This window comes from Notamacropus eugenii, chromosome 5, assembly GCF_028372415.1.
Source record: "Notamacropus eugenii isolate mMacEug1 chromosome 5, mMacEug1.pri_v2, whole genome shotgun sequence".
Taxonomy (NCBI): domain Eukaryota; kingdom Metazoa; phylum Chordata; class Mammalia; order Diprotodontia; family Macropodidae; genus Notamacropus; species Notamacropus eugenii.
In genome coordinates this window covers 221,780,016-222,933,448 of record NC_092876.1, presented here as the reverse complement: position 1 = coordinate 222,933,448, position 1,153,433 = coordinate 221,780,016, and the positions used below count along the sequence as shown (strand labels likewise).

General features: G+C 36.4%; 3 protein-coding genes, 3 long non-coding RNA genes and 1 other non-coding gene across 10 annotated transcripts; 2 read left to right on the top strand and 5 right to left on the bottom strand.

The window, feature by feature from the left end:
• Positions 1-322,060: 322,060 nt before the first annotated feature.
• Positions 322,061-954,548, top strand: KCNH7 (potassium voltage-gated channel subfamily H member 7). Its single transcript, XM_072612165.1, has 15 exons — positions 322,061-322,419; positions 324,031-324,261; positions 737,197-737,352; positions 757,605-758,033; positions 769,740-769,954; positions 831,996-832,421; positions 855,247-855,646; positions 868,686-868,885; positions 894,847-895,099; positions 904,607-904,812; positions 906,771-906,870; positions 923,018-923,284; positions 933,856-934,024; positions 945,746-945,938; positions 948,035-954,548. Exons 1-15 carry the CDS (start codon positions 322,344-322,346, stop codon positions 948,302-948,304), a joined length of 3,591 nt encoding a protein of 1,196 aa, XP_072468266.1. The 5' UTR covers positions 322,061-322,343; the 3' UTR covers positions 948,305-954,548.
• Positions 418,446-442,427, bottom strand: LOC140505786 (uncharacterized). Its single transcript, XR_011967663.1, has 3 exons — positions 442,258-442,427; positions 424,638-424,729; positions 418,446-418,576 (listed from the first exon to the last, which is right to left on the bottom strand). It is a non-coding gene; the product is annotated as an uncharacterized lncRNA (long non-coding RNA).
• LOC140509321 (U6 spliceosomal RNA) lies at positions 933,346-933,451 on the bottom strand. The gene has a single exon (XR_011968652.1). It is a non-coding gene; the product is annotated as a U6 spliceosomal RNA (small nuclear RNA).
• Positions 944,001-945,753, bottom strand: LOC140505792 (uncharacterized). The gene is made up of 2 exons (XR_011967666.1): positions 945,306-945,753; positions 944,001-944,515 (listed from the first exon to the last, which is right to left on the bottom strand). It is a non-coding gene; the product is annotated as an uncharacterized lncRNA (long non-coding RNA).
• A 5,519-nt stretch (positions 954,549-960,067) lies between the features above and the next one.
• Positions 960,068-998,875, bottom strand: GCA (grancalcin). Of its 4 annotated transcripts, XM_072612164.1 has the most exons (9): positions 997,299-997,358; positions 996,597-996,650; positions 988,405-988,575; positions 967,026-967,095; positions 965,782-965,825; positions 965,326-965,473; positions 961,957-962,070; positions 961,513-961,571; positions 960,068-960,281 (listed from the first exon to the last, which is right to left on the bottom strand). In XM_072612164.1, the coding sequence occupies exons 3-9, from the start codon at positions 988,552-988,554 to the stop codon at positions 960,255-960,257; spliced, it is 612 nt and encodes a 203-aa protein (XP_072468265.1). In that variant the 5' UTR covers positions 988,555-988,575; positions 996,597-996,650; positions 997,299-997,358; the 3' UTR covers positions 960,068-960,254. The 4 variants fall into 4 exon arrangements, with proteins under 4 accessions (XP_072468265.1, XP_072468262.1, XP_072468263.1 ...); XM_072612161.1 differs by lacking the exons at positions 996,597-996,650; positions 997,299-997,358 and adding an exon at positions 998,569-998,875; XM_072612162.1 differs by lacking the exons at positions 996,597-996,650; positions 997,299-997,358 and adding an exon at positions 997,494-998,253.
• A 40,084-nt stretch (positions 998,876-1,038,959) lies between these two features.
• LOC140505789 (uncharacterized) lies at positions 1,038,960-1,043,717 on the bottom strand. The gene is made up of 3 exons (XR_011967664.1): positions 1,043,601-1,043,717; positions 1,040,878-1,041,721; positions 1,038,960-1,040,412 (listed from the first exon to the last, which is right to left on the bottom strand). It is a non-coding gene; the product is annotated as an uncharacterized lncRNA (long non-coding RNA).
• A 311-nt stretch (positions 1,043,718-1,044,028) lies between these two features.
• Positions 1,044,029-1,143,913, top strand: IFIH1 (interferon induced with helicase C domain 1). Its single transcript, XM_072612160.1, has 16 exons — positions 1,044,029-1,044,923; positions 1,057,315-1,057,482; positions 1,066,108-1,066,269; positions 1,091,999-1,092,103; positions 1,100,501-1,100,721; positions 1,114,975-1,115,185; positions 1,115,843-1,116,060; positions 1,119,859-1,119,975; positions 1,122,899-1,123,022; positions 1,124,809-1,125,075; positions 1,126,602-1,126,864; positions 1,129,979-1,130,128; positions 1,131,408-1,131,569; positions 1,139,189-1,139,379; positions 1,140,803-1,140,896; positions 1,141,586-1,143,913. The coding sequence occupies exons 1-16, from the start codon at positions 1,044,029-1,044,031 to the stop codon at positions 1,141,769-1,141,771; spliced, it is 3,534 nt and encodes a 1,177-aa protein (XP_072468261.1). The 3' UTR covers positions 1,141,772-1,143,913.
• The last annotated feature ends 9,520 nt before the right edge of the window (positions 1,143,914-1,153,433 follow it).

The following is a 1,153,433-nucleotide window of genomic DNA, read 5'->3' as shown; positions in this document are numbered from 1 at the left end:
ATGATCTGACTCTAAACGCAGCATTCTTTCCATTGCTCCATGCAGTGATACTTTCTCCTCCCAGACCCCTTATTAAAAACAAACAAACATGCATACATACCAAATGGCACTTAGAGCCATCAGATGTCAAAATTAGAAGGGACTTTAAAGCGCTTGTCATAAACAAGAAAATTAAATTCTGAGCAGTAAAGATGCTTGCTGAGGTCACAGAGCTGAGTAATGCAGAGTTAAGACTAGAATGTAGAGCTCTTGATGGCCAGGTCAGTGTTTTTTTCATTTGTTCATATAGATTTACAAACCAAAGCCTCAGACATTCATATACCTGTTAAAGCTTGTTTTCAGTGAAATGTTTAAAGAAAAACAGACACATCAAATCTATTGTTGCAATTAAGTCATAGATAATTCAGTTGTTTGGGAAATATTTGTGTATGAAAGCACAAAGATTGTTTGTGGAAGATAATTAACTCTCATTGCATATTACAGAAAGCTCAGACCAGGGTTTGTACTTCTCTATTTGTGCTCAGGCAGCTGGCCAGACAGTACTGAATCAGTAACATGCTATTACATTTTTTTCATTTTCATTTTAATTTAATTAAGTGTTAGGAAAGCAAAAATAACTCTATTTTCTCTCTATTTTCCTTAGGCATATGCCCCACACCCTCCTACCATCAGGATAATCTCTCCTGCCCAGTAAAGTCACCCTACATTAATTATCACTGTATCTTTTTCAGCCTCTACAAGTCGGAAGACTGCAGTGACTGCTGGCCGCCTGCCAGTGGACACTCTTTCTTTTTTCTCTCATTCGCCTTCATTCTTCTCTCATTAACTGCCTGTGAAATTGTCACATGTATTTTGTAAGCCACTTTTCTTCATGAGATCCTAATTCATTTAAAATTATACCCAGTTTGAAACACTGGGGATCACATGCTCTTTTGTATTTCAAGAAACTTTATTTTTAGTCAGGTTTGCTTTTTGAGCTTTGTCAGCATGTCCTACTCTGCTCTCTGGGCTTAGAGGACCTGCTCCACAGAAAAGTACAAATGAGAAAAAAGAAGAATCCATCTTTTTGACCAGAAAGCCTGTCCCCAAGTCACATATTGATCTTGTCTAATTGCAAACTATACCAGCCGTTGTTCCATTTGCGTTCTTTCCATGGACAGTATAGGAAATCACCTCTTTTCAGAGCTTCTGATTGAATCAAAATATTCAAAAACCCTATTCTTCTTTCTATTTCCCATCCTTTCTTCTTCACACAAAATGGTGGCTATAGAGTCCACAGTTAGGCAATGAAGTTTCTGAATGCATGTGTGGCCAAAGAATTCTCTAATCATAAACTATTCCACAATGTCAGAATATCCTGAGGTAGGATATATCCTTGAAAGGAAGATCCCCTCCAGCAGATCTGGCATTATTTTTGAAAGATTTTTTAATAAAATGGCAAGGGAAAGAACTGAGTTAGGTGAATGGGAAGTCACTGTGAACCATTTCTGGAAACTGTTTTGATCTTAGCCAAGACCTAAGATTTCAAGATTGATCTATGAGATAGAGGATTCCCAGTCTTTGGTGGCTGCAGGTTAGCGTAGCATAAAATTTTGGTCATTTCTGTAGGTTTTGTATATTTATGGTTTAATTTTGATATCGAACTGAATATTCCTCTGAAGTATACTATCAGAAAGAAATGTAAATTATAATTCAATTCATAACTCCAACCTAACATGTAACAGTGTTAAAGTAAATCTTTTATTGCTACTAAGAAATTTCCACCTAAATTGGGATCTACATGAGTATGTATGTGTATTTGTCCTTTATTGCCAAAGACCATGCCGTGAGAGAAATGATGACATGACTTGCACTTGACTTTGTTTTGAGTGAGGGAGGACTATGCAGGTCACCAGTCTCACTTCTCCTCCAGAGCCACCTGAATCCAGTGACCAGATATTCATCAGGATGACTGGAGATGATCAAGGATGAGGTAATTGGGGTTAAGTGACTTGCCCAAGGTCGCACAGCTAGTGAGTGTCAAGTATCTCTCTACATGAGTAGGAAACTGGACAAGGACCATCATCACACTAGTGTGTTTAACTTGAGAGATTCCAAGGCTTCAGCTAGAAGACTTCTATTCCATAATAACCCCAAATTGCTGATTAGATGGTGAGGGAAATTGTAAGCAGCAGTCTGAGTCTTTGGTAATATCCGTTCCTCCAGTGCTATGGAGTAGTAGTAGTGTACTCCCTTGAATCCTCAGATTACTATCCAGGGTTATTCTTGTGTAGAATCAGAGAAGAGGAAGGAAAGAAGGACTGTTAGTATCTCTATGCCCCTGTCATTTGCTAGATGACCTGTCAATCACCATCTATCTATCTCTCTATCTCTATCTATCTATCATCTATCTATCTATCTATCTATCTATCTATCTATCTATCTATCTATCTATCTATCTATCTAATCTACCTACCTACCTAGCTACCTGCCTATCTACCTACCTACTACCTATCTATTGTCATGGAGCCAAAGAGGAGAAAAAAAAACACATTGTTATACATGGTCCTTCAAGGTCAAAGCTTCATGTACAGCCTTGACTGGTAAGCTTTGAGTTTGCCTTTTCACTCTTTCTCTCCTCCCTCTCCCCAAATGTTCTCAGCTCCTTTGCTCTACCTTGTTATTCAGTCATTTCAGTTGTATCTGACTCTTCACGTCCCCCTTTGGGGTTTTCTTGGCAAAGATACTGGAATGGCTTGTCATTTCCTTTTCTAGATCATTTTACATTAGAGGAACTGGGGCAAGCAGTGTTAAGTGACTTGCTCAGGGTCACTCAGGAAGATGAATCTTCCTGATTTATTCTTTGCCTACTCTACACAGTCTCACTTCTCTGCATCAAGGCAAGAATTATCCTACCACAATAGTTGTTCTCACTCTGTTCTTTCAAACTCTAATGACAAATCCCCCAAAGCTACTTCCTGATGTCCCTAAATAGGGGTGGAAAATTACAGGTAACTCAAGACCCCTAAAGCTACTGGCATAAGGCCAGGCCTCCTTTGGCAGCATCTTTGAGATATGACAGGTATTTGTGGTTTTATACCATTTATCTGCTACTTGGTTCCATGTTATTTATTTTGTATGTTATTTTTTAATGAAAATAAACCTGACCAAAAGCTCACCAAATGCATGGATGTGCATCTCATAAAAGGTCTGCTAAATACATTCTAGAACTTAAAGCTTTTTACAACCTAGATCACACCTATCTTCCCAGTATTATATCCACTCTATTAATTCCCTTTACACACTTTCCATGTAAGTCAAACTGACCTATCCCTCTATATGATATTACATTTCCCAAATTCCCTTAAGGGGGTCCCCAATATCTGGAAACATTACCTGTACAACTCAGCTTCTAAAAATTCCATTCTTCCTATCAAGCACAGTTCAACTTTCTTCCCTACAAAAGGCCTTTCCTGATCTCCCCCATTATTAATGCTTTGTCTTTAAACTACTTAAAAAAATACTTTTCATATACTTTGCCTTTATTTACATGGATATAGCTTTCATCCGCTCCAGTAGAATATAAGCTCAGGTCACTGAGGGTAGAGACTGTTTTGTATTTGTATCCCCAGTATCTAAAATAGTGCCTTGCACATAGAAACTGCTTAATAAAGTTTAGTTTCATTGAATTGAATTGAAGTGGGCAACTATTAAGACTAAATTGTATGGAGCCAATAGGCTTGATCATGTAATTGAAAAATCAATTTGGTACCACATAGCTATGTGCAATTTATTGTAAACAGTTAAGGTAGTTTGCTCCTGAATAAAATATGGACAATGAACCATGCAGACTATATCCTTTTTTCAATTGAATCTTACATATACATAATATCAAATGATTCAAAAATCTATATTCCTTATTGTATAGTGTTGACTCTTAAATTTTCAATACTTCAGAGGTCTGTGACTTCATTTATGTTGATGAGTCCTTGCAAGATTTAAACAGACAGTCCTGGTGATAAACCTTCATGCTCTTAGGTAGACCATTTCTTTGACTTAGAGGCACATAATCCATCACCCACCCTTTACTGGAATTCAATTTTGATGGGCTGTGCCAGAGTTGTTTGTTGGCCTAGACTTCAAGAACCCAGTATCTTCTCAGCATTCTCATAAGGTATAAAATGTGACATTGACTACCTTCATGACCTTGGGTAAGTTCCTTAAGCTTTCTAGGTCTCAGTCTTCTCTTCTGTCAAATGAGAGTGTTGGACTAGTGGCCTCTGAGATCCCTCCCACCTCTGGATCTATGAGACCTTTGGAGGAGGTCTCCATTTCCTATATGAAAAGAAAGTAGACCCTCTTAACTTTTACCATTCAGGATAAATGGGTTTCAATACACTGGTTAAAAAAACCCTAAGCTTCATGTAAACTGCGTGGTATCTTCTGAGTTTGTTTTACATAGATCTAACAATCAAGGGACTGTGGTCAGTTACAATCACCATTCAAACAATGGGACTAACCTCTTCAAATTAATTGGAAAAATTTAACAAAATTATGAATCTGTGAAGAAAGTCTTAGGAGACGAATGCATACTATACGTTAATGAATTCATAAATGTGTGATTTTTTTTTTTAGATTCTATGATTCTTTAAGAAATATCATCAGGTGGTTTCCAGGGTGTGGGCAGGTCTATCTTTCCCTTACACTGGTAACTGGTTATTTTGACTCTTTTAGTTCATTTTGTAACATTTTAAACATTTTTTCATACTTTAATGCTATTAGAGATTCATTTCTCAAGACACATAAACAGCCATTTTGTCAACAGTGGATACGATATGTTGCAGTTCATGGCTGCCAGAACAGAAATCTTTTAAATGTCAAAAAAGTAAGAAACAACTCAATTTCTTCCCCTTTCTCACATAGCACAAGAGTGTTATCATCTGGTTAATGAACCAGTATTCTATTCCATTGGGCCCAACAGCAATGATTTAGGGTTATATTCATGTTGTGGGGACAGATTTCACCCTGCTACCATTTTAAGTCATCACTTTGGCAGTAGGGCAATTTGCTTGTCACATTTTACATGAACTGTTGTTAATCTCTGATGATTGCTCAATGTTAGTGTTGTTTCAATTTGACCATTTGAATGTAGTTTACATAAGAGGCACTGCAGACAACATAATCAAAATGGCAGGCCGCTCAGATACAAATAAAGGGCACCATGCTCATCTGACAGTGAAAAGTACAGGGAGAGACCTGACAAACAAGCATATTGTGGAGTTAAAGGAAGGGAGAGGGCCATGACAATTACTCTCAGTTTCAGATTTTTTTTCACATCACAAATTATTTTTAAATATTGTTGACTCCAGTAAAATTCCAAATAAACTTTAGGCTATATTTGTAATTAAAGATAACTAAATTTTCATATTATAAAAAGATTAATCTGTACATGTATCCATTGGTGTGAATGCTTCCCAAAAATATCATGAAGCGTACTAAAAAGTTTTTAGAAGATCTCATTAAATATTTAGAACAATGTCCTTTCAAACTATTTTAAAAGGATCCCCCTAAAAAATCCTTCCAAAACCTTTTTGTTTTAAGGGCTTCAAAACCTGAGAAAAGTTGTGACAACACTAACAGTCCTACTTCTTATGAACCTTCATTACTCTTCAAAATCTGATTCAATACTATATTTAAGGAGGCCAGGACAAAGGAAATACAATATGATTATGTTGTGAATTTTCACAGTGGAAGCAAAGTCAAGTGTCACATTGCTAGAGGGGAATAAACTCTAAGGGAATTCTGCTGTAATTCAGGCCCTAAGAGAGCCTGGTCTTAAATAGTAAACATTCAAGAGCTTGTGAGTTGGTGTTTCATGTCATGATTGAAACTGTACAGTGAATGTGGCATGTGGGGTCAGGACAAACATTCCGGAAATCAGGTCCAGAGTTCTCACATCACATTATGGAGTTAGGTAAAAAAAAAGGAGTAAAGTAGAAGTAGAAGTAAAAAAAAAAAAAAACTGGGAAGAAGTAAATCCATTGGCTCCTCTTTTACTCTATTACATTTTGCTACATCATATGTCTATTCACATCCTTAAAATGAAATATGTTCTTCAGAGGTTTACAGTTAAAAAAATTTTTAAAAGATAACACAAGGGAACAAACATTATCTGGTACTTGTTTCCCTCTCTCAACACACACAAAAAAAAGTGAACTGAGATCCCATGAGTTTTCCATCAATCAAATGCCCAAGAGTATAGAAGAAAAATCTCTGTAAAAGTTAGTTTGTGCTGGGTCAAGTTTTTCCACCCCTGGGGCTGCTAAGAAAACAAATCACCAACCTGGTGACTGTTTGCAGCTGCCATCAACATAGGAATATAATACTGACTGAAATCTTCAAGGCTTTTGGTGGGGGAGACGATCTGTAACATTAAAGGACTACATGCAGGTATACAATCTGGAAGCAGTTCCCTTAGTGGTGCTAAGGGAAAAACGGAACTATTAAGAAAGAAATCAAAAAGGCTGAAATCGTGTTTAACTCTGCTACATAATTCTTTTACATTTTTAGGTAGTTTCCTACAAAGAAAAAAAAATTGTTTTGGACTTGCTGCATCATTAGGGTTGGAACACCAGTGTAAATACATAACTAAACATCTTTTGGGCCACATTTTTCTAGAGCCCAACTCATTTTACGTTCAACACCTTTGGAAAGAACATGAACTTTCAAGTTAATGAGATGTCATCCAATATGATATAGCCCTTTATTGTGTACCACCACCAACATATTCTCTTTTGTATCTAGGCTTTAGAAGTTGGAGGATTGCTATAAACAAAGTTACTATCTGATCCTCCTCCTTTTCCTGCTTTCGTTCATCTTGATTTCCCATCCTTATGTGAAACAATCAACATCCAATTTTTAAAGTGCCTATTTTACACCAGCAACTGTACGAGGTGTTGGATATATCTAAATAGAATAAATAAAAAAGGTCCTGTTAAGAAGGAGCTTACATTTGAATGGAAGAAGGAAGTAGGAAAACAACTTCTGTTTTCTCTAGATGTATACATATTATTTGTATAAATAAGACTAACATGAACACCTGGAATGTTGGAGCCTGAAGGGTCCTTAGGAGACTTTATTTTGCAGATGTGAATACTGTGGCAGCACAGAATTATTAAATGACTCTCCTGAGACACCATGGCTGTGTGTGGCAGTGCCAGAACCAAAACCCTAGATCTCAATGATTTTATATTTAGAGGATCTGATGTCAAATCTCATCTCTATCACTCTTTTCAAAATGCTCTAAGATATTATCTCGCTTCATCCCTACCACAATCCTGAGAGGTAAGTGCAATTATTATCCCCATTTTACAGATTAGGAAACTGAGGCAGACAAAGGTTAAGTGATTTACAATTAATGATATTTCTTCAAAATTCAAAATCTTTTGGGTCATGATAGGGGAGAAAATAAAGTTTTCCATGCTTTCTATAGCCTGAGTCATAGTTGCTAAAAAGGTAAGGGTGTATGACATATTTTGAAAAACCTCCACAAAAGGCCAGCCCTTGCTCCAATATGTCATACTACAAAAAAGTAATGTCTTGCATCCACAACTTTTGTCACACAAATAACGTGTATTTCCATATGTTTGCTTATGTATCGTGAATTAAAATCATTTATGTATATTTGCCACTCTCAACTATTTTCCAAAACCATGGACAGTGAGACTATCTGTAAACTCAGAAAACAAAATGAACCCAGAAAAACTAGAGAGACCATTGCTGGTCCCGCTTGACAGGTATCTTTGTGAATCTACTATTGCCTTCTATTAAAAGTTAAAGTACAGATTTCAGCCATGAATTGATATGACAATTAAATAAGGATAGACTTTTAAAATTGTCCTTACTGAATTATTCCAAGACACTTTGAGGGAAATTCTAATTGGAAAAGATTTTTGGCTTCATATTTAAGTAAGGGGAGAGAATCACACTGATGTAATAGCTTGTCTATCTGATTTCTCAAGTACTTTGCAGTTATCCTTCCTGTCCTAGAATAATTTCCTGATGTCTCATTTCAAAAGGGAATAAAGATCCTTCTGTCATGTGTTCTCAGTTTTAAATATCCACAAATCTACTCCAGTTGGCTCTCTTTATTGCCTTCTGCTTTGTCATCATCAGTCAGATACATGGTTTTGTGACATGGGTTAGATGAAGTTGAAAACAAATAGCATTCAATTAAATTAATTCTACAAACACTTATTAAGCACCCACTATGTGCAAGGTATTATGCTAGGTGCTTTGGATAAAAAGTCAAAAGGAAGTCCCTCAGCTATCCTAGAAGATCTTCTGTTGTTGAGGATAGGGGAAGGAGGGCAGAGAATTGTGGAAGGGATGGGTTACAATATGTACATGAATAAGGGGATAGAAGGTATATCACCCAGGATCAAAGGATCATAAATCTAGAGGGGAAAGGGAGCTCAAAGATCAACTAGTCCAGGTTCCTTATTTTACAGACATGGAAACTGAGGCCCAAGATCACAAAAGGCAGTCATGGATGTAAGATTTGAACTCAGACTCTAGAGACAGTGCTCTAAAGCATTACGAAATAATTTCAAGGCAGAAATAGCACTAACAAGAAGGGTACTGACCAAAGCCTTCTTTAGGATCTGATGCACCCTAGTTGTACTTAAAGGGAAGTTAGGCATGGTAAGAGGCCCACATGAAGAAGGAGGATGTTCCAAGCAAAGACGATCACCTATGCAAAGGGAGCAAGAGGGGTAGGCAGGAGGTTAAATGTTGCATCCCCCATGCCTGGAATACTCACCTTCCTCATATCTACCCACAGACTCCTTGGATTCCTTCAAGACTGATCTCAAATCCCACCCTATACAGGAGCCCTTTCTTGACTCTCCCCACCCTACCAGATTATCTCATTCTATCTCGTATGTACATACTTGTTTGCAAGTTGTCTCCCCCATTAGAATATTAGCTCCTTGATCACAGAGGCCATGACTTTTTAAACGTTTTTTTTTCTCATTTCTTTGTATTTTCTCTGTTAAGTATATTGCCTAGAACAAAGTAAGTGCTTGACAAATTCTTGTTGATTGACTGACTAATATCCTGAAACAGATAGTGAGCCAATCTCAGTTGCAACAGAAAGTACACCAAGGGGAATAAGATGAAATCATACTGGAAATAAAGGTAAGAGCCAGATTACAGACTGAGGATCTTGTATTTGTTTTTATCCCAAAGGCAATAATATTTTACAGGAATATTAAGTAATAATGATCAAAGTTATTTAAATGTTTTATGCAGAGATGTCAACCTCAAATAGGACTAAACCATACATAAGGATCCCTGCAGGCTGCATATTGACTTCAAAAACCACACATTTCTGTTTCCTATGTTTTAATGTAGTTTCATTTCTTCTGTTTAAAGATTTCCCAATTACCTTTCAATCTGGTTTGGGCTTCATTTGGGAGTGTTGTGGGCTGCATGATACCTCTGGTTTAGAGAATTACTTTTTTGGTCTCAGAGCATTCATTCATTCAACAAGCATGTATTAAGTTTCAATTATATGTAAGACACTCTACTAGGTATTGAGGAGAATGAGCTAAACTATAACAGTTTTTTTCTTCTAAAAGCTTGCATTCTCCTGAGGGGATACCTTATTTCTACAAGTACACAAAGAAAAGCTATTTCACCTATGTTAAGCCAATAAACACTTACTATTAATTATCTACTGTGTGACAAGCCCTGTGTTAAGTAGTGCAGTCCCTGTCCTCAGAGTTCACAATCTACTGGGGGAAACAACCACCAAACAAATACGTACAGGCATGCTATAGATAGACTAAACAGTGTGTGTGGAGGGAATAAAAAGAGTAGAATTAAGAGGGCGTGGGAAAGGCTTCCTGCAGAAGATGAGATTTTTGTTGGATCATAAAAGAATCCAGGAGGCAGAGATGAAGATGGAGAGCATCCAAGACCTGAGGGACAGCCAGAAAAACATGCCTGGAGCCAAAAAGTGGAGTGTCACATTTATTTAGTGCTTACAAGTACCAGGCAATGTGCCAAGTGCTCGAGACAGAAGGAATGACAAAACTATGGTCCATGCCCTCAAGGAACTCACAGTCTAATGGGATAAAGAACATGCAAAGAACTATGTATATACAAAATGTGTCCATTATCAATGAGAGAGGTAATATCAGATGGAAGGTGTCAGCAGATGGGTGGGAATGGGCAGGGGTGAAGTGGGAGAGAATCTGGAAAGAACTACATGAATTTAGCAAACTGATGACAAAGGCACAGTGTTTGAGTACTGTCACCTTTGCAAGTCTACCAGAAATTGGGAGTAGGCAACATCAGCATTCAGGACTTAGTTGGCAAGGTGCCAAGTCTACTCTGGAAAAGAGATAAGATGAACTGGAAAGGTTTCTCAGGACAAGAATGGAAAAACTTTTCAAGTTAAGAATTAGAAAAGTAATAGAGATGACTATGGGATCAAAAGATGTTTTTTCTGTTTTCCTACTGTTCTAGTGTGTTCGTATTTTGTTGTCAAAGAAGACCAGGCCATCAGAGAAACGATGACATGACTTGCACGTGACTTTGTTTTGAGTGAGGGAGGGCTGTGCAGGTCACCAGCCTCACTTCTCCTCCAGAGCCATCTGAATCCAGGGACCAGATATTCATGAGGATGACCCAGGATGAGGTGATTGGGGTTAAATGACTTGCCCAAGGTCACACAGCTAGTGAGTATCAAGTGTCTAAGGGGAGATTTGAACTCAGGTCTTCCTGACTCCTGCACTAGTGCTCTATCCGCTACACTACCTAGCCACCCCAATTCCTAGGAATTCCCTCTTGTAAATATTAAGAGTACATGGAGAATATGCCTAGATCTTTTCAGATGAACCCATGAGGATGAATACTAAATGGAAGATGATGCAGAATCACTAGAGTGAAAGAAAATTAACTGTAGTTGTTAAATCAGGGACAGATGTGACCCTAGGGGATTGCTTCTGTGCTTGAGTCCCCATTAGGGAAAAGTCAGACTTACATAGCACATTTCTTCTATAGAATTCAAGATGTTCCAACCTCATTATCTTTCCTTACAATAGTTCAGTGTAGAAGGGATAAGTCACATTGTTTTCATTGTTTCTATTCAGACTCTCTTGTTTTACAAATGAGGAAAACTGAGGCCTAGAGAAGTTAGGTGGTTTGCCCAAGATTACACATGCAGGTAAATAACAGATTTGAACTGAGGTCCTAGTACAATGCTGACTCTGGAGTCAAAGAACCTGTATTCAAATCCTACCTCAGATATTTGCTACCTGAATGACCATAGGGCGTCTTCTACAAAATGAGGGGTTAGACTAGATGGACTCTGATGTCCCTTCTATCTAGACCAATGATCCTATCATCCTCTGACGCTAAAATGAGCACTCTCTGCACTTTACCACATGACTTCTCAGTCTGGACTTCTGAAAAGGATGGTAAAAGGGGGTGCTTAATGGAAAGGAAAATGAAATGATGTAATATGTATTTGAATACATTATAATTTGTCATTTTTACTAATTGCTAATGAAGAATTTGTAAATTTGAAGATGTGACAATTGAAATTGTCTCATAAGCCACCCAGTTTCAGGAATCTATGGAAGGAAGTCTCTGAATTTAGCAATAAGCATGCCTTGTCTATTTACCCATCTAGGAGCTAGCTAAATATTCATCTATTCATCTCTATATATAAAGCATGAGCACTGCTAAATGTATGCATTATATGTATATATATTACCTATACATAGGTGCATATATGTATGTACATATTTAGGTGCATGTGGATATCTATATATCCATATCTAAGTATCTATTTATGTATGTTTTATATATATACATATATATACATGCATACATACATACATGCATACATATCCATACACACAAAGGAATTGGCATTTCAGAAAAAAACAAACTACAAATTGGTGCATCTGGGAATAACTCCACAAGAAAACTAGTTGATATATGGACATAAACATTAACAGGAAACCAGAACAGGAGCTTTGTGAGTCCCCTACTCTTCTTTGCCAACGGAGCTTTCCTAATGCCACACACATCTATCCCCTCTTGACCTCATAAGGAGCCCCATGATTTCAAGGCATGCCTCAGGTGATGGACTTGCTAGTGCTGTTTATAAGATGAAGTTTGAGTCCTGAAATATGCCCCAATCTATTCTTCCCAAGGCCCTGTGTCACTTCCTGTTAGGAAGTTAGGCACTTGGGGGTTGGGAAAGATTAGTTTAACACTTCCAATGCCACAGGGCTTCTGTGACGTTCCCTGTAGCAGTAATATATAAAATGGCCTTCTATGTCCTGAAAAAGTTCATCTAAATTATTGCCAATAAGCTGGAGATGGCAGCAGAGCTTTTAGAGGGCAAAGGCAATAAATTAGACTGGTAGACTTTGAAGACATTTCCTGCTATAGGGCTAAATTATAACATTTTGTATATATTCCTCTTTACCAATCTCAAAGTACTCAAAATGCATTTTTAAAAGATAACTAGGCAGAATGATTTAGTTGTTTTATAATTCCTGTAGAAGAGAAGTTTTTTTAGTGCAGAAACTATTCTTTAGATTTGTCTTCAAATACACAGTACCTAGTGCATAATGGGTATTTAAGAAATGCACAATAAACTGAATGAGGATCCCAGAATGGTGCCAAACCTTTGCTGTTTGATTTTTACATCTTATTTTTGTACCGTACATGAGAATTTTGTTGTTGTTCACCTTGTTTACTGACAGGACTTCTTTGTACTTGCAAGGTACTTTAGCACAATGCATTTTAGCAATTCATTTTATGCTTAAATTGAAGGAGAAAGAGGTAAAGAACTCAGTATTTCTTCAGAAAGTTTTTTAGATGCTCCTTAAAGCCCAAAGGAATTTACTGACCTCTAGTTTGTGGTGAAGTCAAATCCTTTCAGTCTTTCAAAGTTGTTGCAACTCTCTTATTGGATAATGAGAAACAGGTGGACATGAGTCAAAGCTCATTAAGGTGAATTGCAAAGGCTTACATTTCTTTGTGGAACATTTAACTGGATATATTCATTCAAGGGAGCTATTAATGCTTAATGTGTTGGCAAATTATGGTTAATTATAAATTGATCCTGATAACTTAATGATAATAATCTTAGTGACTTTAAATCTATAAATTGTAGCCCTAATGAACTCAACAGTCACACCAATCATTTAATACACATAGCACAGCAGTCCATCAATTCCACTGCCTTCCCAGCAAACTGCAGAAGATAACTAGCCCAGATGCTCACAAATCACTTTTAATAGCGATCGGTGAGCATTTTGTCTTGTTTACTATCTAAGATATGGCATGATTCTGTGCAGAAGCTCAACGTTTCACATTCAGTCCTCCACAAAATATAAAACAAATTGATAATGACTTTGGGGCTTGATTTGATTAGAAGAATGAGAGGCTTAGGCAAAAACACCTGGAATGTAAGGATTTTTTTTTATAGTTTTGGGCAAAAAGTAACTAAATTTGGAGATTTTAAATATTGCCTCTGAAATTAAATCAACAGGTACTCTTGCTTGAACCTGTCTTCTAACAAAATAATCAGATTGATCTCCAATTAATCTTCCTCTGATTATATTATATATGCTCAAAAACTTTCAATGGTTGCCCTGTTGCCCGGTAGCTAAGAACCCAAATCACTTAAAGCATTTACTACTGCTCTACTCTTTCCCCCAAACTCCCTCCATCAAATAACCTAATGTGGCAATAACCAAGTGAACAATTTTCCATGGCTTTTAGATAACTGTCTTTAGAAGTAGAGAAGTGAAGAACCTATGACAAGCAAGAATAACTTGGAATAATAGCTATAGTTGGAGGCAAAAACCTAGGTTTCCCCTCAAATATTTTCCTTCATGGACTGAATTTTTTCACTCCATATACTCTTTAAAACATTACTAGTCACAGATTTGTATAGATGTGCAAGCATCTTCTAAAAATGTAATTAACTCTCAGGGCACTTTTCCATTAAAAAAATTTATAAATAGCCTCACATTGAGTCTATTTAACCCATAACTCCTAGTAGACCCTCAAATCCCTTGTTCTCTTAGCCTTAACTCTAGTCACTTGCCAAACCTCAGTTGTAGGTTATTCCCACAATCTTTCCATTCCTCTTCTACCCCCATAGTGCTGAATGGGGCTGGAGAAAATCATAGAATTCTGACAACTGGTGTCATTACAAATTCAGGTAATCCAGCTTAAATGTGGTCCTTCATGAAAGCAAAGCAGTCCTTTTATTCTTTCCTATTTGATTCCCTATGTCACTTCCCACAGAAACTGTTGGACTTTCCTCAAGCTTCCCATATCACTTCTCCTGCTCCTTTTACTTTACCATGAAAACTGGGGTCATTTATTGTATGCTTCTCTCATTCATTTCATCTTAATGTTCTTTGACAATGTCTGTGACAATGCAGTAGTTCTCTTTAGTTCTTGACAAAACCAGTGCCCTTATATGTGTCCTTCATTCTATCCTCAAGATTCTTCTCTAGCAGTTTTCAGCCTCAATCCTACCTTTATTTTTTATAATCTTCAACTTCTATCTCTACCATTTCCTCCCCTGTTGTGCTCAAAATAGATCAAGTTTCTAAAAACAAAAACAAATCAAACAAAAAACAAACTTCACTAGGGTCTACCATTTCCTTAAACTAGCATCCTAAATCTCTCCTTCCTTTTCATCCAAATCATTACAGAAATGTTGCTTCCATTTTATCTCATTCCTTTGTCAAACTATTGCAATCTGGTTTTGGACTTCATCTCTCAGACAACTGAAATTTATTCCCAAAGCTGCCCAAGATCTCTTACTTGTTCATTGATGGCCTTTTCTCAGTTCTTTTTTTTTCAATCTCCTAGCTACTCTTTCCTCTCTGAGTTTTCATAACTTTACCTTCTCCTAATTTTCTTCCTTTTCCTTGTGCTTCTCCTCTCTTTCCCCTTCTCCTCTCCTTTTCTCCCATGAGTTTGTCATTTCTGTGCTGATAGCAACTTACCCTGATCTTCAATGCTGCCTCACCAGCTGCCTGTGGAAGACTTTAGACTGGCTATACTGGAAAAATCTCAAACTCAAAATACTCAAAATAGAATGCATCTCTCTCCCTGAACTCACTCCTCTTGCAAACTTTTCTATTTCTAGCAAAGCTTCTACCATTCTTCCTATAGCCAAGGTTTCTAATTTCCACACTGAGCTCAAATCCTAGTTCTTTCTCACCAATCATTAGCCATATTTAGCTTCTTCTACCTCCACAATATTGTTGTATTCAACCCTTTTTCTCTGCTCACACAGCTCCAACCTTAGTCCCAGCCCTGTCTAACTCTTGTCTAGAGTGTGCATGAGACCTTATTGTAGAACCAGAGGGCAAAATAAATATTCAAGGAATCCACAGAACACCGCATGAAAGAGATCCAAAAAGAGAAACTCCTAGGAACATTGTGGCCAAATTCGAGAGTTCCCTGGTCAAGGAGAAAATATTGCAAGAAGCTAGAAAGAAACAATTCAAGTATTGTGGAAATACAATCAGGATAACACAAGATCTAGCAGCTTCTACATTAAGGGATTGAAGGGTATGGAATATGATATTCCAGAAGTCAAAGGAACTAGGACTAAAACCAAGAATCACCTACCCAGCAAAACTGAGTATAATACTTCAGGGGGAAAAAATGGTCTTTCAATAAAATTGGGGACTTTCAAGCATTCTTGATGAAAAGACCAGAGCTGAAAAGAAAATTTGACTTTCAAACACAAGAATGAAGAGAAGCATGAAAAGGTAAACAGCAAAGAGAAGTCATAAAGGGATTTACTAAAGTTGAACTGTTTACATTCCTACATGGAAAGAAAATATTTGTAACTCTTGAAACTTTTCGGTATCTGGGTAGTGGGTGGGATTACACACACAGACACACACACATGCACACACACACAGAGAGACATAGAGCACAGAGTGAATTGAAGAGGATGGGATCATATCTTAAAAAAATGAAATTAAGCAGTGAGAGAGAAATATATCGGGAGGAGAAAGCAAGAAATGGAATGGGGCAAATTATCTCTCATAAAAGAGGCAGACAAAAGACTTTTTAGTGGAGGGAAAAAGAGGGGAGGTAAGAGAAAAACATGAAGTTTACTCTCATCACATTCCACTAAAGGAAGGAATAAAATGCACACTCATTTTGGTATGAAAACCTATCTCATAATACAGGAGAGTGGGGGAGAAAGGTATAAGCAGGGTTGGAGGGATGATGGAAGGGAGGGCAATGGAAGGAGGGAGCAATTTGAAGTCAACACTCTTGGGGAAGGACAGGATCAAAAGAGAGAAGGGGGGGCAGGATAGGATGGAGGGAAATATAGTTAGTCTTACACAACACGTCTAGTGTGGAAGTCATTTGCAAAACTACACAGATATGGGCCTATATTGAATTGCTTGCCTTCCAAAGGGAATGGGTGGGGAGGGAGGGATGAAGAGAAGTTGGAACTCAAAGTTTTAGGAACAACTGTCGACTGTTCTTGCTACTAGGAAATAAGAAATACAGGTAAAGGGGTATAGAAAGTTATCTGGCCCTACAGGACAAAAGAGAAGATGGGGACAAGGGAAGGGAGGGATGATAGAAGACAGGGCAGATTGGTGATAGGGGCAATTAGAATGCTTGGTGTTTTGGGGTGGGGGGAGGGGACAAATGGGGAGAAAATTTGGAACCCAAAATTTTGTGAAAACGAATGTTAAAAGTTAAATAAATAAACTTAAAAAAATACATTTTCTTTTGACTATATTTTGAATATATGTAAGTCATGCACAGGTACATGCTCTCTCACACGTATAACATTCTCAAGGTTTGGATTCTGCCTTATTCATACCTCTCTTAAAACCAATCTTAAATATGATAGATACTAAATAAATTGAAAATGTCATAAAATATACCTTAAAAGAAATTATAATGAATATAATTTAGATTTTCTTTGAGTTGGAAGATATCTGAAGAATTTAGAGTGGCTTAGAATGATAATTATAATTATGAACAGTAAACACATAATACATACATGTTGATTGATTTGTACAGATTTATAAAAACTCTGATTATTTTAAATTCCTCACTGTATTCTGGACTCACAAAAATTGACCATTTTTGTATCATACACATAAAAAATTGACTGTGATTTAATATATATATATATATATATCAGTTTCCTTCTATGTTTAAACACCTTTGATGCTTGAATTTAAATGTTCAAATAAGCAAAGTCTATGAATTGTTATTTTTAAAAGAGATCATCTATTGACATCTTTCTCAATCATCTAAAAGTTGGAACATATTAGTTTAAACTGTCTTTTGATAGAATTAAATGAATCTCAGCTAAATATAGAGCCCATTGGATTCTACAAAGCCTCATCTATCTTTCTAGAATCTGAAGTCATTTCTTCTTGAAAAAATGGCCATAATGTGTGTTTCTTGATACATGTAAATTACTGTAACAAAACATCATACCCTCAACATTGTTCAGCTAGTCTAGTAGCAAACAAACCTGATGTAAATGCAAAGGGTTACAGAGATATAAGAATAACTTGAATTCCCAAAATGCAGATTAGAAAATGTAATTTGGAGTATGGAATGGCACATTTTGCCAGCGTTAGAAAAACATACGAAAAGCTGCCTGATTGCATCTATTTTGGTCTCTAGACTACATTTTTTATTTATATGCCAATGGGACTAAATTTAGTAATTCTCTTTCCTCTGTTACCAGCTGTAAACCAATACTGTTGGGACAGAAAATGAGCTGCTTGTTGTAGAGTGCTTAATGTGCATTATTAATTTCAGTTCTGTCATGTAGTTTAGATATCAGTTATTTAACCTCTTCACTTCTGAACTTACAAAAAAATAATGATTGATATGTTAAATCAACTGATGACCTACTCATGTTGTTGCTTTACACTTTTTGCTTTGGATTTATAAAAACCAAACTTGGTCCCAAAAAGAGATATAAAAAGATCCTTTCTCTTGCTCCTCTGAAGCGGTGGGAAACTGTAGACATGAAACACTGAATGTGACATCAGACTTTTTCAATATATTGATCGGTTTTGTTAATTATTTCTTTTTCTTTTTCACTCTTTTAAGAAGAAATATTATAAGGAATAGCTCTATGACAGCAGAGAAATGAGGGTCATAAGAAAATATATGTAAAAAAAGAAAATAAAAAATAACAATGAAAATCTATTTTTAAGAATTATTTAAGTAGTATCATCTTGATGAGAAGGGCCACTTCTTTGGCAGAGACCAGAGGAAAGCAAATGAGAAAAAAAGGGTAACATCAAGAGGAGAACTTTGTCAAGGTCACCTCACTACTCCCAGACTCTGTCTAACCCAGATCATTAACCTACAAATAATCCTGATCACTTTTGAGAAAAAGCAACTATCCTAGTCTTTATATAGAAATGACAAAGAAAGGACCAATCAGTCAATTATATTCATACACGCATACATACATACATACATACATATATAATATATACATTTGCATGTATACATATATGTTTTACTAATGCTTTTTCTATTTCACAAAATGGTTTTTAGCTTATATAACAATTAAAGGCTTTTCCCCTCCACCTTATGCTCTGCATTCCCTTTCTATATAACAGGGAAAATAGTTATGAAGAAACTAAAGATTAGTGTGACCATGTTTTAGTATTATTTTCATCTTCATCATTATGGTTATTATATATATTGGTCTCCTGGTCCTGCTGAATTCATTCTACTATAATTTTGCAGATCTTGCTGTTTTTATTCAGATTTCTCGTATTTGTCTTTTCTTATAAGATAACAGTATTTCATTATATTTACATACCATATTTTTGATTTATTCCCCAAACAATGGGCTCCTAATTTTTTGCCCATATTATTGCAACCATTAAAAGTGTTGTTATGAATAGGAGGAGGGATAGTACCTATGATTACACTGATATGAGGAACTCCCTGTTAAGGAAATTCCTTCTATTGCTATCAATTGGTACTTTCTCTACTATTCATGGATCTCAAGCAAAGTTTCACAGTGTTTTTTCATGGACCACTTTGGAAGTCTGGGGAAGTCAGTGGATACTTGCTGACAATATTGTCTTAAATAATTTAAAGAAAGGTAAAGTTTCAGTTAGAAGTGAGGGAAAATAAAAACAAAATTTTTTCCATCCAGGTTCATAGATCTCCTAAATCTATCCACAAGCCCCTAGTGTCCACGAACCACAGGTTAAGAACCCCTGTTCTGGGCAGTTGCCTGTAGGAATAAGCCATTGAATTCTTTGTCTAAGGACATATGACAGCCAGTATGTGTCAAAGGCTGGAGAATCTAAGTCTTCTTGGTTCTCAGCTCCCCTCTCTCTTCACTGTCCTATGATACCTCCTTTTACTGTATGGTTTGGCCAAAAAGAGAATATTAAGCAGTGTCTAAATTAAGAGAAAACAATTAGCACATAGTTGCAAAGACTAATCCTCATCATTTATTTATTTTATAAGATGTTCTGGTTTAATTTAGCCTATTAGCAGCCATAAGAAAATAAAAAAAATTTTTGACTTTTTCAGTCATTTCTAACTCTTTGTTGACCCCATTTGGAATAGTTTTGGGGCAAAGATCCTAGAGTGGTTTGCCATTTCCTTCTTCCACTCATTTTACAGATGAGGAAACAGAAGTAAATGAGGTTAAGTGACTTGCCCAGAGTCACAGAGCTAGTATGTGTCTGAGGCTGGATTTGAATTCCGGTTTTCATGACTCCATGCATGGCACTCAATTCACTGTATCACCTACCTGCATTATTTTGTAATTTTGAGTTTTTTACTTATCCTTGTATTTTTTCTTATCTTTTGAAACTTGGTTTCCTAATCTCCTCTACATTGGAAATGCAGTATTCTTTTTTTCTAAAAACAACAGGGAACCACAGATTGTTTTTGAGCAGTAGTCAAATCAATGAATTAGGACAATTATTTTGACAGTTGTGTGAAGGAAAGATTGAAGAAGGTAGATATTAGAGAGGCAGTAAGACAAACTAAGAGGCTACAATGAGAGCCTATATAAGAATTAGTGAAGGCCTAACCAGGGTGGCAACACTAAGTATTAAAGAAGAATAAATGTTAGAGATATTGGTGACTGACTGAAAGAGGAAATGAAAAGAAAAAAATCAGAGATAACTCCTAGGTTTTGAGCCTGAGAGGCTCAGGGATAGGGTAAAATTAGCAGAAACTCACAGGAAAAGTTTGAAGTAGAAGTGGATTTAGTTGTGAAGTTGATCTGTTTAGATTTGGGCATGCTAAGTTTGAGATGTCAGTTCAACATCCAGATGAACATGTCTAGAAAGGAGTTGGTAAGGTAAGAATAGGACTAAGTTGAGATATCCAGGCTAGATATACAGATTTGGAAGTTATCTGTAAGGAGGTGAGAATAGTATACAGAGATCCAATTCAAAGCAACAATTACTTGCAAAGTGTTCTTCTAGACACTGGGGATATAAAACAAAATTCTAAAAAAAACAGTCCCTACCCTCAACTTATTTTCTCCTTCTACTGGGGAAAATGACAAGGAATATAAAAATACGTGGAATTGGTTGACGCCAAGAGAGACTATAGAGAGCAAAGGTTAGAGGTTAAGAAATTTACCTACGGCTAAAAATCTATCAGTATAGACAGAAATAGTACTCTTTTTGTTTCTATGATGTGTTGGCCAAATGCCTGTGACAATTTCTCACCATAAGAATAGAAAATTAATCATAAATTCAGTTTGTGGAAGCTTTGAATTTTCAAGTTCCATAAGTAGAATACTATTTTCACAGCATCTGCTCCTTCCCACATCATCTTCTGGTTCTTTCTCTTCTTAAGCACGAGGAAGCGGGTGACTGGAGATGTTCAGCTGTGTTTCTTTGTGCTACCATCCCTCCAGACTTAAAGGTCTTACAGTGAAAATACTATGAAACCTTCCTTTTTTAAAAGGACCCATCTACACATAAATTAAGGGATAACAGTTCAGTACAAAAAAGTTTGATACCAAGGTAGTTAACTTTTCTCTTAGCAGTTTTAAAAATAGAACATTAAATTCAGAAAAAGTATCGTGTGCTAACATTACATCAATGTTAATTGGTGCAATACATACATTGGTATATTTGTTTTTTAATCACCAAGTGTTGCTTGTTTGCCAAATATTCAGACTGTTCATTTCCATGTTTTCCTTTTTACATTTTGCTTATATTTAAATCATATGCACCAGATTGTGTAGCCTTCACACATATTTGCCATCCCTCACTTTAAGAAACAACTCCAAAGACCTTGGCTCAAAATAATATCTAATTTATATACTACAAGACGTCAAGGATCTGTGTTTTCATTAGTGTTGGTACATCTTTTACCAAAACAAATTGCAGACTTCTGACACTTTAGTGAGTAGTCTTCATGAGTTGTCATAGCTCCCCACCAAATCATCACTAAATAGCCATCTTTTTTTCTCAATAGTATCTTCTTTTTTCCCAATTACATGTAAAGGCAGTTTTCAACATTTATTTTTTGTAAAACTTTCAATTCCAAATTTTTCTCACTCCCTTCCTTCCCTCCTTCCTCCTCAAGATAGCAAGCAATCCTATGTAGGTTATACATGTGCAATCATGTTAAACATGTTTCCACATTATTCGTGTTATGAAAGAAGAATCAGAACAAAAGGGGAAAACCATGAGAGAAAAAAGAAACAAGAAAAATGTGAAAATAGTCTGCTTCAATCTTCATTCAGACTCCATAGTTCTTTCTCTGGTTGTGGTTAGCATTTTCTATCATGAGTCTTTTAGAGTTGTCTTGAATCATTGCATTGCTGACAAGAACTAAACCTATCATAGTTAATCATTGCACAAAGTTGCTATTGCTGTATACGATGATCTCCTGGTTCTGCTTACTTCACTTAGCATCAGTTCATGTTTTTCTGTTTTTTTTTCTGAAATCTGCTTGCTTGTCATTTCTTATAGAATGATAGTATGTCATTGCATTCATATACAACAATTTGTTCAGTCATTCCCCAATTGATGGACAACCCCCCAAATTCCAGTCTTGAACACCACAGAAAAAGCTGTTATAAATGTTTTTGTATATCTGGACCCTTTCCTCTTTTTTTATGACCTCTTTGGGATATAGACCTAGTAGTGGCATTGCCGTTTCAAAGGAGATGCACAGTTTTGTGGACTTTTGGGCATAGTTGAAAATTACTTTCCAGAATGGTTGGATCAATTCACGACTCCACCAACAGTGTATTTGTGTTCCAATTTTCCCACATCTCCAACATTTATCATTTTCCTTTTCTGAATGGCCATCCTTCTGATAATGATCCTCTTGTCTAGGCTCAAAGGATAAAAATAAAGTCCATCTCTAGACCTTCTTCAAATCTTTTAGAAACTGACAGAGCCTGCCAGAGTTTTTGACATAGCCAGCAGAGTCTGAGGGAATAATAAGCTATCATTTATATAGCATTTTAAGGTTTGAAAAGAGCTTGACAAATTCAGGGTGTACCAAACATCTGAGTGCTATCAGTTTTAAGACATCCTTTCTAATCTCCTTTGTTACTCAAAACAACCCTGGGAGGAAAGTACTATCAATATTCCCACTTTACTGATGAATAATTTAAGGCCGGGAGAGGTTAAATGACTGCCCAGGGTCACACAGATAGGAAGTGTCTGAGGCTGGACCTGAACTCAGGCTCAGTAGATAGAGTGCCAGGCCTGGAGTCAGGAAGAATCATTCTCCTGAGTTAAATACAGCTTCATATTACTAGCTGTGTAACTCTGTGTAAACACTTAATCCTGTTTACCTCAGGTTCATCATCTATAATGTGAACTGAAGACAGAATTGGCAAACCATTCCAGTATCTTTGCCAAGAAAATCCCAAATGGGGTCACGAAGAGTTAGACATTACTAAAACAAGTGAACATCTTGACTCCAGAACAAGCTCTCTACAAGCAACAAGTAGTTCCCCTAAAAAACTAGTGCCACATCCCATCACCCAAGGTACTAGGTCAATGCTTTAGTGAAAGGTGATTGACATATACGGGTACTCAAATGCCCCAATGCTCCAATGAAACTGTGACGTGAATTTTCACTCCAACAATGCAGAACACAAGCCATCTATGTTTTCTCATCCTATGTAATTATCACCTATGGTCTCCCATAAATTCCTTGCAAGAGTTCTATACAACATTTTGGGGATTATTGCGACATTCTCTTGACATTTTGTGAAGACAGACTATCTGTTAGTTGTCCATTGCCTATTGTTTTTGTTTTGTTTTGCTTGTTGGCTATCTTTTTTTCTGGTAACATTCTCTGCACCAGTTCTCCCATGCAATTTCTTATTTATACTACTCTGTCACTTGCCCATGCCAGCCATCGTCCTTTCCATTGTATTTTGCATGATCTTCCATGCCTATTGTCATTTAGTTGGGCTTGGCATGAATTTTAGATAGTCAGGTCATGATTTCACAACATAATGGGATCATAGAGTTGGAGGAGGATCATAGGGTTAGAGCTAAAAGGTGACTTAGAGGTCCTCTAGTACAACCTCATTGATTTTATAGATGAAGAAACTGATGTATCTGGGGTATATGAACTTTTCCTCCTCTTTTGATATATTTCAATATGATTTCTTTCCTTTGTAATCTCACTCATCTTATTTTATGAATTTAAAACATTTTGTAACTGAGAAACGGTTCAGAGGCTTCACTGGACTGCCAAAAAGAGGAGTCCATGACTCAAAAAAAGGTTAAGCACCCCTCTATTATACCATGCTCTCTTCACCATTTAACTGACCTCTCTCTTTTTCTCCCTCTCTTTCTCATACACACACATACACACACACACACACACACACACACACACACACTCACACACACACATATACACATACTAACATCGAAATATTAAAACACATAGCAGGTTTTGGAATAAATACTTCTGATCCACTTATTTTCTGCCTTTCTATATATGTGTGTGTCAAAGGAAGAGGGTGACCTTATTAGAACCTTGGACCCAGCAGAGGAGACAGATGTGAGATTGTACCTATAAAGTCCCATCTTTATGTGCTGCTCATTATATCTTCCTATTTCAGTAGAAAAATCATGGAGTGCTTGGGAATTACAGGGTCAGACATAGAAATCTAATTACAGTACAGGTTGTAGATGGATGGATTGTTGTGAGGAGAAGAGGACAAGGGACTCAAACTAACAATGCAGCTAGTCCAGAGCTTAAATAAATACAAACACCTGCCAGTGAATGAATGATGGGGAGTTGTGCAGGAGCATCTTTGCATTTTTTTCCCAAAACAAACATGACATGAATAAATGTCACACCATCCAACAGTTAAGTTTCTTATGCATTGTTACTTCAGGGGAAAACAAAAGAGAAAGTTTCACTGATTCCTTTAATGTCAAAAGTAACAAAATATTAACAATGCTAATAGTAGCTAATATTCAGACAACATTTCAAAGTGCTTTGCACATGATCTCATTTGATCCTCTCACTCCACATTTTATAGATGCAGGATTGACCAGTGTCCCATAGTTAAGTACTTATCTAAGACAGGATTTGAATTTAGGTCTTCTTGACTGCCAATCACTCCACTGGTTTTCTGGGTTAACTAAGGTTATAATGGGGATAAAGAACCAGAACCAAAGAACTTTAGGGTTTTTTAAATCTATTTAGATGACTAAATCTTTGTCTTTTCATTTCAACAACCAACAATTCAATAAATATTAACTTAGTGTTAACTAGGTGCAAAGTGGCTGATTAGGTATTGGTCTTAGAGCAGGCGGTAGAGAACCTATGGCTTCCAGGCCATATAAAGCCCTTTAACTCCTCAAGTGGGTCCTTTAACTGAATCCAAACTTCACAAAACAAAACCCCTTAATAAAAGGATTTCTCCGGTAAAATTTGGACTCAGTCAAAAGGCTACACCAAAAGACCTAGAAGGCCACATGTGGCCACAAGGCCACAGGTTCTTCTCCATTATCTTAGAGTCAGGGAGCACTGGATTCAAATCCTGTTATGGAGCCGTAATAATTTTTGATCATGGATGAGCTGCTTAACTTCTTAGTTCTCCCCACTAAAGCTTTAGGTTGTACCCAAGCTGCTGGTCTGTATCAGTTTTCTGCGACTGGAGTTCCCCACATTGGCAAAATCCCAGTTCTGATCCCCACTCCTTTTCCCCCAAAATATTTTTAAAATATTGTACTAGGAGTTGCCAGTGTAAAGATGAAGAATTACATTCATCTGAACAAAGTCAATTCTCTGACTTCAAAGAGCTTGCAACTAAAATAAGAAACATAACACATACACAAATATGTAAGGCAGAATTTGATAAAGAATAATCCAAACAAATATCCTATGAAAATTAAGGAATAAGGGATCACTTTCCACTGAGAAGATGAAAGAAAGTTTTACGAAGAAGTGGCATCTGAACTGGGCCCAGAAAGAAGTGAAAGGTTTCAAAATAAGGAATAAGAAAGAGGTAGATTCCAGGTGTAGAGATGGGGACCACAGGCAAATTGAGAAACAAGCCTTATTTCACTGGATTCCAGTTTGTGAAAGAGAGCAGCATGAAATAAAGCTAGAAAGTTAGATTAGAGAAAGACTGGATAGAGGGCTTTTAATGCCATACCCATGCATTTGCTTTGATCCCTAGAGACAATAGAGAGAAATGAAAGGTTTTTGAGAAGAGTGACATGACCAGACTTTTGCATGAAGAAACTTATGTTGCCAGTCGTGGAAAAGATTCATTGGACATAAAAGATCAGTTTTGATACTTTTTAATCTAATCCTGGTGATGACATCCTAAACTAGATAGCAGCTATATAGGTAAGGAGGAGATGGATATCCCAAAGAACATGGATGAATTGACCCAAATGACTGTTGATAGTGAGGAGGAAGAAAATCAAAAATGATTTGCAGGTTTCAGGCTTGTGGGACTGAGAAGATGAGTATGTCCTCAAGAAAAATAGACAAATTGGGAAATGATGAATTCATATACAAGCATATTGAATTTGTGTTGCTACTGGAATATTTGGGGAAGAGCTTTTCAGTAGAGAGTTGTTGATGTGGGAATGGAACTCAAGGAAAAGTGTGGTTACATATATAAATTTGGGACCAAATTGCCTACAGGTGATAATTGATACCACAGGTGCAGAAGTAAGTGTTAGTAGAATATAGGAAAAGAATCTCAATACTTTGGGATTACTTACCCATAATGGACAGGAGTAGAATCATGGAATAATGAAGGAAATAAGGAACAGAGGAGGAACAGCCAAAGACAGAGAAAGAAAACTAGGAGAAATAACTATCATGGAGGCCAAGGGAAGAGTCTTTCAAAGAAGGTGAAAAACAATTTCAAATGCTATCTAAAGATCAAGAATGGATGAAAAATGACATTTGGACTGAGCAATTAATAGGACATTAGTGACCTTGAAATGAGCAGTTTCAAATTGAGTAGTGGACTCAAAGGCTAGATTACAAGGGATTGAGGTGTAATATTCTGAGGAGCTGGTGGTTAGGAAGTTAAGCATATATAAACCAGCACTCTTTTTAGAATGTTAACAATTTAGGAAAGGTATAATATAAAGATAATAACTTGATAGGATGGTGGGAATCTAAAGAAGGTATTATTAGTATAAAGGAGAACTGACCCTATTTGTAGACTGTGGGAAAAGGAAACCAGAGGAGAAGGAGAGATGGAATGTGTAGGGGGAGAAGATTGTAATCAATATAGCTTGATCTAGGAATTGCATGGATTAGTTTTGGTGTGGAGGAAGACTTTCTCTTGAGACTGAAGGGAAAAAAGAAAGGATCGGTAAAATCATAGCAATTTTTCAGTGTGGACTATGGGAATTTAAGAATACCAAAAAGACAGTTTCATTCTTCTCAATGGTGTAGGATAAGAGGTTATCTACTGATAGAAAAGTGGAGTGAGAGTGGATGGAGAATAAAGAAAGTTTGAAAAAAATAATGTGAGAATCACAATATGGAATCAGCCAGAAATTAATGAAATGAGAGCTATGCAGTCCAGTGGAGGTTGGATAGTATAGAAATTGGGATATTAGGTGACCTTAAAGGAACCCACGGATGTGTTTTCCCTCCTTTCTTCATTTCTTTGGGGTATGTACCTAGTAGTGGTATCAATAAATTCAAGGGTAGATACAATTTAATGATTTTTCTAATATAATTCTACATCACTGTCCAAAATAATTCAACCAATTCATAGCTGCATCAACAATGCATTAGGGGGGGGCGGAGCCAAGATGGCGGAGTAGAAACACATAAATACGCTAGCTCCGAACCCACAGCCCATGAAATATCTGTAGTAAAGAGCCGCCAATAAATTTGGGAGCAGGAGAAGCCACATAATAGTGGAGCGGATAAGATTCCTGTTCCAGAGGGACCTGCAAACCTCTCACAAAAGGTCCATCGTGCTGTGGACGAGAAGCCCAGCCCAGCCCTGCACCGGCTCCAGCACCGAGAGGAACAGATCCGAGCGGACTTCAGGGATGGGATCTCCAGCAGCTGTGCGGGTCCCTCCACCCACAGGTGACGGGGGTTGGTGAGAAGGTCTCTTTGGTGGGTCGAGAGGGGAGTGGGGTGCCCCCATACTCAGGCCCCCTCAGGAGGCAACAGTAGAGGTGGGAGCAGACCGGGGCTCCCCAAGCAGGCAGGAGCCCAGATCCATTGTTGAAGGTCTCTGCATAAACCCCCTGAGGGAATTGAGCCCATGAGGTGGCCCTGCCCCCACCTGAGCACCTGAACATAATCTCACACTGAATAGCAGCCCTTCCCCCGCCCAAAGCACTGAGGCTGGGAAGCAGCATTTGATTCTCAGTCCCCAAGCGCGGGCTGGGAGGATCCGGAGGCGAGGTGGGTGTGAGGAGAATATTCAGAGCTCAAGTCACTGGCTGGGAAAATGCCCAGAAAAGGGAAAAAACCCAAGACTATAGAGGGTTACTTTCTTGGTGAGCAGATTTCTCCTCCCCTCCCTTCTGATGAGGAAGAGTGGTGCTCACCCTCAGCGGAAGACACGGAAGTCAGTGCTTCAACATCCCAGCCCACTCAATGGGATCAGTTCTGGGAAAAGGTCATAAAGAGCCCAAACAATTTTCAAAATCATGATAGAGAGGTGGAGGAAAAACCGGGAAGAGTAGTAAAAGACTTGCAAGCAAAGTATGAACAACAATGCATTAGGGTCCCTATTCTAATTGCCCCTCTAACTTCCCATTTTCGTCTTTTGTCATCTTTGCAAACTTATGGGCAGGAGGGGAAATCTCAGAGTGGCTGTATTTGCATTTATTGAATTATTAGTGACTTGGAATATTTTCGAATGTTTATTGATAGCTCTGATTCCTTTTTTTTGAAAACTGCCTTTTTTAGTCATTGATCATATGCCTATAGGGAAAATCTATTTCATCTTAGATTTTCTTCTTTGCTTTTGTATTTTAACATATATTTGTATCAGTTTGGTTGTCATATCATCAGAAGTATTTGCTACAAAGAATTTTTGCTACAGTTATATTTGTGTTATAGACCATGGCATACATATTTGTACCTTTACTTGAGTCTAGAGAATAGATATATGAACCAGCATAACAATTACTATAATCTCTAGTAGATTCATTAATGGTCCCCATAAGAAGGAAATTGCTTCAAAATTCTAAATGATCATGCTCAAAATGTTCACTATTTACCTGAATTTATGGACTAATATGAATCAGCTTGCTCCCCAGTTGCAGTTACATCCCTTAAGTGTGACAGTGTTGGCATTTAAAAAAAAAAATACAGTCATAAATGACTATATTGGTTAAAAATTAGATCTAGTTTTGTCTTAGACCACTGAGTCACATGATCAAAAAATGGAAAACTTGATATTTTCTCCAGTCCTCAAAAACACTGAAATCCTTCAAAAGAGGAATTATGTACCAGAGATATAGTAATAACAGACATCTCCACAGAAAAAGATGCCAAACAGAATTATGAATTAAGAAGGGAGAATGTTAAACTACAGTTCACTCACTTAGTACCTCCATTCTCAACCAACATCCATACTTAAGCAGAGGGCACAACCAGACCTCCTAGCTTGTGTTCTGAGACCCATGTAGTAATTTTACTTTTGGTACTACAGCAAATCTCTGCTACTATACCCTGCCTCTCCCTTAACATCATGTAAATTGATTCAAAATGAAGTAAACAGAGTCAATAAAAAGGAGTACACAATGCCTACAATAATGAAATAGAATGAACAACCACAAAACAATCAAAATTGAAAGTTGCCAAATCATAATAAATAAGAACAGCTACAAAGAAAAGCCACAAGAAGATACCACCAATGCACGATTTTTAAGAGATGAGAAGTGCATAGGTACGGAAGAGGGCATATGTTGTCAGATTTTTTTTAATCTATTGATTTGCTTTGTTAGTTTTATTCTTCCTCTTCTAAAAATATTTTGTTTTATAGATGACATTGTTGGAGGAGGGAAGAGGTCAGGTACAAGGCATCACTTAGGTGATACAAAAATTAAAGTTATCAATAAAATGTATTTTTAAAAATCTACTTTATTAGAGTTAATGCAATATTCTAGCCTGTCAAGATATTTTTGGATCCTGACTGTCATGAAATGTGGTAACTATTACTCCCAGATTTCTGTCTTCTAAAATTTTTAAAAGCATATCTTCTACACCATTATCAAAGCGAGAAAAGATTTTAAACAGCACAGAACCAATGGAGCACAGATCTCTGTGGAACTCCACTAAGAGGTCTTTTTTTAAAGTTTGCATCAAATCATTAATGACTATTTTGATTCTGGTCATTCAACCAAAAACTGAATCCCCCAAATGATCAGATAGTTTCCATTTTTACATCTTTTCACAGGATTAAAATGAGATATTACTTTAAATGACATATTAGATATCAGTAAACTATCTTCTGCATTGACCTCACTTCCCAGTAACCCTGTGGAATGAGATTAGCCTGGCATGACTTGTCTTGTTCAAGCTATGTTGGTGCTTTTTGCTTTGTTTTTGAAATGTTCAATAGCTGTTCTTTTAATAACATGTTTTATAATACTTTTCAAAGGAATTTAAGTCATTTATTAGTCTATAACTTGCAGACCCAAAACTTCTATTTTTAAAAAAGTAAGGACAAAATGCATCTTCTTCTAGTTCTGCAATACTTCCCCATCTTTAGTGATACTTTAACTGTCACTGACAGGAGCTCAGCAGTCTTATCTGCATATTCTCTTAGTAGCCTAACATATAGTTTACATGGACCTTGTGAGTTGAACTCTTGAAGTGCAGATAATCTTTAACTACCACTTTATTCATCTTGTAAAACAACTCCCTATTAGCTATTTTTTATTTTAATTTTATAGTTCCAAAAATTATTCTCTCTAGTAGAGCAAGGAAAAGCAATGATAAATTGCTCTGCATTCTCCCTATAGTTCATTAACATGATCCCATACACCCCAACCAACAGTCCTTTCCCTTCTTAGATCTCCTTTCTATAATTAAAGCTTAAAACCCCTGTCTTTTGTTCTTTTCTTTCTTCCCAGACTCAGCTAATTCAGACCCTTTGCCTTTGGTACACTTTTTATAAACTGTGCTGTGATTTTGTATCTATCTTCCATAGTCTACCTTGGCTTCCATTTTCTAAGCATGCTTAAGTTAGGTAATGAATTCCCAATGCATCTTTCTCACTTCCTTTTGAGAACTTTTCTGCAATAGAGCATCTCTTTTCTCCCTTAATAATATTACTCTTAAGAACTTCCCTCATATCTAGGTTGATTTCTCCTTCTTGATTTTATTCTAACGATTTCTTTCTGTATTCTCTGAAATCTATGCTTCTAAAATCTAACTCCTCTCAATCTCCTTCACAAAGGTTTCTGTAGTTTTCATTCTAGCAATAAGTTCCTCTAGTTGAAAATCCACTCAAGAAAAAACAACTTTTGGTAGACACATAGATGTCCATAATGCTTCATAAATTGCCAGACTTGGTCACTGTGATAGTTGGTTTATATTAAATGCCTTTGTTTAAAGTAGAAACCATGGTATTCATGGGAGTGGGCAATATGGGGAAAAATTGCTGTGTTGTAAAATAATAGATTCAATAAACCATTTTTAAAAGAAGCAAATTCATAATAGACAGACTCTTAATTAGTTCCTATGCCTAGATGAAATTATCTTTAAGGAAAAATTATTAGCTGTTCCATTCTCAACTGAAAGAGATCTCTAGCTAATACTTAGATAATTGAAGTTTCACATCACTAATATATTCTGTCTCCCTGCCAAACTTATTATATTTTTCCAAAACTCATTTATTTCCTTTTTCTGTTCAGATGATGTATACTAAGCTTCACTGGCAGTATCACTTTCAGTTTTGCCTCTGTTGATAATATTTCAAATGTTCTCAACCCTATTCCCTCTTTGATTACTAGATACATACATGAGTATATTTTCTATATTACTGTACTACTATGTACACACACACACACACACACACATACACACACAAAGTGTACCTTTCTAATATAGAATGTGACTTCGCTTTTTATCTATCATTGTCTTTTTTTATAAGAGTTACCTTTTTAGGATCATGTTCTATCCCAGTTTTTCATCTCACCAAGTCTTAGTAATGTTAATTTTTGCCTCCTTGCATAGAGAACTATAGTTTTCCTTACCTGATATGTGTAGGTAAAAGTTACAAATAAACCAATATCTATGACTCATTATTTAGCAATGATCTTTTTTCACTATTCTTTTTTTTTTTTACTTCTAAAGTTCAATTTCTATTCCTTATAATAAGAGAAAATATACCTGTTCCTTTTCATCTTTCTCCAAAGGTGGAATGATCCTTGAGAAATTTCCTTAGAAATGAAACATATAACTCTGGAACATATATTTGCCACACTTTGGCTATTGTCAGTTTATTGCTTATTTTCTAAGGAAGAGATTACACCATAAGGAGTTTGTTACTATTGTTTTTATCAAAATGTATCATTAATGATTACATCTCCTATAAGCAAGGCTGCTGAGTTTATAAAATTTGATCTACTTCATTTCTCTAATGCCCAATAGAAATCAAGGGAATTCATAAATGGAAAAATAGCAATTTTTCCCTTGCAGAACATAGGGATGTTATTGATACTAATATTTCTTTTGTCCCAGCATTGGATCCCTGCCTGCTGAAATCCTTCAGACTGGATTAATGACTATATACCATTTAAAAATATTTTATGTCCCCTAGGTAAAATATAAGGTTGTTGATTCAACTATTATGAAAGAAAGAAACAAGCATTTATTAAAGTACTTATTGCTAGGCATTGTGCTAAACACAGGGGATAAAAATACAAGCAAAAAGACAGTCCTTGCCCTCAAGGAGCTTACATTCTAATGGGGAAAAACAACACACAGCATGGACCAAAAAGGGATGTGGGTGGAAATGAAAGCTAAGTATCAAAATATATCTCATTTCTACAACACATATCTGATTTTTCCAGGAGCTCATTAGAGGTCAGCCTCACTCTGGCTGGAATCATGTTCAAATTCAATGATAGAACAAAAGGAGGCTTACTTAGCCATAGCATTAAAAGGTTACTTTCAACAAGGATGTTATATGTTATATTTTATTATATTACATATAGTATGTGTATATATAATATAGGGTACATATAATATATACTACATATAGGATATATAAGTATATATGTATGCGTATATACACACACACATGATATTCAACAATAATACTATTACAACTTGATAGACGTCCCCTTGAATATGGAAAGAAATCTAGAATCTCTTCATCAGTGAATGGTGTGGCTACTTGATAGGTCTTGTGACATTATCTAATATTTTAGGTAAATGTTTCATTTCAGGCATTAGGTGACTAAGAAGACAGGTCAATTCAGCCAAAATCTACCAGGAATGGAGGCACACTTGGAGGCTTAGCCCCCTGATTCAGGGCCAATCAAGTTCCTGAAAGATTTTTCTTACCTTTTTAGAGAAACATTAACCTACTTTACGTAGAGGGAGCAAAGTCCCAGGAGAGAGATTTTATCATATCTCTTCATTATTCAGTAGTGGATTTTCTAGGGTATGGTTATCAGGTATAGCCTTTGCTGCTGCTCCACCCTTTTAGCATCTGCTTTTTCAGTATTTCACTTCTCAAGGACATATCTCTTCTACAGTTGCAAGAACAGAAAGACAGAATTGAACACCTGATCAATTTTGCCTTTTGGCAGCTTTCATAGAAATCTGTGCTTAAGTAAGAGAAGAAAACACACATATTTAAGGGTTTGCATTTTTTCGTACTTTGCCTAGTTGCTGCCATAACAGATAAACGGAACTACTACATTGTCTTTTATCCTATCATAAAATCAAGGAATAGAGTTTAAGAGAAGAAAATAAAGTTCATCAGTCCAGCTCTATTTTTTTATAGATTAGAAAAGTAAGGTCAACCTCATGACTTTGCTCTTAAATGGTCATTCATTCTGACTCTCCAATCTAAATGAACGAGTCATCAATGTGGTGTGGTGTTGCCAAAGAACCTGACTTAACATCAGGGATACATAAAAAAATACTAGTCTGTGGCCATCATGAATTTGCCTTTGCCTCCTAGCCATCGTTAACCAGTCTTTAGCTGGATTGCTTTCTCCAGTTTAAATTTAACCAATTTGAAAGAGATGGAAAATGTGAAGAAGGTCAAATGAAGTATTGAAAAGCTGAGTGAAAATAGAGCGATTTTGATAAGAAATATAGACTGTTGAAGGGTAACCTAAGTCTTTTTATGAAAGGATATTATGGGGAAAGGTCAGAAGCTGTTTTATGTTTCCACTGGAAATAGTACAAAAAGAAAAGTGTATTAAATTGCAGCAGGAGGGATTTAAGGATGAAGTAAAAAAAGAAAGAATTTACTGAATGGAAGAGTTGTAGAACAGAGAAATCAATTATTGAAGGGAATTACATAATCTCCTTCCCAGGTGAATTTGAAGTATGTGATAGGATATAATTAATTCATATATTTAACATTTTTATTACCTATATAATGTATAGGGTCTTATGAGAGGCACTGGAGGAGATGCAAAATTTAAATAAAATAATGTCCCTGTCTTTATGTGTCTTTCCAATTAATGAGAGAAATAACATATAAATGTAAATAATTATGGTTCATTTAGAATATAATATTGTCTAAGAATATTTGCAAAGTAAAATGCTAAATAAGATCTATAAGACACTATACTCATCAAGAGAATCAAGAAAAGATTCAAGGAAGGGGTGGTATTTAAGATGAGATGAATAAAAATTAATGAGCAAAGGGTGAGTAGAAGCTGTCATAGACATAGGGAACAGTGTGAATAAAAGTATTGAAGCAAAAGAATTTGAGGGACAGAGTGGAGTAGTTTGACCAGAGTGCATAACGTATAGAGGGGAATAAGATAAGGCTGGAAAGGTAGCATGCCACCTGACTGTACAAGCCTTAGTGTCAAGCAAAAAGCTTATTCAAGAGGAAGTAGAGATCCTGAAGATGTTTTCATAGAGAAATAGCATGAACAAACTCAAGAATAAAAAAAAATGTTGAAACATAAAGTACAGGTGGAAGGAGGTATAGAAATGTAGATATGAAAAGACCTATTAGGAGAGTATTTCAAGAGTTGAAATACTTGGGACTTTAGCCATGGCTTAGGATTCAAGAGGAGAGTTGAAAAGTGAGCCCCAGAACGGACCCAGAAAATAATACCGAGAAGGACCAGAGGCTTGGGACATCATCCCCTATACCCTAGTACTAGAACTTGATTGCACTAACAGCTGCAGATGATAGATAAATAGATAGACAGACAGACAGGTAGATAGACAGATAGATAGATAGATGATAGATAGATAGATAGATAGATAGATAGATAGATAGATAGATAGATAGATAGATGATAGATAGATAGATAGATAGATAGATAGATAGATAGACAGATAGACAGATAGATAGAAAGATAGATAGATAATGACTAAGCAAAGGAGAAAGAACCCAACCATAGATAGCTACTATGGGGATAGAGAAGATGTGGGTTCATTTTGAGAGATAGATAATGGAGCTAAAAAAGCCACACCTTTTTTCAGTGTAAAACATCAAATGGCCCCAAGCACAAAAACAGTTCTTGGAAGAACTCAAAAAGGACTTCAAAAATCAAATAAAACAAATTGAGGAAAAATTGGGGGAAGGGGAAGTGCAATCACAGAAAAACCATGAAAATTATGAAAAGAAAATCAACCAAATTGAAATAGAGAATAGAAAACTTAAGACAGAAAATAATTTCTTGAAAACAAGAATTGAGCAAAGGGAAGTTAATGATATTTTAAGATAACAAGAAATAATAAAACAAAATCAAAAGAACGAAAAAATAGAAAAGAATGTGAGATATGTCATCAGAAAAACAACTGATCCTACAAATTATGATAAAAAAAAAAGAATCCTTATACATTACAAGAATTTTCAAGGTAAATTGTCCTGAAGTTCTAGAACAGGAAGGCAAAGCAGAAATAGAAAAAAATCAACCAATCACCCCCTGAGAGAGATCTCAGGAGGAAAACTTACAAGAATATCATAACTGAATTTCAAAGTTCCCAGGTTAAGGAGAAATTATTGCAAGCAACAAGGAAAAAAAAATCATGGTTTTACAATAAGGATTACACAAGACCTAGCAGCTACTACGCTGAAGTACCATAGGTCTTGCAAGGCTGTATTTCATAGGGCAAAACAGCTGGGGCTATGACAAAAGGTAACTTGTCTATCAAAATTAAGTATAATCCTGAATGAAAAAAAAATGGGCATTTAACAGACTGGAAGACTTTCCAGTATTTGTGACAAAACCAGAAGAACTTAAAGGAAAATTCAACATATTGCATCTAGTAGAAAGATAAGGTAAACATTAAAGACCAATTATAAAAGACTCAATAAAGTCAAGCTGTTTACTTCTTATACATGAAAATATTTTTTGTACTTTTATGACTGCCAGCATTACTTGGGTAGTTTGGAAAAAAGGTGTGGACTGAGCTGAATATGATGGGATAATTCTAAAAAATAATTTAAAAAACTGTGTAGAGACAGATAAAAAAGAGTAATTATCTCATCCAAATTAGTCATAAAAGGAAAAATTGATACAGAAGAAGGTAATGGTAGATGACAGGCAGTGGTAGAACCATACTCATTAAGAATGTGTTAAAGAGGGAACACATATGCCTAGAAAAGTATAAGTCTTCTAAATTCAAAAAGAAATAATATGATGATAGGGTGGCAGGGGGAAGAGGATAAGGGAGGGACTCAGAATAGGAGGGCAAGGTAATGGGTACAAGTAAAGCAAAAGAGTAAGGAGGGATAGGAATAGGGTGAGAAGGATAGTGAGAAAAAATAAGATGGAGGAAAATGCACAAGGAATTATAGCTTAGAATGTGAATGGGATGACTTTACCCATAAAATGAAAACTGATAGCAGATTAAAATTTTGACTTCAATAATATGTTGTTCTGAAGAAATGTTATTAAAATGAGAGAGACACACAAAGATAAAATAAAGGCTAGGAGTAGAATTTATTATGTAAAAAAGCAGGGATAGTATTGATCTCAGACAAAGTTAAAGCAAAAATAGATTTAATCAAAAGACAAAAAATAGGGAAACTATACTATGTATCAGCAAGATTATCCTATTCTGTTTTAGATCATTTAAAATAGCTAGACAGTATAAAATAACTGAGAATATAACCACCAAGACAGACACATGAAGTATCTGAACATAAACATAAAACATGTTGTTATACAAAGAAAGTCAAATCCAAATAACCGAAGTAATGGTTATTGTTCCTGGGTGGGTAAAGCCAATGTAAAAAAAATGACAGTTTTACCTAACCTATTTATTTAATGCCATCCCAATTACATTACTAAAAACTTATCTTACTGAGTTAGAAAAATAATAATAATTCATATGGAAGAAAAAAAGTTCTGAAATTTCAGAAAAACCAGGGGGAAATGATGTAAAGGAAGCAGATTTAGTGGTATCAGACCCTAACCTGCATTATAAGTTGAGAGCACTGTTGAAGTAAAAAATGGATAGTTATGATTACTTTAAATTTTTCTTGTACAAATAAAACACATGCAGCCAAGAACAAAAGGAATTCAAAACATTCAGAAAAACTTTTATAGACAATCTCTCAGACAGGATGTGATTGAGGTGGAAAATTGTTGTGGTGTAGGATATAATGAGCTGGTTAATTTAGAAAACAACCTGGACTTATGAAGGAAGATGCTATCCACCTGCAGTGGAACAGGTGACAAGTGGAAATAAGTATAGTATGGTCTTACAGATATGTGTTTGAATATATATGTGTGTATTTTGTGTATATGTTTAGAGGCATCTATGAATATGGATATATCTACACTTAATTGTAGCCTTCTTTGAGGGGAAGGGGAATGTACACAGCAGAGAACCAAAGAAAAACTACAAGGAAGCAAAGGGCAGCTTTGAAAACAATGTGTAGTATTTATTATATAAGCTTCCTTGAAATGGAAATGTATTGCTTTATATTGATTCCTCTCATATTTTGCTGTGTACATGGTGATGACTTATGTTTTTCTTTTCTCATTATCTATTTAAGTTTAAAATAAATTTAAAACGTTTCTAGAAAAAAGAGTTGCCGCAGGGGAGAAGCAGCAGGAATGAATAAGGAAGTATAGATGAGAAATATACAGAAGGGGGAAACAATAGGATTTGTCAACTAATTGGGTATGAGAGGTGAAAGAGAGAGAGAAATGACCATGTTATGACTATGGGAGACAGAGTAAGGCATGATGGTGCTGATACAAATATCAAAGTTATATGGGTGAACCTGATTGAGAGAAAGATGTCTTGTACATGTTGGATTTAAATTCTGCTAGGATATCCAGAAGGGTAGGGGTATCCTTGGTTCTTGACTCTCTGAATTTTTTTTTTTTTTTTATTGAGGAAGAACACAACTAGTACCCAAGAGGCATCAGCAAGAAAAGATTTTAGATTCCTTTGGGGCATTTTCTCACAATTGTAGCCACAAAATAATTACAAATTGAGCTAATTATTCCTCTGTGTGACTTCAATTCATGGGTGATACTTTAGAATCTAATCTGTTGCATAGTTCAGGTTGCCTGTAGCATGAAAATGTAAGTATTTTTCCTTGTGAGCAAGAGGAAAAAACTGGCACAAGGGTTTCACTGATTATACTACAGCAGTCATTTGCCAAAGTGTAACCAGGTGGTCTGAAACATTAACTAATCTTCCTCTGTGCCAAACTGATAATCAGGGAGCAGTTTACTTATCCACAGTAGTTCATCCTATTGGAGAGAGGAGGAATTTCTCTATTTGATTTAATTTAAAGGTAAAAGTTATACATAGTTCCATCATAAAAATCAAAGCCACACATACACACACTCCTATCTTATACCATATCAACTCCCCACTCTCCAAAATCACTCTAGAAATGGTTTTAATTTGATTGGATTATATCTCACAAATTTTATGTCTAGATGGTATCTTGGAAGTGTCATATTCCAACCCCACATTTTACTGATGAAGAAAATTAGGCTAAGAGGGCAAAATGACCTGATCAAGATGATCAGGTAGTAAGGGGCAAAGTCAGAATCTGAAATCAGGTCCTTTGACTCCAAATTCAGCAAAATTCTACTCTGGAAAAAATATATATCTAGTCCATCCACTTCTTTGAGAGGGGAATTGAGGAAATTGAGGCCTAAGAACGTGAAATGACTTGTCCAGGTCACAAATGAAGTGAGAGATTGAATTAGAATTTTACCCCAAGTGCTCTAGCAGAAAAGTAAATTAAAAAAAAAATAAAATGAAGATCTTTTGTCACCCATTTTAGAGCATGTCACACAGCTTTATCCAATATGCATAAACCAGCACTGGTTTTTATTTTCTAGACTGGGAGTCACTCCTGGAGGGGTGATTGGCAGTTTCAATATCACTACGTTTCCACAAAGCAAGAAGCCAGTGGGGAGTCATGAAAAGAAGTTTCAGTTAGTTACAGCTTTATATTCAGCTGTATCTGTCACAATACCCCAAATGAGTAGAAATGCTGGAAGTATCTAGCAGAAGCAGCTTGTTCCCACCGCTGTCCAAGGTCCTTTTCTAAAAAAAAGGCACTAGGAAGAAATGACAGCATTAAGAGCTAAAGAGAAGGTGAAGGAGTTATATATTTAGTGCAGTAGTGTATGAGTAAGGGCACCTGAGGTTTAACCTTAGTTCTGACATTAACTTCTTCTGTGGTTGGGAAAGACCATAAAACAGAACAATGGCATTCTTCTTTCAGACTCGTGATGGGCGATTAATGTTGGGGCTGTAAAATGGCTAAGTACAGCATTTTCATTAGACTGCCTCCTGGTTTGGATTGAAAAGGGAAAATTCATTAGGTTCCAAATGCCTCCAAATCCTCCATTAGAGCAGGCAAGCCAGAGGTGCTGCTATTTAGCAATGTGGTATTGAAATTAATGCTATGGCTTTAGACTAAACATGAAAATGAGTTGTAGAATCTCTTAGTTCTGGTGCCATTGAAGAGGAATGAAAATAAGCATTTTGAACCTTGGGTGAAAGTAATTATGTATGATAAATCCAGATTTTAACCCTTGATCAGCCCTCTACTTAGGACTAAACTCAAATTATATCTAAAATGATGTTTATTTCATATATGGTTTATTGGGTCATTTTTCACTACAAAGAATATTGTCCAGCAAACAAGTTCTATTTATTATTCCATTCACCTGAAAAGGTAATTAAGTAGGGTTGAGTTTAGATAAACTTAAAGTAATCCCAGAGACTGGTTCTCTCCAATGCAAATAAATGGACACATATGTGTGTTTATGTCATGCACATACACATACATCTATCTTTCTATCTAGCCAGAAAATTGAGAGAATATAATAAATAAGAAAAACCTAAAGATTGCTTAAATTGTAAAAGATGACACAAAAGATTACTTTGAGAACATTTTCCATTATTATATATACTAAAATAAAAAAGGTTCAATGTGCAGAACCTATTTTTAATCTATTATTATTCATGATGTATATTTTTCTGGAAAGGAAGGAGGTTGTACATTCAGAAAGATTAAATTTAACCCTGGACTTTGATTGTATGTTGATAGAAATCAGAAGCTCTTTTTAAAAGGGGTAAAAATCCATGTTGTTGTTTCTGACACTCAGTGAGATGCTATAGGGAAAAGAGTGGTTTTATTGTAGATGGGAATAAAAAAGGTGCATCACCATAAAACCCTCCTTGTCTTGTAAAAGGAAGCTGCCAAATTAATGTACATGGATTCAAGAATTTACCAAGGCTATGAGAGTAATTAAAAAGGAATTTTCTCACCACAACCCAAAGAGCAGACTGAGTTAAATAATGGGGACCTAAGACAAAAATAAAAGTTTTCAACCTAAGGTTTTTGGCTTCTGATGGCTCTTTCTGGTTGACTAGGTGAAACTATGGGTCTGACTTACAAGAAGAGTTAAAATAGCCCTTGAGGTTATGGCTAAAAGAGCTAAGATGTTCCCCTCTGTGAGGCCTAAGCCATAATACAACTGGAACTTGGCAGAAGACTAGTAGGGAGCAGCAGAGGGTCTAAAGACCTAGAAAAAAAGCAGCCTAGAAGAGAAACAAGCAGATACAAAGCCACTGAGGACCAGCAGGTGATAGGTAGTGCAGCAGAGAAAGTAACAGCTGTGGACATAAGTAGCTTGCAGCATGGCAGTCCATACTATCAGTGGCTGTATAGGGGTGTGGCAAGTAGTAATGTTGTGGATGATGATGGTTCCAGTTGTGACACAAGCCTAGGAGTGAGTTTTCCTCAATATGAATGTGCCTTACATGTGGGTCCCTTCTAATACAAGTTTTATCTTCAGGTATACTCCCCATACATATTTCTTCAGCTATTAGTTATAGAATCTATGGGAGAATATATTCTTGTGCATGACAGCTGGAGAGCATGAGAAGAATTTTCCTTGTTTCTTTTTCCAGGTTGTTTATGAAGCATTTTGCTCTGAACTAATATTTTTGGTTGATTTAGTAAAAGAACATTGGTGGGGGATTCTAATAGTGGTAGATAGTGATAGTGATCATGGGGGTAGTGGTGAGTAATCAAGTTAAATTGCAAAGCTAAGAATGCTGTCATTGAATACAAACAATCTAAGGAACAAGGAAAGTTCTTTCTGGTAATCACTTATACTATTACAGGTTTACTGACTAAAGCAGGTAAAAGCAATATTTTTTTCAGGGAATTTCAATATTTTGGGCATTTTTAATTCACACTTTAATTATATACTAATATCGGAATAACACATATGCCAATGCATTTCTGTCATAAGTACTGTTTGCCAGTGCTATAGAAGCTGTTTAGCACAAAGTCTAAATTAAAGATGGAATCCCTTTGGATAATAAGGTCCTCCAGTTTCTTCTCTTTGTAAATTACATTGTGCTGTACATCAATCCCCAAACTTCGCAGAGACTCTTAAATAAAATCTATAATCACTAAAAAGCATTTAGCCTAACAATTCATATAAGGAAAACAGAAAATGAGGACTGACTATTGTCCAGATTATGATATATATTTGGATGGAAAAACTATAGGATTCATAACTATGTATATATATCTATCTTCAACAAACACTGTAGATAGTCAATCAGTTTAGCCCAAAATTGAAACAAAAAAAAAAAGATGAATGGATTACCTTTAGAAAATCAGGGATTTTTTCGGATAACTCTAAGTTTCTCTTTTAAAAAACAAAGGTCCATTCTTTTATTTTTTTTATTTAAATTTATTTATTTAAGTTTTCAACATTCATTTCCACAAAATCTTGGGTTGCAAATTTTCTCCCCATTTCTCCCAGCCCCCCACCCCACAACATTAAGCATTCTAATTACCCCTATCACCAACCTGTCCTCCCTTCTAACATCCCTCCCTTCCCTTATCCCCATCTTCTCTTTTGTCCTGAAGGGCAAGATAAATTTCTATACCCTATTACCTGTACTTCTTCTTTCCTAGTTACAAGAACAATACTCAACAGTTGTTCCTAGAAGTTTGAGTTCCAACTTCTCTTCATCCCTCCCTCCCCATCCATTCCCTTTGGGAAGGCAAGCAAATCAATATAGGCCATATCTGTGTAGTTTTGCAAATGACTTCCATAATAGTTGTGTTGTGTAACACTAATTATATTTCCCTCCATCCTATCCTGCCCTCCATTTCTTCTATTCTCTTTTTTGATCCTCTCCCTCCCCAAGAGTGCTTCCTCCTCCCACTGCCCTCCCTTCTATTGTCCCCCCCACCCTGCTTATCCCCTTCTCCCCCAGTATCCTGTATTGTAATATAGGTTTTCATACCAAAATGAGTGTGCATTTTATTCCTTCCTTTAGTCAAATGTGAAGAGAGTAAGCTTCGTGCTTTTTCTCTCACCTCTCCCCTTTTTCCCTCCACTGAAAAGTCTTTTAGTTGCCTCTTTTGTGAGAGATAATTTGCCCCATTCCATTTCTCCCTTTCTCATCCCTATATATTTGTCTCTCACTGCTTAATTTCATTTTTTTAAGATATGGTCCCATCCTATTCAATTTGCCTTGTGCTCTCTCTCTCTCTCTCTCTCTCTCTCTCTCTCTCTCTCTCTCTCTCTCTCTGTGTGTGTGTGTGTGTGTGTGTGTGTGTGTGTGTAATCCCACCAACTATCCAGTTACTGAGAAAAGTTTCAAGAGTTACAAATATTGTCTTTCCCTGTAGGAATGTAAATAGTTCAACTTTAGTAAGTTCCATATGACTTCTCTTTGCTGTTTGCCTTTTCATGCTTCTCTTGATTCTTGTGTTTGAGAGTCAAATTTTCTTTTCATCTCTGGTCTTTTTATCAAGAATGCTTGAAAGTCCTCTATTTAATTGAAAGACCATTTTTTCCCCTCAAGTATTATACTCAGTTTTGCTGGGTAGGTGATTCTTGATTTTAGTCCTAGTTCCTTTGACTTCTGGAATATCATATTCCATGCCCTTTGATCCCTTAATGTAGAAGCTGCTAGATCTTGTGTTTTCCTGATTGTATTTCCACAATACATGAATTGCTTCTTTCTAGCTGCTTGCAATATTTTCTCCTTGACCTGGGAACTCTGGAATTTGGCCACAATGTTCCTAAGAGTTTCTATTTTTGGATCTCTTTCAGGAGGTGATGGATGGATTCTTTCAATATTCATTTTGCCCCTTGCTTCTAGAATATCAGGACAGTTTTCCTTGATAATTTCATGAAAGATGATATCTAGGTTCTTTTTTTGATCAAGGCTTTCAGGTACTCTCATAATTTTTTAAATTGTCTCTCTTGGATCTGTTTTCCAGGTCAGTTGTTTTTCCAATGAGATATTTCACATTATCTTTCATTTTTTCATTCTTTTGGTTTTGTTTTGTGATTTCTTGGTTTCTCATAAAGTCATCAGCCTCCATCTGTTCCATTCTAATTTTGAAAGAACTATTTTCTTCAGTGAGCTTTTGAACCTCTTTTTCCATTTGGCTAATTCTGCTTTTGAAAGCATTCTTCTCCTCATTGGCTTTTTGAACCTCTTTTGCCAATTGAGTTAGACTATTTTTGAAGGTGTTATTTTCTTCAGCATTTTTTTGGGTCTCCTTTAGCAAGGTATTAACCTGCTTTTCATGCTTTTCTTGTATCTCTCTCATTTCCCTTCCCAATTTTTCCTCCACCTCTCTTACTTGATTTTCAAAATCCTTTTCGAGCTCTTCCATGGTCTGAGCCCATTGAATATTTATTTTGGGTGTTTGGGATACAGAATCCTTGACTTTTATGTCTTTCCCAGATGGTAAGCATTGTTCTTCCTCATCCAAAAGGATGGGAGATCTGTTCACCAAGAAAGTAACCTTTTATAGTCTTATTTTTTTCCCCTTTTTTGGGCATTTTTCCCAACCAGTTACTTGACTTTTGGGTCCTTTGTCAAGAGCAGGATATACTCTGGGAATCTGTAAGATCTCAGTTCCTCCAAGGTGGCCCAATCAAGCATGTACTGGTGTGGACACAGAGAGGGATTTTTGTGCCCAGAATCTTAGCAGTTACCTCTCCACAGTCACCTGACCTCCAGTTCCTCCAAGTCAGCACTGAGGGCTGATTTTCAGATAAGCTGGATGGGCAGGGCTACCATTCATTGTGAGACAAAGACCAACTCCCCTAGGGACTCAACACAGAGCTGAGGCAAGGCTCACTCTTTGTTGCCCCCAAGGGTTTTTACTTTCCAAGGATGAATTGGCTGCTGTGCCTGCCAATGTGGCCGCCTGCCTATGTGGCCTCTGTGGTGGCTGCCTAAGGCAGGAGCTATGGAAGGCCCTTCTCCCTTACTGGCCAGCTGAAAAAGCCCCGTCACTGACCTTTGGAGTCTGTGGGTTGAGGGATCTGTGAACCGGCTGGTGCTGGGACTAGGGATTCTGCGATTGGAGATTCTGCCTCCAAGGGCTGTGCATGGCCAAGACTGGGCTGGGTTCCACGCTCTGCTCTATGTCCAGTGCAACAGATGTTACCCATGGGCCTTTCAGGTCACCCTGGGCTGGGAACCTCCTCTGCTCTGTTGTTCTCCACTTTTGCTGCTCCAAAATTTGTTGAGAGTCCCTCTCTACGGGTATTTTATGGGCTGTTGGAGGAGACCCTGCATATGTGTGTCTTTCTACTCCGCCATCTTGGCCTGTATGGTCAGGTCCATTCTTTTAATGTTAGTATTCTTCTCATGAAGCTTTATTTTTATGAGTCATAGAATACCCAGTCTTTTAAGAATGATAGTGGTAGGTCATCTAAAGATAATAGAGATGTACATGTGGGCAGCAACATATTGTAAATAAATTTGCACATAATTGGTACTAAGGATATAATCAATAAAATATATGGCCCAAAAGAAGGTGATATAGTTATGTAGCAAGAGTGAGATATAACCAATTGATAACTCATATGCTCCACTAGGATCCAAGTAATGTAATGTAATTGAGAGAAAACTATATGTGTTGCATTGACTACCAGTGGGGGAATTAATAGGAAGATACAATGACCTGAACACAATTAGCAAACACAGATGGGTTGCAGTGTGCACTACTGGGAAAAAAATACCTACATCATTGAGGTCACAGGTCTATGAAAGTTTCAAAGAATTGGGGCAGTGGAACTCAGAAATTCCTTATTTGCACATTAAGTAGAGCAAAATATTATTTGAGCAATAATCATGCCTGTTTTCTCTAATATCAATAAATATGTATGAGGATGAAGTATCTGAAAAATAAAAGATGGTGGCCTGTAACTTGGAGATAAGCAACAGTGAGCTTTAGAAGAGAGGACATGAGAAAAGTGTGTTTTCTTTGACCTCACAGGAAAGACAATCCAAAACCCAGGGCAGTGCAACATTTAGGATTGAGTATTGAATGATCAGAGTAAGCATAGTATTGTGAGTGTTCATGTGAAGAATCCTCTTGGGATTTCAAACAGTCAAAAATGTTAATTGGGCATGTGTAGAAAGCACCTGCTATCTGTGTTAGAATATTAATGCACTTTTCCACTTTTGTGAGTAATATTTATGTTCAATATAATTATTTCCAAGATTTCCAGACTTAGTTGACATGACAGGTAACCCAAGGAAGTACGTGGGTTTAAAAAACGGGTTTAGGAAAACATATCCTTGATTTAAAGTGATATCTATTTCTGTACTGACAGCAAGCCATGGAGTATTCAGCCAACCATTCCCAGGGAATAAATTACCTCCTATGAAGAAAAACTCACATGCTGTGAGACTAGATAGATATGTGAATATTTCCATGTATTTTAATTTTTGTTCAAGCTCCTGCTTCTGAATTAAAAAAAACTTGTCTAAATATTTTTGATCATGTACCCCTACAAATAAATGTGTATGTATGTACATTTATGCATGTATGTACATATATGTATATTTTTCCCTGTATTAGTTTGATGATGGTAAGATAAAGGACAATGATTTATTTTCCCCAGTGGCACCAGCATTACTACTACTCTGGGTACTTGGGGGAGGGTTAAGTTATAAATATTCTGATACACTTATGCCTGATTCAGAAGAGGTAAAGTTGGTAGCTTTTGCATCCATGAGAGAAGGTAGAGTGCAGCTTCTAAGTTGTTAAGGATACAAGCTAAGTAAAGTTGTACTGGAAACAGTCCCAGGATTGTCTTCCTCAGGAGGGAAGTTGTAACCCATTTTCTTACCCTCTGATTCATTATTTGATTCCTTAGGCTCAAACCACAACCTTTAGGGATATGCCACTTTGGAATTGTCTATACCACTAATATGATAATTAATCATATACTATCTACCTTGTGATAACTGGAATATTTTAAAAAATATTTTAATTAATTTATTTGTTTTCAATTTTCAACAATCACATCCATAAGTTTTAAATTTTTGCCTCCTTCCTCCCACCTCCATCCACAAGATGGCATGCAATCTTTTATTGGTTCTACAAATACATTCTTATTAAACACATTTTCACTTTAGTCATGCTGCATAGAAAAATTAAAACAAATGGGAGAAATCATGAGAAAGTAACAAAACAAAACATAACAAAAGAGAAAATAATCTGCTTCATTCTGCACTCCAGCTCTATAGTTCTTTCTCTGAATGTGGCTAGCATTTTGCCTCGAGTCCTTTGGAAATGTTTTAGGTTCTTGCATTGCTCTGATGGGCTAAGTCTATCAGAAGCAGTCCTCGCATGCTGTGGCTATTACTCTGTATACTGTTCTCCTGATTCTGCTCATTTCACTCATGATCAGTTCATATAAGTATTTCAAGGTTTTTCTGAAGTTCACCTGTTTGTCATTTCCTATAGCACAATATTATTCCATTACATTCATATACCACAACTTGTTCAGCCATTCCCCAATTGATGGGCATTACCTCCATTTCCAGTTCTTGGCCACCACAAAGAGGGCTGCTAGAAATACTTTTGTTCATGTGGGACCCTTTCCCATTTTTATGATCTCTTGGGGATACAGTCCTAGAACTGATATTGCTGGGTCAAAAGGTATGCACATTTTTGTAGCCCTTTGAGCATAGTTGCAAATTACTTTCCAGAATGGTTGGATCAGCTCACAGATCCACAAACAATGAATTAGTGTTCAGATTCTCTCACATCTTCTCCAACATTTATCATCTTTTTTTGTCATATTAGCCAACCTTATAGGTGTGATGTGGTATCTCAGAGTTGTTTTGATTTGTATCTCTCTAATCAATAGTGATTTAGAGCATTTTTTCATATGATTATAGATATCTTTAATTTCTTCCTCTAAAAACTACCTGTTCAAATCCTTTGACCATTTATCAATTGGGGAATGACTTATATTCCTGTACATTTGACTCAGTTCTCTAGATATTTTAGAAATGAGGCCTTGATCACAGACACTAGTTGCAAAAATTCTTTCCCTGTTTTCTGCTTCCCTCCTAATCTTGCTTGCATTGGGTATGGTTGTGCAAAAACTTTTCAGTTTCATGTAATCAAAATTATCCATTTTGCACTTCCTAATGCTTTCTATCTCTTCTTTAGTCAAAAATTCTTCCCTTCTCCATAAATCTGATAAATACACTAATCGTTGCTCCACTAATTTGGTCATAGTATCAATCTATATACCTAGATCATGTACCCATTTGGACTTTTTTCTTGTATACAGTGTCAGGCATTGGTCTATGCCTAGCTTCTGCCACACTATTATCCAGTTTTCCCAGAAATTTTTGTCAGTGAGTTCTTATCCCAGAAACTGAGATCCTTGGGTTTATCAAATAATGGATTCCTATATTCTTTGACTACTGTCTTGAGTACCTAGCCTATTCAACTTGTCTACCCTTAGCCAGTACTAAGTGGTTTTGATAATTGCTGCTTTATATTACAATTTGAGATCTGGTAGAGCTAAGCCACCTTCCCTACCACTTCTTTTCATTAATTCCCTTGATATTCTGGACCTTTTGTTCTTCCAGATAAATTCTGATATTATTTTTTCCAGTTCTAGAAAATCATTATCAGATAGTTTGATTGGTATAGCTCTAAATAAATAAATTAATTCAGGTAGAATTGCCATTTTTATTATATTGGCTCAGCCTACCATGAGCAACTGATGTTTTTCCACTTACTTATATATGACTTTATTTGTGTGAAAAGTGTCTTATAATTGTGTTCATATATTCCCTGGATTTGTGTTAGCAGGTAGACTCCCAAATATTTTATAGTGTCTACCCTAGCTTTAAATGGGATATCTCTTTCTATCTCTTGCTGTTGGGCTTTGTTAGTGATATATAGAAATGCAGAAAATTTATGTGGGTTTATTTTGTAACCTGCAACTTTGCCAAAGTTGTTTATTATTTCAAGTAGTTTTTTTACTTGAATCTCTGGGATTCTTTAAGTATATCATCATATCATCTGCAAAGAGTGATAACTTGGTTTCTTCTTTGCCTGTTCTAATTCTTTCAATTTCTTTATCTTCTCTAATTGCTACAGCTAACATTTCTAGTACCATATTGAATAATAGCGGTGAGAATGGACATCCTTGTTTTACCCCTGATCTTATTGGAAATGCATCTAACTTATCTTCATTGCACATAATGCTCACTGAGGGTTTTAGATAGATACTGCTTATTATCTTATGGAAAGTTCCCTTTATTCCTATGCTCTCCAGTGTTTGTAATAGGAATAGGTGTTGTATTTTATCCAAAGTTTTTTCTGCATCGACTGAGATAATCATATGGTTTCTGTTAGGTTTGTTGTTGATATGATCAATAATGCTAATAGTTTTCCTAATATTGAACCAGCCCTGCATTCCTGGTATGACTCCTACCTGATCAAAATGTATTATTCTTGTGCTAAGTTGCTGTATTCTTTTTGCTAAAATCTTATTTAAAATTTTAGCATCTATATTCATTAGAGAGATTGGTCGATAATTTTCATTCTCTGTTTTGTCTCTCCCTGGTTTAGTTATCAAAATCATATTTGTATCATAAAAAGAATTTGGGAGGGCTTCTTCTTCCCCAGTTTCCCCAAATAGTCTATATAATATTGGAATTAACTGTTCTTTAAATATTTGATAGAATTCGCTTGTAAATCCATCCAGCCCTGGAAATTTTTTCCTTGGGAGTTCCTTAATGGCTTGTTCAATTTCTTTTTTCTGAGATGAGGTTGTTTAAGTATTCAGCTTCCTCTTCTGTTAATCTGGACAATTTATATTTTTTAAAAATAATCATCTATCTCATTTAGGTTGCTGAATTTATGGGCATAAAGTTGGGCAAAGTAATTTCTAATTATTGTTTTAATTTCCACCTCATTGGAAGTGAGTTTCATTTTTGATATTGGTAATTTGGTTTTCTTCTTTCTTTTTTTTAATCAAATTGACCAAAGGTTTATCAATTTTGTTGGTTTTTTCATAAAACCGACTCTTACTTTTATTTATTAGTTCAGTGGTTTTCTTAATTTCAATTTTATTAATCTCTCTTTTGGTTTTCAGTATTTCTAATTTGGTATTTACTTGAGGATTTTCAATTTGTTCTTTTTCTAGCTTTTTCAGATGCAGCCCAACTTATTAATCTCCTCTTTCTCTATTTTATTCCTGTAAGCATTCAAAGCTAAAACTTCCCCTAACAACTGCTTTTGCAGTATCCCATAAGATTTGGTAGGCTGTTTCATTATTGTCATTCTCTTGAATGAAATTGTTGATTGTTTCTATGATTTGTTGTTTAACCTACTCCTTCTTTAGGATTAGATTATTTAGTTTACAATTAATTTTTGGTCTATCTTTCCATGACCTTTTAGTACATATGATTTTTATTGCACTGTGATCTGAGAAGGATGCATTGACTATCTCTGCCTTTCTGAACTAGATTGTGAGATTTTTATGCCCTAGTACATGGTCAATTTTTGTATATGTGCTATGTACCACTGAGAAAAAGTATATTCCTTTTTATCTCCATTCAATTTTCTCCAGAGTTCTATCATTATCTACCTTATCCAGAGTTTTATTCACCTCCTTAACTTCTTTCTTGTTTATTTTAAGGTTAGATTTATCAAATTCAGAGAGGGGGGAGGTTGAGATCCCCTACTAGTATAATTTTGCTGTCCATTTCTTCCTATAACTCCCTTTACTTCTCCTCTAAGGATTTGGATGCTATACCACTTGGAGCATTTATGTTTAGTATTGATATTGCGTTATTTTCTATGATGCTTTAGCATGAATATAATTTCCTTCCTTATCTCTTTTGGTTAAATTTATTTCTGCTTTTTCTTTGTCTGTGATTAGAATTGCTACCCCGGCTTTTCTTACATCACCTGAAGCACTATATATTCTGCTCCAACCTTTTAACTTTACACTGTGTGTTTCCCCCTGTTTCAAATGAGTTTCCTGTAAACAACATATGATAGGATTATTGTTTTCAATTCCTTCTGCTATCTGCCTCCCCTTTATGGGAGAGTTCATCCCATTCACAATCACAGTTATCATTCTTATCTGTGTCTTTCTCTCCATCGTATTTCCCCCTTTATGCTTTTATTTCTCTCTTCTCCCTTCCCCTCCTCAAAACAGTTTTACTTTTGACCACCACCTCCCTCAATCTTCCCTCCCTTCTATCAGCCCCCCTCCCTTTTCTTTCCCTTTCCTCTTACCACTTTTTCCCTACTTTCTAACCACCTGCTCCCTTTTCTTTCCCCTTTCCCCTTCTACTGCCTATAGGGCAAGTTAGATTTTTGTAATTAACAGAGTATGTTATTCCCTCCTTGAACCAAATCTGATGAGAGTAAAGCTCAAATAATGCTCATCTCCCTCCCTTCTTTCCCTCTGCTATAATATGTTTTGGAGCCTCTTTGTGAAATGTAATTTACCCTTTTCTGCCTCCTCCTTTTCTCTTCTCCCATTAGAATTCTTCAGTGTCCTTTATGTTTTTTTTTATCATCACATCAGTTAATTCATACTCACTCCCTCTATATATATCCCTTTTAAATGTCATAATAAATGCACAATTCTCAACATTAACAAGTATCATCCTCCCATATAGGGAAGTAATCAGTTTTCCCATATTGAATATCAAGGTTTGTTTGGTTTTTTTTTTTCCTTTATTCCCCATTTACTTTTTATGTCTCTCTTCAGTCTTGTATTCGAAGAATAAAGTTTCTGTTGAGCTCTGGACTTTTCATCAGAAAGGTCTGGAAATCCCTTACTTCATTGAATGTCCATCTTCTTGCCTGAAATATTATACTCAATTTTGCTGGATAACTGATCCTTAGTTGCAGTCTCAGCTCCTTTGCCTTACAGAATATCATATTCCATTCCTTCTGATCTTTTAATGTATGAGCTGCAAGGTGCTGTGTGATCCTGACTGTAGCTCCTTAATATCTGACTTGTTTTTTCCTGGCTGCTTGCAGTATTTTTCTCCTCCGCCTGATAGTTCTGGAATTTGGCAGCAGTATTCCTTGGTATTTTCAATTGGGAATCTCTTTCAGGAGGTGATAGGTGGATTCTTTTGATGACTATTTTGCCCTCTGAATCTAGGACCTCAGGGAAGTTTTCCTTGATGATTTCTTGGAAGATACTGTTCATGTTCTTCTTTTCATCATAGCTCTTGATTTTTAGATTATCTCTCCTGGATCACTTTTCTAAATCAGTTGTTTTTCCAATGAGATATTTTACATTTTCTTCTGTTTTTTCATTCCTTAGATTTTGTTTGACTGATTCTTGATGTCTCATAGAGTCATTACCTTCTACTTGACCAATTCTAATTTTTAAAAAATTGTTTCCTTCAGTTAGTTTTTGAAACTCCTTTTCAATTTGTCCAATTTTCCTAGTTATATTTTGTACCTCCTTATCCATTTGGCCAATTTTACTTTTTAAGGATCTGTTTTCTTTAGTGAATTCTTTTTTTTTTTTCATTTCATCAATTTTATTTTGAAAATCATTGGCCAATTTTTCTTCTGCATCTCTAATTTGGCCTTTAAAATCCTTCTTGAGCTCTTCTAAGAATATTTTGGAACTTGAGATCAGTTCATATTCCCTTTCGAGGTTTCAGATGTGGACATATTGTCAGTGCTGTCCTCTTCTGAATTCATATTTTGGTCTTTCTTGTCCCCATAGTAAGATTCTATGATCTTTGCTTTTCTGATTTGCTTCTTGCTCATGTTGATTACCTTTTTCCTGGATTTTAAAGAGGATCTCTGCTTCTGGGGCACAGGGGGCTCTGTCCCACATTTCTTGTGTTGGCAGCTTGAGGCCTGTTTACTGATTTTGTGTTTTGTGGCCTCTGGGTCTTTTAGCTAGAAGCTATTTAATGTTGCTGCTTACCTGATGCTGAGCTTGCTAATGTGTGTCAAGGTGTATCAGTAAGTACCCCAACATAGTCAGGGGGGACTGCTATCACAGGTTCTTAGATCTGCATTCACAAAAGGAAAAAGCAACTTTTGAGGGGTTAACAATCACTTTAATCAAGCACATGTATCATTTATTTAGCCAAACACATATATTATTCACCTTGTTCAGGGTGAGTCAGCACCCTAAACTTCAAAGGAAATACAGAGAAATCAAAGATCAACATACATGGCTTCCTCTGCCTGACCATCGCAATTCAACAGACAGGTTCAACTGTCTGACCATAGTTACCAGAGAGAGAATCACCTACATCTGGGTTTTCAAAGCCAGGGGCTTCCTTAATGGCTTCCCAGAGTCTTCATCTGGCCAAACAAACACTTCCAGTAAGCCCTACCCTAAAACTCCAACTCAGAGTATTTATACCTTTTTTAGAGCCAGAGGGTATCACAACCCTTGAGAACTAGTGCCTCATTAACAAAAGGCTTGGGACTTCCCACAAATCTTCCCTAATCAAACTCCCCTTATTGGGCAGGCCATTAATGGGTGGGGAAGATCTTTAATCTCATTCAAATAATTAACAACACAAATACATATATTGTTTCTAGTTAAATAAACTTTTTTTCTGTACTTCTAGTAAAGACTCTTGATTGATAAAGGCAAGATTCAATCAGAGGCACTTGATTATGCAAAACAAAAACAGCAAAAGATCCAATTTTGCTTGCCATAACAGGAGGCCAAGGCCAGGTGAAGTCTTTCTGAGTTTCCCAGGATTATACTGAAGCTCATGGCATGAAGTATGGGAGAGGAGTAGTCTGGCCACAGGCCAGATCTGGCCACTGGCCCTCAGGGCTGAGCTAAAGCATAGGCAGGCTATGTGGCTAGTGATCCCCTGTCTACACTGGTATCTGACCAATTCCCCTGACTGTGCTAAGGCATGCCTGGGGCCCTGGTGAGGGTACTTTCTAGATCCATCCCCCTGGGGCTATGGACCTCCTGCTGGTCAGCTGAGGAGGGGCTTGCTGGGATGCCTCCAGTCCTGTACTGGTCCCCTTCAGCCACAGCAAGAGGGACTCTTCTTGTCAATCTCCCTAGTCTTCCAAGCCAAAAGACTACTGTACTCCTTCTGTTGGCTTCACTATTCCAGGATTTTTCCTGGGGAAATATTTTCTGGGTTTTTCAACAAGAGGAGTCAACAAGGGGAGTGTGAGAGCACTTACAGTTTATTCTGCCATCTTCACTCCCAGAAGTTCAAGTAGGTGACTTTGAAGCATTTAGTCTGTTGGCTGATAGCCTCAGGAGTAGCTGCTGCTGCTACCAGGTGCCCTGCACTTCTTTCTCACTCCGTTCCACAGGACTCCCATCCTGTGCTGAGAGGTTTAAGAGTCTGCACTGTGGATTCTGATTCAGGCCATTCCTACTCCATGATGGCCATGTCTGTGCTGGTACAGCCCACGTACTCTGCACTTCTTTAGCCCCATGTAACAGATCCTACCCATCAACCTTCTGGGCTGTCCTGGACTGGAAATCTGCCATACTCTGTATCCTAGTGGATTTTGCCACTCTAAGTTTTGTTCAGATTCACTTTTTAGAGGTATGTGAAGGAGTTTGTGGAAGAGTTCAGGTGAGTCCCTACTTTCACTCCACCATCTTGGTTCCACCCCTGAATATTCTTTTTGTAATTGATAATATTTTCATATATATGTCCAACTTCACCAACCAGATTGTAGAAACTTTGATGTCAGAGGTCACATCTCACAGTCCTATTACATAAAGGCATTGATGGCGAAAGCAGCGAGATAGATTTGGTGACATCTGGAGACTTTGGGGAGGGGGGGTGGAACAAAGAGAAAGAGAAGAAGACATAAGTTTAATACAACCTCCAATACAAATCAGCAGACCAAAGCAGAATCCTAGGAATCTATGGATTACTATGTAAGCAGGACCAGAATTTGAACTCAGATCATCTGACTTCAAAATCAAAGTTATTTTATAGTAAATAACTGTGGCTTAAGGTCTCTAGACTTTTCAACATTGATTTTCATAAGGACTAAATTTAGAAATTAAAACAAAACTTTATGGGGAGAAATTTTTTCCAAACACTCTGTAGTTACACTCATCCTAAAAGACTAGCATATCCTTTGTCTGTTACTAAATTGCTTTAATATCTTTGCCAGTAAATTAGAAAGCAATTCAGAATTTTAAACCATATATTTACATGAAATGGAATAGTAAATAGAGGATTGGAACTGGAGGCAAGAAGTCCTGGGCTCAAATCATACTTTTGATACTTAATAGCTGATTGATCATGGACAAGTTACTGAAGCTCTCTGAGTCTCAGGAAGCTTTCTAATAAATTACAATTAATAAAATAATCAACTAACAAATTAGAGATGGACTGAAATCTTTTTTGTGCTCTACCAATGAAATCACACATTCTAGATGTATTTAAATATTAATTATAAATATATAATATATAATAAAATATAATACATAATAATAAATATATAATATATAAATAATATAATATGTAGAACATAATATGAATAGAATATATAATAGAATATATAACATAATATATATAAATGTATAATAAATATAATATGTATATAAAATAAATATATGTAATAAATATATGTGTATGTATGTGCATATATGTTCTTTATTTTTCTCAATTATGTGTAAAAAAATTTTCATTCACTTTTAAACATTTTGACTTTCAAATTTTCTCCCTCCCTTCTTCCTCCTCTCCTTCCTTAAGAAAGCAATTTGATATAGATTATGCATATGCAGGTGTGTCAAAGTTTTCCATATTAGCCATCTTTCAAAAGGAAATGCAGACCAACTCCCCCACCCCCCAAGAATAATAAAGTTAAAAAACAAGAATGCCTAAATCTCTGTATTCAGAGTCCATCAGTTCTTTCTCTGGAGATAGTATTTTTTTTTTGTAAGTCTTTCAGAACTGTTTTGGATAATTGTATTGCTGAGAATAACTAAGTCATTCACTGTTTCTCATCATACAACATTGCTCTTACTACATACAGTGTTTCCTTGATTCTTCTCACATAGAGAAACTGATATAAAATGAAGTGAGAAGAATCAGGGAAACACTGTAAGAGAAACATGCTATAAACATTTTTCCAGTTTTCTACTTTCTTCCTAATCTTGGCTGCATTGGTTCTGTTTTTGCCTACCCTTTTCAGTTTGATATAATAAAAATTGTCCACTTTACATTACATAGTCTTCTCTATATTTTGTTTGTTCATAAATTCTTCCATTATCCATAAGTTGGACAGGTAAAATATTCCATACTCCTCTAATTTGATTATTATATCATCCTTTATGTCTAAATCATGTACCCATTTTTGACTCATATCTCAATGTATTATATGAGATCTTGATCTGTATTTAATTTCTGCCAAATTGCTTTCAAGTTTGCTCAGAAATTTTTGTCAAATAGTGATTTCTTGTCCCAAAATTCTGGTCTTGAATATGTCGAACACCATATTATTATGGGCATTTACTATTATGTATGTATCTAGAAATGTAGTTCATTAATCATGGGAGTTCTCTGATTTGAAAACTCCCTCTACTAGGGACTGTTGATACCTACCATGCAATATATAGTCTTAGAGAGTTATCAGAGGTCACTGAGGGGTTAAATGGCTTTTCAAGCATCACATGAGAATACATTAAAAGCTCAGCTGAAAGTTTGAACCCAGGTTATCCTGACTTTGAAGTCAACTTTCTAATAACTATTATTGGCTGGTCTCAAGTTTAAATATATTATGTACACTTGTATGTATTATGTAGCTTTTTTCCTTTCGTATGTCATTTATAGATTCTTTTTTAATGATTATCTTTATCTTTGTGTTATCTTTCATCCCCCCACTGCCCATCAAGTATATAATATTTCATTATATTTGCCACTATCTGCATTGCTCTAATGATCACTTCATCACACGATATTGTGTAAGTGTAGGAGTTGTAGACTAAGAGCATTGGGTGTTGTCATTGACAGTTGCAAATACTGGGAAATGTTTTATCTAGATTTCCAAGATTTCACAAGAGAACCGCAATCTGAGGAAATTGTCCAAAATAACCTAACATCATGTGTACATGTCTATGCTAAAATTCTTCATCAAATTTTTATGAGTAACCTTACAAGTGAAGTAGCTAGGATGTGCTTTCTTAAAAGCAGCACTAATATGATAATTCTGTTTTCTATTTTCAGATAACAAAGAGTAAATTATAACTAATTGTGCATGATTGCTAAATTCTCTATATTTATAAGAAAGAGTTTCCTATAGAAAAAAATGGCTGGTGGCTGACTGCTTGCTAGATAGCTCACTGTAGAGATCTTCATCATCATCATCATCATCATCATCATCATTTATGTTTCCTGTAGAACAGATCGTGTTTACTTTGGACTCAGATCATTGGCAGTGTTGAAATCCTAAAACAATAGGCTGACTCTGTCTAGCAACAACCTAGCAGGGATGGGTAACCTGCAGCCTTGAGGCCACATATAGCCTTCTAGGTCCTTGGGTGTGACTTTTTTGACAAATCCTTTTAATAAGGGTGTTTGTTCTGTGAAGTTTGGATGCAGTCCAAGGGCCACACTTGAGGACCTAGAGGGCCACATGTGGCCTTGAGGTTGCAGGTTCCCCACCCCTGAATATAGTCATCAACTACAGTGAATCAGCCATTAAGGCTAAGAAATCAGAGTGAAGGAGGGGCGGAGCCAAGATGGCGGAGTAGAAAGATGCACATACACATAGCTCCAAACCCACAACCCACAGAACGGCTAGAGGGGACCAACTCACGGTGAATTCTGCAACCAGAGGCCACGGAATATTGGAGTGAGGGAAATTTCTGTTCCGGAGAGACCTACAAACCTCTCGCGGGGGGTCCTTCGCGCTGCGGACTGGGCGCCGGGACTGGGATCAGAGGGCAGCCCTGCAGCGGCCACGACACCGAGAGGAAAAGATCCAAGCGGGCTACGGGGACGGGATCTCCAGCGGCCACACGGGTCCCTCCACCCACAGAGGGACCTGCAAACCTCTCGCAAAAGGTCTGTCACGCTGCAGACGCGGAGCCCAGCCCGGACCTGCGGCGGCCGCGGCTCCAAAAGGTACAGATCCGAGCAGGCTTCAGGGACGGGATCTCCAGCGGCCGCACAAGTCCCGCCACCCACAGGTGATGGGGGTCGGTGAGAGAGTCTCTTTGGCGGGTCGAGAGGGGAGTGGGGTGCCCCCATGGCTCGGGCCCCCCCAGGAGGTAGAAGCTGAGAGGCGGCTGCAGACAGGGGCTCCCCAAGCGGGCGGGAGCCTGGATCCATTGTGGAAGGTCTGTACATAAACCCCCTGAGGGAACTGAGCCTGAGAGGCGGCCCTGCCCCAACCTCAGCACCTGAACTTAATCTCACACTGAACAGCAGCCCTGCCCCCACCAAAAGCCCTAAGGCTGGAAGCAGCATTTGAATCTCAGTCCCCAAATGCTGGCTGAGAGGACCAGGAGGCAAGGTGGGTGTGAGGAGAATATTCAGAGGTCAAGTCACTGGCTGGGGAGAATGCCCAGAAAAGGGAAAAGAAATAAAACTATTGAAGGCTACTTTCTTGGAGAACAGACATTTCCTCCCTTCCTTTCTGATGAGGAAGAACAATGCTTACCACCAGGCAAAGACACAGAAATCAAGGATTCTGTGTCCCAGCCCACCCAATGGGCTCAGGCCATGGAAGAGCTCAAAAAGAATTTTGAAAATCAAGTTAGAGAGGTGGAGGAAAAACTGGGAAGAGAAATGAGAGGGATGAAAGAAAAGCATGAAAAGCAGATCAGCTCCCTGCTAAAGGAGAACCAAAAAAATGTTGAAGAAATTAACACCTTGAAAACTAGCCTAACTCAATTGGCAAAAGAGGTTCAAAAAGCCAATGAGGAGAAGAATGCTTTCAAAAGCAGAATTAGCCAAATGGAAAAGGAGATTCAAAAGCTCACTGAAGAAAATAGTTCTTTCAAAACTAGAATGGCACAGATGGACGCTAAGGACTTTGTGAGAAAGACAGATATCACAGAACATAGCGAGAAGATTGGAAAAATGGAAGATAATGTGAAATATCTCATTGGAAAAACAACTGACCTGGAAAATAGATTCAGGAGAGACAATTTAAAAATTTTGGGACTACCTGAAAACCATGATCAAAAGAAGAGCCTAGACATCATCTTCCATGAAATTATCAAGGAAAACTGCCCTGAGATTCTAGAACCAGAGGGCAAAATAAATATTCAAGGAATCCACAGAACACCGCATGAAAGAAATCCAAAAAGAGAAACTCCTAGGAACATTGTGGCCAAATTCCAGAATTCCCAAGTAAAAGAGAAAATATTGCAAGCAGCTAGAAAGAAACAATTCAAGTATTGTGGAAATACAATCAGGATAACACAAGATCTAGCACCCTCTACATTAAGGGATCGAAGGGAATGGAATATGATATTCCAGAAGTCAAAGGAACTAGGACTAAAACCAAAAATCACCTACCCAGCAAAACTGAGTATAATACTTCAGGAGAAAAAATGGTCTTTCAATGAAATAGAGGATTTTCAAATTTTCTTGATGAAAAGACCAGAGCTGAAAAGAAAATTTGACTTTCAAACACAAGAATGAAGAGAACCATGAAAAGGTGAACAGCAAAGAGAAGTCATAAGGGACTTACTAAAGCTGAACTGTGTACATTCCTACATGGAAAGACAATATTCGTAACTCTTGAAACATTTCAGTATCTGGGTACTGGGTGGGAGTACACACAGAAATCAGAGTGAAGGAGATGAAATTCAAGAAGAGCCACAATGGGTAGTAATGCAAACTATAGGGTCTGATTCTAAGGTAAGGGATGAAAGTCCCCTATTTCAACTATTTTCTTTCAGCTACTACTCAAATAAGAAAATGAAATGAACTGATAAATAGATCAAAAAGAATCAGCAGGCCTCGATAATGAGTGGCAGACTATCTTTTTTTGGCACAGAGTACCCTGAAAGGTTGACTTTAATGATAATGCAAATAGAAAAATTAGGCAACTGTCCAGAAAAGCAGAGCAAAATGGGGTCAGTCAGTTTTATGGATAATTGATAAAGTGAAGTAGTCAATTTGCATTATCCATGTATTTGATGCAGTTCCCTACTTAATCTTGCCAATGGAGGTACGACACAACTTTGCCCTAATTATATGAAAATTGAAAGAAGATAAAGGGGCTTCCTTGGCAGAAGGAAATGATGGGAAAAAAACTGTCTGAGTTTGTCACTGATTTAATCCACATAGTGTACCAGAAAGAGGACTAGACATGCTGTCTGAAAGCCAGGGTTCCAATACCAAGCTTTTACACTTAGTGGCTCTGTGGCCCTAGGTAAGTCATTTAACTTTTCTTAGCTTCTGAGTCTGTTTCCTCATCTCTACATTTGCACTGCTCCAAAGCATTATTGTAAAGAAAGTGTATTTTGCACCTTAAATACTGTCTACAAATATGAGATTTATTTCTCTGATATCTGTTTTTCACTGTTGCTGTTTTTATCTATTTAACCATTGATTTCATCAATGCAGGCAATTCTGGGTATGGAAATTATCTTCACCAATACAGGTTAGACACATCCTTCTAACGTGTCTGTAAGTTAGCTGCCTGGACCACTGACAGCTCTTTTCCCATGGTCATGGTGATTGTTTGAAGAGGACCAAAATGACATCACTCCGTTGGAGTCAAGGTACAATGTGTATGACTGTGGCTGATCTGACTAATACAAGCTCAGAAGACTGTACACAGGTTGGGCAGAAATAGACCACAAGGACATTTGGAGTAGAAACATCTTTAAATTTGTGCATCACATATCCTTTAAGCTACTCCAATTCTTCGTTGCTCAAAAAGTAAAGCATCTTCTTTGATGCAAGCACACCATGCAGCTTTGCTGCATCTCTGAGATGGTTTAAAATCAACCTAAGTTATTGACCCAGGGGAAAAATAGGAATTAAAAGAATTTCCGAATACAAGTCAGATAAAAGTTTAGACTGAGGCAGCAGGTAAAATGACAGCAAGTAAAAAAATATTCATAAAGAAGATCTTAAAATGACTTGCATCTCAAGCTAGATGGTTAAGAACAGGGCCATGCTGGAGCCTCCTTATGTTAGCTTGTGATAGGCAATTATTCAATTTTCATTGTGAGCATTTATACCCCAGAAGTTGGTAAATACTTAAAATTGGATCTTGATTTATTACTTTGTTCATTGTCTGTATTTAAGAAGGTGATGGAGAAAGGGTTAATAATGTAAACTGAGCTTTAAAATATGGTGTACATACATTTTTTAAATGAGCCAATTATTAAACACCAGTATACCACTGCCTGTGTAAAATCTGTCTAGAATGTGCACCATGAGGGATCCAATGACTGATTCTCTGGTTATCAATCTAAAGAGATGATAAACAGATCATTCCTATAGTAAAGTTTCAGCATTGTGGCTGAAGAACCACATAAGACAACAAAGAGCAGCTCAACAGAGACACCCAGTAGAGAGAATAGCATGAAGCAGAGACATGAGTTGCTACAATTACATGTGTTCCCTAGATATACACGTTCCTGTTTTGCATGTTGCTTGTTCTCTACATGTGCCCCTCCACATATGTTCTCAGATATTTCTCCCCTATTCGACTGGTAGTATGATGAATTGTAAAATAGTGTTCTCTGATGTGATTTTTTGCTTTGAACAAATGTGTCCTCTCCTCAGCCTAATAAATGTAAAAATATCTGGAGGAACTTTGAAGATAAAGTTTTGAATATTTGCTGACCTGCAAAGTACCTGAAACTTTTTAGTGGCCTACTGGACTCTTTAGTTGGATTTTCATTGTTGCTGACAAACACCATGTTTATTCCACAGCTTTCCCTATGTTATAGTTCTCTGTTTTTCTTTCATCTAGTCGCATCCTAGTCACCCTGGATTTGGTTGTGGTGATCTAGTTATTTCAATCATGTCCAACTATTTGTGACTCTTTTGGGGTGTTTTTTGGCAGTGATACTGAAGTGGCTTGCTATTTCCTTCTCTGGATCATTTTATGGATAAGAAAATTGAAACAGGCTTAAGTGATTTGCCCAGAGTCAAACAGCTAATAAGTGTCTGTGGTCAAATTTGAACTCAGGTCTTCCTGACTCCATGTCCAGAACTTTATCTACTGTGCCACATAGTTTCCCTGATCATCTTGAATAATCCAGCTCAATTCTGTCTTTTCCTTATCAATATCTCTGATTCATATCAATCTTTCCTTTTTCTGATTCCTACTGTACTTAGTGTCCAAATTTAATAATTTAGAATATTATAACATATTGTTTTGTGACCTATTTATTATATATATTGCCTTGCAAAATATATCTTAAGGTCTTTTGAATGGAACCATCATTTGTACATCTCTAGCAATCTTCATAGCTCTGGTATTATGTTATATGCATAGTAACTATTCGATTCTTATTTCTTCCTAAAATACATGAGTCTTCCCAACTTAGAGGCAAGAAATCTTAACTTAGGGTAGAATCTTCATAGTGATACAAATTGTATTTTTGGCCAAGAATATAGAATTGTTTTCTATTTCAATACTTCAAGAATTCAATTCACCAGACAGGGAAGTGTGATATCATTCACGTGGTATCCCACCCCAAATCCCCACTAGTTTAAATTATAATCACTCTATAACTTAGTAAATAACTTTGATGAATTGATGTAGCTGATAAAGCTCATCACATGGTGGCTAACTTTCTGTTGATGACACATCTCTCTAGGCCTTTTGAGATGTTTAACTTTTCCTTTAATGACAGACTTGCAATCTATCACCAAACAATTATAAAATGGAACTCATTAAGTGCCCAGAACTGTGCTAAACACTGGAGAGACAAAGAAAACAACACACCTGGTTTCTGTCCTCAAGGAATTCATGGGAAAGGCAACATACAAACAGCTATGTATATACCAAATATATCTCAATAGATTAGATGAGGTAGATAGGTAGATAGATACGTGTGTACACAGTGTAAATGGAAGGTAATATCGGAGGGAAGCTACTAGCAATGGCAGGGATTAAGGGACGGCAAGATGAGGAAACGTCTCTTGCAGAAAATGGCTTCATTTTTTTTTTTTGAATTGCTTTGTTTTTAAATTTTATTCCTTGGAGAAAGAAGGGCTGACCGCCCCCCCCTTCCTCTCCCAAGTTCTCTGGTAAATTTTAGCATAGCTACATGACTTAATTGCCAATAAACCTTGGGGTTTGCCTTAAATTCAATTCACTCTGGATCTCAAGGATTGGATAATAATAGGTCCCAGCCCAAGCACCACTTATTGGTTGTTTTCTGGGCCCTCAAGGCTCAGAGTGAATGGAAATAGTAACTGTCTCTGTTTTGGCCAGTATCCCTGAGGGTTTTCCCCTTCCAATTTGATTGTTTTTTAATTAAAGGGGTCATCCCGTCATTCACTTCTTTTTTTTTTTAATTTAATTTTATTTATTTTCAGTGTTCCACAATCACTACCATATAACTTAGATTTTTTTCCTTCCCTCCCCCTCCTTCCCCCATCACTCCCCTTTCTGTCCCTGAGACACCATATAATTTTATGTAGGTTCTACACATGCATTCCTATTAAATACATTTTCATGTTGCATTGAAGAATCAACATGAATGGGAGAAATCATTTAACAAAACAAAATGTAATACAAAAGAAAATGATCTGCCACATTCTGCGATTGAATTCCATAGTTCTTTCTCTGGATGTGGAAGACATTTTGCCTGAAAAAACCATTGGGAATTTAAGTCCTTGCATTGCAATGAAGTTCTAAGTCTACCAGAAAAAATCCTGGTACACTGTGGTTTTTGTTGTGTACAAAGTTCTCCTGGTTCTGCTCCTTTCACTCAGCATCAGATCATACAAGTCTTTCCAGGACTCTCTGAAGTCTTCCTGTTCATCATTTCTTATAGCACAATAGTATTCCATTACATTCATATACCATAATTTATTCAGCCATTCACCAATTGATGGGCATTCCCTTGATTTCCAGTTTTTGGCCACCACAAAGAGTGCTGCTATAAATATTTTTGTACATATGGAACCCTATCCAATTTTTATGATCTCTTGGGGATACAGTCCTAAAAGCGATATTGCTAGGTCAAAGGGTATGCACATTTTTGTAGCTCTTTGGGCATAGTTCCAAATTGCTCTTCAGAATTGTTGCATCAGCTCAGAGCTCCATCAACAATGAATTAGTGTTCAAACTCTCCCACATCTTCTCCATCATCTTCCTGTTTTATCATGTTAGCCAATCTGATAGGTGTGATGTGGCATCTCAGAGTTGTTTTGATTTGCAACTCTCCAATCAATAGTGATTTAGACCATTTTTTCATATGATTATAGATATCTTTAATTTCATCCTCTGAAAACTGCCTGTTCATATCCTTTGACCATTTACAAACTTGGAAATGACTTGTAATCTTGTACATTTGACTCAGTTTTCTATATATTTTAGATATGAGATCTTTATCAAAGACAATAGTTGCAAAAATTCTTTTCCAGTTTTCTGCTTCTCTCCTAATCTTGGATGCATTGGGTTTGGTTGTGCAAAACCTTTTCATTTTAACGTAATCAAAATTATCCATTTTGCACTTCTTAATGCTTTTTATCACTTCTTAAATCACAAATTCTTCCCTTCTCCATAAATCTGATAAATACACTATTCCTTGCTCCACCAATTTATCCATAGTATCAATCTTTATACCTAGATCATGTACCCATTTGGACTTTATTCTTGTGTACAGTGTCAGGCATTGTTCTATGCCTAGTTTCCAACACACTTTTATCAAGTTCTCCAAGCAATTTTTGTCAAACAGTGAGTTCTTATCCCAGAAGCTGGGATCCTTGAGTTTATCAAACAGTAGATTGCTATATTCATTGCCTGCTGTGTCTTGAGTACTTGTCTACCCTTCTGTTTCTTAGCCAGTACCAAGTGGTTTTGATAATTGCTGCTTTATAATACAATTTGAGATCTGGTAGAGCTAAGCCAACTTCCTTAGCACTACTTTTCCTTAGTTCCCTTGATATTCTGGACCTTTTGTTCTTCCAGATGAATTTTGATACAATTTTTTCCACCTCTAGAAAATAATTATCTGATAGTTTGATTGGTATGGCACTAAACAAGTAAATTGATTTAGGTAGAATTGTCATTTTCATTATCCTGGCTTGTCCTACCCATGAGCAACTGATGTTTTTCCACTTACTTAGATATGACTTTATTTGTGCAAAATGTGTCTCGTAATTGTGTTCATATAGTCCCTGAATTTGTTTTGGCAGGTAGACTTCCAAATATTTTTTAGTGCGTATCCTAGCTTTAAGTGGGATTTTTCTTTCTATCTCTTGCTGTTGGGCTTTGTTAGTAATATATAGAAATACAGAAGACTTGTGTGGGTTTATTTTGTAACGTGCAACTTTGCCAAAGTTGTTTATTACTTCAAGTAGTTTTTTACTTAAATCTCTGGGATTCTCTAAGTATATCAGGAAGGGTCACCTCTCTACATGAGATGAGGTGAAGGAGTAGATAGATGTAGAAGGCATCTAAGTCTGAGTGATGTGAGATAAGGAAGAGATAAGAAGGAATTTTTAATAAATGGTATCAGTTTTTTTTAGTGAGATATGAGATAAGATTTTTAGATGAGATCATGAAAGGGAACCCATGTAAAGTCAGATGAAGGATAAAACAGTTTAGAAAAATGCCCTACATTCAATGGGATAGTGAACCAATTAAGGATGCGTAAAAAGATGACTTTGACACAGTGAGGGCTCAAGTAAGATTATGTAACATAAATCAACATAAATTTGCAGTGGAATAAATCTTCAGATTTTCATGATTTTCTCTAGCTCAGAGTGAACACAATGGATGGTGGTAGTTAAGTAATCTAAGGCTGAAGCTCAGCAGGGCAGGATCAGTAAGAAGAAGAGGGGTGTGTGTGTGTGTGTGTGTGTGTGTGTGTGTGTGTGTGTGTGTGTGTGTGTGTGTGTGTGTGTGTGTGTGTCTGTCTGTCTGTGTATGTCTCTGTATGTCTGTGTCTGTGTGTGTCTGTGTGTGTCTGTGTGTGTCTGTGTCTGTGGAAGGGCAGGGAGTGGGGAGGTGCACAGGACTTGAGAGAAAATAGTAGTGTAGGTCAACCAGTATACAGATTGCCAATGAAATTAGCCTGTTGATCAAAGGAAGCTATTCAGGAATAGGATTAGGCCAGAGAATTTGAAAGATGAAGGTTGCTGGTGTTGCAACTGTGTTTTGAGAGTATAGTAAGAAGGATTCTTAGAAGTCATCTTCTGCAACACACTCATCCTACAGATAAGGAAACTGAACCCCAGAAATGTAAAATGACTTACCCAAGATACTACAGGCATTAATTGGGAAAAAAATAGACTTCAGTTCAGATTCCCTGATTCCATAACCCCTGCTATTTCACCTTACCAAACTGTCTACATTGTTGACTTTCAACTTGGAGAATTTTGAGAGAGTGAATGCAAACTCCAAAACAATTGCACATTTTGATAACTCCTGGAATAAATGTCATGGTAGAGAGCCAACTGCAAAGGTGTCAAACTGTTCACCTCCAGTATCTGTTCGAGGTAGGAGGGAATCATTATAGTTGGTGACATTTCTGACAATGTCACAGGTACAATTGAATATAATATAACACTTGCAAAGAAAATATCACAGAACTATGAAACTGTAAAGGTTCTCAGCTTATTTTAGTAAGTGAGGCAAAAGTTACTAGTGAAGCCCTGAATAGATGACAGAAAGAAAAGTAAAAGGATATGATCAACAAGTTCAGATTTTAGTAATATCACAACTGAGCACTTAAAGTGGTGTGCTGTGGGCTTCCTGACTATTTGTAACAAATCGAATTTTTTAAATTTGGGAAAATATCAAGCAATCCAGGTCAAAAAGAAAAATGTAACCAGTCCCTACAATTCAGGAAAATATAGATTATTTTTTCCATTCTGTGTTAAAATCTAAATTTTACCTGGGTGTAAAGAAATTTTCCATTGGCATGCAAATGATTTCAAAGGTGCTTTTAAATGTTTTATCAGAATTCCATGGTAACAAGGTTCTTTTTCTTGAAACTAGTAGAAAAATAATTTTATCGACAAGCAAATGCTTGGCAGCAATCCAATGTATGCAAATTTATTGGCAAAGCACTTGCCCAACCAGAAAATATTAAGGTGAAATTAGTTTTTGGTGCCTGTAGAATGAAATCACTCCATTATCTTCCTTCCTTATTCTCCCCTCATCTCCAAACAGTGTAAAATATTGGTGATATTGCACCTTTACCAACCCCATTTGTTAACAGTGTTCTCATGAGGTACCTAGGGCAAGCATCATTATTCTCATTTTGTTGATAAGCCTACTGAGACTCAGTGACTTACCTAAGATCATGCAGTTAGTAAGTGGAAGAACCATACATTCACTACAAGTCTTAAGACTTTAAGGTCAGCCTGACTGCCACTGCACTATAATGCTTCCTTGAATATTAACTGACATTTACATAATCGTTAGGCTTTCCAAAGTTCTCTGTAATGAAAGATTAGCCAAGAGAGCAAGATACATTTATTACTTACCTACTGTGGCCCTGGAGATACAGAAACATAAAAAACAACAACCCCAAAACGAAGAAGAGCTCATGTTTTATTAGAGGAGACAACATATATGTGTTCATATGCATAGACATACATATATGTGTGTGCATATGTATATCAACACACATATATACATATATGTGTACATATATCTATCTATATCTATATAGATCTATATAGATATAGATAGATATTCCAAATATAGGATAATTTGAAGGGGAAGACACCCGTATCTAGGATTCCAGAATGACAATGTAGAAGGTGGCTCTTGACTAAGTTTGGGGAAAAAATAGGGCTTCTAAGTAGCAGAGGTGAAGAGAGAGTGAATGATCTTTACACTGTCTTGGGAGTGAAGTGATCAGGAGAATCATCCAAATGATGCACTTTTGTCAGACTTTTGATGACATCTCCCTATAGAGGATGAGTCTATAAGCTGGCCTCCCTGGAGGATAAGTTTAAATGCCTTTAGGCTGTCCCTAACTGATGAATTGTTTTGGACTAAAGAAGACATACTTTTTAGTCAGAGGAATCTCCCTTGTGTACTTTTATTTAAGAATGGTACTTTTTCACCTTTTCCACCTTTTTTTTAAGATGACCCTGAGCATATAGGAGTGCATGTAAAGAGTATTTGGTTATGCTTTTTAGAGTTCAGTTTCCCAGGATCCATGACCATGGGAATGTAATTCTTAGAATCATAGTGATAGGCAGACAGTCCAACGGAGGCTGCACCATGAGATAAGAGGTGACATAATGGAATATTTATTATGCTTACACAAAATGATGATATTGCTAAATTAATGTGTGATGCCTTCTTTTTCTGTTGCCCTGTAACACAGGTGAGTGGGAAAAAGCATGAGGAACCCAAAGAGGAATCTGTGTATGCCTCAGCTGACCTCACTGGGGCTTGAGGGTATTTAAGGGAGTGCACAAGTGTGCCTGTCTTGACTGACCCCATCAAGACAAGGAGTAGTTACCCCCTCCCACCTTCTCACTGGCCCCTGTGAGAAGGGAGGTTAGGGAATGCTGTAGGAGCTGGTTCTCTTAGCAACCATTTGAGAAGACTAGACTAGAATAAAGCTGATTATTAACCTCTTCGAAGTTGTCTGCCTTTCTAACCAGATCAAGAGTGAACCTGTTAAAGGCTGAAAACTCCAGAGCCTCCTACGTGTTATCTGTGAAACAAGGATGTAGTGAGAAAAAGAGAAATATTGCAAGTATTCCCCCACATCCACAAGGAGGAACTGCTAATGACTTCTTTTCATTAGAAGTATATAGTAAGAGGAAGAAATTAAACCTATCTATAGTCATATGAAAAAAATGCTCTAAATCACTTAATTAGAGAGATGCATATCAAAACAACTCTGAGGTACCACATTACACCTATCAGATTGGCTAACATGACAGAACAGGAAGATGATAAATGTTGGAGAAGGTGTGGGAGAGTTGGAACATTAATTGGTTGTTAGTGGAGCTGTGAGGTTATCCAACCATTCTGGAGAGCAATTTGGAACTATGCCCAAAGGGCTACAAAAATGTGCATGCCCTTTGACCCAGGAATATCACTCCTAGGACTATATACCAAAGAGATCATAAAAATGGGAAAAGGTCTTACATATACAAAAATTTTATAGCAACTCTTTTTGTGGTGGCCAAGAACTGGAAATTGAGGGAAGGCCCACCAATTGGGGAATGACTGAACAAGCTTTGGTATATGAATGTAATGGAATATTATTGTGCTATGGGAAATGATAAACAGTCAGACTTCAGAACCACCTGGAAAGACTTATATGAACTGATGCTAAGTGCAATGAGCAGAAGCAGGAGAACATTATACACAGAAATAGTCACAGTGTGTGAGGACTGCTTCTGATAGACCTAGCCCTTTACAGCAATGCAAGGACCTAAAACATTTCCAAAGGACTCGAGGCAAAATGTCATCCATATTCAGAGAAAGAACTATGGAATCGGAATGCAGAATGAAGCAGTCTATTTTCTCTTGTGTTATGTTTTGGTTTGGTTTGGTTTTTCTCATGGTTTCTCCCATTCGTTTTAATTTCTTCAGTACAACATGACTAATGTGAAAATGTGTTTAATAAGAATGTATGTGTAGAGCTCATATAAGATTGCATGCTGTCTCGGGAAGGGAGGGGAGAAGGAGGGGGGAGAAAATTTAACACTTATGGAAGTGATTGCTGAAAGCTGAAAACAAGTAAATTAATTATATTAAATAAAAGAAGTATATAGGAAGCTATGTGCGTTTGCCCATGTGGCCTGAGAAGAGAGTTCCAGAGTAGACAAGATCTCAAAATTTCATCTTTCAAGAAGAGAAGTGAGACTTCTTTGGCTACAGTACCCTCAGGAGTTGTCTTGTATGTAACTCCAACTTAAATAGTTCTAGGATTCAGCCCTCCCTAAATAGGGGTAGAGGGAATTTCCTATGCAGTGTTCTCATTGGCAAATGAGAAAATAATTGAAGTAATAAGGAGAAGGGGAGGAAAGAAAGGGAATATGAATATATACAGAACCTACTATTGGCCAAATACATAAGCACTTTTTACAAATATTATTTCAGGGGTCTATTGCAACAATGTGGTAAAGGAAAAGACCTAGACATCTCTTTTTGCTATTACTTTGAATTATTTGAACACTACTAACCTGATGGGAAGGAATTTCCCTCTCCAGAATAATCAAATGTATATCCTTTCTGGGGAAGTCAAAACCCAGAAAGACTGTGTGGGATGAAAGACTCATGGAAAAGTTAGCTTTTTGCCTATCTTTATGAGCTGTGCTTTGTCCTTTGTTCAGGAAGAGGACCATGACATCAGGGACATCATGACATGACTTGCAAATGAATTTGATTTGAAGGAGGGAGGTCTATGCAAAGTCACCAGACTCACTTTCTCCTCCAGAGTGGTCTGGGTCCAGAGGTCAGATATGGATAAAGATGAGTGGAGATGGCCCAAAATTCAGTGGGAGACTTTGGCCTTTTTAAGCTAAGTTCTCACTTTGAGTGAAGCAGTGCCCATTTAGGGCACAGGCCTCTTTAAGAAGTGAATCTAGAATGGCCTCTTTAATAAAAAAATAAAGTCAAACAGGGAAGGGAAGATCCTCAGGGTATCTGGCCAAAAAAAGAAACACTTGTATTTATATTCACTTTAAGCCAGGAGGACCCAAAATATAACTATTAATTGGTACTTGGGCAGGGCTGGGACCTATTGTCCAATCAATGAGATCAGGAGTGAATTGGGTTTAAGGCTTGGTCTTTGAGAAAGAAATCTAGCCAATAAACCCCAAGATAGATTTCAGCCATCAAAATTTACCTTCCTTTGGGCAGAACACCCTCAGGTAAGGGCATGAGGCAAAAGGGGAAAGAAGAGGAAAGGAGCACAGGGGAAGGGAGGAGTTGCCCCAATGAGCTTTATAAAATGCCTGTGTGAGAAAGAGGGACTTACTGGATTGTTGGTTGTGACAAGCCTAAATTTAGTATCAACTATAGGGTCTCTAAGTCTGGAGTATCTTGGTACCTTGGGGAAAACTGAGGCAGGAGAGAAAATTTATTGATTTTGTATGATCCCTATGTGTGTGTGTTTTTCATTGTTTGTGGTAACTTCTATGCTTTCAATGAGATAAAATGAAAACTATCCTGTATCTGAAAATGTATGTTGTCTTTAGTGCTTATAAAATGCCTGGGGACCCTGTCACCTATAGTTGTAGAAACTTAAGACATAAGGAGTATTCAGAAATGTTCTCAAGTAAATGAGGGGTGAATACACGGCAAGTTCTACTTGAAATTCAATTTTCCCTAAGGAGTCATTTAACAAATTAGTGGTTTGAGAATACCGGATTACATTTAGTTGAAAATGCTACTATAATCTCAGGAAATCATTGTGACCCCACATAGAACTTCAGCAAGAAAACCTGCATGCTCATTTTAGACATCCCTCTAACTTTGTCCCAGCAAGATGAATTAAATGCAAGGTAATTATGTTAAAAGAATGCAAAGGAAGCATGTCAGCCAAAACCTTGAATTTCCTTACTTTGCCCACTTTGTTCCATGTATTTTGTGTTATGTAAGTATGGTCCCTTTGTAATTTAGCCTCCCTTTCTTATTGTGTTGGTAAGTAAATGGAAAGGCTGCCTCTGGGAGGATTATAAAATGATTGTCTGGGAAAATACTTTTCCATAATTAAATGTTTCCTTTACAGATAAACACCATGTATTAGGTACACAATTATACTCCCTTAAAGCTCCTACACCCCATTGGGTAAATCTGTATTCATACACAAAAAACCCACACTATTATTTGCTAAGTAGACCAGAAATATTATCCAATTCAAGATATCAGGAAAATGTGCATTTAAATGTACATTAGCTGCATCAAAGAGAAGTCAGCTCTAGCCGTCAGCTGTGATATAGATATACATACATACATATATAGCATGTTGTATATATTTTTTAAATTGCATTCATAATATACCATTTTCAAAGATTATTCTTTTAAATATTTAGAGATTAATTAAAAGTGGTCCACTTTGAGAGATTATACACTAATTGCCTTAGTCTATATGTGTGTTTATTCATGTGTTATATAACCAATGGGCAAATGTTAGCCAGAAATGACAGTGGCTAGAAATTTTCAGCATTGGCCAAAGTAATGTCTAAAATGAACATTGTACATATGCGTGTGTAAATATATAATGATACGTAGTAAAGTAATTTAATGGAGAATTGTAGCTAAATGCAGAGAAATGGTGATGGGTGGAATAAATCATATATATGCCTCTCCCCTCCATAATCAGAATGATGGCAGTATTCCATCAATCCCTGTCTTCCCTATCAGTAAAGATTACAGCCTGGATATTAGCTCCACTACTTTCACTGCATACTGTCCACCAGGCTTTGAAGAAAAAGTATCCTTGGCCTTCCAGCCCAGGAGAGATAATCCACTGAGTAATGGAGCCCTGGGCATAGTTGACTCAGATAAAGGTGAAAACCTCAAATGTGGTTATAAACAGACTGACCACTGGATTCCACAGACTCCTCACTTGAGCATCCACAAGAATAAAGAAGTGAGCATCTGCTCTGTCTATGTTTAAGAAATTGCCCTGTTGTAGTGATTTTGAAGTCAAAGAATTACTCTAAATTTTATACCTTTCTCTCTAGCTGTGTGACCTTGGGCAAATTATTTAACCTTTCTGGGCCTCATTCCCATTTACAAAATGAAAGTTAAACCAAATTAACTCTAAGATTTTTTTATAATTTTAAGGCTTTTTGTTATAGGTTTAATATCATGTAGAGGGAGAAAAAATCCTACAATTGACTTTTTTCCCCATTTTCAACAAGTTTTGAAGTCGTATGTATGTGACAATGAATGATGAACTGGAGTAAACTATGAATCAGTTTCTATTGCCTCATTGCATAAGAAAAGATAGCCATTTGAAGAGTTTAAGGATTTTTAAAGTTTTTACTTCGCAGGAAGATGGAAGCCCTACATTAGCATTTAAAACAGTTTGGATATAAGAAAAGAAATAAGTTGAACAAGAAAAACACAATAAAAATTGACACTGAACATACATGAAAATATCTTCCTTTGTACCGACCCTCTGAGATTTCATTCAAATGTACCACGAAGATGTTTTGTCTTTTCACCTAGATCATTAAATCTAGAAAAAAAATCACTCATTCATCTGAATCTTGTTCCTTATAAGTATGTCACAACTTCTGAAATTAATATAATACATAGATGTAAAATGTAATGGGCTGTTATTATTAGAGCTTGGCCTTGGAGTTCAGATTTAACAGTGGACAATTGCTTTAAATGTCAATTTATGAAGAATATAGTAAATATCTGAAGATTTTTTAAGATATTAGCAGTAAAGGAGAGGAATTATTGAGAGTAGCTATATAAGGAAGTAACAAAGAAGTCATCTAGTGACGAGTCAGACTAGCCAGCCCACCACTGCAACCTAATTGAGGACTTCCATCTACAACATACCTCACAAATAATCATCCAACATGTATGTAACATGTTTGTTACAGAGAGCTCCCTATTTCATGTGCTAAAGGCCCAGGGGTGGGGAAACTCCAGCCTCAGGGTCACATGTGGCTCTCTTGGTCCTCAAGTATGGCCCTTTGACTCAAAACTTCATAGAACAAATCCCCTTAATAAATGATCTGTTCTGTAAAACTTGGACTTAGGCCATATCCAAGGACCTAGAAGGCCACATGTGGCCTGGAGGCTGCAAGTTTTCCACCCTTATACTAAGCTATTCTGTTCTTGGAGACTTTTCTAATTATAAAGCTCTTTCTTATATTGACCTGAAAACTGTCTCTCTGTAAACTCTGTCTATTCATCCATTGGAAATTAAGGCCTATATCAATATTATAAATTGACAAATTTAGACTAATATAATCCTTGGCTCATTATTTCAATGCTAGGATCTGGAGTCTTGATTCCAATTCTTTTTGGAAACTGGTTAATTCCCTTGGGATCTTCCTGCATATGCTGACTACCAAAATGATGGTTCTTGGTGCAGAACTGCAATCTCTGGAATACTGAATACATCTCAGTGGTAACCTAATAATCTCTATGACTTTATTCTCCAAGCAAGGAATCACAGGGAATATCTGAACTTGGCTTTTTCCTATGTTTATGCTAGAGATTTTTAGTTCATCCACAAGCATCGGAATGTCAATAATTATGCAAATACAGGACCAGTTTATTGAAAAGCATCAGAAAAGTGACTCATGTCCAAGAAGAAATAGCAATAGAAAATCTGTAGCCTATCTTCGTGAGTTACATTTCCTTCCTCCTTCAGCCCCTGGTTTAGACATCACAGTTTCTGTCAAATCCACAGCATCATTTATTCGAGTCCCTGCCTTGTGCATTAGAGCAGGCACTATGGCTGGTCCATTTTCAACTGCCTTCCCCTTCTCTTTTGCCTTTGTCTAGTTTCCAGCCACCACTATAAGGGCAGAAACAATATTTTTGTCTTCCTTTTGTATTCCCAATTTTTAGCACACTGTCTGGTGCATAATAAGCACTTAAATGCTTTTTTCATGGATTTATCAATATTAATATAATATAAAATGTCTACATTGCCTATACATAGATTTCCTACTATACTAATTAAAATGCTAAGAAGTTACTTTATAGAACCAGGAAAAATAATATATCTTCATTTAGAGGAATAAAAGGTCTAGAAACTGAAGAATAATAAGTGTGAGAAAAGCAAAAATAATAGGACTTAACATTATTATAAAGTAGTAATCCTAAAACATTTTGGTGTTGGTTACAAAACAGAAAAAAAAAAAAAAGAAATATATGTAACAGAATAATGAAGCACCACTAAGAAAGTAATTGAATATGGAAGTTGAGCACTGCACTCTGAAACTGGGACACCAGTGGCCCCTGCCTAAGGGCTCCTCTGGACCACTAGCTTTGCAGTGATTATCAGTAGTAACTGTTGCTATCTTCCTTCCAGCCAGAAGTCTTTCTTTTTCTTGGCTTCATTAAAGGGGCCATACCCTGGCTACTTCTTAAACAGGCCTATCCAACGAATGGGTGTGGCCTCACCCTAAGTGAGTACCTGCAAAGACTTTGGCCTAAAGGGCCAAAGTTCCTCAGTGCAGCCTGGGTCATCTCCAGTCAGTCTGATCCAGTCACTGGATTCAGATGGCTCTGGAGGAGAAGTGAGGGTGGTGACCTGCACAGCGCCCCCTCACTCAAAACTAAGGCAAGTACAAGTCATGTCATCATTTCTCTGATGGCATGGTCTTCCTTGGCAATGAAGGACAAACACAACTTGAGTTCAGGATTCAATAAACCTAGGAATATAAGCTCTTGAAGAAAGGACTCACTATTTGTTGAGACCTACTAGGAAAACTGGAAGGTAGTTTGAAGAAATTAACATTACACTAATATGCTGAAGCAGTATGGTATTGTAGACAGAGCACTGATTCTGAAGTATAGAGAATCTGCGTTCAGATCTTATCTCTGATAATTAATTTACTATCTCTGTGACCTTGAGCAAGTCACTTAATTTCTTTTGACCTCAGTTTCCTCATCTGTTAAAATGATAGTTTGATACTGCTGTGGTCTCCTTCCCACTGCTCAAGGGGGTGTAATTAGATGACTCTGAGAGGCAGAATAGGCATATCTAGCCTCTTCTTCTCTCACCCTTCTCCAAGGGAGATTTTAATTCCTGGGGAAGCAGGAAGTGGAGGCCAAGGCTACTTTGCTCTCCTCAGAGATTAAGTACAAGGCTAGAGAATGTGTTTTCAGGTTCTAGCAAAACTGTATGCCAAACAATACAGAATGAAGGAGCCCTCCCAAAGGGAACAAGGTAGCAGCCCAATCAAGAGAGAGAGAAACCTCGTTTTCACCCAAGGGGAAATTCCCTAGGGTTTCAAGCCAGCTGGGGATAGGGATATGATAGAGAATGGCAGCTCTTTTGATGTTTTCCCAGACTTGTTTCCTTTAGCAACCTGCATAGGGTTGGTGTCATTAATTTTCCCTCTCAAAGATGAAAACTGTTGCGTCCAAAATAATTGCAGGGCCCCAAGGGACTCAAAACTTGTAAAGTCTCATAGAAAACTCAAGACAGTGAAGATCACTCACTCTCGATAACTGCCCTGTCCCTCATAAAGAGTAGAATATTCATCTCCACCAATAAAGGGGGAGTCTCATAACTACGGGTCTTAGGGTTGGGGTTATACCAGAAAGCTTCTGAGGTTCCTTTCAGCTCAATATCAGTGACTCCATGATCCTACATACATGTACCACCAGAAGTTCCCAGCGTAAAATGGAGTACTTAAAAAGCAATAAGAGGGAAACATCTTTAATACGTTTGGGAGTAAAAGCAAATCTTAAAGCATTTTAGAAAGACCAGTCATTTTTACTGACATCTTCTGTTTTTATGTCTTCTCGATTTCCTCTTGTATCTTTCCTCTCTTCCCTCAGAGAGAGCCATACATTTAACAAAAAATAGTTGTTAAAGAGAAAAATGAGTAAAGAAAAATATTTAGATAATTAATCAATATATTAAAAAATGACATTATATTTCATATCTGTCAATCCCTTACCTCTGCAAAAGAATAAGGGGGGGGGTGACTTTTGTTTCTTCTTTGGGATCAAGCTTGTGTTTTATAATTTTGTGACTTTTTAAAAATATTTTGTGGTGGTTCTTTCCATTTATATTATCTCAGTCATTGTCTATATAGTTTGAATGAAAGAAAAAAAATTAAAAATATGTGTTGTTTCCCAAACAAGGAATAGAGGAGAGACAATTCACCTGAATTCAGCAAGCATTAAGTGTATACAGTATGTGGGAATTTCTTACATGCTGCTAAATGGAGGTGGAGGAAGTCATGCATTCCTGCTGACTTAGTCTACGATAAATTTACGTTATCTAATTTGAATTCGGTTCTCCTTGAAACAAGGCAATCTTTTTACCCCTCCCTAATTGATTATCTATGTTACTCCTCACAGCATGTTGCAATTTTTTCTTCTCTCCTTTGAGACTCCCACAGACCCTCATTTCCTCATTCTCTCCACTGAAGAACTTGTCTCATAATTTACTAGTAAAACTGAAGGCATTTCTCTCGAACTCTCTTCCCCTTTTGTTCTCATCTAACAGCCCCTTGACATCATCCCCTACTATCTTCTCCTTTATTCCAGACCCTAATGAAATGGTGATTTATTCTTTCTTTCTCTTTATGTGCCTTCTATCCTATCTTCTTCCATCTTTTCCAGCCTATTGATGGCACTACAATTTCTCCTCTAAATTAATTTTATAACTAATAGCTTCTTCTCTGATGCTTATGAGAACACCAAGATTCCTAATGTTTAAAAATAAAAACCTTCATCAGATGTTTCCATCCTATCTAGCTCTGGTGCTATAGTTCGTTCTTTTTCAAACTTCTTGAGGAAAATAAAACAACTTTGTACTCAGGGTCCATACTTTTTCTCCTCTGATTTCTCAAACCTTTGCTTCTGACTTCATCAGTCAACTGAAGCTGTTGTCTCCAATGCTACCATGTTTTTAGTCTCCTTTGATCTCATTAGCTCCCAAAGATTTAATTACCATATTTTTGCAGAATATGATTTGTGTATATATTATATATGTACATATGTGTGTATGTATACACATAAATGTTGGAGTATGATGTATGTATATATTTCTATACATATGCATATATCCAATCCTCTCTCTCCTAAATTCCAGTCCTCTAGACTTACATTATCAAACTGACTTTTTGACCCTTCACACTGGATATCAAGTAGTAATCTCAAACTCAGCATTCTTCAAATAGTACCCATTATCTTTCCTTCTGAACCTCTTCCTCTTCCAAATTTCTGCCAAGGACATCACCATCCTTGCAGTCATCCAGATTCACAATCTGACTCACGTCTCCTAACTCCACATGCAATAAGTTGCCAGATTTTGCTGTTTACCTCAATTATTAAATATGAAGTCTTATTTTTGACACTTAAAGCTTGTTACAAATTGGCCCTGAATTAACTTTTTGGCCTTATTAATTATTACTACCCTCTGCACTCTATGGTGCAGCCATACTTTCTTTTTGGTCATTCTTCATACACAGCACTGATGTTTTTTCTTTGCCTTTGTACTGACTATACCTATGCCTATCATATACTCTCTCTGCACTCCTGCATCTTGGAATCCCTACTTTCCTGAAAAATTTAACTGAAATGAGGCATTCTGAATGAGGCCCTTTCTGGTTCCGTTTATTAGTGCCTTCCCCTAATGTTATTTATCTGCTCTCTGTGTGTTCTGTATAGAGTTCTATATGAGCATGTTGTTTCTTCTGATAGAATGTAAGCTCCTTGAGGGAAGGAACTGTTTTCTTTTAATCTTTGTGTCTTCAGTGCCTAGCACAGCGTCTGGCACATCAAATCACAATATATGGTGGCTGATTGTTGCAAGGACAAATTTGGAGTCTTTAGAGTAGGAAGAGTACTAATGATTGTGGAAATTATCAAATCCCTTATGTAGAAGATGGTACTTGAGCTAAGTCTTAGAGCAGATAGGTCTAAGAAGAGCAATAATAAAGAGAGAAGCAATGCCAGTGGTAGAACTGGCTATTTAGTATAACTAGATTCTTTCTACTCCCACCTCCTTCCTGGACTGGGTGGAATAAATATCTTCCAGGTCTTTTCTACCTCCTTCCTGGGGTGGGGTTGAGGGAGCCAGGAGGAAGAGGGTTTAGGGTGTTTTATCTAGTCATTATGTCGTCTCTACCCCCTTTATCTCTGTAAACTTAATCATCTCCGTTCTCTTACAACAATTAGCTTTCTTTTAAAGCTTAAGGGTAGGTAATATAATTGTCCTTAGGTTCTTTTCTCTATTTTATGTGAGAGGTAAATAATAAATTTTATGAGAACTCATAGTCCCCAGTTGGGAAAGACAGAGGTTTGACTATTTTTTAAAGGTTTGTTTACTTCTAGATTCTCTTATTTATATTTGAGAAAAAGATTAGGAAATGAGAAATATTTATGGAAGGGAAGCAAATCCTGTATATTGTAATATATATTGTGTATATTGTATAATACACAGACATAAGGAGATGACTGACGTGGGGAGGGGAAATGACTGGTTTCTGGAACTTCCCTAAGTTCTTGAGGAGGTGGACACAGCTACTATTATCAGCTTGAGTCTTATGTTACCAAGATGCATTTAGGATTCTGGTGGCCCTCCTCTGTCTCTCCCTACTGTAATTCATTGCTTCTTTTACTAACATCTTTCAATTTCTCCCTTCTGTGATCTCTGAGCTACTAATTCTTTCCAGCCTTTATTGAGTTCTGAGAAGGGCTGTGCTGCTACTATTGCTCAATTCCTGCAGTTTCTACTTCTTCTACTTGGTTTATTTCTCACAAATTATGTGTATGACTTTAAGAATTCCCAGGTACAATTCAAGTCTACCCGCTGGATCAAAACTGGATCAAAATTGCTAACCATTGCTTTTTGCTTCAGCTGAAGTCTAATAAATTTTACTTCTGCCTTTTATTTTAACTTTGTGGGAATTTTTACATTTTATATGTACTCCCTGCAACAACATAATGTTGGAGTCTGGTTCTAATACAGTTTCCATGATCCTCTTCCATGGAGGAAGTTATCTTAGTCACATTTTTTTATCTTAAATAGTCTATTTTCCTCTATTCTATTTTCTTCATCTTTTTCCTCTCTTTCCTTCCAAAATTCTCTTTAAAAAAAAAAAAATGGTGAGCTAGGAGTGTCTGCCCTTCTCTCTCTCTCTCTCTCTCTCTCTCTCTCTCTCTCTCTCTCTCTCTCTCTCTATATATATATATATATATATATATATATATATATATATATATATGTGTGTGTGTGTGTGTGTGTGTGTGTGTGTGTGTGTGTGTGCATCTAAATCAAAAATTCCTTCCTCCTTCCTTCCTTTCTAAAAATTCACTTCCCTATCCACATGTCATGATTAAAATTTGAAACAGAAAGATACACATGGAGTAAAAATGAGGAATTGAAGCAGAATCTATGATATTTCAACTAAAGTAAAAAAAAGGCACAGGTAGCAATTATGAGCTCAGAACAAACAAAAACAAAAATAAAGATCATTAAAAGAGATAAACTGAGAAATTACATTTTACTAAAAGATATCATAAATGAATTAATATCATTGCTAAACATATATACACCAAATTACATAATAGCTAAATTTTGGCATAAATAAAAGTTAAATGAGTTGCAAGAAGAAATAGTAAAAGTAGGGGATCTTAATTCACCCCATATCATGCCTAGATAAATCTAAACATAAAGGAGAAAGAAGTTTAGGAAATAATTTTTTTAGAAAAGTTAGAGAAGAATAGAACTATTTCTCAGGTATACATAGCACCTTCTCAAAAAATGATTATGTATTAGGGCATAAAACCTCCTAAATAAATGCAAAAATATTAAATGCATCTTTTTTCTGACCACAGTGCAATAACAGTTACATTCAATAAAGGTACTAAGGTACTTTGAAACATAGGTTAAAAAGAAACATAAAGAATTACACACCATAATTAGAGTTTCTTTTGTTTATCATTAATACACTCCTCCCATCAAACCTCCCTCTTACTATTTTTCTTTCTTCCCTAATTTCCATTGTTCCATCTGCCTGTTAAAAAATAATGTATTTTCATGAGCCAAGATGGTGGAGTAAAAATAAGGACTTCTTGAGCTCTGCCCCAAACTCCTCCAAATACTTATAAAAAATGACCCTACACAAATTCTAGAGCCACAGAATCCATAACATGAATGAGTGAAACAAATCTCCAGCCCAAGACAATCTGGAAGTTCATCATGAAGGGTCTATCACACTGGGCTGGGAGCAGAGAGCAGTCCAGCAAGGGTGGTGCCAGCATAGACAGGGCCAGAGCAGACCTCAGGGGATTGAATCAGTGGCAGCTGTGGTGGTTTCCAGACTTTTCAGCCCACAAACTCCAAAGACAGCATAGAAGGTCAGTGGAAAAACTGAGCTGGATCTGGGTAAGAGAGGAGTGCAGTCTGGCTCTAGCTCCTGGGTGGCAGAAGTGGTGACTGCTACGCTAGCAGCGGCAGTGGAAGTTTCTGGAGCTCATGTCCCACAGACAGTATGGGGATTGAGTGGCCAATCAGAGGGGGATTGCAGGGATCTCTTTGCTGGCACTGAGACAGGATTCTCTTCCTTTGCCCATGCTTGGATCTTAGTTGCAGTCCTGGGTGGTGGTCCTGGGGTGAGGAGGAGTTCTGGTGTGGCAGAGCTTGTGGATGTAGTAGAGAGGGAAGCCTCCTCACAGTTTCAGGGCAGAAAAGAGTGCTTGTGGTCACTCACAGACCAGAGCACAGGCTATGAAAGGAGTAAACACCTCTCCTTTGATCATACAACCCTGAAAGAACTGAAAATTTACAGGTCACTAGAAATATCTCTGAAAACAGCTGTACAAATCCCCTGAAATTTAGGACAGGACACCCTACACACTGGAAGCTGAGTCCTACCTTAGTAAAGAGTTAGAAAGTCAAATATTTGGCTGGGAAAATGAACAAACAATGTAAAGAAAACTCAGACTATAGAATCTTACATGGGTGACAAAAAGGATGAAAACATACAACCAGAAGGAGACAACAAAGACAAAGCTCCCACATCAAAAGCCTCCAAGAAAAATATGAATTGGTCATAGGCCATGAAAGAGCTCAAAAAGGATTTTGAAAATCAAGTAAGAGAAGTAGAAGAAAAATTGGGGACAGAAATGAGAAAGATGCAAGAAAATCATGAGACAAGTCAATAGCTTGTTAAAGGTGACCCCCCCCCCCAAATAATGAAGAAAACAACACCTTAAAATAGACTAACCCAAATAGCAAATGAGGTACAAAAAGCCAATGAGGAGAAGTATGCCATAAAAAAACAGAATTGGTCAAAATGTCCAAAAGGTCACTGAAGAAAATAATTCCTTAAAAATTAGAATAGAGTAAATAGAAGTTAATGACTTTATAAGAAATCAAGAAATTATAAAACAAAGTCAAAAGAATGAAAAAAAATAGAAGACAATGTGAAATATCTCATTGGAAAAAAACACTGGCCTGGAAAAATAGATCCAGGAGAGACAATTTAAAAATTATTGGACTACCTCGAAGTCATGATCAGAAAAAGAACCTATATATCATCTTTCATGAAATTATGCCCTGATATTCTAGGAACAGAAGGTAAAACAGAATTTGAAAGAATCCACTGATCACCTTTTGAAAGAGATCCCAAAAGGAAAACTCCTAGGAATATTGTAGCCAAATTCCAGAGTTCCAGGTCAAGGAAAAAATCTTGCAAGCAGCCAGAAAGGAACAATTCAAGTATAGTGGAAACATAATCAAGGTAACACAAGATCTAGCAACTTCTACATTAAGGGATCAGAAGGCTTGGAATATTCTAGAAGTCAAAGGAGCTTGTATTAAAACCAAGAATCACCTACCCAGAAAAATTGAATTTAAGTATAATGCTTCAGGGGAAAAAATAAATATTCAGTGAAACAGAGGAATTTCAAGCATTCTTGAGAAAAGACCAGAGTGGATTAGCTTTATACAAGAATTAAGAGAAGCATGAAAAGGTAAGCAGGAAAGAGAAATCATAAAGGGCTTAATTGAGCTGTTTACGTTCCTGCATGGAAAGATGATATTTGTAACTCATGATGCCTTTCTCAATATTAGTGTATTTGGAAGGAATACATACATACCTACATACATATAAAAAGAAGCCTATTCACTGAATGGGCATTACCTCACCCTAAGTAAGTTCCTGAATAGACCTTAGCCTAAAGGTGCCAAGGTCTCCCATTGCATTCTGGGTCATCATCTCCAGTCAACCTGATGAATATCTGGTCACTGGATTCAGATGGCTCCAGAGGAGAAGTGAGGCTGGTGACCTTGCACAGCTCTCCCTCACTCAAAACAAAGTCAAGTGCAAGTCATGTCATCATTTCTCTGATAGCATGATCTTCTTTGGCAATGAAGGATAAACACAACAATCTGTGAGCAGACACAGCTGTCTGAATAGGGACCCAGCTAGCGGGGTAACTCAGCTCCTCCTCTCCTGTCTGTCTCCCTGCCCCCCTTTCCTTCTCCTCTCCAAAGGAAGGTAAATTTGGATGACCAGAAGATACCCAGTTGACTTGGGTTTTACTGGCTAGATTCCTTCCCTTCCCTTCTTTTCCCATTACTCTCTCAAAACCTTAAACCTGCCACACTCTGAAACTCAAACATTGGAGGACACTAGGCCTCTGACTAAGGGCTGTCTTCTGGACACTCCTGGCTTTTGAGTGATTAAGTAACTGTTGCTGTTTTCCTCCCAGCCTGATATTTTTTTTCTCTATGCCTCATTAAATAGGCCTATTCACTGGATGGGTATTACCTCACCCTAAGTGAGTTCCTGAATAGACCTTGGTCTAAAGATTCCAAGGTCTCCCATTGCATTCTGGGTCACCTCCATTCACCCTGATGAATATCTGGTCACTAGATTCAGATGGCTCCAGAGGAAAAGTGAGACTGGTGACCTTGCACAGCCCACCCTCACTCAAAACAAAGTTAAGTGCAAGTCATGTCACCATTTCTCTGATGGCATGATCTTCTTAGGCAACGAAAGATGAACACAATGTAGGTATATATATATATATATATATATATATATATATATATATATATATATATATATATATATATATATATATATATATATATATATATATATATATATATATATATATATATATATACACACATACCTACCCATATATGTATGTATATACATATATATATTACACACATATTACACACATATATATGTAATATATGTATGTATATACATACATATATTACACACATATTACACACATATATATGTAATATATGTATGTATATACATACATATATTACACACATATTACACACACATATATGTAAACAGAGGGCATAACATGAGTTAAATATGAAGGGAATGATATCTAAAAAATAAAATGTGATATTCACAATGCCTACAATGGCCATGAATATCCTGGCACAATTCTGAATCGCAAAATACCACAGATTGTCCACATAGAAGACACAACCAAAACATTTATTCAGACACCAGAAAGCCACACCCATCATAGTAACAAAATTCTATACACAATAACAATGCAGAGCACACACCATCCCCAAGCCTTCCCCCTGCTAGGCTTCCCACAAAGCAATTACAAACCAGCTCCCTTAAACAAATCTCAAACAAGCCCTTTCACTCACACTAATTAGCTGCCTGCATCCTTCCTAGCTCTGACTAGACTCTGACCAATTTCCTTGCAGCTCTGCTCTAGCTCTGTCTCTTCCTGTACCACCCATTCAGCAAACTCCTCCCACCACAGGCTTCATGTGACTCACTCATGTGACTCAGGCCTCCACGTGACCCAGGCAGATCACATGGGCCTATTAATGAATGGGAAAGAGCTTTCCATTTAAATCACCATTACAACAGGAAAGTAGGAGGAAGGGGATGGGAGGGGGGAGATAATGGAAAGGAGCGTAAATTGGAGGAGAGGGTAGTTGGAAGCAAACATCTTTGAAAAAGGACAAGGTCAAAGTAGAGAATAGAATAAATGGGGGGACAGAATAGGATGAAGGGTAATATAATTAGTCTTTCATAACATGACTACTATGGAAGTGTTTTGTATGACTGCGCATGTATGGCCTATATTGAATTTCTTGCCTTCTCAATGAAGGTGGGTAGGGAGGGAAGAAGGGAGAGAATTTGGAACTCAAGGTTTTAGAAACAAATGTTAAAAACTGTTTTCACATACAACTGAGAAATGAGATGTACAGGCAATGGGGTATAGAAATGCATCTTGCCCTACAAGAAAATGAGGGGGAGGGGAATAGGAGGGAGGTGAGATGATACAGGGGAGGGCAGACTGGGAGAAGGTGTAATCAGAATGCATGCCATCTTGAGGAAGGAAGAGATGGGGAGAAAATTCGAATGCAAAATTTTGTGGAAATGAAAACGTTGAAGACTAAAATAAATTAACCAAAAATGTATTTTCTACACCAATATCAGTGTGTGTGTGTGTGTGTGTTTGTATGTATGTACATGTTACTAAACTAATACCAGTTCAGATGAAAATGAAACTCAGATGTTTTCCAATCTCCTATATTTCCCTCCATGTATGTGTAGTCTTTTACTTGTATACCCCCAGTTTTAGAGGATAATTTATTTTACCCTTCTTTCCTCTTTTTCTAATGTTTCCCCTTTACCTTCTCTTTTCTTTCTTCTTTTATGATCATCAGAACATAACAAAGTCAATTCTCCAGGTCCTTTGAATTATTTACCTCCAGGAATGATGTTTGATGATATTTTGGTTTTAAGGGGAGATGATAAATTCTCTATCCTTATTTAGATACTGGTGGTGGCTAATTCATATTTACCTTTTTATGTTTGTCTTCATTCCCTTATTTTTATTTCAAAGTTTCTAAATAGTTCTGTGTTTTTTATTATCAGAAATGGTTCACAATCCTTTAATTAAAGTTTCATTTTTACCCTGTAAGATTTTATTTAGTTTTTCTGGGTAAGTTATTTTGGTTATAAACCCGTACGTTTTATATTTCAGACAATTTCATCCTACACTCTCTACTCTTTAAATATAATAGCTACTAAATCTTATCTTTGCTGACTGTGACTTCTCAATACTTATCTTCATCCTCTTTCTCTTCAACTTGAATTCTACACTGTATTACTGAAATGACAGTATTAAATGCCTTGAGTAAACATATTACTCTTCATTTCTGACTCACCGAATATTAATGATTAAAGGTTCGTTGAAAAGGTTATCTCTCATTGTTAAATCTTCTGAGGAATCTTGAGGAATTTTTTGCCATCTCCAATTTGTTTTTTCAGTGACTCAAAAAGAATTTATTAAAGGCCTACTATGTGGCAGATACTGTGTTGAGGGGATACAAAAAACAAAGGAAAAGAAAAAACTATCCCTCCTCTGAAAGAGTACGCAATCCAAATGGGGGAGATAACACGCAGATAAGTACATATAGAAATAAATTATATACAGGATGAATTGGAGATTATCAACAGCTGAAAAGCACTGGCATTAAGGTGATCAGGAAAGGCTGTTTGCAGAAGGGTGGATTTTAGCTGAGATGTAAAGAAAGCCAGGGAATCCAGGAGATAAATAGGAGGAGGAAGAAAACTTCAGGTATGAGGAACAGCTACTGGAAATGCATGGAGAAAGCAAGGAGGATAGTGTCACTAGATATCGGAGTACATAGGAGTGGAGAGAAGTAAGTGGTTAAAAAAAAAGACCAGAAAGTTATGAGGGGAGCAGTTTGTGAAAAGCATTGACTGCCAAACAGAGGAGTTTACATTTGATTCCAAGTGTGATAGGTAGGCACTGAAATTTATTGAATGAAAGTGTGTGTGTATGTGTGTGTGTGAGTGTGTGTCTGTGTGTGTGTGACAGAGAGAGAGACACACAGAGAGACAGAAAGAGACAGAGAGAGATCTGTGCCTCAGGAAGACTAATTTAACTGTTGAGTAAAGGATGGATTGGAATATGGAGAGTTGAGACAAGGAGACCAGATTATTATTGCACATATGAAGTGATAAGAATTTGCACCAGTTTGGCAGTATCAGAGGAGAGAAGGAGGAATAGATGAGACATGTTATAAAGGCATAATTGATTGGATTTGGAAACTAATTGAGCATGAGAGTAAGAAAGGGTGAGAAACTGAAGATGATGCCTAGGGTATGAGCCTGGGTGACTGAGAGGATGGTGTTGACTTTAATAGTAATAGGAAAATTAGGAATGGGTCAGGTATAGAGGGGAAAGTAAAGTTCAGTTTTGAAGAAAAGTCCAGTTTCAGATATCTATGAAACAACTAGTTCAAGATGTCCAATAGACAACGAGATATGAAAGTCTTGATGTTGGGAAAGGGATTAGTGCTAAATAAGTAGGTCTGAGAATCATCAGCATAGAGATGATAACTGAACTCCTGGGAGCTTATGAGATGACCAAGTATAAGAGTTTAGAAGGAAAGAAAGCCAAGGAAGGAGCGTTGAGTGACAACCACACCTAATGGGTAGTACATGGATGAATACGCAGCAAAGAAGATGGAGAAGGAGGGGTCAGACATGTAGGAGGGAAAGTAGGAGAGAGCTGAGTCATGAAAAATTAAAGAAAGTATCAAGGGAAAAAAGGTGATCAACATGTCAGAAGCTGCCCAAACGTGATGGGTGAGAATTGAGAAAAAACATTAGATTTAGTTATTAAGAGATAATTTCATATACCTTGTTTTATATGGTTGTTTGAATACTACTGTTAGCTGCTGGATAGAAAGGACTGTGTATGTTTGTCTTTCATAGCACTTAGCAAAATGACTGGAACATAGTAGCTACTTGCTTACTGTCTTGAGGAGGTTTGATGTATATATGACGTACTTCTTATAGTAGTAGAATTTTTACATTGACATGTTGTACTACTGAATAAAATACTTTTAAAATATTCAACCAGCACAGTGGGATCTTGTATTCTCTACAAATTTAACTAAATTCTTTGGTGGCAAATATGTGGCCTATTATGGAATAACATATATAAAATCCTGCCTATTCTTTTATTGAGAATTCCCTTAATTGTGTAAATTATTTTCATAAAATTCTATTTAGCCAATAAAATAGACATAGAGGTCATTGGTTATTTATATTCATCATTAGCCTTTTTGTGATAGATTCTTTTCTGGAATCCTAAAATAATGTAATAGTCTTTGGCGTTGGGGGTTGCTTTATAATGCTGTTTAGTTTAAGTAAGATAGAAAATTAAAGCAAGGTTATATGTGGCACAGATGAGTTTATGGGGATCAGTCAGAATCTGACTGAGGTACAGCTTCTGGGGTTTTTGCATGTAAAGACTGGGAGGCTATTGGTGGCTTCTTGAAAGGTTTTTCATTTCTTTTCTTTCCTTTTTTTTCTTGGTTTACATTCTTCATCCACAAGCCAAGACTGATCACTTGGATATGCTGTAGGTGATCATTAGGGCAAATAATATTTTTGCTATGTGGAGAATTCTGGGAAACTTCCTAGAATGCTTAATTAAAAGCAAACTTAATGCCAAAAGAAGAGGGTTAAATAAGAGTTATACTGTATCTTCTCAAGTAATCTCGAATCTGTTCTCTCCACATGTTTCGGAGGGAGAATATTAACAACGATACTTTTGTGTATGCTTTTGGTATGTACCCTTTCCTTAGAAACTGTGAATCTATCCCTCAACATAATGAGTTGTGTTTCCTCACATTGGCAAAAGTGAAAAAATATATAAACAATAAACATGAAATTTTATAAAAAGTAAAATATTAACAATAATACTCTTTGGAGTAGCAAAAATTGGAAATGAAATGACTGTTTATCTTCCATCAAATGACTAAACAAATTGTGGTAGAATAAAATAATGAAATGTTGTTATACGCTGAGAAATATGAAACATAAAAAATTCAGAGAGACATGGGAAGTGTTGTATGAAGCAATACAGACTTAAGAAGGCAGTAAATCTTGCTGCCAAAGATAACATATGTTTTTTTTTTTCTGACTGAGATCTTGTGGTTCTGTGAAATATTCAAAAATGAAAGTCAATTTTGAACTAAAACAATTAACAAATAACAATTTTGCAGTTTTGTCCAGATTATAATCAATTGCATGGTTGGGGAAAAGTTATATGCAGAAGTTCTTAATCTGGTTTTTAAATGTGAGTTTATTGAGATCTCTATTACTGTCTCATTTGGATGCTTCATTTTAGAGTGAAGGTGATCCTGGGTTCTAAAAGTATTTGTCTGCATAGTATATATTCTGGCCATACCTAACAAGCTGAAATAGCTTTAGGTACAGAAATAACAACCCATCTCAGCCAGGATAAATTTGAAGAAGCTCATAACCTAAGTGTTAGTCATCATTAGACAGCTTCAACTAATGAAGAATGTCTGCTGGCAATCTTCAAGATATTTGCTGAAATCCAACACATTATTTTCTTTTTAGGATGGGAATTATCATTATAAAATAGTCCTGACCCAGAACGAAGCTGTTCATTTATGTTCTTGTTGTTTAGCCTTTGCAGTTGTTTTCATCTCTTTGTGATCCCATTAGAAGTTTTCTTTGCAAAGACACCGGAGTGCTTTGTCATTTCCTTTTGCAGCTCATTTTATAGATGAGGACCCTAAAGCAAACAAAGTAAAGTGACTTGCCCAGGATCACACAGGTAGCACGTGTTTGAGGACTGATTTGAACTCAGGTCTTCCTGACTCCAGGCCTAGCACTCTATCCACTGCACCACCTAGCTGACTGATATGCTTATGTGTGTATGTATGAGTACATATGTATGCTTATGTGTGTATATATATATGAGTATATGTGTATGTATATACACACCCAGTCAGGGAATATTGTGGATGACACTTCACATTAGAATTGGGAAAATATGCCTTTTTTGATGATGGGCACACAGATCCCAGTCAGTGTAGGAGTATATTATTATCTTCAAATTCTTAAAGGAACATACTTATAAAATTTAGGGGATTAAAGGGAAGTCAGATTAGCAAGGCCCTTGGCTAAGCAATGGAATACACAGAAAGCTAAAGCTCACATTTACATAGCAGGCTTTAGAATTTTTAAAGTGTATTGTCTGTATGATTTCATTGAGCTTTGCAACAACCAAGTGAGAACAGAATGATCCAATGATCCGTTGTTATTTTAGATGGGGAAACAGATCAGAAGGGTGAAATGAGTTGGTCAAGGTCCTGGTAGCAAGGATCTAAAGTGGGATGTGAATTCACAACATCCTGACTTTAGGTCCAGGATTCTAGGGACTACTCAGTAAACGATATTCTCCACATTAACTATTAAGGAGAATGTGAGAGAGAGAGAGAGAGAGAGAGAGAGAGAGAGACAGAGACAGAGACAGAGACAGAGACAGAGACAGACAGAGAGACAGAGAGAATTGGAGGGAAAAGGCAAGTTCACTTGATATTAAATTTCAAGGCTCATTTCTCTTTTTTAGTTGTTGTTCTTTTAAACTTTTGAGAAATAGCTTAAATATTATCCTATTCTTAGTTCATAAGATCACAGATATCAATGGATTCACATATTTAAAGATTGAAAGGAACTTAGAAGCCATCTAATTTAACTCTATTATCTTGAAGATATCCTAACTGAGGCCCAGGGAAGCAAGGTTCTTGTCCCAGGTCACACAGGTTGACCTTGAGTCCTCTGATCCCAAAATCAGCCCTCTCTCTATTCTGACAAATTGTCTTTTTAACTGCATCTAGATATGGATTCTTATTTATCCTGCCTCTATTAAGATTTCAAATACTGAGCTTTCCATGGATAATTAAACATTTGGGCTCATTTTGAAAAGTTTTATGAACTCAGTAGGGAATGCAGAGTAATTGAATTGTTTATCCAATCGTTAATTAGCCTTCATATAATGGCAGGTGTTTTGAAAACCTAGGAATAGGACTAGAATATAATTTTCCCCAAAAAATCAGTAGGAATAGAAGAAAAAATAGAAGTGGTTAAGAGGATATTTGTGCACATATTATTAAAGGGGCAATTCACCTTTTCTCCAATCTGTTTTCTAATTGATATTGTGATTCAGTGACAATTTACTTGATATACACATTCTTCAAGAATAATGCATTTCTTCTGCTACAAATTTGCAGTGAGCTTGGGAGAGGTATGGAGTCATCTCTATGCAATTCATTATATATTATAAATTATCCTTCAGAAATAGACTGCCATTCAAACCTGACTCTGGCATTTAAAATATACTGGATTCATTTTGAAGCTCATCACAGACTTAGGGGAGTACCCAGTTCCTTTGTTAACAAGAGGGTAGTCTGACTGGTTTGGGGTCATGTTTGTATATGTTCCTTGATTCTTTGTATTTCTAGTGGTCCATTATCTCATCTTCCTGGCTTCTTCCTCCTTCAGTGTAGATAATCCATCCCTCTCTGCTTTTTCATTCTGTTTGATTCATATCCACATCCTTCCATAAATCCTCCACAAAAGATCTACACTTAGAAATAAACCTAATAAACTTCATCCAGCTTTGTCCTTATTCATTACACACCAAAGTGTAGGTTCTACTTATCATTTCTCATCACAAGTGCAATTAAATTGGAGTCCACAGCCACTGTGTGGTGTGATTTGAGGCAGCTAGGTGACTTGGAGTCAGAAAAACCTGAGTTCAAATCCTCATACATGTACTAGCTGCTTGACCCTGAGCAAATCACTCAACCTCCCTTAGCCTCAGTTTCCTCACCTGTAAAATGAGATTAATAATAGCCCTTATTTCAAAGGCATATGATGATCAAAGGAGAGACATGTAAAGCACTGTGTACATCTTAAAAATCCATATAAATGCTATTATTATTGTTATATGAAGAAAGGTTTAATGACAAAAAAAGAAAGACCTTTTTCCACTCATTAACTGTCACAGTATCTGAAATTCTACCATTATTGTATTCATTGTACACGGTCTAAAAGTGTTTAAGGCTCCAGGGATTCCCTAGTGAATCAATCAACAAGCATTTTTTAAACTTGCCAGGGACTGGGGAATTCAAAGATAAAAATGAAGCAGTTCCCTAACCTTAAAGAACTTGCATTTTACTGAGAGAACAATTAAACTGGGAAAGGAGACATATTTGAAATTCACAAGGCTTACTAGAAGCAGTTAATGTATATCAAGTACAAAGAGGTGGGGAGAGAGGTTTGAGGTACCAGCAAAGAGAATTAAAGAGAAATCAAGGGTATGTGAGAAGAGGCAAAAGACAAAATTTAACCTACTTTACATTTTTGACAGTGGCCAACCATAATACAATTACTTACTCTTACAGCCCAAAACCATGCAATTTCCACTTGTCCTAACAACTAGGCAAGCAAGACATGACAAGTAAAAGACAGGACAAGAAATGCAAGTCACAAGAAGGAAAAGAGATAAGTTATTGAAGGGAATACAGAAGGAGAAAGCAAACCTTTTAGGATCAGGGTAAATGTCAATGCTGTGAAAAATGAACAAAGAAAAAGGACATGATCGTAAAACGCGAAGATTCTTTAGGACATTTGTTTAAGCTGGTAGGGTATAGACTTATATATAAATTAGAAAAAGAAGTGACGAAAAAGAGCATTGTTTTTCACCCATTGCCAATTTGGAGCACAAAGCCATTCTGCTTAAGATTCACAGGGAGTCATCATTTGAATTTGAAAATCAATTGTTTTCATTTAAAATAGATTTCTATCCCCAACACTCAAATATACAATTAAAGAACTTTCAAAGTAGCATCTTTTGTGTAGGTCAAAACAGTTTTCTATTCATCTGGAAGAAAACTAATTTTCATGATTTATAATTCACTTATTCTTTATACTTCCACGTCCTGCCAAGACAAATGAAAAAGTCGGGTATCCTGAGACAAAGAGCATATCATATTTAGTATGTGTTGTAAGTCTTAAAAAAAATCAAAAACAATTGTGGCTTTTAAAAATCTGGGTATTTCAGAGAAAATACATTATCCATCCCACTCATTAAAGCTTAATACAGTACAAAATGTCTAAATCAATAAGAATTTTCAGAAAAAAATGTTCAGTATTGCCTGAATTATTAGGATAAAATGTCCTAATGTTCAAATATTTATTAAAAAATCTGTCTGTGATTAGTGGGAGGCACACTGATGATCACCAATAATTGGGTTTGTGTCCTATCACTGTGGTGTAACTTTCTAAGCTATTTTGTCATCATTTACCTTTGTGACATATCCTTATACTTGATTATTAGGGTTATTTCCTTTATGGAAAGAATATATCTTTGGGATTCTAGCTCTCTTCATGACAAGGTACATCAGCCTATTTTCACTGAGTTGTCCTCCAAAAGACATGGAATACACTCTCAAACCAAAAGCTAAAACTCATTCTAAAATATATTTTCCTGAATCTCAGGTCTAGATATCCTACCACCTATAAATAGCCTTCTCCCATCAGGGGACAAATACTGAAACTAGAAAAAAAAAAAGGGAAAATGTGCATATTGGCTTTGCTTGGAAACTCAGAACATTTAACATAGGACCTCAAAATGAGTGATATACCTAATTAGCAATTATAGTGGTAGAAGAATATTTTTCTTCCTGTGTGTAAATCATTCTTAATCACATATACCATTAGTTTGAAGGAGCATTTTTTCTCATTTTTCTTCCCTTTTTAGGAAGAGTTTATTCATAAAATGCCACTATTCTTTAATCAAGAGGTTCTGCCACTATCCATCAGCCTAATGGAGTTCAATGGAGAGAGACAGACAGACAGACAGAATATTTGTAGCAGCACTTTGGTAGTAGCAAAGAATTGTAAACAAAGTAGCAGATAATCAGCTGGGGACAAATGCCACACATGAATTGTAAGGAATATTACTGGAAGAAATGACAAATATATTGTAATAAGGCTTGACTTATATATGACCAGATGTCTAAACATGGAGGTACCTTGCTTCTAGGAGGCGTTTTCCCACTAGCCAGTATTCTGCTACCACATAGGCAGACAGAACACTCCCTAGCACTGTCATGGGCAGTCTCACTCTTTCTTGTTCATTTTTCTTGCTGATGCTAGAGGGTAAACATTACAAACAGTTCACCCACAGCTCCCAGTACCATAAATTGAACCCAAAGGTGGGTTACCTTCCCCTCTTCTTTCCCTTTAGGCCACGCTGAGTGGAGTGATTGTCTTGATCTATTTGATTTGTCCTCAGTTTCAGGTGCTGGTGGTAACAGACTGGAAGTCTGGGCCATGATGACCTTGGAGTCAGAACTCTGGGTGGGATAGTTCAATCAAACCACTATGGAAGTCTGAGTAACTCAGGGTGTAAAAAACTGTACATAAAACATAAATATTAAAAATATCTAAAATGCTCTAAATAATAATTGATTGAAGAAATACAAATTAAGATGACCTTGAGATATCATTTTACACATACCAGATTGGCTAAAATGATAGAAGGTGAAAGTGACATGTTGGAGGGGACATGGAAAAACTGGGACACTAATTCGTTGTTGGTGGAATTGTGAACTGATCCAACCATTCTGGAGAGCAATCTGGAATTACACCCAAAGAGTCATTAAACCACCTATAACCTTGTAGCATCAAGCACCCTGGCATACACAGGAGGACCTGCTATGCAGGTTCTTAGATCTGCTTTGCTAAAAGGAAAGCAACTTTTGAGGGGTCAACAATCTTTTTTAGTCACATATACCATCAGAGAATATACAAACAGAGAGACAAAGACCAATAAACAAGGCTTTTGTCTGACCATAAGCAATATGTACATCACAGATCAACAGACAGATCCAACTATCTGACCATTACATACGTACATCATTACCATAGAGAGAAGCACCAACCTCTGGGTTTTCAAAACCAGGACTGGGAGAGAGGGGAGACTCCTTAATGGCCACTCAGAGTCTCATCTAGCACAGGAAACTTCTTCCAAAGAGTAAACCCCTAAAAGCAAAAGCCTTACTGCAAAATAAGCTTCCTCTAATCAAGCTTTCCTTAAAGGGCTCCAGGTGAGGTGGGTGGGAAAGATCTTTAACTCCAATTTACGTTACAAACCTTTGACCCAGCAATACCACAATTTAGTCTATTTCCAAAGATGGTTAGGGAAAACGGAAAAGATCCTATATGTTCTAAAATGTTTATAGCAGCTTTCTTTGCTGTGGCAAAGAGCTGGAAATAGCAGGGAAGTACATCAGTTGGGGAATGACTGAACAAGTATATGATTGTGATGGAATACTATTGTGCAATAAGAAATGATAATCTCATTGATTTAAGAAAAGAATGGAAAAGTTTGCACAAAATAATGAAAACCAAAATGAGCTGAACCAAGAGAACATCGTATATGGTAACAACAATATTGTTTTAAGTATGACTGAGCAAGTAAGTATTTTATCTGTTATAAATACTCAAATTAACTACAAAGGACATGTGAAGGAAAATGATATCTGTATCAGGAGAAAGAACTGATAAGAAGTATCTGTAGAATAATTTTACACACACACCTGTGTGTGTGTGTGTGTGTGTGTGTGTGTGATTGTAGCCATTTCTAGGGTTGGGAGGGAGAAAAATATATAGGATAATTTTGTTGTATATTTGAAAAGAATAGCAAATTATACATAGTAGATTTGCAGTTTCATGTATAATCTTTTTTTTATTCTATTGTTATGAAAATACTTGTTTTATTCCATAAATTAATTTTTTTTTAAAGTCGGGGTGTCTGTGACTCAAACTCAAGTTGGGTTGTGGACTTGGAAATGGGAATTATGCTATATAGGAACTGAGCTAAAGCATTAACTTAATCCTTTCCTCCCCAGAGACTAAGGTAGTATCAGATGGAATGGGAAGGGGAGAGTGAGAGTAAGTTTCACATGTCGGGGAATAAATTTGTATACTTGTGAATATACCTTTGAAGTAAATATTTCTTTCTAAAAGCTAATCTATTATTGATTAAATGGAATTGAGGTCCAAAGGACCACCCTCTTTACTCGAAGGAAAACCACTGGTAGAGAGCCTAAACACCTTCAGTTCTGGTGAAATGTAACTGATATCTCTTGCCTACAGGCAATGGTGGACCAGGGTAGTCTGTTTCATGATGAATACAGAGAAGTATGAGGAGACATATATAAATTAATGCAAAATGAAGTAAGTAGAATATCACATACACACAACTACAAAAGGGTAAATTGACCACGGACAACAAAACAATCACCACTGAATGCTGTAGAATTACAGTGATCAAGTTCAGCCTTAATAAAAAACAAACAGTATGAATAGGTATCTCCCGCCATTTCTTTGCAGAGGTGGGGAAATTTGAATCTGGAAAACTGTATTTCAGTTCAGATATTTTTTGTATGTTCATTTTGTGGAAATGAGCTTCTCCTGTTCTTTCTTATAGAACCTGATTCTTTGAGAGGAGAAGGGGATAAGATAAAATGTGAAATATGGATTATGTAGAAGTGAAATATATCAATGCAATTTATTTTTACTCAGAAAGGAATCGATTATATAGTCTAAACACCGTGTTTCTCTGTTCCCCTTTTTTCTCCTTCATCTTATCTTTTTATTTTTTTCTTCCTAAAAAGTAGCTTCAAAATTTTTATTTTAATGACAAAAGTGATGATCATCAATTGAGGAATGACTAAAAATATTGTTGTATATGAATATAGTGGAATATTGCTGTGCTAGAAGAAATTATTTTTATCTTTCTTTTTTTTATTAAGAGGTGTCTCCCTGTTCCAAATAAATTTATGGAAATGGGAGTAATTGAAAAATAAGACATCAATTAAAATCTAAAAAATGGAAAACTGAAAATTCAAAATTATATATGTGTGTATGTGTATATGTGTATGTATCTATCTCTATATTATATATACATATACACACACACATATATATGTATATGTCTATATATACATACACAAACATACACACACACAATCACTGCAATTGGGAGTACCCAGATTCCAATCTCAGCTCTTCCACTTGACAAGTCATTTCCCCACACTTTAGTTTCCTCATTAATGAGAAGTTAGGGCTGAACTAGATGCCCTTGAAGGTCTAAAACTCTAAAGCTAAGATTCTATGAAAATTTAACTAGAATAAAAGGGCAAACTCAGACAGAGATAGAAAAATGAAGCCACATTTGGTCTTCCCATTGTATTGAACATTAAAGGAAATAGATCTCTTATTAGCAGATCAACAAATAGCTCCTTTTCCAACCCTAACAATAAGGACCATCAGGGAAGAATTCTTGGATGCCCCTAATGCCCTAGGTTCATGACAGTAAAAGTATCCAAAGTCCTGGAAACCTGTGTAGGATACAAAGACCCTTACTCAAAATCTTAAACAAATAAAGAGGCTTCTCAATAAGAACAGAAAGAAAGAGATTTATTACAATTCTCGAGAAAGGGACATCCTTCCACCAGGTCAGGGAACCTGGTGGAAGGAGGCAACTTACAGAAATTGAAGCATAATTTTTACCCTAACGCAGAGAATCCACCTCCCCACTATCCCACCTCTCCATTGGCTGGGAGGCGGGCTCACAATCTAAGAAAGGAGAGGAGGAGGAGAAGCAGGAACTGGTAGTGTTGATGTGGCAACAGTACAACAAACAAAGGGGAGATCTGAGTAACTTCCAAGTTTCCACTACAGCCCACAGCACTTTCACAAAGAAAGCTGGTAACTGGTAAGGGGGGGAGGGGCAACTGACCATCCACAAGCCCTGGATACCTGAAACTCAGGTATCCAGGGAGAGAGGCCTTATGGAAGAGAAATTTTATTTAGAAAGTCCAATATTCCCCATATTTTTATTTTGGAAAGTCTTCACAATCTCCTCATCTCCCTTAAACCCATGTGTAATTATCTTCTTAGCTTCTCCACTAACCTACCTTCAGCCTCATGTATCCTGAGTTTTGTATAGCTGTTTAAGTATTCTGTTCTTTCTCATTGACATGTATTCTTATTCATGCATATAACATTCTATTTATACACTTGTCCTTCCTTCCTGACCTGCCTATGGTCACAGAGCTTGTTTGTGTCAGAGGCACGATTGGAACTAAGGAGTTCCTGCCTCAAAGGCTAGCCTTCTATCCACTACACCTTTCAGCTCCGCATCTACCATCTCTAGGACAGAAGCTATTGAGATTAGTCTTGAATCTATTCTCCAGAGACTTTTTTAAAATATATTTTTTTAGTATGTGGGCTTAGAAAAAAATAATGTCACTAATATAGATTCACTGAGTTAACAGAAATGTCAGGGCTAAGTCCCTATTTTCTCTGGGTATCCTTTAGTACTTCAGTTGTTTCTTTCCTCACATAAAAATTAGACATAAATGATCTTACCTACCTCCCAGAGTTTGAGTAAGAAATGCGCAATAAAAACTATGAAATATTTTGCCATTTAAAATAGCCCTAATGATAACATCCTGTAATTACTATCAATATTAACCTCTCCACCTTAAATCGCTGTTTACTCATCTTAAAGAAACATTATCAAGGAATTTTGTCATTCTATATTTGTAATCATTGAATTACCTCTCATATATATTGGATTTTTACAAATCTAAGCATCTGTCTACAGTGTTCATTATTTGCTGTTCCCTCCATATATAGCATCATCCATCTGTGATCATCTCCGTTTTTCTTTGCTGCTGGGGTTTTTTCCCCTCCTGTGCCAGTTATCTTTTTTTTTATGAAGTTGTAAAGCTTCTGTTAAAATATATTCCCAGAAACAAAGTTTAGGTCATACTTTAAGGTTCAATCCTATGAGGTCATTGTGTTGTGGGGCTCATGTTTTCCCATTTGTGGTTTCTTTGTCTTTTTGGACAAATAATTTGAGTAACCAGTATGCAATTTGCAGTGAAATATGATGAGTCTCTTTAAAAAAAAAATAAAGTTTTCTGTTTACATCTAGTCAAAATATAATTTTCTGCAAGAAAAGACATAAATACTTTCAGGGAACAGTTTTACAAGTTAAAGTATGGTAACTTGAGCTGCTCAGAAAAATACTATTGTATATAAGATGCAAGTAACACCCAACCACTAGAAAGAGTTGTTGAAAGGAAAGATTACTTTCTTCAAGAAAAAAAAGAATTTTAAGATTGGAAACCCTACTGTGGCTCAACAAGCATCTGTCAGTTCTTCTACTGCCATCTGGCCATGGCTTCCCCTAATTATAAACCAGGAAGCTGAAGAGAAAAAAAAAGTCTTTTGATCATTCAACAAAATATTAAGCATTGGTAGTACCCTATGTTTGGCATTATAGGAAATATGAATACATAAATACATACATACATATGTAACATTTGCTCCCTGGCATGAAAGTATTTTTGAATGCTAACCTTTTAAAGTTAACACATAAGACAATGCCAATAACATACTTGTAGGGAGGTAAGGTGATTGTATAAAATTTTGTTGAATGCCTACAGTGTTTATATTCTGGGTACACAAGGGGTTACAAAGAAATACAATAATATTTCTGCCTTCAAGGATATTCTTATCTCATTGAGGATACAAAGCTTATACATGTAAAACAGTTACATGTGTTTTTAATTAAGAGGAGAGTATAAAAGCTTAACATAAAAAAAAAATAGAACTAAGATCTTGGCAACTGGTCCCATACTTTCTGGCAAATAAAGGGAGAAGAAATGAAAGCAGCATCTGATTGTATATTCTTGGGCTCAAAGATCACTGCAGACAATGACTTCGTTCACGAAATTTAAAATTGCCTGCTCCTTGTAGCTATGGAAAATCTGTACAGTAATTAAAAAGAAGAGACATCACCTTGCTGACAAAGGTCTGTATATTCAAAGCTATGGTTTTTCCAGGAGCAGTGTATGGCTGTGAGAGTTGAACTATAAGGAAAGCTGAACACTGCAGAATCAATGCTTTCAAATTATGGCATTGGAGAAAACTTTTGAGAATTCCTTGGACAGCAAGGAGATCAAATCAGTCAATACTTACAGAAATTAATTCAGGTTATTCACTGGAAAGTCAAATACTGAAACTGAAGTTTAAATACTTTAGCCCCATAATGAAAAGGGCTCTGGGAAAGGTTGAAGGCAAAAGGAAAAGGACATGCCATAGGATGTTATGGATAGATAGTATCATTGAAATGGTGAATATGAATTTGGACAGACTTTGAGAGATAGTGGAGGATAAAAAGACCTAATGTGTTATGGTACACAGGGTCACAAAGAGTTGGATACAACTGACCAAACAACAACAAAAATCTTTCCCTTAGACATTTGTTTTTGTTGTTTTTTTTCTCTCTCTTGCCTCTTTCCATAAATAAGAAAATAGAAACATTATAATAAGCATACATGATCAAGGACAACAGATTGCCACATTAACTATACCCTGATCGTATTTATCTTATTATGCACATTGGATCCACCATCCTTCTGTCAGGAGATGGGTGACATTCTTCCTCATCAGTCTTGTAGAATGATGGAGAGTTACTAGCCTGATCAGAATTCTTTCAAAACTCATCATTTTTACAATGTTGTCATTGTGCAACTTGTTTTCCAGGTTCAGATCACTTGACTCTGCTTCAGTTCTCACAGATCTCTATATCCAGTGCTTTCATCATTTCTGATGTCACCATAGTATATATTACACTAATATATCCCAATTATGATAATTTATTCATATATCTCCTAATTGATTGTTACTTCCTTATTTTCCACTTACTCGCCCCCAAAAAAGAGCTGCTGTATTTTGTTCATATGGGTTTTTTCTTCCTTTCTTCAATTTCTTTAGGAGATAGGACTTCACCAATGTTGTACCAATACCTCCATCAAAGGGAATGCAGAGTTTAGGAACTTTTCAGTCAGAGTTTCAAATTCCTTTCCAGAACTACTAGAACAATTGATAATATCACCAATGGAACATTACTATTCTTCCCTATCATAACCTTTTCGCGTATTCTTCATTTTTTCTTTTCTTTTTTTTCTTTTGGTCAACTGTGCCATTCTGATGGGTATAAAGTAGATTCTCAGATTAAATTTTATTTTAAATAATTAAACCAACCAGAATGGTTACCTGAAAAATATATGAAATCTATCTCTGTCCAAATTCTATCCTTTTCTAATTTTAAGTATTGGAAATTTTTTAGTTGATTTTTCCACAGATTAAAAGAATCCTAGCACTGGAAAGGGGTCTTATAGTTTGTGAAATCCTTTTAAATTAGTATTGCTTGATGGTAAATTGACTCAAAAAACTGAATCTATTTACCTTGTGTGTGGTCAGCATATACTATATATTTTGTTTTGCTGCTATGCTTAGATTTCTGTTTCCTAGTAACTGGTCTCCCTTAGCTCTGATTTCCACATCCTTATGAGATAAAGCACATATGCACCACTTCTCCTAATTTCCTGCTGTTTTCCTTTAAAGATACTCTGCAAAGCCAGGTGAAGGAGGAATTAATCACATCGTCATACTAGGTCTGGAATTATTGGCACCCAAGCTCAACCACGAAGTGGTCCGTAAATCTCTGTTTAGAGTGGTAGATGTTATGATATGCATGGCTTCTGTCTTTTAGTCAGAGATCATACTCTATTAATTAGTGAGAGGAAATTTTTTTTTAACTTGTAGGACTGCCCAAAATAAAGGGAAGGGAAGTAGTTTTCTTATTTGGCCTAGGGATCATTGCAAGTTCTAGACATAGCCTGATACAGAATATGATCCATACAGTTTATGAGTTTCATGGAGACTAACGCATCATCGCTATCAAAAGTGATAAAGACAAACTGATGACTCCCTTATAGATATTTCTTTTCTAAGTGAGATTATAAGACAGGTAGAAATGGAGAGGAGTAGATAATCTAAGTGCCCGGTAAAGTCCCATATGTGATTATGTACTCTTAGATGTAAATAGCACTCAGAGCATACCTCAGAGGATAGGAAACTGAAGCCCAAGGCTGCCTGGGTTAAATAGAGCTGTCTTTTTAGAGTTAGTGCAACAAGACATTCCACTACCAATCCATACCTGATTCTTTACATATGTTAATAAATACTTCTAACCTTGTAACTGTATGCCTTTCTTGCATAGTCATTCCGGATACCTAACAATTCTGATGTAAGCACTGATTGATTGGTTTGTCAGACAAAACCAGAGGTCATGTCATCTATTTTCCTATTTATTTCCTTTCTTACTTTCCTGTTATAGAACAGGAATCTACTCTAAAACATCCCTCATGAGACTGCTTTATCATTTTCAGGATTGCATCCTAAGGTACCCTGTCTGAAAACTGCACTGAACTATAGTAAAGACCGCTGACTGCCCATGTTCTTCATTATATGTTTTGGTTATTTTTTTGTCCATCTTGTTTATTGATGTGTTTAGTAAGAACATGGAAACAGATGTTTCTGTGCATTTGAAGTCCAAATACAGTGAATAGACAAATAGTATTCATTTTGGAACAATTTAATTAATAAACATTTCATAGAAGTTTATAGCATAACCATGCCATAATTTTTTAACTTTTGGGCTATTTTAAAATATACTTATTTTCCATTGCCATATAATTTCACTAAAATCTTTCCTGAGTATACATTTCTGTCTAAAGACAGGGGCACTGGACATAATTCTAAGTCCTTTCCAGTCTTTCTGTGTGTTTTAATTACCCTTTCTTATCTTTACTTAAGGAGTATATGGCACAATAGTTGAATGATTACAAGTATCAGACTAGAATTTAAGTTGGCCTTGAGCCAGTATTTTATTTTTTCTGATCTGAACTCATTTTCATTTTCTCTCTTTCTTCTCTTCTTTAACCTTCTTTCTAGCCTCAGCGATATATTCCTATATTCCTTGATATGTGTATATATGTATATGTATGCATGTATGCATGTGTGCATATATAAACACATATACAAAGATACATATTAATTATAGTCTTGTTTTCCTGAAATATCTCCTCACTTTTTAATCTCCATTCCCATAGTTCATTTTATTAATCAATCCTTGTCAAAAATTCTTTTCTCTCTCTATAATTCTCCCCTTAGAGAGCCCATCTGTTCATATGTTCTCAGTTCTACACTCTAATTCTGTCCTGACACCTTACCCTCCACATTCATTTATGTCCTATTGTCAGCAAGATACTTCCATTTCAACAAGCTGCCAAAATCCCAAACTAAATATGTCAAGAACTTAGTTCATTTCTCCTCCCCACCTGCCCAAACCTCCATTCCTTTCCAGCTTTCCTAACTGTCATCAAGAGTACCAACATCTTTCTGATTTCCCAGGATTATAACTTTGGAATATCACCAACTATTTTTTCTTTTTCTCATCCACTACATATAGCCCACCACCAATTTTTAATATCAATGTCACCTCCTCCTTCAAACTTTCCTTCAGAAATATCTTTTGTAAGGGTGAGTTTGGTTGACTAAAATAAATCAATCAAGTGACTCCAGTCCCCCCTTCATGTAAGTGGTTAGGTGCCCATTTAAACAAACATATTAAATTGGATGGGAAATGTCCTTGATGAACTGGAATGACGTTAAGAGGAAGAATTCTCAGAAGGCTGAAGAAATAGTCACATCCTGTGGGTCTTCTATAAAATGGGAGACCAGCTCAGAACACGTTATTTGATCAACTGGCAGAGCTTTGTATTTCAATGAACAGTAAATGAGGAGAGAGTGTACCAGCTGAACACCCAAAGGAGTCACTTAGGGATGGAGGAGAGGTGAGCCCTTAGATTGCAGTGTTGGTCTCCTCCTCTGCCTTTCCAACCTTTATATTTTCTTTTCTTACCCTGTAATCAGCACATTATGCCTTTAAGAATACCACTTTCCTCCCTACATATTAGTATTTTCATCTTGGAACTCTGTGTGTGTGTGTGTGTGTGTGTGTGTGTGTGTGTGTGTTGGCTCCACCTATAGCACTATATATATCCTTAAATCCATTTCACTATCCACAGAGAAAATACATAAGAATTTGCCAATGTTCTCCATTCTTCTTAAAATGGCAAAGCCTTCTCTCCTTGGGACCAAATCCCTCAGGGAAAAGCCCAGTGCACTTATCTCTCACAACATGTAAGAATAAAAGTTTTCTCAGAGCATTGTCACCGAAGATGGTGGCATCAGCCATCACGAGCTATTGTCAACAATTTTTTCCTGTGTTCTCTAGAGCAAAGACTTGCACTGGGTGGATGAGGCAGGAGGAGAGCTAATGATCAAGATCAGATCCCCTGAAACAAGATATTGCTCCTTTTTAATAGATTAAGCTGACTGCCTTAAAGTGAAGGAATATCAGGTGAGGGGGAATTTCCTGTCTGCAGTCACAGCTGAGCCTCATCATCTGCTGCTGTTTATTTGAACTCTTCCTTCCAGCATCCTTGACAACCACCTTTGCCATTTATACCTCCATAGAGGGTGTGGTTTCCTCCCTTTCCCTGTAGACTTATTATCAATCCATTCCCATGGCAACTCCTTGTGTTAACCATATTTCCAGGTTAGGTATTGCTTTGACTACAAGTAGTCCAACCTATATAATCCCTGCAACATGTGTCATACCTGTGAAGCAACCCTCTTATCATTGTCTATTTAATGTGGCTTTTGGTGTTTTTATTATGGACATTTTACTTTATATTTTGGATCATATATGTTAGAAACTCCCCCCCCCAACCGTATCACACATATTATTTAGTGTCAGATAGGTTATTTGTTATTATATACAGTGTTAAGAATATAACATGTTTTAAATAAATAATTTTTGTCAAATTTGCTGGATCTATCAACTGGCCTCTTAATAAATCAGAAACCATTTATTATTCCTCTTTTAACTCTCAACTGCATTATCCATATAGGACTGATAAAAGAATGACAGTACAGAAAAGGAATAAAATCTCTATATATCCTTTCCCTTTTACATTATTTACTCACTCTCTGAGACTGCTTCATTGGTTCATCCAGAGGTTCTGAGCTAAAATGGCCTTATCTACATGACACTTCAACAAATGGCAGCATATTACAGAGGCATAGTCATTCCTTGGAAAGAGCTCTGTCCTATAAGTCAAGAAACACAAGCTCTGGCACTGCTTCTCCCATTAACCAGTTGTATTACCTGAGATAAGTCACTTAACAGCTATTGCCTTAGTTCAACAATTATTGAGTAAACACCTCTTATGCTAAGCCCTGGGAATCGAAATACAAGCAAAAAAGAAAGAAAGCCCTTGCCTTCACGGATAAACGTAGCATATAAAGTTGAAAAGTAAGAGAAAAGGTACCTGCATGGGGGGCATCAGAGAAAAAGCCCAGAAAATTAGGAATATAGTCTAGAGAGAAATGAAGATATTACTGGTCTCTTTATCTTCCTTTAAATGGAGTTTCTTGAAATTTAATTTAATTTAGAAGGGTTTGTACAAATAAAGCAAATGTAGACAAGATAAGAAGGAAAGCAAAAAATTGGGTGGTGGGGCATTTTATAGATAGTTTATCAAATAAAGGTCTCATATCTAAAATATAAGAACTGCAAACCTATAAGAATTTAAGTCATTCCCCAACTGATAAATACTCAAAGGGTATAAACAAGCAGTTTTCCCATGAAGAAATTAAAACAATTTATAATCCTATGAAAAAATGCTCTAAATCATTATTGATTAGAGAAATGCAAATTGAAACAACCTTGAAATATGATTTTACACCTACCAGATTGGCTGAAATGATAGAAGGGGAAAGTGGCAAATGTTGGAGGAGATGTGGAAAAATTGGGACACTAAATCATTGTTGATGGAATTGTGAACTGATCCAACCATTTTGGAGAGCAATCTGGAATTATGCCCAAAGAGTTATTAAACTGCTCATATCCTGTGACACAGCCATACCACTAGTTGGTTTGTTTCTTAAGATAATCAGGGGAAAAGAAAAAGAACTTATATGTTATACCTCTATGTTATAGCAGCTCTTTTCGGGGTGGCAAAGAACTGGAAATATCGCAGGGAGGCCCATTAATTGGGGAATAGCTCAGCAAGTTCTGGTATATGATTATAATGGAATACTACTGCACTATAAGAAATGATGGGTTTGGTGATTTTAGAAAAGCATGGAACATCTTGCAGAAAATTATAGAGTATAATGAGCAAAATCAAGAGAACATTGATTATATACAGTAACGGCAATATTGTTTTAAGAACAACTTTGACTGAATAAGTTATTTTGAATATTGTAAATACCCATATTAATTATAAATGAAAAATGAAGAAAGACAGTATCTGCATCCAGAGAAAGAACTGATAAATAGACCTAGGACATACCACTTATCCTCTCAGTACTCTAGGCAATTATCTAAGACTATTAAGTTACAAGGAAGACATAACCCTGCATTGGTAAAAGGAGTTTCATTATTTGGGAGCTCCTCATACTAATGCAATTGTAAGTCCAGTCCCAAGTCCCATAATAAAATATTTCTCACATTCTTCTACATTTGTGTAGATTTATCTTGGTATAGGCTTTGATGATTTGCTTGCCCACTGCCCATTGAGAATCATCTTCCCCCAATGGCATTTTGATTATGTCAGCTCTTTTTTTATTTCTTCACAAGTCCCTGATGACTCCCTATTGAGCCTATGTTAGTGACAGAACTCATTTCAAGATTGGAAAATACCATCCACTTCTGTTTCTTTTACCTGCTCTCACTTCCATCAGATTCTACTCAATTGGCCCATGTCTGCTACTTAGCTAAGATTAGCACTGGTTTAAGTAACCTTCGTGCACCATCTGTCTTTCCTAGAAAACCAGTGGAGACAAAAATACAAGTCATAATTAGATAGAGGTGGGGGGGGAGGAATAAGTAATCATGAGAATAAAGGCAAGAATAGGAAGCTAGTTTGGTAAAGAACAGAGTAAGCTCCCTTTCTGGTTTAACATCATGAAAATCTTGTGGAATAAGTTAAGGAGAATTATTATTGATGTTTGAAAAATAATGTTCTTTAGTTGAGTAAATTAATCATGATTACAGAAAATAGAGGAATATTAAATATTCCAATTACAGTTGGTTAGATTAATAACAACTGTAAGCCACACAGACCAAAATCATTCTTGAGAAATTGCTTAATTCAGTACAGTAATTCCATCTCCTTATGGTATTGAAAATATAAATAAAACTTTGCAATTACTGAAATAACTTCTATACACAAGTGTCTTGTGCTTGGGGAACCAATGCAGAACAAATCAAAGAACAAGAGTCAGTGAATAAGCAATGAGCTGGTCCAGTAAAATCTTGATTAATTGAAAAGGAGAAGGAATGGATTGTTCTGGTTGATGTGACTTGAGCCTTTTGTTTAAACCATACCTGTAATAATGTGGGTTATATCACACACAACAAAAAAATCCAAAACTTTTTCAAAACTTTTTGATATTTTTTTCTTAAATGTATAGGTCAATTTGGTAGTATCTTAGCCAACAGAACAATTAATTTTAATTCTGATTTATCATAAACTTAGAAAAAAGATGCTATGCGTACACCATTTTCAGATAGCAGAAAGTGGGAAAGAACAACATCTGTCCATCTTTTTATCCTCAGAGCCCAAAATGATGCTTTGCTTGTAGTAAGAATGCACTTGTTAAATTATGTTGAATACAATGGGATCAATGGGATGACATTTAATAAGGAAAAATGTAAAGATCTGAATTGAGGATCAAAAATAACAGAAAATACAGGATGGAAAAAGAAACTTGAAAGGCTTTAATTTATTTTATATCAACTCATGCTGCTTATCAAGGGATAGGGAATTGCTAATGGAAGGGACACTGTCACATAAAGCATTTTTCATATTATTTTCATATTTTTTCATATGGAGAAAATGGAAGAAAAGTTGTGTAAAGGAAGAGAATTATGTTGTTAAAGAACAGAATATATTCCTGCTATTAGTTATGAATATTTTGATATTTAATGAGTGGGGAAAGAAGAGTTTCAGTGTACATTCCTTAAATATACATCTAAATAAATACAACTTTTAGAAGGAATTTTGGGCAGTTTTAGGGAGGGAATAGTCCATAATATAGATTTGAGGAATCAGATCTCTATCAACAATGTGGAGTGGTGCCTTGTTTGTGTGGGAAGTGCTTGATGTTATAAAGAAGCAGAAAAAGTTATTTTACTTATTAAAAAAATTAGATGAGGGACGTAAGGGTGAGGAAACACCATTTCAAGGACACTAAGGAGATAGTAGAGTGTTGAAAACTTCAGACAACCGCAAATGTGATGTCAGTTGATTTGCATATACATGTTCAATGATTAAGGAAAAGAAAAATTCAAAAAAATTAATATCATATAAGCACTTGGAAACTGAAAAATGATTGGAAAAGGACTCAATATATTGGGGAGAAGTTGGGGAGTTGTGACTTTTTAAGTAAAAATGAGTCACTGAGAATCAGGATGTTCAAATCATTGACCAGAAGAAACACATCACAGTCAAAGCAGAAGGAACCTGAGAAGGGAAGGAAGAGTACAGGGGCTGAAAACTTACTCTCTGTAGCTTTAGCAATTAGAAGCAGTTGGCTTGAAGGTAGCTTTGGGGAATGATTCCTGATGGCTCAGAGAGAACTAATGTCATTGGTCATGAACTCCAGTGATAGAAATTACCCCTCTCCACCACTTAGAGTTGGAGACCCTCTCTGTGTCCACCAGATTGTGTTTCTTTGAGCTCCATTCTTTTTTAAAAATTTATTTTTTCCAATTATACTTCAAAGCAATTCTTAACATTTGTTGTCATTTTTTAAATTTTGAATTCCAAATTCTTTCCATCCCTTCCCCTGTGAGCTCCATTTTAATTGGGTCTAGGTAACTGATTAATTGTCTAGGGTGCTCTGTATAGGCAAGAGGGTTTGATGAGCTTGACACAACTGGTATGACTAAGACTTCCTGAATATACTTTTAAGGGTGATTGTCTAATCGAAAGACCTCATAGAGACTATGTTTGAATAGCCAAGAGAAAATTACTTCCCCCTACTGAGTGGTGAGGGTCAACATTCAAGCAGTTTATTGCAGCACAGAAGTTCTTGAATAAACTAATAACTTTGAAGCTAGTAGTTTAGAATCTGAGCATCACTATGTACATTAGTTTTCCTCCCTGGTGTGTTTCCACGCCAGGTCTTAAAAGTGTGTGCCCACTCCTAATCTTAGCTATTGAGTTCATTGCTGGAAGAGCATGATCTGGGTTTGCATATATATTGTGAAATATTGAATTTTTATGTGTACGTTTTTAACTATATTATGTATGTAATACTATTATTTCTTTTTCCTTATTAAGTGCATGATTATGCCTAAGATCTCAAAGTATCATTATTGTGATTACTGTGGAAATTTCACAAATGGTGTGAATACCTTGTTTTATGAGTAGCCTGTGGCGTGTAGATAGAAAACGTATTGTAAGAAAGACTCAAGACCTAGAGTGGTGAGTAGGGAAAATAGATTTTCCCTCAACAGAGTTACCCATAGAACCCATCTGGTGATGATGTGTTTGAGGGAATTTAGGCTGGCTAGTTGGAGAAGGAACATTTGAACTTAAATTTCTTTATGTATAGGCTCCACCTGTAGCACATACATTTCTGCTGTTACATTGGAGAGCCGTAGACCACACACACACGCACACACACACAAACACACTCACATGCACCACATATTTCTCTTGTTAAATTAACACTACCTCCAGAAATCAGAAACATAGTTCTTACTGCAAAAAGTTGAGAAAAGGATAAAGAGATCCAAAGTGAAATAGGTGATCCTGCTATTATATGGCACTTTGCACACTTTCCTATTGTTACTTTATGACTTCATACTTGAACCTTGATTTAATCTAATACTTAGTACTTGTTCTGCATTCTTTTTGGTAGTCTAAAGCTATTGATGCTGAAAAGCACACTAAGATTTTTGAAATACTCTATATTCTTTCTTAGATTCATTTGAAATGCTGTGTCCAGCAATTTCCACCACAAATTAGATGGGGGCAGCTAGGTGGTACAATGGATAGAGCACCAGTGCAGGAGTCAGGAGGACCTGAGTTCAAATCTCACCTCAGACACTTGACACTCAGTAACTGTGTGACCTTGAACAAGTCACTTAATCCCAATTGCCTCATCCTGGGTCATCTCCATTCATCCTGATGAATATCTGGTCATTGGGTTCAGATGGCTCTGGAGGAGAAGTGAGGCTGGTGACCTGCACAGCTCTCCCTCACTCAAAACAAAGTCAAGTGCAAGTCATGTCGTTATTTCCCTGATGGCATGGTCTTCTTTGGCAACAAAGGATGAATACACACACCACAAATTAGAAAGAATATAAGTTATCTAGAATTCATTACAGGGAGGTGATAAGGAGAATGAGAAGGTTTTAAATCACATTACCTGAAAATTTTTTGAAGAACTAGAGATTTTTCACTTCAAGAAGTCTTAGACTGTGTATAATAATTATCTTCAACTATCTGAAGAGTTTTCATGTGCAAAAAAGGATTAGATATACTTTTTTGGCCTCAATTCAGAACCAGGACCAATAAATCAAAGTTATAGGAACACATAATTCATTTCACCATAATGAAAACAAACTTAATTATATCTAACCAAAAATTGAACATTATGTCTCAAAGAGCAGTGTGTTCCCCACAATGAGAGGCCTTCAAAGATAAGCTGATGGATTAGTTGTTAGTAGTGGTGTGGACAGATCTCACGCTTAATGCTTCAAGAAGGCATTACATTATATGATTGGAAGTCCTTCCAACTCCAATTCTATGATTTTTTAATTAATAAAGTCTATAATATTTTGCCTACCATTATTATATTAGTAATGACTATAGTAATGAAGTAACAGGGAATCAGAGGGAGGTTATTGTCTGCTGATTTTTCTTATAACTTTTCCTCTTCTTACTAGAAATAAAATGTAGAAAACTCTAGTATGAAATCCAATTTTGAAGGCAAGGAAGGAAATGGTACAAAACTAAGTGCTTTTATTGTAATTGACATAATTTAAATATTTATTGTGTCTTTACTTTCTAGGCCAAGGAACATATCTCAGTCATCTTTGAAGAATTCAAAATACCTGGCACATAATATGAACTAGATAAATATTTGCTGAATGAATGAGCAAGGACCTCACACATTTCAGTGAATCATTTTATCTGTGAAATATCTATGGGGATTCAAAGACACAGATTAAATCCATGTCTTCAAATCCTGAGCAACCATTGTCCATGACTTCCCATAAAATCTCCATACAGAGTCCACCCAACATCAGGGCTTCTTTCTGTCATGGCCTACTTTGGCTATCTGGTGAAACCTAAGGATCCCTTCTCAGAAAAATTGTTTTAAATGCATAAAAGAAAATGCATTGGGTTACAAAGGAAACCAATGCTGAAATACAGTTATCAAAGTATAACCTCCCTTCTACCCCACATTACGAATATCCATTCTACAGCTTTTGACAATGAACATGCATAGTGGAAGGAACAGTGGACTTAAAGATTAGTTTGATTTCTTTTACTTTGTTTTTCTTCCATTCTCATTATCATTGACTTAAAAACCCTTTACTGGATATCATGGTAGACATTTGGGATGTATTGGTTAGTTTAGATGAACTAGATGTTTTTTAGATGTTTTTCCCTCCTTTTATTCCTTGAATGACTCTGGTTAAGGAGAAGAGGATGGACATTTTGGGGAAATGTGGGTTATATATAAAAACATCAATAAAAAATATATTACTGTACAGGATAAAACAAGAATTTGGCTTACCAGACACAAATAGTAAGCAGTACAGCAAACTTGTCATTTGTGGACAAGGCAATATATTTAAAGTCCAGAAGACCTGGGTTCAAATTCCATCTCTAACACTATCTAACCATGGTAACACAGATCTTTTTAAACTTTAGTGTCTTCATTTGTATAAAGAGAATAGTACTATCTGTGGTGCTTATCTCAGTTTTGTGAAGCTTAAAATGGATAATGGATGTAAAGCATGTAAAAACTTGAGTCATATAAAATTACAATTTTTTGTCATTATTATTCCACTGTCCCATCCTGACCATCTAGCTTCTAGTTTACTGAATACTGAAGTTGTTGGGCAGTTTTAATGGAAAGATAGGCTAATAAAAGTACCAGAAGTGAAGCATAGTTCTTTGTGGCACAAAGAACCTCCATTCTATGGTGACTCATTCATTCACATGTAATGCTCTTTTCTTAGCCAGGCTATTCATTATTTTCATTTAATGGCTATGTTATAATTGCTTTTGAGCTGAAGTTTACAGAGACCTTTTATGCCTAGGGGACAATATTTTGCATTGATTTCTTTTATTTGCATATATTTTCTTTGTATAAGTGTTTTAAGTGGTCTGTTCAAATTGTGTATCATAAATTTACAAAGAAAAAAAGCAATCATGTTATTTTCCCATTATTGTACAATGTAGGAAATAGACTCCATTATTTCTACTGTAAATATATTCATTTTAAATATATCTGAATAGTGTTTTCATTATTATTTTATACACATAATAACTCAGTAACATTTGGATGTTTATAAAGTGCTCTCCATATAACAACTTTAAGGTAAAACAAGTGTTATGACTCCCATTTTAAAGAGAAAGCATCACAAATTCACACAATTTTAGTACTGGAAAATTTCTCAAAGGACTTAAAGTTCTATTAATACACTAAAAAGAACCCTTGCTACCACCTCCTCAGTGAGCGATCATCCAACCTTTGCTTGTGTTTCCAGTAAAAACTAACCTGCTACCTATTGCTGTTGAATTGTTTCAGTTGTGTCTGACTCTATGTAACCCCACTTTAGAATTCCTTGGAAAAGATACTGGAGTGATTTTCCTTTTCCAACTCATTTTACAGATTAGGAATTGAGGCAAGCAGGGTTAAGTGATTTGCCTAGGGTCATGCAGCTAAGTGTCTAAGGTTGGATTTGAACTTAAATTCTCCTGACTCCAAGGCTGGCATTCTATCCACTGCACCAGAGAGCTGCCCATAACCTGCTACCTCCTAAGGCATTATTCCATCAAAGTATCTGCCCATTTTCCAATCAATTAGCACTTACTGTGTACCAGACACTATGTGAAGCAACAGATATATAAAAGACAAAAATGAAACAATCCTTAACCTCAAGCAGTTTATAATCTATTAGGCGGAAAAAATGTGTATACATCAAAGTAAACTCCACACATGTTCCAGAAGTGGGCAATACTGTTCTCTGAAGGGCACTGGAATGATCTGTGGGAGCAGTAGTAGCCTGGGTACAATTAGCAGGCATTGAATAAAAATAAGGGGATGATGGAAACATAAGAAATGAACAAAAGATAAGAAAATTTTGAAAAACCATTTGTACATGTTTCATCTGTTGTGTAACAGAGTTAAAGTCATAGTGATTACATTATTTTCCAAATAAACATAAGATGCAAGTTATAACTGATCAGTGATCAAGTCTTCTGACAGGTCTTAATAAGCAAGTGTTGGCACGCAAGTGTGTCACATATTATCAGAAAGTCCAGCACGCATCCACAGGAATATGTGTATGTAATGACTTGTTTAAAATATGATACTATATGGTTACATGACACAATATAGTGTCATCAAAATTTTAATTTAGGATACACCATTTTACAAAGTTTATTTTTTCAAATGACACAAATTTTAAAAAACATTAAAGAGTTAAAGAAAGTAGATTTCTGGGTGGGGTTGCTAAGCATTTATTTTTAAAAAGGGGCAGTAGGCTAAATAAGTTTAGGAACTTCTGAAGTAGAGCAAGGAAAGGAAGGAGAAGCATAAGCTTTCCATCCCTTGGTCTTCCAACTAGGTATGGAACCTCTTCCCCCTCTCTCCATTCCCCAGGCAGCAGGACTGTGACCTTGCTTTGGTGAGCTTGAATCATTGACCATTTCTTTTTACTTTCTTCACCAAGTAGAGGATACTGACTAATGTGTTGGTCAAGAATTTTTGTGTTCTACATCCAGGTATTAACTAACCAGTGGGAGTAAAGAAGAGTACCACAACCGCATCACCTTGGAGGTGATCTACTAGTGAGAGCACAAGGTCTTTGATTCAAGCTCACCAAAACAAATGCACAGTCCTACAGTTATATTATCCCTCTTTCCCTAAATGAGGTGGCTGCTATTATTATTCCCATTTTAATACGTATACATTTTGTCCCCTAATAGATTGTAATCTACTTGAGGGCAAGGATTGTTTCAATTTTGTCTTTTGTATACGTCTCATACCATATCCTGAGATAAAGTCAAAATGGCCTCATGATTCAGACATTAAAGGTGATATTACAAGCAAATTAGGGGAGCATGGAAAATTTCACCTGTCAGATCTATGGATAAGGGAGGAATTTATGACAAAACAAGAGATAGAAAGCATTATGGGATACAAAAAAGGATAATTTTGCATACATCAGGAAGAAACTGGAGGGGAAGGGAATTGCAGCTAATTTCTCCAATAAAGACCTCATTCCTCAAACATATAGAAAACTAAGTCAACTTTATATGAACACAAGTATGATAAATGGTCAAAGGATATGATCAGGCAGTTTTCAGAAGAAGAAATCAAAGTTATCTAAAGTCATTTGAAAAAATGCTCCAAATTAATATTGATTAGAGAAATGCAACTTAAACAACTCTGAGGTTGTTTATACCTCACACCTATCAGATTAGATAATATGAAAGATATGGAAAAGGACAAATGTTGCAGGGGATGTGGAAAAATTGGAATGCTAATGCCAATTGTGGAATTATGAACTGATTCAACAATTCTGGAAATCAATTTGGAAATATACCCAAAGGGTCATAAAAGAGTTCATATCTTTTGACCACACAATAATATTACTAGGTGTATATACCAACAAGATGAAAGGAAAAGGGAAAGGAACTGTATGTACAAAAATATTTATAGTATCTCTTTGTTTGTGGTGAAAAAGAATTAGAAATTGAGAGAATGCCTATCAATTGGGCCATGACTGTGCACAAAGTGGTAGATGATAGAGATGGAAGATTATTATGCTGTAAAAAATGACAAGCAGGATGCTTTCAGAAGAAACTGGAAAAGCTTCCATGAAAACTGATCCAAAGTGAAGTGAGCAGAACCAGGAGAACTTTGTACACAGTAAAAGCAATATTGTATGATGGTCAACTGTAAATGACTTAGCTATTCTCAGCAATACTAAGACAATTCCAAAATACTTATGATGAAAAATGTTATCCATCTCCAAAGAAAGATCTAATAGAGGATGAATGAAGACTGAAGCATACTTTTTCACCTTATTTTTCTTGGGGGTTTTTTGTCTGTCTTTTCTTTTGCAAAGTAGCTAATATGAAAATATTTTGCATGATTGCACATGTATAATCTATATTAAATTGCTTGTCTTCTCAAGAAGGGGTAGAGGAAAGGAATCTGAAACTCAAAATTTTACAAAAAGAATGTTTTTTAAATTGATTGATTTATTTTTAGATTTCAACATTCATTTCCACAAGAATTTGATTCCAAATTTTCTCTCTATCTTTCCTCTTTGCCCACCCCAAGACAACATGCATTCTGATAATGCCTTCCCCCAATCTGCCCTCCCTTTTATCATACCCCTCCCTTCCCTTTTCCCCATCTCCTCTATTTTCTTGTAAGGCAAGATAGATTTCTATACCCCATTACTTGTATATCTTATTTCCCAGTTGCATGTAAAAACGATTTTTAACATTTGTTTTTAAAACTTTCAGTTCCAATTTCTCTCCCTCCCTCCCCCCCATCTCCACAGAGAAAGGAAGCAATTTGATATATATCATACATATTTAGTTATGCAAAAGTCTTCCACAAAAAACTAACTATATTTCTCTCCATCTTATCCTGCTCCCCATTTACTCTATTCTTGCTTTTGAACCTATCTCTCCTCAAAAGTGTTTGCTTTTAATCACCCCCTTTTCCCATTTTCCCTCCCTTCTATCATCCCCCCACACCCCACTTATTCCCTTCTCCCCTGCTTTCCTGTAGTGTAAGATGGATTTGCATAACAAATTAAGTGTGCATGTTCTCAAAGGTTACAAATATGATCTTTCCATGTAGGAATGCAAACAGTTCAACTTTTGTAAATCTCTTATAATTTCTCTTTCCTCTTTACCATTTGATGCTCCTCTTGATTCTGATGTTTGAAAGTTGAATTTTCTATTTAACTATGGTCTTTTCATCAAGAATGTTTGAAAGTCCTCTATTTCATTGAAGGACCATTTTTTCCCCCTGAAGTATCATACTCAGTTTTGTTGGGCACATGTTTCTTGGTTTTAATCCTAGCTCCTTTGACTTCTTGAATATCATATTCCAAGCTCTTTGATCCCTTAATGTAGAAGCTGCTAGATTTTGTGTTATCCTGATTGCATTTCCACAATACTTTAATTGTTTCTTTCTAGCTGCTTGCAATATTTTCTCCTTGACCTGGAAACTCGGGAATTTGGCTACAATATTCCTACAAGTTTTCCTTTGGGGATCTCTTACAGGAGGTGATTGGTAGATTCTTTCAATGTTTATTTTGCCCTCTGGTTCTAGACTGTCAGGACAATTTTCCTTGACAATTTCTTGAAAGATGATGTCTGAGTTCTTTTTTTGATCGTGGCTTTCAGATAGTTCCATAATTTTTAAATTGTCTCTCCTGGATCTATTTTCCAGGTCAGTGGTTTTTCTAATGAGATATTTCATATTCTCTGCTATTTTTTTGTTCCTTTGGTTTTGTTTTGTAATTTATTGGTTTCATAAAGTCATTAGCTTTCATCTCCTCCATTATAATCTTTAAGGAATCATTTTCTTCATTGAGCTTTTGGACCTCCTTTTCCATCTGGCCAATTCTGCTTTTTAGGGCATTCTTCTCCTCATTGGCTTTTTGGATCTCTTTTGCCATTTGGGTTAGTCTTTTTTCTTTTTTAAAGATTTGTTTTCTTCAGCATTTTTTGAGGTCTCCTTTAGCAAGCAGTTGACTGGTTTTTCATGATTTTATTGCTTCACTCTCATTTCTCTTCCCAATTTTTGCTCTACTTCCAAGTCCTTTTAGAGCTCTTCCATGGCTTGAGACCAATTTACATTTTTATTGAAGGCTTTGGATGGAGGAGCTTTAACTTCATTGTCTTCTGTTTGTATGTTTTGGTCTTCCTTGTGACCAAAGTTAGATTCTATAATCTGATTCTTTTTCTGGTTTTTACTCATCTCCACAACCATTTACTTGACTTTTGAGCTCTTTGTCAAAGTAGATCTCTGCTTCCAGTGAGGGTGGGGGTTATACTGTCAGCTGCTCGATTCTTCTCCCCCCCCCCCCCGCCCCAATCTGTGTGCCTAGAGCTCCAGAAACAGTGACTGCATCTGCCTCTGCTGCTGGTGTGGCTGCCACAGGTTCCTCCACCCCTTCCCCTCCTCTGCTGCCCTGGGATTGAGGCCAGACCACTCTGCTCTCTCACACAGGTCCCAAATGTTTTTTCCACTGATCTTCCAATTTGTCCTCAGTGTTTTGGGATAGTGAAGTCTGGAAACTGCCACAGTTGCAAGAGGTTCAGTTGCCCCCCAGCCTGCTCAGGTCCCCTCTCTGCTGGCATGGCCCATGCTGAATTGCACTCTGCTCCCAGCGTGGCATGATAGACACTTCCCAACAACCTTCCAGGCTGTCTTGGGCTAGAGATTTGCTTCACTTTCTCACTCTGTGGGTTCTGCAGCTCCAGAATTTGTTTAGAATCATTTTTACAGTATTTGGCTGGGCTTTCAGGGAGCACTCTAGAAAGTCTATGCTGTTACTCTACCATCTTCTCTCTGACCCTTCAAAAAGAATGTTAAAAGTGGTTTTGCACGTCATTGAGAGAAACAAAAGATCATGCTGCAAATTAATAGCACAGACAGGCCCAAGCCCTCTGATTTCTGATTCCTATTTTAGTGGTCTTTCCCTAGGTCACAATGAGGCCCTTTATTGTGACCCTATAGAAGGGAAGGATCATCCTGTTTGCTTGTTTAGTAAAGTATTTAGCACATAGGAATTGCTTAATCCATATTAAATAGCAGCAATAATAGGGGATGAGCTGTTTAGTTTGTGATTGTGTGCTGAGTAGCTTTCCTAGTGATGCAAGTACATTTGCAAGTTATTTACATTTTCTTTTAGTGATGGCTCTTTAAAATGCTGTCATCCCTTTCTTCCATGCACCTACCACTGCTTTTCTATTATACATACTCATCTGACTGTCTGAGCATTTTTCCCAGTTTGTATTTGTTTGCATATGTGTGTGTGTGTGTGTATACTCATGTCTGCATGTCTTTGTTTATGTTTATTTACAACATCCTAGAACCTGCAAATTTTTTTAGTGCTTTGTAAATGGTGGTCGTTAATGTTCTCAGTGAAGCTATTTGCAACTAGAACCCAGCTTTCAGCGATGACTGTACCAGAAAACAGGGAGAAGAGAGGTGTCTAATTATTCAGCTCTATATTTCTAACCTTCAACAGCAAACAATGATGTGTGAGTTTAGAAACCGAAGACAAGGTGAATACAGAGCAACCGCTCTTCTGAAACAGATGTTAGGGAATCAGTTCAACTCAGAAATAACTATAAAATATTCAGAGGAATTGTCCTTCTGGAGAAGAAATAACAAGCACATGCATGATAATTGTTAACCAGATGCTTCATGCACAATATCAGCTGTGCTTCCTCCATGCTAGACACTGACATGAACCATCCAGAGGACCACTAGAGGCCTAGATTAAAGAGGTAGGAGGTGGCGGGTCAGACGCTAAAATTGAATGGGATTTTATTTTCTTATTGTGATTTCTTGAGACAAAATTAAGTTTGTATATCCTATTAGATATAGTCAAAACAGTACAAAAATAGATATATGACTTCTCTCTAGAGTTATACAAATGCTGTACATAAATTCCTGTTGTCCTAATGTATACCCAGTTTTGGCTGACTATTCTCAGAACTCTAATTGGGTTTTGACCTTGACTATCAAATAGGGATATTGTGGCTTGGTGTGGCTTGGCTTATAACCAGATTCTGTTCAGTCATGTTATTGATGAACAATGAATATGAATCTTGAGGTAAGTGAACTAGAGGCAACTGGTGCCTTGGGCTAAAAGGAAGGGTAAGAGACAAGATTTAACTTTGGTAACTTGCATATATTTTCACGAAAGAAAAGACTAGTGTCTTTTATGGTATTAAAAAAAAATAAAGTAATACTTTTGCGGCCCCAAATCTCTGACTCTGAAGTTGTTAAAGCCTTCAGCATCATGGTAATTGTCCATTCTTGAAGAGGATTGAAATGATATCAGTATATTGGGATCAAGATACAGTGTGTTGATCAGACCAATACAAACTTGGAAGAATCCATATGAACATTTGGTGTGGAGATGTCTCTAAATCTGTGCATCTCACATTTCTTTTAAGCTACTCCAATTCTGCTTTACTCAGAGACCACATCACTTTCTTTGACATGGGCATATCTCCCATGTCTTACAATTGATTCCAACTTTCTCCAGAGAGATGTTGAATGTGTCCTTGTATTGCTTCTTCTGATCTCTGTGTGAGTGCTTGTCTTATGTGAGTTCACTGTGAAATAATCTTTTTAAGGCAAATGTAAATTTGGCATTCAAACAACACGGTCAGCCTATTGGAATTACACTCTTTGATGTGTTTTGAGTGCTTGACAGTTCAGCTCAAAGAAGGATCTGAGTCCAGCACCTTATCTTTCCAGGTGATCTTCAGAATCTTCCTAAGATAATTTGTAATGGATGAGATTCTGGAATGGACTGGTTGACTGTCCGGGTTTCATAGGCGTGTAACAATGAAGTCAGAACAATAGCTCTGTAGACCTTCACTTATGTAGGCAGCCTAATACCTCTTCCCTCCTACATTTCCTTCAGAGCCTCCCAAACATTGAGTTGGGTCTGGTATTGTGTGTATCAACCTCATCATCTATATGTTCATCCCTAGAAATTATACTTCCAAAATAAGTGAACTTATCCACAGCATTCAAAATTTCTTCATTTCCTGTAACTATTTCCTGTAATATATGGATGGTTTATTACTGGCTGTAAGGATAGTGGTGGTGTGTATGGGGGAAAGTTAGGGATCTTCCCCACCCATTAATAGGCCTCAATAGCTTCTGTTAATTTCTATGGAGGTACTGGGTGAGAGGGTCCTGCCTTCCAGCTAAAAAAGGTGTGTATGTGTGTGTGTGTGTGTGTGTGTGTGTATACATACATATATACATATATATTATTTTGGGGTTTCCTCATTGGAAGTGTTTATTTGGCCAGAGGAGACTCTTGGCAGCTACTAAGGAGCCTCCCCCCTGCCTCAGATTTGAAAACCCAGATGTCGATGCTTCTCTCTCAGGTAACTATGTATGTATGTAATGATCACACAGTTGGATCTGTCTCTTGATCTGTGATGTATGTATTACCTATGGTCAGAGAGTTGGAAGTCCTGTCTGTTGGTCTTTATTTCTCTCTTTGTATTTTCCCTGTTATAATATGTGTTTGATTAAAGTGCTTGTTGATCCCTCAAAAGTTGCTTTCCTTTTACAAAAGCAGATTTAAGAACCTGTGCAACAGGCCCTTCTGTGTATGTTGGGGTCCTTGCTATTATACTGACTGATAAAGAACCTCTATTTTCTTGGTGTTAATTTTCAGGCCAAAATTAGCAAAAACAACAGAAAATTCATCCATACTCTGTTGCACCACAGTTTCAGAGAATGTGCTGAGTGCACAATTAGCTGAGAACAAAAGGTTGTGTACCAATTCTCCCTCTACTTTAGTATTGGCTTGTAGCCTTTTCAAGTTAAATAATTTATCATCACTGTATGGCAACTGGCCTTAATGCCATTTTCAACCTTGTTGAATATAGCAGAAAACATCATGCAAAAAAAAATGGGAGCAAGCACACAGTCCTGCTTTAGTCCATTGGTGACTGGGAAAGCATGAATGAATTGTCCATTATCCAGAATCCATGCAAACATGTCATCAAGGAACTGACTTACAATAATAATGAATTTCTCTGGGCAATCAAATTTTGACATGATCTTCCACAAAACCATAGGTATTTCCAAAAGAAAGCTGGAGGGCTCAATTTTTTTGTCAAAGACACAACTACCAATGACTGAGCAACATAGTCATTGCAGTCCAGACCTCACATATTGTTGGTGTTGAAAATTTCAGGCATTTTTTTTCAGTTTAATTTGTTCAGGAGTTTTTTGGGTGAACACACTACACAGGTTAGCATAATAATCACCTAAACCACTCTGTTCTATTAAGAAAAGCTCTCTGGCTTTTGGCTCTCCCTTCTTCACCCATCCAACTCCTCTGCTATACATAGTTCTCCTACTGTAGTCAATCAACTTATAATCCTTTCAGGAGATCTGACTCCTCTTGTTTTTGTGTTTTTTACGAAGCAAAATAAACAGCTTCTGAATGGGAAAGAAGGTAGTAGCCTTATTAAAGCAGTTATTAACAGTTGCCATCTCCCTGCCCAATAAACTGCCCTCCCTCCATTATACTGACAATTACACTAATTTATGAAGAAAGAAGAAAGGAGTAGACTGTCCCACTAAAAAGTTAATCTGTTGTCTCCATGAGTCAAGAGATAGTGTTCCCTTCCTACCATACCCTTCCTACTGGCCTGCTTGGAATATGGTATGAATTATGAGTCTTTTTTTTCCTAACAGTATTAAAAGATTTTTATGAATCACTTATACTTTCTTACCCAGTACTCCTTGTTACAAATAACTTGTACTATAAAGAACATTGGATTTGGAATCATAAGACCTACATTGGAACCCTTGACACAGGTTGTGTGACCTTGACCAAGTCACAAACTTTCTGAACCTTAGTTTCCTCATCTTCAAAATGGAAAAACACAAAAATTTTCTTTAAAAATTGTGGTGAGGCTATTGATTGGATAAATGAAAATTATAACAATTCTGAGGTACTACCTCATACCTATTAGATTCACTAATCAGACAGAAAAGGTAAGTGACAAATGTTGCAAAGGTCAAATCAATAGGTTTTGGCAACAGATTGGACATAGGACGTAAGAGATAGTGAGAAGTCTAGGATGACTTCTAGGTTTCAAGCCTGAGGAACTGGGAGGATGGTGTTTCCCACTTCAGTAATGGGGAAAGTGGAAGGGGGAGAAGGATTTAGGGGGAAAGAAAATAAGCTCAGTCTTGGATATATTAAATTTGATGTCTACTGGATATTCAATTCAAAATATCTAAAAGACATTTGAAGATGCAAGATTGGAAATCATCACAGAGTTTGATCTGGATACATAGATATTGCTAATTAAATCATGGGAGCTGATGAGATCACTCAGTGAAGTAGCACGGTGGGAGAAGGGAAAAGGCCCCAAAATAGAGTCTTGAGGGGCACTTACAATTAAGGCATGATTAAGAAAAGGGTATAGAAAAGGAGTGGTCAGATACCTAGGAGGAGAACCAGGAGAGAACAGGGTCTTGAAAACCTAGAGAAAAGATTATCAAAGAGGAGGGAACCACTGGAATTGATTATAATAGTTTCCTATTCTCCTAGAATGTACTCCCTTTTTATTTAATAAAAAGCCCTTTCTCCATTTAAGATGCACTTCAAGCAACATCTTCTGCATAGTCTTTTCTTGTCCTAACAACTGTTACTGTCTAACCTCCAACATCACCTTATTTAATTGTTTTGTATTTATTCAACTTATAATTATGCTATACCCATTTATATAAGTACTTCTATTTTTCCAAGTGGAATGTAAATTTCTTGTGAGTAGGGATTTCATTCTTTGTACTTTTATCTTTGGCCCTTAGCATAGTGCCTAACACACACTAGGCTCTTAAATAGTTGCCAACTGAATGATTGATGGATTGAGAAGAGAGATGAAATTATCTGAGCTGCACTTGAGAAAAATCACTTTGAAGTAGTGTAGATGATGGATTGCAATGGTAAGAGAGGGAGCCAGAGAGACAAATTAGGAAGATATTACAATAATATTAGGCAAGAATTGACAAGGTAATATCTGTGGAGTCAGATAAGAGAGACTTTGTGGAGAAAGAAATGGTAATGTTTAACATCTGGACTGTGTAGGGTGAGGGAGAGACATTCAATAAGCCAGTCAGTCAACAAGCATGTGCCAGTCACTATGCTAAGTACGGGTGATACAAAGAAAACAGTCCCTCCTCTCAAAGGACTCAGAATCTAGTACATCAGCACACAAGCAAATAACCTATAAATAGGGTTTATAAAGGGTAAATTACAGATAATCCTAGAGGAAAGGCATTAAGATTAAAGAGGATTAGGAAAGACTTCTTGTGGAAGCTGGGACGTTAGCTGATATTTGAAGGAATTGAGGAAGGAGAAAGTTTCAGGAATGGAGAGCAGCCAATTAAAATGCCCAGATTCAGAAATGATGTTTTCTGTGAGAGAAACAGAAAAGAGTCCAGTGTCAATGGGGCTAAGAGCATGTGGAGGGCAGTAATGTGTAAGAAGACTGGAAAAGTAGACAGGTCCAGGTTAGGAAGGTTCTAACAAGCCAAGGAGAAGATTTTATATTTTATCCTGGAGGCATTAGAGAGTCACTGGAGTTGATCAAACAAAGATATGATATGGTCAGACTCACAATTATCCAGGAAGTTCAATTTGAGAGCTGAATGGAAGACAGACCAGGATGAGGAGAGATTAAGGCAGAGAGATCACTATTGTAATAGTACAAGCATGAGGGGATGAGGACTGCACCAGAATGGAGGCAGTTTGAAAGAGAAGGGAGCATTTACAAGAGAAGCTACACAGGTAGAAATAGTAGGATCTAGCAACTGATTGAATATGGAGTGTGTGAGAGAGTGGAGTCAAGGATGATATCTAGATTGTGAGGCCATGTGACTGAGAGATTTGACATTAACAAAGAATTTAGGAATAGAGGAGGGCTCTGGGAAAGATAAATGAGTTCAATTTTGGATGCGTTGCATTTAAGATGTTTACAAGATACCCACTTTGAGATGCTTAGTAGGCATTTGGAGATGCAAGACCATGGGTGAGGAGAGATGTAAGAACTGGACAAATAGATCTGAGAATCATCTGGATAGAGATGATAGTGCAATCCATGGGAACTGATGAGAACACTATAAGTGGCAGAATATTCAAGGAGAAGAAAAGAGGGCTTAGGACAGAACCTAGACTGGGAAGGGTCCTTCATGCTTAGCAGGCACTAATTGGATGAAAACCCAGCCAAGTCTTAGAAACAGCAGTCTGACAGGTAGGGCAAAAAAACAGAGCAGTGTCATGGAAACCTAAAGAGTTAGAGAGTATCAAAGAGGAGAGGGTCATGAACAGAGAGGTCAAGAAGGAGGAGGGTTAAGAAAAGGCCATGACATTTGGCACGTTAGAGATTATTTATAACTCTACAGAAAGCAGTTTTATTAGAATGATGAGATCAGAAACTAGACTACATAGAGTTAAGAGACTACAAGTAAAGGAAATGGAAGTATCAGTTGCAGATTATTTTCTCAAGAACTTTAGCCACTAAAGAGAGAAAAGATATTGAATGATAAAGGACAGTCTTGGAGGGATAAAGTTAGAGTTTTTTGAGGATAAGAGAGATATGGGCATGTTTGTAGGAAGTAGGTAATGTCAGTAGACAGGGAGAAAATGAAGATTAGTTAGAGATTGGAGATAAGAAAAGGGAAAATCTGTGGGTGAAGAAAGGATGGAATGGGATCACTTGTGCATGAAGAGGAGTTTGTTCTGGTAGGGTGAAGGACATCTCTTCTCATGAGACAAGGTAAAGGAGAAAGTGCAACTTTGTATATGAGAGAGAGGGCCTAGGAGATGAGATAGAGCTCTAGACAAAAGACTTTGATTTTTTTTTCAGTGAAACGTATGGCAATGTTCTTATCTGAGAAGGATAGAGGAAGAGGAAACTAGTGGGATATTGACCCAATTAGGGAATTGTAAAATGATTTTATTTTTCTTCTTATTTTTGGCTGCAGTGAGGATCCAGCTGAGATTATGTAATATGTAATAATATGCAATATGCCTAGTCAGCATGATTTTATAGTTTTCTGTATCTTCAGTAGTCAACACATGTGTAGAAGTGAAGGTAGCTGATGGTAAGAATAATGCAAGACTGAGACTTGGGAGAACATGATCCTTTTTAGGATGTCAAGAGAAAACAGTGTAAATGTAATTTGGTTTCCCAAGGTCAAGAAGGGGAAAGAAGGAGAGTGTAGCCAGTGCATGGGTGATGGCTTCAGAAAGAACTGAGATAGTGAGGCTAGAGAGCTGAACTTCAAATCAGAGAGACCTGGGTACAAATCATGCTTCTCACACTAGGTATTTGATCCTGAGCAAGTCACTTCACCTCTGTGAGACAGTTTTCTCATCTGTAAAATGAGAGGGCTGGACAAGATGGCTTCTTAGCTTCATCTCAACTTTAAAGCTATCACCCTATGTTCCCACAAGTCCAAAAATTGTGCAGGTTATAAAACTGGGAGACTATAAAGATGGTGGTGTCTTTAGCTGAAGTAGGGAAATTTATAAGAAGAGAAGGTTTGGTGGAAAATATGAGTACAGTTTTGAACAGGTTGAATTTGAAATGTCTCTAGACACTTTGGGGCTCTATATTGTTGTGTTGGTTGTTGGTTGTTGTTGTGTTTGTCTTTCATTCTCAAAGAGGATCATGACATCAAGATGATGACATGACTTGCAGTTGACTTTGATTTGAGTGAGGGAGGGCTGTGCAAGGTCACCAACCTCACTTTCTTTTCCTGAGCCATCTGGGTCCTGTGGCCAGATATTCATCAGAATGTCTGGAGATGGCTCAGGATGCAAAGGGTCTCTATTATAATATCTGTGAGTCACTTGCAAAGTTATGATAGTTAAAACCATAGGAGCTGATGATGTTGCTAAGGGGCAGAAGAGAAGAGGGCTTTGGGAACAGTCACAGGTAAGGGACATGATATGTATGATTAGTATGCAATGAAGTAGGAACCATAGGACAGGTAGGATGAAAGAATCAAGGAGAAGGTTAAGGAGCAAGAAGAAGAAAGACCATTAGATTTGGCAATTAAGAGATTACTGAGAACTTTGAAAGGAACAGTTTCAGTGAAGTGTTGAGATTGGAAGCCAGATTACAAAGGACTGAGGATAGTCAAAGGAGAGGAAGTAAAGGGAGTCAGTGCAGATAGCTTTTTCTATGAATTTGGCTGAATTGGTAAAAAGAATATGCACACTGATGAAATCACAGATCTATTGAAGTCTTTGAACAAGTAGTTCCTTATAGTCTCCTCTGGAAAACTATTAATTTGATTAACTCCTTTGCTTGCTTTTGGTGACAGCATAGAGGTGTTTATCTTCCACAAAAACCTCTCCACAGGGGAAAGAAACAACCTACTAGTATTTTTCAGTCACCAACTTTGTGTGTGTGTGTGTGTGTGTGTGTGTGTGTGTGTGTGTATTGTATTGTCACCTATGGCACAGTCAGAGGTACTCTCGTCCACAAGAGATCCTGACTCAGTACTCACAAGACCTAGTGTGACAGGACCAGGTTCAGCCCTTGGGAAGCCTGCCATGAGATAGAGGGGATGAGGAATATCTCATCTCTCCTTCCTCATTACGCTTCTATCCTGGAGTTCCAAGACAATCGGTTTTTAAAAAGCTTAAAGATGGCTTCCATCTAGGTTTTCCCTCAAAAGGGATTAATTGAATCTTTCAGAAAATTTATTCATCGTACAAAGTAGCAGATCTCAGTCATGGAACCACTATTTTCTCCATCATAAAAATACTTCAAATAAAAGTCACAACTGCACACAAGCATTTTAAACATGAAACATTTTATAGATTTGGTGAGCAGACAGTCCACTTTCTCCTCTGACCTGCTGCTACCAGTGTAATGTATAAGCCCCAAAAGCCTGGCAAATCAGAACAAATCTTCCTCCCCTTTGTCAAAAGCTACATCAGAGGGGTCTGCAGGGACCACCCAGAAGCCACGTTTAAAACACATTCATTTGTTTTAAACAAGGGGCCAAAGCATATATCCCTCTCCAGTGAGCCAGAGCATACATGCCCAGCTCTGTTGAGGGTATCCCTGTTCCCCTGATCACCTCTGTTACAATAATTAAAGAGAGAGACAGAGAATTGTCAGCAATGAAGAGACTGGCACAGGACACAGTTCGCAGCTGTGTGCAGCTCGGCAGTTCTACCAACCATAACTCATAACTTTCACAAAACACCCAAAGCCTTTTTGAAAATCTTGATCTGTACACCACAATCCCCAGTATGAGGTTAATTTGTTTAGTAAACAGAAATGAGATTGTGTATGCCCTAAATTTTAGTTGTGACCCTATTACTAAATGCCACTAGGCTCAGGCACTGTCTTCTGCAGGATGTTTCTTCTGATCCCCGTACCTTGGAAGGGCCTGCTCTCAAGTTTCTCTGCATATACTTTATGCATACCTATGCATTTAAGTGTTGTCTCCTACAAAAAGAATGTAAACTACTTTGTGTCCTCAATGCCAAGCACAGTGACTCATTGTGACATGAAACTTAAAAAAGTTAACTGGTGGGTAGAGCAATGGGGTAAGGTAACGGTAAGGATGATGAATTAGGAGTCAGAAACTCTGAGTTCTAGTCCTGACCTTGCTAGCCAAGTTACCTTAGACATTCTATTTCTCTTTTCTGGAACTCACTTTATGTACAAAATATACGTTTAAGATTCTAGGATCCCTATGGTCTCTTCCAGGTTCTCTATTTGTGAAATGCCTTCTCCTGAAGGTCTTGAGAAAGAGGATAGTCATGTTTGATAATCATCTGTTTGATAGAATTGTATATGTTCTAAAAAGAACTATATCAAAAAGCTGTCATGTATATATATATATGTGTGTGTGTATGTATATGTATGCACACATGTACACCTATATCCATTTATAGACATATATAGACATATAGACCTGTATCTATATAAATATTATATATATATATGTGCATGTGTGGATACATATCATACACATACATGTGCACATATTTGTGTACATGTGTATTCTAGGAACAAATGAGATCATATACATGTATAAAATATCATATACATATGAGATTATAAATTGCATATTACATACATATATACAATTTTATATTCAATAATTTACATTATTTTACATTATATACATATATAGTGTTAAGAACTATATTAAAGAGATGGAAAATATATGTATAGTATGGCCTATATACTTATATTTATGTGTATATATTGTACATACACAAATATGTTTATATATGTATATATAGGTTTAGTTGTCCAGAATCCTTATTTCCTTAGTATAGGGAACTCCCTCTAGTGAGCACCTTCTACCTAGAGATGAATAACTGCACTTTAATCATAGAATTTTTGAGCTGAAATTAGCATTGAAATATCTTGTAATCCACCTCCCTGACATTACAAATGAGCAAACCAAGACCCAGAAAACTTAAGTGACTTACCTAAGATCCCAAATCAAGTGCATGTAAGAGATGAAACCAGAATTCAGGTCTCCCAACACTTAGTCTGGTGCTTTTTCTACTGAACTCATCTTCAAGAAATCCCATGTGTTCCTAGGTTTCCAAAAATTTTCCATGCATATAAAATGGTAATATTATCCTTGGTTATGTTCACCTGCAAAGCAAACAATGGGGGATATGCTGCATTAACACATTGTGGCACAATGGATAGAGTACTGGGCTCGAAGTCAGAAAGACTCATCTTCCTAACTTCAAATCCAACCTCAGACACTTACTAGTTGTGTGACCCTAGACAAGTCCCTTTACCTGTTTGCCTTGGTTTCCTCATCTATAAAAATGAATGAGCTATACTTCATTTTATGGAAATGGCAAACCACTCCTATAGCTTTAGCCAAGAAAATTCCAAATGAGATCAGGAAGAGTTAGAGCAACAACCACAAAAAGTTAATTACCATCTGAATCAGGCAACCCACCAAAATCTAAACTAACCTGAAACAGAACCATTCATTTATGGTAACATCATTCCTTATTTCCTGATAGCTCAGTCATAATTTGAACATCAAAAAAAATTTGAAAAAATGCAACATGAAAGTCATACAGTGTCAGAAGGCATTAGGAAAAGGGCATACACACACGTATGCACATATACACATGCATACTGCTGTACACACACAAATACACAGTACACATTCAGGAATTAGAAATACCTGGGAAGTGCTTTTCACTCCACTGCTCATGTAGTCTTCCTTGATTCACTTTAAAATAAGTTAAATTTAAGACAGATAATGAAATATTGGCAGGCAAGGGTATCGTAGTTTACTTTCTGGGATGAAAACCAACATGTCGTCTAATTTCCAGGAGCGGAGTATGATGTGGCATTTCTATTTACAGCATGGCACATGGTGCCAGCAAGGTAAATAGTCCTTCAGTCCTTTCCTCCGGGTGGATTCAGTGTGGAAAATGAACAAATCAATAAGACAATTCATGTGTTATTTGTTCATTTCATGCTTCCTCCTGGAGTATCCATAGCTATAAGAATTTTTTTTTAAATGGTACTATAACAGATCATCTGCCAGACCCACAAAGATCAATGGTCTCAAACTCAAAAAGAAGGGAGAGGCCACTGCATCATACATAAAGATCCCTGGGGCAGCATGTTGAAATAAAAGCCATATTTTGACATTATCAGTCCATTGTCAACAAACATGTATTAAGTGCCCATTCTGTTCCAGGTACTTTGCTAAATACTGTTTTGTCTATTTTTTGTATTTTTATTTATTTTGTTAAGTATTTCCCAAATACATTTTAATTGAATCAGGTCATGCATAGGCATTTTGTGCGTCACCATACATCCCATGAGCTATGTGTTTGATACCTCTGACATGGATAATTCTTTATCCTAGGCCTATATTCCAATGTGATACCTATGAGAATGGATTTTTGAACGTTATATTAATTATCTGGTACTAAAGTTTTATTGTGAATCAATTCAGATACAATCTAAGAAGAGAGTAACTAGGTAGTGCAGATGGTAAAGTGCTGCACTGAGAATCCATAAAACTGGCTTTCAAATCCTGCCCCAGGCTCTCCCAAACTGCTTGACCCTGGGCAAGTCCCTTAAGTGTTTTATGCCTCAAGTTTCTTCATGTGTGAAAGAAACTAATAAATGGCACCTACTTCCTAGGGTTGTTGTGAAAATCAAATGAGATAACAAGTATAAAGTGCTTTGCAAACTTTAGTTACTACTGTTGAGGAGGAGAAGGAAGATGATGATGATGATGAAGATGATGATGATAAATGTATTTCTTTATCCTAACTTCCATTAGACATCAAATTAGATTCAAATGGAAGCTCAATACAATGTCAAATAACAAGTATTTGCTGAATGCCTACTCTGTTCCCATAAATTCTGTGCTATGTATTGATGAAAGACCTAAATAAAACAGTCCCTGCTCTCAAAAACCTTGCATTCTACCCAGTGGGGCTATGTGGCCAGATTGACATGTACATAAATGAGCAAATACAAAATATTTGAATATGTAGTCACTTGAGATTCCAAAGCACCAAATTCAATAGAGTCATTGATCAATGAATAGTAATACAACAAACATTTCTTATGTGTCTAATGTGTACGGAATGTCATGCTAGCAGCTGGGGATACATGAAGTTTGCACATTTGATTCAATTCAATAAGCATTCATTAAGTGCCCGCAGTGTGCCAGGCACTGTGCTAGGATCTGAGGATACAAAAAGAGGTAAAAGGCATCCCCTGTACTCAAAGAGCTTACAGTCTTTAGCAGTTGTGTTTCTTAGAATTAATGAGCCAATTATTTAAAACCTTTCAAACCAGGAATTCATAAAGTCACAGGTAAAATGCTGTTTTCATGACATGGAAACTATTCCTCTCTTAGGTTCTCCTAAATCTAACAATATGATGTTATTTTAGTAGAAAGAGTATTGGATTCAGAGAGTCAGACCATGTGAGTCTCAGTCTTAGCTGTGTCATTTATTAACTGCATGAGTTTATTAACAATCATTTTAAACTCTAAGTATACAGATTTTCATCTCCATTAAACATGATTATACATCTAAAACTAGGAGGAATCATAAAAGGTATATAAAGCAATCCCTCTATTTTATAGAAGAGAATAATAAGACCCAGGCAGATTAAGTGATTTACTCATGGTTATGCAGGTATTAAGCATATGAGGCAAGAATTGAACTCAGGTACTTTCATTCCAAAGTCAATGTCCTTTCCATTGCATCACAGCTAGTAATAACAGCATTTATACTGACTTCATCACTGAATGGTTCTGAGTATCAAATAAATTAATGTTATATCAAAGCCCTTTGTAGACTTTAAAACCTCATGCAAAGGTGTGCACCATGAACCATGGAAAGGCAAATTCTTTCCCTTCAGCCTTGCCATTTGTGTCTGCTCAGTCATTTTTTAGCTTTGATTCTAACTTGATAGTTGAACTGGTGTGGTCTGACTAGTAGTTATCTGTTGTTCTCATATGGATTGACTAGAAAATGAGAATTAAAATGTTTCATTTCTACTGTAGGAAAAACTATAAATCTCTGCAGGGACCTCAGTGTTATAGATTATATGTCACTTTATTGGTATCCACTCCCTGCTTTAGCTATGTGTGTTCCACCCTTACATAGGAACAATGATCTCAGAACAACTGTTACAGATGGGTGACTGTTGGGTTACAGGAACTCCCATTCCTTACACTGGGTAATGAAAAGGTGAGAGGTCTGATGGCAAGGAGGCATGATAATATCATAGATTTAGAACTTTGGATATAGAGTTAGAAGTACTGAAATCATTGCGTCAACACTTTTATTTCATATGCAAGGAAACTGAGACACAGAAAGATTAAGTTACTTGCCTAGGGTCACACAGCTAGTAAGTATCTGAAGAAAGATTTGAACCTAGATCTTCCTGATTCTAAGTCCTATACCATGTCCACTACATCATATTGACTCTTGATATGGTTTCTATCTCCACCCCCCCCTCCAAAATCTATTTCATCTCTCTCACTCCCCCCAAACCCCTCTGCTTTTTACCAAGGAGTCCCGGAAATTGGACAAATTTTCAACAAAAGAGTCTAATCTTCTTAAATGTAATTGAATCTTATCTTTGTTCTTTAGGTTCACAGAAAACAACCATTAGGACAAAGATGTAGTTCTGCAAATTGTAGAAAAGGGGGAGGAAGGAAGGAGGGAAGGAAGAAAGGAAGGAAGGAGGGGAGAGAGGAAAGGAGGGAAGGAGGAAGGTGAGGAAATCTTTTCTCTCCTTATTTATTTCCCACTGATACTTCTAGTAAGAAACAAAACAATTCCAACATAAACCAAGGAGCTGTGTAGTATAGTGGATTGGAGCAGGAATTAGAAAGACCTAAAATCAAATTCCTCTTTGGATACTTAACTAATGGAGTGATGCTGGGTATGTCATTTAACCCCCTTGTGTTTCCATTTCATCATCTGTAAAATGAGGGGGTTGGAGGGTGGAGCCAAGATGGTGGAGTAGAAGCAGGGATGTGCTCTAGCCCTCCCCCAAACCCCTTAAAATACCTGTGAAAAAGACTGTAAACAAATTCTAGAGTAGCAGAAGCCACAAAATGAGAGAGTGAAACAGATTTCCAGCCCAAGACAACTTGGAAGGTCAACAAGAAGGATCTTGTTGATGGGACTTAGAGCAGAGCAAGGCCCAGCCCACTAGCACAGACCAGACTTAGAGCAGGCCTCAGGACATTGAATCACTGCACTGTGGTTTCCAGACTTCTCAATGCACAAATGCCAAAGACAGTTTCAAAGGTCAGTGACAAAGCTCTCTCACCTGAGTGAGAGGGAAGTGTAGTCTAACCCTAGCCCCAGCCCCAGGGCAGCAGCAGCCACTGTCACAACTTCTTCTTCCAGAGTTCTTGGCCTACAGACAATGGGGGAATCGAGAAGCTAATCTGGGTCTCAGTTCTGAGTGGTGGTCCTGGGTGAGGAGGAGCACTGATATGGTGGAGCTGGTGGTGGCAGTGGAGAAGGGATCCTACTCACAGTTCCAGGGTAGAAAAGAGTGCTTTCACAGACTAGTGCACAGGCCAGCTGAGAAGTAAACACCTCTCCCTTGATTTTACCACTTTGGAAGAACTGAGAATGTACAGAGATATCTCAGCTGCACAAAACCTCCGAAACCTGGGGTAGCATACTCTCCATTTAACAAAGAGCTCAAAAGTCAAGCCATTGACAGGGGAAATGCCCCAAAAGGGGAAAAATAAGATGATAGAAGGTTATTTTCTTGGTGAAAATGTATTTTTTTCCTTTCAGATGAGGAAGACCAAAGCATATAACTGGAGGAAACAGCAAGGCCAAGGTTTCTACATCCAAAGCCTCCAATGAAATGGTCTCAGGCCATGGAAGAGCTCAAAAAGGATTTTGAAAATCAAGTAAGAGAAGTATAGGAAAAATTGGAAAGAGAAATGAGAACAATCTATGAAAATCATGAAAAATAAGTCAACAGCCTTCTAAAGGAGACCCAAAAATTACTGAAGAAAATAACACCTTTAAAAGTAGACTAACTCAAATGGCAAAAGAAGTCCAAAAAGAGAATCAGGAGAATACCTTTAAAAGCAGAATTGGCCAAATGGAAAAAGGAGATCCAAAAGCTTAACTCTCAAATAGAAAAATCAAGAGAAACATGAAAAGGTAAACAGGAAAGAGAAGTCATAAGGAATTCATTAAAGTTGAACTGTTTACATTCCTGCATGGAAAGATGATATTTGTAACTCATGAGACCTTTTTCGGTATTAGGGTAGTTAGAGGGAATATATATATGTAGGTGTGTATGTGTAGATATGTATATTATATTTTTGTAGACATGTATATGTGTGAGTATGTGTGTGTGTGTGTGTGTGTGTATTTAGAGAGACAGAGACACAGAGAGCGACAGAGACAGAGAGACAGAGGGCACAGGGTGAGCTGAATATGAAGGGACAATACCTAAAAAATAAATTTTATGCTTGAGAAGAATGTACTGGAAAAAAGAGAAAGGGAGAAGTAGAATGTAGCAAATCATCTAACATAAAAGAGGCAAGAAAGAGATTTTCCAGTGGAAGGGAAGATGGGGGAGATGAAAGGAATAAGTGAGCCTCATTCTCATGGGATTTGACTTAAGGAGGGAATAACACCCACTCAATTGGGTATGGAAATTTATTTCACCCTGTAGGAAGGCAGGGGGCAAGGGGATAGAAGAGTGAAGATAATAGAAAGGACAGTAAATTGGGGAAAGAGATAATCAAAAGCAAACACTATTGTGGGGGGACAGGCCAAGGGAGAGAATGGAATAAATGGAGGGCAGGACAGAACAGAGGGAAATGTGGTTAATCTTTTGCAATATGACTGTTATGGAAGTGTTTTGCATGGTTATGCATGTATGACCTCTATCCAGTTGCGTACTTTCTCAATGAGGTGAGGAAGGAGGAAGAGAGAGAATATGGAATTCAAAGCTTTAAAAATTAATATTAAAAATTGTTTTTGCATGCAAGTGGGAAATAAGATACACAGGTAATGGGATATAGAAATCTATTTTGCCCTACGGGAAAATAGAAGGGAAGGGGATGGGAGAAGGTGGATGATAGAAGAGAAGACAGACTGGGGGAAGGGGTGAATGGCATACATGCTGTCCTGGGTGAGGGGTGGGGGAGATGGGAAGAAAATTTCAAGTTCAAATTCTTGTGGCAGTGAATGTTGCAAACTGAAAAGTAAGTAAATTATATATTTAAAATAAAATTAAATATTTTTTTTTTTAAAATGAGGGGATTTGATTTGAAGGTTCCACCCAGCTCTAAATTTATGATCCCTTGATCAAACTTTACTTTTGACCCTAAAGTTTAGAGATAGGAGAGCAGAGAAGAAACTGCGAGTTTGCTATGCATAGTCAGCCAGGTAGGAGAGAAAATCTGGTTGGAAGCATTAGCAGATGCAGGAGGTGGAAAGGGCAGCAGGCAAAACAATCCCACAGACTGTTAGGGGGAAAAAAGGTACTCATAATGATGTCAGCTTGTGACCCAGAACTGTCCTCAGAGTTTTACACTAATATGAGACCCCAGTATCCACAGCTCTTTTACTCTTTTTCAGCTGTCCTTTTAAAAAGTTGAGTTTTTGAAAAAGCACATTGAAAACTGGAGGAAGTTTGACACATATAAGTCACTGAGTTGGTAAAATATCTTATCGTCACTCATTAAGCCATTCAACCAAAATTTTCCCTGAGAGTTTTATCCCAGTCTTAGTTTCCCATCTATGGTTTTCCTATAGTCTTAAATTGCTCACTAGCCCAGCTTTCAAACTCTACTACTTGACATTCCTCCCTGGTACAGATACTTGACTCTTTCCTCTACAGCCTACCCTCACTTTTCCATCTGATCCTCTGCTAAATCAAAGCAGTCTGGGCCCTGTCTGGTCAGAATAATGCCCTGGAGGCCTGGAACACACGAGATTTGGCATGCTCTCATATAAGTCACAGGACACACCATGAGTGGTTTGAAGCTGAATCTTATCTCAGCTCAGGTATACTTTGGGTGATACAGGATTTTGTGGGATGTCCTGGGTACCAGAGCCACAACCAGCATTTATGGTGCCCAGAGCAAAAGTACCAAAACATTCCCTAGGCTGGGCATTATACGAAATTTGATTTAAGGGGAAAGACTTCAGACCAAACACACACAAGAGCTGTTGAAGGGTTACAAATGCTTCACCTACAGATTTGAACCCTGTGGGACAAAGCCTCATTATCTCATATTAAGTGCAACCCTGCTGGAACCTATATTATTTGTGATATTTCACTGGGACCTTGACTTATAAATTCCTAACAAATGAACAAATCAATTCTTAAAACAATCCATAAACTAAGTGCTGCTTTTACTTTCTTAACTATTTGTTTGGTGTCTGCATATTAGTGAAAATAATGAAGATCTCTAGATATGCTGGATTTATCAAACACTGAAGATTAAAAAGTTCCTAGTTTTCTTCTATATGTAGACATAAGAGATAATAAAGAGAAGCAAGGAATATAATGAGAATTCTTTGAGAAGATTAAATTTCTACTTATAAAGTGTCTTATCCTTGTCTTGGTTTTTTTCAAGATTCCACTCAAGTCCTACTTTCTGCTGGAGGCTTTTTTCTCCCTTTCCACAACTCTTCGGAATTTGCCACCGTGTCTCAGTTGACATCTTACCCCAGGATTTTTCTCAATGCCTGGGACCTTCCTACCCTGGAACCTCTCTTCTCCCATGCCTGCTTGTCCCATTGCTGAGTTCCTTCCATGACTTCCATTTTGGGGAAGGGCACAGGGCAGCCAAGTTTCTTACTCCCAGATATGCATCTGATTTTGCTGACTTTCCCCAACTGGAGACCTTTTTTCTCTCCCCAACTTCCTCTTCAGGTCTCCTTTATGGATTGTCATCCATCGCTGAAATGTAAGCTCCTTGCAAGCAATGATTTCCTTTCTTTTTGTTTCAATTTATCTTCTTAGCACTTAGCACCATGCCTGGTACTTAGAAAATCTTGTTGCCCACCAGGCTGCTAGTGTCTTTTCTCTGAAACTACCTTCCAAAGACCAGTTATGCTTTTTAATATTTTTAATATCCATTTTGTTATAAGATGGAACTCTGTGACCCAAGACAAATCAATAAATCTCTCAAGGTCTCCATTTTCTCACTTGTAAAATGAAGAGTTTGGACCAGGAAATCTTTATGGATACGCCTACTGCTGACATTCTGGGATCCTACAAGCAGTGACCTCTTTCTAGGTTACAGCCTGTAAATAACACCTGCATGTCCTAGACAGGGCTTGAAAATACTGTATTGGGGCATTTGTCCTTCACTACAATGCATGGAACTTGATATCCCAAAAGAAATACCTCAGAGGCAGTTGGTGAGGCAATTGATGGAGCACTAGGATTGAGGTCAGTAAGCTTTAACTTCAAATCTGAATGCAGATATTTACTGGTACCATGTAATACTTAACCTCTCTGTTTGCCTCAGTTTCTTCAGTGGCAAAATGAGAATAACAGCCTCTCAGGTTTGTTGTGAGGATGAAATGAGATAATATTTGTAAAAATGAACAGCACCATGCCTAGCACAGAGTAGGCACTATATAATTACTTATTCCCTTCCTTTATTTTTCTTCCCTTCCCTCTGTAGCATGGAAATTATAATTTTCCACCATTAAAAACAACCACATTTATTAAAAAATAATGTCTCCTAATGTGCTCCCCTGCTTGCTATATAGCAGCCTACCTTGAATATGCTTACATGTAATTGCATACCTGCAGGTAGCCAGGACTTTCCCGAAAATGCCAAAATTCTGAGTGTGAGGAGCATTTATATTCTTTTAGCTTCATTCAGACAACTCAGTCCTTCTTCTGAACCCTAAATGCACTTGTTCCTTCCCTGAAATGGTCTCCCTGTATCCCAGAATATGTATACATGGAAAGTGCCCTGGAGTCCTTTTTCCCCCCACCTATTAAATCTATATTAATGGGAAACATTTTGATAAGGTTCACTAGCGAGAAATATGTAGAAATACACTATGAACCATCCGTATAAGAACTAGATAAGATAGGAAACAGAGTAGAAACCTGTAATATTGTTTCAGGCAGCAGGATATTGTACTAATGGAGGGATTCAAAACGATTTCTGGAGTTATCCCTCTACTCACAGCAGATGACAAATTATTGACAAGTTTCTAAGATGACTTTGCTTTTCAAAAGAAGATTGGATGGAACTAATAGTTTGGACCTAATTCTGAGTAATAAATAGCAAAATAGAAATGATGAGAACTTTGAGAAAACATGACCATTGCATCACATGAATTTGTGATAGGTAAAGAGAGAAAAGCCAGGGATAGAACCACACTCTAGATTTCGAGAAAATTGAGTTTCAAATAATTTAGAGATAGGGTAGGTTAACATTCTAGAGGAAGTAACCCATGAGTGACCTAAAGAATGAAGTTTTGACAGAAAATATTATTCTAGTGAAAGAGGAAACATCTAATGAGATGTGGATGCACAGGATATTCGTTGATCACCTTTCATGTATTTCAAAGACATGTACAAAAAGTGGAAGCAATGCCAGATATCTTAGAACAAATACAAGAATGACAATATTAATGGAAATTTCAGAAGTCCTGACAATAAAAAGAAAATGAAGGCACTTGAGTTATAGAAATGGTGTAGCTACATTTTATGCATTCCAACTCATTTATTTGAGATTAAAAGTTTAAAGACAACTCTCATTGCTATTGAATATTAAATTTATAATAAATCCTTTTTAAAATAAAAAAGGTTAATGTCAGGGCCCCAGGTGGGCTGAGATTTTGTAAAGTTTGTCCTAGGTACAAAAAAAAAACTTGCTGGTTGCAGCTCTGTTTCACCTAATTCTTCTCCACTTACCTACTCTTGACCCCTATTCCTTTAATGGTGGCCCAGTAACAAATCCCTAAGGCATATTATAATATAACCCCAGTGAAAAGAGGATTCCGTCCTCCAGCCTCAGCTTCCAAGTCTATATTTCAAGAGTACCTTTTTCTCCTGTCTTCCTGCTCCTTTCATTTTCCTGTTTAATTATTCTCATTTGTCTTTACCAATATTCTGAAAATAATTAAGTAAACAAACAAATAAGCAAATAGATGGCTAAATAAATAAGAGAATAAATAGACAGATACACAGAGATGGGTAGATAGATTCCCAAGTCTCTTGATAGCCTAAAATTCAGAGTAGGAACTTTGTGCTCAGACTGAAAAATTATGGGATTTATCCCAAAAGAGTCCATATTCCAACAATTTTATTACCCCAGCAATTATTAGTACTTGTTGTTTTTTTCATTCCTCACACCCATTGCCAAATGCTCTGTATGTATTTTGATCAACTGCCCTTCATCACAAGCTCAGGAGGAGGTTTAAATGATTCCCATTTTACAAGTAGGGAAGCCAAGCTGAATGGGGAATCTGCCTCAGGAAACAGAAGCTAGGCTCAACCTGTCTTCATCACAAATATGCCTCTGGATTCTCAACTCCTGGCAATTAAATGCCATGTGATTCTTACCCTCAGTTTAAATGATATTAAGTGAGAATTCCCTTTGTGACTCAATTTTCCTTCCCCCTCACGTGGCTAGAATGATTCCCCTGAACTGTATCTCCCTAAGATACGTAACAAATAACCAATAATCAATTGTTAAGCACCTACTATGTAGCAAGCACATGCTAAGTCCTGGGGATAAAATAAAGGACAAAAACAGTCCCTGTTTTCAAGGAACTCATAGTCTAATGTGGGATACAACCTACAAACAACTATGCACAAACAAGATACCCACAGGATAAACTGGGGAAAGTTGCAGCAGTCTGGCACCAAGATTACAGAAGACTAAAAACTTCTAACAGAAGGTGGAATTTCAGCTGAAACTTAAAGTAAGCCAGGAAATCCTAGAGGTAGATACAAGGAGGGAGAGAGTCCTAGCCATGTGGAACAACTAATAAAAATGTTCAGAATTGGGAAATGGCTTTTCTTGTGCAAGAAACAAGAAAGCCAGTGTCATTGGCTTACAGAGTAAGTAGAGGTGAAAAAGGTGTAAGGAGATTGGAAAGGTAGAAAGATTTCCAGTGATAAAAGGCTTTGATGCCAAAAGAATTTTGTATTTGTTCCTGGAAGTAAACAGGTAGTATGAATAGCATCTGCAGTCTGATTGGATGGTTGCAGATTCTAAAATATTCTTCCTTTTCTCCATTTAAAAAGAAAGAATCATTCATAGACCACAGAAAAGGAAGAGAGGTAGGGAGATATTATACAAAGAACATTAGACTAGGATACAAGGCAACTGGATTCTAATTCTATCTATGCAACCAATAATCTGTGTGACCTTATGTAAGGTATTTAACCTCTCCGACCATCAAGAACCTCATCCATAAAATAAAAGCGTTATGATATACTCTCTAAGGTACTATCTAAATTTAACATTCTTACGATTTTTTAATTCTATTATGTGACTGGTCATAATGTGCAAGTCACTGAAGAGAATATATATTTAACTTCTAGGAACTTATGCAATAAATGCATAATATTTACATAACAATGTTATGTGTATATGTGTGCTATGTATATATGTATATGCTGTGTATGAATGTATAACTGTAAAACATTCCATACCTACACATATCAACATCTAGAGCTAAATTTGAAGTCCAAGAATTAGAAGTCTAATCTCCACTCTACTTTTTACTCCCTGTGTGATCTTGGGCAAGTCACTTAATCTCTGTTGGACTCTGTTTCCTTATTCATAAATAAGACTCTACAAAACTCTCTAATGTCTTATCTAGTAAAAATCCTATAATCCTATGCCTTGCCTTTTGCCTTTGTCCCTTCACTTTTCATTCTGAACTATTTTTACATTCTGCCAATTCTTCCTTCCTTCTTTATACATTCTTGAAAACAGAGATGAAGAGGGGCAGAATTTAATTAACAAAGCAAGAAAAATCTTTATGAAAATGTCACATACAAGTGTGCTAATATATGAGATATAATAATTTCCAGAACTCAGGCAGTGGAATCTCAAAGTGTATTCTTCTTACTTGTTTTACTGTAATGTTGTTTTCTTGGGAAGAGTCATGGGAGTGAGGGGAACAAATATTGGGCATATGGTGGAAGGACCATTTCTGTTTAACAACTCTTAAAATCACATATTTTCTTCCTCTTTTTGAATGGAAATTCCATGAAAGCAGAGACTGTGATCTTCTATTAAAAAAATAGGTAACACTAAGGACAATGTGCCCACTTGGTAAACCATAGATCTTAGAGTTGAAAAGACCTTAGCAGTAATCTATATCACTTGGTATGATTATGCATGTCTGCAATCCCTGCCACTCTGAAGACATGGTGGATTGCTTGAGCTTGGAGTTTGGAGGCTGTAGTAGGCTAAATCAGAAAGAGAGTTTGCAGAAAATCAAGGAAGAGCAGGAGAAGGGATGGGGAGGAAAGGGAGGGAGACCAAACTGCCTGAGAGGGAAGGATTCAGCCTAGATCAGAAAAGGAGTAGGTGAAAGCTCTCATTACAATCGATATTGATATTGGTCTTGTGAGTAGATGTTATGCATCCAACTTGGAGGGGAGAGAGACAGAGAGAGGAGTGAGGGAAAGAAGGAAGGAAGGAAAGAAGGAAGGAAGGAAGGAAGGAAGGAAGGAAGGAAGGAAGGAAGGAAGGAAGGAAGGAAGGAAGGAAGGAAGGAAGGAAGGAAGGAAAGAAGGAAGGAAGGAAGGAAGGAAGGAAATTTTTAAAAAAATAATCCCTCTCCTAGATTTCTTATTTTACCTATGAAGAACAGACAGTGCATGGTGGGGATGCATTAGGTTCGTAACTCTTATTCCCTTACTCTTTCTACTATATTGAACCAATTAGCCTGTTATTAATTGAGGTAGACATAGGGAATAACTGATTCAAGATAACAAAAGGAACCATTAACTAAGCCAAGATAATAACCAGGAATGTGCTGGCAATAGCTTCTACTGCTTGAGTTGATTGTAGTAGGAGAACATTTTAGTTATGGGGATAAGTCCTGGAGATGGGAGATATTGTATCATAGGTTAGGAACTGCTTTTCATTCAGTTTGATTAGAGCATTGAGTGCCAAAAAGAAAATGATATGTAAGGAGCCTAAAAAGGTAGGTTTGTGAAAAACTATGAAAGATTTTAAGAGTCCAAAAGAGGGCTCTTTATTTGATCTTACAGGAAATAAGGAGTCACTCAAATTTGTTGTATAGTAGATTGGTATGGTCAAACCTACATTCAAGAAAAAGAATTTTAGCAGTTAAATTGGTGTCAGGAGAGATTTGATACAGGAAGAAACTTGAATGAGGGAGACAAAGTAGGAGGTTATTCCAATAGTCAGGTGATAAAGACCTGAACTAAGGTAGTGGCTACTGAGAAAAGGACAAATGTAAAAAAATATGGAAGTAGAAATGGCATGATTTGGCACATTATTGGATATGTGAGGTAAAGATAGTGGGGGGTTAAAGATGACATGAAGTTTCAAGCCTGAAACACTACAAGGACAGTAGTGTCCTAGAGAGAAAAGGCAAGTTCAGAAAAAAATGGATTGGGAATTTGGGGGAGCAAAAGATAATGAATTCTGTTTTGTGCATGTTGGGTTTAATATACCTATAGGACACATGGTTAGAAATGTCCAGTAGGCCATTGGTGACTAAGGATTAGATAGGATTAGGTTTGTATATGTAGATCTGGGAATTGTCTGCATAGAGAGGATAATTACCCATGGGACTTGGTAAAATCATAAATGAAAGACTTAGAGAAAGAAGAGAAAAAAATAGAACAGAATAGGACCCAAGACAAAGCCCTCTTATAGTGTACTAACCAAGAAATAAATGGAAATAAATTATTAGAAGTTCTTATGGTAGATAGAAGTCAGAGAGTCCTACATCTGATATACCCATATGTAAATATATATGTACACATACTTATACATGTATATATCTCAGCTATATAACCACATGCAAGTCACATAATCTCTCAGCGCCCTCAGACGACTCTCAAGATTATAAGTAACAGAAAAATTCCTGTTCTGTCTGGAAAGAAGTCTCCATACTTGGAGTTCCCTACACTGATGAAATCACAGGTCTCAAATACTGCCTCCACTCCTCTCACTCATAAAACGCCCTTTTTGGCTAACTCCTTGGCATGAGTTGACTTTTGCATGAGAAAATTTCTCTCTGAAATCTCTTCTGTGCTTAGTTGTTATTGTGAGTTCCTGCCATAAAAGGAGTCATCCCTCCAGTACTGGTCATTTTGCCCATGAGAAGACACTGCTGTTGACTGATATTTTTCTCCTTACTTAGTCCTGGGATTTAGCATGCTTCTACTAACATTCCTGCCTTAATACACTTGGGAATTATTTTTCTACTTTCATGACAGCTATGACTTAGCACAAGGCTGGGATGTGCAGGGCTGGGAAGGACACAAAAATCACCAGTAAGAGGAAACAACTGTGAGGCATGCAAGCATCTTACTTTAAATTCCAACCCATGAAAGCTCCCATGAAATATTTATACTTTAATGTCCCGAAAGTAGTTTAATCTGATCTACAGAATCACTGTTCCAGCAATATAATACATCCCACAGTCAGGCATTGTGCTGAAGTAAGCAGTCAATGCTCCGATCCTGAGGCCAAGAAAGTACTGATCTGCAAGCCACAATATAAAACATCTACCTTAATTGTTGGTTCTTCATTCCCTCCAGAAAAACTAGGGCTTCTCTCTTTGGGACTGCTAGATTTATTCATCCTTGGGTGATATTACAAACAAAAGAGATAAGATTTAGCAATATTGTTTACGTTACCAAAATATGATTCATTTGCCATCAATTGGAAGCAGCATAGTACAATAAAAAGAAGACTAGATTTGGACCTGGGTTTGGATAGCAACTTGACCTGTGTAATATTACACAAGGCCCTCAAACTTCAGTCTCATTGCTATAAAACAAAGGGATTAAATTATTGAAAATCTCTTTCAGCTCTATATCTATGAACTTATGGCTCTAAATCTATAATCCTGTGAACCAATTTTGAGGCCCTACTTAAAACAATAGCTTCAATAAATATTCTATATAGCAATGAGCTGCAGCCCACATATAGAATGAATGCCAACTTTTGGTGACAAGGTCAGAGAATGTCACCTTCTGAACTCAGAGTTAGTGTGAATCATCATAAAATGAATGGAATTAGCTAGCCTCAAAAGTAACCTATCCTAAGAAGAGGGCTGTAAATATGTTATTGGTGAGACTAAGGTTCCTTCTAAGTCTTTATCAAGAAAGTCAAGGTGCCTCCAAAATCAAATCAAGAGTCTAAATTATCTCCTAAATCTCATAAAGGAAACTAAAACATAAGGAATATAAAGATGAGTTATCAACTAAATAATTGAAATTACTGCAACATACCTTGAGAGAGGTTTATTACCAGGTAGGGAGGAAATAAAAGACATCACGTAGAAGGTAGAGCTTAAGAAGCATTTTAAATAAAAGAGAAATTCTTTGGGATAGAGGTAAGGAGTACATTCTTGGAATGGTGGATGGTGGATGCAAAAGGAGGTGGAATATCATGTGAGGAACATAGAAAAGGTTGGTTTGAATGGACCACAGAATGGGGGGAGGTAGGGAGAGAAATGTCCAATGACGCTAGAAAGATTCATTGGGGCAAGGTTGTGTAAATTTTGGAAGATGAACAAAACAGTCTGCGTTCTAATGGGAGAAACATGTAAATGAACAGGTACTTACAAAGATGTATGCTGTTCATCCTTCATTTCAAAGAGGACCAACGATATTGTGGGGTGATATCTTGATTCACACATAAATTGGATTTAAGTGAAGCAGAAACTCACAATGTCATTAGCCTCACTCTCTCTTCCAAAATCATGAAAGTTGAATGGCAAGAGAAAAGTCAGGATGCCTAGCAGTGGCCTGGGATGAAGTGGATGAACTTGGTATCTTTGATATCTGACCAAATTCTAAACACTTCACAGCACCTGCTTCCACTACCTTCGTGGCTATTGGAACAAATTGTTCTCATCCACCCATTCTGCCAGGGGAGGTCTCCACATACTTAGAGTAGACATCCCCCTAACTCACCAACAGATTTAAGACCTGTCCATTACCCTTAAACTAGTTTAGCCCAACTGCTAATGTGGTTTTACTGGAGTGAGGCTGCTGTGCATACCGTAACTTCTTGGAGCCACAGGTGAGTGTTGAGTGACAGATGGACACCAAAGGTAGATGAGTAACCCTGAAAAGGACTCAGCAAGTCCTCTCAACAGAGATATTATTCCTGACAGGTAATCTTAGAGAAGTTAGAATCTGTAATGGTTCATATGACTTTGTCCAGAATATCAGATAACCTAATTAGTTGATCAATATATTCTGTTCTACTCAGCAGTCACAACCCCATAGTATAGAAATCTATCTGATAATAACATTAGCTAGAATTTGTATCGCTCTTTAAAGTTTGCAAGGCATTTTACAAATGTAAGCTCGTTTGATCCTCACAGCATCCCTGAGAGAAATGTGCTACTATTATCATCTCAGTTTTACAGATGAGGAAACTGAGCCTGAGCGAGGTTAAGTGACTTGCCCGGGATCACACAGCTAACAAGTGTCTGAGTCAGCATTCAAACTCAGATCTTCCTGACCTCAGGTCCAATACTTTATCCACTAGGCTACCTAATTACTTCAAAATCAGAACCAGAGAATTATAATGATATCCTAGCAATTCAATTCAACACACAATTATTAAATGGCAAGTATGCAAGACATAAAAAGTGAATGAAGCTCTGGAGTTGAAGTCAGGTACAACCAAATTTGAATTATCCTTCTGACGCTTACTATATCCATAGGCAAGTCATTTAACATCTCTGAACCTCAGTTTCCTCATTTGTGAATTGGGGATAATAATATAGTTTCTATCTCCTAGAGTTGTTGTGAAGTTCAAATAAGAAAATGAATGTAAATCACTAGGCAGATCAATGTTGATAGATATTTACGAAGTGCTGTAATGCTGCTAGGTGGCTCAGTGCATGGAGTGTTAGACTTGGAATCAGAAAGATCTGAGTTCAGAGCCTGCCTGAGACACTTTAACTGCCTGATTCTGGGCAAGTCACTTAACCTTTTCTGTGCCTCAGTTACCTTATCTATAAAATAGGGATAATAACACATACCTCATAAGGTTAATGTGACTATAAAATGAGATACAATATGAAAAGCACTTTGCAAACCTTAAAATGATACATAAATTCTAGCTAGTATGATTATGATGATGTTTCAGTTGCTTTAAAAAACAAAGAAGAAAAATAGCCTGTGCCCCCAAAGAATTTATAGCTTATATTATATTATATATTATATATGAATGTATATTTTATTATAAAGCTTATAATCTAATGGAGTCATAGACGTTTAAAGATCTAGAGCTGAAAAAAGACTTTAGAGGATGGAGCACTAGGGATGGAGTTAGGAACACCTGTGTTTGAATCAAGTCGCAGATATTCACCAGCTGTGTGACCCTGGGCAAGTCACTTAATCTCTATCTTCCTCAATTTCCTCATCTGTAAAATGGGAATAATCACAACACTTATCTTGTAGGGTTGTGAGGATCAAATGAGATAGTAACTGTAAAGTGCTTAGGATGATGCCTGATAAATAGTAAGCATTACACAAATGTTAGCTGTTATCATTTTTACTTACAGAATTTTTTTTGTAATTGTTGTAAAGTATTGTATTGTAAGATAGAATTTAATAAGGATGAAGGAGGATATCTAGACAAATATCTATAGGAAATATGAAATATGAGGAGGGAGAAATCACTTCCAGCTGGGGGAATCAGGAAATATTTGAATGCACTGTCAAAAATGGCAAATATGAAGAATTCTGAAAAACATGGGAAAATTTGTAAGAACTGGTAGATACTTAAAAAGGTAGAGTCGAAGCAACAATACACACAGTAATTATAACAATGTCAAAAAAGAAGAAACAACAAAACTGGTCAAATATAGTTGCCAATGTCCGTCTCTTATTCAAGAGTAAAAGAACATATCATTTCTTTCTGTAAGTAAGTAATAAACTTATTGGTTTTAGGGAGGTCGGAATGTACTATATAATGGGGTTTATTTGGGTTTTGTTCAGAATTGTTTGTTCAATCAAAGCAAAATCTCCCAATACATTTTAAAAAATAAGCATGCATGATAAAGGTTTCAAAAGAAAATAAAGTTATGATTCCTTCTGTCATCGCCTGGTTCTGAGAACAGTATTTGGGGCTTTAAAAAATCAACCTTAATTGATTTATCTGTTACTCAAAATAACACTGTGATAAATAATTATCACTTAAACACAACTGGTGTACCATCGCCTTTGCAATGGTATTTATGACAGATTATCAATGTACATAGTTTAAAAGCCTACACATGTTCCTCCCATCTATGTAATCTAATCAAAGGTGCAAAGCCTGGTTATGTGCCAGTAAAACCCTTTGTTGTTGTACAGTTGCACTAGCCTGGTCCATCTGGACTTAATGTTCTGCTTGATGTCACATGACAGATCTTACCTGCATGGAAGATGAAAGGATGTTCAGGCCATGTGTCTGGGGATGACAGTTTCCTTTGTGATGAACCACAGAGTCATAGCTTGTTAAGTAAGCCCGTGACAGTGATAAAAGACAAAGCCATCAGTTTATAGCAGAATATGGCCTATCTACACATGACAAGCCATACTATCTCTGCTCACACATGCTGACATCTCATAAAGCATTCCCACAAGTGGTGGCCAGAAATAGTCCCTGAAGACAGCCCCACTAGAGAGTAATAGCTTGCTGCTTATCTTTGAGCAAATGAATGGAAAAACCTGGAGAGCACAATGTAGTTCTTTTAGCATCCCAGATAAAGGTTGCTTTCCATCTTGAACATTTTGTATGGTGGGCCTATTTCATGGAAGTTCAAAAAGCTTGAGCAGTGACTGAAGAATGAGTAAAAGTTGTTCATGTTTTAAATGACATGCTGGTGTTTAATCCTCTGAATGTGGTTCCCTTAATTACAATAAGTTCATAGGCCTGTTTGAAAAGCATGTTGGCACTAATGCAGACAATGAGCCTATTGTAGAATCTTACATTTGGAAAGGATCTTAGAGATTATCAGTCCAAATCCCTCATTTTTCAGAGAAGAAAACTGAGTCCAGAGAAGTGAAGAGACTTGCTCACACCCCAGAGTGGAGAGAGCCTGGACTAGGCTTCTTGCTTCTGATGCATGGCTCAGACTGACCATCAAGTGCCCTTCTAATTTTCTATGCATGGCTACCTGTCTGTATGAGTTTTACAAATAATGAATAGAGTAGGCATTGAAGTATTTCAGGAAAAGAAATACAGAAATAGCATATGTATGGTCCCAAGACCCTGAATTCAAATCTTAGCACTGTCTCTCACTGCCTGGGTGGTATAAGTAAGTTCATCTCTTTTGGCTCCAGTGTCCTCACCTATAAAAGGAGAGGGATTAGATAGTGATCTCTAAGCTCCTTTGAGTTCTAAATCCTAGGAACCTAAGTGAAATTCACTATCCTGGAGACATATCTGTGTATCTTCCACAAGCGCCCCACACATTACACTGTTCAGTGTGGATTGTAATAAATTTATGTAGAATTAATGAGTATTGAAAATGACATATTAAAATCAAGGTGATTACTCTGAGAACTTACTAGAGTTCAAAATGTTTATTCCCAAAATCTCATTTGCTTTCAGTGTGGAATTTTATTGCCAAGGAAACCAGTTTAAACAAGGAAAAGGGTTGTGTTCTACCAGTCTACAGACCTTCACTGCATGCCTAACTGGTACATTTCCTATCCTCTGTCGAAAGGACCAGGGAAGGAACAGTATAGGTAGTTTTTAGTCCCACTCTGTCACTTCTTTATTCCTCTCTCATCCCTGACCTCTTCCTCTGCTTTCTTCCTTCCCTGCCTCTTCTAGGGAAACGACTGTGTTTTCTATTCCTCCTGCCTTCTCAATCAGGTTATTTTCGTAAATGAGTAATAGATTATCTGTAAACACTTGTAACATCTAATTGAATTACTTAATATTATGAATGACACTTGAGGCAACAGGAGTTGCTAAGCTTTGCTACAGAAGAGCAAACAACCCAACATTTCGGATCCCAATTTGAGCTCCCCATTTTCCTATAGCTATTTGTCTGAATCTTTCCTTTTCCCCTTCACATCCTACCTTGGAACAAAGTTATTTGTGTACATCATACTCCTTCCCTTACTACTCTATATGGAAAGCGGTCATGTTGTTTTACACCATCATAGGGTTCAATACTGTACCTTGCACATAATAAGGATTTCATAATGTAATGCAATGGAATTGAAATGAAATGTAATTCTTTTTTACCTCTAAAATATTTCTCAGCAGATTATTACTTTTATGCAATAGTTCTGGATATTTTTATTGATTTTAATTTTACAGTGCCTGAACTCATCCAGATAATACTCATATATGTATAAATATTTGTTTACAATTATAATGAAAACTTTCTGATAATTTTATGACAATTCAATATAATTAAAATTAAAGACATTATTGGGAATAGTAAGGTCAGGTCAGTCATTTCCAACTTTTACGACTCCATTTGAGTTTTTCTTGGCAAAGATACTGGAGTAGTTTACCATTTACTTCTCCATCTCATTTTACAGATGAGGAAATTGAAGCAAATAGACTTAAATGACTTGCCCAGAGTCACATAACTAGTAAGTGTCTGGAGTTGGATTTGAACTCAGGAAGATGAGTCTTCCTGACTCCAGACCCAGCACTCTATCCATTGCACCAACTAGTAAGTTCAGGTTTCAAAATTATTCTTCTAATTAGTACACTTAATAGATTTCATTAGAAAGAGTTGGTATATTTACAAAGTACATCATTTAAATCACTCCCTCATACCCTACCAGTTCTTGGCATTCTATAGTGCTTTTTTTTAAAATTGGAGGAATAAAGTATATAACATTTTTCACATAATTCATGAAATCAATATATTTGAAAAGTCTCTCCCCTTAAACGTTTTGAGTTCTTGTTGAATGGATTCAGAAAATAGAACAGAATTTTAGGATAGAGGAAAGAGAGGACGGTGAAGGAGGAGAATACTGGAGTTAAGCAGGATCATTGTGTAGTACCTTTCCAAGAAGCCTTTCACCTTCCTTTTTGCCATCTTGTTCTGTCATCTCCAGTCCCAAATGAATGGCAGTAGGGAGAAAATGGTGTATATATGTGTCTCTCCATCTCTCTGTCAGTCTGTCTACTAGCGGAAGAGAAGAGTGTGCATGGGAAAGGGTCATTAACAAAGTTGTAAAGGCAAATAGCAAACATGTATTAAGATCATCCTGTATGCAAAGTACTGTATTAAGTGACTAGGGGGAGGGAGAGTTTCAAAGTATGAGATACAGTTATGTGATAGTCTAATTACAATCTAAAGCATGTAGATCATGCAGTGAATAGAATGTGACATTTAGAGTGGGGAAAACCTAAGTTCAAATTCTGCCTCAGATACTTAAGGGTTGTGTCACCCTGGGGATGTCACTTAATTTCTGACAGCCTCATCTATAAAATAGGGGTAATAACAGCATTTATTTCATAGAGTTACTGTGAGGACCAAGTGAGATAATGTGTATAAAGTGCTTCGCAAGACTAAAATGCTAGCTATTAACAACATTTATAATGATAATAATATTAAAGATATAAAACAGAAAGACTGCTTAAGAGGTCACAGGTATCAAACAGGACAATACTTGTTAAGGCTCAGAAAATAATTCTTTTTTTAATTGAAATGAACATTTGCTGTGGAAGAGAAGTTATGTGGTATTGGATAAAGGAAATAAGAAATAGGAAAGACAAAACAGTGGTTGTTTCCATGAGAAAAAGCACTTGGACTAGAACCCAGTTTTCCCATTAAGGATATCGGTAAATCATAGAATCTGAAAGTTATTATAACTTTACTTCTTTATTTTACTCTAACAATAATAATAGCTAACCTACCAATCTCAGACAGGTATGGTAAGGATCATAGATTTTGAAAGGATAGAGTCCTTAGAAGGCATCTATTCAACGCCCCTTATTTGACAGATAAGAAAACTGAGATCCAGAATGGATAAATAACTTGCCCAAGGTCATAAAGGTGAGTAATGGGTAGTCAGAATTCCAACCCAGGTCCTCTGACTTTAAGTCTAGTCCTCTTTCCAACTGCATCATCTTAACTTTCCAACAATCACCTGGTCCAACTCCTTCATTTTAAAAATGAGGAAACTAAGGTCCCTTAATTTCTTTCTGAACTTCATTGTTCTCATCTATGAAATTAGAGTGCTGAAGCAAATATTCTCTAAGGTCCCTTAAAACAACAGTTAGCATTTCTATGGTATGCTAAGATTTGAAGTACTGCTTTATGAATATTGTCTTCCAGGAGCAGAGCCAAGATGACGGAGTAAAGGCAGAGACTCACCTGAGCTCTCCCCCAAACTATTCCAAATACCCTGAAGCAACAGAACCCACAAAAAGATGGAGAAAAACAATATTCTAGCCCAAGACAACTTAGATAAGCAGGAAACATCTCTTGTAGTTAAGGGCAGTCCAGAAAACCCAGAGCAGGCCTCAGGGCAGCTGAATCAGTAACAGCAGTGACAGTTTTCAGACTTCTGAGCTTGCAGATACCAAAGACAAATTAAAAGGTCAACAGGAAAGGTCTGTCATACCTGGGTGAGAGTAGAGCACAGGCCAGCACAGACCTAGCTCTAGCAAACCAGACTTTAGGAGCCATTGAATCATCATCAGCTCTTTCCAGAGCTCTCAGTCCATAGGTGGTAAGGGAGTCAAACAACTGATCAGAAAGATACTACAGATTTCTCTTTGTTGGCACTGGGGGTAGGACTCTGTTGCTTTACCCATATTCAGATCTGGATCCCAGTACAGGGTGGTAGTCCTAGAGTGAGAAGGGGCCTGAGCATATCAGAGCTTGAGGTCCCATTGGAGTAGGGACCCTCCTCACAGTTCCAGGGCAGAAAAGAATGCTTCTGGTTACTCACACACCAGAGCACAGACCAGGAGAGTAGTAAACACACCTCTCCTTAGATGATACCACTTGGAAGAACTGAAAACTTGGAGGTCCCCAGAAGTATCTCTGAAAACAGTTGCACAAAACCCATGAAGCTTGGAACAGTATGCCTTCCACCCTGCAAGGTACCCAGCTTTAACAAAGAGTTAAAAAAATCAAGTAATAGTTTGGGAAAATGAGTAAACCACAGAAAAAAATTCTGGCTATAGAAAGTTACTCTGGTGAACAAGGAAAATCAAAACACACACTCAGAAGAAGATAATAAAGTCAAAGTTCCTACACCCAAAGCCTCCAAGAAAAATATGAATTTGTCTCAGAGCATGGAAGAGCTCAAAAAAGATTTTGGAAATCAAGTAAGACAAGTAGAGGAAAAATTGGAAAGAGAAATGAGAATGATGCAAAAATGCATGAAAAAAGAGTTAACAGCTTAGTAAAGGAGAGAGAAAAAAATATTGAAGAAAATAACACCTTGGAAAATAGATAAGAACAAATGATAAAAGAGGTCATAAAGGACAATGGAGAATAATGCCTTTAAAAGCAGAATTGGCCAAATGGAAAAAAGAGGCATAAAAATTCACTGGATAAAAAAAAAAACTCCTTAAAAAGGAGAATTGGCCAAATGAAAAAGAAGATAGAAACAAAAGCTCACTTAAGAAAATAATTCCCTAAAAATTGGAATTCAGCAAATTGAAGCAAATGGCTTTATGAGAGGTCAAGAAAAAATAAAACAAAACTAGAAGAATAAAAAAATAGAAGACAATGTGAAATATCTCATCAGAAGAAAAAAAAAACTAGATCCAGGAGAGATAATTTAAAAATTGTTGGACTACCTGAGAGCCATTATCAAGAGTCTAAACATCATCTTTCAAGATATTATAAAGGAAAACTGCCCTGATATTCTAGGACCAGAGGATAAAATAGAAATTGAAAGAATCCACTATCACCTCCTGAAAGAGATACCAAAATGAAAACTCCCTGGGACATTATAGCCATATTCCAGAGCTCCCAGGCCAAACAGAAAATCTTGGAAACAGTCAGAAAGAAACAATTCAAGTATTGTGGAGCCACAGTCAAGATAACACAAGATTTAACAGCTTCTACATTAAAGGATCATAGGGCTTGGAATATGATGTTCCAGAAGGCAAAATAACTAGGATTTAAACCAAGAATCATCTACGCAGCAAAATTGAGTATAATCCTTCAGGGGGAAAATGGACATTCAATGAAATAGAAGATTTTCAGTCATTCTTGATGAAAAGATCAGAGCTGAATAGAAAATTTGACTTTCAAATACAAGACTCAAGAGAAGTATAAAAAGGTAAACAAGAAAAAGAAATCATTAAACTATTTATATTCCTACATGGGAAGGTGATAATTGTAACTCGTAAGAACTTTCTGGCTATTGGGGCAGATAGAAGGAGTATACGCAGATAGAAAGAGGGCACAGGTCTGAGCTCAATGTGAAGGGATTATATCTAAAAAAAATTAAGAGCTGAGAGAGGAATGTATTAGGAGAAAGGGAAAAGGAGAGATTCAACTGGGTAAATTATCTCACATGAAAGAGGCAAGAAAAAGTTTTTACTGCATAGGGCAAGAGAGAGGAGTTGAGGGGCAATGAGTGAACCTCACTCTCATCAGAATTGGCTGAAAACCTGGAAAGGCTTGCATGAGCTGAGGCAAAATGAAATGTGCTGTGTACAAAGTAACCGCAATGTTATAGGATGATCAACTGTGAATGATTTAGCTCTTCTTAGCAATAAAATGATCTCAGACAACTCTGAAGGACTTAGGATGCATAATGCTATCAACCCCTACAGAAAGGACCGGTGGTATCTTAATGTAGATTGGAACATACTTTCATTTTATTTTATTTTTGTTGAGGTTCTTTGTCTATGTTTTTTCCCACAACATGATTAATATGGAAAAATGCTTTGCATTGGCTGCACATGTATACAAGCCTATGGTAAATTGCTTCCCTTCTCAAGGGAGAGTGGGAGCAAAGGAGATAATTTGAAATTCAAAGTTTTAAGAACAAATGTTGAAAGTTGCTTTTGCATGTAACTGGGGAAAAATTAAAAAAAAAATTAATGTTAGAAAAAAAGTTATTATCGCCTCACAACAAAACTGGGAAATGGTTGCTATTGATATTCCCATTTAACTGATTTGAAAACTGAGGGTACACTGAGGTGAAGTGACTTGCCCAGGGATACACTGCTACAGGGATACACTGTGTCCAAGATGGGTTTTTAATTCAGGTCTTCTTGACTCCAGAGACAATTCTAGTTGTGCCTATGATTCTGTGTTTTAATGAAGTCATTTGCTATGAAAACTGTCCCTTTCCTCCTTAATCTATGAATGGGTGGTCTAAGAGAATATGTCACTACCATCCACCTTATGTGCTGCAAAATTTTAAAAAAAATTAGTATCTTCCCCTCAATTAACCTTTTCCATCTGGGGAACTCATCCAAACCAACATTGTTTCTTGGCTTCAGATGTCTTTCCAACATCGTATTTGAAGTGATAGAACCGTCTGTCTGTACTCAAGGCTGAAAATAGCGTTAAACTCAAATACAATTAATGTACATTATCATTTAAAAGGATTTTGAAAACACAGAAGTTTTCAAACCATCTAAAAGCTCTATTTAGCTTGTTGGTGCTGATAGGACAAAAGGTCATGATTTTAGGAGAAGTGGCAAAAAAAAAGTAAAGTACTTGAAGCATCAACAATTTTAAAGCAGAACTTTTTTATAACTAGAATCTTTCAACGCAATTTATTGTGTCCAAAATCAAATCTATTTTAGAGAACAGTGAAATGACTCACACATTTATCATCTGAAATGAATGAACTTGCACAAAGAGTTTGAGCTTTTATTCTCAAAATCTCCTATGGAACCTTAGTGTTAAATGCAGTCATCAAAGTTTTCTTTATGATCCAGTATTAACTAAGTGGTCAGAAGACATATTGCAGCATGCTAAGCACTGGAACCTGACCATGTCACTGCCAAATATTGTGACTTATTCTTGAACATTCCAGGATTCTGAGGTCCCTGTAACATTCTGATATGCTAGTGTTTCACAGAATTGGAAATTCAGGAATCTCTGATTTATGGTCATTCGATCTGTGCTTCAACACTTTTGGTGTTAAGAGCAAGTTCCATACAATGAGAGATGAAGGAAAAGTTAATTTCAAAATTTTGGGTCTTATGGCATATCTGGAAGTAGCCATCCAGAGGATATGACTAACATGAGCTGCACATGACTACAAGATTTGCTTTTAACACTATCTCTCATTGGCTGGTAGGTGGCACAGTAGATAGTACCTGGACCAGAAATCAGGAAGGCTTAAGTTCAAATCTAGTCTCAGACACTTACTAGTTGTGTGATCCTAGGTAAGTCACTTTACCCCAATCTTCTCTTAGTTTCCTCATCTGTAAAATGAGAAGTATAGTGGTACCTACCTCATAGGAAGGTTATGAAGATGAAAGAGATAGTGTTTGAGTTCTTTGAAAATCTTAATTTGATATATAAATAGCAGCTTCTACTGTTGCTGCTGCTGCCAATACTACTTTTACCACCACCACCACTACTAGTAGTAGTACTACCACCACCACTATTACTACTACTACTACTACTACTACTACTACCATTGTTATTATTCAGAACTGATTTCACATAACAACATTCATGGACAACTACCTGGCTAATTCTTAGAACACTTTTTTTAAGCTTTGATATACCCAATCCTACATTATATTCACAAGACTACTTCTTTGAGAGTACCAACAGCTAATATTTATGGTTTGTCTAAAAATTCTACAATTCTTAGTGCCCTCTATGCTATTTTCTGCCATTCTCTCTATGTTTCCTGTAAAAGTGAAAGTGGATTACAAAGAACTAAGGAGCATTTGAGGTTTTTTCTTATTCCTATGACTCTCTGTGGCCAAAGAATTCATCACTTAGTTACCACACCAATGTTGATGAGCCTTCCCAAATATAGGCAGCCTGGGCTTTGCAAAGAAGGGTCAGGCTCTCACCAAGATCACACTCAAAAACCTGTGTTCAACTGGCACAGAATGTGAGCACAATGCCTGAATAAGCACTTACTAAATGCTGATTTATTTCTGACTGACTACTTAGGAAATTTAGTACAACAAGAGTTCAATTAACCAGAAAGATAAAACTATATTATTATGGTTAGTAGAATTTTCTAGGTAGCTGAAGGTAATTCCTCAAATCCATTCTATTGTAACCTGTAATCTTTCAAACATATGTGTATGTATATGCTTTCTTGCTTTACTATGGACAGTATACTGAATATATTTGAATTTTACACTGCAGGACCTTGTCTAAACATGAACATCATGAGCACTAATGAACCCTGGCATCACAGTACAGCTGTGGAAGGTATAGATTAAGCTGAAACTGTAATATGACCAGAAAAGGGGGTTGGACTACATGAACTCGATGATCACTTCCAGTCTTAACATTGTTTGACATATTGGATGTTATTTTTTAAATAAATTCCTGACATATATACCTTGTTTCTTATTTAGTTCAAAAACTAAGATTATAAAAAGAAAATTTTGGTATCTGAAAAGTTAAGTTAATCAGGTTTCAATTTTTGAATGCTTTTCTGTAGCTATAACTTTATAACCAGTGATCTGAATCACTTAACTTCCTAACTTCCTAAATTAATTTCCTAAAATGCCTAGTTTATGCTCAGCAAACATGGAAATGGTTATTATTTACCTATCTAGATCTTGCTCACGGTCCACATTATTTTTTCAGTGAGACCCCAAATTTTCAAATTTGCCCTAACAACTTTATTAAAACCTGGTACATTTTAAAAGTTGTTTGTTTCCAAGCAAGAAGGCTTATTTTGGAAACTAATCAAAATCCTAGATACTTTAAACAGGTATTCAGGTGCTGACTTTTTGTCTTCTCTTTCTTTATGGTATCTGCAAAATTTCTTCCCTAATATAGCATCCTAGGATTATTTGCAATGTTTAGACAAAAATGTCACTTCAGCTTCTTACTAGCTACATTGATACCAAAGTCAAAAGCCTTGGTAACACAAGTGAATTACATCATTCTTCAGGAGTGTCAGAATACTGGTTAATGTGGGAGGAAGGACATTTGAGGATGTATTTTAATGCCTAACAAGAGTCAAAAGAAGGTTGACTGTGTGTATTACTAGCCAGATTGAAAGGTGTGAATCTTTCTATGGAAGTCCCACTTTTTATATTTCTGCAGTTTTTATTAGTTTATTCCAGGTGCAAGCACTAAACTTCCTTTACGTTTGATTCCAACAGGAAATTGGAATCTGTTAAGAGAAGACCCAAGGAGGAAAGAAAGGAAATGGAAGATTCACTTAGATTGGTTGCTTAAAAGTCCTGGTCAACATAATTGTAGAAGTTATATAAATATTATTATTGTATCATAAACTTATATTAGATGAAGTTCAGGTAGAAATAGTTCTCCGATAAGTCGCCTTGTCATTCTTTTATGTTTAGTTTTTGGCAGACTATTGTGCAGGTGGATATAGTAAATGACAACTTTTTTTCAACAAAAATATGCTGTTTTAATTTAAAATTAAAGCTTAATTTAATTTAAAATTTAAAATGAATTTAATGAAAAATGAAAATTTAAAATTTAATTTTAAAATCATTGTCAGTTCTGTAACTGTCCTCATTTTTTATTATTTAATTTATTTGTTTTCAGTTTTCTGCAATCACTTCCATAAGTCTTAGATTTTCTCCCCCTCCCTCCGCACTCCTTTTACCCTTCCACTCCCTTTCATCCCTGAGACAGTGTGCAATCTTACATGGATTCTCCACATACATACTTACTAAATACATTTTCACCTTAGTCATGTTGCATGGAAGAATTAAAATGAATGGGAGAAACCACAAGAAAAAACAAAACAAAACACAAGAGAAAATAGTCTGTTTGATTCTGTGATCCAATTCTATAGTTCTTTCTCTGGATGTGGATTTCATTTTGCCTCAAGAGCCCACTGGGAATTTTTTAGGTCCTTGCATTGCTGTGAAGAGCTAAGTCTACCATAAAAATTCCTTGCACACTGAGGTTGTTGCTGTGTGCAAAGTTCTCCTGGCTCTGCTCCTTTTACTCAGCACTAGTTCCTATAAGTCCTTCCAGGCTTCTCTGAAGCAATGACTTAATTTTTTAACCAATTAAAAGTGTCGGGATTTAAATATGTCTTCTATTGACTCATTGAAAATATCCCCAGCAGATGACAATTATAATGATGATGATGATGATGATGATATAAATTTATATTCAGAAGGACATGATAGATATCCCATATTTAAAACAATTCTCCTTAAAGCCACACTGTGCAAGTGGAAAATTTCTGCCTCCTGCTTGAAATTCTATTCTCAGCTTATTTCTAGACAGGAAGATGAGGACCTTTGTTTCCCTTCTCTAGTGTCTGGCAGGCATGTCACAGAAGCAAAGGTCCTGGCTCCTGCTCTCAGAAGCAACAAGGATATTTTGAAAATTCTCCAAGTTCTTGAAACTCTTAAAAATAAGATTAATGATCTGAGGAATTGAATAGACTTGTTTAGGGGTAAAAAAAAAATCAAAGCAGGATTTTCCAGAATTCTGCCCCCTTTGTACGTTCTTGTGTCATATGGAGTAGGCAGAAAGAAAACAGTTTCAGGTTTTAATAGAATGTCAGCTAATGTTTTGCTGTCTTAGTATATCACAAGAATTGTAGCTTTTCTACTGATCTCCAACTCGTGAAATATCATAGTTCTCTGGGAAAATGGAGAGGCGGAGAGAGACAGAAGGATGAAACATTTTAAATATTTTATGTTTGCAAAATAACACCTGAAGCTTGCCTGATTGTCAAAGGTCAGAGGCTACATAAGGTCACATATAGAGTGCTGAGAAACATCAATGACAACTGTGTTAAAGTCTATCACTTTTTACAGCACAGTAATACTCTATTTCATGCACCACAACTTGTTTAGCCATTCCCAGAGTTAATAGACATCTTCTTTATTTCTATTATCAAAAGTACTGCTATAGATGTGTTAGCATGCGTTGGATTTCTTACCAGTGACCTCCTTGGTATATGAGCACAAGGACAGAGTCTGTGGGTTCAAAGGTATGGACATTTTATGCTCACTTTATGTAATTTCAAGTTGGTTTCTAAAATGGTTGTTTGTAGCTCCACCAAAAATGGATCACTGTGCCCATCCTCTCAAAACCATTCCAGCATTGTGTATCACAATATTTGACTTTCCCAATTTATGTGTCCAGTAAAATCTCAAGGGTTTTTATTTTCATTTCTCTTATTATTAGTATTTTAGAGCATTTTTTCCTATGGTTGGTAAGACTGCATTTTTTTTCATTTGTTAATTGTTTTTCTATCCTTTGGGTAATGCATATATATGTACACACACATATACACATCCACTGTTAATTGTTTATATATCTTGGAGGCAAGACACTTATCAAAGGAAATTAATGACAATTTTTCCCCAGTCCACCACTTGACTTCTTATACTAGGGCTATGAATTTTATCTGTGCAGAAACTTTTCAGGTTCATGTAATCAAAGATATCTACTTTATCTTTTATAATTGTGTCTATCCCATATCTGGCTAAAAATATTTTTCCTACCCATATCTATGAAAGGTACAAGATCCACATATTTCTGTGGTTTTTTTTTTTTGCAATGTGATATTTAGTACCAAGATTATGTATCTATTTAGAATATATTGCAGAATGTGCATATTTTCTCCCCAATTACACATTGTGAGTTTCTCAAGGAATAAAAATGTCTATTTCTTTCTTTTTCTAAATAATTCTTGATCACAGTACCTGGCGCATAGTAGGTACTACTAAATATTGATTGATTGACTTCTGTGAGGTATGGGTTCAAACCTAACTTCTGCGAGACTTTTTCAGTTTTCTCTGGAGTTGTATTCAAGTAATGAACTCTGTCCTACGTAATTTTTTTCTGCTTTACTGAACACTAGGTTATTGAATTTCATTGTTCCTGATTCCTTATTATCTAGCCTATGTCATTAATCCACTTCTTTTTTTTATTGAAACCAATTGGTTTTGATAACTGATGGTTTGTAATATCATTTGAGGTTTGGAAGTTCTATTCCCTCTGTTCCTATGCCTTTTCAAAATTTCCCTTGGTAGTCTAGATCTTTTATTTTTCCAGGTGAATTTGTTATTATTTTATCAAGTTCTACAAATAATCTTTTTAATAATTTGATTAATATAACATTATAAACCTAAGTCAACTTTGGTAGTATTGTCATGTATATTATTTTGGCATGGTCTAGGCTTGAGCACTGAATGGGATTTCTTTTTCTATTATTGCCACAGATTTTGTTATTATTATATAAAATTAGATTGATTTTTGAGGGTTCATTTTGTTGCCTGCAATTTTGAAGAAGTTTTAATTAGTATCTTTGTTGGTTTCCTGGAATTTTCCAAGTAAACCACCGTATCATTAACAAATTGGTATAGTTTCCTCTTTACCTATCTTTATTCTTTTAAATTTTTTCTCTTGTCTTATTGTTATTTTTAGTTTTCCAGAACTAAACTAAATAGTTGTGGGGAGAGTGGGCATCCTGGATTCTCTGCGTTATTTATTAGGAAAAGTTCGAGTGTATTCTCCCTGCAAGTGATGCCTGCTTTTGGTTTTAGATAGATATGTTTTGTAACATTCAAAAGTTCCCTCTGTGCCTATAATTTGTAAAGTTTTTAAGCATAAATTAATATTATACTTTGTGAAAGGCTTTTCCTGCATCTGTTGAGAAAGTCATGTGGCTTTGGCTGTTTTTGATTTTAAGTTACTAAATCATAAATAGTCAATCGACATTTATTAAGCACCTACTATGTGTCAGGCACTGTGCTAAGCTTGGAAATAGAAAGAATGTCAAAAGACAGTCACTGCCTTCATGGAATCCACAATTTAATGGAGGAAAGCAGCACATAAATGAAAACTGAAAAGCAGAGAATTAAGGGAGGGGGTACGTAATGAGGTGGGCATTTGTTAATATCCAGAGAGTTTACTTTCTGCCTTCTCCAATCAGAGGGAGTCTAGGACCTCAGTTTCAGGGAGTACTGAGAAGCTATGAATTTCAGTGTTGATGTGATCTTGCAGGATGTGCAGAGCATGATGATATGATAAATTATCTTGATTTTTTTCCTTTTCTCGAACCACTCTTGCATCTCTGGCATAAATCTAACTTCATCATAATGAATGATTTCTTGGACAAATAACTGTAGTCTGACAGGATTTTGTTTAAATTTTTAGTTGATATTCACTAATCATACGTATCTATAATTCTCATTTTGGGCTTTGATTTTCCCTTTTTAAGGTATCAACTGTATTTCTCTCACAAAAGGATTCCAGTAGTGCCATTTCTTTCTCAGTTTTTGAGAACAATTTGTATATTAAGGGCACATTGCTTTAAAAATTCGAGAGAATTATCCTATCAGTCACCAGGAGTCTGGTTTTTGTTTGTTTGTTTTCCCATCAGTAGTTCCTTTAGAGACACTTCTATTGCCTTTTTAAAGATTAGGTTATTTAAGATCCCTATTTGACCTGTTCATTTGATTTTTTAAAATATTTTTGAATGCATTCTTCCATGATTTGTGTAGTCTCCATTTTGTTAGTATACAACTCAGCATAATAGGTTCTAGTTTTTCTTTGTATTTCTTATGGTTTTGTTGCAAAGTTACCTTGTTCATTAGCTATTCAGTGATCTATCTGCCCTCTTCTTTTTAATCATATTGTCTAAAAGTTTAGTATTTTTGTGAGTTGATTTGAGAAACCAGCTTCATCACTCCCATGGCATTTTGTTTCCAATTTATTTATTTATGTCTAACTTTTAACATCAACTCTTCTGTGTCCCTTTTTGTTTTTATTTGTTGGCTTTCTAATTTCTGTAAATACATATTTAATTCATTAATCCTCTCTTTGACTATTTTGTTGATGTAGGTTTGAAAGGATGTGTTTTCTTCTACTGATGACTGCTCTAGCTATATCCCAAGAATTTTTATATGTTATTTCATAACTATAATTTTCATTGATATTATTATATATATATTATAATATAATATAATATATAATTATAATATTATAATAATAATATCAATAATATTATTGTAATATTATAATATATTATATAATTATAATATTATTATTTTTATAGTTTGTTCTTTGTTCATTATTCAGGATTTCATTGTTACATCTCCATTTGGTTTTGTTTCTTTTTTGGTCCTTTCTGAACTGGATTACCATATTTATTATGTTTTGGCCTGTAATTGATATATTTGCTATTTATGTCTTCTAACATTTGTTTGCAATATCTCTCTGCTCTAGTATGTCATAATTTTTTTTAAAGTTCCATGTGGATCTAAGAAATAATTATCTTCTTTAGCAGTGCCATTTAGGAGATATAAATCTTTTAGCCCTAGTTTTCCATATTTCTATATTTTCCCTTTTGTTTATATTTTTGTTAGACTTATCTAAAACTTAGAGAGGGACATTTAAATTTCCTGTCACTATTGTATTTCTATCTATGTTTTCCTGCAGTTCAGTTAATCACTCCTTACAAATTTAGATACTAAGGCTTTTGGAGTATGAAGGTTTAGAACTGATATATTTGGTTGTCTATGGTTCCTTTCAATGTATTGTGGTTCCCTTATTTAGCTCTTTATGTGTTTGGATATTTTGTTTTTGTTTTGTCTATTAAAATGTTTGTAACTCCTGTTTGTTTTTTTATTCATTCAATGCATATTAATTTTTTTTCAACCTCTAATTTTCATTCTGTCTTTTGAAAAATGTATTTATTGTAAGCAAAAGATTTGTGGAGTTTTGTTTTCTTATCCAATCTGGCACTCTGTTTTTTTTGTTTTATCAGACTATTTACTTCATTCATATTTAAAAATGTGAATTAGATTTATAATTTCCTTTTTTGGCCTCTAATATTGTTTTTTTTCAAAATTAAAAATTTTCCCTCTTCCTCTATAAACATGGTATTATACTTCTTCTGTTATCCATTTTAAGGAAACCCAATACCCATCATCTCTCTGCTCCTCACCCTCAAGCCCTCCTCCCATTTTTTACGACTTTCCTTAGTATTAAAGTTTTGCTTATTATTTCTTTATTTTCCTTCCTTAGTTATTTAATTCTTGCCCTCTTCTTCCCCCTCTCTGTTAAGTAACCAAGTGGAATCTTCCTTCTCATCACTCTTATTTTAATATTTATTTAATATTTAATATTTAATTTTCTGTACTTTTTTCAGAAAAAATATTTCTTTTTTTCATTTCTTCATTATTTAGCTTTTTTTTCTGGCTATTGTAGTAATTTATTCTCTTATTTTTGACCTCATTTATTTAGTCCTTCTTTATTCTCTACTTTCATCATGGAACTAAATCTTTTAAATCTATTTTGGATTCAATCTTCTAAACAATTTCTATGTTGTTGTTTTCATATCTTCCTTCTTGATCTCCTTTTTTCCTGTGTGCCTCACTTTTAGAAATAGTAATTCTTGTAAGTGATAGACAGGATATTGCCTTATGGTAAGAATTTTTCTGCACCCTGATTATGTGATTGAATATTGACCTTTGCCTACCACTTGATAATTTTCCCCTTTTTGACTCAAAATTTCTCAACCGGGTTCATGCCCTTCCGCTAAGTGTCAGTTGCCCCCTAGGGGCTTTCATTTCTCTTCTCCTGAGGCGGGAGGGGTAGTCTTTCTAAGAACAAAAACATTGCAGTCATAATGTCCCTTTTCCCTTTATAGAATATTACCCTTCCCCAATTAATGCATTAATCAAAAATAAACCTTCCTACCATTGAACAATCTTTATTTTACCTTTTCTTTCTCCTTTTTGCAATCCTTCTCTTTATACCCCCATCCATTCAGATACAGGCTCTTTTCTTCCTGAGAGACTATGGGGAATTCTTCTCCCTTCATTATTAAACTTTGATTTTATTAAGGTACATCTCATATTCCTCCCTATCCTCTTCCTCTCCTTTCCTTTTGTATACACCATCCCACATAGATTCACCTGTGGGTAGGGGGTGTGATATTTAATCCATGATGTTTCAGGCCTCTTTTTTCTCCACCATCTTTTCCATTTAACTGCTTTCACTTTTTTCTCCTCATTACATTTATAAAGAAATCTATTTTTCCAGGTAGAAGTGTTTTATTCATTCATTCATTTACTTTTTAGCATTCATTTCTATAATATTTTAAGTTCTAAATTTTCCTCCCTTCCTTCCTCCTTCCTCAAGACAGCATGCAATCTTATATAGATATTTATATTAGATATATTTCCACATTAGTCATGTTGTGAAAAAGAATAAGAACAAAAGTGAAAAAACATGAGAAAGGATAGAAAAGAAAATAGCATTCTTCAATCTGCATCCAGACTCCATAACTCCTTCTCTTTATGTGGATTACATTTTCCATCATGAGTCTTTTGGAATTGTCTTAGATCACTGCATTGCTGAGAAGAGCTAAGTCTAACAAAGTCTGTCATCACACAACATGGCTGTCACTGTATACAATGTTCTCCTGGTTCTGTTCGCTTCACTCAGCATCAGTTCATGCACGTCTTTCCAGGTTTTTCTGAAATCCACCTGCTCACTGTTTCTTACCACAACTTGTTCAGCCATTGCCCAATTGATGGGCATCCCCTCAATTTCTAATTCTTTTTTATACACGTGGATGCTTTTCCCTTTTTTATCATCTCTTTGGGATACAACCTTAGTAGCAGTATTGCTGGATCAAAGGGTATGCACAATTTTATAGCCCTTTGGCCAAAGTCCCAAATTGTTCTCCAGAATGGTTGGATCAGTAAAGAAATCTCTGAATGAACTCTCTGTAGTTGTTTTATTTTTTCTCTTGTCCTTATTTGCCGTATTTGTTTACTCTTGTATTTCTCTTGAGTGGGGTAGTTGAGAAGCAAATAATTTTTTAAGTTCTATTTTTCTGTCTAATGTTTTGAACATCTCTTTTTTAATTGAATATCCATCTTTCCTATTTATGGTTAGGCTCAGATTTGCATGGTAGGTCAAAGGCAGCAGTTTGACTTTCTTTGCACTCCCAAACACATCATTTACTTCCCTAGTGATGTTTCTGGTGGATTATTATTTTGCATTATTCAAATTTTCCTTCTTTTATATTCCAAGTCTTTCTTCTGGATACTCACAGAATCTGCTGATTGTTAGTAGAATTGTTAAGTTTAACCACTTTGTGTCTTGGATTTTGCAGCATAGTTTTTTTTTTCTTTTTCCTGGAGGTTATTCATGGATTTTTTCAATTGTACTTTTTTTCTATGTTGAAAAAAAACTGAGAAGTTTTCTTGTATTAATTCTTGCACTATGGTGTTCAGGTTTGGGGGTTGGGTTTTGTTTGTTTTTTGGTTATTTTTTGGTTTTTTTACCTGTCATGCTCTTCTGTGGGCTCTATAATCCTTAAATTATCTCTATGTCTCCTGTCTTCTAAATTAATATATTTTGCTTGTATTGAGGCCTCATTTTTGTTTCTCTTCTTTCATTGTCCACTATTTCCATGTATTTACGTTCTCAATCAGTTATACTTTTTTTTTATTTCTTTGATGAGACTTGCCATCAAATGTTCAAGTTTTTCTATTCTGTCAGTTATTTCCTTGCAGACCATATGTTCTATTTTCATAATTATTATTTTTCTTTTAAACACATCCAGAATGCCCTTCTTTGTTTCCAGGTTCTCTTAGAAATTCACAAGTTCCTTTGCCTCATAAGGTATTCATTCATTTTCCTTTGTGTTATAATATTTATTCATAAATGTTTGAACTCTTTTTATCTGTCCTGAAGGACATATTCCCTTCTGCTTTTAATATCTTCCCTGTGGTTTATCTGCTTATGCTCAAGGTCTCTGATTGAGCTTCCTTCCTCCTGAGATCATTGTAATTTCAATTTTTCCTCTTTATTTTCTCCTTTTGCTGACTCCCTCCCTTTTTTGGTGGTTTCCCTGGGGGCTTGATCTCAAAGCATCTTAGTCTCTTCCCATGCTGAGCAATTCACAGTTCACCAGCCTTGGTTTCTGCTGAAAGTGGCTTCATGGAGGACCGACCTCATCCTGGCTAAATGCTGGGTTCTTCCCTCAGGTATTATGAATTGAAATGCAGCCACACTCCAGGGTCCAAAACCCTTTACATCTATTTTTCTTTTCACTGGCTAAATTCTGTTGGGGCACAGAGGGTTACCAGCTGATATTGTAACCTGAACGAATTTTTGCTCAGGCTACTTCTGTAGTTCAGATCTTTCTGGTACCAGAAGGAGGGAAGGGAGGTAGGGGTATAGAATTGAGTTCTCTTACATAATGTTATGTTGTGGGTAGGTTGGTTTATAGCCCTACCCACAAAAGGGATACTTTTCTGTTGGTAAAAACTCAATGAATTAACTCCTTTGTGTTGTTGGTGTTCTAGAGCACAGAAGCACATGAACTTGTTTTATTTCTTGTGAAAAATTCCTATTTTACAGAGGTTGGAGAGGTCATGAGGATTGGAGAAAATGTCTAATCTTCTATCATGTTGATCATGTGGCCTACTGATTCCTCTGTGAGCTGGAGGTAGTGATGGTGTGTTTCACAAACATGACAGACAGTCAATGTATGTGTATAATGATGAGAAATGAAGTATCGTATGTCAGAGGCAGAGATAAAACTAGTTTGGCTAAGGAAAAGGAGTAGTATCCAATGAAGTTAGACATGTAGATTAGTACTAGGTTGTAAAGACTTTAAGAGCTAGTAAGAGGAGTTTGTATTTTATCCTAGAGGCAATTGTAAGCTACTGAAGTGGATTGAGTAGGGGAATGGCATAGTCAGATAAGCCCTTAAAGTAACCTTGGTGGCAGTGTGTAGGATGAATTAAAATGGCAAGAGAGTGGAGACAGGGAAATGTATTAAGAAACTACTGATATAATGTAGGTGGGAGGTAATGATGGTCTGAATTGACATGGTAGCTTGTGAGAAGAAAGAAAAGGTCAGATGAAAGAGATAATGCAAAAGTGAAAACAGCAAGATTTTACTATACAGTATTGATTGAATTTGTGGGGTGAAGGTGGAATATCCAGGATAATGCTGAGATTATAAACTTGGGGGACTGAGATGACAGTATCAACCATCAACAGAAATAGTTAAGTTTGGAAGATGGAAGGGTGTGGGGGAAAAGAGAATGAGTTGAATTTTGGACATATTGAGTTGGAAATTTCTCAAGGATACCTATTTCAAAATGGCCAAACAGTGATGGGTAGAATTGAAGTTCAAGGGAGATACTTGGACTACAGATATCTGTATCTAATCTATATTGTCTATATCAATTTCTCCAACCATTAAGGGGATTTTCCTAACGTGTAAATTCCATCATTTTACCCCCATACTCAAAGAACTTCAGAGGTTTCCTATTGCCTCCAGGTGCAATAGAAAACCCTCTATTTGGCACTCAAAGCCAATCATACTCTGGCTTCTCCTACCTTTACATTATTCTTACACTTTCTCCACAACACATATTCTTTGATCCAGTGACATCAGCCTTCTCTTTGTTCCATGAACAAGACATTCCATCTTTCAGCTCCAGGCATTTTCTCTGACTATCCCCCATGTTTGGAATGCACTCTTGCCTCTGCTCCAGCTACTGACATCCCGGACTTCCTTTAAGTCTCAATGAAAATCGTGCTTTGTGAAGTAAGTCTTTTCTAATCTTTCATAATTCCACTCTTTTCCTCTTTTAATTAATTCCTATTTAGACTCTATGTAGCTTCTTTTGTACATATGTGTTTGTATATTGTCTTCCCATTAGATTTCAAGCTTCTTAAGGGTAAGGTTTATCTTTTCCCTCTTTTTTCAATCTCCATTGCTTAGCACATAGTAACATAGTACCTGGAACATAGTCAGTGCTTAATTAATGTATGCTGATTTATTAATTCATGGTATTGTTCTGCATAAAAATGATAGTTAAAACCATAGGAGCTGATGAAGTTACTAAGAAAGGGTGTGGAGCAGACATTCTTAGTCATTTTTTTTAATATGTCCGTTTTTTAATGTGTACCATGGACCCTTTTGACTGTCAGGTGTAGCCCATTTCCCTTTTTTCAGAATAATATTTTTAAATACACAAAATGAGTTAAATCATTACAGAGGAAATAAATTTTTCTAAAATATAGTAACAAATAATATTTTCAAAAACAAGTTGAGATCCCACATTAAGAATCCATGGTATAGAGAGAAAAGAGAGAAGAACTTCAGGCAGAACTTGGATAAGATCCATAAAGAGAGGGTTTGATATCTGTCTCCTTGGACCAGAAGAAACATAAAATTGGATGAAACAGCATGTTGTGATGAAATAAATGCCATAAACTTAAAATGAAAAGATATGAATCAAAGTCCTGATAATACTATTTATTAGGTAGGTGGCTAAGACAGTTAATGTTCTTAAGACTGAATTTCCTCATCTTCCAAATGGGGATGATAATAAACTAACGTATAGGGCTGTTATGACAAAAGGCATTTTTGAAGGTTCAAAGTGAATGGCTGCTCTTGTTATTAGTGAGTGATAGGCAAGTTTGGCCTGCAAATGAGAAGTAGCCTGAAATCCATAAATCATGGGGAATTGTTGATTTTTTTTAAAGGGAGGTGGATGGGATGTAAATCTAGCTAGGATTCAAATATTATTCTATTCTATATTGGGTACAGATCTTTCTTAGAAATATAATTTTTAAGACAGCAACTGAATACTAAACATTATTAATGCTCTATGCCAACAGTTCTCAACGTATGATCTGAGAGTCCATGAGGTCAAAACATTCCCATAGCAATATTAAGACATTTTAATTGCTAAAGTAGTGTATATTGATAAATGGAACCTACATAAACAAAACCACTTTGGAGTCCTCAGTATTTTTTAAGAGTGTAAAAGGATTCTGAGGCCAAAAAGCTTGAAAAACTACTCCCTGCTATTGAAAGTGAATAGGTAATACAGGAGAGTAAATGATCAAAAATCACTGATATTGAATTTTATAATCTATCTTTACAGAATTATTTGTTGGATTATGGGGAGAATGGAGATTTAAAATGGCTTAGATAATTATCAGACTCGATAAGTCATGCATATTTAATACAGTGAATATTTTCCAAAACTAAGATATAATTATTGGTAGTTGCTAAAAAAAAAAAGAATTCTCATCTCTCTGTAGTAGTTTAGATTTCCATTTCCTTTAGACAGAAGAAATGGGGTAAGATCAGAGAGAAAAACACTTTAAATTATTTCTTCTGATCTCTCTGGCTCTCTCATTGTACAACAATTATTCAATTCAGTTCATTTCTTAATTTCTTATTTTGTGCAATGCCAGGAACTAGGAATATGAAAATGAAAGATCAACCTTTCTTTAAAGGAGCTCGCATTCCACTGGGAAGACCTATTATCCCACATGTGCCATGTGAGGGGAAAAAAAGTTCAGGCTTGTTGAATAAATCTTTGGACTTGAGTTTATACAGGCTCTAAGATTTTATTCTCAAGAGCTTTTCTGAGACACCTCAGGAAAACAGACCTTAAATGTAAAAGAATAATATATTTTTAAAGGTGTAGAAATCAAATTATTATTGATAGAACACTGGATTTCCCTCTCTGCATCTGACAGTTGAACCATTTAGTTAGATATTGTGCTTCTGGTCATGGGAAAATCCCTACCACTTCAGACAGAGTAGAGTGAAAAGGCCCACTAAACTGCTAGCCAATTATGCCATCCACAAATTAGGTAAAAAAATTCCCTCTTGGTCCCCGAGGCAATCATCTAGTGCTCTGAAGCATGCAATTTAAATCACCTTTTCCCCTATCGCTTACATAGTTACAGATGTTAATAAAATGATGTGGCCTGTTTTGAAAATTCCAGTATTAGTATTGATAAAATCCATCACCGGTTTTTGAAATTTAAGCCACAATATTTTGATTTTAAATTCCATTGTTCATTTATCAATACACCACAATATGATTTATTTACAATGTTCACTCAGTATCCTCAAACATTGATCTCAGGGCTCTTTTCAATTCTGTTATAAAAACCCTGGAGCTTAAAGGCCTGACCGAATGTCATTATAGCAATAAATCATCAACATGGCCTGTGTGGGACAGAGGGCGGCATATCTATTGGCTGTCTCTTAAAACTTCAGCAAAGTTGATGCTAAAGAGTAGGCAAAACAAAAAATAATAAAAATCTGGAAGACATGAACTTGGTATCTTTCCACTCACCTTCAGAATAAACATTATGTCCTCTCCCCACAGCACATACAAACACTTTCTCTATAGAAATATAAAAAATACTCAGTCTTCAAGAGATGGATGGCTGCTTTATAAAGGTAAATAATTGAAAATGCATTTAGCAAAAGAGATAAAAGCTATTTAAAGAGAGCAATGCCCCCTGGGGTAAATGGAAGAATAAGATCTACTAAGTGCTACTATTGACCATTTTATTGAGATTTTACTTTATCACTTGAAGAATGTATGGTTTCATCTCTGTCAATAATACCTCCACCAATAAAGATCACAACAAATCTATGCCTTTTGTGTTGTTGTTGATCTGATAAGTCATATCTGATTCTTTGTGTCCCCATGGACCAAAACATTTCAAGCCCCTCTTTCTTCTACTATGTCCTAAAGTCTGTCCAAACTCATGTTTATTGCTTCCATGGTGCTATCTATCCATCTCATCTTTTGCCATCTCATTCTTCTTTTGCTTTCAATCTTTCCCCATATCAGGATCTTTTCAAATGAGTCCTGTCTTTTCAAATGAATCCTATGTTTTCATTATGTGGTCAAAATATTTAAGCTTCACCTTTAGTATCTGTCGTTCTAATCACTTGTCTGAAATAATTTCTTTAAGTATTGACTGATTTGATGTCCTTGCTGTCCAAAGGACTCCCAAAAGTCTTCTCCAGCACTACAATTTGAAAGTGTCACTTCTGTGACATGTATTTTATTTTAAATAGCAACTCTCATAGCTATACATTACTGCTGGAAAAGTCATAGCTTTGACCTGTCTTCTTACTGGGTATAGTTCTCACTTATATTTTTTCTGATCAGGTCTTTTTAGCTGCCTGCTAACATCCTCCTTCCTTTTTGCCTTGGGAGTATCTAGATCATAATTAAGCTATTTAGAACCAAATAAACAAATGACACATTTTGACCCTGAGAAAAAGAAAGAAAATTAATAAAGGTTCACCTCTATGACTCAGATTTCTGTGGTTAAGAGAGAAACATGAAATCTTGATCAAGCTCAAAAGAACAGCAACCCTACAGGGTAGTGTTAATAGCTTGGGTTAGATTTAGCCTATAAAAGACTGAAGTGATATTGAATTTTAATTCAAGAAACATTTCTTCAGAGACTACCATATACAAGGTATTGGGCAGGACTTCTTACACAAAAACAAAAACCAGAACAGTCATTGTACTCAAGGAGCTTACATTTTACTGAAGAAATACAGCATACATAAAAACATGTATAGAATTTTCAAAGTAATAATAATAATAGCTAATATTTTTGGATACCTATTACATGCCAGGCACTGTACTCAATGCTTTACAAATGTTATTTAATTTGATCTGGTAAGTTAAGTCAAGAGCTAGTAGTACTTCCTGAGTAGATTAAGGATGCTTTAAGGGAAGGGGCTCTTGTGGGGAACTATGAAGTGATGTAGCAGTCTTGTGATAGGATGATAAGGAAGTAGTGCCTTAGAAGCATAAAGGTGGCTTTTGTGAATAGAGGCAGGACACAGAAACTCAAGACTGAAAAACAGCTAATGTTTATTTTCTCCAAAACCTAGAGTTTGTGAAGGAGAATAGTATGAATTTTGAGCAGCTAGTCAATGAAGTAGATAAAGTCATGGAGTAGACAGAGTCATAAAGAGTCATTTTCCTGAGTTCAAATCTGGTCTCAGACAATGACTAGCCGTGTGATCCAGGGGGAGTCAATTAACCCTGCTTACCTCAGTTTCCTCATCTCTAAAATGAACCGGAGATGGAAATGACAATCTACTCCAGCATCTTTGCCAAGAAAACCCCAAATGGGGTCGAGAAGAGTCAGACACAACTGAAAATGATTGAACAACAAAGAAGTATGAACTGTGGCCAAAAATGTCAGTGGGAGCCAGATGATGGACGACCTTAAATGCCATGCTAAAATGTTTGTATTTTATCCTAGAAATAATGTGGAGCCACTGGTGGTTTTGAGCAAAGAAGTAGCAAGTGCCTAAACCTGTGCCTTAGGAAAATTATTTTGAAATTTTTAGGTAATGGGTTAAAAAGGGAGAAAACTAGAAGCAAGAAGACACATTAAGATACTATTAAAATAATCTCGGTGACTGGATGAAGTATGATGTAGCTGAAAATGTGATAATTTTAAGGGCAATAATATCTGGATTTAAACCCTGGTCTTCTATTTGCTACCTGAGGAACTGTGGGTAACTCACTTAATTTAACCTTTATGAGCCTTTTTTTTTTCTTCATCTGTTGAATAATAGCATTGGAATAAATGAACTTGTACTTGGCTCTTTATCAGGCCTAGTGTACACGGCCACCTAATCCTTGCTGGGTTTGGTCCAGTGTCTGAATCCAAATGGGCATGATAGTAGGCCCAGAAGTCCTAGCATTTCCAGGTCCAAGCTAGTTATAAATCCTTTCCTCTTTCCTAGTTTTCATTTTAAAATGCTCATTAGATATTAATGCTATGGGCTCACTTGGCTTTATTCATTGATTCACTCAGATTTGCTGTAAGAAGGCCATATGGGCTTGAAAAACAGACCTCAGACCTTGGCTTTTTTTCTTTCTTTTCAATTCTAGATGAAGTGAGTGGAATTTCCAGCCTTGGGACTTTCAAAGGTCAGGAGAGCATGCCACACCAATCCTAGGGTCAGCATCTAGGTCAAGTTCTGTAGACACTTCAGTATTGGTGACCTGTGGAGCCAGGAGGATCTTCTGGAATATTCTTTAAAACCCCAACACACCACATCTGGAAACCTAGGTGGTATAGGAGAGAGTATGCCTCAAGATATTGGGGAAAAGAGCTGTCTATATTTTCTATATATTAAATGTAAATATTGCTTCATAAAAGCCAAAAGAATGGGCTTTAGGTAAATTCAGTCCCATTATTAATATGAATAACATATGTTTGCATGAACCTAAATGGTATACTTATACATATTAAATATAGAAAATGTCAGCCATGCAAATTTAGTGAAGCACCAAAGAACAGAATAAATTAACCTAAGAAAAATCTGACCATAAACAAGTAAGAAATAATAAAAATGAAATAACGATTCCTAGAAGAAAAACTATACATTCACAAATTAAAGAAGCCCAGTGCTATTACAAGATCGTCATAGTAGCTTTAGCAAGAATGAGAAGGTTTGGGTAACACTGAAGGAATGCAAAGCTGAGGACCTAATAACAGCAAGGAAGGGACCAATAATAAGATGTTAAACTAACTCACAAACAGGAGCTCACACCTGATAATTTTTTTATGAAATACAAACACATCCCTTGATTGAACTAGAAAGAGAACAGTGCCACAGGTCATTATTGGCTGCATCTATCCCTCTTGATAATGAAGACCCCTAAAAGATGGTTCAATCCATTCAATAGGAAGTCAGTTTAAGTAAATTCAAGGACAAGCCAAACTCAATGATGAACATGTCATAATGAGATGAGGGGAAAATGTGAAGATTTAAAGAAAGAGGGGCCATGAGAAGCTTTGTGGAAATAGGAGAGTATATGTATCGTTGGAAGCAACCAGCACAAGGAGCATGGAATCAAGGCTATATAGACCAAATGAGAACAATGAGTGGCACAGTATTTGCTGTGTATCTGAACCCTTTCCTCCATTCTTCCAGGAACTAAAAACCCCAAAGCAATAACTGATATTCCCTTTTTTTTCTTGATTGCTTTCTTTGGAGAATGAATCCTTTTTTTCTGGGTACAGGTAGTATCTGTTTACCTTTGTTTTAATTTGATTGATCTTTTATAAATAGTGTTAACTACAGACATTTGTGGATCTGGGTGTTCTTACTGGATTTGCAGTAGAAAAAAAGTGATTGAGGGGTGGCATCCATTGTAAGGGAAATTTACAATTGACATATCTTGTTAGAGTGTTATCTCTGACTGAGAGCTCAGAAGCAAACAAAACAAAACAAACAAACAAACAAAAACTAGAGAATTAGGCTTTTACTACAATTTCTCCCAGCGGAAAATTTTTATATCTGGAAACCAATCTGAGCAATAAATAATTGGTAAGATAGAAGGCAAATATGAGTGGCTGAATAGCACTTCCCAGTATACCACATCACACTGCTGCATATGGGTCTAGCAATTTGGAACATTCAAGGAACAGTTGTTGTTTGTTCACTGCTGTAATAACATCAGCTCACAAGAAGCAACACTAGTAAAGTTTTAAAATAGATCTGACCATCATTTCCTGAATCAGAAATTTTCTCTGGCTCCCTATTGCCTCCAGATTAAAATAAAAAATCCATACCATGACATTTCAAGTATGCCACAATGTGGCTCACTTTTTCTACTATTCTTCTTGATATGAATTCTAACATAATTTTAAGAGAGCATTACAATTCAGAATCTCTTCATTTAGGGACTTAAAAATAGGACAATAGTTGAATGACTATACTATTACCTTTTTCTCCTTTCTGACTTTTATAAACCCCAGGGGAGGGGCCTAACACTTAACAAGTGATTGTTCAATTAAATAAGAAGGAAGATATCTAGGAAAATATGTCCCAATAAGATTTTCAAATAAGCATAATAAATGAAGGAATAGCAGTGGCATACCAATTAAAGTACAGCATTAGTCATTTCTTTGTCTCCAAATATATCTGGCCTTTCATAGACAAGATTTAATTGTCCATGTGAAGAGTTATGTCAGAGAGATCTCAAGTTTTTACTTCTCAGAAGTTTACATTAGAACAAGAAAAGCAAAATATTATGTTGACCGGGAACATATCATAAATTAAGCCAACTATGGAAAAACAAGCTACAGATTTTAGTTTAATAGTATTTTACTTGAGTCTCATTAGGAGCAACCAATTTCTTTAATAGCTATATGTGCCCATAATCTATAGCAGTTCCCCATGTTGTTCTTCTTGGTTCTTTTGGATAAAATATTCTATGCACATCATGGCATTTTTTTCGGTGTAGCTATGCAGGTTCAAGATTTAGACAAAGAATAAGAAAAACAAGTTGTGAGCATGTTCAAGGGAGTGTGTTTTCCTCTTTAAAAAGAGTGATTTCTCATATAACATTTTTTTAGTTAAAATATGAGATGATTGTTTTCACTAGTAACTCAAGGAAAGAAAGATTTTTGAAGAAGAAAAAAGTCAGTTTACACATACAATAAAGGATAGTAAAGTATCTAGGCTTATGAGTATTAAAAAAGTATATTGGTGGTTAGTCCTAGTCGATATACATCTAAGTGTCTTCTATGGGTTGTAACTGTAGTAAATTCTGGGGATACAAATACAAAAAAACAAAAAAGAGATGGTCTTTGTCTTCAAAGAGTTTGTAACGTACTTGAGAAAGCTAACACACAAAAGAACGCTGAAAGAAGGGCAAGACAGGAAAGTACCCTGCATTAGGGGATGACAGTGAGGTCCATCATAGATTTCTCACTATAGTGAAAGGTGTAATTGAATGAGAAGTGCAGAGATTGGCTGGCCTCAGCACTCTCCTTAAATTCGGTTTTTGGAAGAAGCTCTTTACTCCATCTTCCAATCAAAAAGACAGAGTGTACAGAGGAGATATAAATACAAAGGTGCAAGTGAAAAAATGCAGGATAATGAGACTGTGAGGGATAAGGTTCCTGGGAACATCATAGAGAAGTGCAAAGGAGTGTAGCCAAAAGGGAAAATGAATGATTACCATGCGAAGAGCTTTCTCTTGCCACGCCTCTGCATATTGGTCCCAGACAGGCTGCAGTATAGTCTGATAAAAAGACCCGTTCACTGGATGTCATGGGTTACTACAGTAGTGGTGGGAATGATACTAAAAATTCTATCTTTATATAATGCTCTACAGTTTTCAAAACATTTTGTATCATGTCAGGAATGCAAGAGTTTGAGTTCTAGCTTTGCCACTCTTTTTGTGACTTTGAGCAAGGGGCTTCATCTCTGAATCTTAGTTTCTTCACTTATACAGTGAGAAGATAGGGTTATATGCTATTGAAGTTCTTTTCTTAGCTCTAAGATTCTGTGAATTCTCTAATATCTCATGCATTACTTCTGACCATGTTATCATTGAAAAGAATCAGGACATGAACATAGATCCTGGGTGGCTAAAATGCTTTTGAAAAGCATTTTATCTATTTTATCTATTACAATTGAATGACAACAAATTGCTAGTTTATATTCCACATAGTTCTATAGTTGGAGGTTTGAATTTGATGGAGATGTGGTCTAACCTTCTGCCCAAGTCCTGTTAACTAATTTTGTATCTTTATTGTGTTTCCTGAGACCACCTTTGGAATTAGTAATTTGGCTAACTATTCCTAGGAACCTCTGAATAACATTTCAAAAGTAGATCTTTGTGAAAGGACAAAAGAACACAATATCTTAAAAAAATCATTTTTAAGAGGGATTCTATCTCCAGACTTGGCCCAAATGTACAGTAAATTAAGATGGAAGTATGACTGCAAAATATCCCACCAAATACCTTTCAATCATCTTTAAAATAATATTGCATTAAACCAGATCTTGACATTGTGTTTGAAATGAAGCCAAGAATAAGCCCAATTTTGCTGATGAGTAACCTAGCTCACGTGAAAGAAAAAAAAAGAAATTATCAAAGTTGTCAGTTCTCTGACTAAGTTTGACAGGGATTATAGTGCAAAGAAAATTGTTTTACTTTTTTTTTTACATGGCACCGACAGAGAGCAGATGTTTCAAAGTGTTAGAAGATTATAAAGTCTTCATCTTTCAAAATTCATCTTGAAACATAATGCACCTGGAAATTTTAGGGCCAGGCTTATTTTGTTTCCATTTTAAGTTTATCTTTTATTTCTCTGATGATATCATTAGCCACTAGATGAAATCCAAACTCAACCTGACATTCAAGGGCTTCCACAATCTAGTTCCATCTTATTTTTTCCAGCCTTACCTCATAATATTCCCCATCATATGCTATACATATTAACCAAATTTGTAAGTGAGGATTAATTGAAAAGAATATTGAGGTTAGAGTTAGAGTCAAATCAACAAGCATTTATTAAGTACTTACTATGGGCCAAGTGGTATCAGAATAACTGGCTTTGAATTGCAGCGCTACTCTTTAATACCTCTGTGACTTTGAAAAAATCACTTATCCTCCTTGAGACTCAGTTTTCTCATCAATAAAATGAAAAGTTTTGATTATATCATTTCTATGTATTCTTCCAGGTAAGACTGTTGACGAAAAATGGTTTGACAGAAAATAACTATGGCTTTTTTTAAAGGCAACAATAAAAATTTAAAAAAAATTGTATACACCAAGCAGGTCACATTGTTTTGTTGTTGCATCTCTCTATTTTGTTCCCTGAGCCTGAAATAATAATAATGATAATAATTCACATTGGTTCATGTATCATGCTAGTTCAGTCATGGTTTTTTTATCATTTACAAATCTTTTTCTGAGCAGTCATCTTCTAAGATAAGTAAGTCTTATATTGAATCCATTTTACCACTGAAGAAATAATCAGAATGATGAAATGATTTGCTCATGGTGACACAACATTATGTAAAAGCCCTCTTCCACATATTAAATTTGATAGTTCCTTGCTCAGAACACTTGGAGTGTCCTTCTGTTGATTATTTCCAATTTATTCTGCATATACCTTGATTGAACATAGTTATTTGCAGGTCATTTCCCCCAATGGCTGGGAGCTCTTTGACATCAAAGACTGTCTTTTGTCTTTCTTTGTATCCCAAGTGCTTAGCAGAGTGCCTGGCACAGAGTAAAAAATAGACTAAATGATTGACTTATAGGACTCTTTTATAGCTATCTTATCCTATCGTGTACTGTAGTATTCTGTTCCTGTGTCTTGTCTCCTGCCTGATTGTAAGCTCCTTTAAGAGTAGTGACATGTATGTGCATATAAACTATGTATTTGAAACTGAGGCTCAGAGTAGTTAAGTGATATATATGCAATTATGCACATGTATGTTTGTAATGTGTACATGTATGTGTTTTCCACAATGTCTTCCACATAATAGGAACTTAATAAATAATTGTGTTACTAACTGCTATATGAGCATGAGCAGATGATTTCTATTGTCTGAGCCTTAGTTAGTTACCTCATCTATAAGATGAAGATAATGAGACTTCAATTATCTTTGTTCATTCACTGATTCACTCAACAGACATTTATTAATAATTTAATTGTGCAAGACACTTTGTTTGACATTGAGGACACTATTATTTTGTCATGGTCTTTTTTTCCCCTTAAGAAAGTTGTTCAATTATATATTTATTAAAAACCCTATGGTAAACCTCAGGGATACAAAGTAAAGAAAAAGACAAATCCTGCTCTCAAGGCACTCACAGTCAAAGAGGGGAGACAACATGACAACAACTATGTACAGAAAAGGTAGATATAGGATAAATGGGAAATAATCATCAGAGAGAAGGCACCAGAATTAAGGCAAATTTGGAAAGATTTCCTTTAGAAAGTAGGATTTCTGTTGTAGTTTGAAGGAAAGAAAAGAAGACATGAAGCAGATATTCCAGGTCTAGGGGACAACAAGAGGTTTATAGTCTATTGACAGAGGGGTGGCAAGGAAAGTGAGACATATACACAAAGAACTATGATATAAAAAGTATGATGTATAGATCTAGTTATAAAATAATTTATTTTTTCCAAATGTATATGTTTATTTATTTTCAGTTTTCAACAATGACTTCCACAAGTTTTAAATTTTTCCCCCTAACTCCCTACTCCCTCCTGAAGATGACATTCAATCTTATATAGACTCTACACATACATTGTTATTAAACACATTTTTAAATTAGTCATGTTGCAAAGAAGAATTAAAACACTGGGAGAAAGCATGAGAAAAACTAAACAATTCCAAATATAACAAAAAAGAAAATAGTTTGCTTAATTCTGCATTCTGACTCCATAGTTCTTCCTCTGGATGTGGATGGCATTTTGCATAGAGTCCTTTGGAAATGTTTTAGGTCCTTGTATTGCTCTGAAGGGCTGAGTCTATCAAAAACAGTCCTTTCACACTGGCTTTTACCGTGTATAATGTTTTCCTGGTTCTGCTCACTTGATTCAGCATCAGTTCATATAAGTCTATCCAAGTATTTCTGAAGTCTGCCTATTCATCATTTCTTATAGCGTGATAGTATTCCATTACTTTCATATACCACAATTTGTTCAGCCATTCCCCAATTGATGGGCAGTCCTTCAATTTCCAGTACTTGACCACCACAAAAAGAGGTTCTATAAGTATTTTTGATCATGTTGGTTGTTTCCCCATTTTTATGATCTCTTTGGTATACAGACCTAGAAGCAGTATTGCTGGGTCAAAGTGTATGCACATTTTTGTGGCCCTTTGGGCATAGTTCCAAGTTGCTCTCTAGAATAGCTGGATCAGCTCACAGCTCCACCAACAATGAATTAGTGTTCCAATTCTCCTATATCTTCTCCAACATTTATCAGTTTTCCATTTTGTCATGTTAGCCAGTCTGATAGGTGTGATATGGTACCTCAGAGTTGTTTTGATTTGCATCTCTCTAATTAATAGTGATTTAGAGCATTTTTATATGACTATAGATATCTTTAATTTCTTCCTCTTAAAACTGCCTGTTCATATCTTTTGACCACTTATCAATTGGGAAATGACTTGTATTCTTGTAAATTTGACTCAGTTCTTTATGTATTTTAGAAATGAGACCTTTATCACAGACAATATTTGTAAAACTTTGTTCCCAATTTTTTGCTTCCCTCCTAATCTTGGTTACATTGGCCTTGTTTATGTAAAACTTTTCAATTTAATAATCAAAATTATCTGTTTTGCATTTCATAATCTTGCCTCCCTTTTGTTTGGTCATAAATTCCTCCATTCTCCATACATTTGATAAATAAGTTATTCTTTGCTCCCTTAATTTGTTTATAGTATCAGCCTTTATACCTAGATCTTGAATCCATTTGGACTTTATTTGGGTATATAATGTCAGACATTGGTCTATGCCCAGTTTCCACCATGTGTTATAAAGTATTTTAAACTGGGAATGTCTTGAGGTAGAGTCTTGAGTTGGAAAGGAGATAAACAAACAGAGATGGGTTTGGGGAGGAACTCATTTCAAGTTAAGTGGGTGATACGAGGAAAGTCATGACAGGAATATGGATTGAAAAAGAGTTCATTTTGACTGAAATGCACAGGTTGAGAAGAGAAGTATTATAAAACAAGGTTAGAAAATTGGTTGGAACCAAATTGAGGAGAGTTTTGAATCTGAATGTGAGCATTATAAGGATTGCCTCCTTCAGTAGGCAAAAAAACCCAAAAAGAACAAACAAAGGTAAAAACTACATGGAAGAATACACAAAGGAGATGTGACAACAATTTTGAGGACACTGGAGGACTTACTTTCAAAATATTTCAATATCAAATGCTTGAGGAAAAATAATACTTCCTTATCCATAGTTCAAGCAATAGCCATATTTATGCCAGAAATAAAAATTGGATGTAGTTTAAAAAATAGATGTACTGACCTTTCTGTTTCCTATGGAATTTTTTAAAAATGTAAAAAAAGTTGCCAAATGAGGAAGCAAAGAGTGCCTAGAAACCACCATGTCAAGGAAACACTTGATTTCATTTCCAAGTAAGAGGAAAATCAATTATACGGAACTCTGGTCTAAAATACAAACTCATTTTCACATTGGTGAGAGACTATAAGTAACATCACCTCAAAAACCAGCCAGAAGTAGAAAAGTAATGATTTCCCATAAAGCTTAAGTGAGTTCACCCTCAGAGCATGTAAATATGAAACCAAAGAGAAGACAACATAAGATAAATGAAAGTGATGTGCTGCAATTTAGAAAGGCTACATTGTTCAGTTGAAAGCATATTGAGACTTCCAGTAACAAGATGTCAGAGTGAGGAAGAAACTCTCTGAAGCCCTCCCAAATTCCCTTCCAAACAACTAGAAAACCACCTCAGAATTGTTCTAGAATCACGGAAACAACTTACTAGCATGTCAGGAAAGGTCTGTCTTGCTGGAGTGGGAGGGGGGTGAGGTCCAAGAGCAGTAGAAGTAGCCAGCCTCAGCCAGGGGGGCCTGCAGCAGGACTTCAAGCCTGGGACAATCCACCAGTGGGACTCCATCCTCCAGCAAGCCAACAGCCCCCTAAGCAACTAAGCAGCCTGTGAAGAGCAGCAAAGTCTGACCCCATCAACTCCATCCCAGCACAATTATTATCCCCTATTATCCCCCCCTCTTATCCCCTACTTTCCTGTAAGGCAAGATAAATTTCCAACAACAATTGAGTGTGTATGTTATTTCCCCCTTAAGCCAAATCCAATGAGAGTAAGGTTCAATCATTTCCTCTCATCTCCCCCCTCTTCCCCAATTGTAAAAACTTTTTCTTACCTCTTTTGTGTGAGATCATTTACCTCATTCTACCTCTCCTTTTCTCCTTCCAGTACATTCCTCTCTCACCCCTTAATTTTATTTTTTATATTCAACTCACACCTGTGCTCTCTATCTATATATACTCCTTCTAAATACCCTACTAATGAGAAAGGTTTTATGAGTTACATATATCACCTTCCCATGTAGAAATGTAAACAGTTTAAGCTTATTAAGTCCTTTATGATTTCCCTTTCCTGTTTACCTCTTTTATGTTTCTCTTGAGTCTTGTATTTGAAAGTCAAATTTTCTATTCAGCTCTGGTTTTTTCATCAAGAATGATTGAAAGTTCTCTTTCTTATTGAATGTCTATTTTCCCCCTGAGGGATCATATTCAGCTTTCTGGGTAGGTGATGCTTGATTTTAATCTTAGGTCCTTTGCCTTTTGGAATATCATATTACAAGCCCTATTATCCTTTAATGTAGAAGCTGCTAAATCTCGTATTATCCTGACTGTGACTCCATGATAGCTGAATTGTTTCTTTCTGGCTACTTGCAAGATTTTTGCCTTGAACTGGGAATATTGGAATTTGGTTATAGTATTCTTAGCAGTTTTCATTTTGGGATCTCTTTCAGGAGGTGGTTGGTAGATTCTTTGAGTTTCTGTTTTACCCTCTGGTTCTAAAATATCAAGACACTTTTCTTTGATATTTTCTTGAAAGATGATGTTAGAACCTTTTTTTGATAACTTTCAGGTAGTCCAATAATTTTAAGCTATCTCTCCTGGACCTATTTTCCAGGTCAGTTATTTCCAATAAGATATTTCACATTGTCTTTTATTTTTTTCATCTTTTGGTTTTGTTTTGTTGTTTCTTGATTCCACAAAAAGTCATTAACTTCCATTTGTTCCCCTCTGATTTTTAAGGAATTATTTTCTTCAGTGGGTCTCCTTTTCCATTTGCCAAATTCTGCTTTTTAAAGTATTAATCTCCTCATTGGCTTTTTGGACCTTTTATACCATTTGCCTAGACTGATTTGGTTGCCCTGAGGTGTACTCCTGGTTTACTAAGGCTTCAATCTACACTAGGGCTGAACTGCACTGTTTTCTGTCTCTGGTACAATGGACCTTTCCTGCTGACCTTCCAAGTTATCTAGGGCTGGAAATTTGTTTCACTCCATCTTTTTGTGGGGTTTGCTGCTCTAGAATTTGTTTAAAGTCAATTTTTAAAAGATATTTGGAGAGGCTTGGGGGAGAGCTCAGGTAAGTCTCTGCCATTACTCCACCATCTTGGTTTCTTTCAGAAAACACAATTCTAAAGATGCTGAAGGATATGTAATTAAAATATTTTGTAAGATGGAAAGATTCTTATTAATGAAGGTTTTTTGTGTTTTGGAGGGGCATGATGGGTGCATATTATTACAATGAAAAGATTCTATTGAGAAGACAACAATGAACACTCAACCACATATCTATTTTCTCACTCTTACAAAATCTTTATGAGAATAATCTGCATATGCATCTATGAGAAAGTAATAAGTAAGTTTTTATGAATGAAAAGTTATAATAAGCCACATCTTTCCAGTCACATAATTGAATGATGTAGAGAATACAAAATCCTGATAGATTTATTTTTGATTATTATTTTAAAAAAACTTTGCCTCTATAGGGAAAAATAGAGGCTTAAAGGCTCTCTTCAATGAGACATCTGTGTAAATATCAGGACCAATTCATTATTCTTCACCAGATACAATGACAAAGATAACTTTATTTAACAAAGCTCTGATTATCATTACCAAATGATACACAAATCAGGAAGACTTATGTTTGCCAGAGGAATGATGTGTACCATAGAGTCCAAATCAAATATGAATCCCATGCAGATGGTGATGTTCCACAGAAGATTTTGTTTTCAGTTGACATCCTGCTGATTGCAAGAAGCCCCATAACAGTGCAATCTCCTAAATTCATCTGCCAACTTTGAAAAGAGTTCAGTCTAAAATTTACAAATGAAAGAAAAACTGAAGGAGATACGTTATTAAGGTTAATCTACAACTGGAAGGATAATCCATACAGTAAGTCCATTAATATATACTTGCAAAGGGAATATGAGCTGTCCATAGAATCAAACAGGAAAGAAAGGGAAAAGATAGAAAGGGAGGGAAAGTGTAAAAACACAAACCTCACTAATTAATGATAGATTGACACTTCATTGAGACTAGCCAGAGTCGAAAAGCAGTGTGGTTTGGTGTAAAGTGCACTGCAGCAGAAGTTAGGACACACAGATTAGTACTTATTCCTATCTGTGCTAACTCTGTCTCATATTGGCACATCACTTCACCCACAGACCACACCTAAACCATTTATGAAAGTCAGGTTCTGAAACCGTCCTACTTTCTTTTAAGAATATAATGAGATAATCAAAAGCATGAAAAAATAGAAGAAAACATAAAATACCTAATTGGAAAAACAATTATCCTGGAAAACAGTTCCAGAAGATAAAATTTAAGAATTATTGCTCTACCAGAAAGCCATGATGAAAAAAAGGACATGGACAATGTATTACAAGAAATCATCAAGGAAAACGACCCCATATCCTAGAACCGGAGGTTAAAATAGTCATTGGAAGAATCTGCCAGTCACCTCCAGAAAAAGATCTCAAATTGAGGCCACCAAGGAATATTGTAGTCTAGTTCCAGAATTATCAGATCAAGGAGAAAATATTGCAAGCAGTCAGAAAGAAACAATTCAAATATCAAGAAAGTACAGTCAGGATCACATAGGACATTGCAGTTTCTACATTAAATTATTAGAGGATTTGGAATATGATATTTCATAACACAAAGGAGCTTGAATTACAACCAAGGATCAACTACTCAACACGACTGAGCACAATTTTTCAGGCAAGGAGATGGAGATTCCATGAAATAAGGGACTTTCAGACCTTCCTGATGAAAAGATCAGAGCTCAATGGAAAATTTGATCTTCAAATACAAGACTTGAGAGAGGCACAAAAAAGATGAAAAGGAAAGAAAAAAATATATATGTTATTCAGTAAAGGCAACCTACTTACATCCCTACATGGGAAGGTGATACTTGTAAATCTGGAGAATTGTATCTTTATTACAACATTTAAAGGGATATACATAGACAGAGGGTATGGGTATAAATCAACTAATGTGATGATTAAAAAGATTCTAATTAAGGGGTGAAAAGGGATTGTAATGGGAGAAGAAGAAAGGAGGAAGCAGAAGAGTGTAAATTACATCTCAAGAAGAGGAACAAAAATCATATTATAGTAGAGAGAAAGAAAGGAGGGAAATGAACACTGTTTGAACTTTACTGTCATTGAATTTGGTTCACAGAGGAAATAACAACTAAATATATTCCATATATCTATTATATATATATTCTACACCTCAGTTAGGTATGGAAATCTAACTTGCCCTGTATGTGGTAAGAGGGAAAATGGGAAAGAAAAGGGAGGGGGTGTTACAAGGGAGGGAAGAAGTGGTAGGGAAAAAGGGAAAGAAGAAGGAGTGGAGCTGATAAAAGGGAGGGAAGGTTGATTGCAGTGGTGGTCAAAAGCAAAACTGTTTTGAGGAGGGAAAGGGAGAAGGGAGAAATAAAAGCAAAGACATGGAGAGGGGAATAGGATAGAAAGAAAGACACAGATAATAATCATAACTGTGAATGTGAATAAGATGAACTCTCCCATAAAACAGAGGAGGATAGCAGAATGATTAAAATACACAATCCTAGAATATGTTGTTTACAAGAAACACATTTAAAACAGCAGAATGTATCATGCTTCAGCTGAAGGGAAATAAAACAGGAGTAGCAATCCTAATCTCAGACAAAGCAAGAATAGATCTAATTAAAAGAGATAAGGAAGGAAACTATATCCTGCTAAAAGGCACCATAGACAATGAAATAATATCATTACTAATCATATATGCACCAAGCACCATAGCACCCAAAATTGTAGAGGAGATTTTAAGGGAGTTACAGAAAGAAAAAGAGAGATAAACTGTCCTAGTGGGCAACCTCAACCTCCCCTTCTCTGAACTTTAATCAAACTTCAAAATAAATAAGAAAGAAATTAAGGAGGTGAATAGAATTTTAGAAAGGGTAGATATAGTAGACCTCTGGAGAAAACTGAATGGGGATGGAAAGGAATATATCTTTTTTTCCCAGCAGTACATGGTACATACACAAAAACTGACCATGTACTAGGGCATAAAAACTTCACAATCCAATGCAGAAAGGCAGAAATATTAAATGCAGCCTTTTCAGATCATGATGCAATGAAATTATATGCAACAAAGGGCCAAGAAAAGATAGAACAAAAATTAATTGGAAACTAAAGAATCTAATCCTAAAGAATTAGTGGATCAAACAATAAATCATGGAAACAATCAATAAATTTATTCAAGAGAATGACAATAATGAACAACCTTCCCAAACTTATGGGATGCAACAAAAGCGGTTCTTCAGGGAAGCTTTATATTTCTGAATGATTATGTGAATAAAACAGAGAAAAAGGGGATAAATGAATTGAGCATGCAACTGAAAAAGTTAGAGAAAAACAAGTTAAAAATTTTCAATTAAATACTGTATTGGAAATACTGAAAAACAAAAGAAAGTTAATAAAATTGAAATTAAGGAAACTATTGATAATAAATAAATAAATGATAATAAATATTATAAATAAATAATAAATAAATAAATAAAACTCACAGCTGGTTTTATGAAAAAATCAATATAACTGATAAAACTTTGGTCAATTTGATTAAAAAAGAAAGAACGGGGGGGGGGGGAGGGGAGCCAAGATGGCAGACTAGAAAGACACACTTATGCAGGGTTCTCTCCACAGCCCATAAGATACCTATAGAGAGGGACTCTCAACAAATTCTGGAGCAGCAGAAGTGGAGAACAGAGTGGATCAGATTTCCAGCCCATGGTGACCTGAAAGGCCCACGAAAACATCAGTTGTGCCAGATGCTAAGCCAAGTGTAGAGCCCAGCCCAGCCTTGGCCAAGCTGCAGGGCGCAAGGAGATTCTGGGAGGAGGACATCTCAGGGGCAGAATCTCCAGTCACAGTAGCTGGGCCTCAGATCACTCAGCCCACACATGCCAAAGGTCAGTGACAGGGTTTAATCAGCAGGCCAGGAAGGGAGAAGGACTTTCCCATAGCTTCAGCAGCAGGCAGCAGCCAAAGAACCTGAACAGCAGCCTGTATGGAAGCTCCATTGTTGGAGCGTAAAAACCCCTGGGGGCATTGAAGAGCTGAGTCTTCCCTCAGCCCTGGGTGGAGGGCCTGGCCAACCTGGTCTTTGTCTCACAATGAATGGTGGACCTGCCTATCCAGCTTATCTAAAAACCAGCCCCCAGTGATGACTTGGAAGAACTGGAGGCCAGGTGGCTGAGCAGAGGTATCTGCTAAGATTCTGGGCATAAAAATCCCTCTTTGCATCCAGACCAGTACACTCTTAATTGGGTCACCTTGGAGGAACTGAGAACTCACAGATTCCGAGAGTATACCCTACTCTTGACAAAGGACCCAAAAGTCAAGAAACTGGTTGGAAAAATGCCCAAAAAAGGGAAAAAAAAATAAGACTATAGAAGGTTACTTTCTTGGTGAACAGATATCTCCTACCATCCTTTCTGATGAGGAAGAACAATGCTTACCACCAGGGAAAGACATAAAAGGCTTCTGTATCCCAAACATCCAGAATAAATATTCAATGGGGTCAGGCCATGGAAAAGCTCAAAAAGGATTTTGAAAATCAAGTTAGAGAGGTGGAGGAAAAACTGGGAAGACAAATGAGAGAGATGCAAGAAAATCATGAAAAACAGGTCAATACCTTGCTAAAGAACACCCAAAAAAATTCTGAAGAAAATAACACCTTGAAAAATAGGCTAACTCAATTGGCAAAGGAGGTTCAAAAAGCCAATGAGAAGAAAAATGCTTTAAAAAGCAGAATTAGCCAAATGGAAAAGGAGGTCCAAAAGCTCACTGAAGAAAATAGTTCTTTCAAAATTAGAATGGCACAGATGGAGGCTAATGACTTATGAGAAACCAAGAAATCACAAAACAAAACCAAAAATACGAAAAAATGGAAGATAATGTGAAATATCTCATTGGAAAAACAACTGACCTGGAAAATAGATCCAGGAGAGACAATTTAAAAATTATGGGACTACCTGAAAGCCATGGTCAAAAAAAAACCTAGATATCATCTTTCATGAAATTATCAAAGAAAACTGCCCTGAGATTCTAGAACCAGAGGGCAAAATAAATTTTGAAAGAATCCACCAATCCCCTCCTGAAAGAGATCAAAAAAGAGAAACTCCTAGGAATATTGTGGCCAAATTTCAGAGTTCCCAGGTCAAGGAGAAAATATTGCAAGCAGCTAGAAAGAAACAATTCAAGTATTGTGGAAATACAATCAGGATAACACAAGATCTTGCAGCTTCTACATTAAGGAATCGAAGGGTGTGGAATAGAATATTCCAGAAGTCAAAGGAACTAGGACTAAAACCAAGAATCACCTACCCAGCAAAACTGAGTATAATACTTCAGGGGAAAAATTGGTCTTTCAATGAAATAGAGGACTTTCAAGCATTCTTGATGAAAAGACCAGAGCTGAAAAGAAAATTTGACTTTCAAACACAAGAATGAAGAGAAGCATGAAAAGGTAAACAGCAAAGAGAAGTCATAAGGGACTTACTAAAGTTGAACTGTTTACATTCTTATAAGGAAAGACAATATTTGTAACTCTTGAAACTTTTCAGTATTGGGGTAGTTGGTGGGATTACACACACACACACATACACACACACACAGCACAGAGTAAATTGAATAGGATGGGATCATATCTTTAAAAAATGAAATTAAGTTGTGAGAGAGAAATATATTGGGAGGAGAAAGGGAGAAATTGAATGGGGCAAATTATCTCCCATAAAAGAGGCAAGCAAAAGACTTTTCAGTGGAAGGAAAAAGAGGGGAGGTGAGAGAAAAACATGAAGCTTACTCTCATCAATTCGACTAAAGAAAGGAATAAAATGCACACTCATTTTGGTATGAAAACCTATCTTACAATACAGGAAAGTGGGGGAGAAGGAGATAAGCAGGGTGGGGGAGATGATGGAAGGGAGGGCAATGGGAGGAGGGAACAATTTGAAGTCAACACTCTTGGGGAAGGGCAGGATCCAAAGAGAGAACAGAAGCAATGGGGGGGCAGGATAGGATGGAGGGAAATATAGTTAGTCTTACACAACATGACTATTATGGAGGTCATTTGCAAAACTACACAGATATGGCCTATACTGAATTGTTAGCTTCCCAAAGGTAATGGGTGGGGAGGGAGGGATGAAGAGAAGTTGGAAGTCAAAGTTTTAGGAACAATTGTTGAGTATTGTTCTTACTACTAGGAAATAAGAAATACAGGTAATGGGGTATAGAAAGTTATCTGGCCCTACAGGTCAAGAGAAAAGATGGGGACAAGGGAAGGGAGGGATGTTAGAAGAGAGGGCAGATCGGTGATAGGGGCAATGAGAATGCTCGATGTTTTGGGGTGGGGGGAGGGGACAAACGGGGAGAAAATTTGGAACCCAAAATTTTGTGCAAATGAATGTTAAAAGTTAAATAAATAAATTTTTTAAAAAAATTAAAAAAAGAAAGAACAAAACCAAATTACCAGTATCAAAAATGAAAAGGCTGAATTCACCAACAAGGAAGAGGAAACTAAAATAATAATTAGGAACTATTTTGCTCAGTTATATGCCAATGAATTTGACAATCTTAGAGGAATTGATGAGTATTTGCAAAAATATAAATTGCCAAGATTAACAGAAGATGTAGTAAAATACTTAAATAACTCCTTCTTAGAAAAAGAAAGTGATCAAGTTATCAGTTAACTCTCTAGGAAAAAAATCTCCATGGCCAGATGTATTTACAAGTGAATTCTATCAAACATTTAAAGAACAATTAATTTCAATACTATATAGACTATTTGGGAAACTGATGAAGGAGTCTTACCAAATTCTTTTTGTGATACAAATATGGTACCGATGCCTAAACCGGTAAAGGTTCAATATAGCGAAAAAAATTGTAGACCAATTTCCCTAATGAATATTGATGTAAAAATGTTAAATACAGTATTAGCAAAATGATTAAAACAACTTATCATGAGAACAATATACTTTAATCAGGTAGGATTTGTAGCAGGCATGCAGGGTTAGTTCAATATTAGGAAAGCTAACAGCATGATTGATCGTATCAACAACAAAACTAACAGAAACCATATGATTATCTCAACGATGCAGAAAAAACTTTTGAGAAAATACAACACCCATTTATATTAACAACACTGGAGAGCAGAAGAATAAATGGAACCTTCCTTACAATAAGGAGTATCTACTTAAAACCATCAATAAACATTATATGTAATGGGGATAAGCTAGATGCATTTGCAGTAGTATCAAGGGTGAAAAAAGGATGTCCATTGTCGCCACTGTTATTCAAGATGGTACTAGAAATGTTAGCTTTATCAGTAACAGGAGTAAAAGAAATTGAAGGAATTAGAATAGATAAAGAAGAAACTAAGTTATCATTTTTTGCAGATGATATGATGACATACTTAGAGAATCCCAGAGAATCAAATAAAAAACTACTTGAAAAAATAAACAGCTTTATCAAAGCTGCAGGATACAAAATGAACCCACATAAATCACCTGCATTTCTATATATTACTAACAAAGCCCAACAGCAAGAGATGGAAAAAGAAACTGCATTTAAAGTTATAGACATTAAGTTAAAAATGTTATAAAATATTTGGGAGTCTACTTGTCAAAATACACCCAGGAACTATATAAATAAAATTATAAAACACTTTTCACACAAATAAAGTCACATCTAAATAATTGGCAAAATATCAGTTGCTCATGGGCAGGTTGAGCTAATATAATGAAAATGACAGTTTTTCTTAAATAAATTTACTTATTCTGTGCCATGCTAATCAAAATACTAAATAATTAATTTACAGAGCTAGAAAAAATAATAATGAAATTCATCTGGAAGAAAAAAAAGTTCCCAAATGTGAAGGGAATTAATGAAAAGAAATGCTAGGAAAGGTGGCCTAGCCATACTGTATCTTAAATTGTATTATAAACCAGCAATCATCAAAACTACTTGTTGCTGTCTAACAAACAGGGTGGTAGATCAGTAGATCCAAATACACAAGACATAGTAGTCAATGACTATAGTAATCTATTCTTTGATAGACTCAAAAACCCAAGCTTCTGGAATAATAACTCATTATTTGACAAAAACTGCTAGGAAAACTGGAAACTAGTATGACAGAAACCAGGCATAGATCAACCTTTAACACCATGTACCAAAATAAAGTCCAAATGGATACATGATTTATGTATAAAGGCTGAAACTTTAAGCAAATTAGGGGAGAAAGAATAGTTTATGTGTGAGATTTATGGAGAATGGAGAAATTCATGACCAAACAAAGATAGAGGCCATTATGAAAAGCATAATAGATAATTTAGTTACATTAAATTAAAAAGAGTTTGCACAAACAAAGCCAATACAATCAAGATTAGGATGGAAGCAGAAAACTGGGAAAGAAATTTTACAACCAGTGTCTCTGATCAATGCCTCATTTCTAAAATATATAGAGAATTGAGTCAAATTTACAAGAATACAAGTCATTCCCCAATTGATAAATGGTCAAAGGATATGAACAGACAATTTTCAGAGGAAGAAATTAAAACTATCAGTCATATGAAAAAAATGTTCTAAATCACTACTGATTAGAGAGATACAAATCAAAACAACTCCAACATGCCCTATTGCACCTATCAGATTGACTAATATGACAAAACTGGAAAATGATAAAAGTTGGAGAAGGTGTGGGAAAGTTGGGACCCTAATTCATGTTGGTGGAGCTGTGAAATGATCCAACCATTTTGGAGAACAATTTGGAACTATGCCCAAAGGGCTATAAAAATGTGACTGCCCTTAAACCCAACAATACCACATCTGGGGCTGTATCCCAAAGAGACCATAAAAATGGGAAAGGTACCCACATGTACAAAAGTATTTGTAGCAGCTCTTTTTTTGTGGTGGCCAAGAAATGGAAATTGAGGGAATGCCCATGAATTGGGGAATGACTGAACAAGTTGTGGTATATGAATGTAGAAATTAAGAAAAACCTGGAAGGATTTATATGAACTGATGCTGAGTGAAATGAGCAGAAACAGGAAAATATTATTTACAGTAACAGCCACATTATGTGATGGCTGACTGATAGACAGCCCTACTCGGCAATGCAAGGACTTTTAACAATTCCAAAGGACTCATGATGGAAAATGCCATCCACATTCAGAGAGAGAACTATGGAGTCTGAAAGCAAAGGAGACTGTTTTCTTTTTTGTTTTGTTTTGTCTTTCATCATTCCTCCCATTTGTTCTAATTCTTCTATAAAACATGACTAATGTGGAAATATGTTTAACGGGAATGTATATGTAGAGCCTAAATCAGATTTCATGCTGTCTTGGGGAGAGGGGAGGGGTAGGAGGGTGAGGAAATTTAAAACTTATGGAAGTGAATGATGAAAACTAAAAATAAATAGCTTTTTAAAAGAATGTAATGAGTTAAGTAGGAAGGAAGTAGCCTAGCTGCCTCTAGAAACTGGCAATAAAATGCATCGTTCTTAATAAAATAATTTATTGACTTTGTTAGAATCAGAGAGGAATGGAAATTACCTTATGTTCAATGAAAAAAAAATCTTCTTTTTATCTCTCCACTCAGGGAAATGAAATTTGGGAAGTTAAGGTTACTTTGAAAGCAATGATAAATTTGATTTTGATTTTACTTCAGTGAGGTTACTCTCTTCCTTGTCACTTTTCTGACAGCCCCTTGTTGAAACTCAGCAAGATTTGAGCATTAATTTCATTCTTATTCCTCAAAGTCTTAATTTTAAATAAAGTTATGAAAGGATGGATTTTGTTGCCATGATCATACAAGTGACACAGACCATTACAAGATCAGACACTTCTCTTTACTTTCACTAATGAAGCTGATTAAAAAAAAAAACAATGTGTATTTTCCCCATCTCAGATAAAGAAAGTGCACAAGCCATCAATGAACTCCCTTGGAAAAAATCTCCAGGTTCAGATAGATTTACGAGTGAATTCTATCAAATATTTAAAGAGCAGTTAATTCCAATATGAATAGATTATTTGGAGAAATTGGGGAAGGAGTCCTACCAAATTCTTTTTATGATACAAATATGGTTCTGATGCCTAAACCAGGAAGAGCCAAAACATAGAAAGAAAATTATAGACCAATTTCTCTAATGAATAAAGATGCAAAAGTTTTAAATAAGATATTAGCAAAAAGAATACAGCAAATTATCACCAGAATAATACATTATGATCAGGTAGGATTTGTATCAGGAATGGAGGGTGGTTCAATATTAGGAAAACTATTAGCATTATTTTTCATATCAACAGCAAATCTAATAGAAACCACATGATTATCTCAATAAATGCAGAAAAAGCTTTTGACAAAATACAACACCCATTCCTACTGAAAACACTGGAGAGCAAAGGAATAAGTGGAACTTTCCATAAAATAACAAGCATTATCTACCTAAAATCATTAGCAAGCATTATATGCAATGGTGATAAACTAGATGCATTCCCAATAAGATCAGGGATGAAACAAGGATTTCCATTATCATCACTGTTATTCAAAACACCACTAGAAATGTTAGCTTTAATAATAAGAGAAGAAAAAGAAATTGAAGGAACTAGAATAGGCAAAGAAGAAACTAAGTTATCACTCTTTGCAGATGATATGGTGATATACTTAGAGGATCTTAGAGAATCAATAAAGAGCTATTTGAAATAATAAACAACTTTGGCAAAGTTGCAGGTTACAAAATAAACCCCCATAAATCTTCTGCATTTCTATACATTACTAACAAAGCCCAACAGCAAGAGATAGAAAGAGAAATCCCATTTAAAGCTACAGAAGACACCATTAAAATATCTGGCAGTCTACCTGCAAAAAAAAACCCAGGGACTATATAAACGCAATTACAAAACACTTTTCGCACAAATTAAGTCAGATCTAAGTAACTGGAAAAACATCAGTTGCTCATGGGTAGGCCGAGCCAATATAATAAAAATGACAATTCTATCTAAATTAATTTACTTATTCAGTGCCATACCAATGAAACTGCCAGATAATTATTTTCGAAAGCTAGAAAAAATAATATCAAAATTCATCTGGAAGAGTAAAAGGTCCAGAATATCAAGGGGACTAATGAAAAGAAATGTTAAGGAAGGTGGCATAGCCACCTTCCAGAATTCACATTATATTATAAAGCAGCAATCATCAAAACCACTTGATACTGACTAAGAAATGGAGAGGTAGATCAGTGAAATAGGTTAGGTACTCAAGAGACAGTAGTCAATGAATATAGCATTCTACTGTTTGATAAACCCAAGGACCTCAGTTTCTGGGATAAGACCTCACTGACAAAAATTGCTAGAAAAACCGGTTAGCAGTGTGGTGAAAACTGGGCATAGACCAATGTCTGACACTGTACACAAGAATAAAGTCCAAATGGATACATGTCCTAGCTATAAAGATTGATACTATAAACAAATTAGGGGAGCAGGAATAGTATATTTGTCAGATTTATGAAGAATGGAAAAATTTTCGACCAAACAAGAGTTAGAGGACATTATGAAGTGCAAAATGGATAATTTTCATTACATTAAATTGAAAAGGTTTTGCACAAACAAACCCAATGCAAGCAAGATTAGGAGGGGAGCAGAAAACTGGGAAAGAATTTTTGCAGCTGGTGTCTGTGATAAATATTTAGAGAACTGTGTCAAATGTACAAGAATGAAAGTCATTCCCCAGTGGATAAATGGATAAAGGATATGAATAGGCAGTTTTCAGAGGAAGAAATTAGAGATATCTATAGTCATATGAGAAAATACTCTAAATCACTATTGATTAGAGAGATGCTAATCAAAACAACTCTGAGGTACTACATCACACCTATCAGACTGGTTAACATGACAAAACAGGAAGATGATAAATGTTAGAGAAGTGGGAGAGTTGGAACACTAATTCATTGTTGGTGGAGCTGTGAGCTGATTCAACCATTCTAGAGAGCATTTTGGAACTATGTCCAAAGGGCTACAAAAAATGTGCATACCCTTTGACCTAGCAATATCACTTCTAGGATTGTATCCCAAAGAGATCATGAAAATGGGAAAGGGTCCCACATGTACAAAAGTATTTTTAGCAGCTCTCTTTGTGGTGTCCAAAAACTGGAAATCAAGGGGATACCCATCTAAGTTTCTGTTTTGATATTCCATCTTACCATAGTAACTTTGCATAGTCAGGTTTTTTTAAATTTTTTTGCTCATTTTCCTACCCTATTTCTTAGCTTTTAACTTCATGTGAAATATGGGCTCTGCTCCCAAGGCAAGGAAGGCATTATCCCAAGCTTCACAGTTCCACAAACAGTACATTAATGTCTCAATTGAAAGATATCCCCTCCAAAATTTGTCATTTTCCTTTTCTGTTATGTTATCTAACATGAGGTGATAGGGTTGTTTTTATCAGTCATTTTAATTTGCATTTCTCTGAGCAATACTAATTTACAGCATTTTTCCTATGACTATAGATAGCTTTTATTACTTTGACAATTGCCTGTTCATATTCTTTGACCATTTATCAATAGAGGAATGACTTGTATTCTTTTAAATTTGACACAGTTGTCTCAATACTTGAGAAATGGTCAAATCTGGAAAGCAGTAGTGCTTTCTAAAGAAATAAGAAAGTTTGAATAGGGGAAGGTTTTTTTGTTTGTTTGTTTTTAAGCAGGGGAGGAGATAAGTTCTTTTTTATAGTTGCTGAAATTAATATGTCCGTGGGGCATCTGGCTTGAGATGTCCAAGAGGTAGTTGGTGATATTAGACTGTAGCTCTAGAGAGAGTCAAAGATTGAATACATAAATCACAAAATCTATGCACAAAGATGATAACTGAACCTATGGAAAATTAAGAGATTATTGAACAAAATTGCACAGGTGTTCTTAAACATTTTGTGTCATGGACTCATTTGGCACTGTAAGAAGGTCAAGGACCCCTACTTTCACTAAGGTTTTTAAATCTATAAAATATAATTCATAGAATTGCAAAGGAAAGTAATTATATTGGATATAGTTATGTGATAGATGATTAATTGGGTCCATATTTTATTTCAATCACTATTAATCCACTTAATATGATTCTGTAGGAATAATGGCTCTAAATTCTGATAGTAGGCCTCAGAGCTCTGAACTGAATTGTAAGTTTACTTGCTCAATCATAGGAAGCTAACTAGAATGCCGCCACCCTTGTTTTTCCTTGTTATGATGACCAAGTCCAGCATGATAAAGGTGACTTAGTGACATGGAAAGTCCCTCAGCTATTTTTGTTGCTCTGCCATACCTTGTCAGCCTTTATTGCCCAATACAGGGAGATGGCCATGAACATTTGTCCAATAAGTGACCCTGTTTGCTGTCCTGTGGCCTGCCTTTCTACCAACCTATCAGTCCACTTAGATGTTTTGACATCTGTTTGTCACTCTAGGTCTGCTTATTCAATTAGTAGGACTTCTTGAAAGGTCAAAATAGATCTGTCAAGGTCTGCTCATTAATTCATTTGTCAGCAAATGGGAATCTGTATTTTGTGCAGACTCTCCTAATATAGACCTTCTGATATAGACTCTCAAGGTCTATACATCTGTGAGATTCTGTATTTTTAGTTTGTCTCATCTGTATTGCATGAATATCAAGCACTATAAAACTAAGGTCCTAGAGGAAGGGGGCATCTCAGATCATGAGAATGATCTGAGGTCCACTTCATTAGAGAGGGCCATGGACCCTTTAATAAAATGCTTTTGGCTTAGAACTCTGCCTCAGTGAGTATTTTTGTACATTGAATAATTTTGAACTCATGGTTATATTAAAAAAAAACTCATGGGCCCCTCTGGCATAGGGAGAAAAGAAAACAGGAATGAGAATAGTACAGATTATTTAACATTAGTTTGAAATGGACTCAATCAGGTTAGCTTTGCAAATTTCTCTGTTTCTAATAGTATGTGAATAAGAGAAAGTTGTCCAAAAGTGAGAGTTAAACAAAGGTTGTGATTTGATGTCATGATAGGTTGTAGAACAAAGAGCGAGAAAATCAAGTGTAGAGGACAATATGAAATTGAACTCAATTAATGAGAGAAATTGAGATATAAGAGTACAGTACACCAAGAATGGCAGTTATACCCCATGAATGAAAAAGTGGAAGGAATGGAGATAATGGTGAGGGGAGAAGTCAGTGGGAGAGGTCACCAGACAGAGGGAAAACTGAGATGATTAAAGATTATGGTCTAATAAAGGAATTTCATAATTTCTGAACATGGAAATGGAAAACTTCTGAGTGATGACAAGATAAATGGTATGAATATCTTATGTGGAATCGAAAAGTAGGTCATTGGAAATTAATATATTAAGGAACTGGGGAGTTAGGGTACCTAAGGAAATGTCAAGATACATGTTAAAATCCTCTAGTACGAGGGAAGGAACTGAGTCAGGCACTGAACTCAATGAAAAGGGAGGAGAATGTCCTAGGTTTCTATAGATGACAATACTATAAACTCAACAGGATGATAAATTCAGATTAAATAGACCCCAGAGAAGAAGTTACTTGGTAAACATGATAGAGCAAATGTCTGGAAATGGAAATGGGGAATAAGGAGTTTGTAATTCCCTGACCATGACCCCACCAGTGTGAGACAAGGATGGATAAGTGAATATATAAACGATATAGAAATGGTGTCTGGAGAATCCCTGCTATCAGCAGAGAGTTAGGTCTCAGTGAAAGAGACTATGAGAAAATATTTCCACTCATACACTATTGATGGCATATGAATTAACCCAACTATTCTAGAAAACAATTTGTAATTATGCAAAAAAAATTACATTGCTCTTTGATTTAGCAATCTTTAACAGAAACAATACAAATGTAACAAAATATTCAAATCCAAAATATTCAAAAAGTAAAAAAAATTTAAAAAGTGAAAGTAGAAATCAATTCTTTCATTAATTAGAAGATGTCAAAACAAATTGTGGTATATGGAGGTGATGTAATATTACTTTACCATAAGAAGCAAAAAATATCAGAAATTCACAAGAAAAAATAGGAAGACTTCCATAAACAGATACAAATTAAGGAAGCTAAAGCAAAACTTTGTGATTTAACTGGAGAAATAATACTTGTGGGCATCTCTGAAAACTGTTCTAGACCCTTATTTCTCTCTCTCTCTCTCTCTCTCTCTCTCTCTCTCTCTCTCTCTCTCTCTCTCTCTCCCCGCCCCCTCTCTCCAGCTCCCCCCTACCACCCTGCCCCCTTGGACATGTTATCAGATCCTATGAGTTCAATTGTTTTCTATTTACATAAATACCCAAATCTCTATTTTTTACTTTCTTTTTTCATCTAATTCCAGTTTCACATTGCCAGTGACCTCCTAGAGAGACAGCTCTACTTGGATATCCTATAAACATATCAAATTCATATGTCCAAAGTGGATGAGAGAAATTATTATTTCTCTCATGTGTTAATATATATTATTAATAATCAGTTATTGAATTAGGAGCAGGATTTTTCCCTTCCTATTTCCTCATTCAGAAACCAGAAGCCTGTACATTGTTCACTCTCTGAAAGACCTTGTTGATGGATATATATGTGTGTGTATATATATATATATAAATGTCACATCTTAAATTTAATAATTTATTGTAAATTTGTTGGGGGTTTTCCTACATTGCAATTTTAATGATGCAATATTGTGTCATGTAACCATATTGTATTGTAAACAAGTCATTACATGCATGTATATCCTGCTGATGCATGCTGGACTCCCTCACAATGCATGATACACTTGCCTGCCAATACTTGCTTGTTAAGACCTGTTGGTGGTCTTGACCACTGATCAGTTATAAGTTACATTTGGAAAAAAATATAATCACTATGACTTTAATTCTGTTACATAATAGATGAAACATGTATAAACATTTTTCAAAATTTTCTTCTCTTCATTCATTATGCTTCTACCACCCTCTTATTTTTATTCAGTGCCCTCCTAATTGTACTGGAAGCTACTACTGCTCCCTTGGATCTTTCCGGTGCCCCCCAGGGGCAGTATCACCCACTTTGGGAATCTTTATGTTCTACTCAGGCTTGGGGAGGTGTGGGTAGATCTTTTGTCTAGATTGTCTGAGACTAGAGGTTGTCTGGCTTGAGATAGTCTCTCTTTGTCCATGAGGGACATAATCAAAATCATTTCCCCAAATTGCACATTGGAATAAGTCCATCTCTCATATTTATTCTTCTCATTAATAGTTAACCAATCAGAGTTGATTGCCACCTATTGAGAAAAGCCACTCTTTGAATGGCATATAAGTTTCAAAAAGCCACTATGATCTGTCTTTGGTTTAGGAGAGAGGATCAAATGACCCTTTTGATTATTTACCCACCAGAAATAATTAATAAAATGATTAATTATCCATGAATTATCTCTCAAACTATTTACACATCTCAGCGGAACTTGTATTCTCAAAAATATTTTAGATCTGCAAATTTCCTTATTTCTGTTTTGTGTCCATTTTTCCAGTCACACAGATCTGCAAACTTACAATCATTCTTGATTAATTTTACTTTGTTACCCCCTGACCAATAGCCAATCAGTTGCCACATCTTACTGATTCTACCTTTCAACATCTTTCAGATATTATCCCTTTTCCCCAAGCCATTACCCTAATTCATCTTCATCACCGCTCTGTTGGATTATTGCAATTGCATCTTTTTTGTCTCTCTTCCTTCAGTCATTTTCAATTCATCCTTCACATAACTGTAAATAATCTTCCCAAAGCAGCTGTGCAACCATATCACTCCTGTGCTCAACAATCTTCAGTAGCTCCCAATTGCCTCTAGGGGGAAAAAGTACTTAGCAATTTAGTTCCCTATACAATTTGGTTTTCATTTACCTTTCCAGCCTTTTTTTTTCATATTACTACACTTTGTGTATTCCACCCTCTATTCAAACTGACTTTTTAGCAGTTCCCCATACGAGATATTCCATGTCCCAACAATGACTGCCATATCTGGAATATATTCTCTCCTTACCTCTGGCTCTTAAAATGTTCAGCTTACTTTAAAGCACAACTTACATGCTCCCTCTTACTAAATGTATTTACCAATCTCCCCAATTACTTGTTCTCTGTCTCTGTCTCTGTCTCTGTTTCTGTCTCTCTCTCTCTCTCTGTCTCTGTCTCTCTCTCTGTCTCTCTGCCTCTTTCTCTCTCTGTCTCTCTGTCTCTCTGTCTCTCTGTCTCTCTCTCTCTCTCTCTCTCTCTCTCTCTCTATCTATCTATCTATCTATCTATCTATCTCTCTATCCCTCTATCTATCTGTCTCCTTAAAAGCAAAGGGTCATTTTTGTCTTAATTCACATAGCAGATAGTAGGCACTTAATCATGGTTTAATTACTGAATGAATGAATAAGTACTTGAACTCAAATGAATGGTGATGACCAATTTGGAGCCTTGAGAACAGATAATCAAACATCTTTCTCTCCTTCTGTTAGAGAAGTGGGGATTCACAGGGACAGGATGTTGCAGTTACTTTGTTGAGTTTATTTAACTTTCTTTTTCTTACAAATGAGGATCTGGTGGTGGGAAGAATAGATTGTGAAATAATTTTGGTGTTAAAGAGGGCATCAATAAGATTCTTTTTTTCGTTCTTAAGCCCTAGAAGTGATGTAAAAGAACATATGTTTTGGTTATACTGTTTATTTTTTGCATATCCCTATTGCCCCATAATAGAGATGGACAAAATAGAGATTTAGAGATGAATGAAATTTCTAGCATACCACAGTGCCAACTTTGTTTTTTCTTGTATTAGCCAGATGGCAGGAATTAAAACAGGGCAAAGCATGCTGGGAGGTTTCTGTGCAATGTAAAAGTCAACTTCAATGTACTCCAAATTTGGAAAGTTGGGTGAGCCCTTTAGCCTTGTGGCAAGTTATTTCAAAGTTAAGAACTATTCCACAGATAAAGCCTTCTCTAGATGTTAATATGGAAGTGACTGGCCTATGCCAGGGCTTTATTTGGTAATTCATCATGCTGTTTACTGAAGGGTTTTGAGAAAAGCGTTCTCTCATATTAATAGATTTTGCTAGTTGCAAAAACAGCCTTGTCATTACTAGTCTTTGCGTTTTTTCACGTCATTGTCTCTGATCTTAAATTTTCACAAAGCAACAAATATGCTTTGTTGTTTAAAAGCACATGCGAGACACAGACCTGCTAGAGCTTGCTTTTTCTTTAGTGTCACCTATGAACCATTCTTCACAATCTCTAGCAAGACGAGATCACCGCCAACAGCAGCAGCATCCTAGAATATAGCTGGTCTAGCAGCATTGAGTCAAAGTCAGAAGTAGGAGTTAAACTACCACCTGTATCTACACATGCATTTAAAGAAAAAAAGGTCAGTTCAATTTTCTGATTTCTTAGTCTTTGTGACAACTATTAAGTGGCTTCGGTGTCTGTCTTCTCTGCAGTCAAAATGAATATCATTTTTGTTTTGTGCAGACAACCTATTTGGCAAAGTCATAAATTAAGTCAATATTTTCAAAAATCATTCCTTTGGTTACAAAACAAAGAACTGCTTTATGTGTGGGAAGGAATCTAAAATATACTAGGTAGGTCTTCCTGCATGATTGGTTCAAAAAGCAGATGAGTTGGATATATAGAAACAGAGATGAACAACACATAGATAGTTGGTGCCCTGAAATTTATTAAAATAACTAAAGGAGTGCTTATAACATATTGGAGAGATACCTAATGACAGACTTAGAAAGCAGTTTGGTGTTGTGCCAAAACAAACAAACAAACAAATAAACTGGATTTGGGTTCAAATATCAGTTCTGCCCTTAACTATATAACCTTGGCAAAGTTGTCCTACTTCTCCTCACCTAAGTTTCTAAAATGAGAAGATAGAACTAAATGCCCTCTATACCCTAGTCCTAAATGTTGTTCCTGTGATTATAAAACATTGACAAAAATTTGTCTTTGTTTCATGACCATCCACATAAGAAAGACCAAGTAGATGAATGCTTCTTCCTTAGATTGTGACAGGCAATTGGACAGACAAGCTATAGAGTTAGTCTTTCAGTATGTTTATATGGGAGGAGAAAGAGATGACTTTGCACAGCCTCCCTCACTTAAATCCAATTCACTTTCAAGTCATGGCCTCACCTTGCTGAAGTTATGGTCATCTTTGAGAATGAAGAGCCACAGTGGGAGCCAAGGTAGCAGAGTAAGAAGTCATTCTCTCCTTCCCTTTTTGACCTCTGAAAATCCAGAAAATATCACCCCAGGAAAAATCCTGGAACAGTTGAGCCAGCAGAAAGATAGGGTACAGGAGTTTTGTAGCCAGGAAGTTTGGGGTTTAATGGAAAAGACCCCTCTCACTCTGGGGGAGAAGGAGCAATAGAGGAAGGGAGGTATCCCAGCAAGCCAGAGGCAAACCCCACCTCAGCAAACCAGGGATGAGATCCTGAGCCCCAGGGTAGTAGAGCAGCCAAGAACCAACACTAGGACCCCCACAGTGATGCAGTGGCAGGGAAACCAGTAGACACCAGTTCAGAAAAGCACCACATGCACTGGCATTCTCTAGGAGCCAAATCTCCTGGTGCTTCAGCACAACTTCAAATGGCACAGCTCCAGGATGGCAGACATCCTCCAGCAGCCAAACATTCAAGTACTTTAAAGAAACCCAGGTGAGCAGGTGTCCCCCAGAGACCAGACTCCCCACCCAGAATCCATGAATTCCAGTGTTGCTGATCCCAACTCAGCAACAGGTAAGTTACCAGATCCCTATAATCTCCATCTGCCAGCACTTGAGGCCCCAGCACACAAAGCCAGTGACCAGGTCCCAGGCTTCAAGCACAGGAAACTTGTGTCAGTGACCCCTGTGCTCCAGCAAGAGAGTTCAACTTTAAAAGTCAGGAAATAGGTAAACACCATGAGCAAAAAGTAGAAAGGAAACATGCCCATAGATTCTTATTATGAGGACAGGGAAGATCAAGGTACAAATTCAGAAAAGGATATATGCACATCCAAAATCAGAGGAATATGAACTGGTCTCAAACCCAAAAAGCCTTTTTGGAAGAGCTCAAGAAGAATTTTAAAAGCAAAATAAGAGAGATAGAAGAAAAATTAGGAAAAGAAATGAAAGATATTCAAGAGAGAGTCAATAGCTTGAAAAAGGAAGGACAAAAATTGAGTGCAGAAAAAAAATCCTTAAAAAATACAATTGACTATAAGCAAACTGGGATAGCAAGGAATAACTCACCTGTCATATTTATGGTGAATGGAAGAATTTATGGACAAACAATTGGTAGAGAACATTATAAAATGCAAAATAGATAATATGGATTATATTAAAATGAAAGTGTTTGCATAAACAAAACCAACAACGCAACCAAGATTAGGAAGGAAGCAGAAAATTGGGAAAGAATTTTTACAACTAGTCTCTCTGATAAAGGCCGCATTTCTAAAATATATGGGGAACTGAATCAAATTTTTAAGAATACAAGTCATTTCCCAGTTAATAAATGGTCAAAGGATATGAACAGGCAGTTTTCAGATGAAGAAATTAAAGCTTTCTATAGTCATATGAAAAAATATTCTAAATCACTATTGATTAGAGAAATGCCAATCAAAATAACTCTGAGGTGCCATATTATACCTATCAGTTGACTAACATGACAAAATAGGAAAATGATAAATATTGGGGAAGATGTGGGAAAATTTGAACACCAATACATTGTTGGTTGGAGTTGTGAAATGTTCTCCAGGACAACTGGATTGTTCTGGAGAACAATTTGGAACTATGCCCAAAGGGCTATAAAAAATGTATATACCCTTTGACCCAGGAATACCACTTCTAGGTCTATATCCCAAAGAGATCATAAAAACAGGAAAAGGACCCACATGTACAAAAATGTTTATAGCAGTTCCTTTTGTGGTGGCAAAGAATTAGAAATTGAGGGGATGTCCATCAGTTGGGGAATGGCTGAACAAGTTTTGGCATATGAATGTAATGGAATACTATGGTACTATAAGAAATGATCAGCAGGAAGACTTCAGAAAAACCTGGAAAGACTTGTAAGAGTTATACTGAGGCAAGGCCCACTCCATAATTAACGTTAGGTAATAAATGAGTCAGAAAATGATCTCTTTTACCTAGACAAAAAAAGATGTCAATCCGAAAGGGGATAACCCTCAGGGTTTCTGGCCAAAATAAAAATAATTGCTATTTGCATTCACTCTAAGCCAATCAGGGCCCAAACAATTATCCCTGTGGGGCTTAGGCTGGAGCTTATTGTTGGCCAACCAGTAAGAGTCAGAGTGATTTTGGTTTAAGGCTTGGTCCTTAAGAAAAGAATCTAGCCTGTAAACCTCAAAATATCTTGTGAGGTTTCAGCAATCAAAATTTATATTCCTTTGGGCAGAGCAATGCCAGAACGGAAAGTTAAGGCTAGTGCTATTAGGACTGTAGTTTAGTTACATTAAAAGCATTAAATAGTTCAAAAGGATCTGTGTGGTAGACTGGGAGCTTAAAGCCCCCAAATTGTAGAACCATTTCTATATGAGCAAATATATTTCAAGATCCAAACAGTCAATTTGAAAATCCATTTGAAAAGCAATCAATGCATAAGCTGAGCGCCTATACAGAATGTTCCCAAAGTCTTAGTGTAGTTTTAAGTTGCATGGTTTTGAACTGCACTAACACTTATGGGACATCCTGTATTTTAAAACAAACAACATGCAAAGTAAACACTGTCTACCAATGCTAAAAGCTGAAGGTTCAACCCTTTCTGAAGCTGTGATATTACCCAAATGTAGCTTTAGAAGTTAAACAAGGAATAGGAGGGAGGTGGTTGTCATAGAAGGGCATTTAGATTAACGGGAATGGGAAGATAAGGGAGGAATTCTTGGAGGAATACTTGTAGCTTAAGTAATAGAAGGGCAAGGTAGCGGGTAGAAGTAAAATAGAGGAGTTAGGAGGAATAGGAAATAAGATACACACAAACATAAAGTGAAGATGTGGCATAGAATTTATTATGGAAAAAAATCAGGGATAGTAATCATGACCTCAAAGTTAAAACTAAAATAGATTTACTCTTAAGAGAAAAGTAGGGAAACCATACTATGTGTCAGCCACATTAATCGATATTGTTTGAGATTATTTAAAATAACTAGAGAGTATAAGGTTGGAGTAGTGCTGTGTTGTAGGAAATCACGAGTTGGTGGACTTAGAAAAATAAGGAAAGACTTGGACTTATGAAGGAAGAGGCTATTCACTCTCAGAGAAACAGAGGACAAGTGTATTATAGTCTTACATGTGTGCATATGAATGTATATATTTATATATGAGTATAATTATAGATATTTACTTCTATGTATGTGTAAGTGTATGTATATGTACATACATGTATATATCTTTGTATGTATCTGTAAATATGTACGTATGGGAATACATGTATATATCTATATATATATGTGCATACATGTAGGTATATATACATGTGTGAGTGCTTGATTATAACCTTTTTGAGGGAGCGGGAAGGAGGAAAAAAAGAACAAAGTGAAAAGTGTACAGCACAGAACACAACAGCTTACAGGAAAGCAAAGAAAAAGATAAAACAGCTCTGAATACCATGCATAGTACTTATTACATAGACTTTCTTCAAATGGCAATTTATTGCTATAGATTTTGAATCCTCTCTTGCATTTTATTTGCACATGGAAATATTTTTTTCCTCGTTTCTTATTTTGTATTTAAGTTTTAATATTTGAGCTTGTGTTTCTTTTTTTGTTATGTATTTCAATTTAAAATAAATTAATGGGGAAAAAAAGTTAAACAATGACTTGAGAAATAACATTGTCTAGTACTTAGAAAGTGAGTCTAAACACTGGAAGACCTGAATATGAGTCATGCTTCTGACACAAACTAGCTTTGTGACCATGGGCAGTTAGTTAATTTAGCCTCTCCATGAGAGATAATTAAGATTATAAATAACAGGCCATTTGCTGATTAGTTTTTGTGGAAGAACTAAAATCCCAGGACTGGACCCACTATTAAAAACAAAAACAAATAAACAAAAAGAGTCCTGGTTTAGATCATAGGTCTAATGAATCTTATACCAAGGATACCATCAGCGACATTTTACGTAAAAGAGAACAACTCTATTATAATTTAGTTCTGGGAAGGGACATTATTCCATTTATTTTAACCTTATTTTAGGTATGAGGAAACTGAACCGTGATGAGGTTAAATGACTCATCCATAATCACACAGGAAGTAGGTGACAATAAAATTAGATTTTTTTAATTTTTATTTTTTGTGGTGAACAGAGCTTTCCTTTCACAATTTAGGCTTTAGCCATTCTACCTCAATGTTAAAGAAAATATTTTTTTTTTCTCAGAGTTATCACCACTATCTCCCAAACAAAAATTTGTAAATTGTCTTATTAGTACAAACAAGAAAACATATACTACATACTACCCTGGCTCAACCTAAGTTCAAATCTGGCCCCAGACACTTGCTAACTGTGTGACCTTGGGCTTAACTTCTATTTGTTTCAGTTTCTTCATCTGTAAAAAGGGAACAATAACAGCACCTCCATCCTAGGGTTCTTGTAAAGATCAAATGTGATAATAATCATAAGTGCCTGACACATAATAAGTCATATAATTATTATTATTAAAAGGAGAATGGGGGGAGATAGAGCCAAGATGTCAGAGTAACAGCAGGAATTTTCTAGAGTGCTCCTGCCAAGTCCAGCCAAATACCTGCAAAAATGGCTCTAAATAATTTCTGGAGCTGCAGAACTCACAGAATGATGGAGTGAAACAAACCTCCAGCTCAAGAAAGCCTGGAAGGTCACCGGGAAGTGTGGAAGCAGAGCACAATCCAGTGTGGGCCATCCAGAGGGTGCCTAAGCAGGCCTTGGGGGGACTGAATCTCTCATACCTGTGGTGGTTTCCAGACTTCCTGACCCCAAAACACTGAGGATAAATTGGAAAATCAGTGGAAAAAGCCTGTAGAACCAGTGCAGGAGAGGGGAGTCTTCAGACCTCAGCCCGAGGCACCAGAGGGTGTGGGGCATGGAAGCCCAAGCAGCCACAGCAGCAGCAGGGGCAGCTGCAGTCACCATTTCCAGAACTCTAGGCACACAGATTGTGGGAGGATCAAGCAGATAACAGTACACTGCTGAGCCCCATTGGAAGCAGAGAACTGCCTTGAAAAAGAGCTGAAAAGTCAAGTAAAAAGAATCAGACTATAGAATCTTACTTTGGTGACAAGGAAGACTAAAGTATGCAAAGAGAAGAAAACAAAGTCCAAATTCCTCCATCAAAAGCCTCCAAGAAAAATATGAAATGGTCTCAGGCCATAGAAGAGCTCAAAAAGGATTTTGAAAATCAAGTAAGAGAAGTAGAGCAAAAACTGGGAAGAGAAATGAGAGTGATACAAGAAAATCATCCAGTCAACTGTTTGCTAAAGGAGACCCCCAAAAATGCTGAAGAAAATAGTACTTTAAAAAATGGACTAACCTAAATGGAAAAGAGCTCCAAAAAGCCAATGAGAAGAACACCCTAAAAAGCAGAATTGACCAGATGGAAAAGGAGGTCCAAAAGTTCACTGAAGAGAATAATTCCTTAAAGATTAGAATGGAGCAGACAGAAGCTAATGACTTTATGAAAAAAAATCAAGAAATTATTAAATAAAACCAAAGGAATAAAAACATAACAGACAATATGAAATATCTCACTGGAAAAGCAACTGACCTGGAAAATATATCCAGGAGAGACAATTTAACAATTATGGGACAACCTAAAAGCCATGATAAAAAAAAAGGAGCCTAGACATCATCCTTCATGAAATTATCAAGGAAAACTGCCCTGACATTCTAGAACCAGAGAGTAATATATTGAAAGAATCCACCAATCACCTCCTGAAAGAGATCCGAAAAGAAAAACTCCTAGGACTATTGTAGTCAAATTTCAGAGTTCCCAGTTCAAGGAGAAAATATTACAAGCAGTCAGAAAGAAACAATTTGAGTACTGTGGAAATACAATCAGGATAAAACAAGATCTAGCAGCTTATACATTAAGGGATCACAGGACTTGGAATATGATATTCCAGAAGTCAAACAAGCTAGGATTAAAACCCAGCAAAACTGAGTATAATACTTCAGGGGACAAAATGGTCATTCAATGAAATAGAAGATTTTCAATTATTTTTGATGAAAAAACCAGAGCTGAATAGAAAATCTGACTTTCAAACACAAGAATCAAGTATGAAAAGGCAAACAGGGAAGAGAAGTCATAAGGGGCTTAATGAAGTTGAACTGCTTGCATTCCCACATGGAAAGATAATATTTGTAACTCCAGAGACTTTTCTCAGTATTTGGGTAGTTGGAGGGATTATATACATATAGACAGAGGGCACAGGGTGAGTTGAATAGGAAGGGATGATATCTAAAAAAAAAAATTAAGGGGTGAGAGGAATATATTAGAAGGAGAAAGGGAGAAATAGAATGGGGCAAATTATCTCTCATAAAAGAGGCAAGAAAAAGCTTTTCTAATGGAAGGAAAAAGCGGGAAGGTGAGAGAGAAAAAGTGGAACTTACTCTCATCACATTTAGCTTAAGGAGGGAATAACATACAATTCAATTTGGTATGAAAATCTATCTTACACTACAGGAAAGTAGGTGAGAAGCAGATATGTGGGGTTTGAGGGGATGACAAAAGGGAGGGCAAATGGGAGGAGGGGGTAATTAGAAGTAAACACTTTTGGGGAGGTACAATGTCAAAAGAGAGAATAGAATAAATGGGGGGCAGAATAGGATGGAGGGAAGTATAATTAGTCTTTCACAACATGACTTTTGTGGAAGTATTTTGCATAACTACACATGTATAACCTATATTGAATTGCTTGCCTTCTAAGTGGAGATGGGAGGAGAGGGAAGAAGGGAGAGTAGTTGGAACTCAAAGTGTTAAAAACAAATGTTAAAAATTGTTTTTTACATGCAACTGAGAAATAAGAAATACAGGTAGTGGGATATAGAAATCTATCTTGCCCTACAATAAAATAGAGGAGATGAGGATAAGGGAAGGGAGAGGTGTGATAGAAAGAAGGGAGGATTGGGGGAAGGGGTAATCAGAATCCACAGTCTCTTGGGGTGGGTGGGGAGGAGAGATGTGGAGAAAATTTGGAACTCAAAATCTTGTGGAAATGAATATTGAAAACTAAAAATAAATAAATAGATGGTTTTTAGAAGTAGAATGGGGTGCCAAGATGATGCAGTAAATAAAGGGACTTCCCTGAGCTCTCCTCCAATGCCCTCTAGTAAAAAATGACTCTAAACAAATTCTAGAGCTGTAGACCACTCAAAATGACAGAGTGAAACAAATCCCCAGTCCAACACAACCCAGGAAGTCAACAGGAAGGGTCTATCACAGTGGACAAGGAGCAAAGTACAGTCCAGCATGGGCTGCACTGGCATAGATGGACCAGAGCAGGCCTCAGGGGACTGAATCATTGGCAATTGAGGCAGTTTCCTAATTTCTCAACCCACAAATTCCAAAAAGGTCAGTGGGAAAATTCTGTGAGACCTGGATGAAAGAGGAGCTTGCTGTCTTGTCAGGTTTGGCCCCAGCCCCAGGACAGTAGGAGTGGTAGCTATGGTGGCATCAGTGGTGGTGGTCCCAGTAGCAGAAGAGACTATTTCTGAAGTTCTGAGCCCACAGATGGTGGGGAATTGAGCTGCTGATACAAAATCCCTGAAGCCTGGGACAGTACACCCATCCCCACCCCCACTGCAAGCAGAGTCCTACTTTGACATAGAGTTAGAAAGACAAGTGTCTGGTTGGGAAAATGCGCGAACACTGTAAAATAACTCAGACTATAGAGCCTTACTTTGATGACAAAAGATCAGCTCATACAACCAGAGGAATACAGCAGAGTAAGAGCTCCTACATCAAAAGCCTCCAAGAAAAATATGAATTGGTTACAGGCCATGGAGGAGCTCAAAAAGGATTTTGAAAATCAAGTAAGAGAAGTAGAGGAAAAATTGGGAAGAGAAAAGAGAGTGATGCAAGAAAATCATGAAAATGGAATCAATAGCTTGCTAAAGGAGACCCCAAAAATACTGAAGAAAATAACACCTCAAAAAATAAACTAATGGCAAAAGAAGTCCAAAAAGCCAATGAGGAGAAGAATGCTTTGAAAATCATAATTGGCCAAATGAAAAAGAAAGTCCAAAAGTTCCCTGAAGGAAATAATCCCTTCAAAATTAGAATGGAGCAAACGGAAGCTAATGCGTTAATGAGAAATCAAGAAATTATAAAACAGAACCAAAAGAATGAAAAAATAGAAGACAATGTGAAATACCTTATTGGAAAAACCACTGACCTAAAAAATAGATCCAGGACAGATCATTTAAAAATTATTGTACCATCTGAAACTATGATCAAAAAAGAACCTAGACATCATCTTTCACAAAATTTTATCAAGGAAAACTGACCTGCTATTCTAGAACCAGAGAGTAAAATACAAATTGAAAGAATTCCCCAATTGCCTCTGGAAAGAGATCCTAAAATGAAAACTCCTAAGAATATTGTAGCCAAATTCCAGAGTTCCCATGTCAAGGACTGCAAGCAGTCAGAAAGAAACAAGTCAAGTGTTGTGGAAATACAATCAGGATAACACAATATCTAGCATCTTCTACATTAAGAGATCAGAGAGCTTGGGATATGATATTCTGGAGGTATAGTAGCAAGCACCCCAGCATACACAGGAGGACCTGCTGCACGCATTTTAGATCAACTTTTATAAAAGGAAAGCAGTTTTTCAGGGGTCAACAATCACTTTACTCAAACACATACACCAACAGAGAAAATACAAGCAAGAACAACAGGCAGTATATTGAATTGCTTGCCTTCCAAAGGGAAGGTGTGGGGAGGGAGAGAGGAAAAGAAGTTGGAACTCAAAGTTTTAGGAACAACTGTCAAGTACTGTTATTGCCACTAGGAAATAAGAAATACAGGTAAAGGGGTATAGAAAGTTATTTGGCCCTACAGGACAAAAGAGAAGATGGAGACAAGGGCAGAGAGAGATGATAGAAGAGAGAGCAGATTGGTGATAGGGGCAATTACAACGCTCGGTGTTTTGGGGTGGGGGGAGGGGAGAAATGGGGAGAAAATTTGGAACCCAAAATTTTGTTAAAATGAATGTTAGAAGTTAAATAAATAAATAAATTTAAAAAAAAAAAAAGAATAACAGGCAGGGTTTCCAGCTGTCTGACCATAGGCAATATATGCATCATTACCAGAGAGAGAACACCAACATCTGGGTTTTCAAAGTCAGAGGGCTTCTTAAAACAGCTTCCCAGAGTCTCATTTTGCACACAAACCTGCTTCCAAAAACTAAGCTCTAAAGCAAAACCTCACTTCAGAGTGTATGTACTCTTTTTAAAGCCAGAGAGCACAACCCCTCATGATCCAGTGCCTCACCAGCAATCAGCAAAAGGTGTGTGCCCCCATGCAAAACAAGCCTCCCCCAATCAAGCCTTCCTCAATAGCTCCACCTGAGTCCTACCAATGAATGGGGAAGATTTTTAACTTCCATTACAGGAAGTGAGAGAAGCTAAGATTAAATTCAAGAATCACCTACCCAACAAAAATGAGTATAATCCTTCAGAGGAAAAAAATGAGCATTCAATGAAATGGTGGACTTTAAAGCATTCTTGATGAAAAGACCAGAACTGGATAGAAAATTTGACTTTCAAATGGAAGAATCAAGACAAGTATGAAAAGGGAACCAGGAAAGAGAAATCATAAGAGATTTGTTAAAGTTGAACTGCTTACATTCCTACATGGAAAGATAATATCTGTAACTCATGAGACCTTTATCAGTATTAGGGTACTTGGAGGAGATAGATAGATGGATGAATGGATGAATAGATAGATAGATAGATAGATAGATAGATAGATAGATAGATAGATAGATAGATAGATAGATAGATAGATAGATAGATAGATGGCACCGGGTGAGTTGAATATGAAGGCATGATATGACATCTAAAAATAAAATTGAGGGCTAAGAGATGAATATATTGGGAGAAAGAGAAAAGGATAGATAGAATGGGGTAAATTATCTCACATTAAAGAGACAAGAAAAGTGTTTCATAATGGAGGGGAAGAGGGAGGAGATGAGAAGGAATGAGTGAAGCTCACTCTCATGGGATTTGACTTGAGGAGGGAATAACATGCATATTCCATTGGGTATCTTGCCCTATAGGAAAATAGGGGGGAAGAGTCTGAGGCGGGTGATAAAAGGGAGGGCAACCTGGGGGAGAAGGCAGTCAAAAATCAAACACTTTAGGAAAGGGACAAGGTCAAAAAGAAAATAGAATAATTGAGGGTGGGATAGTGTGGAAGGAAATATAGTTAGTCTTTCACAACATGACTACTTTTTAATTTTTTTTTAATATGGGGCTACTAGATGGTGCAGTGGATAGAGCACCAGTGCAGGAGTCAAGAGGATCTGAGTTCAAATGTCACCTCAGACACTTGATACTCACTAGCTGTGTGACCTTGGGCAAGTTACTTAACCTCAATTGCTTCATCCTGGGTCATCTCCAGTCATCCTGATGAATATCTGGTCACTGGATTCAGATGGCTCTGGAGGAGAAGTGAGCCTGGTGACCTGTACAACCCTCCCTCACTCAAAACAAAGTCAAGTGCAAGTCATGTCATCATTTCTCTGACGGCATGGTCTTCAGCAACGAAAGATGAACACAAATTTTTTAAATATATAATTTATTTGTTTTTTAGTTCTCAAAATTCACTTGCACAGGAATTTAAATTCAAAATTTTCTCCCCATCTCTCTCCACTCCCCAATCCAGATGCAGCCCATCTGCCCCTTCCTGCAGTCTCTCTTCCCTTCTATTATCCCCCCTTCTTTTATACCCCTCTCCTCTATTTTCCTATAGGGCAAAATAGATTTGTATGCCTCATTGCCTGTGCATCTTATTTTCCAGTTTCATGCTAAAACAATTTTTAACATTCATTACTAAAACTTTGAGTTCCATATTCTCTCCTTTTCTCCCTCCCCACCCACCCTCTGAGAAAGCAAGCAATTCAGTACAGGTCATACATGGGTAACCATGCAAAATCACAACACAACTATTATGGAGGTGTTTTGAATAACTACACATGTATAACCTATACTGAATTGCTTGCCTTCTCAATGGTGGTGGGTGGGGAGGGAAAGAAGGAGAGAATTTGGAGCTTAAAGTTTTAAAAACAAACATTAAAAAAGTTGTTTTTATATACAAAGGGGAAATTAAGATATGTAGTCAAGGGGGTATAGAAATCTATCTTGCCCTTCAAGAAATTAAAGGAGAAAGGGATAAAAGAGGGGGATGATAAAGGGGAAGACAGACTGAGGGAAGAATGCATGCCATCTCGGGGGGGAAAGGAAAGATGAGGAGAAAACTTTTTTTAAAAGATCAGTAATGCTTCCCTGAACATGATCAGATTCATTCATATATTTGTCAATATAATCATTACAAATCTTCAGATTCCTTAAAAGATTATCCCAATATGGTGGATCTTTAATAAACTTTGTTTTTCTTTGGCTAAAAAAAATGTAGAAAGACTTCCCAAGGAGTTAATGGCTATCTCCTCACTAGAAGTCTTAGAGGAAAGTTTGAATAACCACTTGTATGTAGGGAATGCTCTAGATCATGGATGTCAAATACGTAACCACACAAGAGCTCCCCACACTCCTGAGCATGGCCTGAACCAGAGTAAAATGTAATTGATTAATATTTAAGAAAATAAATTTAAAAAATAATAAAGCATATATAACATTATTTTTTAAATTAAGTCAACATGTAGACTACAAGGATCGTTAAGTATGGTGTAGTGATCCCTATTGCTATTTGAGGCTGACACTGCTGCTCTAGATTAGGATTTCTCAAACTTTGTGTCTTAGGACTCCATCACACTCTAAAATGAGAATTCCACACTGCCCTCCCCACACAAAGAGCTTTGTTTCTATGGATTGTATCTATTGATATGTACCCTATTAGAAACTAAAACATCTTAGCATGATTATGAAAATAATTTTTAACCTCAGGGACCATCTTAAAGGGTCAAATGGATCCTCAAAAACTACTGCTCTAGAGGTGATTCTTCTTCAGATTCAGGTTGGCCTCTATGACCTCTAAGGCCCCCTCTAAGCTTTGCAGTTTTTGGTTCTGGGAAATCTACAATTCGTCACTATAAACCACCTTCTGAAACAGCACCTTACTTTATAATTAGCCTCTCACTTCTGAATCTCCTAAATCGATAAACAATAGTGATTTTTAAAAATTACAACTAAGTAAATGAGAAAATAAAAACAAAAATCATTAACCATGCCTCTAAGATCTTCAGGTTTTTTGGTCACTACTTTCTAATATTTAGCAAGAATTTCTGAGTTCTTTTGGGAAGTGCCATTTAGTAGTTCCCTTCCTCTTTAAATTGAATATTGTGTTTGTGAGGGACAGAAGGAGGAAAAAATGATTTACAATTGGTATTTGTTTTTCTTCCAAGTTTTGGAGATGAGGGTTAAGGATCCTTGGATCATGGGAAAAACTAGACATTTTTCAAAACTTGTCTCAGAGGATGTGCAGGGAATAAAGATGAGAGGTTGACAAAGCAGAGCAGTATATACTAACAAATTCTCTCCCTCCCACAAACCAACAAACAGGAAGTATGCAGCTGCCAGAACAAAGTAGGTTGGAAACATTTTTACTTGTATCTGTGAATGCCATTTTTAAAATGAAGAAAAATGAGGTGAAGGTTGGATTGTACAAGGAAAACATACTTCTTCCTCAAAATGTAAGGGGATGTTGAGAAATGCATGAAGGAAAGAAAAAAAATGTGTGAGTTAATACAGTGTTCATTGGATGCCAAGAAATGACAAGAGCAGACAAATCAACTTGGCACGCAGCAATTAGAGATGGATGGCTCATTTAGCACAGAGGTACATAGCAGCCTGAAAGGAAAAGAGGCAAATCCCTGACAACAAGCTCTGCATACTACAGTGTACTTTCAGTACAAAGGGCAACACTCATTTCAAGAAAGGACATGAAGAGCTCCCAGCTACCAGTTTTTCTCTCCTCTATTGCTTTTGCCAAAATCATTTCACACACGGAAGGTCTGACTACAATTAAGATTGTTCTACTTATTCTACTTTTCCTCTTAGAGAGGCAGTGTTGAATGGTGGCTCGAGTCAACTTCAAGTCAGGAAGGTCTCGTTCAAGTTCCACTCACTGGGTGCGTGACCCTAGACAAGTCATTGACCCTTTCAGTGACTAGATCAGCTCTTTAAAGCTAAGTTGTTCAGTCGGTATCAATATTCATTGATAGAAGGAGTTTCCTCTTTGGGACTTCTCTATACTATTCATATTACAATTCTAGTCCTAAAATTCTTCTCATATTTTGGAGAGTGTATAAGGTCAGCTGAGACTGTACTGTATTGATTCATGGAAATTACTGTTCTGTTTATGACCATTTGGTGCTTCAAACACATGCCAACATGAGTTTATATGCCCCTCAAAATACAAGGGAAATGAAAACAGTGATTATATTTCCCCTTTCCCTGTTACACATGTGGTTGTTCTATTATTTAGGAATGTTTCCTGGTCTTTTCTTGAAGTTCAAACACTTTTAGCTTTGCCAGTGAAATAGAGTAAACAAAAGAATTGTAAGAATAAAAAATGAAATAATCTTATTACAAATGCAAATCACCACATATTTATTTATATCATACATAGCTTTGGAATGAGCAGCATGGTTTATAGAAAATCATTCAACATAGGAGAGCTGGTATTGATTGCTGGCCCTCGTATTTGTTGTTTGGATGATCATAGGAAAATCATGAGACTACTCTGACTCAGTTTTATCATCTGTAAAATGAGAATAATGATATTTTCCTTGTCTTGTACAAGGCAGAAAGTTCTTTGTAAAGTATTTAACAAATGGAAGTTGTTATGGTTGTTTTTACATTTCATTAGCTGCCATTGGTTGTACAAAAGGATAGAAGATGCTGTGCCTGCCCCCAATTTTCACTGGGGAGAAAGGACATACATATCTAAAAATCTAATCAAGAATGCAACATGATGTTTATTCAATGCTTATCTGTTGATTCATTAGTTAACTATTAAACACCGCCATATAATTGTCGTAGGAGTTTATGCTATTCAAAACTAACACAAAGCTAGTACAGTCTTTCCTCAGGGCATCAACACAGAGCAGCATATGATTCCTTCCAAGTGTTATCTATAGACAACCCAATATGATACTTTGCCTCTGCTGACACATGACTGTCAACTCTGGATTCTCCCTTATCCATAGTTCTCTCGCAGTGGTACCTCTCATGTCATCTTCCCCCTCAATTTCTCAAGGTCGGTTGGTACAGTGGTCTGACCACCCCCTTTCCCAGGGTAGCAGTGCATTTGCTCTGACCATGTAGTTTGTCTCTCTACTGCTACCTCTCATTCTATTCTTGAGTTCTTAATTGTACCCTTAAAAATCTTCTTGTCTCTCCATGAAATTCTTCCTCTCATATTCCATCATGATTTTGGAGTGCCTCAAAATTTCTGAGTTGAAATCCAACACCCCTGTACATCATATCACACACCTGAACAAAAATACTTTTGGCAATATAGCAAATAAATGGGCATCTATTCTTTGTTTGAAAACCTTCACCAAGAAGAATCCATAGCAACACAGCTCATTCCGGTTTGGGATATTTCTAATTATTTGGAAGATTTTCTTAACTCACACTGAAATTTGCCCCTCTGTGATTTCCACATATTTGTCATATTCTTTCTTTCTGGGATTGAGCAGAATAAGTGCAATCTCTCTTTAATATTTTAGCCCTTCATATACTTAAAAAAGTTATAATCCCAGATCTTTCCCTTATTAGCTCTGAAACACTGAGCAACCCATATTACCTATATAACCATAAGTTTCTGAACTTTTGAAATAAGACATAGTCTTATAGTAGAAAGAAGATGGGATATGGTGTCACAGAACTTGGGTCCAAATCCTAGCTCTGCCACTTACTAACCATGTGACCTTTACCCTCTGTTACCTATTCTTTTTTTTTTTTTTTTTTTTGTTCAGATGAAACTTTTATATTACCTGTTACAACTCACCATGGGAATTTTGAGCAGGGAGAGAGATTGGTGTGGGCTGTTAGGGTTAGGGAAGGATTGTGCACATATGTGTGACTTCAGTTGGGCATTGAAAGATTGGTAGGATTTAACTAGGCAGAAAAGAAGGACAAGGGCAAGTTGAAAAGAATAGTATGAGCAAAGACATGGAAATGTTGAATGAGCAAAGCATCTTCTGAGACATTGAGCAGATTAATATGGCAAAAATGAAATTTTACATTAGAGTATAGTAGGATATAGGGTTAGAAATATCATTTGAGTGTCATTTTTGAATGGTTTGCAATAGAAGGCTAAGAAATTTGGGATTTGTCCTCCTTGAGTAGCCAGGAGCTATTAAGATTTTGGAGCACAGCGATGTCAAAATTGACAAATTAACCAGCAAACATTTTAAAACACCAACCATGTGCCAGGCTCAGTGTTGAGCAGTGGGATTATAAAGACAAAAAGGGAAATAATTCCTCCCCTCAATGATAGGTGAGTGATGGGAGAAGGAGCATGTACATTTAGAAGTATATGTTTTTAATAAGTACATGTATATTTATAAGTATATTTTTACATGTACTTATGTAAAACATTATTTCAAGGCAGTTTGGAGAGCAAGTAGACAAGTATTTGGGGGAGGAATCTTTATAAACAGGGTGTCCCAAAAATCTTAGTACAGTTTTAAGCTAGCAAAGCTTAGATATCCAGTTATAAGGTAGTACCTGCTGACTCGAGCTCACTCCTGGTTATGGGAAAAATATAATGAATTCTATTTGGGTTATGTTAGAGATTCCTACAATATATCCAACTCAAAATGTTCAATAGACAATTGGTGATGTGGAGCTAGAGCTCAAGAGAAGAGAACTAAATATAATTAAACTCAAGAGAGTTTATAGGTTCACCAGTGGGGCAGGGGATGGCAGGGAAGGGAAGGAAACAAACATTTATTAAGGACTTACTATGTGCTAAACAGTACTGAATGCTTTACAAAATAACATTTCATTTAAGATGAAGAATAGAGAGAGAAAAGAGATAATAGGACAGGGAACACCCATGATTAATGGAAATATTGTGAAAGAATACTGACATAGGTGACCATACCAGTAGAAGTAGAAGTAAAAGAAAGGATTACTGTAAAAACCTAACTTTTAAATTCTGTGATTTTGTGAATTCCTGAGGGTGCAATGGCAAGTTCCTTCCATAGACTTTGAGATGTCATCTAGAGATGAGGATCCCTCACTTTGGGGTGGGGATGATGGTTTTAATATGGACTCCAAAACAAGGATCATGTGCAAAAAGAATTTAACTGACACTTGACCTATTGTTCTAGGTGCTGATTATGTCACAGATTGTTTGCAACCCTTGATTTATCAGGAATATTCTTAGACTTAAATTATACATGCAGGTTGAAGGGAAGCTGGAAATACTCTTTGTCTTTCCTGAGTGACTCATTCATTCTCTCCTGTAAGTTTATCAAAGAGGGAGAGCCCACCCAATACACTGAGGCCCTTCTTAAAGTAATCTTGACATTATAAGGACGGTAGCAGAACATGAAGGCTTTCCATTAGCTACGCTTTACTCTTATTAAGTCACCTGACTACTTTTCTGTTCAATGAGAAGATCTGATGTAGAAACAAAGTCCAAGAAGATTCCCTATACGTAACAGAGTGCCCTTGAAAAGGAAATGAATTTGAGGCTGGTAATAGGATAATTGCTAAATAATCGTATTTGTCAGCAGCATTATCTTAGTTATAACAAGGTATAGAACATCACCCTAAATGAGTACTCACTTGGTGTACTGCCTAATTTTCTTATTATATATTTATTGTATATAACTCTGCTTCATCTGATGGAGTTCTGTACTATCAACTGCTTCATAAAGCAAGAACACTGAACAGACCTTTAATTGAGATAACGCAGTGTCATTTAGATGAGTTCCATGTTCCTAGATCCTACACTGTAGTGATGGCATTGTCAGTGCAGAGAAGGGGCAGTATTTGAGATGTCTTATAAAGGTAAAATCAACAAGTCTTGGTAAAAGATTGGATTGGGGTGGAGGGGTTTGAGAAAGAGAGAAGTCCATGATGACTCCTATGTTTTAAACTTGAAGGACTGGGAGGATGTTGTTGCCCTCTACAGTGATACGGAATGTAGGAGGTGGAGAGAGTTTGGAGGGAAAAATAATGAATTCTTTTTGAGACATGTTGAGTTTAAGAGGTCTACTGGACATCCAATTCAAGATGTCTGAAAGATGATTGGAGATTGAAAATTGGAGGTCTGCAGAGAGGTTGGAGCAGGAAAGAGAAATCTGAAAGTCCTTGAAATGTAGATGGCAATTAAATCCATGGGAGCTGATGGGATCACCAAGTGAAGTAGTACAAAGGGAGAAGAGAGACAACCTAGGAAGAAGACTGAAAGACACATATAGTTAGAGGGCATAATCTAGATAAGGATTCAGCAAAGAAGAGCGAGAAGCAGCAGCCAGATAGGTAGGAGGAAAACCAGGAGCTACTGGTATTAAAAAAAATAAACAAAACTAAAGGAAAGAGGATAAAAAGGAGAGAGTGATCAACAGTGCCAAGGCATCAGACTGGTCAAAGAGAATGAAGATTGAGAAAAGGCCATTAGATTTGGCAACTAAGAGATCATTGCTAACTTAGAGAGAGCAGTTCCAGCATTAAGGTCAGAGATGGAATGTTCAGGGGCTAAGAAGATAGAAAATGTAGGCACTTATTGTAGATTGCCTTTTCAAGGAATTTAGCCACAAAGTGCAGAAGAGATATAGGGCAATTAGATGTTAGGGGGTTGAAATGGGTTTAGGAAAATGATCTGTGATGGAAGAGATATGGTCAGACAGTCAGATGGGAGACTCTGTTTCACTACTACACTGTCCTCTGAAGGGTGGAAATTAGGCAGTAAAAAGGAACAATAGCAGATGGAGATCAGATGTACATAATAGAAGAAAGAAGTCCCATTTCCCCACCGACTTGTCTGGTATTCTTCTTTCAAAGGGCAGGTACAGCAGGTACAGCCCACATATCCAAAATCTCCTTCCACAGAGCCATTTAAATAAATGGCCAGGTGTTCCAGTTGAGAGTCATGTTTAATCTCTTTCTAAAAGAACAGTGGGACAATTGACACCAGTCAGTTGATGCCAGAAGCCTCATTCCATGAGCTATCTGATTTACTTGAATTAGGGGTAACAGATTCATCTATCTTATTTCATAGGAGAATCCTGACTCTGAGGGAGGTATAACCATTTCTTGGTATCTTTTTTAATTGTTCTATCCAGGATTTTGAGGGCACTTCTGGGTTTGTCACCATTCTTACGGTGAAATGAGACACAAGGTAGTATTTACTTCTACCGATGATTAATGAGCAAAAACACTATATCTATGATATGTTGTAGAAAAAAATGATAGCAAGTTTTTGATGGAAACATGTGCTTTATCATGTAAACTCCTTGCTCAGATTCTTTTTTTCATTGATCTTTCATTGTCTACCAGATCAAACAGGTGTTGCTTATCATGGCCTTTCCCAATCTGGCTTCCACCCAACTTTCAAGTTTTATTTCATTCTACTTTCTTTCATGATTTCTACCTTTTAGTGAACTGGGCTGATTGTTCCTTGAACTCAACATTATCATCTTCTATTTGAATGGGGTGTTCTACATACCTGGAATACATTCATTCTCACCTCTTAGAATCAATCCTTGACTTTCTTCTTTGCTCAGTTCACATGTCCCATACAACATGAAACCTTGACTTTCCTCCCTCCTTTTTACCTTCCTTCACTGACTTCTTCCTGATTTGACCCTCTCCCCTAGTTGTTAGTAATCGCTCCTCAGTTCTCAAATAGATTATATTTAGGTGAACACATTATACCTGCCCTATAAAATATAAGTGCCATAAGGACAAGCACTCTAATTTCTGTCTTTGTAGCCCTAGCAGGCAGCCATAGTAGGTATTTCATATTTGTTGAATTAAATTACCAGGCTACTCTATTTTTAGGTGGAGATGATTCCATTTGTTGAATTTTAAAGTTTTGATTCTGTTATTTCTGCTATTTTATTTATATACATATGGTGTTTGAGCTTAAAAGAAAAAGAATTAATTAAGCTTCAAATTAGAACCAAGTTTTAGTGCTCTGTGACAGATAAATAAATAATGTGGTGTAACATGGGTTGGAAACAGCTAGCTTCACATTTGCCCACAGTTGTAGAAATACTCACAGAAGTCTATTAAGAAAAAAAAATCTTGTTTCCTCAAGTGAAAACAGGAAGACACAGCAGTGTGAAGGAATTTAAAGATGAACCACATGAGCAGAAAGATTACAAAATGCCCAGCAGTCCTCCATGGGAAGTTTATGATCCAAGAGAAAAATAGACATGAGATGGCTTTTCTGTCAACTGTGAATGGAGGGTTATCAGAGATGAATCAGATGTGCTGTACTAAACCTTCAGAGGGGAGCAAAAATGTTTTACCTGAGGCAAAATGATTCACTTCATCTTCAAATAAATACTCATTGCTTCATTACTGAGATATAAACATTATAGACAAAAAGGGAATAAGAAATTTGAATATACCCATACCTTTGAAATTGAAATTCTTTTCTCTGAGCCAGTCTTTCATAGGAACACTGTGAACCTGGGAGTTTTCAAAAGGTGTAGTTTCAGTTCAGTAGTATCCATGCTGGACAACTAGATGGCATAGTAGGAAGAGGGCTAGGCCTCCTGTTAGGAAGACTCATCTTCCTGAGTTCAAATCTGACCACATATACTTCACAACTGTGTGACTCTGGGCAAATCACTTAACTCTGCCCCAGTTTCTTCATCTGTAAAATAAACTGGAGAAAGAAATAGCAAACCACACCAGTGTCTTTGCCAAGAAAACCCCAAATAACATTACAAAAAGTCAGATACAACTGAACTACAACAATAAAAGTATCCATGCTAAATATAATTAAAGCTTATGATTTTGAGAAGCATTAAATTTTTTTATTATATGAGAATACCCCCCCCGTTTCTGCATACAAAATATACATCACACGTGTTGACTCAAGTTTTATATTCTTAATTTACCTGCATGAAACACAGCTTTGAGGGTAGATTTATTTTTAAAAAATCAACAGCTCTTTGGCTTATATTATACCCACCCAGAATTGTCTTGGAAAATTTAAGAACATACCTCAAATATATCTTCAGATTCCATACACCCTTTCAAAGTAACAATGGTGTATATCATGTACAGGATAGTCTTTATTCTACCCCATAGAAATACATACACAGCTACAAACTCCTCATACATATGCACACAAAAACAAATGTAAACCATACATACATACATACACTGAGAGAGGGAGAGAGAGAGACTGAATAGCCAATAAAAATCTGATAAAGTCATCTTTCCCTTTTAATGAGTCTTACCTTTCTTCAGGACCCTAAAGTCTTCTGTATGCTTAATAATATCCTTTAAATTCTCCTTGGAAGAGAAATGAATTTGGAATTATTAATGGAGCAGCCTCAACATAATCTAGTGAATCCATCTTTATGCCCAGATATCTATATAAATATTATGTGGATACACGATGTGATATTCTCTCATGTTTTGGATTTTCTTGCAGAAAAATCTACCCCCCCACCACCATGACTATCACTTTCTGATGAACTCTACGTTTTCCTCAAGGATAAAGCCTAGTAGTACTCTACTGAGGTCATGGTCTCCCTTCAAAAGAAAATTGCACTTGGGGTAGCTAGACTGGTAATCCCACTGTGGCTTCGTAGCGGTAACAGGAATCACTATCTAGGTCTTTTGATCTGTTCTATTATGGCAATGACATAAAAGCAATAAACAGCTCTAAAAAAGATGCAGACATGGAAATATTATCAGATAAATATGTGATTGATAAAGAAAATAGATTGATCATAATGGAGAGAGCAAGAGATCACTGATAGAGAACCTCAATAATCCATCAGCCTCACAATTTCAGAAAAAAAAAGCATAGGAGCCCTTACTTTGTTGGGCAGACCTCCTGTGGCAGAATGGATGGCCATAGACAAGAGTCACAATTTATGAGCAGTTCTGGAGAGGTTGTATTCTGAATCACTAGAAAGAATATCACATAGATGAGGTCACAAACCCGTTTGAGTACTGCAGTATCATGATTTAGTTCACACAAATGTTTTCCCAGCTTGCAAGGCCCATACACAATTATTTTTATTCCCCAAGAGGCTAGTACTTTCTAGGAAATAATAGGTCTTCTCTTGTTAGAAGACTGGACTCCAAGATCATGCTGCACATGAACCACTGCTCTTCAGCCCACACCCATCCAGAACCTATCCATATCCTTATTCAGTATCCATCTGCTGAACTGTGTTACTTGAAGTTGCTTTGAAAGCCTGAGCACCTCCTTTGTGCATTAGGTACCTGGGGAGGTGCATCTGTTCTCAGGTTTTACTGACCTTACTTTCAACGTGAAAACTGGAAAGGTCAGAGGAGCATGTAGTTAATGCTCAGAAAGAAGATGGGGTTCAGAGTTGTAGTTTCAATTGACATAAAAAATTCCTGGATGAGGAAACTACTAATTAAGGACACCTTCTCTTCCAGTAATAGCCTTCTGGGTATCTGACACCTCTTGCATGGAGTTAACTGATTTTCCAAGGATCACATTGCCTGAATGTCTCAGTGGTGGAAACTGAACCTAGAATCAAGGCCAGTTTTCTATCCATTATGCCACGCTGCCTTTAAAGTGAATGTATACACAAGTAGGTCCACTGTAACATTCCCTTCTTTCTCAAAAATACATTAGGCAAAACAATGTTTTGGAAGGTTCCACGAGAACAATGTGTTACAGTTAATTGGCCAAATAGCTTCACTTTGGGATTTGATGATAGCGTATGAATAATTTTTGTAAAATGCAGAGTGTTGAAGTGAACGCATTGCTTGCAAAAATATATTTCAAATCCCTGCCCTGCCACTTCCAATTCACTACTGTTGTTTACTTGGGAAAGTAACTTTACCTGTTTTCTCATTAGTAAAATGATGGGAGTATGCTAAAAAATCTTCAAGATTCCTTCCAACTCTAAAATTCTTTGTTCCTATAAGAAACAACTTGAGGTAGGGCAATATCATATGTTTTAGGCTTTTAGTTCTCTTTCTTAGATTCATTCTTGTTTGGTCATAACTTATGGCAATTTCTCTGGAAGTAATAGATCATCTTTTATTCATATTCTCTAAATTTCTCTCACTCATATAAATGAAACATCCCAACTGATGAAAAGGGAAGGAAAAGCATCCATAATAATGTTTTGGACTGGACGTGTAGTTTAATTAGTATGGAAGGCTCTTCAGCTAGTCAACAAGGATTTGTTAATTGCATTACCATGTGCCAGATACTCTGCTAAGTTCTAAGCATGCAAAAAATTCCCAGTGAAGAAACTTCCTCTACCAAAATAGATCAGCCCTTTCTGTGTAATTAATAGTCTCAGAAAGTTGTCTGAGGCACTGAGAGGTTAGGTGACTTTTCCAGGTTCATACTGTCAGGATGTATCAGAGGTAAGATCTGAAGCCTTGTATTTCTGGCTCAGTGTCAACTAAGGATGATGATAATGGTGGTAGCATGTTTTACAGTTATGTAGCTCTTTAAAGTTAGCAAAGCCTTTTACAAACATGCTTTCTTTTGAATCTAACAAATCCATTAAATGGATATTATATCCCTACTTTACAGATGGAGAAACTGAGCCTCCAAAAGGTGAAGTGGTTATTTATGTGATACTCAAATCTAGTCATCTTGAATCTTCTGACTGTAAAACATCATACATATACATATTTCATCTAATTTTCTTATGAAGTGTCAACCAGATCAGAACTGCCCTCTAATCTGTGGGTGGTCAGAGCTGAACAAAGCAGGCTAGAGACAGGAGAGTCAGGAATCCACCAGAACTTTAATTTCAGAGTGAGGACTTGTGGCTTATGGAAGGGGTAGAGCTTTTAAAGGTGAAAGCCACAAAAAAAGCCACAACACAGTCATTCATAGGTCTTGAGTAAACAATTCCCATTGCAGATCCATGTGTACAGTCATTTTTGGGACAATGCAGGCATTCGGGGGTCTTAAGTTATTAAAATCATTGAGACTGGTTGTCTCATGTTTTAAGGGTCATTGAACTTTGTAATCATTCAGTGGGATACAGAACCAGATTTAGTTCACTTAACAGTTATAAGCACAGGGATTGTTTAGAGTGTCAGAAGATGTGAGTGGTGACTTTCCATTGCAGAACGTTGACTATAACTCCAGCTCTCAGACCAGTATCCCTTGGGAAATAGGGATAAATAGTTAAAATTGCAAATCACAATTCTGGGTTTTTGCTGTGTCTGAGATCATCCAGAGGGTGAGTGCAAAGGATTGTAGCTATGCCAAGTTCAGAGTATGGATTGCTTGCTGGGCCTTAGCTCTGGAAAACAGGGTGCCTCTTAATATTTTGATGGAAGGAATGAACTTCTATCAACTTGTTCATGAAAAGCAAAATGGGGAAGAAATAGACTGATAGGGGTTTTAATAAATGTTTAGTAAACTTTGAATCTGGCCTTTGACTTCACAGTAGGTAGATATAGCCTACTTTTTTGACTGGTGGATGGGAGTCTTGAATTTAAGCTAGAAATTTCTCACATATGTTGCTATAAGCCTAGCTTCATTACCAAACTTTTTTTTCTTGGGAGAATTGGGAAGTGGGGTAGGGACAGAAGTCTGTCTTCATCCTGGATTCTTACGTATCAAAGCTAGCCAAGATACAATGCAAAAAAAAAAAGTGACACTTAAAGCAGTGAATCTGGGTCAGAAATGACAAATACCTAGAAACATTTAATTTATGGCATTCTAAAGAGATGTAGGGGAGGTGGGGAATCTCTTGTTGAATTTTCAGCTTGCTTTTTCTGAAGCTTTAAATTTGCTTCAATTCAAGAGCCTAATTTCATAAATACCATCCTGCACACAAAGATTGGTGTTTTGCTACATTTACTTAATTAGACTTGTGAGCTCGATGGTAGGTGAGATGAATGGAAAAAACAAATATTCAGCACGCTTAATAAAGTCTTCCTGTTCACTGCTATACTTTGCCTCATTTCTCAGATATAAGCACAGCTCTTTTCATTGCAAACTGACTGGAATGTTTCTTACTTTTCTTTTATTCCGGCGGAGCCAAGATGGCGGAGTAGAAAGACGCACATACACATAGCTCCTAACCCACAACCCATAGAACAGCTACAGGGAAGTAATTCACGGCGAATTCTGCACCCAGAGGCCATGGAACATTGGAGCGAGGGAGATTTCTGTTCCGGAGAGACCTGCAAACCTCTCGCGGGGGGTCCTTCGTGCTGCGGACTGGGCGCCAGGACTGGGAGCTGAGTGCAGCCCTGCCGCGGCCACGGCACCGAGAGGAAAAGATCCGAGTGGGCTTCAGGGATGGGATATCCTGTGGCCACGCAGGTCCCTCCACCCACAGAGGGACCTGCAAACCTCTCGCAAAAGGTCCGTTGCGCTGCAGACACGGAGCCCAGCCCAGACCTGCTATGGCTGTGACCGCGGCACCAAGAGAAACAGATCCAAGCAGGCTTCAGGGACGGGATCTCCAGCGGCCGCACAAGTCCCTCCACCCACAGGGGACGGGGGTCAGTGAGAGAGCCTCTTTGGCAGGTCGAGGGGGAGTGGGGTGCCCCCATAACTCAGGCCCCCCCCGGGAGGTAGAAGCTGAGAGGCGGCTGCAGACCAGGGCTCCCCAAGCGGGCGGGAGCCTGAATCCATTGTGGAAGGTCTGTGCATAAACCCCCTGAGGGAACTGAGCCTGAGAGGCGGCCCTGCCCCAACCTCAGCACGTGAACTTAATCTCACACTGAACAGCAGCCCTGCCCCCGCCAAAAGCCCTGAGGCTGGAAGCAACATTTGAATCTCAGACCCCAAGCGCTGGCTGGGAGGATCAGGAGGCAAGGTGGGTGTGAGGAGAATATTCAGAAGTCAAGTCACTGGCTGGGAAAATGCCCAGAAAAGGGAAAAGAAATAAGACTATAGAAGGTTACTTTCTTGGTGAACAGGCATTTCCTCCCTTCCTTTCCGATGAGGAAGAACAATGCTTACCATCAGGCAAAGACACAGAAATCAAGGCTTCTGTGTCCCAGCCCACCCAATGGGCTCAGGCCATGGAAGAGCTCAAAAAGAATTTTGAAAATCAAGTTAGAGAGGTGGAGGAAAAGCTGGGAAGACAAATGAGAGACATGAAGTCAAAGCATGAACAGCAGATCAGCTCCCTGCTAAAGGAGACCCAAAAAAATGTTGAAGAAAATAACACCTTGAAAACTAGCCTAACTCAACTGGCAAAAGAGGTTCAAAAAGCCAATGAGGAGAAGAATGCTTTCAAAAGCAGAATTAACCAAATGGAAAAGGAGATTCAAAAGCTCACTGAAGAAAATAGTTCTTTCAAAATTAGAATGGCACAGATGGAGGCTAAGGACTTTATGAGAAAGCAAGAAATCACAGAACAAAGCCAGAAGAATGGAAAATGGAAGAGAATGTGAAATATCTCATTGGAAAAACAACTGACCTGGAAAAGAGATCCAGGAGAGACAATTTAAAAATTATGGGACTACCTGAAAGCCATGATCAAAAGAAGAGCCTAGACATCATCTTCCATGAAATTATCAAGGAAAACTGCCCTGAGATTCTAGAACCAGAGGGCAAAATAAATATTCAAGGAATCCACAGAACACCGCATGAAAGAGATCCAAAAAGAGAAACTCCTAGGAACATTGTGGCCAAATTCCAGAGTTCCCAGGTCAAGGAGAAAATATTGCAAGCAGCTAGAAAGAAACAATTCAAGTATTGTGGAAATACAATCAGGATGACACAAGATCTAGCAGCTTCTACATTAAGGGATTGAAGGGCATGGAATAGGATATTCCAGAAGTCAAAGGAACTAGGACTAAAACCAAGAATCACCTACCCAGCAAAACTGAGTATAATACTTCAGGGGAAAAATTGGTCTTTCAATGAAATAGAGGACTTTCAAGCATTCTTGATGAAAAGACCAGAGCTGAAAAGAAAATTTGACTTTCAAACATAAGAATGAAGAGAACCATGAAAAGGTGAACAGCAAAGAGAAGTCATAAGGGACTTACTAAAGTTGAACTGTTTACATTCCTACATGGAAAGACAATATTTGTACTCTTGAAACATTTCAGTATCTGGGTACTGGGTGGGATTACACACACACACATGCACACACGCACACATATATAGAGACAGAGTGCACAGAGTGAATTGAAGAGGATGGGATCATATCTTAAAAAAAAATGAAATCAAGCAGTGAAAGAAAAATATATTGGGAGGTGAAAGGGAGAAATTGAATGGGGCAAATTATCTTTCATAAAAGAGGCAAGCAAAAGACTCATTAGTGGAGGGATAAAGAGGGGAGGTGAGAGAAAAACATGAAGTTTTTTATTCTACTTGGTATGTGTCTAGCTGCATACATACTCTGATTAGGACACAGGTTCTGGGTAAATATAGATCTCTATTTAAAATAGACCCTTGAGGTCCAACCAGCTTAATGACTTGGAAACCAAGGACAAAGGCCATTGGAATTTGACCAAATTTGGGCACACTTGTATATAGCAGTCTCTTTTGTTTCTGTAGGTAATAAAAGTAATACCAGCAGGAATAGGAGTAGTAGTAGGAACAGTGGTGATGCTACAAGGAACAGCAGTAGGTGGAGCAGTAGTAGTAGTAGTAGTAGTAGTTGTAGTGGTGGTAATAGTGGTAGTAATAGTAGTACTAGTAGTAGTACTAGTAGTGGTGGTGGTAGTAGTAGTAGCAGCAGCAGTAATAGTCAATGACTTTCCCAGGGTCCAATACCTGGTGTCAGAAGTGTGCCTTTAACTTAGTACTTACTGACTGCATGACCATCTTTCTAACACTACACCATTCATAAGAAGAAAAATAAATATGAAAAGTGAGCATAACAAGGGAACAAAGCAAATCTTTCATGAGGTTGTAAGTGATTGCCCATAGGCATAAACTCATTTACCATCTGTTAACTCTCCTCATAAAAGATGTGAATGCTGACTTTAAACATAGTAAAAACAAGAAGATCCTTGATGTCATGTCATTTTGTTCTTTTTCACTGTCTTCAGCATGTCTATAACAAACATTTGTTCCTGTGATTGCTGTGTTTAATTAGATGGTTAAAGATATCAACTTCAACTGTATAAACTTGACAAAATCCTATCCTCATGTCACATTTTGGCATGGAGGTAGGTGACCAGGAGTTCTTGAGAACTCTGTTGGCAGAGTAATAGCCTTAACGGACTTTATCTATAATGCCAGAAAGATTTTAAGTCAGACAATTTAGACTTTTATAATAATCAAGCTCGTTAAGTTGAGAAGATGTCATCCACAAAAGGCTGAACAGGAATTAATGAGTCCTTTGACCTTGTTAATCTATCCAAAATAGCCATCAGTCTTGTGTGGCCGTATTTTTCTGCATTGATAGTTAGGAGGAGGGGGGAGTAGGATGTGAGATGCTAAGAATCTCAGAGTTTTTAAACTCTAAACATTAACTTGGCTGGGGTTTGGTTTTTTTAAAATGCAAAATCTTTGTCCAGTAATCTAAGAATTAGCATGCTAATAGAAGAACTGAAGCATATTGAAGTTGACATTTCTGTTATAAATTAGTGGCTTTTAACTTTTTTGCGAACCTCCTTTGGCAGTTGGGTGAAGCCTAATATTCTATATTCAGAATCAAAGGAAATGCTAAATTTCAGTTAGAAGTTAGTGAAAATAAAGAGGCATTTTTCCCATCCAAATTCACAGACCCTTTGAAATTTATCCATGGATTCTTTGGGGGTCCATGAACTGAGATTAAGAATTACTGTAAGGATGGTTTCAGAAAAAAAACAAACAAACCTGAGAAGACTTAGATGAAGTGGTGGGAAATGAAGTGAACAGAACCAGGAGAACATTATACACTGGAACAGCAATATTGCAAATACTCAAACTATGAAAGACTTAGCTGCTCTGAGCAAGACAATGGTCCAAGACAATTCCAAAGACCCCAAGAGGAAAAATGCTATCCACCTCCAGAGAGAGACCTGTTAAACTCTGAGTGCAGATTGGAACATTCTTTTTAACTTCCTTCATTTTTCTTGGTTTGTGTGTTTGTTTTCTTTTGCAACAAGGTTAATATGGGAATGTCTTAAGTGAAAAAAAATTAAATTTTTTTTTAAAGATTCCTGCTACAAATGAAAGCAGAAAACAAAAGGAAATTGCACCTGAATAGGATGGCTCGCATGTTCTCCTTAGAGAAGCAAAACAAAGCACCATAACAATTATTTTAATATGCAACTAAAGGCCACAAGAAGCATCATTTAATAAGATACATGGTAGTTCCTTAATGCAGTACTCATAGTAGACAATGCAAAAAGTCTAGCATGAAAATAATTGTTACTGTTGAACCAACATATGATGTAAAAGCTAAAATGAAAAAAACCTACAAAGAGGACCCTCTGAGGCCATCTCCAGTGGTCTTGACCTTTGTCTTATCACTGGACTTCAATGACTAGAGGAGAGAATGAGGCTTAAATCTTTCCATAGCTCTGTCTTACTTAAATCCAATCCATATGCAAGTCAACACATCACCACCATGATGTCATTGGACCTTTTTGAGAGCAAAAGACAAACAAGAAAAAGAAAACCCTCCACATTAAATCATCATTCACTTTTACCATTTCTTAATCATATGGAGGCCCTTGATGAAGCCCCCTTCCCAGAGACAATCATGCTCATGTCACTTGTAAGGTGATTGTGTATTCAACACTGTGGCACATTGACTTCTATTAATGTTCCTTTTACCAAATCAAATTAGATGATCCAAGATTCCAAGGAAAAGCATTTAATACAAAGTTATAACTAAGCAAAAATGAGTAACTGAACAAGATAGAAAAGCATTCACAAATGAATGCAACTTCTACTTCTTTTCGTCAAGGAGGGTTCAACTCAAGTCTCACTTAACCACTCTAACTACCCAGTACAATAGGAGAGGGATATTTATGTCACTCCCAGAAAGCAGCTAGGAAAACTCACTGCAGCTCTGAGGAAAAGTGGGCTTCAGTGCATGAGAACTAGATGATCACAAAACCATGGGCATGTTTTGAAAGTACTAGCTTCTAAGCAAGATGCCCTTGCTCAGGAGAAAGCTACCATTTTCTTCCCATCTCTTCCCGTCTATATCCTATGTTTCCCCAGATTCAAATCTTTTTCATTTTCAGACTTCCTGTGCAGTTCCTTAAGTTAACAACCACCCTATGAGGGAGATGGTGGGAGTATCATTATGCCCTTTGACTATTGAAGAATGAAGGCTCCAAGTACTTCACTTATTATTGTCGTACTATTCAAAACTTTTGCTGTTCAATCCTTTCAGTCGTATCTGACTCTTCATGACCTCATTTGGGGTTTTCTTGGCAAAGATACTGGAATAATTTGCCAAGTCCTTCTCCAGTGGATTAGGACAAACAGGATTAACTTGCTCAGAGTCACACAGCTATTAAGTGTCTGAGGCTGAATCAGAATTCAGGCATTACTAACTCCAGGCCCAACACTATGCACAGGGTGACTTAGCTACCTCTAAATTTATTCTTGTCATTTTCAGTCATATCCAACTCTTAAGTCTTCTTGGCAGATACTGGAATCGTTTTCCATTTCCTTCTCCAGTTTATTTTGCAGATGAGGAAACTGAGGCAAGCAGGGTTAAGTAAATGTCTGAGGTCAAATTTCAACTTGGAAAGAGGAGTTCAGGCCTGGAAATGTATCTACTATGCCACCTAACTGCTTATTCAAAACTAGTGCTTCTGATTGGAAGTCATCCTCCTACAAGTATGCCAGTCCTGAATAGAGTAGCATTATTTCTGAACCCTTAATATGTGAAAAGATATGAAAAGATATTAGCATTTCTAACATCTTCATGGTCTAAAATGACATGGCAAAAGATAGCTTTAACAATGGTGGAGAACAAGTAGAATGAGATACATTTAAGCATTTTGGTTGATAATGACTATCTCTGCCTCAAATAGTTCTTCAAGGATGGGCTTTTTCCCCACTGAAAAACAAGATTTGATTAGGAAATAGTGTACTATTAACCTTGTTACAGAAATGGATACTGGAAAGAACTTTCTCCATCATGGAATATGGGAGCATTATGTTGGACTAGATAACACAGTGGGGCAATTAGATAGCACAGAGGATGGAGTGCTGGACCTGGAGTCAAAAAGACCTGAATTCAAACCTGAAGTCTGAGACACTTGCTAGTTGTATGACTCTAGGCAAGTCACTTAATCCTGTTTACCTCAGTTTCCACATCTGTAAAATGAGCTGGAGAAGGATGGCAAACCATTCCATTATCTTTGCCAAGAAAACCCTAAACGGGATCACAAATAACCAGGCATGACTGAAACAACTGAGCAGTACCAAAAAGTATCACAGCCTAGAAACTTGTTCACAAATAAACTGTGAGACCTTGATCAATTCCGTTCAGCACTCCATACCCCATATTCTTCACTTATAAATAAAAGAACTGGGCAAGATGATCTTAAAGAATAATCTTTTGCAGAGTTTGTATGGTATGGTAGAGACAATACTTAGTGTATTTGGAGTCAGAAAACCAGGGTTCAGATTTTGAGCAAATCCTTCAACATTGAGGGGAATGCTTCCTCATCCGTAAAATGAGAGTGTTGAACAAGATAATCTCTATGGTTTTTTCCAGCTTGAAATCTGTGATCCTATGACTTTTTCAAGTTTGAGGTTCTGTGATTCTTTGAATAGAAAGCTTCAGCTAGCTTTTATGTTTATTGAACTAAAAGCATTTGGTGAACAAAGCAAGTTCCAACCTGGCATTTCTCATCATTCTATAGAGAAAGGAAAGAAAATGAACCTAAATGCAACTTTTTCCCAACTGGATGACCCATCTTGGAACTGGTTTATTCTGAAATGCTTAATGTAGCTTCAATCATGGAAAATTTTTAATTTAACAACTGCCACTCCCCTCCAAGACTGCCTTGATTAGTCAAACATGGACTGCCAGGGTGCTGGTAAAGAAAATGATGTTTCCTCCAGGCTGTCTTACAGCATCCCAGAAAACACCAGCTAAATACATAGGCAATAAATGATTCCTGCACCCCCAACTGCTGCCACAAGCTCTCGCAGATCATGTCAGACAAAACAGGGTCCAGAGTAATTACAGCCATGAGATTACTTGGTCCTGTAATTATAATTGAAGTTGCTAAGTAGTTCTGAAATATAATTACAACACAGAACTTAGTGGATTTTGATTTTTCAATAGTGATAATTTGGAAGGCCAAAGAAACCTGACGATTACATAAAGAGAATGAAACAAAAATGTTTGGATGATTGTTCTCACCTTACTAACTCACCTAAAATTTTCTACTTTTTTTTAAAATATGAAGGGAACAATCAAATACATTGCTGTTCCTGGTGCTATGTTCATCCCAAGGAAGAAAAGTTCAGTAGAAAAATATGGGCTAAGAGTCAGGACGTAAAAATTATAGACAAATTTACTAAGTAACTGGATTCCCTAAGTAGCTTGGGACCATAGACAAATAACCACAATTTTCTATGACTGAATGGCTTGGAGAGACCTTCCAGTTTAAAAAGCCTATAACACTAAGGTTTTAAAAGCAGAATCATTCCTATTCTGAAGGAACTGATTCTCATAATACAAAGGAAACATGATTTTATCAATGCAGGCATTCTCATCAAAGATGAAGAATGCATTATATCCTCATTTACACATTTTGTGTTACTTTCCTTATTGTTGTCCTATAAATTCACCACAGAGGATTCAACCTGAGTATGTTTGTTGCCTTCTATTGACATTGTAAGTAGAACTTTGTGGTATTTATGATGTTAAAATGACTACTATTGGGTAGTCCCCTGATTCTTGCTATATAACTAGCCCATCTTTTTTTCCCATTCATACATCTCTCTGGTAACATAACTTTACACACCTTCTGTGGTGTTTAATTGCTAATTTATAATGGATAATAAACTTCTCACATTCACTAAGTATCTCTGTTACCCTTATACTGATTCTCAAAATCTATTCTCCAGAGGCCATTATATTCCACAAGTCATGGTAAAACAAAATGCCTGGAGAATTCTGATATTAAAATAGATAGATCCTTTTTTCAGAAGAAATTGGGAGTCACTAAAAGAACTGAATACTTTTATAATTACCAACTAGTCTTAGTGAGGAAGGGATATTCAGCAAGAATATATATATATATATGTATCAATAATACCATGAAAGGATCCAGCTGAGTGAAACTTTTCTGCCTCTGAGATGCCCATGCTGATAATCCAGCTAAGTATTAATGGACACCTGGAGTGTCTCATGTGTATTTTGTACACAGGCAAACAGGAAATGATGTCAACAGCCTTTATTCCCCAGAGCCAATTAAACCTTGAGGATAGATTCATTATGTTTTCAGGGGAAATTAGCCTAATTTAAATAGAGGGTTGTCAAACTAAGTTATCTCTGTTGTTATTTCATTCAATTTATCTTTAATATATCTGGATATTTGGCATATACAAGGAGGGCACCTCAGTGTTGGAGAGTGACATACATGTTGCTTTAGCATACCAAATGCTTTCAAGTCAACATATGGTAAACTCAATGGAATCCTGCATTCTCTATTTTTTTTGTCAACTAAATGTTTGCAAAAATATGATTTGCTATGGTGTATCTCTTATTTTACCTTATAATAATTTCCTTATTTTATCCTCAATGCCTTAGCAGATCAATCTGATAAAAATTGTTTATAGATGAAGAAATACACATGTGGGTTAGAATTATTAATATGTCACCATCTTTTTTTAGTAATAGTAAAGTTTAGTATTTTTCTATACTTTCAGTATTCTTCCCTTTTTTATATAATTTGTGAATCAGTACCTCTAATCCCCCCAAAATTTTGTTCCCTAAAACATGGACCTTCTCTCCTTGTATAGTTGTTTTCCCTAGTTAATTTTCTTTAGCGCTTGTTCTACTTTCTCCAGCAGCACACAGAGGCATTTTAGAGTCTAAATGTGGGAGGATTCCACCTAACTTGATGATAAAAGGAGTTTTAATACAAAGTACTTCCAGAACTTTTACTATTTCCACTGATTATAGCCATCCTTCTAGTTTCATCCTTGGTCATCTTAAAATGATTTTGCTTTGTTGAATCTCCCACAAAGGTGTACCAATATGTAATTACTGATCAAACCTCTGAAAAAAGGTGTTATTAAGTTTCATCTGCATTATTAACATTTTCTCTAACACTTTCTTAAGTCTAAAAATCAACAAAACAAAAAAACCAAGTCCTGAGTTATGGTGTATGCTGATTTATGAGAGGTAGATGCTCACACTGAACAGTTACAAATCATCTATCATGAGCTAATTCAAGCTGGCTCCAATGCACTCCTGACTCTTTTGCCAAGTTTTCTCTAAACTTATTTTTCCTGTGCTATTTATGTAAGATAATACAGTGTGTAATCCTCTACCACCCTTCACCTTAATATTTTATAAATGAGTTTATATTCTAAACTGATATTGCCATTGGTTGAAATTTCTCTTTATTTAATAAGGAGACAAAGTGTTTCATGGCTGAGAAAGTTTCTAGGTTTTTTGGTCTCCTATTTCTCAAAATTTACATTAGCTAAATTTTTGGAGGATATTTTTGGAATTTGAGTCAATGTCCTTTCCTGTTTCTCCCAGCCATTTTTAATTAAAAATGAGTTTAAATAGGTTGAATGAAACATGTCTTTATTATAAGCCATTTTTTTTGTTTTGTATTATAATTTTTGCTCTAAAATTTGCAGATTTTTTAAATTATACAAAGAAAATTGATCACAGAATGAATCCACCTTAGCAATGAGCTATTTCCTATAAGTTAAAACCTAATCCATTTTTGTGGTGTTCAATTCATGATTATTTTCTTCAGGCAAGATATTGCCAATGTATACATCACAAGCTTTAGGCTTTCTCATTCTTTACTCTTGAACCATAGTTTCTATATTATTGAGTAATGTCTTGCTTTATCTGTACCACTGAACTGAAGTCACTAAATAAGATGTACATTGATTGATTTGAAGAGTTTTACAAAGTTGACTATCATAAAATTTCTACCAAACTTCAATAATCAATGTTTATGCAAAATTGCAATTGCTTTCATGTATGTATAGGACTTTTCCCCTTTGTTAAAGCTCTGGAATGTAGAACTAGCTGTGGTATTGCTGGATCAAAGGATATATACAATTTGATTGCCCTTTGGGCATTGTTTCAAATTGAGCTCCAGAATGGTTGGATTAGTTCACAAGTCCACCAACAGTGCATTAATGTCATAATTTTCCCCTACACCCTCCAACTTTTATCATTTTCCTTTTCTCTCATATTAGTCAATCTAATAGAAGTGACATGGTACCTCAGAGCTGTCCCTTGCTTTCCTAATTTGCTTGTGGTATTGCCCTCTATATCTAAATCATGTGCCCATTTTGACTTTATCTTGATATATAGTATAAGATGTTGGTCTATACCTAATTTCTGTCATACTGTTTTTCAGTTTCCCCAGTAGTTTTGATTAGTGAATTCTTGTCCCAAAAACTTGAGCCTTTACATTTATCAAACACTAGATTACTATGGTCATTTACTACTGTGTCTTAGTTACTTAATCTATCCCATTGATTGATCCAGCATTCTATTTCTTAGCCAGTACCACATAGTTTTGATAATTACTACTTTGTCACACAGTTTGAGATCTGCTACAGCTACGACATCTTCCTTTATATTTTTCAAGGATTCTCTTGAGATCCTTGACTTCTACTTTTCCAGATGAATTTTGTTATTATTTTTCTAGCTAGATAAAATAATTCTTGGTAGTTTGATTGCTATAGAAGTGAATAAACTAATTAATTTAGGAAGAATTGTCATTTTATCATAGTAGGTCACTCTATCCCAAACAAGTGATATTTTCCCAACTATTTATATATGAATTTATTTGTATGTAGTATTTTTTTTATTTTTTATTCATCTTGAACTTAAATACAAAAGGACCAAAAATGACATTTCCATGTATATCACGTAACATAAAGACAGGATTCAATATAAAACTAAGAATTTCCATTTCAAACTGTTTTTTAAAAAATCAATAATAGGATTAGGTACTGTATCCAAACTTTTGGAACAAAAACTTAATATTTTAGAAAAACTGCCAAAAAATGAGAAAATGATATGTCAGAAATTAGGTATGGACCAACATCTCATACCATATACCAAGATAAGATCAAAATGAGTGCATGATTTACACATAAAGGGTAATACCATAAGCAAATTAGGAAAGCATGAGATAATTTATCTGTCAGATCTATGGATAAGAGAAAAATGTTTGACCAAACAAGAGATAAAGAGCATTACAAAATACAAAATAGAAGATTTTGATTATATAAAATTTAAGAATTTTGCACAAATAAAGCCAGTGCAACCAGATTAAAACAACTCTGAAGTACCACCTCACACCCATCAGATTGGCTAATATAACAAAAAAAAAAAGAAAATGATGGATACTGGAAGGGATGTGGGAAAACTGGGACATTAATGTTCTATTGATAGAATTGTGAACTGATCCATTCTGGAGAGCAATTATGAACTATGCCCAAAGGGCTATAAAACTAGGCATATCCTTTGTTCCAACAATAGCACTGCTAGCTCTATATCTCAAAAACTTCAAAAAAGAGAGAAAAGGACCTATTGGTACAAAAATATTTATAGTAGTTAAGTTTTTGTGGCAGTTAAGAATTGGAAATCAAAATGATGGCCATCAATTGAGGAATGGCTAGACAGGTTGTGGTATATGATTGTAATGGAATATTATTGTGCTATAAGAAACAACAAGCAGGATGATTTTAGAAAAACATGGAAAGACCTACATGAACTGATGAAAAGTGATGTGAACAGAACCAGTAGAACATTGTAGAAAGTAATAGCAATATTGTTCTGTGAAGAATCATGAATGATTTAGCTGTTTGCAATACAATGATCTGAGAAAATCCTGAAAGAGTAAGATGAAGCATACTGTTTCCAAAGAAAGAACTGCTATTCTTTGGACACAGAATGAAGCATGCTATTTTTCACTTTCTTCCAAGTCTTCTTTTACAAAATGGCCAATATTGAAATGCTTTACATGTATAACTTATATCTGATTCCTTACCCTCTAAGGGAAGGGGAAGGGTTTGAAGGGGTAAAATTTGAAACTCAAAACAAAAAAAGTTTTAAAATTGTTTTAACATGTAATTTAACATGAAAATAAAATATGCTTTTAAAAAGAAAACAAGAAAGGGTGGAGCCAAGATGGCAGTGTAGGACGGACCTGCTCTAGCTCTCCCCATGTAGTTCATAAAATACCTGTAAATAATGACTCTAAATGAATTCCAGAGCAGCAGAAGCCACAACATGACAGAGTACAACAGATTTTGAGCCCAAGACAACCTAGAAGGCTGACAGGAAAGGTCTGCCATACTGGGCTTGGAAAAGAGTTCATCCCAGCCTTGGCCACGTGGCACTGACAGGACTGGAGCAGGCTTCAAAGGGTGGAATCACAGGTAGCAGTTTTGGTTCCCAGATTTCTCAACCTACAAATGCCAAAGACAGCTTCAAAAGTCAATAAGAAAGCTCTTTCACCTGGGTGAAAGGGAAACACAGTCTGACCTCTGCCCCAGACTGAGGGTAGCAGCAGCTACTGAAGCAGCAGATCCACTTTTGGAGCCCTCACCTAAGGACCCTAGAAGCAACTGATCTGGGTCTCAGTCCTGAGTGGCTGTCCTGGGGTGAGGAGGAGAGATGGCATGGTGGAGCTGGAAGCAGTTGTGGAGAGGGAATCATACTCGCACTTCAAGGTCAGAAAAGAGTGCTTGTAGTTGCTCACAGACCAGAGTGCAGGCCAGGAGAGCAGTTTACTCCCTTGATTGTGCCACCTTGGAGGAACTGAGAACTTACAGGTTCCTAGAGATATCTCAGAGAACAGCTGCACAAAATCTCTGATGCATAAAAAAAAAAGACTCAAAGTCAAGTAACTGGCTGGGAAAATGCCCAAAAAAGGGAAAAATTAAGATTATAGAAGGTTATTTTCTTGGTAAAAAAAAAAAAAAGGTATTTTTTTTTTTTATCCTTTTGGATGAGGAAGAATAAAGCATACCATCAGAGGAAGACATCAAAGTCAATGCTTCCATATCCAAAACCTCCAAAAAAATTATGCAATGGCCTCAGGCCATGGAAAAGCTCCAAAAGGATTTTGAAAATCAAGAGAGAAAAATCAAAGAGGAAAAAATGGGAAAAGAAATGAGAGTGATATATATATATATGTGTGTATGTATGTATGTATGTATGTATGTATTCACACACACACACACACACACATAGACAGAGGGCACAGGGTAATCTGAATATGAAGGGACAATACCTAAAAAAATAAAATTTACTGTTGAATGGAACATACTAGGAGTAAGAGAAAAGGAGAGGTAGGATGTAGCAAATCATCTCACATAAATGACGGAAGAAACTACTTTTACATTGAATGGGAAGAGGAAGAAGATGAAAGGAAATAAGTGAACATTACTCTCATGGGACTTTGCTTAAGGAGGAATAACACACACTCAATTGGATATGGAAATCTATTTTACCTTGCAGGAAGGCAAGGGAGAAGGCAATAAGAGAGGGAAGATAATAGAAGGGATAGCAAATTTATGAAAGGGATAATCAGAGGTAAACACTATTGTGGGAGGAGAGATCAAGGGAAAGAATGGAATAAATGGAGGGCAGGATAGGACAGAGGAAAATATGGTTAGTCTTTTACAACATAACTATTATTGAAGTACTTTGCATTGCTACAAATGTATGGCCTATATTAGATTGCTTTTTTTCTCAATGAGGGTAGGTGGGAAGGGAGGGAGAGAATATGGAACTCAAAACTTTAATAATGAATACTAAAAATTGTTTTAGCATGCAACTGGAAATTAAGTTATACAGGCAATTGAGTATAGAAATCTATTTTGCCTTACAGGAAAATAGAGGGGAAGGGGGATGGAAGAAGGATGGGTAATAGAAGGGAGGACAGATTGGAGGAAGGGGTGGATGGGGTGCATGCTGTTCTGGGGTGGGATTGGGGAGAAATGAGGAGAAAATTTTGAGCTCAAATTCTTGTGGAAGTGAATATTGAGAACTGAAAAATAAATTATATACAAAAAAAATGAAAAATTGTGTAATAAATACTATACATTGCTTTTAAAGCTAACCTCCATTTCTACACTTCTAAATATTCTTTTGTTCTCTGCTGTACATTTTTACATATTTTTCTCCCTCCTCACCCCACCTAGAGAAGGCTACAATTAAACACACACACATACACATGTGCACACTTGTACATACACACATAGACATACATGCATATGTGTGTACATACATACGTATGTACATGTATATGTGCATGCCTACTATACAGACTTCTAATTAGAAGTTCTTCTGGAGGTGGATAATATCTTCTTTCATAGATCCTTTGTGTTGGGCTTGAGTATTTATGATTCTCAAGATGAATTAGTCATTCAGAATTCTTCTCTCAGGATAAAAATTCTATTATTATTACAATGTTCTCTTAGTGCTCTTATTTCACACTTTGCTGCCTCATGAAAGTCTTCCCATGTTTTTTCAAAATCAGCCAGCTCACTGTTTCTTACAGGACAATAGCATTCCATCACCATATACCACAATTTGTTTAGCCATTTCTCAGTTGAAGAACATCTACCATGCTAGTCAATATGATAGATGTAAGGTCATATTTCAAAGTTGATTTAGCTTGCATTTCTCAAATCAAGAAAGATTTATAACATTTTTCCATATAACTACATACAGTTTTGGTTTCTCCATTTAATATCCTTTAAACATTTATCAATTTGCACAATGACTTGTGTTCTTATAAATTTAACAGGTTTTTATGAGGTGTTTATTTGAGAGGTTGTCTATATGTTTTCCACCAATTTTCTACTTTCCTTCTAATTTTGTCCAATTTTGTCTTTTTTGTTTTATTTGTACAAAAACTTTACAATGTAATCAAAATTATCCATTGTCTATAATTATATTAAAGGAAATTTCTCTTTTTATCTTTCACTACTGAGCTTTCTTGATAATACATAGAGATGCTGATGATTTATGTTAGTTTATTTTGCATTCTTCATCGGTGCTAAAGTTGTTAATTACAACTAGTTCTTTTAGTTGATTCTCTAGGATTCCTTAAGTATAACTTAATATCATCTGCAAAGAATGATAGTTTTGTTTCCTTTTTGCCTATTCAATTTCTTTTTATTCTCTTATTGCTATACCTAACATTTCTAGTACAATAATTGGATGATGGTGGTAATAATGGACATCGTTGTTTCACCCTTGATCTTATTCGGAAGTTTTATAGCTTATCCCCATTATGTATAATGCTTTTAGATAGTTTTAGATAGATACCACTTATTTTAAGGAAAGTTCCATTTATTCCTATGCTCTTTAGTGTTTTTAATAGGAAGGAGTTCTATATTTTGTCAAAAGTTTCTTCCACATTTATTGAGATCATCATGTGGTTTTTGTGGGTTTTGTTATTGATATGGTCAATTATGCTGACAATTTCCCTAACACTGACCCAGTCTCAGCTTCCTGGTTATATCCCACCTGGTTATAAGATATGATCCTTGTGATATATTACTGTAATCTCCTTGTTATTATTTTATTTAAAAATTTTGCATCAATATTCATTAGGGAAAATGGTCTATAGTCTTCTTTCTCTGTTTTTATTCTTTCTGGTTTCTGTACCATGAAAGGAATTTGTAGGAACTCTTTATTCACCTATTTTTCCAAATAATTTATATAGTATTTTAATTGTTCTTTAAATGTTTTGGAGCTTTCACTTTTTAATCTCTCTGGCATTAGGGATTATTTCTTTTTTATTTATTTATTTAACTTTTAACATTCATTTTAACAAAATTTTGGGTTCCAAATTTTCTCCCCTTTTATCCCCTCCCCCCACCCCAAAACACCAAGCATTCTAATTGCCCCTATGACCAATCTACTCTCTCTTCTATCATCCCTCTCTGCCCTTGTCTCCATCTTCTCTTTTGTCCTGTAGGGCCAGATAACTTTCTATACCCCCTTACTTGTATTTCTTATTTCCTAGTGGCAAGAACAGTACTCGACACTTGTTCCTAAAACTCTGAGTTCCAACTTCTTTACCTCCCTCCCTCCCCACCCCTTCTTTTGCAAGGCAAGCAATTCAATATAGGCCAAATCTGTGTAGTTTTGCAAATGACTTCCATAATAGTCGTGTTGTATAAGACTAACTATATTTCCCTCCATCCGATCCTGTCCCCCATTACTTCTATTCTCTCTTTTGATCCTGTCCCTCCCCATGAGTGTCGACCTCAAATTGCTCCATCCTCCCCATGCCCTCTCTTCCATCATCCCTCCCACCCTGCTTATCTCCTTATCCCCTACTTTCCTGTATTGTAAGATAGGTTTTCATACCAAAATGAGTGTGCATTTTATTCCTTCCTTTAGTGGAATGTGATGAGAGTAAACTTCATGTTTTTCTCTCACCTCCCCTCTTTATCCCTCTACTAATAAGTCTTTTGCTTGCCTGTTTTATGAGAGATAATTTGCCCCATTCCATTTCTCCCTTTCTCCTCTCAATATATTTCTCTCTCACTGCTTGATTTCATTTTTTTAAGATATGATCCCATCCTCTTCAATTCACCCTGTGCACTCTGTCTCTATGTGTGTGTGTGTGTGTGCATGTGTGCGTGTGTAATCCCACCCAGTACCCAGATACTGAAAAGTTTCAAGAGTTACAAATATTGTCTTTCCATGTAAGAATGTAAACAGTTCAACTTTAGTAAGTTCCTTATGACTTCTCTTTGCTGTTCACCTTTTCATGCTTCTCTTCATTCTTGTGTTTGAAAGTCAAATTTTCTTTTCAGCTCTGGTCTTTTCATCAAGAATGCTTGAAAATCCTCTATTTCATTGAAAGACCAATTTTTCCCCTGAAGTATTATACTCAGTTTTGCTGGGTAGGTGATTCTTGGTTTTAGTCCTAGTTCCTTTGACTTCTGGAATATCCTATTCCATGCCCTTCAATCCCTTAATGTAGAGGCTGCTAGATTTTGTGTTATCCTGATTGTATTTCCACAATACTTGAATTGTTTCTTTCTAGCTGCTTGCAATATTTTCTCCTTGACCTGGGAACTCTGGAATTTGGCCACAATGTTCCTAGGAGTTTCTCTTTTTGGATGTCTTTCAGGCAGTGTTCTGTGAATTCCTTGAATATTTATTTTGCCCTCTGGCTCTAGAATCTCGGGGCAGTTTTCCTTGATTATTTCATGAAAGATGATGTCTAGGCTCTTTTTTTGATCATGGCTTTCAGGTAGGCCCATAATTTTTAAATTGTCTCTCCTGGATCTATTTTCCAGGTCAGTTGTTTTTCCAATGAGATATTTCACATTATCTTCCATCTTTTCATTCTTTTGGTTTTGTTTTGTGATTTCTTGGTTTCTCATAAAGTCCTTAGCCTCCATCTGTGCCATTCTAATTTTGAAAGAACTATTTTCTTCAGTGAGCTTTTGAACCTCCTTTTCCATTTGGCTAATTCAGCTTTTGAAAGCATTCTTCTCCTCATTGACTTTTTGAACCTCTTTTGCCAATTGAGTTAGCCTATTTTTCAAGGTGTTATTTTCTTCAGCATTTTTTTGCGTCTCCTTTAGCAGGGTGCTGACCTGCTGTTCATGCTTTACCTGCATGTCTCTCATTTTTCTTCCCATCTTTTCCTCTGCCTCTCTAACTTGATTTTCAAAATCCTTTTTGAGCTCTTCCATGGCCTGAGCCCATTGAATATTTATTTTGGATGTTTGGGATACAGAAGCCTTTTATGTCTTTCCCTGGTGGTAAGCATTGTTCTTCCTCATCAGAAAGGAAGGGAGGAAATGCCTGTTCACCAAGAAAGTAACCTTCTATAGTCTTATTTCTTTTCCCTTTTCTGGGCATTTTCCCAGCCAGTGACTTGACTTCTGAATATTCTCTTCACATCCACTTCACCTCCTGATCCTCCCAGCCAGCGCTTGGGGTCTGAGATTCAAATGCTGCTTCCAGCCTCAGGGCTTTTGGTGGGAGAAGGGCTGCTATTCAGTGTGAGAATCAAGTTCACGTGGTCAGGGGCAGGGCTGCCTCTCAGGCTCAGTTCCCTCAGGGGGTTTATGCACAGACCTTCAACAATGGATCCAGGCTCCTGCCTGCTTGGGGAGCGCTGGTCTGCTGCTGCCTCTCAGCTTCTGCCTCCCGAGGGGGCCTGAGTTATGGGGGCACCCCACTCCCCTCTTGACCCGCCAAAGAGACTCTCTCACCGACCCCCATCACCTGTGGGTGGAGGGACTTATGCGGCGCTGGAGATCCTGTCCCTGAAGCCTGCTCGGATCTGTTCCTCTCGGTGCCGCGACTGCAGCAGGTCTGGGCTGGGCTCCGTGTCTGCAGCGTGACAGACCTTTTGTGAGAGGTTTGCAGGTCCCTCTGGAACAGAAATCTCCTTCGCTCCACTGTTCTGTGGCCTCACTGCTTCAGAATTCGCCGTGAGTTACTTTATACAGATGTTGTATGGGTTGTGGGTTCAGAGCTATGTGTGTTTGCGTCTTTCTACTCTGCCATCTTGGTTCTGCGCCCCCTATTTACTTTTTTAATGCTTCCCTTGAGCCTAGCATTGAAAACAAAATTTTCTGGTCAGCTCTAGTCTTTTTATCATGAATAGAAGTTATTTATTTCATTGAATATCCATTTTTCCCCCAGAAACATTATGCTCAGTTTTGCTGGGTAGGTGATTCTTGGTTGTAATTCTGGCTCTTTTGCCTTTTGGAATATTATATCCCAAGCTCTCCTATCTTTTAATGTAGAAACTGCTAATTCATGTGTAATTTTGAATGTAGTTACACAGTATTTGAATTGTTTCTTTGTTCCTGTTTGCAGTATTTTCTCCTTGATGTGGGAGCTCTGGAATTTAGTTATAATATTCCTGGGAGTTTTCATTTTGGGAAACCTTTCAGGAAGTGATTAGTGGATTGTTTCAATTACTTTTCAATTACTTTTTCAATTACTCTGGCTCTAGGATATCAGAGCAGTTTTCCTTGATAATTTTTTGAATTATGATGTCTGGGCTATTTTTTTTATCATAACTTTAAGTTAGTACACTAATTCTTAAATTATCTCTTCTGGATCTATTTTTCTCGTTAGTTGTTTTTCCAAATAGATAATTCACATTTTCTTCTGTTTTTTTCCATTCTTTCAATTTTGTGTGATTCTTTTATGTCTCTTGGAGTCATTAACTTCCACTTGCTCAATTCTAAATTTTAAGGAGTTATTTATTTGACTTAGCTTTCTTACCTCCTTTTCCATTTGACCAATTCGATTTTTTAAGAGTTGTGTTTTCCAGTGAATTTTTGCATATCCTTTTTCAATTTTTGCTTCCTTTACCAAGCTGTTGACTTTTTTGTGATTCTCTTGCATAACTCTCATTTCTTTTCCCAGTTTTTCTTCTACTTCTCTTATTTGGTTTTTAAAATTCTTTTTTCAGTGTTTGTTGGACCTGAGACTAATTCACCATTTTTTTTTTTGAGAATTTGCATATAGGTGTTTTGTCCTCTTCTGAGGTTGTGTTTTAATCTTTCTTTTCACTCCAGTAACTTTCTGTGATCAGGTTGTTTTATTTTTATGGGGTTTTTTTTGCTCTTTTTCAGTCTATTTTATGACTTTTAAAGTTGAGCTCTGCTCCTGGGGTGGAGGGGGCACTGTTCTAATCTTCTTGCATTGTGGACTATATGCCCTGACTTCTTGCCTACTATGCTTGGGCTGCAGGGTTCTGGTCACTCACGTGCTACTGTGTTTGGGCCATAAGTCCACAGCTGCTGACGTGAATGGGGATTCAAAATCTCTAACTAGCTTACTGGATTTTAGGTTGCCACTGGACTGCTTCAATACAGCCTGCTGCTGACTGGGTTGGATACCACCTGCCCTGGACTGTGATCCTTTTTTATCTTAATGAGAGAAAGTTTTCCCACTGACCTTCTAAATAGTCTTGGGCTGGACAATTTTTTCATGCCATCTTTTTGTTGGTTCTATTACTCCAGAATTCATTTTGAGGTGTTATTTCATAGTTATTTAGAGGTGCATTTTGGAAAGTTCAGGTGATTTCCTGCCTTATTCTGCCATCATAGTTCTTTTATTTGATGCTTAAAATCCTTGCTGAGATCTTCCAGTGATTCTTTTGGCATAAGATCAATTTGCATTTTTCTCTGAGGCTTTGGATATAGCAATTTTGACTTTCTTGTCTTCTGAGTTTGTGTTTTGATCTTCCTAGTCACCATAGTAGCTCTCTGTGGTCAGGTTCTTTTTGTTATTGTTTGTTCTTTTTGTCTAGCCTATTTCTTGATTTTTAACTTTTTTGTTAAAATTGGAATCTGTTTCTGAGCTGGACGGGGAACTGTCACAAGTTTCAGGTTTTTTGTAAAGCTGTTTTCAGAGCTGGTTCATGGGGTGTGAAAGTTTTCAGTTCTTCCAGTGTGGTATGATATAAGAAGAGAATTGTTTCTTATTTTCCTGCCTGTGCCCTGGTCTGTGAGTAACAACTCGCGCTCTTTTCTGCACTGTGACTAGTGTCCCCACTACCCTGAAGTTGCCAGTTCTTTTGTACTCATCTTTTTCTTTGCCTTAAGACCACAACCCAGGACTATGCTTCAGATTCATGTATGGGTAATGAATCAGAGTCCTGCATCCAGTGTAGGCAAAGGGATCACTCTAATCCCCTCTTGACTCATTGTTCAACCTCCTAACCATTTGTGGGCAGAAACTGGTACTCTCTGAGTTTTCCCCAAGACCTGTTGCTGGATTGCTGGGGCACAGTCTATGCTGGCCTGTGTTTCACCCTTATCCTAATGTGATAGACCTTTGTTCCCAACCTTCAGAATTGTCTTGGACTGGAAAATTCTTTCACTCCACCCTTGTTTGGATTTTGTTGCCCTAGAATCCATTTTGAGCTGTTGTTTTAAATTTTTGGAGGGGAATTTGGGGAATCTCAGGTGAGTCTGTGCCTTCTCTCTGCCATCGTGGTTCCATCCCTAAGCACTGCTGACTCCCTGTGGTCCTCTTTTAAAATTTATCTACACTTTGGGGGAGGGGGATAATAGGTAGTAAATCCCTTAATATATTAATGAAAATGAATTTATCAGATCCATTTTCTTTGGACCTTAGAGAGCACACTGAAGTCAGAGCAACTAAGAGAGAATAAGCACTAAAAGGGGTGGTACAAAATGGGGGTCAAACATGAGACAAAAAGAAAAGGGGAAGGGATCAAATCAAATACTTCATAATTCACAATTTAGCTGGTAGTGATACCTGCTTAATAGCATTGTTTCAAGAAGTAGCTTAGCAATAAGTGAATCTTCATTTGCTAAATTATGATACAATTTAGAGTAATCAGGAGAAAAGCCAATCTGATTTTTTTTTTTTGCATTCATAGCTTTAAATGCATAGTATTTGAAAAAAAGGTTAGTAAGACTTGCCTTGAAGTAGTAGTCCTTTGGAGATGAGGAGACTTGATGAGTGATGAGAATAATTTGATGAAATGATGAAAATAATTTAAAATTAGGTTATTTTTATATGTGAACAGAATCTTGTAATATGTTTCAGGTATTTGAAAACTGTTTTTTCTTAAGTGTTTTAAGCATTTCTCCGGCAATCTTGTTCATACAATTAATTTGCTTCAAACATAAGGACTGAGCTTCATGAAAATAAACTTTAGTGGAGACCCAAGGAAATTGTAATTGATTACAAATGGGAAATTAGTGGAGTCCTAATAAATACAGCTTCATAATCTATAGCTGGTCAATTTGAATAACATTACACTTCCTCATCCCACTCCCTACCCCCATGACTGTGCAACTTTAGATGGAAAAAGATTTGGGAGTTGTGAAAATCATTCCAAATACCTGCAATATTTCAAAGAGCATAGTATTCATCTATAGTACTCTTCTTTTTCTCCCAGTTTTAGCCCAGAATTGGAGAGAAGTAGCAGCAGTTATGGGATACACAGCTACAACCAAGGGAGACCTTATTGGCACCTAAGGGCAATGTGAGAATATAATAGCAATGTCATGTTTCTCATTTAAGGGACTACCTATCCTCCATTAGGATGATAAGTTGTATATCTCAGTGACCAGATTTAGAAAATTATTAGCCTTAGGACTTCTATCTTTTCCTGACTTTATTTCCCCATGCCAGAAGTGGAGTGCAGTCCAGAGTTCTCTGCATTTCCACTTAATGATGAGGCCTGATGAAAAAGTTAGTTGAATTAATGAGTTCTGAATTGTGTTGTATCAATTCCTTTGTCATTCAAAGGACAACTCAGAAATTCCAAAAACTTCTGGGGCCAAGTGTACTTCTGTACCATCTGAGCAATTCCAGGATAGATACAAGTTAGTACAGCCATTCAGTAATGTTTCATTATGCATTATTTTGTTACTGTTAGAAGTTTAGTGTTTGTTGTTGTTTATAAAATTCATGCCAACAGTAAATACTGCAGGTAGTTAAATGTTTGCCTGCTTCTGTGGAGAGTGAACTTTTTTGTCAAGGTAATGTGATTGGAGCTCAGAGAAGTTAGCATGTTCAGGGATAGGCTCAGGATAGGCAGAAATAAGGGCTTGAAAGTTCATTTCTGATTACCCTAAATATACAGTTAAGTATAAATAACTCTTCCATGCTTCCTTGAAAGGAAAGGTGAAGCTGAAAGAAAAAAGTTTGTTCACTCTGACAGTGATAAAGAACTTTGGGCTACTTCACTACTGCTTAGTGAGATGAATGTGTTTAAATGCTAGGATAGTTTGAGATCATATAATCTGGATCTTTACTATTGAATAGGATCAGGATAGTGCACAATAGCATCACTTAGTGTTATAAAATGAGCAATAAATTTTTCTCTTATTTTAATCCCATCAGATAGTTTAACAGCATTCAGATTGAGTTTATCCAGCCCTGTCTGTAAAGCTATATTGTCCATATAAACAGAATAATCACATGAGTAGAAGGCTAAGTAAAGTTAATGGTAACATTTTCAGTCCATATATTTGATCTCAGGATGCCCCTTTACATTCATTGTGGAGGGGCACAGTAGGATTGGATCAGGAAGAGTTCATCTAGGTTGTGGGTTGGGAAAGAGAGATACTACCTGGTAGCTTCCTCTTTTAATTATTTTGCTAAGTGCCAAGCTTTATTGTCTCTACAATATTATAGGACTGAAAATCTAGAATTTAGAATTTCAGTTCCTTAGTGTAAAGTTCTAATAATCCCACTCTAGATATGATTCTATATTCTGGCTATAGAAAGCTACGGAATGAAAACTGCAGGAAAGAGGGATGGAGCCAAGATGGCAGAGCAACAGCACAGACTTTCTAGAGCACTCCTGCCAAGCCCAGCCAAATACCTTTAGAAATGACTCTAAACAAATTCTGGAGCTATAGAACCCACAGAATAACCGAATGAGGCAAATCTCCAGCCCTAGACAGCCTGGAAGGTCACTGGGAAGTGTCTATTGTGCCACAATGGGACCAGAGTGCAGTCCACTGTGGGCTGCAAGTATACTGAGGGAAATTGACAGGTGTTGGGAAGATTGAATCTCTCACACCTGTGGTGTTTTCCAGAGTTTGTGGCCCCAAAACACTGAGGATAAATTGGGAGACCAATGGAAAAATCTTGTGGGATCAGTGCAGGAGAATGGAGTTGTCTGGCCCCAGCCCCAGGGCAGCAGAGAGGGGAGGGGACAGAGGAACCTGTGGCAGTCATAGCACCAGCAGGGTTAGCTGCAACCACCATTTCTAGAGCTATAGGTCCACAGATTGCAAAGGGATTGAGTAGCTGACCGTACACCATGCACCTCCACTGCAAGCAGAGAACTACCTTGACAAAGAGCTCAAAAGTCAAGTAAATGGGTAAGGAAATGATCAAAAAGTGCAAAAAAGAATCAGACTATAGAATCTTACTTTGGTGACAAGGAGGACCAAAGCATGCAAACAGAAGAAAACAAAGTCAAAGCTCCTCCAACAAAAAGCCTCCAAGAAAAATATGAATTAGTCTCAGGTCATGGAAGAGCTCAAAAAGGATTTTGAATATCAAGTAAGAAAAGTAGAGTAAAAATTTGGAAGAGAAATTACAGTGATGAAAGAAAATCATGAAAAATGAGTCAACTTCTTGTTAAAGAACATCCCAAAAAATGCTGAAGAAAATAACACTTTAAAAATAGATTAACCCAAATAGCAAAAGAGATGCAAAAAGCCAATGAGGAGAAGAAGGCCCTAAAAAGTAGAATTGGCCAGATTGAAAAGCAGATCCAAAAACTCACTGAAGAAAGTAATTCCTTAAAAATTAGAATGGAGTAGATGGAAGCTAATGACTTTATAAAATATCAAGAAATTATAAAACAAAACCAAAGGAATGAAAAAAATAGCAGTCAATGTGAAACATCTCATTGGAAAAATAACTCACCTGAAAAACTGATCCAGGAGAGATAATTTAAAAATTATGGAACTACCTGAAAGCCATGACCAAAGAAAGAGCCTAGACAGCATCTTTCATGAAATTATCAAGGAAAACTGCCCTGATATTGTAGAACCAGAGGTCAAAATAAATATTGAAAGAATTCACCAACTACTTCCTGAAAGAGAAGCCAAATGAAAAATTTCTAGGAATTTTGTAGCCAAATTCCAGGGTTCCCAGGTCAAGGAAAAAAATATTGCAAGCATCCAGAAATAAACAACTCAAGTACCGTGGAAATGCAATCAGGATAACACAAGATCTAACAGTTTCTATATTAAAGGATCACAGGGCTTGGAATATGATATTCAAGAAGTCTAAGGTGCTAGGATTAAAATCAAGAATCACCTACCCAACAAAAGTGAGTATATACTGCAGGGGGGAAAATGGTCATTCAATGAAATGGAGGACTTTCAAGCATTGAATAGAAAGTTTGACTTTCAAACTCAAAAATCAAGAGAAACATGAAAAGGTAAATAGGAAAGAGATATCATAAAGGACTTACTAAAGTTGAACTGTTTACATTCCTACATGGAAAGATAATATTTGTAGCTCTTGAGACTTTTCTTAGAATTTGAGTAGTTGGATGGATTATATACATATAGACAGAGGGCACAGGGTCAGTTGAAAAGGAAGGAATGATATCTAAAAAAGTAAAAACAAGGGAAGAGAGAGGAATATATTGGGAGGAGAAAGGGAGAAATGGAATAAGGCAAATTATCTCTCATAAAAAAGCAAGAAAAAGCTTTTCAATGAATGGGAAAAGGGGGATGGTGAGAGAAAAACAGTGAGGCTTACTCTCATCACATTTGACTAAAGAAGGGAATAAAATGCACACTCAATTAAGTGTGAAAATCTATCTTGCACTACAGGGAAGTAGAGGAGAAGGGGATAAGGAGGTGTGTGGGGGATGATAGAAGGGAAGGCAAATGGGAAGAAAAAGTAATTAGAAGTAAACACTTTTGGGGAGAGACAAGATCAAAAGAGAAAATAGAATAAATGGGGGGCAGGATAGGATGGAGGAAAATATAATTAGTCTTTCACAACATGACTATTATGGAAGTCTTTTGTATAACTACACATGTATAACCTATATTGAATTGCTTACCTTTTAAGTGGGAATGGGTGCAGAGGGAGGAAAGGAGGGAAATAGGAACTCAAAGTTTTTAAAACTAATATCAAAAATTGCTTTTACATGCAACTTGGAAATAAGAAATACAGGTAATGGGGTACAGAAATCAATCTAGCCCTATAAAAAAATAGAGGAGATAGGGATAAGGGAAAGGAAGGATGTGATAGAAGGGAAAGCAAATTGGGGGAAGAGGTAATCAGAATCCAGTGTCTTGGGGTGAAGGGAGGGGAGAGATGGGGAGAAATTTGGAACTCAAAATCTTGTGGAAATGAATGTTGAAAAGCAAAAATAAATAAATAATTATGAAGGGGAAAAAAAGGAAAAGAAAACTTTAGGAAAGTGAATAGTAGCTATGCACACCACATCCAAGATTCTATCATCTAGTAGCCAGACTATTGGTGATAAAACTTTACACACATAGCTAAGCTGCTCTAGACAGCAGACTCTGTCATTGGCATTGTACTAGGAGTCTTTACAGTATGTGATACCTGTCAGAGCTTGCACTTCAAAAATCTAAGGACAGTTTCATGCCATGATGAAATATCAAACTAGGATTTTTACTGAGGCTAAATATGCATAAGTAAGAGAAGTGGGAAGAATGAAAATTCCAGTGAGTATTACCCAAGAGTTTTCCAGGAAACTTTAAATGCTTTGTGTACACATGAAAGTGAGAGAGAGAGAGAGAAATTGAGAGATGAAGATGATTGAGATTCTTTTTGGTCTATATCTATGATTACATTCCTGTAGGGAAATCTTGGTGTGGAAATTCCTACCAATGTACATTAGAAACTTGTATATAACTGAGACTCTTAAAGATTTACCTGTTAAAGGGATTTTTAAAAAAGATGTACTTCCCTTTTAACATTTTGTTGTAATGAGGAATTTTGACTGAAACCCATGGAAGCATCTTTTTGAAATAGCATGCACAAAAGAGTGGTTCAGTAAACATTTGTTAAATTAATGGTGAATCAAATTAAGGCAAAGTTTCCTTTGTCACAGATTGTGTTCTGTGTGCCAGGCAGGGCATGCTGTGGCATAATGTTAGTACTTTATTTCTTTTGCCTGACTATTAATATTTTGTTGCCTTTAGGTGCCTGCATCCATATTCTATGTTGCAGTGTTCTCTAGGATGGGATTTTGCCCAAAATAGTTGCGCAACTATGAAAGGATTGCCATTTGGAGGCCTGTTTATCCCTCGCCTGCCTGGGGGATAAAATATAAACTCTTCTATTTGACAGTTAAAGCCCTTCACAATCTGGTTCCAACCTATCTTTCCAGACAGATTGCACATTATTCTCCCTGATGCATTCTGCTTTACATTCCAGAGAAACTAGTATGTTTTTTTACTGTTTCCCATACTTGCCATTCCATTTCCCATCTCAGTTGCCTTTACACAGGCTCTCCCACATGCCTGAAATTTTCTTTTTATTCACTTTGGCTTATTGCAATCCTTAGATCTCTTCAGGACCCAGATGGAGTGCCACCTCCTCATGGTGGCTTTTCATGATTTCCCAGTTGTTCCAGCTTTCTCCACCCCAAAAAGTTACTCTGGATATAGTTTGTACTTACTTATTTGCATATATACTGTTTATCTCCAGAAGTGAAACTCCCTGAGGGCAGGGACTGTTTCATCTTTGCTCTTGCTTTCCCAGAGTCTATTAATACAACTCTTGGCTCCCATTAAGCATTCACTAAATGCTTGTTAAATTTAATCCTCCCTCTTTGAAATCAGGGTATGTCTTTTTGCTCTTAGTTTTAGTCCCAGTGCTTAGTACAGTGCTTGGTGGAAGGAAGGAAGGAAGGAAGGAAGGAAGGAAGGAAGGAAGGAAGGAAGGAAGGAAGGAAGGAAGGAAGGAAGGAAGGAAGGAAGGAAGGAGGGAAGGAGGGAAGGAAGGAAGGAAGGAAGGAAGGAAGGAAGGAAGGAAGGAAGGAAGGAAGGAAGGAAGGAAGGAAGGAAGGAAGGAAGGAAACAAGTATTTATTAAGCACCTAATATGTCTCAGGCACTATGCTAAGCACTTTACAAGTATTATCTCTTTTGATCCCCACAATAACCCTTGGAGGTCAGTGCTGTGATTATTTCCATTTTACACTTGAGGAAACTGAGGTAGACAGAAGATAAATGACTTGCCCAGGATCTAAAAAGTGTCTGAGGTAGATCTGAAGAGAAGTTTTCCTGATTCCAGGCCCAGTGCACTATCCACTGTACTGCATGACTAACTGACTAAGTGAATTAAATTACTAAAAAATTAATACTAAAAATATTGAAATTAGAATAGCATTTTATCCTGAGTAAATCAGGTCTCTTTTCCTGGTCTGTTTCCTTGACTATTAAATGACTTATTTTGGATTACACAATTTATAAGTTTTCTTCTAGCTCTCAATTCTATGATCTATTTTGAACTGTTGAAAAAACTATGTCAGCAAACTTGAAGTTAGTGCTTGGCAAAGTAAGTATACCAGAATAATTTGCATTATAAGTGATTTTGACATGAATTATAGTTTCATAAAATACTTTCTATTTTTTATCATTTTTCTAATGTCAGAATTCTCTACATATTGAGAGGAGTGGGACATGTGAGCACTAGACTAGAAATTTGGATACTTCCATTTTAGTTCTGGGCTTTCTATTAATTAAGAAACTTGGGCGAGTCACTTAGATCTCAGTCTTCAACAATCAACAATTACTATTTGATCTTAAAGGGGCATACTTTTTTAAGCAAATTTAAATGTATACCTTATAGCATTTTTAAGATAAACTGAATTAACTATACATGTTTCCATTCATTAATTCGTTCAACAAGCAATGAATACTCAAAAAGTGTAAAGAATTGTGTCTAGAAGAAACAAAAAGAATTGAGAGATAAAACTTGTATAAAAATATCTAAATATGTGACTCTAGATCACTGAAATATATACTTCCCTGTTATTGATAAAAAAGTAGGAAAGTAGGGGCATAGAAAATTGCATGCTTTTTCAATTGTGATCTCTATACAATGATAATTGACAGTTATGCTTGACTTTTTCTGTTTTTTTTTTTAAAGTACTGTATCAGATGGGCTATTGGGAAGAAAATATGTAAAAATCAAAATACAGTAATAAAACATTTTTTATAACTTTGAGATAGAAATTGATAAAATGATATGTTATTTCTTTAGAGAGAGCCTCCCCAAATAGATAGAGGGTTGGAGAAAAGTGAAAAGACATTTAAACCTTTGATTTCATGTTAATATTTTATGTCTTGTGTGAAGGACTTAAAATTTTAAAATCAACCTTTGATTACCACAATCTTGAAACTAACTACACATTCTCTTGTTATGGATTCTAATATATCTAATGTGAAAGAAGTTATTTTGGGTACACGTGTTATCACACTGCCACCTGGTGGCAATAAATAAAGGAAAGGTAGCTAAGCTGAGCAAAGATGGCTGACTACTAAAAAAAAAAAATGTCAAGTCTCTAAGGCACAAATAACGCCTGGTATCAGAAAAAATAAAGCACACGTAGCGATATGGGCATTAGGTACACATAATTTCAAATGACTTTAAAATATTTTAGCAGGAAAAAGAAGTGTTTCTCCCTGAGTGGATGAAGACTCTTTGGAAACACCCACAATATCTGTGCTCAACATTAAAATCCCAAACTGAGCTGTTTGCTGATAAACATATACCTTCCTTGGGGAATAAAATTACTTAAAATACTTAGCTGTTTGGGACATTGTGGTTCTATCAAAAGAGATACTAATCATCCTAATATTTTAAAATTTTTACGTGACAGAATTTATAATTCTTCAATTGGCCTTTTTTGATTTGTTCTCTTATGACTTAAAGTTGAAAAAGACTTTATACATCATCCAGTTTAGAAGATATTTGATATACTTTCTATTCATCCTTAGCAGGATTTTTTGCAGAAACCAAAAGGATCTTGTGACTGCACTGCCTTAGTTTAAACAGTCAACTCTTCATGTTGACCGTCCCATGCGCATTGGGATATGACTGATAATCACACTCTGCCTATCTGATATTTTTTGAAGGCTAGACTCTCAATCTCCTTCTCAGCATTGGCTTTGAAACAATAGCATAAGTCATTTGATCTGTTATTATTGAATTTATTCTATTTCCTCTATCATTTCTAAAGCCCCTTCCTTACACTCTCAATGTACATTCAGTTTTGGCTTTTATACCTTATTCAGGAAGTCTTTGAAGAGATCTTGCCACATATTGCATAACTACAAAATCTCTTTTATCTACGAATAAATGGATTCATATCCCTTAACTTTTAGGTACTTTCAGATCTTTTTTATAGGTAAAATGAAATTAGTTTGGTCATTCTGAATGTGAACTGCCAAGACATTAGAAAAAACAATTTTGACAAATTTATGGCAGAGGTGATTAATTAGTGGAATACCATGAAGATAATGTCTTCCAAAAAATATATTCTTTTTTAGTGGTCCCTTGAGTATCACCCTGATTTCTGGTGGGCCCAGGTCATATTCGCTACTGGTTAATAAAAATAAGTAAATACTATTCAGTGTCCATGAATATAGAACCTGGTGTGATAGAGATTTATCTTCATTTCAATTCAATTTGAGAAGTATTTAAGTACCTAATCTGTACCTGTCATTCACAGTGAATAGAAGACTGGACATGGAGTGAGGAAGACCTGAGTTCAAATCTGGCCTCAGACACTAACTCTGTGATCCTGGGCAAGTCACTTAACCCTGTTTGCCTTAGTTTTATCATCTATAAAATGAGCTAGAGAAACAAAAGGCATACCACTCCAGTATCTTTATAAGAAAACTCCAAATGGAGTCATGAAGTGTCAGACATGACTGAAATGACTGAACAACAAAAAAACTGGGGTGATTAAATTAGCACAATTCAACCAAAATGTATGTCTCATTCAAATAAACCAGCAGAAAGTGCATAGTAAAAAAAGTGACAGCTCTGCTTATTGTATAATAATTCTCGTTCCGGCTTGTTTTTTTTAAGAACACGGATGCCCAGATCACTGAACCAACATCAGTCTATAAGACATATATATTTGCATGCAATGGGAGTGAGTGAGCTTCCTCAAGAACTAAAAATGCAAAATACAATGTCAGGTGCCACAAAATCCTATCAAATGTAGTACAGAATCAGAACATGTAGGAGAGGGTGGAAGAAAGTCTACAGAACAGAAAAGGCGAGTGGCATCCTAATAATGAGTGTGCAGGAGAGGGCAAAAGCAAACAGTGTTGATCACGATCAGAACTGACACACATTGTGAAGAAGAGAGAAGTGGAAGCTTAGAGAGAAACTGGTCTCCTAAAGTAGTTCAGTCTTTGTAAATCTCAGGTTTGCATTTAGATATTTAGAGGATTATTTCTATAAATTGTAAGTGGATAAAAGGACAGTCAGTCACTTCATCAAGAAAGTAGGAAAGTGGTATTGTGACTGATCAAAGATACACACACCAAGAGAAAGTGGGAAATGGAACAAAAGCCCAGGGCAGGTTCTTAAGCATATTCTAGAATAGTGTGTTTCATTCTGTAGATTAGTTTAAATGCACATATAAATATCTTTATTTAAACTAGGGTATATGTGATATATATATGCATGTATATATTTGTTCATAATATACTTGACATATCTCCATGTAGATATGGGTTTACCAAATCTAATACATAAGAAAATAATTATTTGCTTTGCAAAAATATCCATCATTGGTTTTCTTTGAATCTTGAGCTCTTCTGATGCATTTAAAATAGAATTAGATTAACAAGAGTTTAATTTACCAGTGACATTTCAGGAATACGCATATTGGAAAAAGAATGAAACTCTTGTAATACTTTCTCAGGAAAAGCATACAATAAAATGTTTCAACATCAAGTTTTTCTATAGATAGAAAATCAAACTATTAATAAATAATAGCCATAAAGAGTACTGGCTCTGGAGAAAAGAAGAGGTTGGAATGGTGGTGGTGAATTCCTCCTCTGTTCTTTAATTCTAAATGACCTAACCTCTTCTGAGCTCACTTTCTTCAACTATAAAATTAAAGGGTTGGCTGAAATTATTTTTATGGTCCTTTCTAGCTCCAAATCCTATGGTCTTGTGTGAACATTGCCCGTTAATCATCCAAATAGGTGGTATTGATTTAGCACTTTTTCACCCTTTCCACACTCCCAGGCTTAGCTTCAGTCAAATCTGAAGACTCTTAATTATATGGTTGTACTGTTGACTTTAGGTATTATGCCCAATTCCTACTAATCACTTGCTCTCTGACTTGCCCTTGACCACCACAGGAAAGACAAGATAATGCAAACAGACAAAGACTCTTTTATTTCACCTTAAAAATATTCTAATATTCTCCAAGTCTGAAGAGAGAAGATTTGATTTGGAAGAGGATTGGGGAAGGAAGATTCAGTTTTTCTACAAGTATTTAAAGGCTTTCAAAGAGAAAGAGGTATTGTCTTTGTTCTACTTGACTACAAAGAGCAGAACCAGGAACAATCTGGAGGAAAGTTACAAAAAGGAAAACTTAGGCCTGATGTTAGGAATAATATCATACTTTTGTATAGTACTTAACAAAGGGCTTTCAAATGTATTACATCATTTGCTCTTCATTCAGTCTACAGAAGGCCAGTCTCCATTTTACAGATGAAGAAACTGAGGGACAGAGAGGTGATATTATTTACTAAGTATAAATCACACAGCAAGAAGATGGCAGAGCCAAGAAGAGAACCCTCTTCTCTCTCTACTATAACATCTTGAATCCTAATAGACCATTTCTAAATTCAATTAACAGTTTTGCTTAAAAAGAGAGTATGATGTTTTAATTGCCTCTCAAGAAAATGAGAAATAATAGATGGAAAAGCACATACAAACAAAACCACATATATCTCCAAAATAAACTGACAATAAAAAAATAGGAAGATGGAAAAATATTTATGAAGAAAATAGAATCTGAGTCACCAGAAACTGGGAAATTGGCATAACTCAGCAGGTCCAAAACAGAACACATTATCCTTCCCCCTTATCCCTCCAACCCCCCTACTTTCCCTATTCCCTGTAGAGGCCAATACTATCCTCCCAGTCCCTCAGGCCTATATCATAGAGTCATCCTGGACTCCTTGCTATATCTCACCCCTCATAGCCAATCTTTTTTTGTCAAAGGCTGTTAATTTCCCCTTTGCAACATTTCTTAAATATGCCTCCTTTTCTCTGATATTGCCACCACTCTGGTGCAGGTCCATATCACCTCATGCCTGGACTATTAGAATGGCCTACTGGTGGGATCTACCTGCCTCAAGTCTCTTCCCCAAACCAATGAATCCTCCGTTCATCCATCAAAAGAATTTTCCTAAGTTGCAGGTCTGAACATATCACATTTCGTCCTTCTACCTCAATAAACTCTTGTGACTTCCCACTGCTTTCAGAATCATATGCAAAATGTTCTGTGTGGTATTCAAAGTCCTTCATAAATTATCTCTCCCTCAACCCCACATATACTTTTCTAGTCTCCTTATACCTTACTACCTGCCATGTACTCTTCAATCCAATGGCTCTGACCTCTTTGCTTTTCCGTTAATGACACTCCATCTCTCTGTTCTGAACATTTTCTTTGGCTGTTCTCATGCCTAAAATGTTCTCCCTCCTCATCCTTTAAGCCTCAACTAAAATTTCATCTTTTCCTGCAAGGGTTTTTCCTCCAGAGTGTCTTCTCTCTGTCAGTTATTTCCTTTTTATTTTGTATCTATCTTGTTCGTACATATTTATTTGCTTGTCTTCCCCATTTGATTATCAGTTCCTTGAAGGCAGAAACTTCCTTCCCTCCTTCCTTCCTTTCTTCCTTCCTTCCTTCCTTCCTTCCTTCCTTCCTTCCCTTCTTTCTTTCTTTCTTTCTTTCTTCCTTCCTTCCTTCCTTCCACAGTGCCTGACATACAGTGATTGCTTAATAAATGTTTAATGATTGACTGATATTATCCTTGGGAGTGTGGTTGGGGGTGGGGAGGCTAAATAGACCAATAAATAAATGCAAAAGAAAAATTTATTTAGTCCAGACTTGGTATTTCATTACTATAGGAAATTCCAGTGGGGAAATCATTCTACTCATGCAAATGAACAATTTGTAACTTTTCTTGAGACATCAAGTGACATACAGACCCTATGTGTCAGAAACAGGACTAGAAAACCCTAATCTTCCTGACTCAAGTCTGTCCTTGTATGATATACATATAAACAACATACATATATAATGTACATATATGAGCATGTTTATATATGTATATATACACATGAAATGTAAATACAAATAAGCATGTGGAGAAGGAGAACAAACAACTGTGGAGGAGGAGGAAGTAGAAATTAGTGAAGACCTGTGTTCAGAAGCAGTACCTTAACTTATCCTGGAAGGGAATTAAGAACTCCTAGAAGCAGAAATGAGGAGGCAAAATATATTGGGTATGAGGAATATGGAAGATATAGATGGGTTATTATATCTCAAAAACGATTAGTAAAATACAGCTTGGCTAGAAGGCACTATTTGAAGGAAAATGGTGAAATCACCTTGGAAAGACTGTTTGGAGGTAGATTGTGAAGGACTTCAAATGACAAAAATATTTTAGGCTTTATCCTAAGAGCTATATAGAGAGAACTCCTGGAAGTTTTTGAGCAGGAGAGTGACAGTGTCAGATCTGGTGCTTGGGAATGAGAGTTTGTCACTTATTTGGACAAGAGGTCAGACTATTGGATGGAGAGAGGAGTCAGGGTGGGGGAGCTGAGGGTATTTTAGTTGGAGAGATCCAGGAAACCCATCAAGGAAGCTATGTTCTTGATAACACTCAGGGATTATTCTCTTATTAATGTCATTCAAGGAATTGAGTTTTGTTCAGTTTTGTTTTCATTAACTTGTCATCCCGGGTAACTTTGCCATAGAGCTTACATCAACTGGAGATGTTGATGAGTTAACATAATCACTCTGTAAGCATTCTTGCAACATTCGTAGCCAATGAGGTCTTGATTCTTAAGTAGCTACTACTATTTTTCCTCCTCTGTGCTATTCTTCATCTACTTGTTTGTCCCCTTTTTTGAATGATTAAGCTAAACTCTTTTTATAAACTATCAACCAATCCAGGAGGCTCTGTAATATGTTGAACCTGATACATCCAGCATGATGGCATAGGTGAAAAAGAACATTTAGAAATTCTTATCATTGATAGGGAATCCTATTTTCACTTCAACCCTGAACTACCTCTGCTGTACCATGGTAGCAAATACTTATGGCAAATATACATTTTCCTGTTTTATGAGTCTCCTATTTTTATTGATCCAAGGATCACTGACTAAACTCATTTCTGTTATGTTGTCCAGACTATGAAAAATGCAGCTAGATGAACAATCTCCAGGGTTTCTACATCAATATGTGTCAAATACAAAATCTTCCATTTGGAGTTCAAAACCTTTTGCCATCCATCCTTTTCCCCAACCTTTCTTATACCTTACTCATCACCATGGATTTCAAACTAGAGACAACGACCTCTTTGCTGTTCCATAAACAAGACATTCTTTTCCTCAGCTCTTGGAGTTTTCTTTAGCTGTTCCCCATGCCTGGACAATTCTCCTTCCTCATCTCCACCTACTGGCTTTCTTGATTTTCTACAAGACCCACCTAAAATCTTATCTTCCACAGGAAGCATTTCCCAATCTTTCTTCCTTCTAGTGCATTCTCTCTTTTAATTATTTATTTATTCTGAATATAGCTTGTTTGTATATATTTGTTTCTTGTTCCCTCTTTCCTTTCATTGTGAGATTCTTGAGGGTAGGAACTGTCTTTTCCCCTTTTTGTATCCCCAGAACTTAGCATAGTACCTGGCACACAGTAAGTACACATCTAATGTTTATCGATTGACCGTGGGTATATATTTTTGACAGGCATTACAAGTGAATAATAAGTTAGACCTAGAATTGAACAAGAAGTAAAGAACAGGCTAGATTGTCTTTGGGAAATTGTAACATTCTTTTAATGACCAGTTTTAAGAATATTAATATTCTTTGATTCGTGGAACAGTACTTTAGTCTCCAAAAAATTAAATATCATTATCATCCAGAGGTGTATGTTGTTGAGGTTAGACTGCAACATGTTACAAAGAATTATGGAGGAAAAAATCAAGGTTGTCATCCAATAAAGAGTGAAAACAAGAATGAGCTAATGATGTGGTACATAAAGATGATGACTAATCAGTGGGCAAGCCTATATGATTCATTAGTATTCTTGCAATGTAACAGGAAGCAAGAAAATCCCCTGGCACATTAGATCCTATTGCCAACTTATGAGAATAAAGGGGCAAGATGTGCTAGAAAGAAATGACTGAATTTAAATTTGCATAATTGGAGGGAATGCCTTTGTCACTGAGATATATCTGTTTGAGAATTTTGAATACTCCTATAGAAAAGCTTCAGTTATATAACTTTGGAGACCATTTTTATCTGCTACTGAAAGTTTTTGGTCTTGTAATTTAATCTAAACTTTGTGTGTTTGCTGGAATGGGAGCATCATGTTCCCTATGAGTGCTTCATTCAATATTAATTGAGTATTAATTGAATTAAGCATTAAATGCATTTCAGAAAATGAAAATAAACTCATCATTTGATGAGCTGAATTTGTGTTTATTAAAGGTTAGATATATATTTAAGCAAAAGGAAATTTAGATCACGCAAGGTTTTAATCTTAAGAAGAAAAAAATTGTCGCTGTTCTGTGCCCACCGTCACTGAAGGGGTGGTGGTAATTGCAACATGTAATGCTCTTCAGTTACCATTTGCACTATCCAAACCCCTTGCGATTGCAACTTCGGATTTTGAGTTCTGTCCAGAGCTTTATGTAGCTCTCTTGCATTTAATCAAACAAGAAACTGGAAGAGGATCAACATCTCACAGTATGTGAACACCATAAAGCCTCTAGTTTTTCTTAAGAGCCAAACTCAGAAGAGTGCCATGAAAATAAAATGAACCTTTTTAAATTTGAGTTAAATAGGGTTTTCTAAGCCTTCACAATGTGAGGTGTGAATTTGGAGTTACTGATTTAATCTAGTCAGTTTTTATTTCAGCTGAACAGGTACAGCCATTCTCAATGAAATTATGAAAAGATAGATGTCAGAAGGCCCAGCTCACAGAGCTGGCAGAGTGCCATAATGTGTGGTAAAATCACCAGTACATTCTTTTCTAATTCAGTCCGCATGCCATAGAGAAAGACTTTGGTGCTCATACCTTTTTGGAACTCTACTACACTTCTTCAGCCTTTGGAAATTATAGCAGATATGGCCATTTAACTGACTAGTTATAGGTTTTTTTCATCCTTTGCTGCCTGTCAAAGATTTGACATGACTACAAAATCTCTTTGAATTATAGACACCTTTCACTCTGCTTGTTCTCTTGGGAAACAAAGCTCTCTTCCAGAATCCCCATCTCTTCTGACTTTTAGCCAGCTCTCCTTTTTTCCCATTTTCTGTCACTTTAAATAAATGAGAAACAAACCGTTTTGTTTCTCCTGTCTTGCTAATTCACAAAAGACTCTGCCTAATGGTTTTACCCCAACTGGAAAGAGACACGAAAGGGCCAATTACAACTGTTGAAGGCAGGCTGAACTCAGTTTTTCTGGATAATGTGATAGGCTAACACTTACCATCTGCACTATGGTGGCACTACTCACTATCAAATTACATTTACTGTAATGAAATTAAAGAAAAATCAAATCACATTCCATATGTGTGTCTCCACTAGAGTCACTTATATTCCTTTGCTGTCTTGGCTAGTAGGAAAAAAAATCAGTGAGAACTTTTCACCTACTTGACACTATTTTAGGATTAAAACAGTAGCCTTGAAAAACATCACCTTGGATACATAAAGTTCATAATATTAGATCATACATCTCTCTGAATGGTGTACAAAGTAGGTAAGCATAGTTCTGAGGAGGCCATCACCTAATACCAGGATAAGAGAGATAGTATCAGTGCACATAAAAGTTTCACAGGAGGCAAAGTTCAAGTCTAGACCTAGAATTTTTATATCACAGCTAAAAATTTTCTAAGAAGCATGATTTAACCTCAAGAATAAAAAAGCAACACTTCCTACAAATAATATACCACAGAAATTATTCAAAAATTGCCTTCATTTACCAGAAGGCTTGTAGCTTATGGCTCTGAATGATGAGCTGGAGAAAGAAAAATATAAAGTGAGGTGCAATTTAAGATCAAGGGCAACAAAAACAAAATTATTAGGCAGATTTATTGTATACTTAGTGTTTCCTCTCTCTCCTTCATATCTTTCCTTTTCCTCCTCATGCCAGCTGACTGGTGCCCCCTTGCTCTTGTTCCCTCTTGCCTACCCAGGGAATCCAATTTTGATGTTGCACCTGGCTGTTTCTGAACTCTCCATGGAATGTCCTACATTCTAGACCTTTTCTTTCCCTCTTCAAAACTTCCTTGTCCTTTATCCCATTTCCTAAGGAATTTGTTTTGTACTAGAAACCAATTTAGTGTGAGAAACTGAACCAACTTATTAATATGGACAAATGACACGTTTGCCTTTTTATTTGACTTTCTAGAGAAACTGCCTTAATTCTATAATTACAAGGGTGGAAATATTGGGCAAAAGATTAATTGGGGAGGGGGATGTATAGAGACAGGCAATTTTTTCAGTAATGTGTAGGTCCCTGCCTACTATATCCACATTAGATAAGAAAGTTAGTAACAAAACTATAGGAAAACCAAAGAAATCCGGGGCACTGGGAAAGCTTATAAATAAGAAATATCTCCAACCCAAAGAAATATAAATCTAAATTTAATGTTTATATTATTGAACTGCTTTAACCAATGTTTTCCTCAACACATTGTGTTTTGTATTGAAGACAGTTATTGATTTTTTAAATTCTAGAAGTTGCTGCCATTTCATTGAATTGTGAGTTTCTTTTCTCTGCTACATAAAATATAAAAAAGTCTGGTAGAACAGATTTTTTAAAAACCTCATTAGTTCATTCATGAAAATATATCACTTGGTGATTATTCTTTTTAAAAAGCAACGTTTTTGGGGTAGAGACAAGATGGTAGAGTGAAGGTAGGGACTTGCCTTAGCTCCCCCCTAAATCCCTGCAAATACCTTTAAAAATGACTCTAAACAAGTCCTAGAGCAGCAGAACCCACAAAAAATAGAGTGAAAAAAATTTTCAGCCCAAGACAACTTCAAAGGTTGACAGGAATGGTCTGTTGGACTCGGTTGAAAAAGGACAACAGCCCAGCACAGGCCACACCAATGCAGACAAGGTCCCAGCAAACCAGGAGCTGGCCTTGGGAGCTACTGAATCACTAACAGTGGTGGTAGTTTCCACACCTCTCAGCCCACAGATGCCAAAGACAACTTAAAAGGTCAGCAGGAAAGGTCAGTTGCATCTGGATAAGAGTAAAGTTCAATCCAGCACAGGTCACAGTGGCATTGCCCAGGGCCACAGCAAACCAGGAGCAGGTGTTAGGAGTGACTGAATCAGCAGAGGCAGCAGCAGTTGTTTGCAGAGCACTCTGTCCACAGGTGGCAAAGGGGTTGAACAATTGGTCAGAGAGAGATTATAGAAGTCTTTTTGTTAGCACTGGGGTGGGATTTGCTTTGCCCATACTTAGATCTACATCCTAGTCCTGGGTGGCAGGCCCAGGGTGAGGATGAACAGTAGTATAGCATAGCTTATGACAACAGTGCAGGAGGGGGCTAGGACCTTCCTCACAGTTCCAGGGCAGAAAAGAGTTCTTATGATCACTCATAGACCAGATCATAGGCCAAGTGAATAGCAAATATACCTCTCCTTAGATCATACCACCTTGGAAGAACTGAAAACTTATAGGTCCATGGAAGTATCTCTGAAAATAACTGCACAAAACCCCTGAATAGTGGAATAGTGTGTTCTCTACTCTGGAAGCAGAGCCCTACTTTAACAAAGAGTTAAACATCAAAAAATAGGCTGGGAAAATGAACAAGCAATGGAAAAAACTCTGTTGAAAGTTACTATGGTGACAAGGAAGATCAAAATACACACTCAGAAGACTACAAAGTTAAAGTTCCTATATTCAAAACCTCCAAGAAAGGTATGAATTGGTCTCAGGCCATGGAAGAGTTCAAAAAGGATTTTGAAGATCAAGTTAGAAAAATAGAGGAAAAATTGGGAAGAGAAATGGGAGTGATGCAAGAAAATCATGAAAAAAGGGTCAACAGCTTGATAAAGGAGACATAAAAAAATAATGAAAAGAACACCTTATTAAGACAAATGGTAAAAGAGGTTTTAAAAGGGCAATAAGGAGAAGAATGCCTTAAAAAGTAGAATTGAGCAAATGGAAATGGAGGTACAAAAGCTCATTGAAGAAAATAATTCCTTAAAAATTAGAATGGTGTAAATGGAAGCTAATGACTTTATAAGGAATCAAGAAACAAAAAACAAAATCAAAAGAATAAAAAAATAGAAGACAATACTATGTATTTCATTGGAAAAACAACTGACCTGGAAAATAGATCCAGGAGAGATATCTTAAAATTATTGAACTTCCTGAAAGTCGTGATCAAAGAAAAAGAACCTAGACATCATTTTTCAAGAAATTATTAAGAAGGGGCGGAGCCAAGATGGCGAAGTAGAAAGACGCACATACACACAGCTCCGAACCCACAAACCACAGAACGGCTAGAAGGGACCAACCCAGGGCGAATTCTGCACCCAGAGACCACGGAATATTGGAGCGAGGGAGATTTCTGTTCCAGAGAGACCTCCAAACCTCTCGCGGGAGGTCCTTCGCGCCGTGGACTGGGCTCCGGGACGGGGAGCAGAGGGCAGCCCTGCCGCGGCAGCGACACCGTGAGGAAAAGATCCGAGTGGGCTACGGGGATGGGATCTCCAGCGGCCACGCGGGTCCTCCACCCACAGAGGGACCTGCAAACCCCTCGCAAAAGGTCCGTCGCGCTGCAGACGCGGAGCCCAGCCCGGACCTGCGGCGGCGGCGGCGGCGACCGCGGCTCCGAGAGGTACAGATCCGAGAAGGCTCCAGAGACGGGATCTCCAGCGGCGACACAAGCCCCCCCACCAACAGGTGACTGACAGGGGTAGATGAGAGAGTGTCTTTGGCAGGTCGAGAGGGGAGTGGGGTGCCCCCATGGCTCGGGCCCCCCCAGGAGATAGAAGCTGAGAGGCGGCTGCAGACAGGGGCTCCCCAAACAGGCGGGAGCCTGGATCCATCGTGGAAGGTCTGTGCATAAACCCCCAGAGGGAACTGAGCCAGAGAGGCGGCCCTGCCCCTGACCACCTGAACTTAATTCTCACACTGAATAGCAGCCCTGCCCCCGCCAAAAATCCTAAGGTGGGAAACAGCATTTGAATCTCAGTTCCCAAACTCTGGCTGGGAGGACCAGGAGGCGAGGTGGGTGTGAGGAGAATATTCAAAGGTCAAGCCACTGGCTGGGGAGAATGCCAAGAAAAGGGAAAAGAAATAAAACTATTGAAGGGTACTTTCTTGGAGAAAAGACACTTCCTCCCTTCCTTTCTGATGGGGAGGAACAATGCTTGCCATCAGGCAAAGACACAAAAATCGAGGATTCTGTGTCCCAGCCCACCCAATGGGCTCGGGCCATGGAAGAGCTCAAGAGGAATTTTGAAAATCAAGTTAGAGAGGTGGAGGAAAGACTGGGAAGAGAAATGAGAGGGATGAGGGAGAAGCATGAAAAGCAGATCAGCTCCCTGCTAAAGAAGAACCAAAAAAATCTTGAAGAAATTGGCACCTTGAGAATTAGCCTAACTCAGTTGGCAAGGGAGGTGCAAGGGGCCAATGAGGAGAAGAATGCTTTCAAAAGCAGAATTAGCCAAATGGAAAAGGAGATTCAAAAGCTCACTGAAGAAAATAGATCTTTCAAAACTGGAATGGTACAGATGGACGCTAAGGACTTTATGAGAAAGACAGCTGTCACAGAACATAGCGTGCAGATTCGAAAAATGGAAGATAATGTGAAATATCTTAATGGAAAAACAACTGACCTGGAAAATAGAATCAGGAGAGACAATGTAAAAATTCTGGGACTACCTGAAAACCATGATCAAAAGAAGAGCCTAGACATCATCTTCCATGAAATTATCAAGGAAAACTGCCCTGAGATTCTAGAACCAGAGGGCAAAATAAATATTCAAGGAATCCGCAGAACACTGCCTGAAAGACATCCAAAAAGAGAAACTCCTAGGAGCATTGTGGCCAAATTCCAGAATTCCCAGGTGAAAGAGAAAATATTGCAAGCAGCTAGAAAGAAACAGTTCAAGTATTGTGGAAATACAATCAGGATAACACAAGATCTAGCTCTCTCTACATTAAGGGACCAAAGGGAATGGAATAGGATATTCCAGAAGTCAAAGGAACTAGGACTGAAGCCAAGAATCACCTACCCAGCAAAACTGAGTATAATACTTCAGGAGAAAAAATGGTCTTTCAATGAAATAGAGGATTTTCAAATTTTCCTGATGAAAAGACCAGAGCTGGAAAGAAAATTTGACTTTCTAACACAAGAATGAAGAGAACCATGAAAAGGTGAACAGCAAAGAGAAGTCATAAGGGACTTACTAAAGTTGAACTGTTTACATTCCTACATGGAAAGACAATATTTATAACTCTTGAAACATTTCAGTATCTGGGTACTGGGTGGGAGTACACACACACACATGCACACACGCACACATACATAGAGACAGAGTGCACAGAGTGAATTGAAGAGGATGGGATCATATCTTAAAAAAAAAAATGAAATCAAGCAGTGAGAGAGAAATATTGGGAGGAGAAAGGGAGAAGTTATATGGGGCAAATTATCTCTCATAAAAGAGGCAAGCAAAAGACTTATTAGTGGTGGGATAAAGAGGGGAGGCAAGAGAAAAACATGAGGTCTACTCTCATCACATTCCACTAAAGGAAAGAATATAATGCACACTCATTTTGATAGGAAAACCTATCTCATAATACAGGAGAGTGGGGGACAGGGGCACAAGCAGGGTGGGGGGGAGGATGGAGGGGAGGGCATGGGGAGGAGAATGCAATCCGAGGTCGACACTCATGGGGAGGGAAAGGACCATAAGAAAATAGAAGTAATGGGGGACAGGATAGGATGGAGGGAAATATAGTTAGTCCTATACAACACAACTAGTATGGAAATCATTTGCAAAACTAAACAGATTTGGCCTATATTGAATTGCTTGTCTTCCAAGGGGAAGGGATGGAGAGGGAGGGAGCTAAAGAAGTTGGAACTCAAAGTGTTAGGACCAAATGTAATGTTCTTACCACTGGGTAACAAGAAATACAGGTTAAGGGGTCAAGAAAGCTATCTGGCCTTACAGGACAAAAGAGAAGACGGAGACATGGACAGGAAGAGAGGATAGAGGAGAGAGCAGATTGGTCACAGGGGCAACTAGAATGCTTGGGTTTGGGGGGGGGGGGAGGGGATAAAAGGGGAGAAAATTTGTAACCCAAAATTTTGTGAAAATAAAAACACACACACGCAAAAAAAGAAATTATTAAGGAAAACTGCGCTGATATTCTAGAACCAGAGGATAAAATAGAAATTGAAAGAATCTACCAATCACTTCCCAAAATTAAAACTCCCTGGAATATTGTAGCCAAATTCCAGGGTTCCCAAGTCAATGAGAAAATATTGTAAGCAGTCAGAAAAAAATCATTCAAGTATTATGGAGCAACAGTCACAATGACACAAGATTTAGTGGCCATTCCCCCAATTAATAATTGATGAAAAGATATGATCAGTTTTCAGATGAAGTAATCAAAGATACCTGTAGCTAAACGAAAAAAAAAATTACTCACTATCAAGTGGAGAAATGCAAATTTAAACACTTCTCAAGTATTATCTCATACCTATTAGATTGATTAATAGAAAATGAAAATGACAAATGTTGGAAGGGATGTGGGGGGAAAATGAAACTTTAATACACTGTTGGTGGAGTTGTGAACTGATTCAACCATTCTGTAGAGCATTTTGGAGCTATGCCCAAAGGGCTATAAAACCATGCCCACCCTCTGACTTAGCAATGCCACAACTAGGTCTGTATCCCAAAAGATATAAAAACCAAAAATGAAAAGGACCTATATGAACAAAAATATTTATAACAGCTCTTTTCTTGGGGGGGTAAAGAATTAGAATTTGAGGGAAAGTCCATCAATTGGGGAATGGCTGAAAAAGTTGTGATATGAGATTATGATGAAATACTATTTATTATAAGAAATGATGAGCAGGATGCTCTCAGAAAAAAATGGAAAGACATGGGCTGATGCAAAGTGAAATGTACTGTTTACAAACTAACAGCAATATTGTAAGATGATCAGCTGTGAATGACTAACTATTCTCGGAAATATAGCAATCCAAGACAACTCTGACGAACTTATGATGAAAAATGCTATCCATCCCCAGAGAAAGAACTAATTGTGTCTGAAAACAGATTGAAGTATATTTTTTTACTTTCATTGTTTTTCTTGGGTTTTTTGTCTCTATTTTCTTTTACAGCATGACAATTACAGATATGTTTTGCATGACTACATATATATAAACCTATAAGAAAATTTCTTGCCTTCTCAAGGAGCAGGTTTGGGGAGGGATGAAGAAAGAGAATTTGGAACTCAAAGATTTTAAAACAAATGTTAAAAGCTGTTTTGACATGTGACTGGGGAAAAATAAAATATTAATAATGCCAGAAAAAGAAAAAAAATAACATGTTCTCCCCAAATTCACTATTTTCATTAGACATTAATTTACGTAAGTTTCTGTGGTCTCAGTATTAGCTTTTTATGCCAAACTGATTAATATTTGAAAGTTCAAGGAACTGAGAAAGTTATTTGGTATGAGTCTTCTAAAAAGTTCCAGATTGGAAATCCTATTATACATTCTTTATGTCCAGAAATGCATAGTTCTTTCTATATTTTCTACAAAGTTTCCATTGAGTATATACAGGGTGTCTCAAAAGTCTTAGAACTTAAAACTACCCAAATTAGTTTGTAAACTGTGTATAACCCTAAAGACTAGTCCTGTTCATTAACATGTCTAAGTTTCATACTAAATAATGCTAAATTATCTTTATGAACATAGCTACCAAGACAGCTTGACATATGGGACATATGCTAGATTTGGAGTCAAACTGCCTGGTTAGGGGTCTTGACTCTTCCACTTTACAAAATATATGACTTTTGACAACTCGGTTTCTGAGCCTCATATACATTATCCATAAAATGGAATCAAAATAATTCTTTCACTGTCTCCCTCAGCGTTATGATGAAAGTGCTTTGTAGATTGTAAAAGGTTATAGAAATATGAATTATTATTAATATAATTATTACTACTCTCAAAGGCTTACCTGAGTTTTTGCCTATGACATCTTTAGACATATGTACTAATCTTAGACAATATGAACTGATTAATCCTCTTTGCCTACTTTACCTTATGTGTGAAAATATGATTGTCATCTGAAATTCCCAAACCTGGATTTTTTAAATACTACTCACTCATCAAGTCTCATCACATCTTCCTTCAAAATGTGTTTGATACATTTTTCTCCATTCCTCAGTCCCTTTTTACCTCATACTTGGATTCCTATAAATTTTTTTAGATTTCACTGATTCAACCTCCCCCTCCCTTCAAATCATCCTGCATTCCACATTCAGATTAATTGTCCTTTAACATCCCTTTTATCACGTCACTACCTTGCTCAAAACTTATACATGATCTTTTTTCCCTAACCACCAAATGTATACTTCTCTGCCTAATTCTCAAGGCTCTTCATAATTTATCCTCAAACAACTTTTCCAAATTTATTTCCCATTCCTCCCCAATGCACACTCAACTTTAATCAGTATACCCTCTGAACTCATCTATTGCATCCCCCTAGTCTTTATTCTTCTTGTTTTCCCAGGCTGCAGTGTTTTTCTTCCTCTGCTTCTCCAAGTCCTACTTAGCCTCTGGCATACATTCAGTCTCCATCTAGTACTTCTTTTTCATTCCAGCTCATAATTGTGTTCCATTTCTCTGAGTGCTTTTAGTATTTATACACTTCTCCATACAACTTAATACACCATGTCTCATTTGCTTTTTTAGATGTTTTTATCTTACAGTTCTCCCTTGTTCCCCTACCCTCATTCAGTCTTCATATCCATTTGATTCTGTTATTACAATATCACTAGGATATGTTCCCTTATTTCCTCTCACATTCCCACTATGTAAATTCTGGTCCTCTTCACCTTTTGCTTCTTTATTACCATTTCTTACCTCCACTCTCTTCTCTCTCCAACCTATCATTCACACTTTTGACAAAGGGGAAGGGAGTAGGAGGATAAGCATTTATTGTCTACTATGTGCCAGGCACTGTACTGAATACTTTTGAATATCTCATTTGATCCAAACCAGGTTTCCCAATGCACAGGTCTGGTCACACCATTTTGTTGCTCAATACTTTCAGTAGTTCCCCATTAACTAGAAAATAAAATGCAAAATTATTTGACTTGGCTCTCAGGAACATAAATAATCTGACTATAACCTGGCATTCTAGGCTTTTTCATCTAAATCCTTTTATTTTCCAGTCAAACTAGATTACTATGTTTTCTAATTTCCTCCTGTCCTCTCCAAAGACATTGTCAGCAATAAATCTCCCATAACTAAAACACATTCTTGTTGCATCTAATGTGGTTTATTTTTTTTAAAGAAGCATGTTATGAATATAGTAGGAAAACTTTCTATTTAATGAATTCCAATGGTGAATCTTTTCTAAAAGTAAATAATGACCCTTTAATTCATTATTCTTCTTCAAAAATACTACTTCATGCTTCAGTGGTAGGGACAAACCTGAGTTATCAAAAGATATTCTATCAGTTAATCAATAAGCATTTATTACATATCTTCTATACATCAGGCACTGTAATATATTCTGGTGACATAAATACAAAAGTGAATTACCCCTGCCCTCAAGGACCTCACATTCTACTTAAGGGATATGTATTCCCAGATAACTATAGGCTATATACAAAAAAAATTGATATAAATATAATATATATGTATATATAAATCATATGGTATAGTATATAGGTTGCTGGGCTTGGTATTAAGAAGACTGAGGTTCCAATATTGCCTCAGAGGCTTAACTAATTACATGCACAGGCAAGTCATTTAAATAATCTGGGCCTCAATGTCCCTATTTGTAAAAATAAGAGTGTTGGCCTTTCTCACCTTGAAGGTCCCAATTAACTATAAATCTGTGAACCTATGATCAGTTTTGTTTTGGGGGTCAAGTGTTCTCAGCTAGAGCAAGTGGGAAAGGACTCTGGAAAGAGGAGGTTCTTGAGCTGTGCCTTGAAGGAGCAAAGGATTACAAGAAGCATCATTGAGGAGGGAGAGAATTCTAAGCATAGGGAATAGACTGTACAAAAGTACCAAAGTGGAAAATAAAATGCTGTACTGGGATAAGCAAGGAGACCTAGAGTGCATGTGTAATCAGGAGATGGGCTGCTGTGGTTAGGGCCATGTAAGAGGTAGAAATTCCATTGCCAAGAATCTTGACTGAAAATCTGAGATGAGGTGGTGAAACTGAATTCTCTGTTTTAGGGTGGGGGTGTGGAAGAAAAATAGGTTGGAGTCAGATTTGAAGGTTTTATATGCTAATTAAAGGATTTTACATTTTATCCTAAAGGCAACAGTAGTGGAACAAAAGTGGAACCTACTAAGCTGGATAGGTTTTGAGTGAGATACAATAACATTTAAGCTGTTTGGAAAGGCTTAGCACCAGAGGGTTGTATGTCAGAGCAGACTTGTTTTTTGTCTTGTTTTTTTATTGTTTTGTTGTTCATGGAAGCTCATAAAGGACTAAAATAGTTATAATTCTTGTAGATAAATGGAGTCTTGGATAGTTTGTCTTCTTGACCCCTTTCTCCCATTGATCAACAGGTATCTGTTTCCTCCATAGGCTTGTCAGACACTGGAAGGGCTGCAAAACCACCATTGTTGCCTCAATTCCCCTAAGGATACAATGGCCTCCTGCCCTGTAACACACCACCCCTACTCATGCTTACCACAAGGCAGGCTTCTAGTCCTATGACAAAGCAACAAACAGGACAGGTAGACAAAGGCTGTGCCAAAAAAAATAGAGTATCAACTTTAACCGCCTAATAATCTTCCTTTATTAGTGAATGTTATGGTTATTCTGCCTGGACTCATTGCCCTATGGTTAGTACGCTTTCATCAGCTCTTACTCTCTCCATTTCTATAATACTGAAGCTTTAGTGCTAAAGATTAACACCTCCCCCATACCCACTGTTTTCCTTATAGTCATTTTAACCCTAGCCCACCAATTTCCCGTACCCGATCTGCTTACTCTACTATATCCTGTGGAAAGTCAGCTATATAATTAACACTCTTTCATCTCATACCATTTGCTCTCCTCAAACCATAATCCTACTACTCTTCCCTATTATGTTCATAATGTGGCATTCATTAATAGCCAAACCCCACCATGACACTCAATCTGTGGCTACTCTTTCCATGACTAAATGTACTTTCATTCACCGGTCTTGATGACAGAGTGGGCATATTTTCCCCATTGCTACTTCTAGACTCTCCTTAGATTACAGTCACTTAGTAATCCTTCTTCCTTTGAGGTTCACATAATTCAAATTTACCACACAATCCAGATTGTTAGTCATTGTCTACACACTATTATAACATTCTCCCACGTTTTTTCACTGAATTCAAAGATTGATTCACAGTCTTTCCTCAATCCCAACTGCTGACCTCATTCTAAGCAACTTCAACACACATATTGATGTTTCCTCAAATACCCTAACTTCCCAGTTCCTTAGTCAGTTTGACTCTCGTCACCTATTCCTCTTCACCTTCACTACATACAGGGATGGCTAAATATCGTTGATCTTGACAGACCCTAAAATTATTCCACTTTCAAGTTCAAGAACTCTAAATTTCTTTTGTCCTATTATAATCTCTCTTTCCATCTGCCACCGTCCCTCCTAAAGTTAAATCTATTCTTCATCCTCACAGTCAGTCTCTACTCTTTCTATTCAATACTGTCTATTACCATTAACCCTATACTTCTCCCTTCAATCCCAGTACTGACAATAGACTCATTAGTAGATAGGGGAATGGGGGGTTGTGGGCGTGTGTGGAGAAATTACTAGATTTTGGTGAACCAGTTAAATGATACAATATCTTCTAATCTTGAATCCTTTGTTTCCTTGTCTGTCAATAGTCATGCCTTCCCAACTACAGCTCCACTACCTACTACACATTTCAAAATAGATATCCCATAGGAAATTCAAACTGAACATATACCAAAAAAAAAAAAATTTATCTCCCTCCCAAAAATAAAAAAAAAAAATAAAACTGTCTGTACTTCCCTACTGATATAAAGGATATGGCTATCCTTTTAGTTGCTGAAGTCAACAACCTTAGTGTTTTTCTTGACTCCTCTTTCTCACAATCCACACCTATCTATTCAATTGGCAAACCTAATTTCTTTCTCTACATCATCTGTCACATGTCCCTATCTGTCCACTTACCTTGCCACCACTTAATTCTCAGGATCTTATAACCTCTGCCCTGGATTGCAAGAGCCAGTTGAATTCCCTGCCTCTAGTCTCAGCCCACTCCTATTTATACTCTACACAATTGTCAAAGTGATTTTCCTAAAACTTATGTCTGACCAAATCATTTCCCTACCAAATAAACTCCAAAAACTTCCTAGTAACTCTAAGATAATATAAATATAAACTTCCATGATTGGCCTTTAAAACTCTTTATAACCTGTTCCCTTCCTCTTTTAAAATCTTTCAACACTTTATTCCCCCACCCCCAACATACTCAGGATTTTCAGGAATTCTCCTCTACTTGCTTTTCCTCATATATAACACTCCACATTTCATCTCCATGCCTTTTCACTACTTCTCTCTCCTCCACCACCACCCCATGCCTAGGAAGTTCTCACTCCTCTTCTTTCTGGTAGAAGTTAAGGCTTACTCTAAGATTCAGTTTAAGTGCCACCAGTAGTAGAAGACTCTTTGCAATTTTCTTGCTGTTACTGCCCTTGCTTTATAAGACTACCTTCCATGTACTCTCTCTATTTTTCTTTACTTTAATCAATGTTTGTTGACTTGGCAACTTAATTTATATAGATAAATACATAAATGAGGGAATTAATGAATCAAAACAATATTTGTTAAATATTTAATATATACTAGGCACCCAATTAAATGCTAAGGTTACAAATGCAAATAGAAGGACACTTCTGTCAAGGAGCCTGTATTCTAAATAAGGAAAATAACTCATATTTGGTGACCAGAGAGATATTTTAGATTTAGAAGTATTAAATTTCTAAGTGGAGCCATAGGGAAATTTATTGAAATTATGCTTCCAGGAATGAAAGTGTCACTTTGATTACTCTTCATAAATCTCAAGGAGGAATAGAAATAGGACAAAGAAAGGTCATACTTTGGGCATACATATGATAACATAGAATAAAGGTGGCTAGGGAGCAACAGCTTGGTAAGTCTAAGTTGGGCTAATTATCAAGAACTATGGTCAATAGTAGTGTGACCATATCATAACGTAATTTTCTTGGAGGCAAAGACTTTTTTTTGCTTTTTTGTGATCAACAAGCAACCATTTATTAAGGTACTACTATGTTACATGCACTGTACAAAGCACTGGGAATAGGAAGGCAAAAAACATCCTTCCTCTTAAAGAATTAACAATATGCAAGCAATGACATAAGATACAAGATAATTTGGAGACAATCAATGGAGGGAAAGCATTAGCTTAAGAGGAATGGGAGACAATTTTTTATAGAAGATAGTATTTTGGCTGGAACTTGAAAGAAGCAAGGGAAACCAGGAGACAGAGATGAAGAAACGGAACTCCAGGTATCCAGGACAACCATTTAAAATTCTGAGACTCAATGGATCACACTCAATGTGATCAACAAGCAACCATTTATTAAATTACTACTATGTGCCAGGCACTGTGGACACACACACACACACACACACACACACACACACACACACACACACAAATAAAAGACAGCCTGTTCCCTCAAGTAGCTTACAATCTATTGTGGAAAATGTCTGAGAGAGAATCAAGGGGGCAAACGATTGCAGGTCATGGTACAGAAGAAGAATAGAGCTTTGTAAGGGAAGACAGAGGGGAGAAGAAAAAATGATAGATAATGGTCAGACAAGAGGACTTCAGAATTCTTCAACATAGAAGATGAAGTCATCATTTGTGTATGATGGATGACAAGATCAAGGGAATGGCCATTTCTATGTGTGGTTGAGAGGAGGTGATAAAGTTGATCCTGGGAAGTGAGTAAGTTAATGAATTGAGTAGTTGTGATGTATAAGAGAGATTCAGTATATACACTGAAGGCCCCTAGTATGAAAGCAAGATTTGAGGAGAAGAGAAAATACTGTAAGCAGGCTGCCAAACTCATTGAGGAAAGAAGGAGAATGACTTGAGCAGGTAGATCTATGTAGGAGAAAGCTACCAGAATTTTCATTGGGTGGTAGATATACCAGGCATGAACATCAGGCAAAGAGAGGATACTCAGTGGTGGAAATAGGGGGGAAATATGGAAGTGGGAATGAGTAGCAAAGTATTCCAACTCACCTACCTCAACCAATAAGTCAGTGACAATGAGATGCAGACATTACTATAAAGGGTGGCCAAGGAAGGTGTGTCATCAGAAATAAGTCAGGTTTTAGTGATAGCTTGTAGATGAAAGAAGGAAAGGACAAAATTTAAGAGGAAGGGAACATGAGGAAGGTGCATATAGAAAAAGTATTTCAGAGGACTGGGTGGTTGAAACTTTGGAGTGGGAAGGTTAAAGGGGATAGGAAAGGTGAATCTGGTAGGGGGATAGAGTAATATGGTTTAGATGATAATCTTCAGGAGTTGAGAATCACTAGAGTGGGAAGGTTACAACCAGATACAATAGGGTTCACCAACGACAGGAGGATAGCAGATCAAGCTGGAGATAAATATAATATGAGATACGAGGTGCATGGTCAGATGAGGGAACCCATTACACAACTCTTTTCCATCCAAAGGCTCAAGATCAGGCAGAAAAAGGGTACAGGCAATGGAAGTCAAACCCATACAGCAAAAGAAAGAAGTCCAGTTTCCCACCAACTTTCCTCTTTCCTTTCTCTCAAGGGAAAGGGAAGGTCTGAGATCAAAAGTTTGTTGTGCTCTTTTGCCCAGGGAGTTCTCCACAATCTGCACAGGAAATTGGGCTGGCAACAGGAGTTGGAAAATGCTCTCTGCTGACAGAGACAGAAGCTGTTACTTTGGGGCAGATAGAAGTTGCTGGGATGAGCCCTTTACTATCTTTCATCAGGGACACTCTGAGCCCAGCAGAAAATATAAGACACAAGGTGAACAGTCAGAAAAATGGCTTGTCTTCTCATATGAGTCATGACATGTCATGGACAAAGAACAAGAACAATTAATTCCAATGCTATATAATTTAGTTGAAAAAATAGGTAAAAGAAGGAGTCCTATCAAATTCTCCAATAACACAAATATTATTTTGATACCTAACCACAGAAAGGAAAACACAGAGAAAGAAACTATAAGCCTATCTCCCTAATGAGTATTGATGCAAAAAATTACAAATAAAATGCTAGCAAGGAGATTAAAATAATAGATCACAGCGCAGATGTGATTTTCACCAGAAATGCAGGGCTGGTTAAATATTAGGAAAACTGTAAACCTGATTGACCACATTAATGATAATAACCAAAAAATCATATGTTTGATACAGAAAAAGTTTTTGTTAAAATGCAATACCCTTTCCAATATTTTAAAAATGTTAGAAAGCATAAAATCAAAGAAACTTTTCTGCCTTTTTTAACACAGGAGAAAATAGTCTGCTTTCTTCTAGATTCCAATTTCATAGCTCTTCCTATGGATGTGGATTGCATTTTCCATCAAGAGTCCTTTGAAAATGTTTTAGGTCCTTGGATTGCTGTGAAGGGCTAAGAAATGGTCCTCACACACTGTGGCTATTGCTGTGTATAATGTTCTCCTGGTTCTGCATATTTCACTCAGCCTTAGTTTATAAAAGTCTTTCCATGTTTTTCTGAAGTCTGCCTATTTGTCATTTCTTACAGCACAATAGTATTCCATTACTTTCATATATCACAACATATTCAGCCATTCCACAATGGATGGATATTCCCTCAATTTCCAGTTCTTGGCCACCACAAACAGAGCTATTATAAATATTTTTGTATATGCGGGTCCTTTTCCCATCTTTATGATCTCTTTGGAATACAGCCCTAGAAGTGATATTGCTGGGCCAAAGGGTATGCACATTTTTATAGCCTTTTGGGCATAGTTCCAAATTGCTCACCAGAATGATTGGATCAGCTCACACCTCCACCGACAATGAATTAATGTTGCAACTCTCTCACTTCTCCAATATTTATCATCTTCCTGTTTTGTCATGTTAGCCAGTTTGATAGAACTGATGTAGTACCAAAGAATTGTATTGATTTGATTCTCTCTAACCAACAGTGATTTAGAGCATTTTCTCATATGACTATAGATGACTTTAGTTTCTTCCTCTGAAAACTGCCTGTTCGTATCCTTTAACCATTTATCAATTGGGGAATGACTTGTGTTCTTGTACATTTGACTCAGATCTCCATATATTTTAGAAATGAAGCCTTTACTACAGATACTAGTTGTATAAATTCTTTTCCATTTTTCTGCTTCCCTTCTAATCTTGGTTTCGTTGGCTTAGTTTGTACAAAAAGTTTTCAATTTAATGTGATTAAAATTATCCATTTTGCATTTCATAATGTTCTCTTTCTCTTATTTGGTCATAAATTTCTCCATTCTCCATAAATGTGACAAATAAACTAATTTTTTCTCATAGTATCAGCATTTATACCTAGATTGTGTGCCCATTTGGACTTTATTTTGATGTACAGTGTCTGGAATTCGTCTATGCCCAGTTTCTGCCACACTCTTATCCAGTTTTCCAAGCAGTTTTTGTCAAAAAGTGAATTCTTATCCCAGAAGCTGGGATCCTTGGGTTTATCAAACAGTAGCTTGCTATATTCATTGCCTACTGTGTCTTGAGTACCTAACTTATTCCACTGGTCTACCCTTCTGTTTCTTAGCCGGTACCAAGTGGTTTTGATTATTGCTGCCTTATAATACAATTTGAGATCTGGTAGGACTAGGACACCTTCTTTAGCATTTCTTGTCATTAGTTCCCTGCATATTCTGGACCACTGGTTCTTCCAGGTGAATTTTGATATTTTTTTTTAGCTCTAGAAAATAACTTTTTGGTAGTTTGATTGGTATGGCACTGAATAACTAAATTAATTTAGGTGGAATTGTCATTTGTATTATATTATCTCGGTCTACCCACAAGCAACTGATGTTTTTCCAATCACTTAGATCTAACTTTATTTGTGCTATAAGTGTTTTATAATTGTGTTCATATAATTCCTAGGTTTGTTTTGACAGGTAGACCTCCAAATATTTTACAATGTCTACCTTAAGTTTAAATGGGATTTCAGTCTCTCTTGCTGTTGAGCTTTGTTAGTAACATATAGAAATGCATATGATTTATGTGGGTTTATTTTGAGTCCTGCAACTTTGCCAAAGATGTTTATTATTTCATGTAGCTTTTTCACTTGATTCTCTAGGATTCTCTAAGCATATAATGATACCGTCTGCAAAGAGTGATAACTTAGTTTCTTTTTTGCCTATTCTAATTCCTTCAATTTCTTTTTCTTTTCTTATTGCTGAAGCTAACATTTCTAATACCATATTGAATAACAGTGGAGATAGTGGACATCCTTGTTTCACCCCACCCCCCACCCCTGATCTTATTGGAAATATATCTATCTTATCCTCATTACACATAATGCTTGCTGATGTTTTTAGGTAAACACTACTTATTATTTTAAAAAATGTTCCATTGATTCCTATGGTCTCCAGTGTTTTCAATAGGAATGGGTGTTGTGTTTTGCCAAAAGCTTTTTCTGCATCTATTGAGATTATCATACAATTTCTCTCAGTTTTGTTGTTGATGTGATCAATTATGCTGACAGTTTTCCTAATATTGAACCAGTCCTGCATTCCTGATATAAATCTTACCTGATCACAGTGTGTTATTCTCATGATAAGTTGCTATAACTTTTTAGTTAATATCTTATTTAAATTTTTTGCATTTCATTAGAGAAATTGGTCTATAATTTTCTTCATCTCTTTTGGTTCTTCATAGTTTAGGTATCAGAACCATATTTGTATCATAAACATAATTTGATAGGACTCCTTCTTGGTCAGTTTTCCCAAGTAGTCTATATAGTACTGAAATTTGCTGTTCTTTAAATAATTGATAGAATTCACTTATGTGTAAATCCATCTGGCCCTGGAGATTTATTCTTAGGGAGTTCATTGATGGCTTATTCAATTTTTTTTTTCTGAGATTGAACTATATAAGTATTTCGCTTCCTTTTCTGCTAAATTTTCATCCACTTCACTTGTATTGTCAACTTCATGGGCATACAATTGGGTAAAGTGATTTCTAATAATTGTTTTAATTTCCTCTTCACCCTTTTCACTTTTAATATTGGTAATTTGGTTTTCTTCTTGCTTTCTTTTAATCAAACTGACCAAAAGTTTATCAATTTTATTGTTTTTTTTTTCATAAAACAAACTCTTAGTCTTATTTATTAGTCAAATAGTTTTCTTAATTTCAATTTTATTATTCTCTCCTTTGGTTTTCAATATTTCCAATTTGGTATTTAATTGGAGATTTTCAATTTGTTCTTTTTTTAGCTTTTCAGTTGTATACCCAATTCATTGATCTCCTTTTTCTCTATTTTATTCATGTAATGATTCAATGACATAAAACTTCCCCTAAGAACTGCTTTTGCAGCACCCCATAAGTTTGGTAGGTTGTCTCATTATCATGACTCTCTTGAATGAAGTTGTTGATTGTTTCTATGATTTGTTGTTTGGTCCACTCATTCTTTAGGAATAGATTATTTATTTTCCAATTAATTATTGGTATGTCTTTCCATGGCCCTTTATTACACATAATTTTTTATTACATCATGATCTGAAAAGGATGCATTGAATATCTGTCTTTCTGCATGGAATTGTGAGGTTTTTATGCATTTAGTACATGGTCAATTTTTGTGTATGTGCCATGTACCACTAAGAAAAAAGGTATATTCCTTTCTATCCTTATTCAGTTTTCTTCAGAGGCCTATCTTATCTACCACATCCAGAATTTTATTCACCTCCTTAACTTTTTTCTTGTTTATTTTGAGGTTAGATTTATCAAGTTTAGAGAGGGGGAGGTTGAGATCCCCTAGTAGTATAGTTTTGCTCTCTAATCCTTCCTGTAACTCCCTTAACATTTCCTCCAAGAATTTGGATGCTATACCATTTGGTGTATATATGTTTAGTAATGATATTATTTCATTGTCTGTGTTGCCTTTTAGGAGGAAATAGTTTCCTTCCTTGTCTCTTTTGATTTGATCTGTTTCTGTTTTTGCTTTGTCTGAGATTAGGATTGTTACCTCTGTGTTTTTTACATCAGCTGAAGCATAACATACTCTGCTCCAATATTTTACCTTTACCCTGTGTGCATCCCCCTGTTTCAAATGTATTCCCTGTAAATAACATATTGTATGATTATGGTTTTTAATCCATTCTGCTATATGCCTTCATTTTATGTGAGAGTTCATCCCATTCACATTCACAGTTATGATTACAATCTGTGCCTCTCTCTCCATCCTAGTTTCCCCCCATGCTGTTTATATTTTTATTTCTTCCTTCCCCTCCTCAATAGAATTTTACTTTTGACCACTACTTCCCTCAGTCTTCCCTTCCTTCTATCAGTCCTCTTTCCTTTTATTTCCCTTTTCTCTTACTACTTCTTCCCTCCCTTTTAACACACCCTCCCTTTTCTTTCCCCTTTCCCTTCCTACTGCCGATAGGGCAAGTTAGATTTCTATAATTAAATAAGTATGTTGTTCTCTCCTTGAAACAAATGAGGGTAAAGCTCAAACAATGCTCATCTCCTTCCCCTCTTTCTTTCTACTATAATATGTTTTTGTGCCTCTTCCTGTGATGTAATTTACCTTTTCATGCCTCTTTCTTTTCTCTTCTCCTATTACAGTCCCTTTGTACCCTTTAATTATATTTTTATTATCCCATCAGTTAATTTGCACCCATTCCCTCTATCTATGTATATCCCTTTTAAAAGTCATAATACATATACAATTATCAAATTGACAAGTATCATCTGCCCTTATAAGGATGTAAACAGTTTTCCCATGTTGAAAAACAAGTTCTTTTCCCCGTTTATCTTTTTATGCCTCTCTTGAGAACTGTATTTGAAGATCAAACTTTTTATTGAGCTCTGGTCTTTTCATCAGGAAGTTCTCAAAATTCCTTATTTCATTAAATGTCCATCTCCTTGCCTGAAAGATTATGCTCAGGTTTGCTGGGTAATTGATCCTTGGTTGTAGTCCAAGCTCTTATGACTTACAGATTACCATATTCCAATCCCTCTAATCTTTTAATGTAGAAATCACAATGTCCTGTGTGATTCTGACTATAGTTTCTCAATATTTGAATTGATTTTTCTGGCTGTTTGCAGTATTTTCTCCTTGATTTGATAGATCTGGAATTTGGCAACAATATTCCCCAGCATTGTTAATTTAGGATCTCTTTCAGGAGACAATCAGTAGATTCTTTCAAAGACTATTTTGCTTTCTGGATCTAAGATCTCAGGGTAGTTTTCCTTGATGATTTCTTGAAATAAATTATCTAGGTTTTTTTTTTTCATCCTGACTTTCCAGGAGACCAATAATTTTTAGATTTTCTCTCCTGGATCTATTTTTCAGATTAGTTCTTTTTCTAATGAGATATTTTATTTTTTCTCCTATTACTTCATTCTTCATATTGTGTTTAACTGATTCTTGATGTCTCATAGAGTCATTAGATTCTACTTGACCAATTCTACTTTTTAATTAACTGTTTTCTTCAGTTAACTTTTGCAATTCCTTTTCCATTTATCCATTTTCCCCAATTAGGTTTTGTGCTTCCTTATCCACTTGGCCAATTTTCCTTTTTAAGGAGCTGTTCTCTTCAGTGAATTCTTTTTTTTCCATTGTGTCAATTGTATTTTTAAAATCATTGACCAATTTTTCTATTACCTCTCTAATGTGCTTTTAAAATTCTTCTTGAGCTCTTCCAAGAATGATTTTTGAGTTTGAGACCAGTTCATATTCCCTTCTGAGGTTTCAAGTGTGAGTATATTGTCAGTGGTGTCCTCTTCTGAATTAGTATTTTGGTCTTCTCTATCCCCATAGTAAGATTCTATGATCTTTGCTTTTCTGATTTTCTTCTTGCAAATGGTGATTGCCTTTTTCTTGGCTTTTAAAGTGGATCTCTGCTCCTGGGACAGAAGGACTCTGTCCCAAATTTCTTGTGCTGAGAATTCATGGCCTGGTTACTGGTTTTGGGTGCTATGTTGTCTGGTTATCTCAGCTCAAAGCTATATAATGCTGCAGCTTACCTGGTGCTGAGCTGGATGTTGTGTGCCAAGGTTGAGGCCAGGTGAAGTCTTTCTGAGTTTCCCTGGGGTTACACTGAAGCTCACAGCTTGAGGTGTGGGAGAGGGTTGGTCTGACTATGGGAATTCTCCTCCCTTAGTGCTGATCTAGAATACAGGGAGTCTCAGCTGGTAGTGAATCCCCATCTGTGCTGGTGTCCACCCATTTCCCCATGATTGAGGTTCTAGTACCTAAAGGCTCCACAACCCTGGGGCTTAGGATCTCCTCCTGGCCCATTGAGGTGAGGTTGTATGGGACATCTCAGGTCCTTCACTTGTCCCTTTCAGCCATAGCAAGAGGGACTCTTCTCAATGATCTCCCTCATCTCCCAAGCTGAAGACTGTTGTGCCCCTTCTGCTGATTCTACTATTCCAGGATTTTTCCTGGAGAAATATTCTCTGGGTATTTCAAATTCAAGAAGGGGAGGATGAGAGCATTTACAGTTTACTCCACCATCTTGGCTCACAGAAGTTCAAGTAGGTGACTTTCAAACATTTCATCTGTGGGTGGGCTGATAGCCTCAGGAGTGGTTGTAGCTTTTATAAGGGGCCCTGTGCTTCTCTCTTACTCAGTTCTGCTATGCTCTCATTCTGTGCTGATATGTTTGAGAATCCATACTGCTCCTTCTTCAGTCAGCCAGGGGCTGTTTTCACTCTGCTCCACTATGGCGGAATCTGTGCTGGCGTAGCCTGTGCTCTCTATGCTCCCCCAACTCCATGTAACAGATGCTTCCCATCGACCTTCTGGCCTGTCTTGGGCTGGAAATCTGTCACACTCTGTCTCCTAGTGGATTCTGCCACTCTAAAATTTGTTCAGATTCATTTTTCAGAGGTATCTGAAGGAGTTTGTGGATGAGCTCAGGTAAGTCTGCACTTTCACTCTCCATCTTGGCTCCACATAGTGCAGATTTTCTTAAAATAAGTAGTATTTATCTAAAACCAACTATAAGCATTACTGGTAATGAGAATAAACTAAGAGCCTTCCCAATAAAATCAGGGATGAGGCAAAGACACCCATTATCAAAACTATTATTCAGTATTATGCTAGAAATTCTAGCTATAGCAAATAAGACAAAAAAAAGAAACTGAACAAACAAAAATAGACAACAAGGGGAAAAAACCAATCACTCTTTGCAGATACTATAATAGTATACTTAGAGAACCCTAAAAAATCAACTACAAAACTAGTTGAAACAGTTAACTTCAGCAAAATTACAGAATAAGTAAACCCACACAAATCATCAATACTTCTATATGCTATCATCAAAGTCTAGCAACAAGAGAGAAAGAGAAATATCATTTTAAATAACTGTAGACAATATAAAGTACTCAGGAATCTTCCTGCCAAGATAATCCAAGGACTATATGAATATATATACAAATATACATACAAAATACTTTTCACACAAATATAGACCTAATTAACTGGATAAATATTAGTAGCTCATGGGTAGACTGAACCAATATAATAAAATGACAATTCTACATAAATTAATTTCTGTATCCCTTGGCATGCAAACTACCAAAGAATTATTTTATAGATCTAGAAAATATAATAATAAAATTCATCTGAAAGTACAAAAAGTCGAGGATATCAAGGAAATTAATGAACAAAATGTAAAAGAAGGTGGTCTAGCAGCGCCAGATTTCAAACTATATTACAAATCAGTAATCATTAAAACAATATGGTTTTTGAGTAGTGATCAGTGAAGGAGATTATCTACACAATACAGGGTAGTAAATGATCACAGTAATCTAGTATTGGATAAACCAAAGATCCAAGTTTTGGGGGCAAGAATTTAGCAGCTGACCAAAAATTGCTAGGAAAACTAGAAGGAAATTTGACCAAAACTAGGTATAGACCAGTGGTAGCCAAATTGCTCAGTGGGCCTGGGTACAGAAAAACTTGAGCTCAATTCTGGCTTCAGATATTTACTAGCTGTGTGACCTTTGGCAAGTCACTCAATCTCCATTTGCCCAGAAGACAGGTGGCTCAGTGGATAGAGGTTAAGCCTGGAATCAGTAAGACCTGAGTTCAAATCCAGCCTCATATATTTACTAGTTGTATATTCCTGGGCAAGTCACTTTAAGTCAGTTTGCTTTAATCCACTGGAGAAGGAAATGACAAACCACTCCAATATCTTTGTCAAGAAAAGCCCACAGACATTATGGTCCACAGGGTCATGAAGTATTTAATAGGACTGAACTGAACAACAAAGTAAACACCAACATCTCTCACTAAGATAAGGTCAAAATGGGTCCATGATTTGGATATAAAATGGGATATCATAAACAAATTATAAAGAATCATGGTAAGTATGGCAGATAATTTTGATTACATGAAATTAAGGAAATTATTTTGCACTAATAAAATCAAATGCCATCAAAATTAGAAGCAAAGCAGGAAAGAATGGAAAAAACCTTTTTTATACCTATGTTCTCTGACAAAGTTTCTCAAATATGTAGGGAACTGAGTCAAATTTATAAAAATAAGAGTCATTCAGTTTGGCAAGTGGTCAAAGGTTATGAACACACAGTTTTCAGAACTATCAATAGTCATAGAAAAAGAATTGTTCTAAATGACTACTGATTAGAGAAATGTAAATTCACCTCTGTCAGATTTGTTAACATGACATAAAAAGAAAATGACAAGTCCTAAAGGGAATGTGAAAAAATAAGAACACTAATGCACTTTTGGTGGAGTTGTGAATTGGTTCCACCATTCTAGAGAACTGTTTCGAGCAAGGCCCAAAGAGATATAATTCTATGTGTCCCTTTTGATCCAGCAATACCACCATGAGGTCTGTATCCCAAAGAGATAAAACAAAAGTAAAAAGGGGCTTGTGTGTACAAAAATATTATTTATAGTCATTCTTTTTGTGGAGACAAAGAATTGGAAATTGAGGGAATATCTCTAAGTTAGAGAATGGATGAACAAATTGTGGTATCTGATTTTGATAGATTGTTGTTGTGCTATAAGAAATAACAAGGGAATTGATTTAAGCAAAAAACCTTGGAAGACCTATGTGAAATGATACAGGGTGAAGGGAGCAAAACAGGAGATTGTACATAGCAATATTCTAAATATGATCAACTATGGAAAACTTATGTACTCTGATCAATACAATTCAAGACAATTCCAAAGGATTCATAATGGAAAATGCTATCCACCTTCAGAGAGAGAACTGATAAAACTCTGAGTACAAATTGATATGTGTGTGTGCATTCGTTATTTTTCTTGCTTTTTTGCAACATGAATAACATGGGAATGATTTGCATGGTTTTACATGCATAATTGATATATTGCTTGCCTTCTTAATATGTAGAGGAGGGTCTGGTGGGAGGGAGAGAATTTAAAGATCAATTGTTTTAAAAGAACATTAAATAAATAATAAATTTCAAAAATATGTGTTTTTAAAATATGACAAACTCCAAAAAACAAACAAACAAAAAGCAAGACAGGTATCATTGGATTGTAGTATCAATAATACTTATCACAGTGCTTGGTATATAGTAAGCTATGATTATTGACTGATTGATTTATAGCTCAAATCTGGATATTCATATATTCATTTAGCTTAAAGCATGAATACCTATCCATATTTAAAGCTGATGATTAAGGAATAACAGAAGCCTCCAAAGCTCAAATGAGCAGATGTATTTTGATTTCATTGAATTAACATTGAGGGAATGTACTCTAACACTCAGAGAATGATTATCAATGTCCATCAATTTTAAAATGAAGTACCTGCATGCCAAAAACATTATGTAGCCTATCAATTGATTTTACCACTTGACAGACTCTCTCATTAATTAGTCCCATAACAAATGAAGTGATCCACCAGAAGTTGGCAGAAAGTTTAAATTGAAATAAATGTGAGAATTGTATACATTTAACCTACCTTAGGAAATATCTAAATTTGCTCATTATACTTTGTACCACATTAGAGATTGCAACAATTAAAAGAATTCTTATAAATCCTTTTCAATAACGTTTTTGTCCTATGTGTGCTTTCCAAAAGCCGGAGCCCTGACTTATCCTCAGAAGAATATCCCATTCAGAATAAGAAGATGTGTAAAAAGTAAAGTGAAATTAGGATCATGAACAGTAGTTCTGAAATAACCCATTCATTCAAAAAAGACTTATTAAGTACTTACTGTGTGGGATATATTATAAGGAATTGAAAGATAAATAAGAAATAATCTTTGCCCTCAAGAACCTTATACTCAAACAATAATGCAAGTAAATGAATAACTATAATAAAACTCAGCAAGGAATCAGTGCAAGAACTGTAAATAAGTGGAATTCAGAGGTAAGTTCAATTCTTTGTATGAAGAAAGGGGGAAGCTTCATGGAAAAGGAAGCATTTGGAATGAGTCTTGATGCATGAGTAGAATATTCAAAGAAAGAGATTAGAGGGAGGCTACCTCAGGTGAATAGTGTAGAAATGGCAAAGAAGTAGATACATTTGTGGAATGTTAAACAGTCTAGTTGGACTGGATGTTAGCTATTTATGGGAGGTAGGTAAGAGCAGAATGGTAGGTAATGATTAGGTCTTTAAAATCCTTGAAAGCCAGATAAAGAAAATATTCTATAAAGAGAAATGTTGACATGTTTAGGGACAGGAGAGTAACATAATTATGGTTTTCTACTAGTGCGTACTATGAGGAGCATTTCATGAACTAACTTTCCCCTATATAGTATTGCTTTCCTTCAACAAAATTTGTCATCCTATTTTTGAAATTTAAAATATAGGCTACAAGATGGTTAATTTTGAGTATGTAAATGTAATTGCCAAATAATCACTGGAATACACAGCAGTGTATCATTGCTAAAGATAAAAATCAGAAACAGAAAAAATTACTTGAAAAGTAGGTATATTGAAAAAGCAAGTCATTGCACAAGTAATATATTTTTATAGAAATAATTCCAGAACGAATTTTATATCCTTAACACACTAAATAATGATATTACCTGCTAAGGCTCTGTTCTGGGATAGAGGCAGCTAGATGTCACAATGGATAGAGAACTGGGCCTATAGTCAGGAAGAACTGAATTAAAATTTGGCTTGAGTCACTTGCTAGCTGTGCGATCCTGAACAAGTCATAAAATTTGTTTTCTTCAGCTTTCTCAACTGTAAAATAGCACCAACTTTCACAGGGTCATTGTGAGTCTCATGGGACATTAATATTTCTAAAACACTTAACATAATTATTAACACGTAGTGAGAACAAATGATTTTCTCCCTGTTATTATATTCTGATGATCTCATCAACTTTTATGAGTTCAATAATTATGTCTATTCAGATGATACCAAATATCCATATTTATATTTTTCTTTTAAGCTACATCCCTACATCATCAAGTGCCTGTATTATGGAGATCTCAACTTGTCATGTCCAAAACAGAATTTATTTTCCTTCTACCTAAACCAATCCTTTATTCCTAAGATCCCTACCTCTATCTAGAGCAACAACATCCTTCCACTCATCCAGATTCATAACCTAGGAATCTCCCTCCATCATAGTCACTCTACTCAAAGACTTGTTGCCTCTATGCTCACATCTCTTGCCTACTTTTTCCACTCATGTGTCCACCACTCTAATTCAACACTTTATCATCTCTTACTAGGGCCATCTAAATAGCTGCTCAAATGGGCTCACTTCAGCCAGTCTTTCCTCTTTGCAGTCCATCCTCTATACATTTGTCAAATTGTTATATTGATTGTTTCTATGATTTGTGCTTTGACCCACTCATTCTTTAGCATTACATTATTTAGTTTCCAATTAATTTGACTCTGTGCTTGAAAGACCCTTAACTGAATGCAGTTTTTACTGACCTCTGGCTTAAAAGGAGTGCATTTAACAATTTTGTTCTTATGCACATTGGGCGAGGAGGGGGATGGTTATCCCCATGGTCAATTTTTGTGAAGGTATGATATACAGGTGAGAAAAAGTTATACCCTTTTCTATTTCCATTCATCATTCTCCAGAGGTCTATTACATCTGCCTTTTCAAGAATTCTATTCATTGTGGGGCAGAGCCAAGAAGGCAGAATAGAAAGACCCATATACTCTAACTCTTCCCCCACAGCCCATAAAATAACTGTAAAAAATGAATCTAAACAAATTCTGGAGCAGCAGAAGCCACAAAATGACAGAGTGAAAGAGATTTCCAGCCCAAGGTAGCTTGGAAAGGTGACAGGAAAGGTACATCACACAAGGCACAGAGCAGAGCACAGCACACAGATCCCAGCCCATCCTTGGTCACACAGCACAGCAGGGACAGGACGAGAACAGGCCTGCTGAGGAATCCTCGGCAACAGTGGTGGTTCTCAGATCCCTCAACCCACAAGCAGAAAAGAAAGCTTCAAAGGTCAGTGAGAAAGCTTTTTTATTTGGATGAGAAGGGAATGTGATCTGGCTCCACCAGCAGCAGTCACTACAGAGACAGCCTCCATTTTTGGAGGCCTCTGCCTAAAGTCCATGGGGGAATTGAGCAGCTGATCTGAACTTCAGCCCTGAGCCAGGCCGTGGGGTGAGGAAGAGGAGCTCTGGAAGAGCTGGAGGCAGCTGTGGAGAGGGAATTCTACTACCCACAGATTCTGGGCAGGAAACTTTTTGGTTGCTCCCAGAGCAGTGCGCAGGCCAGGAGAAGAGTGATCTCCTCTCCCTTGTTTGTGCCACCTTGGAGGTATTGAGAACTTACAGGTTCCCAGAGTATACCTTTCTCTTGACAAAGGACTCAAAAGTCAAGTAACTGGCTGGGAAAATGCCCAAAAAAAGGGAAAAAGAATAAAAGAGAAGATTACTTTCTTGGTGAGCAGGTATTTTCTTCCATCCTTTTGGATGAGGAGGAGTGATGCATGCCATCAAAGGAAGACCTAGGGGTAAGGGCCTCTGCACCCAAAACTTCTAAAGTGAATGTACAGTGGTCTAAGGCCATACAAGAGCTCAAAAAAAGATTTTGAAAACCAAGTAAGAGAAATGGGGGAAAGAAGAGAAATGAGAGTATTGCAAGAAAATCATGAAAAGCAAGTCAACAGCTTGCTAAAGGAGACCCAAAAACATGCTGAAGAAAATAACACCTTTAAAAATAGACTAACTCAATTGGCAAAAGAGGTCCAAAAAGCCAATGAGGAGAAGAATGCTTAAACAGTAGAATTAGCCAAATGGAAAAGGAGGTTCAAAGCTCACTGAAGAAATAGTTCTTTAAAAATTAGAATGGAGCAGAAGGAAGTTAATGACTTTATGAGAAACCAAGAAATTACAAAACAAAACCAAAAGAATGAAAAAAGAGAAGATAATGTGAACTATCTCATTGGAAAAGCAACTGACCTGCAAAATAGATCCAGGAGAGACATTTTAAAAATTATGGGACTACCTGAAAGCCATGATCAAAAGAAGAATCTAGACATCATCTTTCATGAAATTATCAAGGAAAACTGCCCTGAGATTCTAGAACCAGAGGGCAAAATAAATAATGAAAAAAATCCACCAATCACCTCCTGGAAGAGATCCAAAAAAAAGAAACTCCTAGGAAAATTGTGGCCAAATTCCAGAGTTCCCTGGTCAAGGAAATATTGCAAGCAGCTAGAAATAAACAGTTCAAGTATTGTGGAAATACAACCAGGATAGCACAAGATCTGGCAGCTTCTACATTAAGGGATCAAAGGGCTTGAAATATGATATTCCAGAAGTCAAAGGAACTAGGATTAAAAGCCAAAATCACCTACCCAGTAAAACAGAGTATACTACTTCAGGGGAAAAAATGGTCATTCAATGAAATAGAGGACTTTCAAGCATTCTTGACAGAAAGACCAGGATGGAATAGAAAATCTGACTTTCAAACACATGACTCAAGAGAAGAATGAAAAGGTAAATAGGAAAGAGAAATCATAAAGGACTTTCTAAAGTTGAACTGTTTGCATTGCTATATGGAAAGATAATATTTGTAACTCAAGACTTTTCTCAATATTGGGAAATTGGAGGGACTACACACACACACACACACACACACACACACATACACACACACGCATATAGACAGAGAGCACAGGGTGAGTTGAATAAGAAGGGATGACATCTAAAAAATTAAATTAAAGGATGAGAGAGGAATATATTGGGAGGAGAAAGGGAGAAATGGAATAGGGCAAATTGTCTGTCATAAAACAGGCAAGAAAAAGCATTTTCAATGGAGGAGAAAAGGGAGGAGGTGAGAGGGAAAAAGTGAAGTTTATTTTCTTCACATTTGGTTTAAGGAGGGAATAACATGCTCACTCAATTTGGTATGAAAATCTAACTTACGCTACAGGAAAGTAGGGGACAAGGGGACAAGAGGGGTGGTGGGGATGATAGACAGGAGGGCAAATAAGAGGAGGGAGTAATTAGAAGTAAACGCTTTTGGGAAGGGACGAGCTCAAAAGAGAGAATAGAATAAATGGGAGGCAGGATAAGATGGAGGAAAATATAGCTAGCCTTACACAATATGACTATTATGAAAGTCTTTTGCAAAACTACACATATAAAGCCTATATTGAATTACTTGCCTTCTCAGTGGGGACGGGTGGGGAGGGAGCATGGGAGATAAGTTGGAACTCAAAGTTTTAGGAATGAATGTTGAGAATTGTTTTTGCATACAACTGGGAAATAAGAAATACAGGTAATGGGGTATAGAAAATTATCTTGCCCTACAAGAAAAGAAAGAAGATAGGGGTAAGGGAAGGGAGGGGTGTGATAGAAGGGAGGGCATATTGAGGGATTGTGTTCATCCTTCGTTATTGAAGAAGACCATGCCATCAGAGAAATGATGACATGACTTGCATTTGACTTTGTTTTGAGTGAGGGAGGGTTGTACAGGTCACCAGCCTCACTTCTCCTTCAGAGCCATCTAAACCCAGTGACTTGATATTCCTCAGGATGACTGGAGATGACCCAGGATGCAGTGGGAGGCCTTGGGCCCTTCAGGCCAAGGTCTTTGCAGGTACTTACTTAAAGTGAGGCAACACTCATTCACTGAATAGGCCTGTTTAAGAAGTAGTCAGGGCATGACCCCTTTAATGAGGTCAAGAAAAAGAAAGACATCAGACTGGGTGGGAAGCAGCAACAGTTACTATTGATAATCACTTTAAAGGTAGGAGCCCTTAGGCACGGGCCCATTGGAGTCCCAGTTTCAGAGTGCATTGGGTTTAAGGCTTTAGGACAGGACAGGACAGGATAGGACAGGACGGAAAGGAAAGGAACCAGTAAAACCCAAGTCAAGTGAGTATCTTTTGGCCATCCAAATTTACATTTCTTTGGAGAGGAGAAGGAAGAGAAGAGAGAGGCAGACAGGAGAGAAGGAGCTGAGTTACCCAGCTAGCTGGATCCCCATTCAACCAGCTGCATCTACTCACAGGACTGTGTTCATCATTTGTTGCTGAAGAAGACCATGCCATCAGAGAAAAGATGACATGACTTGCACTTGATTTTGTTTTGAGTGAGGGAGGACTTTGCAGCTCATTGCCTTACTTCTCCTCCAGAGCCATCTGAATCCAGCCACCAGATATTCATCAAGATAACTGAAGATGACCCAGGATGCACTGGGAGGAAGGAAGGGGTAATCAGAATGCAAGGTATTATGGGGTGGGGAGAGGGGAGAGATGGGGAGAAAATTTGGAACCCAAAATTTTGTGGAAATGAATGTTGAAAACTAAACATAAATAGATAAATATTTTTTAAAAAAAGATTCTATTCATTTCCTTAACTTCTCTCTTGTTTACTTTATGGTTAGATTTATCTAGGTCTGAGAGGGGTAAAGTGAGTTTCCCCGCTAGTATAGTTTTACTATCTATTTTTTCATGTTACCCATTTGACTTTTCCTTCAAGAATTTGGATGGTATGTTATTTGTTGCATATGTGTTTAGCATTGATATTAATTCATTGACTATGGTATCTTTTAGCAAAACATACTTTCCCTGATTGTCTCTTTTAATTGGGTTTGTTATACTTCTACTTTGTCTGATATTATGATTGCTAACTCTGCTTTTTTCTTTTTACTTTAGTTGGAAGCATAACAGATTCTGCTTCAGCCGCTTTCTTTAACTGTATGAATCTGTGTGTGGTTTTTTTTGTCTCTTGTAAACAATATATTGCTGGATTCTGGTGTCTAATCCATTCTGCTTTCCTCTTCTCTTTATGGGTGGGTTCATCCAGTTCACATTCACAGTTGGGATTGATAACTGTGTATTTCTTTCCATCCTATTCTCTTCTATTTATCCTTTTTTTAACCCTGATCCTTCCTCAAAAGACAATTTTGCTTCTGGCCACTGCATACATTACTCTATATCCCTTCTTATCATTTTCCACTTTCCCTTAACCTCCTCCCTTTCTAATTCCCTGTTGGGTAAGATGAATTTCTATACCCAAATTTCTGTGAGTGTGTGTTCTTTCTTTATACCTATACAGATGAGAGGGAGGTTCAATTGTTGTTCTCTCCCCCATTTCTCCCTGAATTGCAATAATTCTTCTTTCTGTACCTCTTATATGTGAGATAATTTCCCCATTCTTCCTCTCCCATCCCAGTTTTCACAGTGTATCCCTCTTTCTCGTCCTTCCAATCTTTTCTGAGATCATCCAAACATAATTGATTCACAGCCATACCATCCAAGTAGACTCCATCTAATAGCCCTAATAATAATAAAGTTCTTAGGTGTTACATGTATCATCCTCCCATATAGGAATGTAAACATCTTAAGATTTCTCACTCATGCTCATCTAATTCTTCTCTTGAAACTTATGTTTGAAAGTAAAATTTTCTATTCAGCTCTGGTCTATTCATCAGGAATTCTTGAAATTCTCCTTTTTCATTAAATGTCCACTTCTCCTCCATAGGATTGTACTAAATTTTGCTGGCTAAGTTATTCTTCACTGTAATCATAACTCCTTTGCCTTCTGGAAAACCATATTCTAAACTGTCTGCTCCTTTATGGTGGTAGGTTGTAAATCTTGTCTGATCCTGACATGGCTCCATAATATTTAATTATTTCTTTCTGGCTTCTTGCAGTATTTTCTCCTTCTCCTGGGAGCTCTAGAATTTAGCTATAGTACTCCTAGGAACCTCCATTTGGGGATGTCTTTCAGGAGGTAATCAGTGAATTATTTCAATTTTTCTTTGCCCTCTGAACAATTAATTGTATGTAGTGTCAGATCAACTCATGGGCATACAGTAACAAAGACAATATAACAGTTCTCATTTCTGATATATGACAAGGTTTTTCCCTTCTGTAGATTCTAAGTTAGGGATTGATAAGGAAACACAGTATTACATGTTACTTTTACTTCAAATGATATGCCATGGGATCTTTGTATCAGTAAGCACCCCAACATATACAGGGGCCTGCTATCACAAGTTCTTAGATCTGCATTTATAAAAGGAAAGGCAACTTCTAAGGGGTTAACAATTGCTTTAACCAAGTACATGTATCATTCCTTTAATCAAGCACATATATCATTTACCTAGTTCAGGGGAGTCAGCACCCTGAACTTCAAAGAAAATATAGAGAAATCAAAGATCAGCAAACATGGCTTCCTCTGCCTGACCATTATCAATACATACATCATAATTCAACAGACAGGTCCAACTGTCTAACCATAGTTACCAGAAAGGGAAGCACAGACATCTGGGTTTTCCAAGGTGGGGAGCTCCTTAGCATCTTCCCAGAGTCCTTGTCTAGCCAAACAAACACTTTCATTTAGTAAACCCCAAAATAAAACAGTACCTCAGAGTCTTTATACACTTTTTAGAGCTAGACGGCATCACATCCCTTGAGAACCAGTGCCTCATTAACTAAAGGGGTGGACCTTAGTGCAAATCATCCCAGGACCTACAATTTGGGAAAATACTCCTTAATCACATTATTCAGAGGCACTTTTAGTAAAACAATAACAGCAAAAGATTCTACTTTGCCTGGCCTTACAATCTTTGAACACAATTATGGAGAGGGAAAACCTCTCCATAATTATAATGTTCAATATAATTAAATTTTTTAAAGAAAATCCTTTTTACTAAAAGGATATGAAGGTATTTATCTGTAATCCCAAGTATGATGAGCCATTAAATATATAAATCAATAGATTATTTAATGAATGAAAATTAAAGAGAATGACAGGTGATAGGTGAATGAATAAATAAATAGCTGAATGAATGGTATGTGTATTTGGCTCTAAGGTTTGCAGAGTGTAGCCTGTGAGTAAGTCCTATCCTCCTCATTTTATAAATAAGGGAATGGAATCTGGGAAAGTTTTATTATCCCACACAGGGTTACATGACTAGTGACTAACTGAAGCAGGATTTAAACTTGGGTCTTCCTGATTCTAAATTCATCATTTTATCCATTATATTGGATAAAATACTTCTTCATTTGTGTCTGGATAGATGCTTATCTATGAAATCATAATTTTAGAAGACAACTTTCAAACTTTTAGATAATTTAAGTCAAAATAGTGGGAAGCAAAAAGAAATCATGCATATGCTTGAGTAATAAACAGTCATCAGAATGGGTACGAAGAAATTCTCTTTATTTTTAAATTACGTAGCTATGGCCAAGAAAATGGCCTTGGGATATGTTCCCAAGTTAGAAGATAATAGCTCTTTGAAGAAGAGGTTCACAACTTTCCCTTGTGTTTCTACTTATGAATGTAAGGAGAAAAGTGTCTGTGTGGGAGAAATGTATATAAATGTATTGGAACCCTCAAAATAGGGAAGAATGGTGACTCAACTATTTGCAGCTTCATATGTATGTATATAATGCAGCCTCTGAAGGTGAGAGGCAACAAAGTATGGATCAATTCTCTGCTGCCTGTGCTAATTTTGCCCTAACAATTAACACCAAAAAATACAGGTACTCCATCAGCCACCACCCATATGTGGAACCATCAATTACAACAAATGGAGAAGTTTTAAATGCTGTGGATATGTTCACTTACGTTGGTAGTATACTTTCCAGGATGTATACATTGACAATGAGGTTGATGCATGCATTGCCAGAGCTAGCTCAGTGTTTGGAAGTCTCTGAAGAAAGGTTTGAGAGAGAAGAGGAATTAGAGTGACTACCAAATTGAAGGTTTGCAGAGCCATTGTGCTGACCTCATTGTTATATGCTTGTGAAACAGGGAGTCTACCAACACTATGCCAGGAAACTGAATCACTTCCATTTGAACTGTCAGGAAGATTCTGAGAATCACCTGTCAGGATAAGGTATCCGTCACTGAAGTCCTTGCTCAAACTGAACTGCCAAGTATTCAAACTATGCTTCAGAGAGTGTATCTTCAATGGACTGGCCATGCTGTTCGAATGTAAAATGTACGTTTGTCAAAAAGACTATTTTATGGAGAACTTGTTTGGAGCAGGCAATCACATGGTGGCCAGAAGAAACAATACAAGGACACTCTTAAGGTCTCTCTCAAGAACTTTGGATTTGTCTGTGCAACATGGGAGACACTGGCACAGGACTGCTCAGCATGGCGTGCCCACATAAGAAAGGGTGCTGTGCTTTATTAGCAAAGCAGAATTGTGACAGCACAAAGTAAACACAGGATGCACAAATTTGGGATATCCATCCTAAATAATCATATGGACTATCTGTGCCCAACCTGTGGTAGAGCATTCTGAGCTCGTATTGGTCTGATCAGCCACAGTTGGACACACTGAAATTTCACCTTACAATGGTGATGTCATATTGGTCCTCTTCGAAGGCCTAAGGACAACAACCAACCAACCAACCAACATGTATAATATGTGTGTGTTTACATGTACACATTCTCTAACAAGGAATGCCAGTAATTTTGCTTTCACAAAGGAAGGAAAGGATTTATATTTACAACAATCTTAAACATATCCTTATAAACATTATGCAAAGTGTTATAGCAGCCACTACCCAATCACTGTGAAATGAATTGCAATGCTCACAATGTGATTAGCATAAAAGCACATATATTTTTTCCTACCTAGAGGAATATGAATTCCTTTAAGGCTACACTTTTTTTGTTATTGTTATTTTGCTGTTGTCTTTGCATCCCCAATGGCCCAGGAAGGTGCCTAATACATAGTAGGTGCTTTAACTGAATAGAATTCCATCATCACAAAGAATTCTTGGTTTGGGAACTCCCTCTGTTAAAGCCAATTTAAGCATTTCTTGAATTAGGAGCTAAATCCCAGGGATTTACCTCAAGCACATAGTGACTAGATCAGAGCCAGATTACTAGTCGGTATAAGAATAGGGATTTAAAAGCAAGTCTTCTGGACTCCAAGTCCTGAATTCTATCCAAGAACTCATACTACTTCTAAATACTAAGAAGCAAATTTCAAATGCTACAGTTAATTCTACTGGACATGATGTTATAAATAAGAGCTGTGATACCACTAGATAAATTGCAGAGATGGAGTCAGACATGATTCTTAACACATGCATTTGTGAAATCATAGATAAAAATTAATTTAAAAAATTGTAGTGGCATGCTGGCCACATTTGCTTTTTCCATCAATCTACTACAAGGAGATATGTGTTTTTTAAACTTTAATTGAATTTATAGTCTGTGCAAAGATAATATCTTTAAAATATTCAGAATGTCTGAGCAACCAGAATATTTTATGCTCCTCTTCAAATGTTTGAAAACATTTCCACCAGGGGATATCCTTATGCTCCACTTTTCCCACGTTAAGGTTGTATACAGATTCTTGCAAATCCAACAAGCATTTGTTGTACATACTATGTGCACTGCACTATGCTAGACAATAGGGAAATAGAGACAAAGAATGGTTTTTCCCATTAAAAAGCCTACTTTCTACTGGTGAAATATGACATGGAAAGCGACTAGCATATGTATGATGATTAGAAGCAGAACAGATTATTAACAACTAAAAGTATCAAGGAAGGCTTCCCCCAGAAAGTGACACTTAAGCTGAGCCTTGAATGAAACTAGGAATTGTGAGAGTGGGAGTGCATTGTGGGCATAAAGGACAAATTTTAGTAAGACATGGCAGCTGGAGATGGAAAGATTAGCTTGGAAAAATTAGTTCTTCAACATTCTGGCTATAATTTTAGAGTCACCTAATGAGACACCTAGTATTTACATGGCAAAATATTTGGCAGAAAGTGAATAATATTAGCTATGGCAACTGAACTGACGCGTAAGTGACTTTATCAAATCAAGTAGACTAAGTTTTGGTGAAAATGATAGGGCCCCATTCTGCTACCACGGGAACAAATGAAATTTAGCTCTAATGAAATAGAAATATTATGAAACCAGAGGTCAAGCCCTAGACTAAGAGTTGTATATTTCATAGGTTTTGTCTGGGAGAGGGTGTAATGTTGAAGTTGTGTAGAAAAGGTCTCATCAACAATCTGGTTAAAAAGTTTACCCAATGGTTTTCAGCAAATACTTGCATTTTGATTTTAATTTCGATACCTTTAAAACAAACGCTTATTTTTTGGCCACAAAAATTGGAATACGCATAGAGAAAAAATTTTGGACTAGAGACAAGGAGAACTGAGTTCTAGCTTTAATCTTGCCACTAACTTACTATATGACCTTAAGAAAATCATTCAACTTTTTTGGTCCTCGGTTTTCCCACATGAAAAATGAATGATTTGGACCAGATGACATCTAAGATCATGCCCTATCCTATTAGTGTTCAAATTCCTTTTGTTAATGATAGTTGCTACAAAAATATCTTCCTCAAGAGAGAACTATATTAACTGGTTGTGCACTACCACTGTATCCTTGTTAAAATAAAAATTAAAAGATAATTAAAACATTCTTAGTAATACTTAGCACTATACTAACAGAGTTCTTAGACACAGATATTTTGTTAAGAAAAATAACTCATTCTCTAATCAATGGGGAAAAAAAAAACATTAGCACCAGTAGGAGGAATGCCCTCAATTTGGAGATATATATTCTTAGACAATATAAGTATTCAATAGCTACTAATTATGTAGGCTTCTGGGGAAAGTTGTAAAAGAGTAGGAAACAACAAACCGTTAAGAATGAGGTAAGTGCAATGATAATAGTAATAAATTACATATATTTAATACCAATAATAGCCCTATGAGTTAGGTATTATCATTCCCATGTTATAGATGAAGAAACTGCAGTTCAAAAAGGTTAAATGATTTGGGCAAGTGATTTGGGTTAAGAATTGATGGGACACAAACCCAGGACAGGCCTCTGAATTGTTGTTCCATCACTTTCGATTGTGTCTGACTTTGTAACCCCATTTTAGGGTTTTCTTGACAAAGATACTGGAGTGGTTTGCCATTTCTTTCTCCATCTCATTTTACACATGAAGAAACTGAAGCAAATGGGGTTGACTTGCCCAGGGCTTCAAAATCAGTAAGTGTCTAAGGTCAGATTTGAATTCAGAAAGATGAGTCTTCCTTACTCAAGGCCCAGTACTCTATCTACTTTGCCACCTAGCTGTTCCTAGGACTCTGAATGCAGAACTTTTCCTCCTATGCCATCTAGCATACTCCAGCAGTTCATCACTGATTCTGAAAATCTCTTTCCACTGTCTAACTAATTAGACTAGGCTAAAATGAGTAAACACATCCAAAAGCTGAGTGTCCGGGAATACCCACCTCCAGTTTCAATGGCCTAATGCACAAGATAACAAGTAAACACCAGGAATGTGATACAGAAAAAAATAAAAAAAGTCGTATTTATTTTGCTGCATGTGCTTGTGTATATGTATGTGTGTTTGGGGTGGAGGAAGAGGGGGGAGGGGAAATTATGTGTGAGAGCACTGCGTTGGGAAATCAGTGACTTCCTGAAATTCTACCATTAGTAATTCATCCTATTGCACTTAACACTGTTATCTCTAGGTCTGTATTTTCAAAAGGCAAATACACCTGTAATCTGGTTCACTCTCTCAAGGCAAGGCTGGCTACATCTCACAATCAAGATGCTAGAGTATGCTGACATTTCTATTTAAATACATCAGTTAGCTTTAACAAAGGGATACTATTTCAAATATGCATCAAGAATATTGTACAGACATTTCCCCCAATACTTTAGGAGCATAGCCTCCCCTGTACCACCTTAGGGAAAGTAGACTCAATTTGACTCAGTTCCTACATAGCACTGGTCCTACCCAGTTCACATCCAGATACATCCAGCAGGACTTCTAGATGAATGCTTCTTTCATCTTCTCAGAGTCCATCCAGGTCCAGAAAATCTTTCCTTGCTCATCTAACCATTGATTCTAGTCTGGCTGCAAACTCTACCTGGAATGCCAGGACACCTAAGTATCCTCTATATTTGAAAAAGTCAGAATGCTAAGGCATCATCTGGACCTTCTGAAATATAGATTTGTAGAGACTCAACACCCTTTACTTAGAATGTAAAAGAAAAAATTCAGAGGCTGAGGACCGAGGATCATTTCTTCAAGACACAGAGAAGATCTCATGGTTTCTTCCACATCAGCATGGTCTGTCATTGGATGTCATCCCACAATGAAGAAAGAAGACTAAGTCAGAAAGAATAGTAGAAACCACCTAAGGCTTTTTGAATGCCTGCACAAGCATTCAATGAGCATCCCATACCATGTGATTAGCTGACTGGAACCAGCTACTGGAGGTCTATACATGCACCATATTTCTTTCAAGATACTCCCTTATATCTCTTCAGCATGCTACCAGAATGTTCTCATGCTTACCACATTGAGAAGTTGCTTCACTCAAGCAAAACAAATATAATCACAAGTGCCAGTCCCTGGTATATTCCTAAAAGGGTAATATGTGAATTTGCCAGGTCATGAACCTATAAGCACTTCCTAAGTTATTTTTCTTTCTGATTATAGAGAGCTAGAGTAGCAACATGAGAATACTGCAAGTCTAAAGGGAGCACTGAATATGAGGGAAGTAGCAAAGAATTGCAAAATTGTTGATGCTAAAGACAGCCTTTCCAGTTTTGCTCAGCACTGGGCTTGAATACAATTCATGCACCAGAATTAACCCTAGACTGTATTGTGAGTAATCCTATATATTTTGAAGAGAGCTTTGATTTAGGAACCTAGAGAATGATTTTTTTTTTTCATTTTGCTCTGCAAATTTAATTCAAAAGGCTTTTAGAAAGTGTGTACTAAAAGCAAGGTACTATACTAATGATAGAGACACAGAGATGATAAAGAATATAGTCTACTGTAGGTCAGGCCTGACAAAGGCCAATTTTATTCTTCAGGTTGGAGAATGGAATGAAATGAGTTATTCATAGACTATCTAAGTTAATAAAAGGAGGTTTGTTTAGCAATAACTTGGAAAGTATATTTAGCAAGGATGCAGTATTGGTTCAGGTAAACAGAACAGCTCTAGCTCTGTGTTTTTATCTATGTTTGACCATTGGTCAGAAGCCTAAGGAAATTGCTGCTGTTTCATTAAAAGCTGGCTTTTGTACTTATCCTACAGGAAGCTATGTTAAAAGACCATGCCTTAATCTCCAATTTAGCTCTCTCAAGGATGGTTTTAGTATATGTCGTGGATATATTAGCCTATGGGTAGTTTGTAGGGTCCTAGGAAAACCTATCCAGACTACATGTCAGAGTCTTAGAAAATATTGTTTCTACCACAGAGTATCTCCCTCTATATAATCTACTTCAGGTGAATATTGATACATATACTACTTGGTGGAATCTAGAGGTAATGAAAGAATCCAGAGAAAATATTCTAGGAAAATTTAAGAACTAACCTGAGCATCAAAGGAAAAGAATTTAGACAGATGACAATGAAAAAAAGTGCATTCTGAGTGTGGTGAATGCACTGTGAGAATGCATAGAGAGAGTATATTGAGTTTGGGGACCAAATATGAATCTAGTTTGACTAAAATAGCATGTGAATAATGTTATATATTAATGGAAAGATTGTGACTATCTACAAATGTGAAACTAAGGTGCTTTTATTTCATCCTAGGAATAAAAGAGAGGCATTGAATGTTTCTGAGTAGTGAAAGATATCTGTAGCTTAGGGAGATTATTGTGATAGATATGTAAAGAGTAGTTTGAAAAAGACAGAAACTGGAGGCAGAGAGAACACTTAAAAAGCTATTACAGGAGGCAGAGCCAAGATGGCCAAGCAGAAAAGACACAGATACAGAGACTCTCCCCATACAGCCCATAATAAACCTGTAGAGAGGGAATCTCAATAAATTCTGGAGCAGCAGAAGTGGAGAACAACAGAGTGGAGGACATTTCCAGCTCAGGGTGACCTGAAAGGCCCACGGGAAACATCTGTTGCATGGGACGTGGAGCGGAGCCCAGCCCAGCCTTGGCCGTGCAGCATGGCTCATGAACAGCCCTCGGGGACAAAATCTCCAGTCATGGAATCCCCAGTCCCAGCAGCAGCAGGTTCGCAGATCCCTCAACCCACAGGTGCCAAAGGTCAGTGACAGGGTTTTTTCAGCTGGCCAGGAAGGGAGAAGGGCCTTCCCATAGCTCCAGCAGCAGGCACCCACCTTAGAGGCCACATTGCAGGCACAGCAGCCAATCCATTGTTGGAGCATAAAAACCCTGGGGGCACTGAGGAGCTGATTCTTGCCTCTGCCCTGTGTGGAAGCCAGGGGAGCTGGTCTTTGTCTCACACTGAATGGTGGCCCTGCCCATCCAGCTTATCTGAAAATCAGCCCCCAGCGCTGACTTGGAGGAACTGGAGGCCAGGTGGCTGTGAAGAGGAAACTCTGCTAAGATTCTGGGCACAAAAATCCCTCTCTGTGCCCAGATCAGTACATGCTTGATTGTGCCACCTTGGAGGAACTGAGATCTTACAGATTCCCAGAGTATACCCTACTCTTGAAAAAGGACCCAAAAGTCAAGTAACTGGTTGGGAAAAATGCCCAAAAAAGGGGAAAAAAAATAAGACTATAGAAGGTTACTTTCTTGGTGAACAGATATCTTCTCCCATCCTTTTGGATGAAGAAGAACAATGCTTACCATCAGGGAAAGACATAAAAGTCAAGGCTTCTGTATCCCAAACATCCAAAATAAATATTCAGTGCTCTCAGGCCATGAAAAAGCTCAAAAAGGATTTTGAAAATCAAGTTAGAGAGGTGGAGGAAAAATTGGGAAGAGAAATGAGAGAGATGCAAGAAAATCATGAAAAGCAGGTCAACACCTTGCTAAAGGAGACCCCAAAAATGCTGAAGAAAATAACACCTTGAAAAATAGGCTAACTCATTTGGCAAAAGAGGTTCAAAAAACCAATGAGGAGAAGAATGCTTTCAAAAGCAGAATTAGCCAAATGGAAAAGGAGGTTCAAAAGCTCACGGAAGAAAATAGTTCTCTCAAAATTATAATGGAACAGATGGAGGCTAATGACTTTATGAGAAATCAAGAAATCACAAAACAAAACCAAAAGAAAGAAAAAATGGAAGATAATGTGAAATATCTCATTGGAAAAGCAACTGACCTGCAAAATAGATCCAAGAGAGACAATTTAAAAATTGTGGGACTACCTGGAAGCCTTGATCAAAAAAAGAGCCTAGATATCATCTTTCATGAAATTATCAAGGAAAACTGCCCTGAGATTCTAGAACCAGGGGGCAAAATAAATATTGAAAGAATCCACAATCACCTCCTGAAAGAGATCCAAAAAGAGAAACTCCTAGGAATATTGTGGCCAAATTCCAGAGTTCCCAGGTCAAGGAGAAAATATTGCAAGCAGCTAGAAAGAAACAATTCAAGTATTGTGGAAATACAATCAGGATAACACAAGATCTAGTAGCTTCTACATTAAGGGATTGAAGGGTATGGAATATGATATTCCAGAAGTCAAAAGAACTAGGACTAAAACCAAGAATCACCTACCCAACAAAACTGAGTAGAATACTTCAGGGGGGAAAATGGTCTTTCAGTGAAATTGAGGACTTTCAAGCATTCTTGATGAAAAGACCAGAACTGAAAAGAAAATTTGACTTTCAAACACAAGAATGAAGTGAAGCATGAAAAGGCAAACAGCAAAGAGAAGTCATGAGGGACTTACTAAAGTTGAACTATTTACATTCCTACAGGGAAAGACAATATTTGTAACTCTTGAAACTTTTTTCAGTATCTGGGTAGTTGGTGGGATTACACACACACACACACACACACACACACACACACACACACACACACAGAGCACAGGGTGAATGGAATAGGGTGGGATCATATCTTTAAATAATGAAATTAAGCAGTGAGAGAAATATATTGGGAAGAGAAAGGGAGAAGTGGAATGGGGCAAATTATCTCTCATAAAAGAAGCAAGTAAAAGACTTTTCAGTGGAGGAAAAAGGGGGGAGGTGAGAGAAAAAACATGAAGCTTACTTTCATCACATTCAACTAAAGGAAGGAATAAAATGCACACTCATTTTGGTATGAAAACCTATCTCACAATACAGGATAGTGGGGGAGAAAGGGATAAGGAGGGTAGGGGGGATAATGGAAGGGAGGGCAGTGGGAGGAGGGAGCACTCTTGGGGAGGGATAGGATCAAAAGAGAGAGTAGAAGAGACAGGGGGCAGGATAGGATGGAGGGAAATATAGTTAGTCTTACACAACACGACTATTATGGAAGTCATTTGCAAAACTACACAGATATGGCCCATATTGAATTGCTTGCCTTCCCAAAGGGAATGACTGGGAAGGGATGGATGAAGAGAATTTGGAACTCAAAAGTTTCAGGAACAACTATTGACTATTGTCCTTGCAACTAGGAAATAAGAAATACAGGTAATGGGGTATAGAAATTTATCTTGCCCTACAGGACAAAAGAGAAGATGGCGATAAGGGAAGGGAGGGATATTATAAGGGAGGACAAATTGGTGATAGAGGTAATTAGAATGCTTGGCATTTAGGGGTGGAGAGAGGGGACAAATGGGGAGAAAATTTGGAACCCAAAATTTTGTGGAAATGAATGTTGAAAACTTAAATAAATAAATTTAAATTTAAAAAAATGTAAAAAAAAAAAGGCTATTACAATATTCCAAGAGAGATTATTAGAATGTGAACTAAAGTGGCAAATAGTGTCAGTGAGTGGAGAGAGGAAACAATTGAGATAATGTGGAGGCAGACACTATTCAGTTTGTTAAATTATTAGATAAGGGAGATGAACATGAAGGTAGATTTAAAGATAATTATGAAGTTTCAAACCTGAGTGCCTTTAAGGATGACCTGGTTGTGGTAAGACGGGGCAGTGACAAATGATGGGTTTGGTTTTAGATATAATGAGTTTGAAGTAAAGGTGGGACATTGCAATGAAAATACTCAGCAGATAAAGGAGGCTCTATGGTGGAATAGAAAAAACACTGGCTCTGGAATCAGAGACCCTGAGTTTAAATTCTAGCTCTGTTCTGTGTGAACTTGGGCAATTTATTTCTCTTCCTTCAGAGGAAAGTAAACAAAATGATCATGACACTAGACAGCATGTGACACTTGAGCAAAGGAAGTGGGATTACATATTCTGAATAAGAGAAAATTCAGAGGAGATAATAAGCTAGTTATTTTCAGTTGGTTGTTGTCCTTTGTCTTTGAAGAGGACCGAAATGACATCACCATTGTAAAGTGAGGTTTCAGTGTGTCTGACTATGACCAATCAGACCAATACGAACTCAGAATGCTCTACCACAGGTTGGGCATAGAAAGTCTGTGTGAGTATTTGGGGGATATCCCAAATTTGTGCATCCTGCATTTACTTGGTCTCAATTCTGCTTTGCTAATAAAGCACAGCACTCTTTCTAATGTGGGCACACCATGCTGAGCAGTCCTGTGCCAGTGTCTCCCATGTTGCACAGTCAAATCCAAAGTTCTTGAGAGAGACCTTGAGAGCATCCTTGTATTGTTCTTCTGGCCACCAGGTGATTGCCTGCTCCAAGCAAGTCCTCCATAAAATACTCTTTTTGACAAATATACATTTTACATTCGAACAGCATGGCCAGCCCATTGGAGTTTCACTCTCTAAAGCCTAGTTTGAATACTTGGCAGTTCAGTTCAAGCAAGGACTTCAGTGATGGATACCTTATCCTGGCAGGTGATCCTTAGAATCTTCCTGACAGTTCAAATGGAAGTGATTCAGTTTCCTGGCATAGTGTTGGTAGACTCTCCATGTTTCACAAGCATATAACAATGAGGTCAGCACAATGGCTCTGCAGACCTTCAATTTGGTAGTCAGTCTAATACCTCTTCTCTCCCAAACTTTTTTTCAGAGTCTCTCAAACACTTAACTAGCTCTGGCAATGTGTACATCAACCTCATTGTCAATGTGTACATCCCTTGAAAGTACACTATCAAAGTAAGTGAACTTATCCACAGCATTCAAAACTTCTCCTTTTGTGGTAATCAATGGTTCCACATATGGATGATGTGGTGGTGGCTGATGGAGCACCTGTGTTTCCTTGGTGTTAATTACTAGGCCAAAATTAGCACAGGCTGCAGAAAATTGATCGATACTTTGTTGCATCTCAGGTTCAGAGGCTGCATTGAGTGTACAATCATCTGCAAACGGAAAATCATGCACCAATACTCCCTCCACTTTGGTCTTGACTTGTAGCCTTCTCAAATTGAAGAACTTACCATAAGTACGGTAGTTGATCTTGATGCCACGTCCATCCTTATTGAAAGCATTTATCAACATGGCTGAAAACATCATGCTAAAAAGCATGGGAGAAAGCACATAGCCCTGGTTCACTCCATTGGTGACTGGGAAGGCATGAGAGCATTGTCCATTATCCAGAACCTGAGCAAATATGCCATCATGAAATTGACATAGAATGCTGACAAACTTCTCTGGGCAAACAAATTTTGACATAATTTTCCATAAGCCCTCACAACTAACAGTGTCAAAGGTCTTGGTCAGATCTACAAACGTAGTGTACAGACCTCTTTTCTACTCCTGGCATTTCTCCTGGAGTTGTCTGGAAGGCAAACACCATATCAACTGTTCTCTGCCCTTTCTGAAGCCACACTGGCTCTCAGGTATATCATCATCTTCCAACCTACTAAGGAGGACTCTAGCCAGAATTTTGCCAGCAGTGACTAAGAGAGAGATCCCCCTGTGATTTTTGCAGGACAATCTATTCTCTTTACCTTTATAGAGATGGACAGTGAGGGCATCCTTGAACCCCTGGGAGATAACCTCCTCTTGCTGTATAACCTGGAAAATTTCAGTTAGCTTTTGTATGAGTAATGGTCCCCCTATCTTGTAAATCTCAGCTGGAATATAATCAGCACCAGGTGCTTTGCCACATGAAAGGAGCCTAATGATCCTCAAAACCTCTTCTCCAGTTGGAAGTTCAGTTAAGGAGGGATTGACTTCAACCTGAGGTAAATGGTCAATGGCCTCAGCATTGATGATGGTCTGTTGAGAACACCATGGAAGTGTTCAGTCCATCTCTTTAGGATCATGTCCTTATCACTAATCAATTTTGCTCCATCAGCACTGAGAAGCTGTGATTCACCATAGGTTTTTCATCCATAAATAGCTTTCAAGGAATCATAAAAGTGCTTTGGGTTGTTACTATCAGCATAAAACTGAATTTCATCTGCCTTCTTACTGAGCCCGGAATCCTACATGTCTCTAAGCTTTGCTTGTACTTTGCTTTTGATGGAATTAAATGCTACCTTCTTAGAGGAAGGATGAACTATTCTGCTAGCAAATCCTGTGGAGTTCTCATTTTTCATTTAACAGCTTCTGAAGTTCCCCATCATTTTCATCAAGCCAATCTTCGTGCTTGCAAGTGTTCTGACTCAGATAAGCAAATGCAGTGCTGTACACCAATCCTCTGAAAGCTGCCCACTCCTTTTCTGCTCCACTCTTGCCAACTGTGGGTTGACTCAACTTTCCTTCCAAGTTAGCCACAAACTCTTCTCTCTCAGAGAAGAGCTCTAATTTATTGACATTAATTCTTCTGGTAGTCATTTTGGCTTGAGGGCAGCACTTTTGGTGAATGCAAATATTTAGCTTGGAAAAGATAAGTCTGTGATCAGTCCAGCACTTTGCACCACCCATTGCCTTTGTCACTCTCACATCTTGTCTGTCTCTTCTCCTTACAATCATATAGTATATTAGATGCCTATGTTTCCTGCAAGTGTGCATCCATGAAGTTTTATTGCGTTTAGGTAAATGGAAGACAGTGTTGGTGATGAGGTCATGCGATGCACAAGTCTCCAGCAATAAATGACCATTGTTTTTGCTGTTTCCAACTTCATTCTTTGCTTGGACTCCCTGCCAAGTCTGGTAGTCTGAGCCTACTCTAGCATTAAAGTCACCCAGAATTGCAAGCTTGTCCTCTTTTGGCACATTGACGATAAGAGTTTCTAGGTATTCATAAAATTTTTCTTTGACTTCATCAAGGTTTGTTATAGTGGGAACATAGGCACTGATGAGGGTGGCATGGCTTTTTCCTGCGACTAGCAATCACATTGTCATGAGCCTGTCATTCACTTCTTTTGGCAGGCATACCAGATTGCTGATTAGATTAGTTTTGATTGCAAAAGTCACACTAGCTTCCTGGCACTCCCCTTCACTGCGCCCACTCCAGAAAAAGGTGTATCCAGCTCCAACTTCAGTGAGCTGGCCTTCATTTACCAACCTTGTTTCACTCAGGGCTGCAATTTGGATGTGATACCTGTTGAGTTCTCTTGCAACAAGAGCAATTCTTCTCTCAGGTCTACTGGATTTTGTGTTGTCTATTAGCGTGTGCACATTCCATGTGCTGATGGTGAGTGAAATCATCCTTGCAGATTTTTCATACATTTTGTACATTTTTTTGTGTTTTGATGGCATAGTGGGATTCCTCATCTGTTGCAGTAATCAGGCCAGGGTTGGGTAAGCAGAGAATATTCAGAGCACCTTTTCTAGTCCCTTTCCTCACACCAGGAGGTAAGCAGTGCAATCCTTAAAAGACTTCCCAGACACCCAAGAGGCTACTGAGTCCCACTGCTGCTTCCAGTGAGAAACTACCCTATGGCCTGGGCCACCTGTGTGCAGAGTTGTGACACAGTTTCCAGAGTATCTGCACCTGCTGCTTCATCACTTGCCTGTCATCACAGGACTTTGAGGCATAATAGTGAAATGGTATAGGTGATGTCTTTTGATTCCTGCATAAATTGGATTTAAGTGAGGCAGAGTTGCATGAAGTAGTCAGCCTTACTCTCTCCTCCAGGGTCATCATAGTCCAGTGGCAGAACAGAGTCAAGATGGCTGGCGATGGCTCAGGATGCTGTGGATGACCTTGGCATCTTCAGTGTCTAACCAAGCTGTAAATGCTCTGCATCATCTGCTTCATCTGCCTTCATGGCCATTGGAACAAATTGTTCTCATCTGCCCATTCCCCCAGAGAAAGTCTTCACATGCTTGGGGTAGATACCCCCCTAACTCACCAATGGTTTTGAGAAATCTTGGTTACCCTCAATCTGTTTTGGCCCATCTGTCAAAATGGTTTACCAGGCTGTGACCACTGTGAATGCTGCAGCTTCTTGGAGCCACAGGTGAGAGTTGGGTGGAACAGGTGGACACCAAAGGTGGAAGAACCCTGAAAAGGACTCAGCAACCATCACACCAAAGGTACTGGTCCTCCCTGAACACACCCTACACCCCATTTTCAGTTATTTGATGAGGAAGGGACCAGACTTGCTCCTCATGTCCCCAGAGAGCAAGGGAATACAAAAACAAAAAACAGGGGCAGTATATAGATGCTCTGGAACAGGAAATTTCAGAGTTAAACTATGGCAACTTTCCTGAGAATTACAACTATTTAAAAGTTCAGTTGACTGTCTCCAGTAATAATGAGTTTTCTCTCACAGGCAATCAGTACAAAAAGTTTGGTTGACTGCTTATTGAGTTTTGAGGCAATTTTAGGGAGGAAATTCTTGGTCATTTAAGGGTTGAATTAGATGATCTCTGGGATCCTGCCCAACTTTGAAATTCTATGATTCCTCACATATTAAATGAGGAGGCAGAACAGAGTCTGCTATTTTTTTTTTACTCCATTATTCTAAATAGTCTACATCTCTCTTCAGTACTATTTTACTTCCCTTTTCAGGTCCTTCTTTCTCTTTCTGGATCTACTCAGAAAACCCTAAATGGTTTCATGATGGCTTTAGCTGGATAGCTAGGAAAAAAACTCCAAATAAACTAATTTATTATAAAATACAAATAACTAGGAGAGGCTCAATAATTTCTGTAATGCCTAACTCATAGGACTACAGCAAGGCTTAAAGGACATAAAATATATAGTGTCCTAAAAGTCCTAGTGCAGTTTTAATTTATTAAACCTTAAAAATTTTAAATCAATTATGATTTAAAACTACATGAAGACTTTTGGGACTGCCTGTACATTTACAAAATGTAAACACTAAGTGGACATCAGTTACTAATTCTTATTACCTATTCCAGTGGTATTCACATTTTCATAGGGGAATAGTCTCATTCTCATAGATCTAATAGCACACGTTCAGTAATCAGGAAGGAGGTTGGCAAGTAAGAGATTTTTTGGTGAATACCTCCCTTGTGATGGTCAAACCACCACATAGGCATAATAAACCTCAGTGTAGTGAATTAACACTGACTTCCTCATCTCAAAGCAATTCTAGTAGACTCATTCTAGATCTGGGGATTGATTTCATGAAGTTGCATGAGTATATGATGTCAATCTATTTGAATTCTTATCCTCACTTCATCATAGTCTAATTAGAATCATTTTTATGTTTATCTATTGTGGTGGAAGCAAGATCATAAACCTGATACTGTGCAAATTTTTTTCCATAAAATATATTGAGAAAATCCTTGACACTTGATTTGTTTAGGGACTAAAGTTTCAGGCTTTGATATCACCTTCTGGTCACTTGAACATAAAGCAGCCACATGTCTATCCTCTGGGTCCATACTCTGGGTAGTGTAAAAGAGTGGGCAGATCAGGCAAAAAAGTTTCATTCAGCAAAATAAAACTGAGATGTGTCCTCAATGCATATTCTGGCTGAATAATCTTCTTCTACTAAAGCTAAGTAAAGAATAATTAGAGTGATGATAATGATGATGATGATGATAGCTAGCATTTATAGCATTATGGGGCTAGCAAAGTGTTTTATATTTATTATATAATGATATCCTCACACCAATATATCACAACCACTCACAACAGGCAGGTGCTATTATCTCCATTTTACAGATGAGGAAACAGGGACAGAGATTAAGGGGCTATCAGGGTCACAAAGGTAATAGGTGTCTGAGTCAGTATTTGAACTCAGATTTTCCTGACTCCAGGCTCTATCTATCATACCATCAACTTGCATTTTGTTAGCTCATTTGTTAGCTGTTGAATGACTTACTAGAATCTAATTTTATTTTTAAAAGTGACTGTAAACTACCAGGGACTGGCTTAGTCAGGCTTACCATAGAATGCCTGATTAGTCTCTCCTCCTTTTCCTACTCCAAAATTATGAGTTTATTAAGGGTCAAGATGTGTTCATTTATTTTATCTTTATATATTCAGTACCTAGTGCACTACCTTGCTTATATTTTTCTATTTTTGATGTGAAGTCTAGATCCACTATTTCCTTAAAACATGAGAAAAATCACAGTGTGGAAACTCTCTCCAACAAAGCAATTTATCTAAAGCTTATGGTCTTAGGAAGCTACTTGAAAGCACTAAAAAACTATGTTATTGTCCATGGTCACACAGTATGTGCCAAAGAAAGGATTTAAACCCAGGAATTCCTGACTCTCTAGCTAGATTTCTATCCATTATACTATCTCTCTCCTTACAGAAAATAGGTGCTTAATTTTATCTTACTTGAATCCTTAATTCCTTAGCTTGCGAATGTCCAAGCACTTGAAACTTCATGGTTAAGGTTCCTTCTTTGGTGGACTATATAAACAGTTCTTTAAAGTAGAGAATTTCCATCTGTATGATGCCTTTGTATGGCAAAGGTCTATTTTTAGAATCTTTACTAATGTAGTGTCTGTCTGGATAAGGTAGATGAAACCCCATTTTGACCCATATTGGTACTTGACAAAATATCACAAAACAACAGTGAAGAGTATTGAATGAAAAATTCCTGACCTGATTTTTTTTCTTAGATTCTGGTTGACAGTACTATAAGAAATGACAGTGATAAATGATCTGCCACAGAAAATGAGCCAGTATAGTTTTGTACTATATAACATTACGCTAAGTAATTATAATTCCAATTTTAAAAAACTACAGAGAAATTAAATCTTGAAAAAATATGATAAGGAGAACTGTTGGTGAAAAAGACTTGCAAAGCTCAATTCTATTGAGTACTAATAATAATGTTAATGACTAATTCAATGGAATGCAGAAGCCACAGTTACTTTATTTAGATTTTCTCTATAAAATATATTAACAGTCTCCAGCAAAAGAAAGAATGAAATACAAGCAGGGGTGAAATTAAATATTAGCATAATTTAGTGATGGGATGTTCTTATGGCCATCAGAAGACTAGTATTTATGTACAGGTTTTAGAGAAAAAGAAGTTGAAATTATCCTCTTGAAAGATCAAACACAGCCTCATTGGGGTTGGTGGGGAATGGGCTATGGTGCCCCTTAAGTACCAAACTTATGCAGATTGCTCTGAAAATGTTATTGAATGCAGTACAGCTTAGATATGCAGTGTGGAAACCAGCAACATTTAAACTCATTATCAAATTTAGGAATTTCACAGGTTGAGGAGTGTTTTAGCAGTTAGGGGCATAGGACTTAGGAGTGTTGTTTATATAATCATGAAGAAGAAAGGAACAGGCTTTAGAATTCAATGCAAAGTATTTTGTCTCTCTATAACTCTCTTCCCCCAATTACAAATAAGAGGCAATATTGTTATATATCCTCCTCTTTTCTGCTTTACATAATGTATAGGTTTCCCACAGAAATCAGTGGTACCAAGAAAGCATATGCTGACCCTGTAGATTTTGCTGATGCAGTCATTCAGTAAGAATAAGTCATGTATAACTTTGATCATTTTGGATATTCATTAAAATCTTGCTTTTGTAATACTCTTATAGCCACTCCTTTTTCTCTAGTACAAGAACTCATTAGCATCCAGTAGGACTAGTGTAGAAGCCCTAGCTTCTTAAAACATTCTTCTGTCTCTCTTCCTAATTCAATTCACTCTTCATATTGTTGTCAGGCTCATCTTCCTTGTAAATAGAGATGGTCATTGTCTTCCTCTGCTCAAAAAACTTCAGTGGTGGCTCTCTATTGCTTGCTAATTAATTCAAATTCCTTCATTAGGTACTCAGAAAACCAGATTATTTTCTGTCCACTTAATACTATGCTTTCAATATAACTGTTATCCTTGGGAATACCATATATCTTAAGGCATAAAATGCCTTAAAAATGTTATTCTAAGAAATCCATGGGTGTCATTAGACTGTCAGAAGGCTCTATGATACCAAAAAGTTTAAGAAAAAAGCCCTGTGGACCTAAAGTCGTGATCAGATCCACTGATCACTGGGTACTGTATGCCATTCCCTGTTCTTGAAATGTTTTCCCTACCCCTCTTCACTAATGTGATTCCTATCCATCCTTTAAATTTAATTTTTAATTTTAAATTTTAATTTTAATTTAAATTTAAATCCATCAACTCAGTTACCATCTCCTATTTTTCATCCTCCCTTATTGCAACAATTAGTAATAACTCTTTCCCCTTTTGATTTCATATAGCATATTGTATCTTTCGTAATGTGGGAAGCAGTGTGTTGTGCTGAAAAAGGAAATGGATTTGGATTCAAAGGATTTCAAAGGTTGGAATCCCAGTTCTGCAATTTATTATTAACTCTATGTCCTTTTATAAGATAACAATCACACTAATCCTCAGTTTCCTCATCTATAAAATGAAGGGGTGAAACTAAGCCAACTCTAAGATCCCTTCTAGTTCAAAATCTATGGTCCATTAATGAACAGGTATATCATGCATTTTATTTATGTTAATATGTTCATTAACATATGTTTAATATGTTTATTATGTTAATAATATGCATCATGTTCCCCTAATAGACTAAATTCCATGAGCCCCAGAGGTTGTCTTATCTAAACTTCATACCTCTAGCAGTGTTCTTTATGGTGCTTTTCACACAGCAGGATGTCAGTATTATTAAGTTTTAAATTTGCAATTGACATTTGCCTACCAACCTTTCAGAAACATGCCAAACAATTTTTGGCTTTTAGAACTGGAAAGGACAAGATAAATACAGAGAGACTGTCAATTTGCCCTCCTTAGCCAAAAGGCTAGAAAGGGGGTAGGTTGCCACTAAAATCCAGGTCTTCTGATTTCCTGTTGAGAAACCTTTGTACTACAGCATACTGTGCAAATGAGCAAAACAGGCAATAAACATTGTTGAAAGGGAGTGTGGCAGAGCTCAGTGAGAACCAGAGGCATCAGGAATGGGTCTTGGGATGAATCTTAAAATGTAGTTAGGACTTACATCAGTGAAGATAAAATGAAAGAATATTCTAAGTAGGCAAAGTAGCAATAGTAAAGTCTCAGAGATGGAAATGAACTTGAAATATCTACACTGCAGCAAGGCTCAACTCACTGAATTAGTGTCTTAAAAGATTCTTTATCTGGTATTTGTGAGCTTAATTAAAATATTTTCATGACTATTTCATTGTAATCAATATCCTTTGAAATACTATGTATTTTATTTTATGGATAAAAACTGTTATTCTGAGGAGTCCATAGGTGTCACCAGACTGTCAGAGGTATCACTGTCTGTGATACCTGAAAATTAGAAAAAAATCCTGTGGAACTAAAGCAGTCATCAGCCAATTATTACAGGAGGGGCAAGTCTAGTACTGCCTATTTTTATAATGCCTGTGACCAAAGAAAGGTTTTTACATTTAAAAATACACTACAATTATACTAATGAGTTGGGAAATAAGTGTGAACCATTAAAGATGGGCAGATTTTAGAAGGCCTCTAACACATTACAGAGGAGTTTGGACCTTATTCTACAGACAATGGAAGGTTTATAAAAAAGATTATTTTAAGATAAATTTGATAGTCATGGGCAAAATAGATGAGAGCGGAAAGATTCTAGGAACAAGGAGAATGGCTATTTTGATAATCCAAATGAGGTACTTGAATCTTCATTTTTCCTCCCAAGACCTTCAGTTAAGAAAATTGAACTAATTTCTTTTTCGTTTGGAAGAGTACTTTCACAATTACCATACACATGAAATATATCATAACATTGAATGTATCGCATCATTATGTTGTGTTTTTTCTCCATGAAAGAGAAGGTTAACAGAAGAATGCATCTTTATTTTTGGTTGCAATATTTCTCCTTTAAAAAAATTTAGGGATCTTTCCTCAGGAGATAAATTAAAGCTCATTATTAGTGGCAACACTTCCCAGGCATGGCAATAAAATAACAATCTGTGTTGATAATCACATATAAATTTGTTATTCTATGATATTTAAATGTATAGGTGCAATCCAATTCAAGGAATATTTGTTGTGTCTATTATACGTAAGGCACAGTGATTGCCACTAGGGGAGACAAAGATGAATGAATCCTCATGGAGCTTACAAGATAGGGAGATGAAATGAAATACAAAATAGGATAAGGCCATAGTCTGTGGTAAAAAAAAAAAATGTAATGAGAAATCTAATGACAAAGAAAACACTTTCATCTGAGGGATAAAGGAAAAACTTTCCAGAGGAAATGGCCAGACTTTATAGAATAGGAAGAGTCATAGAGTTGGTAGGAGAATGGATTCCAGATAAAGGAGATGATATGAGTAAATTCACAAAGGCAGAGTAGGGCAGAATGCATATAGAGAACATTCACTAGTAGTTCAATTTGGCAAGGTGGTAAGGCACACCATTCAATAACTATTTATTTATCACTTCCTGTATTTAAAACAAACAACAATGTTTTAGGTGCCAATAGATTCATATACACTTTTGACTTTAATCTGCAAAATATGTAATGTTTTGTAGAAAGCATGTAAAATGGGTTTATGATTTCAACTTATTTTACAACTGACTTGGGTGAACCACATTTTCCCAGTGCCTAGCCCACTCCATGGTGGTAAATGAGTTTTCTTTGGAAGCTATATTGAATCTGCCAGGTTACTAGGATACCACTATATTTAATGAAGTGATAAGTTACCACTAAATTTTAAAATTACCCAATATAGAGAAAATAATAAGAACACTAGGAAGAATGTGTTGCTAAAAACGTATTACATATTTCTCCAATTAACCTTTATATCACACTATGCCCTCTCAATTGAAGAAAATATCACACAATAATTTATTATTTTGTGCATGTTGTTTCTATATTTCAAAGGGATTCATGATGTCATCAAAGTAGATATTCCATCCAGTGATGCAGATCATAACACATCCATCACCTTTCATCCCTAGAGACTCATGTCCATGTTCTCACATAAATTTTCCCTAGGGAGTTCATCCAATATGCCATAGGTATCCCTCTTGATATTAGGTGGATACCTTACCCTTGCTACATGTTAGGTGATACAGTGGATAGAGCACCAGTGCAGGAGTCAGGAGGACTTGAGTTCAAATCTCACCTCAGACACTTGACAAGCACTAGCTGTGTGACCTTGAGCAAGTCACTTAACCCCAATTGCCTCATCCTGGGTCATCTCCAGTCATCCTGATTCCAGATTCAGAATCATCACTGGATTCAGATGACCCTAGAGGAGAAGTGAGGCTGGTGACCTACACAGCCCTCCCTCACTCAAAAAACAAAGTCAAGTGCAAGTCATGTCATTATTTCTCTGATGGCATGGTGTTCTTTGGCAATGAAGGACGAACACACACACACACCTACATTTGCCACATGCTTTGTCAACCTTCTTTTCCATTCCCACATCTCCCTACTAACATTTTTTATTCTTATTCAGTTGCCTGCTAGTAATGTGGTGCAACATATAACATAGCCCTTTTAGTGACCTTCAACTTTTATTCTTCAGAGACTTTGGTATTCCATGTCTAGTAGCTGTACCACATCACTGGAGGAATATTTGTGTTTAAAAGACGGTCTTGGCTTCAGAAAAATGCTAAGGGTCATTAAAAACACTGGGCAATTTCCCAAAAGTAATTCCTTCCCACCTATTCAATTCTGGCCCCAGCTCTTTATTTTACAGACAATGAAATATAAAATATATTTATACCATAGGCATAAACTACAAATTATATAAATGCTACAAATAAATAATATCCTAGGTATGTGTTAATGTAGTTTCATCTTTCCCCTTTTTCTTTTAAAATATTTGTTATGAGAGAGAATATATCAGTTAGGGGAAGATTTGGAAATGAGAATGATGTAAAAACAAATGCTAAAAATTAAAATAAAGTTTTTGAAAAAGTTAATGTGATTTTCAAATCTTACTAATCTAAAAATAATTTAGATACTGGGAAGATCTGTTTTAGTAAAGATTTATTTAAATGTTTAAGAATATGCGTTATGGGATAAACAAAACTATGTAGACCATTTCACCTAACTTTTAAGGCAACTAAAAAAAGGAAGCTAGGAAAGTCCAGGCAATTTTGTCTACTACTTTGTAAAGTCCAAAAATCCAAAATTAATGAGAAAAGCATTAAGAAGTAGGCACCAAAAAAATGCTTATTGCAAGGCAAGGCTACTCTGTGTGTGTGTGTGTGTGTGTGTGTGTGTGTGTGCGTGTGTGTATGTGAGTGAGTGGGTGTGGGTGTGAGTGTGTGTGTATATGTGATTGTGTGTGTATGTGTGTATAAAATCAATTCTAATTTGTTTTGGGCCTAGTGATAAAAGATAATTTAAAAACCCTGTTATCACCTTCAAGGGCATTTACTACATGTACTTGTGGGTTGAATTTCCCTGTTTAATCTGCTTAGTGTATTCAAGTTATTTGCTTTATCAAAGAGGCAAGCTTTTGAAAACAAGCTTTCCTTAGGTGTATAACATGTTAAACCTGGGAAAAGTCTCTGGAAGGAGATCATCAAGTCCATCTTTTCTTTAAAAAAAACAGATGAAGAAACTGAGCTCCCAATAAGTTACATAGAACTTAGTCTTTCTTTCCAAAACTTTTCCCCCCTCTCCCAACCTATAAAAAATTATCTGTCTTTAATGTGACAATGATTGCTACAGGCTCCCTCAAGAGCTGGACATTGATCATCTGTTGGGTGATGCATCTGGAAGGAAGCCATAATGAAGAATTTCTTTTGAATTTGAAAATCCAGAAGAAAACATATTTTAGCAAATAGCCTTACAGAGACCACAAATGCAAATGATTTTAAGACTAAAGTTATTTATATAGTTCATTTGACTTTGTACATGCAAAAGTTAGGGAACTAAGTAACTTACAACATATTTTGCAGTTTAGAAATCTGAAAATATCTCACCTTTGAGTGGGGGAGAGAATTTTCCAACAGGCAAGGCAGATATGATTACCATCCTTTGGTTTGATTCTATTATTGGCTGAATATTGATTGATGTACTTGTCTCCACTGCACCAATGTATAATGCATGAACACGATTACTAGGGTAATTTAGAAACAGGATGCCTTTAATCTTCTGCTCAGATCAATCAATTACAATACATAGGTTAGAAAGTGTCCTATGATCTTACATTGAATCCTTAATAGAACTAATCTGAGAGTTAAATGAGGTTAGGAAATGTGAAACTTACAGAACACTACCATATGGATTTTTAAGATGCATGGTAGAATTTAAATGTAAAGTGAGTAATTAACAAAAAAAAATAACAATGAAGGTAAAAATGAATGACAGGGAAAGCCCTCAGGGAGTAAGAAAACACCTGATCATGTAAAGGAAGAACAGGTGGAAGGCAAAGGTTTCCAGGTGCAACAGCCTGTGAAAGTTAGTATGAAGATCATCACTACAAAAAACATTTACTATTGCTTCCTACCTATTAAGAAACCATGTCAGGAGACAGGTATAAATAACCTACCTAAAGCTGTATTCGGAAATACCAATGTCACATAATGCAGTGTATACTGGCTGAGTTTTAACTGCTTCACTTCAATCGCTCAGAGCGGTATTATCAAGCTAACCTCGACATAACTTACTGTTTTATTACTCTGCCCTCGTGTAGTCTACATAGAGCTTTAATTACAATCTACACATAATAGTTGGTTTGCCAGTATTCCTCCCAAGTTGTTAATGTCCTTCAGGACAGAAACTGAGGAGTAGTGGTGGGATTGATGGGGTGAGGTGGAAATGGAAAGTGTTTCAGGAATTGTAAGCATACTAGGCGGCTGATGTGTGAAGATCTCAGTTCGGCTTGCCTGAGTTTGCAGTTCTATTGTCTATTGCAGGATTGAGGCAGCAATTACTAATAGCGGAGTCAGCACCAGCGTCACGGATAGCTCCGCGGGTCCAGCACCTGGGGAAAGATCGCCTGCTTCTCTCCTAACCAAGCTGCCGCTTAGCCCTTAGAGCACTAATAGACAAATAGGGGCTAGAAGCTGGGGAGTAGTAGGAAAGGGGGGAGTAGAAACAAGGGATAATAAGCTGCGACTTGGGGGTATGACAAGATTTTTATTCCAAGAGGGAGGGAACCATATAGATTCAAAAGAGCTTAAGCCATCAAAGGACAACCTCTCTCCCCCTTCCAAGGTGTGTCTGTCATGGATTGCCTCTGTGTAAATTAAGTCTAAAGAAACAAAAATCCCTACAAAACGTCTCTAAGGAGTTAAATAATTTCTTGTGTATTTCTGAATGCTTAAAATTAGGTAGGAGACTAAAAAAAATTCTTAGAATTTTTGTGTTTGACTTGACTTACTTGGCTTGGTTCTCTGAAAGGTAAAAATAAAAGAGACTTCAACGGGTCTATTTTCCAAACATCCTTTCATCTTTATTGATTGTCACACACACACAATTCCCCTTCACATTGTAACTTCATTTCCTTCCCCATCTTACACCTCCTTTCCCCTTTCTCACTTCAGAGTTCAGTTTGTGACTGTGCGAAACTGGAACAGAGATAAGCAATATGGGTAAAGGGCCAAACTGATCCCCCAACTGTAACATATGAATATGTTTCTGCTGGTGACTGCTGAACAGGCTTTCTCCTTGCTAGAGGCAAGAGTTTATGTTGTTTGTTTTGATTTTGTGCTCCACTTCTCCAGGTTTTAGTGGTTGTAGATTCCATTAAGAGAAAAGTAGCAGAGATAGAGGGAAAGACATAAGTTTCTATCAAAAGCGAATCTGAGTAGGCTGAAGAGGAAAGAAGGGTACAAGAGAAAAAATAGAAGAGAATGTGACCTTGTATCCTCAAAAAATCCTCTGTGAGAGATGTGGCAGATTGATTTGCTAAGTGATAGTTATAGCATCCCCTTCATCAACAAATCTCAACAGTGTTACCAAGTTTCCTTCTGGAGTGGAAAAAAAAAGTTCACTCTTGAAAATCAAAGAGGTTGGTGTACCTGTGGGCTTAAGGGGAAAGAACCTAAAGGAAGAAATCCAGGAAAAGGAGAGTGAATGTGCCCCATAGATGTCAATGGGTGGAGGAGGGACTCAAAGTGATCCAGGTAGTTGTGTCCCCGTTCTGTCTCTTCCTCCAGGCTAAATCAGGGCTTACAGTAGGTGAAGGAAAAGAGAGGGCGCAAGCATTATGTGCAGCAGCCTAGGAATGGCCCTGAAAAAGCCACACCAACGAGGATAATTCTGTGCTCCACCCACCTTTTGTTCCTTCCCTCCTCGACCTAACTCACCCTTCCCGGGCTCCATCTCTGTTTTGGACCACAAACTCTGATAGCCTCTTTCCTTTCCTTGGTGCCCACAGAGACCAACACCTGAAGAAGTGCGACAACCCGCGCAATTCAACTCCTCGGAGACTCGAGCAGTAAAGCTGGGCATGCTCTGTAGCGGGGGCAGTCTTTGCAAAGAGGAAGCCCTTATAAGATACTGTGGCGCCGCGCCCGGAGCCAGGGCAGGGACAGGCAATGGTGACAATACATACGCCAGAGCGCTTTACCACCCCACCCCCAACAACGCCCGTCTCTGCTCCCCAGGAATCCCTGCCATTCTCCGAGGTTAAGCATTCCTTGCTAAAGGATTAATCCCGAAACCCATCCCTTAAGTACCACCAGAGGCAAGGGATGTTCCTCCCTGGTTACTTTGCCATCTCTTTATCTCTTCTTTGAAGCTGTGAGTGCTTTCAGCTGCCACTGCCTGAGGAGCTAGGAGATGGGGCATCTAGCAAGTGACTGGGGGACCGGGGAGCTCACCTTCCTAATGTAGGTGTTTGTCACCGAGTTAGGAAGGTGTCTTGGCTCGCTTCCCCTAAAGCACGCTTGAGTAATCGGAGCTGTATGGTGGTGAAGCCCAGGATAAAGGCAGTGTGTCTGCACGAGTGTGAATGTGTGTGTATGGGGGTGGGACGTCAACCTCGCTGACTCCCCTCCGTTTTTGCTCTTCCCCTTTATCAGAAACAGGCTGAAGTCGCCTATCATCGCCACGGCTCGGGGAAACCGCCAGGTTAAGTCCATTTGCTCTGGGATATTGGCGGTGTTTGGTAGTAAAGAAACAGATCGATTGCACTTGTGACTCCCTCCCTCCCCCCAGCCACCCCGTGGCTTCCCCCCTCCCCCGCCTCCTGTCCTCCTTCCTTCTCCCCCACTCCCTCCCCCCAACCATCTCACCAAACGACAGTCCGGTGCGAGGTCCCCCTCAGGAAGGTGTGGGGAATGGATTTTGCTCCAGTGGGAAAAGCGTGTGTCTAGAAGTGGTGCTAATGGGAAGAGATTTCTGTGTTTCAAAAGAGGATGATTTGTCACAAAGAGAAGCTCGCTCAGTGGTCTGGGCTGTAGCCGTGTAGATCACTGGAGAACTCTTGTGTTCAGGGAGAGAACTGATCCGAAGATCTGTGTAAACATGCCTGTTCGCAGAGGTCATGTGGCACCACAGAATACATTTTTGGGGACCATCATACGGAAATTTGAAGGGCAAAGTAAGTTCATTTGTTTCTCTTCTCTCTCCCTCTCTTTCTGTTTTGATACAAGTACTTTGTTTTAGCTGCCTTGCAAGATCTGTAAAGAACAACTCCGGGTTGTTTCAAGTTAAAATTGTGAAATCAAACCGAAAGCTTTGGGTGACGGAGAGGATACCCTTCTTGAAATTAATTTTGATTTACATGTTAGATTATTGTCTCCATTATAAGAGGCAATTTGATCCCTCCTCTCCCACTGCCCCATTCTCTGCCTGCTACTTCATGTCCTAGTAGTTCACTATCTTAAAGGGAAAGTGTCTATATAATACGGTTTTATTATTGTTTTTGAGATTGTTTTATTTTAGAGACTTGTACAAAATCAAGAATGGAGCAATATGCTATGATTAAGTGAAATGATCTGAATAAGATTAACTAGAAAAAGTATTTAAACTTGAATACATTTCAGGGCTGGAATCTTTTCTTCTTAGTTTTCATATAGCTAAACTTTGCATTAAATCAATGCAAATATGGTCCTAGCAGGATATTCTGCAGTCAGTTTTCTGATCTATGATGCATTTTAAGGCAGACTATTGACTATCTGAAAGATTTCAGCTTAATATCTAAATTTGTCCTTTCATTTCTCTTTTTACTAAAAAATCAAATGTATTAGGTAAAACCCACAACCACAGGAGATGTAATGGTCTTGTATGGGATTACTATTGTGGGCGGTATTCACATTGTTACACAGTTGCATTAATTTCAAAGCCTACACTTGCTAACTTATATTTGACACTTTTTAAAAACCACCATTTTAAGCATCCATTTGAGATTATGCATTTTGGAGTTATTTGATAATTACATCTAAAAACTTGGTATTCTGTAAAGTTATGTAAGGAGGAAACTTGCACACTGTATGAGATTGCTGCTGTGCATTTTGCCCAGGGATAAGGAATCTTCTGTGATTTTTTAAAAATGATATGTGGACATTATCATTCTTAACTTTACATGAAAATCCAACATGGAGCAAAATAAAAAAGTAACATGTGAAGTTGTGATGTTTCTTGTCCACGTATTTTTAAAAGGTGAAAATTTATATTACTAAATGCTAGGAAAGTGATAATTTTATCACTGATGCACATTTTTATTATTATTTTTCCTTAAAAAGGGATTGAAGTTGTATGTGATGACTCCAGGCAGAAAACTAAAGAAAAATAGATACTATGTGAAAGTTGAGCAGGTTACCTAAGCATCAAGGTGTGAAAGAGAGCTATAAGATGTTTCACTGTTTGGATTTTGAACATATTTACCTTGAAATTAAATAGCATCCTCAAAATATAGAACCAGCTGCTCCTTCCATGGGAGCCTTTAGGCTCCTAAGAGTTACGGGAGGTGAGAACTAGCCAACTAGCCACTAGATTAAATATTCTCATATAATTTGATGGAATGATTTTTCATTACTTTCTTTAAGTGACCCAACAATGTTGCTTTCAAGTTTAAAGTTTTTTTTTTTTAAATCTAGATTAGTTTCAGTACAAAATATTATTTGCATTTCTGCAGTCCTATTATGCAACAAATTGTTCCTGTGTTCATGGGAGTTTTATGGAAATGTGCATCACTGTCTTTCTCTTACAGATAAAAAATTCATCATTGCAAATGCCAGAGTGCAGAACTGTGCTATCATATACTGCAATGATGGGTTCTGTGAGATGACTGGGTTCTCCAGGCCAGATGTCATGCAGAAGCCATGCACCTGTGATTTCCTTCATGGACCAGAGACCAAGAGGCATGATATTGCCCAAATTGCCCAGGCATTGCTTGGGTCAGAGGAAAGGAAAGTGGAGGTCACCTACTATCATAAAAATGGTAAAGTCTCTTTATTGAGGATCCCTTAAATTTGATTGTTTGTGTCCATTGAAATGGTTTGTTATGTGCATATGTGGAAAAAAAAACAGTATTCAAATTCCAACTGGATAAGTATAGGCAGACACTTTGACTGCAACAAGACTGCTCCATCTTGTGTATGATATTTAGACTTTGGACTCTACCTTACTGAATTCAAGTCATATAAGGTACCCCATCTCATGGGGCAATCTACTGCATCTAAACATTTTAATAAGTAGAGTTGCTTAATGATCCAGTGAGGAATTGTTTTTCTCTCTGCTTACTGTATTTTGTTTTTAGGAATCAAAGACTATCAATCATTTTGTAAGTACCATAGTACTTACATATCAAGAAAATAATTCAAAACTAAATCTTTCCTGGAAACTATGTTTCTGAACCATAAACTATTTATAGCTAGCTATAGGAGTTTCTTACATTACTCAGCTGTATTTATTAGTAGGTAGGTATTTCTTGTTATCTTTGTTTCTTGATATCCAACATTGAGTAGTATATAAATAGGGTGTGCTAAAACCTGCCCAGTCAGGCTATGTACAGTCTATGTGCAGAATAGGCTTTTCATTTCTTGAAGTTTTGTTTTTAAATTAGAATTAGAAACATGGCACCATGGAAGTTATTTTTTATACCTCACAACTACTGAAAATTTAAGGGACTTTCAAAATGTAAGGTCATAGGTTAAATTCAAGGGCATACATTTTCCAATCCTTGCTAGTGAGTCAACTGATATGTATGCATATATATTTTTTCCTTGATGAGTAGATATTTAATAGGACATGTGTGTGTTTATAAATACAAGTATGGGTATACACATGCACATGTAGGTATTCAGATATAGTCAAGTCACATAATATATTTTCAAACCATATACATTTCAAACCATATACAAACCATATACAGTATGACAACAGTAAAGGTATTAAAATTAAGAAACTTATACATATTATATAAGCTAATAGTGGTTAGAATTGTTGACTAATGAATATTCACATAACTTAATGATGACTCCATCCATAGAAGTCATTAGGATAGTGCTGTCTGTTAAGATTATTAACAAATTGGTAAACAAGAAGTTTTAAAGATGTTTGCTGTGCTATAAAGCCTTCTATCATGCTATGTGACTCATTGCTTGGTAAAATCAAAAAAGAAGAAGTTTTAAATCTTCCCACTAACTTCTTGAAATGTGAAAACTGAATGGTGTAAAACTGTCATCAGATCTTCACTGATTTATGCTTTGACAACATGTCAATCCATATCCAACATTCACACAGTATCCTTGAAAATAGCCAGTGAAGCAAAACAGTTTTGGCCAACAGTCAGTCTCTTTGTTGTATGATAGTATCATTTTGATTCAGGGTCATAAAGACCGCAAAGTTTTTATAAAAAACTGATATTTTAACTTTTTAATCAGTTGTTGCTGGCATCATGGAAATGGTGCTGTCTTGCAAATATTAGTTGATAGACTATTGTCCCACCTACACAGGACCAGAACACCTGGGGAGAAAAGTGAGAAATTCAGTCAATAACCCAAATGGTCTGTCTACATGTCATTTGGATATTTAAAAGTATCTGGATTCTTGGCTGGGGGCATTTTCTCCCCCACCCCCTTCCCACTGCTTTCTTCCTGAATGTTTGGCTTCATGTAGACACAGGCCCTATTTCAATTATTGCTGTAAAAGTTGATGTCAGTTTAGTCATACAGTAGTTATTCTCATTTAATTGTTGATTTTTTTTTCCTTTCACCTATTGAATTCAAGTAGGAAATTCATCTGGAATTTCAGATCCCACTAGATAGTGTCTATCTTTTAATTGTCTGCATTTTCCCATTTTAGTTGTAATATACTTCAGGCAAGAATACACACATTATAGATAGGGAAGGGGGTGTAACTACATTCTGTAATGTAGAATTGTTCCTTCAGTAAAAAAGCACCCAAATAAGATATTTTAAATGTAGCCACAAAGGTCATTATTAAAATGCCTGCAGTGGGAATGTGGCTAATGTGGATGCATCCATGTGGGTGCTTTATTTAACTATGTGTATTTAACCTAGTGCATGCATGCCTGTGTGTGTGTGTGTGTGTGTGTGTGTGTGTGTGTGTGTGTGTGTGTGTTAAAATTCTGGAGTCCTTAGAGCCCTTATTTCATAATATGTGCACATGAGTAGCTGTATAGAATGGCAATTCCATTTCTCATAGTTTGTTTTTTTGTTTTTTCTGTTTTAACTCAGTTGTCAGAACTTAAGAAGCTTTATGTTTAAGGAGAGATTCTTACTATTTTGACTTTGTTGACAAGGTGGAGAGGAAAACAAATCTTTTAAATTTTCCCTGAGGAATAAAAGTCCTTTCAATTATATAGCTTGAATGCACAAGGATAACCACTTATTTCCATGTTGAACTATGGTGAAGACGCCAATAGAATGAAATGATGTTCATGTGGCTTGATGTCTATGGCTTGAATGCAATAATCTCATGTTTTGGTTACTAGTTAAGAAACTCTGGGTAGGTTCTTCAAAAGAAATACATTTTATTCCCATGATTCCCACAAAAATCAATGAGTGCTCAGGAGCTCAATGCTTTTGAAAATGCTTTGAAACTCTTTCCCCTTGTAGATCTGCTAGCACATCATGGTTAATTCCTGACATTTTAACATTTGACAGTAGTGCAAAAAGAACACAATTTTGTTTTCCTAACAATTCCTTAATTCTCTATTACTGAGGCTATTTCCTTTAGTATATTCAATCTATGTTTCCATAATTTATTCTCCATTTGTTACTCCCCAGTCATTTTTAGCTAAAAGCTAGCAACGTCTTAAGAATAGGAATTGTAAGGCTAAGAAACCAAATGAACAAATCACACAAAGAAAAAAAAAGGTGTTACTGTTATGTTCAGTAAGACTAGAGGAGCAAAAATTGTGGCAAAGATTGTGCATATGAGCAATTATTTCTAAGAACTTGTTTCCAAAGGTGTCCAGTCATTAAAACTTATTCATATGTATATATATATATATACATATACATATATATATACATATATATGTAAGTTCATGTTTATACCCCAAACTGCATGCTTCTCTATTAACATTAACCAAGAAAAAAAACAAATCCAAACCAAATCTCTCTTCATATGAATTTACTACCTACACTTGGAGGTGTTTATCGGAGTATCAATTCGTTTTGTTTTTTTAAATCAAATTATTTTCAGTAAGAATATATGACAGCGCTTCCTTTGAGGATTTCATTTCACAGTTTAAGTCATTATTCCATAAATCATTCTCGACAGCTGTGAAATATTGCTAGGGGTGATGAAGCTGTAAATCTTTTGACATAAAAATTATAATTATGCTGAAAATCAGGGTGGATTTATATATTAATAGCATAATGCTGTGTGGTCAGTAGGAAAAGAACCCAAACTCTTTGCCATTTGGAGAACAGCAAATAGTTCCACTACTGACTGCCTAGTGGAGATTATGATGCTGGTATTGGTGATTATAGTAATAATAAGTCAATTAGAATGAGTTGTTTATGGTGATTATTTTTTTGTATTAGTAAGAACCTCCAAATCTGGCACTTAGTTGATATGAATTTTGTCATGTGGTAAACCTATCAGTAAAGTAAATTTGGATTTTCAGATGTCATAGAGTCCAATGCAGCAAATGCAGCTTAGGTCTCTTAGAATTTCAATGTACATGTTTTTTCCACTCAGTGATGGATATGAAAATAGAAGGAAATGTCGATTAAATCATTGCTAATGTGAATAGGAACAAAAAGTGCTGAACTCTTTCAGATATATTCAGATGTACAGATTTGAATAAACTTAAAATTCATAGCCAATAGTAAATCCTTGGATGTTCAAAATAAATTTTCTCTTAAAAAAAATAACAGCCATACCATTTGGAAAGCAGACTTTAGTAAAGGGAATATTTTTAAAAAGTCAGTGACATAGTGCTTTCAATGATAATGCAATGGGAAACTTGCTAACAAGCCAGAACTAGAAGAATCTGATTTCCCTTTCATTAATTTAGAGTTGAAACATTCAAGAGGATAAAGGGCTTGGAGTGAAAGGACCTCTTGCCCTTGCAGTGAGTATACTAGTAAACTTAGAAGAGATAGCTAATTCCTAAAGATGACTTTCTGATGAGCTTTGCACATTTTGACAGTATATTAAGGGTGAAAGAGAAGAGGAAGGAGAACAAACATTTATTAAATATCGACTATGTGGCAGGCACTGTGCTAAGTGATTTACAAATATTATTTCATTTGATTGAAAATAACATGTAAAGTCATCCCAGCCCACTGAAGTTTTTGTTTCAAAATATTAAATCTACTACTTGAAGTGGTATCTAAATACCAAATGGCTGTGACCTAGGTAGGCTATGACGGCTTAGTTTAAAATGCCACGTATTTTTTCTGGATAGAGACCAAAACAAACTAAAAAATATTTACCAAGACCCTACTAGTTCAAGTAAGCAAACTTGGGCATATAGGACAGGGTATCAACAAAAGTACATGATATGGCTCCCACCCTGAAGGAACTTAAAGTCTACATAGTTGGTAGATATCTGCTGCACATGACAAATATTCCCCCATGTTCAAACTTTGGACATCCTTAAAACATTGTCAGGAAAGAATCATTGTCCTTTGAGAAAATAATTAAGATAAATTTGGGGTCCTAATTTTAGAACAAGTCTCACTCTGCTTCAGTCCCCTCCTCTTTGAAAAATATTTGGTCATTAACTTTGACTTTTCTTTTATTTAAAAAAAGTCCATCAAGTACTAAATGTTTTTGGCCATAAAAACTTGTGAAGACATCTGCTCAACCAACTGAGAAGTTGCTATCTGTACTGGTAAAATAAGTTCCCATACAAATAGAGAAATGTATGTATATCTATATATACACACATATAAATACACACATATGTGTATAAAGTTATAAAATATAACTTGTCACCAGAAGTTTTAGTGAAGTTTTAACATTTTCTTTATATAGCAATTATTAATATTTTAACATCAAACTATTAAAGGTTTAATATTAAGCTACTGAAGCTTAAAACCACCTAAGATTTTTGAAACACCCTAATTTAAAATGCATGTGTATTTGTACAATTATATATTATAGTACACATGCATTATGATTTTATAATATGTATGTGTCTATGTGTGTATTTTTGGTGGTTTTATAAAACATGTGATAGTAACTTTATCAAAGTTGTTTTATAAAATGCATAGCTCTCCATATTCCTGGATGTTAAATATGGTAGAGAAGGTACCAGTAATAATATTTCAATACAAATAATAGTATTGACTTCAGAATAAAAATGCCACAGGACAGAAATATTCTATCTAGCTGCTGTTTTTAACATGTATGTCCAGATTATTCATCTTATAGCTATGTCATGGCCAAGCCCTGCCCTTTATGTTATGGAGCGAGATTTAGAGATTTTTTTATATTGGATGTGCTTCCTAAATATGCTTCATGAAACAGAACTCTTTCAGATTCTATTGCTGTTATTCAAAGTTTTCAATTTAGCAATGGGCCAAATGGAGCCCAAAGAAGGATTCTTGGATGTAAATGAGCTCTTTTCATCATTCCTGCTCTACACCTGGAGTGGCCCTACTTCTTTTCTCCCCTGGTGCTGCTCAAAAGATATTGAACTTGACTATTATTTTGTGAGCTATTTTCTCACACAAGGGGTTTGAAAATAGGGTCACTTCAGACCTAGATGTAGGCTGAAATGGGTGGGTCCTATTTCCACTTGACCTCTGAGATCTTCTGATCTATAAATAGCACTGCATTAATAGCTGGCATACAGCCAGTGAAGAGATTCCCAGTGGAATTGAAGTGAAGGGTAGAAGTGACTGGAGGTGAGGCATAAGAAATGAAGAAGAGGAAGTGATGATGAAGTAGAAGACAAGGAGTAAGCAGAAAAGCACAGGAAAAATGGGGAAATGGGGGAACTATAATGAAAAATCTTCATGTAATCTATAGTTTTATATAGTTTAATGACACATTTATATTGTTCTATAATTCAACTCGGCAAACATTTATTACAGTGTTTTAATTTTTATTTTTATTTTATTATTTATTTTATTTTATTGTTTATTATTATTAAATTGTTTAAATTTAAGCAAAACATTGTGCTGGATGTTGGTGCTGCAAAGACAAAGAGGAAATAGTACCTGTCCTCAAGGTGCTTACATTTTGTACAATTATCAAAATCTTTTTAGCCAAATTATCCCATTTGATCCTCACAACAGACTTTGCTGTATTCCAGGTGAATTCGACTATAACATCTTTAAGGGTAGGAAACTTATTGTTTTATATCCCCACTCCTTACCTTTAATAAATGTCTGTTAAAATGACCTGAATCTCCATCTTAAAGGTGAAATAACATCCTTCTAGAGGTGAAATGACTAGAGAGCCTTTAAGTAACTTGTGTAAGAATTAGGACAAGAATTCCAGTCTTCTGACTTATAATCCAATGCTCTCCGCACAAAACCAAAATGCCATTCTGATAAAAAAACAACTTCTCCCTCAATTTCCAGTGGTAATACTTCTTTTTAAAAAATATAATAAAAGATTAACCCTTTATGTCTATGTAAAATATAAAGATTCTTTTTCATTATGAGATAAATCTTTCATTAAGATCCTATCTTGTTCAAGCAGTATCTCATGTAGAATTAGCAGTAGGTAATCTGTTGATTACATTAGAATCTGCATTAAGTTCAATAAACCATATTGCTGTATCACTTACATAATGTATTGTTCATCCTTTTTTTTTTTTTGTTTTCTGAAATGAAACATTATCCCTCTAGCAGTTTTCTATGGAGAGTCTTAGTTTCTATACAGGGGTTATCAAACTGTAGCCAGTAAGCCAAAACCAAACCCACATCCAGCTGCTCCATAGTTGTCAGACAATGGGCAAAGAATGATTTTTATACTTTTAGATAAATTATATTTGAATCATTTATATTTAAAATAAAATAAATTATAATTTAACATGTAAAAAACCATTGTTAGTTCATGAGACCATAAAAAAAAGAGGCAGTGAGCCATAGTTTGCCAGTCCCAGCTATAACAATACATTGTGGTCTCAGAATGCCTTTATGATGGAATAGTAGCAAAGCGGATAATAGTAGTTTCTCTTGAATCAAGTTTGATTTTACCATCCTGATTTGTCAATTGAACTGAATTAAACTGTGCTTACCCATAAGCACATCCAACAGATGTTAGTCATTGAAGTAAGAAAATCAGTCAGGCTAATAAGGAGTTGAGAAATTCTGATCATCCTACCTTATTTAATAAAACTTAAATTAACAACCTAAGACTAGTTGGTAACAATGAAATTTGGATATGAAAAAGTGACATTTATACTGGTAACTTTTATATATGAAGTCTACATGAAATAAAATGTAAACTCCAAGAGGACAGAAAGTATTTGTTTTAATTCTAATAAATGTTCATTAAATGTTTGTTGAATTTGATTGTCATGAGTCTTAAGTCATATAAATAACATATAAATAAATAAGCCTTTGCCCATGTTGCTTAAAATTTATCAGTAAAGATTTCATATTAAAAATTTAAAAACCAAGATGAATTGCTTCAACTGGCTATAGTAATGCTAACATGTAAGGTCTTGGAGCTAAGTTGTTGAATTTTGGGTACTTCGAAGAGTTTTTCATTATGTTCTGCTCTGATGTTCCTCAGCCAATTTCACTGTGATTTCTACGTATTTTTGCTTTAAAACCACTCTAATTTTTATTTCAAGTGGAGTTTTACAAGTTTAAATCAACCATTTTATTTGATCACATTAATCAATTAGTCTTTATCCACAAACTTACTCGCTTATTTCCTGCGTGAGGTAACTAAGATTTACTTTTTCATTGTTGATCTTGACAATGTTGCAGAAAATTAGCAATAACTTCTACAAAACAAATTTCTTTATAATAAAAATTTTAAAACCTTTGCAAACTTGCCCTAAAATCGCTTTTCATGACCATTGAATAAGCACATTCCCTCCCAAACTGTGATCAGGCCAAACTAGCTTTCTCTTTGGTCTTCACTTATAATTAAACATCTCCTGTCTCTATGACTCTGTATTAGCCAGTCCCATGATTACTAGGCATTCCCTCCTCACTTATACCTCATAAAAATTTCTCTCTTCCTTCAAGATGCAGCTTAAGCACCACTTTCCAGTTGAAGCCCTTTTTGATCCTTCCCACTCCATCAACAGCCATTGTCCTCCCTTTCTAAAATACTTTGTAGGTAACTGCTTAGTCTGTATTCTCTTTTTGTTTATTATTTATGGATTAGGGTTTGTTTCCTTCTATGTATTCATATTACTATTGCCTAGCATGGTATCTGAGATATAATATACTCTCCATAAATGTTTGTTATTAGCTCCATTTTACTGATGAGAACCTAAGACTCATAGAGATTGTGAGTTGTCCGCATATCCCAAAACCAGCAAAGATGAAAGCAGAGACTTAAACCCAGCTTATTTCATTCCAAGTATGTTGCTTAACTATACCATACATGTCAACTAGACTCAACCTCAGTGTTTTTTATACAATATAATTCAATATAATTGTATTATTATGCATTTATTGTTGTATCCAGGTGTAGTAGATTATGAATAATATTAATTTATAAAAGAGAATTGGTATCAAGAAAAAATGAATTTTCATCATTTTTGGTGTGACCCAATTAAATAAGATTATCCCATGAGCATTAAATAAATAAACTGGAAGGAAAAAAATAAACAGACACAATCTGTAAAAGATCTATCAAGATTCCTATAACAAACCCTTTCCTCCATTGATAACAGTGGAGCCACCACATTTGTGTGCTGCATCAAAGTCCATGGTGTTCTGCATGAGGAAGCGGAAATATCGCTAAGGAAATCAAAGTCAGGACAAACAGTAGGACAAGAACATATACATGTGGAGGAAAACAATCCTGGTGATGACACCATTTTGAAGGCATGGAGAAATCAGTTTTTAAGATGCCTGAAAGAAGAAAAAGATACCAAATAAATGATGAAAAATGGATGTCAGTAAGATGAAAGCACATGGGATGTCATAAAAACTACTGACCCAAATCTCTGCTTTCTCATGTCTACAAAATCTTAATGAAAATAATTCATCCATATAAGGATAGCAGCTTTACAAAATGTGAGAAGTGTACAGGCAGGCCTTCACTAACAATATTTTATAGCAGACCACTTCTTTAGATGTACAACTGAGTGAATGTGCCAGGAGTACAAGATTCCACTGTGTTTATAGTTGATTGAACAGTATTAAACATATGTTTTATTCAGTAGAACAAAATTTACCCTTAAAGGGTATTTCCAAGCATAAATCAAGATCATCCAATACTCTTATACCGATGGAATAACAGAAGTGACTTTGGTAATTCTATCAAATGAGGCTTAATGTGGGGAGATAATATACCCACCAAATGCATCTTCCTTGTCATAGGTGTTAAGCAGGCACTACAAATGAAATGGGGATTCCCTATATGCTCTTGTTTATGAATGACATCATGTTGATTATATTAAGTACTGGAACACTACAGAACCCCTAAATGAGATCCACAGTTGTTTAGAAGAGATCAGCCTTACAATCTACAAAGGAAGAAAATAAGTGAAAAAGTCATGCCTACTGGAACAGTTTCTGGTATTCAGTTGTCTAGGCAGTCCATTGATTTGGTCCATCAATGCTTATGTTCTCAGATATTGCAGATAATCAGTATAAACCAGACCCAAAATTGAATAGTAGTATGATGGTTGGCTGGATTACATTTGAAAAATTGTGCAGCACTTTCAATGACCCCAAGTTTCTCTGTGAAGCAAACAAAATATGTGTGTATACACATACACATACATATATAAACACATATGCATGTGTATCCAAGAATACCCCAAATGAGTGTCCTGAAGAGTCAGACAGAACTAAAAGTCGCTCAAAAGCAAATATATACGCATATGTGTTTATGGATAACCCATGGATGTGTGGGTATGTATTCCCACACAACACAAACATATATACATATGTGTGTTGAGTGTATATGAATTTATACACAGTATTCTTTCACTTCTGTTTTTTATCTATGAACCCTAGATTAATACACTTTCTGAAAAATCAGATTTATAGGCATCCAATGTGCAGTGGAGATATATACATGTATATACATATATATGTATATATATATATAGTGAGCATGAGTAATCTACAGCATATTACTAATGATGAAATTTATGAAAAAGCAGTAAAGACTATTTTGACTTTCTTTGTATCCTCTGCACTTGTCACAGCGTTTGGTGCATGGCAAGCACTTGTTAAATGCTTTTTTGACTGTCTGAGTGACTGAAGAAGGAGGTGTGTTGGTCATATAGTGGGAGGTAGGTATATAATAATAGATAGCTCACATGCTACACTTATATGAATACAATGTTGAACTAAGAGAGGAAAGACACACAGCACATCATGTTTATCCACTGAGTAATATTTATGGATGACACAGACAATCGTGCACAGGGTAAACTATGGAATACATTATGATCTGTACTATTAGGGGAAATGCCCACATTGATGAACTCACAGATCCTTTGAAGGATATGCATATTCAGAGTAAATTTGACTAGCCTTATCTTGATAAAGGAAATTCCACAGATAACCCTCAAATCAATTTTACTCTTTACTTTCAAATTCCTGAATCTTTCACTTTTTTCTTTTCTTTCTTTTTTTTACAAATTTTCTTCAAGTAACCTGCAAGATAATTTTTTAATCTATTGATTTCTTATATCTCTGTTGGAAATGTTAATGAGTGCTGAAATGGGCAAAAAACATGTAGAATAAAGGAAAACAAAGAGCTTGAAGAATCCTCTTTGGTGTATGATCAGTCTCTGAGTAATCAGGAGTTGGCTATAGAATATTCCCTTAGCATTCTCAAAAGTAGAGAAATCTTCAAATAGATTGCAAGGTAAAAAAAAAAAGTATAAGGGTGGAAATAGACATATCTCTTCACTTTCTATTTCTATTCCCCCCCCCCCAAAAAAAAGTTAAATTAGATGGTTCAGTTGAACTGGGTTGAACTGAGGAAGCATAATGAGGAAGACAACTGAAAATAGTGAGACTGAGCATCATATTTCTTGTGTAAATCTAATGTCTTACCTAGGGCATTTTCAATTTTCAGCTTGTGTGCCAAAGAGATAGTCCATTTTCAGAGTCACACTGACTACGCCCAACTATGTTCTAGATTATACGTTCCTAGATTAAGAGCAAGAAGGAACATTAGAGGTTACCTGATAAATCCCCCTTTTTATAGATCAGGAACCAAGGTTCAGAAAGGGGAAGAGATTTGCTGAAGGACTCATAAATAATAACTGATAGAGCCAAGATTTGAATAGCAGATTTTCTAACTTCAAATTCAGCACTCTTGTCCCTGTACCAACTGCTCCCTGTTTCTACTTTAGTAAGACTTGATAAATTGTCAGATTTTGTCATTAGTGCTGGACCTAATTGCTTCTTTCTTTCTCCTTCCTCCACGTGTCAATATCCTCAATCTATCTCTCAGGTTGTCCAAGGGTTCTTCCCCTAGCCTAGGCTTCCATCAAGTAACTGATACCCTGAAGTTATTGTGTCACCTCCATTCCTTAATCAAATACCAATTGTGAAGGTTACTGATATGATTCTGAGACTCATGAAATTTACAGATAAATGTGAAAAAGGCTTAACCTTTGTAAAGTTTATTTAATTTTTTAACCCAAATGCATCTTTTGGTTTACAAAAAGTGGCAAATACACTTGCATTTGAGAGGTGACGAAATGTTGTGAAAGCATGTTTTCTGTTCTGATGGCTTTAGGTTATGCTTGTGATTCATATGTCTGTGTGACTATGTGAAAGTCATTTAACCTCTCAGTGCCCCCAAAGAGCTCTCAATAGCATAAAAATTGCAGGCTACTTGCAGATCTACTTTGGCAAAGGAAGTTTCTTCATTAGGAGTGTTTCTCTCTCTCTCTCTCTCCCTCTCTCCCTCTCTCTCTCTCTTTCTAATTCCCTCTCTCTCCCTCCCCCCCCACTCCCATTTCTCCTCTCCCCCCTTCCTACCCATCCCCCACATGTCCTTCTTAGATTCTTTGCCTATACTTTAACTAGTCTTTCAGGAAACAAAATACACACCATCAACCCATCAGTACTGTTTAGTTACATGGTCTTTGAATTAGAATAAGAACTCTAGCCCAAATATTCCAAATTGGGAGGCTCAATTTTTTCATCTGTAAAGTGAGAATTAGTAATATTTATACTACCTACTTCATTATAGTTCTTGTTAGAAATACATTTTATAAAAATATGAAATGTACTATAAATGTTATTCTTATAAAGTGTTATTCTTATTGCCAACAAGGGAAAATGTCAGCAATATTGAGCAAAGTCTATTAACTTTTAGACTTGTCCAGCCTTTCTGAAAACCCTCAATATACAAAGAAACAGAATCAGATACTTCTTGCTAGTCCCTTGAAATGCCTAAATAGTCTTGCTGTATCTGGCTACCTTATTCTTACACTGGAACCTGACCCATATGAAAGGCTGTTATACCAATCTGGATTCAATTTTTGTCTCAGAGCTATAGCTACCTCCTGCCACTGTCTACCACCACCAGAACATCCATTTGGGCCCAAGAAAACCCTTCCAAAAATCCCAACATGTTTAGAAAACATAGAAAGCACTTTGTTTTCACATGTACAGAACAGATTGCCTAGTTTTATTCTTTTGGAGAACTCTCACTCCAGGGAGGTTGCAGGCTTTCTGGACCTGGCCCATTTTGACCCTAGTCCAAAGCTGATCTTGGATGCTCTAGAGGCACCCAATTTGGCTGACTGAATACCCCACCTCCAAGTTGCTTTTTAGGCAAGCTGTTGCTAACAGGATTTCCTGTTAAATAGTCCACACTGGAAGAAACAAGGATAATTTTTTCAACATCTATTACCCATCTTTTCATAATGAGCAGAATTCCTTCAATTTTCACCCTTTTGTTCTGTTGAGAGTATGTCTGAGATCCTTAGGATGCTCAAGTGATTTCATACTGTCTATTTAAACTAAAGGACATACTTTATTTAGTAACCTGTATATTACATGTTTTAATTATTGTACCTCTGCCTACATAAAAAAGGAGAGATATACACAATAACAAAACATAATAAATAAATCCTTTTGGTAGGGCAATATATGTGCAGGGTAAAATGTATTTATACCCAGTATAAATGTATTTATACCCAGTAAATAATACCAAAAGATCTGAGATATTCTATTTGAAGATTGAGAAAAGGATGTAGGCAACACAAATTCAATACAGTATTATTTAGACCCAAACTTACCATAACATGATTCTATAAAATAACTGTAGGGAAAAATAATCTTCCTGCCATTCTTCTCACTTAAGTGGAGATGTGTGTGCCTCAGGTAATCTGATCTTTCTCTCTGTGACTCAATTTTCAATTTTTTCCTGTAGGTGTTCCTGGTAATGAATGTCACTTAACCAAAGTTCCACAGGATTTATGGTTTCCTAGGATTAGCTTCCAGACTTGAAAATCTAAACAAACTTTCCCTAACTGTGGACCACTTCAATTGTCTTGCTAGATTGTTGCATCCCAGATGAGAAGGGCTGATTTCTTCATGGTTCATATTTCTACTATGAGTGAATCCCTTCTTGAAATTTCATACCTATATACCTTCATTGTTTTGAATTTTTTCTCAGCAATAGAAGTGTCATGTAAATTACAGAACTTTTCATTTTATTTGGAAGAGAATAACAAACTCTTCAATGAAGATTCCCTGAGCTCTGATCTCCAACTTTACCGCTTTAAGGGATTTAAGGAATAAAGAGAGACTTTATTGATTAGCCCATATTCTTCGTGTATTTCTATTCTAAGCATATTATTGTATCTTTCCTGATTTCTTTATTCAGTAATATAAAATTAAAGACAGCATCTCAAATGGTTTTAGCTAAAATCTCAGAAATTAATCCTAAATATAAAAAGAACATTCAGTGTTCTATTTTCACAAGTCCTTTTTCATATGGCACGCAAAAATTATCCCTAAAGTCTCTTTTGTGTTTCATGAAAGCAAAATAAGGCTTATGGTTTGTAGCTGAATTTTTTTTAACATAAAGAATGAAAGTGAAATTGGATCATTTTACTCTTTTAGCTTCAGGATGACACACCTGTAATTACAAATAAAAACACAGAATGCCATAAATAGGTTCCTGACACCTAATTTTCATCTCAACTGAAATTATATGTGACTGTAAGAACTACATAGATTGTAGAAGATGGCCTGATCTCAAGATTTGGCTGCATAACAAAATAAGTCATCAGATGACACAGAGGCCACAAAAGATCAAGATTTGTTTGTCATGTTAAAGTAGGGACTATGACCTATTCAATGTCAACTCCTTCTGCTACATTCTCTCTCTGTGTTATGACCATCCTCCAAAGGGATGGAATAGAACCCTAGCCTAATCTTTGCAATGATAAAAATAAGATCTGAGATTTTTGTCCTTTTTAATTGTTCATTTATTCTTTTTTTTTTAATTATCAAGCATTTGGTTTTTGTTTTCTACTTCCCCCTTACAGAAAATAAAAATAAAATAACAACCCTTGTAACAAATAACTATTGACCACATCCAAAAATATTTCTCATGCTACATATTAGTCCATCACCTCTTTGTCAAGAGATAATCAGGCTTTATCATCATCAGTCCTCTGTCATTTTAATCTATTGTTAAAGTTTGATAATCCCTATTTTTAGTATTATATATGTGTGTTGTAAACAGGCAAACTCACCCAAAGATTGTAAGGGTATATCTTTCTGAGATGGGTTAAATGTAGTTCTTTCTGGAAGGGGATAATTAGATATGTTTTTGATCCAGTCCTGTCATTTGAGGATGCCGTTCTTTTTTTTTTAGAAAATACACCAAAATTTCTGTATCTATCTATCTATCTATCTATCTATCTCTCTATCTATCTATCTATCTATATATATGTGTGTGTGTATATATATATATATATATATATTCATCAGTATATAACATCCCTATGCTTAAGTAAAAATATATGATCATTATTTCTGGACTTAAGGAGGTGTATAGCTGACTTTGAGTTTGCGTTTACCTGACCCAGCTCTATTGGTCAAACACCTCTTCCTACACAGGCACTAGACCTCCAGTACCCCAGGTATCATACAGTGTTTCCTTAACCACATATATGTTCCCTGTTGAGATTTTAGAGCACACCACTTCTTTTGCCCTTCTGCTTGAAGGGCTTGTTTGATTTAAGGGCTTCCTCTAGTTCAGTTATTTGGAGGAAAGATGGATAATATCTTTTCAGTTGGTACCCTAGGAAGAGTGTGTGGGCAGAAGACATAAGGATGGTTGTAAGGCCTAGGGTTCCAAAATAACAGTGTGGGATTTAAAGGCATAAAGGAATGGACTAGCTTCTCAAGCAACAATAACAAAAATAGCTACAGTCTCCCTTTTCACTTAGAAAATGAGGAGCAACATTTTGAGGATAAATTTATACTTTTCGTACCTTTGACCCAGAATCAGGTTTATTTATAATAGATCTTTCTTTGGCCAAAGAGATCTTCTCAGGCCCTCAGAGGACTGGTGGCTTCTTGTTCTGTGATGCCGTTGCCAGTCAGACACATGGACAAATTTAATGTTGCTAACAATGAGTTTCCTGGCCAAAAGTAGAACCTAGAAGACAGAATAATCTTAGCAGTTCTAAGAAAACAAGGGTCATTATGAGCTGACAAAAGGATTTTCTGATGTCCTAGGGTTTTTATTTTGATTCAACTTCAGTATTGCTGGATGTTACCTGCACTCAAGAAGATTTATCTTAAGATAATACTATCTTTAATCTAGACAAACCATAATAGACCAAACTGGCAAAGCTTGTAAATCTAGCAGGCAACTATTATTTAAAAAAAAAAACATTTTTATCTTCCTTGACACTCTGCTACAGGATTATGTTTAAAATTTGCCTCTTCTGTGTTGTTGAATAGTATATGGAGAATGTCACTTGGGGAAATACCCAAAGCCATTGACTCTTATTGAAAACTCTTAAGCCCTATTTGGGGGGTGGGAAGTCTGTCTTTTTTTTTACAAATTAATTTACTTATTTTTAGTTTTCAACTAAAGTTTTCTCCACCTCCCTCCTCAAGACAGGATGCAGTCAGATAAAAGCTCCATATACATTTCACATTAGTCATGTTGTATAGAAGAATTAAAATGACTGGAAGGAACCATGAGAAGGGGGGGGGGGGGAAGAGCAAATAGTATGCTTTGGTCTGCATTCAGACTCCACATTTCTTTCTCTGGATGTGAATGGCATTTTCCATCATAAGTCTTTTGGACTTGTTTTAGGTCCTTGCATTGCTGAGAAGGGCTAAGTCTATCAAAAACAGTTCTCGCATACTGTGCACAATGTTCTCCTGTTTCTTGCTCCCTTTACTCAGCATCAGTTCATGTAAGTGTTTCCAGGTTTTTTCTGAAATCTGCATTTTCATCATTTCTTACAGCACAATAGTATTCCATTACATTCATATAACACAGCTTGTTCAGCCATTCCCCAACTGATGGGCATCCCCTCAATTTCTAGCTCTTGGCCACCACAAAAAGAGCTGCTATAAATATTTTGAACACGTGGGTCTTCTTCCCATTTTTATGATCTCTTTGGGCTATCACCTTAGAAGTGGTATTGCTGGGTCAAAGGGTATGCACATTTTTATAGTCCTTTGGGCATAGTTCCAAATTGCTCTCCACATAAAAACATAATGTTCTCTACAAGTGTGAGTACAACCATGTAGACCTTCTAAACAATAGTCAGTTTTTAAACATGAGCTACATACACTATTGGTGGCTGAAATGCATATTGTGTAAACAAAAACAACATTATGGAGTCTGGAGAAAGTGAGTCAGAATTGTTCTAAAAAGTGCAATGTGTCTCCTGACCTCTTAAAAATAAGACGACAAACTAATCAAACTATAAATATAATTTCTAAGGTTCTCAATAAATAGAATTAACCTTTTGCACTTTGTTTTCCACAATGAGTCATGAATACAGCACTGAATGAAAGGTAGAAAGATTGAGATCTTTGGTGAATGCCCACAATCATTTATAGGATATCTTGGAAAAGCAAGAGTTATTTCTAGCTCTGGCCTGACATATCCCCAGCTGTTTTGCTCCATGCTCTCATTCATTTCTTACTCTGTCTCTGATATGCAGTGATTTCCATGATCCATACAAACTTGTTTTTTAGAGGAAAATTTTGCAGGAGGGACAAAACTGGCACAAACTAGTTAAAAGCACAATGCAATCAAAGTAAAATTAAACATTAATATTTTCTCCTCCCTTAAGCAATACAAAATTACAGATTGTAATAAAAATGCTTTAAATCTAGAGGACAGAATGAGAGAGATCAAATTTAAGGCAACTCAAAAGTAAAAGTGGAAAAAATACTTTATTTTTAGGAGAAGGGGTTCAATGGAAACACTATACCTAGCACTTTCATATTATCTGAATTTCCACCTCTAGTCCAAACTGGAAAAAAAAATCATCTGTGAAAATTTGGTTTGCAAACAAATTTAGTAAGTGTGGTGCCAACTCTCCAAAATGATAGCTGTGAATTATAGTAATTGGAACTTGGAAAGTTTTCCTCCACAACACCCAGAACCAAGTAACTATTCTTTAAAAATTGACCCCTTAAAATCTTTGAAACCATTGCTCACAATGAAAACTGTTGTCAGAAGAATTTGAATGAACTGAACTGGAGGGTCACAGGCTGTACCATCCTTCCTTCGTGGCCTACTCTCTATTTGCATACTATTTAGTAAAAGCTCTCACTTACATAGCATTTTAAGATCTTCAAAGTGCTTCACATATTATCTCAATAAATCTTCATAACAACCCTATGATGTAGGTATTATAATTATCCTTTTAGAAATTAGGAAATGAGACTGAGAGAGATTAAAGGATTTTTCCAGAGTCATATAGCTAGCAAGTATCTAAGGCAAAAATTGAACTCAGGTCTTCTTGATTTCATGTCCAGTACTTGATCCACCAAGCAATCCAGATGCAGATAAATGGCAAATTAAATTAAATTGACGGGTTGAACACATTGGGGTGTTTTAGGTGTTTAACAGTTTGTCTTATCAGTTCTTCCCCATTAATATCTCTTGCATCAAATGCCTTCCCTCCTCTCTCATAGTCACAACCCTAGTTCATTCCTTCATCACCTTTATTCTGGACTATTGCAATAGCCAGACTGGTTTCCCAGTCTCTAGTCCCTTCTCTCACAATTCATTTCTCCTTATAGCTGCTGAAATAATCTCCCCAAAGCACAAGTCTGACCATATCTCTGCTAGACAATATTCAGTGACTCCCTATTATTCCTGGGATAAAAGACTGACTCTCCTGCTTAGTATTTAAAGCCTTTTGCAATTTGACTTCAACGTATCTTTCCATTAATATTTAGCATTGCTCCGCTTAATGCACCCCATGCTCTAGCCCAACATTCCACTTTGCAGTTCTCTAAATTCATCATTTTATCCCCCAGTCTCCATGGTGCTCTTTGGCTTGTTGTTCTTGCCTGGAATTTATTCTCTCTCTTTTTTTGGCCTGGAATTTATTCTTAGAATCTTTAGTTTCTTAGATCCTTAGTTTTCCTCAAGGCTCAGTTCAGGTGCCTCCTCCTATAGGAAACCTTCTCTGATCATATCCATCTTCCATTTTTTAAAATTTATGTGTATATATTGAATGTAAGGTCCTTGAGGGCAAGATCTATTTTAAGTTTTAGTACTGTATCTTTAATAATTAACATAATACTTTCTATATAGTTTGCTCTTAGTAAATATTTATTGAATTGAATTTGTTGTCAGTGGTGTAACTGTTACTTTCTCATAGTAGAGATTCATCACCAAATTATTTGGACTTCTCTGCACCTAAGGTATTGAACATCTTCTATCATGCCTTGTCACACAGAATGGACCTAGGGATACATATGGCATAGGGAAACAGAGATATATCTAGAGAAGATTGAAGCAAGTATTATCAGTTGAGGGTGGATATTTTTTTCAGAATGGCATGAGAATCCCTAAAGCTTAGAATAAGGAGGCTGTCAGTAAATTCCAAGGACATCAAAGGCAGCCTTTACAGCTATATTTAAGTCAAGAAGAACCCCAAAGAAGGAACAGGTCTACCACTTGGTGTACTCATTGTTAGCTTCAGCTTATTTTGAACTTTAGGGCTGCTGAACCTATTCTGAGGATGGTTTTAATCCTGCTATACTCTTCCCTGATCAGTCCACCTCTCGAGTATTGGCTTAAAACTGGAGTGTGTCCAGATCTAGTATGATAAGGAACCTAGAGTTCCTTTTAAGATTCAGTTAAAGAAAGTTGGGTTGTTTAGCCACGAGAAGAGAAGATTTGTGGAGAGTAGTGTTGATGGTGTATGATCGCTGTCTTCAAGTTTTTGAAGGACTTTTCTGTGGATAATGGTTTAAACTTGTTCTGCTTGGTCCCAGAATTTGGAAGTAGATATTAGAGATGGGAGCTACAGAGATGCAAATTTCAGTTTCATATTAGGGAACTATTTCCAATAATCAGGATTGTCTAAATGTGGAATAGGCTGGGTTCCCCATTCCTGGGAGTTCTCAGGCAGAGGCTAGATGACCAGTTGGTACATGTACAGAGGGTTCCCATTCTAGCGTGGGCTCACTACATGGATTCTCAAGTTCCTTCAGAATCTGAGATCCTGTAATCATCTTTATAGAAAAGCAAAAAAGTAAAACAAACAGAAATAACAGACTCTTAAAGCCATCCTTCTATACCATACAAAGGTCTTACTGGGCTCTGGGTGTCCTGTAGACAACCTAAACACATTATGTCCCAAACTGAACTTATTATCTTTCACCATAAAACCTTTCCCTCTTCCTAACTTCCCTATTATTCTGAAAGGTATCACTATTCTCCCAATACACCAGGTTTAAAACCTGTATATCTTTTTCAACTTTTCACTCTATTTCATCCTCCTCCATATCCAAACATTTGCTCAATTCCTGCTATTTCTAGTGTTATGTCTTCTTCTTTTACGCCTTCTCTCCCTTAATACTGCAGCCACTCTGGAGCAGGTACTCAGCATCTGATGCTTGGACTATTGTAGTAGTTTACTGCTTGATTTCTCTGACTTAGACACATCTCTCACAACTCTAATCCACCCTCCTCTCAGCCATCAAAGTAACCTACCTAAAATGCAGATCTGACCATAACACCTTCCTATTCTATCAACTCCAGGGATTTCCTATTACCTCCAGAAACAAATATAACTCCTCTATTTGGCTTTCAATTATAATCAGACTCTTCCCTATCTTTCCATCCTTCTTATACCATATACTCCCCTCATATACTCCATGATCCAAAAATACAAACTTTCTTGATGTTTCTCTTACATGAAACTGTCCTCTCAACTCTGATCATTTTCACTGATTGTCCCCCATGCCTGAAATGAATGTCCTTGAAATACAGCCTCCTAGCTTCCTTTGATTCCCTCAAGTCTTATCTAACACCTTACCTTCTGCAAGAATCCTTTCTCAGTGCACCTTAAATTTAGTGCCTTCCCTCTGAAATGGCTCCCAATTTATCCCATATATGTCTTGTCTGTATATAGTTGTTGGTATGGATTCTCCTCCATTAGAGGGTTTTTGTTTGTTTTACTTTTCTTTGCATCCTCAGAGTTTAGTACAGTAAAGTTTCAGAGTAAGTGCTTAATAAATTCTCGTTGACTGACTCACTCACCATCCTTCCTTCCAATACAATAGTTCTGAAACATTAGCAGAGGGACCCTGCTTAACACATGCCAGTGGAGATATTTTTCTTCTTGCTCCTTTTATCTGCTGCCTACAAGAAGCTTCAAAGTGAAAGAGGTCCTTAGGAGTGTGTGTGTTCATCCTTCATTGCCGAAGAAGACCATGCCATCAGAGAAATAATGACAGCACTTGCACTTGACTTTGTTTTTTGAGTGAGGGAGGGCTGTGCAGGTCACCAGCCTCACTTCTCCTCCAGAGCCATCTGAATCCAGTGACCAGATATTCATCAGGATGATTGGAGATGACCCAGGATGAGGCAGTTGGGGTTAAGTGACTTGCCCAAGGTCACACAGCTAGTGAGTGTCAAGTGTCTGAGGTGAGATTTGAACTCAGGTCCTCCTGACTCCTGCACTAGTTCTCTATCTACTGCACCACCTACCTGCCCTTTCCTTAGGAGTAGTAAGCCTACAGTTTTTGTCCTAATCTTCTTAGTGTCCTTATGTTTATGTATAAAGGTACAAAGCCCTTGATGACAGTAATCAACAGGGGTTACAAATCTAGGAGGTATATTTTGTGAACCTTGCCTGAGACACATAAATGGCTTGTCTTAACTAAACCAAGATGTCACATTTTCTGCTATTTGCCAAATGGCAATGGAATCAGAATGGTTCCTGTTGAGTGAAGGAGGAGAACATGTCATTTTACTTCCTTTCCATTTCAATTTTTGCATGGCTTGACAAATCAAAATAATAATTAAAGTCATGTGAAAAGTAGATAATCTAGTCTAACTAAAAGGCTTGAATCATTTGGGAGGGAATGCTATTTTACGTATAAAAATAAAAGTTTCATGCTGATTTCAATGAAAGCTAAATGGATACATTACTCTGTAAATAAATTCTTGATTGCTAGCAATTTCCTTTTTCTATATGAGTGAGTATATTTTCAGTTTTAAGATGTAGACAAACAAAGTTCAGACATAATGACCAAAGTTTGCACCACTGACTGCTTTGTGAGCTTCAGTTTTTTTTCGTTCTTTAGATTAGAGGATACTTTGGAAAATATTATGATACTGCTAATACTTTTTAAGGTCACAGTCCCATGGTTCAGGAGATAAACTCCCATACATACTAATTGGAAGTCAATCCTGTTTTATTTTTACCCCACCTCTCTCAAGTATTAGGTGTGCCCCTAAGTTATTATGTCTTTTTGTCTTAGGGAACATCCAATCCCCTTGAAAAGAGGGATAAGTGAAATTATTTTAAAGTTCCATTTATTTTATCTTTGTCTTGCCTCAGGTAGCCATGAGGACCCTGACTTGAGTATAAGTGGAAAATTGAATGTAAGAAAGATGGTGCAAGTCCTCTGTTTAGAGATTAATTTGTTTACCCAGCAAGGTGAAGACAGGCTACCAGGCCATTCAACTTAAACCTCAAAAACAACTACTTAGAAGCAATTGAGGACAATGTGCTTGCAAGCAGACAAACACAGAGGTTCCATACAAGATAAAGAAAAATAGATCTGGATGAAATGAATGAAGACTAAACAGAAAGAACTTTCAGGCAAAGACCAAATGTCAAAGAAAGCCAAATAGATGGGCTACAAAAGATAGGGAAATGTTAAGACAACATTTTTTCTAATTCATTATATCCTCTTTGCCAACATTTACTTTTATTTGTTGATCTGAGGGAGGTGGTATTGACTATGGTAACCCCTACACTACTTCATATACTGCAACCACACTGTAGGCAAATATAATTATAAAATCATGGGGAATATGAAGAGTATACTCAGAGGCAACCTCATGAAATCAGGAAATGTCAGAACCAAGTTCCATTCCTTGAAGCTTGAAGGAAACTACTTTAAATAAATTAAGAGAATATCTATCTACAGAGTAGATCATAAAATGTTCCTAAGAAATACCACAGGCTAGAAATATCAATAAGATAAAAAGGGGTTTAATCTTTGATTATGTTATAGGGATGCTTAGAATATGCACTTAACCTTTGAAGGCTGAGGTAGGGAGTGATCATACCTTTCCATCTTTATTTGGAGTACTTGAATTTGTTCTTTTGTTACTTTGATCATTGTGTTTCAATGCAATTATTTCTTTTATGATCTTGTGTATTTTATTTTATGCATTTGAAAAAAATCTATTTTGTTGACAAACAGTTGGACTTTAGAAAAATCTAGAAAGATGTATGTGAACTGATGCTGAGTGAAATTAGCAGAACCAGGAGGACATTATACACAGTAACATCCACAGTGTTCAAGGATTGTTTCTGATAGACTTAGACCTTCACAGCAATGCAAGAACCTAAAACATTCCCAAAGGACTCTTGAGGCAAAATGCCATCCACATCCAGAGAAAGAAGTATGGAATCAGAATGCAGAATGAAACAGAATATTTTCTCTTGTGTTATGTGTTGTTTTGATTTGATTTTTCTCCTGATTTCTCCCTTTCATTTTAATTCTTCTATGCAACATGACTAATGTGAAAATGTATGTAATGTAATGTAATGAAAATGTAATGTAAGAATGTATGTATAGAATCTATATAAGATTGCATGCTGTCTTGGGAAGGGAAGGAAGAGGGAAGGAGAGTAAATTTAAAACTTATGAAAGTGATTATTGAAAACTGAAAAAAAGTAAATTGATTAAATTTTAAAAAAACAAAAAATATATTTTTTGAGAATTCACCTAACTTCCAAAGGGGTACATGACTACCAAAAAAAGTTAAGAACACTAGCTTTATGAGCATTTTAAAAAATCCTGTCTGGATTAATAATGAGCTTCACCTAGTATGGAAGTTTTTATGTTCTTAGATTCTTTTCCTAATACTGTGCTATCCTCTTCACCCTCTGACTACCGATGAGTGCCAAACCATCAAAAGAGGCTATAATTTAATTTCCGTAGATATGTATTAGCAATCTATTTGTTGCAAGGTACTGCACTATTATGAGATGAGAGGAAAGGAAAGATAGTTACTGTCCTCAAGGACTATGTCTTCTCTTTTAAGGATATAGCATTTACACAGAAAAATGTGTAGAAGATAATTTTAAGGAGTTTCCAGAAAAAAACCCACCATCTGACTTAGCTTTATTGCAAACAGCTGTAGCTAGGGATTCACCCTCTTTTCAGAATAATGGATCCTGAAGTGTCAGTGAATTTAAGGGCACATTTATAGAGTTAGAGAGCAATGGTAGGGACTTTAAGAATAAGCAGCAAACAAGTGTCAGTGAGGTCAAGGGAGATAGAAATGTATTCAAAGCACATTTGGCACTCACTTTGGGGGTCCACAGGCCTGAGGTACCAAACTGAACAGGAAAGGGGCTTGAGATAAAATTGTCCAATTCAGTTGCCAAGATGAAGTAAGACTCATAGGGGCATGATGACACTGGAAAATTTTTAGCATGAGCGTTTATACTTTGTCAATGGGCAAACACTACAGATCAGGGCTAGATCTATTGTGGTGATCATCTAGATTTAAAAAGTGATGGAAAAAATGTTAATAATGGAGATTGAACTTAAAAATGTGGGCATACACATATCCCCTGGTCATTCATTCCCAGTTGGTTGTGAAATATTTACTACCATACTCCTGGATAAAGGCACCTCCATGACTATATGGATGGGAATGAATTGGAGGAGACAGTCAATGTCCAAAAAATACGGTCCTAATTACTTAAAGGCAACATTTACGTGCATCCACAAAAGAGAAAAGTAGTGAGTGGGATTGGACATCTGAGAAAACGAGTTCTCCCAACTTTGCTAGTTTGCATATAACAATAGATTTTTTTCCCCCTAGCATATTCTTTTATACAAAATACAGTCAAAACAACTACTGTATGCCAGAAATTAGACAGTTGTCAGTATTTAGAATATTTAGTAATAAATGCAATGAGAAGGCAGCCAAGGAAGGGTTTTTGAAGTAGATTACATAAAAGGTACACTTTTTCTACAGAAGGAGAGTATGCTAATGGTTACAAGATCAGGAAAGACTTCACACAGGAGACAGAATTGGTGTTGAGCCTTGAAGAAAGCAAAGGATTTTGTCAGGCAAAGGTTAAAAGTGAGTGCCTGGTAGGCAGGAGAGATAGCCATTGTAAAGGTCCAGAGGCTAGAAAAAGAAAGTCAAGTTCAAAGAACAGCAAGTAGATTGGTCTGGTTAGAACACAGAGTGAAGGATAATGATGTAAAATGAATGTAGAGAAAAGGAACCAAGTCATACTGTGAAGAATTTGAAGATTCTATCTATCATAAGATGATATACATTTTAAGAATGATAAAATGAATTTAATCATGTTTGTCATGATAGTTTGAAATGCATCTCAACTGACTTGTGTGATGAAAACTTCCATTGTACTTCCTACATAAGTGTTCTGCAATTTTGGGGGGATGGGAGGGAAATCATATTTCTCATTCTTTCATATCACTTTCCTATTATTTTGTAGCAGCTTGAAATCAATACAAATATAAAAGCAGCAAGTTACTTTACTAATATTATCTCGTTTGATCATTACAGTCACTTAATGAAGTAGGAGCATTATAATTATCATTTTATTACTATTATATTTATTATTATTATATAATAAGGCAAACAGAGGTTAAATGAATTGCCCAAGGTCACACAGCTAATAAGTGTCTGAGGATAAACGTGAATTCAGGTCTTCTGACTCCAGGCCCACAACTCTATTCAAATGGAACCACTTAGCTACCAATAATAATGTTACTATAAGAACTTAACTTTTATAAAATACTTTACACAAAATGGTTTCTTATGAATTTTTTATTTGATTCTCATAATCATCTGTGATATAAGTTGTAATTATTGAATCATTTCAGTCATGCCCAACTCTTTTTGATCTTATTTGGAGTTTTCTTAACAAAGAATCCCTTGGTAAAGGGATTTTCCTGAGACAGCTATAGACCAATGAAATCATAGGTATACTTTTTTTTAAAGGAAAATGAAATAAGAAATATAAAAAATTAGGAAGCAGATTTATAGATTTTGAGTTTTAATTATTTTATTTTATTTTTTACTTTATTTTTACTTTACTATTTTAATTTTTACTTAACATTTTAAAACTTTTTTTACTTAACTTTCACTTAACTAAACTTATAGTGTACTTAATTATTTACTTCACACTTTACTTAATAAATTTGACTTAGTAAATTACTTAATTTACTTGCTTTAAATGAAGGAAAGGTAAGATTGGGCTAGTTTTTAGAGAAGTTAACTATCTCAGTGTAGGGTAGACTTTATGAACTGAATTTTGAACATTCAAAGTTCATTATGGGTATGACTCACATAAGTAGGACTTTCTACAGCTGAACTACATTTCAGAGTTATAACTAGGAATCCATATACCTGGGGCAAACTCCTAGAAAGTCACCTAATTTGAAATGGGCAGGGAATACATCCTACGAGGGGAAATAGCAATGTGGTACACGAGGCTAGTATCAGCTGTGAGACAGACTTTTATTTTAATGGATTATTTTTGGTAACAGAATGCTTAGGTCAGTTATTTATTTACATTTTGTATTCAAAAAGGCTAATTTAGTGATGGGGGAAGGATGGAATTGAGACCTTTATAGCTTTCAAGAAGAGGGTTGGATGAGGACTTGAAGCCAACCTCATAAATCCCCTTCCACCAAAAAACAAACACAAACCTCAAAATACCATATTGTCACTAGGTAACACTAGGTGATCACTGAGGGATCATCTACTGGGGTGGCATATGGCCTTCTAGTTCCTTGGGTGCAGCCTCTTAACTGAGTCCAAGTTTCACAGAACAAATTCTTTTATTAAGGGGATTTGTTCTGTGAAGTTAGGATTCAGTCAAAGAGCCACACTTGAGGACCTAGAGTATGCATTCCACACCCCTGATTCTAATCCAATGCCTTTATTTTATAGAGGTAGAAACTGAGGCTCCAGAAAAGGCTAATGACTTGCCCAAATCCACAGAGGAAAGCTCTTTCAACTCTTAAATTGAGGCTGAACTGAGTTGAAGTCAATTGGATACTAAATTTAAAAGTTACACAAACTGTTAGAGCTAGAAGGGTTTTAGATACCACTTTGTTCAACTCCTCACAAGTTATGGAGGAAGAAACAGACATCCAGGGTTTCTATCAAAACATTGACTAGAACTCCAGGTAGAATGTCAGCCAGGTTGTTGAAACTGGTCTTAGAGTAGGGAGATCAAGGAAGGGACAGGATTTTAGGAAAAATGACTGTGAGCAGGTGGCTTATTGCTGGTCACTAGATAGACTGGTGTATGGGATGACCCTGTCCTTGGGAAGCAAAATTTTCTGTTAAGTGGTCCTTGAAGGACCAATGCTGTTGGCACTGAAGAGACTCAATTCATCTGATAGGCCCTCTCTTCTCACCCCTGAACTAGGCCAGAGCTCCCATCCCAAATGCATAATAGTTGTGATTTTTACCTATTAACTTAGAATGTCACAGGTAACAGCTGATCTGCTCCCTCAGTTAAAGGACATTCCTGCCCTGATACTTGCCCCACCAATGGGTTTCACCTCTCTCTTTTTTTTTAGACTAGTAAAACCAGGTCAGTGACCCTTTAAATGTTCTTCCTTGGAGGAAAATCTCTTCCTTGGGGCAAAGCCTTGACCTTATTATAATGCTTTCATAATGAATGTTGGTTTGCACTTGTTTATCCTGAGATGAATCAGGGGGTGGGTGGTAGGCAAGAATGGATTTTTATTTTTAAAACAAGGTCAAGGGAAAGAAAATACATGTCTAAATTTGTTGAGACATGCATTCTCCTTATTGCATTCTTTATTTTGCCTTAAGATCACAAAATACAATGAACTATCAGATTTAATTGTATGAGTATAAATATTAACAATTTATAGCATTCAAGATAAATTAATGTCTTTGGGGGCAACTTGCTGAATTGGTAGCAGCAAGATAGGGGGATGGTGAGCCTTATCATTCCCATTTTTCAGATAAGAAAATTGAGGTTCCCAGAAGTTCAATGGCTTTTTTTAAGGTCACATCAGCAAGCTGATAAGAAACAGAGCCAGAAATGGAATATAGGTCTTCTAGCTTCAAATCCAATTTTCCCCCATTATATGATGTTATTTAAAAAACAGCATCCAGTTTCTAAAGAAGAAAAAAGGTTCTAACTGTTTCTCAGATATAAGAAAGAATGTTATAGAGGAAGAAGTGTAAGAGAAAAAAAGGAAAGTATTTCAAGTAGGGGGGAAAGGGAAAAGTAATTGTATAGAAAATATTAATAAGGAATTATCTTTTCAATTTCGAATAAACACTGTTTCTTGCTTCCTACCAAAAAGAATTTGCTAGCGAACTCCAAAATAAGAAAAAGTATAAGGGGGTTATCTCAGTTTAGACATCCTGAACTTAGAATGATGAATTCTTCAGGGTGAAGAATATTTGTTCCTTAAAAGCTCTGTTTACTGTCTTGCTTGTAACTGTGGTATGAGTGATGAATGATGGATGGCAGAGACACCATAACTATCACCATAAAAGTGACAGTAGCACTGGGATCTTTTGTACCTAATTGTGTGGCAACCATGATTGGCTGGAGTGAAGATGAAAGGACCTTTTTCCTGTTGATAACATTTCTTTGTTCCAGTCAAAGTTTTTAGTTTCCCAGTAGAAGAAGCTAAGAGGAAGACTTGTTCTCTCTTCCCCTCTTGTCACCTATAAGTAAATATATTATACTCCTAGGAAAGGACAGTTAAAATTTCTGAGTTGCAATAGACTCATCAGTCTTTTCATGAGTCAGTTTAAAAACATTTTTTTCTTAAGGGAAAAATATCAAAGAATAAATCAATCAAGAGCCTACTTTGTACTGGAGACTATTGCTACATTCTGAAGGTGGAAATACATAGACCTAAAAAGAACGTTAGAGGTCATCTAGTCATGTAGGAGGCACAATAGATAGTGATGAGTGTGGAGTCAGATATTAGCTGGCTACATGACCCAGAACTTTGCTCAATTTCAGTTTCCTCATCTATAAAGTGGTTACAAAGATAGCACCTGCTTTGTAGGGTTGTTGTGAGACTCAAATGAAAACAATTGTAACTTCTAATGCACACAATAGCAGATTTTAGAATTAAAGTCCCTGTTTCCTACTGACAATTACAGCTCTTTCCTACACCGGGTGACACAATGGATAGAATGCCAGGTCTGGAGTCAGGAAGACGAGTTCAAATGTGATCTCATATACTGACTAGCTATGATTTTGTTTTCAGTCACCTCTGACTCTTAATGATTCCATTTGGGGTTTTCTTGGCAATAATACTGGAGTTGTTTGCCATGGCCTTCCCCTGCTCATTTTACAGATAAGGAAACTGAAGCAAACAGGGTTAAATGACTTGCCTAGGATCATGCAGATAGTGTCTGAGGCCAGATTTGAACATAGCCAGACTTAGTTCCAGTATACCAGATGATCTTAGCAAACTAAGATTGACTATGTGAAGACAACAACTTGCAAGGGGAGGATTCCATTTGCTGGGGCTTGCACTACTTCCAGGTAAATGAGCAGGCATTGCTCTGCTATATTCTTCTGATGGGCTGTTATCCTGGATGAGAAACTTTGAAATCCTCACAACTGATAGTTAGAGTAGCTGGTGTAGTAGGGTGTCACAAAGAACAATGCCAACTTTATGAATCTAGTGTACACCTTTTGGTACTGTCACTGTAATGTTAGAGCCCAGAACTTAAAGTCTTCCTAATGCCTCACGCCTCACATTTCAATAGTTGCAAAATTCAATACCTCTAGTCTTCTCTTTCCTTTTCCCTCTCTTTTTTTATTTGTACTGCCATCACCCAACCACTTTTATCGTTTACTTGGACTTTTATAACAAGCCTCCTAACTTGTCTCTCTCTACCCAATTCACCCTATATAAAACTGTCAGATTCACCGTTATTTAAATATAGGTATGTATGTATATATGTATATGAGTACATACACAGAAAGAGGTTTTTTTAAAGTCATATGTGTGTGTATTTTAAACCTCAATAGCTCCCTGTTACTAATTGTTTATCAGGCAACAGAATGGTAGATGGAATGCAAGAAGATGGTGTGAAATGACTGTAAGGTTCATTCTGGATCTAAAGAGATGGTCCTATAAGATCAAATAAGTTATCAGAATTCGTCCTTCCATTATCTGAATCCAATTTACCTTTTCAGTCTTACATTATAACTTAACCTCCAAGTTGAATCAAATAGAGATCGCTGCTTCCCATCTGCGCCTCACACTTCCTGCCTCTGTGCATGACATGATTCCTGATTCAAAAACAAACTCTTAGTTCATTTTACTACGTTGTTTTTCAGCAACAGTGATATTTGACTTTCATATAAAACTTTAGGTTTATACAACATTATATATATATATATATAAATATGTTCTTCACTACTTTGTTAGGTAGGTACAACAAATGTTTATATTTTGATGTTAAATGAGAAAATGCTGACCATGGATATAAAGCCCAAAGTCACAGATTTTGTTGATAGAAGAGCTAGAACCCAACCCATATCCTTAGACTTCCAATCTCATTCTCTTTCTCCTTTAATATTCTACTTTCTATCTTTCAAAATCTAATATAAATGATACCAGTTTATTTTTGCCTTCCCTTCATTAAAAAATGGTCTTTTCTTAGCATGGTCTCAGGCACATAACAAGCACTTAATAAATGTCTCTTTTCATCCTCTGAACTTAAAAAAACATTGATACCTCTCAGATATGTTATGGGATTTAGAGTTTAGAAGAAATTTAGGAGCCAATCAGACCAAAATCCTTATTTTACAAATGTAATATAAAGATCTTCCCCACCCATTAATGGGCCCCAGGATAGGGGAGGCTTCTTTTGTAGGAATGTCCACACCTTTTGTTAATTGTTATTGAAGCACTGGGTCACCAGCATCTAGATGCCTTTGTACCTCTCTTATCTTACCTATTAGTTTATAAACATTGAGTTTTTCAAAGACAGACTTCTTATGGATAGGGAATTAAGTCTCATCCTATTCATCTTTACTGTATATCCCTTCTGCATCTAGCTAAGTGTCTTTCACATATTTGTTGGATGAATAAATAAGTGGTTTGGCAGATCTTGGGGGAATAATGTAATGTTTACTTTTTAATATGCCTCTTCTGGGGAATTCTGTGGCAGAGCCAAGACGATGGAGTAGAGAAGCACTCAGTCAAGCTCTCTCAACATTTCCCTCCAAACAACTCTACAAGAGCACTTCAAATAAATTTCTGGAGTAGTGGGGTGAACAAAAGGTCAGAGTGAGACATTCTTCCATCCTAAAACAACTTAGGAAATCAGAAAGAGAGATCTGTTACCTAGGGGTAGATGCTGGCCCAGAGCCAGTGGATGAAGCACCAATGGTGGGCCAAAGTGGTGATGACAGAAGCAGTAGCAATTGCATTGGAAACTCTCAAACAGAGACAATGATTCCACATTGGAAGGATCAAAAACTGCTCTGAAAACAGGCAAACAATCCTGAAGCTTGAGACAGTGTCCCTCCCCTGCTATGCCAGGAAGAGAGCCCAACATTAGCAAAAAATTCCAAATCAAGAAATAGAGTGGGAAAATAAGCAAAAAAAACCTGACCATAAAAAGCTACCATAGTAACAGGGAAGATCAAAACAAAACCTCGGATGAACTCTGAATGCAGATTGAAGCATACCTTTTCACGTTCTTTATTTTTGTCTTATTTTTGTTTATATTCTTTTGCAATGTTGTTAATATGGAAATATATTTTCATGATTTCACATGTATAATCAATATTAAATGCTTTCCTTCTCAAGGGTAGGAAGGGAGAGAATTTAGAACTCAAACTTAAAAAAATAATAATTATTAAAAATTTTGCATGTAATTGGGAGATATTTAGTGAAATAACTTAGTAAAAAATAATATGGCTCTTCCCACCTTAAGTCCATTATTTAAAAAAGGTGACTTCATCCATTGTTGTCTTGATTTCTGCTAAGTGAAATCTTCTATATTCTGACATTTAATTTTGCACATGTCCTTAGGTCCTCTGCCTCAATTATAAAACTGAATAATAATGATATTGAAAGTCAAATTAAATTTCAATTATAATTTTAACATATTTTCCAATATGATATTTTAGTGCATAATTTTTAATAGATAATTAAAAACATCAAATTTGTGAGCAAATGTTTGTAATTGAGGATTACAAGAATGTGGAATTTTTGTTGTAGTAGTAGCCATCAATGTTTAAGAAATTTCCTCATTTTCTTTGATTTTCATTGAATAGGCAGCAATATTAGTGGTACATATCAGCAACGCAGGCAGCAACATATTCAAAATGATAAAGAACTGTATTTGTCGAGCATTTTCAAATAGGTAAAGCTTAAGTTAAGATTTGAAAAGTTGATCTGGAAAAATTGCCCTCATTCCAGATCATATAACCAATAGGATGGAGGACATTTTATCAAGTCCCCACTTATTAAAAAAAAAAAAAAAAAAAAAAAGCAGATGCAGGGCAAATTCAGTTCACTCCACAGGATATGAATGCAAGTGTCCTAACAAGGTTAACAGTGGAGATTCCTAATTCCTGTTTCTCTCTCATCACTCTTTTCCACCCTCTACACTTAATCAGTGCACAAAAGCCACCAACTGGCTTAGGCTCAGAGATCCACTCAGCAGTTTCCATGATGCTACTTCAGACTCTCTTGGCACACACTGCCCTCTGCCTTTAGCTCTTTAGTCCTTGTAGTAAACAAGACCTTGACTCTGTATAGCCATGTGGAGAAGTAAGGGAATCACAAAGAGTTAGAGGGGTTCGAGAACATACTGTGATTTGCCTGCAGCAGCATCATTCAAAATGATTGAACCCTAATGTAGCCGAGAGTCAGCCCATAACACGTACTCAACCATCATCCAAGCTGGCATAAGTGCTTCATAATGACTCAATCTAGCCATAAAACTGAAACTGTACCAGGCATGAAGGAAAGAAAAGTGGAATCCATCTGGGTCCAGTCCTGGCACCCAGAAAAACCCTCATGTGGCAGAGCTTGAGGCCAGTGTGAAGTAAGTTCCTCAAATTGGGAGTAAGCTGAGAGCACTTGAAAGCCCAATCCAGGGGTGTAAACCTCTATAGATTGGTGTTGTCTATTAGACATATCAATATGAATACCTCTTTCTATAGGGGTGCATAGGTTTTATGGTCCTTAAGATATTGAAATATTCTAAATTGGATCAAAAGTGAAAGACCAAAAGTCAACTAACTTATCTTTTTTATAAAATAATTCAGAACTTGAAAAAAATGCTAAACTTCTTGGAACCTAAAATTAAATTACTTCAGTTGTTGCATAAGAGATAGTTGTGGAAGAATTGAGTTTTCTTTATCCATTTCTATGAAACTAATTTTGACCTTTTAAGTTAAATGAGTTTTTAGGTGGCTAGTCATTTCAATTGTAACCAAAGTGGAAGATAGCATGAAATCATAAAACGAGTCTTGACTCTGAAGACAGAGGTGCTGCCTGGGTTAAAATATTACCTCTGATAACTATTATCTATGTAACACCAAGCAAAGGGCAGTTAGTGGATCAGTGGATCACGTGCTAAGTCTGTAGTTAGGAAGACTCAGGTTCACATCTGGCCTCAGAAACTTGTTAGCTGTGTGACCATAGGCAAGTCACTTAACCCTGTTTGCCTCAGTTCCCTCATCTGCAAAATGAGATGGAGAAAGAAATGGCAAAACACTCCAGTATCTTTGCCAAGAAAACCCCCAAAAAAGTCATGGGAAGTCAGATGTGACTGAAAAGTGACTGAATGACTTGAACACTGGGTAAATCATTTAACCTCTCTGGGCCTCAGTTTTCTCATGTGTAAAATGTGGTCTAGGTGGCCCTGAGGTCTCTTCCAGTACTACATATCTGATTTTATGAAGTATAATTAAGAACATAAAAATGTAAATTAATTGAGAAAGATATGATTAGTTAATCTTTTCTCCCTCAGAAATCAACAATTTTTTTTTAATTCTCTTGATACTATTCACAGTTGCTTGGGAACAAATTACAACTATTACAGTTAATTGGAAGGATGACTCTTATTATTAATCTTTTTCAGTAAAAATTATTAGAAATCAGATGCATTTGCTGTGAAAGTTGACTATGATTTTTATATGCATATGATTCTAAAGTACTCTATTAATCTAGTTACTTTATTAGGAAGCATCAAGCAACTAGCATTTATGAAGCATATAATATATTCTAAACATTGTCCTAGGTGCCAGGGATACAAAGACAAAATATGAAACAACCCCTACCCTCAAGGAACTTATATTCTATCAGAGGAAATGTATATAAGTATACACTTATATAAATGTAAATAGGTAAGAATTGAAAAAAAAGTATATGCTACCACTTTACCAAGAGTATGATGATATGTTTTAGTATCTGGCCTCAGATTAAGATTTGTTCCTATATTTGATTTGAGTTCGGCTAGGTGGCATTGGAGCCAGGAAGACTCATCTTCCTGAGTTCAAATCTGGCCTTAGTTACTAGCTGTGTGATCCTTAACCCTGTTTGTCTCAGTTTCCTCATCCTCAAAATGAGCTGGAGAAGGAAATGACAAGTGATCAACAACTCCTTTTACTATTTTTTAAATTTATATTATTGCAGAACTCCCAATTGTACTTTCCTCAATTCATATACATCTTTTCATTTTTCTCTATATTATTGTTTAGCATTTCTGTTTTAAACAATTTGTTTGTTTATTTTTAGGTTTCAACATTCCCTTCCCTAAGATTCTGAGTTTTAACTTTTCTCCCCCTGCCTCTCCTTTCTCCTCCCCAAGATGGCATGTTTAGCATTTCTGAAAGCACAATAATCTATTACACAAATAAATAGATACAGAAGTATTTCTTTCTGGGCTCTTTGATCATATTAAGTAGTGGTATGTCTGGATTACAGAGTAGAAATAATTTATAATTCTACTTGTTTAATTCCAAAATTTTTCTACCTCCAGCCACAATATACTAATGTGCTTTTTTTCCCTCATAATCCCTCAATGATGCTTTGCATTTTGTATTTTGAAATTTGAAAGTAATGAAGTGAAACCTCAGAGTTACTTTGCCTTCCACTTTTTATTTGTGATATGGAGTATTTTTTTCTATGACTAGTTATCATTTACATCTCTTTTTTAACTGTTTTTTTCCTTTGACTACTTATCTATTAGTAAATGCCTTCTCTTAGGTATTTGTGTCCATTACAAATATATCGTGGATAGCTGACACTTTTCTGATCTGTTTAGTTATCCTGTCTCTACAAAGAGAGTACTAAGAAGAAAATTACTGACATTTTTACTGACAGTCAAGTTAGTTAATTAGGAAATCACATTTCCTAATTCTCAAAAAGCATCCAAAATCACAAAGCAAAAACATTTTAGAGAATGATTCATACAAAATTTTTTCATGAAAACTATTAGCAGCAATATCATTCTTAACAAATATATTGCATCTCTAATTTGTGCTGGTGTAGTGGTCACACTTATAATCCTTGTTCCTGGGGTAGGGAGAGGCTGATGCTGATGGATCACTCTGAAGTGTAGCATTGCTAAAGCTACTCTAATGTCCACTAAATGTGACACTAGTATGGTAAGCACCTGAAAGCAGTTGGTCACCAGGATACCTAAGAAGGTGCTAACAGGCTCAAGTCAGAAATAAAGGTCAAATCTTCCATTCCAGTCAGCAGTGGGATTAGTTTATGAATGTTCACTTAACTTCAAGCCTGAGAAACTAGGTAGTTCAGCCAATTTCGGGGCGGGGCGGGGGGGAAGAGAAGAGAGAGAGAGAGACAGAGGCAGAGACAGAGAAAGACAAAGAGAGAGAGAGAGAGAGAGAGAGAGAGAGAACCATAGGGTACTCACATTTAGTATTTTCTGATGTGGAAATTTTACTCCGGTAGTTATGTGGAAAGGGGTTGCTAGTCAGGTGGAGCTGTGGAAGATTACACCTCCTACATGTGAAGTGATATGTTTCTGTACTAGAAGTGATTCTTTATCATGAATGAAAAGGCATGCTATTATCGATAGAGTGATTCACTATTTTTTCCCTCCAGCTGAATTCACCATGGTGCACCTGATTTCCAAAGCAATGTCACCTGTTCAGAGAAAAAAATAATCAAAATCTTTATTACTCTTTCTATTCATATCCTCTTTCTCTATTCTCTCCCAGGAGGGTTGCTAGTGGAAGAAGTTTTGTAATTTGCTAGCATATTCTCCGATCATATTAATGATATTAAAAAATAGGTCACTTTTATCAAAGTTCTATTGTTACCCATAGGGAGCATCCCACGACCTCTTACATAGACACGACTATAAAAAAAGGGAAGGGCTCAAAAAGGATGCCAAGGTTACAGCTGTTGCTGACCTTGTGATTATCACTAACCAGATCTTTGAAGTTTCTAAAACATTCTTCCTCTGTTCTTAAAATCTCATGCATCTGATGTACAACTAAAAGCACAAGGCTTTCCCAGGGACCTGCACAGAAAAAGGGAGCACACATATAGATACACAGGGAAATTTACCCAGGAAACCAAAATCCTGGGAAATACACTGCTTTGCCACAGAGAGATTTCATGGGACTTTCTTGTTCTTTTTCCTAACAATATGACTGGTGAATGGGTCAGTTTAGAGAATATAAGCCGAGAAACCCAGGTTCTCTCTGTTTTTATATGCAGTCTTGGGCTTAATTTAGAATGAGAGAAAACCCAATTACCTTTTTATGACAACTGGCAACAAGTATTACCTTTCTGTACTCACAGCTTAATTAATCTGTCTTTCTATTTGTGGCATGAAATTCAGACTGGTTTCATTTATTCCAAAATGTATAATACTGCAGTGGTAAGCACATGGCATATCACTTTTTTGTTACATGTAATGTAAATGAGAGATCTTAAAAATAATATAAAAATAAATACCAAGAGTGAAATTCCTTAATGATAGATTCAGAAGGAATACTTTACTCTTTTTTTTAAATTTATGAAGCTAATTGTTTTATATTTCACTATGCCTAGCCCTTTAGATTTCTTAAAGACTAGATAGTAGATAGGAAATAATTAGGATTCTCAGAGTCCTTACATTTCTCAAAGGGCAGCTAGGTGGTACAGTGGATAGAGCACCAGTACAGGAGTCAGGAGGACCTGAGTTCAAATCTCACCTCAGACACTTGACACTCACTAGCTATGTGACCTTTGGCAAGTCACTTAACCTCAATTGCCTCATCTACCCTGGGTCATCTCCAGTCATCCTGATGAATATCTGGTCACTGGATTCAGATGGCTCTGGAGGAGAAGTGAGCCTGGTGACCTGCACAGCCCTCCCTTACTCAAAACGAAGTCAAGTGCAAGTCATGTCATCATTTCTCTAATGGCATGGTCTTCTTCAGCAATGAAGGACAAATACACACACATTTCTCAAATGCTACTCCAGCTATAATAAAAATAATGTCCTTTGGAGAATGCAACAATCTGAAATCCCATGAAGTATAGCATCTTTCTAATCATCCTTAGTAACAGTTTGCTGTTTTAATAATGCACCTAATAAATTTTCATATAACCCATTTAAAATCTATAAACAGCTAACTTTTATATAGCATTTTAAAGTTTGTAAAGTGCTTTACATATATTATTGCTTTTGATTCTTACAACACTTCTGTGAGGCAGGTGCTATTTTTCAAACAGAGATAACTGAGACTGGGTTATCAATTGACTTGTATTACATCAGACAGCTAATAAATGCTTGGGTTAGAATTTGAACTCAAGTCTTCCTGACTCCAAGCCCAGCACTCTATCTACTCTTCCACCAAGCTGCCTAAAATATGTAAGACAGATTAATGACAAAAACTCAAAAAAAAAAAAGAAAAGATCAAATAAGGACTTGGAAAAGGCGAAGAGAATGACCTTGACCTTGATTTCAACTGTGTTCTACTTCTTTGGATTGAAGAATTCCTTTGATTTCTTTGGGCTTCAGGGAGGAGAGATGCCAAATGTTGACTGAATATATGCCCTTGACCTTAGCCTTGCTCTTACATGTATCATGTCCCTCTCCATTATCTTCTGTCTCTCCTTTACACTACTCCTTCTTAAATGGTTTCCCCTCTTCAAAAAGCATTTGCTTCACTACTGCCTCCTCTATACAACTTATCTCTTTCCTTTAACTGGCAAATTTTGGAAATGTTGATTTATATACACTGCTACTTTGATTTCTTCCTCCTTACTTCCTTTAAGTCTTTAGAAGGGCAGCTAGGTAACATAGCGGATAGAATGACATGCCTGGAGTCAGGAGGACTCACTTTCCTGAGTTCAAATATGACCTTAGATGTTTTCTAGCTGTGTGATCCTGGGCAAGTCACTTAACCCTGCTTGTTTCACTTATATCTTTAACATGTACTAGAGAAGGAAATGGTAAACTACTCCCATATGTATACCAAGAAAACCCCAGCCTGACATGACTTAAAAGGACTGAAGAACAGCAAAGTCCTTATAATTTGCTTGCTATTTGTACCACTCTACTAAAACTAATCTCTTGAAGATCACCAAGGGGCTTCTCTATCTTCTAATCCCCCTTTCAGAGCATATTTTATCACTCCCTGTTTCTTAAAACGCAGTTCTTCGTCTATGATGTTTCGTTGTCTGATTATTCCTCTCCATTTCTTTCGTACTATAACCCAAGGTACTCCACCCTTCTCAGAAAATTTATTTATTCTTATAATAATAGTAATGAATGTCATTTATATAGCACTGTAAGGTTCACAAAGCACTTTGCACTTACTCTCTTATTTGACCCTCGCAATGACCATCTGAAAGAGAGACTTTTATCCTTATTTTGAAAAAATTGAATGTTTATTGTCACCTTAAAATCAAGATAGTCAAAAATGAATTCTCCTCAAAACAGTTTCTCCTGTGAACTTCCCTGTCTCAGTCAGCACCACTACAATTTTTCCATGCAGTTAGTTCAAAATCTTTGAGTCATCTTTGATTACCTCTCCTTCATCCTTTACATTCATTCAAGTCACTAAATCTGCTTGTCAGAATGACAGGGAGTGCCTGACAGTTGGTCACCAGAGCAGAGCCAAGGCAAGATTTTTTTTTTGTAAGAAGCTAGTTCATGCTGCTATGTCATCAACTCAAGGTCAAGTGAAGTAAGTTTGAAACTGAACAGAGAACTTGAATGCCAGAGTCAAGGAAAAAGACAGGAACAAAAACTCAGCCCAAATTAAAGTCGCAGAAGTGACACAGAGGGTCAAAGAAGTTAAATGAATTTTCCCTGGTCCCATAGCTAATGTCAGAGGTAGGATATCATTATCTCGCAAGTAAATTATTTTTACATTATTCCTGTTTTACATATTCTATGTTCCTTTCCATTAATATAAATAATTCACTATGATGTGTGTTTTCTTTGCTGAGTTCACAATAGAGACATTTTAAGCAGGAACTCAAAAGTAGCCTTACAATTGTCTTTCATTGAGACTTGTTGTTTTTGAGTTCATTAGCCTTGTCTAACTCTTCATGACCCCAGTTGAAGTTTTCTTGGCAAAGATCCTGGAGTGGTTTGTCATTCCTTTTTTAGCTCATTTTATAGATGAGGAAACTGGGACAAACAGGGTTAAGTGACTTGCCCTGGATCAGATTTGAACTCAGGTCCTCCTGACTCAGGGACCAGCACTCTACTGCCAGTGCCACCTAGCTACCCGTTCATCGAGAAGTTCTTTTATATATCCTTTAGCTTTTACTCTCCTGCAGTCCAGTAGTCATAGTGTTCATGGAAGACCAACTCGAATATTCTTGAATTTTGTTGTACAAGTCTAGTGTTTGTGTTTGCCTAAATGAAGCATGGTAAAAAATAGTGTCATAAGTAGTGAATGAAACTTTAATCTTCATGCTGTCCCAAGCATAACTATTAGACATTTTATGTGTACTAGTTGAGGGGTGAGCAACCTGTGACCTGAAGCTCACATGTGGCCCTCTAAGTCCTCAAGTGTGGTCCTTTGACTGAACCCAAACTTCACAGAACAAATTCTCCACCCATGTACTGGTCCATATTGGTATGGCAAAATGAGGTAGTGCAGGAAGGGTTCAGAGTCAGAATGACCTTATATAATTTTGATAATCATGTATTTTGAAATTCTTGATAGTTGAAAGCGATATGGCAACTGAATTCATAGCATTTCTTTCATTAATAGCTTTATGCTCAATATTAGTTATTGAATCATGTACATAGGAATCTATCCTATAGTCTGTACAGCTAACTTACATAAAATTTTTACTTTCTTCTAAGTGCCAATCCATTTACTTGTTATTTTTTCCTTCAATGCTTTGATTTCTTTTTTTTTAAAAAAAAATCTTACCGTCACCCTACAACTTCATTTTGCTAAATTGATAAATTACCTTCAAATATCAGTTATTTTCATTATAGAAAATATTATTATCATTACATTGCTTTCATAAAATGCTCTAAAACACATGTTAAATTGCAAATAATACCTTGGAGTAACTAAGGACCAGATGAACAAGTCATTGTCTTTTGAAAAATTAGCCTTAGTATTCAAGGCAACCATTGGTTACTGCTTTTTCCATTCTAATTGCTGGTTCAAATAATTGCAAGTAAAATTCTGTCAAATTTAGGTTTCAATAATATTTCTTGATTGCCTGAGAGTATTTAGTACATAGTAGGAGCCAAGCAGTTAAAATGTTGACTAATTAAATACTTTAACATCTTTTGTCTTCATCTGTAATATTTCCAGTGTAAAACAATATATGGAAGAGCATATAGTAATTATCAATTACTTAAAATTAATTTTCCATATATAAAGAGTATGCTTAGATTTAATTTCACAATTATTGCTTAGTTATTTAAGAATGTAGACATGGGCCCACATAAATCATCTACATTTCTATATATTACTAATAGAGCTGAACATCAAGAGAGACAAAGAGAAATCCCATTTAAGCTATGGTAGACACTATACAGAATCTAGGAATCTACCTGCCAAAACAAACCCAGGGACTATATGAATTCAATTACAAAACACTTTTCACACAAATTAAGTCAGATCTAAGTAAGTAGAAAAACATCCGTTACTCGTGGGTAGGCTGAGCTAATATAATAAAAATGACAATTCTATCTAAATTAATTTACTTGTTCAGTGCCATACCAATCAAACTACCAGATAATTATTTTCTAGAGTTAGCAAAAATAATATCAAAATTCATCTGGAAGAAAAAAACTTCCAGAATATGCAGGGAACTAATGAAAAGAAATGCTAGAGAAGGTGCCTAGCCCTACCAGATCTAAAATTGTATTATAAAGCAGCAATCATCAAAACCACTTGGTACTGGCTAAGAAATAGAGAGGTAGATCAGTGGAATAGGTTCTCAAGACATAGTAGTCAATGATTCTAGCAATCTACTGTTTGATAAACCCAAGGACCCCAGCTTCTGGGATAAGAACTCACTGTTTGATGAAATCTGCTGGGAAAACAATAACAGTGTGACAGAAACTGGGCATAGACCAATGTCTGACACCATACACAAGAATAAAGTCCAAATGGACATATGATCTAGGTATAAAGATTGATGCTATAAACAAATTAGGAGAGCAAGAAATAATGTATTTGTTAGATTTATGGAGAATGGAGAAATTTTTGACCAAACAAGAGATAGAGAACATTATGAAGTGCAAAATGAATAATTTTAATTACACTGAGTTGAAAAGTTTTTGCACAAACAAACCCAGTGCAACCAAGATTAGGAGGAAAACAGACAACTGGGAAAGAATTTTTACAACTACTGTCTGTGATAAAGGCCTCATTTCTAAAATATGTAGAGAACTGAGTCAAATGTACAAAAATACAAGTCATTCCCCAATTGATAAATGGTCAAAGGATATGAACAGGTAGTTTTCAGAGGAAGAAATTAAAGCTATCTATAGTATAAAAAAAACTCTAACTTGTTATTGATTAGAGAGATATAAATCAAAACACCTCTGAGGTATCACATCATACTTATCAGATTGGCTAACATGACAAAACAGGAAGATGATAAATATTGGAGGAGATGTGGGAGAGTTGGAACACTAATTCATTGTTGGTGGAGCTGCGAGCTGTGAGCTGATCCAACCATTCTGGTGAGCAGTTTGGAACCATGCCCAAAGGGCTACAACAATGTGCATATCCTTTGACCCAGCAATATCACTTCTAGGACTGTATCTCAAAGAGATCCTAAAAATGGGAAAGGGTTCCACATGTACAAAAATGTTTATGGTAGTCAAGAACTGGAAATCAAGGGGATGCCCATCAATTGGGGAATGGCTGAACAAGTTGTGGTATATGAATGTAATGTAATAGTATTGTACTATATGAAATGATGAACAGGAAGACTTCAGAGAGGCCTGAAAGGAGTTATATGAACTCATGCTGAATGAAAGGAGCAGAATCAGGAGAGCTTTGCACCCAATAACAACCACAGTGTGCAAGGAATTTTCTGGTAGACTTAGCCTTTCACAGCAATGCAAGGACCTAAAAAATTCCCAGTGAACTCTTGAGGCAAAATGCTATCCACATTCAAAAAAAGAACTATGGAACTGGATTACAGAATGAAGCAGACTATTTTCTCTTGTGTTTTGTTTTGCTTTGGTTTTTCTCATGGTTTTTCCCATTCATTTTAATTCTTCCATGCAACACGACTAAGGTCAAAATGTATTTAGTAAGAACGTATGTCTAGAACTCATATAAGATTGCATGCCATCTTGAAGAGGGAGGGGGGAGGGAAGGGGGAGGGGGAGGGAGAGGGAGGGAGAGAAAATCTAAGATTTATGGAAGTGATTGCAGAAAACTAAAAACAAATAAATTAATTTTTTTAAAAAAGAATACAGACATTGGAAGTTTAACATGCATTAATTCACATTAGGTAGACCAAAATGAATTCAGAGCATCTTTTACTGTGAAATATTTTAAAACTTTAAGCAATAGTCAGAAGACATAGTAAGTTAAGACGTTTATGCCCAGTCCTCATTGATGAAAAAAAATAAAAACTCTACTAATGCCTCCTCATATACAATAGACAATATTTGCTTGAATAGTAGAGTTCCTAAGAGACCGTGGTACTGTATTTAGTGTTCTTGAAATGTTCCACAGACTGAAGATTTGGGGATTTACAGAAATGTATCATCTTTTTTAAGAAAAATTGCCCCCTTCTCTGAGTTCAAAAATATATTATAACAGAGTTTTAATTTTTAAAATTTAATTAAATTATTTTTTAAATTATATTACAATTAATCTTGTCTTAAGATTTGTTTTTTTGGAAGGTAGGAACAAGGTTGGAAAATTTCCCAGCATCCTGAGAGACAGGTAGAGTATAGTCTAAAGAGCACTGTTTTTTTCAGACAGCTGATAATATGATTATGGATTTAGAGATAGGTTTCATTCACACACTTCAGCTACTTACTGCTTGTATGACTTTGAGAAGATCACTTCCTTTTGTGGAGTCCAGATTTTCTTCTGTGTCAAAATGAAGAAGAAATCAAAGTTCCTTGTCAAGTTGAGATCCTCTGAGATAATTATAGTTTCTACAATGCTTTAAGATTTTCAAGTGATCATATATACATACATATACATGTATACATATACATATACATATAGATGTGTGTGTGTGTGTGTGTATGTCTCATATGATCCTCTCAACAAATCTGGGAGGTAGGTACTATTGTTAATTATTTTACTTCATAGTGGAGTTAACAATCTGAGATTCTATACTCAGGGTCACAGAGCTAGCATGTATTTGGGGCAGAATTTAAACTAAGATTTTTCTGACATTGTCTAGCACTCTAGATAGTGTACTACCAAGCTGGACTAATTGGAAACACTTGAGATGTCAGTAAAGTCAGAGTTGAGCATTCCTTCTTTTATTGCTTTAAATATTAGTAGCAGACATGATTAGTGAGCAGAGGCTTAGCTATGACATACATTACAATTTGGGCAAATTCGTCTTTTCTCTTTGTGCATGTAAATGATCTCAAATCCTGTCATTTCACTTTTTCACTGTGAGTTATCTTCCAAGGGCCAAGCTTGTAAATACTGGCATTCCAATAGTGATATTCTAAAAAGAGAAAATTGATCACCTGCTAGTAATCTTATGCCCAATAGCATGTAAATATTATTTTTTCATATTATCTATTTGAGTTGTTAGAGCATTAGGGGAAGCTCAGTGGCATAATGGGTGGAGTACTAGTTCTGGAGTAAAGAAGACCTGAGTTCAAATTCTGTCCCTGGGAAAGTCATTTGACATCTTTCTACCTAAGTTTCCTCAACTGTAAAATGGGGAAAATAATAACACCTACTTCCCAGGGTTGTGGTGAAGATAAAATGAGACAATATTTACAAAACATTTATTCCAGTGCCTGGCATATCCACTATATAAACATTAGCTTTAATTATTACACTGTAAACTTCAAGTGTAGAGTTCTAGACTCTGAGAGTTAGAAGAAAGAAGAGAGATCATCTAGTGAACCCACCTGCCTGAATCTCATGAATCCCGTTAACATCATCTTACAAGAGTAGATCTCACACTTCAGTTAAATACTTGCAGTAATAGTGAACTCTGATTAATTTTCTAATAGCTTTAATCATAAATCTGATATAAACTTATAGTTCTTTGTTACAAATATCACAAAAATTACTATTAGTGTTCTATTTTCTTCTTAAAAGAAACTGATTGGGATGAATTTCACTTTATGGATATTGGAAAAAGGTTCAGTTCATTTTCAGGTAATTCAAATTGTCTTTACGAATAGCCATATCAAATATTTAGCATAAATAATTTTATCTAGTAAATGTCATAAATAGAATCTTAAAATCTTTTTTGTGGATTTAATCAATATCAGGTTGACTCTCTGTGGTGAACTGTTGCAAGGATATGGATGGTATCACAAAGGATGGGCAATTATGGATAAGTTGCTAGAAAACTCCCAAATCCAAGAAATCAAAGATTCATTTTACATATTTGAATATTTCTATCTTTTTTAACACTTTCATTTCCAAATTATGAGTAATATTTTACCAAGAATGATTCACACTAAAGGGATTCAATAATTTTTTTTAAATCAATAAATGCTAAATAAAGCTACAAAGAACATAGCGTGGCAACAACATATACAATTCTTTTTTTTTTTTTGCTCTGCTTTGTATATAGAATTGATTGTTGATGGATCAAGTTCATAGTTGTTGTTTTTTTTAAAGAAGAAAATTAAGAAAAAGGATATAACCTGGTGTGACTTCATTTAAGTCTCTTGAGCCCAGCTATGTTTTTACTTTTAAACAAAAGATAATTTCAGAATTTCAATGAAAGCAGAGGCTTCCTTTCTTGGATCACTTGAGACTTGTTGAGGCTTCTCCAAAAGACATGCTTGGCACAGTTCAAAAGAGCTGCGGTACTAGTCCAAGAATTTCTCTGAAATAATCATCTACTAAAGGGAAATAAAGCCAAATACATATGAATGGTCAAGTAAAAAGATTTGCAGTGAACTTAACCCACTCAGCTAGTAACCTAGCTAGTAATCTTTCAGCTGGAAAAGTCCCCACAGAATGGCTTTCCTGGTTCCCCAGCTCATGTACCTCTTTATAATTCAGCTAAAACGATCACTTGTAATCTATTTTTGGGCAAAGTGAATAAGACTAGGCAGGGGTCAGTTGATGGGTCTTTCAGCTCATTGACTTTGACTTTCCTCCAGGGTTCTGTGCTCCTGATCTGTTATCTTCAGCTGAGGGTGATGGGAATAATTCTCACTTCATTCAATTGCATTTTATTGTGCCTGAGTCTCTACTAAGGTGCCTAACAGAAATACACCAACCATGAAATTCTAGCACTGCTAACCATACGTAGTACTTCCTTTTTTTTTTCTTTCTGACCTCTCTTACTTTCTGTTTATTTCCCTTTTCTACCCTTCTCCTGTTTGTTTACCTTTCTTTGGAAGGCTTACTAGGATTAATGATGAAGGCTTGCTTTTCCTGTTGCCAATCTTGAAGAAGTTTCTGTTCTTCAAGTAAAACTAAAGATTTACTAAAACTTTCATTGGAAAACAGAAAAATGCTGGCTTATGGAAAATGTCAGCAGATGAAATTTAAATGCTGTTGAACAAAAGAAAGGATTTTCTAATAAATGTTTCCAACAATTGAACAGATTGTTACATAAAATGGTGAACTTTATCATTGGAATCATTTCAGCAAAGAAAATATGCTGAAATAAAGTCCTGAATAATTGGAAAAACATTCATTGTCCATGGGCAGGTAGATCCAATGTCATAAAAAATATGTCTGAGATAATGACATTATCTCAGGGATATAGTAGGAGGGATTGCTGCATTGGATAAAAGGCTGGGCTTACTGTGTATCCTCTATTATCTCATACTTTCTGAAATTTGTATAGCTAGAAAACATGCTGAAGTAGGTGTCAGGAAAAATACATTATCTGTCACCTAAACTTTCTGGGCCTCCATTTTTATCAGGGGTTGACAAGATGATTCTCTAAGATCTCTTGTAGATTTGAGTCCTTGTACATGGGGCTCCAGAGTACTTGTTTGTTTTGTTACTGAGGTTACATATTCCTGAAGTTGCTAGATTCTTTAGTGATTACATCCACATATCTAATAGCTTCCCACACCTAGTGGCACCTTATGGATGACATTGTTAATGTCCCCAAAGGGAACATGGAGTTATGGTAAGGATGTTGAACCACATAGAGCCTTGTGATTAAAGAATCTCTTAATATTTCAAGCATCATTTGAGTACTGAATTTGAGCACTAAATCTATCGGTCCTTAGTTCTTTATAGAAAGGTGAGCAAAAACATGTGTGTTGTGCTGATGGAAACCAACTGACGATAATCACCAATGGCTACATAAGTGACAATATAGAATAAGCATTTCCAAAATGACCACAGGGTCTATAGCTGTGAACTAACTACTTAAATTCTATGTGGATGTAGAATCTGTTTTCAAACATTATGTGGTACTTGGTCCATATTCAGGAAGAGTTGTAGCGAGTTATTTTTCCAGATTATTTATCTGAAATAAGTGGAAACTGAGTTGAGTTCCTTGCTTGGTATTCTTTAACAATTCCTAACATACTGTGATATGCGAAACTCAAATTGTCTGAAATGCCTTCACATTTGACAGTTTGCATAAAGGAATGAAAGGGCTTGTGGACCAGTATAACAAGTTGACTTAAACTCCTTCTATACTATTCAATCCATTTGTAATGAAAAATGATAGTGTTATCTTTTGTGAATGTCAGAATCATTAAACAGCATTGCAAGAGGAAAAATACTTTTGAACATGACATTTCTTAGTATTAAAAAAAAGAAGAAATTCTAAGAAACTGTTTCAGAAATTTGCTGAGTTTTTTATCCCAAATATATGCAGCATAAATTGAAAAAACAAGCCAGTGAGTCTGGGTGAAATTACTATTTTAGGAGAGAACTTGTAACACACTTATAAATTGAAATATCCTAAACTTCGTGGTCAAAATGCCAACTATTGATAAACTCTTACCTTATTAGTATGTGAAATTCTCAAATGTGTTGTCCTTAAATATTTTTGAATGTTTTTCTTCTCTAATCTATAACATATTTGCATGTTTCTTTTTCTAAACACTTGTAGCACCTTCAAGTCAAGTCCAAATATATCAAAACTAATTCCCTCTTTATTATAGGAAATAACAGCCATTGCTTCTACCATTTTACTAACCTAAAGATGGATTAAAATAAATAAAACATTGAATTTCAAATGAAAACGTGAAATAAAAGGTCAAGCAGGAAATACCTCAGTGAATTGTTCAAAAATGACATCCAATTTGTTAGACCAGAAAATCGAAGTTGATTTGAGAAAGAACAGAGCATTATACTTGGCTTCTTGGGCCAGCAGCAATAGATATTACTTTCTCTTTCTTATTAGGTGAAGAAAAAAAAAAGACTGCAAAAGAACTTTTGAGAAACACAGTGTCACAAAAGAGCAAATCAACCACAGATAAATAATGACACTTGAGAGGTAGTGTGGTGTAGTAATTAGTGAGGGTGCTGACCTTTGACCCTGGAAGACCTGGGTTCAAGTCCTGCCTCTGATACTGAATGATTGTGTAACCCTTGGGAAGTCATCTAATCATCATGCCCACAGAAATTCTGAGACGATTAGTTGTAGAAAAGGTGAAGACTTGCATTTATAAAAAAAGTTTCCTCATCCTATAATGCCCTGTAATACCAATGGGATCGAAGTTCCATTCCAAGCTCTAATAATAATTAGGACAAGTGCTATAGAGCTTAATGCGAAAGGGCACAGGATTGCTATCATATTCAATATCCAAATATGATCACTTGTCTTGAAAAGTACCTTTATAGCAGTTGTCTAATTTTGTTAAATAGGGAAATGCCTTCTTGATTATCTGTGTCAGCACTGATGACTACTGTATTTTATAACCTAAAGCAAACAGATTAACAATAACCATGGTAATTTTCTCCTAGTTAACATTTACAGCAAGTCCTATTCTTGCTCACATGTGTGACTAATGCTTTCTTAAAACTTGGTAATTTAACCTAAAGCTGTTCTGTACTAATATAGTTGAAGGATACAAAAATAATATTCCTTACCTTGGTAAGTGGGTCACATGCTTCCAGGAGCATTAAAGGAAGTGACTGAAGTTTAGCTTCAGGTAACCAGGAGTCACAGTATTTTCACAAAAACATTTATGGTATAGATGATAATGTTTCACCATGTGTCAAAAGAAACAAAAGGAGAAGCAGAGAAAATGAATGGTATTATGAAAGAAATTAAAACCTGTAGCTACTATGTTTGATTTTTAGAATAATGAACCATTAAAGGTCCAGGCGCCTTATATATTCTTTTGAATTACAACTTGGTCATTTTTCTAAACAGGTTTAAGTTATTTCAAATCTAATCCTGTTTTCTGCATTTCACTTGTAAGATTCAGCTCATACCCTGCAGCAATACCACTTTTATAAGCCAATGTTTGTAACCCCAACACCTTGACAAGTGATCGATTTCCATTGTTTAAAAAAAAGTGTCCTCAGCTGAGAAGGCAAGCTGTGTATATGTATATGTGTATATAAGCATAAACATATACACCCACACATTTTTGTTATTCTTGCATCCAGCTATTTTAAATGAATTTGTCATTCTCTAGGTAGATCTTATTCACTAATATTTTACCATCAACAGTTTTGGCTCTTTCAAGACTCCCAAGAAATTGCCAATAGTATGATATGCAGAAATGACGAAGCGGAGTTGGAAACATCTGGAACCAAAATGAAATCTAGATATCCTAATGAGTTGACCCAACTAAGAAATACCCTCTGGATTCACAAGTGTTTCAAGTTGTAGTCATATTTGCAATTAGCTGCAAATCTACAAACTTTATTTTTGAAAACTGTTAACTGCAGAATTATCAACTTGCTCATAATTTCATTTTTAAAAGATTATTGAGAGATAGCTTAATATAGTTGAAAGTTGACCTTGAAATCAGAAATCCTTGGTTTGTCTTCTCTCTCTGCCATATGCTGGCTGGGTGAGCATGGCAAGTAGTTTAACCCTCTCAGCTGCCCAGCTAGCCCTCTAATATGGTAAGGTGCAAAGAAAGGGCCCATTTGCCTCCATAGAGGGAGTTTCCTCAATTATCCATCCCAATGGAACAACCAAAAATAAAATCAGGCTCAAATTTATCAATATGATTGTCTGGACTTAGTTAAGTCCAAAAAGTCATCTTAAAACAGGATAATTTGGGGAATTCTAGCAGTGGCATTTATTAACATTAGTAGTGATGCTTGACACTGTTTTCATTAAATGTCAAAATATACTTTTCTCTGTCTTAAATTCTTAGTCATTCTTTGCATATTCTTTTCAATAAAGGAAACCCAAGTGAGTGATATTGTTGTGAGCTCATTGTATAACACTCAAGATTTCAGTGGCATGATTTTTGGACCAGAAAAAAATGGAATTTTTTAAACTATCTGCAAGTTTCTTAGGGATAGTGTTAATACTCAAAGGAGAAGGTCAGAAAATCATATAAAAGCTCATAAATTGTTTTATTTAGAGAACTAAAGAAAAAACAAAGAGAAAGTTAATTAAAGTCATAAAAAGGAATTCAGCATTTGGTTTGTGACAAAAATTTTGACCAGAAAAAAAAATGGATCCTCTCCTTAATAGTACATTTAGGTTAAGAAAGTCAGTTGCATTCTTAGCCTGTAGGAAAACCAAGAAGCATTTGTTCAAAAGATGAGTCTTCAGAGAGTCAGTCTAGGCTATGTTACATGACCCACCTAAATTTTACACTATAAATGGAAAATAAAGGAACTGAATGCACATATAAAATATACATATTAGTAACCCATGTGGTATTTAATTATCAGTTACATCTCTTTAAGAAGTCCCTAACATGTGTTGTGAAGTTAAGACCTGGGAAAATATTTAGCTTTTCTGAAGAAACCTGAAGAAAAACTAGCTACAAAGTGCTTCCTTCAGCAGTTTCCTCAGGGAGCAAATTCACAGGAAAAGAAATGTAGATTTTTGTAAAGCCTGAGGGCCAACTTTTTTTATTTTTTTTATTGTCTTGTTAATTCTGTCCATTATACATTCAGGAGTTGTAGATTCAAATTCTATTAGTTTGAAAAGTGCTACCGTCATGATAGTTGCATGTAGAAGTAGAAAATAGGCAATATTTTAGCTCTAAGTAGAAAAAGTTACATGGATTTTAAATTATTTTGAAATCACATTTGTTAAGTGATTATTCTCTTATCACAGAAATGTCTGAATTTCCTATGTTTGTACTCAAATAAATAGAAGAAATAAAGTCATCATAGTCTTCTTCTTAGTTCAACAAGCGGAAGAAATCATTAACTAGTGAAAGCAGCAAATAAGTCAGTTCAGTTTAATTATCCTATCCTCAACAGGACAGTCAGTGTTGACCTATTACTGCTAACAAAGCCATGTAAAATTACAGATATTTTCTAGAATGAGTTGGATTTCCTATAATATCTTTCCAGGGACATAGTCCAGCTTGTAGGGTCTTATATGCTGGTAGCAGTGCTTCGGTGACCCCTTACTTGTAAGACTTAATGATTGCTAGGGCACACTTGTGAATCAGGACTACCTATGTGCTTGGGGCCTTCTTCCAGTGTTCCTGTCACCAGGCTGACTAGAATGACTTGCCTGACCCATGCCCAATCAATCACCTAACTCCCATCAACACTTACTTGTCCTTCCTCTTACCTGCTCAAAATCCTGTTCTCTATTAGGTGAAATCTAGCTACGTAGTGAAACTGACTCATGTTAGTGGGTGCTGAGATGCTAAAGTATTCAGGTACAATTTTAAAGAGGCTGTCAGTGGCTTACACTTTAACATTCATCTCTTGTCTCCTTCCTGGGACCAAACGAAGAAAATTCCAGGCAGCCTGATGGAAGAGATATTTATCTGTCTCCTCAGTTTTTGTCTTGTCCCTTCAAACTCCATAGCATCTTTCTCATCTCTTCACTCACTTCAATCCAGCTCAGCCTGTGTTTATCAAGTACCTGTTTGCTAAGTGCAAGGCACTGTGCTAGGCTCTGTTAATACAAAGAAAAAATAAAAATAGTTTCTGCCCTCAAGGCGCTTACATTCTTGCACTCTCATGGCTCCCAAACTCTTTCTAGGCCCTCATCACCTCTTGTCCTAGATGCTCTTACTGGTCTCCACTGGTCTCTCTACTCTCTATCTAGCTACAAAAGAAAGAGGTTGGGAATATTTTATTTCCTTGCTGGGGAAAAAAAACTCTTCAGTAGTAGTTCCCTATTGCCTTTAGGATAAAATCCAAACTTTTTAATCCTATATTTAAAGCCTATTACAACCTGATTCTAACTTACCTTTCTCATCTGACTACATCTTCAGAGCCTCTACATTTTAGCCAAACTATAAGACTAACTTTCTCCATTACCTGACTCCATGTATATCTACCATGACTTGGAATGCACTCATTTTTGTTTATCAAAACCCTATTCTCCAATAATAATAACTAACATTTATGGATGTTACAATTTACTGTAAGTAAAAAAAACAATAAAAATCTTTAAAGTTCAATTTATGTGCATTGTTGGGTTCAATCTTCATAACAACCACAAAGGAATAAATAGCAAAATATATTATCACCCCCATTTTACATAGGAGGAAGCTGAGAACCACTTAAATTATATGACTTGATCACAAGCAAATAACTAGTACGCATAATAGAAGTGCCCTCCTGAATACAAATCCAGCACTTTCCATCATGTCATAATCCCTCTTCAAGGCTCAATCAATTGTCAAAGCTTTCTCCTCAGTTTACCCCAGGTTATACTGGTTTGTAAACATGTTGTCTTCCTGCTGCCTTACTGGTATAACAAAAACTTGTTTTAGGTCAAGGACAATTTTGCTTTTCACCTTCCCCCCTCCCCTGCTGCACCCCAATACCTTGTACATTGTAGGACCTTAGTCAAATATTGTTTATTGAAATTGAGTTAGTTTATTGAAATTGAGTTTGGACTGTCTAGAGTACTTCAACACATAGCACATTGGAGTATTCCTACTTTATCTTATGGCCATCCCCAAGTAAGATCACATTGGTGGACAGAGAGATCAGAGAGTCATACAAAAAAAAAAAAATCAATTCAACACAAATAGAATTTAAAAACCCGAGACAATGACTGACACACCACAGGTAACAATCCTTCAGAAATGGCTTAAAACAAATTAAAATTAGCTTTTTTGTACTTATATAGCTATATAGCACAATGGAAAGGGCGTGGGACTGGAGTTAGGAAGATTTTGTTTCAAATATGGCCTCAGTTTCAAATCTTGCCTCTTCCTAACTGTATGGCCCTGGACGAGTCATTTAACCTCCACCTGCCTCAGTGTTCTAAATGTAAAATGGGAATAATAATAGCACCTGCTTCACAGAGTTGTTGCAAGAATCAAATAAGGTAATATTAAATAAATAGACTAGAGAGAAAGCAGCTAAGGTACTTACAGATGAATACTATACTCACAACATGTGTTCTAACATGTTGATTTGAACACTGTGGATAGGATAGCTTGCACTAGCATGTAGTTAACTAAAGGACAATTTGCCCTGGTCGAAACATTTTCAGAATTCTTTCTCTTCCTATGAATGACTTTATTCTGGAAATCTATCATTTGATAAAACAGGAAATTTTTTGGTGAATTGGCACAGTAAGAAGAAATACAAGCTATCACTAGTACCTATATGAAAAAAGTACTCTAAAACATTCGTATTTCAAAAAAATGTAAATTAAAACATGTCTGAAATACTGCCTCCCGTCTATCAAAGTTGGCAAAAAAAAAAAAAAAAGGAAACAACAAATGGTGGAGAGGCTCTAGGAAAACAGGTATGCTAATATGCTATTGGTAGAGCTATGAACTGGGCCAGCCATTCTGGAAAGTCATTTGAAATGATGCCCAAAAAGCTATTAAATTGTGCATACCTTTTCATCCAGCAATATTGCTACTAGTTCTGTATCTTTAAAGATATCAAAGAAAGGGGAAAATGACTCCTATGTTAAAAAGTAATTATGGCAGCTCTTTTTGTGTTGGCAAAGAATTAGAAATTGACAGGATGTCCACTAATTTGGGAATGATTGAACAAGATTATGTTGTATGACTGTGACAGAATGCTGTTATGCTATAAGAAATGGTGAAAGGCTGTTCAATCAATTACTAGACTGCTCTTTGGATCCTGACGTTGAAAATTTCTCCATTCATTTCCCTGGCCCATGTATTTACAGCTCATCCACAAGGATATCATGAAAGGCTGTGAAATGCTTCCCTGCATTCTGTATATTAGCATTTATATGGCGCTTTAAGGTTTTCAAAGCACTCACAAATATTATACCTCACTTAATTCTCACAACAACCCTGGAAAAGTAGGTGCAATTATTACCCCTCATTTTTCAGAAAAGTAAACTTAAGCAGATTGAAGTTAAATGGCTTGTTATGAGCATTAAAAAATGGTGAAAGGGATGGTTTCAGAAAAACCTGAGAAGGCTTATATGAACTGATGCAAAGTGAGATGACATGAACCCAGGGGAAAAAATTATGCAATAACAAAAGACTGTAAAGAAGAACAACTTTGAAAGACTTAGGAACTCTGATCAACACAATTCCAGACCACTTATTATGAAACATGCTACCCCCCTCCAGATAGAAAGCTGAAGATCTTTAGAATACAAACTGAAGTATATTTCGGTTTTTAAGATGGATAATATGAGAATTAGCTTTACTTAATTGCATGTTTGTAATTGGTTTTGATTTTCTTGCTTCCTCAATGAGTGGAGAGGGAATATGAAAGGGAGAGAAATCATAAAAGAAAAAGAAAGTTGAATTTAACAAACTAGGAAGTAGTGCAGTGTAGTGGAAAGAGCACCAGGCTTAGATTATGAACATCTGAGTTGGAATCTACCACTTTGGAAGCATCGCCCTTAGTGATGCTCAGTTTTATCCTCTGTAAAAGACCTATTGTGAGAATCAAGCAAGGGCAACATGTAGGAAATATTTTATCATGCATAAAGTCCTAATAGGTAAATAATGTTGAGAATGATCACGATAGTCCTTAACTTCCCTTTTTATCACAGCGTGACATTCTCTGGGATTCTTTCCATTTCAGTTCATGAAATGAACCCAATTCTCTCTAATTTTCCTTGATTTTCCTTTCCTCCTCTTCTCTGCTGCTTCAAAGAAATGACATCTGAAGCTTCAGATAGCACTTTCATTGAACCATAGCCTGCTCTTTAACCATAGTTACTGTGTATTTCCCAAAGCAAAATAGAAACTGTCCTCTTTTAATGCAATTTTAGAACAGCAAGTTAGATTTCCCCACTCTTTGATTTTCCTACAGTAGTAGAAATCAAATTAATATTATGTAAAAATTCTTCTTGGGCAGCAGTCACATTTAAATTATTTAGGGTATAGTCAACATGAGATAAACACAAAGACCCCATGATTTCTGGGTGATTTATTTAAAATTGATCTATTTCTCCTTCATTTAAACAAAAGGATAATAATGATATTTGATCAATAAATGCAAAGATCAGAGTTTCCAAAATTTCTCTTTCAGTTTCTTTAGTCTCACTAAGCTTTAAGATACATGACTTATAGGAAAAGAGACCATTTAACCACTAGGAAAATATGATCTTCACCATGAACCAATAAAACTCTAAAAAACAGCAGCACAATTTAAAATACCCCTAACCTTTTTTTTTCAAAAATGATAAAGACCTCACACAATTAAAAAAAATCACTGTATCATCTAATTACTGCATTCCATAACACGTTAAATCCTTATTCATATTTCAGGAAGACATCTAATTAATGAACTCTATTTACTAAAGCTGATTTAAATATCTCATGATTTGGATTAATTGCTCAATTTAATTGTATTCATTACAAAAGCAGGAAACAGTGCTGTATAGAGATAGAGAGCTGGCCTTGAAGCCAGGAAGACCTGGGTTAAATTCCTACATCTAATGCTTTCTGTATTTTTAAAATGTAGTGAATCACTTAACCTCTCAGTGCACTGGGAATTCTCTCATACCATAAGCTCAGGAATCTTTATACCAATAGAATCACAAATCCAATTCCTGTATCTTTCCTCTATTCTTAACTTCTGAAGCAAGGATCTGCATTCCCACTCAACCAGAGAAAGTATTTACAAAAAAATCTACTTCTACAGATGTCAAAGTGCAATTTCACTAGTTCACTAATGTGCATGGTGAAAGTCATTTGACTAAGAAATAGATGCCAATTCTAATCCTAGCCATGCCACATATAGGTTGGATGACTTTGGACAAGTAATTAAATTCCTTTGAATTCATTTTCCTCATTTTTAAAAAAAAATCATCGTCATCGTAATAGCCATAATAACAAGAACTCTACACGCTTCACAGGATATGCGTGAATATCAAATGTGATAATGTATAGAAAAGAATTTTGTAACCAGTAAAGAATTATGCAAATGTTAATGATTATTAACCTTGTGTAATAGCTTACTGAACCATTAAAAATAAGAGAATGAAGAACTGTGTACCACAAAATTAACTTTTACCATAAATGTTAATAAGCACATATTTTAATTATTTATGATCTTAGCAATCCTAGTGTCTAAGATGATCCCTTGGCTTAAATTAGATCATGGATTTAAAGCCGAGAGGATGCTATTATTTGTCCAACTTCACATAGGTAATAAGCGACAGGTTTTGAAACCATGTCATCTGATTCTTAAGCCAACGTTCTTTCTAATGCAACCTATTTTGGAAACAATTATAGTACCATTTTGTGCAGTAAAACAAATAACAGGTGCCTTGATGGCATACTACAGGTGGGTAACTTAGGTGTAATTAGAATATGATCTCAGGTTATTTTCACTGGGACTAAATTTCTCTGCAACTCCATTTCATCATGAGCACAATGGAGTGTAAATCAAAGAGCGGGGCAAAGGAGGGAAGGAACGTGTGGTATATTGAAAAAGTCACTGGTCTTAGAATCAAGACTCTAAAGGACTTCTTGATAATCCTATCCAAAAGCAGAATGTTCTGACTAAAAGCATAGTAAGTTCCCCTTGAAATCCCCTAGATGGTCCCTGTCAAAGATATTGCAGAGGGAATCATGGTTCAGGACTGAATGACTCCAAGGTCTCTTCCAGCTCTAAAAGTCTACATTTCCATGAAGGTCAAAGAAGGCAAACACCAACCGAGTTGGCAAGGGATATGCTTTCTGCTTCAGTAAGACAGTGACCAAAGCCCCAAGGGACATATATAGAAAGGGCTTTACTCCTATAGAGACCAGCAGTGGAACTAACAACTGCAACTTAAACTCAACCTGGTATGAAAGATTAACAATTTCTAGGAATGACTTTGACTGGGGAAAGAGAGGACTTCTTTCTTCTCCTGCTGAACTTCCCATTTCTTCCCATTACTGAAAGATAGAGATTGTTGTTCTTCAGCCATTTTAGTCGAGTCTGACTCTTCATGACCCTAATAGGGTTTCCTTGGCAAAGATACGAGAGTGGTTTGTCATTTCTTTCTTAAGCTCATTTTACAGATGAGGAACTAAGGAAAATGGGATTAAGTGACTTGCCCAGGGTCACACAGCCAGAAAATGTCTGAGGCCACATTTGAACTCATATATTTCTGACTATAGGTCCAGTACCACCTAGCTTCCCCAGAAAAATAGAAATAAGGAGGACTAAAAGGGAGAAATGGTAACACATTTCTACATGAAGGTAACGTGATATGATAGAAAGAACAGTGTATACAGAGTCAGAGTTGCTAGCTTCAAACCTTGGCTGGGTTGCACATGACTTGTGAGCAAATCACTTAATTTCTTTGGATAGATTCTCATCTATAAAATGAAAATAGAGTGACCTCCGATATCCTTTCCAGCACTAAATCTATAATCCTATGATACAGGTATCCTACTTGCTGTCTATGGTAAGTCATATGGTAATATTTTATAGAATCTACATGATTTTTCTAGAATATTAGAGTAAGAAGGGATTTTAGAGATCTTCTAGTCAGTCCATCTCCCTTCCAAATTTTACAGATAAGGAAACTGAGATCCAAGGTTATCAATCAGCTTACCTATAGTAACGTATAATGACAGATGCAATGCTAAAATTCTGAAGTCTGGTATCCTAACCCAGTGTTTAGCCCTCTATGCCATTGCCTCTAAAAAGAAAAAAAGTATTCTCTAACTTCTGGAAGAAAACCTTATTCAATACAACTACATATAAGAATTAATTTAGAATAGTTGGGCAAGTTTAGATCTGCTTTTTGTCTTGATATGAGCACTTTGGATTTATCTAGGAGCTTAACCTAACCTCAGATGAGCTTCATATGAGTAATTTTGGGTAGGGAAATATGACCCTCCCCAAAAGTCAGAAGTAATGAAGTACTTTAAATAAAGGTACATTAAAATAAAATGTGAGCAATAGTCATAAATCAGTTGAAAAACCCTTAATCATGTGTAGCTGTAGCTATAATTATATCTATACAGTATATATATATATATGTTTGTGTGTGCACATATATCCATATACACATACATGTGCTGTCTTCCCTGATAGAATATAAGCTTCTTAAAGGCAAGAACTGTTCCACTTTTGCCCATTGCTTGAGAAATGCTTGTTGATTAACCGAAGGACAGTCTATTCAAATGTCAAAGTTGATGGTCTGATCTTCTAAGGCTATCAAGAGTATAAGAAACATAGAGCTCAGGTTAATCATTACCTTTTTGCCATTCTACAGAAACATACTTGTCTTAGAGCTGACTGGAAACCTAAGGAATTACCTAGTCTAAACCCCCAATTCAATGGATAAGGAAACTGACACTGAGAAATTCATTGATGTTCCCTTGGATTTTCCAGCTAGCTCAGGGCAAAATAGAGAGTAGATCCTAGGCATCCTGACATCCAATTCAACATTCTTTCCGCTCCACAGTGCATTTACCAACATTTTCTACTGTTTCTATATTCCACCTTCACTTTCTCAAAACTCATTACTAGAATGTGATAGAGTGGGAGAATTGCAATTGAATGGGAGTTTTGCCTGAATAAAGATTGAGAAAATAGTCTCTCTTCAATTGGGTTTTCAAGTGACTCCTTCATTCCTATTACTTAATTTACTAGTTATTAGTAGCTACTCTTTGAATTTCACATAAAATGCAATCTAAATAAACTCAAAAGAAAAAAGAATCCCTAAAATATTTGTCAAGGATCATTGATGGCTAACGCAGATGTTCATTTGTATTTCTAAAGCAAATATGCAGAAGGATTTTCTCTTATAAGCATTTCCATCATGCTAGGATCAGGGGAGTAATAAAGTAGGGAAACTTTGCTGAGTTTTAATGACAACACCCTTTTGCATTCATCAACTCAAGGATGACATTTATAGGAGATGCTGCTAAAGGGATCTGTAAAAAAAAATAAAAGGGATATTTATTCAGTCTAGTCACACTTTGTCTTTTCTTCAAAGAGTGTTTGCTGAAGCAACAGACTAGCAAATACATCTCTGTCAACATCTGTTCTCATTTTCCAAATTGACAGCCTTAAGAAGTAAAAGTTGGGATTAAATGTTATTCTTAAACCTTGGATTAAGGTATAAAACTACATTCTGTCTGCTACTAAAAAAAAGAAAAAAATTTTTTTGAAAACATCTCAAAACATTGTTGGCCTGAGCCAAACCAGGATCTTAATTTTTTCCACCATTTTAAAAAGTCATTTTCCATGTTTATCAAATATTATGGCAAATGAGCAAGTTTGGACATATGGGTCATATATATTTCATCTGTAGAGTCACTCTCTCTGTTTAGTTTCCTTTTTCAGTATTTCCCCTTTATTTCACAGTACTTAGAAAATGAAAACAAAGTCATTGTTACCATTTTTGCTTTGTTAGAGGCTATTTCATGTTTCTATCACTTTAAAACTCAGTTTTGTGTTTTGATCAATATGGCTCCTTGTCCCCCTTCACATCTTAGTAGTTGGCTTCACGAATTTCTATCAGTAAGTTAAATTCCAATTTAAGAAGGCAATGTAGTAGAAGGACAGAGTAGAAAGGGAAACAAATAGGAATCTAGTTGATGTATTGAAGAGAGCTTTGGATTTAGGGTCATGAATACCTGAATTCAGTTGCCATCTCACACATTTATTAGCTATGTGACTCTATCGAATCTCTTTGTGCCTCAGTTTCCTTATCTATAAAATAGATACATTTCATATTACCTATAAAATAGGGAGATGGGACTCAAGGGTCTCAAAGTTCCCTCTAGTTCTAGATCTGTGATACTATCCCCCCCAGACCCTTATTGTCTATGTGACCGTGAAAATCTTGCTTAATATCAATCAATTAAATGAGAATAATAACGCTAGCATAGCCATTGGCTCAAAGGTCCATTTTCATGGAACACTCCTCATTGGTAGAGATTTATTACTCAATACCTCTCATTTGCATGTCCTCCCAATGATTTATAAATATTACATCAATTGATCCTCACAACAACCCTGGGAGGTGAATGCTATTATTATCCCCATTTTATAGCTGAGGAAACTGAAGCTAACAAAGGGTAAACCAGTTGCCCAGAGGCACACAGCTAGTAAGGGTCTGAGGCTGGATCTAAACCCAAGTTTTTCTTACCCTACATATACCATGGTACTCATAGTACACCCAGTATTCTAGGGACTTTCCTTGCTTTCTCCTGAACTTCTGAGGGTAGCAGTGTAGTACTCTGGCTTTCCAACTATCATCCTTACCTCTCCTATTATATCTGTAATTCTCACCAGCTTATCTTCTTTTTCTGACCCTCTTTTTCACATCCTTGACAAATGTCAATGATCTATTCAAATATAAAAGGGTCTCATTCTTTAAAATTAAAGTTTTAAATGTTGTTGGAATGAGAAACATTCATACATGAATTTTCAGGACTGATACTCAAGATATACAACAAGCTGAACCCAGAAATGAATAAGAGAACTCTCCTTAAAAGAAACATTTAGAGGAAATATGTCTAGAACTGGAATTTCATCAGTGTAGGAAACTCCCATGGTAAACCTGAAAAACTACTAGATGTGTGAATTAAAGAACCTTGGTTCAATTTCCAGCTCTGTTTAGTACCTGTGTAAACCTGATCAAGTCAAGTAAACTCTCTGAGATTCAGTTTCTCCATCTATTAGACAGGGGTTGGGTTCATGAAAGAGTTAGAGTAGATGACCTGTGAGATTTGTTCCAAAATCTGTCTAGACTAAATCAACTACACTGCCTGGTGCTGACTATCCAAGTAAAAAATGGATATATACACAAAAATGTTTTTTAAAATATCAAAATATCTATTGTTAGCAGAATAGACCAAGAAAATAATTTGATCAATGTTGGTTTGTTCAAAGAAGCTATAAAATTATATTTATTTTAAAAGGTTTTATATTCTAGTTTTTGTGTTCAGATATTTTTATTTTATTAAAAAATAAATTTTCCTTAAAGAAAAGGAGCAAGAGAAATTATAGGTTAAAACTTTGGTTTATGGAAGTCAGGTACTTATTCAGTGTTTGAAGACTCAGTAATCAAAAAACATTTAAGTATCTACTATATTCCAGGGACTGTGCTAAGCCCTAGGGATACAAAAAAAAAAAAAAAGGCAAAAGATATCCCTTGTTCACAAGGAGCTCACAGTCTAAAAGTAGAAAACAACATGTAAATAAATATGTACAAATAAGATATAAACAGAAAAAAATTGAAAAGAATCATCAGAAGGAAAGCACTAGAATTCACGGGGATCAGGAAAGATTGAAGAAGGTGGGATTTTAACTAGGACCCAAAGAGCCTTATTTGGCAATCTTGTGAAATCCTTGGATCTGTTTTCAGAATAATATTTTTAAATACTTAAAATATATAAGATTACTAAGAAAACTAATTATGTTCAAATAACTATTAAAATATGTTTCCTAAGTTCATAGGCAGTTTGGTGTCACAGTATATAGAGCACTGAACCTGGAGTCAGGAAGACCTGAATTCAAATTCAGCCTCAGACACTTACTAGCTGTGTGACTCTAGGCAAGTCTCTTAAACTTTGTCAACTTCAGCTTTTCTTAACTGGAAAATAGGAATAATGATAGCACCTACCTTCCAGGGCTGTTGTTTGGATCAAATGAAATAATATTTGTATAACACTTAATATAGCATCTCACACATCCTAGGCACTATATAAAGGCTGTCTATGATCATCATCACCACCACCATCGTCGTTATCATCATTCCTGAAATCCATCCATGTTTAGAGCCTCTAATCTAGTGAAGCTCCTCACCTCTCTTGCATAGTAAAATATAATAATAATAATAAAAACATTTTAATGTTCACAAAGCTATCTCATGTAAACCATCTCACATAAATCATCTCATTTCATTCTCACAGCAAGCCAATAAGGTAAATGTCATAGCTAGAAATGGGAAAAATATGCTAAAATAATAGAATCATTGAACATTAGAGTTAGAAGAGACCTTAGAAATCATTTATTCCAACATTTTCACTTTGTATCACTTTATAGATAAGGAAACTGATGCCCAGAGGGTAAGGTAACTTGCTTTAAGTTGCACATCCAGTTAGTGGTGGAGCCCAGCCTCAAATCTTGGGCTCCTGACTCTCATCTGGTGCTCTTTCCACTATCAAATGTTGTCTTGTCTCATTGTATAATATGGAAACACAGGAAAGAAAGAATACCTTTGTCCCCAAAGAGAGGACATCAAAGAGAGCTGGTAGCAGATGTTTCCCTGTGTATGGGGAGAGAGAAGAAATCAGATTAGCTCCTTTCTCTACAGACTTCTCGGAGGAAAAATGTTTGAGTAGTTATTGCTATCGAGTTGTTCTACAGGACTCCATGCAGTGCAAACGAATGACCTTGGCAGAGATTATCTTACCCTTCAGTTACTTGAAGCCCAACTCTTCTTGTTCTTGTTCTTTCAAATGATGATTTGCATACAAGAAGTTATATAGAAAACATCACCTAGGAGATTTTGAGTGGGAAAAAATGGTAATTGAGTCCTTTGGCAAGATCAAGGATGACAGTGACCTGATGTTTCACTATTTACTGAGAAATGTCAATAGTCCTAGAAGAAACCTCCAGGAGGTAGGATGGATTCATGGGAGGATATAACAAGATTTATATAAATTGAGAAGGTATGATTAGGTTGAATCAATTTACAACTGCATGTTAATTAAACACCTGCTATGTGCCTGGTAAGCACTGGGGATACAGAGGGAAAACAATTCAACAACAATCCCTCCCTCTTTTTTATATACTACTTTTCTCTGTACATGTCACTTTCCCTGATAGAACGTAAGCACCTTATGGACAGGAATTGTTTCATTTTTGTCTTCTAGGCCTAATACCTAAAATAGTGACTGGCACCCTGTAGATGCTTAATAACTTAACTGAGCAATCAGAGTAAATCATGTTCTACCTGGAACAAAATAGCTAATACAGATGAGCAAATTAAAAGAATATTCAATGAAATAGAGTACTAATACTTGGAAACATTGGGGAAAGTGTCATGTCAGATGTAGTACCTGAGCTAAACCTTCCTTGAAGGGACCTAGTGATACCATGATATGAAATTATGTAAGGAGAGGAGTAAAACAATAAAAGCCAGTCTGGTCAAAGTCACAGAAGTAAAAATGGTATGTCATATACAGGAAACAGTAAGTAGGGTACTCTAGATGGAAGACAGGCTGAAGAGAATGAAGTGGAATGAGCCTGGAAAGATTGGTTGGACCCTATGATAGGACAGATTTTCTCTTATGTAACTGTTTTCTTTTCATCCACAATATAAAGAAGATTTATCTAAAAGAAGATAAAGCTGTCCCTGACATCTGATTGACTTTAACTTTCTTGAGGAAGCTTCCTAGTCACATAGGGGCATAAAAAGGTCTATGCATGTGAAGTCTGTGTCTCAGACTTGGTGGGTACCCAAGACCTTGTGAGTCATCATACTCTGAAGACATTCTGATCATTCACGGTTCTAGATGGAGAAGAGGAGGTTACATCCAGAGAGCTAAGTGTCACTGTATCCTTATTGCATATCCTGACTGTGTTAGGGCAAAGTAAACTTCCATTGGTAAATGCTCATTGACTTGGCAATGCTTCATTTTATACCAAAATTGAACCTGAAGAAAGAGGGATGGGAAAAGAAAAATCCAAGATGATTCAAGCTGAAAACCTGGGTGACTGGATGGATGGAAATACCCTTGGCCAAAATAGGGAAGTTACTGGGAGGAAGGAATTTCAATAAAAAGGATAGGAGTAATGAATGATGTTTTCAGCCTCTTGCATTCAATACGCCTCTGAACATCTTGGAAGTCCAGAAAGCAGCTGGTTGTATGAGACTAGAGTTCAGAAAGGAGGCAAAATTAAATAGATAGATCTTGGAGTCATCTGCACAGCAGCATTAACTAAACCCATGGAAACTTGTGAAGTTCTAAGAAATAAGTTATCTAGAGAGCTAAGGGCAAAATATGTGGTTAGGACATAGATTATGATTCAACAAAGGAGACTAATAAGGATCAGTCAGACTGTTAGGAGGTAAATCATATTAGAGAAGGGTCACAAAGCAAAGAGAAAAGAATGTCCAGAATAAGACGATTATTAAATGCTGCTGGAAAGTCTAGGATGAAGATCACAAAAATACCTTTGGACTTAGCAATTAAAAGCTCATTTGATAATGTTGAAGAACATTTTCTCTCAAGTGGTGTGGTTTTGAATTCATAGGATCCTAGGCCTAGAGGATGAAGGGACTTTGGAGACATCAATTCTAATCCAACCCCCCTATTTTATAAGTGAGGAAACTTAGACCCAAGGAGGTTAAGTAATTTGCCAAAGAGAGCCAATATAGCATTAACCAAAGGTATTTGAACCACAGTCTTCTGACTTTTCTTTCCATTGTAACAAATTGCAGTCTGCACTATTTGTGGAAACACCCCAAGCCCATATTAATGTAAGTAAGACCCTTTAGAGTACTGAAGTACATCTTGGACAGCTCTCATTAAATAACTGTCCTCTCTCTTGCAGCCAAGACACCAGTGGTTCTCCTCCCCTCCCCCTGTCCTCTACTACCATTTTACAGAGACAAAAGCAGACCAACATCCAATAAGGGAAAGACTGCCTTTGGTTGATTTTTTACTGAGTTTTATTCAGCAGTCTAAGTACTTTATTTATAATGGGAGCATGGAAAGTGTCATTAAGGGTATGAACCTTATAGAACACAATTTGTTAAGGAACCCTATTCACAAATGTCTAGTGGCCCACTCCTACATCCCTAGTATTAGAAGGTCTGTGTGTCTACTTTATTCAGATGAGTGGGTAGGCAAGGTTAAAATGCCACCTGCCATAAAATAACAATACCTTGTACAAAACACTTGAGGAGAAAAGAATTATCATTACCAAAACACAATGGTCCCTCCTTCGTGCTTTTTTCTGACCTTGTACTGTGTAGATCTTCCTTGGTTTTTCAAGGGCTACTTATTAATGAAAATTCTGTTTTCCAGTCTAGTCTCTGGATCTAGTAAATTACTATTTAATTCCTGACTTTGAACTTGAATTGTGCACCACTCAATTTGATGATCTTCTGACTCTAGCACTGTACTTAGTCCACAGCAGTTCTTTGTGATACAGCTCTCATCACCATCCTCCATAAACACATTTCATATCCTAGGAATTTTTGACTCACAACTTGAAAGATGTACCTGTTAATAGCCTGCAAATCTTAGGAACGTACTCACTTTTTTCAAACTCCCTTAGGGTCCAGTAAGATATATAAATATAGGATCTTTGATTTAGACCCAGAAAGTGTGTTAAAGGTCATTTAGTCCAATCTTCTTATTTTATAGATGAGAAATATGAGGCCCAGAGAAGTTGTGATTAGTCCAAGTTCACATAGGTAGTAAGAGACAGTGCTGGGATATGAACCCAATGAAGTCCATTGATTCCAAATACAGCGTTGTTTATGTCATACCCCCAAATCTCACATACACCTAACCAGAGATACTGACACTGGCCCATTGTAGGACTATCCCATATACACAGGGAATAAGATTCTCTTTTGGACCCACTGCCTTGAGATTGTGTTTAAGAGACTGAAAAAAGATAGGATCAGAACCTGGATTAATTGATTTACTAGCAAGTTCTTGGCCTAATAAAAGAGTTCCCAGCCTGAGTCAAAATGCTTTGTGTTATCTATCATTCCTCTGATGAAACTGTGGCCTCATTAGTGTGACTTAGCACTCACTCCAGTGCATCAGATTAAATCTCCTTCACGTCTTCTTGTCCCAATATGATTCTGGTCCTGGTCCTCTCAGTCTTCCAACAGGAATCTATCTAATAGTCTGTTGACTTTCTTCTAGATCTCTTGGCTTTATGCCATTACCAATGGTACACATAGGTCATCTGTGTTTTGCTTTGTGACCAGCCATTCTTCTTTTCTAGTTTGATATCCTTCAGACTTCCTCTCTTGCCTGACTCCTCATTGGAAATTGCAGTGTATGCACTACTGCCTACTGCTCTAATTTTCATTGTTACTAATTTATCAGAAAAGATAGTAGTCTTTTTTAAAATTTAATTTATTTGTTTTCAGTTTTGAACAATAACTTCCATAAGTTTGAACTTTTCTCACCCTTCTTCTGCCCTCCCTCCCCAAAATGACAGGCAATTTTAAATAGGTTCTACATAAACATTCTTATTAAACACATTTTCAGATTAATCATGTTGCACAGAAAAATTAAAACAAATGGGAGAAACCATGAGAAAAAAACAAAACAAAACATAACACAAGAGAAAATAGTCTGTTTAATTCCACAGTTCTTTCTCTGGATATGAATTCCATTTTGCCTTAGGTCCTTTGGGGATGTTTTAGGTCCTTGCATTGCTGTGAAGGACTAAGTCTATCAGAAACAGTCCTGACACACTGTGGCTGTTACTGTGTATAATGTTCTCCTGGTTCTACCCATTTCACTCAGCATCAGTTTGTATAAGTCTTTCCATGTTTTTCTAAAGCCTGCCTGTTCATCATTTCTTATAGCACAATAATATTCCATTACATTCATATACCACAACCTGTTCAGCCATTTCCCAATTGATGGGCATTTCCCTCAATTTTCAGTTCTTGACCACCACAAAAAAGAGCTGCTATAAGTATTTTTGTACGTGGAACCTTTTTTCATTTTTATGATCTCTTTGGGGTACAGTCCTAGAAGCAATATTGTTGGGTCAAAGTAGACCTTTGGGCATAGTTCCAAATTACTCTCCAGAATGACTGGATCAGCTCACAGCTCCAAGAAATGGTAATAGCCATATAGATTTACCAGGACAATATAAATACACATGAGATGTGCCTTTGTCATTTTCTACTAATGTGTGAACGGTCCTAGTCCACCATGTCTCCAGACTGATTTGATTTAATTCCTCTATCTTGTCCATCCAAATATTTGGTCACTGGATAAGGATCTCATGTTTAATATACTGAGTGAAATTAATGGTGATAAAGGGTCTAAAAATGTATTGGTCTTAGCAGCACCTTCCACCCCCTTTTCTATCATTCTGCTACTAACAATTCCACCTGAAGAAGGAGGAGAGTGCTACATAAGACTGGGGTCTATTGGGTACTTTGCATAGTTTTATAGATGGTCATTAACTTATATGTTTATGTATGTATAGGTTGTTTTATAGACACGGTCAAACAATTTGTCAAGTTGCCAGTCTGTTGCTGATGATGAACCTTTCTGTAGTGAGTCAGGGTGGCCCTTAGAAAGATAACCTAGTTTGTTGCTACAGTGATGAGGCGGATTTTACCCCTTGTGCCTTGGTAAAATCAGGGCTTTGGATTATATAGACTTGGAGAACCTACTCAACTCAAAATCTGTGAGTCACTTAAAATAGATATTTTGCAGATGATTCCTGCCCAGGTATTCGTTGACTTCAATGACTCCCAATGACATAATATATGTATAGTGCTTTGTGACCATGAAGCACTAGATCAATGTGAGTCACTATTATATTTGGCTAGGGAACTTCCTAGGATAGCATCAACTTCCTGTCACTGAAAAATAAATTAAAATGATTCACCAGCTTTACTAAATTTTTTGTTATAACCGGCTTCACAGTATCGGAATGATATGCTGTGATCATATTACTCTCTTCCACTTAAAAGTTAACATCTTAGTTTCACCTTTATGTTTACTTTTAATAATGACTTTGACCTTGCCCTTTGTCTTTCTGCAGCTATCACACAGCATTAATTAGATTGGCATGACTACCTCATAAACTATGGATTGATTTAGATGAATTCTCTACCCTTTTCATTCTCTATTATTGTTCAACGTGAGCATGATCTGGCACATAGAAGACAGCATTAACAGTCAGAGACTGAGAGTTCCATCTCTAAACCATTCACTTATGGATTAGCCAGAGGCAAACACTTTGGTTCTCTGTGTTTTGTGGCTGCCTTAGTGAGAAAAGAAAAGAACATGACCAGGGGAGATTATTGTGCTGGCAATGATTCAGTGAGAATCGGAGCCTTCCCTAGAACTATGCTTTAGCTTACCAAGGTAACCCTGCTGGGATTCCTACCACCTCCTCCTAGGCTTCTCAACATGATGCAAAGTCAGTCATGAAAATGATTCAGAGTCTAGGGCTCAGAGGAGGAGAAAAGGAGGTGGAAAGGGCAAAAGAAATGAGAAAAGACTGTCATAGAGAAAGGGAAAGGGCAGAAATTGAAAAGTCTAAGGGTAGAAAGACAGGTAGGAAGGTAACAGAGGGTGATTGAGATTGGCAGGAAGATGTGAGAAGGGTATAGGAGGAGTAAAGGCAGCAAGCAAGAGGAAGGTAGAGAGTAAACTGATTTATGTTAATTAAGTTCTGCTAACAAAATCTATAGCCTTACTAGACTTGTGCCTATCCCCTCTCCCATATGGTCCATTCTCTCTAGATGGCTTATTCTCCCTCAAAAGCAAAAAGTAGACCCTCTGCCTTGTTTTATGATAGCAGATACCAAGTCCCTTCCCTGTATCCAGGTTATAGCTTGGTGCTGCAAAATTGAGACAATATGGCCATTTTTCCTCACTTTTCCAGGGTACCAGTTCCTATTTTATTTCATCGAGTTTCTTGTTATTATTTCTTCAGTATTCTAATAATACTACTGAACATTCTTGGAAGTTACTTTTATTTCCCTTCTAGCCCTAAATTACCTTGTGAGATTATTTCTTCAAAATCTGGAACTGAGCATTATCTCACACTCCTTCCTCAATGCAATGGATCCTTCATAAGGAATAATTTTATAATGTGTCAGGAAATTTTTTTGAATGAACCAAATAATTTTGAACTACTGCATTTGAATTCATTTCATCTTAATGTAGAATACATTTTCAAAGTATACACAACCCTTTAAATTTTATTTGAGTCAATATATTTATGATTAGAATGGCATATTAACTTTTATGACTTTTTAACTTAGGGCCAAAACTTTTGTTTTTCTTAAAACAATTTTTATTAAAAATTTAGAAACTATACAATCCAAACTTATGTTGACATGGTGTTGTTTTCTCTTCTCAAATAGCATATACTTAATGACCTTTACTATCTATTTTGCTTCCTCTTTACTTTTACAGAGACTACATGGCAGCTTTGTAATTTTGTGGTGAAGAGTTTAAAAGCATTTATACTATTGGCCCATTAGGGAGCTAAAATGCACTTATTTTCCATTTAATAGTATATCAGGGTCTACACTATTGGTAGTCCTTCCTCAATAAAACCATTAGTAACAATACTTAACTTTCTGGGTCCATTTCCTCACTTGTAAAATGGAAAGGTTAGAGGATGACTTCTAAGGACCATTCTGATTCTAAGAGCATGATCCCATGAAAATGAAAGAAAAGTACTGATTTTTTTCTCAAAATTTAACCCTAGAGCTTTCATATAGACTGGTTCTACACATTTTTGTGTAGAAATATTTTACCCTTAAAATTTTGCATCAAGGCTACTATCAATTTTCATAGTTAGAAAATATAGTATCATTTTCTCCCATACCTAAAGACTCAGGGAAGAAGAACCTTGCTGGGTTTTAATAGGGTACATTTTAAAGTCTAGAAATAGTTTTTATAATACCTATTTGAGTTATCATGAAGGTATAATTAAAAATAAGTTATGACTGGATACAGATTGGGGAGTATTATGTGATTATGCTTTATGAATTTCAATTCAACAAATATTTATTAAGCACTGTGTATTTGCATGGTACTGTACTAGACTGAAAGAACATAAACATAGATGCAAGAAACTGTGTTCAAGGAATTTATAATCTAATAGGAGGAAAAAGCATTCAATAACCATAATACAAGAGAAGCTCAGGTGCAATGCCAGGAAGTAATCTAAGGAGGGAAAGATTACTTTCATTGGAGGAATGAGGTACAGCAGAAGATTTCATAGAAGTGGTGGCTTCTAAATTGGGCTGTGCAGGAAGGAAGATACTTTGACAAATGGAGTCAAGGAGTAGGAGACAGGGAAGTTCCATTCTAAGTCTGGCAAGTGTGATGAGCAAAGATATGGGGATGTGAGAGATCAAGATAGCAACAGAAGGAAAAGAGTAAGACGTTTCATCTAGAGTGGCAGTCAGCAAACCTAGTCCACTCATTTTTGTACCTAATTTTTTTTTTTTGTAAAAACCATTTTCTGGGGGTAAAAACAGTCCTTGGACAGAATTTGGCCATGAGGTCATAGTTTGCCAAACTCTGGTCTAGAGAACAGAGTGAATAAGATAAGGAAGATAATAAGAAATAAGACAAGAAACTCACAATCATATTGCAGAGGGTTTAGAATACTAGGATCTGTAGTTTATGCTTTATTCAGTAGACATTAGGAAATGACAAGATTTTTGAATGAAGATTTTTGAATGTGGTTAACTGTGAGTTAGGAAATTTAGGCAGTGAAACAAATACTGGATTCAATATAGGATAAAGTGGAGTCAAGACAATGAAGAGGCTGTTATAATAGTCTAGGCAAGGAAAGACAAGGACTTAAACTATACTCGTTGCAATAGAAGAAAGTGAAGTATAGCTGTAAGAAATACTGTTGTGATAAAAATCACTAGAACTTGGAAACTAATTGGATTTTGAAAGTGAAAGAGAAGGAGGGGGAAAGATCAAAAACTCCTTTTCAAGTTTTAAGCCTGAGTAACTGGGTGGATAGTGATATTATCAACAGAGCAAAGTTAGTAAGAAAGGGAAAAGCCAGGAGTTTAAGAGACAATACTGTTTGAATCACAGTAAGTTTGAGGGGCCATGGGCATATCCTGGTAGAGATACCTAGTAGACAGCTGTTAGAAATTCAGAATTTTTGAGTTCTGGGAAGAGTTTGAGAGGGCAAAAAGAGCTTTTAAAATCCATGTACATAGAGAGCAATGATATCTTATGGTGTCCTTTATCTCACATCTTGTAAGCAATTCCTCATTGATCATATCATCACCTACTCCTACATACTATGTGCCTCTCCATTGTTTTGGGGGTTACCTGGAACTTTAATTCTTCAGGGACTATGGTACTCAATTACATATATATATATATATATATATATATATATATATATATATATATATATATATATATATATATATATATATATATATATATATATATATGTGTGTGTGTGTGTGTGTGTGCGTGTGTGTGTGTGTATGTACATATACACACACACATATATAACATCATGAGAAAATGCATATACCTTTGGAACAACTATGTAGACTGTCCATCCAACTGTATAACTCAGTATGAAGAGTAAGCATTCTTTATTAATTTGGTTTCTCCTTTGTGGAGAATTAGATCAACTCTTCTGAGTTATGTTTTTAATTGGATCTGCAATTTGCCCTCTACCTATAAATGAAGACCAATGACTGCTTTGCAGTTTACGGTCTTAGAGATCCATGTAGAGGTTGAGTGAGCTGCCCAAAGTCAAACAGGCAGTATATGTATCAAGCAAGACATGAACATAGGCCTTCCTGATTCTAAGGGCAGCTCTTGCATAGATGGGCATCATACTGCTTCTGCCGTGCTTTGGAGCTTAATGCAACCAACGTAGTGTCATTAAGAAACAGAAATATCTAGAAGATCTCACCATCCATAAGAGAAAGGTTCAAAACTAGTCTTAAATTGTCTTTGATTCTCATATAGATACTTTAAATCCCATGCAGTTTTAATACTGCCTTTAATACCAACAGTGTTTTGTTTGCATTGGTTCTGGACATTTAAAACCACAGCTCTCTACTGGCTAAAAAGTATAAAATTTATTGTGACTAGAAGATCCTACTTAAAAAAATTAAAGATTAAAATTTCTGCGAAAGTAGTTCCTTGCCCTCTTTGGAAATCCTAAGCCTATATCTGAATAAATTCATAGGGCATTTAAATTCAAAAGGAATAAAAGTCATATTAATTTTATATATTTGCTGCCTCTGGACATTTACTGCCTGTACCGTCCATTTGGCAATTAATCTTGTGCTACTCTGTGACATCTCATGTACTGAGCTCTTATATAACTTTTCATGTGTTTGTGTTTTATTTCCCTGATTAGATGTCAAGTTCATTGAGGCTAAGGGCTTTCTCTTACTCTGTTATGTATTCCTCATGGTATTTAATATATAGCTGCAGATTTACTGATTAGCTTCAATGAAGGAAACACAGAAAGACAACATGCTTTAGTGGATAAGACACTGGGCATGGAGTTAGGAAGACCTGGTTTCAAGTTCTTCCTTGGACTCTTAATAGCAGTGTGACAAGTTACTTAACTTCTGTATTCCTTGGTTTCCTCATTGATAAAATGAAGGAGTTGAAATCAATGACATCTAAGATCCCTTTCAGTTTTCAAACCTATGATGCTATAATTAGAGTAGGGGTAATTTTATATGAAATTTACCTTCATATTCTTTTCTGAATTGATTTCTATTGATGCCTTTCATTTTTACATTATATTAATTTTTTTTTTTTTTACTAAATTCTCCCTTTACCCAGACAGCTAATCCTTGTAACAAAGAACTTTTTAAAATAAAGTGGAAAAAAAGCATCTTTGCAAACCCAAACTACACATCAACCATAACACACCCTCTTACTTGATGGGATTTTTTTTTCAGATTCCATGGGTTTAATTATTACATCTCTAAAAATTACTCCTATATCTATCTATAAGGCAACCCTAGTCTATATACTGAGCTCCACTAATGTATCTCCAACTGCCTATTAGACACGTGGAACTAGATTTCCTGTAAACATCTAAAACACAAAATGTATCAAAAAAGACCCCCCCATCTTCACCCAAAGTCCATTCTTTTTCTAGATTTCCTCATTTTGAACAAGAATTCCAAATTCCTTCCAGTCACTCAGTCACATCCTTCAAGTTTTCTTCAGTTCTGCACTCTCCTCTTACCTCACATGATCTAGTAAGTGGCAAAATATTTTTGCTTCTACTTCTGCAAAATGTTTGTTCCCTTCTATCTGCTCATTCAATCACCAGCCTAGTTCAGTTACTCGTCACCCATCTTCTGGATTATTACAATTGATTCCTAATTGGTAACCCTTCCTCAAGTCTTTAGCCACTCAAATCCATCCTCCCCACAGCTGTTAAAGTAAGTTTTTGAAAGTTAAACCTGACCATGTCACTCCCCTATTCAATAAAGTCCAACGGTTCCCTATTATCTTTAGAATCAAATAAATTATCCTATGTTTGGCTTTTTTAAAATTTCCTCACAGCATCCAGTCTGTTTTTGAAATATATATCACTATTCATGTAATCCTTCCAGTCATAGGCAGGAATGCATGGACATTGTAACCTCTCTTGTCCCTTCAAGAGGGAGAAGAAATAAAATGAATGTATAAATATGGATCCTCATTATCCCTTCATTAGTTTTATCTCTGATAATAAAATATCTGATGAAGAAAAAAAAGGGGGAGGTCTAGGGCAGAGGTAGGGAACCTTCAGCCTTGAGACTATATGTGGTCTTCTAGGTCCTTGAGTTGTGGCCTTTTGACTGAGTCCAAGTTTCATAGAACAAATCCCTTTATTAAGGGGATTTGTTCTGTGAAGTTTGGATTTAGTCAAAGGGCTGCACTTGAGGACCCAGAAGACCACATGTGACCTCAAGGTCACCGGTTCTCCACCCCTATATAGGGAGAGAGACAGTGAATTCTGTTTTGGATGTATTGAGTTTAAGTTGTCTTCTGTACATTTTAGTGTGTGTCTGAAAGGCAGTTGAATATGAGAGAGTAGAGGTCAGCAGAGAGATTGGGACAGGAAAGGTAGATTTGAGAATCTTCAGCATGGAGAGGGTAATTAAATCCATGGGAACCAATGAGATTACCAAGTAAAATAGTATAGAAGGAGAAGAAAAAAGGGACCAGGAAAGAACCCTGAGAGACACCTATGATTAGAGGGTGTGCTATGGAGGAGGATCCAGCAAAAGAGACAGAGAAGCAGCAGTTAGAGAGGTAGAAAAAGAACCAGGATAGAGTTGTATCCTCAAACTATAGAGATAATAGAGTGTCAAGGAGAGAGTCATCCACAGTGTCAAAGGCTGCTGAGAGGTGGAGGAGAATGAGAATTGAGAAAAGGGTTTGGCCACTAAGAGATCATTGGTGACTTGGAGAGAGCAGTTTTGGTGGGGATGATGAGGTCAGAAGCCAGATTCTAAGGGAGTAAGAAGAGAGTGAGAGAAGAGAAAATGGAGATATCTATTGTACTAGGTGAGAGCTTGCTTATTTACATGTTGTCCTTCCCAGTTAGAATGTGAGCTTCTTGAGAACCCTCATCTACATGCTTGGTTTTCACATTTAAATGTTTTTTACCTTTCTTTTAATTCCCAGCATTTAGCATAATTCCTGAAACATAGTAAATATTTAATAAATGTAGCTTTAAAGGTCAAAAAAGTAAAATATAATTTCCTCACCATATTTCAAATTTTTTAAAATTTTAGCTTTCTTAATTTAATTGTTTTTTTCTATTAACAAAAATTTATTTTCACTCTTTCCCACCTCTCCTCACTCCTACCAGTTGGGGGATGGGAGTGGGGAAGAGCTCTTGTAACAAATATGCATAGTCAAGGAAAACAAATGCCCTCATTGGACATGACCAAAAATTATATTTCTCTTTCTGCACACTGAGTCCATTATTTTTCTGGCAAGAGGTGGGTAGCATGTTTCATTATAAACCCTCTGGAATTATTGTAATTACATTGGTGAAATATTTAAGAGCTCTGTTTGAGTTTTAAAGACTTCAACAATTTGGCCACAACCTACATTTCCAACTTTATCATACATTGATGTTTCTGCATTCTATGGAATAAGATTGACTCTCTTGCCCTTCCAACATGATACGCTATCTCGTATACTGAGCTCCACTCTGTGACAGCATTGGCTTTTTCCCAATTATATAATGCATTCCCTGCTAACCTATACCTCTTAAAATCTTTTGTTTACATCAAAACTCAGTGGTAACATTACCACATGAAACATTTCCTAATGCCCTAGTAACTAGTCCCAACTTTTCCCCATGTTAACTATTAACTTGTATTTGTTTGGTAGGTAGGTAGGTAGATGGATAGATGGATAGATAGATAGATAGATAGATAGATAGATAGAAAGACAGATAGATAGATAGAAAGACATATAGATAGACAGACAGATAGACAGATGGACACCGAATGAATACAAGCATAACTATATATATATATATATATATACATATGTATATGAATATATGTACATATCATCTGTACCTTTCATATGCTAAATAAAAGGTCCTCAAGGGCAACAACTGTCTTTTTGTCCCCCGTGCCTGGAACAAAGGTTGGCACAGACAAAACACTTAATAAATGCTTGTTGATTGATTGATACTTTCACTTTGACCATAATTGTCAGAAAAATTGGCAGTGTTATGGCAGTGATAGCAAATACATCTGTCTGGATGCCTAAGAAGTCCCACATCGTGAAGAAATACTGCTTAGATTTCTCACACCCTTCTCCTTTTCCTTCTTTCTGCTTGTAACTGTCCTTTCATATAATTTTTGCTACCCATTTGTATTCTTTCTTAACACCTCTAAAAAAATTCATCCAATTTATATGTAACTACTCCTTAGAAACTGTCTCTCAAAAATTGGAATGCACCCTTGATGATTGGACTCAGTGACTTTTTTCTACTTCCTTTAACTTTTATACTATATTAAAAACAAATCTAACATAAAGCTGCTGTCAATCAATTAGTAAATATTTATTAAACTCCTACTATGTGCCAGGCACTGTGCTAAGCTCTGGAGATACACTAAGAAGTTAAAACAAAAGCAGTCCCTGTTCTCATGGCATCCAAGTAAATAATTACAAAGCTAGGGGTCTCAGGGGGGGTTAAATAGAAACTAATTAACATAGATGAAACACTAGAATTAAGATGGGTTGGGAAAGATTTCCTGTAAAAAATAGGATTTTAGTCGGGATTTAAAGGAAGCCAGAGAAGTCAGTAGGTGAAATGGAGAAGAGAGAGCATTCCAAGTATAAGGGAGAGCCAGAGAAAATGCCTGGAGACAAGAGATGGAATACTTTGTTTATGTAACAGCCAGGAAGCCAGTGTTGCTGCATCAAAGAGTACATGGCAAGGAGTAAGGTATAAGACAACAGCAAAGGTTTATAAATATTTTTGTACCTTTTAGTTCCTTCTGTTGCCTTTCTTGGAGTATATAGTAATAGCAGTATTACTGGGTCAAAAATAATATGTACAATGTAGCAACAGGTATAGTCCCAGGTTATTTTCTAGAATGATTAATCAAAAAAACCAGCATCACCAAGAGTTAATTAATTTTCCTGTCTTTTTGTATATTAAAATGTTTATGATTGTTGATGATTTGGTTCCCAATAAAAACGGAAATGAAAAAGAATGTTCTTATCTTTCATCCACTGGATTGGATGTTAGTAAAATGTTCTGGTTACTTAAAAATTAATTCATGTTGCCACCAAATGATACACCTCTTATCTCTTCCCCAGCTCTCAGCCATAAGACCCAATTTGGACACTGAAATCATAAGCTGCAGAGGTACTTTTGACAGACAACATATAAATAAAAAGGGCCATTAAGATAAAGAGGGAAAATGTTGAAAGAACAAGTCTCTATAGAGCAACAAAAATATTTCAGTATATTTCCTAAAATATTTCAAACATGCAGTTAAAAATTAAGTTTGTTTCAAAAAAATTAATATTGTTTTTGAAAATAAACCAACAAGGATGATGAAATCTTGATGATAAGGAAAGCAAACTGCTGTCCAGTCACATGACATGCCCACTGGCTTGGATGGAACAATGATTACAATGATTACAGATGCAAATGTGAAGAGATCAGCTTTTATAATTCCAGAGTAGAAATGGCTAGTCCTGAATTTCACCTTTTTCTCCTCTCAGTCTGTCTATTAAATTCCAAAAGAGGATTTCCAAGGACTCTAATCTCCTGGTTTCCTTCTTAAGCTGTCTACTTTATCAGCACTTCTTTTGTTGGCTCCTCTTTCCTTTGACACACACTATAGACCTCAGTACTGTCTTTTTAAGTCTCCAAGGTTTAGTGAGAAGTATATGATTTCTTTTAATCATGATAAACCCTGTGGTTTTTTTCTTTTATAGTCTAGTCTCATTTTTTTCCACTAGTTGTGTGCCATATGCCAACATCTCAGGTTCAACATGGCAAGGACAGAGACTGTACAATTGTCACTTAGTCAATAAGTATTTATGAACTGCCTACTCTGTGCTAAGCATTGTGCTAAGTACTTGAGGATACAAATACCAAAAAAAAAAAAAAAGACAGTTCCTGTCCTTAAGGAGCTTATAATTTAGTAAGGTAAGGCAACACACAAACGGAATCTGGAAAAGTGGAGGGGATGAGGAGTAACCAAGGGCCATGATGGAGAGGCACAGAGGAATGGATCCAAGTGTATAAGGAGGAGATGGCTCTCTTGAGCATCTTCCTTAAATAAGGGGTTGGACAGTTTGAAGTTCTGAGTTCTGCCCTCCAATCTGAGAGACAGAGGGTACTGATGAGATCTGAGTACCAAAGCTCATTGGACCTTACAATATGATGAGTTTCATTGTAAATAATGTTTTTTACATTCTGATCTCCATAACCACACTTCTTTATGATTACTCCTTCTTCATGTCTATCAAAGGTCATAGTCATTGCCATTTTGAAGTCTTCCATATGTAATTTTACTTATAAGTAGTTTGTTGGCCAGATGTACACATGTAACTAATTAATCAATCCCCAGACACAAAGAAAAGACTAGTATCCTGGCTAAATGACTATTGGGTTTGTTTTAATTAGGTATTACACAAATATTTGCATTAGAAACCTGTCCTTGTTGTGGCATAATTGTTTCAATGGATAGTTTTATCTTAAGGTTGTGTTCACCCACACCAAGCTAGACTTAGTTGTCGTGTTAGAAAATACAACTGGCTTTGGAGTGAACCACTTCTCTTTTTCAGTTCAGAATTGACATGTCTAAAATCTCAGAAATCCCTTTGGAATTAATCAACTCAGAAAGTGGCAACTATGGATTCCACATACATCACTTTTTTCTTAATTAGAATGATTAAAAAAATTAATTCTGATTCTCTGTGTAGCCAATGAAACTCAAATTTTGGTAGTAGAGTTTCTCTCTTTCCCCATCTCTCCTCTCCTCTCTTTTTCCCTTCCCTTCTCTCTCTCTCTCTCTCTCTCTCTCTCTCTCTCTCTCAACCCATCCTCTCTCTCTTCATTGAGTGTGTGTATATATATGTATATATATATATATATATATATATATATATATATACTCTCTTTTACTTCTGTTAAATATATCTGTTTTTCAAAGGCAAAAATATGATTTAGGCATGACAAAAAAATTAAATCTACACAGACATTTTTAGTTATGTACAAATGAACAAAAAGCACAATAGGATCATTGGGGTAGCCAGAACCAACTGGAATTAGAGAAAAATTTAATGAGGGATAGGCCACATGGTGTCATGATTTGGAGGCAGAAGAGCTAAGTTCAAGTCATGGCTATGAGGCTTATTAACTGCGTAAATCAAGTCATTTCATTTTGTTTATGCTTAGTGAATGAAGAAAATTCCAGGGTTGGGGAGAGTAAGGAGTACAGATTGAGGATGAGAGAATATTCAATTAAATATGTGAAAAAATGGCCATTGACATACTATGTGTTTTTTGATATTAGGTTGACTGTTTTATAGTTTTCACTAAAAATTCAGTTGGAATCTCCAGCAAGACCAATAGGGAAAATCATAATAATATTAGATCATTACTTCACATTCACTGAATATTTTTTTCTTTGAACATCCCAAGAGTTTAGAAACAGTACAATCTATGCTGTGTGCTGATTTGTTTTTAAGAACAGCTGCGTTTTTCAGTCCTTTATTTGCAACCTAAGTTTGCATATTTTAAAAATTTGACTAATCAGTCTGTATTTGCTCATGTTTTGCTTCAGTATAACCCTTTGGGTTTATTTCCTATGACCAGGTAGACTTTTATCCTATTTATAGTAAAATAGGGTAGTTACTCTTTTAAATGAAATTTCCCTCTCCAGATAATGGCTCTGTAGGTATATACTCTCTCTACTATACTAATAATGCTTTCCAGAGTGATAGCTTTTGGGCAAAAGTAATGGGGACTCAGTGAATATTTTTATTATATGAATATTCATTAAATTTGTTTTCAGGCAGCCATTCAACTTTGTGAATTTTATAGCCAAGAACAGTCTAATTGAAAGAATTAATCAGGACTTGGAAAGTTTTGTAGGGATTTATGGGCATTTAGGATAGATGTTTTCTTTAAACAGGTATATCTTGGGAAATGTGCAGTAGGCTTAATTCTAGGCTATCTGATATATACTGGATTCATTTCTCAAGGTCAGAGTCTTTTGAACTACAGGGTTTAATTATCCAAATGATATGGAAGTCACTGTTTTTCTGAAGTTTCCTGGTTGGACTGTTTCCCTTCTATTTTAGAAAAAAAAAAACTTCTACTTTCAAAAATCACAGGAGACTATAAAACTGAACACAGTTAAGTAACAGGGGAAATGTCATCTATGAAAACTATTGGCCATGGAACGGGCAGTGAGCCTTACTTCTAGCTCTAATGCCACAATATCAGTGCCAGTCTCCAAAGGAGACAGCTGTTCTGAATATGTACAAACAAAAGAAGGAGTTACTATAGCAACCATAGAACCATGTGGAAAAGGCTCTCCCTGCAACTCTCCCCAGTCCTCCCCACCCTTCCTACTTTTCCTTTTGTGACTGCCCTTGGACCAAAATGATGCTGTGGTGCTTTGGATTTATACAGTGAGCCTGGGCCTGAGTACATTTGCACCTTGCAAGTCAGCAAGGAAGACTTGCACTTGGCCCAAGCACGTCAGGATCTATTGAGTCTGATGGCTGCTTGATTAGATAACTTTACCTCCCTCTCAGGAATACTACTAGCATTATTCATTCTCCATTTGATTAAATGATTGATCTCTTTTATCTTTTATCCTCCCCTCTGGATTTGCCACCCCTTTACTTTTCCCCTCCTTTTCCCACCACATCCCACTCCGGTCCTATGAACAAAAACTGGCCTTGGTGATTAACATCGGTGTACTTGGGTGATACTACAGTTGCTATTTAACTAGACAAAAAGAGAGTGATTTTGACCTCTGAGGTAACTGAATGATGCGGAATCCTCTGTCCTTTTCTCCCCTCTGATCCATCTGCTACAGCATATGGACATTTTTTTTCACATTCATGTAGCAATTTTTCTTGACTTTTAACCCTGATTCAGGGAAAGAAAGAGAAAAAGCCTTATCTCAAATCAGTAAACATCCCTTAGCATTGCTGCAGTCATTTCCCTACAACCTTTAATTCTTTAAATGGATCAGAAAACACTTCTTCACTCAGTTCTGTTCTGCTATACTTCACAGGACCATTGATTTAGCAGTTTAAGGAATCTTGGAGTCCATAGTCAAACAGCCACATTTGCAAGAAGAGGAAACTGAGGCCAAGAGAGTTAAATGACTTGCCTAGGATCATAAAGATAATAAATTTCTGAGCTGGGATCTAACCCCAGGTACTCCTGACTGGAATCTCAGTGCTCTTATCCACTGCACTATGCTGAAGGATAAACTGTTTTCCAAAAGCTCATTTCTAAGCCAAGGGATAAATTGTAACTCTAAAGGCATTTTCCTATAGAAACAATGACAGAAACAGTGGTCAGATTCCCAGGACACCCCATGAAATTTGTTTAATTTATAAAGTAACCAAAATAGCAGGCATATACAATGGGGAAATAGTAGAAAATACACATGCAAGACACTACTTCAATTACACAGGGTTTCCTGATGCTATTAAAATTTGCAAAAGACTGTAAGCAGTCCCAGTCAACCCCAACCTGAAAGTCATTCTATCTAAAATGTAAATGGTTAGTGTCAGAACAGTCATTGACTTGATAGGCAGTGATAGAACTGGAACATAATATACAGAAGCACTGAGTTCTGATTAAAGAGTGTCTGGGGAAGAGAAGGAAAGAGTGAAATAACAGTAATGGTGAAAGAAACTTCTACCTGAGTAATGTCATGGTACTTACTACTGCCTTTGCTAAACTCCTTCATCTACCCTTTACTTTGACTTTTGTGTCTCTCTGTGTTGTTTCCACACTGTTTGGTTCCTGAAGGGAGGATCCAGAATGCATAGAGGCAGATGGAGGAAGGGATGAGTGAAATACAGATGAGGAAAGGCTTCCCCAAGTCCAAAATAGATAGCACCCATTGGGAAGATTGTTTGACTTCCTGATTAGTGTTGGGATACCTGTCTCCACTGCTAGGAGATGCTTTTGTGTGGGGAGTGGAAGTTTCTTTGTCTCAGTATGTCTCTCTGTCTTTCATTTCTCTGGTGCTAAATACTCCCATACAGCCACCCTCTTCCTTCTTACCAGTCCATGTCCCTCTGCTTTCATCTCACACTTGTTGGAGAATATGATACAGAGAGGCACACCAAAGGTTTTGACTACTAATAACAACTAATAGCTAACAATTATATAATGCTAATTATGTGCCAGGTACTGTGCTAAGCACTGTATAATTATTATCTCATTTAAACCTCACAACAGCCTTTGGAGGTAGGTGTTATTATTATCATCCTCATTTTACAGATGAGGAAACTGAGGCAGGCAGTGGTTAAGTGATTTGTCCTTGGTCACACAGCTAGTAAGTGTCTGAGGTCTTCTTAGGTCTAAGTGAGTTCTTCCTGATTCTAGCCCCAGTACTGTATCCATTGCACCACCTAAAACCCGATTTTTCCAAGAACTAGCAGTGGCTACCTTTTTTCCGTGTATAAGCACAACCTACTTGTAGGGAAGTTGTTCTCGCTGAGGTATAGCCCGGTGTTGTCTCTTACACCCTGCTTCAGCTACTGACCCCACAGGTTGACAAGAGACTTGCAGGGTACTGCTTGCTGCCTGGGAGAAGGTGGAGCCCACTGAGTCATCCCATTTGCAAAGCCAGCCAAATGTTTTGTTTTCTGTTGTTGTTTCAGCCCTGTGACTATTCATCGGGGTAGGGAACTTTCCCATGAGGAGATAAACTGTGCTGATCCAGATGGGCAACTTATAGCCATAAGTAGTCATGTGAGAGAATTGCGAATGAATGAAAGAATAAGCATTAGTAAGCCCTGTGCTGAGTGCTGTGGTACAAACAGAAAGCAGGGAAAGTACCTTCTCTCAAGGAAGTCACATTCCAGTATGAGAGGTTAAGGGTCTCAAGCAGATGGAAATAAATCTTCTTTAATGACATTTCTATTGATAAAATCACATCTGTTTCATATGTGGAACTATTTGCCAATGACTTGGTTTTAGTTTTTTGATTTTGTTTTGCCTCATCCCTAAGTAGTTGCAACTACTGCGGCCTTCTCAGGGTTACACAGCAAGTGTGTGTCAAAGGGGTGACTTGAAGTCAGGCCTTCTTGACTCAGAGTTTGGTTTCCTAACCACTATACAACACTGCCACTAAGCTGTTTTTATGCACTGGACATTTTCAAGTCAATTGGTCATACAGCTAAGTAGTATATTAAATAGACTTTGGGTCAGGAATATCAAATCCTGCTTCAGATAATTACTGGTTATATAGCTCTCAATAAGTTACTTAACTTCTTCCAGATTTGATTTTCTCTTCTGTAAAATGGGCGTAATGACTACTTACCTGACAAGGTTGTTATAAATAAAAAGATGAGATAACATGGCTTGGCAATACTTAAAGTATTATATGAAAGGTAGCTATTATTATTAGCCATGATAATAATTTTATTCGATCAGTATTGGTGCTTTATCTAATATGCATTATTAATATTTGTTGATAGCAGTGTATTAATATGTCAATTATTAGTTAGGTCAAAAATAATATCTATTATTATTATTAATAATAATCATAGTCTGGGAGTATCTACTTATACTTAATATCATTTAAGTTTTAATACTGAGATATTTGAAATTTCTAATTCCTCCAAAGGTAAATATTATATATTCTCTTAAGTCTAGTTCTTCAATGCCTAAGTTGGAGAGTAGACTTTTATAAGCCCGAGAAGCCCTAAGTAGATTTATTGGAGTAAAAGTCTGAACATAAGCAAAGAGGTTTTAGGGGCATACAGTCACAGTTTCTGCCGTTATCATGTCTGGATGGTCCCAGTTAGGTGGAAGTCAACATGCATAGAGTTAGACAAAAAAGGGAAAGAAACCATTTGAAATACTGGAGTCAGAGTTCTATTTCCACTTACCAGGCATTGCAGCTGCTGATAATCAGGGCTCCTACTAACATATATTATCCCTTGAATTTTATTTCCATAATTACTTAGGTATCATCCAAACTTTTTACTGTGTGAATTATTTTAACTTCATGTAAGCTATTAAGCTTATTTGAGTATCTAAGAATTTTAATGATACAGGACTGATAAGTACACGTTTATTGTTTAGTTGTTTTCAGTCATGTCCAACTCTTCATGACCCCATCTGGAGTTTTCTTGACAAAGATACTGGAGTAATTTGTCATTTCCTTTGCTAGTTCATTTAACAGATGAGGAAATTGAAGTAAAGAAGGTTAAGTGACTTGCCCAAGGTCACACAGCTAGTAACTGTATGAGGCTAGATTGGAACTCAGGAAGATGAGTCCTCCTGACTCCAGGCTCAGCACTCTATCCTCTGTCGCCTAGCTATCCCAATAGGTGCACATAGTAGGCATTCAATAATCAATTAATAATCACTTATTAATATCCTACTATATGTTGGATATTTTGGTAGTCACTGGGAAAAAATAAAAGGAGTTTACTTGCAAGGACCTTACATACCTTCTCCCTTCCTCCTCCCTACTCTCATTTTTTTCAATTTCCAATTAGAATTCAAGTTTCTTGAGGACAAGAACTGTCTTTTTGTTTGTATTTGTTTCCACAGTACTTAGTACAGTACTCAGCACATAGGAAGAACTTCGTAAATGCTTGTTGGTCTCATCTTCTATCAGGGGAGTTAACTAGGACATGTATAAGCATGCAGAGCGTAAGTATGAAGTGAATAAATGCAACTATTTACAAAGTAGTTAAATACTAGTTAATTTGCTACGGAGGGTATTAGCAGTTAGGAAATTAAGACTGATTTCATAAAGAAGATGGCATCTGAGCTGAGTTGGAATGATTCTGTGAAGTAGAAGTCTAGAAGAACATCCCAAATAATATAGCAGTACAAAGGCATGGAGATGGGAAATTAAGTGCTGTGTGAGATGAATTGAGAGAAGACCAATTTGACTGGATTACAGTGTCCACTGAGGCTGAAATGACAGGTTGGGTTCAGGTTTCATGGGGTTTTAAAAGCTAAACAAAAGAATTTATATTTGATCTTAGAGATAACAGAATGCTAGTAGAGTTAGTTGAGCAGGGTAATGACATGGTCAGGCAAGCGTTTAAAAAAAAGTCATAGTAATGCACTGTATGGATAAGCTATAGCAGGGAGAGACTTCAGGCAGTGAGAACAATTAAAATGGTGTACAATAACCTAGGTGAGAGGTGATGAGGATCTGCACTAAGGTGGTAGCTGCGTGAGGTTCAGAGAGGTTAAAGAATTTGCCCATGTTCATATGACTTGGATTCATTTGTTCTTTAGCTCTCTCTAATATTCCTCCAATCAGTTTCTGAATTTTGTTTTCCGGATTTGTTTTCTGGATTCTGTTTTTTTTTCTTTGTGAATAACGTGATGTTGACATTAGCAGGAGATTGTCCTATTTTTTGCTCTCATCTATTTTTTTGCACTGCTCTTCCTTAGTCCTCTCCTCATCACATGGAAACAAAAATAAAGTTGCTATAAATTTTCATGTGGGTGTTAGTACATTTTTATATTACTCCATATTTATAATTTATCTGTATATAGCTATAGATGAGCTATATATGTATAATATGAGAAAAACAGTAGAGTTCTAAGTCAGGGGTGGACAACCTGCGGCCTCAAGGCCAGATGTAATGCTCTAGGTCCTCAAGTGCAGTCATTTGACTAAATCCAAACTTCACAGAACAAATTTCCTTAATAAAAGGATTTGTTCTGTAACACTTGAACTGTGTGAAAAGGTCACACTCAAGGACCAAGAAGGCTATGTGGAGCCTTGAGGCCTCAGGTTCCCTACCCCACACATGTTCTAAGCCTTTGTAGTAGTTAACCAAAACATTTTTAGTGACATAGAACAGATCTATTTAGACACAAATTCATGACAATTAAAGTTAAATGGCTATTGATTTTTCATTTCTTCATCATACTTAACATTATGAAAAGACATCTTTAGCCCTGGTAAAATCTCAGATATCAATTTATAGTTGAAACTAGCTAATACCTGCCTGTGTGTCTACATTAAACTACTAAGCTAAACTAAAAATTTGTAGTAACTTAGAAAAGAAATAATATAATTTACAAAAAAGATCAAAACCTAGATTTAGAGCTAAAAGCAATCATACAGGTCTTCTAGTCAGAAAATCATAGAATTAGAGTTGGAAGGCATATTAATGGCCATTTAGTCCAAACCATGCACAAAGGAGGCTCAGGCTATAATATATCCAATGAGTGGTCATTACATTTTGACAGATTAAGGTCCCGAGGTCCCAAAGGCTAAATGATTCCCCCAAAATTACACAAGTAATAACTAGTACAGCCAAGATTCCAGTTCAAATTTATTTTTTATTCCAAATTTAGTACACTTTTCTGTATGATGTTGCCAATAATTTTAGGCATAGTAGATAGTCATGGGGGAAACAGTTTTCATTTTATGGTTTGGGTTTTTTAAAATTCACGTATATCATTCTGCATTGCTACAAAATTTTTTTAAAAAGACCCTTAGAATAACCTTGTAAGTTATTATCAACATGTATTAAATTTTATCTGCATTTAGGCTACAAAAGATATAAATATGATATCTTCAGTTATAAAGATATCCCCAAAAGATTTCCTGGTTAAAATAATGATTTAAAATGTATTCTTTTCAAACATACATTTAAAATGTCATTTTCTGGTCCCTTGAAGAAGCCACATAGACCATAAAACTTAGAATCATGACCTAAAAACAAAGCATTGTTAGAACTTTTGGTTTGTTGGTAATTCTATGAACATCTCAGAGACTTCCTGCTCACTCTACATATTCCAACTCTAGTTAGATCAATGTTTTAGCTTGATATTTACAACATAAGGGGTTTTGGCAATAATATCAATACATGAAATTTTTTTCTACTTTTGAGGTGGAAATTGTAAGGGGAAAAAAATTAAATATTCTTGCCATTAGGCACTGCTAAAAATCCATAATATTTATTTACTAACATAGATGAGTGGTAGAAAAAACTAATTTGTCACTGTTACAAATTTTGCTTCCACCACCTTAATTTCCAGTATGACTCTCAAAATATCCATTAGCCATCACTCTTAATATTTATCTGCTTCACATTCATACTGCTCCGCCCTACCGTTTCTTGACCTTAACCTTCTGTCTGATTATTCTTTAGCCATTTGGGCATTATCTTTCTGTTAATCGATCAGTCTTTCTTAGCCCTGTTTTCTAGCACCTATGGAAGTTTTCATACCTGTCAGGCTGACACACACCTGACAGCTGACAGGATATGAAAAAGGAGCAGGGAGGTCAGGTGACCTATAGGGAATGGAAGGACCCGCTGGGGAAGGGTGAAAAGGAGAGAAAGACTTGTGTAAATTTCGATGGAACACTCTCCTGCATTTTGGAAAAGATTTTAGTACAAGGACTTTCACTAGATGGTGCTTTAAAGTATGAAAATGGACAATGTGCTGATGTCTATTCAACATAAGATAAATGGAATACAACATGGCAAGGGAATGATTAAGAGAGAATATACTTGTAGGACTGCTTGGCAGCTTATATAATTTATTTACCAGCTTAGTCAATCAGTCACTGAGTATTTAAGTACCTACTTTATGTTGAAAGATGTGATCAAGAAGATGCAACTTCTCTTAAATTGCTTATGATGTAGTTGAGGAAAGTCATGGTACAATTAGACAACAATATGAAACAATAGGGGCATTACACATGCCATAGAGTTCAGAAAAGCTATATACTAGGGTATACCAGAGAACTCAAAGAAGATAATTAATTAGCCTCATGTTATAATAGGATTAATTGAAGAAACTAGAAATGTTTAACCTAGAGTCAAGAATATTTGGGGATTGAGGAGACATGGTAGTATTCCATATAATGCCCCCTAACTATAACTATACCCCAAGCTTTTATCCTAGGTCCTCTTCTTACTCTGCTTTCTCATTTGGTGACCTCATGAGTTCTCATGTATTCGTCAGCTCTATACAGGTGATTCCCATATCCCTCCTTCCATCCCTAGTTCCTTTGCAGAGTTCTAGTCACATATCTCTAGCTACCCATTCAATATTTCAGACTGGATACCAAGTAAGCATTTTAAACATTTCTAAAAAAGAACTCAGTCTTTACTTTACCCCAGATCCAGACCCCTTTTCTGTTTCTGTTGCAGGCTTAGCCGTTACTGTAGTCACCCAAGTATTCAGCCTTAGCATTTTCCTTAACTCTTCACTGTCCATCATCCCCACACAGCCAGGTAGTGAATAAATTTTGTCATTTCTACCTATATGACATTACCTACATATGAGCCATCTCTCTAAACATAGCCACTATACTATTTAAAGCCTTCTTTACCACTCAATTGAACTATTACAATGATATCCCAATTGGTCTCCCTAGCTCTAATCTCTCCTCCCTCTAGTACATCCTCCACATAGCTGATAAAATGATTTGCCTAAAATATAGGTCTGACCATGTCACTCCTCTACTCAATTAACTCTGATTGCTTTTAGAATAAACTCTGTTTGGCTTCTAAATCTTCTTACATATTTAGAATATAGCCCTGACCTATAGTGATGTGCAAATTATTTTCATTTTAAATTTATTTTGGTTAAAATAATACCATTAAATTGATTGTCATACAATAAGTACAACTTTTATATATTGAAAGAAACTTTAAGAAGGAATACATAGTTTTGTCATAGTCATTCATTTTTCATGATTTGGTATTGAAGTCACAGAATTTTAACCTATTGAATTTTGCATTATGGAACACATTTTTATTATATTGCTTATTAAGTATGACCCTTCTTTTCCAAGTCATTATAGCTTCATTATAGCTCAAAACTGTTCAGTAGTTAAAGCCTATTAACATAGTGTTCTGGTGATAATGTTATAATACTTTAACATATAAATAGGGACTGTGAGACTTAGGGTGCAACTCATTACAGGTAGACCACTACTAGTTCTGTCGGGACCACAGATGGTCTAAACAGTTCTGATATTTTAGGTGTTACCTTGCCTTTGGCAACCCTAACCTTCTGGGCCACAATTTCCAACCCTCAACATTATTCTACTAGGAATTTTCCCAAATTGCTCTGTAAAAATTTAGGTAAAATTAAATATAGCAGGACTATTAAAAATGATAATTTGGCCATCTTTTTTCTAGGATGTTTCTTTTTGGTTGTTTTTTTTTTTATCTTTTAAGAATTGTTGATTTTTAATATCAGTTGTTTTATTATCTTATGAGAGAATTATTTTTTTAAAATAAATGTCATCTTTTTCAATGAAAAAAAAATGTGTTTTCTTTACCTTTGATGTTGCTATCCACCGGAAAAAAAGAGACACCCTTGAAATAAACATGCAGAGCCAAGCAAAACAAATTCCAACATTGGTCACTTTCACAAAATGCATATGTTCATAAGAGAATTATCATTTAATTAAATGAACCTAGTTTTCCTAATTTTTCATTGTGAATGGAAAGTGAATTGAGAGGATCATTTGAAAAGAGAAAAAGACAACAATAGCAATGAAAACTGGCCAACAGGAAAGAGCCAGATACCACTTTGAGGCAGCAAATTAGCTTTTCCACTTTAAAATTGTTATTTTTTTCCTCAGGAAGCATTTCTAAGACAGGTAACTCTGAAACACTTAGAAACTGTGAAATCGGTGTTAAGAGCACAGAATAACACCGTAATCTCTGTTAGTTGTTATTCTTTATGTAAATTATACATTGCTACTTAGTGAGATAATGCTCTATGCTGATCTTTCTAAGAAAGTTTTATTAGCATGTGTATCTGAAGACATTTAAAATGAGATGTTCAGGAAGACTATATTTCTATCTTTAGGGAAGTGTATATTTAAAGGGGGAAAGCCATGCAGAGCAGATGCTCCAGCGGGCCATGACACTGAAACTCAGTTTTGCTTTATAAAAACTAGGCCATGAACATTTGTCATATAATGAGGATTCAAAGGATCCCAACTCACTACATTTGAACAAGTTTTAAATACTGGTTTGTGACTTGAAAATATCATTCTCACAAAAAGGAAAAAAAAAAACAACAAAAAATGAATTTGATTGTCACACAACCAAGTCACAAAGTATATGATACCTTAAATTTTGTAAGGTACCAAAAGTAGAGTTACATCTACTTCCAACCATAGTCTAAAGGTTATCATGTATCCAGAAATAGCATTGAAGAAATGTAAAAATATTAAATATTCCACAGAGGTCTAAATTGTAATATTTCACTTAGCATAGATGTCATTAAATTGGTTTTTTGTCCAGTATGATAATAGAAATCATTCAAAGCCATTTAATTAATGTGGCTTCTAGAAGATAATATTCTCTTGCTGTTACGAATAAATTTATAAAATGCTAATAAGGTACTAAGGTATTTTCTGCATGGTGTAACACATTGTATTATTTTATACTGTAGGAAAGTGACATGTCATAACTAGCAGTAAGCCCATCCTGCTGAATATGACGCATGTCAATATTCTAATGGAGTTATAGATCTCTCTAACATCATTCGAAATGCTTATAAGTAATACATCCAAAGATCAATAAAATTTAGAAACCATTATACTAATAAAATGCTTTTTAATTTTATCTTCCCATAATCTTTCACTATTTCTTAGAATTTATTTTCATGGGTTTGGTGGGGGGGGGGGGTTGTTTGTTTATTTGTATTTATTTAGATTCAGAAGAAAAGTGGAAATTTATAATTTACTACATTGTACTGCGTAACAGGCCAATTTAAAGTTCACATATAAAAACAATACAGATGTAAGTTTCAATATGTATGCTTTCGTAAAGATTGTAGGGTAATAGATCTTGAATGGAAAGGGCCCTGGAAGACATTCTGATTCATCTCCCTCATCTTACCAATGAAGAAAAGTGTTTCAGTTTTGTTTTGTTTTTGTAAATCGTATCATTTTCACTACATGTATTGAACTCTTTAAAGGATTTATATAGAAAACATTTTTTAGAGTGGGTAAGCACTCCTCTTCTTCCTCTCCCCTCTACTTCCATTTCTCTCTTAGATAAATCTGAATTTTTCACCTTTAGGCTTTAGTTAAAGAATCGTTACATCTTTAATAAATAAGACAAGTAAATAAACAACTTAAGGCTAATACATTCATAACATGAGTCTCCTGATTAAATCAGAAGAAATTATTCTGAATGTTTATTTCTTGTCCTTGTTGATCAACATCCTGGACACTTGCTGCTAAACTATGACCAAAATGCTAAGGATGAAGGATTATCTGGGTATGCCTGAAAAACTAGGTAGTTTGGAATAAGATGTTCTTTTTAAAAAAAATCATGCTGCCATATTTAGTTACTAGTGATGTACATTAGAGGGGTACACCCTGATTACCAATTTATGAATAATCCAGTGCCTTGTAATATGTGGTTCAGAACATATACTTTCAAAATCAACATAGTGTTTGCCACATACAAATTATAGAAATACGATGGAATAGAATCATAGAAAACTGGATTTAGAATATGCTAAATGTCATTTTCAGGAACTTTTTATGGTCACAGTAGAACTATGGTCCTTATAAGGTAGAAAAATTTGATCTCAGTCTCTGAGTGCATTTCATTAATACATGTATATGTTTTGGTAACAACATATTTTCCTGAACATGATGAAAATACTGTGAAATCTCAAAGAGCTCTGATGTTGTTATATGTCAGCTATTTCCTCTACATGCATTAAGCTGTGTATACTTTAATAGCTGGTCTTCTGTTGGGTACCAAAAATGTCACATTTCTAACAATAGTAATGAGTTCTTCTGGATTTATGTAACCTTGTGCTCAGGATACAGAAATTCATTTCATTGTCAGACTCAAACCCAAAGCCTTTAAAACAAAAAGAACCTTCTATAATTTTGGCTTAATGGTATAATCTCCATGTCATGTGAGGCATTGGAGTTAGACTTTAGAAATGGATTCAAGTGAAAATAGAAAAGGCAAATGATGTGCATTTTGTAGTGTTCTCAAGTTTGAAAAATGTTGTCTCCATATCAAAAGTGTGAGTTGTGCAAACATTATTTTCACCACTTCATAAATGATAAAACTGAGATTATAGAGGTCTTGAACATGGTCATATACTGGTCTTGTCATTTCAGTGAGTTAAAGTACAATTTATTGCTGTTAGCTAAAGCACAAGCTTTCTTCAATAAGCTGTTAAAGATGACAATTTTGGAAAAAGGGAAAATTAACTAGACTAATTGGCATATGTGAACGGTCATCATTAATCAACTGCCTTTTCAATAAACTCTAAGAGATTTATTTGGGAGCCCCTTTCTCAAAGAAGTCTGAATCAGTCATGCCTAAAATTCAAGTATCCAATCATGGATGTTCCCATTTTAATCATAGCATGCACCAGCATGAAATGGTAAAACATAAAATTATATCCACAGGAATTTATCTCAATTTCTAACCTTCTGGATTCAAAGAAAAATAAAATAATAAACAGCCAAAATAAAATTTAACCAAAGTATTTCTAAATAAATAAAATTTGTTCCACAAAGACAGCGTAGAACCATGAAATTTCTACACATTTCACATTTGCAACATTGAACCTTAAAAGCTTCAAAGTAACTATTTGCCTGAAAGAAACTGCCTTTTCTCTCAAACATGAATAAACCTGGTTAGTACCTCAAGACAATTAATTTAGCCATGTTTCCTAAATCTTTGCTAATCAACTAAAACCAATGAAATAGAACCCACTGGTCCTTAAAAATTTCTTTCCCTTTTCAAGGATATAAGGATCCCTGAAAGCAGAAATTCCTCTTCATAATCTTTTCTCTAGCTCCTAATAAGAATCTCTATTAAGTCTGCACAGTTTAAGTTTTGCACAATCTGCTATCCTGGGACTAACTACCTCACTTCAAAAGGCTGAAGGATTTTGCAGCCCACTGTGCAAATTTCTTTCAATTTCAAGGATAATCATGTCACTTCTCCCAAATTCTACTTCCCTTGTCTATTCCACTTACTCCTTCATTTTCCCAAAGTTCACCATAACATCCATAGCCAAGGGATGTGTGAGGTGTCATCATGCCCTTGGGTTATCTAGATCTAAGATTTCTATCCATAAAGCCATATTTCTCTTACCTTACCTCCTAACTAGGAGCAGTTTATAGAATTCTTGCTTTCCTCTTTCCCCTTAGGCATGCACATTTTCTCTTTACTTACTTTCTAAGATTTTGTTCACGGCTATACTGTTGAAACATCTAACCACAAAGCATTAAGTCTCTAAGATCCTCTAAGAAGATTCCTTTCCTCTGATATTTAGAGGGAGGTTTTGTTGGTTTCTTTTTTTTTTTAAGTTCCCTTATGGGCATCCACTCTGCCTGTTCTCTAAAATCCTCTAGCTATTCTACTTATGGTAATTAAATTAAGATCACCATTCAGTAGACTGTCCCTCTCTTTGTTTCTGAAGCTCAAGTTCTCTTTATCTCTTAGGAGCAAGATGATAAGTCCTCCAAGATAATCCACTTCTAAAGTCTGTCTCTCTTCCATTGTTTAATTAATCTTCCTTCACTGGGTCTAAAGGTCCTAGTACTAGACAATTAAGAATCCCTGGGAAATTGAAATATTCTCCACCAAAGCGCTATGTAAACTTTAAGATACTCTTTAAATATGAATTGTTCTTGTTAATAATAATAGTGGTGGTAGTGGTGATGATGAAGATGAAGATGAGGATATTACCTCTAAACAGGGATTAGGAGTAGGAGAAGGGATGGTAGGTGAAGCAATGAACGTAAAATCATCCAGTCCCTTAAATCATCAGACGCCATCAACTTTCCAGCCATTTTAGCCATTTGGCCTTCATAACAAAAAATATACTTTTCACCCTGAAATACTTTAGAAACAACTATGCATAAAAGTTTAATATACTAATTATACATTTTTATTTAAAGTATATCCCCTAAAAAAAACATGCTGAATTGAACACTGCATCATGATTCCACTAAATACCCTTAGATACTTCAATAAATCTACGGCCTCAACAATGTGAATTCTCTTTCTACTGGTGCACAGTCAACACTCTTTATACTTGGTGTAAAATCATTGTTTATACAAAAACATGCTACACTTCAAAATCCTGTTTTATGTAATAGAAAGAACACTGCATCAGGAATCAGAAGCCTTGGTTGTGGTTGTGGTTTCTTCATTAAAGAGTTGAATGACTTAAGACAGATCATTTAATCTCTTCCAGAATCAGTTTCCTCATCTATAAAAGGGGAATGTTTAGTTCTTCCTTGCCTAACTCTCAGGGTTGTATTAAGAATTATTAGAGATAATAGACATTAAAGCATTTGGAAAACTATAAATTTCTATCCATATCATAATAACATTATCATTCATACTGGACCTCCCTCTAATCCAAATTAGTGAGGTTTTGCTATATCTTTAAATGTAATATAAAATCTTTTTATTCATCTCACCCTATTTCTGTGTTGAATAATGTAATCATTTTGCCTTGCAATTTAATTTATTTTTAAGTTGATGAATGAATTCATAAAAAGTTAAATAGATTTCTTCATTTTATTCAACATAATTATAAGTGAACATATTTTCTAAAAGAAAATGTGACCAGAGCTACACATTTTACATGCAGAAACTTTTCAGTTTCTATTCAAGAATTGACCTCTTTCTCTTATTAATTTTTCCCAAGAGCATTGTTTCCACCTTGACCTCAATTTATCTAATCTAACAAAATAATATTATTAAGGTAATTAAGGTTATCATTTCAGCACAGACTTTTAAAAACTTTATTATATGATATCACTAGAATTTACTTCGGTGCTCCTTTACCAAGAAGATGCTTACATCATCTGATCTTCAAAATGTCAACATAGGTCACACAGTGAAGATAAACATTGTACCTGCTAAAAGCAGAAGGAAAACAGTTTAGACAATAATAGCAAGTAATCAAATATGAGTTAAAAAGTTGAATAGTATTTTTTCCTAATTACACGTCAAGACAGTTTTTAGTATTCATTTTTACAAGATTTTGAGAATCAGATCCCTATCCCTCCTTTCCCTCCCCTCTTCCCCAGATGATAGGCCATTTGATACAGGTTATGAGTGTGCTATCATGCAAAATATATTTCGATTTTAATCACAGTTGTGAAAGAAAAGATCAAAAGAAAAAAACATGAAAAATAATAAAGTGAAAAAAGTATGCTTTGATATGCGTTCATAATATATCAGTTCTTTATCTGGATATGGATAATATTTTCCTTCATGTGCCCTTTGTACTTATCTTGGAATATTCTCGTGTTAAGAAGTACTGATCATTCGAAGTTGATCATCACACAATGTTGCTGATACTTTGTACAATATTTTCCAGGTTCTATTCATTTCATTTTGCATTAGTTCGTGCAAGTGTTTCCAGGTTTTTCTGAAATCTATCTGTTCATCATTTCTTATTGTGCAATAGTATCGCATTACATTCATATACCACAGCTTATTCAGTCATTCCCCAATTGATGGGCATCTTCTCATTTTCCAATATTTTGCCACCATGACAAAAGCTCTATAAATATTTTTGCACATGTAGGTCCTTCTCCCTTTTTTGAGGATCTCTTTGGGATACACACCTAATAGTGGTATTGCTGGATCAAACAGTATGCACAATTTGTTTATCACTTTGCCCATAGTTCCAAACTGCTAGCCAAAATGGCTGGATGAGTTCACAACTCCACCAGCATTATATTAGTGGCTTAATATTCCTATATCCTCTCCAGCATTTATCATTTTCCCTTTTTTGTCATATTAACCAATTTGACAGGTATGAGGTGGTATCTCAGAGTTGTTTTAGTTTGCATTTCTCTAATCAAAAGTGATTTTAGAGCGTTTCTTCACATATCTATATATAGTTTTGATTTTTTCATCTGAAAACTGTCTGTTTATCCCCTTTCACCATTTATCACTTGGGGAATGGCTTGTATTCTTATATATTTGACTCATTTCTCTATATATTTGAGATATTAATCCTTTGTCTGAGACACGTGCTTAAAAGATTGTTTTCCAGCTTTCTATTTTCGTTCTAATCTTTGTTGTATTGATTTTTTCCATGCAAAAGCTTTTTAATTTAATATAATCAAAATTATATATTTTACATTTTGTAATACTCTCCATCTCTTGCTTGGTCATGAACTGTAACTCACTTATTTTCTTTAATAATTTGAATGCTGTGCCAATTGGTACATACCTGTTTAGTATTGATATTACTTTATTTTCTATGTTTCCTTTTAGCAAGATATAGTTTCCTACCTTATCTCTTTTAATTAGGTTTATGCTTGCTTTTACTTTGTCTGAGAACGGGGTTACTACCCTTCAGGTGTTGTTATTTTTTTCTACTTCTGAAGCATAATTGATTCTCCTCCAGTACCTTATCTTTATGCTTTATCAATCTGTTTCAAGTGTTTTTCTTGTAAACAACATATTATCGGATTTTGGTTTTTAATCTGCTCTGCTATCAGCTTCTGTTTTATGGAAGAGTTCATCCCATTCAAATTCACAGTTATGATTGCCAGCTGTATGTTTCCCTCAATCCTATTTTTCCTCCTGTTTGTCCTCTTTCTTCTTTCACCCTTTCCTGCCTCAACAGCCTTTGCTTCTGTCTACCACCTCCCCTGGTCTTCCTTCTCTTCTGTCAGTCTACAATTCTCCCCAATCCCCCCTACCCCCTCCCCACACACACACCTTAATTTAATTTCCTCCCCTTCCTACTTTCCTATCAGGTAAGATAGAGTTCTATATTGAACTGATTGTGTATATTATTCCCTCCTTTAGACAATATTGAAAAGAGTAAGGTTCAAGTGATGCCCATCAACCACCCATCCATCTTCCTCTCTACCATAGTAAGTCCTTCGAGCCTCTTCATGTGAAGTAATTTACCCTATTCTACCTCTCCTTTCCTTCTGCACCCAATGTATTCCTCTTTCTCTTCCCTTAATCATTTGTATGCCATTCCCTCAAATTAATCTTGTCCCTGTATCCTCTGTCTATGTATATTCCTTCTATTTGTGCTGTTAGTGGTATAATTTTAAAGAATTAAAATATCATCTTCCCATGTAGTAATGTAAACAGTTCACCTCCACTGAATCTCCTATCTTTCCTTTCCTTTTTCTTTTTATATTTTTATGCTTCTCTTGAGTCTTGATTTTGGAAATCAAATTTTTTGTTCAATTCTGGTTTTTCTCCTTATGAAAGCTTGAAATCCTTCTATTTCATTGAATGACCTTTTTCGTTCCCTTGGAGTATTATGCTTAATTTCAAAGAATAGGTGATTTTTGGTTGTATCCTAGCTCTTTTGCCTTCCAGAATATCATGGTCCATGATCTCCCATCCTTTAATTTTGCAGTTGCTAAGTCCTGTATAATCCTGGGTGTGGATCCTCAATATTTGAACTGTTTCTTTCTAACCACTTGCAGTATATTTTTCCCTTACCTAAGGTTCTGTAATTTGACTATAATGTTCCTTGGAGTTTTTATTTTGGGATCTCTTTCCTGAGGTGATTGGTGGATTCTTTCAGTGCCTATTTTGCCCTCTGACTCCAGGATATCAGGGCGGTTTTCTTTGAAAATTTCTTGAAAGAAGTTATCTAGGTTCTCCTTTTCATTATGGCTTTTATGCAATCTAATGATTCTGACATTGTCTCTCCTAGATGTATTTTCCAAATCATTTGTTTTTCCTGTGAGGTACTTTATATTTTCTTCTATTTTTTTCATTCTTTTGAATTTGATTGATTCTTGGTGTCTCATTTGCTTCCACTTGCCCAATTCTAAGTTTTAAGGAGTTGTTTTCCTCAGCTTTTGTATCTTATTTTCCATTTGGCCAATTGTACTTTTTAGGGAGATGTTTTCTTCAATGAATTTTTCTATCTCCTTTATCATTTGGTCAATTCTACTTTTTAAACACTTTCTTTTTTCCAAGCTATTGATTCTTTTTACATAATCCTCTCGCATCACTCTCATTTCCTCAATTTTTCTTCTATCTCTCTTACATGATTTTAGTTCCTTTTTGAGCTCTTCCATGACTTCTTTCTGGGCTTGAGACCACTTTCCATTTTTCTTTGGGGTTTTGCTGATAGATGTTTTGACATTGTTGTCCTCTTCTGAACTTGTGTCTTGGTCTGCCTGTTCCCATAATAACTTTCTATGATCAGATTCTTTCTTTTTGTTGTTTTTTGCTCATAGTTTTAGGCTTTTTTTTCTTTCTTTTAAATCTGAGCTCTGCTTTCAAGGTGGAAGGGGTACTGCCCCTTGGATCTGGGGCTGCAAGCCCTGGCTATTTGCTTAGTACTGCACTGATGTTGCCCTGTGTCCCACAAGGGACCCTTATTTTGGTGCTGTACAGGTTGAGGGGGTGGGGTGGGAATGACTGGTGCTGCTAGAGGTCTGGAAGCTTACCCATTGCTAATCCCAGGTCCTAGTGATGGGGTCTGGTATGTGCTGAGGCTGGTAGGGTGTTTCTGCATTTATTTCCCCAGCCCCTAAAGCATGTGGAGGTCTGGCTGTTGGAGGATGCCTATTTGGGAATACACTGAACCCCTAGTGGTTCTGGGAGCTGAAGTCTTATGGTTCCCCTACCCATGCTAAAGCATGTGGAATCCTGGTGTTGGCATTTGCTTGTTCCACCACACTAGGGCTCAGGAGCTCTTTCTGGTTTGCTGAGGTGGGGTTTGCTACCAGCTTGCTGGGATGTTTCCTCTCTGGGATTGCACTCCCCTTTCACAGAGTGAGATGGACCTTTCTTGACAATCTTGCAAGTTTCTTGGGCTAAAAGATTGTTTCGCCCCATCTTTTTGCTGGTTCTACTGTTTCCGGCTTTGTTTTGGGGTTCTATTTTGTAATTGTTTGGAGATGAATCTAGGAGAGTTATAGCAATTTACTGCATATACCATCTTGATTTCCAGAAGTTGATCTTGTTAATTAAAAATTGATGACACATAAGTTCATAGATGAAATGGTGCTTGAAATCATCTTTATGAACCTATTTTCATTCCAACTTATTTTAAGTTCCAGAGGGCATTTCTTTGCCTATGTCAGAAATTGTTTTACTTGGAAAAGTCTGGAGGTTCAAAAGGTACTCAAGAACAGTGTCAAACATAGCAATCCATAGAAAACAAAAGAAGTGCTCCTCTCTAACTATATGATATGAAAGAAAAAAAGGCTTTTTAGTTCTTTGGTGGTTGTTTTTGTTTTGTAGAAAGCATGTATTCAAACAAAACTGTATAGGAATGAAGCAGTGTCTGTGGAAAATAGACTCCTATGGAAAGATGTTGATTTCCGTATTAGTGTTAACAAAAAAAAAAAAGGACTTTCTTTTCTACAGAAGAAACTTGTTGAAGGACCCTATTATGTGAATACAATTGTAAATAAAGAATATTATGAATTGAAAGGTTTGAAAGGTTCTCTCTCACTGAAGAGAAACCATTTAAAGTTATTGAATGTAGAAAGGCTTTCAATTGGAAGGTCATTCCATAATGAACATCAGAGAGTATATACTCTGGGGGAAAAGCCATGTGAATGCATGAAGTGTGAGAAAGCTTTCACTCAGAGCTCTATCTATATCTATCATCAGATAATTCATATTGAAGAGAAACTTTATTAATGTAATATGTGTGGGGAAGTGTTTAGATATGGCTCATCCTTACAATACATAAGAGAATTCATACTGTGGAGAAGCAAGAAAAATGACCTGAGAGTAGGAAAGCCTTCAGCATGAATTCCATACTTATTCAATATTACTCTGCAGAAGTAGCCTATTAGATTATAAGCTCCCTCAAAGTTAGTGCCTAAACTTTATTTTGTCCCTGACCAAACAAGGTGACAGCACAAAGTAGGAACTTAATGTTTGAACTGAACTGCTTTATACTGACATAACAGTTGTGTTATCCAACAACAGAGAATTCAGAGTGCAAAGTAGACATGAATATAACATCATAAGCAAGGTCTTTACTTGTTGGTGACCTCTCATTCAAAACCAAAGAAATTATACTAAATTCCACTTCTAAATGTAATGGTGGTCCAGGGAGAACTTTCCTGACCCAAGAGAAGGCCCATTGTGCTTTAGAAATGCATAATTGATTGGAATTACTTTTAGGGCAGTCACTAAACTTCTCTGATCTAATGTGTATATAGAGCATCTAACTCTATTCTGTCTGCAGAGAGTTTCTTAAATTATTATTTGTGGAAAATCCCTTTGTATAAACCAAAACATAAATAACACTTTAGTTTATTTCAGGGTTTAGAGCAACCCCATTTAAAATGTAGCCCAGTAGACTTTAAACTCCTTGAGGGCAGGAACTAGTTTATCATGGCTTTTGTCCTCTTGGCACACTAGCAATATATGGTATATTTTGTCTTGGTTTTTCTCATTCAGACTTGTATTTTCATTGATGTATAGGGAACTTCTAGTGAGAAAATTCCAAGCAACTGCGCCATCCATTATAGTCTTAAATATAGTCATTATAGAGCTCCCTGGCTCCCTGAAAGGTTTGTGTGTGTTCGTCCTTCTTTGCTGAAGAAGACCTTACCTTCAGAGAAATAATGATGACTTGCACTTGACTTTGTTTTGAGTGAGGGAGGGCTGTGCAAGGTCACCAGCCTCACTTCTCCTCCAGAACCATCCGAATCCAGTGACCAGATATTCATCAGGATGACTGGAGATGACCCAGCAACTGGGGTTAAGTGATTTGCCCAAGGTCACACAGCTAGTAAGTTTCAAGTGTCTGAGGTGAGATTTGAACTCAGGTCCTCCTGACTTTTGCACTGGTGCTCTATTCACTGCACCACCTAGCTGCCCCCCTGAAAGGTTTAGTTACTTGCACAAGATCACACCAAAAGTATGTATCAAAAAACAGACTTAAACCCATACTTTCCTGACAACCCTTCCATGATGCCCCTCATACAAAGTAAGTACTTAAGAAATGATTACCAAATTTGTCGGATTTTTATTTTCATTGAAGAATGTTTTTTTCTAAAGAGCTTCCTCCCATGAATGTCAATATTTTTTGCAGTACTGTCTTCCTGATCCAAATCAGAAGTTGTTGGCAAAAAAAAATGAAAAGGAAAGGAAAATGAGCTTTAGAAGGACTATTGTTTAAGTATGAGCTAAAATAAGCATTTGACTTTTATTTTAAAATAGATCCTCTTGGGCAGGCACAAGATTTGCTTAAATCAATTTTATAGCACCTAGCATAGTACCTTAAATAAATAGGCTCTTAGAATTACTTTTTGATTTTTTTCCTTCATTATATGTAACTCCAAATTACATCTTAAAACAATGCCAAAATGAAGTATGTCATTAAGAAAAATGTGCTACCAAAGGGGAGAGAAAATAAACACCAGTGTAGTTGGCAACATCGTTCCAATACAGTCCTTTTCAGCAGTTGTTCTCTCCAAAAGTCCATTAAGTATTGTCATTGTTTTTGCTGCTCAGTTGTGTCTGATTCTTCATGACCCTGTGTACCATAGTAAGCTAATAGTGTCCCAGGTTTTCTTGCCAAAATGATTTGCCATTTCCTTCTCCAGTAGAGTAAGGCAAATGGAGTTTAAGTGACTTGCCCAGGGCCACACAGGTACTAAGCGTCTGAGACCAAACTTGAACTCAGGTCTCTCTGATTCCTGGCCCAATGGTATATCCACTTAGTTGTCATTGAATAAAATATGTGAAATGAACATTTCTCCCCCAGTGATGCTTAATATTCACTGTGGGAAAGGAGTGCCTACTTTAAAGACCTGTAATAATATCAATAACAGTATTGCCCTCGGTCCCAGGCGAGCAGAGTTTCTGTACTAGGATTGTGCCCTAGCACTTGCCCTCACCCCCTGCTTTGGAGGATCCTGCTTATCATAGGCACACAAAAATATTAATAGATTAGATTAGGGGAGTTAGAGAAAACCCTCACACTGCCCCAGAACTTTCAGGCCAAGACAAACTCTAGAGTAGGAAAGTTAGGTGCTGTTATACTTATTTTACATTTAAAAATGCAAAAGATTAAATAAATGACTTGCCCAGATTTGAACTTAGTTCTTCTGACTCCAAGTTCCATGTTCACTGCACTGCACTATCTAGGCTATACATCTCAACTAACATCTCTGAAATCTGAGAATTAATGCATTTGGATTTGGAAGCATACTTTTTTTTGTTCTCTGTTGCTTCTGGGGGAAAATAGTAGGAAACAGATGTAGTGGGTATAATCTTTAAGGAGGCAGAATTTAGCTCAATGCAATTAACTATTGGGGTAGCTATGTAGATGAGTGAATAGAGTCCTGGGCCTGTAATCAACAAGACTCATCTTCTTGAGTTCAAATCTGTCCTCAGACACTTAGCTGTGTTATCCTGGGCAAGTCATTTAACTCTGTTTGCCTCAGTTTTCACATTTGCAAAATGACCTGGAGAAGAAGATGGGAAACCACTCAGTATCTTTGCAGAGAAAATCCCAACATGGGGTCACAAAGAGTCAGACACAACTGAAATGACTGAACAACAAAAGGAGCTATTGAGAGTCGGCTTGGTTTAATTCAGGCTTTGCTATGTGAGTGGTCACAAATTAGACAATCATTTTGGTTCTTCATAGTTGAACATTTAAATCAAAAGGCTTTTTATGAAAAGGTGATTGTTGTAAATGACTCATTCTAAATCTTCATCTATAAATCAGCATATCTCACATGGATCTATGAATTTTGTAATGGCCTTGGAAAAAAAATGCCTAGAGCCACATACATTGTAGGGGCAGGGACAACACTGTACAATAAGAAATACTTATTATTCCATTTGTTCATGACCTTATTTTTCTTGCGATATTTTCTCTTATATGATCTCCTTTGACCCATGTAGATATTTTGTATACTGGTAATTCAATGACACACTGTATCTCTGATCTCATCAATATGGGTATGCCCTCCTTTGTTGTAGATTATGATTAACATATGTCTTCTCACTCATATTCTCTTACAGAACCTATCTAAAATGTCCATATACAAAGGGTGGCTAGTCCAGGGGTGGGGAACCTGTGGCCTCAAGGCCACATGTGGGCCCTCTAGGTCCTCAAGTGCAGCCCTTTGACTGAATCCAATACAGAACAATTTGTTTTGGGTTCATATTGCTTTGATTTAGGCTGCACTTGAAGACCTAGAGAACCATATGTAGCTTCAAGGCTGCAGATTCCCCACCCCTGTGCTAGTCCCTCTTCAACAGCATGGCCCATCAAACGCTTAAAGACAACTATGATCGGCTCCCCTGAATATTCTCTTTTCCAAGTGGAATGTCCCCAATGTTTCCAATTTCTTCTCATATAGTATGCCATTAGGGTCCCATACTATTCTAGTTGCCCACCTCTAGATACCAGCAGCGTATCAAAATCTAAATGGGGTGACCAGAAATGAGCACAATATTCTTGATATAATCTGACCATGGCAGAGTATCACTGTTCTATCACAAATACTACTGCAGATATTTTTCATAAAAATTTATTAAATTAATCCCCTTTGAGGATTAAATAGATCACTCATGATAATTTCTCCATTCTTTTTGTCTCTTTTTTCCATGATATCCTGTTGTAAAGCCATCACTCAGTGCTTTCAAAACTGAGTAACCTGCCACATACAATTACTCGTTATGTGCTTTGTCTCCTCTAGCCTTTATTTCTAGCTTCAACTTCTTAATTACTATTTCAGCTTCCTCTAGTACATCTAAGCTGATGAAAATAGTTTAAAACATGTTGACAAATTTATTCCATGTTCTGTCTCTTTGCGGCCTTGCCGGTTTCATCTATGAATAAAGCCCTTGGGGTGATGATGGGGCTCAGGTGGGGCCTTCTTTAAGCTTTCTGCATTTATGTTTTTACTTCTACTGTTCTATCAAGAACATTTACTTCTTGTTCTATCAAGACATTCTGTTCACAATCTTCCGATGTTCTTCTCTCTTTGTAGTGTTTTGCAAGTGTGTATGTATTAAAAACCCATGGTGTCATCGGCTTCTATGTCTTTCCAATGAGTAAGACAATGACGTATTTGCTATTTAAGGCAATTTCCTGGGACCTTTCGTCTTCCTTTTGGTAGTGACTGCTTTACATCAAGTAAGGCTTTACCAAAAATGATAATAATCAAGGTTAATATCTTTGTCTTTTTCTTCTTTCCATTTTCAGGTTACAAACACGTTAAATGATCTTCATCAAATTCAATGGTTAATCAAAGTAAAACTGCATGCACCAATGAGTGGCTAATCTCTGACACTCAGACCTACTACTTTATACATTTAAATATGAAATATATGTCTATCACTGCAGAATTATTATTCTCTTAATCTTATAGCATATAAGTAAGGAGATTTTTGGTAATCTCTGTACTCCATCAGTATCAAAAGGTGAACAAATTGAGGAGAATAGAAGAAGAGACAAAGGTACAAGAGTGAGCAGCCATACTTAAAACCATGGCCACCTACCCAGGAAATATTGTTGAGCATATAACACTTGATCCAGAACGGATTTAAATTTTATAAGATAGCATGGTCCATTTTACTGTTTAGATTTTTCTTAACAGAAAGAAAATTGACCTGGCTTAAATAAAAAGAGGCTATTCTAATGCACAATACACAATGTCTAAAATCATTTTAATGATATTCATTTGATCATTTTTTGCCTCTGATATCATGGATTACATTTCAAACCATGCCTGGGTGAGAGAGGGAGGATTCTAAAGCAAGCATATTTGGAGGAAGATAGAGGTTTTGAGAACCAGCAACTTCAAGGTCAAGCTTAAAAAAAAATTTCAGGAAGACATTAATAGTTAGAAATAGGCCAAGAGAGGAAAAAGAAGGTATAAGTCCTTTATTAAGCATTCCCTATTTTCATAAGGAATTAAAAGGAATGTTCAACTAGGATGAGAGATGTCAGGAAAAATGTTGCAATTCTGACCTATAGACTGAACTTTGAGGGAGAGCTTTGTCAGCAGAGAAGACTAAAAATAAAATTATTCTCATTTCACTAACATAATTGTTTGCCATGGCCCTTCCTGAAGGCAGAGGAATGTATTAAGTGACTTCTGCCTAGGTGCTCAACTGAGAAATAAAAGGCTTAGGGAATTTTTAAGAAGAAAATGTGAAATGGCTATCTCTTGGGGTTCAGACAAAAACCATTATTTAACAGGATAAATGAGATTAATTCCTTTTTTTCACCAAAAATAATCTCTATCATATCTGTGATAGTGATATTGATTATCTAAATTGTGAATAGCTTATTTTATTTCACTGTTAGAAAATGATACATGTTCTTTTTTCACCTCCCCTGAAATTTCAGTCCATAACAAAATCATTTTCCTTCTAGGTAAGAACATTTAGGTTAAATGCCAAATAATGTGTTTTGTGCAGTACAAAGTTTCAAATATGTCCATTTTTAATCAGAGAGAACTGTTATTTTTACCTATACACAGATATGAGTAGAGATCTGAAAGCAAGAATCAGTAGAATGAAAGACAGGAGGGAAAGGATGACCAGAGATTCATATAGATTTGGTTGACTATATGGTAAAAAAAAGGAATTCATTCACTATACTTTAAATGTCTTTTCTTCATCTTACATTCTAATTCCTATTGAAAGTTTTAAACTTGAAAACCCATAGGATAAGAAATATATCTGTGATTTCATTGGTGTAGAGAACTCCATAGTAAGGAAATTTTATTTAGTACTGCAAGTCAACACCTTCCCTGCAACTTGGAGTGTGAGAATTGAACCCTGAGAGGTTAAGTGCCTCACTTAGTCATACAGCCAGTATGTGTCAGAGGTAAGATTTGAACTTAGGTCTTCCTGGTTCCAAGGCAAAGTCTCTACTATCTCACAGTTGCTTCTCATTTTGTAGATAACAAAATTCAAATGAAATGTGTATTAATTTCTACTGGAAACTATTCTAGGAAAATGTGCCTATTTTTCTCATGAAGGGGAAAATGAAATACCAAAAAGAATGAATGGTTTGAAATCTAAGATAATCCCCAAAGAGTCCATGTGCCATGCTTAAAGACCTTCTATCTAAGAGTATATCATGCTCACAATAATACAGGAGAAGTGGCAGGCAGGGTGAATGCTGACTCATCTACTATTAGCTAAGTTGGATTTGGAAAAAAAACTAAAGAAATCTTTCCTCAGCTCAGATAGAAAGCAAGTGTGCAAATCAGGTCATTTTTCTTTCAGCTAAAGCAATAACAGTTCTATGAACATGGGAAAACAAGTTACAGAATCAAAAGTAAGCAGAAGCTCATTAGATTTCCTTTATATTTAGCATAGTCTCCATGTGAGTTAGTCATTTTTCCTATTATCTAATTCATTAGTGTGAGAGAATCTGAAAAAGATACTTCTGGAGGTGAACTCTTCTTTCTTTTTCCTGACAAAATCTAAGACTAGCATATTATGAACCCAGCTGAAAATCACATAAACCAATCTGTCTTCTAAGTTAAATATATCAGTTGATCTACACTTTAGTCACCTTTAAAATCAACTAAATATGCATTGTCTTATCTTTAAATTATTCTTAGTATATGAACATTATGTAAATTCATTCATTGAATGCAAATGAAACTGGAGGTTGTATTTTATAGATTATATTAATTCCCCTGAGCTCATTTTATGGGCTACATTAATTCCCTGAATGCTCTAAGTCCTATTCATTTCAGTATACGACTTATGGGATCCCCAGAATATTTTATCGTTTTCTTCTGGCTTATTTGTAGCTGCAAGTATCAAAATGCATTTCTATTACTAAGTGACTTAGTGTCATCAGTCAGCAAAAAGATTATCCAATTTTTTTCCATTATTGATATGGCTCTGGTGGGGTTTTTAGAGATGAATCAAAATTTCAAAGCAACCTTCATAGTAACTTTGAATTTCTATTAAAAAAGTAATGTCTTTTTTGTTCTCTTTATTTGAATCACACTCTTACTTTCTTCAGTGCATCACCTTGAAAGGTAAGTCATATTAGTTTGCTCTACTGACTCTGAGGTTGGATGCCTATCAATAATATCATTTAAGCTCTCTTCTGGTCTCATTCACATTGCTGATTTAATCTGTAGTTTTCCTCTCTTTTGGTTAATATGATTAGCCTCATCAGATCCCTGAAATGAAAATGTCATTCCTGAAATCAGAGAAGCCCTACTTGGAGGTCTATCCATATCATAGAATCATAGATTTAAAGTTACAAGGGACCAAGGAACATCATTTAGTATGACCTCCCCCCTCCCCCCTCATTTTGTAGATGAGAAAACTAAAGCTGAACCCAAGAGAGGTTAAGTGATTTCTCCCAGGTCATCCAGGTAGTAAATGTCAGAGCTCGAATTGGAAACCATGCCCTCAGTGATTACAAAGTCATCATTCTTTTCATGATACCACAGCTGCCTCCCAATATTCAATAGGTGCTTACTGGGAGGTCTTAGTCATTCATTCTACATAATTTACTTGTGTCTACCTTTATAACTTTACAAACTTCTTATGTTTATTTGGAAGATTTAATTTCTTTGTTAAAAGAATATTCAACACTACACTTAGAACCCAATGCCTAGTATCTCTAAGTTCCATATCCTTTCACTCCTGCCATGTTCTATGGTTTGTTTGGAGTTTCTTTCTGTTTTGTTCTACGTTTCTGGAGAATGCTTTTCTGTCGTTTAGTGTCTGTGTCATTGCTCAAAGTAGAGTATCATTTTAAGATTAAGGACTTTATCTTCTCTTTCTTTTCTACTCTCTGCTTCCTATTTTATACTACCTAGGAGAGTCTGCAGCACTTGGGAAGTATTTAATAAGGACTTACAGAATATTTCCAATAGAAAACTTTAAAAGTTATTGCGAAGATGAAAGTTTTGTTTTGACTAGACCTTAACAATGCCATATCCCTTGACACACAATCGCGTTGTCATAATTTATGTATTTTGTTTACTTTGGTGCAGTGGATAGAGCACCAGTGCAGGAGTCAGGAGGACCTGAGTTTAAATCTCATCTCAGACACTTGACACTCACTAGCTGTGTGACCTTGGGCAAGTTATTTAACCCCAATTGCCTCATCCTGGGTCATCTCCAGTCATCCTGATGAATATCTGGTCACTGGATTCAGATGACCCTGGAGGAGAAGTGAGGCAGGTGACCTACACAGCTGCTCACTCAAAGCAAAGTCAAGTGCAAGTCATGTCACTATTTCTCTAATGGCATGGTTTTCTTCAGCAACAAAGGATGATACACAAATTTTGTTTACTTAGTCATTCAAATTTGTCAAAATTTACTAAGTACCTATTATGTGCAGAAAGAACATTCTGCTCAGCATTCAGAAGACATTTTAATATATTAGTGGATACATAATTGTATTGATATGAATATTTTTCCCATCAACATAGATAACAACCAAGCTGTAGCTTCTTATCCTCCGTGACTCTTATCCAAGTTCCCAAGTTCTCTCAAACATGCCCCAAAGAACATCTTCCCTATAAGAAGACTTCCTCTAAGTCTTTTATTTTGTTAACATTTCATGAGTACTAATGCAACATTCAATCCCTTGCTCTTTCTATATGACCAGACCACCTCCTTTTCCAAATGTACATTTCTAAAAAGAAATGACCATTACGTGATTTTCTGTGCATGATCATTGGAAAATGTGCTCTAGTTTTCTTCTGCTTTCCATGCATCTTCCCACTCTCCATGACTGATCCTTCTGTGATTGTATTTCCAAAATTTGCAATCACAGAGCTGCATCAGGAGAATGATGATATTCCAAAGACATCGAAAATTAAATAAAGCCTTGTCCTTGGCCACATGAAGCTCATAGTCACATAGGGCTCAGTATGCAGAGAACTGATGAGACTCAAGTATTCGGTATTTTGCATACCAATATCAGGTTCAATCAATACACTGGACAATGTCACTAGTGAGTGAATAAGGAGGAGTAATATGAAACTGTGATGTGCTGAAGTTTCTGAATCTAAGCTGGGGTTGGGGGAGAGAAGGACTTAGGAAAAGCATTTAGAATTTGAATGTACTATTGTTTTTGTTCATCCTTCATTCTCAAAGAGAATCAATGACATGAAGAGGGTGATGATGAAATGGATTTGAGTGAGGCAGAACTGTGCAAAGTCATCAGCTTCACTGTCTTCTCCAGAGTCACTGAAGCCCAATGGTAAGACTTAAGTCAGAGCAATTGGCAATGGCCCCAGACGTAGTGGGAGATCTTGGCCTTTTTAAGTTAGGTCTTTCCCAGGTCTCAGTCTGTCTGAAGCAATATCCATTCAGTAGTTAAAGTATAAGTAAGAATTGAGGTAAAAGATGGTCTACTTTGCCTTCACCAAAGAATCAATCTGGTGAGGAAGACCCTCAGAGTTTCTGGACAGGATTTACCTGAGGGCTGCCTTCATGAAGTAATTAGGCTACTTGTGTTTTTGACTATAATATGAGCATAAAAAATATGCTGTGGGAAACTAGGTAAAAACATTTTTCAAGTTAATCTGATATCATGACCTTTCAAACGGTGGGAATTTCTGTACCTTACTTCTCACCTACCCACTGACACACATTCCCTACACCAGAACTATACCACAGAGAAGGTCTAAGGGAGATGAGAAAATAAAGAGGGAAGGGAGATTTGAAGGAGAAAAGCAGGGAAGGTGGTAACAAAGGAGAACTGAAATTTTTACCATGCCCTCATACTAAAGGGAAGTATTTTAAAGTGGGGTTTTTTCTTGTTTTTTGAACCTAACATTTAATTTCACGGGTAGGAGAAAATCCAATGAGATAACTCTAGCAATGAAGATCAACACCTACCCTCCATCTTAGAGCATTTATGTGGTTTTTGCAAAGGACTTCACATATATTATTTCCATTGATCTGCAAACCAACACTAACACATTGCTATTATCATCTCCATTTCTACAGAGAGGAAACTGAGACTCAGAGAGGTTAAGTGACTTGCCTAGAGCCACATTGCTATTATGTGTCTATGTTAGGATTCACCTCAGATCATTCTGACTCCAGGTCCAATGTTCTGTCCTTTATATCACGTGGATTCTCCATATTTAGTCTTTGCTAAGTCATAATTCCTTTCAGTGAAGCACCACCACCACTCTCCTCAAAAAATAAGGCTTCTTCCTAGAAAACTAGGGAATGAAGGTATGAATCCTTGGTAGACTTGGATATCAAAATCTAGCTCCCTGAGAGAAATGCTGGGAGCCACGCAGAACATCGGTGGCTCCAGTAGCTACTCCTTGATACAGTTTCTCTCTCCATTTTTTTTTTTTTTTTGTGAGGCTCTGATTTGCTTAGAAGAGTCACTTTGATTAGAAAACTGCTCTTTCTTGAATTCACCTGTTGGCTGATATATGTAGTTCTGCTCAGCCTACTCCTTTGCAGTCACTCACGCATTCCCAGCTGTTCAACCCACAACCAAATAGAATATACAAACAAAGCTTTTCAAACTGATCAGCAGCTAGCTTTAAAAACACTCAGCTCACCATACAAGCACTTTGTTCTCAGCCACTCAAAGGGCACAGAACATATGCTTGCCATTGTAAACTCTTGAGGACAGCTCACTCCAAAAAAAAAGTTGCCAAGCTCTTTTTCCTATTTGCAACCAGCTAAGCAACTTCTCAATAGTTTCCTTTAGTGTTTTTCACTCTCACCTCTGTTAATCACTCTATTTCTACCTTCCACTCAGATCAAGATCCTTTTTGTTAAGATGTGTATGTTGATTCAATTTCTACCTTGCATAAAATGGTTTCTTGCCACTTTATTTTCTCTTTAGACTTTCTCTTAATCCCATTTGATTCCTCCTTGAAACCTTGGTAATAAACAGCCAATATGCTGGCCTAAATGAACATCAAGACACTGAAAAATATACATATTTTACAGATATTTAATATTTTTGAGTTTTCAATTCATGCCAACGCGATGATTTTTTTTCCCTCTCTGTCACTTTGGACTCACAGGATGATCTCAGTTTTTGTAAGTGAAAATAGTTGAGGGCAAGTCCATTTAAGGGTTTAATGATACCCCAGGGAAATTTAGGGAGATGTTCTCCAGTTTTCTTCTTCCAGTTTCCAAAAACTGGAAGAAGATATTGTAGGTAATTGTTTAAAATTGCGAGATTTGTGTGTCCTAGTGAACCTAGCCATTCTCTTCTCCATCAGTTGATTTTGCATGAGTCAAGATGATTCAAAGTTCTCCCCCAACCGATGCTAGGTAATATTTGGTAAATCTACCCAACTTCTGGTTTCCACAAACACTAATTCAGTTTAGGTTTGTTGCAGCTTTCATTAAAGTTTCCAAAGCTTAGTAATTTCATCAGATTGGAGTTCTAAACAAATCTGGGCTGAATTTCAAATCTGATTTATTATTTCAGGCAGAAACCATGTAAAACTTGGCAGTGTGAGATGAGTTTTGAGTTTGTTTTCTGGTTCATTTATACCTGAAACTCAAGAAAAATCTCAAGGGATAAGAACCCACAGGAACTGAAGCAAAAATATCTATAAATAATTTAAAGATAAAAATATCTTCTGACCTTTCACTCAGATTCCTTTTTATATATTAGTGCTTAGAACTTTGCTGCACCAATCTGTTGTCTTTCCATAGGTCAAGATGACAAACAGCAAATTCAAGGACTTGGACTCTTTTTGTAGATATTTCTATCCATCTAATAATTTTTACTAAATGCCAAAAGCAGTAAGTTTTGCAATTTTTAAGCACATTTCTTAGCAACATTAAATTCTACACTTAAGCTGCAGCTCTGTAATGAAAATCTTACAAAATCGTAGAGGGAAAAGTACTTAATAGGAAATAATACTTATGCACTACTTGTAAAAGATATGCTGATATAAAATCAAATTTTTAACGTTGGATGAGTACTCATTTCCTTAGATTTTTGACTTTAGAATATAGAAAGATTATGGGAGAAGGATTCCTCTTCAAAAGGCAAATGAAAGTGATAGTCCAAGAGACTCAAGAAAACTTCAAAAGTTAATGTTTTTTAAAAAAAGATGGGAAAATGTAGACTTTAACAAATAAGGAAAAACTTCTCTGACAGTATGGTCTTCTTCGGCAATGAAGGACAAGCACACAAACTAGAATTTATATGGTGTGTTAAGGCTTACAAAGTACTTTGCATGTATTAGCTGATTTGATGCTCATAAAAACTCTGCAAGTGCCATAATTTCCCCCCTTTTACAGATGAGAAAACTGAGGCAGACAGAGTTTAAGGATTTGCTCAGGGACAGAAGAAGAATACAACTCAAGTCTTCCTGACTTGAAGTCTCAAGTTCTATCCGCTGAACCACCTAATTGCCTCTTATTTTTCAAGATATTAGGAAAAAAACTTTCCTTAAAAACAAATTCAAGAAAATAGCAATTCACTCAATATAAATATTGAATTTATGAAGAAATTAGAATCAAAATATGCATTCCTAAAGTCCAGTTTATTTATTTTGGGACCCAAAGATGTACTTTTACTAAAATACATATGAAAAATAGATAATTGGATTTTTAAAAATAGGTTTTGTTCAATGTTAAGATTTTTAAGCTTTATGCTATGGTTAATATCCATGAAAGGTACCTATTTAAAGAATGTTATATATTGAAAAAAATATTCCACTGGGTTAGATGAACAAATATAATACTTCTAATCCTAGACAAAAATCATGCAAAAACATTTTTATGGTAGTCATCAAAGAGATTTTCATGTCCAAAAAAATCTTTTCGTTTTTGCAACCAAAGGAAAGACCTAATCTGGGTGGTACATATTACATCACATCTTGAAGATTCTGATTTGAAACTATTATCATTTCCTCCAAGATCATAGGTCCTTGACTAAGAAAGCCCAGCTCTCAGTTGGGGTCAGACTAATTTTGTGGTTCAAGAGTTATAAAATACATGTCAAATGCAGTTGTTTGGGTAGAAGTAAGTGAAGTTCTTTGAAGCAAGTGAACCTTAAAGCAGAACTGGAATTAAAAATGACATCTTTTATGTCAAATAGTTGCTTATTTCATGACTATTGAAAGGATTTCTATATACCTTCTCTACTTATAAGTGACCCAGAAGTTTTCTAGTGAATTTTACCAGAATGCATTTGTGTCAAGTTCACAAAAAGTCCAGGAGCCATTCCTTGCATGTTCATAGAGTTCAGTGACTAGACTTATACCAATATATGCGTCTAGAATGAGTATTACGTTCCAAGAGCCTTTTCTTGAAGGGAATTTTTCTTGAATTTCATAGGAGCTTGAAGTTAGGAGATAAGATAGTTAAAAAGGGATAAGCACTATCTCTAATGCAAAGAGTTTACTTAGTTCTGATAATCATCTGGGAGAGTTAAGCATGATCTAAAGATCAGCAGGGGTCCCACATTGGTCTTGTTTCTGGAATCACAGGTTAGAATGGTAATTAAAAGTTCTATAAATTAGAATAAAAGTGAATGTGTAGAATTAAATTTGTCAGAATAGAGATAGAAAAAAGAATGTTTTGATTAGAGCTAGGAGGAATTGGGAATACCTGCCTGGTAGGGAAGCTCGTCTTCCTGGGGAGAGCTTAATTATAGTGAGTAAAGGGGAAAAAATAACACAACCATGAGAAGAAGGGGGGAAAAAACTGGTCACTGTTACCTAACAAGTGTTTGCTTGATAAATCATCATCTCAGTAATATCATCTTATGGTAACCCACTCCAATGTTGTTTGTTGTTCTTCAAATACTTCAGTCATATACAACTCTTTGTGACCCCATTTCCTACTCCAGCTCATTTTACAGTTGAGGAAACTGAGGTAAACAAGCTTAGATGATTTTCCCAGGGTCACTCCACTAGTAAGTGTATAAAGAACAAATTATCTTATGCTTAATACTCAAGACCACAGGGGGATCAGATTTGAGGGGTAAAATAAGTCAACTAGAGAGGCAGCATGGTACATTGGCATGAGTATACTGGCTGTGAAGGGAGAGAGCCTAGGTCCATTTGGTGCCTTTGCCCTTTACTAAGTGACCTTGACAAGTTGCTTCACTATCCTGGACCTTGGTTTCTTCGTCCACAAAATAAAAAGCTACCATAAAGAACTTTGGCAGACTTTAGAAATCTGATTAGTGCTATAACAAACTGATCCCAAAGAACTGAAGGCACTCTAACCATGTCATGCCAGACAGGTGTCACAAAATACAGGATGTGACATGGATTTTGGGGTGTGGTCAATGAGGGAATTTGCTTCATTTGACTACATATTTGTTAGGAGAGTTTTCTTTTTCTTTTTATTTAGTTGTGGGTGGGATGGGGGAATGAGAGAGAAAGAGAGAGAGACAGAGAAAGAGACAGAGACAGAGACAGAGAGACAGAGACAGAGAGACAGAGACAGAGAGAGAGAGACAGACAGAGAGAGAGAGAGAGAGAGAGAGAGAGAGAGAGAGAGAGAGACTAAATTCACATAATGTGGTGGTTTGGATCAGATGACTTCTAAGTTTTCCTCCAGCTCTAGATCTCTGATCCTATGATTGTCTGCTTATCATTTCTACTTTCATGGAATCAAAGACCTTTAGAGGCAAAAGGGATCCCAATATACTAATCATACTACCCCAATATACTAATCATACTACAGAGTTGACTAAAGTCAAGAGAAGCTAGTTGAATTGCCTAAAATCACAAGACTAGTTAATTGGGCACTGAGTCAGCAGGTCTCAAGGCTTCCAGTTCAGTGTGCTGTCCATTATACTTTACTGCCATATTCTTTTTGCTGTGTTTTCATAATCGTTCATGTTTAAAGTTTAGTTTTATTTACTCTGGCAAAGACATATTCTCTCTTAATCTCAGTAAGATCAGAAAGAGTAGGGGAGGGCACTTGACTTGGCTGGTAGAAATAAAGGTGGTGGTTATCAATGAGACTATGAACAAAAAAGGATGTGCAAAAATATAACAAAACAGAAGGAAAAGATATAATAATTTCTTAATGTACAAGGCTAGCAGGGAATGATGCAGTCCCTTGACAGAAAAAAAGTAAGTGATTTTATGTTCATTTTTTAAATCAGGAGACCACAATTTCCCGTGATGCTATTGGGAGACACCTTACTGTGTATACACATATGTATTTTATTATATTACACTGAATATAGACAGGAGTGCTCTCTCCTAAAATCTGTGAACAAGCTCTCTCATGTAAGTAAGAAGTAAAAATGATTAATTTTTTTGATCCTTAGAAAGACCAATGATTTTATCAACATGAGTACTCATTCCACAGGCACAAATTGCCATCCCTTGATGATGTCTAAGTTGCTGTGGCTGGGAAATGTATTATTTGATGGCTAATCCTGGAGTAATGAGCCCATCTCCGCTGAGTTGGGCTGATTACCGAATGATGGACACACAGTCCATCACCAGGCTTTATATTTAAAGACTCTGCACTTTGCTGGAAACTGCCATAGCTTACTCTTCACTGTAATAGTGTTGGAGAACACAGAGGCATTTCTGTGTCACCACGAGGCATCAGAGTTACATAAAAGTCCGGATGGCAAGCAGTGCTGATGAAGTTTTCCCTACTTAAACATGTAATTTTCTTTTCCATCTCCATCTCCCTTTCGTCTTTGGTTTTCTGGTGTTATATTTGATAGTCTGTCACTTCCTCTAGCCTTTCATCACTTTCTGCAACATTCTACATCATCCAAATATAATGATTTTCAAATTGTTCTCTGATTGATCTAGCCTTATTTAATATCAGATCCATTTTCTACCTTCCCTTCACTATTGCCACCTTCCCTCCATATACTCATTTGAATCTTCTCTTTGCATGAGTCTGTCACTTGGGAATTACTCTCTCATATGTTGTTCTTTGTAGTTATATCCTAAGTCAAAAGGATGTACTGTGGGCTATTTCAGGTGAGCTGTGAACTTTAGGGAGGCCTGTAATCTTTGTTACATAGCTTTTCTATCAGTAGTAAATATTGTACCATCAAAGTCAAGGTCAATGAAAGAAAGAAGTCTAAAATGAAAACAACCAAACTTCTGTAATCCTATTTTTATTTTGATAAGTGGTAATTTAAATAAATGTGTTTAGCTATTTCACTCCTCCTAAAGATAATTTTTTAAATGATGTAAAGCTTATTAAGGGAAGAAAAAACAACTGGAAACATGACACTATTTTGTCATTTCTAGCCACAAGTTGTCCACTTGCTTAATGGAGCATGGGGCATATTAGAAACTGGAATAGAGTTTAGTTTACAGAAAATTAAATTAAAAGACCAAAAGTATATGCCATTAGATAGATTTAATATGAAATTAGAAGTGGCTAAGGGAAAGTATCTAAGGAATTGGTTTGCCTCTGTGTTATGAATTATTAAAATGAATAAATAAGAACTTATATGAGTCGTAAGTATAAAATTAATTTTAAATGAGCCTAACAAAAAATATGGCACTTAACAGGTCTGTCTAGTTTATCATCATTTAAATGCTTCAAACTAAACATTCCAAAACAAACTGCATTGCAAAAATTATTAACACAGAATGTCATCATGAAATGACAAAGCTAGCATATGAGGATAAGCACATGCAGCCATCAAATAGGTATTAAGTACCTGCAATGAAGTGTAGTGGTCACTAACACCTAAAAGATGGTGTCACACCTTGCGGAATATAGATTCCATCAATGTTGGAGTTAATTCAGTCATGGAACAGATCAGATAAAAAATGGCTAGAACCCATTTGTCTGAAAGAAGAGTAAGGTCAGGAAGGGTGATCAATGAAGTTCCCAGAAACAACTGAATGGAAGCTATCCAAGAACATAGAAAATTAAGGTCAATTGAGTCCATTAGTAACTATCTATAGGTAGGCCTACAGATTAGAATGGCAGGCAGGCAGGCAGGAAACCAGCATTAGGCCCATTTTGTAGTAGTTACAGTGAAACCAAGCCACTACAGTTTTTCTTCTAACTCCATCTTCAATTACTTTATTCCTGCAAAAGCTTTTTGAGATTTTATGCAATCACAATTATCTATTTTGTCTTTATGATCTCACCTTTGGTTAAAAACTACTGTTTACACAGTAAAAGCAATATTTTAACAATAATCAAATGTGAAAGATTTAAATGACCCACCATAATTGCAAAGGTCTCATGTTGAAAAATTCTATTCACCTCCAGATAGAGAACTGATGGACTCAGCCTGCACAATGAAGCATACATTTTTTTTTCTCTTTCTTTCTTTTTTACAGGAGTAGGGAGAAATGACTAATTTATAGAAATTTATTTTGCAAAACTTCTCATTTGTAATAGATTTTTATTTCTAGCCTTTATAATGGATAAGGGAGAAGTTGAGGTAGGGAGAAAATATGGAACTGAAAATTAAATTATGTAAAAAAATTTTAAAGTAAAATAAAAAAACAAAAAATATAATCCACAGTAAACAGCCATTTAATCCATAAGCTGCTCAATACATACGTAAATATATACATTTGCAAATATGTCTTAATGTTCGTCACATTGATAATGAAAATATATATTTGAAAAAAAGTCTCCCCCTTACCAAACTTGCAAGAATTTAAAGAAACATCCTTTCATAGTTGTTTATGGTACAAATTGCTAGATGAAACCCAATTTCTACCAAACTGCTTTCCACATTTTCTACCAGTTCTTGTTGAAAAGGAGTCCAATCCTCCCTCTCTCCCTCCCCCCATAACATACATTCTTGGGTTTTTCACCACTGGGCTACTGTTTTTGATCAATTTCTTGTTTATCTAGTCTCATCCACTGATCTGCTAAATTATTTTTATGACTAGTACATTATAATATAGTTTGAGGTTTGAAAAAGGTATATCCCCTACATTCACAAGTTTTTCTCATTATTTCTATTGTGATTCTGGACCTTCAGGCTTCTAAATTAAATGTTTTTCTCTCCTTCTATGTGGTATCACCTTGGTAATTTGATTGCTGCAGCACTTAATCTGTTACTTTAGGTGGAATGTCATTTTCATTATATTGGCAGAACCCAACCATGAATAATAAATATCTTACTACTGCCACAGTACAGTTTAGAAAAGACCATGACAAGGTGGAACCTATAGACAGACTCACAACTGTCTCCCTCTCTCCACACAAACAGACACCAACCTAGTTTAGACTTTCTAATCCAACTCAATAAACATTTATTAATCACTGTGCAAACACTGCAGATACAAATAAGAAAAAGCAAGTGCCAGACCTTGTGGAACTTGAAATCTAATGGGAGGAAATAACACACAAAAGGAAACTGAAAGGGGGTAGGGGAACCAAAGGGTACCCAGTATGGGGGAATGATGTTAATGGAGTTGAAACCAAGCAGAGTAGCTGATGGAAAAGGAAATTAATAGAAAAAGACTGAGCTCTCTATAACAGAGCACTTTGGAAGAGTTCATTACTCAGCCTTCCAGTCTTTCACCTCAGTCAGAAGAAAGAGACAACTGAGGGTGCCAAGAAGGGATTAAGTGTCAAAGCGGAATCACTCTCCATGATGATGAGATTTCAGGTGATGAGCTTATCCTGAGGGAAGGTACAATGCTCATGTAGTCAGAACCAAGGAGAGCAGCTGGTGGCCCTCACTACCTTTTACCTTAACTATTGCCAGACCCTCCTGATTGGTTTCTGCTTCCTCTCTCTCATCTTCATCGTCCTCATAGCTGCCAAAATTACTTTCCCAGAGGTATATCTGACCGTGTCATTTTCCTACTCAAAAGCCTTCAATAGCTCTATGGTTCCATGAATATTCCAATTAGTCATTATGTGATCACAAGTGCAAATTCTTGAAAGTTCTCTCTCTACCTAGGGATATAATTAATCTTACACAGATATCTAGACTCACTGAAAATAATGAGATAGATTCTCCCATGCTATCTCTTCACCTGTCCTTTAATTAATTTCTCTCTTAACCATTCTTGTTGTTTTTTGTTCAGAAATTATTTGGGGGGGGAAATGTGGTCAAAATAGGTTCTACTTTCTCTCTGTTACTGATAACATTGCACATTTGCCTCATGAAGTGCCTCTGTACTTTACTGTCCATTTTCTTGCCCCAAGCAAAACCCTGAGAGACTTTTTTTTTGTTCTCATTAGCATTTCTCTTCATGCGTTCAAGCCACAGTTTATTATCTGCTGTAGGCTTCTCAGCACTATTCTTACAGTTTCAGGTTTCTTTTTTGTGCTTTTTCTCTCCTTCCACCTTTTGTACATATCACTTAAAAAGCTGAATTAATTGGAGAGCTCCCTGCAGAGTTATCTTGGATGCATTTGGAGCTTCCTTTGTTTCTTCTTTATTCTTTATAAGAGCATCTTATAACTCTTTGGCTGTCATTAGAGTGTAAGCTCTATGAGAATAAGGACTGTAGCATTTTCTGTACTTACACAGTCAGCAGCAAGCACAATGCCTTCTACATAGCAAGAGTGCTTAATTAAATCTTGTTGATTGATTACTCTGTCATTTTAAAATCACTGCGCAGAAGATCATATCTCTCTTCTTACTTGAGCACTTGAAATGTTTTATCCTAAAATCTAGAATACATATCTGGTTGTGTCAGTATGCTCCCTTCCTTGGGTAACACAAAGTCTCCAATGATGCAATCACTTTCCTGAGAGGTTTCTTGCCCTTTCTCTTCACAAAATAGTTCTACCTTGTTCATCAGAATTAAATACAGAAGGATTGTTCATTTCCTTGCTCTTTACACCTTCTGGGAGATGAATTACCAACAAGACAAGCAAAGAATATACCAAATAACTTTTTTATAAATAATGAAACTTCCTGCAGATATTAAGATAATTAAAGTGACCTATTACAAATACTAAGTCACACAAGTGGAGAGGTATAAAGAATTTGAGATCCTAATGTGTTTGTGGATTACAAAAACAATTGACTATTTAGAAGAAAATGCAACCATAAAAGCTGTCTTCCAACATGTCATTTATTCATATTTTAATAACAAAGATTGCTTGAAAGAGGCAACCATAGATTACTGTTCGGTGATCCCTTATCAATAGTGTGATGCATTAAACTGATAGAAGTATAATTGTTGAAAGTGAAGCATGGTTCACACATGATCCAAATGCAAGACGGAATTCTTAGATAGCAATAATAAGAATCTCCAGATGTTCCTATTACAGAAAGCATTGTACCAATTAAGTAAATTAAACATTACAGGATCAATTTTAATAACTTGTGTGATCATTCAAAAGAGATTGATCTAATAATCCACATAGAAAAAAAAACATTTCCGACATTATAACATGCTGTTTTGTTGGGTAATCCATGGATTTTGCTCATTGACATCACGGTTAGGAAACACTATTCATGAACATACTTGTAATTAGAAAAAACCCCTAAAAATCACTGAGTCTAACCCCTCTTGTTTTACATATTAGGAAACTAAGGCTTAAGAAGTAAAGTGACTTACCTTAGGTCACACAAATACTCAATGACTAAAACCCTGGTCCTCTCATTCTAAATACAGTATTCTTTCTCCTATACCTAGGTATATAACATACTTTTCATATGTCTTTTTCAATATTACTCTATCTCTCATAATCCAGCATGAAAGCAAAAGACCTTAACAGTACATAAAAACAATCTTGACAAAAACATATTTAGCAATATCAAGATAGAGTAGCTTTGGGAAACAGAAAATATGAATCTAAATCTTATTTTTGAACTTATACCCAATAAAGTGTATTGCCAGCTGTTCCTTTCTAGCATTTCCCTTAAAACCCAGTGCATTGGTCAAAATTGGATCAGATGACAGAGTATCCATGCAATTCAGAGGCTTTCTGACTTTTGATATGGATACCTCAGATAGCAAGCCTTGGGGGGGGGGGGGGGGGGGGAGGAATGCAAGTATACCTGGCTTAAATTAAACCATCAATGAGATTTTATACTTCAGAAAACAAATTAGGAAACTGACTTAATAGGTAACCTATACTCCACTGTGTTCTAAGACTGCTGCTCCTGGGATCAAGGGAGTAAAAGTGGCAAGTCAGGCTTTTTCAGAGACATGCTAACAGTCATGATTCAAAACCTTTTGTCACCTAAATGATTCAGGCATTGACATAGTTGCCATCTCTTGTACTTTCTAAACTTGGAATTTTACATGCTTGTTTGATGGCCTTATTCTGGAAAGAAGGGAGCTACAGAACTAGTGAGCAAATGCCATTCACTGCCCAGGCTGCTGAAAGCCTTTGTTATAGCTTTCCCAAAGAGAATGCAATTGCCAATATAATATTTTATCAGCTTCACTAACTACATAGATTTGGTTTGTATTTCTCCACATCATTTACTCTTTTTATCAAGAATTTTATTTTCCTTTCAAATATGTCATGTTAAAGATTTCCCACATTGTAAATGTAACACTAAATACCCTGTCCTACCACTAACTGAAGGTAAGGCACGTTATATTTCAGCCCTCCCCCAAGGAGGTGTGCTCTGGTATGCTTTAAGGGTATTAGGAGTATTTAGGCTTTCTGTAAAATGACTCCAGCCCCCACCAATAGTATTATTTAAGTAGAGAAAATTCCACTGGACCCCAAATCCTCTTAACCATTTACTAGTCAAGTTAGCATATTTACTTTAAAGGTATAATCACAAACATACAAACTTATTCCCCCATACATGGGACCTAATACCCTTCCCCTCCTTTTCATTATCTCAGTTTCTGAAAAAGGAAAGGGAATTAGGTTTATAGTTTAGTGCAGTTCCTATAGAAAACAGTCCAAAGTTCCAAGTCCAACCCCACCCCTCAAGGTTGAGTACCAAGAACCCTGCTTTTCCAGGCTTCTCTGCCAGACTAGCTAGCTACAACATCCTATGTGGAATGGTGGCTCTAAGGTCAACATGGCTTAAACTCCTAGGCCCAGTGAGGATCTCCATTGATATGAGATGAAAGAAAGAAAGAAAGAAAGAAAGAAAGAAAGAAAGAAAGAAAGAAAGAAAGAAAGAAAGAAAGAAAGAAAGAAAGAAAGAAAGAAAGAAAGAAAGAAAGAAAGAAGGAAGGAAGGAAGGAAGGAAGGAAGGAAGGAAGGAAGGAAGGAAGGAAGGAAGGAAGGAAGGAAGGAAGGAAGGAAAGAAAGAAGAAAGAAAGAAAGAAAGAAAGAAAGAAAGAAAGAAAGAAAGAAAGAAAGAAGGAAGGAAGAGAGAAAGAGAAAGAAAGAGAGAGGAAGGAAGGAAGAAAAGAAAAGAAAAAAGAACAAAATTAATTTTAAAAAAACAGAGTCCCTAGATCTGTTTCTCAAAGTCAGAGTAAAAGGGATGAGGGAGAAGGTATTCCTTCACTCCCAGTTCAGTTCATGGCACTTACTCTGTGGGTAAACTGTGTGTGATCACCATCTGGATTCTGCAGGAAAGAGAGCAACTCTCCCAGGCAGGCTTACAGCGTTTTAAAGACAATAGAAGGCGAATATCCCCATTTATATGGTAGAGGAATGCAGAGAAGCAGGGTACCATATTAAGTGATCTGGCATGCACAAAGCTAGGTCTATTACATAATGTAACATTTGTTTGGATTGAAGGACCTTTATTTTCATGGAAAAGTCTCCAAGTTGATGATTCAGTTGGAAGACATTGCTTCATTAAGAAAAATTTGCTTCCTGAAATGCTCTTCCAGAAAAGCCTCTATTTTCATAAGTGAAACACACCTTCCACAACAAAGAATAAATTATGGTTATTTAGAAAATATGCAAATTTCTCAGGTTTCCATGTCACTGAGCTGAGAATCTAAGATAAGACTACCCAGGGTACCAGATCTCCTAATTATTTTTCATACTTTGTGCAGTAAATAGTAGGACTCAGGGAAAAGAGGAGTATATTTACAATATCTCTACTTTTTCTTTAAAATCACTGTCCCTTTCCAGGCATTACAGGTCTAAGGGTTGCAATCCTATTGCTGCCAACCATACGTGAAAGATCCATTCTTTGACCCTAGACCTTGTTAATTTTGGTTAATTTCATTTCCTCCCGGGAGCCAATCGAGGAGACTTTTGAAGAATTGAATACATTTTAAATATTTTCTTGTGACTAAATTCCCTTCTAAAGCACTGTGACTCCTGACATTTTTGGCTCCTCAATCTTCTTTGTTGCTTTCATTTGAGGATATGCTGTACCCTTTTTACTGTTGCCAGTTTAAAGTGGATTCTAGCATCTACGTTTCTTTTTCTTCTTGTTCCTATCCACTACAAACTCCCAGAACCAAAGGAATTTTTCTAAGTTTTATCTATAAGTGTAAAAAGAAAATGCAAATTCAAAATTAATGTTTTGATGGTAAGACTAAGTCTAAATGAAGATAAAAGAAAACTATACAGCCCTGGAATGGATAATAGTGTCTAAATGGGAAAAAAAAATGCTTTGCTTGTCCTTCATCATCCTCTCTAGCCTGAATACCTCATACCATAGCGTCTGGCTTCCTGGCTTCAGAAAAGCATTACACTTCTATTACCCATTGCTTTGGTGCTGCCCTTTCTGAGTACTCCTGGCTCAGACCCTTTGGTCCATCGTATTATCCCCTTACTAATCTTAGCCCATCAGGAAGTTTTCTGAATGCTGGGCAGGTTTTAGGGTATTCCACCCACATTCCTTCTTAATCACTTGCTCTCCCACTTCCCTTCCTCCATAACCCAGGGGAAGACGAGGAAATACAGAGAGATACAGTGTTCTTGTCACCTTAAAAATAGAATACAACACAGCTCTGTAAGTACTGAAAGACAAGCCCATCCATCACAGCATAGCTGGAGTTCTGTAGCAGCTGTCCACTTCTCTGCTCATTCTACCCTCAGCCTAGCAAAGAAGAAAGCAACTGTAGCAATCTATGAAGAATCTGAGCCATTTCCTAAATAGGAAGTATTGAGTGGGAAGAATTAGGCAGGTTGTCAAGTAGTAACTTGGTAAATAATCGGATCATTTCTCTCCCTTTCTGAGAATGTCAATTCCTAACAGACAGGTACCATATCTTGATACAATTTACAAAGTGTCTAGAAATATTTAATTTGGAACACCCAAGCATATTTCTATAATCCCAAATACTAATAGTGAAAGAATTAAGTATTTTAATAGCAAATGATCAAAAAACATTTTGTGTTCTGTATAAAACTTAATTTGTAAATATTCAGAAAATCAAAACTGGGAAAATGAATTAAATTCATTTAGATAATATCATTACTTAACTTCATTTTGCTCTTAACCTTCTCAAGTTCATAGAAGTAAAGCATAAGAAGAAAATATAGTCCTTAAATAATAATTCAGTAAAGGTATTTTAGTGAAAGATTTCTAAAGCACAGTTAAAAATTATTCTCAATAAAGATTTCCATTATTATTGTATTCTTTCATTTCCAATGACTTAATAGTAATTTTCACCAACAAAAGATAATATCCTTTCCTGAGCATAGAGGTGAGGAAACTTCTTTCCAACTCTTCACTAGTAATGGCCAATATGGACTGGATTCTGGATGAACTAGAGAGAAACTACTTTTCACTCCCTTCTTATTTTGTATCCTTTCCATTAAAGTGTAATACTTTAGTGGAAGAAAAGGTATGTCTGAACAAACCACACACATACATAGATGAGTGCATATAATTTAAAATAATCTTTAAACATATTTTTGATTACTAAGTTTAATCATGTCTAAGTGAGACATTTACCAAATTAGAATTTTCTCCTTTCCCTCTCTTAGCACAGTACTCTATCTCTTCATTTATTTTAGCATAATCTCTTTTAAGGAAATGACAGCTAGGCGGCATGGTGGATAGAACAGCCCTGGAGTCAGGAGAACGTGAGTTCAAACCTAGCCTCGGGCACTAGTTATGTGACACTTAGCAAGTCACTTAACCCAGTTTGCCTCAGTTTCCTCATATGCAAAATGAACAGGAGAAGGAAATGCCAAACCATTCCAGTATCTTTGCCAAGAAAACTCCAAATGCAGTCATGAAGAGTGGAACACTACTGAAAACCTCTGAATAACAACTTTAAGGCAATCATATTCCCATGTACTATTTTCTTTTCACCTTCAAGCTACATTCAACTCTTCTCTCTCCTGTCTTACCCCTTTCTCTAGTTTCAGAGTTTTGTTTAACTCATTAGTTCCATTTTCTTTCTTCTTATTTTCTAGTTATTTAATTCTTCTGCTTTGGGTTGAGCAGTGAAGCAAAATCTCCCTTCTTTTCTTTCCTTTCAACTTGTTTTCTTCATTAATTTTTAAATTTAATTTTCTGTGCTTTTTTTCTTACAAAGAAATTTTTTCCTTTATTTTTCTCTATTATTTATCTTCCCTTTCTCCCTGTTATACACTTTTATTCTTTAATTCATGGTTCTTGTAATTATTAGGTTTTTTAGCCTTTGTTTTCCGCAGGGAATAAAAGTTTTAAAAGTACTTATTCTGAGTTTACTATACTAAACACTTTCTATCCTATTGTCTTTTAAATCTTAACCCCACCACACTTTTTCTGTTATGCCATGCTCTTAAAAATTCTGATTCCTACAGGTGATAGGATTTCCACATAATAAGATTTTTCCTTCATCTCAGTTTGTACAGTTCGTTATTAATGGTTGCCCTCCCTATGGTCATAGCTTCAACCATTGTAATGTTAATTAAGTTAATGAGAGTTAAAGATCTTCCCCATTCATTAATGAGTCTACCCATTAAAGGAAGTTTGATTAGGGGAGATTTGTTTTGTAGGATGGACCACACCTTTTGTTAATTTCTAATGAGGCACTGGTTCTCCAGAGTTGTGATGCCCTCTGGCTCTGAAAAATGTATAAATATTCTTTTACTTTGGGGCTTACTCATTGGAAGCATTTCTTTGGCCAATCAAGACTCTGGGCAGTTGCTAAGGCTTCCCTGAACAGCCCCTTTCGAAAATCCAGCTGTTGGTGCTTCTCTCTCTGATAATTATGAATATATGGTCAGACAGTTGGATCTGTCTCTTGATCTGTGATGTATGTATTGCTTATGGTCAGACAACTGGAAGTCCTGTCTGTTGGTTTTTGTTTCTCTGCATTTTCTCTGAAGTTCAGGGTGCTGGCTTTTCCTCCTGAAATAAGTGAATGATATATGTGTTTGATTAAAGTAGATTGTTGACCCCTCAAAAGTTGCTTTCTGTTTATAAAAGCAGATTTAAGAACCTGTACAGCAGGTCCTCCTGTGTATGATAGAGCCCTTGCTGATACAACCATTTGCCATGAAATCTCTCTAGATCTGTATCCTATATATGTGTTAGTTGACTCTAGGAGTTCTGTCTCCCTTTCTCCTAAGACAAGATGAATGGTCTCTATGTGCCAAATCCGCATAGTTTATACCTACTGAAGGGTCTCCTTATAGAATATTTCTTTTTCTCCCAAGGGAGCCTATATCACTGGTGCCCCTCCCATCATTGAAATAAGATTTTCCCTAATTCTTTCATCCTATTTCAGTCCCTTCCTTTTCATCCTTCTCTATTCTCCTGTAAACTTTCTTCTGAAAAACCATAGTTCTTTGCCCTTCCTTGTTAACCTTTGATTTGTGTAAGATATATCAAAAATTCCCCTTTATCTTATTCTTCCTCTGCCTCCTTTTGTATTCTGTGCTATTTGTTTGTCTGTAGGTGGAATGTGGTGAATTTTAGTCCATGTTTCTGGCCTGTTTCTCCATCATCACCTCTATTTGACTTCTGCTTTTGCTCTTGTCACCTACATACTTATAAAAAGAAATCTGTTAATGATTTCCCTCTTGTTATTTTTGTTGTTGTTCTATTTAGTTATTATATTTATCTTTCTTCTATTTCTATTGTCTAGGGTATTTGAGGAACAAATAATTTTTTGGTCTAATTTTCTCTCCAGCAAGGTTTCACACATATCTCTTTTTTTTTTTTTTTTTTTAACATCCATCTGTTTTCATTAATGATTAAGCTCAGGTTTGCAGGATATGTAACCTTGGTTTCTGTTGAACCAGAACATGTTATTCCGTCCTCTCCTATGATTTCTTGTGGGTGCAGAATAGTCTTATGTTATTTGAATTTCACTTCTTTTGTGTTCAAAGATCTTTCTCCTAGTAGCTTGTAGAATTTTTTTTATCATTAGAATTCTTATATTTAACCACTATGTATCTTGGAGTTTTCAGCATGGTTTGTTGTTGTTTACTGGAAACAAACCTTTTGATTGATTTTTTTGTGTTCTATGTTCAGAGGTTTGAGGATGTTTTCTTGTATTACTCCTTACATTATAGTGCTGAAGTTTTTTTCTTCTTCTGCTCTGAGAAACTAATTATCCTTACATTATTTCTACATGTCCTATTTTTGAAATCAATACATTTTGCTTGTATGGAGATCATGGTTTCTATAAATGTTATTATTTTTTGATTTTCTTCCAAATTGTCTTTCATGTCTGTATATTTACATTCCTAATACTGTTTCCTAATAACGTTTCTCTGGTGACAGTTGCCACTATGGATCTGAATTTTCTTATTCTGTCAATTATTTCTGTTATTCAGGTCCAAATTCTGCTTTCATATTTCTCATTTCTTTTTTAAGCAATTCAGGAACAACCTGTTATGGTTCAATATTCTCTTGATAATCCATAGAGTCTTCTGCTTCATCAGGTGTTGATTCATTTTGCTTTGTATTACAATTTTACTCATAGGTTTCTGGATTCATCTAGTTGGTTTAGAGACTGTATTCTCATGTTGCTTAACATATTTCCTGTTGGTTTATCCTGAGTTATTTAGTTAACTGTCTTTTCTGTTTTCCTTTATATTTTCCTATTGCTCATTTTTTACTTCTTCCCTTTTGAAGATGATTTCCCTGGGGACTGGATATCAAAGTCATCAGAGTTTCCTCTCCTATTGGTCAAATCACATTTCACTTTTCCTGTTGTATCAGGGGCTTGTCTAACCAGATGAAGTAAATCAATCTTCAAGTAGACATTTCCCATCTCTATTCATTTTACTTTTATAAAGTGATTAGCTAAAGATGTTAACTCCTTTGATCATAAGCCTTTTCCTTCCCATCTGTGACCTACTTTAAACAATGTCATAGCAGCTGCCAGATCTCAGTTTAGATTTCTAACCCCAGTCTGTTTCTAAAAGATGTCTTAAAGAGGATAGTTTTATCATTTGTACATTATAATATAAAATATCACATAACACAATTTTAAACAACTGTCTGTAGTTTCTTCACGGCCTTCAACCTACTCTCCTCTCTTCATGATCCTCTTGCAATTCTGTGTAATCCTCAGCATACCTTCTATGTTGTGCCCAGATTTGATAGACTAGCCTTTGCCCTTCCAATTAATCATTGGGTTTGATTTGAAGAATGCAACTTTCTCCAAATGTTACCTCCTGTGAGCTTTTTATAAGAAAATTTACTTAACCTGAAACTTCAATCCAAGATCTTCTTGTTCTCAGTCTGTCAGCCTCTTCTTTTAAAATTATATACTTACAGAGTTTTCTACTAATAAACTCCTGTGTGACTCCTTTTAAAAGATTCCCCTCCCTTTATTCACAGCCTCCATGGAACTGTTCAGGAACTAGATTCAAATGTTACTTTCTCTTTGGACTTTTATGAAGAGATCTAGGCCAGGTTAACTATTGAAAATTCCAGATGTCTGTGGGACAGATGTATAGTCCCAGCATATATTAATTTCAATAATTTAAGGATATATGATTTTATTGGTGTAGATTTTCTTTGCATTGATGCATATTACAACTTTTCTATAGTTTAGAAAATGATATTTATTAGGAACTATGTCTGAAAATTTTCCTTTCCTGCTGTCCAAATTTCCGTCGATGTTCTTTTCTGAATTTAGCTAGCTTGGTCTCTGGGTAACAGAAATCACCAGTTTCATACTCTAAACCTTTCCTACGTGTTGGACCTGCCTTGCCTAATACTCCACTGCCATAATAGCTTTTGAAAAAATAAAGTAACATTCATGCCACACTGAGGCATCAGAATGGGCAAATGATTTATAGTAATGGATAAGAAATTGAACGGTTATATAAAGAAGGGTCCCTTGCCATTGTCTAGATTTATGTTTATGATGGTGGAGAGATTTTGTTGCAATTCATCTAAAGCAGCCTAGTAAAGGCCCTCACTGAGGAGTAAAATAATGACTGCTCCATGAAGAGAAAAAAAAATAGTCATTGAATAATAATATTCACTCACATTTATATAAAAAGCACAGTATAAGCATTGTCCCTATTTTATGAATGAGCAAAAAGAAACAAAAGAGTCAAACTGGCATGTCGTGTTGATGTTGGTTACTACAATATGAGTAAGAAAACATGATATCAATACGCAGATCAGGAAAAGATCTTAGAGGTTATCTAATCTAATTTCCTTACTTTCCAGATGAATGAACTGAGATCCAAGTGACTGGTTCAAAGTCCATGGGTATGTTATAAGTGTTGGAGTTGGAACTGAAGTCAAGGGGATCTTTTACTGCCTTTAGGACCAACCTGGTTAACCCCTGTTTTCCCTAAATACCTGGGCTAACCTCTAAGTGAAATGTCCTCTGTTCTAAATTACTCTCTGCCAAAAAGTGGCAGTGCAATAGGGAGGGAAGGTGATTGGAAAGAAAACCATAACCATTCCCTAGTCACTCTGTTACGCATCCGCCACCATTCTATCACAACAAACTGCCCACTTCCTAGAGGAAGGACCACACTATTGTGCCTCAAGATTCAGATTAATTTCTTATGTTTTCTTGATGTTCTGTACATCACTGAAAGTAAGTTTTTCTTAAAGACTATTTTACAAATTAACATTTTCTTAAGTCAAGTTACCATACTGGTACTCCACCCCCATTTTGGGACTAATCTAACATAGTATGATTTACAATTCTAGCCTGAATTTGATTTTGGGGAGTGGAGGGAACAAGGTGTGAAGTAGCAGTATGGTAACTTGGTTTTTTACATATGTTTACATTAGCTTGTGCTTATATGTACTAACTATGAAAAATTAAGGTAGGCCTCAAAACACCTGGTCTAAGAAATGTAATACACTTAAATTCTCCTTTTCCTGTGGCAATTTATGCTTATGGAAAGCTCTTAAATCTTTTTTTTTTATTTTTATTGGCTGGTGAAATGGGAAGGACTGGGATAAATGAGATGAAGAAGGTCTTGAAGATATTGGATAGCATTTGTATCTGACTATAGTGATAATCCTTGTGCTACAGGCTAGCGAGAGTTATGTGGGTCCATAGATATTTCTGAATCTTGAATCTAGATCATATCTCACAATGACACTGGTGAGCCTACAATTGTGTATTTTAAATGAGAAATCTAAAACCCTAAAGAGTAGTCATTGAAAAATGAATGCAAAATATAGCATTAAATGTGCTTTCTCCAAATTTAAGTGTTAAATAAAACTGTGGATAGGGTTTGGAGTCAGAGGACTTGAGTTCAACTTCCAGTACCTTTTTCAGACAAATCACTTCTGAGATTAGATGATCTGTAAGGTCTCTTTCTGGTCTATACATTATTCTATATTTCTTCCTTATATTGTATATGCAAAATATTAAACTATACATTGAAGCTTGGAGTCAATAAGCAATAATCTATATCTATATACATAAATATATAAATATACATATAGGCAGATGTATATATTTATACGTGTGTACATACATACATATTCATGTGACCAATGCAAAAACTGACATTTGCCTTACACATTTCAAAGTTGCAAATTAAAATTTTATGTGCTATCAAAAACTGTAGCATTAAATTCTCTTCAAAGAAAAATTGAAATGGAAAAATGTGGAACTAAAATTAGTTTTATGAGCTTTCTCTTTCAAATTGTCAAATTGTTGATCAGCTAGCAGTTGGCTGACATGACCTTAGCTTCTCAGAAGACATGCCAAAAATAAAACACATTTCAAGTGACTCATAAATAAAATATATCCTTCAGAGACGGGATTTAAGAAAAGAAATTCTTGTTTTCTTAAACAATTGATAGCTAAAGTATTTCCTCTGCCATGTTTTATTTTTAGTTTAGTTTCATTTTAATGTGTTGAGACATAAAATAATTTTATGTTCACAGGTATTAGCCAATCCAATATATTAATTGGGTTTTTTATTTGGGGAAGTTATTGTGAGGAAGAGGCTATAGATGCAGATTGTAGAGAATCCCAGGTAAGAAACTTTTTCTTCCAATGCAGAGAATTTCCTGCTTTGTCATTTATATTCTTCAAGATCATTTAGGAACACTGAAAGTATAAGTGATTTGCCTACAGATTTTACAGCCAGAGTGTGTCAGAGGTAGTATTTGAACCCAGGTCTTCCTAACTGTGGTCAGCCCTTCCCATATTCCATGCTGTTTCTCTAAAATGGCTTTGATTATAAATTTTTTCAGCTAGAAAACTGTAAGCTAATGGCTATGATGTTGAACCATTACAACATGAATTCCTTTAAGAGAGAGGTATATTAGTTCACTTAAGCTGATTTATCTTTAAAATTCCAATAGAATGTAAGGTCCTGGAGGACAAGGACTATTTCATTTTTTTGGTCTTTATAAACCCTACTCTTATGGTGTCTTACCCATAATAAGCAATTAATGTTTACTGAATTGAATTCAGTATCTGAGACAAATCTGTTACTATGACTTTTTATCCCAGTCTTCTATATAAGAAGATCTTTATCAAAGACACTGTCTGCAAAGGAAAACTTGACAATATTTTATCTCGCATGATTTTAACATAGGTAGATCAATAAGATCTTAATCACAGTATTATTTGCTCTTAGAAGTAATTTGTTTTAGTGGATAGAGAACTAGCTTCAAAAACAGGAAGAACTGCGCTCAAGTCCTTGCATAACATATGTGGACTTTTTGACCCTGTCAGTTAACCTCTCTAATTCTCTAAACTAATTCTCTAAAATCAAAAGCTAAAGTAAAGGTAACAACCAGAATTGGTGGAGGGAGTTTCAAGTCAAGTCAAAAACACATGCATTAAGCTCTTATCATGATCCTGGGACTGTTCTAATCCCTATTGACACAAAGAAAGAAAACGTATGTGTGTGTGTGTGTGTGTATGTATGTATATGTGTGTGTGTGTGTGTGTGTGTGTGTGTGTATGCAGGAGGAATTCCAGGAGCAGAACAGAGATCTATACACAATGTTAATAGATCTGACCAAGGCCTTTGACGCTGTAAGTCACAAAGGCTTATGGAAAATTATGTCAAAATTTGGCTACCCAGAGAAGTTCATTAGCACTGTATGTCAATTTCATGATGGCATGTTTGCCCAGATTTTGGATAGTAGACAATGCTCTCATGTCTTCCCAGTCACCAATGGAGTGAAACAGGACTATGCACTTGCTCCCATGCTTTTTAGCATGATGTTTTCAGCTATGTTGTCAAATGCTTTCAGTGAGGATGAACATGGAATCAAGGTCAGCTATCATTCTGATGGTAAGTTCTTCAATTTGAAAAGGCTACAAGCCAAGACCAAAGAAGAGGAAGTGTTGGTGCATGATTTTCTGTTTGCAGATGATTGTGCACTCAATGCAGCCTCTGAAACTGAGATGCCACAAAGTTTGGATCAATTCTCTGCTGCCTATGCTAATTTTGGCCTAATAATTAACACCAAGAAAATACAGGTGCTCCATCGCTACCAGCACAACATTCATATGTGGAACTATCAGTTGCAACAAATGAAGAAGTTTTGAATACTGTGAATAAGTTCACTTACCTGGGTAGTGTACTTTCCAAGGATGTACACATTGGCAATGAGGCTGGCCTGTGGACAGTCTACCAGTGCTGTGCCAGGAAACTAAATTGCTTCCATTTGAATTGTCCTAGGAAGATTCTGAAGATCACCTGGCAACATAAGTTATCAGACACTGAGGTCCTTACTTGAACTAAACTGCCAAGCATTCAAACTATCCTTCAGAGAACACAACTCTGAGGGCTGGCTACATAGTTCTAATGCAAAATGTACCCTTGCCAAAAAGACTATTTTATGGAGAACCCACATGGGGCAAGAGATCACATGGTAGTCAGAAGAAGCAATACAAGGACACTCTCAAGGTCTCTCTCAAGAACTTTGGATTTAACTGTGCAACATGGGAGACATTGGCATAGGTATGGCGTGCCCACATCAGAAAGGGTGCTGTGCTCTATGAGTAATGAAGAATTGAAACAGCACAAAGGAAATGTAGGATGCGCAAATTTGGAGTAACCACCCCAAATGTTCACATGGACTATCTGTGCCCAATCTGTGGTAGAGCATCCCAAACTCATATTGGTCTGATCAGCCACAGTCGGACACATTGAAACTTGACTTTATCATGGTGATGTCATTTTGGTCCCCTCTGAGAATGAAGGACAACAGCCAACCAACCAATCAATGTATACACACACACACACACACACACACACACACACACACACACACACACACACACCCCTATATATGGCTTGCCCTCAAAGAGCTCACATTGTAAAGAAGATAACACACTAACAACCATATATGTGCAAGCTCTAAACAGGGAAATAGCAGTTCCTTATATTACTAAAATAATAAATCTACTCCTTATCTCTATTGTTGACTCTGCCATGGATTACAAAAAGAGCAAACAATGCTATTTCCAAAAAATCAATATTTTAATTAGTTCAAAGGGCAATGGAGAGCTACATGGCACATGTAGACCAGCAATGAAGACCTACATTGAAAAAATGTATAAAACATATCATAAACCATACATATAAATGGAAAAAAAGTCTACTGTTTACATTTTGAGAGTGAAAGATAATGAATAGCCCAAGTGATAATACTAATTAATTAATATTCAATTGATTTCAAAGTCCATTATCCAGACACTGCGTTAGGCACCGGGGACATAAAGACAAAAAAAACCTAACAGTCACTATCCTCTAGAAGTTTGCATTTTTTCTGGGAGGGAGGGGGAAATAATTTACATGGTTAAGAAGTACAAAATATTATAGAAGTAACAATAATTTCAAGAGGAGAGAGCATCAGCAGTTGGTAGCAGGTGGTGGGGAAAGAAAAGGGAGAGGATGGATGAATCTGGAAAGGCCTATTGTAGGAGGTGAGCCTGAACTTTAAATGAAGCGAGATATTCTACAAAGTAGAGGAGAGGATGTTGTACATTCCAGGAAGTGGAGATAGTCTGGGCAGAAGCACCAATGGAAGACAGAATGGTATGTATGGGGAACATCTTGTGGGCCACTTTAATTGGAATGAAGAATGTGTGAAGGAGAGCGTATGTAGGGGTTAGAGTGAGGCAAGATGGTCTACATAGTAGATGGAGACATGATCTCAAAGCTCATAAAACTTGGGTTCAAGACCTACTTCTGACATTTGTTTATTGTAATAAGGTTATAAGTTACAAGACCCATGGAGAAATCTTTGAACCTTTCACTGCTCTCAGCAACTTTCTAAGACAAGTGACCAAGAATATATTGATCTGCATTGGCAGGACTTTCCTCTATGAATTTAAAGGAGTTCCTTAAACCAAAGAAAGAACAAGCTCAGTACCCATACCTATCCCTAAGAAGTAGGGGTAGTATGAAAAACCTCTAGAAATGCTAGTGGAAGTCATATTGTGGAGGTATTTACATAATAAGAATGTTGTATGTTATTCTATATACAACATGGAGTAGTGGATAAAGAACTGACCTGAGAACCAAGAATACATATGTTGACTATGTAAATATGGCAAGTCATTTAATCTCTCAAAGCTCTAGGAAGCTCTCTAAGACTCCAAATTGCAGAGACGGTAGCAATGTCCATTTATAGATTACACTTCTTATTCAACAGTTCTACCTTCTTGTGGAAACACAGTGATATTCTATAATCAAAGGGGATACACTGGAATTTTTTGAATTAGATAACAACGTGATCATATCTGTGTTTTAAGAATATCAGTTTGACAGCTATAAAAAATATGGATTGGAGATAAATGACTGCATACAAACATATAGTGAAAAAGAATCTAAAGGGTTGACCCAACATTATCCAGGTGCAAGTTCATTTGCTTGCAGAATAGGAGTAATGGATAGCCTGTTGGACTGGAAGTCAGAAACACCTGAGTTCCTCACCTCTTACATTTACTAGAGGCCATTGTAATATTGGAAGTAAGAGATGATAAGGGTCTATACTGGAATGGAATGAAGCAAAATATAAGCAAAGAGAAGTGTGAGAGATATAAAAGAATTGATAAAATTTGGCTACAGATTGAATTGATGGGGAGGGGCCATGAGTAGTGCTTACTCTGGTTTGGTAATGAATCATAATAACATATTCTTTAGGAAACCAGGCTTCTCTAGCATCATATTATCTGAGAAGCAGCACATCAGAAATCCCTACACTTGGATGCTGACTGCTTTTTGGGTTTTTTGCAGTATTTCTAGGATCTTTTCCATAAACCTGGCTGTCATTCTTCCCTTTCTTTCTCAAAGTGAGAATGTTACCATGAGTATAAATTTTTGACCAGTACATCTTAGCAGTCATCAGAAAGAAAGGAATAAAAGAAAGATGTGCCAGGTATTCCGTTAAGTACTTTACAAATATCTCATTTGCTCTTCATGACAACCCTGTGATATAAAAACTATAACCTATTTCACAGTTGAGAAACTGAGGCAGGTAGTCACTGTCAAAATGGTTCATTCAAATCTAAAACCCAACTTTGGGCCTAGAATGATCTATTCTATTTATGTTGATCAAGTTCATTGTATAACTGCAAAATCTTTCTTTATGTTTATCACATGTAGACTCACAAATTTCTTTCGCTCTCTGGATAAAGTTTTTTTCTCATAGCTTAAAGTCAACATCAAGCAAAAGAGCAGAACATAATGGGTAGGTGTTATGTAGAGCAGAAAGAAAATTATAATGTTTAATGATTCTATTAATCATTCTTTTCCCTGGACAGATTATAACATGGGTGCTCAACCTTATTTTTGCTTTATATTTGTAGTCTGTCATATCACTGCATAGAGTGTAAAAAGTATGCTGTCAATCAGATTGGTTCCATTGAAATTTTATTCCCTGAAACATGAATTATTTCTCATAATTTAGTTTTTAAAATAAATGTGTTCAAGGATTTTGACATTTAAACAGTGTTAATTATTCCTTCTTGTAAGTCTTGGGCCTGTTTTCTGCTCTAAAGGTTATGTTGCTTTCAGAGAGCAGACCTGCTAAGAAGGGGGAAATTCACTTCTCATTACATTTGAGATTCTAGATAAATTAAGAGATGTTGGCTTAACTTCAGTAGTATTTATCCAGGGAGAAGGAGCTGCCAAAGAATCTAAGAGGGTTGGCCCAACATTATCCAGGTTCAAGTTCATTTGCTTGCAGCATGGGGTAGTCTGTTGGACTGGAAGTCAGGAACACCTGGGTTCCTCACCTCTTACATTTAGTAATTGTGTGACATGGATTAACCACTCTGAACCTTGGTTTCCTCACACATAAAACTGCAATGCTAATGCCTGTAGAAGCCATTTTACAGAGCTATTATGGGTATCTACTTACTGGTTCTTAAATGAACCCAGGCACTGCAAGAAATAAGTAAATAGTTCAAGATGAATTGAAGGAGAGAAAATGCTTTCTGTTACTTGAGGTTTGCACAAGCTTTTACTTTGATGATTGATCTGCTATTGTTTTCATAACTTTCTGAAGCCTTTCCCCTAAAAAGCAAAAAAAAAAAAAAAAAAAAACCAGACATAGGGGCAAACTCTTTCTGATCCCAACTAGAGGGGAATAAGGATGTGGTTCAGCCAAGAATCTTTATGTTTCTCCTCATTTATTTATTGCTGTCCCATAGCTCTATGTTGCTATCCTGAGGCCAAACTGAAAGTTTTCTCTTATTTCTCTTCTCTTGAGTATTGGCAAGGTTTTTGCCTGAGTGAAAACTTGATTTAGGGCTACACAGTTCCTTTTCAGAATGGAAAGAATACTGTTTACAGCATGAATGTTGGAGAGTTTGCAAAAGAGGAAGGAGGGAACAATCATTTACACATTTGGATTTTTGAAGATATGAGGGAATTGATTGGTTAAGAGCAGCTCTGAGCTAATAAGGTTTTTTTTTCTTAATTCATTTATAGGGGCAGCCAGGTTGTAGAGTGAATAGAGAACTGACCCTGTCAGTCAGGAGAACCTGAGTTCAAATGTGATCTCAGACAATTACTAGCTATGTGACCCTGGGCAAGTCACTTTACCCCAATTGCCTCAAAAAGAAATCATTTTTAATTACTTCTATTTAGTTAGGTTTTGATATTTTAATTTTAAAGTTAAGATTATTATTATATATTTTGTATCGTTCTAGTAGAATGTAAGTTCCTTCAGGGCAGTGTATATTCTTCCTTCCTTCCTTCCTTCCTTTCTTCCTTTTTCTTTCTCTTTCTTTCTTTCTTTCTTTCTTTCTTTCTTTCTTTCTTTCTTTCTTTCTTTCTTTCTTTCTTTCATCCCTAGCACCTAGCAGACTGTCTGATACATAATAGCCATTTAATAATTTTTATTGATTTGAATTGAATAAAAACAAATTAAATACAATTAAATCAAATTTAATAACAATGAAACACAATTGTTAAAAAGCAGCTCTTTTTTGTTTTTGTTTTAATTTTTTTTTCCTGCAGTGAAATTGCATGACTTTGTTTTGGTGTACCTTGGAATACCCCTAAGAATCTACTTTTGATTAGAATCAATTGCTTTTAAATAGTAAGTTCCCTGACTGGGGCCCTTCTTTCTACTAGCAGTCTCAGCTTCATAGCAACCTTCCTGAAGGAGATATCAAAAAATAGCAGTGAAGGCCATGTCACTCAGTGTGTGATTTGTGGCTGTTCTCTGAGCAATAGTAGATAGACTATGCAAACATATAGTGACAGGATTCTGTGCTTACTTTTTGTTGGCAGAAGCCAACAGCTCCTAGTACTTTAAACATGGTTAAAAATATCCGCTAATGCAGATTGTATTATAAAATGACCTTGCACTGCACAACACTAATAGAAATTGTTTGTCATCATCAGGCTTAGGCAAGGAGCCTGTGGAACAGTGATACCAAATTCAGGTAGAACAATTTCTGTCTTGGTTATTTTACAGAGCCCAATGTTGCTGATTGAAAACAGCCAACAATTTAAGACCAGAGTAGGTTGGACTTATGTTTTTGTATGTATGGCTAGCCCACACATTCCTATTTTAAAATAGGGTTGCAAAAATTAGGGTTTGGGCTCCATCTGCTTAGAATTGGTATTCACATAGTCAGGGTGTTTTATTGTTTATGTTCTTTTAATATATGAAACTGTTGAGATTTAGACCCAGGGACGACAAAAACTGTTGAGGTTTCCTGGTGTGCTGTGGTGGAACCCTCTCAGAGAATTCACCTCTAATCCAAGTACAGGCATTTATTGAAATTGACACCTCTCCTGAAGCAGACTAAGTTCCAAGAGGAGCCAGCAACTTCAGAGAAAACAAAATGGATTTTTATAGGGTAAAGATGCAATTACATAACAGAAATTTACATAGAATGTAGGAATATGATTAATATTAAAAAGGCAGGAGGAGATTATGTAATGGAGGAGGGGTCCCGTCTATAGTTCAGTGGTTAAGCATTCTGGTCATGTTGCCCTCCAATTGGCTAGCCATTGTGGTCCTGTCTGGTCAAGATAGAGAGTTAGGTATGTGGTCCTGTCTTGGGCTAGATGGATGATATGATTGTGATTGACTACAAGAACACATCTGTTTTTGTGGGAATGGGTCATGGCTAGGTTGAGGCAGTGTCTGGGTTCCCATGCCTGCTGTTTCTGTGAGAACTATGAGTTTCAGGGACACACTTGTTCTAGTGAGCAGAGAACAAGTGAGGATACTGAATGGGGGTGGGGGAGAGGGAGGTACAGTGGGCCTCTAATGAAGTTAGACTATTGAGGCTGGGGGCAACTCCATTAGGACTCCATCACAATTGTTGCTTAGTATGACTCATGCTGAAACTCTTTATTATCAGGAAATTAGAACCTTTTGTGCTTTATTTTTTAGTACAATTCACCTTACTTATAATTTTTCTAAGAACTAGGGAACATGTCCCCCCAAACATAGCTATGCTTCCCTGCTTAGTTTTAGTTTAAAACACACACACACACACACATACACACACAGAGGCTTGGATTATTATTATCTCATTTACAAAAAAAAATCCAGGGAACTTAAAATTACAATATATTTACAATGAAAATTAACTACATATGTACATTCTTTTATTCAAGGCTTGTTGATCAAAGGTCATTTTGAGGGAGAAAATAAATTAGGGGAAGATGATTTGCTTTGCAAACAGATTTACTACAGGATCTTTAAAATAGTCCCCTCTGCTTCAAACGTAAGATTCAGTTTACACAAATTAAGTTTACATACAGTATTTCAGTAACATGTCTAATAAATAAAGATACTTCTATTTTGTCTCTGGAGCAATCAGAAAATCCATATTCAGATACAGTGGGCACTCTTGGCATTTTTTAAGCACATGTTATAAAAGAGGTTTTCAACTGTAATATTTACTAGTTATGATTTTGTTTAATTTGTATTAAATTTTTTTTTTGTTTTGCATCAATATTGTTTCTGAGAGTCATCATTTTTTAGCACAGTATGATAAAATAGGGGGAGTGGTGGAGTAGATTTTAGCACTAAACTAAACACATCAATCTGATTCTGACAGTGTTCTACACCCATAGTTCTCCACCTATCCAACAAAGTCAGAGAGATACATTTTATCATCTGTTCTCTGGAGCTAAACTTGGTCATCATGAAGTCTATTCAATTTTTTTGTTGTTCTTTTCATTTACATGGTTGCAGTCATAATATATGTTGTTTTGTTGGTTCTGTTCCCTTGTTCTGGATCAGTTCACATACTTTTTCCTATGCTTCTCTCAATTCCTCCCATTCATTTCTTACAATACACTAATATTTCTTTACATTCCTATGCTACAATTTAGTTGGCCATTCTCCAATAATTATTATTATATTTAAAATGAACAACACCCATTTCAAGACATAAAAAAGCTTCTTTGTTTCATTGATAAAAGTAATCCCTTCAATGGGCAGATCACAAATAGTAGCAACTTCATAAGTTTCTGTAACCAAAAAAATAAAGGAAAATATTTTACCTAGAGTCCAACCTTCCAGTGATAAGTTTTTCCAAAGTCAGCTAGGCTGGTTCTGAGACAGTCCATCATGCATACCCTTGAAGCCTTTCCTGGCTGGTTGGATTTCCAAAGTTTATGGACTGCTGGCATTGCTTTCAAGAATCCAGGGTGAGCTCCAACCTCCATGCAGCAGCAGGATAGGACTCTTCTAAGTGTCAAATGAGCACTCTATATTGAGTATTTATTAAGTAAACCAGAAACTGTAAAAAGCAAATGAGAGGTACTCTACTCATTGTAGCCACATTATAACCATTCTTATTCCAACAGCTCTATTGTTATTCAAAACCTTTTTAGATCAGCTCTTTTAGAATTTTCTCCAGAACTGGCTTATGATCAGTACAATAAAAACCACTTACATTTACATAAATATTTATATTTTACAAAGCTATTTCTTCACCAAGACTAACAAAAAAAATGCATAAGGAAAATCATATATTATGAGAGGTAGTGTTGCTTAGTGCTTAGAGAATGATTTTTAAAGCCAGGAAGATCTGGGTTCAAGTACTACCTTTGCCATATACTGGCTGCATGACCATGATCAAGTTATTTCACCTCTCATTGTCCCCAGGAAGCTTTCTTAAGACTACAAAGCTCTGAGCAAATACAAATGTATATTGGAAGTCAGTCAACAAACGTTTATTAAGTATTTACTATGTACAAGCATTGTGCTAACACTGGGGATACAAAAAGAGACAAAAGACAGTCTCTGCAACCCAGGAGCTCACAATCTAATGGGGGAGACAACAAGAAAACAAACATGTACAAACAAGCTATATACAGGATTCATAGGAGATAATTAATAAAGGGAAGCACCGGAATTATGAGGCATTGTAAAATGCTTCCTGTAGAATATAGACTTTTAGAAGGGCCTTAAAGATGACGGTAGGTGGAGATGAGGAGGTCGAACCTTCCAAGTGTGGGGCACAGCCCAGAACCAAGAGATATAGTGTCTTTTTCATAGAACTGCAAAGAAGCCAGAGTCACTAGATCAAAGATCACATGGAGGGTAGTAAGGTGTAACAATACTGGAAAGGCAGGAGGAAAACAGGTTAAAAGGATTTTGAATGCCAGAGTATTTATTATTATTATTATTTGATCGGAGAGGCAATAGGAAGACACTGGAGTTTATTGAGGAAAGGAGTGACATGGTCAGACTTGGAGCTTTAGGAAAATCACTTTAGTGGCTGAATGGAGGATATCAAAGGCAGGCAGAGTCACCAGCAGGTTATTATAATAGCCCCGGCATGAAATGATGAAAGCCTCTAAGAGGATGGGGGCAGTGTCAGAGGATAGAAAGCATCATATTCATGTGATGTGGAAAGGTGAAATCGACAGGTCTTGGCAATGGATTGCCTACGGATAAGAGATAGTGAAGAGTCAAGGATAATACCTAGGTAGCAAGCCTGAGGGAAGGTAGGAAGGGGAGAGTTTAGGAGGAAACATAATGTGTTTTGTTTTGAACATTTTGAGTGTAAGATGTCTACTAGGCATCCAGTACCAAATGTATGAAAGGCAATAGGAAATGTGAGGTTGGAGGCCAGCAAAGAAGATAGGGCAAGACTAGTAAATTTCAGAATCATCAGTATAGACATGGTAATTAAATCCATAGTGGCTGATAAGATCACCAGGTGAAGCAGTACAGAAGGAGATAAGAAGACCCAGGACAGAACTCTGTGTAATACCTACAGTTAGAGTGCATGATCTGAATGGTCTAGCAAAGGAGACTGGAGAAGTGATCACATAGGTTGGAAAACCAGGGAGAGAATAGTATTCCAAAAACCTAAAGAGAAGAGACCATCAAGGTGGTCAACAGTGTCAAAGGCTGCAGAGGTCAAGAAGAATGAAAATTGAGAAAAGACCATTGGATTTGGCAACTAAGAAACCATTGCTAATGTAGAAAAAGCAATTCTTGTGAAATGATAAGGTCAGAAACCTGATTGTAAGGCTCTAAAGAGAAATAAGAAGAGAGAAAGTGGAGGCACCTCTGTAGATGACCTTTTCAAGGAGTTTAATCACAAAGTTCAGAAGTGCTAGAGGGCAATAGAAAGCATGGAAGGATCAAGTGAGGGATGTTTGAGAATGGAGGAGATATGAGCATGATTGTAGGCAATAGGGAAGGGACCAGGAGACAGTGAGAGACTGAAAATAAGTGACAGAGTGGGAATGACAAAAGAGGCATATTGTTGGAGATGAAAAGGAATGAGATTGCTTGGACAGAGAGAAGGTGAAGCCTTGGTGGAGTTAATTATTGATAAGGTCAATTATTTATGATACATAGCTGCAAATGATTTCTGGTTGTCTCCAAATTCATATCTGTCCTCACAGGATAAAGACTTGTCACTACTGAAGATATTAAAGAAAGTGTGCAAATGGGTTCTGAAAATGACTGGGTAATGATGAACTCATTGAAATAAGTATACATCCTTCCAATGTGACTTTGAAGGGAATGATATTAATCTAGATCTAATGCTTCTCATATTTTGGGTTTACAATGGGCCCTTATCTCACAGGACTAGGCCATCTACATTAAGGGATAATAACCCTGGGGGATTAGGAGATCTCTTTTCTATGTCATTGGCTTGAGTCCTCAATAACTTTGTTTTCTCCTTCAGTCCCAAACCCTCCACATGATGAATCAACCTCATTGTATGAGGCAGCAGTGAAAGCGGAGATAGTGGCGAAAGGTATATGAGTGTTATGAGATGAGGAAAAGGAGACAGGAGGGAACTCATAGTGAATGGTCTTGATTTTTTCATAAACAAATATGAGCCCAAATTCTCAACTGAGAAGGTGGGGGGAGGGGAACCATGAAAAGGCACTCTGGGGAGAATTGCCTAGCAGAAGTGAAGGCCCAGTTGAGATTATATAACACAATTTGCAGTGGATTCAATTAGAATGATTGTATGATTCACTCCACCTATGTTCAGCGGCCTGTGTGTACAAGGAGGCTACGCATAGTAGGAATAATCAAATGCTAAGTTTGGGCATCATTTTTCATAACAGGAGAAAAGATAAGAGAGCCACGAATTCAAAAGAGGGAGATGATGTAGAATTGAATTGGTTCACAAAGGTATAAAGATGGAAAAAGAGAAGAGAGTGGCTCATGTACGGGAGATGGACATGGAAAGCATTGAGAGTTCAAGTGACTAAAGTCATGCTGTGGACAAAGAATAGGGAATAGTAAGGAAAGGCAGAGAAAGATGTAGAATGTCAATAGATTATAGTCAGATAAGGCAATTTTAGAATTTCTGAACATGAAGGTAGTACATTTGTGGGTAATGGTACGATCAAGGCTATGCTCTCTTAGTGTGAGGTTAAAGTAAGGTAGAGGCAATCGATCACGGGAAACAAGTGAGTTGAGAAGTTTAGTGATTAGGGTATTTGAGGGAGAGTAAGGATGGTATTGGTAGCAATTTTCTCACCAAAAGTTTCCTATATCAATGAAATCATAAGCCATATTTTTAAAAAATACAGATAGATCATTCCCATTTTTCAGATGTGGAAACTGAAACTCAAAGAGCCTTACACCACTAATGTTGCATCACACCACTAATGTGTCAGATCAGAATTTTAAAACAGGACCTCTAATTCCAAGTCTAGTGTTCTATCTATGATATAATGTGTCCTCTTTAGAAAATCCCTCATTGTATAACCATATATCATTTTGACCAAATATCAGTATGTTAGCTAATTTATTCTAATTATTTATAAGATTTAACTCCAAATGCCTTATGGCTATTTTCAAATTCATATCCACTCATAAAATAGAGAAACATTGAAGATATTGAAGAAAATGTGCAAATGAGTTCTGGAAATGATTGAATAGTGATGGCATCAATTGAAATAAATTTACATGCTTCCAAATATAACATTGGAGGGAATGATATTCATCTGACTATATATTTCAGTATTTATATTTGTAACTTATATAATCACTCTCACCCAGCTGGGCCTTTTATATTAAGAGATAACCCTTGGGAGCTGGGAGGTCTCATTTCTCTGCCACTGGCTTGAGCTGCCATAAATGTGTTCTGTTCTTTCTTCCCCTAACATTCTCTCATGCTAAAGGAGCAGTTCCATATAACCACTTAAAATTTATTAGCTTTTACAAAAGAATATTTATTTAGAAGCTATAACAAAGAAAATGTACAAACATTTTCCCCATTCCACTTCTGCCTAGAAAAGGGAAGAGTAGGTTCAAAACTTAACTTTGTTCCTAAAGTAACACCAAATTCATAGTTAAAGGTAGGATTGCTACCAATGAACACTTGTTTCAACTTCTACTGGGCTGGAATCCCAAAGGTTTCTCCTTAATCCTTAGGACATTGATGCTGCCCTGACCATGATAGCCAGATTCTGAGGTGCCAAGATGCCGAAATGTCATCCAGATTTTTCAAATCTCATAAGGTCATGGATGCTCCACTGCTATGACCTAGAACAGAAAAAAAAAATACAAAAGCCAAGGACTGAGGTACTTTCACTGGTCAGATGGCCTCAGAATTTCTTTAATTTCTCTAATTATAGCATGGTTTCTTACTGGATGTTCTGAATGAAATAGTCACCAATTGGTGAAGAAAATTTGGCTAAAGCTGATAGGCTTTCCTAAATGCCTCACAGGCAATCAAAAAGCATCTTCTTCAACTAACTCATCATCAACTAACCCATACCAATGCATCACCAGACTTCAGAGGCAAAAGACCTGGTTTCAAATCCTGCCTCTAATATACAGTTGGGGGAAGGAGATAAAGATTCACTTAATTTCTCACTGACTAAAGAAGGAGGAAAAAAGCAAGGAAGGAAGGATGGAAGAAAGAAAGGAAAAATAGTCCCTGCTGTTGGGGAGTTTACCTCATTCCTTATTGGTGGAAACAATACATAAAGATGAACCTCTTTCCAAACAACTTTCTAATTAATCTTGGTCTTACTTCAAATTGACAAATGAAAATTATTTCTAACAACAAATTCCACATGCCTCCTTTTATAGGCCGTCTTAGTTGAAGAGGCTATATCTGCTCCCACGGAAAGAACTCTGAAACAACACTGAAAGTGAAAATTCAAAAAAGACTTTAAGCAGATAGATGAGGCGATTTCATCTTTTCTCACCTCTCTCTCTCTACAGAGTATCTATCACCTTAATAATTTCAACATCCAATGTTTATCGAGTTGAGGTATGTCCAAGAGAGGCTGAGTTTTCATGCTTTCCCATCATTTCCTTGAGAAAGCTCAGTAAGCAGGATATTATCGCTTCCAGTAACATACTGAGTACTCATCTAACAGCCCCAAATCCTCCATAATCATCTGTTTTGTTGTTGAGTTCCTAATAGTGTTTGTCCATGGGAGGGCTTCAGTCAAGTATAGTAAATGAAGTAAACTCATAACCACAAACCTATGGCCTAGGTTCATCCCACATCTAGACAATTACCAAACATTTTAGGTGATTAGTAGATTAACTTCATCTCTCTGAAATAATTTGATAATTAGATATATGACATAATTTTACATTTTCTAGGTCTTAATATCTTGGGATTCTAGATGTGTAAAAAAGAGTATAGAGATCATGTTATTCAACATCTTATTTTTATGAATGAAAAAACTGGAACCAGAAAGTTGAAGCAACTTTTGATCTAAGGTCACACTGGTACTAGATGGAAAGTCAGAATACTTTTCACTCCAAGTCCCAGGGTCTTTCTTCTATGCTGTGTAGCCATTTTGTAAGGTAATACCTAATACAATATCTAATGTATCAGGAGCCATGATTAAAGAAGTTTGAAAAGTCTGGGATACTCTAACTAGTAAAGAAGTGAGAATGTGATTTAACCTTTTCTAAAGCCCATTGACTCTCTGTGGTTCAGGTGATATAGTTGATAAGATTAAGTCAGAAAAAGATACAGACAATGGTGAAAAGAGAGGAGAGAAAGAGTAAGACTTTGTATAGTGCCTGCTATGTGCCAAGCACTGTGCTAAGCACTTTTTTACAAATAATATCTTACTTGATACTCATAACAACCTTGTGTGACAGACAATGTTATTATGTCCATTTTACAGTTAAGACAAGGCAAACCAAGGCAAATAGAGTTTAAGTAACTTGCCCAAAGACACACAGCTTTTAAGTGTGTGAAGCTGGATTTGAATTTGAGTTTTCCTGACTCCAGACTCAGCTTTCCATCTACTGCTCCATCAGCTGTCATAATCCTCAAATCATAAACACATTTCCTGTAGGATACTGCCAATGCCCTCAAAAGACCTGATATAATGTACAATACAATGGTCTGTACAATCTCATAAAACTTGCTTTATTCCATCAAGGATCTATTCATTTGACAACTTTTTTTCATAAATATTTCATCTCTGAAAGTTTAAGTGAACATTTTAAAATTTTCACCATAAAAACAGCTTTTCAGATTTTACTTAGACCTGTAATATATATATTATATTTACATAATAATATATTATATATTTATTTATATATTAATAATAATAATAATAATATACTTAGACCTGGAATACCTAAAGTATTCCAAATAGTCCTCAATTCAGCTGTTCTATCAATATATAATCCAGGATAAATGCCCACAGTCTGCTTATCAAACCATTAATGATCTTTTGGATAGGAACAATGAATCCTTCAGTAAGATATTAAGATTCTATATCTAGGCTGGTGATAAAAATGTAGTTTGGAGCTAGAATTCCTCATCCAAGGATATTTGATTTTTAAAAATCTTTTCACCTTAATCAATAACAGCTCAGGTATTTTAGGAACTCTTCATATATCTACTAATGCATCAATCCCAAGCAAAGAAATCCATATCAAGTCTAGTTATCAAACTGAATTTCCTATGCTACGCATAAAATCTAGTTGCACTATCTAATTTTGAAACAAGGACTACTAGAGAAACTAGGGCCTTGAAGAAGGTGTGATAACCCCAAAGTTTAACACCTTGTCTATCTCTTGTCTGATGTTACCTAATGCTTTTCCACTTATTTTGTCAAGTGGTAATTGAATGGGATGGTTATCTCTTTCACCTATAGTATAGTCAGCCAAGAGAAGTCTATCACATTGGCTTTCTAAATATACCTGTGAACTCATTATGCTAACAGATATATCAACCCAACCCTAACACTTTTGGCCACAGATCAGGGGGATGTCCCAATCTGAACCTCAATTTCCTCATCTCCAAACAGGAATTGCAGCAGTTCATGGAATTCCTACTTCAAAGGGTTGTTGTAAGGAAAGTGCTTTGTAAATCTTAAAGTGGTATGTACATGTGAGTTAGAGGTGGATATATATATATATATATATATATATATATATAATTTTTCTTAATTCTTATTTTGTCATCAATTACAGGGCAATAATAATATTGCATTTCATTAACATACCACAGTTTGTTTAGTTGTTGCCTAAATAATGGGCACCAGCTTTCTTTTTAATTGTTTGCTACTAAAAAAATGCTTCTATAAATAGTTTGGTAGGTATTGGATCTTTCCTTGTGTCTTTGACCTCCATAAAGTTCTAAGGTTCTAAGCTTATAAGCAATGAGCAAGCTTTGACACATCCTTCTAATATTTAACAATATCATGTGCCTGAGGAATGACTTAGGCTGCATGACTTACATCGTCCTTATAGCGTTATCATTCTGGACCCTATTGTTCTGTGCCCACTTCTTTCTCCTCATTTTCTGATTGTCCATAATTGGATTGGTGGATCCTGTAATGTGAAGTATTAGAACAATATCTGTATTGCTGGTGTCTACTTGAACCATACTTTTATGGACCATTCTGAGTTTCTTTGAGTACTTTTTAGACACATTGAACTTGCCTTTAATTGCCTAGTCTTAGAGCTGGAAGGGGCTTTAGAGACCATCTAGTCCATTCCCCTTTTATAAATGAGGAAACAGGCTCAGAGAGGGTTAGTAACATAAAAGGTAAATGACTTGCTCAATACCACAGAGCTAGTACGTAGCCATCAGGGTTTGAACCCCTGTCCTCCAGAGTAAATGTCCTTTCTGTCCTGCATTCTGCTACCTCTTATGAATGCATTTAAGTATGATACAAAGTAGAATATGATAAGGGAAAAGGGAGACCCAAATTGCTGAAAGAAAATTTGAAGAGGGAGAGATCAGTTTCAGTTGGCAGAGGTGGTAATAAGGTAAAGTTCCATGGAGGAGCTGACATCTGAGCTGGGGCTTAAAGGGATACAAGTGTTTTAATAAGCACAGGCAAGGAGTGTATTTCTAGCATCTCAGAGGAGGGGAATTGACAACTATTAATGTATCTCAAAGGTAACATGAAATAATGGTAAGAATGAGCAACATGGAAAAAGAAGAGACCCCAAATCAAGTCCTTGACCCTAACTACCTGTGTGATTATGGACAAGTTTAGCCTCAGAAATTGAACCTCTCTGGCTTCAGTTTCCTCATCTATAAAATGGAGTTATTTCATGGGGTGATTGTGAAGATCAATCCACCTTGGAATGCTATAAAAAGTGAGCCATTATTACTGTTGTTGTTATTGAGGTGGGAGGTTTCAAAAGAAGATAACAGCAGCCCAGTTTTATTGGAACTTGGTTTCCGAAGGGGAGCAGTACAAAATAAGATTAGAAAAGTGGATTGCAGTTCTATCATGGAATGTGTTAAGTATCAGGGCAAGGAATTGTGTACTCTTTTAGTAACATGGTGGCACTGAAAGGTTTTAAGTAGAGGCTGGGGAAGATGGTAGAATGGTCAGGAAGAATTTTGCAGTGTTGTGAGGGAAAGATTAGAAAGGGGAGAGATTGGAAACTGAGAGATTAGATTATTATAACAAAGTGGGACGGGATGAGTGTCTGAACCACAATAATAATGCAGAGAGGATGAGAGATGAAAGAAATGCTGTCAACATTTCTGATTAAGTCTTAGTTATTTGGTGCTGAATAGAAAATTTCCACCTGTCTCTTATATAGTGGATATTAAGATATCATTTTTTCCAAAGAGTGAACATTTAAGTGCCTACTATATGCAAGGTACTATACTAGGCACATGGGATGCCATGATAAAAATGAAACTTTCCTTTTTTTCTCAAGGATCTTATCTCTTAGTGGAATTGAATATAAGTTAAATAGAAGATTAAAAGAACATTAACAACAGGGGCAAATTGGAGAAGAATTCAAGAAAGAGGTAGAACCAGAACTGAGCCTTGGAGGGAGAAAAGGTTTCTGAGAAGCAAAGACAAGCAGAAAGCACCTTCTCTGCATGGAGGATAGTTTATGTGAATGCACACACACATACACAAACACAGACAAACATACACACGCACAAGTAGAAATGGAGAGTCATTTTATAATGATTCTTGGTCCAGTTCTTCTAGAACAAAGATTTATTGGACCATTTTAGTATGAAGTAAGACTAAAAAGACCTAGCTGTCTGAAAAACTTACCTTACATTTGAAAATTAGAGAAGTAGATAAATTTGGAGACAAAACCCTACAAAACTGATTAACAAAAATAAAAGCTGGTTCTTCAGAAAGACTGATAAAATCAAGAAACACCTATCTGTATTTTCACAAGAGAAAAATCAAATTACCAACATAAAAAAATGAATAAGGTAAAAATCGCAATAGACAGAGATAAAGTAAAAACTATAAACAGAACACACACACTATTATATGCCACAAAAATTGAGAACTTAAAAGAATTGTAGGAGTATCTACAAAACCATAAAACACTTAAATTAATAGAATATTGGCCCTTAATCTAATTTTGGAAAAAGAAATTGAATGATAAAGGATATATAACATTTTAAAACTCTCTGATCCAATTAGATTTATAGGTGAATTGAACCAAACTTAAAAAAAAAGCAATTATCTATAAAGCATAATTTTTTTTTAATTGAGAAAGCAAATGTTCTACTAAACTGCTTATAGGAGATAAATATAGTCCTGATGCCTAAACCAGGAAAAGACAAAACAAACAAAGAAAACATTGTTCTAGTATACATATTGACCATAGCATTTTAAATAGAACTTATCTTGCAATAAAAATTACTTATTGTACTTTTTACTCAAGTAAATGTTTTCCATATATTCACCTTCTCCTTACACATCACGTGCACTGCATGTCTATAGGCATTATGGCATTTCTGAATACACACATATATACACACATACACAAACACATTTGGCTATAATGATCTCTGAGGGAAATAACTTAAGAATAAATATATTAAGTAAAGTTTAAAATACTATGGATAAGGATATTGTTAAAGGTTCATGTAAATTTTTCTGGGTGTCTCAAAGCATAATTCACCACTATAAGAATTTACTTCTTTCCCGGAAAGGGAGTTTAGGAAAGGAATCGTCTGTACCTATACCTACTCTATGAAAAATATTCTGTGAAAAACTTTAAAAAAAAACAGAAACAGGTAAATAGTCTGATAACTACTTCTTCTAGAAGTCTGACTTGACTTGCCAGTTTTGCAAGGGTCAACTGTGACAGCTCAGTAAAAATTCAGCAGCAACCATCTTTGGGTATGACTAATCCCTAGATGGCCTTCAAAAAGCAGAGTAAAGTTTGGGACATTTGGGGGGTGGGGGGGAGGGACTCTAATTCTCAGTATCCTAGTGACAACTCTAACCTTGATATATATTTTATATTTGTAGAATAACTGGTAAATTATAGATTTTCAAAGATATTTCTTGATTACTTGGCAAATGTTATCTTTATCAGAGCCCTGTTTTTCACAAAATCTGTTCCCTTTGTCATTTGGTAAAAGTGAATTTCTTCCTGATGAGTTACCATACTTAATGATTCCATTTCTATATCATTGGAGGGTTCTTGGATGAACTACCTTACATCAGTCAGAAACATTTATTAATCATTAATATGTCTGCTGCATACTGTGCCAGGCACTGGGAATTCAATTTCAAAAGCAAGACCATCTAGTAACTTTCATTTCACTGGGCAAATACAACAGATGCATAGAAAAATTAACACAAGATATGCACAAAATGATTAGAGGAAGGCAATTATCAAGTGGGAAAATCAGGAAAGACCTCCTGAAGAATGCTGCACTTTAATCCTTGAAAGGGGCTAAGAATTCCAAAAGGCAAAGGCAAGTTAGGAAGGACATCCCAGGCATGAGAGGTTGTTTATAAAAATGTCATGTTTGAGGAGTAGCAGTTAGGTTAGTTTGGATGGAGCATGGAGTCCAGGACAGGGAAGTATTGGGGAATAAACCTAGAAAAATAGCTTAGAGCAAGGTTGGAAAGGGCTTCAAAAGGCAAGCAAAGGTATTTGTCTTTTACTGCAAGGCAATAGAAAACCATAGATGTTTTACAGGCAGAGGAAGTAACTAGTTAGACCTGATATATATATACATACATATATATATACGTATATTCGTATATATATATGTATGTGTATATATACATACATACGTATATGCGTATGTATGTATATATATACATACATACATATATATATATTTACTCACCACTAATAGAAGTTCTATTGCTCTGTTTCATTGTTTCCCTTACCCTGCTTGAGTCACAGAAAAAAAAATGAGTTTTCCCTAGAGATCTGTCTTCCCATAGGGAAGGAGAAAGAAACATTGTAGCATAGTAGAAGAAGCAGCTCCTTAAGTCTCTAAGGTATAGAGAAGATGCTGATCTGTATTCATAAAGGAAGTTCATCCTTGTGAACTTCAAAGTTCAGGAAAAACAAACAAAAAACAAAGATACCTCTATTTCTATCCAAGACTCAATTCTCAAGCCCCTGCCCAATTACTCTAACTTCAGAACATCATATTGCCTTTCCTTGTCTTCTAAGACTTAAAGAAATTAATAATATTTTGGGCTCCACTCTTCACTTATTCAGCAAGAATTTAGCGTGTCTCCTATGTGTCAGTTACTGTAGTAGAACATGGATACATAAAGACAAAGTCCATGGTCTCATGAAGCCTACTTTGTACTATAAAGGATACAGCATTTTCATAGATAGGGAATCACAGGATTATTTAAGAAGGAAGAGGACCCTAACTACTAGACAGCCCAAGAAAGATTGAGTTGAGCCTGGAAGGAAGCCCAGCTTTGAGGAAGGCAGACATGAAGTAGAAGGGCAATCCTTACTATAGTCTGTGCTCCCAAACCTCAAGCCCATTAAAGAATGGATTCAATCCCAAAGGGAGGGAATGGAGGAAATGTTTCCCATAAATCACTCTCTTAAGCTTGTGTCCTCATCAAAACTTTGCCCTTGGAGTTTTGTAATTTGACTTATTTTGCCCACACCAGCACTTCCCTTGGGAACATTATAATATAGGCAGCTAGGTGATACAGTGTATACAGTTAGGAAGTCCCAAGTTCAAATCCAGCTTCAGATACTGACTAGCTGTGTGACTCCCTGAAAATCAACCTCCCTCAGGTTCAGTTTTGTCTTCTTTAAAATGGGGATAACAATAGTACACACTTCAGAGGATTGTTGTAAGGTTCAAATGAGATAACGTGTAAAGTGTTTTGTGAACTTTTAAAGGGTGATATAAATGTTAGCTATTATGTTATTATGAGCTATTATTATATAACACATAACTAGGGCCCTACAAATGTACATTGAAAAGGGGGGAGTATTCACCTCCAATGTAAGGACTCAAAGGAACACTATATATCAAGTATGTCATTTTTTATTTGGCCCCACACAAAGAAGACAAAGTTACATGTGCATCCCATCAATCTCAGCACCCAAAGAATATATATGTGACAGCTTCTTGAGAGATCTGACTCCAGATTCTAGATTTCAGCATGTCTCTTTGAAAGATAATTCACGGTGCAACCAAGTTTGAGCAGATCAGGGAACCTGAGATTCAATTATTTGACATTTCCCATGGGTCTTTATTCCCAACAAACTCAATACAGTTGTGATTGTTTTTCTCCTGGTTAGAAATAGTAAACCACAGAGAACTGTTTTGCTATTAACAGCCACTACATTTCATGGTTTCTGAACACCCATGTACTATGGCTAGCTATGGCAGGGATGGTGACTCTCAACTATACTCTGTCCACACAGCTATAAAATTTTCTCCTTAAATAAAGAAGAATTGCTCTCCATAGGCATATTCTTTTTGTCTTTCCCCCTTTACTCTTTAGGAGATTTTTTTCTACTTCATAATGTACTATTTCTTTTTTTTTTTAATTTATTTATTTAACTTCTAACATGCATTTTCACAAAATTTTGGGTTCCAAATTTTATCCCCATTTGTCCCCTCCCCTCACCCCAAAACACCAAGCATTCTAATTGCCCCTATCACCAATCTGCCCTCTCTTCTATCATCCCTCCCTTCCCTTGTCCCTATCTTCTCTTTTGTCCTGTAGGGCCAGATAACTTTCTATACCCCTTTACCTGTATTTCTTCTTTCCTAGTGGCAAGAACAGTACTCGACAGTTGTTCCTATAACTTTGAGTTCCAACTTTTCTTCATCCCTCCCTCCCCACCCATTCCCTTTGGAAGGCAAGCAGTTCAATATAGGCCATGTCTGTGTAGTTTGCAAATGACTTCCATAGTAGTCGTGTTGTGTAAGACTAACTATATTTTCCTCCATCCTATCCTGCCCCCCACTGCTTCTATTCTCTCTTTTGATCCTGTCCCTCCCCAAGAGTGTTGACTGCAAATTGTTCCCTCCTCCCATTGCCCTCCCTTCCATCATCCCCCCGACCCTGTTTATCCCCTTCTCCCCCACTTTCCTGTATTGTAAGATAGGTTTTCATACCAAAATGAGTGTGCATTTTATTCCTTCCTTTAGTGGAATGTGATGAGAGTAAACTTCATGTTTTTCCCTCACCTCCCCTCTTTCTCCCTCCACTAAAAAGTCTTTTGCTTGCCTCTTTTATGAGAGATAATTTACCCCATTCCATTTCTCCCTTTCTCCTCCCAATATATTTCTCTCTCACCGCTTAATTTCATTTTTTTAAGATATGATCCCATCCTATTCAATTCACTCTGTGCTCTCTGTCTCTATGTGTGTGTGCGTGCGTGTGTGTGTGTGTGTGTATAATCCCACCCACTACCCAGATACTGACAAGTGTCAAGAGTTACAAATATTGTCTTTCCATGTAGGAATGTAAACAGTTCAACTTTAGTAAAGTCCCTTATGACTTCTCTTTGCTGTTTACCTTTTCATGCTTCTCTTCATTCTTGTGTTTGAAAGTCAAATTTTCTTTTCAGCTCTGGTCTTTTCATCAAGAATGCTTGAAAGTCCTCAATTTCATTGAAAGTCCATTTTTTCCCCTGAAGTATTATATTCAGTTTTGCTGGGTTGGTGATTCTTGGTTTTAGTCCTAGTTCCTTTGACTTCTGGAATATCCTATTCCACACCCTTCAATCCCTTAATGTGGAAGCTGCTAGATCTTGTGTTATCCTGATTGTATTTCCACAATACTTGAATTGTTTCTTTCTAGCTGCTTGCAATATTTTCTCCTTGACCAGGGAACTCTGGAATTTGGCCACAATGTTCCTGGGAGTTTCTCTTTTTGGATCTCTTTCAGGTGGTGATCTGTGGATTCCTTGAATGCTTATTTTGTCCTCTGGTTCTAGAATCTCAGGGCAGTTTTCCTTGATAATTTCATGAAAGATGATATCTAGGCTCTTCTTTTGATCATGGCTTTCAGGTAGTCCCATAATTTTTAAATTGTCTCTCCTGGATCTATTTTCCAGGTCGGTTGTTTTTCCAATGAGATATTTCACATTATCTTCCATTTTTTCATTCTTTTAGTTTTGTTTTGTGATTTCTTGGTCTCTCATAAAGTCATTAGCCTCCATCTGTTCCATTCTAATTTTGAAAGAACTATTTTCTTCAGTGAGCTTTGGAACCTCCTTTTCCATTTGGCTAATTCTGCTTTTGAAAGCATTCTTCTCCTCATTGGCTTTTTGAACCTCTTTTGCCAGTTGAGTTAGCCTATTTTTCAAGGTGTTATTTTCTTCAGCATGTTTTTGAGTCTCCTTTATCAAGGTGTTGACCTGCTTTTCATGCTTTTCTTTCATCTCTCTCATTTCTCTTCCCAGTTTTTTCCTCTACATCTCTAACTTGATTTTCAAAATCCTTTTTGAGCTCTTCCATGGCCTGAGCCCATTGAATATTTATTTTGCCTGTTTGGGATACAGAAGCCTTGATTTCTATGTCTTTCTCTGATGGTAAGCATTGTTCTTCCTCCTCTGAAAGCAAGGGAGGAGATATATGTTCACCAAGAAAGTAGCCTTCTATGGTCTTATTTTTTTTTCCCTTTTCTGGGCATTTTCCCAGTTGGTTAGTTGACTTCTGAGTGTCTTCTCCACACCCACCTTGCCTCCAGATCCACCCAGCTTCCACCCAGCCAATGCTTGGGGTCTGAGATTCAAATGCTGCTTACCAGCCTCAGGGCTTTGGGTGGGGGCAGGGCTGCTATTCAGTGTGAGATATGGTTCAGGTGCTCAGGTGGGGGCAGGGCCACCACAGGGGGCTCAGTTCCGTCAGGGGGTTTATGCAGAGACCTTCAACAGTGGATCCGAGCTCCTGCCTGCTCTGGGAGCCCCTGTCTGCTGCCGCCTCCACTGCTGCCTCCTGAGGGGGCCTGAGTTATGGGGGCATCCCACTCCTCTCTCCACGAACTGAAAAGCCCCTCTCACTGACCTTTGTGGCCTGTGGGTGGAGGGACCTCCTTGGCCACTGGAGATTCTGTCCCTGAAGCCTGCTCAGATCTGCTCCTCTGGGTGCCTTGCAGCCAAGACAGGGCTGGGCTCTGCTCAAGGTCCAGTGTGCAAGGGACCTTTCGGGTCAGTTTTTCAGGTCTCTCTGGAACAGAAATCTCCTCTGCTCCATTGTTGTGTGGCTTCTGGTGCTCCCAAAGTTTTGGGGAGTTCTTCTTTACAGGTATTTTATGGGCTGTGGGTTCAGAGCTAGCATATGTGTATCTTTCTACTCCACCATCTATAATGTACTGTTTCTTACAGGCAGTTCACTATCAATATCATCACTGAATTTAGAGCTAGAGTCATATATATCTTCATCTATGCAATAAAAGCTCATCAATGATTTTTTCTGCCTAGCTTACTTTTTAGAAGTTGCATATAACTCACCTGTAATTGAATTTTCTAGGAATTTTATAATAGACTTAATTCAGTACATTTAAGTCAATAACTTGCTCTTCAGTATCCCCCATAGCACTCTCTACCCCTAAGGTAAACATTTCCATTAATTGTAGCCCATTTTTACTGTTTCTTTGAGGTAAGGTAGGATAAGTTTAAAAAGAAAGATACCACTTTTAAAACTGATTAAGAAGCGGTTTGAAGGGGCAGGTAATGCTTGAACTTTATTCAAATCTAAATTGGTTCAAAGAAAGAAAATGTATAAATATACTCAAATGGTAACAGAAATCTATCTTAATCAATAGAGAAGTAGGGGGACAAGAGAGTAAGAGAAAGAAATAGTGATAAATAGAGGGTAGAAAAGAATGCAGTGATCAGAAGTAAAGCAGACTTTAGAGGCATGTTAGGATAGAAACAGAGGAGGATAAACAAAAGAAAATAGGATGGAGGGAAAAGCACAGTTAAAAATCATAAGTGTGAACATGAATGATGAAATTGCCCATAAAACAGAAAAGAATGGATTAGAAATCAGAATACAAAAAAATATGTTGTTTACAAGAAATATACTTGAAACAGAGACACACATAGAGTTAAAATAAGGGGCTAGAACAGAATCTATTAATTCTTCAACTGAAGTAAAAAAAAAAAAAAGCAACATTCACGATCTCAGACAAAGCAAAAATAGACCTAATTAAAAGAGATAAGCAGGGAAGCTATATCTTGCTAAAAGGCCCCATAGATAATGAAGCAATATCAACAATATAAATGCACCAAAAGGCATAACACCCAAATTCTTAAAATAAAAGTGAAATTAATTACCTAAGGAAAGAGTAAAATTATACTAGTGGGGGAACCTCAACTTTCCCTTCTGAGAGTTAGATAAATCTAGCCTTAAAGTACTCAAGAAAGAGGTCAAGGTGATGAATAGAATCTTAGAAAAGTTAAATATGGCAGATCTGCATAGAAAACTGAGTGGCAATTTTTTTCAGATGTACATGTCACCTTCACAAAAAATTGAGCATGTACATTAAAAGCCCACCTACTAAATGTAGAAAAGCACAAATATTAAATGCATCTTTTTAGGCTATAATGAAATAAAAATTATATTCAATAAAGGGCTATGGGAGCATATATTGAAAATTAATTGGAAGCTAAATAATCTAATCATTCAGAATGAGTGGGTCAAAAAATAAATCACAGAAATAATAATTTCATCAGAGTGACATTATTCCAAAATTTCTGCCATGAAGCAAAATCAGTGTGTTGGGGGAAATTTAAATCTCTAAATTTATACATCAAAAAAAGAGAAAAAGATCCAATAATTCAATTGGGCATGCAACTAAAAGAACTAGAAAAAGAAAAAAAATTAAATTCCCCCAATTAAGCATCAGAATGGAATTCTTGAAAAATCAAAGGAAAGATGAATAAAATAAAAAATTAATTTAATTAATAATGTAAACAAGGAGCCAGTTTTATGGAAAACAATAAAATAGATAAACTATTGATTAATTTGATTTTAAAAGAAAAAGAAAAGAAAATTACCGATATAAAAAGTGAATAGGGTGAATACAACATCAATGAAAATTAAATTAAAGCAGTTATTAGAAGTATTTTCCTAATTACATTTCAACAAATATGACAAAGTAAATGAAATGGATGAATATTTACAAAAATATAAATTGCCCAGATTAATAGAATAGGAATGAATTCAACTTTGAAAAAGAAATTGAATAATCAATAAATGAACTCCAGAATAAAAAAATACTTAGGACCAAATCAATTTACAAGTGAATTCTACCAAACACTTAAGAAACATTTAATCCCAATACTATGTAAACTGCTTGAAAAAATAGGTAAGGAGGGAATCCTACAAAATTCCTTTTATGACACAAATATCATTTTGATACGTATACCAGAGAGAGCAGAAGCACAGAAAGAAAACTACAGACCAATTTCCTTAATAATTGAAATTGAAATTGAAAAAAATTAAATAAAATATTAGCAAGGAGATTACAGTAATATATCACAATCATGCACTATATTGAAATGAGATTTCTACCAGGAATATACAGCTGGTACAATATTAGGACAACTATAAGCATAATTAACCACATCAGTAGCAAAAAGAACAAAAACATGATTATATCAATAAATGCAAAAACAGAATTTGGCAAAATAAGACATCTATTCTTATTAAATACATTAGAAATCATAGAAGTAAATGAAGCCTTTCTTAAAATAATAAGTAACATTCATCTAAAACCAAGAGAAAGTATTATCTATGATTGGGATCAACTTGAAGGCTTCCCAATAAGGTCAGGGGATATCCTTCATCTCCATTTTTCAATATTCTACTAGAAACACTAGCTATGACAATAAGACAATAAAAAGAAATTGAAGGAATAAAAATAAGCTATGAAGAAACAAAACTATCACTCTTTACAGATGATATGATTGTATATTTAGAGAATCCTGGAGAATCAACTGAAAAACTAGTTGCAACAATTAACAATTTTTCCAAAGCTGTAGGGTTTAAAATAAACCCACACAAATCATCAGTATTCCTATATACTATCAGCAAAAACCAGCAGAAAGAGATAGAAAGAGAAATTCCTTTCAAAATAACTGCAGACATTATAAACTACTTGGGAGTTTACCTGCCAAGACCAAAGTGAAGACTAAGTGAACACAATTACAAAATATTTTCCATACAAATAAAGAGATATCTAAAGAATTAGTTCCTCATGGGGAGGGGGCTGAGCCAATGTAATAAAAATGACAATTCTGCCTAATTTAATTTATTCAGTGCCATGCAAATCAACCTTCCAAAGAATTATTTATAGAACTAGAAAAAATAATAACAAAATTCATCTGGAAAAACAAATAGGTTGAGAATATCAAGGGAATATATATTTTTTTAAATGATAAGGAAGGTAGCTTAGCAGTATCAGATTTCTAACTATTATTAGAAAATGGTCATCATTGAAACAATTTGTTACTGTTTACAAAAAAGAGTAATAGATCAGTGGAATAGGTTATGTATACAATACACAATAGTAAAGGACAATAGCAATCTAATATTTGATAAAAAGAAAGATCCAAGTAAGAAGTTGCCATTTGACAAAAATGGCTGGGGAAACAGGAAAGCAGTTTGGAAGAATCAAATATGTTAGATGGCATAGACCATCTGACACTGTATACCAAAATAAGATCAAAATGAATAAATTATTTAGATATGAATGATATTATAAATAAATTAAAAGAGCATTAAAAATTGTACCTGTGAGATCTAAGGATATGGGAAGCATTTATGACCAAGCAAGAGATAGAGTTAATTATGGGAAATAAAATGGATCATTTTGATAACAAGAAATTTCAAAGCTTTGTACAAAACTAATTCATCCAAAATTAGAAAGGAAACAGAATGCTGGAAAAATATTTATACTAATTTTCTCTGATAAAGGCCTCATTTCTTAAGGTAGCTGGACCAAATTTATAAAAATGGGAGCCATTTCTGCTTGATAAATATCATATGAACAGTCCATTTTCAAAAAAAGAAGAAATAAAAGTTATCAATAGCTAAATGAAAATGTACTAGATCACTATAGATTAAATATATGCACATCAAAATAACTTTGAGATACTACTTTACACCTATCAGACAAGACAATAGAAGAAAATGACAAACATGGGTAGGGATGTGGAAAAATTAGTACACTAATGCACAGTTGTGAACTGATCTAACCATTCTGAAGAATAATTTGGAAATATGCCAAAAAACTATAAAACTGTTGGTACCCTTTGAACCAGCAATAGCACTAAGTCTGTATCCTAGGGATTCTTTTTTTATTCATTTATTTGTTTTCAGTTTTCTGCAATCACTTCCATAAGTCTTAGATTTTCTCCCCATCCCTTCTCCCTCCCTCCTCATGCAATCTTATATGGTTTCTATGCATACATTCTTATTAAGCACATTGTCACATTAGTCATGTTGCATAGAAGAATTAAAAGGAGTGGGTGAAACTACAAGAAAAAACAAACCAAAACAAAACATAACAAGTGAGAAAATATTCTGCTTCATTCTGTGTTCGAATTCCACAGTTCTTTCTCTGGATGTGGATGGTATTTTGCCTCAAGATTCCTTTGGGAATGTTTTAGGTCCTTGCATTGCCATGAAGGGCTACATTTACCAGAAAATTCCTTGCACACTGTATTTGTTGCTGTGTACAAAGTTCTCCTGGTTCTGCTCCTTTCACTCAGCATCAGTTCATATAAGTCTTTCCAGGCCTCTCTGAAGTCTTCCTGTTCATCATTTCTTATAGCACAACAGTATTCCATTACATTCATATACCACAACTTCTTCAATTGTTCCCCAATTGATGAACATCCTCTCGTTTTTCAGTTCTTGGCCATTGTTATTCAGTATGGTACTAGAAATGTTAGCTTCAGCAATAAGAATTTTTTTAAAATGAAAAAAGGATCTATTTGTTCAAAAATATTTATAGCTAATCACTTTTTGGTGGCAAATAATTAAAATTGAAAAGATGTTCATCAGTTGGGGAATTGCTGAACAAGTGGTGGTATATGGTTGTGAAGAAATATTATTCTGCTATAAGAAACGATAGTTTCAGAACAAAATGAAGAAAACATATTAACTGATGCAAAGAGAAGTAAGCAGAACTAGGAAAATAATCTACACAGTAACAACAATATTGAAAGGGTGATCAGTTGTTAAAGACTTAGCTACTCTGATCAATACAATGATCTAAGATAATTCCAAAATGCTATCCACTTCCAGAGAGAGAGAACTCGTGAACTCTGAATAAGGATTGAAGAATATTTTTTTTTCATTTTTTTCCTACTTTCTCTTTGTAACATAGCTAAAATGGAAATATGTTTAGATGACTTCATATATATATAATCTATAACAAACTGCATTCTCAGGAGCAGGGAGGAGTAGTATGGAGGGAGGGCATTTGGAATTCAAAATTATTTTAAAGTGAGTCTTAAAAAGTATATGTAATTGAGAAACATTTAATGAAATAAGTAAAAATGTATTAAAAGTAAAAATCAATTAAGGTTTAATCAGAACCTTTTATATACCATTACTCTCCATCCAATGTAATAAGTGCAAGCATATTTTGGATTAGTTTTATACACCCTACCAATTCAACCTTAATTAATACAGTATTTGCTTTTCTAGGATACCCAACTTGCTTTTACTAGTAGAACTCAGTCTGCATCAATCAAAGGTCCATTATGTCTTAGCTCTCTATGATCAACAAACCACCACTACCTTTGTGTTAAAAGGAAATTAATTCCCTGCTGAAGCAATTTCATTACCTATCTATACTGCTCTACCCAGGCATGTTGATTCTGTACATGTACATGTATATGCATGTATTTTGTACTATTGTACATTGACACTGGATTTTGTTTATTTGTGTTTTAGATTGCGCTACTGTTGTTGTTTCATCACAACCCCCAAGACATCATGTTGATAACAATGGGTATTTCCCAAACTGATCATATCTTTCCATTTCTCCCATCTCCAACATCTCCCACAGGGACTTCCTTGTGGTTTGGGGAATTACCCTGTTCTTTGTCTTTGTTGAACTGTTTCTTAAGGAAATTCTTCCTCCCTGTTTTGGGCACCTTGCCTTCAATCCTTTGATAACATCAACTTCACACTTTTTTCTTCTGATCACTAGCTTCTCCCTAGTACCTGTTTAAAACAGTTTGTATCTTACTTTTACACCAACTTAATCTTTGATGTACTAGAACCAGTTCCTGGGGCTAATGTAAGGCACCTGTTCAAATTTAGACAATAAGAACTGAGGAGACCTTTCTTTTAAAAAAAAATTATTTATTTTTCATTTATAACATTCAGTTCCACTAGCTTTTGAGTTTTAAATTTTCTCCCCCTCCCCAAGATGGCATACAATCTGATACAGGCTTTACATACACATTCACATTAAGCATATTTTCACATTAGTCATGTTGCAAAGAAGAATTATAACCAGTGGAATGAACAATAAGAAAGAGAAAACAAAACAAAACAAAAAAAAGAGAAATAGGAAATAGTATGCTTCAATCTGCATTCAGATTCCATAATTCTTTCTCTGCTTGTGGACAGCATTTTCCATCATGAACCTTTTGGAATTGTCTTAGAACCTTGCATTACTGAGAAAAACCAAGTCTATCAAAGTGTGACTATAGCTGTGTACATCAGTTCATATAAGTCTTTCCAGAGGAGTCACTTTTTAAAACAAATGTGAAATCTTCTGGTATAAATTTCTAAGCTTCTAGAAGCTGGGGACTTTTTTTCATTTGTTGGTTGATTGTTTGGTTTCCTTTGTGTTTCTACACTTAGCAGGCTGTCTAGTATATAGTACTTAATGAATTCTTATTCACTAATTAAAATTAAAATTTAGGACTATTTGTCATTTTGGATCCTTAATCTTGATTTATCAAAATTGACATCATCTTAGTCAATTTCAAATTACTTCCTTTTAAAAAAAATTATTATATCCTGAGTTCAGGAATTTTCCACATGGTAAAATTACCATTTTCCCCTGTAAATTAAAGGGCAGTTTTCTTCGAAAGGGAAAGTAGAAAAGTGTCTGACAGAAACTGCAGAATAGACATAATTGGGTGATAGTCAGTAATCTTTCATAAAGCATGAAATCTTAACCTGGGGTCCAGAGGTGAAGTTTTGTTTTGTTTTAAATAGTGTGATAACTGAATTTCAATATATTGGCTTCCTTTTGATCCTATGTAATTTATTTTATGGATTAAAAAATATTCTGAAACTGGGGTCCATAGGTTTCACCAGACTGCCAAATGGCCCATCACACACACACGTGCGCACGCACACACACACACACACACACACACACACACACCACACATACAAACACACCACTAAGAATTCACCTTCAAAAAGATACCTACATAAGAATATATATGAGATTTGTAGCAATAATCTCAAGAATTAACTTTTACTGTTAGCAATTAGTAGGCATGTGAACATAGAATGATAGAATTATGGATTTAGAGCTAAAAGATACACAAGAGACCATTCAGTACATCCACATCATTTTACAAATGAGGAAACTGAGACCCAGGGACATTAAGTGATTTTGTCCAATATCACACTAGTATCAGAAGTTATATTTGAACTGACATCCTCCAACTTTCCCTGTATTTATAGCATCTCGGTGTTTATCCAGGTGTCCAGTCGGTCATGCCTTTGCCTAAGTGGCCTCTATTTCTGGGATATACTTCCTCCTCCTCTCTGCCTTTTAGAATTCCTGCCTTCCTTCAGTGGCTGGGGTTCTACCTGCTACCAAAGTCTTTCCTGGTCAACCCAACAATTAGCACCGCCCACATTAGACATTATTTTGCATTCTCTTTGTATTTGCTTACTGTTTCATTTTTATATCCCCAGGTCTTGCCAGACTACTTTGCCCATAGTGGGATTTCATAAATGTTCATAAAACAGATATTTATTAAATATACATTAAAATGTTTCATTTTGCTTGTTAGAAACTCTATCTCTATGTAGATATCACCTAACATGAACAGACAGGAAAAGGCTTAGATTAAGTGTTAGCTTAATCACTTTCATTCTGACAACTGAAAGCAATATATGGTGACATATACATTTTCAAATAAAATGCAGAATTCCTTTTGATTTTTGCAGTGAATGGTCATGGGGTATAGCGGATAAAATGACTTAGCTTAGAGTCAGGAAAAGCCCACTTCAAATTCTGTTGCTAAAATAATTAGTCACCAGCTAGGACTTACCTCCTGAGCACCTAAAGCAGTCCTCATAATTTAATAAATACTTCATAAATACTTATTGATTGATTCATTGATTGATTGATCTAACAAGTCAGAGGAAATTTGTTTTATGATAGAGTTTCCTAGCCTGACAGCATTCATAAATTCAAGGAAGAAAGAGCACAGATTATAGGAAAAAGAATCAATCATCTTCTGCCATCTTTCCATTCTTTACTCTCTAATCTTTTGCTGTTGGTCATTCACTTGAGCTCTTTGACTTTGGCTCCTTTACCTCCTTATTTTTCTTCCATCTCCTTTGGAAGGTAATTGCTGGTGTAAACGTTCTTCATGGCAGAAACTAAAGCCTCTGTGGAACATTCCTTTTTAACAAGAATGGAAAGAAATTTGCTGCTTTTTGAGGCTTTTCCAACTTATTTATGAGTTCTAAGTTGAGAAACTCAGTTTTGCCCATTCTAACTCAAAAGTTACATAGGCTGCTAAAAAAACACATGACTGTAGGATCTTATGAAAAGTTCCTGTGAGGTTTGAGGAGCACAGAATAACTCAAAAAATCAGTTTTATAGTGAGGAGAATGTGAACCCAATTCTTTCTGGAAAATGTAACTGAAAGTATAGGAAACAGGTAAAGAAGGATAAAAGACTTTAACAGACTTACCAGCATTGGAAAAAATATTTTTATTGTATTAGCTGGTACCCAAAAGAACCCAAGTTCTTCCCGTTTGTACTTTCTAAAGGTATGCTGTCTAGGGACTATATTCATGGAATATCTTCATATTTTTTAGCAAAGCAAGGGACCAATAGATTAATGGTGGCAATAGAATCCTTTGTGAAAAAGTTCTAAAAATACAGCCCTGTTCCAAATCTCTGCTGATACAAAAGACACAGAGATGCCATCTAGATTATTGCTTTAGTAAAATATTCAGCACTGAGGGCATGCACTGTATAAAATAGGAGCAAGGATATAACACAATTTACATTTCCTATAAAAAAAATTTTTAAAGCCCATGCCCTTTCATTTTTTACTTCTTGGTGTTCACATACACCTGCAAAGTTAAAAATATATTACTTACTATTTTATATGGTTTATTACTTATGTGAAAAAATATTATAAAGAATATATACTGATGGGCCCCTAAGATGATTGTGAGTATTTCCATGAAGAAAGGAAAGTCATTTTCAATTCTGTATTACCTAATGACTCAATAGCTTTTATTACAGTTAATTTCATTAGGTTAAAATGGAAAATTTTTTAATAAAAATTTTTCCCATATTTTAGAAAATATTCATCCCCCTACTTGAGATTGTTCACATGGAAAGATCAAGAATACCCAGTGGACAAACCTTTCGGTACCACTCTAATTTTTGCCATGCCAGAAAGCAGAGGAAGTCGCCAGCATTATGGGCTGATCTTTAGTGAAGAAATTGTGGTAAAATACGAGCAGTAGTCATGCAAAATTGAGATGAAAGAGTTAGCTAGCATTATTGGAGTGAATATTCACACTGATATTTTCATAGATCAGTTTAATTGCAGGAAGTATGGTTCGTGTTTGGTGAATTACACATGGCTCCAAAGAGTTTCACATATTTCCATTTTAAATGGAAATACGTGACTAAAAGTGCTAAAGAACATATATCAGTAAATAATCAAGCCCTGTGTCTTATGCCTTATGGATCTTGAACATCATCTTCCTAGGGATTTCAGCTTTTCATTAGAGACTGTTTGGGGGTGGGGTAGGGGAGTTGCCTTTAATAGTGTGACTTTCATTGCCTTCTTAACTTTCATTAATTATTGGGTCTCCAGCTTGAGATACCAAATCTCCTAAACCATCCTTGGTTCAGACATCAGCTCTAACTTGATTGATAATTATCTCCCCCCACCTTTTGCCATTACCACCTCAGCTATATACCAAATTTTGTTTTCTAGTCCCATTTTCCCTACCAACCCTAGTATGTTAGTATGTAGGCCACAAAGGTGAGTTCACCCTAGTATGCTAGTATGTAGGCCACAAAAGTGAGTTCTCTAGGACTTATTTGTAAAAGGGAAAATATTTTATAAATTCAGAAATAAGATAAAGCAATTAAGTTATGTTAAAGAAAATTAATTTAGTTTCAGATTAGGTGGCACTAAAACATCTTTAATTATTGTGTCCATCTACATTTCCCCACACCTAGTTTGGTCATGCCACTTTCTAGGCTAGGAGCCTATACAACTTCTTAGGGACCTTGGAAGACACATATCTTGTCCCAGAACATCACTTGCTAAATCTTCTATTACAGGCTGAATTTTAGCCAATTAAGAAGCATCTTAATTGCATTATAGGCTCTCAGTTGTGTTGCTCATACTCCTACAGATCAATAATTTTAACATCCCCTCCTCCTAACCAAAGAACAAACAAGGATTTACACAATGAATAAAAACAGTCTTGCCAGTACTTCAAAAATAGAATATATCACCACTCCAAAAGCACAAAAATGACAAGTCCATCTGTCATAGTATTTATTCCAAATTATTGGCTTTTTACAAATAATGAACTCATTGATATATGTCTGTAGTGTGAGTCTTTTGTAGTAGGCACTAATATGTATGCTGTGTATGCTGTTTCCCATATTAAACTGTGAACTCTTTGAGAGTAGGAACCATTGAGTGCTTAATAAATGTCTTCAGATTGACTAATATAGCTGAATCTACACCAATTAATTTATTTTTTGAGGTTTTTGTTGGGTTTTTTTGTTTGTTGTTTGGTAATAAAAATTCAAATAGAAAGTATATATCTCTGGTTATGTGATATGTTACTTTAATATCATGGAGTCATGGAAGAAAATTTGGACATCTTTTAGTCCAGGGGTAGGAAATTTTTGGCCTTGAGGCCACATGTGACCCTGTAGGTCCTCAGGTGTGGCCCTTTGACTGAATCCAAACATCACAGAACAAATGTGGCCTTCTATATACCCCTTAAGGGGATTTGTTCTATAAAGTTTGGATTCAGTCAAAAGGTCACCCTTGAGGACTTAGAGGGCCACATGTGGCCGTGAGGCCACAGGTTTCTCACCCCTATTCTAACCCAAACCTTTTGTTTTAAAAATGAGATCAATACCCAGAAAAGTAAAGTCACTCTGGTCATATGTGGTTGAGCAATGATTCCGAACCCATTTCTAGTATGCCCATCCTGTGCTTTTACTACTACATCAAATTCAATCACATCCTGTTACTTTTCCTTTGTCTTTTGCTCTACATTTCATTCTTATTTTACCTTCTCTGTTTTTAAAACTATACTAGGCTGTATATAGGAGATGAAAAATGGACAGGCCATGATACCTGCTACCTAATTGTAAATGAAAATTGTCTGTTCACAGTATTTCTAAAGTTGTGAAAGTAAGGCTAACTAATTTTTAATGAGCCCAATTTTAAAGCAATTCAAGTGCAATCTGTTCAAATATTTCAAAATAATGTATGACAGTTTAGGGAGGGTGGTTCATTCCTATCTTCTACAGTGCCTATTAGAAGGAGGCAGCATAGTCAAAGGGAAGGTCACTCTGAAATACTGAAGTATTGTGCCTTATGGCCTGTAGTTCAGATCCCAACTCCAATGCTACTTGTGTGATTTTGGGCAAGTCACTTAATTTCCCTGGGCCTCAGTTTCGTTACCTGTAAAATGGGGGCATTGGGTTAGATGCTGTCTGAAATCCCTTCCATCTGTAGGTCTGTGATCTTCAGTATTTTTTTTAATTTGAAGTTTTCACTGGTTATCAACATTAATTAATATTAATGAGTACCTGCTTTATATAGAACACTAAAGCACTCATTGATCTGATGAAAGACATCAGTAGTCATCTGTCTGATAAATGCCTCCTTGGGATGACATTTCATTTTGGCATTTTTTTTCCATTAGGGCTCCTAAAAGTGAACCTGCAACTGATATCTCCAGGAATATTGTCAGGGCCACTTGCACTAGGGCTCCCATTCTAACACTGACATGATTATTATTAGTGCTAACAATGAATAGCTCTTTAAAGTCCACAAAATGTCTGATGCTTTGTCTCATTTAAATCCTCACAACCATCTGGTGAAGTAAGTACCACAAGTATCATTATTCCCATTTAACAGATGAAAAAAATGACTCAAAGTACTTAGATGGGCCTCGTGTGTCAAATTTCTAAGAGGAAGTGGGTAAGAGTCACAGAGGATTATGATTGTCCAACATTAGAAGGAATAAGGAATATCCAAATTAAGTAGATAATGCTTTCGTCTGAACAACATTATGATATTCATATTCATATATGTTCTACCAGGTAATAATGAGGGTTATAGGACAATATATGTGAAATCTCTACTAGATTTTTGAAAAAGATAATGCTCTAAGATAAGGAAGTCTTTTTTGGCATCCAAGTGTACCATCCTCGACAGGGGAATGACAGGTGACATCAAACAGGGCATTTAAGTTTTTATTGAACATTGGTTTCCCAAGAGATAAGATCTTTATCTCTTTCAAGTGGGTTAGGTTATTAGATGGAGTGTCATAAGACCTGATTAATTATAGCCTGTAAAAAAATTTTTTTAAAGGTGCTAGAAATCACAAGACATTATTCTTATTAGTCTTGTTTTAATTTGTCCAACCTAAAAAAAAAAAATGAACCAATTAGAGAAGCAATCAGCTTATTTTTTTATCTTGTGGGCTTAAAGCCATTTCAAGTACAATGTTAATTTGTGTAGGCATTACAACTTTTATTTCATAAGCTCCTATTCAAGATACTCACAGTAAGTTTGCATTTGATTCAGAATAAAAGGAAATGTCAAAATTGCAGAAGTTTCTCTGTCCCTTGGCAGAGCTATTGTGGCTTAATATATAACTATAAATTCTCTTGTCTTAGTTCAATTTCTTCCCTTCAAGCTTAAAAGGGCTTGAAAATAAAATAAAATAAAAATGAGAAGAGATGAAAAAAAGAAAAACTCCATGGAAAGGAAAATAAAATCTCCTAAACCTTGCACAGGTTCCCTGCCACATTGGAGCTTCTGATTTATCATTATGATCTAACCCAGCTATCACCTGAAGTCACTATTGCCAATGTCCACTCTCTCTGGTAGCAGGCAAAATGTTCCTATGGGCATCACAAAGAGTGCCACAAGGGAAAATTTTGCCCTCAAGGAAAATTAAGTTAAATGGATTAAATGCTGGGCCTCTCCCCCATCATGCCCTCTTTTTTTCAGCCTACATTTCTCCTTGAGAGTGGAGGGCAAACAGAAGGAGAATGAGCTCACCAAAAGAGCAAAAAAAAAAAATTTACTTAGGTCTTTCATGAAGTGTTCTATGCCAGAACTAACATTATAGCCAGAATAAGTGAGTTAAATGTTTTAGAACTTGAAGAGAGTTATTAATGAGTCAAATTATATTCTTAATCTCAGTTCATACTTGTTTTTGTAAAACATCACGTTCATAAATTCAAGTTAAAAACAAAATATTAAACTGTGCTGAAAACTGCAGAAAGATTATTGAGATGCATTTAGCAATAGTAACATACTTCAAGAAAAATAAACTAAGAAATGAACCAATTAGAGAAGACTGGCATAGAATGCATTTATACTAGTTGAAATTGTCTGCAAACCCCTATATGCTATTAATACTATATTGTTATGAGAGAAGCAAGAATGTTAGCAAATTCATCGTGGATCAATTACATTATCTGGAATATGGTGGTAAAATCTGTTATTGTGCAGATCAAACATAGTATTTGTTTAAAAGGTAACTTTGAAAAATTTTTAAATGTATTTAAACTTAAGGGCATTGCTATAATCATAATTATTATTATGAGAATTAGCATGAAAAGGGAATAAGAATTTATTAAGCCCTTCCTGTGTTCCAGAAACTGTGCTAACACTTTTACAATATTACTTCATTTGGTCCTAACAGCAACCCTGTAAGGTAGATGCTACTTTATTACTAAAGTTATATTTATGGTATTCAAATAAGTCAGAAAATTTTCAGTTCTGATATGATCTACCACCTTTGTATGGACTTCATAACAATAAATGGGTTTTTCCATTACTACCTTTAAAGCCATGTGGTACATATAGTAGTGATTTCTCTGGTGCATTGCTGAAAATTAAGTATAGTCACAGCTCTTATACGTCTTCTCAGTGTTATATATTGTGTGCATTGTTAAGACTCACTGCACTGAACTTCAGGACAGTATCCAGTTAATGTTATCATCTGGCTGGTAAGGGAGAATTAACCACATTATGAATGAGCACCAAGACCCAAATCAAATAAATTAGACATTTTCAATGAACATTTTTCTATTCAAAGCACACAACATCATAGTGTTGATATACAGTAAAGAAGCTAGTCAAACCATTTTCTCATCAAAGAACTTCATAAAATTCAAACCTACAAAGACCTACAACTCAAATTGTTTCTATCTGAGTTAAAAATTAAATTAAACATCCCATACCAACTGTCAGACAATCCTTCCAGCTGGAACATTCATGATGTGATAAAATTAGAATGTCAAAAGGAAAACACCCCCAACATGAATGTGCTTGATTTAAGCTAAACACATCTCAGATTTGCTGATACTTCAGCTAAATTTCTGCTGTGCAGTGCCCACAGAGGCAGCATTTATGTCACAAGAGAGTGCTCTGCTGAATGGGAAACCTTCTTTACCCCTTTATCCTAGCATTAGGCAAGTTTAAGGAAGTGTTATTAATGATTATCATTGGCAGTCTGTTGAATTGCATATCTACAGTGGTAAAGCTCTGGGATGTTTAATTAAATTCTATGTTGACTTTTAATTCAACAGGAAAGGCATCAAGAATCTTTTTAATGTATAAAAGCCATAAATTACTAGCTTCTTATTGGGCCATGAAACTATGGATTACAAAATGAAAGAAATGGCTACCCTCACACCCAAAAAATAATAGCTCATAGAACATGTATAATATGACCCATTTCAGAGGTTTCCAAAGTCCTGGATAAATTTAATATTTTGCTGCTTTCCCCTATCTTCCTACATTTGTGCATGGTGTTCTCTAAGTCTAGGATGCCCTCTCAACAATTCTCCCTGTTGAGATCTTTCAAGGTCTACCTCAAATACCACCTTTGTGAATAACCCTTCCCTGATGCCCTAAGGCAGATATGATCCTTTCTCAGACCTTTAAGATCACTTTTGTGTACTCCCTCTTAGGCTTTGTCTGTTTCTTTTTTGTGTTACATCTACAAATGACACCTTAGCATCTAGAACACTGGATGCAAGGTCAGGAAGATCTTATTTTGAATCCTGCCTCAGATTCTTTCTATTTTGGTGATCTTGGGCAAGTATTTATTTCTCAGTCTCCGTTTCCTCATCTGTAAAAAGATAATAATAACGTTTATCTTTCAAGGCTCTTGAGAGGATCAAATGAAATAACATATGCACTTTCCAAATCTTAAAGTGCTAACACTGACATTATGACTGTATATTTCATATCCATCATACTGAATTGTAGATTCCAAGAAGAAAGATCTTTTCTCCCCATTGATCTTTGTGTCTCCATCAACATCTACAGCACTGCTTTATACACAGGCATTTCCAAGGTGTCCATTTAACTGAATTATTGAACTTTATCCACAAGAAAGTTATTTCATTCACCTCTGAAACATAGTTTTCTCTAGGAAGAGGAGAGGAATATTGCCTATCCATACAGATATTATTGACCAGCAGAACTTTTTAAAACTTCATGATACTTGAGAAAATCCTTGCACAACTAGAAGTTGGCATTTAAGCAAGTACAGTAAGTACTCTATTTTTTATGCATTGACCTATTAAGACATTTAATGAGCAGTTAGCATGGGAAACTTTCCATTGCTGAAAGCCTGGTGCCTCTCCAGATATACCTTGCTTCCTAAGAGCACAGAAGACTATGCCTTCACTATTGATACAACTTGCCACAGAACATAATTGTCCTGACAGTGTTCACATCCAAACAATAAAGCCATTTTTCCTCCTTATCTTTGGAAATCCCCAAAGGACAATCTAGGGCCATATGACTTGAGGACATTTTCTAATTTATTCCAGTTCTGTTTAAGTTTTCTTTCTTATCTGTCACATTTGAGATTTCACTGGAAACTCACCCAGTATTCAGCCTTTCTTTCAAGTCATTTAGGGAGGATAAGCACAGGGATTAGTAAGAGGAAAGCTCTGAAAAAAAACTGAGATAATTAACCTTGAAATAAGAAGACTCAGAGATAAGAATAATAGATCGGGCCATCTTTATTTATGTATTGCCAACTGAGAACATGGTACAAGTCTAGGAGTCTCCAACGTCCCCCAAAACACCACCTCCCACATCCATGAAATAGATTTGGAAATAGAGGCAGGGGGAGAGGAGGGAGAAATTTAGAAAGGAAAAGGGGGATTATTTTGCTATTATTATGACCCTTTTTATTCTGTTAGTGGTGGAATAGTCTAGTTAGGGCCTTGACAGTTTGCTATTAGTATTCCATTGTTGTAGTCTGGAATTTTAATGTCTTTTTAAAATGTCAATATCTCTAAGAAGGGTAGTAATTTATGGCATTACTAGTCATTTACACTTTAAAGTGACTGAAATTCAGTTATTTTCCCTAAAGCAATCCTTGTTAAGGGAATGGAGGAGACTAACTCAGTGTTGTGGAAGCTTTCCAACAAAGTCAGGAAAGTATGGAAAAGAATGATGAGGTTAGGGATTTGGCAGTCAAACTTCATCTACTTAATAATTTTACCCAGAGTATATCCCTGAAGAATTTTTGCTAGGAGGATGACAAACAATTAGTTGCTTCTCATTTACCCTAAAGATAGAACTAGAGGAAAGAAGACTAAAATTGCTGCATGAAGGATGCAGATAAAATATAGTCCTGATTGAAAATTAAAAATGGAAAGGAGTTAGTAGGGCAAATGTGAAAATAAATTTCCATTGTTGGAAGCCAGGCCACATATTCTCCTGTCTGAAATGGTTTGACTTGAATAATAGAAGGGACATTTCTGGATTCCATGACAGGTGGCGTGGTTTTGAATAACCTCCATAACATATGTTACTTGTATGGCTAGAAACATAGCATTTAAACTCTGAGCCTCAATTTCCCCAATTATACATTGAGAATAGTGTCTACATTACATACTCCAAGATGTTCTAAAGAAAGTGTTTTCCAAATTTCAAAGTGTTTTATAAATGTATTTGTTAGTGTATATGGTTCTGCTTAAGGACAGGGAATGAAAAAAGACAGTCCCTCTAGTTTCTTTCTAGTCCTTTGATACAATGATCATTGGAAATTGTTTCAGTGGATATTCTTTAAAATGATATTATTTTTAAATGCATTATTAAGAATGAGTTGTTACCTAGAAAATAATTTGTTTTCTTTGAAGAAATAATCACTCATGAATGAATGAAAAAAAAGATTTCTATTTTATAAATGAAAAAGCACTCATCTAAAAATATTCATCACATATTCATTATGGAATGAGGTGCCTTTCAATATTAATTTAATGAAAGTGTATTTTTATATGCTACATTATGTATTTAAATGAATGAATCACAACCGCCTTGAGAACAATCTCATTCTTTTCTTATGCTACAGTAATGTAAATGTTCCTGTAGCTTAGCCTGTAGTATTAATTCAACAACTGTTTGTCAAGTCTACCGGTCCACGCACAAAGTAGTGAACCAGACACTTGGAGATACTAATTTTGACTGCATCTCATTTTGAAATGTTTTGGACACACAAAATTAATACATTTAATATAGAAGGGAAATTGATAACTAAGAGGAAAACTTTTGTAGCATGCTTGATTGAAACAAGTTTCAAAATCCAGGATATATAAGAAATAGAATTAATTTCACAAGAATAAGAGATATTCATCAAAAAATAAACGGTCAAAGGATATAAACAAGTACTTTTTAAAAGAAATTAAACCTATCAACAACAAGATAAAAACAGATTCCCAAACATTAATAATTAGAGAAATGTGAATTAAAGAAAATTTGAGGCTCCACCTTACACCCATTAAATTGACAAAGATGACAGACTTGGAAAATGATAACTTTTGAAGGAGCTGTCTGAAAACAGGTACATTAGAGCATTATTGGTAGAGATATGAATTGATCAGACTATTTTAGAAAGTGATTTGAAGCAATACCTTAAAAGTTACTAAATTATGTCCACTCTGACCCAGCAAAACCCTAAAGAGAGCAAAGAAAGATAAAAGGTTCCCATATGTACAAAAAAGTATTTGCAGCAGCTCTTTTTCTGATGGCTAAGACCTGGAAACTAAGAAAGTTCCCATCAAATGAAAAGTCACTGAAAAAGTTATGGTATATGAACATAACATAATATTATTGTAGCATTAAAAAAAATTAGCAAAGAGGCAGTTTCAGGAAAATGTAGGAAGATTTATATCAACTGAAGCAAAGTAAAGTAAGCAGAACCATCAGAAAAATTTATACAATTACTACAGCATGTGTAAATTAGTTTATTAGAAATATAATCTATTAGTGAACTTATAAGGCTTTCTCTTTTTAAATGTTCTCTCACAATGTCTGATGTGGAGAAGATCATAGGATCCTAAAAAAGTAGAAGGTACCTTAAAGCACATCCAGGGCAAATCTCTAAATGAGGAAACGTATTGAGCCTCCTCAAAATGCTAAACCTCCTAGAAGAAAACATTGGCACAATTTTGGATGAGAAAGGGGAAAAAGAGAAAGACGTCAACATGAAAATAACAATGGGACTTTGTTCATTAGGGAGAACCTATAGTTTACAGAAAGCCCTCAGAGTATAGTAAAGCCATCACCGTTTTTCATAAACAGCCAAACCATAATATATCGTAAGGCCCCCTAGACCATTCCACCACTAACAGAATAAAAAGAATCTTAATAATAGCAAAATAATCTCCCTTTTCCTTTTTAAATTTCTCCCTTCTTCTCTCCCCCTGCCTCTATTTCAAATCTGCTTCTCTACAGAACTTTATTAAAAGTTTTAACAAAATTTATGGTCATCTCAACAAAGAAAGACTATCATTTTTTCTTCTCTTGCATTAGTGATGTGAACTTTGATTTTTGAAGTGTTTCAAATGTTTGGTAGCTCTAGTCATCAAAGTTGTACCTATTTTTACAAGGCAGCTTTTTTATTTGCCTTATTGTCATTGGTCCTTTGGAGCCTCCTTTGTTTCTTCTTTGTAAATCCTCTTTTTTGCTGATGTAGATCATGACTTTCTACTCTTCTCACTCCACTGTTCTTATCCACATAGTTTCATAAATCCTTCATAGACCATCTGGTCTACCTATTGGAACATCCCTCTGTTTCTTTTAAAGTCTTGGAGGTATTAGTTTATAACTCAAGGTCTTCATCTGTTGTCATTCATTGTTACCACATAACATATTCAGAACCATTTTCAAAGTCACCTATGTTATTTCTTTCCATTTCCCATTAGGATATCTCTAACTTTGATTTTTTCAAACTGCAGTATTTTATAACTTAAAGAGGATATTGATTTAAATACTGCCTTGGCTTTTATAAGCCATCAAGTAATTTTAATGCTATAATAATTACCATAGACTAAGGAAAATATTGATGTTAAAGAAAAGGACTTAATACAAAGCTGCTTGGGATTATGGAAATTCCAGAGAATTTTTCAAATGTAATATAATCTAATCTTTTCCTCCTATTCAAAATGGCCCCAGAATATTATATATTTACAATGCCTATTCAAGATGTTCATAATAATAATAATAAACTAATTTGGCAAGCTGCCAACTAGGGTGCCCCAAGAAGCTGTGTTTCTCATTACTCAGTCATTCAGTTCTGTCTGATTCTCTGTGACCCCATGGACCATGGTACACCAATGCTGTCTATGGGATTTTCTTGGCAAAGATACTGGAATAGCTTGCCATTTCTTTCTCCAGTGGATTAAGGCAAGTGAATTGTCCAAGGTCACACAGTTAATAAGTGTTTGAGTTCGGATTTGAACTCAGGACGATGAATCTTGCTGGCTTCAGGCCCAGCACTCTCTCCACTGAACTATCTAAATTGCATCCTCAAGGTGATCCAGTATGATCTCTTCCTCCTATTCAAAATGGCCTCAGAATACCATATATTTAGAGTATCTATTCAAGATGTTCAGATTGCTAGCCTAACTTGGCAGGTGTCAGGTAGAGTGCTTAATCCTTAGCTACTTTACATTTTATCATTGACTTAAATCAAGGGATATTATTATCAAATTTGCTGATACTCCTAGTAAAGGGATTGCTTACACACTGCATAAAACAATCAGGACCCAACAAGATCTTGACAAATTAGACATTTCCCTAAATTTAACAAGGTGAAACTTCGTAGAGATAAATATAAAATATTATAATTAGATTTAAAAATCAGCTTCAAAGGTACAAAATGGGTAAACCATAGACCATAGTTCAACTGAAAAAAATGATCTTAGACTGAGTTGAAAGAGATTCAACGTACAGGACTGCTCTGATCTAAGAACTGCATTTATGAGGGGCATTGATAAACAAATGAGTGTCCAGAGGAAATGAACCCAAAAAGAACTGGTAGTAGTCAGACTGAAGAAGAGAGGTCTTGACAGGAGTGAGAGGGAAGGGTGTGGTGGGAATCAACATGATGGCAACTTTCAAATATTTGAAGAACTGTTCTGATTTGACCTAAGTGGCAGAAGGAAGAGTTACAGGAGCAGATGTGGATTTAATAAAAAGAAAACTTTCCTAATGAACAATGTAAAGGATACCTAAAGTGGTTCTTTCTCACGGGAGGTCTTAAAGCAGAGGTTGGATGACCACTTGTATACAGTGTAAAGAATATCCATATGATGTCTTCATTTTAGTCTACAGAAGTCCCTTCAAACTCTGAGATTCTGTAATTCTGTGCCACAATTTGGGCAACATCATTTTTATCTGTTATGTTTTTATATAGATGATGAGAAAAAATTTTCACATTACTGAAGAGGTGCAGAACTCTCCACGTGACTCAATGAAATTAGCATATTGTCATCTTCAAACAAGTATTTAGAGAACCTTGACATCAATATGGAATTATTTTCTTTGAACTCTCTGCATGACATAGATTATGCCACTGGGATGCATCATAAGTGTTCATGGAATGAAAAAAAAATACACAAATATCTGTCCTGTTCTTGTTCTTGTTGGTTGAAATTATTGAGCTAAAGTCTTTCTTGACTTAGGTTTAGCAGTCTCCCTACTATGAAGGAATTCCATTTAATAAAGTAATAGCAAAAAGTAACTTCTTTTAGTTGCCTAACCATCTATTGGAAAGTAAGAGATACTATAGAGAAGTCAAATATAAACTTAATCTCATTTCAATTTAACAAACATTAATTAAGCATGTATTATTTCAGACAAGTATATTTGGAAATTTGTGGCACTATAAAGACAAAATACTAGATCTGAAGTCAAGAAGATATGAGTTCAAATTGGAACTCAGACATTTACCAGTTGTGTGGCCTTGAATAAGTCAATTTCTGTCTGCCTCAATTTTTTTTAATCTACAAAACTAGATTTTTAATAGGACTTATTTCTTAAGATTGTTGAGAGGATAAAATCAGACCATATTTGTAAAATACATATGCGAATGTTCTTATTGTTGTATTAATATTAAATATCAGATAGAAAGTTATGAGGGCAAGGGAGAAGCCCAGACAAGAAAACCTAGAAATTTTTTAAAAAGAGAGTACTATCATTTGAGAGGATCAGAGAAGGCTACATGGAAGACATTGCACATGGACTGAGCTTTGAAAGAAGATAAAGTTTCTCAGAGTTAATAATGAATAGGGAGCACATTCTAGCCACACACAATGGTCTCTTATGAATGCATGGAAGCAGGAGGTAGTGTGTTGAGTTTGGGAACCAACTAATAGGTTAGTTTTGGTTGGAGCATAGAAGGTGTGAAGGGGAGTAATGAGAATGAAGTAAGGTTAGGAAAGAAACCTGGAGTTGTAGTTAGGATGGGTAATTTAAATGCAGGGCTAAAGAAGCTGAATTTTGTCTAGAGGCAATAATGCTCCACTGGAAGCATTTCAGCAGGGAAACACCATGATCATGACTATTCTATTATAATCATATACTATAACTTGTCAGTCATTCATCAACTGATGAACATCCCCTCAGTTTCAAATTATTTGCTGCGACAAAAAGAGCTGCTTGTTATAAATATTTTTGTACATATGGGTCCTTTTTCTCTTTATTTGATCCCTTTGGGGTATATACATAGTAGCAGTATTGGGTCAAAAGGTAGGCACAGTTTTATAGCCTTTTGGGGTATAGTACGAAATTATACTCAAGAATGATTGGATTAGTTCACAACTTCACCAACAATACATTAGTGTTCCAATTTTCTCATTCAGCTGTAGATAGTTTTGATTTCTTCCTTTGAAAACTAACCATTTATAACATTTGACCATTTAGAAATTGAGAAATGACTCTTCCTCTTACAGATCTGGCTCAGTTCTGCATATATTTAGAAACAGGACTTTTATCAGAGAAATATGCTGCCAATTTTCCCCATAGTTTCTTACTTTTCTTCTAATTTTAAGCATGCTGTTTTTGTTTGTACAAATACTTTTTTACTTTTATGTAATCAAAATCATACCTTTTACTTCCTGTGAATCTCTCTCTTGTTTAGTCATGAATACATCTTTTAGCCATAGATTTGATAGGTCATTTCTTTCTTGCTACATTAAATTGTTTAAGATATCACCTTTTATCTCTATTTCATGTATACATTTCAAGATTATTTTAGTGTAAGATGTGAGATGTTGGTTTCTGCCTAGTTTCTGCTGATCTGCTTTCCAGTTTTCCCAACAATTTTTGTCAGTGAGTTCACAAAACAATGTCTGGGATCTTTGGGTTTATCAAACACTAGGTTACTGTCCTCATTTGTTTCTGTATATTATGTACCCAATCTGTTTCGTTGATCAACTACCTTCTTTCCTTTTATTTTTTTTCATTGATTGCTTTGATATTCTTGATCTTTTCCTCCTACAGATGAATTTATTATTTTTTTCTAGCTCTAAAAAAGTATTCCTTTGGTGGTTTAATTGATATGGCACTGACAAAGTAAATCATTTAGGGAGTGCTGAAATTTGTATTGTATTGGCTTGGCTTATCTATATAAGCAATCAGTATATCCCCAATTATTCAGATTTTTCTTTATTTGTATAAAGATTTTTTTTGTGATTGTGTTCACATAGTTCCTGCGTGTGTGTCTTGGCAAGTAGATTCCCAAGGATTGTATACTGTGTGTCATGATTTTAAATTGAATTTCTTTCTATCTCTTCTTGCTGGGTTTTGCTCATAATAAATAGAAAGTCTGATGATTTCTGTCAATTTATTTTATAATCTTATACTTTACTGCTTTAATTATTTCTAATTGATATATACATATACATGTTCAGTATTTAAATTAATTCATTATTTATGGTACCTTTTAGGTAAGTGTAGTTTCTCTGTTTATTTCTCTTAATTAGATCTATTTTTAATTTAGCTTCACCTGAGATCATGATTTCCCCAATTTCCTTTTTCACTTTAGCTGAAGCATAGGAGATTGTGCCTCATCTTTTTATTTTAATTCTGTATGTATCCTTATGCTTCAAGTGTGTTTCTGTAAACTACATATGATTGGATTCTGGTTTCTAATCCATGCTGCTAAAAATTTTTAGCATGTCTCAGTCTGTATTCAAACAATCTATTCTTTCTCTGGAGATGGATAGTGTGCTTCATCATCAGTCCTTTGGGATTGTTTTGGATCATTGTGTTGCTAGAATAGCTAAGTCATTCACAGTTCATCACACAATATTGCTGTTACTATGTAAAATGTTCTTCTGTTTCTGTTTACTTCACTTTGCATCATTTTATATGTCTTTCCATGTTTTCCTGAAATCATTCTACTTGTCATTTATTATAGCACAATAATATTACATCAAAATCTTGTACCACAGCTTGTTTAGCCATTTCTCAATTGATGGGCATTCCTTCAGTTTCCAATCCTCAGTCATCACAAAAAGAGCTACTATAAATATTTTTTGTACAAATAGGCCTTTTTCCTTTTTTAAAAAATGTCTTGAGGATATAGACCTAGAAGTGGTGTTACTGAATCATAAAGTATGCAATTTTATGGTCCTCTAGGCATAGCTGAAAATTGCTCTCCAGAATGGTTTGATCAGTTCACAGCTCTACCAACAGTGCATTAGTATCCCAGTTTTCCCACATTCCCTTCAATGTCCATCATTTTCCTTTTTTGTCATATTAGTCAATCTGATATGTGTGGAGTGGTACCTCAGAGTTGTTTTAATTTACATTTTCTAATCAATAATGATTTAGAGCATTTTTATATGGCTATAGAGAACTTTGATTTCTTTGTCTGGGGACAGGACTTTTAAAAAATATGACTAATTAATTTATTTTTAGTTTTTGACATTTGCTTCCATAAGATTTTGAGTTTTAAATTTTCTCCCTTTCCCTCTCCTCTCCCCTCCCCAGCATGGTGTGCTATCTGATATAGGCTCTACTTATGCACTCATATTAAACATACTTTCTCATTAGTTCTGGTGTAAAGAAGAGTTAGAACTAATGAGAGAAACCACAAGAAAGAAGAACCAAAACAACAAAGCCTCTCCTTTCTCCCTTTCCCTCCTCACTATAGTTGTGCTTTCAACCACCACCTCCTTAGGTCCACCCTCCCTTCACTCAGTTCCCTTCAGTTTCTTCTCCTTTACCCTTACTACTTCTTCCCTCCCTTGTACCCACCCCCTTCCTTTTCTTTCCCCTTTCCACCCCTCCTTCTTATACGGTAAGTTAGATTTCTATACCTAACCAATTCCCTCTTTGAGTCAAATCTGATGAGAGTAAGGTTCAAACAATACTCATCTCCCTCTCTTCTTTCCCTCTACTCTCACAGGTTTTTGTGCCTTTTCATGTGATGTAATTTACTAATCCATTCACTTTCTTAGGTATAATTATTATCTATATAATCCCCTCCATTCAATTACCTTTTATTTATCCTTCTCCTTTTTACCCTGTCTCCTCCTTAAAAATTGCTTCTCAGGCAAAATGCCTTCCACACTCAGAGAGAGAAATATGGAAGTCACTCACATAATGTAGCAGATCATGTTTGTGTATGTGTATCTGTTTGTGTATCATGTTCTGATTTGTTATACGGATTCTTTCATCTATCTTAGTCTGACTACATAGCATGACTATAGTGAAAATATACTCAATAGGAAAGTATATGTAGAATCTATACAGAATTGTACGCAGTCGGGGGGAGGGAGGGAGGTAGTGGGGGGTGGGTGGGGGGATAAAATCACAATTGTATGGCAGTGATTGTTAAACATTAAAAAAATAAAAAAAATAAAAAAAATAAAATAAAATAAAAAAAAAAAATAAAAAAAAAAATTGCTTCTCACCTTTGCTTCCCTTCATTTACCTTCCATCTTATCACCCACCCCTTTTCTCTTCCTCCTTCCTGGTTCAGTAAGATGAATTTCTATACCCAACTATGTGTAAATGTTTATTTTTCCTTCCCTGAACCAATTCAGATAAGACTTAGGTTCAATTTTGTTCCCCACTAGTACCCCCTCCACTGTATAAATTCTTCCTTGTATGCCTTATTTATGTGATATGATTTTCCCAATTCTCCCTTTTCCTTCACCCCTTTCTCAGTGGATTTCTCTTCCCTACCTTTCCATTCTTGTTTAGAAATCATCTCACACAATGAGACCACATGCTGCCTAAGTAAACTCTAAGATCCCTAGTATTCATAAACTTCTTTGGGCTTACATATATATCCTCTCTCCATGTAGGAATGCAATTTGTTTAACTTTTTTAGTTTCTTATGATTTCTTTCTGATGTTTACCTTTCTATGCTTTTTTCTTGAATCTTGTGTTTCAATGCCAAATTTTCTATTCATCCCTGGTCTTTCTATCAGGAATGCTTGAAAATCTATTTTGTCAAACATCCTTTTTTTTTCCTGTAGGGTTATATTCATTTTTGCTGGATAGATTATTCTTAGCTATAATCCTTCTTTCTTTTCTTTTCAAAAATATCATATTCCAAACCCTTCATTCCATTAGAGATGTGACTGCTAAATTTTAGGTGATCTTGATTTTGGTTCCACAGTATTTGAATTCATTCTTTCTGGCCACTTGCAGTATTTTCTTCTTGATCTAGGAGTTCTGGATATGGGCTATGATTGTTTGAGGAAATTTCATTTTGGAGTTTCTTTTAGGAGGTAATCAGTGGTTCTTTCGATTTCTACTTTTTTTCTGGTTCCAAGATATCTGGGCAATTTTCTTTATAACTTCTTGAAATATGATAACAAGGGTCTTTTAATGTTAGTGGCTTTTTGAGTAGTCCAGTGATTCTTAAACTATCTCTCTTTGATCTATTTTGTTGGTCCATTGTTTTCCTTATGAGATATTTCACATCTTCTATTTTTTTCAGTTTTTTACTTTATTTTTTACTTTATCTTGATGTCTCAAGTTGCCATTGCCTTCCATTTTGCCAATTCTAATTTTAAAGGACTCATTTTTCTCAATGATATTTTATTCTTCTTTTATCATTTATCCAATGATATTTCAAAGAGTTATTTTCTTCAGTGATATTTTCTACCTTTTTAAACAAAATTTTGAATTCTCTTTTTATAACTTTTGCATGGCTCTCATTTGTTTTCTCATTTTTCCCTCCTCATTCCTATTTGCTTTTCAAAATCTTATCTTTATTTTTTTTTATCAATTTCTTTGTCACTTTCAAGAATTCTTGCTGAGCTTATGTTCAATCTATATTTTTTTTCTTTGACGCTTTGCTTGTAGGTATTTTCAAGTCATCATCTCCTTCTATGTATCTTGAGCTTCCCTGACATAGCTCTTTCTGATCAGGATTCTTTTTGTGTGTTAATTCTTCCAACCTACTTCTTGACTTTGACTTTTATGTTAGTGTTGGGCTCTGCTCACTTCTTCACCAGGGAGGTTAGCAATACCTGGCCTGGGCTTCTAAGTTGTTTTATTTTTTAAGTCCTGCCGTTTTCATAGCTGAGTATGTAGGCCTTCAAGTCTTCAGCACTTTTGAAGTGGTGTGATCCAAGGAGTGATCTGTTCAATGCCCTTATCATCAGAGTTCTGCAAGTTGCTGACCCAGGTTTGTTCAGTTGGATCGTGTGTGATTGAGTTTCAGTTGACTGCTGCTAGAATCAGTTACTATTAGCCAGCTGGAAAGTTCTGCAGTTTCAGAACAACTAGACTGCTGGCTCCCCTTTGACTTGATCTCTTACTCTAATAATTCCCCTGAAGGCTTATATATAAAGCTAAAAGTTAGAACTAAGTCCCCCATTCTGCTCCTGGCCTCAGAGCCATACAACTGACCTTTTGGAACTTATTCTTTATTCCATATTCAGCTGGAGTCTCTCTCCCTCAAAGCAGCTCCTCTCATTCCTGGAACTGTGACCCAGAACAGATGGAACCCAGAATGCAGCAAGCAGATAGCACCTGTTCCTGTTCCCAGTGAATCCCCTGGAATTTCTTTCTGCCTCAGCGTTTAGTAGTCTCAGCCCCTTTATTGTCTTTGGACATGGGAATGTACCCCATCACTGCCTCTGCTTCCAGGTCTGCTGCTGAATTGTACTCCTGTACTCCCAACCCAGTGTCCACAAAGCACTCTGTCTCCATAAACTGCCCCAGTCTGGAAAAATGACTTATTCTGACTTTTTGTCAGATGTCTTAATCAGAACTCAATCTAACATGTTTTCTAGGTTGTTGTAAAAGAGCATGTTGAGTAAGCTGAGCAAAACTACTAATTTTAACTTTACCACCTTGACTCTCCCTCTTCTATATTAAAACACTGAATTATAAGATTATAAGTGGGTTGAGATTTGAATGTATAATTGACATCACATTTCTTGCCCTCACCGTCATGGGGGAGGGGTAGAAGGGAAAAAGGGAATTTGAAAACAGAAAAGAAATTAATGAGCATCAAAAATAAATAAGTGATAAATAATTGGGTTGAAATCTACCTTTGTAGAAAAAGTTCCCACAGCAACAAAATCATTAATCCTTAAGTTATCATAGACTAACAATGACAACCTGAATCCATGATTTTTATGCTAGATAAAAATTACTTCTATGATGAATATATTCTCTTTTAAGAACTGAGTTCCAAAGGTCATACTCAGAGAACTGACCCAGTTATCATTTACTAATATCTATCAGTAAGCATTTATTAACCACCTATGTTCCAGGAACTGGGCTAACCATTAGGATACAAAGACATAAATGAAAAAGATTCCCTCCTTCAAGGAATTTATATGCTACCAAGATAAGTACTTATAGGGTGTGTGTGTGTGTGTGTGTGTGTGTGTGTGTGTGTGTGTGTGTGTGTGTGTAATTGAGGAAAAAGGGTAGACAACTGACTGACAGCTGAGGTGTCAAGAAAAGTTTCATATAGAACCTATAAAAGGTACATCAGCTGAATTTTGAAGGAAATATTTCTAAGTAGCAATGAGGAAGGAGTTCAACAATGCTTGCATTATCTGCTCTCATCAAATCACAACTAGAATATTGACTCTGTTCTATAGTACTTAGTATCCTCACTTCCAGTTTGTTCCTTCTCGAATCTTCCCCCACACAATGATTAAATTGGTATTCCTAAAACATAAGGTGAAAGGGAAGGGAATAGATGCCATCAATGCAGGGTAAGAAGTCACGTATCTATGAAAATATGAATCAGAAATAAGGCAGAAAAAATATGTACACCTCTCTTGGTGCAATGGATTTGTGGTTTTACGGATATGTGTGTCGACCCATCAGTTATTCTACCTGTTTGGGCCAATGTGCTCCATCTACCAACCCATGCTCACTTTAAAGTTGCCAAGTTTGGACTAGCTTTCGTCTTTCGTCAAAGTCTAAATTCCTAAGTTTATTTCTCCTTTTAGGCTGTCCAAATCACTTTGACAGTTAAAGGAGGAAGAAAATCCAAGGGATCCTTTTGCCAAGCCTCTCAAATTGTCATATAAATAAGAAAAATATAACTTCTCCGCCAATCCTTTCCCCTCATCATCCACGTACATTGTGATTGCAGTTGTTTCTGGATGATAAAGAGTTAAAAGAAGCCATTAAGATGCAAAACAGAGGTTCCCATATCAAGAACCTTCATTTTAATCAGCTTGAAAATATCAGCTCTAGACCCTGAGTCACATATTACTGTTTACTTCTACCAGACAGTGCAGTGAACTAACAGGGTTTTTGGTGCCAGCTGAAATTTCTCACTAGTATTGTGTGTGTGTGTGTGTGTGTGTGTGTGTGTGTGTGTGTGTGTGTGTGTGTTTTAAGATTTCAAGTTCATAACATAAAACAATCTCTAACACGTTGGGGGTTTTTTTTTGATACTTGAAAGAGTCTGAATCTCATCTGGAAGTCTACTCACAATATCCGTGCAAATGGTGATCTTTCAACTCCTCATCCCACGTGACCCTGGTCCATGTTTTTACTTAATGTTCCCTAGAGCTTCCTTACAGTGTCCTGAACATATTTTCTCTGGCTCTTTTAATATTTTATGAATACCTCGACTCAGATTGCCTAGTTCTTACTCTTGGTATAAGGTCAGCTCGATTCTTTTTCTGATCATCTAGAGACAGAGTTATATAGATACAATCAGACTTATGATTACATTGTAATAAGGAACTCCCAGTGAGGAAACCTCCTCTGCCAAGGAATCTCACTACCTGCTCTGCATGAGGCAATTAAGTAGCATGTTGGATAGAGTGCCAGGCCTGAAGTCAGCAAGACTCATCTTCCTGAATTCAAATCTGGCCTTACTAGCTATGGGATCCTGGGCAAGTCACTAAACCCTATTTGCCTCAATTTCCTCATCTATAAAATGAGCTAGAGAAGGAAATAGCCAACCACTCCAGTTTCTTTGTCAAGAAAACCCCAAATAGGGTCATAAAGAGTCAGACATGACTAAAACAACTGAGCAACAGCAAAACTCTGCATAGCTAAAGGACTTACCAGGGGCACACAGTCAGCATGGATCATGGCAGGATCTGAATACGAATCTTTTTGACTCCAAGACTTCCTGACTTCCCCTCTCCTCCTGGCTCTCTATCCACCCTGCCATTCTGTCTCTTTTTCTGAGAACAGCTGTAATGATAATAGCAATAATAATGGAATTTACATTTTGCAAAGAACTTTACAAATATATTTATATTTATAATTTGTACTATTTTTAATAATATTATACAAATATAATTTTATCTTTACAACAATCCTTTGAGGTGAGAGCTATTATTATCCACATTTTATAAGGAGGAAATTGAGGCAGAGAGAGTTTAGGTGACTTGCCCAAGGTTTCATAGCTAGTAAGTATCTGAGGCAGGATTTGAACTCATATCTTCAGGAAAAGCAAGAAACTTAGAAAATTATCGTTCTATCTAAATATATTCAAACCAGGATTGAGTTTGGGGAAACATTAAGTATACTTTTTTTTTTAGCAAAACCTCAATACCTAGAGCTACCTTAAAATTGTTTGATATAACATTATCAATAATTTAATGGATACATTCCTAAATAGCTACATATTAAGAGTTCTCATGCAATAGGTAATTCCTTAGGTAACTAAGTCTTCATTATATATGTCACTAGCAATGTGAAATTCAAGAAGGAAAATAAGATGATGAAATATATGTTATACCAGCTGAAGGAAGTGATAGGGCCCCACTTATTTCCATCTAACATGAGTATGATGCCTTAAAAATTCTCCCTTGTCACTATTTAGACTATTGTGTCCTGAAATTATCCTTAATACAGGAATGAATACAATATTGCTTGTCATTCCTCATTAACTCAGGATCTGATTATCTAAGATCTTGTTGGTCCAGTTTATATAATGAAGTTACTAGTCTAAAGGGGACCTTTTGGTTTCTATAGAACAATTCTTGAAACCTTAAATAGAGCAACCAATATTTAATATTTTAATAAGCCAAACCTCTGTTTTTAAAGAGAGAAAAACAGATTTGTTTTAACATGCCTATCCAGAAAAAAAATCAAATTGTATGAGCAACAATTTTTTTCAAATTTTTTTTTCCTAAAAGTCTTTGACAAACTCAGAAAAGAAACAGATTTTTAAATGTTAAGTAAAAAAACTGAGAGCAACAGTTTTTAAACCTCTGACACAATCACTAAGAAACAGATTCTGTTAACTTCAAAGAGAAGCTGCTGAACGGGATCACTATTTTTCCAAATACTCTGACAGTCAGAAAGCAGTGGATCTTTTTAAAAGGAAAGTTCTCACAAATATTTAAATTTTTACATACAAAATACTGGCAATATTTAGCTTGGGAATTGGTGATGACAGAAAAGAGTATCTATACCAGTATTTATTTCAGCCTTGCATATTTCCTATGCATGCAGAAACTTCTATTTCTAGTAGGAAAGCCAGACACAGAAGAAAACCACAGGTTGAATAAGGAAACAGAATTGATCTATAAATTTCTCCCTGGATTAATAATATACTGGTGGTCTTTTGTAAATGAACTCCTACTTTGAAATTGTTCAACATACTAATAAAAAGGCCTAATGCTTTGGCATAAGACTGAGAATAAGCTCTCCTAAGTCACTATGGTTCTAAGCAAAACCTTGAGGTGGATCAACGGTTCATTTGCTTGGTCTTCTGTCCTCTTTCCTTTTCAAATGTCTTCTCTTGATGTAGCTGACAAATCCCCTCTCTTCTTCCTTATCATAATTTTTTCTTTCAGCTAGATGCTAACTAATTCCAATAAAAGTGTTAGCTCATCAGAATTTATGGTGAAACCCATACTAAGGGTATTTGCATTTTAATAGATGACTCAAAGACCAAAGATAATTGATACACATTATCATTTTAAAATTGTATTTTCTAATTTGTAGCTGGAGAGACAACTACGCAGTACAGTGGATGCTTATAATAAATAAATATAGTAAATAACTAAGTTTTTATTTTTGTTTGAATCATGTGAGAATGGGAGTGAGATTCATCCAGAATATTGGGGTAAAAACTAGCCTTTTACATATTAGGAGTAGCTATTTACTATTCATTAGAGCTTTCTAGGTTTTAAGCTCATAGAGATGTTAATCATCTGGCCTAGTGGTTCCCAAGCTGAAGACCAAAGGGCATATTATACCTAGCCACATTGTGTTTGTTTGAGTTTTTGGTCTTTATTTAGTTCAAACAAAATATGCAAGGACTTAGAGCATCATCTATAGATTAAATAAATGATATCCCACACATATACGCTCTATTGATTTCCAAATGTGTATAGACACTATTTTGGCTAATAAATTCATTTTCAAATGTAATTGAATTCATAGCAATTTTTTTCTTAGCTTACATCTTCTTAATCCATAAATTGTAAGACTACATCTAGTATCTACTATGGGTATCTGAAATTTTTTATATTTATATTAAGTTGCAGAAAAAGCACCAGCTTTCTAGTTGATAATGAGATATAGTCATAAGAACATAGATGTAGAGGTAGAAGGGATCATCAGAAGCCATCTAGTCTAAATTTGTCATTTAACATTTGAGGAAACTGAGAGCCAAGGTGCTTAAGTGACTGCCTTGGATCCCATAGATAGTAAATGCAAACCCAGGTCTTCTGACTGCAGGTTCAGTACTCTTTCCACTAAATCCTGTCTGCCTCACTAAGGGCAGTGACTTACCCAAGGCCTCAAGACTAGTTGGTAGCTGAACTAGGGCAAGAACCCAGGACTTATGATTCCCAATCTAGTATTCTTTCTATCAGAGAATATGCCCAAAAGCTAACACTAGATCTCGAGTAGTGACACTTTTCCAGCAAGCATTGCATTTGGCAAATTTAGAGCCCTTTAGCTTTTATAGAAGAATTCAATCTAATATAAAGAAAATAATTCGTCAATTGAATGTTTTAAGTTTAAAAAATATTCTATGAGTATGTGCTTTGCTTTTCTGGTGTCATTTTTTTAAACCACAATTAATATATTTGGGAGTAGAGAGAGGGAGATAATTCAAAGAGCCTCAAATTGCAAATCTGGGTCACAAAAGGAATATGTTCTTCCACAGTAATTATTTTGGACTTTCATGAGTTCACAATGAAATTGAATATAGTCCAGTATGAAATATAATGTGTTAGAAATAACACACATCTATCTAGCTCAAAATCTTCATGTACTTTTTTCTTTACACTTGATTGAAATACTATTTGGTCTTATAAATCTCTGATTGAAAAATCTTCTTAAAAGAATGGTAACATAATAAACATATGAAATATAAAACCAGTTACAGTAAGTGCAGACTATCTGCTAATGACTCTTACTAAGACATCTTTTTGCCTAGGAATGACGAAGCTACCCAATTTAAGTTGAAAAGAACCAAAGTGGAATTCTCCTGTGAAACAAAAATCTATATTGTCTGATCTAGAGAAGAGTCAGAGACAGAAGAAAAATTTTTAAGAGTGATTTAGTGATTATAACTTACTGTGGGTTTTTGTGTAATCTAGAAAACATATCATTTTCTGTCAATTGACCTAATTTGCCAGGATAAAATGTTGGCTATCTCAAATGATATCCACCATCTTTTGTTCATGTATACTTTTATGTAAAAATTTTTTATCGATACTATATCACAGACAAAATGCCAACCTTGTACTTGATAATGTGACCGAGACATAGGAACATAGATCTAGAGCAAGAAGGGACTTCAGAAATCATGAGTTCAAACTTTTCCCTTAACAGTTGAAGAAACTGAGGCCCAAGGTATTTAAATGACTTTCCCTAAGTAATAAATATCAAAGACATGTCCTCTGACTATAGGGTCAGGATCTTCTTAAAGACAACATTCCTTAAAGGCGTGAGGAATATGTGGGAAATTGATTGAAGGAAGACTATTAGACCCAAGAATCATGAATGTCAAAGTTGGAAGGGAAACCCAAGACTATCTGTTTCAAAGTACAAATGACTAAGAATGTCTTCTCCATCCTGGTCAAACATGTAACAGTTTGTCTACTGTCTGAAGGCTTCCAGGAAGGGGCACCTCCACTACTTTCCAACACAGCTTGTTCTACATTTAGCTCATAATTTGGGGGAGTTTTTCCTACATCAAGATGTGATTTGACCATGTCAGAGTGTTCCAAAACTGATATAGTCCTCATTCTAGATGCTACACCTCTTTTATTACAATTAAAGAAACATAAATTTTGGGTGTGTTGAGTTTATTGGGGGTGTTTTTTGTCTGCCATGTCACACATTGTTGCTTCATAGACAGTTTGTAATCTGAAGCTCCCAGATCATTTTGAGAGAAGTGTTGTTGGGAAGATGTCCCTTTCCTTGATTATAAGCCCACATATAAACCATGAAATACGCTGGATTTTTGGATGTGGCAAAATAATGCATTGTTTTATGGATGTGCCAAAAAAAAAAAAATCCACCTAGTTAAGAACTTAAAAATAAGAAGATTGCATTAAATTTAGCAGTCTAGTTCTTTCCATACAAAATTTTAAATCAATCCTATGGAAATAAAATTCTTACTTTTTGGAGCAGATAGATACAAAGTAATTGATTTTTTTCAAGGTCGTATAGCAAGTCTGAAGTAGAGCTTCTTCCAATTGCACATGTTTATAGCCTTTCTGGAATTTAAGAAATGATCTTCAAGACTTGCTATAGTCCAAAATTTAATCTCTCCCTAAGGTCAAACTAACTATGGACCTCTCTAAATTTAGCTAGGTTAGTCCTCAGATGACAAAATTAGTCTATCCCCGAATCAATACTGGAACTAACAAACTAACAAACTAACAAAGCTTATGATTAACCAGGGTGATCTGCAAGAAACCAACGTCACCTCTATACCATAATGAGGCATTATGAATAATCTATCAAATCCTATACTTTCTAGGATGTTAGTGGAGGAATGCCGGATATTTAATACTCTTTTTTTTATCAAGTGATGCATTACCTGAGCTACTGTCTGTGCTTGCCTGAACATAGGCCATACTTTTAAATGGAAAAACTAAGCAAAATTTCCCAGTTAAAGGTAACAAAGAAATATATACAATCACATATAAGACCAAAGGTTGTGAGGGTATGATTTTATTTATTGACAGTAATTTCAAGAATTCAAAATAAAATATTGCATAAAATGAATAACAGATCAAAAAAATGAGCCAAATGCCTTTGAAATATTTCAAATTTTCACTTTCCATCAGTTCTCATAGTCAGGGATATTTTGTGGCTATAAGTGACCAAATATTTTTATAGCTTCCTATTTATTATTTACTCTGCCTCATATCCATTCTGTGGAATATATATTGCTGAGAAGAGAAGGAAGGTAATCATGGAATCATGCCCCACGAGACAAAGAAGCTAAAACAGAAGGAATCTAGTCCAACCCATTTTCAAGATAAGGAAAATGAAGCCCAGAGAGGTGACATTACATACATCAAGTTGCATATCTGGTTAGCAATGAAGTAGGTCCTTTATAATTAATAGTATACTACATGAACCAAGTCTTTTCCTTTCCAGTATCTGTGAAGTGCTGAATATTCCCTATTTGGCTCTAAGACAGAACCATATTTGTTTTTCATTTTTAAATTAAATTTTATTTTATTTTCAGATCTGCAGTCTCCCACCTCCCTTTCTAACTCTATGATCCTGGGCAAGTTATTTAACCTTTATTTGCTTCAGTGTCCTCAACTGTAAATGAGGAGAGCACTTACCTCACAAGGTAGTTGTGAGATCAAATGAGGTAATACTTTAAAAGTGATTAACACAGTATCTGGCATATGGTTAATACTGTATAAAGTTTATCTACCACTTCTACCTCCAACTGAGAAAGCAAGAAAAATAAAACTCTTCTTACAAATATGAATAATCAAGCAAAAAATGTCTCAGTATATATTCTGAATCTATCATCTCTTTATCAGGAGAGTGGTAATATGGTTCATATTCAGTGTTCTGAAGTTGTGGTTGTTTGTTGTATTGACCAGAATTCCTAAATCTTTCAAGTTGCTTGTCTTGACAATTTTCAGTTATTATATAAATTGTTTTGTTCATTCAGTCTGCATCAGTTCATACAACTCTTCTCGTATTTCTTTGCTTTCATTCTGTTTATTATTTTTGTAGCACAATAGAATTCCATCTCATAGTATATCATAACTTGTTCAATCATTCTCTAATGGATAACCCCTTACTCACTTTCCAGTTTGACACCACAGAAAAGAGTTTCTATAAATCTTTCTAAACATAGAAGTAATTTCTCTCTTTCTTTTATCTCTTTAAGGTATATATTTATTTTTGATTCCAAATTATTTTCTAGAATGATTGGATCAATTCACAACTCTATCACCTATGCATTCATATATCTGTTTTACCACAGTCTTTCTAGCATTTGTCATTTTCTTTTTCTGTCAACTTTTCCAACTTGATAGGTATGGAGTGGTACCTTAGAGTTGCTTTAATTTGCATTTCTCTTATTATTAGTGATTTAGGATATTTTATATGGATATTTGTAATCGGGACTTCTTTTTCTGAAAACCACTCATTCAAATTCTTTGGCTATTTATCAATTGAGGAATGACTCTTATTTTTATACATTTAAATCAGTTCCCTATATCTCTCAAAAATGAGACCTTTATCAGAGAAATTTGCTGCAAAGATTTTTCCCATTTATCTACTTCTCCTAATTTTAGCTGCATTTGTTTTTGTAAGTAAAACCTTTTTATTTTATTTAATCAAAACTGTCAATTTTATCTTCTATTATCCTCTCTAGCTCTTATTTGTTCATAAAACTCTTCTTATCCATAAATCTGACAGGCATTTATTTTCTTGCTCCTCTAATGTATTTAGTATGTTATCCTTTATGTCTAAGTTACATACCCATTGGGAGCCTCTCTTGATGTATGAGATTTGGTCTATGCCTAGCTTCTGCCAGACTGTTTTCCAGTTTACCCAACAATTTTTTTGTCAAATAGTGGATTCTTCCCTCAGAAGCTGAGATCTTAGGTTTATCAAATACTATGCTACTATGCACATTTTCTGCTACATATGAATGTACCTAATTTATTCCACTGATAAATCTGTTTATTAACCAGTATTATTATCATTATTATTAACCTATGGTATTAACCAGTACCAAATTGCAAGATCACCATTGTAATACCTAGTCATTATGTAGCAATTTAAGTTTTACAGGGTACCTTATCTATTTTTTCCTTTACAATAATCCTGTGGGCATGTGTTACTACCATTCCTTTATACCAATGAGGTAGGTAAGGAATACAGAAGTTAAGAGACTTGCACAGCTAGTAAGTAACTCAAATAAGACTGGAATTTTGATTTTCCTGACTTCAGGTCCTATAATCTAATCATTAAGTCATCTAATCAGTGCCTCAATTAGTCAAGAAACTGAGAATCATAAAATCAGAAAAGTACCTGACACAGTTTTGGGGAATTATTCCTATATATCTTTTGACAAATATTGAGAGTGTCCCAAAAATGACTTAGTGAGTCAAAATCTCAGAGTGGAATGATATTCAGTCATAAGCCTCCTGTGGCCTAAAAGGAGGAAAAGATGATTCATTATTAATATACATGCCTTTCTCATTTAAAGTCTATATATATGGATTTTCTACCTAAATTACAAAAGCACAGTCTTTAAACTTTATATAGAAGAACTAGGCTCATATATTCTACCTAGATTGCTAGACAATCATTGATTCCTCTCTCTAGTTCAATCATATAACAGTAGCTCCTTAAAGAGGAGAAGAGAGATATAACTGTAGTTAATTATCATGTCAAATATTCTTTTTAAATGAGAATGTATCAATATCATTAAAATACAGGGCTAGTTGCCAATACCTAGACTTTGTACTTATGTTTCACTTTTATCTAAGGGACATTGGAAATAGTATTTCACTCAGTCTCAGGGACTTTTTATTAATTTATAAAATAATTCACCGTTCAAAATTAACAATAGTAAAAAAAAAATTCAAACTTTTTTCTACCCCTAATATCTTAATTGACTCCTTATTAGATACAGTCTCCTGAGATATCAACTAATCTTTCTCTTCTCCATTTTTTAACCAGAGTATTGCTTTCTTATTTTTCTTCAGTTAGATTTCACTTTTTTTCCCAGAGATTTGGATATTGTCCTTATTCTTTCCTCACACTAAATAAGAAAAGTCATCTGCTGGAGGCTTTTGTGGCATATTTTTCTACCCACACATTGGATAAGTTCCAATTTTTGTGCTAACTTTCTAACCAAACTATCTATTGCCAACACATCAAGGGCTCTGCAGATAGAGCTGCTTCCCTCCATTTTTATTTCTTCTTGTTCTTAACTATTCCAGTTTGAACTACAGCTTTTGTCATTATACTGGATATCCCAAGTCTTTATGCAATCTTCAGCTTAAAATTACAAAGCTTAAAACTTTCATTTAAGATCTGATAGTTAAAAATCCCACTGAGATTTTTGAAAAAGTCAAGTAAATGGCATTCTATCAAGAGATTACTACTTTTAAAAAGGAAATCTCACAAGCATCTGTTAAACATTTGCTAATTATAAGGCACCATGCTAATCACTGGGAATACAAAAGCAAAAAATAGTCCTGTCCCTCCAGGAACTGGGATTTCCCATTGAAATCGAGAAAACAATTTGCACATATGAAATCCATACAAGGTAATCTACAAGGTAATCTCAGAGGGGAAGGCACTGCCCACTGGGTAGACCAGGAGAGGCTTCCAGTGATCTTGAAAGAAGCCAGAGATTCTAAGAGAGGAAGATGAGCAGGGAGAGCATGGGGGATGGACAGCTCAAAGATGTCTCTGTAAGAGATGAGGCGATAGTTGTGAGAGACAGCAAGCAGACCAGCAAAGAGGAATTAAAGAGTGCGTAAAGTAGGAATGGAACCGGAATGATAGGAAGGACCCAGGTTGCAAAGAGCTTGAAACCCCAGTAGAGGAGTTTCTGTTTGATCCTAGAGTAATCAAGAGTCACTTGAATCTGGAATATGGTATTGATGTGATCAAGCATTTTAGGAAAATCTGCCTTTTCTAGATAGCTGATATTTACAGTTTTAGAGTTTGTAGAATCTTTCTATGTTGTTTGTCATACCAAGGAATGGTGTTAACTGATCCAGAATTAGAACTGTCTGGGGGACTGAGAGAAGATGTAAATTCATTATGTCTTCTGATGTCTTCAAGGAACTCTTATAGAGATCTCACAAAGTTCTACCATTCTACGGTGGTTTAAAAATAACTGGCTTGCTCACCAACTTCCCCCTACCCCTTTTTCTAGAATACAGAGTTAGATAAGCTCTCTCCTTTCCATCTTTTGTAACATCTCTCAGGAGGTAATATAGTCTAGGATAGAAGGCAACATACATTTATTAAGTTCCTACCACATGCCAAGTACTTTGCTTAACACTTTACAAATAGTATTTAGTTTGATACTGATAGCAACCTTGGGAGGAAGGTTCTATTATTCCCATTTTACAGCTGAGAAAACTGAAACAAACAGAGTTTAAATGACTTGCCCAGGGTCGCATAATTAGTAAGCGTGAGACAGAATTTGAAATCAGGTCTTCCTGAGTCCAGACATTATACTAAGAGAAAACCACCTGTTACAGGAGAAAATTCTTTTATCTATATTGGAAGAGTAATAGACTCGAGTTCAAACACTGACTCTCACCCATCAACTGTGTGTCTGTAGGCAAGTCACTATGAGAGGATTTTATTTTCTCATCCAAAGAATATCTGCATTTCTAGGAGAAGCTCCAAAAGAGAGAAAAACGCTGTCCAAGTCATATATATAGTAGATAGTGGCAAGAAGAGTAGGAGATAAAGGAAATGCTATGCAGTAAAAACTTTGGACAATAAAGGGAGGCTACCTACTCAATCACTTGTGCTTCATCTCTTCATTTCTTTCCATGTCATCTTGCTAACACATTACCTTTCTGTAACAGTTTATGTTTTACAAAGCACATTCATAGATGTTCCCGTTCTTGAGCTTTACAACAATCCTACCTAGTAACCAGGCACAGTATCACTTTGACATTTTTTTTAATAAATGAGGAAAAAGTTGCAAGATGTTAAGGAGATAAACAATATAGAGTGCCTTCTTTTTCCAAAAATGTTTTTGTTCAAGTAAATCTGAGTATTTGGATACATTTATCTTCTGTAACTGTGATCCAAGTCATTTACCCTTTCTCATATTGGACAGAGTACTTTAAAGGGTGACAATGGCCACATTTCTTCCGATTTCTGATTTGATTTCATTTTGATGGACTACTTAGCTTGGATTTTTTTCAGTTTTCTTTTCCAGACTTTTGCTCTAACAGAATACTTGCAACTACTGATTGCGTTTCAGGGTTCGTTTTTATTGTAGTACATTCGTTTCTAAAGTTGTTTCCCAGTTTTCCCATGTGGAATGAAGCCCTTCTTTAACACTTCAACACCAGTATTTGTTTTCTTTTTAGATGACTGAAAACAATACACATGGGTATCAACTTTTCTCCACCCTCACCTGCTCACCTCAAATACTGCTTTTGTTCTTATCAGAGTTATGCCGATGTTGCCTGTAAGATATCAACAGGAAAAAAAATCAAATTACCTGGAGATTTTCTCTGTGCTTCCTGAATCTGACAGCAGCAAACTAAAGAAATAAACAATCCATTCCTACTGTCATAGCAGTTTTTCAAAAAATTAAGAATCTATATTACTAAAGCACTCAAACACTTGGCTTGACATTTCAGATAGTTAAGTTGGGAGCTGGGGAATGGTCAAAGACCTCTGAGAAGGGGAAAGGAAAAAATAGTTTACCTCCTGCTCTTGTTTAAGAAAGCAGGACCCATAACTTGGCCTACAATCCCCCCTGCATCCCTCTCCCTCCCTTTCCCAGGAAGCCATTCCTTATAACAAAGAATTTTTGTAAGAGGAAGAGGAAGGAATCAGCAAAACCAATCCACACATGAATAACAATGGCTGCTGCAAACAATAATAATAGCTAACATTTATATAATCCTTAAGATTTGCAAAGAGCATTGCCTATGTGAGCTCATTGATCCTCACTACAACCCTATGAAGAAGATGTTTTTATTCTCACCATTTTACAGATGAGGAAACTGAGGCACTGAGTAGATAAGTGACTTGGCCAGAGTTCTATAACTAGGCAGTGTCTAGAGCCAGATTCAGTTTCCAGTCTTCCTAAGTCCTATACATATCTTATATTCTATTGACTGAAAAGAAATCTGTCATTTGCAACATTCCATACCACAGGCTGTCTACCTCTGCAAAAGGGGAATGTACTCTTTATCTTTTCACAACATCGATTGATTATAACTGTGCTCTTTGCATTTACACATTCACATTACAATTTGTTTAGATCTTCATGGTCCATAATTCTTGACTGTAACAAAAAAAAATTAAGTGACGAATTTAGTATTTCACAGCTCTATTAATTTTAAAGGTTTATGTTGTACTAGAATGCATTATCATAATTTTGGAACCAAATAAAGGTGGAACTGCCTTAGTTACAATGACTAAATTAATTTTGAGTATCAGGAGACATTTGGAGACAGAAAAAAATCTCACTTTTCTTACAAGCAGAACTTAAGAAAAAAATTTCATGGAAATTTTCTTTTTCAGGAATTTTCCTTTTTCATCTGACTGAAAGATCTGAATTGGTTTACAGTATAAAAATAACTGATATTGTGCATTATTTTGCTTAACAAGTTATCAAAAATATTGAGATTGAGAGGCAGTATGTATATCATAGCAGGTAAAAAGCCAGACTTAAAGTCAGAAACACTTGGTTTCAAGTCCTACCTTGAACCTGGTAAACCCTGAACAAGTTACTCATGGTATCCCAGGCTACCCTAAAACTATAAATTTCAAAGCAGAAGCCAATCTGAATTGGAAGTCTCAGGGGGAATTTCTTTCCTATCCCAATGAAATCAGAAGTCCTGTTTAAAAAAGATAGTCTGGTTTATTGTGTGACTTTTTTTAAAATTACCTTAAGTAAATAAAGCAAACCCAAAAGAATATATACAGTGACTACATGGAGAAGCCAAAAAATTTTGGTTGATTACAATGATCAGTGTTAGTATGGTAATGTGAAACTGAAATGATACTTCCTTTCCTTTTATATGTTAATAAACTCACATTTTTAGAAATGAGAATTAAGTGCACTTTTTTTAAAGGTGTATAAAAGTTTATTCTGTATTTTTAAGTTTCAGTAATTTTTATATTTTATGTAGAATTTTGACACCAAAAAAATTTACATATGTACAGAACACAAAAAGAGGGCTTTATATGAAACCATGAATTTCCATTTCACACAGCTTTCCTTTTTTTAAAAGTTTATTATAAATTCTATAGCTTATTTTCAAAACTGATCTTATATATGTTTCCTTCTGAACTTCTATTTTCTTCTATACATTTTTTAAAATGTTACTATGATCCTCTTTTTTTTTTGGGAGGGGGAATGGTATTACTGTTCCTAGCCCCCCTTCTTCCTCACCCCAATTAAGAATAAGAAAACAAACCCTTGTAACAAATAAGTGGTCATGCAAAATAAATCCTTACCATGGTCAAGACCAAAAATGCATGACTGCACTTTGTGTCAATCACCTCTTCCTCAAAAGGTAGAAAACTGGCCTCATGGCTCCTCCAAAGACTTGTTTACTCAATGCTTTGATCCGAGTTCTTAAATCTGGGGAGATTTGTTTTATGGTTTTGGTTTGGTTGGGTTTGTTGAGTTTTTTTACAGTATCTGTTCCTCATACAAATTTTTCTAGCTCTGCTCATTTTATTTTACATCAGTTCATGCTACTCAAGATTCTCTAAAATTGTCTTTTCCATTATATTCATATATAATTTGTTCAGCCATCCTCCAATGGTCTGAGATAATCTAAGGCACCTTCTCAGTTTCTAGTTCTTTTCTATTTTTTTCTCTCCCTTTTAATCCACATTTCAAGATCAAGAAGTTTATTTTGCTTATGACTGTCCCCCACCCCACGAATTATACTTCCTTTTAACCCTCTACTTTATCCTTGATTTCCTTATTAAGCTTAATATATTTTTTCACCAAATGGTTAGCGTATTCATACTCTTGTTTTTTACCCTTTTATGTAAAAGTGAGGTTCATTCCCACTTCCATTACTCCTTTACTATCCATTATTACTCTTCTCTCACACCTCAGTTATAAGAAGTAGCAAATTCCACTCCCTTCTTCTTCTTTTGTACACTGTCATCTTCATTTTATCCTCCCATTTCTTTTCCCAGTTAAAATCCTCAGAACAGAAAAAAATCCCCTCTTCCATATTATTTTTTTTCTTATTTAACTCTCTTAATACCATTAAAGATGTATTCCACCACCCCGCATTAGATGTTAACGTTATATCATCATTCTGCTCCTTCCAATTGCTTAAATAAATTTATCTTCCCAGGTTTCTCTAGACTCTTTTTATATTTCAAAGTGCCTACTCAGCTCTAGTCCTATTGCTGAAATTTCTTGAAAGTCCTCCCTTCCATTTAAATCCATTTTTTCCCTACAGAATTTTACTCAATTTTGCAGGGTAAATTATTTTTGTGCATAAGCCTATGTCCTCTGCCTTTTGGATTATTATTAATAACACAGCCTCCTGTGTTTTTACTAGAAACTGTGTGATCCTATAATTTCTTGGGGCCTTAACCTTTTTCACAGTGTTTGACACATTTTTTTTTCTTTGACTAGTAGCTCTATATTTTGGCTATGGCATTTCTAGGACTTTTCCTTCTTTGTATATTTCTTCAGGGCTTCATATCTTTACTTTGCCCTTTGATTCTAACAGATCTGGGCAGTTTTTATTTATGATTCTTAAAATATAATGTCTAGGCTTTTTTTAACCATGATTTTCAGGGAAACTAATGATTCTTAAATTATATCTCCACCTTCCTTCTAGGTCAGTTTTTTTTTTCATATAAAGTAGCTTATTTTTCATTTTTTTCATTATTTTGATTTTTGTTCTAATATTTCTTGCTACCTCATGGAGTCATTGATTTGTTTTGTCTATTCTAGTTTTCCTGGGATTCTATTTCATGGTTAAGATGTACCACCTTTTCTTCTTGCCCAGTAATTCTCCTAGCAATTATTTCTTCAAGATCTTTTATTTTGTTTCTTTCATCTCTTCATTTCTTCTAGGTATCCGTGATGTTCATATGAAGAACGTTTTTTTTCTTTTAGACTTTGTTTGCAGTTGTTACGAAGGAAACTTATAATAATTGTTAAGATCCGATAGTTTTTCTATCCTTTCTCCAATTTTAGTTCTAGAATTGAGTCTTTGTATCAGAGGTAGGTCTTGTTCCTTGCTCTGCTTTTGGGTGGGATGATCAGACCTGTTGGGTTTCACCTTGATTCTCCAGAGTCCTTGCAATTCCACCTCCTAGGTTTGATACCCTGTATATTGAAGGTTCAGAATGCTAGATTTCCAGGGTTCTCTCTAGTATCTGAAGACAACATATTTAGAGATTTTAGAACCTCTGAGCCAGGGCTGACCAGATATGAGCAGTACAGCATCAGACTGGTCTGTTTGCCTTCTCTCTGGGGTTTACAATTCTTTTCACTGTTTCTTTCTCAAGGAAGACCTATGCTCTTGCCATCTCCAAACACAATATTGCAGGCTCCATGTGTCAGAGGCTATCTCTGGTCTCATTGAAAGGCTACTCTGTGTTAGCACTGTAGCACTGGCTTTGGATGGGACACAGGAATTTACTTTTTGTACACATATGAGGTGATAGATATTACTGAGCAGGTTTTCTCATTGAATTTCTTCATCATCATTCAGTCTGGTTTAAACTTCAGGCTTTTACCTGAATAGATACATGGGAAGTAGGCAACCTGGTTTCTGTTAGGGTAGCCATCTTGTCCAGAAGTCATCTCAGTACATTATTACAAAATAAAAGAACTTATTTTACAAAAACTAGTCAAATTAAATCATAAAATTCCTCCCATATTTAACAAGTAGGATTTGTTCTGCCTTTAAATTCCAAAGCTGAGAGACTGGAAAGGAAACATACAGCTCAAGAGACTTTTCTTTTCTTTTTCTGTTTTTAGCCTTAGTATAATAGAGTTTTAAAATGCATTCTCTTCTAACTGTGGGGAGAATAACTTCCATGCTGTTAATATCACGTATAAAAATGGTATAAGCAGTCATATCACTCTTGAATATGCAAAAATAGACTGACTATGGAGTTAAATAAAGCTACAAACTATATTTTGAAAAATGTCTTATTCCATTTTGTGAGAGATTTCATTCTTTTTAAAGAATTTACTGTTGCAAATAAGAATAATCTTGTTTAAGATTTCATAGAAGCATGAATTGGGCTTCCTGTGAAAGAACTGGTTGGTTATCATACCTGTATTAACAAGGGCTTGTGGGAAGAGAAGCCTGTGACTAGGTATATCTTCTTTGGCACATTATGGATCTAGTAAAATATTAAAAATATGATACTATAAAAATTTAATAACCACAGCAAGCATGTTGAATAAAATTATATGGAATATATTTTATAATTGAGTGTGACTTTCAGAATCGTTACTTTTTTTTTCAATTACTTCATTACAGTAGTAGCAACAAGAAGCAACAATGGACCATTCTTGACATAAGAAAATAAAGTAATGTTTTTCTCACTTGTGGTACTGAAGCCATATTTTTTTGCCTATTCACCACATTTGCAAGGCAAACCATTCAGATCAGTCTGTATCAATGGAACAATGAAGTTATCATTCATTTATTAAATATGCATTCAGTATAGAACAAGGGGTTAACCTAGAGTCACATATATGTGTGTGTCTGTGTGTGTATACACACATACACATATATACATATAGACACATACCTATATACACAAATATATTATACATAATTACATTGCAACATAATTGGCTTCCTTTGTAATCCTACATATTTTAGTTTATTCATTCAAAAACCTTCTTCTGAGAAGGTCTATACACACACACACAGCATACATGCACCCCACATACACACAAAGTTTAAGAACCTCTGGTATAAAATAAACCCACAATTATCTTCACTTACGAATAGGGGAGCTTTGGTAGATATAACAAAGTCTTGCACAAGATCCTCCTAACTTGATTATGCAGCAGTTGGGTTCTAGGGAACTCAAGTACTTGAAATATTGTGTAACCTCAGACCCTTTCAGCCCAGAAACAAGAAAAAGGTCCCTAAACAAGACAAAGGCATTTATCCACTGTGAGTGGCTAGTCTGTGCCCTGATTAATCAGTAGTTGACTATGCCTTTTTTCCAAAACTCTGTTGTTTTGGGACACTTAACAATGTTTGTGAACTTATAATGCTTAGATGTGCTTTAATTAATTGGCTGCAGAATTCCAGATGTGGATCTTTCAACGTCCTTATGTCTACCTGTGGTATAGTGGAGAGCACACTAGGTCAGAATTCAGAATGACTAAGTTCAAATCCCATCTCTGCTTTTTACTACTTGTATGACCTCTATTTGAAGGGGCAAGTCATTTAATTTCTCTGTAGCCCAGCTTTCTCACCTACAAAATGAGGGGGTTAGACTACATAACTTCTAAGGTCCTTTCCAGCTTTAAACCTATGACCTATGTACAGCAGGGGATTTGGAATTCATATAAGATTCATTTTTAAATTCCTCATTATGTAATCATTAATTGTAAGTTATACAAGAAATGAGTGATTAGAAGTAGTAATAGTAGTTAAGAGTAATAGCAACTTACATTTATATAACCCTTTAGAGTTCATAAGATATTTCCTAAAAAACAAGTAGGTAGCAAGTGGTATTATCACTCTTTTTCAATGAGGAAACTCAAGTTAAGGGATTTGCTCAAGGTCACATGTATAGTAAATGTTTTACCAAAAGCTCAGATCCAAGTCTGTTGATTCCAAGTCCATTTCTGCCGCCATGATACCAAAATGGAAAACAATAAAGCCTTTTTAATTTGATCCCCGCTGATATGGAATTGGGAGTGATTCAGAACAGGGACAGCTGAGAGGGTTTTTATGAGGTGGAGGTGAGGAGGGAATAGTGCTAGAATCACAGGGGCAGCCACTGAAAAGACTGAGAAAAGATTGGACCAGTGTGTAAGATCAAGAAAGGGAAGAGCAGTTTGACTATTTCATATGAGGAAAGGGAGTAATAGGAGGATGGAAAGACAGATTGTGCTCATGTTGTGAAGGTCTTCAAAAGCAAAAGAGTAGTTTCTATTTTTATCCTAGAAGCAAAAAGGAGCTTGAGTATGGGAGTGACATGATCAGATGTGCATTTAAGAAAAATCAGTTTAGTGGCTGTGTAGAAGGTAAATTTTGAAAAAGAGAGACAAGGCAGGAAGGGCTCAGAGTTCACTGTAATAGTCTAATCAGGAGGTGAACAAAAGTCCAAATTGATAAGATCACAAGTCCATTTGAGCACAAAAATATATGTACATATACATGTATATATACATATATATACATATATATACATATATCCCATATATGGGAAATATTTTTCTAAATGACTTTCTTTTATATTATATAACAATTTTCTAGAGAATGTGCTATTTTTTATATTATACATACTTATACATAAGTGATATATACATATATGTGTGTGTGCACATGTGTATACATACATTTGAGTATTTCACTAATCCACTGTGGACCCCACTCCACCCCACCCCATTCCATTAGTCTGGATAAATGAGATGTACAATTTATAAGTGCACATAGGATAATCATTACTAAAATGTTTGTAAAGAAAAATGAAAAGAATACTCCATTGTCTAGAAAATAAAAAAATTAAGAAAAGTTGTTTAAGAAAACATTTCCAGTATATATGTTAATGTTCAGGCATGCCTGAAGCCTTATTGAGTAGGAGGCATTAGAGCTAACCTCAATACTATCAAATTTTCCCTACACTCCAGAGCTAGGAAGCCAGCAGTGAACAGCTTGTTTGGTTTATGTAAATTAGTGGGCTTTGAGGGCGCGTTCTATCTCTGTCCTTGCTTAGAAAGAGGCTATATGCTCTTGACTCTACATATGCAGTGTTTCCAATTTCTCACTGCTGTAAAGAAACAAGTCTGATTTATTTTGTTTTTAATTTAGATTGGGGGGGGTAGGGATGGAGGAAGAGGGTGGATCTCAGTCCCATCCTTACCCCCATCCTACTTCACTCTCAGCTCTAGAACAATGGAAGTCTACTTTTGGAAACCCAGGTCTGGGGAGTTTATAGAAGTAGCAGTTCTCTCCCAAGCTGAATGAAAAACAGAGGTCTTTACACCTTTCAGTGAAAGTTAATTCATCCTAAATCAAAGCATTGTTAAAATGCCTATCAGGTGAGAACATGCTGTTGACGGAATCCTGAACTGTCTGTCCTCTGCTGTAGAGGAGAGCCCCACTCTTCTGTTTCTTGAAAGAGCACTCCCCAGCCTGCTGATCCCTGCCCCTGAAAGGGCAAAAAGATAGTACAAGCCGCTAGAGCTGTGGGATAATGCAGTCACATTTCCCTCCTCCCACAGTATCTCACCCAGGAGATATTTTAAGAAACCTTTATTGCTCCTCTCTAAGAAGCCAGGAATTTTAGGACTCCCATTTTTTTTAAGATTAAAAGGTATCTCTCATAATTTAGAAAGCATGTTTACCTCTTCATCTACTTCAGAAAAATCATTATAAGACATTGGAAAATATTTTAATTGGGAACAATGTAACCTGATTGCTTTTCATATTTTCAGTAGCATAGATTCATTTATACATGTGTGTGTACTATATTATTATGTATAGGAAAGCATTTTAAGTTAGAACAATACAAGCATATATTTCACTGCATATTTCGAAAATTGCTGCCTTACCTTTCTAATCTTTTCAGAAGAAATGTGATTTTGCTATTCTTGTTTATCGCTACACTTGGATGGGGGAAAGGGGCATAAGAAGTCAATTTATCAAGTATATATTAATGCCTACAATGTGCACGTGCTTAGGTACTCTGTGGGATATACATCAAATGTAATAGGGGTCTTGGAGTTGGAGAAATCTATAGTCAACTCTGCTGCTTCCTGTATGACACTGAGTATTTCACTTGACTTCTCTGGACCTCAGTTTCCCTTACTAACCAAATAAGAGAGTTGGATTAGATGACTTTGAGGTCCCTTCCGGCTTCAAATCTGTGATCTCTGAATGATATCCTCTTTAACAAACATTTCGTAAGTGTACAAACCTCTGCCAAGGGATGTTAGAGACAGATGAAACACAGGCCCTGGTCTCAAGGAGCTTATATATTAGCGAGTAAAAAAACAAATTCACCAAAAACTCTGACACAAAAAGGAGTGAGATCAGGAGATGTATACAAAGTGCTAGTGAGAGATTACTCTTAACCAAGTGTCCAGGTTTCATGAAGACTCTTAGAGACAACAATGGCTGACTTTGGGCCACAAAGGAAAGGAAAGACCTCAGTAAACAAAGCAGGTGCAGAACTCCCTGGAGAGCTACAAAATGACAAGAGCAAAGGCACGAGATAGAAAATGGAAGGATGGTGCTGGAGAGCATTCTAATTTGGCTGGAACATGTGAAGGAAAGAAATAAATACAGTTAAGTTGGGGTCATTCATAGAAATAGGGAAGTAGGGGGAGGAGCAGGTTTTAGTGGGGAGGTAAGTTCAGTTTTAAGATATTGAGTCTGAGCTGTCCATGGACCATCCAGAGGAAAATATTCAGAAGCTACAAGAGGTTTAGAAAGAAGTTAATAGTAGTGAGACAGTAGATGAATAACTCATAAAAATTAATAATATAGAAAAAGCATATGCTTTAGAGGTCAGAGTGGGAAGAGCCAAGTATAGACCAAAATAATGAGGGAAGAGCTCCAAGGAAAAATTTTTATATGTAAATGACTAGAGTTATCTCTACCAGATGTCCCATTGGTACTACAAACTCAACCTGTTCAAATCTGAACTCATCCTATCTCCTCAAAGCCTGTTCCTCTTAACTTCCTTAGAGATTACATGAACACCTTTCCAATCACCCAAGCTCGGAAAGTTAGAGTCATTTTGGACCCTCATCCTCTATATCTAATTAATTGGCAAAGCTCTTCACCACTATGATATCTCTTGCATTCCTCTCCTTTCCAATCCTACTGACACTGGTTGTGAATTCCATTTTATCTTACTATATTAGTTATCTCTTATTTAAGAAATCTTTCTACCTCCAGTATCCTCTCCTCCCTCCCCAACCCCATAATTCATCCTTCACATTACTGCCAACAATAGTCTTCTTATTACAAAGTTATTAAATTTTTCTGGTATATAATCACAGCACAGAAGGGATTCTATATCTTCAGAGTCTGCACAAAGATGGTAAAGAGAATTGAGACACTGCGTATTTTGTTCCTTCCATAGATTGCTATGGCCAAAGAATTGCTTACCAAGTCACTGAGCTACTACTGAGGAACCTAACTACTCACCAAGTTGGCTCTCTGAAAGCAGATACCATTTGTTGTCAGGCCCTAAATGAAGCTTTTTCAGTATAAACATTTAATAGTCAGTAAATATTTATTTAGCACTTAGTATGTGCCATGAAGCATGCTCAAAAGCTTTGGTTGTTCTTCGTTCAGTTGTTTCAGTCATTTTTGACTCTTTATTACCCCATTTGGGTTTTTCTTTGGAAAGCTACTAGAGTGGTTTGCCATTTTCTTCTCTAGCTCATTTTCTAGATGAGGAAACTGAGGAAAACAGAGTTAAGTGACTTGTCCAGGGTCACACTGCTAGTAAGTGCCTGAGGTCAGATTTTTACTCCAGAAGATGAGTCTCCCAGACTCCAGTAATAGCACCTTATCCACCTAGCTGCCCTTCTTTTTTGTTGTTGTTGTTACTACAACTTCCATCTTACCATAACTCTATTGATCAAATATGGTTTTCAGAGTCTTTCAGTCAAATCTAAATCCATTTCTCCTCTTTCTTTTTGAACTCTTTGAATCATTTAACATTCATTCAGCTTTCAATCCTTCTTTGGCTTTGTTGCCAATAGACTAGCCCCGTTCTCTGCTTGTGGCCATGCCAGTTCTTCCTATCATCCCATAACCTATAATTTCTAAAGGCTCAGTACTCTGTCCTTTTTTCTCTCCACACTCCCTTGGTCTCTTATGAGAATTCATTCTCTTTTCATAGTTTCTGCCATCACCTCTATAATGACAATATCCCATTCTTTATATTTCTAACCCAAAACATTCATTGCAAACTCTAGGTTTGTGCCTCTCAACTGCCTTCCAAGGATCTACATATATATATCAATGGTGAATATGAAGCATTTGGAAAGAACACTGATCTTGGAATCAGAGGACCAGAGGTCAAATTCTGGTTCTAACATTTAAGTACACTTATGACTAGGGTATATGAGGGATTCAGGGAGGACTAGCAGCTGTGGTACAAGGGCTTGCCAGTCCCTTTTCAGGGCTATTCATCTACCTTTGGCGTCCACCAGTCACTCAACTCGTAGCTGTGGCTCCAAGAAGCTGTAACGTGTAGCAGCCACACCCTGGTAAAAGCCTAGCTGACAGGCTAAACCGAACCTATTAAGTTAATAGGCCTCAAATCTGCTGGGGGATGTCTGTCTCAAGCATGTGAAAACTTCTTCTGGTGAAATGGGTGGATGAGAACAATTTGTCCCAATGGCCCTGAAGGTGTCTGAAAAAGGCATTATGGCATGCTTAGAGATTGGTTGGACATCAAAGATGCCAAGGTCATTCAGTGCATCCCAGGCTGCTACCAATTGTCTTGACTTTTGTCTTGCCACTGGAGTTCAATGACTCTCAAAAGGAGGGTGTGGCAGATGATTTTGTGTACCTCTGCCTCACTTACATCCAATTCACGCACAAGTAAAAATATCGTTCCATGATGTCATTGGTCCTCTTCAAACCTAAAGGAGAAAGACCAATAACAGATGAAGAAACTGAGGCAAACAGGGTTAAGTGACCTGCCCAGAGTTACATAGCTAGTAAGTGTCTGAAGCTGGATTTTAATTCAGGAAGAGAAGTCTTCTTGACTCCAGGTCCACACTACCCACTGTACTACCTAGTTACCCATTCTCAAAAGCTAGGGATACAAATAAGAAAAAGAAAGACAGATAATAAAAGGTAGTGGGGAGGGCCACCAGAGGGTATCCAGCATGGGGGCTTGATGCAGCTGTAGTTGTAACCAAGCTGAGCAGCTAGTTGGAGAAGAAGGGTTGGCTAGAAAACTCTGATCCTTCTAGAAAAAGAAGTCTTTGCAGAAGTTTATTGCTTTACCCTCAAATTTTCCAATCAGAAGGGAAAGGCAAACTGAGAGTGATGAGAGTTATTGAGTATCATTCGCCATGATGATGAGATTTCAAGTAATGAGCTTATCCAAGGGAAAACCATGATGTTCACAGAAATGAAACCAAGAAGAAAAGCTGGTAGGAAATCAGTGTATGACTAACCTGCCAGAGTTGGCTCTCTTTTCACATAGCCTTCTTTTTCAGTTTAATTTTATTTTTTAATTAAAAAATATTTTCTCTCCCTGTCTTTTCTAATGAAAAAGAAAACCCTTACAATAAATATGCATAATCAAGCAAAATGAATTCTCACAGAGGTCATGTCCATAAAGGCTTTTCTCATTCTGTACCTTAAGTCCATTGCCTTTCTGTCAATAAGAGGTTTGCATACTTCATCTTCGTAACACCAGAATACTGGTTTTGTCATTGTGTTGCGTTGATCTTGTTTGACTTTCATAGTTATCTGTCCTTGCAACACTGTTATTATATGACTTCATAATATACATGTGTATATATATATATATATACATGTATATGTATTTGTGTGTGTGTGTGTGTGTGTGTGTGTGTGTGTGTGTGTGTATACCACCATGCAGCACCAAAGAAGTACACTGGAAAATAATGACAATTAGAAGCTTAACCCAAGTTTGATATAAGCTATTTGGGCTGTAAGTTTCCAGATCGCATTCAGAGTGTGTGGAGTTTGCAGCAGATCTTTTAGAGATCTGTGGAAATATATAGGCTCCTGTGTATGTGTCTATTTTTATGAAAGCTAAAAGAAATTTTCTAGCTTCCCACATTTGGGATCATGTTCTCTATCCCCTAATCTTTGATTTTTAAGACTATTCCCTCTGTAACTACCTTATGCTAAACATGATTTCAGCATCCACATAGGACCCCTAGAGCAGATACATAATTTGAAAGTATGTATCATATTTTTTTAAAAATTTAATTATAGGGCACATCAATAATAAATAGCTGCATTTTGTAATATTTTGATCACTCATATCCTCTCTTTACTAAGGTTCTGGGATCTTTGTATAGCCTTTCTAGTAAACTTTCTAGCAGTCCTGTAAGAGTGGCAGCAGAGCTATATAACACATGTATTGTCAATAGAGCATGTTAGAGAGGAATCAAATGCTATGAAACCCTCCCCTCAACCTGAATTTGACAATGGTAACAGGACATATGTTCAAAAATAAATCTTACAGGCAAGGCAGTTTGTCTTTTATATCCCTGGTGACTTCATCCACATTGTTAAAATTCACAGTAGCAAAAGTATGAATTTGGTTAAAATGCTAGATAAATCGTAGCTCCTGTGAAAACTCAGTAAACTTAAAATGGGATTCCCCTAAATAGAATTAGCCAGATGTTTGTATCTAAAGTAGTTGCATGTCTTTTTATAGAACATGCATATCTCCTTATGGCTTAATAAGTCTTACTGCACACACATTATCTTAATATTACCAATAACTGTGACAAATTACATCTAATAAATTCACTTTTTAGTGCCACATATAGTCAAATGTTTTCACTAAATTTCCTTAATGAGATGATTGATAAAGAGCAACATAAACTGTTCATATAAATATTTTTTCTCTTTTAAGAATGGTAATAAGACTCTTTTATTCAGAAGCCCTTATTTAAATGAACTTTTTCCCAAAGGGCATATAACTAGCTCATTTATTTTAATGTGGGCAAATATCAGAATTAAGCTATCATGCACCATGTCACATTCTATGGCCCAGAATTTAACCAGACAGGCCTACACTAGTTTATAATGACTCCACCTAACCTGTCAGATCTAGAGATAGTATAAGGTAATGAAAAGATTGAATTGAAATCAGAATGCCTGGGTTCAAATCCAGGTTCTGGCAATTTGTAGTTGTGTGACTGTGGGCACTAAACTCTCCTATGCCTCAATTTTCTCATCTTTGAAATGAGACAAAAATGCTCCTATTCTATATACCCTAAAGGTTAGATGTAAAGGAAACCACTTTATAATTCTTAAGATACTGTTTAATTGTGAGTCACTACTATTAAAAGACTGACCTAGTAGTTTACACACCTATCTGGATAGACTTTGGGGAGATGCATGTGTCTAGAATGCCTTAAATTAATAAATAATAATTTAGTATACACTGTATTTTAGTTATTGTGCTAAAAATTGGGAATACACAGAAAAAGTGAAAACAGTACTTACCCTCAAGCAGCTTACTTTATAATTAGAAGGATAATACATGCATAAATAGGTATAATAAAAATGCTTACAGAGGAGATAGAAAATAGCCTTAGAGAAAAAGAATCTAGCAGCTGTGGGGTTGGAGGGAAGACTAGTAAAAGCTATCAGAAAGTGGTGAATGAGCTGAATCTTGAAGGAACCTAGGGATTCCAAGACAGAGATGAGAAGGAAGAGCCTTCAGGGAAGTGAAAGGCATTTACTAAGCACCTACCATTTACCAGACACTATGCTAAGCACTTTGTAGACATTCTAGACACAAATGACTATAAGTTTGTGCAAAAGCAGACAGTTAGGAGATAGGGCATTGTGAGGAAGAGTAGGCTACTGTAGAATGCATGAAGGGCAGTAATGTATAATGTTAAGTATATGTGGGTATATATATATATATTATATATATATGGGGTGTGTGTGTGTGTGTATGTATGTGTGTGTATATATGTGTGTGGGTGTGTGTATATATATATATATATATATATATACACACCCTTGTGGGGGGGGGGTGAGAGTATGTGTGTGTAAATAATAGCACAATTAGAACAAATCAAATTGTGAAGAACTTCAAATGATAAACACAGAAGTTTATTTTTAATCCCCAAAGACACAGAGAGCCACTGGTATTCAGTAGTGGGATGGCATGGTCAAACATGCACTTTAGGAAAATCACTTTGGCAGCTTTGTGGAAGTAAAGAGATTAGAATGGAGAGGAGTTGGAGCCAGTAAGACCAATTAGAAGACTATTACAACAGTCCAAGTGAGAAGTGGCTTGTTGGGGTCAAATAAGACAATCTGTGTGAACCACTTTGCAAATCTTAAAATGCTATAAAAATGTGAGCAATTGCTATTATCATTCCCCGCCTATATTTGGTATTTTGGGCAATGTAATAAATAAAAATGTGTCTTTTTATGTATCAAGATAGAGAAATTCAGGGGGAAAACTTGTCCTTTAATGAATTTATTTCCATATGTGTTTGTGTCTATAACCTTGGATGTTACTCAATTGGAAATCATAACATTTTGGAGGAAAAGGTGATCTTAAAATCATCAAGTTTAGCTTTCCCATTTTACAGATGAGGAAACCAAGGCTAAAGATTTATCAGAAATTAGACAGGTAGTTACTGACAGACGCTAGGCCAGACAAAACCCAGACCTACCAATTTCCAGACCAACAGTTTATTTTATTTTGTTTTGTCTTCTTCATTATATCATTTTATGACTCATTGAATTAATTTCTTAGATCATTATTGCTATCAATATATTTTAAGCCATTTAAAGGCCTCTTTTAATGCATGTGAATGAGAGCAAGGACTGAACCTATAATTTCGTTGGTATAGGAAAATCTCAGACTCATTCCATCTATTCAGTTCAGCACCTTTTACAGATAAGAAATGTAAACCATAGCTACATAGACAGTATGGGGCAAAATTAGTGCTAGGCTAATGGTTTTTTTTTTTTTCTCCTTTACCATATTGTTTCAGTAGACCAAAATGCAACTGGTAGGGTAGCCTCTGCCAGGACAGTGAGTAATAGCCCATTCTGATGACCAAATTATGAATCAGAAAAAAATGTGGTGGGCACAGAACCAGAGAAAGGAAATACGGTGTTTCCAAGCCAGCATGGCTTAGCACTAAATCCATTTCCATCCCTCCCCCTGCCAACTTCATCCTCCCAGCAAAATATGTCTGTCCAAATAATGGGTGCCAGTCATACATCAAAACTCCCAAAAGATAACTGCAAAACTCCTGAATGTGGAGGGAACTAGATTAAAATGTAATTGGGGAATGTTTAATAAATATCGATACAATACAATGTAGGTATGGTTATCTAAATCAATATACAGCATGTAGGGATTCATTTCTGTTTGACACCACTTGCCCAGAACAAAACATGCTTTCCTTTGATCAGTTCTTGAAAACAAAGTCTTGTCCTATTCTCCCTCTGCACAGAGAGAGAGAGAGAGAGAGAGAGAGAGAGAGAGAGAAAGAGGGAGAAAGAGAGAGAGAGAGGTACGATCCTCTTACTGCCTGCCCCACAATCAATATTTCGATATTATTTATTTTAGACTTGTTAGTAAAATGTGAAGTTAATCATAGCTGCTGAACAGTAGTGCTTTGCAATTAAAAAAAAGGCAGTGTGAGTGAAGTGGAAAGTGTTGGATTTAGAGAGAGAGGAACTAGGTTACTGCACCAGTTCTGACTCTTGCTATCTGTGTTCATAAGTGACATCACCTATTTGGGTCTCAGTTTCCTGGACTATAAAATGAAGGGGTTGAACTAAGGGCCATTCGAGCTCTAGAGTTATGATCATACAGTGACACAATAGACTGAGGAAAGCTTAATGTCTCTTTCCTTGGAGTTGTGGCTAAAGCAGAGCTTCTGAGAGCATATCAGATTTCTAGGGAAGGGATTGAGAAATTGAGATGGTAGCTGGGGATAAGGATCTCCCCAAGGGAGCCTTAAGAGAACAGAGCTGGAGATTAGTAGTAAGTGATAAACATTGTGTGAAACAGGAGGAGATTCCCTGCCCCACCATTCCTGTTCCATCTTACCATTCTAATCCTACCACTTGAAGACCACTCCTTAAGGGAAAAATTTTTTCTTAATTTTAAAAAATTGGGATTAGGTGGGAAGTAAGGACCTTCTTTGGGAAGGGAAAGTGGAAAAAGAGCCTCTGCACTAAGGAGTGAAGGGCAAATTCTCTAGCTCTCTCATTTTACAAAATCTTACTCACGTTCATAACTGAGAAACTGATGAGGTCACACAAAGGTATTAATCAGGGATCTTTGAGCAAAGAGAATCAAAGCAAAAATAATTTGCCTTTCAGAAGAAAGAACAGATGCAGTTTCCATTGGACTTTCTGTCACTAAAATTGGTCCTGGGATTGATCCTAAAAGGGAAAAAAAATAGTTCTCTGACACTGGGGGATTCTAGTACTACTTTAGGACTTTGGTACTATTTCCTGATGCCTAAGATTTGTTTATAAAGTTCTTCTTAAGGTAGTTTGACCAGTGGACTTATATAATTAAGAGACATTGTAGGCTTTCTAGAGGAGTAATTTTCCCAAATTACTGGATGGATACTTGATTCAGCCACAAAGTATAGCATACTTGGAAGGTAACCTGGCTTTGGTGCTAGGAAAGTTTCCTAACCAGCCAGAACCATTTCTATGGCACAGCAAAGATAGGGGAATGTCCAAGTTTCTGCATATATGTATGTGTGGTCCCCTTAATTATTAACATTAAATCAGTATGAAAGACAGTATGGCATCAAGAGACCTGATTTCAATTCCTCTTTCTAACAGTTGGAATTATAGATTGAGAGCTGAAAGGAAACATAAAGGTCATCTATTCCAACTGTCTTATTTTACAGAAGAGGAAAGTGAGCCCCAGAGAAGCTGTAACTTGTCCAAGGTCACATAAGGACAAAATGACTAAGAGTTGGTATTTGAACCCGGGTTATAAGATCTCAAATCCAACACACTTGTCACTGTGCCTCATTGCCTCCGAGAGACTAGCTTGTGTCCATGGGCAAGAGATTTAACCTCTCAGTGGCTCCAGGTCTACATTGGCACAGGAAGTTTTCATGTTAGGATTTCCTCCTGCCAATTCATATCCACACTCAACATCCCTACTGTACCCTTCTTCAATTAGCAATTTCCCCCAGTTTCAAACCTGAGGATGACGTTAGTTGTTATTCTATTAATATAGAGGGTCATTTGAATTTTCATTTTTAAAAGTAAATTGTCTCAAAGCAAAGCTACTTTTATATGGCATATTGGAAGCTACTAACTATATATTATATCTATTATCTGGCTATATTATTCTTTATCTAAAAAAAGATAATATGCTACTTATTGACTTTGTCATAAACTAAACACTCTCTGTGATAGTTTCAAGTATAGAATATTTTCTACTTCAGTGAGAAACTTTGATGATTTATTTTCTTAAATTCCAAAGATATCTCAAACTTTAAATGATCTCAAAACAAATTTTTCTAAGTAGTTTTTGTGAACCAAATTAAATCAAATTCCAGAAGATATTCAAAAGGCCACGAACACTGAGAAACGTGAGATGGAAGAATGAATAAAGGATAATATATTAATTAACAAAAAGCTGAACCTTGCCTTGGTTTTCACCCTAGAAGGAGGATCATTAGAAACAACATGGTGAAATATTTTTTTTCGTATGACTTTTGGGTTACTGAATGAAGCAAAAATGGCAGTAATAATAAAAGGAGGAAATTGAATTTAACTCATAAAATAGAAGGAGAATGCCTACTTTGAGGCTCCTTTATTCATTACTTAACTCACTAAATTACTCCTATACTGGGGGAAAAAATATCTGAGTGCTTCAGTAATTACCACATCAGGGATGCATTAATGTAGAATGATAGACTGAATGCGTAATTTTTAAAAATCAAAACCTCTTTCTCCTAGAACTTACATGTAGATTATTTTAAAGTAGTATTTTCTCTGAAAAGGCAGATAGACAACAAGCCAGGAACACATGGGTTTTAATCCTCCCCCTGACACATAATGGTTATGTTACCAACTCATTGAAGCTCTTGGAGACTCAGGTCACTCTCTGGCTATACATTGCAGAGAAATGGCAGACCTGCGTTGATAGATGGAGTTTCTCATATCAATAAAATCACAGACCTAAACTCCTGTCCTTAGCCTACTACTAAAACTGAGGATGAAAAATTCACTCATCATATCAATAAATACATGCCTACATATATGCCACAATACTTTTTTACAATTGTTGCGGTAGATATGATGCTGATATCCCAAATTAACAGGATCTCACTGGGACTAAGAGCATGCTGGACTTGTAGTCCAGAGAACTGGGTTTCATTCCCAACTCTGACATTTTCCAGTTGTGTGATCATGGACAAGACAATTAGCCCCTCTGTGCTTCAGTCTGTAAAATGTGGGTAACAACACAAATTAGCCTTCAAGAAAAGTAGATTGCCTCTTCTATGACCAAAGGGAAGAAAAAGAGAAAAGTAATTGTGGAATGAGTAAATGAAAGATTTACTAAGCATTTACCATGTGTCAGACACTGTGCTGAGAGTTACAGAGCAAGACAATCTTTACTTTAAATTGGAGAAACAATACATAGAGGGACTGGTGACTAGAAAGAGTTATTCTAGTAGAAGTCACAGGGATATTGAGGAAAACAATAGGGGAGTTGATTGATAATTCTTGCCAATAGGCATTTGATGGTGCAGTGGATAGAGTGCTACCTGGGGGGAGGAAGATCTGAGTTCTAATCCAGTCCCAGATATTAGCTGGGTGACCCAGAGCAAGTAGCTTAATTTCTGTTTGCTTCAGTTTCTTTCACTGTAAAATGAAAATAAAAGCACCTACCTCACAGGGCTGTTGTGAGGATCAAATGAGAGAGCATTCGTAAAAGCACTCAGCACAGTGTCCAGCACATAATAGTAATGTGACATAGGTGATTATTCTCCCTTCCCAGTAGCAATGGCAGTGTTCAACTTGATTATACTTCTCAAAAGAAGAGGTGGAGTGAGTGGAGGGGGAAGGTTTGAAAGTGGAATTGGAAAGAAGAGGAGGTTGAACAGTTAATATGGAGAAGAAGAATGAGATAGAAGTCAATAAGGTAGGAAAAAATTATCAAATCAAACTCAGATGAAGCTATGTAACATAGATACATTTAAGATGGATAAAACAATTAGGAATAATAACACATACTACCTTTCACAAGGTTGTTAAAAGTATCTTATACCACACAAAGCATTCCTATGGGTTATTCTTGTTATTAAAGAATTATCAAATAATTGTGATCCTTTCACTTTGAATGCATGACTATTCTTTGACTCAATTAAACAGGCTTCTATTAAGCAGATACTATTTTGTTGTTAGGTGCCAGGTATATAGATGCCGCACTGCTTTATAGGCCTGAGGGGAAGGGGTAAAAGATGGAGTGATAAGGATGGTAAACAAATGCATGGGAGAATGAGGTAAATGTAACTGAGAGATTCAGGGAAAGGCTAAGAGAAAGTTGATCACCTTCACCGGATGGGGTCCAATTTGGCTCTCTGAAGTGGGTGGCACCTGAGTTGTACCTTGGGGAAATGGCAGGACTTCAGCAAGCGAAGAGGGGAGGGGAATGAAAAACTGGTCCAGATGTGGGGGACCAAGTGACTGAAAGTCAGCTGTCATTTTCTGGAAGCTATGTCTAATTGTGTTGCTGTTTGTCGGTTTTCCTTTTTACATCAAGATCTTCCATGTCATTTGGGTTAAAACAGTCACCTCATCTCAGATATATCCCCTCCAGGTTAAGCTGTCTGTTGTTATTGTTTCCCAGCATTTTACATCTGAGCCACTTTGCTTGAAATTATGCTCCAAGGGGTCTGTATACCACTTGCTTTGTCAGCTCAGCTTACCTTGGTTGTATTTGATGGCTGTCAAGATAGCTGGATTAAGTCCAGCTGTTCAAGTATATCTGATGCAAAACACATAGATTCTCTCCTGGTGACTGAGGGGAGTTTGAGTACTTTAATGATGTCTCCTTAAACCATTTGTTGTTTCATAGTTCGAGGCTTTGCTTCTCCAGTATGGACACATCCATTGTCTTTGTCTAGATCAGTCCCTTTTTTTGCCTAACTAAAACTGGAAGTGGAGTTCTAGTATCCGAGAGGCCCTGGTTAAGAATTTCTGAGAACACTAAGGAGAAGACAACAAGTTTTATGATTTCTGGACAAGACCCTAGCATGACAATTCCAATTGAATCTATCTCTAGAATAGAGGGGGGTGGAGCTGAATACTTAAACTGATAAAGAAGGTTAAGAGAAACAATTGCTTGGGATTAGGTTACTAGACTATGTGAAAAGAGATGAAAAAGTTAAGAGAGGAGAGCTGAAAGGTAGGCAAAGGTAAGAAGCTTCCAGGTAGAAGGTTGAAAGTTAAAGCATCCTGCTTAGCAAATGAAATAAGGAGAAGTGAAAGAGACAAGCCTCAGGAAAAAAGAGTAAAGAGCCTTAATTTTATTGCTGGGATTTTTTTTACTTGTTCTTGTTGTTATCATTATTGCTATCATTTGTATAACTCTTTAAATGTATCGAAGTCCTTTATATATTTTAATCTCACTTTATCCTCACAAAAACCTGGGAAATATGTGTGCTATTATAATTATCCCCATTTTACAGATAAAAAAACTGAGGCATACAGAGGCTAAGTGACTTTCCCAGATTCACAGAGCCACTAAGTGTCTGAGACTGGATTTGATCTTAGGTCTTCCTAACTCCAGGCTCTGTCCACCTCACTGGCTTTAGGACTAATTTTCAGAGAAACTGGATTCACATCCAAGCTCTTTTCTATGACTAGTGTAACTTAAACAAGTCACAGCCTCTCTGGGTCTCAGTTTTCCTCATCTGTAAAATAAGGGGATTGTACTAGATAATGTCTGGGGTCCCATCACAGTTCTACATCCTATGAAACCTTTAAAAGGACTGAGCAACAGATCAACCTCATTGGAGAATGGAATGCTTTGAAGGTTGAAGTTACAAAAGAGGGCAAAGATGCTGTAGAGACAGACTGAGGCAGATACAGATTGGCATTCTCACATACCACACAAGACTGTTAGGATACTCAGTGGTCAGCACCACAATATTAATACTTGGAATTAGAGCAAAATGGAAACTACCATGTAATAATTCAAAATCCAGTTCCATAGAGACAAACATATGTCAACTCTAACAGATATCCGATGAGCTTTTTTGAGTTACGTATACAAATCAATCAGTTGCAACCAAGGATACACACATTCTTTGAGCAGAAAACAATTCACAGTAACTAGAGATAAGTTATTCTTTAGAAGGAGAACAGGTAATTAGGGAAACTTTGGAGATATAAGACAAAAGTTCAGAAGATATATAGGTAAGGGAAGGGAACTAAGGTAAATATAGAAAAGATGGGTTCATGGGTCAGCAAAAAATCTTGGGAGAGTCTTTGGGAAATTAAAGAATGCCAGGCTTTTATATATCAGTAAATAGGTGTATCAACTGCTAGTCATGAATACTCTACATAGGGTTCCATGACATTCTGATTAGGAGACAGAAGTCAACAATATGTTAGGTACTGGATTCAGCAAGCAACCCAACTAACCTTTAGGAAGCCAAGCAACCTTCTCCATGGGCCACTCTTTAAATTGTTCATGTTTGAAATCATAACCTCACACAGATGGTACACAAGAACATTATGGGATAAATTTGTAGACAGAATCACACAAATCAATCAACATGTGTTTGGTACATTCCTTTTATGTGCCAGATGTTGCTGGATACAAATGCAAAGACTGCAACGATCCCTGGAGATGAGGAACTCACATTCTCACAGAGGAGATAAGAAGAACGTATAGGAATTTACACAGAATAATTTCAATGAGAATAAATACCAATACATACAAACTGGTTAAATGCAAGGTTGTTTTAGAGGGAAGGTATTAGCAAGTGGGGTTCATGTAGAAGAAGGTGGTGGTTGGGCCATATTTTGAAAGAAGAGAGGGATTCTATGAAATAGATTTAGGAGGAAAGAGAATAAGCATTCACATAATACCTATTATGTGTCAGGTGGTTCTATGCTATGTTTACAAATATGATCTCATTTGAGCCTCACAGCAACTCTGTGAGATAGATGATGTTATTATACAGTTGAGGAAGCTGAGGCAAACAAAGGTTAAGTGGCTTGCCCAAGGTAATACAGCTAGTAAAGGTCTGAGGTTAGAGTTTAACTGACTTATTCTTAACTCAAGGCAGCTCTCTGCCCATTATACCACCTAGCTGCCCCTGTACCTCTTCACTGCCCCTATGGAGGGGTAGAAAGAATGCCAGTTTGACTAGATTGCAGATTGCAACAGGAAGAATAATTCTCAATAAGACTATAAAAATAAGTTGGTTTCAGATTGTAGAGTCTATAGACCTTTAAAAGTTAAACAAAGAGTTTTATACTTGATTTTAGTAACAATGGGAAGTCACTAGAGCTGATTGAGCAGAGGAATGAGATGGTCAGGTCTGCAACTAAGGAATACAATTTTGTCAAAAAAAATCACAGGAAGAAACTTGTTAAAGGTGAACTGAGATATGTATGCAGGTGGTAAGAAATGGAGGGCAATTCTGGTTATCCCTTTAACCCTGATGTGGCTTGAGATAAAACATCGGGTATAATATTATAGGGTGGAGTTTAAGGCTCTAGAAGAAAGGGGACTGACAGAGAAAGTGACAAACTTGCTAAAGAAATATGAAATCATGAGTAGCTCAAGGAAGGGCAGAAATAAAGCTTGAAGACTGAAGAAGGAAAGGCCTTCAAACTGCAGAAAGAGAAAGGGTAACATCTCTACTTCCACCTCAGTCTACTTGATTCATGCCCTGCAAGGTCAGATGACTTCCCAATTGAAATTATGGCCAAGTAACGGCAACTTCATGCTTTCATGTCAGGTGGACCTGTCCCCTCGTAAATGAGAGGGTATTAGTATATCCTATAGGATCTCTCAGGGGTGCGAAACTTAATTTTGTGCATAGCTATCAATGCAAGTGAGCAAAACAAAATATATTCCTTTGGTTGTATCTCCATCACAAGTCTTTCAATCCATGATTTAGAGATGGAAGAGACTTTAGTGAGCAGTAAGTCCAAAAACCTCATCATACTGATGAAGAAATAGGTCCAGAGAAATTAAGAAATTTGCCTGAGTTTGCTTTAGACTGGCAGAGCCAGATTTCTAATCCAGGTACTCTGAATCCAAATTTTTGCTTTACCCCATCCTGCCTCTTCTTTGGAATTTTGAATGTCAGAAAGAACCTTGGTGAGATTAACAAACCTTGGAAGCTCATCTGCAGGTAGTGCCTCAGCATTCCACTGCTACTTGGCTTGGGCTCCTTTGGTGTATTCTTACATTCCACAGTTATCATCCCCTGCATTCATATAGAGAATCTACAGTAACAGTCATTTTTAAGGTCTGTGTGTCTTAACCCCAGGGCCTTCCAGAATTTCTCAGTAGCATTGAACAGAAAGGCTAGTGCTGCCACCCCTGTATTTATTTGTATTTATCCTGTTTTTATTGTTTCCTCATTAGACTATAAGCTATTTGTGAGTAGGCATTATTTATATTTTTATCCCGAGCACCCAGCATAGAGCCTGACACAAAATAATAAATATTTATTGATAAATTCTGACCAACCTGGATTCAAAATGTAGGAGTTTTTCCTGCATATACAATTTCTAGAATATTTCTTTAGACAATATAATATAAATTTAATTGTTTCTAAAACTGAACCCTAAAAAAACAGGAGGCAACTTTCAAGAAAATCTGTGCTCAGAGACCTGTGTCTCCTTCATTGCCAAAGAAGACCATGCCATTAGAGAAATAATGACATGACTTGCAATTGACTTTGAGTGAGGGAGGGCTGTGAAGGTCACCAGCCTCACTTTTCCTCCAGAACGGTCTGAATCCAGCGACCAGCTGGATGAGTGGAGATGACCCAGGATGAGGCAATTGGGGTTACGTGACTTGCCCAAGGTCGCACAGCTAGTGAGTGTCAAGTGTCTGAGGTGAAATTTGAACTCCTCCTGACTCCTGCACTGGTGCGGTTATCTACTGCACCACCTAACTGCCCACACTCAAAGACCTAGACAACACAGGAAAGAACATATGGATTTTTTAATAAGAATGTTCTTATAAATATCTCTAGTTTCCCTTGCTCTCTACTTATATTTCATGTTTATATATTTGGTTTTCGTAGTATCATTTAAAGGTAATTGAATCATTTATAAACAATTCATCCCAATTCTCTAATTCAAAAGGTATTTCTATTCCCCCATTATGTATAAAGCACTGTGTTTGCCTGGGGACACAACAATGAAACAATCCCTACCCTCTAGGAATCTACCTTCTATTTAGAAATTGTAGGAAACACAACATGTATTAGAGATAAATCAAGAACAACTATAAACAAAGTAATTTGGGTGGTTTTTTGGGGAGGGAGTGGGGGCATGGTGAGGAAAGACTTCACATAAACAGTGACACGAGTTAAGCCTTAAAGGAAGCTAAAGATTAAAGGAGATATAAGCGAAGAAAGAATCCATCCCAGGCATAGTAGAGAACTTTTACAAAGTTATGGGGAGATTGAATGTCAAGTATGAAAAACAATAAGAAGAAAAGTTTGGCAAGACACATACAATATATGAAGGAAAGAAACATATAATAAACTTAGTCATGTAGGCTGGAGAGATTATGAAGGTCTTTAAATGAGAAACAGAGGAGTTTGTATTCATCCTACAGAAGGGATTCTTAACCTGGAGATGATGAATTTATTTTTTTTTATACTTTAAAGTTGTATTTCAATATAGTTGGTTTCTTTTTCATTCTACATATTTTATTTTATGTATTTAAAGATGCTGTTCTGAGAAGAGGTCCACAGGCTTCACCAGATTGTCAAAGGAGTACATGACACAAAAAGAGGTTAAGAATCAATAGGGAGCCATTGGAGCTTCTTGAGTAGGGATATGAAATCAACAGACGAGTTTTAGAAATGCCACTTTGGCATTTGGCAGCCATGTGGAAAATGGATTGGAGAGGGTAGAAACTAGAGACAGTGGAGACTAAATAGACAATAGAGTCTATTGCAATAGTGCAGTAGAAAGGTCTAAATAACAATGTATGTTTCAATATGGAAGTGGATATTTCAGCATATGATGTGATACCTAATGATCTATGATGTGCTGGATATAAAAAGGGGGTTTATGATAAAAGTTTAGTAAAGAGAATTCAGTTCAGTTCGACAAATATTTATTCAGTACTCGCTTTGTTTAAGCCACTTGATGGGAGCAGAAAAAATAAATGCACATGAAAGCAAAAAAAGAAATGAGGGACATTACTTAATTAAAAAAAACTTTTAATAGTTAAGAGGATATGAAAGAACCCAAGTAAATAGGAGGAAATCAGTAAAGAACAGAAAGCTAGGATGCTGCTTGTGAGGTAACGGAAAGAAGAAAGCATTTATGAAATTTGGCTTAAGTTCAAAGTTAATTTGGAAAGAAAAAAAGAAAAAAAATTTGGAAGAAGTCATTTGTAAAAGATCTAAGTTCATGTGGAAAGGAAGCTCAAATGAGAGACAAAGTAGAATGTGAGCCAATACAGGAATTACTGGAGGAACGACTCCTTGCTATTTCATTAGCAAAGTAATTTTGCCAGTATTAAGAGACTGTATGCTAGTGTTTGCAGTAGAAATCTGATTCTCCTTTTTCCATTTCTGATTATTGCCCCAGGGGTTATCGGGGAGTAGAGAGGATATTGGGAAATGGTAAAATTACAGCATTGGTAGCAAAGAAAAGCTTTCTCATTCCAGGCTGATTGCTTCATACGCAACCCAAAACAGTGAATTGTAAAGTAATTTGAACTGTATTGATCATAATCAAAATTATGGATCCTCTTTCACATAATAAGAAAATAACAGCAGAACATAAGATCACCCCACCACAATCACCACTACTATACTCTGCCCTGGTCAGATCATATCTGGAGAATTATATCCACTTCTGGACACCACATTTAAGGAAAGCAGCTATTATCTAGAAAGACATCAAGATCAGGCCATACAAGGATTTAATAGAGAAATGAAGATATGTCTAGAGAAGATGTGATAGCTATCTTCAGGCATTTGAAGGGCTATCACATCAAAGAGGGATTAGACTTGTTCTGCTTGAACAGAAAAGAAAATTGATGGAAGCTGCAGAGATAACTTTGCAGAAAAAGACATCTTAACAGGTCTGCAGGTACCATGGGCAGCCTCAAGAAGCAGTAGGCTTCCCTTCACTGGAATTCTGCATTCAGAGTTTCATTTGTCAGATATGTTTGTCAATGGAATTCTTGTTCTGCTGGGAGATGAACCAGATGGCCTCTGAGGTCTGTTTCAATTATGAGATTCTATGACCCTTTGCTGGCCCATAAGTTTTCAATAGAATGTGAGCTCCTTAAGGAAATGGATTGTTTCTTAAGGAAAGGGATTCATTTTTTTTTTTAATTTTACACTCCAGCATTTAGCATAGTGCTTGACACATAGTAGGCTCCTAATAGATGCTTATTGATTTACTAAATCCTTGTTGAATATTTCCCAGTGTGCTGTACCCTAAATTGGAAGGTGAAAAGAGTACACCAGATGATCCCTCATATCCTCTTTAAAGCATGACTTGAGAATTTGAAAAGAAAAAAAAGGTTTTGAACTCAGAGTCTTGGGAATAAATTCCTATTATACCCAACCTAGACTAATGACTACAGTTGATTCATGTTGCATGTGCCTGATAAATCTCTGAAGTGGGATAGGATAGGGTGGGGAGAGGTGAGTGACAAGAAAGGAATAAAAATCTCTGAGCCAAAGAAGTTTCAGTGGAAATACCCATTCTTATTTTTCTGACATCAAAAATGATACTAATGAAATTATTATTCCCGACTGCCAGGATCCCAAAGGACACACTGGATATATTGATTTTTTTTTCTCTGCATCATTGCTATAAATTGTAGTGTGAAGCAGAATTTAGTGACTACTTGCAAATATATATTGCTAATGAAAATCTGTGGTTGGTTAGGGTTTCCCTCATGCTGTTGATGTATGACCTTACTCTCCTTCAGGATTATTGTTAGTCCTTAACAATGTTCTGGCTCTTAAAAATCAAATCTCCTGCTTATTCCTGCATATCTCTTTTGCATGAATTTTCAGAGCACAGTCTGTTATCAAGAAGAAAATCCCTGCAAAGCAAAGTAAATTTCAGTTTCTTATGTTTCCTAAAGAACTATCTAGAATTTTGAAGGAATTTTTGCCTATTATAATTTTCAGAAAGAAGAAAGAAGGGGAGCAAGGTGGGTAGAAGGGGACCAAATGGAATCAACTTAGATTATTATTCAATCCTGTATCAATGACTGGGAAGAGATTATTCATCCCCTGTCCTCCTACCATAACCATGACTAACCATACATCAAGGAATAACCTGAGCATCTTTATGAATTTCTCTGACCAGCTTGACCTATTTAATATCTATTATTATTCAGGTTTTATTTGTGATTTCCAGGTAAAGGATCTGTCTTTTCCTAGCTCATCATCCCTTAAATGTGAGTATTTCCAAAGTTTCTGTTCTACTACCTCTTCTACAAATTCTTTCTCTTGGTTATCTCAATTTCTGTCTTACTTTAGTTGTCAAGTCTAGGCAAAGACTCCCAAATCTGTGCCTTCTCAGTTCTTATGCCTAACTTTGGGATATCTCTACCTAGGTATTTTATTGGCACCTCAAAGCAAATGTCTTTTAAAAGTTATTGACATCCTCTAAACGTTCCTTCTTCCTAACTTCATCGTATTTGGTTTTTAATCAACTTATTATTAATTTTAACATTATTTATTTTATTTCAAGTTCCAAATTCTCTTACTTTTTCACACCCCTTCCCCACTCATTGAGAAGGCAAGCAATGTGGCATCAGTTATACATGTAAAATGATTAAAGAAACATATTTCCATATTAGTCATGTTACAAAAAATGCAAGAAAAATATAGTGAAAAAATTATGCTTCAATCTGTATTCAAACTTCCTCAGTTATCTATCTGAAGGCAGATAGCATTTTTCATCCTAAATCCTTCAGAATTATCTTGGATCATTGTCTTGATCAGAGTTACTGTGTACAATGTTGTTCTGGATCACCTTTGCATTAGTTTATATGTCTTCCCAGGTTTTTCTGAAACCAACCTGCTCATCATTTCTAATAGCACAATAGTAACATCTTCACAATTATATACCACAATTTGTTCAACCATTTCCCATCTAATGAGTATCTGCTCAATTTCCAAGTCTTTGCCACCACAAAAGAACTGCTATAAATATTTTTGTACATATAGGTCCTTTTCCTTTTTCTTTGATCTCTTTGGAATCCAGACTGGGTAGGGATATTTCTGGGTCAAAAGGCATGCATAGTTTTATAGCCCTTTGGGCATAGTTTCAAATTGTACTCCAGAATGGCTGAACCAGTTCAGAATTTCAACAGTATATTAGTGTCCCAGTTTTTCCACATCCTTGCCAACATTTGTCATTTTTTCTTTCTATCATACTAACTTATCTTATGGGACCATCATTTTCTCATCGAGTAATCAATAACTTATCTATCCTTAACCCCACACAACCAAGTTGCCAAAAGCTCTAGTTTCTATTTCCGCATTTCTCACATTTGCTCTTTTCTTTCCACTCTTTCCCTAGACATCTTTGTTTAGGCCTTCTTGATTTTTACCTAGATTATTGTTATATCCTCACAAATGTTCTTTGTGCCTACCTCTCCAATCCATACATCTTCCTCCTAAGTAATTTGGAGATACAATATGATAAAGTAGAAAGAGTACTGGATAAGTATCAGGAAGACATGGATCTGAATCAAATTTCAGATATTTACTAGGTGTATGAACCCCTGGGACAACTCATGTAACCTCTTTGGGCCTCAGTACCCTCATCTGTCCAGCAGAGATCATACCAGAAGGCAATGTGGTATAGTAGAAATAATTCTGTTTCTAGAAGTCAAAGGACCTGGATTCAAATCTTTCCTCTGAGAACTTAGGTGAGTCACTTAACCTCCCTGTGCCTCAGTTTCCTCATCTGTAAAATGAAATGGTTGGACTACATGGTGTCAAAAGTCCCTTTCAGCCCTCCTAGGTTGTGTGTAATGAGGTAATATATACTGCTATATAGATATCTGTTGCTAGCATTATTAATATATTGCTATAATCACATCACTCCTTTACTCAAAAACCTGCAGCATATCTTCAGTCCCAACAAAATAAATATAAAATTCCAGTTCTAGCCTTAATGACCTTCAACAATCTGACTCCAAACTACCTGTCCATAATTTTTACAGAATATTCCCCTTGATATGATCTGTGTACCAAACAACTCTGTTCTCTGTTCTCTGTTCTACTGCTTTCTCCCATCTCCATGTTTTCTCTTATGTCATCCCCATGTCTAGAATGAAGCTTCCTCTCTTTCAGTACCTCACAAGCCACCCCATCTGCATCTGTCAAAGTCTCTTCATTCAAGGTCCAACAGAGTTGTCATTCCCTCTGCCTTTCTCTCTTAATTTCTCCTCTCTCATTACAACTATTCTCTCCTTTTTCAAATTTCATTGCACTTCCCCTGGAACTCTCCTTTACACATACCACACTTTTCCTTGTATTATACCTATTTATATATTCCATCACAGGCTAAGAGACCATCATTGTTGTGTCTTAAACCATGGTACAGCAAGCTAAGTTCCATAAATTTATATCATCTTCTTAGCCAGCTGTTCATTTCCCATATCCTCCTTTCACTTATTTAGTGCAAATTTAATCTAACACTGATAGAAATGCTACCTGTATTGCCAAGGCAATATTCACAGCACTAAGGGTGACTATGAATATGCCAGTGTAGTCCTGAATCACAAAGTATAGCAGATGCTTCATATAGAAGGTAGAAGAAAAACATTTATTTCTATGACAGAAAGCCAAATATGTCATAGTAACCAAGAAGGCAATATACTACTGCAGGGGACAAAGCCATTCCCAAGCCTCCCCACCATGCAAGGGCCTTCCCACAAACAAACAAACACTCATGAGGCTACCTGTGTCTGCTTGCCTGTGTCCTCTCTCTCCCTCCACCATTTCTATTCTACCCATTCAGCACACTTCTTCTACCACATGTGACTTAGGCTTCCATGTGATTTTAGCAAGTCACATGGGCCTATTAATGAATGGGAAAGATCTTCCCATTTAAATTACCATTACATTTGGTCCCAAAACTTTTGTATTCATTGAATAGGTTGGTGGGGCAACTGGTATCCACAAAATTGTAACAAGAATAACAGAAAATAAGCATATAAAACAATGTCTTAGGCAGCTGGTGACAACAGAAACTTACAACAATATAACATGAATCACACAAAATAAGTACATAAAATAATATCTTAAGGTAGAGCTTGAGCACAAGTACCCCATCAATCCCCCCCCCCCTTGAATGAATGGGGTCTAAAATGTCTTGGGGTAAGGGGCAAAAGTCTCTTCTTCTATCACTATTTCTTGCTGAAATTGGACATAGAGTTGTCCTTGCCCCAAGAGGTCCCATTCAAGAAGTCAATTCTTTAGCTGATATCTAGAGCTTCTACACTATGTCCAGGGGTGACACATCACAGTGGTGGATAGGTGATGACATCTGGTTTAAACAAACTTGCAGATGCAAGTGGAAGGTACTAAGCCTCCAGGAAACAAATCTAACAAACAAGTTTAACAGACAAAAGCCAAAAAGAAACAAGGAGACAATAACCTGAAGCAGGGTAGGTAGGGTCAGCCATGCTTTTGGAGTCCATGAGCCCAACCATCTTAGCCTCATTCATAGTAGAATATATGAGTTAGAGGCACAATTCTCCTGAATAAACAAAATTTATGATTTTATCTTTCCCATGTGCTAGAATTTCCACAACCTTTGGAACATCATCTGGCTTCCATTTTACACATACTAAGGAGTTACCTTATTCAGTTGTCTATAATCCACTATGATCCTCCATGTCCCATCTGACTTTCATACTGGCCAGACAGGATTATTCCATCAAGTGGCTGTAGAGACTAACAATCCTGCCTCATCATATTCCTTTATTATATTGGTAATTTCATCTCACCCACCTGGCACATGATACTTCTTTAAAGTAATTACTTCAGAAGGTTCAGGTAAAGTGATTGGGTTCATTTTTATTTTACCCACTAAAATTATCATTTCCTATCTTCCTTACTGCAAATTGGTTACCTCTTCTCAAGTAAATTTAAAGTCATACTTCTCAATATATCTATTCCATTGACATATTCAGTAATGGGTACAATTACCATGGTATATACTTTCTTAGGTATTTGTCCACTTTACTTGTCTGGCTGATATTTCAGCCCCTCTCAGTCCTGTGATGGTGATAGGAATTCCATGTTTAAACTGATCAAGGTTTCCTTATATAAGGGAGGCATCTGCCCCAATATTTATTAATGTCCTAGTTACAATATTTGATCCATTTTTCCAATATATGGTCAAAGTGATAAGGAGTCTGTAACCCTGCCTGGGCATTTCTTTAATCTGAACTGAGGCCCAACCAATTTTCTATTCTCCCTAAAAGTGTGACAAACTTGGATACAAGGGTTCAGGAGGATTTGTAGGGGCAGTTCTTACTTCCGTATTCCAACCAGTATCAAGCCCTTTTTCTTGGTATATACTGTATAGTTCATTAGTTGGAATACCATCTATGCTTCCAAAATTTACCCCTGCTCTCAATAGAGTAGTAAACAATTCTTTTCTTGTCAGTCTATTCTGACTTTGAATCTGCTGGCTATTTACTTTTCTCTCTTGAGGAAATTTATCTTCTCCCCAGTCCTCTAAGTCACTTAACTGTGAAATATTGTCCAGTACCTTTGAAAGAGGATTCCCTATTTCCCCAATTATTAGAGTCAAAACTAGGTGCTTGTAAGGAGGAGGAGCCATCACTATCATATCAAGACCCTTGTGACCCCGAATGTCATTAACAGTTAACAAAAGGTGTGAGTCTTCCTATAAAACAAGCATCCCCAATCAAGCTTCCTTTAATGGGCTCCACCTGAGACCTATTAACGGGGGAGGGGGGATAGGGGAAAGATCTTTAACTCATATTACATTCAGACTCTAAAAAGCATAGATTTAGATGGATTGTTACATCCAAAGAATTTTTAGAAGACTAATGTAACTGGATTAGAGAGTATACAAAGGAAAGTAAAGTGGAAAATTGGAAAGGCAGAAAGGACTAAGTTGTTAATGGAAAATCTTTAAAAGCCAGAGAATTTTATATTTAATCTTAGAGGTAAGAGGGGGCCAGTGGGATTTATTGAGTGGATGGTGATATAATCAGACCTGGGCTTTAGGAAGATCATTTTCAAAGCTCGATGAAGAATGGACAGATACTTGACGCTATTAAAATAATCCAGGCAAGAGGTGATGAAGGCATGAATTAAGGTATTGTCTGTATGAGTGGAATGATGTTATGAAGATAGAAGTGACAACACTTGAAAACAGATTGGTGGTGTCGAATGAGTACAAGTAAGGATTCAAAGCTGTCAACCTAGGAGACTGGGAGGATGGTGGTGCCCTCAATAATAATAGGGAAGTTCAAAAGAGGCGTGGGTTTGGCAGGAAAGATCTGTTGTGGACATATTGGGTTTGAGATGTACATAGGGCATTCACTTTGAAATGCCTACCAGGCAATTGGTAATATGAGACTAGAGCTCATGAGAATAGTTGAAGTTCAATAAATAGAGATGGAACAGAGATATAGAGTATTCACTCTCTGTCTCTACAGAGATACAGAGATCTCTACACAGAGATCATTTGATCCCACAGTGCCAATGAATTCACTAAGTGAAATAGTATAGAGGGTGAAGAGAAATGGGCCTAAGGCAGTATTTAGGGAGATACCTTATAGTTAGTAGATATGAACTATAGGAAGATCAAGTAAAAGAAAAAGAGAACTGGTCAAATGAGCAGAGAAGGAGGAGAATGCAATGTCATGAAAACCTAGAGAAGAGGTTATCTAGGTTGACAGCGTCAAAGATCTCATAGAAGTCAAGAAACATGAAAGATAAGAAGTCAATTACGAGGTCATTGGAAACTGTACAGAGAATTGTGTCAATCAAACGATTTTTGGAAGCCAGATTGCAGAGGGTTTAGAAGAGAATGAAAAAAGAAGACGTGGACACACCTAGTTGCAAGTGGCTTTCTCAAGGACTTTAGACATGAAAGAGAAAAGGATGAAAGCAGCAGGGATGGACAGCTCAAGTGAGAGTTTTTTGAGGATGGGTCAGAAATGTGTAGGCTCAAGGGAAGCATCCAATAGACAGAGAGAGATTGAAGATTAGCAAGAAAATAAGAATGACGGAGGAGGCAATCTCCTAGAGAAGAAATGATGGAAAGAAATGACTTGTATCTTAGAAGGTTTTGCCTTGGAGAGGAGAAAGGATACCTCTTCATGTGAGACAAGCAGAAGGCTTCTGATTGATATGAGACACAGAGGAGGGAAGAAAAGGGAGCTCTTGACAAATGGTCTTAATTTTTTCCCTAAAGTATGAAACACAGTCATCATCTGAGAGAGTAGAAGGAGGAAGGCCTGAGTAGGGATGATAAGATTTAGAAGAGCCATTTTAATGCATGTGATAGCAAATCAATCAGGTAATAAAAGGTGAGTATAAAAGATTTCCCTTGCTGCAGTTGATATGCTAGTTGTGATTATATAAGGTCAATTTTTAGTGGATCTACACATGGTTTCATGATTTTTCTCTACACATGAATAGTAGTGAATGAGGTTGATGGTGGGAGTAAACTGACTTTGAGGTTTGATGAGGCTTGGTCAGTAATAGGATAAGTGGTAAGGAGTTTGAGTGTAGTGGATGTCATGGAGTTAAGCTGATTCACCAAGAGGTTGAGTAGAAAAGAGAGGAAAATGTATATATGAAGAATAGGGCAAAGGAATATATGGTAGCTGGAAAGGTGGAATGGTAAAAGATTATGATCAGATTAAGGAATTTCAGAGTTTATGGACATGGAAGTAAAATACTTGTAGGTGATGGCATTGATCAAGAATACACAATTCTCTTTGTGTGCTTGACATGGAGTGGAGGAGTGAGTCAGGAATTGAATTGATTAAGAAACTGGAAATTAGGATATGTAAGAGAATATCAATATCTCTGTTGAAGTCTCCAAGTATGAAGGGCAAGTAGTTAGGATGGAGAGAATGACTCTGCCCCAGGCATTGAATTCATTGATAAAGAAAAGAGAGTATCCAGAGAGTTGGTAGGTAACAGCTACCAGAATCTTATCTGGGTGATAAAACATAATTACATTCCCAACATTTTGTTCTAGATCTCCTTTGAAATTACACCAAAGTCTTCAGGGCTTCCAACCATAGCAGTTGGATATCTGCTAAATATACAGACAGAATTTAGAACTGCATGTTGCCAGTGAAAATTCCAGACTTGCTTTCTATTTGTCCCATATTCCATAGATAGAGACTGCCTAACATAGTCTAGTTCATAGAAAACTCAATTTGGAGTCAGAAAGATCTGAACTCAAGTACCACCTCGGACAGTTAATCATGACCATGGCATAGTCAGTTCACATCTCTGAAGTTACAGGAAGCTTGTAATCTTCAAAATCATATTCATGTACTCACAAATACTAGTTCTTGAACATGAAAGAAATTTGAATGAAATGTATAAATGACCATACTAGAGAGTTAAGCATCTCTACTAGCTATTTTGTTCATAAGCTAGCTAGCAAGCATTTAGACTTTTAGGGTTCCTAGGTAAAAACGTGAAATGTTCACTGCGGGGTGTTTGTAGAGTTTTTAATTTGTATGCTAACCTGAATCTGGCATTTAGGAAAGACTGTCATATACCTGGATACTCTAGAGATTTGCAAGTAACTTCAGAAATGGACTTATTGTTTCCTGGGCCATGTGAAATCTTTGTATATTTTTCATTGTTATCTTTAGCAGAGTTGTAGAGTCAAAGAATATTACAACTGGAAGAGGCCTTAGAAATCAACTAGTCTGATCCCTTCATTTTTCACCTGAAGAAATTTTTTCCTATATTTTAGGAGAGTTCCTTCAAGAAGGATCAGGGTCTGTGATGACAAATTGCTCTGATGGCATTTGACTCCTTTCCCATTAGTGACCTCAATTTAGCAGATGTATTTTAACAGGTCCTGACTTGCTTTCAACCCTTCAGTTTAATTTTATTTGAAACTTGGCTGGGGAAGGGTGAAGAAGGGCACAGATCAGGACAAAGCATCAGACTTAGACCAAGGCAAATTGAAGGAGAATAGTTCATTCTGTAATAGTTCAAAATCTCTATTTTAAAGATGCTCTCAGTCACCTCTTCAGCATAGTCACAAAACACAAAGGACCATAAACGTAATGCAAAGTTCTAAAAGATTGTGAAATCTCATTGAAGAGTAGAAGAAATAAAGAATTAAAAAAACAGAGAGAGAGTTAAAGGGAAACGTGTGTATTTCAGTCTAATAAAGTCAGAACACATGGCGTAAAACAATAGCTTGTGAGGTCCTGGGTAGCAGTATGAATCAGAGGAAATTCTACAAAGGGAAGCTCATTCCTGGCAGATCGGATTATAAAAATTGGAAGGAAGAAACATCTAAAATGAATTTCCTAGAAATCCCTCAGTTATCAAACAAATCTAACCAGGGCAGACAGTTAGTCTGATTTTCTTACTGGTCCTTGTCTCAGTGCCAGGTATATTAAATTACTAATGGTGCCAGTGGGGATTTGGGATGTTTTTGTTTGGAAGGAAGAAAGGAATAGAGGAAGAGGAGGGAGGGAATAAGAAAAGAAGAGAGGAAGGAGAGGAGGGGAAAGAAAGAAAAGAGAAAAAGGAGAAAAAGAAAGAAAAAAGGAAAGAAGGAAAGAAATAATGCAACCCCAGATTATTCTTATTCTTAGGAATAATTAACTCATTTTTTCCATAAATTTTTGTATTTTTCTCCCAAAGGAAAAAGTAAAGCTTTAAAAAGTAAAACATTGGAAAGCCTCAGTGAAAAATACAGCAAGGCATGAAGTACAATTAGAGGGCATGGATGCACTTCAAATGTTCTGTTCTTGTCATTAGATTCTCTCAAGGATGTTTAAAAATTTATACCTTAAGGTTAGTAATATCCTCCTAATGTGTAAATGAGCCAGAATCCTTCACTGTGACTGTAGCTTTACTCAAATTACACATAACAGTAATGAGGTTTTTAATTTAAGCATAGCACTGAGGAAGAAAGAGAATGGCTGTTCTCCTTTACCATTTAAAAGCATTTTACAAAACAGTATTCCTGCAATTTTAAAGAATGAATGAGGGGGAAGTTGTGGAACTAGATCAGAATTCTTCACCTTTTCTGTATGTCATAGACCACTTTATCAGTCTGATGAAATCTATGGACTCTTCAAAATATTTCTAAATGCATATAACAAAATATATAGGGTTACAAAGAAAACTGGTCGTATTGAAATACAGCTATTAAAATTGCAGCAGCAACAGTAGTAAAAAGCAAAAAACAAAACCCAAGTTTACAGACTCTAGGACAAGATTCTCTGGATTAGATTTAGACAATTAAATGTCAAAACTGTAATCAGAATACTGGTTCCTCTTTTTCAGTCTTTGACAATGACTCCACAGAAATAGACGCAATATGCTCAAAATAGCACTTTTGTGACAACAAAGAAATGAAAACAATTACTGCCCCTCACTTAGGGAATAGCTAAATAAATTATGGTACATGAAATCAATGGGATACTATTGTACTGTAAGAAATGACAGACATAATGAATGCAGAGAAGCATGAAAAGCTTTATATAATCTGAGGCAGAGTGAAACAAGAAGAAATAAGAAAATAATATGCACAGTATCCACTATGGCGACAGCAATGTAAATAGAAAAAACAAAACTGAAATTTAAAAATTAAAAAGAATAAGCATGGCCCTGAGGAAGAGAAATGATGTCATCCTGACCCCACTTCTTCATGGAGGTGGGACATCCATGGATGTGGAACATTATTACATATAATTTCAGCATTTTTCTATGTATTGATCAATCTAACTAGGAGTTTGAGGGGGACAACCAAGTAGACAGCATAAGATTAGAATTGTTTGGATACGTGGAAACCACTAGTGGAGAAAAAATTAAAGGTAACCAATGTAGATTTTGTACTACGTTCTCAAGCTTTTCAGTGGAGAGTCAGACCAGAGAGAAAAAAAGGAGCTGATTATTACAGATTCGAAATAAGGAACAGCAATGGGGACAATTTTAAAGGAGAGCTGGGAGCTATAGCTGGAAAGTCAATGTGAATCACTACTTCTGGATTATGTTTTAATTATTGTTTATCCTGAAAAAGTATCTCAATTGTTTAAAAACAAAGGTACGGTTTCTCTATCACGTAATGATGGCACTTCCTTTTTATACTCAATTTTCATCTTTCTTTTGGTAATTATTTTTCTACCTATTCTCTACATTGTTATCTTTTCTTATGAGATGCAGCAAGTACAGAATATTGGAAAGAAAACTCACCCTGGAGTCAGGAAGAACTGAGTGGATGGAAAGTGGAAAGTTATCTGGAAAGTTCAATTCCCAGCCCTCTCTCTGTGAAGGAAGACTTTGGGCAGAGTTTAGTGCTCTCTTCCCCAGTCCTCCCATCAGAGTATGCTGAAGGAGTTAAAATGGTGGTGAATATTCTCCTCTTTTGGAATATAAAATCTTTGGGGGCAGGACTATTTTTTTCCTATTCTTTGTACCTTCACCATTTAGCACAGTATAGATTAACTGATTACATCAAGAATAGTCACTTATCTTGGTTTTCCCAAATAACAATAGTAAAAAGAAGAATCATGTTCCCCAGCCAGTATTTCTTTGCATTAGTAAAATCAAAAGTTACAGGTTGTGCTGGGGATAAGAGGAGATGATAGAAGTTCAAATCAAGTTGAATGAATCATACACACACACACTCACACACACACTCCAGAACCCCCACTGTCAAAATGAATACTGGAATCAGAATGACAGTAAAGAGAAAATAGTCATGAAAATGAGATCCCAATCAGTCAAAATGTTTGCAGTTATAAGATTTCTTTGAAGAACATAAGAGGAAAGGCTCAGATGAGATTGAAAAATTATTAGTTTCTATTTCCCTTATGGGAGAAGCATAAAGGAAAGACTGAAATGAAAAGAATCATTTAAGATTTTCAAAAAATGAGATATAGTGGTAAGGGGACAGCATTACACCAAAGACAGTTGGTGAAATGGAACTGAGGACAGTAAGGTGTTATGAGGAAAACACTGTCAAGAGACCTGGATTCTGTCTGGCTCTGCCCCTTCTTTAATGCGGGTAATTGAGCGCATTACTTACTCTTTCTGGGACTCTATTTTCTCGTCCATAAAATGAGGGTATTAGATTAGATGATTTCTAAAACACCTTCTAGCCTAAAAACCTAAAACAAAATAGGAAGAAATCACATCCTTTTCCCTGCCATCCTATCTATCTATCTATCTATCTATCTATCTATCTATCTATCTATCTATCTATATCTATCGGACTGTCTATCTATTTTATTTGTCTATTTCTTGCTGTCTGATCTTCATGTGATGTTGGAAGAATTCTTTCATTGCTGAATCTGTAAGCAGAGCTCGTGTCCTTGTCTCAAAGGGAGCATGGTCACTAATCTACAGTCAGTTACCGTGCACTGACTTCTCAGGATCACTTAGCCCATATGTGGCTTCTGACTTCACACTAAATCATTTGAATGTACAAATAAGACACAGATTTTTTGATGTGATGATGACTTCTGTAGGAACAGAAGTAGTCAATGCTGAATAAAAAGAAAAGATCGCCCCCCCCAAAAAAAGGAATTCATTTTGTTACTGTTTTAAGTTCAAAATAAATTATTTTTAAAAAAAGAAAAGAAAAAGAATGTTGAATTTTCTGACCCTGGGCTAAATAACATCTCTGTGACTCAATTTTCTTATCTGAAAAATGAGAGGGCTGAAATAGATAGTCTCTAAGGTCACTTATCTCTAGCCTTTTCTTGGTGTGTCATTATATACGGCACATATTGTGACAGTTTTAAAATATAAACATCCATAAAGGATCATCAATATGTGTTGCAAATTGACTGTATCTAGCCCTTAAAATGTAGTGCCTGGAACATAGTAAATGCCTAATAAATGTATGTTATCTGAGTAACTGCTGTGTCATAGAGTACACATACTTTGTATGTTTAAAATATATATTATATATAGTTTATAGGTAGAAATAAATTATGAATTAAGATGGTAATTCCTTTCATATCTGAGATGTGATACCCATCACTATCCATACCTGTCTTGATTTCTTTTCTGCTCCAGGAACTATTATGAGTTCCAGTCCATGTCATAGCATTTTAATTTATTGAAACATGTCTAGTAAAAGTATCGTTAAGGATTATAGAATTTCAACCTGGAAGGAACCTTAAAGGTAATCTGATCTCAACTCTCCTTTTACAGCTGAGTAGACTGGAGCCTAGAAAGGTTAAGTGAGCTGGGATTCAAACTCAAATCCTTGAATTCCAAACCTAGTCCTCTTTCTTCTATGCCAGATGCCAATTTCAGTATAACATTTGAAGCTTAAATGCTGAGCTATGAAGAAAAATCTACAGAGACATCATTAGACATTAAAATCACAACCAAATTCATTTTAAGCATCTCCTTGTAGGTAAGAATCACAAGATCTATGATTTTTAAAGCTCTTGATAATATACTTAAGTGGTATTCAAGACTGAAACTCACCCAACATTGTGAAACTTGTCAAGGGACAGTTTATAAAGATAAGACAATAAGCAAAGTCTGGGAGCATTAGGTAAAATTTCACCAGTGGAGACAAAGGCTTTAAGGTTCTGAAGTTTGTTTGGTTTTACCTGCAAGTCTAATTTATTAGGATCGTGTTAAATCCCTAATTTGATGTTCAATCACACTGCCAAATAAGCCTTCTTCATTAGCATAGATATAGAGATGCGGCTGGGTGGAGATGTGGCTAGGGATCCCTTGCTATCTAGATATGAAAATAGATATGGGTAGGAATTAAAACTTGGGTTTATATAAAGATACCAATATAAATCTATTCAATTTGTTGCATTACTGAGTCATTCTTAAAGAATGGTGCAGGGTGAGGATAGAAAGTGAATCTATTTCTTGAAACAGATGTTTCCCCTCTTCAGGGATCTTAGATATTATCCTCTGAAAATGCTCAGAGTTTGGGGGTTTTCTTTTTTTTTTTCTTGTCCAGGTATTTGATACTAACACAATACCGTATAGAGGAAGCCTTCACTTAGTGTATGTGAGGGCTCCCATATATAACAAGTATGGAACGGTGGTGTTGAGTCAATGAACCACAAAGTCGGCAGTCATGGATTCTATTCTCAGCTCTGCCACTGCTTCATTTGGTGCTTGTGAGCATTTTTTTCTCCTCTCTGAAATCCAATTTCCATAATTAGAAGATAGATATCTTAATACAACTACAATTCATGGACAGTGTAGAACTTCATTAGCTATAAAATATCTTGAAGTAACTGACTAAAATAAAGAACACAGGATGCACTGTTGTGTCATACAATTGTTACTGGAAAGCTGAAAGTATTAATTCTTTCAAGAGATGTTTTCAAATACTTGTATGAGTTTATTCTCTAGCTGTTTATAATTTGCATTGATTAGCATTATTTTTCTGTGAAATGCAAAAAGTTTATGATGTAATTCTTAGGGTATATTCTCTAGGATATCCTTTGGATGCAGAGAGACTCCAGATCTTTTCAGTTTGAAATCCACTCATGCATAACAAAGGTTATGTACTTTCCCAGAGGTTTTGTGTTGGATGGGTTGGGAGGGAGGGAAAGACTCAGGTGAGTTTATTTAATAATTGATAGTGGAAATTGAGTCTAATGAAATTTCCACTATCCTGAAACATGAACTTTATATTTATTATCCTTTATTATCCTTTAATAATTGTGTTGGCAGTTTCCTGGAATCCTCTGGTTGAAATGCATGTTGATAATCTGAAGTATTTGCTATGAATTTTTTTTTTATAAAACTTGCATTCTTTCTTTGGTTAATCTCACAGGCATATCTTATAAGCAATGGTGATAAGCATACTTTATAGGGGTATATATTCTTAGTAAATTTATTTGGTAATAAATATATGTGGAATTTTTTTTTTTTTTGCCAACTTCTGAGAGGAGGCAAAATTCTTTAATTAAATGAAAAAGCCAAGCTGGGGGGAAAATGTATTCATGAAAACAAATCCAGTTTCTCATATGAATATACTCAGAAATAATCTATATTCAATTACATAGGTGAAATATCAGAGATGTTTAGAGATATTGATGAAATGCTGAAAAAAATATTTCTACTAAAATGTTCATAAAATTCTAAATTATTGATGCTTGTAGTATGTTCTTCATGATTCTATTCACCTGATTTTACAGATAAGGAGACTGAGGGCCAATGAGTTAAAATGATGATCTAAGTTAGAGAACCACAGAATCAGAAAATCTTAGAACTGAAACTTTCTTGTACATATCAAGTTCAATCAGACCAAAAGCAAGAAGGAAGGAAATAAACATTCTTTAAGTACCTACTATTTATAGGCACTGTGCTAAGCCTTATATAAAATTATCTTATTTAATCCTCATAACAACCTTAAGTATTTGGTGCTATTGCTGCTCCATTTTTATAATTGAGGAAGCTGAAGCAAACAGGTTAAGTGACTTGCCCAGGGTCATACAACTAGTAGGTGTCTGGGTCTGGATTTGAATTCAGGCCTTCCTGACTCCCAGTCTGGCGTTCTATCCACTGTGCCACTTGACTACCCCAAACAGAATTTTCTCTATAGTATCACTAGCAGATCTAACCTCCTCTTGATTGCTTCTCATGAAAAGAAACTCACTGTCTTCAAAATAACTCATTCCTTTGTTGGACAGCTCTAATTATTAGAAAAGACTTCTTCATGCCACATCAAAATTTGCCTTCCTGTAATGTATTCTTGTAAGCCCCAGTTGTACCCTTTATAGTTGCAAAGAATATCTATTCTATAGTGTTCCATATGACAGTCATTCAAATATTTAAAGACACTTGTTAGTTTATAGAGCGCAGGGCCTGGAGTCAGGAAGAGGGAGCTTAAATACAGCCATTGACCCTTACTAGCTCTGGTACCTTGGACAAGTCATTAACCTTTGTCTGCCTTAGTTTCCTCATACTGGGATGAGGATAAAATGGGGATAATAATAGCACCTCCCCCCAGAGTTGTTGTGAAGATCAAATGAGGTCTTATTTGTAAAGTACCTTGCAAATCTTAAAGCATTATATAAATGCTATCATCATCATCATCATCATTTTTATTATTATTGTTGTCTACCTTTGATCACCCTCTTCTGGGTATGCCCTAGTTGTCAATGTTCCCTTAAAAATGCAACACTAATTATCAGACTTATGTCTGATTCCCTCTTCTGTGGTCTGACGTGTGAAGAATATCATAACACAATTACCTCCTGGGATGTGAATACCCTAATACTCTAGTGTATATGTAACTTCATCAGTGTGAGTATTCCTTCCAACACAGCAAACTGAAACCCAACCATGACTTCCCAGGCAAATAATGTCCAGATCCAGAGAATTTAGATCTGGATACTCTTTGTCTATGAATTCAGCCTAAGATGATGTTTCGTGGGCTACCATTTTTTCACCAGAGAGACATAGAAGATATTACTTGGGATGTCTATATTGAGAAAAGGAGGTAAACAGTATCTCGAAACAACAAGTATGAAGTGCAGAAAATAAATGAACAGTATAAGTGGCATACTGGCACCCTCGACTTACTTGATAGAGGTATTATGGAAAAAATTGGAAATGAATCACAAGATGGCAAGATACGGAGTGGTTGTGATCTGCATTAGTGAGGGTAGTAGTCACTGCAAGATATCAATGAACCATCAGAGTATGTTATTAGCATTCTTAGCAGATACATTGTACTTATAGTCAATGACAACCCAAAGTCTTTTTTAAATGAACTGTTAAGTCAGGTTTCTCCCATCCTGTATTTGTGCAGCTGTTGTTTTTTTTTTTCTTTGTAACCTTGAAGGAGAGCTTTGTGTTTATCTCTGCTTCATTTTATCTTATTCGTTTGTGTTCATCAGCCTAGGCCATAATGATCACTTTAAATCTTGATTTTGTATCTACTATAGTAACTACTCCTTCTAGCTTTGTATCATGTACAGATTTGACAAGCATGTCTTCATCCAAGTCACTGAGAAAATATGGACCAGGATGAAGGCAAATACAGGGCTTTATGGAACAAAGTTAGTCAGATCTTTCTAGATTGACACTGATCTATTACACAACCAGCTACACAGTTAATTAGTAGAAGAGCTAGGACCAGAACCTAGATCTCCTGGCTCCTATTCAGTCACATTTCTTCCTTTGTCACAGAAGCAGCTTTTTTCTTACACAAATCACCCTCATCTATATTTAGGAAAGTCATCAAAAGAAACATTTATCATTGCTACAAAATTGGAGAAGATTTTAATCCATCAAAATTCACTTTTGACCATAATCAGGGTGAATTAATAAGAGGGTAGCATGACTTGTTATTTCATTAGAAAAGAATAGTAAATCATATTCTCAGAGAGAAGTAGAAATCAAGTCCCATTCATTCTGTTAGAGGGTTAGGGAAGAGGTCTCTCATTTCTATCACTGGCCCAAATCCCTTATGATTAAGTTCCCCCCAGTTTTAGGGGTCCAAGCACTACAGGTCCATTTAACCACTTAACCATCAGGCTAGCTTTTAAAAAGCAATATTTACTTTCAAGGTATTATGGTAACAAAACACACTAACATTCCTCCCAATCACTCAAGGGCATAACATTCCCTAAATCATGACCCACCCTCCTTATGCCTTGCTCCAGTCTCTGAGAAGGAAGAAGTTTAGGTTCACAGCTTCACCCAGTTTCTAAATGGCATTAGTTCCATCAAGGTCCAAACTCGAAACACCTTGAATTTGTGTCCCGGGACACTGACTTCTAAGGGATCCCCTCTTGGCTAGTTTCTAGATTTCTAGCCCAGGCTGAAATCTTGGGCCCCAAGTTCCCTTTGGCTCAGGCTCCTGAGTTTAGAACTCCAATCCCTACACCTAGAAGTGACAAGAACAAAGATGCAAACCCCAAATCCATTTCTCAGGGCCATGTAACCAAACAGTAGGGGAAGGTGCCCCCAAGCCTATTTCCAATTACCATATGACACCAGTCAGTGAGTGGATTAATATTTCACCACTAGACACCCCTGGACAAAACAAAGACTAACCCAGTCAAGCAGATTTGAAGACACAGGATGAAAAGAGACTGTTCCCTCTCACATAGTACGTCTTCTCCCAAAAGCAGGTCCTTGGCATCTCCCATGTGAATAATGGTCTAAGCATATGTCAAAGCCCCAATTCACTAATATATTTATATATGTCATATGTGTTGTATATGGCATATGTCATATATATGTTACACATCCATGTGTACACACGTATATTTATATATACATGTGTGTATGTTTATTTTAATATATGTATGTACACACATATATATACATATATATTAGTAGAACAGGGCTTTAGTGAACACATACACTATATATGTGTGTGTGTGTGTATATATACACACATATGCTTACATATATATATACATATATATACATATATATATATATATACATATATATATATATATGTATATATATATACCCATATGGCCATTGAAATATTATCAGTAAACATCAAAATTCATCTAATGTTGTATTTGGCATGCATTTGGAAAAAATAAAAATAACTTTGCTTCATTAAAAGAACATCAAACTCTTTTTCCTTTTTCTTTCTTCCTTTCTTTCTTTCTTTCTCCTTTCCTTTGACCCTTCATTTCTTCTACTCTTCCTCCCTTACTCCCTCCCTCTCTGCTTCCCTCCTCTATCTCTTTCTATGTCTCTGTGTCTCTCTGTGTCTGTCTCTGTCTTTGTCTCTGTCTCTCTGCCTCTTCTCCTCTCTCTCTCTCTCTCTCTCTCTCTCTCTCTCTCTCTCCTTTTCTCTCTTTGTCTCCCTCCTTCTCTCCTTCTCTCTCTCTTACTTTCCTTCCCTTCAAAGGTGCAAGCACAGGGGCCACTCACAGCATGATCATACTCAATTCAGTTTAGAAAGTCTGTTCAATTTTCTGATCTCAGCTAGTTTTCCCCATGTTAGGCAACCTCTATTTCTAGGAAGTCACCATATTGCTGCCAAATAGTGAGGTACCCTTTTTAGCTTAGCCCACTGCAGCTCAGAATGTCCAAGCTCAAGAGATCCACAAACCTTGGCAGTGGATATTACAGGCCTGTGCCACCAAACACAGCCCATTTTTCTATTTTATTAATGAACCTTTTATAAGGTTTCCTTTCAGACTGGTACTCTTTTGTTGAGTTTAAGTGAGATTTGTTTTAAAAGTTATATTACTGGACGCATGTGAAATTGTTCACACTGTGTTCACTCCATATTTACCTTGAAGGCCTCCCATCAATCACTGCATATCTTCCCTGAAGCATCCCCAAAATATCTATGTCTCATAGTCCCCTATTCAAAATAGGAAAGTGTGGTGGAGGTAGAGTGGGCAAGCCAAGTTTTTTTCAAAAAATAATTATATTAAAATACCCTTTTCATTGAGGGCTGTTCCCCACCCCAACCCCTAGTAAAAATAAAGTCTAACAGTGAGAATTCTCTATTCATCATTTACCATCACTATCCCATAAACTCCAAAGAAGTAAGTTTGCTACCTACGAACAGAGCTGAACAAGAAAGTGTCAGGCATTAAAGAAGCTAGGGACAGGAAAAGATACTAAGTGGTGAACATCATAGAGGAAAGAAATGAACAAGCTATGCTACAGCTCCCCCTGAGGAGCTGCCTGGAATCTTCTGCTTTGATCCCTTCAATTCCCTTGGAAATTCCCCAGAATCCCTGGGGAGTGAAAAACATTAACTTCAATAAATTTTGACAGTGAAAGTTCAACTAGCATCAAACTATGATAGACGGCCCATGTTCAATTTCCTTCTCACTGGGAAATTTCTTTTATACAATTTTATCCTTTTTCTTATTTTGTTATAACAAATTTAGTTGCATTGTGGTTGGTAAATTTTATATGCTCATTCATTGAGACTTGCATCTAATTCATAGCATGTTGTGGTTAAATTGTGCCTAATGAGACATGTTTTGGGAAAGCACTGCACATGACTACTTGCAAATATTCAACCTAATGTCTAAGAAGTAAGTCATCAAGGATGTTCCAGAGTAGACCCCAAAGTGTCCTTTTTAGTTATAAAGAAAGACTGACAAAGCATTACTTTTTAATTTTAAAAAATCAGTACACAACATTTTAGGGGCAGTGTTCAAATGTATGAAAGCATTGCAAAGGAAACAATTACTTCTCCTCAGTGGTTTCACTCTAATGGTTTGGGATGGGCAGTTGCATGAGTTCATTCATTGCATAAATATTTTGTTTTCTCCCAATACTCTCAGAAAAGATTCCCTCCCTCCAGATTTCCCAAACTGTATGCAGTTTCACATTGTTGTTATTGTTCAGTTGTTTCAATTGTGGCCAACTCTTTCTGAGCCTGTTTTGGAGTTTTTTAGCAAAGCACCTGGAGTGCTTCACCATTTCCTTCTCCAGCTTATTTTACAGAGGAGGAAACTGAGACAGAGTTAGGTGACTTGCCCAGAGTCGCTTACCTAGTGTCTGAGGCTAGATTTGAACACAGGAAGATGTATCCTCCTGATTCTGAGCCCAACGCTCTATCCACTCTACTACATTTCTCAAAATTTCCATGATTTGACTAGTAAACTTTGTCTTGAAATTGTGTCCTCCCCGCACCTGACTGGACTGAAATCTGTAAGACATCCATTAGCTCTGCTGACTATTTGGAATGCCCTACGTCGTTCGGTTACCTCTGATACCGATAATATGACCTATCTAGTGAGGTCACTGTCATTGGTGGCCTTAAGCAAATATGTGGCTTCCAAAAAACTTCTGCAGATGTTTGTGTTGTCAGGTGCTTTAGGCTTCCAAGATTCTCTGGAATGCAAATCAAGCTAGGATTCTGGTAGCAAAATAAACCCACATGGATCTTTCAACAATTGCTATAAATTTGCAATATACTTTTTAAAAGATGCTGTTCAGTTTCCTTTCTATCTCAGGGATTCCAAAAGCATTGTTTGGCTGTCACAATGTTGTAAAGAACCCTTTATAACAAGGGTTTCATACATTTACTATTTTTTTTGAACTACCATATGTAAGGCACTGTGCTAAGCATGCTGACAAATATAAACTAGGTCTCCGACCTCACAGGATTTACAATCCAGTTGGGAAGAAAAGGCCACACATGAAAAATCTGATAATAAAATAATTAAATAAAAACACAAGCTACCAATGTGAAACAACAGTCCCTAAATCATAATAGTGCTTGAACAAATAATTGTTGATTTCATTTAGTATTGTTTCACAGTGGCATTTGCTAAGCCCCAAAGAGGAGTATTAATGATGTGTTACATGAGTTAAAAGGTGGTCAGAATTGGGTAGAGAGGACTTCATAAAATTGGAATTTGAGCTGTATATTAAAAATGAGTAGGATTTGGGAAGGTAGATTTTAGTATGGAAGGAACTCACCTTTCTTAGGGTAATGGGTTTACCTTATTTAGCTTCGTCACAGTCCCATCGTTTTCCTATCTCTTCCCCAATATTAGTAATTGGACTGATGACCTTTTTACTGACCACTTATTTTCACACGACTTCAAACAACAACTAGGTCATAGGATTTAACAAAGTTTAGTTTAAAAAAAGAAGACTTTTAGGGAGCTTACATTTAAGTAAGAGGGTGACCACAATACAGGTAAAATACAAGGTAACAGTGGGTCCACACCCATAGAGCAGAAACCACATGTCTTTTCATTTGCCAAGCCTTCATTCTACTTAAGAAAACTCATAGAATTGTCTGGAAAAAAGTCATGTTTATGTAGAAAAGATGAAACTTCAAAGAAGTAGTTTGATATTCAAATTGTCTCTTGTTTTTATCGATGCCTTTTGTTTTTACATTACAATTATTTCTGTTTATATTCCTCCCCAACTTGACAAGCCATTTCTTGATACAAAAATGAAAAAGAGGTATGAAAGAAATATAAAAAATACTAACCAATTTAACAACTGTGTCTGACAGCATATGAAGTATTCCAAACCAGTAGTAAACCTCCACAATGAAGTGAGGAAAGTACATTTCTCAGTGATTCTCCAGAACCATCCTTGGTCATTATAATTGTGCAGTATTTAATTGCACTTTTAATTTTTACCATTTACACTGGTTGTATTCCAAAAGAATATTGTTTTCCTGGTCTTATTTCATTCAGCATCAGTTCACATATGTTTCTCCATGCTTTCCTGAATTCTTCATAGTCTTCATTTTTTTTTGCATTTATATATGACAACAAGTTTTAAGACAAATTTAATATCAGAGAAATACTGTCCCATGGGTACTATGATGTTAATAGTTAGAAAATAACAAGGACATATTTATCATCTAGCATTCCCAAATCTTACAAAGTTTATGCACTTGCATTGCCACTATCGTTTGTATATGTTTTGTCTCTGACTTATCTACCAGTGAAATGTGTGCCTATGGCTGGAATGTGCATGTATACACCAAGAGCAGCTAAGTGTCGTGGTGGATGACATGGTGGTCTGAACTCGGAGTCAGTAAGACCTGAATTCAAATCTAGCCTCAGACATGTACTAGCTGTGTGAACATGGTCAAGACACCTAGCCTTATTTGCCTAAGTTTCCTCATTTGTAAAATGAGCTAGAGAAGGAATGGCAAACCACTCCAGTATATTTGCCAAGAATATCCCAAATGGGCTCATGGAGAGTTAGACATGACTGAAATGACTAAAGAACAACACCAACAGGGATGGTGAGCTAGTAATGTCATAGAGTCAACAGCTTAAAATTCTGGAATTGGAAGGGATGTCAGAAACCATTTAATCCATGGGTTCTTAACCTTTTTTTGTATCACGGACCCCATTAGCCCTCTGAAGAAGCCTACAGCTATCTTCTTGGAATGATGTTTTTAAATGTATGAAATAAATAGGATGACAAAGGAAATAAAATATACTGAAGTAGATATGCATTTTTTTCCAATGCAACTTCCTGGTACCCTGAAGTTTTGGGATCTGCAGACCTCAGAGTAAGAATTCCTGGTCTAGTCCAACTCACTCATTTTATGGATAAAGAAACTGACAGGCAAAGAGGCTATCTGAATTCATGAGACTGTAGATGTAGAACTGAAAGAGAACTCAAAGGTCATCTAGTTCAACCTCTCCATTTTACAAAGAAACTGAGGTTCAGGGAGGTTAATGACTTGCCTAAGGTCAACAAAGGCAGTAAGCTTTAGAGGCAGGATTTGAACCATGAGCCTCTGACTCTTTCAATTGTGCCACTCTCTGCCCAAGAACTTGTGCTTACATCAGTACTGAGGTCATACAATCATTTGAATGCAACTATAAATGTCATTGACAATTATCCCATTTGAAGCAATAAGCATTAGCTCCATAGTGCCAAGGGATGGATGACCTTATCTGACATCATGTGAAGCAGACAGACCTACACAATATGATGTGAGGAGTAAAACCTCTCCCCTGCAGCCTCAAACACCTCCCTCACTTATCTATCTGAAAAATATCCTTAAAGCTAAAATTGAACTGAGCTATGACCAGGCAACTTAAAGGTGAACTTTGTTATGAATTGCCTGCTAAGGAAGATTACCAAACTATTTTCTTTTTCTTTGGCATTAAAAATGCTAGTATCTTGAATCATGCAGATCTCATCATGAAAGAATAAACTATTTTCAAGGCAATAAGAAAAGCAGACTGTGAGAACTCAGCCAAGTCTGATTTTACAAGGATTAGGAAACATAATCAGAGAGCCGGCAAATACAGCATGGAACACTATGGCAGAGAAAGGCAGCAATCATCAACACAGCATTGGCTTCGCAATTGACAACCACTTGGCCAGATCTATAACAAATGTCCCCCAAGCAGAGAGAATGATGCAAGTGAAAGTTCCATCACTGTAATGTGACAGTTAATTGAGACTAGGCTCCCATAGAGGCCACAGAGGAAGAACCAGATAGACTATTTTATAGTGAGAAGCAAGTGACCTAGCAGATAAAGCACTCCATTCCTGTATTATTTTCAAGGCACAATTCAGGAGTGATTTGTATTGTCGGAGAGGAAGACTCTAGAGGTGCAACACAAAAGCTAAAAATGGAAGGGACATAAAATTGTTCACTCAGAAATAAAAGGCAATTAGTAAAATATAGCTTTAGCAGAAGATGGCTAAAGAAAACTTACAATACATAGTCAAGATAAGCCTTGTGCTAAGCCTTTAGGTACCCCTAAAATACTATATTTACCCAAATGAAGCAAGGGTTTGGCTTAACTACTTATTGTTTTTTTAAATAAATGTATTATTTATTTATTTGTAACTTTCTTTTCTTTTTAAATTTTGAGTTTCACATTTTCTCCCTTTGAGCCCTCTGCCACCCATTTAGAAAGCAAATAGATCATGTCATTATATATGCAAAATCATGCAAAACACAATCCCATATTAGCCATATCACAAAGAAAAAGAAAGTGAAAAAAATTATACATTAATTTGCACTCAGAGTTCATCAATTCTTTCTCTGGAGGTGGATATCATTTTTCCACCATGAGTCCTTTGTAGTCGTTCAAAGTTGATCAAAGTAGCCAGGTCTTTCACAACTGATCTTCATTACAACCCTGCTATGCACAATGATCTCCCAGTGCTTCTCACTTCAGTTTTCATCAGTTCATATAAGACTTGCCATATTTTTTCTGAAAACACCTCACCCATTATCTCTTATAATACAATAGTATTCCATCACAATTGTATGCCACAACTGGTTCAGTCATTCCCCAACTGTTAAGCCTCCCTTCAATTTCCAATTCTTTTACACAAAAAGAGCTGCTAAAAATATTTTTTATCTATAGGTCGTTTTCCTTTTTCTTTCATCTCTTTGGGGTACATACCTAGTACTGGTCTTGCTGGATCAAAGGGTAATCTTTTATAGCCTTTTGGGCATAGTTCCTGATTGTTCTTCAGAATGTTTGAACCAACAGTTTATTAGTGAACTTATTTTCCCTCATGCCCTCCAGCATTTGTCATTTCTGATAGGTGTGAGGTGGTACCTCAGAGTTGTTTTAATTTGCATTCCTCTAATCAATAGTGATTTAGAGCATGTTTTTTTCTTTTCATATGACTATACATAGCTATGGTTTCCTCTTCTGAAAATTGCCTGTTCAGAAATCTTTGATCATTTACCAATTAGGGAATGGCTCTTATTTTTATAAATTTGACCCAGTTCCTTATATAATTTAAAAATGAGATCTTTATCAGAGGAATTTTCTGTAAAAAAAGAAGTTTTGATACTGCTTTTCATTGTCTATGGTACCTTTAGCAAAATGTAGTTTCCCTAATTATCTTTTAATTAGGTCTCTTTTTGCTTTTGCTTTGTCTGAGGTAATGATTGCTATCCCTGAATTTTTTACTTTAGCTAAAACATAATAGATTCTGCTTTGGCCCTTTATTTTAACTCTGTGATGGTTTCTGTTTCAGTATATCCCTTCTAAATAACATATTGTTGGATACTGGTTTCTAATCTATTCTGCTATCCACTTCCATTTTATGGATGAGTTCATCCTATTCATATTCACAGTTATGATGACTGGGCATTTCCCTCCATCCTATTGTCTTCTTTTTTATCCTTTTCTCTCTTTTTATCCTGTCCCTCATCAAAAGTCTGCTTTGCTTCTGACCACTTCATTTCTTAATCATAATCTTCCCTTTTTGAACCAATTTCAATGAGAGGAAGGTTCAAGCATTGCCTGCCACACCCTCCCCCATTTTTCCTTTCACTATACAAACTCTTCCTTGCATGTCTCTTTCATAGCAGAAAATTTTCCACATTCTACATCTCTCTCCTTTGCCCAGCGCATTAATCTTTCTTCACCCCTTAATTGTTTTTATCTCATCCCAATGTAATTGACTTATATTTATGACCTCTGTCTACATAAATGCCTTCTCACTGTCCTAATAATGATAAAGTTCTTAGGAATTACATTTACCATCTTCCTATATAGGAAAGTAAACAGTGTAACTTTATTGAGTCTCTTATGATTACTCTTTCATGTTTGTCTTTTTATACTTCTCTTGAGATTTGGGTTTAAATGTCAAATTTTCTATTCAGCTCTGGTCTTTTCATTGAGAATACTTGAAAGTCCTCTATTTCATTAAATATCCATTTTTCCCCTGAAGGATTATACTCAGTTTTTCTGGGAAGGTTACTCTTAGTGGTAATCCTCTAGCCCTTTTGCCAATCAGAATATAATATTCCAAACCTGCACTCCTTTAAAATGGAAACTGCTAAATCTTGTATGATCCTTACTGCTTCCATGATATTTGAATTGTTTCTTTCTGGCTAATTGCAATATTCTCTCTCTGACCTGGGAGTTCTGGAGTTTGGTTATAATATTCCTAGGAGTTTTCTTTTAGGATCTCTTTCAGGAATTAATCAGTAGATCCCTTCTACTTCTATATTACCCTTTTGATCTAAGATACCAGAAGAGTCTCCCTTTATAATTTCTTGAAATATGATTTCTAGGCTCTCTTTTTTATTATGGCTTTCAGGAAGATGAATAATTTTTAAATTATCTCTCCTCAAGCTATTTTACAGGTCAGTTATTTTTCAGATGAGATATTTCACATTTTCTTTTATTCTTTTCATTCTTTTGACTTTGTTTTATGGTTTCTTGATATCTCATGGAATCATTAGTTTCCAGGTGTCCAATTCTAATTTCTAAGGAATTCTTTTCTTCAGTGAATTTGTGTGCCTCTTTTACTATTAGAACAATTCTGTTTTTTAAGGTATTATTTTCTTCAATTTTTTGTCCCTCTTTTGCCAAGCTGTTAATTCTTTTTTCATAATTTTCTTGTGTCAATTTCATTTCTTTTCCCAATTTTTCTTCTGCCACTCTTATCTCTTTCTTTAACTCTTTCAGGAATTCTTCTTGGGTGTGGATCCAATTAGTATTTTTCTTTGAGGTTTTGCTTCTAATTTCACATTTATGTTTTCTCCTGAGTTTGTGTCTTGGTCTTCTGGCTTCTGTCATAGCTTTTTATGGTCAAGTTCTTTTTGTTGTTGCTATCTGATCATTTTTCCAGTCTATTTCTTGACTTTGAACTTTATATTAAAGATCTGCTCTGCTCACCTAGGGGTGGGAAGGCACTATCTTGAGCTTCAGACTTTTTCCTATTGCTGTTTTCAGAAGCAGTTCTATGAATCTGCAAGTTTCCAGTGCATCCAAGATGATGTGATCCAAGGAGAGGTGTAGTCACTGTTCTCCAGGTCTGTTCTCTTGTCTTTATCCAGGATGGGTTCTAGTGCACTGCTGCTGTAACCAGTAATGTTCCTCTAGGCCCTGGAACTATGACTCATCTCCTATTCTCCAGCAGCTACAATCACTAGTGTTCCTCTTAGAACTGCAACCAGAGTCCCTGCTCGCTAGTGACTGAAAGAAGTACTCTTCTCAGCCCTGGATCTGTAGCCCAGAACTATGTATGAGCAATGACATTGCTATTCAGTATCAAGTCCTGCACCTACTGCCAGCAAAGAGTCCCCTATAATCTCTTTGTGGCCAGTTTCCCCTTACTCTCTCTGGACTGATAGCTTCCAAAGCTGCTACGGCTTCCAAGGTCTATTACTGGTGCTATTGCCATACTCTGGGCTAACTCCCACCCCAGTGTCATAGACCTTTCATGCTAACCTCCTACCTTGTCTTCAGGTGGAAAAAATAACTCACTCTGCTTCTCCAAAATTTTATTTGAGAAGCTATTTTAAAATTGCTTTGAAAGGGATTGCTGTAAGAGTTTAGCTGGGTTGCTGCCTACATTCAACCATCTTGGCTTTGCTCTCTACTATATATCTTTAAGGCAGGGGTGAGCCTCCTTCTTTTTTCTATTGAGGAACCAGAGTATAAGAGTTTAGCTAAAACTGGCTGATAAACCACATTTGTATTAAATAAGAATCTTTTGAGGATGAAAGGCAAGGATTAGAGCTGGTGAATTGGGGAATGGACAGACAATCAGAGAGTTTACTAAAGTAAGAGGACTTTTCTCTGCAACTTAAAAAGAGAGGAAAGTTACTTGGTGAGACAGGAAGGAGGGGCAGTAGACCCAAGGTAAGATCTTATTTAATAGGCAGAGGACAAAGGTCTCAACGTGGAGGTGATTAGGAATGCAGGCTTCACTGAAATACAAGATTGAAAATAACAATACTAGTGTTAGGAAGGCAGGGTGACACAGAATGAATAGACCTTAGGCTTCAGAGTCAAACCTGTGTCTGATATCTCCTGGATGTCTGACTATGGATGAGCATTGATCCCCAAGCAATTATCTAAGACTATATGTTATAGGAATTGACAGATCTATATCGGGGGGAAAGTTCCCACACTGGAAGTTCTTTACACTGACAAAATCACTGGTCCAAATCCTCTCCCCTACTGAAAAAACAGCCCCATAATACTAGTAGTAACTCATGTTTATATAATGTTTTGTAGTTTAGAAAGTGGTTTTTTTTGCATTATGCTGCTGGGATGGATGTTGACATATAACAAGGGATGACAGCAAACATGTGTCTGGGAGCTATATAGCATAGCTTTGAAGGCAACCATTATACTTATAATCATCATCATATAGTTTGGTTCCTAAGGATAACCCCTACACTTCACCCAGCTCAGATTATTATCTAATTATGTCATGTGTTTTAGTCTTCTCTGCCCAAACTTATTTTAAAGTTCCTTTGGGGAAGAGATTATCAATTCTGTGCATGCTCAGCTGCAGACAAGGCATAGAGTAAGAATGCAAAAAATAAATATGTAGATATCTATTGATTAATCAATGGTGAATAGTTTATATTTCTTCATAGCTGATAATAGAAAACTACTACAGGATTTAGAGTCAAAATGTTTTCACATACATTATCTAACCTGATCATCACAATAGTCCTGTGAGTTAGGTAATTCAGAGAATGATCACCCATATTTTATAGATGAGAAACTGAGACATTACTGACTTGGAGGTAAGTAATTTGTCCATAGTCAAATGACTAGCAAGTGACAGAGTCAAGACAGAATCCCGGTCTTCTAGTACATTGATCTTGAATTGGTTTGAAGAGAAGGAAATAGCAAAGGTTGGCAATTGACTTTATTCACTTAAACAATACAAGAGAAAAATTCAATAACCACTGAAGATATAAAGTACTTAATTGAATAATTGAATAGCAGACAAAGTTGAAGTAGACTGGTGTCATACCTATACTGATGAAAGAATTCATCTTTCCTCAAAAAAAGAAAAAAAGGTGGAAAACATGTGTAGCAGTGATGGCAAGATAGAGTACTTTAGGTTTATTCAACCATTTCTATTTCTTCCTAACCCTACTTCATGGCTCAGATGTATTTCCTGACATAATTATTCCTTCTCCACTCTTGGAAGTACTAATAAAGGATCTTTTATTCTCTTTTCCTTGTGTTAGCTCTAAGCTCCTCACCAAAGACAGAGCTTCTGGCAAAACACATCAGTACCATGTCTACATCTCTTCTCTAGGGATATTTTCACTCAGTTTCCTCCTTCAAACTAAGTATACCCAGACTAGCAAAGCCCTATGGCTAATGCTGTTTATAAAGACAAAGTAAATGTCTAAATCAAAGAAAAGCAAACAGACTTTCACTGTACACAGAAGGAAAGCTTTCAGGCTTTCATGAGGGAGAACAAGGGAAGAAAGGAGATACATGGTTACCTTCTAGGTATCTATAGAATAGGGTTTCATTGAAAAAAGCATCTGTCCTTGCTTTCCTTGTACCTGATTGGCCCAAGAAACCTTGATCCCTGAGTCCTGTTCTAACTGGGACAATTGTTTTCTTGTCATCCACGTATATCCTTCCTTTTGGTTTTTTTCAAGGCACTAGTCTACACTTCATAAAAGAATCATCCGGAGCGGCTGATTTTTTAAATTACTTTAAGACCTTTTTTCAACTCCTTTCTATTGTTTTATATATGTATATATATATATATATATATATATATATATATATATATATATATATATATATATATATGCTTTGAAGTACCACTCCTTTACATTTAGAAGGAAGGAGACAAGCATGTATTAAGTGCTTACTACGTACAAGGCACTGCACTAAGCATTTAGAGAGTATTGACTCTTCTTCAGTCCTTAACTCTATCATAGTTTCTAGTATCTCCTTTGAAGTAATAGTAATAATTTTTAAAATCTCTACATAAAATAAAAACCATTAAAGTTCTCTGGTCCTCAATGACTAAAATCTGCTACTGAAAATATAAATTCTAAAAATCTGCTATTAAAAATATAAATTGTGAAAAAGACATTTTTCCACATGAATTTTAAAAGATCTAGGACCAAGGTGTAGGGATTAAAATAAAATGGAAATGGACCCTACAGGAAAGATAGAAGTGAGTGTTTTGTGGTTTTTTTTTAATGTGGGAAAAAATTGTTCCTGTTAACTGTGAATGAAGAAAAAAGTAGGTAGGAGGTACATTTGAAAGCATTTTCTGATAGAAAAAAATGTTCCCAGAAAACCCTAGGACTTATAGATGAAAAAGATAAGGAAAATAAAGTCTTTTATTAAGAGAACAACAGGAAATTTTCCAGATATTTCTTATCCATCTGGCCATAGAAAACACTAAGTAGTTTAGAAATATACCATACAGGCACTTCTATATTTATCAGTAAACAACATTGTGAAGAAAAATAAAACTGGGAGCATTCTTGGTCAAGAATTGCTGATTTTCATTAGATAAAGGCAATGAAAATATAGTGACAATGACAATAACCTACATTGATGTAGCATTTAAAGATCACCATAGACACAATTATCCAAAAAGAATTAGTAGAAATGGTGATTCAGATGTTCAGAGCAAAGGCAGCCGTTCTCTGCCTGTGTGGGTGAGTGGGAAATCAGAACAAAAATTCTCAAAACTTAAAGACCAAAAATGAGTTCAGAGCCACAGAATATCAGTATAATTGAGAACTCAGAGCATCCCACACTGACCTGGAATAGACAATGATTATACAGCTGCCCAGGAAAAGGGACCAAAAGAAGTAAAATAATTCTAGTGGGGCTGGTTTCTTTTAAATCCTAAGGTACTATTTTGAGTGTAACGATCTCCCCTCCCCCCCACCACGTAGCTTCTGAATGCAATGTGTTAACGATGGCTTTTATGGGAAGAAAGCAGGATGCATATATTCTGAACAATTATCTTAGTCTCATTTACCTATTAATTTGTTTCTTCTCTTTTGTATAATAATAATTTCAAGGAAAAAAATAATAATCTGAAGGAAAGAGAGTCAAATATATTAATTTGACAATAGCATTGTTTGACGTAGCTCTTATGAGCACTTCTTTCATCCAACAAGTTTATTTTGCACAATGCTAGACGCAACAATATGTAACATTTATGGTCACTGCTCTATCATCAGAAACTTCAGAAATTAAAATATTAGGGAGAATAAAAAGGTATCTTTCATATATTCTATCTGGTTCCTGGAATATTTTGTTTTGGTTTTAAGTGGTCATTATTTGATGTTAAACTTAGTCCTAGACCTTGGTGGAATTTATCCATTATAAAAAACACAAACTCTTGTCTACTTTGCCAAAACAACAAGTAAATGAATGACCTTGAGGATATATGATATATATTTAACTCAAAGAAGACTTTGGGATTGAATTCTTGATTGAATGGATCAACTGAATTCTCAAATGACTGAATCATTCATTGATACTGCCCAATTCAATATCAGGCAATACTAAATATGTAAACAGAAGAATATAGTTATATTTTTTGGTGTTATTCCTTGTTCAGTCCTTCTCTTTCATTCACTTCCATTCCCTCCCCTGGGAAATTTCTCTGACTTTGATTGGAGATTTAAGCACTGGAAATTCTTAACAATTTCACACAGTAGAAGGTTAACAGAATGATTAATCACACTGTTCTCTGGTGTGGAAATAATTGTGGCTTTTGGCTTAACCTCTTGGCACTCAGAACTTGTTGGAGGATGATAAGTTCCCCTTCTAGAATTCTCACTGGGGCATTTGAGCAATCCATGCATGCATTTAAATTCTCCTCTTTTTCTCCCAGGCTCTACCTTTTCTTTCTTTTCTTCTATTTTTTAACAGAGGGGAAAGCAAGGCAATTGGGGTTAAGTGACTTGCCCAAGGTCACACAGCTAGTAAGTGCCAAACATCTGAGGTCGGATTTGAACTCAGATCCTCTTGACTCCAGAGCTGGTGCTCTATTCACTGTGCCACCTACCTGCCCCTCCTCTCTTTCTCTGTAGAATAGTCATGGGCCTGTAAAGAAGTCCAGATGGGGAAAGGGAAACCAGGAGAAGTCTGAGAAGTAACAAAAATGCCTGTTCAGCTTTATTGTGTCTAAAGAGATGTACTAAATAAAGCATCATAACTGTATTGTAAGTTGATGTCTTATAATTCTCCCTTGGAACTTCAGGTCTCCCTCAGTTTGGAAAAATAGAAAAATAGAAATAATTCCTCTCAGTTCAAGCAGCATGAACTCCTTGACATATACTGGATAAATGAATAAAGGCATGTGATACAGACCTTATTTTGTTGGAAAAGAAAACAGCAATTTCAGTGTCTGTGAGAGAAAACAGCAATTTCAGTGTTTGTGCAGAAAAATACATACATTTAAAGCCAATAAATCAATTAGATCTTGGCAATGTCTTCGTCATCCCAGAAACTTAGTTGGAATTTAGGAGTTATTCTATAGAATTAATCAGGATGGGAGCTTTAGTCAATCTGTAGAAAAATTCTAGGAAGGCTAAGATACCCTGGCAGAAGTATTTAAAGAGTAAAGGATAAGGATGAATTTTCAATGTAAAGTAAATTTAATTCCTTAGAGCACAAACTTTAAGGCAAGCATTAAGGTCATAGAACAACAAAATGCTAGAATTGAAAAGGATGCAAGAGATCAGATCATGCAACTGAAAAAAAGAAAGGAAGGAAAGAAGGGCAATGAAAAAAAGCATCTAACATTGTTAGGAAGTCAAAAAGAAAGACAACATAACCAGTAACTGGTATGTGGTCACTGAATACGACATCAATGAAAATTGGAAGAATTAAAGTCAATAAAAATGATTGGACTTTTCTGTAAATTTGGAGAGCCAGTTGACAATAGTCCTTTTCAAATGATATGCTAATGTACGCTTTCTTGTCTGTGAGTGAATACATAAAGTGAATTCATGGGATATTATTCCATAATTTTCTTTTCAATAATTATTTTAAAGGATGTACTGTTTAAAAATATTGAGCCCTACAAAGCAAATGTGAAAAGGCAAAAGCTTACTCTGGAAATAGAATCGCTTGAATTCATTTCTGGCTCACCTGCATTGGTAGGCATTGCTATAGCAACAGGAAAAAAAATATCTGAAACTGTCAGGGAAAAAAAAATAGATGAGAAACAACATTAGACCACAGAGAATCATAGAAAGAATGCCACAAAAGGTAGAAAGGGGAAAAAAAGTCAAAAGTGAATAGGAAAACATGAAACAGAAGAAATGTAAAAGTTGAAGGGTTGAAACAAAATGAAATTAAAGAAAAAAGTCTGCTTCAAAATTCCATCCTTTGTGCATTATCAATTGCAACAAGTAACATTTAGAAATGTAAACAAATGCTTTTAACTCATGAATCCTTGAAGGTCTGTTTTAAAATTATTCTTATGAGTCCTCAAAGGAAAAGAAGAGTTCTCCTTATCCATCATGCAAGGTTGCTTTGCCCACACAACCTTGTACACACCTGCAGGTCTACTGGGGAGAGAGGGCCTGTGTAGAGTGAGAAACGCTAGGATTTGATACCATTGGAATGGATACTGCATTACTCACTTACCAGCTTGCCTCACTCCCTAAGAAAACATAGGAAAAGCAATGGATATGGAATCAGAAGACCCAGCCTTGAATCTCAACTCAGTCAGTACCTAGGAGGCAAGTCTCTTAAACTATGGGATCCTTATCTATTAAATGGGAGATTGAACTAGAAGGCTTCTAAGGTGTTTTTTTTTTTCCAATTCTAAATCTAGGAACCTTGGAAAAGAATTGCCACTCCAGTACTGGAGATGTTTCACCAAGTTATTCATCCAAGCTATTATTGGCTATGCAACCTTCAAGATAAGAAGGCAAAAACCAACCCAGTGAATGAACTCTAGGCAGAAATGTATATAAATAATGATTCTGGTGCCAGAAAAAAGCAGGAAGAAAAATGTCTTCAAATCATTTTTCCTATTATTGTTACTTTATTTGTTTTCAGTGTTCTACAATCACTTCCACATATCTTAGACGTTTTTCTCTCCCTCCCCCTCTTTCCCCCTACCTCCCCACTCCCTCCCTGAGATGGCATACAGTTTTATATAGGTGCTACATATACATTCCTATTAAATACATTTTCACCTTAGTCATGTTGCATAGAAGAGTTAAAGTGAATGAGATAAATCATAAAATAAACCAAAATATAACACAAAAGAAAATAATCATTCTGTGATCGAATTCCATAGTTCTTTCTCTGCATGTGGAAGGCATTTTGCCTTAAGTGACCATTGGGAATTATTTCAGTCCTTGCATTGCAATGAAGTACTAAGTCTACCAGAAAAATTCCTCACACACTGTGGTTGTTGCTGTGTACAAAGTTCTCCTGGTTCTGCTCCTTTCACTCAGCATCAGATCATACAAGTCTTTCCAGGCCTCTCTGAAGTCTTCCTGTTCATCATTTCTTATAGCGCAATAGCATTCCATCACATTCATACACCACAATTTATTCAGTCATTCCCCAATTGACGGGCATCCACTTGATTTCCAGTTTTTAGTCACCACAAAGAGAGCTGCTAATAATATTTTTTTTACATGTGGGACCCTTTCCCATTTTTATGATCACTTGGGGATACAGTCCTAGAAGCGATATTGCTGGGTCAAAGGACATGCACATTTTTGTAGCACTTTGGGCATAGTTCCAAATTGCTCTCCAGAATGGTTGGATGAGCTCACAATTCCACCAACAATGAGTTAGTGTTCCAACTCTCCCACATCTTCTCCAACATTTATCATCTTCCTGTTTTGTCATGTTAGCCAATCTGATAGGTGTAATGTGTTACCTCAGAGTTTCTTTGATTTGCATCTCTCTAATCAATAGTGATTTGGAGCATTTTTTTCATATGATTATAGATAGCTTTAATTTCTTTTTTCTGAAAACTGCCTGTTCATATCTTTTGACCACTTATCAACTGGAGTCTTCAAATCATTTTTTGAGTCAATTTTAGTTGGGAAAAGACATCATGGCAGCAGAGACCCCTAAACGTGCAATTAGGAGTCCAGTACCAATTCTCATTCTTATTGACTATTGTTTCTATTTGAAGGAGTACAAGTGTTATTGGTGTAAATGGAGCAAATGTTCCATTCCAAAGTAATAATTGCTTTTAACCCTCCCCCCTTCATTATAATCCTGGTTCTAGAGACTGAAGAACCTCTAGACCTAATGATAAATAGTCAGAATACAAGTCGCTGACTCTGAAAAATGGAAATTAGGAAACTACTTCATTTTAAATATTATTTTCCTTTCTCTTAGTCCTTCTATCTATCAGATGACTGTTGGAAGCATGAAAGTCTCAGTAATACCATCTTCATGTGGCATTCAACCAATCAATAAGCATTTATTAAGTGTCTATTGTATACCAAGAAATAGGCAATATGGTATGGTGGATACAAATATGGCCTAGAAGTCAGGAAATTGTGGGTTCAAGTCTCATCTCTGACTCTTAATTACCCTGGAAAAGTTATTCAATGTCTCATGCTCTAATCATGTCTCTAAGACTACAATTTATAAAGAATATGCTGAACTTTAATGTAAGAGGAAGTTTTCTCAATCAGGAATTCCCTACACTAATGAAATCCTCTGCCAGATAGAGTGCCAAACCCTGGGGATAGGGATACAAAAACTGAAATAGCCCTACCCTCAAGAAGATTTTATCCTTGGGGGATGGATGCAGAACTTGTACATGTGAAAATAGATACAGAACCTAGGTCAAAGGAACACAAGGTGGTTTGGGAAGATAGGGTTATAACAGCTGGAATCATCAAGAAAGACTTTATAGAGAAGATGGCTCTTGAGCTCACTCTTGAAGGAAACCAAGAACTGGAAATAAGGGGGGGGGGGGTGGGGGGAGGAAGGGCTCCCAGGCAAGAGGGACAGCTAGAATAATGGTGAAGAGATGGTATGTCTTGTGTAAGGAACAGCAAGTTGGGTGGTATGTATGGACCCTTAGCACATTGTCAGATATATAAGAGGCACTTAAGAAATGTTTATTAATGGGACAGATTGATTGGACAGTAGAATGCAAGAGAAGTATAATGCTGAAGATAGCTGAAGAATAGGAAAGCCTGCATCAAATAAAGATTTAAGTACCAAACAACTCAAACCAGCTGAGGAGATATAGACTTATTTTCCTTTAAATTGAATTATTCCAAAAAAAGGGAGAGAGATAGAGACAGAGAGAAACAAAGAGAGAAAGAGAGAGAGAGAGACAGAAAGAGAGAGAGATTTTGAAACATATTGTCTACTGGGTTTTCAGCTTGTTTGGATTTTAAACAATTTTGATTCATTGCCCTATATCTTCAGGCATCAAATCCTCCACCTGGGTCAGCCAGCAGACATATACTTCAAGATAAAATGGCTCCCCTGAAAATATGACTATGAAATTAAAATATTCTCCATATCAACCACTAAGAAACTGTTCATCCATTAGTGTCTCCTAGATAAAGACAAATATTTCTGGTCTATGAAAAAGACAACATAAATTGGTACTGATGGCCACTAATTCTACAACCTATTACTCATAATGCCTTTGGAAATTAGTTTACATTATTTAACGTTAGTAAGCAAAGTTCATATTCAGTTCAAAGCTTGCTTTAAAGATTTCTACTATAATCAGTAAATAAGAACATGATTTTATTGAGAAAAACCAACAAAAAAATCTTAATTCAGCAGCATTATGGATACTTTTTCATCATATCCACCATATGATACACTTACTGAAATTTTGCTAATATGATAGTGAGTTTTCCCATGCCAGACATTCTGATTCATTCCATATATCCAGGCCCCTGCCAAATCAATTACAACACAAACAGATGGACCAACCAGTCAATAACAGATCTTTGATATGATTGTGAGACACCTGAGCCCTGGAGCCCATGAGATGATACAGTGTTTAATGCAGTCAGTGCACTTAGGTAAGAGAGAATTTGGCATCATGTGTCATATGCCTCCAGGGTAAATTTGAACAAAGATATGAGAAATATTTACATTTCCCCATAGACATGGTGTAAGTAATATGACTCAGTATCTTATGTCCATGACTAAGACTGAATGAATTTGTTTTTCTCTTTCATTTATTCAACTTCTTTTTCATCTCTTTTCCTTTCTCTTCTTACAATGAACGTTTTTTCATTGTTTAATTCATTAATTTTCCACTAGGAATGAATTTTTTAGAAGTTATCTTTCAATATTTCAGTGAATTCATGATATCACCAGCATAGCGCTTCCTTCTACTTTTAAAGGTCCCAACCCATCCATTTCTCCTCATCTTGTGTGGAGAATCTCTTCTATAAATTCTCCACATAGGATCAACTCTATAGATTCATGGCCTTCTCCTGGTTCTTTTCAGAATTCATAGTTACCTTATCAAGTTGAATATCTATTGATATCCTTCAGTTTTCATACATGATTTTCCTACTTCTTTTTTCAATCATTAATGTCCCTGATGACGTCTTCGATGCAATTTCTTTGAAAACTATCTTTGCTGATAACTCACTCACACCCACCATACTGTTTTCTTTGTGTCATCCACAATTCTAATTTTTCTAAGAGTATTGTATGTATCCCATGTTTGGAAGCAATTACCAATATGTTTTTGAAAAACAAAAAACCCTTCAACCAGGAAACAGCTTGGAATCAGTAAAAGTGTCACATAATTTTACAAATGTGATGTAATCTAATCTATTTTCTGTTATAGCCCCAACTCATTGTCACTTAATAAGACCTTCCCATTATAAATATGCTGACAAACTAAATCAGTGGATTACCTGTCATAATTTGAGTAATCATAATTCTTCTGCCTGTTTTTTCCAGTGTGGAAGATCTTTTGAGTAACCCCACATGTCACTGAAAATATTCTCTCATCTTTCTGGGGCTTGCTTCAATCAGAACAATGTTATCTCCAAGTAGGAGTATCTGTCCTCAAGAGAATCTCTCCTTCAGAGGTCACACAAGAATCATTCCACTTTACAAAAAAAAGCATTGGCTTGATGCCTTTGGTTCTTGTAGCACATTAATTTTCAAATACAACTACAGCCATTCCCTATTCCATCCTCAGGAATGAATAAGCACAAATAACAAAAGCAGTGATGCAGTATGATGCTATGTCTTTCTTTCCAATAGAAGCAGCTAGGTGGCACAGTGGAGAGAGTGCTGTATCAGAGGCCCTCAGACACTTACTAGCTGTATGACCCTGGGCAAGTCACTTAACCCTCTTTGCCTCAGTTCCTCATCTGTAAAGTGAACTAGAGAAGGAAATGGCAAACTACTCCAGTATCTTTGCCAAGAAAACCCCAAATGGGGTCACCAAGAATTGGATATGAATGAACAACTTACTGTCCAAAAACAGAAGAATCTATTCCATCAATTTTCAGGGACTTTTGTTGGTTTTTTACTTGCTCAGAGTGCCATGAATAATTTGGTATATATTGGCCCTTTCCTTGTTTAATCTTCCTGGGTCATGTGCCCATAGTATGATCCCCGGGTCAAAAGAAGTGAACGTGTAGTCACTCTTTTCACATAATTACAAAGAATTTGTTAGAAAAGTTGGAAACAGTAGTTTTCTGAACTTTGTTAGCTATCGTGAGGGAAAGAGAGTAAGGAAAGGAATGAACCTCACCTAGCAAAAGGAGAAAAGTCCTCCAATTTCATCTATTGAAATTACATTGAACTTGTATTTATACAATATAGAAATATCTTCATAATATAGAAATAATATAATATAATTTAATATAGATAAAAGTATACTTGTGACTTTCCTCCCCCAGAATATTGTATATATTATACATTATGCAGGTTAAACAAAATATTATTGCATAGTAAACTTGCAAACATAAAAGTCATAAATGCTGATAAAAATAACGGATGCAGAGATAATTGAGGATTAAACTTGGCTATTCACAAGAGAATAGTGATTAAGACTTACACATAATGATGGGGCTGTTCACCTTCTACAACCTTGAGAGCCGAGAGCAGTTTCCAGATCTTATGTCTGAACATGTGCCTCATAGCCGTCATTAGTCACCAAACCAGCTTCATGTTCCCTGTTCTCAGACGCACAGATCGCCTCGCACGCCACAATAACTCCAACTCTTGTTATGTTTCCCTTCATTATGCTAACTATGCTCATTCTGAGGTACCATTATTCCCAGTGGGGTCTTCACAGAAGCTTATTCAATTTAGGAGACTATGCTGTGTGTAGTTTTGTTTTGTTTTTTATGAGACCTTTTCATGTGAGTTATAAATGTTATAAAATGTTGTGTCTGTATAGGACTTTTGATCCAGATATTTCAAACTATCATGTTAGTGTCTTCTGAATCCATTTAAGATCTCCATTATATAACTGGCTTAAATTTGGTAATATTTTTCAAGGTGTTCTATTTTACCCTCTTTATCTTGGCAATTGATGCTTGAAATCTGACATTCAGAATTTCATTTTGTTGCAAATTTGTTGTTTGAAAATTTTGTTATTTGAAAGCATTACAAGAATATCTTATCTGTCATAGGATACTTGCCCAGATTAGGGAATGGATTTTGCTGTCGCTTGGTTTCAATTGTGTACAACTCTTCACGACCCCATTTGGGACTTTCTTGGTGGAGATATTGAAGTGGTTTGCCATCTCTTTCTCCAGACTATTTTTACAGAGGCAGAAACTGAGGCAAATAGGATTAAGTGACTGTCCAGGTTCACACAGGTAGTAAGAGTATGAAGCCCCATTTGAACTCAGGAAGATGCATCTTCCTGACTGCAGGCTCAGCAGTCTATCCACTGAACCACCTAGCTGCCCGGAAATGGAGACCAGTTTATAAATCCAAGTCTCCTAAATGAAGATTTAAACCCATAAGTTAAGTTACCATTATTTAAGCCTCATCTTATCCATACAGTATATGTATGCATAGAAAACGTTTCACTAAAGAAAAAGGTATTTATTTTGATATTTTTAAATTACGCATGAGGAAACTGAGGCAGATTTATATTTTGTATGAGAGTATTAGTAACACATTGCATGGGAAGTAGTGAATAAAGCAAGTACTGGACTTGGGGTCATAAATACCAGAGTTTAAATCCTTCCTCAAACACTTACTGTGTGACCCTGAGCAAGTCACTGAACATCCCTGTCTCAGTTTCTTTATCAGTATAATAGGATATAATTGTACCTATCTCGCATGATTGTTTTGATAATCAAATTAGGTAATACGTGTAAAGTTTTATATAAATGTCAGCTATTATTGTCAGTATCATCTTCAAAACCAAATTGCAACAATACACAATCTCTTTGTAGTATTCACATGTTCTATAGGGATATGCAAGCAACTCAACTTTTCACTTAGAAGAAATAATTTGATTTAATAATTAGCCAGCCATAACTCTAGCCTTGGTGAACTGGCATGTACCTGAGACCAAGCAGTCATTGCTGGTCCTTGTTTCATTTCATTCCGTTGTCCTCTGATACCTATTCCTACCCCATTATGTCTCAGGCCATTATTTATCAGTTGCTATCCTAAGCCTTTTTGACTGTCAGTATGTTTATTGTTAGATCAGTTATTATGCCTTGTCACACTGGATAACCATAGAGGTAACGTGATATGGTAGAATCAGGTCTAGTTCTGGGGCCAGAGGACCTAGGTACAAAAGTCACCTGTGGCACACAATGACTGTGTGTTCTTGGGAAAAGTACTAAAACTCAACTTCCTCATTCATAGTTAAACTATATAGTTTATATATATATAACTATATATAAGCCCTCTCTTTGTATCAAGCAGTGTCCTTGGCATTGGAAATATAAAGACAAAAGTGATATATTCCCTGCCTTCCTGGAGTTTACATTCTCTTTAGGGACACATGTATACAAATAAGAAATATGTAAGATAATAGTGTTAGCTAATAATGATCACTTTTATATAGTACTGTAGCACCAATAAAATATTCACAGTGCCTACAGTGGCCATGAATATCCTGGTGCAATTTTGAATCACTAAATACAACAGACTCTCCACATAGAAGACAGAACCAAAACAGACACCAGAAAGCTAAAGCCATCATAGTAACAAAAATCTATACACAGTAACAATGCAAAGGGCAACACCATCCCCAAGTCTTCTCCCTGCTGGGCTTCCCACAAACCAGTTCCCTTAAAAAAAGTCTCGCTCACACTAGACAGATGCCTGCTTGCCTGAATCCTTCCTAGCTCTGATTAGACTCTAACTCACTTCCTCTCAGCTCTGCTCTAACACCACTAGAGCATTCAGCAAATTCCTCCCACCAAAGCCTCTCTGTGATTCAGACTCATATGACCCAGGCAGGTCACAAGGGCCTGTTACTGGATGGGAAAGATCTACTCATTAAGATGCAAAATTACATTTATCAATACATATAATAATATAATATAATAATAATATAAGTAAGTACTTACTGTGTGCCTTACTGTGCTAAGCACTTTGCAATTATCATCCCATTTGATTCTCACAACAACCCTGGAAGGTAGGTGTTATTATTATATCCATTTTAAAGATGATAAAATTGGCTGACACAGAAAATAAATATAGAGTGTTTAATCTTAAAGAGACATCAAAAAATCAGGAAACAGCACTTGAAGGACCTGGAATTTGAGCTGATCTTAAAGGGAACCAGAGATTCCAAAATACAGTGGTGAGAAGGGAATTCTGAGAATGAGGGGACACCTGTGCAAAGGAGCAGAGCTTGTTCATAGGGAATAGCAAGGAAGTCAATTTGTCTGGAGTATTAGGAGGTTGTGGGATTAGTAAAGAGAAGTGGATGAGTTAGAATCGTCTTAAGGAAATGGAGTCCACAAGACTTGGCACTTAATTCCATATAGGAGTAAAGAGATGAGAATGCATTCTAGGGCAGCTGAGCAAGCAGCCACAGCTAGCAAGAGTTATCATCCAAGAAGGTATGAAGATGGATCCCAACTGAGTCTGAGAATCGTCAAACTTAGAGTAAGAAGAGGTGGTTTCAAATACCACCTTTGACATTTATTGCTTGTGTGAACTTGTGCGAGCCATGACCTTCTTACCACCATTTTCTCATCTGTAAAATGAGGGGTTGTACTAGGCAGCCTCGGACCTCCCTTCCAGCTCTAAATCAATGATCTTATGATCTATGATTCTGGGGGACAGTCAGGATTAGAACCAAGAGATAAAGAATTGACCAACTGAGATCACACAGAAGAGGAAGTTTGAGTAAAAGACCAAGATTAGGAGCAGGATCCATAAGATTAACTAACCCCAAATCAGGGTCCTAAGACATATCAGGGGCAACGACATGGAATTTTAGATAGAGTGCCAGGTCTAGAGTCAGGAAGATTCATCTTCTTAATTCAAATCTGTCCTCAGACACTTACCAGCTGTGTGACCCTGGGCAAGTCACTTAACCTTGTTTGTCTTAGTTCCTCATTTGTAAAATGAGCTGGAGAAGGAAATGGCAAACCACTCTAGATCTTTGCCAAGAAAACTCCAAATGGGGTCAAAAAACGTAGGACATGACTGAACAACAACACAGATGTATCAGAGATCAAACTGACCAAGGTGAGTGGCAAGAAAAGCCAGAGATATAACTAATGCAAAACAAATATATACCAACATTTGGGGGAAAACAAACTGCCTCCTCATGTTGAGAGCCATCCTGAACCTTACCTCCTACTCCCTACCAATGTCCCAATGTTCGGCTAACATTTTTAAAGTGCTCTCTATGTGCCAGGTCCTGTGCCAATTTTTGAAGATAAAAAGAAAGGCAGAAAAAGGGGTGTCCACCTACAAGGAAGTCACATTCTAATAGGAGAGACAACATGCAAACAATTATGTACATATAAAAGATGTATGGCATAAATGAGAGGTAATCTGAGAGGAAAGACAATACAGAAGAGGAGAGGGGTACAGGAAATTGAGACCAGGAAAGTCCTACTTCAGAAGCCAGAATTTTAACTGAGTCTTTAAAGAAGGCAGGCAAGCCAGAAGGCAGAGGTGAAGAGGGAGAATATTCTCAGTATGGGAGATAACCAGTGGAAAAGCACAATCTAGAAATGCAATATCTTCTGTAAGGAACAGAAAGAAGGTCAGTATTACTAAGTCACAGAAGTGGAAAAGATCAAAAGTAGGAAAGGGAACCATTAAGCAAAGGGGTGACATGATTAAAAAACTTTGCTTTAGCAACTGAGCAGAGGCAGGATTGGATCATGGGAAGAGTAGGTTCCAAGTGAATTCTTCAGGAGGCCAAATAGTCCTGCTACACTGAAGAACTCAAATCACTCTGTGCTTTAGTTTCCATCTTCTTCCAATCTCATGTGGAGGGAGAGTCATTGTATTCTATCTCTGTGATTGTGGTCCTGCATACCATGGAGTTTGAAGGTAATTTTCTTTTGAGATTTGAGTTATAAATATGTAAATATGATTTCTTATTCCTTTAAAGAATCCTGTCTGGTGGATCACCTAGCACAAACAAGCATCTGCTTACAGAATCAATTTCTATATTCAGATTAAGGGACACTGAGTTCATTTTCTCCCTTTCTAGATATTATATGAACAATTGAGTTTTTGTATTCCTATAAAATTGTGTCTGTCAAACATTCACACACACACACAAAATGAGCTCACTTGATGTGACATTTTCTGTGGGTACTCCAATTTATCTATAATGATATCACAAGTGTGTTTATTATTTCAAAGTCAATTGCTGTTTGCTTTTATATCAAGTGTCGCTGAGTATCCACATCTTAAGCTAGAACAGAGATGGTGGGGGAACATTTTCTCTGAGGAGAAAAAAGGTATGACTAAACAATTACCTAATGAAATTGTGATTATAATTTAGAGTGCTAATTTTTTTCCTAATATAAACTTTGAAAAACCCTTAAATTTTCAATCCGTTATATATGATAGATGCTCAATAAATGCTTGCTGAATGAATGAAAATTCCGTTAACTTAAGAAGGGAAAACTTTTAAAGCTTCTCCATGAATAGCTTATGGAAAACAATACACTGTTCCACATAGTATATTATACAAATACAAATGTGAAAGTGACTCTCTTAGATACAAATACCTCAGAAAAAGATCCAGAAACCTTAGTGAACCACATACTGAATCAAACAAAATTTTTCTCTTACATTCCCATCCCACCCTCCAATGCCTCACCAAATTCAAATTATATAAGGGTGAATTAAAAATAATATAACAAGAATGGCATCATTATTTGATAGAAAGCACAAGACTCAAGTCTGAGCTGAACTACTCTGTGAGAGTATGTGTAGTAGAAACAGTGGTAGATTTGGAGGCAGGAGAGACTTGAATTTAAATCTTTTCCCTGATGCTAATTATGTGGTCATAGGCAAGTCACTTAATATCTCTGAGCCTGCTTCCTCATCTGAAAAATGAGAATGGATAACAATGACTAAAATACTTATCTCACAAGTATTTGTGATTGTGAAGATGAAATGACATGCTACATATAAATCATTTTGAAAAGTGCAAATATCAATTACTATCATTCCCCTCTCTTGGCTCTAGTTTCTTCATCTCTAACATGAAAGGGTTATCTTAGACATCTCTAAGTTCTTTCCAAGCTCTAAATCTTGTTCTGACAGTTATAATCTATAAAAAGCAAAGAAGTAATCCTTTAATTTTTCTTAGCATTTGCTAGGTGCACATTACACAATAAATCACTTTATATAATAAATGAGTTCCAAAAAAGTTATTACAAATCCTATTTTTGAAATTTGAATTTATCTATAAATGTTCTACAGAATCTTACAATTTAAATAATATTGTGGTATTATATTATTTATTACTTTTTAAAGTTAATAATAATAAATTATTTCATTTATTTGATGTAAAAATACAATTTGCATAAATGAATTTTCTTTAAAATAAATAATATATTCTTAATTTACTTTCTCATTTTGAGAAGCATTAAAATTTGTAAAATCTTAACATGATCAATTCATAAATTATTAAGCGTTTACTCTGTCCTCATCACTTTGCTAATCACTGGAAATACTGGATTTCAATCCCAGCTATGCTATATACTCCTTGATTTTAGTGCTTTCCCTCCAAGATGACCACCAATTTCTCCTGTATTTATCTTGTTGGTATGTAGCTGTTTGTATTTTTTCTCTCACGTTATATTGTGAGCACCTTGAGAGTAGGGACTATTTTTTTTTTTTGCCCTTCATTATATCTCCAGTTCTTAGCATAGTGCCTGACACATAGTAAGAGCTTAATAAATACTAGGTGACTGATCAACTGACTAATTACATGACTATGGGCCAGTCACATATGCTCACTGCAATTCAGATTCCTCATCTATAAAATGAGTCGATTAAACTAAATGATATCTAAGGTCCCTCGTATCCCCAAATCACATGATCCAGTGACTCATTGCCCCTAGTTCTGTCCTCTGGGGACATTTTTAAAAATCTAATTCCTCTTTCATATAATAATGTTTTAAATATTTGAAGATAGTTATCATGCACCAACCCTCTTTCCTACTCACACGGGCATCAAATTTATTCTTCTCTGGACTAAACACCCCAATTCCATCCTTTTTTTATTCATTATTGTATTATTATTCTTAACTAATCCTTACAGTTCTTTGCATCTTGAAACTTTTCCCTGAATGTGGTCCAGTTTGTGATCCTTTTAAAATATGATTTCCTGAGCTATACACAATACTCCAGCTACATGCAAGTGAATATAGAGTACAGTATAATGCATGTTTCTCTTGTTCTGAACATTGTGACTCTGAGTTACCTTTTATGCTTGCCCTATAACATTGTTGATTCATATTGAACTGAAGTCCACTAGAATGCCCCATTCTTTTTCACAAAAACTATTATCCAGTAGACTTCCCTCACTCTTTACTTGTACAGTTCATTTTTCCTCAATCTATGAGTAGAACACATATATATATACACATATATATACATATGTGTATATATGCATATATATACATACATACATATATGTGTATACACACATACACATACATGTAAATTCATCTTCCTTTGTTTGTTCCAAAATATTCTCTAAAGTTCCTTTTGAATTCTGACCCACCTGTCCAATGTGCTAGATCTCTCTCCCAACTTTGTTTCATCTACAGTTTTCATGAGAATGCCACTTCTGCTTTCAACTAAGCCGCTAACTAATATACTGGGATAGGACAGGATCAAGGACCCAAGGTCCAAAACCATGTGTTTGTACACAGTCCTCAAAACACCTGTGAACCACACTTCTTTATTGGATTCATATTTGACCTTTGCAATTGTGCCACATTCACTTTTGATTTTTATGTGCAGTTGCCCTTTCCATTGGCATTCTTGTAGCCATTGTGCATATTGTTTCCTTGCTTCTGCTTACTTCACTTAGCATCAGTTCATGTTGATCTTTCCATGCTTCTCTATATTTATCACATTAATGAATTATTTTTACATTTTTCCATTAAATTCATGTGTAACAATTTGTCTAGCCATTGCCCAATTGATGAGCATCTAATTTATTTCTCATTATTTGCTATCACAAAAAGTGTTGCTATACTTTGGTGTAAATATAAGTCTAGTAATGGAGCCTCGGAGTCAAAGGGTAGGGACATTTTACTCACTTTATTAGCAAAATTCCAAATTGCTTTCCAAAATAGCTATACAAATTTACAGCTCCACCAGTGATTTATTAGTGTGCTACAACTCCTCCAAATTGACTATTTCCATTTTTCGTCATTTTTGTCAAAGAACTAATTTGGCCATATATATGTACACACACACACACACACACACACACACACACACACATACTGACTCTGTAATCTCTACTTTCCTGTTTAAATCAGTATAAATCATTCCTACAATTATACATTCTAGAATGTTGCTCAAAATCTAAGTCAAGCTAACTTGTATCAAGAATCTCTCTTCCCACAATGATGATGACAGTGATGATGATGAAGAAGGAGGAAGAAGAGAAGGAGCAGAAGAGGTAGGAGAGAATGAAGAAGAGGAGGAACATGAGGAAGAGAAGAAAAGAAAGAGAGAAAGAAAGGAAGGAAAGAAGGAAGGAAGGAAGAAAAGAGGGAGGAAAGAAAGGAAGAAAGGAGGGAGGAAGGAAGAAAGGAAGGAAGGAAGGAAGGAAGGAAGGAAGGAAGGAAGGAAGGAAGGAAGGAAGGAAGGAAGGAAGGAAGGAAGGAAAGTGTCTATTAAAAATCCTGTCACAGTCTCACAATCTCTATAACTTAAAAATTCACCACAAGTGGCTCATCAATTGCATTCACCATTTCTTTCAGTATTCCATGTCTCAATCTGTTGCAGCTGCCTTGGGGAATTAGGAGTCTTTCATAGAAGAGGCAGTTTGTCCAGTGATGCTGGTAACATTATGCTTTTATTATGTGTGTACTTCAGCTCACAAAAGGAGAAGAACATGAGGCCTAAAATAAGTTACCCAGGAAAATTCAAGAATAACTAAAGGCAAGACACTTAAGTATCCAGAGTGATCATAGTCAAGGTTTGTTCCGAGGATTGGGGGAGAGTGTATCGCCAAGGCAATATTCACAGTACCCATGGTGACTATGAATATGCCAGCTTTATTCAGACACCAGAAAGCCAAATCCCAACACCAGAAAGTTAAATTAGTCATGGTAGTGAAGAAGTCAGTACACATTAGCACTGCAGGAGACAATGCCATTCTCAAGCCTTCCCTCCCTGCTGGGTTGTTTCCACAAGCAAAAACCCACAACACTAGCTGTGCTTGCTCGTGTCCTCTATCTTCTCTGCTCTAACTACTCTCAACAAAGTCTGTTCCACCATTCCTGTTCCACCCTTTCAGCAAGCTCCTCCCACCACATGTGACTTAGGCTTCCATATGATTTAAGCAGGTCACATGGGCCTATTAATGGGTGGGAAAGATCTTAAAATTAAGCAAAAATACATTAACAATACAGAGAGAAGCAATCAACACAACTGGGAGGTTAGGGAAAACCTTGGGCGTGATGATTTTTCAGGCTACAGCAAGAGGAAGGGAATTAATTTTACGTCTTCCAAGAGGCCACTCCCTAAAAGTGGCACATGCAGGATATTCTGAATTTTCTTCATTCTCCTTAGTTGGACATGGAGATGCCTGGTCCTTCACCTCCCACACATCTGGTAGATGCAGGCCAGGATGTATTAAAGCCTTGAAAAGTTGTTTCTTATTTGTTTCCCACCTCTGATGTTATAAGCAGAATGACAATAATTGCCTAGTAAAACCCCATTCTACTATGAGACATGGAAGTTTCAGTATGTTGTAGATTCCAGATGTGGTGGGATCCAGAAAAGATGAATGGATACCAGTCAGAAGCCGGGATTAGGTTTAGAGCATAGACAGTCTATGATACAGGTTCCTTATGGGTCTCAAGGTACAACAAACAAACAAGCCAAACAAAACAAAACATGGGTTTCTCAAGCTACCACCTGTCCCCAGTGACAAGAATCATTGAGAGCAGCTTAGAACTATCTTAATATCTTTTCATTTATCTTAGTACTGATGACATCATTGATGTACATATATATTTATGAATGCATGAATGTTGGTGGCTGTCCATCTTTGAAGAGGACCAAAATGACATCACCATGATCAAGTGAAATTTCAGTGTGTCCAACTGTGGTTGATCAGACCAATATGAGCTCAGAATTCTCTACCACAGGTTGGCACAGACAGTCCGTGTGAATATGTGGGGTGGATAATCCAAATTTTCAGATCCAATGTTTACTTTGTGCTGTCTCAATTCTGCTTTGCTCATAAAGCATAGCACCATTTCTGATGTGGGCACACCATGCTAAGCATTTCTGAGCCAATGTCTTCCATGTCACACAGTCAAATCCAAAGTTCTTGAGAGAGATCTTGAGAGTGTCTTTGTATCATTTCTTCTGACCACCATGTGGCCTGACCCATCTGAGTTCTCCATAAAATAGTCTTTTTGGCAAGTGTACATTTCATATTCGAACAACGTAACCAGCTCATTGGAGTTGCGCTCTCTGAAGCATAATTTGAATACTTGGCAGTTCAACTCAAGCAAGGACTTCAGTGTCTGATACCTTATCCTGCCAGGTGATCCTCAGAATATTCCTAAGAAAGTACAAATGGAAGCGATTCAGTTTCCTGGCATGGAGCTGGTGGACTGTCCATGTTTCACAAGCATATAACAAATGAGGTCAGCACAATACTTCTGTAGGCCTTCAGTTTGGTAGTCAGTCTAATATCTCTTCTCTCCCAAACTTTTCTTCGGAGCCTTCCAAACACTGAGCTAGCTCTGGCAATGTGTGCATCAACCTCATTGCCAATGTGTACATCCCTGGAAAGTACACTACCAAGGTAAGTGAACTTATCCACAGCATTCAAAACTTCTCCATTTGTTGTAACTGATGGTTCCACATATGGAAGGTATGGTGGTGGCTGATGGAGCACCTTTGTTTTCTTGGTGTTAATTATTAGGCTAAAATTAGCACAGGCAGCAGAGAATTGATCCACACTTTGTTGCATCTCAGCTTCAGAGGCTGCATTGAGTTCACAATCATCTGCAAACAGAAAATCACGCACCAACACTCCCTCCACTTTGGTCTTGGCTTGTAGTCTTTTCAAATTGAAGAACTTGCTCTTTGAATGGGGAGAGATAAATGCATGAATGTATGCATTACATAGAGAGACACATATATGTAAATATACATATACATTCATACATGTGTATATGTGGGTATATGTATGTGTTGTGTGTGTACACTCTAAGAGTAGAAAAAAAAAACCAAGAACTAATATTCGGGGGCTGTCCACAGTTAGAGAGTGGCAAGAAAAAAAAGACTTGGTGATTAGGAAATGAGATGGAGGAACAGAAAGAGACGTAGACTAAGAACTAGGATAATGTAGTGTCATACAGTCCAAGGAAAGAGAGCTTTAAAAAGGAGGCAATCCTTAACACTGTGTAATGCTGCAAGCATGTCAAAAAGAATGAGTATTCAGAAAAAATCTTTGGTTTAACAATTAAAAGATCAGCTTTAACCTTTCAAAAGTGCAAATGGTGACCTAGCTTTTGTAGAAGTTAACAATATTAGCTTGGAATGAGTGACAAGGAGCCCTGCTTCTTTAGAGATGGATGAAAAATGTAACCCAAAAGGACAGCAAAAAAACTGCTGTGAGGGAAGGGAATAAAACCCAGCCCAGAAAATGCAGTAAAGTTTTTAAGGGACCTCTGGGCCCTTTGGAATGTCCATTCTATTGTAATTCTCCTATATGGCCAGACTTTTCCTCAAGTACTCCTTCTCACTTGACTTCTCCTTGATGACACTGTAACCACCCCAAACAGTTCTAACAGAGAGTATTTCAACCACCCTTGCCATCTTCATCCTTCTTCACCTTACTAAGCCAGGAGAAAGGCTGGTATAATCCTTGCTCCCACTGACATTTCTAGACTATTATTCTTGCATTATAATTCATTATTTCCTTCTTTTACGTTTATGCCACCCAACTATACTACACACTAACCATCTTTGTTGTTGGCACCTAGGCAACTCTAAGACATTCTTCCCTTTCCTTTCTTACCTTTAGCACTTAGATTGCAATCTTTCTTTCTACCCTGTCTCCTTCCATGCTCCTTGGCATTTCCATTATCTTTTAAAAAGTCCCTTCCATGTTTTCTATCCCAGAAACAGATTGTAAGCTATATTCCTTCTTTTATTGCCTCCTCATATTTTCCCAGGTTTCCCTTATTCCTATCACCCCATAGTCACTTGTTCAACTCATCCATCCTTTAGAATCCAGCTAAATTACCACCTCCTCTGATTATATTAGAAGGGATAACTGAGATTAGAGAAAAAACTGGACATAACACAATTTTAGGATTTATTTTTAATCAACTGTCAGCAGCACAGCCCAGGAGCAGAATAAGAGCAGATGGTGAGGAGAGAGAGGATCCTTAAGATTAAGGATCCCTTTATCCTCAAATCCACCTATTTTCCTAACTACCCTATTTCACTGATGGTGCATCAGTCCTTTCAGTCACCCAGATTTACAACCTCAGAGTCATCCTCAATTCTATATTGTTCCCAACTCCCAAATCCATTCATCAATTCAATGGGCATTTATTAATTAAAATTATGTGCAGACCACCATGGTAGATGATGAAGACAGAGATCAAAAAACAAAACTTCCCTTGTCCTCTAGGAATTTGAATTCTATTTGGGAAAACATAAATCCAGATACATGAATACAAACTACATCAAGCAAATGCAAAGCCCCCTTCTCTCCAGTCATATGAAGGTCACCCTATTTCAGGCCTTGGTCACCTTTTTCCTGGACTATGACACTAGCCTCCTGATTCTTCTTCCTACCTCTCATCTTTCCCTTCTTCATTCTATCTTTCATACGGCTGCCAGATGGACCATCCTAAAACACTGATCTGACTATTTCAGAGATGAGATTATTATGGTTTATTAAGGTTTTGCAGAGTTAAGGATCTAGGAAGTCAAATAGTTCCTGGTAATGGTAAAGTTTAAAGTGTGATGACTAGCAAGGCAAATTAATAACAAAGTGCCAAGACACCATTCTGTTACATTTTTATATGTTACTCTGGTGACCCAGTCCTCTTATTATTGATTTGCCTGGATAGAAATCTAAAAGACCGTCAGATAAAGGAATGCCAAACCTTCTCCAATCATGCCCCCTCCACCATGATATTTTAGATGAATGCCTAGGTGGTTGCAATGATCAGAATGCATAACTACAGGGTGCAGCAGACACAGGAGCATTGTATATTTGATCACTATGCCTAGGAATGACAGTTAATTGCATTAGGAGTTTAATTTAAGCTTTTTTTTTTTTTGCAGTTTCTAAAAGTAAGTGGGAGAATGAATAGAACAGAATGTTCTCATTTTGCAGAAATAGAATAGCAAACTCTCTCAGGAGAGAAATTAGACTGGATACTCTTTAAAAAGACATACATGAGAAGGGGCAGAAGAAAAAATACCCTTTAGAAGCAATTTTATCCTTTGGTATTTCTGTGAATTTTTATCATAAAAGCCTTATTTACAGTGCACATATATTTGATCTCCACAGTCATAAATTATATTTCCATTCAAAAGTAAATAAATTCAGATTCAATTTTCTTTTCAAAAATAAATTTAAAGCTTTTACATGCTGAATAACCTCTTCAACAGACTTTAAGGTTTGATATGAATGTATATGCTAGAGATCTAATTACCCAAGAACTGTGATTAAATATGCTATTTTATCACATGATTAATTGCCCTCTAGTTATTTCACAATTTTTAAGCATCTACTTGTATTTAGACTCTTGAAGTAGATTACAATCTAGTTTTGCAAATAAAGAGTATCTATAAATGATAGAGAATAAACAGACAGATAGATATTAGATATGTAGATAGATAGATAGTTAGCTAGATAGATGGATAGATGGATAGATGGATGGATGGATGGATGGATGGATGGATGGATGGATGGATGGATGGATGGATGGATAGATAGAAAGATAGGTATTATATGTGTATTGGGAGGGAAGATTTAAGAATATTTGAGAAAATGTACCAGCCAACAGAATACAGCTGCCAGGGGGAAGAAGTATAATGCAAAATAATGCTGTAAGCATTCTCTAAATTGCCTTCCCTGGGGCAAAGCTCTGCTTGTCCAGCCCTAGTTATATATTTCCCCTCTGTCATAAGCTCAAACTGGATGTGATCTCTTTGATTGACAGGAACTAAAGAAATGGTGAGAGATCAGTCTGGAAAGGTTAATTTGGAAATCATCCTCTTACAGGTAGTATTTTCAACAGGTCCTGAAGAGCCAATACTAATTCTGATGTTTAAATCTATCTATAATCCAATGTAGCAATAGAAATCTGGTTTTCAAGATAGCCCCTGAAGATGGATAAATGATCTCAAATATTGACAGAGTCTAAAATTTTAGCATTGCCAAGTGAATTTTAGGCTGTTAATACAGCCTAATTTGTTTAGGCTGTATTAACTGATGTAAAGCATTTTTCAAAATGGGGATTTCAAATATGAATTGGCAATTTCCAATTTTAAGCACCTGTTTTAAAAACACAGTTAATTATTTTGTCCTTGCCTATAATTGTTGGTAACTGGTTTCTCTACAGGAAGAAATTCTGCAAGCTTTAAGATAAATTCCTGGGGTTTTAGCTTTCAGGGCTGAATCATTAGAATAGACCCCTACATCTAACTCCTTACCAGATCCAACCATCTACAAGCTATCACTGAATTCTGTCAATTCTTTCACTACCAAGTGCTTTCGGTCCACTCCTTTTCTCTGTTTCCAGGTATTCATCATGTCATGTTTAAACAATTGAAATAAAAGTGGAGTTTCTAAGTTTCTTGAGAGCTGATTTTTAAGAGCTAATCTGATTAAAATGACTTCTTTTCCTGTTAAGGGATTAAACATATTTGAGAAAATGTCAGATGATTTGCTTGTTAAGAATCTAGCATCTGTGTTGGAAATAACAAGATAGGAAGTTGGTGAGTTGAGAATTTTCATTCCTGGCAGCTTCTTATCCCTCCTGAGCTGACATTCCCTATAGAATTTTATTCCACAGGACATAAGGATCCCACCTATTCCTCCTCTGAATACTTCTGACATTCTCTCTCCCAATAAACCAGCCCAATGTTGTACCCTGTTATCCATCCCTTCCAGATCTGTGTCACTTGTAAGACTATAAGGATGCCATTACAGGGACGTGCTGGTAAATGGTGAGCAACTGACTCTCTGAAAAAAAATTATATGCAAAAAAATACTTTTAAGCTTAATCCACATTATTACTATTTTCTCCATCACATTCTTAAGTCTAGAAAATAAAACAATAAATCAAGTCTCTATTTGTAGCCTTTACCAATTTCCAAGGTGTAAAAACTCACATGGAGAACAGTGTGAGCTGGTTCCAGCAAACTCCGTTACTCCATCTCTACCTGTATGCGTCATTGATAATAAATATTCAACATTCCAGGATCAGTCACAGATCTCTAGAGTACTTGACTGAATACTTCTTGCAAGTTGACATTAAATCGTTAATGTGGAACCTTATGCCTTCTATTCAAGCAGTTATGATTCCATTGAATGATACTATTATCTAGGACACATTTTTTTTATCATTTATACAATAATAGAAGGAAAAATTATCAAACACTTTGCTAAAATCTAGGTAAATAATATCTATACTATTTCCCAAGTAATCCATATCTGTGACATACCAGTTTAGAATCCTTTTCAAAAAGGGAAGTATTAAGTATAAGATTAGTTTGGCATGACCTGTTCTTGAAGCTACTCAAGCTAATTTTTATCATTCTTTACTAAATAATAATGATAATAAAGACATCTCACATTTATATAGTACTTACTGTGTGCCAGTCACTGTGCTAAGTGCTTTACAAATATTATTTCATCTCATCCTTACAATTACTCTGGGTACTATTACCCCAATTTTAGCAATGAAGGAAGTAAGGCAAAGTTTAAGTGGCTTGCCTAAGGCTACACAGCTAGTATGTATCTGAAACTAGATTTGAACTTAGATCTTCCTGAATCCAGAACCAGTGCTCTATCCACAGTATCTGCTAGCTGCCCCTCTAATGATCATTTTAATATTAAATTATAAAACTTTCCTAGGACTTACATTTTAATTCACTAGTATAAACCAGTCAAAAGATTACATATTTTGATTTTTGTTTTTAAATCAGTATGACATTTGCCCTTCCCTAATCCTATAATAGCTCTTCCATCCATAATCTTTCACATATCACTGACAGTGTACAAAATTCACATTTACCAGTTCCTTCTGGATTCAAATGTGGGCCAAGAAATTTGAATTATTTGAGAGCCACTAGATGCTCTTTCACTATTTCTTGGGTACCAACTGTGTATTAGCCATCTTTGTATTGTGCTTTCCATTCCAATGGACATTCTCTTTAACAAAGAAACTAGAAATAAAGTAAGAATGAGGCAGTTCTACCTTTCTTGTTAGTAATTCTCATCATTTTATTCCTCCTCAGTGGTGGTCTTCTCCTTTGATCATTCTTTCTTCCTCAATGTATTTTTTTAGATCACCTTTTGGGTGGCCTCACCAGTCCAGTTCATTCGGAGCTCTAACGCTTCTGACAATATTCTTATGGTACCATGACAAACTTCTGTATCCATCCTCTGTTTGCTAACTTTACTTCCATCTTCTGTATGTATCGTTTAAAATTTCAGTTGGTTATGGAGTATCACATAAATCCCAGAGTGATCTCTTCATATAATTCTTTTTTTGTCTGCCTCACTAAAATTATTCATCTTTGTATCTCTAAGAACTTCTCATCTCTCCGGGGCTGACTTACCCTATAGAATTTTAGTCTATGAGACAGATCCAACTTATTCTTCCCTTGAACTCTTTGAAATCTGCTCTCCCAAAATCCAAGCTGCATGTTAAGACTGGCCAGTTTTCCTCTCTTCTATCACAGAGTCTAACTGGGCATGATCATTTCCCACTTAAGGTTCTCGTCACTTTCCCTTCAGCAAGTTATTTCCTATTGTTGAGTATCAGATCATGCAATAAACTTGCAAGCAACACGGAAACTCTAAGTTTATTTATTATCCTTCTGCTGCATTAGTATGAACATGAGGTGACGTATGTCTATGAAGACAATAGAGAAAATAATTTCCCTTTGTTGATTCTTCTGCATTTTGAAATATAAAATTATCATTGTCAGGAGAGGAAATATTTCACTTCTTTACTTTTGTCAATTAGAAAACTCTATCTGCTCTCCAGATCATTGGAACTCCTCACTGCTGCTAGATCATGCCACTATGACAAGCTGATGATATTTTACCAACGCTTTGACTATTTTGTATGTCTATTCAGGGGCTTTAATGACAAAATCACTTTGTTTCTGTTTCTATTGGTCTTTATCCTATTGCATTCCACTGTGTTTTCCCCCTGTGTTTCCTGGATTTCCCCACAAGTATATTTACTTGATATGATTCTTACCACCATCAGCACCCACCCTACCTTGACTTTAATATAATCTAATTTTTTTGAATAAGCTTTATTCAGTTAGGGCTATATTCAAGTCGTGGAGCATATCTCACCAAATCTCATTAATAACTCCTGTGAAGCCAAATTTGCCTTGTTATCTTAGGATCTCCAGTTCTTCCTTGTTGCCTCCACTTTGTGTATCTGTGTATAACACTGAAGACCTTATAAATAAAACTGGCTCTTTTCTTGAATTTTGAACTCCATTAGCTCTAATGTATCTTAGCTCTTATTTTTCTTACATTGCTACTTTTTACATGGTATATAGCATCATGAATAAATGTAAGTGATTTTCCCTTTCATCCTTCCTTTTCAATTTAAAACCCTTTTGGTTAGCTTTTTAAAGACTATAAGGCAAATACATTCTTACTTTGTAATGTGCACTCCATCTTTGGCCATAGGTGTGTCATTCCTTTTTTTCAAGTAGTAATCCAGAAATATAAATTCCATTTGCAGATGCAACCTTCTTCCCAAATTCACCTTTCTGTTCAATTCAACAATCTTTATTTAGCACATACTATGTGCAAAGCTTTGAACTAGGTACAGGGAACAAAATATACAAAAATGAAATAGTCCCTACCCTCATTGAAGTTACATTCTTCTGAAGGGAAGGAATAACATTTATACACTAGTAAGTGTAAGACAGAAAATGTTGAATGAGGATCACTAGTAACTGAGGAGGTCAGCGAGGCTTTCCTTAAGAGGCCTTACCTGAGCTAAATCTGGAAGACTATTGTCATTGCTTGTCTTCTGTTCTAGAAGAAGACCAATGACATCAGGAAGGTGATATCTGGTCTTGCCAGTGGATTGGATTTAACGGAGGAAGGGCTTCACCAAGTCTCCAGCCTCACTCTCTCCTCCAGAATCATATGGGTTCAGTGGCAAGATGTAGATCAGGATGACTGGAGATGGCCCTTGATGCAGTAGGAGATCTTGACCTTTTTAAACTAAGCCTTTCTCAGGTCTCAGTTTGGCCTGTTTTACCTAGGCAAAAAAAAAAAAAAAAATCCATCTAGGAAGGTAAGGCCTTCAGAGTTTCTGGCCAGAACAGAAACCCTTGCTATTTACACTCGCTCTGAGCCATGAAAACTGCAAACAGTGACCAACAGAGGCTTGTGCTGGGACCTATTACCTGCCAATTAGTGTGACTCAGAGTGATCTGGGTTTAAGATATAACCAAGTAGCACCATTTGAATCTGAATAGGCTTCATTAAAGCCTGGATTCCTAGAGCACAATTTCAAGAAATTTATATTCCTTTGAGCAGAGTACTCTAAAACAAGGAAATAAGAAGAAAGTATATTCTAGGTATGACTCATGTTGACAATGTTTTATCATATAGACAATGGGTAGCCACTAATGATTTTTTTGATTCCTGTGGTGATTTCCTTAATCCCTTGCCTTCATAGAATCAGTGTTCCTTGTAGGTAGGGCTTGTTTTCTTCTTTGTGCCTATATTGCCTGAGACTAGCACAGTTGTAATGCTAATTATGTTAATGAGAGTTAAAGATCTTCCCCATCCATTAATGGGCTTGCCTATTAAGGGAAGCTTGATTAGGGGAGATTTGTTTTGTAGGAAGGCCCACACCTTTTGTTAATTTCTAATGATGCACTGGTTCTCAAGGGTTGTGAGCCTTCTAACCCTGAAAAGTGTATAAATACACTTTTGTTTTGGAAATTATTCATTGAAAGTGTTTGTTAGGCCAGGAGGGATTCTGGTTAGGCACTACGGAGTCCCTGGCCCTAAAAACCCAGATGTTGGTGCTTCTCTTTGTGGTAACTATGCATGTAATGGTGAAAGAGTTGGATCTGTCTGTTGATCAGTGATATATGTGTTGTTTATGATCAGACGGTTGGAAGCCCTGTCTATTGGTCTTTATTTTTCTGTTTGAATTTTCTCTGAAGTTCAAGGTGCTGACTTTTTCCCCTGAACTAAGTGAATGATATATATGCTTAATTAAAGAAGACTGTTGCCCCACCACCACCAACAGTTGCTTTCCTCTCAGAAAAGCAGATCTAAGAACCTGTACAGCAGGCCCTCCTGCGTATGCCTTGCTGTTCCAACAGGTACTTGTCATATGGTAGACATTTAATAAATACTTGTTGATTGATTGATCAAAGGATGGATTATAGAAGGAAGAGACTAGAAAAAAGGTCTATCACTTTGGACATCATTCAGTAACTCGATGATGTTGACAACTTAAATTATGGTGGCTAGTACGTGAGTAAAGATGTATGTGAAAAATGTCATGCAGCTAAAATCAGATGTTGATGACTAGCAAGAAGTTAGCAATATATGACTGCAGTTCAAGAGAGAGATTTGGGAATCATATCCGTAGAAATGATACTTGAGCTGATTAGATCATCAATAATAGGGATACAGAGATAGAAGACAAACAGACCCAGAACAGAACCTAAAGAACATCCCAACTCTAGGGAAAGAAAATAATAATTCATTAAAGGAAAATGCAGAGTATCCAAACAGGGTGGAAAAGTGATAGCAGAGGGCATTGTTATGAAACCAAAGAAAGATGGAGGGTCAAGCAGAAAGGAGATAGTCAACAGTATCCAAAGCTGCAGAGAGGTCAGAGATGATGACCAGAAATGGTCAGTGGATTTGGCACCAATATTATAGCAATCCTCATGTCTATGACTCTTTATATCTTACAAAGCACTTTCTTCACCTAACTTCACTTCAACCCTAAGAAGTGAAAAATAGAATGTAAAATCCATAAGGCCTAGGACAAATTTTGGTTTTGCTGTCCTTCTGTCACTAATGTGTTACACATAGTAGGTACTTGATTGGATTGAATTCCATTTTGTTATCCTCTTTTAATAGGTGAAGATACAGAATTAGAAACATTAAATGCTCTGCCAGTAATCACTCACTGTGGCAAGCTCATGCTGTCTCATATTTTCTGGGGGCCAAGTAGGTGGTCTTTAATTTCCTTTCATCCTTCTCCTTTAGATGAGTCATCTTACCTGAAGGAGGTTTGATTAAATTATGTCCTATCCTGCTAGCATTGTTAATTGAATGGTGATAGGCTAAATATAATCTGCAATAAATTAAATTTTTATAATTAAAGAGATTGTGCTACCATACAAAAGCAGTTTGTCACAACTACCAATATCCAGACCTTAGTCTAATTAATCAAAGTTTTCAATGAAGCCTCTGGGAATGTCTTACTTAATGACATTCTCTCTAGATTCATCTTGAACTCAAGATGCCTCCTTCATATTTAGACAGCCATATCTATTTGATAGAAGTAGGGCAGTCTTTGCTATTTGAGGAAAAATTTGGAGAGCTAAAATATACTTTAACTTTTGAATGCTTAGGACTCCCTGCAGTGGCTTGTTTTGTTTTATTTTGTTTTTTTAACAGTAAGAGAGTAATTATCAAAAACAAGTACAAAGTAAATCAAAAAGTAATTTAGAAAACATTAAAATTTATAGCCAGTAACGTCTTAAAACATTACGAAAGCATTATAAACATAAAAGCACTGAAAACAAAAGCTTTTTTAAAAAAGCTAAAATGTGAAAAAATTAAGTTAAATTACTACTGTGAAGTAGAAACAGCAATATTCTAATACAATAAAAAACTAAGAGCAAAACATACTATAACTAAGATTTTTTTAAAAATATAACAGTAAATAATAAGTTTATAATTGGTAAAGCAATAAAATCCTAAAATATAGATATGTTATGAATGCTCAAGGAGGAATTTCCAAGACAATTTTAGAAAATAAAATTTAAATAAAAGTGGCCTATTTTAAGATACTTACTGAAATTTGTCAATTGATTAATAGAATACCATATAAGAGTTTGGAGGGGAGGGGGAGCCAAGATGGAGGAGTAGAAAGACACACATACTCTAGCTCTTCCCCACAGTCCAAAAAATACCTATAAAAAATGACTCAACAAATTCTAGAACAGCAGAAGCCACAGAACAACAGAGTGAAAGAGATTTCCAGCCCAAGGTAGCCTGGAAGGCTGACAGAAAAGGTCTATCACACTGGGTGTGGAGCAGAAGCACATCCCAGACTTGGTGGCAAGGCACAGGGAGGAACACAACTGGAACAGGTCTTGGGGGTGGAATCCCCAGCAGCAGCAGTGGTTCTCAGGTCCCTCAAACCACAAATTCCAAAGGCAGCTTCTAAGGTCAGTGAGAAAACTTTTTCATCTCAGTGACAAGGGAGCAGGGCCCTCCTTTAGCCCAGGCCCCAGGTGGTGGCAGCAGTGGTGGCTGACACAGCAACAGAGTCCATTTGTGGAGCCCTTAGCCTAAAGCCCCTGGGAAAGTTGAGCAGCTAATCTGCATCTCAGCACTGAGCAGGGCCTTGGGGTGAGAAGGAACATTGTTATGGCACAGCTGGAGGCAGTTATGGAGAGGGAATTCTACTACTCACATATTCTGGGCAGAAAAGCTTTTGGTTGCTTACAGACCAGTGTGCAGGCCAGGAGAGGAGGATTGTGCCACTTTGGAGAAACTGACAACTTGCAGGTCCCCAGAGTATACCCTCCTCTTGACAAAGAGCTCAAAAGTCAAGTAATTGGCTGTGAAAATGCCCAAAAAAGGGAAAAAGAATAAGGCAATAGAAGGTTACTTTCTTGGTGAGCAGGTATTTTCTTCCATCCTTTTAGATGAGAAGGAGTGATGCATGCCATCAGAGGAAGGCCTAGGGGTAAGGTCCTCTCCATTCAAAACCTCCAAAGTGGATGTGCAATGGTCTCAGGCCACTAAAGAAGCTCAAAAAAGGATTTTGAAAACCAAATAAGAGGAGTAGAGGAAAAATTGGGAAGAGAAATGAGAGCAATGCAAGAAAATCATGAAAAGCAAGTTCAACAGCTTTCTAAAGGAGACCCAAAAAAATGGTGAAGAAAATAACACCTTTAAAAATAGGCTAATTCATTGGCAAAAGAGGCCCAAAAAGCCCATGCGGAGAAGAATGCTTTAAAAAGCAGAATTAGCCAAATGGAAAAGGAGATTCAAAAGCTCTCTGAAGAAAACAGTTCTTTAAAAATTAGAATGGAGCAGATGGAAGCTAATGACTTTATGAGAAACCAAGAAATTACAAATAAAACCAAAAGAATGAAAAATAGAAGATAATGTGAAATATCTCATGGAAAAATAGTTCCAGGAGAGACAATTTAAAAATTATGGGACCACCTGAAAGCCATGATAAAAAAAAAGAGCCTAGACTTCATCTTTCATGAAATTATCAAGGAAAACTACTCTGATATTCTAGAACCAGAGGGCAAAATAAATATTGAAAGAATCCACCAATCACCTCCTGAAAGAAATCCCCAAAAAGAAACTCCTAGGAAGCCAAATTCCAGAGTTTCCAGGTCAAGGAGAAAAAATTGCAAACAGTTAGAAATAAACAATTCAAGTATTGTGAAAATACAATGAGAATAACACAAGATCTAGCATCTTCTACATTAAGGGATCGAAAGGTGTGGAATATGATATTCCAGAAGTCAAAGATACTAGGATTAAAACCAAGAATCACCTACCCAGCAAAACTGAGTATTTCAAGGAAAAAAAAGTTTTCAAGGGAAAAAATGGTCATTCAATGAAATAGAGGACTTTCAAGCATTCTTGATGAAAAGACCAGAGCTGAAAAGAAAATTTGACTTTCAAACACAAGAATCAAGAAAAGCATGAAAAGGTGAACAGCAAAGAGAAGTCATAAAGGACTTAACTAAAGTTGAACTGTTTACATTCCTACATGGAAAGAAAATATTTGTAACTCTTGAAACTTTTCTCAGTATTTGGGTAGTTGGAGAGATTATACACATTCATACACACACACACACACACACACACACACACACACACACACACATATTTATATGTATAGACAGAGAGCACAGGGTGAGTAGAATACGAAGGGATCATATCTAAAAAAATAAAATTAAGGGGTGAGAGAGGAATATATTAGGAGAAGGGGAGAAATAGAATGGGGCAAATTATCTGTCATAAAAGAAGCAAGTAAAAGCTTTTTCAATGGAGAGGAAAAGGAGGGAGGTGAGAAGGAAAAAGTGAAGTTTACTCTCATCACATTTGGCTCAAAGAAGGAATAATATGCACACTCAATTTGGTATGAAAACCTGTCTTACACTATAGGAAAGTAGGGGAGAAGGGGATAAGCAGGATTGGGGGGATGGTAGAAGGGAGGGCAAATGAGAGGAGGGAGCAATTAGAAGTCAGCACTTTTGGGGAGGAGCAAGGTCAAAAGAGGGAATAAAAGAAACGGGAGCAGGATAGGATGGAGGGAAATATAGTTAGTCTTCACAACATGACTATTATGGAAATCATTTGCGAAACTACACAGATATAGCCTATATTGAATTACCTGCCTTCTCAGTGGGGATGGGTGGGGAGGGAGGAAGGAAGATAAGTTAGAACTCAAACTTTTAGGAACAAATGTTGAGAATTGGTTTTGTATACAACTGGGAAATAAGTAATACAGTTAATAGGATACAGAAATTTATCTTGCTCTACAAGACAGGAGAGAAGATGAGGACAAGGGAAGGGAGGGGTTGTTAGAAGGGAGGGTAGATTGGTGGAACGGGTAATCAGAATGCTCGGCATTTTGGGGTGGGGAGAGGGGAGAGATGGGGAGAAAATTTGGAACTCAAAATTTTGTGGAAATGAATGTTGAAAACTAAAAATAAATAAATAAACATAAAAAAAAGAGTTTAGGCTCTAAACAGAGGATTAGGAAACTATAGTGCTTAATACTCCTTGACAGTATCATGGACTAAAGCTTGAAAGTATGCTAAATCTCTTGGAAGTCACGAAAGGTGAGGTAAAATAAAAATTATGAAGAAGCTTCATCAAGGGAAATACCTTGCCAAAAAGTCCTTTAATTTATATCTCAGGCACATCCTTCAATAGATAAGAGCAGAGGAAGTAGGACAGAGAGAGTTAGCAAGCTAAAGATTTAGAAGGCCAAGGCCCTTCTGGTCAAATGCAACAGCCTTTCTTCTCCTCCAGCTGAAGTAGGCATTGAACCTAGCTTATGGATAAGTTGCTGATATAAATGAAAGGAGAGCAGAAATCCAAGGGTTGAGCCAAAAAAGGAAAAAGTGGGGAGAAGGAAGGACATAGTTAACTGGCAAAAGAGACAGCGAAACCTAGGAGTGTAGACTGAGCTGAGATCCACTGAGGGAGGATGATAGCTGAAAAGAAAGGAAATGCCAAAGTAGATTCTTTGCAGAAGAAAGTAATAAAACATTGTCCATAGTGCCATAATAGCGATCTCAAGGGTTAATAAAAGAACTGGGAGCAGGGTATGTGAAGGGGAGTGCAGAGTGATGGAGGTAGCTGGTATGGATTGGTTATGAAAGATAGGAAAGAAAGAAATTGAATCAAAGAAAAGTATGGTCAAATAAAATATTTTCCAGAACACCACCTCTCCCCTCCAAAAAAAATTGGTCCTATTTAATAATAGGAGTGGAGCCAACAAAGACAGATTTCATGTCTCTAAATAGGGAATTGCTGAAAATGGGAGCAAGTTTATTGAGACAGGAAGAGATACAATCCAGAACAGTGTATACCAGAAGTGTCAAATGCATGGCCTGCCTAGGCAGCCCACAACATTCCCAGAACGTGGCCTAAACCAGATTAAAATGTACTTAACAAAATAAATTAAAATACAATAAAATATAGATAACATCACATTTTAAAATCAAGTCAATATTTGGCCCTCAGGAATCCTTATGTAAGAATTAGTGACCTCTGTTTCTACAGGCTACATGGTGTCCATTGACATTCTCAAACAGAATAATAACTTCAAATATTCCCTCACCAAATGACTCCTCAATCTATATACTCAGACCAAAACTCCCCTGAACACCAGTTCCAGAACAGCCTTCTGTTCTTTCTCTTTCTCTTTTGTCTGCCAAACTGATCATATGTGAAAGAGACTAAACTTTACATCAATCATATATTGATTTAATCCTTTTTCTTTACATAAAAGTTGTTTTTGGTTTTTGATTATTTGGGAGGAGGTAGGTGGTGGAGTTTTTTCCCTTTCTGCAGCAAAGTTGCTCACCTATGAAAGGGATAATACTTACACTGAGCACCTCAAATAACACATGCAGAAACTGAAAACAAAAAACCCTTCCCTTTTCTCTAATTTCTTTTTTTCTGTTCACCATTAAACCAGCTACTCAGGTTCATAACCTCAGAATCATTTTTGCCTTAACGTTTACTACCCTCTATACCCATCTGCCAATTTGTGTCAGCTTTACCTCCCTTCTCTTGGCTCTGCCCTCTCCTCTTCACATATACTGCCAACACCCTAGTTCAGACCCTTATTACCTCTTGCCTGGACTATTATAATAGTCTCCTAATTTGCCTTCTTGTTTCCAGTCTATTTCTCCTATGATCCATCTTTCAAACTTCTGACGAATTCTGGTTTTCCTAATTTTTTGCTCCCATTATGTCACTTCTGTAGTTAATTAGTATTTACATAGCACTCCGAAGTTTGAAAAGTGTTTTATATGTGACAATATATTTAATTTGATCTTCACAATAACCCTATAGGTGGTTCCTATTACTCTCATTATTTTACAGCAGGGTCACACAACTAAAAAATGTGTCTAAAGCAGGAAATGAGGTCAGATTTTCCTGACTTCAAGTTCAGTACACCATTCACTGCGTCACCTAGCTGCTGTTCAAAAGAAAAAAAAACACTTTATTGACTTTCCACTTTAAAGCTCTATGAATGCCAGCCATTATTGTTATTGTTGTTGTCAGTATTAGGCAGCTGCGGGCCTGGAGTCAGAAGATCTGAGTTCAAATCTGGCCTCAGACATCCACTAGCTATGTTACCCTTGTCAAGTCACTTAACTTCTCTGTCTCAGTTTCCTTAACTGTAAAAAAGGGGTGATAATAACATCCATATCTGGTATATGTGTGTATGTGTGTGTATATACATATATATATGTATGAATGTATGTATGTATGTATGTATATATACATATATACATAGACAGAGGGCACAGGGTGAGCTAAATATAAAGGGAGAATACCTAAAAAAATAAAATTTACTGTTGAATGGAATGTAGTAGGAGTAAGAGAAAGGGGGAGGTAGAATGTAGCAAATCATCTCACATAAAAATGGCAAGAAAGAGTTTTTACAACATAGGAAAAGAGGGGGGACATGAAAGGCAACAAGTGAGTCTTACTCTCAAGGGATTTGGCATAAGAAGGGAATAACACACACTCTATTGGATATGGAACTCTATTTTACCCTGCAGGTAGGCAAGGGGGAGAGGGATAGGAGAGGGAAGATAATAGAGGGGACAGCAAATTGGGGAAAGGGATAATCAGAAGTAAACACTATTGTGGGAAGACAGGTCAAGGGTGACAATGGGAAAAACAGAGGGTAGGAGAGGACAGAGGGAAATGGGGTTAGTCTTTCCCAACATAACTCTTATGGAAGTATTGTACAAGGCTACACATGTATGACCTATACTGAATTTCTTGCTTTCTCAATGAGGGTGGGTGGGGAGGGAGAAAGGGAGAGAATATGGAACTCAAAGCTTTAAATATGAATGCTAAAAATTGTTTTAGCATGCAAATGGAAAATAAGATGTACGGATAATGGGGCATAAAATCTATTTTGCCCTATAGGAAAATAAAGGGGAGAGGGATGAAAGAAGGGTGGGCAGTAATAGAAGGGAGGACAGACTGGAGGAAGGGGTGGATGGGGTGCATGTTATCCTGAGGCAGGGGATGGAAAAATTAAAAAAAAAACAAATAACACCCATTTCCCAAGATTTTTGTGAGGATAAAATGAGACAACATTTGTATTTACAAAAAGCACTTAGCACAGTGCCTGACCTGGTATGGGCTATATAAATGCCTATTTCCTTCTCCTTTCCCTGTTGTTATTATTATCTTTACACACACTCCCCCATTTGGCACAATGCCTAGCACATAATAACACTCTAACATTTGCTGTATTTATGGAACAGCCATTACAGATTTTTATAACACTTCATGCTTTACAAAGCCCTTTCCTCACCTCTACAACTGTGGTGTAGGTGGGGCAAAGATGATTATCCTATTTTTATAGATCAGGAAACAGAATCAAAGACTTGCCCAGGGTCACACAGTTGTACTCAGCTGGTCTCTTCGGAAGTCAAGTACAATGATCTTTTCATACATTTTCTTGCCTCTCCACCATAATTATCATACTTGTACAAGGGCCCTGGAGAAACAAAGGTACAAAGATTGCTTATTCAGGTCCTAGAATTGTCTATCAGCAACAGGCCTAGCAAATCCTCAAGTATCTTTGCATCTGTATAGAAAACCTGTACCAAGACTAGCTTTTCAGGGAGATTCCTAATTACTACTAGAGCTCTGATAAGTAGTTTTCTATTTCATGTGTTGCTTTCCTATGTCTTTTCCTGTGATGCAGTTATGTTAAAGTCACAGTATTTCAGTTGTGGTGGAGGAAAAGGTCATTTAGCTGTATAAGGAAAAGGCAAAAAATTATTTTCGACCAATAGGATACAATAATATTTGGGGGTTGATTCTAGCAAAGGTCCTCACATATACACTTCCAAAAAGAGTTTGCTAATTCACGCTGGGTGTACTAATCTATCCTACAACCAATTATCCCCTTTATAGATGAGCAAACAGACTCAAGAAGAGACAGATTTGCTCTTCATTTTTCCTACAACCATCAATATAGAAAGAATCAAACCATAATCTCTGATGTCAATAAAGCCATGGAAAGGAGTATATTATACAAAGGAAAGGGTTCACCTTCTTCCCTAACAACATATATTTTCTGACCTAATAAATGAGGCCTCTTTATCATCTTTCTCCCGTGCTTTCATGCTTATTCCTTCCTTAGTCTAGACAGAAATTGCCTTTATTATCCTTCTTGGCTTTCCTGTCTGAAACCAGCTCATTTTTCAAGACCCTTCTCATAAGAGTTGTTTTTCAGTCATGTCTGACTCTGGTTTTGAAATAGAGGTTTTCTTGGCAAAGATACTAGAGTGATTGGCCTTTTCCTTCTCCAGCTCATTTTACTGATAAGGAAACTGAGGCAAGCAGGGTAAAGTGTGCCCAAGGTCACACAGCAAATAAGTGTCTGAGACCAGATTTGAACTCAAGAATATGAGTCTTCCTGACCCCAGGTCTGGCACTCTATCCACTGCATCACCTAGCTGCACCTCTCAAAGGAGTACAGGTCATAGATATAGAATTAGTAAGGACTTTAGATAATTGAACATCCTCATTTTACAGGTGAGGAAAATGAAGGGCAAAAGAGAAATGGTAGTAAATAGTAGTCAGGATTCAAACTTTGGGACCCTCTGGGCTAAACCCAGTTTTCTTTCCATGTGGTCCAATTCTACTTCTTACATTCAACACAAAGCTAATGCTTTCCCTTGCTGACCTCCCTCAGCATTCTGGCCCATATCACAGGTGTGGACCCTTAATTGCAGCTCCTTTGTTTGGTGATTGGTCATTAGGCTATAAGCTTCCTGAGAGCAAAAACTGTCTTTTCTCTTTCTTCATGTCCCTATCGCCTAGTACAGTGCCTGGCACAGAGTGCCCACTTAATAAGTACTTCTTTACTGACTGTATAAGTTTTGTATTTGTACACCATAAAGTGTGTCTGTACATTAGCTCTGTGAGGACAAGAATCATGTCCAGATTCCTCTCCCCCAGGATGTTTAACAGAATGCTAGGTAAATGCTATGTACTCAATACATATTTGTTGTCTTGAATTATGTCGCCTTCATTTTAGTGGGCCAAATGCTAAATTAGAAGATGGAGACAGCAGAGAATTTTTCTTTTAAAATTCAAAGCAATATGCTGGGCCTGCCACAGCCAGGGAATGGAATGGTTGGCATTTAGAATAGAACAGAATTTATCTCATTGTCATCCTAGAAACGCTTTGAGGTCAGGAGGATCATAGAATTTGAGAGTTGTATCAACTTTTTCCTTCTGTTTCCGAACAGATCAGGTGTCTGGATTTCTAATTTAGTTTGGTTCAAGAATATATTTTGTAAGTTACTGGAAAACTTATTAGGAAGCAGTCCCAGCAAATATGCTGGGCAGTCTCTTTAAAGATTCTGACAATTTTTTATTCTGTTCAACAAACCTTTGTTGAGTTTTTACTAGCTCTTATCACTCCACTGTGATAAGAGCTATATGCTTACAGAGATGAAGACGACAGACTCCGCCTTAAAAACATTTAACAATTTAGTTTAGGAGAGGAGACAGAAACACTAATAATAATAACCTAAAATGTTAACCTGAACTATAAGAAGAGAGGTACAAAGGATAACTTCCTGGAAAAGGAACTTTTGAGTTTGGCCTTAAAAAATAGGTAGGATTGGGCAAGTAGAAGCAAGAGACGGGGGAGGACGGTAGATAGGACGTTCTAGACTGAGGTTATAGTGTAAGTAACGACATAGAGGCAGGAAATTGCAACGTATATTCAGGAAATATTTAGCAATCTAGTTTGGCTGAAGCACAGAGTGTTTGAAAGAAAATAGAGGGGCATAAAGTTGGAAAGTTAGGTTGGAGGCTAAATCCTGAAGGAAGGGAAATAGTTTGCTATTTATTTTTTCCATATTCATTCCTGATTATAATTACATTCATAAGCATTTTCTAAGATTTTCCTGCTGATTATTAGAGATGCTTCAAAAAAACAAAAATAAAAAAAACAAATATAATTAAACACTCGAAAGGATTCTAATAATCGTGTTGTTCTAGTACCTTAGCAATGAACAAAATTATCGTAAAGTGCTTTGCACAGAGTTGCATAAACAATAATTATAATTAAAAGGTAACGGTAGATGAAGAATACTTATAACTGTGCACATAGTGGTTACTGGATCTTAAGGTAGGATTTTGACTGTATGGCTGCTGAACACTTGAGGCCCATTATCAACTGGTAAGCTACAGAAGAAATGGCCAAAGGATTCACAAACCCACCTGACCCCTGACACAAAGCCTGATGAGATTTTAGTTGTTAATTATACTGATTTTAACATCTTTTCTTTTATGTGGACATATACCAAAGCACATCATTTGCCCCATTTATTTATAATTAATGTATCTATGTAGAAAGTTTTGGAAGTGTCGACCCAAAAACTGAATTTTCTGGTCACCCAAATCCCTGTGGTGATGAGGTAAAATACAAAAGTGAATGTTATCTGAAGCTCCAAAAGTCTTCCATTGATGGGACGCTAGTTCCCCTATACTATGTATCTTTGTTTGCGTATGTTTATTTCACAGGGGAGAAGCTATGCATGATATAATAATATGTAACTCTAACAGCAATTATAACTAAATACTGACAATAGCAAACAATTTGGAATTGTACTGATAATGAAAACAGGGAAGCTTCCAGTCTTACCTTCCACTTTTTGCTCTCCTCCTCCCCCTTCTTCTACCCTCTAGCACAAAGTAAGCTCCATGGGGCCAAGGACTATTTCATTTTCATCTTATAGCATTAGCTTTAACATAGATTCTGGCAAATAACAAACACTTAATAAAGAACTGAAAATGAATTGAATTAGGGAATACTAAACTGGCAAATTATTCTGCCCGCTGTCTCCTGAAAATTCCGTGGGCTTTTCTCTCTGAATACTTTTTCTCACATTGTCACTTAACTTCCATCATATTTTAAGTATGTTAAGGGATACTATCTCCTTATCTCTTAGGCTCTTTCCCTGTTGCCCACAAATATGTCCTGGCCTCTCTACCCTAACTCCTTAAAAAACTCTCCATAGATTCTACCATCTAAGCTAGCTCTTGCCTTAAATCTAGGGGTATGGTGGTAAATTTAACAACCAACTCTCCAGAAAAAAAAAGGTATAGAACACACATTTAAACTTAATCTGCATTACTAATAATTACTCCATCACTTTATTAAGTCTTGACTATCAGTAAAACAATAAATCAAGCCCAGATATAGCATTTGTTAATTTCTGAGGTATAAATGCACACTGACAATTTAACAGCAGACCTGGTTCAAGCCGGTTCTAGCCCAACCCTGCTGACATATCTCTTCTCCCTTTTTTTTAGTAAAACTACTTGAAAAAACATTCTAAACTAAATATTTCTATTATTTCTTTATTTCTAAGCCCTCCATCATCAGACTTCTGATTTCATCAGTCAACTGATATTGCTCTCCAGTGTTGCCAATGTTCTCCTAACTGTCAAATCAAATGGCCTTTTTATAAATCTCATCCTTTTAGCCCTCTCAACAGATTTTAACATTGTTAGCTACCTCCTCTTCCTTGATATTCTCTTCTCTCTGGGTTTTTATGATATCTCTTCATTCTTCTCCTACCTATTGGACTGCTACCTCTCAGTCTCTTGTTGAATCATCATCCATGTATTGTCCATTAAATATAGGCATATCCCAAGCTTTGCCTTGGGCTCTCATCTTCTTTCTCTCTACAGTCCTCTACTTAGTGACCTCAACAGCTCCAATGAGATCAATATTGACTCTATTCAAATGACTCCTAGATTTATATATCCTGACCAAAGTTCATGCATGATTTCAATTTCCACATCAAAAACTAGCTATTAGATATTTAAAAGGCCTTTCACATAGGTGTCTCCCACATGAGTGTCTAAAACAGAATCTCCGAAAGCTCTCCTTATTCTGAATTATGATTACCTAGATTACTACCACCCTCCCAGTCACAATGAGCTTTAAAATTTCAATATCATTCTAGGCTTCTTCCCCTCCTCCACTCCACATCGCCAATCGTTTGCCAGATCTCATCCTGTCTATCTCCATATCTCCATTCTAGTACAGGACCTCAACATCTCACCTGTGGATTAGTGAAATGTCCCTTTCCCTGCCTCAGGTCTCTCCCTACTCTAATCACATTCTTCAAAGTGATTTCCCTAAAGCAAGAGATGAATCAACGAACATTTATTAATCACTTAACAAATGATCCATACTAGACACAAGGCATAGAAGTACAAAAAATAAAACAATTTCTACTGACAAGAAGCTTAAATTTTAATAAGGGAAACAAGTACACATAAAAGTGTATAGCATAAATATAAAATGAATATATGCAAATTAGATAAATACTAGGTAGTTTAGAGGGTGGCTACTGGCTGTTGGGAAGATCTAGAAGGACTTCATGCAGCAGATACTGCTAGAGGAAGGAAGGAAAGAAAAGAGAGGAAACAGAACTTATTAAACAGATCTACTAAGTGCCAGGTACTGTGCTAAGAACTTTAAGCAACTCTATAAAGTAGATGTTATTATTAGCCTAATTCTACAGATGAGGAAACTGAGGTTGAGAGGTCAAGCGATTTGCCCAGGGTCATATAGCTAACTAATTTCTGAAGCAGGATTTTAACTCAGGTCTTCCTGACTCCACATCTAGTATTATATCTACCTATCTCCCCTATCTGTGGGCATAATCTTTGGTTAGTTTTCCTTCTGTGTTGTACTTACTACTCTCTGTCAGGTTAATCTCATTTATATGAACAGTTTTCTCCCTTCACCTTCTTTTTCCATTCTTGGTCTATATTTTAAATTATGGTGCAGAAATCTAAATCTCATTCCCAAATACCATCTCCTCAGTTATAATATCAATTCTATCCCAAATGGGCAGAATGTTTGAAAAATTTCAGTAGTGCTCTGGAAGATGCACACAATGTCATGGCCATCATCATCATCATCATCATCACCTTTATTATCATCATCATCATCATCATCATCCTTCAAGAGTAACTTTGCTAGATAGTATAGTTGAATCATGTTGTTTTGTAAGTTACCAAAGATAGCAATGAATGGAATAAAAGTACTCAAGCCAAGATATAAAAAGTATTTAAATAGTTTGTTGATTTATCAGTTTGGAAGTAATTTTTATAAGTGGTAGATCACATGTTAATACATTAATAAATGAGATCATGGAATAATGCATATGTCCCCAAACTTCTTACCCTTTTAAAAATCTCTGCTGATCTCCTGCTCATTATATGGATTCCTGTAGCCCTGATGGAAAATGTTGATTGCACCTATTTTCATGTAAATCTGAACTAAGCCAGAGAGCTGATAAATGCAAGTAGTTCACTGCTAGTTTAGTTTTGGGTCTTCATGAATTCTGGAGCCAAAGCTAACATAAGTTATAGTGAATTGAGGAGATCCCAGGCCATGTATTTTGGAGAGCCCCACACTACCATGAGTAGGCAGAGATGTAGACAGGTCACCACTGTGGGGTGCAGGAGAGGGAGATGGAAAATATTCCATCATCTGATGCCAAAAAAGTAAAAGGACCTCTGAATGGTATTGAATCTCCAATATCTGTGATAATAACTGGTACACTGGCACATAAATGAATTGAATTGTACACCTTCATCTTCTCCTGTTTCTACCAACACCAAGTCAGATAAATTAGACTACCTCATCCCCCTCCCAAATGCTTCTTGGGTTGAAGTTCTTAGGACTTCTTTCACCTTCAAGGATGCCCTTAGTTATCCATTATGATCACAGGGTCATTGATCTAGAACTGGCAAGTATCTCAAAGGCAATCTAACCCAATTCTATCATTTTCCAAATGAGAAAACTGACGCATATGAAGTTAAATCACTGGCTCACAATTGTATGGGTAGTGGGGGGAAGAGACAAATGGATGTTTCTTTCTTCTAGTGTCATTTCATGTAAATAAACATATTGAAAAGGTGATGTGCCCTGGGCCATAGGCCACACAGGGATTAGCCTGAGCCAAAGAGAACAACCCTAGCTGGGAGGCTAAATTGTCAAATTTCTAACTTTTAAAATAAAAAAAAGCTGCAAAAGGCCTTGCCATACATACATACCATCACTTCTGCCTTGTTAGCACCTTCTTCCCTAACTAGCTTATCTTGCCTCTGGGCCAAAATACCTAAAATACCTTCACAGTGAAATCCAAAGGAAATACCAGTGAATCCTTAAGAGGGCAAAAATGCAGAGGAAACCCAGATTCTGTCTTTCAAAATAAAATCAGTCAGCAAATATTAACTGAACAATACCTAAGTTTGAGGTACTTTGTTATGGCAGATACAAAAAGAAAAATGTTGGTTGGAGAACCTGCCTTCAATGAGCTCATTATCTGATTTAAGAAGCTTGCCCTATACACATGAAACATTAAATAAGAATTCAAGAGTTAAATAATATGAAACAAAATTCAAAATAGTACAGATGTCCTAAGTCAGCATGTGATTAAGAGTTAGTATAAAATGTTATGAATTCTGAGACTAAAGAGAACACAGTAAATATCAGGGAAATGTTCCCACTGACCGTAGTGGGATTTGAATCAGTCCTTGAGGGACAAGTAGGATTTATATTCATAGAGAGGAAGCAAGGAGACAGGAGAAATGACCTACAAGGTCACTAAGGCATGAGAGTATAAGTTTTCATAGGGAATGAATGAAGAAGTCAATTTGATTGGAGTAGAAGAATTCGGTTATTATCTGTGAAACCTTTACCTCCCCTAATGATTTTTCTCTCTCCTTCTTCAGCGATCATTTCCATAGAAATAATAATTGAACCCAGGAGAGCAAAGGAGTTAAAAGAGAGCCTAGAATAGAGCTTCTTAGAGTACAGGACATGAATAATGATCCAAAAAAAAGGAGACTGAGAAGAAACGGTCAGTTAAGAAGAAAACCAGGAGAAAGCAGTGTCATAGGGGAGAAAATATATTTCAAAGGAGGGCACACTCAAAGGTGTTGTTAAGGATGGGAGAAATCTGGACATATGTGTAGGCAGTGGAAACTGAATCAGGGGATAAAGACAGAAAATGAGGAGTTAATAAATGATGAGATCAAGGAGAGAGTGCCTCATCTTTCTTAGAAACTAGAGCAAAGGCATAGTAAATGCTGTTAACAGAATTTAAAGTATAGAATTGGAGGAAAAGGTTGCTCACTATGGATGGCCTCAACTTTTGCTGTTAAGTAGAAGGGAAAATCTTCTTCTGAGAGCAAGCAGAGAAGGGATGGGGAGAATGAATTAGAGGAAAATAATGAATTTTTAAATAATTTAAGGTAATAAAATACTAATTAGTTTTTGAAGTAAATGTTTAGATTTTTATTGTCTTTTAATTATGCCAATTAACTCAATGTAGTTCCTTCTTAATTAAAAGAATAGTTTCTTAACTCAATTGCCAAGATTTTAAAATTAACTTTATTTTTTAATCCCCAATCAATCTTTTTACTGAAGTAAGCCAAGTTCTCACATTTAACACCCCTCTTCTCTATTCCCTCAGGGCCACATTTGCCTGTGTGTCTTTCTCTTCAAGATTCTAACATGTATTTGCATTTTATTAGAGGATATTGAAAAACTGGGGGCAGAAAAGGGGTAGATTAAAACACCTAGAACAGAATAGAGTCTCTTAAGATACGTTTACAGTATGGTGGGGGAATGTATTTTTGGTCTGTCTTCTTATTACCTTTCAAATTACACCATGTTGGTAGCCATAACTTTAAAGGACACCTCTGAAGGAAAGTGTTTCCTGCTCTCACTTTCCTCCACCACCTGTTAATGTGTTTTCATTCCTTAAATTAACTTGTATTTATTATCTGTGAACATGCTGTATCTCCTAAAAGTAACCTTCTCAATGGCATTTTAACATTTTTTTTAATCTTTGTATATCCTTCACTTTCTCCAATGTCTTCAACTCAGTTCCAGTTACATTAACTTGTATATGATAGTGATTTAATAAATGATTGTTGAATGAATTGAGAAAAAAATCTGTCTTCTGGAACAAATTGAAATGAACTTTAAAAATACTATGGGTGAAATATTTTGGGAAAGCACATTCTGATAAATTAATTTTTAAAGTTTTGGATAAGTATCCTGACTCTTAAATGCTTCTCAAATATAAATGGAATCTTAGACCTTTAGAGATAATAAAAACTATGTTGACTTCTTTGAATGATCTTAGACTACCAATGACGACAAATAATCAAATTCAGCTATAGGAAACAGTGAGTGGTTTAGAATAAAGCAGGGTTTTTAAAAATATATCTAGGTAGTGCAGTGGATAGCACCTGGTCTGGAGTGAGGAAGACCTGAGGTTAAATCTTGTCTCAGACCTTTACTTAGTTTGTATGGACAAGTCAATTAGCCTCTCTTTAACTTGGATTTCTCATCAGTAAAGTGGTACCTCTCTCCCAAAGTTGATGAGGATCAAATGAGGTATTTATAAAGCACTTAGCAAAGTGCTCTGTATAAATGTTAGTTATTATGATTATGGGTATTATTAGCAATGAGATAACTATTCAGGTCTGTTGGTTTTTTGCAAAAATATGCATGCATGAAAAGATACTCTTATAAGTCACACAAACTTCCAATTCCTACATTCATTTTTAACACTTCAATTCCTGAAAATGGCAACCAGTGTTTGTTTTCTCCCCAAAGGGAGGTGTGGGAAGGTGTTTGTTGCTTTTTTTCTACAAGCAAAATTTAAAATCACCCAAAACTAAAATAGAGGTTTCTTCTTTGCTTTCCCGTGGATTTCCAGTTTCTCTCATTTTCTTTGGTGACTGATGCATTTGGGGAAATTCTTGGGGAAATTTTCATCTGCCTTCCTGAGAGATACTGTGTTTATCAGACTCAGAAAATACATCTAGAATAATTCACCTTGCCATAGCTACAAAGTAGTCATTGAAAAAAGTAGAAGCTTTCAGAGTTGAAATGGCCCAAGAGTGTCATTCATGAATTCTGTATAATTATTTAATTAATTCTATGGAATGCCCTTCATAGTATCTGAACAGAAAAGTATTTGCCTGCCAGATAATCGTAGAACACAGAATTTTAGAGCTCAAAGGTCTTTATAGATATTTAGATCAGTAGAGGTTCTTTACCTTTTTCCAATTGGTTGTAAACTCCTTTAGGACAGAGATTGTCTTTTTCCCTATTTGCATCCCTAGCACTTTGCACAATGCCTGCCACATAGTAGATGCTTAATAAATGTTTACTGATTCAAAAAAAAAACAGAAGCTATCTATCTCTTCAGAGCCAAACTTTGGGAGCCTGAATCTGCCATGTAAGCTGTGGATGCAATTAGTATGGTTTAGTTTCACTGTCAAGCAGAGCCCAAGAAAGTAACAATGGTAATTCAAGCATAGGAGAGATCTATATTTGATTTTACTATAGAGACACAGGATTTGGGAGATTGGCATGTTTTCACACTCTCAACTCTTCACAGAACGAGTTCTGATTGGGATTCTATAGTACTTTTCTCATCAGTATAGAACAAGAAAGGATACGTAAAGATTTCCAAGTTTCAAGTAAAACCAAAAGAATAATTCATGAATCGTTTTTGTGGACAATTTTAAAATATGGACAATTTGATATTTTCAGGACAGCTTCAAGAAATAATTAACAGGCAAGTTGAAGTCTGTCTTCATCCTAGTCTGTTTCTAAATATGAAGCTCTCACCTATCCTGCAGCTTTCTCACCCTGGAATGTCTCTCCACCCCTGCAGTTCCCTCCCTCCATTGATGAGCTCCTTCCATAACACCCCTTCTGAGGAAGTCTCCTTGCCAACCATCCTTCAGTTCCTTCCGTGCTTGCCTCCTGACTCTGGATTTCACCACCAAGCACCCCATCGAGTATCTCCTTCCTACTGCCTTTTTATCTGCTTTAGATTTTTTGTCATCTCCTCATAAGTTTCTTGAGGCAAAGGCTGTCTTTCTGTTGTTCTGCATTTGTATTTCCATCATTTAGTACAGTGTCTGGTACATAGAAAGTATTAAATAAGAGTTTATCAACTTTACAAAGATAGGAAGTGTTTCATCTATTAACTAGAACACCTAATATGGGGATACTTACTCTATCCCACTCTCCTTTCTCAACCTTATCAAAATCTTTGAAACTTCTTTCATTTTCTAAACAAAGATTTTTGTTGCCTTTCATGTCCATAGCCAATATGTTTTATTCTCATTTCGTAAGTTCTTATTCTTTCCCCATTTAAAATCAATTTTGTTCCTCTTAGAATTGCAGAACGTTAAATCTACAAGTTGATTTAGAAATTAGCTAGAATGGAGATTCTGTGTGTGCGTCTGTCTGTGTCTGTGTCTGTGTGTGTGTGTGTTTTTGTGTATGTGTGTGTGTATGTGTCTGCTCCCTTTGGAAGTCTGGTGATGCCTATTTTTAGATATTGAAGGAAATGTCAAATCTTAGGTAGAAGTTAGTGAAAATAAAGATGCAATTTTTCCCCATCCAACTTCAAGAGTCCCTGAAATTTATCCACAGGGTTCTCTGTCTTCCAGATTAAGTCCCCTAATTGAGTCCAACTTTGCCTCTTTATAACTTGAAAAGTAGCAATCAAGAGTGATAAAGTGGCTTTCCCACAGCAATACAGTAAGTTAGTGAGAGAGCTGAGACTAGCATTCAAGTGTCCTGAATCACAGTTCCATACTTGTTTCACTTTGTCATGTTCTCTAATTCTAAACATTGTACTATAATTTCTGAGTTTGAAGACCTAACCCTGAACTTTATAGGTAACCCATAGAACCTTCCATCAGTATTCTCATACCTTCCTCCCTCCTCACTCCCCTTGTATTCTGATCCATAGAAACTAGAGGTTGGAAAGGGATAGGAATTTGTCAAGATCTGAGATAGTTATTTAGGCCAATAGTCACAATTAAAGAAAAATTTCAGATTTTCTTCCTGAAATAATCAAGCTTGGCACAGAATCCCTGCTTTTGAATAAATATCTTTTAGGTAACACTTAAAGTAGTATCTCCCAAATGAAAACATTTTTTACTCACATACTTAAAGGGTAGATGGAAAATGATGATGATGATGATGATGGCCATTAGCATTTATATAGAGCTTTAAGGTGGGCCAAGAGTTTGCAAATATTATCTTATTTATTAATTATCCAGATCTTCTGAATAAGTTTAATTACGTTTTCTTATAAAATTGGATTCTTTAGAATTAGTCAATGCTAATATCTTTTTTTGTGTGTTCTGAAGCATAAGAAATAGTATTTGTAAATATTAGGTTTGAAAATATTCTGATATAGTTAGTATTATAATTATTAATCGATCATCAAGCATTCATTAAGCATTTACTTTGGTGATAGGCATTGTAAATACAGGGCAGCTAAGTGGCACAGTGGGTACAGTGTGCGGCCTGAAGTCAAGAAGACTCATCTTCCTGAGTTCAAATCCAGCTGGGTGACCCTGGGCAAGTCACTTCATCCTGTTTGCCTCAGTTTTCTCATCTGTAAAATGAGCTGGAGAAGGAAATGGCAAACCACTCTAGAAATTATGCTAAGAATACCCCAAATGGGGTGATGAAGACTGAAAATGACTGGATAACAAACATTGGGCATACAAGTACAGAGAATAAAACACTCCTGCACACAGGGAGCTTACCTTCTAATAAGGGAGGCAACAAGTACATATCTAAATGTACACACAATGAGTACAAAATAAAGAAATGAGCATGTGCATATAATATGTATTGTGTGTTTTATATATACATATATATAAGCTACTTTGTATATAAAACTACTTTGCATGTGGAGTAATTAAATACAAGGCATTTGAGGGAGGGAGGATATTAGTAGTTAGTGGAAATCAGGAAAGGCTTTATCTGGCTTTAGACACTTACTAGCTACCTCCCTGGACAGGCAACATAACCTCTATTTGCCTCAGTTTCTTCATCTGTAAACTAGAGACAATAACAGCACCTATCTTGAGTGAGACCATTTTTTAAAGCAATTTGTAAACCTTACAGCATTGTGTGAATACTACCTACTGGTGATGATAATGATGAGTGAAGAAGATGATGATGAAGATGCTTAAGTTGTGTCTTAAAGAAGGGAGAGGCTATGTGATACAGAGTGAATACATTCCACACTTATGAAATAACGAGTGTAAAAGCACGGAGTGGGAGAGGGGAGAAGGAGCATCAAGTACAAGAGATGGAGAAAAGGCCAGTTTGGCTGGATTACCAAGTTAATGAGAGGGAAGCAATGTCCAATGAGGTTGAACAAACAGGTTGTGGCTAAATTATGTAGGGCTTTGGAAGCTAAACAGAGGAGTTTATATTTTATGATGGAGGACACCACTGAAATTAATTGAGTAGGAATCACATGATCAGATCTACACTTAAAGAAAACTTAAGGGTTGACAAATAGAACCTAATTAAAGGCTTAAACATTCTGATTATTTTAATTGGTGAAGAGTAGGCTTAGGTAGGATCACAAGTTTATGAAAATATATTGTATGTTCAATGGCGAAAAAAGAAGAAATTGATTAAAGTCACAGGATTGTGATATTTGCTAAGAATTCTGCTGCATGTTGAGCGCTGGGATTCAGTGGTGAAGGAAGTAATCTAATAACCCCCTAAGTGTCTTTAGCAACAGCATAGAGTCTAGAGCCATAAACTCATAGAATCCAAGAGTTGAAAGGACCTCAAAATCATCTAGCATAACCATTACTTCAATCAGGAATCTCTTCTACATCATAATCAAAATATAGTCATCAAGACTTTGTTGTCAAGCAGAGACCTCCAGTAGAATGGAGCTCATTACCACTTGAGATCATTCATTCTATTTGAGGAGAGCTCACATTATTATTAGAAAATTGCTTCCTTACGCTAAGCTAAAGTCATACTCCCTGTAATTGCCACCTTTTGGTCTTAACTGCATTCTCTATAAAGACAAGAAGAGCTTTAATTCCATTTCAGTGTAGCAATTCTTCAAATACTGGCTCAGACACCTGTTAGTTGAGTGACTACATAAGCCACTTAACCTCACTCAACCTCAGCTACCTCACTTGTAAAATGAGGATAATAATATATCTACCTCACAAAGTTATTATGTAAGGCAAATGAGATAATATATGTAAAGTGCTTTGCAAATCTTAAGGCACTATATGAATGTTAGCTATTATTATAATGTATGCAAACTCTCTTCCTCTGTCCTACCTACTTTCTTCTTCAGGCTCAATGTCCCTAGCTACTTTAGTTTACCCTAGTATGACGTTGATGTCAAAGTCCCTCATCATCCTACTTGACCTTCTCTTGACTCACTCCAGCTTGTCAATGACTGGACATAATCTTCCAGCTATAGTTTGATCCACTTCCTAACTAACATCTGTCTTGATTGGTATAGTTGTATTCCTAAAATGGTCTACATGTGATCTCTTGTGTTCCTTCTATGTCAAAAATTATCTGATTCTATGACCTTTCCCTAAGGCAAGGGGAAAGATTAAATGATTTGTGACAATCACATTTAGCTCTAGGATCCCATAACAGTGTTCTCATAGCAAAAATATATATTTGATCATGTCTACACAGTGAAAAAAAGGATAGCTATGAGATGGTAGGCATAAATGAATGTTACTAAAATAATTCGGGCCTGATTATTTCCACCAAAAATGACACATACCTGAATGTCAGAGTAAAATCACAACTAGTTTAATGTTTTGAATGATACAATAATTTTCAAACTAATGTGTTGTTCTTTTTTGTTAAAAGTATATGTTTGTTTAGAGGATGAATGTATGACAAGATCAATATGTAATAATACTATAATTTATGCAGAGACAGGGGTCATATAGACTGCTCTCTTTGCATTCCTGAGTAGGGCTCTAACAAGGAACTCTTTCACATAGAGCAAATTAAGCTAACTTGGGAAGGGGGTCGGGGAACACTGTCTATGGTTAGATTAAACCTTTTTGATCGCTGACATCGAGGATGTCATGGTCTTTGAAGATCCAGGGGTTGGTAGTGATAAAGATCACTGTATGATAGACACCAAACTCATTGGGGAGAAAGAGGAGTGACCTGCAGAGCTTTAAAGGTGATAACATGATGACTGAATGACTTATAGTTGCAGAGTGAGGGAAAGTTGCAGGCAGGATCAAGAGGTATGACAATTCTATCTCCTCACCCCTGTGCCAGGGTGTGTGAGAAAAGAATAGTCTGCCTTGAAAGGGGTGCTAAGAGATATAGTGTCTCAAGGAGAAAGCTTGATTTCCATTAGCACCAGAAGACGGAAGAAATGTGAACAGATGAGGTTAGGAATGAAAGAGCATTTGTTAATAATAAAGAATGACTCTAGAAGACAGATGGAAAGAAAGAATAGCATATAGGAACTGGGAAAGGCTAAAGTTAATCCAAATAAAAAGGAATGGGGAAAGAGACAGTGGCAAATAAATCCATAAACAAACATTTTGTATGCATTTACTATGTGCCAAGCGCCATGCTAGGTACTGGGAATGTAAATACTATGAACGAAACAAATTTATTTTCAAGGAGCTTATATTCTGACAGGCAGATATAGATAGATGGATAGATGATGGATGGATGGATGGATGGATGGATGGATGGATGGATGGATGGATGGATGGATGGATATACATACATATATACACACATAAATACATACACCTATTCATATATGTATAGTATTCAAATGCTAAGTAACGTGGTGGAAGAATACTAGCTGTTGAGATTAGAAAAGGATTCATATAGATATTTGAATTATGTCTTGAAGAAAGAGGAGGATTCTATGGGACAGAAGTAAGCAGAGACTATACTCAAGTCATAGGAATAGCCATAGGCAAGAAGACGGGAGATGGAGTGCTATAACTGAGGAAAGAAAAGGCCAATTGTATATGACAAACAGTAAGATACAGTAAGCCTGAAAAAATAGATTGGGACCAGGCTGTGACAGGCTTTAAAAACTAAACAGAAAATTTTTTTTTTCCCTAAAGGCAATAGGGAGCCATTGAAGGATTTTGTTAAATTTAGTTTATTTTTAATTTGTGGAATAAAATAAGCATTTCCATAATATAGCATAATAAAAAAGATGATTGCACATGAAACTGTAAATCTGCTGTGCACAACTTGCTATTCCTTTAAAATATACAAGAAATTGTCATATAAATTCCTTTGTTTTTCTTCCCTCCTCCCCTTCCCCACCCTAGAGATGACTATCATTGGACACAAATAGGTATACATATGTATACATATATATATTTATATACATACATATATATATACATATAACCTAACCACTTAAAGTCATTCTTAAAATAATATTGCTGTTACAGTATACAGCGTTCTCTTGCTCCTGCTCATTTCGCTCTTCATTATTTTGTGCGTCTTTCATGTTTTTCCCAAATCACTGAGCCCATCTCTTTTTTGCACAGTAGTATTCCATCACAATCATATACCACAATTTGTTGAACCATTTCTCAATTGATGGGCAACCCTAAAATTTCAGTTCTTTGCTACCACAAAGAGAGCTGCTATAAACATTTTAGAAAACATAGGTTCTTTCCCTTTTTCCCTAATCATCTTTCGAAATAGACCAAATAGTGGACCTTTTGGGTCAAAAAAGTATAGTTTAATAACTCTTTGGGCATAATTCCAGATTGGTCTAGCTAAAAAATGCACGGGGACTAAGAAAGATAGAGAAACTAAATTAATTCCATTCTGAATCTTGGACAAACCTCTATTTATCTTGACTCTGAAGAACAAACTCAGTTAATTACAAAGGTGATGGATTATTGGATTATTTATATGACAGGAAACATACCAACAAAAAGAGTGCCACTGTGTGCAAAGCACAGTGTCTGATGCAAGAGAAAACAAAAAGAAATGTGAGGACTAGTCAGGCTGGCCACTGGTACTGTGAGGGCAGGGAACAAATCAGCCCTGTTTGGAGGGGAAAGACGCAAGATTTGATTTCATGTACCCTGCACCTCTTCTGCTTCTAATCCTATTACCCAATAGAGGCCAACAGGGATAAGAATTAACCAGTTCATCCACTAGTTTAAAAGTGGTTGAGTTGGGTAGCTGGATGCTGATGCTTGAAAAATATTGTCAGTGAAGAGTAATATTATAATCCCAGAGTGCTAGATACATCACTAAAGTTAAGGATATTCCTAACTTTTCCTTTTTCACTAATTATCTAGTGAAGAGGGTTTTTGTTTATTAACTACTTAGAGTCCTTTCAGAATATTTGGGGAAAGGGTGGGTTTAGAGTCTAGTCACAGCTTGGCCACTAGCAGAGGCTATATACTTTAACAAACTATTGTACCATTCTGGACCTTGTCATTTTTATCTATACAATGATAAGTTTGTATTAAAATATCCCTAAGGTCTACTCTAGTTATCAATTTGATAAGAGAGCCTCAGATAATATTATTAAATGCATATGCTCAGTATAGACTAAATAATTATGTTCATTTAACAAACAAGACCCATAGTAGCACATGAAGGGATAATAAAAGCATCGTGTGTGTGTGTGTGTGTGTGTGTGTGTGTGTGTGTGTGTGTATGAGGGAGAGAGGTAGGAGGAGGAAGAGGAAGAGGAGAGAGAGAGAGAAAGAGAGAGAGAGAGTTTGTTTCACGTGTAGAGCTATGTCAGGTAATCCTCAGAGCAAAATGTCTCCAAATGTTGATTAATTATAACTAAATGTATATGTGTCATAGACCTGTTTCTTTACTCTTAAGAAGCAGCATGTATTATATCTGACATTCTTTTATTTTCATGATGTTTTAGTGTATGAATAATATGTATACACATACAACCTTAAAAATAGACAAAACACAAAGACGGTACGGAAGCCAAAGCAAAATGTTAAACAGATTTATCACATACTTCATTAGTTGATATGACATTTAAATACAAAGTGACTAATGGTAATATCATCAGAGGATTCAGATGACCAGACCTAGAAGTTCACAAGCAATAATGTAGTTTTTTTAAAAAAAGTAAAAAGAAATGGAGATAGCAAGTTTATTTTTTTAAAAGTACTATGGAACCGAGAAGTTTTTTGAGGGTGAGGGGAAGAGAATAATTATAGAAGAAGATGGTTTCACCTGGAAAGATGAAAAATTAGTAACTTATCTTTATGTATACATATATACATACATATATACTAACATATAAGATATTTATATACTGTACAAATATATATGTAATATATACATATACTATAATTCTGTGATTGTTAGTATAAGTATCATGTCCATGTTGCAGAGGAGTGAACTAAGATGCTAAAAGGTTGTGATTTACTTTTAATTTTGCAGCCAAAAAGTATCTGGGGTAGGATTTTAATTTCTGTCTCCATGTAGCAATAATATTAATTATTATTATGTTATAGTATAACCCGCTACTATAAACTTATTATTATAGTAAGAATTTATATTATATATTAAAGTTTACAGAGTACATTATAAATATTATCTTTTTTTATCCTCATAACAAACCTGGTTGGTAGGTTCTATTATTACCTTCATTTTACCTGCTGAAACTGAGACGGACAGAAGTTAAGTGACTTGCCCAAGATCACACAGATAGCATGACACATTTTCCGAGGTCAAATTTAAACTCAGGTCTTCCTGACTCTCAGTCCACAAGCCTAACCACTGTGCCAATGAGCCGCCTAAAAATGACAGGTTTAACATGCTATTCAGTATATCATGCTTCCTCTAAAGTTGGCATTCCTCATCAGTGTCTATAGGTCTATAGATAGATTTCAAAGGATCCATAAACTTGTATAGGAAAAAAAATTACATTTGTATTTCAAACAAAATCCATTTCCTTTGCAATCCTATGTATTTTACTATATCTATTTAAAAGAATTCTGAGAAGGGGTTCATAGACTTCACCAGACTGCCAAAAAGGTCCAAGATGAAAAACCTTAACAAACACCTGTTCCAAAAGATGAACTTGCCACTTACAGGTGTCTGAGGCAGCATTTGAAGAGTGGCTGTGCAGAAGTAAGATTAAACCTTTCAAGAGTCAGATAAAACTTTATCTGTTTTCTGTAAGTTACCAGAACAAGTAGACTATTTAAAAACCCATAGTAGGAAAGAAATTTTTAAAGAATAGTTGAAAATATAGGCTGCTCTTGGAGAATGACGAGACACTGTATTTTTATTGTTGTGTCATTTCAACCATGCCCAACCCGTTGTGACTTCATTTGGGGTTGGTTTGTCATTTCCTTCTCCAGCTCATTTTACAGATAAGGAAACTGAGGCAAGCAGGGTTAAGTAATGTGCCCAGGGTCATACAACTAGTAAGTGTTTGAGGTTAGATTTAACATAGGTCCTCCTGACTCCAGGACCAGTGTTCTCTCCATTGTGCCACCAAGTTGCCCACGGAGGACACTGTACAGAGTAAAAACTCTCATAATCAATGAGATTATCAAGATTAATGTAAGAGAAGAAGCCATTTTCAAGACTGCGTGCAGTCAAAGACCAAAGACTGGTTGGTAGGGAGATTATCTGAAAAGAAATTATATGAAATAAGCCTAGATTGGGTACCACAGGCACCACTGAATATTCGTGAGCAGGCAGTGGTACAGTCAGACATGCTCTAACACTGATAAGGTAGCTCTCTACAAAATGGCATACAGTGGGAAAAGAATGGAACTCAGGACAGTGGTTAGGCAACTACTATAATAACTGAGGTGAGTGATGAGTGCCTGAACTATTCTCCTATTTTTATAAAAGAAGACTTTGGCATTCTTTGTCCACCTGAGTGTAAAAACACGTGTTGACCTACATCACTTAGGATCAGCATGCATTTCTGATCATGTTAGTACCAGGGATAGTCATAAATGCTCCTTTATCTCTTAGAATCAAAACCAATACTGAGACCCAAGTGGCAGCAAAGTGGACATATGCATCACCATGTCCTTCTGTGAGTTTATTATACGTTGAATTGTATATCTGATTTCTCATCTGACACTTATTGGCTATGTAACCATGGGCAAATCACACCTCTTTCCTGTGAACTGAGATTAATATAAGGCTAAGGTATACCTAACCAAAGAGGTCCACTGCCATGGGAGGTTTAGGTGAGTTAATATAAGTAAATCACTTTTTAGAACCTTAAAGAAACTGTAAGTTTGCTGATTAGGGTATTATTAGTTATTAAGGAACTAAACAATTAAGGTCTTATTAAGTGCTTAGAATGTCCCACATACTGTGATAGGTCCTGGAAATAGAAAAACAAAAGCATAGCATTCCCTGTCATTAATGGATTTACATCCTAATAAAGAAGACAACATGTATATGCATGTTATGTCTATATGTTATATGTGTAATATATATTATAGGTATATGTCTTATATGTATATCATGTACAGGTATATGGTAAACTCATAAAGATAAAGCTCAATGTAACTGTCTTAGGGAAGGCATTGGAAGCCTGAGAAACCAAGAAAGGTAGAAGGTAGCATTTGAGCTGAATCTTGAAGAAAGCAAGTGATATAAAGGAAAGAAAGGGGGGGAGGGAAAACCATCTCAGGAATAGAAGAGAGCCAGGGCAAATATGAGAGATGGACTCTCATATATGAAAAATAGTAGTTAGGTTTGCTTACCTGGTGGTAGCATATGTTAAGGGAAGTAATGCATAAAAAGACTTGGAAATGTGGGATGGGACCAGGTTTAGAAGATCTTTAAATCCCCAAAAGAAGAGTTTATATTTGGTCCTAGAGGTAATAGGGATGCAAGGGAGTTACTTGAGCAGGACAGTGATAGGCTTAGATTTGTTCTTTAGGGAATCCACTTTTGTAATTGTATGGATTAGAGTAGGGAGAGAGATGAAGCAAAGAGACCAAGTAGGAGGCTATTGTCCAGGTCAGGATAGAGCACTGGCCTTGGAACTAGGAAGATTCATCTTCGTGAGTTCAAATCTGACTTTGGACACTTATTAGCTGTGTGAGCCTGGGCAAATCACTTGCCTCAGTTTGCCTCACTTCATCATTTGTTTAAAAAAAAAAAGTGAGCTGGTGAAGGAAATGGCAAACCACTCTAGTATCTTTACCAAGAAAACCCCAAAATGGGGTCACAGAGAGTTGGATGTGACTGAAATGACTGTCTAGGTAAAAAGTGATGAAGGCCTGACCTAAGGTAAAAAGAAGGAAACACACAAAAGCTGTAGAATTGGCAGTGACAAGAAATGATTAAGTGTATGGTATAAGTAAGAGTATGGAGTCAAAAATGATCCTTGGGTGGAAACCCTAGGTAAATGTAAGGATGATACTGTCCTCAACAGTAATATAACAATTTGGATGATGAGTGGGTTTTGATAATAATTATAATATCGAACATTTATGTAATGCTCTGTTTGCAATTCACTTTACATAGGTAATCTCATTTGATTGTCACAACAATCCTGTGAAGCAGATGCTATTATTATCCCCATTTTACAGATGAAGAAACTAAGACTGAGAGATGTTAAGTGAGTCTTCCATTGTCATACAATCAGAGTAAGTGTCTGAGACAGGAATTGGTCAAGTTTTCTTGATTCAAGTGGAATACTATGACCACTACATGTTGTAACTTTGTTTTGGATATGTTGAGTTTGAGATGCCCATCCGCTGAAGCCAATGAGATAAGGCAAAAGAATGTTTAGAGGGAGAAATGGGCCCAGGATAAAGCCTTGGGGTATATCCACAATTATGGGGCATGGGTTTCAGAAATGGAAACTCAGAAGAAATAGTCAGATAAGAGAAGAACCAAGAAAGAACAATGTCATAAAATGCAGAGAGTAGAGAGTGTTCTAGAAGAGAAGGTAGTCAACAGATTCAAGTGTTTCAGAAGACCAGGACAGATAAGGATTGTGTTAGGTTCATTAGAATTGACAATAAAAAGATCATTGGTAATTTTGGAGAGAATAGTTTCATTTGAGTGATCAACTCAAAAGCCAAATTACATATCGGTGTGTATATTGCTAGTATAGTAAATCCTATACATAGATCACTTCAGTGTAGGAGCCTGTCTATGTTTCTTGTAATCTTAGGCCAGATTGGCAAACTGTCCCAGTGTATCTCTTCTTGTGATTAGGAGAAGTAGGCTACCTTATAGAAATCACTCTTATTTGGCAAGGTTTTCTCCTGTCACAGTCCTGGATTAAAGAGATAAATCAATTCATGAGTGTACACCCAGAGTGGAGGGCCCAATTTTTCTCTCTATATGATGACATAATAGCCAAGTATCCTAATTGAATTCCTTACTTGCTCTTTTAAAAAGCTTTATTATTTATTTACTCACTTGGCACAGGCTTTCTTTATTTTTAGAAGAGAGGGGTTCTTTAAAGAGCCATGCCCACTACAGCAATTGGTCTTCCCACATGCTTGTCTGAGGCCACCATTCCAGAAGCAAGAAAAATATATAATAGCTTATATTCTTCAGTGTTCAGTCTTATCTGTCTTAGTATTTAATATCTTCTTAAGTGATTGATGATGGACCTCCAAGAATACTCATTAAGTTTGCCAAGTACATCAAATTAGTAGGAAGGGTAAGTACCTTGGAAAACAAAATTAGAATTCAGAATGACCTTGACAAGCTGAAAAATGATTAGAAGTCAAAAAAATCAAGTTCAGTCAATTCAACTGTTGAGTAATACACTTCAGAAAGAGACTTTCCATCTTTCACTTAGAAATGAATAAATAAAGTAGAAAAGATCTAGTCATTATATTGAATTCCAGGGTATACCTTAGTCTTGATTTCTGTTCTATATAAATACAGAAGAGGACCACACTATGTCCACCATATGTACACATATATTATGTATCATATATATATATATTACTTGTACAATATAGACATTATGATACATGTATTATATGATATAATTACCCTAATGCAACCGAATATAACATAACCAATATATATTGAATGAATGAGTGAAGAAACACATATAAGAACCACCAAATTGGATAAAAAGTTGTAACACTAAAGATAGAAGTGGGAGACTTGAGAGCCATAGAAGATGGAATCAATTCAAAAATTAGAAACTGGGACTTATTAGGAAAAGGCAAAAGAAGAATTTAAAGGCATAGTTCAGCTAAGAAATCTTTATTGTAGAATTAAGGATGACAAATTGGTCGCAATCCCTACTTAAGAGAGAACTAGACAAATAAATTGCAACAGAAAGGATTTCAGTTAAGAATAAACAATTCATGAACTACAAAGGTTGCAAGATAACTTAATGGGCTATTAGTAAAGGTTACAGAACCTTACTTATGCCTTTGAGTTACTGTCTAGGAAAAATAAGTGGTATCATTATTTAAATTCAAGGAGCTGGGGGAAAAGCCCTATAATTCAATGATTCTATATAGATATAACAATTACTTAGAGTTTTAGATTTCTATTTGTAGAAGGATGATAATTTCTGAGAACATAGTTATGTGAATTTTAAAATAAATAATTAAAAGTAATTGTTTTGAATTATCAGAGATGGTGAAATCCTCTCAACAATTCATTGAAAGAACAATGTAAGCTATTTATGGGATGCCTTTAGTAGTACAAGATGTCTTTCAAAAAGTATCACAAAATGGTAGGTGTTTTATTTTAACCATAAAATTTCAGAGCTAGAAGGGAACTCAGACACTATATATTTTAACTAAAACTTATAAGACATTAATAAGAAAGTTAGAGAATAAATATAATTAATTTAGAACTACTTATAAGAGGAAATGATTCAAAAATATATTAGTTATACATTATTATTGTTATATATAATAATATGATATTGTCACATAACATAGTATTATATGTTATATGTGTGATATATAAAGCATATATATCGATATAATATATTATATAAAATGATATATAATATATAACATGTAAATATATAAGATATTATATATAAACATAATATATATAATATATAATAGAAGACTAACCACATCTCCTTCTTTCCAACAGTATTATTTACTGGCAGAGTTATCAATTGGCTTTAGGATACCCAGGGACAGATTTAACGGAACTGTGCATGATCAAACTTCCAAAAGAGGCATTTATTCTAAAGGTCCCAGTGTAGTTTTCTATCTGATTCCGTATTTATTGAAAGCAGGAACTGCTTTTCTTTTTTTGTCTTTGTATGCCAAGTACCTAAAAGCTAGTCAGTTAACTAGCAATTATTAAACACTTACTATGTGCCGGTCCTGTGCTAAGCTCTTAGGATACAAAGAAAGGAAAAACATGGTTCCTGATCTCAAGAAATTCACATTCTATTAGGCAGCAGAGATAAATGCAAACAATTACATACAAACAAGATGTGTAGGGTAAATTGGAGATAATCTTAGAGGGAAGATGGGTGAAGGGATACTAAGAACAACCTCCTGCCAAAAGTGGTATTTGAGCTGAGTCTTCAAGGAACCAGCCGTCAGAAGTAAGGGGAATGATCATTTGAGGCATGGAATATTTTCTAAACTGAAGTATATTATGAATAAAATGCATAGTGTGCTCTGTTCACTCCAATAAGCATTCATTACTTACAAGGCACAGCCCTCAAGGAGCTTACAATCTGCCAGGGGTTATAACATATGCAAATAGATAAGTAAAAGTAAGATAATTTGTGGAGGGGGACAGCACCAATCAGCTCAGGAAAGGCTCCCTCATAGGAGGGTCCACTGGTTCCAAACCTAAAAAGAAGAAAGAGATTCTAAGACGTGGAAATGAAGACGCAAAGCATTCAAGGCATGGAGACAGCCCATGAGAAGGTATGGACTCAGGAGTCAGAATGCTGAGTTTAGAGGATAGTAAGTAGGAAAATTTGACTATGGACAGAGTGGGCATGGACAAGAGTCACACAGAATAGACTTGGGCATGCATAGGCTACAATGTTTACCAATGAAGAACACTCCCAAACTGATGCACTCCCAGATCTTTTTGAATATTCTTGTAGGATTCATAAATGGCAGTAACATAAGTTTGAAAATGTAACATCATAGATTCAGAACTATGAGAGAACTTAAGGGTCATCTAGTTCAATCCTCTCATTCTGCAAATGAGGAAACTGAGGCCCAGGGAGACTAAATAATTTAGCAAAGGTCGCAGAAGAGCTAATTTTAATTGCCTACTGAAAAGTTTGTATTTTATTCTAGAGGCAATTGGAAACTAAGAGAAAATTTTGAATAGGGGAATGAAATGTTCAGACTTCTGCTGTAGGAAGATTAATTTGATACCTATTTGAGTAGGAGTAAGGAGACTAATATTGGGGCTATTACAAAAGTCCAGGCAAGAAGTGATATGTTCTTGAACTAGTCTGGAGAAACGGAAGGATGGGAGTGATACTGTGGAGGGAGAATCAACAAGGCAGGGCAAATGATTAAATGTGTCCAGGATGGGATGAGAGGGAGAGAAGATTCACAGAAGGATGACTGCAAGGTTGTGAACCTGGGTGAGTAGATGGATGTTAATGCCTTCATGCAAAATAGGAGATACTGGAGAAGTGATCTCAAGGGTGAAGAAAAATTCAATTAAAAAAAAAAAAAAAACCAAGCCTCATTTACTGACCAAATCAGTGAATGTACAATGTAAGTATGTACACCTAAAATTCATCTTTGGAATACTGGCCATTCAATAGTGCTACTAGAGTTATAAAAAAATATATTTGTCAAATATAAATAAGCCATTTCTCCATAAGCAGTCTTGAAAGGACATTTCTAAGGCATTCTCTGACTTTCAATCTTTGTAAACTCACACATGGTGGGAACCAGGGTCCTTCAGGTGACTACTGGGGTAGCTAAAGGGAATTTTCCTCTTTATTGGCTACAAAATCCTTGTCTTATGAGAGTTAGTGCCCTGAGCAGCTGCCAGTATTACATTATCTCCAACTTCTAAACATAGAAACTAACCCAGTTTTTTTTTTGCTGTGTCCAAATTAATCTGGTTGACACCCTGGTTGTTTTACCCAAATGCCCCAGCAGCTCCCAGGCCAGCCTGTGAAGACCTCCGAACTAGACACTCAGTATACATTTAAGCAGCCCAATTTCCCAGCATAAGAGAGAATTAGCCTCCATGAAACTATAGCTGAAAAAATGCTTAGACATTTAAACAGCCCAGTAAGGAAAGTGGTAAAATCATCTACTTTTATAATTTTGAACATTAGAAATGAGATCATTCAAGTGAATATTCCTTATAAATTACTATATATTCAGATTCATGGAAACCTATATGGATCCACCTTGACCAATTTATAACTCTTAGCTCTCATTTCATCTGAATCTCCACTAGCCAGCCAGAATAAAATAACGGACATTTTAGTAAGGTAAAGGATATTTATTTAAAACAATGCAGCATAAATAACAAAGAATAAAATCAAGCCATACATGCTCACCACCACTTGACCACCTTCAAAGTCCCCTGGGACTCCGAAGCCATGAGCCCACTCATTCCTGTTGCTTTACATTGTAAATCTGAAGAAGGGCGGGCAATCCTACTCCATCTGCGCTCCTGTCTCTGTCTTCATCACAACTGGAGAGACACATGGGCGCTATCACCATCTCTCAATAACACTTCTGTCTCCTGAACACTACGGGGGATTAGTACCTCAGTCACTTACAGCATGTGGAAAGGAACTACATTGCAGCTCTTTAAACTACCAGTTTTCTCAGTATGTTCCAGCAATGATTATGAACAACTTAGAGTTACTACACTTGGCTGAGTTATTACCCACATCTCTGCATGCTCTGCTCAGAATCTAAACCTTGGTCACTTTGCACTTCTGTCACTATTACCACATCCAGTTCTATCTCATACCAGACCTGCACAACTTGGCAGTAGATAAGGGTCAAAATTAAAATGGGCTAAACTTCTTTGGGCCACAGATAGGTTAGACGAGAGACAAGCTGACAGTGGGTTCCTGCAGGTCATATGACAAACAGAAGAGTGAGCAGTGGCAACCCAACATTTTGCAGGCTGCCCAGGACCCTTTGGTGGGCTTCTAGTGGCCCACAGGTGGTATGTTGTGCAGGCCTGTCTTATGCCCTTCAACTATGCCCCAAAATCCCTCTTCTCTTTAAGCAATGTAAAGGTTCCTCTTGTATTGGATTAGTTGGCCACTGATGTGCCTTCCAACTCAAATTCTTTGGTTCAGCTAAATTATCATTTATTTGCAACAATACCATAGCTGAGCAGTAGATTAACACACTACAAAACTAACTCACAACCTTATAGGAAATGTAGTTTCCCACGGAGAACACATTATGACAGTCACATTTTTTTGTATATAAATATCAAAGGTATTATTATTAATACTACCACCACCAGGTGTCTAGAATGAATCTGACTTGAAGGCAGGAAGAAAAACCAGATAATTACAACTATATGAAAATGTAGCAATTCAGTCTTTTTCTTTTATAACTACTCTAACCTAAATGACCAAATAATAGTACCAGAGATAGAATTTTAAGCTGTGGTTAGGTGCTTCCTCAAAAAGTGGAAAACTTTCTTACAGATATTAAATTAGGCTATATTTTCCTGGTGTTAGCTGTACTTGCAATGACATTTTGGAGTATTTAACACCCATGCTGACAAAGAGAGGCTATCCGTTTGCTACAATACAATATCCTGTCAGTTCTGTCTGCTTGTGTTATCCCCATTATACAGAAGAGGAAAAGTTAAGGTATTTGTCTTTTAGAACTATAAGATTTGAGAGCTAGAAGGGCTTAGAATACATTTGGTTCACAAAGCAAGTCCTTGATTATCAAATTCCTTGCTTATGTTGCCTAAAAATATGATATATTGCAGAATTTAAAAAAAAATTTGCTTTGCCAGACAGATGTGTAACGATTACCTAACCAAACCCAGAAGAAGACACAAGATACTGAATCTATCTCATAACTTTTATGAAGTTAACAGCATAAATTTTCCTTTGGATGTAGTAAGGGAACATTAAGGAAAAAAAAAAAGATGAGATGTCAAAAACACATTAATATTTTGATATGAGAGGAGAAACATTTGCATTTGTAAACTGAAGACAGTTCAACAGAAGTAAAATTAGTTGGCATAGCAAAGCTCTATCAGCATATTCAATAACAGAAGTTGTAATGTAAAAAAATATTATGAGAGAAAGAATATACTGTGGAGTAGAACGGAATTGAAACCTCTGCTAAGTAAATGGAGTTGGCTTTAGTCAGTCAGTGCATTCATGAGTGCCAAATTGTGCAGTTTTATCAGGCTTTATCCAAGCTTGACCAGATCACCTAACTCCTGACACCTGTTGCCGCCGTTACTTTTCTGAGCCTGCCCACTCCCCTTTGCCAAGATTCTTGTTTCCATAAGCATCCTGGATTACAGAAACAGGAGACAGGGAGAGGCTATGGAAGACCTCATGTGCCTTCTTCCTTTCATTCTCCCACAGGCAGGGCTAGGGACAATGTTCTCTGGGCTGACTTTCAACTGAGGCACAGAACGCTGTGGCACGTACTGATCAGTTTTAGTTCCATACCCAGCTAGGGTAGTGTTACCCATGCGTCAGCTTAATATAATTCTAGTGCTGACTGCAGACTGTGGGTGAAACCTTTGTCTATGAAGAGTCTAGGAATAGATCACTGAACTCAGTACAGCTCTGAATTAAGTAACCTTTTGGTCGAAGCTCCAGCTGTGGAAGACTTTAATCACCTCACCACCCTAGCGCACTATTCTTAACTATTAAAAAATAAATCAAAAGAAAAGGATACAACTGCAACTGCAACCCTGCCCCCCCATTGACTTTTATAGGGTCATTTTATTAGAAAGAAATATTAAAAGTAGAGTCTCATGCACCAGATTTGTAAAGGAATTCCCCAGTTAGTCTGAGAATAGATTAGCCAAAAAAAAAAATTAAAACTAGTTTATATCTTTGATCTTTAATCAAATTTCTCCGAAAATTATTAACTGGATGTGTACCATATGTTCTATAGATGCATTAAAACTCTGACATGGAAGAAGGAGGAGAATATAAGAAAAGAGGAAAGGATACTAACAGGAAGAAAAACTGCCTAAGATAATTCAGCTGAGAGGAAAAAAAAAAAAAGGCAGTCGAAGATGTGTCCTAAATTTCCGGATATAGGAGAAAGGCTTCTAGCTATTTGAGTAATGAGGGGTTTGGGGTAGGAGGAGAGGAAGGCTCTGACTACATTTTCAGTGCTTCAGGGCACAAGCAGGTATTCACAATTTCCCATGGTACAGAAGGTATTATCTCTATCACTGACGTTTGCATATCAAAATCAAACATGATGATCCACTGTGAACACTTTTTGACAGCATAACTTGCTAAAAGTGGATCCTAATTGTGGCTTGGCTGCCGTAATGGCAGCTGTACGTAGCAGCTCAGTCCTTCAAAGAAGTGCTCATTGATTATCCAGAGGAATTCTTTGCTATGTCAGTGGCTTCATGGTTTCATCTATATATGTATTCCCTTCGCTGGTTCTCCCTCCAATCTATTCATACTCATGGGTTGTCATGACTAATGAATTCATCACCTAGAAGTCAATCCAATTGTGATGAGCATCTCTGTACTAAGGAAGGTTGGTCCGTGAACAACACATAATCTCCTGCCTGGACTATACTTGGACCCTTTTCTAGTTCGATAGAAACCTTAGACAACTCAGAGTGATCTCACAGCAGGAGGAACAACTAATTTTGCATTTTGATAGATATTTTCATGATAATTAGCAAGAGTCTTCATTCAAGTCTCATGAGAAAAGAACAGGACAGAACTTTGGCAGACTTCTACTTTTAGTAGGCATGAATAGATGAAGATCCAGTAAAGGAGACAAGAATAGGAACAGTCAGACAGGTGGGAGGAGAACTGGGCAGGGAGTGGGGAGAGAAAGGGGACACAGTGTCACCAAAACTACGATAGAAGAGAGTATTAAGGACTAAGAAGATAATTGACAGGGTTTAAGACTTCACAGAGGTCAAGCAGGATGAGAAAAGGCCACTAATTCTGGCAAGTAAGGGATCACTGGTACCTTTGGAGAGAGAATTTTCATTTGAATGATGAAGTCAGATGACAAAGAGTTAAAAAGAAAATAAGAAAAAGAAGTGGGGGCACCTGGTGTAGAAGGGATTCTCAAGGTATTTAGCTACAAAAGGAAAGAGAGATCTAGGACACTAGCCAGCAAGGATGGAAGGATCAAGTGAGGCCCTTTGTTTTGAGGATGAGTAAGACATGGGCATGTTTGTAGACAATAAGGAAGTAGTCGGTAGACGGTCAAGGACAGAGTAGGGATGATAAAGAGGTTAAATTGCTAGAGAAGATGGGATGGAATGAGATAACTCCTACATGTAGAGGGGTTAGCCTTGGCAAAGAGAAAGTTCACCTCTTCATGTAAAAGAGGAGTAAAGGAGGAGATGGTGGCACAAGGCATCTGAATAATGTAAAATGAGAAATAGGGTAGAAAAGGGAGATTTGGGTGAACGAACTCAATTTTTTCATTGAAATATGAGAAAAGGTTCTTACCTGTGAGGGTTGGGGGAAGGGAACTGTGTGAGGTTTGAGGAAGGATGACAAAGTTTAGAAAAGCCTCTGCAGCAAGTAGGATAGTGCGTTGATTAGGAAAATCTAAAACAATTGCCTGGTTGTGGGAACCAAATTCAGATTATGCAATGCAATACAGGAGCAGCTAAGCAGAGCAGATAGAGCACTAGGCCTAGAGTCAGGAAGACTTGAGTTCAAATCCAACTTCAAACACTTACTAGCTGTGTGATCCTGGGCAAGTCACTTAACTCTGTATCAGTTCCTCATCACCAAAAGGAGCTGAAGAGAAGGAAATAGCAAATTACTGCAGCTTCTTTGTCAAGTAAACCCCAAATAGGGTCACGAAGAATCAGGCATGACTGAAACTACCAAACAACAACAAATACAAACTTATAGCGGACCCAGCCAGTGTGTGTGTGTGTGCGCGAGTGTGTGTGTGTGTGTGTGTTCTATCTTCAGTCAGCAGCATGTGAGTAGGAGAGAAGGTAGCAGATGGCAGTGGCCCTGTGGAGCTGCGTACATCCTTATTCCATTTCTTGAGAACATAGGTCATCACTAGAAATATGCTACAGCACATATGTACCCACCATGAATATCCTCACACCCCTTTCACACCCACAGCTCTGCTTATTCAGAGATAATATTATTCTAAGATTTGCTACCATAAAGAATGACCCAAGGAACATTTGTCCTGAAGGGGTGGGTCTTTGCACTGCAACATATTTGATTTCATTAAAAGCCATTGCACATAATATTCTCTGCCCTCTCCCTCCTATTCTATCCTGATCTAAAATCCTTGAGAAAGTTACCAATCCTAGATGCCTCTGTTCACTCTTGTTTGTTTCTACACCCACTGTCCACCCTCATCACTCAAATGCAATTATCCTCTCCAAATCCCATGATCCTTCAACTGACAAATCTCATGTCCTTTTCTTATACCTTATCTTGCTCTTGAGCTCTCCACAATTTTGGATACTGTTGATTATCCTCTTCTCCTTGATACTCTCTCTTCTCTAGGTTGGAGTGGCATTGTTCCCTCCTGTTTTTCCCTCTATCTCTCTGACTGGTCTTTCTCAATATTATTTGCTAGATCGTCATTCAGATGAAGGCCACTCAGTAACTGTAAATGTCAGTAATTGTAAATGTCCTTCAAACCTTTGCCCTGGACCCCAGTTTTTTTTTTCTTAGTTTATATTATCTCACTTGATGATCTCATCAACTATCATGAATTCAATTATCTCTTTACAGATGATTCTAAGATATATTTATCCAATCCTAATCCCTTTCCTTGATTCTAGTCCTACAACATGAAAAGCTTTTTATAAATTCTAAACTGGTTGTCCCAAGTTTGACATCTCCAACTTGACATGTCTAAGAATAAACCTTGTTATCTTTCACTCAAAACTATCCCATTTTCCCAAATTTCACTTTATTGTCAAGGGCACCATTATTCCCAGTCACCTATACTCACAACCTTTGAGTCATCTTTGACTTCTCATTCTCATTCATTGATTGTATCCAATCTGTTGTTAAATCTTGTTATTTCTACCTTCACATCTGTCCCATATGCATCCCACTGACACAGTCACCACCCTAGCAGAATCCCACATTACCTCTTTCCAGGACTATTATAATAGCCTTTTAATTGGTCTATGCACCCTTCCCCCAAGACTCTCCTCACTCTAATCCACTTTTCACTCAGTAGCAAATGTAATTTTCCACAAATATAGTTTTAACAACTCTCCCCATTCAACAAAAGCCAGTGATTCTCTTTTACCTCCAGGATCAAATCTAAAGTCTTCTATTTGACTTTTAAAGCCCTCATGTCCTTCCCAGACCTCTTACACTCTACTCCTCTTTGAGTACTCTATGATCCAGTCACACTGGCCTACCTCATGTTCTTCACACATGTGGATAATCAAGAAAATGAAAGCAACTTCATTTTGTTTGTGTTTCCTCTATTTTGTCTCTTTTTGCAGTCCTCCCCTGGCTTTCAACCTTCCCTACTGCTGAAATAGCAAATATCCAGAGCACTCATATCTTATTAGAGAAGGTTTAGAAAAATAGTGACTCAAGCAATTGCCTTTACTGTTACACGTTCCCAGTCTTACCCACAAGCCCCCAGAAACAAACTCTGTTCATTCAAGAGGTGCCTTATAGACTATTTGTCATTATTCAGTTGTCTGACTCTTCATGATCCCATTTGACTTTTTCTTGAAGAAGACTCTAGAATGGTTTGCCATTTCCTTCTCCAACTCATTTTGTACATGAAGAAACTGAGGCAGACAGAGGCAAGTGACTTGGTAGGGTTACACAGCTAGAAAGTATCTGAGGCTAGTTTTGAATTCAGTAAGAGGAGTCTTCCTGACTTCAAGTCTGGCACTCTATCCACTATGCTAGCTGCCCATACCCTATTTACCTCCTGCCTAATCAAAACCTATATAATCCTTGTCCTTTAGTTCCTTGGAGAGTTTCCACTCATGGGTGAGGATACCTTGCCAGGCAACTCAATAAACCCTACTTAGTTCCTAAATCTCTGATTATGGTTCTTTTTGTAATTAATTTATTTATTTTTAGTTTTCAACATTCATTTCCACAAGATTTTGAGTTCCAAATTTTCTTCCCATTTCTCCCCTCCTTCCACCCCAAGACATCATGCACTCTGATTAACCCTTCCCCCAATCTGTCCTCCCTTCTATCACACCCCTCCCTTCCCTTGTCCCCATCTCCTCTACTTTCTTCTAGGGCAAGATAGATTTCTATATCCCATTACCTGTATTTCTTATTTCCCAGTTACATGTAAAAACAATTTTTAACCTTCATTTTTAAAACTTTGAGTTCCAGTTTCTCTCCCTTGCTCCCTCCCCAACCATTCTCACTGAGAAGGTAAGAAATTCAATGTAGTTTATACATGTATAGTTATACAAAGGATTTCCATAAAAGACATGCTGAGAAAGACTATATTTCCCTGAATCCTATCATGCCACCTATTGGTTACATTCTCTCTTTTGACCTTTTCCCTCCCCAAAAGTGTTCACTTCTAATTACCCCCTCCTCCCATTTGCCCTCCTTTCTATCATCCCCCCACACACCCCACTTATCTCTTAAGCCAAATATCATAAGAGTAAGTTTCACTTTTTCCCTCTCACCTCCTCCCTTTTCCCCTCCATTGAAAAAGCTTTATCTAGCCTCTTTTATGAGAGATAATTTGCCCCATTCCATTTCTCCCTTTTTCCTCCCAATATATTCTTGTCTCACCCCTTAATTTTATTATTTTAGATATTATCCTTTCCTATTCAACTCACCTTGTGCCCTCTGTCTATATGTATATAATCCTTCCAACTACTCAAACACCGAGAAAAGTCTCAAAAGTTACAAATATTATCTTTCCATGTAGGAATGTAAACAGTTCAACTTTAGTAAGTCTCTTATGATTTTTCTTTCCTGTTTACCTTTTCGTGCTTTTCTTGATTCTTGTGTTTGAAAGTCAAACTTTCTACTCAGCTTTGATCTTTTCATCAAGAATGCTTGAAAGTCCTCTATTTCTTTGAATGACCCTTTTTTCCTCTGAAGTTTTGCTGGGTAGGTGATTCTTGGTTTTAATCCTAGTTCCTTTGACCTCTGGAGTATTTCAAGACCTTCTATCATTTAATGTAGAAACTGCTAGATCTTGAGTTATGTTGATTGTATTTCCACAATACTCTAATTGTTTCTTTCTGGCTACTTGCAATATTTTCTCCTTGACCTGGGAACTCTGGAATATTGCTAGTAATTTTTCTTTTTGGATCTCTTTCAAGAGGTGATCAATGGATTCTTTCAATATTTATTTTACCCTCTGGTTCTAATACATCAGGGCAATTTTCCTTTATAATTTCATGAAAGATGATATCTAAGCTCTTTTTTTGATCATGGCTTTCAGATAGTCCCATAATTTTTAAATTGTCTCTCCTGGATCTATTTTCTAGGTCAGTTGCTTTTTCAATGAGATATTTTGCATTGTTTGCTGTTTTTTCACTCCTTTGGTTTTGTTTTATAATTTCTTGATTTTTCATAAAGTCATTAGTTTCCATCTGTTCCATTCTAAACTTTAAGGAATTATTTTCTTCAGTGAGTTTTTGGATCGCCTTCTCCATCTGGCCAGTTCTGCCTTTTAGAGCATTCTTCTCCTCAATGACATTTTGGATCTCTTTTACCATTTGGGTTAGTCTATTTTTCAGTGTTATTTTCTTCAGCATTTTTGGGGGTCTCCTTTAGCAAGCAGTTGACTGATTTTTCATGATTTTCTTGTATCACTCTCATTTCTCTTCCCAATTTTTGCTCTGCTTCTCTTACTTGATTTTCAAAATCCTTTTTAAGTTCTTCCTCAGAAGAACTGAGACCAATTCATAATTTTCTTGGAGGCTTTGGATGGAGAAACTTTGACTTTGTTGTCTTCTGTTTGCATGTTTTGGTCTTCCTTGTCACCAAAGTAAAATTCTATAGTCTGATTTTTTTCCAGTTTTTGCTCATTTCCCCAGCCATTTACCTGACCTTTGAGCTCTTTGTTAAGGTAGCTCTCTGCTTCCATTAGGGTTGAGAAGTGTACTGTCAGCTGGTCAATCCCCCCTACAATCTGCTAGCCTAGAGCTCCAGAAACAGTGGCTGCAGTTGCCCCTGCTGCCGCTGTGGCTGCCAGTGGGTTCCTCTGCCCCCTCCCCTCTCTGCTGCCCTGGGGCTGGGGCCAGACCACTCCACTCTCCTACACTGGTCTCACGGGTTTTTCCCACTGACCTTCCAATTTATCTTCAGCATTTTGGGGTCATGAAGTCAGGAAACCACCACAGGTGTGAGAGATTCATCTCCCTAAAGGCTGCTCAGATTCCCTCTGTGCCAGTGAGGCCCACACTGGACTGTGCCCTGCCCCCTGCATGGCACTATAGACACTTCCTGGTGACCTTCCAGGCTATCTTGGGCTGGAGATTTGTTTCACTCTATCATTCTGTGGGTTCTGCAGCTTCAGAATTTTTTTAGAACCATTTTTTATAGGTATTTGGCTGAGCTTGGCGGGAGCACTCTAGAAAGTCCATGCTGTTACTCCGCCATCTTGGCCCTGCCCCACTAGGTGGAATAATCTGATTATGGTTCTTTTTCTGGTTTTGTTTCAACACTGACACTGCCATACAACACCTCAGCTCCCAATGCCATGCATTTACACCAGCTGCCTCCCATGCCTGGAATGCACTGTCTCCTCAGCTCTACCTCTTAATTTCCATGGCTTCTTTCAAGACTGACTTCACATCCTGCCTTCAGCAGGAAACCTTTCCCATTCCTCCAGTGTCTTTACTCTGAGGTTTCCTTCTATTTACACCATGTGCACATAGTTATTGGCCTGTTTATTAGATTGTTAGCTCCTCAAGAACCAGAGCCATACATTTTTTTTTTTGCTTTTCTTTGTATCTGTAGTACATAACACATAGAAAGCACCAAATAAATGTTTATTGATCATCTGGCTTGTCCTATCTATACTGCCTATTTCACCATGTGCAGACAAATGCTGACATAATCTCTTAATGTATGTTTGTGTGTATTTGTGTATTTAGGTATATTTAGGGCTAAATTTGCTTCACATTAACTCTTTTAATCAAACATTTTAGGCTCCACATCAAATCACAAACTACATAGCATTTCACAGAGGTAACAGCTGATTTCGAGTACTATTTTCCCTCTCTTCTTTTCAAATTTTCTTCTTCCTCATTTTTATTCTCTCTTATCCCAAACTTCTTCCTCAGAGTCAGAATTTGGGCTTGATTCAGAGGACTGATGGTTAGGAATTGAGTCGTCAGCACTCCTGCCTCTTCTACATATGGTACCTATTGAATGTTCCTTAGTTTAAATTGCCTCTGTCTCTTGGTCTTTTAATAGCTTACTCAGTGCTACAGCAGTGGGAGGAAGAGGGGACAGATTGCCAGTGCAATCGTTGTTGCTGTTCAATAGTATGACTGGTTTCCCATGCTGGCAGCAATTACAGATGCAAGGCTGTTCCTTGGGAAATGCTCTTTTCAGCGTAAGTGGCAGCCCTTCCATGTGTCTTGGCTGTGCTATGTTGCTGTGTCCTCATGTGTCCTTAGGGTGAGAAAAACCACAAAACAAAGCTGGATGATTTTGGCATTTTGCAGACAACAAAAGGCGAGGCAATGCAAATGAATGACGATATCTAGCCATACTTGAACCACTATTCTAACTGCTGCACAGAGATAGACAGCCAGAACTGTGCAACAAGTGCACAGCTTTGTTATTACACTCATGAATGGCTTTCCTTGACACATCTGGGGAAAAGAAAAAGAAGAAAAAACACTAAGTTTACAAAGTATCAGAAAAATAAGGGAACAGGAGAGGGAGAGGGAGAAGAGGAGGGAGAGAGAGGGAAAGGCAGGGGGGGGGGGGGAACAATCATCAGGAGTGTTTTATCTCCTCCAAAAATAAACGACATTTTCTTCTACTGTTATTTCAGCTCTAAAATCATTCCAAAATAATGAAAGAACAAACACTTGCAAATAAAAGTGTGATTTTAAAAAAAGTATTCTTGACAATTAGGGTTTTGTTTTATATCCCCCCTCCCCAACCCCCCTTTTATATCACATTGATTCCTTCAAAACAATTAAGGATGGTTTGTGGCATCCCTGGCAGAGTATTTAACCTGCTTATCATAGAGGTCTGAGGGGATGAAAAATAGTCCTATTATGCCTTCTTTCCAAAGGCTTACCTGAATCAAAAATCTCAGCTGCAAATCCTATTCATAGCAAAATGAGATCTGTGCAGCAAAATTATCAGTGCAGGACACTGTGTTTAAAGAAGCTGATACTAGTTTTTCTAACACAGTTGATCCCTAATAAACATGAAGTAAAAAAAGTCCAATAAAAAGGAAGAAATTTAAATACACGAATTACATTAGAAAAAATGAAGGCTACATGGGAATGGTTGTTAATTATGTACACAAATTTTAAAACGGAATTAAACCATTACTTATAAACACATTTTTAGCACTAGATTTAGAACACAAGTTAGGATGCACCCTGTGCCTGTTCTTCTAGAGGATGATGGAGATGGGACTCTAGATGCAAATAATGCACCATGACTTAAAACTAGGCCAATTAGAGTTCAAGACTGACTTCTGGTCAGAGTGAAAATATATGCATTTGGAATAGAGACATACCTCGCATAGACTTGCGGGAGTTCAAAATCATATATTACTCTCATTTCACAATTTAAAAGAATTTTCAGGAAATTCATCTATATAGAAATTGACATGGCAAAAACAAACTAAAGAAAAAAAAACCTGTGCTTTGCTTCTATGCGATCCACATTCTTTATGTCTGTATTTGAAACAAAATTATGTGAAAAGTACCTCTTTTCAACATTGTTTCATTACAAATTCCAAATTCCTAATTCAACAAACCATAGTTATTCTACTTAGGATGTCAAAGCTGAAAGAAATCTTTGAAATCCAAAATTCATTTTGCAAATGGGACTCAGAGCAGTAAAGTGAAATATCCAAGATAATAAATAGTAAATCCAGGACAGAAGCCTTTGAATTTCCTATCTAGTGCTCTTTTTCATTCAATTCCCAGCTGACAGATTCAGCTCCAGTGTCTTTACATTAGTACAAACATCAGTTTGCTAAGCATTTCTAAGATTCTTTTTTAAGACACTTTGAATATTAATGAGGTTTTCCTAAATAACTCATAGAAAAGTCTATACCGTTGAATTAAAATATGAACAAATTTCTCTGAAAATGTGAATAATTTTAAAGAAGAAAGTGTAGTTTTCAACAAATTTTAAAAAATAATAATTTGAGATGCTCAAGAAATTATTTTCTGACTTCATCCACCTGTATTTTGTAGATTAAAATTCATAGAAATGAACACAAAGAGGACTTTTATAGGGAGTCAGTACTTAGGCTTTCCCAAAAATGAAGGAAGAAGCTAGGCAGATCAACCATTTTCTCCGTGTGTAAAATTAGCATAACAGTTACACTGCCTACCACATAAGGTTGCGGAAAAATGTCTGGCAAACCTTAAAGTGATATATAAATGTGAAGTGAAAAGGTAGCCTGGTCCAGTGGATAAAAAGCTCGCCTTGGAGTCAAGAAGGCTTGGTTTCAAGTCTCATTCCTGGCATTTACTGGGCTATGTAACCATGGACAACTCATTTAATCTCTCAGTGCCCCCAGATAATTCTCTAAGACTATAATTTGCAAGAAAGGTGACAATAAGTAAAGGAAATTTCTCACTAGGAGTCCCCTAAACAGATGAAATCACAGATTTGATATAAATAAATAAATGCCTACCAACGTACAAAAATGAGTAAATAAAGGACTAAATTTATGTGATCTACTATTTCAGATATCATAATTGACAGGGATCAATCCATGTTATGACAAATTTCACTGGGTGTCTGGGTCTTTATTGTGGTTGTTGGTTGTTTGTCCTTCACTCTCAAGGAAGACAATGACATCAGGGAGGTGATGTCTTGACTTGCAAGTAAATCAGATTTAAGTGAGGAAGGGCTGTGCAAAATCACCAGCCTCACTTTTTTCCTCCAGAGCTATCTCAGTCCAATGGCAAAATATAAATCAGGACAACTGGAGATGGTCCTGGATGTAGTGGGAGACCTTTAAGTCATGCCATAAAGAGCTATATGTACCAGTTTTTTCTTTCTCAAAATAAGTTGTTTCATTTCATATAGACCCATGCGTAGTTGAGATTCTAGTTCAGTTGAATATTAAAGTAATTCTATGGGTATCTTATACTCATCATTTTAAAGGATTAATTTAAACTTCATTTTCTTCTTCAAATTACTGTAAATTGTTAGAATTTTAGGAGTTACAATTGTATATATTCCAAATTGTGAAAAATTTGCCTGTAGATGTCATATCTAAACTCTTTAAATAATGCAGGTGCTTTCTTTTACTGTCTTTTTTTCTATGTTGTAGTTTTAATTATGTCAGACAATAAATACAGTTGGGAAAGAAAGTTTCTTTTTCTTTTGGAAATAGTATTTTATTTTTCTAATTACATGTAATTTTATAAAATTTTGAGTTCAAAATTATTTCTCTCTCCCCCCTTTCTATCCTCCCTCCCCAAAATGATAAGCCATCTGATACAGGTTATACATGTGCAATCATGTAAACATATTTCAACATTAATCATGTTGTGAATAAGAAACAGAACAAGTAGGGAAAACCACAAAAAACAAAAAAAAAAGTGATAATTATGTGCTTTGATCTACATTCAGACTTCATAGTGCTTTCCCTGGATGTGGATGACATTTTCCATCATGAGTCTTTTGGAATTGTCTTGGATCATTGTATTGCTGAGAGGAGCTAAATCAATCATATTTGATCATCATATAATGTGGCTGGTACTGTGTTCTCCTGGTTATGCTCACTTCACTCAGTATCAGTTCATATGTTTTTACAGGGTTTTTTTTTTTTCTGAAATTGACTTACTCACTATTTCTTATAGCACAATAATATTCCATTACATTCATATGCCACAATTTGGCCAGCCATTCATTCCCCAGTTGATGGGCATCCCCATAATTTCCAATCCTTGGCCATTACATAAAGAGTTTCTATAAATATTTTTGCATGTCCCTTCCCCTTTTTCATGTTTTTTGGGGGATACAGACATAGTAATGCTATTGTTGGGTCAAAGGGTATGCACAGTTTGATTGCCCTTTGGGCATAATTCCAAATTGCTCTCCAGAATGTTTAGGATCAATTCACAATTCCACCAACAATGTATTAGTGTTTCAATTTTCCCACATTTCTCCAACATTTATTATTTTCCTTTTCTGTCATATTAGTCAATTGTCATACTATGTGTGAGGTGGTATCTCAGAGATGTTTTGATTTGCATTTCTCTAATCAATAGTTATTTAGAGCATTTTTCTTCATATTATTATTGATAGCTTTAATTTCCTCATCTAAAAACTGCCTATTCACATCCTTTGACCATTCACCAATTGGGGAATGACTTGTATTCTTATAAATTGGGCTCAGTTCTCTATATATTTGTGAAATGAGTTGTTATTCTGTGTTATCAGAAACGCTGACTATAACAAATGTTTCCAGTCTTTCTTTTTTGTTTTCTTCCTAATCTTGTTTGCATTGGTTTTGTTTCTGCAAAAACTTTTTAATTTAATATCACAAAAATTATCCATTTTGCATTTCATAATGTACTCTTTCTCTTGTTTGATCATAAATTCTTCCTTTCTCCATAGATCTGACAGGTAAACTATTCCTTATTCTCCTCATTTGCTTATATCACCAGACTTTATGTCTAAATCATATACCCATTTTGACCTTATCTTGTTGTATGGTGTAAGATGTTGGTCTATGCCTAGTTTCTGTAATACTATTTTCCAGTTTCCCCAACAGCTTTGTCAAATAGTGAGTTCTTATCCCAGAAGTTAGAGTAATTGGATTTATCCAAAAGTAGATTACTATAGTCGTTTACTATATATATATATATATATATATATATATATATATATATATATATATATATATATATATATATATATATATATATTGCATACCCAATCTATTCTACTGATCCACCATTCTGTTTCTTAGCCAGTACCAAATAGTTCTAATGATTGCTACTTTATAATATAGTTTTAGATCTAGTACAGTCAGGCTACCTTCCTTTGCCTTTTTTCCATTAATTCTGTTGGTATTCCAGACCTTTTTGTCCTTCCAGATGACTTTTGTTATTATTTTTTCTAGCTCTATAAAATATTATTTGTTAGTTTGATTTGTATAGCACTGAATAAATAAATTAATTTAGGTGGAATTGTCATTTTTACTATATTGGCTTGGTATATCCATGACCAATTGATATTTTACCAGTTATTTAGATCTGACCTTATTTGTGTGAAAAGTGTTTTGTAATTGTGTTCATATAGTTCCTGAGTTTGTCTTGGCAAGTAGAGTAGACTCCTGAATATTTTTTATTGTCTACAGTTATTTTACATGGAATTTCTCTTCCTATCTCTTTCTTGGACTTTGGTGATAATATATAGAAATGCTAATGATTTTTGTGAGTATTCTTCATCCTACAATTTGGCTAAAATTATTGATTATTTCAAGTAGTTTTTGTAGTTGATTCTCTAAGATACTCTAAGTATACCATTATATCATCTGCAAAGAGTGATAGATTTGTTTTCTCAGTGCTTATTCTAATTCCTTCAATTTCTTTTTCTTATTGCTGAAGCTAATATTTCTAGTAAAATGTTGAATAGTAGAGGTGGTAATGGGAATCTTTGTTTTGCCCCCGATGTTATTGGGAAGACTTCTAGCTTATTCCCATTACAGATAATGATTGCTAATGATTTTAGATAGATACTACTTTCATTTTAAGGAAAGCTCCATTTATTAATATCCTCCTGTGTGTTTTTAATATGAATGGGTGTTATGCTGTGTCATAAGCTTTTTCTACACCTATTGAGATAATCACATGATTTCTGTTGGTTTTGTTATTGATATAGTCCATCATGCTGATAGTTTTCCTAATATTGAACCAGTCATGCACTCCTACTATAAATCTCCATAGGTCATCATGTATTATCCTGGTGATAAATTGCTATAATCTCTTTTCCAATATTTTTTTAAAAATTTTTTGCATCAATATTTTTTAGGGAAATTTCTTTATAATTTACTTTTTATGTTTTGGCTTTTCCTTCTTTAGGTATCAGCACTATATTTGGGTCATAAAAGGAATTTGGTAGGACTTCTTTGCCTAGTTTTCCAAATAGTTTATATAGTATAGGAATAAATTTTTCATTAAAGGATTGGCAGAATTCACTTGTAAATTCATCTGGCCCTGGAAAATTTTTTCTTAGGGAGTTCATTGAAGGCTTGTTCAATATCACTTTCTAAAGTGGGGTTTTTTAAGTATTTCTTTTCCTTTTCTATTAATCTGGGTAATATTTCACTTAGATTGTTAGATTTATTGACATTCAGTTGGGCAAAATAGTTCCTAATCATTGCTTTAATTTCCTCTTCTTTGGTGACAAATTAAACCTTTTCATTTTTGATACTGGCAATTTTGTTTTCAATTTTCTTTTTTTAAATCAAACTAACCAAAGGTTTATCTATTTCATTGTTTGTAAAAGCAGCTCTTAGTTTTATTTATTAGTAGACTAGTTTCCTTAATTTCAAATTTATTAACCTTTCCTTTGAGTTTCAGAATTTCTAATTTGATGTTTATTTGCAGATTTTTAATTTGTTCTTTTTCTAGCTTTTTAAATCATATACTCAATTTATTGATCTGTTTTTTCTGTTTTAATCATGTAAGCTTTTAGAGATGCTAAATTTCCCCTAAGTATTGTTTTGTCAGCATCCCATAAATTTTGGTATGTTATCTCACTATTGTCATTCTCTTTGATGAAACTGTTTCTGTAATTTGCTGTTTGACCCACTCATTCTTTAGATTATTTAATTTTCAATTAATTTTTAATCTATCTTTCCATGGCCCTTTATTACATGTAATTTTTATTACATCATGATCTGAAAAGGATGCATTTAATATTCCTTCCTTCTTGCATTTGAAAGTGAGGTTTTTATTGCCCTATTGCCATGGTCAATTTTTGTGTTACTTCCATGTACCGCTGAGAAAAAGGTATATTCCTTTCTATTCCCATTCAATTTTCTCTAGAGGTTTATCATATCTAACTTTTCTAAAATTCTATTTTCCTCCTTAACTTTTTTCTTGTTTATTTTGTAGTTAGATTCATCTAGTTCTGAGAGGAGAAAGTTGAAAATCCTCACTAGTATAATTTTTTGTCTATTTCTTTCTGTATCTCACTTAACTTCTCCTCTATGTCTAAATGGTGCATATATATTTAGCACTGATATTACTTCTTTTGTCTACAGTACCTTTTAGCAAGATGTTGTTTCCTTCCTTGTCTCTTTTAATTAGATCTATTTTTGTTTTTGCTTTGTCTGAGATCAGAATTGTTACCCCTGCCTTTTTTTTACTTCAGTTGAAGCATAATATATTCTGCTCCAGCCTTTTACCTTTTCTTTCTGTGTGTCTCTCTCTGCTTCAAGTGTGTTTCTTGTAAACAACATATTGTAAGATTCTAGTTTTTAATCCACTCTGCTGTTCACTTCTGTTTTATGGGAGAGTGCATCTCATTCACATTCACAGTTATGATTATTAACTGTATATTTTCCTCCATCCTATTTCCCCCTGTTTATATTTTTCTCCCTCTCTTTCACCCTGTCCCTCACCAGTATTTTCCTTGTTACCACCGCCTCCCCCAATCTACCCTTCCTTATCAACCTCCCTTTTCTTTTCCCCTTCCCCTCTTGCTTCCCTATAGGGTAAGATGGGGTTTTTTTACCCATATGAGTGTGCATGTTATTCCACATCTGAGCCAAATTCAATAAAAATAAGTTTCAAACAATACTCACCCTTCACTTCTTTCCATCAACTGATTACTGCTAATTATATTAGTGTGCATTACACACACACACACACACACACACACACACACACACACACACACACACATTGAACAAGCAATAATTTTGATTTGGTTTCATTTTGTAAAGGCAGTGTGTGCCATAATAGATACAGAAATAACCTTGGAGCTAGGAAGGACTGGCTTTTAGATAAAATGACATTGGCTGTGTAACCATGGGAGAGTTACTTAAACTCTCTGGGCTATAGGAAACTTTCTAAGATTGTAAGTTGCAGAAAAGGTGTCAAAAGGACTTCCTCATTGGGAGATGCCTATACCAATAAAATCATTTCATTTTGTGACAACAAAATATCTGACTCAGAAATCTGACTTTGATCTGATAAAAGCAGATGGAATTATTTTCCTAGTTAGTTCTCTATCAGATGAATGTTGAGTCTCAGGCCATGAAAATATGTTTTGTTGCTCTCTTTTGATATGATTTTAATGCTATATATCTTACAAATGAAAAATACTGTAAGAAAATATGCAAAGATTATAGCCCTTAAAGAGTACGTTTCAGTGACTATTACAGACATTTTCATGACTGTTGACAGATCATAACATAAGATAAGAAATATCAGAAAGAAAGAAAAATGGGAAAGTTTAATTGAAGAAAAATAATCAGAGGAGCAGTCAGGAAGGATGGAGATAGTCTAGGTCCACTGGGATACCTGGTAGAAGGGGCAACAAAATCTCTAAACCTGACAAATTTGTATGGAGAGTTCTTATCTGCATCAAATAGGACTACCTATTGGGAGAAGAGAGCAGTTTGTAGGGTTCAGAAGCTGGTCCTGGTTCATGATAGAGGATAGGGAAGAGAGAAACACCTAGGTAATTGGAGGATAGTTGATATTCAAACCATCCACCATTAGGAAAAAATGCTTTGGGTTATTTTGGTTATTACCAAAAACATGTGGGTATGGGGGGGGGGGGGTATCACTCAAGAAATTTAGGCTTCTCAGCTTGTTCATTTAACAAGGAAGAGAGACTATTAAGGTCCTCACAGAAAGAGACAAGGAAGGAAACACTGCCAAAGGAGTCTGAGACACAAAGAAGGTTAAGTGCCTCTGGCAGAGAAGATATTCTTGGAAGTCAGGAAGACCTGTGTTCAAGTTCTGTTTCTGACACATACTAGTTACGTGACTATAAATACAATGATTAACTCCCTCAGTGCTCCAGGCAGCTAGCTCTGTAACATTGTAACCTATAGACAAGTTGTTGATCTGTGTTGGTGAAGGAATTTTCCACCCTGAGAGTTCATTGGCATAGAGATAATAAACCCATAGGAACTAATCAGAACGTTGAGAGAAGAGAGGAGAAGACAGGAGAGGAGAGGGTCACAGGCAGAACCTTGAGATATATTCAGTTGCAGAGACAGAAGCAATAAGACAGATAGAGAACCAAAGAGAGGTCAATGTCATTAAAATCCAATGAGGAGAGAGTATGCAGGAGAGGATGGTTAACAATGTCAAATGAGAGAGAGGTAAAGAAGAATGAAAACTGAGAAAATGTCATCACTTTTCACATTTACTTGATAATTAGTAAGTTTGTTTTCGTTTTTGCTTTATAATTGGTGACTTTGAATAGAGCTGTTTCAATTAACCATCCATGCTGGAAGACAGATTGCAAGAGGAAAAGTAAGTGAGGGGAGAGGAAGTAGAGTCATGAGAATAAACAGCTGTGTTTTCTTTTTTCTAAAAGTTTGAAAAAAGTGGCATGATCGTTTGAGAGGATGGCAATGTCAAATGAGGGCCTTCTGCCTCACCCTTGGGAGCTGTACCATTCTGGGATATATATATTAAAAAAAGCAAACATACAGCAACTAATTACAATTTGCAGCTATTAGCCAAACAAACCTGTTCAAATAGTCTGAGATATTTGAAAACTTCAGAAATAACACTATGTATAAAAATTTCAATTTTAGCATTTGCCACAGAAGCTCTCTTAATTATCCTTCCTCCAAAATAGGTTAAGAATTGTCTTACTATTACCAAGCAATTACAAAAACAGTATTTAAAACAATACTACTAAGTGAGAAAAGAAAACAATTCTGTTAAATCCGTACAAGGTTGGCAGGTTTACATCAGTGCCTAGATACAGAAGCTATACAAACTATGACTCAGCCATAGAATTTTAGAACAAGATGACACCCTGCAGGTAATCAAATTTTGCTTCCTGATAATAATAGCTAGCACTTTATATATATAGCTCTTTAGTTTCTAAAACTCTCTACAAATGTTATCGCATGTTATCTTCTCAATAATCCTGGGAGGTAGTTTCTATTGTTATCCCCATTTTTACAGATAAGAAAATTGAGGCAAGCAGGTTAACTGACTTGCCTAGGGTCACAGGGCTACTAAGTGTCTGTGGCAGAATTTGAACTTAGGACTTACTAACTTCAAATCCAATGCTTTATCTAGCATACCACATAGTTGCCTATTTGTACAAATGAGGAAACTATGGTATTCCATTATTTTGACACTAGAATTTAGACTTCCTAACTCTTCCTCTATAGAAAGAGTATTTAACAGAATGTATATTATGTGTCAAACTATTGTAAGGATAGGCAGCTCTAAGCTGTAGGGGAGCATTTGGATTTTCATCAGTCTTAATTGCTTTTCATTTAGTTTTTCATAACCTTTCATCTATATTGCTCTGCATTTTAGAGCAGATTAAAAGTATCAGAACAATCATCAATAATTAAGACAAATTGCCTTTTTGCTTTTTGTTAAATGTGAATGAAATAAAATCATACATCTGGTATGAGTTTTCAGGGCAAATATGTAATTTCATCCTTTTCCATGGGAAGAACATTAGTACTGGAGGCTGGGGAGGAGAGTTGAGGGGAAAGGAGGAGAGTCAGTGAGAAGAGGGGAAATAGAATATTGCTTCTGACTTAATTTCCTCCACTATAAAATGAGAAAAAAGTTGAAAGAGATAACTAAGTCTTTCTCATCTGGAACTTTCTATGGTTTTATGACTTTATCACAAAGGTAAATACACATTCTCTAGGAGGGAGCTTAGTTGACAGATTAACAAAAAAGTCAACACATTGACACAATCTTATGTGCTGACTGCCAGTACTGTGTACATATTAGCTAGCTCCTCAGCTCATCTATAAAAACTCAATCATAGACTTATGGATTTAAAACTGGAGGAGTCTTCAGAGATCCCCTGTTCTAACCTCCTCATTTTATAGATTTGGAAACTGAGGCCCATGGAGATGGTTTTTGCAAAGTCACACAGGTAGTAAGTAGCAGATCAAGAATTGCAACCCAGGTCCTCCAATTCTAAATGAATTCATTTCTTCGAAAGTATGTAAAGCTTATGTATTAGGGCAATAAAATTAATTTATCTTTGCGCTATTTATTATTGTTTTCACCCTTGGGTGTGCCTCAAGAGCTGTCCTGGGCCCTCTCCATTCTGTGTGCTTCCACTGTATCCAATGCCATCTCCAGTTGTCCTGATCTATATCTTGTCACTGGACCCAGACAGCTCCAGAGGAGAAAGTGAGGCTGGTGATTTTACACAACCCTCCCTCACTTAAATCTAATTCACTGCTTGTCATGGAATCACTTCCGGGATGTCACAGTCCTCAGAACAAAGGACAAATAATAACTCTGCATGATCTAATCAGTTCCCGTAGGTTCAATGATCATCTCTATGAAAATGACTTCCAAATCTGCATACTCACCCCTTATCTCCCTCTTGAACTATGGCCTCAGCTTACTAACTGCTCACTGCACATCTCAATAGGTCCAAAATCAAACTTATCCTCTTACTGAAACCTATCCCCCATCCTTCTTCCTAACTTCCCAATATCTGTTTAGTTTGCCATCATCTTTCCAACTTCGCAAGTTCACAACCTCCTAGTTATCCTCTACTTTCTTGCCCTCACCCCTATATTCAACCAATTGTCAACTCTTGTTAATTCTATCTCCAAAATGTCTCTCTTGTCTGTCTCTTAACAAATCACATGACTACCACCCTAGCCAGGTCTTTATCAACTCACAATAATCTCTTAATTGATGTCCTTGTTTCTCATTTTCAGTTCTTTAATCCATTGTCCACATTGCTGCCAAATAATTCCTAAAGCAGCAAAATTTACCTATTTGCTGTTCCAAAAGGACATGATCAATGGAAAGAATTCAGAGTACCTGGGTTGAAATCATAGCTTTGCACTTATTACCCAAGGGAATTTGGGCAAATCACTTAAAAGCCCTTGGGTCTCAGTTTCATTACCAGCAAAATGGGAGTGTTGAATAAGATGACTTCTAAGATCCATCCTCGTGCCTTTTTACCTCCTCATTCATGGAATGGCCTTTATCTCACCTTTTCATTGTAGCACCTTCAGCTGTTTTCAAGGTGCCTTTAAATGCTCAGAGCTTTTTTGATCTATAATATGTAGTAAGTGAGCAACCCCCCACCCTTTTCCCACCTCCACCCCAAATTACTTTGTATTTACTTTGTAGGTGTAAGTGTGAGACTTGATTCTATCAGTCAATCAAACCTCACCCTTAAATGAAGTAACTAACACAATATTCTAGCCCTAATATCTTTATCAGGTGAGAACACTTCTATTGAATTAAAAGGCATTTCAATCAGGTTGAAAAAAAAAGTCCTTACTCAGTTTAGAAGGAATAAAAGCCACTGAATGACAGCAAAGAACCACATAGAGAGTATATTGGAATTTAGCCAAAGAACACTTGGTGAAGTTTTTATAAAATAGCAAACCATTTTGTATTTTCGACTTCAGATGCTAACCAGCTCAGGTGTGGAAGTCAAATTTCACTTCTTTTTTTCATTTTAATTAGAGCTAGCCCTTGCTTTCCAACAAATTTCCTGAGAAAGAATTTCTGAGGGAAGGGAAAGGAGGAGAGAATGAAAACAGCTTCTATTTCTTCCTTTCCTCCCTTGACCAGAGGATAATTTTCAGATCCTTGAAGGGTTTGGACTTCTAATCAGCATCCTAAAGGCATCCACCAAACCAACTGTGACTAGCAGTGATAACTGAGGACAAACTAGACCTATTAAGAGAAGACAGCTAACATTCTACAAGGAACTCAAAAGAAAGTCATGCTATGCTTAAGGTAAATTTTTTCAAGTGCTTCCCAAAAGAAAGAAAGGAAAAAAAAAAGTCTAGCAACCAAGGGTTGTGTTACCATACACATGCTCTAGTGAGCTTACTTTCCAATGAACGATCTGTACTTGTGGAAGAACAAGCTCCTTCTTTGGAGAATGTCTTATGGCAACTGTTCTTATATCATCCTATTAAATATCCGTTTCTAAAAGCCAGTCAAGTTTGGCTGTACAATTTATATTAACTAACAATGAGGGAGGCCCACTTGTGGAAGCTCATGAGCTATTTTCGTAGAGAAACCACCCACAACCATGAACACTAAGGGGAGAGGTAGCACACTCCCTCAGGATTCTGACCTACCAGTTTAAGTGGGGTTTGTATTAGTGAGCCCTGAGACTACATTATATGGATATTTTGTATCAACTCATCTGTGTAGATGTTGTTTCCCCAGTAGAATGTAAACTTGTTGAGGGCAGGTACTATTCTGGGTTTTTATTTATCTTTGTATCCTTGGCATCTAGCAAAAAGCCTGCTTTATGTTCAGTAACTTGTTCTAATATGGCAAAGGTGAAATTAACAGTCCTTGACCACAGAATCAATATGGGAGGTAAACGATGGCAAGGAGTCAAAAATGACACCTAGGTTGCAAGCATGGGGTACAAGAAGGATGGTGGTACCCTTGAGAGTAAGAGGGAAATTTAGACAGAGGAAGGGGCAATTTAAGATGTCTATCGGAAATCCAGTTTGAGATGTTTAAAAGGCAGATGGAGATATGAGACGAAAGGAGCAAAGAGGTAGATTTGACAATCATCAATGTACAGATATTGTATCTACCCTAAGTCCACAAACAAATGTGGCAGTCTCTGTACTAGGGATTAATTACAAAGACACAAATGTAAGTGTTCTTCCCTGAAGAAGCTTATGCTCTGTGGAAAAGGAAACATGTACAACATTAGTTAAGGAGAGAAAAGATAAGTGTGGGTCAGCCCACTTCCCCTTAGAATAAAACTAATACCAGAAGCTGAATTACAGAGAGAAAAGTTTCTGAGTAAATTGGAATCTCTTATACAGTGCCCACTAGCTTGTGAGAGGAGGGTAAAGAAGTAGAGGACAGGGATTGTCACCAGTAAAAATAGAAAAAGTGAAAATTGAAAGCTATATTTCTACCCTCTCCTAAAATTTGTCTTCCTTCTTTTCTCTCTTCTATTAGTCCCCAATCATCTGTCTCATTCCTACTTATTCAGGTTAAAGTAGATTTTTTTAGACTGATTATTCAATTGTTTTACTTTCAAATTTGTTTCCATCCATATCTTTGCTCCAAAATATTATCAATAGTGAGTTTTAAAAAAGTTTTCTCTGCAACTAAAATTAGAAAAAAAAATAGTTATTGGGATTTTTCTTGTGCAACAAGTTTACCTGATAAAGGTCTCATTTCCAAGCTAAAGGGGGAATTAATGCAAATTTATAAAAATGAGAGCCATTCCCCGATAGACAAATGGTCAAAAAATATCAACAGGCAGCTCTCTAAAAAAGACATCCAAGCTATCAACAGCAATAAGAAAAAATGGTCCAAATCACTCATAATTAGAGAAATAATACATATTAAAGCAGCTCTGAGACTCCACATCACATCCTTCAGATGAGCAAAAAGGACAAAAGTGTTCAATGATAAAGTGTTAGTTGATAACAACTTCAGCTGTGACCTCTCCCATTGAGTGTCTCCATTTTAATAGGGGACTCCTGCTCACCAAAAACCTTCCCAGCCTCAAAAGGACAAAGCTACAAAGGAAAAAGTCATTGACCTTGAAGTTGGCAGGCAGACCTATGCTTGAGTTACTGCTCCAGTATCCACCATTTGTATAACCTGTAATCTATCTGATTCTCAGTGTTCTCTATATAAAGGAGTTATCATTATTGTAATGGTAGAATGAAAAATTGTTAAATGTTGAAATTTGTGGGTAGAGCCTCTGCCTGGTAACCCTTAATAATCAGAGCAGATAAGCACTTACCTCCCCATAAGACGGGATATTCAGGCATATCTGGATCCAGGCCAACAACTTGTCTCACATTTAAAAAATCCCCAAAGACCTGTTTGTAGCAGCTCTCTTTGTGGTGGTAAGACCTGGAAATGGCAGGAATGCCCATCGATTGCAGAACAGTTGAACAAGTTATGATAGATGATTGTTCTGGAATACTACTATGCTACCAAAAATGATGAACTCAATGATTTTAGAAAAACATGGACAGATTTACATGAAATAATGAAGAGCGAAATGAGCAGAATCGAAAGAACATTGTATACATTAACAGCAATATTGCTTTAAGAATGACTTTAAGCAAATAAGTTATTTTTACTATTATGAATATTCAAATTAACTATAAGGGACATATGAGGAAAGATGCTGTCTTCATCTAGAGAAAGATAAGTAAAAAAATTTTACATGTGAGTATGTACATCTCTTTGTGTCTAATGGTAGCCATTTCTAGGGTGGGAGAGGGGAAAGGCAAAAAATGTATTTGATTTTGTTGTATATTTGTAAGGAACAACAAACTGTGCATAGTAGATTTGCAGTTTCATGTGCCATTATCTTTTTATTACACTGTGTTATAGAAATGCTTGTTTTAGTCCATAAATTAATTTTTAAAAGACTGCAAAGTACATTTCCTCTACATTCAGAGAATGTTGTTGTATAGGCTACTTTATTGCCAAAGGACTTCTCCCACTCTTCATCACATTGGAATCTGACACCTTTTAATGTTACGCACATGACAAGAAAGATTCCCAACTTCTAGGCTGGCAGAGGGGGGGTGTCACTTTTCCAGCCTCCTTCCTATGGAAGGGTCTTGAAAAACTGCTCTAGATTATCTTACCCTTTCACATACCTTAATCATACTTGAGTCTACTCATTCCAAACACAGTACTGTATATGAAATTGATCTATAATTTTATTTTCTTTAGCTTCTATTAGCTACTTCTATTCCTCTAGTTATTTTCCACATATATTCAACAGAACAAATATAAATTTTGGATCAACTTGGTGATCTAGTGGGATCCTCTGATACTATTATAATTTCCTCTTTAGTTTCTTATCTACAAAATGAGGGGTTTAGAATGACCTCCTCTATGTTCCAATTACACAGGAACATTACATTAGGAGAATTTGGAGAACTGATTGTCACTTATAAGACTATAAGCTACTTGAGGATAGAAACCAAGCTTTATTTAAAACTTTTGCCTCCCCTGGTTTCTAGTACATTTTTCTATACAGTAGCTGCTTGATAAATGTTTGTTAAATTTAAATTTGTAGAATTTCAGCAAAGTCAAGATCAAGATTTGGTTTATATAATGTGTGTGTGTGAGTGTGTGTATCCAAAACCCTATGGACTTGCTATGAGGACAAAGAAGCTTATAGTATATTTGGGTAGACAGATAACTACATTCAGTTGACCAACTCTACAGCATTTCTGGTTGAGGAGACTAAAGGAATGGGCAAAGTACTGATGTGGCCGGTGGGGCATCTTGGTGTAATAAATGAAAGAGCAGACTTTGACCTCCAGGAGAACATGTCCCAAATACCACAATAGTGGAAATCCTAGAACAATGAGTCTATTTTGGCCCAATAGCTAGAGCTGTAATTGTTGCATTATTCTGTCATTTGTATATTTCGTGCAATCCAACCAGAAATAGCTATCCATTGTTTTTAGAAAGTTGAAAGGTTCTACTGTCATTCAGGGTCATGCCAGTCCAATTAACAGCAATGCAGACTCTGCATGCCATTAAGTTTGCAACAGCATGATGGGTTTTTAAAAATCTTCACCTGCTTTTTCCATTTGCCATAAATAAGAATCTTGACAGAAACCTAAACCAAGGAGATTTTAAACATTTAATCCTTTCAGCTCCCAGATGTAGGTTTGAGAGTAGCCAAGGGAATTGTCTTCATTCTAACATTCTGTTGGTTCCTCATGTCTAAGCTACAATTTACTGAGGTGAAGACAGTCTCAGTGGGTAGACTGATTTCATTTCGAGGTACAATCTATTCAAAGGAATTGTATATTCTACAAGCAATCAGTCAATGATTATGTACTTAGGAGGAAGGTGGAGGAACAAAAAGCAGTACAAAACATGGAACTGCCTTCCAGGAGCTTTCCATCTAATTGGGTAGCTAATTGAATGAAAGTCAATATTTTTTGAGCATGCAAGCATTATACTCAGAACTCAGAAGCAAACGAAAATAGGTAAGGTATATCCAAATATAATGATAATAATAGCTAGTCTTTATGTAGTATCTAAGGATTGCAAAGAATTTTACAAATATCTTATTTTAGCCTAACAACAGCCCTGGAAGCTAGGTGCTATTATTAACCCCAGTTTATAAATGAGAAAATAGGCAGACAGAGATAAAGTGACCTATCCAGGGTTACCCATCTAATAAGTGTCTAAGGCTAGATTTGAGCTCTTGACTCCAGGTCAAACACTCTAATAATTCCTATAAGACAGTAAGTGAATGTCTAAAAGGAAATACAGGAAAACAACTCTTAAAAGCAGTATCCCTTCCATTTTTAAATAGCTTTAATATTACTATTAAAACACATTATAGATTTTTATTTTCCAGTTCTTAAACTTAACTGTCTTATAAGCAATAGACTGACTACATAATTGTTAATCATCTTTATACTTTAATTTCTATTTCCTTTCATTTGTGTGCTGCAAAGATATTTTGAATAAACTCTTTTTTAGGTAGATTTGGAATTTACCAGAAATGTTCATACTGTCCGTAAAGCCCTAACTAAAAGTACTAATACGGTGTCTGAAAACGTATAATATGTAAGCATAGTCCTTTATTTTCTTTTAGTGATGAGTATCTATTTTCTACTTTTTCTACATATAGGAAAATTAAAGAGTAATTGAGTTATTCAATAAGACCAGGTTGGCTTATAACTTAGGAAGAATTTTATTTTTTTAATTCTGAGGGGTGAGACATTCAAATGCATTACCCATGAAGGTTATAAAATTGCATTATCTGAATATTTACAACAACAGAGTAGATAATGGTATGTCTAGTCTGGTTTATCTGGAGCCCTGCCCAGAACCAGTGTGGGAGGTGAGGGGGAGGAAAGGGATTGCTACTTGAGTCCCTATTAGCATCTTACCGTTGAGGTTATAAAACACGCCACAGAAAGGAAATTGTACTGAGGTTTCATATTCATAAAACTGATTCTCCTTTTCTATTATGTAAGTTTATAATAAAGAATCAAGTATTGTATAATAAGTGTCTTGCAATATGGTGCAAGTCATCACTCTAAAGAACCCCCATACATCACTATACCACTTTATGGTTTTCATAATACTTTGATAGACATTTAATTGGTGATGTAAAACAATCTTGTGAGATTGACAGGTAGTTATCCTATTTTATGAATGTGAAAACTGAGGCCCAGAGTGGTCAGGTGGCATGCCTGAGCATAGAAAATAGCCCTGTTGTCATTTAACTGGCTAAGCAAAGATTCTTAACCTTTTGTGTGTCTCATACCGCTTTAGTAGTCTGGTGTGTAACCTGTGGACCCCTTCTCAGGATAATATTTTAAAATGCATTGTATTGTTTTGTTTTGTTTTGCAAGATAATCAGATTAAAATATGTTTTTTAAAAATGCATAAGATGACGAAAGAAACCAATATTATTCAATATTATTATATTGAAATACAACTGTACAAAAAGAAACCCAAATTATGCATTCTAGGTTAAGAAATCCTTCTCTAAAAGAATAAGGATATATCTGTGGCATGGATACCCCAAATCTGGAGGCTTTTTAATCCTACATAGGTAGTTCAGTGGGTGAATTTAGTGAAAGAGTTTAATGTAGATAAAGATTAAATATTAAATTACAGTTTTTAACTTTGAAACAAGTGGGGTTTTTCCTTCCCCCTTCCCAGTATCATTTAATAATAAGAGCACTGGTCCTGGGTTCTAGTCCCAGGAGCATCATAAACTTGACCTACCAACCTCTCTGAGACTGTTTCCTCATCTTCTGGGAGGTGAGAATTGGATTACATGACCTCTAAGGTCCCTTATGATTTTTATGATTCAATCCTATGTCCGTGTCAATGAACACCATCCCTAGCTGTATCATACACTAGGGTCAAGAAGTCCTTCAGCTTTGTGTTCTGAAACTATCCAGGACAAGCCAGATGCTCCTAGCAACTCTGAGTAAACAGACCTCTCCTGTTGAAGCAGAAAAAGCTACCACCCCTTGGAAATGTGATCACTGAGCTGCTTCCTATAGGCTGCTTGTGTCAGCCAAGAAAAACTGCATCTCCTTCTATAGTCACCAAGGGTACACTAATCCAATCTTTAAACTGCCTGTTCCCTCCGCAGAGGGAGGAAGGAGTTGGCCAGCTCTGCAGGGGAGCTAGGTGATCATTTTAATGAGCTTTTCACCCCCTGGGTAGAGATCTGCAGCTTCCTAAAGCTGCAAAAGTCAAATCCCTTCTTCCTTTACCCCCTCACTTAGTGAGCCAACACAAATGAGAAATGAAATGGCATTCCATACAATTTATTTATAGAACTCTTAAGGACTTACCCAGCCCTCAAGGACCCAGGAAATGAGCACAAGGAAAACCCCACTGGCACTGATTTTTCTTTACACTATGCAAGGATTTCACTAATAAATAGAATTATTTTACAGCCTAGTAAATTTACATTTAGATGTTTCTTTCAGTAGACAGGACATATAACTGATTATTTCTCTGGGCCTCTTCAATCATGGATAGACACTGTCATATAGTATTTGAAAACAAAAAAAAAATGTGTAATGTTAATATTCTTGCATTCTGGAGGAACCTTCTATATAACATACATTCGCTTTCACTCTAGCAAATGTTATAGTTAACATGCCACCCACATATCTTGGGATTTCTCTCTGTTTTTTATTTAAATCAATGTTCTCCAAACTCAGACTGTACGATATTTATGAAACAACATGGAGAACACGTCTAAATAAAATTACGAAATAGACAAGTCTCCTTTCCCTTTCGTTATTTTCTCACTCTCCCTCCCCAATGGGAAGCCTAAGGCATTCACCCCACTTCCTTGGATTCCCTCTACAATGGTATGCCTACATCTGCTCTATTGACCCTACCTATCACCATTCCAATGTCTCCTTGATATCTGGGAGACAATATGGCCTGATGGAAAGAGGTTGATTGTCAGAGAACTATGATTTTAGACTTGACTATAACTTGTCAGGTGCCCTGGGGGAAATTCATTAATCTCCTCCATGCATCAGCTTCTGCATTTTTCAAAGGGAGATCATAGTCTCAGCCCTACTTACCTTGTTATGAAAACTGAAATGGCCCTAAGTGTGAAAAGGCTTGAAAAGTAGAATGCTCTAAGCAAGTAGGGCAGGCTTTCCCAGTCTCTCAATGGATATGGAAGCTAATGAATTCACTTATTGCTATAATGGCCAAGTACTTAAAACAGACCCTCACATAATAGTAACTGAAAATTAGATAGTTTTGCAGCAACAAGGATTTATTAAATATATACTGTATGTGAGGGACTGGAGAGACAATAATAAAAACAAATCAATTCCTGTCCTCAGGAAGCTTATATTCTATTGAGGGAAGAAGAAAAGATGTGGAAGCATAGTACATCTATGAAGATGGATACATAAAATATATAAAAAGTAAACATTAAAATAATAGGGGAATAGGGAGAGCAGTAATAGCTAAAGAACCAAGGGAAGGCACTTGAGCTGAGCTTTGAAGAGAGCTAGGGGCTCCAAGACATCAAGGTGACAGGCCATTCTAGGAATAGTCTATAGGACTTGCAAAGACTCAGAGGTGAGAGATGGGGGGAGGGGAAGCCAATTGGGCTGAAAGATAGCCAAACTGTGTAGGATTTTAAATGCAGTCACCAAGTTCTTTGTTAGTGCTTGGGCAACTGTGGAGTCTGTTGGGGGAGAGGAAGTGGTAAGAGCAGTCTTGAATAGTATGCTTAGGTTACTAGTACGAGAGAAAGTTGAATAGAAAGCACAATACAAAATTGGACAGGGCCTTAAATGCCAGGCAAAGGAGTTTGGAAGTTGCACAATAGTCTCTAAAATTTTTTGAGCAAAGACTGCTCCAACTAGATTTGTGCCTAAGAAAAAATAATTTGCTAGTGGAATGAGAGATGGTTAAAGTAAAGAGAAGGCCTGTTCAGTAGCTCTTACAGTAATCCAGGCACATGGAAATGGTTGCTCGTAGCAACTGGACTAGAGAATCTCTTCTCTCTTCTGCATGTGAGACCTCTTGTGGAGGTGAAATTGATCTGATTGATTGTGAAAAGGGAGAGGGAGTGCTATCAAAAATGACCCTCCAAGAAAATAGCGCGGGGGTAAATGATGATACCATAGAAGGAAAGTGAAGTCGCAAGGAAAGCACATTTAGGGACAGAGATAGTCAGCTTTTGAGCTGCAGGACTCTTTCATTATAATCCTGAGGCAAAGTAACTCATTCAAGGTCATAGAGTCATTAAGTGACGCGGGCAGGCTTCTGATTCCAAGGCAATAAATTCTCCACTAAACCATTCTGCTTTCTTCAGACATTTGAACCCAAGAAGTGAGAAATGGAAGGATTTTGGCAAAGGAAGAAATTATTCCAATTGTATCACCTATAGCTCTTACTGAGGACCAGCCTTACCTGTAGGTAAGGTAGACAGGTCCCTATATAGAATAATTTTAGGAAAAGGAGAAAGGGAAAGCTCCCCTTTCTACTACTCCTTACTTTATTCATGGATTCTAGAAATTGCTTTAACATAGGACAAGGGTCTGTTTTGATTCTATGATTAAAGATGAGACAACGTGAAGCTGACAAGATTTCAAGGCTAATTGGTTATGAGAAGAGAGTAGGAGGCAGGGTCAAGGATAACACCTTGGTTGGCTTAAATTCCTATGAAACTAATATGTATATATTGTACTTCAAGGTTGACAAAACCTTTAATAGATATAAATTACCTCATTTGATCCTCACATCAGTCCTAGGAGGGAGCGGCTATTATTGTCCCTATTTTATAGATGAGAAAATTGAGGTAGAGAAAGATTCAGTGACTTGCCTAGAATCACCCAACTGCTAAATTTCAGACGGGATTAGGATCAAGGACTTCCTGACTCCAAGTCTGCTGTTGCTTCCATTAAGTCATCCTTTCTTAAGAGAAGGTTGATAATTTAGTACAAGAGGATTGGACTTATGAATGGGATGAGAAATGGAGAAAGTTGTAGAAATATGTCTGTTGTAGAAGAAGGGCTGACATCTTCGTAAAGTTGCCTAAGGCTGAATTTATCCCTTTTCTTCCTATTCAAACCCTTTTCCCTAGTTTCATGCAATCATGGAAGAAGGAATATAAGTCAGATAGTGGTTATGTCAACAAAAAGGAATACTTAGATGGATATGTGAAATTATTTTGAAAGCATTCTGTGATAAATTTTCAATGTACATGTTGTTTCACCCCCCAAAAGAATGCAAGTCCCTTGAGATCAGAGACTTTTTAATTTTGTTTTGTATTCCTGGGACCTAGCAGAGGGCCTAAGACAGCCGGATTACTATTTAAAAATTGCTTCTTGAGTTGAATCTCATCCTTGCCCACACCCCCTCAAATCTCTTAATTGCCAAATGCAATGGCCTCTTCTCAGTCCTCTCATGCTTCTTAGCCTCTCTGCAGGCTTTGATCCTGTCTGTCACCCTCTTGTCCTTGACACACTCTTCTCTCTTGGTTTCTGTTTCTCTTTCTACAGGTTCCACCTATCTGACCCCTTCTTCTCAGTCTGCTTTGTTGGATCCTCACCCAGATCACACCTTTTAATGGTGCGGGTGTCACATGGTTCTCTGTCCTGGACCCTCCTCCCTTCTTTCTCTAAACTCTTTCCCTTGGTTAGTAATCTCCTCATTTCTCTGAATTCAATTATCTTCTCTATGTTGATGATTCTCAAATTTATTTATCCCACTCCAACCTGTAGGACATCTTATATTGGATATCCAGTAGACATCTTGAACTCAACATGTCCAAAACTGAATTCGTTATCTTTCACTCCAAACGCTCCCTTTTTCCCAGCTTCCCTATTCCTGTCAAAGGTACCACAATCCTCTCAGTCATCCAGGCTTATAACCTCACTGTTTTTTCCTATCCTTTACTGGTCACTCTCTCTCAACCCCTCCTCCCCCCATCCAATGTGTTACCAAGCCCTGTTGATTTTATCTTTGTGATATCTCCTATGTATGCCTCTTATCTTCTCTGACACTGCTAACACCCTCGTGTGGGCCCTTATCACCTCATGTCTGGACTTTTGCAAATACCTGTCAGAAGTTTCTCCCCACTCCAATCCATCTTCCACATATCTGCTAATGTAATCTTTCTAAAGCAAAAGTCTAACAATGTTTTCCCTACTCCCTGCCTTCTCCCCTGTCAAAAAACTCCCCATCATCTCCAAGATCAAATATAAAATCCTACGTGGCATTCAAAGCCCTTCATAACCTTTCCCACACTACCAAGCTTTCTGGTCTTCTCATCTCTTCCACTCTCCACCCCTTCCCCACTGATATACTCTACAATGCACTGACTGGCTTCCTTGCTGCTCCATTCATAGAACATTCCATCTCTACTGGAACATTTTCAGTGGCTGTTCCCCATTTATGGAATATTCTCCCTCCTCATCTCTACCTCCTAGCTTCCCTGGCTTCTTTCAAGTCCCAGTTAAAATCTCATCTTCTACAAAAAAGCCTTTCCTGATGCCTTTAATTCTAGTGCCTTCCCTTTATTAATTATTTCCAATTTATCATATAAATAATTTGTTTGGACATAGCTGTTTACATGTTGGCCTTTCCATTAGAGTGTGAACCCCTTGAGAGAAGGTTTTGTCTTATTTACTTTTCTTTGTATTCTCAACACTTAGCACAATGTCTGACACATGGTAGGTACTTAATAATAAATGTTTATTGAATACTTAACTATCTGGTTTAGTAAAGTGGTAGACAGAGGATTGGACCTGGACTCAGGAAGTTCTGAATTCAAATCCAACCTCAGACACTAGCTCTTTGACCCCAGACAAATCACTTAACCTCTTTCTGCCTCAGTAATAGCACTGACCTCAAGAGTTTGTGGTGAAGATCAAATGATGGATTATTTGTAAAACACTTAGTCCAGTGCCTGGCACATAGTAGGTACTTAATAAATGCGGGTTTCCTCTCTCCATCCTTTCTTGTCTACATCCTTTGCTAAGTCTTCCATAGGATGTTTACTACACTGAAAACCTTCCTCTAATTCTTTTAATAAAAACTGAGAAAACTCGAGAACTGCCAGTGCCTCCAGGAAGAATGTTCAAAATGTCTCAAGAATAAAGCATTCAAATAGGTATATGGGGATCATACATAAATTTCATGCAAATGAATATGTAAATATGATAGGAGTTATCCTAATTATTTCATATAATTTAACATGTTCCTTTGGGAAAATTCTAGCACTTATGCCTCTTTTTAATAGATTTATGGAAAATTGGGCAAGGCTGGTGGGTTGCAACCAGATACAGGGACAACAAGAAAAATTAACCCTTTCTTTTTTAAAAAAGTAATATTTTATTTTTCTAATTACATTTAAAAACTATTTTTACATTTATATTTTTTAGAATTCCAAATTCTCTCTTCCTCCCTTGCTCCCCTTCCCATTCCAAGACATCAAGCAATCAGTTATAGGTTCTACAAGTACAATCACATAAAATGTTCGTCATTTTGTACAAAACTTGAACAAAAAAAAAAAAATGGGAGAGAGCACTCTCCAGTCTGTATTGAGACAATATCACTTCTTTCTCTGGAGGTGGACAGCATATTTCATCATGAATCCTTTGGGACTGTCTTAGATCATTGTAGTGCTGAGAATAACTAAGTCATTCACAATTCTTCATCATACGCTATGGCTGTTACTGTGTACAAAGTTCTTTCGGTTGTGCTCATTTCATTTTGCATCACTTCATGTAAATCTTTCCAGGTTTTTTCTGAAATCATCCTGCTTGTCATTTCTTATGGCACAATAATATTCAATCATGATCATATGCCTCATTTTACATCTTAGCCTTTTCCCAACCATCTTTTAACCATGCTGCGTATACTCCCCAATCTCCTAATCTATTTCCTACTAACACGAACTTTTTCTCTGGAATCTTGGGCCTAATACTTGAGCTTTCACTTTATCTTGACTAGAACTTAACCTTACCATCATTATCCCTCCTGCACTTCTAGTTCCTCTTTATGTGATGTCTTCTCCATTTATACTATAATCTCCTTGAAGGCAGGAACTGCCTTGTCTTGCGCCTGGCACTTAGTAAGCTTTTGATAAAAGCTTTTATCATTCATTCATTCATTAGCCTGGAAGCTTCCTCTGACTTCATCAGTGTCACCTTCACTCTCCTCCCCTCCACTGGACATGACATTGTGCATAATTAGCTTTGGCCTGAGATAAGTAGAGAAGGCAGAGGTTGGGATGGAAGGGACAGCAGCAGTAATTTAAAGCTTGATTGTAAATTATGCCAGATGAAACAGCCTTAGGCTTCCCACATTCCTTACCCTTTCCTTGTCTTTTTGTTTCTTACACTTCCCTCCCAGTCCTCTTGTCTAATTTATGTCCTACATGTCAAAGGAAATTTAAAAAAAAAAAGAAGAAGAATATTTAGGATGGAGAAAGTGAGAAGAAAATCAAGGGAACTTTTCTTCTTCCACTTACTATCATTTCTGCATTTGAGGGAAATCCCCTACCATAAAGGGAGATCCTTTTAAATCCCTAATGACTTATTCTTTAGAGGGCTGTAATGGTATTGTTCCCTGGGATTATGAGTTCAAATCATTTGCTAATTGCATGGGTTTTCAAGGGGCATTTATTTCAGGAAAGCCAAACTTCATTCTTCATTGTAATACACAAAGGCAGCTACATGGCATGGTGGCTAAGAGTGGTGGACTTGGAGTTAGGAAATCCTCATCAGATAATTACAGGCTGTTTGACCCTGGGAGAAGATATTTAATTTGTCTATCTGTTTCCTCATCTACACAGTGGTGGTAATAAAGGCACATGATTGTTGTGAGGGTCAAATGAGATAACATATGTGTAGTTCTTTGCAAACCTCAAGGTATTATAAAAATACACATTATTATGGATCATTGCATTCATATGTGCTTTCATTTTAATAGTTGAACTGGAGGAAAGGGACTTTAGATAAAGTCCAATTCAATCCCCTGCTTTGCCAAATGAGACAACTAAGACAGAAAGAAGCAAGGTGACTTGCCCAAGGTCACAAAACTAATAAAAGTCAAAGTATTTCTCAAATTGCACCAAAAATTTTTGATCCTTAACATGAATTATGGGTTTGTGCCTTGCTTGCCCCACTCCCAATCTCCAAGGAAGAAAAGCAGAAATTTAAACAGGAAAAAAGTTTTTGGACAAAGTCCTATAAGAGTTTTTGAACACTTCACATCAATAAAATCTCCAAGTCACTTGGTGTGCAGCCATACCATACTATTGACTGAAGACAAGAATGGATGTTGTTATTAGAGACAGGCACATTTGCCAAGTTTAGACCTCCTCCAATATTGATGGGTTCAATTTTAAATCAAACCCAAATTAGATAGTACTCTGAGTTGTTTATGCTTGGCAAAATCCTATTTCCTGACAGTGAGTCAGCTCTCTTGAAGATCATTCAGAAGCCTTTGAGAAATGCTTTTGAAAAAATACATGTATATGTATATATACACGCACACACAACACACAAATATGTTATTTCCTAGAATAAATTAATTATATAGTTCATTATAAAAACAAAAAGGAAGTTGCCTGTCAAATATTTCTATGACTCACTTTGGAGATTTCGGGACCAAAGTTTTCCTTTTGTATATGTAAATATCTTTTAAGATTTCTGATATACATCTCCATCCAACCCTCCCATAGGCCTCATTTACCCAATCCCATGGCCAAAAGCTACACCTCTGTCTATAACAACCCTTCCCTCCAACATATATCATTTTTCTCAAGAAATACAGAACAAAAATATAGATGTATCATCACTACTAACAAACTTGATCTGTGACCCTTTTTGATGAAAAATCACCCTCATGCTTCTATACAGAAGACATCATAATCATTGCCTTTACAACCCAAACAATATTATATTACTTGATGATAGGAAATGATATTTTAATTTTATAAAACTACACAACAACATAGTAAAGTGAGAAAAGCTCTGTGGTGTCAGTAAACAAATGGTCAAGAAAGGTGGTGTTTTTTTTTTAAGTTCCTATCTGGCAATAACTGAACTAACTGTGTGATTTTCAGCAAGTTGCTCTCTTGGCCTCGCTTTCTTCAGCTTTCAGATTAAGCTGTCGGACATGGTAGATACCAACCCCTTTCCTTACACCTCTAAAACTATGATTTCAAACTGCAGGTCAACAGCTCTTTACATCTTCAAAAGTAATTGAAACACAACCACCCCTTTCTGGGTTAATAACTTGACTAGAGACAGAATTAGCAAAGGGGAATGGGGATTTGCTCCAAGTACTGAGAGGACAGAAGCGTCTCCTTCTCAGAAGAATGTGGGACAACACTTAGTCCCAAAGGCAGTCATCATCCCTGTGCTTTATTTCAGTGTCCCGCAGAGACATAAACACAGTTAGCCCCCACTAGGGGCAGACCACACCCTCTCTGCTTTGGGAGTCTCCTGTGCATGATGCACTCTACCACGTTTTCCCTTTTCCTATTAAACTATCCTCCTAGCCTCTCCCAAAATTATTCTCTGCACTGCCACCCTGAGCCCCCTACCCAACTGAGTTGGCCCCAGGAGCTATTTTGCTTAATTATGGCTCTAGATAGGTTACTTTGCTTTAATTTTCATTGAGATTTTTTAGCACTATATGCTTAAAAGAGATAATACGACCTTCGGTAGCTCCAAGAAAGCCATTATAAGCTATTACATAGCCTACATTTCAAACCCATTTATACATTTGCATTAAAAGACTGTAATACAACAACAGTTATGGTCTAGTCTGTCAACTACAGTGCTTATGTGATTTTTTGTTCTTGTTTGTTTTTTTAAGCAAAGAAGAAAAAATAAGACACAGGATTCTCTACACTAAAAGAACTTTTAGGACCAGTGTTATTAGAAAGAAATCAGCAAAGGCATAAAATTGAGAGGTGGATCAGCATGGTAAAAGAGTAGTCTGAAAACTGAACAGTAACTCTGAAATTGGTTGCATTTGTGTTTTAGCCAGATTATGGTGCAGTTATGATGCCTTTGGCAAATTGGTTTTGCAGTTTAAATTTTAAAAAATTCATGCCTCTGCATAGAAAATATAGCCATACTCTATTGGTTCAATGCATGTCATGATTTAAGTTAATAAAAAACAAAGATTGCACATCAAATTCATATCACAAGAAAAATCCCTCAAAGAATTAAGCAATCTCAATGACAGCTAGTAATGTCAGACATAATTTACAGTTATAAAATGTAGGAGCATCTCAGTTTTGCTATTTATGTAACATACATTTTATATAATAATCCACTGTCAGAGGACATTTTTTTTCTAATGGGTATATGAAGCAAGTTATTTTACACCCGTATTGAGCTATGAAGCAAAAATCCCTTTGGGTTTCTCTGTTACAGTTTAAAAATAGAAGTGGCCTATCAATAAAATATGTAACAATATTGCTATAAAATAGTAGGTGCAAACACTCTGCTTAGCCTAGTAGCATGTAGAAAAACTCTTCAAAAGCAGGAACCAAAATGATTTTCACACTTTTAATTCAAAGACATCTTATACAATGAAAGCTAGGCAGAGATCTTTGGCATTCACCCAACAGGCAGCAAAATCAAAGGAATTGAATCTGCAATTACTGTCAGGTGATAGATATTTTCATAACATCACTTTTTTTTAACAAAATGTAATTCATAAACATTAACATAAAGCGTGAAGTAATCTAATAATAAACGTTTCTGTCCGATCCCAATATGTTGTAGGTTAAATTTCTAGTTACATGAACATTTTGCCCTTTGGAAGTTACAAAATCTAAATCATTATTTTGTTTTGTAGTTTTTTAAGAAGTCATCATAACTTGTCTCCATCCCCTTTCCTCCTGACTTGAGTAGAGGGAAGGGAAAAGGTACTAGTCAAAATCAAACAACCTGGGGTCAAGTTCAAGTTGTGCTGCTTACAAGGTGTATGACATTGGGCGTAGCATTTGCCCTATGTAGGTCTCACTTTCCTCTTCTATAAAATGAAGGGGTTAGATCACATGACCTCTGAGGTCCCTTCTAGCTCTTGCTTAATTGATGCTGTGGTCCTGTGAGCCACAACCCCTCTGAACCTTAAATGGTAATAATAAGAACTATCCTACCTACCTCAGAGGTCTGTTATGAAGATTCACTAAGACAATGTATATGCATGTTCTTCTAAAACAATGCAGTATCCTCTCATAAGTAATCATGATTTTTTAAAAGAATTTGATAAGAACTTTTAGGATGATCAGAGCTTCTCTGGGTATCAACATGAGGTATTCAAATCACTGAACTAGATGAGTATTTTTCAGGACTCCAGTGCTTTTCAGAATGGACTCTCAAGGTTTCTGTTTCAGTTATTATTTTATTCATATACAATGAGGTTGAATATCTGAACAAAAATGTGGACTTTTCAGGAAGTCAAAAATCATACATGGATCTCACCTACTGACCTCCCATTATAGTATAAGGATTTGTAATTATTTACTGAAGAGTGAAGAACACATCCTGAAGTAATTGAATTCTAAATACTGTTCTGAAGAAAGTTAGGTCTTTCTCTTTGTTATGTATTCCTCAGTTCTAATTTTATTTTTAGATATCTGAGCAACTTGATGCTTTTTTACTTTTTTAATGAATCCCTAGGTGAGTAAGGTTTTGACTATGTTGCCCAAAAACCAAGTGAAAGAGTTTACTAAGATTCCATTAAAGTTAACTTCATGCTTATACTTTTAAAAAAAAAAAAGTTTGATTAACTAAAGATAGAAAATATTTGAAGCATATAATTTAACACCTTTTTGTGTGTTGTGAAATAAAGATGACTCATGATTTCATGTGAATATTCATAATTTCTGAATAATTTTTAACCCTTGGCTGATCTACATTGCTAATTGATCTACATTGCTAATTGCAAATTTAGTTTCCAAAGCACTATGGTTGTAATATAGGAAAACATAGTTTATAACAGTATTCTTAGCTAAAGTGGTACTTATCATCATCATCATCATCGTCATTATCAGTAGCAACAGCATCTTGAAGCTCATGAAAGACTACATTTGTTTGTTGTCTTTGGTGAACCTTTCCTATATGTTTTCTTTTTGTTTTTCATTACTCAGCTCCCTGGTACATGCTGTGTGCATCCCTACTATATTAATTATACTATTTCATCTCGAAGAAGACACTACATATCTTCCTGCACTAGGGTACATACTAGGAGTTATTTTTCCCCCAGTAAAGGAGTTGGACTTGTGCTGATTCACCCACATTTGCCTTCAGTTGTACCTTGTGATGAATGGACGTAGTTGTTAGATAGCTGGTCAAGGTTAAGGGCACAATGTATGACAAGCCATGAAGTTGAGCAAAGAAAGTGAACCTGTGAGCTGCATCTCATCTGGAGTATACTATAGCCAAATTCAGCAATAACATCAGCTTTTATTGATCCCTATCTATGGACAGCTAGGTCCAGCGGATAGAGTGCCAGGCCCAGGGTCAGGAAGACCTGACTTCAAATTGGGCCTCAGACACACTAGTTGTGTGACCATGGGCAAATCTCACTTAACTCTTTTTGCCTCAATTTCCTCATCTGTAAAATGAGCTAAAGAAGGAAATGGCAAATTATTCCTGTATCTTTGCCGAGAAAACCCCCACAATGTAGCTAACTACAATAGAGTCCCTGTCTTCCAGACCTTCTAATCTGGTAATAAAGATAGTTTTTATAAAAACAAAAAAGAATAGAGTAGAAATGAGTATTTCATAAGAGCAGTATAAACAAAGTATTATTAGAATTCCATTCCAGGAAGGAACAGTTGCAGTTAAAGGATGAAGGAAGGCTTTATGGAAAGGAAGGCATTTATAACTGGCCATAGAAATGGATCATCATCAACAGAGAGTCATTGTGTGTGTAATATATTCAATGTATATGCCCAAATAAATTATTGATTATTAGGAACGCAAGGGTGGGGAAGACAGAGAAAATAACTATAATTTTGCAAGCTCCTAGATGAAAGAAATTTTTCATCTTCCTTGTGTGTGTGTGTGTGATTTTATCTCTTGCACAGTGTTGTATCATTAGACATTTAATAAATGTTTTTTAATTAAATTAAATTATACAAAAATATAGTCCATACACAAAACTCATGGTGAGGTTTGTTCTCTGAAACCCATAACTGAGAGAGACAAAATTATATAGGAAACCAAACATTCTGACTTGGAAAAAAAAGGTTGATTTCCTTGAGTTCTCCTGGAATCTATGGCCTGCTTAGTTGTATTTCTCCCAAAACTTTCTTGTCCTCCATTATAGTATCTCATAGATGGCAATGGAAAGACATGTATAATATTCAACTTTCAGCAATATTTCAGTATTATCCAGTTTATGGTATTTCCAGAAGACTTTTCAGATGATGGGACCTTTGAAAGAGAATTTGGCACTTTTATCTTGGGTAATAGATCCAGGAACAGTTAACGGATTTGGGGCAGTAGGGTGGAGAAACATCACAATAAGATCTTGAAAGCAATGGCATACCCCTAAAGTCTCCACTGGATATAACAAGAGCAACTAAACCAATATGCAGCAAATGGCTACTCGGTGGAGCACAGCTGACATTGACATGTCTTACAACATTGTGATGTTCTCATCCAAGCCCTTATTTGAAGAATATCTTCCACTGTGATTGGAATTTAATTTACAATTGAAACAAATTCTAAATTAACACTTTTAAAACTTAAAAGTATAAATAATGAAAACTTTATTGTATATTACTTTTTTGACATCTGTGCATTAAGTGTAACACTGGGGTAACACTGAGGAATTATATTGAATATATATCCATATTCAAATAACTTAAATGAGTTGGTGTATGTCATTTTGGTCCAGTCCTACTGATAGTCATAGGATGATTTTTGTTATCCTAAGAATTTGATGAATTATGTAATTTATAAGGGAGAAAAATGCATTTTTTGAAAATGAAATTGTTATCAAAAGAGTACTATTCAAGGGTCTTAAATATAGTTTTAGAGAGCTGCCTGTTGAAAGTCACTGTTCATTCCTAGGAAAAGTGTTCACACAATGGTGGAAGGGCACTGAGCCAGTCTAGCAGATGGGCATATCTAGGCCCCTACTTGTTAAGTATGAAATATGAATGGTGAGGGCATGATTCCAAATTGAGAACATGAAAACAGATTTTCTGTGAAGGTTAAGGGGATACACCATTGCTAATCCATCTCTGAGCTGGATTATTCATCACGAATAAAAATGGTTTCCAATACCACATCAGGATAAAGTTTAGACTTGAGAGAAAGTTATATTTTAGGAGGGAATTTAGAGAGCTACCATGGAAGTTTCAAAGTCTGTGAAATGTTAGTAAGTTATTTGATATAGGAAAAAGTTGTATAATCTATGACCTCAAATGAACTTCAGATCAAAATTATGTACATAAGAATATCATGTACACCAAAATACGGTTATTCTTCCTTAATTTTCAACTATCTTTTTTCTTTTTTCATTTTTTTTCTGTTATGAACTTTACAAATGCAAATACTCTAATGTATAAAAAAGAAGAGGAGGCTTGGATAAGAAACTGAACTTTCATTATGAGTTTGTTTTTTTTTTTAAAGAAATGTCTGTAAACGTATTCAAGTTAGTAATAAAAACTGTTGCTTATGTACTGAATTTTTTTTGTTTTCTTCTCTGCATTAAAAAAAAAAAACAGTTTAATTAGAGCTCTCTCAAATGCCACCACACCCAGTAAGAAGCCCCATATTGTAACAAATATGTATACACCATTCAATATGGCCATATCAAATCATGCATATCTCCCGCTGTATTACAAGCACATTACCTCTTTGTCCATAGATGGCACATTTCATTATCATTCTTTTGAACTGACTATTGTTTGCTGCTTCAATCAGAGTTCTGAGGACTTTCAAAGTTATTTTGCTTTATATCATTTTGTTATTATTACATACATTGTTCTCTTCATTCTGCTTTTTTTTACTAACAATTGGGACAAATCTTCTCATGTTTCTCTGAATCCGTCATATTCATCATTCCTTCTGTCTCTATAATATTACATGAACAAGCCATAGTTTGTTCAATTATTCTCCAACTGATGAATTACTATCTTATTTTCAATTATTTGCTACTATAGAAAACTGCAACTACAAATATTCTTGTATAGATGAGTCTTCTTACTCCATCCTTGCTCTTCTTGGGATATATACCTATTTATTGTCTTTGGGTAAAAAGGGGTATGTACAGTTTAGTGACTTTGGGTAAAAAGGAGTATGTACAGGTTAGTGACTTTGGGGGTATGGTTCCTAATTGTTTTTCAGAATCATCAAACCAATTCACAGCTCTACCAACAATGTATTCAAATGCCTGTCCTCCCACAAACCCTCCAAAAGTTATTATTTTATCCTTTATTATCTTTATCAGTCTGATAGTATAAAGAAGAAACTGTGTTATTCTCATTTGCATTTCTCTAATTGTTCTTGATTTGGGGAATTTTTGGAAGGAGTTTCCTCATCCTACAGGCCCGTATATCAATAAAATCATGGACTCTGACTATTTCCCATTTATTATTTCTGCATCTATATTCTGCCATGAGCAAATGAGATACATTTTGTAAAGTACATAGTGCAGTCCCTGACAGATTGTAGGTGCTTAATAAATACTTGTTCCCTTCCTTTTCTACCCTCCATGAAAATTTCATTATATATTTAACAAGAACTGAGTCTTAAAGTCCAAATGAAGAGGTCAAAATAGGCAACTTCTCAGATTTGTGACCTTATATTGTTTAATCCTGTCAGCAAAAGCAACATGTGCTGTATGTTCATTATATGTATTTGGTATAAGTGCTATAGTAACATATTACTATATTAAACTATACTATATTATATAATATGTGTATACTATATTGTTACTATAACTATTACTATAAGCATTGGAAGAAATAAGAGAGTAAAAGGAATTCAAAATGTATGTTTAGTTAGGAAACATCTCTAGTTTCTAGAAACTAAATAGACATAAATAGACAATAACACCCTTGTGGTGCCTCTACTGATCTAGCAGTGTCTGTGGCAACCTGTCTATCCCAGCTCTGCTCCCATTTAATCCTCAGTGGCTATGTTCTGAACTTGGGACTCAGTTTTAGTATGTTTTAAATTATTATACTTTACTGATTTAAATCGCTTCTGTCTAGATGAGTGCATCTCCAAATGAGGTTTTTGGTGAGGGAGCTTATAAAATTATAGTAGGCAGGAAATTGGACCTTGCAAGTAAAGGGACATGATTCAGGAAAATGTTGGGCCTTGGCTAAAAGAGCTTTGCTTATCTGACATATTTATTATTTGTTTAATATTGTTTTTCCTAAATGTGTAAATTTCTAGAAATTGCATAGTTATCCCCATTCTCTAGTCATGCAGATACAAGTCACAACTGAGTCATACCAAACTTAGCACTGTTGGTTGATTCAGTTTGCTAAAATTTTGATACTCTCATTTCAACCTCCTCTCTAGGTGGAAACCTTGAAGCACCAAGGCCTATCTCATTTTAGATTTGTCATGAGAAAAGAGAGTTCAGTGATATTACTGACCTCTGGCCCCTTCAAGAGCCACACAGCTACAAACTGAATGTGTGAAGGAAAGGCACCATACTCATTTTCGAATTCCTACAGCATGGGAATGGCATGTTAGATGGCTCTGTGGACTGAGCTCATGGTCCTGAAGTCAGGAAGACCTGAGTTCAAATCCAGCTTCAAACACTTAACTGTGTGACCCTAGGCAAGTCACTTAATCTCAGCCTCAGTTTAAAATGGGAGTAATACATAATTATACTTGCCTTATGAGGTTATTTTTAGTGAGAAAATACAATTAAAGTACTTTATAAACTTTAAAGCACTTTATAGATGTTAGCTATTATTGTTATTGAATCCATAAAATGTGAGCATTGTTTGCAGAAAATGAGGATATTTAGCCTGAAGAAGGAAAGAGTCAGGGGGATCAGGATAGCTGTCTTCAAGAATTTGGGGGGTTGTCATGTGGAGAAAGGTTTAAATTTTTTCTTTTCCACCCCAGAGGGTAAAATTTAGGAGCTCTGAATTAAAGCAGTAAAGAAGAATCTTCAGTCTCAATGTCAGGAAAAACTTTCTTACCAATTAAAGCTCCCCAAAAGTAGAATGAGCTACCTCAAACTGGAGGTCTTCAAGAAGAAGCTGAATGACCATTCATCGGTATTCCACAGGTGGGATCTTTTTTGGCACATGTGTTAGATTAAATGGTCTCTGGGATCTCTCCCTACTCTAAATTCTGTGATTCATGAATAGTAAGAATTCTCCTTTCCCCCAATATGCCCCCAAGCTATCACTATTCTCCTCTCTTGGACTTTGTGCAGGACATCCTTGCCCAGGGTCACACAGCTAATGAGGCCAGATGTAAACTCAGGTCCTCCTGGCTCCAGGGTCAGTACTCTGATCCACCGTGCCACCTAGCTGCCCCTATGTCCTTGATAATTCTTGGACACTTAGGTAAGAATTTGTTTCCTTATTTTATGCCTCATTTGATGTTGACACTGAGCAGAGTATAGCCCAAAATTAGCTCAACTGTTACTCTCTCATAGAATCTTACATAGCCCAACATATTAGCAGATATTTGGAAATAACTTGTTTGAAGAAAGATTTAAGACAACATTTGTTCAGTGAAGCCAAATCCGTTAAAATCACAACAACAACTTAAGGCAAAAAGTGAAATTTTATATTCTCTCTATCTCTCAGTTGTGGGACTATGAAGATATTGGCAATGCAAATTATCTTTTTAAAAAAGCCTTTCTCTTTCCTTCTTATGTAGTTGATAAATGTTTACACTGGATCTTCTCATAAAGGTTTTAGTGATGAAAAATATCCATATAAAATTGTAATTCTTGATATCATCTTAATTTCCTTCTATGAGTGATGGCAAAAGTATTGTTTGTAATCTTTCGTGTCATTTTGGAATATTCTTCTCTTTGAGTTTTTTTCAACACTTCACTGATGCTTATTGAGCATCATTTTGACTTCCATACCCACCTCTAGATTCCTCTTTTGTAACAAAGAAGCACATTTAAGCAGAGTAAATCTGCAAATTGATTATATGTACCTCATTCTGTCCCTCTACTCCACCACCTCTCTGTTGAAAGGAAAGAGGAATGCTTCACAATCAGTCTTCTCAAGCCATGGTTGGTTACTGCATTAATTAGAATTCTGATGTCATTTCCTGAGTGTCTGAAATTTTTCTGGATCCATCATGGATTTCTTCGGAATATGTCAGGCCCAGCTTGTCTTCTATCTTTTGTCTCCTTAAGTGCCATTGTTATATTCTTCCTCACAAAGTATATCACAAATTGAGGTAGTACTAGCCTGATATCATGGTCCCACTACTGTTGCCTATTAAGATCAATCACTATTCAAAAATAACAACAGTAAGAACAGATCTATTCTTATATCTGATGTCCTTTGTCACTTGCAGCAACATGTGCACTTAGGATGATATGGTTCAGCTGGGTTTCACTCTAGATTTTTCTGCCAGTTTATTTTCCCCTTGACAACTCTCCTGATTTTTTCAAATTTATTTATTTTCAGTTTTGAACATTCACTTTCACAAAATTTTGAATTTCAAATATTCTCCCCATCTCCTCTCTCCCCCAACTTCAGGACAGCATTCATTCTGATTACCCTTTCCTCCAATCTTCTCTCCCTTCTATCACCCCCCGCCTCCCATTCCCTTCTATTTTCCTGTAGAGCAAGGTAGATTTCTATACCCCATTGCCTATATTTTTTTTTTGCTAGTTGCATGTAAAAACAATTTTTAACATTAATTTTTAAAGATTTGAGTTCCACATTGTCTTCCTTCCCTTCTTCCTTTCCACCCTCATTGAGAAGGCAAGTAATTCAAAACAGGTTACATGGGGAGTCATGATAACACTTCCATAACAGTCATGTTGTGAAAGAGTAACTTATTTCCCTCTATTTTGTCCTGCCATTCATTTATTCTATTCTCTCCTTTGACCTGTCCCTCAACCAAAGTGTTTGCTTACAATTACCCCTTCACTCAATCTGCCATCCCTATTATCCCCCTCTCTTATTCCTTTTCCCTCTGCTTTCCTGTAGGGTAAGATAAACTTCCATACCCAACTGAGTGTTTATGTTATTCCATCCTGAAGCCAAGTCTGATGAAAGGAAGACTCACTTATTCCCTTTCATCTCCTCCTTCTTCCCCTCCACTGTAAAAGCTCTTTCTTGACTCCTTTATGTGAGATGATTTGCTACATTCTACCTCTCCCTTTCTCTTTCTCCTAGTACATTCCTGTCAACACCTAAGTTTATTTTTTAGGTATCATCCCTTCATATTCAGCTCACCCTGTGCTCGCTCTCTCTCTCTCTCTCTCTCTCTCTCTCTCTCTCTCTCTCTCTCTCTCTCTCTCTCTCTCTCTCTTCTCTCTTTGTACATATGTATGCATGTATATACATATATATGTTTGTGTGTACACATATACATATAGATATATATGCACATACATATCCCCCCAAATTATCCCAATACTGAGAAAGGTCTCATGAGTTGCATATATCAGCTGACCATGTTGGATTGTAAACAGTTCAGCTATAATAAGTCCCTTATGGTTTCTCTTTCCTGTTTACCTTTTCATGCTTCTCTTGATTCTTGTATTTGAAAGTCAAATTTTCTATTCAGCTCTTGTCTTCTCAACAAGAATGCTTGGAAGTCATCTATTTCATTGAAATTCCATTTTTTCCCCTGAAGTTTTATACCCAATTTTTCTGGGTAGGTGATTCTTGGTTTTAATCCTATCTCCTTTGACCTCTGGAATATCATATACCAAACCCTCTAATTCCTTAGTGTAGAAGCTGCTAAATTTTGTATTATCCTGATTGTGTTTCTATAATACTTTAATTGTTTCTTTCTGGCTACTTCTAATATTTTCTCCTTGACCTGGGAACTCTAGAATTTGGCTACAATATTCCTAGGAGTTTTCCTTTTGGGATCTCTTTCAGGAGGTGATTGGTGGATTCTTTCTATTTTACCCTCTGGTTCCAGAATATCAGGGCAGTTTTCCTTGATAATTTCTTGAAAGATGATGCTTAGGCTCTTTTTTTTTTGATCATGGCTTTCAGGTAGTCTAATAATTTTAAAATTATTTCTCCTGGATCCATTTTCCAGGTCGGTTGTTTTTTACAATGAGATACTTCACATTGTCTTCTATTTTTTCATTCTCTTGGTTTTGTTTTATAATTTCTTGATTTCTCATAAAGTCATTAGCTTCTATTCCATTCTAATTTTTAAGGAATTATTTTCTTCATTGAGTTTTTGGGCCTCTTTTTTACATTTGACCCATTCTTCTTTTTAAGGCATTCTTCTGCTCATTGGCTTTTTTGAACCACTTTTACCATTTGGGTTAGTCTAATTTTAAAGGTGTTATTTTCTTAAGCATTTTTGGGGTTTCATTAAGCAAGCTGTTGACTCATTTTTCATGATTTTCTTATATCAATCTCATTTCTCTTCCCAACTTTTCCTCTACTTCTCTTACTTGATTCTCAAAATTCTTTTTGAGCTCTTTCATAGACAAATTCATATTTTTTGTAGAGGCTTTGGATGCAGGAGCTTTGGCTTTGTGGTCTTCTTCTGGTTGTATGTTTTAATCTTCCTCTTCACCAACTACATAAGAAAATACCTCCATGCAGAAAGCAAGAGTCTATAGTCTCTTTTTCCCTGTTTGCTTATTTTCCCAGACAATTACTTGTCTTTTGAGCTCTGTGTTAAGTGTAGGTCTTCAGAAGCTGCCTCTGCTTCAGCAGTGGCCACAGATGCCCTGGGGCTGGGTCAGGCATTGTGATATGCCCAGCCAGGACTGGGCTGAACCCTTCCCACTGACTGTCAAAGCTATCTTTGGCATGTGTGGGTTGAGAAGTCTTGAAACTGCAGCAGCCACTAGCCATTCAGTGCCCTATGGCTTGCTCTAGCTCTGTCCTCACTGGCATGGCAATGACAAACTGGGCCCCACTCCCAGGCTGGTGCAATAGACCCGTCCTGTTGACTTTCCAGATTGTCTTGGGCCAGAAATTTGCTTCAGTCTGTCATTTTGTGGCTTCTGATACTCTAGAATTTGTTGAAAGTCATTTTTCACATGTTTTTTGAGGTGTTTGGGGGGAGAGCTCTAGCATGTCCCTGCTGCTACTCCACCATCTTAGCCCCCAATTTTCCTGATTTTTGAGACCTTATTTAAGATCCTTAATGATCTTCTATCACTCTCCTCCTCAATGTTTCATCAAATGAATGTGTATTCTAAATCAGTATTGCCCTAGATTACTCACTCAGCCCATTTGGCAAGAAAATCAAATGTTTGCTGGCTAAGGGAGGTAAGGCTACTGGTATTAAACCTCTCTAAGAAATAGTGCCAATAGCTTGTTTAAATAGGCTGAGTGGGAAATGCTATAATACTCACTATCTTGACTTTTCTATCCTTTTTTTCTGATTTGGCATTGATTTTGACCTTTGCTTTCATCAATTAGCAATCTTACTAACTGCAAAAAGCTGATTCTGAAATGACTGCCATATTGCAAATGAGTTATTTCCTTTCTGTTCAGGACTGGTAACTTTTTTCTCAATTCCATTTGTGTGTTTGTGTGTGTGTGTGTGTGTGTGTGTGTGTGTGTGATGCTCAGTACTTTCCTTGTACAGAGTGTTTCAACTATTATCAAAGAAGTTTTTAGCCTGAAGTCTGTAAGACTCATTTCTTTTAAATCTGAGCCATATTTTCTTCCATTGTTTTTCCTTTCTTTCCAATAACCACCTTCCCATTGAAACTGTTAAGCATCAAAGCATGTGTTATCTTAAATTGGAGGCTCTAATCTGGTTCTTCAACTCATTCCAATGAACATTTTAAAAGCATGATATACTGTCCTTTGTGCTAAAAAAAAAATAGGCTGTCCTTAAAACCCTTCTCATTCCACTGGAAATATTGGAAATACTGGAAAAGTATTAGAACTATTAAACTATTTGAGGAGGGGGAGAAAATTAACAACTTGAGAGAATGAGCAGGAAATTGGGAGCATCATCACAAAGCATGTAATATCAAGATAGAGTGAAAAGCATGGAAAGATGGACTATGGAAGGCCTTGTCAGGCTAAAAATATTGAATTTTCACCTAGAGATAGTAGAAAACAACTGAAGATTTTTCATCATATGAGTGACACAGGAAGTCTTCTAATATGATGATATTGCAGTAGATGCTGGTTCCCATCAATGTGGGTACTCCCTCCAACAGCTTCTCATCCCCACAAGCTCCTCATCCCATGCAATACTTATGCCTGTTTTCTCCCCCACTTAAGGAATCCCCTTCATTGTGTTTGGGACCTTCGCTTTTTTTCCCTTTTAGCAGAATTGTGCCTAACCAAAATTATGCTGGCAATCAGTCAATAATCATGTATTAAACATTTGCTATATAGCAAAACTGTCATTTAGAAAGGATAGATTAGGGAGGGAAGAGGCTAGAAGTAATGAATTTTATAGAGTTTTTCTATTTCTCCATCCCCTTTGGTAATTCAATTGCAATTATCTTCATAATAATCTGTTTGCATTTTTTTTAAGCATTGCAATAGGAAATAACCAAATATCTCATGAATGTTGTTTCTTGATGCCTTGGGATACACAATGAAACCAACTATTTAATTCATTTTTCCAAGAATATGTGACCATCCTTTACGTATAGGGGTAAGTGTGTGATTCTTAGAACTACTTTACCCCTTTTCTGCTGCTTACACCACTGTGGTTGTGAAGCAAAAATCATCGACAGAAGATCAAGGATAGTAGTAGAATTTTCTGTTATTTTATGAATCTCTTTGGCCAAAAAATGTCATCATCATTTTACCAAATTTCTGGTGATGACTCTCTCCTCTCTTAGCTAGGCTGGACCTCAGATGGTAGACACATATGGTTTCTGGGACTAGATTCAAAGCCTTTCCAACTTGGTAGAACTGCCAAAGCTTAAATTCTGATAATGTGACCTTTGGGAGCCCAAAGTCATCTACACCTCATGATGAAGCATTTTTGGAGGTTTTGTCCCTAGTTGGCACTTACTAAATATTTTTTGGATGAATGAATGAGTGGGTGATAGATACTGTCTAAGACTAACATGGTTCCTTATCCCTCTAGCCAGATATACAAAAGACTGAGTGCTTCAGCGTTTCTTGTATTTGTAGAAGTGAAAAATAATCATTTTTTTTTTAACCAAAAAGTAGACAGGCGGTAAAGATGAATTAGTTTAAAGTTAAAATCCAATTTGTCCATACTAGCATTCACCTGATAACTTTTAGACATATATTATAAATGAACAAACTATTATTTCTATAACCAGTATCCAAAGTACTTGGTAAAGCTATTACCAATCAGTTTGTTTAATGTATAGGGCACAGCAGCTGATCATCTTAGAGAATGAACTTGTAATCAGTATAGAAGGAAGTTCCCACACCAGTCAGTGCATAGATCTTTTGCATATTATTGTTTGTCATTAACAGTGTTTAGAGATAGTTGCAACTAAGAAGTCAATGGAAACCTCTGATTTTATATTCCAATATAGCTTAGTGGATTTATAAATAGTGAATGGATAAAATCCTTTAAGCACTTTGTATATGTCAAGGACTATACTAAGGGCTAGAGGTGAAAAAGAAAAAACAAGAAATTTCTTGCCTTCAGAGAATTTCCATTAAAATGAGAGGCAATATGTATAAATGGGAAGTTGTGGCCAGAGAAGGGAGTTTTAGTCGAGCAAGTTACAGGGTTAGAGAACAAAGACAAAAGGGAGTTGATTGGAAACTCCCTCCAGGAGCATCACTGGTGCTAATTTGATTATGGTTTACACAGAGTGGAAACAAGAAGGGCAGGGGCGGGGGAAGGCAAGGGAAGGGATCCTTTCTAAAGATGGCAGCTGGTAGTGAGAAGAAAAGATAGATTGTGTGTGCTCGTCCTCCGTTGCTGAAGGAGACCATGCCATCAGAGAAGTGCTGACATGACTTACACTTGACTTTGTTTTGAGTGAAGGAGGGCTGTGCAGGTCACTAGCCTCACTTCTCCTCCAGAGCCGTCTGAATCCAGTGACCAGATATTCCTCAGGATGAGTAAAGATGACCCAGGATGAGGCAATTGGGCTTAAGAGACTTGCCCAAGGTTACACAGCTAGTGAGCATCAAGTGTCTGAGGTGAGATTTGAACTCAGGTCCTTCTGACTCCTGCACTGGTGCTCTATCCACTGCACCACCTAGTTTCCCCAAACTGACTATTTTACAGGGAAAAGAAATGACATGTAGGTAACCAAGGTATTCCATTGTATCCTCAGCATAATCAGAAGGAAGTGAGGAAGACTTTCAGCATGTTGGTTGTACACTCAGCTGCAAAATTATGGGACAAAAATCACACATGATGAGCACACACAGATGGGATGCAATCTTCAATGTTCAAAGAAACATCCAAGTCAATGAGTCCACATATCTGAGTCCAACTCAAGACTGGAATTAACACAGGAGCTCCATATGTGTATAGATCAATGTGTCAGCACTATGCTAGGCATTAAATGGTACAAATACAAACAATGACACAATTCCACTCTCAGTGAGCTTACATTCGTATCACATAGAAAAAACTCCCACAGAATTTCAGGTTTCAGATCTGGAAAGGAGCTTGTAGATCACCAAATGCAACTGTTTCATTTTATAAAGACACGGTGACTATAGCTAAAACAGGCGCCAAGATTTACCCAGTGTTACTCACCCAAGTATTAGAAGCAAATCAGTTCAAATGAACTAATGAAAAAAAAAAGGGGGGGACATTTTTAAAGCCCTTTGTGCATGGTTCCAAATTGCTCTCCAGAATGGTTGGATCAGTTCACAGCGCCACCAACAATGAATTAGTGTTTCAACTCTCCCACTTCTCCAACATTTATCATTTTCTTATTTTGTCATGTTAGACAATCTGATAGATGTAATGTGTTACCTCAGAGTTATTTTGAATCACTAATCAATAGTTATTTAGAGCACTTTTTCATATGACTATAGATAGATTTAATTTCTTCCTCTGAAAACTACCTATTCATATACTTTGACCATTTATCAATTGGGGAAGGATTTGTATTCTTGTACATTTGACTCAACTCTCTATATATTTTAGAAATGAGGCCTTTATTGGAAGCACTAGCTGTAAAAATTCTTTCCCAGTTTTCTGCTTTCCTCCTAATCTTGTTTGCATTGAGTTTGTGCAAAAACTTTTCAATTTAATGTAATTAAAATTATCCATTTTGTATTTCATAATGTTCTCCATCTTTTGTTTGGTCATAAATTCCTCCATTTTCCTGCAAAACCAATTCTAGGCTTATATCCCAAAGAGATCATAAGAACGGGAAAAGTTCCCACATGTACAAAAATATTTACAGCAACTCTTTTGGTGATGGCCAAGAACTGAAAATTGAGGGAATGCCCATCAACTAGGGAATGGTTGAACAAGTTGTGGTACATGAATGTAATGGAATACTATTGTGCTATAAGAAATGACAAACAGGCAGACTTCAGAAATACCTGGATAGACTTTCATGAACTGATGCTAAGTGAAGTGAGCAGAACCGGTAGAACGTTATACACAGTAACAGCCACAGTACACAAGTACTGTTTTTGATAAACAGTCCTCTACATTGAGGCAAGGACCTAAAACATTTCCAAAGAGCTAATGATGCAAAATACCATCCACATCTGGAGAAAGAACTATGGAGTCAGAATGCAGAATGAAGCAGAATATTTTCTCTTTTGTTATGTTCAGTTTTGTTTAGTTTTACTCATGCTTTCTCCCATTCATTTTAATTCTTCTGTGCAACATGACCAATGTGAAAATGTGTTTAATAAGAATGTATTTGTAGAGCCCACATAAAACTGCATGCCATCTTGAGGAAGGAGAGTAGAGGGAGGGAGAGAAAATTTAAAACTCATAGAAGTAATTGTTGAAAATTGAAAGTAAATAATTTTTTTAAAAAAATAAAAAATGTTTTAAAAGGCAATATTTTAAACTAATAAAATGCCTTCAAGAATCCCTTCTATATCATGGACTAAATCCCCATTCCTAATAATGATAATAACAATAAAAATAGTCTGACTTCAAGTCAAGAACACTATGTATTGAGCCATTTAGTAGCCACAACATATTAAAAAATACATAGAAAATAATAAGTGAATTCCATACTCACATATTTAGTATTATATGACTGCATTGAGAAAATATCAGCATAACATTTCACCCACCAAACATTTTATACTCTTGGTCTGGAGCACTGTAAATGCTGAATTACGTTTCTGTCAATTATATGTGTCCTTAGAGACAAAAACAAAAAAACCTGTTTTCTCTCAATATCTTTATTTGCCCATTCTTCACCATAAGAGGCAATGCAATGTTCAACAATTCTCCATTTCCTTTTCTTTTCTTTCCTTTTCAATATAACAAGACATTTTTCAGCTGTATGCCCAAGAGGTGCTCAGTGCCTAATGAGAGTATAGAGTGGTGTCTGAGGAGGAAATAAAAAAGAATATTTCCTTATTTAACTTGTAACAGTGAGCAAATATTAAATATGTTGGAAGGAAATGAGTACGTTTTCTCTTTCTAAGTAAGTTTGATCGTTTTGTATTTCTTTCCTTATTCAGATCTTTTGTTATTTCTCTATAGATTAATATCAAATCAGTAAGCAGGCACAGAAGTCTGTGTGAGTCTATGACAAGAGATGTTTTACATCAAAAAGCTTTTTAAAGACAGCAATTTTACCTTGTCTGTGAACTTAGATTTGCTATCTCATTCTGTGGTAAATGGACACTGACGTTTGACCTTTGCTGATAAAGAATCTGAGCATGGACCCTATTTTTTCTTGAAGTCAGTAAATATCTTCTCTTAGATCATTTAACTGATGAAGTGCCACCATTTAAGAATACTTCTATAGGCTCACTGTTGCAGAGGTGACCTTGGACTCTCAAAAGCTTTGTCAGTGGAGTACAAACTCTGGCAAGGCTTCGAGAGCTGGAAAAGCTTCAAATTGGGGCCCAGTGATGGGCTGTGACTGTTATGTAAGAAATAAACTAGCAACATTCTGAAAGGCTCATTGCTAAAAGGATGACCATTAGCTAACAAATTTGGGGGGTTGGGCAAATGTTGCACCTAACAAAGGAGTCTTTTGCAGGACAGAGAGTAGGAGATTTCAGTTGGTGGAAAGAGTTCCCAAATAAACGTTATGGAAGTAGTCATATTTTGGGAGGGAAAGTATTCAGTTCATTTGAACGACTGAGTGAATGTAGAAGTATAAAGTGGGTATGTACTCTGTGTAAAACACTATGCTAAGTGCTGATAGACAAAAACTAAATCAAAGATATTCTCTGTCTTTGAGGAGCTTACATTTCAGTGAAGGACACAGTACACAACGAGGGGTCAGAAATTTACATAGATGGTGAGTGGTAACAAGGGGCATGTCACATCAAAAAAAATAAGCAGCAGAGTTGATCATGATTCATAAGAACTCCATAACTGGAATCAGGAAGTGAAGAGAAAAGGTTATGGGCTCAGCAGCAAGGTGACTGTTGAGGAAATGACTCAAGTGTGGGGAGTTCAGTGAAATGTGGATGGGGCTTTGCTAAAATAGTGGTCAGGGTAATCATGATAGCTGGGACCTCTGGGCAGAAATTTCTCCAGAACAAGTCAGAGATGGCCCCAATATAAGAAGTAAAATGAATCCTAGCTGAGGGTTTCCTGCATTTTTAAAGAACCTACTATGTGCCAAGCTACTATGCCAGATGCTGGAAATACAAAGACAAAAACAAAACAGTCATGCATGAGATTGTATTTTAATGGGGATGTATAACACGTACACAGATAAATGCAAAGTAGGTATAAAGTTGGGGTTTTAAATCCTCACAACAGGGGTGTATATATATTCATATATATGAAATAACTATATTTAATATAATTGGCTTTCTTTGTAATCCCACCTGATCGTACTATTTTATGCATTTGGAAATATTATTTTGAGAAAAAGTGTTTAGGTTTCACCAGACTACCAAAGATGGTTCATGACACGCACAAAAAGGTTAAGAACACCTATCTTATAATAACTTAATTTAAAAGATTCATAATGTTATTATATCAGTTTTTTAAGGATAATATTGGAAAGACCCTTGGAGTCAAATGATTTCTTTCAGTTCCCAGCTCTGCCATCCACTAGCATTATAACCTTAATTGAATCACTTAATCTCTTTGGGTTTTAATTTGCTCATCTGTAAGAGGAATAATTCCTACCTACCTCACCGGGTTTTGGGGGACAGATGAATGGGGATAAGTATAGAGTGTTATATAACCAGGAAGGACTACGTCAATCAGTCTTAGCTTCTATCATTATTATTAACCATTTTCATGACTGCATGGACCTTGGAGTCAAGAAGACGAGTTTAAATCCAGCCTCTGACACTATCTGTGAGACTATAGGCAAATTACTTAACCTGCTAATGCCGATATACAACTCTCTAAGACTACAAATTCTATGGTAGTTGCTGCTTTGTGTTGATGGAGGGAGTCTCCACACAGGGAATCTCAAAGAATGATGAAATCACACATCTGGACAACAACATAAACCTTATGACTCTCTGAACTCCTACCAGGCGTGATCTATTGAGTGGTCCAAAAGATTCCATTTTTGCTGACCTTGAGTCAGAAGTTCATTACAATTCTATAGCCTCACTGGTGCTCCACATGTTTAGACCTCAAGACAGATTAATAATGGTATAAATATGAGACACAAAGATCGTAGTCCTAGAAGCTAGACTAGCAAGGCAAAAGAACCAACATAAAAGGGACCCTAGTGCTGGTGCAGCAGGTGACTGATTATCCCTGATCTCTGTCTCCCTCTTTCACCCTCTCTCTGTCTCCCCATCCCTCTTCCTCTCTTCCTTATCCTATGATGCGGTTTAAGCAAATGCTAGAAATGATTGTAGTATTCTTTCTCTCCTTTTCCAACATTTTGAGACAGAGGATCTGAATTCAAATTCTGGCTCTTCCAAGTAAATAGAAGAATAAAATAGTAAGACCTGTGTGACCTTGGACAAGTCATTTCACACTCTAGGTTTTGGTTCTTTTGTTTTGAACTAAATAACCTCTGAGGTCCCTTGCAGCTCTAAAGTCCTTGACTAAATATAGAGGCTGATATTGTTCCAGAATGGGCAGAAGGCTCTCCAAGCACCACAATGACTCATTGGCTCCCTTTCTATTCCCAAGGTTCAGTTTTATTTCTTTTTTCTGAGGTACTAATAATGACAACGCATTTCTCAATAAGAAGGATTCAGGAAGCTAAAGTAATTTCAGGGTGAATAGTAATCATCATAAAGTAAAAACCAAAGGAGTGTGGAATATCAGCATTCCAGCCCCCCAATTTTCTTCTCTGGGGGCTGATGGTTTGTTTGTTTTGTTTGTTTATTTGGGGGGTTGATTTATTTGACACAAACATATTCCCAAAGTATATGATGAAAATACAATCTAATATATAGAAATCTTGCTTCCTTTATAACTTTGAGTAAGTTCACAGGATTGTGACAGATGTCTCCTCATCTCTACAGCTGAGGAAACTGAGACCAAATTACTTGACTATTTGACTTATTACTAGTAAGCAGCAGTGCTAGGGATTGGACCAAGGTCCTTTGTTTTTATAATATTCTCTATTTCCTCATGATATTTGAATCATGTGTCTGTACTTATTCTCCTTTCAACTATTTCTGGAGGTCATAGCCCTTGTAGAAAAGTTGGAATGTTCATTTAATATAAGAAGTTCACCTAAAAAAAAGAAAGATAACTTTATCATCATCTTCATATATCAAATCATCATCTTCATATATCAAAACAAAATATTTTATATTATAACAAGTATTCACAGGTGTAGTTGTGATTTCTGATCCCTACTGGCCCTTCCAATTCTAGGTCTAGGATCTTAACAACTTCAAATTACATTTTCAGAACACTCTGTCTACCCACCCCCATCCTGTACGCCAAAGGATACCTGTGAAATTTTAATTCAGATGCTTTTGGCTTCCTACTTCCCATATTTACCTAAAACAATGCAATTTAAATTTTAAAAAGAACCCATAAGTTTGATTCAGGTAGTTTTCAATTTCACTTTTCCTGCTATTAAGTACATTCAATCTGGAATAGGACTAAGTGAAATCTGTAAGTACTCATGAGCCATATGTTCAAATGAGAAGTTGGAGTCATTTATTTCTGTAGTTTTACTGATGTGCATTCAAAGTTAGAACACAAGGTCAGGAAAGATTAATAGGGTCACAGTAAGTTTTCTTAATGAAATGACTAAACTGGGCAGTGGGCAAATTAGCTAGCAGTAACTGGTTCTGTGGCTGTTTTCCCAGGATATCTAGTCTCTGCTGCCTGCCTACTTACATAAAAACTGAATGATAATTGTTCAGACCTGGAACATTCAGGTAGAAACCTTGCCTACACACTGCAAATGTAGAAAGTGGAACAAATTTTAATGATCAAAGAACATTTCCTTCAAAAATCATTCTAATATAGTAGACAGCAGGTCAGGCATGGCTAGGTGGCACAATGTAGAGAGCCCCAAATTTTGGGGCGAAAGTCAGAAAGATCTGAGTTCAGATCCAGCCTCTGATATTCCCTAGCTGTACCACTATGGACAAGTTATTTAACTTCTCTCTTCTTCAGTTTACTCAGCTCCAAAATGGGAATAATGATAGCACCTACCAGGGTTGTTGTGAGAATAAAATGAGATATTTGTAAAGTGTTTTGCATAATAGAGGGCACACAATAAGCACTTAATAAATGCTTATTTCCTTCCCATTTTTCTCCTTCTCATGGAGTCAGGAGGATCACAGGTCTCACCTCTGACATATACTGCTTCTAAATCACTTTAATCTCTCAGGGTCCCAAGATAACTGAAAACCTGTAGACTGGAGACCAATTGGCAATCTGTATTGATAAAGGGAGTTTCATCATTAGCAGTTCTCAGTCCAGTTTCAGTCCAAAAAAACACACCCAAAAGCTTGCTGTGAAAATCTTTTATCCATTTTTATCTTGGGTGTAATTGCATGTCTATTTTATATGATATAATACATATGAAAAGCTTTTGAAAATGATAAGCCATAATATAAATGTACAAGATTATTATTTGCAAAACATGTACTATTTCTTTTTCTTTAAATTCCATATAGTCAGTTTGGTAGGATAAGAGTGAGAGTGGGATAAGAGGGAAGAGAAGCAGCCTCTGGTTTCTTTAAAATCATATCCATTTTTCAATTCAGCTCAACAAACACTTATTCAGCACCTGCTGTGTTCAAGAAACTGTGCAAGGTGCTGGGGATATGAAGACAATAATGAATTTCTGGTGAGAAACATTTTCTACCAGTCCAGTGTACAAATAACTATAATACGAATACAGCGTAAAGGCCTAAGAAAGGTATCTTGGTACTTATGAGAGTAGAGAGAAAGGAAAGCAGGGCCAACAGGGAAAGCTTAAAAGAGGAGGTGACGCTATAACTGGAACTGGAAACATGGCTAGGATTTTAACAAGCAGAGACTAAAGAGGGAAGGCAACAGTGAATTCTTGACACAAAAGATAGTGTGAGCAGATGCAGAAAAGCTGAGTTTAGGGAACAAGGAACAATCCAACAGAGTAAGTGAAGGAAAGTGCTACAAGATAAGATAAGAAAATTGTGAAGGGCCATGAATGCTAGAATTAGAATTTATTAAATTTGCAGTATGAGGCAGCTAGGGGATGCAGTAGATAGAGTGGCAGGCCTGGAGTCAGACTCATCTTCATAAGTTCAGATCTGGCCTTTAACACTTACTAGCTGTGTGACTCTGGGAAAATCACCTAACTTTGTTTGCCTCAGTGTCCTCACCTGTAAAATGAGCTGAAGAAAGAAAAGGCAAACTCTTCCAGTGCCAAGAAAATTCCAAATGCAGTCACAGGGTCAGACATGTCTTACAAACAACTGAACTGAAAGTTTGCAGTAGGGAATCACTATCACCCATATACTCACACCTAAACATTCTCACAGTGTGAGCACGCTCACACAGAGTATGCCTTGAATATGTCTTGCACATACTTAGATATGTGGGCATTGTCTCCTTGGTGTAAATTACAAGCTTCTCAAAGGCAGGAGCTATTTCATTTTGGTTTCACGTCCTCCACATCTAGCACAGTTCTTGATATTTAGTATGCCATTAATTTCTGGATGATTTTTAATTCTGTGAAGATTTTCTAACAAGTGAATGTTCTTCTGAAAGATCCATCCAGCAGAGAGGAGAGGGAATGGTGGTGGGGAGGGCTATTACAATAATTCAGGTGAAATGAAATAAGGTCCTTAACTAGAATGGTGATAGTGGGATTGTCCATGAGGGGACAAGTGGGAGAGAGATTGCCAAAGCAGATTAGACAAGACTTGGCAACTTCTTAGAGATGGTAGATGAGTCAAAGGTCATTGAGTTTTTGAGCCCAGAGAATGAGGGGAAGAGGTAGAGAATGGAAGTGCCATGAACAGAAACGGGGCAATTAGGAAGAGAAGCAGCTGTAGAGAACCATACAGAGCATCTATGGCTCAGCACATATTGAGCCTTAGGTGCCAGTGAAATGGAATTGGAAATGAGGTTTTGGAAGTGAATTTCCTTTCTAGGGTCAATAAAAGCCTCCATTTTTCACACTGGTGTATTACTTCAGGCCTCTTCAGAACTCTGCTTTTCATTTTTGGTTTTTTTCATCAGTTGCTAAGTAGGTTTGGTGCTCAAATGTTGATATTTCAGGGTCGTTTTATTAAACAGAAGGAATAGCATAGTCCCCTTCACTTTTCAATTAGTTTTGTGATACAGAAACAACATGGCAGTGGGGGGGTTTTCATGGTCAGAGCAGAAAAATCTCTCTAGGCCTTCTTAGTTTTGAGGTTTGAACCTGTTCCCCATCCTGCTCCTTCCCAACTACTTGAAAGAAAAATATGAAATCATATATTAAGTGTGAATCCTTCGTAAAGGTCTTAGATCAATAAGGAGGTTGGATGTGACGGTCAAGCTTTCATACCTTTTAAGTTCACTATTCTTTCCCCACTGATCTACTCAACTTTGGGTATATAGCAAATTTTTCTTTGACTAGCTGAAGCATATTTTAACACTTCAATTCTTTTCCAAAGTTCAAATTCTTTCTCCTTTTCTGCTATGGATATTTTCAATTTGAAGAGAATGAAGGTTTTACACAAAATTATATAATTTTTTCATTACAGTGGGTCTACATATTTCTTCTTATACTACTCTACAAACTGAATAATGAAAAAAATTAGTCTGATTATTATCTTATCTCTTCTCCAGCCTACATTGGGAATTGATCTTTACGATGACATGGAAATTGCGCATGAGCACTAAAGAGATATAATAGCATTGCTTGGGTTCTTGGCCTATTTTTCAAAAAATGTAGATTTTTTTTAAAAATCTATTTTAAAATACATTCTTCAAATGCTAGCTTTCTTTCATTTTAAGTAATTTATCATTTTGGGTAAATTACAAACAGGTGTTTTCAACTCAGTTCCATCATCAAAATTTTGTTTTGGATTAAAATATTTTGTGGTCTAAAAAATTGTTGGCATGTACCTTGTCTTGAAATTTATAGATTTATTTCTATTAAATGCAACTTTGACTAGTAACTTAGTGAAATATAAGTTAGTATATCTAAACTACCAACAAATTACTTTGTAGACTAAAAAAAAAATAATAGTTTATCTGGAAGAACAAAAGGTCCAGATTATGTCAAGGGAATTAATGAAAAGAAATGCAAGAGAAGGTGGCCTAGCTGCTCCAGATCTAAAACTATATTACAAAGCAGTAATCATCAAAAATACTTGGTACTGGCTAAAAAATAGAGTGGTAGATCAGTGGAATAGGTTAGGTGCATAAGACACAGTAATCAATGACTATATTAGTCTATTGTATGATAAACCCCAAAACTCCAGTTCCTGAAATAAGAACTCACTATTTAACAAAAACTTCTGGGAAAACTGGAAAATAGTATGGCAGAAACTAGAGACAGACCAACATCTTACATTGTATATTAAGATAAAATCAAGATGGGTGCACAATTTAGACATAAAGGGTAAAACTATAAGCAAATTAGGAGAGCAAGGAATAATATACCTGTCAGATCTATGGAGAAGGGAAGAATTTATGATCAAATAAAAGATAGAAAATATTATGAGATGCAAAATAGCTCATTTTAATTACATCAAATTAAAAAGTTTTTGCACAAAGTCAATGCAACCAAGATTAGAAGGCAAGCAGAAAGTTGGGAAACAATTTTTACAGCTAGTGTTTCTGATAAAGGTCTCATTTCTCAAATATATAGAGAACAGAGTAAAATTTTTAAGAATACAAGTCATTCCCCAATGATAAGGGTCAAAGGATATGAAAATGCAGTTTTCAGATGAACTTAAAGATATCTATAGTCAGATGAAAAAGTGCTCTAAATCACTATTGATTAGAGAAAGACAAATTAAAGCAACTCTGAGGTACCATATTACACCTGTCAGATTGGCTAACATGACAAAATAAAATGATAAGTGTTTAAGAAGATGTGAGAAAATTGGAACACTAATGCATTAGTAGTGGAGTTGTGAACTGGTCTAACCATTCTGGAGAGTAATTTGGAACTATGCCCAAAGGGCTATGAATTGTGCGTATCCTTTAATCCAGCAATACGTAGGCCTATATATTAGGTCTGTATCCCAAAGAGATCATAAAAAAAGGAAAAGGACTCACATGTACAAAAATATTTATAGCAACTCTTTTTGTGGTGGCCAAGAATTGGAAATTGAGGGGGATACTCATCAGTTGGGGAATGGCTGGACAAGTTGTGGTATATGAATGTATGGAATACTATTGTTCCATAAGAGATGGTGAGAAGGTGAACTTCAGAAAAACCTGAAAGGATTTGTGTGAACTGGTGCTTAGTGAAGTGAGCAGAACCAGTAGAACACTGTACATAGTAACAGTAACATTGTGTGATGACTGACTGTTAAACTCAGCTCTTCTGAGTAATGCAATGATCTCAGACAATTCCAAAAGATTTAGGGTGGAAAATGCTATCCACATCCAGAGAAAGAACTATGGGGTCTGTAGACAGAAGCATACTATTTCCTTTTTTGTTTGTTTGTTTTTTTTTTCTGGTGGCTTTTCCCTTTTATTCTGATTCTTCTTGTCTGATTTCCACATGACTAATGTGGAAATATGTTTGACATGATTGTACATGTATAGCCTATATCAGATTGCATGCCATCTTGGGGAGGGGGAAGGGAAGCGAGGAGGAAAATTTAGATCTCAAAATCTTATAAAAGTGAATGTTAAAAGCTAATACTAAATAAATAAATTTTAAAAAATAAAAATAAATATAGCTATTTTGTAATAATTTCTAGATGACATGGAATACTTTATCTAGCCTTGGAAAAACTATACACACCTAGAATTAATTTATAAGATTTGTAACAGAAAGGGCACAACATCCTCATTTAAAGATGAGGAAACTGAGACTGAAGAAGTGACTTGACCAGAGTCACACAGCTAGTGAGTATCTAAGGCAGGATTTGAACTCAGGTCTTGCTGATACCACACCTAGAACTCATTCACTGTTCTACTTACCCACCTTGCAATAAGAAATAGACCAATACATGGAAATCAATCTTGATGCTTGACAACATATTGAAAGTAATCTTGTTTCCAACATGGAAATTTAAAATATAGAATACAAGTGAGCCAAAGGAATCAAACCAAAACTTAACCTAGATTTTGAATTCACAAAGGAAACTTTCTTATTGTTGTTAATGAGTCATTTTAGTTATATCCAACTTTCCATGATCCCATTTGTGGTTTTCTTGGCAAAGATACTGGAATGGTTTGCCATTTCCTTCTCCAGCTCATTTTACAAATAAAGAACTTAGGCAAATCGAGTTAAGTGACTTTCCCAGAGCAAACAGCTACTCAATTTCTGGGGTCATATTTGAACTCAGGTCCTCCTGACTCCAGGGCTGGCATTTTATCTGCTTTGCCACCCAGCAACTCTCAGCCATATTGTAATAGGATTGATAAGTCATGGACAAGATTTGGAGACTCTGTTTGATACCTTAAAATGTCCTTGAACTCACTGATATTGACTCACCCAAGATCTTGAGGTATATTAAATAGCAAGGACAGCATTTGAACCCAGGCCCTTTAACTACTAATTCAACAAGTTTTCAATGAATGCCTTTTGCGTACAGATCTCTTTTAAAGTCACTACTGGCATTATAAGAGTAACAAGACATGGGCCTTGCCCTGAATGAGCTTCCTACCTTGGGAGATATCATACACTATAATGACACAATAACTTTAAAAAGCAACTTACCCACCAGCATAAAATAACACAGTAGATACCAGTTGAACCCATAAGTTCTGAGGGCATGCAGGAGTAGAGGGATAATTGGACTCAGGTGGAATATGTTCAATATTCACCTTTATTCCCGAATCCCTGCTGGAAGAAATCATAACCATCTGTTAAATCCATTTTAAAGGTGAAAGAAACCAAATGGGGCTGAGAATTGAGATTATTTCATTCTCCTTCCATTTGCCTACGCAAGCATGTGAGTGAGGCTTCTTACAGACTAACATGGTCAATTAGTCAATTAACCTTCCCCACATTAGACCTAGTTCTGTCACTGTCTTGTTAGGTCTTCTTAAGTAAGAAACACCATTACCTTTTTTTTTTTTTTTTGTATCTTTAAATCAATTAAGGTGCTAATCTTAATTTCCTAGGAGAATTCTGAAATCAAAGAAGCATGTACTGTTTCAAGACCTTTGGTAATTAGAAACGATCATTATCAGTTTAATGATGAAAAAGTTGGGCCATTTATGCTCACTCTTCTCTGTTCACAGAACCACAACTTTACTTCAAGTATTCATCACCTCTTCCATGGATTATTACAATAGCTTTTGAAGTTGTCTCCCCACTTCCAGTTTTTTTTTTCTTTCTTCAATCTATTTTTTACACAGATGCTAACTTAATATTCCTAAAACATAGTTCGCATCCTAGAATGAACCTGCTCAAAAGTCTTCAGGAGCTCTCTAAGGTCACTAGGGCAAAATGCACACTTCCCAGCCTTTCACTGAAAATCTCCCACATACCATTATTTCTCATGGACCCCACATTCCAAATAAACCACCCCATCAGTTCTTCCTCAGGCATCAGTCTTCATGCCACTACGCAAACTGTTTTTTCCCATGCCTTGAATCTACTTTCTACTTATCTCTATCTGTTAGAACTTCAAGACTCCATTTAGGTACTAGCTCCTATAGGAATCCTTTGCTAATGCTCCTGCCCACCTCCTAACATACACTCTTGTGCATACATGTATATGCACACAAGCACACATACATCCTTTTCTTTCTCTTCCATGAATTATATTATATCAATATCTCATAGAGTCATAGGTCTAGAGAGATGAAACAGTCTTAAAGGTCATCTTCATTGTTTGGTTGTTTGCCATGTCTGATTCTTCATGACCCCATTTGGGGTTTTCTTGTCAAAGATACTGAAGAGGTTTGCCATTTCCTTCTCCAGCTCATTTTATAGATGAGGAACAGAGGCAAACAGGGTTAAGTGACTTGCCCAAGAACACACAGCTAGTAAGTGACTTGAGGCCAGGTTTGAACTCAGGAAGATGAGTCCTCCTGACTCCAGGCCTGGCATTCTATTCACTGGGTCATCTCGCTGCCAAAGTCTATAATTTTGCAGATAAAGGAGGCCAGTAAAGGCTGTTACTTGTCAAAAATCACATAGGGAATAGGAAATGACAGTCAGGATTCTGAGCTCATTTGCTTCCAAAGCCAGCGTTCTTTCCACTGTACCACACTGATTATCTATCTGCTTGCAGCTTTTCCTTCCCAGAAGAACATGAGCTCCTTTTGGGCAAGATTTGTCTTGGTTTTCATCTTTGCAACTTCAGTACTTAGCAGAATACTTCAAATTTACTTGGCACTTAACAAATCAGAAATGTATACTATATCAGACTAATGATCCAGTCAACTCATTGGTCTTTCTTGGATATTGCAACTTGCCTTGAATATAGTAGACTTTCAGTTCTTATTTGTTGAATGAATAAATAGAATTATATTTACTTGATTACAGAGCTGGGAGAAAGCTTAGATATCATTTGGTCCAGTCTCTTCATTTTACTGGGGAAATTGAGGTCTGGAGAGACAGATTTATTTGCCCAAGGTCCCACAGATATTCAGGACAGGAATTAAACCCGGGTCCTCTGCCTCCAAATCTGGTGTTCATTCTACAATACTGTGTTGCAAATAGAGCAAAGGGGTAGTGTAAAATAGTGCATTTTTTTAGTAGCACCAAAGAACATTTCATGAGAAGACATGGTACTATCTTCTTCCCCATACAACTTGTGAAGTTTGGGGATGAGCCTCAAATACTTGTAATTTTCCTTTTTCTTGTATTTAGCATTTAAGCATTATGCATCTTTTAAAAGTCATATTTAGTTTTAGGCATAACCAATTTTTACAATAAGAAGTTTGCTACAACCCATTGAGAAAATGGTATTCACTTTTATTTATTTTATCACGTACTCTCTCAGTGTGCAGGAGAGATCTTGTCAGTCCTAGCATTCTTTGATTTACCATTAATATCCACAAGATGGGAACGTGTTATGTGTGTGTATGTGTGTGTACTGTGCTCTGCATTCTTCATTTGCACAAATATAGTAATAAGTAACTAGTGCTTCACAGGTGGGGAAACTGAGGCAAAATAAACATTAAGTAACTTGTTCAGTGTCACACAGCTAGCAATTTGGCCTATCCATATTTTATCCACATGCAATTTTATGTACGTGGAGCCAATTCTCCTGAGCCTTTGATTTTCCATATTAAAATAATCTAATTTTTAAAATTTGTTCTCAGCTTTTTAATTGATTTAATTACTTTACTTGCCCTTCTGATGACCTTCTTGAGCTCCATTATAGCTTTCTCAAGGTGGGAGGAGACCACAGTGCTATATACAATTTTATAGACATAATCCAACAATGCTTTTATAATCATTTTATATATTTTCTGTTGTGTTTACAGTACCCTTCCTGGCAGTATTCAGAATTCTATTGGTCTATTTGTTCAATAGTCATACGCTGAATCCACATTTTCAGGGAATGATGAGCAATGACTACCATATACCTTTACTGAGATTTAATTGGCAGGTTAACTGGTGGGTCTGTTTATCATATGATAAATAGAATTCAGATTAATTTTTACTTAAGCTTTCCTTCAACTCACACTGAAACTCATTTGCAATTGTTCTGCCCTTTCACAGAACCTCATAAGATTTTCTTGTACTTTTATCACACTTGGATTAGCATTTCAGCACCCTGGGGAATGTGGTGTCATATGAAAACTTGGAGAGTTCACTGAGTACCTCTTGATCATGGATAAAAGACATTAAATATGAGTGAGCTGGGTAGGGATCCTCACTCTTATTATTTCCAGTAATAAAGACGACTATCATTCACATAGCATTTTAAGATTTATAAACTGCTTTATCTACATTATCTCTTTTCTGTTCATGATAATTCTGTGAAATAAATGCTATAGTTATGATGATACAGTAAGGCACCAGCCTGGAGTCAGGAAAACCTGAGTTCAAATCCACCTGTGTGACCCTGGGAAAGTCACTTAATCCTGTTTGTCCCAGTTTCCTCATCTGTAAAATGAACTGGAGAAGGATGGCAAACCATTCCAGTATCTTTACCAAGAAAACCTCAAATGGGGTCTCAAAGAGTCAAACACTACCGAAACCAACTGAACAACAACAATTTTACTGAAGAAACTGTGACTTAGGTGAAGTGACTTGCCCAAGATCATACAACTAAGTATCAGATGTAGAATCTGAACCCAGGTCTTCCTGGAAGAGGATGTAGTGACCAGACTCCTGGACTTGGATTCAGATCTGTGTTAAAATCCTACCTCAGATACTTTAACTTTATGACCCTAGATATCCAGAATCCTTTCCTTTAAAATAAGAGAATTGGATTCAGTGTCCTCTAAGGTCCCTTCTAGTTCTAAATCTATAATGCTTTGATTCCAATTCCAGTACTTGGTCCACTATAATAAAAATAGATGCTTGTTAACCTTACCTAGAGTTTTATTTTTCTGAGTTAGCTTCCTATTCATGACAAAATATTTCTCTAATCCTATGGTAACTCAAGTTACTTAAATTTTTTGTGGTTGCTGTTCTTCAAACTTGTCAAAGGGAAAATCTAAATGAGTTTTCTGTCACCTCCCAGGCCCCAGATAAATAACCCATATAAAAATTCTGGCTCTTTGATTCCCCATGTGGTGAATCAGAGAATATGGACCCCAGCGACAGGATTTTTTTCTGCATATGTTCATTCATTCATACAGTTAACAACACTTCAGTATTTCAATGAATATGTGTTCTCATGGGTGTGTGTGTGTATTAAATTGATTATATATAAGGTGGCTGGCAACCCAGTAGTAGAACACTGAACTTGGAGTCAGGAAGACCTGATTTCAAACCTGACCCAGACACTTACTACCTATGTGACCCTGAGCAAGTTATTTAACGTTTGTCTCAGTTTCCCCAGCTATGAAACAGGGATAATAATAGTGCATACTTCCCAGGGTTGTTGTGAAAATAAGATGAATATGTTTGTAAATGGTCATGTAACCCTTAAAGAGCTATATAAATGCTAAGTACTTATTATTGTTGCAGAAAATGAAGAATGCAGAGCAACATACACACACATGATTTTTCATGCTTTGTAATTCTTTTTAATGCTATTTTTCCCTCTACAGTTTCCCCACAGGGAATCCATGTGATAAACTGTAAGTCTTCATCTATCTGGGCCTTTTTTAAAATTATTTTTTAACATTTCATAGGTAGGAGTGGCATATTCTTGCTAACCAACCTTGTTTCATGATACTAGATTTAGTAATAGTCCCTAATCAAACAACAAACTTTTATTAAGAGCTTCTAATTTTCAAGGCCCTGTTCTTAGCCCTGAGGATACAAAGAGAAAATTAAAAGACGTCCCCTCATTGGAGAGCTTATATTCACTAACTTGCCGAGTACAGAGAGGAGACTCTGGACTGTTTTTCTCTCTGAACCCCTGGTTTTTCAGTATGGGAGTTTCATTGGCACTGCAGAGTCTCCGGGTACAGAGGGCACATTCATCCTCATCACCATTCTCACCAATGCATTTACATAGTGCTTTCAGGTTTGCAAGGACTTTACATATGATGTCTCCTCTGATTTTGGACAATAGGCAACATATTTTGCAAAACAGCTTCCTGAGTTTATTCTAGGTCTGCCACAACTAGTAATGGACTGAGGATTTCTTTACATATGGTTCATCTGTTAGACTTAGAACATCCTGTACAATCACCACTGTTTGTTCTAACCCCATATCTGACCTGTCTGTCTCCAAAGATAATTTGGGAGTGGAAAATTCCTACATGTTTCTCAGTAAAAATCTAAGTTGTTTGAGTTTCTTGATAAACTCCTTTTCATCTCAGAACATTCCTGTTTTATTATGGTCATTAAATGGCCAAGCAGATTCTCAAGATACCTGCCTGCTTTTGATTTATTTAAAAAATCTTTTAATTATCAACTCCACATTCCCATGCAAGGTGCTCCTTTACATTCTTGTTATAGATTCATGTAATTTTCACTTTGTCTTCCCACAATTCATAACTTTCCTCAGACTCAACAGTGAACCTTTTTTTTTGCATTTTATTCTGAACTTAAGAAATAAAACAAGCATTTCTATAACATGGTAGAATAAAAAAAGATGATTGCACATGAAACTGCGAATCTATTATGTGCAATTTCTATTCCTTTTCAATATATAGTAAAGTTATCATGTAACTTTTTTTCTTCCCTCCTCCCTTCCCTGCCCTAGAGGTGACTACCATTAAACTCAAATATGTGTGTGTGTGTATAGATGGATAGATAGGTAGATAGATATATGTGTGTATGTATGCATATATATATGGGTGTATATATGGGTGTGTATATATATGTATGTATGTAAGTGTATGTATGCATATATATGGGTGTATATATGTGTGTATATGTATGTATGTAAATATATGTGTGTATATATGTATGTATGTAAATATATACACATAAATATATACACATAAGCATATGTAATATCATTCTATACATATGTCTATTTGTCAGTTCTTTCTCTGGATGCTGATAGCATCTTCCTTCATATATATATATATATATATATATATATATATATATATATATGTGTGTGTGTGTGTATATGTATATATATATATGTCTTTTGTAGTTAATTTGGGCATTTATAATACTCAAAATGACTTAGTCACTCAAAGTTGTTCTTCAAACAATATTGGTGTTACTGTATACAGTGTTCTCTTGGTTCTGCAATTTTGCTCTACATTATTTCATGTAAATCTATCCGTGCTTTTCTAAAATTACTGCGCTCATCATTTCTTCTAGCACAGTAGTATTCCATCACAATCATGTCATCTTGTACAGCCATTCCCCAATTGATTGGCATCTCTACAATTTCCAGGCTTTTTTGCAACTACAAATGCTTTATTTAAAAAAATTTCCCCAGTGATTGTCTACTTCACTTAACCAGGAAGGATTTTTAGTAAGAATCTCTTCTTACAACATAGTTTATAAATGTGGTAGTGTCATACAGTAGTACTAAAAAACATTGGACTAGAATTCCCAAGTCCTAGGTGGATGGGTCCTCACTCTGGCTCCATCAGGCTGTATATGGCCTTGTATAGATCATTTCGTGTTAGTGTCTTCCTCGCTAGAATAACTGGAGTAGACTACGTAATCAAAGTCTCTTCCACTTCTGAAAGATATGTATCCTAACTTATTAATAAAATATTTGGAATCAAACATTTTTAGGCTTTTACTTATAGATGAATTGTTAGGAGACATATATGTATAATTTTGTTATTTATTTTATTGATGTTTTTGTATATTACACTTAGATCACTCTCTTACCTCATGAGAGTTCTCTTATAACAAAATAAAACAGTTAAATAAAACTTAATACAATCACCTCTTCTGAAAGCACATGCAACATGCAGGAAGTATCTCCTCACTTCTCTTTGTTTTGTTTGGTTTTTTTAAAAAGAGTAACAGAAATCTATTTTCTTTCCCTCCCACTCCCAACTCCATTGGAAAAAAAAGGAGGTGGGGGAATTAACAAATATGCGTAGTTTAGCCACACAAATTCCCTCAATAGCTATATACAAAAATATATATATATACTTTATTCTGCACCCAAATCTATTACCGCTCTATAATAGATGCCGTGATTCAAACTTATAGGAAAAAGGGCCATTACCTAATTAATAAATGGTCTAAAAATGTAATTATTTTCAAATAGTTCTGTTATCAATGTTTCAAAATGTCCAGAAGAAAAAAGAATCAAAGCAACTTTAAGAGATTTCAAAGATAAACTTAGGATATTTGAGTTTGTGAGGTTTGGGGTTTTATTTTATTTTAGCAATACTATCAATACATGTAGGGTCCTCTCTTGTCAACTATGTGTCAGGTATTATAATAAGCATTAGGATTTTTTTTTTCATATCTGATTGCCTTGCAAGAAAATTCCCTTTAGGAAGCAGAAAACTGGGAAAAAATTTTACAACTAGTGTTTCTGATGAAGGTTTCATTTCTACAATATACAAAGAACTGAGTCAAATTTACAAGAATAAAAGTCCTTCCCAAATTGGAAAATGGTCAAAGGATATGAACAGGCAGTTTTCAGAGGAAGAAATTAAAGTTATCTACAGTCATATAAAAATGCTCTGAACCACTTGATTAGAGAGAGGCAAATTAAAACAACTCTGAGGTACCATGTTACACCTATCAGATTGGCTAGCATGACAAAACAAGAAAATGATAAATATTGGAGAAGATGTGGGAAAGTTGGAACACTAATTGGTTACTAGTGGAACTGTGAGCTGATCCAATTCTGGAGAACAATTTGGAACTATGCCCAAACAGCTATAAAAATGCACATGCCCTTTGACCCAGCAATACCGCTTCTAAGGCTACATCACAAAGAGATCATAAAAATGGGAGAAGATCCCACATGAACAAAAATATTTATAGCAGCTCTTTTTGTGGTGGCCAAGAACTGGAAATTGAGGGGATGGCCATCAATGGGGGGAATGGCTGAACAAGTTGTGGTATATCAATGTAATGAAACACTATTGTGCTACAAGAAATAATAAACAGGAGGATTTCAGAAAAACCTGGAAAGACTTACATGAACTGATGCTGAGTGAAGTGAGCAGAACCAGGAAAACATTGTATACAGTTACAGCCACAGTGTGCAATGACTGATTTTGATAAACTTAGTCCCTCTCAGGAATGCAGGGACCTAAAACAATTCCAAAGGACTCATGATGGGAAATGCCGTCCACATCCAGAGAGAACCAATCCTCATCCATCATTTTTTTGCCATGATTCTGAGATACCCATGATATCAAGATTCTCATAAGCCACTCAGCATTCCAATTCATTCATCTTATTTTATGTAGGTTCCTAACATTAACATGGAAGTATTTTCATATTCTAATTTTATTCTTCTGCTGCTTCCTACACCTGTCAACCATCATGCCTATTTTCCTTAAACATGCTATTCAATTCTCTGATACAGTGTGCCAGTTTTGCCCTTGTCCTTGTCCTTTTATGTGTGTGTTCATCGTTTGTTGACTTGGCGGAAGAAGACCAAGCTATCAGAGAAATGCTGACATGACTTGCACTTGACTTTGTTTTGAGTGAGGGAGGGTTGTGACCCACACAGCCTCACTTCTCCTCCAGAGCCATCTGAATCCAGTGACCAGATATTCATCAGGATGACTGGAGATGACCCAGGATGGGGCAATTGGGGTTAAGTGATTTGCCCAAGGTCACACAGCTACTGAGTATCAAGTGTCTGAGGTGAGATTTGAATTCAGTTGTCCTCTTATATACTCGTTCTGGAAGAGGACCAGGACATCAGAAAGATAATGTGAGACTTACAAGTGAATAGTTTACAATGAGGAAGGACTGTGCAAAGTCACCAGCCTCACTTTCTCCTCCAGAGTCATCTGGATCCAGTGACCAGATATAGATCAGGACAACTAGAGGTGGCCCAAGATGCAGTGGGAGATCTTGGCATTTTCAAAGCTAAGGTCTTTCCCAGTTCTCACTTTGACTGAGGCAACATCCATTCAGTGATTAGGGCTGTTTAAGAAGTAAGCCAAGGGATGGTCTCTTTAATAAATAAAAAAAAAATCTAACTGGGAGGAAGAGACCCTCAGGGTTGCTTCTGGTCAAAAGAGAAACAATTACCATTTGAGCCCTCAGGGCCAAAAAAATAATCATTAAGTGGCACTTGGGCAGGGATCTATTGTTGACCAGTGAGAACTAGAAATGAACAAGGTGGATAGAATGCTGGGCTTGGAGTCAAGAAGACCTGAAATCAAATTCTCCTATACACTTACTACCTATGTGACCATAGGCAAGTCATTTAACCTCTCTGTGCCTCAGTTTCCTTATCTATAAAATGGTAAAAAGAAAAATAATAATACCTACCTCACATAGTTGTTGTGAGGAATGGATGAGTTAATATGTAGAACTCTTTATAAACCTTAAATTGCTGTAAAAAGTTAATAGCCAGTATTTAAATAGCCACTGACATGTACTACTTGTGTGATCTTAGGCAAGTCACATAATCTCCAATGACCTCAGTTTCCTCATCAGTAAAATAAGATATTTGGAATAACTGTCCTCTGAGGGCCCTTCCAGCTCTGCCTCTGTGACCCAGTGATTCTGCGTAGCAATATAAAGTTCCAGGTCCTCTCGCTGTACTCCTCTAGTACACATCATTTCCACCTAAAGGTAGCTCAGCCCTGTAATCTGGCATTGAGGAATAATCTGAAGTAATGGAACAGAGGGCAAAGATAAAAAGTGTCAGTATCAGAGAAGACCCACAGCTATTGCATGGGAAGGTAGAAGTCAGTATTGGGGGCACTAGAATGCATATAGTAAAAGGGAAAGACTAAAAATAACTCACTTCCCACTTAATCGTTTTTCTATAGTTGACCCTACATTGTATACATGCTTGCCTAATCCTTAGCTATGAAATTTGGTGGTGTTTTTAGTACTTCCATGCAATCCCATAGGAACAAAGCTCATCCCAGGGCCAGATGAGCACTCGCATGGGAGCTGGGCCCAATACATTAGAGAATTCCTGGTGCTGTTAGTCTGCAACTCACATTCTTAGTTTACAGGCCACTAGATCTTTTATTAGAAAGTTCAATAATGTTATTCTTCCACTAAAACCCTAATAAATTTTAGCCTTATAAGACAAGTCCTAGTAAAACACAAGAGCTGCTAGGTCTTGCCAAACTGAAAAAAACTTCTAGAAGGGACTCAGTACAGCATCTATGTCCGTCATCCAAGGAGCAGCCTACCTGAGTTCAGAGGAGCCCATCCCAAGAGGCTACTCACATTCTGGTTGTTTGTTCAGTCATATCCCACTGTGTGACCCTATTTGGGGTTTTCTTGGAAAAGATACTGGAGCGGTTTGCCATTTCCTTCTCCAGATCATTTTACCTATGAGGAAACTGAGACGAACAGGGTTAAGTGACTTGCCCGGGATCACACAGCAAGGAAGTGTCTGAGGCAGACTTGAACTCGGAAAGAGGAGTCTTCTTGACTTCAGGCCCAGAATTCTATTGTACCACCTAGCTGCCCCTCATTCTGGGTGCTATAACAACTGATGAAACCACTTACAAAAGCTTAAAGGGGAGGCTGACTGTGTCCATGGAGATAGTACTGATGAAATAATGGATCCTTTGAAGGACTGAAAACTAGATCTTTCATCATCATGTACGCAGCATATATTTTTGCCTTAAGAGACATGAGTTGGTTTATCGTGAAATGAAAATACTCTCATTTCTGTAAAATGAAAGGTTTGGAATATATAATCTCTAAGGTCATGGGATCATAGATTTAGCGATGGAAGGGACTTTCTAGACCTATCCCCTAATGTTTACAGATGACAAAACTAATGCCCAGAAAGGTAATTGATTTGCCCCTCTTCACTTAGATTCTAGTAACAGAAAAGGCATTTAAACTGCATCCTCTAATTTCAAATATATTACTCTTTCAATTGTACCATGCTGCCTCACCAGTCTTAAATCTTTTGAACTTGCAATCTTATTTATTTATACAATCATGTTTGCATATGTGGGTGTGTAGAATGGGGGGACATAAAAATAAGTCATTACCAAGCAGACTCTGACAGCATAACTCAACACAACAAATGCCAGGCTTCTGCATTCAACCAGAGAATATCTGTAGGAGCAGAGTCCCCCAGAGCATCAAGGGTGTCACTCTCATCACTGCAGCTGTTCTCCCTGCAACCACTGGTGACATGAATGACCTCTTGCTACTGGCTTCTTCTTGGGTCTCCCTGTCTCTCCTCTTTTCTCTGTCTCTGTCTCTCTGTCTGCCTGTCTTTCCTTGTTGTCTCTCTCTCCTTTCCCTCTCCTCTCTCTGTCTCTCTGTTTCTCTCTCCATCTCTCTCTACTGTTCTATAATTCTCTATAGTTACAAAACCTATAAATTTTAAGCACCAAATAGGAGTGAAACATTGTTTTGACGTGTGTGATCTGGATAATTATCTTGGTTCTACCCCTGAATTTGCTACCCTAGCACCCTCATAAGTAAATTTATACTACCAGATTTCTAAAGATCAATAACCCCAAAGAGGACTTTGATTTATCACCAGAAATTGTTGATGCTTGCTCTATTCAAGGCCAACATTTTAAATATATTTTAATACAGGGAAGAATTTGAAGTCAGGAAGACCTAAATTCAAATCTAGCCTCAGATATTTACTATCTGTATGGCCCCAGGCAAATAACTTAATTTCTTTGCCTCAGTTTCCTCATCTGTAAAATAAGGAGAACAAATTCGCATCTGCCTCTCAGGCTTGCTGTGAGAAGCAAATGAGAAAATATTTGTAAGGTGCTTAACGCAGTGCTTGGCACACAATAGGTGATTAATAAATTCTTGTTTTCCTTCCTTCTTTTGTTGCTGCTTCACAGGATTGTTGGGAGAATCAAATGAGTCAATCTATGTAAATAAAGTGCTTTGCAATTCTTAGAGCACTATATAAATACTAGCTATTATTTTAAATACAGAAATTCTTTAGCTTCGTCACTATCATAGCTTCTAAATAGTTTAACTTTAACTGTGTTTGTGTTTTGGCTCAATCCAATATTATGCATTGTCCCTGCTAATTATGTCAGATTATTCTTAGTTTTAATTAGTAAGGAATCCAAACCTATGTTGGTTGTGAGTGTATTTGAATACTCTACATGTTTGTGTGTGTGTTTGTGCATGTGTGTGTGTGTGTGTGAATAGGTGGTTGCCTATAACTGGGACATAAGGGGGGAGTCACATACAATTATTTAAATTTATGAGACAATATTGTATCATTCAGAATTTTTCAAAATTATAGAATCTTAGAATTCAAATACTCTCTAAAATATACCCAACAACTGGTCATCTAGCTATTGCTTAAAGAATATTATGAGGTGGCAGGAAGGGGCCTGGGGAGAGTTGGAAGGAGAGGAACAATTAGCTCCTTAGACAACCTAAAGTACTTTGGAACAGCTCTGATTATAAAAGTTTTTGCTTAAGTCTGCTTTTTCGGCGACATCTTCCTATCGTTCATAGTTCTGCCCAATGGTGTCAAGCAGAACACATCTCAACATAAGGGCCCTGCAAATATTTGAACTAACTGTGTTATCACCCTCACGTTTTCTCTTCTGTCAGGTCATCCATTGCTCATTGCTTCAGCCAAGCTTCACATCAAATAATCCTGGTTATCCTCTTTTGGATGTTATTTAGCCCATCGGCGCTCATACTAAAATAATGATACCTAAAATTAAGTACAGTACTCCTAATATGGTCCAACCAAGGTTGAATAGAGCAAGGGTGTCATCTCTTTAGTCCTGGACACAGGACCTTTCTCAGTGAAACTCCAGATTGCATTAGCTTCCTTGGTGGCTGTTGACTGAGTTTGCTGTCCTCTGAAAACTCCAGATCTTTTTCAGCTGCACAATTTGATAGGGTACCCCCTCATGCTGTTAAAGATTTTTTTTCTTTTTTCCCCAAACCAAATGCAAGACTTTTCATTTATCTCTTTTAAATTTTGCTTTATTGAGTCTGGCCTCCTATTGTGGCCTCTTTAGTTGGGCTTTGTTTTATTTTTTTCTCTGAATCTTGTCTCTGTTTTGATTTCCTTCCAAGCTTTGTTTCATCTTCAGATCTGTTAAATATCTCATTGGTGACTTTGAGTCATTAATAAAATTGTTTAACAGTGCAGGGCCATATAGGAAACATTTTAATGTTATAAATACAATAAGAACAAAAAGACAAGACCTTCCAATAAACCTGCCCCAGCTATAAATAAAATCTGGCTGTCTTTGTGCCTGCACATAACCACTATTTGGATGTTGATTCTACCAGCCTGGGGGTGACTGACCCCACCATTCAATCACAGTTTGGCCTTGGCTATATAGACTGTGGTTTCCTATATTTTTATTCCTTTGTATCGCTTCACCCCTGAGTAAATGTTCCTTTTACAGAGTCTCAAAACATCCAAGATGGAAGAGAGCTTAGAGATTGTCTATTTCAATTCTCTCATCACAGAGGCAGGACACTGAAGCCCAAAGAGATAGTTTGCCTTACACAAGGTCACATAGGAAGGGTTAGAGCCTCATTGAGTGAGATACAGTTCTTCCAACTTGGAATTCAGGTTTTTTCAGGACACCAGAGTTTGAATTTTGGTTTGCTCTGAGAAGTGGGTTTAGTTTAATTTTAAGTAGGGTTTAACTTTATACATACACATACATTTATACATGCATACACACGTCTGTACACTTATATGTGGGAATCTAAGCAGCAGAGTGGCTAGAGTGCCATGCCTGAATTTGGGAACTCATCTTTCTGAGTTCAAATCTGACCTCAGACACTTCCTAGCTGTGTGACCCCGGACAAGTTACTTAACCCTGTTTGCCTCAATTTTTCATCTGTAAAATGAGGTAGAGGAAGAAATGGAAAGCCACTCCAGTATCTTTACTAAGAAAACCCAAATGAGGTCACAGAGGTGGACACAACTGAAAACAACTGAACAACACATATACATACACACATGTGTATGTATACATATATTCATATATGCATGTATACATATATAAATGTAATGGTTGTTGCCCTTGGTCTTCGAAGAGGACCAAAATGACATCACCATTGTAAAGTGAAATTTCAGTGTGTCCAACTGTGACTGATCAAACCAATATGAGCTCGGAATGTTCTACCACAGGTTGGTCACAGATAGTCCTTGTGAATATTTGGGGTAGATATCCCAAATTTGCACATCCTGCATTTACTTTGTGCTGTCTCAATTCTGCTTTGCTCAAAGAGCACAGCACCTTTTCTTATGTGGGCACACCATGCTGAGCAGTCCTGTGCCAGTGTCTCCCATGTTACACAGTAAAATACAGAGTTCTTGAGAGAGACCTTGAGAGTGTCCTTGTATCGTTTCTTCTGGCTGTCATGTGATTGCCTGCCCCATGTGAGTTCTCCATAAAATAGTCTTTTTGGCAAGTGTACGTTTTGCATTCAAACAATGTGGACAGCCCATCACAGTTGTGCTCTCTGAAGCATAGTTTGAATACTTGACAGTTCAGCTCAAGCAAGGACTTCAGTGTCTGGTACCTTATCCTGCCAGGTGATCCTCAGAATCTCCCTAAGACAGTTCAAGTGGAAGTGATTCAGTTTTCTGGCATGGCTCTGGTAGACTGTCCATGTTTCATAAGCATATAACAATGAGGTCAGCACAACAGCTCTGTAGACCTTCAGTTTGGTAGTCAGTCTAATACCTCTTCTCTCCCAACTTTTCTTCGGAGTTTCCCAAACACTGAGCTAGCTATGGCAAATGCATGCATCAACTTCATTGTCAATGTGTACATCCCTGGAAAGTACACTACCAAGGTAAGTGAACTTATCCACTGCATTCAAAATGTCTCCATTTGTTGTAACCTATTGTTCCACATATGGATGGTGTGGTGGTGGCTGATGGAGCACCTATGTTTTCTTGGTGTTAATTATTAGGCCAAAATTAGCTCAGGCAGCAGAGAAGTGATCCATACTTTGTTGCATCTCAGCTTCAGAGGCTGTATTGAGTGCACTATCATCTGCAAACAGAAAATCATGCACCAACACTCCCTCCACTTTGGTCTTGGCTTGTAATCTTCTCAAATTGAAGAACTTACCATCAGTACAGTAGTTGACCTTGATGCTGTGTTCATTCTCATTGAAAACATTTGTCAACATGGATGAAAACATCATGCTAAAAAGCATGGGAGCAAGCACACAGCCCTGTTTCACTCCATTGGTGACTGGGAAGGCACAAGAGCTTTGGTAATCGGATTTATCAGCAGGATAGTTCATCCACCTCTAAGAAGGCAGCATTTAATTGCATCAAAAGCAAAGTACAAGCAAAGCTTACAGAGATGCAGGATTCCTGGTTCAATAAGAAGGCAGATGAAATTCAGTTTTATGCTGATGGTAACAATCCAAAGCACTTTTATGATTCCCTGAAAGCTATTTATGGACCAAAAACTTATGCTGCATCACAACTACTCAGTGCTGATGGAGTCACATTAATTAGTGATAAGGACATAATCCTAGAGAGATGTGCTGAAAACTTCTCGAAAGACTATCATCAATCAATGCTGAGGCCATTGACCATTTACCTCAGGTTGAAGTCAATCCCACTTCAGCTGAACTTCCAACTGAAGAAGAAATTTTGAGGGCCATTAGGCTCCTTTCATGTAGCAAAGCACCTGGTGCTGATTCTATTCCAGCTGAGATTTAGAAGGTAAGGGGACCATTGCTCATACAAAAGCTGACTGAAATCTTCCAGGTTATATGGCAAGAGGAGATTATCCCCCTGGAGTTCAAGGATGCCTCCATTGTCTACTCTATAAAGGTAAAGGGAATAAATTGTCCCACAACAATTGCAGGGGAATCTCTCTTGTCATCATTGCTGGCAAAATTATTGCTAGAGTCCTTCTTAATAGGCTGATCCTTCACCTGGGCATACACCAGAGAGCCAGTGTGGCTTCAGAAAGGGCCAAGGAACAGTCGATATGGTGTTTGCCTTCCTGAGACTCCAGGAGAAATACCAGGAGCAGAACAGCGGTCTGTACACAACATTTGTAGGTCTGACCAAGGTCTTTGATACTGTTAGTCACGAAGGCTTATGGAAAATTATGTCAAAATTTGGTTGCCCAGAGAAGTTCATCAATATTGTACATCAATTTCATGATGATATGTTTGCCCAGGTTCTGAATAATGGACAAAGCTCTCATGCCATGAAAATATACAAACACACATACCTATATGGGCATATATACAAGCATACATATTTGTACCTATAGAGACATATGTAACATATATATGTATATAATGCACTTTAGTGTCATTTGTAGGGAAAATCAACCTACAAATTATCAAAAGCAATTTTTGTATTAACAAATATGTAAAAATGGTAAAGGTCACAGTAAGAACACTAAAAGGAAAGGTTCATTAATAGGGGAGTGAGGGAGGGAATAAACATTTCTATGACTCCTATTATATGCCAGTCATTATACTAAATGTTGTATAAACTGTTATCCCATTTGATTCTCACTGCAACACTGGGAGGTAAATGCCGTTTACACTGAGGTAAACAGGTTAAGTGACTTGCCCAGTGTCACACTGAGGCTAGATTTGAGCTCAGGTGCTGACTCCCGGCCTAGCACTCTCTTCACTGTGCCACAAGCTTCCAGGAGCCTGTATGTTGCCACCACACATTAGTTCCTACCTATTCTAGCACAAGATTTCTATCCCAATAATTCCCAAATGGAAAAAACCCATCACAACCTGACAGAGAAAGGGATGATCTCTTTTCTGAGTCAGTCAGATTCTAAGATTTGTTTTTCGCATGAACTGTACGACCTAAAAATAACCCCCTACACATTTTGCCAAATGTGGAAAGCAAAATTAAAATAATTCTTTTCTGTAATTAAGTTTATAGGAGGCAACTTAGAAGCAGAACACCAATGATAAAGCAAATGTGTCAGTGAGGATGAATAAGCGCATGAACTCAGTGGGCACTAAAACCTCGTTTTTTAAAATAAGGTGTTTTCTCTTTAAGGGGGAATATTACTGGGTGGTGTTTTAAAATAGTTTTCTTTCTAATGCATTTTCTTCTGCAGGTTTTTAGAGTGTTTTTTTTTAATTGGGGCATTTTTGCTGTACAATTGGTACATTTGCATGTTCAGTTCTTTGATTTAAGAACTAAGAATCAGATTCACAGAGTAGGAAGGGACCCCAGCATCCATCTATTAAAACCAACGTATTAAAAAAAAAGTACAGGCCTTCATGAAGGCGCTCGGGCTTAATCCAGCACAGACTCTGTCTAGCTGAAATTCTACCTTGCCCACTTAATCTCAAATTCTTCTCCAGCCAAGACTGAAAGGTACAACCCATCTGCCAGCTACCCTTCAAGAATTAGCAACCTGAAAAGAAATGGGAATAATCATAAGATAAACTGTGCTTTCCAAAGAGTCATCAGAGTCCAGTAGCAAGAGAAAAGTCAAGACTACAGGCGATGGATCAGGATGCAGGTGCTTTGATGTCTGACCAAGCTCTAAGTGGTCCACAGTACACATTTCAGCCAAAAGATTGTTCTCATCCACCCATTACACCACAGGAAATTTTCACATGGTTGGGGTAGACAGTCCTTCTAACTCATCTATTGGTTACACTGAGCCTGGTTTATCCCATCTGCCAAGATGGTTTACCAGATTGTGACCTCTGTGCATAGTACAGTTTCTTGGAGCTGCAGGTGAGAGTTGCGTGAAGGTGGGTACCAAATGCAGCCCTGAAAATGGCTCAGCAAGCCCTCATACCAGAGGTGCCTCCTTGACACCTAAATCACTACTAATTAGAAAAATACAAATTAATATCACCTCATACTTATCAGATTGGCTATAATGAGAGATAAAGAAAATGATAAGTCTGCAGGGGAAATGGAAAGAAAGAGATACTAATGGTGGAGTTGTGAACTGACCCAACCATTCTGGAGAACAATTTGGACCTATTCCCACTGGGCTATAAAACTGTGTGTATCCTTTGACCCAGAAATACCTCTACTAGGTCTGTATCCCAAAGAAATCAAAGAAAAGGGAAAAAGATCTGTATGTAGAGAAATATTTATAGCAACTCTTCATGGTGGCAAAGAATTGGAAACTGAGGTAGAAACTGAGGATGGCTGAACAAGTTGTGGTATATGATTGTGAAGGAATCCTATGGTGTTATAAGACATTATGAGTGGAATGGTTTAAAAATAACTTGAAAAGACATGTGAGTTGATAAAAAGTGAAGTGAGGAAAACCAAGAGAATGTTGTACACAGTAAAAGCAATATTGAATGACAATCAGCTGTGAAAGACTTAGCTACTCTGATCAACACAACGATCTAAGACAATTCCAAGGGACTCATGAAGAAAAATGCTATCTACAGAGAGAGAATTGTTCAACTTTTGAGTGCAGACTGGAACATACTTTTTTCTCCCCCTTAACTCTATCTTTACTGGGTTTTTTTCCATGTGATAATATAGAAATATGTATTCCATGTCTTCACATATATAATTGATATAATATCACTTGCCTTCTCAACGAATGAGAGAGGGACTTGCAGGAGGGAGAGAATTGGTAATTCCATTCATACTTTTAAAAATTAATAAAATAAATTATAATTATTTTAAAAATATATAGAAGACATACTTTTAAGTTTTATCTGTATTAACATTTTCTCCATCATTTTAGTCAGCAATCAATAAAAATAATCAAGTGCTAATTTGTAGCATTTTTTCATTTTCAAGATATAAGTGCTCACACTGAAAATGTATCAATGAGATGCTTTCAAGCAGGCTCCGGGATGGCCCTGCACATACATATATAAAGGTATATTCAGAGTAAGCATAAGTTGAAATGTTGGGGCAAAAGAGACTAGAGGCTACGGACAAACGTGTAAAATAATGTGAGGACAGAGAAAACTGCCAATGTGCATTTGTTAAATACTTATTTTATACCTGGCACTGAACTAAGCAATAAAGATATTAACAACTAAAAAAAAAAAAAAAAAAAAAAAAGGACACTTCCACAGTATTCCTCTTTCATTTGAAGACTTCCAATAAGTATATTCTGTCCAGAATGGACATTTTATCCGTGGTCTAATTTAATAGGAAATGATAGTAGTCCTTCCAAAGATTGTGCTCAACTATATGGTCGAGAGCTTTAAGAGCAACAGCAACTTAGACAGCACTTACATAGCACTTTTGGGTTTTAAAAACACCTTACAAATATTATCTCATTTAATACCCACTACAATCTTACAACAATCTTAAGAAATGGGTCCTACTCTGTCTTAGATACTTACTAGCTATGTGACCCTGGGCAAGTCACTTAACCCTGTTGACCTCAGTTTTCTCATCTGTAAAGTGAGCTAGAGAAGGAAATGGCAAACCACTCCTGTATCTTTGCCAAGAAAATCCCAAGTGGGGTCATGGAGAATCAGACGCTACTGAAACAACTTAGAAATCTTAGCAAATAGGTATTGTTCCCATAGTTTATAAATAAGGAGGTTGAAGCAAAAGGAGATTAAGGGCCTTACCCAGGGTTACATGGCTAGTAAGTATCTGAAACCAGAATTGAACTCAGGTCTTCCTTACCTCATGACCATCTTTGTTTCCTGCTGTACCTAATGCCTTAATAATTGAATCCCTTGACCAAGGCCACTTGGGATCTAAGGACAATCCTTAGGAAAAACATAAAGCTGATAAAATGTCTCTCTCCTATTATATACCATTCTGATCTATCCTCACTCACATCCTAGGTACTTATCCTATCTCCCATTCCTGTTCAAGTAAAGAAACTTGTAAAATATTAATCATATATGACATACTAGCTCTTCACAGAAACAAATACATCCCCTCCCAGGGTTATTTGCCGTTTATAGTGAATAGCAAACTGTTAAAGATCAAATAGAGAACACATGATAAATGTGATATCTAGGTCCTCACAGACAGGTAACAGATTCAAGATAAAAATGAGACATTTTTTTTGGACATGGCCAATGTGGCAAGTTGGTTTACTTAATCATTTAGATTTGTTAAAGGAAATTTCTTTCTTTTTTTCCAATGAGGGGACAGTATTTAAATAGAAAATAAATGCTTATTAATTGACAAAATAAATTTAATTTAACTTATTTAATCATGGAAGGACAGGAAGTAAGAATAATATTTTGGGACCAGAGGTGCTGACAATTCAACTACCCCTAAAATCCTACCTATATCCAGCCAATACCAGAGCCACTGGGTTATTTGGGATAGTTATTTTCCTACCTTTGGATTACCTCTGAAAGATATGACAGCCTTAAAAAGAGTAAATAAGGGAGTGAGCCAAAGCTCACTGGAGAGGTTTGAAAGAACTTAGTTGTGTGTAGACAAGGATCAGTTGAAGGTCTGAGTTGATTCATGTGCCATCTAGAAAGTAATATAAAGGAATCCTATCCCTATCCCTAAAGACAGGAGGAATGGAAGATGGAAAGAGAGAGGCCCCAGAAGGGAATCAATCGTTGAATTATGGCTTGAATAAGCAAATAAATTTCAACATTTTCCTAATCAGGAAATGTAGATGCTATGTCCTGAGATTATAAAGGGAAGGAATTAGAACCCAGGGCACAGTAGGACAAGTGAGATGTTCTTAGAGTAAGTCACCCAAAATGGAAGTGATTTGAAGCTTTTCTCTCTTCCTAGGAAGTTCTTTGGGAACAAAAGTTGTAATGTTTCCCTCTGTAGCAAGCATCAGAACAAAGGCTACTGCCCTCCATTTAACAAATGGTTTTTTATCAAATATCACATTCCATGAATGGCTAGCTTACAAAAGGGGACTTATTCTTTATTTTCTTTCGTGAAGGTTTGGTTTATAACCTATGTTTTAAAGTTAATCAAGAGTTTCAGGGACCAGGGGAAACAATGAAAATATTCAAGGACCAAAAAAAATAATCTTGGGCACACCAAAATAGGGGAATTGTATTTTTGCCACTGAATTTAGACAATTTGCACAAAAATGACTCAAAGAAATCCTTCACAATCATTTTTCCTGAAGACAGTGGGAATAATTGCAATCATCCTATCTCACAGAATCATAGTATCAGACAGATAGATCTAGCAGGTATATCAGAGACCATAGAGTGCAACTCCTTAATTTACTGCTGATAAAACTGAAACCCAGGAAAGTTAAATGACTTCCCCAGAGTCTCCCAAATGCAACTAAACATCAGAGTCAGAATTTGAAGCTGAGTTGTCTGACTCCAAAGCCAGGATTCTTTCTACCTTGCCGTGGAATCTCTTAAAGCCTATCCACGAGCAAAGTTTTTTAAGCCCTTCCCCAATTCTGAGGACAAACCTGTGGAGAGGAGAAGGTGGTCGCTCCTGACTAAGAGTTCAGAAGCTCTAAGAATTAGACATGAGGCACTATGTTAAGAAAGATGGCCACATGATACATCCCATGCCTTTTCCACTAGCTTACACATCTCCTCTTTCTCAGAATACTTTAAAAAAAAACTTAGATGTCATTTTATATAAATCATTCACAATGTTGGCATTCCTGCCTAATACTGATTCTACCACACAGAGAATAAACATGACAATCAGGCTTGTTTAAAACAGCTCCGTTCTCTGTATCTTTAAAGAAAGGCTTGCATATATTTTCCCAGAGAACAGTGAAGGAATAATTCTGCTCCAGTCCATCCGCTCTGTCAAACTCCTACTCTAAATTCCCCAGGTAGGATGGTGATTATCATAGTAAGCATTTTGAGGGGTGGGGGTAACTTGTGTATTCTGAGACGTGCTGCCAAAAATTTGCCAGCTTAGTCCATGTGTTTATAATGCTTCTATATAGAAAGCATTTTTTCATTAGCTCACATGATTTCCTCCCATTTGCACTTACCAGGCTTCAGTACGCAGGTAATTGAAGAAATACTAAAAGCTTCACAAAAGCATTCGTGGTATGCTTTCCTCACAATAATCCGGTGAGGTAATTAGTGCAAATAACTCCATTTTGCAGATGAGGAAAGTTTAGATGTTAAGTGGTTTTTCTAAGGTCATATTGATAGTAAATGACAGAGCTGGGCCTCTAACTCTATTCTGCTTTTTCTACCGTATCACATCTACCTCTCCTAAGAGTGTAAATGGAAAGACCCCACTGATTACTTACACCCCTCTCATAAGGCCAAGACCAAACTCATATAGAATAAGCCAACAGTAGATAAAAAATGGGTACATAGCTTTGCTTTTGCAATGCGCAATTGCATTGGTAGAGAGAACTCCTTAATGAGAAATATTCTTCCAGTATAGCTGGTCACCTGGCCAGGGAATTAGTCTTATACTGAGACGGTGAAACAAGGTCACACAAATTGTACTTGTTAGAGGTGATTCTTGAATACCGGTCTTCTTGACTAAAACCAATCCCCTATCTACTATGCCACATTTATCTAGAAAGACAGACCTCATTGTCTTGGAAAGATCTTGGGCTTAGGGTCAGAAGGCCCAAGATCCATTTCGAGATCTTCTACATGATAACTATATAACCTTGGACAAGCTATTTCCATTTTCAGAGACTCAGTTTCTCTATCTACAAAGTAGAGGGAAAAAAATATTTGTATTGCACACTCCATAAGAACATGGTAGGAAGACCATTTCATAAACTTTGAAGGCATTCTAGAAAAGTGACTACTGTAAGGAGTCAGTTGCAATATAACAATAAGAGCACTAAATTTAGAGATGGAAATCTTGAACACTGTTGCTCTTGAGTCATTTTTCAGTCATGTCAGATTCTTCACGAGATACTAGAGTGGTTTGCTATTTTGTTCTCCAGTTTATTTTACAAATGAGAAAACTGAGGTCCAGAGTCACACAGCTAGTGTTTGTGGTCAGATTTGAACTCAAGTGTTCCTTACTCTGGGCCCATCACTCCCATCCACTGTGTCACCTAGCTGCCCTACCGTTTATTTCAAAGTTTGATTGCAAAATACTTTAAGGTTTAAAAAGTTCTTTACAAACATGATCTAATTTGATCCTCTTCCTACCCTCTCTGAGTTCAATATTATCCCATTTTACAAATGGAGAAGTTCAGGTTCTAAGAAGTCCAAAGGCTTACTCATGGCTATGGAGCTAGTAAAAGATGGAGTCAGATTATGATCCTTGCTGTTTCTCACCTTAAATTCATATCCTCCTTGCATGACATCACACCCATGGGCAAGTCACAGAATCAGAGAATTTCAGAGTTAGAAGAGTCCTTGGAGGCCTTTTAGCCCAACCTCACACTGACCAAGGATCCCTTCTACAACATAGCCTGTTGTCTAATCTTCACTCAGAGATTATGGGGGAGGAAGAATCTGTTTTCTCTCAAGGCAACCTATTATACTTTGACTAGTTCAGGAGTTTCTCCTTATATCAGTGAGTCAATCAGTCAACCAGCTTTTATTATGCACTTAATTCTGCCCCACTAGAGCCAAACAAAACAAGTTTAATCCTTCTTCCAAGGGAAAGTCTTTCATATACAGGGTGTCCCAAAAGTCTTAGTATAGTTTTCTGTTATCACTTCTCTCCTCCCTCCCCTCAAATTTTTCCTCAGTCTAAACTTCAAAAAGTTCAACTCTATTATAGCATGTTAAGGCCCTTTACCATTTAGATTGTTCTCCCTTGTGTACTCTCAGCTGTGGAAATATCTTAATATGCAGCATCCAGCAAGCAAAGGAGGAAACAAGCATTTATCAATTGCTTAGTCACTTTGCTTCCAGTGCAGCCTAGCCAGAGCAGAATACATCAAGACTTTGACTTCCCTAGTCCAATTTTCAATTCCTTTTCTTGATTTAGTCTTAGAACTCAGTAGCTTTGGGGAGAAGCCAGATCACACTGCTAACTCATATCAATCTTGTGTTTGTCCTTCATTTTCGAAGAGGACCATGACATCAGAGAAATGATGACATGACTTGCACTTGACTTTGTTTTAAGGGAGGGCTGTGCAATAGTCCACTAAAAGCTCTTTTCTCACATAAACTACTTACTAGCCACATTTTTCTCCATTTTATATTTCTGAAGTTGTTTTCTTGAACCCTTGTAAGACATTACATTTATCCCTAGCAAATTCAGATTCAGTCTAAGTTCTAGCCTTGAGATCTTTTTGAATTCTGATTCTGAGATCTAGTATGCTACAATATCTCCTACTTTTGTAATCAATCAATCAACATTTATTAAGTGCTTCCTATGTGCCAGACAATGTCATTAATAAGCATCCCATTTATGTTAAACAGTAAAAGGCCAAGTACTCATCTATAGGTCACTTCACTAGAGACATCCTTCTGGATTAACAGTGAAGCATTAATAACAACTCTAAGACTTACTATATAACCAGTTTGGGATCTATCTATCTGTGCTATCAACTAGCCAACATCTCCATGTTGTTCCTATATGAAAAGTTGACAAATATTTGTCCATGTAAACTTAATTTAGAGCAATCAATCGCCTGATCCCCCAGTCTAGTAGATCAATGAAAAAAAAAGTAAATAAATGATTGATCCATATGTTCTTGATGTGGCTAACACGTCCTTTCCTAAATGTTCACTAACCATCACGTTAACAACAGATTCTACAAGGTTTTTTTTTCCCATGAATTGAAGTTAAGCTCACTGCCCAATAGTTTGGAAACACTGTTATTGCTATGATTATCATTATTTCTAGAATTTAAGATTTCCAAAGTGCTTAACACAAATTTTCTCATTTTTCACAACAACTCTGGGAAGCAATGCTAATATTATCTTCATTTAGTTTTTTTTTAATTTTTAAAAAATATTTAACACTTTCTTGAGTTCCAAATTCTCTCCCTCCCACCTCCCACTTCCCTGCCCACTGAGAAGGCGAGTAATGTGATGTCGTTATATATGTGAAAACATACAAACATATTTCTTTATTAGTACTGTTGCAAAAATATAATAAAGTGAGAAAACCACTTCAGTTTGCAATCAGAGTTCATATCAGTTCTTTCTCTGGAGATGGACTGCATATTTCATCATAAGTCCTTTGGAATTGTGTGGAATCATTGTATTGATCACAGAAGCCAAATCTTTCACAGTTAATCATCATTACAATATTATTGTTACTGTTTACCATGATCTCTTGGTTCTTCTCACTTTACTTTGCATCAGTTGGTATAGGTCTTATCATGCTTTTCTGAAATCATCCTGTTCATCATTTCTTGTAACATAATAGTACTCCATCACAATCATATGGCACAACTTGTTCAGTCATTCACCAATTTATGGACATCCTCTCAATTTCTGATTCTTTGCCACTACAAAAATGTTGTTATATATACTTTTGCATATGTTGGTCTTTTCCTTTCTCTTTGATCTCTTTGGGGTACAGATCTAGTAGTGGTATCACGGGGTCAAAGAGTATGCACAGTTCTGTAGCCCTTTGTCATAGTTCCAAATTGTTTTCTAGAATGTTTGGACCAGTTCACAACTCTACTAACAGTTCATTAGTATACCTGTTTTTTCTCATCCCTTCCAGCATTTGTCATTTCTGATAGGTGTGAGGTGGCACCTCAGTGTTATTTTAATTTGCTAATCAATAGTTATTTAGAGTGTCTTTTTTTTCATATGAATCTAGATAGCTTTGATTTCTTCTTCTGAGAACTGCCTGTTCACATCTCTTGGCAATTTATCAGCTGGGGAATGTTCTTATTTGTATAAATTTTGCCTCCTGTTTCCTATATATTTGAGAAGAGGCCTTTATCAGAGAAACTTGCTGTAAAAATGCTTGACATTACTTCATTACCTATGATACCTTTATTAAAATGTCATTTCTCTGATTATTTCTTTTAGTTAGATGCATTTTTGCTTTTGCTTTGACTGAGATCATAGTTGCTACTCCTACCACTTTTTTTACTTCAGTGGAAGCATATTAGGTTCTGCTCCAGCTCCTTATTTTAACTCTGTGTGTGTCTATCTGTTTCAAATCTGTTTCTCATAAACAACATATTGTTGGATTCTGGTTTCTCGTCCATTCTACTATCTGTTTCCATTTTATGAATGAGCTCATCCCTCCCATGTTCATAATTATGATTTCCGTGCATTTCCTTCCATCCTGTTTTCTTCTATTTATCCTTATCTCTCTTTTTATCCTGTCTATCCTCAAAAGTTAATTTTGCTTCTGACCATTATCTCCCTTAATCTGTCCCCCCTTTTATTATCCCCTACACCTTTTTCTTATTCCCTTCCCTTCCCCTCCTCCTTCCCTGTTGGGTAAGATAGATTTCTATACCCAACTGAGTGTGTGTGTTTATCTATATGTATGGATGGGTGTATATATGTATGTATGCATTATGTATATGTATATATCCAACTTTGCACAAATAGTTTAACCTGTCAATGCCTGAACAAGTATCTAAAATTCTGTGTTGCCAAGCTAATGATGATTTGCATTGGTAGAGACATTCAAAATGAACTCACCACCACTACCACCACCCCAAAAAATCTAAATATCTATATGTATAGATAGCTTGCTCTGACTAGATTTTTAGTTCTAATCTTGATTGCACACTCTTTCCATCCTCTCCAAATACAACACAATACCTAAAATTATCTGCCCAAAGTGGGTTCTCAGTGGTTCTCATTGACTGACATCTTCCTTCACCATCAAGTCCATCTTTTTTCCTGAAATGGTATGAATATCAATGAGTCAGCAGACAAAGATGTAGATAATAAATGTGAGACATGAAACTTATACATTTGGAATTCCAGTTTTTCTATTAACTACTGAATCAGTGAATAGGGTAGGAGCCAGGCTGGACAGTGAAGTAGTAACTATCTAGTTACTATGTTTACTGCAATGGTTATGCATTGAAATTAGAATATGGTATATATGCATGAATGTATAACAAATGTATATATAGACACATGAACACAGAAATGTATGTCATATGTGCACATATGGATGTGCACATACTATATATTATAAAGTGACAATGTTTTCTCTGTATACACACATACATACATGCCCACACACACACACACACACACACACACACACACACACACACTGAGACAACTAGGTGGAGAAGTGGACACATTGTGGGACTGGTAATCTAAAAGACCTAAACTCTAACCCTGGCATACATGCTTCCTTAGCTGTATGATTCTGGGTAAGTCACTTAATATCTCTCATAGTTTTCTCAGCTATAAAATGAGAGTAGTGATGACACCTACCTCCCCGAGTGGTTATGAGGATAAAATGAGATAATATTTATAAAGTGCTTTGTAAACCTCAAATTACTATTATTACTAATAACATTAATATTAATATTATTCATACCACAAAATAAACCTTGAGTCAGAGATTAGGAACCATGTGGACTGATATAAGCCAATGCAAGAAAGCTTAGGAACTTTGACAGAGGCAAAAAATGGGAACATGCATGGAAGCATTTTTGTCCTACTCCCTCAATCAACAAAGAGTGAGAAGTGGAGAGGTTTTCTTTCCCACAGGAGCGTGTGGTTGCACCCTGAGAAGAAAAAGGGAGAAAAAGACTTTCTCTAAAAGTTCAGCGTGATAAACATTGGTCTTTCTGTTTACAATTCTATTTTTAAATGTAAAAAGGATATTTTATCAATTCATTAAAAAGGTATTATTTCCATAATTATTCAGTTTATCTCCCTTTTGTTTATTTTTTAGCTGTGGTTAAGAATTACACAATGCAGAAATCTAATTAAAATGTGCAACATACATAAGAGGGCTTTTCCATTTTCAAAAAGTTTTCACTCAGGAGATACAACATGGAAATGAATCTAAGTCTCACTAATATTAATATAATTACATGCCTAATTCTATAAATACAGGATAATGCTATTGTAAATAAGCTATTGCCAAAGGCTTATTTAAACACCATTAACTTCATTTGAATCCTGAGTTAATTTTAACAACCATTATGCTTTATTCCAGATTTAGTTAATCCTATCAATATATTTTTCCCTTTATAGAATTTGTCAGTTGCTGGTAGGATTCTGAGTACTTTCACTGTTTGCTAATTTTACTGCAAAGATAAGCATTTAGGTTGATATAGTTGGGGCATTCCAGTCATGCAAGTCCGTTGACTTCAGTACCAGAATCACAAATTTTCAATATTGAAATGGATTTTACAGGTCATCTACTGCAAGAGTTCTTAACTTTTTCTGTGTGTCATAAGCCCCTTCTCAGAATAATATTTTTAAATAAACCAAATAATATATACAAGCTTAAAAAAAATTTTTTGAAATATAGTTGTCAATTAAAAAAAACAGCCTAAATTCTAGTCCATCCCATAGTTGCAAAAGAATGCCAACTGTGGCATATGGGCTAAAAGGTCCTACTTTTTGCTTTTTCTTACTTCTGTTTGAAGATCTGGTAATATAGTCTATTGTATTCTTAGCTATCTCTGTTAGAAAGTTTTTCCTTAAATCTCTCAAAATAATACAATGTAAAATAGCAAATAGAAGACCTGGCCTTGGAGTCAAAAAGACCCAGGTTCAAGTTCAGTCTGTGGTACATACCATTTGTATAATCATAACAAATTACTTAGCCAGTCTGCCCCAGGTAGCTGTCTGAGAAAATGAATTATGGAACATTTGTCAATCTGTACTGTAGAGTGGAGGGATTTTATATAATACTTGAAGGTACATAAAACACCTTCACAACAAGATGAAGTGACTAGGGCTTGGTCAGTGCTACCCAACTAGATATCTTAGATTTGGGATTTAAAAAAAGTAAAATTCTTAAGACTGTTTACTATAATGCCTCTTAAAAGGGTTGACTTTAGAGGTCATGGAACTAAATGCCTAGCTAGAATTCTTTTGATTTCATCCTATTAATCTTATGTCTTTTATATTTCATCTTTCCCAAAGACTAAGCACATGATGGTCCCAGAAAATACGCCAAAATGAAGAACGCTAAAATTTTTCTAATGACTTTAGTTTGGGATTTATTGCGCACACACACACACACACACACATACACACACACACACAGAGGCTAAATGTGGAGAGGGAAAAATTCAGTAATCTAGAGAGTTCACATATTCAGTCTTGCAAACTTTTCACAGATCACATATTGATCAATGAAGATGGTGTACCAGGGTGGCAGCTGGGAGATCTGAGTTCTAGCTTGAGTTAAGCTGACTAGTTTGCTTTGTGACCTTGAGCAACTCAATATACCAGTCTTAACCTTGGTTTCCTAATCTATAGAATGAGAAGAGTCACAGGGATGGGGAACCTATGGCCTTGAGGCTATACATGGCCTTCTAGAACAAATCCTTTTATTAAGGAGATTTGTTCTATGAAGTTTGGATGCAGTCAAAGGCCACATGTGGCCTCAGGATCGCAGGTTCCCCACCCCTAGACTAGACAATCTCTAAGGTCTCTTCAAGCTCTGTGTTTCTATGACCCTATGACTTTAGTACTGCTAAATAGATCTACTAGCATCTACTAGCAGACAACTTTTTTACCAGTTTCTAAGATTGTAAATTGTGTTTTATAGGCTAGTTAAGTCTTTTTGCTTTCTTGCTTTTTCCTACTGTACGTTCAGCCCAGAAAAGAGAATTGGCAAGGGAGGTCCGGGAGGGTAGAAGAGTAAATAGGGTCGGAACTAAATAACTGCCATCAAGTATCTGAAGCAATCTTGTGGGGAAAGTTTAAAATCAGTTCTGCTCGGTTCCAGAGAGCCACCAGGAACAATGAATCAAAGTTGCAGATATACAGATTTAGGCTCAATATAAGCAAAACTCCTTTAACAACCAGAGCCCTCCAAAAGTAGAATGGTTATCAGAGAAGGTAGTGAGCCCCATATCTATAGAAGTCTTTCAATAAAGGCTGAATGATGTCATAATGGGAATGTTATAGCAAGGTATGGGTGGGAGTAGATAACCTTTGAAATCAATTTTAACTTTGCAATTCCCTGATTACTTCCTGTTCAAGAATCTTTTGGGGGAGTGGTGGAGGGGGGTAAGACTTCCACCTACTACATCTTCTTACGTTCTAATTCCATTTAAACTATCATGGGGGTGCAGGCACAGTTTTGTCTAAGCCTGCACTCTTACTGCTATTATCTAGTGTTTTCATGCGTATGCCTCACATGTTGAAAACATCAAAACCACTCGATAACACATGTGAATTCATAATGCTCTTCCAAATTATCCAAGAAATGTCATTTTAGGAAGTAAAAATCAATATATATATTTTGGTTCATTAGTCAAGTACATAATGGCTATTTCTAGCATTTCCTCAGACCCTCTGTTTAACCAGACTATGTAGCAATGCTTGGCCTGAAGCATTTCTATTTTTAGCTCTAATGGAACAGTCTTAAATTGCTTATTTTCTGTTTACTAAAGTCATCCAATTTGTTACCATGGAAACTATGACAAGTGCCATAGCTAACTATTTTATTAAGTGGATTGCAGATACAGCTGGAAAACTTGAAGGTGTAGCATGTCATTTTTGATACATATAGCATTACCTTCCATAAATACCATATTCACATTTATAGAAAAATATGAAATTAGTTATAAAGGAAGTCCTCTACATTTTGGATCTGGGTGTCTAAATTTCAGTTGACAGCAATTTTCAACTTATGAAGAGACTGCAAAGTTCATTATTAAACTAGTTACTTGTAATGCAGAACACATTTTCTCATACAGACAATTTTATAAATGAGGGCTAGTTTTCTAGGTTAACTCACAAAATTCAGCTCTGTTAATGGAGATGAAGCATAAAACTAGTCATACTAACCCAACTCAGTTTATATCATCCAAAGCACACATGGATTTCCTGGGCTAAATTAACTATGTATTAGAGATACAAGGCAACTAGCAAAGTCAAGGAGTCCTAGAACTTGCCTGAAGCAAGGCTATAATAACTAACATTTATGGTACACTTTAATATTTTCAAAGCATTGCATTTAGATTACTTTATGTTTTCCTCTATGAGGCCCAAGCAAAATGGTGTTAGCTTTATTTGAGGGGCCTTTGTCATAGTCTGTTCCATTATGTGAATTGAAAGAAAGGTGAGATGTTGTCCATGGATCAAGTTGAGCTAGATAAATCCTACAGTCTCTTTATTCTGACAATGAGATTCTGTGATCTGGGGTCCTGGAAATAGAAGTGAGAGTTTCCTCTGTCTTGTGTGCTTGGTCTCCCCAGGAAAAAATTTAAAATATGCCAAATTTGTCTTTGATGTCCTCTCACATAATTTTTGTGCTCCTCTAACACCCCCTAGTGCCCTTCTCCCCAAGTTCTTAAGCATCCAAGTACCCTCATATTATCTTTAAGGCTCTTACCCTCTTTTCCCCTCAGTCAAAACTCCCGTAAACATTTAGTACTCTGCTAGAGTTAGGAGGAACATAATTTGTTTGAACTAATACATAATAATATATGGATGATGGATAGCACTATAACCCTCCTAGAGGCAATCTGCACTTTTTTAAGAGAGTATTTGTTAACCCAAATGAATCTTTCATTGTTTGAATTTTTAGGCAGTGCAGGAAAATGACAAAAAACTCTTATCACCTCAGAGAAGAGGTATTTGCAGGGGGGGGGGGGGGAGGAGTGAAGATACTAATCCTATAAATCCTTCCATAGGAGACAGATTCCCTAAGGCATTCAAGTGTTTCAAAGCTACCTCTCTCCTCCCATTTTTTGACCCAAAAGATTCCCTGTGTCTTCCCTCTTTTCCTACAATAGTTACCATGACATTAATAGTGGGTTCTTTCAGTAGATTGGTATGAGGCAGTGGTAGAAGTACCCATTTATAAGTAAAGGACTGGTTGAAAATTAAGTCAGTACTAGGTAATGAGGATATAAATATTGTTTTGTTTGCCCGATTACGTTGTTGTGTAAAGCTTCCATCAGAAGGTTATCTTGTTGATTGAAGAGATCAAATTAGCATCCTTATTTTAAATTAACAGTGAATGTAATCAACAATTTAATATAGCCCTCTAATTTAATAAAGGATTTCTTTCCTGCTTCCCAGTCCCCATAGTTTAGATGAAGTGACTTGAGCAGGCTACATTAAAACCTAGGGGAAAAAAGTAATTGGAAAAAAATTGTGATACCACATTAGAACTTTCAAATTCATTATTAACTTTGAACAGGTAAAGGGGATGAGGTGGTTTTGTTGGGTAGCCATTGAGCATATCTGTCAGGATGTCTGTCAAGTCTTTGCTTTGTCCTTTAGTAGTTGTGTGAGCTCTCAGATTCATTTCACCTGCAAAATGGGGGTGATGATACTTCTACTTAGAGAAAAAACTGTTCAAACATTTTATAATCTAAGGTGGAATATAAAGGTAAGCTATTAACAATGATCATAAATTTGGTACTAAATCTAAATGTGATTACATAAATGAGCCAAATGAGTAACCACAGAATTTCAGTTGAAAGGGACCTCCATAGGCCTCTAGAAAACATACCCTCTACACCAAAACCAACAAATGGTCATCCAGTCTTTGTCTGAAGATACTTCATCTTCTTACTCTCCCCCTACCCCTACCTTCAAGAGGAACTCATTTCTTCCCAAAGTAGCTCATTCCACTTTGGGATAATTTTGACTCTTGGAATGTCTCTCCTTAAAATTTTACCTTCAAGAAATTCAGTTTTATAAATGTTAGATTAACATTTAAAAAGACATTTTTAAAAGCTGAGAATCTCTTTGTTTTTAGGGAAAGGGGTAAGTTATGTAGCGTAGTAGATAGAGCACTGGAACTAAATTGGAATCTAGTATCAGACACATTGTGAAATTCATTTTAATCTTTCTCAGACTCAGTTTCCTTCTCTGTAAAATAGTGATGATAATAATAGGACCTACCTCTCAGGGGTTGTTGTGAGGATAATTGAGATAATATTTGTACAGAGTTTCTCAAATCTTAAAGCACTATATAGATGCTAGATATTATCACTGGGGGAAATGAACTATTAGTAGTAAAAGAGAAAGCAAATGAAATTTTATATTCTTTACCTATCTGATGACAGATTCGTCTACAAAATATTTCCAAAAAAAATCTGTGTTTTTCAGATTTACATTTGTGCAGTGTGCTATATAAAATGAAATTCAGATTAATAGTAAATTGCATATAGTATACAACATTTTTTTTTGTTTGGGGTAATTATCTCAGATGGAAAATCCATAGAGATTTCTTATGACCTTGAAGTTCTGCATATTTAGGGGCTTAAAATTTGTCTTTTCTTCTTCTTAGGGTCAACCTTCATTTGTAACACTCACATAATTCCAGTGAAAAACCAAGAGGGAGTGGCTATGATGTTCATCATCAATTTTGAATATGTGACAGATGAGGAGAATGCTGCCTCCCCAGAGAGATTCAACCCAATATTACCAACAAAACCTGTAAATCGTAAGTGCAAAGAGGAAAAAAAGGAGTCTTAATGTTATCGTTGTTTCCCTGTCATTCCATTCTTTGTCATCTTTGGTGAAACTTCAAATTATGTTTTAATTTGTGGATAAAAACAGTTTCTTATGAAACTGCTAGATCAGGGGTTCTTAAACTGAGCAGCTGAATGGTTCAGTGAATGGAGCCCTAGATGTACAGTTGGGAAGACGTGTTCAAATCCAGCTTCAGACACTTAATAACTGTGTGACCCTAAGTAAGTCACAAATCTATTTGCCTCAGTCTCTTCATCAGTAAAATGGCCTGGAAAAGGAAATAGCAAGCCACTCAATATCTTTGCCAAGAAAACCCTAAATGGGACCATGAAGCATCAGACACGACTGAAATCAATCAACCAAACTGGGGACCCATAAACCTGGAAGAGGAAAAACAACATATCTTTATTTTCACAAACCTTTAACTGAATTTTAGCATTTCTGTCAATTGTGATTTAAAAAAACAAAAAACCAAAAATTCTTCTGAGAAGGAATCCATGAGTTTCACCAGCCTGCCAAAGGGGTCCATGACATAAAAAGTTTTAGAGTCCCTCCTCTAGGACATGGCTGTTTTTATAAGTAACACTTTACATAACAGGATTTTCTTTGAGTTTGCAAATCTACTTCACTTTATCTGTGTCTATATGGCACAAACTGAACTAGAGATGTGGTTATTTTATGGTCATTTGATCAAGGAAAATAATTCAAATGAAATGTAACATGGCATTGTGAATGTAGAGTTTACCTCAACTTGGATTCAAGTCTCACCTGTGAAATGACCTGGCTAAATCACTAAACTTTTAAATGCTCTAGGAACCACCCTAAGACCATATACAATGCAGAGAATATCCTAACCCTGAATTTGTCCAGAAAGTTTCCTCCCCTGGGAGCTCCCTATACAAATGAAATGAAAGGTCTAATCATTCTAAAGCTCTACTATAGCATTTCTACATAGATCAAAGGCAGATACTATATCATGTGTGGACAGATGCTCCTCTAAATTCAGCTAACATTTATCAAGCATCTATTTGTTAAAAACAAAACCAAAATGATACCAAGTACAGGAGTATAGAGGTAAAAATGAAACAATCCCTGATATCAAGAAACTTTATACTGAATTGGGATGGGGAGAAGGGTGCCAAAGGAGAGAGAAGAATCTCAAAAGATTTGTAATTTCATCAGTGTAATTATACTCTCTACCAATGAAGACCAGCATATTGTCTGCATTAATTACTGTGGCTAAAACCATTCATCACTTCATGACCAACTTCTGGAATGCACCTCTCTAAAATTTAGCTAGATGGATCAGTTTTCAGATGATGTCCAAACTATCCTCAGTCAACAAGTTAGTCAACAAGAATTTATTAAGTATGTACTATGTGCTATGTACTATGCCAAGCACTGCGCTAAGGTCTGGAAACACAGATACAAGCAATAAGAAGTTTGTTGTTGTGTTTGTCCTTCTTTCTCAAAGAGGACCATGACATCAAGATGATGACCTGACTTGCAGTTGACTTTGACTTGAGTGAGGGAGGGCTGTGCAAGGTCACCAGCCTCACTTCCTTCTCCTGAGCCATCTGGGTCCAGTGACCTGATATTCATCAGGATGACTGGAGATCACCCAGGACGCAATGGGAGACCCTGGCCCTTTTGAGCTAAGGTCTTATAGCATTCTCACTTTGAGTGAGATACACTCATTCAATTGAATAGGCTTCTTTAAGTTACTCAAGGGATAGTCCCTTTAATAAAAAAAAAAAAAATCAAACTGGGAGGGGAAGATCCTCAGAGTTCCTGAGTAAAAGAGAAACAATTACTTTTTAGTAATTACAAAGACAATAAATAAAAAGAAGGAGATGGAAAAGGAGAGCAGAAGGTACTGGGGTACATACTCCAAAACTTCCTTATGTTATAGGACCTACCAAAACTTTTACTGCATTGAAATAACCTTCAAGAGTCAATCCAAAACTTGAACCCTAAGGAGAACTGAGAAAATGCTCCTCCCTCCCTTCATTGCAGAGGTAGGGAAATATAGATACAGACTATTGTCTTATATTGCCAAATATATTACGAGTTGTCTAGTTTTGTTGAACTGCTTTTTTTGAAAATATTTTGTTGCTACTGTTAATGTTTGTGACAAGAAGTAACAAAGAGAACAGAGAGGAATTATTCAAAAATGAACGTGATATATAAAAGGCATCAATAAAAATAAGATAATTTTTAAAGTATATGAGGTCACTTCCATGTGCCACAGTGAAGAATTAGAGTAGTTCTTCAGCAAAAGATGGCAAAAATAACTGGTTCAAGAACTGTGTGACTCTTAATTTGTGTTAGGGTTTTGGTTAATACAGATCACCACACAGTGCCTATTTGTCTCTCTATTAATACATATACATGCATGCACACACACATATATGTGTACATATATGTATAACTCTATGCAATTAATATTCCTAAAAAAAAACCTGAATGACTAGAAAGTGATAGATTTATTGACTCTGGCACCCAGCTACAGGTGCCAACAATACTGGGGACATCTGGAATTTTTTGTTGTTCCATCCTTTTCAGATGTGTTCATGTCTTCGTGACCCCATTTGGGGTTTTGTTGATAAAGATACTAAATGGTCTGCTATTTCCTTCTCCAGCTCATTTTACAGATAAGGAAACTGAGGCAAACATGGTTAAATGACTTGCCCAAGGTCACACAGCTAGTAAGTATCTGAGACTAGATTTGAACTCAAAAAGATGAGTCTTCCTGATTTCAGTCCCAGAACCGATATTCACTGCACCACCTAACTGCCCACAGTTGGAAACACCTCAGTTCTTTGTGTTTTGATATTCGATCAACAGGCATTTAGCAAATGCTTTCTATGGATGAAGGACTGTGGTAAACTCTAGGAATGCAAAAAAAAGCATAAAGACATCTGTTGCCTTGAGGAAGTCTGGAATACTGCTTAGAGAAGAAGACATGGTTTGTTTGGGTATTCTCCTTCAAAGACAATTCATCCAATCAGAGCAAGGGGCCACACAGGAAGAGGATTCTTCCAAAGTGTTAGTTTCAGAGCTGGAGTGAGTTTCTAGGAAGAAGAGGTTTCTGGGGCATGTCAGAAAAGGTCCAGAGAGTAACCTAAACAGGAATGTGCTTTGTTAAATGACCACAAGGATTTCACCTTCCTAGCAAAAGAAACTACACTTGATGTTCACTTTCCCAATTCATAGTTCATAGAATCATGGGATTTAGGGGTCTTGGAGATTGCCTAAACCACCCAGTATCACGCAGGTTGTAAGAGGCAGGACTGGCATTTGAATGCAGGTTTCTGCAGCCAGATGCAAAGTTCTTTGCTTAATTACAGTATACTAACATTTGCATTTCAATAAGTTAAGGGAGAGAGAGACAGAGACACAGAGAGAGAGAGAGAGAGAGAGAGAGAGAGAGAGAGAGAAAAAGAGAGAGAGAGAGAGAGAGAATGGCATAAATATCTAAAAACTGAAATTACAAATATGAAAAGCAGGTCTGGTCCCAAAAGGCCCTCTTTTAAGATGAAGTGCAAGGTCATGAAATCAAACCTTCAATGGTTGGAAATATTAGTTTAGTCTAAGGCTATATCTCATATATATACTCAGCGATATCTAAGTGACAGTTTAATGGCTTATTAAAGCAATATTGGGCCACATTTACTAATGTGCTTGGTTTCCAATATTTTGACTGTTTTGCATCTAAACAATGCCACACTTGGGGCTAATGTCTATCACATTCTCTAACTCATCAGTCCTCCATGTGACATTGTTTGGAAAATGAATGATTAAGTCACCAAAGAGGAATGTGCTGAAACCCAAGCTTGCTCTCTTAACTCGTTTGTTGTTTTCCCTTTCTTAACTAACTGTAATATACTCCCCAGTCAAATTCAGCCATTCCAGTGTGATTCCCCAGAGGAAAGCCCTGGTAATGCCAGCTACTGTTTTGGCACAGCATGTGCTGTCAGGAAGAGAGGTTTTCTTCTTTTAAAATCCCCATCTCCTCCCCCTGGAGCAGTCTCCTTACCCAGTCCATCAAGATTTGGAAAAATGCCTCCTAGTTAGTAAAGTACTAATTTCAGATCTGGTATGACATGGGAACTTGGAACCTCAACCTCTGAGTGGGTCATAATCTACACAGCAGTCTTCCAGGATAGAAAGCATGGTTTCTGTGCATTTCTGTTATAATTAGACAGTGCTAAAAATATAATATCTTTTGCCTATGTGGCTGCAGATTTGATAAAGATTCCTTTCTTTAGCTTGTGAACAAAAGAGGTTTCCCTGTTCTTCAGCTGTCATTCTGATCAGGGAAACACATTTTGTAAAGGAGTAGCTGGAAGTGAGTACAAATGTGGAGATAACACTTTCCAGAGCATTACATAAAAGCCCTATTATTTGCAACCAGTGCACTGCCTTTGATTACATCCTTCAATCATAATATGATGCAGGCTTACATTTATTCAAAATTTCCCCTGACTACCCTGTCATGCTAGAGAAATGGCTGATAGCTCTTTCCTTTCATCTTTATTTCATATCAAGCGGAAAAATAAAAGGGAGACAAATTATGTTTGGTCACTTCCAACACTATCTTGTTTGTACTCCATGTTGTTTTGTCTATTAAAACTTTACCATTGAAGTCCTTTTTTAGATATAGTTTTATTTATTTTATTAATTCATTTATTTTTGTCATGTATCTTCACTATTCAAATAGCATCATAGATCTATTGCTGAATGGGACCACAGGTTCCCTCTGTTCTAAACCGTGATCTTTCCAGATGAGGAAACTGAAGACAGGGCAATTAAGTTATTTGTTTAAGATTAAATAAGTACTTACCAAGTGTCAGATATAAGATCTGAACCTCCGTCCTCCGATTCTAGAACCAATGTGCTTTTTGCTTTGTCATGAATGTGAAAGATTTATATTGACAGTTTTAAATAATAGACATTGAATATGCAGAAATTTTGTTGTTTGTTTACTGATTACCTGTAATCTCATTCCCATTTGGAAATCTCAGTGGAGAAGCACAACTAATGGTTTTAGAAATTTGCCTAGGGCATTCACTGAAAGGACAAATTGAGCAGTATATGTCAGAGAGAGAATTTGAACCCACGTCATCTTGACTTCAAGGCCATCTCTCTGACCACCACTCCAGGCTGATTTTCAACCCAGATGCAAATACCTATTAAAATAATAAAATGCCAGCAGTTCTCCTATCTGCAGTCTATGGAGAGGTATTTTGTTTTTGTTTTTTTTTATTGTAATGTAATGGGAAAAGGATTGGCTTTAGAATCAGGAAATCTGGATTCAGATTTCAGCTCTGAACATGAATAGGTCATAGGACAGAAGTCTCAATTTCGGCTTCATCTCTAAAATAGCTCTGATAATACTAATTCAACAAACTTCTCAGGGCTATGGTAAAGAAAGGTCTTATACCTTAAAGCACTGCACACCTGAGCGGTTATTATTCCTCAGTTTGATGTCCTGGAAAGACTGTGTTTTGGCCTCAGGTGATTGGAATTCTAGTTCTGCCACCTAGTTATCTTTATGACCTTGGGCAAGTTATAACCTCTGGATTGGTGTTTTGGGTTTTTTTAACCATAAAACAAGATGGTGGGACTAAATGGTGTAAATGATCCCTTGATCCTTGATTCAAGGTTCCATGATTCCTTGGCTAAAGGTCCAATCACCATCAATGCAGACATTGTTAAGTAGATGGTCTTCATAAATATGTATATCAGAAAAATATATCATTTAATAGTTAATTTAGAGGGAAGAAGGTGATTATCACACTTTATGAATTCAACAGGATGGGCTTTCAGACAATAGAAACACAAACCATATTCCCTTTTTCTACTTCGTAGAACTTGCAAGAGCTTATATTCCAGTGGCACAGCTTTTGAAAATCCAGTGATATGCCCCTATCACAATGAAGCACTGGAGTAAAGTTTTGTGGGGGAAATGTAGATTATAATACAACATAATGACAAAGGACAAGAAAAGTGGGACTTCACTTCATCAAATGCCCTCACAATGTAACACCTTATAGGAGCTATAGGTGGGATCCAGAAATAGTGTGGAATAGCCAAAACCCACGTGGTATAGGAGTCTCACAGTTCTCTAATAATGAGGAAGATTCAAATTAAAGTAACTCTGGGGTTCTATCTCATACCCATCAAAGAAAGAAGTATGATGCAGTGGATGGAGCCCGCACTTGGAATCACAAAAGTCTAAGTTCAAATTCAGCCTCAGACACTCACTAGCTGTGTAACCATGGGCAAGTCACTTATCAACAGTTTGTCTCAGTTTCCTCAACAGTCAAATAGGAATAATAATAGCTCTTAACTTCCAGGATCATAGTGAGTATCAAATGAGAAAATATTTGAAAAGCACTTTGCAAACACTAAAGCACTATAACATATAAACACTACCTATCCTTATCATCATCATCATCGTCAAACATCGTCAGATTACAAAGATGCCTCAAAAGAAAAATGACAAATGTTGGAAGGGGCTGTAGAAAAATAAGCATATCAAGGCACTCTTGGTTGAGCTGTGAATTGGTTCAAGCATTCTGGAGAGCAATGAGAGATACCCCAACATGTACTAACCCGCATACCTTTTGATCCATTGATACTACTACCAGATCTATACCCCATAGAGGTCAAAAGAAGAGGAAAAATATCAATATGTAGAAAAATATCTGTAGCTATTTTTTTGCTAGTAAATAACTAGAAACTAAGTGGGTATCCATCCACTGGGGAATGGCTGAACAAGTGATGGTATGCAATTGTAATAGAATACTATTGTGCTATAAAAAATGATGAAAGGGGATGATTTTAGAGAGACCTAGGATGTTTTGTATGAACTGATGTAAAGTGAACTAGGAGAGCAATTTATATAATGACAACAGCATTGTAAAAATAAACCACAATTCCAGAAGACTCATGATAAAGCATGCTACTCACGTCCTAAGAGAGAGAGAGGTTCTGAACTCACGTTGAAGACTGAGAAACATATTTTTTCACATAACCAAGTTTTGTTTGAATATACATGTTCATTAAAAAAAGAGTTTTGCTTTCTTCTTTTCAATAGGGAAAAAGTCATGAAATAAAACAGATATTTATTCATTTAAAAAAATTAAGGGGAAAATATAATATGCTTCCATTTGTATTTGTAATCACGAAATTAATTGATGACTTTAAGAACTTCCATCTTAATAAGTAAAGAGAAGTGGTTTTGCAATATTATAAAAACATTTTACCTTAAATGCCAGAGAGACAAACTAATGAATAACTAGATAGGCAATTTTTTGGTCAAAGCAGAGGATTTGATCAAATGAAAAGATAAAAAATTTGCCTTGAACATAAACATGAATAGAAGCAAAGCTATCACATATGATCACATTTTCTTTGTGTTTTTCCTTGCACTACCCCAAAGGACTAACTTGAGTTTATACCCCTAAGCAAGGGGCAGCTATTAACAAATTAATTGGGTCATAATTATACCCTTCTTGTTAATTAAAGACAATGATCTGTTTAAACCAATTTTATCAGCATTATGAGTGCCTGAGTTCACAAGAATTGGAAGTAGACATGGCTTACATTTTCTAACACTAGAGTATAGTCTCCATAATTGGCTTAGTTTTCAGGGCAAAAATAGAATACTTTTTACATTAGTAATAATAATAGTTAGCATTTATTATAAAACTTACTGTGTGCCAGTCACTGTATTCAGTTCTTAACAAATATCTCATTTGATCCTCACAACAACTCTGGAAGGTAGGTACTATTTTTATCTCCTCTTTACAATTAAGGAAAATGAAGCAAATAGGTTAAGTGACTTGCCCACACAGTCCAGTAAGTGTCTGAGGCTGGATTTAAGCTAAGGTTTTCTTGACACCAGGCCGACACCTTGCTGCCTAATTTTATGTTGTCCTTGTTGTTTAGTAGTTTCAGTCACGTCCAACTCTTTGTGACCCCATTTAGGGTTTTCTTGGCAAAGATACTGGAGTGGTTTGCCATTTCTTTCTCCAGTTTATTTTAAAGATGAGGAAACTGAGGCAAACAGGCTTAAGTGACTTATCCAGGCCTACATAACTAGTAAGTATCTGAGGTCAGATTGGAACTCAGAAAAATTAGCCTTCCTGAATCCACGCCTGGCATTCTATCTACTGTGCCACCTAGATGCCGTAAGTTTATCCTTTTTTTTTCCACAACAGAACTACAAGCAATATCCCATTGAATGGATTGGTTAATAGAGGGAGCATGACATAGTAAATAAAAAGAAGTGAAGAAAATCTGAGTTCAAGTCCTATTTTTGACACATAACAACTACATCTCCCTGAGCAAGTCACTTAATTTCTTGGTGTTCTAAATAGCTCTCTAAAACTACACATTTCAGAGAAGGTGCTAACCTGCACTGGTGGAGGAAGTGTTTCACAGGATATTCTTCTACTAATGTAATCATAGATCTAATCCCCCTCCATATTTATTCATATCATCCAAATTGACTAAGATTCTAATGTTTTGTTGTTTGATGGAGTCCAATGATCTGCTCCCTCCGAATCTGAAGAGATTGATTCATGGGCAGGTCATCAGAGCAATTTTTAACGACTACCCAAGCAGGTTATTCTAATTTTTTGTGTTTATATCTTAGAGTAAAAGATTAGCCCTTTCCCCATTATCTGAGGTCTTAGGAAACCAAAGGGACCTGATATGTGTATTGCTTTCCCTTCTTTTCATTTCATGCCTTCTTTCTTTCCTCTGACTTTCCCATTTGGACTCTACAAAAAGAAGAGAGAGACAGAAGTGGCCAGGGGAATCAGGGAACACGTGGAGAGGCACTGACATCATTATAGTCATTGCCCAGAAGTCATGGTGAATTCAGGGGAAAGTTAGCCCAGTGTAAGAACACTTCTCATCCTAGAGCAAAGTCGATAACCAGGTGCCATGAAGAAAAAAGAAATCTAGTGCTGCTAAAATTGTCAGTTATAACGAATCCCATTCATCTGGCGAACTTCAAGTAGTCATTTTTCCTCATGTAGTCTCTGTGTTCCTGAGACAAGACATGAAAGGCCTTTATTGTCTTCTCGCTTTTCTTTATTAATCCAAAACTCTGAAATCTGGACTTCACACACTTCCATTCATTTCTTTCTATATAATATAGGTCTAAATGGTAGAGATCCCAGCTCATCTCAACCTAAAGATGTGGGAGGGAAAAAGGAGAAGGGCTAGAAAATGACTGAAGGCAAATTATTCTATACCGGAGTCTCGTCTAATTTTCTTTTTGTTTGTATTCTGTGGACAATAAACTATGTTATCAGAGTAGACTAAGCCTCTGAATCATAAGCGTATGGAGAATTGACTTGAGAAAGTGCTAGGTATAGACAACAGATTTAATATTTCAGTTTTTTAAGCAATATCCATTCCATACCCTAGATCAAGGGTTCTTAATGTGAGATCCATGAATTAGTTTGGTGTATATGTGTGCATGTAAATATGTATCTGTGCATATGTATATATGTATATAGATGTATATGTCTATATGTGTGTATATATTTGTATATATTAATATATGTATATCGTGTATGTATACATATGTATATATATGAATGTGTGTATGAATGTATGCCCTAGATTAAATGAGGAAATGAGGACTAGACCAAGCAGGAGCTGGGGCTCACAGGCTCACCCCAAAGGGGTTGAAACCTAAAGATTTGCATGCTTAGCACTCTCTGGTGGTTGGAGGAAATCCTACAGAGTCTTAAGAAAGGACTATCCCACTAAAATGTCTCCTTAGAGTAACTGACAAGTCTTGAGTTGGTAACTGAAGTAAGGAGCCTCCTGGTGGCCAATTCAGATATTATACTCAGCTAATTGCTACATAATTACCACATAATTGACAGTGACATATTGGCTTCCTGTAGGCATGAGGAGGGCAACATTCAAGCCATACTAATAAATGACCCTGTTTGGGCTCAGCCACACAGCATCGTCAGAAATTGCTCTGCCAGACTCTCTCCCTCTCCCTCTCCTTCCTCTCCCTCCCTTCCTCCCTCCCTCCTTTCCTACTTCCCTTCACCAACCCCTCCCCCCAGGCCAGAGGCAAATAATTCAAGCAAAGACACTGGCCCAGAGTTGTGAAAAATATAAGGCAATAACTAAACATTGTATAGCATTAAAAACTCCTATACTCTAATTTTTAGTTCTTACATATTTCCCGAAGTATAGTTTTCACTTAAGTTATACAGTAACCAGGTAATAAATTAAAGTGCCATAAAGTGGTAGTGTTACTACTCATCTCTAAAAGCAATTAATGTTACTATACGTAGTCACCCTTTCATTGAATCCAGAGAATTTCCGTATTTTGTTTGCTAAAATAATTATCTGCTGCAGCGAATCTTTAGCTAGCTTCCTTCAAACCTCACTTTAAATGTCTTCATCTAACTGAAACCTTTCCTGATTGATTCGTCCCCAGCCACTATTGCCTGAGCCTGAAAGGACCAGGGTCTCATATCATATCCTGGGCCATCGCCAGCTATTCTGATGAATATCAGGCCACTGGACCCAGATGGCTCAGGAGAAGAAAGTGAGGTTGGTGACCTTGCACAGCCCTTCCTCACTCAAATCAAAGTCAGCTGCAAGTCATATCATCATCTTGATGTCATGGTCCTCTTTGAGAACGAAGGACAAACACACACAGGCAACTTTGCGATTGTTTCACATATATTTTGAATATACAAATATGTACATACTTTCTCTGTGAATATAAGTGCCTTGGGGTCAGTTATTTTCCTTTTTGTGTCCCCAGGGCCTAGCACATTACAGTAAGTACTTAATTAGTTGATCATTCTAAAAGCTGCAACTAAAACCTAGTCTCTAAATGCTAAGTATGGCTGAGATTGAGGCAATTACATGGCTAAAAACTAATACTGATAATAACAATAAGTTATTGTTATTAATAAGCTCAATTTTCTGAATATTTCTAAACTACATTTTCACCTGAGCTATCTATACTATTACCTCAAATGTAGAAGTCTATATAGAAGTTTTTAAGGGAACTTTCTATAAAAAAGATATATAGCAAGGATGTTCATAATATTTTTAGTGTTCTCCCCTGGAGCTGAAAGTTATTCTTTAATTCAAAGATGAAGAGGTACAATACTAATGAAGAGTTTTTAGCTAGCCAGAGGACATTACTTAAGAAACAATCTATTATTTAGATGAGATTTAATTAAGGACTTTGTCATGTAATTAATGTTTACCACCATCATGTTTTGTTTTTGTAAAAGATTGAATTTGACAGAGAAACAGAAGTTATGAAACTTTTCAGGAAGAAAAATATCACAATTATCCTCAGGAAGACATTCATGGCAAGAATTTCATTTTTATTATAATTTAACTTTTATTACTTGCCCTTAATTCTTCTGCATGAATATTACATGTTTATGGATGGGCGGTACGTGGTCAGCTGAAGTTTGAGAGAATCCAAAAGAGTCAGAAGGCACTCATAGATTGTTACATAGGAGAGGGCAGGGGAGGGGAAAAAGAAGATTGGAGGCAGAGGTATGTTAGAGCCAGCTCCAAGGGGCTCTCACAAGCAAGCTGTTAAATTTTTAATGTGAACATTTTTGGAAATCAGCAAACACTACAAATCAGGTCTAGATTTGTAGTTGTTATTGTTTTAATTGCTTAGATTTAAGAAAGTAATAGAGGAAAACGCCAATAATTCATATTAAACTCAAAAGTGCATGGTACACACATTTTTTGGAAGGAGGGGAAACCACCAAATTTTTAAATATTTCTGAGCACACCCCCTGGGTAGAGCTGTCTTCAGGGTCACCCTGGACCCTACCATACTAAGTAGCCAAATGTATAAAAAGGGTTGACTTTAATTGGATCTTCAACTATAATTTCATACCACCACTCAAGGAAGAGTTCAAGAGCACAAGACAGCATTGCTATGAACACCAGTCAATGGGACAATCAATGTCCAATCCTCTATATTCACAGAATGACGCAGAAAAACAAGTAGACAACTAGGTAAGTATTCATAAGACTTATTTTGGTGTCTGAGTTGCAGGACAGAGTTTATGAGAAAAATTTGATAGCTTTTCTCTGAGCTCTGGGTCAGTGTCTACCAAGAAGCTGCCTTAAAAAGTTTGATACATGCTGCGGCCAGCGCAGTCCAGCAGGTCCTGGGTGGTTATGGGGCTCACAAAACAAGGATGAAAAGACAGGCGGGACGCAGCAGTCTGAACAAGCTGAGTTTATTCTAGACATACTGAGCCAATATATCAGGGGATCAGAGTGTTTAAATAGTAAAAAACCATAAGGGTAGAGATTGAGGCATGAAACAGAACAGATCGTGATAAGTAGAAAGGGAGGCCTTAAGGCCTCTTTATCCGAATGTTATCCTGTGTAGCAGGGGCCCTGATTCCTGGAACTTCAACACCCTAATTCAAGGATGTGCACCTGAGAACAATATATCACGTAACTTCTCAAGTCAGCTACTCTCCCTTGGAGGAAGGGAACTCTTGATAAGGGGCTCTTTCAAACCCCTCAAGGTTCTCTACAGATACATATTAACATATTGATACATACATACATGTTAACATATATACATATTAACATACATACATATTAACATATTAATCCATATGTTTCTGGAAAGCCTATGTTTGAAGGAGAAAAAAAAAAACCTTCTCCTTACTCCTTGATAAGCAAAACCCAAGTTTTCTTACCCTTATGGCATTCATGGTGGGGAAAGGAAGCAAGCAGAGTGAGGAGAGTAAAGGGGACAAGTCTGTAATGATTTGAGTGAGCTCAGTTGCAACCTACAGGCACACACATACCATTCCTTCTCTAAAGACCTCAACGGTATATATGTTTTAAAGATGAATGCAATCAACAGACTGAGGAAAAAAATAGACAATTGTCCTGTCATTAACAAAGGGCTTAGCATGCAGCCTGGAACTTGATAGGTGTTTAATAAATACTTCTCGATTGATCAGTCGGTTTCTTCTGAATGTCTGTGAATGTGATATAAATTAACCATAGTTTTCCAGAGATAGCCTAGTCTCACAACCACATAATCATAATCACAAATAATTATAGCTTGTCCAAAGGCACACCAATAGTTGCTGGTGGGGCCAGAATTAGAACCCATGTCTTCTGACTCCCAAGTTGGTACTCATTCCACTTGGATGGCACCTGATCATTTTATAGAAAAGGATCCCAACTGAGGCCTAGCAAAGTCATATCTCTGGGCTCACTTGCTTAGAAATGGGCAGCAGAGCTATGATGAATGCAAAGGCAGAGAGGTGTGCTGGAGCCAGCTTAAAGCGGCTCCCTCAAGCAGATGGCTAGATCTTTAGTGTGAACATCTACCCCTTGGGAATAAGCAAAACTATAAATCGGGTTTTAGTTTATTATTTATTACCATTATTTTATAATTTATTATTATTATATTGACTAGATATAATAAATACATTATTTATTATAATACCCTGAGTTCAAATGTGACTTCAGACACTTACTAGCTGTGTGAACTCTGGGCAAGTCACTGTAAAGTTAATGTAAGATTAATGGGGGGGGTAGGGGGAAGAAGTAAAAATCTTCCCTGCCCATTAAGAGTCCTCAGACACCTTTTGTTAATTTTTAATGAGGCACTGGGTCAGGAGGGCTGCACTCTCCAGCTCTGAAAAGTGAATATATACTCTTGCTTTGGGGCTTATTTTTTGGAAGAAGGTTTGTGTGCCAGATGAGACTCTAGGTAGCTGTTTTAAGAAGCCCCCTGAGCTTTGAAACCCAGGTGTTGGTGCTTCTCTCTCTGGTAATGATGTATTCATTGTCTATGATCAGACACTTAGAAGCCCTGTCTGTAGGTCTTTCTGTTGGTAATTTCTGCTTGTAATTTCTGTTGTATTTTCTCTGAAGTTCAGGGTGCTGACTTTTTCCCCTGAACTAAGTGAATGATATATGTACTTGGTTAAAGTAGATTGTTGACCCCTTAAAAGTTGCTTTCCTTTTAGAAAGACAAGAACCTATATGGCAGGCCCTCTCCTGTGTATGTCAGGGGCCTTGATGATACAGTCATTTAAACCTATTTGCCTCAGTTTCCTCTTTTGTAAAATAAAGATAATAATAGCACCCCCCTCTCAAGGTTGCTATGAGGATGAAATGACATAATATTTCCAAGATGCCTACCACCATGCCTGACACATAGTAAAAAATGTTAGCTATAATTATCATCACCATCATTGATCTTTATAAGGCAAACTTGAACCATCAAAAAAAAATAGGGAGAAAATATCAATAATATAACTTGAGTGTATCCTGGGAACATGTTTTGGGGGGTTGTTTTTTGTTTGGTTTTGTTTACCCAGCGATCTGATCATTAAACTTTACAGCACATGGCTGTAAAGTAGGTAGAAGGACTATTAAGAAGATGGAAAAGATCATTTTTACGCAGCCTATGAAGTCAAGGGTTTTAGAACACTATCTGCTATAATCAGAACAGTGCAGTCAGCTGAGGTCATATAATTTGGGCAGGTGGTTAGCAAAATCGTTCTCTAAAGCCCTATTACCATAGCAGGTACGGAAGAAAATGCTCATGTGATTATTTAAATTTTAATGAGCACCAGAAATATGGTCACAGACTCTTGGGCTGTACATTTACTAGACAATGTGATACAATAATGTGAGGGTCAGTGCTTTATTGCTGAGCCAAGCAACAGCAGCAGCACATAGTCTTAGAAGTACAAGCATCAGCTTAAAATTCAAGAAACTTTAGGTCTGCTTCTGATTTCATCCTTAATTTGCTATATGATTTCATATTGATACAGAGAAAAGAGCATTGCTTTTACCATCAAATGAGCATGGCTCAAATCCCAGCCCTGCCAAATGGTGCCCAAGTGGCCCTCAATACCTGTAGGCCTATTTCCTCATCTGTAAAATGAGGAATTGTTGGACTAGATGGAAAATAAATTATATCTATAAATTTATATATATATATAATTATATCTCTAAATATCTAAATCTTCACATTTGTGAATCTATAACCCTCTTTGTGCCCCAGCTTTTCTTGTATAGACTGGAGATTTTATTCTTTACCCCTGCAGAAAAGAAATTAGATGGAAAGGATCCTTAAGACTCACAGGAAAAGAGGATTCTGCTACATACCACTATGAACAAGTCCCTTAATCTGTCTTGGCCTCAGATTCCTAATATGTCAAATAAGGAGGTTTTACTTAGATGGCCCCAAAGGCCCATTACAGCGATGATCCTATAATCTCATGAGGGTAGAATAAGAAAAGGCTAGAATTGGCCTATACAAAGATGAAAGTTGTAAGTGTTTCATACCTTCAGGAAATACTAGCTGTGGTGCATGAATTACAAAGAATGACTTTCTTTATCCTAACACCACTATACCTTATGTGAGCAGAAGAGTACAACTGAAAAAATAAGGTTGACTGCCAAGTGACTTTTACAATTTTACATGAAAAAGGTGGAAATATGTAATACTCAATTTTATTTTTGCTGTCCTTGCAGGTTCAGTGATGGCACAGTGTCTAGAGCTCCGGGCCAGAGTCAAGAAGACTCATCTTCCTGGCTTTAAATCTAGTCTCAGACATTTACTAGTTCTGTAAACATGAGAATGTCCACTTTAATGCTGTTTGCCTTAATTTCCTCTTCTATAAAATTGGCTGGAGAAGGAAATGGTAAACCACTCTAATATCTTTGCCACAGAAACTCCAAATGGGGTCACAAAAAGCTGGACACAACTGAAAACAAGTGAACAACAGATTCAGTGCTAGAATCAGTGGATATGGACAATGGATAGAGAACTGGGCCTGGAGGCAGAAATATCTGAGTTCAAATCCAGCCTCAACTACTAACTAGCTATGTAAACCTGGATAAGTCATTTAATTCTGTCTGCCTCAATTTCCTCTACTATAAAATGGGGATAATTATAAAGCCTAACTCTTAGGATCAAAAGTGATAATATTTGTAAAGTGTTTATCACAGTGCCTGTTACATAGTAGATGCCTAGTCAATATTTGCTTTCTTCTTTTCTTAAACTATAAATTTCAATTAAAACACTGCCGATCATAGAGATCCAAACACAGACGATTCCACCCTTAAACAAAAAAAAAAAAAGCATTCTAGGATATAAGGACTTACCTTGTCACCATATCTTACCATTTAACTCTAAGGAACTAAGATAATACTCATCTATGTTTTCTATTTCATGCCTGAAAGTGCTAGCAATGAGCAAAATTCGCACTGTGTATTCTTTCCAGATGAACTGAGGCTAGACAGCTAAATCAGTAATGCCATCTAACATGGTCATATTAGCTCAGTGGTGCAGAAAAGCCCATCTGTAACATCATAAATATGACTAAACTAGGGGAGCAGGCTAAAAGCCTTGCATAGCAGTTAATTCAAGGAAATCTTACGAATGCCTTTTAAAAAGGGTATAATGTAATTGATGACAAATGAATAATAGCGGGCATCTGACCATGGACATGTAGTAATAAGTTTGCTGAAATGATCTATAAACTGCTTTAGAACTCAATTTCATATGCATTTTTAAAAAAGCAATTTATCAAATTATTTTTGCCACAGTTCACTAAGTTTTAACTGTGGGCAATTGACTCAAGTATATGTAATTTGTAAGGAGAAATATGTAAGAGCACTTTCCTAAACAGCTGACATGATGTGCTACTATTTAATCTTGTTTATACAGATTGGAAATGGGCACCTCCAGCTATTGTCTACATCTTGTTTATCTGTGGCTTATTGGTGAATGCACTTGATTGGATGGGGGTACGGTCCTTTGGCATCTTTTAATAAAAGAGGTACATTCTACTTCAACGATGGGCAGAATTTAGCTGTTAGATCAGTTAGATCTCTCAGGAAAGAAAGAAAGAGAAAAAGAGAGAGGGAAGGAGAGATGGAGGGAGGGAGAGAGAGAAGGAAGGAAGGAAGGAAGGAAGGAAGGAAGGAAGGAAGGAAGGAAGGAAGGAAGGAAGGAAGGAAGGAAGGAAGGGAAAGGCTTGTCACTGTGCTGCATGCTGGATATGAAGGGATGTTGTTGTTCAGTCATTTTCAGGCATGTCCAACTCTTCATGACCCCATTTGAGTTTTCTTGGCAGAGATACTTCAATGGTTTGAGATTTCCATCCCCAGCTTGTTTTGAGGTAAACAGGGTTAAGTGACTTACCCAGGGTCACAAAGCTCTAGGCCCAGCGCTCTATCCACTGCACCACCTAGCTGCCCAGTAGTATGAAGGGATATGTGACTTATAATTGGCAAAGAAAATACTGAGCATGATGCAGTGCTACGTTAACTTAAAGTCCAGTACTTAAAGGATTTATAGAGTTGGGCCCAGAGTTTTTATTTTGTTTTGTTTTTTGAAAGAGACACATGATTCCAGAGACTCCTCAGGAGAGTCAACAGTCACATCGATATGTCCTTGACTTCTAGCTTACCTCCCTAGAAACTGCTAGAATGGACCTCCTTAGGCAAGACTGGACCCTCTCTCCCCATTTGAACTGAGACATATTCTTGCCCCCAACCAAAGCATTCATTCTCTCTGTAAAATTTCTGTCATATTCCAATCAGTAGAATTTTTCCAATTTCTATTTGGTGTTTTGATTTGGATAAATTTGGATAAACTTGATAGTCTGTGTTTTTGGTGGCCTTTTGTGTAACCAGTGTTTTATAGGAAACAGGTAAGCTAATAAGTATAAGCTAAAATCTTCTTGCCCCTTAAGAGCAACAAGAAAAGTGGCTTTCCTTCTGAATTCAGATGTAAACCCCTAGAACAGAGGCATATGAAGAAGTCAGAAGGATAGAAGGCCACCCCAGTACCCTGGAAGAGAATAAAGTAAAGATAATCTGGCCTCTCTATGCTTCTCAGACTACCTGTCCCAGCTAGTATACAGGCAGTATAAACATTGACCTTGCCTATCTTCCTCAATGAGGAGGCGGGCCAGGTGTCAGATCCTATCTATCCAGGCCACACACAAGCCACATCTATACATCTGGACAACCCATATGAACATGCCTATCATCTATTACTAAATGTGTTGATTTCTAGTTTTAGGAAAATTTGCCCCCACTCTTTAACATCCCTGGAAGGTAATTTTCTCAAAGTAAATGTATCAGAATGATGAAAAACTCTGTTTTTCTTTCTAATGTAGATTGAGTACATACTGAGTCTCATGGACTCCCAACAAATTTAATCTTGAATTAATTCAACATATGCTTACAGAGAATTCATTGACTACATAACATAGGATTAGATTCTGTAGAGCATTTGAAAAATAAAAAAAACAAAAAACAGAAGCTTCTCCCTCAAGTAATAATAATAAAGTTGGGAAAATCATGCACAAATGAAATAACTAGAGGACCAAGGACATAGCACAGCAACATAACCCAAGTAGTACATAGCTAAGTGTTGAAGGCCTGCCAAGAAAAAGCTACTTAGAGGAACTGATTCTTAACCAGGTCTTAAAGAAAGGAATGTGAGTTGCTAGAAAGAAGATAATAGGTCCATCTAGAGAAGAAGTAATGTGAGAAAACATTTGCATAGAAGTGGTACCAGGAAGTGGAGTAACAAGATCATTCTGGAGTGTAAGAACAGACACAGCTGAATCAATAGTCAGCACAAGAAAGAAAAGTCCTGAATGCTGCACTAAAAAGTTTTGGTTTTATCCAAGTTGATCAAAATAATTAAAATGAATTTGATGAATATTTTTCTGACAATTATCTTCTCAGTTAAATGGAGAAGGAGAAAGACCAGAAGTTTATTTATCATTGCTTTTGTAACAATTTAGACTGAAGGTGAAGAACTGGACAAGAAGGTTGGCTAGGAAAATGGAAAATTTAGGATCATAAATGTAGAGATTAAAGAGACAAAAAGAAATTGTCTAATCTAGGGGTTCTTCAGCTTTTTTGTGACATGGCTCCTTTGGGAATCTGGGAATGCCTATGGACCCCTTCTCAGAAAAAATGTTTGCAAAGATATAAAAAAATGTAGGATTACAAAGAAAATTAATTTTATTAAAAATATAGTTTTTTAAAATATTTTTAAAAACAAAGTTCATGACTCCAGTTCTAGAATTCCTATCTTAGAAAGTTACCTGAAACCCCTGATAAATAATTTATCCATGGACACTGTAGCTAGTATATCTCAAAAATATGACTTAAACCGGGTCTTTCTGACTCTAAAGCCAATACTTAATGCCCACTACACTACGTATGTTCATATTTGAAAGTATTCATTTATAATGCCTTTCTCCCATCAGGTTCCTCATTCAATAGATACTAATAAGTTACCTTTGACACCCATCTCCTAGAGTCACTGGAGATGCAGCATTGGATACTGAGGTCTTGACCTTGGGAGAGGGGGTGTCACCAATACTTGCGGTTAATGTCCCCATCTGGCTGTAGAGAAAAGTCACTAAGAGAAAACGTGTTATGTTTTCCCCCAAAATGAATGAGAAGCTCTCTAACTTCTATACAGACACTCAGTATATAAAATACGGATATTGAAGGTTCACAGGACCATAGAAACATAAATTCAGTGCTAGAAGAGACGATGCCATCCAGTCCAATCCTCTAATTTTACAAATGAGTAAAGGAATAACTTTTATTTCACCCACTACAGAAAATACATGACTGCAGTGACATAGATGTTCACAGACAAATGCATGAAACATAGAGCCATCAAGTAACCCATTGAACTCAATAGCCTCTTTCTAAAAGATATAGACACTTTAGGGTACTGCTGAAAAGATACTCCCCATTCACCTCAGACCTGCATTATCTGAGCAACTCACAATAGCTAGTTTTATAAGATCCAGTCTTCTTGACCTACCCCATGGTACGGCTTCAGTCCTCCAACTAAAGAGTGATTCTTTTGTGGTATTTATGTTTTTATCTAAAAAGCACTCTAGTGAAGAAATCTTTTCACTCTAAGAATTTGGAACCTAACTCCAAACCAGGCACTCAATCCACTTGGCCACCCAGCAGCCCATTAATTTATAACTCATCTTGTTGGTATGGACATACGTGAACAATTCTCAGTTGTTGCTTTTTGCTAAAACACACACATGCAGAAATGTTTTGTTTAAAAAAAACTTATAATGTATTTCTTTTTCTTTCTCTGTTATATTCTTTTCCTTTTGCATTTACCTGTAGGCAAACTTTTTGGGTTCAAGTTACCTGGTCTGAGGCTCCTGACCTATCGAAAGCAATCCTTACCACAAGAAGACCCAGATGTGGTGGTGATTGACTCGTCCAAGCACAGTGATGACTCAGTGGCCATGAAGCACTTTAAATCCCCTACTAAAGAAAGCTGCAGCCCCTCTGAAGCTGATGACACAAAAGCATTGATACAGCCAAGCAAATGTTCTCCCTTGGTTAATATATCAGGGCCACTTGATCATTCCTCTCCCAAACGGCAATGGGACAGACTCTACCCTGACATGCTGCAGTCCAGCTCCCAACTGACCCATTCCAGATCAAGGGAAAGTATTTGTAGTATACGAAGGGCATCTTCAGTGCATGATATAGAAGGATTCAGTGTGCATCCCAAGAATGTATTTAGGGACCGACATGCAAGTGAAGGTATGTTTGAAAAAAAAATTTAAGTATATTTTGATATATCCTGAGAGATCATTTTCTTGTTATGACTGATTTTAAGTTGGACCCTTAGGTTAGGAGGGAAAATTTTGACAAAAAGTGAGGAGTTTTGAAAGTGTTGAGGTTGATTTTCATAACAATAACTGCTTCCTACTGCGACTCCAAATGGATGACCTGCCTTTTCTGTGTTTTTATTTCTCTGACACTACAATAAGCATTCTCTACCTACCCCATATGGTGTTAATTAATTCATGTTGATTAGGAGGCACTCTTGGTGATAAACGCTATGATACACAATATAATTCATTTTTATTACACTTAGCAAATCATTGTATTAACTTGGTGGAAAGAAAGAGGTCAGAGATGGTTGCTGTGAACAGAGGCATTCGATTAAACACTACTTCTAAAAGAAATAATAATTTCAAAGAAGTCTAGTGAACTAATAAAATGACTGAAAAGAAGCCTAATTTTGTTCTATACTCCTACTGTTTCCATGAATAAAAGTCACCCTCTATACCTAGATTGTATTCCCTATTATTTAAGTCCATTTCTTCTGTCAAAGTTCTTGTTAGGTGCCTCCTCTGCATGAAACCTTCTCTGATAACTAATTTTGCAGACCCCTGGTAAAAGTAATCTCTTCCTTCTCAAATGTTCCTAGAACCCTTTATCTTAAACTCTCCTTTTGCCCTCTCCTAGTCAATCCTCTGCCTATGGTATATATGTCATATTTCACATATTATATTATAATCTCCTTAATGACAGAAATGGAGTTGTTTTTATCTTTGTATTTCTAGCATCTAACACAGCACCTTGCATACAATAAGCAATTAATACATTCCAATCAAATCAGAAAAGTCTGGCTTTGTAATTACATAATGAACTAAATAGGTCAATCCGATTAACTCTTCTGCTCTGCCATAAAATTTATACTGCATTTCATAGTAGGATAAAAGGCAGCCATTTTCAAAATGAATATTTTTTCAATTATTGGTATACTCTAACTTTTCCAAAGAGTTAATGTGAAACAGACAAAAATATTCCCTAAGGTCCAGAATACTGTGTTATTTACTTTAAGGGGATATAAAAATACTAGATCAAGCTTATCCTCCCCCTCAAGTAGCTTATCATCTAATTGGAAAATCAGAAAACATACAAATACGTAATAGCAAATAGCCACAATAACAACAACAAAAATCTAGTAAAGTGCAAATTAAAAGTCTAAAACATAATTAATTCCATTTCAGCAAATTTAGAATTGGTGATAATCCTTATGTAGGCAGAACTTGCATTTTAATTTTTAAAGGAATTAATAGGCAATTAAAATACTATATGTAACAATTCATTTTTGCCCACTTTAAGTTCACATTTTAAAACCTGCTAAAAATCATTTTATTGTTGTCCATTTACATACATTTACTACACTAGTAAAAATAAGATTCTTCTATATTAATTAAAGTAGGCCACATAGTACCTGTACTGGAAATACCAACATGGCTGGTTCTGACAATTAGTTTAGTAATATAATTAGGAAAATTCAAACTATTTTCTGTTAAAACAGTTTGAGATTTGAATTCTTCACTAATTCAGAGTGGACAAGAGTCAAAAAATACTGGGCTGATTAGCTTAGATTTGTTTGATCAACGGAATGACTTTGGAAAGAACAGAGATGATAGATTATCCTAACAGCTCTCTTTCCAAATGATTATAGGTGGCTTGATCATCTAGCAGGGTATTAAAACAATCCAGGCATAGAGTGGTAGAAGCCTGAAAAAGAATTGTTAGAAAAATAAGAGAAAATAGAGCTGTTCAGCTTGTGAGGAATAAATGAAATCTAGTGATAAATTGGAGATGAGGGAAGAAGACAGAAAGGATTCCAAAATGACGCAAATTTCAAAATCAATCCTGGGTTTGAGAGAGGAGAGCTACTTAGGATAGTGATGTCACCAGTAATGGGAAAATTAGAAAGGTATGTAGTTCAGGAAAGACCATTGATCATTGCATCATTTTTGACATGGTACATTTGGAGGGTTAGTGAGGTATTTAAATAAAGAAGTCTAAAAAACTAGGATCTAATCTTGGAGAAAAAATGAAAATTTGGAGCGTCCATCTGAGAATCTTCTGCAAAACAACCTTAGAAATCTTTATTAAAATCATTTAAGTAGATTAGATTCCCCCTCAACCCCACCCTCAAGGAGTAAAGGGAGAAGAACAGGATTATAACAAACCTGGGTTTAACAATTGCAGAACATAGAAAAAGCTGAGGGAAGTGGAAAATCAGAGCAGACAGGAACCTCAGTCAAAGGATAAGAGAAGGAAACCCCAACATCAGAGGAATCGAGGGAATTTACAGAAAAGATGTAGCCATACCTACAGCAATGACATCGAAATAGTGTAGAATAGTGAAAGAGGAAGCAAAGATGATGGATAATGTATAAACTGGAAATTTAACCACAGTAAACATTTACAGGTCAATCACAGAGCCAGAGACTACACAATCAATTTATCACTTTAGTAAATTAAGTGACCAAAATAAATAAAAACTTTCAGGTAAATATGAGTCAAATTCATTGTCTAGAATCCTAGTGTCAGAAATAATCGATTTGAGCAAACAACAGTGCACAACATAGCCAAAGACTTTGAAAAGAAAAGATAATTTAATTGATATCTAATCTTTGATTGTGTCTTCGGGGTCTCCATTAGTGCTAAGTTATTGACATAACTCAAACCTATCTATTTAATATTTCACAGGTGTCTCTGCATAAGCAGGTAATTACCATTGTTTGAAAACAGAATGGCAGATCTAACAGGAACTCAATGCAGAGATTTTCCCCAGTGCATTCATACTTTTCTTTCCTTTCTCTCCCTCCCAAAACTTCCCAATCACTCCCCAAAGGTGCATCTTTTACTTGCAAGAGTCTTTCTTTTGTCATCACTCCTGTAAAGATGAAATAATAAATACTATTTAGTATTTGTAGTTACTCCCAAGTAGATTAAAATAAGACCTCTTAAGACTATGTTTTTTGAAATGTTTTAGAAACTGGTTCATTTCTAAAGGGAAATAGATCTAACATCTTTTGTGGATCAATGTTTTAACTTTTTAATATAGCTTGTAGAAAATGTTAAATCTCCTAGTTGGTTTTTAATTGTGATAACTGATTTTGCCAAACAAGGGAGCTTCTCTCTATATATTAGGTGTTTCCTTCTCTTTACTCTTTTCGGAGGGATGACATGATTTGGGGAAATGAGTAAGGAATTTTCAAATAATTTAAAGCAACTCCAGAATGGAAATATAAATATGTACCAGCAGGTTAGGTGGATATAGGTCAAATGGAAGTGGTCATCCTGTATAACCCATACACTCATGTTCTGTTAATTGTCCTCCATGTCTGCAACGTGGTCCAAAAAGAGAGGAAAAGAGTTGGCAGTTATACCTCAATTCAGCTTCTATGTTGGAGTCTAAGGACATATTTAGTTCTATAGTTTAGTTCAACAGACTGAACATTTTGCTACTGAAATTGTTTCAATTTTGTGAATTGAAACAATCAGAATATATCTCAAGGTTTTACACATGCTTAGGAGTAGTATAGATGTCACAAAAATGTTGATCATTTTTTAAAATCTTGGATATATTTGGCTAATGCTGAAATAACTAATTATTTCAAGTCTCATTTTATGATACTTAGGCAAAATAAATGTTACAATATCAATGGAAGATTTCCCTGTTTGAAAGCAGTCTGAAATCTTTCATATTTATGTTGTCTTGATACACTGAATTTAGCACCTAGAACACAGTGGAAAGTTAATTAATATTAAAATGTCAAGTATATTAAGCAATCACAATGGACTTTTGAAAAAATATATTTAATAAATATTTTGAGATAGCTTAGCATTTTATATGTTTGTACTATTAACACAATACCCATTAAACACTTGACATAAGTTCATTCACTAAGGTGTAGTAAAACCACTCAGTTTCATTAAAAGATGAATAATTCAATATGGCTGGATACAAATATGAAGTGAAATGGATATATCCATACTTAACAAATGTTTTCAGCACATGCTTAATAAGAAAGTATAATTGCCAAAAATGAAAATTAGTTTGAGATATATAGTACTATATAATCTTTCTTCCCACATATCTTTTAGGTGCTGCTTCAGGAAACATTGGAATTTAGCACATAACTGGATTAATATTTTTACATTGAAATTATTGCCAGCTGAGGAAGTCATTGTTCATATTAGCTTAATTGGACATCATTGAAAAAATAAAGTCAGATGAATTTAATTTAAATTAGTTGCCTTTTGCATGGTTAAAGAATGAAAATTTGTGCTAATTCCAATTAATGGCACAATCTACTCTATTGCATTCTGTTTCTTTGATATGTTTTACAATGGTAATTCTGAGGACAAAATGCAGTTTTTAGTCTCCTTTTTATCTTTCTCTCCTTTTCTTTATTCTTACAATGCTGAATACAGACAATGGTCGTCATGTCAAAGGTAATGTACAAGTATAGATTTTGTTATCTGATGCTTAAAGCGCCATGTTATTCAGCATGTTACCTTGCCTGTCATATGACCTGTATAATATTCCATTCTCATGCTGACCTCTATAGGGCTGGACTTGTTATTGAAGTAGTTTGGAATTTGGTTTGGTTTTACTACAGACATTATAATGTACTCCACTAAGTCACTGTAAGTACTTACTGGATGGAAGAAGTATGAGGACAAATTGACAATGGCCCATCTGAAAGATTTTGAAACTAATTCCACTGGGAAGGAGGCACGTAGATCTGTTTCACATGCAAACAATTGAGTAGACATAAATGGTGGGAACAAAGCTCCATGGTAGTCTCTTCATATATTCCTCTTTTGTCTCCTTAAAACTAGTTTCACGTTCCTGGATGGCAGGGGGTATGGTTTTAAGCTTACTGTAGTAGTAAAATGTGCATGCATGACATTTGTCTCTTGATGTTCAATACTACCTTTAAAGAGTTTTTAATTGCATCCAAAATTGGTCTCAAATCACTGATATTAACTGGAACAGCAAAAAGGAAAAGGCTACTCTGCCATACCTTCTAGTAAATTTGGATTTGACTAAAAATTTAAAGTTTGTTTTGTCCAGTTTCTATAACTATTAGACACAAAGTGTCACAAAAGATAAGAACAACATGGTTTAATATTGAATTGAAAACTGTTTTGTCATATTCTCTGTGAGGCCATGCATGCAGCTAAATATTGTGAGAACTGTAATAAAAACTCCTCCTTTGGTGCATGTGTGTTGCATGTGCAGATTTGATAAGCAGCCATCCTTGGTGTGCTGAAATGTCACTATTTTGGCTTCTTGTGAATATCAGTGGTGTTCAGTATTCTGTATGCTTTGTTTTTCACTTCTACGCATTCAGTGCTGGTGAAGATTTTGGATAAACAGCACTTCAGACTGACAGACGACCTTACTACAATAGGGCTAATTTTGAAAAAGTGAAAAATGTGGGAGAGTTCCCTTGCTTTGACTTTATCCAAAGACCTTAGAATTTGAACTGAGAGGATTACCTGTAGTGGTGGGATGGTGTCTGGTCTCTATGGTAAATTCAGTCCTCAGCCTATCCACTGGAACTGTCAACAAGGACAGCAGTTAGTGTCAGTTACGGCAATAAGGAGTTTTTTGTGACTTATGATTCAGGCATTATCCTTCAACTAACATTATACAGGCAGATAGTATTAACTTTTAGTGCTTGCTAACCTGGGCTATATTTAAAACAATCATCTGCTTTGCATTTTATTAATTAACAATAAGCTCATGGGTAATTTTGCAACCACTTGTTTCTCCTCAATAATAATAAACATGAGTTCGTTATTGTTTCAAAAATAAATGATTCAGAGAGTCAATATCCACAGACCTCTAACATAATGTTTCTGTTCTAATTCATTTTGTTCTTAAAATTTTCTTCTGGGTTATTTAATTTTATTACCTATTTTAAATAAAATGAGCAATTTCACATAACTTTTGACTCTCTATAACTGTATCATGTAAGAGATTTTTATTTAATTTTAATTTTATAAAAAACTTTATTTTGATAAATTCTTATCTTGAGATATTAAAAGTAAATTGAAAGATAAATATAAATACAGGTCCTCATTATAGCCAATATTTTTTGGAAAGGAATCATCATAGCACTAGTTGTGAGAACTGCTAGGTAAGGTTTGAGTGGTTATTCAAATGTTTTCCAAGAAGTAGTTAACTATGATTGTCCATTGCAAAATTATTTGCAAGACGGTTTTCTGGCTCCCCAGAAATGGATTTAGACATTATATAATTGAAAACAAGTTCTAATAATAATTAAAAATAAGAGCTAATAATAGTTAGCATTTTGTAGTGCTTTAAAGATTACAAAGCATTTTACAAATATGAATTCATTTTGTCCTCATAACAACCCTGAGAGGTAGGTGCTATTGTTTATCCACATTTGGCATATAAGTAAACTGAGGCAGACAAATGTTCAGTGACTTGCTTGGAGTCACACAGCCAGTAGGAAGTCTGAGACTGGATTTCAACTCAAGTCTTCCTGACTCAACAGCCAGCATTATATCCTTCTGAACCACCTAACTACCTCATATCAATTTTGATACTGATGCATTAATAAAATCCAGAAGTGTGACTAAATTATTTAAATACCTAGCATCATAAAGAAATCTTATTTACTGAGATATAATCAGGCAAGGACTTAGAAGAACTTCAGGTTCATCTTATTTGTTTCCATCCAGGTAATACACCTGTCAGATATATACACAATACCATAAGAGGTTGGTTTATATTCTCTTATTAGAGATATCCAAAAAAAGTTATTGCATTGCCTTCTTTAGCAGCTTGTAAGAACATCTTCTGACCCACAAAACTCACTTAAATCCTTCTTGCTGAATGTTAATCTCCTTTCCTCTTAGTGTCTCCTCAGTGTACTCAAGCACCAGCTGGACACTACCATTGGATGTACCAGCACTTTAACTTGAAAAAAGCAGTGTTCAACCTTTGCTTCTAAAATTAAATCGTTCCAACTTAACCTTTTCTCGTAAGATCCATTCATTCCCTTTAATAAACTCAAATGTTTGAGGATGTCATTTCCTCCAAATAACTGGCCAGAGTATAAAGAGAAGCTTCATCATCAAAATAAATGGAAGAATTACTTCATTAATTTTGAATATAACTATATAGATATTATGCCATTTCTGTCATATGTCATAGGTTATTCAAATCCTAATCCTATGTGAATTATTCAGCTTCTCCTACGCACCTGCCTCATCAGTCCCCATGTTGTCTATTCATTATCTGAACCACTGACAAGATATCTGATCAGTAAATTCTTATCACTGAACCCTTGTGACCCTTTGAAGACATTACTACCAATTACTGTGCGGTGTCCAACAACGGAATAGCCATTTCCAAAACATGTCTAAGTCTTTAATATGGAACAAAAATAAAAGGCCTATTCATGAGTTATTACAGCTTTCACTTTTTCTAACTAAGAATAGTATGGCTATCTTCAGTAGACACAGGCTGATTTAGACTTTTTCCCAAAGGCAAAAAGCAAAAATAGTCACAAACTGATTCTCTGATGACACAGGCCTTTGGTCATCTTATATGCTTACACTGTATATTAAGCACTGAATAAAATTTTATCAGAAATGTACAACTGCTCCTTCCAGATTCTTTCCAATTATTAACTTGATTAGTATGTGATACTTAAAGGTGTTCTTTGTTCGTGATCTTTTTTCAGAAAGACCCTATTTGCATTTTTCAAATTCTAAAGCTGCCCAGCTAAATAAGGCTGTGGTAACTTCAGAAAAAATCCTGTGTTCCTAAGAGACACCTTAAACTTGCTCATCTGAATCTTTGTTCCAGCTTGATTTATTTCTATGCCATCACCGTGCACAGGTTTTGATTCTGATTACAGCTTTTTTCTTCAGGAAAAACTAATTTTGTTTTGTTCTGTTATGTCCTCAGCTATGTTTCCTTTCTTATACAATGAGGATATTATTTTTAGGTTTCCTTCAATGCCTGGTGAATTTAAGTAATATTTTAGTATTACAGTTAAATAGCCTTAACTTTAATGTCCTTTTAGTTTGTTGGGTTGTTGTTTTTTCTAAACCTTTAGATTTGGTTTCTCTAAGTGTATCGTGGATCTTTGTATTCAAAGCCATGAACCTGGCTTAGTTTTATACTTCATCGGAAATGTCTACCATATTTCAAGCCTCTGTGCAGCTATTGGATTTTTAAATTAAGTTTATTTTCCAACATCACCCAATACGTTGGGCAATTGGTCTTTTGAACTGGTAATTATCTCTCTAAAGGATACCAGACTGTCCCATATTCCTTTGTGTTCTAAGTATATACTTATCTTGCTATTGCCCTATGTTGGTAGGAGTTCATTTTATTAAATTAATCTCAGTTTCTCAGGTTACTCTCCTTTCTTTCATTATCTTTCTTGCTCTCTCAGGTCTTGATCACTTTCAGTAAGGTTGCCTTTCACTTTTCAGTGCTCAACAAAGTCACTTCTGAAAACAGAATTAGGAAGTAGTAAGTTCTGATTTCTGATTTCCAGCTTTCGAATTTGATTGCTTTGTGGCCACGTGATCTCTGCCTCAGATTTCTCAGATTTGAAATGAGGGTTTTATAAAATTACCCAGACTCAAGTAGGAGAAATACTCTCATTAATATTTCGCAAAACTTTTGAAGACTAAATATGCTGTAAGCCAGGTCATTTCCTCTTGTAGATTTTCAAAAGCTTCGGAATATAAACATTTGAATGCAAAATTAATTTTTAGGAACGTACAATGAGCTACAGTGTAAAAGATTGCATGAAATTTTGGTTTATTTGATTTGGTTTGTTTGATTCTAGGTTCCACAAATCCCTTTAACTCAAGAATTCCTTACCTGAGCTAAATACAGACAACAGGTTTAATATCTTAATATTTTTAGCAATATTAAATTCCGTCTCCTATATCTGAATTTTTTAACTTGAGTTCCATGGATAGAAATGAAGGGCCCATAGGTTGGAATATACATATACATTGGAATATATATATTTATATCTTTATTTTTTACTAATCTCTTAGCATTTCCTTCAATTATTTAAAAGCATAATTCTTAGGGGAATATTGGCTTCCCCAGAGGCCCATGACACACTCCAAAAAAGTAAAAAAGAAAACATCCCTACTGTAATGTTTGATGAACAAATTAAATTTATAGGTGACTACAATCAGGAATCAGTATGTGAGGCTCTAAGAATAAAAAGCTGCCACAACAAATAGAATTTACTACTGAGGAAAAGACATCTTCCATAAATAAGATAGGCCAAACCAGCTTTAGCAATAAAAGTGAAGCTTATTTTATTCTTGTCTATGTCCGGGAAACAGAAAAAAAATAACAAAGCCCCTTTTTCATTTATCATCATAACCATTTCGGTTGTGGTGTTTGGGGAACTAGGATCAGTTAGAGAAACAAAGTGAAGAGATTAGCAGTGGCATGCTCCTTTTTACCCATCACACAGGAGACAACTCTATCCATATAGCACTGTCCTGATTCATATGTATAAGAACTCTTTTGGTACTGGATTCTAGACAGCCATGATAACAAATGAAACTGTAGACATTCTATCAAAGAATTACAAGCTATTTAATAAAAAGACACCGTTTTCTTGGACCACCCACCCTCCCATAAAGCCTGGTCAAGATCCTTATCAGTAGCCAAAATTTTCTTCTGCTGTGGACTGGAAGTTTGAGGAGATTAGAAGAAATTAGACACAAAGAAAAAAAATGTTGTGAAAGCCACAAATGTCACCACTTGGGCTGTGATGGAAGTTGTCACTGTTCTTGAATTTGGCCTTAGAAAGCTACAAATAAATATATACTGTGCTTATAACATCCAACAGAAATAAATTGGTAATATGTAGCGGGAACTTCTCTAAAGACCATAAGAATGAGATCACTGTCTGAAGCCTGTCATGAGACTAGATTAATTTTGGGCCATTTTCTCCTCTTATTACAATCCTTGTCACATGAATAGAAATGAGAGTCAGAATCTATATGCAAATTAGGACATTCTAGGCAATATATGCCAGGATATTGCAATAGAATACATCATAGGGACAGACCTGACTGTCACCATGAATGAAATTCACTAAGTGAAGAGTTGCAACTAAGAAGAAAGACATTATTTTAGTTGAATAAACAACTATCCTGTTAAAATTTCTTAAACCTTTCGTAGTTAAATACCTTGTGATTTCCTCTGAGTTTTGTTATAAATTCATAATTTATATAGGCTTATAATTTATAGGCTGTTTTTATTTTTTAACATCACATCTATGTAATATCAATTGTTCATTGTGATCTAAAATACTTGACCTGCAAATGAATATTAGAAATTAAAGGAGCATTTACACTATTACCTAATACTACTTAAAATGCATTCAAATCCCCCAAGTTCTGGCATAATTCTTAAAGAAAAAGCTAGTAACATAAAGCAAGATATGCACATTCATAATTGTCCTCAAATATATCATATAGTTACATTGTGAGATTCTATAATGAATGATCCATGCTCCTAAATACCATTAAGACAATGTGCTTAAATAATCCTTCCTGCCAATTTGCTATTAGAGAAAAAAAATAACAATGGGCATGGAGAGTCTGCCATTTGCATCGGAAAACTCTATCGGTGACATGCTGGGTAAACAACAGAGCAGTAGGTTCCATGGCAGAGGAAAGTATATGTAGCCACACTGAAGAGGAGGAAACAAGTGAGAAGTGAGCCCAAGTTCTCTTAACAACTTGTCTCAATGCCTCAGACAATCCTTCAAGATTACAAAATCTTATCCTCAAGATAAGAAGCTATGGATGGCAGCAGCATCTATCTAGTTTTCTCAGATGTGCAAGTCCTCAAGGAGTTTCTGTCTTAAATCAGAATGAAGCCATAACAAAAAAAGAAGAAAAGAAAAATTCTACAGAAGTAGATTTCTCCTCTAAAAGGACACTGAATATTCCACATACACCCCATCCTCTACCTCATCTGTAGTCAACCCATCCTGCTAGCCCTTGGCTACTTTGAGCTTAGTCCATCCTGACATGTTCATGTCAGGTGCACTTTGAAGCCTTGCTCTACGTAAAGCTGAAAGTGTGTGAGATGTCCAGCCAGCTTATCAATGCTCCTCAGACCGTAACTGGGGAGTTACATCAAATAAGCATCCAGGGCACAAAGGTCATGGGATAAGAAGAGGAAAGGAATACAAATCTGGCCCAGGGATGTCACATATCTGGAATTTCCATAGTTGGTAAATTTTTCCTATAAGCAAATCTTGAATCACATCCATGATATGCATGGATTATGATGAGAGATTCATGAGGGCATTTGAATTCAGAATTTGACAGTAACAGCCAGGTGGTTTTTCTATTTAATTCTAACCTTTAATGAAGGAAAGACCTAAACCTGCTATCTAGGGCCAGGGTCAAATTCTTGCCCCTGATATATGCAGCATAAAAGTTAGCAGAAAGTGACCATAATGAGTCACTGAATTTAGTCTTATCTGACTTAGGAATGTATGTGACATAGCTAAGTAGTGTTATCATTTAGAACCATCCATTTTTTCTTCCTGTTCCTTCCTAATATCACCTATTATAAATACTTTCTGATTTTTTTAGGGCCTTTTAATCATATCAAGTCAAGTCTACTGGGATCCACCTCTGATTCGAATCTCAACAAATACAGCACCATCAACAAGATTCCTCAGCTCACTTTGAATTTTTCAGACGTCAAAACTGAAAAAAAGAGCACATCCCCTCCATCTTCTGAGAAAACAATTATTGCACCCAAGGTTAAAGATCGAACACACAATGTGACAGAGAAAGTTACCCAGGTAGGTGTGCTTTACAATCAACTTCCATCATGTCTTCTCTTCTTGGATTGCTTTGATGTGGGTGAAACACATCCTCTCTAACACAATGAGAATTAGCAGTAGAGGCACGCCTTTTATCTATACTCCTATTTATCTCAAGATAATGGATTGTGGGAAGTGAGAGTTTATAGATTATAAAACTCAGCCAAAATGGCTTAACTAGGAATTGTAGCAGGCTGTTTTCCTTTGTTTTGTTGTAGTTCATGTGACCTTTATCAAGCTTTGATATTGTTTTACTAATAAAGGATTCTGTTTTAAAATTATAAATTTCTCTACAGAAATCCTAGTTAACTAATTAAGCAATTGTTTTTGTACCAGACCAATTACTTCCTTAGTAGAGTAAATCCCCAGTCAGAGAACTTCTCTGCCAAAGCAGATGGACAGCAAGCAGTTTTGCAGCTTGTCATCAGAGAGCTTCCTGAGTTGCTGAGAGGTTAAATGACTTCCCCTGGGACATATAGTCATTACGTGTTGGGGCAGGTACTTTTAGGCCAACTATCTATTCATTATCCAAAGTGGCTCTCAATTCACACGCACATACATGAAAATGTGTGTGAATTATGTATATGTATATATATGTACATATATATACATATATACACATACACATACATATATAAGCACACATATGCATATATACACAAAAGTGTATATAATATATATATTCATGCTTTTTTTTGCTATTGTATCTGCATTATACATATTGTCAGACTTCATCAATTTGGAATAATTGGAGAAAACCTTGCATAATTTAGTAAAACATATGTATGTGTGTGTATGTGAGTGTGTGTATAACTTTTCTTTTAAAATAGAGTTCTATAACTTCCAACTATATAGAGTCACTTGAACTGAGAGTAAAGAAGACCGTAGGGTTATTTGTAGGTTCAGATAAGATAAAATAAGTGCTTTGATAATATTATATCACTGCATAGATGGTAGGTATTGTTAATTAACTCTTAAATTTCTATTGCACAGTCATGTGAAACCACTATCCCACATTCTTAGGGCTCACATATAACTCATGAGTACCTGAATGTAATGGTATGTCAATGAATGTCAAGACCCTAAGGAAATCAATAGTGAACCAGGGAGGTCATCACTTTCAAGCTTTAGTTAGACTTTTCTTGCCCTTGTCGAAGATTTCTAAGAGCATATGCTACAGATATGTAGGAGTACCATTTTAGCCTAATGACTTATTTATTCTATTTACCTATTTGATGTGTTTAATAACGATGCCTTTGAACAATAATACTATTATCATTGTTTTCTTATCACATAAGTATCTCCATTTCTTCAAAAATCTAAAGGATCTATTAATTGGATTTACAATGAATTTTAAGCATTCACAAACTGCAAACAATGGAACAGAAAATAAGGGAAAAGAGGAGGAAGCTTAAAGGAGGAAAGTAAACAAAAAGTACTAGAGGGTAGATACAAAGTAGAGAGACTAAGCAAGAACAAATCTGTAGAGTGGTAATTTCTACATTTAATGCACCCTATGGGAGTCCTTGCCTTTTTAGAATTGTTAACATTTCCTTTCTGAAGTGAGTAAGGCCTTCGTGAGATTTGGAGATTATCTAATTTTAATCTGACTCTTTCACTTTACAAATAATTAAACTGAAGACCAGTGGAGTTAGGTGACTTTTCTAAGGTAATACAGGCTGTAAGTAACAAAGTCATCATTTGAACCTGGAACCTCTGGCTTCATTTTTAATTATCTTCTCTTAATGTTCTCTCTTCTCTGATCTTTCTGGAAATGTTCCCTTGCATTTCATCATGGTTTCATATAATCTTGCTTAAGGGTGCAATAAAAATCATTGCCTGACAGTTGTATGATATTTACTGTTTCTTTCACAAATGTATCTTATTTGGGCCTCAAAATAAGCTTGTGAGGTAGGCAGATCAAGGATCATTATTCCCATTTCATGTATGAGCAAAGTGAGACTGAAAGAGGTTGAGAAATTTGTCTGTGAATTTGGCCACATCTAGCAAGTGGCCAAACAGGGACTCTAATCCATTTCCTGAATCCTAGTTAGGTGGGGTACAATGGAAATAGCAAAGAACCTGTGTTCAAAATTTGCCTGGGCCTCAATTTCATCATCTATAAAATGAGAGTTTCTGACTTGATGGACTCTGAGGTACCTTCCAGCTATAGATTTGTGATTCTGTTAGTCTATTTTTCTCCTGCGTTGAAGCTCACATACAGTGATGTACAATTCCATATATACCTCTTACCAGTTAGTGGGCAAATCATTTAACCCCAGTTGACTCACAAAAAAAAAAAAAAAAACATACATACACCTCTAGCTAAAAAGATCCTTAGTTGTCATTTTTTTTCCCACTCTAATGTACAGAACCAAGAACATACAGGAAAGAAGAGTTGAAAGAATGAAAAAAAAAAGCTAGTTTACTATCCACTCTGTGGTACTGAAGGTCCTCAGTGGAGGAAAGAATCCCCAGCTATAACTACCTCACCAGGAATGGCACAACAAAGCAAAAAACAAGTTGAGTAGCTGCTTGAATTCCTGAATTCCTAAGACTGGTTCATTTCTAGCCAACAATGTAGGAGCATTAAGTCCTGGTAAATATGTAATGCTGGCTGGCTGAGAGGTGGCGGGGGAATGTACAGAGAATACACTTTCAGCTTTAAACTGAATGATTAGTATTTTCTCCATCACTTTCTTAAGTCCAGACAATCAACAAGACAGTAAATCAGTCCCTGATTTGTAACATTTGCCAACTTCCAAGGCTCACACTAAACATTTAACAATCAGCTCAAATCTATAAGATATGGTTCTATCACATCCCTACTTATAGCACATCTTTTCAGTTTTTATGTTCAGATTTCACAAGTCTTATATTACAAACTATATTTTAAATGTTGTTTTTACTGATACTTTCTACGTCCCTAGATTATACATGTGGTTAATTATAAGGAGTAGGAGTGTATGGACCTGAGATTTACATGAATGCGATAGGTGAAATGTATATGACAACAACTTCTTGGTGGTTTCTAGTACCTAACAAATAGTTGTTACCCAGTAGTAATTTGTATCTGGTAAGAATTCATTTGTCTTCCCACAGGGAGTATAATAGCATGAATTTTTAAGAAGTTTTGGTCTAAAATCTTATTTTCTCACTTGAAAATTTGGATTTCGTAATAAATAACATTTATGTATTGGAAATTTGCCTTTCCACATCAAAAATCCTCAATAGGGGATCTGAACCAACAACCTAAGTTAGAAGAAGATCTAGAATCCCAAGGATGGGGACCCTGAGGGCTTGAGGCTACATGTGGCCCTCTAGGTCCTCAAATGTAGCCCCTTGACTGAACCCAAATTTCACAGAACAGATCTGCTCTGTGGACACCCCTAGACAGAAAAGGTGGATGTCACTATCCCACCCCCCCACAATAATAAGCACCCCAACATACACAGGGGGGCCTGCTATCACAGATTCTTAGACTTTCATTCATAAAAGGAAAGGCAGCTTTGGAGGGGTTACCAATCACTTTAACCAAGCACATATATCATTCACCTAGTTCAGGGGAGTCAGCATCCTAAACTTCAAAGAAAATACAGAGAAATTAAAGATCAACAGACATGACTTTGTCTGCCTGAATTCAACAGATAGTTGCACCCCAACTATCTGACCACAGTTACCAGAGAGGGAAGCACGACATCAGGATTCTCAAAGCCAGGGAGTTCCTTCACGGCTTCCCAGAGTCCTCATCCAACCAAACAAACACTCTTACAAAAAGTAAGCCTCAGAGGAATCAACAGACATGGCTTCCTCTGCCTGACCATAATTCACCACACAGGGATAAGCTGTCTGACCATCGTTACCAGAGAAGGAAGCATGACATCTGGGTTCTCACGGTTGAGGAGCTCCTTAGCAGCTTCCCAGAATCCTCATGTGACACTCACACCTTCTTACCAAAAACTAAGCCCCAAAGTACAACCTCAACTCAGACTGTTTATACCTTTTTTAGATCCAGAGAGTATCCTCAACCTTTGACCCAGTGCCTCAACAGAAAAAGCAAAAGGTACTTGGAACCTTCCTACAAAACAACACCCCTAATCAAGCTTCCCACAATGGGCAGGCCTATTGATAGGTGGGAAAGATCTTTAGCCACAATAAAATAATTAACAATACAAATACATACACTGTTTCTAGTTAAAGAAATTCTTGTTTCTGTACTTTACTCCTTGTAAAGACTCTTGATTGATAAAGGCAAGATTCAGGCAGAGGCACTTGATTATACTAAAAAAAAACAGCAAAAGATCCTATTTTGATTGCCATCACACCCACCCCTGCACAACGACCATCTCCTGATGTAAAACTGGCCTTGGAGGTAGAAAGACATAAAGTCACGTCCACCTCCTGTATATTTTGGCTATATGACCCTGAGCCAAATCACTTAGTTTATCAAAGTTGCAGGTAAATCTGCAAGACTAAAAGTTGAAAAGAAAATGCCAGACTCCTTTGTCTGAAGGAGTCATTCTGTATGTAAATTAAATTACAGCTCCAGGCTCTCTCTTATCTCTTTGTGATTATAAAATATCATTATCTAGGAATCTAATAAATGCATAACATACAAGATGCAAGGTCAATAAACATAAAACTCCAAATACAATATGCAGTCTGCATGGTGATTCCTTACTCATGAGGAGCCCTTAAGCCACTTGATGACATTAACTGCTGAATTGCAAAATCTTTGAAATTTGAAATCATATCTTATTCATCACAGCTACTTCTCTATTGCCTAGTACAATTTGCTGCATAGCTAATTAAATGTTTATTGAATAAGTGAATCAATCAATGAGTAATTTATGTTGGATAACAAATTAAGCCAAACTACAATTAGACATAATTACAGATAAAAAAGATAATCAATAATTAGCAATAAAGTCTTATTATTACTAATTGAGAAAGAATAAGGCTAAGACATATAAGTAAAAAATTAGAGTATCATCATTATCATCTTCATAAGCAACAAATACTTATGAAGCAACTGTTATGTACAGAGCCCTGGAACAAGTGCTTTGGATGTAATGTAGTATAAGGAATGGGACCCTGTCCTGAAGAGTTTTATAATCTCATTGAGAAGAAATATCATATCACATTAATAATAATAATAAAGAAAAACTATACAAAGTAACACATATTAAGTGCCAAATAACTGGTATATACAATAATTTTTATTATAGCATTCCAGGAAATAACTGTGCTCATCTTCCTACTACACTCACTAAGGGTTGAACTTAACTAGATTGCCACGTGTCCTTTAGTAACAAACAGCAGGCAAAAAATATTTATTAAAGTACTTACTATTTATAAGCCCAAGCAAAACTAAAGGCAACCTCTATTTTCAAGGAATTTACATTCTAATGGGGAAAACAACCTACAAAAAGGAGCTGAAAAGCATGGGGAAAAGGGGGAGGTACTCATGGAGGATCATAGTATCAAAACACAGAAAGTCAGAAGCGGAGAAAGGAAGGAAATGAAGGTTAATTGATTTGAAGCTTTCCCCAAAATGGCAGCTCTAATAACGGGAATTCTCCAGTGGAAGAATGGGGCTAACATAGCAGAAGGGTATTTACAACAAGAAGGCCACAGGGAGCATGGATACTTCATGATGAGGAGTCCTGAGGCACTGAGGGAAATTCCAAGGTAAGATTGCAACGGAGTCTTGGTGGCAAAGTCTGAAAAGTTAGAGGCAAACCAGAAGAAAATGGAGAGAGAATTCAATTGAAAGCTACAAAGTTAAAAAGCCAGAAAGTGGCAAGTATATAGGAAGTTAAAGTAACAAGGTCTTCACCTAAAGAGGAGTTGCAAGGGGAGGAAGATTTTTAAGCACAATAGGAGAGAATGTCTTTAAACACTGTTCTAAGTTTCTACAACTATTTTAAAGTAATGAGTAACCAGGGAAATGAGTTTACACTGCCTTACAAAGGCTAAAAATAAAAACTTCTTGAGAGTATAAAGGACTAAGCAATTCTAAAATTAATTCTATGTAACTCTAAAAAGTAAAAGTGATTACTGTTCATTTGGGATGATTTACATACATAACAGCTTTGAAGGAAGAAAAACGGACCAGGTGATCTTTCTGAGACCTTTTTTCCACCATTCTGTTCTAGTAAGTAATAATGATAACTAGAATTTATTTAATGCTCTAAGATTTGCAAAGCACTTTACCATTATTATCTCATTTAATCCTCACAGCAGCCCTGGGAGGTACATGCTATTGTTATTTCTATATTACAGATGAGGAAATGGAGGCAGACAGAGATGAAGTGACTTCCCCAGGCTCATACAGCTGGTTAGTGTTTAAGGCTGGATTTGAATTCAGGTCTTCCTGACTCCAGGACCTGTGCTCTATCCACTGCACCACACAGGGTTACAAGAGTTCTACCTCTGATAGTTCTATCATCACTAGACCAAGAGTCCCTGATCTTCACTGAAATCAATACATGACTTTCACATACCCAGAGAAATTAGAATAAATACCTGTGCTTTGGATATACTCAGAATGTTTAATAAGATTAAAATGAGTAAGTGTGACTATAGGTATTGAATCATGATTAGATGAATTTCATCAACCATGGTTGAAACTTACTTTTCAAAGCCTTACTAAAAATCATCTTTAAGAGGAATACTTTATCTCCTGCCTTATCTCCTGTTCAAGGCTACTTTCTAGTGTCTTGAGTCATTTTTAGATTAAAAGAGCTGAGAACAATCATTTTTTTTTTTGTCAGTGACATATTATTCATTTTCCCTTAGTCAGGGAAATATACAACAGGTATTAATGGCATAAGGAAGATCTTACAAAATATGGCTTACTGCTTTCCATCCTGACTTTTTTGTTTTGTTTTGACTTGACTTTTGTCATAATACCAGCTTACTACCTCTGTGTTAAGTTATCATTCTACTTGGTCTGTTTTCCCCCAAATAATTTATGGCCTATGCTTGCTGATAAATAAGATACATTATATTGATTTTATCATATTCTCTAAGGCTTAAGATCTTATTATTTACTGTTTAAAATTTATAAAGGCTTTTCTTATTATTTTTTTTATATAATTTTATCCAAATAGGCAATTTCAGCCTTCAATCAAGAAAAGTTTGCAGAGATTGTTAGAAAAAATATTATGCCTTCAGACATATTTAGACATTCAAATGGACTATATGCTTAGCATAGTATTTATGTGTATGTCATTGAGATTGAATGTCATATATGAAAATGTCATTTCTCATCTTATTTGTTAATATTTATTCATTAAACAATCGAATATATATGAAGCAGACATCCTGTGCAAATAACTGGGCTAGGTCCTGGGGATCAAACAAAGATCAACGAGGCAAGGGCCTGTGGCTGCATGTACTCAAAAGAAAACATGATTCAGTAGACCTGGAGTTAGAAAAGCCAGTCCTGAGTCCCATTCCAGCCTATAATGCTTGCTGCCTATGTAGCCATGGGCATAATCCTCTCTGGACTTCAATTTTTTTACCATAAAATGGAAATAATGGTGCCTCCTGTGGAATCTATTTTGTGGGACTTGCTATGAGGATCAAATGTCATAATGCAAATGAAGTGCTTTCCACCTTTAAGACACCATATAAGTGACAGATATGAGTATCACAGTCTAGAAGGGGAGATATGACATGCACCAAATAGCCATGACGCACATTATTAGCAATAATGTTGCTAGTAATAGCTAGCATTAAAATATACTTTAAGGTTTGCACAGTGCTTTACAAATATTCTCTCATTTGATCGTCCCAACAACTCTGCTAATTAGATGCTGTTATTATCCCCATTTTATAGTCCAGGAGACTGCTACAGACAGAGGTTAAGTGAATTGCCCAAGGTCATGCAGCTAGTAAGTGTCTGAGGTGGGATTTGAATTCATCTTCTTGACCCCAACATTTTTTCTCCTGTATCAGCTGGCTGATTGATCAGTATCTAACAGAGCATCAAAGCACACTGAGATCAGTTGAGTGAATGAGAGATCACTGATAGCTTGAAAATAGAGGACAGAGGCAGACATAAAGTCATTAAAGGCATCTTGGAGGAAAGAGCATTTTACTTGGGTTTTTAAGAATGGATAATCATAATAATTGACATTTCTACAGGGTTTTAAAGCTTTCAAAGTATTTTGAATATACTAGTGAATTTGAGTCTCACAATAACCCTATGAGGTAAATAGCACACTTACTATTATCCATACTTTATAGATGAGGAAACTAAGGTTCAAAGAAATTAAATAACTTGCCAGTAAGCTCCAGAAGCAAGACTCCAACTTAGACTTTCTGATTCCAGCTCCAGCACTCTATACATTATGTTTTACTTGCTACATGAGAAGAGAGTATACAAACCAGCAGAAAAGGGTGGGAGGTATGTCCAAAAAGCTATTACAAAGAAAATAGTATGAGGGGAAAAAAAAGCAGAGTCAGAAAGGGATGATGTATATTTAAGGGATGCTGAATAGTCCAATTTGGCTAGAGTTAAGAGGATGTGAGAGATTATAATGTGAAATAAATCTGGAAAGGTAGGTTGGAGCCAGATTGTGAAAGACATTGAATGTCATGCTGAGGAGCTTAGAAAAGGAGGTGGTGGGGAGCGACATTGAGGGTGGCTCAGCAATACAGTGTCAGAATAATGTTAAGCAGCATTGGGAAGGTTGAGATGAAGAGAATCTAGACTGGAGGTGGGAAAACTAATTAGATTATTGCAATAACTTAGGAGGGCATTAATGAGAATGTGAACCAGGGTGTCGGCAGTGGAAATGGAAAGGACGAGCAGATATGAGAGAGATTGCAGGGACGGTATAGACAAGACAAGTCCTAGAAAAATAAATTGATCCTCATTAACTTCACTTTTTTGAAAATACTATATTTTAAAATGCAAAATGACTACGATATGGGTCGAATCTTTGTCAACCTGCTTTGTCGTCTAATTCAATTTAAACATTATGCAAGCTTCAGCTGAAACAGTGCAGATCATCTTGACCTGCCAGAAACAGTGATGTTCACAAAATTCCAAATTACATTTGAAATGCAATGTGAAAGTTTAAAAATGTCCCTGAACATTTCCAATTTAATTTGACATTAGTTTTTGTGTGTATTAGTTTGTTGTCATTTATAGAATTCCTCAAACTGGTTTGAGTGAACCAGAAATTTTTGTGCAATTTTTCTCTCCAGAATTCTGTGTTTGGTGTATAAGAAGAAAGATTGGTCAAGCTTTCTCTGTTACCTACACATCAAAGAGAACAGAAAACTGAATCATGTTATAAAGATAATTCAGTCAAGAATACACAGCTTCCACATGCAGATGAGATGAGAATTCATTCATTCATTCATTCGTTCGTTCATTCCCTTTATAAATCTTTCTTAAGTACCTTTAGGCGATTCCAATTTTTAAGTTAAACAAGTCCCCTTCTCTCAAAGTGTAGATATTTTGGACTTTAATTACCTGGATACTTGCCTTGTTTTCTACTTTTTTATGTGTGTCAACATAACCTTTGAATTTGTTAATACTAAGAGAAATATATGAATAGAATTCTTTAAATGACAAGTAATTTGCCCCTCCCCCTTTTTAAAGTTGTTTTTAAGTTCATTTCATCTTATCATGTAAGGCTTCAAATTTCATCATTTAAAGCACTTAAAATTATTATAAGGGTGGTGAGGTTTTGTTTTTGGTGTATTTCCCCTTGAAGCAGGGAAGTTCAATCCTCATCCCAGGGACAGCTTTAATATACTGTTTTCATTTTATACATGTAGGTAATGATCAGTGTAATACCTAGAGGTCTAATAGATACTGCTTTGAATGGAATTTTGTTGTTATTCAGTCACTTTTCAGTGATGCCTGACTCTTTATGCCCCTATTTGGGGTTTTCTTGCAAAGATATTAGAGTGATTTGCCATTTCCTTCTCCTGCTCATTTTATAGATGAGGAAACTGTGATAAACAGGGTTTAATGATTTACCCAGAGTAACATAAGTAGGAAGAGTCTGAGGCCAGATTTGAACTCAGGAAGATGAGTCTGACTCCAGACACTACATCCACTTTATTACCTAGTAATTTTTTCTATCTTTTTTACTCTAAGTACTTACTATCAACCTGCCAACAGGAACAACTGTTATTATGTGTCCAAATAGTTTGTTTTCTATTTGATTAAAATTTTAATTTATTAGATGAAAAACAGTCATTTTCTAGATGACAGAAGCTGCCAATGTTTTCATTCTAAATCCCACCTGGTGGTTCTTTCCCGTCCTTTTTGTCCATGCTCCTCTTGCTAGCTTTAGACTTTTTTGCTTCTCTCTTGAATAGATAGATTGCCTCTGTAAATGCTTGAATTATACCTTATATCACTTTTCTGTTTCCTCACCTAGATCAGATCTTAGACCTGTGTCCTCCTATCCCTTACCTCTAAAGGCATGCTTTCTGCCAAATACAAATCCCTATTCATTCCTCTTTAGTTATAGGCACTCCATTCTCATTCCCTCTAGTTCTGAGCACTAAGTTAGAAGTGATTGGACCAGTGTAGAATTGGGGATAGTTTGGGAATCTTCAAGTCATTTTAAGAAATATACAAATATCACCAAATACTAATAGAGTTGCCCTCTCTGACGAAAGGATTAATAGCTAACATTCTTACAGTACCTCAAGGTTTACAAATCACTTTACATATGTTATCTCATGGTATCCTCACAACAACCTTGTGAAGTAGATATTATCCTCATTTTACAGATGAGGAAACTGAGGCTAAATGTGGTTAATCAATTCACAACTAGTAAGTACATGAATCAGGATTTGAACTCAGGTTTTGCTGACTGCAAGTCTCATACACTACCCACTGCACCACTTAGCTGTGCTCTCTGCTTATTAACAACACAGTGAGATATAAACCTTAGTTTACCAGTTAAGGAGAGGGACACCCAGGGTTTCCTGAACAATCAAGATATTTATTTGATGCATCTTCTCAGAATTCCCCAAGGTACAGGTCAAAGTGGTCTTTATAGTATTCCACTTCTCAAAACAGGCTATATCCTGGACCATCTCTTCCCTCACAGGAGCAACCCCTATTTAAAAAACAGGGAGAAGATCTTCTGGGGCTAAGGAGTCTTTTGGATATGTGCTGAATCCCTACCTCCCTTGATTAGCCCTAATCACATCTTGTTCAACCTCAACCAGAAATTATTCCCACTAGCTATCTCTTGTACTGCAAGGCTACTAAATAGAAGTTGAAAACACTGTGCTGATTGGGTCAACTACAAACTTAAGTTATCTAACTACAACTAGGTCCTCACTGTAGCAAGGCAATTCTTCTCCTCTCTAATTGATTTTTTATCCCACTCACCACAAAGGCTGTTCCAGATTTATTCTCTTCTCAAGCCTCCTACCACACCCCCACCCAATTCTCTCAGCTGAAGATCTTCCCTTAGCCTTACATGCACCCAAAAAAATCAGTCATTTGCCAATCTCATTTCTTCTTCCCTTCTCCTCTTCTCACACCCTCCCTAACATCAACCCCCACTATCTCTTCCTTTACTCCATTCTCTAATAAAGAAATAGCCTTTTTCATTGCTAAGACCACATCCTCTACATAATCCTTGACCCCATCCTCTCCAATATTTTCTAACAGATTGTCCTCACTATCATCCTCTCTCTACTCTTGAATCTCTCTGTACTTCCTCCATGCTGCCTACAAACATGACCAAGCCCCCTCCTTTAAAAAAAAAAAAGCCTTTCACTTGATTATTCCATGACTACTAGTTATCATTCTATACTCTCCACCCCTTCTCAGTAAGCTACTTTAAAAAGTCATCTGCATTTGGTGCCTCCACCTTCTTTCATCTCATTGTCTTCAAGACTCTCTGCAATATGGCTTTCACCCTCATTAAACTAAAACTTCTCTCTCCACAATTACCAATGATCTCTTAGTTGCCAATTCTAATGGATTTTTTTCAGTTCTTATCCTTTTTCTTTCTGAAGTATTTAATAGTATTTGGCCATCCTCTCCTTTTAGTTATTCTCAGGAATTCTATGACACTACTATCTATTGACTCTTTCTACTCAACTGATCACTCATTTTCAGTCTGTTTTATATCTTTGCCCATGCCATGTCCGTTTATTGTGGGTGACATTGAGGCTTCATTCGGAGTCCTCTTCTATTTTTTTCCCTATCCTCTCTCATCAGCTCCAAGGGTTCAATTATCACGTGTGAGTCCCAGATCCATCTATCCCTAGTCTCTCTGCTTAGCTCCAGTTCTGAATCAGCAACTATTATTCATTTTAAACTGGTGTCCCATAGGCATCTAAAATTTATCATATCCAAAACAGAAATCATCTTTCCCCAAAAACCTACCTTTCTTCAGAATTTCACTAGTACTATTGAGAGTACCACTATCCAGTGACTCAAGTTAGAAATCTAAGTATCATCCTAGAGTCCTCCCTAACCTTCAACACCATGTAACCAATCAGTTTAGTCCCCTTGTCCTCACTCACACAGCCATCACTCTGGTTCAGTTCCTTCCTCATCTCTTGTCTATATTATTGCAATAGCTTTCTTATTGACTGCCTCAAATCTCTCTCTGTCCTACACAGAGTAACCAAAATGATCTGAGAATTCAGATTTTTTACTGATTGAAAAAAAAAAATATATATATATATATAAAATTTGAAAAAAAAATTATTTTAGTAGCTATATGGAAGAGAGTGTAGAGAAAGACTTGAGGCAACAAGACCAATTAGAAAGCTATTGCAATAGAGTAGATGTGAGAAGTGAGGAGGGCCTGAACTAGGGTGAAAGATGGGGATATAAATGAGAGATATTGTGAAGGATAAAAACAGTAAGATTTGGCAACTGATTGAGCATGTGGCATGAGTAACAATGAGGCATCTAGAATGATAGCTTTGTGAATCTGAGTGACCAGGAGAATAAGTGATGCCCTGTAATGTTAATCAGAGAGTTAAAGATTTCCCCATCCATTAATGGGCCTGCCCATTAAGGGAAGCTTGATTAGGGAAGGTCCACACTTTTTGTTAATTTCTAATGCACTTGTTCTCAAGGGTTGTGATGCCCTCTGGCTCTAGATGAGGTGAGGTTTTACTTTGGAGCCTACTCATTGGAAGTGTTTCTTTGGCCAGACTAGACTCTGGGAAGCTGTTAAGGAGCCCCTCAGCTTCGAAAACTCAGATGTTGGTACTTCCCTCTCTGGTAACTATGTATGTATATAATGGTCAGACAGTTGGATCTGTCTTGATCTGTGATGTCTGTATTGCTTATGGTCAGACAGTTGGAAACCCTGTCTGTTGGTTGATCTTTGTTTCTCTGTATTTTCTCTGAAGTTCAGGGTGCTGACTTTTTCCCCTGACCTAAGTGAATGACATATGTGCTTGATTAAAGTGATAGTTGACCCCTCAAAAGTTGCTTTCCTTCTAGAAAAGCAGATCGAAGAACCTGTACAGCAGGCCCTTCTGTCTATGTTGGGATCCTTGCTGATATGTGCTCCTGATAGTAACAGTAAAATTTTGGAGAGGGTAGGATTTGAAGAGAAAGATACTGAGTTCTGTTCTGGACATTGAGTTTCAGGTGTTCATGAGACATTCAATTCAAGTTTTCCAAAAGTTAATTGGTGATGTGAGACTAAAACTCAGAAAAGAAACTATGGCCGACTGTGATGAACTAGAAATTATCTTATAGAGATAATAATTGAAGCAATGGGAGTGGATGAGACCACCAAGTGATTTTAAGAAAAAGAGAAAGAGCTCAAGACTGAACATTGAGGCATACCTCCCATTAGGGAATGGAATATGGATGAAGATGCAGACAGGAAGAGAAAAAAGAGAGGATCTGTGTCATGAAGACCCAGAGAGCAGGAAGATCCAGAAGGAAAGGATGGTCAGTAATATCAAATGAGAGAGGTCAAGAAGGATGAGGAATGAAAAAAGCTAACAGATTTGATAATTAGATCATTGATGAATTTGGAGAGAACACTTTAACTTGAACTTTAATATCTACTTGACTTCATTGCTAGTTAACTGGAAAGACAACATGACCCAGTGGATAAAGAATGGACCTCAGAACCAAGAAGAACTGCATTCAAGTCCTGTGTCTGACTTGCACTGTCTGTGGTGACCCCAAGCAATTCATTAACCTTCTCATTGCTCTCAGAAACTCGCTAAAACTATAAGTTGAACAAAAGGTGCATTGGTAGAAGGAGTTTCCTCATCTGGGAGTTTCCATACCATTATTTCAAAAATCTAGTTCCTATTTCTAATAATTACACAGTGGTGAGTAAAACATAAAAACAAATGAAACTTCTGATGGACTTTGTACAGTATTTCATCACACCACTGAAGCTGAATTGTATGATGATTTGCACATATTTACCTTTCAATAGATTTGATGATGGAGGATAGTATAAGACATTTTATGACAAGCTCAAGGTATAAGAAAGAGTTTCTGAACATATCTCTTTGCTTTATACTTGACTACGTCCTCAAGGTTGAAATGATCATGTATTAGAAGACAGATAGACTCAATAAGTGCACTGAAACATATCAGATGCATCTATATGTGTGTCTAATGTGAATATGAGGGTTTACCACTCAGAAAACAAAATGAAACACTTTAATTGTATAAGGAACTTCCAGTGTTGATGTCTAGTTTCTACATACTATTATAGCTATTACTAGGCAGGAAGTCATTTGGCTGGTTAGAAAGAACGTTTGCTTGAAGTAAGAAAGTAAGAAAGACCTGAGCTCAGCACTAGCCTCTGATAATTATCTAGCTCCGTGTCCATGGAAAAGTCATTTTGAAGTCGATGGGCCTTTGACAAATCCCGAGGATATAACTATTAACCCATTGTTGAGCTGGATTTGGTTAGAGGGAGTTCCCATATTGTGAGTTCCCTACACTGACAAATTCACAAATCCTTATGCTATCCTAGCTAATGCTTGGTTTTCATTACATTACAGTAATGAGTTACTACTCAATGTGGTCCTTCTGGGTATTAGAAAGATAGGGATGAGAATGATTTTATGCTATTTTAGACATCCAGAATATATTGCTGAGATGATCCATATGTTTCTTCTACATTTAAGTTGTGATAGAATTTCTGAGAACGTCTCTTGTATGGATTGTCTTTAGAAATGCCATGTTTGGATGTCTACCACTAAGTTTAAAACATCATGGTAGAGAGGGTAGAAACTTCGTATACTCCTTGAGTGGCTGCCTCTCCCCTTAGACACAGCTTCTTTTATTCTGTGACTCTTGAAAGACCCATTTTTTTTTTTAAGTTAAGAGAAACCAGGAGAGAAACAGATGCTTTCATTCCTATTTCATTTCCATTCTGTGAACCTCTCTGGCACATCAAGCTGCCAAGAAAAGAATGATTATATAACTTGCAGATGAATTGAAGCTTGAACTGACAGTAGTTTCCCCTGAATTCTTCTGCCTTTAATAGATTGTGAAGCTTCCCATGATCAGTAGGTATCTTAGCAGTTGTGTCAGATTTTTCATTCCAATAACTTAAAAATGTCTCTGTCAAAGTTGGTTACTCCACTCCTCTAAAATATCCATCCACATTCCCTGAGTTTAAGTTATTCTTTCCTTTTATGAGTTTCCTTAGTTTTTTTTTTATTATAAGTTATAAAGAAGATACTTTGATAAGGGACTTTCCTCACCCAGGAGTTCCCTATGCCACTGAAATCACCATTCTTATCCCTTTCACTTTCTTAGGATTATGGGATCATAGAATTAGTGTAGACAAGAACTTATAGACCAATAACTTTATGTTACAGATAAGGAAACTGATAGCCAAGAAAGTCGGGTAACTTGTCCAAGGTTACACAAGTAGTAGGAAACAGAGGTGGAATTTTAATCCAGGTCTCTTGACTTCAAATACAATGCTCTTTCCTTTCTACCACACTGCCTCCTCTATTTAGTTGTATGATTTAATATTCTTCAAAATTTAGTTGCTTTAAAATTTAGATCTTTGTTTTTTATCTGTTCTGGTAATCTTCACATACAAAAAAATCACTTCTTTTATGACAAGAGGTTCAAAAGTATACTTGGTATTTGGGGCAGGAGGCCAGGAAATCTTTCTAAGAACACAAAGAAAAGAGGAAAAAAATATTCATCTCCTGTTCTCTAAAAAGTTATTTTTATGATTTAAAAAATGGAGCCTTTAACTGCTGCTAATTCCATTCAACTAGATTCAGAGAATATTTATTACCTTCCTACTTCATAAAGAACATTATGTTAACCACTACAAGACATTTAAGTTGATGCCTGCTCGGAGCATTGTGCTGAATTCAAGAAGATAAGATTGAAATGGGATAAATGTAAGTCTTAAGCATGGTTTCAAAAATCAACCTTGCAAGCACAGGAAGGTGGAGAGACATAGTTATGTTGTGATTCAACTGAAGAATATCTAAGGCTTTTAGCATATTGCAAACTCAGTAGAAGCCAGTAACATGATATGGCCTTCACAAAAGCACATCCTGGACTACTTTAAGAGAGGTAGAGCTTCCAGAGGTGAAGTGATAGTCCTTCTCTACTCTGCCCCTGTTGGATATTTCCAGACTATTGTGGTCACTTCTGGGTGCCACAGATGACCACACAATGAACACACAAGAAGGTCAGTGATAAACTGGAAAGAATCACGAGGAAGTACCTAGTGTAAAATTATTGACTATGAGTCATGTCATATGAGGGTTGGTCAAAAGAACTGGGAATGTTTAGTGGAACAAGACCTGGGGAAGACACAATAGATATCTTCAAGTATTTGAAGAGCTAATATACAAGAATGGCATTAATTTGTTCTGCTTAGGTCAAGAGAACACCATCAGAAGCAGTATAATTTGAAAACTGGCAAAGAGACAATGATATCTCTTGATTTCAGGGCAAACCTTCTAATAATTAGTCTTGTGCCAATATGGAATAGGCTACCACTCCCCTTATTAGTTACTTTCAATATATACTATTATAATCAAAGATTAAGTGAGCATTGTTGTTATATAGGTTGTTATAGTGGGGATTCCTTTCTGAGTGTGGCTAGAATAATCAATCAACAAGTACTTATAGAGACAGCTATGTGCTAAGACCTGGTGAAACAAAGAAACAACAAAAAAGAAAAAAAACACAGTTCCTCCTCTCAAAGAAGGCATTATACAAATGAGACAGCTATTATGTAAATAACTGTGTACATAAAAGACATGTAAAGTGAAAATGGAAGGTAATCTCAGAGAGAGAGGGGACCCATAGGAAAGACCTTCTGCAGATGGAGTTGAGCTGAATCTTGAAGGAAGCCCTGAAAGCAAAGAGTTGTGATGAGGAGGGATGGGATTTTCTGGTAAAGATACCGGAGTGGTTTGCCATTTCCTTCTCCAGCTCATTTTATAGACAAGGAAGCTGAAGCAAATAGGGTTAAATGATTCATTCAGGGTCACATAGCTAGTAAATGTCTGAAGCCAGATTTGAACTCAGGAAGATGATTCTTCCTTACTCAAGGCTTGACATTGTTCACAGTGCTACCCAGCTGCCCAAGAGATCACTGGTAGCTTTCAAAAAAGCAGTTCCAATTGAATAACGAAGATGGAAGCCAGTATCTAGAGACTTTTTAGAAGCATATCAGAAGCAAGGGAGTGGATGTACCTACTGTAGACAGCTTTCTCAAGAGATTTAGCTAAAAGATGGAGAACTACAGAATGATGATGTGGATAGTCGGATCAAGTAAAAGTTTTTTTAAAGATGGGAACATGATGAAAGTGCTGTAGACAGCAAGGAAGGAGCTAGTAGATGGAGAGAAATCAAGGATTAGAAAGAGGGTGAGAATGAAAGTGGGGGCAGTCTGCTGGAGAAGATGGGAAGAGATGGGAAGAGATAAGAGCAAGGCTACATTTCATGGGGTTTGTTCTAGCAAGAAGTATGACAACCTCCTGGAAGAAAAGATGGTGGAGGAGGATGTTTGAGTAAAGTGAAATGAGCGAAGAAGAGAGAACTTTTGACAAAGGGCTGACACAGTTACCTCTAACTCTCAATTCTGATTCTTTGATGATATAATCTGATTCAATGGAGCTTGCAGAATAATAGGGAGCCATAGCAACATATAAATAACTATAATATAATATAAATAATATATAATAATATAAATTATTGCACAATAAGTTCATTAAAGAGATGCACCCTAAGTTTGATTGTATATGAGTTAGAAGAGAGAAAAGGTCATTTACAAATGAGGGAATACCAGTGGAAGAGCTACATGGCATTTGAGTTGATTTTTCAAATATAATAGGAATTAAAGGAGAGATGGAACATTGCTGAGAGAATATTGCAAGAGTAGGGAATAGTGGTAACCAAAGCATGAAGATGATATTTTAAAAAAAAGGAAAAAGTAAAAAACCTTTGAAAGACTTAAGAACTCTGGTCAATGTAATGACCACCCATGATTCCAGAGTAATGATGATGGACATGCTACCTGCTCCCTGACAGAGAGATGACAGACTCAAGATGAAGAATGAGACATATATTCTTGGACATGAATAATGTGGGAATGTGTTTCCTTAATTACACATATTCATTATAAGGGCTTTGTTTTTCTTTTTCAATTGGGGAGAGGGGAAGTGGGAAGAAGAGGAGAAATTTGAGAGGTACCTCCAAAGAAAAATGAAAAGAAAACAGAAGGAAGGCCCAAAGAAACACAAACAGGCATGACAGCTTTGGAATTTGAATTTAATATATATGAAAAGGCGAGGGGGAAGCTCTACGTAATGAATTTACAGTTTCATGGATGCCATCAGTAATATGTATGGAAATAATCACTCTATTTTTGTTATTTTTTTAAGTTTTGGTTTCTTATATCACCATAGTATCCCATGTATTCCTCCCCCTCCCTGAAACCCATCCCATAGGACAAATAGTATTTTCTAGAGAGAAAAAGAGTCAGCACAACTTATTGATATATTTAAAAAAGTGTGAAAATGTGCAAGATGTAACACCTGTGGCCCCCCTCACCTCCACAGAGGTATAGGTTGGGGTGTTTTCTTATATCTTTTCATTTGCATCTCCCTTAATCTTTATAATTTTGTTACATTTACTTTTGGGTTTTTTTGGTGTCTCATTCTTTCCATTTACATTGGTGTAGCAGTCACTATGTATATTGTTTCTTGTCTCTTATTTCTTTCACTCTGCATCAATCATATAGGTGTTACCACATTTCCTTGTACGCATCACATTCACTATTTCTTACAGCACAGTAGTATTCCATTGGGTACATGTACAACACTTTGTTTAACATTCCCCAGTTGGTGGACATTTATTTTGCTCCTAATTCTTAGCTATCACAAAAAAATACTGCTATAAAGATTTCAGATGATATGAGGACTCTTTTCTCATCAATGGCTTCCTTAGGATATCAGCTTAGTAGTGAAGTCTCTGGTTCAAAGGATGTGGACATTTTAGTTACCTTATTTGCATAATTCCAAATTGTTTTCCAAAATGATTGTACCAATTCGCAACTCCACCAAGAATGTATTTAGTGTACTTATCTTTCTATAACCCCTCCAACATTGACTGTTGCCATTTTTGTTATCTTTGCCAATTTGCAGGGTATGAGGTGAACACTCAGGATTGTTTTGATTTCCATTTCTCTTATTATGAATGATCTGGAGCCTTTTCTTCATGTAGTTTTAAGGAAATGTTCACTAACTATTTGATATTTGTCAGGTTCAGAAAAAATAAGCAAAAGTATGGAGGCATTCAGAGAGTAAATTCTCCGGTCTAACTAGAGTCAAACTCAGATGTGCTATTGAATAGTTTCTGATAGAGGACTTGTAGAACTAGATCTATCATATGCAACATAGACCTCCCAGAGGTGCTAGAGATGGCTTGGAAGGGAGTAAAAGTAGAAAACTCTGTTAGGACGCAGGTGTAGTGTCCAAGCAGATGCTAATGAGGACTCACACTTGGACAGTGGCAGCGGAAATAAAGAGGAAAAAAGAGGTATGAAAGCTAGCAGTTCAGTATTATACAGTTTCTTTTACATTATGCACAAAAGTCTAAATTCAAAGCAAAAAACAATCCTAATGTAACTAACAACCTAACAGGGTTTTGTAGAGATAACACATAGGCCAGGGAAAGAGTCAGCATGGTTTAGTACTTAAAGACCTGGGCATGAAGTAGAAAGACCTATCTGGTTTGATCCTCTCTCTGATACATCCTGGACTTTTGACTGTGAGTGAGTCTCAATGTCTCTGAGTCTAAGTCTGTGGTCTCTTACGGGCCCTTCCAAGTCTAAATCTCTGATCTTATTCTGAAACTTGATTCAATCAAAGCTACTAATTATTAGCAACTCTCCTGAAGAATTTTATATGTGAAAATTCAGTTCTAAACGAAGCCTGCATGTAATAATTAATAATAATAAATAAAAATAACTAGCATTTATATAGCACTTTAAGGTTTGCAAAGAATTTTACAAATATCTCATTTTCATCTCAAAACAACCCTAAGAGGTAAATGCTATTATTCCCATTTTATGGGACACACACGTAAGATTACGTGACTTGACCAGGGTCACCCGGCTGAAGTGCTATATTTGACCTCACATCTTCCTGACTCTAAATTCAGTGCTCTATCCATTGCATGACTCAGATGCCTACCAGAGGTGGATTTAAATGAACTTATATGTTCCATATCAAAATTCTGTTATGGTATCACCACTCCACCTTCTCAGTCTGGCATGAGTTAACCCCTGACTGTACCAGTGGAGAGTAGTACTGACACCAAGGGCATGATAATGTACTTAAAGAATTATGTATGTAAACATTTTCATCAGCTTCAACCCCCGGGTTCAAAAGCAGAATATGTTTCCTAGATCACTACAACTCCAGTGATTTCAGGTACAATGGGTGAAAACCAACCTGCCAATAACTTTGACATAATTATATTACACTGACATTTGGCAACCAGAATTGCTTCCTAAACCCTGGAAAATCTGTACCTGGAAAATCTGTAATTTGTTTTGGCTCAGGTACTGGAAAAAATTTCTCGATTAGGCCATAAATGTTAGAATACCTGATTTTGTCCTTTTTTTCCAGTTTCCCAAAGTGTTGTAGTTACTGAAAAAGACAAAAACAAATTAAATCTTCTGTGCTTTGGCTGGAGAGCATGACACGGTCTACTTAAGCCTTTGCCTTTGAGTTGGTTTCAACTGGTGAACCAAATAGGACTGACAAGTAAGGTTTGAAATAAGAGCTTGGGAATATGATTCACAACCCTTTCTAAGAGAGCAGAATTCAGAACTTAGAAGTTAGTCCTTCTGGTATGTTGTCAAAAAGAACAAACTTTCCACAAGTGCTTTCTTACATATCATAGTCTTCATGACAACTGCATTTATATAGTGCTTACTAAGGGCTTTACAAGTATTATTTCACTGCATCATCACAACCCTTGGAGGTAGGTGCTATTATTATCTCTGTTTTACAGATGAGGAAACTGAGGCAAACAGACTTTAAATGCCTTGCCCAGGGTCACAAACTTAGTATGTAACTGAGGCCAAATTTGAACTCAATTTTTCCTGACTCCAGGACTAGTGATCTATTCCCTATACCAGGGCCCCTGGAATTGGAACCCCACTTGCCTAGCCAAATATTTCCCACTACTCCTCTGAATGAATGCTATGCTCTACTCAGGCTAAGTTGGGTAATGTCACCATCCCATGCTCAGCCACCAACCTGTGTCTTCCCCCAATTATTATTTTTGCCCTGAGTACAATGTTCTTCTCTTTGCCACTTATCCAGAACTAGCCAATGGCACTGGTCCCCACACTGAGACCCTTTGGTTCTTTGGCTTAAACATTAACTTACTTAAGCATACGAGGAAGTACAATGTCTATCTAACCAGATGGTATTCTACTTGAACTATCAGCCAGCCTCATCAGCTTCTCCCTGACACATATACAAGATAACTTTCCTCTAAGAGACTGAAGTATTTCTGCAAGTCAGAAGAAGGGTAAAACCCAAAAATTCCTAAACTACTCCCCTGTTACTAAGCTCCCAAGAAGGCAGTAGCACTAAATAACTTGTATTGAGCCCTCACTGTGTAGGACTAAAATTAAACTAGGGGATAAAATAGAATTTTACTCAAAATATTAAAATACAGAATCTGCCTACCTACTTCATTGCCCTCATCCTAGCTGGATTCTGCTGTGTCAAACCATTTCCCACAGCATTCAAAAATTTAGAGGCTTAGCATGTTATGATCACATAGTTTATTGTATGTATGAAGGAAAACTAAAATAGACTCTTCTACGTGGAGACAGTTGCCTCCAACCATTCCAAATCCTTGTCATGGGAGTTTCCCACTCTGGGTTGCATGAAACACCAGGGAGAATTTCCCTCACCATGAGATATGCAAGACTGAGGGATCAAGAAGTGAGTAGACAGATCAAAAGGAAAGTAAGTTTCTTGAGCTCTAAGGAAGTCCTCTTAGGCTAGAAGCATTCATCTTATTAAGGCAGGGTACAGCTTGGGTTTTTATAGTTTTTTAGGCCCACTTGGAGTACATAGCCAATGGTCAGCAATAGAAATGAGAGAAATGTGCAAGAAAGCCTTAGAGTAATTTGAGTTGCTAAAGGTTAGATTTTCTCCTGTATAAACACACCTCTCTGTGGTTAGTTTTATCAGAAGTCCTCTATGTTGGTAAGGATAGAACTAACCAATGGCAGAATCATTCTCCTTGATCTGATCACAAAATGAGAGAAAAACAAAGATCTCCATTCATACATCCCCATCTGTTCCTTTGTTCGTAGAGGCCACCTTGTCTGGGGAAAAATATTTTCCCCCGAACTCATGACACTCATGTTCATCCACCTTCACATCCTCCTCTCAAATGTCCTCCATCATCTTTGAGTCTGGCTGAAGGAAATTCTGACCACATACTCAATACCTGCAGAAAAGGAATAGAGAGGGAGTATTCACTCCCTCTCTTAGGATGATGAACATGAGATGGTAAGAAGTTTCTACTTTCATACTTAGACTTTGAGGCAGATCATCTTCAGGGATGTCACTAGGAAGAGCCTTCTTCATGAAATTGTCTGCCCTTCCTGAGGACCAGTGATAAAGCACCCTTCCTTCATCTCAGTAACAATAACAGACTATGGGAAGAGAATGTTGCCCCAGCTATCAGACAGTCATAACATTCAGTTTTTCTTAACTGTTTACTGCTGGCATTGCTATAATATTGTTATAATAATAGACTCCCCTTATGGGGGGAGTAGCTGCGATATAAAAAGCTAATACATCAGTAAACTATTTTTTAAAGAAGGAAGAACTTGTGTCTGCTGGGCAGGGGGAGGTGGCTAAAGCGACGTCTCTACAGAATAATCATCCCTTCTTGAGGCTGAGGACAGGTCTGTGTTGAGGACATCAGCAGCTGCATCAAATGGGGAATCCAGTGGCTGCAGCAAAACCTAAAAAATACCAAGATGTCAAGAGAGCATGAGTTTTTCTTCTTACTAGTGGGGCCACAGCTATAACAGCCTACCTTTTGTCCCTTTTTTGTTCTTTGAAGTGAACAATGATACAGGAGAAGTGTGTTTGTCCTTCATTGCCAAAGAAGACCATGCCATCAGAGAAATGATGACATGACTTGCATTTGACTTTGTTTTGAGTGAGGGAGGGCTGTGCAGGTCACCAGCCTCACTTCTCCTCCAGAGCCATCTGAATCCAGTGACCAGATATTCATTAGGATGACTAGAGATGACCCAAGATGAGGCAATTGGGGTTAAATGACTTGCCCAAGGTCACACAGCTAGTGAGTGTCAAGTGTCTGAGTGAGATTTGAACTCAGGTCCTCCTGACTCCTGCACTGGTGCTCTGGCCACTGCACCACCTAGCTGCCCCTGACAGGAGAAGTGACAACCACAAGAAATGCTAGCCCATATGCCTATCCCCACCCCATGTCCCCCTCATGGAAGGGTGTCAGTGAGCATCCAAATGTAAAATTCACCATCACAGAAAACAAAGAGGAGCTCAGTGGGAGCCCCCAGATGTGTTTGTAGGTAAAGCCCTGGAAGCTGGAAATAGCTGAGTATATCATTGGAAGCCACCTCTGCAGATAAGGCAAAGAGAGCTTCATTCTACCCCCAAACCAGGCCAGGCCTACCCCCTTGCATTTTCAGTTCTCCACTGTGGGAAAATAAGCCTCTCCATCTTGCCAGCTCAACGTCATGGTACCATGACTTCTGGCTGGCTCTAGTGGTAATTTCCACACTGTCCCGTACGCTTCATGGTCACCTAAACTCTTGCCAGTTCATACCATTTTGTGTTGTTCTTTCATTATTTCATTATACGTAATATATATGTACGTATATATTTATCTTTTATCTTTTCACACCTATCATATTACTTGTTACATGCTTATTGATTCATTTCCAAAACCAGACCAAATGAGGTAGCCATATATGTACACACACACACACACGCGCACACACACACACGCACACACACACACACGCGCACACACACACACACACGCACGCACACACACACGCACACACACATACACACGCACACACACACACACACACACACACACACACACTTTATATACTTATTCCCTTCCCCTTCTTCTTTTGAGTCTTCTTTCTTTTTTTCCTTTTCTCTCTTTCCCAGTAGAGGAAAGTCAAATATTCTGCAGGAATACTCTGAACTAAACGGAGAGAAACTGGACTAGGCTATCAAGGCTGGGCCGTAGAGGTAGCTAGCATCTTTGTGAGCATACTCTCATAATTTTGGAATCAGTCATATAAAACATATTTTAATAACAAAGCAGCAGCTAACAGAGACCAAGGCAAAACTGCAAAGTAGACAGTGTTTTACCCTCTAATGGATTTTTCTCAACCCCTCTCCTATCTCTTTCATTCTTATTAATATTAATAAAAGCTGGCATTTATATAGCACTTGAAGGTTTGCAAAGCTCTTTACAAGTATTATTGTATTCTCATTTTATTCTCACAACAACCTGGAAGATAGGTTGCCTTTATTATCTCTATTTTATGGATGAGTAAATTGACCAAAAAATGACCAAAGATCAAGTGCTTTCAAACTGCCCTTCATGGGTCTGAAGGGCTCTACTCTACCTGGGCTTATCCTACTTAAAAATATTTCCTCCTCCTTACTCTCATCTCACTCCCCTTTCCTGAGCACTGCTAATGTCTATGCATTAATTTATTAAGCCATTTTATAAATGCCTATATGTGCAAGTCATTGAACTAAGCACTAAAGACAAAAAGTAAAAAACGAAATAGCCCCTCTTTTCAAGGAGTATGTACTTTCCTGGATTAAACTAATGCATCCTAAGGCTTTGAATAAGTAATGTCTATTAGGGAGTAAAAAATGGAGTTATGAGTGTTGCACCCTCATGCCATTCATGCCACCATTTTGGATCTTTGCAAGGGTCATCTTTTGAGAAGTTACGGGTTAGCACAGTTCTCTAACAATATGCAAAATGAAGAATCTTAAATCAGTCCTGCAGAGGACCTTCTATACTTATTAAATTTTTTACAATATGGCAGTTGACCAGGAAAGTTAACAACAATATAAAAAGAGGGAGATATTTGAGTACGGAAAAAGCAGGATTCTAAAAATCTTAATCTTCTAAAACAAATTAGTTAATATGCAAAAGGCATTGAAGCAGTATATAAGCATTAGTTATTGTTGTTGATGTTAATAATAACAATAGCTAACATTTATTTAGCACTTTAAGGTTTACAAAACTCTTCATATATTTGAACTTATTTTACCCTCAACACAACCCTTTTTAGATTAGTGCTACTGTTATCATCCCTGTTTTAAAGATAGGAAACTGAGTCTGAGAAAGGCTAAGTAACTAGCCCAGGGTTACACAGCAACAAGTTAGTGTCTGAGGTAGGATTCAAACACACGTTTTCCTGACTATTCATTATGTCACCTACTCTATAGTATATTCACTTATATCTCAGGCTCTGAAATGTAAACTGCTATCAGTCCTCAACTTGTCACAACCTTTCTTATTTTAGGATCTTAAACTAGCAATATGAAGTTTTGGAAAAAAATAATGAGGTCTTAAGCCGGAGGGACTGATGGAATTCTGTTACCTCCAACAAAACGGTGAAATTTGGAGGATGGGTGGGTTTATGGAAGAAGATAAAGAATTCAAACTTAGAAATGTTGAGTTTGCTATACTAGTAAAACAATCAGATGGAGACATATTACAGATAATTGGAGACTTGGAAATGGAGTTCAGTTCACATACAGAAAGAGATTTAGGGTTTATAAATTTATGAGACAAGCAGTGTAAACAGTATTATCATCATTTAACCAATGAAAAAAAGCAAAGTTTCAAAGCAGCAAAATGGGTTTAGGCATACACTCAAATCCTACTCCTGTCATTGGCTACCTCCTGACCTCGGGCAAATCACTTAACATCTCTGGGTCTCAGTTGCCACATCTGTAAAGAGAAGGTATTGGACTCAAGAGACAAAGGCCTTTCCAACTCTAAATCCTAGCACTGTAGTAATTTGCTTCTGATCCATCACCCAGCTAGTAAGTGTTAGAGCTCCTAATTAGAATCAAATTCAAAAATAGCTCTCTTGATACCAAACACAACACTCTTCACTGAGCTACTCTGACTCTCAAACCATCTATTTGTTTAGTTAAGAATTTGTACGTTGATTCCTGGACCTTGATCACCACCAATAAAGGAAATTGAACTAGTATTTCTTTTATTTTTTTTATTAATTTATTTGTTTTCAGTTTCAACAATTGTTTCCAGAAGTCTTAAATTTTCTCCCCTTCCCTCTCCCCTCCCTCCTTGAGAAGGCATGCATTCTTATATGAGTTCTACGCATACATTCTTATTAAATACATTTTCACATTAATCATTGCATAGAAGAATTAAAATGAATGGGAAAAACCATGAGAAAAAAACAAAACAAACTAAAACATAACACAAGAGAAAATATTCTGCTTCATTCTGAGTTCTGATTCCACAGTTCTTTCTCTGGATGTGGATGGCATTTTGCCTCAAGAGTCTTTTGGGAATGTTTTAGGTCCTTGCATTGCTGTGAAGGGCTAAGTCTATCAGAAACAGTCCTCGCACACTGTGGGACCTTTCCTCATTTTTATGATCTCTTTGAGATACAGCCCTACAAGTGATGTTGCTGGGTCAAAGGGTATGCACATTTTTGTAGCCCTTTGGGCGTAGTTCCAAATTGCTCTCCAGAATGGTTGGATCACCTCACAGCTCCACCAACAATGAATTAGTGTTGAACTAGTATTTCACAAGTACTAGTTGTGTAACCTTGAGAAAATTAATTAACCTATTTGTGTCTGAGTTGCCTCATCTGCAAAATGACTATAATATCACCTTCCATGTCCCAAGGTTGTACCAGACATTCTCTCCAGAATTCTTCCAACTCGGACTTTTGTGAAATGGAACTTCACAAAACTTACATTCCACACCAATTTTCCAAGCTCCAGCACATGAACAGTGGGTCATGATCTACTTATATAAATAGCTTTCCCAATTAAAGCATAAGCAGAAGAATAATTCATGATTCTGCTCATTGTTTTTTCTAGAGTTGATACTAATTAGTCTTTAACTATATTATAGAAGTGTCCTCTTTTGTTTTGGTCTGAACTGTGATTTTACTAATGTCTCAAGCTCTTTGGTGAACAGACTCCTTCCATGCATGCAGATCAGCAACTGTTCTGCAATAGAAAATTGCCTGAGATGCTAAGCAGGTAAATATTGCCCAGGGTCCAATGAAGTAGGATTTGAACTCAGGTTGTCTTGATGCTAAAGTTTGACCATTCAGGCTGCTTCGCATGTGTAATATCTGTGTCATTAAAATTAAGCTTTAGAAGGACCTTTTCCTCTCCATGTTCTAGAGCGTATCTACAAATGTGCCTTGTCTACATCTTTTCTGAGTGTTCCATTCCATCAAAAGAGCTCACGTTTTATAAAGGAACATTTCATACAACTTGAGCGATCTCACCTTACATTCCCCCACTATTGCTGTGAACTAAACTTTTTGAAAGAAGTTTCCCACACATTTTATTGTAGCAAATTTATCTCCTTTCCACCTACTATCTACCAGGAAAGCCCAGGGAGCCTCGATGATTAATGATCCATTCTAGAATTTAACCTGGTCTATAAAATGTGCTACATTTTGAAGTACAAAAGAAATATTGAAGTAGGTCAGAAGCTTTAAACTGCCCAAGGGCCCATCCTAACCTAATGGACAGCAGGTTAGAAATTAAATCAGCTCCAGATATGTTACTTTATCAAATTTTTATGCCTTAATATTAGCTAAAGAGATGGGAAATTAACAATTATAATAATATAGTTTAAAACCTTCTTAATTCAGACAATTAATTTGGAATTTATGATAATTTAGATAAGGGATTAGGTCAAATTTTCACTTTTTTGAAGGAAAGGGAAATTTGCTCAGCAAAGTAGCATACAAACTAAAAAAAATTTTTTAGGCTGATAACCAACAGATTATTTTCTGTTTTTAAAATGAGCTTAATTTATGCCTTCTTATAACAATCATTTCCAGATACATCCCCAATTATTTCCCTGAATATACCTTTTACTGTTTAAAAAGACACACACAGCTAGGTGGCATAGTAGATAGAGTGCCAGCCCTGAAGTCAAGAGGACCTAAGTTCAAATCCACATTTGGCCCCTAGAATTACTTTCTTCTTTGGAAACCAAAATGTGGGAGATGTTTTCTTCATTCCTCTCTCTGTCTAAGGCTAATTGGTCACAAGTTACTCAGCTTTTGTCTTCATCTTAGTGACATTTTTATTATCATAATCGTAGCCATTGTGTATAAACTCCTGGATTTGCTAATTAAGCTGTGTATCAGTTCATAGGCATTTGCCTACATGTCTATGAATCCATCATATTCCTAGTTCTAATCTATGGATAAGGACAACTAGGTGATATAGCGGACAGAGCGCCTGACCTGGAATCAGGAAGACTAGTCTTTCTGAGTTCAAATCTGGCCTCAGACACTTAGTAGCTGTGTGACTTCAGTCAACTCACTTAACCCTGTTTACCTCATTTTCCTCATCTGTAAAATGAACAGGAGAAAGAAAGGGCAAGTCATTCCAATATGTTTTGGATATTTTTTTTTTTTTTACCGAGAAAACTCCAAATGGGCTCAAAAAGTCTGACACAACTGAAAAATGCCTGAACAAGAAAATTTATTGATAATGTCTCTTTGTCTTCATATGCCACAATTTGGTTCAACCATCCCATAGTACAAAAATATCTAGTTTGTTTTTAGTTTTTTGCTACCAAAAACCTATTTTAAAACATTTCAGTAACAGTTTTTTTTTTCAAATAATGAATGTCCCAAACATTTATTAAATACCTACATTTTGTAGGGCAACTATGACTACACAACGCACATGAAGAGCTCGCAATTTAGAAACAAAAATAAGAGAAGGGCACAAATCAATATGATGCCAAGTAGAACCCTGGAAGTACACAATATGGTTATGAAAGAGTTTGGGAGTGAATTCATTTAAGCACATTTATTAAGTGCCTCTGTGCCCCAAGCACTATGTTAAGTTCAAGAGGTCAACTATGCAAATGTGGGGAAGATTAGTGAAGGCTTGATGAAAAAAAGATTGCTTTAGTCTGTGCAGGATTTCAGTAAGGATCAGACAGGAAGGCATTCTAGACAAAGGCATGGAGATGAGAAATCACTAGGCATGTTCAGAAAACCACTATTAAGGGTCAGTTAGGTGATACAGTGGATGAAATACGGCATCCTCCAATGAAGAGGACCTGCGTTCAAATCCAGCCTCATACACTTACTAGCATGTCACCTTCACAAGTCATTTAATTCCAATTGTCTTGCAAAAAAGAAAGAAAAGAAAACCATGTTTAATAATTCATATTGGTGTAAGTGAAGGGAAATTGTGTGAGATAAGCACAGAAAGTTAGGCCAAATTGTAGAGGGCTAAAAATAAGAGGCTCTGAAGTTTAGACTTTATTCAGAAAGTGATACAATCAGAGTTACACTATAGCATTTTTGATGTGACAGTCTAAAACTAGAGATTGGCATACCTCAGGAGGTAGCTAGCCCAGAGCCACATTCTATTAATATAAAAGCGCCAAATGGAGTTTTGCCTAATTTCATGCTACTGATAGTTAGCAATAAGCCTAATAAATTGATTGATTGATTGAGTTCAACTGAATTGTCCAAATAATGGGTATTAAAGGTCCAAGTTGTACAGTATCAGGGAAAATAGGAAAAAAGAGACAAGAGTTGAGACAGCTAAGATAGAATGAACAGCTCTTTGAAACTGATTATTTTATTTATGGCTAGCATTTCTATAGCACTTAAAAGTTTGCAGAGCACTTTGCAGATATTACTTCATTTCATCCTCACAACAAACTTGAGTGGGAAGTGTGGGAGGGAGGGAGAGGGGTAAGTGCTATCATTATCCCAATTTTACAGAGGAGGCAGAAAGAGGTTGTTAAATTGCTTGCACAGGGTCACAGAGCTAATAAGCTGAGGGTAAATTTGAACTCATGTCTCTAAGTCTAGCTTGTTAACTATCCACCATGCCATCTAGTTACCTAGGTGTTAATGATAAGGAAAGAGTCAAAGATATCACTGAGGGGTGAGCAAAGATGCTTGAGAGATTACTGATGCCATTAACTAAAATTGAGTTTATAAGGAGAAACTGGTGTGTGGGAGGAAAAGAGGAGTTTGGAGGCAATGTGAGTCATAATCTTAAATATATAACTGGAAACAGACTTAGCAGTCATCTAGGTAGTAAGAAGAAGATATAGTAGAATAAGGGGTGAACTTGAAGTCACAGGACCTGAGTTCAAATCCTAGCTCTACCCTTGTTATTTGCATGACCTTAAAGAAGTTCCATATGCTCTCTGGGCCTCAATTTTCTCATCTATAAAATGAGAGGGGTGGATGAGATGATTTCTAAGCTCCCTTCTAACTCTATATTTATGGTCCCTTGGCCTTTTAGTTTTGGACATGTGGATTTTCGCATTCATGCAAAGATATCCATTTGAGAATTGGAAGTGTAAGTCTACAGGTTAGGAAAGAAATAAAGACTAGAAATCCATACTAAGAATTGCCCTAGGGGAAGCTAGATGGCATAATGGATAAAGCGTGGTTGCCTAATCAAGAAGACCTGAGTTGAAATCTTTCCTCAATAAATGGCTAGCTGCTTGTCCCTGGAGAAGTCACTTAACCTCTTCAGTTTCAATTTCTATATCTATAAAACTGGAATAATAACACAGAGTTATTATGTCATAGAGTTATTTTGAAGACAAATGAGATAATATGTAAACAGGAGAATACAATATAATAAATAGAATCTAATTTACAATCTAAATGCTATATATTTGCAAGTTCTATAAATGCCAGTTATTTATTATTTATTGCTATTATTAGCCTAGAGTCTGATGGTAACTTTATTCCCCAAGCCCTTTACTTTCAGAGTATTACTGTATCTAGCTGAAAGTAATACAGCTATATTCTGTATTGACAGATTCTAAAATACTGTTTTACTTGTACTTTCCACTAAGTCATGATCATCTTTCCTGTTAAAGTGAATAATTAAAGTTTTTCTATAGATAGTGACTGAATGTTTTACAGAATTCTTTTTAAAAATAAATCATATTGATATATGTTGTTTCTCCCCTCCAAATCCTTTCCCCTCTCCCTTCCCAGACAGCTATGTCATATAGTAAATAATATTTTCACACAAGAAAAGCAAGAGAAAAAAAATCAGCAAAGCTAACCAATACATTAAAAAGTCTGAAAATATGTGCGCTGTACTATATTTGTAACTCTCCCTGCAAAGGGGTGGGGTGGAGGAGTATCTTCTCATGTCTCTTCTTTGGAGGCAAGCTTGTTCTTTGTGAATTTGTGACATTTAATTTTTAATTTTTTTGGCTTGTTCTTCCCATTTACCTTGTGGCTGTGCGTATTGTCTTCTTGTCTCTGTTTACTTCACTCTGCTTCAGATCATTCTTTCTCATTTCTCACGTTTCAGTAATATTCCATTACTTTCTTGTACCACAGTTTTTGTAGTGATTTGGCACTTGATGGGCGTCAGTTTTTTCCAATTCTTTACTATCACAGGAAGGGCTGCTATAAATATTATGGTGCAAAAAGGGACTTTACATCTTATATAATTCTCAAATGTTTTTATATGTTTTAAAATCCATCATGCTTATATATCTTGTGCAAATGATAGACTGGATCCACTACACATTTATGTTACACAACCTCCACTGGGCACTCCCTGCTGCTAGGCAATCCTTTTATACCTCCCTTGTCAAATCACTATCCCTCTCTCCATGTCAGTTCTGCCAAACCTTTTCATCCCTCCTTAAGTATCCATAGCTCTTCCTTCCCCCACTCTCTCAGCTGAGAACTTTGCTTCAGATTTTGCAGGAAAAAAATAAGGCCAATCATTAGCAGCTCACTCCTCCTCTCTTCATCTCCTATCACTCAGATGTCTCTTTCCACTGCCTTCTCCTTCACCCCATCTCACATGAGAAAATGACTTCACTCTTTAGGGTTAACCTCTCTACTTGTTCAATCCAATCCAATAAACACTTCTTGAAAGCCTACTATTTGCCAGGCTAAGCTCTGGGGAATAAAATTAATAAATAAATAAACGTACAATCTGAAGGGGGAGAGAACACACAAAGTGAGGCAGGAAAAAGAAAGGAGCGGGACACACCAAGGCAGAGCATCTTGTTCCATGGAGTTGAAACCAGGCAGAGCAACAGATGCAAACGGGAGTGTTCAAGCACTCCCATTCCATCCAGATTCCTCCTTTGGACTTTTCCCTAAAGCCTGTCTGCCAGAGAGAAAGAGGAAGGAAAGAAAGGGAGAATATAAAAGAAAAGAGAAGCATTTAAAGAGCTAGGTAGCTTTCTGAGGTCTTTCTCCATCCTTGCCAGTAAACCCTCTGTTGTTGAGTTTCCTTAGAATATGCTTGTGATGTGCCCTTTCTAAATCGTCCCCTGGGAAGACTGCAAGCTAAAACTATATACCTAAAAAAAATGAACTTTCTAAATTCTCAAAAGTGACAGATTGATAGTACATGGCCTTTCTGCCTCCACAAGATTCCCAGTACCTGCCTAGATGTTTATACTCCTACTTGAATTTATCTTTCTTTTGGAGGCATCTGGGTGGTGGAGTGGTTAGAAAGCTGGGCCTGCAGTCAGCAAGACCTGATTCAAACTTGACCTCAGTCATTTACTAGCTGAATGGCCCTAGGCAAATCCATTAAACTATTTGCCTCAGTTTCCTCATCTGTAAAAAGAGGATGATAAGAGCACCTACTTCCCAGGTTGTAGTGAGTTTAACATACTGCCTGGCACCAAGCTACATAAATGTTAGCTGATGGTATTATTAGATTTCTGTTCACTTGCTGTTATGAAACTTGCCAGCATAACTGATTCATTTTGACCTAATGAAGGACAAAGCTTATGTGTCTTACCTGAATATACATTGTCTCCTATTTCCAGTACCAGGTTGTTGTGAGGATCAAATAAGATAATTATTGTAAAGTGCTTAACATGGTACCTGGCACACCGTAAGTGCATTGTGAATTAGATAGACAGAACAGACAGACAGACAGATAGATAGATAGATAGATAGATAGATAGATAGATAGATAGATAGATAGATAGATAGATAGATACGTTAATTTTTATTATCCAGCAGTAGCTTAAACACAAAAGGCTTTTTCTTTCTAAGGATGGGTTTTCAGTTCATGTCCCAAACAGTAACAGTCACTTAAGCTCTTGCCTCAAATATAGGAGTTAATCATTTGTCAGAAGATTGATCTCTACTTCTTTATGTCTTAGAGGTTATGTTCCTTGGATAGCAATCAATAGTCCCAAATTTTGTTTTCCAATTTGGAGCTCCAAATTTGAAAATATTCTTTAAGAAGGCATCTCTTTCCCCTTAAACTCATTAGTAAATGAGTCGGCTTTGGGGCTTTTTTTCCTCCCATTACCACTTACTAAAGATAGTACAGTAATTAACCTCTGCTGAATTGGTTATCTATAAATTAGTAGAAAAAGATTTAGAGTCTATTGAAACTTATTCAATAAATCTGCAGGATTAAAGACACTAGATTTGCGATATATTTTAGATTAATGATGTATTTCTCCATGATATGAGCATAATTCCAAATTGGTTGGCTAGAAAATGAACCTGGAGCTTAAGATAGTTAAGCTTTGGTTTAAAAATTGTATTGCATTTAAAATTATGATAAAAATATACCTTGTTTTGCCATCTGTCTTATCATAAGGCAAATGATAATGTTGGCTTAATGATTTTTTTTCTAAATTACTAAATATATTAAGGAGGTCCTGATACATTGTGCCAATGAGGCACTCTGATTCAATAATAATGCCCAGAAAAATATTAATATTTTGATTATAGCCACTGTCAATAATAAACTTATCTTAGACACATGAAATAAAGTTTCATTGTATATGTATCTTCCCAGAGCGTCCTTGGCTAGAAAGTTCAAGTACTTAATATCAGCTGGTTATATCGATCAATCTAGGGATTTTTAGATTAGCAGTTTCATTAAAGTGTGCCAGACTCATTTAATGAGCTGCCACACTTCAAAGAGTTTTATATTTGGCTTAAAATGTGAAGGACAACTCTGGTCCCTTTGCTTAACCGAAGACCCAAAGTGCTCCTCCAAAAAAGACCTGCTTCCCTTCACAGTTTTCTGGGTTGGTGCCTTTTTTGACTGAATTATCCAATCCATTGATTGCTGCCCTGGGAATTTCAATGTTCAGACAAACTAACAAACGTCCACTAGGCAAGCACCAGAAATGCCCAGCTGGTTCTTTGTTACCCATGGGAAATTTTCTCAGTCAGAGCCCAGGAATTGTTTAGTGCAGCTGCTGCAATTTCAAGGGTGCCAGCTCATCTGCAGCCAACTGTATGCATAAAGCAGATGACTCATGTGCCTGGTGGGGCGGGCCTTCATAACGCCAGTTTTCAATTTGTTTCTGCTTTGTTAACTGCTTGGGGAGATTACATAAAGACTGGTGATTATTTAAAGTATATAAATATGCTGTGTCCTAATGTAATAAAGGTACAGAGCACATGTTAATATCATCATCTTCTAAAAGCATCTGTTATACTCTTGAGAGCCAGGAACTGCCCAAACCACACACTTTTCACCTATTATTACCTTGACAGAATCTCTGCATGTTACAAACTTAGAATCATAGAAGTACAGAGTTGAAATGGGTCCAGTCCAAAACATAACAAAAGCAGGAGTGGACTATAAAACATATCTAAGTTAGAATCTATTCTACAATATATTCAAGCAGAAAAACCCTCTATAATATCTCCAGTGGTAATAATTCCTCTGCTACAGAATGTCTAGAAAAGGCGATCATTGTATCATAGATCTAGGGCTAGATGGGATCTTAGAGATCATTTAGTCCAACTACCTCATCTTTACAGATAAGGAAACTGAGTGCCAGGGAAAGAAAAGGAAAGGAAATGACTTGCCCGAGGTCACCAGGTAGGAAGTTGTCAGGTTGTCATTCAAGATTCAGTGCTCTTTCAATTGAACGATCCTACCTCACTACCTGCTAAGACAACCCTTTCTTTCTTTGAACAGCCCAACGTGAAAATAGCTTTTCTGGTTGTCATTTCCCAAAGGTGGTTAACATTAACTTTTCAGTCTAGCAAAGCCCCAGTTCTTTTTCACATGAAAGGTTGATGATATTTAGAATCAAGAATTTATACTTAGGCCAATGAAACAGTAAATTATTTAATTAAACCCATTGCTTCTGCTGAGATCTTTGAGGATCCCAGTTCCACCGTTCTCCATATCAGCCATTGTCAGCTTCCTGCCCTCTACAGATCTCCTCAGATTTGTCATTTATACCTTCTTACAATTCTAAGGTAAAAAATGTTGACCTGGAAGTCTCAGATTTCATGTGTCCACAGATGCATTCCATCCAGATGACAGAATAAAAATATTAAGCCAAATGGCATATTTGCATAATCTAAAAATACTTACTTTAATATGTCCTTGCATCTGTGCTCTCATCAAAGTGAATACTTCTTCCAAAAATGTAGATATCATCCCATCCTTGCCTTCTCATAATATATGAAAAACACTTTGCAAACCTTAATATTCTGTAAATGTCACCGACCACTGCTACTACTATCTCACTCTTACCTTGTTTGATGGAGTTCAGATAGAAATGGTACTTGGACAATTCATTATCCTGCTATCATGCTTTCATATTTAATTGTTAAGACCGTTGCACAAGTCTTAACTCCTTTTTGAAACTGAGTAAGTTTTAGGATGCAAACGTCTTCTGGATTATTATTCATTATTGTTGTTGTTATCTTTGTGCTTCCACAAATCCACCATAGATGATCTACCCAGCATACTAAAGCCCTTCCTCTAGGTCTTCTCACATTCTCTGTAGACCTTTCTAGCTCTGTGACCTCCTTTTCCAATCATACATTCCTTGAATCATCTCCTGTAACATTTTTTTACATGCAATTAATTATTGACAATATGCTGTACTGTATTTGTGTCCATAATATTTCTCTCTATTGCACTTTGTGTCATCTGGGAAATGTTGAGTCTTCCGAGACTATGTTGTTCCACAATTTCTACCCATATGGTCTCTTGTAGGAATTCATGGTTTTCCATTATTCAAAGTCATATGGCACATAGCAAGAGACTAGGCTGTATTGCATTTAGAAAAAAAAATTTTTAATGATTCCATACTGCTCATTGATACAAACCCAAACTTTTTAACACCAATATTATTGCGTTAATGTATAAATATTTCAGGTTTATTCCGCTGTGCTGGTATGTAGAGAAGCAGAGCTGCCAGTCACTTTACTCCCTCCCCTCTCCCCTTTGTATGAGCTGGGCTACCCCAGGACTCACCATCACTTTTACTCTTGCTGCCCCTTCAGCCTACCTCCCCTGTCTTCTTAGGGCTGGTTTCCTTTTAAACCATCCCAGCAAAGAGAAGGTCATGGTGGATTCATCAACTGACCGACAACCAGCTTGCTTCTGTACTTTCACTGACCAATTTTGATTTAAGGGATACCCCAGTGAAAGTATTCTCTTCCTGTTCTGAATTATAAAAAAAGAAAGAAAGAAGCCAACTTCCCTCTCCTCTGAATATTAGACTCCAGTCAGTAGATGCTGGCCAATCTAGCAGTTTTAATACCTCTTTCTTTAAGATTTTTCCCAATCACTCCTATCAATGCTGCATCAAAAAAACTCTTATACACAGCATAACAGTTAATCATGGTATTGATGGCCTACATATTAGTCAAACTTGGACAAAAGAACTTCCAGAGAACTACAACATAGGCAATAAGAAAGATGGAGGGGGAGATGGAATGTTCTCTCTTTCCAGGATCTATAAAGAAGAGGGGCAGGGAGGGAGGCAGAGAGGAAGAGATAGAAGAGAGGAGAGGAGAAGAGAGGACAGGACAGGACAGGACAGGACAGGACAGAAGAGACAAGGTTTGGTTATGATCTGGACCAAAGTCCCCTCACTAGAAAAGACTCATTGTCTCTCTCTCTCTAAATCACAGCCTGCCTCCTTGTCCCAGGCCTGTCTTATGCAAGTCAAAATACAGGGTCTGGGAGTCTTTATTTATTTATTTACATACTTCTTCATTTATTTATCCATCTATTTATTTGTTTGTGTATACCTATTATTTAGACATTTCTTCAGTTTTCTTACTCTAATTAGAAGTTTGAGAACCGCAAGTTTCATCCAAGAGAAATAAACATTTAGTCTTACACATGTGAATGAAACAATGACTTTGATTCTTAAAATGGGGGCAACAGGAGAAAGAGTGCAAAACAAAAACCTGAAGAGATACTCCTAGATGTTGGAGTCCACACATAACATATCGGTGGGATATTTCCACAACTGATCAGATAACAATGCATTATATTCAGAACTTCGTTTAAATATTGCCTTCAAAATCCTGGTGACAATAACCATCTGAGTTTTTTTTTTAATCAAAAGTAAATTTGATTTCCAACATCCAGTGACAGGAAAGTTGGACAACTTCTAAGGCTCCCACAACTGGGTAACATGATTGCTGAAACATCTTGTGGATTCCCAGAACCTTCCATTTTCAGATGCAAAAAACCTAAACCTATGAGTGAGTAAAACAGAAATCATTTGGGGATTGAATGCTTTCTGAGACAATTATAACTAATAACTAGTATTTATATAGCACTTGAAGGTTTGCAGAGCTCTTTGCAATATTATCTCATTTTGTCCTCACAGCAGCCTTGGGAGGTAGGTGCTATTATGATGATCATTTTACAGATGAGGCCAGCAGCAGTTCAGTGACCTGCCCTGGGTCACACAGCTACTAAGTGCCAAAGAGAGAATTTGAACCCAAGTCTTTCTGACTCCAAGTCTAGCTCTTTATCCACCACACTACCAAGCTGCAATGCAATTATTGCCACTATTAGGTGAAATTGTCAAGAGTTGATTGAAATAACTACTCATTTGTTCATTTTAAAAAGTGACCCTTCCTTCTCTAATATGACTCGAATGTCACCTTTGACTTCTAACATATTACGGATCCCCAATTACCTCTTTATAAATGATGACTTATTAAACTAGTAAATGCCTGATAAAATTGTTCCAGCTAAGACTGATTGGCAATGGGGTGATTTATCTATCACATCATCAATGTAAAATATTTCATGTATTATCTTTTCTGATTCTCACAAAAAAGTAGGTAGAACAAGTCTCCTCACCGCCATTATTCAGATGGTGGAGGCTCAGAGCAGATAATGACTTGTCCCAGGTCACAAAATGATAAAAGGAGTAAACCAGAATTAAACTCATGTCTTTTAAGTTCAACTTCTTTCCACCATTCTAAACTAAATACTTAATATTTCAGCCTGAACTATAAGAATAATGAGGACTAAGAGGAGGAGGAGGAGGAGACAAAAAATTAGCCTACATCCTAATACCTAAATAATGGGATATAACAATTTGTCCTTGGAATGATTCTATAAGAACTCATTGAAAAAAATGATAACCTTTACATACTACTACTAATAATAATACATTTGCATAGCACTTTATTGTGATCTCTTTTGGTCCTCACACCAACAACACATCCTTTAAGTCTCAAGATCTTACCATCTGAGCTGCTATACCACCCTTAAGTCCCTTAGGCCTTCCCATCCATCTTCTGCTAAACTCTCCTGTATAAATGTTCTTATTAATCAAAATGCGAGGTCCTTCAGAGTAGGTATTATCTCAATTTCCTATTTGCTATTTGTATCCTAGGGCTTACCAATACTTGTTACATAGTAGGTGGTAAATAAATGATTTTTCATTCACTCGTTCATTCATTATCCTCATTTTATAAGTGAAGAAACTGAGGTTCCAAGAAGTAGGGTCATAAGTCGCACAGGTATTAAATGTTGGAGGATTTAAACCCAGTTCCTCCTAAATCCATATTGAACACTCTCCACTCTAACACTATTTCTCCACCATTTTACCATTAATTCAAGAACTCCATGTGTCTCTTGCATGAATATATATGAATGTATATTATATATACATGTGCATATATGTAAAAAGATGGAGGAATACTAATTAATAAAATAATATAATTCCAGATGAAAGCTTTGATCATATTCATTGTAGCTTGCCATTCTAAAGAATTATTGATTTTGCAATCAAGTGCAAATAGAACAAATCACAACTTATATCTACACACAAAACTGTAATTTCAGTTGTCACCAAGTGACCTTTCATGTGTTGTCAGGCAGAGGTTTTGACTAACCTTTTAAAAATTCTTGGATGTTCCAAGAAGTAGCTAACATTTTCTTATGTTATAAGAAATCAACATTTGATGTAGTACATAAGCACTGATTTTATAGCCAATATATAATAGACAATATATAAGGAGAAACAGGAAATAGGCACACACAAGGAGAAAGAAGTGAAATATATTAAGTAGGATTGACAAATAGGAAGAGGACAGCATGGTATCAAGCTCAATTATGTATGATTTAATGGGTTCTAATTACTCTCAGAGACTTAACACATATCAAAGTAAACTCTACAGACAAAATGAATCATAAAGACGATGTGAATGATGAGTGTGCTATGGTTTGGTGATAGATTGACAGAGAATATGAGGCAGACACTGTTATTACTAAAAAGTTCACAGAGGTGAGTTATCAATTCATACCCATCCGATTAGCTAAGATGACCAAAAAAAGGAAAATGACAAATGTTGTAAAAATATGGGAAAATAGACACATTAAAGCACTGTTGGTGGAGCTGTGAGTTAATCTAGCTGTTTTGATAAGCAGTTTAGAAATATGTCCAAAAACCATTAAACTGTACATGTCCTTTAACACAGTGATACCACTACTAGGTTTATACACCAAAGAGATTAAAAGAAGAGGAAATGAACCCAGATGTAAATAATTATAGCAGCTCTTTTTATGATGACAAAGAATTGAAAACTGAGGGGATACTCATCAATTAGGGAATGACTGAACAACTAATGGTATATAAATGTGATTGAGTACGATTGTGCTACAAAAAATGATGGACATGGTTTCAGAAAAACCTAGGTAGACTTGTATGAACTGAAGCAAAGTGAAGGAAGCAGAACCAGAGAACAATTTACATAGTAACAGCAATAGTGTAAAGATATTCGACTTTGAAAGATTGGTAATTTTGATGAACACAATGACCAACCACACTTCCAAAGGCCTCATGATGAAAGATGCTATCCAACTCCAGATGGAAAACTGATGAACTCGAAGTGCAGACTAAAGTATATTGTTTCTCTCTCTTTTTTTAAAAATTTTCTCATGTGGAATATGGCTAATGTGAAAATTTGTTTTGCATGACTCTACATATTTGTAGTGGGTTTGTTTTTCTTGCCTATTCAATGGTGGTTGACAAGAAATACGCAAGAGAGAGGAAAGAGAGAAGGAAGGGAGAGAATTTTAAAATGAAAATAAAATTTAAAGTACACAGAGGTAAGGATGAGAAAGGAATCAGGATAGATCAAGCATTAGGCTCTTCATACATATAAGATAACATGAATTTTTGTTATAGTTTTAAATTTATAGCCTTAATATAACAATAAAGATAGAAAGACCAAGTTCAAACTTTCATCCTGTGGCATATACCTTTCTTCTCCTACATCTAATGAATTGTCAATGTACTAAGAAGGCCTCTAGAGCCCTGAAAGATTTAACACAAGTATAGGGGCAGATTAAATACTTAGATAACATGATTCAAGAAGTAATATATCCCCAAAAAGGATTTCCTTATTTTTTGTGGCTGATAAACAAAGATTAATACTATATTTCATTTTTATTTCTGAGGACTATTTATAATCCTTTCCTAGATTCTAAGTCTAAGAGGCAGTCAGCAGGAGTATAAAACAAGCTAGATTTGGAGTCAGAAGACCTAAATTGGATTCCTAACTGTATTACCACCCCCATGACCTTGAGTAAATCACTTAAATTCTCTGGGCCTCGGTAAAATGAGGGTATAGAGTCTGGTGGACTCCATGACCTCTGAGGCCTCTTGTAGCTCTACATTTTGTGATTCTGAAAAATAGGAAATATGATGATAATTTCATGACGATATCATCATGATATAGAGGCACTGAGAGGCAGCATGGTGCAGTGAGCCAGATTAATAGGATCATAGATTCAGAGCTGTTGGGGCAGCTAGATGACTCAGTGGATAGAGCCCTGGGCTTGGACTCAAGAAGACCCATACTCCTGAGTTTAAGTCTGGCATCAGACAGTAGCTATGTGACCCTTGGCAAGTCACCTAACCTTTCTTTCCTCAATTTCCTCATCTGTGAAATCAGCTAGAGAAGATAACGACAAACCACTCCAGTATCTTTTGCCAAGAAAACCCCTGAAGAATTAAACAACAGATTTTTAGAGCCAGGAGGGATCTTAAAATTTATCTAGTCCAACACTTTCATTTTATATATGAGGAGAGTGATGCCCAGAAGACTTAAGTGATTTGCCAGCAACAAAGCTAAGATTAACACTCAGGTCCTCTGTATCCATTCTGCCTCCTGAATTAATTATTTAGCCTCCGAAAAAGGAAGACCTGATTTCAAGTCTCACCTTTGATACATACTGGCCAGGTGACCCTAGGCAAATGACAACTTCTAAATACTCCCTTAAGTGCCTCAAGAGTTCTCTAAGGCAAAACGCAGTGAAAAAAAGAGCTGAGTTTGGAGTTAAAGGTTTGGGTCCTAATCTTTTAAATTATTTATTTAATATTTTCCCCCAATTACATGTGAAAGAAATTTTAAACATTCTTTTTTTTGAATTTTGAGTTCCAAATTCCCTCCCTTCTTTTCTACCCTCCCTGTCCTCATTGAGAAGGCAAGTATTTTGACACAGTTTACACATGTATAGTAATATAAAATATATTTTCATGTTCGTCATGTTGTGAAAGAAAACACATAGAAAAAAAAGAAGAAAAGGAAGAAAGGAAATAAAAATAGTTTAAAAAGAAAAGCTGTGTTCTAATCAAAAGTCCAAGTACTAATCAGAAGCCTAGCTTCAAATCCCAGCTCTTGCTAACTTACCTTAGTGATTCTGTACTTAATCTCCCCAGGCCTCAATTCCCTCATCTACAAAATAAGAGGGTTGGACTAAATTTCCTCCAAAAGTCTCTTTCAGATCTAAATCTATTATCTTATAATCTCATAGTATTTATCTGCACTTGCACACCGGGGTTCTTCCTGCTGATAAAATCACTGATGCTTTGTTTGTTGTCAAAATCAGTATAAAGACAAGCTGTTGATGTTGTCTCTTTGGAGAAATGATTTTATATTTTGGAAGTTTGGAGTAACTTCAATATCTGTTTTACTGAGGAACTTTCCTTTGTAAACCTACTTCAAATAATCTGTCACAGACACAGAAAAGTTACTATTCACTTCTATTTTACAATACCACAAGAAAAGATATTATAACTTCAAATTCTGAAGTCATAGGTTGCTAAAGCTAAAAGAGATTTTGGAGATTGGTCAGTTAGCTCCATCATTTTACAGATAAACAAACAGATAACCGAGAAATGCTACAAATGCAGTTAGTTACTCTATATGCAGCATTTGAAAGTATAGTATAAGATTAGTTAATTAAAATAAGGGGGAGTTCAAATGAATTATAATAAAAACATCACTAGACTTTTCATACCATTTTTCTATTTTAAACTTGAAGAAATACAAGTTTCTTTTGTTTCTCCAGATGTGCATTTGGCAAGGGAATCAGAGGAGCCAGGTAATATAAGAGATTTTTTGTCTGTCTTCCTACAGAGCCAGTACAGTCTTATTAGGAAGACATAGAGGTTTCAAGAATGAAGAGATCAAGGTGATTGAAGTGTGAGCTTCAATTTTGAGTCTCTAATAGTCTAGAGAGAAAAATAGCTATGCTTGTCATCAGGGGGCAAAAGCTGGCTTAATTTTCATTTGTTCGTTGTCACTTTCATAAGGCTTCATTGTTTTAGATAGTGAATATAAGACTTATGTGTCTCCCTAGGAGGCTTGGACAGGTGCAGTTTTTTGTTTTTTTTTTTATGTTTTGTTTTTCAATAGACTAGCAAAGAGGTAAAAAGACCCTGTGGAAGGTAGTTTATAATATCAGCAGAAATGAAATTCAAGACTTGATTCAGGAGAATCAAGAGAAATTACCTTGTAGGCAGATAGCCCTGTGTGGTAATACATAAAAATAGGAATCTAATGAATCTCTGGCACTCAAAATTATGCTTCTCTATTAAACCTTCTAAATCTGAACAAATGGCATAATTGTTTTTCTTCCATCTTTGTGGAGTCTTGAATCTATCAATTTTAAAGTGGCTTTAGAAGTTTAAAAGTGATTCTCATGGATAAATGTGGTAGACAGACTGCTAAACTTGGAGTCCATTAGACTTACATTCATATCCTGCCTATGACCCCTGCTAACCGTGTAATAAAAAGCAAGTCATAACTTCTCTGAACCACAGTTAAGAGGGAGTTAGCCTCTAAGATCTTTTCCAGTTCTAAATCTGTGTATTTACAACCACTTTAGGCTTATGTGAGAAACATTTTTGGTGGGCTTTGTTTTCGTCTCCCACAAAGAGGAAGGCATATCAAAAAAAGTTTCCTTAAAAAAATTAATTTCTCAATGTGTATGCACGTATGCATTACTATTTCTTTTCTAAGGCAGAGCTAACCTCAGATTTAATTCCAAGAGGCTTGACCTGGCTGTCATTGAGAACCATTAGTTTGTTTCCATTCTTAGAAAAACAGATAGTATATGATGGCAATCATCATCATTAAATGCCCTTTGCAAGAGTTTTTCTTCCCATGGAGATTTATTAAAGATGGTTCCCAGAGATAGAAAAATCTAAATTATTTCATTTTCTCAATTTTTTAGTGCTATCTAAATTTTCTGTACACAAATTCAACATTATCTTTGGGGGGAAATGATCTTATTCTAAGACTTAAAAGATTATTTTTGAAAGACACCTTTCACAAAGAACTGATAACTAAGGATTTGTCCATTAAGTGGGGAATAACTGAGCAATTAATTGTATTTGAATGTATGGAATATTATTTTATACTATTTACTTCTTTTGTGCTGTGAGAAATAATGAAAGAGATAGTTTCAGCAAAATTTGAGGAGAGTTCTATGAACTAATTTAAATGGAAGTGAGCAGAACCAGGAGAAAAATTTGTGCACTTAACATCTGTCAAGACAAACAACTTTGAAAGATTAAGACCTCTGATCATGATTAACCAATGCTATGACCACTGCAGAAATTTGTTTTGCTTAACTACAAATATCTATTACAAAGGTTTTGCTTATTTTTTTCAATGAAGTATTGAGAGGGAGAGAAAATTGATTTTTATTGGAAAATAATATTTAATTTTTAAAAATTTAATTAAAATTTAGCCTTTGACTATGAAATAACTAGGAATTAAGTTTTTTCCTATATCCCTAAAATTCAATCTATAATTAGTTTAAGGGAAATAAAATACATTTATACTTTTGTATAATGCCTACTATGTTCCAGGTACCATGCTAAGTGTTTTATACAAATATTATCTCAATTGATATTCATAGTAACCCTGTAAGGTAGGTGCCCCATTTTGCAGATGAGAAAACTGAGACAAATAGACATTAAGTAACTTGTCCGAGATCACACAGTTAACAAGTGTCTGAGGCCAAATATTAGCTGAGGTCTTCTTGATTCCAAAACTAGCACTCTATCCACTATACCACCTGCTGCCTCAGTTTTAAGCAGTGTCTCTGTATCAGGTACCATGCTAAATCCAATTCCTTCCCTCAAGTTGCTTACATTCTATTGTCAGAAACCATGTATACATATATCAATAGATACAAAATTATAGTAATTATACAATATAATTTCAAGTGGAGAGACACTAGTAGCTGGGAAGATCAGGAAAAGTCTAATAATGTAGGAGATAGTACTTAAATGGAGCTCTGAAGGATATTTATCTTATTGTTGATCCATTTCAGTTCACTCAATCACTAGAAAACACTTATTAAGCATCTATTCTGTGATAAGCAATAAAGTAAATGGCATTTAGGATGCAAAAGAAGTAGAAGGAGACCCTCAAGGGAGTTAGTATTTTGTAGGGTTCAAATCAAACTCGTCATTCTTTATCATACACTCTGAGTTATGCCCACTCCTTTACCAATCTTTAGTTTTTAACCATTCCTTTTCCCTATACACACATGCTGCTTCCCCTTGGCTTGTCTAGTCTAAATGTGGAACTGCCTAACTTCTCTTAATTATCATTTAACCTTGAGCCTTTAAGAATGTAAATATGACAAAATCTCATTAATTCAGGAAATTTGGGTAGACTATCAGTGCATGTTATTGAAAATTTTTAATTGAAGAATATAGATTGCTTAATCAATACTTGATTGATTTTTTTTAGAAGAAAATTAGATTTAATTCAAGTTCTTGTTGAAATAATATCATTTCCACCCTCCTTCCTGCTTTAATTCTGCTCTGTTGGACTTAGCCTGACTACTAGAATTGTGACATTTTCTATAAGCTTGCTCTTCTGGGTAGATGCAATAATGCCAGTCAGACTTCATTAAAGAGCATATCCAATAGGCAAATGGCAAGTTTCCAGGAGTCTTTTGCTAAGTAAATGGTTGGCATCATCTCTGACTGTGTGAACAGGTTTTAATGCCTCTAACATTCGAAAATGACTTCTCCATGACAAAACCCAGTGTGTCATACACCACTAAATTACTAGAAGGAAAATGTTGACTATGGGGAATTTGCCCAGTCCCAGATAAGAAAACACTAATATATTGGAGGATTTACAGTGTATATAGCTGTTCTAGAAATTAACTCATTTTAAAAAGACAATTTAAGCCTGGGGAAATAGCATCACCCTGGAGCAAAGCTTCCTACCCTGTGGACATTCAGTTATTGTGAGCTGATAACAAAGGATCAGCTAAGTGGTGCAATGTGGACAGAGCACTGAACTTGGAATCAGAAAGATTCATCATCATGAGTTTAGGTACTTCCCAGACCCTTACTAACTGTGTGACCCTGCACGTCACTTAATCCTGTTTTCCTCTGTTTCCTCAACTATAAAATGAGCTGAAGAAGAAAACAGCAAAGCACTTCAATATCTTTGCCAAAAACAAAACAAAAAACAAAAAAAAAATGAGATCACAAAGAGTAGGACACGACTGAACTGAATCAAAAGCAAAAAAAAAAAAATAGAGTCAGAAGATATGGTAAGGATCAGACTATTAATGACTGTGATTTCAGAAATACAGGGTAAAAAAAAAAAGATGTTTGAGACCTACTCATCTCTTAACAGTATTTTGAAAGTACACAGGATAATTACAAAACCTTAAATAGTTTCCCAAAACTTACCTGTTTAAGAAATTTTTCAATAGCTGTTCTCTATTAGGCTGGCTTTTAAAAACTTTTACAATCTATTTGCAAACCCACTTTTTCAGATTTTGGTTACATTACTCCTCTTTCCACACTCTATGGTACAGCCACACAACCATCTAACTGATCTTCATGAATGACACTCCATCTCCTGTCTCCAAGCCTTTTCTCTAGCTCTCTCTCATGCCTGAAAAGTATTCCCCCCTCATCTCTAGCTCATAAATTCCTTTAGTTCCTATAAAATTCTCCACATTTCACATTCTACATTAAGCTGTTACTTATTCCAGCTACTAGAGACTACCTCTCTCCAAATTACCATATAGTTATTTTGCATATTCTTCTATGTGGATGAATGAATAGATGAATAAAAGAGTTGTCTTTACCAATAGAATGTAAGCTAATTGAAGGTAGGGGCTATTTCCTTTTTATCTTTGTCCCTAGTGTCTAGCACAATGACTGCATGTAGTACCCCAAAATAAATGCCTACTGACTGATTTGTCTATCACCTTACCTCTTAATCCAAAGGGCATAGTTTGTCCTTGTCTTGTCCACCTGAGAAACAGAACTCTTATAGATACTTTTCCTTACTTCTACGCCTAATATATATTTACTCTTGAAATGTCAGTACATAATATAAATCGAGTAAGACGTCACTACTTCAGAGTTATCAGGGAAATAGTGCAAATTATACATTACAGGTGGTACTTAAATACCTAATTGATTTTTTTAAATATAGTTTTATAACTTTCAATCACAGTTTAAATCAAATGAAACTAAGTATTTCCTAGTAGTGGTGTTCCTGTACTTGATATAATAAGGATTTTTTTACATCCTATTTTAATTGAAATGTAACTTTTGTAAGTACATCTTTCTTAAGGGTTAAGCACCTAAAAAGAACTTGTTCTCACATTATTAAAAATTGCCTCAACTGTGCTCAATGAACTTGCTAGATACTGGAGCTATAAGAAAAAAAATTAAAATAGCCCCTGCTCTCAAGTAGTTTACATTTTTGGGGGAAGGTGAATCCAACATTTATATAGATAAAGAAGTACATATTAATTTGAGAAGCAAGAGCTCACTAACAATCAAATCCTTCTACATTGCTTATGTATCTTAAGTACTTTGTTTTCTTATTAAAAACTTATCCAACAATCTTGCTTATTATAATAATAGCTAACATTTATGTAACAGTAGCTGTTCCATTTGATCTTCACAACAGCCCTTTGATTGAGGTGCTATAACTATCTGCACTTTACAGATGAGGAAACTGAGTCTGAGAAATGAAATGGCTTGCCCCAAAATGCACAGCCAATATGTATCTGAGACAGAACTCAAACTCAGGTCTTCCTAACTGCAAATCCAGTGCTCTGTTCACTGTGGCTCCTACCTGCCCACTAGTTAGATAGTACAATGATGAGTTTCAGATTAACTCTTCTCTGGACTCTCCTATTAAAAAAAAGTCCAAGTTTGTGTAACCTTGAGTTTTGCTCAATATATATAGTGACCATCTATATCTTAGTTTAATATTTCTGTTCTTCTGTTTGTATTTCTTACAAAAATGTGTATTCATATCAGTGGATCTGTCTTAAGCTGATGGTAGAAAAAGCCTTCTTGTTGTAGGATATTAGGTATCAATGCATTGTGCTGTATCCAAGTGGATTCTTAATAAATATATGTTGATTATCATCAAGATATTTATCTCAGCCATTATTGAATCCTTGTCTCTGAAATTTCACGGACTGAAGCAGACCCAGACCCAAATTTCTAGGAAAAGATGTAAATAAGTGGCAGGATATCTGGAAAAAGAAAGGTGGGGTGGGTAGCTGTGTGATATGGTGGATGTTATAATGTAAACGTTTGGGAAAAATAAGATTCTCCAGAGCATAATTCCCCCACGTTATTGTGGGAAAGCTGGGTTCAAGACGATGTATGGAAGACAGCAGCAATGAAAATCCAACAGCTGAGGGGGGGTTTGCCACTTACTAGCTCTGTGATCTGAGACAAATGATGTTATTTATTTCGGCCTAAATTTCCTCATAGGTAGAAAGGTGGTAACAATACTTACAGCCCTTAAATAGAAGGATTAGTGTAATCCTAGTGTAAATTAGTGAAATTTAGTGTAAATACTCGAAAATGCTATGCCCCTGTGAAAATGCCTACATTCTTCAGCGACCTCAGCTCTGTCCTGTCTTTCCCTATAATGTCCATCCTCTAAAATCACACTACCAATTAGCACAGTTGTCACCTGCATTGGTGATTCCTGAAAAATAGGTGTGCTGGCAGCTCTGCCTGGTTGTAGAGTACCAATGAGATTGGTGCGACTTTAGTATGAGTCATACGGCCAACATTTGTGTGGCTTAAATACGATTTTGAAAAGGTTAAGGGAGAAGAGGATAAGAAAGACGGATAATGGATTGTGGAAATCACCAAATCTCTGAGAGGAAAGGTCAAAGATGCGGAATATCTTCCCAAATCTCTAGACCGCAAATCCTTAAGAAACTGGAAGACCTCAATTGACTCCTTCTATTTAGCTTCCTTCTGAGTTCTATTTCGGAAATGCTATGACTATAAGACATCTAGGTGAAGATATCTAGCAGGTAATTGGTGATGTAGGTCTGGAGATCAGAAAGTTGTTTAGTTTACACAACGGTTTCAAAACCAGACAGAACTATAGAAAGTCTCTGCTGCTATCTGGCCCAACATCCTTGCTGGCTGAGCTCAGTGAGCTACTGCTCAGCTTTGAACAGTAATTATTATCAATTTGCCCAATTCTAATTAATTTGATTGCACTGAGGGAAAAAAAACTGGTAGCCTCTACCATCCTTAAAAAAAAAATTCAGCATGATTTGGGCATGCTATTTTTAATATTTAATATTTAATATTATATTTAATAGTAGCCTAGTCCATTATATTCCAAACACTTCCTCGTTCAAATTACACTCCTCCACTTTCTCTGAATCTTACCAGAATCTGTCATTGACCTTATGCTCTTTACTCAGCAATGACTGAAGGATGAAATGGAAGGACCTACAATTTCCTTCTTCCTACTTCCCACTTCACTAAACCAATGACTTACTGATTAATCCTCTGTTTCAATGTGTATCTTTTGCTGAGCTGAGTAAATGTAACCAGGTCAAACCAGAAAATATGTTTTTGTGAATTTTGTTCTGTTTTTGTATTAATTTGCATCTATGGAAAAATGTTAGGTATCTGAAAATATCTTGAAACTAAATTTTAAGGAAAATCCGAAAATATTTTGAAACTAAATTTTAAGTAAAATTAATATATTATAAATATGTTATAATATATGATATAAAAATGTCAAATGATACTAAAATTTTGTCAACTTCATTCTTTTGCATTTGATGATTGATATTCAAGTTAATCAAAATACTATTACCATTATTATTATATATTTCCTTTTTTTAAGATTGTATCTCTCTGTCTTGTTAAAAGGCCTGATCTCATTACTCAGGTCAGATGGGGAGCTCTCTGGACTTTGCTAGCATAGACACACAAGGTGCCCTTCGTCTCCCCACTCTTACCCCAAACACACCACTTGTGTATATAAGGCTCTTCTAGAGATTATTTATAGATGGAAGAGTAGGAATATAAGTCAAATTGTTGATGTTTTCCAAGTTACTTTTTTTTTGTATTAATAAGGCCCAAGATTTTTTTCCACACCTTTTGGCACTTTATATATGGATTTCCCCCAATGCCCTTGTGATTATGTTACCTCAAGCAAAGAACTTCCCTATCTACCCTTAATCCAATCTATCTTTTCCATCTTTCTTTACTTTAGTACCATTTCTACCTTCCCTATAGTCACATCTAAGACCGTGATGTTAGTGTCTAAGTGGGGTGGTTCAACTGTCCTCAACAGTGAAAAGATTGTTGCAGGAATCTTTGTAGATCCTTTCCATTATTGATCATTTGCTTTCCTTCTCATCTTTGATATCCTTGGAGTGTCTTTGTTGAATCTCTTACCACACTTTACTTAAAATGTTTTAACAATCCACTGCTTTACGAGATGCAATTACTCATAATCATCTATCATCTTCCTTTTTAAGATTTTATGAGTCTACATTCTAAACCAGTATTACTTTTGGCCAGCAATACCCCCACACGACAAGTAAATCAAATGTTTGCTAAGACATTTTCTGAGTTTTTTTGGACCTCTTGTTATAGAAATTAATTTACATTGATTAAACTTAGATTTAAATTGGTTAAAAAGAAACATTGTATAACTTTGCCAGATAAAATTATTACTATAACCAATGCTGATATTTCATTTGTCCATTTCCCATTTTTCATTGTTAAGTTCTTTTTTAGATAGTTCATAATAGAATTGTTCCAATTGTATAGTATATCCTTATTATGATAATTTCTTCTTGATGTTTACTAGAGTTTTTCTTTATTCTGCCAGGTTGGTAGCCTGACTGTACACAGAGGGCCAATTCAGGGATAATTTCAACATCAATAACAAGTTGATCAACAACAAACAAATAATAAGTCCTTTTCTGCCTGTTAATATAATCTATTTTATTTCAGCAATGCTATTTGGTGCTCACCATGCTCAACATCTACCAATGCACTTCTCAAAGAAAGTGTTCATGATGGAAAGACATGAGGCCTTTGTGTAATCTACAAGTTTTTGGTTTCTCTCATCCCTTCTTCCTGAATGCTGCTTTTCCATATTTTTTGTTATACCTGTCTTTCCCACTTATGCGCTGAAGTCAAGGAGTATCAAAGTCTATATTGGTTTAATGTGGAGGACCTAAAGGGTTCTTTATGAATTTCTCTACCTATGCTTGTTGCCTCTAGGGGTCTGATAAAAATCAGTCCACCATCTGCTTTTTCTGCACCAACTGGTACTCAGGTACTGCTGAGTCACTGTTCCATTTGGCTGTAACTTCCCTCTTTCTACTGGTTTCACTTACAGTGAAATTACCAAAATTAGTATGTTCTGCTCCTCTACCTTTCCTCTTATAGCACTGGCTCTCACTGGACACCATCAGCTAAGGAGTCAAACCAAGAGTGAAAAGCCAAAGAGAAAAGAACTGAGGCTCTGATTACTTGTGCCTTTTGAAAGCATCCCCAGTTCTAGCTCTATGGTCAACAGAAAAGGCCTCTCCTAAACATGTCGTTAGCAAACTTTATCTAGTTACAAAATATCTATACATGTCCCTCTCTCCCAGGCATTTCTCTTATATATCATCATAACTCTCTTAGACTCCTTCTCATTTCTCTCATGGGAAGATACTATCAGAAGTTCTCTGTACTACATTCCAGTCCCTATTAAAGAGAATAACAATAAAACATAATAGTCTATGGTGCAGTGAGAGGTGCCCTAGACTGGTTGTTGAGAGACCTGTGTTTTTTTCTTAGCTGCATGTTCCTAGCTCCTGTCCATTATAGCAAAAAGTCATCCCAGATTATTCTTCAATAGCATTGATTATGTCTAAACTCTGGAATCATGCGTCCACTTGTCAGTAGACAAAAGAGACTCCTTGAAAGTATATACACAGAACACTCTCCTGACTTGCTAAATCATATAGTAGGTACTTAATAAATGGTGATTGACTGGTTGCCTTTCTACAAGTGTTGACATACCAACCATGCACATTGACATATATATATATATATATATATATATATATATATATATATATATATATATATATATATATATATATACAGAGAGAGAGAGAGAGAGAGAGGCAGATATCTGGAAATGAGTGAATAAATGAAAAGCATTTATTAAGCACTTACTGTGGGCAGTTAAGTGGCACAGTGGATAATGCACCAGCCCTGGAATCAGGAGTTCAAATTTGGCCTCAGACACTTACTGGCTACGTAACTCTGGGCAAGTCACTTAACCCCATCTGCCTCAATTTCTCTGCTATAAAATGAGTTGGAGGAGCAAATAGCAAACCACTCCAGTATCTTTACCAAGAAAAATCCAAATAAGGTCATGAAGAGTTGGACATGAATGAAATGACTCAACAACAACAAAAATGTACAAAGCATTTTTTTAAGTTTTGTGCACACAAATAGAAAAATGAGAGAGTGTCTGTTCTCATAGAACACATTCTAAGGAAGTCTTCTTTTAGCAGTCTCTAGGATCTCAAGCATTAGAAGTCAAGGGACATGTTAGGGGTTAGGGATTCACAACTCACATCTGTTCTAGCAAGGTTTCCTGTCAAAACACCAAAGCTTATCTCTCTTGATGTCCCACAACCATCCCAAACTGTTCCTTCTGCACTCGGGCAGCATACAGCTGCTTAGTGCATCATTCTCTCAACCAGTTAGGAGTCATACATTCCCATGGGAAAACCTTCCCAAACCACCTTGGTAGCTGTATAACATTCATAAAATCATTGACCAGCTGGAAACTAGTCAGAGGAAAGCCATTAGGATGGTGAAAGGACTCAAAACTGTACCAAAGGAAGATTAGTGGAATAAAAGAGGCATATTCAGCCCATTAAAGAGAAGATGTTGTCAAATATTTGGAGAATTTTCATATGGTAGAGGAATTAGATATATATTGCCTATTTGCTTACCCCCCCCCAATCTCCAGCAAAGAACAAGGTAAAAATTAATGAAGACAGAATTTTCTACAATAGTAAATTAGTAAATTCTTTTTAGTATAGTAAAAATAGTAAATTATTCAATTAGTAAATTCCTAAAAATTGATGTCTACAGTAAGGGAATCCTCTGTCGTGATAGGAAGTCCTTCTTCTCCGCACACCCCTGCCAATGCCTTCAGACAAAGGATGGTTGACTATTTGCAAGGAATAATTCATAGAGGGCACCTCTTTGGGTACCCTGTGGACTAAATGACTTCTGCGGACCCTTTGCTCACAGAAATTCTGTGATTCACAAGGTTAATAGGACAGATACTTTATATTACTGAAAATTTCAAATCAAAATGTATGGATTTTCCTTTTGCTTAAGACTGGCATATTATTAGCAATACTCTTATGTCCTTATTAAGTTCATTGCGTGGGGCTCACAAACTGATTTAAGCTAGGAGTGATTTTTCTGCAGGTAAATGGAAAGTTGACGGAACGGAGAGAGAAAAATCAGAATTATGAGCAGATGAATATGTTTAAGAAAGAGATTATTTGAGATTGAATTAATTAAGCTGTGAACTGTGGAAAAACAAATGAAATAGGGACTGTGAGAATAAACTTGTACGTGCGTCTTTTCTCTTAGAAGAGGAAGAGGAGGTACATCAAGTGATTTCCTGTGTCAACCACCAGGTGGCACCATGAGTCCAGGGCAGTATACAACTATTCGCCATTATGAAAAAAATTTAGAAATCTGATGCTCATCAATTCAAAAGTCTCAATTTTAAGAAATTCAGAAATTTATCAATCAAATTACAAATTTCTGAAAATAAAGCATAATATTTTGCCTTGGAATTTTTTTTCTCCCACCCATGCTGATTGGCAGTTAAGTCAAAGAACGGTATGATACAAAGAAATGAGTATAGATTTGCTGGCAATGGACCTGGGTTCATATCCACACGCCCCTGCTTACTACCTGAAGGACAACATTGAGCAAGTCACTCAACCTCTCTAGGCCTGTTTTCTCTTCTGTATTTAGTCAGCCAGCAAGCATTTATTAAATGCTATGTCCTGGGGATTCAAAAAAAGACAAAAATTCCTCTGTGCTCAAGTAGGTTATATTCAAATGGGAGAAGCAACATGCAAACAACTGTGAATGCACAACACATATGCAGGCTAAATGGGAGGTAATCTCAGAGGGGAAGCACTAGCATGAAGTGAGGGGGGGAGCAGATAAGAGTGAGCAGTTCGGTGGCATAGAGGATAGAGGGCCAGGTCTGGACAAACAGACATCTTCCTGAGTTCAAATCTATCCTCAGACACTTCCTAGCTGTGTGACCCTGGGCAAGTCACTTAACCCTGTTTGCCTCACTTTCCTCATCTGTAAAATGAACTGGAGAAGGAAATGGCAAATCACTCTAGTATTTTTGCCAAGAAAACCCCAAATGGGGTCACAAAGAGTCACGAATAAACAACAATGGGGGTAAGAGTGGGACTGGGGGAGGTGAAGCAGGAGGGTGAAATGTCTTGAGGAAGGTAGAATTATAGCTGAGACTTTAATAAAGCCAGTGAAGTCTGGAAGTGGACATGAGGAGAAATATCATTCCAGGCATGGGGTGTGGCCCGTGAAAATGCATGGATTCTTTTGTGTGAGAAACAGCAAGGACACCAACATCACTAGATCACAAAGCATGTGGAAGAGAATCAAAGGTAAGGAGGCTGGAAAGGGAGGAAGGGACCAGGTTATGAAGGGCTTTAAAAGTCAGACAGAGGACTTTGTATTTGATCCTGTGGGTAATAGGGAGTCAGTGGAGTTTATCAAATATAGGGTGACAAATATGGGATATCCAGGGGATGGATAGATAGATAGATAGATAGATAGATAGATAGATAGATAGATAGATAGATAGATAGATAGATAGATAGATCTGACAATTATCTGCATAGAAATGATAACTGAATCCATAAAATGAGGTGATTTGACTAGATGGCTTCCAGCTTTATAGTCTACAAGCCTAAGAGCTAAACCTGGACAACAAAAATGAACAAAGTTGATACAAACTGCAATTACGTTTTTCTGATTTGAAAGAAGAATGACCCAGCTCAAGCTTACAGACTTTTCTGGTTATAGTTTATTTATGCGGAAGAAAGTACATAGTAATTGCATGTGTCAGGCTGTGAGATAGCCAGTGGGATCCCTTTTGTACCCATCCTAGGACATAGCAAGGCATGTGATGATTTAATGCAGTTAGACTGACATGCTGCTTCAGACATTGGTGTTAACACTACTTTAGACTAAGGAGTAAAAACAAGGAAACAGGTTGTGGTAAACAGGTCCCATACATATTTGAATATAACTATTCAGGGTAAGATAGATAAGGACCCTCAGGCAGGTCTGCACAATCCTTTAATGCTCAGTGGATGCACCTCAGAATTCACTAGTCATCATCTCTGTTAGAGGCAGAACTTGGATCAAGGTCCTCCCTAGGGCTAGAGCTCTTTCTGTTGTCCCGTAGATTCTCTTATTGAACAGTTAGGTCTTTGACAACTTCAACAAATGTTTTGTAATGTCCAGTGCCAAGTGGTATAAGGATACAAAGGTTAAGTAATCTTTGTCCAAGTGGAATTTATAATATAGAATGAGATTACAACGCATGTACAGACTAGCACGTTACAGTACAAGTGGGGTAAAAAGTCATCTAAATCATAGGATCACAGAATTAGAGCAGGAGGGGACCTTACAGGCAATGAACTCCAACCCTATCATTTTATAGAATAGGACATTGAGGCTGAGAGATGCTAAATGACTTGCCAAGTTCATGCAGCTATTGTTTGAGGCAGGATTTGAGCTCTGGTCTTTCTGACTTCAAAACCCAGTGTTCTGGAGCCATATTCTAGCGTTATCTAGTTGCCCCCCTTCCCCCAAAAAGGGTCTTAGGACCATAGATTTCAAACTCTAAGGCACTTTGCAGATCATCTCAGTCCAACCTCTCATTTTACAGGTTAAGAAATGAGACCCAGAAAGGTTGATTAACTTACCCTTGGTCAGACATGTAATAAGTGGCAGAGTCTGAATCTGATTAATCAATAAAGGCAAAACAAAACAGCTTCTGCCCTCAAGCAGCTTACATTGTAAGAGGGTAAACAACATGTATACAATGCAGTTCAATTCAACCAACTTTTATTTAATGCCTACTATGTGCTAGTAGATTGGAGACAGTAAACTATGTCAAAAAAATTTGTATTGGGGACACACACACAAAAAAGACAGTTTTTGCCCATAAGGAGCTCACATTCTGCTCGGGCATTGACATGGAAGACAGGAGAAGTAGAGTGGGAATTCACCATCAAGCCCTTTAATCACTTCAAGAGTTTCTCTATGGACACCTGTAATAAAGTTTCCCACTGTAAAATTGCATAATTACCTTGCCTTTATTTAGCACTACAGTATTCGTCAGAGCAAAGTATGATAAATGCAATAACCTAAAATTAAACTTCTTCCAAGTGAAAAATAATTGTTAAAAAAAAAATGGGGGGATGGGCCAGACTTAATTTATACCATGTGGTGTTTGTTTGGTTTTTTCTTTTAACTTAATTTAAATAGCTGGATGATTAGCAATGAGAATACCTGTTCAGGATGACAATTTTACATCTTCTATTGTATTTCGTTGTCACAATGAAAACCTGGGAGGGTTTAAATTTGTTCTTGATGCTATATAATCTATCTGATTCATTTTCTACTGACTAATCTCTCTTATATACAAAAATACAGCTAGCCCATTAGTTAAGTGCAAACCCCAAGTAAAGAATAAATAACAAACGAGCTTGCTCTACCAACACCTCAGCATGGTGTTTAAGAGCTGCCAAAAGCACTGTATAATCTTTTGGATGGCTTAATCGTTCCCCACTGCACTTTTCAAAAGAGAAGAGTGGTTATTAATCCTGGAGTTCTCGCAAAATTTTCACAGTAGATCTTCATTGAATAAATAGCGCTGTTTAGGTTACTAAGTATCCAGGTTTTATGTAACACTGAACTGCCAGGTTAAACAAATAGCCATGTGTTAGCAAGGAAAAAAAAGCACTACGTATTTGGTAAAGGAAACCATCTTTTGTACTGTATTAAACTTTACATTTTTATTCCTAGTTTAGAAATAAAAAAGGAAAATAACAATATGGCCCTCAGATCTATGGTGTTTCCTCTATTTATACGGTATGATTTGCTTTGCTTTTCATTGCTTAAGATAAAATTCTTTAAAATAAATGAACACTTTTTTGTTTTAAAATATTTTATTTCACAAATGAATGGAAGAGGATAACTCTTTCTACATACCAACGAAGCATTTTCTTTTGGTCAGTAGTACATAAGCATGTTATTCATCTTTACAGCAGTGGATATTGTATAACCTTCTAGTCACTGCTTGAAATCAGTCCATTTCCTAGGACCTTGCCTGAAAGCACTATCAATAGCTAGTTCGGATTGGACCGCTCATTGTTAGAACAGCAGAGTAACTGACATATGCCTCTTGGTATTTCTCTTTTTATCACTCCAGTACCTTATAAAATGTTACAGTTTGTTCTGGCCAATGTACACCTCATTGTAGGTACCGCTCTATCTGTAGGACAATTATTTATTGGCTCTTAATAAATTCTAGTTGGATTGGATTGGATTGGATTTGTGAACAGAGGCCAAAACTACAGATCACCCAAAAATTATTTGACTGTGGAGTACATTTTCACATGTTCTGATGTGAAGATTCGCAATTTTTCAACTCAATTATTGAATTTATTTCATTCAAATATTTCATTCTACAATGCCCGCATTCTATCCTGGTCCTGTTTTTTTAATATCTTTATGACCTTGGCAAGCCACTTAACATTTCCAATCTTGTGGTAAGGTGGTAGTTTACCACCAATAAGGTAATAAACTAAATGATCTCTGAAGTCCCTTCTAGCTTTAAGTTTATGAACCCCTTACCTTGTTTTGTTTTGTTTTGTTTTGTTTTTTTGTCTATTATACTTCTGGCTTAAACCTGCCCTAAGATAGATGAAATATTTTCTGGCTAGGTAGTTTCTGTTCTCTTTCTTTTCTCCTTGTGGCAACTATTTTGGACCAGTTCAGCTTCTCTAAGAAATTATGTCAGAGTCAACGTCTTTATTTCTGTTTATTTCCCATTTTTCAGAGTTGATCATTTGAATTTTATTGGAACTACTATAATCACTCATAGTCTTCTTATCTTTAACATCTCTTCTTATTTAGTATTTATTTGAGCCTGTGCTTTAATCAATCAGTAATCTGACTAAATAGAAACAACTGATCCCAAAATTACTCCATGTGTAATCTCTCATTTGTGATCCATAAATACAGTTCCTTGTTCTTTAATACAGTTCATTGTGCCGCATCCAGTATATTTTTTAGTACTGACAACTGACAGGGACAAGGCTCCTAAGTAACTCATATGATTTGACTTTTTTGATTTCATATTCTCAGGATATATTTCCTAAGATAATTTTCATAGTGTTCTCACCCACTTTCATCTTGAAGTTATCTAGTATCATGTTATAGGCTGGCTTAGTTTGAGGATCTTGTCAAGGTCTTTGAAGAACTCCCCTATTTAAAACCTATGCACATATGTGGCACCCAACAGGGCAACAGGACTAACACATTTCCTCGGAGGAGACACATTTACATTCTTTGCATTTGCAGGACACTACATATGTGAGCCATCAGTAGCATGATTACAGGTCTGAGGATCAATGATTTGGGTAGCTTAGCTAAGTGTAGTGAGAACTGTAGCCATACCTAGAGCTACAGCATGGTCATTCTGCCTATGTGGCACCGTGCCAATCACTTACCTTCTCAGTGTCCCCAAGCAACTCTTTAAGGTGCCAAAAAGTTCCTGTTTGGCATTGATGGAGGAAGCTTCTTCCCTATACCAGGAGCTCCCTATACTGCTGAAATCACTAGTACTGGCCAAAAAACCTCAACAATAGATACTGATGCATTAGCACCTATCAAGTCCTAAAATAAATCAAAACCATGAATTGAGGAAGAAAACATCTTTAATTAAGGTAACAGGGTAGTAAAACTGCCACTCTGGGGGCTATCCAGTGGATTTACCAACTTTAAGACCTAAAAGCTTCTTAAATCTTTAGAAGGAGAGGAGAAGGAAGTAGCATAAGTAGCAAGGCCTGATTATGAGACCCCTGTAGCCCGTGGCAATCCAGGAAAGGAAAACCACTTCCTTCAAGTAGTTTTGCCCTTCATTCCTTGAAGCCCAATCACTAGAAGTTGAAATCCAGCTCAAGCTGCGTTCGCCCAGAAGGCAAGATCTCAGGATGGGGAAACCTAGGGTGTGGTTCAGTTTAATCTAATGAAGAGTAAATATCTTAAGAGTAGGAATGTAAGGACCCTACTGAAATTTTGACATTACCAGCATCATTTTAAGGAGTGGCAGTCCCTTCTTCAAGGGCATTTACATCTTAATAGAGGGGAAAAAAACATACACAAGTAACTATTATACAAGTTAGGAGAGTGGAGTTGCATGATAGATATAAGACGGGAGAAGTCATTCATAGCTGAGGAAATCAGAGAGGCTTACAGGGAGGAAGTGGTAGCAGAGGTAGCCCTTGAAGAACCGAAAGAATTTCAACAGATAGTGGAGTCTGTTCCAGGTACGGAGGGCAAGAAGCCCAAAAGTATATTGGTGAGAAAAGACAGGGCAAGAACAGGGAAAGGCTAGGAGGCCACTTCAGTTGTTAAGCAGACTATCTGAAGGAAATGGAAGTGAAAGGGCTACAAAAAAAAAATCACGTTCTCAGAAAATCTAATTGCACGTCATTCTTTGAACCCACTGCCACCTTTTCCACCATTCTCTTTCGTCACTGCATAAATGAAAGGAGGCCACATAAGAATGGAGACCATATTATATGCTTATTTCTTTCATGGTTTGCCACAGCCAAAAAAATTCATCACTTGTTAGCCAACTTTCTTATGAGGAACTTATCAGAACTAGCTAGATTAACTCATGAATAGCAGCCTGTCACAGGACTGTACTCAAAGCCTTTCCAGCTTAGCAGAGCCTGCCACCAGTGTTCCATTGTGTTCCACTGGCATTACCTTTAGCACTTACCAGTACCCTATGATGAGTTGTCAGGGTAGGACTTTGGTGGATGTGTATCTCCTTGTGGTAGAGCATGGGTTAAATGGATATTAAATTCAGTATATAACTTTCAACACCTTTCCTTAATAAAAAAATAAATGAAATCAATTCACACTATGAAATTATCCTTTTCATTTGGCTCTCCCACATACAAAATATGATATGTGTGTATGGGAGGAAGAGGATGGGAAGAATCTGGTTAACTGAAGGCTTTGGTTAAATACATTGATTAATTGAGATTTAGTTGTAAGTGATAACAAATTTGTGACCCTGGATCCCAAGATGCTTTTCTATGGTGTTTGGGGGGTTTTTTTGGTCCTTTACAGGCTCTTCTTTCTAAGGCTTTTTTACTCATGAATCAGATTCAGTTTCTGACTAAAAACTGAACAACATATTTACCTAACAGAATTGTAATTAGTCCCCCAAACGCTACTTCTCATCTGAATGGTAACATTTGTTATTTATGTTTTTCCATAAAGCATTTGAGAAAAGTTGCCTTTTTATTCTCATGAAATATTACTAGAACTAATTTAGAGCAAATCTATTGGGTTTTTATTAAGTTAATCTTGAAAATGTGTGGGTTCTCCATATGTATTTCAAAATGACATTCAGTGTTGAATTTGGTTTAGTAGAAAGTGTGTTTGCTTTAGAAATCTGAGCGTCTGCTGCCTTTTCCATTTACTGCCTGTGTGACTCTTCAGGAGGAAAAGAACCTGAACCTTCCTATTCCTCATCTGTAAGTGTGAAGGGTTCAACTAGAAGACCTCTTAAGATTAGTGTCATGCAGGTAAACGTTTAATAGTAGGGTCTTTGGAGGAAAAAAAAAACTCTCCTCACAACAAACTTTTAAGTTTAAACTACATTGTTAATATTTTTTCCCTTACTTTCTTAGGTAATAAGATCCCTTCCAATTTTAAATACGTGATTCTATTGTGAAACAGCTTGGCTTAGTGGTTAGAGAGAGGTCTTGGAGTTATGAAAACCTGAAACTTAAAATCCTCTCTGACATAGACTGGCTGTGTACCCTTAGACAAGTCATTCCCCTTCCCAGGGCCCCCAATAACTCTAAGACTAGAGATGTACAGGTGCTCAACGTGCTGAAGTCACATATCTCAACAACAACAATGACCTATTATTCATCATGTAACACATGATTTTTACAGGCTCCCAGCCTAAACACTAACATTTTACAGATGATGTTTCTTTCCCATCCTCAGGTTCTGTCCTTAGGAGCGGACGTCTTGCCAGAATATAAATTGCAGACACCTCGGATCAACAAGTTTACTATACTGCACTACAGCCCTTTCAAAGCCGTGTGGGACTGGCTCATCCTGCTGCTGGTCATATACACTGCTATATTCACCCCTTACTCCGCAGCCTTTCTCCTGAACGACAGAGAAGAGCAGAAGAGAAGAGAGTGTGGATATTCTTGCAGCCCCCTCAATGTAGTAGACTTGATTGTGGATATAATGTTTATCATAGATATTCTAATAAACTTTCGAACAACCTATGTAAACCAGAATGAAGAGGTGGTAAGTGATCCAGCCAAAATTGCAATTCACTACTTCAAAGGCTGGTTCCTGATTGATATGGTTGCAGCAATACCTTTTGACTTGCTGATTTTTGGATCCGGCTCTGATGAGGTAAGAAGTGCTTTATAATCTTGCTTTCTAAATGACAGTATTATTAGAATAAGAGCCTACTTTTAAAACGCTTTGGAAGATTTTTTTTTTACAAATTTTACTTCACAGAGGTTTCTATTTCACCCATAAAATGTAAAATGGGATCATTTTTACCAGCTAGGATAAAAAATAAGCATAATTTCTGATTTTTCTAGAAGTCTCTGCTGGTCTTTTAAATCTAGAGTAACAAATTTTTCTTTCTTTTTTGCTTAAGGATTTCAACTTCCAAATCCACATCAATATGTTTGAATGCAAAAAAATGAAGTGGTTCTCTTTGTTGCTTCCTTTTCTATCATAAAGGGCTTGGGGGAGAGAAGGGGAACATGGGTTGGGGGGGTGAGAAGAACGCCAGAGCTAAACCATTCTGAAATTTCTCCTTCTTTTGAACAATATGGAGGCTGAAGGGAAGCACCGGGGTTGGCCCCCACCCCACTCTCTTCTCCAACCCAGCCAAGAGCCCTGCTGTGCATAGAAATGTTGACAGAGAATAGGTGAGCCCCATGCAGTCCTGGAAGAATGCTGCTCTTTGCTGCTGCCATTGTCAACATGAGAGGCTAATGGCCTGGGGTGGGTAACCTGCCCATTTCTAAAATGAGTTAATGACCTGAAAACTGGGGATTTTTAAGCTAAATTATCTATCATCACAATACTGTCTGGGCTAATTATCACTGTTTTAGAAGTTGCCGATGGAGACGAAAAGGCAGGCCTCCTTGGAGAGAAAAGTCACTAGACGGGAGAAAAAAATCTTGACCTTTTCCCATTAATGGTTCCCTAGTTATGGTGGTCCCAATGAAAAGAAATGAGTCTCTAAAGAGGAGAAAGCTGTCTTCACCAAGTCCCATCAGTTTAGCAGGCCTAATGATAAATCCACACTGGTGACTTTAAAAAATCATTTACATCAGATTGTTAAGTGAGCAGGCTGATGAAAAATACTTCCTGGATATACTGAATTTAGAGAAGTGACACGGGGTCTTAGAGAGAAGACTGGACTCCAAGTCCACACAAGCTGGATTCAGGTCCTCCCTCTGGCAGGTCTCAGCTGTGTGAGTCTGGGTAAGTCATTTAGTTTCTCAGTGCTCAAGGCAAGTCTCTAAATTGCACAAATTCCTGATCTACATAAGTGCAGAGAGCTCCCTACACCTGTGAGACCACCAGTCTGGAACTATAATAGTGGGGCTTGAATTACAAGAAATTCAGAGTGCCCTTAGACCTACTTGGGACATATCATCTAAGCTGCCAGAAATCACTCTGTGAGCTAATGAATTCTAGCTAATTAAGATTAGGGGTGGGGGAAGTAAAGTAAGGGAAGTAACAGCTTGAGAAATTATAACCTTTTCACTTGGTTTGCACCTGAAACTGTTTGAGCGTAAAAACCCAAGTCTTACTATCTAGGTCAGAGGTGGAAAACCGGATGCCTCCTGGTCAGTGGCGCTCTTGGTCCTCAAGTGTGGCCCTTGGATTATCAGTCCAAGGGTAGAGTTTGATGACCTAGAGGGCCACATGTGAACTTGAGGGCACAGATTCCCCAGACCTGCTCTAGGTACTAGCTATAAAATAATGTAATTAATTTCATTAGTTAAAAGCTCTGGGCTGTAGGCATTATGTACAAAAGGAAGTCTTTGTTGAAAAAATGGTATTTGTACAACCTCTCTAACTGAGATTTGTAATAATTTAAACTGAAAGTTTTCTTTAGCACTACCTATTGAATAAATGTACACAGGCTTGGCAAGCAATGAATAATGTAAATGAGATTACATTAGGGATGTTTAAGAAAACAAATAAGACACTTAATTTTCATTCAAATGATATCATCTTATCCTGCGTATTTCCCTATGAAGTTATAAAAACAATGGTCTTATGGGAGTCAGGACAGTTTTATCTAGGAAAAAATTCATATCTATTTTTGACAAGTTTACTAGAGCTCTAAATCTGTGTCATTGAAAGGCTAAAGTTTATCCAGATTTTAGAAAAGCATTTGAAAAAAAAAACTAACTGTTGCTGTCCCTCTAAATGAGATACTGAGGTGTGGGCTAGGTGACAAGTTCAGTAATGCGAATGAATGAAAAGCTCTTGTTCAATCATTTTTGCAGTGATGTCTGACACTTTGTGACCCCATTTGGGCAAAGATAGTAGAGTGGTTTGCCATTTCCTTTTCCAGCTCATTTTACAGATGTTGTGTTATTGTATTTGTCCTTCATTCCCAAGGAGGACCATGACATCAGGGAGATGATGACATGACTTGCAGTTGACTGGTTTGAGTGAGGAAAGGCTGTGCAAAGTCACCAGCCTCTCTCCTCCAGAGCCATCTAGGTCCAGTGGCCTGAGATTCAACAGGATGACTGACGATGGCCCAGGATGCAATGAGAGACTGTGGCCCCATTAAGCTAAGGTCTTTTCAGGTTCTCACTTTGAGGAAGGTAACCCTCATTCTGTGAACAGGCCTCTTTAAGAAGTGAGTCAAAGGATGGCCCCTTTAATAAAAAAAAAAAATCAAACTGGGAAGGAAAGACCCTCAGGGTAGCTGGTCAAGAGAATTACTAGTAAAAAATGTAAATGGTAGATAGTATTTTACAGATGAGGAAACTGAGGAAAACAGAGTTAAGTGGCTTGCCCAAGGTCACAGAGTTAGAAAGTGTCTGAAGCCAGATTTGAACTCAGGAAAATGAGTCTTCCTGACTCCAGGCCTAGCACTCTAAACACTGTGCAACCTAGCTTGCCTTGAATGGATGAAAAAGTATTTTTAAAATGCTTACTGAGTCAAATGCTGGGAAGGCAAACACTGTAATTAGGGTAAGATTCTAACAAGCACAATTACATCCAATGAGGACTAGTGGACTGGAAAGGGGACTTTGGGTAGGAAAGTTACCAGAGAGTGATAGGGCTGAAAAAGAATGACACACTATCTGAAAGCAGAGTTCTTAGCTCCAGAAAGGTTGAGGGAGAGAGGAAAGAAGAAGGGGGAGGGAAAAAAAGACAGAAAGCACATGGGGATGAGTCTTGAAAGAAATGGCTTGATAGGAGAGTTGGTAGCAAAGTGAAAAGAAGAATAGTTGAAGCTTTTATTCAAATAGTAGTCTAGAAGAGGGAGTTACTGATCAAGTGAGCCAGGGGTGGAAGTTACTCCAAGGTGGAAAAAAATGGTCATGCCATAAAGAAAATGGCCAGAGTCTGGACTGATTCATGATGTCAATAGTCATTAATGATGACTCAGTGCTGTGTTTGACCCAAGTGTATGAATGGCATACTTAACAAAATGGCAGAAGACACAGCACTAGGAGGATAATTAACAGTGAATGACAAAATCAGAATCCAAAGAGATCTTAGTAAACTAGAAGATTGGACCGCATCTAAAATGATGAAATTTAAAGGAGACAACTATAAAGTCTTTAGTACCAAAGAGGAAAGATGTGGCTAGGCACTAGGCCATCTGAATATAATCTGGAAGGCTAATGTAAGCGCAATGTGAGTCCAAAGTATGAAGCAGATATCAAAAGACCTAAGATGATCTTAGAGCATCCTTAGAGAAGATGAGTGTCCAGGACCCAAGGGGTGCTAAGATCTGGTCAGACTGCATCAGAACTATCATGTTTAGTTCTGGGCACCATATCAGTGAGTGATTAGTGTAGTGAAGGGCCTTAAAATCTTTGGATGAAGATTGATCAGTAGAATTGGAGTGGTTGGTTTACCCTGGAGAAAATCAAGTTTAATGAGGGTTTGATAAATCTGGAATTTGAAAAGCTGCCATATGGATTAAACATTGAAATTTTTTCTGTTTGGCCTCAGGTGGTAAAACTAGAAGTGGTGGGCAGAAGTCAAAAATTGGGAAAGGTAGACTTAATGAAAGGAAAAAGCTTTCATAACAATTAGAGCTAACTAAAAACTGAAAACTAATAGGGCAACTAAGTGGCACAGTGGATAGAATGTGGAACCTGGAGTCAAGAAGACCTCTCTTCATGGATTCAAATCTAGCTTCAGATACTTACTAGTTGTGTGACCTTGGGCAAATCACTTGACCCTATTTGCCTCCACTTTCTCATCTGTAAAATGAGCTGGAGAAGAAAATGGCAAAATCACTCCAGTCAAACACAGCTGAAATGACTATTTGGGTTGTCTCAGAAGGGAATGGGTTCACCCTCACTAGGAAATAAAGGCTGAATGAGAACTTAGTGGATATGTTGTATACTGCAAGACAGCTGTGGGGTGGGGTATGTTATAGATGGACTCTTGTTTATTTATGGATTACATTAAATATCCTCTGAGGTCCTTTCTGACACTTAGTTCTGTCACTGTGATTACAAAGTCTTTCTAATTTATTCACCAAAGCAGAACTTCTAGTAAATCCCTGGTCCATCTGATTCTCTGTTAGAGTAGACCTTTGAAATTTTAACAGTATTTGTAATTTAGACTTTCACTGTTTCAAATCAGTTTTCTGTCACATGTCTAGCTACCTAAAGCTTCCTTAGTTGACAAAAGTAAAGTTTTACAAAAATTCACTCACTGTCACCTGAGATGAAAGCTTTCTAGTAAACAGAGATAAAAAATCTATTTATGTTGTTGGCTTTAGGGAAACTTAACTACAGTTAAGTATGATGTGACCTGAAGGGTATGACAAAATCTCTCTCTCTTTTGGCCTGAGGTGTACATGTCCAATCTCCCCTTTTAAAAATGCAAACATATTTCTTATGCAAAATAACATATTTTCACCTATTAATATTTTGATTCATTTAAATTTAATAATAATTTCATTAATTGACTGAAATTAAGAGTCCTGAGGACATGGGAGATAAGATGAGGTTATCAAATTTAAAAGGGTTGAGAAAGGCCTCTAGTAAGTGGAATTTTAGTTGGCACAAGGAAGTCTGGGAGGTCAGTAGGTGGAGTTGAAGAGAGAAAGCATTTCAGATATGGGCAGCATAAAAAAAAAATGCAAGGAAGTATCTTGTTAATGGAACAGTCAGGAGACCAGTGTCATTAGGTCAAAGAGTATGTGACAGGGAGTAAGGTATAAGGAGACTGGAAGGGTAGGAGAGGGCTAGGTTATGAAGAGTCTTGAATGTCAAAGAGAGCATTTTGTATTTGTCTTTGGAGGCAATAGGCAATTTATGGAGTGAGGGAGGGGTGACATGCCCATAGCTGCCCTTTAGGAAAAGTACTTGACTGACTAAATGGAAGATGAATTGGAAAGCGGAGAGACTTGAGGCCAATTGGTTGGTTGGTCGTTGCCCTTCATCTTTGAAGAGGACCAAAATGACATCACCACTGGAAAGTGAAATTTCAGTGTGTCTGACTATGGCTGATCAGACCAATACAAGCTCAGAATGCTCCACCACACTTTGGGCACAGATAGTCCATTTGAACATTTGGGGTGGATATCCCAAATTTGCACATCCTATGTTTCCTTTGTGCTGTGTCAATTCTGCTTTGCTCAAAGAGCACAGCACCCTTTCTGATGTGGGCACACCATGCTGAGTGGTCCTGTGCCAGTGTCTCTTATGTTGCACAGTCAAATCCAAAGTTCTTAAGAGAGACCTTGAGAGTGTCCTTGTATCATTTCTTCTGGCCACCAAGTGATCGCCTGCCCCATGCAAGTTCTCCATAAAATAGTCTTTTTGGCAAGCGTACATTTTGCGTTCGAACAATGAGGCCATCCCATCAGAGCTGTGCTCTCTGAAGCACAGTTTGAATACCTGGCAGTTCAGCTCGAGAGAGGACTTCAGTGTCTGGTACCTTATCATGCCAGATGATCCTCAGAATCTTCTTAAGACAGTTCAAGTGGAAGCAATTCAGTTTCCTGGCATGGCACTGATAGACTGTCCTTGTTTCACAAGCATATATAATGAGGTCAGCATAACGGCTCTGTAGACCTTCAGTTTGATAGTCAGTCTAATACCTCTTCTCTCCCAAACTTTTCTTCGGAGCTTCCCAAACACTGAGCTAGCTCTGGGAATGCATGCATCAACCTCATTGTCAATGTGTACATCCCTGGAAAGTACACTACCAAGGTAAGTGAACTTATCCACTGCATTCAGAACTTCTCCATTTGTTGTAACCAATGGTTCCACATATGGATAGTGTGGATGATGGGCTTTCACCTGGCTAGCTCAGTCAATAGAGCATGAGACTCTTAATCTCAGGGTCATGGGTTCAAGCCCCATGATGGACAAGTATTTGATTTACCTGAGGCAGGTAGACCCACCAGGAGACTATAAGAGTCCAAGCGTGAGGTGATTAGGGGTCTCCACCAGAGTGGTGGTGGTGTCAGAGGAGAGAAGGGGACATGTTCTAGAGGTGTTGCAAAGGTGAAATCTACAAACCTTGGCAGCAGCTTGGACACAGTGGTTCTGAGAGAGGGAGGAGTCCAGGACAGTTCTTAGGTTATGAACCTGAGGGATTGGGAGTTATTGCCCTCTATAGTAATAGGGAAGGTAGTGGGGGGTAGACTGTTTAGGGGGAAACATAATGAGTTCCACTTTAGACATACAGAATTAAAGATGTCTACTGCATATCCAGTTTGAGATGTCTGAAAAGCAGTTGGAGAGGCAAGATTGGAAATCAGCAGAGAGCCTGGGGCAGGATAGGAAGATTTTACAATTAAAGCCATGGGAGCTGTTGAGATTCCCTTTATAAGTGATCTAAGTATGAGAACCCATGAAAGGAGACTGGAAGAGGCGCTGAATATTAATAATAACTAATATTTATATGGTACTTTGCCTTAAAGTGATTTATCTCATTTGATTCTTACGATAAACCTGTGGTTTAGATGCTATTATTATGCCCACTTTCCAGATTAAAAAAACAAACAAACCAGCCGGACAGTTTAAGTGACTTACCTAGGATTACACAGCTAGTGTCTGAGATACTAGAATTCAGGTCTTGCCTCCAGGGCCAACACTTTATTCACTGTGCCACTGACTGTTTTGTTTTGTTGTAATAGAAGGAGGGGTGGCAAATATGGATTTTATTTGTGTCATAATTTTACCTAAGGCCAATCAACCATGGGAATAGTAATGACACCTATTATGAGTCAACCTTACGTCATGCTTTTCCATGTGTAGCTTTGTTTCATGTTACATGATTTGATCCGTAATATATCCAAGTTCTTCCTTTTAACAATGTTATAGGAATGTTAGGATTGACCTAGGATTATTGGTGCCCTAGACAAAGTGAACGTTTGTACCTTTAATATACACTGAGGGAAAGTTATTTCTCTATTATATTAACAATTATTAAATTAGGATAGAGGTTCTTTTTCTCTTTTATTTTCTCATTTAGGGAACTTGTAAGTCATTCAAGTGGGTCTCTGAAGGACCAGGCTGACAGATGAGATTGGCCTAATCCTCTAGGAACATTCTCCTCAATTTTGGACAGGTCCCCAACTAGGGACCTTACTTTTGTTCATAGTATAAATAGAATCTAATGTAAGTACATTCAGCCCCAAAGTACTGGGCCCATGTTATTGTCCCCCCCCCATTAAGAGTCCAGGAGGACCCAGCTTTTGAAAAGGACAACCAACCAGAGTGGTTTGGATAGAAATTAATTCTTTTGTCCAAATTGATGGAGTTGGCTGTCTCATGGTCAAATCATGTTTTCAGCAGAAGGAGCTGAAGACTTTTAGCCCACCTTCTCATCAATTGTTTACTACTCAGGGTTGATTTTTACCTATCAGGGGCACCCCCTTTTCTGAAGGTATTTAAGCATTCAGGGAGCTCCATGGTGGGGTCTTTGGTTACCAAGAGAAACTACTGACCATCAATTTATTGATTATTTCCTAACCTAATTAATAAATTGATTATTCATTACCCTAAAACTCTGTCTCTTGGGCTTTACATTTGTCACAACTATTTTAAGATATACCAATTTGAGTGGCCCTCTAGCCCCTCCGTATTCCACCAGGCTTTACAGAGCTTTAGACTGGTCCTAAAGGCTATTAATGTGGTTGCAATCCATCATGGCCCTAAACAAATAAAAATGAATGCTTCCAGTGGAAAGATATTATGTGCTCAAATGGGCTCATCAGGGAAGCTTGATCACATGAAGGAATAACTCTTTGGTATTTTAGTCTAGAATAAAATTACCAAATCACAGGATCATCAAGTTAGAAGGATTTTGCGAGATGAGCTCGCCTCCTTCTGTGATTCTCAGCAGCATTTGACTGAACCTATTCCAAGTATTTAACTTTTGTGTTTCTAGAGACTTCAGAAAAGTTTCTATAACCTGCCTGGTTTTTCTATCTATTCTCTTCTCTTATAATTTATGTATACATATATATATACATATATATACACACATATATATTCATCATTCTCTTCTCTTATAATTTATGCCTATTTCCTCTTGCTATAAACTTAATGAAGTCAAAACCTGTGCCTGACCACCACCCATATGCGCAATATTTCCTAATCTCTATTGACAGTAGTTACTAATATACATAAAATATTAATTATGTCACCTTTTAGTCTTCTTATAGGCGTTGAAAATCATATGAGCTAAGGAAAGCCATATGGAGACTGAAAGGGGACCTTGAGAGATCCCAAAGGTTCTTCCTCTGACTTCAGACAGTGCCATCCCTGACAAATGATAATACATATTATTTTAAAATATTTCTATCAGTTTCACCCTATAACCCATGTCCATTTTCAACATCAACAGTCACCAAAGTCTTTGTGATGCACTTAAATTTTATTTATTCATTTTATATTTTCAGTGGAGGATCCCAATTAGTTTAACTTCCCTTCATAGATCTCTTTTTTTTTTTTAAATTTACAAAGCAGGTGGGGGTGGTTAGACAAAAGAGGGGTAGACAGTGAAAACAGGCTGAACAGAATTGCTATCTTCAAGTATTTTGAAGGGTTATCCTATGAAAGACGGGTTAGATGTGTTCTTTTTGGTTCCAGAGGGCAAATCCAAAGGTAGAAGATGCAAAGGGGCAAATTTAAGCTTAATGTCAAGAAAAACTTCCTCACCACGAGAGCTCTCCCAGCACTGCATTAGACTGCCTGAGCTAAGGGCAAATTTTCCCCTGCTGGGAAATATTCAAGCAAAGGTTAGCTGACCACTTGTCAGGAAAGTTGTAGAGGGCATTCTTTTTTCAGGTACGTCTGCTGACATTTCTTCCAAGTCTGAAATTATGTGATGCAAATCCATTTTAATAACACTCCTCTGAATCATCTCCAAACTTTAAAATTCCCTCTTAAGTAGTAGTCTACCGGCTAATTATAATGCAGATGTTACCCCATTGTTGGAATGTCAAGAGATCATCTAATCCAGTCTCCTGAATTCAGGCAAATCAGCTATGTTGTTCATAAAGGAATTGCAGATTAGAGAGATTACCTTACTTAAAGTTCACATCTATATCTTGATGTAAAGTTTGTAACGTTAATTTCATCATGACTTTTTAGTCCCTGAATGCCATTTTTCTATTTTATTATTATTGTTGTTGATTCGGTTCAGACACGTCTGACTCTTCATGACCTTATTTGGGGTTTTCTTGGGAAAGGTACAGGAGAGGTTTGCCATTTTCTTCTCCAGTTCATTTTATAGATTAGGGAACTGAGACAGAAAGGGTTAAGTGACTGACTTGCCTAGGGTCATAAAGTTAGTAAGTGCCTGAGGTCACATTTGAACTCAGGTCTTTCTTACTCCAAGTACAGTACTCTATCTGCTGTATCAGAAAATTCCCATTTTCCCATTGCCCATGGGATATTTCAATACAATTCTTTTCTTTTAATCTATAGTCTTATTAATATGAGTCTTCTTTCCAATAACAGATAACAACTGTTCTATTACTTTGTTTCATGAATTGCAATAGTCAAAACCTATTTTACTCTTTGTAACCAAACATCTTGTGGTGAGTCTCTTAAGGAATTAGCCAGACTGGTCCTTGTATGGAAGTCTGTCACCAGACCCATGATCAGAACTTTTTACTTTGCCATAGCTTGAGTTTAAGTTCCACAGCCTAGTCTTTGAAAAGCCAGTCACCTCCACACAAGGGTAAAGTATTGTAGTGGACTTTAAATAAATTTATTATTAGCAAATTCTGCTACAAAAGAGTGGCAGCTAGGTGGCCCAATGGATAGAGTGCCAGATATGGAGTCAGGAAGTCTTATCTTCGTTAGTTCAAATCTGACCTCAGACACTTCCTAGCTGTGTGATCTTTGGCAAGTCACTTAACCCTGTTTGCCTCAGTTTCCTCATCTATAAAATGAACTGGAGAAGGAAATGACAAATCACTCCAATATTTTTGTTAAGAAAACTCCATATGGAGTCATGAAGGATCAGACACAACTGAAAATGACTGAACAACAAAACTGCAAAAGAACCAAAGTTACAGAGAGGCCAGTAGAAAAATGCAAAATGGGTATAAGTAAACTGCAATAGATTACTAGTGGGAACTTATATATGAGTAGTGTAAAATACAGCATCAGAACAAGTAAGACCAGAAAAGGAGGCAAAGTGGTTGCTTTCTATGTGCAAAAGATAACAGAGAAATAACCTGAATGTTGCAGTGACTTCTGCATAATTTTTAAAATGCCAGAGAAAGAAAGCATTTTGGGTAGCTCCTCTGGGGAGCTACCTGTGTAGAAAGACTGAGACAAAAATCACAAAAGATGAGAAATTTATTAATGATCTATAAACTTTAGAGGAGGAAGGAGAGCCTATATCAGTGAGATTACAGATTCCTCAAAGTACCAGATTACAATTACTCTTATAGCTATTACTTCTATTAACACTGCTGCAACAACTATTACTGCTACTACTACTACTACTACTACTACTACTACTACTACTACTACTACTACTACTACTGCTGCTATTACTATTACTACCACCACCACCACCACTACTACCACTGTTACTTCCACTACCACCTAACCATCCTGATATCGCACTTGACTTTGTAAAAGAAAGATACTGTGGCACTGATTAATATTTAGTCTATAGCATGTTATGGCTCCCCAGTATTTTTCTGACACATAAATGCAATGAGAGTCCTATAATATATGAAGCAGAAGAAAGTAAAATGAACATTCATGAAATTACCAATCAACAAAAACCTACTATGTCTCAGGTACCACACTAGATGCTGGGAATATAAAAGGAAAGATGAAATCATTTTTCCAAGGAAGGACCTTACATTCAATCAGGGGAATAACAACATGTATACACACACACACACACACACACACACACAGTAAATTCAGTATACTTTTGATGAGATATTAGCAAGTTGGGGAATCAGAAAAGATCTCATGTAGGAGATGAAACTAAGCTTTAGAGAAAACAAAAGAGTACAAGAAGCAAAAGTGAGGGCGAAGAACATCCCAGGGACATGGAATAGCATGTTCAAAGGCATAGAAATAAATAGATTTTTGGATGTTGAATTATTTCAGACTCTCCATGGCTCCACTGGGGTTTTCTTGGCAAAGATACCAGAATGGTTTGCCATTTCTTTCTCCAACTTATTATACAGATGAGGAAACCAAGGCAAACAGGTTTAAGTGACTTGCCCAGGATCACACAGCTAGTAAGTGTTCGAAGTCATATTTGAACTCAAGTCCTCCTGACTCTAGGTCTATCACTCTATCCACTATACCACCTAGCTGCCATAGATTAGATAGATAGATAGATAAATAGAGAGATAGATAAATAGATAGATGGATAGACAGATAGACAGACAGGCAGACAGACAGACAGACAGACAGACAGAGAGAGAGAGAGAGAGAGAGAGATAGATAGATAGATAGATAGATAGATAGATAGATAGATAGATAGATAGATAGACAGATAAATGATGATGACAAAGGGTTGTTTTTACATTCCAAGGAATTTTGAGAAAGGCAATCCTAGTTTAATATCCTTTGTAGTTCATTTTACATCCTCTGCATTCCCTTATTACAAATGCTTTCTCTGTATGCCTACATACAAATTCCTTAAAATTCTACAAATATTGCAAAGATTGACTTCCAACTCAAAAGGATCCACTGTTCAAGCCATTCAATGGAAAATGAGAACATTACACTCACTTAATTTCAACTCAGTTAGTAAAATGGTCTTTCCATGCACCATAGAATTCTGGATTAGCTCACAGGAACTACATCTATTTATGGCAGTCAGCCTGAAATGATATTTTGTTTAATTCCAGTTGAAAATTAATGTTTTCCTTGTCCACGTTGACCTCAATTCTATTTCAAGCAAGTTTTATAATTTGAATTCAGCTCTTAAAATGAAAAAATATTTGAATTTTTAATCACATTATTTTACATGCATAATTGCCATATTAACAATGAATAGATTAGAGGTAACATTTTTAATAAAGCTGGCATTTAGAAATGTGAACAAAGCTGCTCGATTTCTTTAAAATTCGTCATTTCATTTTCAGCTTGAAGAACTTCATACCACTCTTAAGAAATGTTGGGAAAATGAATACTGACTTAAGTGGATTTGACTAGGCATTAATATTTTCTTAATGGTGAATAACTAGTCAGACAAACGCATGAACAAATCTTCCATTTTTCTAATTAATGCATCCTCAGCTACCACACTATCCAGCTTGTTACAACATCATTGGCACATGGTATCAATACAAATGACAAAAATACTGTCATTTGTAGAGCACATTAAAGTTGGTAAAGTACTCTATATACATTATCTCATTTGCTCACAACAACCCTATAACAGTCCTGGTGTTACAGTTATGTTTGTCACCATTTTACAAATGAGGAAATTGAGATTCAAAGGTGTCAGTTTATTTCTCATTAATAATCTGCGAAAACTCATTTTTCAAAGAACAGTATTTTCATATTATTTTATTCTCCCCATCCTAGTGATTCTAAATTCCTAGATGTCCCTATACAACCCCATTTCCTACTTCTCTGTGTCCTTACTGCCATCCCCTCCAACCTGATTCTCTCAATGTCTCAATCCAGATCTATTTACCCCTTCCATCCTATGTTGCGAAATGCCTGCTCTATAGCTAAGAAATTTCCTTTCATCTTTTCCCTTTCATATTCCCTACATCTTCTTGCACTCAGCTCCATTCTGATGAGACATCTTCCAGAACAACATTGCTGCATTTTCATTCATTATTCCACCACCCCACCACCAACACATTGGTCCCCATTACCACTTTCAGACACTCCTTCCATTGTCATCACTCAGTAACCTCTCCTTCTTTGAGGTTCATTAAGTTTATGCTAAATTACCTAATCATGATTCTTAGTAACTGCTATCTACTGAAGCCCAGATACTACCCTGCCTTCCTGAAGAAGGTCAATGCCAGGCTAACAGTCTTCTCTCCTTCCTGACTTCTGCCCTTCTATCATATCAGATTAACATACATATTGATACTTAAACATCCTAATTTCTGAGTTTCAATTTGCTCATTTTCCATGACCTACCCCTTTACCTTATGTTAGCAACAAAATGAGATGGTTGTACTTTAAAATCTTGCCATCACTCACAAATGTTCCCCCTCTGTGTCCATGAACTGTGAAATTCCTTTATTTGATCATAATCTTTTCTCTATCCATCTTTCACTCTGTCTTACAATCCCTAACCGTGGTCCCTGTCCTCACCACGACCTACAATTTCTCCACCACTCTGTTCTTTTCCAAGCCATCACCCATGCACTGACTATACTCTCCTCTGGGGTGGCTAGGTGGCACAGTAGATAGTGCCAGACCTGGAGTCAGGAAAACTCATCTTTCTGAGTTCAAATCTGACATCAGACATTTATGAGCTGTGTGACCTTGGGCAAGTCCCATCACTCTTTTGCCTCAGTTTTCTCATCTGTAAAATAAGCTGAAGAAGAAATAGCAAACCACTCCAACATCTCTACCAAGAAAATCCCAAAGAGGGTCACAAAGTGTCAGACACAAGTAAACATCTTAACCTCTTGGAGGACCAGTTTATTTCTATGCTGTTTTCCACTCTTGAGTCTCTTAAACTTCTTTTTCCTTTCACCTGTCTTGCCCCACCAAACTCCAGCCTTATATTACTCACACTGTCCCACCTTTGATCTCTTTCTTGAGCTGCTGAACAGAGATAGAGAAAATCACAAACCATGCTGACCACATCCACTACAAATTTGTTACATAAATTTGTACATTTGTTACATAATTTCAAAAAAGCCTTCTCTGCAACTAGGCGATCTTTCCATATCTCCCTAATGAATTCTTATTACACTTACCATAGTGGCTTTTGTAAAATTTTCAACTCTCCTCAAACCTCCCAAGGCTCCCCCTCCCTCAATCCTCTGCCCTAAAAATCCTGTCTCATATTTCACTTTTAAAAAATTGAGAACATTTGTCAAGAGCTCCCTCGTATGCCCTCTTCCTGTTCTCATATCATTCAGATGCTATTCCCCACTATCTTCTCCTTTGCCAGTCCTGCATAAAGAAATGGGCCTTCTCTTTGCCACCAAAGTAGCCTCCATATCCTACATATGTAATCCCATTCCATCCAGTCTTCTCCAACACTGTCTCCCATCCCTCTGTGGAAAATTCTCAAGTCTATTTATCCAGGCCTTAACTTCTCTCTAGTCTCATATCTTCAATCGCTAATTAGATATTTCAAATAGTATGTCCCATAGACATCTTAAACTCTATATGCCCAAAACTGAACTTGTATCTTTTCCCAAAAATGCTCTCCTTTTCTTGCCTTCTCTATTCTTGTCAAGGGAACCACCATCTCTCCAGTCACCCAAATTCATACCCAAAGTATCTTACTGACTTCTCCTCTTATTCAGCACCCCCTTACATTCTGTTTCCAAGCCCTGTTATTCTAACTTTAAAAAATCTCTCCTATATTCCCCCTCCTCTTCTCTGACAACTCCCACGACACTGGTACAAGTCATTATCACATTAAACCTGTAAGAGCAATAACGTTTTGGTTGGTCTCCCTCTGTCTTCCAATTCCATTCAGCTATCAAAGTGACCTCCCTGAAGTGCAGGTCACCTTGTCACCAGTGACCATGTCACTTTTCTCCACTGAATTCCATTGACTCCCTATTATCTCCAAAATCAAATATAAAATTCTCTAATTTTTGAAGGCCTTTGTAACCCAGCTCCTTCATACCTTTCCAGTCTTATTCTATGTACAAAACTGGCCTCTAGGTTATTCCTCATATAAGACACTTGATTTCCCAACTCCATGCAATTGCACTGGTTGTCTCTCATGCCTGTAATGTTCTCCCTCTTCACTCTATCTCCTGCTTCCTTCAAGACTTAGTTAAAATCCCACCTTCCATGATTTTTTCTCATTTCCACTTAATGCTAGTGCCTTCCCTCTGAGATTACCTATCTCTATATAATATGTGTGTATGTATATACACATATCTGTATGTATATGTGTATACACACGAATCTATATATTTGAAATTACAAAGTTGTTTGCATATTGTCTTCCCCATTAGAATGTGAGCTCCTTGAGGTGAGAAATTGTTCTTAACTTTCTTTGCATCTCCAATATTTAACATAGTGCCTGGTACACAGTAAGTACTTACTTACATATTAAGTGCAGCTAAGTGGCACAGTGGATAGAACACTAGAAACAGAGTCAGAAAATCCTGAATTTAAGTCAGAGACTTACTGGCTTTGTATCTTTGGGCAATTCACTTAACATTTTTCAGCCTGTTTCCTTATCAATAAATTGGGGACAATAATAGCACCTACCTCCCAAAGTTCTTGTGAGGATCAAATCAGAAAATATTTGTAAAATACTTTACAAGCCTTGAGGCACTATGTAAATGTGCTTTTATTATCATTAACATAAATAAATTAATAAAATATTATTAACTATTATTATTAACAAATGCTTATTGATTGATTTGTCAATGATGACAGAAGTAATTTTCATATTCAGGACTGTCTTTTCCATTTTGGCTCACCAGTGGAAATTATCAATTATTAATAATTAGTACCAGCTGAAGAACTCTGCTCAAGTACTTGCCTTATGGATCGTTTCCATGATCAATAATTAGCTCACATTTATTTATTATTAGATTATTGCTATCTCTGCCCTTTCTATTTATACTTTCTTTTCATGTAATCTACATGCATCCCATCAATAACATTTTGAAAATTCAAATACCTAATCAACCCCAATTCAGGGAAAGCTTAAGAAAAATAAATTCCATTTATGCAGATCCTTTACATTACACTGATACACACACATCACTGAGTGTGCCACAAAGTAGTTTAGCAGTCATTAGTTCAAGAAAATCATCCATATTCCTAGATTCTTCCTCAGAAGCATCTCTATAACATGGCTTCACTTATTGGTTGAAAGGAAATTCCTCACACAACTGACAAACCTATATCCAATTCAAAGTACCAAAACATATTCCAAAGGCAAATGAATGTGCACAAATATATCAGCAAATAATTATGCATGTTTTAACTCTTTGTCATTAGTCTAGATCAGCGAGATTTGAGCTAATGCTAAAATACTGAATTATATAAAACAATAAGGAGAAAGGGGAAACTTCTTAGATGCACCATAGTTTTACAACCATAATAATAGAATTTGTCCATTTTCCTAGCAAATCTTTGAATATTTTCATGCACACATAGAAAGATACATTACTGTATCTACACATAAACTACTAAGGTTTTGTAGTCTGGATTTATAGAAAGCAGCATGGTGTAGTGAAAACAGCTCTGACTTGGAAATCAGGTGATCCTGACCCGAGTCTAACTCCTATATCTTTGTGACCATGAACAAGTCACTTATATTCTAAGTTACTTCAACTGTAAAATGGGTGTAATAATATGTATGCTAACTACTTCTTGAAATGGTTATGAGGAAAGTACTCTGTAAACCTTAAAGTGTTGTATAAATTTCAGCCATTATTGTCATTATTACAGAAACTATTTTCTTTTGGTTCATGCTGAGGCTAGCAGTAAAGTCTTACAAAATCTATAAGATTATAGTTGAATTACAGATCAATGTTATTTGCTTACTTCCTGAACAGGAGTGTGGATGAAGCACTACTCCAGTGAGCTTTGCCTTTAAATGGATAGATCTACATATGGGTGTACATAAATAAATATGGGTGTACACATATATATCCATCATTTATATATTATCCATTGGTAATCAAGCATATGGTGTTTTATTTTTATGTCTGAACACACTTAGTTTATATAATAAAAATCTTATATCAAATGCACCATTTCATTTCTTCCCATTATCTTGTTTGCTAATGGGTAGATATATTAAATATACATATATACTATAGTGTAAATATATTGTCATAGTATAATTGTATTGAAGGCAAACAGTTTTTATCTCCATTATGAACAGAACAAACTAAAACAACTGTGATTAACCTTTAGCCTAATGGATTTAGGTCAGCTATATGAAAGAATTTCCTAACAGTGATGGCTGTTAAACACTGTAATAAGTTTCTGAAAGTTATAAAATTTCCTTTTCTGAGAGTCTTTGATTATGTAATAGTTTTCATATGTCTTTGAGGTCTTTCCAGTGGGTAAACCTAATGGAAGGACTGTAGAGCATGTCATAAAACTATAGAGTTGGAATGGATCACTTGACCAAAGTCCTCTAATTTTGCAAATGAGGAAATGGAGACATGGCTATATGAAGTCATTTGCCCTAGATCACATATGTTTATGAGTATGAAGTAGAAGAGCTGGGTCTAGAATCCAGTGTACCTTATACTATTTCATACTGGTGATTTTCTAAAGTTCCTTACAACCTCTCGATTCTTTTCTGAGATGGCAATGGAAAAGTAACATGACATATAAGGTTAAGCAGTGGATAAGAACAAATAATGTATGAATTCAGTTTCTAATATGAACACCGACTGACTTTGTTATATTGGCTCTTGCTCCTTAACTGGGAAGCTACAATGAGCAACAGATCTGAAGAATAATTTGGAATGAGATCCAAATTAAACAAGAAGCATTGACCTGCCATTTGCTACCCACTAAAAATTTGAATTTATAGCATTGTGAAAAGACAGACCAGATTGCATTGGAGTTTTTGGTTGTCTTTCAGTCTTCCATCCTTTATCATGACAATGAATAGCTTAATGTTTCTGCTTCCTTATTTATAAATTAACAATAAAATCAAAAAAAAAAAGTTTGATTCCACTTTTCATCTACCTGTAGGACAATATAGAACAAAAACCAAAAAGCTCAAATTTGAAATACAAAGTTTTAGGAAATTTTTTTTAATGTAGTCACAGAATTTGTCACACCCACAGATTTTTGTGCATTATAGTTCATTGAGTATTTGAAAGTAGAGCGTAATGGCGAATTCTTGGGCATAACTTCTGTCTCATAAATGGGATTTACTCAGCTTAGTTTAGAACATATTAAGTTTTCATTTGGGAACCTTTTTATAGTCCTACAATCTCTAGATAGAAAGGTAATGCAGTATAGTAGAAAGAGGGGGTTGATCTGGAATCAGACCTGGGTTCCAGTCCTCCTCTTAGCACATGTTAGATGTGTGACCATGGATAATCATTTAACCTCTCAATCCCCCCGGGGAAATTTTCTAAGATTACAAATTACAGGCATCTGGCTCAATGGAGAAAATGCCTACAAGGGGAACAGGCAGCCTCTGAATGTAGCATGTTTTCATTAATTCAGGAATTCTTAACCTGGGGTTTGTAAACTTTAAAAAATAATTTTTATAACTATATTTCAATATAATTGATTTCCTTTGGAATTAAATGTATTTGATTCTGTTCATTTAGAAACATTATTCTGAGAAGGGGCATATGTACTTCACAGGACTTCTAGAAGAATCCATGACATTACAAAGATTAAATGCAAAGGGTAATAAATTAAATGCAAAGGTGATAAAGCAAAGACTACATCACCATTTATGGGGATACTCAAGATAATCAAGGAGGGTTGGACTAAGTGGACTCCAAATTAGCTTCCAATTCTGAGATTATCTTATCACAAAAATTCTATATCAAAGATAAAGAACTCTCTGTGATTTTTGAAAATATGGACATGGACGGCTGATATTTAAAAGCTGTTGAAATTAGATAGAATTCATACACTATTCAGAAAATCAACATAATTGAATACCTAGAAGAATAGACATTTCACAGAAGAAGCCAATTCTGACTATATGTATTAAAATAAAACTCAACAAAGTATCCTTTAAGTCCCTGGTATTCTGGCATGAAAAGTTTAAAATCTCATTCAATCATTTAAAAGCAATTGTTAGTTCCAATATGCATTAGATGGTTATTCTGACTCTGTGAATTTGAGGAACTGTCCATATTCGTTTTATCTTTTTTTCACAAATCAAAAGATTAAAAAGATATCTTTTGTTTGGTGTTGTTCCATTGCCCAACCATTCACTTCTTTATATACTGTGCCATTTCAATAATCTATTTCCTTGATTTCCCCCAATATTTATTACTTTCTACTGCACTGTATAGTCCTTACAAGAGGATCTCTACTGACAAAGCTCAACTACAGTAACTACAGCCAGGAAAGATGACTTATACCTTGTAGGAGCTAGATGAATATGTGCTGAATTCTAATTCAAAGAACTAATTCTCTGATGTAACTAATACTTATTAAGTAAACAATTATATAAAATTATAAAAAATAAGATAAATAATTAAAAACTTATTAATAAAATAACTAATACTTATTCAAAGTAAAAAAGTCAGCAGTTGGATAAATTTTTATTAAGTGCCTCAGACCAAATGCTGAGGATCTAACGACAGGAAACTTCTTTCAATCAAGGAGTTCACAACCTAATAGTGGGGAAATATAAATCTTGATACAAGGTAGAATTGCAGAAATTGCAAAGGAAATATTCAAAGTTTTATGGGAAATTTCTCAGTGGAAATATCATTCATACCTGGGGACACTAGAGAAGATTTCATGGAGGAGTTGGCATCTAAATTGAGTCTTGAAAGAAGGGAAAGAATACTTACAAGACAATTCTTCACTTCCTGTAAGTAACTTCTCTATCGATTAGATATGAGTTATTATATAGTTTCATTTAAAAAGAATGTTTTCCTAAATGAAAATTACAAATACAACTGATAATTACAAACACAACTGGTTACTACATAAATTTGAATATACTGTAGGATAAACTATATCACCAAAACAAAACCATCTTCAGCAAATAGAATATGATTAATCTGAGAGGTAGGTGTTAATTACATCCTTTAATATCAAGCAAATATAAGTGGGTTCTACCATTCTGAGCAAGATAATGTTCACCAGTAAGATTGGCTGAAGCTTCAAAAAAATGTTCAGGGCAGACTTCGAAAGCTGTTGGTTTTCCCTGGATATTCATTCTCCAAATATGTCTATTAGAAGAAACACAATTAAGTGGCTAGAGTGATGAGGCAGGGATCTGAGAATTCAAGTTCTTCCCTTGTTATTCCTCTGAGGTTTGAAGACAATCACTTAACCTTCATCTGTAAACTGGGACAATAAACCTCCAGTCTTTGCCAGAGTGTTATGAGAATTAAGTATTTAAAGCCACTGAAGATAAAAAGTGCTATTTTAATACAAAATGTCATCTATAATATAAAAATAATTATCTTTTGGTGATACTGTGGTATACCACAGTGATTAACAAAGAATGCTCAGGTGTGTTGGTATCAACAGGGTAACAATAGATAAGAGGCAGATCCATTTTTTACCTTGTCAGATGAGCATAAGTAATTGCATTCAGGCACATATTACTGAGCCACAAGAGAACTTCTCTCATAGTTGAAGTCAATTTTTATTCACCCTTATAATTCAGCAGAGACCTAGACCAACTGCTTAGTAATGATTTCAGAGTAAATTCTGCAACTGTGGTTGGTTCTACATACTCATTTTCTATGAATAATAGAAATTATGTGAAGATACATGACCCTACACCGTGTCCCTCCCAGTCCCACATTCACCTTTGCTATGTTTGTCTTATCAATTTGTGTGTTTGGTGCACTTGATGACTTCTGATGTTTAATGATTATTTCTTTTAATTTATGAATAACCTTAGAACAGGCCAATGACACTGGATGATTTATTATTATTATTATTGTCCGCTCAAGAGACTTTTTCCATTTGTAAATGAAGTATCTTTTTAGAGTTACCATCTTTGTAGCTACAAGAGTTGTTTTTATCCATTCACCTTAGTATGTTACAAAAAAGCACTTCATATTTATTTTGAAGCATTTCCTTTAAATAACTGCTTGCCTAGTGTTTTTCAAAATTATATTTTATTTATTTTTAGGTCAATATAGCAGTTTGCCCCCAAGCAACTACGGATATAGCAGTGTCAAATAACAAATCTCAAATATTTCTCCAATTATGTAACAAATAAATGGGTCACAGTACAAGTAGGGGGAAATACTCACAATAAAAGCAGAAGAGAACTAGTGAGTGAGCCAGGGAAATTCCTGCTGTCAACATGATAAACAGAATGCGTAGCCAGTTCACATCTCTGCCTTTCAAAGTCTCTGGTGGTTTGTGCACAGGGCTAGAAGGCAGATGTTACCTCCTCTTACAAGAGCAGAGCCTTAGGGGGCAAAGTTAGATAAATTGGAAGCTATATTACTTCTTTTCAGAACTCAAAGGTCCTATTTAATTTCAGAATCCATACCTTACTAAATGAAATGCCCAGGGGATGACAGTGAAAACGCACCTTCCAGCAAGAGGAAGTAGGCCACTTCTACCTCAGTCTCTCTTTTCAGACATTGAGAAGGGTTGTGCTTATTAAAAACTTCTCCTTCTCAGCTCCTCTTTCCTTCTCTCTACCCTGCCTACACTCTCTATCCCATGGTATCTGACACAGTGCAACACAATGTAATAGACATCAGAATTCCTGGAAAGGACGCATCTCTTAACTATGCATTTCCTTAAAGAAGAAAATTGCTACGTGCCAGCTAAAATGAGTACACCTCTACTTCAGTAGACTATCAGAAAGAATCTTAAAGAGGATATTCTACTATCTTTGCCCAGTATAGTGCTAGAGTATCCAAAGAAAATACACAATTAAATTTATTTTAGCATCTCTTTTAAAAGAAAGGCTTTTCTTTGAACTAGGAGGGTTTTGTTGCTTTTTTTTTTAGTGATTATAAAAAGATAACTTTCAATGTTTACATTCAACTTTACATTCTTTTTTAAGGTGGTGATTATGATTCTTAATTCAGTTGGAGGTATTCTGTGAAATAAGTATTCACAGTAGGGTAAAGATAAAATGACTCAATAACTGATTGGTAACTACCATGTAACTGCGGAATGATTACCCACCCCGTGGATTATATAGTCCTAATAATTGACATGGTTTAGGAAATCTAAGAAACTAATATAAAATTTACAGTTAGCAGATTTCAAGGCCAAATACCCACTTAAATGTCCTTTTATTGCATATCCCTGTCTTACTATTAGATACTGGTCAATAATAATTATATTATTAGAGATATATGGTCATCTGTGACATCTAGAAACTGAAGTATGTTAAACAGTCACCATATAATTGTTTAATTCTCATACAAAGATAGATTCCTAGTCTAGGATTAAAGTCTATCAATTATGCATACTATCCAATATAACCAGTTCTTAGCATGTCCTTTCCTTGCTGTGCAGCAAATTGTCTCTTTGCAACCTGTCTCACAATGTGGTGGTTCAGGATTTTATCAAAGAAAATGAAATGAATATTTAATTAAAGCTCACTATTATAATTTCATCTTTTACTTGAAAGCATTTTTAAACTTGGATTTACCATTTGGGAACATGCCTCCTCCTGAGTAGTAACACTTTCTGATGTTGCATATTTGTTTCTGCAGACCACAACACTAATTGGCCTTTTGAAGACAGCTAGGCTTCTGCGATTGGTGAGAGTGGCACGGAAATTGGACCGATATTCGGAATATGGTGCTGCTGTTCTCATGCTTCTCATGTGCATATTTGCATTAATTGCACATTGGCTGGCTTGCATTTGGTATGCCATTGGCAATGTAGAAAGACCCTACCTGATTGACAAAATTGGATGGTTGGATACCTTAGGACAACAAATTGGAAAACGTTACAATCAAAGTGATGCAAGCTCTGGACCATCCATTAAAGACAAATATGTTACAGCACTTTACTTTACCTTCAGCAGTTTAACAAGTGTAGGATTCGGGAATGTGTCTCCTAACACCAATTCGGAGAAAATCTTTTCCATTTGTGTCATGTTGATTGGCTGTAAGTAAAATTTCTATCTGATTAACAAATAGAATGACTATATTGATAATTCTAGGATAAGTCTGTTGTGGATAAAGGAAGGGGAGAAAGATAAGTGAGGAAAATTGTGGGTGCACTGGAACATTATCAGATGTTTTTTGTTCTATGGGATCTGACTTATTCCAAAGCAGACACTATAAAAACAATCAAAGGTTATTAGGACCTAAGCATACCACCAGAATAAAATTGGAATTACATTATTCTTAGAATTCTGGAATGGAATAGTTTTATATGGTGTTCTTTATTTTACTGCCAGAGACTTTCTTTTTCAGGAAGTATTTCCTTCTCAGGTAGAGGCTTGTTTGAATGCAAAAGATAATCTTGTGATTCCACTTTTGCAGAGGTATAAGACTTTTTCCTTAGGCATTGAATGATAGGTCATCTACTTGTGATATTGCACCAGAAAGTCAGGGGTGGGGGAAAGTGAGGACAACCATAGTTGCAGTGGGTTAATATGATGGCCATCAGTTTTGAACCACTTCAGCATTCTTTGAGGTGAAAAATCTCATGAGTTCACATTTCAGAACCACTAAAGGGGTAGTATTACTACAAGACAGTAGTTTAAAATTATCAACTTTAGATTACCAATTCCTATGGAGTATATCAATAAACAGAAGTTTATCCCAGCTACTAGTAGTTATGGCACTTGTAAAATACATGCATAATACCCACAGATGGTTGGAGAGAACCAGGAGTTTGTCCTTAAACAATTGCCTGCCTTGTAAAGAAATTCCAAAGGGACAAACTACCTTGATTTAGAAACCAAATTTTTCTAAAATAAAGATGTAAAAAAAAGAAAGTACTGAAATTTGTGCTCTTCATAGTCATATAAAGTAGAGTTATCAAGGGAACACAAGCATTAATCAAATTAATATTCACAAAGAACAGGATGTGTTTATTCAGAATACTGTAAAAAAGCAATTGTTAAACATAATTTATTTACATTCTGACCTGCTTGAAGTATGTATCCCTGTTTTTCCTCTAAATATTTGCCCTTGTTTCCTACCATCAAAGAGTGATAGGAGCGGCTTAACATTTTAAAGGCTTTAGTATAAACAGAAAACCAAGTAAGATAAAATCAATGAGCTATGAATGGGGCAGAACAACCAACCAAGAAACAGTCATTGTCCTTGTCAGGAACTATCACTTAAACTGAAAAGAAATATTGAGGATTGGGGGGTTGGCCAAGTCACGGTGATGATGATTATGATATAAATAATTACATTTATATAGAGCTTACTGTGTGCCAGGCACTGTGCTACCCACTTTACAAAAATTATCTCCTTTGATTGTCTCAACAACCCTAGCACATAGGTGCTTCTACTATCTCCACTTTACAGTTCAGAATACTGAGGTAAACAGAGGTTGTTACTTTCCCAGAATCACATAATTAGTAAAAGTCTAAAGCCAAATATGAACTCAAATCTTCTTGACTCTAGACCAGAATTCTATCCATTGTACCATTTAGCTGCCTTGATAAATAATTGCCTCAGTAATAAATTATGTTTGTGATACATTTTTTTTTTAATCAGGCAGATTGTTGGGGCTTTATAACTACTTCTGATGAACTAAGCTCCCTACTCTTCAGGGTCATCAAAAGACTAGAGTTAGGATTTCATTTGAAATAAGGAAATCCCAGGAGAGGGTATTCCTTCTATCAATGCAGACAGCACCTTCTCTATACTTTATTACTTTAGAGAATTCCTGGGAGGACTAAGGGAAGTGATTTATCCAGTTTCCCACAGTCAGTATGAACCAGAGGTGAAACTTGACCTCAGGTCTTCCTGGCTCCAAGGCATTCTCTATCCACTAAGGCACGCTGCCTCTCTCCTCTTATTAATGATAAATAAACAAAACATTAGAATAAGTAGATGCTTGATTACTTTTCCCCTCACAAATCTCCCTGCCTATAGCCTCTCCCAAAACTAATCCATTCTAAAGATTCTGATTATGTTATTCATCCGTCCAAAAACCTTTAGTGATTCCCCACTGTCCACTGAATTAAGTCAAAATGTTTTATTCTGTCATTCAATGCCTTCTGAAATATAGGTACTAGACTACTTTTCCAATATTATTTCCAATAAACTATTCCCTTTCAGATATTCTATTCTTAAGCCAAACTGGGCTTGAGTTCACTGTAACTCTGTTTTCTGGCTAGCACTCTTGGTCAAATTGTTTCTGATGCCTAAATTCCTCCATTTCCTCCTGCTGAAATCTAAACCCTCCTTACAAGTCCAGTTCAAATGATAAGTCTTTAATGAATCCTTCCCTATTCCACCCCTTTATTCCAACTGGGAAATCTAATCTCTTTGAACTCTCATAGCACTTTATAATCCTTATAGACCTACAATATTCTACTCTGTTTTATAGTTATTGGTATTTTCTCTTCCCTACTGGGTTGGAAACTGCTTTCAAGGGCAATGGCTTGTCTGGTTTATTTTTATATCCCCTTTGCTGCTTAGCATGCATTTAATAAACATTTTGCAAAGTGCTTTGCTTTTCTCCAGCTAAATATTCCACTGATCTGTAATCTTATCAATATGGGTATTCCTTCCTATAATGAAGAAACAAATCATCCATGTCATCTCACTCTATGTGACCCTCATATGTTAGCCCTCCTATAGATATTCCATGATCAGTCCACTGAAATTCCCTCTAGCTCTCTTGACGTTACATAGGTACCTGTGCAGTACACAGGCAGTTTATTTGTTTACCTTGACTCTTACTATATTATATAAATGGTTCACCTCCTTTTCTAGTCATAAATCCCTTTGGATGTGATATATATATATGTATATATATATATATTATACATGTGCAATATACATATATATGTGATATACTACGCTGTTTTTTGCTTGCAGTTCACTGTTGATAATAACTTTCGGTATACTTGCACCCACCAATGCCTTTGACTAAGCTGAAATTGATACCATAAATATTCTGATATTCTATTATTGGTTGCCTTCACCAGAAGAATATTGATATTACAAAAGATGAGTATTTGTTTCAGAAAGAAGCTTACAGTCATTGAAAACTTTATGGAATTTTCCAAACACAATCCTGCCCACTGTCTGCATCTTATTCAACTTTAGACCTCGTTCATTATCCTTTTAGATATCCAACCTACGTATACAGCTAAACCATCTCCACAAGCTGCAAATCCAACTGCATTACATTTTTATCCACTTAGTTTTTCCTATTTGACTAGTTAGTCTAGTCTCATTTGAGTGATTATGATCCTTTGTTAGGAGATTCCTCAATGTTCCAGGGATTGATTTCATTAGCACAATGTCATCCCTTTAAAGTAGCATATGGAAAATTTGACCAGATGGTCAGGGAATCTCCCAATTAGATACTCCTCTGAACATACTCCATGACAAAAAGCATCATTGTGTGGTATACATTTCCTTGTTTTATGCCTCAATTGATACTAATAATCAAAATATCGTCACCTATTTATGTTGTTGCATATATCAAGCAATCATTTGTAGTCTTTTCTAACATAAGCAAAAGAGATAGCTTGTTAAAGGAGAGCCTTTAATCCTGAATTTTTCTACCAAGTCAATTTTTTTTCAACAGATAAAAGCACAATGGAATTTTATATTCACTATATATACTTCTGTCAGTTATATGACTATAAAGCTAGTCTGCTATAAAATACAATTTGTAACAACCTGTGTATTCACTTTTCACATTCTATTCAAGGATGCCCATGAAACAGAGGTAAATTATTCTCATATTTTGTAGACGTGAGAAATTAAGCATATGAATCAGTATAGTTACTGCTGACTCCTTCATCAAAACTTTTCAATAATAATAACATCTGTAGTTTCCCTAGAATAGTTGATCAGTCTCTTTCCCTCCTTCAGATAATTAAGAAAATCATTTCTTCAATCCCCTCAACATTGTGTTCTTTCCTTTCTATGTACTTAGTTTGATCTAGTTCCCCTTCTCATTTTTGTTTCTTTGGTATTTAACAGAATTAAATTTTGCTTTGTCATGTACCACTTTGGGGACCATAACAGAGTCCAAATATAGTGGATCACAGGCTCATAGGATATAGACCTGGAAGAGACTTTGAGGTCATCTAAGCCAACATTTCATTTTCAGATGAGGAAACTGAGGCCCACAAATGATGTTACTTCCTAAAGTCATAAAACTAGTGACAGAGTTGGCATTCAAATTTAATTCCTCTGTTTCTAAATCTAAGAGCAAAGCACTAAATCTCAGGTTCACTGCTATCATTTAAAGAAAAAAAACAACCTTCTCCTAGCTCTCATAGAAGGTTTCAGGAGAATCGATAAGAACTAGAGCCAAATGAGTAGAAAAAAATTATACAAGTGATTTTTGAGTAATGTAGACCCCTGTGAAAAAGGCCAGAGATTGAATCTGAGCAGAAGTCTGGCTCAAGTTAGGGATAAGCTACATGAGAACAACTTGGACTGAAAGTGGAGAACTCAACTGTGTTCATCCTTTGTTTTGAAGAAGACCATGACATCAGAGAAATGATGACACGACTTGCACCTGACTTTGTTTTGAGTGAGGGAGGGCTGTGTAAGGTCATCAACCTCACTTTCTCCTCCTGAGCCATCTTGGTCCAGTGACCAGATATTCAGCAGGATGACTGCAAATGGCCCAGGACACAATGGGAGACCTTGACCTTCTTAGGCTGGCCTTTTCAGGTACTCACTTGGAGGGAGGTAACACCTATTGAGTGAATAGGCCTTTTTAGGAAGTAGTCAGGGAATGGCCCTTTTAATGAACAAAAGAAAAAAAAGTAACTAAATCAACCTGGGAGGGAACAGAAACTGTTACTATTGATAATCATTCTAAGCCAGTCATTAAGTGGAGCTTGGGCAGGGACCCACTGTTGTCCAGTCTATGGGCTTCAGAGTGCAATGGGTTTAAGGTTCTGGAAAGAAAGAGAAGGAAGGAAGGAAGGAAGGAAGGAAGGAAGGAAGGAAGGAAGGAAGGAAGGAAGGAAGGAAGGAAGGAAGGAAGAAAGGAAAAAAAGGAAGGAAGAAGGAAAGTAGGTCTCAATATAAAGCAAAGCTCATTCTAAAAGAAATTTTAAAAAAGATTGAGTGGCAAAGACCTGAAGAGAAAAATTCAAGAAGGAAGAGCAAGTCATTGGCAAAGCAAGGTAAGGTGAATAAGTGCAGTGGTTCTGTGTGCTACAGTTGATCACTCAGAATCTAAAGGTTCAAACCAACAATCCATCTAATAAAAAAAAAATCATATAATCCAAGGTAAAAGCAGTTCCCAAGGCAGTTAAAGAGAAATTAAAGTAATAGCTCCCTTCAAAGAAATGTATCCTCAGATGTAAGCAGTTCACGAAAATGAAAGCAAGTAAAAGCCTTCAGCAAAGAAATTAATAGCAGTTGCCAATAAGAAACTGTTTTTATATTCTTCTTGCCTAAAGGGCCCATTGTTGGATCCCAGATCAATCCATCTGGAGGCAAGTCAATTCAAGCTTCCCCAAGACTACACCACTGCTTCTTTGCTCACAATATTCCTAGCTGCTGTTGTGGGATGGGAGAGGGGGAGATAGTGTTAACTCATGCCTTCCCAATTCCACTAGTACCCTGACCCACAAAAGTCAGAAAATGTAAATAAAACAAACAGAGTAATTGGTAAGCAAAACAAATTGTTGAATACAAAGCTAATGAGAGGAGAAAAAATGTTACAGATATAGTTGTCTTGGTATTATTGAGGGAAAGGAAAGGAAGTTATTTTGACTGTCAAGTTGTTAAGTGGTGACAAAAGTCTATGGAGGTATTAAAGAGGTATTTAGGAAGAGATACAAGCACTCATAAACAATTCAAAAAACAAGGTTCAGAAAAAAATGGAAAGCAGGTAGAATTGTGTACTTTCTTGTATTTTCAATATTATATTTAAATTTCTACCACTGTCTCAAGTAACTGCTGTGTTCAAAGTATAGATTGGTTTCTATCCTACAAGAAAAAGGGAAGGGACTCAAGGAATCCTTTTCACACTGTCAGTAATCAGGGCTAATGAAATATTCCTAAAAGAAATCTGAAGTAAGTCTTCAATGGGAGAAAAAGGATATTAAATGGCTGACAACAAATTTGACTTTTGTCAGAAGGTTAAAGAAAATCTTGGAAAAATGTCATCCAGAGGACAAAAGAAAGACAAAGACAATTATACATTGGGAGCTTTAAAAAAAAACCTCTAATTTTGAGATTCCTTCTGAAGGGAAAGGAGTTAGCTCATCTGAAGAAGCAACAGCTGCTTGACCTCAAAAGACTGACAAAGTAGAAACACAAAAGTCATCAAGTAAGAGAGCATCCCATAAGGGTTAAAAGAAAAAGATATACAATAATGGTAGTTAGTAAATCCCTCTTCAGAGATACTGTGGTTATTCGAAGACTTGGGAACAATATTAGAGAAGTTATACTATCTTACTTGATCACATATCCAAGATGTAACAAAGATCCTCCAATGACTTGTCAAAACAGTTCTCATGATTCTTGTGGACACAAACAATACTGCCAGAAAGAAACCTAGAAAGCATTACTGTAGATTATAAAGTCTTGGCTAAAAAACTGAAGATCATAATGGCTCATATAATATTTTTCTACCTATTTTCTATTGAAGGGAAAGGAGGGGAAAGAAAAAAATTGAAATTGGGAAAGAACAGCTAGCAACTAAGGTGGTATCTGAGAACAGTAATAGATTCCCCATAGTGAGGGAATTTAACAAAGACTGACAAGTATGCATTTACCAAGTATGTATTTACTTGATATCTTACAAATTTAATTAGGAAGTGCTTAAACTGAAAAGGTTTAAAGAGACAATAGGCTAGGCATATTCACTAAGATAGATATAACAGACCAAAGGAAAAATAGTAATTGAACCACAAAAGTGGCTTAGACTTTCACAAAAGTCTAAGAAAGGAACCAGTGGTAAAGTAATATCTATCGATCTATATAATATCTTTATAATATATATTATAATATATTATATATTATATTAACATATTAGTAATATGTAATATATTATAATATAGAATGTATATCTATATACAGGTTCCCAAAGTTTAGGTAACAAGAAAGATAAAATAAAGATTCTAACATGAAGAGGTAAATTTGACTATATAGGTACCATTGAGGCTTGGAGAAATTCAATGCATTACTGGAAAATAAATGAATAGATGTCCTTTATTCCAAAGAAACAGGATAGGTAAAAAGTGATAATGGTGGAAATAGGGTGAGGAATATGAAATACTCATGAGGAAATCCAAAAACCAGAGTAAGGAATCATGGTGAGAAGTATTTGGATAAAACAATGGAAGAAAAAAAGTTATTTTATTATTGATATGTACTATAAATGTCTTAGACAAGAAGAGGAAACAGATGAAGAGTATGGAAAAATAGATCACAGGCCTAGTACAAAGTCATAATATAATAGTGATGAGGGTAGAAAGGGGTCTTCAATTTCCCTGGTCTCCTGGAATTCCCTCTTCCAAAAGAATAGTAACTAATAACTTTCTAAGTTACCTTATTAATAATTTCATCCTTTCCCAATGGAGGAAAATTCTGCTTTGGATCTGATTCCTACTAACAGGACAAAGTCATTTCTGGGGTAGAAATAGCAAGAACTTTGATGGAGATTGAAGAGAGAAGAGGATAACTGCTCCCTCCTAGAGTTTGTGGTTAAGAAGGAGATGAAAGCTGGACTTGGAGTTAGACTTTATTCTAGTTTTTGAGATCAAAGGATTTAGGTGAAGGTAGGATCCCATGGGCTAAAATTCTGCGTGGAAATTTATTCAAGAAGGGATCCATAGGGAATCCACTGACCAACTTAGCTTTTCTTAAAGATACTTATAGAAAGTGGAAAGAAGTGCACATAATGGAGAGGAAAAAAAATGAGAGATTATTGATAATATATGAAAACTAAGTTTTATAGTGCTAAACATTAAAATAAGCTAACGCTGATTTTTTAAAGCCAAGAACAAAAAATAGGTCATTTAACATATAATGGGCAAAAGAGGAGAACCAATGAACGGGAAGACCAATTCTTAGGATAGATGAAACAATGATAATTGACAAATTCTAAAATAAATCGTTAAAAAGATAGTGATTAGAAGTGGTAGTGGTAGAACGGGTCATGCTAATTTTATATCCTTTTTGAGAGTTTGTTAACTGGTGTATCAGAGAAATAGCATGAAAAATTTTGTCAAATGTTTGGGGGGAAATTGTCAATAATAGTTAAAGTGTGAATTGAAAGCTGGTTGGATGGCAGAACCCAAAGAGTAGTTACTAATGGTAATTATCAGCTTAGCAGTAGATCTCCAATGGAGTGCTCTGGGGAACCTCTGCTCAGCCCTGTGGAAAAAAGTCATAGATGGGATGCTTTTATCAAATCTGTAGATGACATAAATCTTGGAGGAATAGCTAAAACACAATAATAGAGTCAGAATTCCATCTCTACCTTCCAATATTGACTGGCAAGAGTATTGGACTAAATCTAATAAGATTAAAATAAATAGGGATAAATGTAAATCCATAAGCTTAGGTTCAAAAAATCAGCTTCGCAAGTGCAAAATGTGGGAAGCAAAGTAAACCAGCTGTTTAACTGCAAAACATCTGGGGATTTTAAGGACTGAAAGCTCAATAGGAGTCAGCATCGTGACGTGGCTCATTTATAAAACTAATTTAATCTTGAGTCAAATTTTTTAAAATATAACTTCCAAGAATAAGATAGTAATAGTTCCAATACATTTCTCCCTGGTTAGAACACCTCTAGAATATTATGTTCAGCTTCAGGCAACCAAGATTTAAGTGAAATGTTGACAAACTAAATACCATCCAAAGGAAGGCAGCCATGATAGTGAAGGACCTTTGTCATAATAGGATCCGCTGAAAGAAATGAGTGTTCAGGTTGAAGGGAAGAACTCAGAGAGAGTCACCCTTCTTCCCCCTCCCTGCCTCCTGCAATTATTTGAAGGACTGCCGTAGGGAAGAGGAAATAGATTGCTCTTTTTGTCCACCAAGGACAAAACTTGAAAACAGAAACAAATTTAGACTTGGCCAGGAAAAAAAAACGTGTAACTTCCTAACCTCAGGAGGTCATGAGATCCTCCTTTATGGAAGTCTTTAAAAAGGGTTTGCTTTAACTATTTGTCAGTTACACTGTAGTGGGGATCTCTTTTTAAGGAGGAATAGTTTGGATTAGATGACCATTGAGGTCCCTTCCAATTCAAACAATCTGTGATTCCATAATGACTTATCATTTGCTTTTCTTAATGTGTGGATGTTTACATTTAGAGAAAGAACATACAGTATATCCCAAGAGTCAGTGCATTTTAAAACTTCAGTAGCTTAAAATTACAGTAAGACTTTCAGGACACCATGTTCATTTTAAAATATTCCTTATGGCTTAAGTTTTTCTTTTTAATCTATAACAAGAGAGTACTACTTTAAAATAAAGTTTTAAATTTTTTTTTCATTTAAGATGTTTTTATCTCTCCCTCCTACTTCCCTCCCCCACTAAATGGGCAAAAAATTAAACCTTTAGAACAAATTTACATAGTTAAGCAAAAAAAAAAAACCCTCCATATTGGTTATTTTTTTAAAAATGTATCTCACTTTGCATATTTACTCCATTAACTTTCTATCCAATAGCATTCTTCATTATCAGACCTGTGAAATCATGGATGATCATTGATTACATTGGTCAGAACTCTTTAGAAACTTGTTTATTTTACAAACTTTCCTACATTTCTCTGAAAGTAAGCTAAGGTTTTAAAGATAAATTCAAAAGAACTATAGGTCCATGCAAATTTTACCAGCTTATAACATAAGATTTGCCACAACAATCCTACCATCCTGTACCAAAACTTGAAGCAATACAATCTTGAAGGCATTGAGAGATTTTTGATATAGCTTCCTATATATTTTCTACCTTTCCCATGTCCACTTTTATATTAAAGTATATATGGATTTAATTAGGAATTCTTCATAGATTGTTCCCATCATTTCATCCACTGTGACAGAGTTAAGCACAGAAACTAAAAATATCTTCTTTATGCCCATTATGGACGCTGTAGGTGAGATGAGCACATTTACCATGAAGTGATCTTTCTTGGTTTTAGATCATAAAACCAGCTCCATCAATTTCTGTATTTACTTTTTAAAAATAACCTGTGAACCATCATTCCATTTAGCTGCTATTTGCTTATATCTCCTGACTTCACTAAAAGCAAGAATATGACAATTGATATGATTTGGCTCCTGCAGTAATATGTCAAATTATTGGTCTTGACAAAGGAGCTCACAAAGCATCAAGTTACGTTAATGTTTAGAGATGGTCTAAAAACAATGTTTTTAGCACCCTCTGCCCCTTTTCCTCCACTACGCAATGATCACTGAAGAAGTAGAAAACGTCTACAAGGACTGAGGGCCATTTTGTATTTTATTTGCTTTCATGCATTGCCATGATCTAAGAATTCATTACCTAGTAGACAGCCTATAGATAATAACTGTTATGAGATTTAGCTAATCCTTGAAAAATGGGGATCATGTTTGATTCCTCTCAAACCTGGTAGAACTTGCCTGATAGAACTTGTTCCCTACTGGTCCAGCCTTCAAAAATCAGGATCACCACCATACCATGATGAGTCATTAGAGTAAGATGTTTCCTCCATGTATATGCATGTAGGTTGTTCAAAAAGTCATATGCCATCTATAAGAAAGCAACTCTGTGGTCTTCAATACATCAACAAGTCTGGAAGACTGTGGAAGGGATTGCTCTTCAAAGATCTTTAAATATTTATTTTAATTGACAATATGGACGTAATATAATAATTTGCTTATTTTTAATATATAATAATGATAATACAGTTATATAGTACCTTAGAATTTAAAAAATGCTTTCATCACAAGAACCCTATGCAATAAGTACCACATCAATTACTTTCCCCATTTAAAGAGGAAAGATCTCATCAAGGTTAAGTGAATTATCCAAAGTCCCATAGCTACTGAGTGGCAGGGTCAGGATTTGCATTCAACTCTGTTCTTTTCATGGTGCAACACTCTCTGCATTGCTATAAGTTAGCTAAAACATATCAATTTGATTCACCATCTTTTGTACTTATTCCAGTTTACAGCCCTTAAAATATTAAGCAACTCCTTTTCTTTTTGCTCTAGCTAAAGAGAGAAAAATAAATATTATTTAGGTAAGAATTCTTATTGTATTTTTTTAAATCATGAGATCGATTCTCCTTTCAGAGATTCTTTTGTAGTTATTTTAGGGATTGCTGTACCTATTCCCCTTAATTTTGATCTTTGCCATGGTGTTGATGGGTGTGAAACATTTGTTTGTGACCCAAGTATCTTTGGAAATGTATCTGCAATTATCCAAAGAACTCCCAGGTACCACATGCAGGTGCTGCAAGTAAAAGAGTTCATTGTGACACTCCTGCTACTCAGGTGTTGTACCTAACTTTGGAGAGAGGAAGGTGAAAGCCCAAAATAAGAGAACATTTTAATATGGTAGTGGTAGTAGTAGTAGTAGTAATCATACACAGACACACACACACAGAAACACACACACACACACTATATCTTGTATACATCATTCCATTTGACTCAGATAAACTTAATGTTGTTTAAAACCTGCCATCAAAATTATAAAAACTAATCAGTTTTTAAAACATGAGTTAAAGGGGAAAAATTGATTAATTGGATAAATCCTTGAAACATTTTATATTATTTAATTATTCCTTTGCTGGTTTCCTACCACCACCAATATCTCTACATACTTATTTACATACCTACCAATATCTCTACATACATACTATCGCTCCATTGTGTTCAAGAACCCTACTGACCTGAAAAAAGTTAAGTCAGCTCTCCTATGCCTAACCTGCTCTTAAAGACTAATGGTCAAGAATTTGACAGGCCATCCACCATAAGGCATACTTTACTTTGAAGTACCAAACTTTGTTTTAGGGTTGCCTACACATAATAATTAAGTTAGCAAAAGACACAATGAGGTTTGCTTTTATATAAGAAATATGGTTGAATTAGAAGTAATGATAACTCAAGATGGAAACTCCAACTTAAATGGTATAAAGAGTAAGTAACATCTTTATAGTTTTTTCAATGGGAAAAAGCCATCATCGTTCTTGTTCTTCACAGGAATAAAACAAGATTAATGTTCTAAGCTAAAGATAACTCTGTTTCTCATGGAAAAATGTCTTAAAACACATTTTAATAGATGCAGAATCCAGATTCAAAGTCAGTTAATAGTGGATTCATATTTAAAGGAGGCTATTGACTTTCCCAAAATTATTGAGCAAAAATTATATTTCTTTACTAGTCATTTGTATAGCAAGTCCTAAGTTGTTCAAGATATTTCTGTGTGATTTTCTTAAGATTATAAGAATTTGTTTTTTTGAAAGGGTAGATAGAGAAATGGAGAGGAGGATGGGGAATGTTTTGGTTTTTCTCATGTTTAATATGGGTATATTGGAGGTGGGAGTGAGGTGGTATTTGCAACACAATTAGAAGTCCAGAGTGTTTTAAAGTCCCAAAGCATTTTTTTATCCAGTGATATTTTCCTGATGGCATATCTGAAATATCCAATTAATGCAATTTTCTCATTTTAAACACAGTAGTGTATTTAGATTCTAAATTGTTGTTATTATCATATTATTATACTATTTGTTGCTGGCAGGTTTTACCTTGTAAACAGTATGCGTGGGTGTTCAACAGACACATAGTTCAAGGGAAAATCTTCCATTTAAAAGTTTGATGAGGACCAACTACATTTCTTCTAGAGATTACTATTCAAATTGCAAAACGTAAAGGAAAATTGGTTAACATTTTGATTGTTTTCTTCAAAGAGTCTGTAGTAAACATCCACAGTCTTTGTGAGAAGGCCAAAGCCAGCCTATATCATTCAAAGTGCTAGTAATATCTGGCATGTTCACAAGTTCAGCGATTCTAACTTTGTTTTTTATCTAATCTAGCACTAATGTATGCAAGTATCTTTGGAAATGTATCTGCAATTATCCAAAGACTGTACTCAGGAACTGCCAGGTACCACATGCAGATGCTGCGAGTAAAAGAATTCATTCGCTTTCACCAAATTCCTAACCCTCTGCGTCAGCGGCTTGAAGAATATTTCCAACATGCTTGGACTTACACCAATGGCATTGACATGAATATGGTATGTAGCTCTGTTTTCAAAAGTAAAACATCCATCATCGCGGTCTACAGCTAAAATTCTTTCAAAGTCTCACCAGCTTGAAACTCCCCTGCTTTTTGTTTTTTCCTATCTTAAATATTTATTTTCTACCCCGGAGATAGTCTCTCATTCTCAATTCATGGCATTGCATGGTGCTATATCTAGTTATACTGTGTGGCAAAGGCATTATAACGTGATGCAAACTGATATAACTTTATGTACTAGGGATTCCCTCTTCAGACTTTCAGTGTTCTAGATAGGATCCAGCAACCCAAGAAACAGCTGGGCCAATGTAAATTAAGATTTGGCAAGTGGACATTATCAGGTTTGGGTAAGGCCAGACTAAATAAGTCCTCATTAAGATAAGAACTGAGGTTACCAAACTTTAATAAAAGGTAGGATGTTTGGGGAACGCATGCCAAACATTAGGATCCATAGGCATTTCATATGCATTCTGTGATGGGAAGTTTATTTCCTTTAAGTACAGTTTTCTTTCTTTTTTTTTTTATTTCAGTGCTGGTAAGCAATTAACTTATATGCCCTTATTATTGTACCTACCCGGTTTAATGAATCTTTTCTTTCAAGCAGAAATATGGATTCTTTCATTCCTTTTAACCAAAGCACACAAAATAATAACTTGCCATAGCCCACTTCTTATTGCACCACTACTCAAAGGGAAACACCATAAAATATATGCTACCCCAATAAGTTTTTGCTTTTATTAGAAGAACATTGCAAGTTGCAATGTTGATATTCATTTGACTTTGATGTTTGGAGTGATTGATCACTTAGATAAGTCAACTAGTGAGCCATTGGCTATGGCATCCCACCCAACTATAATAAAATGATCAAAATTAAGTTATCCAATGTGGCCAATATTCCAAAGGTCATCACTGTTTCTAAATGTCCTTCCAGAAAGGAAATCTCTCATATTTACAATGGCAGTCATACCTATTTAAATCAACAAGTTTATGCTTCCTGGATGACCAGTTGCTCAGAGATCTGGAAGCCTGATCAAAATAGATATCTTCAGGGAAAGAGCAAAGATTCATAATTATCAGTCAAGGTGCAGAAAACCATTGGAAATACTGCCTACTTTGCAAGAATCTTCCATTTATGTGCAAATAAATTCCTCACAGCTTGATGCAATCTATTTTAATCAGAAATAAGGCCACTGTTGTTCATAAAACACTTTAATTTTTAGAGCTAATTGAGTCTGTCCTTATGGATATTAATTAATATATTTCATCTAAAACATTCATTGAACTCTGAGTTATTTTCAATAATCCCAAAGCTCTCTATGAAGAATGCATTCACTTTTTGATGAATGAATCTCACTGCTAAGGGAACACCTTAATATCACTTGAAAGAATGCTCCCAAATTGATTGATGTTTTCTATTTCAGGAAGAGTTTATTGTTTAACCAAGTTTTCATCATTCAAAAAGTACTGGGGGCTTTCTGCTGTGCAGGATAAAGCAGTATGATGATATGTTTTAACTAAAATCTGCATCACAAAATTTCTTTCCATACTGCTAGTTTATTGTACAACAGTGAAAAAAACCCATTCACTTACGGTATCATTTCTTCTCCCTATATAACTCTAGTAGTGTGACCATTTTATGAGCACAAGTCTACTTTTGTGACTATTTACTTTTCATTGTTTAAATCTATTACCTATGACTATGGTTTATATACCACTTGCCTAATTGATGATGTACTTATGAAAGATTTATCTCTTTCCTGTCTGCTTCACACCTTAACACACGGAATCACAACACCCACCGGTAAGAGCAGGAGGTATTTATATATAATTTAATTCTCGTGTAAAATGTGGAGAATATCCATGTTATCTGTCAGGTTTAGAGCTTGTTTAATGCTTTCAGATTTCAGTTTTAACCTTTTTTTTTTTGCATGATGAAGTGGTAGGCAACACAAGATAGAAATCTCTGGGAAATAAGCACGGGGACAAGGTAGAAAAATAGATATTCTTAAAGTGAAGGACTGTTTAAGTTCAAAAAAACAAATTTAAACAGTTTGTTACTTCCCAACACAAATCACATTTTCTGTACTCTGCCCCCTCTTCACACACACACACACACACACACACACACACACACACACACACACACACACACACATATACATTCAATAAAAAGTCATGTGTATACGGTTTGCATTAGATAGCTGTCATGAAGAAATGTCACTCTCTCTGGTCATCCTGTATTTTCCTTATGTAGGCACTTTTCTTTTCTATCATCTGCATGCCTATATAACCTGCTGGTGGGCTGTGTGAGCTCTAAATCCATGTGCTTAGAAGATTTGCATGTGGTTTTGAGAGCTTGACCTTGCACGAACTTCCTATTTGTACACAGTGTCTGCTTTTTTCATCTCGTGACTGCCAAGTGAGTAAAAATAATAATGAGATTAATTAGCAAATTCTTAAACATCTGATGTCATATACTTGGTTATTAAACATAATAAGCAAAAAATACTTGTTTTAAAACCTACATTATTATTATATTTATTGGAGACAAATAAAAGGAGTGAATTTCTTCTGAAACAGCATGTAGTCTATTAAAAATAATCTCTCAGTGACTTGTGAAAATTACTTAAATTGAGTGATAGTAACATAATTTAAATTTAAAGGGGTTAACACTTTTATATTCGATGAGTAAAATTCTTATTTCTACAAGGATATTCCATATTACTTCATTTAAATGTAATTTTAATGATAAGTTCTCATAAAACCTTTCAGAAAAACTGGTTTCACTACTAGTCCATATCTACAAGAAGCATGAGATTTCCAACTATAATATGTTATGGTTTGTTAACCATGCTGCATACATATTTAACTGGTCTAAAGCAGTCTTTCATGCCAAAACTTTTTGATTGTATCCCAATGTTTTTGAGAAAAAGATGCAGGAAATATTGAATAATATAAAGGGGTCTCCTTTTCCCTCCAATAAGATCCTTTCCCTGTTTAAGGGACCACTCAAAAAAGGTCTACAAACTAAAGTTATCCTTGAAACAATTGTCAGTATCCAACTCCATAATCAGGGGATATTAGTAATTCAACAAGCTCCTTTTTGTGACCAAGACATCAGAGCCAGCACAGCCAGATGATTGAAGCCTAGAACATATTTCCAAAATTGCATCAGGAATATGGCACAGATCAGAATTTTTGTGTTTGGCTCAAGGTTACCCAGGATTTATGATCTATCACCCCTATCTCCAGATCTGTTCTAGGATGTTCCTTCCCCACCAGCAATCTGAATAATTGAGAGTTTCTCAAATTCGAAGACATTTTTGAAATTCTGAGCCTAGTTGAAGGGATTGGTCCTGAGTCAAGTCAAGGAATGGCATTTCAGAGGCTCAGTCTAAAAAACTCTGAGAACAAACTTTAGTGAGTGATTATTAATTAATTAATTATTATTAATTAACCCCAAAAGAATAGGATTGAAACCATTAGTTATGTCCAACCCTTAGTTACTCAGGGTTTTCCCCAACATCATTTGTAACTACCCTCAACTGATTAGAGAGCATCAGAAGATCACATAATAGCCCTGGCCAACCCTACATTTTGGAAAGAGAAAAAACAAATCCTTCCCTATTTTGTTGGCTTCATAGGATAGATTCCATCTCATAAAAAGAACATGTTTCTTAAAATGGATAAAACAGAAATTTTTAATTAGTTCAGTTGTTATAAAGCCACATCCAACTTCCCAAAAAGCGATAACTGAATTTGCTTCTTTTTTTTTGCCAGCAAAACTGGTTGAATTTTAAAAAAGAATTTATAAGTGGTGGGTATTCATTTTTCAAAATTTCTCATGATATCTTGAGATTTGTGAGATCTTCTAGAAGAGTCTACTGGGCCTCTAACTCAATTTTACTTCAATGACTGTTTCTGTTTTCTCCTGAATCAGGATGGCATCCAGTGATACTTTGATCCTTTCATTCATACTTGGTCTAACCTTTTCCAATCAAAGATGTGTTTTTTCCAGTTCTCTGCACACAACTCATTAAAAGGACTTCATGTGTGCTGAACCAGTGTTCCCAGATCTACACTGGTCCTGGGGCTGTGTAAGTGGGCTGACAGTGAATGGCAAAATCTTTCAGTCATGGCCAGATAGCTATCACATAGAAAAAGATCCTGTCTTCTAAAACTATACTCTAATTTCATATAACAGTTTGGAAGTGACCTGGGGTTCACAATGGAACTCAAGGCCTGGCTGTTCCTACTGTGCTGGAAAAGTTTAGAATATTAGCCTGGCTATAGGTATATATGCCATCTGAGAACCCATCTAGCAAAGTGCCTGGAGGCTGATAAATAGAAAATGTGTTTGCCATAACAATTTATGAAGATTATCTGCTAAAGCATGGAGGGGTCAAGATCCACATCTATGGGGAGAGTTCCTACACACCTATGAGATCCTTGATATACTGGAATGAGAAGAAAGAGGCTTATCTTACTCCAGTGCTCTCTGAAATTTTTTTAAAGTAATGGCTACATATTATAGCATTTTGTCCTGTGAAGTACACAGAATGTTTTTCATTTGCTGAAGTAGATAGATGTGTCCTTCAAAGCATTTCACCTCCAATCAGTAACACATTAAATGGAAAGAAGGACAAAGGGCAAAATTTGTATATGTCAATATGAGTCAGCAATTCTTTTTTTTCCCATAGGGAAGAGCTACCTCCTCAGTACACATACTGAATAACTTAAAAAACAAAACAAAACATAGTTTTACCATACATCTGTTATTTTGTTGGCATGAAGAGCTCACAGTAGGCCAACTCTTTTCACCAAAGCAGATCACAGCCAGTCTATAACTTAGATACTTTGTAAGGAATGCACATGGAAGCACCTAGAAATTAAGTGACCTCACACAACTAATAAGTACCCGAGGCAGCATTTGAAGCCACATCTACAAGTCTATTATCCTAACGATCCACCAATGTCTACAGATTTCCATTATACCAATTCACAGGAATTGTCTGACTTTATGGGAAGCACAAAGCAAAATTATTATCACGAGTTCTACCCTCATCAAAGATCTTTTATTTATTCAGTCTCATAGACCCATTGACTATCAGGATGACAGTAGTAGGACACCTGTTGCTTAAGAAAAGACGGTATTCCTGGCCTGATTCTTCTAAACTGATACATTTCCATTGAACCTTTCAAAAACATCTTAACTATTTCAAAGAGAACAATTAGTATGATCTGGACTATTCTGAAACTAAGTAAGAAAATTTAAAACATTATAGACCTAAGAGCAATTTTAGGTCAAAGCCGTACTCACTAAGTCACCTTCAACAAGTCATTTTTACCATCATCATCATCATCGTCATTGTCAAAAATATTTCTTCAGTGCCCATCTGCACCTGGCTCTATGCTGCATGCTGTATAAAGTGATGGCAAATACTCTTTAGCAGTTTTCAAGCTAAAAACAAATTCTAGTGGTAAGAAACGAATGAAACTTAAAAAGTTACTACCACAAAAAGAGGAAATGATAACTCTAAAACTATAGCTTTCACATTACAGCCATAGGTTTCTGTCCTTTGTTTCTCTATTTGTAAATTGCAATTAAGAATTATCTCCCTATAGTATCATTAGAATAAAAATTGTCAAAAAAGTTTTGCTTAGTTCCTTAAAATGAAGAAAATACTCAGGCAGCATTCCACAAAACTATTTATTCACAGAATTAACTGTTTAAGTTTTCATTTAATTTTAAGGATCCTCAAAGGAACCTCAGAGGTCATCTACTCCAACCCTCTCCTTTTACAAACGAGGAAACTGAGACTCAGATAGATTTGATGGCTTGTCCAAGATGACAAGTAAGTGGAAGACTTAGGATCTGAACCCAAATCCAGTGCCCTTTCCATTACACCACATTGCCCTGAAAGAAGTGCAGTCTTTAAACATCTTATAATCATGGGACACAAGACCGATTATTAATTAACTTAGTTTAGGATCTCATTCTAATCAAGGTAAGCTGTGAACAAGTGTAACTAAATGACTAGATGGAGGCCTCCAGGGTGGAAAAATTATGTTGCATCCTTTTTAAAGCCTTTTTTCTTGGCAAAATAATTTTTCATATTTGAGTATTTCCCAAATACTCAAAGGCCTGTGGTTAATGCTAGAGTAATTTAGGAGAGATAAAAAGTGAACAATTTTCTGCAGAACAAAGCTCAATGAAATTGGTAAGCAAAACTCCATCCAATCTGACAAGAAAATTCTTTGTTCCTTAGTTCAGTTCAACAATTATTAAATGCCTATTGTGTGCAAAGCCAGGAGCTAATGCCTGAGGAAGATGCCAAGAGTAAGAGGAGATTTCTTTAAAAAATTGAGTGTTTCTACAAGCCCAGCCTTTTTAAAAAATATTCTTCTGGTGATGGTATAGGATTGCTGTATGACAGAACTGTGCTATAACTCAGTCTTCTGAAACTATAAGTCAAGGGCCCCCAAAAGTTGATGAGGATAGATATATGGTAGATGTGAACAGACTGCAAGATATTGTTGATGAAGAATTATGTAGAATGAATGACATAAAGGATACCATCAAAGAGAGGGTACTAGGAAAAAAAGAGGTGCCAATAATGTGAAGGGGCCTAGAGGAAAGTCTCCAGCATATTGCTTAGCCACCCCTAGGAAGGATTTGTGAGATACCATATAGAAAACACCCATCGTTTGTATACAACTATTGTGAACTCATGTGATTGGAAGGATGGCTACTGAAGGAATTTATTTTGCTTGATTCCACATATTTGTTAGGAAAAAAAATTGTTTTTCTTTTTTTCCCTCAATGGAATAAGCAGAAGGAAGAGAAATAATTTTCTGTTAATTTTTTTAATTGAGCAATGGGTGGGGCCATGCTATGAATTTGGAATGTTGCAGATACTTTCAGATAAGATCACTGTATTCATTTGTTACAATAGACATCTCAGAAAATGAGAGTACTGTGCAACTGTGTGCAATGCAAAAATAAGATTTCTAAAAAAACTTTTAAAAGGAACATACAACAGAAATGAATAAAAGAAAAGAATTACAAGATGAGCAGGCATGGATAGCTTGTAATTTGTATCATCTCTTTACTTCAACGGGCAGTAAATAGACTCAGCTTCCTGAGTTCAAATGTGGCCTCAGACACTACTAGCTGTGTGACCCTGGGCAAGTCACTGAACTCTGTTTCCCTCATTTTCCTCATCAGCAAAATGAGCTGGAGAAGGAAATGGCAAACCACTCCAGTATCTTTGCCAAGAAAACCCCAAATGGGGTCACAAAGAGTCAGACACAACAGAAAAATGGCTGAACAACTTTATTCCAACACTTCAAATGATCAGGGTCAGCACTTCCAACAGCAATGAAGGTTGCAACCCCTCCATGTTTAGCACCTAGTTTCATGCATTGCTGTGGCAAAAAGAAATCCAACTGTCTAGCTTAATTAACATCCAGAACTTAGTTAGGTTGGCCCTCTGACAGTAGAGATAGCTCCTCTGCTTGGCCCTTCTTGAAAATGTTTACAATTTCATAGGCTTTATTAGGGTTAATGACCTAGGGATAAAAGCTTTCTAAAAGCCAACATCATCTCCAAAGCACAAAGAAATGTTGGAATAGAAATTTCATGGAATCTCATTGACCACTGTACAGATATAATTATATATGTTATTTTTGTCCAGTTTTTTCTTAGCAAAGATACTGCAGTGGTTTGTCATTTTCTTCTCTAGCTCACTTTACAGAAGAGGAAACTGAGACAAATGGAATTAAGTGACTTGCCCAAGGCCACACAGCCAATAAGTATCTGAGGCCAGATTTGAACTCAGGAAGATGAGTTTTCCAGGTCCAGCCCTCTATCCACTCTGTCCAAAGCACTTTATGTATATTATCTCACTAAAGCTTCACAAGAACCCTGTAGATTATGACCCTACTGTAGATTTGAGTATCTCTATTTTACAGGTGAGGAAATTTAGTTTGAGAGAAAGAAAATGATTTGCCCAGGATCACATAGCTAGACAAATGTTAGAGGTGGGATTTGAAGCCAGGTCTTTCTGTCTTCAGGTTCATGGTACCTCTCAATATTTTGTAGCATTCAAATTTGTATGTATATTATAGTATAACTCTTGTATGGAGAAAATGTATAAAACAAAATCACATTAAGTGAGAAAGGATGGAAGGGTCGTAATGTGTGTCAGATTTAGTTCATGTTATTTTCCTTCCTCTTGTGGTCTAGACAAATTAACCAATGAGTTGTTGTCCAAAATAAACAGTCCAGCTCCCATTTTATGTCTTTACACAAGTTGCCAATCTTTTCCCCTTTAGCTCTTGGAGTCCCTAGCCTCTCTCAAGGCATCTCAGGGTCCACCTCTTACTTAAAACTTTTCTATTGACTTCCCTTCAAACACAGACACATTTCCTTTCCTCTTTTCTCTTAAAATCATCTCGAATTTATCTATGTACATGTTATATGCTATCCCCCACCCCTAACAACCTCAGTAGAATATAAACTCCAATGATTTGCGAGACCCATTTTTCCTCTCTATGCCCAGCACTTAGAGTGATGCTTTGCCCACAAGAGCTGTTTAATAAATGCTTGTTGAAATGAATCATGTAGGTTTAACTGTGGGAGTGCCCACATTGAGAAATCATAATTTCTCTCAAAATTCAAAAAAAATGCTATATCTGTCCTTGTTTAAAGATACTGCTATTATTTTTGTTGTTCCTAAGGGTATTGCACATGTGTGGGGATGTGGCCAGAAAGAACAATGTGTAATCAGTAGTTCTTTCCATATTGTATACATTTAAAAAACATCCTTTGATTTGGTTTCTAGCTAGAGTTTTGTTAGCCAAATCTCTCACTGTTGGCATGGCTTTCTTACTACCCTATAAACAGTCCAATATCTTGCCCTACATAAAACACCGCTTTTCTGATGGCCCTAGGAAAGACTCTTCAATAAGCTGTCATTATTTCCCACCATTACCCAAGCCATGTCAAATTACTTAACTCTATGAAATCAAACTGTATAATATCCTTGTATAATTCATTTTGTCCCCCTCCCCTTACCTACATACTTCTAAATTCAGTACAAACTCACAATAGGATTCAGGAATCACCATGGCTACCAAAAGGCCACTTTTGGAGAAGCCAAAAATTCAACATCTAGTCTTCTTATGCTTTATACTTTCCACATACTTTCCTATCCAGTGACACTGGACTCCTTGCTACTTGTCACACAGGGCAGTCTACTTCCTGACTGGGCCTTTACACAAGCCTTATATGAAATACTCAGAAATAAGACCACTCTTCTGAGTTAAGATACACTGCCCAGGATGTTGTAGAAGGAATAAATTCTTACATTGGTTCAGAGGGTAATGATTATTTAAATCCTTTTCAACTCTGAGACACTATGAGGATAATGGAAAGGGACAATTCAAAAAATCTTCTAGATGAATTCATGAGGAAAAGATCATTGGTCACCCATGAGAATATCCATATACAGTCTCACTGAGACTTTATAATTAATCAATCAACAAACATTTAGTGAGTATCTACTCTATGCCAGGCATTGTGCTAATTTCTGGGATACAAAAACATAGAAAGAAATAATCCTTACACACAAAGAGCTTATAGAGACACAAAGACACATAGAAATGAATAACCTATCTCTGCCAACCTTTTTGAAAGCATTGTTATAGATTTAAGACTCCCCTTGATAATATAAAACAGCGTGGGGAAATAATCTAAATTAAATGCATGAAATAGTCCATGAACTTCTGGTCCATTGGGTCACTGTGGAATTCCATTAATGCTATGTCCAGCAAGGGACGTTTCATGCAGTTTCAGATTGCAAGCTCCATTGGTATCCTTGAAACATCAAGAAGGAAGGAAACAAGAATTTATTAGTATTCACCCTCTGCTAAGCACTATGCTAAGTGTTTTGCAAATCTTAATTCATTTGATTTTCACAACAATCTTTGGATATAGATACTATTATTCTTCCCATTTTACAATAGAATAAACTGAGGCAAGCAGAGGTTCAGTGACTTGCCAAAGGTCACACACCTAGTAAGTATCTGAGGCTGTTTTTGAATTCATATCTTTCTGACTCAAGAGCCAGAATTCTGTCCACTGTGCAATGTAGCTATCTCTGAGAAACATTCTAGTAAGATCTCAAGTTCAGTAAGTGGCCAACTGTGGGGAACTTATGGAAGGACTGGGGCAGGGATGGGGAACCTGCAGCCTCAAAGCCACATTGGCTGAAGTAAAAGGACCACACTTGAGGACCTAGAGGGCCACATGTGACCTCAAGGCTTCAGGTTCCCCACCCTGGGTCCTAGAGGGTCACATGTGGCCTTAAGGCCATAGGTTCCCCACCCCTGAACTAGGTAGGGTAAGTGTGAATGGGATGGTTAGGCATGACAGGGTTGTAATCTGCATTTTTAGAGGGATGTAATCACACATCCATTGAAGTACGGGCATGTGGTCAGTAGAAATGACAGAAATACATCCCTGAGTAAGTAGAAGTATTTATTTCTATACAGTTGAGTCATTGCACTTAATTCAATGCTTTGCACAGATATATAAAATATTCAATTCAACAAACATTTGTTGAATACCTACTTGAACTCAGTATTGAGTTGGTCAATGGGAGACACAAAGACAGAGACAAAAAATTTAAAAAAACAGTTCTTATCCTCAAAAAGCATACCTTTTACTAGCAGGTAAGACGTATCAACAGATCACTAAATACAAGACAACTCAATAAGTATGTAGTTGATAATAATTATGACTACCATGTTAGGATAAACAAAATTCTGGATCAAATAGGGTAATGGATTTATATCATGTGCTATACTTAAAGGAAATAAAACTTCTAATTTTTTTCTTCACTTGAGGATCATATAACTTGCAAGTCTTTTTTGTAAGACATCTGCTTTACTGACTCTCCTCAGAAATGTCCCAGCACGTGTATCCTCCAGTATTGCCAACATGATGAATACAAACTGCCACCAATGGTAGCTTCCTACTCCCTGACCTTTGTGTACCTATACGAAAAATCACAAAATATTTGAAAGCATTTTGTCTCCACTATAATGTTATGAGATTTCAAAAAGCCACTATGAGAAGCATTTTGAACAGTATAATAGAAAGGAATCGAGAGACCTACATTTCTTTCTTAACTTTGCCCCTGATTTATTTTGTGATCTTGGACTCCTCCCACCCACCTACCCACCTCTGTCCCCCTGCCCTCCCCCCAAAAAAAAATTCATCAGTTTTACCCTATTCATTTAACATAGTGTTTCCTTTTTTTTTTATTTTAAATTTATTTTTTTTTATTTGTTTAACTTTTAACATTCATTTTCACAAAATTTTGGGTTACAAATTTTCTCCCCTTTTGTCCCCTCCCCCCACCCCAAAACAAAAAGCATTCTAATTGCCCCTATCACCAATCTGCTCTCTCTTCTATCATCCCTCTCTGCCCTTGTCTCCATCTTCTCTTTTGTCCTGTAGGGCCAAATATCTTTCTATACCCCTTTACCTGCATTTCTTATTTCCTATTAGCAAGAACAGTACTCAACAGTTGTTCCTAAAACTTTGAGTTCCAACTTCTCTTCCTCCCTCCCTCCCCACCCCTTCCCTTTGGAAGGCAAGCAATTCAATATAGGCCATATCTGTGTAGTTTTGCAAATGACTTCCATAATAGTCATGTTCTGTAAGACTAACTATATTTCCCTCCATCCTATCCTGTCCCCCATTACTTCTATTCTCTCTTTTGATCCTGTCCTTCCCCATGAGTGTTGACCTCAAATTGCTTCCTCCTCCCCATGCTCTCCCTTCCATCACCCCCCCCCCACCCTGCTTATCTCCTTATCCCCCACTTTCCTGTATTGTAAGATAGGTTTTCATACCAAAATGAGTGTGTATTTTATTCCTTCCTTTAGTGGAATGTGATGAGAGTAAACTTCATGTTTTTCTCTCACCTCCCCTCTTTTTCCCTCCACTAATAAGTCTTTTGCTTGGCTCTTTTATGAGAGATAATTTGCCCCATTCCATTTCTCCCTTTTCCTCCCAATATATTTCTCTCTCACTGCTTGATATCATTTTTTTTAAGATATGATCCCATCCTCTTCAATTCACTCTGTGCACTCTGTCTCTATGTGTGTGTGTGTGTGTGTGTGTGTGTGTGTGTGTGCGTGTGCATGTGCATGTGTGTGTGTGTAATCCCACCAACTACCCAGATACTGAAAAGTTTGAAGAGTTACAAATATTTTCTTTCCATGTAGGAATGTAAACAGTTCAACTTTAGTAAGTCCCTTATGACTTCTCTTTGCTGTTTACCTTTTCATGCTTCTCTTCATTCTTGTGTTTGAAAGTCAAATTTTCTTTTCAGGTCTGGTCTTTTCATCAAGAATGCTTGAAAGTCCTCTATTTCATTGAAAGACCAATTTTTCCCCTGAAGTATTATACTCAGTTTTGCTGGGTAGGTGTTTCTTGGTTTTAGTCCTAGTTCCTTTGACTTCTGGAATATCCTATTCCATGCCCTTTTATCCCTTAATGTAGAAACTGCTAGGTCTTGTGTTATCCTGATTGTATTTCCACAATACTTGAATTGTTTCTTTCTAGCTGCTTGCAATATTTTCTCCTTGACCTGGGAACTCTGGAATTTGGCCACAATGTTCCCAGGAGTTTCTCTTTTTGGATCTCTTTCAGGCAGTGATCTGTGGATTCCTTGAATACTTATTTTGCCCTCTGGTTCTAGAATATCAGGGCAGTTTTCCTTGATAATTTCATGAAAGATGATGTCTAGGCTCTTTTTTTGATCATGGCTTTCAGGTAGTCCCATAATTTTTAAATTGTCTCTCCTGGATCTGTTTTCCAGGTCAGTTATTTTTCCAATGAGATATTTCACATTATCTTCCATTTTTTCATTCTTTTGGTTTTGTTTTGTGATTTCTTGGTTTCTCATAAAGTCATTAGCCTCCATCTGTTCCATTCTAATTTTTAAAGAACTATTTTCTTCAGTGAGCTTTTGAACCTCCTTTTCCATTTGGCTAATTCTGCTTTTGAAAGCATTCTTCTCCTCATTGGCTTTTTGAACCTCTTTTGCCAATTGAGTTAGCCTATTTTTCAAGGTATTATTTTCTTCAGCATTTTTCTGGGTCTCCTTTAGCAGGGTGCTGACCTGATGTTCATGCTTTACTTGCATCTCTCTCATTTCTCTTCCCAGTTTTTCTTCCACCTCTCTAACTTGATTTTCAAAATCCTTTTTGAGCTCTTCCATGACCTGAGCCCATTGGGTGGGCTGGGATACAGAAGCCTTGACTTCTGTGTCTTTCCCTAATGGTAAGCATTGTTCTTCCTCATCAGAAAGGAAGGGAGGAAATACCTGTTCCCCAAGAAAATAACCTTCTATAGTCTTATTTTTTTTCCCTTTTCTGGGTATTTTCCCAGCTAGTTACTTGGCTTCTGAATATTCTCTTCACACCCATTTTGCCTCTGGATCTGCCCAGCCAGCCTTTGGGGTCTGAGATTGAAATGCTGCTTCCCAGCCTCAGGGCTTTTGGCGGGGGCGGGGCTGCTATTCAGTGTGAGATCAAGTTCAGGTGCTCAGGTCGGGGCAGGGGCACCTCACAGGGCTCAGTTCCCTCAGGGGGTTTATGCAGAGACCTTCAACAATGGATCTGAGCTCCAGCCTGCTTGGGGAGCCCTGGTCTGCTCCCGCCTCTGCTGCTGCCTCCTGAGGGGGCCTGAGTTATGGGGGCACCCCACTCCACTCTCGGCAAATCGAGAGGACCCTCTCACCAACCTTTGGGGCCCGTGGGTGGAGGGACCCACGCGGCCGCTGGAGATTCCGTCCCTGAAACCTGCTCGGATCTTCTGCTCTCGGCACAGCGTGGCCAAGGCAGGGCTGGGCTCAGCTCCAGGTCCACAGTGTGACGGATCTTTGGTGTCTGTTTTCAGGGCTCTCTGGAACAGAAATCTCGTCTGCTCTGTTGTTCTGTGGCTTCTGCTGCTCCAGAATTTGTTGGGAGTTCTTTTTTACAGATATTTTATGGGCTGTGGGTTCGGAGTTAGCATATATGTGTCTTTCTACTCCGCCATCTTGGCTCAGCCCCTAACATAGTGTTTTCAAAGGAAATCATATAGATGAAAATATTTTGAAAAGCTCTACTGAAAGGAGTAGTAACATTTTAATTTGTTATTATTGGTGCTATATTATCCCACTATCTAGGTACAAATATCCTGTAGTTTATTAAACCTTTTTTCTTCCCTGTCTCTATATGATCCTGGATTAATTCCTACAACCCATTTCTAGAAGGATAATTGAAAATTATCTAGCAGCAGACATTCTTCCCACAATGCATTTCAATTGTGTAGACCTTCCTCCTCCTCTGATAAGTGCAAGCAATTGAGGGGATTAGTAGTTAAATGACCCTAATGACTAATGATCATAAGTAGAAAAATTGCTAGAGGACCTAAATCATTCACCTTCAATCTTTGCTATAAAGGAAACCAGAAAAAAGAGAAAGCTGCAGAACCAGGAGAGCAATTGGTACACTGGCAAAATTGTAAAGACAAATTTGAATGAACTAAAAACTAATCAGTAAATAATAACAATCAATAATGAGTCATGTTGCCAACCTCCTTTCAAACAGGCAATAGACTCCAGGTGCATATATTTATAGAAATGCCCAATGCAGGGGTGGTTTTTCTTAACAATCTATATTTGTTACAAGGTTTTTGTTTTTTTTTTTTTGTTTTTTTTTCACAACAGGAGGGATGAGGTGACAGGGAGAGAAAATAAATGCTTGTTAATTGAAAAATTAAAATAAAATAAAAGTTACATTTTATAAAAGTAAAATTTGCAGCTAAAGGGAGAGATAGCTCATAGCTACCCACTGGAGAATCAAAAGAAGTTGGTAAAATTTAATCATACTCTTAAAGGAAACAAGAAACATTTCATAGGCCATTTAGTCCTCATTTATTGTGATATAAATGATATTTTTAAAAGTTTGCCATAAAAATAACTGGAGCTTATGAACTAGCATTTGTTGCTTTGCTAAGAATGAGGGAGAAATTCTGCTAAGAACCTGATAAGGCTCTCCATAAATTAACATGTATTATGATAGCTGAAGACTTTAATGAAAAGGTATAAAAGGTCAAGATGGAGAGAAATGTATGGGAAAGGACAGACAAGAAAAGTCTTTTTTAATGTAGGAGTTTTCCCCGGATCAGCTTTCTGTGTATAATCAGACCATATACTTATCAGAGCTAAGATCAAAATTATTTTTTTTAAAAAAAGAAAGCTTGATTATAAACAAAAAAAAAAGGTATTACATACAATAGAAACATCTTAACCCTGAACTCTTTAAACAAGTCAAGAAATATTTATTAAACACCTATTATATGTCAGGTACTACAGTTTAGTGGAGGAAACAACATCCAAAGAGCTATGTAAAGGAGCTCATCACTGAGGGAATTGAGAAAGCCTTCTTGCAGAAGGTGGAATTTTAGCTGAGATTTAGAGGAATCCAGGAGACAGAGATGCCAAGTGTAAGAATTCTAGGCATCAGGGACAGCATACAATAGGAGGTAGAGCATCTTGAGCAAGGAACAGCTCAAAGACTGTCACTTAGACTTGTGTCTCTGGAAAGTGTAATACATGAAAATACTGATAAGTAACTGACAGTCAAAAATAGGGAATAGAAAACAAAAATAACATCAATACTGACTGTGATAAAACTTTACATAAAAAGTTAACCAGTGATGTTATTTGCTGCAAGGAGACCAAAGGAGTTCAAAAAGTGACCAAGTAAAAAAATGCATGACTTACCAACTAGAGAAAAATGGCTATTGATGCAACAGCAGGTTATAATATAAAATCATTTGTAGAATCTTATGAAGAAAGATGACAGATGATAATGAAGAATACTGTCTTATAAGGCAGAGAGAAGTACTGGAGTGAAAAATAAGTTTAAAGAACATTGGTAAGACATTCAGCTAAGTAAAGTCATCCCAAGGGCATTTAAGGACAAAAAACCAGAAAGGACAACAAGTGAGAGCAAAAATAAAATTGATTTGCAAAAATTGTTATAAAAAAAGCTTTTTTCTCCCTTAAGGGAAATAAAACAAATCACCATGCTTGGAATGAATATCATGTTTCCAGATATGTCTTATAAGGGGAAGTACAAATGGAACAAAAAAGAATAAAGACAGGTTTAAAAAAAAAAGAATGGAGGGGAGACCTTAGCTGGTGGTCATATAATTGCGAGGGCATCAAGGGATTGATATGCAAGGTATCTGAGGAAGAAAAAATACTAAAAGTATAGTGAGAAATTTTGCCATTTAAAAAAAAGTGAGGAAGAAAAGAACAGTATTTACTAATCTATCTTATGATGTTTCTATTTATACAAATCTTTCTGAGGGTCATCTACACATGTATTGAGGTCATCCTGGATGACCATATTAGTTAACAAGGAAAAAGCAGAATTTCATTTGTAATATTAAAAAATGGACCACATCTTTACCACTTCCCAATTTATTGAGATGTGAAGACTATAAGATCTCATAGTTGTTAATTATGAAAAAGCATTTGAACTGGAGAAAAAGACCCTTTTCAACAAGGTGTTTCCAATTCATATATTAAAATCATTCAAGATTCCTCAGAAGTTATAACATAAATAAGATAAAATAGTGAAGTGACAAAGCACTGTTAGATATGTTCCGAGTTTAGCTGCATAATTGAATTTTAAGACTGTAACATCTGCTCATCTATCTTGAAGACATAGGAGTTAACCATTACATGATAAATGTCTGTATACCAAAGTACAAGGTAGCATAAAAACCATGTGTATTTTTGTGGTTACTCAACTATAGGGATTATGTTATGTAAATAATCTGATGACCTAAATTAAGAGAGGATGCTAAAATTTAGTGAGAATCCTGGCTTAGTGTCTTAGCAGGGCTGAGTTTATTGAGCACTGAATGTTATTAGTATACTGTAGCACCCAAAATTCCATATGAACGTTAATTTTGAAATCAATCAGAGAGTACTCTACAACAACGACTTATACTCTAAGACCTAGATTAAGATCTAGTCAGTGAGTTTGTCTTTTGAAAAACATGCTTATAAGAAGAGTTAATGTTTCATGAAGAATGCTAATTTATATTTTGAATAACCTTAATTCTTCAAGGGTTAAGTATACTTAGTGACCCACTCTATTTCCCCGGAAAATCTTCTAACGCCAGTTAACACAATCATCAGAAAGTATTTATGGAATCAATATATAGTTTTCTAGACAATTTACCTTATCTGGTTCTTTTTTCTTAGTTACTAGTTGCAAATAATTTACTTTTGAATATCCTTTCTTTTCCATGAATGATCCCTTTTATCCTTTATATGCTATGCAAGGTTTGATAGGTCAGAAGTTATTTTACATGACGTAGAAAACCTTCCAGATAGTCCCTGGATATAAGATGTATATGAGACAGTCAGTTCTGAGTCTCCAATAAATCCAATGGTCAGAAATAATATGGAAACAAAATATCGTATGGGTAGTACATAGATGGTTCATTGTTAAAGGTCTTTTAATGTGTAACTCAGTTAGATAAAATCTAAAAATCGGGGACATAAATCAAGATATTACACACAGGATGGGTAAGTATAGATAGGTTGCAGTCCATATCACAGAGGAGAACAACCAAATAGATATGAGAGAGCTATTTAGCTTACACTTGTGAAATCTTGTCCATGTGTTACAAACATTGCATTTTAATACATACCTACTAATATCTCACTTCTTTTTTTTAAGTTTTCCTCTTCTCCCGTCACCCCCTTCTTTTCTATGTATGTTGGGGTGAGGCAGGTAGAAAAGTTAATGAGAAGTTACATATATATATATATAATGTCATTTTTGTGGTCCCTTTCCTGTTTTTTATCATTGCTTGCTTATCAGATCTTGTCCTACTCTGCTATCCAGTGGCTCTGTTGTTCTTAACCTTCCTACTGTTCCTTGCACATGACACTCCTCCTGATTCTGTGCATTTTCACTACCTGTCCCTCTTGCTGAGAATTCTCTCCCTCTGGCATTTCTGTCTCCTCATTTCCCTGGATTCCCTGAGATCTCAGCTAAAATTCCACCTTCTTCTTTCTCAGTTCCCCTGGATGCTAGATCTTTCCCTCAGAATCACAGAAAGCTAGAACTCATAGGGACCTTAGAGATAATCTGAGAGTCTAGCCCCCTTATTTTATAAATGAAGAATAAAATAAAAATGTTAATAAATTAAATAAATTTTAATAAATAAAATACAGTTTTGTAAATTGAGAACAAGGGAAATAATGGTATTTGGTCAGCACCACTGAGCTAGCAGAGCCAGGATTCAGACCCAGGTCTTCTGACTCTTCCCCCCCCATTTCTCTCTGCCATGCTGACCATAAAGATGGTGGTGAGGGTTATAAAAACTCACATTTGTACAGTGCTTTCCAGTTTGTAAAACACTTTCCTCATAAATAACCGTGTAAAGTTATTATCTTTAAGCAAAGAGGAGATAATGAGAGTGAAAACTATCATTTAATCACAGCTAGTGTAGAATAGAGGTAATCACATCAAAAAGCCTCATTTGCTCTAAAATAGGATTTATTCAAACTCTGGTCCATCTTACGTATTTTTTAAGGTGACTTAGACCCAGAAACATCAAAGAAGCTTCATTGTAAAAAAAAATTTTACCTATCAAAAGGTCCAGTACTATAGGTTCCTGAGATAAAACTATAATAAGGATTAAGTAAACAGAATTCTTAATATAGGAAGTGTCCCAAAGTCACTAAGACTTTGGGACCACCCTATTTATTCTAATCTAAGCCTTAATTTTCTCTTATAAGCTTTAATAGCTTAAAACTTAAACCTCCATTGAGTTACAAGACACTCTTTAGATTCTACATTAAAGCCCATCTTTAATAGCTTAAAACTGCACTAAAACTTTTGGGACACCCTATATATTCTTTCCTATAGCATATTTAATAAAAAGGAAATGATACAAAAAGAATCAGAATCACAATTAGCTCTATGCTCTAATAATTGCTCTAAAAAACTGCCATGCTCTATAAAACATGGTCATCAGGTACTGGTAAATAAGATAACATTTTTAATATCATATGTAATTGAATAATAAAATTAAAATAAACATTGATACATTTGTGAGGTGTTAGGTATAAAAGGTAGTATGAACAGGGATATAAAAGTTACCATAATACTAAGGAGCTAAAAAAAATCTATTTAATATGCTTATCCCACATGGTCACTACTATAACGATTCAAACAGATTGCCTTATAAATTCAATTCTAAAATTTCACTGGACTTTAAAATAGGCCAGTTAAAAATCTGCAGTACGGAAATTTTTAAAGCAGTATGTTAAGGTTACATAATACATATTACATTCTATTCTAAGAATATACACAGTAACATTTAATATATCCTATAAATCATTATCAGTAGAATTGAAATGTAGGTATGTCACAGAAAAATAAAAATAAGCAGATTTTTTTCAAAAAACTGACAGATAGAAAAAGATTCTTTTAAACATTTCTAGATATAACTTTTAAAACAGTAATTAATATTAATTACTACTTTTTAAATTCTAATGTAATTCAATGCATAGTAAGTATATAAATTTTAATAAAGTTTAGTCATTATGAAGCTAAAGGCAGTCAAATAAAGCTAACAATTGATACCTCATTACATTTGGTTAATGCTTTTTTAAAAAAAGTTAATAGATAGTATCCATTTTTCATACTTTAATTTGCTTTATATAGCTTCTTTGAAGATTTATGAGAGAGTATTCACCATAAGAGGAACAGCTAGGTGGCACAGCAGATAGAGTGCCAGGCCTCGAGTTAAAACGACTTATCTTCCTGAGTTCAAATGTGGCCGCAGACACTTACTAGCTGTGTGACCCTGGGAAAGTCACTTAACCCTGTTTGCCTCATTTTCTTCATCTGTTAAATGAACTGGAGAAGGAAATGGTAAACCACTCCAGTATCTTTGCCAAGAAAACTATAGATGGGGTCACAAAGTCAGACATGATTGGAAAATGACTGAACACGAAATTCACCTTAAGAAGTAATATTTGACTTTCCTTGAGTTTGTTTTAATATTATGTCCATTATGATATCCCAGTACACTATAAACTATGGTGGATTTCTTATTTATGATCATAAAAAATATTTCAAATTAAATGAAAAGTACTCATATTTTATTTATAACTCAGAACTTGACTTTGACAAGCTAAAATACCTTGATATTCAAGCCAAGGGGAGAAGAATGAATTGTACAGTTACGAAATTTTAAATTATTTTATATCATATGGTATCTGTGTGCCCCACTGAAACAGCTAGAAAAATGAGAAAGTTACATTTCTATCCGTCCCCTGGATCCTCTATGGCAAATTTATAGGAGCACATGGATGAGAGTCTGTCTCACAGTGGGTATATGGGTTGCGACCATCATTCACCAGCATACCTATATCTATATGATCACAGGTCATAGAATGAGAGTATTCTAGAATTAGAACTAGAAGAACTTAGAAGTCACAAAACTCACCTCCCTTATTTAACAGAGAAGGAGCTTGTGGCTTAGAGAAACTATACTTATAGTAAGCAGATTTATTTGAGTATGTGAAATTATATTAGAAAAGATTAAGCTGCATTCAGTTATTCTAGATTACCACTTAATGTAGCCTCTTTGGAGGAGTTTATAAATACATTGTGCTAAAATAGCTTTAACACTGAGCATAAATATTAGTACAAAATTTACCATATGTCTGTTCATGTGTTTAACATATGGAGATATACAGAAGTTTATGCCAGGCTTATAAATATATACCAAAACTTCCCTGGACTTTTAGCAATATTTAGCCACCTGCCCCAACCAACTAGTGGAACACAAAATAAATGAACTGAAAGAGCTTTATTTTATAAGTCAAGTCTATGGGACTTTCACCCTGTTGAATATTTGTGAATATCTTATCCAACTAGATGATGTGCTCTGCAAATATTAATAGCTCTGAAAATGTTTTCATTGTTGTTCTTCTAAGACTGAAAGGCAGCATACCACAGTACAGAGGGACAGCAGTAGAGTTAGGAAGTCCTCACTTTACGACTCGGGGCAAGTCCTTGACCCTTTTCTTGCCCATAGCCTAGATAGCTTTCTTAAACTCTAAGTCACCAAGCAGTGACTCATCTGTATAAGTAGAGAGAATTTCTATGGTGAGAGTTTGTCATATCAATGAAATGACAGGTCCAAGAAAAAAACAAACAAAATTTTAAGGATAATTATGCATTTATTATCTAAGTCTAAAGCAGCTATTAGAAATCTTTTGTTTAAATTTTCCCATTTAGAAAACAGAACATTATTTTTCTAATATAAAGATTTGCATTACTTTAATTAGAGGGAAGCTTGAGATTAATGCTTTTTTCCTATGTAGCTATTACTTTCCCTTTCCTTGGTCCAGTAAGGCATTTAGACAGAATGGATTGGTGTTAAAAAAAAAAAAAAAAAAAAGAGGGCTATTTGGAGCTGTGGTAGCAAATTCAAATAGAAATTGAAGCTACTAATCCATACATAATCATCCCTGCAGGCCCCATATTGACTCAGTTTTAAATCTTACCATGTTTTACTGTATTTTTATTTATTTTTCTAAATATTTCCTAACTATGTTGTCATCTGGTTCAGTCCCACACGGGAATGTTGCTGGTTACATGTGGCCTAACAGGCCTTGTGTTTCACATCTGTGATTTATAGTTGAAGTGCAATGTGACAGTATTAAGGTATTTGGTGCATGTTCTTCTACTAAAAAAAAAAGTCTGCCTTTGATAGGAATGCCCAATTTCTACTGCTTATCCCTTCAGAACATTTACTATATAACTTGAACTAATCAGGGGATTTCAGCAAAGACATTGAACCTGAAACGAGGGAGGGTGGCAGCAAGAAAGGAGTTATACACCTGAGAAAATGCCACTGAAATGAATGAAATATTCCAGGGTTCTCTTTCTTTGATTTTGTTTAGGTTAAGTTCTAATGTTAAATTAAATGTACTTCCTACCTCCTCATTCCTCCTTTCTGCGTATCTCCAATTGCTTGTCTCTCATTGTTTGTCCCATTTCTTTCTTAGAAAACCTCTGTGTTTAAACAGTCTAGGAAAAGAGTTCTTTACCTAGGATCCAGAGACCCCTCCATGAATAGATTTCATGGAGTCCATAAACTTGAATGGGAAAACAATTACATTTTTGTTTTCACTAACCTCTATCTGAAATTTAGCATTTCTTAAATTATTTTAAATCTTCTTTAAACTGGCAAAGGGGTCCATAAAAAAAAAAACAGAAGGTGAAAAACTCCTGGTTGATAATTTTAAAATTGATTTCATTGAGACATGAAGATTAATATGCCCAGTCAAACTTGTTTGATATATATAACTTGTATATTTTTTTTTCAAAAGTGAGCCATGTTAATAAGGATAAAGACTAGAAAAAGATTCTTTGAAACAAATACCACAACATACTTCCCATTTGTAAACATGGCCTTTGTGTCAACATCCTGGTAATTCTGTCTCCATTAAGCAATAAATAAAATATCTTAGCCTCTCATTAGATGTGAAACAAAAATCTTCTTTAAAGGGATGTAACAAAATAGGATTGGGCTAGGCATTCCAGAAGGTTTTTGGTATAAGAGATAAGCAAGTTCAGCTAAGAAGAGCAAGACTATTTTCCCCATTAATGTGAAAAAGTATGGTCATAGAATTCAAAAAGACTGTGGTCCCAAGATGTCCTGATCCCCCTAAATGGCTTTTGAGATGAGTTAGTTGCAGTTTTTTTAAAGTTGTTTAAAGGCACTGTGGGAACAACAATTGGTACCTTTGAGGTCAAGAACTTATTTCCAGGGAAATGCAAAAAAAGAAAAGAATTCATTGCTCTCTTGTAATTTATCTTAAGTAAAATACTTCCTCCTTCTTGACCATCTGAGGTTTTAGTCATCATCATTATTATTGATAGCAATTTAAAAACTGATTTTTTTTCCAATGTGTCCTAGGTTCAGGGCAAAGAAAAAATGAAAATCCAAATTTATGAAACAAATTTTGGGGTTGTCATTTGCATTACAAAAAAGCATACCATAAAATCTCATGAATACTTTCTCTAGTATTCATGAAATATGATTTAAGCTACTAAAGTGATTTATACATACTGTAGCTTTTCAGAAACACATCTAATGCCCAAATGAAGATATACTTTTAAAGATATTTTGTTTGATCACTTTCCTACAGGGTGAAAGCTTCCTATAAAATAAAGAGCTGGTTTACAGAATTAGGAATCATCTCCTTACACCTGCTCTCTTCACAAAATCCCACCCCTTCCTCCCACCTCTGCTTCTTCCACAATATGGTATAGTGGGAAAAGAATTAGAGTAGGTATTCTAAGACAGGCTCTAAGCCCAGCACTACTATTTCCTTACTTTGGGCAAGTCCCTAAAACTCAGTTTCCTTGTCTGTAAAATAAGAATAATAAGACTGCCTAACTCAAACTGCTATGAGAATGACATGGGATTGTGTATTTGACAATTCTTTCCCATCTACACATGGTTGCCTAAAATTCTACCTTTTCTACTTCTAATACTTGGTTTAAGGCTTTCTCCTTTTCTTTCTGTTGACATGCAAACACTGAGAAAGACAAAAGTTTAAGCCTTATTCATTATTCATACTTTCGTGCAAATGAGTTTATTAGACACACACACACACACACACATACACACACACACACACACACACACACACACACACACACACACACACACCAGAGAACAAGTCAACTTGATGGAGTGCTGGAGGGATGGGAAAAGGTGGAGAAAGGGACTTAGGATACCAAAGACATATTTCACCTATTTCATAAGCTTGGGTAGGGTTGTCACTGGCTATAAGAGAAGGAAGAATGATTTTCCCCTCTGCAGAATATCTTTTTTTATCCCTATCTTATGATGAGGTAGTCACACTGTGAAATTGCTAGTAATTCCTTAACCTCCTCTCTTGAGCCTATGTAGTCAAGTGACCCATATCTGGAGCCATATAACACCTAACACACCATTTTGTACTTTTATGGCCACCATTTCCTCCAAGAATGGGCCCATTGCATTTAGCACGTAATATACAGTCATGTGCACAGTAACTTTGGTTAACTAAGTTAGAACTTATTTTCATTTTACTAATGGAGAAACTGAAGCACAGAGCCCTGAGTAAACAATGAATGTAAACTCCTTTCCAGAAAAATAAATGATAATGAAAATGGAATATATTGACAATATTAATCAGAAACTTTATATTCAACCTATCTGGGCTACTTTTTGCCAATGCTTCCTATTTTGATGGCCTGTGAACAGGTCTCTACAAAAAGGAAAATCTACCAGATAAAAAAAAAGAGTTGATCTACTGTTTCAGCTGAGTGGCCAATTTGAGTTCTCAGCTCAGCCAGATAGATGCTCCACCCTCCAAAAAGGAAACAGCTCAATCCTGTTCAATTCAGTGGTCTCATGTAAAAGTGGCCTCTCTTACTTCTCAAATATTTCTTTAAAATTTAATTAAAATAATGCCTCATACAAAGTTTATCTAAATACTGTTATTGATAGATTGACAAACATACATCTCATATGAACTGATTATACAGTCAACTCATGATTATCTGCTATGATACAAGGGGCAATGCCAACAAAAAACAAAAACAGCAATAAAAAAAGAAAAAACAACCACCAAGTAATTTGTCCCCAAACCCCAAAAGTTGATCTTCTCCTCCTGCATTAGATTACTCATCCTATATTTCTTCCAGCATTTTTCACTTCATAACCTGGCTCTATGTAAGATAGCTTTAATATTAGTTTGTAACCACCACCAATTACATAGATATGTATTTACATATCTATGTACTCACACACAAATAAATGCTGAATGCAGGAGGCAGTACTCACTGTCAGGGAAATGGACACAAATTGAATTTTTCAACCGATAAGTTGCAAGGTAGATAATACATGAACAGATAATCAAGAGTTGGCTAGAAGTTAGCTCTGTTTTGGAGGAATTTGACAACTTCTATTTTTGCAAACTATGAAATTTGACTCGGTAATGAATCAAATCATATTTGTCCAAATGTAATGTTTGATCTGTCCCTCCTAGTTACAATTAACTACAAAGTGAATGGCAAAGCACCCAACCTACATTATACGAGCATTATTAACGATGGCATAGTGTCCATTTTTGAAGACTAACCCACACTCAGAGTTTCAAAGCATGCTTCCTTTTCTCCTTCCCTTTCTCTGTTTTTAAGGCCAACTCAAAATACTTAATATTAACAATGTGCAAACCAACTCATAAAGATTCTGGGTACTCTTCCGAACTCTCTGCAGTATATGACATTTACAAATACCAAGGCTATTTCCAGAGCAAAACGTCTGTTAATTATAATTAATATGTGGATCCGCAATGGCAGTCCAAATTGACACTAAAGATGCCTTCTGAAAGGTGATTGATTACCTCTCTGGTGGTATTGCCTTTCATTAGCTACAACTGATTAATTGTTATATTCTATTATATTTATGTGGAATGTGATGCTGTATGATATCACAAGGAATGAAGGACAGTAAAGCTTTGTAGACACTACAACTTAATGAAACATTTGTGTTCAGTCTGAATGCCTGAAATTAATTCAGAGAACATATATTTGAGGGAGAATTATTACACATTCAGAAAACTAATATTCCTTACCCACAGAAAAGTAAAAAGATTACCAACAATCTCCCTATTGACACTATTATTACAACTATATTTCCAGCTGGGCAAGGATTATATTTTGTGCAGATCAAGACAATCTATATACTGGTAGTATGAAACTTTTTACATTTTCCCCCCTCAGGTCCTAAAGGGATTTCCAGAGTGTCTACAAGCTGACATTTGCCTGCATCTCAACCAGACTTTACTTCAGAACTGCAAAGCTTTTCGGGGGGCCAGTAAAGGTTGCCTCCGGGCTTTGGCTATGAAGTTTAAGACAACACATGCACCTCCAGGAGACACCCTAGTTCACTGTGGGGATGTCCTCACTGCACTTTACTTCCTATCCAGAGGCTCCATTGAAATTCTCAAAGATGACATCGTCGTGGCTATTCTGGGTAAGTGCCTTAGAACGGAAGGGTGAGAATGTCAATTCTTTGCCAAATTATCTCACAGCTTCTGTACAAAACTTCTTGGCCATGATTTCTAAGGACTGGTTCACATTTATGATTACTATTTTAATTCTGAGTAATTTGAACACTGCATCAAATGCATTTTAGACTCTTCCAAATTCTCGTGTCAGACTTTCTTCCTGTGTGTGTTTAACTGATGTAAAAGTTATGTGACACCATCTTGTTCTTGACAGCTACTTACGTGTGTGAGGCCAAAGTATGGAAATGCTCTTTCATTAGTATTTTATCTTGATGTTTGCTTTTTTTGTATTCCCAGTTGTTCCTGTAAGCCTTTAAGATAAAAGGTATATGTGTGGCACTATTCTGGCCATTTCATGGCTTCACAGATTTGGATTTCAATGGGCTTAGTGACTTGTGCTGTCCCACATCTCCCCATTCCCCAATAAGGAGAAAAGGGCTTTATAACCCGGGCAGGGCTGTGTCTTTATAAGCTTTATAAGCTCATTGTGTCTTTGTAAAGTTGTGTACATCACACCTGGGGAAGAGAGATGATGATATGAGATAATTTTTTTTAAAAATTAAAATATCAGCTGATTGAGAATATGAATGAAAGGTAATATCTAATGTTACCCTTACAAGTTAATTTAATTTTAGCTAGTAGCAACTTTAATACATTTTTATATGAAAAGTCTCACCAGCACCTTAGCTCTTATCTCAGCATTTCATCTGAACTGCCCCTTACAAAAACTGTGATTTTGACCTCTACCCCAACAAACCTTCCCTTAGATTGTAAGCTTCTAAAACTCAGGGCCTGCATTGTGTCTATCTCCTCAGTGCCTAGTACATGCTATGTACTTAATGAATGTTTTGTCATGTATAACAATATAAATTATTGGATTAAAGCCAATGGAGAGGTAGATGAAGCTGGTCTTCCTCTCCCTGCCTCCCAGCTACAGGGGTGGGAATCCCATAAAATAGCAAATCTGCTCATTTCCTTTCCTTTCTGGAGGTTCTTCTCCCACTGCTACTTTTCCCAAAGGAAATAATAATAATTCATTTTAACAATATATTTTTAAAACCCTCCTTCTTTTAGTTCTTAAAGTTTAAAACTTATTTCTATTGTTCATTACATTGACAACTCAGTTCCATTTAGATATGAGGACACAATTTACAGATTTACAATCAAGAAATATTATGAAGTTGAAAAAAATTTCAATCATAATCAGAAGACCTCTACTTATTACTGGCCATGTGACTTTAAGCCAGGTCACCATTCAAACCCTTGGTTTCCTTATCTGTAAATAAGAATGTTAGACCAGATGATTTCAAAATCTTGAAGGTCCCTTCCAATTCTAATATTTTTTGATCCTACAACTCTTTCATATCAGTAAAACAAGTATGAATACCGAAATATGTTTGTTGGTCAAGAAATAGCTTTTCATTAATGTCGATCATATGACCTGTTAATGACTTAGTAGATAAATCTGGAGAATTGCCTAAATCACCCAGAGAGGTTAAGTATCTTATGCATAGTCACACAGTTAGTAGCTATCAGGGGCAGAGTTTAGAACAATAGCCACACTGGATGATAACATAATCCCTAAATCATCCTTACTCTAAGTTCGACATTCACAATACTCTCCTTAAATATAGCACCCAAAATGAAGACAATATTCCTTATGTGGTCATCAGGGCAGAGTAGAGCAGGACTGTCTCTTATTCTTCACAATAAGCCTCATTTAATGTAGTCTAGACTTTAGTTACCATGTCACACAATTAATTCATTGTGTCTGTGATCTACTACGACTCCCAGATCTTTTTCACATAAACTCTTATTTAGTTATGCCTCCCTCATCCTGTACTGTTAGCTGGCCTGGAATTAGAAAGACCTGAGATCAAATCTGGCTTCAGACACATCTTAGCTCTTCTTCTGTGGCCCCTATCTACCTCTACTTCTTCAGCTATAAAATGGGAATGACAATAATCTACCTTATAGGATTGCTGTAAGGATCAAGTGGGATAATATCTTTAAAGCTCGTCACACAGCACCCGGCACATAGTAGGCATTTATAATTTCTTCTTCTCTTCCTTTTATCTTTACCTTCTCTTGGTGCAGATGATTTTTTAAACCCAAGTGTGGGATATTTATTTAATTTTATCTTACCAAATTTGACCCATTATTCTAGCTCTCGATATCTTTTTTAATCATCACCCTGGCATCTAGTACGTTAGCCATCCCTCTCAACTTTGTGCTTTCTATGCATGTGATAAATCACCATCTATGATTATCCAAACAATTTATTTGTAAAATATTAAATAATACCTAGAACAGATTCCTGGGACACTTTTCTTAGATACCATTCTTAAAGTTTACATCAAGCTTATATTGACTTCTTTTTGGGTCCAGCCCCTCAACCCATTCTGAATATACCCAACCATTCTATTATATAGCCATTTGCTTCTCAACTTTTTTTAATATGATGATGATTTTCTCTCTCAAAAATACTTCTCAAACTCTTAAATGTTAGTAAAATGGGCTTGAGACATGATTAATTTAACAATGCTTTCAAATGATTTTTTATTTTATTAACCACAACAGTACATATTTGAGAAATAACACTATATGTGCAAAACATTTATTACTTCAGAATGTATGACTGTTTAATTTGGTAATTACCTACTAAATTCTATTGTATTTTTTTTTTTGAAAATAAAAATCAAAATAGCAGTGCCTGGGGTGGGGGGTGTGAGGGGAATATATGTTTTCAAAGACCACTAGCAATAACTCTGAGACACTTCAGGGATCCATTACTCACAGGTTGCAATCAGTGACCTAGTTTATATTTCTCTGTCTTGTCAATAAAGTTATTACAAGAAACTTGATCAAATGTTTTGCTGTAATCAAAGAAAATCGACATGACAATCTAGTAAATTTATCGAAAACATAAAAGTAGTTAAACTGGCATAACCCCTTCTTGATGGAAGTATGCTGACTCTGAATGGTTACCACTTCTCTGGCAGTGGTATGAGAACCAGCAACGGTCTCCCCTAAAGAAAATAAAGTAGATACAGAAGAAATTTATCAAGCAACTTAAAACCTTAAAAAATAGGCACTTTTTAATGAGAAGCATAAATAAGAGAGACATATACTCACTAAACATATTTGCCACTACCATGGAGGATATCCAGTGCAAGGTCCAAATGAAAGATAGGTTCCCTGTAGATCAGGTCTTCTTAACCATTTGGTGTCATGGACTCCTTTGGCATTTTTTCAGAATAATGTTTTAAAATGCCTAAAATAAAATACATAGTATTACAAAGGAAATTGATTTTATTGAACTAAAAACATGATCTTTCTCATGCAATTTTTTGGGTTCTCTAAAATATATCCCAGGTTAAGAATTCTTTTTATAGATGGTAAGATCCTCTAGTGCTCCTGTTTGCAGATGACATTGAGCTGATCTCATCAAGTCATGGAACACGGTAAAACTTAATGGGATCATAATCATTCAAAGGGGTGTCATCCAGTTATCCACACATGAAAGAACACATACACAAAGAATGTCTCTTGCCCAGATTATGCTATACAGCTGATTGGACAACCCAGAGAGTTGGTCCATCATTATGCATATCCTGAACAGACAATGCAGATTGATAGTGACCTGGACCAAGTTAATAGGAGGAACAGTTTAGACTGGGTTGCCATTGGAAAATTGTGCAGCATTTTAATGACCCATAGATTCTTCCTGAAGCAATTATCTTTAAAATCAACATTATTCTTGTGATGTGGTTTAATCATCAGATAATACAATCTCTGAAAAATTAAAGTTGTGGCTTATGCCAAAGACAGTTGAGAGGCTCATTGAGGGCATGAATCAACTGTGACATATTACCAGTACAGAACTGCCTAGGAGAACTGGAATAAAAGATATATCAGAGAGATACATGATCAGAAAAGGAGAAGGACAATAAAGAAAATTAGGCAAGAACAAGAGATTACCAATGAACAGTCTTCATTTCCCATTGTGTATCTATGTGTAAAGAAACGTAGAGGAAGGCCCCCAGTATGTTGAGTAAACCCCTGCAGAGGATTTAGATAAAGGTCTCATGGTATGCAAAGGTATGGAGGGGTTGTTATGTGCATCATTGGAGGGAGTGCCTATATTAATATAATAACAGATACATTGAAGTATCAAGTATCAAAGTATACATATAGACATATAGCAAATATAACACTAGCAGTTATGGTTATGGCCATGGCTGTGGAGGACCAGCCTGTACTGGTTCCACCAGTATTGTACCACCACCAAATATTCCCTACCCTCTTTGTTTCTGGGGATTTAATCAGCCATGCCCTATTAGAATAATAAACTAGGTTTTGGTTTTGTTTTCTTTTAACCTGGGTGAGTGCCATAGAATGGCCCATTGAGTCCTCTGCTACTTTATGTAGTTTATATTAAATGAAAAGTTAAGAATACAATCACAATAGCTTGGAGCCTCCACTAAGGAAAATTCCTAACATTTAGACAGAGTTGTCTCTTCACCCTAGTCTATATTTGTTAAACTCTAGCTAAATGCTGACCCCTTTATGGCTGAGGAAAAATCTACATTAGAAGAAAAGTTGGGGTAAAGAAAGCAGTAAACTATGCTATATTGCCTGTTAAAGGACCTTGGGAGAGAAGCTGGGGGAAGAACAAAGCTTTTCTTGGAACTTCTCTTGTTCCTTAAGCCTTTCATTTCAGCCTGAGTCTTACACTCTGAGATACAATAGGGGTCTGCTACCCTCCTCTATTTCTCCCTTCTCTATTGCAGCTCAATTTTTCCTTTCTCTTTCTCCTTTCCTTAAAGGGACTGTCACCCCTGAACCACTGAGTCCTTCTGGCTCAGCTCTTTAGGTTTCCCTTCTTCTTAGCCTCTCCCAGAAATTGGGTGTATCTCTTTAAGAACTGATATTTGATTCAATTCCACCCTCTGACTCAAAGATGGAAGTAGACACAAATAACTCTCATGGCTGAAAGAGAATGCTTGTTCCTCTTAACGAAAAATCCGCAAATGTCTGTCAGCTCTCAGTCCTCTGTTACATAGCCAAGGCAGGTAAGTGAGGATAAATACAAAAGAACCAAATCAGAAGAGCTAATAATTCATAATTAACTGAGACTAGCAAGGAAATTAAACACAACAAAAAAGGGTCTTTTGTTTCCAGCTTCTGTTTGCTTGTTTGTTTTTGGTTTTTGCTCTATTGGAAAAAAATAAGAACAAAAGAAAAAATAAGCCCATGGCTCAAAAGGATGACTATTCAAATGACAGAGAAAAGGTAGCACTACTCAATTTTTATTTTTTTCTCTGCCAAGGAAAATAACCTTTGATCTGGAAAAGACCAAAAAAAAAAAAAAAGTTAACAGGGGGTTGATACCAAAAAATAAGATATAATGAGAGGACAGAACCGCCCTCAATGAATTGGAGTCACCAGTTCCACGCAAGCTACATACTCATGTACTGTAGGAACTAGAATATGTTCTTGAAGAACACATATTCTAGTTCCTATAGTACATATACACTGATAGTATTAGTGATTATTGTCAAAGTCACAGAGAATCAATGAGATACACAGGGATCAGAGATGGACAAATATTGTCTTGATTTTCAAAAATGAGGAAAGAGCAGATTCTGCAGCTCAAGTGAGTTCAACTTGGATCCCTGGAAAAATTCTAGAACATACTGTTAAAGGAAAAATTATTGGCCATCTAGAAAAGAAATTGATGACCACAGTGATATATAGAATTTTGTAAATAACAAACTGTGACAGAATTACTAAACTAATATAGGGAATGCTATAAATATAGTTTATCCCAAGCAGTTGACAAAATCTCTCATGCTAGGAAGAAAAGATGTGGGCTAACAATAACTCAGATAAGTATATTCAAAACTGATTGAATGAAAGATCCAAAAAATAGTTGGATTTTTTTGGCCAAGATACTAGAGTGGTTTGCCATTTCCTTCTCCAGCTCATTTTACAGATGAGGAAACTGAGGCAAACAGGGTTAAATGACTTGCCCAGGGTCACATAGCTAGTGTCTAAAGCCAGATTTGAATTCAGGTGAAAATGGCCTCCCTCAATCTTTACCTTCTCTTTTGCAGCTTGGCCCTACTTTCTCTTTTTTCCTTTCATTACAAGACCTGTTGCCCCTTTGCCTCTGACTCTTTCTGGGTCAGCTCTTTAAGTCATTCTCCTTCCTCTCAGTGTCTTATTTCTTATCTCTGGGTTATTCATATTGCAGTGTTCATGAGGCAAGAGGTCTTTAATGAAGTATCCCCAGGATATCTATCCATGGTCCTTGCTGTTTAACATTTTTATCAGTGTCATCAATGACATGTCCATTAAATTTGCAGATGTCACAAAGCTAGAAGGAATAATGCACCAGATGATAAAGTCAGAATGCCAAAAGAACTAGAACACCAAGCCAAGTCAAATGTGGTGACATTCAATAAGAATAAAAATAAAAACTTACTTAGAACTTAGATTTAAATATAACTTCTTCACAATTACAAAATGGAACTAGTCATAGCTGGACAGCAGTTCATCTGAAAAAGATCTGAAAGGTACTAATGGACTACAAGTTCAACATGAGTCAATAGTGGGAAGGGAAAGACAATTAACCTAATGTGATTTTAGGCTATCGTTAATGAAGGCAAAGTGTCCAGGCCCAGGGAGACCGTAATCCTATTGTACTTTGCCCTAATCAAAACATATCTCAAGTTCTGTTCAATTCTGAGTGCCATATTTGAGGAAAGATATTGATAATTTGGAAAGCATCCAGAGAGTGAACATTATAGCGAAGGGCCTTGAGATTATGCCTTAAAAGGGCTGAAGGTATGATAGATATTTAGCCTAAAGAAGAGAATGCTTGGGAGAATATGATCACTGTGCTTTAGCACTTATAGAGATGTCATTTGAAGGACTGTCCTGAGGAAGATGGAGTTCTTCTTGGCTGGAGGGGTGGAACTAGTAAAAAACAAAGTTATAAAGAGGCTTGCTATAAGAAAAAATATTCTAAGAGAGTTATTGAGGGTCCTAGTGGATTCTTCTCCATTGGTGGTCTTCAAACAGAGAATAAATGAGTACGTCAGGTATTTGTAGAAAAAACTCATGCTCAGATCTGTGTTGAACCAGATGATCTCTGAGTTCCCTTCTAACTCTGACTGTGATTCCCTGTCTAATATTCCAAAACCATACCTTTGATAATGACAGAATTATCTACTGGAAAAGATGAGGAGTGATCTAAGTCAATTGGATGTCTGCACTAAATCTGACACCAATATGGTGAACTCCAGGAGTGTGGAACTGGCAGTCTGCCTAAGAAAGAATCAGCCCAGTCTTAAAACAGAGCAGATCTAAACTCCCATGCCAATCTTTAGTGGAATTGGCACTATATGAATGGCCACTTTGCTTCCACCCTGGATGAGATAGTGATACTACATCTAAAAAAATATGTAGAATTATGTGAAGAATTAAAGTAAAATTTGCAGTCTTATCATTTTAAGTCTCTATCTTCTTCACTTTTTTGAAAATCAGGAAGAACTTTACCCTTTTCAAGCCTCATGGCACATTTCCTATTTTCTACAGTCTTTCTAAAGATCAACACCTAACATTCACATTTCTATGTTCTTTCATTATCCTAAGATGTCCTTTCCTTCTTTCTACCACTTCATACTCACTGAGAACAGCTAGATGTTCTGTTATCCTCTTCTCATTCATCTTGAATTTCACATTCATGTTAACCATTTCTGTTCTATCCTTCCTAATCCAAACATCTACCTTCTCCTGGGTGTCTCAGAATAATTTTCCTTATTCCCTCTGCTCTGAGCAATGGTCCTCCCATATTGATTTTCCTCTTGCTTCCAACACAAGCTGAATAAAAAGGCCTTTGAGTTATCTTTAGTATTCATCGCCATCCTCACCTCATTCTGAGCTTTAGTGTTTTTTGTACCATTCTTCAAGGGCTATGAATTTATTTTATTTAATTTACCTTTGAATTTATCCTTGTTTTCATCCTCTGTATGTGTATTTTTTGATCTTCTGAATTTTTGTGCCCAAATCACTCTTTAGACAGTTTCCCTTTTTCTTCCTCATCAGAATAATTTCTCCCTATGTCTTCAGGTTATCATCCTCTTTCTCAAGAATTTTCCACCATTCTACCTCCAATTTCTGTTGGAATTTAGGACAAGGAATTGCTCTATCCTCTGATCCCTTTGAAATATCCTTTCCCAAAACACAGGGTGTATGTCACAGTAGCGTTCCCCTCCGTTCTATGAAAATGGCCACTTTTCCCCAAGATTCCAAGCACTGAAAATTTAGCAACCACTTCCTCTTGGTTGGTCAGCATTAGGTTCAAAGGAGCAATTTTTCTTACACACTCCCTCTTTTTCTCCCAGTCCGTCACCCCTACTCTGGCTTTTTTTTCTTCCTGTTAGAAATTTAATAGTATAGATAACCTGTTGTCTCCTTTTTCTTTGTGATCTTCATGCCTGCCAATTCATTCATTCATTCAAGAGTGCTTACCAAGGGCTCTCTGTCTGCAAGTCATTGAGTTGGATGCTGGGGATTCAAAGCAAAAAATAAAAGGAAACCACACGACCCTTGTGGAGCTTATTTCTACTGAGGGCATAGAATGCGTAAGCAGATAAATAATTGAATGAACACAAATATCTAAGAGTAAATATGAAGCAATTTCAAGGGGAGAGGAGAACATTAATTACTAGAGAGGAGGGTCAGAGAAGGTTTCCTCTGTGAAGGGAGCTGAGTCTTGATGGAAACAAGGGATTTCAGGAGATAGTGATAAAGAATCTTATAACCTATACAAAGACATGCAAACAAGAGCTAGAGAGTGAGAGGAAGGAGAAACGGCTTAAAGAGCTGGTCCCGAAAGAATCAGAGGCAAAGGGGCAACAGGTCTTGTAATGAGAGGAAAAAGAGAAAGTAGGGCTAAGTTGCAACAGAGAAGGTAAAGATTGAGGGAGGCCATTGCCACCCGAGTTCAAATCTGACTTCAGACATTAGCTATATGACCCTGGGCAAGTCACTTAACCCTGTTTGCCTCAGTTCCTCATCTGTAAAATGAGCTGGAGAAGGAAATGGCAAACCACTCCAGTATCTTGGCCAAAAAAATGGGGTCACAAGAGTCAAAAACAGCCAAAGTGACTCCCCAACAACAATCGACACCTCCAGGCATCTCAGTGCATATAGAACAGTGAGCAGGCCAGTATGGTTAGAACCTAGAATGTGTAAACTGAAGGAAAGAAGGAATTTTGGAATGAAATTATTTCAATCTTTCTTGTACTTTTTGGAGTAATAATATTAGATAAATCCTTTTACTTTGCTACTTTAGTGGGAAGTTGGGCAGAGAACGCCATTTCTGTGCACACTTATTTAGGACAATTCTTTAATTTTTAGATTTCTCCTAAAGGAAACATCAACTCTTATTTTTTCAACAGGGAAAAATGACATATTTGGAGAAATGGTTCATCTTTATGCAAAACCTGGAAAATCAAATGCAGATGTAAGAGCTTTAACATACTGTGACTTGCATAAGATTCAGCGAGAAGACTTGTTAGAGGTTTTGGATATGTATCCTGAATTTTCTGATCACTTTCTGACTAATCTAGAATTGACTTTTAATCTGAGGCATGAAAATGCAAAGGTATATGCATTGACTTTATTTTTTTTTTGCTTATTTCTTTTAATCAGAATTGTTTTTATTGGAAAAGGCTACCTGAATTGGGGAAATGTTTAAATTATGAAAGGTGTATTCAAGAAATTCAGCTTCATGGCTTTGAAGTAACTTGAGCTGGGCCAATTACACTTTCCCCAGTATTGCAGGACGCTTAAAAACATTTTATCTTAGGTACAAGTTTAATTCTCCCTGGAATCTTGTTCTTGTGTGCTATGTTGATTCTTTCCCCATAAACAATGCTATGAAAAACCTCAGTTAAAACTCTAACCAAATGATCAAAAGTTCCAAATGGGAAGAGAACACGTTAATGAGATTAAATTAATGAGTGTTATGAAGTAAAATAGCTTAATAGAAATAAAATGCAACATAGCTATAAGCTATGTTGATCTGTATTGCTTATTGTACATTCTGTATCTATGGCTCGTATATTCCTATTCTATATGAGTATCAGTCTTTCATCTAATATCTTTTTGTGGGAGGCAGCAAGGGGGAGGTGGTATATATTATGTATTAAGCATAATTAAGCCTTAAGAAATGCTCTCCATTTCTTGACAACTTAGTGCTACACTGCATCCTAATTGTAAAAGATTACTCCTCGTGGACTTATTTCTCATTTTAAACTGGATAAAGCCAAAAAAGAATGTCTTCTCTTATGAGCTGCCTTCTGGGATTAGTAGGAAATTGATTTTTGCTCAGTGCCCTTTAATTCATGGAAAGCTTTGAAAATAGCTGCCCCACTTAGAAAATCATGCGTTTTCAATACTTGTCAAGAAGGAAACTCTACTAAGAAAACCATGAGTATGGTTTAAAGGTATTGGACTATTTTTTTCCCCTAACACTACTGTCATTCTCTGGCCACGCAATGTGTTTAAGAAGATAGGTGAATGGTACTGTGAAAGCTGCCACAGTGCTTTTTAGTGTACCCATGGGCAGTAATTTCACTAAACTGTTTTTTTGTTGTTGTTGTTTAAGAAATTGAAAGTTGGAGAAATTTTTAGGAGCAAAAAGATGAAATCATAAATTATATATACTTCATAAGAACTTGAGTGAACTAACAGTCATTGCTTAAAGCTACTAAATTCATTCTGAATTTTGCCTGGAAAATGAAGATAAATCTAAAATCTTTTTTCAAACAAAATTTTTCAGTCACAGAGACGTGTCCATCAATGACTACTGTTTCCCACAAAATTTCTGTTAACATCTTGCTAAAATGAATCAATGGATGAGATAGGATACAGCTAGAAATGAGAATAACAAAAGGTACCAAACACCATCAGACTTAGAAAACTTATATTTGTTACTGTGAAATTTAACTATGTGATCATTACCACGTAACTAAAGATCATAGTTAATTTATGATTAGTTAATACATTTCTGCTATCTGTAGTGCAAACACATTTTAGATTTTTTTTAATTTAACCAAACATTGCCTCATAAAGCCCATTTGCATCAAAGAATTGTTTCCAAAGCTTTATGATATCACTTCCAAATGTTAGTATGAAATAACTTGAATTATACTATTCTGTCTTCTGAAGGAGAGGCAAACTGACATAGGGGCCAAGAGTCCAGACTCAGAGTAAGACAGTCTGATTCCAATTCAGACTCTGACATGTAATCAGTCACAGGCAACCCACTTAACTTCTCAGTGTCCCAGACAACTCTCTCATACTAAGTTATATACTATTTGCTGACCTGTGCCAGTGGAAGGGGTTTCTGCACTTGAGGTTCCCTACACTGATGACATCACACATCCAGACAAAAGCAATAACATGATTTGAAGATGAACATTAAACAATGCATGGTAGTTATTTGTCTTTGAGTTGAAATAATTTTTAAATTCTTATAAGTTAAAAAAATGTGACAGCAAGGTATTCATATTCAATTGATCTAATTTTCTATTACATCTTTCTGTTCTATTTATAAAGGCTGATCTCATAATAAGATCACAATCTGCAAATGATTCTGATGGAGAGAACTGTAAACTTCGGAGAAGGAAATTGTCTTTTGAAAGTGAAATGGAAAAAGGTAATCGATTGCTTCTAATAGCCCACTGTAGATTCTGTGCGTTCTGTCAGTTGTTCACATATGTACATACACACACACATTACAGTTCTGATGATGAATAAGTTCTGGTGCAGAGTTTAGGATACCTGTGGACAATAATATCTCAAGGATATGCAATTTCATGCATGTGGATATCCCTTTCATTGATGCAAATCACAACTCCAAGCGAATGGTTTTACTCAACAAAGCAATATGAATTGTTGTGGTGAAAGAATCCCTCTCCTGATGAGGTGATCTTCTGGTGATGAGCCTCTCCAACCTTAGCTAGGCTGGTCCTCAGAAAGTGAACGTACGGTCCATACTTAAAGTTTTTTCAAATGCTGGATCTAACAAACAATATGCTTCACTGACATAGCTCTTGAGAAAGTAGGACCACCCTTGGCAAAGCATGATGTTACATGATCTCATATTAGAGTAGGAAGATCAATAAAGGCTAGCATTCATTTATGTGATCTAATATACATACATGTGTATATATATATATATATATATATATATATATATACACATATATAGTTGTTGTTCAGTTGTTTTAGTCATGTCCAACTCTTCATGACCCCATTTGGAGTTTGCTTGGCAAAGATAATGAAGTGTTTGCCAATTCCTTCTCCAACTCATTTTTCAGATGAGGAAACTGAGGAAGACAGGGTTAAGTGACTTACCCAAGGTCACCTGGCTAATAAATGTCTAAGGCCAGATATGAACCCAGGTCTTCCTGACTCCAGGCCCTGCACTCTATCTACTGTGCCACCTAGCTGCCCTATATATGAATATATATACATATGTGCGTGTGTGTATTTATATATATACATATATATGTGTGTATGTTTATATATATACATATATATAATACACACATATGTGAAGTTCTCATTCAACTGCTGATTCTGATAAGTAATCATGTGTTTTCAGCTCATTGGCATCAATCTAATATTGAACCTAAAAATTATAAATGTATGTAGATGTTCAGTGCCATTCCTTAAAAAGTGGATCCCAGTTGTAATGGTATACTCCATATCATTCTGAACTTGTTTCCTTTCTCCAGAAACCTTTGCAGAAAATTTAGGGAAAAACTGGTTTTATTTAAATAAGTTATTACTAATAACTAAAATCATTTGAACTTGATTTTATTATTCTTTCATCAAAACTTATTAGACCATATGGAGTAAAAATTAGGTTTCTCATGTGCTGTGAATAACTTTTTAAAAGTTATTTCATTTGCAATATGAACTTCATTTTTTTCAGGTTCACAGTTCTCTTTGCAGTTTATCTCTTGCCCCAAAAGATCAATGAGTAATATGCATATGTAGCGGCATTTCTCATTATTCAAGAATACAGCAGTATTCCACACAAGATGTTTTGTCTCTCAGAAGAGAAAATGCTATTTTAGAAAGGTAAAATTATCTTTCACTGAACCAGAGAAAAATAAGAGGAAAAACATTACTAACAAATCTAATATATGTGTGTATGAATGTGTACACATGCTTTCAGAGAGACAAATAACTCTCATTAATTTTAATATTCTTTGTGGCACTTTTCTGATTTTTAACATATATATATGATCAAATAACAGATGCTAAAGAAGATATTCTCATTTGTGAGGTTTCAAATCTTCTCACTTGAGTTTCTTTCTAGCCACAGAACCCTTTAAGTATGAAAGAAACATTAATTAAAAAATCATTCAGTTTGTTCTCCTGCCTTTTCCAGGACTACATTTATATTATATCAGAATAAAGATAGTTTATGTTTCTTAGAAACATTCAAAGCAGATGATTCAACAATTTCACTTAGTATTTTATGTATTTATGCCAAGGAGTACTGGGGTTCAGTGTTAGTTTTTGTTTTTGAATTCTTTAGATTTTTGTTCCTTTTATATTAGTGTAGTTGAATATTGAAGCAACTTCAATAAGTTTTTATCAGAATAGTTTTGTTAGCAATTAATTTCAGTTATATTGAAAGCCTACTCTTCTCTGTTTTGCTTTTGGATACTTAATACAACCTTTTCTTAATGGCTCTTGCATAGCTAACAACTCCTACTATCAACAAGATCATTCTGATCTAAATCTATCATGCTTGCTTTAACATAAAGATGGAAAGGTCTTCTAGGTGGGCGTCTAACAACTGACCTAACCTCAGATACTAGCCTACAGTCTCCTTTCATCTGCCTCCTCTCTGCCAGCATCCTCTCTGTGGAGTATAGTAGGGTACTTCAATCCCATCCCATTGGTGGAATTTTCCAAAACCACACACCAATTTTGAATCACCAGTTGCTGTACACTGGTGTCCCTGCTTTCCTGAAGGCAAGGAATTGAACTTTTGTCCTTTATTTCTCTTTTCTTGAACCTGGGGGTTATTTTTACTATCCTGAGGGGTCATGTTGCTGGACACTATCTTAGCCTTAGTTAAAAATTTAACCATCTTAACCAACAAGTATAAATAACTAACCCAATGCAATAAGGGGACTATAAAATTACAGTTACCCTTACTGTGTAATTGAGATTACAAACACCAGACAAGGATATGTATTAGGAGTTCTGTTTCTGGTTCAGTCTAGTGTCAAGCCTTTCCTTTGTCTTTCTTTTTCCTGTGGAAATAAATGTGGTTAGTACAGAATAGAAAATCCTCCAGGTCTGAGAAGGCAAGAATCTGACTTGATGTCAGTGGGTGCTGGGGAACATGTCACCAGTGCAAAGTCTTCTATTTTGCATGAAACAAAACAAAATACATAAACAAAAAAAATTTATACTTTGGCTGTCTACATGGCAAGAGCTTTGTACATGATCCCACTAGACCTGGAGATGAAGACAGGAATTGTCTATCAGTATCCTGCAACCTCTAGAGGACTATGATCCTATCTGCTCTTTAGGCTAGTGATTTCCCCTTTGAAACTCCCTGGAATCCATGGCATAGCAACTGCACCCCCTTGAATTCATAACTAGAATTCTAGACCTATTTCCTCCCTTGTAATGCATATAGGTCTGACCATAGCCTACCATAAGATTCAATCCAATATTTTGACGAATCTGTGATTTTTTTAATGTAAATACTCTTTCCAATGGTACCAAAAAAAATCTATCCATGTCTTCCTCTCATTTGCAACTGTTTTCTATGATCTCCCATAAATTATTTATGAAATACCTGATTTTAGGTCATAGGTTCATAGGATAATAAATTTAGAGCCAGAAGAAACCTTAGATAGAAAGTTAAATGCATCATTCAGGGTCACACAACAAGGAAGAGTCAGGATCAAGAACTGAATCCAAGTGTTCATCAAATAGATACTATGAATGGACAGATCAAGTAAGGGATTTTTTGAGGATTGTAATTTGAGAAGGGATTAAAAAAGATCAGAAAAACTGAGTGAGTAGAATAGTAAATCAATTAGGGAAATGGAAAAGGACTATCTTGCTTCAGTGAAGGTCTTGTGGAGTAACAGATTTGTAGCAGATCCAATCAGCATGGTTTTGTGATTTCCTCCAGCTTCATTTGGCAGCAGCACATGAGTAGGAGTAAAGCCAACCAGTGGCTGGAGTAATCCAGAGATCATGCTTGGAACGGCAAGATCAGAAATAGAAGGAAGGGGCAAGAGACTCAAGAGAAGGGGATAAATCTAAAGCTGAACTGGCTTCTTTTTAACAGGATGATGAAATACCTACTGGCACAAAGGTAGTAGGTTATAAATGTAGAAGGAGGCATGCATCATGGACGTGTCCAATGTTTTGTTTTGTTTAACTGTACTCCTTTGTTATAAGAGAAAGATTTAGAGGAAGAGCGGGTTTATCATTAAAAAGTGACACTGACATTTTTTCCAAGGGCATCAAAAAAAAAAAACAAAAAAATATGATATGGAAAATGAGAGCTCAGAGACCACCTGTTCATAGTCACAAAGCTCTTACTCATTGGAGTTCTGATTTTCCATGTCTCCTGACTCCAAGTTCATTACTCTTCCTACTATAGTACCTTAATTCTCAATCATCTAATGTTTCTAAATATTGTTCATATCAAGGATATGTCACAATATGCAGAATTAATTATTTGTCTGGAACATCAAATTCTTAGAAACTTGGCATTAGCCATAGGACTTTTCCTCCCATGTCTATTTAATCCAACGTATAAGCACAAAATCTAACTCTTGAGCAGGCTGCTTCACAGGTCCTTTTGAGATTCCCTGATTTTTCAGAAGGTTAAGATGTCTCCTCTGAACTCTGCAGATATCTAGAGACTAACTTCAGAAAACTCCAAGTGGCTCCCAAGAACAATTAAGAAAGTATTCTAATACCATTGCCCCTAACCAATGCTCCATGTGTGGGTCACTCAATTCATGATGCTATGTTTGATTTTCAAATGCTACCATTTGGTGGGGCATCAGCTTCCAATATCAATATTCATAGACAGCCTGAGGGAGGAAAAAGAGGATACATTTAAGGATTCATTAATATTAAGTGATAGAGGGTACCTAAATAGAGGGAAAGGAAGATTCCCATAAAATGTATTGATTATGTAGGAATCATTTTACTGATCCACCAAAACTATATTTTGAAGGGAAATTTTCAATAGCAACTACAAATCTGTTAAGGCATGCCCTATGAAATACTTAGTCTCTGAGTTCAAAATTAATCTTTTCTTGGAAGTGGCTTGCCTGCATAACCTTCCCATAAGAAAACATACACAATTCCATAAGATCTTCTAGTTTTCTTGGCATGCAGAATTTTAAAATATATCTTTTTTATTAGTATATATGGGTTTTGCATCAAACAAACATTTATAAAGTTCCTACTGTGTCAGGCACCAGGGATATAAAAGGGGAAGAAAGACAGTCCCTATCCTCAAAGAGCTTATATTCTGTGAGGAAAAATATGTGCATGTACATATAAGGGCATACAAAATATATACAAAGGAAATACATAAAAAATGATGGGGGGAAAGATTAGGAGAGAAGAAACTAGCAGCCAAGGGATAAACTTCATTGCCAAATATATGCTCTCCCTCTTGAACCCAGTATGGTGTTCCTATAACAAAGAATAAAAAATAAAGCCCAAAAAACAGTTCAACAAAACCAAAACATTAACCACATCTGACAATATATGCAGAGCTCCACACGAATTGTCCCTTTTCAAAGGGACAGCTGTGCATTTTCTCAACTCTTCTGGGGCCTAGCTTGTTCATTATAAGTATGTGGTGTTGAGTTTTTGGTTTGGGGGTTTTATTTTTGCACTTTCCATTTATATTGTTGTAACCATTGTATATACTGTCTTTTTGACTTGACTCACTTCACTCTGCAGTAGGTCATATAATCCTTCCCATGTACCTCTTCATTTGTTGTTTCTTGTGATACAATATCATTCCATGACATTCAAAGTATCAGAATTTATTTCACCACTCCCTGACTGATGTCATATGCAGAATTTCAAGTAACCATTTCCATTGTAAATGTAGAAGGATCTAAGTGTAGTTTTAAAAGAGTCTTCATGAAGTTTACCTTCCCTTTCCTTCTCAAAGTTCACGTCCGAGTTGCACGGAGGCTACCCCTCTTTCGTTAGAATTCTGCCTAGAGAAATGCCACTCTCCCTGTGGTAGAAATCAAATTCTATCATTTAGCAGATTAAAGATAAAAATTAGAGTGAGATATCATGTAAATAGCCTGTCAAAGGGTTATGGGTAATATCCAGATGTCTGGGTCGCAATTAAAGTACATGAAGAGTTATTATCTGGAAGATGGTGATAAATTGTTCCTTATCTTCACTGAGGACAAAATAAGACATAATAAAGATCTTGCTGACAAGCAAGCCAAGTTATGATGGCAAATGAGTATTTTGGCAGAAATATAAACTGATGCGAGCAGCCGTGTCTTAAAGTTCACTTTTTTCCTACCTTGCCTATAGTTGGGTTTCTGAAAGTTCCTCTTTGCCATTTAGATGAGAATTCTCCTAACAAAAGCAGTATGTCAAAGAGGAAAAACCACTTGACTGACAGTGAAAAAGTAAATGTCTACCTATCTATCTTTGTAGCTCTTTTTCCATATAAAAGACTAAGGAAAACAATATTTTTAGTTCCATAGATTTGTTGGGCAACAAACTACTAAGCACGGAAGAGCCTCTAAATCTCTCTAAGGCCCAGTTTCCTCACCTGTAAAATGGTACCCATGGTACCTATCTCACAGAGCTTTGGTGAAGATCATTGGTTAGTGTATGTAAAGCACTTTGCAAACACTGAAGAGCTATATAAATGCTTGTTGATACCATTACCATAAAGTTCAAAATGTTGAAATTTAGAACGTCTAAAACTGTCTCCATCTTTCTTTCCCTCAATCCTTTTTTCTCCTTCTGACCTTCCTTTCCACTAATTCTCTCATATGAGAAACCTTGTGATTCCTCCTCTATTTCCACTGATCCTTTTTATTGCTCAGTAATAGTGAAATCCTGAAATATATACAGGTAAACGAGGCTGGCCCTAGGGAGAAATGCCAAGTTAGCACCACATTTTCCTTCCATCTCAGGCTCTCATGTTTCCCTTTGTTGATCTAGGCCTCCCTGGTTCATCAGACTACCTAAACCTCATTTTCTGAATCCTTCCAGAACTCTTTTCCAAACCAAAACTTGCTTATCACATTGACTCTTTGCAAAAAGAATTAATAAACTTGAGAAACAAAAAAAGAGTTTAATGACAAATCATTAATATTATATTGGTTTCTGAATCCAAAAAGGGGAACTAATAGTACAATGGGGGAAAAGCACTAGATTTGAAGTCAGAAGATCCATGTTTCAATCCCAGTTTTCAGGACCTTGAGCAAGTACTGTTTACTTGTCTGGAACCCTGTTTCCTCAGCTATAGAATGAAAGAGTCAAACTAAATGATAAGTATTGATTGACCGTTCTGACTAGAAATCTATGACACTATAAATTTTTGGCATCATCACAGTCTGATAGGTGGACATATATGGGATTTCAGTGGGTTTTCTTCTTTCCCCCTCTCCCATGCTTTTGTGGTTGTTGTTCAGTCATGTCCAACTCTTTGTGACCCTCAATGGGGTTTTCTTGGCAAAGATACCAGAGTGGTTTGCCATTTCCTTCTCCAGTGGATTAGGTAAACAGAAGTTAAGTCACTTGACCAGGTTCACACAGCTGGTGAGTGTCTATGGCCATATTTAAACTCAGGTCTTCCTGACTCCAGGCCTAATGCTCTATCTACTGAGCAACCTAGTGGCCTCCCCGATATAATGCCATTTTAATAGATATTTCTTCTATCTATCCATAGGTAGATGGTTCTGTGGGTCAGTTCCTTCTACAAACAAATCTCTATTTATTAAAGATTTCTAAGCTACCTTTTTTTGTTCAGTTTCAGTCTTTTATATAGCCTCTAGAGGTAATCTATCATATGCCCTAGAGTCAGGAAAACCTAAATTCAAATCCACCTTCTGGCAACAACTTACTAAGCATAGAAGAGTCCCTAAATTTCTCTAAGGCCCAGGTTCCTCACCTGTAAAATGGTACCTATGGTACCTATCTCACAGAATTTTTGTGAAGATCATTAGTGTATGTAAAGCACTTTGCAAACATTGAAGAGCTATATAAGTGCTTGTTGTTAATATTACCATAAAGTTCAAAATACTGAAATTTAGAATGTCTGAAACTGTATTTACCTTTCCCTCAATCCTTTTTTCTCCCTCTGACCTCCCTTTTTGCTAAGTCTCCCATATTAGAAATCCTGTGACTCCTCCTTCTATCTCCTCTCCCACATCCCATCAGGTACAAGTTCTCCTGATTCTATTTCCACACTATTTTTGCATCTGTTTCCTCTTTACTTTCACTGTCACCAGAGCAGTTCAATGCCCCATCCACTCACCTGAACTATTATAATCGGGTCCAAATTGATCTCCCCTCTTCCATTCCCTTGTTCGTTCCATCTATCCTTTACCCTCTTCCCATAATGTGAGTAGGACTCACATCACTGCTCTGCCCAACCCTTCAGTGACTCCCTCTTGTCTATAAAGTTCAAACTTTTTTGCTAGATATGGTCAAGATTGGCATCACCTACTCTTCTGGTCCTATTTATACCAATTTGCCTTCACACACTCCATGACATACCCCATTTGGATTGCTCACCATCCAGTGCTTTTATCTGTACTTAAAGAGTTCCCAGCCTCCCCCATCTCACCATAGCGAGATTGTACAGTAGACAGGGTGGAGGGTTTGGAGTTTGGAAGAGTTGAGTTCGAATCTGGCCTCAGATATGAACTAGGTGTGTGACCCTGGGTAAGTCACTTATCTTTAATTTTCCACAGATTTCTCAACTGTGAAATGGAAATAATAATAGCACCTCCCTCCCAGAGATTTTGTGAGGATCAAATGAGATTATAATTGTAAGGTGTTTTGTGTAGTGCCTGGCACATAGTTAAGTTCCATATAAATTTTAGTTTGTTATTATTATTATTCTTACTAGCTGTGTGACCCTGGGCAAATCATTTAACTTCAATTTACCTCAGATATCTCAACTGTAAAATAGGGATAATAATAGCACCCACCTTGTTGTAAGGTAGTTGTGAGGATCAAATGAAATGATCATTATAAAGCACTGAGCACAGGGTCTGGCACAGAGTAAACACAATATAAGTAATAGCTGTTATATGTAGCAAATATTTGCATGTTACCAGGTTGTCTACAGGTATGAGAAGTGAATGTTTTGTGTCTCCTGGAAACTGCATTTGGGGGATGATCAGGTCAGCAGGATGTTCACATTTTAGAAGATTACCAGAAAGAATGCCAGCCTTGTCCTTCCTAATACTTAGTATAATACTGATTTCTTAAAATATTCATAATAATAACTCAGAAATATTTTTACTCTCTTCAGTTCAAAAGACTCGCTCCAAAACGTGGGTCTTTTTAGTTCAGCACGTTGACTTTCCTTGTGCTTAACAGCCTGTCACAATTATAACATTAATAGTATTAAGGGCATAACTTTTGCTAAGAGGCAGAGAGGAACTAGACATGAAAAAATCTTTCTTTTTTATTGGACATAGTTGGCATATGGAGCATCAAAATTTCTAGCTTTTCTCACTCGTGATATGTCCACAAAAAATCATATATTTGTTTCATTGGAAATATTCTTTAATCTACATTTAGATACAATAGGAAAATCTTATACCTTTTACACTACATATTTCAAAATGCCAATTTGATGTATCATCCTATTGTATCTGGAAACATTAAGGTGCTATATAATGCTAATTTTCCTTTAATTTTTTTAGTCATAATGCTATGACAAATAGCCAAGTTGAAAACTAGTTTTTTCCTGAAAATAAAATTATTTATATAAAAGGATACCTGATTTTGAGAGAAAACTATTTTTAAAAACTACATTTGTTGAACTCATAATAATTACAGATGTAATAATACAGGAATAAATTGCTTAATTACTGAATACAACTCAGAATCTCTTAAAATTATGTTATCCTGTGCTATTATTAGCAAAGAGAGCTATCTGTTGTTCATTACCTCCCTTTAATATAGGGAATTATTTAATGTGCAATTTTCTAAGTTATCCACCTTGATAAGGTACAGATTTTTCTTATTGGGATTTTGGTTCCTAACTTGCTGTTTTAGTATATAACTTTATTTTTAAAAGGACACCATATCCTCCTTGTTCTCCTACATGACTGACCACGCTAAATATCTCTTGGTCACAATATCACAGTCCATAACTATGGGAATGCAACAAAGCTTTGTCATGGCTGCTCCTGTCTCTCTACCCTTTATTTGGTAATGTCATCATTTCCAATGAGCCTAATTATCAGTAAACTACAGATGAATTCCAGATCTCTCAGAGAGACTGCATGGAACAATAAAAAAAAAAAAAAGTAATGTAATCAAAGTCATGGTCCCTGGGTTCAAATCTCACCTTTTTTCATTTGCTACTTATGTGACCTTGGCAGGTCCCTTAACCACTTAGTTTCCTAATGATTAAAATGAGGGGATTGAAATAAATAACTTCCAAGGTCCCTTTCAGTGCTCTCTAGTTAGATTAGATTAGATAGATATACACATATATACATATGTGTAAATAGTTACACACACATACTATGTACAGTACATGGAGCTTTAGTCACTCTACTAAGCTCTAGACCCACATCACCAACAGCTTATTGGCCATTTCAACCAGGATAGTTCATTGACATCTCAAACTCAACATGTATAAAAGAAATTTCATCTTTTTTGTAAAAGCTACCTCTCTCCCGAACCTCTATATGTGTGTCAGTGGAAGCACAATCCTTTCAGTCTTCCAGGTTTGTGACTTCAGTGTTATCCTTATCTCTTCACACTTCCCTAAAATCTGATATCCAATCACTTGCCAAATCTTGCCTTTTCTATCTCCACAACATCTCTCAAATCTATCCCTTTCTCACTAGTCACACAGTCATTTCCATACTCTACCTCTACCACTATCACTAAGAATCTTCTCCTATGAGATTCATTCAATCCAAAGTTATCAACCAATACAGAATTTCTTAGCTGTTATCTACAATCCCTAGGGACACTGTCCCTCCTTTCTCAATGAGTTAAGTGCCTGGCTCAGTCTTCCTTTCTATAACAAATAGTCCTTCTCTCATTCTACTGGATTTCAACATATATGTTTATATTCCTTCAAAAACCTTAATCTCTAAGTTCTGCTCCTCCACTCTATATTGGAGCTATACAAGGTCATACTCTTGACCCTACTATCACACACAGGTATTCTACTTCCATGTTTAAGAACTCTAAATTTTCTTCATCTGATCAAAACTTTTTAGAGTTCTTGAACATGGAAGTAGAATACATGTGGGTATTGAAATAATTCATTTGTGAATTTTAAAAGATTCTATTTGGGCAATACCTCTCACCTACAGTATTTACAATAGCCTTCTAACTGGTCTGCATGTTTCAAGTCTCCTTCCACTTCAATCTATCTTCCACAAAACTTTCCAAATTGTTTCCCTTCTGCACACTCTATAATCAGCCACATTGGCCTACTCACTATCCCTTACTATCTCTACTTACTATCTACGTTGCTATTTCCCAAACCTAAAATGGTCTTCCTTCAAACCACTGACTCTTAAAAATCTCTAACTTCTTTGAAGGTTCAGCTCAAGATCCACCTTCTACAGCAGCCCTATAGCTGCTAATGCCTCCCCCACACCAGGATCACCTTCCAACTACTCTCTCTATATGCTATATGTTCTAGTTATTTATTCCTTGTGTCTCCCATTAGGATGTGAACCATCGAAGGCAGGAACCAGCTTCTTCTTTCTTTTCATCAACAATGCTTAACACTTAATAAATGCTTATTGACTGATTGATTGACTAATGAAAAGCATCTTGAAAGCCCAGAGCTAGAATCCCTGAATCACATTTATCTACAAGAAATTGTGAAGGAGATGAAGTTTGATTTGGATGTTTCTTCCAGTTCCTCATTTTCATGTTCTTATGGTTTATTTTTGCTTTTTTTTCCGGCCATTACTCCCCTTCCCCCACCTTCTTTCCCTTCCCCTAATCTGTCTCTCCCCTCTCTACTTCTTCTCCCCACTTGATACCCTCATGTTCCTTCTAATCTTGACAATTCATTAATACACAGGTATTAGCCACAATATATTAATCCTTGAGTGAGCATTTAGATCTTAAGGGTAATTTTTGAAGCTACTTAATTGAAAGGATGAAATCTTAATGTGGCACCTGGGAAGATACAAATCACAAAACATGAATAACTGACCTATTCCATATACCCATAAAGTCAGCTCTATTGCTTTTGCAGTTACTTCAGAGTCCCAGTCATATGGAAAACAAGCAGAAGAGAGGCTGAGACCACAGACCCTGAATCTTCACGTTGTATTTCTTAGGTACATAGAATAATAACAGAAACTGATGCGATGTGACAAACCTCTTTGTTCAATTTTCTCATGAAGTCTTTTTATTTTAAATATTCCTGCCTGGAAAACATTCTGTTACTAGAATAAAATCTAAAAGTAAAATGTTTAGAGATCACATGAAATTCACCAACCAAGCATTATGGCTACCTACTGGATTTGCTAAATATAAATGACACGTGATTCCTGGTAATTACTCTGAGAAGACTTAAAGAAAATTGGGATAAGAAGTCACCACGACAGCATTTGCCCCTGTTTCCTTGAGGTGGAGGGATTTATTTTATCATTTTTTGGACTGGAGGGTCAAATGCAATTGGTAGTTAAATGAAGATATGCATGTGCTCTTTCAGTCTTTTGGATCCTAGGCAAGCAGCTGGGAAACAAATCAAATACTTTTAAATTGGGCCCTTTGAGATAACAGGAGGTGATCAAAGAATCAACTTGCTGAGAGAGATAGAGAGAGAGAGAGAGATTTCTAGTTATCTGAATCCTAAAGAGATTCTATATCAGTATAACAAGGATAAAAAGATATCTTTGTAGGAATGTTATCATCTGAAATTATTATTCAAATTCAATTTCAAACAAAAGGAAAGAAGAACAGAATGGGGGGAGACAAGGCAACTCCATAGCTTTGCAGTCAGAGAATTCATAGTACCATTTTCACCTAGAAAGCAGTGAGCCAGAGGAGGGGAAAAAACTAGTTTCTCACCCAAAACTATTCCACTTCAATTCAATCACAGAGTTTAATTAGAAAAAGGCGGGGGTTGTTGTATCTCAACTGAAGAGCTACCTAAAGGTCCAATGCCATACCTTCCATTAGTACTACAATATGAATCAAATAGAAATCTTTTATCTTTTTAAACTTACAAATGGATCATCATTTTAATTTCCTTTTTTTAGTAGAAAGAGAATCTTCAAATGATGCTTTACCAAATACAGTTATATGGAGGGGGAGTTGTTCTATCATTAGAGTAATAGGGAAATTAACATAGGATGCAAAAAAACCCTTATTATTATATCAGGGATATGGAATATAGAATCACATGCATTTTAGTCACTTTCTGTACTTCCTACTTCTGTAACTGTTTAGAAACATTTAACTGAAGATTCTAGGCTCTCTGTGTTTGCATTGAATATACTTCGCAGTCAGATTATCTATCTGGCTCTGTTTGACTGAAAGACAATATGGTAGAGTGGTGAGAGATCTTCCTCAAAGACGATCCAGGGAAGGTCACTGACCTCCAGGGCTCCAGGTAACTCTTTATAAGTTGCAGAAAAGGTGGCAATCTGCATTGATAGAGGGAATTTCCTCTTCTGGGAGGTCCCTATCCCAAAGAACTCATAGATCTAGTCCCAATCCTATTTGACTATTAGGTTAAGTGATGGGAATTACTCTTGTAATATATTTGTAGATACTTGGCTTAAATCAGCTAACACTGGGTGCATTCAGGTAAGCAATATGTCTTGAAAGTATAGTCCCTCTCTTCCCTCTCCCAGTCCATTTGTTAAATAGTCATTGGGTGTTATGCAGCACTCTGTTGCATGCTACAAGTTAAAATTACATGGAAAATCTCTTTAATACTTTCATTTCTCTAAGAATAACTAAGATTGTAAGCTACCTATGCTTTCTCACGAAGTATAATTCTTGTCTGTGTTCTCACATAAATCCTTCATTTGGAAGCCATTCAATGTGTTGCAGACCTTTCTCTAGATCTTTAACAATCTATGGGTACTCATGTAGCACTCAAGATGCCCATCTGTTATCCTTTGCTCTAGCAACTCTCTATGCAAAGATCTAAAACTCTAAATAGATGAGATGTTGTAACATCTTGCAAATGAAAACATACACAACTATTAAGCGTGTGTCCACACTGATTGGGAGTGATGGCATATTCAGAATAGTTTCTACATTTTTGGGGGGGAAATGCTTCAAGAATATGTTTAAGAGGTATTTCGATATGGTTTATTGGATGGGAAAAAAGGGTTGCTCTACTTGTATGGGTGCCCAACATTAGAAATGGGGAATATGAAGAAGGCTCACCTTATCCTATGTGGTAAGTAACTTATGTAACCCACCTAGAGTCTAAGCAGGCTCTAGGAATGCTTCACTTAACTCATGGATCATCTTTCCACCTGCCACCTTATCACCAAATGCACGCTCACCACCTCTCCCATCCATTCCCCTTTCTAGCTATGGAACTATAATCAAAATAATGCTGCCATAGGTATTGGAAAAAGCGTGTCAATCTATTGCCCTGGGGATCCCCTCATGATTCCTGTAATGTTCAAAACCAAAATTTCCCTCCTTGGCCACCACTTCTCTCTAAGTTTTGCTTATATTCCTAAGTGTCTTGGGAGCAAAGATTGTCTTTGCTTTTATATTTTTCTTCTTAGAATTTAACATAGTGATTGGCACTTAATAAGTGCTAAATAAATGCATTTTCACTAAATTAACTTAGAGCAAAGAATTCATGAGTCAAAGTCAGTCTGTCAATAAGCATGTATTAAAGAATTACTTTGTGCCAGACACTGTAACCAGAGATGAGAAAAATAGAAAGATTGCAGTGAAGCTCATGATGGAGAATGTTCAACATATATCAGAATGAAACTGGGAGCCATTGTAAGGTTTTGAGGTGGGACATGCTGAGTGCAAAGTAAACAGTCATTAAGGCAAGCTCATTGGTAATACCTGAGATAGGTTAGACCTAGAGTTAAGCAAGCTTTTGAGAAGAAAGTTCCATCGAGTCTATAAAAGATGGGACATGTGATGTAGGCCCAGAAAGTAAGGGATAGAATTGAAAAAGATAACCTGAAGAAAAGATAACCAGAAAATAGTGATTAACTAGATTAGTGGTAAGTAAATATCCATAAGCAGAGAAATTTTCAAAGCTTGACTGAAGAAAATGTCTGGGACTGCCAGTAACAATAAGGTAGGGAGGCCCCAAGTAGGGAAATAAGATCAGTTTTCATTGTGTATAACTTGAGGTGGCACAACATGAACTAATTCCTTAATAACAATAATTTTCCCGTGGAGAATTTTAACTCAAATCCGTTTTTGCTCTGGGCTGTTTTCTTGGTGAAATTATGATATTTAAAATAACAGAGAAAAATAGCTCTGTTAACAGTTTCTTTTGCCATATGGGAACTAAAGATTCTGTTGACAGTTTCTGTAGTATGGTCCTAAATCAATTAGTTTGGTCTTCTATGAATAAGCAATTAAGCAGAATGTTAGGGAACAACAAGGCATAGAGTATATGGGGACACTTTTAACCATTTCTGTAGAAAATGCTATGCATTCTGGAATTATGTTGATTAGTAATTAGAAGAAACCAGATGGGAAATCATGCTGTCTCCCCAGGACACTAATGGAAACAAGTCACAGAATTTGTCTCTTGAAGCTTTTCCTGCTGAAATACGTTTTAACTCAACCTTCAGGGTTGGTATCATCTTCACATTTCATTTTAAAACAGGCAATATGTACTAGTGGCTATAATGTGATTAGCTTTAAAAAGTACCTTAATTATAGTATTTAAGCTTTATATCCTTTACATCATGAAACACAGCCAAACTGTCCACCAGACCAGGACTTCAAGAAGATTTTGTACATGTAATTGAGGTTGAAATCCAACCTGCCTACACTTGAGAGAGACCATTTCTCCATAAAGTGAGTTTTAAAGTCCCGCAAGTGATAGACTATAGATAGACATAAAGAAAGCTTATGCAATTAAGATTTTGAGAACTAGGGCAATTTTTCCTCTTCTCTTTTTCTGAAACAGTTAGTTCCCAAAAAAATTTTTAGGACTTAAATATTTCTTTTCTTCTTCTTTTAAGAAATAATTCTTCAAAAAACAAGTTTTTTAATTTCCTACAATTTTGCTATCAAAAATAAAGAGTATCTCAAAAACCTCTAGCAAAGGTACATTTTGATTTTGAAATGAATAATATGGTTGATCAAGGATCTCATGGCCCCTGAAATTTGTTTGTTTGTTTTTTCTGAGAAGACCATAGCCTAGAAATGAATAACAGAATCTCTATTTTCTATATAAAAATAGATAGCTTATAGTGATGACTTCTTAAAAGAATCACTGCTAAAGTTCTTTTGAAAATGCATACAAGGATTAGCTGAGCCATAGCACAGTACATGGTGGAAGCAAAGACTGCTAACAAAATGGTACCCATTTCATTATCTTCTATAAAATGATTTCTTGTTAATAGATTACCGCAAAGGGACTAGTACCCATGATCCTGGAGACTCTGTAGATACCACAAGACGTTATCAGTGTTCCAAGAAGCATTTTGAAGAGAAGAAAAGTGGATCATCGTCATTTATCTCATCCATTGATGATGAACAAAAACCTCTCTTCTCCAGAATAATGGATTATGCTCCAAGAACAGAGAAAAGAACTAGCTTGAATTTTGAAGAGCAAACTATGACCACTTCAGAAAGACTCCATCTTGATAAAAGAAGTCATTCTTATAAAGGTAATTGACTTTTTCACTGTCTGTCTTTCTTCAGCACTAGTTTTCAGGTAGGGAGAAGGATGCTTTTGACAATTAGCATAACTAAACACGCTACTTCAATTTTTTGACATTTCAGGACTTTGGTAATGACTTACAAAGGCATCTATCTAATCATCTTGCATTGAAGGAAATGTGCCAGGCATTGTGCTAGGCCTTTACAATTATTGGCTCACTTGGTCTTCACAATAATCCTGCAAGATTGGTGCTTCTATTATCCCCATTTTACAGTTGCAGAACCTGAAGCAAATAGAGGTCAAGTGATTTGCCCAGAGTCACACAGCTAGTAAGTATCTGAGGTCACATTTGAACTTAGGTCTTCCTGACTCCAGATCTGGTGGCCTAGCTATTGCATCACCTAGCTACTTCTTCATTGAGACATTGACCAACAATCATTTCCAGCTAGGTGGCACAGTGTATAGAGTGCTGGCCTAGAGTTCCAATTAAGCCTCAGACAGTTTACTACTAGCTATGTGTCCCTGGGAAAGTCTGTATGGCTCGGTTTCCTTATCTGTAAAATGAGGATAATAATAGCACCTACTTCCCAGGATTGCTGTGAAGATCAGATGAGGTATTAATTGTAAAGTGCTTAGTACAGTACCTGGCACATAATATTATTATACCACATGAACACTGAAGCCTGTGAAGATACTTTATTCCTTCTGTGCTGTTAATACTAATATAAATCCTAATACTAATACAAAAAAATTAATCCGAATGAAAATACTGAATGCGTTCCATAGCAAGTTCAAGACACTGTGGTGGGCAGGGGAAAAGATAGTAATTAGAACTACAGCACTAGATAAATATTAGCATTAATGCTTACTTAATCACAAAGGTCAAATTTAGGGGCAGTGATACCTTCAAAACCTCAAGAACAGTTATTTAATGGAAATTATGGGGGAAAGAGAAAGATGATATGAATAGTAACAGCAAGACAACTAAACATTAATATACTATTGTGCCCAACAGAGTGATCAGGAAAAAATAGATATATAAAATATGTATGAAAGGAGCCATTATATGAATTGAAACTAAGGAACACTTGAACTTAAGGGATCAATATCGGAGCAGAAGAGGAACTCATTGGTGTATTATGAACTTCCCCCACCAATTCACTGACCTTGGCCTGCTAGAATACTACACATCCTTCAAATCCTCATCTCCAATAAATGAATGAGTGAAAAAGTACTTACTAAGCAATTTCAATATATTCCAGTCACTATGCAAAACAATGGGGACATACACACACAAAGGAGACAGTTCCTACCCTCACAGACATGACATTCTAACAGGAAATACAGTCAATTAACTAGTCAACTAGCTTTTATTAAATACCTACATTATACCAGGCACTGTGCTAAGCACTAATATGTGTGTGTGTGTGTATGTATATGTATATGCACGTAGGGACAACTAGGTAGATAGGGCACTGGGCTTGAAATAAGAAAGACTCATCTTCATGAGTTCAAATATGGCTTCACTAGCTCTGTGACCCTGGACAAGCCACTTAACCCTGTTTGCCTCAGTTTCTTCACCCGTAAAATGAGCTGGAGAAGGAAATGGCAAGCAACCCCAAATGAGGTCACTGAGACTCAACACAACTCCACAACAACACCATAAGGGAGTGTTGGTCAGTGAGGGGTATATGTTGTCTTGAAAAGTCAGAGGAGAGTTGATCATTATGGCCTTTCCAGAAGCAATGGTAGCTTTTATTTGATTGTGGTTACAAAGCTAGAAAGCAGGATGGAAGTAGAGACCATGTACCAGGTGGCAAAAACTAGGGCAGAATGTGAAAAATATCTATGACTAGCTAGTAGAGGAGGCTCTGTGGCAGTGACCAATTCAGTCAGTCAATAAACATTGATTAAGCACTGTGCTAGGCATCATATTTTGTAGTGGGGATGAAAAGAAAGGTAAAAGTCAGTCCCTTATTGCCCTCAAGGAGATCACAATCCAAAAGAGGAAGACAATACATAAAAATAAGCTGGAAAAGGAAGGGAAGGAAGGTAAAGGGGAGAGGGGAATCAGGAGTGAAGCTGGAGGAAAACAATAAGATAGCCCTGAATATCCTCCTTAATTGGAGGATCTGGGAGGAGCTCTCCAATGTCCGACTTTCATTTTTTGTTGTACAGTCATTTCAGTCATGTCTAGCTCTTTGTGACCCTATTTGGGGTTTTCTTGGCAGAGATACTGCAGTGGTTTGCCATTTCCTTCTCCAGTTCATTTTACAGATGAAGAAACTGAGACAAAGGGGTTAAGTGACTTGGCCAGTGTCACACAGCCAGTAAGGATTTGAGGCTAGATTTGAACTCATGAAAATGTCTTTCCCTCATTCCAAGGCAAGTGGTCTATTCACTGTGCCACCTAGCTACCCAATATCTATCCCTACCCTCTCAAATCCAAGGAAGAGAGAGTCCCCCAGAGGCAAGCAGTACTAAAGAGATGAGTTTCAAGGTTGATGTGATTTTTTTTAGGATGATGAGATCTAAATGAAGTCTGAGAATACAACTGGATGGAAAAACTTAGGACCCAAAGAAGGAGTCCTATAACTAAGATGATTAAGTCATATAGAATATGATCTGGCCCAGGAGGTTCTACAGTAGGACAGATGGCAGGGTCCACCTGTCCAGAAGGTGCAGTGGCAGGAAAAAATGACAAGATAGCCAGAGTGCCACTACTTCATGAATGAAGCTTTCCAAACAGGACATCTGTACTCTCATGCACTTTGTCTTTATTTCTTTTATGACCAGAGTACTGATCATATTGTGCCTTGTACTATTTTTGTACATAGTTTATCCCTTTACACACACACTCACACACACTAGACTGTAAGTGGCTTAAGAGAAGAGATGATATCTTCATCTTTATATCTTTCTCAGGACCTTGCACATAATGGGATCAGAGCTTTGGAACTGCAAACCATCTTTAAGTCCATGTACACCAAATACTTTATTTTACAGATATGAAAACTGAACAGTGGCATAAAGTGACTTGTCTGAGTTCATGCAGAGAGCTGGTAACAGAGACTCAATGAAACTCTGGTGAATGACAAATGAAAGAAAACTAGCCTTTTCTCTGATACCTCTTTGAAATGTGCTAAGAATGTAGGCAAATATTCTTCAGTCAATTTAAAATCTTGAGGAAATGAATGAAATAGTTCCTCATTTGTCACAATGGAAATGTGGAATATTAGCTGTGGCTACTAAATGTTTTATTTCAGTTATTCATGAAAAGTGGATATTTTGGGAACTCCAAGAATAGAAATAGAAGCAGGTTGTATAACCTAAGTCAGCAATTCTGCAAACCTCTCCATCACCTCTGCCTTCTTATAAAGGTCAGTTCGGCTTGGTCCTGAGAGAATATGTTCTATGGCTTTTTTCCACTTCAATTTTCAATGTCTTGAGTGTCAAACTTCTTTAGGAAGCAATTTTAATATCTAAGAGTGTTCACCAATGAAGAACATTTTCTTGTCCTTGAGCCTAGATTTTCTTTTGTTCTTTTCTCCTAATTACTGTATTTAGCTTCCCCATCCCACCCACACAATTCTAAACAATTATTCTGCTAAAAAATTTAATATCTACAATTCTTTGGTTTTCAAATGTTTCACAAATCAATCACTATTCCCAAATAACTACCTTGAGAGATGCATATCAAAGAATATGTCATGCCAATTGACTAAAATAATTGATGCCACATGGCATCAATCAGTATAAACAGTTAAACCTAATTAAGGAACAACTATTAACCAAATGTGCAGCAACAAACTTGCTTAATTTCCCAGTAATTTCTAAGGGAGAATATAATGGAATGCCTGAGAAATTGGATATTATGAAAGTTTTAGTTTCAGGAAGATTCACTTAAAAGCAGTAACCGTTAGAACTGTTCATAGAATGATTAGTTATTGTTCCACTTCTCACGCAATGCTGTTCCAGCAACAAATAAAGCATTTCATTGGATCAAATTTCTGACATTGGATTAAAGGTTTCCCATGCCAAATATAAAAGAACAGTATATTTGATCTCCTTTTCCCTACCAAAAGAAAATAAAGTAGAATCAGCTTCCCTTTAGAGAAAGGTCAAAAGTTAAGTCTACCAAAATTGTGTCCCCATAGCCATTTGAAAGTTTACTTTCTGTTCACTCATTTCCAGAAATGTGTCCTTGCCACTATAGCAACATTTTCCAAGGCAACCAAGTTCTGATTCTATTTTAAGCTATATTTAAAAAGTGTCTCCACGGATGTTCATTTTGATTAAGACCACAAACCATCACTTCCCCTTTGAACTCCTGGTGGCTTTTTTTTTTTAATTGCAGTTACTGAAAGTCAATTTTCTTTCTTCCTATTTTAATAAAATTATAAAATTAAATCAAGATAGCTCCTCAGAAGTATCCTACTTTTCTAATATCATTAAGAGATCAAAATTTTCTCTTGAGGTATTGAAAACTATAATCACCCATAATTTATTGTTCTGTGATTCAAATAGTTTTCTTCCCTAAAAAAAAAAAAGGATTAAATGCAGGAAATAATAGTATCTAGAGCAGTTTAAATATAGGCTGATGTTATGCAGTCTATCTCGGTTCAATATTCTCTAGTACAACCTCTAATCACCATTCTCTTTTTATCATCCCAGTATTCTCTTCAAAAAAAAAAAATCCAACCCAACAGGCACTTATTAAACAGTCTCTGCCCTCTAAGTACTTATATTCTACTGTGGAATGCAACCAGGTATGGGCTGGTAATGTTTAACCAAAAGCCTGCAAAGGACAGACCACACTTTTGAGTTCAATTCATATTATTAACATTCTCTCTATCATTTTAAAGTGTAGATAATCAATTAAACAATGAATCAGGTTCTAATTTGTGGGTACCCATCAACTGATAAATAGCCAATTCCTGAGGTATAACTTCTCACAGTGAAAATTTAACAATCAGCTCAAACTGGTAAGATCTGGTTCCAACACACCTCTGGAAACAAAATATATCCAGTAAAATTCAACAAATGTATATGCAATATACATACAATAAAATTCAATAAACAAGTATAACGTGGTAATTTGAGGATGTCATATCTTCATTACCTAGAAATATCCTGTGGTACATGAGCTGAGCTTAGAAGGAAGCTGGGAATTCTAAGGAGGCAGAAGTGAGAAGAGAATGTATTCCAGGTATGGGATATAGCCAGTACAAAGATATGGAGGAAGGAAATAAATGCCAAATTCAGAGAACGGCAAGAAGACCAGATTGACTGAAATACAGTGTGTAAAGGGGAGTAATAAGAAATAATCATGGAATGATCTGTTCAAGCCCAATTATGCAGATCTTTAAATACAACCCCACCATAACCATAAGGCATGCTAAAATAAGGGTAATTACTGATATGGTTCACATAGCTATATCAACCAAATAATTTCTGTGTTCTGAATTTAAATTTGACTTCTCCAGGAAGCTGAAAAGCTAGTTGACAAACTCAGTAAAATAGTTGTCTTAAATTTTAAATAGGTTCATTTAAAGAGGACATGTGAATAAAGAATTATAATTACTAGTGGAAATCTGTTGCTAAATTACTTAACACTCAAACACAAACCATTTTCTTATTTTTTAACATTCATTTTCATTTTGTTTCTTCTGGTAAAATATCTTCATAAAAGTATTAGTGTTCTGCTAGAAGAAATACCAGAGTTTCAATCCATAAAAGAAAGAAGATTGAACCAAAGAAATTAACACCTATTTGAAATCTAGGGACTTTTACACTGGGTCTATTCTCACTTTCATAACACAAAGCTTTATTTTTCTCTAGATCTTTTTCTTTAGGTTGGCTATGAATATGCTCATTATTTCTTATGAGGCAATGTCAAAATTGCAGCTCCCTCATTAAAGAAATTTGTGTAAATCCAATGATAAAAGGATAGCAAGAGAAAAAGTGCCCCCCAAAAGGTTATAAAATTTTAATATGGTACTGGAAAAAATAGAAGTTTTTTAGTTGCCTGCCTGTATTTTTGGAGAAATAAGTATTCACAGAATTATAGAGATGAAAAAGACTTCAAACAGTCATCTAACCTAGCCCTCAGTCTCCAGGATCACTTGGTAGGCAGCATAAACCACATAACAGAGTGTCAGTATTGTGAAATCTGCGTTTAAATCCTACCTTCAATACTGACTAGCTTCGGGACTGTGGACAGGTTAACATTTCAGAACCTCGTTTTCCTGAGCTGTAAAATGAAGATGATAATATTTACACCACTTATCTTGTATGACTGTTGTGAGTAAAGCCCTTCTATGACCTCACTTCACCCTTTTTTCACTGTTTTCCTGGTAGCACTAAAGTCTTAGTAATAGATTAAAATATCTCACTCTCCAACATGGGTTTTCTCTCAGTCTTCTTGGTAAAGTCACTTATGGCAAACATAGAATTAGTCTATGGGAGTAGAAAAGAGAATAGAAATCATTTATTCAACTAATTCTACTTCATAATATCTAACTACTGCTCCCTTCTGGTCTAGGAAAGTATAGAGTTTAGTTTGATGAATGTTGTTTCTGAGTACCCTATCAATTTCACAATCTAAGGTAAGTGAAACACGAGTCTGCTATGATTAATACTATGCCTTAAAATAATACCAAGTGTCCCCAGAAATCTAAGAACTGTACTATCTTACCATAAAATTGAGAGAGTACACCTTGTCTCAGAAGTACCCCTCCTTACATGGCCAGTGCAGGATTTCCTTTTGCTTGACTACGCATATTTGTTACAAGGATTTTGTTCATATTTTCTCTTTTTATTTCCAATGGGGATGGGATGAGAAGAAGAGAAATACACTTTGGTTCACTGAAAAAAAAAAATTAAACTTTGAAAAAATGGATAAAAAATTGGATCTAGTTGGATAAAAAGTCTTGAACCAATATTCTGTACATGCAACTTGAGAGGAAAGGGAACTCTATGCCATTTAGGTTTTTTTTTTTTAACTAGTCATAGTTTCTTTCAATGGCCTAGAATTCTAAAAGAAGTTTTTAAACAAAAGCTATAAGTAACCAACCCTACCAAACTGTAAATTCCTCTAAGAGCAGAGGTTAAGCCTTATTCATCTTTATGTCTCCTTCAATTCTCTGCAAGTAGAAGTCTAAATTAATTTTTATAGAATTGAATTGAATATCAGAAATTATTCCTTTTGGCTATTTGAAATCTTTTTGCAATGCAAATGGTTACATACAAACATGAGGAACAACTGGGAATATTCCCCCTTATAATAATGATAATTTTTCCAAAGAGATGGAAAAAAATGCTCATTAAGTGTTTTCCTTCTCTGGATTCAAATTTCAATCTCCTATGTTTTGTGGGTGGCTCTAATCATTTACCAGTTGGTCATTTTTGAAATTCTTCTATGAACTGGGGTGAGGGGGAGCAGAGATTTTTATATGGATTACAACAACATATCAGTTCATACCTTGGATAAAAGAAAATTAGAATTTGTCTTAAAAGGACGAATGGAAAATAAATCTTCTATAGGAAACTTGAAAAAGCAGAGTTACTTCCACACCATGGTAATGAAATGGAATAGGACTTTTGTGAAAACTAAAGAAAAATAATGAAAAATATTCAAGTGGCTCTGTGAGCTCATTGGTGGGGCTAACCCCAACAGCAATCTCAGCCTATCTATATCTGACCAATCTGTATGAATCTCATATATATTCTCTTATAAGTTCACCACTGGCCTTCCTCATTTTCTCTGACATTACATAGATGTCAAATGCATCATGCAGGCTATGTCTCCATCTTTCTCTCTTACCATGTAACCAACCTTTTTCCCTAACTCATTTGTTTGACGATATATCTTTTACAATGCTTCTCTTTTATAAGTAAACATGCATAAAACAATTTGAGCTCTAAAAATGATGGAGTAGATGAGATGGATAAGTAATATGATTTAAATAATACATAGAACACAATACGTTATTATAAAAGTATAAAAAAAGATGCACAGGAAATGTTTGTTTTGCTTTTTGTTTGTTTGGGTTTTAGTTTTTAAAGATCAAAGTATGAAATAATATCTATAAGGACTGGCTAAATTAGTCAGATGGCTTGACCCAAAGGGATCTTTGAAGAAAATTATTGAATTACCATATTTCCATAATGAATTAAAAATATTTATTGATCTTTTTTTATAAAATAGTCATTTCCCAATATGCTCTTCCCATCGAATTCCCCACTATTAACAAAGAAAAACAGTTAAACAAAATTAAGTCAACGAGACTATGTTTGACAGTTTATGCAACATTCTCCACCCATAGTTCCCTACCTCTTTACCAAAAGGAGGTAATTATATGTTTTCATGTGTTCTTTGGTACCATAGTTGATTATTCCAATTTATTTTGTTTTTTGCTCATGATATTGCATTTGTGTATATTGCTCTCCTATTTCTACATACTTCATTATCAGTTCATATAAAAATTCCCAGATTTCTATGAATTCCTCATATTAATCATTTCTTATAGTGCAATAATGTTCCATTAAATTAATATGCCACAATTTGGTTTTTTGTGGCATATCATTTCCCAATTGATGATTGCTTCCTTTGTTTCTAGGTCTTTGGTACTAAAAAGATGGCACATACAGGTCCTGTCTGTCTTGTATATCTTTATTATATTTTCCCAGTGTATGAACATTTAATATCTTTTCTCCTATAATTCTAAATTGTGTTCCATAGTGATAGGACCAACTAATAACTCCATAAACGGTGAAATGTGTCATTTGGTAGACCATCTATCATTAACTATTTCTTTCTCTTCTGATTTTTGCCATTTTGTCTTTCTATAGTTTTTAAAGAAGCAACTTTTTCTATGTCTTCTTAGCATCATGTGTAAGTCCTTTGAAGAAAGTCACTAAAATTTCTTACTCTTCTAGGCAGGACAATTCGATTCACATATATAAAAACTACTGTGAATTCAGCAGTGGATTTGAGATCAGAAGACAAGAGTTCAAATTCCATCCCTAAGTGTTCGATCTTCAGAAAGTCACTTAATCCCTATAGGACTCAGTTTCCTCATCTATGAGATTAGACTAGATAGACTCTAAGGTCCCGTCTAGCTCTAAATCTATGATTCCATGAATCTAATCCTTAATCAATGATATTTTCACCATGCATATTTGCTTTGTTTAATACCAGCAGAAAGCCTACATTTTTAGAAGGGCACAATTTTTTTAATCTTTAATTTTTCAATTAGCAGACATTTATTTTCTATCCCTTCCACCTTCTCCCTCATTGGCAAAAAAAAGAGAAAAACAAATAGGTATGGTCAAGCAAAATAATCCCTATTTTGACCACGTCTGAACATGCTTCATTTGACATGGACCAAAGGGTCCCTCATCCTTCTATCATGAGGTGGGTTGCATGCATCATTATCATCGGTCTCTTGGAATCAGGACTGATGCATTCATCGGAGTTCTTAAGTCTTTCAGAGCTGTCTGTTTTTATAACGATGTTGTTATTGTATAAATTGTTCTCTGGGTTCTGTTTCTTCACTCTGTGTCAGTTCATAGAAACCATCCCAGGTTTCTCTGAAAATATCCCTTTCATTATTTCTCACATAGTAAAATAGTATTCCATTACATCCATACCCCATAATTGGTTGTTATTCCCCTATTGATGAGTATCCCTCTTGTTTCCAGTATTTTGCCACTACAAAAAGAGCTACTATAAATACTTTGTATATATAGGTCCTTTTCTTCTTTGAGGGAATGACCTTAATTTTCATATTGCTGGGGTAATTGCCGGCATAATTCCAAACTGCTTTCCAAAATGGCTAGAGCAAATCACAGTTCCACCAAGTTAGGTTTCATATTCCTGTTTTCCACAGCCTCTTCAACATTTGTCATTCAACTGAATTGCTTTAATTTGCATATCTTTGTCAATGATTTGGAGTCTTTCTCATAAGGTTGTGACAAAACAGAATTCTTCTTTTAAAAATGACAATTTATCAACTGGGGAATGGCTTTTATACTTATAAATTGAATCCATTCCTTATTTTAAGAAAAAATAAGGAATGCCTCTCTAATTTGCATGTGTTCCTTGCACAGGGGTCATACTAATCTTCTCTGTATTGTTCAGTTTCAGTAAATGTTCTGCTGAAGTGAGAACAAAGGATACCATTTCTTTACTCATTTTACCTAAGCCAGAATACATAGCACATTTTTACTTAGATACAGATAAACACATGGAATTTAGAAATAGCTGTAGAGCCTAGTGTAACAGGCACTAGACTAGAACTCTGGATGCAGTGGGTTGTTCTGCTCATGGCATAAATTCACTGTGTAGCCTTGGACAAATCACTTAACCTTAACCTCTCTTTGTTTCAGTTTCCTTGTTTGTAAAATAAGGAGGCTAGACTGAATGTTTGGTCTCTAAAGTTCCTTTATGACATTTAAGGATTCTACAAAATAAAACCAATCTCAATTCCCTAGATTTAGGAAGGATACTCATGCAAAGAAATGCTACATCAAGTGTAAATACAGGTGTAATGCAAACCTTGTTGTTTTCCATAGATATCACTGATGCAAGAAATTGGGAACAAGAAAATCCCCAGGGACACCAAGAGGTGCCTAGTCCCTCAGCATACCACCGAGTTACCTGGGGGATCTGTGAAACTGAAAGTGATCTCACATATGGAGAAGTGGAACATCGGTTAGATTTGCTGCAAGAACAACTTAACAGGTATCAAAAAGCAAGTGCGTGACACGAGGCAATGATAAAATGAATCTTTTTCTGTTTCAAGGCTTCCTATCAGAAACCAAATCCATCTTGCCCCTCTCCCATCCTGTGCACATGCATTGTCTTGTCTCAGAGAACAGAACATTGAAGTAGCTTAGAATGAATAACTTAGTGATATTTAAAAAAATAAACTCCTGACTTGTCTTTTTTGTAGCCTTTGGGTGATGCAGCTGTATACTTTATTGCCACCATAAAATTGTTCATAAAGTGAACATCATCTTCCGTCATATAGTCTATCTCATTGTGTCATTTCATTATTGACTGAGATCCTGAACCTTGGCTTTTTTATTTACTCATTGTGTGGCCCTGGGTAATTCACAACTTTACTAAGCCTCAGTTTTCTTAGTTGCAAAATGAGAGAAATAATATTCTATTACCCGTTTTAAAGGGCAGCTAGGCAGCACAGTAGATAGAGAACCAGGCCTGGAGTCAGGAAGGCAACTTTCTGAGTTCAGATCTGGCCTCAGACACTTATTAGTTGTCTAACCCTAGGCAAGTCACTTATCCCTCTCTGCCTCAGTTTCTTCATCTGTAAAATGAACTGGAGAAGGAAATGGCAAACCATTCCAGCATCTCTGCCAATAAAACCCCAAATGGGGTCACAGAGAAGAGTCAGGAATGACTGAAATGAATGAACAAACGTGAGGAACATACTATATAATATTATATTATTATTAAATAGATAATTAAGCTCACATAATGTTTACAAAGCAATATCTAATTATTAAGTCACAGATCAAACATCTGAAGCTAGAAGAGATTTAGTCCAATGTACTTATTTTCTAGATGAGGAAACAGGCCCAGGGAAGTAAAGTGACTTGCCCTACTAATAGAGGCAAGAAGTACAAGAGGTAGGATTTGAACACAGGTCTTCTGCTTCTGGAGCTAACAGGGCTTCCTGATATACTTACATATAACATAGGGAACTCCTAGCATGGCAACTCCCTCCACCAATAAATTTCCCATACCATCAATAACTTAGTACAATAATTCCCAACATTTTTTGTTTTCCAAACTCCAACAACAAGTATCATTTATATTGTGTTTACTAGTGCCAGGCACTGTGTTAAGCACTTTACAAATATCTCATTTGGTCTTCAAATCCTTAAGTGCCCTTATTGTCTCCATTTTACAGATGAGAAAACTAAAGCAGACAGGAATTAAATGATTTGCCCAGTCACAACAGCTGGTACAGGTCTGAGGTGAGATTTCTGTAAGGACAGCTAGGTGGCACAGTGGATAGAGCACCGTGCCTGGGGTCAGGAAGGCAAATTTTTGAGTTCAAATCTGGCCTCAGATACTTACTAGCTGTGTGACCCTGGGCAAGTCACTTAACTCTGTTAGCCTCAGTTTCCTCATCTGTAAAATGAGCAAAATGGCAAGCCACTTCATTTTCTTTGCCAGGTAAATCTCAAGTGGGCCACCTACTCAGACACAATTGAACAACAAAAACAAACTGTACGAAGGGACCCATGACTCCAGATGAGAAAAATGAGGCAGAGTTAAGTGACTTGCCCAGGATCACACAACCAGGAAATTTCTGAGGCTGGACTGGAATTCAGGTATTCCTGGCTCCAGGAATAGAGCTGTATCCACAGTATCACCTAACTAGCTGCGGAGAGCATTCTGTATTCATCCCAGACAGAAGATAAAAGCTTGCATTACATTTGGCTCTAGGTGTCCATTCAGGACCTCTACTCCCAGTTCTACTACTAATTACCTGTGTAACCTTAGGCAAATAATTTAACTTTACTGGGCTTCAGGTTCCTCATCTATAAAACGACAGGCAGGATTTGGTGATCACTAGGTGTCTACCAGCTCTGAATCCTTTGATACTAGGGTTTATGGTTATCTGTCAGGTGAACATTTTTTACCTAAAAAGAGTCCTAGTTAAACTTTCTGTAAAAAGGCTTTTACATTTCTCCTTAATCTTAGTGCTCTCCCTCTGACGACATCGTTGCTGTTCACTTGTTTCAGTTGCGTTCAACCCTTTGTGACCCCGTTTGGGGTTTTCTTGGCAGAGATACTGGAGTGATGTCATTTCCTTCTCTAGCTTTCTGACATTACCTGCAATTTATCCTGTATATATCCATTTTTGTCCAGAGATTCAGCTGAGCTCCTTGAGAGCGAAGACTAGCTTTGTGGAGGCTGTGAGGAGTTGTTTCTTTTAGGGCTAGGTTGGTTGTTTTTTTGTTGGGGGAAGGTGTTGCCTTTCCCAAGGCCTGACACAGAGTAGGTGCTTGATAAATACTAGTCAACTTGACCTGACAAGTGCTACACTCAGTCACAAAAGAAAGCAATCAGTCCAGAATGTTGAGACTCCATGGCAGACATCTTAGTGCATTAATTTCAAGAAGGTAGGTAGACTTTACACTAAAATAACTCTTGTCAGACAAGATTCAAATGGTTTTAAGAGTCTAATACTAGTAAAGATAAGAGTACTAGATCAGGTGAGAGAGCAGGCAGTCTGTAGTCAGTAGAGTCTACTTGTGCTTCATCTTTCTTCTTTTACATGTCAGGCTGCGTTTTTTTATCTGGCATCTACTCAACTCTCAACTAAAACAGAAAAGTAGAAACACTTATTTTCTGTTATCAAACATTTCAATTACTCATTAAAATCAACAAGTAATCATTAACTATCCCTACTCACAAGTTTACATTCTAATGGGGCAGACAAGTACATATAAAAATACATATAGCATAAGTATAAATTTCATAAATAAATATATTTTAATAAGTACATATAAAAAGTAGTAAGCAGTAAAATACAAGGTAGCTTGGGAGGGAGGGTCCTACCACTTGGGAGGATTAAATTAAATATCTGAGTTGCATCACCAAGAAAGAGAGAGACTCCAAGTGGCAGAAGTAAGGAGGAAGAATATTCCAGGCATGGGGGATGGCCAATGCAATAGCAAATAGGGGAGATGGAATGTTACAAGGGGAGAACAGAGAGAAAGACAGTTTGGCTAGATCACAAGAATGCAAGACAGGAAGGAAACAGTTTCCAGTGAAACTGGAAAGGTAGATTGGGGCCAGGCTATGTAGGGGCTTTAAAAGCTAAACAGAGGAGCTTATATATATTATATTCTAGAAGCAAAAGAAAGTCACTGGAGTTCGCTGTGTCACATGGTCAGATCTTTAAGGTAAATTACATTTCTTCAACTCATTTTGTTTAACACTTATCTACATTAACAAAGTTCTTTTCTGTTAAGTTCAGGCCATCACCTAACAAAGCACCAAAGTCCAGAATAAGTTCAAGAATTGCAAGGGACTTTAGAGCCCCTCTAGATCAACCTTTTCATTTAAGGATGAGAAAATTGAGCCCTTAGCCTAAGGTCACATAGGTATCAATTATCAGAGGTAAGAATTAACCCAGATCCTCTAACTATTCAGTCAGTGCTCTTTAAATGGCAATGTGCAGTTTTAATCCAATGTTCAATGTTAATTCTAAAATTCTCAGTCATCTACATATATGCAGACAGCAAGAAAAGGGACTGCTTATATCAGACTGGAGCTTTGCAAGGACAATCAAAGCTGGCTAGCTTTCTAGCTATTTTTTTGTTCACTGGATACCTCCCTAAATCTGGTACACCTATGTATAGGTACAAAATATACATTTCAAAGTCAAACATACATGATTTTAATGTTTTGAGCTTGTCTCTACTTCCGTTTGGTTCTATAGAGAAATGGGAAGAGTAAATTGTATGTGCCTACTATGGAAGCATAATGATGGTACTGTGACAGTGCAAAGAGGTCCAACCATGGAGTCAGGAAGACCTACAATCAAGAATTCTCCCTTTGATACATACTGTGTGACCATGGACAAGTCACTTAAATTCTCAGTTCCTTCAGCCAATGCTCTCAGATTATAAATTAAAATGCTACTAATCTGCATCAGCAGAGGGAGTTTCCATACTGGGGAGTTCCCTACAGTGATTAAACTTCAGATCCTCACTACCTCCTTCATACCCCTGATAAAATAAATATATAAAGGCAACTGTATTAAAAAACTAAACAAAACACAGAGTCCCAAAGTTGGAAAAGATCTCAGAGGTCATCTAATTCTATTCACAGCTAAATAAGAATCCTTTCTACAACATACTTGAGAAGTAATTATCCAGAATTACTTCAAGCATGAAAGGAAGGAGAAACTCCTTCTATCTTCTAAGGCAGATCATATGGCCCATATCTCCCTTTCCAATCCACATGGAAAGTATGGGAGATTTTGTCTTATCCAAAAAAAAAAGTTTTCAATCTACCATGAACACTTTTCTTAATGAAACCACATAGCTGTTAATGGTATCTAATAGTGGTGTTAACTATGTCCTTTTCCCTTTCCTTCAGAAACCACTTTAATAATATTCTGTAATTTATTGAGGAGCAATTGAAGTCATGTCTGTAGGCTAAAAACTCCAACATCTGCCTTTTTTCCTTAAAATTAGTACAACCTTTGTTGTTCTCTAATCCTGCTGCACCAGTACCAATCTTCAAAATTTTCCAAAGATTGCTAAAATGCTCAGCAAGCACATCTACTAAATCTCACAGTACCATGGAATATAGTTCATACAAGCCTAATCAAACCTCAGAGGATAGCTAGGTGCTCTCTTTTGAGTTTCAATTTCTCCATTAACTATCTCAGATTTAGTTTCTTCCTGATTCAAAGATTGTTCTCCTTGTTAAAGAAAACAAAAATAAGTTTTGTCTTTACTTCATCAAATGAGGTATTTGTTTAAAAAATAACAAAGCACTTAGCACTTACTGCCTGGCACATAATAGGGTATATATAAATGTTCATTCTCACCTCCTTCCTATTCTCCATCTTCATATCTATGGTCCTCTGCCTTCTTTGATCTCTTACACCTAAGGTAGCCAACTCTAAGTCATTTTGTTGTCAGCATTCTAGCCTCATCTTGTGCTGAGCTTCAGAGTTCTTGACACTTTTTAACAGGAGTATGCCATTCTTAACAATTTTCCCTTGTTTTTATCTTTGTATATATTTTTTGAAAATTTAAGTTAATGAGATCTCTTATGTAGCCACATCAAACTTTTTTAATAGTTCCCCTTTTTCTAACCTATGAGAGTTGGTTTTGTACATCATCAGAATTTCATAAAATCCTTCCCCACCCTCGACTTCTGTCGAATTTTTGACCATTACTTGTCTTTCTTCTAAACAACTTAATACTGTTTGATTGATGGATTTGAATTCTGTTCTAAGGTCTATGTTACCTTTTGCCCAGCTTTCACTTCTTCATATATCATGAACAATACAATCTAGTGATCACTTCCTCCCAATGATCCCATCATTTTTATTTCAGTAAGTCCTTCCTACTATGTGATAGCCATATGGGAGTTGTTTAATAAGTGCTTATTGATTGATTGAATTTTTCCTAAAATCTAATCAAGTCAGCAGTTTTTCTCCTATTACTTCCTCCACTTTTTGAAGAATGAAATTATAACTTAGGTAAGTCAAAGATACATCAGCTATTCAGCCTTTAGCATCCATCGTACTTTAATCACCTCTTAGTACTATGTCAAGCCTCTATGCCTGATTTGTGGCCAGTTACGGTGTCTATGACTGTTCATGTCCTTTGACCACTTGTCAATGGGAAATGGCTCTTATTTTTATAAATTCAGCTTAGTTCCCTACATACTTGAGAAATGAGGCCTTTTTCAGAGAAACACTGGAAAAAAATGTTCTCCAGTTTCCTTCTAATTTTGGCTGTATTAGTTTGTTTGTGAAAATATTTTTTAAATTTCATGTAATCAAAATTATCCATTTTACTTCCCATGATCTTCTCTATCTCTTGTTTGGTGATAAATTCTTTCCTTACCCAAAGATCTGACAGGTAAACTTTTCCATGCTACCTTAATTTACTTATTATATTACCCTTTATATCCAAATAATTTGCCCATTTTGACCTTCCATTTATTTATCATGAAATGCTTCCTTCCATACTTTCTCTCTCTGGTTCATGGATTTCCCTATTTGTATTTCCTAGATATACAGTACTACTTGACTTTACCTTTCAATCAATCTATTCTCTTCTTCCTCCCCCTCCCTCACCCCCTTTAACTAATGAATACAGTATGCCTTACTATGCCAAGTCTCTGTGATATCACTGTGAGGTTAATCTACCTTCTTGTGTAACAGTCTTTATTTTTTTCTTCTTTATTACACATATACTTCTGTGCATAAACATCAGAGACTATGGGTTTCATTATTCTTCATGAATAATTACTTCCTATTAATTTTTGCTCCTCAATAATACTATTTTTCGTATGTCAGACTCTGTAGTTTCTGAGTTGGCGGATATATCAGTAATGTTTTACCTTCCCCTCTTTTTCAATCTAAAGTCTTCTTAGTCAGTTTTATAAGAGTTCAAAAAATATATTTTGCTAATTATAGATAACTCTCATTAGATTCATTCCATCTCTGACCAAGAGCTATATTGTGTATCTTAAATCAAGGTCCCAGAATCCAAATGCCATTGTCAGCCATCATATTTTTTTAATTTTAATTATCTAAAGAACACCCCAAAAAAGGCCATTTCCATATTGTAAGTAGAACAGAAAAAAGTGTTTCATAATCCATGAAAACACAAATCTCTATCATATACAGCTTGATTTTTCAAAGCATATAATAAATTCAATGTGTTATTTTCAAGGTTGTCTTGTATTTTTTTGTGTTTCCTTCTGAATTTTCATCTCTTCTATGCATTAAAAAAAATGATTCAATGTCTCTCTCTCTCTCTGTCTTTGTGTGTCTCTCTCTCTCTCCTTCTCCCCACACCTCCCTCTCCCTCTCTCTTTTTTGGCAACCATATCACTACCTTCTTTTACCCTACCTCCCTCTCTTCTTTATCAACTAAAAACACAACCCTGGCAATAAAGTATAGTCAAGCAAATCAAATCCACATATTTACCACATCCAAAAATGTTTATCTAATTTTGTACCTTGAATCAACACCCCTCTGTCAGGAGGTGACTGGTCCTCTGGAGCCACTGTTAGTTATAACACTGAATCTTTCTTTTTCATTTGTTTTTCTTTACAATGTTGTTTAATTGCATAAATTTGTTCTCCTGGTTCTGATCCTTTCACTGTACAAATTCACAGAAGTTTTCCTAGGACTCTCTGAAGCTAAGCTTTTCATCATGTCTTACAACACAATCATCTTCTGTTATGTTCATATACTATAATTTGTTCAGCTCTTTTCCAGTTGATGGGCACCCCAACCCCTATCTCCATGTTTCAGAATTCTTTCACTTCTTCCTTACTTTTAATTGGTAACAGTGACAAAGATGCCACCTTATGCTCCTAAGGTCTCTAGTTTCTTTTTCAAGGGTTCCTCATCCTTAAAAGTACTCTCCTTCTGGTGGGAACATTTGTCCCTGTGAAGCATGGGTAGCAGTAATTATGTTTAGTAAATTTCAAGAAGCTCTCCATGGCACCCTTGAGTCATACCAAGGGAAGACTGCATGTCATTTTATTCATTTCAGTGACTTATTACCACCTCAGTACCCCTGAGAGAAGGTCAGGATAGAGTTTAGGGCTGCGAAATAGAGCTGAGAATCATCTGCCTAAAGATAATAATTGGGAGGTGCTGAAACCACCAAGTTAAATAGTTTAGTGGGAAAAGAAAAGACAGAGCCTTGAAGGCTACCCACTGTTGGCAGTGCAAAAACTGGATAAAGATTCCCTCAAAGGATATTGAGAAGGAACAATCAGATAGGGAGGTGGAAAATCAAGAGACAGCAATGCCACAAAATCAAGAAAATGCTGAATACCAAATTCTGCATTATTAGATCCAACAGATAGGACTACTTACTTCTCTTTTAAGAAAGAAACTAGAATCCAACAGATTCTTTCACCATTTTTCTTCCTATTTGAGACATAACTAGTTAGTCACAGCTGGGTATTGTTCCAGTCTAAATTGAGTTACGGCTGCAGGTATTGAAATATATCATGTGAAACAGTAGGGAAGCCGCACACTCCGATCTTGTACCTGATTAGCAAGGTGATCATCTGTCCCCTGGCAGAAGGACAAATGTCAGTGTCACAGCGATCTGATTCTATCATATAAAACTGCTGCCTAACTTCCTAGGTGTGTTTGTTTCAACAAACAAATTCTATCCTTCAAATGGATTTTTAAAGAAATCTACAGATATTACTTATACAGACACAATCTATGAAAACAAAGTACATCTGCTCTCAGAGGCTGCTTAAGATACCTCCATCAGAGTTATGGAGAGCACAACAAAGCTGACAATTTTTGAGTCTTGACTGGATTCTGAGTAGGAGAGGAAGGACTCTTTCAAAATAAGACTATTAAAATTCCAGTACACTTAGTGAATGATAAACATTTTGACATAAACAAAACATCTTTTAGGAGAAAAGAGATGGTAGTTTGGACTGTAGCTATAGAAGAACAACATAAACAGTCAATTTGATCAGACAAGACACAACTCAGTAAAAAAAAAGGTGCTTTGTCAGACAAGTCAAATAGCTAGTTAAATGAAATTTTCTCTTTTTAGTGGGTGCTTCTCATATTGTGCTGGCACAGTCAGTCACACACTACTTCATAGACTGTAGTTCAGGACAACCATAGGCATATCCAGTGTGAAATGTGGAGCCTATGAGGACAAAGTATTAGGACATATTGATAGCAAAAAAAACCAAAAACTTTTTTAAAAATGATTATTTGAATGGAAACTTCTCAAAATGAAGATTCCTTTTTTTCTTCTCTCCAGTGGGCTTCTATTCTTTTATCAAATCAAAGTTTGTACTCTCTCTTCATTCTCCCAGAATTTTTTTTAAAAAACATTGTAATTAACAGTGGGCAGAATTTAGCCCTATGTTTTTCAATGCTATTTTTATTTTCCTGTTATAGGCAAAACAGAACTGGTAAGGAACAGCATTAGGAGAATTCTATATAAAGACATGAACCAATTTTCCTATCCAGAGGACCATAAAATTCTCTTTGACTTTTAGTGCTAACAAATTCAGAAATGGAAAATCAGACTGATCATCTTTTTTGTAACTTTACCTGTAATTTTAAGGGAAAATTAAATTAGCTGTCCATCTGGCTATTTGTAAATTCTAACAAAAAAAATTATCAGACTAGTAGTAGCAAACCAGAGGTGCCATGAATACAAGCATCAATATGGCCTTAGGTCTATTTCTTAAATACTCAAAGTTTGGGTACAGTAGATAGAGAACCAGTTCTGGTGTCAGGAAGACTTCTTCCTGAGTTCAAATTCTGCCTCAGACATGTACCAGCTATGTGACCGTGGGCAAGTCATTTAACCCTATTTGCCTCAGTTTCCTCCTCTGCAAAAATGAATTGGAGAAGGAAACAGCAAATGACAGAGTCACAAAGAGTCAGATAAGAAGTCTAAGTAGTATAGAAAAAGGTGAGAATTGGAATAAGAAGAGGAGCAGAAAGGCAGAAAACAGCTGTGATGAAGACGTTGGCAAGAAATCTGAAATTAAGTGGCTTAGTTCATCCTGAAAATAGAATCTTATCTTTTAAGACAAAATGAAAGTTCTTAAGTAAGACAACATTTAAAACATACCTTGAAAACTAGTTCTGTATTACTTTCCTTCAAATAGTCAGTTCACACTAACTTTCTAGCTGTTCTTCATACACACCAGTCTATCCATTAATTCATTTCAAGTAAGGATTGTTTCATTATTTGTATTTATATTCACAACACCTAGTACAGTGCCTAGCACATATTAAGTTCTTACTATTTGTTCATTGTGTAAAAACAAGGCAAATGTTTTCTCAAAGGAATTTAGATCTCTCTTTCCCCCAAAGGGGAAAATGACCAAACAACACAAAGGCCAGTTCTTCAGATTTAAATTCCCCTTCTCTCTAAAAGGAAAGAAAACCAGAGGAAGACGACACTTGTGAAATTAAAGAAAGGTTTTTATTAAGAAGGGAAGTAAAACATGCACATGGGGACTGCTGGCCTATGCTGACAGCCCACCAAGTACTGAATGGGGAGAGTTTATATATTTTTTTAAATAAAAGAAAGTAAGGAATTTGGAGGGAAAGGTGGGCTTAGAAAGCAATGAGTCGATGAGCCCCATCCCTAAGGAGGGTAGGAGTGAAGAATTCCAGGTGTCAAAGCTGTGGCTGTTTTGATATACAAATCAGAAGGCATCCTTGGTGATAAACAGTTCATAGCTCAAGACTTGCTAAGAAAATGTCTCCAAAAACAGGATAATTCCATGAATCCCCTAACCAAAGTTAGAGGAGTCTCCAGAAATAAGATTACCTCCAAAACCCACATAGTCTTTGAAGATATGGATGTCTCTTGAAGCTCCATAAACCACCAAAAGGCTCAGGGTCAGCTTCAAAGCTGGTACAAGCTTAAATGGCTTCAGGGTTGCTGATTTTCTGCATGTCCAGCTAGGTTTACCCTTGGTCACTGTAAAGGATTATTGGTATGTCAGTCAATACAGCCAGTCCTCATACAATTCTTCTGGTTACCTGGATAACTGGGGGATTCAAGCAAATTAAGGTATCCATTTTCACAATTGATTGATTAATTGATCTTTCACCTCCCTGCCTCTGCAAAAGTGGTCCTTCTATCTGGAATGCTTCCGCTTCTCACTTGGACCTCTGAGAATCCCTTAGTTTCCTTCAAAGCAAAGCTTCGCTTAGCTCAAATGCCACTTCCTGTATAAGGCCTTTCCAGGTTCTGCCCTTTCCTAGTTGTTAACAGTCTCTCCCTCTAGAAATTAATTGATATATGTAACCCTCAGTCATTAGATTACACTGTTGCTTGGTGGGGCAGGTTTTAAAATGGCCCATTTTCATATAATTCTGCTCTTTGATGTATAGTTTTGAAATCTCTCAGGTTATTTCACCATCTCCCTTTTCTCTCCTCTCTTTCCCTAGATTCTCAAACTCTTGCTATACAGAAAGACACCGAGCCCTCTATCCTGATCTAGCATTCATTCTCTCTCTTTCCAAATTTCAAAGAAATACCTGCAAAGACCCTCCCCAAGGGTCTTTGGGAGGGTGTTACATATAACTTTGCTTATACTTAGCATGTATTTACTTTTGTGAATGTTACAATTTCCCTACTAGAATTCAGCTTCTTGAAGATGACAGGGCCTGGGATTTTTTTGGGGGGGGAGGGTTTGGTTTGATTTGGTTTTTACTGTATCCCCAACACACTGTACTTAAGACTTGTGGGATTAAATTAAACTCACCTTTCTCAAGTTTTCCCAAAGACTGTCAGGTCAAATATTTTCCCAAGAATACTGAAAATGACAAAGGAAAATAGATAAACCAGTGTGAAAGAATCTTGAGATATATACCAGAACCCCCACACGAACTAAAAAGGGTTAAAAATGGGATTGTGCTTGCCCTGTTTTCCACCACCAAGTATATCTCTTATTTTTATCTTTTTAAAAGTCTGAGTCTTAGGAAATACTTTTTTAAAAATTTCTTTTAATCTGCAGAAAAGAAAGCATAGGTTTGACACATAGCTCAGTGCTCCCCCTTCTGTCCTTCCTGGTTTAAGCACAGTTATTTCATTATCAGGTCTCGAGGTGGAATTTGAATTTTTCTCAAATACTTCTGAATTTCAGGTTACTTTAGGATAATTATATATGACTAGATCTTAACCCAATTTCTGTCCTTTTGGCAGACTTGAATCTCAAATGACAGCTGATATTCAAACTATTCTGCAGTTACTGCAGAGGCAAACTCCCGTGGTCCCACCTGCTTATAGTATGGTGACAACAGGGGCAGAATATCAAAGACCAACTCTCAAAATGATGAAAACTTCTCAACCTGTAGCATCTATTAAAACTGACAGAAGTTTCAGTCCTTCTTCACAAGTAAGTACAGATACAACTTAATTCTAAGTTCTTTGGAAATAGCTCATTGGGAAGACTAAATTACTGAAGCTCTGGGAAGAATAGTGCCTAAAATATAGTGAATCAAGATGACTTGCCTTTAGTTGAGTTGTGTTAGAGGGGAGAGTATAAAGCTACTGACGTGGCTTCACCATAACTATCACCAAAGTAGAATGGATAAAACTGAATTGCCTTCTCCCCTCCATGTCCTAACAAATATTAAACTGATTTTACCTGTATACAAATGGGAGGAGAAGAAGGGAGATGAGTATGTATAACTATGTATGCCCTAACAAGCGCAGCTAGGTGGCACAGTGGACAGGCCCTAGAGTCAGGAGGAGCTGAGTTCAAATGCAGCTTCAGATGCTCGACACTTAACTAGCTGTGGGCCCCGGGCAAGTCACTTAACCCCAACTGCCTCATGAAACAAACAAAGACAAAAAAAACATATATGTAGCCCTGATCTTTCTCCTAAACTCTAATTTACAAACATTTCCCACTGTGTGTCTCTAGGGCATCTCAAATTCAACATCTCCAAAATGGAATTATCTTCCTCCCAAAACACCCCCTTCCTCCAAGTTTTCCTACTTCAGATAAGGATGTCTCCAGCTCCCCAGTCGCCCACGTTCATATTCATGGTGCCCTCCTAAATTCTTCCCCTCTAATCACCCTTCCTATCCAATTAGCTGCCAAATTTCATATATTTTGCTTCTACAGCATACCTCACCTCAGTCCCCTTGCCTCCTTACCTGGACCCCTAGGAAACTGCAACCCCCTCTTAATTGGATTCATGGTACCTACCACTCTCCATTCTGTCCTCAATATAGCTGCCAAAATAATCTTCCTAAAGCATAAATCTGATCGTATCATTGACCTCTGTCAATAATTTTCAGTGGTTCCCTGTTACCTAATGGATAAAATGTTAACTTCTCAGCTCAGCCTTTCACAGTCAGGCAGAATTCTGCCTACTTTTCCAGGTTTACATCACATTACTCCCCTCAGATATTCTGTTTTCTACTCCAAACTTAGCTTTTCACTCCTACTTCCACAGTTTAACCCCTCTCCAGGGCCTAGAATGCATTCCCTCCTTGCCTCCATTGCTTAGAATTTTTAGCTCCCTTCAAGGTTCAGATCATGTGTAGTTTCCTATAGGAAGTCTTTCTTGAACTCCCTAGTTGTAAATATTCTTTCCCACCTCAAATCATCATGTACATATTTATTTATATATTATCTCCTCCCAAGAGAATATAACCTCCCTGATGACAAGGACTATTTCATTTTGTGAACCACCCCTAAGTGTACAGATAGCACTTAAATGTTCAATGAATATTGAGTGGGTTGAACTGGACTTTTTTTAAACACTACAAACAAAATTGATATTTGAAGTATAGCTAGTAAATATTAAGAGCTATCCTGGAAAAAACTGCAGCAAAAATTATGGGAAAATTAGTGCCTTGTACTGTAGTCAGAAAAACTTACGTTTACAGCATGTGGCAATGTGCTTAAAAGAGAATAATAAAACCTTCTAAAATATGGAAGTAAAAAATAATGTCTTTGTGGCTAGGTTTAAAAGCTAAAAAACACAACTCAGTAATTTTTTTTGTTTCCAGAGAATTAGTCTTTGTAATCCTACCTAGTAACAAACACTTTTATTCCCATTATCTTCCCTCTTGTCCTCTGCCCTCATTCATAGCTACTAAAATACTCAACTCTCCAACATTCAGTTTTTCCTTGAATTTAAAGTCCAAACAAATGTGGGGGAAACATTTTTTAAAAGACTGGTTTCTAGTTTAATTTCCCATACTCAGAATTCTTCAAATCCTGGAACTTTGTAAATTATACAGAAACCTACTAGGGGACAGCTCTTGGATCTCCACTCTGCATCCTTCTCTTCCATCAACGTTTTTAGGGGGAAGCAAATATAAGACAATATCCTTAAAGAAATGTAGGGTGATTTGGAAAGAAGACATTTTAGCATGTTTAAACATTGTGAATGATTTGGAAAGGGATGGTAATATATTTTAGACAGCTATCAAAGGGATTTGTAAAACTGCCTTGTTTTTTCTTCTTCCCATCAGTGTCCTGAATTCCTAGACCTTGAAAAATCTAAACTAAAATCCAAAGAATCGCTCTCCAGTGGGGTGCACCTGAACACAGCCTCAGAAGACAACTTGACTTCACTCTTAGAACAAGAACCTGATCGCTCTTTAGAGCTCCATTCACAGCACAGTAAAACTTACCTTCATCCCATTAGGCATCATCCTTCTTTACCAGATTCTTCCCTCAGCAATATAGGAATCTTGGGTCTTCACAGGCATGTTTCTGATCCTGGTCTTCCTGGGAAATAATCGTTATTATTTTTTTTACTATTTACTTCACATAAAATGTAAGTGCTTTTAATGGCTGTTTTCCTTTTTTTGTATTTAAATCCTCTATACTTGACTCAGGGGCTAACAAGTTACCATTATATGCAAAAGTACTGTATATTTTCCTAAATTAAAGCTTGTAAGGTAAAGTTGAGCAGTTAGATGTAAATATACTTAAGAACTATGTTCAAATGTTTAAAACTGCCAGCATCTCAAGGCACCTTATATTTTTATTTTATTTTTATTTTTTAACACCTGCATGTTAGGAAACTCCCAACTCATGTTGCATGGACAATATCATTTACTGCTTTCACTAAAACAGTACTTTGTTGTAAACTGCCTTCCAAGAAAATAAGAGGCCAGAGGATGATCTAGTTCATGGACATGACTCAGAATTTATTAAATTAGCTCATCTGAAGTTCAAAGGAGAACAAAACAATTGTCCATTTTGAAAAGCTGCAATCTTCTTTCAGTACGGAGCATTTTGTACTCAGTGGTACTTATTCCATTAAGAGATTATAAAATCACTAACAGGAGGAAATAATCTCTTCCAAGTAAGTGTAGGTGTTTTAAAAGATCGAACTCCTTGACTTAAAAGGACTATCACCAATTGCATTCATAAAACACATTAATTCAGTAATTTCCACTGGCATATTTCTTTGACTACAAAAGAACTCATTTCTTCGATTTTTTTTGACCCTCCTCAAAACGTATAAACCTTGGCTGACAGACTGATTTCCACAGTTCTTTCTTATTATTCAAGAACCACATCTACTTTCGTATCACTGTTCCTTTCAAAGACTTATCCATCTTAATCCTCATCCTTATTCCCTCCAAAATATTTCACTTGCATTAGAAGTATTTCTGTATTTTATCTTTTGTGCTATATAGGCTAAAGAATATGTACATTACTTGACTACAACATCATAGTAAAACCTCAGTTAAGTAGAATGTTTATAGAATGGGGTATTCTGATTGATCTAATCCTTAGAAAAGGATTTGAATTTAGAGCCAATTTGAATCTAGAATTTTTGGAGCAGAAAGGTTAGAGATCACCTGATTTTGCAGATTTGGTTTCAACCTGCTGAATGATTTCTAAAATGTATTAATTAATTTTCCTATCAAGTTAAATATACCAAAAAGAATGTCATCTTTCTTTGATACTCCATGAACTCACACAGCATCAAGGTCATTATTCTGAATATCATTTGTCATTGTAGAAAACTATAAAACATAACAGAGATTAGACAAAATGTTTATTGGTTCCATGATATAACAACATACCCCAGAAGATATTTTTTAGTATGTCATTAAGAAGACATCCTATTTTCCTGAGTTTGTCCCAAAAGAGAGGATAGAAAAATATTTCAATTTAGTGGATGGTTCTGAGTTGAATTCCACTTAATTGAGGTTTTCCTCCATTTAAAAATACAGCCTACATCAGTTTTTAAAATGCTAATATAGCTGCACCCATAATCATTGGGGGCTGGGGGGTACTTTTCAATTTCCTTTAAAAATTTTTTTAAAACCACAGTGTCATTCATCAAGAGAGAGATTAAAAGCGTGCTAGGATTCTGCATATTAGAAAATTGACTATCTTTCCAGAATACACATGTAATGTTCTTTATCTTTGTGTACAAATTTAACTACCTGTAAATCCAAAAGGTGTTTTCTAAAGCTGCAAATTCTGCATACGTTGTACATGACCAGCACTTTGTGACTAGCTTGGCTTATTTCTTAAAGATTTGATTGATTCACATAATGTACATCAAATGACCCTATTCTGCTACCTACATTTTACAACATGGCTGGGTTATTGGATAATCTTCTAAATTTTAGTTGGGCAGTGGAAAAAGAGTTTTGTTACTCTGCTTAATTTATGAAAAGCAGAGAAGCACAAATTATTAGGACTGGTTTACACAATGCTGAAATTTCTCTTTAAAAGTCACACCAGCTCTTTGTTGTTGTGTAGACAACATTCACAATAGGCATTTTATTATTACATCTTCCGCTAAAATGACTTGGCAAAAAAAATGCCAATCTTTGATTTAAGGAGCCTTAGATTATATTCACCAAAAACCTGCTATACAATAAAGATTGTCTTGCCAGGTAAGGCAACTTAAACATGGTAGTTTGACTCTGGAATGCTCTATTATGTTTATTGTGAAGACAAGCACAAAAACTGGCCTTTCACAAAGATATCCATTTTTCAACATAATTGAAGAATGGCATGATTGTAAAGACTGTGAAAGAATTTTACCATATTTATTTTTTTGCATAAAACTACCTTTTCTACTTTAATTCCTTTGAATTAAAATAGCAGCTTGTTTTAAAAAAAAAAACACTATGGTATCAGAATTGGAAGGGGGACATAAAACCCCCTTTGACTTTATATTATAAAAATGGGATGAAGTAATGTATTATGATTTGATTAGTCAGATGAAAAGCAACTAAGTACTGGCAATATCTCCCAACAATTTATTTACCACAATTATCAAGCACTTAATTGGGAATGTGAAGCAGCCCAAGGAATGTGGAATGAATAAAATACTCAAGTCTATTTCCTTGAAACCATGTTTGCAATTTCCTTTTGACTTAAAAAATGTCGACACTTTTCTGTTCTGTCCTAGGCTACACTCAGCAAAGTCCAAGATAACTTAGTTTGTAATAGCTTCATGGTGTTTTCTTTCTACACCTAGGATCATAAGAATCCTCTAGACTTTCTTATAATATTAGAAATGTTACTAAATTTCTATCTAAATATATCCCCAATTCATTTAGATCTGTTTTTCTGTTATCATCAGATAGGCAGATGGCTTACACATACTTAGACTTAACATTCATCTTGCTAGTGGATTGCCATCCTACCTATCCTTATCTAACCCCCTCTGGTGTGCTCTGCACTTTAGTTTTTAAATTGAGAACCTAAAATGAAGAAACACCTATTAATACTGTTCTCACAGGATTTTAAAATTAATAACTGTTCACCCAAAAGACACTAGGGGCCACTTTCTATTTTCTAAGATACACTGGTACAAAGTCATCAAGGATACTAGCAAAAAAAAAAAAAAAAAAAAAGGAAATTTTTCCTTCCATCTTAAGAGCACAATGTCATTTTCATACATCTTTAAACTAATATTTGATTTTCTGTGCGCAACACTTGTATATTCAGGGGGAAATTCCTGCCAGAAGCTCATTTTTAGCAGTACAACCATAAGTGATGGCTCTAACTGTAACTACTAAGAAACTACTGAGGAAAATTTATTGACCCAATGACATTTTATATTGTAAAAAATTAATTGAAATCTACTCTATAGAGCTAATCTACATTCAAAGAAATTATTTTAATCACATTTATGAGCATGCACATACTACTGTGCTCTGTAGAAGCTGAAAGTGAGGTGACTGAATATGAACTGTTTAGATTGTTTAATTATAACATACTTAAGCACTAATTGTTTCTGTTTGATGGGGGGAGGTTCTTAAATTGCATGATAAAACGCAATGATAAAATGATGAAAAATGAATTTCATTTACTTTTAAAATATCATTTACCATTTTCCCAATGATAACAAATATTAAAATGCCATTAAATCTCCATTTATTCATCCAGAGTTTAAAAAAAAGAACATGCATTATACGCATGCAAATGCTTGTGTCCTACAGAGTAGCATGCTTTGAGATTTCTTGCAAAAAAAAGTTAACGGAAATGGCTTAATTGTTCTTAATTTTATTAGTCATGATACAACTAAAGAAACATTAAACCTGTCTCAAGATATTGTTCTACTTGAATATAAACCAGGAAAACTGGCATAGGTACAATTTAAATAGTGGTCTCTCATGACATAATACCATTGCTATTCTGTTGTTTCTGGTACCCTATAACTATTAGGAATATGATTTTAAATTATAATACTAATAACTAATGATTGGATTCAGAAGTTTGAAGGCAATTTCAACACTATGAGATAAATACCAAATTTCTTGTTGCATATAACTTCAATGATTCCAACATCTTTTCTGTACCTGATTTTAATGACTCATGGGAAAATTGTCTCCAAAAACTCACTATTCCAAGAATTCATTATTTGTAAAGCCAACTAGCTAATTGGCAAAGCAATAATATGGATTCTTGAGGTTTCTTGTAGTCTGATCTCAAATCATATCTATTAGTACAGAATGTTACACTTAAAATGGAACTTCAAAATCATTAAGTCCAACTTATATTTATAGACAAAGAAATGAAGCCCAGATAGAGTGTCTTGTCCAAGATCCCACAGCTAGTCAATGAAGCTTAAAACCCAGATTTCCCAATTCATAGAAGTGCTCTTTCTAGCAACCCACACTGCCTTTTTGGCTTCCAAAAAATGTAAAAACTAAATGCTCAGGGCTAAAAAAAAAAAAAAAAACCAACAACCATTTTCAGGTAGGTATTCTCTTCTCTCAGTCACTCCCCCATCTGTCCCACTCACACAAAATACTACCTTAGGACAACAGCAATCAAAGGGTTACACTTTTCAGTTTAATACAAAGCTTCCCCCATCCAAATATCTCAGTATCTTTTTCCTTAAGTTACACTGAATTTAAATGAATAGCAATGCTAATTCTTTAGTTTTTAATTTAAAAGATGGCACTTATATTTAAATACCTGAGTAACGAGTAGTCTACGTGACTTTTACCCAATACAACTATCCATTATACCATACACATCTGTTATAGAAAAATACACATTTTCAAAAACACAAATGAACTATTTGCATTACAATAGAGTTAATTTTAGGGACACTTTTTAAAGAGCAAGCTGCCTTAATACAATTAAGTACACTCATTTATATTATCTGATAAAGAGATTGGGTTGGAAAGAAACAGAATTGCAAATCAAAACTGTTACCAAACTGCCAGCTGAAGAACAAGAAGCACTGACAAATCCATGGAATGATATGCTTTTGATTTTACAGACCATTTTTCAGGAATACATGATTGCACACAAGTCATGTTAATTTTAACATTAGTAGCACAGCAGCTTCTTCAAAAAGTCAAACTTTTAATTGAGCACAGTTAAGTTACTATGGTAGTAAAGCCTCTGAAATATTTTTGGTTTGCATATAGTCAAGGGAAAATAACCTTAGTATGGCTGTTTGAGATGTTAACAAATCCCAAACCAGGAAAAACTGTAACACTCTCTAGATGAATCCCCAGGTTGTAAGCATGGGAACTCCATTCCTTTATTTACCTGTGTTAAGTAATATCATTTAGTTAAACTTGCAGTTTTAGAGCATGTCTGCATATGTTTAAACCTGTTTCCTTACAGCTCTATGTAATGATCCTAGCAACCAGGTATATTTGTATACATGTAAAATGGTGTGGTTGTCATTTCTGTCCACTCTTTTCTTCCAAACTCTTTTCATGAGTCTTTTGTCATGGTTTATCAAAATCACTATAAAAACAAAATTTTTATTTTACAGTGACACTTCTTAACTCCTCTCAGAGAGTTCTGTAGCAAGAGGTAGTATTACTACTATCTCAGAATTTACATATTTCCTATTTTTAACAAGTAGCTTCTCTGTGCATCATCATAAAACAATTACAACATATCTTTGGATTTAAGGAAAATATTTTTTTCCTCCAAAAAAAGGTCAAGAAAGTCCTTAAGAAAAATATTTCAAGAATCTCTAGTTGCAACCATGTAATTCCTTTTGATTCTAATGGAAGACATAGTATCAAGTGGGTATTTATGACTAAAAATATTAGATACTAGAATTGTAACTGGAAAAAACGTTAGAATGTTTTCTAATGCTGAAATAATACACTTCAAAATACTAAACCAATGAAAAGTATATTTTGAAAAGAATACTTTTTTAATCACTTAAAAGAAATTTCAACCATGTAAGATGATTAAGGAAAAAATCTCATTCATTGTAACCTTTATTTTAGTAGTAAATCTCCTGGAACATTTCAAACGTAATGAAACATCTTACTAAAACATACTATACTGTTCCCTTTGTCTTTACTTATACTATGTAGCATGAAATCATGAGGGTGACTTTAAAGTTACTGTACAGAAATATTTATTTTTTAGCAAATGTTTTCTTCAAAGATTGTGATATTGACAGCATAAACCATTTGCACAAATAGTTTTGCAATAACCCTCTGAAAATAACTGTAAATAGGAAAAATGTAAATTGCACTGTAAAAATTACAATTTTTTGGTAGCTAAAAAAAGCATACAGGGTTACTGTAAAAGTTGTATTGCTACTACAATGTACATATAGAATTCAAGAATGAGGGAAATAATTTCTGGACAATTTGTATGAGAAAATTGAACTACTTCAAACACTTAAATGAATTTAGTTTAGAGGCATCAAAGGTCTGTCTTTGGATAATTAAGAAGGAAACTTTTTGAGGAGCTAACTGTATTTCCAACATTTTCTATTAGGTACAGCACCAGATAGAGGCATGATGGTGCTGATTTATTTTTTAAAAAATCACCTAATTATAAGAACAGTGCTGCATTTTCCTGGGTTTATCAGGACACTGGTTAGTGGGACTGTGCGGATGCATGGTAAAAAACTATTACATTTAAAATTAAGGAAATGTCTTCTTTTTTTTAAGTATCTTGGTTATAACCCAAAAGGGACTCACTAAGATAGCTATTTTCTTTGTAAAATTATTTGTCCTGTTGTGCAAGATGCCTAATCTTGAAACATACAACTTAATTTTCAACTGAAAATTTTACATTAACACACTGTGTATTTATCTCTCTTTCCCTTAATTTGGAAAATGAAAAATAACTTTTTTTCATTTATCTAAATTTCTATGCATTTCTTAGTTGCTTCTCCAAGGGAGAAAACTTGTATTTGCAAGAATTATTTTCTAACACATAAAATCTAATAGTGAAATAGTTGGCCCTTCTACTGACAATGTAGAACTTTAAAAAACAAAGTGAAATTAAGGAACGTTATTGGCTTGATATCCCAAACTTTCATTAACAAGAAACCTAAAAACTGGCACAAGGAAAACACTCTAGCTTTAAATAAATGCTGAAACAAAAGCAAATATACCGAAGTAGCCTGCATTGAGCAAATGTCATCAATGAGCACTCTAATCAATTAGTAAGTTCTAGAGTGCATAGGAGCAGAAAGCCAAATTTTAAAATTTTAAAACTGTCGTTTGTCATAGGGTTACAATTCTGGAATAACAGACATGGAAAAATTTTAGACCAACGCTCAAAGGAGAATGCCACCTCAGAGGCAATCAAACATTAGCCCATGATATCAAATAAAAATGGATTTCTAATCTGTATTGTTCTGGGGCATGCTTACTTGCACTGTTCAGTTACTCCTTTGAAATTATAAAAACTGTAGCATTGTATATTTTTATAGTTAAGTAGCACTATCTAATTAAACTTCATTTGTTTGTAAAAGCACATGACTAGCTGTATTTGTATTCTCATACTGTTAGCAATCCTAGAAGTGTTGGAGGGTAGCACCAGACCATTCTGTCTGACACAAATCTCCAAAATACAGCCACTGAAAGGTAACTTCATTACCCAGAAGGTTCCCAAGTTGCCCATGTTTGATCATGTCTGAGTATAATATGGGAACCATGAAGAAATGCTTCTATTACTACCCAAGTAAATCACATGGCAAATTGGATACCACACCCTGCCCAACTCACTTCCTGTTAGCAATACGAAAGTGTGGCCAAGCCCTACTATAGATAAGCTAATGAATTTAATTATTTCCAAAATGCTATAAAAAGCCAAGTTGTCTTTACCAGACTAGGTAAAGAAAAGAAGTCACATTCAGTTGAGTCTTTTCATTACACCAATGAAAGACATTCCCTATGTCCATAAGAAAAATAAAAGGGCAAAAGTTACCATAAATTATGGTTTAGAAGTACAGAGTAATATATAAACACATACAAGGAGGATGTGAGATTTTGAGGGAAGTTTCCAAAGCTATTGTAGGTCACTAGAGCATTATTGAATGCAGTAAAGATCAGCTCAGCAGCTCAATATATGGCAATATGAGCTTACAGCTTTAGGACCAAGAAAAAGCATCTAAGCATTATCCAACTATAATTAGTTTAAAGCCCCAACTTCCAATACCATAAGAGGGGTGGACTATCCTTCATTGGTCTCACTCTGTATGCATGCTTAAAAGAAACCTTTATTTGAAGGAGATAGAATAGATTGAATTCCCTATATTAAGCTCTAGTCAAAAAAAAAAAAAATGCCAGCATACTTTTGATGTCTCTTTCAAGGGAAGTCAATTAATCACTTGTGCTGTATGAGGGAGAAACGATTAAACATCCTTGTGAACTTTACTTCCTATATGTAATTTCCTGGATTTTTGCAAAAATGCTAACATTGCTGTTAATTTCCCAAGCAGGAGAAAAATATATTATTACAGATGGTGACTTTAAGAACTTTCTTTCAAAGACAAAAATCTAGTTTCTTACAGGTAATTTATTAAAGCTTAATTAATCTAAGTGACAACAACATGCAAGATTACATTTCATATGATTTCTCTGTTTCAGTTAAAGAAATAATCACAAGAAAGAATTTTAGTATTTTTTAAATGATGCACAAAGCCTAAACCACAAAAAAATCCCATACATTGACTCTGTGGGCAAAATGTCTTTTCTAAATACAAATACATGTGACAAATACTCCTAATTCATAAATGAATTTTTTTATTTTGTGCTACTCTGCCTGCTTGAATGCATACTTATGAAGTTTAAAAGAGCACAATCCAATTACTTGGCATTAAGTTTAAGATGGACAAAATTAAGGCTGCCTATTAAGATGGCTCCACACTTTCTTATCACTGGAACTGAAATATCTATGCTGCCACCTTAACAACATAGAATTGCAATGCCTGACATTTATAATCTGGCAGTTTTTTAGACCTAGGTGAACTACTGCGCTGTTTTCATGAACTGTAGCATCTCATAATATGTGTGTTAACAGATTTTGTATAATGCAAAACTTTACAGAAAGTTTTTTGGATGTTTATTTCTAAAAAAAAAAATCTCAAGATGATTTGGATTATTGTTTACTGTACAAATAAAAGTACTTCTACGTTGACAGTGTAAATTAGTCAATAATTTACAATACTAACAAGAAGACTTAGAATAGGACTGACTTCACAAAATCAACCAACCAACCAAAACCATACTTATTATCCAGACATGAGCACACACAAATGTTTATATACAACTACTTAATTTTTAAGTTGCTGATTTGAATATTTTATAGATATTATTGTAATTACTATAACACAAAAAGAGTAAGAACTTCAAAAGCTGGTTGTATTTTAATATCAAAAATAGTGAGCAAAACCTTAATTGTGCTTAATATTTTATGAAAATATTTAAATTAATGTAAAAAGCAATATGATTATCTAGCAATTTACAAGAAAAATTAAAAACACATGAAAACCACAAAATAAAGTGTTTTGCAAAAATGTAAATGTGATTTTAATGCAATTCTTAGTTTTCACCTCAATCTTTAACCACCATGTGCAAAAGGCACGAGACCTTTGAGTACATATCTTAAAAAAGAGAAGTATAGAATTATCATACCCAATAAAAGGAATGCTTACATTGAACAAATTAGTTGCCAATAACAGTTAGCTATAATAGGCAGCATGATATGGTGCAGTAGTGTCAAACTCAAATAGAAGTGATTACTGAGGGACACAAATGACTTAGAAAATCACAAATTAATATTATCTACATTGTTCTAAATTTTTATTTTATTAAACATATCCCAATTACATTTTAATCTGGTTGAGGTAGCACTGCAGAGTCTGCAGGCTACAAATTTGGCACCTCTGGTATAGAGGGTAGACAGCAGGCCTTGAAGCCAGGAACACTCGGGCACTTAGGCTCAATTTCTGCCTTTGACACATACTCTCTGGTCAAGTACCTTACCTCTCTGTGCCTTGGCAATTCTCTAAGACTGTCAGTTGCTGAGAGCCTGCAAACCTGCATTGGTAGAGGGAGTTTCATCTCCTGGGATTTCCCTATACCAATGCAATAAAGGATCTAGTCCTTACCTCTACTGTTAGCTGTAGCTTATGATTCTTTCTATAAAGTCTAAACCAAAAATATATACTTTACTATGGCTCAGTCAATTTCTTCCCACACTGACAAACTGTTGTCATATGAAAGCAGACTGAACAGCTGATGGGAGTAGGCAGTATTTAAGAGGGGAAAAGTATTTATGGGAGTAGAGAGAATTTAAAGACTGTGCATGGTTTCCAATAAGTCCTCTTTAAACATTCAAGTTTAAAAATACACATATTACTTACTGAAATTTAAAGGCAACCAGTTACTGCAGACTAGCAATGTCAAATTGGCTATACTTTACTTTTCAGAAATTATAAAAGTGAATGTTGATTTAAATTTCTATTTGTGCTATGAAAGTTTTTATCAATATGCTGCCATCTGCCCTTACGCTTTAAATGGATAATTGTTATTTCTCCTAAACCACTGTAACTTTAAATGTTAAATTACTTTTTGGAAACTAGAGAAAAAAATGCATATCACTTAGCTCATATACCACATGTTAACTATGTTCTCATGTTATATAGCTCTACTAACCCTTCAGAAGGTTTTCAAGTAATATATAACTTAGTCTTTTTCTATTTTCAAGTTCCTTGAAATGTTTAAAATAAAACTGGAAATGTCTATGAAATATAAAAGGGCTAGAAGCTTAGAGATAAATGGGATGATAGGTATTACAGTTTAACCCCTTCAGGTGACAAATAAGGAAACTGCTCTCACTGAAGCTGCCTAGCTAATGGTAGTGATGGAACTAGAATCCAGATCTCTTGACTCCCAGTCCTTTGTTTTTATCATCACACCAGGCTGAACAAAATAAAAGATCTCCCCACAGTTAATTTATCTACTAAAGGTCAAAAGAAGTCAATTATTCAGTTACTGCAACTTATAATAATATGGAGTTTTAAGTTCTTATAGTAACTAGAACACTGATGTTTGTTACTGGACTGGTGCCGAAACAATTCAATCAAATAAATCAAAGTTGTTTTTTAAAAACACTCTTTAAACAAAACAACTGGTTGGCTGATTTCTTTTAAATTTTCAACCACTATTTTGGCACCATGTAAAACTTACAGTAAATAATAAACGCTGACATTTCCATTCAAAGTAACTTCATTACAGATACTGACATGTAAGTTACATTCTCTAAACTTCATGCTTTTCATTTTACTTTTACTAATGAAAGTGAGGTCAAATAAAACTGTGAATTATAGCTTGTCACTAAAATAAACAAATGAAATAGATGAAAAAATATGTTAGCAAAGAACAGCAAAGAAAATCTTAGGTCGATTGGTTCACATAAGAAACTATGGTAACCCTCAGGCAACTGATCATCAGACTATTACTTCTATTTTCCCCTTTAAGTATAAATAGGTTTTCACTTCCTAATTACATGAACAATAAAAATGAGTACAAAAACCCCACTCCTCATTAATTTTCTAATGTTTATAGATAACATCTATAAATTACAGGAAAAAGTTTTTCAAGTTTAGACTTTCTACCTAAATATTCTTCAATTTATCCTTCTGGTTAAATATATTCTAAAGTCAAAATCACCCAAGACTATAAAGGTAAAGAAAAAAGATCAGTCTCATGCTTGGTATCTACTTTTCATTAGTCATATTATTTTACATTATGTAGATGAAAAATATGTAATAATGCTTTTTCAGATTATGACATCGTAAACAAAACCACGTTTATTGCTTCAACTGTGCACTAAAACAGTTTAGACAGATTAACAGGCAGGAACAAAGAGAAGTCCAGAAGAGCTTAAGTTCACAACAAATTCAGTCATAGTTCTTTCTGAGCAGAAGAATTCACAGGATTCTCTGTCCCCCAACATTCTTTATCAGTTGGGCACTCATATGGCCATCGTACCCTGCAAAAACTGAAGCAAAAAGCAAAGTTACCAGTTGACACAAAGAAAAGAATCCTCAAAGATGATTATTTTTAAAAAATTATTTTACCACGAGCTGTCTTAGCAACAAGAAAATAAAGGTACAAGAATAACTGCAATCCTTAATTCCTGTCAAAATGTCAGAATTCCTAGTGTCATTTTGTGAAGGTTTTGTATTTTTATTAAATCATCTGACTACATTCCCACAGAAGTATTTTTCATAATTTTCCCCTTTGGAAACCTCAAAGGCTTGGCCATTCAAACCCGTTTCTAATAAAACAGTAGTTCAAACCCCAGGTTGACAAAAGTACATATAACTAACAAATATTATCATTATTATGTCATGTTCTCAACCAAAAAAAAAAAAACCCATTTCTATCACCTCTATATTTCAACAAGGTTAATAGCCACCAGACAGTGAGTTATTTCTCAGATAATAAAAGTACAACTGTATGTTAGGAAATACTCTTTTTAAAGCTTTTTTTGAGAGGTGTATTTAGCTACTGATAAATATAAATCATACCAGCATAAACAAAAATACCCTAAAAATTAAAATGCAAGAAAGGCATATGTCAATTGTATGTGTGTGTGTGCATATGGAGCTTCAAAAATGAGATTAGTAATAGGAATAAAAAGGTCAAGTTACAAATTTGTCAGTGAAGATTTGAAGTCTTCAGATTTTTTTCTTCTAAAAGGAAACCAACTTCCAGTCAATTTCTTATTTAAAAATGAAAAGAGACAAATCTGGACCAGATCTGTGATTGCACTGATAATAAGAAACTACCAATTCAAGTGCACATTTTCTCTCTAACTTACAGTTGGAGAGCATACTTTAAAGAGTGTACAGAAAGTCACAGGATTTACTTGCCCAGGGCACATAATTATTATCTGTCAGAAGCCACAGTTCAACCCAGCTCTTCCTGACTCCAAGGCCAAGTTTATCTATCCACTAAACCATAGAAATTATGATATAATATTCTCTTGCAAATATTTAGAAAACACTGGCTACTCAAAAAATAAAATGTTCAGAAAACCAGGATGCCTTCATCTTCAATATAAAAACTAATTTTTATTTTACAGTTTTAGGTTTTGTGAAACTTATGAGAGGATAAGACAATTGTATATACCATATTAAAGGCACCAAGGTTCCCTAATCATTTTGAACATTTGTCAAGAAAGTAAGAATACAGAATAAATATTAAATGTTAAACATGGTACTCACATCATCATATACAAAGTTCACAAATCCTTGTTGCATGCTGTCTCTTCTCCTAAAAAAATCTTCAAGAAGAAAGTCATTATAAATTTTTATACTTATTTTAGCAAAAATTGTATTTTTAAAATATCTGGTACAATTTTCAGAAGGTAATAGTTATACATGGAATTAAATAGGACCTTTAGAATTCTTAGAGACATCAATAAACCTTCCATGATTAAAGTTTGAACATTTTAGCATTTAAAAAATAGTCCTAAAATGTTTTAACATTTTAGCATTTTTAAAATAGTCCTAAAACTTGAGCAAAATATGAGAAAACATCAAAATTATGCCAGAAAGAAGTGCTTAAAAACTAAAGATATAATTTATTCTGATAGCAAGTATTTAAGTGCAAGAAAAGTTTGAACATTTTTAACCAGGCAAAAGAAATATAATTTTTTAAATCAATACCTGTCAATGCTCTGAGCTTCACACAGCAAGCAACATAATCATCAAAGAAGATTCTGCCATTCTTGCTATAACGTTTTACGATGGCAGTTAAGGTCTGAGGACTTAACCTATAACCTAAATAAGAAAGAGGTAAAATAATGACCCATAAAGCTTTTGAATCTTAAGAATATTCCTGTTGTTTTAAAAAGAATTCAAATATCACTTCATCCACATAGAAAATTCCCAGGGAAGAAATTCCCAGTATTGCTGCAGATCAGTAACTGTTTTGTAATTTGTCTTGGGGAGTTTACCTAGCTAAGAGACTAATCCAGGATCATGACCAATATATGTAAGAAGTAGGACTTGAGTCCAGGTCTTCTAAGCTCTTCTCTCTGCAGACTCACTCTGTTATAAAAGTTCCTATTTACTATGCCTCCTGCCTCTGCATTACATCTTCCAGAAAGAGTGTCCCAAAAGATACCTTGTATATTTCTAAATCAATGCTACTGAAAGCTATACCACAGTCAGTACTATAAAAGCTACTTCCATTGACAGCATGACCATTCTCCCACTCATCTGCCACGCACATAACTTTGGAGTCATCCTGTCCCTTCCCCCACCCCTTACCTCCTAAGTACAATCTTTTGCTAAATCTCATCTATTTTGTTTTTAACTAGGAGACCATAAGCTTTTAAAAAATAAAGACTATGCTAACTTATTACAACATAAATGTCTTTCTTTGTGAAACAAACCTTTTTACTTTATTCTTTTAAAAACATTATTCTGAAAAGGGGTTCATAGGTTCCAGACCATCAAAGATGTTCACAACACAAAAAAGGTTAAAAACTCTGCTTCAGACTCCCCCCATTCCAATTCACCTTTAACAGCACACTGTCTATGTAATCTCCCTAATAAAGATTTAATAGTATCACTTCCTGCTCACCAATATTTATATTGGTTACTGATTGCTTAATTGCTTAAAGACAACTCCTTACCCTGGTATTTGAGACCCTCCCTTATCTGGCTCTACCCTTAAAAGTAACATCCATCTTTTTTTCCAACCAAACTGGAAAACTTGACTCTTCTCCAAATTCCATCTCAGACATCTTCTACCTCACCTCCAAGCCAGGCCTCTCAAACCTTGGACAAACATCCTTCCCACCTCTGCCTACTGAAATCCTTCATTGTACCTCATGATTCAACTTAAAAGTGATTTTCTCAATGACTTGATGACCCACCTCCACTAACCAGAAGTAATACTTTTTCCTTTCATATCACTTTATTTGACCTCTCCTATGCATATACTTCTACATAAATGATTATGTCTCCCCCACACCCAGTCACCTTGTTGAATGAAGAAACCATTTTGATTTGTATACCTAGTAGAGCCTTGAACAAAGCAATCATTTAATAAATGTTTGCTGAATTGACACTAAACACAACACACATGGAATCTTGGTAGACAAATTAATCATCAGGAGGTACTAAAGAGATCATCAGTTTTCCCTGTCTTTCAAGTGTAGCACAGATGATGGAAAGAACATTATTACACCTACTAAAAGCTTCATTTTCATTTCAAAATACTGTAATTACATTCATAATACTTTATGGATTTTTTGCTAACATCACCACAAAGTTTTCTGTTCTCTTAATTCTCCTCAAATATTAAAAGAATTGACTCAGAAATCTGTGATTTGGGAGGACTTACTACAGCTCTGGGAAGCCAAGGAATCACCACTGCTCCCCACAGAGGCAGGCAGATGAGCAGTTTTATTTCCCCATACCCTAACCACCCATTCACTGAGTCTCTTCACTGCTCTTTCCCACCCTTAAGCTACTCAATTTTCACATTTGCTCTAGTATTTTGTCATATTCTCACTGCCACCATAAATTTCTGATACAGAAGACTAGGGACAACTGGGTAAAAAAACTACAAAGGTAAAAAATAATGTCAATAAATGACACTGTGAAATTTTACAGTGATACTTTAATAAAAGTTAAACAACCGTCAAAATAAAGAGAAGAATTAAACCAAGAAATATTGACAGTTAACTAATGAAATGTAAAAAATATGTGTAAACATACTTTGAGTTTCTACCAGTTTTATAGTCGTAGTTAAGATATGGTTCTTCAGGAAAATTCTGATGAAGACCATTGTTTTAAACTAAATTTCCTATACTACTCTCAACAAAATAAATGTGTTCCATTAATATAGCTAAATCTGTTTAATTTAAAAACAAAATTACTTTATGTTCTATAAGAATCCATTTGAACAGACAGGATGATTGCCTCATTTGGAAAGTACATTAACTGTCTAAGATCACATTTTTTTTAAACTCTAGATAGATCATAAAAAGAATTTAAGCTTCATGTACCAAAAAAAATACATGTCCATGTAAGAATGAGAATTATCTGTTGATAAAATTTTCAATTCAAGTTGTTGTTAATCATAAAAAAAAATCAGCTTTCCTATAGTAAGTTAAATTTTATTACCACTGAATTGGGCTTGTGAAAGCTCAGTCAGAGCTGTACTAAAGTTTACTTCTAAAAACTCACTTCTTCTACAAAAGGGTTTGATATAAAAATCAGCTTTCCCATAGTTAGTTAAATTTTATTACCACTGAATTGGACTTGTGAAAGCTCAGTCTGAGCTGTACTAAAGTTTACTTCTGAAAACTAACTCCTTCTACAAAAGGGTTTGATAAACAAACTATCAGCGTAAAAAAAACTTAAGGAGTTTTCCTTATTTAAATGTAATGCACTTTTTAGTCAGATTAAAGCAAGTTAATGAAAGCTGGTAATCCATGTACCTCTTCATTAAAGCAGATAGAAAAAGACCCTTAGTTGTTATAGTTATTACTGTCAAATGTTTATTGAGCTGAATCTCTTTGAAAATATTATTTTTGTACTCATTATTATTATATTATAGTTTGTACTTTTTTACTTTGCAAGCACTTAAATGCCTATGTGTAGGATTATCACAGAATACTCTTACAAACAATTAAGAGGTAGGACAGACAGCCAAAATTTGAATTTAGTATAACTAAGTGAGTTTTAAATGGATTAAAGAATGTAATAGCATTTAAATACAACCTGACAAAAATATAGTTGCAATAGAAAGCATAACTCTTTAAAAAATTTCTTTTGTAAACATTTCTAACTACCATGAATACATATTTTCAGAATGTAGTAATAATAGGTAAATAATTTTGCCAAAGGTGTTCAATCTACCTCTGCAACTAGGGAATCAAAATCAGAAATGAGTGACTTTTGAAGCAAAATAAACCCCCTATACTTTAAAGTACAACAAACTAATACTGAAATGAATTCCATTTATTCAGAAAAGGGCAGCCATCTAGTTAAAATGCTCACGTTTCCATGGTTTCTTACCCATAGCTGCAATGACTTGACTCAGTTCATGAAGCTCAACTGTTCCACTTCGGTCCTGGTCAATCATCATAAAGTTATGCTTCCAGGCATTAAGAACTGCCCAAAGTTCCTTGAATTCATTAAACCCCATTTTTCCTGTGAAATCCCTCTGGTATTATTTTCTTAACAAAAATAACTGTCAGGAAGAATTCACTAAATGCAAAATTCTAAATCAATGAAGAGAAAAACACATAGTATTTCAACTCTATAAAAGTTCAGTAGTCATAGCCAAATTCTGCATAATTTCTATGCAAAACTCAGAAAGGTTGGCACTCAAAGAAGGTGTTACGAAATATTTTTAAACACTAGTTTCCCATAACAGTTTTAAACTACTAATTGGCTTAAAGTGATATTCAAAATGAAATTACTCTAAGTTATTCAATTTTCAATTCAAAACATTTTCTTATTTAAGGATACATCCAACATAGAGATCATAATTCTGCAGGTTTCCAAACTGAATGCTGAAAAATATAATGAAAAGTTGAAATGAAGACTGCTTGATATCGCTGTTGACATTTTTGATAACTAATTATTATGCTAAGCATATATTTTAAAAAATCAAGAATCAAAAATAAAAAAGTAGAAATGTTATATAATTACAAAGATTCCTAATGAGATACCAAATCTCTAACTTCTAAAATTATCTATTTAGGCTAGCTGGATATGATCCATTTTAGTTTTTCAATCATTTATGTACTGCAAATACTAGCTTGAGTATCGGTTGCTAATTTTAACAGTTTAATATTCCCCCAATAGGACGATCGTGAAAATATTATGTTTATGCTAAATCTTCTGAAATTTGTTTTAAGAGACATGAAGTAAAAACCATAAATCCTCTGAATATAAATTTTAATATATACTTCAAGTTAAAAGTGATCTTTGTTTATTCAACAAACATTAGGGACATACTAAGAGCACGGCGCTATTTTAGATGTTAAAAATATAAAGATGCAAAGAAACAGTTCTTGATGTCAAGTTCATGCATTCCATTTAACAAAGAGAAGAATAACACAGCTAAGAAAATATAAACCAGTTGCAGGAGGCAGAGAACACTAATAATTTTGGCAGGGAAAGGGAGGAAGAGCTGGATAAGGGAGAAGCAATCAAGGCCTTCACTAAAGTGGAGCAAGTGAACTGAGTCTCAAAGGCATGTAAGGATTCTGAAAATAAGAGAAGCCATGAATATAAGGATTCTTAAAATGAGATAAGTAAGTCATGAAGAGCTTGGGCCATCCAACCAATATCTGAGAAGAAAAAAAAAGAATCTCCTCTACAATTTAATTGACAAGTGATAACCCATGGTTTGCTTGAAAACCTCTGTTAACTCTTGAATGGAATAGTCTGTAGGGGCCTGTTACTTTAAGTAAGATTCTCGATTAAGTCAGAAATTTCTGGAAACTACATTAAGATTGTCTTTGAGGAAACTAAATAATGCACTGCTAGGCTAATGCAGCTCAAAATTATAAAGTGTTTAATAATCTGAAAAATACAAGCCAAAAAGATAAAAGTTTCCCTTAACAGAAGAGATAAATTTATTTTTCATTTTTAGTATGAGAACCTAGAAATGTATACAGGGTATTAAGCAAAAAAGAAATGAAGGGCCAAATAAGTCTTAAGGAGAATTAATTTTCTATTTCAAAAGCAAAAAAGATAGATCTTACGAGAATAGGTTCCACTAATCCCAGACTGTGTTAAACATCTCTGAAGCTCTTCGGCATCCACTTCACCATCCTGTACAAAAAGTTTATAATTCATATTCACAGAAGAATACAGAAAAATATCAACTTGGTACTATGATCAATAAAATCAGCATGCTTTTGTGTAATTTTCAACTATGAAATACAATAGAAAATGATTATGGAAATAAAAGATTTTTGTGGGACCTGCATAAACTATTTTTTCTAACAACAATGTAACTTTATGCTAGTGTTACAATAATATTTTTTTTATATAAAAGTTTCTACATTGATCTGGACAACACGGCAGTCCTCCTTACGATACAGTTATATTTTATGCCATTGACAATATATTCATTTACACAGCAGATGGAAAAAAATTATTAAATAATTTATCCTGAAAAAGCTCAAGCACGTCATAACTCAAGTTTTTGTTTCTTTGGGATTTTTTTCTGAACAAAAAAGAAATCAAAGAAAAAATCTTACTTTTACTTGCCATTCCCTTGTTGAAATTTCAGGGCTCCCCTGTAGTTTTGCTGCTATTCATCAAGTTATTACCTAAAGATGCTCAATCAGGAGCTAAACATTTTGTGTGGCAAAGAAACTAACAATAATAATAGGAAACCAAAAACAGGAAAGGAGCTAACATCAACCTATGGTAAAAACCTTAGCCATGCTCTAATCTTGTACTGTCTCATTCCATTCCTGCAAACCTATTTTGAGGATATAAAAACATGGAATTAATTCAAATAAAAACTATACAAAGGAATATTTCACACAATTACATCAAATACTAGAGCAGAAATAGGAGATATGAGAGCAGGACAAGATAGAAAATCTGAAAGATACCAATCCCAATGGAGTCAAGTATCTAAATTAGATAAGACCACTAAATAGCTCTCAGGAAATCTGATACTTAGAACAATTATAAATACTTATGCTGTGAATTTATTATAATTTTGTCTCTAGCAAATGAATCCCGAACACAAATTCAAATGGACTAAGCAGGGAAAGGAAAATGTTGTGAAAAGTCCCAAAGGATCATGTATACCGGTTTTCCCTGTTCAGAGATTCCACGAAAGATCTTGGTTCCCACAGTACTTCTATCTGCTCTTAACTATAAAATTTTGCATCCCATAAACATAAAAAACCAACCTTTTAAATTAACCACACTAAAATTGTCAGAATGCAAAGTTTTCCCTCAAAATGACAGTAATTGACTAAAGAAGGAATTTGTAATATAGTCTACTTTAACCAAAAGAAAGTTATATCTCTAATATGAGCCATAGGGCAATAGTCTCGTAACATAACTATACTGAAAGTTCCCTTTAAAAACTCTTGGGTACTGTTCTAAGGCAACCTGAATTGCCATCATCAACAGCAATGACAACAGATCAAATGCAGTCTAATATATTAAAAATCACTAAATACTACCTTAGTAATAAACTTTACCTACTGTAAGTTTTTTTCTTTCTGAAGAGAGAGAAAAAATCTAAAGTTCTTAGGTTGTTTTTTTTTTTAATTACTCCAAGAATGGGGGGAAGGGTAAAATTCCCATTTCTACCTTTTTTTTTTGAAGTTTTTTACTTGATTACAAAGAGGGAAGAAGAGTATATGAAATCAACAACTATGTTCTTTGGGAAAGAATGGGAACACTTTTCTAGCGAAAGAATTAAGCTAACAAGAACTTTCTAGGCCTCAATCACAGCCTTCCAGCAGCATTCCTTCGATTTTCATTCTATATTTGCCTATGAACAATATAGACAAAATAGATTCATTCAGCCATAAGTTTTTAGGAAGGAAGAATTTAACTTTTTAAAATCTGTATTATTACAATGGCAAAAATGTAGGAAAATGAATCTGAAGTGATCTAGCGCATAAATCACAAGTTGGGCTCAAGCTTGTTTTATTACCTTCACCTAAAGCTAAAGAAAATGGGGCAGGGGGAGACTTTCAGCTCATAGAAGAAGCATACATAAGCACTTTTACTGTCACAAGAATACAGAAGGAACCTAGAAAGATATCTACAGTGTAAGATTGTTTTTAAAAGAAAAGGAATAGGACCTAAAAGGTTATAGGTTTAATAGACACACAAAAGTAAGGGACAAAACTAAACTTATTTTGAGTTGAAAAATAGTATTGCATTTCTGAGTCTTTTGTTGACTACGTCCCATTGAGAGTGGAATGAAAACTCAAAAACACAACACCAGCACTTACCCTCCCCACCCACCCAAAAAAAAAAAAAGGGAGAAGAGAAAAATTCAATAAACTCTGTGTGTCAAATTTCTACCTGCTCAGTTCTCTGCAAGTCAAGGCCAGCGCTTCCATCACCCCACTCGTCTGCTTTGCTACATGGTAGATGACAGACTGTGGTAATGTGCCTCGTACATCAGGAGTGAGTACGTATTCCCCCTACAAAAAACTAAATTTACTATGATATTATCATAGTTGAGAATTAAATGCTGTAAAAATCAGGAAATTCTTCATCATATTTCTCATCAGGTCCTTAGCAATTTATGTGTTATCACCTCACCCAAAATAAAGATCTTCATTGAACATTCATTACAAAGATCTTTATTATACAACTTCCATGATTTATGTAAAATACATAAAAGCTTAAAATAAAAACCTTGCTGAGTCAAGATATACTCATCCTGAGTATGGGAATGTCTTTTCAAAAAATGAACTCCTAAAACAGGCTAAATGAGCCAGTTATTTTATCCTATAAATGTAAGATCATCATATATAATTGGAATAAGTTTGAGGAATGGAAAGAATGCAAGTTGGCAATAAAAGTTACAGATAATACTATGTCAAATTATTTATCACTTATTGAGAAAAAATTTAAAAAGACAAAAGTTAGAAACAAAAAGCACACTTGTTTTTCAGATTATAGATTCAATAACGGGTTCACAATGCTTTCTCTGAAGAATCTTGTTAGAAAATTCTGCTACATGTTAATTCTATACAGACAGAGAGAGACAGAGAGAGAAAACATTTGAAAAATATAACCTATGAGTAAAAACTAGGAAGCAAAATGGAAAAAGATCTACTCCTCTACCATCAGTTTGAATTAATACTATAGAAGCAAGAAAGTGGATTATATAGTCTATTCCTTGCTTTCAAAGATGTTCATCCATTAAGTATATCTGACTGTCACAAATTTATTATCTCATGCTTCTCAGATTTATCACCAAAGAAAAAAGTAAAGTATACTTTATTACATATAAGGGGGAGGTTTTACATTTATACTCTTGTAACTATGGACCTTCATTTCTAAGGTAGGATCAATTTATATAACATATATAAAATACTCCACTGGCTCCTAAGTCAAATAGGAACCAAATGAAGTTGACCTGGCAATTCCAGGAAAATTAGACTGGCTTTTAATATTATAATTGATCCTTTATCAAAGGAAGCCTCACCATTCCTTTAAAGAGGGCTAAAAGTATTACAGAGTTAATCAGAGGCACAGATATAATAGTTTTCCAAAGCAAAATCTGGGGTGTTCAGCAAGACAAAAATGAACGAGGCTTTGAAAGTCTTGTTACAAATATATCTTATTTCCTAAAATTTGGATCATTTAAGAAAATCCAAAGTCGAGATAGACAACTGAGTCGTTGTCTACCCTATAAGAAATAGCTCTAAAGAAAAGGGGGTGGAGGGATGGGAAAGGAGCTGTCATTCTTTCTAAGACAAAACCTTGATTTCTATGACCCTCTCTGTTCCTTGGGTATGAGAAGTCTAATTCTTAAACAGGTGGTAATTAGATTATACCTAGACAGTAAAAGCAGATGTAATAGTACTAGAGAACCATGTATAGAACAGTCTATGAATATAATAGTTGTAACAAGGATAGTAGTACCTCATATTGAAAGAATAAGCCCTACTTAAATCTCAGCTTTCTAGATGGATTCATGCACAAAGAATCCAGTTGTTTGAGCTTTTCTTTTTTTGTGCTACAGACACTTCTGACACACTAAACTGTGCAAAACTGTATATACAGTGTATAAAATATTAGCACAACTTCCCATTTATTTTCAGTAGCTCATTTTAAAAACTATGGCCAAGATGCATGCATATTACAGCTGTATATTACCAAAAACTTTATTTTTAGAAAACAGGATTAATAATTTACTGGAATTACAGACACCCTACAATCCAGAGAGGTACTTCCTGTTTTCTTTCTCTGACCTACCCCCACCCTTAACCCCTCTCACCCCCCCTACAAAACCAGGGACATATACATACAGGGGCAGAATTATCTGTGGTAATTCTTAATCCTTTTTTTTCTCAGGTTGGCTTTTATGTGTCACAATACCTTTTTTTGGTCTGTCTCCCCCTGTGAATATTTGCTATTTGCGCTGAAAAATTAAGCTTGATGTTAAAATTACATTACACAAAAGATAAACAGGATAATGACTCTCCTTTTGGGGAGTAGGGGAGAGGAAGTAATAATGTCTACCATTTCAAAGCCAACATACATGATTTTGGATTATCTGCACTAACACTCTCACCCCCTCTTTAATATGCATAACTTAAAGTTGATCCCATTCCTACTTCTGCTTCCAATTCTATTCAGTTTTGTTAAAGTGAATTAACAGTTCTAGTTACAATAGCAGTTGAAAAGAATTGCCAATCTTTTCTATTCAAAAAGAATGCTTACTTTTGAAAGTCCTTACAAGTCCTACTTTCCAAATAATAGCCTATTTACCTTATAAAAAACTTCAGATTTTGACAAGCCTATTTTTAACAATTTTGATTGCTACAATTTATCCATAACAATTACAAAAGTTACTTTACTATGTACCCACAGAGTACTAGTCACCGTGGGAAATTCAAGTTAGTTAATTTCTAACTTTGAAAAACTTAAAATTTATTTGAAGGAACAAGACAGGCACATAAAAAAAGGAATTATGTCAGGGTAAATGCTATATGACTAATAGACAGTAAATACTATAAATGTTCAAAGGAAAGAGACAATTTTTCTGAACTACATGTATATCTTGGAAGATAAGTAGACTTTTAACTGATGAGAAGGAGAAAAAGGGGAAAATATAAGGAAGAAAGGAGACAGAAAGAAGTAGTTGACATGAACAAAGGACTGGAAGTGGCAAAGGGATCCACAGGCTGATAAAGCTTGCAGTAGGAAACCATTAAAGGGTTTCAGATGAATAGTACAATCAAATCAGTGCATATGGTAGAATCAGTGCATATGCTAGATGTATTTGGTTGTAGTATAAGCTGAATCAGAAGGTATTTACACAGAAGACCATAGTTAAGAGACCAACAAAATGGTCCAGAGAGTTGAGAACCTGCCCAAGCATAGTGGCAATCAGAACAGAAAGAAAAACTATACATGCCAGAAAATGTGAAGGTAGAGCCAATAGGTCTTGGCATTTATTGGACATAGGAAGCTAGTGAGAGGTCTGAGTCACAGATTCAACAGAAATATATTGAAGATTGGGTAAATAGTGAAGCAACTGACTCCTTATCTTACCTGTGTTAATTTATGGTAAAATTGAGAGTGTGCCCCTACAACTGCTCTCAACTACAATAGGTAAGCTTTCTCCTCCTTTTACCCAGAACCAGGCCTCCACATCACTTCCCAGTCACCACTCCAACCCCTTACTTCCAGTTCCCCTTTATGTGTTTTCTTCCTCCTATATAAGCTTTCTGAAGGCAAGGACTATATTGCAAAAGCAAGATATCTTACTTTATATTTGTATATCCAGTGTTAGTAGAGTGACTGCTCAATAAATATACTATCGATCTAATAAAAAGATCTTGTTATTGCGTTCATCCTTCGTTTTCAAAGAAGACCATGCCATCAGAGAAATGATGACATGACTTGCACTTGACTTTGTTTCGAGTGAGGGAGGGCTGTGCAGGTCACCAGCCTTACTTTCTCCTCCAGAGCCACCTGAATCCAGTGGACCAGATATTCGTCAGGATGACTGCAGAAGGACTTTTCAGGTACTCACTTAGAGGAAGATTAACACCCATTCAGTGAATAAGCCTCTTTAAAAAGTAGTCAGGGAATGGACCCTTTAATGAACCAAAGTAAAAAATAACAATTAAGCTGCAAGGGAAAGCGAAACAGTTACTATTGATAATCCAAGCCAAAAGGATGCAGAGAACAGTTATTAAGTGGAACTTGGGCAGGGCCTGTTGTCCAATCTATGGGCTTCAGAGTGCACTGGGTTTAAGGTTTGGGTAAGCCAAGAAAGAAAAACAGAAAGATAAGAAGGGAAGGAAGGATGGAAGGATGGATGGAAGGAAGGAAGGAAGGAAGGAAGGAAGGAAGGAAGGAAGGAAGGAAGGAAGGAAGAAAGGAAGACTTAGCCAGTAAACCCCAAGTTAACTGGGCAGCCTCTAGCCATCCAAATTTTATTGCTTTGAAGAGAAGCAAAGAGAAAAGGAGACAGAAGGAAGAGAATGAACTGAGTTACCCAGCTAGCTGGGTCCCTACTCAGGCAGCTTAGTCTACTCACAGGTTGTGTTCATCCTTTGTTTTCGAAGAAGACCATGACATCAGAGAAATGATGACATGACTTGTACTTGACTTTGTTTTGAGTGAGGGAGGGCTGTACCAGGTCACCAGCCTCACTGTCTCCTCCTGAGCCATCTGGGAGATGCTTTATATAATAATTGAGTCTCACAATAACTCTGAGGTAATTACTACAGGCATTATCCCCATTTTGCAGAGGAAGAAACTGAGACTCAGAAGATAGGTGACTTATTTGTGGTCTCACAGCTAGTTAAGTGCCAGAAGTAGAATCAGAAACCTTGTCTACCTAGGTCCAAATCACATTTAGCTCTCTATAAAAAGAAACAACTCCCTAGGTTTTCCCAAATCCTATTAAAAATAGTAGCATCTGAAAAAAATAATCATTGGGTGAGTTACATATATCTACTACCAAGTTAGAAAACAATGGAATAGAAATGTACTGGGTTCTATTCACATCTGGAGTAGTGAGTCAATGACCCTAACTAAATCATAAATGAAAAATGCTACCACCAATTTCTAAAGAAAAGTTGTACTGATTTCTCCTGGGGTAGTGACATTTGGAACTTGCTACCTGTCTAACCCACTGGTAATTATGATATATTAGTAATATATTATCCAAATCCTTTTCTCACCTCTATAAAGAGTTTATATACCTAAGTAGTTTTTGTTAAAAAAAAATTTTTGATAGGGGAGAGTGGTTTAGTACAATGCCCTAAGAACATTAAAAACTAAAAATTTCTTTACAAGGGAGGGTTTTTTGAATTAAGTGGATCTTAGAAAAGATTATTGGTAGGATTCTTTTTTTGGAGGAGAGGGAAGTGGTCATAGGGAAAAAAAAGACCCACTTCTCCTCACCCTGATTAAAAGTCTTCTAGATGCACAGATATAGAATAGGTCTAAATACAAAATACATTACCTACCCATCAACTGCTTGCTAAGTATCTCAACTTGTATTTCACATGGATTTCAGCTAGATTATATACCCAAACAGAATTCATTAAACTCCAAACCCTTCCCTTTTCCAAATTTCCTTTTTCTAAGGAGTATATCATCCTTCCAATTCCTCTAGGTACACAATGATGAGTCACTCTATATTCTTTCTCCAAACTACCCCTACTAAATATCTAATCAGATGCCAAGTCTTATCTATTCTACCTGTACAACATTTATTGTATTGGTTCCCTTTTTTGCTCTCATACAGCTACCACACTTGTTCAGGTCCTTGTCATCTCTAGTGCAGTCAGGCTCTCTTCATTGTATGGAGAAGTGAACTCAAGAAAAACCCTCTGCAGCAAGAAAGTTCCTCCACCTCTTTATTGCAAGAGTTCCTAATTAGTATCTAGTTATTTCCACTCTCTTTGCCTCTATCATCCATTCTACATTACTGCCAAAATAATATTCCGAAGACACAGATTAGATCACGTTAATCCACAACTAAAAAGTCTTCAATGTCTCCCTAGTTTCTCTAGCATAAAATGCAAGTTTGGCATTAAATCCCTTTACAATTTCATTTCATCCTACTTTCCTAGACATTTCACACTGCTTCCCTCCAGGTATTCTATGTTGAAGTCTATGTTCCAGGGTCAACCATATGCTAGGCACTGTGTTAGGCATGATGGTGACAATACTAACAACAGCAGCTAACATTTATATTGCCAGGCACTTGCTAAGTGCTTTACAATTATCATTTCATTTGATCCATATGACAATCCTAGGAGACAGGCGTTATTATCATCCCCATCTTATAGATGAAGAAACTGAGATAAACAGAGGTTAAGTGATTTGCCCAGGGTCACACAGTTAATAAAAAGTGTCTCAGGCTGAATTTGAACTCAGGTCCCTCCAGACTGAGGACTAGGACTCTATCCACCATGTCACCTAGATGCCTAGTTGATATAAAGACAAAAATGAAAGTCTCTTTCCCCAAAGGATCTCCCTAACAAAAGTGACAGCATTTACATGTATAAGCAAATAAAGAATTAAACACAAAATAAATTCAAGGTAGTTTAGGAAGGGAAGGCACTAGCAAGTCATTGAAAGAGCACAAAAGGCTTCAGGTAAAAGTATTTGAGCTTAGTCTCAAAAGAAGTTTTCGTTGTTATTCAGTCATTTTTCAGTTGTGTCTGATTTTTCATGACTCAATTTGGGGTGTTCTTGGCAAAAATACTGGAGTGGTTTGTTATTTTTGAGACAAACAGCATTAAGTGATTTGCCCAGGGTCATAGTAAGTATCTGAGTCTGAATTTCAATTCATGAAGAAGAATCTTCTTGACTCCAGGCCCAACACTCTATCCACTGCACCACCTAGCCGCCCCTTACCTGAAAGAAGTAAGGATTCTATAAAGCAGAGGTGAAGAGTAACAGTATTCCTGGTCTCTAGGCAAAAGACAAAGGTCTGGAGCCTGGAGATGAGTGCAGTGTGTAATGAACATGAAGGTCAGTTTGGCTGGACCACACAGTAAGAGTTCTGATCCTTTTTTTTGGTCACAGACCCATTGGGCAGTCTGCTATTTTACTATATTCATAACTGAAGAAAATGCTACATTTCAAATAGAGGCTAGTGAAAATAACATCAAGTTGAGAGACCCCCTTGAATCTTTCTAGGGACCCCCAATTACAAACTACTGACTTAGAATTTGTAAAGGAGCAGATTATAACAACAACATTTACAGGGTTTGTAAAACACTTTACAAATATTACCTCATTTGAGTCTCCCAACAACCCTGGAAGCTAGGTGCTGTTATCTCTATTTTACGTATGACGAAATTGAGGAAGACAGCAGTTGAGTTACTTGCTAGGATCACATAGCTAGTAAATGTGCAAAGTCTTATTTGTACTCAAATGTTCCTGACTGCAGGTCCAGCACTCTATCCCCTACACTACCAAATAAGAGTGTGGAGAGAGAGGGGAGAAACGGAAAGCTAAATTTTCTATAGAAAAAATATATTGCTTTAAAATCAGCTAAATATTTTCTATTCAGCAAAGTTCTTTTTTAAAATATATTTATTTTCAGTTTTCAACATTCACTTCCATAAGAACAGAGTCCTTTTAAAGAGTGAGAAATTGTTATTTTTACTAGACAAATGTTGGTTGAGTTAGATGAAAACCAAGAAATGTTTGTTAGCTTTGTATTTTTACTACTGTTCAAGAAAATACCTTAAATAAATTTTAACTACTGTGTTCATTGTTAAAACAAAACAGAAGCAAAAAAATGTTGTTACAACAGAAGCTATTCAATGTCACTTATTTTGGTGGTAAAGTGGATACAGAACTGGACCTGGAGTCAAGAAGATCTGAGTTCAAATCCATAATCAGATATTAACTAGCTATGTGACCCCAGACAAGTCACCTAACCTCTGTCTTGTCTTAGTTTCTTCATGTGTAAAACGGAGATAATAATAGCACCTATTGCACAGGATTGTTGTGAGGATCAAATGAGATAATATTTGTAAAGTCCTTTGCAAACTTTAAAGGGCTGAATACTTGATAGCTACAATGATGATGATTGATGGTGGTGGGTTACTTTCTGTTATAGATAGTTTCTCTTGCCAGTAAAGTATAGAAGCTTAAATTAGGTACAAGTATATGAAAACAGGCAGAACAAAAAAGGAAACAAGGAGCAAGAGTTAGATGTTAGTGAAGATTTTCCTCTATTCCTATCGTGTTGGATAAATCAGTCTGCTAATCTCATATCTTGGAGTTCTTGTGAGCTAACTGCCATGATAGGTGGGTAAAGAAAAATTCAGTGGGAAAAATTAAATTATATTCACTACATTAAGGTGAGATGAGTTTCTGTTTCTAAATAACCTATCTGGTTTTTATAAGAATGTCAGTAAGTACAAAAATGCATTTTGACCAGGTTGAAAAATAACAGATTTTATACTCACTATAATCGCTATTACAGTTAAAGATGGTCCATTGTTGGCTGAGTAATGACTATGGACAGTGTATTTATTTCATAAGGCAGAGGTTCTTAACCTGGGGTCCACACCCATGATTCTGTTTTAATATTTTAATAACTGCATTTCAATATAATTGGTTCCCTTTGTAGTCCTACATATTTTATATATTTAAAAACATTATTCTGAAAAGGGTTCCATACATTTCACCATACTAGCAAAGAGGTAGTCACTACTATGTAATAAAAAAGGTTGTAAATCCCAACTTTAGGGTTAAGAGGAAGCCTGTTTCAAAAGGATATGAGGGAGATTAGTTGCAGATGAGTTTTTGCTACTGTAACTAAATTTTAGAGGGTGTTAAGGTAGATAACTACCAACAACAGAACTCTGAATAAATATAATGCTGGCTCAACTCTATGATCAAAATTTCCTTCAAATCTTTGTCCTCAAGACTTTATGTTAGAGTGCCCATTAAACTTCTGTGTGAGATGTGACTACATAATAATCAGTTCAATTCCAAGGCCCTAAAACTGATAATGTATCTATCTGCCTAAAGGAAACTGTAAAAGTATGTTCTTTCTCCCCTTAACTCTTTAACATTATAATTTTTTTCTGTTGCTGTTACATTTTAAGGAATGAAGGTTGAATTTTTAAGTCCTTTACAACCAAGATAAGGTCAAAATGGGTACACGACTTAGATGTGAAAGATGATTCCATAAGCAAATTAGAAGAGCATGGAAAATTTTGCCTGTCAGATATACAGACAAGGGAAGAATTTAGGACCACAGATATCGAGAGCAGTAGGAAATATTAAACAATCAATCTTGATTATATTAAATTGAAAAGTCTTTGCACAAACAAAACCAATGCAACCAAAACTGGAAAGAACAGAGAAATTTTACAGTAAGTTTCTCTAATAAAGGCCTCATTTCTCAAATATATAAATAACTGAGTCAAATGCATAAGAAAACAAGCCATTCCCCAATTGAGAAATGGTCAAAGAATATGAAAAGGCAATTTTCAGACAAAGAAATCAAAGCTATTTGTAATCATATTAAAAATGCTCTAAAACATTATTGATTAGAGAACTACAAATTAAAACAACTCTAAGTACCACCTCACACCTATCAGAATGACTAATATGACAGAAAAGGAGACTGACAAGCATTGGTGGGGATATGGGAAAATTGGGACACTAATGTACAATGGTGGAGTTGTGAACCGATCCAAGCATTCTAGAGAGCAATTTAGTACCATGCCCAAAGGGATAAACTGTGCATAGCCTTTGATCCAGCAATACCACTACTAGATCTGTATCCCAAAGAGATTTTTCTTAAAAAAGGGAAAAGGACCCATTTGTACAAAAACATTTATAGCAGTTCTTTTTGTAGTAGCCAAGAACTGGAAATTGAAGGGATATCCATCAATTGGGGAATGGCTAAACAAGTTATGGTATATGACTGTAATGGAATACTATTGTGCTACATTTAAGAAATGATCAACAGCATGATTTCAGAAAAACTGGACTGACTTACATTAACTGACACAAAGAGAAATAAGCATCACCAGGAGAACATTGTACACAGTAAAAGGAATATTTTATGATGAACAACTGTAAATGACTTAGCTATTTGCAACAATACAATGATCCATGACAATCCCAAAGGACTCAATGATGAAATTTTGTCTGAATACAGACAGAAACACACTATTTTTCACCTTTTTTTTGTTTACTTTTTTTCCCACAAAATGACTAATATAAAGTGTTTTTTTATGATTGCACATGTATAACCTGTATCAGAATGCTGACCAGAAGATGGGAGGGGGGAGAAGGGTAGCATTTGTAACTCAAAACTTTTTTTAAAAAACAACAAATGTTAAAAATTGTTTTTACATTTAACTGGGGAAAAAATAAAATATTATTTTAAAAAATACAGTAGATAGTATATATCAAACACAAGAAAAATTTTAAAATTTTGGTCACTGGAAACTGCAGAAAGCACCTGAATTTACCAAAAACATTAGAACATATCCTGAAGAACAAAGCTATTTAAGTAAAAGATTAAACAAGAAATCAAATAATTTTTTAAAAAATATTTATCCACTAATATTTCTTAAAGGGTTAAAACTTTAAAAGATGTTCACTATTGGTACAACCAGTATGATCATTTTAAATGTTAATTTTATCAAATGACCTTTATATTTTAACATCATTTTTGATATTATTATTATCTAATACACATAACCCACTTACACCACAAATTCCTTCTTGACTAATTTGAATCAGTTAAGCAAAGTGACTTTTGGTTCAAAAAAGCAAATCTGTAATCTACGTGCCTTATCTAGCATATAAATCTTTGTCTAATCTGTTTTTCTACAAATAATTTACTCAGATCATTAACTCTTTCCCAATGGACTTGGTCCAGTGCTGCTTCTAACCTGTATCCACTTCCCTGTCTTCCCTTCTTTACAACCCATCTATGAATTCCAACGAGTCTTCACTGGGTACTAGAGATCGAGTATACTGAAGCAATAGCAGTAATAAATAGTATTTATATAATTTTTTAAGGCCTACAAACAGTTTACATATATCATGCTGATTGAGCTTCCTAATAACACTGTAAGATGATACTCTTGAGTATTATTATTACTCCATATTACAGATGAGGAAATCAAGGTTCAGAAAGGTGAAGCAATTTGCCCATGTACATATAACTATTAAATGTCAGAAATATAGCCAAACCAAGGTCTCACTGATTCTGAGGCCAGCATTTTATGCACTAAATGCCATAACATATGGGGTTTTCCTTTCATCACAATTCTGTGAAGTATATAGACAAATAAGTATGCTTTTTCCAAGAATTCATCCTTCTTGGATGTTCTGCATCCTTTGACAATATAACTCTCCTCTTAATATTCTCTCTTCTCTAGGTTCTCTTGACATTGCTTTCGTTGGGTTCTCATCCTTGCTGTCTGACCCACTCCTCAATATACTTTGTTGGCTCTTCATCCAGGTCATGTCCACTAGTCACGGTTGTCCTCTAAATGTTCTTTCTAGGCCCTCTTCTCTTCAATGCTTTATCCAAATTGTACTCATAAAAGTAATTATTTTTAACCCCATGTTCAAGACCTCAGATTTATTCCTATTAAATTTCCTCTTATTGGATTGAACTCAGCATTCTAGCTGGTCAAGAACTTTCTGGATTCTGATTTTGTTATCTAGTAGTTAGCTATACCTACTACACCTGCTAGAATGGTGCCTACTACCTAAAAATTTCATTAGCATGCCATCTAGGTCTTTATGCAAATCACCAATAAAAACAATTAATCAGCACATGGTTAATAATAAACCCTTAAATTCTTTAAAGATTATACTAGAGATCTCAACTTCCTTCAAAGATGACAATAAAACATTAACAAATCTCTGAGTCTGGTCACTCAACTACTTCCAAACTAGCTTAACTACTGCTATCTGGCTCTCATCTTTGCATTTTTTCCATAAGAATAACATGACAGACTATCAGATGCTTTGCTAAAACATAGCTACCTATATGGAAAGAGGGGGAAGGAAGAGAATGGAAAAGAGAAGGAGTGAAAAGAAGAGGACAGAGAAGGAGGGGAGAGAGAATAAGAGAAAAACAACATTCCTCCTACTTTTTATCTCCAGTTCTGTCCAAATAGGGAATAAAATAAGACATGAAATATAGTTACTTTGCCTAGCTGTTAACTAACCACTTCTTTAGTTAATATATTGTCAAATTTTGCCAGATCTAACTCAAGAGATCAGGTAACGTGGACACTTACACATCCTTGATGATACTGAAGATGAAGGAGGTTATCTCTCCTTAACACATTGATTTGCATGAATTATTTTAAGGTTAAATTTATCAGATTTACATGTATTTATGCCTCAAGCAAGTGTCTGTTCAGTAGGGAAGACTGTTTCTTTCAGACTCAGTTATCATATTCTTCCTATATTTAATATCATTATTTCCAAAATGTACATAGTAACCATAGCATAAACATAAAATAGCCAAATAAAAAAGAATTTCACCATTAAAAGTTTTTATGGTGAAAGGGATGGTTATGACAAAAACCCGTAAGAAAAGAATGACTTCAAAGCATCCACAAGCAAAACTTCAAAGCAAAACACAGCATAGGCACAAATTCAACCAGAATTCCTAGAAGAAATGAAATGAGTTAAACCTTGCCCAAATAATAAACTCCTTGAAAATTAGAATGGACCAAACAGAAGTCAATGATTCCATGAGGTAACAAGAAATATGAAAACAAAAGACTAAAAATACAGAAGTTATAAGATTATATCTCACACAGCAAAAACAATTGACCTGGAAAAAAGGGGGAAAAAATTTAAGAATCATGAATACCATGACCAAAACAAAATCCTAAACATCATAATTTAAGAAATCTCAAAAGAAAACTACTCAGATCTCTTAGAACTAGAGGGAAAGGTAGTAAACAGAAAGAATTCACTAATCACCTCCTGAAAGAAACCCCAAAAGGAAAACTAGGAACATCATAGCTAAAAATCAGTTTCCAAGTCAAAGAAAAAATATTGCAAGCAGCCCATAAGAAAGAACTCAAGTACTAAAGAGTTCCAGTTCAGGATCACACATAATTTAGACTATAATTGGACTATACAGGAAAGGAGAACTTGGAGTACAATATTCCAGAATCAAAGTATTCGTACTTACATTCAATAAAAAACTTACCCATCAAAACTGAATAAAGCTACAGAAGGGGAAAAAATGGAATTTTAATGAAACAGAAGACTTTTAGGTACTATTGAAAAAAGATCAGAGCTATGAAAAAATTCTGAAGTTCAAATACAAGAGCAAAGAGAAACATAAAAAGATAAACATGAGAACAAAGACAAAGCACTAAATAAGAATAAACTGCTCACTTTCAAATATAGGAAAAATAATACATGTGTCCCCATGATACTCCATAGTCAGGGGTCATAGTGAGAATCCAGTTAGACAATGCCTGGCAGTGGCTCTGTTATCTTAGTGGTCTTAAGAAAAGAATAGGAAGAGGGGAAAGGTAATACACTGGTGGGGGGGTGATAAGGGGAGATGTAGGGGAAATTACCTCACATTATCAGGGGTGCATAAGAAGACATCTATAAAAATATGGAGGGGGAGGCGGACGGTGACTGACACTTGAGCATCACTCTAATCTGAAACTCATCAAAAGAAGGAAGAGCACACATACACAAATACAGAGTTGGGTACAGAAATATATTTCACTCAACAGAGAAACAGGAGGGAGAAAGGAAGAGGAGGAATTAGAGGAAGGGTAGATTAAGGTAGAGATTAATCCTAAGTAAAATAAACTCTAAGAATGTACAAAAATATTTAGTTCTTTTTGAGACAGCAAAGAATGAGAATCTGAGAGGATCCCCATAAACGAATAGATGAGCAAGTTATGGCATATAAATATCATGGAAAATTATTGGAAGCCAACAAAAAAAAAACAATTTAAATATCATGGAGTACAATAAGGATTACATAAGACCTGGCAGCTACTACACTGAAGAACCATAAGTCTTGGAATATGATAGAGCAAAACAGCTGAGCTTATGACCAAAGGTAACATACCCAAAGTTTAGGAAAATCCTGAATTAAAAAAATGGACACCTAACAAACTCAAAGACTTTCAGACTTTTATTACAAAAACCCCAAAACTTAGGGGAAAATTTGACATATAACATCCAGGACAAATGTAAACATTAAAGATCAATTATAAGAGACCCAATCAAGGGACCCAGGTCAAATTGTTTACTTCATGTATATGAAAATATTAGCAGTACCCTTGTAACTGTCATTATTTGCATAGTTTTAAAGAAAGGCATGGACTGAGTTGAGTATGATGGGATGAATCTAAAAAAATTAAACTGTAGAAAAAAATAAAAAGGAGTAATTATCTCATATAAATGAGGCATAAAAGAAAAAACTGATAAAGAAGAAGCTAGTTGGGAGGATAGCGGGTAATGCTGGAACCTTACTCTCAGCAGGAACGGATTAATGAGGGAACATACATATCTAGAACAGTATAAAAGTCATCAAAATTCAGAAAGAAATAAAAGAGCAAGGAAATAGGGTAGGGGGAGAGTATAAGGGATAGACTTTTGGGTAGGTAAGAAATACAAGAGCAAGGTAGCAAGTAGAAGTAAAGCAGAGGAGTGAGGAAAGATAGAGTAAACAGGGTGAGAAGCATAGTAGGGAAAAACAGGAAGGATAAAAATACACAAGTAACCATGGCTTAGAGCATGAACAGAATGGATTTACTCATAAAACAGAAACGGATCACAGTTAAAAAATTTGAAATCAACAATATGTTGCTTTCAAAAAACGTTACAAAAATGTGAGATACACACAAGGATAAAATAAAGGGGTAGAAGCAGAATTTAGTATGTAAAAAAAAGCAGGGATAGTAATCATGATCTCAAAATTAAAACAGATTTAATCAAAAGTGAAAAATAAAAAAACTATACTATGTGCCAGCAATATTATTCAGTATTGTTTTAGACTATTTAAAATACCAAACTGTATACCTGCCAAAATGGACACAGGAACTATCTGAATATAAACATAAAGCATTTTTTGTACAAATAAACTCAGATCTAAATAACTGAAGTAATATTTATTGTTCATGGGTAGGTAAAGACAATATAATTTTTAAATGACAATTTTACCTAATGAATCTATTTATTCAATGTCATCCCAATTAAATTACTAAAAAATTATTTTACTGAGAAAAAATAATAAAGTTCATTTGAAGACAAAAACTTCAATGAAATCGGGGAAAAAAAGATGTAAAGGAAGTAGATTCAGTGGTATCAGACCTTAAACTATATTGTAAGATGAGCATTGTTGAAATGTAAAAAGTATAATTTTGATTATTTTAAATTAAAATGTTCTTGTATGAAACCTATGTAGCCAAGAATAGAAAAAATGCATAAAACTGGGGAAAGAGAACTTTCATAAACAATGTCTTAGGATGTAATTAGGTTAGAATATTGCTTTGGTATAGGATATAAGCTGGTTGATTTAGAAAAACATGGAAAGACTTGGACTTAGGAAGGATCCACCTTCAGAGAAGCAGGTGACAGAAGGAAATAAGCAGGTAACAGTCTTGCATATATGTGTATGAGTGTCTGTGTGTATATATGTGTATGTTTGTAGACATCTATGTATACGTATATATATCCATGCTTAATAACTGTAGTCTTCTTTAAGGTGGTGGGGATAGGGAGGGGGAAAAATAAAGTAAAAGGTACACAGCAAAGAAAAAAGAAAACAAACAAGGAAGCAAAGAAAAGTTGGGCATTTTTGAAAATAATATGTAGTATTTATTATACAGGTTTTCTTGAAATGGAATTTTTTTAATACTGAATCCTTCTTATGGTCTGCTGGGCACATGTCAAATTTTTTTTCTTTTCTCATTTTGTATTTAAGTTTAAAATAAAAACATTTACGAAAAAAAAAGCAAAGAAAATAGTGGGGGGGGTTTCCAAGGGGCAGAGGTGAAAAAAGAAAGCATTCTAGGTACAGAGGACAACCTGGCATAGAAATTCCTAGAATTTTCTTTTACTTCCTCATCCTCTGCAACAGCTGTTGGGGAATAATCATGACATCTCCACAGTAGTCTTTTTGAAAATGCTTATCATAAGTACATTTTTGACAATAAAGACTGTTTAATTTTTGTCTTTGCGTACACAGCACCTAGGACAATAACCTGAACATACTTAGTAATTGTTTAATAAATATCTGTTGAATTGAATGACATTTCCAGTTGCCTTTAGAAATATCACAAAATCTACTCCTTTATTTTCCTTTAAGAAGACCCTATAAAAAACATCCTTCCACTTAAATAATAGCAAATTTACATAGTGCTTTTAATGTTTGCTTTGTGTTCTTGTAAGCCTCATGAAGCCAGCCCTGTGAGATAGTTATTAAAGTTTTATTAACTCCATCTTCTAAAGAAGGAAAAAGACTCAGAAAAAGTTAAGTGAAAGACTTTGCCAGGATCTCATAGGTATCAGTGCAACTTTAACCCAGGTATCCTTCCTTACTCCAAAGTATTCTGCTATAACTACAACTTTCTTTTGTCTTCTGGTTTCATTTATAACAAAATGTGAATACTGATGTGATTCAGTTCATCCCAAGTACGGTAACAGGATAAGGTCTCATATTCAGAAAACTAATAGCTAAGTTACTGCTTATATATACTAACTACTCCAAAGGGAGGGTGAACTGCAGGAGGATGAAATGAAGCAATGAGGATAAAATGAAAAAAAATGGGTGTGAAAGTACTTTTAATAATATAAAACATTAAAATATTACTGTATTATTGTTATTATTACAACTTCAATAATGGGAATTTTTAAAGCCACAGAGGTAAACTGACCATTAATCTCACAGTAAATTACTTAAAAGGGCTTATATATAAAATACTCGATCTGAGTCATGAAGCCCCTATTTCTTTATTTGTTGTTGCGTCATTTCAGTCCTGTCTGACTCCCCATGACACTATTTGGGTTTTCTTTGCAGATTGTAGGCTACTTTTTCTAATAACATGCTAAAATTCACTAACTTTATGGAGCAATAACTCCCATAAGCTAAGTTCCTCATCCTGAAGAAAAGTATAAACTACCAATTTATCTCACAAGAAAAATGTATAAAACATTACAAGAAAAACACTGACAGCATCCCATAAGAAATGTCCGATTACACTGTAATCTAACTTAGTATTTATCCACAATTTATGTATTTAAACACAAGATTTTAAAATAATAATTACTGAGTTCAAAAGCACCACCTCCCTTTCCTAAAAGTCTTTTGCTTGTACCAACTTTCTCCCCACATAAGAAAAGTAGATGGGTTAAATGTGCTTTAATTCCAAACTCCAAAGCACTCACCAATATAAAGATTTTCCTAACTTTCAAATTACAGCAAAGGAAAGTAGCACAAAAAAAGTTCTAAAAGAAAAAAGTAAAGAGACAATATAACATTATGATCCATATGGCTTAGTATTTATAACATTTGAAGGGTGGGGAGGTACAGACCTGTGATTTCATTGGTACAGATAATTCAAAGGAAGGAAAATCTCTAGTTAATGCAAAGCATTAATTGTTCTGCAATTTAATAGTCTTAAAGAGTTCCCAAAGGCATTGAAAAGTTAAATGACTTGCCCAGAATCACACAAACAGGATAGTGGACTTGAACCCAAGCCATCTTAATTATAAAGTCTGCCTTCTGCTCATCAAGCCACACTGCCTGTCACTCAAAGCTATGAACAACAAATCTACAAGAGTCCTGTGCAAAGATTTCCTGGAGTGCAAAGGTAAAACGTGAGGAAAAAAATGAGGGACAAATTTTTTCCTCCTTATAATTCTACACTGTAGTTAAAATTTTAAGGGAAATATGAGATTGGGGGAAAAAATTTCTGCACCAAGTTTTACTGATAAATGTCTCATCTCCAAGATGATACATACACAACTGATTTAAATTTATAATAAGAGCTATTCCCCTAATTGATTTTCAAAAGATATGAACTTACCAAAGAAAGAAATCAAGCTATCAACAACCACATAAAAAATGCTCCAAATCACTAATAATAAAAGTAATGCAAATAAAAACAATTCTGCAAAATTGATAATATAATGGCAATGTTCCCAAAGAAGGACAATTGTTGGAGGGGCTGTGGAAAAAAAACAGGCACATTAATGCACTACTGATGAAGCTGGGAATTGATTCAGCTATCCTGGAAAGCAATTTGAAATCAAGTGCAAAGTCACTACACTGTGCCCTTTGGCCCAGTAATTACACTACTAATCATCTGCCTCAAAAACAGAGGAAAAGAATCTATAAGTATAAAAATGTTCATAGCAGCTTTTTCTGAAGTAGCAGAAAAAAAAAAGAAAAGAAAACTAAGGGGATGCCCAACTGTTAGGAAATGGCTAAACAAGTTATGGTATATGAAATGTAACGGAATATTACTGCACCATAAGAAATGATGAAATTGGTAGCTTCAAAGGAAATCAGAAAGATCATAATGAAATGATGTGCTTTAATTCCAAACTCCAAAGCAACAACAAAGAAAGCAACAACGGAATAATTTCTACAGTGGCATCAACATTTTGTGTGTGTGTGTGTGTGTATAAATATATATAAATATATGTGTGTATATATTTATATGTGTGTGTATAAATATATATAAATATATGTGTGTATATATTTATATGTGTGTGTATAAATATATGTAAATATATGTGTGTATATATTTGTGTGTGTGTGTGTGTGTGTGTGTGTGTGTGTGTGTGTGTGTGTAAAAACAACTCTGACACTTCAGAACTCTGATCAATGCAACGACAAACCAAGACTATAGAGGACCAAAAATGAAACATGCTACTACTCACCTCTTGCCAGAGAGGTGATGAATGGATTTAAAATGCAGAATGAGACTTTCCTTTTTGGACATGGCCAATATAGTAATTTGTTTTGTATGACTATGTAGATTTATTATGAGGATTTTCTTTTTCTTTTTTGTATTCTTCAGTTGGGGATGGGAGGGTAATAAGAGGAAAAGAAAATAAATGCTCATTAGAAAAAGTAATAAAATTAAATTGAGGGGAAGAAAAATACTAACACTAGAGAAACAGATCTTTCAACAACTAGAAATATTCTGCATTGTCAGTTTTTCACTTTAAATTATACATTTAAATGGACAAAATAGTTCTATTCAGTTTAAATAAACTTAGGCATCATATTTCATAAACCTAAAACTGATACAATTGTCCTCACCTCTAAACTGTAAAAGAAACTATTTCCAATAAAATTAAGATTAATTTACATTTAGATTAGGATAAAAAATTCTGCCATATCAATTCTCCAACACTAATATCACCACACAGACTTTGGCATTTTACCTGTCCAGCAACAGCAGTGAAGTAAGTCCACATAGGGTCACTTGCTGAATAACCACCAGAATATGCTGGGTATCCAGAATATCCACCATGAGGCATATTTGGTACTGTTCCTGGCATTGGCTGTCCCATTTGCATCTGCATTCCAGGCATCTGGCCACTGTAATTTCCATACTAATAAAAGAAGGGAAAAAAAAGAATTTATAAAGCTACATTACTTACTAAACTTAAATTGTTAAATGGTGTAGGAAAAGAATCAAGAGGGAAAGGGTAAAAGTTTATTTGTACTGCTGAAATCCCCTGTAGTAGTTAAGAGTTAAAATACTCTTCATTAAATTCTAATTTCATCAACTACAGAAGCTCTATACATCAAATCCTAGAATTTATGAGAAAACTTTATACACTCCTCCCTCCATATATAACATTAAATAAGATGTAGTAAGATAAAAAGGAAATATAGGTATACCACTGGTTTAGTAAAAATGTTACAGGGTCAATTAATTTCCTAAGAACAATGTTATATATGGGAGATAAATTCCACAATGGCAAAAATTAAAATTATTAAAGTTTTAAAATAAGTCTTTAGAGAGCGTTGAAGACTACCCAGGTAACTTTTATTATGGTAATAAGTAAATATTAAATAAAAGCAATAAAAGTAACATCAAATTTTAAAGGACTTTTGTTAAGACCTTCAGAGCAAGGAGCATTGTCCTTATATAACTTCAGTGGTTATTCCTGTGTTATTATAAAGTTTATAGAAAAAACAGTATGTATTAAAACATTAAATAGCTTACCTTTACTAGCCTGAATTTTTGCTTATATAAAAATGGACACTGAATCATGAGGGGACAAAGTAGCAACTTCCTAACTTTAAGCTCTCTTATTTAATCCTTTTTGGAAATTAGGTACTTAATCACTTCAGAATTTTGGCACCTAACTTTTAAAGGCAAAATAGTGATCCAATGATACCCGAACAGCAGCCTTTCCTTCTCATAAAAATCATTTACAGCATATTGATTCAATAGCAATACCCTTGCTCATTTTAGATCTTTACTTCACAACTGGATCACTTCTCAAAATTTTTATTAGCCTCCTCAAGAGAGGTTAGTACCTCAAAGTTCTTTCAAGTTAATAATCAAAGCCAATACCTCCTCCTCAGTTTTATCTTCTGTAATGGTAACTTACATGGGAAGATCTTTCCTATTCATTAATAGGCCCATGTGACCTGCTTAAATAACATGGAAGTGTAAGTCACATGTGGTGGAAGGAGTTTGCTGAAAGGGTGGAACAGAACTGGAAGGAAGTTGGTGAGAGCAGTTAGGGTGGAGGGAAAAGCAGGTACAGAGAGGCTAGTGAATATTTGTTTGTTTTTGGGAAGGCTCCAGCAAGGGGGCAGGCTTGGGAATGGCTTTGTCCCCTGCAGTGCTAATATGTATTGACTTCTTAGTTACTTAGTTCTAGTGTCTGACTAAATGTTTTTCTTCTGCCTTCTACATGGAGAGTCTGTTATACTCTGCGACTCAGAACTAAGCCTCAGAACTAAGTTAGAATATTCAGAGGCTCTTAGTGCTGTAAATATTGACTTTGAGAAACATCTTCTTCATGATTTTGATTATTCAATTTAATTAAGTCTTAATTTGTAAGTTCTTAATTGTGAGTTTTAATTATTGTTAAAATTGTTGTTTCCTGATTCATAAAGCCCTAAGGATGCAACTTCTAACAATTAGTGATTATAAAACCCTCTGAAATCCTGAATATAAGCTGGCACCACTTTTGCCTTGATACTGTTCATGCAATTTTAGGAAACGTCATTTCAGGTTTTCACATTAATGACATGTGTCTTGACAAGGTTAAATTCTTTCCAAAAGTTATATCTCTATCATCAACTTCTTTGGAACCAGTTTTGGAAAAAGCATGCTTATGACAATAATGTTTAGTAATAGCATCCTGACCCACTGACTGCAATAATGATGATGTATTTTGGAAGACAAAAACAGAATTTCCACTAACCTCAGTGCTTCTAGATCTTTAGGATGCCCAGAGGCATTGTCAAAAACGAGCAAAACTGCTAGTAAGGTTATTGTCAGAGCAATATTTAGTCACTGTAGGTGAAAAATATCCAACAAACCATTCTTGAAAAACATTCAGTTACCCAAAGCTTTCTTATTAGTCTTCCAAAATACTGACAACATGTGTTTAAGCATTTTGGAAGTAATATTCTAAAATATAGCTCACATTTTTTTCTCTACAAATTAGGCCAGTCTCAGTTACATTTAAATACTTGTTGAACACTGTAATTCTTGCCTTAAATATTTCTTTAAAACTCTCTGGACAACAACTGACTGTAAGCTGCTTGTCTAAACCCTGTATTATCTTCCTTAGTCACATTAGAGTGTGCAAACACAGGTATATACTTAATATTTGTTGAACAGAACAGAACTTATCACTGCTTTATCTAACAACCTAACTACTTGCATCTTACACTGATGATTCTGCGGCAAAAGACTCATAAATCCTCTATTTCAAAGGCCTAGAAAACACTATCTATACTCACTGCTTCCATTTCTTCTTATTCTTCTACTCCTCCAAGTCTGCTCATCATTCAAATGCAACTGTTCTGAAGTTAACCAAATTCTCTTAATGGTCAAATAGGATAGCTTTTTCTCAGTCTCATACTTTTATCTGCTTCATTTAATACTATTAACTATTTTCTCCTCTCTGAGTTTTTGTGACTCTCTTCCTTGGTTCTCCAACCCATCAGACCTCTCCTTATTTTCTGGTATATCGTGCATATCACACCCCTAACTATGAACTTTCCCAAAGTTCTATTCTGGGCTCTTTTTATTTCAATTTATGCTCTCTTGGTGACATCATCAGCTCTTATGAGTTTAAATATCATCTCTATGCAGATAACTATGTAGATAATTCAGATCTAAGGATCTAATCCCAGTCTCCCAAGTGAGTTCATCACCACCAACTATCTATTGATTGAAATAGATGTCCCAGAGACATTACAAACACAGAGCTTATCTTTCTCCTTAAGCCCCTTCTTCTTCCAAACTTCCTATTTCTGCTTAAGACAACACCACCACTTTTCTAGTCTCCCCAATTCATAACCTCAGTGTTATTCTGAACTTCCTCATTCTACCTCATGCCACATAGTTAATCACTTGTTGTATCTTGTACCCTTACACTAGTCATTCCCTATGCCTGGAATGAACCTCCTTCCTCACCTTTTCTCACAAAATCCCAATCCTTTAAAGTACAGTTCAAGCACCACCTACTACATGAAATCTTTCCTGATCCCCAAAACTACAAGTGTCTTTCCTCCCTACCTATTTTGTCTTAAGCTGCCTTGTATTTATTCTTTCATTTATTCCATATATACTTATGTTATATATGTAGCTGCCAACTCTTGTTAGAATAAAAACTCCATAACAGTAGCAATTGTTTTATTCTCTGTATTTGCGTCCCAGCATCTACAACAGTGACTTTCATGCATTAATATTTGTTTAATGATTAATAAAAGGATGTGCTTGAACTGAACCTTGAAGGAAATAGGATTCTTCCCCAACTCATAAATGGTCAAAGTATATAAACAGGGAGTTTTCAAAGGAAGAAATTAAAGCTATCTCCAGTCATATAAAAAAAATGCTCCAAATCACTATTGATTAGAGAGATGCAAATCAAAACAACTCTGAGGTAACACATTACACCTATCAGATTGGCTAACATGACAAAACAGGAAGATGATACATGGCTGGAGAAGATGTGGGAGAGTTGGAACACTAATTCATTGCTGGTGGAGCTGTGAGATGACCCAACCATTCTGGAGAGCAATCTGGAACTATGCCCAAAGGGCTACAAAAATGTGCAAACCCTCTGACCCAGCAATATCACTCCTAGGACTGTATCCCAAAGAAATCATAAAAATGGGAAAGGATCCCATGTGTACAAAAATATTTATAGCAGCTCTCTTTGTGGTGGCCAAGAACTGGAAATCAAGAGGATGGTCATCAATTGGGGAATGGCTGAACAAGTTGTGGCATATGAATGTAGTGAAATACTATTGTGCTATAAGAAATGATGAACAGGAAGACTTCAGAAAGGCCTGGAAGGACTTCTATGAATTGATGCTGAGTGAAAGGAGCAGAACCAGGAGAACTCTGTACACAGCAACAAACACAGTATACAAGAAATTTTTCTGGTAGACTTAGCCTTTCACAGCAATGCAAGAATCTAAAACATTCCCAAAGGACTCTTGAAGCAAAATGCCATCCACATTCAGAGAAAGAACTATGGAACTGGAAAGCAGAATGAAGCAGAATATTTTCTCTTGCGCTGTTTTATTTTGTTTGGGTTTTTCTCATGGTTTCTCCCATTCATTTTAATTCTTCCACACAACATGACTAATGTGAAAATATATTTAGTAAGAATGTATGTGTAGAACCCATGTAAGATGGCACGTCATCTCGAGGAGGGAGAGGGAGAAAATTTAAGACTTATGCAAGTGATTGTAGAAAACTAAAAACAAATAAATTTTTTTAAAAAAAAAGGAAATAGGATTCTGTAAAGCAGAGGTAAAGAGGAAATGCATTTCAAGTCACAGAGACAGACAATGCAAAGACACAGAGATAAAAAATGGAATTTCATGTGTGAAGATCATTAAAAAGACCAGTTTAGCAAGACTAGAGAGTACAATAAGATGATCAATATAAGAGACTGGAAAGTCAAGTTGAGGACAACTATTAAAATGGTTTTAAAAATCAGAGAGAGGGAGTTTGCCTATAGTAAATAGGAAACCACAAGGCTGAGTGAGGAAGTGACCTCAGATCTATACTTAAGGAAAATCACTTTGGCAGCTGTGTGAAAGTGGGAAGAAGTGGGAAGAGACTTGTGGCAGGAAAGCCAAATAGGAAGCCACTGCAATGGTCTAGGTTGTGAAGAGATGAGAGTCTGAAGTAAGATGGTGGCTATGTGAAAAATAAAAAAAGAACTAAAGGGAGAGATGTTGCAGACTTCAACTTTTAGAGTTTTGCCTCAGGCAAATGGGAGTTAAAGTCTTTCGGTGCAGTGGATAGAGCACCAGTGCAGGAGTCAGGAGGACCTGAGTTCAAATCTCACCTCAGACACTTGACACTCACTAGCTGTGTGACATTGGGCAAGTCACTTAACCCCAACTGCCTCATCTTGGGACATCTCCAGTCATCCTGATGAATATCTGGTCACTGGCTTCAGATGGCTCTGGAGGAGAGATGAGGCTGGTGACCTGCACAGCCTTCCTTCACTCAAAACAAAGTCAAGTGCAAGTCATGTCATTATTTCTCTGATGGCATGGTCTTGTTCGGCAACAAAGGACAAACACTCACAGGGGTGGGACAAGAACCTTAGTCTTTCTGAAGTAAGTCTTCTATCCACTATTCCAAACTCTATCTAGGTTTACTTGTTTTAAAATCCTCACGTGCTGTATTTTTAACATACATACCAATATTTAAAATCATCTAAGGGAAAAATAATACATTATTTAAGTCTTTCTAAACTGATCTTCCACATACCTACTAAATCAGTACTACTTTGTAAGCTATTTCAAAACATACTTGGTAAGATGTCAATTGTTTTTGCCACATAAATCACATAGACTAGTATCTGCAAAAATAATGCAAATAATTTTGTGTTAGTGTATATGTAGCTAACTGACGATCATTTAACAAACAAAAACCTATGCAAGTTTGTTTTGTGGCAGGAAGAAAAGAGGACAGAGACAAAGTACATTCATTTAAAACTTTTGTGAAGCATGTAGCATATCAAATGGTTAACTAAAACCTTTCTAAAATGACAATTCTAAAGTGGGACACTAATGAGCTGGTGGTGGAGCTGTGAAATGATTCAATTGTTCTGGAGAGCAATTTGGAACTATGTCCAAAGGGCAACCACACAATGCATACCCTTGATCCAGCAATACCACTACTAGGTCTTTATCTAAAGAGATTCAAAAAAGGGAAAAAGATCTGCACGTGCAAAAATGTTTATAGCAGTTCTTTTTGTGGCGGCTAAACATTGGAAATTGAGAGGATACCCAGAAAGTTGTGGTATATGAAGTAATGGAATGCTATTTTGCAATTAGACATGATGAGGAGGCAGATTTCAGAAAAACCTGTGAAGACTTGTACAAACTGATGCAAAGTGAAATAAGCAGAACCAAGAAAACATTGTACACAGTATCAATAACACTGCATGATAAACAACTATGAATGACTTAGCTCTTCTCAGTAACAAAATGATCTAAGACAATCAGAAAGTACCAATTATGGAAAATGTTATCCACATGCAAACAAAGAACTGATGGACTCTGAAAGCAGATAAGCACATTTTTTTACTTTATTTTTTTCATGGTCTTTTTTCCCTTTTGATCTTTTTTCTTTCACAACTGTGTCTAAAATGGAAATATGCTTTACCTAACTGCACATTGTAAATAATGACTTTTAACTATCTTGGAGATACAGAGCTTCCCCCAGCCCCCTTCTTCCAAAGTTCAGTTTCTCTTCAGAAGGACATTACTGATAATAAGATTACATTGACTCTCCTTATCCTGGTCAACCCCCAACCCAAGCTCAAAAATAATTTAATCTAAGGTAGGAAGCTCCATTGTGTTCTGCTCAGATTTGGACGGAGACAAAATTCTTTTGTCTAGATAGGCCAAATCCTGGGGGTAGTCTGAGAGAAGAGATATTTCCTGTATGGAGATGAAATGATGATGAAATAATATCATATCAACTCCTGTTGGAAAGGTTTAAGAACTGTGCACCCCAACTCCAAAGACAGCCCAATTCCAGACTGGCTCTCCTGCACATGTTTTGCCAGCTTTGAGAGAAAAAAAAGACAATAGACACAATGCAATCATGTTTGTCTTTCTTAGACCAACCACTGAGGTTGACTATATATAACCAAATTGCTTACCATTTTAGGAGGGAGGGAAAAAAATCTGAAATTCAAAATCTTATAAAAATAAATTCTAAAAATTGTCTTTACATGTAACTGGGAAAAAATGAAATACCATTAAAAATAAAATAAAATTACATTTCTAATTGTTCAAAGACTATATATCACTTTCCAGAACTGAAGAGAGTGGGCTCAATCCCTAACAATTACAAGAATTTCCTGTCCATTTGAAGATTTTTTTTTTTTAGAGCTACCATGTTAAAAGGCTTAACATGGTTATGGTCACTTTAGGGCATTTTTATGACTATTTATGAACAGATGCATTATTTTTTTAAAAATTAAGTCAAAATGTGCTTGCCCTTTATTTTTAAATGATATATCTCAAGATTTAAACAGATATGATAGCAAGAAAACTATGTATTTTTTAAAAATCACAAGTTTCATTTCATGAAATTAAAAATATGATTGTATTTACATCTACAATGATAAGTCACTTCTAGTCTGAAAAACCCTTTTAAACATTTACAATGAAATAACTGTGCCTATTCCTATAATACTTTCATTTAATGACCTGCTTTAGTCCTAATATTAGATTAAAATATTTAGACAACACACAACCATATGATACATTACTCTCAGAAAGTAAGCATTAAGCAACCACAGATATTGGGTCTATGCTCAGTGATCAGAAAAAGGAGTACCTTTCTCTCAAGAAATAGTCAAAAGAGAAAATAATTCCAACATATTTCAGACATATTAAAAAATATATATAGGACAGAAGCAATTAAAATACACAGAACGGGCTTTGAGTGCAAGGTCATTTAGTGAAATGGTGAATGAAGCTCTAGACACCATAATTACGACTGACCAAATGTTGAGAAAATACTCTTTCATCATTCCTGTAAGAAGAAATTTCCAGTGTGCTTCAGTGACAGCTGCCTGAAGCAAGTACAGACCTGAGAAACTCACTGATCAAAGGGATGGCCATCCAGGACACACTTCACTAGAACAGTGAATAACTCAGGCACTTAGCTTTGGGAGCATGGAAATGGAGAAGCAGCAGACAAGCCCAAGAAAAACTGAACAGCTGGAATGAAGCATCATTTGCTTGAAAAGCAAAGTCTTCCAGACAGTTACAGGAAAAGTTCTGAAGATGGCAAGAATCTTAGTATACATTATTTGGGGAAGTTAAGGTCTAACACCCTAGACGGTGGTTAACAATTTCCAAATAAAAACTTTAAAACGGAAGCCCTTACCCCACAATTCAAGGCCAAGAGTTCCTGATAACACTGAAATTCAGTATTTTACTCCTGCAAGAGAAAGGTAAAAGAGACGCTGCCTCCCCTTTCTTTATGGGATTCTAGTGAATCGGTGCCCTAGGAAGCTACAGGTAAGTCCTGAAGCGACCTCCAATTTTAGCAACTTTCCTACTTAAAAATAAAACAAAAGAGAATTCGTCAAGGACGCAAGCTCCACGACAACGAACCCAAATCGCTCTTTGGGAAGCATACTGGACAAATTATTTTGCCGAAAAACTTTGTTAGGGGGACCATTGCCTTCCGGAACGCTAACACACGTACACGCGTGTGTGTGTATACATACAGACAGCTAGTCGGTTATCTACTCATTTGGATCACGCCTGGTCAGGAGAGGAAGTAGTGGGGTGGGGGAGGGGAAGGTTCTCCCCCTCCAAAAAAGCGTGGGGCGGGTCTTGTGAAAGGTTTACGGGAACCTGGGCAGCGTTTTCTTCTTCCTCCGCCGTAGCACAAACGGAGGAAGTCTCCATCTTAGGAAACTAAATTCCTCAAATATCCCACTTAGGTGAAGCGGGAACCGACACGATTACCGCCTCGCCTCTTCCCTCCGGAGAGCGCATCCCGGGGAAAGAGGCACACAAAACCCCTCTCCTCCCCGACCTGGGGGGGGCGGGGCAGGGGTGAGGGCGGGGGAGCAGGCACCTTCTCCGAGCCCGGGACCAGGTGAGGAGGCACGCGCTCCGCCCGGGCTCCTGCACAGCCCCGCCCGCAAGGAACCCCGCAGCCAGCAGGTGCAGGAGGCGGGGCCTAGCCCCGCTGGCACCGCCCGCTGGGGACGGCCACACCCCGAGGGGGGCGGAGGTCCAGGGCGGCAGGGAGATGCCCCAGGCTACTTACCCCACCTCCGTATCCAGGATAGGCCATGGCGAGCGGAGCGGGGCAACGCGGTCCAAAGCGAAGGGAAGGGGAAAGAAAGAAACACGAACGAGTTTCTTCCGTCTGCTCTGAGCCCCGCGGCCCCCCTCTCCTTGTCCGGCCCCGCCTTCCGTTCCTCAGCTCCTGATTGGCTGCTGAGGATCTCGCGAGACTTCCTTCATCGGCCGCGAAGACACGCGTGTGTCCTGCCCCTTAGGTTCGAGGGCGCCCTACCTCTTGTCAGTCGCAGGGGGTCGCTGGCATGCTAGGTCGCTTTTATCTGCTCTGAGAAGTTCCCTCGCCTTTCCTGGTGGACCCTGAGGCACCACCATAACTTCCCTCAGCATGCCTCCTTGAGCCCGGCTCTCCCAGGTGGGAGGCTTCTCACCCCGAGATACCCCCCATCTTCACTGAAGGGGTAGTGACTTGAAATGCCGGCTTTCCCGTTTCTACTCAAACGGGGCCATCTTTGTAAAGCGCTTTGCCACACGTACACATGACTCCCAACAGAACGCTAGTACTGCTTCACCCCTAGCCGTGGGCGGTTCCCACGTGCTGGGCGCCATCCACACGTCTCAAGCGCCTTCTGGGTGCCGGGTTCTGTGCTAAGAGCCGAAAGGACGCCCTGAAGACGGCGCCTGCCCTCTGGAAGCCTACAGTCCAGTGGGGGAACAGATCCAACCAGGCCAAATAGGACCGGGGCAGGCGCTGGCACTGGAGGGGCTGGGGAAGGAAGGCTGGAGCAAAAGACAGGGTTTTAGTTGGGACTTGAAGGAAGCCAGAGACATGAGAAGTGGGGGGGGGGGGGGGTCCAGGTATTGGGGGGTCAGTAAGAGAAAATGCCAGAAGCGTTGGCGCGGAGGCCAGCGTGACTATCGAAGGATGTCTTTGGGAAAGTAAGGTGTAAGAAGCCTGGAAAGGTAGAAGGAGGCCAGTTCTGGAGGGCTTTCCAGTGGCAGTCAGCGCTGGAACCCCCAGGGAGTCCAGCGAGCACAGGGGGGGGCCGCCGGGCTTGGTTCTCAATCAGAGTGGATGGGACGAGAAGGAAACCTGTTACCTGGAGAAGGAAGGTGCAGGCCTGGGAAGGTGGGCGGCCCATGGCCCCGAGGGCTCCAAAACGCTTCCGAGGCCGCAAGGAGAAGGCAGACGAGTTTACTCCAACTCAGCCACCAAAACTGCCTCGGGTTCAGTGATTTGCCACGGCTCATGCCAAGGTTTGTCCCTGTAATGGGAACCCTGGGCCTCTCATCCACGTTGGAATCTTAGAACGTTAGAAGTGAAAGGGACGTTAGAGCTTAGAGCTGCCCAGCAAGAACCTTTCTCAGACTGGGGCATTTGGGAAACCTCCCCCCACCCCCGTGAAAAAAAGGACTGGCTTCCTAATTTTCAAGTAAAAGTAATCGATGAATATTACTTGTTTCAATAGACCTTGGGAGGTGGGCAGGAATCTTGACATTTTCCTTAAAATATAATGGGGGATATGACTGAAGAATGTATTCCTCACCTAACTTTCCCTTCTCATTTAAATTCCAGCGGTTTAAAAACAAACAACTTTTTGTTCTGAATTTAACAACCACAAAAAAAAATGTTTCCATATACAAGATAAAACAAAAAGATGTATTAAAATGCACATTTCTGTTACATGCAGATTGCTTTTTAAAAAGTATATAGTAAATTTAATTTGTTCCTTTCAAAGCTGTTATTAAGCTGTGTGCCAAGCACTGGGCTAAGAGCTGAGTATGTGAAAGGAGGCAAATGATCATCCCTGCTCTCAGGGAGTTCTCAAACTAATGGAGAAGGCAGTAAGTACACAGATTTGTAGAAGGAAGCAATGTAGAATAAATAGGAAATAATTAAAGAGGGAAAGCAGTAGAATTAAGAGAGTCTGTGTTTCTTTCTAAGTCAATGACCCCCCCTTTCTTTACTTCATTTTATTGGCAATCTTTTCACTATGGTTCCCAATTTTTAAAAAAAAATTTTTAAATTAAAACACAATCCTTGCAACAAATAAAAATAAGCAGGAAAAACATATCTGCATATTTGCCATGTTCACAAATGTATGTCTAATTCTGCCCTTTAATTCCTCTGTCAGGAGGTAAAGTATCATGCTTTTTCCTCAGGCCTTTGGAATTGTGGTTGGTCATTGGCTTGATCAGAGTTTTTAAATTTTTCAAAGTTGTTTTTCTTTACAGCGTTGTTACTATATCAAATCTTATTCTGGTTCTGCTCAGCTCGCTATACATCATTTCATGGGATCTCCCCAGGTTTCTCTGAAGCTGTTCCTTTTGTTAATTCTTAAAGTTCAATTATGTTCCATTAAATTCATATTTAATGGGCAGCTAAGTGTTGCAGTTGATAGAGTGCCAGGACTGAAGTTAGAAATTGCTGCTGAGTTCAAATGCAGCTGCAGAACATTGATTAGCTGTGTGACTATGGACAAGTCATTTAACTCTATTTGTCTCAGTATCCACATCTGTAAAATGAGTTGGAGAAGGAAATGGCAAATCACTCCAGCATCTTTGCCAAGAAAACCCCAAATGGGGTCACAGAGTCAACACAACTGAAAAAAAAATGATTGAACAACAAATTTATATAACAGTTTTTATTCAGCCAACCACAAATTAGTAGGTATCTCTATTGTCTCCAGTTCTTTGCTAAGACAGAAAGAGCTGCCTCTAAATATTCTTTGTACAGAGTTCTTTTTCTTTCTTTGATCACTTGGTGTATAGGCCTAATATTAGTTTAACTGGGTTAAAATATATGCACAGTTTAGTAACTATTGGGCCATAATTTCAACTTGCTCACCAGAATGGCTTAACCAATTTATAGCTCCACTCAAAGTGTATTAATGTGGCTGTCTTCCTGTAGCAAATATCAACTGATATTTTCCATTTTTGTAATCTTTGCCAATCTGATGGGTTTTCAAGTGAAACCTTAAAGTAGTTTCAATTTTCATTTTGCTAATTATTAGTGTTTTGGATCAGTTTTTCCTTTGGGTTGCCTTGATTTCTTTCTTTGAGAACTACTGGTATATATCCATTGTACAGTAATCCGTTCAGAAATAAATAGCTTTCATTCTTATATAGTTGAATTAGTTCCATATATCACATATGTAATACATCAGGCTTTTATCAGAGAAACAAAACTAAGTTTTTACTTACTTTTGTAAGATGTTATATAAGCAAAACTAAAGAAAAAGCTACATGGGGCAAGACATCTCATTGTTTTTCAGACTTCCTGGAAAGGGATAAAAGATACATAGACCCTATAAAACGTGGAACAGTTCTATTTTGAACAGGAAGAAGCAGAAAGGTCCATGGCAATGGTCCAAACAAAACTCTAGAAACAACTGGTAAAACGTAAGTTGATTAATATACCCAATTAAAGGTTTATACTTCTAGATGAAACTAAATTATTAATAGAGATTGGGGTGGCAGTTTAACAGATGGTTCTGAAGAAGTAGAAAGAAAATGTTGCTCATAAAAAGCTTTAAATAATTAAGTAAAATAAGACAAAATAAGACAAAATTTGTTAAAAATTCAAGCATGAACTTCCATCATCAAGAGTAGTGTATATATTTTTTAGCTTTTACAAGGGAGTATTTATTTCAAAGATACGTCAAAAACACAGGTAAACATGTCCCTCAACACATAGGGCCACACTCTTAACACATTATGCTGCCTATACCACACTTTCTGCCATGCTACCTTGATCTCTAGGGAAAGTGGGCTTAGCACAAAGTCTACATAGCATTAGTCCCACCAGGTCCAAATTTAGCTACATTATGAGTCTTCATCTCAGCTATTGCTTCAAGGCCTTAATGCTGGGTTAACTGCAAAACCTTTGCAAGAATTTGATTCCCAAACTCTCCTACTGTCAGATGGTGTTCTCTCCTGACCTTTCAAAACTCATAAATTTACAATTTCCAACTTCATATGTGTAAACAAACAAATGAAAAAGTAGGCAAAGAACAAAAGCCTATGTTCATTCAGTCCTATCAACTGCAGTTTTGTTTTATAAAATTTTATTTTACACAATTTATTCAGTGAAACTAAACATTTGTTAGGCATCTGCTATGTATGTGCCAGGCACTGTGCTAAGGTGGGGATACAAAGAAAGTAAAAAGATAGTGCCTTCTCTTCAGGGCATTCATAGGGCATGCATCCATGAGGGAACACAAAGAAAACAACCCACAAAAAAGGAGGGACAGAGTAAGTATCCCCTGGAGGAGTGAAACCCAGTGTGAATGAAGAGATGGTTGATCCAAGTGCCCTCCTAACATAAAGGTTCTGAGAAGAGCTCTCCTTCTTCCCATCAAAGAGGATGCCAGTTCATGAGACCACATCTCTAGCCTTGGGTGAGGGAAAAACCAAAAGCCTTTCCTTTTATAGCTTTGCCTCTTACTAGAGGTTGTCTCTCAAGAAGAAGTCAGCCAAGGAAATTGTGCTGATAATGCATTTTTGCTTATTGTTAATAGAATTTTGCTTGTTAATGGGAAAATCTTTCCCATCCATTAATAGGCCCATGTGACCTACTTAAATCACATGAAAGCCTGAGTCACGAGTCAAGTTTCATGGAACAGAAAGGGGTAGAATGGGAAGAGGTGGAGCTAAAGCAGGACTGAGAGGAAGTTAGAGAGCAATCAGAGTTGGGAAAAGCAGCAACTAGCGCGAGACAGCTTGTTTGTGATTTGTTTAATGTAGCTGATTTGTGGGAAGCCTAACAGAGGGAAGGCTTGGGGTTGTTGCCCTCTGCTACTGTGTATAGATTTCTTTGTTACTATGATGGATTTGGCCTTCTGGTGTCTGAATAAATGTTTTGGTTCTGTCTGACATGTGGAGCCGTCAGTTGTATTTTGCAATTCAGAATTGTGCCGGGATATTCATGACTGCCACAGATGCTATGAACACCATGTTGGCACTACAGAAGTAAAACTGAAAGGAAAGGAAAGGCTGAAGCCAGGCCTTTGGAACTCATCCCCAGCTCAAATTCTAGTTCTAGTTCTCCCACTGTAGGCAAAGGGGCTGATATCCACTATATAGTTGGCAAACCAGAATCAGCTACCAAAAGGCTATGTGTGCTTCATATCTCTCCAAGACATTTTCATTACATATCATCTCCCAAAAGTGGGCTTCCCAGCCTCTTCTGCGTAGGGAATTACACCATGAGCACTCTGCACCTAATCATAATGGCTGTTATTCAAGAGGACCACTGACATCATGGGGTGATGTCTTGTCTTGCACGTGACTTGGATTTAAATGAGGAAGAGTTTCACAAAGGCATCAGCTTTACTTTCTCTTCCAGAGTCATCAAAGTCCAGTGACAAGACAAAAGTCAAGAGAACTGGCCTTGGCTCAGGATACCTTGATACGACCTTGGTCTGACTATTTCTCAGCACTTGCTTCAGTTGCCTTCATGGCCATGGGAACAAACTGTTCTCATCTACCTATTGGGGGTATGAGGGTGGGGTGGAGGCTACATATGCTTGGGATAGACACCCCCCTAATTCACCAATGCGTTTGAGGTTCATCAGTTACCCTCAAACTGTGTTAGCCCATCTGCCTGGACCGTTTGCCAGGTATGGCCCCAAAACATGCTACAGCTTTTTGGAGCCACAGAGGAGAGTTGAGTGCATTGAAAAGGGCTCACACCAGAGGTGTGTAATGGTAATTTAAATGGAAAGATCTCTCCCATTCATTAATAGGCCCATGTGACCTGCTTAAATATGTGGTGGGAGGAGCTTGATGAAAGGGTGGAACAGGAATGGTGGGGCAGAACTAGGAGGAAGTTAGTGAGAGTAGTTTCCGGTAGAGGAGAGAGGATTCAGACAGGTACAGCTAGTCTTGTGAGCTGTTTGCTTGTGAGAAAGGCCCTGGTAGGGGCTGGGGAGGGAAAGAGGCCCCTGCAATGCTAATGTGTATTGATTTCTTGGTTACTATGACAGATTTGGCTTTCTGATATCTGAATAAATATCTTTCTTCTGCCTTCTATATGGAGAGTCTGTTATACTTTGCAATTCAGAACTACCCTGGCATATTCATAGCCACTCTCAGTGCTGTGAATATTGCCTTGGTGATACAAAGTGCTAATCGCTCCTTGAGCTCCCCATACACTCTGTAATGACTAGGCTTATAGGAAAATCCTTGTTACGTTCTCCTCCCAGTCCCCACTTTGAAAACTTACCTATGCTTTGTAAACCAGGAGAAAATTCAAATGAAAACAACATAGAAGTTTCACTTTCCACTTAGAAAATTGGCCAAAACAGACAAAAAACAGGTAATCGTTGTAGGGAAAGTTGAAAGACAAACACAATACACTATTGATGCTGTGAATTAATCCAGCTGTTCTGGAAGACGATTTTATATAAGAAAAATTACTAAATTGTTCATATCACCTTTATCAATTTATCATTATACTGGCCATGTGTGCCAGAAAGGGGTTATATATGTATATATCATAATATTCAGGGCAGCTATGTGGCACAGTGGACAGAGTGCTAGGCCTGAAGTCTGGGTTCGGGTTTGTTTCAGACACTAGTATGACACTAATACTAGCCTCAGTATGACCGTAGGCAAGTCACTTAACCCTTTTTGCCTCAGTTTCTCCATCTATAAAATGACCAGGAGAAGGAAGTGGCAAACCATTCCAGTATCTTTGCTAAGAAAACCCAAATGAGGTCACAGAGAGTCAAACAGGACTGAAAACAACTAAAACAACAGTCATAATGTTCACAGCAGTATTTTGTATATGTGGTAACAGTACTAATGGGTATCCATCAATTGGGAAATATCTAAATAAACTAGTATAAAATGAGGATTCTGGAAAACATTGCTGATAATTTCCCTCTAACTCTAGTTCTACAATTCTGTGATGCTCTTAATAAGTAATGGAATATGATTGTGATAGAAAGGACATTAGAACGTATTCGTCCATAAGCTTGTCAAATTAGTGCATGTGATAGTTTTCCCACTCCACTGGCACTAAACAAGGATTAACTTTCTGAGTTTTAAGTAAAATATATATATACTATATTAAATTATGAATATTATTCAGTTAAATAGATCAAAAGATCAGGGAAAGACCTACGTATTCCTTTAAAATGGCACTGAAACGTGACCAAGACACATTTCATATAATAACATTTGAGGAATTCAGAGAAATGTGAGACTTGTATGAACAAATGCAAAATGAAGTAGACGCAGGAAAAAACATAAAGGAAGGACGGAAATGAGCATTTAATAAGTGCCCACTACATACCACAGTACTAAGCACTTTACAAATATTATGTCTTTTGACCCTCACTGTCACTTGGAAGGTAAGTGCTATTACTATTCTTACTTTACAGTTGAGGAAACTATGACAGAGGTTAAATGACTTGCCCAGGGACACACAGCTAATATGTGTCAAGTCAGTGGTGAGTAATTTAAAGAGCAGGAGTTGAAAAAGATAAGTGATGAGTAATTGTCCCAGAGAAGTAGTAATAAAGCATACCTCCTTCCTCTCAGCAAAGCTTTCTTCCCCTTTATTGTTGCTGCTGTGGTTGTTCAGTCATGTCCGACTTTTCTGTGACCCTGCACAGAGTTTTCTTGACAAAGCTACTGGAGTGGTTTGCAGTTTCCTTCTTCAGTGAATTAAGGCAAACAGAGGTTAAGTTACTTGCCCAGGGTCAAGCAGCTAGTGAGTTTGGTCTAAGAAAGACAACAGAATTAGGTTATATGAGTGTTTTATTTCTCTCAAGCTGGTGGCATGCATGCTTAACTGAGCTCAATTTAGGGTTAGGCTGCACAAAGACAAAAAGAAACCAGAGCTGACTGGGATTGGCCATGTTGTGGCCCAGTAAGGTACTGCTTCTGGGGGTGTGATTTTTCCCCAAGAAGGGGTTGTTTCACAGAAGTCACGAGGCACCCCAGGGAACATGGAACAAGGAAGAGGGTCAGGCTGAAAAATCTCCAAGGTCCTCATACTAGGATGCTTTTGCTAGTTCTGTCCATTAGAGCTGCTGTGAACTGGTTTAACTCAGTTCTGTGGTCACTGGGCAACCAGAGAGAATTCTGGGTTCAGCAATCAAGCATTGTATTGTTGTGTTTATCCTTCATTCTCCAAGAGGACCATGACATCAAGATGATAACATGACTTGCAGTTGACTTTGATTTGAGTGAGGGAGGGCTGTGCAAGGTCACCAACCTCACTTTCTTCTGAGCCATCTGAATCTAGTGGTTCATCAGGACGGCTGGAGAGAGCCCAGGGACAATGTGAGACCCTGGCCTTTTCAGGCTAAGGTCCTACAGCATTCTCACCTTGAGTGAGATACATCCATTCAATGAATAGGTGTCTTTAAGTAGTTGCTCAAGGGATGGCCCCTTTAATAAAAAAAAAAAAAAATTAAAAAAAAAACTGGGAAGGGAAGACCCTCAGGGTTCCTGGGTAAAAGAGAAACAATTACTATTTACTAATTACATTCACTTTGCCCTAGGTGGGTGGGGACTTGTTGTCCAGTCTATGAGCTCCAGAGTGAATTGGGTTTAAGGCTTGATCTTTGAGCAAGAAATGTAGCCAGTAAACCCAGAGGGAAAAAGGCAGCTTTTGGCTATGGCAGGTACCTTCCTCTGGGTAAAACACCAAAGGAGAGGAGGGGAGACAAAGAGGAGCTGCTACTCACTCACAAGTTGTTTGTCCTTCATTCTGGAAGAGGTCATGACATCAAGATGATGACATGACTTGCAGTTGACTTTGATTTGATTGAGGGAGGGCTGTGCAAGATCACCAGCCTCACTTTCTTCACAAGATTGGTGTGGATAGATAAAATATATATGAAGCAGTGTAAAAGATCTCTGGTACATAAAGGATCTCTGGTATGTCAAGCTCAAGGGATGCTCAGTCTGCCTCCTGATTGGCTGATTCTGATTCCCAGGTTAGTCTGGCCTCCTCTAGATAGTAAAAGCAATTCAAGGTGGTTAGTAAAGTCATTAACCATTGCATTTCCACAAAGGTTAGATTTGAACTCAAATCTCTGACTCTAGGCCTAGCACTCTATCCGCTGAACCACCTAGCTGTCCTTAGGCAATAATAAATTTTTCTGTCTCTCTGTTCGGTGATGTTAAGCATTCGGATTTGGCCAACACATAAAACTTTAAGTAACGTAGTATAATTGGTTTACATGTATTTAAAAAAGGAAAAAAGATAAGAACCAAATCCTACCTGATACACAGATAAGTTTTATGAACATTCATCCTAAAGAATAACCAACTGGCATATAAGGGCAGCGTGTGTTCCAGGAACTCTGCTAGATGCTCGGGATTCAAGTACAAAGAATGAAGCAGCATTGTCTCCATTAGATACTATCATGGTTTCTATTGTCAGACACCATTGCAAAAGTGGGGATAGTGATGTGGATGCCCTAAGGGTTAAAAATTCATATTCAAGGTTGCTTATTCTATAACTTGAAGGCCTCCTAAAGCCCTTTCCCCCTTATCTTGAACTTGCACCGAAAGCTTTGTTTTTGTGTCCCTTATGCTATATTCTCTTATCCTTTAATTTTTAACCTGTCTCCTGCTCTGTCCTTCAATCCTTAAGCCATAAAGAATTCCCTTTGTCTCCCTCATCCTGTCCTGTCCTCGACCTCCATAAAAACGTCTAAAACTCCATCATCATTCTGAAACCTCTATCTATATAAGCGTAACTCCCCCAAATATCAGGGTGTCACTTAGGTTTCTTCCTAAGGAGGATTGTGTTTGCTTACACAATAAATACACAGAAGATCTAAGTGAATTTTTTCACACCTGAACTGCTCTCCCAAACTCTAAACCTCAACAGTAGGAGGCAGACAGGGAAAGAAATCTCCAAGAAAAAAAAAAAGAAAAAGTGGGAGAGCAAACTATGTTTTTTCTCCATAATTGGCATTCTATTCCTCAGTAGGGTTCAGATGCTAGCAGGATCACTTTTTCCTTTTGAACTCCATCTCTCTCCTTTCTGAACCTTTTCTCTGGTTAACGAATTGGAAGAAAAAGGCACACCTGGAGCAAATCCATTGTCTCTGCCAGGCCTCTGGTTTAGTGTCTTGATCCTTTCATATGCACACAGGCCAGAGTCTTAAAGGGGCACAACTTTGTATCTTTTTCTTTCTGTTAACCTGTCCCTTAATTTAATGGATTATGGGACTCAGTTGTTCAAGAGTCCACTGATCAACAACTTACAATCAGCCAACAAGTATTTATTAAACACCTACTTTAGGCCAGGCATCCCTGCTAGGTTGTGAGGATAGAATGAAAAAATCCCTACTGGCAAGAAGACTTCAAACGGAGGGGACAAATATGCAATATAAATACAAAGTGGATGAATACAAATACATATCCATGGTTGGACAGGGATCAGAAAAGTCTTCATGAAGAAATTTGAACTACATATTAAAAAAAAAAGGGGTTCCATGACATGGATGGTGAGAAGGATGTGCATTCCAAACACATGGGATAACAGGTACAAGACACAAGTGGGTGACAGAGCGTTATGTAGAGGAGCAAAGAGACGGCCAGTTTGGCTGGATCAAAGGGTATGTGGAGGGCAATAATGTCCTGTGAAATTGGAAAAACAAATGGAGACTAGGTTTGAAAAGGCTTTAAAAGCTAAATGTTGTTCAGTTGTGTCTGTGACTTAATTTGGGGTTTTCTTGGCAAATACTTTGGAGTGGTTTGCCATTTCCTTCTCCAACTCATTTTACATTTCAGGAAACTGAGGCAAACAGGGTTAAGTGACTTGCCCAGTGTCATACAGCTAGTAATTGAGGCCAGATTTTATCTCAGGAACAGACTAAATAGAGAAATTTGTATTTTATTTGGAGGCAAAAGGGAACCACTGGAGTTGGGTGAATAGCTTTCAGGTCTGTGCTTGAAAACTACTTTGGCAGCAACTCCCAAGATGCATTTGGGGTGGAGAGAGAGTTTAGGAAAGGAAACCAAAGAGGCAAAAATTAGGGGACAAAATCCAAAGGAGGAGTTGGTTATTAGGTCACAGACCAAAATGTCTACTCACAACGCACAAAGTATGGGTGATAAGCCAAGGTACACTAAAGAGTCTACTACAAAACTGACCTCATACCATCACTGAGACTTGGTGGGATGGGGCCCATGACTGGATATGCTCCAGGAACCCCCATTTTAGGGAAAGTGTCCTGGTCAACTATGTCTTCATTCCTCTCCATGCCCTATTCCTGTTTCTCTGGACTTTCTGTGCTATGTGCTACAAGCAAGCCTGACCCTCAAGAAGGCTTCCTCCCCCCCCCCCCCGCCCCCCGCTATCCTCTTCAAGCTGCTTTTCTGTATAGTCTTCACTCATGAAGACATGAAGTACTTGAGAATAAGGATTGCCTTTCTACTTATATTTGTATTCTCAACACTTAGCCCAAAGCCTAGAACATAGTAAAAGCTTGTTGACTTCAATCTGTCAGCTACTAAGTATTTATTAAGCACCTACTAGCCTCAGGCATTGTCCTAAACTCCTTCAGAAACAAAGAAAAACAAAAACAATCCCTACCTTGGAGGAGCTCACAGTCAGTTGGGGGAGACAACATGTAAACAACTATGTATGAAAAAGCTATTTACAGAGTAAAAAAGAAATAATCAACAGAGGAAAGACCCATTTTAGCTGGGACTTGAGGAAGGTAGAAGGTGGAGATGAGAGGGAGAGAATTCTAATCACTGGGGACTGCCAGTTAAAATGCCTAAAGCTGAAAGATAAAGAGTGTAGTTCCAGCAAAAGACTAGAAAGGGATGGGGGAGGGAAAAGGAATTGGTCTTGAAGGGCTTTGAATGCCAAATAGAGACTTTTTATTTAAACAAAGAGGTAATAGGGAGCCACTGGAGTTATTTAAGTAGGGACTTTAGAAATTTAACTTTAAGATTTTGTTACTTAGTGAACAACTTCAAAAAGTCTACATAGAAAGAGGTTATTCCATTATTTTATATTATTATATACTTTAATATATATTATATACTTTCTAAACAAGAAAAATTCATTATTATTATTAAAATCTATTAAGCACACAGAGGATACACAGGTTTTTTGAGGATAGGGACTCTGTTTATTTTCTGTTCAACTTTGAGTTCACTTTAAATCCATAATAAATATTGAATATCAAAAAACCTTTGATGATCTATATCATGAAAGACAATGTATTATTCAAATTAAATGAATCTGGTAACCACAAGTCAGGTGGCTTGAGTTTTCAGTACATATTTTAAGAAATCAGTATAAGTAAAAAAACATAAAATTCAATTAGAATTACCCCAATAAATGCCTTTCTTTAACTTGGAGATTGTCTGAGTAAATTCTTTCAGGACACTAAAACCAGCACATCTATTCCTCATCATTTAAGGTAGCACTCCAACATTCTTGAGGTATACCCTGAACTCATTACCAATGGATACAGAGAAGGTCTAAGTGAATTCTTTCACACCAGAACTGCTCTTCCCAACTCTGACCATAACAACTTAACTATTTGCCTCAGTTTCCTCATCTGTAAAATGAGCTGGAGACGGAAATGTATCTCTGCCAAAGAACACCCTAAATAGGGTCATGATCTAACAACAACAGCCACAGTGTTTCAGCCCACAACTGGAGCATGAATCCCTTCTACAGCTTTCGTGATAAAGAGTAATTCAATCTCTGCTTGATAACTTCTGGTGAAGGGAAACTCACTGCCCCAAGAGGCAATCACTCATTTTTGTGCAGTTCAAATTGTTACGAAGTTCTTCCTCATAAAGAGTTAAATCTGCATCCCTTGAACTTCTGTCCTAGTTCTTCCCTCTGGACCCATGCAGAACTAGTCTTTCACATTATTTGTGAATAATGATCACAGTCACAGTTTTGCTGGATCCTCTCTCCTTCAGGTTAAATAGCTCCAGTTGGCTTCATCTCATCTTTGTACAGCATAGTACAGTAATTCTGGGAATCCCAGACAATACACAAAAATATATTCTAACCAAGGCAAAGTACAAGAGAAGAGGTCACCCTTCTCATTCTATAACTGTGTTACTACAGCTTAAGATCACATTAACTTGCTGATTGCCATATGTGGACTCATTCTGAGATTACAGTACATTGAAAGCCTCATGATTTTCTTCATAAGAATTGTTTGCTAGTTATGTCTCTCTCGTCCTTTACTTGTGCTTGTAGTTGATTGCCTTAACGCAAGTTTAAGACTTTATATTTATCCATATTGAATTTCAGAGTTGTGTAATCCTGGTTTTCCAGACAAGTATTTCGCATGAGACTCTTAGAGAATGCTGGTAAGACCTCACATTACTGTCAGGGGTAGAGCTAATGCAAGAGCTTTTGAAAGGAGAAGTATGCTTCAAACTTTTCTATAGACACATTCAAAGCACCTCTTTGGTACTGTATGGGATAGCAAGATCCCTGACTCAAATTAACTACTCAGAGGCCTCTCAGAGTGATGACAGAAAGTGTATTTATTCGATTCTCGAGAAGCGGGGCAATTCCTTCTACCAGATGGTCTGGAGCAGGAAAAGCCGAAGACAAAGGAAAAGCAGTGATATTTATAGACTCTAACACAAGTCCCTCCCTCCCCACTCACCATTATCCTCATTAGCTGAGAATATGATCCTACATTCTAGACGCGAAATCTAGCCAATCCCTTTTGAAATGAAGGCATCAAAAAGTTATGGAAGTTTTATCCAACCATTGAGACCCTAATACACTACATAATTTATATCCTTATATGGGGAATATTCCACTCTGAAGGCGTGGCAACCTGAGTCTCTCAGTCTCCTTTACCCTCTGGGAGAAGAATTTACAATCTGAGAAGTCGTCATTGAATCTGTTTCACTCAGTACCATCAGCAGAAAAGAGAAAGAAAAAGACTATCTTGCAGTTATATAGGGGAAAGTTAGGTTCCCAACATGTCCCTGATTTCTAACTTGCCTCCCTAGAGACAGGAGGGAATGATCTCATCTAGCTCCCATCTAAAGAACTTACTCACTTTTGCATATTTTCTGGAATATTCTAATTTATAAAACTTCAATTTAGTTTTGCTATTTGCTTGGATAAATGGGTTTACTCTACAATCACTATTTATGATGATTTTTGTGTAACTAACTGTTGGATGAGAAAGAAGGGGTTAAAGCTGCAAATATAAGCTTGAAGTAACCCTGGCCCTACCCTTGAGATTGGCAAAGATATTTTTCTTCCTGAACTGTTTATTCCTCCAGACATAGCAAATAGATACAATTCTAGAATTGTACCCATCTCCCAGAGGAGAACAGGTTGGTTAGTTTCATGGTCCCTTCTACTAAGGCAGCTAGGGGGTGCAGTTAATAGAACACTAGAACCTAGAGTCAGGAATACCCGAGTTTCAGTCCAGCTTCAGATACTTCCTAGTTGTGCATCCCTGGGAAAGTCACTTACCTTTTGTCTGCCTCAATTTCCTCAACTATAAAATGAGGACAATAATAGCTCCTACCTCCCAGGGTTGTTGTGTAGATCAAATGAGATAATATTTGTAAAATGCTGCTTGGTGCCTCCCTGGCACATAGCAAGCACTGAATAAATGCCTTATCTCTTCTTTCCCTTCCTGCTCCCCTCAAAGTAGGAATCAGTCTCCCTTAGATAAGGATGAACAAGATTCCAGAGATATCTATCAGTGCTTTCCCTTGAGCCACCTGTCTGTTCATTTGGACAACCCATATGGACAGACACATCTTATATGGGCAGCATATACCTTACACTTATAGACAATATAATTACTGTAGAACTCATAGTGTAGATCAGCTGTAGAATCAGTCACTTAGAACTGCTGGGATGATGGGTAAAACTACTTGTGTTACCCAAGTTATAATTTTAAATATGACCTGAAGAAATAATGAGTTAGCCTCCATCTGGACTCCAAACAAGTTGCATTGTACTGGTTTGAATCCTAGCTCTGCTTCCTACTATGTAATATTAGGCAAATCTGTGCATCTCTGTTTCCTCATTGTAAAATTGCATGATAGAACTAGATGATCTTTAGAGTCCCTCCATGTCTAAATCCTATAAAAAAGACAAAAGTGCTTCTTGAGTGTTTCAGTGAAAAAAAGTAATATTTGAATGTTGACATTTAGATATTCCTAGTTATAGATCTGCATAAATAAAAGTTTTATATGTATATAAAACTCTCTATAATTTAATTACATTATTAGCCACTATTAATATTAATTCTGATCTATGGTAGATTGGAGAAGAAGATACTTGAGGCAGGCAGACCCACCAGTAGGTTATTGCAATAGTCTAGGTGACAAAAGCCTGTATCAGAGTTATGGCAGTGTTAGAGGAGAGAAAGGGCCATCTTTGAGAGACGTTGCAAAGTTGAAATCTACAGGCCTTGGCAACAGATTATATGGGAGGTGAGAGATAGTGAAGAGTCTAGGACAACATCTAGGTTGGAAGCCTGAGGGGACTGGGAGGGTGGTATTGCCTCCTTGTTACTGATGGTCCTTCATTCTCAAAGAGGACCATGACAGCAGGGAGGTGATGCTATGACATGCAAGTGAATTGGATTTAAGTGAAGATGGTTGTGCAGAGTCACCAGTCTTACTTTCTCCTCCACAGCCATGTAGGTCCAGTGGCAAGATATAGATCAGGACACTGGAGATAACCCAGGCTCTTCCCCTCTGCAATAATAGAGAAGGTAGGAGGTGAGGAAAGTTTCCTTGATGATGTCATTAATTCCTATGGATTTAATTACCATCTCCATGCTGATAATCCTCAAATCCGAAACTTGTTCTCAAATCTACCAGTCTCTCTCTGTTGACCTCCGATATCACATCTCAAGCTATCTTTCAAACATCTCAAACTGGTAATCCAGTAGACATTAATTCTAATTAATTGACCATTATTAGTAACCAATTCTAATATAATAAAGTTGCATACAAAATGGTTATTTGTTTTATGAAATATATTGATTTCTTTCAAATGTGCACAGACTGAACTTTCAGAGAATGTTATTTAATTCTAAAAGTATTTATCAAGCACCAAATTATGAATGACATGATCCTAAGAGAGACAATATTATGAACTCCTTAAAGAAAAAGTCTCTTATGCTCCCTTACATCTAGAAAAGTGCTATGCTAGTTATAGAAATGCAATACTTATTTGTTGGTTGACTATCTATTGTATAAAGAGTTATCTCCACTTTATCTCTGGATTAAAGGAATTTTTATCCATTAGTAAGGGCTCAAGTCCTATGTATTTTAAAACTGGATACTTAGAAATCTATTTGGTTTTCTCAAAGTACTTCTTTCTAAAATTCTGGGTTGGTATCACAACTGGAGTGTTGTATGAAATTAGTACAATAGAGAGGTAGACAGAGATTCCTATTTTTATATAGTTTTTTCAAATTGCACCTGCATTTTTATCCTTTCATTTGAAAATCTGGATCATCTACTGACTGGGAGGAGGGGAAGAAATCCATGGAAAAACTATATTTTATGCTGTATCATTTTGCTTAATTACTAGCTAAATTAGACAAAACTGAACAACAAAAACCACTTGAACGTGGTTATTTTTTAAGAATCATGACTTCAATCCCACAAGGTGGCAGCAGAGAAAACTCCATGTACAATAAAGTTCATAGAGTCTAAGGTAGTGAACTGAATGGCTGGGGATTGTGTGTTTCTGGTTAAAACCACAAATACAGCTTTAGTTTCTAGCCAGGTCTTCTTGGACTTAATTTTGATAGCTCCTCAAAAGAAATCTACTCTGTTGGCAATAAAGCTAAAGTAACTTGAGGTTACCCAACCTAGAAACACTGGGTGAGTATTCCTGGGTAGGCACATACATAAACGCATACTATAAGAGCTGGACAGGACCTTAAATAACATGTAATCCAGTTCCTACATTTTGCCTGTGAGGAAACAGCAGCTTTATAATGTTGATTAATTTGCCCAAGTTCACATAGCTGCTCAGCAGCAGAGCTGGGATTAGAACTCAGATCTCCAGTTTCTTGGTCCAGGGGCTTTTCCATGATAATTGAGTTCTAGTATAATTGTCTACGAGCAGCTAGGAGGAACAATGGATGCAGCACCGGGCTTAGAATCAAAAAGACTCATTTTTCATGAGTTCAGCTGTGGCCTCAGACACCTTCTGGTTCTATAACCCTGGTAAAGCCACTTAACCCTGTTTGATTTAGTTCTTCATTTGTAAAATAAGCAAGAGAAGGAAATGGCAAACTATTTCAGTGTCTTTTCCAAGAAAACCCCAAAATGGGGGCACAAAGAGTTAGATACAACTGAAAAACAACTGGGCAACAAATATTGTCTATTATATAGTCTGGTTGGTTGAAGAGGACCAAAATGACATCGCTAGATTAGAGTCAAGTTACAGTGTGTCCTACTGTGGCTGACCAGATCAGTGCAAGCTCAGAATGCTCTACCATAGTCCAGGCGCAAATACCACGTGAGCATTTGGGCCGATTCTCTTAAATTTGTACACCTCACATTTCTTTTGAGCTACTTCAATTCTGCTTTGCTTATAGAGCATAGTACCTCCTGGGCAAGTCACTTAACCTATTTGCTTCAGTTTCCTCCTCTGTAAAATTAGCTGGAGAAAACAATGGCAAACCACTGAATTATTTTTGCCAAGAAAACCCCACATGGGGTCATTAAGAGATGTGACTGAACAACAACAGCAGCAAAGATTAAATCCTTCTTGGGGCTTAGCTCCAGCTGTTGGACTGGAATCCTCCAAACTCTTATTCTTTGACCAGTAGACTGGTTCACTGTTTAACTAACCAACTCCAAACTGGCTTTCCATTTTTATAGGCTGCCCAAGGGATGTGACTTGATCTTTCTTCTATGGGGTTATGTGCCTTTCATCTGCCCCAAATCCTATAATCCTCTCAAGTTGATCCAAGACTTATTTGCACATACTTTACACTTTGGATAGAATAATTGATTCATCTTATATGTCTGTACCTTCTGTGATCATATTAATTGGTATGGGGGGGTATGAAACTTACTTCTTACATAATCAACACAGTTATTAACACCTAAGCTTGGGTGAACAAACAAATCATCCTTTCTTAAAATATTAAACTATCAAGTTTCACAGTCCTAGTAGCCAGTTCTACTTTGTTACAATCTTTTAAAACCACTATTCTTATTTCCTAAAAGAATAAGTTAATGTACAGCTTCAGATACCATTTTAGAAATAAGGAGAGGGGAACTCAGAGAGGTTAAATGACTTTTCCAAAGTCACATAACTAAATATCAGAGGTGGGATCTGACTACAGAATCTTCTTGACCACCAGTCCAGTCCTCTGTCTGCTGTGCTGCTTCTATTGGAGTATATGAGGTGATCAGGAGGACCAGCACCTCTGGTATGAGGACTTGTCAAGGCCTTTCAGGGTTGCTCATTTACCTTTGGTGTCCACTTGTTACCCAACTCTCATCTGTGGCTCCAAAAAGCTGTAGCATGCGCAGTGGCCACACTCCTATAAAATCACTTAGCAGATGGCTAAACCAGGGTGAAGGTTACTGACAAGCCTCAAACCCATTGGTGAGTTGGGAGGGTGTCTACCCCAAGCATGAAAAGATTTTCCCCTGGCAGAAATGGGTAGATGAGAACAATTTGTTCTCATGGCCATGAACGTGGCCGAAGCAGGAGCTGAGGTGTTGTTTAGAGCTTGGTCAGACATCAAAGATGCCGAGGTCATCCACTGCATCCTGGGCCATCAACAGTTTTCTAGACTTTTTTCTTGCCACTGGACTTAAGTGACTCTAGGAAAAAGAGAGTGAAGCTGATGACTTTGTGCAACTTTAATTAAATCCAATTCACACATAAGTTAGGATGTCACCTTGTGATGTCGCTGATCCTCTTGGAAAAGGAAGGATGAACAACAATAAACATTGGGAAAACAATAAGAACCAAAAAATTAATGTTTATATAGCACTTTTAGGTTTACAAAGAACTTTTTTTTTTTTTTTTACAACATCCATGTGTGAAATATTGCTACAGGATGAATGGTGTTACCCCATTTTACAGAAGAAGAAAATAAGAAACTGAGAGATTGAGTAACTGGCCTTTAATCACACATTCAATAAGTACTGAGATAGAATTTGAACCCAGGTTTACAGACACTGAAACAAGGAATTCTATCAAATAGGCTCTCTTTAAAATAAATTTGCCCCAACTGGCAATCAAAAACAACAGGAAAAAAATCGTTAGCATTTATAGAGTGCTTTGTGGGGAGCTAGAGTTGCTGGGCTGGAGTCAGGGAGACTCCTCTTTCTGAGTTCAAATCTGGTCTCAGACACATCCTGTGTAATCCTGAGCAAGTCACTTAACTCTGTTTGCCTCAGTTTCCTCATCTGTAAAATGAGCTGGAGAAGGAAATGGCAAACTACTCCAGCATCTTTGCCAAGAAAACCCCAAATGGGGTCACACAGAGTCTAACATGAATGAAATGACTAAATGACAACAATATAGAGTGCTTTAGAGCATGCAAAGCATTTTACAAATATCATAACATCTGAGACTCACAAACACCCCGGGGGGAGGGGGGGGAGGGAATCGATGCTATTATTATCCCCATTTCTCCAATGAGGAAACTGTGACAGACAGAGGTCAAATCACTTACCCAAGGTTGCTGAGCTAGTAAATATCTGAGGACAGATTTGAGCCCAAGTTTTCTGGACTACAGGTCCAGTGCTATGTCCACCTAGCTGCCTCTAAGCAGTATCATATGCCCACCCAATATAATATGTCTCTCATCCTATTTTAAGTATATTTGAAGGTTGAAAAAAATCTTCCACACTAAATCATCTGTTATAAATACTTTGAAATTTTTTGCCAAGGTGTCAATATAATATAATGCTTTCTTAATTGTTATCAGACAACTGTTCTTAGATCTAGGTCTGTAACTAACTTGCTACGTGACCTTGGACAAGTCCTTTCTAGCCTCACTTTTCTCATCTGTAAAAATAAATAAGAAATAAGGAGTCTAGATTAAAAGATATCCCTGAAGGTCATTTGTAGTCACAATAGTCTATCTAAAAGTGGTAAAGGACTTAGGGAAGTGTTGTAGGCTTACCTCTACCTTCTTTTATGACCCCACTCACCCCAATCAATGAGGGTTTATGGTCTTAATGCTACATTAGCAGCCCTGAAATATTTTTTTAAATAAACAAGAGAAGGACTCAGTTCATAAACATTAGAATTTATAGAGAATAATTTGGAGTGTGATGGGATGGGGATGCAGAGGCTGAGAAGGCAGCTGCAATCTGTAGGGAAAACCTTGCCTGTTTTGTATCCCCAGCTTTTAGCACATTGCCTGGCACATAGTAGGTACTTAATAAATGCTAACTGACTCACTGACCAACTCTGCTACATGTAATTAGAAGTTTAATCCTTATTCCCTGATTATATCTTTTAAGTTTAATCCATCTTAACTCAAAAAAAAAGATAACTTACCATAAAGTAATACAAAAAAAAATAAAAAAAGCAATGTAATAGAAAATAACAATCTATTTATTTATTTTAAAGGATCATACAAAAACTTGCAAAAGTAAATGAGAACCCATTTCATAATTTTTTAAATTTCCCGAAAAGGAGAACCTAAAACCTTTCTTTGTAATACACGTCAGTATTTAGCAACTCTTCTTGTCAATTAAACCCTATTCATGTTTCTCTTCTGTGAAGTACAAGAGATAATCTAAACAAACTATGTTGAGATAGTACATGAATACAGTACATGAACTGGAGAACCTTTTTCTGAACTCAATCCAAATACCATGTTAAGCCATTTCAATAGACTGACGCTCAGCCATATAAAAAGAAAACCTACTTTTTTCTTCAATGACCATGATTACTGAGTAATGACTAGAGTCTTTACTAAATGAGGACACTATGGTAACCAGACTGCCCAGAGGAAAAAGGGAGGAGAGGAAGATGTAACTTAGCAACAGGAACCTTTAAGCAAGAGATTTTTTGTTTTTGTTTTTGTTTTTGTTTTCTCCTAGATTGCTAAAGAAAACTGCAAGCAGTGGGTAGGATTAGAAATGTAATCAAAGTAGAGGAAGTACAAGGATAATAAAATGGGAAGAGAAATTTAGAGATGTTGAGGAAATTAGTGTAAAGGAAAAAAGATACGATTCCAGTCAGTAACATTTTTTAAAGTGCTTTTTTTGTGCCATGCACCCTAAGTGCTCTGGATATTTAAAGTCAAAACTGTTGAGAAGGAAGTTAAACTTGCTGCAGTTACACCTATACCAAGAAAGAATTTTTTCAGTGCAGATTTTATACTATAAATGATTAATAGGCTATCTTAGAAGGTCACTTTTCAAAAAGACCACTTTCCTCTGGAATGGTCAGTTCCTTTAGGGTGAGGAAGCACCCTTTCATTTGGAGCTTTGAAAGACAGCAACAGTTATTATTTACTAAGTCCATTAGGTAGTGTAAGAAAGGCTCAGATCTTGACCCAATATTCTACAAATAGGCCAAACATCTTTTGATGATATTCTTTATTTAGTTTGATACATTTTTTAAAAATGTGCATAATTCTTGGCTACAGAGCAGCACGTCTTCATTAATATAGGGGTGGCCTTTGTAGTGGAGACAGTGCCCAACATGTGAGGAGATATGAGAGTAAACAGAAGGGAAGAGTAATGTCTGCTGTCTCCAAAGCTCACTTAGGCTTTCTGAGATGTGGTATCGTGGACATTTGGCAGGGAAAGGATCGTTTTGATGTAGAAAACTCAGAAAATCCAAGAAAACAGTTGATTTTTCTCTAGACACTAAATCAAGACCTCGCTGTCTCAGAAAAATATCTGTTGCCTCACGTCCAGTAACTTTGCCACAAATACTTCCCTATGCAGTTCAGACTATTGTGGAGAGAACTAGAAGACTCCCCCTACTCGGTTCATTCTCAGGATATATACCCCCCCTACCTCTCCAGCCTCACTTCATACTTCTTTTTATCAACTGGATTGCTAGCTATTCTTCAAACTTAACTCAATTTATTCATGTAATAGAGGCACTGTCTTAGTCCTCTGGATCTTTCAGAAACTCTGTCTTCTTAGGTGATGCAATGGATGGAACACTAAGCTTGAATCAGAAAGACCTGAGTTCAAATTGGCCTCAAATACTTACTATCTGTGTAACCCTGGGTAAATCACTTAACCCTGTTTGCCTCAGTTTCTTTATCTGTGGAAATGATCAACCACTCCAGTATCTCTGCTAAGAAAATCCCAAATAGGGGTAACAGAGTCAGATATGACTGAACTCCTCTAAAAGTCTTCCCTAATCCCCCTCCACCCCACTTATTAGTGCTTTCTCCTTTTGTCTTATTTGTGTGCACTTTATACTCCTCTCCCTGTAGAATATGATACCCATGAGGGCAGGAGAGTTCTATTTTTGTCTTCCATGACTATAAGCTATTTCCCTCTCGCTATGCTTTGGTTGGTTTTCTTACAAATGCGTATTTAATAGAGGATACCAAGTCTGACTGACAAACCAGTCTGGCTAGAGCAGACAGTACAAGAAAGGAGTAAGAGATAAGACTAGAAATATAAGTTGTGGTCAGATTGTGGAGGGTCTTTAATACCAGAGTAAAGAGTATCAGAAATTAAAAAAGGAAAAATAGAGGAGAAAATTGGCAAAAATCCAAATGATTCTTAATTAATTGTGGGCAAGAAGGATGACACATTAAAAAAAATCATGGATTTACAACACTTTGAATAAATGAATGAGTGAATAAATGAATAAAAAAATGCTTATTATTTGCAAGCACTATATTAAGTACTGGGACACAAACAGAAGAATAAATCTGAAATAGAATAAAAAGGTGAGACAGTCCATGCTTCCAAGGAGCTCATATTCTAACGGAAAGACAAGTAGAAGTTTTCAGCTTTGAGTCAAATAGATAGGCCTCATGATCCTTAAAGTGCAATGGAAAAACATGATAATGTTTCACTTTTGATTTATATTGTAATGTCGCAATTAATTACACTACTGAAATCATATCAGCTTGTGATGAGCTATTTAAACAATGCCAAGGACTTTGGGGGCAAGAACTTTTCTTTCTGGGCCTTCAGTAGCTGTGACTGCAGCACCTAACCACTCCTAGTTGCTAGGTTGTATCTCCATAAGTGTTTTCTTACTGGGATGATGGTTACAGGGTTTGGACAGTCTGCAGGACAGTACAGTGGTAGGGGCCACAGCTCTTGGACCTACCTGTCTGTCAGTGACAGTTGGTGGTAGTGGTAGTGATGGCAAGGAAAGTAGGCAGTTTCTCTAAACTTTGAAATTGTTAAGTGCAACATCAATGTTATTTAGGATTATTATTCTTCCAGGAACTTTACCTTCCTGTCTAGTCAAAGCCTTATCCAGACCTGGCAATAAGTTCTATAACAAACCTTACTAGAGAATTCTCAATCTCTTGTCAATCTCTGACCAATAACAGAAAAAGAAAGGGCATGGAAAATCTATAAATTGGATAACTAGTAGCAGAATAACTAGAAAATAGTTATATTTACAATATAAGATTAATATGTCAGTTTCTAGTTTAGGAGCATTCTGCTGCTGGACAAGCTTTCTGACAGAGAGGACGCAAAACATGCTCCAAACTAATGTGTTAACTGTGACATTTGCCACAAGAATAAGTGTAGTAATAATTCTAGTTGCCTACTGCAAGAAAAAATCTAGAAACTGTTTGTATTAACCTAAATTTGCTGTGGTTTCATTTGAAGAAGTTGTTATTGCCTACACAGGCTGTACAGTTTCAAAGAATGGTTTTCACCTCGTGGTCATATCTCATCAGAGGCATAACAGCTGCAAGCTATCCTGTTTCTTAAAATGTGGAAATTTCTTTGGAGAGTAAAAGGTCAGTTAACAGTAGTATCCTATGAGTGCCTTCAATCTCCCTCTATTGGTATTTAAAAGAACAAAATGTTTGTGGTAGTGGCCTTTGAAACATACTAAGAATGAAATTCGCCTTCTGGGTTCTAAGAATAGGTAAAATTTGAAAGGGAGAACTCAATCAGCAGGATTTGCTTTCTCTACCTCAAAGATAAAGCTGAAGAGACTTGGAAAGGAAACAAACTTCTTAAAGAGAAGAAGAGATGAAAATGAAAGTGATCATAACACATTGTGGAGGAGAAAGGAAATTGAAACAAACTTGAAACATCTACTAGAAGATAAAATAGAAAATGCAGAGAATTGGTATGCAAACAGCAGGATGGACAGAAATCAAAATTTGAGAGATTATAAGATAATGATGGTAGGGACAACTAGGCATTCACAAAAGGTGATATACCACAGCCATGGGAAGCTTCTAAAACACAGCACCCTTCTTTTTCCTATACTCCATGTACATACATCCTAACCCTAGCCTTCCCACCCCTTACAGAGTGACATAGTTTTAGGTAGTCAGTAAGTGACTCTTGGTTAGCCAGGTGACTAGAGTGCCATGGATGGAGTGCTCACCCGAGTCAAGAAGACTCATCTTCCTGAGTTCAAATCTGGCTTCAGACACTTACTTTCTGTGAACCTAGGCAAGTCACTTAACCCTCTTTGCCTCAGTTTCTGGCAAACCACTCCAGTATCTTTGTCAAGAAAACCCCAAATGGGGTCACAGAGTCGTACCCAACTGAACAACAATAACAACAAAGTGAATCTTATGTTCCCCATGTGGGTACACTCTAGGGCTCTGACCTGGTCCGTCCTCCCTCATCCCTTCATATGTTTCAGTGATCTTATCATCTTCCATGAGTTTAATCATCATCTCCATGCATATGCCTCCCATGTCTACTTCGTGATGTAGCCCCTAGCTCCCTAAGGAGCTCCAGTTTTACAGTATTAGCTGCCTTCTAGACATCTCCAACTGCATGAACCATAACCAAATCAAACTGAACTTGTCCAAAGCAGAGTTTATTATCTGTCCCTATAAAGACATATTTCTGACTAACTTGCTTTTCCTGTCAAGGGCTCCACCATCCATCCAGTCACCCATGTTCATACAGAGTCTTGGAGTTGAGCTCCATTCTTCCCTTGACCTCACTTCCCATATCCAAACATTTGCTAAACTTTCTTGATCCTAGCTCTCTCCCTAGTTCAAGCCTCCATTTCCTCTTGCCAGAGTCCCTGTACTTAATCTTTCTGCCCCTAGTCTTTCTCCTCTGCTCCAGCTTTCACAGAGCTGCTAAAGTAATATTCCTAAAGCATAAATTTCTCTCCTGCTCAGTAAACTTCACCAACTCGCTGTTGCCTCTGAAATAATACAAGCTCTTCAGCTGAGCATTTAAAGCCCTTCAGAAATCTGCTTCCCACCTATTTTTCTAAGTTTATCTCACATTTGTCTCCTTCATCTACTTTTCGTTGAAGCCAAGATGGCCTGCTCATCTGGGCCTTGGCATAGGTTGGCCTCACGCTGATCACCCTTGCTTTTTGGAACTCCCCAGAGTAGACTCATTCAAGACTATCCAAATATCATCTCCTACGTGAGGCTTCTCCTGATCCTCCCAAATGTTAGCACTCCCAAACCCCCACCCAAAATTATTTTGTGTATGTGATAACTGCTGAGAGCAAGGTATATACTTGGTGGTACTGCAGTAAAAATGACACCCTTTGCCTAGCTTAGTGTTCTGCTTTCTGCAATCTACAGATAAGTAAGTTAAGTTAATTAATTATCCATCAAGGGAATATAGTATATAGTTTGTCTTCTAGGTAGTACTACACTTAAGTCACCTGTCATTTGGTTTTCTCTTGTTGGAGAGCATCAAGTGCTTCTCTGAAGGCTCCCAGTGCCTGTGGTATCTCCACTTCTCATTTGACAGTGTTCAACTGCAAAGTCTTAGACTATAGACCCTCCTACCACAGGCACTGCTGGGAAAGATTTACTTGTCTGTTCTAGTTGGATTCAAAATTTAGCCTCAGGGAAAAGAAAAGAAATATCACTCTATTTTCTAAAAATTGTGAAAATCTTCATTTGGCTCACTCACACCATATATTTGGGAAAGCTTTCAATTAAACTCATTCATAAGACCCAGGTGATTGACTTGTTAGTGGTCACATAATTTATTAAAACTAAATAAAAAAGGTAGCTATAGAAGAACTGTCACAGCCAAACTGATGGATAATAATAAATAGGTGAGGTGATGGATGATACAGAGAGAGAAAGTGCATGTGATAGAGAATTACTTATCTGAGTACCTATTTTCCCACAATTGATTTTATGATGCAAGAAAGTTCAGATGAAGAACTGAGTGACTCAGGGATAGTAGTGAAGAAAACTTTACGTCTACTCTAAGTGGAAGAAGAAAACAGTTATCAACAGAGAAAAGTTAAGTGTGTAGCTCTCACCACCCCAGGCCCCAAGTCAAGGGCAGCACACAGTGGAATGTCTTCTGGATGTGGAGCCATGTAATGATTTTCACACTCTCGTTAAAGACTCAGCGACCTTCAGGGCTCAAATATATATAGTTTTCAACACAGAACAAACGGGCACCAACAGGAGACTGCTCTGTGATCCATAGGAGAAAAGAGTAATATAGCTGGGACCAACAAAATGATGAAATTTTATATATTGACCAATAGTGAGAAATGAGGGTCAGGGATGGAGTAAACTTAACCCTTAATTGTGCCAATCTGTCAAGAGCTTGGAGCATAAAGGGTTAGGGGTTGCTACAGAGGTAATGCTTAGTCTTATTGTCCTTTGCATACATATATCCTTGGGGGCTGATGCCATACTCATCAAATCAGTTTTCACTGGTCAATAGGTTGTAAATTCCTTAAGAATAGAAACTGTTTTCATTTTTATCTTTCCATCCCTGGCACCTAGCACAGTACCTAGAACATAGCAGGCATTTAATAAATCCTCATCAAATTGAATTAAATGATATTACTGCCTCATTTGCTCATAAATCCTAAGAAAATATATAAAAACTGAAATGACTAAATCAAATATCAGAAACTACTACATCCTAGGTAAACTTACGAGAATCCAGAGAACTACTTAATCAGTTTAATACAGTTTATAAATGCAACACAAACTCTACCTTTGAACCTTTGTTTTTTGACCTCTCTAAACAGGACAGATATTCCCTTGAAGTAAACAATCAATCGAGAATTTGATCAGTAACTCCATTCCATTCCCCATTAATCTCAAACTCAATGAAAACTTTTGGTACAAGAGTATGACTGTGGTTTTAACTAGATTTGTTTCTTGGACTTGACTCCTTCACTTCAATCTAAAGCAACCTGGCCAGGGTGCGTACAGTAAAGAGTATAACAGAAATCAAGAATTAGTAATCATTTTGGAAGAGAGAAGATCATTTGACACAGTCTGGCTAAAACATGAGTTCTGAGACACCTGGTTACTAAGGCAACGCAATGTGCTAAATATCAAAGGACAGATATACTGGCATTCTATGAAGACCCAAAGGGATGGGAGTATATCAGTTCCAGCAATCAGACCACAGATTCAGTTCGAATCAACAAGTCTTACTGACTCCCTGTGTGAAGTCCGGCACCAGAGCTCAGTGTCTTTCAGGGACTCTGGGGCTTTCCTATGGAGTCAGGCATTTGAAATGTCATTGACAGCACTTACTTCTGTAAGAGAGAAGGCTGAGAAAGAACTAATGACAGAATAATCTGAGCCAGGATGGGCCATCCCTTCACAATCTAACACTAATCCTAATCCTAACTATTATTCTTCATATCCTATGCCTTCCCCCTTCCCAAAAAAGGTATCCAAAAAGCCCGATGATAGAAAAGGAAAATTCCTTATCAGCCTCCAAAGAAAGGGATACATCTCAGCACAGTATGGTGAGCAAGTGGAATGGTAGAGCCTGAGCCTAACTCCAAGCAGAGAGTCTTGGGAAGGGAGAAAGAACTTCAGCCTCTACAGAAAGGCTGTACTTTACTGGAGACACTTCTGTTTCTCATAATCTGGGAACATTTTTCTTTACCTCTAAGATTTTCCCTTCCAAGCCTTCTGTTAATAGGAGGAGATAGGAGTAGGGGTACAGGATGGAATGGTGGATTTGGAGACAGAGCTTGCTGCTCATCCTGAGTCATGAGACCAAGGACCACTACTCTGGAAGATCTGATGTCCCTGAGGAAGCCAGATCTGCATAACTCTATGCCAAAAAGGGCTAGGAAAACTGGTATTCCTACTCTGAAACCAACTCTGTTTCCTCTGCAAAATGAGGGGATTGACCCAGGTGGTCTCCAAGTTCCCCCCTCCGTAACTTTGTGAGATTTTAGCTGTACTTGATTGTCCCTCAGATCAGTTTCATTTTCAGTAAAAGCTGAATAAACTTCCTCTGTAAATCTCTCCTTTCTGGGGTTTCTTCTATAAAATGAAATTGTATCAGAAATTCCCGGTTTTTTCCAACTATAAAATGCCCTCATTCAGCCCTCCCCATTTCAGTCTCTTTGTTTACTGTAAAGATCAGGACCACTGCCACCACTGTCCTCCAAGTAATAGCTTCATTGATCTTAGCACCTGATTATTAAGCACAGTTAAAGGTAGATAGCTACCAAATAGTCTGCTTCTTGGGCTAGGGACAGGAGTGGAAAATGTGCCCAAGAGGGACCTTCTGGTACCCCAAGTTCTTTCCTGTTTCCCTTCATGGATCAATGTGTGTGTGTCTCTCTCTTCTGACAACCTAATGGAACCTTTCATATTTATCTCAGGTTCAAAAATTTTCAGCCCTGACTCTTCCTGGCATACTGTACAGAGAGAGGAGGGAGAACTATGTAAAATGACTCCTGTTGCCAAGATAGGGAGTGAGGAGGGAAGAGAAAAGGGGAGAAGTAGGTAGATATAAGACTTAAATTCATGACAATTAGAGGACAAGAGGAGGTAATCAAGAGAAGATAATATTTAATAAACTACCAAAGTAATTTTCCTTGTTGTTCAGTGGTATCAGACACTTCATGACCCCATTTGGGGTTTTCTTGGGAAAGACAGCACATTTTCTTCTCCTGCTCATTTTTTTACCTATGAAGAAACTGAGGTGAACACAATTAAGTGACTTGCCCAAGGTATACCTAAGTAGGTATCTGAGGCCAGATTTGAAATCATGAAGATGAGTCTTCCTGATTCCAGGCCCAGCACTTTATCTACTGTGCTACCTAGCTGCCCTACCAAAATGAATTCATCTAATTAAATGTCAAAATTTAAAAAAAAATAAAAAGGAAACAAGAAATGCTTATTCCTATCTTTGTTTTAGATTATTATCCTCTCTCCTTATGTAAACCCTACTTATCTTTCAAGGACCAGCTCAAAACCCACTTCTTTCAGTGGACCTGAAAGAGCCCTTTGACCTTTGACACAAAGACAGGGAATGGCTGAGACAATACTATGAAAAATATAATTTTCACCAAGAAGCAGTGGGATAGAGTGATGAATCCAAATTCAGAAGACTTGGATTCAACCACCGTAGCGCCAATGTGATATTTACAGCACCTGTTGTAGCCATGAATATGTCAGCACAATTCTGAATCACGAAATACAACCAGACTCTCCACATGGAAGACAGAACCAAAATATTTATTCAGATACCAGAAAACCAAATCCATTATAGTAACAAAGAAATCAACATACAATAACAATTCAGGGGGCACTACCATCCCCAAGCCTTCCCACAAACCAGCTCCCTTAAACAAATCACAAATAAGCTCTCCCACTCACACTAGCCAGCTGCCTGCTTTCTCTCTCCCTCAGCTCCCTCAACTTCCTCCTGGTTCTGCTCCACCCATTCAGCAAACTCCTCCCACCATAGGCTTCATGTGACTCAGACTTCCATGTGACCCAGGGAGGTCACATGGGCCTATTAATGGATGGGAAAGATCTTCCCATTTAAATTTCTGTTACATTCTTTAAATTACCATTATAACCACCAACTCTTCTGCTTACAAGCTGTATGACTTTGGTCAAGTTACACACTGTCTCTGGACCTCAGTTTCCTCCTATGTAAAATGAGAAAATTGGACTAGTTGATTGTTGAGATCCCTCCCAGCTTTAAATTGTACCAATACTGTGAGCTAATAACAAAGAATCATAACTGCAAAATCCCTTTGATGTTCTTCTTGCCCAAGGATTTGTACAGTTTTGCAGTGTGGTCTGACACACACAAAAACTCTTGAGGGAAGATTTGCAATTTAGAAGAAATACATTCACTCAGAGAAGGCAAGATACATAGACACACTCAACCCCTATCACAGTTCTAACATTAAGGAACTACTGTTGGGCCCAAGGGAAATGGGGACTGTTCCCACTTTCCTTTTTCCATTAACCGGGTCCTTTCACTGGTCCATATTAGGTTTAGCCTAAGTGAGGCTGGTGACTTTGTACTTCCCTGTTTCTCTTAAATCCAATTCACTTGCAAGTTAAGACTTCACCTTGCTGATGTCATGGGTCCTCTCTAAGAAGAAAGACAAACAACAGCCCTGGGGGAAACCCAGGCTCTAAGGAGAGGTTAAGTTAAGTTTCCTTTTCTCCTGTGCTTTGGCTCTTGAGCCCTGGGGAAAACTTGTTGCAAACTTAGGTGCTGAAACATATCCAAGTCTCCCCAAAGAGAAATGGAAAAGGTATTCAACGTATGGAACAGGTATTTATTTCCTATACACAAAAGAAATGCAAAAGGACACAGAAGACCCATGGGGTACAATGATGAAAAGATTTAAAATAGGATTCAGGTAACTTGAATTATAATCATAGTGATAATCTTTCTGAAATATAAATCCATTCTATGGTCTCATTAAATAGGCATGCCACATTTCACCTCAGTTCTGCACCACCTAAACAATTCTGCATTTGTACCATCTTAAAAAGGTCCATATCTTCTGATAGAACAAGTCATGCTTGGACCATTCCTCTTGTTGGTAGTTTTCTTCTCCAGAAACATTAGAGCAGTTGTTGGCAACTGTTCTTGCTACCTGTCAGTTCCAGTCAAAAAGACCTAGAACATTTGGACCTCTTGAATTTAAAATGGTGCCTCCAAGCTTGGACGTGAAGCTTTTATAGGCTGCACATGTGTATTAGATACCACGCATTCACTGCTGCCTGGCAGCTGGAGTGGGATATAAGGCAGTCACCCTCTAACACCCTGTTCCCCCAGAAGCACCTTGAAATAGGGCTGACAGGATCTGTATCTGGAAGAGAAAGAGCACTGAGGGTGAAGTCACTTCCTTTTAAATAGTCATTGAGTCTTTAGCTCTTCCTGCTCAGTGACCAATGAGGGGATTAGATTGTCATAATAGTACAAGTAGTAAGGTCTCTTTGAATGGTAGGCAGTGGTTGCAGCCAATATCGCTAAGTACAGCAGCCTGTCTATACCTGTGGCTACTTGTAGCTGGCCTATGGAGAAGCAAGATGTTCAGAAGCCAGCCGTCATCCAACTGCCTATGTAGAACCTCATGGTGTTTCAAGGAAGGTGTGGGAGAAAGGTGGTGAGGAAGGGGTAGGGCAGTGGGGGATGAGGGGGCAGGGAACAAGTTGAAATGCTTTTGATCTTTGACATTTCCAATATGTCCTGTATATTTCAGGCCAATTACTTCAAGTACTGAAGTAATTTTTAAGAAGGTTTAGGTTTGTAGGCATGGATATCTCCTCTACCAAAGCACATTCCAACTTTTCTTTAGTGAATGGGTATTTAAGAGTTAATGTGGCTGAAAATGTCATCATCCTGTGGCCAGCCATGTGATTAGCCTCTCAGAATTTCACTTGGTTGGGACTTGCCCAGCAGACATACCGTAGTCCATTACCAGACCCTTATTTGAAGCCTTTTTAGTTTGGTATCTTTTGAGAGCCTATGTTCAGAGTCTGTCAGAGTCAATAAACTCTTCTTAAGCACCTACTATGAACCAGGCACTGTGCTAAGCGGTAGGAATACAAAAAAAGGCATATGATGATCTCTGCCCTGAAGAAGCTCACAAGTGAAGGAGGAGACAACACATAAAAAGAAGCTGAAAATTGGGGGTGAGGAGACCCTGCTCAGGGGCATGAGCCCTGCTGGGGAATTATCCAAGGGGACATGAATTACAGAGTTGAATTCATCTTGCAGAAGAATGTTTTTGGAGATCAAGAAAGCAGGCTGGGAAACAATTCCCTTCATGACATGTGGTGGTATTAACAAGAGTTTCAGCTGCATCATAGCTAGCTTAACTTTCCCCACATAGCACTTTCATTATGCTATCCACCTGCTTAAATATCTTCAGTGGTTCTCATTGCCTATAAGATAAAATCCAAACTCCTTATTCTGAGATTGTGATAGCTAAGATCTTCCACCATCTAGTTTCATCTTTCCAGTCTTAAGTTCTGTAATTCCTCAAGATGAATAGGCTACTTCTACTGAATAGTCTACTCATTATTCCAGTATTATACCTTTGCACTCTCCCATCACCTAAACTTCACTCCCTTAGAGCAAGAGTTCTTGAAGTGTAATCTATGAATTTAAAAAAATATGTATCTTGATAACTGTATTTCAATAAATTGGTTTACTTCTTCTTTGTTGTTGTTCAGGCATGTCCAGCTCTTTGTGACTGCATTTGAGGTTTCCTTGGCAAAGACACTGGACTGCTTTGCCATTTCCTTCTCCAGCTCATTTGACAGATAAGGAAACTGAGGCAAACAAGGTTAAGTGACTTGCCCAGGGTCACACAGGTAGTAAGCGTCTGAGATCAGATTTAAATTGAGGTTTTCCGGACTATAGACCTTGTGCTTTATCCACTGCGCCACCTAGATGCCAAGTTTAGTTCATAATCCTATGTATTTTATATTATGCACTTAAAAACATTATTTGAGAAGAGATCTGTAGACTTCAGAGCCAAGATAAAAAAAAGCAAAGAACTCTTAGAACTCTGTCTCTTCTCTTCTCTACCCATGTGTTTCACAAATAACACACAGGAGACTGGAGTTTTTGGATTCTAGCCTCTAACAGATCTACTCTTGATCTGGATAGAAAGCAGAGGAAGACACCTTCAAAGGGGTTAATAATCTTACTTTATTCTAGTTTAGTGTTCTCAAAAGCGGTTGCTGATAATGGGAGCTCCAACTCCTACAACATTTCCTAACAACCCTTTTTGAAGGGGCCACAACAAAGGGAAGCAACTACCTGTATCAGCAGGGACCCCAGTGTACACAGGAGGCCTGCTGTGCAGGTTCCTTGATCTGCTTTTCTAAAGGAAAGGCAATTTTTGAGGGGTCAACAATCACTTTAATCAAGCACACAGATCATTCACTTAGTTCAGGGGAAAAAGTCAGCACCCTGAACTTCAGAGAAAATAGAAACAGAGAAATAAAGATCAACAGACAGGGCTTCCAACTGTTTGACCATAGGCAATACATACATCATTACCAGAGAAAGAAGCACCAACATCTGGGTTTTCAAAGCCAGAGGGCTCCTTAGTGGCTTCCCAGAGTCTCATCTGGCACACAAACCTTCTTCTAAAAATAAACCGCAAAGTAAAACTTTACCTCAGAGTATTTATGCACTTTTCAGAGCTGGAGGGCATCACCCTCAGACCCAGTCCTCAACAGAAATTAACAAAAGGTACTTGAGGCCTATTAACGATCAAGGAAGATCTAATCATTGTTACCCAACCTTTCATCTCTATGGTCAGGAGCAGTTTGTCCGCTCCCCTAAATCCCCTCAAGTCTCAATGGGGGCCAGTTGAGGCAGGTACATGCGTTCCTCTATGCATTACTTAAATCCCAAATGAGTTCCCCTATTTGGTTCCCCTATAGATTGCCCACTTGTTGATCAGTGCCTACTTGCTTTATAGGGCAACAGACAAAGAAGGCACTTTGCCAACATGAAGCTTACAGGTTAACTTTAGTAATATCATCATTCTGTGGAAGCATAGCAAATATTACTTATGTCATCCCTGTATCTCACTGCACAGTGTCAGTAGAACTGTCTGTCACTATGATTCTAGGAATTACTATCTAGGGACCTTGGGGCTATTCTAGGAGTTATTATCTAACACCTGGAAACTAGATATTGCCATGGCCATGGATCCTGAGAAACTAAACTCTACAAAGGATAACAAAATCCTCCTTAATTATACCATGTAAATGCTACTCACCTGGCAAGTTCAATATAAACTGCTCCCTCAGTGAAACTTCCTCTGACCATCCTAAGATACTTTTCTGTCTCTTCTCACAACTAATATTATATTTATTTCACATTAGATTCATTTGACACATTTAATACTTAGTATTACTTGTTCCCTTTTTGTGGTTCCCTAAGTAGTAATCCTCTAGAAGAGGGGACATGTTTTATATATATTTGTGAACCCCTCTTGGTTCTTAACGTAGTGCTTCACTCATAGCATAGACTCAATATGTACTATTTATTGACTGACCTGTTTCTGTTCATCACTCTGTGTACTTCCTGAATAGCGATGTGGTACGGTTCTCTAGCCTGGGGGTAACCTCCTCTCATGAAACTGAACTTTGTGATTTTAATAATGATAGTAGCAGTGACCCTGGGTAAGTCAGTTCACCCTGTTTGCCTCAGTTCCTCATCATAAAATGAGCTGGAGAAAGAAATAGCAAACAACTCCAGTATCTCTGCCAAGAAAACCCTAAATGGGGTCACAGAGAGTTGGACAGGACTGAAATGACACAACAACAAGGCTATCAGTAATAATTAGTGATATTTCCATGTCTTGGTTAGTAGCAGCTTTAAGAACTTATCTTCATGTGGGTTTTATATTGTAATGTAGCTGCCATTTTCTTGATGTGGGTGTCTTTTTTCCCTTATGACATAGACAAATGTTGATGTTTACTACAAGTTGCTACATTAGTTGCTAATTAAGTTGGTAGTTGCTTCAGCCAAAATTTGTTGTATTGAATCCAAGAAAAGAATGGCAGCTTTATCAAAAATAAAATTTAAAAAAAGAAAAGTTGTATATTAAAGAGAACTGGGAACCTACATGCTAGGAGACAGGAATCTTTCCCACTTGGATTCCTGATAAACATAAAACAACTTTACCCTTGTTAGGTCTGTGCTTGAAAGTCCCTATGCAAATGAAGGGGGAGAAACACCCTATTTTTGCCAGCAAGGTTCTAGGGAAAGCAAATGCAAATAGGCATTTGGTACAATGGAAAGGGCCATCTGGATGGTGCAGTGGATAGAGGTGGACTTGAAGTCAGGAAGCTTCATCTCCATGGGTTCAAATTTTCCTCAGACACTAGCTGTGTGACCCTGGGCAAGTCACTTTTGTTTGTGTGATGTGGTACTGGTTCTCTAGCCTCAGGATAACCCCTTCTCTTGAAGCTGAATTTTATGATTTTAATGATGATAGTAGCAGTGACCCTGGGTGAGTCAGTTCACCCTATTTGCCTCAGTTTCCTCATCTGTAAAATGACCTGGAGAAGGAAGTGGCAAACCACTCCATGGTCTCCATTCCAGGTCACAAAGAATTGGACATAACTGAAAGAACTGAACAGCGACAACACAATGGAAAGAGTCAGAGCACCAGGTTTCAAGTTCTACTTTGACTACTACTTAAATGACCTAACAAGTCATTAAACCTTCATGACTCTCAGTTTCCTTTTGTAAAATGAGGAAGCTGGATTCGATGACTGCTAAAGTCCATTCCAGCTCTATCTCTTTCCATCACTGATTTTGTGATGGGAGATAACGGTGTTCCACATTCACACTCAGATATGTCCATTACAGCATTTTACTTCCACAGGACAAATTGCTTCATGGGGAGCTTAGAGCCTTTTCATGAAAGACCCAGAAATCTGGCATTGTTGTTCTTCCTTTGTTTTTCCAAGAGGTCCAATGATATCACAGGGTGATATCTTGATTCATGCTTGCATTGGATTTAAGTGAGTCAGAGTTGCACAGAGCTGTCAATCTCACTCTCTCTTCCAGTCATCAAAGTCCAGTGGCAAGACAAAAGTCAAGACAACTGGTGATGGACCGGAGATGCAGTGGATTAATTTTGGCATCTTCAATGTCTGACCGAGCTCTGAGCACTCCTCAGCACCTGCCTCAGTCATCTTCATGGTCAGGGGAACAAATTGTTCTCATCTGCCCATTCCTGGGGTGGGAGGAGGTCTTCACATGCTGGGAGTAGACATCCCCTAACTCACCAACAGGTTTGAGTCCTTTTGATTATTCTCAACCTGGTTTTACTGGGGTGTGGCTCCTGTGCCTGCTACAGCTTCTCGAAGGCACAGGTAAGAGTGGGGGGACATATGCATACCAAAGGTGGATGGAGAGCCCTGGAAAGGACTTGTCAAGCCAGAGGTTTTGGTCTGGTATTAAGAATCATTCAGCAACCCCACTCATGTCATCTCCCTCATCTCCTTTCGCCACAGACTTCATCCCAACCAGGCCCTACATTCCTGACACAGAATGAGAACTTAATGAGTATACTCAATACACAACACTGCAAAATAAATAGCCCAAGTAACACTCATTTTATTCTTTGTGCCAGGCCTATGGCAGAACTTTGGTTGCAGCCCCTTCCATTGTTCAAAGGCTACTAGATGACATAGTTCATGGAGTGCCAGACTTGGGAGTCAGAAAGCCTTGACTTTGAATCCTGCCTCAGATACTTACAGCTTTATCTCTCAGCCTCAGTTTCCTCGCCTATAAAATGAGAATAATAATAGCACCTATTTAACAGAATTGTCATGAGAATCAAATTAAAAAATATTCATAAAGTGACTGGCAAAGCTTAATGTTAGATATTATTATATTATCTAATGGTTTATATGAAACAACTTCAGAGTTAGTTAACAGGAAATCTCAATTTCCCATGTTGAAAGAAAAAAAATCTTTTTTTTTCCTTAGGACAAAACATGTAAATAAAGGCCAGAGTACTGACATAGCTGAAGTATTTTAGCAGATAGTTGATAATTCCACATTTATAATGTTTAATTTTGGCAAATATTAGGAAAGAGAAAATTCTAGACATGGGAAATAGCTGGTGAAAATGCCCAGATTTGGGAGGATCATCCTATTTAAAGAAGAACAAAATTTTGTTCCCCTCCATTTACTCTGTGGAGGGAAGTAAAGAAGAGGCCAGGTTATAAAAAATTTTAAAAACTAAATAGAGGGTTTTTATTTGACTGGACGTAACAAGTAGTCACTGGAAATTATTAAAGAGTTGGGGGTTGTGGTGTGTGTATATGACCAGATCTATGCAAAGGAAAATCAATGTGATAGCTGAGTGGAGACGACTGGAGTGGGAAGAGACTTGAGGAAGAGAGACCAACCAGATGGCAGTTGCAGTAGTACAGTTGTGAGGTGATGGACCAGAATGATGATAGTGTCAGAGGGAAAGAAGGAGTCATACATGACAAGTATTTAGAAGGTAGAATAGGAGTTGAAGATGTCATCCAGGTTGCAAAGTTGCATGACTGGGAGGATGGTGGTACCGTTAAAAGCACTAAAAAAGTTAGGAAGAGAGAGGACTGGGGGAAAGATGATGGTTTCACTTTCTGGACATGTAGAGTTTAGATTCTGACAGAAGAACCAATTCAAGATGTCTAGTAGGTTGTTGGAGATATGAAACTGGAGATGATGAGAGAGATTAGAGGTGGATAAATGGATTGACTCCCAGGGAGCTAATGATATTATCAAATGAAATAGTGTAGGGGGAGAGGAGAAAAAAGGCAAGATAGAGCTTTAGGGGACACTGGTGGCTAATGGGACCAACCAGAATGATCCAGCAAGGAATGATCAGACAGGTAGGAAAACTAGGAGACAAGTATCACAAAGACCTGGAAAAGAAAGTATCAAAGAGAAGAGGTGATTAAACAGTGTCAAAAGCTGCAGAGAGGTTAAGCTTGATGAAGAACTGACGATTACATCGCACTTTGGAAAGACTGTTTTCTGTTATTATTAAAAATAAGACAAAAGAAGAGGACTAATTTTGAAGAGAAATATTGAGAAAAGAAACTTTAATTAGTACCAGATGTGAAATGGAGTAAGGGTGAGTTTCCAGATAAGCAATGTGTTTGAAGTGACATGGGCTGTGATACTGGCCAGAATACTATAGTTACATATGTATTTATGTTTATTATTTCTTTCACTCATTGTGCATATTCTGTACTCAAACCCAAACACTCTGAATCCAGATTAAGTATTATTTCTATTATACTGCAAGTATTACTAATTCCTAGGTGAAAAAAAAAATTGTAGAAATGCATATATTTACTATTTTCCTCTTTCTTGCCAAATCATGCTTGTTGGTCTGTCTTCGGACTACACAGGGAAAAGACTCTTCAAATTGAACAGGGCACTTAAATAATTCAGGGACTCTCTGGATCTTCCACTGTTAGACTCTTTTCTCCAATCTTCCTCAACAATTAAACTCCTGTCTATGAGATATACTAACTTGTTCCTTGCTAAGACAAATAATCCAGCTCAAAAAAAACCTCAAAATAAAATAGACTAAAATAAAATATCATGAGTTCCCAAAATGTACAGGATTCCTACTAAAAGGCATTTGTTACTTGAGATGGATTAGAAGTTGACTCCTTACCCTCAGGTGAAAAATCAATTTCCCTGATGGATCCCTGCAGCACATATGTCAACTGAAGATCCCAGACAACAATTCATCCAGTGGATTATCTGGAGTTCATAAGACAATCCAAAACGTAGACTCAGATGAATTGTACTCACTTATCCCATGATAGGACAAAATAAGCTACCTAAAAGAAAAAGAAAAAAAAATTAAAAGCTTAAATGAGTCTCCGATACATGGGGAGACTGAGTGATTAAAATTAACTGGAATTCAACTCCTTATGTTCCAAATGAGTACCTAAAATATAACCCATAGCCCAAGCTTCCCAAATCCTCTGGGTTCACATATGCCAGAGGTTTAATCCTGGGGGCTGATCCAGGAGAGTAATTTTCTATTTCAGGTTTATTGCCTCACCTGGAGTTAATTTAGAATAATTCTCTTAAATAAAGGTATAGCTTTAATCTAGTTTTCCCTAAATATGGATAAAGGGTATCCCCAGGTGCTATATAAACAATCAATAAACAATCTATATTTCTCCCTATTGTAATTCAAGTTAAAGATCTTCCCTGCCCATTAATAGGCCTCAAGTAGAGCCCATTAAGGGAAGCTTGATTTGGGGAGACTTGTTCTGTTAATTGCTAATGAGGCACTGGGGGGTTGTGCCCTCTGACTCTGAAAAGTGTATATATATTCTGATAGGAAGTTTTGCTTTGGGGGTTTATTTTTCTGTGTCAGATGAGATTCTGGGTAGCTGTTAAGGAGTTCCCCAGCTTTGAATGGTGCGTGTCTTTCTGGTAATCATGCACGTATGTAATGATCAGACAGCTGGATCTATCTGTTGATCTGTGATGTATGTATTGCTTATGGTCAGACAGAAGGCCTGTCTGTTGGTTTTTATTTCTTTGCTTGTATTTTCTCTATTGGTATGTGTGATTAAAGAATACTGTTGACCCCTCAAAAGTTGCTTTCTTTTTAGAAAAGCAGATCTAAGAACCTGTGCTAGCAGGTTATCCTGGATGTGTCAGGGTGTTTGCTATTATACCCACACAAGGTATATACATTGCAAAGGACACATAGGAACCCAGAAACAAATAGAGAAAATGCATAAATCACTCAGATGTGTCCATAGACATCCCATGGAAGGTAATCTCATTTAGGAGATACTGAACGTGTAATGCTTTTTCTCTGTCCTGTATTGTCTGAATCACTGTAAATGTGTAAAGTGACAAAGTCCAGATCTCTTATTTCTTCAAGTCACTAGTGTCTTAAGCTGAACTTCTAGCCTCATAGTCCGTGTGGGTCTTTATTTTTCCAAATAGCAATGTTGCCTGGGAAATTTTTCACTTGAATACCAAGTTTCTCTTGAACTTGGGAACTCTTGAATTTGAGTTTATCCTTGAGGCAACCAAGAGCTAATTGGATTCTACCCAAGATGTCTCCCTTCTCTGGCTAGGAGGAAAGATCCTAGGTTTTTGTAACATGGAAAATTTTAATCTCACCCCCACTCGCTCTGCTTAGTAATTGGGGTCCATGAGAATTGCCCATCAACTTTGCTTTTGGGCTGAAAGATCTATTTCATCAATCTTATGTGCTTCTGTAGGAATGCTTCTGTAGGAACTTAATCACCCTAGGGACTGTGATCTCTTGGGCAGCAAAAATTCTCTATCAGGTTTTCTGGTCTCCAGTCTTTGTTGAGAAAGCTGTAAAGCACAAGTAGTTCCCATGTTCCCCTACTCTAGGCAGTCTTACTAATTCCAGGGGGTAACTAGTGGGTGTTCCCCCAGAGGGGAACTGGCTGAAATGGCATGCTCCCTGTCCATACCTCCCTAAATGCAATATAGGCCTGATCTGCTGTGAATTGCTTTGTCTTCTAACAGGGAAAAGGTTAAAAAATTAAAAAGAGAAGTGAAATAAATTTGGTCTCTGTTAATTTTTTATAGATCACAAGCAGATGCAATTTTTTCAGTAAGATGCTGTTTCCTTGAATTCCCACCAGCCAATCATCTCCAGTGACTAACAGTCTATCAGAAGTTGTCTTTGTCTTATAAAAAAAAAATGTCAATGCTTTCTTTTTGGGGAGGTGGCTTCCTGACCCCTAGACAAAGGCTCCTGCCCTGAATTCTCATTAAATTGATCAGAGAGCTTAAACTGACCTCTGATAATACTCCTTTGAATATCCCCTCTAACATATAATGCGGAAAATAACAAGTCTTGCCAAAAAGCATAAGTTAAATGCTGGAGTGGTACAAATAATGAATCCTAGAAGAGTTCAGAGCAAAAGACAGTTGCTGATCTCAAGAAGGTGAATGGAAGAGTTTTCAAAGAGGAAATGATTCCGTTTAAGGGGTTCAGGGACCCTCCAAAGACTGAAGTAAAGGAGACGGTCATCTGGAATGATTTCACAGACTCAAATATTCTTTTTTTTTTTAAATTAATTTATTTAACTTTTAACATTCATTTTCACAAAATTTTGGGTTCCAAATTTTCTCCCCATTTGTCCCCTCCCCCCACCCCAAAACACTGAGCATTCTAATTGCCCCTATCACCAATCTGCCCTCTCTTCTAGCATCCCTCCCTTCCTTTGTCCCCATCTTCTCTTTTGTCCTGTAGGGCCAGATAACTTTCTATACCCCTTTACCTGTATTTCTTATTTCCTAGTAGCAAGAACAGTACTCAACAGTTGTTCCTAAAACTTTGAGTTCCAACTTCTCTTCCTCCCTCCCTCCCCACCCCTTCCCTTTGGAAGGCAAGCAATTCAATATAGGCCATATCTGTGTAGTTTTGCAAATGACTTCCATAATAGTTGTGTTGTATAAGACTAACTATATTTCCCTCCATCCTATCCTGTCCCCCATTACTTCTATTCTCTCTTTTGATCCTGTCCTTCCCCATGAGTGTTGACCTCAAATTGCTTCCTCCTCCCCATGCCCTCCCTTCCATCATCCCCCCCACCCTGCTTATCCCCTTATCCCCCACTTTCCTGTATTGTAAGATAGGTTTTCATACCAAAATGAGTGTGCATTTTATTCCTTCCTGTGATGAGAGTAAACTTCATGTTTTTCTCTCACCTCCCTTCTTTTTCCCTCCACTAAAAAGTCTTTTGCTTGCCTCTTTTATGAGAGATAATTTGCCATTCCATTTCTCCCTTTCTCCTCCCAATATATTTCTCTCTCACCGCTTATATCATTTTTTAAGATATGATCCCATCCTATTCAATTCACTCTGTGCTCTGTGTGTGTGTGTGTGTGTGTGTGTGTGTGTGTGTAATCCCACCCACTACCCAGATACTGAAAAGTTTCAAGAGTTACAAATATTTTCTTTCCATGTAGGAATGTAAACAGTTCAACTTTAGTAAGTCCCTTATGACTTCTCCTTGCTGTTTACCTTTTCATGTTTCTCTTCATTCTTGTGTTTGAAAGTCAAATTTTCTTTTCAGGTCTGGTCTTTTCATCAAGAATGCTTGAAAGTCCTCTGTTTCATTGAAAGACCATTTTTTCCCCTGAAGTATTATACTCAGTTTTGCTGGGTAGGAGATTCTTGGTTTTAGTCCTAGTTCCTTTGACTTCTGGAATATCCTATTCCACACCCTTCGATCCCTTAATGTAGAAGCTGCTAGATCTTGTGTTATCCTGATTGTATTTCCACAATACTTGAATTGTTTCTTTCTAGCTGCTTGCAATATTTTCTCCTTGACCAGGGAACTCTGGAATTTGGCCACAATGTTCCCAAGAGTTTCTCTTTTTGGATCTCTTTCAGGCAGTGATCTGTGGATTCCTTGAATACTTATTTTGCCCCCTGGTTCTAGAATCTCAGGGCAGTTTTCCTTGATAATTTCTTGAAAGATGATGTCTAGACTCTTTTTTTGATCATGGCTTTCAGGTAGTCCCATAATTTTTAAATTGTCTCTCCTGGATCTATTTTCCAGGTCAGTTGTTTTTCCAATGAGATATTTCACATTATCTTCCATTTTTTCATATTTTTGGTTTTGTTTTGTGATTTCTTGGTTTCTCATAAAGTCATTAGCCTCCATCTGTTCCATTCTAATTTTGAAAGAACTATTTTTTTCAGTGAGCTTTTGAACCTCCTTTTCCATTTGGCTAATTCTGCTTTTGAAAGCATTCTTCTCCTCATTGGCTTTTTGAACCTCTTTTGCCAATTGAGTTAGCCTATTTTTCAAGGTGTTATTTTCTTCAGCATTTTTTGGGTCTCCTTTAGCAAGGTGTTGACCTGCTTTTCATGCTTTTCTTTCATCTCTCTCATTTCTCTTCCCAGTTTTTCCTCCACCTCTCTTACTTGATTTTCAAAATCCTTTTTGAGCTCTTCCATGGCCTGAGCCCATGTATATTTATTTTGGATGTGTGGGATACAGAAGCCTTGACTTCTATGTCTTTCCCTGATGGTAAGCATTGTTTTTCCTCATCTGAAAGGAAGGGAGGAATTATCTGTTCACCAAGAAAATAACCTTCTATAGTCTTATTTTTTTTTTCCCTTTTCTGGGCATTTTCCCAGCCAGTAACTTGACTTCTGAGTTTTCTTTCCTCACCCACCTTGCCTCCAGATCCACCCAGCCAGCAGGGTCTGAGATTCAAATGCTGCTTCCCAGCCTCAGGGCTTTGGGTGCGAGCGGGGTTGCTATTCAGTGTGAGATTAAGTTCAGGTGCTCAGGTGGGGGCAGGGCCGCCACTTGGGGCTCAGTTCCCTCAGGGAGTTTATGTGGAGATCTTCAACAATGAATCCGGGCTCCTGCCTGCTTGGGGAGCCCCTGTCTGCTGCTGCCCCTGCTGCTGTCTCCCAAGGGGGCCTGAGTTATAGGGACACCCCACTCCCCTCCTGGCCAGCCAAAGAGACCCTCTCACCAACCCTTGTCACCTGTGGGTGAACGGACCCGTGTGGCTGCTGGAGATTCTGTCCCTGAAGCCTGCTCGGATCTGCTCCTCTCCGTGCTATGGCCAAGGCAGGGCTGGGCTCTGCTCTGGGTCTGGGGCATGGCAGACCTTTCACATCGGTTTTTCAGGGCTCTCTGGAACAGAAATCTCATCTGCTCCGTTGTTCTGTGGCTTCTGCTGCTCCAGAATTTGTTGGGAGTTCTTCTTTACAGATATTTTATGGGCTGTGGGTTTGGAGCTAGCATATGTGTGTCTTTCTACTCCGCCATCTTGGCTCCTCCCCCCTCAAGTATTCTTTAAGTCAAATTAGCAAAGGTTTATTGTAACACCAATATAGAGGGCAGAGCTTCATGCAACTTAACAGGAATGATGCTAAAACTTATATAGGAAAAGTAATGGATTATCTGGCAGATATGCTAATTAGATGATAACTTGCAACCTTGGTCACTGGCATCATTCACTACTGGAAACCAGGGGAAGAGGTTTTTAAGGGGTGTATTTTTGGTGTTACATCTGTGGTAAGGTAGCTTTGAGAGTTGATTTCTATAACTTGACCTCTGGATTGAATATGATAACTTTGGGAATCAATACATGATAATTCTGTGGTTACAAGATAGTCCTGTTTTTACAACAGAATTTCTTCAGAGGTCAGCTTGTTCTTGTGATGGGGAAAGATAGTTTGTCTTCCTGGGGCCCACTCGTGAGTTATTGCTAGGCATACTGTCCTTGGGCTGGGGAGAAAACTCTTAGTGTTTTGAAGCTGGGGAGAAATGTGATCTTGGAAATGGGGCCCGAGCATAAGCACCCCATCAGAAACACAGTTTGTTCTGGGCTTTGAAGAACCTGTAGGGCATGAAAAAAATTTAGGAAAGTATTTTAGAAATTCAATTCCATTCAACGATCAGATGTGAGTAAACATACCAAGAGATAGCCATGCGCCTGGTGTGTTAAGGGTGAAAAAATGAATTGACCCATAGAGTTAGTGTTGAACAATACTGACAAATAAGATTTCAGAGGTAGAGGCCAGATTATGATGAGCCTTGAATGCTAGGCTAAAGATCTGGAACTTTGATAGTGGACTATTGCAGAAATTTTTTGAATGATATATAGATAATGGTGTTTTTTATAAAAATTTTTATTGGAGCAGTGTGTAAGATTGATGGGATTAGGGAGATGTCAACTCCATAGAGTAGTCTTTACCTTAGATGTTATTGCCCTCTATTTATGTGTAAAAGTTGTAAAGAAACATGTGGAAACCGAGCTCAATGTCCCCATCCCCCCCCTTCCCCTCCTAATATTACAAAATAATATTAGGAGCATACTTTAATCTAAAGTTTTAAAAGTCTTTCTTTAATTGTTAATCCTGAAACAATGTCCTACACTGACATCTTTCAAAAATCATTTTCATTGAAAACCCAATTAGTTTCTACAGAGAAAAGCCTGATTAGTCAAGGACTCCTGCTTGAAGTAATTAGCACAATGATTTATGAGAAGGAAGTTTTTTTTAAATTCAATTGATAGAAATGTCTCTTCACTTGAGTTCACCAGTAACTGATCATCTGCCGTCTATGAGTATCTAAGCCCAAGAATCCCAGAAATGACAAGACCCCCAGACCATCAGTTTGGTTTCCAACCCAGCCTTCACCTCAGTCATTCCAAGACTTCTCTCTCCTCTATCCGAGGACATATAGCAACCGCTTCTGTGGATGCTGCAACCACAGCTACTTAATACCAAGAAAAGAAGATTATTGTTTCCAAAATCTTTGACCCTGTTAAATTGTTCAGCATGACAAAGTGATATGAGTTAATCAATGGAAATGACACTGAACATGATGCATTACCATATGCTTCACCATTACAACCTAAGGACCTAGGACTTTCCTATCTGACTTGGAGCTGAAACTTATCTATACGTTCTTCCCCATTAGAATGGGAGCTCCTTGAAAGCTAGAAATGTCTTAAATTTTTATTTGTGTCCCTATCCCTAATTCAGTGCTTTGCAATATAGTAAGTTTTTAATAAATGGCATTCATTCGTTCCTTCACTTTTGATCATGAGTAAAAGACAGTCCTTAGAGGCAGTGGTTAAAGAGGGACTGAATGCTGTTATATCACTGGACTTGATCCATCTGAGTGTTACCTACATTCTGTTCCTTAAATTCTGAAATTTGTTTGATCTTGACTGTGAAATTTTGTCTTTGTTTCTGAAAACTATAAAATGTATGAAGAGCTTGCCTGGGGAGGGGGAGTTTCAATTAGCAGGGGTAAATGTGCCATTTATCTCTCCTTCCAACTAGCAGAGAGAGTGTGTGTGTGTGTGTAGGTGTACATACACACACATACATTTATATATGTGTGTACAGCTAACATTCATCTAGCGCTTCAAGGTTTGTGAAGTACTTTGTATATGTTACTTCACTTGGTCCTCATGACAACCTTGTGAGGTAGACGTTATTTTTATCCTCCTTTTTATGAATAAAGAAACTGAGGCTGAGAGAGGTAGGAGCTTTGCCTGAAGTCACAAAGCTAGTAAGTGTCTGAGGCTGAATTTGAACTCAGGTCTTCCTGACCCAAGTCTAATAGTCTATCCATTGTACCACCATATACATTAATAAAATGTCTCCGACAGATCTGAAGTCTAAAAAGAAAGTACTTTTTTCTGAAAAAGAGGGAGGCAGAGAGAAAGAGGGAGGAGGAGGGAGATGGAGAGCTCTTCCACCTACCTCTCACGCTGCAGTGCGCTCTTTACAGACTTTCACCCAGCTGTCCAAATTTTCCTGCATCACTTTCCCGAACCCATCACTGCATCTGTTGGGAACAGAAGCGCTGACGGCTTGTATACGTCTTTCACGGACTTGAAGCCTTTCTCAGTCTTCTCTAAAGCAAGCAAGGGAAGTTGGGGAATCTTAAGTCAAATCGGGAAGGGCCCTGGGAGATCGTTTAGCCCCGCTCCTGTATCTTATCAAGGAGAAAATGAAGGTCTCCGTAACCGGCCCGGCCCGGAGGGGAGTCTGGGGCATGCACCCGGGGCTGCTAGAATTAGGATCCTGGCGGACGCGGGGGCTCTGCCTCCTACTCAGCGCAGAGCTGCTGCTCGCTCCTTCACCCAATAAAGACCTACTTTATTTTGCCTCTGAATAGGCAGGTCTGCATGAATTGTCCGTATATACGTTCCTCCCCAGCCGCAGCCTGGCTCCGCCCCTCTCTTCACGCACGGAAGCTCTGGAAGCCGGGAATCGAAACAGAAATTGTCCCGGTTCAGACTTTAAAAACTAAGTTCCCCGCAGGCCACCAGGCGGAAGCTTGGCCCCGCGGACAGCCGGCGCTTGGGCTGTGGGACGAGACAGGTGGTGTCACCGCGACCGGGGGCCCTGCCGGTCCGAGCCGAGCCGGTAGAGCTGCCCAGGGAGCTCTCCTTGTGTCCGCGGGCAGTCCTGGCGGAGCAGGGCGCCAGGGCACTCAGCGCCGCGCAGGCCGGCCAGCCGGAGCCATTCCGGTAAAACCCACGGTCCGCGCCGAGGCAGGACGAAGAGGGAAGGGCTCGCAGGAGCGCGCCGAGGGCCCCTGGGCTGCCCACGACCCGGGCGAGATGTCGAGGGAGCATTCCCCGGAGGAGACCTTCCGCAGTCTGCTCCTGTGCTTCAGGCCCAGGCTGAAGCGGTACATCCGAGTGGAGCCGGTGCTGGACTACCTGACCTTCCTGGGAAGAGCGGAGAAAGAGCAGATCCAGCACGTCGCGGCCTCGGAGGGGAACACGGCCGCGGCCGAGGTCCTGCTGAGCACCCTGGAGAGAGGCACGTGGGGGCCCGGCTGGACCCGGGAGTTCCTCACGGGGCTTCAGAACGGGGGCTGCCCCTTGGCGGCTCGCTACGTGAGCCCGGACCTCGCCGACCTGCCCTCGCCGTCCTTAGAGACCTGTCACGACCGGTGCGTCCAGCTGCTGGACCTTCTGCAGCCCACCCTGGTGGACAAGCTGCACGCCGCTGATGTGGTGGACAGGTGCTTGGAGAAGGATCTGCTGACGAAGGAAGACCGGAACCGGGTAGGTGCCTCCTCAGAAAGAGCCCTCTCCTGCCCCCGGTGTGCACACCTGTGTGCGCGCACCTGTGTGCATTCTGGGGCACCTCTGACCGAGTTATTCCTTGAGAACCCGATAGCTCACCTGGCCAGGTGAAAAGACAGCCCAGTTCAGATCTGGTCTGCCTCTGCGATCTTGGGCAGATCACCCGATCTGTGTGTGCCCCAGGAGGGAGCTGGGCGAGATGGCTTCTGAGGCGTTCGTCCACTTGGAAGTTTAGGATCCATGACGCGAGAGAGCTGTTCTCTTACTTCATCCCTGCCCCTTCCCCCCCCTGCCAAATAAATATTGATTAGACATAAAAGGTTATCAAAGACAGACTTTTTAAAGTGGGGGCATTTTGCTTCTGAGGATGTAAGAGAATGACTCTGTAGCTAGCTGTACTCAGGGCTTCATGATCCCTGTCCAGTCCCATCTTTCAGTATGAGCAGTGGTTATGTGGTAGCTTATGTCATGAAAAACTCATAATACAGACATTTTAATGAGAATGTTTGGTATTTTAAAAACGGAAAGGGAGACGTTCCTATGTTGCAGGAATCAGTGTGCCTTTTAACAGGTCAAAGATGCCACACCTCTCTGACGTATTGAGTAAGAGCTCTGCCTTTGGTTTCAGTATGGAATCAATGGCTTATATAGTTTTATACTCACTTTTAAAATTTATCTTATTTTTATGTCACTTAAGTTTACTCCATTATCTTGCCCAATCCTTCCCCTCCAACTTATATAACAATTAGAAAAGTAAGAAAAAAAACATCAATTAGGTAATGACTGTACCCCTTGTGGGGGTACAAGCAGGATGATTTCAGAAAAACCTGGAAAGATTTACATGAACTGATACAAAGTGAAGTGAGCAGAACCAGGAGAACATTGTCTACAGTAATAGCCATACTGTATGATGATCAACTGTGACTGACTTAGCTATTCTCAGCAATACAGTGATCCAAGACATTTGCAAAGGACTCGTTATGAAAAATGCTGTTCGTCTCCAGAGAAAAAACTGATGGTGTCTGGATGCACATAGAAGCATACTGTTTTTTATCTTATTGTGTTACTGTTATTTGGGTTAGGGGGGAGATCTGTAGAGTTTTTTTTCACAGCATAACTAGTATGGAAATATGTTTGATATTGCACATGTCTAATTATGTCAAATTGCTTTCTCTTTCAGAGAGGAGGGAGGGGAGAGAGGGAGAAAATTTAGAACTAAAATTAAAACAATGTTAAAAATTGTTTTTACATTAGAGAAAATATTCAAAGAAAAAATCAAACCTAATCAATGAAATTTTTAAAAAATGTGACAATATATTCAGTATTCCATACTTGTGAACCTCTCCACCATCTTTGCAAAATATTGAGAGAAGATGGATTTTTTTAATAGCTTCTTTGGGGCCAAACTTATTCTTTGCAATTTTACAGCATTCGTTTTCAGTTATTTTGTGGTTCTGTCCATTTACCTTGTAGTCATTGTGTAGATTTTCCTGGTTTTGTTTATTTTACTTTTTATCATGTTCATGTAAGTCTTTCTATGCTTCTCTGTATTCACCACATTCATCATTTCTTACATCGCAGTCATATTCCATTATGTTTGTATAACATAGTTTGTTTAGCCATTCCCCAGTTGATAGGCATCACTTGTTTCTCATTTATTTTTGTACTATGTGTTAGATACTGTGCTAAATGCTAGGAATACCAAAAAAAAAGGCAGAAGATAGCTCCTGCTCTTGAGAAGCTCACAGTTTAATAGGGGAGACAAAATGCAAACGGCTATGTATGGGATAAAGTGGAAATAATCAAGAGAGGGAAGGCACTGAAATTAAGGGGGAGTCAGGAAAGCCCTACTCCTGTAGAAAGTAGGATTTTAGCTGAAACTTGAAGCCAGTGAAACAGAGGTAGAGATGAGAATGGGGATTGGTATGGTATGGGGGGTGGGGGTGGGAAATGCCTGGAGTCTGAAGATGGAGTAACTTGTTTGAGGAGCATCAAGAAGGCCAGAGTTACTAGAGCTCAGATTATGTGGAGGGGACTAAAATGTTAAAAGGCTGAAAAGGTCAGAAGAGATCAGGTTATAAAAAGACTAAAAACCAAACAGAAGATTTCTTATTTGATTCTGGAGGTGATAGGGAGTCACAGGAGTTTATTGAGTTAGGAGGGTGGTATGGTCAAACCTGTGTTTTAGGAAAATCAGTTTGACAGCTGAGTAAAGGATGGACTGGAGTGGAGAGAGGCTTGAAGCAGGCTTACCCATCAGCTGGCTGTCACAATAATCAAGCCATGATGTGATGAGGACCTGCATCAGGGTGATGGCAGTATCAGAGGAGAGAAGGGGGTGTATTTGAGAGAGATGGCAATTTGAGATATGAAATTGAGAAGGATTAGCAATAGATTGCACGTGAGTGAGACATAATAAGAAGTCCAGGATGACTAGATTGGGAGCATGAGGGATTGGAAAGATGGTATTGTCCTCTATAGTAAAAGGGAACGTGACAGAGGGAGGAGCAGTATTTGGGGGAGGGGAATATTGAATTTTTTTTTTTTTTTTTTGACATTGAGTTTAAGATATCTATTGGACAACCAGTTTGAGATATCTGGCAGGCAGTTGGAAATGTGGAATTGGAGGTCAGCAGAGAGTTTGGGAAAGATTTAATAAACATCAGCATAGAGATAGATGGTAATTAAATTCATGGGAGCTGATGAGATCAGTAGTAGTAAAATAGTATAGAGGGAGACGAGAGGGGGAGTCATGACCAAACCTTGAGGGATACATATGTTTAGAAGGCATGATCTGGAAGAGGGATCCAGCAAAGGAGAGAGAAGGAGTGGTCAGAAAGGTAAGATGAGAACCAGGAGAGATTGATGGTGTCCTAAAAAACTGGTGAGAAGAGAGCATCAAGGAAGAGAGAGTGATGAATGATGTTAGTTAAAGGTAGCAGAAAGGTAAAGGAAAATAAGTATTGAGAAAAGACAGTACATGGAGGGAGTCCAAGGTCATGAGTTTGGTAGGCATAATCAGGAATATGATAAGGAGAAGTAGGAATTCAGGAGAGGAGTTTAATTGAATGTAGAGTTGAATTGGTTCATCAAGGGATCAACATGGGAGAAAGGGAAGAAGAGAGTGGTTAGTGCAAGGTAGATGTCCTGGAGAAAACTGGCGTTGAAGAAATTGGAGATTACCAGGTGGAAGAAGAGTAGGTTTTTGTAAGAGAAGACAGGAGAGGTGAAAGGCCAGTAAATTAGTGTTAGATAAGAGGATTTTTGGAATTTTTGAACATAGAAGTTCAAAATTGGTGGAGGAGTAGTTCCAGTGAGAAGGTTGAGAAATGTAGTGTTTAGAGTGACTGAGGGAAAATTCATATGTATTTTTGAAGTCCCCTAGTATGAGAGAAATTTTGAGTCATATACTGAACTCATTGAGAAAGGAAGGGAAGTGACATGGGTATCTATAGATAATAGTTACCAGGATTTTGATTTGGTGCTAAATAAGTGTGTATGTTTTGGTGGGGGGTGTTAAGGGAGGGCTAGCTCCTCTGGTGTGAAGGCTCCCAAGACTTTTTCTCAGCTGCTTCTCTACTTTTGGTATCTGTCAGCCAATTCTTTTCTGTGGTTCCAAGAAGTGTGCATAGTGACCAAACCCCATTAAAACTAGACAGGCTAAACCAGAATGAGGGTAACTGATAGGCCTCCAACCTGTCAGTGAGTTAGGGGGATGTCCACCCCAAGCATGTGAAGATTTCCCCTGGTGGAATGAGAGTATAAAAACAGCTTATTACAGTGGTTATGAAGGCAGCTGAAGAAGGCACTGTGGAGCGCTTACAACTTTGTCAGAAATTGTAGATTCCAAAGTCATCCACTGCATCCCAGGGCATTGCCGGTTATCTTGATTTTGCCTTGCCACTGGATTTTGATGACTCTAGAAGAGAGAATGAGGCTAAAGACCTTGCGCAACTCTGCCTCACCTAAATCCAGTTCATGCTTCCCAAGACATTGCCCTCATGATGTCACTGGTCCTCTTCAAAAGATGAAGGACAAACAACAACAAATATATATAGTGTGGACCTCAAAGGAAGTGAAGTTACTGAGTGATGGAGGTAGAGGGAGAACCATAAAGAGGCAACGTAGAGCAAGGAGTATTACCAATCCTCTTCCTCTGCCAGTAAACCAAGGAGAATGTGTGTGTTCATCCTTTGTTGCCAAAGAAGACCATGCCATCAGAGAAATGATGACATGACTTGCACTTGACTTTGTTTTGAGTGAGGGAGGGCTGTGCAGGTCACCAGCCTCACTTCTCCTCCAGAGCCATCTGAATCCAGTGACCAGATATTCATCAGGATAACTGGAGATGACCTCGGAGGAGGCAGTTAGGGTTAAGTGACTTGCCCAAGGTCACACAGCTAGTGAGTGTCAAGTGTCTGAGGTAAGATTTGAACTCAGGTCTTCCTGATTCCTGCACTGGTGCTCTATCCACTGCACCACCTCGCTGCCCCCAAGGAGAATGAGTGAAAATGCAACTAGTACTGGGAAAGGGTGACCAGGGAGCATGTGTCATCAGAGGGAAGCCAGGTTTAATAATAGTCATAGCTAGTAGATGGAAGGAATGGGAGATGAAAAGATTTAAGATGAAAGAAGTTTGTTACTTATGACATAGGCATTTCAGAGGGCACGGTGGAAAGACTGGGTGGTGTTTAATTGAAACTTTGGGGGAGGAGGATTAAGGGGGATAGGCATGAAGAATGGACAAGAGTGGAGAATGAGATTTGGATGAAGATCTGCAGGAGTTGAGTGACCTTAGGGGTAGCTTTCAAACCTTTTGGGTAAAAAGCACAATAAAAATGAAATCCTTAGTTCTTAATCTGCAATCTATGAAAATCTATAGATGAAAATCTAGAATGTTGATCTATGAACTGTTTTCACATAATTGGTTTCCTTTATAATCCTTTGTTTTTGATTTTGTTCATTTAAAAGCATTATTCCAAGAAAAGGGGCTGTAGATTTCATGAAACTGCCAAAGGGATTCATGTCTTGCTCTCACACACACGCACATGCACACATACACACACACACACATTAAGAACCTTTACTCTTGATACATATTTTGACAGCTTAAGGAGTCAGATGAGTTCATTAGACCCCATAACATAATTTTTCCCTTGTTTCTTGGAAAACTATCCCAAGAACATAATGTCAGAATAAATGTGAAAAGGAACTTTTAAAAAAATTAGTCGTAAGTGTCAAAATCTTGTTCTGAATGCATGTTAAAGCACTGTGTTCTATGACCAAAGTCAGAGGTCATGTCTTGAAGGTATCAACAATTCAGCAATTTTTAAGAGCAAATTAATTTTTGAAGCATCTCTGCCATTGAGTTCCAGGGAATGCATTAATCATTGTAACAGTCAATTCAGTTTGGTCATCTTATGGATCCTATTCAATCAACTTTTTATAGTCTTGGCAAAGACTGAAGCCAAGATATGGATTTGATGGCCCGGTTTAACTGAATTATTTAATTCTACTCCTCTGTAATCTTCACGTTGTTTTGTGTATTGAGAACCAGAAAGATCACATTACAGTAGTCCAGCTGGATATGACAAATGTGTACATCACTGTGGCAGAATCTTATTTTGGAAGAAAGTACGCAGCCTTCAAGCCAGCTGGAGATGGAAGATGGCATTTCCAGCCACGGTAGCTGTTAGGGAGTCCAGAAGCAACAGAGTCCAGTAACACCACAAAGTTGTTTATATTTGCTGGGTATACTCTTCCAATTGCCAGTGAAGTGGCACTTCTCATTATTTACTCTAAATACTTCTGCCTATCAGCATCACTTTTGTCTTGCCTGGGTTGAATTTCTGCCAGTGAGATTTCATCCAAGATCTGATTCCTGGCAAGCCCTAGGACAGCTGAGAATAACGCAAGGGGACTGACACAAAGGCGATATGGAGTTAGGTGGCATTTGTGTATAGATGGCACCCAAGGCCAAAGTGACTCACAACCCATAACCTCACCCAAATAAACATTTCTAAAGAGAAGGATTGTAACTAAGGAAGAGCTATATCTTTCAAACTCTCTGAGGAAGATAAGTTTCCATGTGAGCCTTTGGAATATTTCTGAGACAAATAACTTTGCCCATTATAATATATTTTTAGTTGTACTTAAAGGATATGGTTGACATTGTCAGGGGTAGGATACATCTACATATTAGCCTGTGGAAGTATCAGTGAATTTTAAATTTCTTACTAGAGGCAGGCTTTTTAGGCCATGAATCTTTTATAAAAGATTAAGATGCAGATACTTTTCAACTGGCTTAAAATCTAGATAAAACACTTGTGTTGAATTTTGAATCTTCATAGACTATATGCATCTTTCTGAATGATTCATGAAGAAAGACATCATTCTGGCTTAAAAAGATAATAATGGATAAACTGTTGAACTAATTTGCCAGCATGCCTTACTTAGGCATATAAAATCCCCTTTGTTATGAAAAGTACACGATTTTTTTGGTATCTTAAGTTCAAATGTCCTGTATCCACAAAGGTCCTGCTTCAGGGCCTCATTGTGGCGTAAAGGTAACCCTGGGTTTTGAGATCTCTGCTGGCAAAATTCAGCTCTGGTAAATTCTACCATGTGGTAAAGGCGGCTGTGAGTACATTCGTAATGACAGATTGAGTCTACTTTTGGAGGGCCATTCTAGCTACACATGGAGAGGCTGATCACTAGTAAACAGGCTATTAGATGATAAATGCCTTAGCCACAGCAATCTATGGGATAAAAAAATTGTTCTCCAGGTCTATTAGTCCTCATTTTGCTTCTTCAATGACAGTGGTATAATGGCGTTAAGAAATCACAATTTTTACACTGTCTGGAAGCACGAGCTTAATTATTGGTAACTGAAATGTCAGATCCTTTTCTAGTAACAAATGAGTTGACAGTGAGCGGTTATGGAAAGAGCATTGGACTTAGATTGAGAATATGTAGGTCCTGGTCTCAGATTTTCTGCTACTCATGTTGGACAGCTCACGAACTTTTCTAGCTAACTGGTTTTCTCATCTATAAAATAAGGAATATTGGTATCCAAGGTCCATTCCAGCTCTAAATCTATAATCTTACCAACACTGAAATTCTCATTAAAATTAAACCAAGAAGTAGTAGCAGACATTGATATAGATATTCTAATTTCTAAGGAAGTTTAGCTGATGTAAATCAGTTGCCAGAATAAACGGTCTAGAGTAGCCCAGAAACTGCCTTAACCAGTTAGGTCTGGCCTACTTCTAAAATGGCCTGTATGATGAGGCTATATCTTAGTTTACCAGGTGTGTGGAATCCTCTAAGTAAATGCTGGCCATTTTGAATTAAAAGATAAAGGCATGTGTTGTTTAAAAAGTTTGAGACATCATTACTGAATAATTAGTCATTTTTTAAATAATGCTAGCATTTTATTAACGTAAGAGTCAGTGATACTCTTAAATGCCAAAGAACTCTCATGGAACCCACTCAATCCTTATATGCCCTTGGAAGGGTAGGTGTTCCTGAGGGTGGCAGTGGACTCTGGTTAAAAAGTAATGAGAGAATGAATATTATAATGAGGTGAGCTTATTCTATTGAGGATCTTGAGCTATGCGACACTGAACACCCAAATCTTGGTTGAAGAGATTTATCAATTTCCATATCACCAGTTTGACAAAATGGAGAATCCACATTTTCCCACACCTGTCCAAGTAAATACAGTAAGCAGGAATCTACCCATCCACTTAAACTTAGAATTACTTTACTATCTTTAATTAACTCTTCTCCTGGATAAGATTTTACCCAATATTTCCCACATTGGTTGATTTCTGGATAAGGAAGTAGAAAAGGAGTCCTAATTCAATAATTAGTTATTAAATATAAGAGAGAAATAATTCTCTCAGGCTGCATTCTCTTGATGATGATGGAGAAATTGAGGAGCTCCAACTCCTCTCCTCTCTTCCCCTCCCCTGCCTGAGGCTGTTCTGTCCAAAGAAGGGTAAATTTTAATGGCCTATAGCTAGCTAGCTAACTTGGGTTTACTGACTAAACGTCTTTCTCAATGATCAAGCCTTAAACCAAATTCACTCAGCATCTCCTAGATTGGACAATAGGTCCCTGCCCAAACACCACTTAATGGTGATTGTTTTGGGGCCCTTCTGGCTCAGAATTAATGTAAATAATAACTTTCTCTTTTATCCTGAAACCCCCGAGGGTCTTCCCCTCCCAGTTTGATTGTTTTATTTTTAGTTAAAGGGACCATCCCTCGACTCACTTCTTAAAGAGGCCTATTCATTGAATGGGCATTGCCTCACTCAGAGTTAATAGCTGAAAAGGCCTTAGGCTAAAAGGGCCAGGGTCTCCCATTGCATCCTGAGCCAGTCTCCAGTCTTCCTGATGAATATCTGGCCACTGCACTCAGATGACTCTGGAAGAGTAAATGAGGCTGGTGACTCTGCACAGCCCTCCCTTACTCAAATCAAAGTGAATTGCAAGTCATGTCATCAGTCTCTCTGATGTCATGGTCCTCTTCGAGAATGAAGGATAAACCACACAAGCAGTATCACATCATTGAACAATGAGATACATTGGATAGAAAAAACAAGCGATAGTGGAAAGACTACTGCTTCTGGTGTCAGGGGACCTGAGTTCAAACTCTGACACTGATGACCTATACCTATACCCTATAAGTAACTTGGGCCAGGCTTCTGAGCTTCCTTCTTGATCTAGCTCTATGACACCCTGATCCTTTAAATGTCCAAGTTTGTGGGAAGTTTAGCAATGTACCTAGTTAAGCTCTATCTGCTAAAGGATGAAGCTGGAAGGACACCAAAGAAACAAAAACTGTTAAAGATGTGAAAGTTTCTATAATGCTTTTTTCTCTCTCATTAACTTTAACAGGGCCTCTATATTTGTTCTGTAACATTACAGTCCACAGCTCCATTGTGCTACATGAGAAAATAGAGATGGAACAAAGAAAACCTATATGGAAAATTACAAGACCAAGTATTCACAAAGATCCTTGCTGGAGAGGATATGATTTTAAAGTCATTGAGAGATCAGTTCCCAAGCTAAACAAAAGAAGTGAGGAGGAAATTTTATTTTATTTGCCAATTTTTATTTTTTATTCATTACTTTTAAGTGGCCAAAATTTCACCACCAAAATCTAGATTTGTGATAGAAAGTAATTTTTTTCATATGGTTTTCTTTCTTTGTAAAAAGTCCTTTTTTATTATTTTATTTTGCCCCAATTATATGTAAACACAATTTTAATATTTGTTTTTAAAACTTTGAATTCCAGATTCTCTTTCTTCTTCCCTCCCCACATCCTTCATTAAAAAGGCAAGCAATTCAATATAGGTTATAATGTGTAGTCATGTAAAACATTTCCGTATTAGTCATGTTGTAAAAGAAAACAGATATCCCCTAGGTTCCCCCTCAAAAAAAAAAATACTCAAGAAAGATGAAGAAAGTAAAAAAGTATGCTTCAATCTGTATTAAAAAACCATCAATTCTTTCTTTGGGGCTGGATAGCATTTTCATCATAAGTCCTTCATAGTTGTTTTGGATCACTGCATTGCTGAGAACAGTTAAGTCATTCACTGCTGATCACCTTACAATATTGCTGCTAGTTTGTACACAGTACACATCACTTTGCATCCGCTTCTGTAAGTACAGGTTTTCTGAGAGCATCCTGCTTATCGTTTCTTACAGCACAATATTGTTCCATCACAATCACACATACCACAATTTGTTCAGCTATTCCCCAATTGATGGGCATCCTGAGGAGGGAATTTTAAAAAACAATCCCAGATTAAGTTATTACTACTGAAAAAATGTATTCCAGCTATTAATAACCATAAACCTCATCTCTATGAAAACTTCAGGGGAATAATCTGGAGTGTTAACATAGAGGAAAGGGAGGTTGTGCTCAACTGAATCCAGGATGTAATCTTGTTGAATATTCTTTCCCAAATAAACTTCCTTAAGTTTTTCCTTAACTTTGATCCTGATAAGTTACAGAACTTTGTAGTTCATTGTCATTTGCCATGCCTCTTTCCTAAAACCCTTACTCCAAGACCTCAAGGCGGTATGGAAGTGATGTTGGATTCATGGTAGCATAGGGTATTAGTGCGAGGCCTCAAAGATCCCCTTTGTATAAATCCTAAGAAGGACTGAGTGCTTATTGAGGACCAGCCTAGCTAATTATAGAAAAACTTGTCATTAAAAGGTTGGCCATCATATGAAAGCTGGTGTTTTGGTTTTGGTTTTGGTTTTAGCATCCCCAGCAATTCATAAAACCAGGCTCCAGCACTGAAAATTGTCATCTTTCGTCATTTTTTCCCCCAATTTGCTAATTGTGAGACAGTACCACAGAGTTATTTTAATTTGCATTTATCTTACAAATAGCGGTTTGGATCATTCTTTTCCTATGCTTCTTTGTAGCTTGCTAGACATTTCTTCTTTTGGAAACTGCCTGCTTATAGCCTTTGACAACTTTTCAAGTTTTTTTGTTTGTTTGTTTTTTTGCTTTTTTAATGTATTATATTTTCAGGTTTCAATTACTTTTCAGGAGTTTAGTGGCAAATTATACATACATATGTGTATGCATATATATTTCAAGTATGTATAAATATATATGAAAATTGGATTTCTTTAGCCTTCTTTGCAATAGATAATTAGGTAAAACTATTGCTTCCCAAGGATTTGATAAGTTTGCCAACACCCAAAGTGGAGGATTTATTTACCAGAACATTGATTAGGCTGCCTAAGTTATACAAATGGGATGAAGAATTTCATATGAATATTAAAACAAAACAGAATCTTTAAGGAATAATAGTATTTTGAGGCTCAATATGCATGAGTTCAGAGAGGACAAAAGAATCACAAATGTGATTGCTTTTTAAAATCAAATTAGCAGATTAATAGAATGAAAATTGGTAGGCTAGACTTTTAAAAATATATTAATTATAATTGTTTATTCTTATTAGAGAAATGCTTAATGTATATGATCTCTATCTGAGGGATTAAAAACTGATTAAAGGGAAGTATAAATGAAAGATGAGAATGTCGGGTTAAGAGAAGGTGTATAATCTGGTCATATTGAACACCTTTATCAACTATCACTTAAATCAGCAGATCGTAGTACATGTGGTATAAATACAAGGGAACAAGGAATTTACAGGGGTATCTTTGGGGACTCAGTAATATAGAAAAGAGATTTTAAAAGCATCACACTAGAAAATGATAAATGGTAGAAAAAACAAGTCATCTTTTACGTATTATTTAAGGGAATAGTTTAAGCTTGTAGATGATGTAGCAGATAGAGGACTGCTTTTGGAGTCAAGAAGACGTGAACTCTGTCTCAGACACTTAAAAACCGTGTGATTCTGGGCAAGTTATATAAGCTGTCTAAGCCTCATCTGTTTCTTCATCTGTAAAATGGGGATAATAATAGAACCTACCAGGGTGGTTGTCAGGACAAAATGAGATAGCATGTGTGAACCACTTTGCACACCTTAAAGCATTGTATAAAGCTAGCAATGACTGTCATATTTATTGAAATAGTAAGACTTTAAGTGGGTGTCAAGGAGCATGATTACATGGTATAATAGCCTTTTCTTTGCCCCCTTGCCCCAGATACTTATAAGAAATATAAGTATCTTAACTTTATACTAAATAAGATACTTAAAGAATTTGAGTGGTAATTGAGGGAAGGTTAAAGGCTGCCTATTACTGCCATGTTTTCACTGTCCTTTTTGGGATGCAGCATGATGCATCAGAAAACAAGGTAGATTTGAAGAGGAAAGACCTGAGTTCAAAGCTTGGTTCTGCTACTTATTACCCACCTGGACTTGGACAACTGAGCCTTAGTTGAGTTTACTGTAAAATAAGAGAGTTGAACTAGATGACTTCAAAGATGTCTTTTGTTTCTAAATCTTTGGCCATATTACAGTAAGTGGTTTGCAGAAATTATGCATTTTGTATATTTTATTGTTCATCTAATCATTTGTATTATAAAATTTTAATATTCTTAACTTTGAGCAAAATATGAACTGAGGAAATGTTCGTCTAAGTTATTTTAAAACGAGTGATGGTTTCCTTAATTTATTATACTTATTCATTCATTCATTTATTTAAAAAAGGAGCAACTCATGTTGCTCTATAAAGTTTGGAAACCATTGTTTTTTCTGGTTAGTGCTGTCACTTTGCTAGGTAAGAACATTCCTGGTTTCTTTGCCCTAATCTGAGCCTTTATTTATACTTTTGACTAATTACAAACTTTTTTTCTGGTAATTATTAACATCATTTTAGATTAGTTAAAGAGTTTTAGGTTCTTTAATTCTACTTTTCTTTTTTGAACTAGGTAGCTCATCTTGATGAAAATCATGGTAATGAAAGTGCTGTCAGGGAACTGCTGAGCAGAATAGTGCAAAAAGAAGATTGGTTTTCTAAATTTCTAAGTATTCTTCGTGAAGCTGAATATTTTCAACTTGCTGAAGACCTCACAGGCATCGATTTCGTGGAAGACAATGAAGGTTATTTCTTTTTTTTTTCTTTAGAGGTCAAATGAAAGCAAATTTTGATACCTTGCCAAAACATTACACATTTAATGAAATTAGTGTTCACCTAATACTAAGCATCTAAGATATTAGAAGAGTGTCTTTGAGGGCTGGAAGAATTTTATCACAACTTAACCTCCCAAGGTCTCGACTTCATCTTTTAAATGAAGGAACTAGATAAGATAACCTCTAGGCAAGATACTGTGGGGGAGGATATTGTTGCCAGTTATACAAAATTGTCATTATACTTTATGCATATATACATTATACAAAACCAAACTAAAAAACAAAACCAAAAAATATATAGTACAACATGAAATATTATAAATATATACATAGAATAGAATAAGTGTTACAAAATACAATATAACTATAATACAATATAAAATATTTTTATTTATTTTCAAAAAATTTTTACCTTAGAGGAAGAAAAGTAGATGATAGTCTGAGTGAACAGATAAGTTGGTTTGGAAATGACTCCTGCATTAAAGGTTTCTGCATGAGTTCTCTCCACAGAGAGAAGAACTTCCAGAGCAGGTGTTGTGAGTAAAACCTTTGTCACACATATTTCTTACATGAATTACAGTATTGTTATTATGGCCTAATTTGCACCTTTCATGGATCCTGTGTGTTTTTGCGAGAAGGAGTGAAACAAGTTTTAGGAGAATGTTTTCTATTAACTGTCTTTAGCATGTTATCATGTTATCTGAGCATGAGCAGCTGCTCTCTGGGGACGCAAAGGGCCAATTCGAGCAGAAGTTGGGGAATGTTGCTATTTTCTTCTAGTTTTCGCCATTCCTCCTTCTCCCTCTCTCCTTTTTTCCCCCTTCACCTCTCCCTCCTCTTCTCTTTCATCTCTCCTTTCTCTCCTCATTTTTTACTGAACAACAGTAGTTCCTCAGTTCATGAAGATCACCTCAACTTCTAATTCTTTACCACACAAAAAATTATTACAAATATTTTTGTACAAATGCATCCTTTTCCTTTGCTCTGTAATTGGTTCAAAGGCTTTGCACATTTTAATAGCTCTTAGGGCATAATTTCAAACAACTTTCCAGAGTGACTGGACAAGTTCATTACTCCACCAGCAATGCACTGATGTACTTGCCCCTCAAGCATCTGTCAGTTTCCTTTTTTTCTGACAACATTGCCAATCTGATAGGTGTAAGATAGAATCTCAGAGTTGTTTTTAATTTATATTTCTCTAATTATTAGTGATTTAGAGCATTTTTATATGTCTGTTGATAGATTGAATTTCTTTCTCTGAAAAATGTGTCTCCATATCCTTTGACCATTTATCAGTTGGGAAATGGTTCTTAGTCTTATAAACGTGGAGTCAGTTTCCTGTATTAGAGTTACTAGATTATTTGAAGAGAGAGGTAACAGTAAGAACTAGGATGATCAGGAAAGACTGAGGTTTACACATGATTTAATCTTAAAGCTGGGGATTCTGAGAATGAAGAAACAGTGCATTCAAGGCCTGGGAAGATGGCTTCTAAAAGTTCCTAGCCTATGCAGGGGTACAGAGGCAGAAAAGACTAATTTGATTAGGAAACAGAGGGCATAAAGAGGAATAGTATGAAATAAACTTTCAAAGGTAGGTTGGAATAGGATTAGAAAGGGTACATCAAACTGAGGAGTTTGCATTTTATCCTAGAAGCCATCCACAAGCAATCCCCACATTATGAGGCACATATGAAAACCGGGTTTATTACAAGATAAAGAACATGCGTATCGAACCCAAAGAGTTCCCAGTCCTTAGAGAAGTTTGCATATTTATGACCCTACTACTAACGGAGGTGGAAAACAGGAAGGGTGTGGCGTGGGAGGAGACAGGTGCAGTGAAGGTCTGAACCACTCCCATCAAGGAGGAGCAGGCAAAAGTCACATCCTTTCCTTTTGGGAACTGCTAGACTGTGAAGATAGAAGAGTCTGCTTACCTGCAAAGGACTCCAGCTGAAGAAGCATTTTCCTAGCCTGGTATAGATGGGCTGGTGCCTGTTTTTGTCTCCCAAGGACATGCAGGAAATCTAGCTTGGGAGACAAATAACAAATTATGTCAGCTGGGGGTAAGGGAGGGCTTTGTCCTTGATACATTTAGGGCCTCCTGCATGCTGTGGATCTAGTGTTTTTGGAAACTTGGCCACTCATAAAGGACAAGTTCAGGGGACCCCTTAACAACTTGTAACAAAGCAATAGGAAATCCGTGATATTTTTTGATCAGAAGAGTGAGATAGTCAGATTTATGGCTTGGGAAGTTTATTTTGACAGCTATGTGGAGGATGGATTGAAGAGATGGAGGACACAAGGCAGTGATAACAATTAAGAAGCAGTTGCAATAGTCCGGGTAAGAGTTATTGAGCCCCTGATCTCAGATTTGAGCCATTTGGGTAAAGAGGATGAGACAGGAACTAAATATACCATTGAGCTGGAATGAACAAGTCTTGGAGACATTTTGAATATTGGGGATGAGGAAGATGGAAGAGAAGAAAATCATTTGAGGTTTAAAACTAGACTGACTGACTAGAGAAACAGTAGTGTTTTCAACAAAAATAAGAAAATTTGAAGGAAAGAAGTTATGGTCTGGACATGTTGGGTTTAAAATGCCTAAGGGACATCAAAGATGAAATTCCAGCTCTGGAAAGAAATTGGGACTGAATATATAGATAAGTTAAATGCATAGCAGTGATAAATGAAACCATGGGAACTGATGAAATCAGCCAGTGAGAGGAAAAGAGAAAACTCAGAACAGAGCTGTATGGTTCCATCCCAGTTTAAGGGGCACAATGTGTATGATAAAACAACAAAGGAGATTGAGAAGTAGACAAACAGGAATGAAGAGAGCTAGGAAAGTGTAGAAGTATAAAAATTCAGGAAGAAGAGTCATCATTAGGAAGGGGTTGTTAACAGTGTCATCTTATATGTCAAGAAGGATATGGACTAAGAGAAGGTTTTGGATTTTGTTTTGCCAATTTATGGATCATTAGTTACTAGACTGAGAAAATTCATTTGCACAGGGAGGCAAGAAACCTTATAGCACAGAGTTGAGAAATAAATGGGAAATTCCTGCTCCCCTCCAAAAAAGGAAAATGACAAATTTTGGAGGGCCTGCCAGAAAATAGGCACATGATTGGTTTGGAACTATTGTCCCACAATTTTTAAATGACACATGCCTTTGATTCTAGCAATACAACTACTAAACCTAAATGCCAAGGAGTCAAAAAAAAATAGGAAAAGAACTCATATGTACAACAATATGTATAGCAGTTCTGATGTGGTAAAAAAACTCTGGAAATTAAAGGAGTACCCATCAATTGGGGGAAAGGCTGAATAAATTGTACTATGTAAATATAATGGAATACTATCATGTTGTAAGAAATGAAGAAAGATGATTTCAGAGAAACCTAGAAAGACTTGGATGGACTTATGTGGAGTGAAGTGAGCAGAACCAGAACAGTTTATACTATATATAAACATTGTAAATAATAAATTATTTTGAAAGACTGAAAAAAATCTAATCAATTTAATTATCAATCATGATTTCAGGGGATCAACAGAAAGATAATGGACTACTAAGTCAAATGAGACACATTTTAGCACATGGCCAATACAGGAAATTTGTTTTGCTTGGCTATGTTTATTTGTTACAATAATTTTCTTTCTTTTTCTTTTGAGAAGAGTAGGTGGCAGGGAGAGGAAAAAATGTCTAGTAACAAAAAAAAGTGAGTTAGAGGAGATAAAGGAGAGATACAAATGCAGGTTACTTTTCCTCAAAGAAATTTATGAGAAAATACTGAGTAGACATAGCTACCCTGAATGGGGACCCAGCTAGCTGGGTAACTCACCTCCTCCTCCTCTGTTTCCCCTTCCCTTTCCTTCTCTCCAAATGAGGGTAAATTTGGATAGGCACCTGTTTAAGGGCTGTCTTCTGTACCCTCCTGGCTTGAGAGTGATTATCAATAGTAACTGTTGCTGTTTCCCTCCCAGCCTGATATCTTCATTTTACTTTGCCTCATTTAAAGGGGCCACCCCCTGGCTACTTCTTAAACAAGGCTATTTAATGAATGGGTGTTACCTCACCCTAAGTGAATACCTGAATAGACCTATAGATCTATACTTGTAGAAGAAGTTCTCATGCTGGAGGTTATAGAGAAGGAGAATATCTTTCTCCCATTGTATTTACCATAAGGGTAAAATCATACTAGAAGTAAATTTAAGTACATGGTGAAAATAATAGATGACATTTGTATAGTGCTTCATCAATTTAAAAAACTCTGTAAATGTATTATCATATTCTGTCCTCATAAAAATCCTATTAGGTAGACAGAGAAAGCTATTATCCACAGTTTACAAGTGAAGAAATGGGTTCATTAAAGGGAAGTGACTTTGCCACAGTCTTATAAATGCTACATGGCAGAGCTGTGCCTCAAACTTGGGCTTTCTTACTACTTACTACTTTCTTAGACTACTTCTAGAAGTATTCATGGCCCATCTCAATATTTTTTTTGTCTAATATGTTTACATTTTAGAAATATAAACAAAAATTTTACTGAATTTATCTTGTAGAAACAGTATTATGTAATCACACAAACTAACAAAGGTATGTAGTAATATTTGTATTATAGATAAGTAATATGGGTGAAAATTGATAATTCGCTTTGCTTTTGAACTTTTCCTCATGTGATCTTCTGTACTCTTTGATTATGTAAATATCAATGTGATAGTATATATAAATGTGTATACATAAATTATATATATGTATGTGTAATTCCATAATTTTATCAGTCTTATGGAGACAGAGTACAGCTTCCCCACATTTCCATGAATTAGCAGTGAAATAATAAATAATCACTGAGTAGTCATCAATTTTATGGTGATATTCCACTATAAAGTTAGCTACGTTGATCCTTGGACAATACAAGAAGCCTTACCATCTTGGTAAGACTTACCAGAGCTAGAGGTTTGCCATAGCCTTTAAGAACAAGAGGTTATTCCATGCCATAATGAGATACTGGTATAAAACATTAATGAAGGATGTCCCTGTTTAAAAATATAACTACTGTTTCTTATATACTTTGATGGATGTATGCTTTGATATACATGCTCACTTCAACAGTGTAGGTAGCAGCCCGCAACTTCACATACTTTTTGCATCCTGTCTATTTCCTTTTCTAAATCTTTCACAGAGGGACCACCCAATATGTTGGGAAATAGTTCTTCAGATCACTTAACATTGCACATATATCATTAGGTCACATAAGCTTTCCTTTAAGTATTCCTGGATCTTGCTACATGACTCTCCTCATTTTCCATTATACATCTTTCTTTTGCAAATCTTCTTTTGTACAGTTTTTTTGTTGGTTAAATGTTGCAACCTACTCATGCCAACCATAGATCTCTCCATTATCCTTTGAGTGACCAGCAACTTTAATTCTTTGGAGACTGTGGCAGTTTATAACCTCTCCTAACAGTGGGGATGCTCCAAGGATCTGTCCTGGACCTTCTCCATTTACATTCTTTCTCTTGATGACCTCATCACCTACTGTAGTTTTAATTATTCTCCCTATTCAGGTAACTCACAGATGTGAGTTGCTACTCTCTCTCCTAGTCTCCATTACTGCATCACTAACTGACTAGAGGGAAAACACACACACACACGCACGCACGCACGCACGCACGCACGCACGCACATATACACCCCCAAAGTTAAGACTGGGTCTTCCATCTCACCCAGGTGGGAAATTCAAGGGCCATTCCAAGACCCAGGACCACCACAGAACCAGAACTATTTGCCCCTCCTTAAGCAACCCAGACACCTAATTAATATCGCAGCTCACAGCTCAAAAGATCAACTAGCCTCTGCTTTTCTGGTTGAACATTTCTAACTGGATATCCTTAGGACAGCTTAAACTCATTTTGATCCTCTTGTCTTCAGTTGATGTTGTGTTGATGGCGTCAAACAAAATTCATTATCTTTCACACCCAAACCTACCCTCTACCTAATTTCCCTGCTTCTGTTGAAGGCATCACTATTCTTGCATTTTGCCAGGTTTGTAATCTTAGTTACCTTTGACCCTTCCTTCTCTCTCACTCAGTATATCTAATTACTCTATAAATCTTGCCATTTTTATATACGTAATCTCTCTCTGTCTGTTCATTCTTTCTATTCATATGGCCATCGAGTTAGTTCAGGTCCTTATTACTTCTTTCCTGGTCTGTGTATTATAGTAACATTCAGATTGGCCTTCCTGTCTCAAGTCTACCTCTACTCCAATGCATTATTTATAGTTATTAGAGTGATTTTCTTTAAATCTAGATCCAATCATATTACTCTCATAATCAATCAGTTCCAGTGGTTCTTTATTACCTGTTGGATAAAATACAAACTGCTGTTTAGCTTTTAAAACACTTTCTCACTTGACTTCATTCTATCTTTCTGACCTCATTAAATATACATCCCTTCCCACTCAATAAGGTCCAGACAAACTTGTCTTTTTTGTTCCTCCATCTCCTTCTCAGTGACTGCACTGGCTGGCCCCCATGGCTGAAATGTACTTCCTCCTAATCCCGTCTAGCTGAATCCCTGTAATCCATCAAGACTCAACTCAAACACAACGTCCTACCAGAAAAACCTTTCTGGAGTCCTCCCAATTGTTAGCACCCCCTCTCCCTAGCTTCTTTGTATTTATCTTGAATTCAACTACCTTTAATTTGTGGTCTTTATTTTGTATTCTATCTCCCCCAAGAGGTTATAAGCTCCTTGGGAGGAGTGACTCTAACTCAGTGCCTGGTTGACTAAGCACATAGTAGGTACCTAGTAAATGTTTATTGATTTATTGAAGAGTGTCTTTAAGATAGTATTTTGTTCTGTTGAAACTAATGCTCTTTTACAGTAAATAATAAATATCAGGGCTTGCTTTATCTGTTCTTCAGTGAATTGTAGGAAGAGGGAATCTGCTGTAGATTAATATGTGAAAAAGCCTGATTTCCATTCTTTTTTCTTATAACTATCATACCTTCATCATGGATGTCCTTGATACACATGTAGATTATTCTCAAACATGTGGATTGGCAGTTATTGATATTTTTTGGTCATCTTCTTGGGGGGATAATAATAAGGTCTTTTTTGGTAAACTTTTGGAATTCTCTCCTATATTCTTTGAGAATTTACTTCCCCAACATTTTCAGAATTATGCTGCTTCTAGCACAGCACAACTCTTTTTTAGCTTGGCCAGCCTCCTCTTCCCATTTCTGTTTTCTTTAATGGGATTCTACTTCCTCAATTAGGATCCCGTGCTACTGAAATGAATGTTAGAATTAAAATATGGTAACTCAGTTAACTTGTATTGTAGATTCTTTTCTTAAAGAAACTACTCATGATGCATAGGCATGAGAATTCTTTATGTTCTATAAGCCTTTTGCTTCTTGTTTCTCACCCCTGAACCATGTTTCCCAGGATTTTTTGCTGTTCTCTCTTACGCCTGCATTGCCATTGAAGCTAACTGAGCATAAAAGTAGATGTTAACTATATGTGGAATTTTTTGTAGAATGTCTCTGGCTTATTTTCTATAAAGATACTAATGTACAAGTTGTAATTATTTTAATGGTGCTCTTTTTGCAAATATCTGTTGTGAACACTGAAATATAAGATGACAAAATGTCCCATGAAATGGGACATAAAATAAAACCAACTTTGTTGCAGCTCTTTTATTTGTCTCTACAAAAAATTCGAGGAAGCCATCCTTCCACTCAACTGGAATGTACTTTTGGCTTCTAGTGTCATTGGTAATGAAAATGTCAATATTTATAATCAAGTTTCTCTAGTACTATGTCAACTTGTTGGTCCCTGGACAAGATCTCAGATTTAGAGTACCAGGACATTAAATATAATCCAGAAAATGGCATAGTATTTAGCACTCTTTGCCCCAGTTTAGCCCCAGTCTTCCCTGATTGCTGTTTAAGTGGAAATGGGCCACACAGGATTGAGGGCCATTTTGTATTTTTCATTGTTTCATAAAATGTAGTGTCCAAAGAAATGCAGCAGGGAACAGAACCCAGAACTTAAATAATTTAGAAGTTTGTTAAGTTGTCCAAATAGAGAGGAGAGCCAAAAAAGTGTGCCCCTCCTCCAAATCTGTGAGTTACAAGTAATAAGTTATATAGAATTCAAACAAAGGAACAAGGAAACAGTACCAGCATGGGGGCAGTTTCCAGATAAGATACATAGGTTCCTTGAGATGTATAGCAAGGGGAAACTCTTCACATTCCATCCTTCATGGATTTCTAGACAGTATAATCTATGTCCTGAGTTTTACATTAAATAAATCTAGTCTCTAGGAAACAGGTCTGGTTTCTCAGCCACGTAGGGTTCAAACGAAACCAAGTTTTACCAAGTTTATTCTCTCCCCAAGCAATTTGATATATATACTGTTTCCAATCAAAGATTCTTGATTGATTCAATCAAAGGCAATACTCAGTCAAAAGCACTTGATTGGCTAAAACTCAAACCAGAAGAGCAGCAAAAGAAAGAATCCTACTTTGCTTTTTGTTACATTTGTCTTGAAATATCATTTGTATTTTAATATTTTTTCTCAAAAACAGATATTAAAGAGAATGGAATTGAGAAATTATCCCCAGAGGATGGTCATGTCATTGAAAAGACCCTTATTTCTTTATCGGATCAACAAGAGCAGGAAAATGATAGCCTAGCTGTTGAAAGCGATGAATTGGAATCCTCTTTTGCAGACTCTTCTGTGGTTTCAGGTAACAGAGTCGTATTTAATATTATGAACGCTTCACAGAGTCTAATCTTACACAGTGAGTAATAACTATCTTACTAGGTATAAAGGAAATACAGAAGTAATCAAAAAAAGGCAACTCATTTTGGCATACATGTTTTTCTGAGCGTTAAAAAACTTAAAATCATAATTTAAAGCACAAATAAGCCAGAAACACTTTGGAATAGCTGAAACCAGATTAAAATGTAATTGGGAAATATTTTTAAAAATAAATAAAAATACAGGGGAACATAGTGTTAATATGTGGCATTTTAAGTCAGTGTATGACCTGCAGGGGTCCTTATGTATAATTCAGTGCCCCCTGCCCCTTCTTTCTGTTTGATTTTGACTCCACTGCTTTAAGGAGTGAAGCAAACTTTCTTTTCTCTGGTCAATAATATGTATATCTTATTTACGTTATTAAAACAAACTATGGGGCATTCAAAAAGATTTTAAAGCTATTTCACTTAAACCATTCATGGTAATTTTAGGTGTAAAGAAAAATAGCAATTGTGAAGTTGCCTATAACACTAATTTGTGTGGTATTTTAAAATTTACAATTCATTATTGATGAATAATTCATTCATTTGATGACTCAAATAAAATGACTTTTTATTCATTTGAAATAACATTTTAAAAACTATTACAACATCTCATATTGTGCATGGCATCTTACCCAGTACAATATATTTTGGGGGAGGACATTCTTAGCAGATAATCACATATTTGTGTTATATCATTTATAATTGATCATTAAAAAAACCACTAAAAACTATATAAAGGTCAGGTCTTCATAACTAAAAGAGAATTAGAATGGAATGTTAGTTATTAATTAGACCTAAAATTATAGTTGACTTGATTGATTGAAATTATATGATATCTACATACCAATAGTGCAGTGAGCTGAATTTGAAACTAATTGACCAAACTCAGAGAATAATCATTAACATGTCAATGTCAACTTGGAGGAAGAAGAATGACTCAGGAATGATGAAGGGCTCTTCAGCATTGTTATCAGTCATTTGAATGAAAGCATAGATAGCATGTTGTCATCCTTATCAGATCTGCAAATGACATTTATAACTCATGAAATAACAACTTGGGCAGCTACAGTGATTCAGTAGGTAGAGCACTGGGCTTGGAATCAGGAAGACTCATCTTTATGAGTTCAAATCCACTTAGCAGCTGTGTGACCCTGGGCCAGTCACTTTGCTCTGTTTGTCTTAGTTCCTCATCCATAAGATGGAGAAAGAAATGGTAAACTTTTAAAAGAATCCCCTGGTATGGGGTCTCAAAGAGTGGGACAAGACTGAAATGCAACAAGAGAGCTTAGGATCCAAGGAGATGTGGGCAGGCTAGAATAGGACTAAATTTAATGGGGATGAGTAGGATCAGTAGGATAAAATACTTGTGTTCCTATAAAAGTTATTGTTATTTGTCCTTGTTTTTCAAGACCAGTGATGTCACAGGCTGATGTCTTAACTCATGCCTGAATTGGACGTAAGTGAGGTAGAACTAATGCTTTTTATTCCTGACTCATCAAAGTCCGGTGGCAAGACAAAAATTAAGATGTCTGGCAATGACCCAGGATACAGTGGGATACCTTGGTGTATTTGACATCTGACCAAACTCTAAGCACTACCCGGTGCCTGCTTCAGCCTCCTTTATGGTCATTGGACCAAATTGTTCTCATCCACTCATTCTATCAGGGGAAGTCTTCACATACTTGGGGTAGACACCCCCCTAATTCACTGACAAGTTTGAGGCCAGTTGGTTACCCTCACCCTGGTTTAGCTTGTCTGTCAAGATGGTTTTTATCAGTGTGGCTACTGTGCATACTACACCTTCTTTGAGTCACAGGTGAGAGAGTTGGGTGATAGATGGACACCAAAGGCAGATGAGCAGCCCTGAAAAAGAGTTGACAGTCCTCACACAGAGGTGCTAATCCTACCTAAACACCCCATACACCCTCCCCTGCACAAGTACAGGGTCGGGGAGGTGTGACTAGATAACATCTTCTCTGAAAAAAAAATTGTGGGAGGAAGAATAGTTAAAAACAAGTCACAAGTGTGTCATGGCAGCCAAAATTGCTAGTACAAGGCTACATTTAGGCTTATATTATATTGGTCTATGTTAAGAAGGCAGGAAGCAAGCTAGCAAAGTGCCTTCTATGTGCTAGGCTTTATAAATATTTCATTTGCTTCTCACAACAATGCTACAGGGTAGGTGCTATTATTATCCCCATTTTACAGCTCAGCTCTGGGCATTTTCTCTGACTGTCCCCTATGCCTGGAATGTTCTCCCTCCTCCTCTCTAGCTATTGGCTTTCCTGTCTTCCTTTAAGTCCCTACTAAACCCTCTTAATTCCAGTGCTTTCCCTCTTTTGTTTACTATTTACCCTGGATATAGTTTGCTTTCTGTAGTATGTATTTGTTTGCGTGGTGTCTCCCCCATTGGGTTATAAGCTCCTTGAGGCAGGAATTATTTTTTGCCTCTTTTTTGTATCCCCAGTGCTTAGAACATAGAAGGTGTTGAATAAATGTTTATTGAATGGAAAACAGAAGTTAAATGACTTGTCCAAAGTCATATGACTAATAAGCATCTGACACTAGATTTGAATTCAGGTCCTCTTGATTCCAAGCTCAATGCTCTATCTTCTGTACCACCTATCTGCCCTAGCCAATGTCCAGAATAAAGCAAGTCAGCATCCCTATTGTACATATTCTGCCATGGTCAGATCACATTGTGAGTATTTTGTTCTATTTTAAGAGTGATGTTTTAGAAAGTACAATTATAGTCCAGACTGTATGCCAGAGAAGGCTGTTAGGATGATGAAATGATTAGAGATCATGTCACCTGAGTAGTGCTTTAAAGGAATGGTTGAATGTATAACAGGGAAGGCAAAGGCTTTCAGGGAGGGAGAGGGAAGATGGCAGCTATCTTCAGGTATGTAAAGGGTGTTATGAAAGCCCGAAGAATAAATCTCGTTCTTTTTAGCAGAGTAGAAGTTGCAGAGAAGTAGTTTTTTATATTTAAAGGGGGGAAAAATCTTTGTATAACCAAGGAGATAATAGCTGAAACTAGTATATATAATTGTAAGATTTGCAAAGTACTTTACATTCATATCTCCTTTGAGTCACAAATAACTCTGTGAGATAAATATGGCAAATGGTTCCATTTTACAGATCAGAAAATTGAGCTCAGTAAGTCAGCTAGCATTTATTAAGTGCTTATTATGTGCCAGACTTGCCCATGGTCATTGAATTAGTACCGTTTGTGGTCTAGAAGAGTTTCTTAAAATGTAAAAGAAAATTGACCAATACTGCCTTCCTCCCAACTCTCCCTGATTGACTACATTTAGCAGTACTTTATGGAGATAAATTGCCCAAGCACAAATATATTCCAAATCCAGAAGATTAGTGAAGGGGATTATTTTCAGATTGACCAATGCCTTGGGAGGACTGGTTCAGAGGATGCTGCCTATTGGGCCTCCAGTAGCTAGCTATGCAGTCACCTGTGGCATCAGATCAGCTCCTACAAGTGCACTGGCACTGGTTTCTCATCTTGCCCCTTTCACACTTGTCTCTCTCTGTTCGAACATGTTCCTTCAGTTTTCCTTGCTTCTCAGTAGTGCTGGGGTGGTATTTGGTAGGTAAGTAAGATTTTATGTATTACTAATGCTCTCAGAAGTAAGCTTCAAGATCTTTAAGCATTGGAATTGGTTGATTAGGTGAAGGAGAGAGAAGGAAGGGAGGAGGAAGTCTGATACAACCCATACTTGACTACAGGTTTATTAAGTCCTGTTTCATAACCTTGGTTGGACTCTGAAATATTTATCTATAAATTTCTCAGAGCCCAGAGGCTAGTCTTCTATAGAGATAGTTATAATTCAATAAAGAAAGGACTTCAAGGCTCAGGAATAGCATTTTAATAAAATGTATATAGTTGCCATTTATTTTTCTCATGGTCTGAATTTCTGACTTAACTCTGATCTCTTCCAAGCCTGTCTCAATGTACTATAGATATTGTATACAAATTAATATTCATCTACTCTGTGCTTTTATTCTTTACTTCATATATTAGTGTGTTTTACGTATATGAGATGTATCACTGGGTCTCCTCTGGGGGCTAGCATAAGCCTTATAATAGTCACGTAATTGTTGTTTCAAAGATAGAATTCTAATTCAGGTTTTCTTGACAATGCATCCAGCATTTTATGCACTCCATCTGGTAGTAGTGTCTCCTTTACTGAAGGTCTTAAATCAAATACTGGATAGCCATTTGTCGGTGATATTATAGAAGTTATTTGTGTCCAGATATGAACTAAACTAGGTGACCTCTGAAATCTCTGGGATTTATCTTGTTTGTTCTTCATTCTCAAAGAGGACTTTGATATCCGGAAAGTGATGCCATTAACTTGCAAGTGAATCGGATTTAAGTGAGGGAGGGCTGTGCAAAGTCACCAGCCTCACCCTCTCCTCCAGGGAGCAGATCTAGAGATCTGGACAAATGGAGATGGACCCCTTGATTTATCTAGCCTTTTCTTGATTAGGGAGGAGGAATTACCTTTGTTCCTTTAACTTTTGCATAACCAACTGTTTTTATAAGATACACCCTTTATATTTAACAAGAAGTAATAACAAAGGAAAAGAAAAGGATATTTAACTTTAGGCCACTTTGGACATTATAATCTTCAAAGGCGAGACTAAACAGTAGTGAAGGGAATTGGGATTTGTATCTTTGTGTCAACATGTTATTTAAGGACAAGGGCAGAATTCTATAGTCTTTATATCTCGACGAAGTCCTTCATATTGATCTCCCTGTAAATAAGGGTGAGACATAATAAAAAACCAGAGGTTTTACATCCAGGGCTTGAAGGAGTTGTATGAGTTTGAGTTTGTCAGTTTTTTGAACCAACTTGTTAAAACTTCTAAAAAGTCAAAATCAGAGCACTAGATGTGACAGACTTAGAGAACATTGTTTCCTGAGGTCCCAGGCATGGTTCATGATCTGGTACTAAGAATCATTCAAGGAGATAATGAATACCTTTAATAAAAATATATACAAATACCCCTAGGTAAAAGGTATTCCCAAGGCAGTTTGTTAAAGTAAAGACTGTTGTTAAGGAAATTGAAAACTATTGGCAGGAAGGTTTCCTGAGGTCTCAAGGGGCTGGGGGGTGGGGGGTGTCTGTGTCTGTGTGTGAATGTTAACTCATATCTCCCCAGCTCTACCAATATCCTGGCCCACAATATTCCACCTTTTTACTCCTACCTACCAATAATATAGGGGACCAGGATCACAAACCTCAGTTTTTAAGCACCAGAACCCACCCTCTTATCCTGGCCCACATTCTACCACATACAACCCTCCCTTATTTCCAAGACTGCAGATGGCCAGGTGAGCCTCTGCCAGCTGTTGTGGGCAGGCCTTAGCCAACTAAGCATACCAGCAATAAGGGTTGGATTCATTTTGCTATTTTGATGGTGCCCCCTCAGCATTACTATAAAAATGAAGAATGAGCTGAGTGGGAAGCTTATGTTCATTATCTTGGCCACCTTTGTTATTGGCAGCCTGGGGTTAGAGGGTGGAGTATTGTTAACGAGGATACTGGTGGAACTGGGCAGGTGTGGGATAACCCCACACACTCCCACAACACCAACAGGGACAATTTTGAATGGAAAAGCAAATCTGGAGTAGTTTGAATTTAACCCCATAGTACTGATTTATGACCCAACTTTGGGCCCTTTGGACAAGAAGAATTTGTAGAAGTGATTTGTAGGACTTTTGTGGGGAGCATCTGAAACCTCAGAGAACCCACTTGTCAACTACCTTTAATCTCCTTTCAGGGTTCTTTGATTTGCCTTTATTTTCATGAACTGCTTTTGGAACTTCTATTACCTAGGAGTATTTGTATAGATTTTTTCTTAAGTTAAAGGACTGATTATTTGAACTATCAGATTTAATAGCAACAATACTAGTTAATAACAAATAAATAAATAATAGAGTATTCTTATAGGGTTTTCAGGTTTGCAAAGGACTTTATATGTGTTTTCTCATTTGATCCTGACAACATTACTTCAACAGAAACTGTTATTATCCCCATTTTATAGATTCCCCCTAGTCCTAGATGTTGAACCATGACCAGGATGCATGAAGAGAGCTTGCTGACAGTCAAATTTATAAATAAGTATATAGTTAGATAAATAATCAGGTATAGTTTGCAGAGATAGAGGGAAGAAGGAAATGAGCATTTACGTAGCACCTACCATTTGCCAGGTACTGTGCCAAGTACTTTTTACAAACACGATCCCATTCCATCCTCACCACCCTGGGAAGTGCTATTATTGTATGTATTTTGTAGTTGAGGAAATTGAGAGCAACAGAGGTTGTGACTTCCCATAGTCATGTGGCTAATAAGTGTCTGAGGCTGGATTTCAACTCAGTCTTCCTGACTCCAGGCCCAGCAGTCTGTTTACTCTGCCACTAGCAGATATAAAAAAAAAAAAATAGTCAAATGATATCTTCCAGAATTAAAATTTCTTTTGAAAAAATTTCAAATTCTTTTTAAAAAATTCATTTGCTCTTATCTGTTTTTCTTTCTGTATGACCTTGGTCAACTGAATGAAAACCAAAAAAATAAAATTAACCAAATGCTTTTTAAAAAGAATTTTTATTGGTTCCTTTTATTTTTTTGTACAGCAGTTATTTCTCAATATACCCCTCTCCCATGGAACACTTGCTTATAGCAAAGAAAATCACTTAAGCAAAAGCAACTGACAGTGACTGTGATGATCTAGTATTCAGTCTTCTTACAGTCCGCTACCTTGATCAAAGTGTTGAGGAGTTATCATCTAGAATTGAGGTTGGTCACTGCAGTTAATCAGTTTGATAGCCTTTTAGTATTTTTTTTTATTACATCATTTTAGTCATTGTGTTTACCATTCTCCTGGTTGTGCTTTCCTTGCTATATTAGTACAGTTCCTTAGAGGTTATGTGATTGTCATGAAAGAGACAATTAGGAGGTTATATGATTTTACCATGCATCTGAATTCAATGAATGGCAGTGTATGGAGTCCTATCTATAGCGTGCTCCTGATTCACCTGTTTACTAACCTGTTAAAAAAAAGAAAGAAATTAGATTGACCAACCTCTTCTTGATGAAGCCATGTTGGCTCTTAGTCATCACTTAGTCTTAGTCATCAACATTTTCTAAATGTTCATAAGCCATCCCTTTAATAACAAATCTTAGAATAATCCAGTGAATCAGCATCAAGCTCAGTAGTATATTTTATTTTCCAAACTTCACCATCTTCCCTTTTTTGAAAATTAGCCCAGAATTTGTCCACCTCTAGGCCTACAAGTACCCTTCCTATTTATTCTCCTTAGTTTTTCAAAGATTTTTAATCAGTGGCTTGGAAATAACATCTACCATTTCTTCATTTTCTGAGTAATTGGAGGATCCCATCCAATCCAGAGTGACTCTGGTCATTCTAAATGTAAAGTATCTTGGGGATGTTTGGATTGAGTTCAATTATATATCCAAAGCAAAGGTAAATTCCGGCTTTTTTCTAGAGCAGATGCAAAGTATGCCTGCTTATGGTGTATATTTGGTCCATTTGCCTTGTGATTTAGCATGGCTGTACCAGAGTTGATTTCGTTGGAGGAAAATAAAACACATGCGAACACATTCACAAACACAAACCCTCTAAAGGAATTGAAAATTTTGTTGTTGTACAGTACTATATTTAATAGTGCCAAATTTACTTAATATAACTAGGCCTTTAGTATTATTTGGCAAACCTTTTGTCTTCGAGATTTTTGTTGTAGCATTTTTGCTGCAGGAAGTTTTGCCTCTGTAAAAATTCTTAGAATTGAACAATCAGAAGTAATTAATAGTTCATGACATATAATGCTTAAGGGTTTACAAAACATTTTCCCCATGAAACTCATGTGAAGTAGGCAATGGAAGTATTTTTATCTTTATTTTCAGATAAAGAAGCTGAGGCTTAGAGAAATTAAGTGACTTACCCATAGGTACACAACTGATTAGTGACAGAGCCTGGATTCAAACCCATGTCTGAATTCCAAAGCCCCACTACACCATGCTAAAGGTCTCCCAGAATCTTTACTGTGCATTGTTGCCTGCTTATTGCCTTAGGTATTTTCTCAATACTGAATAAGCCTCATTTTAGATTCTAATGTATTTTATGAAGATTTCACGAACAGTAAAAGCAAAGTAGCATAAAAAAAAAAAACTTGTTACTCAAGCTGCACTCATTCTGTAAGTAGACAGAAGACCTCAGTTTTTAGAATCATCAATCTGGCATATTTACATGTGCTAAATTCACTTGCAGAAAGACAAAACTGGGGTTGGCAAAAATTTTAAAAATGACCTGCAATTTCAGATTTAGGACTATCTAATATTTATTTTTTAACCCATTTAAAAATCTTAACACATACTTATCTTTGTGAATTCATCCATTTAAGATCAAGTTCTCATTACATGCAGGCATTGTGCTAGTGTTGTACTGGATGTATTAAGTGTAAATGTGAACTGTTATTTGGAATTTTAATACTAAGGTTGGCAATGTAGTTCAAAAGTCTCTAATGGTTTGCACATCATCTAGTCGATAAACATTTATTAAAGACCTATTACGTGTTAGGTACTGTAGTTAACGCTAAGGATACAAAAAAAAAAGACAAAAGATAGCCCCTGCTCTTAAGGAGCTCACAATTTAATAGGGAAGACAATATGCAAATAGCTATGTATAAACAAGCTATGTATGAGATAAATTGGAAATAATCAAGAGAGCAAAGGCACTAGAATTAAGGAGGAATCAGGAAAGCCCTGCTATAGAAAGTAGGATTTTAGCTGAAATTCGAAGCCAGTGAAGCCAGGAGATATAGATGAGGATGGGGAATATTCCAGGTATGGGGATGGGGGTGGATAGCCAGTGAAAATACCTGGAGTCAGGAGATGGAGTAACTTGTCTAAGGAAAAACAAGGAGGCCAGTGTTACTTGAGCATGGATTATGTGGAGAGGACTAAAATGTAAAAAAAAAAAAAAAAAAAAGGCTGAAAAGGCCAGAAGGGACCAGAGTATAAAAAAACTTTAAAAGCCAAACAGAAGATTTCTTATTAGATTCTGGAAGTGATAGAGAGTCACTGGAATCTATTGAGTAGGAGTGTGATATGATCAAACCTGTGTTTTAGGAAGATCAGTTTGACAGCTGAGTGAAGGACGAACTAGCTGACCCATCGGCTGGCTACTACAACAGCCCAGGCTTGAGGGTCTGCAACAGGGTGGTGGCAGTATCAGAGGAGGGAAAGGGGCATATTCAAGAAATGTTGCAAAGGTGAAATTGACAAACCTTACCAACAAAGGAGTCAAGGATGACAAGAGAGTTGTGAGACTGAAGGGGTGGGAGAATGATGGTGCCATTAACAGTAAGAGGAAAGTTAGGAGTGGAGGGTTTGATGGGGAAACATGATGAGCTCAACTTTGGACATGTGCAATTTGGGGATGTTCTGTAGAACATTCAGTTCGAGATGTCCAATATACAGTTAGCAATGTGCAACTGGAGGTCAAAAGAGAGGTTAGGGCACATGTTGGAATTTTTTCCCCCGTATATCTGGCCAGAGAATCCAAAGAAATTTTTAAAGAAAGTGAACCTTTCCCCTCAGAAATCGTAGCAGGAAGTATACAATAATTGATATTTTTTTAAAATTCCTTATCACCTTCAGAGGAGACTCAAGAGGACTCATCTATAATTTCTATGTTGCTAATGATTATTAAAAACCAACATTTATATAGTGCTATACAGACTGAAAAGTGCTTTACCCGTGTCATTTCTTTTGAACCTCACAGCAGCCTTGTAAGGAAAGCGATAATGATATGATCATATCCATTTTACAGATGAGAAAACTGAGATGCAGAGAAATTACATTTATCCATGAGAGTTGGGATTTGATATAGGTCTTATTGTCTCTAAGGTCAAATCTCTACCTAGTATGCTACCTCTCCTGAAGGGAGCAGAAAAAAAATTAAAAGGTTTACAAAGCATGCTTCTTATAATAATGCTGTGAGGTAGGTCCTACTGGTAATATTTTCCCCTTCTTACAGATGAGGAAACTGAGGCTCAGGTTAAATAACTTAACCTGTAGCCGCATTGTTTTAGAGGCATGTTCTGCACTTGAGGCTTTCTAGCTCCACTATGTGCTATGCCACACAAACTCTGTACCAGGATATTTAAAAATAAGTAGTCATTTGTTTCAATAAATTTAAGATCTGTATATCTAAGAACTGATAAGTGCCACTTAAATTTATTGAAACAAATAACTATTTATTTTTAAATATCTTTTTTTGTGACTTGCTTTTGGAGCAATTAATGTAGCTTATTTAAAAAAGTTTTTGTCTCTGGATGTTATTTATGGTTGCTCTAGGAATCTAGTTCCTCGCTGTAACAGATACCCTGCATTTTCCACCAGAGGGTGCTTTTGCATTTATAAAGACACATGGCGAAACTCCATTGTAACTGCCTTATAATTCAGCAGTGATAGAAAGTTTAGTTTTTGTATATGAGAGTGGTATGTGTGAATGCCTAGTGCGCATGCATCTGAATACGTGTATCTATTTTGATTTATATATTCTTTCACGTGAAGATTTTTAAATTCCACCCCAGCTAATGAGCTCACCAACCTGCTTGTTTTCAGACTTCACTACCTTCTTTTTCATATTTCCCCATATGTTCCATTCCTAAGGTTTATCTGGTGACATTATGTTCTGGGAGTTATCATAGATATATTTTGCAAAGAGTAGATCGTGTTCTGTAGGAGGAGTTTAAAAATTGACCTTTATGGAAATACCTTCCCCCTCCCCCATCTGTTGTAGCATTTTCCCTTGCATTTTTTATATATCAAAGTCCAATCTTGGGTCTGGTCTGTGTTTATTTCTGGATAAATCTCCCCTATCCCTTCCAAACCAAATTTCTTTCTCATCCAGCCATAGAAATCATCACCTAGTGTACCAACTCCTCACTTCTTCCCCCACCCTCACCTTACCCAGAAAATGTGAACAGCATTGCCTCATGAACTGCCAAAAATCAGGAACAGCATTGAAGGGTAGCCCCTTAAATCCCAGGAGCTGTTCTCCACTGGCTTGCTAAGCCTCCCACACACTTAGTACATTATGACTTGTGTTATAGTTATTTGTGTACATGCCTTTTCCTTCTACTAGATTATAAGCTCCTTGAGGTCAAATCCTTCAGGTTTTCCATTTTAAATTTCAATTATCTAGTATTGTGTACTCACTGTACATGGTAGCTCTTAAGAAATGTTATTTGAATTGAATTCAGTTGAATTTTAATGTGCTTCATATCCTACAGGAAAAGGTTAGTGTTTCGTTTAAAATTTTATTTCATGGCCAACTTTGAAATGATCAGTTTAGGGAGTATAGCTTTAAAATTTAAGTTATAAACTGAAGATTTAAAGGTAAAATTAGTGCAAGGAAGTTGCATCATTTGAATACTTAAATACCAAATTAATGTAGATATATTCCATAACTTTTTACATATTTAACTTCCTAATAAAAATTTGTAAATGGAGGATTACATTTCTCATAAGATCATAGATTCAGAGCTGGAAAACACCTTAGAAGTAATCCATTCAAAATCTCATTATTTTATAGATAAGAAAATTGAAACCTAAAGAACTTAAGTGACTTACTTACTTGTCCAACATCACTGTGCTATCAAAACTGCTTGAAAAAGGATTTGAACATAGGTTCCCTCAGCCAACTTTCAAAGCTTAATCTCCCCACATCTCATCTGTTGGGCAAAGAAAGCATTCTGACTCACTCTCTCCTACCATGTACCCTCATTCCTAATGATTGTTCAATCTCTCCAAAATGTCTTCTGATCTGTCACATACCCACAATACCTTGTGATGATAGGTACTTAATAACTAAGTGAAGCAATGAATGAATGTGCCTAAGTCGTCCTCTTCTTCCTGTAGAAGTCAATGGGACTGGTCATTTTTACTATGTGGATGTGGGTGTTCATATTTTTTTAATTTCACGATTTAAGTGTACAATAGCTAAGCAAAATGCTGTGCTAGTTACTGGGTATACAAATACCAAAAAAAAAAAAAAAAAAAAAAAAAAAAAGGCGGGCTTTGCCCTAAGGGCACTGATCTCCTACTGAGATAATACAGCATATTAAAAGTTAAGTATATACTTGAGATAGGATGAACACTAAGAATTAAGAGGATCTGAAAAACCACATCAGCTTGAAAGAAACCTAGGAATTCCAAGAAGTATTGAGGAAGGAGTATATTCCAGGCCTTGGAGACAAACTGCAGTGGCAAGGAGGTAAAAGTGGAGTGCCCAGTGTGGGGAAAAGCAAAGCAACCCGTTTGGCTGGAATATGGTGTGTGTGAAGGTGAATATCATGCAGTTGGATTGAGTTGGTCTGTCTCTTTTTTTGGGGGGCTCCTCTTCTTTCTCCATCTTCTTAATATGGGTATCTTCCAAATTTCTGTCCTATAACCTTTCTTTTTCCTTGTTTATAGTGTCTCCTTTTGTGATTTTATTTAGTGCCTGGCTTCAGCTATCAGTGCTGTGGATGACTCTCTCAACTCTTTATCTCCAGCCCTGGCTTCTCCCCAGAGTCCTGAATTTTTAGTTTCCTGTTGACACTTCTCACTCATGTCCTAAAGTCACCAGTTTCCCATTCTCAAATCCAAATCTGTTCCTCCTAATTCTCCTCTTCCTTGAAATCATATTGGACTCCTTTTTTTTCTTCTCCCCAATTTCCCCGTCCCCATTCAGTCAAATATCTCAAGATTGTGGCTTTTACCCTCACAGCATTTTACACGTCCATCCCTATCTTTCTTCTCACATTGTTTCTGCTTTAGTTCCAGCCCTCTTTACCTTTAGGACTATAAACATTCATTACCATTTACTGAGTGCCTACTGTATGCAAAGTATTATGCTAAGCACTGAGGTAGGTAACAAATGGTCTAGAAAGAGAAGATGACACACACAGAGATAAAAAAAATACAATATGCAAGTATAATTTGGAATAGAATATAATAAGAGTACAGAACTGGATAAAGCACTGTGTAACATTGGAGGAAGGAAAGACTATTTCTGTTAGAGTTCTGGAAAGGATTCCTGAAGGAGGCAGGAAATTCAGAATGAGTAGGTTTTCAAGAAGCAGAGCATTCTAGGCAAAGGGAAAAGTATGAACAAAGGCACAGATATGGGAAATCACTGAGCATGTACATGGCACAAAATGTAGTATAATTTGGGTAGAACATAGCACACATGGAAGGAACAGTGTAAGATGAGTTTGGAGACAACAGGGTTTGGGAGGGCCTTGAATTCTAGGCTAAAGATCTTAGGCTGTGTTTGATAGATAACTGGAAACTATTGAAGGGTGAAGGGTTCTATAGAATGATCAGACATGGCGATGGTTTGAAGGCTATGTTAGAGGAAAGAGAAATTGGAGGCAAGGAGAATACTTAGTCATGTAGGTAGTAATGAGAGGTTTGTGCCTGTCTAGAACTGAGGAGATGTTGGAGAGAAATATTATAGGGTAAGATGGATAGTAACTCAAAATGAAATAGAGGCAGGATGTGAAAGAGAAAAGGAGTGATGAGTTTTGGACACCCAATTGAGTAGGTAGTAAAATCATCAAAAGAAGTGGATGGGTCATTACTAGGAAGCACTTATGAGGATAAGATACTCACACTGAATTTAAAGCTGCCTCTGGGATATCTACTTGGAGCTCCCCAGTAGGTGCAAATGTGAATAGGTAATGTGAGGAAGAGGCCTACCTTGATGTACATACAGATCCCCATAGTTTCTTGTTTCTTGTTTTCTCTTTCTGGTTTTTCAACACTCCAAAAAATCTTCCACTACTTCCAGAGCATTAATTCTGTGCTTTAAAAAATAAAAAATAAATTTAAAAAATTTCAAAATTATGATGACTTGTCACTGGACAAAATAAAATCCAAACCCCCTCAAGCAGGAGATACTCAAGACCTGTCACAATCTGTCTCTAGCCTCCTTTTACATACTCAGTGCCCTGGCTGAGCTAACTCACTTCTCCATCAACTCACCCTGCTCTCTTCTGCCTTCCCTGTCCTTCCCTTTAGACTTTGAGCTCCTTGAGAGCAGGGACTGACTTTAACCTTTCTTTGTATCCCCAGTATTTAGTGTAGTGCCTGGCACATCGTAGGCTCCGAATAAATGCTAGTTGACTGGTCCACTATTCTTGGGAGATCTTTACTTCATCTGTAATATGAGTGAATTGTACTAGGTGATCTCTAGGGTCACTTTTTGCTCTGAATCGATTATTTCCTGATCCTTTTCAGTCCCTCCACCTCCCCTTACCTACCAGTTTCTTCCCTTTGAAACACCATCAAGAGACAACTCATGTGGCTTCCTCCTTGAAATCTTACCCAATATCTCAGCTAGAAGTGTTCTCTCTCCACTTTAATTTCTTGTGAGACTTTGTACTTCCCCTATGCATTTACTGCATGTTCCTTTGTGCTTTAATTATTTTGATTTCCTTATCTCCACTACTGCAGTGCTTTTCATCTTTGTTTCAACCCTGAGACCTAGCACAGGGCCTTTACTCATAATACATACTTGATAATTTTTTTTTAAAAATTGAGTTGGATCCAGGAGAGAATGTGGGAGGTGGGTGGAGGACACTTTTCTCTCTTCTGTACTCAGGGAACACATGCTCCCCTGGAATAGAGAGGGGAAATGTAAAAGACCAAAGTGTATATTTGTGTGTGTGTGTGTGTGTGTGTGTGTGTGTGTGTGTGTGTGTGTGTGTGTAGGTACATGTACATGTCCTCTAAAATAAATTTAAGCATGTTTGTCAGAAAAATCAGGGGTTTTTTTCAAAAAGAAATTTTATACTATTAAAAATGGCCAGATTTCACATATACCAGTATAGGTTAAAAGGGCAAATCTTATGCCTGTGGTCATACCCTAAGGTGTGAGGGTCCACCCTAGACAGTGAATGGCACCAGTATGGAGACAAGTGTGTCTGACGAGGTGTTGACTCAGGACATTAAGAGTGGACCAACCATCAGAATTTGATGGAAAATCAAGTTCTCTAAAAATGTGGAAATGGAATTTTTAGGGCTGTAGTTCAGTTCTGTAACCTAAAGTGGAGTTGGGGCTTGAGTTGATCTTGTGTAGCGGTCATTTTGATCTACTCATTTGCTGTATTTATTTATTTATACAATGCAAACTTGTGGTTTGGGGAAAAGGGAGTTAGGGAGGTAAGAAAAAAACTGGGGAAAGGAAAAGAGGAAAGAAAGAAAAGAGTATATGTGTGTGTGGGGGGGGTGTCCTATGAATAACATGATGTTCTAATTCAAAAGACTTGAGGAGAATTCATTGGCAGGCACAACATAAAAATGAAATTTGAGAATTTCCTGCTTAATACAGAGTATCTGGCCTTTATTATAACAAATATATGCAGTACATGATTACCAATTTATTGTCATTTTATTTTTGTGCAGCAGAGGGCACACTTCACATTGAGATAAATTTAAAATTAATTCATGCCAAAAAGTGCGTATGTTTGTGTATGCGTGTCTGTCTGTCTGTGTGCATGTGTGTGCTCAGGACGCATGTGTGTTAACTTTGGCATTTAAAAACTTTATGTACTACACTACATTTTACTTTGGGTCTCTAATTGGCTTAATACTTCAATATGGTATTTTAAGCTATTACTAAATCACACATTGAATTTGTCAGTTGTCATTAATGTGTATTTTTTATGAGTATAAACTGATTAGGTTGATTTGTGTGTATGCCTTGTAGAATGAGTCTTTCTTCTTTATAGCTATGCACATATGTGTAATATAACTTATTATTTTGATAAAGTATCACAGAAATTCTTATTACTTCAGTTTAATTTCTGTTATTTCAGTACCGTGAGAAACAGCATGGAGTGAGTGGATAGAGAAGTTGATCTTGGAATCCAGACTGTATGGGTTCAGGTTTAAGCATAATTGACTGTGTGTGTGACCCTAGGAATGTCACTGACTTGCTATAGACAACTTGATAATAAATAAAATTGATAAATATTTTAAACATTGATAAAGAGCACTTGCTGATTTGCATTGAAAGGATGAGTTCCTTTGACAATGAAGTAACAGATTTGAATTTTTAAAAATTTGATAGAACATGACCTGTGCTAAGCTACATTTTAAAAAACTAATACAAATTGATGCTATTTTCCAGTTCAGGGGTGAGGTGAGGCCACAGGTTCCCCTCCCCTGTTCTAGTCTTTTCATATATTACTTTGTGCTTTCCAGGAGAAACTGTACTTAGTTATGAAAATATATAAAAGAACTTTGAATGTGTATTCTGTTTGTTTGCCAAGCAGTTTTTCCCCAATCTTTTGTTAACAAATAATTCCTCACAAGCATGTAGGGATACTAAACTGTGCTTTGTAAACATGAACACTTAGCAAGATGAAAATGGCAAATAGAGAATCATTGGATTGATCCAAATTAACTATTTCTTCTTAAAAGCAGTTGGGGAGGGGGTTTAAAACCGTATTAATAAATAATTCTGTGGTACCATGTGTGTGTTCGTCCTTTGTCGCCAAAGAAGACCATGCCATCAGAGAAATAATGACATGACTTGCACTTGACTTTTGTTTTGAGTGAGGGAGGGCTGTGCAGGTCACCAGCCTCACTTCTCCAGAGCCATCTGAATCCAGTGACCAGATATTCATCAGGATAACTGGAGATGACCCAGGAGGAGGCAGTTAGGGTTAAGTGACTTGCCCAAGGTCACACAGCTAGTGAGTGTCAAGTGTCTGAGGTGAGATTTGAACTCAGGTCCTCCTGACTCCTGCACTGGTGCTCTATCCACTGCTGCACCTAGCTGCCCAGTGGTACCATGTAGCAATCTAGAGATCCAGTTAAGGCAGTTAACTTTTTGATCCTGTGTCTTTCCTTCTATATACACATTTCTTTATTCATTAGGAATCAGTCTAAAATACTTGGAAATTTGAAAGACATGAAACATATGAAGTTTATGTAAATGATATATTTTTTGAAGAGATAGTGTCCTGGGATCTTAGATTTAAAACTAGGCAGATTGACTGGATTTTGATACCAGGTAGAAATTGCATCCACATAGGATGAAATCAACAACATCAATTTCATATCTGAATGGATTCTTATTTTTGTCACATTTCTTGATAGAACACCTTCTGATGTTACAGTTGATATTGTCAAATCTATTGGGAAATGCTTTAGAGCAAATGGACAATATATAGATGCATCTTATGTGCTGTATTTTTAGAGCATTTCAAATCCTTCAGGATGACAAGTATAAAAAGCCTTGTATGCTATGAAGCATAGTTGATGTGTGCATTAGATTTGCAGATGATAAGTGGGAAGGGATGACACATTGGTTAACAGAACCAATATTCAAAAGATCTTGAAGGGCTGGCTAGAGTATTGGATTCAATATAGTACCCATTTATATCACATCTGGAATCGTATATTCAGTTCTGGGTGCAACATTTTAAGCACTCTGATTAAATATTTGAAGGCAGTAGACTTATTTTGCTTGGCTTCAGAGGGCAGAATAAATAGCAGTGGGAAGAAATAGCAGAAGGCAGCTTTAGGCTTGAAAAACTTCCTAATAATTTAGAACTGCGCAGAACTGGAAAGTCTGTCTCAGGAGGTAATGGGTTCTTCCTCACCAAATGTCTTCAAAGGCTAGATGTCTGCTTTTTGAGAAAATTCTTATTCAGGTACGAATTGGATTAAATGTTGTCTGGTGTTCTTTTTTCCAGCTCTGCCATTCTATAATTCTATAAAGGAACCACAATTGTTTAAATTGATTCCTTTTAACAGTGTTGTGGAAAGGACACCAGACTTGGAGTCAAGTGAGAGCAGAATTTGAATCCAGTGTCTGATACTGATTTGTGATCTTACCTTTTCTGAAACTCAGTTTTGTCATCTTTATAGTGGGAGAACCATCCCTCTAGTACCTTTCTGGCAGGTTATGATAAGATTTAAATGAGTGAATGTATATAAAGTGCTGTAGAAATGTCTCCAAATATTTTTAATTAATTAAAGTTTAATGATACTTATACCTTTAAGTATTTAAGTAGATTCTCTCAAAGAAAAAAATGTTCTGAAATAAAGGGATCCTGTTAGTCAGTACCTTGAATTTTTAAAAAGTCTGTTAAGATCCAACTTTTCCTTCAAGAAACCACTTAAATCCTTCTTCTTCAGTGATGATGATAACAACAACTTTTATATAACACTTTTAAAGTAAACTCTGGGATCTCTTACCTTACCTCTCATTCTGGGGACCTGGTCCCCAGAGGGGAGCCATTTCTCTCCTCTCTTCAGCTTCTTCCTGGGTTCTGGGGATACCTCTGAGGGGCTGTGGGGTTCATTCTAAGTATGTCAACTCAAGCATACATGGTGTATTTCCTTTAGTATCAATTACCACTGATTACTGCCCCAGTATCAGCTAGATGATATTTCCTTGCTTTCATTGATAAGCAATTAAAATCAATCAGCTTTTATGAAAGGATTTTTTTTAATTTTTTTATTTATTTTTATTAAAAAGATATAGTAAGAACCAAAGTACAAAAACACATCTGCAAACAGAACACATTCTCCCCTTTACCTCAGGGAGAGTGAGGTTAAACTCCAAAGGATTCACCCCTATCAAGTTCACTTCCAATGTAGCATAGCTGATGGATGGTGTTCTTCTTTTACTTACAAGACATGGCATCTCAGATGCCTGGTTGATCTGCTGCTGAGCTGGGTCAAGTAGTTTGGATTTCCAGGCTCAACTGCTAGCAGACTCATATAGATTCCAGTTCCTAGACTTCTCTGGTGGCCTATCCAACCTTTAAAAAATCATAAGGTTGTGGGCAAATCCAACCTATTTCCAACATGTATCCATCTAATAGTAAGAAAGAATAAAACACAACAGAGAGAGAAGAAGCAATGCCATGAGCTCATGGCTTCATGTCAGTTAGGATAGAGAGAGTAAATGACTGACATGACTTCTCTCTTCTGACCCAAAGGCTTATAGTAAGTAGTTTGTTTACTGATCTCCACCATGACATCAGATAAACTGGTTAGTTCCTTTTGTATGGACCTTCAGTTCCAATTCATCAGCTAATGAAAAGACTTTTCTTCATCACTCAATATGTGACCAGAACAGTCACAGAATACTTGTGCATGATCCAAAGTGGAGAGTCAAAACCTTTCATATTCCACGTCGCACACTTCTGGAGCAGGCACATCAAGCATCCATGTGAATTGGCACCAGGCAGTTCAGGCTGCATATGCTTGAAGGACTGGGCCTTTGTTGGGTCCACAGATTTTGATTTTATATATATACTCCGCAACACACACACACATGCATATTGTTGTTGTGGTTTAGTTATTTCAGTCATGTCCAACTTCCTGTGGCCCCATTTGAGGTTTTCTTAGCAAGGATATTGCAGTAGTTTGCCATTTCCTTCTCAAGCTCATTTTACAGATGAGGAAACTGAGGCAAACAGGGTTAAGTGACTTGCCCAGGGTTACATAGTTAGTGAATGTCTGAGGCTAGATATGAACTCAGGTCTTCTGAGTCTAGGCCAGGCACTCTATCCATTGAGCCACCTACCTACCCATATATTTATATGTGTACATGTCTTCCTGATTAGAATGTATTCTTGAGAGTTGAGACTATTTACTTTTGTCTTTGTATCCCCAGGTCTCAGTACAGTGACTAGCACATAGTAAACACTTAGCAAATGCTTATTGATTGATTCTGTAATTCTGTAAGACTTTATTATACACCCACTGTGTTCTAGTCACTGTGCTAAGTAAGCCCTGGAGATACAATGTTAGAAAGAAAAGAGTGTCTGCCCATTGAAAGCTTCCATTTCACTGGAGAGGGAGAAGAATATAGGAGAAACGTGAATACATATATAAAGTAAATAGCAAGTAATTGGTGGGTTGGAGTGGAGTGGGAGTGTTAGGGATTGGAGGGCTCAGGATCCTCATTGGGGAGGAGGGAGCATTTGAACTTGAAGGAAGCTCGGGATTCTGAAGGGTTGAGGTGACAACGAGGTGAATTCTGGGCATGGGGGACAGTAATTCAAAGATGGGGATAGGGGAACTAGAATGGCATGTTTGGGGTATAGCAAGTAGGCTAATGTGGCTGAAAGGTAAAGTTTGTGAATAATAATGTGCAATAATCCTGGAAATGGAGGCTAGAGCCAGATTCTGATGGACTTTAATGCCAAAGAGAGCAGTTCCTATTTCATTCTAATGATAAAATGGAGCCGCTGGAGATTTTTGCTCAGAGGTGTGACATGATTAAAGCCATGCATTAGGAATATTGAGTTAGCAGCTATGCTACCCTAACCTGAACTGTGATGGTGGCTCTGTGAGTGAAGAGAATGGGACAGATATGTAAATATGGGGGTTATAGGTATAGAGATAATACTCGAACCCATGAGAGCTGATGCAGTCACCCAGAGAGTACATAGGGAAAGAAGAAAAAGGGCCCAGGACAGAGCCCTGAGGCACATGCAAGAGAAGGCAGAAGGGAAGGGATAAAGTATATAGTCCTTATTATGTGCCAGACACTGTGATAAACGCTTTACAGCTGTCTAATCTGATCCTCACAATGACCCTGGGAGGTAGGCACTATTATTATCCCTGTTTTACAGTTAAGAAAACTGAGGCCGAGGTTAAATTACCCATCCACGGTTATGCAGCTAGTAAGTGTCTGAGGTGGGATTTGCACTCAGGTCTTCCTATCTCTAGTATTTTGTCTACTAGGATGAGGGTCAAGCAAACGACCTGGGAAGGAGCTTCCCAGAGATTAGGAGGAGAGCAAGCAGAGAACAATGTCACAGAACCCAGAGAGGAGAGACTATTGAAAAAGGAAAGGGTGAGCAGCAGTGTCAGAGCTGTGACAAAATGAAGGAAGATTAGAGCTAAGGACGCTTAGCATTGAGGAGCTCAGTCCTCTTTGGTGAGGTCTCACATCACAGCCATACAGCTGGCTGAGATGACAAAAGAGGACAATGATAAGTGTTGGAGGAGATGGGAAAGCAGATACATTAGTGCCCTGGGAGGTGAGCTCTGAAATGGTTCTGCCATTTTTGAAATCAGTTTGGAACAAAGTCCAGAAAGTTACCAAATTGTGCATGCCTCTTTATCCAGCTATGGTAGACCTCTACTCTGAAGAAATCAGTTATAGAATAAAAGTATCTCTTTGTTTAAAAATATATTTATAGAAACTCCTTTCATAGTAGCTCCAAATAGGAAACTAAGGGGTTTTCTTCCTATTGAAAAATGCCTAAACGAATTGTGGTCTATGAATAGAATGGAATGTTATTGTGCCATAACAAATGATGAAACGGACAAGTTTATGAACTGATGCTGAATAATATGAGCAGAAATAGTAAGACAATTATTTTAGACTTTAAACTCTGATCAACACAGTGATCAACCCGACTCCAAAAAAAATGAAGATGAAGTATACCACTCACCTACCAACAGAACTTATCAACTTAAAATGTAGAAAGAGAATTTCATTTTTGGAGAGTGGCTAATAGGAGAATTTGTTTTGCCAAACTATGTAGTATATATTGAAGGATTTGTTTTGTTTTTAATTTGTTCAATTAGGGGAGGTGGTTAACGAGAAGAAAAGCTACATTAAAAATATTGGGTACTTGAAAAGTAAAAAAATCTTTTTAAAAAGATCATTGGTTACTATAGAAAAAGCAGTTTTATGTCTAAAACAGGATTGCAATGGAATGAGAAGTTAGAGGAGAGGGTTGGAGACAAGAAGCATAGAACTTTTCTTTGAAAGGGAGGAGAGATAAAAGACACACAGGGCCACCGTGCAATCGACAGTGTAAGTGCTAATCAATATCAGGAGCCATGCTAAGAGACATTGCCTTAGGAAGCTTCCTTTCTGATGAGGGAAACAACATCTACGTGTGTGTGTGTGTGTGTGTGTAAATAATGGCATATAAAAGGAACATGGAGTTCTGGGAGGCAGGGAGTGCACTTACAGCTGAGAGGTCTGGAACAGGTTTCATGTCTATGGTGGCACTAGTGTCTTGAAAGAAACCAAGACTTCAGAGACGTGGTGATAAAAAAGAGAGGCATTTTAGGCACAGGTCAGTGCAAAGGCATGGAGATAGGAAACAGTGTCGTGTTGAAGAGTTGAATAAGACGGTATGACTAGAGCTCAGCGCTGCTTTTTAACTTTTTAAAAAAGCTTTGAGTTCCAAATTCTATCCCTCTCTACCCCCCCCAAAACTGCAAGTAATCCGATATAGTTAATACTAATGTGTAGTCATGTAACACATTTCCATAATAGTCATTTTGTAGAAGACTCAAATAAGAAAAAAGAAAGGAAGAAAAAGAGAAAGGAAGGAAGGAAGAAAAGAAAGAAAAAAAGAAGACAGCACGCTTTCATCTGCATTCAGACAGTTTCAGTTCTTTCTCTGGAGTCCTTTGGGATTGTCTTTGAATTTAGGAAAATCACTGCAGCTATATGGAAGATAGGTTAGTGTCAGGAAAAACTTAGTTCAGGGAAATCATCTCGGAGGCTGTTGCAATAATCTAGGTGAGAAGTAAAGCAAACTAGGGTGGTGGCCATGTGGAGAAGAGAGGAGATGTGAGAGAAATGTTGTAGAGATAGAAATGACAAAATCTGGCAAGTGGTTGGATATGTAGGGTGAGTGAGAGTGAGGAAGTGAGGATGGAACCACAGGTGCAAACTGAAGGACTGGAAGAATGGTGGTACCCTTTATGGTAATGGGGAAATTCAGAAGCAAGGTGGATTTGGTTTGTGTGTGGGGTGGATGGCATATGAGTTCTCTTTTGGACACGTTGAGTTTGAGACGTCTATAGGGCATCTAGTTCAAGCTATCTCTTATGTAATAGAAGATATATTCTGATGAGACAAAGTAGGATTGGATATGGTGAAATTGAAGATTAGAGGAAGACGGTGCTCATTGCTGACAAAGATTGTATGGGATGGGATAAAAGGCATAAGTAGTGAGGCCAGGATTCACACAGAGAAAGGTCATCTCTTTATCAGACACTAGAGCAAAGGAAAAAAATGGAGAACAATGTCAAGGGGGTTTTCTGCGTAGAACAGGGGAGTAGAGAGAGTTCAAGAATAGCCTTTTCCTCAGCAAAGTATGAGGAGAGATTCTTTGCTGAGAGAAAGGGCCAAGGAAAAGTGTGTGGAAAACCTGAGCAAATAAAAAAAGGTTTGGAACAATCACAGTGAGGACTTAATTAGGAAAAAGCAAAGTGATTGTATCTCAGCTGCAAGGACCTACAAAACAGAATAGATAACAGATACATGTGTGATGGTCTTCTGGCACTATTCAGCAGCTGCATGCATGTAGGAGCAGAGAAGGCAAATGGTGGGGGCTGTGTAGTGTTGGGGCTTTGAAAGGGAAACAGTATGCTAGAGTGGAAAGAGAACTCAAAGAATCTAGGTTCAGATTCTGACTCCACTTGTATGACCTTGGCCAAGTCACTTCAGACTCTGTTTCCTCATCTATAAAATGTGGGGATTAGACTAAATGATTTTTAAGATTCTTTCCAGTTCCAAACTCATAATCCTCTATTAAAATATAAGTGACAGTTGAACTAAGGAGGTAAAGGATGTAAATGAATCATTATGTTCTAAGTCCCTTAAGGGTATCAACTATGTTTTGTTTTGGGATTTTTTTAGGCTAGTGTCTCCAGCACCTAGCTTTGCACATTAATAGTGGGCATTTAATAAATATTTGTTGATTTAAGTTGAACTCTCTCTTCCAAATATTGGATGAGATCTTTTTTGCATATGAAACTTGTGAATTACAGCCTGATCCGTAAAATATGCACATCAAGTCTCTTGAAAGTTAAGGAGAGCTGATAAGAATTTTATAGAAAAATTCAGTGCTAATATGCATATTGTTTAAGTATATTAGAACAACATAAATATATAAATGTGAAAATACTGTGCTTATCAGTTGTCACAGATTAGCTCCAAAACTCAGATTTGAAGGCTCCCTTATGATTGCATGGGAAAACCTATACATCTCGCTGAGAGATTTTAAATATGGCACTTTGCAATTCCCAGAGGTACCTCTTGTTAGTAGCTCTGAGGAGAGTGTGGGATAGAGTTGTCAAGTAGGAGAATTTTATGGGCAGATGTACCAATGAGAGGAAGATGCTACTTAGTGGGAAAAGGCAAGGAATAAAATGAAATGGGAAAAATACCTATGAATACTTTTTAATCTAAAAATTGTTTTTTAAAATAAGTTTTATATTTAATCTGTTGATTTTTGGCTGAAATTTAATAGCTATCTGGAAATAAAAATGAAAAATGTGTTAATCTCCCCAAACCATATGTAATAAAAAATTCCAAAGTAAATTGAAAATTACATGTAATTTCATTTTATTGTCAGAATACAAGCATTTAAGTTGATTGACTTCTTTTATTCATTCAACAAGCAAGTATTAAGTACCCATTACATACAAATAACTGGACCCAGATTCTAGAGTTATAAAGGCAAAACTTAAAGCAGTCTCCTGCCTTCCAGGACCTTGGAATTCTACAAGGGAAGTAGAATATGCACAGATAAACAAGTACAGATCACCTACAAAGTCCATAGAACATAATCTCCATGAGGGTGTCCACAGACAACTAAAAAGTGGATATTTCAGGAAAGACCTGCTGAAGGAGATGGTCTCTGAGCAAAGCCGCCTCGAAGGAAACTAGAGATCTCTTATTTAGAGATCTTTTATAATCTGAGATGTTTCAATCTTAAGATATTTTGACTATTCATCCTGATTCTTCAACAGTGCCCTTCTGTAACCTTTGAGAGAAATGCATAAAGGGAAGATATTTGGAGGGATGATGAAAGGGTTTTCCAGAATAATTTTTTTGAGAACCGAAAGGGGAAAATCAGAATGCATAAAGTGATGCTAATGAATCCTTTCATTTGTTATTCATGTGAACCATCATTCTTTTACTAAGATTAACTTAATGCTAATAAAAGGCAAGGTTGATTTCCAACCTCAATTCAAGTACCAATTTGAAATCAACCTGTCTTCTTACTTCTTAGTGAAAAGCAAATGAAATTTCATTTTGGTGACTTGAAATTGTATCTTTATTGTCTAATTATAGTATTTTCATAGTAGATGAGTATATTACTGTACTTGACTAATATCTTCATATGTATAGAATCCAGTAAGTTCCAGACAATCTTTCAGTAGATAAGACAATATGAAATCCAGTTCTTCTCTTTGAGGCAAAACTTGCACAGATGGAAAAGGGTTCCCAAGTCTAGTAATTACCATTGCAACAGTGGCATCAGATCTTTTCTACTTCCCTGTGGTAGGTGTGCACTGTGTTGCACTTAATAAGAAACTACTATTTCATAGTGATAGTCAGTGTTTGTTTCCCCATCCAGCAGCTTCTTGCCCATAGTGGTGAAATTTTTTTTTAAATGTAGCTGGCCAGAAACTCTTACCTTACCTTTTCAATATCTCCCTTGGGTGTGCCTTCACCACTCACACTGAACTGTATGTACTGTGTATTGTAGAGGTGTGCAGTTAAAAATACGTTTACGCTTGGAAATATTTTTAAAATATTTTAAAATGTTTTCCTTTGCAGAATCAGACACAAGTTTGGCAGAAGGAAGTGTCAGCTGCTTAGATGAAAGTCTTGGACATAACAGCAACATGGGCAGTGTTTCAGGCACCATGGGAAGTGATTCAGGTACCGCATAACTGTTGTGTAAACCTTAAAAAGTGTGAAATAAGACAACATATAGTAGGAAGAGTGGGGGCTGCTGCTTATACCCTACTTAGTGTATTTATGGAAGTAAAACAATTCTTTTTTCACTGTGAGATCGTTTTGGAACTTTGCCATATACCTTCTTTTGAAGTGTAACCTACAAAAGTCTTTCAGAACTAAGTAATCTAATTTAGATTCAGAACCTGTCTTTTTGGTCTGGCACATTCTAAATTCCATAGAGTCATGGCTATTTTATTTATGAAATCTGTTATAATTTAATTTAATGCTTTTGGATTCTGTATTCCTTTTTGTACATGTGCCCAAATGCCCAGGGGCATATTTTTAATCCAAGAATTAATAAAGAATTGGCTAATGAGAGTTAAAATGTATGTGGTTCTGTAGATAATAATATAATGAAAATACATATTCAAAAAGGACATGTAGAAAGGAAAAAGAACTTCATTTCTTTGTAAATACTGATGGAAAAGAAGCAGGAATTACAAATGATTTGGTCATTTGGTGTAAGGGAAAATATTTTAAAGGCTTATGTGAAGACCACTAGTAAAATTTACTTCTGCTCCTATTTTGGAGTTAGGAAAGTAGCCACATTAGAGATGAAATATTCCAGTCCTTTTTGATTTTATAGCCTAGTGATAGAGAAACAGAATAAAGAATCTGTGTATATTTGGGAGTTCCCTGCCAAGCTCTCAAAAGAATCCCATAAATACAAAACTGAAGGGATTTTCAGAGAAATCACAAAAATATTGGACTGAAGAGGAAACATGTAGAATCATCTTAGAAAGATAATTGTACATTGTTCTTAAAGATATGAAGAGGAGATTCATACTCTCTTTTGATCACATTTCATTTCTCTTAGTTATACCTCTAAAATCACAAGAGGAGAAATTGTTATTTTGAATATCAAACTATGTATAATAATTTAAACTCACCTTCGTTTTCAATTAAAAAAATGCAGTTCAGTATTTTTATTTGATATTTTACTACGTACCTTTCCCTGTGGAAGGCAGTGTGGTAGTGAAATAAACTTGGAGTTCAGAAAGAATCAAATACTGGTTTTGGCACATATTTGGATGATTTGGGCAAGTAACAACCTCAGTTTTGTTATCTATACAATGAGGATAATAGTACTTTCATGACCTACCTCACATCAGAGGTATTATGGCTTAAATCATTTAAAGTATGTTGTAAATGTAAGTTATTATTGCTTATTTAATTTTACTCCCATTATTATATAAAAGAGTTCTTGTTGTAGAACCAAGAAAAAGCTGGGTTGGAATCTCACCTCTGCCAATACTGTCTCCAACCCTGGGCAAGTTACCTAGTGTCTTAGTATTCTGGTCAGCTCTCTAAAGTTGAAGAGCAGGTGCCAGCCTACGTTGATAGATGCAATTTCCACATCTGGGAGTCCTCTATACCAAAGAAATTGCATAGCAAGTAGGTATTTCAACCACATGTTTTGAGTACCTGCCATAGAAATTTAGGTTGCTACTTCCCATATCACCCTATTAATAATGTCAAAGGGCTAGAAAAGAGGAGGAAAAAGATTTTTTCACTTTGGGGATGAGAAATAAGCAGGTAGGTGGAGAATAGGGTGGAATAATCAGATAGTGTTATGTTCCAAAGAGGGTACGTTACTGAGTAATTGTGGCAGCAGTGCTATGGCATTACTAATTGTAAGTAAGAAATATGCAGATAGTTTTCAGCCTTAAGCATGAAGGATGATGGGAACATCACTTCCATTGAAGAGGATTTCAAGGAAAATGATATCATCAAGTGAAATAGTGATGTGGGGAGAAGATCTGAGGAAGCTTCCTGATGGACTAATATAATACAGGGTATCCCAAAAGTCTGTGTAGATTTCACAGCTATGTAAACTGCACTATGATTTTTGGGACCTCATTGTTAACAAGGATAAAGGGGGTAGGTCATTGGGAGGTTGAATGGGTACATTTATTAGGAATAAGGAGTAACAATGGGAATAATGTTTTAGAAGGAATTATATAGAACTAACTAGTTTGAGGTTTTATGGACCCCTATAACCTTTTTCACTACATGGTAGGCCTGGTGTGATAGTTTTATAAAGAAAATTATTTAAGATCTTACCAAATGCAATTCATGTTATATAACAAGCCTAATTTCCAGCTAGATTTCACAGTGAAGTATATTAAGTACCTTCATGGATTGTGATTCTCATTAGGCTTTTGATTCTGAGACTTATTATTATTTATCTAAGTAAGAACTCTTCAACAATATTCATTCATTCATTCAAGAAATATTTACCATGTATTTATAGTATTCAAGTAGTCTCCTAGATGATTTAGAGGTATGAAGTGTTTCATAAATTTTTTGTTCTGAGATGCAAGACTTGTTAAATCCAATCATAAACATACATGTAAAATGCAAGTCAGTCAACTAATGATCATTTATTAAATATCTACTATGTGCCAGGCACTGTACTAAGTACTGGGGATACAAAGAAAGGCAAAAACAGTCCCTACTCTAAAGAAGTTCATAGTCTCATTGTGGGGATAGGGAAAGAATAACCTGTAAATTCCTATATTTGCTATTTTTTCCCCTTACTTCAGACATGAGTTGGGGTTTAATCTTTAGCCATGGCAATAAAGACACATATTCATAGGTTCTGCACTTTTGTCTTTATTTAGATAATGATATCATAAATTTAGAATGAGAAAGAATTTTAGAAATAATTTGTCACATTCCCAGCCTACCTTATTTTTCAAATATGTTTCCTTGGTGACACACTTTACTGTGGTTCATCTTTAAGGCTCCTTGTTGGTTATATGTTGCAGCCTGCTTGTAGATATCATGTGCCATTCCACGGACCAGTGGGTAATACTCATTTTTAATTAATTCCTAAGAGACCCTGGAGTTCCATGACCTATAGCCAAACAACACCCTGGTAAAATATTGCTTTCTAAAAAGATGGGTCTTTATTTCGGGGAGAAGTTTGAGGTTATTAAAGGAACTTTGCAGTTTACTGAAAGCGAACTATCACATTCTCCTCTTTTTTAATTGTGGACTTAACTATTAATTCATCCACTTTACTCTTTGTCCAAAATATTTACACTGATAGATAATCTCTGTTCATCTAACTATGTGTCATCATCTGGACAATAGACATTCTTCATCCACTTGACTTTTTGTGTGCAAAGGAGAAGGCTAAACTCTTCAGTCATTATGAGTCTTTACAGTGTTCGAGGGCTTGATGCAAAGAGTAGCGTTATCTGAAAACAGGAGTATTTGGGGGACCTCATCGTCCAGAAGAAATCCCTTTTCAGCTTGGGCACTGGACTACGTCTCCTTCATTAACAGGACAAACATGTTTGGCAGGCATAAATCTCTCTGTTTTATCATAGGTTGATATTTACAAAGAGTCATTAAACAATGTTATCTCTGTTATACCTTTCAAGAAGCCTTGAATAAGTTTAATGTAGCAATGGAAAACGCCTTGTTAGAAGATAGCCTTTGAAACAGTGTTTTTCTGTATGGAATAAAATGCCGTTTGAATGATCAAAAAATGGCACAGTGAGATCTTATATCTTAGGCATCATCCAGTCAGTTGTATAATGGTCAAGATATGGCATATAATGGTCAAGATATGACATATAATGGAATATTGTGTGCAGTATATCTGTCCCCTACTAATATTCACACTGAGGAGGCCCTTGATATATTTCCAGAAAAAAAATATGTATTAGAAAATAATTTGTTATAAAAAAGGTAGACATTTAGTACAGTAATAATTGTTCTCGTGGTTGCCTTTTTTGGTGCTATTATGATCTGAGATTTTTTTTTTTTTTTTGCTATGCTTTTTAGCTTCCCCTCTTTCAAATACCTTGGGAAGTGATCCCTCAGTAACATCACAATTGTATTGCCTCAAGCAGGGTTCTCTCCTCTGTACATCTCCTATGTCTAATCCAGCTGTTTTCCCATGTTTGTGGGATTTTTTCTACCATGTCGTCCATTTGTATCATTTCTACCTCCTCTTCAAGCACATCAGGGAGGATGATGTTAGAGTTTGTTGGCTGACTTGTTCTCAGTGGTTAAAAAAAGGCTTTGTTATAAAAAATCTTCACAGATCTTTTCCATTTTTCTTTTGTTTGTTGTTGTCATTACATTTTCATCCTTAAATTTCTTTGAATGACTTTTCTTAGTTGGATCTGTTTCCATGCTTTCTTCAAATTGGTTTTACCCTTTGCTGTTTTTCACAGTATTTTTTTTTTTTTTTGGTAATGATGCTCATCATCTGTCATCTTTTTTGTGTGAGATTTTATTAACAGATTTATATTATAAACTCATATTTCCTATGGTAACCATATCTTCTGCTTGATAAATGAAATGCTTGATGATGATAAAGATAGTTTTTAGACCTTTTTGGGTTTCATTTTTTGGCAGCTGATTTGTATTGTTTAAACTGTTGTATTCAGATACCATGAAACTGCCTTTGTCTATATCCTTCTCTTCATATCCTGTCAAGTTTGAATAACTGGGAACTGGTTTGTTTCAGTTACATGTCATATCTTTTTTTCTGATTTTTATTCTTTCTTTTAGCTTTGTGTTAATTTTGATATTTTTTTTAACATTTTGGTGTTTAATGGTATCCACAGTTGATTCAGTAATGATTCCATATCAATTATCTTCTGTATCTTAAAATACAATCATTTTTTCAATGTTAATTTGTATTTGCTGTGTCTAGTGCCCACTAATTCTCTCTTTGAAGAAGATATGCAGACGTGAGGCTTCTACAAGTATTAGGTTTCTTTAATTCTTTATTTTTGATCCAATATATTTTACATCATCCTAATTTTCATCTTTGTATTGAAGTTGCTGAGTATCTGATTATATATTAAAACATCTTATTAATCTCTTTCTTGTAATTTTGGTACATCTTCATCCTCTGAAGCTAGTGTTGGTGAATTAAAAAAATACTTTTCTTAAGCAGGTAAGCTAGATGGCACAAAGATAGAGCACTATCCTTTGAGTCAAGAAGACCTGAGTTTAAATTTTTCCTTAGTCACTTAGTAGCTGTGTGTGACCCTGAGCAAGTCAGTTAATTTCTCTAGACCTCAGTTTCTTCATCTGCAATATGGGCTAATAATTGCATTTATTTTGTGGGTTGTTGTGAGAATCAAATGAGATATTTGTAAAGTTCTTTATAAACCTTGAAGCATACATAAATTTAGCTATTATTGTTATTATATGCTCATCAATATGAGATTATGAAATGTCCTATGAAATATTTCTTGTTGTATTTGAGCACGGAGTAAAATCAACTATGTCAAATCTTTAATTTGCATGTCCAAGAAGAAAGCATAAGCCATTTTCCCATTTGGCTACCCCTTTATAGGAAGAATATAAAGATTATGCAGTTTAGTTTCTTCAGTCATATGTTGGCACACCCTGAAAGAGAATGCTCACTGTCCATCTTCCCCATGAGTGCCAGCCCTCTTGACCTATTCTCTCTACATGCCTAACTAGTCATTGATTAAGCATATCACATTTAGAATACCAACATAGTAGAAAATAATTTAGATAATGTCAAAACAATGTTATTCTAAGCATCCTATCCTATCCCCCTTTCCTGACACTGGCACCATCACTACAAGAAGCAGAAGGTTAGCCACACAGCACTGAGGTTTATTTTGGTTTCGTAGGCCAAAAAATTTCATCACCAAATGGCCAGCCCTACTGGTTATGGGGCTTTCATACTTAGCTAGGATGGGCTTTGGAAAATGGACTCAATCTGTTGCTGGGACTGTACTCAAAGTCTTTCTAACATGGTAGAAGCTACCAGAGTTTTCACTCTTTGAGGAACCTTTGAGAACCCCAGTTCACCCCCAGGATGAGGCATCAGAATGGGACTTATTGAGGACCTATTCATATCTATGTGTATTATACTCCAGAACTGTATAACCAGTTGCTCTTTTGTAAAGGTAAGTTAAAGATTTCTAGTCACACATAACAATTTTTTTCTGACTCATTCATATTGGGTTTAAAATGATTATCACAAAATGTTAATATTTTTAGCATTAAATATTTGCTTAATATGTAACTATTATTCCCCTTAGATTTGTAGATAATACATTTCAGCCTGTCCAGCTGGAATGGTGTGCTTTTCCATCATTACTTATTTTAGGTGGAGTTATGCTTTTTGGATTTCTAACACATGCAGTGACAGACCTTTTTTCTTCAAGAATAACTCAGCTGTCAAAATCAACTTGAGGCTGAAATTTGCCACATGGTGTGGTTCCAGTCGCATATTATTATTTAAAGAATATTTTATTTTAATTTGGACATTTAAAAGCTATAGAATTCTTAAAAGAGAGATGATTTTTATGTTTTCAGACTCAATATTTATTGTAGAGGGAGGATATTTTCAAAATCTTTGCCCGTTTAAAATGTCATTTTCATTAATTGATTTCATTTTCCTGAAGGGAATCAAATGATTTTTTAAAAAAATACCCACAATAAAACAAAATTCAAACAGTGATTTTTTTAAAAAGTCAACTGGTTAGTAGCTTGGTTAAATGAAAATCAGCTCAATTCTCTACTTTTAACCACAGATGGATGAAAACTCTTCCATTTTTGATTATATAAATTCTTTCTTACTCACCTAAGAAAATATGATATGGTAAGAATCAAGCTGACCAGTTAGCAATTACTAGGTAAGTAGGGCTTTTTATTTGAATTTTCTACAAACATTGAATACACCTCTCATCCCTGCCTCCTCTACTTGCAGTTAGACATCAAGTTCCATAGTCTACAAAAGTACTGTAATAAATGGAAAAGTTATATAAAAATCATGAATGACACTTAGACCTGACTACTTGAGCAGGAAAAAAAATCCACTTTGATTTATAGAATTATTATAAACAAGAGCATCATATGGTGTTAAAATTAGAAAAGGGCTCAAGAAACTGACCAGTTGGGCAAGTTGCATAACTTTCTTTGAGACTGAATTTCATCTATAAAATAAGTGGGTTGAACTCAATGCTCTCCAAGTTCTATTCCTCCAGTCGCATTCAATATCAATATGATCTATGCCCCCTTCTGGGAAAGAAGACTTCTAAAGTCACTGTGTCTTTTTCTCTGAATCTTAATATCCCCAGATAGGGTAGCATGAGTTGGGTAGGAAGAGTGGAAGACAACAGGAGGAACAATTTTATAAATAAATTTTAAAATACATGTAACTATTTTGATGGAAGCAGCATTTTTTTAATCTGTGCAAAAATGTATGCAGATTGAAATAAAACAAAAGAGAACTGATCTTGTTGATACCTTTTAACAAACTGTCTAGCTCAAACAGCAAATTAGCAAAAGTAAATACACTGATCTTGAAGTTAAACACTGCTTAAAATATATCTTCTCTTACAAATGTACTAGTTCTTATGCAAAAAGTATTTTTAAAAAGTGATGAATGTAGTTAAAATAAGTGAAATGTTAGTATTTTGGTGATCTATAAAGAGTCTTTTTTGAAGAAGTAATGGTGTTCTTGGATAAGGGTTCACTTTAATGTAAATAATTTAAATGAATTATTAATAATTGTTAACTAACTGCAAAATAAGCATAAAAAGAACTCAAAATATAGCATTTTAAAGTCTGGTGGGCTAGAATGAGAATTTGATGATACTGAAATTAAATGAATCAGACAGATGATCCAATGTTAGTTTAAATGTAATGCATCTGTTTGTATTCATTCATACAGAAGGCAAACTTCCTGCAGGGTTAGTAGATGACTATTACTAAGCACTGTTTGGTGTGAATTTTCCTACCGTTCAAATAGTACTATCAAAATCAGTTAAAATACATTTTGAAATGGAATCATCAGCAACTTTTTTTTTTGAGGCTAATGGATTCTCTGGTTTTACTGGAATCATTGGTAGTGGAAAGAGAACGCTTATTGCATATGCAACGTAATACTGATAAGTCCTACCATTTCATTTTTCTATAGAGATTTCATAAAACTTTGGATGGATTTTTGTTTAACTTGGAATAGTATGAACTTCATCTCAATGAGACTGTTTTTCTTTTAGAGTTAATACATAAATAGATTCAATATTAACAATTGTTAAACTCAGACGGTCTTTAAAACTTTCTTAAGGGAATGACATTGAAAATAATTTTTTTGACCCAAAGCTCTTTTTTTTCATCTTGTAAATGCAAACCAAGAACAGAAACTCCATCTGTGCAGTAGAGCCAGAAAAGGTTTGAATAAGACTGTACACAAAAAGGAATATGGGAGACAACGCCCATATCTCCTTCAGTGTTTTCTAGTACACCTCATTTGACCCTTCTCTCTCTCCCCTCTCTGCCCCTGCTCAATTTACCTTCGTTCAGACCAAGATGATGAGAAGAAAAGAGCATCTCCGGAGCCAGAACTGGTCCTCAGGTCTTACCAGATGGAAGTGGCCACACCAGCTTTGGAAGGAAAGAATGTTATTATATGCCTCCCTACGGGAAGTGGGAAAACCAGAGTAGCCGTTTACATTGCCAAGGACCACCTAGATAAGAAGAGAAAAGCATCAGAGCCGGGAAAAGTTATGGTGCTTGTGAATAAGGTATATAAGTCACATCGAAATGCTGGTGTTCTTTTTTTGTTTTGTTTTGTTATTCTATCACATTTAAGCATCGCAACAATTGTAACAATAAATCACACTGGAACAGTTTAGTTAAAGGGGTATTGTCATCCTTTCTTTCTCCTTCCACCAAACCTGAAGTTATAAGTAACAACTAACTTGTCACTCTTAAAAAAAATTTGCTCAAAAATATTTCTCTTAACACCCAAACCTCACATTTTAATGGTTATGGTTTATGAACGTATAGTGCATTTTCTTTGAGACTCTTTAAGGTTAATTTTTGCTAGTAGAAGTTATTATAACATATTAACATTGATGATCCCAATGGAGGAAATGGAAATCTGGAAGTAGATACTTTTTTTTTGGATAGAGGATTAATTGTATGTGCCCTTGGGCACAATGTGTGTAGAAAAGTAGAAAAATGTTACATTACATATGCAAAGTTTGGGAACAGAGTGTCCTGGCTAACTGAAGCTTCTGGTTGACTACAGGCTATATGTGACATGTATGGTTTATCAGTTGAGTAATTTTATAGTTCAGAAAGTGAAGTAGTATGTCTTTTATAATATATTAGAGAAAAACATACCTATTTTAACTCTTTGTTTGTCTACCAGGTAAATTTGAAATTTGTTGCATATAGCCACCCTCAAGAGACCTAGACTAAGTTAGAGGTATCAAAACTATAGCCTCCAAAGCTCCTGAGTGTGGCCCAAACCAAATTAAAATATGGCTAGGAAATGTCTAATAAAATAAAGTTATTTGACAACATAGAGAAAATGTAAATTTGTGGTTTTCTAAGTCAACATGCAACATGCAGGGTTCTGTTTCTATTTGAGTGTGATACTATAAGACTAGGTAATTTCTGAGGTCCCTTCCAATTCTTCGATTCTTAGTACTCTCCATTTTCCATACTATAAACTGGAGGTAGTAATTTAATATTGACATCCAGTGCTCCAGTGGCTCCATGATTTCAGTGGTGTCCACAATGCAGTTTACAACTCATCCAAACCTCATCCTGCGTAGCCCTTGTAAGTGCCATTCTGTCTTCCCTTTGTTAAAGGAGCTCTCTAGGGTCCTTCCTCCAGGTCTTTGAAGATTATGTAGTTACCAGGGCAGCACTTAGATCATCCATTTGTTATGCCTTATTCTCACTAAGGGACTGATTCACCTTGTTTTCTTGTCACTTATTCCTTGGACATCTTTTATTCTCCTATACTTCATTGGTAATATAGTCAACTGAATGCCAACTGTGTGTATCTCCAGTGCCTAACAATTTTAATTCTTTGGAAATTGTGATCAGCAACCATATGATATCACCATATTGTATTCCCGGTAGAATCATGGTGTTAAAAAAGATGGTTCTTTCTGTCAGGGAGCCACTTGAGGTCATTAAAAATACTGTTCTGTTTCCCAAATGCACAATATAATTTATATACATTCCCAATGTAAGATGAAGCATTTTTGTGAGGAACATAATTTTTCTATCCAGTCCTTGAGACTGTTAAAAAAGATATATCTGTGAAATGTAGCATCAACATTTTTCTTACATAAAATGTTATATAACCTTTTAAATAATTGCTACTGCAATTAAAACTTTAAAATGAGAAATACTTTTCAATGCTAAAGTAAACATATGTCCAGAAAGAGAAGCAGTAAAAACCCAAATTTTTATGTCATTTCCATTATGTAGCTCACAATGCATTTTGTACATGTCATCTTTTTATAAAGAGTTCTTTATACAAAGAATCATATGAGCATATGGTTTGATTTTTGTTTTTGTTTCTGTTTTTTTTCTCCCAGTAAGAGTGACATGTTGTGCTACTCCATTCACAATCTCTCATTTGGTCCCCTTTGTGACTAATGACCTATAGAAAAAGACAAAAAAGTGCAGTCTGTGGCCTTAAAAAAGAAACGCTAACTAGAATTTATGCTGTTACATTGAGATATCTGGGTAGTGCTATGCTACAGACTCCATAAATATGACATTATTGAAAATAAAACTACATTCAATCTAAATTAGACTGTATAATTTTCTTTTTTAAATTTATTTTTTGTTACATTTTAAGTTCCAAGCTATCTTCTTCCCTCCTTCCTCACCCCACACTAGAGAAGGCTACCATTTAACACAGATAAATGTATAGATAGGTAGAAAGAAAGAAAGAAGGAAAGAAAGAAAAAAGAAAGAAAGAAAAGAAAAAAAAGAAAACCCTACTATGCGTACATCTATTAGTTTTTTCTCTGGAGTTGAATAGCGTCTTCCTTCATATTCCTGTGTAGTTGTTTTGAGAATTTCTGTTACTCTTAATAACTTAGGTCACAGTTGTTCTTCAAACAATACTGCTATTACTGTACACAACTTCTATACACAGTATACAAATGACATTCGGTTCTCTTTGTTTTGCTTTTCACTATTTTGTGCAAGCCTGTCCATGATTTTTCTAAAATCAGCTAGCTCATCATTTTTTACAGTGCAATAGTATTCCATCATAATCATATATCACAACTTGTTTAGCTGTTCCCCAATTGATGAACATCCTCTCAGTTTCTAGTAGAGGTTTTTTCCCTTTTCCAGATCACCTTGGGAAACAGTTCTAGTATGAGTATCGCTGAGTCCAAGAGTATACGCAGGTTTTTTGTTGTTTTTTTTTTAATTCTGGGTGTAATTCCAGATTGCTCTCCAACATGATTGAATTAGTTCACAGTTCCACCAATAGTGTATTGATGTCTCAGTTTTTCCACATTTCCTCCAACATTTCTCATTTTCCCCTCCTACCATTTTAGCTAATCTGATAGCTGCAACATGATATCTCAAAGTTGTTTTAATATGCATTTCTCTAATCAATAATAATTTAGGGCATTTTTTTCATATGACTATATATAACTTTGATTTCTTCATTGAAAAATTGCCTCTTCATCTCAAAGTTTAACCATTTATCAATTGGGGAATAACTTATGTTCTCATAAATATTCAAAGTTCTCTCTATATTTTAGATATGAGACCTTTATCCAAGAAATTTCCCCAATTTCCTACTTCCCTTCTAATCTTGACAACATTGGTTTTATTTGTACAAAGTCTTTTTAATTTAATGTAATCACATTATCATTTTGCACCTCACAGTGTTCTCAATCTCTTGTTTACTTACAGATTCTTCTTTTATCCATAAGTCTGCTAGGGTAATAGGTTCCATGTTCTTCTAATTTACTTACAATACCTCCCTTCATGTCTAGGTCATGTATCCATTTTGACCTTATTTTGGTAAATGGTGTAAAATATTGGTCTATACTCAATTTCTTCCATACTGCTTTCCAATTTTCCCAATAATTCTTACCCAAATAGTCCATTTTACCCCAAAAGTTTAAGTCTTTACATCTATCAAACACAAGGTTACTGTAATTATTTACTACTGCATATTATATGTCTATTCTGTTCCACTGATTACCTTTCTGTTTCTTAGCCAGTATCAGATAGTTTTGATAATTACTGCTTTAAAATACAGTTTAAGATCTGCTAAACTAAGAACTGCTAAGCCTCCTTCCTTTGCTTTTTTCATTAATTCCTTTGATATTGTTGGCATTTTGTTCTTCCAGTGAATTTTGTTATTATTTTTTCTAGCTTAATTAAATAGTTTTTTGGTAATTTAATTCGTATGACATTGAATAAGTAGTTTAGTTTTGGTAGAATTGCCATTTTTATTGTATTAGCTCTACTCACTCATGAACAATTAATATTTCTCCAATTATTTAAATCTGACTTCATTTGTATAAAAAAAAGTTTCATAATTAGGTCCATGTAGTCCCTGGGTTTCTCTTGGCAGATATACTCCTAGGTATTTTATGGTGTCTACATTATTTTAAACCAGGTATCTTTTACTATCTCTTCTTGCAGGGGTTTATTGGTGATATGTAGACTGTGCTGATTTATGTGGGTCTATTTTACGTATGCTACTTTGCTGAACTTGTTCCTTGTTTCAACTAGCCTTTTAGTTGAATTCTCTGTGATTTTCCAAGTGTATCATTGAATAATATTGGTGATAGTGGACACTTTTGTTTCACTCCTGATCTTATGGGGAAGGCTTATCCCCGTTATAAACAATGCTTACTGATGATTTTAGGTAGATGTTTCTTATCATTTTTAGGAAAAATCTATTTATACCAGTGATTTTAAGTGTTTTTAAAAGGAATGAGTATTGTAATTTGTTAAAAGCTTTTCCTACATCTATGGAGATAATCTTATGATTTTTGTTACTTTTGTTATTGATGTAATCAGTTATGTTAATAGTTTTCTTGTTAAGCCATCCCTGCATTCCAGGTATAAATCTCACTTGGTTATGATGTATAATCTTTGTTATATATTATTGTAGTCTCCTAGCTAGTATTTTATTCAGGATTTTTGTGTACATGTTCACTGTTTATCCTTCCCTCCCTCTATCCTTCCTTAGACATCTAATTTGCTTCTGACTACTGCTTTCCTAATCTGTACTTCTAAGAATCCCTCCCATATCCTCTCTTCTCTCCCTTCTATATTTTGGTCTGCCCACCCTTATAAGATTCCCTCCCTTATCCTATCTCTTTGCCCTCCTGTTTCTATGTAAGAAGACTTTTTATACCTTTCTAGATATATATGTTATCCCCTCCTTAACCCAGTTCTGATGACAGTAAAGTTCCAGCACTACCAGGCCTCCACCCCCTCCTACGCTCCACTGTAACAGTTCCTCCATTCATGCCTCTTTTGTATGAGATAATTGTTCCATTTTACCTCTCCCTACCCAATTTTATTTTTTTAGCATCATTCCATAATACTCAACAAGCCTTGTATCATAATACATGCTTTTTCAAACTACCCTAGTAATATTGTTTTTTCAGTTAATTTTATTTTTAATCGATAGAATAAAATAAGTATTCCTTAACATAGTAAAGTAAAAAAAGATGATTATAATAAAACTGCAAATCTACTTTTCACAACTTAGATAGAATAAAATAAGTATTCCTTAACATAGTAAAATCAAAAAAGGTGATTATAATAAAACTGCAAATCTGCTTTTCACAACTTGCTATATACAACAGAACAATCATGTGCATTTCTTTTTTTGCTTCCCTCCCTCCCCACCCTAGAGGTGACTGCCATTAGACACAAATAGGTGTATATGTGTAACTTTATTCTGTATACACTTCTATTGATCAATTCTTTCTGTGGATACAGATAACATCTTTCTTCATATGTTCTTTATAGTTAATTTGAGTATTTGCAATATTCAAAATAACTTATTCTGTCAAAGTCATTCTTAAAACAGTATTGCTGTTCCCATATGTAGCATTCTCTTGGTTTTGCTCATTTTGCTCGTCATTATTTCATGCAAGGCCTTCTATGTTTTTCTAAAATCAGTGAGCTCATCATTTCTTATAGCATAGTAATATTCCATCATAATCGTATGCACAACTTGTTCAGCTGTTCCACAATTTATTTCACATTCACATTCAAAGTTAAAATTGCTATTTGTGAATTTCCCTCCTTTTAATTTTTGTACATTATTTTCCTTCTCAGTCTCTGCTTTCATTCTATCCCTCTTATCTTCTCCCCTTATTTTCTTATTTCTTATTTTATTCCCCCCTCTAAAAGTCCCTCATTTAATGCCTCCTCCATCCTATCCCCCAGTTTTCTCACCTCTCTAGAAGTTCAAAAGACTTCTAAACTTCTTCAGATATATATACTGTTTCCTCTTTAACTCAGATGAGATTAAGGTTCCAATATTACACACACACTTCCTCTGTATTTGTTCTTCCTTTCATGACCCATTTTATGGGACAATTTCCCCTTTTTACCTTTTTCTACTCAGTTTTCTTTTTTAGAATCATTTCATCATACAAAACTCAACTCCCACCTTCTTTCAAACTACCTCGGTAATAATAACAGTTTTAAGAATACTGTTACTACTAATAATAACTAATAATGAAGGATGAACACACAGAATAATTATCAATATTAATAACATTTTTCATATGTCGTAAGTAAACACTTTGACCTTGATCAGTGCTTTTTAATTAGTCTTTAATGATTTCTTTATATTTCCTCTGAATCTTTCATATCAAATTTTTCATTGAGTTCTATAATAACATTCTTAAGAGTTATAGATAACATTTTCCCGTAGAAGATATAAACAGTTTGAACTTATTAAATCCTTTATAATTGGTCTTTCATGTATATCTTCTTATGTTCCTCCTAATTCTTGTAGGCCAAATTTTCCATTCAGTTCTTATCTTTCCTCACAAATGCTTCACAAATAAAATAGTCCTTTAATTTGTTGAATGTCGTTTTTTCCCCTTCAGTATTACACCCAGTTTTTCTGGGTAAGTTATTGTTGGTTGCATACCCAGCTCTTTTGCCTTCCAGAATATCATGTTCCATGTCTTTCAGTATTTTAATGTAGAAGATGCTAAATCTTGCTATTCTGACTGTACCTTCACAGTATTTAAATTATTTCTTTCTAGTTGCTGCTAGTATTTTCTCAATGTGGGAGCTTGGCTATAATATTCCTGTGAGTTTTCATTTTGGGATTTTTTTCAGTTGGTGATAGGTGAATTTTTTTTCAATTTCAATTTCTAATTTTACCCTCTAGTTCTAAAACTTCAGGGCAATTTTCCTTCCTGGATTATAGTGTCTAGACTCTTTTTTTGAAATCATAATATTCAAGTAGTCTAACAATTCTTAAATTGTCTCTCCTTGATCTATTTTGCAGGTCAGTTATTTTTCTAATGAGATTTTCCTATTTTGTTTTGTTTTTTTCGTTCTTTTGGTTTTATTATTTCTTGGTGTCTTATGAAGTCATTAGCTTCCCCTTACCCAATTCTAATTTTTATGGAATTACTTCCTTCCATAAGTTTTTGGATCTTATTTTTCAATTAGTTTACTTTTTTTCATACTTTTATTGATTTTCTTACATTACTCTTATTTTCCCCCTAATTTTTCCTGGTCCTTTCTTATTTGATTTTTCAAGTCCTTCTTAAGCTCTTCCAAAAACTCTTTTTGGGCTTGTGACCATTCTGCATTTTTCTTTGAAGTAGATGTTCTTTGACTTCATTGTTTTCTGAATCTGAACCCAGATCTTCTCTATCACTATAGATAGCAGCTATCTATGGTCAGGTTCTTTTTTGCGTACTTTTTTTTTAGATGCTTATTTCTTGGCTGTTAACTTTGTGTTAGAGTTCAGCTCTAGTCCTTAGGTGTGGGGGATAATGTCTCAAGCGTCAGGTTTTTTGTAATGTTTTGTGAGCTCTGTTTGGGGGACTGACCTCAGGTATTCTGCTCTGTCCCTGAGCCATAACCAAGGCCCCCCAAAATGGTGTCATCTGTCACTGCAAATGCTCTTACTCCTTGTGGTCCTTCACATGGCTGAAAGCATCAGCTTAGCTCTCTGTCTTGGAACCAAAACCAAGGACTCTGTTGTCCTGCAAGTGACCATAGCCAGCAGGGCCCCTGCCTCTTTAGGACTGCACTCACCAGCATTCAGCCCCCCCTCACCCACAGCTGTAACCCAGACCTGTCTGATCAGTACATGTGGAGCCTGGTGAGCTGTCCAACCCCACACTGTCTGTGGGGTGAAAGTTCCTGAAGCTGAGGCTTCCTTCTACACAGCTACCCCCAGGGCTTATTTTTTGTTGATTTGGTGGTATCCATCCCAGGTATCTGCACTTCAGTCAAGCCAGATTGGGCCACCAGGAGGTCAGGTCTTTCCTGGTATCTTCCCAAGTTGTCTTATGCTGAATAATTGCTTTACCTTGATTTTTAATTATTAATTAAAATTATTTGTGAGGGAATTTGGGAGAGCTGGGTAATTTCCTGCCTTATTCCATCACCTTCCAAGAATCCTCTCTGACTCCATCATTTTTTTTTTTATTTAACTTTTAACATTTATTTTCACAAAATTTTGGGTTACAAATTTTCTCCCCTTTTATCCCCTCCCCCCCCAAAACCACGCATTCTAATTGCCCCTGTGACCAATCTGCTCTCTCTTCTATCCTCCCTCTCTGCCCTTGTCTCCGTCTTCTCTTTTGTCCTGTAGGGCCAGATAGCTTTCTTTACCCCTTAATCTGTATTTCTTATTTCCTAGTGGTAAGAACATTACAGTTGATCCTAACACTTTGAGTTCCAACTTCTTTAGCTCCCTCCCTCTCCACCCCTTCCCTTTGGAAGACAAGCAATTCAATATAGGCCAAATCTGTGTAGTTTTGCAAATGATTTCCATACTAGTTGTGTTGTATAGGACTAACTATATTTCCCTCCATCCTATCCTGTCCCCCATTACTTCTATTCTCTTATGATCCTTTCCCTCCCCATAAGTGTCGACCTCGGATTGCATTCTCCTCCCCATGCCCTCCCCTCTATCCTCCCCCCCACCCTGCTTGTGCCCTTGTCCCCCACTCTCCTGTATTGTGAGATAGGTTTTCCTATCAAAATGAGTGTGCATTTTATTCTTTCCTTTAGTGGAATATGATGAGAGTAGACCTCATGTTTTTCTTTCGCCTCCCCTCTTTATCCCTCCACTAATAAGTCTTTTGCTTGCCTCTTTTATGAGAGATAATTTGCCCCATTCAATTTCTCCCTTTCTCCTCCCAATATTTCTCTTTCACTGCTTGATTTCATTTTTTTTTTTTAAGATATGATCCCATCCTCTTCAATTCACTCTGTGCACTCTGTCTCTATGTATGTGTGCGTGTGTGCATGTGTGTGTGTGTACTCCCACCCAGTACCCAGATACTGAAATGTTTCAAGAGTTACAAATATTGTCTTTCCATGTAGGAATGTAAACAGTTCAACTTTAGTAAGTCCCTTATGACTTCTCTTTGCTGTTCACCTTTTCATGGTTCTCTTCATTCTTGTGTTTGAAAGTCAAATTTTCTTTTCAGCTCTGGTCTTTTCATCAAGAAAATTTGAAAATCCTCTATTTCATTGAAAGACCATTTTTTCTCCTGAAGTATTATACTCAGTTTTGCTGGGTAGGTGATTCTTGGTTTTAGTCCTAGTTCCTTTGACTTCTGGAATATCCTATTCCATTCCCTTCAATCCCTTAATGTAGAGGGTGCTAGATCTTGTGTTATCCTGATTGTATTTCCACAATACTTGAATTGTTTCTTTCTAGCTGCTTGCAATATTTTCTCTTTCACCTGGGAATTCTGGAATTTGGCCACAATGTTCCTAGGAGTTTCTCTTTTTGGATCTCTTTCATGCGGTGTTCTGTGGATTCCTTGAATATTTATTTTGCCCTCTGGTTCTAGAATCTCAGGGCAGTTTTCCTTGATAATTTCATGGAAGATGATGTCTAGGCTCTTCTTTTGATCATGGTTTTCAGGTAGTCCCAGAATTTTTACATTGTCTCTCCTGAATCTATTTTCCAGGTCAGTTGTTTTTCCAATAAGATATTTCACATTATCTTCCATTTTTCCAGTCTTCTCGCTATGTTCTGTGATATCTGTCTTTCTCACAAAGTCCTTAGCGTCCATCTGTGCCATTCTAGTTTTGAAAGAACTATTTTCTTCAGTGAGCTTTTGAATCTCCTTTTCCATTTGGCTACTTCTGCTTTTGAAAGCATTCTTCTCCTCATTGGCTTTTTGAACCTCTTTTGCCAATTGAGTTAGGCTAGTTTTCAAGGTGTTAATTTCTTCAACATTTTTTTGGTTCTCCTTTAGCAGGGAGCTGATCTGCTTTTCATGCTTCTCTTTCATCCCTCTCATTTCTCTTCCCAGTTTTTCCTCCACCTCTCTAACTTGATTTTCAAAATTCTTTTTGAGCTCTTCCATGGCCTGAGCCCATTGGGTGTGCTGGGACACAGAATCCTTGATTTCTGTGTCTTTGCCTGATGGTAAGCATTGTTCTTCCTCATCAGAAAGGAAGGGAGGAAATGTCTGTTCTCCAAGAAAGTAGCCTTCAATAGTTTTATTTCTTTTCCCTTTTCTGGGCATTCTCCCCAGCCAGTGACTTGACCTCTGAATATTCTCCTCACACCCACCTCGCCTCCTGGTCCTCCCAGCCAGCGTTTGGGGACTGAGATTCAAATGCTGCTTCCTGCCTTAGGGCTTTTGGCGGGGGCAGGGCTGCTATTCAGTGTGAGAATTAAGTTCAGGTGGTCAGGTCGGGGCAGGGCCACCTCTCAGGCTCAGTTCCCTCAGGGGGTTTATGTACAGACCTTCCACAATGGATCCAGGCTCCCGCCCGCTTGGGGAGCCCCTGTCTGCAGCTGCCTCTCAGCTTCTATCTCCCGGGGGGGGGGGGGCCTGAGCCATGGGGGCACCCCACTCCCCTCTCGACCCACCAAAGAGACTCTCTCACCGACCCCCGTCACCTGTGGGTGGAGGGGCTTGTGCCACCGCTGGAGATCCCGTCCCTGAAGCCTGCTCGGATCTGTACCTCTCGGAGCCCTGGCCGCCGCAGGTCTAGGCTGGGCTCCGCATCTGCAGCGCAACGGACCTTTTGCGAGAGGTTTGCAGGTCCCTCTGTGGGTGGAGGGACCCGCGTGGCCGCTGGAGATCCCGTCCCCGTAGCCCGCTCGGATCTTTTCCTCACGGTGTCGCGGCCGCTGCAGGGCTGCCCTCTGCTCCCAGTCCCAGCACCCAGTCCGCAGCGTGAAGGACCCCCCACGAGAGGTTTGCAGGTCTCTCCGGAACAGAAATCTCCCTCGCTCCAATATTCCGTGGCCTCTGGGTGCAGAATTCACCGTGAGTTGGTCCCCTCTAGCCGTTCTGTGGGTTGTGGGTTTGGAGCTATGTGTATGTGCGTCTTTCTACTCTGCCATCTTGGCTTCGCCCCTGACTACATCATTTTTAGTCATTAATTAAATCTCTGCTTGTTCAGATGAGCATAACTAAAAAATTGAAGCACCTTTGTAACTTTTTCCAAATTATGCTCACCGCCCTCTAGAAGTACCAGAAAGCATTATGACCAAATCTCTTGGGATTCTTTCGTATGTGGCCATGAATTGTTGGAGCTGTAAAACACAGGTTTTGGTTCCTGAGGGAAAATAGACTACTGAATCAAGGCTAAAATTTCCAGGAATAGACATTGCCTGACATTCTGTTATCACATAACTTTTGTGACTGATGAGCATAAAGTTTTTATATATGTAGCTTGTGACTGATTTATACTGGCTTTTATAGGTATACATACACTTATATGTGTGTGTATGTGTATACACACACACATATATAAGCATATATGTGTATACTTATGTACATACACACATACACACAAATAATGCATATAATTCTTTGGATTCATTCAGCTGTCACATAAGAGAGATGTATGTGGAACCATTTTGCATTGAAGTCATTCACTGGATTTCTCATTCTCTTTGACCTTCCCACTCTTTTAGTGAAACTGTTATCCTTCCTGGAAATCTTCCCTTCTATTCACTTCTCTGACAATACAGTGACTCTGCCCAAGTTATCTTAACTACTCTTTATTAAAATCATGTTTTGTTTTAGCTGTTCCTCCACTGCATTCCCATAACTTTTGGTATTGTTCAAGGGCCAGTTCTTGGCTCGCTTCTCTTTTCTCTCTATAAAACCTACCATAGAGAATTTATCTATTCTCATGGCATCAACAATAAGTTACGTTTATGACTCCCATATCTGAATCTCTTGTCCTAATTCCTAAACTAAACACCAGCTTGTCCTTTACACTTGAATTATAAACTTAAAAAGTTCAAAACTGAGCTCATTTTCTGTAATTTCTGATAGATTTTTAGTCTTTTCTCTCTCCCTGTCCATGACATTAGCATTCTCACAGACATTGAGAGCCAAGATTTCATTCATCACTCATTCATCCATCTCATCCATCCCTTATACATAGTTATATAATAATGGGAACTTAGCATTGGAAGAAATTAATAATTCTTTAATGCAAATCTCCTGCCAAGTCAAGAATTTCTACAATATCCACAACAGATAGTCATCCAGTCTTTGCTTGGAATTCCAATGAAAATGAACTAGAAGAAGAAGGAATCAAGTTCCATTTTTGGATAGCTCTATTAAATTTTTTTTCCTTATGTTGATCCCAAAGGTACCTCTCTGTAAATTCTACCCATTAACCCTAGTACTTCCCCATGGAGTTAGATGGAATAAATCTAATCTGTCCTTCATGTGACAACCCTTCAAACAGTTATTATTCCTTCCTAAACTTTCTCATTCCAGACATCCCTAGTTTTTCAACAGTTCATCAAACAAGCCAGAATTTGGCAACATCCTTCTCAAAATGTGGTTCCCAGTATTGGAGGTATCATTGTAGCTGTGTTCTGAGCAGTGTGGGTGCAATCTGACTAATGCAGAAGACAGTTAACTCCTTTGTTCTTTCTAGGCAGTCTAAGACTATGCTTTCTTTGACAACAACATAACACTCACAGGGACCTTATAGTCAAACAAAACCCACAAGTTGTTACTAACGAACTACTAAGTTAGGTTTCCTTGATCCTATGCTTATGAAGTTCATTTTGTGTAGTGTGTGTGTGAGTGTGTATTTGTTTGTATGTGTATGGGGGAAATGATAAGTAAGATTTTACATTTATCATGTTATTATTAACATTATCATTCTACCTTGCTATCATCAGTCAGGTAGCATTTATTAAGGATCTGCTATGGGTCAGGCACTGCCCTAGGCTCTGGGGATACAATCTTGCCCTTTGACTTCTTTTTAGCTTCTTGTCAATCATAGATTTGGTAAGCGTGTCTCATTCTGTTTTCATATGGACTGTTCAGTGAGACATGAAACAGAATGTGACCGAGGGAAGAGTGTAAGTGAACCCCTATATAAACTCTGTGATCATTGAATCATATCTGTCTTTTGTTTCAACGTAAAAGATGTTTTTCTAAGGATCTAGCTTTCCTCTTCCTTGGTGATTACAATCTTTAAGGTGGCATAGTACTTTCTGCCAAGTTTTTAAATTTCAAATTTCCATATCACCAACTATTTCTTGCTCATCATTTCCTTTTCTTTATTGATCTCCTTTGCTGACTCTTTATTCTCCTTGAAGCTAAATTTCCCATAAAGTTCTAATCTTGACCTTCTTCTCTTCTCTCTCTACACTCTCTTTTGACAATCTCATACTCTCAGATAAATCACCTTTAAATCTACATCTCCACCCTATATTCTAGTCCCATATTTCCAACTACTTGCTGTATTATATAACTACACAGCAATATCTTTGCAACATCTCTGACTCAGTGTACCCATGAGTAAACTTTCCATCTTTGTTGTTCAAAGATGTTCATCCCAAACTTGCTGCATTGATGTGTTTGTTACCCCCAATCCTGCAGACCAGTCATACCCTTATAAAATCTCAGTTTTCATTCTTTCCCCTCATTGCCCCACTCCACACATCCAATCAATTGCTAGATTTCTATAGTTTCTACCTCTTTATTACCTCTTTTCTCTGCTTCTTCCTTTCTACCCCCTCCCCACAAAAAAGTTCATTAAAGTCCTTATAACTTCCTGCCTTTGGTCTCCTGACAAGTCTTTCTACCCCTTCACCATTCCATTCTGTGCTCTACTGTACCATTACAGTTTCATTATCGTTCATGATTTCAGTTATCCTTAATTCATTTGTTCATTCAACAGTATGTCTTGAGGTAGAATTGTTATTCAGGTTAGAGCAAAGTATCTGCTAAACACTTTGCTTGCCTTACCTGCATGGTAACTCTCAATGAACCTTATTCTCAAGGATCTTACAATCCAAAAGGGAGAAGGGAATGTACAAATATGATACAAAAGAAAGTGAGATAAGTGTAAAGGAGAGTGTCAGGCATAGTGCTGTGAACAATTTGAGGAGAAATCAACTAGAAGATGGGGTCAGGGAAAGATTCATGAAAAAGTTGGTCCCTGAATTAGAGCAATCAGTAGTTATCATCTGGCCCTGGTTGCCAAAGCTCTTGTCCACTAGAACGATCACACTTTCTTCCTTATTAGGGCCATGACAGCCCTTCTGTTGTAGGGTATAACAAGCATGGCATCAGTGTGAGGTCTACTGAAGGCTCTGCAGTGGATTTATTTTTCCACTCCATTTAAGAATCCTTTGACCCCTTTAGTCAGAAGGCATATAGAGAAGCATTCCTTGAGTCTGTTCACCTTCTGAGAAAGAACAATTTGCATTTGTAAAAGGTGAGGGAGTTTTTGAAATAGGATATCAGTAATTACTGGATTGATATTAAGATTAACTTGGCCTTTTTTTTTTCTACTTTGGGTGTATTATTTAGGTACCATTAGTTGAACAGCACTTCCGTAAAGAGTTTAAACCGTTCTTGAAGAAATGGTATCAAGTCATTGGACTAAGTGGTGATTCCCAACTGAAAATATCATTCCCAGAAGTTGTAAAATCCAATGATGTTATTATCAGTACAGCTCAAATCTTGGAGAATTCCCTTTTGAATTCAGAGAATGGAGAGGATGATGGTGTCCAGTTATCAGGTAGTTATTGACTAAGGGAGTTTTATTTTTGTGAATAGAAGTTGAAAGGTCTTTGATATAAAGAAAAAGAGACCTTGATATGGTTGGTATTTTATCACTTTTTCCATTTATTTTTCCAATCTTTTTGTTAGGGAGTACTTTGATTTTATTCATAGTAGAAGGTCACTTTATTAGATCTGTGTGTGGAACAAAATCACTCTCAGTTGTTGGGAGAAAGGGGATTGTACAAAAGCAACAGAATAGAAGATTTAAAGAGAAGATGTTAAATATTAAACTTCCATAACATTTTTAAGGAATAAAACAATTTAGCCACCATTTTTCAATTTGGGGATAGAAAATATGGAGTGACCTTGGATAAGTTTCACACACACACACCGCTTTTTAAGCCTCGTATCTTCATCTATAAAATTTAAGGGGTTGAAGTTCATGACCTATAAAGGCCCTTCTAGTTCTAAATCTTATTAAACCTTTAAGGTAATAATGGTTACTTGAAAAATCATGTTATCATTCTGTGACAAATGAAATGTTGCCTTTTTAATTAAATAGCCCTCATGAGGCATACATGTGAAAAATAATATGTTTTTAAAATTGTAGTTTGATACTATAAACTCAGAGTTCATTTGAAAGAATAATTTGAAGAATTTTAATTTTCTCCAGACTTTTCCCTCATCATTATTGATGAATGCCATCATACCAACAAAGAAGCTGTCTATAATAATATAATGACACGTTATTTGAAACAAAAAATGAAGAACTTGCGATTAAAGAAGGAAAATAAGCCAGTGGTACCTCAACCTCAGATACTTGGACTGACAGCTTCACCTGGTGTGGGAGGGGCCAAAAAGCAAGCTAAAGCTGAAGAACATATTTTAAGAGTAAGTAATTACTTTGAAAGTGAGTAATTTAAAAGTAATATTGTACACTGTAGAAGAAGCAGTGTCATAGAGTGGATTGAGAGCCTGGCTCCTGGGCAGGTTCAGGTATTGCCTCTGATACACTGGCGATGGTAAAAGTGGTCAGTCCAGTCTCTTAATCTCTCACTGACCAAAGCAACTGCCTTAGACCGTAAATTACAGAGAGAGGTGCAGAGCTGCATTGTTAAAGAAGTTCCCTCCCTGGGAATTCCTTATTGTGTTGAAATCACAGGTCCAGTTCAAAGGTGAATTATACCTTTTAACTTTTACTGATGTGTTGGTTTGAAATTTTAGTGTTATGTTCATTAATGTTCAATGGAATGAACAGAGAGGAAATGTTCAATGATTTATATTTAAGGGAAATTAATATGTACACACAGAAAATCTGGATAGATAACCTTCAGCAAAACACTGATTCACCTGTTTATATTTGAAAGGGAACATTATCACATCAGCTAAGGAAGAGGATCATATTTAATAACCTGAGGAAAAATTAATTATCTTCTTTTTTTGACAGAAAGGCATTGAGATATGGGAAGAGCACTGTACTTGTCATAAAGAGACACGTTAAAATCTCAAATTTGTCACTTGCAAGATTTGAGGTTTGAGTCACGGCTTCACTACTACTTGTGTGATCTGAAGCATGACATTTAATTTCTTTAAGCTGTCACTTCCTCAGCTGTTAAAAAAAAGGGGGGGCATAGTAATGCCTGCCCTACCTGGATTATATGACTTTTGTGCAGCCCACATGATCTTTTAAAGGGCTTTACAAAATGGGAAAGGCTATTCAAGTGCATGTTTTTGTAAACTTAATGGCCTTAATGCCCAGTTCAGTCTTTCTCTTCTTTCCAACTCCTGCCATCGTACTCGGGGACTTCAAGATCTATGCTAAAATTTCCTCAAACATCCTAAATTCTCAGGTCAACTTACTCCTCTCTTATGACTTACTTCTCCACCTACATACAGAGATGGCCATACAAAGAAATATACATCAGCAAAGGAAGAATTTATTAAATATGAAAGCTTCCATTTTATACTGGGAGGATTGTATTTATTCCCCAGTGAGATGGATGTCCAAAAGTGGCACATTCCTCTGAATTGCTTTCTATCTAATGCAGTATTCTGATTTCTGACTTGGACAAAATCTACCCACAGCACCATCCTATCATTTTGACACAAAAAAATAAGAATGGAGAAGAAAACACAAACCTGGTGACTTCTGTGATGAAAGAAGTGTTACATCCCATGTCTTATAAGTCCCAAGAGTAACCACAAAGAAAAGTTCTGCAGTTTGTAGAACAGAAAGAGTGCAGGCCTGGAGTTAGGAAGACCTGAGTTCAAATCCAGACTCAGACACTATCTAGCTGTGGGATTTTGGGCAAAGATCTCTTTGCCTCAGTTAACTGAACTATAAAATGGTGATAATGAATGGCACCTACCTCCCAGGATTATTGTGAGGATAAAATGAAATAATATCTGTAAAGTGCTTAGTACGGTGCCTGGCACACTGTAGGCATTATATAAGTATTAGCTATTAGTTATTGTTATTAATAGCTAATATTTACATAATGCCTACTATGTGAAAAAAAGATTTACATGATAACTATTATATATTTAAAAGGAATAGCAAGTTGTATATAATAGATTGCAGTTTCATGTATAATCATCTTTTTTTTTTAAAAAAATACCGTTATGGAAATTCTTGTTTTATTCCATAAATTAAAAATCAAAGAAATAAAAATTTAAAAATGTTAACTATAAGTTATTATTATCACACAAATGTTTAAGAGTTACAAGGAGCACTTGGTACTAATGAATATGGACATAGATTTCATTTAATTCAATTCAGTTCAGTAACCAACAGTGTCGACTATATAGAAGGCTCTATGCAAAAGAAGCACAGATTAAGTTTGTGTCATAAGCTGCATTCAGTAAAGTTAGTGCAACACAGTTCCATTTCTTCTACCTATATTTTGGTCACCCCAAACTCAGATTGTTGCTGTTTTTATATAGTGCGTTAAACCAACTATGTGATAAGCCTCAACCCAAATCTAGAACACTAGTATACACAGCTTCTATCTTTATCAAAGAGTTCTGTGAGCATATCTCCCAATAAATCTGTAGGGGACACAGTCATCAAAGTATTGCAATTTTCTCCATCTTCATTCATCAGCATGTGTATTGGAATGAAGGTGGAGAATAGGAGGCAGTAATCCAGGGCTGGGGCTTGACTAAGCAAGACCTACAGTAGAATTAAGGCACAAGAGACTCAAGGCACAAGAAGAGGATGGTGTAGAGTTGAACTGATTCCTCATGATGTCAAAATGGTGAAGGAAGGAAAGTATAGCCAGTGCAGGGGATTATAGTCTCAGAAAGGATTGGAAGTCATTGTAACAGCAGCTAGCATTTATTATAGTGCTTTAAGGTTTGCAAAGCACTTTTATAAATGTGACCTCATTTTTCTTCCTCACAACAACCCTAGGAGGTAGGTGCTATTATTATCTCCATTTTACACTTAAGGAAATTGAGGTGAACAGACGTAAAATGACTTCCTCATAGTCATACAACTAGTTTGTGTCTAAGGCCAGATTTAAATTAACACCTTCCTCACTCCTGGCCTAGCATGATAGAGATCCAATGAGCTACCTAGATGTCTTGATAAAGAACATGTAAAAAGAAGTGGGATGCTAATAGATCCAGTAAAAGGTTTTCAGAGTTCATGAACGTGGATGTGGTACATTTGTGGTTGATAGCAAGATTAAGGATATGGCCATTTCTGTATGTGGATGTGGTGGGGTGGAAGAGTAGGCCACAGGAAATGAGTAAATAGAACTGATTGCTAAAGGTGTTTAAAGAAAGATCAGTATGGATCTTGAAGTCCCCTGGTATGAGGTTAGTAGTTGGAGAGAAGAGAAAAAATGTGAGATAGGCATTGAACTCATTGAGGAAAAGAGGGAGTGTGTCCTAGAGGTCATAAATTAATTTGTTGTTAAATATAAACTGAATGAACCTCAAAGGAAAAGAAGTTACTGAGTTTTGGTGATAGAGGCCAAGCCTTACAGTGGCAGTGATGAACAAGGAGTATTCTATCTCCCACATGTGACCATGAAGTGGGAGACAAGAGTGAAATTGTAGGAGTGTGCTGGTAAATATATAAAAACTGATGTTCTGAGAAGAAAACCACTATATATGCATGTGGCACACTCTTAAGTTTAGTCTACATGATCAACTTCTCCATCACTTTCTTAAGTCTAGACAGTCAACTAAACAACATATGAAACTCTGCTTTGTAGCATTTGATGATTTGTGAAATGTAAACGCTCAAATTTTCACAAGCTGGTTAGAGCTGGTTCCAGCACCCTCCTGGCTTGAGGGGTTTAAGAAAAAGTGAGAGGAAGAGCAGGACTTGAACATTGGCAATCTAGGTTTCAGAATCACTGGGATGAGGAGGAAAATCATTGAGGAATGAATTCAGATAGATTATCATTGTCCATAGAGGTTCAGCTTGGGAGTGCAATTGTCCCAGGGCATTAAGCACCAGTGTGTGGCTGGAAGGAGCAGTCAGGGAGATGTGCCCATGCTGGGGTAAATGGTGTAGGGTTTGCTCAGCTGGAGAGAATGCCTAGAGCACCTATAAGCAAGCAGAGCAAGTAAGAAGTGTTGTCTCTTTCTTACATGAGAAAGACTTCTGTTTCAAATTGAGTCCAATATGTGAATGAAAAATTATTGTTTATGTATTGAAAACTTTTCTTTTTACAGATATGTGCTAATCTTGATGCATGTACAATTATCACTGTTAAAGAAAATGCTGCCCTTTTAAAGGAACAAGTGAAGGAACCTTATAAGAAGTTTGTGATTGCAGATGACAACAGAGAAGTAGGTTTGGAATTTCTGTACTGTATTTATACAGATGATGTCTTTAAAATCAAAAGTAATCATTGTTTCAGGTTTTAAAAAAGTACCCTTCCTTCCTAAAGCCTTGTCATCCAAAATTATTAGAAAATAAAACCTCAGTTTGGGGATTATGCGTTGATAGCAAGGAAAAAAAACTGTAACAGTCTTTTTCCTCTTTTCTCAGTTTTGGCTTTCTGGTGCAGATAAGTGTTAGAGAACACTTGCTGGACAAAGTTTTAGGGTAGTACTTCACTTGAGCCTTGATCATCTTGCAGAATTCTATTACTGTTAAGCTAAAACACTGTTACTCTTCCAAAAATTCTGAAATAGTGATAATAATAACTAACATTGATAGCACTTACTGTGTGCCTTGTACTGTGCTAAGTGCTTTAAAAACATTATCTCATTTGATCTTCACAGTAATCCTGGGAGGCAGGTGCTGTTATTTTCCCATTTTACATTTGAGGAAAATGAGGCAAACACAAATTAAGTGATTTGCGAAGTGTCACAGGGCTAGTTAGTAAGTGCCTGAGGCAGGAATTTGAATATTACTCTAGACCCAATGCTTTATCCATTGTACCATCTGGGATACTATGGTGATGGTAGTCCTGACTTCTGTAAATACTATTTGGGATTTTTTAAAGAAAATATTCTACTGAAAAATAATGAGTTCTGTTCATTTGTAGATTTATTGTAGGTGTATGTGCGTATAGCAGAAGCTCTGGAGCTACTATGCCTGCCCTTCACTTGCTCTGGCAGGTCAAAAGCCTGGAGGTAGGCCAGCTACTTCTTGCCTCAGGACTGTAGGGGACCCTGAGCAGCGAGAATACTATAGCACATGAGCCCCTATTAGTGTGGTTTTCCTGTTTGTTTTCCATTGATGTTAATTAGCCAACCAGACTTAATTGGCTTTTAGAAACAGGTGGTAACTAAGGTAGTTAATAGTGTAGTAAAGTATACTTATAGTATAGCATAGTATAGTATAGTGTAGTGTAGTGTAGTGTAGCATAGTGTAGTATAGTATTAGAGTACATTGGTAAAGCCATCTCTCCAAACTGGAGATGTATGTACATACAAAGTCCGGGGGAAAGTGAGCTCTCAAGAGTAGATCACATGTGGCAAACTGGATAACTTCCCAGATCCTAGGAATCCTTTTGGCAGAAGTCCTTTCTTCCCTTTCATGGGGCTCTCATAATTCTCCTTACATATCTTATAGATTTTTCTGGGCTCTTAGTAGAGTCCTGAAACTCTTTCCTCATCATGTATAATTTGTCCTGGAATCCAAACACAAGCAGTTCCATTGGCTGTTCTAAGGAAAATATGAGACTATCTCTGAGAAGTCTAATTCTTCCAGACTCTCAAAGTTCATAAGGATCTCCTCTGAACAGATGGAGGGGGGCAGGCAGAGACAGAGACTTTTTTCCTCTTCCTTAAGTAATTTGGTCTCAAGGACTTAGCTAGAACTAATCTCTCCTCTAGATTGCTAGACACAGGAATGCAGGGTTCTGAACTGATTTTACCATCTTATAGAAGACCCACAAGCAACAATTGAATCCATTCAGCCAATCTCAATGCATCTTCTATGCAGTGTCACTCAGTTTCACACAATGGATTTCACTCCTTCCAAACTGATCAGTGACATCTCATAATTGATCTAATGTCCTTGATGAATTGATTAATTCATTAGGGGTATTCTCACCTGATAAGATAGAAGGGCACAACATCTTTTTAGTTAACTTCCTTTGGGCTGGAGGTTAATAATTGATTGATTCAGTCAACTTTGCCCTTACCCTTGCATTTACAATTAATTCACTTCATTGAGATTACCTAATTACAAACCTCAATTTGGGCCATTATGATTCCATAGTCAGTCAGTCATTTTATGTATAAGATTAAAAACTAAAACCAATATGTATTTGACCTAACAGGTTTTTGTGTTCTTTCCAAGTATACTTATAGCCAGTCTTTGAAATTTGCTTTTTCTTGCCTTTTATTCAAAACCGTTATATATTTTACTTAGCATTTTTTTAAAAAACCTTAACAATCAAGTATACCAATTTATATAGCAATGGCATGAGCACTACTCTTCTTCCTTTTTTTATTTGTTAGCCCTGATAGGTTGAATTCTGATTTCTGCTTCTCATTTGTATGGGAGCAGTTTCTGATTTTTAAGAAGTTAAAAATTATTTCTGTGTTTATGCTAATCTTCAGCTCTCCTAAGCTGGTAAAAAATAAAAGTGAGACCACTTCTTCAAAGAGAAATGTTTTCTTTAAGTATAGTTAGAGATATTCCCACCAAATATGAAAGTTAATTATCATTCATTAACTCTACTCTGCGAAACTTTTGAATTGCGTATTCCACCAGGGGCAGTATATATTGGTGTGTTCTGTGTATGAGATAGAAAAATGGGAAATGAGGAAGAGGAGGAGGAAAGAGACTAGCGGTTAAGAAGGAGATAAAAAGAGAGAGAACATATGTGTGCATGAACACATAGACATGTATTGGACAGCTAATTGGCACAGTGTATTGAGAGCTCAATCCAGAGTCAAGAAAACCTGGGTTCAGATCTGGTCTCAGTCATGTGACTTGGGGCAAGTCATTTGATTGCTTTCTGTCTCATTTTCCTCAACTGTAAAATGGGAGTAATAATAGCACCTACCTCACAGGGTTGTTGTGAAAACAAAATGAGGTACTGATTGTAAAGTACTTGGCACAATACCTGTCACTTTGTATAAGTTCTATGTAAATTCTAGTTTACTACTGCTATTCTGCTTCATCAGAAATATGCCTTTTTCTTTTCCTGAATATTTTTGCTGAAGTACATGGCAATGTAGATATTATTTTAACAGAAGTCAGTCAGTCACCAGTATAACAGTTATGATTGCTTTATTATTTTATTTCTAGAATCTATTTAAAGAAAAGCTTCTGGAAATAATGACAAGCATTCAAACCTTTTGTCAAATGAATCCAACATCCGATTTTGGGACACAAACCTATGAACAGTGGGTCATTCATCAGGAAAAAAAAGGTAATTTGGGTTTTTGACTCAGAACCTTTTAATTTGATTTATCATATTAATGTTTGAGAAACTCATATTTAACACTGTACATTTTCTTAGATTTATGTATCTGTACATTACAGTTGTAATACAGAGTCAGGATAGAGACCAACATGTCTTGACATTTTGTCAGAGGAAAGAGACACCATGCTATTCAGCTTCTTGACCTTTTTATAATCTCTATCTTATTATGCTTCCCCCCAAAAAAGCCTTCAGGATAAATATTACAGGTTGATATTAAAAGATAAATAGACCTAGCACATTTCTCCCAGTGTTAGTTAAAGAAAACAAGCAATGTAACTGAACTGAGTCAAGGAAGGGCTCAAGTTGCAGCCCCAGACCTTGGAAGTACAGCAGGGCTTCTCCTTTGACAGGGAATGCTATCAGTCAGTATATTTAAACAGTAGGGCGCAGTTGGTTTGGAGGTTATTTTAATTCTTAAACAGTCCCTACACATCCACGTTCAGTGCTGGAGAACTGAGGTCATCTAGTCTAACCCTCTCATTTTTCAGAACTGAGCCCTAGAGAGACTGTGGCTTGACTAAGGGGACACAGCAAGTGGCAGAAGTGGAGATGGCCTTAGTAAGGCCTCAGACTCCAAATCAGTTGCCCTTTGCCCCATACTGTGCTGCCTCCTGATGAAGAGTTTCTAGTGGAGTAAGATAGCTCTGTTATGGCTTCCTGGGTTCACCATGTTTGCACAAGAGGAAAGGCAGTGCAGCAGAATCATAGAATCAGGAAGGGAGAAAGTATGGCTGTTGGTACTGGAAGACAGTACCTTAACATTTCCACTTATTCAGAAGCAGCCTGCTGCTAGCATACATGCACACATGCATACATAGATACATACCTACACGTACATGCACAATACATATATGGCAGCCTACAGCTAAGATACAGACGCAGAAATAGATATAGTTATGGCTGCCTTTGTGTGTGTATATGTATGTAAGCATGCTTGTGTGCACACGTGTATGTATATATGTGTATACATGCATAGATGCACGTATATATACATGTGGCAGAATTATATATGCATATATAAATATATACACATATGTACATACAGCAATAGCCACACATGTGTGTACCCATACAGACATGCATATATATATATAATATGTATGTATGCATATATGTTTAAAAGTAATTTTTTGTATATGTGAGGGTGGCCTTTTACAAACCTTAGTTGCAGAGCATTATAGTGTGACAGTAGAGGGAAAAACCAGGAGATGGGTTTGTAGTTATGGTGAGACCTAGGGCTGTGGTCTTCTTTGGTCACTTTGGGTGTGTGCCTTTGTCTGTGTGCCCTCCTGGCTCACTAACCTCATGAGAAACCAGCCAAGAAAGTGGATTGTGTGTGTGTGTGTGTGTGTGTGTGTGTGTGTGTGTGTGTATTTCCTCCCTTGTGTCTGTAGCCATATTGGCAAAATAAGTACTATTTGGGAGTAATGACTGTGCTAGATTCTTGGAGATACCCTTTAGAAATGTCTGACACCACCCCTTTCCTTAGGGCATGCCTGGTACAGATTTAGCGGCATTAGTAATACACATTTGTGCTTTTCACTCTCCTGGAATGCTTTCAGAGCTACTAAGAGTCTAGAAAACTTCAATTGGTTATATCAGATATGGGGCAGCATGGGGGATTGACCTCAAAGTGGAGCAGGTTTGGGGAAGAGTTAGCATTTTATACAGGGATATGTATAACATGACCCTAGATAATATTTTTTTTTATGTCGCTATTTTTTCTTTAAAGCTGCTAGAGAAGGGAATCGCAAAGAACGTGTTTGTGCAGAGCATTTGAGGAAGTACAATGAAGCCCTACAAATCAGTGACACAATCCGAATGATAGATGCGTACCACCACCTCAAAAGTTTCTATAATGATGAAAAGGAGAAGAAGATAGCAGCTCAGGATTTTGATAGTGAGGAGGAGGAGGAGGAGGAAGAGGAGAAAAATGACAATAAAAGGAAGCTGTTGAAATTAGATGAAACAGATATGTTTCTTCTAGATTTATTTTATGGTAAGAATCAATTTTTGTTTAAATTGCAGAGAAACAATTAAATTTAATGTAAGGGGAAGTTTCCTAACAATTAGAACTATCCAAAAGTGGAATGGGGTACTTTAGGAGGTAACGGGGTTTTCCTTCCTCCTAGGATGTCTTCCATGGAAGGGTAGGTGACTGATGGTCGAGGAAGTTGTAGGAGGGAAATCACTCTGGTATAGTTTAGAATACGTAACTTCTGAAGTCATTTCCAATTCAGAGACATTAACTTAAAAAATTTACCCTAACTTAAAGTTAAAATTTTAAAAATTAACATTAACTTAAAAAATCCCCCCAGTAGTATAGCTCCAAGTTTCTTCTCCAGTTCAGAGCCTGATCATGTCCCTTGACATGATTCAGTTTTCAACCATAAGAGAATTTTTTTCTGTTTTCCAGTCTTTTTCTATACTTTTCCTGTCTCTGAGCCATCATTCAAGCTGTTCCTCCATGCTTGGAGCAGTCTGCATCTCTGCCTACTGAAATCTTTCTTTCTTAGCTCAGATGTCACTTCCTCCATAAAACCTTTCTTTATCACCCAGACAGAAAGTGTTCTTTCTCCTTAAGTTTTCTTGCTTGAATTTCTTCTTTGCCTTTATGGAACTCTTGCATAATACTTATTTGTGAATATGTACATATTATTATGCAAGCCACTTGGAGACTATAAATTTTTATCTTTATATGCCTAGTGCCCAGCACAACACATTACATGTGTTGTTGTGTAGTCATTTCAGTCATATTCAGCTCTTCATGACCCCATTTGGGGTTTTCTTGACAAAGATACTGGAATGGTTTGCCATTTCCTTCTCTAGCTCATTTGACAGGTGATAAACTGAGACAGATAGGGTTGAGTGACTTGCCCAGGGTCACATGTTTAGTAAGTGTCTAAGGCTAGATTTGAATTCAGTAGGATTCCTGAGTTCAGAACTCGTTTTCTGTCTGCTATGCCACCTATCTTCCTTATATTGTATATAATATGGATTTAATAAATGGTTGTTGAATTTGAATTCATGCATGAGTCACACATGCTTATCTCTTTGGTAAGAACCTATTTCTAACTAGTTTAGACAGAACTAAATCTTGCCTCTAACACTTAATGGGCTTGTGGCAATTCATTTAACTTCCTTGTTTCAAGTTCAGCTTCCTCTACTTTATCATCTAAGTCATAAACAGGCCATGAGAATTCCACGTCCTGATAAAATCATGGATTATTTGCATATTCATGTATATACTGGATTCTTCATAGAATCACAGAGAAAAAGAGTAATAGGAGATCTCTTCGTTTTTAACCTGTTTCTGTATGATGTGACTGAAATTTCCACAGTATGGGCTTTGTCATTGATTGGTTTTTAGCATTACTAGTACTGGATTTTCTGCCACATCTAAGTTATACTTACTGAACTTTGAATCCTTGTGTAGTCAAGACACTTTTCTATTCCTAATTCCTGGAATTTTTTGATAATTTTGCATATTTCATTGATTTTTTTTTCACTAATTGCTTTTTAAAGAAAATGAGAAAAAATTGAAAAAACTGGCCATCACTCCAGATCATGAAAATGAAAAACTGACCAAATTACGAAACACCATAATGGAAGAGTTTACTAAAACTGATGGATCTGTAGCCCGTGGAATAATCTTCACCAAGACTCGGCAAAGTGCATTTGCTCTTACTCAGTGGATTAACGACATTGAAAAATTTGCAGAAGTAGGAGTAAAAGCTCATCATCTGATTGGGGCTGGACATAGCAGTGAATTTAAACCCATGACACAGGTATCCTATTCAGTTTATTAACTAAATGGAAACTCTGTTATAATTTAATTTGTATGTGAATTATTTATACTTTTTTTAAAATTTTGTTCTTGAAATCTGGTGCATAGTGGTGACTACGTATAATCTCTACTCCTCTAGAGACAGAGGCTAGATTTCTTGAGCCACTGGGCTGCTGAATAAAGGATGAACTGGCCCAAGTCAGAAACTAAAAGTGACTGCTGTATTTCCAACCTAGACAAGACAAGGAGACTGAGAAAGAAAGAGGGGAAAAAAGGGAAAGAAATAAAGATAGAGTTTGGATTGTAATAGAAATCTATGTTTTATTATGCAGTGGCTCTAGTATCCATTCCAATGATCCAAATCCTTCAATTCTGGTCTCAGATCTGGTGCAGAATCAAAAGTAGCAGTAAATCATTCTTTGAAACACTTCCAGAAACCACATTACTAGATTGACTTTTTACCTTGGAAGAATTAGTATCATTACTTAAATAGTTCAGATGCCTCACTGCTATAACATGACCTTGAATGATATTCAGTTATAAACATATTATCCTCAGGTGAGTTAGCTCAGCCACTTGTCCGCTATGTTATCAGAATTTCTGCCAGTGTTCCAGTGGCCTATGGTTCTAGGATGCTCAATAGTGATTCACCCAGTGTCAAAATCTAGAGCAGAAGAGTCCCAGCAGGCCTGCAGAACCCTTGAATGTGGCCCAAACTAGTTTAAAATGTAATTGAGAAATGTTTAACAAAATAAAGAAAAATATAAAACATAGATAATTTTAATTTGTGGTTTTCTAGTCCTTATGTGGTCTGCAGGCAACCATATGTATATCTATATATTTGAGTTTGACACTACTGATTTAGAGAAAGGGCCCCAGTTGATTTAGAATAGTTCTTCTTAACGTTGTGGTCGTGACCCCATATAGGGTTGCAAAAAATTTGGCAACAATGAAAGGTTTCTGGACACCCAACGACCAAAAATTAATTCAGAAACAAAAGTGTAATGAACCTAAGGTGTTTTGGACAGTGCTTGCCTACTTGTCCTTGTTGCATCATGCAACTTCACTGCAGCCTTGGTTCTAAACACAAAGCATGTGCACTTTGTACTGCAACCCCAAGAGAGCTGCCAGAACTGGAAAAGGTTAGCCAGTGGAAAACGTTTAAGGAGCCTTGGTTTAGAAGACCACCTGTGGAAGACTTATGGAAAGGAATGAACAAGTCACCAAAAAGATTCTGTGAATAGGTCACAACTTGTATCATTACATAGAGTACCCATATATACCCACAGATCACAGATCCATTGAAGTATCAAAATAGAAGTTACATTAGGGTACTCCAATATTATTTGTTTCTGTTTTTAGCCTATTTATCCTTTAGTCTCTTGAGTAGGCTTGAGGCATGGACAAGTGTTTACTATTATAACTCTGTCCAATAAAGTCTGCCCCTTTCAATTAATTCTGCACCTACACTTGTCCAAATGATGAACTTTTTGAATATCGTAGTGGTAAAAGTCATTAACCTCAGAAATGGGACCTGGGACTTGGCTAAAAGTAGATGTAACTCTCTGGCTTACATCTTGATAGAAGCTAATAACAAAGGTCACATAAGGCTTAAAGAGTAGACTCTCTTGAAAATCCTACATGTACATTTTCCTACTACAAACCAATCAATCACTCAATTAACAAGGACTTATTAAGTGCTCCTGTGTGCCAGACACTGCACACTGGAGACACAAGGACAAAAGTGAAATACGCCCTTGCCCTCTGGGAGCTAAAGTAGAACATCTGTGTTTAGCAAAAGAACACAAGCAGCCAGTTGCACATAGATTTTTCTGCTTCTAGAAAAGTGTCAAGGCACAGAGCCTTTCATCTGAAATAAAAGGACCTGTGTTGGAATGCCAGCGTTGCCATTTACTTTAGGCATGTTCTTGGGTAAGTCATGAGACCCTCTCAGACTTCAGTTTCCTCATCTGTAAAATAGGATAATAATTTATGTTGAAAGATTTTTAGGTTGAAAACATACCATAAACTGAAAAGCGCAATATAAACATGAGCTATTCTTGTTATCCGTTTCCTTTGGAAGTATAAGGAATTCAATATTCGCCCCCAGATAAAACCAGGAGAATATCTTTTTCTGATATTTATCCTTAAGTATTTTATTAAATTGGGTGCTACCTAAAAGAGAGCATTTCCTTAGGGAATACTTAAAAGGGAAAGTTTTGGTACATGGGAGTGATGACATGAAGTGGGTGATAATGCTGCAAGTGCCCTATCTTGGAATTTGAATGGTGTTAGCGTATGAGGCACTAGGGGCCTGTAGAGGTGATGGAAAGGAAACTATAAGAAAGGATGAGAGCTCCAAAATGTCAGTATCATTTTGATACTGAAAGAAAACTTAACTTGCACCAGTATTTTGCCTTGAATATGAAGGTTTACTGATTCTACCACTATAAATTAATGCTAGTTCACTTCATCATTTAAGAGATCAAGTTTACATAATATATTTTGGTTTTTTAAAAAATTCATACATAGCACCCATATTTCTAATTGTTTTAAATTTATTTGAAAAAAATCATAAAAATAGTTTTATGTAAAATAGTCTATTTTATGATTTAATCACTTTCAAAACTTGCGTGGCTTTGATTTTTTATGTTATATGATTATTTTATTCAAAAGGTTCAGGTGCTGTATACTTTAGTAGTCAAAATCATCTTTTTAACTTACAATAGATCACAGATACACAATTGAGCCTCTATATTCTGGACTTTTGAAAGTCTATGATTCTAAAGTTAATGCAGCATAAATATTCTTTACAATGTTTTAGTGACGATCTAATATTCCCTTTCAAAGATACTTCCTTTCCACCCCTGGTGTACCCACCATTTCATCTCCATAGCTTAAATTACAGTGTTCTGATATCCAGACTAAAAAATGAAAATGTTTTTTTAATGTGTCATATAATCAAAATGAAAATCAGATGTTAATTTGCTCAAAGCCCAAAACTAGTGACACCATTTGATTTATACCAAGCTTCAATTTATAATAATTCCTCCAATGGGGAAAATATTTAATGTGTTCAACAACATAAAATTAACTTTTTGAACTCTTTCTGCAGAATGAACAAAAGGAAGTAATTAATAATTTTCGTACTGGAAAAATAAACCTACTTATTGCTACCACAGTAGCTGAAGAAGGCCTGGATATAAAAGAATGTAATATTGTTATCCGTTATGGTCTTGTCACCAATGAAATAGCCATGTTACAGGTATATTAAGTCAACCTTAATTTCTTTCGTACTCTTCGTTTTTATCTTTTTGTCTGTTTTACTTCAAACAGTTCAACATCCTTATAGAAGAATAGAATTTTAGAGCTGAAAATGACTTTAGGATTCGTAGACATCCTCATTTTACTAACAAAAAACCCAAAGTCTAGACCCTTTAGTCCATTTCTTAAGGTGCATGATACTTGAATCTTTTTTTCCTCTGTTTACTGAGACTTTAAATAATATAGTAGTGTTCTTTTGCAAAGGTGAAAATATGCCATTTCATTCTTAGAATCTTTATTCTTGGCCATTGACTCAGCATGCAGGATTTTCTAGAACACTAAAATATTTCTAAATTAAAACATAACTTAGACTGGATTTCTGTATAATCATGACAGAATCCTCTACTTTTATGATCACTTCACTTTAGAAATTTAAAAAAAAAAAGTCATCAGTTTGAATTACCAATTTTTATCCAGTTTTCTCTCCTCTTTATTTTTCTCTTACATTACAAGAAGACCAATTATGTTGGGCAAAAAATAGAATTTTATCTGAGTGTATATTAAATTTTACCTTTTATGGAAGAACCTATGGGGATAATGTGGCTATGTATGCTATTGCTGCTAAGCTGTTCCTTTTGTTGGTACTCATAAATCTCCAAATATTTTTGGAACTCAGAATATACCCTCTATATCCTCTTCTTCCTTTTTAAAAATTCAGTTTCACATAAATAAAAATGTTTGATACCAGCATTTCCAAGAAGCCAAGACTTGACAAGAAGAGTATGTTCCAATCTACAAATAAAGTGAATTATAACAAGCACAGTTTAGAATATAAACATACAAAGTACCAAAAAAGTATAAAAATAAAGTCTAGAAAAAAGCAAAAGTATAAAATCATTGCTAAGAAATAAAAGTGAATTTGAAGAGGCAAATAATAGGATGTATGGAGACTTCATGGCAAGTATTTTATATTCTAGTTGTTTGAATATGTGTCATACCTCCATACTAGAAAGTAAGCTACCTCAAAGCAATCACCATCTTACTTAATTTTTTGGCCTCCCCTCGCCCAGTGCTCTACACACAGGCACCTAATACTGTATCAGATAGTTGTCAAATACAGGCAGTAGCCTGCTTGACTTCTGTTGTTTTTATTGCAGCATTTCACTTCCAGCATAGGGATCATGGGGCAAAGAGTACTGCCATCCCATATGTTGTTTTAAAGGGAGGTGGGTAGAGCCAGGATTTTTCATAAATAATTATTTTGTTTGATGTTTTTATAGGCCCGAGGTCGAGCTCGAGCTGATGAAAGCACTTATGTATTGGTGGCAAGTGGTGGCTCAGGAGTGGTTGAACGTGAAAGTGTTAATTTGTATCGTGAGAAGATGATGCATAAAGCTATTGACCGGGTTCAAAATATGAAGCCAGAAGAGTATAATCATAAGGTATTGCTTTTACTTGACAGTTAGTTTTCATAGAGCATCACGGAATCTCAGTTGGTAGAGACCTCTACTGTCATGTGTACCTACATGGAATCTTTCTCTCTACAATATCCTTTTCCTTTTAAAAGAACTCTGACTAGGCAGGGTAGTCTGTACCTGTAATCCCTGATACTGGGGAGGCTGAGGCTGGTGGATCACCTGAGCTCCACAGTTCTAAACTGCAGTAGGCTAAGCCAATTGGATGTCTATGCAAAGTGTTGCACCAACATGATGAGTGCCAGGGATTTGGGGGCCACTAAGCTACCTAGGAATTATCAAAACCAGCCTAGGTTGAAAACAGAACAGGTCAAAAGTTGTGTGCCAATCAGTTATGAGTAGAATTGAGCCCATTAGTGACCTGAGTGAGTTAAGGAGACCTGGTCACAAACAAGAAAACAAAAAGGAAAAAAATGTCCATATGTGGTTATGATGCCTATCTCTGTGGCTAGAAGAGGAAAGATATACTTCCGTTGGAAATAGTGAGTAATGCCAGGCTTCCCAAATTCACACAGAAATATACTTTCAAATTCTGTAGGATGCAAGAAATCTCAAATGAGTCATATAGACTAGATTGTGCCCATGAAAGGCTTCAGCAGCATCAGCTAATGCTAACCCCAACCCAGCGAGACTAGTGTAGCTCACCAGTTCAGCAAATGTTTGTAGTACTAGTGAACCAGCCCATATGTGCAGTGACAGGATCTCCACATTCCATCTACTATAGTTTAAGGTATAGGTGGTGATAAAATGAAGGATTTGTGTACTGTTGCAGAAGAATTTAAGAAAATCCATTACCTCAAAGGATCTGAAGCTATGTGTGCATAGTAGCAAATCAGTGTTTTGGGAAGAAATTAAGCAGAGTGTATAGATGTGGGTGTTATTTTATCTAAATATGAAATTTTAAGTTGGTTCATATTGCCTTATGGAGAAGACTTTTTTTTTTTTGTCCAAACCCACTTAGTCAGACTTCTGTCCCATCTAAGTATCAATATGTAGGGTCATAGGAATAGATCTAGGACCTGGATCTATGTCCACTGATACTGGGAATTCCCTGATGCAGAAACTCCCTTTTGCAATGAAGATCAGCACCTTTGCAACTTGAGTCTTAGATAGTTGCTTAGAGCACTGAGAGTTTAAGGCACTTACCCAGGGTCACACAGAGTTAGAGTTTAAAGATATTTTATTCCAACCCCCTTATTTTATAGTTTGGTGAAACTGAAACTCAAAGGCATTAAGTGATTTATCAGAGGGTGCATCCCATATGTAGCTAAATTAGGATCTGAACCCAGGTTCCAATGCCAAACCCAAAGGTATCCTACAACATGCTATCTCATCTTTAAAACTTTCAATGTCCCACAGTCAGATCAGAGGACAAACTAAATATTTGTGGACTGATCGTTGTTGTTCATTTGTTTCAGTAGTGTCCAACTCTCCTTGATCCCATTTTGGGATTTTCTTGGCAAAGACAGTGAAGTGCTTTTGCATTTCCTTCTCCAGCTCATTTTACAGATGAGGAACTGAGGCCAACAGAAGTAAGTGACTTGATCAGGGTCACACAGCTAGTAAGTGTCTGAGGCCAGATTTGAAAACAGGAAGATGAATCTTCCTGATTGCAAGCCTAGTGCTCTAGCCACTGAACCACTTACTTGCCTCCTAGGACTTCTAATACCATTGGGAGATTATTATTATAAAAAATTATTTCAGTCAATATGTTCTGACATTTAACAAATATTTATTTATTTGCTGCATGCAGGATGCTGTGATGGATGTTAGAAGAGAGAAAAATTTGGATAAGAGACACCTCCTGCCTTTAGGGACCTTATAACTTAGTCACTGGGACAATTAAGAAACTGGGTTTTTAATTAAAAATGAAAAGTCATACCTAAACATTTGAGTTATTCATGTTAATTCCAGGGTAGCAACTTCTAGATCAAACCCAGACTTTTCAGGCTTTGCCTAGACCAAGTCTCAATCCATACAGTTGACACAGAATTGATTCAGCATCTTTCTATTTTCTCTGAAGTACTCAGTCTACTCTGTTCCTGAACTCAAACTTCCTAAATCAGACCAAATTTCTAGGCACAAGAGATGCTTTTCTACTCCTTCTCCCTGGAATTTGCCCAGCACCTTCCACTTTATTTTTACAATTTCTCTATGCTTAATCTGATTGAAACAGTGCCAACCACTACCCCCACCATCATCATCATCACAAAGTTTATTGCCCTTGTGATATTTCTGGACTGTTCTTTCAGCTTCTTACATAAATCTTACATAGTCTTAGTGTATTCCTAAAAAGTTTCTTCTGCCTACTGTGTGTGATTCATCACATAGTATTTCGTGAGCACCCACATGAACATGGTGCTATGCTAGAATGCCTCCTCTCTTCAGTTCATTGAACTGTAAATGTCTTGATATTCACTTCTAGCATGACCAGTCCAGCTAACATCTTAGTGAACATAATACTTCAGTTCCTCATGTTATTTTAACTTATGTATAAAAATTATTTATACTTGATTAAGTCCGTGTCATATAGCCCTGTGATGTGCACAGGACCCTGCTTTGGAGTTTGCTTTTTCTTTTGGTCCTTTGCACTCATCTGAAATTTAACTTAGTCATCCATTGCCTCCAGGCATAACATAGTTATCAGATATGCAAGGTAGCCTATAACCTTCTTTTAGTCCTCAGGTATGCAGAAAATAATGCTTAAAGCTTTGGTGGATAGATAGCAATATTCCATAAGCAACAGTCAACAGAATCTGGTGTGACAGAAAGGAGGGACTTACACAACAATTTGATTAAAAAACTTTCATTTGAAAGATAAGGTTTGTTCATTAGAATATGCCTCTAAACTCCTAGAGAATGGTGATTGTTCATTACCTTTATTATTTATTTTGTTTTGTAATATTGTTTTGTATTTGCATTGTATTTTGTAATATTGTTTATTACCCAGAGCTTAGCACAGTGACTGGAATATAATAGATTCTTAATAAATGTTTGTTGATTGGTAATAGAGTCCAGGATTCATATGTCCCATAGTTGATACAATTGTGTGTTGTCAATGCTCAGAGTTCCTCTTTAATTCAGTTCAGTTTAATAAATATATAAATATCATATGTGTGTGCATACATATGTATGTATACACATATATATATACACACATACACATATACACACACACACACACACACACTTACATATGGCACTGAGCCAATATAATGAAGAATGAAACATGATTAATGACTTCAAAGAACTTAGAGTCTAACAGAAGGGTATAAAACATACATTCAACTCAGTGCTTTATAATATGGAGAATAAATGTACATTAAAGAGGTGCAAAGTACATTGAGTATTCAGAGACAAGTGAGACCATTCCTAGGTAGACTCCCACAAAGAAGTGACATTTGCCATAAAAACAGATGTCCATTGAAATGAAAAAAAGGTCATAAATAATATTTCCAGCATGGTCAACTCTCAATTCTATGGTCACCATAGGAACTTTGGTACATCTACACTAAACTAGAAATAATCCAAAAGCAAATACACAGTTTTAACAACACATTATAAAACCCCTGCCATCTGTGAATTCAGTTTTATGTAGAATCATGTGCTTTCATACAGTTAGGGAGGCAAAGGTAGACCAAACTACCTAGGGCAGAACACACCAGGCGGAGGCACAGTGAGGGTTTTTTTAAAAAATATTCATAAGTCAGTGTTAGAAAATTGAAATTCCCATGGCCAATTAATTTCTTGCCAGTTCAATTCAGCAAACATTTATTAAGTGCCTACTGTATTCCAGGCACTGGTGCTCTGTATACAAAGACAAAAAAAACTCACTAGTCTCTACCCTCAAGCTTACGTTCTCCTGGCAAGATCCAACATGTGTACAGACAAATATGAAATGTACACACAGTGATGCAAGTAATTTAAAGAGAACAAGAGGTCTAACAATTAACCAAGATGAACTATTCTCCTTGTTCCACTGTGTCCCTTCTGTCTCTCCTGGGATATTTCCCTATTCATCGTTCCTCCCTCTCTCTTATCTTCAGTCTCTTGTTATCTGTTGGATCCTTCCTACAAATATGCTCAGGCCTCCTTCCATCCTTAAAAAAAAAATCATTTGACCATGTCATTTTCCTAAGTCATATCTTAAATCTCTCCTCCTTTTTCATTGGTGAATTTCTAGATCTAGAAAAGTTTAGAAAGAATGTTGATATATTCCCTTGAAGACATGTTGATTTTGAGATGTTAACAATGCATCCAGTAGAGTTTATCGTCATTCTCCACAGACCTCCAAATTTCCCTGTTTTGGTTGAGGGCACCATTGCTCACCTAAGTTGATCATTTCTGACTCTTCCCACTCTCTCATATGATTTGAGTGAATCAGTTGCCAAATCCTGCTGAGTCTGCCTCAACATCTCTTAGCCTCATCTTACCTCTAATCAAACGACTGCCGCTTCCAATCTTGACTCCCTCACATCATTGCCAAAATTACCTTTGTAGGGCACAACTCTGACCATCTTGCTTCCCTGATCAAAAGCCTTCATTCACAGACTACTGCCTCTGAAGTAGGATAAAAACTTCAGTTTGGGGCTTTCAAGACTCTTCACAATCTGAATGTCACCTACTTTTTTAGTAGGTTTTGCATTAGTCCCTTTCACACTCTTTGTCCCAAACAAACTGGACAATTTGATGGCTGTTCTGCAAACTCAACCATCCATCTTTTTCTTCTCTGCATTTCTATTAGTTATCCCCTATGCCAGTCTTCCAGAGTCCTTATCTTGCTTCAAGATTCAACTCAGTTATTAAATCTGCAGTGAAGCTTTCCATTAGCCTCCTGGTTAATGTCCCTCCTCAAATTATCACATAATTACTTAATTTGTATACTGCTGCATTTCCCCAGTAAGCCCTTCCAGGGTAGGATCTGTTTTGTTTTTGTTTCTTTAGTGCCTTGTACATAGTAGAAGCAATGTTTATGAACTGAATTGAATCATTTTATGAAAAATCTTCCCTTGCTACATTGAACTGAAAGCTCAGAGTCTTCACTGGACAAGAGAACATAGGTAGAAAGCTTCAAATTGAGGATTCCATTGGGTAGACTATGACTTGATGTTGCAGTTTCATGTTGTGTTGTGGTGGCACCATCTCAAAATAATTCAGTACAGGTGTTTGTTTATTAAGGAGGGCTAGGTTCCAAGAGGAATCAGCAACTTATTAAGACAACACAGGCAAATTTATAGTGTAATGATACTAATTGCACAACAGAAGTTATGAATATTAAGAAGGCAGGAGGGGGTTGTTAAAGAATTAGGTAATGGGGAAGGGTCCTTTCTATGGTTCAGTGGTAAAATATCCTTGTCATGCTGCATTCTGATTGACTAGTTATTGTGGTCCTGTCTGGTCCAGAGGGAGAGTATGGTATTGTGGTACTATCTTGGGCTAAATGGATGATGTGATGGTGGTTGAGTATGAAGACACACCTGTTCAAATAATGTGAATTGAATTTTGGGGCAGTGGCTGTATTGAGTCTGGGGACCTGAGGTATGGTTAAAATGAGATTGTGTAGTTAAATCAGGGCATAACTGTTGTTCAGTGAGGCCCATGAGGAAGTTAGAATATTGGGGCTGGGAGCAGCTTTATTAGGATTCTGTGAACTTGTTTTTACAAATATATTTTGATAACTATATTTAATATTATTTATTTCCTTTGTAATATCATGTATTTTATTTTATGCATTTTAAAACATTTGAAACTATTGTTATGTATCCTTATTCTTGGCTCCTTGGGCTTTCCCACACTGCTAAAGGAGTACGTAACACAAGAAAACATTCAGAACCCCTGTCCTGGAAGATTCACCTTTGTGAGAAATGATTATTGGTAACCAGAATCTAGGGGAGATTCAGAGGCTCTCCTTCTTGTAAATTCCTCATTTTGAGAGTTCAGTTTTTCTACAGGACTTTATTGATAAAGAGATTGCATTAGCTCTCCTAGATCTTGTTCAAGGCCCCACCCTGAGGGAAGCTTTTGTGTTCTGCTCTTTGAATTCTTTGAATTGATAGCCTAAAGCTATGGGTGGCCTGGTCATAGAGATACTTAGCCCACACCCAGTCACATTAACCAGTTAGATTTGATTGCTGTTTGATGGACTACCTACCGTTTTAAAAGGCACAGAAACTATGAGTGGGTCCGTGATTGGCTTTCGGGTAAGAGAGGGCCAAATGACCATCCTTTTATTAATAACCTACTGACCTTATTAAAAGAATGATTAAATTACCCAGAAACTATGTCTCTCAAATCTTTCTAAGTGTCACACTTTGTTATGATTTCTTTGAGCTAACATTAAGATTGGTTTTCATTGACAGAGAGAAATACTCCCTGTAGCATGAGACAAGGAAAAACCAGTGTAGAATTAAAAATTTTGATGACTAGCCCTTAAAAATAGATAATGAACCAGTATATTAATTCTCCTAGAATATTATGGTGAGATAGGACTTGAGAGGTCATTGTGATCTACTCCATTTCACAGGTGAGGAAACAAAGGCCTAGAAAGTTTCAGAAACTTGCCTAAATTTTTACCTTTATTAAGTAGTGTATCTATTATACCTGAGACTAGAACTGGGATCTGTCTCCCAAGCATGAATATACTCTTTCCTCACTTTTGACTCAGAATCTTCCACCATTCAGCTCAAACTAAATTTCCTACATGCAGCCTTTCCTGACCCCCACATCTGCTAGAGCCCTCCCTCAAATTACTTGTTATTTTCTGTGTGTGTGTGTGTGTGCATGTGTGTGTGCGTGTGCGTGCGTGTGCGTGTGTGTGTGCGTGTGTGTGTGTGTGTGTAGTTTCTCCTAAACAGAACCCTGGTACCTGTCACATAGTAGTTCCTTAGAAAATGCATGCTCATTGACTTCGTGACTCCTAGTCCTGTCATCCTTTCACTATGTCTTAATGCTTAGGCCTGTTGACTAATTACTCTTACTTATTGGCAGGGTATGCTAGAGCCAGCTCCAATCACTTGTGAGAACTGATTGTTAAATTTTTAGTATGAGCATTTACATTTCAGAAATAGGCAGTTGCTACAAATCAGCGCTTGATATATGATATTGTTAAAATGTTAACACCAGGATTAAACTTATAACAGTGTATTCATACATCCCCCCTTGTTAAATATTTACCAACACCCCCTATATTGTTCTATAGAGCCTAGCAGGATTGCAGTAGAAGTTTCAGGGAATGTAGTCAGATTGAGAACTAGAGGCTAATAATACTACTAATAATTATTGGTATTTACACATCACTTTAAGGTTGGCAAAGTGTTTTACATCTGTCATCTCATGTGAGCCTCACTTTCAACAACTTTTAACAGTCATTCATGAAGTACCTGCCCTATGCAGAATGCTATGCTAAGGCACAAGAGCCAAGTGTTTATTTTCTCTAAGTAATATGTTTGCTTATTTTTCAAATTAGCTGACATTCATACAGAACAAAGACAGACATGTCAGTATTTTCAAGTGACCCAAAGGCTAGAGGTTTTAAAATATTCCAGGATCTTAAAAGTCTAACTGTCAGTTCTATTTTGTTGGTGCAGATTTTGGAGTTACAGATGCAAAGTATAATGGAAAAGAAAATGAAAACTAAGAAAAGTCTTGCAAAGCAATTCAAGGACAACCCATCATTAATAACCTTCTTCTGTAAAAACTGTGGTATGCTAGCCTGTTCTGGAGAAAACATCCAAGTGATTGAGAACATGCATCATGTCAACATGACACAGGAATTTAAGTAAGTGTCCCCCCAATTAATATTTGAGGTTTTTCTTAAGGGGTATATTGTAGTTTTAATTGTAGATACGTTTAAAATTCATTCGGCATGTATTGATTACAAGATTTTCTGTTCCCTGCTCTCCCACCTTCCTCAAAGTTCTAAAACAACCTTTTAGAGAATGAGTTGTTCCCAACAAAAAAAAAATACCTTCTCTCCACAAGTGAATGGGTAACTGACAGTGAACTTAGCTGCCAGTCATTACAACAGCACAATGATACTTACCCCCCACACACACCCCAAAAAAAGCCTGGAGTATCATTCTAACTCACCATACCTCCAGGGCAAGGCCACCATGTGGCTTTGAGGCCGCAGGTTCCCCACCCCTGCTTTAGGATATCTCTGCCTATTTTTTCAAGCTGTATTAGAAGTTACATTAGTTACAATCTTAATTTCATGGCGTCATTTGAACAAAGAAATATCCAAAGTGGACATTTTTGGATATCACCCAAGAAGTGATCATCCAGCTTTTAATTTAAATCAAGCTCAGTGTCTTTGAAAACAGCAGGAATGTAGACTACACAAAGGATCTAACATTTGTTATTAAGAATCTAATGAAGATCCCTTGGTGTATGACACAGTGGTGGGTACTATAAATTTATATTAAGTAATATATGTTGTTGCTTCAGACAAATTCATAATCAAATGTAGGAGATTTAAAAAATGAACATAATCTTAGAATTGTGAATTGGATTTTAGAAGGGAAAGGATCCTGGGAATTGATGTGGCGTAGTAGAAAGTCTTGGAATCAGGAAGATTTCTGATGTTTACTTGCTGTGTGAAATAGGGAAAGGCACAATCTTTTAGCTTCAGTTTCCTTGTATGTAAACAAAATTGTTGTGACATGAAATGATATAAAGTACTGTCAGTATCTTTGCCAAGAAAATACCAAATGGAGTCACAAAGTGTCAGACATGATTGAAACAACTGAATAACCAAAGTAATATATAAATGTTACCTATTACCACTATTTTCTAGGTTAACCCATCAGTTTATACAAGAGGAAACTGAAGGCAGAGCAAGTGAAATGACTTGTCCACTGTCCTAAAGCTAATTCAAGGCCAGTGTATGAATATAGACTGCACTTGGGGAAATGAGCATCAAAAATGGTCACAGAAAACTTTCAGGAAATCTGAGCAATGCTTCTAAGATTGGAGGGGTGTCTTTTGGCAGAAGGGAGAAAAACAGCCGTTTGAAGTATTCAGAAGAACTTGAGTAAATGTTGGAAAATAAAGAGGACATGCAGTTGTGTTTCTTGATTGAAGAAGGGTATCTGGGATATTGTGTACAGCCTGATACTAGGTTTGGCAGGGCAAAGCTCTAATACCAATTCAGACTTAGCAAATATGAAAATACTTGATCGATTTCCCTTGTCAAATTTTAGGAAACTTTACATCGTAAGAGAAAATAAAGCATTGCAAAAGAAATTCGCAGACTATCAAACAAATGGTGAGATCATTTGCAGTCAGTGTGGCCAGGTAAGTGTCGTTTTTGTCCTCTCAGCCAACAGTCAGACTTCATGTACCCTGTGTGAGAGACAGCCAAAAGTTAGGTTTCCACAGAAGTTATTAGTTGATGAAGTCATCGAGAATAAGTCAGATAATAAGAAAGCCGTCAGACTGCAGGTGGACTCAGCCAATCAGGAGGCAGACAGTGCCTTCAGAAAGTCACAGAATTTTTATAAGAAGGTCCAGGCCTGAAACTGACCTGAGCCAGTCAGGAAAAATGACCTAGAGTAGCCTAGAGAAAGCTTGTTTTCACTGCACTTGCTTAATGAACCTTATGCGTATAAATAGACACCCGCCCACATAAAATTATCCCTCCATCTTCTGATCATGGGTCCTGTGTTGAAGCATGTTTGGGAGGGGGAACCTCACCAAGGGTGGTTATATAATGGGCATGGGGAGAAGATGGTGACCTAATGGAGAACAGATCAATCTCTCTCCTTGTGGGAGGATCTATCTTGATCTAACAGTATTTAGCTCATCTCACTTTTGTACCCAGTGCTCCCTCCTCCTAAAAAGAGAAGGGGGGGCCCTGCTTTGGCTGAAGTGTTCGATTCCTCTGAGCTGTGCTGCAATAAATTTTCCTTGATATCTTATTAGTATCAGGTGTGTCTCTAACACTATGTATATAATTTATGCCTTTTCTTTTCTTTTCTTTCCAGGCCTGGGGAACTATGATGGTGAACAAAGGTTTAGATTTACCTTGTCTTAAAATAAAAAATTTTGTGGTAGCTTTTAAAAATAATTCCCAAAAGAAACAGTACAAAAAGTGGGTGGAATTGCCTGTGAGATTTCCAAAGCTTGACTACACGGAACATTGTATGTTTAGTGATGAAGATGAAGATTAACATGGACTTGATATTCTCTAAATTCTTTGCACTGTATGTTTTGACGAAGAACACAGAGTCGTATTTTCATAATGGTTGCACAAGAGCACTGAGATGATGAATGAGAACATTTCTTTAAGTAATTTTGAGCTCTTTGAAGATGGATATTCTGTCAGGTTTCATATTATTCATGTTATTAGTGAGCAGATATTAAAAAAACCCACAAAGCCATATTTGATTAATATAGGAGCTAGCATTCTTATAATGTTGAGGAAACTAGAATAGATTTGGTTTGAAACTCACTGCCCTAATATTCTCAGTGAGGGTTATGACAATTGGCAGGAAAATTACCAAAAAAGACAGGAACTTGGAAGGAAAAGAAATGAAGAGACAAGTCCTGGAAAATCAGAACCTAAATAAGTAAGACATTCCTATATATCAGTCATTGACATTATTTATTCCCAACTTTCATTTCCAGATCTCTGCTAATGTATGCAGCAAAGAGATAATGTTTGCCTCTTTTCAGGAGTGGCAGCCTTCTTATGGCCATTCCAGTCTTATATTTCCTGGTTTCCATAAATGATAATGAGAATAAGCAAGCATTGTACATGTGAGTCATTGAACATTCCCCAAGAAAACAGAACAATCCCAATTAAATATATTTTTCTGTGGTACTCCTCCTTTTTCCCCCAAAAAAAGTGAGGACCAGGAACTATAATCAGTTTTTTATCATTGAACTACATCAGCTGACTTACTACAAGAGTATAGCTCTCTCCTGATATATCAGGAAGAGAAATTTTGGCTGCTTATTGAAGATTCTTCTCCTCTGCTTCAGTTTAGAGACATAAATTAAGCTTAATTAATTTATGTTCTTTGGAGTTTTTTTTGGATAATATCTAGATCTGGAGGGATATTGATCAACAAGATTTATCATATGAAATGCAAAAAGGATAAATTAATCCACCACCAACCTCCCCACAAAATCCCCAAAATAAAACCAAAAAATAACCTCCAAAGAACTTCTATAGAGTACGAAGGAAGAATTCTCTTCACGTGGAATCTGGAAACTGTACAAGATTTTGTTTTTGTTTAGTTGTTTCAGTTGTGTACAACTCTTCATGACTCCATTTGGGGTTTTCTTGAGTGGTTTGTTATTTCTTGAATGGTTTATCATTTTCTTCTCCAGCTGAGTTTGCAGATGAGGACCTGAGTCAAAGAGAGTTGAGTGACTTCCCCAGAGTCACATAGCTAGTCAGTGTCTGAAGCCAGATCTGAACTCATGGAAGATGAGTCTTCCTGATTCTCAGCCCAGTGCTATATCCACTGCGCTACCTAGCGTTTTGTTTTATGTGCTTACAGAAATTCTGAGAAGGGATATATTGGCTTCATTAAACTGTCGGAGGGGTCCATGACCCAAAACAGGTCATGAACCACTGCTTTAAAAAAGAAGTTTCTTGAGAGTAGAAATTGTTTAATTGCTTTTGTAGCCATAGAACCTAGCACAGTGCCTGACACTAGGTCTTTAATAAATGCTTGTTGGTTGACTGATAAGTGCTTAATTGGAAGTATGCATGAATGAGCATGTAGGTTGTTTTAATAAATTTTTTTTTATAATGGTACTGTATCACCCCATTGTAAGTCACAGCAAAGAAAATAGTTCATTATTATCTAATAAGGGTGCACGATTTGGGTACATTTTTCTTTTTACATTTTTGATTGGCTACAATTTCACCTTACTACCCATTCTCAATGAACCATATGTAACAGACAGGTACTCATAAATTGTATAAAACACTCTCAGCCCAATGGGTCTTAAAACAGGTATGCTGTTGAGGAAAGAGATCTAAAAGGAAGCATGGTGACAGAATCTTCCAAGGAATCATAATTCTCTGGGTTACTCCAGAGACACTGCGCACTGATATTTGTTTGTAGATCTCTAGCTTCTTTCAAAGCACAATTCACATATCTCTCTTGAATGAGGCCTTTCCTGATTCCCCAAATTATTTGTACTTTATCCTTTTTGAAATTACTTTGTATTTACTTATTTGTATATATGTTATTTCCCCCAGTAGAATGTAAACTCCTCAAATGTAAAGATTGTTGTACTTTTGTCTTATGTAGCAGGTAGTAAATGTTGGTTGAATTAAAATGAATTATTGTTTCTCTTAGTCTAAATGTTAATTTTGTAACACAATGGTAAATTATCATGTGATATTCAGAGTTCAGGTACTGTTTTCAAATTGTTCCTTTACCTAGAAGCTAGATTCCTGCCCAAGAAACTAACAGAATTTAAAAGGAACTACCCCCATTAAAAGAATAAATGAGCTATAGACTAAAATATAGAATTTATGAATTTTTTAAAAAATATGTTAATGTTATTAAATGCTATTAGAATGTGTTGATAATGTTCAACATGATTAGTATTCTTTTAATCCTATATATTTTATATATTTAAAAACATTTTTCTGAGAAAGTGTTCATAGGCTTCCCCAGAAGGAAACTGTGACCCACAAAAGTGTTATTAACTTCTGGATTCAGTCATTACACATTGTGGGGACAGCTAGGTGGTGCAGTGGATAGAGCACCAGTGCAGGAGTCAGGAGGACCTGAGTTCAAATGTCACCTCAGACACTTGACACTCACTAGCTGTGTGTCCTTGGACAAGTCACTTAACCCTTCATCCTGGGTCATCTCCAGTCATCCTGATGAATATCTGGTCACTGGATTCAGATGGCTCTGGAGGAGAAGTGAGGCTGGTGACCTGCACAGCCCTCCCTCACTCAAAACAAAGTCAAGTGCAAGTCATGTTATCATTTCTCTGATGGCATGGTCTTCTTCAGCAATGAAGGACGAACATACTAATTACATATTGTAGCTATTATTCAGACGTTTATCCTAGCACTGGAGGGAGTCCACACTCATTCTTTTGTGATCACAACTAGAAAAATTTCTGTTACCACTTTCATTAATTAATTCTTATTGAGCATCCATAGGAGCTAATTGACCTGTGAGGTTTGAAAATTTTTAATTAGACACATTTCTTGGCTTCCAGTACTTGTAATGACTGTTTTGTTGATCTCCCCAGTAGTAATGAAAAAGCATTGAGCGCCAAAAAGTAGTCATATTAAAGGGTAAAGAATGTCAATATGAGAAAATTTGTTTCTTTAAAGCACAGAATTCATTGTAAACCAAGCCATTCTAGTTCAGGGTTGCATAGCCTCTTATGTGGACTGATGGAATAGCCTCCCAATTGTTTTCCTCCACATTTCCTCTCCAATCTATCCTCCACATGGCTGTCAAAGTGTTTTCCCTAAAGCACAGATCTAAATCTCTAATAAATTTCTATGTTTCTGCTATGTCCAAATGTCATCTTCAGAGAAGATTTTTACTGCTTTTAGGATCAGATATGAACTCATCTTTTTGGGTGTACAAAGCTCTTATACAACATGATGCCAACATACCTTTCCAGCTTTATTTCACTGTACTCACTCCACATACAGCCAAACCAGACTTACTGGTTCTCATGGGATACTCCATATCTTATCTTCATATTTTCACATAGGCTGACCCCTGTGCCTTTAATTCACTCCCTCTTTAGCCAACTAGACAAACTTCCTTGTCAGAGCCTCAGTCCCAGCTTAGTGCCTTCTCTACCCCCCGATTTTTAAAATCTATACCTATATATGTATAAAAATATATACCTATATATGTACCTACATACCTAAAATATATACCTATATATGTATATGCTGTATCCCCCAACCAAGCTGGAAATTCTTTGAACTGTTTCACTTTCTTATTTTGTATCTTCAGGACCTGGTCCAGAGTCCATCAGTGTTCTGATTAATTAGAATAAGAATTATTCCTCTGAAGTGGTCCTATATATTTGAATTTGCACTATTCAGATTTTAACTGTAAAATATGGTAATTAGTTATAGCCCAGTGTAAATACACAGTGTGAATTTTACTAATATGACCACTTCAAGGAATTCATTTATTTACACTGCTCAGGATGTAGTTAATAAATGCTTGTAGTTTGATTGTCTTGGATATGTTTCTGAACGTCATACTTCATATAGTTTTGAAGTCATTGGTTATTTAAAAAAATAATAAAAAATAGAGATTTTCAGTTCTTTGAATTTTTAGATGTGTGCTATCAAATATGTCATAAAATTCTTTTCTTGCATGATACTAACTAGTCTTCCATAAAAGTCTCCTTTTCAGATGAAATTTGGACATAGTAGAGTGCTGTAGTTTATACTTTGCAAAATCCTATTATAAACCAGATCCACTGGTTTCTACATTAGAGTCCTCAATGTCAGGAGCAGAAATATTCGTTAGGAGGGGGATATTTACCGGTGCTATTAAATTACAATCTAAACACTTTCCAAATATGCTTAGCATTATATAATGAAGCTTATTTATCTGGTGCGAGGCAGTATAGGGGAATGGAAAGAGAATGGCCCTGGTGGAAAGAGGGAGCACAAGACCTGAACTTCCAGTCAATCTCCATTTCTAACTAGCTGTGAGGCCTCAGGTAAGACAACCTCTCTAAGCTTCTGTTACTCATGTGTAAAATGGAGCCATGTCTCTAACTCATAATTTATAACACCAATTCCCATGGTTTCAGAAGTTATAGAAAAGTGAATGATTCCCACATCTCTACAGTACTCAACACTTTTCACAGTACCAAGTCCCATTTCATAATTGCTTACTAGACATCCCCTTGCAAAAATCTTGCTGGCACCTGAAGTTCAACTTTTGTGAAACCACAACTCATCATCTTCCTCCTGATTTATTCATCTTTTAATTTTGTAAAATAATAACTTTTTATTGATGTCTTTCATGTCTTACACCATCATAGTTATCTCCATTATTGAGAGCAAGTAATATTTTTTTAATTTTTAAAAAAATATTTATGCTTTTTAAAATGTTGAGTTCCAAATTTCTTTTGCTCAATATGATTCATACATGTGAAATTATGCAAAACATTTCTATATTAGCCATGTTGCCAAAAAAACACAAGGAAAATAAAATGAGAAAATTATACTTCAGTTTGCACTCAGAGTTCATCAATTCTCTGGAGGTGGATAGCAATTTTTATCACGAGTCCTTCAAAACTGCCTTGAATCATTGCAAATAGTACTTTTTAAAGAGGGGGAAAATCAGTGCAACTGGTTGATACATTAAAGATGACAAATATGTGCAGTGTGTAGCACCTAAGGTTCCACATCCGTGAAAGGATGGTTTGGGGGTATCTTATGCAGATCTTCATTTCAGTCATACTTGACCTTGATAATTTTGTTATATTCACTTTTGATCATTGTGTATGGTTGTTTTATTTTTTAGTTCCCTCTTTCAGTGACATTCTCCCATTTGCCTATACTGAGACCTTGAAATCATTTTTGATTTTTCCTTATCATCACCCTTCATTCTCTTAAGTCCTATTGATTTCACCTCTGAAATAAAAATCCTGCCTCTGACATTTACTAAGTGAGTGATTCTGAGCAAATAAATCCTTGAACTTCCCTGTGATTCAGTTTCCTCATCTGAGAAATTTAGGGGTTGGAGTCTATGAAATCTAAGGTCCTTTTCAGGTTTAAATCTTTGATCTTAGGGTCTTATGATCTGACATCCAATCCTCTCCCTTTCTTTACAACTTGCCTGGCTCAGGCCCTTATTACCTCTTAACTGACTACACCAATAGCTTCTTAGCAGCTCTCCCCACTTCCAACCAATCTCCCCTTCAACCACTCCTTTACCCTACTATCAGATTGGTCTCCCTGATGCCCAAGTCTGTTCACAACCTATCCCCAAAATACTTTGTTCTTGCCAGAATACTCTCTGCCTTTTAAAATTCTATCCTTTGATGATATGTTACCTTTTTCCATCAAACCTTCCTTGACCATTCCAGTCAGAAGGGTTAACTTTCTCCCATGAGCCCTTATTACACATTGTTTATATTTTATCATTTATCCTTTAAAAAATTGCTTATGTATTTGCCTTACTGTATTTTACCAGCTAGACTATATGCTTCTTCATTTCCATGGCTTCAACCACCACCTCATTCCATGTATTGGCAGAATATGGAAGTCATGCAGATGTCTCCTAATTCTATATCTTTCACCCTGACTTTTCTGAGTTTTAGGCCTGCCTTCAAGTTACATCCAGGACACCACTGGTGCCTCAAACTCAGTATGTCCAAAGATTAGGTTATTATATTCTCCCATCTATTGCTCTGTATTATTATATCATTTCTGTGTTATTAAACATTAGAGATAATGGGAGAAAAGTTAAGAAGAACCTTAAAGTTGTGAACATAGGAGGCTGGTGGTGCCACAGAGAAAGAGAATGCAGTAATGTTTGCCATCTCTGCTACCTCACATTTCTACCCCCTCCTCTCAAGAGTAATGGTCTTTCCACCATATTATATGCTCTCATTTCCACCTTCATGGATTATTTATTACAATAGCTTCCTAACAGGTATTCCCATTTCACCTCTACCTGCCCTCTAATCTATCCTGCATGCCATGGCTGGAATAATCTTTTTTTATGCATTCTCTGCTCAGAAATCTTAAATTTTTCTCTACTTGAGTTAAAATCAAAGTCCTTTCCTTAACATGCAACCCAGAACAAAGAGTAGCAAAAAAATTAAAAGCGTTTTCAGCCTAAACTCATTACTCCCCTCCATGCACCCTATATACCAGGCAAACTGGACTATTATTTTCCGGCTCCTAACCATGCATATGTTTTCCCACTTCTGCCTTTACTCATGCTATTTCCAATACTCCCCCTTCTGCCTGCTGTATTTTTATTCAACTTTTACAGTGTCATTCGGATGCTACCTACTTCAGGAAGCCTTTGCTTCTCTTTCTGTAAGAAAAGTTATCATTGCTTACATTTATATGTTACTTTTAGACTTATAAAGTGTTTTACAGGCATTATTTCATTTTATCTTTACAATAGCATCATGAGGCAGGCAGGTAGTGTAGGAATCATATTCATTTCATAGATGAGGAAATAGCCTCATAGAGGTTAAGCGATTGGCCCCTGGCAATTATTAGAGATGAGATTCAAAGCCTCATCTGACTTAATAGTCTATTTTTATTACAACACATTGCCTTCCCTAGAATTTTTGTGATAATAATCATTCCTCCATCCCAAATCTTCCCCAGACCTCACATAATATTCAGTTTTAACCACTTTCTAGTGTGCCCTCTGTTGACTGGGAGGATCTGGTTGTAAGCAGCTCCCACTTTCACCCCAGGCCACCAACACTAGGGAGATAAATGGGTGTGACCTAGAGCTAATCTCTGACCAGTGCTTTGCATACATGTTTCTTTATTCACCATGCATAAACACGCACAATACATATATATATCATTCTATACTCATTAGAAGGTAAGATCTTTGACAGGAGGGATTCTTTCATCCTTTGTCTTGCCATCCTTAGCATCTAGCACAGTGCGTGGTACATAACTAATAATGAATGCTTGCTGCTTGATTGAGTATTGTGGTTATCTCTGCTTGAAACATCTTTTCCTACCAGAGATTTCACACTCTGCTGACACTGTACCCCAATCCATGCTTTGTGACGTCTCCAGTGTTTTTCACACACAATAAATATTTGTTGAATAAAGAAATGAATGAATAAATGGGCACTACTCTGTCTTATTTTGTTTTTCAAATCTGCCCTGGTGCCCATCACAATACCTTTAAGCACTAAAAGAGTTGTTTAATAACTATTTGTCAATGAATAAGGAGATTCAATGAGATAATGTATACTTAAGTACACGTTGTGACTGTTCAGTGCTACATAAAGGCAAACTTTTTATTATACCACCAGGAGTCCCATAAAAGAAGACTGTCTAACTTGGGCAGGATCTGCCACAACTCTAGTATTGAAACCCGAGGTTTACTTCCACTCGTCCCTTAGGTATTACAGTAATATTTTAGTGGAGGACACGAGTAAAATTGCCTGTTAATGGAGTGTATGTCGGTGATCTTAAGGATCTTAAGAACAAACCTAGCTAAGCTTGGAGAGGCTCTTTGCTAGAAGGTTGACCACTAGGTGATTTTTTTTTCTTTTTAAGCAATTCAATGCTATCTGCTAAGAATAATTACAATCTACATGGTCAGAAAGAATTCCCTAGCTGGCAAAATCATGGACATTTGAAATATTATTGATGAAGCATGCTTATTTTTCAAAGATTTTAATTCATAATCAATTTGACACTTGCTAAAGGAGCCCTGAATTAATTTAATAACAAGGTTGCATAAGCCAGTTGAGTGAGATAAGCTTCCCAAAATGAAGATTCCTTGAAAGTAGTTACCTCTTTCAAAACTAATCTTCTGTCTTCCTTGTACTTATCTTCCCCTCTTTGTCCCATCTGCCTTTGACTATTTATGTATACAGAAAGGAACAGATCACAGAATTATCTATCAGTCTCCACATTTTGGGCATCTTAATAAGCAGTACCAGTTATTACACAATATATTCAGCTTCAAGTATTGGAACATAATGAAGATGTTTGAAATGAATAGATTAGTCATATCATTGTCTGCTTTTTCTGAAGTGAATTCAAAAAGTTTTATTTTCATCTGCATTATTCAATAATCAGAGCTGCTTATCCTGTCCTCTCTCGTGTCTCATTAAATTACAGTTTGATCATGCAACCTAGCCTACCTTTCTGAAATTAATTTACTATGTTCAGATTTGTAGAATTATAGGTTATCATTACTCTTAAAGGTATTTACCTTGTTCTAAAAGTACAGTCTCCATTCTTCAAGTCACTGATTGGACAGGTATGTTAATTTTGTTACATAAGGTCAGACTAGGGAAAGAAGGTTATTTTTTTTTTCCTGATTAAGAATTCACAGGAGAAAAACAGAACAAAATGCTAAAAATTAACAAACAATAGGTGAAAAAAGTAAAAAAAAAATTTGTTTTGTTTTTACTTGTATATAGATTTCTTCTGTCACAAGGTTTGTTTTAGTTTAACTTTAGAGCTAGAAAATTCTCATTTTATACATGAGGAAACTGAGTCATAGGGAGGTTAAGCTTTTCTTGTATGGTGGTTGGTGGTTGTGACTTTTCATAATAAAAGGTAAACTTTTTGTCTTCATATGTACTTATTAAAAACAAGAAATGAAATGAAGTAGCAGGAAGGGGAGAGGCAAAGATAGACTGACTATATATATATATATATAATTTGTATAATACATATATATAACATATTTATGTATGCTTATATATATGTGTATATAATATATAAATACTCAGAAAAATATAGGAAGACACAAAGCTTTACTGAGAGAAAAGTAAAGTAATAATATGTACATGGTCAACGACATACAGTAATTTGGAAAGATAATAAAACTTTGAAAGACTAAGAAACTGAGACAAAGTAACACAAAGAAACAGCAGAGACCCCAAATATCATCTGTGTCCCAATCTAGGATATTGCTGCCAAAGATTTGTTAAGTCATACTGTATTTTCCAACTATTAGCATAAATGGAAACAGCCATTGATAACTGTCTCATGAAATTAAACTGAGGAAGGAGTCAATTTCCCATTAAATACTTACTTACATGAAATACTAAGCTTGGAGCTTGTCCAGCTCAAGTCTCTGAATATGGTTAAGAATTTATTACATGTAGAATATTATAATAGGTGCTAGAGGTGATACAAATATGAGTAAGAAATAGGCATTGCCCTCATGGAGCATAATTTGAGTCAGCCTAGTAGCAGGGTAAGTTTAGTTGCTCTGAGAAAATATGACCTTGCCTATAGGTAAGGAAAGGTGGGGAGCATTATATTCTGGTGGAATAGCAAACCTAAAATGACAAGGGCATAAATAGTCAAAAGATATGAGAAGCCATTTTTTGCAGAAGGAAACACGTCATTAATACTCACTTGAAAAAATGTTCTGCTTCAATAATAATCAAAAAAGTGCAAATAGAAACATCTATCAGGGACCACCTCATATCCAGCAAATTGTCAGTAATTTGCTAGTATGGAAAGAGCCTCAACTCAAGTCAGAAAAGCTAGGTTCAGATCTCACCTCTGAAGCAAGTCTTTTCACTTCAAACTGTATGACTGAGTGTATGAATTGAAGACAGCTCAACATTCGTAAGAGGTGGTGGACCACAGTGTGATATTACTAAGCTGTGAAATGTCTTGCAAGGCCCAGGTTCTGCACTGACTCTGTATTGTATGTGGCAGATATACCCTCCTCTGTTTTGCTTGTCTGCTTATTTTCCATATTCTAGACATCAGTCAGTTACTTGTTGGCTTTCCCATCTAGTTTAGGGTAAAGGTGTATCCCTCACTTTGAACCCATTCATGTTTGAGGTTTTTTGTATTGTTTTGTTTTGCACACATCTGTGCAAAGCCAGCTCGGAAGGCCTTGAAAAGTCATAAAGCCACAAACATAACATCTTGTGTGAACTGGCTGCAGTGAAAAAACCAGGTACTTTTCCACTCAGCTCCTAACAGGTATAAAGGCCTCTCTCCTGTGGATCCCAGACAGTTTAGACTTAGAGACATGGTAGTCTGGACTTCCAGAGGGCATTCCTAGCAGATTTTAGATATGGAGTCCACCATTCCTCCATAAGTGGGAATCTGGCATCTGAGAAGCTTATAGGACCTGCTCTGAATTATACTTACTGCAGCTAGGGCTGCTGGTTGAACTCTGTTCCTGTTTACCATTCCAATAAACCTGGATTATCTCCAGAATTGTAAGTGCTTCCCTGAAACTCTTAATTTAAACTTGAACCCTGATTAACATATCCACTGGATTATAAAGCATTATGGAGATGAAATGTTTTGGAGAACAATCTGGCACTAGGCTATAAAATTTTCAAAAACAATTGTATCCTTTGACCCAATAATAAAATTATTGGAAATATAGCCTGCAAATATTATTTTTCTTTAGAAAAAAGAGCTCTCTGTCCAAAGATTTTCATAAAAGCATTACATGTAATTAAAAAAACCTAGAAGCAACTTAATGTCCAACAATACAAGAATTATTGACTACATCATAATATGCTAATATAATGCAATACTACAATTCCATCAAAACTGTCAAGTAGGAAGAACACAAAAAAAACTTCAAGAAGACCTTTATGAAATAAGGCAAAATTTTAAAAAATGAAATAAAAAGCAGAACCTGGAGAATCAAATATATGAGAACTATGAAGAGGAAAAGTTATTAAAAATGAAATATGTAGAATTTTACTTGTCCTAGAAGAATTGACTGAAAAGCCATAATACTTTATACAGAGTAATTACTTAATTAAAATGTAAATAGTTACTGAAAAAGTTCAGTTTAATGCACTGATGTTCAACCATAAGTTTTCAAAGTAAAATTTAATTTTGAAATAAATAAAACGACAGCACCAAAAGACAATTTCATGAGAATTTGCAATTTTCAAATATTCCTCTATTCCAATGTATACTCTCTGTACTCCACAAAGGAAATGACTCAGGGATTTATGACCAATTCACTAACAAGATGATAATTTGGGAACCGAACACAAAACCACAAAGTCTTCAAAAATGCATTTTGAGAGCCAAATCATTTCATGGTCTGAATCCAGACAAACAGCAAATCTTAGAACAGAAAAATATACAGATGCTGTAATCAGAAAGCTGAATCCTCTTCCTGAATTCATTTCTTT

Excerpts from the sequence above, each read along its gene's own strand:
- KCNH7 (XM_072612165.1), top strand. The coding sequence starts at position 322,344 with ATGCCTGTTCGCAGAGGTCATGTGGCACCACAGAATACATTTTTGGGG. Across the intron at positions 923,285-933,855 it reads AAGAAGTCATTCTTATAAAG|ATATCACTGATGCAAGAAAT; the intron begins GTAATTGACTTT and ends TGTTTTCCATAG. Across the intron at positions 945,939-948,034 it reads GTTTCAGTCCTTCTTCACAA|TGTCCTGAATTCCTAGACCT; the intron begins GTAAGTACAGAT and ends TCTTCCCATCAG.
- GCA (XM_072612161.1), bottom strand. The coding sequence starts at position 998,610 with ATGGGCCGCCCACCTTCCCAGGCCTGCACCTTCCTTCTCCAG. Across the intron at positions 988,576-998,568 it reads CCTGCACCTTCCTTCTCCAG|TATGGAAATTACAGTGGCCA; the intron begins GTAACAGGTTTC and ends TTCTTTTATTAG. Across the intron at positions 962,071-965,325 it reads TCAAGTCATTGCAGCTATGG|GTTATAGGTTAAGTCCTCAG; the intron begins GTAAGAAACCAT and ends TTTCTTATTTAG.
- IFIH1 (XM_072612160.1), top strand. The coding sequence starts at position 1,044,029 with ATGAATTGTCCGTATATACGTTCCTCCCCAGCCGCAGCCTGGCTCCGC. Across the intron at positions 1,100,722-1,114,974 it reads TTATGGTGCTTGTGAATAAG|GTACCATTAGTTGAACAGCA; the intron begins GTATATAAGTCA and ends TGTATTATTTAG. Across the intron at positions 1,131,570-1,139,188 it reads CAGAAGAGTATAATCATAAG|ATTTTGGAGTTACAGATGCA; the intron begins GTATTGCTTTTA and ends TTGTTGGTGCAG.